At 46.6% G+C, this 1153433-nt stretch overlaps 2 protein-coding genes and 1 non-coding gene across 4 annotated transcripts; 1 reads left to right on the top strand and 2 right to left on the bottom strand.

Moving 5' to 3' along the window:
• The first annotated feature begins 310411 nt into the window (after positions 1–310411).
• MAX (MYC associated factor X) lies at positions 310412–418001 on the top strand. Of its 2 annotated transcripts, none has more exons than XM_069638669.1 (5): positions 310412–310649; positions 310791–310817; positions 382596–382715; positions 401535–401658; positions 416483–418001. In XM_069638669.1, exons 1-5 carry the CDS (start codon positions 310614–310616, stop codon positions 416668–416670), a joined length of 495 nt encoding a protein of 164 aa, XP_069494770.1. In that variant the 5' UTR covers positions 310412–310613; the 3' UTR covers positions 416671–418001. The 2 variants fall into 2 exon arrangements, with proteins under 2 accessions (XP_069494770.1, XP_069494772.1); XM_069638671.1 differs by having other exon boundaries at positions 310435–310649; positions 382596–382703.
• Positions 418002–510928: 92927 nt separating this feature from the next.
• On the bottom strand, positions 510929–1012404 carry FNTB (farnesyltransferase, CAAX box, subunit beta). The gene is made up of 12 exons (XM_069638668.1): positions 1012197–1012404; positions 957669–957733; positions 913879–913948; positions 908312–908403; positions 860975–861121; positions 750292–750375; positions 738289–738375; positions 737788–737917; positions 629460–629592; positions 601070–601181; positions 563920–564034; positions 510929–511358 (listed from the first exon to the last, which is right to left on the bottom strand). The coding sequence occupies exons 1-12, from the start codon at positions 1012293–1012295 to the stop codon at positions 511251–511253; spliced, it is 1242 nt and encodes a 413-aa protein (XP_069494769.1). The 5' UTR covers positions 1012296–1012404; the 3' UTR covers positions 510929–511250.
• A 93387-nt stretch (positions 1012405–1105791) lies between these two features.
• On the bottom strand, positions 1105792–1105954 carry LOC138527706 (U1 spliceosomal RNA). The gene has a single exon (XR_011284009.1). It is a non-coding gene; the product is annotated as a U1 spliceosomal RNA (small nuclear RNA).
• Positions 1105955–1153433: the final 47479 nt, after the last annotated feature.

Below are 1153433 nucleotides of genomic sequence, written 5' to 3'. Positions count from 1 at the left end.
GTTATGTTATGTTATGTTATGTTATGTTATGTTGAAATATTATAGCGCCTTTTACCATGGTTATGATTCCAAAACGCTGTGGGTAGAACGCCCTCGGGGACCACAGTCCAGGTCAGTAAAGAGAGTAGTGTAGTAAAACATGCATGGGCGCACTTGGTATGTGTGCAGCCAGTGTGCAATAGGTGGTGTGTAGCGGCTTACTAGTGCTAGATGTGATGCAGTGGTTGTGCAAGATCAGTAGAATGTGTGTAGCCAGACCAATGGACTATGGTATCTGCATTCTGGCAGCGCTGGTGTTTTGAGAATGACATTATGTGTGCAGCTAGGCCGATTTCTAGGGGTATCGCTGCATTCTAAAGACTGTTGAGGTGAACATGGAGGTGAGTAAGTATGTGTGCAGGAAGGCCGAATGAATTGACGGGTGTGTAGCTACATTCTATTATTTGTTGGTACAGAGGCAAGCGTTAGCATAGTGGTGTGTTTGAGTGTCTATGTATTTTCCAGGGGGACCTTGTTCCTGCTGAGCTTCCAGTGCCTGTCGAGGCCGGGTATCTCTTTGTTTGTTGATATGTCTGAATGTTTTGACGAAGACTGACCAGGCAGATCTGCCCCAAAACTCATGTTGGTTACTGTAAAGGTGCTAGATTCATCCTTGGTAGGCAGTTCAGCTAAATAGGGTCTCTGGTGGGTAGTTCTACTAGGACATTCCCAGAAAGTTGGGATTATCGAAGAATAAGTGTTAGAACATTCCTTGCTATATCCTTTCTCACAGTGATTTCCAGATGTGTAGGATTAGTGAGCAAGGGCATTTCCTGGGCTGATGGCATAGTGCATAATTGCAGGGCAATGATCAAGTTCAGAAGTGCTATTAGAGCTTGGGTTGCTAGCTCTGATAGATAGATTACTGGGGGGTAGTTCTGCAATATACATTCACTGGTAGGTGTGATTAGCAGAATAACTGGGTATTTAGTTCTGCTTTTGGATTTCTAGGTGTGTAGAATTAGCAGGCATGTGCGTTCTTGGACTGATTGCGTAGTGCATAATTGCTTAGCCTTGAGCAAGCTCTTGAGTGTTATTGGTGCTTGGGTTGCGAGTCTAGCACAATCGCCCCTGATTAATGGCGATTGATAGCTCTAGGCATCAGAGCGTATGGAATTCCTGCGGACGAGTTGATGAATAAATTCTGTCAGGTACATAGGTGCCGCTACGATTAGGGTTTCAAGTCTGGGCAAAGGCTCTCGGTAGTGGAGTTAGATATCGTCCAGCCTGACGTCTATGACAGGGTCTATGACAGGCGGTTTGAAGCATTCTTCTTGTGTATAACTTAACAATTACAATTACAATAATCAGCGGGGTACCACGCCAGGTGTCGGTCGTGGTGGTAGGTCAGGCGGTTCACTGCATTCCCTTATGTGTTTTTAGTCAAAGAGCCAAGTTTTGAGTGCATTCCAGAAAGTCATGTAGTCTTCGCTGTGTCTAATGTGGGGAGGTAGTGAGTTGCACAGAGTTGGCACCAGGGTTGAGTAGGTGGACCCTCCTATCCTGCTGAATTGGAGGTGGGGACCACTGGGAGGAGGGCAGTACTTGACCTTAGGCTGCGAGTTGGTTAGTAAGGTGAAATATTTTCTTGTAAGAATTTGGGGCCTACTTTGTGCCACGCTCAGTAGGTAATACATAGGATTTTGAAAGCAGCCCTGTGTCCAATTGGGAGCCAGTGTAGGGTGCGTAAGGCAGGTGAGATGTGGTCCCTTCGTCCCAATGCGAGAAGCAGTCTGGCAGCTGAGTTTTGTGCTCTTTGGATTTTGTTTAGCTGGTAGGCCGGTGCACCCAGGTAGAGGGAGTTCTCATAGTCAAGTCTGCACATGACAATGGACATAATTACAGCCAGTCTGTTCGGGTAGGTAAGGTTAGGGAAGATACGCTTCAGGGTCCTGAAGTGCAAATTTCAGGCTTTGTATGTATTGCTGATGTGCTGAGACAGAGTTAGGTCTGAGTCCATTGTGCAGCCAAGGTTTTTGACAGTGGTGGTGGTTGCGGGGGGAGGCTGAGTGAGGGTGGGCAGGAGGTTGGTTGGGGGAATAGAGCAGATTTTCTGCATACCCTGATCTCCATTTTCCCTGGGTTCAGAAGGAGATGGTTAGTCATCATCCAACAGTCAATGTTGGAGAGACATGATGCTAGGTCAGGTCTGGGGTCGATTTAGGAATTCTCAGGATCATTTGTGTGTCATCCGCGCAGTTATAACAAGTGAGGTTGTGTGAGAGGATGATCCTGGGCACGATGAATACATTGATAACATATTTTTGTTCGTGTTTTGTTTAATTGGTTGAATGAGTTAGTTAAAGTGACATGTGATTCATTTTTTATTTATTTGAATGATTTCTCTACGTGTCTGAGTATTAGGGTCTGTTTACAAATTTGATCGTAATAGTTTTGGAAACAGTACATGTTTTACTGCTCAGCCCAATTCTGAGTTTCAAACCTGTAACTCTTTCGTTATGCCTGCTTTCGTGGGGCTGATGACGGGTTTGTGAGTAACGTGAATTGGGGTTTGCCAGTGATGTGAGTTGGATTGTGGGGTAGAGCTAGGTGTCGAATAATGTGGGTGCACTGAATATAAGATGCTGGCTGCTTTGCATAAAAACAAAGTGCATTTTGGAAATATAAGAATCACCACCAATTTATCAAACATGTCTATGATAGTAATTCAAATGTGCATTCCTTCAGAGCATGCAATGCACACTTGGTAAGGACTCATTTCATCTGTCAAAAATAGTCACCCTGACAGTAAAATGTGTGCAAAGCATTGGACCATTTTAATGTTTGAGTTTGGGCTGTACTGGACGACTTTCAGACGCGGTTTGTAAAGTCGCTGCATATCGTTGTGCACATTGCGACTCCAAATGCACAGCGTTTGGGTTTCCTCAACTTGGGGGTTGCGGGGTTTGGGCTTCGGAACCTACACTGAACGGTGCTCCAGCAAAACAATTATTGCTGGAGCGCAGCCCCTTCTTGTTCTGGCTCATTTCCCTCCCTGTACTGGCTAAAAAGCTTCTATTGGCAGTGGTTTGCCACCAATGGCTATGATATGATGATATCATAGATTATTTATAACGTGCTTAATACCCAGAGGTTTCTAAGCGCGGACCCAGGGATCAAACCTGTGTTGGTGTCCAGTTAAAGGATCGAATGTAAAAGGATCGAATGTAAAAGGATTGACGCAATAGGGCCGAAAACAAAAGGAGTGAATTTTTTTTTTAATTATATATATTTTTTTGGTTTCGTATAGGTTAAAAAAGTGGTTTTTACCATAAAAAGAGGGGTGGGGGGGGACCCCCCAAAAAAAAAAGTTTAAAAAATAAAAAATGTTGATCCTTTTGTTTTTGCTCCTTTTGAATCGATCCTTTGACCATTCGATCCTTTTTATTCGATCCTTTGAACTATAACCACCTGTGTTGATCCATGTCATCTTGCTTCCAAGGCCAGCACGTTGCCGCTGAGCTATCCTCCCGAGCTCTTCAGATCTTCTACACTACTACTCCCATGACCCCGCACCATCGACCATGCAGGCTAGGGCTGATGGGAGTTGCAGTCCAAAACATCTGGAGAGCCAAAGGTTTCAGACCCCTTCCCTATTTGCTGCACAGAAGACTAGCACCTGCTGTGCATGAGTAACAAATACATCCAAAAAATGTTTACCATCGTCTGGCCTTCCACAGCAAGGAGTAGTCTGGATGCCTAATGACACAGTTCAGTGTGCATCAATACTTGTGTTACACATCCATACTTGCCAACCCTACCGATTTAGACGGTAGGATACCGCTTTTTAAGCAGTCCTACCGCCTACCGATTTTTTTTTGTACATATTTTTTTTCCACGCCAGCTCGGGGCAGTCTTTCAAGGGCTCCCCCGAGCTGGCGTACCGGGAGAATGCACGGCATGCAGGCTTTTAATGTCAAAGGCACCCACGGCGGTGGGCTAAAGCGCCCCTCTGCCGCGGGTGCCTTTGGCAAAACTAAAGGCTCCATTAGCCCCCCACCACGCCAGCTCCGGGGAGTCTTTCAAGGACTTCCCCGAGCAGGCGTAGCGGGAGAAGGCGCGGCATGCCGGCTTTTAATGTCAAAGGCACCCACGGCGGTGGGCTAAAAGAGCCCCTCCGCCGCGGGTGCCTTTGGCAAAAGGCGCCATTAGCCTCCCACCACGCCAACTCGGGGGGAGTCTTTCTAGGACTTCCCCGAGCTGGCGTAGTGGGAGAAGGCGCAGCATGTAGGCCTTTGATGTAAAAGGCGCCCACGCCGGTGGGCTAAGGGCGCCCCTCCGCCGCGAGTGCCTTTCACAAAAGGCGCCATTAGCCCCCAATCACGTCAACTCGGGCGAGTCTTTCAAGGGCTCCCCCGAGCTGGCGTACCAGGAGAATGCACGGCATGCTGGCTTTTAATGTCAAAGGCACCCACGGCGGTGGGCTAAAGCGCCCCTCTGCCGCGGGTGCCTTTGGCAAAACTAAAGGCTCCATTAGCCCCCCCACCACGCCAACTCCGGGGAGTCTTTCAAGGACTTCCCCGAGCTGGCGTAGCGGGAGAAGGCGCGGCATGCAGGCTTTTAATGTCAAAGGTACCCACGGCGGTGGGCTAAAAGAGCCCCTCCTCCGCGGGTGCCTTTGGCAAAAGGCGCCATTAGCCCCCCACCACGCCAACTCGGGGGGAGTCTTTCTAGGACTTCCCCGAGCTGGCGTAGTGGGAGGAGGCGCAGCATGCAGGCCTTTGATGTAAAAGGCGCCCACGCCGGTGGGCTAAGGGCGCCCCTCCGCCGCGAGTGCCTTTCACAAAAGGCGCCATTAGCCCCCCATCACGTCAACTCGGGCGAGTCTTTCAAGGGCTCCCCCGAGCTGGCGTGATGGCAGAAGGCGTGGCATGCGCCTCATTGTCATTGAATGCACCCGCGGCGGCGGGCTCATTCAATGACAATGGGCTGCTGACGCGCCCTATTCCTATCATCACCTCCTCGCCTGACTATTTTTGAAACTTTAAGATTCCTACAGATTTTTGGTCACAGAATGTTGGCATGTATGCACATCCAACCACCCATCCCCCAAACGCTGAAGGACTGCTTTCAGGTGGCGTGTGGATTCCTTACAAATCACCCCAAAAGACGTTCTAGTTATTGGTTTTGCTCGTGATGCCGTTACATTTCCTCGTGGTGGGCAACAGTATTCAGGCAGCAAGGAGTCATTTTTATGCAATGCCTTTTGGGGTGCAGATTCTGGTGTCTACGGCTGTGTGGGGGGGTTACGGAAAGCAAGATGTATTTTCGATTGAAATCATGAACTACAGCAATTGTATGTATTGCTGAATTATTTTAGATTTGGAATTGAACCAGCAGTGCTCTCTAGCGGGCAGAATAGGAATTACGTTTCAAAACCCTATGCTCTCAGTAGTATTTAAAAAATCGGATCTCTGAAAACCTGATCAAACTAAATATATGTGATTTTAAACGTTTATTTAAAAAAAAAAGTTCAGCACTGTATCCGGCGTTGCTAACTGTTGTGCAAAGGTGTGTGCTACAGCGGCTGCCTACTCACACGTTGTTCAGACAATTCTTATGATGATAGTATTGACCATTTATGCAGTCCCAATCACATATCGCCTTGCCTAGATTACGTTCAGTAATGTCCTGCTGTTAGGTATCCTATGTATTAAAGATTATGAGTGTTCTGCTTATTATTATGCTTTTGCTTGTTCATAATATTAAACATTACAATATTTCGGTGCATACTCATATGGCTGTGCTTGTCACATTACGAGTGTTCTGTTTACTCGTATAATAATAATCATTTGCATTTATATAGCGCTACGAACCCTCAGGCATCTGAGCGCTGCTTATTATTACCCACGGTGTGTGGTGCTCATTTATCGACCTCAGAAGGATGAAAGGCCGAGTGATGTCAAAGTGAGCGCTCTACTCGCTGTGCTATCCGACCGGCTGCATGCTTCTGCTTTTTAATAATTACAAATTACCAGCGTTCGGAGCATACAAAACTATATGTTAATGTTACTGTTATGGTATTTATATCGCGCACCGTCACCAACGGAGTTGGTCTGTAGCCGCTCAAACAGATCTGTAACAAGAGGGCAGGGGAGTTAGGTTAGTCGGGTGAAGAGGCAATAGGAGAGTGAGAGGAGTGGTGTGTTGTTGGCGGCTTCAGTTCCGTTTCCACCATGCGCTGAGTTTCGGGGTAAGTAACGGATCAGAGCGAGACCTTGTGTGCTGTTGATGCAGTTTATGTGTTGTTTGTTGTTGTTGCGGGCTGGTGATGTGTGTGCGGTTTGCTGGGCGAGATTTGGTTGTGTGGGTTTTCGGGTGAATTAGGGAAGCAGAGATTTGAAGTTGGGTTAGTGGGTTGTACGTCCTGGTTCTATCTGTCCAATCTTGTTCTATTTAAGTATGATATGATATGATATGATATGGCATTTATAATGCGCCCATACACAAGTGTTTCAAGGCGCGACGAGGCAAGGGAGGGGAAACAGTGGGAAGACAGGCAACAATCCTACTAGGCCAGGTGTCCTTCAGATCGCGCAAGTGCATGGGTAGGAAGAAAGGGCAAGTGCCTGGGGGAAGGGAGAGGGGAAAAGGGCAGTGCAAGGGAAAGTAGCATTCCTGTGGGTACGCTTAGTAGCTTGTTACGTTTCTTGCGCATCTAACCGTTAGATTAGATGTCACAATGCGTTCCTGGTTGTTTTGTATGGATTTCAGGTGGGTGGGGCCGGTTATGTCTAGTCTCCCCCTTATGGTGTTGTGGATTGGCTGCCCCCTATTCCCTCGCTGTCTATTTTGACGGTGGTCTGCTGGGCTTGGGCCTGATTTGGGCCAGGGTACTATTGAATACTCGTCTTTGACCTTCCATCTTGGTCGAACTATGTATTCGGTCATTAGCGTCATCCTGTTATGGCTAACTCTCAGTTTGTAGTTTGATACCTCGTAGAATATCTTCCTTAGATTCTGCATGTAGTTGATAGATTGTTGGGGTTCGGGATCGGTGTCTTCACTCATCATCGTTACCAGGTGTGTGTATATAGAGAACATTGCTGTTTCTATTTTTAGTTTGGCTGATGTGATTTTCAAACGCTTTGAAGCATAAACAACTTCAGAATAAAGTGTATATGTGTGCCAAAGATCTCGATAATCGAAGTAGCCGTTTTTGAGAAATTAGGGTTTTAAACATTCCACTTACCCTTGGAGATGTCCATTCTAATCAAGTGAAATATGGCATTTTTTTAAACTCCTCGTAACTTTTTAGTGAGTGCATGGATTCTTACCAAATTTGGCTTGCTGATTCGCATCGGTCTGGTTCAATGGTGGATTTGTTGAGGGTCAATGCAGGGGTTCAAAAGTTACGGGGGACAGTATTTTGCCATTTTAACCTAAAACAATTATTGTAGAGCCTTTACTGTAAGTAAAGTCATGACTATAAGTATATAAGTGGCACATATATTTATATATATATATATATATATATATATATATAATTTGGCATTTATATAGCGCTACGAACCCTCAGGTATCTGAGCGCTGCTTATTATTACCCACGGTGTGTGGGGCTCATTTATCGAGCTCTGAAGGATGAAAGGCGGAGTTTGGCCCCGCCGGGATTGATGTCAAAGCGAGCGCTCTACTCGCTGAGCCACTTGACTGGATATATATACATCCAGAAACAAAAGCGTAAACAGACTCTGTGCTTACTTGATCACTAAATCGGTGCTGGTCCTTCCTGGTACGCCACCCCGTAAAAATATAACCAAACACACACAACACCTGTGAGAGGACCGCACTCTGAAGAACCACCATATATTCAAAAAAATACAAAAAATGCCGGATCGGTAATTATCACGTTTATTAGCATTCGCCACAACAGTGCGGCAGGAAGACAGTACCGTGTTTCGCACCACCAGGTGCTTCATCACACAAGCGCATCAAATTCATCATCAAAATAAATACACAATTCGTCCTTTGTCTATTACTAATGACTAGAATGTGTATACATGTTCACTAACAAGCCTCCAGTTGGCCGCCATCTTGAAACACGCTGATTGACAATGAAGGCAGCTCATAAAAATGCAACCATGTGAATATAAATACTGGTTCAATAATATGAACCCGACAATTCAAATGTTACATCATAATTAATGTGATCAATATTGTTTTAAGTACTGATCAAGCCGTGCAGGCACGTGATAAAAATGAACAGCAAATTAAGCTGTGTGCAGATTCAAAATAGCACAACATGAAAATACCAGTGACACCCAAAACCGCGTGTGCAAAAATAAAGTGAAAAACTGCACTTAAATAAGTTGTAATCAGGGCAAAGTTACCCAATGTGGTGCTGCTGCATTATGTCAAAAAGTGGAAGTACTTAAAACATATTGGCCCTCATTACGACCCTGGCGGATTTTTTCCGCCATCGACGGACTTTCCGGCCATGGCGTAAAGTCCGTTTACGCCATGGCGGATGGTGGACTTACCTCCCCATTCCGAGGTCGGCGGGGCGGTAAGTCCCCATTGACCCATTTACCCTTCCCCATTCCCATTTCGGCCCCATAGGGCTCAATGGGAGTGGGGAAGGCGTTAATTACGCCACCGTACATTACGGTGGCGTAATTAACACCAAGGTCCCATAGCGCCATGGATTTCTCCGCCCGCAAAAAGCGGGCGGAAAAATGACCATGGCGCTTTGGGAACTCGTAGTTGGCGGTAAGGGGTCGGCGCAGCTAACGCTGGCGTAGACCCCTTACCGCCAGGGTCCTAATGAGGCCCATTGAAATAAAGCATTCATAAAGTCATAGGAAACCTGAGAAAATAGCATTCAGAGCAGAGTGCAAGTCGGAATGCCACTGCCGACTGTGCAAGTATGCAAAAAACATGTGAACGTTCATCAAAAAACATGTGCATCTGCACACATAAAGCGCTGAAGTGCAAACACATGTCTCATGGGTTATCAAAGTGCATATTTCCATAAAACATAATGAGACTCCATGATAAAATACAACGTTCATAAAGTGCATACTGCACATGAGAAAATAGCAGTCAGAGCCAAAGAGCAATTGGTAATGCCGATGCACATTGTGCAAACAGCAAAAGATTTGTTAACATTCATCGAAGAATATGTGCACCTTCACAAACAAAGTGCTAGAGTGCAAACACACAACCGGATCAATAGTATATTAATAATGGAATTCAAAGTACTATAAAGTGCATATACACAAATACTCTGTTAAGAAACAATAATAAACCAAAATAGAAATAATAAATGTGAAACAGAAGTAAACACCTCAAGTCACCTAATCAAACACAAACAAAAGTATACAATTCCTCATCGATGTTGTGTCCATTCAGAGTTTTTGTATCCAAAGCCAGAATCATTTTGGTCTCCAATTGATGAAGTTTCAATGTTCTACCACGCCCCCAGGAGGATGTGATGGTACATGGTTCATCCCAAAGAAAGAAAGCTCCTACACATTGCTTGCTTGGCATTCTTGAAAATGTTTCGCCATAGGATAGGGATGATCAACTGTTCTTAAGGCGTGTAAATGCTGAAGGATCCTGACTTTGAATTTGCATGTGGTACTGTCCACATACCATTTATTGCAGGGACAAATCGATACATATACAACAAAAAGTGTGCCACATGTTACGTCATGCTAACTAGTCCCTGGGATGCCTAAAAGCGGATGAACTTGAGTACTGGTAGGTACCGGTGCATGCAGCATAAGTGCTTTACTTTACACTTCAAACATTTATAGAAACCTTTATGGTGTTGTGATAGTCAAGTGCTAGCAGCACAATTCTCATTGGCGGGAGATAAAAAAACGGAGAGACCAATTGATCCTTGAAGGAAAAGGATTTCCTGAAAGTAAGACAAGGAAGGAATAGCAAAATAGGCGATAAGTCCCTTATTCATTTGCAAAACATGCCAATGCCTCTGGATAATGCATCTAAAATATTGAGATGCACCCCAAAGCGTGAGCGCCAGGCTTCCTCATGTGAAACTACCTTGGGGAACCGATTCGCATTAAGCAAATGATCCCGATTCAGATTCCTTGCTCCCACATAGGCATGTTGAGTAATTCCTTTAGAACACCCTGGTGTCAAGAAGTTATTGGCTATCCTTGAACATTCACCATCAAATTTCACAATGTCAGAACAATTACGGCGACATCTCACACCGTTGTGATGAAGGCCTATAAACGGCGTAATGATTACCGATCCGACATGGTCTGTATTTTTCTGAACATATGGTGGTTCCACAGAGTGTGGTCCTCTCACAGGTGTTGTGAGTGTATGGTTATATATATGTAGAGAGAGACAGAGATGTGGATGATTGTGCCTGCACTGATCTTGCAAAGGGACTGGTCTGACATACCAAGTTTCAACTGGACTGGACCTACCATGACTGACACCATCCCATCCCATCCTGCCTTCCTGGGAGCAGCCTAACAGGGTGGGCTGCGTTTGCCTTTCTTTCCCTTCTCTTCAGTTCCACTGACCTCAGCCCCACTTAACACAGCGCACCATTCAGACCTTGAAAACGGGAATGTGAGTGGGAGTTCAACATCTAATGCATGCCTCTCTGAATAAAACTACAGATCGGGTGCAGTGCAGACAGGCAAAGGAAAAGAAAAAAGTATTTCTAGGAGGGGCGATTTAAGCTGTAATGTTGTGATGTTTTTCAAAGGCGTCATTCCAACCCTGGTTGAGGAAGTGGTAAATACCACGAAAGCTCACAAATGAGCAAATAAATGACTTTGTTACCCTCATTCACTTTTCAACTCGTTTTCCTTTGGATGAACACTTCATCAAATCCTTGGCTAGCATGGTACAAGCAAACTGAACCTTTAATTGTAGTTTGCTCTCAAGATGGTACTTGAAAAAAGAATGGCCGCCCGATACTGCTTCACAGTTCGAATTTGCGGACATGTTTTCCCATGCTGCCTTTATGCCATTCTTTCTAATTCACTTTTTTTCAATGAGTTTCTTTGATGCATGTTGTAACCTCAACTAACACTTAAATGTAGAGACATGTTTTTTTCAGCAGGACTTGCCTTATTGCTGTTTTCTGGGTTTGTTCAGTCTACAGTATTCTTTAGGTATGGTTAGAAATGTGTCATCATCGTCTAGTGAATGGATTTTGCTTTCCCAGAAACGATTTGAATGAGTTTTATTTGATTTTCCCCTTTATTTTTGTTTCTTTTTCTTGTCATCGGTGGGACTCCAACTTACACTTACACATCTACTCCCCCCAGCCCTTGCCTGCCAGAGGTGACACCTTTAACATGGAGGTTTTTTATTTTCCACTTTTTCCATTTGCATATGTTTTCCCATCTTTTGCTCTAAAGTAAATCAATTGCGCTCTGTTTTATTTTTGTTTTTTGATTTCTGTTCAGATATAAACATTTCCGGGTCTGATTTTATTGTGGCGTGACATAAAATTGTGTGTGCATTTCACTTTTTTGTATTTACCTTGGCATGTTAAATGCTATCATTGTAAGGTTTTCTATGTGTGTTGGTTTCCCTTTTTCCTTATCCCTTCACTGTTGCTTTTATATTTTCATGTTTTTCTTGTGTCCTTTGTTTTTTATTTGTTTGCCAGTTATTGATTTCATCGGCAGACTTACATTTCGTACTCCATTCATGATTTTCCCGGTGAAGGGGAGCTATGAACCCGGTGTGTGAAGCTGGGGTTGCCAGCAGTCCAATGATTAATTTGTGTTGGCCTCATAATTTAATATTGTAGCATTTCCAACAATGAAGGTCACATTATGGCTCTACGTTGCCTGTGCCAACCCAGATGTCTTCAAAACACGTCTGTGTCTGGGACACTTTCTTTTAATTGTTTCTGAAGAACCCTGTGTCTACCGCTTGTTTGTAGTACACATTTTCCTCTGTGCAAGCCAAAATCGCAAGGGCCGAGCGAACTCCTATGCAGTGTTGTCATTTTGATTACTGCAGTAGGCCTCTTGCAGGTCGCTTAAAAAAAAGGTGGCACCACAGAGTTTATTTAAAATTGAAGGGGTCCTCCCGTGCCTCACTCACAAGTGGCACCTTAAAAAGAGCACATTATTAAAACATGAATGTTGTTAACCCCGGAAAGGGCTTTCTCATTGATTAAAAAAGGAAGCCATTTTGTCCAGTCCACTTGGTGTTTGTTGATTTCACCCTGAAACTCCCTGCAAGGAGTTGGATACATTTAAAGACCTCGAGGGAAGCATTGTTTGAAGTGCTCCAGTGGCAGCTGTTGCAGGCAGGGTCCCTGGCTATTTCTGGGGCGGGGCTTTAAATGGGACTGTGAATGTATCTGATGCCCCACAGCTGGTGCATTGTCTGCATGGACTTCAAGAGAACTGCTTCACTCGTGCATTATCAGGGCACCCTTGAAAGTACCCTAGCGTTAAGTGGCGGCAGCATCGCCCCGCACGGTGTGCCAGAGACTGCCACTACAAGGGGTTAAGACAATGCAAAAACAATCAGAGAAAGCTGCACGTTCTGGTGTTGCCTTCATTTATAATCTGCAGTCATAGATTGGCTGAAAGTGTGGAGTGGATGGATGACACCTGAGCCTTGATAAATGACGTAAAGCGTAAAGGCTCATCCTCACTTCCTTATTCACTTTCCTGGAAAGTGAATCTGGTGTTCCTTCCCTACTGTTCGCCCGATGGCGGCTGTGAATCCGGTCGCGTGCCTTTATGAAGACGCGCCATGCTCCATCTGCCTGGATTTTTATAAAGCTCCTTCCTATGTCAGGGGCGGAGCTAGACTCCAAAGTTTTTGGGGGCTGGATGACAGCTTTGGAAGCAGGTCTTGAGTGGGGTCATTACCCATTGGACTTTCTAACTCTACCCCCATCTTCTGAACGCAGGTGGCTGAATAGCTATTAAGCCTTCCTTTGGCCTAATAGATGCACCTTTCACCCCAGTCCAGAGAATATTTAGTTACACAAAGAGATGCTAATCATTGGAGTCTATCTAAATGTTGAACCATGCTTTTGCCTTCATTATAGGAATAGGGGGTATATTGAAATCACCTGGGCAGGCTTTTGTCCTCTGCTAATTATTGTTTAAGAATAAATATTCTGCTCTCCCAGGTGAGAAATTTGACAGGCTCTTGATGAATCCCCTGTCCCATCGGAGCCCTGGGCTGAGCCTGAGGGCAGTGTGATCCCTGCCCCGTCCGATGCCCCTGGAGTCAAGGGAGCATCACAGAGAGACTGGTGGCACCATGATGGAATGCAGGACACACAATTACCTGCGGCAAACAATTCACTGAGCTATCACCATCCCTTCATACATATTGCATAAAAAACGAATTTCATAAATGAACGAAAGTACAAAGAGATAAGTGTTTTGCACAGTAGACAATGATTTGCCACTGATTAGAAGTGCAATGCAACACTCAAGCAAAGTGAAACACACAAACTGAAATCATATACAAAGGACCACAGGCACATAACAGTAACAATTCTGGAGATGCCAGGTGCCATTATGGAAAATGCTTCGTTTCTTTCTGCCATGGACAAAGCATGCCCTGCTTCAGGAATGGCTTGCAGAGGGGGGCCCCACTGTACAAGCTGAATGGGACTGTACATGCTGAGAGTGCCAAAACCAGAGTGATTTATTTCAGGCCAATCGTTTTTTATTTCACAGAGCAATACATCACTCTGACGGGGACATTAGGCCAGGGGTCAAAGAGACAGAGCCAGGGGTAACAAGGAGATTGCTAGGTGTAGCAGCTGGTGCCCCTGGAAACCTCTAATTGATGTCCATGGAAGGTGGCATCTTTTAAATACAGTTATTGGGGCCTCATTGAGTTCAGTGGTGCAGTACAAAAGTGGCGGTAATTCCGTTATTGCCAATTCTTTTAGCAGTAACAGAATTATGGTCCACTTCTACTCTGTGGCTGGTGGGTGTGCACTCTTACACTTCTCTATGGTTGGCGGGTGCACACTCTTCCACTTCTCCATTGTGGTTGGTCGGTGTGCACTCTTTCTCTTCTCCTCTATGGTTGGTGACTGTGCACTCTGCCACTTTTCTGAGCTTGGTGGGTATGCCCTCTCCCACTTCTCCTCTATGTTTGGTGAGTGTGCAGTTTTGCACTTCGGCTCTGTGGTTGGTTGGTATGCACTCTTCCACTTCTCCTCTATGGTTGGTGGGTGTGCACTCTTCCACTTCTCCTCTGTGGTTGGCGGATGTGCACTCTTCCACTTCTCCTCTATGGTTGGCGTGGGTGCACTCTTCCTTTTCTCCTCTGTGTTTGGTTGGTGCACACTCTTCCACTTCACCTCGATGGTTGGAAGGTGCACACTGTTCCACTCTCCCCTGTGGTTGGTTGGTGTGTACTCTTCCACTTCTCCTCTGTGATTGGGGAGTGTGCACTCTTCAACTTCTCCTCTATGGCTGGTGGGTGTGCACTCTTCCACTTCCCCCCTGTGGTTGGTGGGGGTGCATTCTTCCACTTCTCCTTTATTGTTGGCACGGGTGCACTCTTCCTTTTCTCCTCTGTGGTTGGCAGCTGCACACTCTTCCTCTTCTCCTCTATGGTTGGTGAGTGTGCACTCTTCCACTTCTCTGTGGTTGGTGAGTGTACACTCTTCCACTTCTCCTCTATGGTTGGCTCTTATGCACTTTCCCTTTTCTCCTCTATGGTTGGCGGGTGTGTACACTCTTCCACTTCTCCTCTATGGTTGGCGTGGGTGCACTCTTCCTTTTCTCCTCTATGGTTGGTGGGTGTGCACTCTCCCACTTCTCTGTGGTTGGTTGGTGCACACTCTTCCACTTCACCTCTATGGTTGGAAGGTGCACACTCTTCCAGTTCTCCCATGTGGTTGGTTGGTGTGTACTCTTCCACTTCTCCTCTGTGATTGGTGAGTGTGCAATCTTCAACTTCTCTTGTATGGCTGGTGGGTGTGCACTCTCCCACTTCTCCCCTTTGGTTGGTGGGGGTGCATTCTTCCACTTCTCCTCTATGGTTGGCACAGGTGCACTCTTCCTTTTCTCCTCTGTGGTTGGTGGGTGTGCACTGTTCCACTTCTCCTCTATGGTTGGCACGGGTGCACTCTTCCTTTTCTCCTCTGTGGTTGGCGGGTGTGTACACTCTTCCACTTCTCCTCCATGGTTGGCGGGTGTCCACTCTTCCACTTCTCCTCTATTTTTGGCATGGTGCACTCTTCGTTTTCTCCTCTGTGGTTGGAGGGTGTGCACTTTTCCACTTCGCCTCTGTGGTTGGTTGGTGTGCACTCTTCCACTTCTCCTCTATGGTTGACGGGTGCGCACTCTTACACTTCTCCCCTGTGGTTGGTGGGTGTGCACTCTTCCACTTCTCCTCAATGGTTGGCACTGGTGCACTTTCCCTTTTCTCCTCTATGGTTGGCGGGTGCGCACTCTTCCGCTTCTCCTCTATTTTTGGCACGGGTGCACTCTTCCTTTTCTCCTCTGTGGTATGAGGGTGTGCACTCTTCCACTTCTCCTCTATGGTTGCGCGTGTGCCCTTTCCCTTTTCTCCTCTGTGGTAGGAGGGTGCGCACTCTTCCACTTCTCCTCTATGGTTGCGCGTGTGCCCTTTCCCTTTTCTCCTCTGTGGTTGGTGAATGTACAGTCTTCCACTTCTCCGCTGTGGTTGGTGGGTGTGCACTCTTCCACTTCTCCTCTATAGTTGATGGGAGTGCACTCTTCCACTTCTCCTCTATGGTTGGCTCTTATGCACTCTTCCTTTTCTCCTCTGTGGTTGGCTTGGCGGGTGTGTATGCTCTTCCACTTCTCCTCTATGGGTGCTGCGTACACACTCTTCCACTTCTCCACTGTGGTCGGTCGGTGTGCACTCTTTCTCTTCTCCTCTATGGTTGGTGAGTGTGCACTCTGCCACTTTTCTGTGATTGGTGGGTATGCACTCTTCCACTTCTCCTCTGTGGTTGGTGAGTGTGCACTCTTCAACCTCTCTATGGCTGGTGGGTGTGCAGTTTTGCACTTCGGCTCTGTCGTTGGTTGGTGCGCACTCATCCACTTTTCCTCTGTGGTTGGTCGGTATGCACTCTTCCACTTCTCCTCTATGGTTGGTGGCTGTGCACTCTTCCACTTCTCCTCTATGGTTGGTGGGTGTGCACTCTTCCACTTCTCCTCTATGGTTGGTGCGTGTGCACTTTCCCTTTTATCCTTTATGGTTGGCGGGTGCGCACTCTTCCACTTCTCCTCTATGGTTGGCGCGTGTACACTCTTCGTTTTCTCCTCTATGGTTGGTGGATTCTTTCTCACTCCCTTCACCTTAACTCATACAAGTTAGAGAATCATTTCTTTCTAGCTCCTGCACTTTCCAGTTGTTCTCCTCCGTCTTCTATTTATTTCCCTCCTGACTCTTCGTCTTTCATGCTTGACTCATAACGTCAGAGCCATTTTCGCTCTCTTTCTTTGGCTGCTCTTCTGTTGCAGATTCTTGCCATTTCAATATCCGCAATACAGGCCATTTTCTTACTTTCTCTGCTACTAAGATTCTAATTCTTACTCTTATTTTCTTATTTTCTCTGGACTTGATTATTGTTCGTCTCACCTCCTCTGTCTTCCCGCGTACTCTCCTGTGTAGCTCTTGCTCCTTTTAATTCAATGGTTAACTCAGCTGTCCATTTATTATCCCAGTAATTATTCGTCTACTCCTTCTTCTTTAGCTGCACTCGTCTGTTTCTCCCATTCTCGTTGTCTCCAGATTTCTTTTCTTTGTATTGCTGTTAAGTGTCCGCTTGGCTCTGTTCTTTTCCATTTTTGCCGCGATATTTTGTATTCACGGCCATTTTTGCCACGATTTTAAGACATGGAACCCGCCCCACATTTCTGTATCTTTGTCTTTGCTCTCTCTAGTTCTTCGTTATTATCTGTCCTGTGACCTCCTTGTGCCCGGGCTTGTTTCTTTTCTTTCACTCTGGAATGTTCTACTTCTGTCTCTGTGCACCAGGTCTCCACTTGCTTCTTTTCATCCTCTCCTCAAACCTCATATTATTTCTTCCTCCTAATTCTCCGTTCGTTTACTCCATGATGTTTTGGCTTCCAGTTTTGTTCTTTTATATTTGTACTGACTTTGGTATACTTTGTACAGCACTTAGGCGTAAGCGCTTTATGAATTCAAACAAATATGTAGGGAAAGACAGAATTTCCACGTGGTCTCTCGATTTCTTTCCCTCAGGGGAGTCTAGAGAGGAAATACGGTAGCACTGTCTCCATCCTTGAAAATGTAACACTATCACATTCTGAATAAGACGTTCATTTAACCCCTCGCCCCACGCAACCCACCCAATCAATGTTTCCTGAATTTCCATTCTGTACACCCTCACTGCAGCACCGAGGAAGACGTCTAGGGTCATTGTAATTGGTTATTTATAAAGCGCGGACCCAGGGATCAAACCTGTGTTGCTTAGCGTGGTCTTGCTTCCAAGCCGAGCAAGTTGCCCCTGAGATATCCTCCCGTGTAGAGTTGCTCAAATATTAACGGAGATTGTGGGGGCAGCAATTATTTTTCTCACTTTTTTTTTTTTTTTTTAAGATACCGCCATCACTGTATATTTAATGATGTTTTAGCTGTATTGATGGCCGGACATTGAAACTGAGTGAAACTCCAAGATGAGTACTCATGACTTTCAAGCGTTTATTGATGAATTTGTTTTGGAGAATTATTGATGGAATGTATCGGAGAAACATGTGATGACACCTTATGGATGGGTAAAGAGGTTACAGGTAATCTAGACTAAAAGTGATGGTAAACTTTTACCGCTGTGTTTTTCTGACCCACAGGATTTGAACCCTTTTGTCATTTGATATATGATATGATAAGTAATTTAAAACGCGCCTGTACACATGTGTTACTAGTTGCGCCAAGACACAGGGGTACAGAGGGAGGACAAGACAACAATCTTACTAGGCCTTGTGTCATTCAGATTGTGCAATTTGTCAGGAGGAGTTGCGGAGCAGAGCGGCCCTAACATGTCTGACTCCTTTTCCCACCCTGCCTGACGAACCCTCGTGCCTTGCCACCAGGGTGTGCTTTTCAAGTGTGTGATTGTGCAGTGGCTTCCCATGGAGCCCGCCTTCATTTTGCGCCTGGTAAAAGCAGTGGTCGAAGTGGGCCAGAACGGTCCTCTGTTTTTTTTAATTAAGTTTTACTGTTCCTATACTTTTATTTTTAAAAAGAAACCGTTCCAGAATGACTTTGTTTAAAGCAAAAGTGTAGGAGGAAGTTGAAACTTAATGCTCCCATAAGCAGCAGGCGCCTTTGTTTGGGGGGTTTGGATCGATAATGGGAGGGGGCGTAGTGATGAGGTTTGTGGGGAGCTGGGGCAGGCCAGCAGGAACCATCGTTCCACTAATTCTTTTCGGACACTTCGACCACTGGATAAAAGCCATCAAATCCTTTAGGAATCTGTTGTAAACGCAATCGTTAATTGCGGAGACGGTTTACACCGTTTCAATCTCGCAGTGGAACAGTAAAGGGCAAAAGTGATTTTTTCTTGTGTTTCACACTTTCACTTTAAAATTGCACAGAGGGGACCTTTTACACGGAGGAGCAAATGGAAGTGCCCCTTTCTCGCCCACCTCCTTTGGTGCAATTTAGGGTTCAAATGAAAATTATTATTATTCTGCTGTATGATCTATTTTCCTTAGCTATCGTATTCCCGTAAAAGGCAATCAATAAAAAAGAGATATGAACCTCGCAGGGGGCGCACACAGTGGGCTATGACAGATACACTGAGGAGAAAGAAATTCATAGAGGAATTCAGGGCTTTAAGTGAGCCGGGGCTATCCAGGGCCTAGGCCCGGCAATCTCCAGAAAGGGCTTCTGAGCTAGGGCTCTACCGGGGCCCACCCCGACTAGCGCCAGCCATGCCGACACCTCAGGCAGTGGCAGCCGTGTAGCCGAAACACTGCACAATTACACAGACTGCTTACAGGTGTCAGCATCTGCAGAAAGCCAGTGTAACTGTGGTTTCCGCTACATGGCTGCCAGAAAACAAAAGGAGGGGCAGGGCCCTCCAGCCCTCCTCCTGTTTCGGACTACAGAGTCATCACGCAGCAGGCAGCTCTTTCATTCAAGGAGCCCCGTGGTTTTCTAGCATGCAGCGCTTTGAATGAAAGGGCTGCCAGCTACATGTGAGAGCTTGGGCAAACTGGTGTCACACCTTCGGTGCGCTAAAGGTAATAATGCCAGTGCGCCTCAACTCCCCTGCTTTCAGCAGCCCCCTCGCCCCTCCACCGCCATTGGCGAGTGGGAGGGGCTCTCGTTAGGGGGCGTGACCTAAGTACACACATACGTAAGTGACGCCCTCGATTTAGCATCCCACTTAATCCACTGGAGGAGGTACATATGCACCCAGGGTGGACATACATTAGACATAGAGTACAAAACGAGTCACTGAAGAGGCAAATATATCCTAAGCAGATCTGTGTGCTCGCAGGAAGGACATGGACTGAGGAAAAGCAGCTCTCCCACAACTTCCCATCCCTTTCTGCTCCTCAGCCGCGGCACCTTGAGATGACCTGCCAGCGTTATAAAGCGCTATACACGCAACTAACATACAGTAAATTAGTCATTATTATTCATATAAGGCTTGTATAAAAAAAATATGAAAATACAACCTCACAAACAAAGTTTGGACTTTTGAATAAAACCCGCTGTTAAATCAATATTTATCCCTTAAAAAGATGTGCAGTTTCTAACGAGCTTTTGTCGGATTTGGGTCAAGTTCTGTGTTGGTTTGACTTTTCCTATCCTTTAGCGCCATCTGCAGCATTTTTAAAGAAACACAGACGAAAGAACCGATATGCCACTTTAAAACATTTGAAATGATCATGTAGTTACATTCCGATCTGTCAAGTTGCCTGTACATTATCGAACTGGTAAGGATTAAAAACAGAGCGCGGCCTGCTTGGGTTTGCTATAGTGGCAGAATGGGCAACTTACGCTAGAGCCAGAAGGCACAGGTTTATCTAACCGGTGCCTGTCTAAATGGGTTGCTATATGACCGGCTGAAATAGCTTTTTTGGTTCAAATGTTTGTCATGTTTCATTGAAATTCCGTCTAATCAAATTTTTTAAGCTGACTATTTCAGCTTTAGTACAACGTATGCGTTCAGATGTTTGGAAGTAATAGCTATTTCTTTTTTGGTTACAAAATTGCAACCTTTACAAAATGTCGATATCAGAAAAAGAAATCAAACAAAACCCCATAAACTTTCATTCACAATAGAATTACCAAGAAGAAAGGCATTTAAAAAAACAACAAAAAAAACGAATCACAATAAATTATAAACTTCAGTTAATACTGTACGGCGAAGCGCGCAAAGTTCACTTTCTGGGAGTTCGATATAGCAACAGGGTTATAAAATGAGCAACATAGTGCTCATTTTATAACCCTGTGAAGCATGAAAGACGGTGGCTGGGTTTTTTCAACCTCTGACCTGCAATTTAGTAGGACAGACGCTAGCTAGGGCCTGATTCATGGAATTCTTTGCACGGTTCAAAGTGAATTTGCACTGCTGAAAAGTGACTTCGCACTGCTGACACAAACCCTGATTCATGGAACCGTGAAAAGTGTGTTTTTGCCGTGCAAAGTGTGGGCAAAGTCAGCGCATAGTCATTTTTGCAGTACAAAACAACTTTGCACGGAAAAAAATACACTTTGCACGTTTCCATGAATCAGGGTTTGTGCCGGCAGTGCAAAGCCACTTTTCAGCAGTGCAAATTCAATTTGAACCGGTCAAATATTCCATAAATCCGGCCCTAGTTATAGTGTGCACAATGGGCTTCTGGGAGCTTTCAGTCCTGTAAGAGACGTGGTATGTGGAGTTGTTAGTGGTACAGCGGGTGAAAAGTGAGGATGTGTTTGCTAACATGGCGGTGGGAGGCAGACTGCGGGAAAACAGCACTCTATTAAGGGTAAACGCCTTGCATGGTGTGTGGGTTCCAACTTGATATCCCTGGGTGGTCGTCCAGCCTAACGCCAGAAGGTATCTGGAGACTTCATCCCCTTCTGTGCGTCCCTAACCCTTGGTAGGTTTTTGAGTGTTGGATAGTGTTAGGGCAAAGTGAAGATGATGGTGTGGGGCGTGCTGGAGAAAATACTATATTTCACAGGTTAGGTGGCATAAGACAGTTGGCTGGTGTTGGTGTAGAGACACACGGCTATCAGGGGGCAAGTTTGAGAGCTAGTTGTTAGTCCCAGAATAAAAGCTCAGACATTGCAAAAGTCACAAACAGCGCAAGACAATACGAGCAAGTAATATCCTAAATATTGAATAAAGTTGTAAACATTTCCTGACATACCATGGCAACTATGGCATAGCAAAGCTAGCAAACATAGCAGGACAATATGAACAAGTATTGTCCTAAATATTGAATTAAGTTGCAAACATTGAATGGTATACCATGGCAACTACGGCATGGTAAAAGTCGCAAACATAGCAGGACAATATGAACAAGTAAAGTCCTAAATATTGAATAAAGTGGAAAACACTGCATGGCATACCATGGCAACTACGGCATGGTGAAAGTCACAAACATGGCAGGACAATATGAACAAGTAACGTCCTAAATATTGAATAAGGTTGAAAACATGGAATGGCATACCATGGCAATTACGGCATAGCAACACTCAAAAATATGGCAGGACAATATGAACAAGTAATGTCCTAAATATTGAATAAAGGTACAAACATTGCGTGACATACCATGGCAACTACGGCACAGTAAGTCATACAAGAGTGCAGCATTGGATATGCACATTGCTATTCCTATGTTATAGGCAGAGTATTAAGGCTTTAAGTCCATTGTCTGGGATACTGGCCTATTGCATCACTTGGTCTTCGCCTGAATTTGGCAGGGAATGCCAAGCCCCAGGTGAGCCCAGGAGCCCATGAATCTGAGCACATGGGCATGCCGGACAAATATTGTGCCACCTCAGTGGGGATAGTGGGTGGGAGGGTCGTTGTGGTGGGATTGCAGCCACGTGCTCTGCATGTCAGCTGGTCTGCTCATTTTGTTACATCATACAAAGGGGAAAGGCAGTGTGCTTGTAGGAGCCCCAGAGTAGCTCTGATGACCAAGGTTGGATTGTTTAAGGGTTAACAGTAAGGGGCAGAGCCCTGTGGAGCATGGGGGGCTGGGGGAGTATTGCATTCAGTACAGGTTATGTACAGTGCAAATATAACCAATATGACCCATCTGAGGTACTGATGCCCAGGGATGTCAATTGGGGTGGGGTCGCCAGGGGTCGCAACTGTGACCCATGAGGTCGCCCTTGCTACACATAAAAAAATATATACATATTACACGGCCCGCGGTAGTGGCCGTGTAGTTATGGTTAAGTTGCTAAACCCATAGGAAGACCACTTTTTTGGGCAGCTTATAACTTTGCTCCCCGTGGATGGATTTGGATAAAACTTTTCTGGGAAAATTGCATGAGGTTTTGTGGGGCCCGGGGGGCAGAGTTATAGGGGGGTCCCAAATTATATTTTTTTTCCATAGACAGAATGGGCAAAAACTTTGCGCACGCCTACAGGCCAATCGGCTGGACGTACTTTAACCAAATTTGCAGTAGGTGCTTGGTTCCGAAAGTGTGCTTTTGTGTGTTTGGTGGAAATCCGACCAGAACTTTTGTTGCAAAGAACTGAAATGTACATCTCAAAACATTAGTGATATCTGGCTCCGCTCCGCGGACCCATTTCCCTGTTCGCTCCGCAGACAAAAGTCTCATTGGCTTGCAGTACGCCGTGATGTCGGTGAATATTGGACGCAGCCGGTGGTTGGTTAGAGGGAAGCGTGCTGGGCATAAACATTTTTGGGATACGCTGTCATGGTGTATCGGAGGAAAGTGCTGCGCTGGAAGGGCCAGGAAAACATACTTTACACCATGTGGTGCTGGGAAGAAGGGATGGAAAGGGTGGAGGAGGGAGAAGTGGTTCATCTGATATATCTCATTAGGTGGAAGAAGACGATGGTGTCCCTGCAGTATCCGTGCGCATTGCGCAAATTTGCGGGTACCTCCACAGGCGACTACCTTGTGTACCTTGTGTGGTGAATGCAGGCAGCCTGAGTTACGGCACGACAGTTGGTGCGGTGACCTCTTTCCATGGTGACTGGTGGCAGATCAATGGCAGAAGGGGCGTGCATTGCACATGACATGAACATTTTAACATACATTGTACTATGGTGTGTTGTATGTGGTAAGCCCATAGCCCCTTCATGCATGGGTGGAGACCTTGCACTGACAACTATGTGACCTGGTTGCAAGTAGGTTTGACATTGATGCCTTGTGTGTGTGGGTTTCCAACATTGCATACATTGTTGATTCCATGGGTGTGGGGATTGTTAGCACATATTACAGTGTTTAGTCCATGCCTGGACCTGATAGAGAGACCAGTCCTGCAGTGTGTCCACTGGGTGCAGTGTTGAAGTACTGTGTGCATAGAAGTGGATAGGGTTCAACTGCATATTTTATCAGCTTTGGTACTCCCCAGAGTGCTGACTACTGTACTGCACCATGAAGTATTGGTTTTGTTCAATTGATAGAGTATTGGGTGCAGGGCCACTGTTGTGAAGGTTTTGTGGTTGGGTTGGCAGTAATACAATGCTATGTGAATAGAAGTGGGTAGGGGTGCCAGACACTGTGGTATGTTTGTGGATTCTGCTAACTGTTACATGTTTGCATGCATTGCTATATTATGGTGCGGGGGTTGGGTAGAAGTGTTGTTGCCTATGTTACGTTTGTGTATTGTGGTACCTGACCACATGTTCACCTGCATGGCTCTGTTATGTTGTGCTGGGTGTGGGCAAGGCCTACGCTGTTGGGTGCATGGCGAAAGCCCATAGGCCGTAGGCCATGCATCCAAGAGCCCAGGCCTTCACTACAGCAACCACATCATAATACAGCCATGCAGTTTTAAGTATGCATCTCTCCAAGGGTGGTGACCTTTAAAGAATGGTTGTGGAGGACATTTTAGAAGTGGTAGACCAGCAGAAGTGAGATGATATGCACACATTACCATATGGTGTAGGTCATTTCATGTGTTGCACATTAGGGAGCCACATGTCACCATTTGTGTTTGCTATTGTTTGCCCTTTATAACACTCTTCCTATGTTACGTTTGTGGATTGTGGTATGTGGCCACATGTTTACATTCATGGCTCGATTATGTTGTGCTGGGTGTGGGCAAGGCCTAGACTCTTGGGTGCATGGCCAAAGGCCGCAGGCCATAGGCTATGCACCCAAGAGCCGAGGCCTTGACGACAGCCACCACAACATAATGCAGCCATGCAGGTTTAACTTTGCATCCCTCCGAGGGTGGTGACCTTTGAAGAATGGTTGTGGAGAACATTTTAGACTTGGTAGAACACCCGAAGTGAGGTGATATGCGTTCATTACCATATGGTTTAGGTCATTACATGTGTTGCACATTAGAGAGCCACATGTGACCATTTGCGTTTGCTAAGGTTTGCCCCTTATAAGACCCTTGCTTTAGGAAGTACTTTAACATATTGCACCATGAAAGAAAGTCCTTAGCATGACACATTTAAAATATGGACAATGTACACAGCCACCCACATACCGTTCACCACACCCAACGCAACATCATGCAGCCATGCATGCAAAGCTTTGGCCAGGGTGAAAGTTGGCAGGCTCAATTGCAGATGGGGAGTGCATTGCACATGACATGAGCATTTAAACATGGGGTGTACTATGGTGTGTTGTGTGTGGTGAGGCAGTAGCGTCTTGGATGCATGGCTGTAGCCCTTAATCTGACAACTATGAGGCCTGCTTGCAAGTAGGCTTCACATTGTTGGATTCTGTATGTGGTTTGTGAGCATTGCACACATTTCTGGTTCCATGGGTGTGGTGATAGCTAGCACATCCTACAGTTTTTAGTGCATGGCTGGAGTTTATAGAGTGAACACTTCTGCAGTGTTTCCACTGAGTGCTGTGTTGAAAACTTGTGTGTATAGAAGTGGATAGGATTCAACTGGATATTTTATGTGCTTGGGTAGTGTGCATTGTGCAGATTACTGACTAGTGTACTGCACTTTGAAGTATTGGTTCTTTGCACTTACTACATTGCTGAAAGCGAAAATATATTGCTACCTGTACTTAGTAGTGATGGGTGCCGCTCTGGGTGAATCTAGATGTTGAAAGCGTGGATACTTTTGGAGAACATTTAACTGGAGGTGCTTTCAAATGACACGAGATGTGTACTCTGAGTGTGTAACGGTACATATGGAGTGCTGCACAGAAATGACAGTGTTCGATGCAGAGGTCTTGGATGTGATTGTTGCATACCTGTGTGACTATTTAATAGTACCTAATGAGGGAGTGCTGCAAATACAATAGTGGAAAGGGAAGAATGACTGTCCCTGCTTTACTGGGGCGGGGCCCTCGCTGTAGCTGGTAAAGGGCACGTGCCACATTCTGCCCTTCTCAGCATGGTGGGTGTGGAAATGGAACTCTGGGGATTATCCAAACAGGTGTCAAGGGTGTGCTTGACAGGAAGGGGTGGTACTGTTTTTTCCCAATACTCTGTGTAGTGAGGTTGGCAGAGATGGTCAGACACAGAGTGCTGATCGTGGGTGATACTTTTGTGCAAGATCTGCTCAGGTATGCCGTGCAAATAGGCATTGCTGCTAATTTTGAGTTGGAAGGAGTGGATGCTTTCTGGGGCACTGTCTATGATTGCAGGTTCAGTGCTATGGTGGACCTTTGCAGATGTGTGGCCTCAGTCAGTACTGTTGATGTTGCCTTGGTGCATTATGGAGCTCTACATTTGGGGTACATGTCATGTAGATGTTTGGTCTGTCACCTAAAGAAGTTGATGACAGCAATGATGGAGATTTTTCCCACTGCCAAGGTGGATTTCTCATCCATACCACCAAGAGGAGCAGGGGACCATGCCGATGTAATTTGTCCCCAGCCAGAGGTCGGAAAGTGTTCCATAAAGAGTAGCATGTGTTACTTTTTGTGCACTGATGGGATGTTCTCCACTGACTATGAAATCATTAATGAGCGAAATTTGCACTGGTTCCATGCAAATGGCATTTCTTTGACCGCTATTGGCAATGCTGTTTTGTTTTACACTGTGCAAGAAGCGTTGAAGAGAATCCTGTAAAAATGTAAGGAGGAAAAGAAAACAGCAACTGAGATAAAGAGCAAAAACAAACAAGGTTCTGTGCAAACACGTAAAAAAATGTAAACAATAAAAAAGCCTCTTTTCAGAGCCACCACTAAAGACAAAATCCCCTACCCTGCTTGAAATATATTCCCCCTCTCCTGGCGATGTGGATGAATCTGGATACAGAAGTCTTAGATAGTTTCACAGAACTTTCTACTGGAGGCACTTGTGAATCACCTGAGACTTGCACTCTGAATATTTAACGGTGCATATGGAGTGCTGTATAGAAATTATAGTGTTGGGTGCAGAGGTCTTGGATGTGATTGGTGCATTCGTGTGTGAACATTTCACAGTACCCACTGAGGGAGTGCTGCATACAGAACAGTGGAAAGGTAAGAAGGACTCTCTCTGATTTACTGGGGCGCGGCCCTCGTTGTAGCTGGGAAAGCACACATGCCACATCCAGCACTTCTGAGCATAGTGGCCATGGAAATGGAACTGTGGGGATTATCCAATCAGGTGTTCAGGGTGTGGTTCACAGGAAGGGATGGTACTTTTTTTCCCCAATACGCTGTGTACTGCGTTTGGCAGAGATGGAGAGACACTCAGTGCTGATCGTGGGTGATACTCTTGAGCAAGATCTGCACAGGTATTCTGTGCAAAGAAGCATTGCTGCTAATTTTGGGTTGGAAGGAGTGTAGGCTTTGTGCAGCAGTCTGTATGAGTGCAGTTTCAGCGGTACGGTTCACCTTTGCAGATATGTGGCCTCTGTCGCTACTGTTCAAGTTGCTGTGGTTCATTATGGGGGTCAACATTTAGGTTACATGTCGTGGGGACGTTTGCTCCATCACCTGAACAAGTTGATGAATGTAGTAATGCAGATTTTTCCCACTGCCAAGGTGGTTTTCTCATGCATACGACCACAAGGTGTATGGGACCATGCCGGTGTAATTTTTCCCCAGTCAGAGCTCGGAAGGTGTCTTATAAACAGAAGCATGTGTGCATTTATGTGCACTGATGGGATGTTCTCCATTCACTATGAGATCATGAATTCACAACATATGCACTGATTCCATGCAAATGGCATTTCTTTGACCGCCTTTGGCAATGTTATTTGCTTTTACACTGTACAAGAAGCGTTGACCAGAATTCGGTAAAAATGTAAGGCGGACAAGAAAACCGAAAATCATACAATGAGAAAAAACAAAAAAGGATCTTTGCAAGCATGTACAAAAAACAAAAAAACACCAACTCTTTTCAAAGACACCACTAAAGACGAAATCCCCTACTCTGTTTCAAATGTCTTCCCCCATCCCGTTTGTAGCATGATAACTCTGCAGACTCCATGGTAGTTTCAGGATTGCACATGCCACATCTGGCCCGTTTTAGGATGGCAGGCATGGAAATGGGACTGTGGAGGCTAAGGCATAGCGCAATAAGGTTTCTGGTTGTGGTGTGTACGCAAAAACTGTAGCAGAAGGTGTATTTGTACACAGACATGCAGAAACCTATGGTTGAAGTGTGCAAGGAAAGTGGCAGGCATCCTGTTTGTATGCATGCACTGTATGTACTTGTTTGATGTTGCCAATATACATTCAGTAGTTAGTTGTACGAATTTTGTAGGAAATGGGTAAGTGCGGGAAAAAAATGTGTGAAGTGTGCAAGGTAAGTGGCAGGCATCCTGCTTTATGCATGCAATGTGTGTACTTGGTTTAGGTTGCAACGATACATTTAGTGCTGCTTTTGTGCAATATATTTACGAATTATGTACGCGATGGGTTAGAGCGGAAGAAAATGTGTAGCATTGTTGTAAGGAAAGAAGAGAGTTCCTGTTTGGATATTACAATCGCTGATATGGGTAAATGAAAACATTGAAAGCATATACCATTGCAGTGGCATTTAATGGCAGGATATGGGAGAAAAACCAGTATGTTTCTTATGTTTGTTATGGACGTTCAGTGGCAGATACCATGCTCACAGGCACTTACAACAGAGTTGTACACATACTGCAGAAAAAGTATTCATACCTGTACTTTGTGAAAAGAGTTTTACAACCCTTAAATTACACTTTTCCAAAAAGAATACTAAAGATAGTAGATGTTAAATTGCTGTGTATGTTTAATTTTTCAAACGTAGATTGCAAGTTTCAATTATGGTCATGCAATACTTGAATAAAAACAATGTGTCTGTAAATTAGACTCCCTTTCTTTGGTTACTAAAAGGATGATGTCCCTGTTGGTCAAGAACAGAGATTAGAGTGATTTCTAAGTGGAATTAGGGACCTTATAATAGGTACAATGGCAACCTAGGTATACATGACCGGCATTTAGTATAGTTTAGTGAAAAAGTTTGTACTTACAGTATTGATGGATTCTAAAGAAGAGGATATGAGAACCCACCCAATGTTTCTAGGGCTAATAGGTAATCTGTGGTACGTCCTGAAAAATAACAGTACATGGATTGTTATATTTCCTTTTGTACTGGCGTTTTTAGGAGAGAGAGTGGTAGCCCAGTTAAATATTAGTTATATGGTAAGTGGCCTGGGGTAGAGGCTATTCTTTTTGTCTTACCTGAGCATTTTGTCTGGAGATTCCATTACTAGGGATGGTGAGGTCGCCATTGTTTGTTCTTCACGATACGGCCATATTTATCTAGTGCATTGATGTCATCGCGCGTACGTGCGTGAAGATGTCATCGCGTTGGTGTAAATCTGCCATTTTGGAAGGGGATATCCATTCTATATATCGTGTGTTATTATAATGTGTTATGGATACTGATATTGTATATGTGTCTAAGCTTTTATTGTCTGAGTGGACCTTGATTGTACAAAAATGTGGAACTGTTTATAGGGTCCCTAATATCGTAATAGTTTTGTATAATTGCGGGCCTAGAGGTGAAAATGTCTGATTCAAAGTTCAAATTAGTTGGAAGGCTGAACTAAGAAAATGTTTCACCAGTTTGCATGCTATATAGTGACATGTCAACCATTCCTGTATGTAGAATAGAGGCAGTCATAGTACTATGGTCAACAGTCAGGGATTATCAATGATTTCATAAGTTTTCTATAATTCATGTGATAAGTCCTAGTTGGAGGCACACTGCATTCAAAGTCTCTCTGTTAAAGAAGATGGTGAAATTGTTACTCTGAAAGGGTGTATCACTGATTTACATAAAACCACAAAACGATCATTCCTATTTTCGGAAAAAACATGCAAAGTGCTAGAATCAACAGTCAAAGATTGTCAATATTTCCATAAGGTATCTATAATTGATTGAATCAGTCTTTCTCTTGAAAGTACAGTGGTCAAAGTTTCTCTGTTAGAGAAAATGATAGAGTTCTTGGTCTGAATGTAACCCCGAATAGGACGTGTCCATATTGCATATACATTTTGTTTCCTGTTTATGCAAGATTTTATCCACGTTGCCTCTTCTTGGTGGCATGTTGATTTTTTCTATTCCCAAAAATCGTAGTGCGCTGAGTTGATACTGAGTATGGTTTGATTGAAAATGCACTCATAGTGGTGATCTTGTATCTTTGTTTATTGCAGCTCTTATGTGCTTTCCAATTCTTTTTTTGAGTTGTCTGATCGTGCTTCCAATGTATATGAGCTCACAAACGCATTTGATGCCATAAATTACATGGGTACTGTTATAATTTATCATTTTTTTTATGTCTACTATTTTGCCGTTGGGCATTTGGATGGTTTGTTTGGCATTCTCTGAATATTTACATATCTGACATTGACATTTGTAGTTTCCCTTCAAGGGTTCTTGTAACCACATTTGTTTGGATTTGATTGATGAGGGTTGTTTGTATTGGAAATGTGATGGACTTAGTTTGTCTCTCGAACTTTTACATTTTCGAAAAGGTTATGGTAGGTTTTTCATCCAATACTTTGTACAAATCTTGATCTACTTTAAGTATATCCCAGTTTTTCAATAGAATTTTTTTGATGATATGGTTATCTGTACTGTAGGTGGTAATGAATCTTGTTTTTGGTTGAAGATCAGTAACCAGTAACAGATTGTGATTATTTGTCTTGTAATAGTTGCTCTCTTGTTCTTCCAAATGTTTTGTGATAGCTCTTGGTTATCAAGGACTGACTATCCTCTTGAATTAACATTTTTCATCATTTGACATGCATGTTTTTTCAAAATATTCTTGCATGGTACAATTCCATTTTATCCTTAACATTTCTCTGAAGGGAATATTGTTTATGACATGAGAGGGATGGTTACTAGTTGAGTGCAAGGTGCTATTCACTGCTGTCGGTTTAATGTATAATGTAGTGAAATTCATGTCATGGTGTATATAAAGGTTAATGTCCAGAAAATTAATAGATGTTTGGCTACTTCGCATAGTTAGTTTTAGGTTGTACGGGTTTGTGTTTAAATAGGAGAAATAGTTGTTAAATTGTTGTTGACTGCTATTCCAAATGAGGATAATATCATCGATGTACCTAGCCCAAAAGATGATGTTATTGTTTTCTGTGAATGATGGGCGCCGCCAAGCGTGTTGGAGCTCGTAAAGCCCCATGTACAAGTTAGCATACAATGGGGTGAACTTGGCACCCATGGCGGTATCTTGTATTTGTCTAAACAGCTGTTTGATGAAAACAAATATGTTATTGTTAAGGACAAAATGTAGCATTTCTAAAATCATGTTGTTGTGTTCATGATATGAGATAGATCTAGTCTTTAGAAAGTAGTCTGTTGTCTGTAAACCTTTGGCATGAAGAATACTTGTGTACAATGAAGAAACGACCATAGTGACTAGCCAGTAGTTTGATTCCCAATGTAGATTTTCAAGTTGCTGAATGATGTGTTTGGTGTCACAGACAAAGGAGGATAAAGAAGCTGCTAAAGGTTATAATTGGTGGTCTATGTATTCAGATATGTGTTCAAATAAAGATCCAATGCTATTAATGGTGGGTCGAGTGGGTGGTAAATTTGTGTATGTTTTGTGAATTTTTGGTACAAAGTAAATTTAGGAAATTACAGGAAAGGATATGTTTATATATTGATATTCTTCACCTGTGATTAGATCTGAATCTCTCCAGTCCTGACTCATTCATTTCCAGTTTTCCTGCAGTTTAGGCAGTGGGTTAATGGGTAGTTGTTCATAAGATTCTTTATCTTCGAGATGCTCTTTGTTGAAAAGTTTACTGTAAGTTTCTGAGGAGGAGAAGAAAACACAAAACCCTATAAAAGCCGAAAAAGGCGTTTCTCTAAAAGCACCTAAAAAAAAGGCTTTTTTAAGAGCCACCATTAAAGACGAAAGTCCCTACCCTGGTTGCAATTTTTTCCCCCACGCCTGTACACAGTACCAAAGCCACATCCGGGGCTTTTGAGGATGGCAGGCATTGAAATGGGACTGTGGAGGCTAAGTGCTTGCGACAATGTTTCTGGGTGTGGTATGTACGCAGAGGAATTTTGTACAGAACTGATAGTGTTACATGGAGAGTTCTTTAATGTGATTGGTGGATGCGTGTGTGACTATTGAACAGTACCCAATGAGGGGGTGCTGGAAAGAACATAGTGAAAAGGAAAGAAGCACTACTCATGCTTTACTGGGGTGAAGCCCTCATGGTACGCGGGGAAGCGCACATGCCACATACTACCATTTTCAGCATGCATCATATGAGATTGGGACAGTGGGGATTGTCGGTACTGAGGGTGTGGCTCACAGGAAGGAGCGTTAATGCTTTTCTCCATTACTGCGCGTGGTGAGCCGGGCTGCCTTGGTTGCCATTACTTGGAAAGGTAATGTAGCATAGCAGAAATTGTTCCACATTCAATTACAGCTCAAACCTATGTGCGCTGCTGCTGTCACGACCCTCGCCCAAAACCCCGACTGGCAAGCCCATTGGCCAGGTGGGGTCTGGCATCCTCTTCAAAAGCCCTCCTGGGGCCAGTCTGGCACCTATGGCACCAGGCTCATACACCATGTGTTCTGGAACTACTTTATTGAGACTGTCAGCCAACATGGAGGCATCCAAATAGCTTGATTCCTAGGAACCAAGCTATGTGGTCTAGTGTTTTGGGTGTGGTGGCCTAGGGACTACTTTACCTGGACTATTTTGTTGGGGCTATTTAAACCACACCCGAGCAAGACAACACGCTTCACGTTACTTTGCAGTTTGCAACGTGACGCTCACCGTGTCCAGCTATACCCACGAGCCCCGGAGAAGCTGAACCTGCAGGAATACAAAAGGAATACCATTAGCAGCAGCATCGTACCTGCAATCTTCATCTTTATCTTCTCCAGCTCCTGTGAACAGCTTCCTCGAATCTGCACGCCTCCCGGACCGAACGACCTGAAAGCGGAAGGTAAAGACAACATTAAGGAAGGCATTAAAGACACTGCAAATTACGAACTGCTCAAAAGGCTTACCTGGCTGGTCGCTTCTCGGCTGGCATCACTCTGGAAATTCCACACATGCTGGAAGAATACCGCAACCTACGAGAAAAGCAAGACAACAGGTTAGCAAAGGCAAGACATTGCAGCGCTCCGCATAACGCTTACTTACCGCATTGTAGCGCTTATTACGCGCCATCAGATCCCAGCGAGGCTCAACCAGGCCAGTTCTCCATGCTGAAGCTCAGCATATCTAAGGGAGAAAAAGACATTATTAAATACAGAAAGGCATGCAGGAAACAACAATACAAAAGAACAGCAATAAGACCTACCTGAAAGACATCACAGGCCTGCATCAGTGAAGTAACTAGCCCACATACGCCCACGGAAGACAACGCGCCCCCTGCCAAGAAGGCAGGACGGAGAGCACGCCTAATTCTACCACAAGGTGAGGGGAGGGCCCAGAGGGGCTGAAATTATACGGGGTGGAGGGAAGATATTTACCTCGATCAACCAGTCTTGTAAACAGCCCTCCTGTATTTCCAGGCAGAACCTTCGCCGCAGACCACATCTGGGAATCACTGAGGAGTATACCAGCGAGCAGTCCGGCTGGATGGCGTCCCCGTGGATACCAGGTGAGCGTAAAAGAACGCAAAGCCTACCATAACAAATCCACCTGGGCGCCATGGAGACATCAGAAATGGACCAATTGGCTCAATTACTAGGAGAGCTTTGTGCTGAGGTTCATTCTGCCTGACAAGAGACTAATGCTCTCCGGAGAGACTTGCTAGTGACCAAGGATTGTACGGAGGAGATCAGTAGGCAGATCTTGCAATCACAAGCAGGGCAGACTCCTCTGCCTGGGAGCAGTCCACTGATGCAAAACCCCACCTTACCATCTACTACCCCCACTCCAGTACAGATCACGTTACCTGGAACAGTTCCCCTGGCACCACCAGAAAGGTTCTCAGGCGACCCACGGAAGTATGCGGCATTCATCAATCAGTGTCGCCTTCATTTTATTTGTAGGCCTGTAGCATTTCCAAATGACCAAGCTCGGGTAGCTTTTGTCTTATCATACCTGAGTGGTAGTGCAGCAGATTGGTCGGTGCCATTGGTGACCCATGACGATCCTCTATTACATGACTTTGGGGGGTTCCAGAGGGAAATGGAAAAAGTTTGTGCTCGACATACCCAGGAACAAGCAGTAGACAATGAACTCTTATCCCTCCGACAGGGGAATCAGGACTTGTCAACGTACATTGCTACCTTCAACAGACTGGTTGCTGCAGCTAGGTGGCCAGAAAACAAAAGAACCATGTTATACCATCGAGGCTTACGTGGCGAATTAAAGGATGTCTTAGCCCAGGTGGTTGATCCGCCCAGAGACTGTACCGAATTCATAAATTTGGTCATGCAGCTAGACCACCGGTTACAGGACCGAAAAGCAAACCGGTCTAAGACGGACCCCCGGGCCATGTATGTTCGACCAAGGGAAAACACATCACGTGTACCTGAAAACGCTGTAGAACTCATGTAGATCGGAGGGATACGGCCTCCATTAACAAAACAAGAGCGGGATAAAAGAATACAAAAACAACTTTGTTTGTATTGTGGGAAACCAGGACATTTCCTGAAAGACTGCTCAGTAAAACACCCAAGAAGAATAGTCAGGGCCACAGAAAAGGATGAAGTTAAGGAATCGGAAAACTACCAAGCTCGGCAAACGTAGAGGTCAGTTTGTCGAGTGAGAAGAAAGAGTTGCTGACCTCGCACTTTGCAATACCAGTGATCTTAATTAACCACCAATGGTCGTCAAGAATGCATGCCGTTGAAGCATACATCGACAGCAGAGCAGTTGGAAATTATATTGATCAAGAACTGGCAGCAGAGATGGGGCTTCCTTTGTGTTCTAAGCCGACTATGGACAAGGTAACCACCGTGGATGGGAGGGAAATCGCTTCCGGACCAGTAACCCAGTGCACAGCCGGCGTAACCTTGCTGTGCCAGGATGGACATCGGGAGTCTATTTCGTTTGATCTCATCAGGGCACCTCAGTTCAGGCTAATACTAGGGATGCCATGGTTGGTTGCTCACAACCCTTTAATAGACTGGCAGGCATGAAAATTAACCTTCCCGGTGACTGCTCCCCTCCCTGCTATTATCAAGAGGAGAAACCCAATGTCTGTATCACCATGACTCCCAGAGCGACAGTATCAACCCTCGGGGTAACTAATACCTTGCCAAGTGAATACCACGATTTCCAGGATCCGCCGTACAGGCCCTATGACTGTCAGATCAACCTTGTTCCTGGTGCACAAATCTCTTGCGGCAGGATCTACGCTCTCACAGAACCGGAAAACCTTCATTTGAAATCGTATTTAGACCAGTACCTTGCAAACGTATTTATCCGTCCATCGAAGTCCCCAGCAGCCAGTCCTTTGTTCTTCGTACCGAAGAAGGAAGGGGACTTGAGAACCTGTATTGACTACTGCGCATTGAACCAGATCGCCGTGAAGAACCGCTACCCCTTGCCACTTATCCCTGAGATGCTAGGCCAAGTCAAAGATGCCCAGATTTATACCAAATTGGACCTTTGAGGAGCGTACCACCTGGTCCGAGTCAGAAACAGAGATGAATGGAAAACCGCCTTCTGTACTAAGTACGGCTTGTTTGAATATCAAGTCATGCCCCTCGGGTTATGCAACGCTCCTGCAGCATTCCAATATTTTATGAATGACGTCTTGAGGGAATTAATTGACGTGTGCGCTTTAGTGTACATAGACGACATTTTAGTGTACTCAGCCTCGAAACAAGATCATGTCAGGCACGTTCGTTCAGTCCTCACCAAGCTCCGTCAACATCGCTTGTTTGCAAAGCTTGAAAAATGCTATTTTCACGTAACCGAAGTAGAGTTTCTTGGTTTTATCCTTACCCCAGGAGGCATCAGAATGGACGTGCACAAGGTAGAAGCCATTTTGAAATGGCCTTCAACGACGTCTCTGAAAGGGGTGCAAAGCATGCTGGGCTTTGCAAAATTCTACCGCCGGTTCATCCCAGACTTCTCTCAGGTTGTGCACCCAATCACAGCACTATTACGAAAAAACAATAAAAGGTTCACTTGAACCGAAGAAGCAGAAGAATCTTTTCAGGAACTTAAACAAAGGTTTACCTCCGCTCCAATCCTATGACATCCATGTCCAGACCTCCCTTATGTCATTGAAACTGATGCTTCCAGTCTAGCAATGGGGGCTGTCCTTTCACAGAGAGACCCAGAAACCGGCCAATTACATCCTGTCACCTTTTGCTCAAAAAAGTTCTCACCTCCAGAGATTAATTATGCCATCACTGACAAAGAACTCCTGGCTATCAAATCTGCCTTTAAAGCTTGGCGGCACTACCTTCTGGGGGCCAGACACACCATTACAGTCATCACAGACCACCGAAACCTGCAATATCTCAAAACAGCCAAAGGCCAATCCTCGCGCCAATTGCGGTGGGCCCCTTTCTTTGCCAAATATGACTATGTAATCACGTTTCGACTAGGGGGTCAGAAACGGAAAGGCAGATGCTTTATCTCGTATGGGCATAGATGAAATGGTATATACAACTCCAGACCCAGTACCTATTATACCTGAAGACAAATTCTTGGGTATCACAACAGCCTTATCACAAGCAGAACTACGAAAAGAAATTCAATGGACAATGAATCCTGATGCTTTCCTCGCATGGCAAACTCAAGGAGAACAATATTACATCAAGGACCATCTACCCTTTTTTAGGGATCGTCTATATGTACCCAAGAAGGAATTACAACAGCACATTATTTCAGGTTATCATGATTTACTAATCGAAGGGCACCTGGGATCACCAAAACCCTAGCTAAGCTGAAACAGAACTTTTGGTGGCCTACCTGGCGTAAGGACATCATTCAGTATATTCAGTCCTGCAGTGTCTGTGCACAAAATAAATCACAGAAACAAAAACCATCTGGTCTTCTACAACCATTAGACATTCCTCCCGTTCCATGGCACACTCTTTTCCTCGGCTTCATCACTGATCTACCCCCAGTCAAGGGTTCAACACCATCCTTGTAGTTGTGGACGTATTCTCAAAGATGGCACACTTTATTCCTCTCAAAGGCCTTCCTGACGCATCCACTTTAGAAAAAGTGTTCCTGGAGGGGGTTGTTAAACTACATAGCTTCCCATCGGTTCTGGTCTCTGATCGAGGCAGCCAGTTTGTATCCAATTTCTGGAGGAAATGTTGTGCTATGGCGCAAATTGACGTTCGGTTATCTACTAGTCACCATCGCCAAACGGACGGCCAAACCGAGAGGACCAATTAGACACTCGAGCAATATTTACGGTGCATGCTGCACCAAGAACAAAGGAGTTGGAAAGACTTACTATGGATAGCCGAATATGCATATAACAATTCCTTGCATTCAAGCACAGGACAAACACCCTTCTATACCCTTTATGGCAGACATCCACGTATGATATGATATGATATGATATGGCATTTGTAACGCGACTATACACAAGTGTTTCAAGGCGCGACGAGGCCGGGGGAAACAAGGGGAGACAGACAACGATCCTACTAGGCCAGGTGTCATTCAGATCGCGCAAGTGCAAGGGTAGAGGGGAAGGGAAAAGTGCAGGGGGGAAAGGTAGAGGGAAAAGTGCAGTACAGGGTTATAGCATACAGGATAAATAACAAGGGCCAGCTGGTGGCAAGTGCGAGGTAAGTGCAGACAAGTGCTGGTAAGGGGGCTGTAGGGATACAGACACAGTCCCGCAGTGCAGGGGTTGCCAGGGAGGCAGTGCAGGGGAGAGTGGCTGGGCCAAGGACCGAGAACGGTGAGTGGCCCAATTGCAGATTCAGTGCAGTTTCAGTCATTTTAGCAGGGGAGAGGGGGAGAGAAAGCGGAGGCAAAGAGGAAGGTTTTGAGGTGCTTCCGGAACCGGAGATGGTTCTCCTCAAGTTTCAGGGAGGCAAGAAGGCTGTTCCAGAGGGAGGCCCCTGCAGCGGAGAGAGATCTGCCCCCAACTCGTTGTTTGGAGAAGTGGCTGACCCTGAGGGAGTTGGAGGCGGAGGAGCGAAGAGCACGAGAAGGAAGATATTTAGGAAGAGAGAGTTGAAGGTATTTTGGCCCAAGGCCCCAGACGGCCTTGTGGACAATGCAAAGGGTTTTGAACTTGATCCTCGCAGTCATTGGGAGCCAGTGTAGTGATTTTAGTCCTGGAGAGATACGGTCCCTGGGTTTGAGGCCAAGGACAAGTCTCGCAGTCCTGTTCTGGATGAGTTGCAAAGGGCGGAGAGTAGAGGCAGGCAGATTTAGGTACAGGCTGTTACAGTAGTCCAGCTTCGAGAGAACCAGGGCTCCAGAGACAATGAGCTTCTGGGGGAAGGAGAGGAAAGGAAGGATACCTCTGAGGAGGTGTAGTTGGTAGTGTGACTTCTTAGTGACATCGGATATGTGAGGAGAGAAGGAGAGTGTGGAGTCGAAGATGACACCAAGGTTTTTTGCCTTGCAGGTAGGAGCAGGAAGAGGGCCAAGAGAGGCCGGCCAGAGAGCTGCAAGGAAGGAGGGAGTGGGTGTGACGATGAGTAGAATCTCAGTCTTACTGGCATTAAGGCAGAGGTCGTTGGCGGCACACCATTCCTGGATAGCAGAAAGACAGTCAGAGATGAGGGAAGGAGAAGAGGAGGCCGAGGGTAGCCTGAAAATGAGCTGGGTATCATCCGCATAGCACTGAAAGTTGGTGCAGAGAGCGGCGATGCGGTGGGAGAGAAGTGCCAGATACTGGTTGAACAGCCAGGGAGAGAGGTTAGAACCCTGGGGGACACCACAGGTAGAGAAAAAGATGTCAGAGAGGAAAGACCACAGTTGGAACTGGGATGGTCGATTTGAGAGGAAAGAGGTCAGCCACGTCAGAGCCTGACCAGTGATACCCAGGTTATCACGGAGACCGTTGAGCAGGATGGTATGGTTGACAGTATCAAAGGAAGAAGAGAGATCAAGCAAAATGAGAACACATGGAATGTTAGAGTCAAGGTTCGAGAGCAGGTCCTCACGGATGTTCAGGAGAGGAGTTTCCGTGCTTCTGGCAGCTCTGAAGCCAGACTGATGGTCATGAAGGCTACCAACAGATTCAGCATGGAGATTTAGCTGGGAGATGGCCAGGAAGGGAGTGATAGAGATTGGGCGATAGTTAGCTGGGCAGGAAGGGTCGGAAGAGGGTTTCTTAAGAAGGGGGTGCACAAGGGAGTGCTTGAGGGGGGATGGGAAGACTCCAGAGGCGAAGGAGTGATTGTAGAAGTCAGCAAGGGCAGGAGCCAAGGAGTCGATGTGGTCCTTGATAGTTTTGGAGGAACAGAGGTGGACCTGTTTTGACGAGACTTACATAGATCGGACTTATTTCGAAACCTCGTCAGCCGAAAAAAGGGGAAAGGCAGAGAAGGAGAGAGGAGGGCTGGCTGCAGAAGGGCCAGAGGAAGGGCAGGGAATAGAGGGGGGGAGGTGATAGGAGGAGAGTGAAGTCTGAACTAGACCTTCCAGCCAGCTTAGAAATGCCAGCAGCGAAGACTCTACACACAACCATCACTCAGGCTTTCAAAAAGGAGAAGGAACATCTTATTCATGCCAAAGAAAAACAAAAGAAATTTGCCGACCAACACCGAAAAAGGGCCCCTGACTTTCAAGTAGGAGACAAACTTTGGTTAGCCGCTAAATTTGTACCCATCAAGGGAACCCGGACCTTTCATCCTCGATACCTAGGACCCTATACCATCAAGGCAATTATCAACCCAGTAGCCGTAAAACTAGATTTACCACCTAATCTACAAATCCACCCGGTATTCCATGTATCCCTCTTGAAACCAAAGCAGCCCGGTACACTGATTGGGACACCACCAAAGCCCATACTTATTGACGGAGAACCAGAATTCGAAGTCAAAGATATCCTGGACTCTAAATACTCTAGGTCCAAGTTATATTATCTTGTCGATTGGAAAGGATTTGGACCACAAGATAGATCCTGGGAGCCCAGTGAGAACATCCACGCACCACGTCTAATCAGGAAATTTCACATGAACTTCCCAACTAAACCTGGACCAGATAGAAGGAACACTGTGGCAGGGGCCTTAGGGGGGAGTGCTGTCACGACTCTCGCCCAAAACCCCCTCTGGCAAGCCCATTGGCCATGTGGGGTCAGGACTCGGGTCTCTGGGGAGTGGCATCCTCTCCAAAAGCCCTCCTGGGGCCAGTCCTGGTGCCTATGGCGCCAGGCTCATACACCATGAAAAACATGTGTTCTGGAACTACTTTATTGAGGCTGTCAGCGAACATGGAGGCATCCACATAGCTTGGTTCCTAGGAGCCAAGCTATGCGGTCTAGTGTTTTGGGTGTGGTGGCCTAGGGACTACTTTACCTGGACTATTTAAACCACACCCGAGCAAGACAGCACGCTTTGCGTTACTTTGCAGTTTGCAGCGTGACACTCACTGTGTCCAGCTATACCCACAAGCCCCGGAGAAGCTGAACCTGCAGGGAGACAAAAGGAATACCATTAGCAGCAGCATCTTACCTGCAATCTTCATCTTTATCTTCTCGCAGCTCCTGTGAACAGCTTCCTCGAATCCGCACGCCTCCCGGACCGAACGACCTGAAAGAGGAAGGTAGAGAGAACATTAAGGAAGGCATTAAAGACATTGCAAATTACGAACTGCTCAAAAGGCTTACCTGGCTGGTCACTTCTCGGCTGGCATCACTCCAGAAATTCCACACGCGCTGGAAGAATACAGCGACCTACGAGAAAAGCAAGACAACAAGTTAGCAAAGGCAAGATATCGCAGCGCTGTGCTTAACGTTTACTTACCGCATTATATTGCTTATTACATGCCATCAGATACCAGCGAGGCTCAACCAGGCCAGTTCGCCACGCTGAAGCTCAGAATATCTAAGGGAGAAAAAGACATTATTAAATACAGAAAGGCATGCAGGAATAACAACAATACGAAAGAACAGCAATAAGACCTACCTGAAAGACATCACGGGCCGGCGTCAGTTGAAGTAACTAGATCGCATACGCCCACAGAAGACAACTCGCCCCTGCCAAGAAGGCAGGACGGAGAGCACGCCTAATTCTACCACAAGGTGAGGGGAGGGCCCAGAGGGTCTGAAATTATATGGGGTGGAGGAAAGATATTTACCTCGATCAACCAATCTTGAAAACAGCCCTCCTGTATTTCCAGGCAGAACCTTCCCCGCAGACCACATATGGGAATCACTGAGGAGTATACCAGCGAGCAGTCCGGCTGGGTGGCGTCCCTGTGGATATCAGGTGAGCGTAACAGCTACTGGGTTCTCAAAAGCTACAAACAGAATGCAGAGCACTTCTGGTGTCTGGCCTTTTGTCGGGCTGCTGTGGAGACCTTGCAACCAGCAAAGAGGCCTACATCATTGAACCAAATACATACAGCGCAATGGCACATTTTGGGGTGTTTGTAAGCGTGTACTTTCCCAATAACACTCCGTCTATTGCAGAACATTGTACTTTTCCACTGTCCGAGGGTCCGGGTCAAGTCCTCGATAGAAAGGCCCACTCGCAGAGTTGGTGGGGTTGCATGGTGATTTCACAAATGTTCTCGATTGGGAGAGCTGACTGCAGGACACGTTTTGGGCAAAATACTTTGTGCGCATGTGCACAGGTGTCCTATGCATACTGTTGGGATCTCCGACTGATTAATAGTGTGACACAACTGCCCCAACCATTTTGGGACAAGCTGGGTGTTTGTAGGGTATAGCAGGTGGGATGTTTATGTGTAGAGCTACCTGTAGGACGTGGGTGGGCGCCTCACACTACTTAAAGTTCATCACAAGTTTCTTCTCATATGCTGCACAGGGGCAGTGTTACCAGAAGATAGAGGAAGAGATACGCAGGCGCGTACTTGTGCAACGGACAAACATCTGCTCCCACAACTAGTTATAGGTGTTTCACAAGATGCAGACATGCGGTTCGTACTGGCGTGGTACGGATCCCTCCATTGTGATTGCGGATAGGCCGGGCAGGTGCGGTGTCCATAGGACACCTCCCTTTTGCTTAATTGTAGTCATTCCCACCAGTACTGTGCGCCGCTGAGTCATAACAGGATTTTTAAAGCAAAGGAAAATCCACATATACACTCAGGAACAATTTACATATCAACCTTAATTTTCACACATTCATAGATACTATTAGGAAAGGGAAGGGGTAGCAGAAGTGGATCAATACTGTGGGGAATTGGGGATTTGTACAAGTTGGTTGTGAGGGGAGGAAGGGATTGAGGTATCATTGTAATGTCTCTGATCACACAAATTTTGAGGGGATGGCGGACTATGAAATGGGGAAGGGGTACACATGCAGGTCGGGCAGTGGTATTTTATTTTGTCCATAACATGTCAGTGTGCGTAATCTTTTAAGGCAGCAACATTGTTCACCAATTCTTCCATTTTAGCTTCCAGGCTGTCCAGTTTGCTATTTACAGACTTTCTTTCCTTTCCTATGTCCGTATGCTGTTGTGCAAGGGGTGCTGCTTCTCCTGCCTTGCTTTTCTTTCCAATATATTTTCTTACAGAAAAAAAAATCGGTTAGCTGTACATGAAGCAATAGATATTAAACATTTCACATTTCAGACTGCGGTGCGTACCAATGGGGTTACTATCGTGAGTGATTTTGTCATGAGGGAAATACTCTTCCAGGCACACTAAGGTGCTTGCCATTGCTGCGTACACAAACAAACTGTTGTATCTTGGCTCCTGCAAAATGTGCCTGGATCAGTGATGACATGGAGCAGGAACCAGGCTGACCCGGGTATGTCTAAACAGAATAGATGCTTTATTTGCTGCTTAGTTACATAGTCATGGTTCAAGGTAGGAGAGAAGATCACAAGCATCTGTCCTGGTTCCCTGCCCAGCTCCAAGTCCCAACTGTCACGCTGTGGAACTCTCAAGCCTCCAACCCTCCAGGCTCCACTTCACCATTCCATGAGGCCCTGCACTCACACAGACCGTCACACTGATCATCCAAGCTACAACACATCTCCCCCTTAAAAACAACCAAAAGAAACAGATCACACCCACTATCATGCTAGGACTAACAATCATAACAATCATAACTCCTTCTACCCGGCCTGCCAAGCCGGTGTCTCAGTGCTGCCACCACCAAGCACGTACCTTGCCACACAGGACAATGAAACCAAACTACAGAGTAAAACCTTCCTAAACTAAACTCCTTCTGCCAGGGCTGCCACCCCTGGCCCCGTGTATGGGGTAAACGCACCTACCAAAGTAGCGTAGCCTCGAACTTGCAAACTAACACAATGGCCAAACAAATGTCCTAAGCACGCCAATCAAGGTTCCATAACCACAACCATGTACCCCCAATAAAACATGCCTCATTCCTTCTCCCCAAAGCAAAACATGGAAAATAATGAAAAATATAGCAAAGCGACTAACAAAGAGCACAAAAATCACACAACGCAACCACAAAAGGAAAGGTGTGGTGCGTGAGCTATGCACAGCGAAAAACTATGCAAAACTGTCAAAATAAACACCACAAGGATGAAAACTGTAGTGCACTGCAAAACTCAAAATTTTCAAAACAGTTCAGACACACTCAAAAGATGGAAAGATTTGTAGTGCAATCCTGAACTCTCCAAAAATAACCTATTTAGATTCTTGTAGAAACAAATTAATTATCAATAACACCTGTTAGTGTGTGGTTCAAACTGGTCCTCAATGACCACTCCCAAAAAGAAACACACTCAAAAACACTGGCCTACAATCTGTGTGCCACTCAAAAAAAAAATTAACAGCCAAAATCAACTGCCGTTGTTTACTATTATACTTCACTCTACCATGCTCCGCCTGGCACCACAGAACAACTGCTAGGAGTATGAACCTTACTCCTAAAAGACACCAACCTCAACACTGGAGATCACGTGCGGTCAAATACACTGCACAATACTATAATATGGGCCCCTTGCCCAAAACTCACACGCACAACTGCATACTAACATTCTCCAAACTATAACATGGGCCCCTTGCCCTGGTGTCTACATAATACCCTACTCAATGGATCATAACCACTGGAACACTCCTTTTCTGTGTCCAACCTCCTCAATTTTATGGGGTTTTGTTCAGGAGGAGAGGAATTCACTGACGGGCCCATAGGTCAGCGCTCACCCTCTAGAACTTGTAAGACAAGATAGCTGCACCATGTGAGGACAGGGGGTGCAGGATTCATTTACTCCAACACGACTCAATAATGATGACTCAGTAAGTTGGCAAAGGGAAGTCCGTTTAATGACAAGTACATCAAACAGAGAAACAAATGGAAATCAGCAGCATTACGATCACCTGTCTCGCTCCGACTTCCTCGACCTTCAGTTGAACAGCAATTCTTATAGGCAATATTCGTCATCATTGATGTCTAACTCTACAAAAACTTGACATGCAATCTAATTGGTTAGGAAAGGTAACTTAAGTATAGTTGCTATATCTGTATATGATAATAGGGCATGCGGATTGGATAACTCTCATCGGGTGGGCGTCTACGCCCATCCCACTACACCACACGTGATTGATGTCACTACAAGTACAATGTCTTATTGGTTCTACTATCTATAGGACTCCAGATAACTTGGTCCATTGTGATTGGGCAGGTTATACGGTATTACCCGAATTGTTCGTTTGCAATTTTTTTCGAATGCACAATTGCACGAATTTAAAGGGTCACAATTGACCTTTTCACAATTGACAGCACGCTCGCTTTGGTAATATATATATATATATATATATATATATATATATATATATATATATATATATAAGGGTTTGGGGCGGGTTTGGGTTGAGTGGGAGGTTGCGGGGGGTTTCCCCCCCATATATGTTACAATTGACCTTCACAATTCGGTCAATTGTGAAAAGGTCAATTGTAATTCGAGCAATTTGCAAACAAACAATTTGTATACATCCGGTTATACCCCTAGACATAAATCCCCATTTTAATTAGCGGCATGCAGAATGGACACCCATGTGCCTGGTGTCCCAAGTTTCACACTGCTCCCTTCCATCAATCAGTATCTATGGGCTATGTGTCAATTAGTTGGCTGGGTATGGCCTCGAAACTGTAGCCTCTTATCAGGAAAAATGATGGCATCCTCGGGTCCTGGATGACATCAGGCGGTGGTACTTCTTCGCGCCTGGCTGGTCACGTGTTAGTTCACCATGAATCTGCTTCAGTTTCCAGCTTTTCGTGCATTTAATTCTGTTTCAGCCTCGCCACCTGCATGGGCCCCCCTTATCTTGACCTTCATGAGGCAGGCTAGTATGCTCTGAAGTTTGAGTCTTGTTAGCTGACGCTCTCCTCCCTTTCTCTGGTTGACCTTGATTTCCTAGGCATGAGCCGTTTTTTGTTGAGTTTCGATTCCGCTCCTTCTCTTGTCTTTGGCTGGGTTACGAAACCTTGCCTGTCAAGCCTCTGGCAGCCTGGGCACATTTCTGCTTTTACAAAATGGAGTTGCACTTGTATCATGAGCCTTATTGAGGTAGATATATGGTTGGTGCTTGCCGCTGTAATCTTCTACTAAGCATTGCAAGCAGTATCGTTTCTTTTGCCTCTACTGTTCCAAGCCTATCTACAGACGTTTGACAGGTCGGTTGCTCCCATCTTGTCTTGTAGCAATGTTTCCTCATGTTTTAACATCATCTCTTCTCTGTGTCCATTACATTTATTTTCGTAGTTACTCGCTCTGGTGTGCTATCTTCGATAGCTGCTTTTGTTCATTCACAAGTCTGTTCAGGCCCTTGAGTCATTTCCACTGGCCTCCCATTAGGGGTATTTGGGTCTCTTCATGGACCGTCTGTAGGTACTCTTTGTTCCGTATCAGTGGCTGGTATGGCTGTCTGATAGGGTACTGTGCTGCCCAGGGTTGTCAGGTTATGGGTGCTTCAACAGGTATGGATCTTCTGATGTATACTGGACAGAGTCCCAGTGCAGCTCTTTGTTGGTTCATTTGCTCCTCATACGTCACCTACCTTGGCGAGTGCACTCCTGGTACCTCGAAATGAGGGGAAGGGGTGCAGGCCATGTCTGGGTCCTCCTCTACACTCCCCCCTCTGGTCGGCTCATCAATCACTTCTGCAACCTCTTTTGCATTTATTTCTTTTGATTCTTCGGTGTCATGTTCATCGTCTTCTGGGTTTGTACATGATGGTGTGAATGTGTGAGCCTTTGGTGTCCATATTTTTATCAATCCTTTCAAACTCCATGCTGTTTTCACATGTTCGTCTTTGTTCCATGTCATTAGCTGGCATTGTCCATTTGGGCTGCAGTAGATCCATTTTCCTTCATACCTTCTTCGTTTCTTAGGGTATGTGAACCTTGTTCCTTCTGGTGCAAATTTGCTGACCTTCACAAAGTCTCTTATTTCTTCATCAGTGAGGTCTCTGGGCTTCCACCCTGGCTCGACATCAACCATTATTTTCATCCCTATGGATTTCTTCACAGTTTTCTGGCACTGTGTAATGATTATCTTGATAACACAGAATCCTAGCAATACCATTGCTAGTAGAGGTCCCAGAAACTTGAATATATCTGCCATCCATTATGGGACCCACGAGAACAGGTCTCCAAACCAGCTGTCATCGTCCACTTCATCACTTTCATCAATCATCTGGTTTTTCAGGTTTGTCAATATGCTTATGGCCTCTGTTAGGGTTCCGTTTTCTTCATCGTGTGATGGTGCAAATGTGCAACATGATTCTCCGATTTTTGCACAAACACCTCCATCCATTGCAGTGATCATGTCAAGCACATATCTGTTTTGGAGGGTCATCAGTCTGATTGCTCTCAGCTCTTCTTTGATCGCGTTGAATCCTTTTATAGTGGTATTGATGGTCTGCAATAACTCTCATCTGGTTATCTGCAACCATTTAGCATTCACTCCAACTTGGATATGGGGCAGGAGTAGTGTTGTGAATACTGTTGAGGTGAGGCTGAACAGCCTGTGTTCGTACGGGATTGCATGGAATGCCTCTTCTGATTTGGGAGAAAAGTAATTTTCCCTCTTCATCCTGGATAGCAGTTCCACAGATCTCCTTCTTCTTAGATGAGCATCTGCTTTCGGGAAACTGTCCAACTTCAGGTCATTCTTAGGGATCACTAGTGTGGGAACATGGACGTTCACCAGTGTGCATATGCCTCCCCAGTTTTTCGGTAGCCTTATGTATGCCTTGGATCCACACGCCCAGTAATGGTCCATAATAACTGCAGTTCCTTGTGTCATTCCTGGAGCCTCAAGGATTCGTCTGCAGTTTTGATTCTCTCCCATCTTCCTTGTGCCATTGTTTCTGAAGCATAGTTTTGGGCTCTCCAGTGGCACTATCTGCAAGGGTCCTCCTCTATCTTCGACCCATGTTAGTAACTTTACTAGCTTTGGCCCTAGGGGTTTGCACAGTTTTTGAGAGTTTTCTGTTGCTTCTTTGCAGGCTCCAAGGACCATCTAAGCCCGGCAGATCACTACTCCTTCTTCCCATCCATTTGGGGAAACCACTGTTCCCCGGATCTGCATTTGGCCTCTGTTCTTCCAGATTTGTGCCTCTTTTGCAGTTTTTCAGTGAATGTTCAGTCTCGGGTTTGTCACCCATCGTGTCCCTGATCCTTTAAAGTCAGGATTCTCGTATCGAATCACGTGATTCCTGGTGTGCGCCCTGTTTCTTGTTCTAATGTCCTGGACGCAGCCATCTTCGTCTGGGTAGTCCTTTTCGGTGGCCCATATCAGTGAAGCATCTCTTCGCATAAATTGTCCTCTGGTGTTGCACATTGCTACATGTGACATACAGTGTGCTATAGGGACATCAATTTCTACAGCCACGAAGATCTTGGTTTTCCCATGTTGTATGGTAGGAGAGCACAGACGAAGCATTCTCCTTCCGACTGCCTTTGTCCTACGTCCTTCATGTGCTGGTACCATATGTTGTTTCCGAGATGGGCTGTGCTGTCCAGGTAATCATTAAGTTCATTGTTATCTTCGTGCGGGCTTCTCTTGATTCTCAGCGTTCTTCTGTAGTTTGCTATGACTATGTCTCTAAATGCGTCTGTGCTGCTTTTCCTCTCTGGGTTTCTCAGTGGAGAAGGCTGCCTCAACTGCATTGCTGTGGTAGGAGAAGGTTTTGTGTTTCCTTTCCTTCCCTTTTGTATTTTGTCATAGACTTCCTCTAACCGCCGTTGGCTCCCCAACCTCCCAATGCCTGGTCGTGTTGTAGGCCTGAGGCTTGTTCTTTGCGTTGGAGCAGGTGTGCTTGCTGTTATAGTCTCTATAGTCCTGTCTTTCAGCTCCTCATGCAGTTTCTTTGCTCTGACTATGAAGGGGAACAAATAATCTATCAGCATTTGTGTTTTCTCTCTGAATTCCTTTGTGGCTACTTCTGTTCTTTTGAGGGATTTTGCTATGCCCTCTCTATCTAGTATTTCACTTGGCTCTTCTTGGGTACTTCCACTGTTTTCTGGAACTGATTGTTCGGCAGGCAGTCTCCCCCTCTCTGCTGCCTTCGTTGGAGGCTCTGTAGCCATTGACACTTGCCCTTGTTTGTGTGCATCCTATGTGTGGGTTTGTGCAGTGGTCAGTGCAGCGTTTTCATTAATTCCGTGCTGACCCTGTCTCCAGCTTTTCTCTTCATTTGTTACCTCAAATGTGTCTAAATTACTGCTAATTACATTTAATTTTAGATCGTTACTTTTATCATCAGGTTTTCTTGGGACTGGAATGACTATATAGGGTCTGGGTGCTTTCGTAGGTCCCAGACGTTCATTATTTGGTGGGTGCACTGTGATTGGGACACTTCATGCACCAATAAAGAAAGCAGTTCTAATAGTCAATGACAGAAAAACAATGATAATTACCAAGCATATACACATGATTGATTTGTAGGACATCTGGCAGCATTTTCTCCCAGGGAAGCAGTGGCGCCCCTTTGCTGGTGGTAGAACTAAGTTACTATTTTGAGCCCCCATTTCTAACGAGTTCATAGTCTGTTATTTTAATTCCTTCTCTTATTCCAATCTCGTAGCCCAAAAGTTCATTACTACTAAAGTGACAAGTGCTTTTCGAGTGTCCCCCTCTTGTGAGTGATGCGGGTAGTCTCTAGGTAGGGAGTACAGTTCCTTTGCTAGTCTATGGAAAAAGTTTAGGCGCGCACCCGAGGAAGCCCCGTAGAAGTCCCGCTTTGCCCAGAGACTCTCCTTTGTTGCTGCTGGACTTTCTGTCATCTGCGAACTTTTCGTTCCTCAATACGACTCCATATACCAGGAGGTGAACCTTAAGTGGATACAGTCTATACACTTTGTTACTAAGTGAATATATACGCCTAAAAAACCTATCTTTTATTTCTTTTGCACAGCCTTTACTTCTGCTGGGAGGCGGCCTATAAATACAAGAACGCGTGCCCACCGCGCGCGCGCACCCGAGGAAGCCCCGTAGAAGTCCCGCTTTGCCCGGAGACTCTCCTTTGTTGCTGCTGGACTTTCTGTCATCTGCGAACTTTTCGTTCCTCAATACGACTCCATCTACCAGGAGGTGAACCTTAAGTGGATACAGTCTATTCATTTTGTTACTAAGTGAATATATACGCCTAAAAAACCTATCTTTTATTTCTTTTGCACAGCCTTTACTTCTGCTGGGAGGCGGCCTATAAATACAAGAACGCTCGCGCACCGCTCGTGCGCACCCGAGGAAGCCCCGTAGAAGTCCCGCTTTGCCGCTTCGCTGCGCTTGTCGCGGCGTGTGGCGTAATTTTTCTTTTATTTTTGAGCGCCTTTATATTTTGTTTTCTTCCTATATTTATCACTTTCCTTTTTTCCTTGCACACCAAAATGAAACGAGGTATCTCCACCCTAAAAACAGGTATGCCTCATATTTCAGCTGCTCATTTTGTAAATGGTGAAAAATCACCTGCTAGTTAACAGAAAACATCGCTCGAGTTCCACACCTCGAGTAGAAAATTCAAAATTAAAAATGGACACAAGAACTATAAACCGTCTAGGCATGGACATTCGTCCCTTTTGCAGTGACCAAAGTACGGTATTTTCCGTGGAAAATAGAACTGGATATAACAAATGAACACCATGTGGTCAGGATGACCAAAGTGCCCCTGTTCCACAAAAGGCCTTACAAAATGGACTTGCAGCCAAGAACATCATGGTGGAAGACAAAAATGAAGATATGGTCAAATCTGGCCCTGGTGGCCCAACAACTGTCTCTTTTGCAAATGAAAATGTTTCTTTGTCTGACAGTATTTTGTTAAAAAATGTATTAACTGGCGTTGTTATTCCCTCCATCGTAACGCCAGACCAGCATGCAATTTCCATTAGTAATTCTTCAAATTCAAAAATTTCAATCTTTGGTGACATGCCGGTAATAGATATTGACATAAATGACACGCTCATCTCTACTCATACACTGCCTGAAAATTTATCTAGATCTCCCATTTTATTTACTAACATCAGTGCTGCAGATTCCGTAGTTAATTTGTCATTTGCTGCTCCTACTCCGCGCAAATCAAATGCTCACGGTAATGCAGATATGGGACTGGTGGAATCGCATAGTGTTCAAACTTCAATAGCTCTCACCTCAATGAACACTGCTATTTTGGCTTTAGCCAAACTTTTTGAGGTCCTAGCTACGAAGGCAGATTTACATTCCAATCAATTAAACCAAGTTCTGGCAGAGCATCTTACGCTTTCCAATAATTTAGAAAGTCTGAGACCCCCTCTTAGTCCCCTACAAATTAGGAGATCCATAGCTTCTCAGACTCCCTCTTTGCTCGTAACCTCCACAAAAGAATATCAGTCTATCCCGTGCTTTCCTAATCCCATTACAGATCCTATGAGTGCTGTACAAAACCATCCTTTAGATCAGCAAATAAAATCATCGAAACCAACGTACCCACTATTTGATGGAAAATCAATTTCTGCGGATTGTGCTAAAATAGATCTGAAACAGACTGCTTCTAGTAAAAAATCCAAAAATATTAAATCTGTCGTTAAACGCGGCAGTCAAATCAAAGCTTTTGTTAAAAACATCTCTGTACCTGCCGCCACTACTATTGCTGCGGCCAAAGTAGTTGCAAAAAAATATTCTTTGCAGTCACTCAATCGGAAAGAGAGGGCTCCGACAGTGTCAGTGGACCACAGCCCTCTAAATGACCTAATACGAGTGGCGACTAATATGTCCAAAAGTACACACAGTAATCACATAACTGATGATTCTCTCCATAAAGCAGATTTGTTGAATGGCCCTGCAGATAAAGATACACAACTTAAAGAATTAAGGAAAGCAATTGATGATTATATGTCATCTAAATCTGCCACAAAAAAATTGATCTTTCCTCTATCTAATTCTCTGCCCACAAAAGAATCTTTTGTTTTGTCGTCGCAATATGTACAAAAATCCTCACAACAATTGGCAAACGCTGTGTCCACTCAAGCTATTCCACAGACTGTTTCCATTCTACCTACACAAACAGCGCTTTTAGATGGATTTAAGGCTTTGCCATCTCAAATTAGTTCCCAGGTGGCTGTACAGTCCACGGCGACTGGATCTGTGGCTGAGACTATCTCTACTAGAGACATAGAAAGACTGATTGATTTGTCTGTGAACAAGTTCCTTGAAAATTCTAACCATGTAAAACCCAATGTAGCTAGTGCACCTCTGCTAATGGCTAAAGCTCTCCCTCCGTCATTAAAACATAAACGTACGATTGGAGGCAATAAACGACCAGCGATACATGCTTTAACTCTTACTTGCATGCCTCCTCCAGCCAAACAATATAAACTTAATCGTGCTTCCATTCTTGCAATTTTCAGTGAAATTCCTGAATTAGATGATATCGGATCTATAGATATCGAGCTTGTGGAATTTTTTGACAAACCAAATTGTTCAACTGTACATCTCTGGATAAACTCAAGAATTGTCGTGAACTCGATTTGGGCGGTTAAACATCAACTTTCTAATTTGGGATTCACGCTTCAAACAATGTCAGAGTTTTCGGATTCGTCATCAAAATGTCCACAGGCTTTGCCTCTCACTCAATCTTCTAACAAAACACAAGTGGTAACTACATGCACTTGCTTGTGTGATCTCAAAAGTAGCCAACACTAGCTTGACAAACTTGAAATTTGTTCTTGGTCTTTCGTTAGCTGGAATTCACGAGGTCATGGTCATTTGCTAAATAATAACAATGCACAGCTATTGGGTCGCGATGTTATAATGTTGCAAGAATCGTGGTTCAGGAGCGTTCCATCTTGGAACAACTATGATGTGCTTTTGAATCCAGCTGAGAAAGGTTCCCGGGGGCGTCTTACATCGGGTCTGTTGACTGCAGCGAAACAATCTTCTTTGTTAAAAATTGAACCATGGTTTTCCCCTAGCCCCTTTTTACAAAAGTCAAAAATCATGGGTAAGAATTTTTCTTGTGCGGCGATAAATGTTTATTGGAATCCCTCCAGAATTCATGATAATTGTTTTCTTAAATCTGTTGCTAAGGCTTTGGACATAGTTATGTTCGAGGGCCTTACTAATTTAATTCTATTAGCTGGCGATTTAAACTTGCATTGTTTGAGTTCTCCAGGTAATGCTGAAAAAGTTTGCATGCAGAAGTGGGTGAGTCTTGTTCATTCCCGAAATCTGTTTATGCTAAATGGAGCGTTTCCGCAGGATATACCACCCAGAGCTACAAGGCACCGTGGTCGGAGTCGAGGTATCATTGATTTTATGTATGTAAATGCAAGCTTGTTAAACAACATTTCAGCATTTGAAATAATAGATACAGAAGCCAGTGATCACAATATCCTAAATATGACGTGGTCCTTAAACTTTCACACATCCAATTTGGACCCTATTTATACTATGGGTCCCATCAAAGTTAATCCTGCGAGGAACAGACTGTTATGGTTGGAAACATCACTTACGGCTTTTAGGGACTGCTATCACGCAAAATTGATTAGTCAAAAAGGGGGTTTTCACCTGGTAATGTCATTTATCATGACTTGATGCAATTGTTCCAAGCAAGCTCTTCTCTGCAGAAACAGACACCTCATTTACATCTACCTGACCAGGAAATTAGAGCCAAAAAAGCCAGCATGAGGGCAGATAGGAGAGCCGCCCTCAAATTGCCAGCAGATATGCGCTCACCCCTCTTGACCCAAATTAGAACAAAGTAGAGAAATTGGGTGAGGGGTATGAGGGCTAAACTTTATCAAACTGATGGAAATACTATGTTAAAGGCCTTAGCAGCGAAGAATTCTGCTCAATCTTGGAATATTATTAATCAGGTTACAGCGGGACATCAGGTGGCTGTCCAAGCAAATGATGTGACGGAATCTATGTGGATTGAACATTATTTGACTTTATTTGCAGCTCCCCCATCAAATGTAGATTTATCAGTTTCAGTGGCTTTACCACCACTGCATTTGGCCTTTGATAGAGATGATATTTTGTACTTTATAAAACAGGCGAGCAATTCTAGAGCCCCTGGTCCGGATGGTTTGGCCAATATACATCTCAAACAATTTCCAGACATTTGGGCAGATATTTTGTGCCTCCTGTTTGAATCTATCAATGTTTCACAAACGATTCCAATGTCGTGGAAACAATCAATCGTCATCCCTATTTACAAGAAGGGAGATCGAGCCGACCCTGCCAGCTATCGGCCCATCTCCCTTCTTGATGTACCTGGCAAGATATACTCACGTATAATTCTTAGAGAATTATGAAAGTGGTCGAAGGAATGCTCAAAAATGGATCCTTTACAATCAGGCTTTGTCGCTGGTCTTGGTACCTTACCTAACATGATCTCACTGAACATGCTTAAGTCTCAATATGCAGCACGCAATCAATCCTTATATCTTGCTTTTATTGATTTTCGCACTGCTTTTGATTCTATCAATCGGAATTTGTTATTTCATAAGTTGTATACACTCGGTTGTCCATCCTCTCTGTTATCCTTAATCATTCAATTACATTCAGAAACTTCTATGCGTGTCAGACTTTCCACAGAAGGTTTATTATCTGCATCTTTTGTCACATTTTTAGGACTCAAACAGGGGTGTATTCTGGCTTCATTTTTATTTAATTTGTTCATTCTTGACTTAGGCTTTGCTTTTCATTGTATTTCATCGGATGCGCCTGAATTGGGTGGCCATTCTTTACGCTGATGACCTGGTTTTGGTTTCGCAGACGCCTAAGGGCCTCCAGAATATGTTATCTGCGCTGTCTGATTATGCCCTGAAGAACCAATTAATAATACATTTGGAAAAATCTCAAATCATGATATGCAGACCTAAGGGTAAATGTAAGAATCAAAATGTAGTTTGGAATCTCCAACTTGAACCTTTGCAAATAGTTTCTGAATACAAATATTTGGGCTTGTTTATCCAAAATACTATTGGAGATCCCAAGTATTTGATAATGCTGCAATCCAAACTTCTACCTTTGGTGTCACAAGCCAAAATACTTGTCTATAGATACGGAAAATTCACTCTAAAGCATTTATTTATGTTCTATGAACAAAAAGTGATTGCTAGTCTCCTATATGGCACTGAGTCAAAACTTTACGTAAATGATCAATTATGGAATAAACTCGAAGCTGCTTTCTGGAAAAAGGTGCTACACTTACCCAATTGTGTGCCTTTGCCCATACTATGTTTTGAATTGGGTATCAACTCTCTAGCGAGTAGAGTTAAATGGAGAATGTGTGCCTTTTTCCGAAAATGCTTGATGGGTGTGACAAACAATAACATTTTGAGCACAGTTACTCGATATTTGACCACCTCTGTTCTATACTTCCCTGCAAAATGGCGAACTTTTGTTCTAAAAATTCTTGTGGAGGCAAATATCTCCTTACAGTTCTTAATTGATAGCCCAACCAGTGCTAAGAAACTCTTTTACCAATGGGCTTGGATTAAGAACTATGAGCTCTGCATTAATTACAGAGACTTTGATTCCAGAATTCTTGGTAATAAGCAAATGGGTCAAGCTATCTCATGAAATGCCCCTCAGCAAAAATCAGAAATCAATATTTACGTATAAGGTTGAACTTATGGCCTACGAGAGAGCAGCTAGTGAGGCGCCAAATTGTATCCGCTGACCTAAATTTTTGTCGATTTTGTGAAATACTCTCTGTAAGGGAAACATTACAACATGTGATAGTATCGTGCCCTAAATTGAAAGATATCAGAAACAAATACTTTTCAAACTTGTTAGACCTTCATATGGAAAGGAATGAAATTGAGACTTGGAGCATTTTATTTAATAGTCCGAGGTTTGCGGTAATTAAAGCCCTGGTACAATTTCTTGAAAAGATTTTACCAACTCAAATGATGTGATAGTCAAGTAGAAGGATCTAATTTAGAAAATGTGTGGTTATTAAATGACAACATGAGTTTAGAATTAAGATGTTCTTATCTGTTCATACCAGTTTTGTATTTTTTGGCTGAGCTCCTGTATTTTAATGTATTTTAGTGACCTTATCTTCTTTTATTTTACTTTTTTTTTTCTTTCTTTTGCTCCTTTATGTCTCGTTAAGTTTTTTATGTGAAATTGTAAGTGAACTTGTGTCAAAAATTGTAATTGAAATGGATCTTTTAATTTTATGTTTATATTTATGTAATTTTGAAAAGTTGATTGATTTCAGCTGTATCAAAATAAAAAATTAAAAAAATAAAAAAATTAAAAAAAAGTTTAGGCTAGCAACTTTGGTACATCACATTCATTACGCATATCTATAGTAGTTGAAGTCTCAGTGCACCTCTCGAATTTGCTTTGGTCCTGAGGACATGCTGGAACCTGTTCAATGTGAAGGAATGAAAAGATGGAACCGCTAAAAATCACACAAAAATAGAATGCTGTAAAAATTAAAACAATATAATTTCTTCAATCTGTCCACAGCAGAAAGTCTCACTGAAACCTCCTTAGGTATTCTCGCTGGAAGTTGGATAGCTCCAACTGGAGCAAAATGCCGTGAAGAAGTGTGCCCATGTGCAGGGTGTTGGCTGGATCTCTAAGGAAGGTGATGACGTCAACATCTGCAGGCCTTCCTATCATTTTTGGATAGTCTGTGACAAATCTAAACAGGACGTTCTGTGCCACCTGTGTGTCCTCGGGTGATAGGGACATTTGCCCTGTTTGGCTGTGTCCTGATCACAAGCTTTTCTTTTGATTTGCACAGTCTTTGCACCTTCCCGTTGTGTGGATTACCACCAAATTATTTAATTTAGTCCACAGCTTGCTTAGTTGAGCTAGGTTTCTTGGATCTCTGATATAAGTGCGTGTATCAGTTGTTCTCCCGACGAGCCCTGGGCATTTCTCGATTATTTGGAAGAACAAATTAAACGTGAGTTCATCAATGTCTATTGGCGGTGGAAGAATTTGTGTCCTTATTCCCCGTACTCTGGCACCTCAGCAAAGGCCTCCGTGAGGACAGTCAGTAGTTGCCATATTATCTTCCTGTTAGCAGGATTCTGAATGAAATCTGGGATACTGGCGTCTCTTCCTACAAGTGATGGATATGTCTCTAATACCAGCCGGAAACAGGAAAGCACATCCCTTGTGATATTTCTGCTGGGAGATACCATAAATTCTGTGAACAAAGTCTCGATACTGATTGCTTCAGGATACTGTTTTTCACTCTCACGGAATGTCTTATTTGCAGTCTATCAGAGTCTTGATTCTTTGTATTATTTGGGCATGACATGCTTTCAAAGTTCGTTTTAGCAACGTTGTCGTGGCTTTGGAAGTGCTTCTTTTTACTCTGCAACTGTGGTGCACAGAGTGTTCGTATTACTGTTGTTTTGTCATCTTTCACTTGGTTTGAGGAAATGTTTTGTTTAAAAGCCTCAATTTACTGGATTCTTTTGCCGTTGTTTTGCTGCTCATGAGTCCTTCTTCCTCGCCATGGATCTTGTCTGCACGTGCTGAGGTCCTTCCCCGTTGTCTGTGGTTTCTTTGCTGTTGAATGCAGCTGGAGGGCTCTCTCCTACATAAGGTTTAATGTCATTTATGAAGATCCATGCCCTTCTGCCCTGGAGCTTGACGGCGGAGGGGGTGCAGTCCTCTACGATGAAAGGGCCATTGAATCTTGGCTCGTCCCACCTTTTTCTTGTGTGGTTTCTCACCAACACTGTATCACCAGGGAAGACCAGGGGCGCATATAAATCTTGAACTGCATCTGCTTCAGCACTTCCCGTTGTGTTTTGTGATGTACTGTCCCCTTTTCGCCGTCGCTGCAGCTGGTCTGAAATGACAGAGGCGCTGGATGTCATACAGTTAAGGTACTGCTGCATCTCTGTTCCCAGGACCTCTCTAGTTGGCTGGGCATCACATCTAGCTCTATCTCGGGGGGTAAGAGGGGTCCTCATCCTTCTGCCTGTAACTATCTTGTGCAGCGTAAGATGATGGTCGGAACCGGGTTGGTTCCGAAGTGCATACAATGCCAGTGGTAGACAGTGCAGCCATCCCTTTCTTAATGTGAGCTTCAACTTGGCTATCCTCTCCTTTAACAGGCCGTTGAGCTACTCACATATCCCATTCCCCTCCGGGTGATACGCCGATGAGAACTTATGCTTTATACCAAGCAACAAGCTGATCTGTACGAACACTGCATTAACAAAGTGAGCCCCGTTATCTGATCTCATTACTTCGCACACCCCCCATCTAGGGAACACTTCCCTCACTAGAAATTTGGCAGCACAGGTAGCGTCTGGGTGTGTACAAGGACCTGCTTCTATCCATCTAGAGAATGAACACACCACCATAATTAAATACCTGTACCCATTGCCCACTTGAATCATGTCGATGTAGTCGATATGCAAGTGCTGGAATGGCCCATTCGGCCGGGGGATAAGTCCTCTCACTACTTTTAATGTGTGCCCAGCGGTAAACTGTTGGCAGATAATGCAGTTCACCATGAAAAATGCAACATGCTCTGCTAAATTCGGTGTGAACCAGTCTTCTGCGAGCGTTGCAGCAAGATTTTCTTTTGTCATATGTATAGGGTAGTGTAACTGCTCCAATGCTACCTTCAGTAGGGTGACAGGCATTACCGGTTTACCAGTGCTGTCCAGCCTCCACAAACGGTCAGAGGGGTTTAAGGAACACCCTTGATGCTTACACAAATTTTTCTTTTCCTGAGGTGCCTCCCCTTGGAGTTCCATTAGCTGAGTCTGCCCTATGTTACTATAGGCCTCAGGTGTGGCTCGCGCTACCATCATCCTCTCATGGGTACGTGCCACCTCCACGGCCATGATTGTTTCAGTTTTGGATGCCATGCGCTTGGCTTCCGTGTCCGCTTCATGGTTTCCACGTGACACGAAATCTGTCCCCTTGGTGTGGGCGGCGCATTTCACGACCGCTATGCCCACTGGGAGCTGTAGTGCTTTTATCAACCTGTCCAGTTAGGCTGTGTGTTGCACTGGCGTGCCATCCGCTCGGAGGTAGCCCCTCCTTTTCCAGCGCGCCTGACCTGCATGTACTGTGGACGTCACATAGGCTGAGTCACTGTACACAGTTACTTCCTGGTCTGCATGATTCTCAATGGCGAGTATCAGTGGCAACAGTTCTGCAGCTTGCGCAGTATAGTGAGAGGGTATTTGCGCACTGACGAGTACTTGGAACTCTCCATTCGCTAGGTGTTTTACCACGGCCACGCCTGTATATCTTTGTCCGTCTTCTTGATCGATTCTTGAAGAACCATCAATGAACACGATTTCGCCACCTGCCAGGGCATTTTCCTTTACCCTGGGGATTTCATCATAGATTCCTCATAATTCGCACATTCATGTATAGGTTCTCCTTCTGCGACTGGCTCAGCTATGAATGTAGCAGGGTTCACAGTTTTACATCGAACTATTTTGATTGATGGGTTGGAGATAATCACCTCATAGGCAGATGGTCTCTGTGATGTCAGCGTGCCCTTTGGCTTCTCTAGTATGGCGAATAACGAGTGCTCGACGTACAGTGTCATGGAGCACCCCATCACAATAGATGACGCCTTCTCAATGGCGAACGCGGCAGCAGCTAGATTTTGTTCGCATGGGAAGTGGCCCCTCATGACCGGGTCCAGACTCCTGCTGTAATATGCTAGGGGCTTGTACCCCAGCGAGGTATGTTGCGTGAGCACTGCCGTCATAAAATTACCATCAAAGTGTGAGAACAGGTAGAATTCCTCTGCATAATTAGGAATCCCGAGAACTGGGGCGTTACAAATTGCCCCCTTAAGTTCTGCAAACCCCTTCTCCATTGCCTCAGTTCAATTTCTCCTTTTGTTGCCTGGGCTTTCTTCAAAGCCTGAAGCAGGGGGTTGGTATACGAGCTGTAGTCGAAAACCCATGCTCTGACATAATTGCACAGGCCTAAGAAGCTTTGCATTTGTTTTATCGTGAGTGGTTTAGCCGTGTTCATGATAGCTTCAGCCCTTTCTGGGGTTACCTTTTTCCCTTCGTGTGAGATTAGCTGGCCTATGTACAGCACCTCTCGCTGACAGTATTGTAACTTTTCCTTATCAACTTTGTATCCTTTCTCAGACAGGATTGTCAGTAGCTGGACAGAGTCGCGCCTGCATTGTTCCTCAGTGGTACTGCAGATCAGAATGTCATCCACATACTGCAAAGCAACACTGTCTACTGCAATATTGTTTTGGTCCATCTGCAGGACTCTGTTGAAAATGGATGGAGACTCACAGTACCCCTGTGGCAACCTCATGCTTTTCAGGCGCATTTGTCTAAAAGTAAATGACGTCAGATCTTGAGAGTCATGGTGCAACGGGATTGAGAAAAACGCATTTTTCAGGTCAATAACTGTGAAACATTTTGCCTCATTTGGTATGTTGCACAGAATTGTAGATGGATTAGGGACTAGAGGGAATTCGGCTGCAACTATATCGTTTAATGATTGTAAATCTTGGATTAAATGCCAAGACCCTCCCTTTGATTTCTTAACAGGGTAAATAACCGTGTTGCAAGGTGATTCTGATGTCACTAGGATGCCCTGCTCCATCATGGCGTAAATTGTTTTCGCGATCCCCTCATCTGCCTCTCTGGACATGGAATATTGTCGTGCTCGTGGTAAAATTGCTCCTGGTTTCAGTTTAATTTTTACTTCACCTGCCCCCTTCAGGAGGCCTACGTCATAGGGCCCTGTAGTCCATACGCGGCAGGCACTTGGGCCATGTCGTCATCAAAGTATTCTGGACGTATCAGCGCCAACATCATTCTCTGTGGCACCTCCAGTTTGATCATTTTGACCCAAAATGTCAGACTTACTTCTACCCTTGTCTCTTCCAGGTCAGGGTGTTCTTCGGACAGATCGTCGCCGGTGGCGTCAGTCACTCGATACCCTTCTTCGAAGGCGATAATAGCACACCATTGTCTGCCTTCGTCATCATATCCTTATACCAATGCCACTTTCCCTCGCACTGCGGCAGATTGGATCATTAAGGGAAATACTTGTCCCTCCTCCTCATGCATAGGTATTCTGGGTCTGAATAAAAACTCATCAGGTGTCCTCATAGTTCTATCTGCGAGGCCTGGCAATCCTGCCATGAGCACCCGCACCCCATATGGGAAGACTTCTGGCTCTAATGGTATAGCTCTTATGGCTATACGTCCGGAATATGCTCTGATCATTTTGCACACGTTTGTATAATGCATTCCTGGAGTGGAGCACACTATACCGTTCTCGGTAAACGAGATTGTCATATTCAACTTAGTCATTAAGTATATGAGTATAATAAGGGTACATTCATTTTGCGCTCTCCCAATGAGACTGGGAGTGCGTCTGTAAAGGGAACTCTACTGTGAGCGCCCGTGAAACTCTGAGTATCTATGGAAAACTTGCCTTCTCATATGCACGAGTGCGTCGCACCCTGACAACTAAGAAAGAATATTCTTTACCCCCTATGACGACATTCACCCTAGGTTCCCTATTAGGGTCTGGTGTCACTGATAGGATAGAACACATCAGAGTCCCCCGTGAGCTGTCCTATTTCATATATAAATTCGGCCCACTGTATACTTGTTGATTTCCCCCAGCCCCGGGGTTGATTCCCCACCGGAGCTAGTGTCCTGTGATATTTGCAGTGGTGCCTGCTGGGATTGTCCCTGCGGTACGTTCCCCATGTGCGGTGTATGAACCACTTGCTGTGCAACTTGCTGCAGCCCTGGCGCCTGCTGCTGCACTCACTGTGTGATTTTGTGCAGTGCCCTGGTGGCTGATTCACCATGCCTGCCCCCATCCCTTGGCTATTTTGCCACATGCCTTGGCTTCTGCACACAAGCGCCACATGTCCTGTCATTCCACACACCCAACACACTGGCGGTGGTCGGGCCATCTGTCCATCTGGCATAGCTGGACCGCCCATCTGCGCGTTCTGGAAGCCATTTGGATTATTCTGAAAGCCTCCCTGGTTACCTCGAAACCCTCCCTGATTACTCTGTCATCCTCTTCCTCCAAAACCCCCTCCCCTCGGGTAAAATCCTGCGTTACCCTGATTGTTCTGCGGTGGATTAGTTGCTTGCTGTGCGCTTGGCTCAGCTGGGCTCGTCAGCATGGCTCCCTTGAGAGCATACTTTGAGAGTTTCTTTTGCACTAGCTTTGCCTCCTCACCCTTACGGGTTGCTTCCTTTTTCCGATTCTTTTCTTGTAGCAGTCTACAGTAGTGTGCAATTGTCAAATGTAGTTCGGCCCATGGTTTTGCTTCCACTCCTACCAATTTTTTGAGCTGCTTCTGCACCGGTTCAGGCAACCCCTGGCATAATATGTGGTAGAATACAGGGATAGATTTCATCCAAGACTCATGCGTTTCGAGCACCCACGCGTCTTGAAAATTCTGGATATAGATCAACGGATCCTCTGACTCTTTCATTTTCCGAGTCATTATAGCCCCCATATCAGAAGTGTCTGGATATAGCGTTTACAGCGCTTTCCACACTGCTGCCCTACAGTTATTAAATGGCACTCCGTCATGGGAGGTGTTAGTTAGGGTTACCCTAGGATAGCCTGCCCATTTCCATACATCATCTGCTCTTTCACCAAGTATGGCAATTAGGTGGCCCTTAATGTCCCCTATAGCTAAGATGACACCTCCCGTCATTTTCTCTAACTCATGTATCCACTTTCCAGCTCCCGATGTCAGCATTGGAAGCTTATTTTTAAGGTTCTCTCGGTCCATGTATGGCCATGGAATATATAGTGGTCTTGCTCCCCCCTTTTCTAGCAACGGGAATTGGAATGTGCAGTCCTCCTTTTCCTTCCTCATAGCTCCTCTGTCTACCGCTGGGGTGGCATTCCCACCTTGCTGTCTTCCTGGCAAAGCCCTTAATCTGTCTGCATAGGTAGGTGCTGCCGCCCCCATCTGACCGTGGGGTGTTCCTTCATGTCGGCCGGACTGCACGGCAGACTTCGGTGCCCCACTTGTGGACCCGCTAGCGTCTGAACATCGTACCCCTCCGTCCTGCGGGGACCGTTTTTCGCACCGTCTCCCTTCTTCATGTGCCTCGTCCTCCGTTTTCCCACCGGAGTCAGTTTCTGAATGATCCCAGTCTCTGCAACTCCTTGCATCCTCTCTGTTCTGCCTGATCTCCAGCCTGTCTAGGGATAGTCCTCTGCTCCCACTACTTCGGGTGACATCCTCAGTGTCATATAGCTGAGTGCTCTCTAAGCGCTCATCTTCCCTTCCCCCATCGGATATCTGCTCTAGCCCCATCTCATCGTATATTTTATCAATCGTTTCCCTGATGCTTCTGGTGTCGAAGTCATCTCCAATATTTGTCCCACTTATACCTTGCACCGAGTCGTGTGCAGGAAAGAATTCTTCTATGTCTTCCCATTCTACAACAGGATTGGGTTTTTTAACTTCCCGCTCCAGATATTCAAGATCCCGTGCCCTCTGTCTGCGCTTACATTCCATTTCCTCATTTACTTCTCTAGCCTTATCTACTTCCCGCATTCTTTCATTTGTACATTCCTTTGCCCTTCTAATTTCCTCCTCTTCTCGTCTCTTTGCTCTCTTCTCATATACCGTTTGCTCTTCTTCCATCCTTTGCTTAGTCTGTCTGTACCGGTCATAGGCTACCTCTTGTCTGCGATTGAGCTGTTTCTCTTGCTCTTTGCGATATAGTTGTTCTCACCTTAGCCTATCTTTCTTTCTTGTCCTTTCATCCCTTACTTCCATCTCTTTCTCTCCCTCTCTCTCCTTTGCGTCTCATCAGACCTCTCCCTTGGCCTCAAATCATCACTTCCTTTTCCATCCAACTTCAGTAATATCTGACCTCCCATCCATTCGTCTTTCGCAAATGCCATCTCATCAACTCTACCTTCATTTCCTTTATGTTTATTTCCCTCTTTCTCCTTATCTGGAGGTGCACAACTCTGTGCCCAATCTTTTCCTTCATCTTCGCATCTCTCTTTGTCTCTTGAGACCGCGGAGGCGGTATTGTTTTCCTGTTCCTTTCCCTTATTATCGTCACTACTGTACGTAGGTGACTCATATGCGGGGTTGCTATACCCCGTGGCTGCCTTAAGTTCTCTTAGTGGGTAAAGCCCCTCTGTTTTACTCCCTTCATTGACTGGCTCAGGCGGAGCTGGTGGCGCGGTAGGCTCTCACCCCCTCCGTACATACATTTAGTATCCAGTCTGTGGGTGGTTCTTCCACCTTCGTTTCTTCAAACATCTTCCACAATTCTAGAACAGTAAGACGTTTCTCTAGCTTCTTGCCTGTATATGTGGCGTGTAGGAAGGTCGTCATATGCTGTAAAACAGCCTTAGAAAGGGACCCATTCTGTGGCCAAGGCATGAACATTTTGTGGGCGGTACCCGTAACCCACTCTGTGCTATACTTCTTGAGTTTTGGTGCATGCTTAGGTAGTTGCATGCACAGATGCGCAAGTTGGATGACCGCCTCCATTTTTTATTCCGCCACCAACAATGTTTGTACAGTATTTTATCCTTCCAATAGTATGAGCACGCACCAAATACGCAAGCTCCGATCCATGCTTTTCTCGCCATAATTTTACTATCAATTAACTCAAAACCATCAATTCATTGGCAATTCCCTCTCAGTTACAGAATCGCGTAAAACCAAATTTCATTTCACACAATCAATAATACAATTCTTTTACATTCGACGTACAACAAAACACATGTGACAGACACTTGACAGACTAGACAGACACCAGCTGATCATACATATACCTGCCTTCTAATTAATACCCCGTCATGGAGTGTAAACAAACTCCTTTGATGCTTCTTTAAACGTCACTGTAGTCTATTTGTCCCTTATTATATGGGCTATGAGTTCACGTTTCTTCTGACCGCTGTATTAAAGCACAGGAATAAGGCGAATCCTTATGTTTTTATCTCAGGTGCCCCCCTGGTAATCCTTCATTTTTATCTCAGGTGTCCCCCTGGTAATCCTTTGTTTTTATTTCGGGTGTCCCCCTGGTATCCCTTGTTTTTCTCTAGGGTGTCCCCCCGGTACCCCTTGTTTTTCTCTTGGGTGTCCCCCCGGTATCCACTCTTTATCTCTTATGCTCGAGTCATTACCCCCTATATATATATACAGTCTTCTCTACTTCTGACTATTTAATTATTTCTCCGCTACCCACCGTTACCTTTCCCTTACTGGCTCTAATGCCTACACGACATTTGCCAAATTAACGAGTTTGTTGTTTCACTCACCTATCGCATCTTTTCCTCTCTGGAACTTCGGGATCACCGCCCCTTCCTCTTCCAGCCTTTTAAGGTTTTTTCGTCCGATTGGCTGCCCGTGGGAATGAGAAGGGTTATGCTTGGAAAGGCGGGTTCCATCATACCCACTGCAGATTTTTAATGGACTTACTCTATCATTGTCCAGGGGGAGCTTCTCAGTCTACTCAGCCGGAATGGCGAAAGGACTCGTGATATTGCTGAAGGCCCGGAGTTACTTCGTGCCATTGGTCTAAGGTGTCTTAGTATTATATAATCAATAATTAATGGCCGAAACCATCCTCACTCTACCAAGTGTTCAGGAGGAGAGGAATTCACTGACGGGCCCATAGGTCAGCGCTCACCCTCTAGAACTTGTAAGACAAGATAGCTGCACCATGTGAGGGCAGGGGGTGCAGGATTCATTTACTCCAACACGACTCAATAATGATGACACAGTAAGTTGGCAAAGGGAAGTCCGTTTAATGACAAGTACATCAAACAGAGAAACAAATGTAAATCAGCAGCATTGCGATCACCTGTCTTGCTCCGACTTCCTCGAACTTCAGTTGAACAGCAATTCTTATAGGCAATATTCGTCATCATTGATGTCTAACTCTACAAAAACTAGACATGCAATCTAATTGGTTAGGAAAGGTAACTTAAGTATAGGTGCTATATCTGTATATGATAATAGGGCATGCGGATTGGATAACTCTTATTGGGTGGGCGTCTACACTCATCCCACTACACCACACGTGATTGATGTCACTACAAGCACAACGTCTTATTGGTTCTACTATCTATAGGACTCCAGATAACTTGGTCCATTGTGATTGGGCAGGTTACACCCCTAGACATAAATCCCCATTTGAATTAGCGGCATGCAGAATGGACACCCATGTGCCTGGTGTTGCAAGTTTCACCCTGCCTCCCTTCCATCAATCAGTATCTTAGGGCTTTGTGTCAATTAGTTGGCTGGGTATGGCCTCGAAACTGTAGCCTCTTATCAGGAAAGGTTATGGCATCCTCGGGTCCTGGATGACATCAGGCGGTGGTACTTCTTCGCGCCTGGCTGGTCACGTGTTAGTTCACCATGAATCTGCTTCAGTTTACAGCTTTTAGTGCATTTAATTTTGTTTTAGCCCCACCACCTGCATGGGCCCCCCTTATCTTGACCTTCATGAGGCAGGCTGGTATGCTCTGAAGTTTGAGTCTTGTTAGCTGACACTCTCCTCCCTTTTTTCTGGTTGACCTTGATTTCCTAGGCATGAGCTGCTCTTTGTTAAGTTTCGATTCCGCTCCTTCTCTTGTCTTTGGCTGGGTTACGAAACCTTGCCTGTCAGGCCTCTGGCAGACTGGGTACATTTCTGCTTTTACAAAATGGAGTCACAATTGTATAATGTGCCTTATTGAGCTAGCTATATGGTTGGCGCTTGCCGCTCTAATCTTCTACTAAGCAGTGCAAGCAGTATCGTTTATTTTTCCTCTTGCGTTCCAAGCCTATTTACACACGTTTGACAGGTCGGTTGGTCCCATCTTGTCTCGTAGCAACGTTTCCTCACGTTTTAACATCGTCTTTTCTCTGTGTCCATTACATTTATTTTTGTAGTTACTCACTCTGGCGTGCTATCTTCGATAGCTGCTTTTGTTCATTCACGAGTCTGTTCAGGCCCTTGAGTCATTTCCACTGGCCTTCCATTAGGGCTCTTTGGGTCTCTTCATGGACCGTCTGTAGATACTCTTCGTTTCGTATCAGTGGCTGGTATGGCTGTCTGATAGGGTACCGTGCTGCCCAGGGTTGTCTGGTTATGGGCGCTTCAACAGGTATGGATCTTCTGATGTATACTGGGCAGAGTCCCAGTGCAGCTCTTTGTTGGTTCATTTGCTCCTCATACGTCACATACCTTGGCGAGTACGCTCCTGGTACCTCGAAATAAGGGGAAGGGGTGCATCCCATGTCTGGGACCTCCTCTACACTTTCTACAAAGTTCTTTACTACTACGGCAAACACACCTGGCCAGAGTGTGGAAGCCACCCCACTAAACATGCATGCAAATCCAAACACGTGCTAGCTCTCACACGCACACAACCACAAACGTGTTACATCTCACACGTACACAAATGCTACACAACATGCTATCAAATATGGGCACCCCTGCGTCACACGTACACAAATGCTACACCACATGCTACCAAATGTGCGCACCCCTGCGTCACATACACTCACGACTACATATTGTGCTCACAGACGCAATCTCCAACCCACTGTTCACACAACACAACTTCACAAAACACAAATGCACAATTTAAGATCTACATTTCCCAAAATAAGGATGTGTTGCACCAGCCATGGTGGTGATCAGTCACCATGCTGGGGTGCACGCAAAATTACCCTAAACATCCTAAGTGATTTCTAAATAAACTCATCATTGAGGCACTCTCCACATATAATAACATCCCTGTGCAATTTCATTTTCATCAAAAGAAACCCTGTTGACATCAATTTAAAAAAAAACTCCATAAACTCCATAATTATACTCCTTGAAAAAGAAAATGTCATCATTGCTCAAAATGACATCATGTGCAGTCTATATTTAAAATGCTGTGCAATTGGCAAAAAAATGTATTTCCCATTTATCAAGTAACAACACACGCTGCACACAACTCACGCCTACTAATTCTCATTTATGACCGAAATCATTGCTAAATCGTCTGAATTTGCAAAATCACTGTACGCTTAAACATTAAATGTCCTCATGAAAGTTAAAAACTACACGTGTTGGTTAAAATGCAAAAACCATGCAATGCCATAATGTTCTGTCACTCCTCCATCTACAATAGCCCTTGTTGGAGTTGGCTCGCCTGAGTTGGCTCTGCGTTCCAGCCCAACGGCACGGCTGGAACGCAGGGAGCACGATGGGCGCGCGCCACCCACGGCACCCAGGGACCCTACAGAAATGCCCAAATCCATATTTGTTTTCTCTGTACCTTCAGCAGAATGTTCCTTCCTCCGGACACAAGTCCCAAAACCCCTTTCTCCATATGAGCGCAACGGCGCTCGGCTCATTGGCAGTTACGCGAGCCTGCTCACCGGTGACAACTTCTTTGTGCCACAGAGCCCCCAAACGTTCACCAGGCCTGATACTCCTCCTGCCCCAAAGATGGGCTTCAAACTTCCTCCATAGCCTGTATGATGCTCTGATACCACAATATCTCCTTCATAGGCAGCAACTTTTCTTTCCCAACACCAGCTCACCATGGCAGTGCTTCTCCCAGCTGGTACACCGTATCAGGCTTTCTCTTCTTCAGTTCTCCTTCGCTTTGCTCTCCCACCTTCCTCTGGGTTCAAAAACACCTTGTCGCCAAAATGTTGTATCTTGCCTCCTGCAAGATGTGCCTGGATCAGTGATGACATGGAGCAGGAACCAGGCTGACCCAGGTATGTAAAAACAGAATAGATGCTTTATTTGCTGCTTAGTTACATAGTCATAGTTCATGAAGGTAGGAGGGAAGATCACAAGCATCTGTCCTGGTTCCCTGCCCAGCTCCAAGTCCCAACTGTCACTCTGTGGAACTCCCAAGCCTCCAACCCTCCAGGCTCCACTTCACCATTCCATGAGGCCCTGCACTCACACAGACAGTCACACTGATCATCCAAGCTACAACACAAATGTTCAGATTATCTACCATTGTATACTGCACCACCTGTGCAATTATCACGCAAACTTTACTTTATTGTCTTCACTACTTTGTAGTGACGTTCTGGTCTTACTACGTTCCCGTCCTTACTGTGGCCGTTCCTTCTTTGTTCCTTTGTAAAGCAGCACTGCGGTAAGATTGTTGAAGGCAGATGTCACTTCTCGTATTGATGCATTTCGTTATGGTACACTCCTTATGCCTTTGTTCTGTTTCTTTCATTTCCATAGCTACTCTATTTTCCCTTGTAATTCGCGTACATGGCGCTGTTTGTATATGTTCCTTGTGTTTGGTGAATGGTACCACTATGTAAGAGAGCCCCTGTCTAGCAGGTTGGATGCGACCCGATGTCCGCAACCAGATGCATAGTCCGCGACTGCCTTGCGCATTAACATGGTGCGAAGCAGCTTCAGTATGTTGTACAGTACATTTTTACAAACTAAGGGTATCCTGCTAAAAACCAATGAAATTCACTGACGAAATGGTGAAGAAAACTACTGGCCTAGATATGTCAGTGAACAAAAAAAGAGGGAGACAGACATGTGATGTCATCAATGACATTTGTGATGTCATCCTTCATGTCATGGGTGTTAGTCTTAGCATTGCACAGTGGTGACGCGAATTATGGTTGCTTAGCTTACCGTAACTGGTGAATTTCTGGGGGTTTTCAGTTTTACCGGTAACCATAATGTCCCTGTAACAACGTTTTTCCATTGAATTTCATAGGTTTTTACTAGCGCAACTTAACCATAATGTCCCTTTAACAACGTTTTTGTTCAGTGAGATATATATATATTTATTGAAGCTGCTGGGCTGTGGCCCACGCCATGTGGCTCTTTGCTTTTGGAGTGGCTGGCTTTCTTGTTCAGGCCTCTTTAAAAAAACAGGGGGTTCCACAAGTGTTACTTTGAGCAGTGAACCTAAATAAGAAAGAATAGGAATAACAAATCATTTGTCTTTCTGTAATTCTATACAATAATTGCTAGACTCATTAAAGGTTTATTTCAGGCACACTTCAGGGGGTGAGTCACTGATTTAGACTGTTCACCTCAAACTCACAACGGAGACAAAAACATCCAAAAAGCATTTAGAGTAGAATAAGCATCCATTTCAGACAATTTATTTAGCTTTTCGCAAGTTGCAGTTATAGCATGAATCTTTCTGCCATTGTCTCTGTTACGATCATCACAAGACATTCCATATCAATGTCCTCAGTCACTTGACAACATTTTGTTTTGTGCCTAAAAGCTTGTGTAAAGTGTAGAAATGTTTGACCATAGCACATAAAGTGGCTCTTGATTTCATTTTGCCACAGTTAATACTTTGTTGTAATGTATCTATCCTTCCTATCTCCCTGGTATGCTGTTCAGGATGTTTGTTTGCTTGTATGAGATAACGACTGCCCAGAGTACGGGATGCCGTGTGAGTGCACTGCTTTACCTGTGCTACTCTAAATTCTTAAATACACAGTTATGAACCCTCCTAATGGTATGTATTTTGCCAACCTCTGAAGCCTGAAAAGTAGATCCACGCAGGCTTGCACGTGGCCAACTTTGCACCAGACCTGCAGATGAACTGGCCTGCTGTTAAATCTCAGTTACCAGTTTATTGGTATCCGCTACAGAGTGTAATTTGCTTTCTGACTTTGAGAACATTCAGACTTGTAATTGCTAATTTTACTATAGCCGGAAACATAGTTATAACCGGTAAGATAGCTCAGTGGGTTGAGTGCTCGCTGCTGTGATGTGTGTGTGATCTGCAGGTTCCATTACTCAAATCCAAGTGCCCCGGTCATGGTCCACCTGGTACATTGCGCCAACAGTTGAGAGAGAATAGTGAACTGGGTGAGGTTCAGCTGGGGAGAGAATAGTGTAACAACAACATGAATGTTAATGGTCTCATAATGAAGGTAATGTTGAGTGATGATAAGGAGATTGTGATGGTGAGTGCAATGTGAAATTGGCGGTGCAAATGTAATGTAGTTCATTGTAATGAGAAAGTAGGGGTCGTGATGTTGGGAGTGATGTGAAGTGTTGGGAGTGTGGCACTGTAGGCAGTGACTATTGTGTGACATCTTTGTGGTGTGTGTCATTATTGTTTGCATTTGTGGAGGTTTTCTTGTGTTGTCCTGCAGACGCATGTTATGTTGAGGTTGGCATGTGCTTAAGCTTTGAGTGTGGACTTGTGATGTCATACTGTAGTGTCTGTTTGCACATTGTGTGTGTGTGTTTTTATAATTGTGAGAAATGTGTATGTGGGTCTGCTGTTGCATGGTGCGTGAAGGGGCTCTTAGGTTCCAAGTGTGCTTAGATAAGATGCATGGATAAATGCCTTCAGTGTGGTGCTGTGTGGTGTTTGTATTTTGTGTGTTGAGTTATGTGAATTATGTAGTGCATGCTTGCTGTTATATTGTGATATGTTTGTTGTTTTGTGGTAAATGTGTTGTGTTGTGGTACATGCATTGTGTGGTATGTGTATTGTAATGTGTGCTTTAAAGTTTTGCTATGTGAGATGCATGGCCTGGGCATTGTGTATCATGTGCAGTGAGTTTCATTGTGAAGTGGGTGTGTGCTTTGCTGTGTGTGTATTGTCTGTTAAGCTTATTCTGTGATGTACTGAGGTGTGGGCGTTTTACTGTGTTTTGTGCACTGTGTGGTATGTTCATTGTGTGTTGTGTTATGTGCACTGTATAGTATGTGCACTGTCTGTTGTCTGAGAAAACGATGTGTGTGTGTGTATGTGGTGGGCGCATGCACTGTATGGGTGGGTGCCTTCTGACGTGTGGGTCTCTCTGCAGAGCCTGTGCCTATGAAGTGATGCATGGGTGAGTGTGTGGTGCGTGTTTGTGTGCTGGGTGGTGTGTGGGGGGGACTGAAGCGTGGCTGTGGAGGCAGACGCAGGTGGAGAATGTGTGGCTTTGGCTGTGAAGAAGAAGACTGACTGTAGAGGTTTGTGGTGGGATCATAACAGCTGAAAGGAGTTAGGGGGAACCTCCTTTAATGCAGTAGGTGGTCTCTCTCTCTCTCTCTCTCTCTCTCTCACACACACACACCACATAGATCAGTTAGGAAGGGTCATTCGGTGGCCGTTATGAAGACAAAAGGCTGGAGGAGGTGGTGAGGGACTTGAGCCTATTATGATGCACCATTCTAGATATATTCCACATATCTAGTTGGTTGGATTAGGAGCCATGTTGAATGGGTCATTAAGGCGGCAATTGGAGTACCCATTCGGGACCACTGAGCTGATGGTGAAAAGAGGGAATTTTTTACGGAGTGGCAAGCAGAGATCTAGGCAATCCTTGTCACCTTTGCCCCCAATGCTGAGATGTTCTTAACAAGAGCTCTGATGGCTCTATAGAAAACAGATGCACAGGAATAAGGCAGCTTTGATTGGTTTGCATAGAAGGGAGAATCTAGGTCAGGTGGACCAGGGCTGAAGGTAGAGGTGGGAGGAAGACGAAGAGTATGAGAGTGGACATGTGCAGAGTATCACACAGCAGACATGGCAACAATACAGCAGAGCATGGGAAATGTATAGGATACAGTCCTTAACAACCCAATCTAACATGCCTATCACAGCACAAAACTGTGAACATGTGGTCAAATACCCCATCAATCCAACACCACCCTTGCCCGACCCTCTAAAAACAAAAGAAGCAAGGCGCATGTGCTAACCCCACAGCTCTTCTGCAATGCAGCATCCCCCATCTGCTATCCACACCCAGGAGCCACAAGAGACCAGACCACAGCAAGGCCGCTCACCCTGAAATCCACCAGTATACACCCCAACTGCTGGATGCCAGCGGGTCCAGTCCTACAGTAACAGTCCAGAGGCAGCAGAGGGTGGCTGCAAGAACATCTAGGGAAACCCTGCCCCTATGCTGCCAAGCCCCAAGTGGCCAATACGCCTTCACCAGTCCTTGCCCGCAGCAGCCTTAGACCCACAGGCAGCTCACACCAGCACCACCACCCCACCACACTCAGAAATCACCGGTGAGGGGCTGCACCAGGTTAAGCAAAGTAGATAGGCTCAGAGGAGATGAAAAGGGAGGGAAAGAGAAAACAAGAAAGGCACACGGCATAGCCCAGGCACAGACCGATGCGAGAACAGCTTAAACTTAGTTATGGCAGCACTCAATCCTCTGAAATCTATACAAGGTCACAGTTCTCTTGTTTTCTTAATGGCAAAGAATAATGGTGCCCCAGCCGGGTAAAAAGAAAGCTGACTAAAACATGTCTTCTGGGTTCCTGCACATTATGCTTCAGGAGGTCATGTTCCCTTGCAGGGAATACTTGCACCCCAACAGGGTATAACTATTGTTCATTGATATGCAACATCAGGGAATAGACAGTGGCCTACTTTTGGACATATTTCTCTGGGATCTTACAGAGTTTGGATGTTTCAATGTGATAGTATCCCCCAAATTAATGTTTGGAGAAACGTTGACAATTTTTTCACTGCAGGCAAAATGTCACAACACCACATTTTACAGTGAAGTGGCATCAAAATGGTAAAACATGTCTTTAGTAAAATACACTTTAGTGTGGAAACTCCCATGAAACCCTCTTGTTCTGCAGCATGTCACTTTCTTATTCCTCCATACTAACATAATGTGTCGTGGTCTGGTCATGCCTATGTTCAGAGGGTGTTGTGGCGGCCATGGACTTGGGTCCTGAATGGGGACTTTGCTTCACCATTGGTGGGCGGTATTTGTGACCTTGATCACAGCTGTGACCTTTAAAGCAGTATGTTCATATTGGTGGTCATAAAAAGAGGACTTATCGTCTGTCAACTTCAACATGCTGCCCCCATTCAAAGATGGCCGATCTGGTTTATTCCCTATGCTCTTCCTCTTTGACATGCCTTTTATGCTCTATAAACCCTCTCCCCATCACAGAGCCGGTGTAGAATATGTAAGCGCCCATTACAGTGATGATGGGGTGTTACAGTACCTACATGGCTGCTGCTGCTTGCGTCAGGTTTCCTTGACAGTACCTTCTTGATCCTCTTGCCTCTGATAATCTTGCTGGAATTCAGCTATGTTGCGGGGGCTCACGCTTTGGCCTTTCGACCAGGAGCCACCCCTTTACAGTCAGCGGCCTTGTTCTCTCTGTTAATCAGGCCAATCAAGGTAGCAAGAGACATGGTTAGGCTTTTTTCTGGAAAAGCCTTTATTGTGTCTCCTACCATTCTCCAGCTCCCCATTAGATGCACCCCCAAATCCAAACAACCTTGCCCCTAATCCTCAGTAGTCGAAGAAAGTACATTTGTAATGTCCTAATGTTTGGGCCACCTCTGTACTGTTCACTTCTCCACTATCCTCGTGAACAAATCCAGCCCCCCCCTAAAAGCGATGATACACACCTGCTATAGGCCTATCATCTACCAACCTTATCACCGCTTTCCCAGTACCGCCTATGTACCCCCGCCCTAGCAAATGGTGCTTTCTGGTGGACGAATTGGTTCAGGGAGTATCTGGTTGTGGTCAGTACCCTCACATTCTCAGGAACTGCTAGTGGGCACAATGCCTCGGCTGTTTTGTGTAATTGGTCACTTAGCTTAACTTGACCCCTAATTGGCACATTGTTACTGATGCAAAATGAATTGTTCTACCTACCTCTTGCATTACACTTTGGAGATTTCCAGAATGTTGAAATCATCCCACTGAACCCAGGTTCAAATCCAAATGTTGTTTCAAGTGACTGAGTGCGAGACCCCCCATAAAGGTTTGATCAATGAATATATTCAAAATTCAGGACAAGTGTCAAAAAGATAAAAGAGTTTCCATAATCAAGATAAGAATCCTCTCCTTGTTCTAACAGCAGTAATTAAATATTGTTCTAGTGCACAACAAACTACGGATAATCACACACCATTAAAACGAGAAGAGCTGCTTGATAACCCGTAAAATTAAATCCCCTTAATTAAATCCCCTTAAAATAGGGAGAATTGTTCTCTGACACGTTGCATTATACAATGAGCAGAAAAAAATAAAGTAAACCGCATCGTCTAGCAAACTTGAGTCGCACTTGCCACCAGACGATTCTTTTCCTTTGCTCTAGTAAATGTGGTATTAAAGAGTGGGCGTCTCTTTATGTAACCTGGAACAAATGGGGCTCCTAGCCCCTGTTCAAGCGTGGCTTCACACCCTGGGCTTCGCTAGCTCTTCTTATTTTCCCTGATAGCCCCTGTTCCAGCGTGGCTTCACACCCTGGGCTTCGCTAGCTCTTCTTATTTTCCCTGATAGCCCCGGTTCCAGCGCGGTTTCACACCCTGGGCTTCGCTAGTTTTTGTTCTTCTCCCTGATAGCCCTGGTTCGACCGCGGCTGCACACCCTGGGCTTCGCTAGCTCTTCTTCTTCTCCCCATTAGCCTCAGTTCCAGCGTGGCTTCACACCCTGGGCTTCGCTAGCTCTTCTTCTTTTCCCTGATAGCCCCCGTTCCAGCACGACTTTACATCCTGGGCTGTGCTAGCACTTCTTTTTCTCCCTGATAGCCCCGGTTCCAGCGCGGCTTCACACCCTGGGCTTCGCTAGTTCTTGTCCTTCTCCCTGATACCCCCGGTTCCAGCACGGCTTCACACCCGAGACTTTGCTTGCTCTTCTTCTCCCTGATAGCCCTGGTTCCAGCACGGCTTCACACCCTGGACTTCCCTAGCTCTTCTTCTTTTCCCTGATAGCCCCAGTTCCAGCATGGCTTCACACCCTGGGCTTCGCTAGCTCTTGTTCTTCTCCTTGATAGCTCCGGTTCCAGCACGGCTTCACATCCTGGGATTCACTGGCTCTTCTTCTTCTCCCTGATAGCCCCGGTTCCAGCATGGCTTCACACCCTGGGCTTAGCTAGCTCTTCTTCTTCTCCCTGATAGCCCCGGTTCAAGCAAGGCTTCACACCCTGGGCTTCGCTAGCTCTTCTTCTTCTCCCTGATACCCCCGGTTCCAGCACGGCTTCACACCCGAGACTTTGCTTGCTCTTCTTCTCCCTGATAGCCCTGGTTCCAGCACGGCTTCACACCCTGGACTTCCCTAGCTCTTCTTCTTTTCCCTGATAGCCCCAGTTCCAGCATGGCTTCACACCCTGGGCTTCGCTAGCTCTTGTTCTTCTCCTTGATAGCTCCGGTTCCAGCACGGCTTCACATCCTGGGATTCGCTGGCTCTTCTTCTTCTCCCTGATAGCCCCGGTTCCAGCGTGGCTTCACACCCTGGACTTCCCTAGCTCTTCTTCTTTTCCCTGATAGCCCCAGTTCAGCATGGCTTCACACCCTGGGCTTCGCTAGCTCTTGTTCTTCTCCTTGATAGCTCCGGTTCCAGCACGGCTTCACATCCTGGGATTCGCTGGCTCTTCTTCTTCTCCCTGATAGCCCCGGTTCCAGCATGGCTTCACACCCTGGGCTTAGCTAGCTCTTCTTCTTCTCCCTGATAGCCCCGGTTCAAGCAAGGCTTCACACCCTGGGCTTCGCTAGCTCTTCTTCTTATCCCTGGTAGCCCCGGTTCCAGCACGGCTTCACACCCTGGGCTTCGCTAGCTCTTCTTCTTTTCCCTGATAGCCCCGGTTCCAGCACGACTTTACATCCTGGGCTTTGCTAGCACTTCTTTTTCTCCCTGATAGCCCCGGTTCCAGCGCGGCTTCACACCCTGGTCTTCGCTAGTTCTTGTCCTTCTCCCTGATACCCCCTGTTCCAGCACGGCTTCACACCCGAGACTTTGCTTGCTCTTCTTCTCCCTGTTAGCCTCAGTTCCCGTGTGGCTTCACACCCTGGACTTTCCTAGCTCTTCTTCTTTTCCCTGATAGCCCCGGTTCCAGCGCAGCTTCACACCCTGGGCTTAGCTAGCTCTTCTTCTTCTCCCTGATAGCCCCGGTTCAAGTATGGCTTCACATCCTGGGATTCGCTGGCTCTTCTTCTTCTCCCTGATAGCCCCGGTTCCAGCACGGCTTCACACCCTGGGCTTAGCTAGCTCTTCATCTTCTCCCTGATAGCTCCGGTTCAAGCATGGCTTCACACCCTGGGCTTCGCTAGCTCTTCTTCTTATCCCTGGAGCCCCGGTTCCAGCACAGCTTCACACCCTGGGCTTCGCTAGCTCTTGTTCTTTTCCCTGATAGCCCCGGTTCTAGCGCAGCTTCACACCCTGGGCTTCCTTAGCTCTTGGTCTTCTCACTGATAGCCCCAGTTGCAGTGTGGCTTCACACCCTTGGCTTCACTAACTCTTCTTCTTCTCCCTTATAGTCCTGGTTCCAGCGCAGCTTCACACCCTGGGCTTCACTAGCTCTTGGTCTTCTCCCTGATTGCCCCACTTCCAGCGCAGCTTCACACCCTGGGCTTCGCTAGCTCTTGGTCTTCTCCCTGATTGCCCCACTTCCAGTGTGGCTTCACACCCTGGGCTTCGCTAGCTCTTGGTCTTCTCCCTGTCTATTACAGAATTCGAAAAAGCAGCTCTTGAGTCTATTTTCCAAATGTATGCTCATGGGTTTTTGTAGCATGCACCTATACCTTGACACCAGTGCTCCAGATAAGATGTGGAAGTGGGAGTATTCCAATTCCCAATGAGAGTATTTTATAAGTGAGTACAAATATGTTTTAACTGGGAAACGGAAATGTGTTTGTAATAATTATTCCTTTGCACCTAGTTATTCATACACATTAAAACATGCATGTTTATCTCTTCCCATCAGGCAGTTATAATAGCAGTTTCTTCCTGTGGTACTATGTGCACTACTGGTCCAAACATATCCATGGAGCTATGTGGCTGAAAGCAGGCCTATAAGGTTCTATGTGTCTGTTTCATTTGTTATATTGTGCATATTTGTACTCTCTATGTGCCTTATTTTTGTGATTAAACGTGATCAATACACTCCTTGTCTGCAGGTTTCACAGCACAGACACATCTGTTATTTCTTTTGCATAATGAAGCCATTGGATCTTTTTTGCCACTTCACTTTTGTATGGACGATCCAGAATATATTCTGTTAGACCAGCCTGGGGGTTGGCCTAGATTGAGACCCTTAATTGTTATTTTTTGTATTTTTATTTGGTTAGTTGAAAAAAAATCAACCTTTCAAATATAAGACATACAGAATTATAATCAACAATTAACAATTTACAGTTAGATCATCATGCAAATCCATACATTAGTTAATAACCTAAAAATTACTTTCACAATATTTTGACCACTTGAGTTGTTTTAGTAACTTTGGAAATATTGAGTGCAAGTATTGAACTATCGCAACTTGAACGGTCAATTTCGTACTGGTAAAAATACAATGCCATATTTCATCTGACTCCATTGAGTAGTGCTTAACGATCAAATTCTTAAAAAACATTTCACGTTTATCATTTAACATAGGGCATACTACGATGCAGTGCTGAAGTGTTTCTCTTGCTGATCTATTTTTACAGAATCGGCAGTAATTTTGTTCAAGAGATATTTGCTTTCTTCTAGCCATCACATCTTGAGTAGGCCACAGATTTAGTCTGAACTGTAGATACTGTGTGTGTATGTATGGTGACGGACACTTACGCAAATAGTCGGCCGTTACTCAATATTTTTGTATGGCCAAACAATAAGCTGCCAAAGTCTTTATATAGCATACAACAGCTTTGATTCATATTCCAGTCATGCTGATAGATTTTTATTTTAGCACGAACAGGATTTTGTAAAAGTAAATCTAGATCAACCGATGAGTTCGCTAGTGCATTTATAGTAAGCTTAAGGCAAGTTTTAGGGAAGATTTGGTGGGCTGTTAATAGATATTGTGCTGTTACACCCAAAATGTTCAGAGCACTAAGACCCATCAGGGACTTTCTTAAAAAATCACTCATTTTCCACACTAATTGGGCATATAGTTATATCAACCCCAATTCAAACCATATCATTGGTAGAGGGGTACAGTTGGGAAGGCAGAGGATTTGTTTCCAAAAGCAGGATTCTAATTTATCCCACCACTGCCGACCTTTAGGAATGTTAGCTTCTGCACCATAGATTAAAGTCGGAATCACCTTTTGTTGATAAAATAAAATGATATGTTTGTGTGAGAATTTTGCAAATTTACATGTTAATATTTTATTTTGTGAAATTAAAGTCTGCAATTTGCATTCCAGTTCTTGCTCATATATCTCATGATTCAAAGAGTCAGTTATAGTAATACCCAAATACTTATACTGAGTGACTTTAGCAAGTTCCACATTTTGTGGCTTCCACTTATATAACCTCTGCTTAGCTCTGATATTGGGTCTACAGAGCATTACTTGCGTCTTATCTATATTTACCACAAGGCTATTTTTCCTTACATAGATATCGAGTTCATTCAGCATATTTTGTAAACCAACTGGTGTCTGAGACATGAGAACGAGATCATCTGCATATAGTAGATAACGGATTTTCTGTTCACCCAATCTCGGTGGATTCCTTATCATATTTTCAAAGGACTCTCCGATGTCTAATATAAACATGTTAAATATTGTAGATGCCAAAATGCAGCCCTGTTTAAGGCCACAATGGGTGGAAAATATCGAAGAGAGCAGTCCATCTGCAGTCAGTCTGACTTGCATAGATGTTCTGGTGTGCACGAGCATGATGAGAGCACAAAGTGATTGTGGGCAAATATAAGTGACCAATTTTTTATATAGAAGAAGACAATCAATGGAGTGAAACGCAACTCGAAAATCAACAAACGCTAAATATAGCGGTTGATTCCGAGTCGCAAATCGGATTTAATCATGTTCAGAGTGATTATGTTAGGGGCTGTACCAAGGCCTGTGACAGAGCCAGATTGAAATGGATCTCTTAGTGGTGTTTTTTGAGTCCATTCATTAAATTCTCTCAGCAATAGTCGGGAGAATATTTTTCCAGGAGCATCCAGAAGTTCTATGGGTCTATAGCTTGTTGGAAGTTGCCGATCCCCCTTTTTATAAATAGGGACAACAAAAGAATGTCTCCATGATGGTGGCAATGATTGTGTATTATTTATTTCAGTAAAGATGTTAAACAATATATTTGCCCATATTTCAGGATGTTTTTTCAAGGTTTGATTTGAGAGGCCATCCGGGCCACATGCTCTGGAGCTACTCATCTTCTTCATATAAAATCGAACATCATCCAAATCAAAATTAATAAAAAATTCTTTGGGTGCTTCAAGAGATTCAGGACCCAAACAACCTTCTGGGATAGAATACAACTCTGAAAAATGATAAATCCAATTTTGTTCTGTGACTCCATTGGCTTTTATAACAATTTGAGGACCTTGATTTGCCTAATTTAGGATGGTCTATGTTTTAGCAATGTTTTGGTCTGCAATACTCTTAACATTTTGGCCTCATCTTCCTGATATAAATCAGCCCGTCTAGATCAAAGCCAGTTCTTATATTTGGTCCTAAGGCAGGCTAAAAGAGCAGCTCTAACATCTAAGGGTTGTTTTAAGGCTTCTCGTTTTTTTGTGATCTGTACAAAGTTTTTTTCATTCTCACATCATGATTATAGACATGAAGCTTTGGGAGTTGATTTTTGCAATGTATATACCTAGGGGAATTATTTTGGAAGAGTTGCATCATATCACTTTACACAATATCATGTAAATTGTTTCCTGCATTCTGTTCATTCAGTTCTGAAGCTAGAGGTTTATTAAAATTTCCCGACGACTCTTCCGACCATCATAGCCTATTATCTCCAGCGATCAACATGAGAAGTCCTTGCTGGAGAGAGCTCCTAATAAGTAAGTTGTTATTCGGTATAACCCATTTAGTTGTTAATTTATCATGGTCACTTGCATTTGTTTCGTAAATACAGAAATCTGAGATTAGTGAAAAAAAAGCATAATTGGTATACATGAAATCAATCGTAGAGACACTTGAGCCTCTTCGCCATGTTGGATGTGGGGGAATATCTGATTTAAATGCTCCATTAAGCCTGTACATACTGTGTGATGTTATAAGATGGTTCCATTTAAGTTACCTGCTCTTATTAAATACCAGATTCTCAGTTACACAGTTAAGATTAAGATCTCCTGCAATTAGTATATGGGAGACTGTAGCATCAAGATTAATCATATTTAGCAATTCAGTTACATCTTTAAAAAAACAAGTATCAGATATTCACACTGAGTTCCAGTACAAATTAATCAGAGCACATTTAAACGATTGAGTATGTACTTTTATCAATTGCATATAGATGTTTGGTGTGGCCCATTGTTCTGATTTTATATCTGAATCCTGTTTTATGGCAATAAGGCCTGAGGTTGGTCTTCCTTGATTTGTTTTGCTGGCAGAGTTCAGAAAGATGTCATAATTGTCCCATATCGGGGCCACAGTAAGCCGCATCTCTTGAAACATTAGAATACTATAACTAGCTAAAGAATTTTCATTATTGTTAAGCAAGTGCTTAAATCCCCTTGTGTTCCAGCTGAGCAGTGAGATCTCAAAATCAACAGTTACTATGTCTAGTTAATTGTTGAATTGAGAGCATTTGCAAGTACAATCATTTTAATTTCTCATAGATAACACCTCTTCATCTAACCAAAATCCATCTAACGGTTCTAACTTTGAACCATTAGGGGCAGTTGACCGAGATAACTCTATTGAAATTTCAAATCCTAGCGAATATAGTTGGTTTTTGGCCAACTATATTGGATTTTGAATTACCCGTGAGTTCATCTAAATTCTAACAGAGTTCAAACTAGAATCATGTAGAACTTTGACCAATGCGATATCAGTAGAGACAATGCCCTCAAGTTGAGGAATGTCCGAAAATATGGCCAGGACAGGCCAACGGTTTGAGTCATACTGGATGCAAGGGCTGGGTCTGCAGGCCAGAGTTAGAGAATATGAAGTAGGATATTTTAAATGGTGTGATAGCTTTTTATCATTTTTCCTTAAGGTCGCCCCTTGATTGGTAAGAGACCCACTAATAGGCGGATTCACTTCCTTACTAGTAACTAGCACAGATTGAATGAGTTGAATGATTTCTGGTGCTATATCGGTTAATAGAAAATGTTTCCTCTCTTGTATTGGTTGAGGTCCAGAGCTAGGGTTTACAACCTCACTTCCCGGCTTCGATGGACTCCCACAAACTTGGACAACCTTCATGCACTCGCCACTGACATCAATTGGTGGGACAGCGGTCAAGGGGTTTATTTTCTCTTTGTGATGAAGAACGCTCTTTGAACATTGTATAGGAGGTACTTGTCTCTCAGTTTGTTGTTTTTCAATGCAATCAAGCCCTATGTTCATAGAACCACTTTCATGTGTAGTATACCTCCCTACCATTGGGAGTAGAGGATGACCAGCCATGTAGGCATCTACTGCTCTCCTAATTTCTTGTCAATGATGATCAGTGACATGAAGCTCTATGGGAGGTTTAGGAGCAAGTTTGGTGGAGAATTCCTTTCTAGGCACGGATAATACCCCATTATTGTCTTTAATTAGTTCTCGCACAGAGACAGCTTGGACTAGTTCATCTAATGGAGCATAGGGGATTATCCCCTTATTCACGGTAAGTAATTGATGACTAGCTCTAACTTGAGCTTGTTGCTGATTTTTTTTTTGAAACCGCATTGGAGGCTATTACGGAACTCTTGTTACGAAATTTCTTCGGGTCATTTAGATATTTTGGCCGCTTAACTTGTGGGGAAGCTCCTGATTTCTTTTTAGAGGTATGCGTAAATATTGTGTATGTGTTTTTGCAAGCTACCGGAACCACAGGTTGAGTAGAGTGCATCATGTCACCATCAGATCTAAGTTGCTCAGGTGCTTCATAAATAATTCCATCAAGCAAGGGCACCGAGAACCCCAGTTTGGGTTGGGTTTGCAATAGCGCTGGATCAGACACAATTGTTTGACTATTTGAACAAAATGATGTTTGTCAGGAAACCAAAGCATAATCAACAATCACTTTAGATCGTACTTGAGCATCTCTCGTCTTCTGGCTCAACAAGTTATTTGTTTCATTTTGCCATGTCAACATGTTTTCAGTTTGATTGGACTGGGATGTTATTTTTCCATCAAGAGATTCATATAATTTACTCATCATATTCATGGCATTCAATGTTATTTCCAGTAATTTTGTGGCGGATTCCAATTGCAACGGTATGGAAAGGTCCGATCTTGGGCCATTAGCTCTCTGTGGCGTTGGCGCATAGTAAGAGGCCACTAAATGAGAATTTGATTGCCCGATTTCATCAAACAATATGGGCGAACCCGAGAGATTATTGGAAGGGCAGTGAGCCGAAAAATGAGAGTCACTCGAGTTCAAGTCAATTATCAAACTACCCAAATACACAAAGGAAGCAGTCACCTTTATTTGTTCCCCGTTTGAACGCCGTACTGGTCTAGATTTGTTCCTCCCAATCTCTTGATCTCTCAGAATGGTCATAAGCTAGTGAAACACTTTCGAAGTATAATCGAAGCACAGTTGTACGCAGCGTATTAGTTTTACCCGTTTCAGCAGTAGGAGCATTTTCTAATAGAACACTATCAGATAATGAGGAATTATGTGCAAGTCCAGAGCAATCTGCACTCTCCCTTTGAGCAGTTGCAGGAATTGCAATAACTTCTTCTGCTGGCGCCTGTAGAGAAATATTAACGCATTTATTTAGTGCTCTTGTAGGTGAATGGATTTTACCAATAACCCTTGGGCATAACACTTGTGGCATCATGTTAGGATTTAGTAAACTGTCTTAATTTGGCGTCGAGATGTTAACAGATTGAGCCTCTTTGCAATACTTGAGCATGTCAGGAGATGGAAGTTGTTTGAAGCCGAATCTTGATGTTTTACAAGTTCGTTGTGCAATTGGCGTTGAGCACGTCAGATTCAAAGGTTGTTTCCGTGAACCGACCAACTGAGTCCTTTGTTTAATCACTCTTTCCGATGATGTGGAAAAATGAAATACCTGAGAACGTACCTCCCCGCCGTCCCATCGCAGCTTTGCGACGAATATGCAAAGAGGTACTTCTAGGTACTTTGCCTGGTGCGCGGGCGTGCACAATTTTTACTCTTTCATGTCCTATGGGGGCGGAGCTTCTGATGTTTGGCCGCCATACGGCAAAATCCACTCTAAATAGAAGAAAGGATACACCAGTAAAAGTAACACATTAACAAAGTACAAATTGCAATATCTTAAGTCTCTTAGGAAGACTGTATCAAGAGCTATACCGTAGAGAGTAGAAGCAGATTGGAACCACAGTAGTAATCCACAGAGGAACAGCATGCGAGGCAAAGAGGTACTTCCAGGTACTTTGCATGGTGCGCGTGCGTTGGTGCGCATGTGGGCACAATTTTAACTCTTTCCCACCCTAAGGGGGCGGAGCTTCTGATGTTTGGCTGTATTACGGTAAAATCCACTTGTAGAGAGTAGAAGCAGATTGTAACCACAGTAGTAATCCACAGAGGGACAGCATGCAAGGCAAAGAGGTACTTCCAGGTACTTCGCCTGGTGCGCGCACGTTGGTGCACATGTGGGCACAATTTTAACTCTTTCACACCCTAAGGGGGCTGAGCTTCTGATGTTTGCCCGTGATACGGTAAAATCCACTCGTAGAGAGTAGAAGCAGATTGTAACCACAGTAGTAATCCACAGAGGAACAGCGTGCACAGCAAACAGGTACTTCCAGGTAGTTTGCCTGGTGCGCGCAACCCTTAGTAGAAAGAGGTTGCTTTAACCTCAAATAGCCTGTTAGGTGCAAGGCTCCCTGCTCTAAGTGAACTGGAAAAGTTGGGTCCCCTTGGAGTACTCCCTGTATTTTCCGTGGGAACGCAGTTTCACATAGCTCAACCGGCTGACCTTAGCATACCCCCATATGTAGGCACCATATGTCATGGTTTCCACCATTTACATTCTATAAACCTGTGGCATATGATGCCTAGAGAAGTGTCCAATATCTTTGCAAATCTAAAGACAGCAGCATTCAGGGGCAACGCTTCTCAATGTGGTTGACCCATGATAAAGATCTTGAGAAGGTGATGCCCAGGTAATAATGCTTATCCACACACTCCATCTTTTGATTTTTACACCATCTACCACCAGCTGATCATTTCCTTCTCCCACCATCATCACTTTGGACTTCAAAATATTTATTGGCAGTCCTCTCCTGTCCATAAACTCTGTGAATTTAGCAACAAGAGTTTGGTGCGACTTCAGGGTACATGCAAAGAAGACTGCATAGAGCAATAGTTGAGAAGGATGACCCACTACCTTGGAACTTCGCTAATATCAACAAGTTCTAGTTGGAAATCATTCATATATACATTAACAAGGCGTGGGGTTGAAACGCAGCCCTGCCACACTCCTCTCTCCAAGGGAAGGGGGGCTAATAACTCGCCATTTCTCAACTTTATGGTAATATCTGAAGAGAAACCTTTTAGAACATTTATTAATACTGTGGAAGTTCCCTTATTCACCCTTACTGTCCACAATCGGACCCTGTCCAGACAGTCAACGGCAGATGATAGGTCCATAAATGCCAAATGCACAGGGATTCCTTGGCCACAATCTTCGCATTTCGGCCCAAACCATAGATTTAAAATCCTGGCCGTGCATCAGAGGTGTGTCTAGCCTCTAGGTTTGGGCGGTGACAGGCCTAGGTTTACTTAATAGGAATACTAGAGCACTGTCTGAACCCACAATGTCTCCAAGGGAGGTCTTATACAACTCTAATACCTTATTTTAGCCTAAGAGGGAAACGTCAATGGATTGGTGGCTATTAGGAATTGGGGAAAAAAAGCTGCAGCGCACATATTGATGTGTGAGTACTCTTTCCGACGTCTTCAAGGCTGCTCTCTTAGGTTTTCCATCAGGCATTACCTTTATGTCATTTCCTGCACCAGCTGAAGATCTATCCAAGGTAGGCTATAAAATAACATTAAAATGCCCATCGTCAAATTCTTGTCAAATGATATACTTGCAAGCCTTTGGTTCAGCACATGCCCTTGTTGGTATTAGGTGTGCAACTGTTACACAATAGGTGTATACTATCTTCTGCCAACAATCCCAGCTGGACAGCCCTCCCTTATAATTACTTGGAAAGCCAGCTAGTGTGCAATTGAAATTCCAGTGAGGTAAGGTTAAAACATTACATTTTCATTAGATATTCACATTATTTGCCAAAAAGTTGGGTGTCCAGGAGCATAGCCACATATATGTAATCACAGTAGAGCATGAGAATACCCTTTTTTTTGTTCAACCCAACGGTCTGAAACCTTTTGCTCTGCAGGTGTTTGGGACTACAACTCCAATCAGCCATATGCAGCACAGTCTACTGTGAGAGGTCATGGGAGTTGTTGTGCAAAACGTCTGGAGAGCTGCCGGTTGCAAACCACTGATCCAAAAGGTGTGGTGAGACAGAGCAACGGCATGCGGGGCACCAGATAAATGTGGTTCAGACAAATACCTTTATGTTTAGTATTCTTGCAGGGAAGGGATTGAACCCAACGCCTATAGGAACTAGGGAAATACCCACACTCAATAAGGACATTCCTAAAGTAAACAGTGTCAGGGATGATCCAACATAAAGTGGGTCTTTATTTAGGTGTCCAACAGCTCCAAGGTAAGTGTTCAGTACATTTCTTAGCCTAGTTCTAAGAGTCCTTTCCTCTCCGGGGACAACATAGTATAAAACATAGTGTCCAATTAAGTGGCCAACAGAGGAGTTCACAAATCCTATTCTCAAATGTCCAACCCTAGCCCAACACAACAAAACAGAAAATGTCTCCTGGGGAAGCCCCTCCAAGAGTTACTCACCATCTGGATTCTTCTTCTTTGGTTGCGATGCTGCTCAAGACCTCCTCCAGGCTGCAAGGTTCTTAGGTATCTCTTCCCAGGCTCCATCTCAGCTTTGTATCTTTCTGGCACAGGTCTCTCCCACAGCTTTGGTTTGCACATCCACTTTAGGTCTCTCCCAGACCACGAGCTTCTCACCATTCACTTTGGATCAATCCCGGACCTTGGGTTTCTCAACATTTCCCTTAGGTCTCTCCAATACCCTGGGTTTCTCAGCATTCACTTCAGCTCTCTCCCAGACCCTGGGTTTCTCAGCATTCACTTCAGGTCCTTCAGGCCTCACCCACACCCTGGGTGTCTCAGCATTCACTTCAGGTCCTTCAGGTCTCTCCCAGACCATGGGTTTCTCAGCATTCACATCAGGTCTCTCCCAGACCCTGGGTGTCTCAGCATTCACTTCAGGTCCTTCTGGTCTCTCCCAGACCCTGGGTTTCTCAGCATTCACTTCAGGTCTCTACCAGACCCTGGGTTTCTCAGCATTCACTTCAGGTCCTTCAGGTCTCTCCCAGACCCTGGGTTTCTCAGCATTCACTTCAGGTCCTTCAGGTCTCTCCCAGACCCTGGGTTTCTCAGCATTCACTTCAGGTCTCTCCCAGACCCTGGGTTCCTCAGCATACACTTCAGGTCTCTCCAAGACCCTGGGTGTCTCAGCATTCACTTCAGGTCCTTCCGGTCTCTCCCAGACCCTGGGTTTCTCAGCATTCACTTTAGGTCTCTCCCAGACCCTGGGTGTCTCAGCATTCACTTCAGGTCCTTCTGGTCTCTCCCAGACCCTGGGTTTCTCAGCATTCACTTCAGGTCTCTCCCAGACCCTGGGTTTCTCAGCATTCACTTCAGGTCCTTCAGGTCTCTCCCAGACCCTGGGTTTCTCAGCATTCACTTCAGGTCCTTCAGGTCTCTCCCAGACCCTGGGTTCCTCAGCATCCACTTTAGGTCTGTCCCATACTTTTGGGTCCTTGGGTTTCTCGTACTTCACTTTAGTTGCCTCCCAGATCTCGAGGTTCTCAGCATTTATATTAGGTCTCCCCTAGATCCTAGACCTTTAGTTTGTCAACATTCACTGTAGGTCTCTCCTGGACCTTTGGCTTCCCAACGCTTTCTTTAGGTCACTCCCAGATCTTGAGTTTCTCAGAATTCACTTTAGGCCTCTCCAAGACCTCAGGTTTCTCAGCCTTCAATTTAGGTCTCTCCCAGACATTGAGTTCCTCAGAATTCACGTTAGGCCCCTCCCAGAACCTTGGGTTTCTCTGCATTCACTTAAGGTCTCTCCCAGACCGCGGGTCTTTCAGCATTCACTTCATGTTTCTCTCAGGTTAGGGCCCAGGAAAGCCATGACAGAATCAGGCAGCTGCCATGAAAGGGCAGCCTGTTCCTAAAATGGAGGTTACCCTTTTTATTGCCTAGGTCCAGAGAGCCACTGAGCTGTAATGAGAAATACAAACACAATTTGAGACACATCCTTGGGTTGCGCATATTTCCCTTTAGGTGAGCCGGTGCCTATGAGTCAGACCAGTATTCCCATGGTGAACACGCCCTATGGGCCAAATTCTCACATCTTTTAGCCACAAGTGAGGAGATGTGCTAGCACATGTCCTCTTTTGCGCCAATTAAACATGGCAGCCCAATTCACAAAGGGCATCTGAATGAGTGCATCCTAGGTGCGCTCATTCAGGTCCCCTTTCGTTCCCCTTTACGCACATAAGAGGGTATTTCAGGCATTTAAAAGTATTTATTAATTCATAAACGGGATGCGCTTTTAAATGCCCTGAAACGAAGGCTGTCCACCTGCGCTTTTTAAAGCAGCTGCAGGGGAGAGGCGCAAATCATGGCAGGGTCATTTCTGACACTGTCATGATTTGTTTTTGAAATGTGATTTTAGTGCTTTTATTTTTGTCATTTCACCGAGACGGGCCCCTTAAGGGCCCACCTTGGGGAAACGCGCGCTCAGCAACTGGAAGCCTGTCATGCAACCCCTTTTGAAATGTGCAGGTCGCCTTTGAGAATAAGGTGACCTGCACATGGCTAAAAAAAAAATAAAAAAAAAGCGCAAATGAAACGAGCGCATTCTCTGCATCTTCTCCTTTCATTTGCGCTTTTTTTGTGAATCTGCCCCCATGTGTCCCCAGTAAAAGCCATAATGGCCCAGTTCCCTCATGAACCAGTAAACAGTAGAGGGTGTGGACAGACCAAAGGCGAGGGAGGACGGTGAGAGGTCAACAGAGAGGAGCTGTGTGCAGTGATGCAGGAATTAGTGAGATAAATATATATAGAGAGAGAATGATATTGAAGGAGGGAACGTTCAATAAATAGTGAAAAGGAAGCAACTGCAGAGGAGCGGTTGGAGCTTATTTATTTATTTATTACATTTGTAGCAGCGCACTAAACCCGAGGCCATCAAGGCGCTAGTTGCGTTACAGGTTACACAATTGCATTCAATTAAAGGTTCACAGACTGCTAGGGACTGATTTTATTTATTTATTGAATGCATTTACATAGCGCCGCAGCCCACCGGACCTCTGGGTTCGGTGCGCTATATAAGCAAATTAAACAAACAAAGAAACGGGCATCAGGGCGCATTACATGTAGACAGGGACTAAAAGTGCTAGGACAACATATATAGTAGCTCTAAGCGTAAGTGCATTAGGCTGATGAGGGGCACCTTCGGCGAAGAGCCACATTTTTGGAAATGCTTGAGGGAGAGGGAAACCTATCAAGCAGGAGGACAACAGAAGAGTGCCGAGGAGGTTGCAAATGAAGGAGGAGGAAAAGGAACCTCAGCAAAGTGGAGAGGAGATATCAGAGAAGGGCCCCGTGCTATGACTTAGATATTGGCCAGGCCTAAAGGCAGCCAATCGCAGAACCTATTCTTAATGGGGCAAAGCACCGGGGCTCGAGGGGAGAGTAGGGGTGAGTCTGTTAGCTGGGAGGCGCAACAAGAGTGACAGCAGCCTGAAAATCCACCCCGGACAGATATGGAAGAAATCAACTGTCTTCTGAACACTGAAATACAACAAGCCAGAGTGGCGTACCGTTCACCAAGGCCAGCTCCAAAAGATCCTGGATCCTGAGCATCTCCGGGGCGCGTGAGTGACGTTGCATGCCCCACGTGGGGTGACATAAACCAGGTCATGCACCAGTGTAGCTAAGAGAACTTGGGCTTACCAACCTGGTCCTCTCTTAAACTGGGTCTTGACGTTCCCTCCCATTTGTTGGCGTTCGACTTAAACCTTTACGCTGTTTTGAGAACCCACCCTGTTATGTGAAATTCATTTCTAGAGGCCCTACTGCCATGCAGGTGGGTTGCATAATAAACCAAACCTATACCTCCATCTATAGGTTTGAGACTTGATCCCTTGGTCTGTGACAGGTTCTTGTTTTTCGCTACATGCTGAGATAATCGAATCCCATTAGGCCAACTTTGCGCCTTTGAGCGCAGCAGCAAGTACCAACAAACCTGACAGTTAAATGACGTTGGGGTACTGAAGGCATTGGTTAGGGGTGGCATGGCTCAATGGCCTTGACTGATGTCTCCAAAGCAGCAGGAGTGGAAAATTAAGTCCTGGGGTCTCAGCGTGGCATGGTGGTTTGAAGAGGCTCAATCGGCGGGACGGCTTCAAACAGTAGATCTCAACTAGCCTTCTAGGCAGGATCAACAGTGAGCACCACACACCGCGGGTAATAATAACCAGCGCTCAGATGCCTGAGGGTTTGTAGGGCTATGTAAATGCAAAATTATTATTATTATTATTAAAATGGGGCCCGAGGCTCAAGTGGTGATGAGATGCATGAAGCATTTCACTGCTAAATTGGGGGTTCATATGTCAAAACATGCTCAAAGTCATTAGACAATACGCTGAGTGACAGCAGCGCTAGAGGTGAAGCCTTGGGAGTGGGGCGGGGGACGTCCTATGAAAAGAATATCACAGAGCTGAAACTCTCTTCTGTACTTCCCACACAGGAGGAAGTACTTTGAATAGCCCACAGAAACAGCATCCCTATTCTGGATAGCTAGGGTTCCTGGTCACCAGCAGTGTCCCCTTTAGCCCCACAGGTGTGTTATGGGAATTCATTCATTCTTTCATTCATTTTGTCATTGGTTATACTGCCTTTCACCATAATTATGGTCCCAATGCGCTTTTTGTTGAATGCCCTTGGAGGAACCGGAGTCCAACGATTGGGGAGAAATGGTAGATGCTATTATGTGTGTGTGCATTTCAGCCATGAAAGTTATGCCAGATTTGGCAAGAACCTACTAATCACCCTCTATGGGTGCAGCGGAGGTTGTACTATGAACTAAAGGAGGGATTGTGTTTAAGGCGATAGAGAATTATGTGGGAAGCTAGAGTTGAATATTTTTCATTAAAGGTAGCTTCATTCTTGTGTTATACGTGAGTGCAGGGTGTGTGGAGTGGGACCAGGCCTTCTTCTAAGCTGAGAAGGTGCGGAGTGCGAGAGGAGAAACGGTTTAGCTGCACAAACAACACTCTCTCCTTCCGGGGTTCCATCTATGTACAAGGAGCAGTGCTACCAGTCACAGGCGATTTGAGTGCTTGATGAATGCATAATACTCACCCTCCACTGATCCATCTCCTCCAAGTAGAAGGTACTTTAAGCTGGGCACAACACCCGACAATTAATCAACTGAGGGGGTGGGGGGTACCACTCCCCTTAGAGCTAAATCCTAGCATGGGATTGTTGGCTATCAAGTCTCCTGACAGAGAGAATCCAATCTGGGAGACTTCCTAGAGAAGTGTCAGCGTTCTTTTGTGGCATTTCCCATAGGCCTCAGCGCCCATCATGTGGCAAACAGTTAAAATGGAAATTATCTTGCCTAAGCCAGAGCTTCTGTGCTGTATTTGCTCTGCCCATGGCCTGCCTTCTTGAGAACAAGCAGCTTCTGCCTGCGATTCCTTTCCAGGGGTGGACTGGTCTATAGGAAACTCTGGAGATTTCCCGGTAGGACTCTGCACCCTAGGCTGGGGTGGACTGGCCTATAGGGAACTCTGGAGATTTCCCAGTAGGCCTCTGCACCCTAGGTAGAGGTGGACTGGCCTATAGGCAACTCTGGAGATTGACCGGTAGGCCTCTGCACCCTGGGCCTCTTTTGTGTGGTATTTCCAAATTTTCCCACAGGAAAAGAGTTGGGCTTGCTGAAAATGTGAAATATTGGGCGACTTTGAAAATAATTTCCTGGCCTTCTTTTGGTTCCCAGTCCACCCCTGTTCCCTTCCCTTGTCTAATCAGCCCTCGCTAAGCAGACTCCCCCAAACCATTATGAGCTCAGCCACAGCGTTGGAAGCCAGCCTCCCCACAGGCACAGAGGTGTGAAGGTCTCATTGTGGCCTTAACAAAGGGCTTCCTGTGGGCTACTGAACCCATAGGCTATCTATCCGTTCAGAAAGAGGAACGTTGTCCCTGCGGCTTTCATATTGTGAACCAATGAGTGTAGGGTGATTAAAGTTTGGTAATTTAACATAAGTAAAATCTCAGTTGGCAATAATTATAATCCTCATAACACAATATTCCCCTTTGACAGAGTATTGATGTAAATTCAATGTTACCTACTATGTCATTTTTAGTAGGTTAGGCCACTGCCCCCAGGTGTAGGAAAACATTGGAAGCACAAAGGAGGGTTAAAATGGGACTTTATGAATTGAAATAAAACATCATGCAGGTGAGGGCCTTATCAGACTTAGTTGATTAATAACACCCTTTCCTAACTCTACCTTTTAGTAGTGGAAGGGTCAGAGGTGCCAATAGACAGCTATACAATATGAGTGCACCTCCCTAGTTCCCAAAGGGCTATTTAAGCCAGATAGCATGAAAAGGCGCTACACAGTTACTGCATGTGCACATTTGAAGCAATGTGCAGCTTTCTGAAATGTAGGCCGTTCACATTTCCGCTGCTGGCGTTCCTTTGGACTGTGAACAACAGACGTATACATGTATCCACTAAATGGCACTGATTATGGAATGCACTCACTGACTAAGCACAGGCCCCAATGTATAGCCATAGAGCCTAGATGAAAAGTGTTTCTGTTCAGCAAACCTCATTTTCCTTGAGAGAAGCCAACTTTCCTTTGTGTCATAAAGACAAAAACACAGGAAAGAATGTCCTTGCAGGCGGCATTCTGTCACACAAGGGATGCAAACTAAACGGTGGACACTGCCTGCATGCATCTGTGGAGCAGAGCCAATGTGCATGCAGGAAGATGAGGAGTTGCCCAGGTTCAGGCCAATGGCGTTAAAGACCAGAGAAGGATAGCCTATGGCAACTGCAGAGGTAGATGGAGAGGGTGAAGGGGTATAAGCTGAGGCATAGCCAGGATTGTCTAACAAGTGGGGCCTGTAGCTAATGTAGTTGGGCACCTCCACAGTCACATTAACATTTGTAAATGCCCATACAGTGCTGCTAAGTGGGCATTTACAGATTCTGGGTGTGCCTTGCCCACTTGGGCCCTACCCTATCTACGCCTCTGGGTATAAGAGAGAGGCAGCGTCCTTGGAATAGGAAGACAGATGCAAAGAGCTGGATACTGAGTTAGAGAAGTAGAAATGACAAAGCAAGCACTTGGCAGAGGAGGCGCTGTGAAGCCATGAAGTGCAAGTGAACCGAGCATTGGGCACATGCTGTACTGAACAACTGAAGTGAGCATTTGAAGGAAGAATCTAGGCAGGGTGGGGAAACTGAGCAGAGCAGCAGAGCATGTGCTGCACGCGATTCTGAACAAGCAAAGCAAGTACCTCTGGGAGGGTGTACTGAAAACCAAAGTGGAGAACCTGGCCAAGAAAAGGCTGAATAGATCAACTAAGCACTTATCACATGGAGTGCAGAGAAGCAGAGTGGAGCAGTGCAGCCCAAAGGTGCTGAACATGCAAAGCAAACACTTTCCAGACCATTCAGAACAGACAAAGTGAGCACTTGCCAGTGGGGACTGTGGGAATTAATCAAAGTCCCCAAATAAAGGAAACTGAAGTGCCACTGGAAGCATTACCTGCCAGCTTTCATCAAAGAAAATAAGAAAAACCTTCCCACAGAAAATTGGCCTATTAAGCCAGACCATGGGGGTGCCTGCACGTAACACAAGGATGTGCCATGTGAAAATGCCTACCAGTCATTACGAAAGGAACAGAATTTTTATTCACAGTGGCAGAAGAAATCCAAAGGCCCATTTTACGTGGAAAGCAGGATTTTCAAACATTGACACCAAAATGACTTTGCATGGGCATTTGCAGTTTAACGCAAGACATAAGAACATTTATCCCTGATAAAATAAAGATGTCAGGGAAAAGACATGGGCCCTCATTACGACCTTGGCAGAGAACCATGGTGCTATTTGCACCATGGTCCATGGCGCTAAGCTGCCAACTCCGCCATGGTGGTTGGCGGACTTACCGCCCCATTCCGACCTTGGCGGGGCGGTAAGTCCCCAATCCCCATTTACCCTTCCCCATTCCCATTTTTGCCCCATAGGGTATAATGGGAGTGGGGAAGGCGTTAATTACGCCACCGTAAATTACGGTGGCGTAATTAACAACAAGGTCCCTTAGCGCCATGGATTTTAACGCCTGCTAAAAGCAGGCGTTAAAATCACCATGGCGCTAAGGGAACTCGTACTCAGGCGGAAAGGGGCGCCATGGTTTACGCCGGCATAAACCCCTTTCCGCCAGGGTCGTAATGAGGGCCATGGTGCGTGTTGACAAAAAGTAATGTGTATTATGCTTCACCTGCAAAATACCAGCAAACATTTGAAAAGTAAAGCCCACTTAGTTTCCATGGGTCACATGAAAAGTTCCTTTAGGCCCTAGGCAGACCCTTTTGCTTGTTGTTGGGCAAACCTCACAAAGGATTCCCCCACTGAAAGGCTGTCCGATATTCCTGCTGTATACAACTGCAATAAAGTGTGGCCACTAAGAGGTGTTGAAGACAGATTTCCCCCAGAGTTAGTGTCTCTGAAAGATCATTTCTGTGCGGAGCAAATGGCTCTAGACGGTGCATGACTGGGATGTGGGGAGAGGACGCTTTATGTTTCTAAAGGCCTCCCATGTGTTTATGACCGGCAGCTACCAACTTTAAACAACAAAGAGACTAATACAAAAAAACTCTGGTCACATGTTGCCCCAGAGGCAAATGGTGCTGGGGACAGGAGGGCTCCAATTTGCATAACCGAAAGATCTTCTATTCATTTAAAGGACTATTATCATTTAGGAATTTTTCTCAGCAATCATGGGTTGTACTTCCTCGATTGATGTGTCATTTCTTAAGTAATTTCCAGGCGTTTTTGTCAAAATAAAATTAATCCACCTGTGACTTAGTGAATTGTAATGGCAAGCTAAAATTTGTTCCTGGCTGCTATGAACATGTCCCTGATTTAAGAGTTACCAACTGATTGTGGGTAAAATTAGGTATGTGGGGAATAAATTGCATGTTCCCAATGATGATGCTTTTTGTAAAAACTGCAAATAATTGCCAAATGCCCATTCAACATCGTGCACACTCAGCTGTTGTTTTATTAAATTCCCCATGATTAGCTGAAGCAGAATGTATATATAAATAAGCGATCAACTCTCCAAAATAACACCTAGTGAAGAAGGCAATTAATTAAGAACAAGTATTGATGAAAGTCTTAAGACACACGAAGAGGAAATAAAACTACACAAACAGAGGAAATTCCTTCATGACAAAGAAGACTATGAAAGAGGGAGAGTATATACATTTGCCCTCTGGAAAAACCTCATGAGTCAGAATATTCAAAGCAAACCAGTAAATCCTGCTTCCAGCAAGATAGCATCAACGTCTGTAGCAGATACTACCAGCATTGAAAGTGACAACCAGCCTACAAAAACACATTTTTTAAACGAAATGAGGATGTTGGGTTTAGACGGGTGCAACAACCCAAAAAAGAACATTGGAAAAGGTCGAGCAAAAACACAAGGATATGATGGAAAAAGAAAAAAAGGAGGGGCCAAAGGAACAATTGCCTCAGACTCTGACAGAAACACAAGAATGAGCTCTGGGAAGAACACAACGCAACGAATCATAGCAGTTTAGATAACAGCATTATTAATTTATCAACATATTCTATATCTGAGGAAGAAACCAGAGTGCTCCAACATGGTTTCAACTTCTGCCCAACGGCAATTATGACTATGCTGAAACAAGGATAGACTTCCATAGATACATGCGGAAAATAAGATTAACTTTTTTTTAATTATTAATCCACCTAAAGAAAAGCCCAAAGTTCTACTGCAAGGAAAGACGGCAGTATCCATAGAAGATCTAGATGGACTTTTCGATTTAGCTCAGCTTGAATTGAGGGAATCACCGGATGATGATAAAGAGCCAACACTAGAAATGTTGAATATAGATCCGGATTGGCCCATTAAAAGCAACTTCAAAACTGAAACTAAATTCTACCCCATATTCCATCCTGGTGGACACATAGAAGCCTTTCAAGATCTAGTGATCCGCGACCTTAAAAAAGCAAGGGCTCAGAAACAACAAATTAAGTCCAACCTCTCCTTTAGGGAAAAACAGATTTTGCGTGAACTACAAAATCTAAAAGATATTGTCATCAAAGCCTCAGATAAAGGGACTAATATTGTTATTCGGGAGAGGACAGATTACATAAAAGAAGCCCAAAGGCAGCTTCTGGACACTAGCTGTTATGAAGAAATGTTAATCAATCTGACACAGCAAATAACCAACAAAATAAAGTGCCTTTTGGATGAAGATGACTGCAAATTCCTTCTAAATCCATTCCCCACCATTCCAACCATCTATTTTCTGCCCAAAGTACATAAAAACCTCACTTGTCCCCCTGGCAGACTTATTGTCACACTAAATGGAGAAGCGTTAGAAAACATGTCCAAATACATAGACCAAACTCTTTTGCCCCTGGTATTTACTGCCCTCATATTTGCGTGACACAAAAGAAATTTTAAGCAAAATTGATGGAATAGCATGGGAAAAGAATTTTATGTTTGCTACACTTGATGTAGTTTCGCTTTACACGTCCATCGAGCATGTTGATGGCAAAAAAGCATGCAAACATTTTTTTGGACAGCAGGTCATTACATTTTCTTGCCAATGGCCAGACGATTATAGAAATGGTGGATTTATGTCTAACAAACAATGTCTTTTTGCTCAACAACAAATAATATAATCAGCTACGAGGTACAGCCATGGGCACATGTTTTGCTCCATTGTATGCAAATTTGACAATGGGGTGGTGGGAAAAGTCCATAGTTTGGACTGAAAGTAATAACCAATATACAAACCAACTGGTCCTATGGATTATATTCATAGATGACTTGTTCATCCTTTGGAATGAGGAGGAAAAAGATTGGCTAAATTTTGTAAATATTTTGAACATCAATTATCTAAAATTAAAATTTACAGAAACACACAGCCGGGAGTCAATCATCTTCCTGGATGTCTTGGTGAAATCGGACAAAAATGAAATTATCACAGAGCTACATCGAAAACCAACAAGCTCAAACATGCCACTTCTTGCGAGTAGCAACCATCCAGCATCCTTGAAATTGAGTATACCATATGGTGAATTTGTGAGGATCTGACGTAACTGCTCAAGATTAGAATGTTTCGACAAGGAATGTAAATACACTGCTAATAACTTTGTAAAACAAACAAAAACAAAAAACTATATTAGAGAGAGCCTATTTGAAGGCTCAAAGCCTAAGTTGAACAACTCTACTTTAAACCAATCGGAAAGTAGAAGAAACAGGAGAAGATAATGTGATCCGTCTAATCTACACATATGGTACTCACTGTAAGGCGATTTGCAAGATTCTACATCGACACTAGCAGGTGTTATTATCAGATGAAATTCTGTCATGATATCTTAAGGAAAGAGTAAACATTACTTTTAGAAAATCTGTCTCCAGAAAGGATCTAATAGTAAGTAGTTACATGCCCCCTATGACCAAAATCCCAAACACTGGCATTTGGCTCAATGACAGCACCTGTGGCTTCTTTAAATGCACAAAGTGTAAGGTATGCCATCATGCATGGAATAAAACTAATTATATACATCCAGTGCTAGGCCACAAGGTGGAGTTCAAAACAAAGATTGCGTGCAATACTGAATTCGTTGTGTATGCTCTCATGTGCTTGTGCAGTGTTTGGTACATTGGGAGCACCATTGGTAAACTTAAACTTAGAATTTTACAGCACATGAGAGCCATCAAGAATGTTGATGCATCGTATCCAATGGCAGTACACTTTCGGGATGTCCATGAGGGAAAAATCGAAAGTCTGAGATTATTTGGCCTGCATCATATCAAAGAAAATCCTCAAGGGGGCAATAGAGAACTTGAACTACGTCAAATGGAAACAAGATTCATCTTAGATCTTGAAACTAAGAAGCCAAAGGGACACAATCTCAATGAGGAATTGTATACTTTCTTGGGCACTTAAGACAATGGGCCTCATTATGACCCTGACAGAAGGGGGCTAACGGGGCCTGTAGAGCTGCCGGCCCTGTTAACCCCCTACCGCCTCATTACGAGGTTTGCTTGCGGGACCCGGTAAAACCAGGCGTCCTTAGCAGGTCCCGTGAGCAGACCAGGATGCTAACAACAGGCCCGTCATTCACAGGCCCGTTCTTAGCATCCTCCCCATTCCCATTGAGCCCTGTGGGGGCTCGAATGGGAATGGGGATGTACTGGGTCCGGGTTCCTTGAATAGGGAAATACTGGGCACTCCAAGGTCGGAATGGCCCGGTATTTCCCCATTCATGGAACCCGGACTTGGTAACCGGTATAGGGGTAGCCATGCCGCTGAAAGCGGCATGGCTACCTCCATACCTGTAATGAGGCCCAATGAAAAAATGTTGAATGTGTAGTTTAGAGCTTAAATGAAAAGAATGCATTCGCCTATCCCATGCCCTCACTGTTAACTAGAATTGTCTAATTTTTTGCTCAATATGAATTTGGGTAAGCCAGCTGCTTCTCTTATGTATAGTTGCTTCATGAAAATGAATTCTCTTTTTGATAACATTTTTTATATGCTGAAACTTTTTTAGAAGATTTTGATTAATTGTAATGTGTTAGGTTATTGAATTGTGGTTATTAGTCTTGTCTAAACAGTTGTCCTATGTATATTGATTAAATACTCTCCTGAGGCCTCTAATGAACAAACAAAATGAACTATATATAGAGCAATATCTTAAGGACGAGATCAAATAAGCACTATGCACTTTATCAGGTATTTAGGCTTTTATATTGGTGACCGGTGATAAAATATATATCTCACACTATTTAGAATTATATCTCGACCTGAGCAGTACAATCAAATCATAGGCTTGCAGATATTGCTGAGATGTGCAACATAGAATGTAACCTACTAAGGCAATATATATTGGATATTCATGACAGCGTTAACAATAACTGAAATGTCATTGTGCTAAATGTTTCAGAATCTGAGATTAAATTATGGCAGATATACATTGTATGCACTCAGAACTTTAGAATGGCAAATCTTGTAAAATGTGGTTCATGAATTCATGATTGGCGTGCGAATATTTAGCAAATTGTTTGCAACATTGCAATGATTTTAAACGTTAATAACAATTGAAATGCATTTGTGCTAAATGTCTTTGTATTTGAGTCAAAATTATGGCAGCTATGAATTGTATGCACTAAGAACTTTAGGATGGTAAACTTTGTAGAATGTGACCCATTAATCTATGATTGCCGCGTGCATACTTGGCTAACTGCTTATAATATTGCAATGATTTGAAATACGAGTTAATCATGGCAGCCATGAAGTGTATGCACTAAGCACTTTAGAAACGACATTCTTGTCAGACCTAATTTGGTGTGTGAATGTATTGGTAATCCTCATAAGGTTGCAATAATTGATAATCTTGATGATTCACCAGGACACCATTCATATAATTGTCTCTATACTGACATAATGCACTTTCGATACAGGGTATCTGCAAACGCATGTCGCATGATGCATGGGCAAAGGTAAAACCACTCTATGTCAAGTGTCGTCAAAATGGCCGCCATATTGGGCAATGTTTTGTTCATTTATGTAAACTGCAGAATGCCAAAATGATAAAAGGGACAACTACGAAAAACAACCATAGACACTAATGTGTGTATATGTGTTGCCACTGGGTCTTTTATCATTTGTATGTGAACAAGCGGCGAGGATGCCATGAAATGCGTCGTACCGTGTTTTTCTCTTTTTTAACTTTTTGTCATGTAAATAAACTGGATAATATAAGGACTTGAGAGTTGTCTGGTTGGTTTTCCCATCCTGCAGAGTTACGTGCTGGCGTGTGTTTTTGGAGTGCAAACCCTTCAAGGAGTCTATCTATGGTTTCCTGGTTTCCTGGTTTTATATATATTCAAAAAGAATGTCAGATAAAGATGCAAGAGAGCAAGCATACAAAACAGTTCCTGGTCAGACCAGGTGTAAAGCAGCACTCACCCCAACGGGTGGAAAAACGCCACGCGTTCCGCTCGACTCACGAGCTTCCTTAGGCTTGTTGTTATCCCAAACTTATATTTTCTCGTGTTTATATTACCTCGCGGGCCGAGTGATGGGCCCCTCCCACCTGTGAGATGCGCGTCACATGATCACCAGTCTGTGTTAGCTGGAAAGAACTCTATGGTTCAATATAGCAGTAAATCCCCCATCTTGGAGTGTCTATGTGATCTAATGATATGAGTGTATATGTTCATAATAGAACAACAATATGCCAAATTAATATTAGGTTTATGCACGCACAAAACAGGTTGAGGGGGAATCAACCACTCCGTACCACAATGAGGACATGATGTACCAAATTATTCACGAGATATTGCGCCAGTGCGCATATGTAATATTTGTTGCCTCACTGTGTGAGAACAATTCTCCACAGTGTGGCAAGCAATCCGCAAGAAGGAATAAGTACTGGGAAACAAAAGCAGCAGCTGCTGCCCGATTCCACCAATGCCCATATTTGCGGTGACAGTTACTAGTAAATCACAACACTTTTCACACATAAGTAGATTTTTGCCAACATTTGACATGAAAACAAAAGAGGATTGTAAATGGGAATTGCCATATGTCTGCTCCAGACTCCTAAACCAGTCCATAGAGAGAGGCTGGACTTGGGGGTAGAGAGAAGGGTAACTGCCCAATCCTGGTTGTGGGAATTGTTGCAGGGCTTCAACCAGTATTGAAATCTTGATGGTGTCATCACTGGTATATAAAGTGAATGCCCTATGAGGAAGGGACAGAGCTACTGAAATTTGCCATCTGGCCGCTGCAAGGAAACATCAAAAGGAGATTTGGCTGAGATTTCATCTGGGTGGAGCATCCTTTTTTTGGAAAGGCCTCAAAGCTGACTGGATCCAATGGTGGAGTTTTGGGGAGCATCCTTGAGAGTGGAGTGACCAGACTCCTGCCCTGTCCTTCCAGAGGGCCCTGACATGCAGCTGGCTTTCAGGAACTTTAAATTGAAGTTGTCTATCTAAGTAGAATTGTACCCTTTGCGACTAAAAGGTGGGAGAATCTGCTTGCCTTAAATCCTTTCCCTTTATAGTGGGTGCAAAACGGTGTAGATCCTTAGCCTATTTAACTAAAAATATTAATTTAATTAATTCCTCTTGGTGGAACACCACGGGTGATTTTTGTTAATATAAAAAAAATAACCAATTAACAATTGTTAAAATTTGAGATTAACAAAATTCATTTCTTGTGTGCGCTGAAAACTATAGACTGTAATGGAATTGGGTAATCCTAGTTTGCCTGTTAACTCCAACTTCTTTTACAAAGAGGGATGTCTTTGTCCATAAACTAAGAAAATCTCTAAAGTGCCAGACTCCACAACACAGGCCTTTAAGTGGGGGGGGGGGCCTCTGAAATCCAAAATACCCAAATCATCTACATTTTTACTATCAAGCTTTCCCAACACAGGTCTTTAAGTGGAGGGGGTCTGAAATCTAAAATTCGTAAATCATCCCAATTTTTCGGTCTGACTTCCCCAACACAGACCGAAGTAGGTGGGGGGTCTGAAAAACCCACAGCTAAATCACCTTGTGTGTATTTTAAGCAAAGGTGAGGGGTGAAATGATAATCGCCATATGCATTTGTACAAATCTGTAAACTAAACTGCTAGCCTTTTAAGCATGCAGGAAAATTGCACAGCTTTGCAAATGTAAAGTGATTTTATTCAGGGACCAGTGTTGATGATCATTTATTTTGAAATGTGTATAAAGTAACATATTGTGATTTGAGTTTTCCCAACCTAATTGTGTGAGTTATATATGTAGAAAGAAGTTTATGGTGGTGTGCCACGGATAAAGTGGTGTGTGACATTTTAGTTTGATTTTCTATTACCTATCATCCAAATAAATACAAATATATTTTCTGCCCACCGACCTGGTTCTTGGCTCATTGGTAGCTCAGGGGGAGGGATCCAAGGGGAATGATATGCATCAGAAATAGGGCTGAATAAAGAATTTACATTAAACTGTTTATTGTTGTAACGCTCACCTGATTCCCGCAGAGGCGCCGGTCTAGACTGGGTGAATGCAGTATCTTCAAAGGTGATGTGTAACACACGGTTGGCTCTTTGGGCTGGACCTCTGTGCACTGTATGTCTGACTCGAAGAGTAAGATGTCTGCAGATAGAAAATATGGGATTAATGAACTGGGGTTATTGGGTGCCTCTCTCCTCTTTCTCTTCTCTTCTCCTGTAGAACCCCAAAGGTTAACACCCTCACCTTAGGTAAGTGAACGCCGAGCTCTCCATCTGCCTCGGGGCAGGGTGCCGTAACCAGTTTCTTCACTGGATAAGGGTGCAGGCCTCTTGACCTCAGAGGACTGCTGTCCGTCGTTAACTGCACGAACGGTAAGTTCTGGGCACTTCAAATGTCTTAAAAGTCTTTTGTAATGATATCTCTTGTTTTGCAGGGTTCCGGCGATGGCGGATGGCGGGCTGATGAGAGTTGAGGATCGAACCCGCGTGAGGAATAGAAGCGCCTGGAAGCACGTAAGTAAGCGCTTGTAGCCTGCTTCACGATGCGCACTAACTGTCCCTTTTATCTTGCAGGTACAAGTTCGGAGCTTTAGAGAAGCTGAAGGGTACTGGAATACCCACTGGATTCGGCGTGGGAAGGAGTAATGGCACGTGAGTAATAAAGTTGCCCAATGTCTTTAAACGCACCTTCTTTTGTCTTTCAGATGCGGGATGCAGCGCCGAAGGCCTCCGGAGCGTGCGAAGAGCTGGTAAGCTTTTGTCTTTCAGATGCCGGAATGCAGTGCGAAGACCTCCGGAGCATGCGAAGAGTAGGTGAGCCTTTGTCTTTCAGATGCCGGAATGCAGCGCGAGGCGTTGGTGACAGCCGATGGATCAGGTAAGAGATGCGCTGCCACTGAAGACCGTAGTGCTAACCTGTTCTTTCTTTGTCTTTACAGGTGCTGCTGAAGACTGGATTCCAGGATGGTAAGCCTTTGTTCCCTTAGGCCCAGGATCAGAAGCAGAAGACACGATGAGCGTTCTGCTGCAGAGAATGCAGAATAACGCAAAGCAAGATTCATCCATCGGGTGTGGTTTAAATAGCCTCCTGTAGTGCTTAGGTGTCTCCTTCCACAGCCTCGCCTAGGTGAGAAAAGAGTTCCTGCTTTCCAGAAGAGTTCCAGTGTTCTGAACCTAGGGAGTGGCTCCTGCCCCACCCAACAGGAAAAGTAGTCCCAAACAGAAGAGGATCAGGGGCTCAACTGGCAGGTAAGTAAGCAGCATGGTCTGCTGCAGGTAAGTCCACCCAAGCATTATGAGCCCGGCGCTTCCAGCGCTGGGACTGGGCATCTTTATGAGCCTGGTGCCACTGGCGCCAGGACAGGGTCCAAAAGGTCCCAATTGGGACTGGCTGGCACTCGGAACCGGGGTTATGGGTCTGCTTCCAAGGGAGTCGGGCAAGTCCTGATCTTTTGGAAGCAGAGATCATGACAGCACCCCCCCTCAAGGCCCCTCCCAAACCGGGCTTCTCCGGGGGTTTGGGCTTGTTAGGAAATGTTCGATGAAATCTTTTGATTAGACGAGGGGCATGGACATATTCTGCAGGTTCCCAGGATCTTTCTTGGGGACCGTAGCCTTTCCAGTCAATCAGGTAAAATAGTTTAGATTTGGAGATCTTGGAATCCAGGATGCTTTTGACTTCAAACTCGAGTTCTCCATCAACTAGAATAGGTTTTGGAGATTTAGTTAGTCGGGTTTGAGGTTGCACGGGTTTTAATAGAGAGACGTGGAAGACCGGATGTATCTTCATGTGAGGGGGCAAGTCCAACTTGACCGCTACTGGATTTACTATGGTAGTGATGGAATAGGGACCAAGGTATCTTGGGTTGAATGTGCGTGGTCCTTTTAGAGGTAGATATTTGGTGGATAACCAGACTTGATCTCCTACTTGATATTGGGGGGCTTCCTTCCGATGTTGGTCTGCTCCTTTCTTGTATTGTTCTTTAGCCCTTTGAAGGTGAGAAACAGCTTCCTTAAAGGCTTGGGTGATTGTAGAATGCAGGTGGTCTACTGCTGGTGTTCCAAGATCTTGGAGTGGATCCAACTCCGAGGTTCGAGGGTGACTACCGTATAAAAGAAAAAACGGGGTCTTCCCAGTTCCCGAGTGGACAGAGTTATTGTAGGCATATTCGGGTATCCAAAGGATATCTTTCCAAGTTTTTTCAGTTTGTTGTAGCATGCAGCGCAAATACTGTTCCAGAGTTTGATTGGTCCTCTCGGTTTGTCCGTCGGTTTGAGGGTGGTGGCTGGTCGAAAGTCTCACATCAATTTGAGCCGACCGACAGCAACTTCGCCAAAAATGAGAAATAAATTGACTACCTCGATCCGAAATGAGAACTGAAGGAAAACCGTGCAGTTGGACGATGTTTTCGAGAAATTCTCGGGCCAGAGTTGCTGCTGTTGGTAAGCCTTTGAGTGGAATGAAATGCGCCATCTTGGAGAATAGGTCCACGATTACTAGGATCGTATTGTATCCGGAGCATGGAGGTAGATCGGTGATGAAGTCCATAGAAAGCGTATGCCAAGGGCGAGGTGGGATGTCAATAGGGCGTAAGAGGCCGGCTGGTTTTTCCTTTTGACTCTTGTTTTGGGCGCATACTCCACAGGACATTATAAAGTCTCTGATATCTTTTTTCCAAGACGGCCACCAGAAGTAGCGCTTGATCTTTTCCGAGGTCTTGGTCATACCGGGATGTCCTTCCATTAAAAAATCGTGATAACAAGAGATTACCTTTTTCTGTAAATCTGTGCTGGGCAGGTATAACCGTTCTTGGAAATATAATAGGTTGTCCTTCACCGTAAAGGCCCTTCCCTGCAGATGCCAATTCTGTATGTCTGCTGGAGTTACCAGTAGCCTGGCTTTATCCTTAACTTCCTCTATGGATTGTGTGGCGATTACACCTAGAATTCTTTGTTCGGGAATGATAGGTACAGGTTTAGGATTGATCAAATGTTCTTCCACTCCCATCCGAGAAAGGGCATCAGCTTTACCGTTTTTTGTACCAGGTCGTTAGGTAATTATGAAGTCAAACTCGGCAAAGAATAGTGCCCAACGGAGTTGCCTAGAGGATTGAGCTTTTGCGGTTTTCAAATATTGCAGGTTTCGGTGATCTGTAATCACAGTAACGGTGTGTCTGGCCCCCAGAAGATAATGCCGCCAAGCCTTAAAGGCGGACTTGATAGCTAGAAGTTCCTTATCAGTAATAGTGTAATTGATTTCAGGAAGCGAGAATTTGCGGGACCAAAATGCCACGGGATGCAACTGATTGGTTACTGGGTCCTTTTGTGATAGAACTGCCCCCATGGCAAGGCTCGAAGCATCAGTTTCAACGATGTAGGGGAGTTCTGGGCGAGGATGTTTTAAGATCGGTGCAGAGATAAATCTAGTCTTCAAATTCTGGAAAGCTTGTTCCGCCTCGGTAGACCATTCAAAACGTTTGTTTTTCTTTAACAAGGCGGTGATGGGCTGGACTATTCGAGAGAATTCGGGGATAAACCTGCGGTAAAAGTTAGTGAAGCCTAACATGCTTTGAACACCTTTTACGGAGGATGGCGATGGCCATTTGAGAATTGCATCGACCTTCTTTGAATCCATACGCACTCCGCTAGGTGATAATATGAATCCCAAGAATTCAACTTCAGTCATGTTGAAAACACATTTTTCCAACTTAGCGAAAAGTTTGTGTTGACGCAATTTCTCGAGGACCATTTTCACATGTTTCCGATGTTCAGTTTCCGATGAAGAATAAACGAGGATGTCGTCAATGTAAACAACAACACACACATCTATGAGCTCTCTGAGGACATCGTTCATAAAATATTGAAAGGCGGCCGGGGCATTGCAAAGTCCGAAGGGCATGACCTGATATTCAAATAGCCCATACTTGGTGCGGAAGGCCGTCTTCCATTCATCGCCCTCTTTTACTTGTACCAAGTGGTAGGCTCCTCTAAGATCCAGCTTTGTATATATGCATGCTTTTCTGACTTGGTCCAGGAGTTCAGGGATCAAAGGTAACGGATATCTATTCTTAACGGTGATCTGGTTCAGGGCGCGATAATCTATACAAGTTCTAAGGTCCCCTTCTTTTTTTGGAACGAAGAACAAAGCTGAGGAAGCAGGGGACTTGGAAGGACGAATAAACCCATTCGCTAGGTATTGATCCAGGTATTGTCGGAGGTGAAGATTCTCAGGCTCGGTGAGGGCATAAATTCTACTACAAGGAGGAGTAGATCCAGGTAACAGGTCTATCTGGCAGTCATAAGACCTATGAGGAGGTAGAGAGTTAGCCTGATCCTTCCGGAAAACATCTTGGAATTCTAGGTATTCAGGAGGTAACTGGGGAGCCTCCAAGGAAATTGCTGCCAGTGCAACACCAGGTCGAGGGTGACAAGTAGAGACACATTCTGGAAACTGAACCGTTCTTGCTCGCCAATCGATCTGAGGATTGTGCTTCTCTAACCAAGGAATTCCTAGAATAATCTGGAACTGAGGGGCCTTGATCACATCGAACACGATCTTCTCATGGTGTCCATCTTGACTTACTAGCGTCACTTCTTGGGTGGTATGCGTTACTGGTCCGGAGGCTATCTCCGTACCATCCACCGTAGTAATGACGTCCTTTACAGCCTTTGGACAAAGAGTCAGATTCATCCTCAAAACCATTTCATGATCCACATAATTGCCGATGGCACCGCTGTCGACGTAAGCTTCAATCGCATGTAATCGATCCGGATGTTCAGGGCTAATGAGGACCATAGGTATCACGAAATGCGAGGTCACGGAACTGGTTTTAACGCTCGGCAAGAGGACCTCTATTCTTGTCGGGCGAGGTCGTTTCCCTGCTCAGAGTTTGTGACCCTGGTAACTGCAGCTCCTACTGCCTTCTTGGCTGGTTTCACCGGACAGTCTCAAAGAAAGTGCCCCGAGTTTCCGCAATAGAGGCATAATTGCAGCTGTTTTCTCCTTTCCCGCTCCTTTTGTGTTAGTGGTCCTTTCAGGCCCCCTATTTGCATGGGTTCCCTGGAGTCTACTCCTTTGGTAGGAGTTGGTGGTTTGGAAAATACTCGAGCATCAAACTTGGAACGATCGGCCTTCCTGTTCTGCAGTCTGTGGTCAATTTGAACGACTAAGTCAATATAGTCCGAACAGTCTTGCGGGGGATTCACTACTTGGGCTAACACATCTTTGAGCTCTCCACGTAGACCTCTATAAAACAGCGTAATCCTTTTGTCCTCAGGCCATCGAGTTTCCACTATCAGTCTGTTGAAAGACGCAATATAAGCCAAAAGGTCTTGATTACCCTGTCGCAATGAAAGGAGCTCATTGTCCAAGGCCTGCCCCTGTGAATGTCTTGCAAACAGTTTTTCCATACTGAGCTGAAAAGCTTGAAAATCATGGAGAACCGGATCATCTTGATTAACTAGAGGGATCGATCAGTCTGCCGCATTGCCACTAAGGTACGAAAGCACGAAAGCTACCTTAGCTTGATCAGTTGGAAAGGCTGCTGGCCGGCATAAGAAGTGCAACCGGCACTGATTAATAAATACTGCAAACCTCTTTGGGTCACCAGAAAATCGTTCGGGCGGAGCCAGAGGTACATTCCCAGGTAGGTTGATCTGCACTGGGTTCGTAGAGGATGTTGAAGGAAGATTTGCCCCTGATGCGGGTAACGGAGTTTGTCCGGCTTGTGACTGTAGCAATTGTCTAGCGAGATCGTCTGTTCGCTCCTTGGAAATAATCAGTTCCCTTCTTAGAGCATTCGTTTCCTGACGGGCTGCATGCACTTCTGCTCTTAGTTCCCCAAGTAACTGGGCCAGCTGGTCGGTATCCGAGGTTTCCATAGCGCCTGGGTGGGAGTTTTGCGGTTGGCTTTGCGTTCTGTAACGCTCACCTGATTCCCGCAGAGGCGCCGGTCTTGACTGGGTGAATGCCGTATCTTCAAAGGTGATGTGTAACACACGGTTGGCTCTTTGGGCTGGACCTCTGTGCACTGTATGTCTGACTCGAAGAGTAAGATGTCTGCAGATAGAAAATATGGGATTAATGAACTGGGGTTATTGGGTGCCTCTCTCCTCTTTCCTTCTCTTCTCTTCTCCTGTAGAACCCCAAAGGTTAACGCCCTCACCTTAGGTAAGTGAACGCCGAGCTCTCCATCTGCCTCGGGGCAGGGTGCCGTAACCAGTTTCTTCACTGGATAAGGGTGCAGACCTCTTGTCCTCAGAGGACTGCTGTCCGTCGTTAACTGCACAAACGGTAAATTCTGGGCACTTCAAATGTCTTCAAAGTCTTTTGTAATGATATCTCTTGTTTTGCAGGGTTCCGGCGATGGCGGATGGCGGGCTGATGAGAGTTGAGGATCGAACCCGCGTGAGGAATAGAAGCGCCTGGAAGCACGTAAGTAAGCGCTTGTAGCCTGCTTCACGATGCGCACTAACTGTCCCTTTTATCTTGCAGGTACAAGTTCGGAGCTTTAGAGAAGCTGAAGGGTGCTGGAATACCCACTGGATTCGGCGTGGGAAGGAGTAATGGCACGTGAGTAATAAAGTTGCCCAATGTCTTTAAACGCACCTTCTTTTGTCTTTCAGATGCGGGATGCAGCGCCGAAGGCCTCCGGAGCGTGCGAAGAGCTGGTAAGATTTTGTCTTTCAGATGCCGGAATGCAGTGCGAAGACCTCCGGAGCATGCGAAGAGTAGGTAAGCCTTTGTCTTTCAGATGCTGGAATGCAGCGCGAGGCGTTGGTGACAGCCGATGGATCAGGTAAGAGATGCGCTGCCACTGAAGACCGTAGTGCTAACCTGTTCTTTCTTTGTCTTTACAGGTGCTGCTGAAGACTGGATTCCAGGATGGTAAGCCTTTGTTCCCTTAGGCCCAGGATCAGAAGCAGAAGACACGATGAGCGTTCTGCTGCAGAGAATGCAGAATAACGCAAAGCAAGATTCATCCATCGGGTGTGGTTTAAATAGCCTCCTGTAGTGCTTAGGTGTCTCCTTCCACAGCCTCGCCTAGGTGAGAAAAGAGTTCCTGCTTTCCAGAAGAGTTCCAGTGTTCTGAACCTAGGGAGTGGCTCCTGCCCCACCCAACAGGAAAAGTAGTCCCAAACAGAAGAGGATCAGGGGCTCAACTGGCAGGTAAGTAAGCAGCATGGTCTGCTGCAGGTAAGTCCACCCAAGCATTATGAGCCCGGCGCTTCCAGCGCTGGGACTGGGCATCTTTATGAGCCTGGTGCCACTGGCGCCAGGACAGGGTCCAAAAGGTCCCAATTGGGACTGGCTGGCACTCGGAACCGGGGTTATGGGTCTGCTTCCAAGGGAGTCGGGCAAGTCCTGATCTTTTGGAAGCAGAGATCATGACAATTGTATGACACCTAGATTGGGGAGGGGTGGAACTCCCTGTGTTGAAGGTGGCCTCTCAATAAACCATTACAAGTTGGGGGCTTGTGGCCAGGAGTTGGGTGGCTATGTTTGTCTCATGACAAGTGTACTGTGACAGACTATTCATTTTGATGTAATTGCATTAAGGTGGAGGGAACGTCACATTTGCCTTGTTAAAGTGACGCAAGGACTTCACCCCTGAGTTCCAGGGAGGTGCATAGGTGAAAAATTAAGATTGAGTAAAAATAGATTTTGATTTGACATTGTGAGTGCGAATTAAGCAAAAAACAGGGCAATTTTAAAAAAGCAATACAATTGAATTAGATGATGCCAGGAGACACTTCTTTACTAAGCTGTTCATTCTTGTTGGGTAGACAGAGGTGGAAGAAGGGAGCTGCCAAGCTAAAATGATGCAAGATGTTATATCAGAAGAAATTGATGTTTAGTGTGAATATGGGATATGGCACAAAGCATTAGAGGCATTTTATATGACCCAAAATGCTCAAGAAGAACTGAGTCAAATGGCTGAGCTCACAGCTTATCTATACTTCCAATTGCAGTAAATAGAAGAGTGAGTGCAGAAGAGTGAGGCCTGTGCACGCAGTTAGACTGAGATTCTAAATGGGGCACAGAAAGAACTTAAACAATTAGAAGATCAAGCAAAGCCGAACAATATTTTCGAGTTAAAACAAGAAAGCCTCCCAAACAAGCAAAAATGAGTTAAAAACACAGATGCAAGAGAGTGCAGAGCATCAAACACAGTTTTCTGCACTGCAAGTTGCACATGAAGAGTATGTGGAAAATTTGAACACACTGCAATATAAGGTCAATGATCAGACTATTTATAATAGAGGGCTGTTGGATTACCTTATGGCCTTTCAATTACATATAAAGCAGTTGAAAAATTAAAATAGTCAGTTAATTATAAAAGGGGTTAGTTCCCAAAATGACTTTGATCAGATATATCAGAAGGTACATACTTTAAAACAACAGAAAATTCAACTGGTGAAGGACCAAGACCTCTTGAACCAGGAGACTAGTGTCCTTGCACAGGAGGTGCATCAGTTGAAAATGGATGCATAAAAGAGCCAGTTCGGTTGTCAGGAACTGACTGGAAATAAGCAAGAAAATGTAGAACGCATGGGGCGTGTGAGGCAAGTGGAAGTTTACCTGTTACAGGCAGCGCAATGTAGACACATGCAAGAGAAAGAGATTGGTATTTTAAAAACAAACTGCTTTGACTATGCATGTACAATGCAGGCCGCACAAGATGAAACTGAGTCAAATCAGAATGAAATCAGGGAATTAAAAGATTGATTATGGCCCAGAGTAAAGTGCTCAAGGCCAATCAGGCCCTGGTATCAGATTTAACAAGCCAGCTATTTAAACACCATCAGGAAATGAGGACAGAGAGAAGCAGGCATGAGAGTTTGACAAATGAAATTGAAAATTACAAACAGACATTGAGGCACCCTGACCAATCAGGGTATGGGAAAGGGCCCTCTGATCCAGGGGTGATGCCCTCCCCATGAGGAACCTCATGCCAGTTAACCACAACTTCCTATGGCCCGACTGCGACTGACCTCATGCTTTCCACCTACACAGCCCAATGAAACATGAGGCACCTAGACTTACCCAAGCCTAGCCAAACTGATCCAGAAGGCCAGTCCTTATCTGAGATTGAGGAGTACTCACCTCTATCACACAGAAGGGAAAGTGGCCGGACCAGTGTGTCCTGGGAAGTTAAGAATAATCCAGTGAGTATTTCAGACCATGGAAACTCCCTTGCTGAGAAAATGGGGGAGTTGCAGAGAGACCACCTAGTTCGCTTCACTGAAGAAGAACATTCAAAGCTTCAGCCCAATAGGGGCATATTAAAAACCTCCTTACATTTAGGGGAAAGGGTGAATTTCCCCAGACTGTCTGGAATGGGGGAGACTACACAGTTGAGTCATTCTGAGGAACAGACTGAGTACTATCCTGTGCCAAAGGTGAATACAGGTGAAATGACCTGGAGAATTCACGGCAGTATAGGCAAGACGAGTGTCCCTGGTTCTCAGAGATATTCCCAGTCTCATAGAGATAGGGAACGCCTAGAAGATAGGGAATGGAGTACCAATAGCTGCTCAGAGTCAGAAGGGGAATGGACTAAGGTGCAGAGAAAAAGGAAGACTGGGAAACAAAGTAAGGGTTTTGTCAAAGACCCAATTATACAGATCAAGGCCATCAAGAGCTTCATGACCCCCTACCATATTCGGTGTGGGAACATCTAGAATTGTATGAACAAATGATATCCTTGTTTGGAATAAAAATCACTTAAATTGTATGAAGTTTGTAAAATGGACATTCTCTCCTGAGTACTCCAGTTTCTTTCCGGGACTGGAGGACCACAATCATTATAAATGGTCCACCTATAAGGTGGCCATTTTGAAAAAATGTCCACACATAGGAACCCACAAGAGGCCCGTAAGGCTGCATATAATCTTCAACCACTCTTTTGCCAAAGGCTCTTTCCCTCAACCCCTTAAGCGCTCTCTTGTGCACCCTCTCCTAAAAAAGCTGTCTGCGGACCCTTCTTGCCTGACTAACTATAGACCGATCTCTATCACCCCTTTCTTGAAGTAACTCATGGAGAAGCTGGTCATCCCTCAACTGACTCTCCACACTGAAATGGCTGACTGCTTCCATGACCACCAGTCTGGTTTTAGGGCAGCCAGAGGCACTGAAACTGATCTCCTGAATACCTGGGAAGACCTAGGGCCTCATTCCGAGGTGGGCGCAAAGGGATACTGAGCACCATTAAGGACATCGGTGCCGGTAATCCCTTTGCGCCCTACTACGAGTTCCCTTAGCGGGTCCCTTCCTTAACGCATGGTTGTACCAGGTGTTAAGGACGGGACCTTCTAAGGGAAATCAGAGCTAATAACGGTACCGCAAATTGCGGTACCGTTATTAGCTACTTCCCTCTTCCCATTGAGCCCTATTGGGGCTCAAATGGGAATGGGGAATGGTTTGGTGAATGGGGATTTACTGGTCCCGCCAAAGTCGGACTGGACCGGTAAGTCCCCATCTCACCAAACCGGACACAGTACCGGTATGGGAGATAGTCATGGCGCAAATAGCGCCATGACTACCTCCATACTGGGAATGAGGCCCCTACTCTCTTATCTGGACTCTAACACTCCTTCTGTTCTGATCCTTCTCAATCTTTCCTCTGCTTTTGACACTATCAACCACTCCATCCTCATAAACTATCTCTGTGATACCCTAGGCATCATGAACAGGGCACTGGCTTGGCTTACCTCTTTCCTCTCTAACAGACCCTCCCAAGTGCAAATGGGTCATTTTCTCTCCTCCACCACACCCTCTACCTGTGGCATCCCTCAGGGCTCTATCCGATCACAAGGGCTCTTCAACATCTACCTGGCCGCTCTGGCCCACCTGATCTCCACCTACTCCCCTCATTTCCAGTGTTACACAGATGACACACAGCTCTTTCCGTCTGCCTTCCCCTACCTCCTCCTCTACCTCTTCCTTCGTCATACCTGATTGGCTGACTGCTATTCAGGCATGGTGCTCTGCCAATGATCTCTGCCTCAATGCCAGCAAGACAGAGAACCTTCTTATTGGGATGCCTGCTCCTAGTTCCCCGCTCACTCTCTGTCTAGATTCCTTGGGTTCCCTCCCCCCACCCACTTGTAACGCAAAAACCTTGGGATCATCTTTGACTCCTCTCTCTCCTTCTCTCCACACATCATGGACCTTGCCAATAAGTCAATTTTTCAGCTTCATCTCCTCAGGGGCATTCTACCTTTCCTCACCTTCCCCCAGAAGCTCAATGTCTCCAGGGTATTGCACAAAAATATCATAAAAAATAAAACAAATGTTGAAATGATCGAATTTTGGCTGTACCAAAATTACATACAGCTGAAATGCCGAACATTTCAACCATTCGGTTTTCATTATGCTGAACAAGGGAAGCATTGGTTGCGGGAGTGTCCCCCGCACCCTTGCTCGCTATAATGAAATCAGAGGTATCAGGGGTATCCCTCACATCGAAAACAATGTTTTCGGGGGGGGGGTGGCGGGGAGAGAAAAAAGAAAAGGACCCTGCAGCGCCTGTTCCCATCCACGTAAGTGAAGGGAACTAGCACTGCAGGGACTTGGCAGCACACAGCAAAGTGTGCCGTTAAAAGGTAAGTAATGGGTTGGGAGGAGCAGTGTCTATAAAGGCCATTTGGGGAATTTTTGTCTTCGAAATGTTTGTATTCGAAATAATCACTTACATCCGTCTCCAGAGCCCTGGTTCTCTCTAGGCTTGACTACTGCAATATCCTCTTCCTCAACCTTCCTCTTTCCTCCCTTCGCCCATTCCAACTAATCCAGAATAGGACTGCAAGACTTATCCTTGGCCTCAAACCCATGGACCGCATCTCTCCAGCCGAAAATCTCTCCACTGGCTCCCGGTGACTGCAAGGATGAATTTCAAGACACTCTGCATCACCCACAAGGCTGTCTGGGGCCTGGGACCTCTCTGCGTCCAGCTTTATCTCCCGAAATACCTCCCGGTCAGAGTAATTCAGTCTGCTGGCACCAACTCTCTGCAGGTCAAACGTTTCTCCAAGCAGAGAGTGGGAGGTAGAACCCTCTCCTCGGCTGGCGCCTCCATATTGAACAGCCATCCTCCACCTCAGACTTGAAACGGATCTTCTTAAGTTCCGGGAACTTCTCAAGACCTTCTTTTCTCCATCTTTCTTCCCTCTCCCCCTCCCTTGCTAAAGTCTCCATCTGCCGCTGAACTGGGGCCTGTTCCGAGTCATACAAGGGCCAGACCACCCCCACAAGTCCCCCCCAGCATCCTCTGTCAGCACTTGCCCGTGGCCTCCCTTTCCAGGTCTATACCAACTTAGTTATCCTGTCCACTGCACCCCCCCTCTTTTTTCCACTGACACTTGCACGCCCCCACATATGGGGGCACCCCACTTGTGCACTTCTCCCTCTACCCTCCGTCCCCTTGCACTTACCACCTTGCACATGCACTTGCACAGTAGGATTGTCACAAGACCAATATAACCGTTTCTTTGTTGTCTTGTGGCGCCTGGAAACACTTGTGTATAGGCACCATATAAATGTCCAATAAATTAAATACATAAATGTGGGCAGGATCATGCTCCTAAGTAGTTTGTGCAGGAGTTGAAGCGGGCATTTGCTCAGAATTCCTGGCAGGTGAGCACAAATAGTAGGGTGTTCATAACTACATATTTCCATGCACTCCCCAAATACATAACGACTCAGTTGGTGCATGATTTTCACGAGCATAGGACCTAGGATTGGGTGATTGAACAGGCAACCAAGATCTATGAGATCCAAAAGCCCACTGAGAGTAAAAACACCCCCCAAACCTCCTAACATCTCTGCTGCTGCTGCAAAGGTGGCAGGGGTAAAAACTGCCCCTCCATTGGATCTGTAGACGGGGGGCATAAAAATACTCCTTCTGCCAAAAAGCAGAATGAAAGGCAGAGGAGACCCTCAGACCCAGCACAATCGAAGGGTAGTCAGGCAGGATCGCAGACCAATGAACCCTCTAAGCCTGCCACCTATATAAGCCCTAGGTACAAGGGTACCAACCCAATCCTGGGGTATGCATGCACTCCCCCGGCCCAAGAGTGGCCAATAAGGTAAGTACTGCCCCAGGAAACTTCCCTCCACACTTCCCTCAGGAGAGAATTGTCACTCCACCTCCCAATCTGAATGTATCCCCCGAACCAGAACTTCCAAAATAATCCTTCTCTCTCTTCCCAGTTCCAGGACAATAGATCCCTCATCCCGGGAGAAGGGAGATTCAGGATTGAAAAATATGGGGAAAGTTTCCAGTACCCAAGCTACACCGGGAGAAGGGATAGTTACCCTTTTCGGGAGCAGCATAGGTATGACTCGTGTCCTCCCTACAATCCAGAAAGGGTCTCGCAGATGGAGCGACAGGTCCAGCAACTGACCGATGACCTGGGGTGCATGCTGAGGGCTCGGTCCAACCCTCAACCTAACCCTGCTTCCCAGAATGCCCCAACACCCATGGCTGATGCCCCAATGGGGAAATTACACGAGGAAATGTCTGACAAACCACAGGTTCCTGAGGAGGGGGCCAGAGTGGAGGGGAGATGCCAAGCCCTAGAGGAAGCTTCCTTTCTCACCCATACAGAACCCCTAAAAACCTCTCAGTCTGAAAGTGTCTCTTCTACCCCCGAAATGTTAGAACCCAAAGAGCAAAGGGTAAGTAGGAGAGGCCAAAGAAGAACCCACTTTGTGGAGGAACTCCGGATCATCTCCTTTGAAAAAGAAAAATCCCTGGAGGATTCAGGTAAGCAGACACCTTCTCTTTCAAAAACGGGGGGATCCCTCCCAAAGAAAAATGTGTCCCAAAAGACCCTGATTGGTAAACGGTAAGTATGGAGACTGACCCAGAACCAGAAACTATTCAACCCCAAAAAGGCAAGCCAGACGAAATGGAAACCGAGGGGGTGTCCTTTCCCTAAACAGGTTCTGAGAACTACCTCCAGGTAAAGGGGGACTGCAAAGAATCGGGGAGAAAGAGGATTCCCCAAATCCACCCATTGTTAGGTGTAAGATTGTGTTTACAGATTCCCAATATCCGACAGAAAATTGCCCAAGATCACACAGTGTCAGAGTTGAATATTAAGAATATGACCACTGGGCTATCAAATAACTCAAACTTTCTTTGCTCCTTGGAGGAGAAAGAAAGCTGATTTTATGTGCCGGTCAACGTGCTGGTTCAGTGTGAATTATCAGCTCTGGTGGATACTGGATCCCAAGCCACCCTCCTGTCCAAAAAGGCCTTTGACCAACTAAACTCAGGTTGAGGGTGGGCCACCAAATTCCCCTCAGATCACTTCCCGGACAACTCAAAAATGTCAACAGGAATGATATTGCCGTCGGAGGGACTGTGGATCTGGAAATAAAAATTGGGTGACATCGACTGAAACACTTGGTGATAGTCATGACTCTAGAAGGCACATCTTGTTTACTGGGGAAAGATCTCCTGAGGAGGTTATCACCTCTGATCAACTGTGTAAACAAGGTCCTCTGGACCCAGACTAGCCGGCCTATACAATTTTAAATGAGTACCAATTATGTAAGCATGAATGGTACCTGTCATTTAATTGATCAACTTTCTGAGAAAGTAGAATTCCATTTCAAGAATAACCAAGTCCCAGGCATCACTGTCATCTTTTGAAGAGAACAAACTGGTGATGGGAACCTTTCTCCATTCTTGAAAATCAACCTTCCTCCCAGTTTTAATTGGCAATCTACACTGGAAGAGGACATGCTAAAATGTTACACTAGTCCAAAATCAGTAGAAACATTGAATTCCGTGAAACCAGACAAGGAAGAACCTGCTCAAAGTCTGGCGGACATTCAGAAAAATGGTGAACAGTTGTTTTCCCAATTCAGTTAAAGGAGGGGGAGGAGCTGGTACTCACCAGAGTATGCCTGAATAACGGAAGGAGATTCATCAGCGAAGGATAATTCAGGAAACTCCCACAAGTTTAGGCCATTCCCACATTAAAATTGATTGACAAATGGGAAGTAGATCTGGAAACCCCAAATTCCAAGCATCTCCTGCCTAGCAGGTGTATGCTAAAAATGTCCATTGGTGACAAAAGCATAGAACATAATTGTTGGTTTGGAGAGATGTCCCTTCCGCCTTTTATTTAGGCAGTGACATTCGCAATCAATTCACAATCAATTTGGACCTAATTTATAATAAAGCCTGGTCAAAACTGGGGGGGGGGGTAGCCCCATGGGCTTGGACAACACTGAAAAAGCATTTCGGTCAGAACAATTCACTGTTCCCCTCAAAATGAAGCGAGGACAGAACCTCAAACATCAGGACGCCTAAATACATTTAAATTCCCATCTCCAACAACAAGGTTTGTATTTGAATCCTACACCTCTAGTAGACGTAGAACACAACACCATTTGAATATTGGTGGATAAAAGCGACCCTCGAAGTATCACTTTAGGCGCAGACACTTTTATTGGAATGGCGGTTGATGCCCAACATTATTCTATTAATTTAAGTAATTAAATCATGGGACCAATCCCAAACAACTGTTTTGACATCAGCAAAGGTATTCCTCTAGAAAAGATTTTTACTAGGCATGGGGGGAATTTCATGGTGCACTCTTCCTGCCCATATGGGGTGGAAGAGGTGATCTGTGACATTAGGAGGGAGGAGGTAGTGTTCAGAGTGCAGGGCCACTACGTTGAATCATTGGAACCTACTGTCCAGGTCAACACCATCGATGGAGAACTCCCCAACCAGCTGGAGGATACAGCTAAGAATTGCCAAGCCTGAGATCTTTCCAGGTTTCAAGCAGATGGTCGAGGAAAGGATCAATCTTGCTGATGCCTGTGAGGCAGAGGAGAAAAAGCAAAAATTGAAGCAGTCCTTCCTGGAATTCCAAGATATCTTTTCAGTGGACTGTGACGACTGTGGACGTACATTCATTCATTCAACCACCCTACCCACGGACCCTGTGATGGCTCCAGTGTTTGTGAAGCAATACTGGTTACCTTTCGCATCCATGGTGTCACTCATGGAGATTATTAAGAACTTAGAAACTTGTGGGATAATTTGCCCGATCCACAGTACCTTCAATAACCTGGTACTGGGGATACTCAAACCAGACAGCCAATGGAGACTTTGTGCAGACCTGAGGGAGTTGATCAAACAGGTCCACATGTCAAGATGGCCCCTTCCCTACATCGATCAGGGGCTGGCACAGATCCAAGGGTTAAATGTGTACACTGGCATTGACCTGACCAACAGCTACTGGACAGTAACCATGAGTAGGGAAGACCAGTACAAGCTTGCCTTTACCTTCCGGGGGCAGCAATATATATGGACCAAAACCCCCTTTGAATATATCAACTCCGGCAATGAGTTCAACATCTTTCTACATAAGGCCATGCCCGACTTGGGCAAAAGGGGAAACCTGGCCTATGTAGATAATGTTCTGATCAAGAGCTATAGCAGAAATAAGCTATGTTCTGACCAAGGTGCAGAAAGCCGGAGCAAAACTGTCCTTTCAGAAGGCACAGGGGTAGAAGACCTGAGTGAACTTCTTAGGGCACAAGATCACCCCTAACGGTCTTAATCCCCAGGCGAAGAAGGTGGAAGCCTTATTGAAATTAAAAGACCTTACTACTCTGTGAGAATTAAGAAGCATTCTTTTACTCACTAATTATAGTCAGAGGTTCATTGAAGACTATGCGGAGGTCACTCGACCCTTGGCCCATTTATTAAATGCCAGAGTCAAGTGGGAGTGGGATCCAGAACAAGCCAAGGCAGTTAAACAACTGAAAAGAAGCCTTTCCCAGGCTCCTTGTTTGGCTACCCCATAAAGAACAAGGCGAGACAGGGTTCTCAGATACTTGTCTAACAGCGGTGTTGTATCAAAAGCATGACAAGGTCAACAAAGTGATTTTGTACGTGAGCAAGACTTTGTCTTCTCTGGGGGAAAAATTCAATGACTGCGAGAAGGCACTCCTGGCAACGGTATGGGAATTGAAAAATTACCACCCATTCATCCAGGGGAGCACATAATTGTCGAGAATCCTCACCAACCAGTGCAATTTCTCCAAAGCTACCGTCCTCTTCCTCCTCTCCTTCCTCTCTCATTCCTGTCTGTCTGACTGCTATTCAGGCATGGTGTGCTGCTAATGATCTCTGCCTTAATGCCAGTAAGACTGAGATCCTTCTCATTGGGACTCCTTCTCCCTCCTTCCCTCCTACACTCTGACTGCCCTCCTGGGGCCCCCTCCTCTCACCCTTGAGCGAGACAAAAAATGTGGGTGTCATCTTCGACTCCTCTCTCTCCTTCTCTCCTCATATTGCTGACCTTGCCAAGAAGGCCCACTATCAGCTCCACCTCCTCAGAGGCATTATCCCTTTCCTCACCTTCCCCCAGAAACTTAATGGCTCCAGAGCTCTGGTTCTCTCAGGGCTTGACTACTGCAACAGCCTCTTCCTTAATCTGCCTCTTTCCTCACTCCGCCCTCTTCAACTAATCCAGAATAGGACTGCAAGACTTATCCTTGACCTCAGGCCCAGGGATTGCATTTCTCCAGCCCTAAAATCTCTCCACTGGCTCCCGGTGGTTGTAAGGATCAAATCTAAGATCTTCTGAATCATCCACAAGGATTTCTGGGGCCTGGGACCTCGCTACATTCAACTCTATCTCCCAAAATACCTCCCTGCTAGAGTCCTTTGTTCCTCTAGCTCCAATACTCTGCAGATCAGACATTCCTCCAACCAGAGAGTGGGAGGTAGATCTCCCTCTTCGCAGAAGCCTGCCTCTGGAACAGCCTCCCTGCCCCTCTCTGACTTGAGCCAGATCGTCTTAAGTCCGAAGAGCTTCTCAAGACCTTCCCTCTCCCCTCCCCTGCTAGTCTACACCTGCCACTATGACTGGATGCCAGTGTCCCTTATGAGTCTCTCCGGGGTCAGGCCCTCTTTCATACAGTCCTCCCCTCTCACCTCTTCCTACCAGCACTTGCCCTCGGGCACCCTTCCCTGACTAGTCTTCCAAGACTGGTCCTCCCCGGCCCTTCCCTTTCCTTCCCTTGGCACTTGCCCTCCTGGGCTCCCCTTAGCCCTTGCCCAGCCCCTTGGGCCCCCTCCCTCCAGCAATCCTCCCTCCTCATCCTATCCCATCCCTTATTATGACCTGCTCCCTTCCCTGGTACTTCTTGATACTGCACTTGCACAATCCGAATGTCACAAGGCCTAGTAGGACCGTTGTTGTTTTCTCCTCTGTCCCTTCACCCCTTTTTGTCTTGTGGCGCCTTGGAAACACTTTCTGCAGGGGACGTCAGAAATTCCAGAATTACTTCCTGGATTCTGTCCATGCAAGACTTTCCTGTGGAGGTCAGATATGGCCAAAACAAGAAGAGTCTCCTAGTGCAAGAGTTGGTTGACTTGCATGATTGTGTTCAAGAAAACTGTCTCGAGGACAAAAGTCCAATGACCAACAACAACAACATGGGGGCATATTTAACTTCCTCACACAAGGTCTATGAACAAGACACATGTCAGGGGTACCTACAAGTTATGTGGAGACAGCTGCTGCACTAATGATCAAACACATCTTCTCTCGTTTCGGCCTCCTGCAAAGGATTGAGTCAGACCGAGGAAGCAATTTTACCAGTGAGGTGATGGCAAATATGTGAGAGATTCTAGGGGTAAAAAGAAAACTCCACTTTGCCTAGCGGATGGCCTCCAACAGGGGGATAGAGAGATACAAAAAAACAATTGTGAGTATCTTAAAGAAGTTTGTGGTATACTCTGGACCCAGTAGGGACATCTGATTACTACTTGTCCTGATGGCCATTAGGTCTACACCATCTACTGCAGTGAAGACATCTCCATTTGAGCTAATGACCGGATATAAAATGGTGTTACCTCAGCATCTGCTCTACAGAACACAGGAGCAGACCTGTATAAATGTGTTCACTACTCATGAGTACATTGAACATTTAAGGAAGTACCTCCAGGACGCTTTTGGCTGTGCTTAGCGCAATTTAGAAAAGTTGGCTGAAGGAATGAAGGCCTATTATGATCTAAAGACCATCAAGAAAGAGTATGAAGTAGGTGACAATGTTTGCCTGTAAAATTTTAAAAGGAATCGGGCCAAAGAGCGGACGTTTCTCCCATCTTGGCGTGGTGCCTTTGAAATTGTAGATAAAATATCACCTGTTGCCTAGATCTGCATCCCAAAATGAGAATAGGCAGAAGAAAAATGGGTCCACATAAATCAGTTTAAAAGCTGTCATCTCAGACCAGCTTTATGACTGATTGAGGAGCCAAATGAAAGTCAAGCAGATGAACCATCTGAAGAATGAAAAGGAAGGATGAAAAATCAGATAGAAACTAAGATATGTATATAAATATACAGGGAGTAATTTACTTAGTGCTCATTGTAAAGAGAAAGAAAATAAATAAATAAGGTTTTCTGAAATGGTGAAAATGTATTGTGTTATAATTGTATGCTGTTGTTGTTTTTGTCAATTCTGTGTAAATCTTCTGGGGAAATATGTTGTGTAATAAGTACTAAACCTCTCTTTTTTCTTTTTGCTAGATAATTAACTTCCTTCACTTCCAGCCTGGAGGCAAGAGGGGAAACCGGTGAGAACCCCAGGAACCCCGGAAGGAACGAGGAAAGGGGGTGCTGTGCTACACCCCAACCCAAAGATGGAAGGGGAGGCTAGAGTGCCCACTCTCTAATGAAGGAAGAAAGGGGGTGCCATGCTATCCCCCCAACCCAAGGACGAAAGGGGAGGCTGGAGTGCCCACTCTCTAATAGATGAAACTGAGCACGGCCAGCTACAACATAAGGAAAAACAAAAACAAAAAAGAGGGGACTTTGGATGAAAACCCCACTCTGCCCTGCTCTTACCCATGAAAGAATCATGGAAGAACCAGGGGGGGAGACATGTGAGGATTAACCAAAGCCACCAAATCAAAGCCACCAAATAAAAGAAAATGAAGGGCAACAGGAAACATGACCTGCCAGCTTTCATCAAAGAAAATAAGAAAAACCTTCACACAGAAAATGGGCCTATTAAGGCAGACTGTGGGAGTTTCTGCACGTAGCACAAGGATGTGCCATGTGAAAAGGCCTACCTGTCATTACAAAAGTAACAGCAGCATTTTTATTCAAAGTGGCTGAAGAAATGCAAAAACCTCTTTCACATGGAAGGCAGGATTTTCAAACACTGGCACCAAAATGACTTTGCATGGACATTTGCAGTTTAAAGCAAGACATGTGATAATGTACCCCTGCTAACATAAAGATGTCAGAGTAAAGGCATGGGGCCTCATTACAAGTATGGCAGTGTGGGAAAAATGTGCGGAAACAGAATTACTGCCATGTTTCCCACACCGCCATGCTATGAGCATGGCCCTGGAGTGGGTAATATACCTCCAGTATCAAACTGAAGGTAAATCCTCCAGCTTTCGGACAGAAATGTGCAGAATCGGTGGAATTGCCACAGCGGTAGTTCCGCTGGCAGTGATTCTGCCAAAAATGACCCATAAAGTCCAATGGACTCTATGGAAATTGGGATTAACTCTGCCACCACCACTTGTAATCCAGCAGTAATTCCGCCGGACGAAGTGGCATTAAAGGTAATTTAGTTGGGCAGTATTTTGGCAGATTTACCACCAGAATACTGCTCAACTTTTAATGAGGCCCATGGTGTGTGTTGACAAAAAGTAACGTATATTATGCTTCGCATGCAAAATACCAGCAAACATTTGAAAAGAAAAGCCCAGAGGTCACATGAAAATGTACTGCAGGCCTGAGGCAGACCCTTTTGCTTGTTGTTGGGCAAATTTCACAAAGGACTACCCCACTGAAAGCCTGGCTGGCATCCCAGATATTTACAACTGCAATAAAGTGTGAACGCTAAGAGGTGTTGGAAAGTGATTTTCCCCAGACTTGGTGTCTCTAAAAGCTCATTTCTGTGCACAGCAAATGGCTCTAGCTGGTGCATGACTGGAATGTGGGAAAGGGGATCTCTGTGTTGCCAAGGCCTCCCAGATATTAACGACAGGCAGCTACCAACTTTAAACAACAAAGAGTCTAATAATAGAAAAACTCTGGTCAGAGAGGCAAATGGCGCTGGGGACAGGAGATCTCCAATTTGCATAACCTAAAGATCTCCTATTCATTTTAAAGGACTATTATCATTTAGGCATTTTTCTCAGCAACGATAGGTCGTACTTCCTTGATTGATGTGTCAATTTTTAGGTAATTGGCAGGCGATTTTGTTGAAATAAAATTCATCCAACTGCAACTTAGGGAATTGTAATGGTGAGCTAAAAGGTGTTCCTGGTTGCTATAAACATATCCCGGATTTAAGAGTTGGCAAAGTGGTGGCGGGTAAAATTAGGTATGTGAGGAATACATTTCATGTTCCTAACGATTGTGCTTTTTGTAAAAATGGCAGAAAATTACCAAATGCCAGTAAAACATGGTGTGGATCCGGCTGTTGTTTTATTAAATTCATCATGATTAGCTGAAGCAGAATATATATGTAATATGGCACTTACTAGTAAATCACAACGTTTTTTACACATAACTAGATATTTGCCAAAATTTGACATGAAAACAAAAGGGGATTGCAAATGGGAATTGCCATATGTATATTCCAGACTCATAAACCAATTCATAGAGAGAGGCTGGACTTGGGGGTAGAGAGAAGGGTAACTGTCCAATCCTGGTTGTGAGAGTTCTTGCAGGGCATCTCCCAGTATTTAAATTGTGATGGTGTCATCACTGGTATATAAAGTGAATGCACTATGAGGAAGGGACAGAGCTGCTGAAATTTACCTTCTGACAGCCGCAAGGAAACACCAAATGGAGATTTGGCTGAGATTGCACCTGGGTGGAGCTGTCTTTTGTTGGGAAGGCCTAAAAGCTGACTGGGTCCTATGGTGGAGTGCTGGGGACAATCCTTGAGAGTGGAGTGACCAGACCCCGGCCCTGTCTTTCCAGAGGGCCCTAACATGCAGCTGGATTTCCAGAACTTTAAACAGAGGTGTTCTATGTAAGTAGAATTGAACCCTTTGCAACCAAAAGGTGGGGGAATCTGCTGGCCTTAAATCCTTTCACTTTATAGTGGGTGGTGCAGCAAAACAGTGTAGACCCTTAGCCTATTTAACTAAAAATATTAATTTAATGAATTCCCCTCGGCAGAACACCACAGGGTGAATTTTGTTAAAATTCGAAATGAACAAAGTTCATTTCCATTGTGTGCTGAGAACTATAGACTGTAATATAATTGGGTAATCCTATTTTGCCTTTTCACCCCGACTTCTTTTAGGAAGAGGGGTGTTTTTGTCCCTAAACTAAAGAAAATCTCTAAACTGCCAACTTCCCCAACACAGGTCTTTAAGTGGAAGGGGGTCTGAAATCCAAAATTCTGAAATCATCCCAACTTATTTTACCATCCAGCTTCCCCAACACAGGCCTTTAAGAGGAGGGGGTCTGAAATCCAAAATTCTTAAATTATCCCAATGTTTCTGTCTGACTTCCCCAACACAGACCAAAGTAGGAGGTGGGGGGGTCTGAAAAACCCACTGTTAAACATCACCCTGTGTTTATTTTAAGCAAAAGTGGGTGTAAAATGATCATTGCCATATGCATTTGTACACATCTGTAAACTAAACAGCTAGCCTTTTAAGTGCACAGGAACATTGAAATTGCACAGTATTGCAAATGTAAAGTGATTTTATTCAGGGACCAGTGTTGATGATCATTTATTTTGAAATTTGCATAAAATAACATATTGTGATTTGTGTTTCCCACCCAAATTGTGTGAGTTATTTATATAGAGCGATGTTTATGGTGTTGTGCCACGGATAAAGTGGTGTGACAATTTAGTGCAATTTTCTATTACATATCATCCAAGATTACATCCAGATTACAATTTCCTCCAACGTCCCTTGCCTCTTGTCAGATAATCACATCCTAACTTTCACCTCCCCCTACCAAATGGCAATCGGTGCAGCAAAATAATGTAGACCCGTAGCCTATTTAACTAAAAATATTAATTTAATTAATTCCCCTCGGCGGAACACCACAGGGTGAATTTTGTTAAAATTCGAAATTAACAAAGCTCATTTCCATTGTGTGCTGAGAACTATAAATTTTAATATAATTGGGTAATCCTATTTTGCCTGTTCACCCCGACTTCTTTTAGGAAGAGGAATGTCTTTGTCCCTAAACAAAAAAAAATCCCTAAACTTCCAACTTCCCCAACACAGGTCTTTAAGTGGAAGGGGGTCTGAAATCCAGAATTCTCAAATTTCCCCAATTTATTTTACCATCCAGCGTCCCCAACACAGGCCTTTAAGAAGAGGGGGGGTCTGAAATCCAAAATTCTTAAATCATCCCAATGTTTCTGTCTGACATCCCCAACACAGACCAAGTAGGGGGTGGGGGGGTCTAAAAAACCCACTGTTAAATATAACCCTGTGTTTATTTTAAGCAAAAGTCGGTGTAAAATGATCATTGCCATATGCATGTGTACAAATCTTTAAACTAAACCGATAGCCTTTTAAGTGCACATGAAAATTGAAATTGCACAGTATTGCAAATGTAAAGTGATTTTATTCAGGGACCAGCATTGATGATCATTTATTTTGAAATTTGCATAACATAACATATTGTAATTTGTGTTTCCCACCCAAATTGTGTGAGTTATTTATATAGAGAGATGTATATGGAGTTGTGCCACGGATAAAGTGGTGTGACATTTTAGTGCAATTTTCTATTACCTATCATCCAAGATTACATCCAGATTACAATTTCCTCCTGGTCAGATAATCACATCCTAACTTTCACCTCCCCGTACCAAATGGCAATCTCCGGCTCCTCTGGCCCTGCCACCCACCTGGTGTCGTAACACCAGGAAAATAACCAAAGACACTATCTCACGCCATCTCACCCCACTCCTACCCGAGCATCTAGACTCAACAGACCAAAGGATCCTCACAAACACCTACAACAACACCTTGGCCAAGGCTGTGAACACAGTTGCCACACTAGGTCCCCGCAGGGCCAAACCAGCAGGACATATCAACTCCTAGTTCACCCCTGACCTACAGGCCCTACGTACTAAAAGACGCCTGCCAGAAACTGCCTGGAGAAAAGTCCCAACTAACTCTACCAAACTCTCCTTCAATATGATTGCAAGAGAATATAAGCAGGGCATCATTGCTGCCAAATCTGCTGCCTACAACACCAGAATAACTAATGTTAGCTCGAATGCCCAAGAAATCTTCAGAATACTCAGAGAGTTGGAAACATCATCGACCCCCTCCCCCACCACCACCATTACAAAAGATGAGACGTGGTGCTCAAACGTCCAGAACGCTATGCGGACAAAAATAACCTCCTTACAGCAGAAAATAGCCAGGAAACAAGCAGCAATCAAAACAACTATTCACCACCCCTTAGCCCCCTCACCACGAAATCCCAAACCCTGTCTTTTCACTTTAGAGATGTCTTAGAAGCAGAAACTTCCAACATTCTTACAAGTCTAAAACCCTCAAGGTGTAAAGGGGATACTTGCCCAGGCAATTACATCATAGACTGTTCGGAAGCCCTAGTCCCGTTCATCACAAGATTTATCAGTGCCTCCTTCGCATCGAGCCTAGTCACAGCCAGCCGAAAATAATCCTGGCTCCTCCCATTGCTAAAACAACCCACACTTGACCCCTCAGCACCCAACAATTACTGCCCCATCACAACAGTCCTGTTTCTACTTAGGATTCTGGACAGAGCGGCCTACATTCAAATACAACACTTCCTAGAAACAAACCACATCCTGGGAAAGCGCCAAACAGGCTTCCAGCCAGGACATGGTACGGAATCAGCACTGTTAAACCAGAAAAACCAGCTTGACAACTTCAAAGACGAGAGAAAGCCAGCCCTCCTCCTTCTCCTCGTTCTATCAGACAACTTTGACCTGGTGGCCCATGAAGCATTGTATCACCGCCTCACAGCTGTCGACAATTGCTCGCAGGAAGCTATGACATGGGTGGCATCATTCTTGGATGAAGGTCCATGAGAGCATTCTCTGACACCTCTAGTGCCCCACCTATCCCTATCCCGTATGGTGTACCACAAGGCTTTTGTGTCTCCCCGTCCTTCTATAACATATTTACCAAACCCCTCTTTGACCTCCAGGATACATCGGCATATCCTACACCAACTATGCCGATACACCCAAATCCTCCTTCCACTGTCAGGAATAGATGACGACGACTCCCTCAATATCAATAAAATGGTCGCAACTATCCAGGCTTGGATGGCCATGAACAATCAATGCCACAATCAATGCTCAGAAGCATCTTCACCTTGGTGGAGAGGGCAGGAGCCTCCACCCCACCACTCGAGCAGCCTGCAACTAGCTCCATGACCATCGCAGTCTTCAAATGTATTAGCCCATATTTGACTAGCCCACTGTGTTCAAATGCTTTAGTATATGCCTAGCTAGCCTACTGTGCTGAACCACTCCAGCCCAGATATACCTAACCCTCGGTGTTGTCCCACTCAGTTACTTAGTCTTACTGTGTAATTTATAGTAATTACCACTGCAACATACTGCTAAACTGTGCCCCACTTGACCGCGAGGCATAATGTACACCACCCTGCTAAACACAGTCTCCTCAGGCATACTCCTCACTCTAGTGGTATTAACTAGTCTTTCAAGTCCACTCACCTTTATACCACCTATTCATTATATTTCTACTACTATGGCTACATCCTTGACCACTGTGCCCATTGTACCCACTCCCATTATTTTGACATATGAAGAACTCTCAAGCAAGTTAAACCCTCTCCAGGGACCACCCAACCAAAATAACCACTGTAGCACTGCTTACAGAAAATCCAGACTTTGTGCGCGATTGCTGAAATGATTTGAACCCCCAGCCAGCTCTTTGACTATCTTAGACGGCCAGAGAATAAGCTTACCCTATAGACTAACAACAAATACAAAAAAGACCACTCCTAATCTCTCACCACCCCACACATCACTTAGCTGCTTCCAGACTAAATCACAAATATCCAAGCCCCACTCTGGCATACTTCCAGCACCCTTCCCCCTCTTTCATCAGACAACTCCACGCCTGACCTCAAAGGGGCCTTAATAAATGCAAGATCATTAGTCGCACATGCGACGGAGATAGCTGACCTCATTGTAGCAGAAAACTATGGCTTCCTAGCTCTCACTGAATCTTGGCTACATGATGCAGCAGGTCCTGCCCTTACCTTAGCAGTCCCGGACGATTATACTATCTTGAGAGCTGATAGACGTGAGTCACAAGGAGGAGGCTTAGCTATCATTGCTAAATGTAATCTCTCCATGAGATTAGCCTCTTCTCCAGACATCAATACCTGCGAATCCCTGTCAGTCAAATTACCCATCGCCAACTCCCAAACCCTGAATATCCATCTCATATATAGACTGCCTGGCCCTATTGGCACGTTCAATGAAGATATCTCCACTATTCTGTCAGATAACTTAAAAAGCACCTCACAAACCTTACTGCTGGGGGATCTTAATTTGGGATTTAACGACCCGAAAGACCAACATTCAATTACCGTGGCTAACATCCTGGCAGAACTCGGTTTCACTCAGAGAGTGAACCTACCAACTCACAACAAGGGGACAATACTTGATTGCGTGGCGGATCACAATTGTAATGCATTGATTACTACTGTCACCCCTCAAATCTGGACCGACCACCACCTTCTGTCATTTACGTTGGTAACTAAAAGGCCCACCGCCAAGTCAACCCTATCCTCCACCCCTACACCCTTCAGAAACAAAAAGAATATCACACTAGATAAACTTCTTCCCCGCATCCTACCTAATCTCAACTCACTACCTGACAATATGGATCTTAACTCACTAGTTGACGAATACAACAAAGTTATGACCACTGCTCTTGATGACATTGCCCCATTAAAATTGAGAAATAGCAAGCCTAAAAGTCACCTCAACACCTGGTTCACCCCTCACTTGAAAAGCCTGAGGATAGCTAAAAGAAAATGTGAAACTGTGTGGAGGTTACTTCCCTCTGCTGAAAACAAAAAGAACTTAATAAACATTTCAGCCCAATACAAGAAAGACACCCTCCTGGCGAAACAGGAAACATATAATAACAGAATCCTGCAAGCCAACTCCAGTATGAAAGAACTATTCACAATTTTAAAAGAACTAGAAACTCCAATTCCAGTACAAGACAATTGCGTCAAAGACAAAACGTGGTGCTCTGATATTCAGTATGCTCTAGTCAATAAAGTCTCTAATCTTCAAAATAAGATAGCACAAAAGAAAGACTCACTAACACCCTCGACCTTACTTAACAGAACTCCCTTGCCACCTCCCAAACATCTAACCCGCTTTAGCTTTTCTAAAGTCTCTATTGTTGATGTTGAGAAGGTCATACTCTCGCTCAAACCACAAATTGCCAGGGCGACCAATGCCCAGCACAACTAACCAAGGACGCTGCCAGAGATCTAGCACCCTTCATCTCAAAACTCATCAACGTCTCCTTCTCATCAGGTACCATCCCATGCAACCGTAAAGAGTCTTGGGTACTCCCTCTCCTCAAGAAAGAAACACTAGACCCCACTATACCAACTAATTACAGGCCCATCACAACAGTGCCATTCCTACTAAAAATTTTAGATAAGGTTGCGTACCTCCAAATTCAGAAGTTCTTGGAACTTAACCAACTTCTAGGAGCCCGCCAATCTGGTTTCCGGCCACAACACGGCACCGAAACAGCATTAATTGATCTCAAAGCCCAAATAGACGAACTTAGAGACAATGGTAAACTAGCTCTGCTCCTCCTTCTTGACCTCTCGGCTGCATTTGACTTAGTGGACCACAACGTTTTATGCAGCCACTTGGACTCAGCAGCCCATTTCTTCAAGGAGGCCACAGTCTGGATACAATCCTTCCTTAGCAAGAGGACTATGAGAGTCTTCTCTCCCTCAGCAGCCACAGACCCTATCCCCATCACTTGTGGGGTGCCCCAGGGATCATGTGTCGCTCCGACCTTGTACAACATATCCACCAAGCCCCTTTTTGATGATCTGGAACACCTTGGTATCACCTACACTAACTATGCAGATGATATTCAGATCCTCTTACCACTTTCCGGGGATTATGACAAGGATTTGGCCTTGGTGAATAGAATTTACAGCATCATTCAGGCATGGATGGCCTCTCATGGTCTCTGCCTGAATGATGATAAAACGGAGCTCATCATCCTTGGCATTTCCTCCCTCCTTACAAGATTAAACCTTGAATATTCATCCTTCACCATTGACGGGAACTCCATTAAAGTTGCCAAAGAAGTAAAAACCCTAGGTTTTTACCTTGACTCCACTCTTAACATTCACCAAACAAGTAAACATTTTAGCTTCCTCCACTACATATACTAAATTAATTAGAGCCGGCAAACATTTCCTATTTTCTAACAGTTGCATGATCTTGGCCAGAGCTCTCATCCTGTCCAAATTGGACTACTGTAACGCCCTTTACATTGGCGCTGACAAATACATTATCAAGAGAATACAGACACTTCAGAACAATGCCCTTAGAGCTGCGCTAAGCATAGCAAGGAAAGAACATATTTCTGAGACTAGGAGACAACACAACTAGCTATCCACCCATGAAAAAATCAGACTGAAAACGGCATCTCTCATCCACAAATGCCTAAAAAATAGGGCACCATGCTACTTGACAGAAAGAATTAACAGAAAATCTTCAAGCAGACCCACTAGAACAGTCAACACTAATTGTCTCCTTCTGCCACGGTTCAGATTATCTAAAATTGGGGGCACTAGCTTCCCAGTCAAGGCAGCACAAGTTTGGAACTTGCTGCCACCACCACTGAGAGCTGACCAAACATTTACCAAATTCAGACAGAATCTCATTAACTGGTTCAAAGATAACAAGTAACATTTTTAGTCTCCAGTTATCTCTCCTTGTAAAAAGCCTGAACTGCCTTGTAAATTACATTCCTGCCTGCACTTTGTTACATTTAATTGTATGCTTTTCTCTGTATCTACTTTAGCCTGCATATCCTGTATTTCATGTTGTATACCTTGATTTGCACCTTACGCCACTTTGTAACTAAGCTGAATGCCTTCTTTTATATTCTGTGCCCTGATACCCTCGGGTCTGGCGCGCATTATAAATAAACAAACAAACAATGATGACAATATAGAGATCTTGCTGGTGGGATCACCAGCAACGCTGAAGAAGCTCATCCCCCAATTCACCTCCTTCACAATTGATGGGATACAGATTCCCATCTCAGCTTCAGTGAAAACACGTGGCGTCCATCTGGATGCCTCCCTCTCTCTCGCCAAACAAGTGAATGCAGTCGCCTCTTCAGCCGCCTGCACTGCCAAACTTATTATTGCAGCCGGACAATTCTTCACACTTACCAGCTGCCTTATCATCGTCCGAGTGGGCATGGGCGCAAGACTCGATTACTGCAATGCACTTTTTGCATGGACCTCCTAACAGATATTAGCAAAATGCAGGTAATCCAAAACAATGCCTTACTCTCAGCGGCACGCAACATCTTGAAACAAGACCACATCTCAGCAGCAACAAAGAGATACCCACTGGCTCCCAATTCACGAAAGGATCATTTTCAAAACCCTCTCTATCACTCACAAATGTCTCTCTGACACTGCCCCAGAGAATCTGTCACATAAAAGGGTGTGAACCAATGACATCAGACTGTTAAGGTCAGTACACGCTCACTACTTTACACCAACAACATTTCAAAGAGCCAGAGGAGGAGGCTCTAGCTTCCCCACAGTGGCAGTGAACCTTTGATACTCCCTTCCTCCTGATCTAAAACCAGAGGACTCATACTGGTCCTTTCGAAAGGCCTTAAAAACGTGGCTTTTTGCCTAAATGACACTTGTCACTCTTACTACACCCTGGCCTCCTCAATGCAGGCAACGGTAAGAGAGTGCTCGTACACTAATTTAATTCTGTAATGCATTGCCATGAAGTTTCTTCTCTGTGTCTAAATGGTCGTGCAACAGTGCCTTGACGCCTTCAGGCTTAGGTGCTTTACAAATGCAAAAATAAATACATTTTTTGTACACTGGCTTGGTTCTTGGCTCATTGGTAGCTGAGGGGGAGGGATCCAAGGGGAATGATATGCAGAAATAGGCCTACACAAAGAACTGACATTAAACCTTTTATTTTGTGACACCTAGATTGGGGATGCAAGGAACCCCCTGCGTTGAGGGCGGCCTCTCAATAAACAGCTACAGGGTGCAAAGCAGCCTAGTGGAGCTCTGGGCCAATTGAAGGCTAAGCATTGAAAGTAAGCATTTGTCAGATTTGGGGTCAGAAAAGCGGAGTGGAGGACTGGATCCCAGAGGTGCTGAACAAATGAAGTCAAGTTATGTAGAGAAATTGAGCACAGAACATGACCCACCAGAGTCTGAACATTCAAAGCAAGCACTTGCAAGAGGGTGTGCTGAGAACCCGAGTGGAGCAGCTAGCCCAAGAAAGGATGAATGGGTTAAGTACACACTTGCCACGTGGAGTGCATAGAGGCTGAGCAGAGCAGTGGGCCCCAGAGGTGCTGAACATGCAAAACAAACACTTTACATAGAGGGTGCCAAGGCGGCCAGGGGAGCAGGTGGCCCATGAGAGGCTGACTGAAATGGTGGAACATTCCCTTTCCACAAGTGGTTAAGAGAAGCTGAGCCAAACACTTGCCACAAGAGGTGCTGGGCAGGCGAAATGCACCCTTGCCCCATGAGGTGTTGAATAGGCAAAATAAGCACTCGACACAAGAGGTGCGCAGAAGCTGAGAGAAATACTTGCTAAAGGGGGCGGCAGAGAGCAGAGTGACTGTCGCGCGAGGCGCTGGGCCGGAAGTATCAGCATTTGCCACAGGGGGTGTAGCTGAGTGGAGCAGAAGACTTGCTCTGTGGGGCACTACAGAGCCAAACAGGAAACTGTTGACATCAGGTTTCGAGCAGATGAGAGGAGCGGCTGCTAGCAAAGGTGCCAAGAAGCCAAGAGGGGCCATATGAAGGGTCAACCCGGCAAGACAAACATACACCATTGGGATTAGCATGGCCAAGGGCAGTCAACAGGTGGGCAAATAACCAAAGAACACCCACAAGCTGTGTGTCCCTCCTCACGTGCCATTTCCCTGCTACCTGTACACCAGCGCCACAGTTTCGGCTTACGGGTGGCGCTTAAGCGCCACCTAGTAGCTCAACCTAAAAAGAGCTTCTTCTCCCTGATGAGCACTCTATACCATAGCATGAAACACCTCTAGGCACTATAACACTGAAAGGCATTTGGATTGAATGAAGGCACCCAAGAAGTTTAAAATATGTATCATTGAATTAAAAGGAATTCAAATAAACATCAGGTCATTAACTAGAAGGCACTGGGATCATTGGAATGTATTGAGGGAACGGGTTGCCCACAGGCTACCCAAAAACCTTTCCCGATTGTACCCTTATACAGCAGCCCCCGAGGAGCGACTTGATTTCATTTAATTACTGCACTGCACTTTCCCCCATTTTCTAATCAAGCAGCTTCTTATTTCATTACAGATCAACCCTGGATACACAGTGAAAAAATCTGTAACCCTACAGTTCCCCCCAACCCCCACCTGCACTTTTGGACACCTGCTGCCTGCACTTACCCTTGCACCTGCCACCTGCCACCTGCTGGCCGCACATCTTGTTATTGTTTGATCCCATGTACAGCACTGCCCCCTCCCCTTTCCCCTGGCACGTTTCCCCTCCCCGGCACGTGCGCAATCTCAATGTCACTTGGCCTAGTAAGATCGTCGTCTCTGTCCTCCCTCTGTTCCCCCTTCCTTGCCTCGTTGCGCCTTGAAACACTTGTGTATAGGAGCGTTACAAATGCCATCTCATGTCATATCATGTTGAAAACTACAGGCCTCCTGTATCATGGGTGGCGACAGACCCTGGTTTTGGGGGGCGGGGGCTTAAGCCCTCCCACTTTGAGGCAGAAGGCAATACCCTGCTGTCATGCCCAGCCTGCGATTTAGGGCAAAGGGTTCTAACTGCAAAAGCCTGTTAAATGTCTCACCTGGGAGTGCGGCTTTACACTTAAACAATGATTAAAGTGGCAGCAGCAAACGTACAGAGGCAGAGGGCAAAAGCCCGCCCAGGCCATATCAACATACCTCCTAGCGAGGAGCCAAAGGCTTCACTGCTGGGCTCAGCCTTTAGATGGCCCATGCCTCTAATGATTAGCATCCCCCCTTGTGACACTAGATAGCCTCTGAATTGGGGTGAAAGATGCGTCCGAAGGTCCAAAGGAAAGCGAAATAGCTATTCAGCCTCCTGGGCTCAGAGTAAATGGGAGGAAACAGCTCAATAGGTTAATGGTCTCACTTATGACCAGCTTTCAAAACCTACCAGCTATCCCCTCTTTGTTTTTGCTTTGTCTCTTCGAGTGGGACGGGTATGCCCAGACATGGGTCCCCTGCCTGCTGGGCCTCGAGACCCAAGCTACTACTCGCTGATGAGGCCCAACAAGGCCGAAACATGTCTGGGGATGCTTGTGGTCTCGTGCAGAAGGGATGTGACCTAGCAGTTCGGGCTTGACTGCCCCTTTTGGGGTGGGGCCAAGCCTGATTTGCATATTGTCTTTGTCCTTCTGTAATGACTTGGCAGGCAAAGAACGATGGTCTGGAGGTTTGGCCAGAGCGATGCCAGAGGTTAAGATTGATTCTAAACCTTCCAGCCATCAGCTCCTAGTTTTTGCTTTGCAGCTTTCAAAACCATCATCCTTCCCCCCCAAACATCTGGGCTGAGCCTGTGACCCGCACAGGATTAACTTCAATGCCAGAGACCAATCGGTCAAATCTAACCTCATGCTAGATTTGTGATTCTGAAACGCTCTATAACTCTTTCAGTCTCCTTTGTAGAGATACCCCATTTTCTAAAATGTAGCAGTGCTTCGTTGAGGTTTTCTCTGGTCCTACCATTCAACCGTTCAGCCTTTTGAGCAAACAGCCCTGTTATTCTCAGTGAACTTGGGATCAGATTCCTCTCCACCTTTGATGCAAGTCAGAAAGTAGTAGTGGTGTTGCTCGGGTGAACACGATGTGCTATAATTCGGCAGGTGAGACCGTTGTCTGATAATAGCCAGCGCTAAATTTCCTCAGGTGAGACCATTCTCCAGAGATGGCCCATTGCTACACTGCAGAACCTTGCTTTTAGGTTTGCCTGAAATTCTCCAACATATTGCAGGTGTTCAAACTGTTCTTGAGACTGCGGGGGCAAAGAATTACCAGCAAAGCCATTGAATTGTTTCCCATCGTCCCGGTTGCCGGGATGGTGGTTTACAGACTCCAGTTGCAGGACGGAAGCAAACCAGGACACTTGGATTCAAGTCAAGCTTAAAGATGTGCCCCCTGGGTTGCGAGTGCAGGCAGCTCTATGAAAGGTTTTCACATAGCCATGGGTGGCAGACACTGCTGGCTGTCTTCAATCTTAGTTGCGCATTCTCCTTGTGTTCTAAGGTCAGGATTGGTGCAAGGGTCACAGGCAAAAGGCTCAGGGCAGCGAGTCCCACTTTAGAGCCCAAGAATAGTCCAATCACAACTACCCTATTCACAAAGACAGAGGGGGTCTGGAAAACTCTCTACCAGCACGAACACAGCCCATTGTCTTGTTCTTGGGTGGATGGCCCTTGGGAGAGTCTCAACCAACTCTTTAGCTCACTGTTCTTTTCACAGAGAAGAAATGTCCCCGCATATCAGTCTTTGTCCTGCCCAGGGGCAGTCCAGCACCGAAATGCTAGGCAATTCTCCTCTGAACAAGAGTGCCACAGCAACCCCATACACGTGTTTCAGCCTTGTTGGGCATCATCAGTGAGGTGAAGCTGTACCTTTCTAAGAGCAGTGAGCAAGGGTTCCGCGTCTGGATTCCCCTGATAACTTAGGGTAAGACCCAAAGTTACTTGGTATGCAAAACAGAAGGGGGTCTGGGAAACTCACTACCAGCATGAACACAGCCCATAGACTTGTTCTTGGGTGGATGGCCCCTGGGAGAGTCTCAAGGAAGTCTTTAGCTCACTGTTGTTTTCACAGAGAAGAAATGTCCCCTGCATATCAGTCTTTGTCCCGCCCACATGGGCAGTCCAGCACTGAAATGCAATGGCAATTCTCCTCTGAACAAGAGTGCCACAGCAACCCCATACACGTGTTTCAGCCTTTTTGGGCATCATCGGTGAGGTGAAGCTGTACCTCTCTAATAGCAGTGAGCAAGGGGTCCACTTCTTGATTCCCCATGTAACTTAGGGTGAGACCCAAAGTTACTTGGTATGCAAAACAGAGGGGGGCCTGGGAAACTCTCTACCAGCACGAACACAGCCCATTGACTTGTTCTTGGGTGGATGGCCCCTGGGAGAGTCTCAATCAAGTCTTTAGCTTACTGTTCTTTTCAGAGAGACTCCCACAAATCATTGGTCCCCACAGCTATGCGATAAGACCCACCCCTGTTTTAGGGTCTCTTACAAGCGCATTCAGAGGTGAGTCCCTGAGGACATATAGAGGAGGAGTCAGCAAGAAAAAGTCAGGTAAAGCAGGTCAGCTAAAAACAATAGCGTCTTGTGCCAGAAAGCGAGGATGGAACTTTGAGTCTCACCGGGATATACTCCCTTTAAAAAATAATTTTCTTTTTTTTTGTATGTTGGTTAAAACATGTTCAACCTTAACAATCTGGTACAGAAATAGATAATAGACATTTCATGAACCAACAATTAAAATGCATGTATACATTTGTTAAGCAATTCCATATATAGTCTAAATGAATAGACATGAAAAGAAAAAAAGAAACAAGAACAATAAACACACTAACATTTAGTGTGCAAGAAAATACCTGCACACAGCACCCCATCTAAAGAAATCGGTAACCGCTAAAACAATGGGAGTTGTTTCCAAATTGGTTCAGGATACAAGATAGATAATCCCATACATGTCAAAAAAATAGCTTTGTTAAGTCGCTTCTGAAGTCGCTGTTTAGCTGGGGAAGACTCCTGGACCTGCAAGAAGAATTACTTTATGGACTGAAGAAATATTGCTTGGTGCGGCATTAGTGCCATTAATTGACTATATCAATGGACTTTATCTTTAATAGTACTACGATATTCGAAAAGTCCTTAAAAGTCCTTTAAAACGTATATTTCCTTTGTATTAGGTATAGCCATGCCCTCCTGCTACCCAGAAGTCTACAAAAAGAGAGACCGCGCGCTTCTGCGCGCGCGCTTCGAGAGGTGGCTTCCGAACTCGCTGTTTAGCTGTTTGGATGCTTTGGTGCGCTAGTGCGCGTACTTAGATAATCTTTGTTGCTCTCACAACCCCATATTCCTCCCTACCTTTGTTCCCGTTTCCCGTTTCCGCTGCTGCCATTGCTGCACGTGGATGCCCGGGTGCTGCTACGCCAGGTAAGTGGAAGCCTGCACTGAGCTGCGCTGCGCTGTGAATTCTGCATTTTGCAAGTGGGTAAACAGGAAGAGAGATGAAGTGAGGTGGGGTGAGTGAGGCTATAACACAACCCCGTTTGTATTGTTTTTGTATGTGTAGCATTTGGGATCTCGCTACTTTCAATCGAAAAGTCGATTGCAGATTACATCTTTTGACGTTTTTTTGCCCACATAATCCAGTGTATAGTATGCAAAGTATGTTTCCTTTTAGTATGTAGCCTGGCGAGCACTGAGGAAGTCTGAAAATAAAAAAATACAAGAAGAGTGGTCAAGTAGACAAGGAATTGAAAACATTCATCCACATTTACTCCCTACTACTTATACCACCCAGACCACCTCTTAATTTCCTATGAATAAAAACATGAATAACCAGTGTCTACAGTCACATAAGGAGCTACGGGGCGGCGAATATGCCTACCCAAAGTAATTACCCATCCCAAATCATTACAGACGGCATGTAAACAAATGACAGAGGGCCTCATTACACGGTAGGCGGTAACCATGGCGCTATTGCCGCCCTACCCCAAGGTGAGCGGGGCGGTAATTCCCCATTCACCAAGGCACTTCCCCATTCCCATTTTTGCTCCCATAGGGCATAATGGGAATGGGGAAGGAGCTAATTACAGTACCGCAAATTGCGTTACCGTAATTAGCACCGAGGTCCCTTTGCGGCAGCCTAATTTAACGGCTGGTAAAACCAGCCCTTAAGGTCGAGTCCCGCAAAGGTAACTCGTAGTAAGGCGGTAAGGGTTTACCGGTACCGGTGCCCTTACCGGTAACAGTAAACCCTTACCGCCTACCGTGTAATGAGGCCCAGAATATTTTCCTAAAATACCACTATCCATAAATAGCAAAGAGGCTGCAGCAAAAGAGTAAGTTGATGATCTTGCAATGGATCTTGGTTGTGTCAGTTTTAAATTGTTGGATGATGTGATATGCGGTGATGAGTTACAAACGCTGAGTAGTCAGAATGTAACTACCGCGCTAATATCTAATATTTCCATGAAAAATGATGTCTTTGCTCCTCTGAGCATGGGTTCATCTGACAATATGACTACCATTGCATTTAAGAACTAGAGCGATGGAAACGGTGTTGTTGGAGACGCTGTAGTGACCTTACCACGAATCACAGAAGGGAATAGTCTAAAAACACAAGTTATGGTACATAAAAGTGCTGAAAGTGGTCAGTCTGCAACAGCAAAGTTGGATCTTCCCTGCTGTGAATTGGAGGAGTTTGGAGTCGAGTGTCTTGGTAACGATAGGATGACATCTTTTTGTGAGTCCTCCACTCCTCTAGCAGATATAAACATTTCACCTTTAGCAGTAGCCATGGTGTTCCCCCTAGAGCCAATCAATACACCCAGTGAAGACAATGGCATGAACGATGGGTATATACTCTTGGAGGTTTGCCATTAGGTGCAGCTTCGCAGAATCCCATACACAATAAGGAATCTTTGTCCAAAGCACTACGCGATCCTAGTGAGAGTAGGAATATAAGCATTAGTGATCATAGCATGACATCAAGTGAGATGTTCAATGCATTTGAGAACTTGTTGACAGAGCTCCGAGCTAAATGTGCACTTCTAGAGGTAAAATTAGACATTCAGTCACTTCTAATACATAAAAGTATGAATGTTGGGTGTAAGGTTGTATGCAAGCGTGGCCCTAGTATATCTAGACCTGACATAGTGCAAAAGTTGTTAATGAAAAACATAGGCCCTCATTACAACACCTGCGCTAAACCATGACGCTATTAGCACCATGGTTGGTGCCGGTGTTGTAACGGGTCCGCCATGGTTCAATGGGGAATTACCACTCCATTCCAAGGTTGGCGGAGCGGTAATTTCCCATTGAACCATGACCCTTCCCCATTCCCATTTTCGCCCCATAGGGCTCTATGGGAATGGGGAAGGCGCTAAGTACGGTACCGCAAATTGTGGTACCGTACTTAGCACCAAGGTCCCTTTGCGGGTCCCTACTTTAACGGCTGGGGTAGACCCGCCGTTAAGGTTGGGTCCCGCAAAGGGACCTCGTAATCAGGCGCTAATAGGTTAACGGCGCCGCAGCCTTTTACGGCGCCGTTAACCCATTAGCGCCAGGGTCGTACGTAAATTGAACAAGAGACCTATGTTCTTGTCAAAGGTCTTGTCCCCTGCAGCAAACTATGCGTTTATGTATAGTAAAAAAAAATCAAACTGAGGAAAATCATAAAAGCTGAGGCTAAAATAAAGTCAATACTAAGGAACGGTATTGGGGAATCTTGCTCGAATCCCTGGCTAGATTAGTCTGTGATAGAAGTAGTACCCCGACTAATAATAATACTAATGTGGACGCAAATAATGGGAACTTATCACAAGTAGCAAATCGAACCCGGGCTGTATCAAAAGCGATAGATGTTGTGATGGAGAACTTGGTGAATGCAGGTGCTCATACAGAGAAACAGAGTACTCTAACTGGATTTTGGAATTCTAAATCTAGTATTAGAGAGGCAAATGAGATTGACATTTGCACACCTGAAAGACTGTGCGTGAGGGAACCTCAGGTTAACATTCAATTGGTGAATGCATTACAACTACATCTCATTTTTAAAGAGAAGAAGCAAACGCCTCTGAACAGAGCTGCTGTTTTGAACATTCTACACGCCATAGTTCCTTTAAGGACAATTAAGACTCACGGCATAAAATGTGAGGACCAGGTTGAAGAAGCAGGTCAGTATATTTCAAATGTATGCTTCAATACTGATTCACTGTTAAATTATGTTATGAGATTTGAAGAGGATATATTGTGTATGGGCTATAACTGCAGTGTTGTCACAATACCCACATCTAAATTGCGCCCTACATTGAATGAACATAGTGCTGAATTGTACAAGAATGTCAAAGTTGTGTGTTCGAAATCAAAACCCTTAACCAGTGGGGCTGTGTACTGTGAACTTGTAGCAAGAATGTGATGCCATCTGTACCAGTAAGTCATGATTTGGCAGGGAGTCACAGAAACTGGTTATTGCCAGTGGCTCCCAGTGGCGTTTAAGCAACATTTATTGCAAGGAAAATGTTTATCAGATGTATTGTTTAGTTGGAATACGAGGGGTCATGCCCATCTGTTTTCAGAGAAAGGGCTTGTTTCCATGCTTGAAAGTTTTATGATTCGTGCTTTACAAGAAACTTGGCTTAAGCAAAAAGTTATTTTTGATTGGCGAAGTACAATACATCAAGTGGCTACACAAGGGAAATTAGGGAGTCCTAAAGGTGGTCTATTAATAACAGTAAAACTTCCATGGGTAGTGAAAATGCTAACAGAATCTACTGCAAATGTCTTGGCAACCAAGTTGTCGTATTTAAAAGAGGAAATAATTGTCATTAATGTCTATGACTCCCCCAACATGGCGCAAACAAAAGGAAATATAAAAGTGGTAAATGATATTTTTACTAAGTATAATTATAAATCCCCAATACTGTTGGTTGAAGAGATAAATGTGAATTAAATGGACTGTTTGCCATTGAAAAAAAATCTTCGCCCAACAAGATGGTAAATAATGGACTGGGGAAACTATGGCATGGTATATTGGTCACTCATGGGTTCAAAATGTTAAATGGTAACACGTCAATTGACACATATATGTCAGGTACGAGGGTGGTTGGCGGTTCTGCCTCTACTCTAGACTATGGGGGTCATTACGAGGTTGGAGGTAAGGGATAAACGATGCCGGTAAACATTTACTGGCATCGTTTACCGCTCTGGGCCATTACGACCCACCAACCCGCTATTAGCGGCACCGTAACTAACGGTGCCTCAAATAGCGGCATGGGCGCAGGCACGTGACCCTTCATGCCGGAAATACCGGCATGGCGTAAACATGAGGCCATCACAAGGCAGGCAGACATGCAAATGACAGCCTACTGAAGCCCAAAAAGTACCTTACCGGCATGGAGGAAATACCAGCATCGCGGACCACCCGTAAACAGCCATGTGCAGTGTTCCCAACTGCCACAGGTGCACACAATCAGCACAGGTGGAGGCAATATAGACTGGGCCAGCACAAAAGGAGCACACCCTACCCCTCCCCACACCCAGTCACACACAAAATGATTCCAACACTACTAGCAATGCTGGGGCTGGAGGACATGATTGCAGTGGAACTGCTGCAACAACAACAACATCAACAACAACAGGCAGCACAGAGGAGACGCAGGAGGAGAAGGAGGGTGAGGCAGGCCCAGCATGCCCCACCAGTGCAGCCAGTGCTACCACGAGGCATTCCCCAATCCCTCGCATCTGAGCCAGTCCATTCAACCTAACCCCTGAGCAGATCCACAACCTGTACCGTCTGGACCGGGACACCATCACCACCATTGTGGACATGATACATGGCGACATCGTCAGCCTGATTGAAATACGCACCGTCAACCCACCTCTACTGAAGGTAGTGTCTGTGCTCCACTTCCTGGTCACAGGCACATACCAGCACACAGTGGGGCACATGCATGGCATATCACAACCATTATTCTCACATACGCTGAACCAAGTGCTCGATGCCCTCCTGAAGCACACAGGCGACCACATTTACCTATCACGGACAGCACAGGAGATCTCCAACACCAAAGTTGGTTTCCATTCACTGGCCGGCATCCCTGGTTGCACTGGCACCATCGACTGCACCCATGTCGAATTGATGGTCCCACATACCATGGAGGTAGTGTACCGCAACCGTAAATTATACCACTCCATCAACGTGCAAATGGTATGTGACTCAAACAAGATTATCACACATTGTTGTGCCCGATTTCCCAAATCAACCCATGATTCAATGGTCTTGCAGAACTCCACGATACCACGCTACATGGAGCGACATGCAGGGCAGAGATCCTGGCTTCTCGGTGAGTTGCATGTCAGGCTCATGGTAATGCGATGTGGGTAGGTGATTGGGGGAGAGATGCATACGTCACCTGGCTGAGATGGGGGGGAGATGCATATGTCACCTGGCTGAGATGGGGGGAGAGATGCATACGTCACCTGGCTGAGATGGGGGGGGAGATGCAGACGTCACCTGGCTGAGAGTACCTGAGAGGATGTACCATGCTCATACCCCAAAGCAGGCCAGACTTGACCCGACACCTGACCACAAAATGCAAGACGTAAGCTGCACTACCACAAAAATGATGCAGTGCAACAACCATTACATAGCCATCAACATGTACACTGCACATAATCAGACCGTAGCCCCCACAGCACAATGCAGCAACAAGCAATTAGGATGGCCAATGCCCAGCACCAAATAACATCATCAAAAAGGACAGGTCTCCATTACTTCGTACAAAGGAGCCACATGAGGGCCAAATTCATGAACACACCCCTACACCAACACAGATGTCCACCAAAACAGCATGTCACCATTTGTCGTGCATAGTGAGATCATCATGAGGCTGCCATCAACGTTGACAGGATGGTAGCATACATATCACTGCACATCACCCAGATCATGGGAACAACCATCGTGGACTACCGCAGTGCATGAGCACTTACAAGGAATTGGGCCCCCCTGCGCCCACTAGATGATGGCACGCACACCTGTCTGTAAGAGGAATACACACATAGCAGTCACATCATATGCCCCTATTCATGCATGGATCTGTGGGTGCATACAGGAAATGAATGCATGCTATGGTGTCATTGATACAGGTCCCATATGATGTGAGGACTTACACATAATCATTGTTGCCCACATGCATGTGATGCAGGCTATCCCTTGAAGAGGTGGCTCCTTACCCCAGTCCAGAACCCTCAGAACAGGCACGAGGAGGACTACAATAGTGCGCATACACGTACCCGTGTGGTGATTCAGCAGACATTTGGCCTCTTGAAGGCATGGTTTCGCTGCCTCAGCAGGTCTGGTGGGGCACTCCTGTACGGCCATGAGAAGGTGGGCAAGATCGTCATGGCATGTGTCATGCTACACAATATGTGCATCAGACGGAATGTGCCTTTGCCCCCTGACGCTGAACTGCAACCACCGGACGATGAGGATGAGGAGGGTGGAGATGGGGCTGCACTTCAGGGAGGCAGTGATGCACAGGAGGGACGTGCCATGCGTCGAACTCTGATTGACCAATGTTTCTAGCACACATGGATGGGTAGTGTGACATGGAGGTGGAACTCAGGGCACTGGGTGTGTCAGGGACATGGACACTGTAGACTGTTCACCAATAAAGCACATGTACACAATAAGCAATGTCCGCACATGTGAATTCAGATTTCACAACAGGTGTATTCCGATTATGTAACAAATCAAGTGCACAAGCCCTCCACCCAACACACCCACTCCCCCCTCCCCCTCCCCCCTCAACTTCCCCACACACCCTCTTCCCCCTCCCTCTCCCCCCTCAACTTCCCCACACACCCTCTCCCCCTTCTCCCTCCCCCCTCAACTTCCCCACACACCATCACCCCCCTCTCCCCCTCCCCCTCCCCCCTCAACTTCCCCACACATGTTGTGCACTTGCATGCACCATAAGTCCACATGTGACCAGAATGCCGGGCTGAACCTACAGCCCTTCTCCTCTTCCAGCATCAGGTGGACCCCTCTCCGACCTGCGCAGTTTCCGCCCAGACCTACGCAGGGGGCTGGACTTAGTGGCGCTGGCATTGGAGGATGTCTCAGGTTGTTCTGCCATCTGTGCCGGACGCATGGCCTCCATTGCTGCCACCATTTGGGAGAGGACCTGCCGTACTGCTGCCAATTCACTGCATATGTCTTTTGATGAGGTCTCAATTGCAGATTTGAGGGATGAAGCACATTCCCTTATCTCATCCTTGCCCGGCCACGTTGCTGTGTCAACCGCCCTGTCAACTCCTCCTGGGTAGCCCTGATCCCCTCTTGGCTGTTTGGGATACTGGTGGATGTATGGGGTGCTACTGACATGGTTGGTTCATCATGCATGGTTGGCATGGGGCTGAAACTACCGGGCCATGACTCCCCAGGAGACAGCTCATGGCTGTTGCTGTTGTGTATGCTGGATGGGGAGAGGTGTGGTGAATACGGGGGGCCTGGACATCTGCCTCGTTATCGGACACGGCTGCTGTGGCAGCTGTCTCCCCCACAGTACTGCTGGCAGCCGATACAATGCCTTCAGCCACTGGCTCCAGTGTGTTGGTGGCTGGTGTGGGTGCTGTGGTGGGGGCTGTAGTGCACATTGGTGCTGTGGGTTCTCGGGTTGTCTTGCCCTTCCGCGTTAGTCCAGGTTGCCCTCTTCCCCTTGATGTAGAGGGGCGGTTTCCTCCCTCCATGCCCCTGGCCTTCTTGTGTGGTGTTGCAGCATCCTCCCTGGGGTCCTGGTCATCGCTGTCTGATGGCGTGCCTGTGGGGGACCAAGAGAGGGAGAGGATTTGTGATGGGTCTACATGCATCAGGCATGCATTGGGGTAGCTGCATTGATATCGAATGGCAGTTGATTGGCATTGGGGTAGTGACATACGGGTTGCTTGGCTTTTGGGAGGGTGATGCAGGGATGCATCTGGGATGAGACATAAATGGGGTGCATCATGCATGTGGACAAGATGGTGCTGTGCACTGCCTGTAGGCAATCTTGCAAATATGTGTGTGGTGGACCCTGCTTTCCATCATTGCACTGTCAGTTTAGGGGGACATCATCGTGTTGGTCTTTGCAGTGCTTCATTTGGGACACCTACCTGCATCGGCCAATGACGGGGCTCCTCGCTCCATGTCCCCCACTCCCTCAATAGCCTCCATCCCAATGGTGCTTGCGCAGATCTCCTCCCAGGGTTGCATCTTAATGGGGGAGTCCGCACCTCCACCTGGTGCCATCGCCTGCTTGCGTTTGGCCGAGAGGATGTTCCGCACGGGTAAGCGCAGGTTGTCCCAGCGCTTCCGGACATCTTTAGAGGTGCGGGGGTGGTGCCAACGGCACTCACCTTCTGCGCCACCTCCACCCATATCTCCTTCTTCCGCTGCACTGTAGGTCGAGACATGTTGGTGGAGAATACGACATCTGCATGTTCTTGCAGCGTCTCGGCCAGCTGTGCTCTTTCCCGTAACTGTGCGATGACGCTACTTCCGGTTCCGCTTATTAGCGGTGACTGTTATTGCGGTCACCGCTAATAGCGGTCACCACTAATGTCGATGGCTTGGATGGCGGTGGAGCTATCTGCGCTTCGCACAATGCCGGAAAGGGCGATTTTTTGCCCTTTTATGGCATGGCGGAAAGGTCGTTACCGGCATGGTGCAAAGCTCGTGCCCGCGTACTCCTAATCCCCCTCTAATAGCGGCCTTGTGGCAACACGGACACGGTATTTGCTCCATGCCGGTAAGGGCCGTACATTACCTCCAAACTCACAATATGTGTTTGCTAATAATAAGGGAATTGGTTACATAAAAGATACATGGGCCTAGTATACAGAGATGAAAGTGATCATTTTCCTCTGTGTATACTATTACTTCTGCCCATTAATCAGTCAGATGAATATGATCACAATGGCCAGATTTATGTTAATGAGGGCAATAATAGAATACAGTGGCATGCTAACAATTTGGAATTTGCAAATGTGGTGGCAAAAACCATTCTCCCTAAATGTATAGCGGAAGGGCAATCTGCAGTAATTGACGATGGGAAAATGCTAGTAACACAATTTTCAGAGATGATGGAGGTCATACAAAGAGAAGTGAAAGAAAATCGAGCATGTAAGTCTACATATGAAAGATCAAACAAAAGCAGAGCCAATCACAAATATAATAAGGCAATTAGTATTGCAAAAACAAAGGGTACACTGTGAAATAGCAGATGATGTGTGTGGCGCAAGGATAGGGCTTGATGCTGCCTGGATTACAACCCAAGCAAAATCCATTAAGAATGGATATCATTGTTAGTTAAGGCAGCACCAGCAGAGTTTAGAAATAGAGCGGTGGCAAGAGATCGCTCTATTGGCATATTCTAATAACTCTTCCAAGATTTGGGATGTAATTAGGAATAATAAAAAAAGAGACCTAACAATAAATTGCATCTCTGAGGAGACATGGTGTAGCCATATAAAATCAACATTGGGCTGTATAGAAAAAAAAAGTGCGGTATATCCATTGCTTAAAGAAACTTGGATATGTAAGGCCTCTGTCTTAGATATAGCTTCCATCATTGAACAGCTCAAAAACTCTAGAGCAGCAGGGCCCGATGGGTCATGCAATAAACTCCTTAAATTGGATCCAGATTTGTTGGCCTCTGCGCTCCACATGCTTCTTCGTTGAAATAGGTGTTATAAACAGAATCCCAGAGTCAAGGAATGTGAGCCACATTTTAACCCTGCATAAAAAGGGATCTTGGGCTGATCCGAATAATTTCAGAATGCTGGCTGTGCTTTATATCCCCTCAAAAAAACTAGCAAGAGTACTTTTAATAGAACTCAATGATTGGATCCAAAGCAATAATATCCTGCCATCCAATCAAATCGGTTTCAGAGCAAAACGAAGTACAACTCACAATCTAATTGTGTTAACATCTGGTATCGACTATGCTTGGAAACGTAGAAACCTGAATGTGTATTGTGCCCTAATTGATTTTCAGCCGCTTTTGATTTGGTGTTTAGGAATCGCTTGTGGATTAAGCTTAATGCATGGAATATCCCCAAGGGTCTCATTAAGATGCTGTTGTTGCTTTATTCTGACACCGATGTGAGGCTACGATTGGATGCAAGGGGGAAATTGTCAGCTATAATACCAACTAGTTGTGGAGTTAAGCAGGGTTGCATTCTGGCCGCAACACCCTGTTTCATTTATATTTGGCCGATATGGAATTCGCGTTCATGATCCAGTACACTTGTCCTGTAAAATGTGGCACGTCGTCGGTGGGATGGCTAGCAAAAGCCAATGACATGCTACTGCTTGATCATATGCCGGCAGGCCTTCAAAAGTTACTGGATGCATTTGCTTACTACTCACATAGCAAGGGGTAAAAATGTATGCAGATAAGAGTAAAATAATGGTGTTCCCTGTAAAGAATTCACCACAAAAACACGCGTGGCACATGAATAACGAAAATTTGGAACAGGTATCTAGTTATAAATTGGGGATTCTGATTGAAAGCAAACTAAATTGGGAGAGGCAATGGTTGTCAGTAAAAACACGTTGCCTAGTATCTACTAATGCCATTGGTGCTTTTATAGACAGGAACGTTGGTTACTCGGCATATGCAGTTCTGTTGATGTATACAACAAAAATAAGAGACATGTTAATGTATGCGATTGAGGTATGGGGACACAAGTTCCTATCCCGATTAGTTAAACTTGAGGCAACTATATTGGGAAAACATATGCGCCTTCCTATCACCATTTCAGTGGAATAGCTCTATTTGGAATTTAATATGAAATGTATTCCAGTAGAGTATTTGAGTCGATCAGTGATGTGCTATGCCAATTTGATGAAGTTAGACAATGGAACAATTATTGTTGCACACATGGAAGCATTTTTGAAAATAGAAAAATGTTCAACGATGGGCACCTTGGGTACAATCAAATCCATGTTTGACAAATGGAAAGTTGCCTTTGCTGTTACCTCGCATATTGTTCCCTTGGGTTTGTTTAAGAGCTGGTTCATGAAAAAATTGGCAGTATATAGTAATGAGTGTCACGTTGTGTCCTTGGCATCTAAAGTACATAGTGGCAGTTACTGTCAATATTACATTAATCGAGAGAATGTACCAAAATACATCAAAGCTTTTCCCAGTCCATTAGTCTTTAGATCCTACCTGCTAGTGAAGTCTAATAACTCTGAAGCACTTGAGACCGTAAAAGGTGGCGGCGCCGTTAACCCCTTACCGCCTAATTACGAGGTCTCTCTACGGGTCCCGACCTTTTTTTTACCAGCCGTCAAGGATTGGACCCGCAAAGGACCTTGGAGGTATTTACAGTACCGCAATTTGCGGTACCGTAACTACCGCCTTCCCCATTTCCATTGAGCTATATGGGGGCAAAAATGGGAATGGGGAAGGGCCAATGGTGAATGGGGAATTACGGCCCCGCCAACCTTGGAACGGGGTGGTAATTCCGCCATTCACCATGGCGGAATCGGTAAAATACTGGCAGCAAGCATGACGCAGAACAAAATACACCAATGAATAGGTTCAAGGGTACTCATACACGAAGGGCTCCCACAATTGGTTTGAAAAAATGACTCTTTGAAATTGTTATCATAGAGAAAGATCTCTAGAGGACTTTTTATGTTGTAATTGCATGAGTCAAAAACACAACAACACAATTTACAGAGAGAGAATAGACATCATCAATGGTTTGTTGGACCATAACAGAACATAAACGTAAATACTTTAAAACACCATTTACCACCAATGCTCGGGACAAAGTTGAAAATGGTGTGTGTGCAACAAACCCAACCTCTGTGGAGGTTTGTCAAAACAGACACAGTTCAATTGTGAAACAATTCAAAGCGGAATTCTAAAGACAACGTAAAACAACTAAGAGGCAACAGATAAGATTTTTCATGTGTGAACAGCAATCAATGTGCTGTGAATTCGGGGAGTAGTATGTCTACACCAGGTGTTTCGGCCGTTTAGAATTGGGCTAAATGAGCCTCATCTTTGGGACGGCCATCATCAGGACAAGGTTCTGTACACGGGACGTCTAAGCTGTGGGGAAGGGAGATCACAATCAGGTGGGTGCATGAGCCGCAGAACTAATTTAAATTGACTGAATCAAAAATGTGTAGTCACAAAATAGAAAACACACAGCTTACCTATGACCTATGTAGCAATTGATAGGCACTGTATTAGAGATCCATACGCCACACTGGGCTGGTCTCTAGGTACTCCTGTTGTATTAAACAGAAAAAAGGGGGGGTGTGAGTCTGAACCCCAACCGTTATGTACATAATAAATATAAATGTACACAAAGCATAAAACGTGTCTTACCTTTCACCGAATAACTACAGGTGAAAAGGTCCAATGTGTTGTAAAGCGGTCAGCCATCAAAGGTATGGCTGCAAGTAAACAGAAAGTCACATTTAAGTGTCTGAATGTAACGACTGCTCATGTGGAACTAAAAGTGCCCATGCTGGCGAATTTACCTTTGGTGGTGGGCCAGATAGGCTGTCAAAAGGCTGCGTGCAGAGAGCGGGGCATCTTCGATTGACTGAAGGAGCACACTGCACAGCGTGGGAAAAAGCTGTTGCCAAGGCTGCATGAGTGTTTTATATGGCAGCCATTTTAGGATCAGGCTGAAATCGAGCAGCCAGAGAAAAAATGTATAGCGCTCGAACTGGTGGAGCATAGTGAGAATAAATCAATTTAGAGGGCACACGGGATACACATTTGTCTTAAAAATTAATTTAGGAGCTAAAATTAGCCAACTGGTTGTCATGGTAACCGTCATGTGACTCATACAAAAAAATCATGCATCAACAGAGTGTAAGATGACCCCATGGGGATGTTAACAAATTAGTTGAAAAGTCGGCGCATGATTAGAAAATGGGCCCAATATGTACAGCTCTTGGAATGCATAGGCAAATAGTAAAGCAATAATAAATACATGGCACATAATGCAGGTACATAATTGCATAGTCATAGAAAGCCGCAAAATGCATTAATAGGTACAACTCTTGGAATGCATAGGCAATAGTAAAGCAATAATAAATACAAGGCACGTGGTGCAGGTACATAATTGCATAGTCATAGAGAGCCACAGAGTGTACTGATTAAATACCAGCCGTGGGCAAAAGAACATATAAATTGTACCGCTATCCTAAATAGATGGCAAAAGAGAGCCGCAACAAAATGCTCACTAAATGTTCACACAGACATAAGAATTGGACTGGATGGAAATCGATGTATAGAAAACCGAAAAAACAATGGCATTTTTTGGAAAAGCATTCTAGTAGGCATACTGGGCACATCATTTGGTCTAGATGTAAAAATATCTAAACAAATAAATGTTCAAGAAACCAAAGCACAACATTTTTGAGAACAGTGTTACAATGGACATTCAAGTGTGTCAAAGATGGTTTAAAGAAAAGACTTCTATTCCACTGAAATGTTTAAGCCAGAATTTACGGTGTTAAGTCTGTGCACCCACCGTTGCTCTAACTGAGTCAATGTTTTATTCAAATCCCCACCCCTCCTTGTCGGGTTCACTTTCTGAAGAACAAACCACCTTAAATCTGTGTCTTTGTGATTTTTACTAGTAAAATGTTCTACTAGGGGCTTGTCTGGTACTTTGTTCCTGATGCAGGAACGATGCTCGGAAATGCGCATTTTAATTGCACGTACTGTTTTCCCCACGTATAGAAGATTGCATGGACACTGTATGATGTATATAACACCCTTGGTGTTACAATTGGTGAAATCATTCATAGTCCATTGCCCCTTATCGTGTTCAAATGATTTCTTTTGTAGGGTCAGAGGGCAGGCGACACACTGGCCGCACTGATGGTGTCCAGAGACAGGTGGTAGATCCCAGAGTGTGCGCTGTGGTTGGGAGGGTGGCTCTATGAAAGTATGGACGAGAGCATCTTTTAAACTCCTGTTTTTCTTAAATGCGAATCATGGTACATGCTGCAATGTGCCGGGATGGGTTACCAAGTGCCAATTCTTTTTAATCGTTTTCTGGATCAGTGGACTCAAGGGTCCAAAAGTGGTGACACACACCAGTCTACCCAGGTCTTTTTTTGGTTTTGTGCTCAAACAGATCTCTCTGGGAGTGTATCTTGCTCTTTTTCTCGCTTGGTTGATGGCTTTTTTTGGATAGCCTCTTTCAATGAGTCGTTGGGTTAATCCTTCTGCATGTAGATGAAACTTTTCCAACTCTGAACAATTTCTACGAATACGTAGGAACTGTCCATAGGGTAAGTTATACTTGAGGCCCATTGGATGGTAGCTGGTAAAGTGAAATAAAGTATTGCGGTCTGTTGGCTTGCGAAAGAGCTCAGTTTTTAGTCGGTCTCCCGTTTTATAGATGTGAAGATCAAGGAAGTCTATTTGATGGTGGTCCCACAGCATTGTGAAGTTGATGTGGGTATTTCTCAAATTGATCCATGTATGAAAATCTTGTAGTTCAGCAGGTGTCCCTTGCCAGATGATAATTACATCGTCAATGTACCTTTTCCATAGTACGATGTGATCCTGGAAAGGATTTTCTGGTGTTAAGACATAGTTGGCTTCATACCGGGCCATATAGAGATTGGCAATATTGGGGGCAAAAGTAGCGCCCATACTCACGCCCTTCACCTGTTTGTAGATCTGACTTGACACATAAAGAAGTTTTCTGACTTTGCAAGTCTAATGCACTCGAGAATGAAATTAGTGGGTGTAGATCCTTGGTCCGCTCTTGTGTTAAAAAAATCACGTATCGTTTCAAGGCCTTCTTGTTGGGGTATGGATGTGTAAAGGGCCTCAACGTCCATTGTGACCAAAAGTGTATCAGTGGTGAGGACAATGTCATCAAGTAAATTGATTGTGCTAGTAGTGTCCATGTGGTAGGACGGCATCTTCATTACAAATGGTTTCAGAAAGAAATCTATGATAACAGTTTCAAAGAGTCATTTTTTCAAACCAATTGTGGGAGCCCTTCGTGTATGAGTACCCTTGAACCTATTCATTGGTGTATTTTGTTTCTGATTTAACCCTCCTGGGTAGAATAGGTTCCATACCAGGAGCCCGAATTTTTTTATTCTAATTTGAACAGCCCGTGGCTGTGGGCATTAGACTGACCACCACTTGGGTCAAAGATCTTATTTTTGCTTTTCTTTTTTCCATTTCATCAATGGATAACGTCAATGTAGTCTCCTACACAGATGACTACTTTAAACAACTCCTATGGGCCACTTCGACATTATGAAACGAAGAGAGAGTCCTCACCCGAGGCCTTACAGAAGATCAATCAGAAATTCTAAATCAAAAGAAAAAAAGAATAATTCGAACAGAACTACATGGCAAGTTCATGTTCGAATACCTGAGAGCCGGAATAATTCCCGAAGGCCTACAGGTACGCAACATCCCCAGGGTTTTCACGGACAACCCCAAGTTCCCGAAAAACTTCAGTGGGGTGGGGAATAAATGTAGCCGTGACTGGTTAATAGTGGTCATAGATATGGCTAAAGAGGAATGCGACAAACAGGGTGCAGAAGGACTATCCAGGATGCAAAGGACAAATTAGACAAGCTCGAATTGGAGATTACTAAATTCAAGAACTTAACTCTTGATAGAAAAGTTGACAAGTTTAAAAAAGATCTAGCTAACTATTCAGAAGAAAAAACTTACCCATTCCTCAGACCTATGTACTACACTGATCTTCAAGCAGGTCAATATTCTAACAGGAGAAACAGATCAGTAAACTTCGCAGGCACTTCATCGAGTGGAAGTGGCAGTGCCTCTAGTTTAACTGAATTAACAGGACAGCCACCACAACCTTTTTTTCCCAGGGGCGGACAAGGAGGACGACCGAAGAGACACCCGGCCGAGTCAGGGCAGCGCATGAGAACGCGCCAATGGTATCAGAACCAAGGGCAGAATCAGGGATACTAGTCTTCATCTTATCCTCCCGGACCATGACCGCATCAGAATTGCGGCTCCTAGGTAAGGGTCTATCTTTTGTCCCCGCCCAAAGGGCACAACCTTTTGAAATTGAACTTGAATTACAGAAATCCTTTAGGAATATTCGTTTAAAACATTTCTTTGAAATTTATATACCATCCAATACGGAAGCTACAGTAGACCCATGCCGAAACACAGAGAACATTACGGGTCTGAAAGAACACTCTAAATTCTATCCCCCACCGGGCTCCACCCCAGGTGAGATAATTACTTTTGAAAAAATTGTCATCAAGACCGTAATGGCTGGTTTCAAAAAAGAACATTTTTACCAGGACAATCTAGATAGAGAAGAATGGATTGCCATGAAAAGTCTGGAAACTGACAGATCAATAACTATTAAGCCCGCAGACAAGGGAGGCGGCATAGTCATCTGGGACACATCTGATTACAATACCGAATGCCTACGGTTACTAAGCGACCGTGACGCTTATTTACCTTTGGCCCACAATCCCACGAAGGACCTCCAAGATGAGATCACGAGCCTCACACAACATGCTCTCACGCAAGGCTGGATATGCGAAGACGAAAAGAGGTTCCTCAACAAAACCAGTCCGCGTATCCCGCGTATCCCGGCTTTTTATATTCTTCCCAAGATGCATAAGCATTCCAAACAACCACCTGGAAGACCGATTGTTTCAGCCTGTGAATCCCTCTTGGAACCCAATTTACTTGATGACATTGTCCTCACCACTGATACCCTTTTGGTCACAATGGACGTTGAGGCCCTTTACACATCCATACCCCAACAAGAAGGCCTTGAAACGATACGTGATTTTTTTAACACAAGAGCGGATCAAGAATCTACACCCACTATTTTCATTCTCGAGTGCATTAGACTTGCAATGTCAGAAAACTTCTTTATGTTTCAAGACCAGATCTACAAACAGGTGAAGGGCGTGAGTATGGGCGCTAATTTTGCCCCCGATATTGCCAATCTCTATATGGCCCGGTATGAAGCCAACTATGTCTTAACACCAGAAAATCCTTTCCAGGATCACATCGTACTATGGAAAAGGTACATTGACGATGTAATTATCATCTGGCAAGGGACACCTGCTGAACTACAAGATTTTCATACATGGATCAATTTGAGAAATACCCACATCAACTTCACGATGCAGTGGGACCACCATCACATAGACTTCCTTGATCTTCACATCTATAAAACAGGAGACCGACTAAAAACTGAGCTCTTTCGCAAGCCAACAGACCGCAATACTTTATTGCACTTTACCAGCTACCATCCAATGGGCCTCAAGTTTAACTTACCCTATGGACAGTTCCTACGTATTCGTAGAAATTGTTCAGAGTTGGAAAAGTTTCATCTACATGCAGAAGGATTAACCCAACGACTCATTGAAAGAGGCTATCCAAAAAAAGCCATCAACCAAGCGAGAAAAAGAGCAAGATACACTCCCAGAGAGATCTGTTTGAGCACAAAACCAAAAAAAGACCTGGGTAGACTGGTGTGTGTCACCACTTTTGGACCCTTGAGTCCACTGATCCAGAAAACGATTAAAAAGAATTGGCACTTGGTAACCCATCCCGGCACATTGCAGCATGTACCATGTTTTGCATTTAAGAAAAACAGGAGTTTAAAAGATGCTCTCGTCCATACTTTCATAGAGCCACCCTCCCAACCACGGCGCACACTCTGGGATCTACCACCTGTCTCTGGACACCATAAGTGCAGCAAGTGTGTCGCCTGCCCTCTGACCCTACAAAAGAAATCAATCGAACACGATAAGGTGCAATGGACTATGAATGATTTCACCAATTGTAACACCAAGGGTGTTATATACATCATACAGTGTCCATGCAATCTTCTATGCGTGGGGAAAACAGTATGTGCAATTAAAATGCGCATTTCCGAGCATCGTTCCTGCATCAGGAACAAAATACCAGACAAGCCCCTAGTAGAACATTTTACTAGTAAAAATCACAAAGACACAGATTTAAGGTGGTTTGTTCTTCAGAAAGTGAACCCGACAAGGAGGGGTGGGGATTTGAATAAAACATTGACTCAGTTAGAGCAACGGTGGGTGCAGAGACTTAACACCGTAAATTCTGGCTTAAACATTTCAGTGGAATAGAAGTCTTTTCTTTAAACCATCTTTGACACACTTGAATGTCCATTGTAACACTGTTCTCAAAAATGTTGTGTTTTGGTTTCTTGAACATTCATTTGTTTAGATATTTTTACATCTAGACCAAATTATAATTATGTGCCCGGTATGCCTACTAGAATGCTTTTCCAAAAAATGCCATTGTTTTTTCGGTTTTCTATACATCGATTTCCATCCAGTTCAATTCTTATGTCTGTGTGCACATTTAGTGAGCATTTTGTTGCGGCTCTCTTTTGCCATCTAGTTAGGATAGCGGTACAATTTATATGTTCTTTTGCCCACGGCTGGTATTTAATCAGTACACTCTGTGGCTCTCTATGACTATGCAATTATGTACCTGCACCACGTGCCTTGTATTTATTATTGCTTTACTATTGCCTATTCATTCCAAGAGTTGTACCTATTAATGCATTTTGCGGCTTTCTATGACTATGCAATTATGTACCTGCATTATGTTCCATGTATTTATTATTGCTTTACTATTTGCCTATGCATTCCAAGAGCTGTACATATTGGGCCCATTTTCTAATCATGCGCCGACTTTTCAACTAATTTGTTAACATCCCCATGGGGTCATCTTACACTCTGTTGATGCATGATTTTTTTGTATGAGTCACATGACGGTTACCATGACAACCAGTTGGCTAATTTTAGCTCCTAAATTAATTTTTAAGACAAATGTGTATCCCGTGTGCCCGCTAAATTGATTTATTATCACTATGCTCCACCCGTTTGAGCGCTATACATTTTTTCTCTGGCTGCTCGATTTCAGCCTGATCCTAACATGGCTGCCATATAAAACACTCATGCAGCCTTGGCAACAGCTTTTTCCCACGCTGTGCAGTGTGCTCCTTCAGTCACTCGAAGATGCCCCGCTCTCTGCACGCAGCCTTTTGACAGCCTATCTGGCCCACCACCAAAGGTAAATTCGCCAGCATGGGCACTTTTAGTTCCACATGAGCAGTCGTTACATTCAGACACTTAAATGTGACTTTCTGTTTACTTGCAGGCATACCTTTGATGGCTGACCGCTTTACAACACATTGGACCTTTTCACCTGTAGTTATTTGGTGCACCCTGTTTGTCGCATTCCTCTTTAGCCATATCTATGACCACTATTAACCAGTCACGGCTACATTTATTCCCCACCCCACTGAAGTTTTTCGGGAACTTGGGGTTGTCCGTGAAAACCCTGGGGATGTTGCGTACCTGTAGGCCTTCGGGAATTATTCCGGCTCTCAGGTATTCGAACATGACACGTTTTATGCTTTGTGTACATTTATATTTATTATGTACATAACGGTTGGGGTTCAGACTCACCCCCCCCTTTTTTCTGTTTAATACAACAGGAGTACCTAGAGACCAGCCCAGTGTGGCGTATGGATCTCTAATACAATGCCTATCAATTGCTACATAGGTAAGCTGTGTGTTTTCTATTTTGTGACTACACATTTTTGATTCAGTCAATTTAAATTAGTTCTGCGGCTCATACACCCACCTGATTGTGATCTCCCTTCCCCACAGCTTAGACGTCCCGTGTACAGAACCTTGTCCTGATGATGGCCGTCCCAAAGATGAGGCTCATTTAGCCCAATTCTAAACGGCCGAAACACCTGGTGTAGACATACTACTCCCCGAATTCACAGCACATTGATTGCTGTTCACACATGAAAGATCTTATCTGTTGCCTCTTAGTTGTTTTACGTTGTCTTTAGAATTCCGCTTTGAATTGTTTCACAATTGAACTGTGTCTGTTTTGACAAACCTCCACAGAGGTTGGGTTTGTTGCACACACACCATTTTCAACTTTGTCCCGAGCATTGGTGGTAAATGGTGTTTTAAAGCATTTACGTTTATGTTCTGTTATCGTCCAACAAACCATTGATGATGTCTATTCTCTCTCTGTAAATTGTGTTGTTGTGTTTTTGACTCATGCAATTACAACATAAAAAGTCCTCTAGAGATCTTTCTCTATGATAACAATTTCAAAGAGTCATTTTTTCAAACCAATTGTGGGAGCCCTTCGTGTATGAGTACCCTTGAACCTATTCATTGGTGTATTTTGTTTCTGATTTAACCCTCCTGGGTAGAATAGGTTCCATACCAGGAACCCACATTTTTTGAGCAACCATGACGCTACTAGCGCCATGGTTACCGCGCAGGTCGTAATGAGGCCCGATGTAGCAGACAAGGGGCCTCATTAGGAGGTGGATGCTAAGGGATTTCCAGCACCGATAAGGGCACCAGTGCCGGTAATCCCTTACCGCCCTACTACGAGTTCTCTTTGCGGGTCCTCCCTTAACGCCTGGTTTTTCCAAGCGTTAAGGACGGGACCCGCAAAGGGACTCTGGAGCTAATTAACGGTACTGCAATTTGCGGTACCATTATTAGCGCCTTCCCCATTCCCATTGAGCCATATGGGGGCTCAAATGGGAATGGGGAAGGGTCCTGGTGAATGGGGAATCACTGGTCCCGCCAATCTTGGAATGGACCGGTAATTGCTCCATTCACCAGGGCGGAGTTGGTAGGGTTTTGGAGGCAGCCATGGAGCTAATATCTCCATGGCTACCTCCAACCTCGTAATGAGGCCCAATGTAGATTATGTGGCTGTGCAGCCATAGAGTCTCTACACCACTTGGCGATGTGTTGTGAACGTTTGCAGGAGTTGAGAACCAAGTACTTGAAATCTTATGATAACCAGATTGACATTTGTACTACATCTGAAATATGGCAACATTTTATGAAAGGAGATGATGCTAATCTTATTTATTTAATAGTGAAATTTTATCTGAGAATTGTTGATATTTTAAAATGTGTATTATAATTGTAGTTACAAGTGGAATCTTGGTTGTATTCAAATTTTTTACATTAATTGGATTGTGTATATGTATATGTGTTGTTTTTAATTGTTGTATATACAAAGTTTGACAGCTATACGTATATTAAATAAACTAAACTAAACTAAAGAATAGCATGCAGAGCCCTTGTAGATCAAGACAGTAGATTGATAAGTGCTTCACTGTCTCATTAAAGTTCATATTCTTGCAGAATCTACATGCACTAAACTCCGTAGAGATAAACTTTCTCTGTAACAGTATTTCTTTGGTCAAGTACAGGTTCCACCTAAACCGCATGCATTCTTGCATAACAGTGGAACTCGGCCACAACTAGAGGTAAGGTGCAAAAATGTTTTGTGTTCCTGTACCAGTGGTAGAGGGACTTGCAACTGTGGAATTATTCAGTAATGTAACACCAATCGCTCCTATACAGTCACTTTTTCACTGTGCTTGGATCGCTTCTGAAGTCTTCTACTTCAATAACTGAGGCCAACAGTATTTCCTGGCAGCACTACACAAATCTAACCACGGTTCCCAAGTCCTCGTACAGGGAGTTCCCCACTGGAGTCTGGAATTTACAGTAAAGCTGGATGAGCTTCCATTTAGCATGGGCCCCTATGGAAATCAACCCCAATTCGAACAGAATAGCTGCGGTAGGCACTGCGTTAGTGATATGTTAAACGCGTTGCCATATGAGCCCCTTCAATTGGTTCAGAAAATCAATGGCCCTCATAATAAGGTTGGCGGAATGGGTTTAACCCATTCTGCCCTACCATAAGGTCTCCTCGCGGGACCCGCAATGGGTGCCTGGAAAAACCAGGCGTCCATACCGGGTTCCGCGAGGACACCAGGGAGCTAACAACGGGCCCGTCATCAAAAGGCCCGTTGTTAGCTCGATCCCCATTCCCATTGAGCCCTATGGGGGCTCGAATGGGAATGGGGATGGACCGGGTCCGGGTTCCTCGGACGGGGAATTACCGGGTCCGCCAAGGTTGCGATGGCCTGGTAAGTCCTCATTCGAGGGACCCAGGCCCGGATTGCGGTAAAGAGGCAACCATGCCACTAAAAGCGGCATGATTACCTCCAACCTCCTGATGAGGGCCAATTACTCATGAGTGGGTGGTATAAATGCAAGTTCAGCGTGGTAAAAAGGCGCAAACTTATCAGATGTGGAGTAGTGCTCTGAATGGGGGGGGGCTTTCATTATAGCCGCAAAGTAATTTGAACTAGGCTGGAGAATGCCCTAAATAACAGTGTCTCACGTTAACGAAACATCGATAATAAAGATGGGTCACAGGTAAGTATATAAAATTTAGCAAACAGGCCTCAAAGCATGCTTTTTCACAAACGTGTGCGCATTTAATTAATTTTCTAGACGCTGCAGTAGTTGATAGCACATTGCAAATCCCATGATCCCAGAATCGCACGGTAGGAAGCAAACAATGTTTGTTACCTTTGAGGTCATAAACCAGAGCTCATGAGTCCTGCCGAAAGGCAATGAATGCACAATCATTTTATAAGTGGGTATCATATTTTACGAAGCCTGATCTACTGATTCAGAAAGCCCATGGTGGTTTCAAATTGCCCCTGAAAAAATTTCTGCCTCGGAAGAAGGTCGAAGAGTTCTTAATGTGCTACACAGTGGTCAAAGTGTACGAAAAGAAGTAGTGGAACTATGTTCCCTGCTGATCTGCCCCGCTCCCCGCAAACCCCATCCCTGCACCCCCCCAAACACAATCCACACCCCCAAACAAACACACCTGCTATTTATGGGAATGTGCAGTGCAGTGCACTGAAGTGCAGGCTTCAATTTCTTCCTACACTTTCATTTTAAAGCAAAACCAATCCAGAACGGTTTCTTTTTAAAATAAAAGTATAGGAACAGTGAAGCTTAAAAATAAAAAGTATGGGAGCACCGCTCCCGACCGCCCCCGCCCACTTCGAACTCTGGTGCTACATTGACATGGTAACTTGTTCTTGGTTCAAGACTGTGACAGAGTCATGGTAGAAGGCTTTCTCATGAGAATGAAAATGAGATGACCGGGACAGGTGAATAAAGTTCAGCTGGTCATCTCAAATGTTTTAATGAATTGGCACTATGATGTAAGAATTGGGGGTTGGATTGTGACATCACACGGGAGAACAAGGGGTGGTGTGGTAAGGTCTGCGGGATCCAATCATAGAAAGTAATGTATGCCCTTCCATAGGGGTTTGAAATGCAATCAACCAATCAGCTACTCGTGGGCAGACTGGTGTTAATTAGCTCAGACGATCATAAAAGCTTTTAATTTAGGGGTGTTTCTTTGACACCGCCTTTTCACACAGTTCTGTTCCGTGTTTGGTTTGAATATTGCTGTCCCAGCTGCGTCTGGGGCTCTGAATAAAACTGCGTCACTTCTTGACTGGCGCACACTCCTTTTTGACTACTTTTATATTTTTTTTACTGGTGAGTTCCAAGACGACCCCCTGAGAAACTGCAAGGAATCCATACCATACATCAATGATGGTGTGACTTTACCCTCATAATATTGTAGGAGAAGTATGATGGAAAACGTGCAGTATTTTACTTTGATCTTATGCATCTGAATAGTTAGAACCCGCAGCTTGCAGAGGAGATGATCCTTTATGATCTTCTTATTCGGATATTCAATAACGGGGAACCCCAGGTATATCATATTGTCAACTACCTCAAGTTTATCATGGCCCAGTTTCCAGGCAAAAGAGGTGTGCATCTATGTTCTTCTGAATTTTAAGGATTTTTGTCTTAGAATGGTTAATAATCAATGAATTCTCCTCTGCATACAATTTGAATGCCCAGATTAAACGCTGGAGACATATCAGGGACTGATCAAACACTAGGAGATTGTCAGCATAGGCTAACCAAATGAGCCTTATATGAGACAACTTTAGGGGGAACAAAGGTCTGGGGTTATATACTTTCATTAATGTTTGATAAGTATAGATTAAAGAGACAGGGGGCAAGAACGCACCCCTCCCTCAATCCCCTTTTGGTTGGAATCTCGCTAGAGAGTGTGCCCTCAGTGTCCAGCCTTACCCGTATTCTAGACTGATCTGTTGGGTGTCCTGACCCACGTTTGAGCTATCATGCTGCAACATTTGGTGCTGTGGGCTTAGAAAATCCAAGATGGCCAAAAAGCCCACATGTGCGCCAGAATCCAGGAGAACCACGCAGTTTGTGCGCACACCAAAATGGTTACCAAACTTGCCACACACCAGTGTAAAGAAAGATCTTTGTTAACAAAATCCACTGTTACTGATGTCAAAAAGTTGCTGAAATCGTGGCTCATCGGACCACTTTAAAGATTCAACCCTTTTGTGGGGTTCCACATAACGATTTTACTGTAAGGAGCCCCATCAAAACAATGTTAAGCAAGGATTTACTACCATGTAAGAACCATTCCTGTTTAGAATGCATTAATCCAAGAAAGATCCCAAAATTGCATGCAGTACCCGCTTTTGACTGAGGGCGGTGCTAGCGGTCTAAACTCTGACAGGGAAACTGCATGTCAGGAGTTGCAGGAGAGGCCTTTACATCAAAGGCTGGGAGTTAATTAAAATCTTAACCACATGCTGTTCCCAGAAGACAATCTGATTTAATTAACAGGCCAAAGGCTGGGAAACCTCTCACCTCCAGAGATTCACACCAGGAGTTAGAATCTCACATGACCTCTTGATTGATAGAAGGCAGGCTGGCTGGGAGCCTCCTGGAGACCACATAATAGGCTCTTGCACTTGAATAGGATATGTTGATTTTGACTGTTTCCTGTCAACAAAGGCCTGCCTGCCAGAAGACACATGTGATCACTGACCCACCCAAGTCTTGGAGGCGGACTCCAACACTCTGAGAACTGAATTGAAAGCAAAATATATATTTTACAGAAACACTGATAACTCTTTGTAATCAAATGACAGGAATGTATAACTTTGAGAGCCTTCATTTAAAAAATGTACCTCCGATTCAAGCCCAAACTCCAATTTGTGTGAGGTTCTGGGGCAAAACCTTGCTATTTATGTATACTACAGACTCTGTGTTTAAGCTAGAGACATGGGAGTTTACTGGAGTATGTATGGACAGGCCGTGTACATGTGTATAAATCTGGAGAAAAATCCGATGTTGCAAAACCCACTAAAAAGCACCAAATGTTGCCATTTCTGAATGCAAGCCCCCAGTAAGAGCAGAGTTTGAACAGGGTATACCTCATGTGATATGTGATGGGTGCATGTAATTTCAAACCACTGTGTATCTATGAAATATGTCTTTAGGTCAAATATAGTTTGTGTGTAATTTGACAGGGGAGTGTCCTTTCTGCAAGCCATTAAATGACATCGCTCTGACACTCCACTTCTTTTCCCCAATCAAGAGAGAAAGGAAAGCTTGACCAATGGGCAGTTGAGAGAGGGGCTGGCTAGTGATGCTGCACACACACCCACTTTCAAAAGACATAAAAAGAGCCACTGGAAGCTAGAGAGGACATGCAATTCCATTTGCTGCAACGCGCTCTGCCGGACCATACAACATCCAGAAGATACCAGATGAAACACTTAGACTTTAAAACTCCAAAGAACTTGATTCAGAACTCAAAGCAAGGGCCTGGAACCACAAACTGAGAACTCATAGGCCTCAGCATCCAGCAAACCTAACACCGGTAGCAGCATCCAGGAGCCGTGCAGATCAGCGCTGGGTCCAGAGAAAGCTGTGCAGAAAGATCCAGAAGCAGTGCTGTACCCAGAGAAAGCAGAGCAGTATCCAGAACCAGAGAGCTGACCCAGATCACTGTGAAGTGCCGAGACCAGAACCGGAGTCCAGTCCAAAACCTGACCAGATCCGTGGCGAGGCATATTTCTAAAATATATTGTGAGTACCTAGCAGAACTGTGCAGAACCAATCTCTTAGTTAAAATAATATAATTCAATCTATTTTAATCTAACCAGAACTGCCTCCTAACTGTCACCTGTCATTTTCTAGCTGCAAGCTGTAACCTGTCGCTTTGAAATTTCAAATCCGAAAAACTACCTTTATTTAATCGTCCGTATCTCTGGAACCGTTTGGGCTAGGAACTTGCTTTAACTTTCCTCTGAAAGCTTGGAATACTTTTGCCGTAATCGTGATTCACGCATTCGCGAATTTTGCCACGATTCGCGATTTGGTTAAAAATCCAGCCACGTGTGAAAACAGCAGCTTCCTTGCTTTCCTTTGCCAAAAATTCGTTTAACCTGCTAGTTACTCCTAGATCCTTGCTAAAGTGAGCCTGAACTCATCCCAAGTATATTTCACTCACCCTGAACCTCCTAAAGGGAATCAACCATTTTCAGCATATTTCTCACTGCATTGTCACCATATTCAAAGCACTTGGGTCTGTGTTTCAAAACTCCTATCTGTTGTATAAGCTGCTGGGGGGGAATTGAACTGAATTACATTTGGTTGCATTTCTCAGAACTGTGTGCTCTCCCCTTCATTTACTTACATTGCAGAAGGGGGGAGTGGATTGCCAGAGAAAAGTGATTACATTGTTTTGTTGAAATCATATCAAGTTTTTTTTTCTGTACTGCATTTTCATTCCACCTTGCATCCATTTGAAACCATAAAAGTATTGTTGCTATCTTATCCATCCTATAACCACTCATCATTGATTATAAAGAAGTGTGCTAGTGCCAGACTATCCATTATTGATTACTGCTCAGATTAAGTGTGATATCCAATTATTAATTTATCATAAAGTGTGATATATATATATATATTGTTTAAATTCTCAAATAAACCTTTTAACTTGCAAAACAAAACTACTTCTTGGCTCAGTGGGGTCAGGGGGATTCCAAGAGAGGGGTGTTATATAGGGGTAGTCATCCAGAACACATGAACTGGACATAAAGATATATCAATAAGGGTTTCCATTCAGTATCCCAGACTAGGCATTGACTTAGCTGTAGTGTTGAATTGAATCCTCTTACAAATTGGGGGCTCGAGCCGGACGTTTGGGTTAGATCTATCACTTGTGCAGATTAATACAGCGTGCCAGCTGACCAGATACACATATCCGGTTGGATCACCACGCTGTGTTACACTGTAAAGCACTCCTCAAAGGAACGCTCTAAGGAAAAGGTCTGTTTTACAAAAATAAAATACAAACTTCTGTAAGTCAGGACAGAGACCAATCTCTAGAATGACGACCTTAGTAGACATGAAAATAGCCAGAGAGCACTTCTTACATAAGTTATTTGTGAGAGGTGAGTGGACTCACCAGGACCGCATGGTCTGGTTGCAGGCCATCACGCAACAGGTCACTGAAACAGGGTCAGATATATGGAGAGATCAGGGTCCCTTACATGTGGCCCTGAGTGAACTATACATGGCTCCTAAAGCTAAGGATGAACAAGACAAGATGGTTAGGATAGCGGCATACCTGTACCTATATATGGGAGACATGCAGGATAAATGTACTGAAAGCCAAGATCTGGCGAATAAGCGACAGAAGGCGTTAGAGAAGGTCCAATCTGATCTGGACTCTTCTGAGCAGAGGCTGCACAGAAGCCAGGAGTCCGAAAATGAGAGTAGACAGCACATCATTAAAATAAAGAAGGATATGGATATCCTGCAACAGGAAAAGGCTGACCAGGATACCAGAATTCTGGCCTTGCAGAAGGAACGCCAAGACAGTTTGGACTCCCTACTGCAGAGCCAGAAAAAGCTGGAGCAACAGATCAATTTCAACAGGGCATGCACAGAGCAGGAAACCACCCTGCAAATCCAACTAGACAGAGAGAAAGAGGAGAGAAATAAACTGATCCTGAACGACCTGGATACCCAGGCAGAGTTTGATCAGGAGCGCCAGAAAGCTGGTGCCTTCCAAAGGCAAAGGGACGACCTGGCGTCACAAATTCAAGCTCTTGGTCAGGAAAGGGACACCTTAGGCCAGGAAGTCTGCCACTTAAGAAGAAAAATGGAAGAAAATCACCTGGCCCACCAGGGACTGGGTGACCTCCAAAATGAACACCAGGACTTGCTAGAGTACACCCGGAGGGTGGAGGAGGCTCTGGCAAGACAGGAGCAGGCCAATAGGGACACAGCTCAGGAGGTAACCCTCCTGCAGCAAAGACTGGCCCAGTGCTCCAGGACCAATCAGGAAACGCAGAGAGAGAATGAGGCTCTCTGCCAGCACAATGATAGCCTCCAACAACAGGTAGCGATGCAGGAGCGACTGATAGAGTCTAGTAAGGCCTTAACTGAGGAACTGAAAGCGCAGGCTCTTGCATTGCAACAGGGAGCAGAGGCGGATAGAGACCAGGTTCGCTGGGAAAGGGAAACTCCTGAGCATAACCTCAGGAGCCCTACTACCAGAGGCCTTTATCTCTCTCAGTCCCTGGACTCTGCCACCCCCATGTCCCCTGGCGCACATGAGCACCAGGCCACAGGGATGGCAGATTACTATCCAGCCAGAAGCATGGGGCTCATAGGCCAGTACCACCCAGGTATGGAGGGGCTGGCATCTGGGTATGGGCACCCAAGCACAGTGCAATTTAGTGGGGAACCCCAGGAGAGTAGGCCCATTAAGGGCATCCTGAAAACCTCTGCCCAGTTAGGTCAGTGGGGGGGTACCCATCAAATCCTGGCAGCGAGGAGGGATCTGAAGACTCCTCTGAGCGGTACAGGACACAGGAGACCAGGTCCCCACATTCTGCCAGCCACTCCCAGGCTCGCAGAATCCGGGAAAACCTGGAAGATCAGACAGGAACCTCTGGGAGCAGTGCCTCTGAGTCAGAGGATGAATGGACCAGGGTTATCCGAACCAAAAAGGCCAATAAGGCAAAAAGGGCCTTGCTTAAGGACCCATTGAAACAGATTAAGGCAATCAGGAGTGTCATCACGCCTTATCATAAGAACGCCAAGTACTCTGTTTGGGAACACTTGGAGCTCTACGAGCAAATGATGGAGACTTTCCATTTGAAGTACAGCCAAAGCTGTATTCAATATGTAAAGTGGCCCTTCTCACCAGAATACTCCAGTTTCTTTGCGGGGCTGGAGGACCAAAATCATTTAAGATGGTCCACCTATAAGGCGGCCATCTTGAAACATTTTTCTGTTCACAGAAATCCTCAAGAGGCTCGCAAGGCAGCCTACAATTTGCAATGTGGGGAGGATCAGGCCCCACAAGAATTCGTGCAAGAACTGAAACGTGCCTTTGCGCAGACCACCAGGAGGGTGCGCACAGACAGCAGAGAATTTGTCAATACATTTTTCCATGCCTTTCCCAAATATATAATGACCCAGCTCGTGAGAGATTTTCATGAGAAAAGATCTTTAGACTGGGTCATTGAACAGGCTACCCGGATCTATGAGGTGCAGAAGCCCATAGAAAATAAAAGCAATACCCAGAAAAATCCCAAAACCAACAGCACCCCTGCTGCTGCCAAGGTGGCAGAGGTAAAGGTCACCCCCGTTTTGGATTTGGAGATGGGGGGGCCTAAAAACCTACCTGCACCTAATAATTCACAGCCCAGAAGGCCCTCGGGCCAGTCACAGACAGGGAGTCGAGGAGGTAGTCCCACAAATGGGGTCCCCTGCTCCCCTGACTATGTAAGTCCCCGCTATAAGGGAAACCGACCAATCCTGGGTTATGTGTGGACTCCTCCAGCCCAAGGGGGGGGATCCGGCCAAGCACCTAACCCAGGGAACTTCCCTCCCAACTTCCCACAGGAGGGCAGAAATTCTCCAAATCCTGGGCAGAACTTTTTCCCCAGGTATCCACCCAATTTCCAGCCCCAAAATCATCCATCCTTCTTTCCCCAATTCCCTGAGCCCAGACAACCTAATCCGGGAGAGGGGAGGCCAAGGGTGGAGGGGTACCAAAATCTTCCCAACCAGGGGTACTACCAGAGAAGGGATAGCTACCCTTCCCGGGATCAGCCCAGGGGAGAAAATAGAGCCCCGTATCAGCCTGAGCGGGTTTCCCAGTTAGAGCGCCAGGTCCAAAATATGGCACGGGATCTGGGTCACATACTGAGGGCTCAACAGAACCCTCAGATGAGCGTGCCACCACAGAATGCCCCAAACTCTGGACCTGGTGCTCCAGAACAATGACGGGGGCAGCACCCCGATAACACACCGGCTCCCAGGGAGGAGGCACAAGGGGAAGGGGGGTGTAAAACCTTGAAGGAAGCTTTCTTCCCAACTTGTAAACAGCCCCTGGAAAACCAGGAACCGGAAACAAAATCTCCTACCCCTGAAAGTCTGCCACCCAAGGAGCAGAGAGGAGGTAGGAGAAACAAAGGACCCAAACAGACCCACTTTGTGGAGGAGGTTCAGGTCTTCCAATTTGAGGGAGAGGGATCCTCAGAAGATCCTGGGAAAAGGATCTTCTCCTTCAGAGATGGGGGAACTCCTCCCAAGGAAAAATGGGTCCCAAGGGATGTCAATTCAGACCGGGGAGATATGGAGACTGAGCTACCGCCGCCCATCATCTCATCCCAGAACCCACAATACCGAAATCCCCTGGTTCAAACCCATCCTGGCGATTGCCTCCAAGAAGGGGGGGGCTGCCCAGAACCGGAACCAGGGGAACCCACAATGGCTCTGATCTCCAGTTGCCAAATTTTTCTTTCAGATTCCCAAGACTCCCCACAGAATTCTGCCCAAATCTCTTCTCTAGCAATGTCCAAAACCAGAAAGTTAGCCCACCAGTTGTCCAAAAATGTGCATTATCTGTGCCCCCTTGAGGAGAAGGAGGGAAGATACTATGCCCCGGTACAAGTACAGGGGCAGGGTACAATTTTGGCACTGGTGGACACTGGATCCCAAGCTACTCTTTTGTCCAAAAGGGCCTTTGAGGAACTAAATGCAGGAAGGGGGGAGAATTACCGTATTCCTCTCACCTCTCTTCCTGGACAACTGCAGAACTTTGGCGGGAAGGAAATTCCCGTTGAGGGGACTGCAGACATGGACATTAAAATTGGGCGACACAAGGTGAAACACCCGGTCATAGTAGTGACTCCAGAGGGCACCCCTTGTTTACTAGGGAATGACCTCCTGAGAAGGTTGTCACCCCTAATAGATTGTGTAAACAAGGTCCTCTGGACCCAGACTAGCCGACCAATAAAATTAAAACAGAGTGTCAACCATGTTAGTTTAAACGGCACATGCCACATGGTTGAACAAAAATCTGACCAAGTAGAATTTCACTTCCAGAATAGCCAAATTCCAGACGTGACAGTAATAGCAGTAGGACAACAGACTGGTGATGGAGGGTCCTCTCTATTTCTGAAAATCAACCTCCCTTCCAGTCTAAAGTGGTACACCACGCTGGAAGGAAACACTCTGAGATTCTATACTAATCCACAATCAGAAACTCCCACTCCTATAGTCCAGAAAGATGTGAAATCAGCTCAGAGCCTGGCTGATATTCAGCAAATTGGAGAGCAGTTGTTCATCCCTGTTCAGTTAAATGATGGGAAGGACTCTGTTCTCGCTCGAGTATGCGTGAACAATGGTAAGAGCTTCATCAGCGAAGCCATGTTCTGCCAACTCCCAAAAGATCCAGCCATTCCCACATTCAAAATGATAGACAAATGGGAAATGGACCTGGAAGCACCCAATTCCAAACATCTCCTGCCAAGCAGGTGTATGCTCAAAATCTCCATTGGCAACAAGAGCATAGTCCACAATTGTTGGGTCGTGCGAGACGTCACTTCCGCTTTTTACTTAGGCAGTGACATTCTCAATCGCTTTGCCATTAGTTTGGACCTAATAAACTTCAAAGCGTGGTCCCGATTAGCGGATAATCCCATGGGCTTTGATGATCCAGAAAAAGCATTTAGGTCAGCTCAATTGCTACCTTATGCAGTTGAAATTCAGATCAAAGAGGAAGTCACCATCCCAGAAAGGACCCGACAATTCTCCCTGGAAGTGAAAGCTAAAAGAGGACAACATTTGAAAAACCCCGATGCTTACATACATCTAAACGCTTCTCTCCAACAGCAAGGGTTGGGGGTAAACCCAACTCCATTAGTCAACATAGAACATGACACCATTCTAATAGAGGTGGATAACAGCGACTTAAAGAGTATTACTCTAGCCGCAGGCACCATTATTAGAATGGCGGTTGATGACCGACATTTTTCCATCGATTTAGGAAATGAACTGTTAGGACCAATCCCCAAGGACTGTTTTGACAGTGACAGTGATGACAATACAACACCAGACAGGATTTTTACCCGGCATGGCGGGAACTTCCTGGTGTAAACTTCCTGCCCCTATGGTAAGGAAGATGTGACTTGTGACTTCAGGAGGGATGAGGTGATTTTCCAGGTCCATGAGGGTTGCCTTTCCCACCTGGGGCCTCCAGTCCAAATCAGCACTCTGACCAGGGACTTCTCCACCCAGCTGGAGGAGGCCGCTGAGATAGCCAAACCAGAAGTCTTTCCAGGCTTCAGGCAGATGGTGGAAGAGAGAGTCAACCTAGCTGATGCCTGTGTGACTCTGGAACAAAAGCAAAAGTTGAAACAAGTTTTCTTGGATTTCCAAGATCTCTTTGCGGTAGACTCATATGACTGTGGTCGCACCGACATCCACACAACAACAATCCCCACGGTCCCTGGCATGACTCCAGTGTTTGTGAAGCAATATCGTTTGCCTCTCACATCCATGGAGTCCCTTACTGAAATAATTAAGAACCTTGAGTGCCGGGGAATAATCCGTCCAGTTCACAGCACCTTCAATAATCCGGTGCTGGGAATATTGAAGCCAAACGGCCAGTGGAGACTCTGCGCCGACCTCAGGGAGCTCAACAAACGGGTCCATACTTCCCGATGGCCTCTGCCCTACATTGACCAAGGGCTGGCCCATATCCAGGGGTCACAGGTATTCACTGCAATAGACCTGACCAATGGCTACTGGACTGTGCCTGTTAGTAAGGAGGACCAATACAAGCTGGCTTTTACCTTTGGGGGCCAGCAATACACATGGACCCGGACTCCCTTCGGATACCTCAACTCCGGCAATAAATTCAACATTTTCCTACACAAGGCCATGCCCGACCTGGGTGCAAGGGGTAACCTGGCTTATGTAGATGATGTCCTCATCAAAAGTTCATCTGTGGAGGAACACATAGCGGAGATCCGTTATGTTCTGACCCAGTTGAGGGCCGCCGGAGCAAGACTTTCCTTTCAGAAAGCACAGTGGTGTAGAACCCGTGTTAATTTCTTGGGGCATGAGATTACTCCTCAGGGTCTCTGTCCCCAGGAAAAGAAAGTGGAAGCACTTCAGAAACTGAAAGACCCCACAACTCTGCGGGAACTAAGGAGCCTCCTTGGACTGACTAATTACAGCAGAAAGTTCATTGAGGGCTACGCAGAGATCACCAGACCCCTGATTCATCTCCTGAAGGGGGGGGTCAAGTGGGAATGGGGTCCAGAACAAGCCGAGGCAGTAAGACAACTCAAAAGAAGCCTCTCACAAGCGCCCTGCCTAGCTTACCCTGTCAGAAACAAGGAGTTCTTCCTGGAGACGGGGTTCTCTAATACGTGCTTGACGGCAGTATTATACCAAAAGCATGACAAGGTCAATAAAGTAATCTCCTATGCGAGCAAAACTTTATCCTCTGTGGAGGAAAAATTCAACGATTGTGAGAAGGCACTCCCGGCAACGGTGTGGGCATTGAAGAATTACCACCCGTTTATCCAGGGGGAACAAATCATAGTGGAGACTCCACACCAGCCTCTGCAATATCTCCAAAGTGACAGAATCCGGGCCGGAAATGTGAGTAATTCCCGAATTACTTCCTGGATTCTGTCAATGCAAGGCTTTCCTGTGGAGGTCCGATATGGCCAAAACAAGAAGAGTCCCCTCGCGCAAGGTCTGGCTGACTTGCATGATTGTGCCAGAGAAAACTGTCTCGAGGACGAAAGTCTAAAAATATAGGACAACATGGAGGCATACCTTAATTCCCCACACAAAGTCTTTGAAGAGGACAAGTGTGAAGGAATGCCCACTGTCTATGTGGATGGATGCTCTTACCATGTTGACAACAACGGGGAGAAGGAACTGGTGGCCGGCGTAGGGAATGCATGGGTGAATGAGTCCCCAGAACCCTCCGCTGGATACAAAATTGGTCCCTGAAGTAGTCAGGTGGCAGAATTGATGGCTGTGCATCAGGCCATCCTCACTGCTGTCCAGCATTAACTCCACGAACTGGTCATAATCACAGATTCGGATTATGTACGGAACGGGTTCGTGGAGCACCTGGTTAATTGGAAAACCAGAGGCATGTTATGTGCTAACAACAAACCCTTGAAACGTGGGAAGTTGATCCAAAACATTGATGATCTGGTCACCTTGAAGGGGATGCCCATCTATTGGAAGAAGATCAAGGGTCATTCCAAAATAGAGGGACCAGACAAAACTGGAAATGACTTAGCTGATCAGCTGGCCAAAACCGGGGCCATCCAAGGGGATCTAATTGAGATTGAGTCCCTGTTGGGGGAAATCCAGGTCACTGCTATCACTAGGTCCCAGACAAATGCTCACAATGACCTTTCAATTGCACAATGGAGTAAGGAGACCCCTGATGCTGATTTGATTACCGCTCAGAAGGGGGATCCGATAATTGGTAAATTTTACCAGCACCTTGAGGACCCTGAGAACTTTCCCCTGACGGATACCGATTACATTGGGAAAGAGGACCTAAGAGTGTTGATGAAATGTCCAAAAATGTTCCGAATCCAAGACGGTTTGCTGGTAAGGAAATCCAAAGCTGGCCACGATCAGTGGGTGGTTCCTACCTCATTCCGAAGCCTGATGTTAAGTCACGCCCATGATGCGGCCACCGCCGGTCATAGGGGGTTTCACACAACACTGGAAATCTTAAGAGAGGTTGCATACTGGCCACACATGGGGCAGGACCTTGACCAATACTTGAAGGGGTGTCTTGTGTGTGCACAATTTCAGCCATCATCCCTCACGCACCGTGCACCCCTCCAAAAGAGGGGGATGACACTGCCATGGTCAGATTTGCAAATCGACTTTGTAGGCCCTGTGATTCGCTCGACTAGAGGAAACAAGTACATGTTGACCGTTACATGCTTGTTTACCAAGTGGGTGGAATGTCTCCCAGCCCCAAATTGCAAGGCAGACACTGCAGCTGCCCTGATGATTAACCACATCTTTTCCCGATTCGGTCTACCTCAAAGGATTGAGTCAGACAGGGGTAGCCACTTCACCAGTGAAGTAATGACAAAGATGTGGGAGATACTGGGGGTTAAAAGGAAGCTACACATTGCTTACAGGCCAGCTTCTTCTGGAGCAGTGGAGAGATACAACCGAACCATTGTGAGCATATTAAAGAAGTTTGTGGCAGATTCTGGGCCAAGTTAGGATATCCGATTACCTCTGGTACTAATGGCCATCAGATCTACCCCTTCATCTGCAACCAAAATGTCACCATTTGAGTTGATGACTGGACGCAAGATGGTGCTTCCTCAGCATTTGCTCTACAGAACCCAAGAGCAAACGTTGATAAATGCCTCCACAACTCATGAGTATGTGGAGAATTTAAGTAAACACCTTCAGCATGCTTTTGCCTATGCTCAGCGGAATCTAGAAAGATCAGCCGAGAGTATGAAGACCCACTATGACCTGAAAACTTCCAGGAAGGAATATCAGGTGGGGATGTAAGAGGATTCAATTCAACACTACAGCTAAGTCAATGCCTAGTCTGGGATACTGAATGGAAACCCTTATTGATATATCTTTATGTCCAGTTCATGCGTTCTGGATGACTACCCCTATATAACACCCCTCTCTTGGAATCCCCCTGACCCCACTGAGCCAAGAAGTAGTTCTGTTTTGCAAGTTTAAAAGGTTTATTTGATAATTTAAACAATAGATATATATATCACACTTTATAATAATTAATAATTGAATATCGCACTTAGTCTGAGCAGTAATCAATAATGGATAGTCTGGCACTAGCACACTTCTTTATAATCAATGATGAGTGGTTATAGGATGAATAAGATAGCAACAATACTTTATGGTTTCAAATGGATGCAAGGTGGAATGAAAATGCAGTACAGAAAATACTCAATATGCTTTCAACAAAACAATGTAATCACTTTTCTCTGGCAATCCACTCCCCCCCTTTATGCAATGCAAGGAAATGGAAGGAAAGCACACAGTTCTCAGAAATGCAATCAAATGTAATTCAGTTCACCCCAGCAAGCTTAGACTACAGAAGTTTGAAACACAGGCCCAAAATGCTTTTATATGTGCTGGCAATGAAGTGAAAAATATGCTAAAATGCTTTTAATTCCCTCTAGAGGTTCAGGGTGAGTGGTATCTAGTTAATATTAGTCCAGGCTCACTCTAGCAATGATTCAGGGATGGTTCTTGAGAGGCAAACGAATTTTTAGCAAGGAAAGCAAGGAAGCTGCTGTTTTCACACGTGGAGAAATTTGCAAATCGCGGTAAAATTCGCGAGTGCATTTTTCGCGATTGCGGCAGAAGTATAGGAAGTAGGAATGCGGTTCCAGGTTCGTTGAAAAGCCAAGATTCCCAGATTTCAGAGGAAAGTTACTGCAAGTCTCTAAGACAAACGGTCACGGAGATATGAGCGGTATGGTAAAGGTCGTTTTTCAGCTTTGAAATTTTAAAGTTCAAAGTGACAAGTGACAGCTAGCAACTAGAAATGACAGGTGACAGCTTTGCAAATGACAGGTGACAGTTAGGAGAAAGTTCTGGTTAGATTAAAATAGATTGAATTATATTATTTTAACTAAGAGATTGGTTCTGCACAGTTCTGCTAGGTACTCACAATATATTTAGAAATAGAATGGGCCTCGCCACGGATCTGGTCAGGTTTTCTTCACTCGCCACGGACGGTCTCTGCGCACAGCGTCTGGGTCAGCTCTCTAGTTCTGCGAACAGCGGTCTGGTTTGGGTCTCTGGTTCTGATCAGGTCTGTGGGTCCGGATACAGCGGTCTCCGGTTCAGCTGGTCTCTCTCTGGATACAACACTGCTCTCTGGCAAATGGCAAGTGTTCTTGCAAAGAATTCAAACAGCTCGCCTGGCTGTGATAATGGCAATGATTTGAGGCCTGCTAAAGAGGGATTTAGCTTGTAGTTGACCTCTCTGCTACAAATTCTGAAGTAAAGTATTGGTCTCTGAAGGTGGATAGATTGAAGTCTCTATGTTGGCTCTCTGGAGGTTGATGGAGGTAAAGTATGGATTTTCCCGGCAGAGCGTCCCGCAGCAGATGGAATTGAATGTCCCTATCTGTCCTGACTGTCTGCTTTTATGTGTTTTGAAAGCGGGTGTGTGTGCAGCATCACTAGCCAGCCCCTCTCCACTTGTCCATTGGCCCAATTCTCCCCTCTCCCATGATTGGGGAAGGAACTGTGAGTCACAGTGATGCTGTAGGTTTTATGGGTCAGAGGATCCTCCCCTGGTCAGTTTGCCCACAAAATCTATATTTGATCAAAAAGACATATTTCATAGCTACACAGTGGTTTGAAATTACATGCACCCATCACATATCACATGAGATATACCCTGTCCAAATCTGCTCTTCCTAGGAGCTTGCATTGAGAAATGGCAACATATTTCACTTTTTGGTCAAGTTACCAATATCAGATTCTTACTCAAATTTACCCAAATGTGTGCAAGGCATGCAGGCATTAATTGATGAAGTATCAGACTTTTCACATGCAGACATTTTAAGTAATACCCTCTTAACTGCTAGTTTGCCCCCAGATCATGCCACCGGTTCTAAAAACCTCTTAAAATGTGGGCAGAAAAAGTTATAATAAAGATAACTTTTTCTAAAACCATATTCTGGCTACAGGGGTGTGGTTTCCCACGTCACATGGTGTAGAAACCAGTTTGTCCAGTTTCTGCCAGGCTCAGAGGCCCTGCCCCTCCCAGCTTCTGCCAAGAGGAAGCTGTTTTACGGTCCCCCAATAAACCATCTGCCTGGGCCCTGGAAGGCCCATTGTTCAAGAGGAAGCCATATATGGCCACTTCAATAAACCCTCTGCCTGGGTCCTATGTTTAGTCTCTAGCAGTCCCTTGGTAATTCAATCAGAGAAGTGTCATATCCCTTTTGGTGGGAACAGCAAAAGGCAGCTAGGCCTGGGAACACAGCAGTTGTGCAAGTCTCAACTCCTGTCGGGGGTAGCTGGTGGGCAGAATTCAGTTCCTTAAGCCAGGCCCCAGCTAATGTCACTTTTGGTTACCCAGTTTTCTGCATTCAAATAAAACTAACCATTTTTACATATGCAGCTAGAATGCTGATTCTAAGTTTCAAACTATGACATTTAAACAATTGCAACCTATGTGACACTCAAAAGTAGGTCGCTCATTTCTTTTAAACATTTAGATTTTTAGTGTCCTTCAGTCCAAATTTACTTAAACTGCTGAAATCCACAGCTCAGCCAGTCTTGTTATAAACCTTCAAGTCACTTCAGAATATAACTTTACATTGTATCCACCTCTCCGTAAGTCTTTCTTTGGCCTGCTTTGGGTTCATCTATTCAGTTTTACACAAATGTCTGGTGTTGTTTTAAAACGCCGGCTTTCTGATAGTGGTGAGTACTGGTAATGCACCCATTTTTGGGATTTAAGAAAATGAATTCCCCACAATTCTAGGTTGCTTTTGGCAATCAGCATTGCCATTCCCAATGGTTTCAGACTACTGTGTGGGTAGTCCAATGGTGGTTTTAGGCAGTGCCCTTCTGTGCCCATAACATCGGCAAAAATGAGCGGCAGCCTATTCTTCATGCATTTCCCTGTACATTTTCTGGGAAGCTCTGGCCATCATGATGTTTTCAATGCCAGTACTGCACAGTTTTGAGGTAGGGCTCGGATGCATGGGTAAAAACGTCCCACAAGCCCCCCTCTTGCGATGGCCATTCTGTTTCACTGATGGGACTCGCAAGACCTGGGATGTTTCCTCATCTTCTTCCAATAGATGGCACAGTTCAGCATCTTTTCCTCCATCCGGTCGGATCGATCGGTTCTCCTCGCCGGTCCTGATGGGAGTATTAGGCGGTACACTGGGCCCCTTGCGTCTCTGCTCCTGGTCTCCGGATCGTCCTCCTTGGCCCGTCTCCAGGTTTTCTTTCTCCTAGGACGACAAAGGAAGAGCGGCAATACCTATTCATGGACATTTCTCCCCCACCATTGATATAGTGGGGTGGCATATAAATTTATAGTCAAAACATATGAACATGCACATTTCTTTTTGCATTCAAAAACAAAAACACCCACATTGAGAAACTCAGAATTTGATAGGCGATATGTAGGATATTTTAAGTTAGAACTGAATTAATCTGAGACAGTACCCTCTAGGATTCCAGAGGATTCCTCCAGTTGTTGCAGAGTGTGCCTGGGATGGCAACACTTCAACTGGTTAATGTGGACCCACTTGTCTTCCCCCTCTGCCAAACCGCCTTTGGGGATGCAGATCTTGTAGGCCACAGGGGAGATCTTGTCTATAATCTCAAAGGGTCCCTTCCATGTAGGCAAAAATTTTCGCTGTTTGGCCTGGTTCCTTTGGAAATTGTATAGATAGACCCGGTCCCCCACCTGATATTCCTTCCTGGAAGTCTTCAGGTCATAGTGGGTCTTCATGCTATCAGCTGATCTTTCTAGATTCCGCTGAGCATAAGCAAAAGCATGTTGAAGGTGTTTCCTTAAATTCTCCACATACTCGTGAGTTGTGGAGGCATTTATTAGGGTCTGCTCTTGGGTCCTGTAGAGCAAATGCTGAGGAAGCACCATCTTGCGCCCAGTCATCAACTCAAATGGTGACATTTTGGTTGCAGATGAAGGGGTAGATCTGATGGCCATTAGGACCAGAGGTAATCGGATATCCCAACTTGGCCCAGAATCTGCCACAAACTTTTTTAGTATGCTCACAATGGTTCGGTTATATCTCTCTACTGCCCCAGAAGAAGCTGGCCGGTAAGCAATATGCAACTTCCTTTTGACCCCCAGTATCTCCCACATCTTTGTCATTACTTCACTGGTGAAGTGGCTACCCCTGTCTGACTCAATCCTTTGAGGTAGACCGAAACGGGAAAAGATGTGGTTAATCATCAGGGCAGCTGCAGTTTCTGCCCTGCAATTTGGGGCTGGGAGACATTCCACCCACTTGGTAAACAAGCATGTCACAGTCAACATGTACTTATTCCCCCTAGCAGAGCGAATCACGGGGCCTACAAAGTCGATTTGTAAATCTGACCATGGCAGTGTCATCCCCCTCTTTTGGAGAGGCGCACGGTGCGTGAGGGATGATGGCTGAAATTGTGCACACACAAGACACCCCTTCAAGTATTGGTCGAGGTCCTGCCCCATGTGTGGCCAGTATGCAACCTCTCTTAAGATTTCCAGTGTTGTGTGAAACCCCCTATGACCGGCGGTGGCCGCATCATGGGCGTGACTTAACATCAGGCTTCGGAATGAGGTAGGAACCACCCACTGATCGTGGCCAGCTTTGGATTTCCTTACCAGTAAACCGTCTTGGATTCGGAACATTTTTGGACATTTCATCAACACTCTTAGGTCCTCTTTCCCAGTGTAATCGGTATCCGTCAGGGGAAAGTTCTCAGGGTCCTCAAGGTGCTGGTAAAATTTACCAATTATTGGATCCCCCTTCTGAGCGGTAATCAAATCAGCATCAGGGGTCTCCTTACTCCATTGTGCAATTGAAAGGTCGTTGTGAGCATTTGTCTGGGACCTAGTGATAGCAGTGACCTGGATTTCCCCCAACAGGGACTCAATCTCAATTAGATCCCCTTGGGTGGCCCCGGTTTTGGCCAGCTGATCAGCTAAGTCATTTCCAGTTTTGTCTGGTCCCTCTACTTTGGAATGACCCTTGATCTTTTTCCAATAGATGGTCATCTCATTCGAGGTGACCAGATCATCAATGTTTTGGATCAACTTCCCATGTTTCAAGGGTTTGTTGTTAGCACATAACATGCCTCTGGTTTTCCAATTAATCAGGTGCTCCACGAACCCGTTCCGTACATAATCCGAATCTGTGATTATGACCAGTTCGTGGAGTTGATGCTGGACAGCAGTGAGGATGGCCTGATGCACAGCCATCAATTCTGCCACCTGACTACTTCGGGGACCAATTTTGTATCCAGCGGAGGGTTCTGGGGACTCATTCACCCATGCATTCCCTACGCCGGCCACCAGTTCTTTCTCCCCGTCGTTGTCAACATGGTAAGAGCATCCATCCACATACACAGTGGGCATTCCCTCACACTTGTCTTCTTCAAAGACTTTGTGTGGGGAATTAAGGTATACCTCCGTGTTGTCCTTGATTTTTAGACTTTCGTCCTCGAGACAGTTTTCTCTGGCACAATCATGCAAGTCAGCCAGACCTTGCGCGAGTGGACTCTTCTTGTTTTGGCCATATCTGACCTCCACAGGAAAGCCTTGCATTGACAGAATCCAGGAAGTAATTCGGGAATTACACACATTTCCGGCCCGGATTCTATCACTTTGGAGATATTGCAGAGGCTGGTGTGGAGTCTCCACTATGATGTGTTCCCCCTGGATGAACGGGCGGTAATTCTTCAATGCCCACACCGTTGCCAGGAGTGCCTTCTCACAATCGTTGAATTTTTCCTCCACAGAGGATAAAGTTTTGCTCGCATAGGAGATTACTTTATTGACCTTGTCATGCTTTTGGTATAATACCGCCGTCAAGCACGTATTAGAGAACCCCGTCTCCAGGAAGAACTCCTTGTTTCTGACAGGGTAAGCTAGGCAAGGCGCTTGTGAGAGGCTTCTCTTGAGTTGTTTTACCGCCTCGGCTTGTTCTGGACCCCATTCCCACTTGACCCCCCCTTCAGGAGATGAATCAGGGGTCTGGTGATCTCTGCGTAGCCCTCAATGAACTTTCTTCTGTAATTAGTCAGTCCAAGGAGGCTCCTTAGTTCCCGCAGAGTTGCGGGGTCTTTCATTTTCTGAAGTGCTTCCACTTTATTTTCCTGGGGACAGAGACCCTGAGGAGTAATCTCATGCCCCAAGAAATTAACACAGGTTCTACACCACTGTGCTTTCTGAAAGGAAAGTTTTGCTCCGGCGGCCCTCAACTGGGTCAGAACATAACGGATCTCCGCTATGTGTTCCTCCACAGATGAACTTTTGATGAGGACATCATCTACATAAGCCAGGTTACCCCTTGCACCCAGGTCGGGCATGGCCTTGTGTAGGAAAATGTTGAATTCATTGCCGGAGTTGAGGTATCCGAAGGGAGTCCGGGTCCATGTGTACTGCTGGCCCCCAAAGGTAAAAGCCAGCTTGTATTGGTCCTCCCTACTGACAGGCACAGTCCAGTATCCATTGGTCAGGTCTATTGCAGTGAATACCTGTGACCCCTGGATCTGGGCCAGCCCTTGGTCAATGTAGGGCAGAGGCCATCGGGAAATATGGACCCGTTTGTTGAGCTCCCTGAGGTCGGCGCAGAGTCTCCACTGGCCGTTTGGCTTCAATATTCCCAGCACCGGATTATTGAAGGTGCTGTGAACTGGACGGATTATTCCCCGGCACTCAAGGTTCTTAATTATTTCAGTAAGGGGCTCCATGGATGCGAGAGGCAAACGATATTGCTTCACAAACACTGGAGTCATGCCAGGGTCCGTGGGGATTGTTGTTGTGTGGATGTCAGTGCGACCACAGTCATATGAGTCTACCGCAAAGAGTTCTTGGAAATCCAAGAAAACTTGTTTCAACTTTTGCTTTTGTTCCAGAGTCACACACATCAGCTAGGTTGACTCTCTCTTCCACCATCTGCCTGAAGCCTGGAAAGACTTCTGGTTTGGCTATTTCAGCGGCCTCCTCCAGCTGGGTGGAGAAGTCCCTGGTCAGAGTGCTGATTTGGACTGGAGGCTTCAGGTGGGAAAGGCAGCCCTCATGGACCTGGAAAATCACCTCATCCCTCCTGAAGTCACAAGTCACATCTTCCTTACCATAAGGGCAAGAAGTGTACACCAGGAAGTTCCCCCCATGCCGGGTAAAAATCCTGTCTGGTGTGGTGTCGTCATCACTGTTACTGTCAAAGCAGTCCTTGGGGATTGGCCCTAACAGTTCATTACCTAAATCAATGGAAAAATGTCGGTCATCAACCGCCATTCCAATAATGGTGCCTGCGGCTAGAGTAATACTCTTTAAGTCGCTGTTATCCACCTCTATTAGAATGGTGTCATGTTCTATGTTGACTAATGGTGTTGGGTTTACCCCTAACCCTTGCTGTTGGAGAGAAGCATTTAGATGTATGTAAGCATCAGGGTTTTTCAAATGTTGTCCTCTTTTAGCTTTCACTTCCAGGGAGAATTGTCGGGTCCTTTCTGGGATGGTGACCTCCTCTTTGATCTGAATTTCAACTGCATAAGGTAGCAATTGAGCTGACCTAAATGCTTTTTCTGGATCATCAAAGCCCATGGGATTATCCGCTAATCGGGACCAAGCTTTGAAGTTTATTAGGTCCAAACTAATGGCAAAGCGATTGAGAATGTCACTGCCTAAGTAAAAGGCGGCAGGGACGTCTCGCACGACCCAACAATTGTGGACTATGCTCTTGTTGCCAATGGAGATTTTGAGCATACACCTGCTTGGCAGGAGATGTTTGGAATTAGGTGCTTCCAGGTCCATTTCCCATTTGTCTATCAGTTTGAAGGTGGGAATGGCTGGATCTTTTGGGAGTTGGCAGAACATGGCTTCGCTGATGAAGCTCTTACCATTGTTCACGCATACTCGAGCGAGAACAGAGTCCTTCCCATCATTTAACTGAACAGGGATGAACAACTGCTCTCCAATTTGCTGAATATCAGCCAGGCTCTGAGCTGATTTCACATCTTTCTGGACTATAGGAGTGGGAGTTTCTGATTGTGGATTAGTATAGAATCTCAGAGTGTTTCCTTCCAGCGTGGTGTACCACTTTAGACTGGAAGGGAGGTTGATTTTCAGAAATAGAGAGGACCCTCCATCACCAGTCTGTTGTCCTACTGCTATTACTGTCACGTCTGGAATTTGGCTATTCTGGAAGTGAAATTCTACTTGGTCAGATTTTTGTTCAACCATGTGGCATGTGCCGTTTAAACTAACATGGTTGACACTCTGTTTTAATTTTATTGGTCGGCTAGTCTGGGTCCAGAGGACCTTGTTTACACAATCTGTTAGGGGTGACAACCTTCTCAGGAGGTCGTTCCCTAGTAAACAACGGGTGCCCTCTGGAGTCACTACTATGACCGGGTGTTTCACCTTGTGTCGCCCGATCTTAATGTCCAAGTCTGCAGTCCCCTCAACGGGAATTTCCTTCCCGTCAAAGTTCTGCAGTTGTCCAGGAAGAGAGGTGAGAGGAAGTTGGTAATTCTCTCCCCTTCCTGCATTCAGTTCGTCAAAGGCCCTTCTGGACAGAAGGGTAGCTTGAGATCCAGTGTCCACCAGTGCCAAAATTGTACCCTGCCCCTGTACTTGTACCGGGGCATAGTATCTTCCCTCCTTCTCCTCAAGGGGGCACAGATAATGCACATTTTTGGACAACTGGTGGGCTAACTTTCTGGTTTTCGACATCGCTAGCGAAGAGATTTGGGCAGAATTCTGTGGAGAGCCTTGGGAATCTAAAAGAAAAAGTTGGCAACTGGAGATCAGAGCCATTGTGGGTTCCCCTGGTTCCGGTTCCGGGCCGCCCCCCCCTTTTTGGAGGCAGTCACCAGGATGGGTTTGAACCAGGGGATTTTCTTGCTGTTGGTTCTGGGATGAGATGGTGGGCGGCGGTAGCTCAGTCTCCACATCTCCCCAGTCTGGATTTGCATCCCTAGGGACCCATTTTTCTTTGGGAGGAGTTCCCCCCTCTCTAAAGGAGAAGATCCTTTTCCCAGGATCCTCTGAGGATCCCTCTCCCTCAAATTGGAAGATCTGTACCTCCTCCTCAAACTGTGTCTGTTTGGGTCTTTTGTTTCTCCTACCCCCCCCCCCTCTGTTCCTTAGGAGGCAGACTTTCAGGGGCAAGAGATTTTGTTTCCGGTTCCTGGGTTTCCAGGGGCTGTTTACAAGTGAGGAAGGAAGCTTCCTCCAAGGCTTTACACCCCCCTTCCCCTTGTGCCTCCTCCCTGGGAACCGGTGTGTTATCGGGGTGCTGCCCCCGTCATTGTTCTGGAGCACCAGGTCCAGAGTTGGGTGCGTTCTGCGCCGGCATGCCGATCTGAGGGTTCTGCTGAGCCCTCAGCATGTGACCCAGATCCCGCGCCATGTTTTGAACCTGGCGCTCTAACTGGGAAACCCGCTCAGGCTGATACGGGGCCCTGTTTTCTCCCCTGGGCTGATCCCGGGAAGGGTAGCTATCCCTTCTTTGGTAGTACCCCTGGTTGGGAAGATTTGGATACCCCTCCACCCTTGGCCTCCCCTCTCCCGGATTTGGTTGTCTGGGCTCAGGGAATTGGGGAAAGAAGGGTGGAGGATTTTGGGGCTGGAAGTTGGGTGGATACCTGGGGAAGAAGTTCTGCCCAGGGTTTGGTGAGTTTCTGCCCTCCTGTGAGAAGTTGGGAGGGAAGTTCTCTGGGTTAGGTGCTTGGCTGGATCCCTCCCCTTGGGCTGGAGGAGTCCACACATAACCCAGGATGGGTCTGTTTCCCTTGTAAAGGGGGCTTACATAATCAGGAGAGCGAGGGACCCCATTTGTGGGGCTGCCTCCCTGGCTCCCTGTCTGTCCGAGGACCTTCTGGGCCTAGCATTATTAGGTGCAGGTAGGTTTTTAGGCCCCCCATCTCCAACTCTAAAACGGGGGTGACCTTTACCTCTGCCACCTTGGCAGCAGCAGGGGTGTTGTTGGCTTTGGGGTTTTTGGGCGCATTATTTTTATTTTCTATTGGCTTCTGCACCTCATAGATCCGGGTCGCCTGTTCAATGACCCAGTCTAAAGATCTTTTCTCGTGAAAATCCCTCACGAGCTGGGTCATTATGTATTTGGGCAAGGCATGGAAAAACGCATTAATAAATTCTCTGCTATACGTGCGCACCCTTCTTGTGGTCTGTGCAAAAGCACGCTTTAACTCCTGCACAAATTCTTGTGGGGCCTGATCCTCCCCACACTGTAAATTGTAGGCTGCCTTGCGAGCCTCTTGAGGATTTCTATGAGTAGAAAAATGTTTTAAGATGGCCGCCTTATAGGTGGACCATCTTAAATGATTTTGGTCCTCCAGCCCCGCAAAGAAACTGGAGTATTCCGGGGAGAAGGTCCACTTTACATATCGAATACAGCTTTGTCTGTCCTTCAAATGGAAAGTCTCCATCATTTGCTCAAACAACTCTAAGTGCTCCCAAACAGAATACTTGGCGTTCTTATGATAAGGCGTGATGACGCTCCTGATTGCCTTAATCTGCTTTAAGGGGTCCTTAAGCAAGGCCCTTTTTGTCCTATTGGCCCTTTTGGTCCGGGTAACCCTGGTCCATTCATCTTCTGACTCAGAGGCACTGCTCCCAGAGGTTCCCGTCTGTTCTTCCAGGTTTTCCCGGATTCTGCGAGCCTGGGAATGGCTGGCAGAATGTGGGGACCTGGTTTCCTGTGTCCTGTACCGCTCAGAGGAGTCTTCAGATCCCTCCTTGCTGCCAGGATTTGATGGGTACCCCCCCACTGACCTAACTGGGCAGAGGTTTTCAGGATGCCCTTAATGGGCCTACTCTCCTGGGGTTCCCCATCAAATTGCACTGTGCTTGGGTGCCCATACCCGGATGCCCGCCCCTCCATTCCTGGGTGGTACTGGCCTATGAGCCCCATGCTTCTGGCTGGATAGTAATCTGCCATCCCTGTGGCCCTGTGCTCATGTGCGCCAGGGGACATGGGGGTGGCAGAGTCCAGGGACTGAGAGAGATAAAGGCCTCTGGTACTAGGGCTCCTGGGGTTATGCTCAGGAGTTTCTCTTTCCCAGCGAACCTCATCTCTATCCGCCCCTGCTCCCTGTTGCAATGCAAGAGCCTGCGCCTTCAGTTCCTCAGTTAAGGCCTTACTAGACTCTATCAATCTCTCCTGCATCGTTACCTGTTGTTGGAGTCTATCATTGTGCTGGCAGAGAGCCTCATTCTCTCTCTGTGCCTCCTGATTGGTCCTGGAGCACTGGGCCAGTCTTTGCTGCAGGAGGGTTACCTCCTGAGCTGTGTCCCTATTGGCCTGCTCCTTTCTTGCCAGAGCATCCTCCACCCTCCTGGTGTGTTCTAACAAGTTCTGGTGTTCTTTTTGGAGGTCACCCAGCCCCTGGAGGGCCAAGTGATTTTCTTCTGTTTTTCTTTTTAAATGGCAGACTTCCTGGCCTAAGGCGTCTCTTTCTTGACTAAGAGCCTGCATTTGTGCCGCCAGGTCGTCCCTCTGCCTTTGAAAGGCACCAGCTTTCTGGCGTTCTTCATCAAACTCTGCCTGGGTATCCAGGTCTTTCAAAATCAGCTTGTTGCTCTCTGCCTTCACTCTATCTAGATGACTTTGCAGGGTGGCTACCTGCTCCGTGCATGCCCTGTTAAAGTCTAATTGTTGCTCCAGCTTTTTCTGACTCTGCAGTAAGGAGTCCAAACTGTCTTAGTGCTCCTTCTGCAGGGCCAGAAATCTAGTACCCTGGTCATCCTTTTCCTGTTGCAGTATATCCATGTCCTCTTTTATTTTAATGATATACTGCCTACTATCATTTTCTGACTCCTGGCTCCTCTGCAGCCTCTGCTCAGAAGAGTCCAGATCAGATTGGGCCTTCTGTAATGCCAGCAGTTGCCTACTCGCCAGATCTTGGCCTTCAGCACATTTGTCCTGCATGGCTCCCATATGTAAATATAAATATGCCGCTACCCTGGCAATCTTGTTGTGCTCATCCTTGGCCTTAGAGGACATATATAGTTCACTCAGGGCCACATGTAAGGGACCCTGGTCTCTCCATATATCTGACCCTGTTGCCGTGATCTGGGGTGCGATTGCTTGCAACCAGACCGTCTGGTCCTGATGAGTTCACTCACCTCTCACTAATAGCTTATGTAGGAAGTGCTCTCTGGCTATTTTCATATCTACCAAGGTCATCATTCTGGAATTTGAATTCCTTCCTGACTTACAGACGTTTGTATTTTATTTTTGCAAAACAGACCTTTTCCTTAGAGCGTTCCTTTGAGGAGTGCTTTACAGCGTAACACAGCGTGATGATCCGACCGGATATGTGTATCTGGTCAGCTGGCACACTGTATTAATCTGCACAAGTGATAGATCTAATCCGGAATCCTCGGCTACGAGCCCCCAATTTGTAAGAGGATTCAATTCAACACTACAGCTAAGTCAATGCCTAGTCTGGGATACTGAATGGAAACCCTTATTGATATATCTTTATGTCCAGTTCATGCGTTCTGGATGACTACCCCTATATAACACGCCTCTCTTGGAATCCCCCTGACCCCACTGAGCCAAGAAGTAGTTCTGTTTTGCAAGTTTAAAAGGGTTATTTGATAATTTAAACAATAGATATATATATCACACTTTATAATAATTAATAATTGAATATCGCACTTAGTCTGAGCAGTAATCAATAATGGATAGTCTGGCACTAGCACACTTCTTTATAATCAATGATGAGTGGTTATAGGATGAATAAGATAGCAACAATACTTTATGGTTTCAAATGGATGCAAGGTGGAATGAAAATGCAGTACAGAAAATACTCAATATGCTTTCAACAAAACAATGTAATCACTTTTCTCTGGCAATCCACTCCCCCCCTTTATGCAATGCAAGGAAATGGAAGGAAAGCACACAGTTCTCAGAAAGGCAATCAAATGTAATTCAGTTCACACCAGCAAGCTTAGACTACAGAAGTTTGAAACACAGGCCCAAAATGCTTTTAAATGTGCTGGCAATGAAGTGAAAAATATGCTAAAATGCTTTTAATTCCCTCTAGAGGTTCAGGGTGAGTGGTATCTAGTTAATATTAGTCCAGGCTCACTCTAGCAATGATTCAGGGATGGTTCTTGAGAGGCAAATGAATTTTTAGCAAGGAAAGCAAGGAAGCTGCTGTTTTCACACGTGGAGAAATTTGCAAATCGCGGTAAAATTCGCCAGTGCGTTTTTCGCGATTGCGGCAGAAGTATAGGGAGTAGGAATGTGGTTCTAGGTTCGTTGAAAATCCAAGATTCCCAAGTTTCAGAGGAAAGTTACTGCAAGTCTCTAAGACAAACGGTCACTGAGATATGAGCGATATGGTAAAGGTCGTTTTTCAGATTTGAAATTTTAAAGTTCAAAGTGACAAGTGACAGCTAGCAACTAGAAATGACAGGTGACAGCTTTGCAAATGACAGGTGACAGTTAGGAGACAGTTCTGGTTAGATTAAAATAGATTGAATTATATTATTTTAACTAAGAGATTGGTTCTGCACAGTTCTGCTAGGTACTCACAATATATTTAGAAATAGAATGGGCCTCGCCACGGATCTGGTCAGGTTTTCTTCACTCGCCACGGACGGTCTCTGCGCACAGCGTCTGGGTCAGCTCTCTAGTTCTGCGAACAGCGGTCTGGTCTGGGTCTCTGGTTCTGATCAGGTCTGTGGGTCCGGATACAGCGGTCTCCGGTTCAGCTGGTCTCTCTCTGGATACAACACTGCTCTCTGGCAAATGGCAAGAGTTCTTGCAAAGAATTCAAACAGCTCGCCTGACTGTGATAATGGCAATGATTTGAGGCCTGCTAAAGAGGGATTTAGCTTGTAGTTGACCTCTCTGCTACAAATTCTGAAGTAAAGTCTTGGTCTCTGAAGGTGGATAGATTGAAGTCTCTATGTTGGCTCTCTGGAGGTTGATGGAGGTAAAGTATGGATTTTCCCTGCAGAGCGTCCCGCAGCAGATGGAATTGAATGTCCCTATCTGTCCTGACTGTCTGCTTTTATGTGTTTTGAAAGCGGGTGTGTGTGCAGCATCACTAGCCAGCCCCTCTCCACTTGTCCATTGACCCAATTCTCCCCTCTCCCATGATTGGGGAAGGAACTGTGAGTCAGAGTGATGCTGTAGGTTTTATGGGTCAGAGGATCCTCCCCTGGTCAGTTTGCCCACAAAATCTATATTTGATCAAAAAGACATATTTCATAGCTACACAGTGGTTTGAAATTACATGCACCCATCACATATCACATGAGATATACCCTGTCCAAATCTGCTCTTCCTGGGAGCTTGCATTGAGAAATGGCAACATATTTCACTTTTTGGTCAAGTTACCAATATCAGATTCTTACTCAAATTTACCCAAATGTGTGCAAGGCATGCAGGCATTAATTGATGAAGTATCAGACTTTTCACATGCAGACATTTTAAGTAATACCCTCTTAACTGCTAGTTTGCCCCCAGATCATGCCACCGGTTCTAAAAACCTCTTAAAATGTGGGCAGAAAAATCACAAGAATTATGGTATCATTTAAATAATTATGACAAGTCCGTACTATGAGTTATTCATCTTTTTCTAAAACCATATTCTGGCTACAGGGGTGTGGTTTCCCACGTCACATGGTGCAGAAACCAGTTTGTCCAGTTTCTGCCAGGCTCAGAGGCCCTGCCCCTCCCAGCTTCTGCCAAGAGGAAGCTGTTTTACGGTCCCCCAATAAACCATCTGCCTGGGCCCTGGAAGGCCCATTGTTCAAGAGGAAGCCATTTATGGCCACTTCAATAAACCCTCTGCCTGGGTCCTATGTTTAGTCTCTAGCAGTCCCTTGGTAATTCAATCAGAGAAGTGTCATATCCCTTTTGGTGGGAACAGCAAAAGGCAGCTAGGCCTGGGAACACAGCAGTTGTGCAAGTCTCAACTCCTGTCGGGGGTAGCTGGTGGGCAGAATTCAGTTCCCTAAGCCAGGCCCCAGCTAATGTCACTTTTGGTTACCCAGTTTTCTACATTCAAATAAAACTAACCATTTTTACATATGCAGCTAGAATGCTGATTCTAAGTTTCAAACTATGACATTTAAACAATTGCAACCTATGTGACACTCAAAAGTAGGTCACTCATTTCTTTTAAACATTTAGATTTTTAGTGTCCTTCAGTCCAAATTTACTTAAACTGCTGAAATCCACAGCTCAGCCAGTCTTGTTATAAACCTTCAAGTCACTTCAGAATATAACTTTACATTGTATCCACCTCTCCGTAAGTCTTTCTTTGGCCTGCTTTGGGTTCATCTATTCAGTTTTACACAAATGTCTGGTGTTGTTTTAAAACGCCGGCTTTCTGATAGTGGTGAGTACTGGTAATGCACCCATTTTTGGGATTTAAGAAAATGAATTCCCCACAATTCTAGGTTGCTTTTGGCAATCAGCATTGCCATTCCCAATGGTTTCAGACTACTGTGTGGGTAGTCCAATGGTGGTTTTAGGCAGTGCCCTTCTGTGCCCATAACATCGGCAAAAATGAGCGGCAGCCTATTCTTCATGCATTTCCCTGTACATTTTCTGGGAAGCTCTGGCCATCATGATGTTTTCAATGCCAGTACTGCACAGTTTTGAGGTAGGGCTCGGATGCATGGGTAAAAACGTCCCACAGGGAACCGGGTCTATTTATACAATTTCCAAAGGAACCAGGCCAAACAGCGAAAATGTTTGCCTACATGGAAGGGACCCTTTGAGATTATAGACAAGATCTCCCCTGTGGCCTACAAGATCTGCATCCCCAAAGGCGGTTTGGCAGAGGGGGAAGACAAGTGGGTCCACATTAACCAGTTGAAGTGTTGCCATCCCAGCCACACTCTGCAACAACTGGAGGAATCCTCTGGAATCCTAGAGGGTACTGTCTCAGATTAATTCAGTTCTAACTTAAAATATCCTACATATAGCCTATCAAATTCTGTGTTTCTCAAGTGTGTGTGTTCCTGTCGCTTAATTTAAAAAAATGTGCATGTTCATATCTGTTGAGTTCTTAAAAAATATATGCCACCCCACTATATCAATGGTGGGGGAGAAGGAAACCTGGAGACTGGCCAAGGAGGACGACCGGGAGCTGAGACCCGAGGGGCCCAGGGTACCGCCCCATATTCCCATCAGGACCGGCGAGGAGAACCGATCGATCAGTACCGGATGGAGGAAAAGATGCTGAACTGTGCCATTTGCAGAATTGGCAGAAGATTATGCTGACATACCAGTGCGTGGGTCATCATCTTTTGTGCACCCGACTCCCCATCGACTCAAATTTAAAGTGCAGTCGGGTGGGGGGGCTTTGTTGGGTGTCCTGACCCACGTTTGAGCTATCATGCTGCAACATTTGGTGCTGTGGGCTTAGAAAATCCAAGATGGCCAAAAAGCCCACATGTGCGCCAGAATCCAGGAGAACCACGCAGTTTGTGCGCACACCAAAATGGTTACCTAAATTGCCACCCACCAAGGTAAAGAAAGATCTTTGATAACAAAATCCACTGTTACGGATGTCAAAAAGTTGCTGAAATCGTGGCTCATCGGACCACTTTAAAGATTCAACCCTTTTGTGGGGTTCCACATAACCATTTTACTGTAAGGAGCCCCATCAAAACAATGTTAAGCAAGGATTTACTACCATGTAAGAAACATTCCTGTTTAGAATGCATTAATCCAAGAAAGATCCCAAAATTGCATGCAGTACCCGCTTTTGACTGAGGGCGGCGCTAGCGGTCTAAACTCTGACAGGGAAACTGCATGTCAGGAGTTGCAGGAGAGGCCTTTACATCAAAGGCTGGGAGTTAATTAAAATCTTAACCACATGCTGTTCCCAGAAGACAATCTGATTTAATTAACAGGCCAAAGGCTGGGAAACCTCTCACCTCCAGAGATTCACACTAGGAGTTAGAATCTCACATGACCTCTTGATTGATAGAAGGCAGACTGGCTGGGAGCCTCCTGGAGACCACACAATAGGCTCTTGCACTTGAATAGGATATGTTGATTTTGACTGTTTCCTGCCAACAAAGGCCTGCCTGCCAGAAGACACATGTGATCACTGACCCACCCAAGTCTTGGAGGCGGACTCCAACACTCTGAAAACTGAATTGAAAGCAATATATATATTTTACAGAAACACTGATAACTCTTTGTAATCAAATGACAGGAATGTATAACTTTGAGAGCCTTCATTTAAAAAATGTACCTTCGATTCAAGCCCAAACTCCAATTTGTGTGAGGTTCTGGGGCAAAACCCTGCTATTTATGCATACTACATACTCTGTGTTTAAGCTAGAGACATGGGAGTTTATTGGAGTATGTATGGACAGGCCGTGTACATGTGTATAAATCTGGAGAAAAATCCGATGTTGCAAAACCCACTAAAAAGCACCAAATGTTGCCATTTCTGAATGCAAGCCCCCAGGAAGAGCAGAGTTTGAACAGGGTATACCTCATGTGATATGTGATGGGTGCATGTAATTTCAAACCACTGTGTATCTATGAAATATGTCTTTAGGTCAAATATAGTTTGTGTGTAATTTGACAGGGGAGTGTCCTTTCTGCAAGCCATTAAATGACATCGCTCTGACACTCCACTTCTTTTCCCCAATCAAGAGAGAAAGGAAAGCTTGACCAATGGGCAGTTGAGAGAGGGGCTGGCTAGTGATGCTGCACACACACCCACTTTCAAAAGACATAAAAAGAGCCACTGGAAGCTAGAGAGGACATGCAATTCCATTTGCTGCAACGCGCTCTGCCGAACCATACAACATCCAGAAGATACCAGATGAAACACTTAGACTTTAAAACTCCAAAGAACTTGATTCAGAACTCAAAGCAAGGGCCTGAACCCACAAACTGAGAACTCTTCTCAGTAGGCCTCAGCATCCAGCAAACCTAACACCGGTAGCAGCATCCAGGAGCCGTGCGGATCAGCGTTGGGTCCAGAGAAAGCTGTGCAGAAAGATCCAGAAGCAGTGCTGTACCCAGAGAAAGCAGAGCAGTATCCAGAACCAGAGAACTGACCTAGATCACTGTGAAGTGCCGAGACCAGAACCAGAGTCCAGTCCAAAACCTGACCAGATCCGTGGCGAGGCATATTTCTAAAATATATTGTGAGTACCTAGCAGAACTGTGCAGAACCAATCTCTTAGTTAAAATAATATAATTCAATCTATTTTAATCTAACCAGAACTGCCTCCTAAGTGTCACCTGTCATTTGCAAAGCTGTCACCTGTCATTTTCTAGCTGCAAGCTGTAACCTGTCACTTTGAAATTTCAAATCCAAAAAACTATCTTTATTTAATCGTCCGTATCTCTGGAACCGTTTGTGCTAGGACCTTGCTTTAACTTTCCTCTGAAAGCTTAGAATCTCGGCTTTTCCACAGGCTTAGGACCGACTTGCTACTCCTCATACTTTTGCCGTAATCGTGATTCATGCATTCGCGAATTTTGCTGCGATTCGCGATTTGGTTAAAAATCCAGCCACATGTGAAAACAGCAGCTTCCTTGCTTTCCTTTGCCAAAAATTCGTTTAACCTGCTAGTTACTCCTAGATCCTTGCTAAAGTGAGCCTGAACTCATCCCAAGTATATTTCACTCACCCTGAACCTCCTAAAGGGAATTAACCATTTTCAGCATATTTCTCACTGCATTGTCACCATATTCAAAGCACTTGGGTCTGTGTTTCAAAACTCCTATCTGTTGTATAAGCTGCTGGGGGGGAATTGAACTGAATTGCATTTGGTTGCATTTCTCAGAACTGTGTGCTCTCCCCTTCATTTACTTACATTGCAGAAGGGGGGGAGTGGATTGCAAGAGAAAAGTGATTACATTGTTTTGTTGAAATCATATCAAGTTTTTTTTTCTGTACTGCATTTTCATTCCACCTTGCATCCATTTGAAACCATAAAAGTATTGTTGCTATCTTATCCATCCTATAACCACTCATCATTGATTATAAAGAAGTGTGCTAGTGCCAAACTATCCATTATTGATTACTGCTCAGATTAAGTGTGATATCCAATTATTAATTTATCATAAAGTGTGATATATATATATATATATATATATATATATTTATATATATATATATATATATATATTGTTTAAATTCTCAAATAAACCTTTTAACTTGCAAAACAGAACTACTTCTTGGCTCAGTGGGGTCAGGGGGATTCCAAGAGAGGGGTGTTATATAGGGGTAGTCATCCAGAACGCATGAACTGGACATAAAGATATATCAATAAGGGTTTCCATTCAGTATCCCAGACTAGGCATTGACTTAGCTGTAGTGTTTCCAGGCAAAAGAGGTGTGCATCTATGTTCTTCTGAATTTTAAGGATTTTTGTCTTAGAATGGTTAATAATCAATGCATTCTCCTCTGCATACAATTCGAATGCCCAGATTAAACGCTGGAGACATATCAGGGACTGATCAAACACTAGGAGATTGTCAGCATAGGCTAACCAAATGAGCCTTATATGAGACAACTTTAGGGGGAACAAAGGTCTGGGGTTATATACTTTCATTAATGTTTGATAAATATAGATTAAAGAGACAGGGGGCAAGAACGGACCCCTGCCTCAATCCCCTTTTGGTTGGAATCTCGCTAGAGAGTGTGCCCTCAGTGTCCAGCCTTACCCGTATTCTAGACTGATCCTTCAGGCAACTGATCAGATGAAATAGGCCCTCAGGGAATAGTCACTTCTTCCTAGGGTTTCGGCCAAAAAGATTGCATCCAAATGTCCTACTCATCTATAAGTTCGAAAATAGGTACCACCAAATGTTCTACCTACTTTTGGTAAGTAGAACAAAAAAAGGGCTGCTGGGGCTGTGGGGGTGTCCCCCTAACCCCTGCTCACTATGCTGTGAGCGGGGATTGTGGGGGTTGCTGGGGTGTCCCCTGCACCTGTCCCGCAGTAACGAAGAAAAAAAAAGGAAAGGACCCTGCGGCGCACATTCCCAATCACGAAAGTGAAAGGGAACAGCCGTTGTAGGGATAAAGCGCATCAGAATGAAAGGTAAGTGGGGGGGTACAGGGGTGGGTGTGTTGGGGGCAGGGGTGTGGGTGGGGGTTTAGCCAAGTGTGAAATGTTCAGGGGAGAAAGGACCAAAGGTTATTTTGAACAAAGAACCTTCGGTCATTTATCCCGCAAACATTTTTACCTCAGTCATTTAACCCCAAATCCTTCCTAGCATCTTCGATCTAAAAGCAGCCTTCGATCTTGTTGACAGGGGCCTCCATTTGGAGAGCTTAGACCACAGGAGGTCCCTGTCAACAAGATCAAAGGTTGCTTTTAGATCGAAAGATGCTAGGAAGATGTGACTATTCCCCACTTTCCAAATAGTGTCCTGCAGGCACTGCAAAATGATTCCGTTCAGGCTGGCACCCTGTACCCTTCGAAATCATTATTTCTTTTTTTAACTCTACCTGATTCTCGAGCCCAGACCTACAGATGGGGCAGCAAGACAGATGTTAAAATCTTGCTGTCTGCGTCCAAAATGTAGATCAGGTGATAACTAGTTGGTTCCGTTTTGGGGCCCCTTTTATAAATTAGGATCACATGTGCCAACCTCCAGGACAAAGGATGTCAACTTCTAGTCACTTTGGGCCTTATTACGAGGTGGGCGGTAAGGGGTTAATGGCGCCGGTAAAGACGCCGGAGCCGTTAACCCCTTACCGCCCTATTACGAGGTCTGCTCGCAGGACCCGCTAAGGACGCCTGGTTTTACCATTAACGGACCCGTTGTTAGCATGCTCCCCATTCCCATTGAGCCCTATGGAGGGTCAAATGGGAATGGGGATGTACCGGATCCGGGTTCCCTGAATGGGGATATACCGGGCCCTCCAAGGTCGGAATGGCCTGGTATTTCCCCATTCAGGGAACCCGGACCCAATTTTGGAGGCAGCCATGCCCTTATCAAGGGCATGGCTGCCTCCAAACTCGTATTGAGGCCCTATATGTTTAAATAAAAAGGAAAAGTTAGAGGCCCAGGTCTCAAGGTCACCCTTCAATAGCTGGTTACTCAGCTTGTTGGGACCAGGAGCATGCACGTTACATAAACGAATAATGAATGAGCTCTTGAATGAAGTCCTGGATAAGGTTCAATTCAAAGCCACCTTCCAAAGTGGGTGGATCAGGGGAGGGCTGAACCTGGGGAACTTCTGCAGCAAAATATAATTGTATAAAATGGGAAACCCAGTCCTGTTCGAGAACTGTGTTACTCTGATGTACACTGTTCTCTCTTTTTAGCGAATTTATTAAGAACCAGAAGCTTCCACAGTCAGTGCTAATATAGATTCCACATCCCTTTGTACCAATCGGGTCCTTTCATGTCTACTCCATATTTTAAACTGCTGTCTAATCTATATAATTGCAGATGTCAGGGCCGAGTCTTTTAGGACAAACCGGGCCATTCAAATGTTCGCTTTCATATCGCGTTTCCCTTCTGCAACAGACTGGTCAAAAACATGATTGTAAGATCTATGTTTCACTCTATCTAGCTGAGAGCCCCATCTCCCGATCGGAGGCTCAACTAATCCGTCGATAAGGGACCCAAATTTGTCCACACTAAAAGTGTGCAATTTCCATTCCCATGAGTTTCCCATGTTGAGAGCCGTCAGCCTAACGTTTAATCTATTCACCCCATCAGGGCTCCAAACAATCCTGTTACCAGTGGGGTCCATAGTCAAATGTCTCATCACTCGCTCTCTTTCCCATTGTGCTCCCATATTAAACATGGAAACCAACATGTTGTGATCACTCCAATCAGTAGGAGAAATACCAAAGAATGCACACATATTATAAAGAATGTAATCAACAACCATATAGGGCCTCATTACGAGTATGGAGGTAGCCATGGTGCTATTAGCGTCATGGCTGCCTCCATACCGGGCTCCAGTACCGGGGTCTGTGAATGAGGAATTACCGGGTCATTTCGACCTTGGAGGACCCAGTAATTCCTCATGCACAGAACCATTCCCCATTCCCATTTGAGCCCCCATAGGGCTCGATGGGAATGGGGATGAAGCTAATAACGGTGCCATTAATAACGGCCCATTATTAGCTCCCTGTTCCCCTCGCAGGACCCGCTAAGGATGCCTGATTTTACCAGGCGTCCTTACCGGTCCCGCAAAGGGAACCTCGTAATAGGCACTCCTGTAATGAAGGGTGCCGGTCCCGTACCGGCACCCTTCATTACGGGAGCACCAAGGTTATAATGAGGCCCATAGTAAGGAATTGAGACACTGGCACCTTTTTTCCGGAATTGTACTATCGGACCGAAAACAAAAGGTCCAACCGTACAAAAAGTCCGAAAAATGTCTGCCTTAGGCCACATCCCCTTAAAAGAACCATTCAACATAGGCAGCCTAAGGGTCCGCCAAAGAATGTGCCCACTTCAGACCACGTAGGTCCTTTTTTGGCAGCCCCTTTTTGATGGGCAAACACCCTTGTTCGATGTCTTCCTAATTAATCAGAGGGCATGCAGAATTCAAATCCCCTGCGAATAAGCTACTGCCACATTCCACACTACTCAGCCATTCTGTGATGGTGGTAGGCACGGAATCAAGAAAACTGCTTAACTTAGAGACTCCTGTGAGCCAGTAAATGTTTACCAGCAGTATCTTTCGACATTGAATACAGGTAGTCAAATTAACCTCAACTGCCAGAATTCATCAAGTGCTCTAGCAAAACAAAGATTGGCACTCGATCTAACCAGAGTAAAAAGACCCCGAAGGGTCTACCATGGAGGCCTCGCTTAGCTGGTAGACAGCAGGTTTCATAGCCGTCAAAAGCGGGACTTTACAGCACCAATGGGCCTCATTACGACCCTGGCGGAATGGGTTTAACGGCGCCGGTAGAGCTGCCGGTGCCGTTAAACCCATTCCACCCTATTACGAGGTCCCCTTGCGGGACCTGCTCTGGACGTCTGGTCAGATCAGACGTCCTTTGCGGGTCCCGCGAGGGGACCAGGGAGCTAATAACGGGCCCTTTTTTAACGGGCCCGTTGTTAGCTCCCTCCCCATTCCCATTGAGCCCTATGGGAGCTCAAATGGGAATGGGGATGGTCCGGGTTCCCTGAATGCTGAAATACCAGGCCCTCCAAAGTCGGAATGGCCCGGTGTTTTCCCATTCAGGGACCACGGACTCGGGCCCGAGTTTGGAAGCAGCCAAGCCCTTATTAAGGGCATGGACACCTCCAAACTCGTAATGAGGCCCAAGGGCCTCATTCCGAGGATGGAGGTAATGGAAAAACGATGTCGGTAAAGGATTACCGGCGTCGCATACCGCTCCAGGCTATTCCGACCTAAGAACCCAGTATTAGAGGCACCGCTAATAACGGTGCCTCTAATAGCGGCAAGGGCGCAGGCACACGGGCCTTCATGTCGGCAATACCGGGATGCCGCTAACAGGAGGACATCACAAGGTAGGCGGACATGCAAATACCAGCATCATGAAGGCGCTAATAGGGGATACCGGCATGCTGGCAATACCGGCATTGTGAACCACCCATAAACTGCTATGTACAGTGTTCCCAACTGCCACAGGTGCACATAATCAGCACAGGTGGAGGCAATGGAGTCTGGGCCAGCACAAAAGGAGAACACCCACACACCACACCTCTTCCCACACAATACTGGGACTGGAGGATATGCTTGCATTGCCACAACAGCAACAACAACAACAGCAGGCACCACAGAGGAGACGCAGGAGGAGAAGTAGGGGGAGACAGGCCCAGCAAGTCCCACCAGTGCAGCCAGTGGTACCACGCAGGCAGCCACCAATCCCTCACATCAGAGCCAGTCCATTCAACCTAACCCCTGAGCTGATCCACACCCTGTACCGTCTGGACCGGGACACCATCACCACCATCGTGGACATGACACACAATGACATTGTCAGCCTCATTGAAATACGCACCGCCATCCCCTCCTCTACTGAAGGCAGTGTCGGTGCTCCACTTCCTTACCACAGACACCTACCAGCACACAGTGGGGCACATGCATGGCATATCACAACCCTTATTTTCTTGCATACTGAACCAAGTGCTGGATGCCCTCCTGAAGCACACAAGGGACTACATATCCCTACCACGGACTCCCCAGGAGATTTTTGATACAAAAATTTGCTTCCATGCACTGGCAGGCATGCCAAATTGTATAGGTGACCTCGACTGCACCCACATGGAGTTGGTGGTTCTGCATGCCATGGAGGTGGTGTACCGCAACCGCAAGCAATACCACTCCTTCAATGTGCAGATGGTATGTGACGCCAGCAAGATCATCACACATTGTTGTGCCCGATATCCCAGATCAACTCATGACTCATTGGTCCTGCGGAATTCCATGCTACCACGCTACATGGAGCGACATACAGGACGACGTGCCTGGCTGCTTGATAAGTTGCATGACAGGCACATGGCAGTGAAATGGGGGGATAGATGCACACACCACCATGGTGTCATTGTTGATGTGACAGCATGATGTGCACATCACAAAACACTGTGCCCCATCGCATCCCAAACTGAACATGACCACCAAATCCCATAGGAATAAGGTAAGGTGGACACCTATCACAACATGCCAAACAGAAAACCACCCCACATCCCAGAACACGTGCACCTGAAATATCAATGATTAATTTGTGAAAGCGAAATCAAGGAATAGAAATGAGCACCTTAATGTGGAATGCAAAAAATCCGAGAATGGAAATATCAGATGTATACCTCGGTTTAACCATCAAGTCAAATATATCAGATCCATTTTCTCCAAACACTGGCCCATTCTGTTGACAGATCAGGAATTAAGATATGCCTTGAATCCATCACGCTCCTTCGTTGAGAACCATGTTATCTCCCATTGTACATAAACACAATAATGTTGAAAGTAATTGGCTTTCACGAGCGAGCAAAAACACAGGTTTCTTTAAATACATGAAGTGCAAAATGTGTGATTTTGTTCAGGTTAATTGAAAAGTTAAATGTCCAGATGGTGGATTTTTAAACACAAAATCAATTGTCTGACACTGTTTGTAGTCTATATGATTCAATGTACCTGTGGTTTACGATATATTGGCTATACAATAGATCCTCTTAAATTACGTATGTATACATCCGACGACCTACGAGAGGCTCCCACAGTGGAGAATCCCGGACCAGTGAAGGAGCAGAAAAATGCAGCACCGTTGACGAAGCCCTGCAGGAAAACAGCGGGAACGGGAAGTGAGCGCTAGCTACATCAGATGCCGAACATCTGGAGGAAGCCGGAAGGAAGAAACCTCATCAGCCTACATGAATGCATGCCAGAAGGAGCAACAAACTGAGATACTAGGTATGCAGTTACTCCACGGAGCCAGGAGGATGGTGTAAAGGCCAGACCAGACCCTAAGGCTGGGTGAGAGTAACCAGACCCCAAGGCAGGTGAGAACAACCAAGCCCTAAGGGGCTGGGGGTGACAGGAATCAGGCCCCAAGGCTGGGTGACAGAAATTCGACCCCAAGGCGGGGAGAAAAAAATCCAAGCCCAAGGTGGGGGGACAGAAACCAGACCCGAAGGCGGGGTCAGAGAAATCGGACACCAAGGCAGGGTGAGAGAAACTATACCCCAAGGCGGGGTGACAGCAAAAAGACACCAAGGGGTGGGGGGATAAAAATGAGACAACAAGGCAGGCAGAAACAAATCCGATCCCAAAGCGGGGAGAAAGAAACCAGGCCTCAAGACAGAGGGTGCAGCAAACCAGACCCCTAAACGCAGTGACCGAAACCAGGCCAAAAGGTGGATTGAGAGAAACTAGAACCCAGGACAGGGTGCGAGTAACCAAATCCCAAGGTGGGGGTGAGAGAAATCTGACCTCAAGACAGGGTGCCAGAAATTCGACCCCAAGGCGGGGAGAAAGAAATCCGAGCCCAAGGCGGGTGGACAGAAATCAGACCCGAAGGCGGGGTGAGAGAAACCGGACACCAAGGCAGGGTGAGAGAAACTAAACCCCAAGGCAGGGTGACAGCAACCAGACCGCAAGGCAGGGTGAGAGTAATCAGACCCCAAGGCAGGGTGACAGAAATTCGACCCCAAGGCGGGGAGAAAGAAATCCGAGCCCAAGGCAGGTGGACAAAAACCAGACCCGAAGGCGGGGTGAGAGAAACCGGACACCAAGGCAGGGTGAGAGAAACTAAACCCCAAGGCGGAGTGACAGCAACCAGACCCCAAGGTCGGGAGACAGAAATGTGACCACAAGAAGGGCAGAAACAAATCTGACCCTAACGCGGGGTGAAAGAAACCAGGCCTCAAGACAAAGGGTGCAGCAAACCACACCCCTAAATGTGGTGAATGAAACCAGGCCAAAAGGTGGATTGGGAGAAACCAGACCCCAAGACAGGGTGAGAATAACCAGACCACAAGGTGGGGGTAGACAAATTAGACCTCAAGACAGGGTGCTAGAAAACAGAACCTAGGTTGGGGTGATAGCAACCAGACCTCAAGGCAGGGTGGCAAGAATCCACAGCAAAGAATTCATTAACCTTTTGTAATGCACTTAATACCGAAGAACAGTCTCTAAGAGTGGCAATGGGATTCAAACCTGTGTTGCTCTATGTTGTCTTACTTCCAAGACACATGCGTTGACCCTAAGCTTTCCCCCAAGCAGAGAAGAATGATTTTACCTCTAACACTGAGGCACCAACACCCTCAACACCCAGAGAATTTTGTCATTTTTTTAAAGCAAAACTGAATATAAGCTCAAATAACTTATTTACACACTCTCTCTATTCCAAAGTATTTCACGCTCTTGCCCCCAGACCGTGCAGCCCCAGCGATTCATAAATCAATTCTCCTGGCAACGCGCAACTTAATAATAAGCTACAAAAGATAACTGTTTGAAGCAGCTAGGTTGGAAAATCAAAACATTGTTTTTTAATAAATCTATCTCTAATTGCACTTCACTAATAATAAAAGCATATATCGCATTTCTGCAATTCAAGTGCTGTCTCAGTTATTTTGTCACATTTAGTTATGATACAGTCGACAAAGCCTTTGCGGTTTCATTCTCCAAAGTCCTTTAGACAAAAAATACATAATACATCAAACAGGTCATTAGAACCATTAACGGAAACATTTGGGAATGTATAACACCAAGTGTCGACAACATGCCAAGTCAGCACTGTGGCAGTTCCGTATGGGTATTGATCTGTTGGGCACTTCTCACAGGTTGTAGTACAATTGTTATCGTGTAAATAAGTAGCATTGGGTGTGGTGCAAGCAAAGTTCAATATCCACATGGCATCCTGCAATAACCCGCCTTCTCTGAGAATGCGTCTGCTTGACCTGGCAGAAGCACCCGAAGAATTATCACGCCTACCGCATATCATGGCACGTTACATTCTTGGTTTCAGCCTAGTAGCAAAAACAAACAGGAATGTAAGAATTTTGCAAACGTATCACACTAGTACGTCCCACCCCATTGCTCAACGCTTCCACTGCTTCAGATTTCTTATCAGGTGACCACACACGCTTTCTTTTCATTGTTACCAAAACCACCTTCCCCCTTCTGTGTGGTGTCAGGGGCTTGATTGCTTTTCAATCACTTGTGGTGTAACTGCCTGTTCACCAATCATTTGTGCAATGCGGTCATATTTTGGTCAATGGTGCCTCAGATAGACCGTTGTTGTGCAAGAGCACGCTAATAGTACCCTGTTAATCAGGGTCGATCACACTCCCAATATATCAATGCCTTTCCTCACCAGACTGGATTGTGCAGCAATGCGTCCATGTGTGCCAAATGGTATCTTGCTTCCAATGCCTAGTGATGTTGATTTGGTTTGTCATGCTGACAGTACCTTCATTTGTAACAGTAAAGAGGTTTAGTCCAATACTGCCTGCTGTTGCTTGCATAGACAGTTTTGCCTCTTTTTCCGTCTTCCATACAACTGGGGTCTTTAAAGTCTCTTGCTTTTCACTGGTCAGTTTCACAAAGGGTGTCTGCTTGTTTCTCGAGCCATTATTCAGTTCAAAGAAGGCTTGTGCTAGAAGCTTGGACCACCCTTGAGAGTGTTAGTCTGAATCAGTTTCTTTATTTATTGTATCAATACCATTCATTCTTTCAACAAGCCTTGATGCTTCTGGACCATGGCGGATGTGCAGTGTCCACTCTATGCTTTGCTTCAAAGCCTAGTTTTGCATTGTGTCCTGCAAAATGGCTACCTTGGTCAGATTGGATTTCATCTGGAACTCCATAATGTCTTATGAGATATTCTATGCCTTGTAAGGTAGCCCGTTGATCTGCATGGGAGGCTGGATGGGCCAACAGCAATCCTGAATATGTGAGTACCATTGTCAACACATAATTTATTCCATTTTCAGGTTGCAAAGGTCCAATATAATCAACTTGCCAAATGCTGGCTGCCTTCTCACCTCTCTTCAGAGTGCCTTTGAGGTGTTCTTTCTAGTGGATAGTGCTTCACTTCACAGCATATGGGGCACTGGGAGGCAGCGTGTGCATTGTGATGAGCAGTTGTCTCTTCTTAGCCCATTCATAGGTTCCCAGTTGCCCAAAATGTCCCTATGTTTGATGAGCCCAATCTGCCATTGTTTATAACACTTCCTTTTCTTCATGAGTTGTCATTGGGCGAACCTTTGCCATTTGATCAGCTTCCTTATTAAACAGTGTAGCAAGTGTGGTGCCAGAAGGCATGTGTGCATCTACATGCCCAATGTAGATCTTGCTCTTTTCACTCTTTTGCCACATTTCTTCCCAGATTTCTGGCCCTCCTCATATTGGAGTGTTCTTGATCTTCCACTCATCTTGCCGCCATGCCAGCGCCCAATGTGTCAGGCCTTGATATGTAGCCCACTGTCTGTGTATATGTATACAGTCCCTGTATCTTTCACCTGTTCAATCGCGGTGTCCACCGTTTGCAGATCAGCATACTGGCTTGAACCCCCGACGCCTTCTCTGATTTGCAATGTCTCTTGATGGGGTTGGAAAGCCATTGCTTGCCAGCATCTCTGTTCTTGCTCATACTTAGCAGTGCTATCTGTGAAGCAAGCGTGTTTCTTTGCTTCTTCTGATAATGAATCATAAGTGGGTGCAGCTTTAAAGGGAGATTCTGGCAGGGCTGCAGGAACACTCGGTTCAGGCATTTCTTCCAAATGTACAGCTTCCAGTGCAGCAGCTTCGTGCACCCAGCCCATGATAGGTATTTCTGTGCAAATCATCACTGGCTGTTCTCCTGTAATGTGTTCACTTTCCCCCAAAGCCCAATACAGTGCATCAATTTGCTTCTCAAGCCACAAACTCCACAGAGAAAAATCATTGAAGACAAGAACTTCCAGTTCAAAAGAGGCACTTTTTGTCAACAGAGTCAACTCGATGTAATTCTGCAAAGCGTCTTTAGCATGTTGAAAAGCAGTCTGCTGATCAATGCCCCATTCAAAGGCATATTTCTTCCTGGTAACCTTGTAGTTTGGCTTTAAAATCAGACTCTGATGTAGTATGTGATTTCTCCAAAGACCCCCTCAACCCAATGAATCTCTGTGCTTCCTTATTAGGCACAGGCTGTGTCATCTGCTGTACCATTTCAACACAGACTCAGACATTTTCCTTACTGAGCCAAACCATATTGCACCCAAACATTTCACCTTTTGTGCAGATGCCTGCACATTCTCTGGATTAATTGCCCACCCTCTGTTCTGCATATGGGCTAACAGTTCTTCAGCAGCTTTTTCAACATGAGTTTTCTCTTTCCCAGTTAACATTATAGCAACAATGTAATGTTCATGCATACATTACTCAATTGTAATATTTCCAAGTCTTTAACAACCAATCCATGATATAGAGTGTGACTGTTCAAATGCACCTGGGGCAATTTAGTGAATATAAATTGTCTGTCCCCCCAAATCACTGCAAACTGGTCCTGTGGTTCCAAATCAATGTACAAATCAATAACCATATGCCATTCACCCACTTCTTTAGTGAGTTTCTCAACCAATTTAACCATATCTGGCACAGCCACAGCTAAATGCGATGAAGCCTATTTAGCATGTCCAACCAAAACAGAATTCGCCACTCTGACATGGATTTTGCAGTTGCCAAAACATATTCTCTTTCCTAGCAACCTGACCATTCCCAAGATGTATTTGGGAATGTGGGGGGGCGTGGCTAGGAAGCCATGTGAAAGGACGTGTCTGTACGGGGGCTCCCGCAGATCCGTACATTATCCGACTGAAAACCGTGCAAGGACCGATGTAATTTGGCTGAGACTGATATGGCTGCGTACATGAATCTCGGGTGCACGTGTGGACACATTTTGATACGGGCCTGCACCGTGAAAGCGCAACAAGAAGCTAAGAGAAGACTTGGAGGCGAGAGTGCGATGAACGAGAAAATGGCCGCCGCCGCTTAACGAAGGAACAAAGGAGTGATTGATCTGGGCGCCTGACGATCGCACTGGAGCGTGGTGGTAGTGAAGGAGCATGACTCGGGTGCATCGTGGTCATTAAGGACACCCGGGCCCGCGAGGCCGTCAGCGTGGACCTGGAAAGGGAGCAGGGCCTGGCCGAAGGTACTTTGTAACCGGACGTGCGGATAGCAGGGGAGCGTGCGGTGTGACCTGAAACTGTGCCCCTGACTCTTCATGGCCTAAAGTGTGCTTCAAAGGGTGAGACGCGACCTGGCCTAGCTAGGTAGTAGACAAGATGGCCGGGGGAGCCGGAGGACAAAGGAACTTCGTGTCGGAGATGTGGCGATAGCGAGGGGACACCCGAAGAGCGCACTGTGACACCCTGCCCCAGATCCGAGCGGGGATAGAAGGACGGGAGACATGTCTAATAAGCTCCTGAGAGCGAAGAACAAACAGCCCACGCTCGACGAATACGCTAAGACGCCGCCCGGCCCAGACGGAGCCAGAAGCAAAGATAAAACTCAGGCCAAGGAAATGGCCGCCGGGGGTGCGAACCAGGAGGTCCTCGCTGCGATCGCGGACCTGAAAGCGACCTGGGAGACTAAGCTCCAGCTCGCTGTGGCCGAACTGAAGACCGCAATGGAACTCCAGGTTGGGGCGGTGCAGGAGGACGTGAACCTCCTAAGGCAGGACGTGCGTGCTCTGGCAGAGCGCACGGAGACTTTGGAAAAATAAATGGGCCCTACCGCGGGGGACTGCGCCGTGCAAAAGCGTGAACTCCATGCCCTGGTGCAACGTGTGGGCAATTTAGAGAGTAGGGCGGAGGAGGCGGAAGGACGCGCCCGGAAGAACAACATCCGTATTGTGGGCCTGCCGGAGGGAACTGAGGGCCATAATCCCACGGAATTTATCGAGAACATGTTACTGCAGGAGATCACAGGAGGCACCCTGTCGCAGGGTTTTGCGGTGGAGAGAGCGCACAGGGCCTTAACTAGGAATCCACCGCCGGGAAACCCGCCCAGGCCGGTGATCGCCAAGATCCTTAATTACCGGGACCGGGAAAGGATCCTCGAACACTTCCGCAAGGGAGGCACAATACAACGAGGAGCGGCGAACATAACTGCCTATCCCGATTATACCCTGCAGGTACAGCGCAGTCGTATGAACTTTGGATCGGTAAAGAGGAGATTGCGGGAAGCGGGGTTTAAATACATGTTGCTCTATCCGGCCAAACTGAAGGTTTTCTTTAAGAGCAAGCTGCTGTTCTTTGACACTCCGGAGGATGCCATGGAGTGGCTGGATGCGCAAAACTGCCCTCAGGAGCCAGATGTTCAGACGGCTGGCGAAAAAAAGACGAGATAAGTAACGCTGTGGGCCCGGTCGGGTTACGAACATTGGGACTTGAATATAGTCATTGAACTCGCTGGAGAACATGTGCGCGTCAGTGGTTATGAAACATGGTCCGTGAGCACGGACATGGTTGCGAGGGAGAGGAGCCTCCAGAGGCCGCTCTTTACACCCCTTTTTTGTGTTTAGTTTAGTCACTGTTAGTGGGGTGACACCCTGTCGGGTTCTCTATTTGGGTTTCCCAGAGAGGACCGAACACAGGGATGCCTGAGATCCAGGGATGGAGCTGGGCAGTTGTTTGGGTTAGGGGTTTGGGGTGTTTTAGTTTTTGTATGAGCCTGGGAGTGAAATCGGGATTGGGTGTCTGCAAAGTGGGGAGGGATTGCCTCGGATGGGGGGAGGAAACTACTGATAGGCCATGGGGGACCTTAGGATATTAACGTGGAACGTTAGAGGGCTTAACAGTTATCTGAAGCGAAATAAAGTCATCTTGTATCTTAAGAGGCAAAAGATAGACGTAGCCCTGTTACAGGAGACGCATCTAAAGCGAGAGAAACTGGAGCTGGTAGGGAGGAAGTGGAAGGGAACAGTGGTAGGATCAACGTACTCCGCCTATGCCAGAGGAGTGCTGGTGTGGGTGGCGCCACATGTCCCATTTAAGCTAATTGAGGAGGTTGTGGAGGCGGATGGGAGGTTGGTTATGGTGAGGGGGCTGGTAGAGAACAAAGTCGTGTGCATTGTAAACACAAATGCGCCTAACCAGGACACGGCGACATACTTTAGGACGCTGTGCACCAAGCTCAGTGTCGGGATGGGGGGTACGGTGATTTGGGGCGGCGATTTCAATTGTGTATTGAATCCCAGGGAGGATAGGTTGGATGACAAGATGGCTAAGCCCAGCCCGGCGGCCAAAGTATTGCAGACGCTGCTGGCGGATTTTGGCCTGGTAGATGTGTGGAGAGCGAAACACCCGGGCAGGAGGCAATACTCGCATTATTCGGCCCCGCATCTACTGTAGTCTATATGGTGGACGAGGCTTGATTACTTCTTCGCCACGCCGGACATAGTCGCGGAGTGCGACCATATAGACTACAGGGCGAGAGTCCTCTCTGACCACTCGCCCCTGGTCATGCGATGGCAGCTGTATTCCCCACGAGCGCGTATACCAACATGGCGCCTCAGGGCGGATGCGCTCAAGGACCCTGCCTTCAGAGAGGATATGAGGGAGGAGATAACTGCTTATTTTGAGGTGAACACAGGTAGCGTTAAGTCGGCTGGCACCTTATGGGAGGCCTTTAAGGTCGTAATGCGGGGGATCGCCATTGCGAAGTCCAAGGGATTGATGGGGGGAGTCCTGGCGGATCTGCATAGAGCTGAGACTGAGCTGGAGGACGAGCTGGAAGGTGGTGGGATAGATGCGGAGGCGGTCTCTAAATTACAACAGAAGTGTGCGGAACATTGGGACAGGCTCTGTAATCTGAACTATAGAAAGTATATTGAGAGACTGCATGCGGGGGGAGACAAAACGGGCCGACTTCTAGCTTGGCTGTACAAGAGCGAGACCCCACGATCCCCCATCAGATTGGTAATCAATGAAAAGGGTGAGGAGGTGGACACCCAAGAAGGCGTAAACAGGGCATTCGTGGAATACTATAAGGTCTTATACGAAGATTGTGAGGGGGCAGCCAGGAGGAGATAGACGAAGTGCTGGAAGACGTAGGCCTGCCCAGGGTCAGTGACGAGGAGCGAGAGGAGCTGGATGCTCCGATCACCCTGGAAGAGTTGAAGGAGATTGTGAGGCAGTTACCCACCAGCAAGGCCCCAGGGGCGGATGGGTTCCCCAGTGAATTTTATAAAGTATATGCGGAGGAAGTGCTCCCGCCCATGCTGGAAATGCTCAACGAAGCGTACGAGGTGGGACGGCTGCCGGAGTCACTCAGGGAGGCGATTATAATACCGCTCCCCAAGCCAAATAAACCGGGACACGGTTGTGGCTCCTACAGGCCCTTGTCGATGCTGAACCAGGACAGCAAGATCCTGACAGCTGTCCTGGCTACTAGAATGCGGGGAGTGATCAGCAAGTTGATCCACCCTGACCAGACGGGCTATGTCCCAAACAGGAACATTACTCACAACCACAGAGGCCTCCACAGGGTGGTCGAATGGGGATGCAGTGACGACGGCGAAATGGCGATAGTGGCATTGGACGCGGTTAAAGCGTTCAACTCTGTTCGGTGGCCGTGGCTGCTGGCGGCTCTGAGATGGTATGGGATGGGACCAGGTTACGTTAGGTGGGCCGAGATGCTATACAGTGCACCACTGGCCAGGGTCCGCACGGGTGCAGTGGTGTCAGAGAGATGGCAGTTGGGCAGAGGCACTAGGCAGGGGTGTCCCTGGTCCCCAATGTTGTACATCCTGGCCCTAGAACCCTTAGCAATTTACCTCCGGCAGCAATATGACCCGGTCGGCATCGATGTAGGAGGAGAGTGTCATCTTATATCCCTGTATGCAGATGATATGCTGCTATACCTGAGATATCCAGAAGAAAATTTGCAGTATGTCTTAGAGGTGATGGGGAGGTATGCCTGGTTGTCCGGTATAGCAGTAAACCACCAGAAATCCACTCTATTTCTGGCTATGTGGGGACTCCGGTGGAGAGGTTGCCAGTGTTGCAGATCCCGTGGGCGACAAGCTCTTTCCGATACCTGGGAATAGACGTGTATCACACGACTGAGGAAGAACACAAGCACAACACTGAACTTGCTGTGGGGAAGATCGAGAAATGCATGAGGTTCTGGGAAAGATTGCCATTAGCGATGATGGGCCGGGGAGCTATGCTTAAAATGGTGGTACTGCCCAGGCTTTTGCATTATTTTAACAACATCCCTTATTTGATACCTAAGAAGTTTTTTGTGAGGCTACATAGTGTTTGCAGGGAATTCCTGTGGCACGGCACGCGTAACAGAGTCGCACTGTGGAAGCTGCAGAACTTCTACGAGAAGGGCGGAGTTAAACTGCCGAACTTTGAGGCCTATTATGTGGCAGCGCAGCTGCAATATGTGTCCAGGTGGCTCTCTGACGACGAGACCCCTGAACACAGGCTGTTTGGGAGGGACTGTTCCCCTTTTTATCTGCGGGAGGTGATCTGGGTGACTAATGCATGCATGAGGGAACGTCCTAGAATGCTAGCTTTGGGACGGAACATGTGGCGACGGGCCTGCCGGATGATGGGTAACCCTTTGCCGTGTGTGCCGCAGTTACCACTGGTCGCACTGGCGAAGGGAGACGGGCAGCTCAGAGCAATCATCCGGACATACTGGGAGTCAGTGGGGTTGGTCACCATGGGAGATATTTGGCAGGATGGGACCATCATGGAGTTCGAAGAACTAGAGGCAGTGTCGGGATTGCACAGGGGTCAATATGTAACATATCACAGGATAGTGCAGGAGATCCGGAGTAGGTGGCCTGAAACTACCTTGGCCGATGAACCGGACGCCACGGTGGAGATACTATACGACACATCGGAGGGCGGGCATGAGGTCTCTAGGTTGTACGAGATGTTGATGACAAAGGTTGGGAGTGATTTAGTGCACTTGAGACTGGAATGGGAAACAGAGATGGGGGCCCCGATGGCAGATGGGTTGTGGGAGCGTGCCTTGGGGTATCATAAAAAAGTATCGAGGAATGCCAGGTTTAAGCAAATACAGCTTTATATAACGCACAGGGCATACATGACCCCCTTGAGAATATCCAGATTTCGGGACACTGGATGCCAGGCGTGCCCCACGTGTGACGAGGAGAATGCAGACATGATACACATGTTCTGGGCGTGCCCAGTAATATGCATGCTACTGGGGTGAAGTGGCGCAGAAGCTGGCAGGAAAGGGTATCACTCTCAAAGTGGATTCAGCCTGGCCTGCTTACTGGGGGGATATCCCAGAGCGCGTAAACTCAGACATGTTGAGAAATTGAAAGATTTGGCTTATGTGCTTGCTAAACGTAGGATTGCCATGGGATGGAAGGAGTGTCATAAGCCACGAGTGGAGGTCTGGTGGAGGGATCTCCAAAAATGGGCGGAGGCCGAGACGGCGGTGTGGCGGGATACCAGTATTGCAGGGGAGGAGGAGGAAATGTGCTCCCTCGCGGCATGGAAATTGATGATAGCCGAGCTGTTTGGAACAGGGTCGGCTCCAATTGAATCTGAGAGCGATGACGCCCCTCCGCTCGCAGCGGATACCGATGGCGGACACCATACAGGCTCATAGGGGGGAGGGATGGGGATTGCAGTGCTTTTGTTGTTAAATGTGTTTATTTATGTTCTGTTGTATTGTTGTTTGGTTTATATAAAATAAAAATATATTTTAAAAAAAAATGTATTTGGGAATGTCAATAATTAAAACATTAGCAGTATTAACAGGCGAACCATCGCCAGTCAACATTTCAGCCCCCCCCCCGTACTCATTCACTGGTACACTGGGGCCAGATAACTTGTTTGGATTGCCATTCAGAATTTTCATTTCAAATGCTTCTGCGACTGTTTCTGCCCCTATGGCAAATATGGCTAAAACATGTTTCACTTTGTCATCCAAATATAAACCTTTTAGACGGGAAACCCCATGAATGACTTTCCTAATCTGTGCAATAAATCCTTCTTTACTCATTCCTCAGAGCGCTCGCAAACAGAGCTATCCCCTGTTCTTCGCAGCCTTCTGCTCCCTGGCCTCATTCCCAAGCAATAAGTCAGTCAAACATTTACTGATTACCTTATGGGAAATCTTTACTGCCCAAGCCATCAGCGCGACAAACCGATACCAAAGTTCTGCCATTGTTGCCCCAGAGCTGCAGTAAAGACAACATAGAATGTGACAGACTACCCCACCATCTGCACTGTGCTCTCTTTTATACTTATCATTTCACCAGCATGGCATGGCTTTGCACAAATCTGCAACGACTACGCCAAATGTCTTGGGATGGGTGTAAGCACACTTCTGGGACCAGCCCACTTACCAATAAACACCCCCACACTCCCGCTCCTAGGTTCGAACATTTTGCTATAGCCATGAACTCATGCCAGAGAAACAAGTCAAGCATAAAAACGTAACATTTATTTAACAACAAGTAGACTAAATATACAGATGGCAATTTTAGTAAAATGGGAAGAAGAAAATGCAAGTTATAAATCACAGATATTTAGAACACAGTCTCATCTCACATTCCTTTTAGCCAACGTTTAGGACCCCCTCAGCTTAACGACCGGCCTCTCATCTCAGAACGGCACCCCTCTGGCCAGACACTGCACTCCCTGCACCTTCCTGCTCCGGGCAGCCCTTAAGTGAGAACGTGGCAAGCAAGGAATGCTGCTTAGGTGCAAATCAAAGCCCAGGCACCGGCACATGCTCGGTACAAGCCCACGGGAGAGTCCCTCCCGATTACTGTGGGTATGTATTCTTATTGGGCAGTGCTGTCAATCAGAGTGATGCAATTTGCTAGAAGCTTTGTGTTAAAACCAAAACATGTTTTTGATGGAAAAATCCATTTCTGCTCTGCGCTCTTTCCGTCTCCCGCATCTATAGCTGGGAAGCATTTGTTCCTTAGGAATGTAGTTTTTATCTGCACCTGCCAAGGTCGCGCCTTTCCCCAGCAACCCAATGCCTGTGTACTGTGAAGTTGCTTGCGAAAGTGGAAGCTGAATGCTGAATACCAGGCTTGCAGTTAACCTTCTGTAAGCAACTTCAAGAGGGCTCACTTTTAATATAGCTCACTATGTGTGACGTCTTAGCGCTGCTAAAGCATTACTAAGCTATTTATAAAGCTCTGATTATCAGCATTTAGTACACTCTTTGAAGAAGCTATTAGTCTTAGCTGTTAATACAGCAAGTTATACGCCTAATATGCAATATGGTTAGCTCAGTGGGTCAATGCACCTATGCCAGTACATCTATGCTTTACACTACACCTTCCTCTGTCTACCTAGCTCCTCAGGCAGTGGGACCATCTCATTATAAAAGTCAGATACCCCCATACCTATATTAGATCTTGTGGGTTGGGAGCGGCACTTGTGGGTAAGGGTTTGGCAGCTATAGATCTTCCCACTGTCTCGACAAGATCCCCCCTTTATCCTGCAGAACAACTATCAAGGTGTAAAAAGGGTTCAGACCAGGAATTTGACACCAGCTCTGAACATTTTTCAGACTCTATTTCAGGAGGGAAGTCAGATAAAACCATTACTCTACCCCCAACTATGGCTGCCCTGGAGGAGGTATGAACCCGTTTAGCGGAGCATCAGATTGTGGCAGAAAGGCGGTTTCAGGAAGGATTGGACAGGTTGATAGTGGTACAAGCAAATCCTCATATTCCTCAAGGAATCCTAAAACCTGATAAAGAGGGAGAGGATCTAAGACATTTTTTCCTTAATTTCGATAGATTAGCCACACAATTTCAGTGGAACAACGATGTCAAACTCTGCTACTTAGGGCCCCTTCTGAAAGGTGAACTTCAAATGTATTATCGACTCCTTAATCTCCCTGGAATAGCTTCCTTTCTTGAGATCAAGGAAGCCCTCTTGCAAAGGGTGGGACAAACGAGTAGGAGATAGAAACAAGGACTGCATGGTACTGTGACATCCTCGCTACATCTACCCATGAACCTGTTGTAGTCAACGGACTAGCAGTACAGGCCCTCATTGATTCAGGCAGTAAGCAGACCGCAATAAGATCCAACCTGGTCCCCCTTGATAACATCAAACAAGGGAAATGGGTTTGAATCACCTGTGTGCATGAAGATCAAGAAATCTAACCTAGGATCCCTATCTCCATTCAAGCCCAACATAGTAACACCATAATCCCATCTGCAGTAATACCAGGTCTACCAGATTTAAATTTGTTTCCAATTTAAAGTCCTCCCTTTCGGCCTACATGGGTCCCAGCAACTTTTCAACGGCTTATGAATAGGGTACTCCACCATACTCTGATTTCTGGGGGGCCTGCATTGACGATATCGTCATATATAGCCAAACCTGGCAAGGTCATCTCTCCCATCTTTACACTATTATGAGGCTATTCCGACAAGCCGGATTGACTGCCAACCCAAAGAAATGCAAATTAGCTCAGTCAGCAGTAAAATATCTGGCTTCTTTGTTGGGAATGGAAGTGTACTGCAACAGCAAGAAAAGGTAAAAGCTGTTTTAGACGCTCCCACACCCAAGACCAAGAGAGATCTTCTGGCATTCTTGGGTTTGATTGGATATTATCGTAAGTAATGTACATGAATAAACAGGAGATGGAATCCCAGGGGGATTTAACCCATGAATACCTGGAAGATTTTGAATTGATTCCATCTCCTGTTTATTCATGTACATTTCTGTCTCTTTATTTTTTCACTATACCTCAAACCTCCCACCCCCTCAACCCTCCTCAATGTCTGTGATTGCGAAACAACCAAACTGATGATAATGTACTCTTTGGGGACCACAAATTGTTTTCCTTTTTTATTTTTGTCCACACAGTGATTAATGATTATTGTAAACTGTACAGACCCCATTTGCCCTGATTTGAAAAAGGCACTTTTGTGTTGAAGCACGCATTATCTAGAGGGCACTGTTTTGTTCCTATTTTTCTATGCTTTGAAAAAAAACTAAAAAGGATTTCTACATACCTACCTAGTGTGGCGCAGTGTTTAATGTGCATAGCCCTTGATTATATTAAGAGGTTGGGGTCTTTTGCCTCTTTTTGCTTCACACACCTGCGACACCATTCTGAAAACTTAAGTATAAATCAGGCGCATGGTGACAATTGGGTTGATTACCAAAAACAAAACAAAATTTCCCAACATCTTTAATTACTCTCTCAATATCATCATTCATGATTGTCGTGCAAAATCATCTTTTCAATCCTTGTTTTTTCTGAAAATATTTTTTACGTGTGTTGTTCATTGTATTTTTCTGAGCTACATGCTCCCAACATTCAATCGTCTCATTGACTTCTTCTAGTGAATCTCTCAGCCATTTGCTCTTCTCTGTTTATTAATATGATATTCAGACTGACTCAGAGCATCATTTATTACAGTTAGCTCAGGCATAAGATGTGTATTAGGTACATGATAAGGGACACCTCCTGTCCTACAAGATTTTAGTAACTTTCTCAGAAATGTCCTATATCCTATGTTATTATATTTGTTTTGCCCATTTATAGTCTTCTTTTTTTTTGAGTAGTTACAGTTCATCTGTTTGTTACTTGCCTTAGCTGTTTTGCTTGAAACGGTCTTAATTTCAGATATGAGAGGTATTGCCACCTTCTCTTTGGCGATACTTGTGCCAAAGGTTACTGAACCACTCTTACCTTTATTCAGGGCTGCCTCTAATAAATTCTTCGTAATGTTAGAATTTCCAGTCAATAAGAGTGCCTTAATTTCATTTACAGTATGTGTATTTGATCTTACTTCTAGTACTACAGTATCATACAACCTAATGAACGATTGCAGCACCAGGTTCAGAGCAATCAGAGGGCTATTATCAACCTCTAACACGTTCTTTATACATGACATATCATCATCAACTAAGGGACTAAGGGCCTCATCGCGAGTTGGGCGGTAGACCTTAAATCCAGCGGTAACGGCATTAACACCGCAAATACTGCTCCGCCGGATCACGACTGTAAATCCTGCCGGCGCTATTACAGCCGGCGCTAATACATCCGGCTGCAATAGCGCCTGCAACCAAAAGCGCTATTACAGACCTAGCACAAGTACATCGGTGGCACTCCTAGCGCCGTAAAACCAGCGCTAATACCGCTGAAATTAGCCCCGGACAAATCAGGGAGGAGACAGTAATAAAGATCCAGGTGGAAACAAGGCACACAAGAGGCCTACAAAGACCCGCCCATGCCCCTCACACCCTCCTCAACACCATGTAGCCATTAGGAGCAGGGAGGAGAGAGTAATAAAGGTCTAGGTGGAAACACTTGTGAAGCTTGTGTCAGTCCTACAGTACCTTGGAACTGGCAGCTTCCAACACACAGTTGCCACGATGCATGGTATGGCCCAGTCCACATTCAGTGCCATGCTAAAACAAGTGCTGGATGAACTGCTGCGCCATGTGAATGAACGCATAGCATTGCCTGACACTCAGGAACAGGTCACCTAAGTCAAGGCACAGTTCTATGCCATTGCCCAACTCCCAAACATGATAGCAGCCCTAGTCTACACACATGTCGCACTTGTAGCACCCTGGGACAAGAGGCAGCCTATAGGAATCCGAAGAATTTCCATTCACAACAATGCACACAGGAGGTCTACAACTGATCCACCCATGCCCCACACACCCTCCCCAACACCATGTAGCCATTAGGAGCAGGGAGGAGACAGTAATAAAGGTCCCAGTGGAAACAATGCACACAAGGGGCCTATAAAATACCCACCCATGCTCCACACACACGCCCCCAACACCATGTTGCCATTTGGAGCAGGGAGCCTTGATGTGGACCTCTACATGCTGTGCCAGGAGGTACAGAGGCCTGACAGCCAGCCCAGGGCGCAGGGAGCAGAGGGTGGGGGCAGAGAGGAAGGAGGAGGAGGAGACCAGCACCAGCAAGGAGGCCATCCATCCCCAGGGTCAGGCCAACACCATGGGCCCTGACTGATGGTCAGTTGGTATCTGTGTACAGGCTGTACAGGGCAACCATCACCCATTTGCTTGACACAATCCAACGTGACATAGCTAGCCGGATTGCCATCAGCACCACTGTGCCCCAACTTGTGAAGCTTGTACCCGTCCGACAGTACCTTGGAACTGGCAGCTTCCAACACACAGTTGCCACGATGCATGGTATGGCCCAGTCCACATTCAGGGCCATGCTGAGACAGGTGCTCTATGCACTGCTGCGCCATGTGAATGAATGCATAGCATTGCCTGCCACTCAGGAACAGGTCAACAAAGTCAAGGCACAGTTCTATGCCATTGCCCAACTCCCAAACGTGATAGCAGCCCTAGACTACACATTTGTCGCACTTGTAGCACCCTGGGACCAAGTAGCAGCCTATAGGAATCCGAAGAATGTCCATTCGCTCAATGTGCAGATGTAGCCCAGACCTGACTATCATTCACTGCTGTACTGCTACCCAGGATCCACCCATGACTCCATGGATAGTGGGTGAGTACAAATCCTGCATGAAATGCATGCAATGTACAACAGATTAGGGGGGGGCGCAGACACACGGGAATACTTGCATGCCACAAGAGACACAGCCAGAACCAGCAAAGCACCGGTTCCATGCATGTGTAGCACACAAGGACACATGCACATGTCCCCCACACCAGAACACACTGAAGTTGAAGGGTACACACTTGTGAATTCACAATCACATATGGAAACACAACAACAACAATGCATCTTGACTGTGTTGCAGTGCTGCTTCTCACCCTGACACCCAAGAGCAACCACACCCAGGAGCGCACACAGGAATGCTATGTGAGATGAATGCCAAACCCACCCAAAAAATACCACTGTAAATTGGCAGGAAAATACACAACCATCAACACCCCTGAGGGAGTGACCCCTGAATGGCTTTAACATTGATGCAAAATAACAAAATAATGTTCCATGTATCAAACGCCATGACAACCACAGAGACAGCCACAAATCATTACTATTAAAACATTGTCCGTGAACAGGCAGATATGACAGGAGCATCATCCGTACGTAAGGGATGCACCACTGAGCCGAGAGGGTGGTGCATGTAGAAAGTAGTCCACAAGGGATATGGCGCACATTGCAGATGAAACACAGGGCAAATGAAGACACCATAATCAAAGGACAAGTGCAAACATGACGGTACTTATTCAGCATAAGTGTCACACACAGCCATGCACATATGCCATAAAACACTGCTGCTAGTCCATTAACACCAAGTGCATGCAAATGTAACCTGCCACAGAACACTTTACTCATTGACACAGGCTTCATGTAGGAGTCAGATTATACATGTCCCTAAGGATGATGGATGAATACCAATATGCCAATGACATAGCATGTACCCCTTGCACATATAGATCACCATAGTGCATAGTGATTGGATGCCTATCCCTTGCACACCCAGTGAAGCAACCTATGCCTAACATGCACATTTTTTTACATGCAGGTGATTCCGGATACCCGCTGTTCACATGGCTGATGACCCCTGTGCGCAATCCATAAACTCCTGAAGAGCTGGCATATAACAATGCCCAGAGGCGTACCCGCATATTTGTTGAGAGGACATTTGGTTTGCTGAAAGCACGTTTCTGGTGGCTGGACCATACCGGCGAGGCACAAATATATGTGCCTGAAAAAGCTGGGAAAATCGTACTCACCTGTGCCATGCTGCACAACATCTGCTGCTGTAGGCATGGGCGACTACTCCCTGATGTTGATGCGCAGCAGGCAGGGAACGGGAGTGACAATGACCATGTGCCCATTGCCGGGGCCAATGCACACAGGGATGGGAAGAGGGAGGGGAGGTTGGCCAGACAGGATTAATTGACAATTTCTTTTGATTTGGTGGATGGGTACATGTCACAAAGATCACTTGTCAAATAAACAGCACTTGTACACAGTCATGAATGTCCAAGATTTCTGTCCAGTTTCAACAGGCTTTAATTTTCGTGGAACAAACACACTGACCCCACCAACTCCCCAGCACACACTCCCCCCTCCCCACCACTCCCCAGCACACATTCCCACCTCCCCCACCAACCCCCAGCACACATTCCCCTCTGCCCCACCAACTCCCTAGCACACATTCCCCCCTCCCCTTAGCCCTCCTCCCCAACACAGAGTATATGGGTCCATGTGCCTGGCCCTCAGGTCAACAATGCATTGTCCATCTAGGAAGGACATTGATGCTTCCCACATCCTATACCTTCTGGTGAGCGCCGTTGTGAATGGTACAGGGAACGTCACCTGGGCAAATCCTGTAGAGATCCTTCAGTGGGGTTTGTCGAGGTCGATGGCAGCGATTCCACCAACTAAAGCTGCTGGCGGAGGAGGTTATTGGCCTCCCGCATCTGCTCTGCATGTGCTGATTGTACCTCACAGAGTTCACTGACTCTTTGCTAAAACCCTGTGAGAACGGCAGTACACCCCTCCATGACTTTACAGCTGCGTGTATTGTCCCGCGCCATGGTTTTTACTGCACCCCGAATTGCACTGCTGATCGCCTTTATGTAGCGGTTGTGTTTGACCGCCATGCCCTGAAAATGCATCTGACGTGCCTCTATAACGTCCAGGTGTGCCATGACTGCTGTTCCCAGAACTGTGGGTCTGACACGTGTCGGGTTAATTGCCCTGCCAGGTCTACGCGAGGTAGTGGGGGTGCTGCTGGTAGATGTGGTGGCCTGTCTGGTGGGGCTGCCGCAGGTGACCCATATGAGGGGGTGTCCTCATCTGGCACCGGTGTGTGCACACGACGTTGCCATACAGAGACATGGGGACTGTGGCTTTCACCATGAACATGCTCCGGGGTCCCTTGGGGTGTGGCTATTTGGTGATCCAGACTATGAATGGGTGAAAACACTGGTTCACCATGCTGCTCCTCACAGGATGTGTTGCCGTCCTCTCTGGTGGTTGCACTGGTGGAAATCTTGACATCCTGCAACTTGATCTCCAAACTTGATTCCAACACCCCCTGTGTCCTCATCTTACTTGATCTCTCTTCTGCCTTTGACACGGTCAACCATGCCATCCTGATCAATCTTCTCTGTGATAACCTGGGAATCACTGGTCAGGCCCTGGCATGGCTGACTCCTTTCCTCTCTGATCGATCCTCCCAGGTTCAACTTGGGTCCTTCCTCTCATCTATGTCTATCTCTACCTGTGGTATTCGCCAGGGGTCTAACCTCTCTCCCTGGCTATTCAACCAATACCTGGCACTTCTTGCCCAGCGCATTGCTGTGCTCTGCCCCAACTTCCTGTGCTATGCGGATGACACTCAGCTCATTTTCAGGCTACCTTCAGCCACCTCTTCTCCCTCTCTCATCTCTGACTGTCTGTTCGCCATCCAGGAGTGGTGTGCCACCAATGATCTCTGCCTTAATGCCAGTAAGACCGAGATTCTCCTCATCGGCACACCTGCTCCCACCTTTCCTGTCACTATCTGCCAGCCTCTCTTGGCCCTCTTTCTGCTCCCACCTATGAGGCTAAAAACCTCTGAGTCATCTTCGACTCCACACTCTCCTTCTCTCCTCACATCTCTGACGTATCAAAGACAGCACACTACCAGCTGCACCTCCTCAGAGGTATTCTTCCTTTCCTCTCCTTCCCCCAGAAGCTCACTGTCTCCAGAGCTCTGGTTCTCTGTAGGCTGGACTATTGTAACAGCCTCTTTCTAAATCTGCCTGCTTCTACTCTCCGCCCTCTGCAACTCACCCAGAACAGGACTGCGAGACTTGTCCTTGGCCTCAAGCCCAGGGATCGTATCTCTCCAGGACTGGACACTCTTCACTGGTTTCCAGTGGCTGTGAGGATTAAGTTCAAAACCTCTGCATTGTCCACAAGGCCTTCTAGTGCCTGGGGGATCAATACCTTCAACTCTCTCTGCCTAAATATCTTTCTTCTCGAGCTCTTCGCTCATCCGCCTCTAACTCCCTCAGGGTTAGTCGATTCTCCAAGCAATGAGTTAGTGGTAGATCTCTTTCTTCGGCTGGGGCCTCCCTATGGAACAGTCTTTGTGCCTCCCTGAAACTTGAGGAGAACCATCTCTGGTTCCGGAAGCACCTCAAAACCTTTCTCTTTGCTTCTGCTTTTTCTCCACTGCCGACTTCCTGGCTGAAACTGATTCTGCACTGGTTACCTGGCCACCCTCTGATCTCAGGCCCAGGTACTCTCCCCCTGCCAGTCGCACCTCTGCACTGCCTTCCTGGCAACCCCCGCACTTGGGGCTGTTTTCTGCATCCCTAACAGTCCCACCACCACCTGATGCCTGCACTTTTCCTTGCACTTGCCACCAACGGGCTGTTTTATTTATTCTTTTTCCCATGTACTGCACTTTCCCCTCCCTCTATCCATGCACTTGCGCGATCTGAATGACACCTGACCTAGTAGGATTGTTGTCTCTGTCTCCCCGCTGTTCCCCATCCCTTGCCTCATCGCGCCTTGAAACACTTGTGTATAGGCGCGTTATGAATGCCATATCACATCATATCATACCCCCTTGTGGCATGGGACCACCATAGAGGCAGTGATCCCTGGTGGCTTGGAGCCATAGAGGCGGTGACCACCTGGTGGCTTGGGGCTGTTGAGGCAGTAAGACCCTGCTGTGGTGGGCTGGGGTGTGTCCTCCGCCTTGATGTATCATGCTGGTCCCTTCACGGGATGGTGGTGGTGGTGCTGGTGGAGGCGCGTCTGGGCGTACGTTGGGATTGGCCTAACTCCTCTTCTTCCACGTTGCCCTCCTATGATGGCTGCATGCCTGTAGGGTACATATAGTGTGGTATGAGGACAGGGCAACTTAGATTTGTTTCATGCATTTCATGCTTTACAGGGGATGAGAGGACAGTTTGTATCATGCTTGGCCATAACCTGTTTGTTATTCACAATGATGCTAGGGAGTACTACGTGGAGGGGAACACAGCTCAGACTTGTTGGTGTGACATCTTCAGATGTCTGATGTGAATGCCCAGCTGGCATGCCGCTGTAAGTGAGGGGGGTTGGTGATACACACGCACACATAACGTTGCTGTGGTCAGGCCATGGATCTGTGTGCCATGGTGCTTACATTTATACACTAGATGTACTTCAGACTACTCTGGATACCTGGGCTCGCTAGGGTGCACCGGTACAAGAGTCCACTTGTGGGTGACTGCGGTACATCACATGCCCTGTACCCACAGTGCCAGGATTTCAGACATTCACACCACATAGGAACGGGTGGACCAGTCACAATGCTATTTGCAAGGGGGTGACTCACCTGCAACCTCCTGGGTGCCAGTGTTGTGCCTCCGCTCCTCCCACTCCCTCATCGGACTCATGTCGATTAGACTGATGCACTGCTCCTCCCACGGTGTGAGCTCCGGTGGTGGTGGTGGTAGCCCTCTTCCAGTCCCCATGAACTCACCCCCGTGCTGGGCTTGGAGGCCCCGAATACGGACCTGCAAGGCATTGAACGGCTTGTGGCAGTCCTCCACCATCCCATGCAACACGGCCCACCACTATCACCTTCTGGCTGATGGATTTCCATAACTGCGTGTGTGCCATTATTTTTCTGCTGTGGGCAATAGAGTTCATTCTGATGGCCAATTACCTCCTCCACCTGTATTGTTAATTCTGAGTCAGAACACTTGGGTTTATGCACCATGTCCAGGGCAGACTTGCCCCTGACACGCTCCTGGGATATTTTCTTGTGTTTTCAGGTGGGGATGGCTTCCAGGGGCTGTGATTTTCGGCAGATTGTGATTTCCAAAATGGCCGCTGCTTTGTTTTCTGTTCTGGCAGTGACGCATTTGCCGGCGGACGCTATTTGCGTTAACGTCACGTCCGTGTGCGCCTGCATTCCAACTCGTGATGGGGCATTGTTTGCGCCACACATCGCAGCATTAATGCAAATACCGCACCGCAAATATGCACCTGGATACCGCCCAACTCGTGATGAGGCCCACATTTGACTGCTGCAAAGGTATGATGTTTCCCTGGGCATATATTCCATTACTTAAATGTAGAGAGTTTGCTGGGTCCAGGCCTTCAAAGCTATTGAAAACAGTACTAGCATGATTTATCAGTGAATCAAACAGTTTAGGTGACACACTCAACCGAGTTGATGGTACCTCTAATACATGGATTTCATCCTCAAGGCTGACACAAATGTCCATAATGACTGACTAACAGGTCTTTCTACTTCACTAAGGACTGGACCGGAAATATCGCAACGCCCACACATTCACATGCATTGTCAGCATGGGCGTAATTTTAGGGGGGACAGGGGTGTTTGTCCCCCCCAACTTTCATGGCACACCATTTTGTCCCCATTCATTTGGCTGGGGCACTTTTTCTTCAGATGTCATGCCCCCCCAACTTTTTCAGCAACGTTACTCCACTGATTATCAGCCATCACAGAGTCTGTAATTGATTCACCTCCAGTCAAAGCCTGACTAAAGGTTTTTCGAGAGAGCCGCGGTTAAAATGATGTTATTTATTGTTTTACAACCAGCTTTTCGTTTCATTTTTTTCACTTGTATGTTCTGCACCACCTCATTATCAAGTGGAGTTCTATCAGCAGACCTAAAGTTTTAACGCTTCTTTCCATACATTATTTGAGTACTACCCTGTGCCCTCAACGCTTATGCCATTAAAATGACCAGTTGAAGGCAGCCTACCACTACCTCAATCAGTTGAAATCGATTAAGACACTCAGGCGGCCAAAAGAAATGTTAGAGAATGTCCAGACTTATCAGAATAATGTCCCACAAACAGAGCTCAAAGGCTAATGTCCGCAGTCACTCCGTAAACAGGAACAAGAAAACAAAAATGGAAAAGAAGAAGGTAAAAGAAAATGTCATTGGTTGAGTGCATAGATTCCACACAGAGCTCCAAGAATCAACACCAACAGCCACTCTGCGTGAGATTTCCAAAATACATGATAGCAAGTTCCCCAAAGGGCTCAAAGGCAGGAAATGCTCATAGTCACCGTCTAGGAGATGCGCACAAAAAATTGCCAGAAATCCGGTGACTACTGCTTACAGGGAAACAAATCCCTAATTCGTTGCGCGCAGAGACTAATAGTCACTTGGTAGTTATTTCGAGTTCCAAGCTCGTCGAGGATCAAAAATAAGAATTAAACCAAGCTCAAAGATTACAAGCCTAAACTCATAATGCTTCCAGCCTCTGAAACTGTTAGAGGACTATGAACTTCTCACCACAGCATTTGTTACTGGTACAGCCAAGGGCCTGGTTACATTCGTGCATCGTCACCAGTCTTTACACGTGGGGAAACAGAAGCGTGGAGAAAACAAGAGGAGTGAGGTTCCACACGCTGAGGGTAAGGCTGAGAGCACCATGCCCGGGATCAGCAACGGCACGTGCACACAGTCAGATGTAGAGAGTGGTCCACCTCGCCCTCAGCCAGCAGACTGCAGACTGACACTTGCTCTCCACACTTTGCAGCCTGCTTCGCGGCCAACCTCCTGATTTAATTGAAAAAGTGAGAGGAGTCAGTATGCTCGAAGAGCTTGCACAGTTTAGGAAACACAAAATTCTGTCCAGCAGTCACAGAAGCAGACTGCATGCTGACACTTGATAGCCACACTTCGCGGCACACTTCATGGCTGCCTCATGATTTAATTGAAAAGGTGGGAGGAGTCAGTAAATTATTTAAAGATACGATCACTAGCCCAATCTGCTGCTAGCATAATCTCTCTCAATGATACCCCTGTTGTAAAGGCCTTGCATGCCATCGACCCACGCACTGAGTGTGCTCCGTAACTTCCTTAAATCAATCCCCGCTGCTTCCATAATTTCTTTAACCCATCTAGCAATAGTGGCTGTGGATACAGTGTGAAGAGGCTTTCTACGAGTTATGAGCAATTGCGTGGTACTGACTGCTCTACGCTCTGCCGTCCAGCAGTCACGGCAGCAGACTGCAAACTAACACTTGCTCGCAACACTTCGCAAGATTTAGTCAGCAAAAAAGGCACACACACACACACACACACATATATATTATACAACTTAGCCTGACCCAACTTCAGTTTGTGTCAATTTAGAAAACATATCGGCGGAGTACTTATATTAATGAATAAATAATCGCCATTGCAGAACATTAGCTGAATACAGCACACATAGGCTCATAGATTTAGGAAACCATTCTCGAAGCATGAGATTCTCCCCCATCAGCAAATGGTAGAATGCAACATTCACAGCTTTCACTGAAAGGCACACATTCCAACGTTTACTACATTTTACATGGCCACAGACCACAGCGAAAAGCTTCCCAGAGTTTCATTTGCCAAGTGATCAGACCACGTGCGATTTGCTGAATTCTCACAGCTATGTTTCAGATGAACTATAGCAACTTATTTTCCTAGGCTAAAAGCATGAATGTGGCGCTCTGGCAGAAAGTGAACAGCCAGACAAAAGCATGTTCATAGAGATAAAATGAGTACAGCACAACACTGCCACTCATAGGGTAGATCGCATTTGAGAGCTTTCTTTGTGTCAAACACACATTTATGCAGAAACACGTATTTAATACTCAGCCCTAATTAAGAAATAGAAAACACAGACATTTGCACCCAGCCACTACAATGATGTAAGCAACTCATCTTGCATAAGCACCTTTGCCTATATAAATAGAACTCCATAGGAACTAATGAATGAGTATAGCTGCAAATACTCATGTAACAATGTATGTAATGCATTAGCAAAGTAAAGACACTTTTATGGCGATATGAACGACACGAGCAAATCCATATTCATGGCATTGTCAATGAGCACCTCTGCCCCACAATAGAATTACTTGAGACTCTGCAACCAGTATAATGGAATACAAATAATTCACATCACATGTACGTAGTATTGAATGCAACCACTGCCATGAGAATTTATAATGTTCAAAAATGTCTATATATTCATAGAAGCATCACTGCCAAAGAGCAATGCTTGAAAGCAGCAACGTCTCGAACCATAAGGTCACACACAGGACAAACAAACTCACGCAGGAAGAATAGGCTAGTAACCGATACACTTGCAATTTGAACTGATATCAAGCAGTGCACATGATGAGAAACGTATGTCGGTGCCAATTGCGTAAGTTCCTTGAGGAAGGAAATCGATTGTTTTATTTCATTTTGTTATATCTAACCAAGCTGATTGGTCTAATTGTTCATTCCACTACCACTCATCCTGGAACAACCAATCGAAATGAAGTGTTGACTGATAAATGTGTCTAATGCTTCTGTCCAATGGCAGTGCGTGAGAAGTAAGATGATCTCACTGCTAAATGAGCTAACTATCTGTCCCATCATCTACCACCTGTTCTGTTTAGTATAGGCCAGTGCAATCATGAAATGTACACAATCATGTATAGTGCAATGCTTGCCAACCAATCACTGGTGTAGAATTTGACACTAAAATGTTACATTTGCTTTCTGCAGCCATAATATAAGTATGTGCTCACATTATTAGAATTTGAGTGGCGAAAGAATAATGAAGATTACCCCTGCTAACTGCACAGGGAGTATTAATTCTATTAAAGCCTAGGAGGCGAGCATTATGCTTCAACTTCTTTTATTACTACTCCTCAGCAGTTTCAACAAACCAATAACAAAACACTGTGAAATGTCCAAAGTGACTTTTTCTTCTTTAAACTACAATCTCCATAGTCTCTGTAGTCCATATCCCTCCATGCTCAGCTATGACCATATCCTGTCCCTGAGCTCCACCACTCCAAATTGAAATGCCGATCCTTCTCGACGTCAATCGACTACTGCTGCTAGTCTCTCTTGTCAATTGTTCTTCTGCTCCTCTCCTAAGGGTGATACAAGCAGAAGAATCAGGGTGGCGTCCATGTGTTGGCATTATCATACAACACATTATCATCAACCATACATGAATGGGAGGGAACTTAATGCTCGCCTCCTAGTCTTTAATAGAATTAATACTCTCTGCGCAGTTAACAGGGGTAATCTTCATTCTATGACAAGACTGGAGGCGAGCATTATGCTTGTTCAAAGCTTCCCCAACACAGTGACTGATAAACTCTCGGTTGGCTTAAAGTAAAATTCTTTAAAGATACGATCACTAGCCCAATCTGCTGCTAGCATAATCTCTCTTAATGATACCCCTGTTGTAAAGGCCTTGGATGCCATTGCCCCACGCAATAAGTGTGCTCCGTATCTCCTTAAATCAATCCCCTCTGCTTGCATAATTTCTTTAACCAATCTAGCAATGGTGGCTGTAGATATGGCGTGAAAAGCTTTCTACGAGTTATGAGCAATAGCATGGTACTGACTGCTCTACGCTCTGCCGTCCTGCTCTCATACTCTTTGATGCAGCTCGCTACACACCACTTGGTCCTATGCGGGAAATACGGATAATGGACCGTCGAGGTCCCTGTCTCAGTTCCCCTGACTACAGGGGAAGTGATCCCTTCTGGGCCAAAAGATCTCCTATTTATCTCTAGCACTTTGACATCTGACACGTGCTTACAAGAAACTAGGCATAGGAGCATCGCCAGCTTGCCTGACAGCTGCTTAAGAGATAAATACTTGTCTGAAAGCCAGTCCTCCAATAGGCGGAGAACCGCTGTCACGTCCCAGACTATGTCATACCAGGGTTCTGGGGGCACTTTAAATCTAGCTCCTCGAATGAGTCTCACTACTGAGGGGTGTTCCCCTGCCGGCACTCCTTCGACCGGCAAATGCCCCGGCGAGATTGCCGACCTATATACTCCTATAGTGCGGAAAGCTCTTCTGTCATGTAACAACTGTGCCAGGAAGTTTAGGATAACTACTACAGGGGCTGAAATGGGATGAACACCTCTCACTTTGCACCAACTAGACCACTTGGATCAAGCTGCGTCGTAGCTCTTTCTAGTGGAAGGGGCCCAGGATTCTGCGATAAGCTCTGCAGCCTGCATCGAAATGCCTGGCAGCGCCCAACGTCTCCTGATATCCTGCACGCAATGAGCGGGAGTGTCCCTCTCACTCTCAGAGGATGATACAACCAAGCTGGGTCCGTGAGCAGTTGGTCTCCTTCTGGTAGAACTCTCGGCAGGTCTACTGCCAGCTCCATTAGAGTCGGGACCTGTCAGGGCTGGAGCTATTGGCAGTGTTGTGGGGGGCCTGGGGGGAGGCAGGAAGGCCCTTGGTTGTGCCAACAGCTTGTCCAGGCGTGTTCTCCACCCTTTTTGCAGGAAGAAGGCCCAAGGATGGAGAACCGCCCGGAAACTACATCTCCCAGCAGGCCGTGTACTTCACGGTCCTGCTGGGAGCAACAGGACCACACGCGCACTACTGCGCATGCGCGAGCCACGCCCAAGAAGCACCGCTCACAATCCTGGTCACCGGCAAGAGAGGACGTGTTCTTCCCGAGCTCCAGGAGGCACGCCTATGCGGGGCACCGCCCGCCTGCTACATCCCCGGCCCCGCGTACATGAAAAGCTAAGTACACGTTTTATCTAGAACAGCTGATTCATCCTGTTGGAGGGAGACGCGCTACGCGCTACAAGACTTAAGTGTTTAGGCTAATTTGAAGCACGAGAAAACCTGTTTTGCTTGTTGCATGCAGAGCATGAATACTAACCCTGAGTTGGAGTAGGCTTGGCGGTGAAGTAGCCGCACCACTTAACTATCTTAAACCCCTTAGGGAACGTTCCTAGGGAACAACTTTTTTCGCACGCACGTGCACTGACTTTGTTTTGCTATTCACAGCCTGTTGTTGAATCGGATTCGGTGAGACGTATCACAGCCCATCAACACGAAAAGGCCAAAGGACCTCGAACTCCCGCAGAAGCCAGAGCTGAGTGTTTTAGCACTTTGAGTGCATGTTATTGTTTGCTGCCTGCACATAGGGTAATGTGGGGTACTTGTGATTCGCATATCGGTGGGGAGTTACAGGTGAAGTGCTGAGTCATTCATGATTTATTAGGCAGGCATTGTGAAACCCAAAGCAACACCAGAGCATATGGTGATTATTTGTTAGAGGCTCCAATACAAAAGCCTTTCCAAAAGAATAATCTCTAAGTGTGTGATACTAGGATGTGTGTGAGTGGGCGGAGTCACTTCAACCGATCACCTGCAAGATCGGCACAGGAGTCGAGGAGTATGTTACCCTAATTTCCCCTTACCCATCCACTATTATTCCATGAACCTCTTTCCGGTTATCCTGAACTCTCTCTACCCATCCATTCAACGGACCCTAACCCTCTTTCCCCAGAGGGTTGTGGAGGCCTGCGGTTTCTATTTCCCAGGTGCCAAGACTCAATGGGGAGGGAGGCGTTTGTGCTGCTTCTGCGCCTGTCAAGAGGAGTGAGGATCTGACAGAATTGCGAGCCCACGTATCTTCTGGCGCCCAGGCAGCACAATAATGGCAGACGTTGTAGCCCTTCTCCAAGACTTGAAAGCCGAATTAGCGGCAACCAGGCAGGATTACCAGAATCTAGCAGGCCAAGTTCATACCCTGACTATCCAGACCCAGGCCCAAGCAACGCCCTTGCCTAGACAACCCCCACCAACTCCTGTACAAGTGCAGGTAGCCACGGAGCCACCTTTGCCACTTGCTGCCCCCGAGAGGTACCATGGGGACCCACAGAATTTTGACCAGTTCATCATGCAGTGCCAATTACATTTTTTTAACAAACCAATAGTATTCAGAACTGCTCAATCTCGTACCGCATTTGTGATATCCTATCTGACGGGAGACGCAGCTTCATGGGCTACACCGTTGGTTCGCAAGGATGATGCCTTGTTGTACAGCTGGGATACATTTTTGGAAGAGTTTGGTAAAATATTTAACCGCAGGGCTGCGACATTGCTTAAGGATCGGGAGTTGTTGCAGCTTAGGCAAGGAAGCAAGGACTTGGTGACGTACGTGACAGCCTTTAATCGGTTAGCAATAGAAACCGATTGGCCACAGGAGAAAAGAATGGCCCTGTTCTATCAGGGTCTAAGAGAGGAGCTGAAAGATTTAGTGGCACAAGTCGACCCCCAGCCTGAAGACTGTTCTACCATGATAGATCTGGCACTGCGATTAGACCAGAGACAAAGTGAACGTCGCCAAGACTGTCGTAAATGGGACAATAAACCTATGGTTCGCTAGATCAACAAAAATCCAACAAGGTGTCAGAAAAAGGAACCGAAGAACCGATGCAGATCGGAACTGTACGAGGCCCTTTGACTAAAGAGGAGAAGGAGAGAAGAAGGAGAGACAAATTATGTCTCTATTGTGGTAAATCGGGCCACTTTGTCCGAGAATGTACAAATAAACCACCCACCAAAGGAATCCCATCGGGAAACGTGATAGCTCGTCTATGAAGGGGGTGAGGGCGAGCAAATCTGAAGGTACCCCAAAGAGGCTAGCAAACGTACATCACACTCCGTCTGCTCACATAATGCTGGCTGGTCATCTGAACGTGCAAGGAAAACGTATACCAGTGTCGCTAATGGTCGACTCCGGGGCCACGGGTAACTTCGTGGATGACCAAGTAGCAAGAAGATTAGGACTTCCATTGAGAACTAAGAAACAGCCAGAACCAGTAAAGTCAGTGGACGGATCGCATTGGTTTCAGGCCCAATCACCCAACACACGCAACCCATGGAGCTCGAGTTCAGAAAAAGACATCAAGAGATCATCGAGTTCAATGTGATCACGGCACCTCAATTTGGGTTCATCTTGGGTTTAGCGTGGCTACGACTCCATAACCCAGTCGTGGATTGGGTCACAGGAACGCTACAGTTCTCCTCGAAGTATTGCCAGGCTAATTGTAGTATGGAGGAGTGTTGTCCCCATTTCATAGGAGGCAGTACTGATGCAGTTCTACCTGAGGAGTATGAGGAGTATCGGGATGTCTTCAGTAAGGTGGCCGCCGAGACCCTACCACAACACAGGCCTTTTGACTGTCGCATAGACTTGGAAGTGGGTGCGGTGCTACCTTGTAGTAGGATTTATGCACTCACCGAAGCCGAGAACGAACACCTGAAGGAGTACATCGAAACCAACCTGGCAAATGGTTTCATACGACATTCAACATCCCCTGTATCCTCTCCTTTGTTCTTCATACCAAAAAAAACTGGAGACCTAAGAACTTGCATCGATTATAGGGCAATCAACCGCATTACCATCAAAAACCGTTACCTGCTGCCTCTGATTCCCGTGTTATTAGATCAGGTACGGGGATCCACTATATACACGAAGTTAGATCTGCGAGGCGCGTATCATTTAGTGCGCGTCAGAGAGGGCGACGAATGGAAAACGGCCTTCCGGACCAGGTTCGGCCTGTACGAATATCAGGTCATGCCCTTTGGGCTGTGTAATGCCCCCGCAGCATTTCAACACTTCTTAGATGAGGTGTTACGTGGTTATCTAGATGTTTTTACCATCGTATACATCGACGACATCCTAATGTATTCTCACAATGCCGCAGAACATCAGGGCCATGTGAAGGCTGTTTTACAGAGGTTGAGTGAACATAATTTGTATGCAAAACTTGAGAAATGCAATTTCACCAAACCACAGTTGAGTTTTTAGGGTTTATCTTGTCACCTCAAGGCATCACCATGGATCAAAAGAAAGTGCAGGCCATTGCCAACTGGCCCTCCCCAAGTTCCGTGAAAGATGTGCAAACAGTATTGGGATTTGCCAATTTCTACCGCCGGTTTATCGAAGGTTTTGCTAAGAAGGTACAACCCATCACTCAATTATTGCGAAAAGGAGTTCCTTTCCAGTGGAACGAAAAGGCCGAAGCTAGTTTCCAAACCTTGAAAAGAGCATTTGTGACAGCGCCTGTCCTGCAGCATCCAGATCCTGCTAAGCCTTATATCATAGAAACTGACGCATCTAGTTATGCGGTGGGTGCTATCCTGTCGCAGCGAGACAGTAATGGGCAATTACATCCAGTTGCTTACTATTCACGAACATTACTACCAGCTGAACAAAATTACGTAATTGCTGATAAGGAGTTGTTAGCTATTAAGGTAGCCTTCGACAAGTGGCGTCATTACCTCATGGTAGCTCGCCATCCAATCACCATCTAAACTGATCATCGAATTTTACAATTCTTGAAATCCGCCAGAGCGCTTAGTCCAAGACAACTTAGGTGGGCAATGCAGTTCTCAGAATATGATTTCGTCGTCACATATCGACCTGGAGTGGAAAATCGGAAGGCGGATATACTATCTCGGTATCCAGAGTCAAATTCAGTTTTGTCAAAGACCATAGAAGAGCCAAAACCAATTGTGGACCCAATCTTCGTAGTGCGAAGTGTGGTGGTAGACGTCATATTTGAAAAAATTCGGAAAGCTATGTCTGCACAGGATCTGGTACGATGGGCTAGTGGAGGTCAAGAGCAGATCATCAAGGAAGGATTGCCATTTTACAAGTCTGCATTATACTTGCCTACTATACCACTCCGACAACAAGCTATTAAGTGGTGCCATGATTCCCCATTCGTGGGTCATCCTGGAACACTGAAAACCAAGGAGCTACTCATGCGCCATTTCTGGTGGCCTTGTTTACAAAAAGACGTGCAACGATACATATCAGGATGTGAAACTTGTTTAAGGAACAAGACCGAACACAGGAAACCTGCGGGTCCATTGCAACCCCTTCCTACTCCTTCCGCACCGTGGCATACAGTGTCTTTGGATTTAATTGTTGATCTGCCACCTAGTCAGGGATTTTCAGCTATCCTGGTTGTGGTGGACTATTTAACCAAAATGGCTCATTTTATACCATGCAAGGGCACTCCAACCGCCAGCGCATTAGCGAACTTATTTCTACAAAACGTGGTACGACTCCACGGTCTACCTTATGGGATAGTCTCAGATCGAGGACCCCAGTTCACTTCACGATTCTGGCAAGCGTTTTGCAAATCTGTAGGAATAGAGATTCGGTTGTCTACCAGCTACCACCCAGAAACCGATGGTCAAAACGAGAGACTAAACCAAACTTTAGAACAGTATTTGCGGTGCCTAACACAAGGAAAAGAAAACAAATGGGCAGAAGTAATTTGGCTGGCCAAACTAGCTTACAACAACGCAGTACATGCATCAACCAAGGTTACCCCATCTTATTGTGCCTACGGCTATCACCCACGATTTCAGCCTGTGCCTCAGGAATCAATACCCGAGGTACCCGCAGCCTGTGAGAGGCAGAAACATTTGGAGTACGTCTGGCAAACTGCACAGCACAACCTAAATCTCGCCAAAGCAGCTTATAAACATCATGCTGACAAGAAAAGAAGATCGGGTCCACAATATCAGGTGGGGGATCAGGTGTGGCTTTCGACACGCAATTTACATCTACAAGGTTCTTGCAAGTTCTGCCCCCGTTTCATTGGTCCATTCCCAATAGAGGCTCTAGTTGGTCCTGTGGCAATAAAACTAATCCTACCCTCATCTATGAAGATACAACCAGTGTTTCACATCTCTTTGTTAAAACCAGCCCCAGCCTCCATAAGATCCAAAAGACCCCCACCAGTCTTAATAGATGGCGTTCCAGAATACGAAGTGCACAATATCCTGGATTCACGCCGGAGGCAGGGGTCTCTATGGTATTTGGTGGACTGGAAAGGGTACGGCCCAGAAGATCGCTCTTGGGAGCCCGCAAGTAACATTCATGCTCCTCGACTCCTCCGCCAAATTCATTTGTTAAACCCTGCTAAACCAGGGCCTGCTGGAGGGAGGGGGAGTTTTGTCAGGGCTGGAGCTATTGGCAGTGTTGTGGGGGGCCTGGGGGGCGGCAGGAAGGCCCTTGGTTGTGCCAACAGCTTGTCCAGGCGTGTTCTCCACCCTTTTTGCAGGAAGAAGGCCCAAGGATGGAGAACCGCCCGGAAACTACATCTCCCAGCAGGCCGTGTGCTTCACGGTCCTGCTGGGAGCAACAGGACTACACGCGCGCTACTGCGCATGCGTGAGCCGCGCCCAAGAAGCACCGCTCTCAATCCTGGTCACTGGCAAGAGAGGACGTGTTCATCCCGAGCTCCAGGAGGCACGCCTACGCGAGGCACCGCCCGCCTGCTACATCCCCGGCCCCGCGTACATGAAAAGCTAAGTACAAGTTTTATCTAGAACAGCTGATTTATCCTGTTGGAGGGAGACGCGCTACGCGCTACAAGACTTAAGTGTTTAGGCTAATTTGAAGCACGAGAAAACCTGTTTTGCTTGTTGCATGCAGAGCATGAATACTAACCCTGAGTTGGAGTAGGCTTGGCGGTGAAGTAACCGCACCACTTAACTATCTTAAACCCCTCAGGGAACGTTCCTAGGGAACGACTTTTTTCGCACGCACGTGCACTGACTTTGTTTTGCTATTCACAGCCTGTTGTTGAATCGGATTCGGTGAGACGTATCACAGCCCATCAACACGAAAAGGCCAAAGGACCTCGAACTCCCGCAGAAGCCAGAGCTAAGTGTTTTAGCACTTTGAGTGCATGTTATTGTTTGCTGCCTGCACATGGGGTAATGTGGGGTACTTGTGATTTGCATATCGGTGGGGAGTTACAGGTGAAGTGCTGAGTCATTCATGATTTATTAGGAAGGCATTGTGAAACCCAAAGCAACACCAGAGCATATGGTGATTATTGGTTAGAGGCTCCAATACAAAAGCCTTTCCAAAAGAATAATCTCTAAGTGTGTGATACTAGGATGTGTGTGAGTGGGCGGAGTCACTTCAACCGATCACCTGCAAGATCGGCACAGGAGTCGAGGAGTATGTTACCCTAATTTCCCCTTACCCATCCACTATTATTCCCTGAACCTCTTTCCGGTTATCCTGAACTCCCTCTACCCATCCATTCAACGGACCCTAACCCTCTTTCCCCACAGGGTTGCGGAGGCCTGCGGTTTCTATTTCCCAGGTGCCAAGACTCAATGGGGAGGGAGGCGTTTGTGCTGCTTCTGCGCCTGTCAAGAGGAGTGAGGATCTGACAGGTACCATACTTGTGATTTCCACAGTGGTGCAACTAACAGTAGCTCTGCTCTCTCCTTCCGACACTTCGCTAGAACTCTGTACAGCATCATGAATGGGGGAAAAGCGTAGTGTGGACCGCCTGCAGATCCTTGCAGGAACCCGTCTGTCCCTCCCGCACCCGGATCGAGCCTGCAACTGAAGTACTCAGCTGTCTGTGTGTTGAGGCGGGATGCAAAGAGGTCTATGTACAATGGACCCCATCTCTGATCCAGAGTCCGAAACACTGTCGGATCCAGCCTGCAATCGCTGGAGTCCGTGAGGTAACGTGACAAAGCAAAAGTGCCAAAATCCTTTGCTAGCTCAGCCAGAATCTTGGACTTTGTCCCCCCTAGGTGGTTTATGTAGCGGACTGCCAAGATATTGTCCATCTTCATGAGCATGCACAATTTCATCCTCCCGTTCGTGAAGTCCTTGATTGCGAAGGATCCTGCTAACAGCTCCAGACAGTTTATGTGGAGACAAAACTCCTCTTCGCTCCACTTCCCCCCTGTCTGCAGGTCTCCGCATCAGGCTCCCCAGCCTCGACAACTGGCGTCTGACTCTATGATTAGGTCTGGTTGATCTCCAAAAATGGCCCGCCCATTCCAGGTGTCCATATCCTTCAACCACCATTCCAGTTCTGTGATTGATTTTTGATCCAAAGGCACTAATTGATGATATCTCAAGCCTTGCTACAAATGTCTGATCTTCAACCTCTGCAGCGCTCGATAGTGTAAAGGCCCCGGAAATATGGCTTGAATGGAGGCCGCCAACAGACCCACGATCCTTGCCAGTACTCTGAGAGAAACCTCCTGCTTCTGTAGGCATCCTCAGATTTCTTTTTTGATGTCCCGTATCTTCTGAGCCAGGAGCTCTAGTGTGGCCTTCCTGGTATCTAGAATAAATCCTAGGAAGTCTAGTCTCTGTGCTGGAGTGGTGTCTGATTTCTCCACGTTCACCAAAAATCCCAGAGACAGTAGCAGATCCTGCACCCATTTTGTCTAGTAAACCAGCATCTCTCTGTCTTCGGCCAGAAGCAGTAGGTCGTCTAGGTATATGATCAGTCTTATGCCTTTCTCCCGTATTGCTGCTGCCACTGGTTTCATCAGCTTGGTAAAGGCCCAGGGTGCTGATGCAAGATCGAAGGGCATCGTCTTGAATTGCCAACACTGCCCTTTCCAATGAAAAGCCAGAAACGTCCTGTACTCTTCTGACACTGGGACCGTCAGGTAAGCGTCTTTCAGGTCCAGTCTCATCAGCCAGTCTCCTTCCCTGAGGGAGTCTCAGAGTTGGTGGATGCCCTCCATGTTGAAATGGTGGTAGACTACCCAGCCATTCGGTTCCATCAGGTTTATCACTGGTCGGACCTTCTCTTTCCTATGTACCAGGAAAATGTTGCTGTAACGCTCACCTGGTATCCACGGGGACGTCACTCAGCCTGTTCTGACCTCTTACGACCTCAAACCCTTCCCTGGAGGCTATTCGACTGGAGACTGGGCCTGAAACACAGGATTGGTAGAGTTTAACTCCCTATTGTCTCTGTGTGCTTGAACCCCTTCTTCCCCGGGGTCCAACCCTTCCCTTTGATCCACAGCTCACCTTGTTTTCTTGGATAGTGTGCTCTCCATTCTGCCTTCAGCGCAGGGGCGCATTGATTGATGTGGGCTCATTGCTGCCTAGTTACTTCACTGGCAAGAGTCCGACAGGTAAGTATAATGAGTCTTTTGAACAGTTCTCTAACTTCGTTCCTTTCCTTCCTTAGATGATGGCCGGCGTCCGGGGATGGCGGTGTGCTACTGAGATGAGTAGCGCTGAGGGTGAGTGAGAGCGCGATATGCGATGCACCCCTTTCATATTTGCATTGAACTGAGTTCTTTTTCTGTGTCTTTTAGGTGCCGCAACGTTTTCAGCGTGGATGCCGGTTATGAAGAACAAATGCGGTGGGTAAGCGTGGTATGCGACGCCTCTAGATGTTTCCACGCTAACCTGGAGTGTCTTTTCCCTCATGCAGATGGATGAGAAGTTCCGGAGACAAAGTTCCCCCAGAGCGGCTGGGATTCAGGTAAGCGTTTGAAGCTCTTACAGTATTTAAAAATAAGCGAAGATTTGCAGAATGCTTACTAATGCCTTTTTTCTGTTCTTTTCCCTTTTCCTTAGGAAGCGGCGTGCCGGGATGGGAATGACACCGCCGAAGATGCTCGCAGAACAGAAGGAGCGATGACTGATGGGCAGAAGCGCCGCAAGATAAGGCTGTTCCTAACGGTGGTCTTGTTCTTGCAGGAGCTGAGCGCAGAAGAAAGATGCAGGCCTACTGGAGACCAATCCGAACACAGTGAGTGTCACGCTGCAGGTGCAGAAAACGCAAAGCATGTTTCTCAGCCTGTGGCTTAAATAGTCTCTGGGTATCCCAGGAGCCTCTGGGCTGAACCACACCCAAAAGACTAGACCGCACATGCAGTTCTGGGAACCGAAATATGTGGGGGCATCCATCTTGGCCCCATCAATGCACTACAAGTCCAATCCCCAATGTTATCCTATGGGAATGAGTGAGTCTGGTGCCACAAGCGCCAAGTCTGACTCCAAGTGGGTCTTTGGAGGGATGGAGAGGTCCTTGAGGGTCATGTAGGTGATCGTGGCCTGGCTCCAGCCTGACATCTTGGAGGGCTGGGGACATGAGGGGCAGGAATCATGGAAGTTGCTCACGAAACTGGGTGTCCCCGGGCATCTCTCTATGGCGTTCTTTTGCGCAAACTGCACCAGCTCGTGATCTAACCAATTCTGCTCTGCGCGCTCTAGGTGCTGATGATGTGGTCTGTGCACTTGTGCTGGCGGCTCTATAAATTCTAGATGCAGACCCCTCACGGTTTTCAATATCCAAGCATCGCTTGAAAGCTAGCGCCAGTTTCCCCAAAACATACCAGTCTTCCCTCCCACTGTAGGGTAATGAACCATTCTCACCTTGGGTGAATCCTTGACCTCGGCTGTTTCCTCTTCCTCTGCGTCCTCTAGGGAAACGTCCCCTGGCCGGGAAGAAAGAATCCTATTGTCTGTTTTCCCAGTATTGTGCTCTGGGATTAGGGGGTCTTCTGCCTAACTGGTTCCGACCAGACCCACGACCCCTGGAGTGGCTGGTCCCAGCAAAAACTCTATTCGGGAAGATTTTTCGGATGGAAGCCTGGGCTTTCCCAAATGAAGTATATGTACCAACAAAGTGGCCCATCTCTTTCCCAAAGATCTCGCCAAAAAGGAGGCCTTGTGCCACTTCCCCTGCTTCATATGAAGCGAGGTTGCTGAGCTTGGGATCAATTTTCAACAGCAAGCCTCTCCTTCTCGCCGAGGCAATGGCACAGTTAGCGTTTCCCAGTAAGCAGAAGGCTCTCTGTGCCCAGCCTGCTAGGGCATCAGATCTACTTCTTCCCCCGTATCTTTTGCTCTCTCCACCATGATCTTTGCTAACGGGACAGCCAAGTCTAGCACTTTTCCTTGGCAACTCTTCCATGACCTGTTGATGCCTTTCCGAGGATGTTTACTGGTCTTGGATACAAAAGTTAGCATCTTGGGGTCTAGCTCGGGAGTTTTTGCTACTTTTCCTGGAAGGTCTGGTCTGGGGTATTCCGCTCGAAGGCGCGGCCTACCTTCCTTGTCAAGGGCCTTCCTCAATCTTACGGTCATGTACTGTGCAACTCTGGGGGATGGCTGCCAGTCTGAAGACCTCGTGTTTCGTATGCTCTCCTTATCGAACGTGTCCTCTTGGTCGTCCTCCAGGTGTTTCTCCTTGCAGGTTCTCTTTCCCCCGCTGGGCTTGACCTCATCATCCTCAACTGTCTGCTCCACATCGTGGGAGGACAGATCACCTCCTGCTGGCTCTTCTTCCGAGCCTGGATCATCTCCTCCACCAATGTCTTCCCCTGGAGTGGGGGTTGTGAGGCTTGGCACTGCCTGACGCTGAAAGTATGCTCATCTGAGCTTTGCAAAGGCATCGGCAACCTCCAGGGCCTTTTCTTTCGCCCCATCCGCCGGGCCCTGGGGGTCATGAGAGGCTTTCCTCTTTCGGGCCTGAGTACTCCCCTTAGACCCTGTTTCAGATGGTTCAGAGGGCGTGCGCTCTGTCCCTATGGTGCTATCTTTGGGCTGGTTTAGCATTGCCTCTAGGGTCTCCAGCCTTTTTTATAGGGGTCTTACCCTTGAGCCAGAGCATCGACTAGAGAATTCCCCAACACCTCCTTGAAGCTGGCAGCTAGGTCTAATGACTGCTCCCCTTCACTCCATTCAAATTCCGACATTTTGGGAGGCTGCTGTGTGCCTGGGTACCTGATACAGTTGTCTGAGCACGCCCGCTTCTCAAGTCAGATGCTCCAAATGATGGACTTAAAGATCAACACTCTGTGATCAGTAATCACTTTTAAAAAGTTTTTATTTTTTTATTTTTTTATTAGTGGCTGCACAGGACTTGATCTGTTTTTAATGCTTATGATGGGCAATATACATCAAAACTGCCCTCAGGTTGGGCCTTGTGATTCCTGAGGGGCTGTCTCCTCACTGGCTGTGTGGACACAAGAGCTTCTCTACTCTCCAGCTCACGCTGCTTGATTCCTGCCTTGTTGCAGCGTTTCACAAGCTGTGGGCGTTGTTACGCCTATATTAATGATAATGTCCATCATGATGGCACGTGGAACTCCCGCGATCTGAGCTACTCTCCGTAGCGGGGAGTGATTGACTGCTGGTTCAGGCTTCTCACTTGCTCCGAGTCGCAGGAGAAATGCAACGCCGAAGCTCCGTGCCCTGTGATCCGGCCCCACCTACACGAAGGTGGGTGCAGGAGTGCTCCGACGCTTCCTCTCCCTCACCGAGGGTTCGGAAGGTTCTGTGGGTGCCAGGCAAACCCCTGGCGTGCCGGTCATGCGGCACGGGGCGGGTGCGGCACAGAGCCAGTATCAACAGTAGAATGATACGATAATTAGCAAAAGAAATTAACGCAAAACTGTGTGCTTGAAATATACTACGTGCAATCTCTGCTTACAAAGTTCGTCGTGTTAACCCTTAACTGCGATCCTACGTGCTAAGGTCTATATTCTTGGCAACTTTTATGCTTTCTACATATGCTATTATTAAGTATACATTTGAATCTGCTAAGAAATTTAACTTATGGCAATATATAAGAAGGAGAGAGAAATAGTACTTATCTGCTTGAAGAGCAGTAAAAGAAGAGGAGGAGCTCAGGGACAGGATGTGGTCATAGCTCAGCATGGAGGGATATGGACTACAGAGACTATGGAGATTGTAGTTTAAAGAAGGAAAAGTCACTTTGGACATTTTACAGGGTTTTGTTATTGGTTTGTTAAAACTGCTGAGGAGTAGTAATAAAAGAAGTTGAAGCATAATGCTCGCCTCCAGTCTTGCCATAGAATTCCCTACCTGGCAGTCTATTGCAATACATTTGTTATTCCTGTATCTTGTGCATTGCATTTTTTGGCCCTTTTCGATTGTTTTATTGGCATCAGAAAGGACATGCCTCACAAGGTGACAAGGCATCATGGCTGGGATTACCATTGGTGCTATTTGGAGGAAGTGGAACGTGGATATTTTACCAAGGAGAAGAGATTTGCTATGCGAGAACTTTGGTTAACAAACTGTCACATTGACTTTGAATCAAAAACTGATTTGAGACATTTATTTCTATGGTTCAACACTGGGAAGGGAAATCCCCAGGACTTTGGAAGGTTATTCAGGAACTGTGAAGGTTGTTTGTGTTATATTGTATTGCCTTATATTTTCTGTTTGTATGTGTTACTTAGTGTGAGGGCCAGTTATCCTGTGTTATAGTGATTCCCTTTCGTTTTGGATAGGCAGGAAAAACCTCAGCAGGGTAGGGATGGTGAGGCATTTTTTAAGACATTTTTGTTAAGAATAAAAATGTCATATGATAACAAATCATCAAACAGTTGTCCGCCTTGCATTACTGACCCCTCACATATGGTGTCAGGATTGGGATGGGAGTCTGCTGATACAAACTGCAGATCCACTATGTATTTGGCAGATTCTTCTCAAACAGAAACGTGTTGGTCTGAGCCTATACCTCCTACTCGTCCCTTACAGGGGAGGAAAGGAGCTTTGATTCCTTTTCCATCAAAGGAAACGGACAAATGAGAGAAGTCCCTTGTAAAAGTAGCCTCTTAAGATGAATATACGCACTGTGAGAAACCTAGGGGTATTCTCCCATTAAGACCCTGAGTGTCTTCTATTATTCAGATGGCCAGGGGAGGTCCATCGCTCTTGGATCCCAACCCTGGGGGTGGACGAGCGAGGGGGATCCCCTGGGTAGGGGAATCCTGGGTCACCTTTGTGGGAATGCCCCGGGCGAGACGCTGTATTCTGATGGGGCAACAGAAGAGGAGGAGGAGGAGGAAGTCCTGGATGCCTTCATGGGATATGTTGATTCCCGTAACCCTAATCCAGGTCTCATTTTCCCTCAATCCAATCCCGTCCTTAAAAAAATCAATTATTCAAGGTGGGGAAGTAAGAGAAACCAACTACAACCATTCCTGGAGTCTGATGTCTATATCCATTCCTCCACTACCAATTTAAACCACAGGGAATACCAGAAAGCCCATGCTTGTATAATCCACCATCAGGAATATGGAAGCGAGCAACCATCCCCTTGAGGGAAAACCAGGCTAAGGGTATTCCCTATGTCCTTTGTCGTTTCCTTGATAGAATTGGGGGAAATAGATTTAGCTTCCAAAACCCTTCCATCACCCCCTCCCCATTTCCAACAAATACGGGGACAAGGAAGAGGCAACCAAGAGTAGTGAAGATTTCCCATAGGAACAACATGAGGAGTGTAAGGGAAACTGGCTGTAGAAAGAATTTAATTGTCCCTTTGATAGAGTCAGGCAGAGTCAGGCATTTACAAATTATCACTCAAACCTGACTCCACTTGACTGCTTTTCCAACTATGAAAGGTGTGGTTCTAGACAGGTGAGAGAGTGAGCTGGGGACATGGTTTGGACCAGAGAAGCCAAAGAGCAGAGAGCAGCAGGATCGATGGCCCAGAGGATAACGGTGTGCTGAGACACTGGCCCAGTGTTCGTGAGGGGCTGCAGCGTGTCTATGGAGCTGTGTCTTTAGAGGGCCAGAGCAAAGTATGCTGCAGGCTGCTATTGGAGGTCAGAACATTGCTTGTTCCCTTGGGACCTGTGCTGGCCCCAACAGTGTCTGAGGGGCAGGTGGTGAGACCCTGACCTCAGGCCCACATAACCAGAAGGGACCGCTTGGCAATGTGCTGCTGCCCGGTGAGTCTCGTGAAAGTAAGAGGGAGAGAGAGAGAATCTCGGGAGCATGCGGCTGATTGAAACAGAGCGGGCGAAAGGAGAAAATAAAGCGGCACGGAGCAGAAAAGAGGAAAGTGTTTGCTAGGTATACCAGAGAGCACCGGGGTTCACGCTACACATTCATTGTTCAGAGCACTTAGGGCCCAATGAACCCTGCACGGGTATACAGATGGAGGACTCAGCCAATGGCCCTTGTTCTTTGTCATCCACCCCTGGATTTGTGTTCCCTGATTGGCTGGAGCTGATCTACGCCTCTCTCCCACTATACAGGACTCTCAAATCTAGGAGTGTCTCCCATACCCACATTGTACTATGAAACCTAGGCCTCTCGCGTACTATACAGGGTTCTCAAAACTAGGTGTATCCACCTAATCTGCCTATTATGTTGGGTAACCTATTATGTTGTGAAATCTAGGCCTCTCTCCCACAATTCAGGACTCTCAACTCTAGCTGTTTTCCCCTGTACACAAATGGTATTCTGAAACATAGGCCTCTCTCCTACTACACAGGGTTCTCAAGTCTAAGTGTACCCACCGGGTCTGCTTATTATACTGTGAAACCAATTATATTTAAAACCTAGACATCTCTCCCATTGTGCAGGTCCCTCAATCCTACTGTACAGGGTTCTCAAATCCAGGTGTATCCACTGCACCTGCCTATTATACTGGGTAACCAACTGTATTGTGAAACCTAGGCCATATCTGCCCTCACCCATATCTGGCCATATCACTCGCCCTCACCGCTCTGACTCTATCACCAGAGAGACCACGGATAATGAAACCATGCTGTCTGCACTGGACAAAGATCGCTGTAGACGAACAACATCAAAGCCTATGGTACGGATTCCACTCACCACGTCTGTGGACATAGTCTGCAGGCACAGGCAATCATCCATGCACCGTAGAATGCAGCTATGGCTATGTTCATCCGGTCTAGCAGTGCATATAGCCTTTCACACTGAAACACCTGACATACCCCAACACCTCTGCCACTAGCATAAAGCGTCTAACAACTAAAAGAAATTCTGTTTAAGTGGCCACACATCAACTCTTGTCAACAACAGCCCGTGTTTGACCTATTTGGTCTGCTTAGTGGAGCCTAGCCAGCCATCTAAGTCCTAGACCGGTGAAAAATGCACACATGCATCTCCTAATCTAAAACTCTAAGAACCTCGAGCACATTGACTACGGTCACTGAGGGCGTTCCAACCACAAAGCGCATTGAGGCCATACAAATGGGGAAAGAGCTCTATATAAATAATCCACATACAATACAATACAAATAGTTATGCTATAATTGCTATATGTCTAAATTGTGCTATTCTTCTTATAGGTTAATAGTATTTTGGCTCTTCCAGGTTTCTTGTCTGATCTTGTAGTTCCATTGGTTTAGTTGCAATAAGCAGTTGCAAGCTTGCTCTTCATCTCTTGCTTTTCTTGCTTTTCTACGTTTCTGCATTTGGCTAATGAGAGAGAATAATAAAGGCTTTTTTGACAGTATGTTTATGTATCTGACCTCTATCTACAGAACTGTGTAAGCATGTTCTTTGTGTGTGCACGTGTGTGTCCCTTTAACTTTGCACAGGGATGCAAGTTTGCTTCATGGCTAACATTGCTATGTAGTGTATCTAATGATGTCAGCACAGTTAGATATTTGTCATTAGTCGATCAGGTCCAGTGAGGCACTTCCATCCATGATCAAGGAAGGACCTGTATCCAGGAAGACATCAGCTGGATAAGGTTTGAATGGTTGTATGAGAGAATATCTGTTTGCATATGTGGATGCCACTGGCCCTCCTAGGAGCTGGCCAAACAGTGACTGGCATCTTGCATTTCTGCTCTTTGGACTCTTATGCTTATGGGGGTCAAGAGGGGCATTCTAGGGACCCTCTCTTCAGTCCTACCTCTCGTCGACTAGTTGACCACTCCACCAAATCTATTTACTGTTGCCTTTGGTAGCCATATCTTTGTTATTCCTCCAAGATGTCCATAATAATTTGCATGTCATGTAACTGCAGTCTCCTTCTGTGTTACACCATACCCATTTCAACCATTACCTCTTGTCCATGGGATTGAACATGAGGTTCTTAATCAGTAACCTGTCATGCAAAGGGTGGGATGCAGAGTAACTCTTACAACAAATAATCAGACCGACTCAGGAAATTGGCAAAGTCTCATTCAACTGTTTTAATATCAATTGTCTGAAACAGTAATTAGACTGTAATTAAAATGTCTGTAACATTGCTAGTGTTTGTCTGATACCAAGCGGCTCCCACTAGTATTGAAACAATTTCAGTGAATTAAATCAATTTTCAGTGTTTTTACCATTCATGCAAAGCCAACTTTAAGCCATGTTTGACAAGTTTGCCAATCAATTCTGTTTTTCTCTGTGTTTGCTGGGGGAGAATTGGGATTGATACTATTTTGTTGAATTCTGTATTCCTGAACCTGTTTTCTCCCCTTCCATCTCTTTATATTGCATATTGGGGGATTGAGTAGTGTGCAGGGAGAAAGAGTAGTCACATTGCATTTTGATTGAACCCACACAAAAGTATTATCTCTGTGCTGCATTATTTTTCCTATCATTACTCCTTGAGATTAAAGAGATTGTTAGTGTGACATCACCCCATTGGTGATTATTGTATAACCATTAAAATAGTGTGATATATATATTGTGCAAATCCATAAATAAATATTTTAACTCTGCAAACCTGCCTGTTTCCTGGTTCAGTGTGACCGGGGGGATTCAAAGAGAGGGGCGTGATATAAGTGGTACATCGTTCAGAAATAAAAGAACTTATAGACATAAATAAATAATGAAGGGTTTCAATTGTGCATCCCATGCTAGGCATTGACTTAGGTGAATTACCGGGTTGAAATCACTTACAAGATTGGGGGCTCGTGTCCGGGATTTCTGAATTAGACATACCACTTGTGATAGCTTAATACAGCATGCTAACTAACGGGGTACATAAACCCTGTTGGGCTACAAAAGCACCCCTCAATTGGAACGATCTAAGGAATTGGGTCTGTTTTGCAAAAATAAAATAAACTCCTGTAAATCAGAAAGGAAATTAATATTTCTGGAATGGCGACCTTAGTAGAAATCAATATGGCAAAAGAACATCTACTGCACAAACTATTTGTCGGGGGTGAATGGACAGAGCAGGATCAGAATGTTTGGTTGCAGGGAATTAAAGAACAGGCCACTGCAACAGGATTAAATATATGGCAAGATCAGGGTGCATTACATATGGCACTGAGTGAACTGTATATGGCCCCTAAGGTAAAAGAAGAGCAAAGTAAGATTGGCAAAATAGCGGCATATCCGTACCTCCACATTGGAGCAATACAGAACAAATATGCTGAAAATCTAGATCTGGCAAACAAGCAACTACAATCATTAGAAAAAGCCCAAACTGATCTGGACTCTGCAGAGCAAAGGCTACAAAAGAGCCATGAATCAGAAAATGAAACCAGGCAGTACCTGATAAAAAACAAAGAGGATATGGATATCCTGCAGCAGGAGAAGGTAGAGCAGGATACCAAAGTGCTGGCCCTGCAGAAAGAGTGCCAAGAAGGTTTGGACTCTCTACCACAGAGCCAGACAAAGCTGGGACAGCAAATACATTTTAACAGGGCATGTGCAGAGCAGGCAGTCACCCTGAAAAACCACATAGACCAAGAAAAGAAAGAGAATAATAAATTAATCCTCAAAGACCTGGACACCTAGGCAGAATTTGATGGAGAGCCCAGAAAGCTGGTGCGATCCAAAGACAGAGGGACGACCTGGTTGCACAGAGGGGTACTCTTATTCAGGAAAGGGACACCTTAGGCCAGTAGGTCAGTTATTTAAAAGAGAAGATGGAAGAAAATCACCTGGCCCTTCAGGGACTGCGTGACCTCCAAAAATACCATGAAAAACTGTTAGAGCACACCAGGAGGGTGGAAGATGCTCTAGCAAGGAAGGACCAGGCCAGTAAGGACAGGACTCAGGAGGTAACCCTCCTTCAGCAAAGACTGGCCCAGTACTCTAAAATGACACAGGAAGCACAGAGAGACAATGAGGCTCTCTGTGAGAAAAATGACAGGCTCCACAGACAGGTAGCGATGCAAAAACAATTGATAGAGACTAGCAAGGCCTTGATAGAGGAACGGAAAGCTCAAGTTCTTGCAACAGGGAGCAGGGGCTGAGAGAGATGAGGTTCGCTGGGAAAGGGAACACCTGAGCATAACCCCAGGATCCCTAGTACCAGAGGCCTTCATCTCTTCCAATCCCTGGACTCTGCCACACCCATGTCCACTGGCGCACATGAGCCAAGGGCCACAGGGATGGCAGACTTCAATCAAATGAGGAATATGGGGCTCATAGATCAGCACCTCCCAGGAATGGATGGGCGGGCATCTGGGTATGGGTTCCCATGTACTAGGGCCATATTCTCTGATCAGGGAGACTCCTATGAGGGGAGGGTCAGAGAAATGGATTCTCAAAAATACACGTTACCCAAAGACCAGAGGATAACATTTAGTGGGGAACTCCATGAGAGTAGGCCCACTAAGGGCATCCTGAAAACCTCTACCCAGCTAGGACAGTGAGGGGGGTACTCAGAAAATCCTGGGAGCACGGAGGAATCAGAGGACTCCTCTGAGCACCCCAGGACACAAGAAACTAGGCCCCCACATTCTGCCAGCCATTCCCAGGCTCGCAGAATCCGGGAGAGCCTAGAAGATCAAACAGACACCTCTGGTAGCAGTGCCTCTGAGTCAGAGGAAGAGTGGACCAGGGTGACCCGAACCAAGAAATCCAACAAGGTCAGAAGGTCCTTGCTCAAGGAAACAGATAAAGGCCATTAGGAGCGTCATCACGCCCTATCATAAAAATGCTAAATATTCGGTTTGGGAGCACCTTGAGCTCTTTGAACAAATGATGGAAACTTTCAATTTGAAGGACAGCCAAAGCTGTATTCAATATGGGAAATTGACCTTCTCTCCCGAGTACTCCAGCTTCTTTGTGGGGCTGGAGGATCAGAATCATTCTTGACAGTCCACCTATAGGGCGGCCATCTTGAAACATTTTTCTGTGCACAGTAATCCTCAGGAGGCTTGCAAGGCAGCCTACAACTTGCAATGTGGGGAGGATCAGGCCCCACAAGAATTTGTTTAAGAATTAAAGCGTGCCTTTGCGCAGACCACCAGAAGGGTGTGCACTGACAGAAAAGCGTTTGTGAATACTTTCTTCCATGCTCTCCCCAAGTACATCAAGTGAGAGACTTTCACGAGAAAAGATCACTAGACTCGGTCATTGAACAAGCCACACGCATTTATGAGGTGCAAAAGCCTGTGTAAAACAAAAATAATCCAAAAAGCCCCAAAACAACCAATACCCCTGCTGCTGCTAAAGTGGCGGAGGTGAAGGTTGCCCCCATTTTAGATTTGGAGATGGGGGGCCCAAAAACCTGCCTACATAGAATCAAAGCAACCCCAAGCCCAGGAGGCCCTCCGGCCAATCACAAACAGGGAGCCAGGGAGGCAACCCCACAAATGGGACCCCTAACTCCCCTGACTACACCAGCCCCTGCTACAAGGGGAATAGACCCATCCTGGGTTATGTGTGGATTCCTCCAGCCCAAGGGGGGATCCAACCAGACAGCAGCTAACCCAGGGAACTTTCCTCCTCACTTCTCCCAGGAGGGCAGTAATCCCCCAAATACTGCACAGAATTTCTTCCCAAGGTACCCGCAAAACTTCAACCACCAAAACAATCCATCTTTCTCTCCCCACTTTCCTGAGCCCAGACAACCCAATCCGGGAGAGGGGAGGCCAAGGGTGGAGGGGTACCAAAATGTTCCTAACCCGGGTATTTTGGGAGAAGGGATAGCTACCCTTCCCGGGATCAGCCCAGGGGAGACATGAGAACCCTGTATCAGCCTGAGCAGGTGTCAAAACTAGAGCACCAGGTCCAAAACAAGGCACAGGATCTGGGTCGCATGCTGAGGGCTCAACAGGACCCTCAGATGAGCATGGCGGCGCAGAATCCCTCAAATCCAGAACCTGGTGCTCCAGAGCAATGACGGGGAAGAACCCTGACAATCCACCGGTTCCCAGGGAGGAGGCACAAGGGGAAGGGGGGTGTAAAGCCTTGGAGGAAGCTTCCTTCCCCACTTGTAGAAAGCCCCTGGAAACCCAGGAACCAGAACCAAAATCTCCTGCCCCTGAAAGTCTGCAACCCAAGGAGCAGAGAGGGGGTAGGAGAAATAAAGAGCCCAAAAAGACTCTTTTTGAGGAGGAGGTACAAGTCTTCCAGTTTGAAGGAGAGGGGTCCTCGGAGAATTCTGGGGAAAGGATCTTCTCCTTCAGAGAAGGGGAAACTCCTCCCAAAGAAAAATCGGTCCCAAAGGATCCAAATCCAGACTGGGTAGATGTGGGGACTGAGTTAGCACCGCCCATCATCCAACCCCAGAATCATCAGCATGAAAATCCCCTGGTTCAAACCCATCCTAGTGACTGCCTCCAAAAAGGGGGGAGCGGCCCAGGACCAGAACCAGGGGAACCCAAAACTTCCTCCATATCTAGCTGTCACCTTTTTCTTTCAGATTCCCAAGACTCCAAACCAAATTCTGCCCAAATCACCTCTCTGTCAGTGTCCAAAACCAAGAAACTAACCCACCAGTTGTCCAAAAATGTACATTATCTTTGCCGCTTTGAGGAGAAGGAGAGAAGATTCTATGCCCCGGTCCATAGACAGGGGCAGTGTACAATTTTGGCACTGATGGACACTGGATCCCAAGCTACCCTTCTGTCAAAAAGGGCCTTTGACCAACTGAATTCGGGAAGGGGGGATAACTACCAAATTCCTCTCACCCCTCTTCCTGGACAACTTCAGAACTTCAATGGGAAGGAAATTCCCATCGAGGGGATTGCGGATTTGGACATTAAAATTGGGCGACACAAGGTGAAGCACCCGGTCATAATTGTGACTCCAGAGGGCACCCCTTGTTTACTAGGGAATGACATGCTGCAGAGGTTGTCACCCCTCATAGATTGTGTAAACAAGGACCTCTGGACCCAGACTAACCAACCGATAAAATTGAAACAGAGTGTCAACCATGTTAGTTTAAACGGCACATGCCACATGTTTTTTTTTTTTTTTTTTTTAAATTTGTATTGATTTTTCAACACAACCAACAATACAAACCAAACCGCAGTGCAATTAGCAATATTACATTTAACATTCAACCATCCATTCATGCCACATGGTTGAACAAAAACCTGACCAAGTAGAATTTCACTTCCAGAACCACCAAATCCCAGACGTGACAGTAATAGCAGTAAGACAGCAGACTGGTCTAAGTCTAAGGTGGCATTCCACACTGGAAGGAAACACTCTGAAATTCTTTACAAATTCACAATCAGAAAATCCCACTCATATAGTCCAGAAAGATGAGAAATCAGCCTGGCTGATATTCAGAAAATTGGAGAGCAGTTGTTCATCCCTATTCAGTTAAATGAAGGGAATGACTCTGTTCTCGCCCGAGTGTGTGTGAACAACGGTAAGAGCTCCATCAGCGAAGCCAAGTTCCGCAAACTCCCAAAAGATCCAGCCATTCCCACCTTTAAACTGTTAGATAAATGGGAAATGGACCTGGAAACACCCAATTCCAAACATCTCCTGCCTAGCAGGTGTATGCACAGAATTTCCATATGCAACATCCATAGTCCATAATTGTTGGGTCGTGCGAGATGTCCCTGCTGCATTTTACTAGGGCAGTGACATTCTCAATCGCTTTGCCATTAGGTTGGACCTAATAAACTTCAAAGCTTGGTCCCGATTAGCGGATAATCCCATGGGCTTTGATGACCCAGAGAAAGCATTTAGGTCAGCTCAACTGCTGCCTTATGCAGTTGAAATTCAGATTGGAGAGGAAGTCACCAGCCCAGAAAGGACCTGACTATTCTCCCTGGAAGTGAAAGTTAAAAGAGGACAGAAATTGAAAAATCCTGACACCTATATTCATCTGAATGCTCACTTCCAACAGCAAGTGTTGGGGGTAAACCCGACACCACTAGTCAACATAGAACATGACACTATTCCAATAGAGGTGGATAACAGCGACTTAAAGAGATCACTCTAGCCGCAGGATTTGGAATGGCGGTTGATGACTGACATTTTTCCATAGATTTAGGTAATGAACTGTTAGGACCAATCTCCAAGGACTGTTTTGACAGTGATAGTGGCGATGACACAACACCAGACAGGATCTTCACCCAGCATGGTGGAAATTTCCTGGTGTACACTTCCTGCCCATATGGTAAGGAAGAGTGACTTGTGACTTCAGGAGGGATTGGGTGATTTTCCAGGTCCATGAGGGCTGCCTTCCCCATCTGAAGCCACCAGTCCAAATCAGCACTTTGACCAGGGACTTCTCCACCCAGCTGGAGGAGGCCGCTGAGATAGCAAAACCGGAAGTCTTTCCAGGCTTCAGGCAGATGGTTGAAGAGAGAGTCAACCTAGCCGATGCCTGTGAGACTCTGAAGCAGAAGCAAAAATTGAAACAAGTTTTCTTAGATTTTCAGAATCTCTTTGTGGTGGACTCATATGACTGTGGTCGCACTGACATCCACACAACAACAATTTCCACTGACCCTGGCATGACTCCAGTGTTTGTGAAGCAATATCATTTGCCTCTCATATCAATGGAGTCCGTTACTGAAATAATTAAGGACCTTGAGTCCCGTGGGATAATTCGTCCAATCCACAGCACCTTCGATAGTCCAGTGCTGGGGATTTTGAAGCCAAACGGCCAGTGGAGACTCTGTGCTGACCTAAGGGAGCTCAACAAACGGGTCCATACTTCCCAATGGCCTCTTCCCTACATTGACCAAGGGCTGGCCCAGATCCAGGGGTCACAGGTATTCACTGTCATTGACCTGACCAATGGGTACTGGTATATACCTGTCAGTAGGGAGGACCAACACAAGCTGGCTTTCACCTTCGGGGGGTAGCAGTATACATGGACCCGGACTCCCTTCGAATTGATCAACTCCATCAATGAATTTAACATTTTTCTACACAAGGCCATGCCCGACCTGGGTGAGAGGGGTAACCTGGCCTATGTAGATGATGTTTTAGTCAAAAGCTCAACTGTGTAGGAACACATAGCGGAGATCAGTTATGTTCTGACACAGTTGAGGGCTCCTGGAGCAAAACTTTCCTTTCAAAAGGCACAGTGCTGTAGAACCCGTGTCAATTTCTTGGGGCATGAGATTACTCCTCAGCGTCTCTGTCCCCAGGAAAAGAAAGTGGAAGCACTCCAGAAAATAAAAGACCCCACAACTCTGTGGGAACTAAGGAGCCTCCTTGGACTAACTAATTACAGCAGAAAGTTAATTCAGGATTACACAGAGATCAGAAGACCCCTGATCCATCTTTTGAAGGGGGGGGTCAAGTGGGAGTGGGGTCCAGAACAAGCCAAGGCAGGAAGTCAGCTCAAGAGAAGCCTCTCACAAGCGCCTTACCTAGCTTACCCTGTCAAAAACAAGGAGTTCTTCTTGGAGACAGGGTTCTCAAATACATGCTTGACTGCAGTATTATATCAAAAGCATGACAAAGTCAATAAAGTAATCTCCTATGCGAGTAAAACTTTATCCTCTGTGGAGGAAAAATTCAATGATTGTGAGAAGGCACTCCTGGCAACGGTGTGGGCATTGAAGAATTACCGCCTGTTTATCCAGGGGAACACATCATATTGGAGACTCCACACCAGCCTCTGCAATATCTCCAAAGTGACAGTATCCGGACCGGAAATGTGAGTAATTCCCGAATTACTTCCTGGATTCTGTTAATGCAAGGCTTTCCTGTGGAGGTCAGATATGGCCAAAACAAGTCCCCTCGCGCAAGGTCTGGCTGACTTGCATGATTGTGACAGAGAAAACTGTCTCAAGAACGAAAGTCTTAAAATCAAGGACAACATAGAGGCATACCTTAATTCCCCACACAAAGACTTTGAAGAAGACAAGTGTGAGGGAATGCCCACTATGTGGATGGATGCTCCTACCATGTTGACAACAACGGGGAAAAGGAACTTGTGGCCGGCGTAGGGAATGCATGGGTGAATGATGGCCCAGAACCCTCTGCTGGGTACAAGATTGGTCCCCGAAGTAGTCAAGTGGCAGAGTTGATGGCTGTGCATCAAGCCATCCTCACTGCTGTCCAACACCTACTCCACGAACTGGTCATAATCACTAATTTGGATTATGTACGGAATGGGTTTGTGGAGCACCGGGTTAACTGGAATACCAGAGACATGCTATGTGCTAATAACAAACCATTGAAACATGGAAAATGAATCCAAAATATATATGATCTGGTCACCCCGAATGGGATGACCATCTACTGGAAAAAGATCAAGGTGTCATTCTAAAGTAGAGGGACCAGACAAAACTAGAAATGACCTAGCTGATCAGCTGGCCAAAACCAGACCCATCCAAGGGGATCTACTTGAGATCGAGTCCCTGTTGGGGGAAATCCAGGTCACTGCTATCACTAGGTCCCAGACAAATGCTCACAAGGAACTCTTAACTGCACAATGGAGTAAGGAGACCCCAGATGCTGATTTGATTACGGCTCAAAAAGGGGATCCTTTAATTGGTAAGTTTTATCAACATATTGAGGACCCTGAGAACTTTCCCCTGACGGATACCGATTACATTGGGAAAGAGGACCCCAGAGTGTTGATGAAATGTCCAAAAGGTTTCCCGAATCCAAGACGGTTTGTTGGTAAGGAGATCCCTAGCTGGCCATGATCAGTGGGTGGTTCCTACCTCATACCTCATTCCGTGATGCTAAGTCACGCCCATGATGCGGCCACAGCCGGTCATAGGGGGTTTCATACAACACTTGAAATCTTAAGAGAGGTTGCATACTGGCCACACCTGGGGCAGGACCTCGACCAATACTTGAAGGGGAGTCTTGTGTGTGCACAATTTCAGCCTTGGTCAGATTTAGAAGTCGATTTTATAGGGCCCGTGATTCGCTCCTCTAGAGGGAACAAGTACATGTTGACCGTGACATGCTTGTTCACTAAATGGGTGGACTGTCTCCCGGCCCCAAATTGCAAGGCAGAAACAGCAGCTGCCCTGATGATCAACCACATCTTCTCGCGTTTTGGACTACCTCAAACGGAATGAGTCAGACCGAGGTAGCCACTTCACTAGCAAAGTAATGACAAAGATATGGGAGATACTTGGGGTCAAAAGGAAACTACATGTTGCCTACCGGCTAGCCTCTAGTGGTGCAGTGGAGAGATACAACAAGACAATTGTGAGCATATTAAAATAGTTTGTGGCAGATTCTGAGCCCAGTTGGGATATTCGATTACCTCTTGTCCTGATGGCCATCAGATCTACCCCTTCTTCTGCAACTAAAATCTCACCGTATGAGCTGATGACTGGACGAAGGATGGTGCTTCCCCAGCATCTGCTCTACAGAATCCAAGATCAGACATTGATCTATGCCTCCACAACTCATGAGTATGTTGAAAATCTGAGAAAACACCTTCAACATGCTTTTGCCTATGCTTTTGCCTATGCTCAGCGAAATCTAGAAAGATCTGCAGACAGTATGAAGACCCACTATGACCTTAAGACTACTAGAAAAGAATACCAAGTAAGAGACCGGGTCTACTTATACAATTTCCAAAGGAACCAGGCCAAACAGTGCACATTTTTGCCTAGCTGGAGGGGTCCTTTTGAAATTGTAGACAAAATCTCACCAGTCACCTACAAAATCCGTATCCCCAAAGGCAGTTTGACAGAGGGGGAAGATAATTGAAATGTTGCCATCCTAGGCACACTCTGAAGCAACTAGAGGATTTGCCTGGAACTGCAGAGGGGGACAGTCCAGCTCCCTAGAATTCCAACTACAAAACTATTCCCTCTGTATAATCAATACATTGAAATAGAAAAGATTGTCCTGATATGTCAAAATGTATGTATCTGCCCCACTACATTAATAGTGGTGGGGAAATGTCTACAAATATGTTCTGCTTTGTCATCCTAGAATTTGAAACCATGGATCCTAAAACCAAAGAGGACCACCCAGGGACCGGAAGGAAAAACCGAAGGGGCCCTGGGTATCGCTCCATACTCTCATCCAGAACCGGCGAGGGGAACCTGTTGATCCACCACTGATGGGAGAAGCAGATTAATTTTGCCATTTGGACCAGAAAGAAAAGAAACTGATCATCCCAATCTTGCAACTTCCCCTTGATGGGCGGTCAAAAGTCAAATTGCAAGGGGGGGCTTGTGGGATGTATTGGCCCTCTAGGCTCTGTCCTGCAACATCACTGTGTGCTGGTGGCACCAGAACCAGCAAAATGGCAACAAAAAGCCCTATGCATGCTAAACCTATGAAAGATTGTGCTGTGAAATCAGAAAAGATGGCTGCCGATCTACTTTGCCTGTTGTCAGTAGTGGAACAGGAGACCACACTGCTGAAACCTGTCACTGGGCTGCCCACCGAGTGAACATGGAAACTGCATGAAAAGCAGTGCTTTATTGCAAAGAAACCCCGAAGTGCTCTGAAATCCCTTTTTTCCTTGGTTGCTGAAAATACAAAATAATGGTTCAAAACATCAGAAAACATCCAACAACCTTGCCGGTGTTACCAGTCACTTTATTTAAGGAATCAATATGAGCACACAATGCCAGGAAAAGCAGAATCTATCATCAGAATATCCACATTAAAAAGTGTGCTTGCCTGTGAAGATCTATCAAATATGGGAGCAGTACCACCAGCCGGCCTGTATGACAGCTGTCATTTAATTGCATTAGAAGCTTAAACTTATGCAGTAAAATCAGATCGTTGGAATTGAGTGACTTTCTATCAAAAGTAATATAGGTTGCAACTATTTAATCTCCTTGTTTTAGAGAATGGAATTAGAGTTCTGTTTGCCTGTTTTAAAATTGTAAGTTTAATTTCAACAAAGAAAAATGTAACAATTGACTTTAAAGTAAGCCAGATTCAGCAAAACTACAAACAAGCTTCCCCCACTGGGAAAGACACCTCCCTTCTGCTTCCCACCAAAAGGCCATGAAATCACATTCAGGTGTTGATGAAGAGGGGAGGAGATTTGGGCTGCTGCTCCTGGGAGAGACAAAGGACTTCCTTGGCTGAAAGGGTATGCAGATTAAGGTGTCAACAGTAGCTCCTGCCAGAGGAAGAAGGCAGGGATTGCTCTTGAGCCACCAGAAACTTTGGGGGCAGAACAGACAGTTTTGTTGATTCGCAAAGCACAGAAAAGTATATTTTTGAAAAGGACTGACAAAGGACTGTGCGAATTTGTAAAAATTGTAAAATTACAGTATTGTTAATGTGAATTCTTGGTGTACGTTTTAAAAGGACTCAGAACTCTGTGTGGAGTTCTAAGAAGGTTTAGTGAAAATTTGGGTTTTGTAGCAATTGTATTAATGTCAGAAGCATGAAACTTCATATGATTATACCCAGATATCATGCACAAATATGTATGAAATTGTGGACAAATCAGACAATTGGGTTCCGGACAAAAGTGCGAAAAGTTGCCAAATCCAGACCCAAGCTCTCACAGCGACAGGACTTGGATGAATACTCGCTCCACAAAATATGTGATATAGATATGCTATTGCTATCAAGTTTGTAGAATTGTAAATATGTGTTATATGAAAAGTAGATTTCATGTGCAAAAACAAAGGGGAGGTTTTTCCCTGGATCATAAAACACATTGTTATTGTTATTGTTATTGTTATTTTGCATTTATATAGCGCCTTATATACCATTGGTATGGTCTGAAGGCGCTGGTAGGTTGAACGCCCTTGGGAACCGAAGTTCAGAATCAGTAGAGGGAGTAGAGAGAGTCAAAAATGCGTGTGGGCACCATGTATGTGTGCAGCTTGTGTGGTATTCGTGTAATAGCTGCTTCTTAGCGGTAGGTGTGGTGGTTGAGGGGTCAGGAGTATGTGTTCGTTCTGGCAGGATTTATCCAGACCGGATGTGGCTGCGTTAGGCCTGAGGAGAACGCCTGGCTGGGGGTGTGTAACCAGCAGTGTTTACATAGAGTGATGTGGAGTATGTGACGGATGTTGGTATGAGAACAGTTATACCGAATGGTGTCATAGTATCTCTGTGTTCTAGTTGAGTGGTGGTGTAAGGATAGAGTAAGCATAAGGTGGGTTATATGGTAATTCGAGTGTTTTCTAGAATCTTCTAACGATGCTATTGGGAACATTTCTAAATTCAACTTTCACAAAGAGGCTATTGGGCACATTTCTAAAGTCAGTTTTCACAAAAGGCTATTGAGGACACTTCTAGGTTCAACTTTTCACAGAGGCTATTGGGCACATTTCTAAGTTCAACTTTCACAGGGGCTACTGGGCAACTTGGCAATTGGGCACACTTCTAATTCTACTTTCCACAGAGGCTATTGGGCACACTTCTAAATTCAACTTTTCACAGAGGCTATTGGGCACACTTCTAAATTCAACTTCCCACAGAGGCTATTGGGCACACTTCTAAATTCAACTTTAACAAAGAGGATATTGGGCACACTTCCAAATTCTACTTTCTCAGAGAGACTATTGGGGACATTTCTAATTCTACTTTCACAGAGGCTATTGGGCACACTTCTAAATTCAACTTCCCACAGAGGCTATTGGGGACACTTCTAATTCTACTTTCACAGAGAGGCTATTGGGCACACTTCTAAATTCAACTTTCACAGAGAGGCTATTGGGCACACTTCTAAATTCAACTTTAACAAAGAGGCTATTGGGCACACTTCTAAATTCAACTTTTCATAGAGGCTAGTGGGGACACTTCTAAATTCAACTTTCACAGAGGCTATTGGGCACACTTCTAAATTCAACTTTCACAGAGGCTATTGGGCACACTTCTAAATTCAACTTTTCACAGAGAGGCTAGTGGGCACACTTCTAAATTCAACTTTCACAGAGGCTATTGGGCACACTTCTAAATCCAACTTTTCACAGAGAGGCTATTGGGCACACTTCTAAATTCAACTTTCACAGAGGCTATTGGGCACACTTCTAAATTCAACTTTTCACAGAGAGGCTATAGGGCACACTTCTAAATTCAACTTTTCACAGAGGCTATTGGGCACACTTCTAACATGCTAACGATCCCATTTCTATCTATATGCGACGCAAGCTAGGGTTCAGAATTCTAAGTGTGGTGTATGTTAAGAGTACCAATTTTTATCTAGGTACGGTGCAAGCTAAGGTTCAGTTCCCTACACGTCTGGCATTAGCTAAAATTGGTAAGTAAAATCATGTGCATCGTAAGGCAGTATTTACAAATCAATTTATAGTGGTCGCAAGTTTTCCTAGGTATGTCTTGATTTAAGTCTATGGCAGTCTATGCTATGGAAGGTAAGGTAGAGTGACGGGGGCTTTCTGGAGTAGAGTGATTGCTCTACACCCCACCCATGCCATACTCACAGTTTTGTTGGTGTCTGGCTTCCTTTGCTTCCCCTGCGGACACCTGCAGACACGTCCTGGAGCCGCCAATGTAGGAGCCGCCCTTTGCCTCGGGTCCTTAGCCGCAAGGGCTGCCGGGCAGTGGGCTGCCCTGGAAGGGTCAGTCAAAGGGGCCAGCAAGCCAATCACACCACGGGGGACGGCAAGGGGGCGGGAGGAGGGAGGAGAGGGGAAGCAGGGACACGGGGCGGACAACGCTGCGGGCAGGGCCCGGGGGGCTCAAGCAGTAAAACAAGGCCCAGATCGCAAGGCCCAGGAGGGTCGGGCTCTCACCCACGCTCACCTGAACACGCCCGGATGGAAAGGCGGTCAGGAGCTGGGACGGCGACTAGGTTCGCCGGCTGCCATAGAGCAGCCAGTCACACCACGGGGGACGGCAAGGGGGCGGGAGGAGGGAGCAGAGGGGAAGCAGGGATACGGGGCGGACAACGCTGCGGGCAGGGCCCGGGGGGCTCAAGCAGTAAAACAGGCCCAGATCGCAAGGCCCAGGAGGGTCGGGCTCTCACCCACGCTCACCTGAACACGCCCGGTTTCTTCTCTGGTTTCTTCTCCAATCAAGGGAGAGGAAAGACCCTAACCAATGGACTACCTAGAGGGTGTGCCTAGGATAATTCAGCATACCCACCCCTTTAGGAAACACATAAATAGAGACAGTTTAGGACCTAGAAACACACACACATTTACCCACCAACCGATTGCTGGCGGAGCACTTTGCAAGAGAAATCCATATTCCATACTCCAGACTCCAGAAAATTTGAAAGCATAAAGGCCCATTTCCAAAGCTGAACCATTCTCAGCTTGGCCTTTAAAAATCCAGAAACCAGATTTTACCCCAGACCTCTAAGGGGAACCAAAGAACAGCCTGGCTGTGCTGTAGCTGCTTTCCTGCTAAGAATTATTGCCAGAATCCAAAGAGCCGTGCTGTGACCAGATAGCTGTGAACCAGGACCAGAGCCGGTGAGATCCAGTCCAGTACCACCGTGCGGTGTCCAGAGGGCCTTGCTGATTGCAGACCCGCACGCCTTGAGTCCAGTCCGGTGTGCCTAGCAGAATTCCTGTCCAGAAATCTTGCCTGACCAGATCCCTGACGCATCCATTCAAACATTGGTAGTGACTATCCATAGCATAGGATTGTCACTAGCATATGTATTGTCCATAAGTCATCCCTATCCAAATTCATCCTCTTTTATATCCAGACTGCATTGTTAGAAATTATTTTTGTCTTGCCTGAACTCTTTCTCTTATCCTTATTATTGTCCTTTTGTAATAGGAGTGTTAAAATCATCTTTGCGCTGATATATATTTTCTGAAGAAAGGCGAGCATCTCGGCAGGCGAAACCAACCAGAGACATCCTGGGCTGGTGGCTGTGCTGACGTGAAGTTTGCATCTTTTTAGTCTACCCTTAGTGTAAAGAACCTTGTTTGTAATTTTAATTTTAATTTTAAAACCGCATCCATATTTTGCAATTTTGCCTCTTTCTGAAAAAAACGATCTCCACAAAAACCTCCATAACTTCTTCACCGTTTATGCTAGAAACGAAATTTGTCTACTTGAAGCTAACATCATAAGCTTTCCAATGACCGCAAAAACCACATCTCAACTCCTTATAGTTTTTCCGCGCGCTGAAAATTTTGTCGCAAATTTTTCATTTGGCTCAAATCTATAACGTGTGAAATAGCTGTTCATTGCACTCGACCTCAACTTGCTAGTTACTCAATAATCACTGCTAGTGTTTGTCTTATACCATACAAAGCGGCTCCCACTAGTATTGAAACAATTTCTGAATTAAATCCATTTTCAGTGTTTTTACCCTTCATGCAAAGCCAACTTTAAACCATTTTTGACAAGTTTGCCAATCAATTCTGTTTTTCTCTGTGTTTGCTGGGGGGAAATTGGGATTGATACTATTTTGTTGAATTCTGTATTCCTGAAACCTGTTTTTCTCCTTCCATCTCTTTACATTGCATATTGGGGGGATTGAGTAGTGTGCAGGGGGAAAGAGTAGTCACATTGCATTGAACCCACACAAAAGTATTATCTCTGTGCTGCATTATTTTTCCTATCATTACTCCTTGAGATTAAAGAGATTGTTAGTGTGACATCACCCCATTGGTGATTATTGTATATCCATTAAAATAGTGTGATATATATTGTGCTAATCCATAATTAATATTTGAACTTTGCAAACCAGCCTGCTTCCTGATTCAGTGTGGCCAGGGGGGGATCCAAAGAGAGGGGCATGATATAAGTGGTACATCGTTCAGAAATAAAAGAACTTATAGACATAAATAAATAATTAAGGGTTTCAATTGTGCATCCCACGCTAGGCATTGACTTAGGTGAAGTGCCGGGTTGAAATCACTTACAGTGCTCTTAGCACAAATCACATAAAAACACACTTGAGTACTAAATATTTGTCATAAGTGATGTCATACTACGTGGCAAATAATAAACACCTACGGGGGATTGTGGTTGCCTCAAGGGGAATATCTAAGTATACCTTCTACAGGTAATGGGATTGTGATTGGACATCTACTGTCAGGTGGAAATCTTAAGGCTGCCTCTAGTGCAAGTCATCCTCAACACTTATTGAGTACACCGAATAATATTGGTTCTTAAACTATAAGGCCCTTCATTATGTGGCCCTCTACAATTGGTTGGCATGGTCATGTCATGTCTGGAACATTCGGCTCACTTGTAGCGCGTAGGTTTATATCCAGGTGCCGGGGAGTGAACATAACTTCACCACCCCACACAATTACCCCCTCATCTCTCATCGTCCATGCCTTCTGCCATACAGACTGTCTTTGAACTTGACCTTGCAGTAGATTCTAATCTCTGGAAATATAAGGGAGTATGGGTACATGCATATAACAGTTCTGGTCTGCATGCCCAACTCCTATCTTCATCCTAGGCTCACGTGACAGGAGACCGTATTTCAGCCCATTTTGCAGCATTTAATTGTCTTGAATTAATAAAATTGCACTCGTGGTGTTCCTTCCTCGCACCTTGGCGAGGGATAATTCAGCTTCTCACGTTCACTCTTCTTTGAGGATAGATAACCAGTTCTTGGCTGCCTTCAGTCTTGATACCAGGCCAGACAGCTTCACCCTTCAAATCTGCGATCTCCAGCTAATTCCTTGCTGCGACACACACAGCTCTCGATCCTTCCTTCTCTGTGGGTATGAGTTTACTAAATGTGTGATACTGATGTCCACTTTCAACATAAATAATGGCGGCTTCGCCTGCAGTCTATTCAGTACATATAGCCAGCTTTTATGGTTACTTAGTCTACTTGCGTTGCTGCATCTGTACATTCATCAAACGACTTGCATTTTCTGCAGTGCATCATACACGCATGCAATCTTCTTTTCTTCATAGGAACGTTCACTCAATTCTTTATTTTGCCATCAGTTTCTATAAGCTCAATTTTTCTCAACTCTTGTGAGTCACTGTAACACTCACCTGGTATCCACAGGGACGCCATCCGATCTGGTTGGACTGCCTTTGACCCGGATCCTTCTTCCCTGGGTTCCCACTCTGCCAAGGATCTGATCTGGAATACAGGAGTTTGGATTAGCCCACAGTCTCCTCCTCTCTGGGCCTACCTCTCTTGTGAACCCTCAGATTCCCCGTAGAGCCTTCCTCACCTTGGATTCAGATATGGTGCGCTCTCCGTCCTGCAATTCTGTGCAGGGGTGCGTTGTGGTTGGGGCGCTATGCCGCCGAGTTGCTTCACTGGCACGGGCCCGCAAGTCCAGTCCTGCTGCGACTCAGTTCTTCAGGTAAGTCTTTTGCTTTGTTTATTTGTCCTTAATTGTTATTGCCCCTGTTAATGTCTTTTATCTCCCTAGGTGCGGGAGGAATGGCGGAGGCGACGACCAAGCTGGAGCTGTGCCTGAGAAGGTAGGTGACTGCGCAGAGCGCAACGCTACGTGCGCTTTTATGATGAGCTTACCTGTTCTTCTTCTTCACAGGTCGCCGTGATGTTCTGGATGAAGGGTTGCGAAAGGATGCGGAGAGGTGAGAGGAAGATGTCCGGATTCACCGTCGAGTAAGTCTGCGGCAGATTGATGGAAGGCCGTGATGAGAATAAGCCAACCGCGACTTCCACTCAGGTAAGCATTTTGAATGATGGTTTAGATGCAAACGCGAACGCTTACTAATGTCGTCTTTCATTTCCTTGTCTTCCATCAGGTTGATCCCAGAGGGAGCGTCTTCCGTGATGCCGGAGGTGCAGGACACTGGAGTGAACAACAGAAGCTGGATTCTCGCAGGTAAGGATGAATAATGATGTTCTGCTTCTTCTTTCCACAGATGCAGGCCCGGAATGCAGAGATCAGACCTCGGTGAACATCACGCTGCGAGTGCAGAGCAACGCGAAGCGTGTTCTGCAGCTCGGGCATGGTTTTTATAGTCTGTAAGTATCTCAGGTGTCTTCAGGCCTGACCACACCCAAAGGGCTAGACCACATGGTTCAGTTCTAGAACTGAACCATGTGGAGGCATCCATGTTGTGCTATTGCCATTGGAGATTATGGCCTCCCTATCAATAACATGAGCCTGGTGCCAAAAGCGCCAGGCCTGACTCCAAGAGAGTCTTTGGGAGCATGATTGGGCCCTTGGGGCTCTGCAGGAATACTGCGATGTGGTCCTGAGGGCACGAATGCCAGGACCAGGGTCTGTGGTCGTGACAGTCACCAGCTTCTATTTCTCTTTTTTTTCTATACCTTTGCGGACCTCTTCCAAGAGACTGCCATTTTTTCATGCATACATCTGGTATGGCTTTCTCAGTGGATACCTTTCCTCGAACACTCGTAGCGGTATGGTCATAACTACTGGTGTCAAACATGGTGCAGTTTCAGGCTTCCAACATACAGCAGTAGGGGGGCGCTATTTCCTGCAGAGGCATTCGGCTACTCCTCTACACTTCCCCCTCTGGTCGAGCCATTCATCATTCTACACATCTTGATACTTTTTCTAGAAGAAGTACTTCTTTGGAGTCCATATCTTCATTGGTCCCTTCAGGGAACTGGCTGATCTGACATGTTCGTCCACACTCCAGGTCATGTAAGTGCACTGTCCATTTGGACTGCAATAGACCCATCATCCTACATACTTCTTATGATTCTTTGGATACAGGAACCTCGTCCTTCAGGTGCTACGATGCTGGCATTTTATGTCCTCTGATTTCTTCATCAGTCAATTCCTTGAGTCCAAATCCTGGTTCAACGTCAATCATCATCTTCATTCCATCTGCTTTCTTTGCTGTCTTCTTAAACTGTGTAATTATTATCCTAAGCACACAGAATCCGAACATCACCATAACCATGATTGCTCCAAGAAACTTGAAGATGCTTGCCATCCAAGGTGAAATCCTTGAGAAGATAGATGCGAACCAACTGTCATCTGCAACATCCTCTGTCTTGTCTTCCATTTTGTCATGCAGGTTCGTCAGCAACGTTAGGGCCTCTTTCAAGGTCACATCCTCGTCATCGTGAGATGGTATGAATGTGCAACTTGATGGCCCGATTTTGGGGCATGCTCATCCTTCCATTTCTATAATTATATCTAGGACATATCTGTTCTGGAGGGTCATTAGTCGTATGGACCTGAACTCTTCCTTGATAGCATTGAATCCCTTTATGGTGGTGTTGATAGTCTGCAAAAAGCTCCCAGTCAGTGATTTGTAACTGTTTGCATTCACCATTGTATGGATCCAAGGCATAAAGATGGTTGTGAAGATTGAAGCAGTTTTGCTGAACAGCATATGCTTATACGTAATAGCCTTGAATGTCTCTATTGATTTTGCTGTGAAGTAATTCTCTCTCTTAGTTTGATTGAGAAATTCAAGCAATCTTCTCCTTCTCAAATGGCATCTGCTTTTGGAAATTCTTCAATGTTCGGATTGCTCTGAGAAATCATTAATGCTGGAACATGGATGAGCACTAAGGAACAAGTTCCTCCCCAGTCCTTGGGCAGCTTCATGTAAGCTCTGGACCCACAAGCCCAATATTGATCCATTAGGATGGCTGTCCCTGCTCCCATTCTGGAGACATCAGCTGTAGTTTTGCAGCCTATGTTATTTACCACATGCTTCTTTCCTTCTCTTCGAAAGCATAGTGTTGCATTTGTCAGTGGAATCAAAGCCATTGGACGTGATTCATCTGCTACCCATGTCAGCTGCTTGGCATGTTCGTCCCATGACTTCAAACACCCATCTCTTTGTATTTTGCGCACGTATTCTTGCTTAAATAGATGAGCTGCACAGGACATCAACCCTTCTTCCCATCCTTTCTTGGACTTCACTCGTCCATAGACTAGTAACTGAGTGCTTTCCCAGCATCCAAGCATCCAAGCTATTTCTTCTTTATCAGGACAGTCCACACTCTTCATTTCTTGTATAACCACTTCAGCCTGTCCTGCCCTAGGATACGTGAGCATCTTGCTCTTCCATGCAGACTCCTTTTGCATCTGTGTATTCTTGATATAATCATCCTGCAATGGAAATGACCATTTTGATCTCTATCGCAGAGTGGCCCAATGTCCTTGGAACTGTCCTCGAGTCATGCATGCAGCAAGGTGAACAAGACATCTGGCATCATGTTCTGGGACTTCTCTAGAGATGAAAGTTCGGGCAGCATTCATGGCATAGGGTATGAGTGCACAAACGTAACAACTCTCCTTAGATGTTCTCTCACCTACACTTCTCATGTGTTGATACCACATGTTGTGACCCAAATGTGCTACATTATCCAAATATGTATTTATCCCCTCATTATCTTCCGCTCCGCTTCTTTTGTGTCCATCCCAAAATAATGGTTGCATCCCGGGTCGCACTGGGACAAGAAATGGGACCGGACACCCCAAAAAAGTGGCCCACCCCTCGCCTCAAAAAAGTGGCTCACCCCTCGCCTCACGGCCCTTGACCTCTGAGGACATCAATGGAAGTTATGTCATTTGACCCCACCCCAAAGTGACATCCTGGGAAGCGATGAAACAAGACCTTTCACCCCTTGACAAAACAGGAAGTGGCATCAAATAGCATTGTTCCTAAGTACACTACCAAAAATATGGAAAAATATGGTTTTGCAAAAAAAATAAATATTTATTTTTCAAAAAATGTTTTGAAAATATTTTTTCAAAACTGGCTCCGGCATGGGCAGAAACCGCCCCCACTCTGAGGGGCCAATCCATCCCTGTGTGCAGCCCATGGAAACAACTCTAAAGCAGCTCTACTATGGGAAGACAACACACGGGGTTTTGGTTAATCGGTAATGAACAATAGTTTCTGGCGTGGGGAGGATTAAAGGGACATTGGCCTTATTTGGATCAATGAAATAAAAAAGACGAATCAGGAGAAACAGAAAGACACAAAGCATAATTGCACATATGTATATCACGAACCAACATATTAATCCCCCACCACTTGTGCCATTCTGGTATTCCTTGGGCTTGCTCATTCCCGAAAATTGTACCAGCTTCAACATTCCTCATTTTCACTTCAATTGTTCAGGAAAAAACACTTTTTACTCCGGCAGCTGCAATAAATCTGGAAAATTCAATATTTACTCTACTGTTGCTACAAGCAGCCTTCTGATTACAGGGCCATTCTTAGGATTCTGTAAAAAAGTACAAATGTCAACGTCTCTTCTGACAAGAGCAGGATAGGCTTGAAGGATAAACACAAAAACAACAAGAATAAGTCTGTGAGCATCTCCGTTTGTTAAGACCATAGACTCAGCCAAATAGAAAATCAGTGAGAAACGAATCTGGAAATTGTTCACGTTTCCAGTCGTCAAATTCAAATTCGAAATTAGGCATATTTGTGATACATCGATAACTTTCTAAACTACAATTTTCTGAATATTTCTGTGACTCTCGGCACGGGATGCACGCCTGCTATAATATCAATAAGGAGTGTCAAAGGCGAGTCCCAGTCCAAATTCAAATCTGCATTTATAAGGCTAGAAGCTTTATCGTCCTTCTTCTTCTTCATCGATTGAGTCTGCACACGTTGAAATCCGTATTGTCTTGCTTCTGGATCAGCAACGGTGGGAGGTACGGTCTTGGCTCTGTACAGTTTAATGTCATGAAGCCAAGCTCAACTGCCTTGAACTTTTACTGTTGATGCGGTTATGTTTACAACGATAAAGGGGCCATGAAATTGTGGCTCATACCACTTGCGGGTAACATTTCTGATTAATATTGTGTCACCCATAAACAGTTTAGGTGCCGATAATAATTCAAGTTATGCCACAAGTCTGGGGTTAAGTTTTGTGCCAACTGAAAATGTTTCCATGCGCCTGTTTTTTATTACAATTTTAACAAATGTCACAGTTGGTGTGGGGCAAATAAGGGGCTTTTGACCCCAACCCCTTGGAAAGACAGTTAAAGATAATGATCCACACTTCAGAAACTGCGCCACACTTTTTGTTAAGCGGTTGGTATTTATTGTGTTGCCCTTTAACAATAACACGTGTTTCGACACACCAGTGTCTTTTTCAAATCAGGGCTATTAGTAAAGCTATATTATAATGAGCATATATTGTAAATGAAAAAGCGAATGAATATAAAAACAGATCATAAAATAAACATGGTGTAGTGTAATCACAGAGATACAGGGAAGGGGGAAAGGGGAGGAAGTTGAAGGTAAGTGCAAGAAGAAAACAATGGAGAAAAAAATATATAGAAACAATACGTTATTGAATGCTTCAAAAAAGGTATCATTATTAGATAGATAAGTTGTAAGCAGTTTTGCCCATTGAGACCTTACCTATATTCCAATTCGAGAATTTCCAATTAAATGTAACAAACAGTCATGGGATAAATCCCCCTATCGAAAGCGAGGTCAAAAAATCATGAATTAACCAGCAGCTCCAAAACATGTGGTTAACTTTAGGTATCATTTGTGATGTATAAATGAATAGTATTAATTATTCTGTTAGGGGTCTATTTGTGAATAATAGGATAAACCTTTGATATCTTGTGCACTATTTATTAACCAAAGGAACTTGCCAAAGCGTAGTCGTGTGGCAGTAAATGCTATGAAAGCGCTCGTAACATAAACCTTCAATTTAGAGCAAACACGGCAAGAAAAGTGCTCGAAATAAGGCCGTGCAGTACACCGCGCTACAAATGCGCTTGTGTACAGTATATTTAAATGTGCGTGTTATGATTGCGCTCGTAATATGACAGCGTTAAAGTATCGCTCGTGCACATAATATCCAATAGTATGGTTTAAAAGACCATTGAGTACAAAAATCAATTGCGCCTAAAGCTTACCTCCACGTTGCACACCAAAAAATCTTCTGCCGTTTGATTCAAACTGAGAGCGACTTGTCCTGAGTTTACTGGGGTTGTCATAGCAACCCTAGTCCTCCTACCATTTCTATTAGGTCCTATATAGAAAGTCAGGCAAAAATCGAGCGCCATGTTATGGGCTCATGTATAAAAAACAATTGTACCTGTAGCTTACCTCCACGTTGCACACAAAGTCGTCTACCGTCTAATTCCAAACTGAAAGCGACTTGTCCTGAGTTTAATAGGGTTGTCATAGCAACCCTAGTTCTGCTACTATTTCTATTAGGTCCTATTGAGAAAATCAGGCAAAAAACGAGCGCCATGTTCTGGGCTCGTGCACAAATAGTGTCGCTAATGCGCAATATTGGTGGAATATTAAGCAAGAACACCTAGGGTTTTCAATATCGATATAATATTTTGAGTTAATAGAAATTTGAACCTGATTATTCAAGATGATAAAAATAGAAATATATGTATAATGCAAAGCCCGAAGGCTAATAACAGCTATATAGCTGATAATAGGGGCGGAAGCCCATAGGAGATGTAATATATATATAATGTATAGCCAGAAGGCTAATAACAGCTATAAGGCTGATAGTAAACGCGGGTGCCTAATGGGGAAACTGAACAAATGTCTGGTTACGCTGCATAAATAAAACCTTTCAACATCCATCATGCATCGTTTGTGACTGCAAGTGAGAGTCAATGGTGAAAATGATAGCTTAGATGACACATTATGCTGGTAAGACATCAAGTAATAGTGCATGGTGCAAATCAATATAAACATTAGAATTTTTTAAAGAAAATACGCCATCTCATGATCTTGGTTCAGGCCAAACTCGGTTGCTCTAAATTTGCAAATGGTGCGGGCTTCCATCTGGCGTAGGAGGACTTCTCTATTACCGCCTCTTTCACCCAGGGAGGCCTGTCTAAGTCCAATAAATCTCACATTCATTTTATTATCCAATTGATGATTCATTTGCCAATGTTGAGCAAGTGGTAATGAGGAGTCAGATTTACCCATGGCATAAACATGTTCCCGTATTCTGTACTTAAGTTCCCTTATAGTACTACCAATATATATACGTGCACATGTGCATATAATGGCATAAACTATGTATTTGCTGCGACAATTTATAGTGTCATTGATACGGAAAGTAAATCCTCTTGAATCTGAAAAGGTCTCTGTGTTTTTATGCGCTAATTTGCACATGACACATGATCCACACTTCCTGAATCCTTTTGAAACATTTGGTAACCATAATTCGGGTCTTGGTGTTGGTAGTTTTGGGTGTAGAGATGGGCTAAAAATGTTTTTCAAAGATCTGGCTTTTTTGAAGATTAGTTTCAGTTGTTCATCAATAAGGTCTTTGAGGTGCTCATCTAGTTTGAGTAAATGCCAGTTTTTGTTCAGTATTTTTCTAATTTCAAAGTTGTCATTGGAGAACGTTGTAATGAAACTTATTTTATTTTGTTCTTCTGTTCCTTTACAATTTTTGGTTATTAGGGTTGTATCTCTAGTCATAGCGTCACCTTTTGCATACGCCAAGTCTATGCATTTCTTGTTATAGCCTCTCTGGAGAAATCTGTGTTTCAGGAGGTCACATTCCTGAGTGAAGTCTCTGGCGTTGCTACAGTTTCTCCGGGCTCTTACAAATTCACCCTTTGGTATATTCCTTGTAACTGATTTTTGATGACAACTCGATCCAAATAGGGTTGATTTTGCCTCAGTTGGTTTGTGGAAAGTTTTCGTCACTAATTGGCCATCCAACACATAAATTGTGAGTTCTAAGAAGTCTAAACTCGTGTCACTTGATGGTCCCGAAAGGAAGATCTTTTCCTTATTGCAATTTAGACGGTTTTGAATTAGGTTAAATCTTGGTCATTACCATTCCAGATGAGTAGTATATCATCGATAAATCTGGTCCACATCACAATTTTGTCTTGTGCATTTTGGTCTGTGTAGACATATTTGTCCTCAAATTGGCTCATAAAGAGGTTTGCAAGAGCGGATGCGTATTTGACGCCCATGGCCACTCCCTGTTTTTGCTTGAAGTATCTTTTATCGAACAAAAAAATATTGTTTTCTAGAGTTGTTATCAGCATTTCTTTCAACATGGCCACATAATGGTAATGAGAAGCAGTTTCCCCATGAAACGTATAATCTATGGTTTCAATTGCTGCATCGTGCTTGATCGAAGTATAAAGGGCTCGGACATCCCAGGTAACGAGTTTGTAAGTATCCTTCCAGTCAATGGATTGGAGTTTCTTGATAACATCAGTAGAGTCTTTACAAAAAGCTCTAATTGCAGGTATACGAGGACTAAGTATATTATCAATAAACTCGCTGATTTTTTCTGTGACCCAACCAATACCGCTAACAATAGGTCTTCCTTCTGGTATCTTGTTGAATGTTTTGTGCACCTTTGGTAAAAAATAAATGGTCGGGATCACAGGGTGCGAGACAAGTAAGTAAGCTCTTTCATTTTCTGTAATAAGACCTTTCCTTTCCCAAGTTTGAATCTGATCCTTTATCTGATTTGTGATTTCCATAGTAGGATTTGACCGAAGTTCTTCATAGCAAAGGGGGGTTGTTAAGTGGTTAATTGCCATCTGTATGTAGTCTGCACGGTCCATGATAGTTATTTTTTCCCATTTTACGGCTTCCTTAATAACTATGGTCTGGTCCATTTGTAAGTTTTTTAAGGCTTTGGTCTCTTTGATGGTTAGATTGGTCTGTTTAGTATTGAATCTGTACCTTTGCTTGTTTTTCCGCTAGAATAAAGTGTTAATATCCATTTGAACCACCTTATGAAAGGCATCAATCATATTGTCTTGACCCAATTGTGGGGTGAATTTGGATCTAGTTTTCAATTGTTGTGTGGGTATACTGATGGGTTGGATTCTTAAATCATGAAGTGTTTCATGTAATTCCAAGTCTTCTGACTCAAGAGTTCTTAATAGGTGAATGTTCTCAATATCTTGGATGGATAATGGTGTTGGGACTGGTTTCTCTTGTCTGGGTCGATATTGTTGAACTTGAGTAGCAAAAAACTTTTTTAATTTCAGTTTCCTTGTAAATTTAAAAAGGTCAATCTGTGTTTGGATATGATCATATCTGTACGTAGGGGCAAAGGAAAGGCCTTTATTAAGTCATTTAATTTCATCTGCTGTCAATTCTTTGGATGAGATATTCATCACAAGGTCATTGCTGGGTTGGTTCCCGAGAAATCCGGAAAGATCAATATCCTGAGACCTCGGGGTATGAAACCATTTTCTAAATAGTTCTTGAGGGAAATAATTTCCTCTATATTCTTTCTAATTTAATGAACTTGTAACATAAGTCTTCTCTTCTAGGTACGGAGGACAACACACATGGATTCTAATCCTCCGTACCTAGAAGAGAAGACTTATGTTACAAGTTCATTAAATTAGAAAGAATATCGAGGAAAGAAATTGACAACTTTTGGGAAATTATTTCCCTCAAGAACTATTTAGAAAACGGTTTCATACCCCGAGGTCTCAGGATATTGATCTTTCCGGATTTCTCTAAAGATGAGGACAAAGACCTAGCGGAAGATTGGGAGAAGAACCTTAACACCGGTTCTACCAGAATGCTTGAAATCCTTATTGAACATGCTACAAGAGAACAGAAACGAGCTAAAGAGCAAATAGAACGTATTACAAAAGAAATAAAGGAAACACAAGCATTGGAGGCAACTAAGGAGAAAAACTTTGACAAAATGCATGAAATACTCATAGAGTACCAAGATGCGATCAAGATATGCAAAGTACGCAAATTCTATCGAGATGAACGGGATTACTGTGAAGATAAAGTGTATACTTTCCAAGAAAAATATAATAAACTATCTAAACCATCTTCTAAAGAGAGCACACCTAATACTTCACCTGGTAGCTCTGATGTTGATTCCGAGAATGATAAAGAGGACCCAAGGGAAGGGGAACAAAATATTGAAGGTTCAGGTTTTCTGAACCAAATAAGACGATTTAAGAAGGGAAGTAGACTAACTAATACCAAGCAAGTCCATTTTCAGACCACCCCACTAACAAACCCCAAACCAATTTCAACAGGAGGAGAGGAAGGAGGGGGGGGGTTCAAGACAGCGGAAATCCAGATGCTCTGGAAGATCACAGACGTTTGACAAGAGCCAGGGTTCGGCTAGCCACGGGAACCAACCCAGCAATGACCTTGTGATGAATATCTCATCCAAAGAATTGACAGCAGATGAAATTAAATGACTTAATAAAGGCCTTTCCTTTTGCCCCTACGTACAGATATGATCATATCCAAACACAGATAGACCTTTTTAAATTTACAAGGAAACTGAAATTAAAAACGTTTTTTGCTACTCAAGTTCAACAATATCGACCCAGACAAGAGAAACCAGTTCCAAACCATTATCCATCCAAGATATTGAGAACATTCACCTATTAAGAACTCTTGAGTCAGAAGACTTGGAATTACATGAAACACTTCATGATTTATGAATCCAACCCATCAGTATACCCACACAACAATTGAAAACTAGATCCAAATTTATGACAACCCTATTAAACTCATGACAAGCCGTTTTCAGTTTGGAATTAGACGGTAGAAAACTTTGTGTGCAACGTGGAGGTAAGCTACAGGTACAATTGTTTTTTATGCATGAGCCCATAACATGGCGCTCGATTTTTGCCGGACTTTCTAAATAGGACCTAATAGAAATGGTAGGAGGACTAGGGTTGCTATGACAACTCCAGTAAACTCAGGACAAGTCACTCTCAGTTTGAATCAGACGGCAGAAGATTTTTTGGTGTGCAACGTGGAGGTAAGCTTTAGGCGCAATTGCTTTTCGTACTCAATGGTCTTTTAAACCATACTATTGGATATTATGTGCACGAGCGATACTTTAACGCTGTCCATATTACGAGCGCAATCATAATACGCACATTTAAATATACTGTACACAAGCGCATTTGTAGCGCGGTGTACCACACGGCCTTATTTCGAGCACTTTTCTTGCCGTGTTTGCTCTCAATTTAAGGTTTATGTTACGAGCGCTTTCATAGCATTTACTGCCACACGACTACGCTTTGGCAAGTTCCTTTGGTTAATAAATAGTGCACACGATATCAAAGGTTTATCCTATTATTCACAAATAGACCCCTAACAGAAGAATTAATACTATTCATTTATACATCACAAATTATAGCTAAAGTTAACCACATGTTTTGGAGCTGCTGGTTAACTTGTGATTTTTTGACCTCGCTTTCGATAGGGGGATTTATCCCATGACTGTTTGTTACATTTAATTGGAAATTCTCGAATTGGAATATAGGTAAGGCCTCAATGGGCAAAACTGCTTACAACTTATCTATATAATAATGATACCTTTATTGAAGCATTCAATAACGTATTGTTTCTATATATTTTTTTCTCCACTGTTTTCTTCTTGCACTTACCTTCAACCTCCTCCCCTTCCCCCCTTCCCTGTATCTCTGTGATTACACTACACCATGTTTATTTTATGATCTGTTTTTATATTCATTCGCTTTTTCATTTACAATATATGCTCATTATAATATAGCTTTACTAATAGCCCTGATTTGAAAAAGACACTGGTGTGTCGAAACACGTGTTATTGTTAAAGGGCAACACAATAAATACCAACCGCTTAACAAAAAGTGTGGCGCAGTTTCTGAAGTGTGGAGCATTATCTTTAACCGATAATAATTCAGTTGATCCAGTTGCTGAATGGTTTTCATCGGAGTTCTGAGACCGACGCCCTTGGCGCTTGAGTTGATCTGAAATTAGAGAGATGCTAGACGTCATACATGTCAAATATTCATTTAATTAATTTCCTAAAATGTTTGCTGTTCTCTCGGCATCACTTCTACTCCTCGATGAAGCTGTAAGAGGTGTTCTCATCTGCCCCCCTGTTACAAGTTGGTGGGGGGGGTGAGGTGATGGTTGTATTGCTCTCCCCAAAGTGCACGGAACAAACATAAATCACCAATGCAATTACAGAGAAAATACTTTGAACGTAGACAGACACAATAACTCACAGCGACGCATTCTTAGAAGATAATCAGCTCTTATACAGCTATTTATTCAAAACTTAGAAGTACATAGAAATAACTCACAAAAATAATATGACATAGATCACAGAAGAAGTAAAGAATTCAAAAGGAAATACATCCCCGTGAGCGTAACAGGATTCCTCATCTCGCCCAGAAGTGCCTGGAAGACCCCAGGAACAGCCAGGACGAGAGCACCAAAGCTCACAGGAGGGCCGCATGTAAGCGCCCTTCTCCGGCTGAAGTCTCACCTGACCACTTCCGGGCTTCCGCATATATACACACTCCACAAAGGGGAGTTAATTCTCGAACCTTCGGGAAATTGCACTTGCGCAGTTGAGGAGCAGCCGTCGGTTGCCAGCTGGGTCAATCGAGAGCTCCCCCCAAGAAGCGCAGTGCCTCCCTTCTCTAAAAACATGCTCCACGGAGAACAGTAGCAAACCATAACAAAGTTAGCTTTCCCAGCAGAAATGTCCTTGACCGCATACCAGGTTTGGAAAGCATGTTTTTCTCAACACCATGAATCTAATGCTCAGCAAAATGTGTACAGCTTTTCACTGCGGTATGAAGTAAATATTCATCATGGCTCTGAGCGCTCCCAAAATGCATTGCGCACCAGCGCCATTTTAGATCAAGCATAACAGGGAGGCAGGCGAAGAAGAGGAACAGGAACCTGGACTGAGAGGTCAGATCTTTAAGGGAAGGGTATGTGAAGAATCCTATGGATGCCTCACTGAAATCCTGCCTAAAGTCTCCTCCCAGGTGGCCAGGGAAAGGCAGATGCTTCCTGATCCTGACCTGGAGGGTGGTGTACTGCAGGCGGTTCACCTGGGAGGAGGCAGGGCCCAGGGTGGCGAGGAGATCCAGGTGGTACATCGTCAAGTGATGCTTCTAATGCTGATGATAAGTAGTTCTCCCTTTTCACTCTACTCACTTCTACTGACCTCTTCTTTCTCTTTGCATTGCCCATTTTAGGGAAGTGTTCTGTTTTGATATCCTTTTGTGCTACAACTAGTGCTGGTGTATTGATGTGTACCAATGAACATACTCCTCCCCAGTTGGATGGCAGCTTCTAATATGCCTTGGATCCGCAGGTCCAATAATTTTCCATTAATGCTGCCGTACCAACCTTCATTGCTGTATGCTTTCCTGTGTACTTGCATTCTTTATTTTCTCCAACCTTTATGGCACCATCATTCTGGAAACATAATGCTGGTTTCTTCAGTGGTATTATGGGCATTGGTCCAGCTTGATTATCCACCTAGGATAGTAACTTTGTACTTGCATCCCATTCTTTCTGGCATTTATCATTTTCTGCTTGTACTGTGTTTACTGGAGCTTGTAGGAGTGTTTGTGCTTTGCTGCCTACAACTCCCTCCTTCCATCCTTCAGCTGTGTACACTTGGCCATACACAAGCATCGGTGGTCTTGCCCAACATCCTGGTTCTCCTCCTATTTCCTTGGGTTCCCTCTTAGGACATGGTTATTCTTTCAGTGTTATTGCTTTTGTCTCTCCTTTCTGTGGGCCGTCCATTATGTATTATATAGCCTGGTCTTTTTTCAGTACTGGTCTATCATGTCAAGTATCTTTATATAGGTGTCTTCATAGGGGAATGTTGCCTTGGAAATCCATTTCAGTGTTGCAGTTCTCCCTTGGACTCTTCCTCGGGTTGTGAACGTGGACAGATACATAAGGCATTGTGCAGTTGCTGCTGGAATTTCAGTTGCAACAAATACTCTGGAGGCACTCATGACATAGGTGATTAGTGAGCAGACATAGCAGCTCTCCCCTGTGGTGTTTTTACCTACTTTGGTCATGGGCTTGTATCACATGTTATTAGATACTCGAGCAGTATCAGTGAGATAGAGATCCACCCCATGTCTGCATCAGCACTGTGTCTACCTCGCCTTACTGTTCTTACAGTGCTTACCTTTCCACCTAACATGGTCGTTCCACCTGCTGGAGTTGGGGTTGTGTTAGTAGAGGTCACAGCAGTATTACTAGCAACATATGACATTCGCCAAAAGATGAGGACGAAAGTACTACATGAGAATAAGACACAAGACACAACAATCATACTTTTAATAATGCCCTCCATCACTTACATCTCTTGGATCCTAGTGTAGTTTGAAGGTATCAGTTGCCCGCCTGAAATGCGCTAAAACAAGCGTTATTGCGTTAGTATTTTATTAAATCAAGCACCACGAACTTGGTGTTGGGTCATTGCACAGAAAAATAAGGTTTTCCACACAACTCCTATTTTAGGGTCACAGAGTACTGAAAGTACAGATGGGTTTCCTATCTCTAGGTGTGGATATACTTGGGTCAAATAAGCTATGAAAACACGGAAAAACACATTAGGATTGTGCCTTCTCACACTGTCTGATCTCCTGACAAATTGGAGAAGTTGGCTTTGGAAAGTTTCCGGATGAGGATCAAGGGGAAGCATGAAACAACGCAATACTAACAATGCAATAATAACAGTTGCACTTTCACAATGAATGCTGTCAGTGTGCAGAAAAAATAATAATAACCAGACAGTATGCCCTCACTCTGGATGTGTAGGAAGTCCTTTCCCTACCTCTCGTTCTCTGGAACAAGTAATCATAGGTTGTCCTGTGCTGGGTTGTGATTGCTTGGGGCAATGGTTTTCTTCTTCTGCTTGTGAATCATTGGCCCTTTTGTTGTAGGTGCTAGGAGAGGCCACCGCTTTGTAGGGCTTCATGTCTCCCAGGTGATTCCAAGTATTCTTCCCTTCCAATTTCACTGCTCGATCAGTGACCAGCTCGACTGTGTAAGGTCCAGTAAAACGTGGCTTGTCCCACTTTCTTGTGAAGTTCCTTAACAGAACTTTGTCCCCCAGATACAAAAGTGGCTGATTTAAAAAGTCCTTGTTTGCTTCTGTGTTGTTATTCTTTTCCCTTGTTTCAGGCCTCTCCCGTTGTCCCTGCCATTGAAAAGAAATAAAAGAGGCACTAGCCATCAAGGAAGCAGTATATTCGCACATTTCCTGACCCAATATATCAGAAATGTTTTCTGCATCTTTCAGTGCCCTAGTGGGAGGAGCCAGGGGAAGTTGCATGCGCCGTTCTTTCACCACCTCAAGTGGGGTTAAATGCTGGTCAGACCATGGTTTATTGCACAATGCGAATAATTGAAGACAGTGAAACCAACTCTTGTTGAGGGTCTTTTTTATTTTGACTATGCCTTCTTTGAGCAGGCCATTGAGACGCTCACACTCTCCATTTGCTTGCAGGTGATACACACAAGAGAATTTGTGTTGTATTCCTAACAGGGTTGTGATGTGTTGGAACATCTCACTGGCGAAGTGAGGACCATTGTCATACTGCAGGACCTCACACATGCCCCATCATGGGAATATTTCTCAAACCAGGAATTTTACCGCTCTCAGAGCATCAGGCTGGGAACAAGGACCAGAGTCGATCTTTCGGTAAAATGGGCACACAGCCACTATCATGTAGCGGTACCCTTGGCATACTTCGATCATGTCGACATAGTCAATGTGCATGTGCTGGACTGGACCCATTGGGCGTGGTATGGCTCCTCTCACTACCCTTAGTGTATGACCTGCATTAAATTGTTAACAAACTAGACGATTAGTCATTAATTCAGCCACATGTTCCACCAAATTGGGACAGAATCAGTCCTCTCCAATATGATCAGCAAGCACCTCCTTTCCCATATGGGTAGGATGGTGTGATTGTGTCAGTGCAGTGTGCAATAATGAGAATGGCATTAAAACTTTACCTGTGTTATTTTGCCACCATAAGGAGTCTGTCAGAGACATTGTCCATTCCCTCTTAATCCATAACTCTTTTTCTTCCCTGGGTGCAGCTCCCTGCAGTTCCATAATCTGTGTCACTGGTAATCTGTTACATCCTTCCTTTAGTCTCATTGTTCGTGCATAATTGCGTGCTGAGGAGGAAGCATCCATTTCTAAAATGTCCCCAAAGTATGCAGCGTGTTTTGCTTCCGCATTTACTGCCTCATTACCCCTAAAGATGGGGTCCTCCCCCCTTCTGTGGGCTTGGCACTTTGTCACTGCTATGCTCAGTGGGTACTGGAGTGCCTCTATCAGTCTGCCCAATAGTAGTGCGCGCTGCACCCGTGATCCATCAGCATGTCTGAAGCCAGTCCTGAGCCAACGTGACAGCCCAGAATGCACTGTGGATGTCACATATGCTGAATCCGAATACACTGCTACTTCCTAGCCTCTGCTGTGTTCTAGTGCTAATATTAAAGCTACTAATTTGTTGTGATAAATGTGATGGTGGACATGTGCTTGTCACCACCTCACTCATCCCATCCTCTCTCAATCTCACTACTGCTGTCCCAGTATGTCTTTCCCCAGTCATTTGGTCAATAGTTGATGACCCGTCAATATAAAGCACATTTCTCCCCCCTCAAGCGCGTTCTCCTGTACCTTTCTAGTGTCACTGAATTCTTCTATGTTGGGAAGTGCAGTTGTTCACATAGTCACCCTCCCCACGGGGTCGGTGAGGAAAGTCGCCGGGTTGACAAGTCTGAAAAGCTCTCTGTATTGTCAATGTACTTTTGGGTCTTTCCAGTATTGCGAGGAGGGCGTGCTCCACAAAAAGATTGGTGCTGCATCCCATGGTAATACTCACTGATTTGTCTATTGTGAATGAGGCCGCAGCTAATGCTTGTTCGCATGCATAGTGTCCTCTCATAACTGGGTCTAATTTCCCACTGTAATATGCTAGTGGTTTGTGCCCCAGGCTCGTCTTTTGTGTCAGTACTGCAGTCATAACCACTCCATTGGAGTGCGAGAATGTCATGATCACGGGCAAGGTACCAAGTTCTGTTCCCCCAGATAAATTGGTCATTAGCCTGGCACACTTGGGCTACACACAAAACGGGTCCTGTAGTTGCATGATTAACCCACTTCCTGATCACCTAATATGGCTGCCCTGTTGGTTGCCTGTGGTATAGCAGTTTTTGTCTATGCCTTGAACACATCTTCCTTTATAAGCCCCACCCACCAGGAGGTCCGCGCTTCGTGTTGTGTCTGCTGTAGCAGTGCAACGCTTACCACGGTTCCTGTCACAGTCCAGCTCTAAAGTTTCAGTATTAGTCTTCTCAAATATTCCTCTCAGTTAGTTTTTTCCCCCTTATCTCCTTGTCACCTCCTTCCCTGCCAGCTCCATTTTCTGCCTTGCGGTCCTTTTCCTGTCACCTCTCCGAACCCGGAGGTTTTTTCAGTCAGACGGGTAGCTTCAACAACATTCCCCTCAGGCGTCTACTATGCTCCTAGAGAGCTCAAGTTTTACAGACATTCTACAAACTGCAAAACAAATTCAGTTCAGTTGTATATATTTGTTCGTGCACAATTTTTCATCCATTCTTATGGACTTGCCTCATGCATAATTTCACAGTTACATTTTGAAGTTGTTAGAGTTCTGTGATTCGGAACACAGTTTAGCTGCTCTTCCCGTTCATAATAGTGAACGCTTTTGTCTATCCAAATTCCTCCCATGTGTGTTTGGACATTGTAGCACTAACTGCCTTATGTTGTGTATGGAAGGCGTCTCAAGAATTAAAGAGGATTGCGTCATGCTGCTTCCAAGTGTCTACAGTCAACAAACTCAGTAGTTTCATTGTATCACATGCAGCGTGTGCTTTTAAAGCTCTATCTGCCCCAACAGTTGTTTTCATATTTTTTCACCTCAGCGCAGTGTCTAATTATTCCACCACATCACGTATAGCTTATCATTAGTCAATCAACAGCAAACAATTGTTTTTTCCTTCTCTACAATTAGCCCTGTCGCCCCCCCCAGTATCTCCACAGCTATTGGCTCCAGTTTCAAAAGATTATTCATCACGTTGCTGGCCATAAAAGATTTGTCAGTCCACTCAAAGTTTGTTTTCTCTCTGAGACCCCCTAGCATCACCGAGTTCCCTAATTACTCCTATGTGCCCAAATTGAGTTTATCTCTATCAACTCCAAGACTCATTATTCTTCAGAACTTGCACCCCCGCACCAGAGCAGGATGGAGAGCTCAACAAAACCAAAACACGGTTGAGCAGTAGTACACCTCCCTACAGTGAAATCATCTTTTGGATTAACCTCTACCTTAGACATCTGTGCACAGAATTCAAGCTCATTAAGTGAATATTGTTGTCATATCCATTTTTGCAAAATTTGCCAGTCAATGCTCATCTAAGAAAGAAAAACCTTTGCGGAATTATGCACCAGAACCAGGCATCCCCGCAGAGTTCAGGTAAGCGTTACAGAGAATAAGAGCAGTTCATTTTGGTAATCTGGGATCCCTAACACTGGAGCTGTGCATATTGCTTCTTTCAGCTCGTCAAATGCCTCAGTCATCTCTGTTGTCCATTGTAATGTACCCTCCCCTCTTTGTGCTTCCTTCAGTGCACTTAATAAGGGCCTAGTGTAAGTGCTGTAGTTGAATACCCATGCCTTGCAGTAATTACATAGTCCTAGAAACTGCTGCATTTGTCTTATGGTTGTGGGCTTAGCTGTCTTGCGTATTGCTTATGCTCTTTCTGGTGTCACTTTCCTCCTGTCTTGTGATATCAGTTGTCCCATATATAACACTTCTTTCTGGCAATATTGCAACTTTGCCATGTTTACCTTGTACCCTTTGTCTGCTAGTACTGTCAACTTGTTCACAGAGTCATCTCTACACTGTGTGTCCGTCTTGCTGCAAATCAATATGTCGTCTATGTACTGTATAATCATGCTCTCTAATTTTACATTTCCTAGGTTTATTTGAAGTAGGCTGTTGAATCAAGAAGGTGATTCGCAGTACCCTTGAGGAAGTCTTGCATGTTTCCAATTCTTATTTCTAGATAGAAACAAAGTTCATTCTTGTGAGTCTGGATGTAGTGGTATAGAGAAAAAGGCATTTTTCAAATCTATGACTGTGAAGCAAGTAGTTTCCATAGGGATGCTACACAAAATTGTTGCTGGATTCAGAACTAAAGGAAATTCAGCTTCTACAATATGGTTCAGAGGGTGCAAGTCCTATATAAAATTCCATTAGCCCCTGTTGCCTTTTGACAGGGTACATAGCCCTGTTACACTGTGATTCTGATGGTGCTAGCATGCCCTGCTTCACTAGTGCTGCAGTTGCCTCATAAATACCCTCATTTGCCTCCCTGGACAGGATATGTTGCCTAGCTTGTTGTAAAATGGCTCCTGGCTTCAGTTTTATTTTCATTGCTCCTATCCCTTTCAGAAGCCCCACATCATAGAGACTTAAGGTCCATAAAATGCTAGGCACCTTTGCCAAGTCTTCCTCGAGAAATGTTGGTGGTGCCTTTAGCATCATTGCCATTCTCTGTGGTACCTCCCGGTAATGTATTTTCACCCAGAATGTAATGCTAATTTCAAAGACTACCACGTGATCTGATCGATTGTCTTTGAACAATTCTTCATCTGTAACAGTAGTCAATCTGTACCCTTCTGCCACGGCTGTCCCTAATTGCCATGGTTGCCCTGTGTCATCTGTCTTATGCACTGCTATCCAGTTGTCTCCCACTATTGCTGCCTCTAAGTCTAGTGGCACCATGGTCCCTTTCTTCCCGTCCAATGGTAATTCTGGCCTGAACAAGTACTCATTTGGAATGCGCCTCATTTTTCCCGGAATCCCTGGGAGCCATGCTATTGTTATTTCAGTCCCATATCGAAATAGTTAATCTGCTGGCACCCACCACCCCCTCTGTACCTTGCTTCCACAATAAACTTGAATGATTTCCCTCACGTTTAGATGGTGTATCCCCAGTGTGGAACACACTATCCCCTTGTCAGTAAATGAAATGGTCATGTTGAGTTTGCTCATGATGTTTCACCCCATTATGTTTACTGGTGTCTGTCGTGAATATGCTAAGGGCAGAGCTAGGTCATGCTCTCCTATAGAAAGTGAAATACGGTCTGTAAATGGAACCATTTCCGTCGACCCAGAGAATCATTGTGCATTCATGACATTGCCTGACATTCTATACTTTCCTTCCTGGATGCATGATCTAGTCGTCCCTTTGTCTACAAGAAAGGAGAACGTTTTGTCACCCATTGTCACCTCTATGCGTGGTTCCTCTGCTGGGTTGGGTGTAATCAATAAGATGAAACACATCAGGTCCATCTGCAGGCTGTCCTATTGAGGGTATGATGACATTCCATTTCCTACGAGTGGGTTTCCTCCCACTACAGTAACTCCCCCTAGTTTCCTAATAGGAGTCATTGTCATGGAGTCAGTGCGTGCCAGTGTCCCTTCATTTGGCTGCGCCGTGTATAATGGCTGCGCATTATTCTGCATCTGCAGTATCTGTGGTGTCTGTGAATACTGTTGCGCTGGTGCCAGCATTTTTGCCGTCTGTGTTATACGTACCCTTAAGTCAATAGTCTAGGCTAACTGCCAAAACCTTTTATCTCAAGACCGAATGTCCCCAAACTAATAACAAATGACATCTACCTCTGCTCCTTTCTCTACTATACTTCACAATACTCAACAATACTTCAACTATACTCATCACCAATACTCAACAATACTCATCACCACCTCATGCCCAACATTTCTTTACCACCCCCTTTAATTGCTGTGTGGCTGAGTCAATACTTACACTCTGCGATCCACTGATGCTGCTCAGCCATCGTCTCTCCCCAAAACTGCTACACCACCCTTCTGGTCTGCTGGGACCCTCACGGACCACGGGCAAGATATTGCCAAGATGTCGCCTGATGGCCTCTGCAAGGGGTACACTTCCTGCATGGTCTCGCGCTCCGCTGGGCGCCTCACAGCCCTCCAAGCACAACAACGGAAGAGGCGGCTCTATGCCGAACAGGCGTAGTGGACCATTCCTCTGCTACTACTTGTTTGCTAGGTATACCAGAAAGGACCGGTGTTCACACTACACATTCATCGTTCAGAGCACCCAGGGCCCAATGAACCCTCCCCCTGTAACCAGACAGAGGACTCAGCAAAGGGCAAGTTAGAACTGTCCTTTATTTTCCATAACAGACAGGGATCATAAAGGAAAACAGAATTCTCCAGCAATCACAGCACCTGAGACCGTGTCAGGGGCTTTTGTTGAGGTCTGACATCACAGGTCAGTGCACTTCCCCAAAAACCTAAGAGCATTCACAATTGGGTGGTTCCTTTATTTATTGTTTGCTTGTTTGGCGCTTATACAATAAGAAAATACTGTTTCAAAGTGCCCACAGGGCAGGAAGGGAGCAAGGGAGGGAAAAACATTAAAAACACAATATTTAAGAGCTGAAGGGGGAAAAGGAAGAAGGGGTGAACCAACTATATCTTGCGATTATTGAGAATGTGCAAGTGCAACCAGGAAGAGGGAAGAAGGGGTAAGTGCTGGTGAGTCCAAGCTCATGGGTGAACCACAGATGAAGTGATAGGAATGTTGAGTGCTACACAGTGGTGGAACACAAAATGTGGGGGGCCCCCCTGTGAGCCATGCTGAGGGCCCCCGCCCCAACTCGGCAACAAATCACGGGTCATGCCACACTCTGGGCCGGCCTAGATTATCACGCTTGCACAATACGCATGAATGTGCTGCTGAAGGGGTATGCCATACACTGTACTAGGAGAAAGATATAAATATGTGTTTTAATGCAATATTCAGCACACTTTCTGAGAAAAATTGGCTAAAAAGCCAGAGTGTTTGCAATTGTTTTGTAGGGTAACACCAATCCAATACATGCAAGTCCCCAACAGTGCACAGGAACATTAATGCGTTGCTATTAAAAATGCCATGCCATATTGAAAACATGTCCCACTGGCTGCACAATGTAGACCAGTGTAGACACTTTATAACATTACAGTAAAGCATGCCAGGACACATTTAGACATACCTAGACTGGTTGCACCAACATGCCAGTCGAAGCAATAACACTCATCAAGAAGAGAGCACACATTGAAGTCCGGGTCTCTGCTGCCTCTAACAACATGGCCAAACTCTTTAAAATCTGCACGGAACTGGTCAATCCTGTTGCGGTCTCCACCTCTCCTGTTCCCTCCCAGACCCTTTGTATGGCTCTGGCCTCTCACTTCTCTGCTAAAACTCAGGACATCCTGTCCACTATCTCCTCTTCCTCTCCTTCTTCCTCTCTCAGCCCCCTTTGGCCATCTCTACCTCTCCTCCTCCTTTCTCCTCTTTCTCTCTGACCACACCTGACAAGGTTTCTAGACAAGTCCGATTCATTAAAGTGTCGTCAAAACAGGTGCTCCCCTGCTCCTCCAGAACCATCAAGGACCATATTGGCACCCACACTGCACCTTGTCCAATTTCTGTAATCACTCTTTCACCACTGGAACGTTCCCCTCTCCACTTAAGCGCTCCCTTGTGCACCCACTTCTCAAGACACCGTCTGCCGATCCTACCTGTTCAGCAAACTATTGCCCAATCTCCATCACACCATTCCTGGGTAAACTCTTGGAAAAAAGCTGGCCATCTCCCAGCTTACTCTCCACATTAAATCTGTTGGTTGTCTCCATGACCATCATTCTGGCTTCAGAGCTGCCAGTGGCACCGAAACTTCTCTCCTGAACACCCGCGAAGATCTGCTCTCTAACCATGGTTCCAGCATTCCTTCTGTCCTAATCCTCCTTGATCTTTCCTCTACTTTCGACACAGTCAACCACGGCATCCTGATCAATCGACTACATGAGAACCTGGGCATCACGGATCAGGCCCTGGAGTGGCTGAACTCCTTCCTCTAGGACTTCCCTTCCCAGGTCCAACTTGGTCCCTTTCTCTCAGCCACCTCTCTCTCTTCCTGTGGCATTCCCCAGGGCTCTGCTCTCACCCTGGTTTTTCAACCTCTACTTGGCCACTTTGGCCCACCTGATCTCTACCTTCTCCTCTAACTTTCAGTGTTATGGGGATGGCACTCAGCTTTCCTTCAGGCTCCTCTCATCTTTTGCTCATTCCTGACTGCCTATCCGTGATTCAGGATTGGTGCACCTCCAACAATATCTACCTTATTGCCATTAAGAGGGAGATCCTTCTCATCAGGACCCCTGCCCCTGCTTTCCCTCTCTCACTCACTCTGGCCGCCCACCTTGGGCCCTCTTCCTTCGCCTTCCTGTGAGGCAAAAAACCTTTTGTCATCTTCAACTCCACTCTCTCTTTCTCTACACGCATCTTGGACATTGCCAAGAAATCTTACTACCTACTAGCTGCTCCTCCTCAAAAGGGACTCTTCCCCTTTTCACTTTCCCCCAGAAGCTCACTGTCTCCAGAGCCCTATTTCTCTCTAGGATGGACTACTGCAACAGCCTCTTTCTCAAGCTGCCTTCCTCTACTCTCCGCCCTCTGCAACCAATCCAGAACAGGACAGCAAGACTTATCCTTGGGCACAAGCCCGGGGATCATATCTCTACAGCCCTAAAATCTCTCCACTGGCTCCCGGTGGTTGCAAGAATCAAGTTCAAGACCCTTTGCAATGTCCACAAGGCTTTCTGGGGTTGGGCCCACACTACATCCAACACTCTCTTCCAAAATTCCTTTTTTCTCGAGCCCTTCCCTCGGCTACCTCCAACTCTCTAAGGGCTAGATGCTTCTTCGGCAGAGAGTGGGGGATAGATCTCTCTCCTCTGCAGATGCCTCCCTCTAGAAGGGCCTCCCTTGCCCCTCTCAAACTTTAGCGGACCACCTGATGTTCCGGATGCAGCTCAAAACTTTCCTCTTCTCCTCTGCTTTCACTCTGTCCCTCCCCTGCTGACCGACCTGACCTACCTGTCTGCTGTACTGACTGGTTGCTTGGCTACCCTCAGTCTCACTGAGTCCAGGCTCTTTCTTGATCAGTCACCCTTGCACTGCCTCCGGCCTACCACGCACTTAGGGACTGTAACTGTAACCCTACAGTCCCTTGTTCTCCTTGCACTACCGAGAGCCGCACTGTCCTGGCTGCACTTACTCAGAGCATTACAGTCCTGTTTTCCCCTCCCTTCTTCCTTGCACTTCCCGCCTCCCTTTCCCCTTGCATTTCTCATTCTCGCACTTGCACGATTTGAATGACACAAGGCCCAGTAAGATAATTTGTCTTGTTCACCCTCTATCTTCACTCCATTGCTTGTTGCGCCAAGAAACACTTGTGTACAGGCGTGTTATAATAGACTTATATCATATCATTTTATCACAGATGCTAAAAAAAAATATACAATGCTGCAGTAAGAAATGGCTAGACTGGCAGCACCCAAATGCCAATCTAGCCAGGTAATTACATTTAGCAGGACTGTTTTATCAGTAATGCGCAGTTAAAAAAAAGTCATACCAAACTGAAGAATAACTAGACTGGGTGCACCAAAATGCCTCTCTAGCCACTAATACCACATATCATGCCTGCTTAGCCTGGACATGGACAACCATTATGATTTATCGCACAATCCCACCGCCCACACATCCACTCTCCCTCCCATGCCCTACCCCAACCTCCAAAATCATCTCCTTGGCCCAGAATTACCGTCACATCCCTCTTCCTGGTCCCAGAGCTTATTTTTGAGGCTCCTTGCCTCACAGGTAAGTACTGGAATGAGGAAGAGTGGGACTAAGAGTAATGAAGATTGCAGGTAGCTAAGTCAGGCATTACCTTCATGTACCTCTACCTCATCCTAGTACTTGTGTATGAGGCATAGTGCATAGTGCCTCATACACAAGTACAGGGACAGGGAAGAATAGGGCTAGGACTAATGATGATTACCAATAAGTAATTAAGGCATAAAACACAAGTAGGGGCTTAACAATATTCAGTTGACTGGGCTGCAGCACTCACGCCCAGAAATTTTGGGCTATGTTGACTCAACCTGGCTGACCTTCAGAGCAGTTACCGGACAGAACAGGACACAGCTGTTAAATGTCACCTGGGTTTCGCTCTTAAGAAGGGCCCAGCAGTTACTAACGTAAAGCATTTCACTCTTAGTACCTGCATTCAAATACCACATTTTTTAGGAAATTGAAATTGTGATGTGGGTTTAGTACTATTATGCCAGGGAAGTGATTGGAAGGGTAGAAAGGGAACAGGAGACCGTTCATTCTCACAACAGTTCATAACTGGGTACTTTCACATTTAAAGGAAAGAGTTAACTGCTTGTAACATTCAAGCTGCACTAGAATAGTCTCATTAAAATGCGTAAAGTTATGTGCCCCCACACAAATAGGTTTGCCTCCCCCACCACCCGTGAAGTTAGTGCCTCTCCCAATATTTGAAGGATCAGCCCCCGAAAATGTAGGTTTTGTTGTGCCCTGAACACAAGCACAAACACTATTCACCATATACACGCATGCACGCCCAGCCATCCTTGCATTTAAGTGTGCACTCTTTTACCATACAGGCAGCCACCCATGCATTTTAGTGTGCACCCTTTCACCGTACATGCACACACGCACACCCAGTCACCCATATATACATGTGTACCCTTTCACCATACATTCACACAGGCAGCCACCTCCACATTTAAGTGTAAACCCTTTCACAATACACTCACACACGTCATCAGGTTGAAGGGAGCTCTATTACTTCAAAATGAAATTGGGCTTCAATATAAGTTTGCTGGTCCGGTAACAACGGTACCGGTAAGCTTGCCGGTACCGTTGTTACCAGACCGGCAAACTACGAGTTCTGCTCACGGGTGCCTTCCCGCCCGCCAGGTCTGACCTGGCAGGCGTACCGGCACCCGCGAGCAGAGCATGTCAGATGCACCAGCACCATTCTGGATAGGGCCGGTGCATCCAAGCTCCCCATTCCCATTGAACCCTATGGGAATCAAATGGGAATGGGGAGCATTTTTTTCCGGTGCCCGGGAATGGGCAATTACCGGGTCCGGCGGGGCCTTAATGACCCGGTAATTGCCCATTCACGGGTGCCGGAAAAAAGCGCAAGTTTGGCGTCAGTCTGCCGGTTTTACAGGTAAGGCTACCACCAAATTTGTAATGAGGCTGATTGTTTCTTTTTGAAATCACTCTGACTTCATAAAGAAATTATTTCTGTTAAGGACCGAACCATAACGGAAATCATTTCTTTATTAAGGCAGAGTGACTTCAAAAATAAACTATTTCTTTTTGAAGTCATAGGGCTCCCTCACCCCATGACATGGAGGCCTCCAGCCTGGGGTCTTGCATGTCATGGGGTAGGGGGAGCCCTCAGACTTCAAAAAGAAAGTTTCATTTTGTAGTCACTATGTCTTCATAAAGAGATTATTTCTGTTACAGAAATAATGTCTTTATGAAGGCAAAGTGATTTAAAAAAGAAACGAAAAAAAACAAATGTGAAAAAATTATGTTTTCATTTTTTTTCTCCAAGTGGGGCCCCCTCCCGGGACATGTGCTAGCGGGGCCACCCACACCATGGGGGCCACGGGGCCCCTGTTATGCCAGCGGTGCTACACAAACTGGAGCCACGGGAGGAGTAAGTGCGAACCTCTATGGCAGAGGGTGTCTAGATGCAAGTGATGTGCGTAGACAGGAGCTAGGCAGAATTGGTGTGGGGGGTCAGGGCCCCGTGGATGCTTAAGGGCCCAGGACACCGATTGCAGCAACTGTGGGAATAGCAGAGGAGAGAAGAAGGGAAGGAGGAGGAAAAGAGGAGTCTTAAGGAGCTTCTGGAATTTGAGAAGGTCCTGCTCAATGCTCAGAGGGAGGGGGAGGCTATTGCACTGTAGGTGGTATTACCTTTAGAGAACACATATCGAGGTTATCTGACTGGTTCTTGCATGTCAGGTGGGTTTGCCTGGACCTTCCCCGGAAACTATCTATTAGATTGTTGCAGGGTCGCATGATTACCATTGGCCCTTTCCCTTTGCCATCCACCCCTGGATTTGTGTTCCCTGATTGGCTGGAGCTGATCTCCCCAGGCCTGGGACCCATCTCCGTGCTCAGCGCTCCGTGCACCTTCTCAAAGTGATGAGAAAGACTATGTGTCCCCATTGTTTCCATCAGTATAACCACTTTTGCCTTAGAGAGTGCTTGCAGGGTTGCAACATTGTAAAATACCACATGTATCACGTTGTGTCTGCTTCGCTGGGAACTGCTCCTCTTCCCACCATGAGTAAATGGCCATTGTTTGGCTCGGCTGCAACATGTGGGTGAAGACTGCAAAATTGAACTTTATGGTCTGCAATTAGTGAGGATTTATTCTGCTATTTTGCAGGTGGCTCCTTGTCTCTGAGGCTTAGGAATGTTCTGCTAGTCTCTGACCTTTGCTGCAAGCCCTTGCTTGGTGCTTCATGCAGCCTAATTCTGCTTTTTCTTCACCTCTTGTTCTGAGGCCTTTGGCATTATATAATTCTACTGTAGTTTTGCTATAATTACTATATGTCTATATTGTGCTATTCTCCTTATAGGTAAGTGGTAGTTTGGATTTTCCAGGTTCCTTATATGATCCTGTAGTTCCATAGGGTTAGATGCAATAAGCGGCTGCAAGCTTGCTCTGCATCACTTGCTCTGCATCACTTGCTTTCCTTGCGTTTCTGCATTTGGCTAATGAGAGAGAATAATAAAGGCTTTCGGCAGTATGTATATGTATCTGTCCTCTACAGAACTGGGTGTTAAGCAGAATCCTGTGCAGTGTCCTTAGGGACCACTACACACAATTAAGACTACAGGTGGTGATACAAGTTTTACCTTTGGTACAAGCCTGTACTACTATGTCAGAGTGGTAGCAGTGGCGGAGCATCCAGGCTTAGCTCAAGAGTATATGAGCAGTAGCAGAGATTACACAAAGGGATCACAATTACTGTGACTCAAGCAAACACTGACTCAAGGTTTCAGGTAGAAAAATATAAGTACATTTATTTTTAAACCTTTCGTTATAAACACAACACTTCTATTAAACTTCAATAAAAACCACACGTTAAATATACTACAACTAACCAATTCACTTTGTACAGTAAGTCTCAAGGTAAGTACCCTGTGTTGGAATGAACCGGTGTTAGGCACAAAAACACATTACCGCGAATACGATTGGGATCACTTTTTGACAGTTCGGTCTACTAATCAAATGCGTATCCGTGACATGAAATGCTACCGGGGCAAAAACACACTTAGCACCTGAGATACCCAGAGGGAGTTGGAGGCTAAAATCACAGGCAATATTTTGGTTAGGCAGGCAGAATCAAGAAACACTCAGAGACAGGAGTTCAAAAGTCAAAGGGCCGGAGCCAGGGTCGAAAGACACCGGGGCCAGTTGCCGAAGATCACACGGTCCGACAGTTCACGATTCAACGTAGCCAAAAGTACTTCGATATTTTCAATGTTCGGAAGCAAAAGTTATAAGAAGGAGGAAAGACAAGGGCAAGCCTTGGAAATGAAGAAGAAAGGGATTCGCCCAGTTTCCTCAACAGAACACAGTACCTTGTTTCAATGGTGCAGCTGGTGCCCTGGCAGTTGTTCCTGTTGGTTTCCCGCAGACCCACGATTCCTGGAGCTTCATCAGGAATGAGGACATCTGAAGGGGGTCTGCACCACACAGGGATGAGGCCGGCAGCAGCGACACAGAATAAAAGGTGCGCTCCTTAAAAACAGGAGAGGCTCTTCAGGTGGCTATCCAGACCACTACAGCAGTGTGCAGCGATTTCGACCACGGAAGAGGATCCTCTGGCTGTAGAAGATGAGCTGGTTATCCCCACCAAGCTCAAGGGAAGAAGACTCCGGATGGATCTTCTCTGAGTCGTTGAAGGGCAGATAGCTCAGGACTGCAGCAGGGCTTCACCGGGACGGGGTAGTTGCAGCAGCTGTCGTTCTCTCCACTTCTCTTCGGTTCCTTGTAGTTCCAGTGGCGGCTATCTGACTTCTAGCCCAAGGGACCTGCCTTTTATGAGAAAAACCCCCATTCACGCAGCATGGCTGTCAATCACCCAGCAGGGGGGTTGTCCAGCCCGGACAACTACCCTGGCCAATCATGACAAAGTGCAACTTGGGTTTCCTAGGATACCCTGTGCAGGGGGTGACTACACCCCTCCCTCACATTCGGCCCACCTAGACACCCAGGCGCCTTGAGGAGGGCTTCTGGGGAGAAGCCCACCAAAAGACAGTGAACAAAGAAGGCAAACCTAGTTTGTCGCGCAAAGTAAAACACAAGAAGGACTTTAACAAAAAGAAATGGCGAATAAAGCCAACCAGAGCCAAGAGAAAGACGATTTGGTCAAGCGGGTTTATGTTCGAGGCTAATATAATAGCCAAGAAAAGTACCACGTTTATCTAATATCCTGGGTGCCCAACATACGGCCCGCGGGCCAGTTGCAGCCCGCCTTGCTCTTTTGTCCGGCCCGCGAGGCACAAAGACTTTCCTAATGGAGGGCGGCCCGTGGCCGCCCTCCATTAGGAAAGTCTTTGTTGTCTTCCGGGCCGGACAAAACACTGGCCCTCATTGGCTCAGCACACACACGCACCACGTCGCTCCTACGAGCCACGTAATGCGTGTGTGCTGCACCAATGGAGGGCCAGCACTACGGCTGGCGTGGTCCATAAGGCTTGATGCCGGAAGGCATTTCAGCCTTGGACCACGCCAGCCGTAGTACGATTCCAGCGTTCCAGCTTACCTGCCTTCCAGCCTTCCAGCATGTCTCCGGTAAGTGCTCTGTTTGTGTTTGTGTGTCGGGTTTGTTTTGCTTTATGTTTGTGTGTGTATGTTGAGATGCGGGGGCGGGGGAGGGTGTCGGATGTGTATGAATGTTTGTATTTGAATGTATTTTGTGTGTATGTTGGGATGCGGGGTTGGGGGGGTGTGTCGGATGTGTATGAATGTTTGTATTTGAATGTATTTTGTGTGTATGTTGTGATGCGGGGGTGGGGCGGTGTGTCGGATGTGTATGAATGTTTGTATTTGAATGTATTTTGTGTGTATGTTGAGATGCGGGGGTGGGGGGGTGTGTCGGATGGGTATGAATGTTTGTATTTGAATGTATTTTGTGTGTATGTTGAGATGCGGGGGTGGGGGTGTGTCGGATGTGTATGAATGTTTGTATTTGAATGTATTTTGTGTGTATGTTGAGATGCGGGGGTGGGGGTGTGTGTCGGATGTGTATGAATGTTTGTATTTGAATGTATTTTGTGTGTATGTTGAGATGCGGGGGTGGGGAGGTGTGTCGGATGTGTATGAATGTTTGTATTTGAATGTATTTTGTGTGTATGTTGAGATGCGGGGGTGGGGGTGTGTATGAATGTTTGTATTTGAATGTATTTTGTGTGTATGTTGAGATGCGGGGGTGGGGGTGTGTGTCGCATGTGTATGAATGTTTGTATTTGAATGTATTTTGTGTGTATGTTGAGATGCAGGGGTGGGGGGGTGTCGGCTGTGTATGAATGTTTGTATTTGAATGTATTTTGTGTGTATGTTGAGATGCGGGGGTGGGGGGTGTGTATGAATGTTTGTATTTGAATGTATTTTGTGTGTATGTTGAGATGCGGGAGTGGGGGGGGTTGTCGGATCTGTATGAATGTTTTGATTTGAATGTTTTTTGTGTGCTGAGTTGGGGGGTGGGGGTTCGGGTCTGTATGGGTGCATGTTTGTGTGTGTGCTGAGTTGGGGGTGGGGGTTCGGGTCTGTATGGGAGCTTGTTTGAGAGTGTGCTGATTTGGGGGGGTGGGGGGTGGGGGGTTCGGGTCTTTATGGGTGCATGTTTGTGTGTGTGCTGAGTTGGGGGTTCGGGTCTGTATGGGTGCATGTTTGTGTGTGTGCTGAGTTGGGGGGTGGGGGGTTCGGGTCTGTATGGGTGCATGCTTGAGAGTGTGTGCTGAGTTGGGGGGTGGGGGGTTTGGAGTTGGGGGGGTGGGGGGTTCGGGTCTTTATGGGTGCATGTTTGTGTGTGTGCTGAGTTGGGGGGTGGGGGTTTGGGTCTGTATGGGTGCTTGTTTGAGAGTGTGCTGATTTGAGGGGGTGGGGGGTTCGGGTCTGTATGGGTGCATGTTTGTGTGTGTGCTGAGTTGGGGGGTGGGGGGTTCGGGTCTGTATGGGTGCATGCTTGAGAGTGTGTGTGCTGAGTTGGGGGTGGGAGGTTTGGAGTTGGGGGGTGGGGGGTTCGGGTCTTTATGGGTGCATGTTTGTGTGTGTGCTGAGTTGGGGGGTAGAGGTTTGGGTCTGTATTGGTGCTGGTTTGTGTGTGCTGATTTGGGGGGTGGGGGTTTGGTTGGGGGTGAGGGGGCCATGGGGTGGAGGGTTTGGTTGGGGGTGAGGAGGCCATGGGGCATAGTGTTTGGTTGGGGGTGAGGGGCCATGGGGCATAGTGTTTGGTTGGGGGTGAGGGGGCCATGGGGCATAGTGTTTGGTTGGGGGTGAGGGACATGGGGCATAGTGTTTGGTTAGGGGTGAGGGGGCCATGGGGCATAGTGTTTGGTTGGGGGTGAGGGGGCCATAGGGCATTGTGTTTGGTCTGGGTGTAAGGGGGCCATGGGGCATAGTGTTTGGTTGGGGGTGAGGGACATGGGGCATTGTGTTTGGTTGGTTGTAAGGGGGCCATGGGGCATAGTGTTTGGTTGGGGGTGAGGGACATGGGGCATAGTGTTTGGTTGGGGGTGAGGGACATGGGGCATTGTGTTTGGTTTGGTGTAAGGGGGCCATGGGGCATAGTGTTTGGTTGGGGGTGAGGGACATGGGGCATAGTGTTTGGTTGGGGGTGAGGGGGACATGGGGCATAGTGTTTGGTTGGGGGTGAGGGGGACATGGGGCATAGTGTTTGGTTGGGGGTGAGGGGGACATGGGGTGAGTGACATGGGGCATAGTGTTTGGTTGGAGGTGAGGGGGACATGGGGCATAGTGTTTGGTTGGGGGTGAGTGCCATGGGACATTGTGTTTGGTTGGGTGTATGGGGGCCATGGGGCATAGTGTTTGGTTGGGGGTGAGGGACATGGGGCATAGTGTTTGGTTGGGGGTGAGGGGGACATGGGGCATAGTGTTTGGTTGGGGGTGAGGGACATGGGGCATAGTGTTTGGTTGGAGGTGAGGGGGACATGGGGCATAGTGTTTGGTTGGGGGTGAGTGACATGGGGCATAGTGTTTGGTTGGGGTGAGGGGGCCATGGGGCATAGTGTTTGGTTGGGGGTAAGGGGGTCCTGGGGCATAGTGTTGCACTCCAAGAGTGAACCCAATAATAAAGCTAAAACGGCACAGTTAGGAGATGTTCATCTTTGGCTTTTTGAGGAAACCTGACTCAACGAAGGCCATACTCCTCTTGGGCAACCCAAATAGCAAACTGTAGCAGTCCAAAATAACGGCATGTCCAATCTAGGGTCAATAAAATATATATAAGTTAATTAAACAGGCGAGATACAATAACTAAATAGAAATAAATTATAACAATGGAAAATGTGTAGTACAAAATGTAAGTTTGAAATGCAAATAAAAATTGTTACCCCTCAAAAACATTCTTTTTCCATGTGTTTAGTACAACTTGGGGGTTTAAAAAGCCTCCTGCCACGCCCCGCCTACCGCCCCACCCACATTTACTTTTCGGCCCACTATAGCCCTCATGTAAGGTACTTTCCGCCCTCTGTCAAAATCAGTTGTGCACCCCTGTCTAATATAATCCCGGTAGAAAAGATAGGGTAGATACCACGGCCACCAGCCAAGTCTAAATGTTGAAAGAGCGAAACAATGCTCTAGAAGGTACAGATAAAAAGGGATACGAGTTACCCCTTTCCAGTACTCCATGGAAGATGGGGTGTACTGGATCTGTGGTAGAGTGACTAAGTAAAGTTAATGGTAACTTTACCCTTTTCTGGGGGACAGTAGTCGCCTCAGAAATGGAGTCGAGGGAAGTCTCAAAGACAACCCTGTGCCACGGCACTGAAGGTGCTGTGTGACACACAAAAAGAAGGGGGCTACTGAAGGGGTGTACTTCAGAGTCCACAATCACAAAAACCGGTAGAAACACATAGCAAAACCCAGATAAGAGTGGGGGAAAAGCTCTCACTCTTACCAAGTGGAAAAAATAAACTCCAGAAGTCCAGCAAAGCTGCTGGGGGACTCACTAGGTGAGGGAAATTAGCCATAAATAAGAATTCTCTCTAACACTCACCCCCGCCCCCGCCAGACTAAGGGACAGGAGGATTTAATCCACTCCTGGATGGACCTCATACCTCTAGTCGGTTACAAACATCCTAGAGAGACCATCAGCATTTTGGTGGTAACTTCCTGCTCTGTGCTCAATGGAACAATCAAATCCTTGCAGGTAGATTGACCATCTGAGTAACTTTGGGTTTTCCCCTTTCATTTGCATCAGCCATCTCAAGGGTTGGTGGTCAGTCTGAATAGTGAAGGTAGATCCATACAAGTATGGTCTAAACCTCTTCAGTGCCCACACAATAGCAAAACATTCTCTTTCTATTGTTGCCCACCTTGTCTCAGGATCCTTTAACTTCCTGTTGATGAAACAAATGGGGTGTTCCCTACCTTTGTCATCCAGTTGACTAAGGACTGCACCTATACCTACATTAGAAGCATCAGTTTGTACAATGAAGGGTTGGTGATAGTCAGGAGCTCTTAGGACTGGAGCTTGACGAAGGGCTTTCTTTAGGCCTTCAAAGGCTTGATTGCACTCCTCATTCCACCTGACCTTTTTAGGAAATTTGGGAGAGGAGATGACATTCAACGGAGAAGCTATGGTCCCATAGTTCTCTATGAAGTTCCTATAATACCCAGTGAGACCTAGGAAGGCTCTCACTTGGGTTTGAGTAGTAGAGGTGGCCCAGTTTTGTACAGCTTGTACTTTGCTAGGCAGTGGCCTTATTTTACCTCCTCCTACCTCATGTCCAAGGTAGACCACTGAACTCTGACCAATTTGACATTTGCTTGCCTTTATGGTCAGATGAGCCTGTTCAAGAGCCTGCAATACACAACCTAGGTGTTCAACATATTCTTTCCATGTAGGGCTGAACACTGCAATGTCATCCAAGTATGCCATGCAGAAGTCCTCCATCCCATTCAGAACTTGATTGACCATCCTCTGAAATGTAGCAGGTGCATTCTTTAATCCAAAAGGCATTACCTTGAATCGGTAGAGGCCAGCTGGGGTGGAGACTGCAGTTTTCTCCTTGGCATGGTCTGTCAGGGCTATTTGCCAATAGCCTGACGTTAGGTCAAATGTGCTGAGGTACTTGGCTGCACCAGGTTTGTCCACCAGCTCATCTGTCCTAGGCAAAGGATGGGTATCAGTGGTGTTGACTGCATTTAGAGCTCTATAGTCCACGCAGAATCTCAACTCCTTGGATCCTGCCTTTGGTACAAGCACAACTGGGCTAGACCATGGGCTAGTAGAGGGTTCTATTACCCCGAGTTCAAGCATCTTGTTGACCTCATTCCTTATGTGGGATCTGACAGTGTCTGACATTCTGTACCCACTGCTTTTGACAGGCAAACAGTCATCAGTGTGTATGTCATGCTGGCCCCAAGGAGTCAAGCCTGGGGAAAGTGAGAAAAGGAAGGGAAACTGATTTAACAGTAACTTGCACTCATCCTGCTGGTCAGATGTGAGACTGGAAGAGAGATTAACTCCTTCCACTTGCTCATCTAAAGGTAAGCCTCTGAGAAGGTCAGGTAGAGGTTCGCTCTCCTCCTCCTCCTGAGCTGAAGCTAGAAGCAAAGCTCCTATGTCTCTATTTGTCTATTTGTCTCGGGAGGATAGCTCAGCGGCAACGTGCTCGCCTTGGAAGCAAGATGACGCGCAGCAACACAGGTTCGATCCCCGTGTCCGCGCTTAGAAACCTCTGGGTATTAAGCGCGTTATAAATAACCAATCATATATCATATCATATCGTATGTCAGGTCTAGAGACATAAGCCTTTAAACGGTTGGTGTGAAAGACTCTGGGAGCCTTCTTAGGATTGCCTAAGTCCACCAGATAGTTCACCTCTCCAGGTTTACCCAAAACCTTGAAGGGTCCTATCCATTTGTCCTGCAAGGCCCTCTGCCTTGTGGGGGCCATAACAAGAACAAGCTGGTCTTGAGTAAACTCAACCATGTTAGCCTTCTGGTCATGCCAATGTTTGACCAGAGCTTGACCAGCCTTCAAGTTATCACTTGCCTCTGCCATCATGTGTGACATTCTCCTCCGGATACCTATCACATAGTCAGTCACTCTGACTGGCTTGGGGGAAGGAGCACTCTCCAACCCGTCCTTAATCAGGGCCAGTGGACCTCTGACTGGATGGCCATAGAGAAGTTTGAAGGGACTGAATCCTACTCCCTCCTGAGGGACTTCTCTATATGCAAAGAGAAGGCATGGCAGTAGAAGGTCCCACTTTTTTCTAATGGGTTCTTGTAACGTACCTATCATGCTCTTCATAGTTCTGTTAAACCTCTCTACCAGCCCATTGGTTTGAGGTTGGTAGGCAGTTGAGAACATGTAGGTAACTCCACAGGTTTTCCACATGGTTTGCATGTAGTGGGACATCAAATTTAATCCCCTGTCAGATATCACCTCCTTAGGAAAACCTACTCTGGTAAAAATACCAAGTAGGGCCTTAGCTACAGCCGGAGCCGTAACAATCCTCATAGGTATAGCTTCAGGAAACCTAGTGGCAGGGTCCACTACAACCAGGATTAACCTGTTGCCTGAAGTTGTGGGAGGGTCAAGAGGACCAACAATGTCAATCCTGACCCTCTCAAAAGGAATTCCCACCACTGGGAGAGGCACTAAGGGTGCCACATTCTTGGATCCACTCTTGCCAGAGGTTTGGCAAGTGTGGCAGCTTCTGCAGTATTTGTCTACTTTTGTGCCCATCTTAGGCCAGTAGAAGTGCAGAGATAGCCTTTCTTTGGTCTTCTTAAAACTTAAGTGACCAGCCAAAGGTACCTCATGGGCTAACTGCAGAAACTGGAGTCGGTTCACTAGGGGTACTACAAGTCTTCTGTAGTCTCCAGGGGTTGACTCAGTTGGTTCACTGTAGAAGAGGCCATCTTCCCAGTGCAACCTATACTTCCCAGGCTCAGTCCCACTGAGCTGAGAAGCTGCCTGTTGGCGAAGACCTTCCAAGGTAGGACACTCTCTTTGTCCGTTACTGAAATCTTCTCTGTTGGGTCCACCTTCTGCCAGTAAAGACTGCAGCTCAGGATGGTCAACAGGGTCAAGATCTCCTACCAAGGTAAGATCCTCTTCTAGATCTGATTCCTCAGTATCTAGTTTGACCATACAGGGTTGAACCTCACACTCAGCCTCAGCTGGTGTGGGAGCCACAGGTGTGACTTTGGACAGTCTCGGAGATGTCCTTCTTGGCACAGGAGTGCTTGCTGGTTTCTTGCTGGCAGACTTAGGTTTCCCCTTCGTCTTTTCTTGTCCTGCAATGGCTGTAAGTAAGTACTGTGGACTTGGGGTGATAGCTTCCTCTATCATGTCCCCAGGAGAGCCTCTTAAGGTTCTCTCCCTTGCAGACCTTGTGAGCTCCTGCTTCCTTCTGCTGGGGGGGTCTGGGGGTGCTAGACACAACTCCAAGAGTTTTAAGATCATTACCCAACAGGACCATCCCAGGTACGTTATTTTGCACACTTACAGGTATTTTGACAGTCATGTCATTACACTGGATGAGAGCTGGTAACTGGGGAACCATTTGCACAGGGCCTCCAGCTAACTTGATTAAGTGTTTGGGAGCCTTAGCAACATCCTCCACTTTGAAAAAAACATTCACCAACCACAGTTATGCTGGCTCCAGTGTCTCTGATGGTAGGGGTCTCCTGACCATTCACAAGAACACTATCTTTATAATACTCTTTAGTATTATCTGGGATTGAGTTATAGACATCTAAGTTCTGTTGTTCGTAAAGATCCAAGGACACTAAAGAAACACTAGCTGAGACTCTCATGGGCTCATCAGCTAGTAGGTGTAGGTTTCCACTGGTCATAGGTACTTCATCCACCTGGGAGAAGGCTAAGGAGACAGTGTTGATCCCTGAAGGTTTACCCTTACACTTGGGATCTCCTTTCACATGGCCAGGCAACCCACAAACAGAGTATTTTCCAAACGCTCTCTGGAATGGGGGTTTGCCCTGGCCTCCATCTGGTGTGGAACCAGGTGGTGCACTAGCCTGATTTGGTTTACCTTGTGGCTTACCCTGGTTATGTTTGGGGCCCTCTTTTGGATTGGAATTATTGGAATTCTCTTTGTTGTCTTTATTTGGCTGCTTCCCCTCATCCTTCTTCTGAGTAGCCCCAGAATCCTTGTGAGTAGCCCTGTTGGCAACCCACAAGTCAGCAGCCTTAGCTAGCTTCTTAGGATCTATCTCCTTTGAATCAGCCAAGTGCTGTCTAAACTCAGGAGAGCAGACATCAAAAATAGACTCCAGCATTACAAGATTCCTCAAACCTTCATAAGTGTTCACTTTGTAACCCCTAACCCAACCATCTACGTTTTCCAAACATTCACACACCCAGGTAGCCCAAGGGGTACCATCATGCTTTTTGAGGGTTCTAAACCTCTTAAAATACTGGGAAGGGCTCCTCCCAAACCTAGCTATTAATGCTAGTTTCACACACTCATAATCCTGCTTATCCTCCTCCCCCAACTCCATTACAGCATCACTTGCAACAGGGGGAAGCCTAGAGAAAAGCCAAGGAATCAACTGATTCCCTGAGATACCTTGAATCCCATGATTGTACTCAAACATTGCTAACCAATCCAAAATATCAAGTTTAGTCTCATACATGCCAATCATTTCCTTTGGCATACGTGGTCTCTTAGGGCTTGAAGACCCACAGGACTCTGGGAGAGAAGCATTTTCTAGAGACATTTTCTTCATTTCTAGTTCATGGTTCAGCTCCATTGCTCTGAGCCTTAACTATTGATGTTTCATGGCAGTTTGTGCATCAATATGTTTCACTTCTAATACAAGTCTCATTTTCTCAAGTGCAATAAACTCAGGAGTAAGTGTAGGACCTGTGGGGTCCCTGTGGACAGAGGTTGTGCATTCTGAGCAGGCAAGGGAGTTGCAGGGTTTCCTAGCAAGGATTCACCTACTTCTTCACAATTAACACTCTCAGAATCAGAAACATCAAAATCCACATTTGCTTGAGTGGTAGGTCCTTCTGACCCACTCTCCAGACTTTTTCCCATTAACTTTACAACCAGTTCAGATGTCTTTCCTTTACCAGAGATATTCTTATACCTACACATGGTTCTCAGAACCTCAGCAGTATAGAGTAAAATACTCTCTTCAGTGTAGTTTCCCAAATTTGACATGATGTATAAGTTAAGTAGAATTAGTGGTGTTAGCCTTGTGGTTAGTTGCACCCAAGCAACAGCAGCACTCTAAGTGTAATCACTCTACTTCCAAATCCTCACTGCTGTATACCAGTGTTAGGCAGAATCCTAAGGGACCACTACACACAATTAAGACTACGGGTGGTGATACAAGTTTTACCTTTGGTACAAGCCTGTACTACTATGTCAGAGTGGTAGCAGTGGCGGAGCAGCCAGGTTTATCTCAAGAGTATATGAGCAGTAGCAGAGATTATACAAAGGGACCACAATTACTGTAACTCAAGCAAACACTGACTCAAGGTTTCTGGTAGAAAAATATAAGTACATTTATTTTTAAACCATTCATTATAAACACAACACTTCTATTAAACTTCAATGTTCTGCTAGTCTCTGACCTTTGCTGCAAGCCCTTGCTTGGTGCTTCGTGCAGCCTAATTCTGCTTTTTCTTCGCCTCTCGTTCTGAGGCCTTTGGCATTATATAATTCTACTGTAGTTTTGCTATAATTACTATATGTCTATATTGTGCTATTCTCCTTGTAGGTTAGTGGTAGTTTGGATTTTCCAGGTTCCTTATATGATCCTGTAGTTCCATAGGGTTAGATGCAATAAGCGGCTGCAAGCTTGCTCTGCATCACTTGCTTTCCTTGCGTTTCTGCATTTGGCCAATGAGAGAGAATAATAAAGGCTTTCGGCAGTATGTATATGTATCTGTCCTCTACAGAACTGGGTGTTAGGCAGAATCCTGTGCAGTGCCCTTAGGGACCACTACACACAATTAAGACTATAGGTGGTGATACAAGTTTTACCTTTGGTACAAGCCTGTACTACTATGTCAGAGTGGTAGCAGTGGCGGAGCAGCCAGACTTATCCCAAGAGCTTATGAGCAGTAGCAGAGATTACACAAAGGGACCACAATTACTGTGACTCAAGCAAACACTGACTCAAGGTTTCAGGTAGAAAAATATAAGTACATTTATTTTTAAACCATTCGTTATAAACACAACACTTCTATTAAACTTCAATAAAAACCACACGTTAAATATACTACAACTAACCAATTCACTTTGTACAGTAAGTCTCAAGGTAAGTACCCTGTGTTGGAATGAACCGGTGTTAGGCACAAAAACACGTTACCGCGAATACAATTGCGATCACTTTTTTGACAGTTCGGTCTACTAAACAAACGCGTATCCGTCACATGAAAAGCTACCGGGGCAAAAACAAACTTAGCACCTGAGATACCCAGAGGGAGTTGGAGGCAAAAATCACAGGCAATATTTTGGTAAGGCCGGCAGAATCAAGAAACACTCAGAGACAGGAGTTCAAAAGTCAAAGGGCCGGAGCCAGGGTCGAAAGCCACCGGGGCCAGTTGCCGAAGATCACACGGTCCGACAGTTCACGATTCAACATAGCCAAAAGTACTTCGATATTGTCAATGTTCTGAAGCAAAAGTTATAAGAAGGAGGGAAGACAAGGGCAAGCCTTGGAAATGAAGAAGAAAGGGATTCACCTAGTTTCCTCAACAGACCATAGTACCCTGTTCCAATGGTGCAGCTGGTGCCCTGGCAGTTGTTCCTGTTGGTTTCCCGCAGACCCACGATTCCTGGAGCTTCGTCGGGAAGGAAGATGTCTGAAGGGGGTCTGCACCACACAGGGATGAGGCCGGCAGCAGCGACACGGAATAAAAGGTGCTCTCCTTAAAAACAGGAGAGGCTCTTCAGGTGGCTATCCGGACCGCTACAGCAGTGTGCAGTGATTTCGACCACGGAAGAGGATCCTCTGGCTGTAGAAGATGAGCTGGTTATCCCCACCAAGCTCAATGGAAGAAGACTCCGGACTGGATCTTCTCTGAGTCATTGAAGGGCAGATAGCTCAGGACTGCAGCAGGGCTTCACCGGGACGGGGTAGTTGCAGCAGCCGTCGTTCTCTCCGCTTCTCTTTGGTTCCTTGTAGTTCCAGTGGCGACTCTCTGACTCTCTGACTTCTAGCTCAAGAGACCTGCCTTTTATGCGAAAAGCCCCCATTCACACAGCTGGCTGTCAATCACCCAGCAGGGGGGTTGTCCAGCCCGGACAACTACCCTGGCCAATCATGACAAAGTGCGACTTGGGTTTCCTACGATACCCTGTGCAGGGGTGACTACACCCCTCCCTCACAGTCAGCCCACCTAGACCCCCAGACGTCTTGAGGAGGGCGTCTGGGCAGAAGGCCGCCAAAAGACAGTGAACAAAGAAGGCAAACCTAGTTGCTGTCATGATGCCTACCCCCGGGCATCCGGATCGAGTCCATCAGTCCCGGGAGCAGGCATCCAGATACTCATTAAAACCCCAACAGCCAGGCTCATCATAGAAATCAGTCCTAGCGCCATAGGCGCCAGGCTCATAGACTTTACTTACCTTATGCAGACCATGCTGCAAATGAGTCCAAGCCAACGTGAGGCCTGGATGGGACTATTTTATTACAGGGACTATTTTTCACTCGGGTGTGGTTCTGGGGAACTTCTTACCCGGGACTACTTTGCAGGCTATTTAAACCATGCCCGAACAGCAGCCCATGCTTTGCGTTATTCTGCATCCAGCAGCGTGACGCTCACCGTGTCTGCAAGTCAGCATCCAGTCTTCTGCCACACCCGCCTCGAATCTGGAGCTCCTAGACAAAAGGCAAAGAAAGGAGAAGAGGTTAGATCACAGACATTATTTGATTCCTTACCTGATTCCGGACCCAGCACATCTCCGAGCCTGGAAAGGACATTATTTCAGCATGCGTCGCTTCGCCAGCAGCAGCGCCACGTTATACTCACTAGTCCACCACATCTTTCCACTCGGCGCTGCCCCCATCATTTTCTTCGTCGAAACCCAGCACCTGGGGGGGAAACAAAAGGAATAACAAGGTGAGCCGAGAAAACCAACAAGGACAACCTCTTTGCCACCATAGGCTTACCTGCTTTACCACCAGAGGTATTATTCTTTAATTCGCCGCATCTTCCTATGCCGCACCTATAAAGGGAGAGAAAACAGCAAGTTAAACTCATGCAACTTTTACCGGACAGTGTTTGGTAATACAGACTCTTACCTGAACGCCATCAGCTGCCTCCAGGCAAAATTCTTTTGGACCCAGCTGCAACCTAACGAGGGAATGGAACAAGAGTGAACATCGGACATATTGAACTCTTTGAACTTTATAGACACTGGAGTCAATATTCCTCCGGATCTCCTCCAGTACCTTCAACCCAGTGAAGTAACTGGTATCTATGCGCCCCTGCATGCCATGCAGGATGGAGAGCTCATCATTTAAAAACATAAGGTGAAGTTACCAAAAGGGAATATCGGAGGTGATTAGTGGGGAGAACGAGAACTGTTGGGGGGCCATCACTAAAGTCCACGGGTGGCTAAATCCCTTCCTCCACTTGCAGGAGAATACTTCTACGAGTCCAGCAGACAAGATTAGGCGGGCCAGTCCAGACTGTCATCTCTTCACTACGCATCACGTTGGTGGAGACCGCAGCTGTCCGGGTCCGATTGACGCCCCTGTGGGAACCAGGTGAGCGTAACAGAACGCAAAGCCTATCTACAAATCCCCACCCGGGCATAATGGAGACCTCAGAAACCCACCAACTAGCCCAATTGTTAGGAGAACTTAGGGCAGAAGTGCACTCCGCGTGCCAAGAAACTAATGCCCTCAGGAGAGAACTGATTGTATCAAAGGAGCGCACTGATGATCTTGCCAGACAACTGCTGCAAAACCAAGCTGGGTAAACACCACTACCTGGACTTGGGGGGAATTCAACCCCCGTTTCATCGAGCAGCCCTGTGCAAGTGGTTCTACCAGGGAGCATTCCTTTAGCTCCACCCGAACGCTTTGCTGGGGACTGGAAAAGGTTTGCCGTGTTCATGAACCAATGCCGCTTGCACTTTTTTATGCAGACCAGGAGCTTTTCCAAACGACCAAGCCAAAGTAGCCTTTGTACTGTCATACCTTAGTGGCAGCGCAGCCGATTGGTCAATTCCATTCGTCAACCAGGATGACCCTCTTCTTCGGGATTTTCAGGGTTTTCAATTGAGCATGGAAAGATTATTCGCCAGACATTCACAGGGACAGGCCCTGGATAACGATTTTCTATCCCTACGACAAGGAAACCAGGACCTGCTAACTTATATCGCAACCTTCAATAGGTTGGTGGTGGAAACCGGATGGCCAGAGGTAAAGCGAATTACATTATTTCATCGTGGACTTCGGGGTGAACTCAAAGATGTTTTGGCCCAAGTTGTGTGTGAACCCACCTCAGGATTGCGCAGAATATATAGACTTAGTGGTCCAGCTAGACCACCGACTTCAGAATAGAAAAGCTGATCGAGCTAAGTTCGAGAATCGAGTATTGGTTAAACCCAATGTTACTCCCAAAGGAACAGATGCATCAGAACCAATGCAGATTGGGGGGGTTAAGGGACCCTTAACTCAAAAAGAAAGAGAAAGGAGACGACAGATGCAGTTGTGTCTGTTCTGTGGGGCCTCAGGACATTTTCTACAGGATTGCCCTACAAAACCATCCAAGAAAGTAGTCGGAGTTGCTGATAGAAATCAAACAGAGCCTGATTTGGGAAACGACCACGCCCAACAAGCATAGAGGTCCGCTTGCCGAGCTTAAAGAAGGACACTCAGACCTTGCACCTAATCATACCAATGGTCCTTATTGATCCAAGGCAGCCATCACGTATGCACACAGTTAGGGCATACATTGATAGCGGTGCCGTAGAAAACTATGTGGACCACGAATTGGCTTCTAGGATGGATCTACCTCTCTGCAAAAAGACCACTTCGGATGTTATCACCACAGTCGATTGAACTGAAATTGCTGCTGGGCCTGTAACTCATTCCACCACAGAGATGACACTGTTGGGTCAAGATGGGCATTGAGAGACTATTGTGTTTGACTTAATCAAAGCCCTGCAGTTCCAAATAATACTGGGGATACCTTGGTTGGAAACACATAATCCTTGTATTGATTGGCGAGAGAAGACAGTAACCTTCCCGGAGTGTGCACACACCTGTTACCCGGAAAAAACCTTGAACAAAAGCCTGGCCACAGTCGCTAATCCAGTCATGCAGTTACCTCAGGAATATCAAGAATTCCAGGATGTTTTCCAAAAAGAACAGGCAAACGCCTTACCACCTCATAGATCATACGATTGTCAAATCGACCTCATACCCGGTGCACAACCTCCATGCAGTAGAATCTATGCCCTTACGGAACCCGAAAACCGTCACCTACGACAATACTTGGACCAATACCTTGCTAATGGCTTCATTCGTCCTTCTAAGTCCCCTGCATCTTCATCTTTATTCTTCGTGCCCAAAAAGGAAGGTGACCTCAGAACGTGCATAGACTACTGCGCATTAAACCAGATCACGGTGAAGAACCGATATCCATTGCCTCTGATCCCCGAACTACTAGACCAAGTAAAGGATGCTTGCATCTACACTAAATTAGATCTCCGAGGGGCATATCATCTGGTACGTGTCAAGAAGGGCCACGAATGGAAGACCGCTTTTCGCACCAAGTACGGATTATTCGAAGATCAGGTGATGCCCTTCGGGTTGTGCAATGCACCAGCAGCCTTCCAGTATTTTATGAACGATGTCCTTCGTGAACTCATTGACGTCTGTGTTGTTGTATAAATAGACGATATTCTAGTGTACTCCTCCTCAGAATCAGACCATGTTAAGCATGTTCGTGCAGTCCTTGAGAAACTACGCCAGTACAAGTTATATGCAAAACTGGAAAAATGTGTTTTTCATGCTACAGAAGTTGAATTCCTTGGATTTATCCTGACTCCAAAAGGAGTCCGAATGGACTTTCGAAAGGTGGACGCAATTCTCAAGTGACCATCACCCAGTTCAGTTAAAGGGGTGCAAAGCATGCTTGGATTTGCTAATTTCTACTGCAAATTTATTCCTGACTTCTCATATGTTGTACACCCCATCACAGCACTTTTGCGAAAAAACAAACGCTTCTTGTGGACCGAAGAGGCTGAAAAAGCCTTCCAAGAACTGAAATTGAAATTCACGTCGGCACCTGTCTTAAAGCATCCACGCCCCGAGCTCCCATACATAGTTGAAACCGATGCATCCAGTTTAGCTATGGGGCTGTCCTGTCCCAGAAGGATCCAGAAACCGGTCAACTTCATCCAGTAGCATTTTGGTCCAGAAAATTCTCGGCCCCCGAATTAAACTATGCAGTTACCTATAAAGAGTTGTTAGCCATCAAATCCGCCTTCAAGGCTTGGCGGCGTTATCTTCTCGGTGCCAGGCATACCATTACTGTAATCACTGATCACAGGAACTTGCAGTATTTAAAAACAGCCTAGGCCCAATCATTGCGTCAACTTCGATGGGCCTTATTCCTTGCCGAATTCAATTTCATGATCACTTACCGACCAGGTTGTAAGAATGGTAAGGCAGACGCTTTATCCCGAATCGGGATGGGAGAAGCATATTCGAACTCGGAACTGGTGCCTATAATTCCTGAACAAAGAATTCTTGGGATAACTACTCTACAGACCTTAGAAGATATTCATTTAAAGATCCAACAACTTTTCGATTCAGCAGCCCTGCAGGACTGGGTTAAAAAGGGCCAAGATTATTCAGTTGTCAATGACCTACCTTACTATCAAGGGCGTCTATTTCTACCACACAAGGAACTACAAGAACAAGTCATCTCCAATTACCATGAAGCTCTGATGGAAGGGCACCCAGGTATTCAAAAACTGAAGCTAAAATTAAAAGACAATTCTGGTGGCCCACCTGGCGAAAAGATGTAAAGTCATTTGTACTGTCTTGTGGCATCTGCGCCCAGAACAAAAGCCAAAAGAAGAAACCAGCTGGTCTTTTACAACCTTTAGATATTCCACCCACACCATGGCACACTTTGTCTTTAGACTTTATTACAGATCTACCACCATGTAATGGATTCAACACCATTCTAGTTATTGTGGATCTTTTTTCCAAGATGGCCCACTTTATTCCTTTAAAAGGATTACCTTCTGCTTCAATCTTGGCCAAGGAATTTCTCGAAAATATTGTTCGAATACATGGATTTCCTTCCATATTGATCTCTGACCGAGGTAGTCAGTTCATTTTACAATTTTGGCAGATGTGTTGTCAATTGGCACACATCGACGTAAGGTTATCAACCAGTCACCATCCCCAAACCATTGGTCAGACGGAGAGAACCAACCAGACCCTTGAACAATACCTACGTTGTATGCTCCACCAAACCGAAGGTAATTGGAAGGACATTTTATGGATTTCTGAATATGCATACAATAACTCTGTACATTCACGAACCGGACAAAGCCCTTTTTATACCATATATGGACATCACCCTCGAACCTCAGAACACGATTCGCCCCAGCATTTAGAAATGCCGGCAGTAACTCATCTGCATTCTACTATTACGCAAGCCTTTAAAGTGGCAACAAAACATTTGAAACAAGCAAAGGAGAAATACAAGAAAAATGCTGATCAACATAGAAGTGAGACCCCACCAAATCGAATCAGAGACCAAGTTTGGCTGGCTACAAGACATATTCCTCTGAAGGGAACTCTGACTTTTAATCCTAGATATTTGGGACCTTACACCATTAAGAACATTATCACCCCGGCGGCCGTCAAATTAGAATTACCCTCGAATATGCGGATTCATCCTGTCTTTCATGTTTCACTTCTAAAACCAGCTCAACCCGGGACAAGATTAACCAAACCACCTGACCACATCCTAATAGATGGAGAACCTGAATTTGAGGTAAAAAACATCCTGGACTGTAAAATGGTTAAATCAAGACTTTTTTATTTAATCGACTGGAAGGGTTACGGACCACAAGAAAGGTCATGGGAACCTAGTGACCACGTTCATGCTCCTCGATTGGTGAAAAAATTCCATCAGGACTTCCCAGACAAGCCATGGCCCAGGGGAAGAACAACTTTAGGAAGGGCCTTGGGGGGGAGTGCTGTCATGATGCCTACCCCCAGGCATCCGGATCGAGTCCATCAGCCCCGGGAGCAGGCATCCAGATACTCATTAAAACCCCAACAGCCCCGGCTGGGGGCTGTTTGGATTCAGTCCTGGGGGCTGTTTGGATTCAGTCCTGGCGCCTTAGGCACCAGGCTCATCATAGAAATCAGTCCTGGCGCCATAGGCGCCAGCCTCATAGACTTTACTTACCTTATGCAGACCATGCTACAAATGAGTCCAAGCCAACATGAGGCCTGGATGGGACTATTTTATTACAGGGACTATTTTTCACTCGGGTGTGGTTCTTGGGAACTTTTTACCTGGGACTACTTTGCAGGCTATTTAAACCACACCCGAACAGCAGCCCATGCTTTGCGTTATTCTGCATCCAGCAGCGTGACGCTCACCGTGTCTGCAAGTCAGCATCCAGTCTTCTGCCACGCCCGCCTCGAATCCGGAGCTCCTAGACAAAAGGCAAAGAAAGGAGAAGTGGTTAGATCACAGACATTATTTGATTCCTTACCTGATTCCGGACCCAGCACATCTCCGAGCCTGGAAAGGACATTATTTCAGCACGCGTCGCTTCGCCAGCAGCAGCGCCGCGTTATACTCACCAGTCCACCGCATCTTTCCACTCGGCGCTGCCCCCATCATTTTCTTCGTCGAAACCCAGCACCTGGGGGGAAAACAAAAGGAATAACAAGGTGAGCTGAGAAAACCAACAAGGACAATCTCTTTGCCACCACAGGCTTACCTGCTTTACCACCGGAGGTATTATTCTTTAATTCGCCGCATCTTCCTATGCCACACCTATAAAGGGAGAGAAAACAGCAAGTTAAACTCATGCAACTTTTACCGGACAGTGTTTGGTAATACAGACTCTTACCTGAACGCCATCAGCTGCCTCCAGGCAAAATTCTTTTGGACCCAGCTGCAACCTAACGCAGGAATGGAACAAGAGTAAACATCGGACATATTGAACTCTTTGAACTTTATAGACACTGGAGTCAATATTCCTCCGGAACTCCTCCAGTACCTTCAACCCAGTGAAGTAACTGGTATCTACGCGCCCCTGCATGCCATGCAGGATGGAGAGCTCATCATTTAAAAACATAAGGTGAGGTTACCAAAAGGGAATATCGGAGGTGATTAGTGGGGAGAACGAGAACTGTTGGGGGGCCATCACTAAAGTCCACGTGTTGCTAAATCCCTTTCTCCACTTGCAGGAGAATACTTCTACGAGTCCAGCAGACAAGATTAGGCGGGCCAGTCCAGACTGTCATCTCTTCACTACGCATCACGTTGGTGGAGACCGCAGCTGCCCGGGTCCGATCGACGCCCCTGTGGGAACCAGGTGAGCGTAACAGGCAAACCTAGTTTTCCACGCAAAGTAAAACACAAGAAGGACTTTAACAAAAAGAAATGGCCAATAAACCCAACCGGAGCCAAGAGAAAGACAATTTGGTCAAGCGGGTTTATGTTTGAGGCTAATATAATAGCCAAGAACAGTACCACGTTTATCTAATGTAATCGCGGTAGAAAAGTTAGGGTAGATACCACTGCCACCAGCCAAGTCTAAATGTTAAAAGAGCGAAACAATGCTCTAGGAGGTACAGATAAATAGGGATACGTGTTAACCCTTTCCAGTACTCCATGGAAGACGGGGTGTACTGGATCTGTGGTAGATTGACTAAGTAAAGTTAATGGTAACTTTACCCTTTTCTGGGGGACAGTAGTCGCCTCAGAAATGGAGTTGAGGGAAGTCTCAAAGACAACCCTGTGCCACGGCACTGAAGGTGCTGCGTGACACACAAAAAGAAGGGGACTACTGAAGTGGTGTACAGCATCCAACACAGAGACCCCTGAATGAGACAAGCGGAGGCCTCGCAGTCATCCACAAGACCTCACGGCCCTTCAACAGACTTGACGGTAACAACATTGGCTCCTTCAAAGTCTTCTCCTGCCACTGCCTGCTCTCCCTGATGGACACAGTCACCTTCCATCTCATCTGCAGACCGCCCACACCCAACACCGCCTTCATCAGAGACTTCATCGACCTAGTTACCACCATGTCGTTCACACACACCACCAACATATTCTTAGGCAAATTCAACTTCTTAGGCAACAGGCCACCAAACAGATGAAAGAAGCTCTTCTCGGCCTTCTTGACACCCTTAGCCTCACACAGCACACGAAAGACCCAACGCACAAGAAAGGGAACATCCTCAACCTAATCATACTGCACTGCCTTCCCTCCACTACAGCTCTCCTCTCCTGCTTGACTGGTCTGACCACCTAGCTGTGCCTTTCAACATCCTGCACACCATGTCAGTCAAGCGCTCCCAGTGGAAACCCTTCAGACAAACCTTTAGGTCCTTCAAGAACTTCCCTGTGGAAGCCCTCACTGGAGATCTCGCCAAACTCCACCTCACATGGACCAAACACCCCCAACCAAACTGCAACTCTCTACTGGAAGCACTCAATGCCACCCTCTCAGCCTCCATCGACTGGCACGCACCTCTGAAACATGGCACCTGCAAACCAAAACCGTCAGCACTCTGCTATACACAAGAATTCAACCTCAACAAAAGAGTTATCAGGAAACAAGAGAAAACCTGACACCACTCCAGTCCTGCATCCGACCTGGTGCTCCTCAAGGAACTTTGAGCAACCTGCCGACAACTAATCAACACAATCAAGGCCTCCTACAATCAGAACACCATTGCAGAAGCCGACAACAAAAGCAGAGCCATCTTCAAAGTGGTAAAGCACTGCGTCAAACGGCTACCGGAACGTGCCATACCACACTCCATCGAAAAATCCCCCACCATCAAAACATTCTTCATTGACAAAATCAGCAATAGGCACCAGTAAATAGACATCAGCTCTGCATCCACAGGCCCACCTCACTAAATCTCCACACCCTGGACAACATTCAAGACACACTCTACAAAGGACCTGGTAGAAACCCGGACTACCGTCAAAGCCACATCATATACAGATGACATCCTCCCAGCATCCATTGTCAAAACCCTCCATGCAGTAGCTCTCCTTCTCTACCTGCAGATCATCAACAGCTCCCTAACTCAATGCACCTTCTCATCATCCCTAAAATCAGGACAAATCCTGCCTCTACTAAATAAACCCACTCTGGATCCCGACAACCCGGGTAACTTTCACCCATCTTCCCTTCCTAGGTAAGATCATCGAGAAAGCGGTAGCTGCGCAACTGCAGCAATACATCGACACCACCTATCTCCTCTAAGCCTACCAATCCGGGTTCAGACCCAGAGACAGCACGGAGACGGCTATCACATGGGTGGTCGACGACACCCTCAACATCCTTGACGACGGCCACCTTTGTCTCCTGGTTCTACTCAACTACTTGATAGCTTTCGACACAATGGACCACCAGACGCTCACAGACACCCTACATCAGCGCATGGGGATCAGCTGCCTTCTCCTACGCTGGTCCACGTCCTACCTCGCCAACCACCAGCAGTATGTTCAGATGGAATCCTCTAGATTGCAAGTGCTACCCATCACCTGTGGAGTCCCACAGGGTTCCATCCTCTCTCCTGTGATCTTCTATCTATACATGGAGCCACTCAGAGCCCTCCTAGCCACACACAAAATCGACATCCACCAATATGCCAACGACACACAGCTATACCTCAAGATCAGCTCATCAAGGACATCCACAATCTCAAAACCTGCCTCTCACTGATACAATCTTGGATGTCCAGTGCATACTTGAAGCTCAACCTCTTCAAAACCGAATTCATACTCCTCACCAACAACACGAACACCCAGACATACAGACCTGGCTATCAACCATGAACCTTGAGGGCTTCACACCTGAGCTCACCTCCTGCACCAAGTCCCTCTGGTTCCACATCGACAAACACCTCTCCTTCAAGACACATATAGCTAAGAAAACTTAGACAGCCTTATATCAGCTCTCCCTCCTGTGGAAAGTCAACCACTTCCTCCCTCTGGACAGCTTTAGATCCACTGTTCTAGCACTGGTCCTATCCCACCTGGATGGGGGCAATGCCCTCCTCGAAGGCCTCCTGTCGTCCACCCTTGTGCCCTTGAGAAGTGTCCTTCATGCAGCCGCACGCCTCATCAAGGGTCTACGCAAATAGGACCACATCACCTCGGCTCTCATCGACCTTCACTGGCTCCTACTTCACGCACTAATTACCTTCAAGTCTTGCTGCATCATCTATAAAGCAGTCGCTCTGAAGTCACCCAGATACTTTGCAGAGAATCTCAGCATCTCTAGTAGACAGCGCACCACCAGAAGCCAGGACACCTGCCGACTTGAAATCTGCTGCTGCAAAAAGGAAAGGACCAGAAAACAAGCCTTCTCTGCCTACGCCAAGACTATAGAACCTCCTCCCTGTCAGCATCAGACTCACCCCCACGCTCCTACAATTCAGAAACAAACTCAAGACCCACCTCTTGAAGGAGTCTCTACTCAACACCTAGTCCATCACATCATCCTCTGCGCCACCTGACTCGCTAGATGTTGTGCGTCCCTCTGCTTACTGCCACCCTGTACAGCTCTATCTTCCTCTGGGCCCATCTGTATCCTACACATTGCTGTTGTTGTTACCTCTGAAAAGCTTGCTGTTATGCATCTGTACTGTTGTATGCCCCGCTTTGAAACAATTTTGCTAAATATATAAGCACCTAACAAATGACCAATAAATAAATAAAGCGCTCTGTTGTGTAACTGTATTGTTGTACACATCTGTAAACTGTTCCGTAGCTTCTCGTAGCTAGGTATATGCTCAATTAATAAAATAATAATAAGTAAGGTACAGAACACTGGCACATCCAGTCCCGCCAGCCTTCAGTACCAACTGACACTCCATGCAGAATGCTCCCAACACCATGCATGTCAACCCCTCGATTTTTCATTTAAAAACAGTGCTATGTTTTACCGTCTCCTACCTAAAATAATTATAACCCCAATGCAATTCTATGGGAAAATTGTATTCTCCCGATTTCTGTGGTGAACCATAGCTCTCAACCATTTGTGTTGCAAAGGCGGGTGAAATCACCCGATTTTGTTTTTGGCGGGTGAGACGCCCATTGGAACGAATGGGCGTGCAGGAGGCTTGGCGGGTGAGTCCGCCCTTTACAAGGCGGTTGACACCCGCCAAAGCGTGTGAGTTGAGAGCTATGGGTGAACTCTCCCTCTCAGGGGCTCCAGAATGTTGGCCATGTCTGCAACACCTAAGCTACAACAGCTTGGTTATACTGAGAGTTTTAGATGGAAGCAGATGGTTATGGTGTGGTGGTAGTGCCAGGGTTCTGAATAGCTTGAAAGTAGGATTAAGCGTTTTCTAAACCCTATTTAATCATGAAATTGTGTTTATTCAAAATGCATCCTTTCTCTTTTGGTAAAATGTCTTAAAAATAGCTATAACCCCATATATGCCAATTTAAAGTAGTTTTCCAGAGATGTTTGCCGTCCTTCTTTTAAACAATATTTTTATACACACAAAACAGGCCTGGAGAATTGTTTTCGGTTTCTATAGCCATTTGTCTGTAATCTGAGAGCACGTTCCTCTTTATGGAAATAAAAAACGCACTGTAGCGATAGACTGGGTAGAATGGCACCGAAAGCCCTGAAGAAATTTAGCCATTTTCAAGGAGAGATATTGTGGCTGAATGCTTAGCGAGCAAAGACACAAAGAGGTTTCTAACTGATACCACTTTAAAACATACCTTATTTTATACATATTGCGTACGTCACTGGACGCACATGGCGTGTATCTCTTAACAGTAATTTAAGAAATGTAATATTGTTAAGTAACGAAAATCCTCACACTGGCTCGTTTCTTTCGCTTACATTTAACTTCATCAGCAATAAATTGTACTGCATTTAAAATGCTAACCTAATCACCGTTTTAAAGTGGTTAATTTAAAACGAATGTAAGAATGTTGTCATTTCCAGATGGCCGACCACTAGTTTTTCGAGCTTCATCAGTCCGCCTTCTATGTCAATGTTGTGTTCTTGTCTGTGCATCATACACTCTTCCACGTGTCTTCACCAGCCTAGGCCATAAAAAAAGCTTCACAGACTTCCGGGTGTAGTATTCGTAAACACCCTCTGAAACTACATGTCCCATCAACCTACGGGTGAACTGCGCATGCGTAATAGGCCATATACTTGACTTCCTCTTTCTATTACATGATGGGATTTGTAGTATTTGTACTTGCTGTTGTCGACGTTAATGACTGAGGATGAGAGTACTTTATACTACATTTCCCTGCGGCCCGTCCGCAAACAGACCCCGGTCGTGTCCTGCAGAGCTGGTGCTGCTGCTGTTGTGAGTCACGTGTGCTGCCGTGTCCGTTGCTCGCTGCTGTGCTCGGGTTTTGCTGCTCCTCCTGTGGTCTCCTGTGCCTTCGGAGACTCCCTCTGCCTCCCAGCCCGGACCAGTGCTTGCCACGGGCGGATGAGACCATGAGTGATAATGATGACATCGAGGTGGAGAGTGATGTGAGTGCTTGGTTATAGAGGGGGGAGGTGTTGTAGGGAGCCCTGGTGGGGAAGTGCGCACTTGCATCCCTTTTTTCTTGTGCCCTGAGCTGCTGCCTGTCACTAACAGTAACGTGTCTGTGTTTCCTCTCTCCATTGCAGGAAGAGCCGCAGACCTTCCACTCCGAGGTGCGTCCTTCGCCTTTCTTTATTTTTTGGGCTTATTCCAGAGAAATGCTGGCCGTGAGAAGGGGCTAGGGATGCTCACGGCACGACCACTGTAAGGTGTTGTCGTTTTTCTATTGGCTGTTAAGAATCGTTTAACTTGAAGTGATGGACTCGATGCTCCTGACAATTAAGCCAGTTTGCTAAAGGTTATTATCGACGAATGGGTGCTTTAGATTCCCAATAATCCTGGCAAGACAACTGGGCATATTTCTCAGGATACTGAAGGAAAGAAAGGTTGCGACTTAAATGGGACTTGGTGGACATCACCATCCAGTGTGTTGAAAAGAAAAAGTGCATTGATTAACGATTGTCCGTAATTATCGATAAGGACGGTGGTATTTGTATGTGTGTGCAATATAATAGTGCTGGGGATCTTTGAGCAGTAGGTGACATTAATAGAATTTGAACGGTAACAGGCAAAAGTAGTAGGGTTAAAATTTAGCAGGTTTGGATTCTTTACTGTAGTTACTAAATAGCCTGTTGGGGTCTACTGAAGCCATCTACAATTAATTGACTGGACATTAAACCAATTGAGACTGATGAAATGGTGATGTTAGTAAATTGTGTGATCTGTAAGGGGAGTAATGTTCTTCATCAAGCGTTGAGGGTCATCAGTGCAAACATTTTAGAGTGCACTTTGAATTATTGATGGGATGTGCTTGATCATTTAAACCTGTAGGGTCTGCAATAAAATATTTGGGAACCTACTGCCTTAAAAGGGAAGTCCGTAAAGGCAATCTCTGGAATTCGTGGGATTGCCCTGAACTGGAACTGCACTAAAGGGGGAGCTAGTTAATACCACGAATGTCAATGTGTCGATCATAGGTCCAGATGAACTAAGAAGGGCAGTATCTCAACAGCACTGTGTTGCTCATTGATCTGGCATCAATCTTTATATTTAATACAGGGTTGATCTATTGAGAAATGACTGATATTTGTTGGCATTGACCAGTGTTAAGCAGCACCTACAGTATCAATTACGATCATTTTATTGTATTGGTAATGGTGAGGAGCCTACCAATACAGAGGGTGTTCTTCCTGAATCAGAGATGCTTTGTAGATCTTGAGAGTAGCGTCTTTTGCAGGCCTCAAAATTTGGGGAATGAAAATGACTATTGGCAAGTAAGAAATAGTGAGCCATGAGCTTGTGGTGAACTAAGGGGGGGAAGTGACTTGTTAGGCCTGGCTAGTAGCTTGCTTTGTACCCCTGGTCTATTGATCCAATAATTTATGGGCCATCTGTGATGGTTGCATATGATTGCTTTTGAAGGTATCCTGTATCTTGTTTGAGGAGTGCCAGCTGGTGAAGTAACGGGTTATGGTCGTTCGTATTTCTTTATGGAGGAATGAATGTGTTTCGCCCAGGAACACTTCACCCTACGTTGGAGGGCCGGGTGAAGTGAAAAAAATGACAAAAGTTTGTTGAATCCTAGACATTAATACTGGGGCAAGGCAGAAAGTAGCTTGAGGGCAGTAGATGCATACAGGATGCTATATAGTATATACATAGGAGCTTGGTGTATCTTCGTTAGGGAGGGTGGTAAGTAGAGGTTTCACGCTCTTGTCTCATGTGGTGAAGCTTGATGAGGATATAAGGGTGGAGGGTGTTTTTTTTTTTTTTTTTGAGTGGAGAGGATATGCTGGATGGTCGGGTACTGAGACATTCTGAGTGGTGCAAAAGCTGAGGTTGCAGGGAGGATAATAGTGGGGACGACCAGGTAGGAGGAGCCTATCTTGTGTTTTGAACAAAAGTAATTTTAATATACTAGTTAGGCAGAGAGAGCCAGCCAGATTGGGGGAGATTAAAGTGATGATGTTTGAGATCTGTTGAAAAGGGCCCAAATGTTGCGTGCTTAATGGGAAGGACAGAGTATGTTGAGCAGGCATGAAAATATGAATGAGATGAGTGTAATTTTTGATGATTAGAGATGAGCAGTGTGTCAGTTATTGTGCGGCGATGGCATTGTTTGACAAATAGGTGGGTGTGTGTGGCACCATGAGCTAATGAGTAGTAACATGGTTTTACTAAATTGTGTCAGATGGTTATGTGATTTAGAAACCATCCAAGTTAATATTGTATTTGTATCTGTGATTACGCAGTATTGCGGATCATCGTTCTGGGATCTAAATGCACAGTAAAGTGTTACCGCAGTGTCATCCATAAGTGTGCTGTGGATCGGCACTAAGCAACGAGAGTACGCTGTAGGTGCGATTAATGGAACCCTGCAGGTGATTGCTTGGTCAATTGCAATGACTATCCATCAGGCGCCATGACAAGAGTGATACTGTGTGTTTAGTGATCTCTGAAGGCGTGGGGCATCAACGGACAGCTTTTTGTTGAAAGTCGGAAGACTTGCGTTATTTTAAGCACTGTGGTAGAGCAAATGATGTTCACGGCTGGTTGAGACGCATTTAATTTTTCCTACCTGGTTGAATAGATTATGCCACCGGGAGCTGCAGCAAATCTGCAATTCAAGGAAACCCCACAAGGTTTTGGCAACAACGGTACATTTTGCTCTTGCTGTATCCCAACAGAATTGCCACTACTTCAACTGGCAGTATTCACATATACCCATGTGATAAAGCTAAGAGCTGCACATTATTTTTTTTTTATAACCCGATGAGTTAAGCAATGGGAGCTCGAGTGCAAAATCAATTATTTTGTTTTTTCAGGACGTAATTCTAAGAACTGGTGTGGCGCAGTATTGCTTCCTTAAGCATTACTCCACTGGGAGTTAGTCACCTGAAGGGTATTTAAGAAGCATGTGTCATTAACTTTGTTTTTGTCTTGGCAAAAGTAACATTGTTTGGAGTTCATGGATTTCAAGCTAGTTTTGCAACACTCTAAACACGCTGTAGGCCCTGGTGAGCTGATCCCTTTGTGTTGCCAGACTCCCATTAGTTCTTCATTCCCATTACTGGATATGGTAAATCTCTATTTGGGGGGGGGGGGTACACATCTACATGCACTTTTTGGTTATATTCTGTTCAGTTATTGACTGGTGTTCCTCGCCAAGTTTACCTGACCATCTTTTCAAAACTTGCGCGCACACATGTTTGCTATTGTTTTTCAAGTACTAGATGCGTTTTGAGAGGTTTTCTTACCATGGAACTCTGGATGCAGATGCCGGGAAAGCTTTAGTAAAACATGTGGGCACAGCCCGGTTTAAATGCAGATGGGTCACTCAAAGGTTCTTGTGCGCCGAGGGTTCAGGATGTGTTTGCCCAATGTGTTCTTCTGACTCGCCGCTTTTCGAATTGCAGCACAGCCGCTGTAAGAATCTTCCCCCCACGCAGCGCTTACTGCCCGCTGGCCCGCCCCAGGTCCTTCATACGAGGGCGGATTCGCATGCAGGGTGATAGGGGGAAGGTGTGGCCTTTGCATGGTGTAGGCTGCTTGTTTTATTCCCACTCCAGTACGAGCAGCTCCCCAAGCTCTGTGTTTTAGGCCGCGAATGCAGTTTGCCTTATTTAGACAGCTGGTGTTGCCCTCACAAAGGATTGGGAGGCTCAGACGGCGCACGTCGTGTTGTATGTTTGGCCGGCAATTCGCATGTGACCAGTAGAAGCCCTTGCCGAAAGATCTACAGGCACTGTTAGTGCCTTTTTAACGTTGAAAGTCGAAATGAGAACTTTAATCTCGTTTGTGCGTGTATTGCAATTCAGAAACCATTCTAATTGAGCATAAAGCAGATGGCGAGGTAGCGCTCGCAGCGCTGCCGAATTCGACGTGGTCCTGTTGATTACAATTTCGTTGCGAAATTGCAGGACTGGGCCTCTGCTTTTAATTAGTGACCTCTGTTATTGCTGCAATTGGGATTTGTGCACACTATCAGACGTGTTCTGAAATATCCTTTTAAGATGAACATGCAGGCAAACGGAGAAATTATCGGATTATTTACTGGTAATCCTTCATGGTTCCTTTGTAATATTCTTTTTCGTCAAAGTACTTACCTTAAATTCACGGACCCAATTTTTCCGTGGAGGCATATTACCTCTGACATATCCACAGCTCTTTATTTTTCCCCAAGCCGGATCATGGGAACTTCGACAGCCTGGTTGGACGGAGAAGGTTATCCTTACTGTGTTGAAGTCTAGGACTAGGAGTAATGAAGATTACTGGTAAAGGGAGCATTACCTTCTCGTCCCCTTTTCTCATCCTAGAACTTACTTTTGAGGTTCACCCAAGCTGAACCGTCTGGAAGGGCCCCAATGAACATCAACCCAATATAGTATTGGTGCATCTCAGTTGCACAAACGCTATACCCCTGTCAGTCCTTCCATTCCAGCCATTAGCACCTCATCCCTTGGGTTGTTTATGTTCAGTTAGTGTTTTATGTATGTATATGGATCTGCCTAGATGGCTGCCCTAGAGATTGCCAACAATGAACCCCCTAGCTCCCCCCCCCCTTCCACCTGACGAACATCTACCCCCGAGGCTGCCATGCCCGTAGTTGATTGACTTTGAACTTGGTCTGTTATGCGCGAACTGGATGGTTCGTATGACATTGTGGTAACTGTCCAAATCTGTCGGTTTATTGTTACAACTGAGGCTTTCTTGCATGGCCCTGCTACCCCACATCGGTCTGTTCGATCTTCTGATCTTGGCCCTATGATGGTACTCCATGGAAGCTTTCTTCACATCAATAGAATGCCAGGCCTCTTCATTTACAGACCTGGGTTCCTGAAAGAAAGTGGGAAGAACCACAAATTGTGAGGTATGGAATATGGACATAACTTTCGGAAGGAACTTGGGGGTCACAATTTAACCCATACGTAATTTTAAGAAAGGGATGTCTCCACAATTCCCGCCTAACTGATAAGCTGAGGTAATTGCAATTAGGACGGCTGTCTTATGCATTAGGAAATTGATGTCAATTTGATCAGTATGTTCAAAGGGGGGGGGGATCTTGAGAGAATCTGAGCACCAGGGGCACATCCCATGGTGGTGAGATTCTTGGATTGAAGTGGATATTATGTGCTAAACTCCTTAAGAATGTACCCACAAGGGGTTTGCCCTCCGTTTTGTCCCATGGGGTACCCTTTAGAACTTTAAGGTCAGCCCACAGACTAGATATTACCAACCCCTGTGAACCCCATTCTAGAGTAACTGAAAAATGGCTGAAATACTGCATTGAAGAGGAGAAATACCAGACCTTTCACACCACTTCAAAAAATTAAACCAATATCTGTCCTATGACTTCAAGGAAACTGGGCGATTGCAATGGATAATTCACTGCCACCTGCTGGGGAAAAACTTCACGACAGTAACTTACCCTTAGCTTCCAGACTGACCATTGGATCTCGTGCATACATGAGACCTCTTAGTTTGTAGCAGGCAAAGCTATCTCTGGATCCTCCAAACCCGCAGAGTATGAAGTTTTCAGAGTGGAAAGCCATTCCCTTCGTGGCCAATGGCAAACTACCAGAATCGCATGAGAATTGCTCTCCATGACCTTCCTGACAACTCTGGGGTATCCGGGTCAAGGGGTATGTATAGCAACTTCTGACCCCATTCCAGGTTCAGTGCCTCCACTCCCCCCTCTGTCTGAAACGTCCTCACACAGGTCAATCTTTGCTGATATCTGAGAGGCAAGCAAGTCTTATCATGGCAGTTCTGATAGTTTGCCAGCTCTATGAAAAGGTTGTCTTGACGGGGACAGCTTCTGAGAACTCCTCTGTCTGCTTTGACATTCTCTATCTCGCAAATGTGAACTCACTTCAGGGACCTTGGATGCTTCTCTGCCAATGACCTTACCTCCCAGGCAAGGAAGTTCAGGGATGACTACCTGAACCCCCGGACCCATACCCCTACACCCCCATATCAATGGATGTATGGATTTGTCAGTCCTTACCAACACTGCTACACCCTTTACTATCCAAGAGATCTCCCCAGGATCCCTGCCAATTTCCTCCAACTTGAGGACCTGGAGAAGCCCAGGATGGCACCCCAACCCAGACTTCTTGAATCTGTGGTAAGAATGGTCTTTAAGGTCGAGTCCAAGCCAATCCCCTTCCGTACATTCCCTATGTGCAACACCTTCCCACCTCTGCTGCTGGATCTCGGGATTCAAGGATTTTGTATGTCTGTGTGGCAAGGAGTTCAAGGAAACGGGCACACCAATTGGCCCTGAACTACTAGATCTTGTTCCGATGTCTATTTTGCTCTGTCGCCTGAAGGTTTGTGGCCCTTTCCATAGGAAGAAAGGGCCTTTCCACACCACCCCAACTTCTAGAAAGAACCCCCTCCAGTGCGACACCAAGCCCCTATGATGGTCAAGATATTTGCCAGTTTAAAAGAAACACCCATTTCTGCAAGGCTTTGTGCACTATCTGAAGATAGGCCGTACAGTCACACCTTTGATGAAGTAGTCGTCCAGTTATAGGGAATATTTGATTCCGCTCCAGATGGGAGATTACTTGCCATCTTTGTGAAGATTTTGGGAACAGGGTTCAACCGAAGGGGGAAGAACCTGCATTTGATAATGTCTCGCCCTACACACTGCTAACCTGAGGAACATCTGCTGCAAAGGCCTGATGGGTCTAGTGACACAATCCAATCCCCTTGGTCACTAGAGGAGTGACCTTTGGAACATTTTCTGTTTTGAATCTTTTCCACGTCTCCTGGATTCTGTGCTTTCAGATCCAAAATCAACCTGATTTCCCTGATGTTTTCGGGACCAGGGAAGCTACAATAGGACCCCTCAACCTGCTTATGTTTGGGAACTCTCACAATAGCCCTTGCAGTTCCCGGATGTTTGTTTTTGCTTCTTGGCATATCTGATAACCCCACCGCGCAGTCTGTGACTTGCCCAGGCACAGCTCTAGACAACTTTTCGCAAGCTGTGAAAAATGACTGGAGTCTTCCCTGCCATCTGTGGTTGTCAGGACTTCTGATTCTTAATGGGTGACTTCTGCATCCCAGGTTGTCCTCGATCTAAATCCTTGAGCTTTTTGGATAGTCTTGCCCCTGCCGCCAGGTGGGACTCCTGGATCCTGATGACTTGCGTTTAGACCCCATTGAGGAACTCTTCTTTCTTAGTTTGTCCACCAGGAGCACTTTGTGGACCTTGTCTTCTACGGAGTCCCCACATGTTTTTTTTTTTCCCCCTCAAAATGAATTTTCAGGGCTGTAGCCGTCTGTGATCCTTCCATTTTCCAGTGTCTCAGGTGAGTATGCTGTGTGGCCGAAATACCTGCTCCCATCTCCATAGCCATACCCTGGACACAGTCATAAGCCAGATCAGATAAGGGTCCCACTTTTTCTGGACCTTAGCCAAGATTGGGGTGCAATACGGTCTATCCTCCATGGCCTTGCGTGCCTAGCTTGTTAAAAATCACCCAGGACAGTTTCAGCTCAGCGTCTCGGGAGGATAGCTCAGCTGCAACCTGCTCGCCTTGGAAGCAAGATGACACAGAGCAAAACAGGTTTGTTCCCTGGGTCAGCTCTTAGAAACCTCTGGGTATTACGTTATAAATAACCTATGTTTGCCCTAAGGGTCAGAGTACCACCTACATGGACTTTTGTCGGGACCACATTCAATGTCTGTCATTTGATCCCTTACAGCTGCTTCCTCTGCTGCCATGGAGGACCTGCCAACCAGACTAGCCAGAATGTTGTCTACTTCTACGGTCTTGGGGTGAAAGGACTGTGTGCTCTTTTAGGGATATAGTTTTGCCATGAAACGAAGCATTGAAATATGTTCAGGCTCCTTCCATTTCCTAATGGGGAAACCATTGTTAATCCCATTTCGGGAGTATATTAGTACTTCTTGATTTAAAAAAAAAAAAAAAAAAACTTTTTTTTTTGTTTAGGGCTATGCTTTGAGAACGCAGTACTATCCCAAACCTGGGCTAGTACTTTCTCCACTCTTTCCCTACCCTATCAAGTAAATGCCCTGTGCCGCCTCATCTGAGTTTGGGAGGACTGTTGTGGCAAGGGAGAAAGTGCTCAATTGAACACCCTTGCCCTGCAGGAAGTCGAAGATCTTGGCTTCTCGTTCTTCCGCCCTGCTGGAGGAGAGTCTGGGGCGGACCACTCCATTGCTTCCCCAAAGAACTAGTTCGCAGAGATGACACCATGGTTCCTGTATGGAGGACAGGAACATTTTTAAGAGCGTTATGGGTAAGGGGAGGAGATTGTATACCTTCATGAGAGCGAAAAAATGGTTCCTGTGTGTGACATGGGCCACAAAGTAAGTACTATGAAGAGGGACTTGGAGATAATGTTGTGTGATATAGTAGATTGCAATAGAGCTCATTGCAATAGAATTTGGAGGTTGGGAGTTCATCAACCACCCCCCCCTTTTTTTATTAAATCGTTCCTTTGACACATTTTTTCTTCTCCCAAGCGCGCTTTGGATCCAGGTGTGGGTCGTGGCATTGCAAACCTGTTTCCACATCCCTAGGTCGAAATGCAGTGGTTCAAATTGTACCTGCTGAGCAGTTCTAGTGGCAATCCCTCCTTGACTTTTCCCCAGGGATCCGTAGTTTGGGCCATTAGGTGGCGCTGAAAGCTCTACCTATAAGCCAAAACTTTTGTCATGAAGAGCTTCAGATATGGGCTTTGAGTAAGGGTCTGTAATTCTTTTTCCAATAGATATGACATTTGCAGAAGGATGCCATTTTTTTTGGTTATTTCATCCCTCCCATTCTGTGCCCCCTAGCCATGCTAATCACCATGACTAATCCCACCCATTCCTGCCCATCTCAGAACTCTGAGCTTTTCCATGGGGGCAGCCACCTTGGATGATGTCTCTAAGGAAACTATGGAAACAAGCCAAAACTAGTGGCCATCTTTGAATGGGAAAGATTCCATCCATCTGACATTTTTTTTTTTTTTTACACTGATGAGATGCTTAGTGCATAATAGCCATAAACAAGTGTTTTTCCTATATCATTTTTATTTATAACAACACATGCATATTTCGGTTGTTTTATTGACATTGCTTAAGTACATCTTTTTTTTCTTCAGACACTGAATGCTAATTCAAGTATTTGGCACTGTTGTTTCTCAAACTCTCATGCTTGGGATGTTTATCAAAATTATTAGGGCCGGCCCCCGCTCGTACTTATTGGGAGGGGGGGGGGGAGAATTAAGATTGTAAATGAGACCAGTAAGCAACTCGGCTCTGCTAATTCTTGTGGATTGCCCTCATGTTTATCGCAAGGACTTCGATTCGATGTCCAACGGCTACGTATTTGTATTTCAGTCTCTTTTCTATTTCTCACACAGAACTCTGAGGGGCAACACGCACGCAAACTACACACCCCTTTCCCATGTCTTCTAGACAGACCGGGGCTTTCATCTGCTACATGGCCTGCCTATTCACACCACACAATGCATTCAGGAAGTGGGAAGGGCGGCGAGTGGATTCCTGGGAAGGCGCTGACTCCTCCCATCAGGGGTGTCGCCAGGAATCAAATTTAGGAGGGGCACAGAGGGGGCCAAAGACAAAAGTTGGGGGGCCATCGACAAAGTGGGGGCCGTCTGTGTGATGTCACAAGCACTCCTGCAGAGAGGCTTTTGTGCACAACTACACACCCCACTACACCTCGCATCAGAATGCAGGCACAAAACTATTCTGACACTAATGGCCCATCATTAGCAGTTTCGTGCACTACATTCCGATGTGAGGGGGCTGCAGGCAATATGGAGGTCGCTGTGCAGAAGCCGGGCAGGAACACCCGAGAAGTGGCTCGTGCTCATGTTCATTCCGATGCCAGAGTGCATAGCAAGATCACTGCTAGCTTTGAGACAAAAGGAGAGTATTTGCTGTGTGATATGCAGACATGTGCCTTAGTGAGTGTCACAAATAACACAGCAAACGGAGAACAGTCACTGCTCACCTTGCGACGGGGGGGGGGGGGGGGACGGGCTCCACCAACTGGCCTTCCGTCGGGCCCTGAAGACGCTTCTCTTCTGAGTTTCTCCCCGATTCTGTTATTCTGGGCCATCCGCCTCTGCTCAGCGCCAAGATGCCCTAGGGCGTACCAGCACTTTATAAGAACATTTAACATAACATAAAAAGAAGCATTGGCAAAGCCAACCGGTTTGGCTTGTCTATAAGCACTAGGCATTTGCCAGGCATTGATATTAGATATCCAAGTACTTGCATCATTTTGCACCTTACCACTACGGTAGTGCCTGGCAAGTGCTATTCCTGTGCCTACGTAAACAGCCCAAACTGTTAGCATTGCCAATGCTTACGTTTGTAGGTAGCCTTCTCGTAAGAGCATATGATCCGCACTGGTATAGCAATTCATGCTTTCAGTAGTTCTGCTCCCGCGATCTGGTTTTGTTTAGTATGCAGAATTAGACCCCTTTAGGGGGCCAAGTTCTTGAATGTTTGTCCTTTCTCTATTGCAGGTGAAGTAGTGTTTTGCGCTGCTGCCTCCTTGGGTTAGGGTACCATTCTAGTGGGCATTCCCCACTTGCTTGACAGCTTTGGCCTCCATTGTCCTCCAATGTTTGCACAGTTAGTGTGCAAAGAATGATTTGGAATGCTCTGATTACGGACCAGTGAGCTTCATTACTCTTAGTCCTACGCTTTCTTGTCACGGTACTAATCCGAGCAGGTTCCAGCCTCCCGACCAAAGTATTTATAAAAAAAAAAAAAGATATCCCTTTTTTCTTATATGCTACTCCCCTTTACAATCTTGGTATAAAACCCTGGTGATCGAATCCTCCTATATGTACCCATGGTTGGAGAGGGGGCATCTGACATGGGTGGGTCGTAATTTCTGGGACGGGGATAGTAGGGCTAGGAGTAATTAAGAGTATCAGTATTCTGAGCATTCCTTCCACATCCCTCTTTCCAGAACTTACTAATGATGCTTACCAAAGCCCACAGCCATAGCGCCAGTACACATAGGGTGAAATGCTAACGAGAACCATGAACGTGGAGGTCAACGGACGCAGCATTACTGTCGGATTTTAAGAAAAATGAACATTGATTCTACACAATGTGACCACACGAAGGAGTTCATAAAGGATTCAGCCCACAATTGGAAAGAACTTGCCGAGTGTCAACGACAGAGAAGGAGGTACCCCTGCAGTATTCTTTTACCAAACACCAAACCATCATATCCTCTATGAAATGTTGTGTAGCATTGTATAGTCCTGTTGGAATACTACACGTCCCCTCAAAAACCAAGACGTGACTCAAGAGAAGCCTTCTGAGGAGAAAGCATTGCCAAGAAGTGGCAAGAAAACATGCACAACCTCCTTCCAGGTCCCGCCCAGTGTAGCAAGATGCTTGCAGGGAAGGCACGCTCCAGAAAACCTAGCACCACAGTTTTGCCTAAATCCTGCACCGTTCCAAGTGGTCGAATGCAACAAATACCCAGCTGGTGGCCCAAGGATAAACTGTGAAATGGTAGACCAGACAGTCCCTGAAATATTTAATTTCAGCACACCACTGAAAGGACACTGGAAAGGCAAGCCCTTGAAATGCAGGACAAGGTAAAATGTGCCCTCTACAGCGAGCTGCTGCCCGACCTTAAAAACTGAAAAATACGTACATGGTGTCAGGGGGTCTGAGTAGCTAAGGCTCCTCTGTCCATGGTAGGACCATGTTGCTGGACATGCTGCTACAGCATGGGAGTATAAGGATGAAGGCATAAGGGAGAAGAGCTGGCCGCGAAAGGAGATCGGGTTGGGAAGGGTGAGTTTATTTAGGCTCTGTCTAAATTGATTCCTGAGCAAAAGCAAGTTTGTTTAAAGTGTGCCTCCAGTGTTTGTTGGCCTGCTAGTATTGCTTATGGAAAAGCTGTCTGTAACCCGCTCCCCCATACATTCGGAACCTTTATGGACTGTCTCACTGAAAAATAGAGGCAAGCCATTTTCCCTGCCGGCAGGTGGTGGTAACCCATAAGTGACCTGAACAGCCCTGATTTTATCTGCTTCGGATCAACACTAGGGCAAGAAAATCAAGGAGTAGCAGGTTAGGCTGATATCAGTGGGCAGCGCAACCACACGGTCAGACGGTAGCAATTTCTTCTGCGAAATAAGAGGGATGTACCTAGCAAAGAAACTGGTCGACCGATGGGAGGCCTTATATGGATAACTACTGCCATGAGCTCTCGGTTGCAGTCGTCGCCGCAATCCTGAGGCCATAGTGACAGCCAAAAGACACATCTATTTCCCTGATGGGAACAACATATTTTTATGCCCATCTCACTTGGAATTAAATCAACCAAAGGCGAGGAGATCCAGAGACCCATGCCCCAAGTTCCGAAGACACCCTCTCGCGTTAACTTCGTTTGTATGAGAGTTGTACCGCCGAGGGCTGTGAAGCAAAAGCTGTCCTAGACTTCATTCTGCTGCTACTGGCCTCAGAGCAATGTATAATGGGGAAGCAAGGATCATGATCGCAGTGGGGGATCTGGGCGGAGGAAGCCGATATGGAGCCCAGTATTATCTGAACAAAGGACATTGTTGCCATATGTCAGAGGCAGCCACAGAGCTTTGGGATGGGGGGCAGCATATCCTGGGTGCTTAAGCGAAACAAATGAAGAAAGTGCTACCTAGTCGTTGTTCACGCTCCTGGGCAGGAAGCTCTTCTTATGCAAGATACGCTGCCAACCACATGTGTGTTGCAACTGGGCCATTTGCGTCCCTGGTGATCAGTACCCCTAAATCCCCTCTTTTCAGTTATAGGCTGGCGAAGCCCCCATGTTGCAGCAGTTGAGATGTTGACCGGTACCCAAGAAGGAAGAAATAAACTGTCTTCTACTCTAGCCATTGGGACCTTGTGAGAGTGTACTTTGTATTGTAGTCCAGGGGCTCAAGGAATCCATGAGGATGCTGAGAGACTGGAGGCTAGATCTAGGACCTGGCTAATTTGAACAGACAAGGGTTATCGGGGGGGGGGGGGGGGGATCCAATTCGTGGGCCACGCGCAAGGAAAAGCAGACGCCAGTGCTCATAGAATTTGCTCATTCATTTGTCCTGGTAACCACTGCCTTGTTCAGCTATTATTGGACATGGTTCGCCCTCCCAGTTCTACTGGGTGCTAGGAACTTCACATTTGTCCGAGTGTTGCGCCTAAACAGTGCAGACTAGGGTGGGACTATATCTAACCGTAAACTCTGCTTTTTATTTTTTATTTTTATTTTTTTAGTGTCTTGGACTCCTGATGGTGCGCTCTTTGTCAGTTTTACAATTTTAAGGACCCAGGGTTGCTTTGATTCAAGCCTCTCCCTTTAGTGAATAAGGTAATTCACCATACTTGGTACAACCTTCAAACTACTACTCCGTAGTCACTGCACAGTTCTCGGCAGGGCACCTTGTCTTGCGCTTCCTATACAAGGCTTACTGTGGGTAATGAAAACCGCTACAGAAGCTGTCTCTCTGCTAGAGGAGCCCCTGTAGCCCCGTGAACCTCAGATTAAGACACTGAGCCTTAGTGACTCTGCCTTCCACTTGCTTTAGCCGACTAAAGAAACCAGATGCCATCTTTGCAACCTCCTGAAAAATATTCCCCAGCACACATGTTAATTGACAGACATCAGGAAAGTGCTGAAACCGATCACTAAACTTGCTTCCAACCCCAGCCAAGCCCTCCCCATCTTGCTGTAACATACCTCTACAACTAACTTTCATGCATACCACTGACCTGGCCTATGCACCACAGGCACGCAGGTCTCTTATCTGGAGGCATATGCCTCTATGCAGTTGACAGACGCGCACACAGAGAACTGCATACACCAGCACAGCAGCAAAGCGGTCTTTCATCCCCCACCCCCTCTCAAAAACCAAACCATGCCCTCTTTCAGATCAGGCCGAGCACCTGCAACCCATGCAAAAATGGCAGCAGTGCATGGTGTAAATCCCAGTAACGTAATGTTCTACGTTCCATGCAAATATTCTTCAGGCCCGGTCACTTAATTTCGCTGCACTGCGCCTAGCCTGCCTTCCCATCACCAATCTCCCCCTCAGCTGGGAGGAATTAATCTGGAATGGTTGGGCTATCGGCACAATCAACCTCACTATTCGCCAGTCGACAGCGCTGAATGGCAACCTGTTGGTGTGCTGTAAGCTCCATTTGTATAAAAAAACAAAAAGTAATTGGACCTGGCACATGTGGTTTAAAACTTGGTACACTTTATGGATAGATTTCTTGTTATAATTTGGGAGACAGTATTAGTTGTTGCACTTCTGAAACTGGTGCGAGTATGTCACGCAGATCATTAGTCACAGGTGTAGGGTTATGTCTAAGACTCCTTGCTACCAGCCGTTAGCCGTCTTATTCTCTGATGTGAAGGTTTCATTATTTTGTTGGATTCTGTGATAGGTTGTTTTTATACTGCACACTGCTACCATTTGCATGGTCTCCAGGTGCTCATGTGGCTCTGTAAAGTGCATGTGGTAGGTTAGTGAGGGCAGAGGGATGGTATAGAGGTTGTTCTCTTCTGTTGGTGCTTGGAGAAACTTGCATCTGTGCGTGTTGGCTTTGAGTGTGTTTTGATTGTGCACTGGGGCTATTGTGTCCGTAGGGGCTACGTCCAGTATCCAGGTTGTTTGTGTCAGTTTGTTCTTGTCATGAATGTGTGGCTTGTGTGTTTGTGTATAGTAAAGCTAACCCATATGTGTGTGGGAGGTATGCAGCAGAGGAGCTGGGGTAGTTAATAGCGTGTGGTGTGTTTGGTTCCAGGGTCTGTACTGTCCCATGATTGCCTTGGATTCAGGTATGATTTGTGGGAGGTGCCATTTTTTATGCTTATCTCAGTGAATTGAATAGCCAGGTTTTCAGTTGTTTTCCGATAGTTAGGTGGTATTCTGTCCCTATTTCTTTCGGTATTGAGTTCCATGGTTTGGCTATCAAACGAGAGAATGCAGTTCATCCGACTGTCTTTTTCTCGTAGTGTTTAGATGTGGAGGCCATTGCTCGATTTTAGGTTTCTTCTTAGTTGGTAGCGGTTCATATTATTTGGCTACATGCAGCTATTTTTGAGCGATGCAAGGGGTTTTGAGTTCATGCGTTTTACTGGAAGCCAGTGTATGCTTCTTTGGGCTGGTGTGATGTGGTCTCTTCTGTTTTGCCTCAGGAGTAGTCTTGCTGCAGCATTTTAGATGCGCTGGATTTTTCTTTTTTGTGAGGCTTTCTGGCATTCAAAGCTCAAGGCTGTTTGTGTAGTCTAGTCTTGTTAATACCAAGGAGATGATTGAGGTTTTTTGTGGGAAGATGATGTAGGGGAGTATCCCTCTAATTAGTCACAGGAGGTAGAAGCATTTCTTAGCTATTGTGTGGACCTGTGGTTCTAGTGAGAGTCCGTTGTCCGTGAGTATTATCAGGTTTTTCTATTACGGCGATTGCCTCTGGTTGTGCTCCCATGCATGGTGGCCAGCTTAGGTGGATGTTTTACGTTATCCTGTGGGGGAGATCATTATTTCTGTGTTGATCCGGTGTAGTTTGAGAATGTTGATTGTCAAGCGGGTGTGTGTATATGTCAATGGGGCATTTGATGAGGGTGTTTTTTGGGTCTTGTGTTGAGGTTATCTTGAAGATGCATTATCTTGCTTTTATCCCAGCCTTATCTCGCATTAAGCCTAATTATGTTGCATAGCCTTACCTTGCTTTAAGGTAGCCATAGCTCGCATTTAACCTAATTGTGTACGGTATTATGCGTTCGTTTGGCACTTATATCACCTGTGAAATGAAATGTAGCACTGCTCCATCTACATAGATGGAACCTAGGAAGTACACATTGTTGTTTTTTTTTTATTTTTTATAGCTTACCCATTTCTCCTCTCGTGCACCGCACCTTCGCAACCTTAGCCGAAGGCACAAGCTCACTTCCACATACCCTGTGGTCGCATATAACACAAACACTATTGCATATCATCTTTGCCATAAGAATTAAGCTACTTTTAATGACGCAAATCTAGCTTCCCACATAACTCATTAAACACAATCCCCCCCGACCCCCGCTTAGTCCATAGTATACCTCCTCTGTGCCCATACACAACATTTAGATATAGGTGACTAGCAGGGCCTTGGCTTCCCTCGCATAACTTTAAGGGCTGAAATGCACACGCGCATAATAGCACTGACTCCGGTCCGTCCGAGGGGCGTTCAACAAAATGTGCGTTGGGGACCATCATTTTGGTGAAAGACGCTATAACAAATGACTAAATGAAGTTTGGTATCGTCTGCGTAGTTGTAGGTGGTCAGTCCATGGGTTTGAATGAGTTTCATTAGGGGGGGGGGCATGTAGATGTTGAAGAGACAGGCTAGATCCTTGTGGTAGGCCGCAGGTGATGCTTTTGGTGTTGGTTGTAAAAGTCAATAAGTATGTTCTTTCTGTTAGTATTTTAGTAATTGTAGGGCGGAGTCTTTTATGCCCTGTTCCTGTCTCTAGATTAGTTTTGTGTCAAAGGTGGCTTATGTCTAGTTGCATGAGAGCCAATCGGGTGCTGTTGTCTGCGTTTATTTTTAGGTCTTCCCATATGGATAGAAGTGCTCATTCCGTTCCCCCTCATGTTTCTGAAGCCGACTTGGGAGTGGTTGAGTGTTCGTTGCTTTCTACATGGTGAGTTTTATTGTAGATATCTCTAGTAGTTTTGTTGCGTTAGGGTAGGTTCGATCTAGGTCTGCAGTTGGAGGGGGGCTTGATGTATGCTGATTTGAAAGTTTTAGATACCATTTCTGTGTTTAGGGATCAGTAGCCTGAAATATGTTGCTGGTGTTCTGTGTTTGAGGATTTCTTTGAAAATGCCTGGTGGGCATGGGCCACAGTGGGACCCAGTGAGGATGGTGTATTTTCTTTCTTTTATAGGTTCGATCAGTCGAGTGTTGTGGTTGTTGGTGATGTGCTGGTTTATGGTGGTTCCGTATTAGTGTTCTTTGGTGCGCAGCTTGTCTATGGGCTGTTGACTTGCTTCTGTTTTTGTTCTCGGATGGTTTGTGATGGTGTCTCATATGGGTTGTAGTGATATGGTGCATTTGTTGCACAATGTTGGGTTTTCAATTTCCTTGATTATTTTGAATAGTTTGTTGCCAATTGGATGCTTGTGAGGTAGGCACTTTTTTTTTTTCTTTCGGTGGATTTGAAGAATTTAGCAGGTACTAATTGGTCTCTTAAGTTTTTCTTCTACCAAGTCTGAAGTTATTCTGTTTAGGTGGGAGATGTTTGGTTTTTTTGATTCCATTAGTTCTGTTAGGGTTTCCCGAGCAACACTTTTCCAGTTTCTTTTGTTAGTAGCATGTACTAGTGCACTTTCAGGCAAAATGCAGTTCGTTTTTTATGGCGAATGGGATCAAGTGGCGTTCACTCGATACGATTGGTACTAGTGGGGTGGTGGTCGAGCGTCCAGCTCTGCAGGTGTCCAGCACAGGGCGTGGGTCAGTTTACTATTTGTTTGGAGGGTAGCTGTAGGGCACCGAGGTGTTTGCTGTGGTTTTGTTTTCTCGTTCGAACCAGATGTTGAAATACCCGAGAACAATTGTTATAACTGGCGTCGGTGAGCTTTGTTGCAAGTTGGGCTTGTAGGGTGGCGGTCTGTAGATCAGGAGGAACATTACGTTGGTTTGGAGCTTGATGTTAATTAGGAGTGATTTGCAGTCTTCGATATTAGTTGGACGGAGTGGTGTGGCGCAGATGTGGTCTTTGTCCATCTCCTGGTATGGCTTTGTGGTAAATTGTAGCCATGTTTCTGTGAAGTGCATCAGTGCCGCCCTTGCTTAGGTCATACATTTCTATTTGGCCATTGATCTTAAGTTGAGTAGGCTGCAGTTCAGTGTGTGCTTTTCCTTATTTATTCTTGCATATAATTTCCTGCATTTCGGTCTTGTGCCGTTGTCTGGTTTTCATTTCCTGAGGCTCTCTTGGATGAGGCGGTTATTTGCTGATTGTGTAGTTGGGGCTCTGTCTCTTTCTTGAGTTCAATTAAGTTGAGGGATGGGTTTGTGTTCTGGTTCGCAGTAGTATTGTTTGCCCGTGTGGTATATTTTTCCAGTCTTTGGTTGTGTAAGTGGTGTGGATGGTTAGGGAGTCTAGCTTGGCTCTGATTTTTGTTGAGGTCTTTCCGGTTATGTTTTTAGAGTTGCTGGGTTCTCTGTTGTGCTGTTTGGCAGTCTTCTGGGGTCCAGGATTGTTTGGGTACTTGCTTGTTGGTTGTTTGCTGGATGTTTGTTTTCCATTGATGTATGGGTGTGGTCATGGAGGTAGAGGTAGCTGGAGATGTATTTTTTAATTTTTTATTTTTTTTAAGTGGTGGTTAGTGGGGATTATGAGGTGTTGGGAATTCTGGTAGGTGGCTTCCATTCCACAGCGGTATGATTTCCTTCCTATTTCTCTTTTCTGTTCTTTTCCTTTTTTTTTGTCCTCCTTATATCATGGTATGCTTGTGGTCTAGACGTCTTGGTCTAGGATAGGATTTAGGTTTGTGGTATATTCCAGGGACAGGTGCCACCCCTGCGTAACTTTCTTTTCAGGAGTTAGTGATGCTGCAATATACAGTGGTGTTTGCTTCACTGTGGTTGTAGCCTCCATTTTTGGATTGCAGTAAATTCCAGGGGTGGGTGGCCTCCTGGGTTGGTTACTCTCCTGGTTTTGGGTTCAATCGGTGTGCTCCAATGCACAGTGCTGTCTGCCTTGCTGTGGTTGTTGTGTTTCAGGATTTGTGACTTAGTCCGTCCTTTGAGCCATTGTTTGCACAACAAGGGCTACAATGTCCATTTGGTGCGATTGTCCATGGCATTGTTCCCATTGTCAATGTAAGTCGTTGGTGTGTGTGTGTTTTTTTTTTTTTTTGTTTTTTTTTTCTTTCTTTCTTTCTGTTGGGGAAACCTCTGTAGCGTCCCTTTTTACTGTACAACCCATTCATTGGTTCCCTTGACAAGGCCTCTGTATCCAATAGCCCAAGTGCAGGCTTTTTGGTATGGACCTCACTCTAGATTAACGTACCAGATTGTGGTGGTGAAGTACTGACTGCCACCAGGCTTTCCACCAGTGGGTACCCCCCCCACCCCCCCTGTAAACAAGATCTTTTCGCTGTGAGCTGATGTGTTTAGACAGTGATAGTACCATGGAGCCACGCTAATCTAGCGTGCTGAGCCACAAGTCCACCCAGTTAAACCACTTTGTGACTTGCACAACAGAAATTATTCACACATGGGCCCTTGGTTCTCCCATACATTCACCAATTGGGAATTCTTATAGCTATGTCAAACGTAAACGCCCATTGGTTTGCTGGCAGTGCACTCATCCCATATATGCAGCAATAACTGTGGCAGCCCTTTGTGACGTGTGCCTTAATTTTGTACAGGCTGTGGATGTGATGCGTCTTAAACCACATGCTCTGCGTTAAACCTTAAGTAAACCTTCTGGGTATTGTGTTGCTCCTATTCCTGCTGCATTTCTTCAAGATCTCAAACGGCTGGCTATAAACAGCCCCCAACTATTTGGTGCGGTTAGGGCTAATCATTAATTGAAAGCCAGTACTCGGATGTACTAGGACCTTGTCTTTTCACTGATGAGTCACACCAGGAACCGACAACTTGAGGGCGGACATCGCCCACTCAAGGAAGGGCAGGCAATGCGACAAACCGGTTGATCTGTGGACCTGACCGGATTAGCCCAGTGTGACGAAGTTCTACTTTTGCTTTTGTCTAGTGTTCTTGACTCTACCCCAATCTCATGTAGGCATGGGTACAAGATGGTGCCTCACTTTTATTTCACCTTCGTCACAGGGGGTGATCATTTTAGCCCGTTTCTCAAGGAACGTAGTTCTCCATGGGCTCTCGCCTCCCACCTCTTTGGCATGTGGGTAATTTAGTTCATGTAGAATTTAATGAAAACCCAGGAGCTAAAAGCAGTTTCAATAATGGCAGCTCCAAATTTAAAACGCTTTCTAACAACATGCACCTGGCTAAGTGGTGAGGTGCTCTACAACTATGGAGGGATGATTTCAAGGTTCTTGTGGGTGTGATTTTAAGACTTTGTGCAGGGGGGGTGGGGGGAGAGCCTCCTGGAATCTTCGCGCTGGTGAGATTTCTGAAGAGCTGTGTATTCTTTTCGTAGGTGCAGGTGAAATGAAGTTAGTCTGATGCGAGTTAAGAGCTTGTTCCAGAGTTTGTGCCTGACCAGGCTCGTTTCCTTTACGTTTGTTACTTTGAAGACTGGGGACCGTGTCTTCCAGTATTCTGAGCCTTCATCCCTCTCCTGACCTCATTTTGATTGGACAATACGGCTTTAGGTTCTGAAATATATATTATACGTATCTGTAATGCTGTCCTGCTCGTATACATCAATTTGCATAAAAGGATAACGCCTATCTTTTTGTGTTAAACTGAAATCGAAAAGAAACCCTGACGGTTCACTTGGATAATTTCTAGGAATGATGGCAACAAAGTGAATATGTTGTGCTTGGGGGGTGTTCTTAGTAAGATGCCAAGTATAATTTGCCCTTCTTGTAACTCCGTATTAGCATAAAGTGGTTTGGCATAGGTCGTTACTTGCAAATACATGGAAATGCAAAATTACCATATTTGTTTGATGTCTCGAATGTGCTCAACCAAATTCAAGGTTTAACCAATGCTTTAAGTGGGCTTGGGCAAAGCACCAGCAATCTGAGAATTGCGTTCGGGAAGGGACCCTGCTGGGGCCTCCTAAATGCTCCTTAAGCCCACCATAAGCCAGGGCATGTTTTCTAAAGCTCTCGTGTGAAAGTGAGAGATTCAGGATTTAGGAAAAAAGACGTTATCCTGTAAATGGAGATGCAGGGATCATCACCTCGGCAACACGTGATTGCAGCCAGTTTGGTCAAGGCCCTTTTGCAAGATCGAGCTGGGGCTTTTACGCACCTGTCTCCGAAAAAAAGGAGTGACCTAACTGGTGGCATTTTGGTCAGGGAATGTTGCATCTTAATTGGGTGCTGACCCCCTCCAACTCCCACCCCCACATCTCCCCGCCAGGCCATTAATACCCCCCCCCCCCTTAAGAGTCTCAGCTTGATTTTTTTTGGGATACCACTTGAAGTACTGGGTTTAACTCTGGCTATGTCTTACAATGAAGCTGTTTATGAGGAAGACCCCTGAACAGTCCTACAAACAGTACTTTAAGTGGGCCTGGGCCAGCTGGGGCTGGGCCGTGGCAGTCTCCAAAAAAGTGGGGCTGAGCCAGGGCCCCACGTCCCACCACAATTTTGGCAGGCCGCATTATCCCGCTGCAGCCGCGGCGGGAGATGTGCCTGTAAGGCAAGCTGACTGAAGTGCCAGCCAGAGCATTGCGGTAGCTGGCTGGCACTTCTGTCAGTCACTGTAACTTCCTCTGGTGACCCCTCGCATGGTCACAAGAGTTACTGTCCCTTGTTTCCCTGGGTCGCCGAAACCTCTTTAACCCTCGGCAAAGCTGGGAATTCCATTAAATATTTTGAGGTTTATAAAAGATCACTTGAATTGTGCACTTTATAAAAGATGGCTTGAAAACATAGAAATGTTTTTAAAAAGATGGCTTGAAAAGTGTGCAAACCTTAAGGTATGCACTCGCATATATAAATCTTATATATTTGTGTTCGTATTTTACTATGGTTTGTGTACTTTACCTGTTTATAAAAGATGGCTTGCATTCATAAAAGATGGGTTGCATAGTACACAAACCATAGTAAGGTATGCATACAAATATATATATATTTTTGGCCGCCACACCCCAAATGAGAGCCCTCCTCGATTTCTTAACCCACTTAAAGACCTGCCTACAAATAAGCAGCAAACTGGGCACTCTTATCCCCAAAAATCAGACTGGTCTTCCTGATAGTGTGAAAATAGTCTCCTTGAACACACTGAAGCCCGCTTCCGCCCACAGTGTGTCACTTATACCACCAGAAGGCACTGTACTATTACGCCCGGCCTGAAAAGTAGTATGAATTACAAAAATAAACTACTTTGAGTCCCAGTGTGCATGGGAATTACTTTCTCACTCCTGCAAAAACATTTTACTCCAAACTGGAAAACGAGGTTTCAAATATTTCAAAACCCCGTCTGTAGCCCCGGCCCCATGTTTCCTTGTTCACATTTTTAACTTGGCTCTTCAGTTAATCGATGGTAGCGATTGTGCTGACCCAAATGACCATGCAAGAATACCTATGCTCTGATTCTTGTCCTTAATGCCATAGTGATGTATGGCGGACATACCAATGTATCCTTTTGAAGTCGTCCTCTTACAATAGTCTGGTGCTTCACTTGGCTTGGGTGGTTTCTCATTAGTCTGTCTTGGCTGGTAACGTCCCCACACCCAAGATAATGGCCAGAGTGAAGCGAGACTCTTCCAACGAGAGTGGCTGTGCCGTTCTCTACAGGGTCTGGCTGCAACCAAGGTTAATATTGTCATTTCCACCCTTGGCAACCATCCACACGGGTGCTAGGCTCTTTTGAGGGAGTGGCGGGATAAAACTTGCCTGGGGTCCCTAAAGGCGCAGTGTATTCCCAGTCTGTTAACATGTTGGTGACAATGACCTCATCCCAAGGGACTTCCAAAGATCAGCGTGGCTTCTGAGATTCAAGTTTGGGCACTGTAAAAACAGTGAATGAGGGGCACATAATGCACCAGGGCTGCTAGCTATACATGTTGGACCATTTGAATTAAGCCGACACTAGGAACATGCAGATTCTCGCCCTCTCCACCTCCTCCCTCCACTGCCAGGGCGCTCATCCCAGTTCATGAGTGTTTGAGGTTGGTGCATTCATAGTTGAGGATGGTGCTCTTGCCAGACCCGGAATGTAAGGTCTTTGACCCCCGCTACTTTTTGTGCCTTACAGAAAATTGGCATCTTAAATTCCATGCGTAACTGAATTGCAGGAGTCTCGCATGTGTGCCATTATCGCGATCTCCTCGTTTGCCAGTTGCCTCGGGGTCTTGTTACTGACCCAGTGCTGTATGGAAAAGATGCACGAGCCTCGTTGAACCTTGTTCGCTTTGTGTCCTTTGTGGCAAGCACTAGATTACATGTGCCACAATTACAAGCATGCCCCTGGCACCATCTTAGAAAAAGGGTTGTGTTCTGCCCACGCTCTGCGAACGCCACAGTAAATGCAGTAAAACGAAAGCAACCTTTTCAAAGAAGTGTTTCATAAATGGGCAATTTATCTTTACACGTGCACGTTTAACTAGGCTGAGCCCATTCGTGTTGCGAGCAGGGTTAGAATTTGCACTTTATATATATGAGGGGGTTTACGTATCCTTGTGTAGCTTTTTATACCTTCTGTGTAACTTGCTTACGTTTTTTCTGACAAGGAATGCTCACAAGTGGCAACGTCCAATGACAATTCAGGCTCGGTGCTTTGACATTTAGTTTGTTGGGTTCTCCACTCCACATTTCTTTCTTGTGCAGATGACCCTCTCTGGGTAAAATTGGTCGCCATAAAGTACCGCAATTTATCAAAGGTCATGGCGAGAGCTGGCCCTGTCAGTAGCTTTTGCTTCTCCCTCATGCCTGCCTCCTAAGGACGCACTGCTGAACTAAACAAGAGGTGATTGCTGGAAGGTTTAATCTAATCTAGCATTGCTCTGGGCAATCCTCCAGACCATCGTTCTTCGCCTGCCAAGCCATTACAAAAGGGGAAAGGCCATATGCAAATCGGGCTTGGTCCCACACCAAAAGAGTCCAGACCGGACTGCTGGGTCACATCCCTTGTGCACGAGACCACAAGCACCCCCAGACAAGTTTCAGCCTCGTTGGGCTTCATCAGTGAGGAGTAGCTTGGGGGTCTCGGCCCAGCATGCACGGGACCCATGTCGGGCTATACCCGTACCACTAGTGATGACTGAGCAAAACAAGAGGTGGAGGTAGAAGAGGCAGCATCCTCTGCCGATTGCTAGCAGGGTAGCGAGGGTAGCAGGTGGTGGCACCCACTAATTCACTGAATGAAATGTGTTTAAATCTGGGCCGCAAGTGTATACTGCAGATGCCTGCTTTTGCCATGTACCCTCCTGCCTTGGGCATAACGACAAACAATTGCAGTAGGCCGATGGATTGCAATGCTGGCGCTGAAGCCCCTGTGAATTCTAAACCTTCTGCAAGCCTGTGCAGTTGCAGTTCACTAATGTGCCGTAATTGCAAGGATGGCAGTTAACATATGCATCCGTGCATGATACAGAAGATGCAGAAGACCTGATTCAGTAAAGTGAATTTTGGGTAATGCACATGATTGGGGAGGGGGGTGTTTCTAGTTAAAGAGAGCATTGCTCAGAGGGGTGTTCCAGAAAGCACCGCTTAGTTTTGGCCTCCCTGACGTTGACTGAAGTAATGGAAATGACAACGAAAACGACGATTTCTATGCAAGGCCCATTTAGATTCTGGTAGTGGTACAGTGTTACTTGGAAGTTAATGGAAGGACATTGTGCTGAAAGCTCTCTTTTTGTGTTAGGTTAATGGGTTTTGGGGGGCCTCGAAAGTGTATCCATAGAAGGTTGCATTGGTACAGACGATGTGTATGATGTGACCACATTAGCTGCTCCCCTTTGCATTTTAGGAGTGCTCTTTTAAACTCTGTTTTGAGGTTCTATATAGTACAGGCTCTTTGGACGTTGACCAGCAGTCATGTGCTGACACATGCTTCCAGAATTCTGGGGCAATGCATCCCTTTCTGAAGAAGCTTGTGCCTCGTGTTGAGGCTATATATAGTGCTGGAGCACTCCAGTATGCACGCCTCAGGCCCAGCGAACAGACTCGTCCTGTCAATTAGAGCTGCGTGAGGGCAGGGTGCGCATGATGTCAAGGTTTTCTTTTTTTTTTTTTTTTTTAAACCATTTCGTTCAATGCAATTTGACACCATTGTGTACAGTTGCAGCCATATGACAGTTATTGGCCATCTGAATTCAAAGGACCTGTTCCAATACTGTGGTGCCCCATTTAACAACCCTTCATGTTTAGAAGGAAGTAAAAACATTGCAACGTTTAAACAAAATAATGAAAAAAATCCCCCTAGTAGTAATAAACTACTAGGGGTATTCAGTCTGTCACAGGAGAAGGGCTAATCCCTCGTCTCCTGGGCAGGCATTGTCAATCCCTACTCCCGCAAGAGGTATGTGCCTTCTTCCACCAGCGTTGCTCCTGCTCTAACTGCTGAATGTAGAACTAATCCTGTTTCCCTGGGCCAACACTAACCAGTTTAAAATAGGTCTCCCACTCCCCCAAACCCTGCGTGAAGCAGGGCAACAAACAGTCTGCTTTCTTGAATAAAAAAAATGGTTCTGTGGTGCGCATTTCTGAAATGCACGAATGGCTCGACCCTGGGCAGAGTGGAAATTGTTGTGTGGACAAACCAGCACGTACTGGAATAATGCAAGGATGTTGGCTCGGTGGCTGAATGATTGGAACATTCTTTCAGCAGCTAAGGTGACCTAGCAGGCTTTGGCAAAGGTTGTTGATGCAGGATAGCTACAGTCCGTTGGTGGTTGGTGAGTAGTCCCTCAAAGCATAAACACCATCCTGTATCTGGACTGCAAGGAAAATATAAAAAGGGGCGAGTGTGATTGCTCCCAACATAATTTTCACCAGTCAAAGAATTCCCAGAAAGGTCCCTCTCAGGGAATTCTATACAGTAGTACTTTCCATTTCCCTTTAACCCCAGTTAGCAATCCTCTTAGCTAGCAGTATAACGTCATCTGGCCCTGGGATTCCCTTATAGGGTAATGGGGCTTTCCAACCACTGTCTCTAGCTCGTAGGTGGATGCGCAGGTGTCTTGTACAGGAACTCCCTGGATGGCTCCATTGTGTGAAGGTTGCAGGAGAACGAGCGCACTGGGACACGCTGCCTCCACCCCTCAAATGCTGGACTCATCCAGCCTCTTCATATGCCTTTGTGAAGAGGGCAACTGAAAGGAACTACCCCTGTAAAGGTGCCAACTGGTTGGCTTCCTCCAGGTTTCTTTTCCTGCCAAAGGTGGTCGTGGTCACTCCGGATTGGATGTCAGAGATCCCCTCACATGGCTTAACGATATTAATACCAGCCTGTCATGCCTTTCTGCAAACCCCCCCCTATACACTAATGTACCCACTTTGTTCTACGACTGACTTGGCCAAAACCAGGTCCTAAATTATGTACAGACGCCCATACTGTCGGCTCCCTTGTGTATAAGGGCTTCCTCCCTCCCTCCCTGGGCTGGGGAACTAGAGCTCATTCTTGCAAGCTTATTTGAGGGCTTAACTTTCCAACCGTCCTCCTCCACCCCATCGCCCCCAATTGTTTGTCGGGCAATGTGAACATTGGCGTGGTCCCTTCCCTCTTCAAAATCTGTGCTGGCGGGGGCTTGTTGGTATTTAGAGTGCTGCCTCCTTTTAGCACCCAATCACCCCCCCTGGCCAGCCCATCACCAGAGATGTACCAGGGGGAGGTGGGGCAGCTTTACCCAGGGCAGGAAGTCTTTATACTGATGTCTTAGCTTAATAAGGCCAACACTGTTCCTGGTTAAACTGCCTAGCAGCACTCGTGTCCTGGCACTGCACGCTAGCTCCTAATGGCTTCAAATAAAATGCGGGCACCTGGTTACATTGCATGCCCTACTCATGCAGTTAGTCTGGAGCACCCCTCGCACAGGTTCAAAAATGATCTGTCCGCTTGCATAATCGTCAGAAGTGCTCTGTTTCTGGTGGGTTAAGGAAGGTGGCCGTTTAGGGGTCCCCAACGGAGCTCTACTTCTGGGGAAGCACCCCGATTTCAGAACCCAACTCACTAACCGCTCGCTTAATCATTCAATCTTTTATATTTGCATTGCGTTTTCACGCAAAATGTCACTGAGCTGGCACAGAATAAACAGCCAGTCACGCGTGATCTCAGCCATTTTGCTGAAAACCCTCATGGCTGGAAGTCCCTCCCAGATCACCTGTCCGGCTGTCCCACATTGCAAAGATAATTGTATCCTTTTCTCAGGCCGTTCTGACGGTCCTTTGTGACAGACAGAAGAGTGCCCCACCTGCCCCAACACCTCGTCCCGAACGTTGCCTTCTCTATTGAATTTTAAGTTGGACTGTCTTGGACGTTGACCATCTTTCTTACCCGTGTTCCTTAGAAATAACCTTTAAACGTACACTTTAGTTTTTTATCTTGGCTTTACAGTAACTAGTCAAATATCACTTGCCCAACGAAGATTAATTGCACGCAATATCGCCCTAAAGGGGTTGTCGAGTTTGCCAGACTACTAGTTGCACGTGACCTTTAACTGTTCCTGGCATTGGCGAAATATGGGGGTCATTCGTGTAACCTCTGGATACCTGAAAATTGGCAGAAGAGGGCCACTTGTGCAAATTGTAGTGTTTCGACTGCTGGCTGGGCACTACATCCTAAATAAGGCCCAAGTTGGGAGCTATATCAGAGGTTCCTGGGTGCACTGGATAAGTGTTGTCTTTTCGGTTTTGATTACTGCCTTTTGGGGAAAGCTTATGGAGCGGATGTGCCAACTTCTAAGCTTGGGAACTAGTCCCTTGTCTGTGGAGTGCAGTGCGTCAGTGGTCGGGGAAGACTTAGAGTTTCCGCAGGCTTCCTGTTGAGGGCAAAAGGGAGCCCTACCTCGAATTGGTGATGGCATTTGATCGCTGCCAGCATCCAGACGTCACAAACGTTTGCGGTTTACAACAAGCTGTCCTCTTCAGTCGCAGTAAATGCATCCGCCCGTGCATCTAATTAAGGAGAACGTTTATAGGTTAACACTGCCTACAGGTTGGAACATTAAATAAGGACATACTTTCTTCCTCTACTACAGGGAAAGCTATTTAAGAAAAATGTACTTGGGCAAATGCATACTCTGCCTACCCATTTAACTCTGCCCAAATAAAAACTCCTCCCTGGTGTGCTTTGCCCAACCTCAATTCCCAGGGAACCTGAGCGTAGCACACAATCGATAAGCGATGGATAGAAAGCTTTGAGGTAACCATGAGCACTCACTGGCCATTTTTCCAAAATGGAATGGAAAGCTGCCCAGATGAATTGCCAGTGGCTAAGATTGGCCCTCGCACCAAGCATTGGTCACTGCTGCACCACCACTGATTACAGTTCCTGACCTCTGCCCCTTTGCATAATTTTAATGTGAAAAGGCTGGTGCTGCTACACGAAGACCTTTAAGGGGAAAGATCTCATTCAAGGGGCCCAATATATGTATGATGCTGGGAGAAAACCGTGTAACAGACTGCCCTATTTTAACTTGCTCCTGTGGATTCCAGGCCGTGGAATATATAATAATGTCCCCATGCCTATTGCGAGTAGTCCATCTCTAGCACTTCTACACGTCCTCCTGTGTTGGTACTGCTGTTGCTGCATACGGAAGCCACGTGTGCTCCTTTTCCCGGGCTTTTCTTTGAGAGGTGACTTGTGCTGTATTACTTTGTCCTACAGTGGTTTACACAGACTCTGTGACATTAACTTGTCTATATAGCAAATTAAAACTGCTGCTGTTTTATTGTGTTGCTTGCGGTTGTCAGAAACATGGAAAGTGGACAGTGTACAGGCCTGTCTTTTTCTTTGTTTAAATGGGCTTGTGCTTGCAATGTTCCTTCGATCTAATTGAGAACTTTCCACCCAACGTGAATTTCAGTCTTGTAGGCTCTTCCTGTCTTAAGGAGATGTCAACCGTTTAGCTATTTTGCCTTCATAGTAGAGTCCTATCCCTTTGGCTGCTCTTCTGCAATAACCATCCCACGTATGTGGGATAGTCAATTTTTCTGTTCGAAATTGGAGATGGCAATAGTGGCTAAAAATATCTTGTCCAACCGCCTCCTTGCCTCTTTTACCGCATAACCCTTTGCAAGCGGCCTACAGCAGCCTCCTGACCCTATGGCGTGCACTAGCATGCTCCAAAAAAGTTGGGGCACATAACATAAATTCCCCCAAAGACTGACCATTTCAGATATTTTTGGAAGCTTTTTTAGGAGATCCAATTAGGGGGAGAAAAGTTATGGGTGGTCAAAAGAAAACCTTCGCTATTGGTTTTGAGGTGTCGCAAAAACGCTTAATGGAATATCAAACTTGGACGTGATGTTGGCATGTGTGGTCCCTTTCCCCTGCTCACACGTTGGCCTGGGTACAATGGCTGCTGTGTGTGCCTAGGCAGTACCCGGAGGACCACTGTGCTAGGCCTTGTGCCAGGCACAATGCCATTTGGGCATTTTTAAGGCTTGCCCAGTTGTCATGATGGGTACGATTACTGAATCAAGGAAGGACATTCAAAGGTCATGCCCTTTCCTCAGTCACAATTGGGCATGGCAGTTAGCCATGCTCCATGTTTTGCAGGTTGATAATCTCTTGACAAACCACACAATTGGCTACTTGATTTTCTGGCATACACCTGCACCCTGTGTGGAATTGGTATACCTTTTTGAAAATCGATTCAAGCAGTTCTAGATATTCAAATCTAATATGGATGTGTTTTTTGGGGGTGCACCGTAGAGCCCAAAGACAAAATACCGAAATGGAAAACTCATGCGCGAACCTGCACGTCCACCCACCTATTTCAGGTTCAAAGCGCAGACCAGCCGATAGAAAATAAAATGCAGAGCTCTCCTTATACACACAACATGGGATGCAGAGTCCAAATCCGAATGTATGAAAACGCACAACGCACCATTAAACCTCTCACTAATAGTACATAAACACGGCATGTGGAAAATACAAATACGTGCAAAGATTGCACAGAACTTCTATTTTCTTTTACTTACTCTATCCTTTACTTCCATCTTACACTCTTGCATCTTTTTTCACTTATATATTTTTTCTCCTCCCAATTTTCTTTCCACCCATCAATCCATTACTTTGTGTTTCTCCCACTTTACTTAATTGCATCCACCCATTTATTCCCCAACCACCTTTCACTTGTTTCTTTCGGTTGTCTTATGTTTTTCCCTGTCCTTTTTTCATCATCTCTTTGGGGCTTTCTTTTCTTCTTTCAAAACGCTAGCTACCCCGTGCTAAACTTTCATTTGTTTACTGCTACCCGTGCAATTTCTGGCAGATGATGCATTCGAAAATCTGCTAAATCAGACTGCATTTTTCTGTCCCAAAACATTATGTTCAGAGGGGGAACATGTAGCGGAGAGGACCAGAGCTCTGGATGCATTTAACCTCTAGGGGAAGATGAGAAAAGGAAGAATGCTTCTGAGGAGTTGGAGCTGGAAGTGGGACATCATGTTATGGTCCATGATGTGAGGGTTGAGGGAGAGAGTGGAGTCGAAGATGACCCTGAGATTTTTGGCCTCACAAGATGGAGGGGCTAGAGTTCCCAAGGAGGGAGGGTAGGAGGAATAGATGGCACAGGTGTCCCATTGAGGAGGCTCTCAGTCTGTCTTATGCCATTGAGACAGAGCTCGTTCGCTGCACACTAACTTTTTTGCCAGTCTTAGAAAGGGCTGGGTACACTATTGCCCTTAACATGAAGTTAAGTGACAGGAAGTAAGGTTGGTATTCCTTTATTGAAAATATTGTGAAATATTTTAATGTGATTTGTCAGATCTTCTATCCGCTAGAAAATTTCACACATTACTTAAAGGCAAATGCAACAAGCTTGATACGAGATGAAATTGGGAGAAATAATGGAAAGTACAAAAGATTAGAGGCAAGGTCTAAGGGACATGGGGTGCGGGGGAGGGGAGGAAAGATGAAATGAGAAGGAAACATGGAAAAAAACAAGGAAAGGAGGAATGTATGACAGCAAAATGGAAGCAAAATAATTAAAAATAGAAGTGAAAAACAATCCAAATAGCCTTACATGTACCTTTGTGAAATATCCATTTCAGAACTGTATCCTTTTACTTTGAACTTGAACAATATTTCCTACAGTCAACTTTATAATGGATACGTCAGAGTGCAAAATGTGCACTCGCCTTTAACCATTGGCTAGCGATATTAGACTCTTGGCGATTAAGAAGTGGTGTGCTGAGTATGTATAGAATTAAGGTGTTGAGGGACTTTTTTTTTTTTTACAGATGGCTAGTAGCTTGCAACTTTTACACCAAAATACGTTGTGAAAGTTGGCATTGGCTCTCGTTGTGGAAAGTCAGGCGGTGACCAATTGTCTAACAAATCTTCGTAACGGGAGCCAAGGCACCTTGCAAGGTAGTGGGGAACCGCAGCTAGGTGCCCAAGGAAGGTAATTTGTGGGGCTAGAACTTCTGTTCGTGTTCTCAAGGGTGGCACTGGTAATTACTTCAGTGTTTTGAAATGAAAAGGGCATGACAGGATTTTCTGTATACATTCTTCCCGGTTGAAGAAATTGCTTATTCCTAGTTGAAGTTGCTTACTGATCTGAAGAGCTGATCACTGTAACAGATGTGTTCTGAATAAGATTCATTATTGATCTGTGAAAAGCACCGACTCCTTTTTGTTTTTGCATGGATGCCTGTTCCAATATTTGCACGAAGTATAGGTGGGAATGTTGAGAAACTTACATTTTGACCGGTAGTACAAATCCTGAATAACTCACAATCAACTTATCGATGTCTCAAAACTAGAGCAGGAAACTGTTATTGCTTAAGGTGTATGTACTCGGATGCTGGTAACTATGTTGCTCAAACAAATGTTGATGTGAACAGAAATTGCGACACAGGTAAAGAAAGGGAGCAGTATAAACACTAAAATGTTGCCTTGAACACATGCAGAATCACACCGCTTGACACCCAATAGATCAGGGAAATGGGCCACTGGTGCTGGAAAGAAAACACTTCGCTACCTCGGGAATGCGCACTATAGTCTTGGTTTATGTCTCTGGAAGGCCTACTGAAGGTCTGTACTGCCAAAGCCTGCGCAGGTAGTTGCACAGCACTTGAAGCACAACTATACAGTTTTTTTTCACTTGCCTGCCCGTTACTGCGCCAGCTCTGGACTTGTCACACACTGCTTCCCCAACGGGCCTCCTTGCACCTAGCATGTACCACAGGCACATGCAAGGTGCCACAGGCACAGGCGTTTTTTTATTTCAACGTGAAAACTCATCGAATTTTGTAGTGGGGGTTAAAAAAAATATATAGATGGGTGTGGGTGTTCGAAAATAGTTAAATAATTAAAGGGGATGGGAGGCAACCAAATAAAAAAATAAATACGATGGGTTTTCTCGTTGAAATATCAACGGAGAAAAACCCATCGTTGTTTCATTCCGCGATGACATGGAACCGCCTGCCACCTAACGGGCCTCAAGTGAGGGCATATGCAGGAGTGCCCATTCACCCTTTTGGGCCCGCATTACCTGAAACAGACATGCCCAATTGACAATGCAAGGAAACGATGTCCCGAGTTTTGCGTGGTCCATGCAAAGCAGGGATACTCTAAGCCAGAGGACAGCCTGTTTTTTTTTTCTCCACTACACAACCTGTCAAGGTGCGATTCTCAGCTGATTACTGAAGCTGAAAGACAGTTTGTCGCTGGACTTGCTTTGGCTCCTCCATGATGGGCGAAAAGTTGATTGGATGATGTAACGAAGTTCATAAAAAAAAGGTCCATGTTAAGGTACTGGATCTCTTGGTTCAGGCTTATTTCACAGCTGAGGAGTTGAATTGAAAGGCAAGCACCCTTACCACCAAGTTTCTCTCTTGACAAAATCTCAAGCTTCCACAACCAATGGAGGTTTGGGGGGGTACCGTCATTTCACTCCTTTGCAGGATTCAGAGGGTTTGGACAATTAATCACAGGCATGCTGACAGATCGCAAGCTGCTTTGAAAATAAATCAACAAAGGTAGTGGATGCGTTTTATTTTTATTTTTTCCTCCTCCCTCCATTGGAGTAAGCTTATACCTTCTCGGGTAAGGCCACCACGCAACAGTCATGTCCAGTCTCGCAGCACACCATTGCAGAGACAGCTGTTCCTCCCTATGGGAGCTTGGTGGACCATAGCATCAGACCATCTCGGTCCTATAGAGCCATTATCCCAACTAACATACGGCCACTCTTTCCACACATGCAGTGATTATAACATTCAGACCTGACTCCTTGCAAGTTTTCCAAAGCCCTTCACTGGCATCTGACTGACGCTACACAATCCCCACCATTCTCTCTAAGGGAATGGCCTGTTGCCAGACTCCCCAGCCCTATTGCCCCCTCAATAGCTTCCCAGGGGCCTCTGAGGGCCCATGTCTCATGTCTGACCCCACCCTTTCCCTCATGGTTGTGATGATACACAATCCATGGTATTTGAAACAAACCTACCACACTGGGCTCCACGATGAAGGCCTAAACACATGACTGTGTGGGCCTCCTCCCTACCATCGTTCTAGAGTCACACACCTGTATGTGGGTGACTGCCACCACTGATCCTGCAAAGGGACTAGGCTTCAGCAGGGCTGCAATTACCACAACTAACACTACCCCATCCCTGTCTGCTTTCGTGAGAGCACTCCCAATATGGTGGGTCTCTTTTCTTTGTTTTTCCCATCTCTTTAGTTCCACGCGCAGTCCACTCCCGCCCCCTCCTCCCCCACCCGCCTCCCCATTTCACCCTGGATGACTGCAGTGTGTCGGGGACGATTGGGGGGGGGGGGGGTGGAGAGTACGGTGGGTTACGTCTGTAATGTGTGGCTCACTGAACAAGCTACCAATCTGGTTCACAGATAAGGCAATGCGGAATTCCAGAAGGAGCTAGTTAAGCAATAATGTTTTTCAAATGCTTCATTTAATCTCTGCCCGAGGGGTCAAGACCACAAAAGCTTGCAAATTAATGACTGTTAGCTTAATAAGGTACTAACTTTTTGGATCAATACTTTATTTTACCCTTGGCTAACAAGTGCAAGTAAACTGAGCTATCCTTCAGTGGAAAAAAGTTCTGTGTGAGAGCCGTGAACACAGAGCTAGCGATGTACCAAGTTACGAGGGCCTCCTAGAAACTGTGCCGATATCGGGGCAAGGAGTCTGCGTAAGCTAGTCGGCCCACTGGTTGACCCTGGGACACTTCTGAGAGGGCTTACTTGCAGGGTTTGATGAAGGTGCCATAGTTGGTCCCACTATTCCAATGGGGCGAAGCGTCTTCGTAGACCTTCTAGGACAACCAGATGCAGAGGGGTCCCACAGGACAACAGCAGGCTCAGGGTGCCAAGCCTTTCATCGGGGTCACCAGCGGTTCCTCGACCCGGCTTCTTGGTTTCAGGATACTTGGATCCTATACTTCGTTCAGTGAACTCCAGAGATCGACATGGTAAGGGTGTTTGGGGCCTTCTTTTATCGAATATCCTTCGCGCCTAAACGAATAGGACCCAGTGGGAGATCTGCTCACATACAGGCATACCATACGTGGACCAATCCGACCATAGTGGTCCCAGGCATTCACAGCACTCCAGACTCTCTGGCACCCAGGATGTGTATTGGGAACAGACATCCCAGCCCACATCCTGGAGGCACACACACAGGCATGCAGAAGCCTGCAAAAGCTTGGTGCTTTGCGGGAAAATGCATGCCCAAATAAGGACTTACTCGGGTCGACTCGACCTGGTGAAGGGGCAAGATGGCCAAAGGACAGGACAAAACCTTGTGGCAAGGCCATTTTGGAGCCAGGCCACCTGTTCGTGCCAAACACGGTAATCCGCGGTTTACCTGTCAGGAAAGGGTTAAAAATATGCCAAATGATGGGCTGGCACCGGCCCTGTCCATGGCACATGTGCAATTGTTCTAAAAAAGAAACAAACTTCAAGTATCTAGGGCCTTTGGAAATGACGATTAGACCCAAGTGCACTGTACTGGAAGGTACATTGTACACTTGTTACATGTTTCAACATTGGAAATGACTAAGGGAAACAGTCTCCCAGTACTGACTGTCTTAAGTGCATGTCAGTTTGCCCATAAAAAGTGAGTGAAAAGGCCAGAGGAGTGCAGCAGAAGGCTGGGCTCCTCTGGTAAAGTCAGACTATGATGTGTAACATCAGCAAAAAAGTGGGGGTGGGGGGGTACACAACTGGAGGGAAAATTACACATGAATGGAAATCTTTCCTAACACATGGTGATTGCACACTCCTTGTTCAATGGCAGATAAACAGGATCCTTTTCTTTTTATGATGGACCTAAGCACTGTCTTTGGTAAAGTCAACAAACCAGTTGTGGCGCTTAGGTCCTTTTTAATTGTCCAGAAAACGTCTTAGCTATACTACAATAACGAGGAATGTGCGAGATCTGGTACTGACGGACATTGCACACCTCGGTTTGCCATTTTGCTCAGGGGTGAGACCAGGGTGCATCCTACCCCATTACTGTTCTTTTATATATACTCCAAAAGGAATGACTAGGTTGTTAATGTTAGTTTAGTAGTACTTATTGAGCGCACGGTCACCCACTGGTATCTTGGCGCCGTGGGATGGGGCAGCAACCAGGAAAGCACTGATATACCTAGAATAAGTAGGTTTTAACAGCCTTTCTAAAGGCTAGATATTTGGATGTTTTCTTTATGGGTAGCGGGAGGTTATTCCATGGAGCAGCCGCAGCTATGGAGAACGCCCGACCGCCAACCCGAGCCCGTTTATACCTCAGTACCACTAAACAGTCAGCCGAGGCCGAGCGAAGGTTGCGGCTAGGCTGGCAGCGGGTAAATTTAGCTTGAAGGTGTTCAGCGCCCTCACCATGGAGGGAGCGATGGACTATACACAATGCCTTGAAATCAATCCGTTGGGTCACTGGGAGCCAGTGGAGTTCTCGAAGCACAGGAGTTAAATGTACGCCAAAAGGAGTGGCAGTTGTGACACGAGCCTCCAGATTCTGCAAACGTTGTAGTCGTTGAATCTGGCCCTTAGTTGGGCCAGATACAAGGAGCTGCAGTAATCTAGTCGTGATAACACCATGGCAGCCACCACTGGCGGGCGTAGTGAGGCTGGGATAATGGGGAGAACCTTCTTAAGGTTGTAGTGCTGATGTCCATGACACAGGTGGAATGCAATTGCAGCATTACCAGAGTATTTTGCTTTCTTGGGGATCTGATTCTCAAACTTTCACGGTGGATGCCCACATAAGTGTTGCAAATTAGACGGTCTGTAGGGAGCCTTTTTCTGCACACTGTTCTGGTAAGGCCAACCTAGTTTAGTGATGGGGACAACTCTGGGAGCTGTAGCCAAATCAGTTCAAGGTAGCTAGGTCAGTGGCCAAGGCTGTCTCGGAAGGGGTGGGCCTGGTAAGGGTACACACAGTGAAATGTCAAGGAGAACACTTGGACAAACATTTATACACATATTTATTTATGGCCATATAACACTATGAAAAATGACTACTAGCATGTAATATCACACAATACTAAATACAAGATACATATATACAATCATTGGAGTAGGGCAACATGCATAACAAACCCCTGCAAAGGAAGGTATTGGTATGCAGCACTACAGGTCCACTGAGATGCAACACTAACTTTAAAGTTCATCCCTAAGATTTATGGGGCCTTGTGCCCTAAAGTTTCACACAGTGTATCGAGACAGGAAAAAGTGGGGTCCAATGAAGAGTTCTGAGGGGTTTATCACAAGTTGTTCTAGTGAATAAGTGTTCCCCACTTGCGTAATGCTTGCGTGAGCAAGCGATGGCAAAGCCAAATTGCTATAAGTTACCAAATGTTTAAAGGGGGGGATATGGGGTTCAGGGAAGTACTGTTACAACGCACCCTCCCAGTAATCGGATTCTTCTTTAGGACTTGGCAGGTCAACATAAGCAGCACGTGCCTAATATTGTAAAGTCAATTTATGCACCAAACATACTTGGCAGTGAAATACGGGGCAGCAGTATGGAGGTTTTCAGATAATTTTGCCATTCGGGAAGAAAATTGCTCCTTTAATTTACTGGCCTGCCCTTCTACCCCCAACTATGCAACACATAATGAGATGGGGCTTAGTTTTATTCATGATGAGCTAGCTCTGCAACCCATTTTCTTATGGATCAGGGTATGATCTAACCAATGCATTGTTAGCCCATTATAGCTAGACAAATCTACTTAGCAAGAAGGGGGTGGAGAACATTAAATGGTTTACGCACATAAAGCATATGTTAAATAGAATTGATGCAATTCTCTACTTCAGTGCCCTGACCTTACTTCACGCTCTAGAGTTGTGATCTTAAAGAGAGATTGAAATGTCTGGTGGGGCTTGCAATGGAGACCTCAAATTGTGAAACCAGCATATTGGGGATTTATGATTTTAGCCACTGATGCTATAAAAGATGATTTGGTCTGGAGTAATTTGTAGCCCAAAGGAGCCCCACAATTGTCTGCTTTTATGTGAACTTTTATTTAAAAGAACAGGGCAAGAAGCTAAGGCAAGATGCTGTATGTGACAGACTGAGGTGTAGGATATGGCACATTTCTCATTTTGCTCTGCGTATGCGTCTTTCATAAAAGGCAATTGGTGCCGCATTTAAATAAAATGGAGGACCTGCATATTGCCCACCACTTTACTTCCCACTGAATGTTGAGTCTACTATCACGGCTTGCCCATTGTCCCTCTGCTTAGGCAGAACTTGAAAAATATGAAAAGTATATCAAGGGGTGACGTTCAATCCTGATTTTCATTTTTTTCATTATTTGTTTTAGGTTTAGGCTGATTTTTCTTTTTAAATATCGAGCTAAACACCAGCACTTCGTTGTTGGTTCTTCTTTTAAAACGTGATTACATGCATAGGTTTGGAGAGAATTTCCTACAATTAGTACTGTAGTGTTTTTTTTATGGCCAATTTTATATTGTCATGAATTATGGCACTTTAAGCTTAGGGAGGTTTCCAACCTAGTTGGGTAGTACTAAATTATAGTATTGTATATATTTACATTGATTTCCTGTTATGGAACTAGATGGGGATTGTGTACTACTTTATTTCCATGATTGTATTTATTTCGATTTTACATTTATATGGACATACGTTATCCGAAATGAGTAATAATCATGGCCCACTCTTGCGAATATGAGGAACTAGAACGAGTGACTGCAACATTTGGTGTTTTTAGCGTCCATTTTAAAATGTTTTTGTGTTTTGGTGACCGAGATTTTACCACAAGTTTACTATGAAATTACCATGAGAATCCTGGCATGGCATTCAGTTACCGTGAGAATTCTCGCGCCGAAACGCAACATTTTGGCTCAAGGAAAGACGCAAATGCCATAAAATAAACTCTTCAAGTGCCCCTCAACTTCAAATAATGCGCAAAACCGTTATTTTTCACCCTTCAAATCCACCCTGAAGTCCGTGCCGCCTTTCTCTCTTCTTATAGCAATTTTCCCTTGTTTCTTCACATGACGCATTTCCATTCCTGCAAGAATCTTATAAATCCCTGTGCAATTTCTACAGGAAAACACAATCGGACTGAATAGACCTCCCAACGTGTAAAACGGACCCACCGGGTCTTTCACCCTGCCCACAATCCACCCTGATGTGAAACTTCCCCTTTCCCGCCTGCAAATATAATTTTGAGAGCTTTTTCCTGTTACTGCAAGATTATTGTGGCAACAGCTTGTGTTGGCCCAAAAAAGTGTGCCCAACGTTTTTCTCATTTGGCACCAATCTGCCCAGCGGGTTTCACTTTGCAGCTATTCCAAGGATGCCACCCTAGATCAAATGCTCTTGAGTGATGGCAACTTTTTCTTTTTTCCAACTTAATTTCTTTCTTGGGTTTGCATTATGGTCACCAGAACTGCCTTGAATGTTATTTGGGCTACGTATACCTATTGGTTTGGTGACTTGGGTACTTCCACCCTTGGGATCATGTTTGTCATTCATATAACAAAAGGCCACAAGTAATTTGTCAGTATGTTCGCAGTGATTTATTTTAATGTACTGGATTCTTTATGAAGGATGTTTACTATACATCTTGCTGTTACTAGTAGCCTGGGTTATAAACGAGACAGATGTATTCATTGTATGAATCGGAGAGCACTATGGTGGTCTTGCATCTAGCAGATCGATCCTATTGCCATTTCTTGCTGAACTTCAGGTTGTCATTTGTCTTGCATCACAGAAATGCATATAAATCGCACAAACAACCCAGTTGCAAATTACGCCGCTAAATTTGCTGTGCGCAAATTCATAAAAATGTACATTAAGGTATAATCCTAGATTTATGGTTTCTGCCAAAATGTCACCAAGGACTATTGGCCACTCCCCTACTATTCTCCTCTTGTTGGTCTATTCACCCTCATGGAGAGGCCATCAAGTGTGCCTCTTTGAGGGTTGTTTCTCTCGCCCCTCTCTCCTACTGCACAGCCAATCCAGCCAAATGCCTTGGATTTGCATGAGTGCCTGAAAAAAAAAAATACCTGACATTTCTGGCCACCACACGTCAATGGTTGCCCCAACACAACTTGGGACATCACACACCCATGCTTCAACCAAGTGAAGTACTGCCATCACCTGGCATTGCTCATGAGAATGAGGTGGTTTTTTGCCACTTTCTAGATGCGCTTTATATTCGGATTGACTGCCTACCGTTAACACGTCTACACTTGCACAATCATTTTCTATCTTATTTATCCTCCATGTATTTACTCGGTTTGTTCTTTGTCCCGTTCACACCCAGTGCTCCCCCCCCCCCCAATAAGCCCTATATTTGGGTGCTAACCAGGGAACGAGAAGTCTCGAGACAACCAGCGTCGTTGGAGTATGTCCTGGAATCTTTGTGACTGGTGATAAGGGTATAAAGCCACAAAACATTTTAAGAGTCCTACTAATTTAAGATTGCAATATTCGAACTAGTTTGTCTGCTTTCATGCAGAAAATGGCCGGTGTAAAATGAGCACTATTTTATTTTACCCTTTATTAATGAGGGTTAGCCCATGATGCCCGTTCTTACTCGGAACAGACGCGAAGATGTTGATTTGCACAGGATTATGCCATTTCGTCAAGTCTGGAAATGGGGATTGGTCAAGGCCTCCATTTTGTATGGGGATTGGTCAAGGCAGGGGTGGACTGGGGACCAAAAGAGGCCCTGGAAATAATTACTGGGGACCAAAATAGGCCCTGGAAATAAAGTTCAAAAAGGCCCCATATGACACATTTTCAGGAAGCCCCATGTTTTTCATATGAGAAAATGTGGAAATACCACACAAAAGGGTGCAGAGGCCCACCCGGAAATCTCCAGAGTTCCCTATAGGCCAGTCCACCCCTGGGTCAAGGCCTCCATTTTGTTATTCCGGTAATGCTGGCGTCCCCATCTCGCCAACTTTGTGCAGTTCCTTTACTCGCAGGGAAAACGACGTCCTGGTGACTTCCTTGGTCTAGACTTGTTGTTTTGGCATATTTCTCCCTGGATATGCTGTCTTCATTTTCCCTGTAATCATTTGCAGAATGTTGCTGGCTATGTCTGCTTCTTCATCACATGGCCTGCCCACATAGGCTTGTGTCTCTCTCCATCGCAGGCTCGTGGGAGCTAATTATTTGACTAATTTGAGTGCGCTCGTGCTCCCGCATGATGTATGTAAATCTGTTTGAAGTCCTCACATCTGAATTCATAAGGCCTGTAGTACTGTTATAGCTACGTGCAGGAGTTACTGTGGTCTTGAATGTCTGTTAAGATTTGGGTTGCTTGATATGGGTGCAGGCAACTCGTGAAAGGAAATCGTAACTTGTGGATTTTCTCTGCTTTTGAAATGTTTTACCCACGTCTGCGTCCCCCCCCCCACGCCACTATTTTCTGAATGTATAGTTCCGTTTTTTAAAAATTGTTTTTTTCAAAGCACTCACTGCAAGGTGATGGGGTTACGTAGACTGTGTATAGGAGTATGGTTATCTGCATAGTGAAACGTCGCAATTTATTTGCAGCGTACGTACTTGTTCTTTTGCATGTTACTCTTGGAGAAACGGGGACCAAACCTCACTTCTTGGTGAATTCAATATACAGCTTTTATTTTATGGAAAAGTAAAGCTGCTACTATTCATTGGGCATTCTATAACTTGGTAAATATTGCATCTTATTCACTGCTGGCTGCACCCTTGCATATTAACTATTTAGTACAATGTGATTTTGTTTCCCTAATCGATCCATACGAGGTGTTTTAAAAAAATTAAATTGTGTTCAGTGCCTGTAGAGAAGAGCTTTGGACTTAAGGATTTTACTTCCATTTAGGAGCATGTTCTGTAGGAGTCATTTCCTCTGATGTGTAGCACTTTGGAAACTGTCCTTTCAGCACCCATATGTCTTCTCCTATTTGACCCAGTCAAATCTAGAGGAAAGCTAACTTTCCATGTATCTGGGACAATTGACTGATTTCGTTAACTAGTGGTTAAACAGGACATTTTATCGGATTTAGTCCCATGACTGCAGGGCAAATTCCACGAGTAATCCGCATTTTGAAAAAAACTGTTTAAAGAAAGTAGTGTCGACTCTAAATGGTAGTCTGGAAGATGTTTGGATGTTGCCTTGTTTAGCCATAACTAGGCAGTACAATGCACCCTCTCCCAAGATCACGTTCGGTGTTTGGCCGTGTTTGGCCAGTGGCCGACATTTAAAGTTGTTGTGAGATTGGATGTAAAGTTGCTGATTGATGCCCTCCAATGGTGGTGTATATCATACGCGTTCCAAATAAGTGACCCTAACTTATTAAGAAACACCCAGAACTCAGACATTGATCCATTGATGGTCCCACAGTATAAAGTGGCCAATTTATGGCCTGCACAGTATCCATATAGTTCAGAGGTCTGCAACCTATGGATCTTCAGAGGTTTTGAACTGTTGCAAGATATATCCACCAGCTAACTTTAGTGTGGCTAGTGACTGTTCTGTAGGAGGCAAAGCCATCAGCAGTGTGTCAGCACTAGATGGTGCTGGCACCCTGAGATGGCCATGCACACTGGCAAGTGCATCGTTTGTTGCCCCTCCCTGCCTACTGCAGTGGTTAAGATTGTTTCAAATCCTTCTACCCATCCATTTGTTTTTTTTGGGGGTAATCCTTTATCTGCCTGTGGCCACTAGTCTGCCTTCAAGACGGCATCAACAAGTGAACTATCGGTACTTTGTCTAGCCGACATCTGTTAGCAGAAAGAACGATCTGCTGTGGGTTATTAAACTGTCCTGGCCCATTAGTGCGTTTCCCATATCCAGTTTTCCCATTCAAAGCTTAACATTGAGTCGTCTGTTGTAGCTGCAAATGGTATATGGTTTTCTAAAACGGTTCCTTTCTAGTCTATTCTACTCGTAATGCTCACTAGCATTTTGCTTGCTTTATTTGTTTTCCTTGTATAGCTCTTTGGATAAAAGCACTGTACAAGTCACGAACACACGATGGTACAGAAATCTGATACGATGCAGACATGGACTATGTAGGAGCCATATGGGGATAGTTGCATTTTAAGAGAAGGCCAGAAAGTAATAAGTAATAGTTTAGGTTCAAATAACTGACAAAGACTGTATGAGGCACAAGGACGAAGCAGAGTAATTAAGAGAAAGGACAGAGAGGAGCAACATATGGGGACATGGGTCAAAGTTAATGAGAGCCCAAGCAGAAATACTTTTGAAAATGATGCATAATAAATGGAAATAAAAATGAGCAGGAATAGGCGGCCGATATAGGCGGACAAGTTGAAAGGAAAAACAAAGCAAAATTATTCAATACAAATAGCAGAATAAAGAATGGATTGGAAAGGTCAAAGAAAATTTAGGAAGATAAATATTTCATGGTTGGCGTATCACACTCTGCCCATTGATTATTGCAAATACCAAATTATTGTAACCAATAAATCCAAAGTTTGGAACAAAAATCTGTTTAATTACTTCATAAAGGTCAGCTGACGTGCGTCGACCAAAGTAGTTTTCAAGGCAGTCATCCAGAAGTAAGGGGTCTGTCGATATGGTTTCGGTAATGTACACGGATGGATCCTGCTCACTGTTCACCAATAATGTGTATGTACAATTGCTCAGTATTCACCAGTTCACTGTTTCTATTCATGCGCCCAAATCTGTTGTCTACAGTTATGTCCTTATGTCCAAATCAACAGAGAAATGTATCACGTGTCTTTAAACCTAATCGGTGCGGCAACGTCTGTGGGTTAAATCCTCAATGGGAACATGCCTTGAAAACGACTTCGGTCGAAACACGTGTTGGCTGACATTGCGAAGAAATTGAACATAGTTTTTTTTACAAACATTGGATTTATGTCAGTTACAATAATTTTGTACTGGTAATAATCAATGGGCAGAGCGCGATACACCAATCCTGAAACTCCAAGTCTACAATTTGTAGGTGCTTATGGGTGCACGTACACCTTGATTGGGCTACCCAGCCGGCTGCATTCAATGGGATAAGTGATCATAGCGCACGCCATAGGGACCAACACCCATACTCATACATTATGTGTTTGCGTGTATATATATGTTTTTTTTTTTCTTTCCGCGGCTTGTGGAATCTGCTTAGATCACATGCTACACATAGGCTGAAATCTAGTGGAAGTTCCAAGTTGTTTTCGAAACTCAAAGGGATGTCGACTGGGTGCCAGTAATACTATCCCTAGTGTGATGTCCACTGTACCCATGGTCCTTCACACGTTGAGGTCCCATAGATTGTTTTTTTCCGCTTAATCCCAGAGTTCATTTCGGATGACACCATTTAATATTGAAAAATTAAAAGCTAGATACTTTCTGTCCTTTCTCAAAACCGACTGCATCTTCGGCGGTGGAAAGGACGATTGTCGAACAAAGTCCCAGATTCGACTGACCCATTCAGCCTTGGAAGGCCGCACAGGGCCTCGGCCCTAACAGTAGGGAGAGTGGGGGTTGTACATTGGAGAATGCCTTTACACTCTTTTCTCACCTGGCTGCCCAGTTAGCTTAAATATGGAAAACACTCCATGTAAGTTATGCCCCAGTTGTAATAAAAAAAAAATCCCCTGAGTAGACCAGCACCAGCTGTGCAATCTGTCTAGCATGGGATCATGACGAGGGGCATTGTCGAGCTTGCAAGCTCTTCAAGCCAAAGACACTTTAGGACCGAAAAACAAAGCGCTGGGCCCATCATGCCATGAAGGCAGAGGCCGCCATGGATGTGGAGGTAGCCTCCAGTGATGGCAGCGTCGCAGTCTTTACAGACAACAAAGGCGGCGGGAACTGTTAGATTCCCAAGTGCAAGCCCCTGACCCTAAGAGACAGGCCGGTGGCTTTGTTACGGGGACGACACCCGGCGGCGGAAGCACTCACTACTCCCAGCACATAGCCAAGGGCAAGGAATCGACACCATCGTCAACCAAACGCCCACACACGGCATCAAGGGGGAGGTCCACTGAATCCCTGTCCTCTGAGCACTTGAGGTCCCGATCGCCTTACGACAGGCCCCTTAAGTCGAAAGACAGCCAGACGCTATGCCAAACCCTCTGCTGAATGCCGGAAAACGAGGATTCGGCCCGATCCTCTGCCGAAAGTCGACACACCACGTTGAGTGGCTATAAGCACCAAGAGCTCTGGATTAGCCCACTCGGTGCAAAGAGGTTCACATAAACACTCCTCCTTGTGAGAGTGACTCTTGAGAAGTCTAGCAAGGATCAGTCTACCACAGCTCACAGGGAAACCGCTGTGTTTCCCAGGAAGAAGGGACCTTAACAGAAGCCTACAACTCGGGGCCAGTCTATTACTCCTCAGTAGCCTGGAGTGAGTCCAAGTTCAGCCACATGGTCTTCTGAAGACATTGATGGCCATAAAAGTCATCCTTGTCATAACCCTAACTTCTTTGAGAAAAACCCACAGGCATACCAATATTTCCAGACCACACAACCAACAACTGAGGCTTTGACCTCCCAACACCCAGCTAAAAAGCCACGTCCTAACACCCTTCCTATTTCGTCTCAAACCGACCCAGTCCATAGTGATCTGTATGATGTAAATACATACACTGACGACAAACCATTATTATTATGATGGTGAGGAAGAGGTGCACAACCTAGCCTCACCAATTCACCAAGACTCACCAGTGGCCGATTCACCAGCTGACAATCAGCCACTCTATAATGATATGCTTCGATATGCTTATAAGGGCAGCTCAGCACTTTGGAATCCAAACCCAAGAGACTCGACTGGATAAAGATTTTGTGGAAGATACATTGGGCGATAGGAAAGCAGCCACCCTATTCATTCATATCCTTCAGTCCATCCAAAAAAAGATTCAGCCTTCTCTGGAGACCCCAAACCAAACACGGAAAGTCAACCTGCGTGTTAAACTCTTCTGGCCGGCACCATCTGACCCACTTCACGTCAGGGTCCAGCTAAAACCGGACTCGCTTGTGGTAACCACAACTAGAAAGAGTGCCGGAACACCTTTAACCTTATTGGAGGCACCCCCTGCACCCAATAAGGAGAGTAAAAAACTCTATTGGGAGAAAGGTGGCCACTTCAGCAGCCTTCGAAACAAGGATTGCGAAGAACTCAACACTACTGGCAAGTTACAACTGCCACAAGTGGGATGAGGTGACAACACTAATAGCTTCTGCTCCTGAACCTCCCAAATCGCAACTGGCCCTAGTAACAGCAGATGACAAGGCAGTATCCAGCTGCATCTTAAACAACTTGGATGCCGCAGACAATGCGGGCAGGATCATTGCCGAAAGAACCATCATCAAACGCCACACATGGCTGCGCCAGTCTGGCTTCAAACATGACACGGGCAACACTCCTTAACATGCCGGTGGAACCAGTCTTATTTGGGAAAACCGTGGCAGATGCATTCATATCTGCTAAGGAGGAGTATGATACCTTAATCTCTAAGCCAGCTAACGTACAAGCCACCAGGCCAAAGAGGCAGAACCAATTTTTGTTTTTGTGGTCCGAGCTCACAAAGGGGTTCGGGTTATACAGGGCTCTTCCTGGGGTAACAACCAGGGACAAGCCTCGCTGGGACTCCAGAGAGGCCAGTGACGATTTCGTGGCCGGGGAGGTCCTCCACATCCAGATGTGGAGCTACACCGCCTGAACACTACTGCCTGAACAATGACAAACTGATCCAGGTCTCCTATGCCTCTCCAGGGAGGGAGTCACCACAGACAAGTGGGTGCTATCGACCATGGCGGGAGGTTATTGCGTGGCGCTAATCCAACAACCATCCAGCCATGCCCCCGTGACAAAGGTCAACCACGCAAGGAGAACTCTTCCTTCTCAAGGAGGCTGCAGCGCTGTTACTCAAGGACGCCATAGAGGTCGTACCAGCGAACGAGGTAAACTAGGGTATTGCGTCAACTTTTTCTTGTGCCAAAGAAAGATCCAACGATGCGCCCAGTGTTAGACTTGCGCCCTGCAAACACTTATTCAAAGCCACAAAAATTCTGTATGACCACGCTACAGGAAATAATCCATATGCTAAAGCGGGGGGACTACATGGCAACACTGAATAAGAAAGATGCCTATTTTCATATATCAATGTTCCCAGCGCACAGGAAACTCTTGCATTTCAAGATGGCAAACCAACACTACCAATTCAAGGTGCTGCCCTTCGGAATAGCGTCTGCTCCAAGGGTATTCACTAAGGTATTGGCGATGGTGGGCAGGGCACCTGCGCTGGGGAAGAAATCGCAGTCTACCCCAGCCTGATTACAGGGGAAGCACCCAATCTTTGCAAACAAAACACGCAAAGAACTATAAACCTTCTCTTCCATTTGGGCTTCTCAATAAATGAGAAAAATCAGGCCTTGTGCCAAGCACAACACAACAGTTCCTAGGAGCTGTCTTAAACACAGAAGCAGGGTTAGTCTTTCCATCAATGGAAAGAGTTCAGAACATGCTATGGCAAATAGCTCTGTATCAAGCCAGTCACCAGATAAGTGTATGCAAAGCAATGCGTTTAGTAGGCATGGCATCGTACATTTACCTGGTCCCACATGCACGTTTGCGCATGCGCCTCATGCAGGAGTGGTTGGCAAAACAATGGTCTCAGGCAAGCAGTCAGTGGGACGATCTTTCACCAACACTAGTAGAAAACCTACGCTGGTGGACAAAGGAAAACCCTTCCACGACTCGGCAGTGCAAGTGATAGGTCCAACGGACTCATCACTCTCCGGGTGGGGAGCACATCCCCTTCAGCACATGATCTGTGGACTCGCATTACAGCACAGAATCACATCAACCTACTGGAACTCATAGCAGTATTCAAAGCACTCCAAGCATTTGAAGCACAACTGACAAAATCCATCGGTACAAATCCTAACCGACCGCACCACTGCAATGTTCTTTATCAACAAGCAGGGGGGGCACACTCCAATTCTGTCCAAGCTAGCACAGAAAGTATGGAGATGGGCACTCAACAGGGGATGCTCCTATCCTCCCAACATGTTCCAGGGGTACTCGACACTCTAGCAGACTCTCTGAGCAGAGATCCCCTACCAGAAGAACACGAGTGGCAACTAGACTCAAATGTCACAGACCACATCTATTCGCGGTGTCGTTACCCCACATTAGACTTGTTTGCTACAAGAGAAAACAAGCAGTGCCCAGACTTCTCGTCCAGGTTTTCCCAACCAGACTCCAAGGCGGAATGCCCTATGGATGAGCTGGTCAGGGAAATTTGCTTACGCTTTTCCACCAACTCCTCTAATGAGCAGAGTGGTGAACAAGATTCACAGGAACAAATGATGCTCATCCTAGTTGCTCCCATGTGGGCAAGACAATCATAGTATCCACATCTGCACAAACTGGTGATGTGCAATTCCCATTCCTGTGCCAAAACAATCTGATGACCAAACACGGGGGAACAACAGTTCACCCTCAACTTCACTCAATGAACTTGGTAGTATGGCTCCTGAGATCATATAGTTTGGACATCTAAAACTACCACAAAGTTCTATGGATATCCTCAAGGAGGCACGTAAACCAGACACTGTTATTTCAACAAGTGGAGGAGATTTGTAATCTGGTTCCAGTCTAAATAAACCCCATAGAATGTACTCCATCCCACGTTCTAAATTAAATTCTCCACTTGGTAGACTCGGTTAGTATTCAACTTCATAAAGGTCCACCTGGCGGCTTTATCAGCATACCCCACCCCTTAAAGTAAGTTATTGTGGTGGAAAGTTCCAGTCATTAAAGCACTCGTGGAGGGAGTAAAGAGACTCCACCCTCCAATTTCAAACCCACTGCCAGGCTGGCATCTCAACGTAGCACTCGCAAAGCTCCTGGGGGCCCCCATTCGAGCCTATGCATGTCTTAAACACCTGACATACAAAACTGCCTTCTTAGTGGCTGTTGCTTTCATAAGAAGAGTTAGTGAATTGCAAGCATTGTCCGTGCAAGACCCTTCCTTTATTACACAAGGACAAATTGGTTTTACGTACACTGTAGGTTTTCACAGAAATTCATTTAAAAATTCCACGTAAAGCAATACATTGAGCTACCGGCTTTCTTCAGAACCCCACAAGCTCAGCTGAGAATAAACTCCATACACTAGATGTAAGGAGGGCGGTCCTTTACTATGTAAACAAGACCAGGCCGCTTAGGAAAACAGACCAACTGTTTGTCTCCATAGGACCAGGCAGAGAAGGAGACCGCATTTCCAAAAATGCCATTTCCAGATGGATAGTTAATGCATACACCTATGCTATTCATTATCAAGCAAAACACTGCCTTTCATACCAAGAGCTCACTCCACAAGGGGCACAGGAGCTACTCTGGCATTTATAGCAAATGTCCCTTTAGACCTCATTTGCAAAGCAGCTACATGGAGCTCAGTACACACTTTCACTCAGCACTACTGCATTGACACTCATTCTAATGCAGATACACAGGTGGGACAAGCGGTTCTAAAACATTCATTTACCGCTGGACCTTCTCACAACCCGCCACCTTCTCCTTAACACTGTTGGCTAATCTATGCATAGCATGTTATCTGAGCAGATTCCACAAGCCTCGGAAGGGATACATTAACTCAATGTAATCGTATTTCCGATGCTTGTATCTGCTTAGATTCACATGCGCCCCCCCTTCCTCCATTTGGAGAGAAGGTGCATGGATGTTTATTCATATCTGCTTGGGTACACCTGTACTCGCGCTACATTTCATGCTACCTCATCAGCAACAAAACAATCCGAGGGACCTCGACGCATGAAGGACCATGGGTACAGTGGAAGTTGCACTAGTGATAGCATTACTGGCACGCCCTGTCGATGTCCCTTTTCGAGTTTCGAAAACTGTAATACTCTGCAGCTTCCACTAGATGTCGGCCTATGCATAGCATGTGAACCTAAGCAGGTACCAGCTTCAGAAATATGATTATGGTGAGTAATGTATATTTCGAGGGGATTGGGTCCTCCGACGTATTCCATATCTATGACAGTAATCACCACAGCTGTGCTGCTTTGGAAAATCTGCATCCTACGTCGATACGCCGCCCTCGAGGACCTCGGCCGCTATCACTGGATGTTATAAGTAGGACGCACGACGCCCGTAGCCTCAGTTACGTTTTTTCTGCGAACGTGTTCGCTTCGGAGATCTCGGCGCGCCTAGACTCTTTGGAGTTTCTGTTCTTTCTCGGTTGTTCGAACCTGTTCGTATTGTGAAGTCTTTCTTCGTGAAGATGTCTACCTCGTCTTCCACACCGCGTCCGTCGTCGGAAGTCCAGTGGGTCTCAGTCCCGGCGTCGGCGGGTCGCTTATCTCACCAAGCATGCGACGCCGGAGGAATGGGCTTCCATCGGGAAGAAAATGTTAGCGATTCTCGAATCGCAGGGCACTGGTCCGTCCGCGCCTCCGAGTGGGTTCGGTTGTGATCGGTCGAGAGACACTGCTCGCACGCCTTCGAGCTCGGGTGGTCGGCACGATTTGCGGGAGAGGTCCCGCTCGGACAAGGGGCATCGTTCTCGTCGTGCCCGATCCAGGTCCCAGTCCTCGACTCGCTCGAGACTGTGTGCACCTGTGGTGTCTTCGAGGAGGACACCGGTGGCGCCGAGGTCGTCGACTGACTCTCAAGGCTCAGCCTCCGAAGAAGTCGACGCCTTCGGCGCACAGGATGTCGGAAGGACACGCTCGGGGCTCCGCCCTCGAGGCCTGTGTCGAAGCCGTTGATGTTGTCGCCGTGGCGCTCGACGCCATTTCGCTAGACGCCCTCAACGCCTTTCAAGGCTGTGGTGTCGGAGGTACCCCGTGGCATGGGGGAACCCCCCCCCCTAGAAAGGCTCTGGCCAAGGTCAAGCATGGCTTTGTTCCACATTCTGTGCCTTCTTACCGCCAGCTTGAGTTTATTTCAGAGGTGGATGAGGGCTCTGATGATGGCATGGTTCCAGATACGGTGCCGAACAAGATTCTCTCGGGCCATAGCCAAATTGAGGACTTGCGGCAGTCCCTGCACGATGCCAGTGAGCTGGACACCTCTCCGGAGGTGGAGTTTTGTAGGCCGGAGCCTGGCACTCATGCAGGGTCACCAAGTACTTGGGATGGTCTGCTCCCCCAGGGGATTTTCTTAAGGATGACCTTACGGATATCCTCGACCAAGGTCCACCAACTGACCCGGTACTGCCGTTCCATATGGCTCTACAGAGGAGGGTGGCGGCGGCTTGGACTGCTCCGGAGAGTCTCCCGGCAGTGGGCAAGTCTTTGCCGTGAAAATACCGGCCAGCCAGTAGCGACCCCTGCTACTTGACCAGGCACCCCACTCTGGAGAGTTAGGTGGTGCAGGCGGCTACGGCCCTGGCAAAGTAGGCGTCATATCCTAGCATCCCTCCTGATGGGGACGACTAGCGATTTGACGGCTGGGCGTAGAAAGTGTTTTCTTCAGGGGGTATGGCGCTTCAGGCGGCCAACTCCGTATGTGCCTTGTCACGTTTCATGCACACTCTGTGGAAATGTTTCCTTAGCGGCTGAACATATTCTCGAAGGGGGCGAACGGGATGGTTTCCTTGCCATGGTTCAGGATGGCAAGGATGCCATGTGTGAGGCCGTTCAGTCGGGTTTGGACATGGCAGATTGCGTCAGCCGGTCCATGGCGGCGAGCCCCGTGATGCGCAGATTTGCGTGGTTGCGAAAGTCGGGGTTTGCTCCTGATGTGCAGGCCCGGCTCCTCAATATGCCCTTTGACGGGGAACGTCTTTTTGGCAGCAAGGCTGACAAGAGCCTTGAGAGGTTGCAGACCTCCAAAGCTGCATCGAAGTCGTTGGGCACTGCAGTTCGCCAACCTCCGCCTTTTCGTCCTAGGGGACAGCAATGGAGGGGAGGTTCCTTTCATTATTACTCATCCTTTGGTAAAGCGAGAGGAGCTGCCAGTCAAAGGGGCCACCGTAGGAGTGCCAGAGGTGGAAAACAAGGTACTCGAGGTGCCAACGCCGTTCGGGCTGTTGCCTCTTTGCCCTCAGGCAACGCCGCAGCAGCTTCAGCTCAGTCATGAGGCCATGTCCCATGGTTCGCCGGTTGGGGGAAGGCTGGCGCAGCATCTTGCAGAGTGGCACGCCATTACTTCAGATGTGTGGGTTCTGGAGATCATAACCCACGGCTACTGTCTTCCTTTCCGGCAGAGGCCTCAAGACAATCCACCGGGGAATCTCTTTGAAGAGTCCAGATCTGCTCCTTGCGCAGGAAATTCGATCCCTGCTGGAGAAAGGTGCCATAGAACTGTTGCCTGTAGCGGAGAGGAACAAGGGATGTTCTTCTCCTTATTTTTTGATTTCCAAGAAAGACTGGGGGGGTTGAGACCCATCATGGACTTGCGCGGTTTGGACAAATTCCTCAGGAAGGACAAGTTCAAGATGGTTACTCTCTCTCGTCCTCCAGGCCCTTCAACATCAGGACTAGTTGGTGTCTCTCGACCTTAAGGACGCTTATTTTCATGTGCTGATACATCCAAAGCACAAGAAGTACCTGAGGTTCGTGGTTGGCGATTCGCACTTTGTTTCGGATCCTGCCGTTCGGATTGACCTCCGCCCCGAGGGTCTTCACCAAGCTCATGATAGTGGTGGCAGCGCACCTCAGGAAAGGGGATTCACTACCTACCTGGACAATTGGTTGATCAGGGCGTGCTCTCCCGAGCAAGTCCTGGATCATCTGTCAGTCACCTGCAACTCCCTTCACAAGCTGGGCTTCTCCCTCAACTTAAAGAAGTCCCATTTGACACCAACTCAGAGGCTCCAGTACATCTGAGCTGTGCTCAACACGTCCCTGGGGCAGTGTTTTCCTCCCCAGGTGAGGGCTCATCACATTTAGCAGATGGTGCACAAGTTTCAGCTTGCCCAGAGTCTCCCAGCGTTCGAGTTCTTGAGATTGCTCGGCCTCATGGCATCCTGCATTCTTCTGGTGCCAGAGGCCAGGTTGCGGATGAGATCTTTGCAATGGGCACTCAACCTGCCGGAGGACTGCAACCACTGGAGCTTATCGGACCCTGTTCAGGTGCCGTCCTCGGTCGCCCAGGACCTTCTGTGGTGGGCCGTCAAAGATAATCTGATGAAGGGGGCTCCATTTTGGCTACCCTGGCAGGAGGTGACGGACGCATCCCTCGCGGGATGGGGAGCTCATGCGACAGTCCGCGGTCATTGGTTTCCGGAGTCCAGACTTCATATCAATCTGTTGGAGCTGAGGGCCGTCAGGCTAGCCCTGAAGGCTTTTCTGCCGACTGTGCGAGGGAAGAATGTCCTGATCCTGATCACGGTGGCCATGCACTACCTCAACTAAAAGGGGGGGCAGGGTCACTTCCTCCGTGCAGGGAGGCGATGCAGCTCGAGTTCTGGGCCATCCAGCAGGAAGTTTCGATCTCGGCAGTTCATCTGGCTGGAGACGAAAACGAGACGGCGGACGCTCTGAGCAGGCAGAGCGCGATCTCTCACAAGTGGGAGTTGGCTCAGGAGATTCTCCTGGAGATCTTTGCCATTTGGGGGACCGCTCAAGTGGATCTCTTCGCCTCCAGTGTCAACTGGAAGTGCGAGAGGTTCTGCTTGCGGGAATTTCCTCCAAAAGGAGCCTTAGGAGACGCGTTCGTGGTGGACTGGTCATTCCCACTGCTGTACGCGTTTCCTCCAGTCCCCGTCATCCCGCAAGTACTGCAGAGGTTCTGGAGGTTCGGTTCCTGGATAATCTTCATTGCTCCGGCGTGGGTCTGGAGGACGTGGTACCCGGACCTTCTCGACTTGTCCGTCTGCCCTCCACGTCCTCTTCCCTACCGAGATGATCTGCTCTCTCGGGAGGGGGGGGGGTCAGGTTCTCCATCCAGAGGTCAGATCCCTCAACCTTCATGCTTGGTTTCTGAAAGGTTGAGGTATAAGGATTGGGACCTTCCTGAAGACGTGATGGAGGTGTTGCTCTCGGCCAGACGGCCAGCAACAAAGTCCCTGTACCGTTGGCATGAGTTCTGCGACTGGTGCAGGGTTAAGAATGTGGATCCTTTTGCATGTGACATTCCCATGGTTCTGTCTTTTTTTTTTGCTTTCTTTGGCCCACAAGGGCTTGCAAGTGGGTACCGTTAAAGGTTACCTGGCGGCGCTGTCCATATTTAAGCGCTCGTCTGAAGAGTGTTCCTATTTTAAAATTCCTTTTAATTTCTCAGTTTCTGAAAAGGGCTCACTAATGTGTTCCCTCCGTCACCTTTCCAGGTGCCCGGTTGGGATTTGAACCTTGTTCTCAAGTTTCTGATGGGTGCTCCGTTTGAGCCTTTGCATTCATGCCCTTTGAGACTGTTAACTCTTAAAACTGTTTTTTTGGTTGCGGTCACTTCCGCTCGCAGAGTGAGCGAGTTACAGGCACTTTCAGTTAAGCCACCCTTCACTGTGTTTCATAAGGACAGGGTTGTCCTTAGAGTTCGTCCTTCCTTTCTTCCGAAGTTGGTGTCGGAATTTCATTTAGGCCAGAAGGTTGTTCTTCCGGCGTTTTATCCTCCTCCACATCCTGGTAAGGAAGAGGAGAGGTTCCATAGGCTTGATCCTAGGAGAGCGTTAAGCTTTTATATTTCACTCGTGTCCCAGGTCAGAGTGGACAATCAACTCTTCATTGGTTACTCTGGAAAGCGTTTGGGACAAGCTGTGACGAAACAGACTTTGTCTCGCTGGATTATTTTGGCTATTTCTGAGTGTTACCGCTTGGCGGGTAAGGACCCACCGGTCGGCTTACGGGCCCATTTTACCAGGGGTGTGACTGCCTCTACTGCCCTACAGAGGGGTGTTCCTATTCGTAACATCTGTGATGCAACCACCTGGGCTTCGGTACATACTTTTGTACGTCACTACTCCCTCGATTCCATCCAGGGGGCAGGATCTGGCCTTTGGCAAGGCGGTCCTTTACTCCGCAATTTGATTGGGCATTCTACATTTCTGTTTTCTAAATTCTTTTCCCACCTCCTTGCATTGGTACTGCTTTGGGAGTCTGTCATAGATATGGAATATGTCTGAGGACCCAATCCCCTCGAAGAACAAGTTACTCTCTTACCTGGTAACGTTCTTTCGATGGGATGGTCAGACGACGTATTCCATATCGCTCCCTCCCTGCCTTCCCCACTACAGAATTTCTTATACGATTGCAGCTCACGTTTCCGGAAGGCTTTGTGTGGTCAGACTGGCAGAAGACTGACGCCACACGTTCTGGGGAAAAAAACTACAACTGAGGTCCTCGAGGGTGGCGTATCGATGTCATCGACGCAGACGCCGAAGATTTTCCGAAGCAGCACAGCTGTGGTGATTACTGTCATAGATATGGAATACGTCGTCGGACCATCCCATCGAAAGAACGTTACCAGGTAAGAGAGTAACTTGTTCTTCTCCTGACGGTCCTTTTTCTCCATGATGACTAGAAGCCTACCAGCATGCGGAGCCCCATGCCCACCTCGGTTTTTCTTCCTGTGCCTTGGGTCCAGGCATCTGTTCCCTATGCCAGGTTTTTCTTCTGCAGTTGCTGCGAGTGCCGCAATCCACCAGCTGACAAGATTGCTTGGGACTGGTGATTACTGTAATGCCCTTTCAGTGCCTGCACCATAGTTGGCTGCGGCACACGAAGATCTCGTCTCGCACACTCCTCCCTAATGTTTGTGACTTCAGTGTCCTAAAAAGATAAGCTACCTAATTTCTTTCAGAGCTCCCCCTCTTTCATTCCTTTCAGGGTAGTCCACTCTAGGGCTAGAACAAAATGTCACTAGACAAATCCGCCCTTGCTTCACTCGGGGTGAAATGCCTGGCGAGTCTGCTGTTCATTTTTACTGCGCGTTAAGGCCCATGCACACACTTCAACAAATGAAGTTGCTGTTCTTGTCATTGTACTTTGGTTGGCTGAAAGATTGGCTCTTTAAGCCCCTGATTCTCTGAAACGTTTGTACTCCTGATGCAACTGCAATTTTCAGACTCTGGCTGGATAGGTTTACATCCAACCATTTGAGGGGTTCACCAGTCGACATTGCAAGGAGGCGGGGGGGGTTGAAGGTTCTGATTATCCACCCTTCTGCTCCACAATGCAGGAATTCTCAGATTGGCCTATACCTAGTAATCGGCCACAAGAGGGTCCCCTGGTTCAGGCATGTCCCAAGCTGCTGAGGGCGATCGAGGGGTTCCCAGCTTGGGCCAAAACCTGTATCCTCAGATAATCGCATTGTAGAGGCTCCCGAAGATACCCTGTCCAGGGTCAACACCACGACCACCCCTGAGGATCTCGACTGTGCTAAATTAGCAGGTTAGTGAATTCTAGCTTACCATTATCTGGTGGAACCAGACCAGCCCAGGACCCTAATGGTGTGGTGGTTCCCCCCTTTTTGATCAGCCTGTCTTGATAATTTACAACATTCTTCTTTCCCAGGGTGTGGAGCAAAAAGGAGATTGGCGAACATAACACACGCACATGCTCGCATTTATGCAGATTTTTCTGTGCCTGTAGGTATTAAAGGCAATTTGGTGGTTCTCACGAACACCACCATTAAATCACAAATGGGGAATCCTGTCATATTTCCTCCGGATATACTCCCTGAGGTGGGTCCTTCCCATAGTGTGTATATATACGCGACTCATCACCTCTCCAATGTTCCTCTTTACGTCCTTTATGGGTAATGTCCCGGTGTCTGTACAAATGTACAGAGTAGTGTTGTGGGCCTTTATTGCCTACCCTTACGTTCGCAAAGTTTTTCTTACATTGTTATTATGTTACGTTACTTTGCATTTATATATCGCCTTATGTACCATTGGTATGGTCTCAAGGCGCTGGTAGGTTGAACGCCCTCAGGAACCGAAGTTCAGGTCAGTAGAGAGAATTTAGAGAGTCAAAAGGTGCGTGTGAGCACCGGATATGTGTTTAGCTGGTGTGGCAATCGTGATAGCTGCTTCTTAGCTGTAGGTGTGGAGGCTGAGGGATGAGGAGTATGTGTTCGTTCTGGCAGATTATTATCCAGGCTGGTTTGGCTGCGTTAGGCCTAAGGAGAAACGCCTAGGCTGGAGGGTGTGTAACCAGCAGTGTTTAGTTAGGGTGATGGAGAGTATGAGGCAAATGATGGTATGAGAACAGTTATACCGAATGGTGTCATAGTATCGCTGTGTTCTATTTGAGTGGTGGTGTAAAGGAGAGAGTAAGCGTGGAGATGTAGAAATAGTGGTTTACCTTAGCTGCTTGCGACCGTGCCCACTCCCATCCGTTGCATGTACTCCATCCGTTGCATGTACTCCATCCGTCCATGCATTACAACTGTGTCAAGCACTCAAAGCCTTTCATTTCAATGCGCTTTCAAACCATTCCATGCAAGTCACGTTATTCGATGCACTCCAATCCGTTCCATGCTTTCCAGTCCGTTCCATGCACTTGCGACTGTTCGTGTCCTCACATCCGTTCTTTCCAAGCACACTAGTCGGTTCCAAGCGCTCCTTTCTGTTCCACGAACTTCAACCATTTTATGCACTCTAACCATTTATGCACTGCTGATTTTATTCGTTCTATCTCGTATTATCCTTTCTCCATGCATCATCGATCCACATAAGTCCTCTTCACTCGTTCCGTCCACTTAACTGATTATACCCATTTCACATGTTCTATCCACTTCACCCGTTTCACCCACTTCACCGGTTCCATCCACCTACTTCATCCGATCTAACATTCCACCCGTTCCACTCATTTCACCTATTCTACATCAGTTCACCCGTTCCATCCACATATTTCGCCCGTTCCTTCCATCTGTTCCACCCGTTTCATCCACATGCTTCACCTGTTTCATCCACATGCTTCACCCGTTTCATCCACATGCTTCACCCGTTTCAGCTCCCCGCTCCGCTTACTACACCCGCTCCGCACTCTATACTCTCTCCGCATTCTACACCCGCTCTGTAGCCGCACCGTACCATATGTCTGCTCAACGCTTCACATCGGCTCAACACCACCGTACCTTACATCTGCTCAATACCCTAGGTCCGCTCTACATCTGCTCAGCACCATCGGGCTCTACATCGGCTCCACATCCTAGATCTGCTCAACATCATACCTCCACTCACACCCTACTTCTGCACCAATAATCTATATCCGCCCTCATCCGCTCTGCGCGCCCCTCCGCACACTTCATCCACTTCACCAGCTTCATCAGCTCCACTTCGTTCGTTCACCCTTATTATGCGTTTCATCTGCTCTCCGCGATTCATCCGTTCTGTGCACTCATCCACGCAGCGCGTTCATCCGCTCAACCTACTCATCCGCTCTTATGGGCACAACCTCTTGCTTCATGATTCTACTTGTTACTTGGTGGCCGATCGGTCAATTTGCTTCAAGGAACTAATCTACTCTCGCGGACGTAAGGGAGGGAGGATCCGATCTTTCACTGCCACTCTACAGACATCCCCCCCACCCCCCCTAGTTTCTGATCACTGGTCTCAGCCACTTTTGGTAGATGCATCTCGAGGTCCTTCAGGCAGGCAGGGACGACTCGACCAGACCCAATACAGAAGACTATGGTTTTTTCATTTCTGTCTGTAGAACCACTTGGCCTACAGCGAGTAAAACCACCTACACTGCCAGTATTTTGCAGTAGCACAAACCAAGTATGCATTTTTAGTCTTCACAAGCTGAAATGTGTTTTTTTTTTTTTTTTAACTAATTGGTGTTTCTGGTGGGAGATGAGCAAAACAACCTATTTCTTCACGTCGGACCAGATCATCATTGGACTATTCAAAATTAGATGTGAAGTTGCAAGCTGCTAGTTTAAGGAACTGTATCCACTCTGGTTTATATCTGTCCCCAGGAAGCATTTAAGGCTGCCGCTGACCTGGAGGACACTAAACTAAGGGCATAATGAGTCCTGTCTTTTTCCAATGATGTGAAGATTCATAACTTCTGAACATTCATCCAGACATACGGGAGTAAATCCTTTCAATTTTTAGGTTCACTAATGTGGCTGTGCTGGGAGACTAAAAGAGCGGGCTGCTCTATAGTCAAACCTCAATGTGGGTCTTGGATGTTTGTTCCTACGTGTTACAGCGGGAAATGGCCCAAAATGTCGCCCTCACAATTGCGACGGCCGAAATGCCTGACTTTTAAACACCCCCTTGACACCACACATGTGTGGGGTTATGGGATATCGTAATATGGGGGGGCAGCGGTGGTCTTAACTTTTTAAAGTCGGCATTTTCGGCCGTCGCAATTTTATAGTCGCAGTGATCACACATCCGTTCAGCGTTGAATATATTCAAGTCCTCTTCTATGAAACATTGCTGATTCTTTCAAGTTGTATCTAGCGGGAGGGTGGAGTGTCTTGTCTCATTCGTCCCTAGATAAACTGGACCCTTATCTCGCCCACTAATCTATTCATAAAACTATAACAGAAGCAACTCGGCGGTGTCTGGGTTCATTGTCGCCAGCTTTTTACAATGCACCTGGAAGTAACGTGGTACAGGGCGAGGCTGAGACTTAACTGGGCTTTTTAAACGCCACATGTTAACCTTAACCCTAGGTGCCACCTTATGTGAGGCTGATTGAATCCCACCATTCATTTCCACGAGCGTTGCAGTAAGAAGCTCTGGTAGACTGGTGCCATGTTTGATGGTGGACTCTAGTACTTATCACACAAGGTTGCATGTGTATGTATGGATAAGTCAGCACACCTTGCATATCTAAATAAAAGCATGATTTTATTTTTCAAAGAGTGTATTACAAAAACAATTTGTCTAAGCTATTTGCTACACATTACAATGTAATTGTTCTATTTACAACCTGTATGAATACATTCATTAATAGATGTTTACACCAGTCATCAGTGTGATATAACTGCTATCCTATGTTTCATGTTCTGTCTTTTCACAATTCATCCAGGCTTGTGGATGAAAATAGCATTTCGCCAATGCGCATTGCAAAGCAAAATAAATGTAATTATTGCCTAAATTTTCATTCTTAAATGTAAAGGTGGTCTCAATGCAGTGACACAAGTTAATTAGTAATTAATACCTCCTCAATCCCATATGTTGCAGGGTTCAACTTCCTGACGGAGTGGCTGAACATATGTAAAGCTCTGCCTTGCACCCTTTTATTTCCAACCCAGTTTAAGACCCCAGTTCTGCACAGACTCGAAGGGGATTTTTTAAATTATACTTTTAAATGATTTCACCAAAATGTATTTTTTCGCATCTATAACCGCTAAAATGTTCTAGTTGCAAGCTTCTCGTCAGCCATAGTCACTCGCACCTCAATTATACACATCACACCATTTTTTGCTCACATGGGTTGCTTATAACTTCGCTCCCCCTGGATGAATCCTCACCAAACTTTGCAAAAAAAGGTTATGGCACGCTCTGAATTTCTTTGGCAAGTTTGGTGAGGTTTCGTCAAGGGGGGGGCAAAGTTACAGGGGGGGGTGTCCCAAATCTTTTTTTCCCCCCATAGACTGGAGAAAATCTGTGCTCGCGCCTACAGCCCAAACCGTTGGACGGATTTTCTCCAAATTTGCGGCAGGAGCGGCGGCTTGTCCCGGAAAGCTTGCTTTTGTTAATTTGGTGGAATCTGTCCAGTTTTTCTTTTGCAAAATGTAGGTCCAAACAAATTTGTTATATCTGGCTCTGCGGACGCGTTTCCCTGGTCAGGCTGCAGACAGGACTCCGACTGGCCCAGAGGGCTACGTGATGTCCGCGGACATCGGACAAGCCCCATTATTGGATGGTGAAAAGCGTCTTGTGCGTCAGATTTTTGGAAGCGCCCGCCATGTTGGATTCTCAGACATTCACTGGCGTCTGCGGACATCGCGGTAAAAACAAACACAACATTACACTTGTCAAACTTATCAAACAATCTCTGGGGAGTTGAGGGGTGATGGGGATGGGATGGATATGGCCAGAAGAAGCCAAAAAAAGGGTGCTTTTTACCATAAGTCTGCAACAGTCCGGATGTTCGTGAACAGTCAGCTGAAGTTTGGGGGCAGTTCTTGGATGGCTTATAACTTTGGCAACACTCAATGAAACTGCATGCAATTTTGGAATTCTATTCTAAACCCGGTACTGAGACTTTCTAAAGTTTGGTGGGATTCTTTAAAGTGGGGGTGAAATTAGAGGGGGGGGGGGTCCCAAAATATTGTAAAGGCTTATAAATGTGGTGCCACTTGACGAATCTGCACACAAATTTGCGAAACGATTTAAAATCTAGATATAAAAGTTTTTGTAAAGTTTGGGATTTTCTGAAGAGGGGGCTAAATTAGAGAGGGTCTCAATATTTTTTAGGTGGCTTATAACTTTGTTGACGTTTGACGAATGTGGACAAGTTTTCAGAAAGATTGTAGACCCAACCTTGAATGTTTGTGTAAAGTCTGAATGGATTTTGTCAAGTTGGGGGCTAAGTTGTATGACTATTGTATGTTTTGAAAAAAATAAATTGGCGGATTTCAGGCAAACTCGTGTAAGGAGCATTGGCAAGGACCTGAAAGCATGGTTTTGCAAATGTGCCTGTTTTATTTTTTTAACAAGTGGCATAATGTAGGTACAAAAAATTGTGATATACCTTTTGGTGACTAAAGTGTAGCCTGTGGCCATGGGCAGTGGCCAGATCGTACGGGTCATGGAATAAGCTCATGACACGGGCCATCGGGTTACTGGCCTTGGGGCTGCCGTGCCGTTAACCCCCGTTCCAGTCGCTGGAACGGGGGAGGAGGCGAACGCCACATTATTTGCATTAGCATAGCACAAAATGCTAATGGAAATTTTGGAAAAACATTGTCTATGTATGGTCACGTGGCACTGTCTGGAAGGTCCACAGTGACGTCAGACATTTGCGGGCATTGACGGAAGCAAAAACAGTTGAAAAAATAAGTGTTAAGAATGATGCTAGAAGGTGGGAAATGCAGGGTTTTAAGGTGAAACGTTGTAAATTGGACAAAAACGTTGCTATATTGGGCTAAGTATGATATTGGTAAGTTGTAGGAAAGTAGCATGCACTGGTAAAAAACCATGGCATTCTCTGAAAAAAACTTGAGAGACCAATGAAATTGAATGGGAAACGTTACAGGGATGTTATGGTTACAGGTAAAACTGATAAACTTCAGAAATTCTCCAGTTATGGTAAGCTAAGCAACCATAACTTGCGCCACCACCATGCACTGCTAAGACTAACTCCCAGGACACCAAAGATGACATCACAAATGTCAATTATGACATCTACCCAGGTTTGTTTGTGGAAAGGACGCCCGCTAATCTTTAAATGTATGCAGTTACCTTTGATTTAAGACTGACATGTTTCTAAAGTAGATGGAAAAATGCTGCAGTCGTAGTTCAATTTCAGATGAGCAATGACGCTTCAATTGATCGATCTACATCGTTTATTTCTTCTTTCCTTCATGCGACAAACTTTAGTATGAAGTGTGGTTTTTTTTTTTTTTTTTTTTTTTTTTTTTTTTTTCCTCCCCCCTCCCTCAGAGTATCCTCTTAGTTATTGTAGCCAGGGCACCACATACGAGTTTGAGATCATTGGTTAGGAAATTCTTTTTTTATGGTGTAAAATGTAGTTTTTTAGGTAAGTAAGAATACTTATTCTACAATGACATTTTCCTCGTCATCAAAACATGATTTTTAGCTAGCAAGTTCTGTAACTGCAAAGATGCATTTTTATCACATAGCAGTACCTATTCCTCTTTCAGGTTGTATTGGGACGATTGTGCCCATTAAAATAGGCAGGTATGGTGCTTTCATGGAGACCAGTTGTAGTAAAGCAATAAGGTCTGGAATGTAGATGCATGCATTCTCCTCATTGGGTCATCAGTGACCGGGGACTGAAGCGCCTTCCGAGTGTGCTACATAAAATGTGCATTGGTATTTCTGTGCATTGTGTGCTTGTCAAGCATCCACTGGAAGTAGCCTATCCTGCTGGTGACCCGCTATTCCGAAAATATGACAAGGGATAAACATATCTGCTTTACCTGGATACCCGTGCTGCACAGCAATATAGAAGAGACTAAACTACTTCCATTTGTTTTCTTGCTATGTCCTCTCGATTGGTTTGTTCTTTTATTCAAGAGCATCACATCAAGGGAGCAGGTCCCGCAATAATCTGCAGTATTGTTTCCAGATTTGGTCCCTCCTCCCTGTTAATCTAGTCGAGCTCATAGCATTTCTTATAATGTGCTCATGAATTCACTTCACATCCTTGTTCTAAGTAGGATAAATATATGGTAAAGCTTTTGCTAGTACAGTTTAGTTTATTATTTGTATAGCGCAGCCTAACCTAGAGGTTCTGGACGCTTGAACATGGAACATATGTTACAGATGCAGTTTACAAGATGTAGACATTTACAATCATGTTGCAATGTAAGCAACACAAGGACATCGAATAGAACAGTTACAGAATGGTTGTCATGGCAGTAGGCAGCGAGAGAGTACAAGTACAGTAGTAAAACAAGCACACATCTTAGACCAGCTACAGGTGAAGCAGTTCTGAGAGGTAGAGAACTAAGGTTGCTGGGAAAAGAGTAGGTCCTTCACTTTGGGTCTAAAAGACCAGAAAGGAATCGGCTCTGATGTCTGTGAGGAGCGAGTTCTAGCACTTAGCTGCTAGGACTGGGAAGCTTGATCCTCCAGCTATTTTCAGGTTGAACTTGGGTATGTTAAGGCGGTGTAAATGAGGAGCTCTGGTGAGTCTGTTGGAACTATGCCTTGAGAATTTGTCATTTAGGTATTGGGGTGCTGTTGAGGACGGGCATTTGTGAGTCATGACAAGGGTGCCTAATTTGATTGTCATGTACCTGTAACCAACGTACTTCTTGTCTAATGGTCGAGATGCGATTAGCAGGTGGTAGAGCACATCGAAGGGCATTGTTCTGGAGAACTTGGAAGTCTGTTCAAGTTGTGATTAGTGGAACCAAGAAATGTTAGAATAATCCCAGTTTGGACAAGATTAGGGCCCTAGCTAGAGGGAGGCAAGCTGTTGGTGGACAGAAAGGGTTTGCATGCATTGATTAGTTTGTTAGTGTAGGCTGTAGAGTATATTTGCTTTTTTAAGTGAACGTGTGGAGTCTAGGTAAACACCAAGGGTTTTGACCTCTTTGGCTACCTTGCTGATATTACCATCATGGTGGAAGATTGGTAGCGAGGGGTCAAGTTTGTTGAGACAGGCTTGTGTACCGATGACCAGCAGTTCCGTCTGGTCATCGTTTAGACTGAGACTATGATTAGCCATCCAGGCCTGTATTTCTAACTAGATTAAGTTTTATAGTATCTTTTTCTTAACATCCAGTAAGGGTAATGAGGACCTGGGTGTCCGCGTAATTTGTGTACATGACGCCCAGATCAAGACAATCAAAAAGTAGCTTAGTAAAGATATTATAAAGCGTAGGTGAAACACAAGACCCTTGGGACTCCGCACTGGGTAGGGACTGGGTCTGCTGCAGCCAACCTTGCAAAGCCCCTAGTCCTGTTAGAAAGGAAGGATTGGATCCAGTTAGTGGCATTCAGGGAGAATGCGGCAGCCGAGGAGAGGTGTTCAGGATTTGGTGGTCAACAAGTTGAATGCTGCGGATAAATCCAACAAGAGCAGGATGGCCAAACTGCCCTTGTCTTTAGTTTCATCCATTTCGATTTTTAGGTCCAGGAGGGCTATTTCTGTCCCATGCCTGGGTCTAAAGATGGATAGTTGCAAGCCTAAGAGGTTGTTGTCCTCCAAATGTTGCTGGATTTGGAGATGGGCCTCTATCTAAGATCTTCAGGAGAACAGGGACAGTCGTGCTGGGTCTGTAGTTGGTCGGTGTGTTGGGGTCTAAGTTGGGTTTTTTGAGTAGGGGCATGACCCAAGCTTCTTTGAGATTATTGGGAACTGATGAATTCTTAAAGGAGGAATTAATCAGTGCTGTGATGAAGGGTGCCAGTTCTTTAGCACCTTCCTTGATAACTGATGCTGGGCAGGAGTCTCCTTGGCAGTTGGATGGTTTGAGGCTCGCAATTATGTTTCTCCAGCATGGGGTCTGGCATGGATTCACATGCTCATGAATATTCCCCGTCGTCAGGCTGGGAATCCTCGGTAAAGAAAAAACCAGTATCAGTTTCGTTTCTGATCTGTCTTTCGTAGTAATAACCAATCACTGGTCTCTGCGTCATACTGACCACAGCCAATGACTGCCCTCTACCTAAGCACCGCCTCTGGCAGCCATCTTCAGATTTTTACCGCACGTTCATGTGTTGGGATCCTCGTGCTATTGCTCTCGAGCGTTAGTGCTATTTTTTCGCGCTTTTTACAAAAAACTTCGATTCTTTCGGTCAAAAGAGCCTCAAGCTCCACCGATCCTACATCCGATCAACGGGGACCCGTGTCGGATTCATCTGTGCCCCTCAAGGGTGAAGATTTCGTCGAGCTACACTTCGGAGGACTCCAGAAGCTTCTCAGGCCCTGTCTCGGAGATGGCCCAGGAGAAGGGAAGCTCGACGCCCGGAAAGCTGTTCAGGGTCTGCCCTGGATGCCAGCTGCAGAACGTCTTCAAGGAGGACGAACACTCTTTCTGCCTTTACTGCCTTCATGAGGACAAGACGCACGTGGAGAAGGACTGTGCGTTTTGCGGCAACATGTCGGAACGGACCATGAAGGACCGCCATCAACGTCTCGCCAACTGGCTGGAGGGTAAGAGCCCGTCTGGCGAGAAGAAGAAGAAATCCGAGCGGTCTTCTAAGACCTTTGAGGGCGCCCCGGCGACGGGGGCCCAACATAAGGCCAAGCACCGCGAGTCCGCTGGCACCGGGAGCGCCGAACGGTCGGGCTCGGCGGGCGCCAGGCAGGGCGCACCCTCCCCGGCACCATCAACCACGAGCCAACGCTCTGGGTCGGGTAAGAGGAAGGCCGAGCACCCGGCGAAGCTCCTGGAGAGGCCCCGGTCGAGCTCTAAGGCAGAGGAGGAGCGTGGCAGTGCCCCCTCCCTCAAGGATAAGGCGGTGAGCGCACCTAAGGTGGTGAAGGCCTTGATCCATCCGACCAAGCCCTCTATCGAAACGGTCGCGGCGGCCCTGGCTCAGCCTGTGGTGGCTGCACCAGTGGTGGCGACCTCAGGGCCCAGAATCTCCCTGCCTCCTCGGAGGGAGTCTTCCTTTGTGCCCATCGATAGGACCCCCGTGAAACCCTCCGTGGGGAAGAAGGGGGGGCAGGGCGTCGTCGTAGAGTCGGCCTCAACCTCAGAAGAGGAACTGATCGAGGTCTTAAGCCACGGCCTAGGCGTGGAAGAAGGCCAGCCCGTCGGAATGGACCCCGACGCAGGTGACGACGACGACATCGTCGAGGATACCGACGGGGCCCCTGCTCGCCCGTCGGATTCCCCTCTGCCAGCGCCGCAAGACAACTCGGCGGCCATTTTGTTGGCCATACAGTCCTTATGCTCCGAGATAAGGACGAGGCTACCGTTACCGACGGAGGAACCTCTCCCGTCGGGGGATCCAGAACCGGGACCTTCTGGTGTTCCCCCTACCAAGAAAAGAAGGATCCATCCACCACCTCCTTTTCAACCGTCGCGCCCCTTCCAGCCCTCCTCCCCGTCCACCCGAGGGGATGATACGGGGACTGACACGGCAGCGACGGGTACGGACGACGAGGCATACGACGAGGATTTTCCGTCGTCGCCTCCCACCAGGGCCTCTCCGCCCGACGAGATCGGATCTTTCCACTCCATGATCTCCAGGGCTTCCGAGCTTTTCCAACTCTGCCCTGAGGAGAAGAAAAAGGAAGGCTTCCTTTATCAGCGGCGCGAGGCCAAGAGGAAGACGGTCCTCGCAGTGCCTCTGTTGGACGACATTTGGGATGAGGGCCTTTCCCTCCTCAAGAACCCTTCCACGACGCCAGCTAGAAGAGACCGGTACGAGAAAAAGTACCGGGTCCCGGACACGGCCCCCCTATGCCTCCGGGCGCAGCCTACCCCGGACTCCGTCGTCTCCGTGGCAGCCAGGAAGAAAGCGGGGGGGGGTGCGGCCTCCACATCGACTTCCCCGCCGGACGGCGAGGGAAAGAAATTGGATACTATGGGGCGTAAAGTCATCTCGTCGGCAGCGACGACGATTAAAGCGGCCAACGCCTTGGCTATCGTGGCCCGCTACGACAGGGAGCTCTGGTACAAGATGGCTCCCCTGCTGGATTTTCTGCCGGACGACAAGAGGGCGGAGGCCCTTGAGATCCTGCAGGAAGGTGAGGTGGCCTCGGACCACGCCATCACCGTGGCGACGGACATCGCCGACACTGGATTCCGCCAGCTGGGCAACGGTGTTTGCCTTCGACGTCGTGGATGGCTCAAAGCTACGGACTTCCGGCAGGACGTCCAGACCAGAGTCCTGGACATGCCCTTCGACGGGAACAACCTGTTTGGGAAGACAGTGGACGATTCCCTTCAGGCCATCAAGGCGGATACTGAGACGGCCCGGGCCCTTGGAGTCCTGCAACGACGGACGCCCTTTCGGAGCGGCGGAGGCAAGGGCGCCTCCAAAGGTTCCGGCGGCGGTTTCGCTTCCTACCGTCAAGCGGCCCGCTCGTCGTCGCAAGAGGCCTACAGAGGACGAGGCAAGTCTAGCGGACCCCGCCGTCGTCGCCAACGAGGTCAAGGCGGCAAGGCCGCGTCCAAGCAGGATTGAACCGGCCTTGGGGTCGGGCCCCCACCGAAGCACCCCGGTGGGAGGCCGGCTGGCGGGCTTCGTCAGCGTGTGGGAGTCCATCTCCACCGACCGTTGGGTGCTGGACGCCCTGGCCCGAGGCCACGCGCTCGAGTTTCAAAGAAGGTGCCCGCGCGTCCCCCCCGTGGCCAGGAAAGAACTTCACGTCCCTCAACTTCTCCTGGAGGTAAAGGCGATGCTCAGAAAGGGCGCCATCGAACTCGTCCCAAAGAGGCTTCGGGGCTCCGGAGTCTACTCGAGATACTTCCTCGTGAAGAAGAAGACGGGAGGATGGCGCCCCATCCTGGACCTGCGACGTCTGAACAAGTTCATCAAGGCGCAGAAGTTCCGGATGGTCACCCTCCAGCACGTCCTGGGTCAGCTGGAGGAAGGAGACTTCCTATCGTCATTGGATTTGGAGGATGCCTACTTCCACATTCCCATCCTAAAGGGGCACCGCAAATTCCTCAGATTCGTGGTCCAAGGGCGTCATTACCAGTTCAAAGCCCTTCCCTTCGGACTACGGTCGGCACCCAGGGTATTCACCAAGTGCCTTGCACCGGTGGCGGCGCAGCTGCGCCGCGAGGGGATCCACGTCTACCCCTACCTGGACGACTGGCTCATCCGCGCCAAGACGAGGGAGCTCGCCGTGGTCCACACGGCAAGGACCGTCCAACTCCTCACGGACCTGGGATTCTCCGTGAACTACGCCAAATCCCACCTGGTGCCCGCGCAAGTCGCACTGTTTCTGGGAGCGAGGCTCGACACAGTGTCCCTTCTGGCCTCCCCGTCGGAGGAGAGGACCAGGACCATCTTGGGCAAGGTGCAACGGATGTTGGTGGCCGACGCGGCCAAAGTGAGGTCCATCAAGTCCCTCCTCGGGATGATGTCTTCCTGCATCTACCTCATTCCCATGTGCAGGCTCCGGATGCGCCCGTTGCAAGAATTCCTGGATGCGCGCTGGATCCAGACGACGGGCAGCTTCGAGGAAAGGATCAAGCTTGACGAGAGTTTCCGACGAGCGATACGGTGGTGGGGCACCCGCGCGCATCTGACGGCGGGCATGGACTTCCAGACCCCAGCCCACCAGGAGACTGTGACCACGGATGCCTCCCTGGAAGGGTGGGGAGCGCACACCGAAAATCTGCACGCAAGGGGACTCTGGCTCCCGACGGAGAAGTCCCTACATATCAACGTCCTGGAGCTCCGTGCAGTGTTTTGGGCCCTCAGGTCCTTCCTTCCGTCCCTCAAGGGCAAGGTGGTGAGGATCTTCACCGACAACACCACCACCATGTTTTACATCAGGAAACAGGGCGGAACCAGCTCCCCAGCGCTGTCCAAGGAGGCGCAGGACCTGTGGCATTGGGCCGTCGCCCAAGGGATTTTTCTGGTGCCGTTTCATCTGGCAGGGATAAAAAACACCATCGCCGACTCACTCAGCAGGGAGCTGCGCTCGTGCCACGAGTGGGAACTACGGCAGGATCTGGTGGATCGCCTCTTCCGACGGTGGGGCACACCCCAGATCGACCTGTTCGCGACGGCGACGAACACCAAGTGCCGGAGGTTCGCCAGCAGGTTTCCCCAGACGAGGAGCATGGGCGATGCTTTCTCGTTCCCCTGGGAGGGCCTGTTCCTCTACGCGTTCCCTCCCTTGCCTCTGCTAATCCGGCTCGTCAACCAGCTCAAGAGGTCACGGTGCAGGATGATCCTCGTCGCACCTGCGTGGCCGAGGCAGATATGGTTCCCGGACCTTCTGGACTTGTCAGCGTCCCCGCCGATCAAGCTGCCGGCGGACGCGGATCTACTCTCCAGGGAAGGAGGCGCCATCCTCCACCACGACCCGAAGTCGCTGAACTTGCAGGCCTGGCTCCTGCAGCGCTAGAGTTTGGAGGATACGACATACCGGCCGATTGCAGAGAGGTTCTTGCAAAGGCCAGGGCGTCCTCGACTCTTAAATGCTACGGACACAAATGGAAGAGGTTCTCTGTCTGGTGCCACGCACAGAAGATTAACCCTCTACGGATTACGGCTCCCCAAGTACTGCCGTACCTGCTGACGCTGGCCAAAGCTGGTCTGGCACATGCGTCCATCAAGATTCATCTTGCTGCGATCTCCCGATACACCAGAACCACGGGCCGGACGTCCTTGTGGTCTCATCGTCTGGTGAAAGAGTTCATGAAGGGACTGTTCAGATCGTTCCCGCCGGTGAAGGCTCCGGCCCCGGCGTGGGAGCTCAACGTGGTGCTGACCAAGCTCATGGGACCTCCGTTCGAGCCTCTGCACTCGGCCCCGTTGAAGTTTCTATCGTGGAAAACAGCTTTTCTTGTGGCCATCACCTCCGCACGACGAGTGGGAGAGATCCAGGCCCTTTCCTGCAAGGCCCCGTACTTGACTTTCCACGACACGAGGGTAGTGCTCAGGACGCACCCCTCCTTCATGCCCAAGGTACCGTCGGACTTCCATCTCAACGAACCCTTGGTGTTACCTGTGTTCTTCCCGTCGCCTTCGTCGCCGGCTGAGAGGACTTTGCACTCGCTGGATGTAGCTAGAGCGCTGAAGTTCTACGTGGACCGCACGAAGGGTTTTCGGAAGACGTCACAACTCTTTGTGAACTTTGGACCTGTCAATCAGGGGAAGGCTCTCTCGAAGGCTTCCATCTCCAGATGGCTCTCCGGCTGTATCATGTGCTGTCACCGGTTGGCAAACCGACCGCTGCCTGGCCGTCCGAGAGCCCATTCCACCAGAGCGATCGCAGCTACCACGGCGTTCCTATCTGGTGTGCCCCTGCTGGACATATGCAGGGCTGCTACGTGGAGGTCGACGCACACCTTCACGAAATTCTACTGCGTCGACCGGGATTCCAGGGAGGAGTCCAGGGTCGGCCAAGCAGTGCTGCGCAACCTGTTCGCCTGAGGTGAGCCTGGTGAGGAGGTAAGATGCTTAATGTTGAGTTGATGTGATGCTTAATGTTGAGCCTTTGCCACCTCCCGTGGTTGTGCATGTGTGTACTGCTATGTATTCTTTATTCATGAGCATGTGAATCCATGCCAGACCCCATGCTGGAGAAGGAACAAGTTACTTACCTGTAACTGTTGTTCTCCAGCATGGGTCTGGCATGGATTCACATGCGAACCCTCCCGCCTACCCCTCTGCGGCTCTTCACTTGGTCATACTGCCACTTCACGTGCTTCCAAATCTGAAGATGGCTGCCAGAGGCGGTGCTTAGGTAGAGGGCAGTCATTGGCTGTGGTCAGTATGACGCAGAGACCAGTGATTGGTTATTACTACGAAAGACAGATCAGAAACGAAACTGATACTGGTTTTTTCTTTACCGAGGATTCCCAGCCTGACGACGGGGAATATTCATGAGCATGTGAATCCATGCCAGACCCACGCTGGAGAACAGTTACAGGTAAGTAACTTGTTCCTTACCACTTCCACAGTTACTGGGGAGAAGTGGAATGGAGAGCAAGAGGGCAGGTGTGGGCTGGGCACATTGCGCGTGGGCAATAGGGGCTAGGATAGCCTTTTTGCAGAACACCTTTAGCTGCTCTTTAATGGCACAGGTCTGGCTCAACTGTTGCTTATTTGTACTGGATTTTAATATTATGAGGTAGTTAAAAATCTGGCTAGTATTTGTTTTTCTTCTAGTTTAAACTCGAGCTCAAACTGCCACCTAAAGCCCTCTTCCACAGAATATATTTCTCTTGCCTAGCTAAATTGTTGCAACTGCATCAGTTGAGTTTAGCTTACTATTAAAAATTGGTCTACAAACATTGCAAAGGCCAACAATGAGGTAGTGAAAATAACAATTTCCTCCAATACGAAGATAGCCCAACAGACTGCAATTGAACCCCCTAACTCACTCACACTACAACACAGCATGTAATAAACGAACTAATATTTAAAATGAGTTGTGTGAAAATGGTGTAGTGTGATTTAAAGTTTAATTTTTAGAGTCTGGTGCGTTTTTTGTTGTGGAAATTGAAATTTTATTAATGTTTTACTGCATAGTGAAGGTCTCAATTTCAAATGCTTTGTTTCAGGGGTAAACAAGTGTTGGATGTCTGTGGCCATTTCTGTATGTCCGGATCTGTGTCCTTGTGGAGATATGTATCCCTAATGGGGTGTACATTGTTTGTGACTTCATGTTTTTACATATGTTTGAGTTGTTCACGTGAGGTGTGGATGGTGCGTGTGAGCGTGCTGTGATTGTATGGGGTTTGTGGTAGTTATGTACTTCACATACTTTTCCAAAACAGAAAATGAGGCCCCCAAATTGTCGTACTTGTTTGTTTCCATACGTGTATCATTCTATATACCCCTTGTGTTGAGCTCGTATCAGATTTGACTTCCATAGGTTACCCAAATGTACCTATTTTCTACTTGAATTGCAGATGCTAAAATATGGCAACATTTTCTGATGCAGTTTTATTTGTTGCTTGCGCTGATTTTCCAGTCACTTCTAGTAGGTGTATACCAGAAATCTGAAATGGGAAGAGACCCATTTAGTCACGAGCATTTTAGGGTTGGGGGTGGGGACTGTGAAAGCAAATGTGAGCATTTGTTTACGGTTTTAAAATATTTTTTTTAGAAAATATTATGAAATGCAACCAAATTTGGCATTTGTACTCGTGTGTCTTAACTTATGTTCAGTTGCATTTTGTGTAGTTCCACGGCTTTTGTAAGTTGGGGAACATTTATTTTATTTTTTCAGCTTCCAATCTAATGGCAACCTTGCCTATACAACACGAAAACATGTGTTGTGTGTAATTCTCTCACTGTCTGCCTAACTGCAGTGCGACTTGACGTTTAAGAGTTTGTCGTCATATGGCGTGGTGGAACGCCTACTTTATCTTGTTGCGCATCTCCTTCCAGCCTATAATGCTCTGCTCCCTTTGTTTTCCTGCAGGCAGACAAGCGGGCACACCATAATGCACTGGAACGTAAACGGCGGGACCACATCAAAGACAGCTTTCACAGTTTACGCGACTCCGTCCCTTCCCTTCAAGGAGAGAAGGTTAGTGCATCGGTTAGTGAAAATCTCCTTACTTACTTTTTTTAAAATTATTGTGTGCTGTGTTGTCTGAAGTCGTCCCACTAATGAACAGAGTGCTGGTGCTGCGTGAATGAAATTGTATGTTTAACATGCCTATTTCTTTCAGGTCTGGAGAAGTCCATGACAGTTATGTCCCTGCATGTTGATTTCATAATTCCTCTTCATGGGGCCCCATTTTGATTTCCAGTAAACATTTTTATATTGTGTCCAATCTCTCTGGAAAATGGCCTCAAAACGGAGATGCCATATAGTGTTGGCGCCATCTAACATTTCATTAATAGAAAGTAGGTGAATTGAAAGCCATTATTGGTTACAAGTTATGCTTGATGCCATTAAGCATGTATACCACGCCCCCTGGCATTTATTTGGGCGTTTATCCTAAGCAGTCAGTTGAGGCCAATTGCTGTGACACAATGTGGGTAGCACTGCAGTCGGTAGCATGTAAGGAATTTCCAAGTATTGCGCAACGGAGCTCTGCTGTCTCACTGGAACTCCCAGGGTGGTAGAACTGGATTTGGCGGGTGGGGCTCTTTTTGCTGTGTCCTAGCAACCAATGTCTGCGACTCTCTTGGCACACTACTGAGTGACTCCAGAGGTGTAGAAGGGGTGTGTCTCTCTTCATAACCTCTGTATAGCCTTGGTCCCTAGGCACGTTGAGCCACAGGGCGACTTTTCAAAACTGCCTTCACTGGAAGGCAGTGCAATATAGAAACTTCACAACCATCCAGCCTAAGCCTCTTTTGTGCAAGTGCAATTCGCAATGGGTGAGACATTGGCACAATGCTTCTACATCTGGTCGCCTCCAGGCAGGGAAGGAGAGCTGTACATTTATTCTATCCACAGACATGTGTTGGGGAGGTGGTTGCCCTGCATCAAAATGTGCCCTCTTCTGTTCCCATGCTTAAGAGCAGCAACATTTTTTTTTAGTTGGTGTGAGCAAAAATGCATTATGGATCGTGTTCTTCCCAATAAGGGTTTGCACAAAGCATAGCTGCAAAATACGTAGTTTAGCAATAATTGTTTGCTGTCCCCAAAGCTGCGCACGGATCTGACGTCTGGTGGTGGTCAATACGTGCTTGAAAGTAGCTGGATGTTGGTTGCTTCAAGTTGTAGACCCAGGTCGAATTCATTGCTGCAATCCTTTTACCCACCTAGGTGACAGTAGTCTCAACAAGTCAACTGTTGCAACGTCAAAATACCAATCTGTGTGCTGTACAAAGTGCAGGAGTGAGCTATGGATGAGCAGTGACTGTCAGTCCTTTGGATGAACATGAAAGCAAATGCACTAATTGGAGAAAGTTCTTTACTCGTTCTTGGTGGTCATGTTTCTGTATTTAAAAATTCCACTGTCATTGCGTTAACACGGCATAAAAGCTAGGATACTTTTGCAGAATCAAGACGTATAAAGGGGTCCTTGACATTACTCTGTTTAACTGAAGACCTGTTTCTCCCTAGTGCTACCTCCCTGCAGTGCACCCGCATGAGAAGTGCTGGAAGGAGCCAAGGCAGTCGGGACATGCGCATATGTGTGCGTGCCTGTGTCCCTCGCTTGTATCCAGTGATCCTTGGAAGCAGCTAGTCAACGCAGTATTATTTTTGTTTGGAGGTGTCCGGTTTTTGTTTTTAGCTTTTCAGAGGATCCAGAATTAAATGTGATTGTTCTTAAAATGTATCATTCACCGGTTGGGGGGGGGGAGAGAAGGTGAACTCATGTTTCATTTGGACAGTTGAACTCCTTCGTATGAACTTCCACATTTCACTTTTTCCTTGCAGCAAAAGGTGAGCTGGCTAAAACATGGACCCGTGTCACCTCACCATTCCACATTTCTTATTTCCAAACTCTCCAATAGACATGTAACACAAATTGAATTCTTTGGACCCATTTCTTTTTTTTTTCTAAACTTTTTCAAAACTTGTATCCTGTGTTAACTAAGTGTAGCAACATTTGGAGTCAAAGATCTTAAATTTACAAAAAAGCTGAAGACTGGTCAAACGTGACACACAACCTCCCTCTCCTCCGACTATCATCTAGTAAATAAAATGTTGCAAGTAGCACATGAAGCAGACCAGAAGCCACAGCCAGAGGACAATCCCATGCCAAGGAGGCAGTACTTGTACGCTGGGACAGTAAATCCTCGATCAAACGTTGACCAGGGACTGTTCTCAGTGCCTCACTCGTTAACCACAGATAACCTAAATTGTACTCCAACCAGCTTTACCTTTGTAGAAAAATGAATGGCCTATTTTTCAGTGATAAAGACCAGCTGCATTGTACATTTTGCTTCTTAAACGTCCTTCTTGGAACTCTACTGCTCCAAACAGAAATATCCTTAACGATTGATCACTTGCTTGTGCTTGGCGCTGAGACATCATCTTTGGTTTCCTAGATCCAGTACATGGCTCGGTTTGTGTACACTGTATCCCTCAATTATTCTGGCATAGCCCTGAAATATAAAGGATGTAGGTGAGTGCAAGTCTTCTGAATAGGATAAGTCTTCTAGTTGGAGGCTGTATTGGCCATCCTTTGTCATTGGGTGACTTGCATTTTCCATCTGCTAGTTGCCCATAATCCCTTTATTTGAAACCTGATAGTTCAGTTCCGTAGATGACCCCTTGCCAGAATTCTTAAACTCCTCCACTCCACCTTTTCCAATTTAACATCCGCTTTCAGGTGTCCTCGGATAAACACAGTACATATTTTAGAATTTAAATACATGAAGTCTGCCTTCAAGCAAGTAATCTCTTCACCTGGATGTCTGGCTTTTCTCATCCCATGTGCATGCCGGGACATCTTTATGGAACCCCAAAACTTTTTGCTTTTTTATTTTTGAATCGGACTTGTACTTTTTGCATTGCAGTGAAGCCTTGAGCTTCACTACACTGGCTTTTGCTCATGTTATGGGGGGTACTGATATGTCCTTCAGGCTGTCAGTACTGGAAAACCTTGTTTCCCTTAGTTGTTACTGTGGCACTACTTTTGTATCACTTGTAGTAACTTTTATCATTGAACACTGCAGTTTACACTGCAGTACAATGGCATACATTTTTATTTTGTCGTAGACTAACACTCATTTTGGTTGCTCTAGGTGTGCTAAAAGGATAAGCTGGTGGCAGCACTGACCTTTCCCCACTTTTGGGCTTTTCATTTAGCCTTACCGCATTTACTGTGTTTGGCTACTAACTCTGGCTACAGGTCAAACATGGCCGTGCCACAAGATTATTCGCTTGTCCTTTTGCCATCTTGTTAACCTTCCTGGCCTAAGAGGCCAGGAAAATCCTTATACGGACTTCCAGTGCCTGGGGAAAGCGAAAGCTTTTGGCAGGCTACTGGAGGGCTTTGTCTGTGTTTGCTGGCAGAATGTGGGCTGGGACTGTCTGGTCCCAATCCACAAACTGCTTTCAGTGTGTGAGTGGTATGCATGAATGTGCCTGCCAGTGGTCCTGATTGGACCACTGCTGGGGTTTGTGTGGGCTAATCCTGTCATTGGCTAGTGAGGGCAGCTGCTCTTACCTGGCTTTTAGGATAAGCGGACCCATGCACCCATTCTTAAGAGATCCTGGAGAAACCTGAAGGAGCCAAGAATCCTATCCAGCTGTGAGACGTGCAAAGAAATGGGAGACCCGACTGAGGGAGGCCTGGCAACCAACTTCTGGTGCTGTCCTGGAGGAGCCCTGTCTGCTAAAGGTCTTTAGCAGTCCTGCGAAGGAGATGCGACCCTTGGGGTGGAGGCACCATCCATTCCCGATGTCTGCTTGGTACCCTGTAATGAAGAACCTTCAGAAGTGTCCTGCAATTGTCCTCTGGCTGAACAGGTGGGAGGAAGGGGTTGGTATCCTCAGTTGGCCCTTTGAGACTAACCTCTGCGCAATTTCAGTTGTCCTAGCACCAAGGGGGCCCAAGATGGGAGGGAAAGTCTGACTGGCAGTTGCGTCGCCGTGCTGCGTTGACTCGAGTCCAGTCCTGAGAGGGGCCCTGCATCGAGTTTTGCTGCATTCTTCAATCGAGAGTCCATGCAACAGTGAAAGATACCAACCAGAGATCAGCTAGAACCTGTAACCCCTGCAAATCGAGGACTGAATTTTGGTGGGAAAAGCAACCTCTGACCCGCTTCATTTGTCATGACAAGTCTGGGGAAGAATAAGAGTACGGGGGGGGGGTTAAGTTACAGAGCTTCTTACCTAACACAATAATACCATTATAAGTCAGTGGGCTTATAATCAACCTTTTATTCAATGCCTTTGCCAATGCTTGATTGCGCAAGACTTCTGAAAGTTGGCGCTGCTACTGTTAGCTAGTTTAACTTGTACTCTAACCATAAGAACCCTTCACTGGACCCCAGAGATTCCACCTCCATTTTCCTGCTGCAAAGATTCTGTGGAACTTAAGCCTGAACTATTGGGCAAAAGGCCCCAAACAACTTGGGGCTGGAAAATGGGATCATTCTCTGTGGACCTTGAGTGCATAATACTAATCTTACCTTTCCTTTGCAAGAGTTGTAATATGTATTATGTCCTATAATAAGTGAAGTATATGTCTCTATTTTATTCAGTGTTGTGATATAACCCTACTTGCTAGTAGTCATTTTGTATGGTGTTTTTGGACAATAAATACGTGTTTGTATACATCCTGTTTAAGTGTAATTTGTGATTACCATTGTGTGACCTCATTGTGGACCCTTTAAAAGCTCACCACCTCGGAAGAACTTGGCCTACATTCCATTAAACCAATCACTAAGGCATCTTCTGATGGAATGTGAGGGACCATGGAACGTGTGTTTGGCCCACTTTAGGAGATTTGATACGTGAGGAAGGGATCAGTGCAGAATACTTTTGGAACAGAACAATCTGTGGTCACGACAGCCTTAACATCAACGGAAGTACAAGTTCTAAAAAGCTGCAATATCATTGCTTGATCATTGGTGGGTTGTGTAAGGGGCTCACTATTTTCAATGGGTTTTTGTTTAAAATTGGTGGTACCATTCAGATGGTCTTTTTCGGACACCTACCCTAATAGGAAAACCTAATTGAGCAATTCTTATTTCCTCCTCGTTTTCAAGAGACAAACATTCATACTGTAGGAAAGGAGAAGTGGAAGCGGAAGCAGCATTTGGAAATGTTCAGGTTTTATTGAATGCAAATAATTTGACTGTTTTTTTTTTTTTCCTTTTTCATTGCTTCTGTTTGTTTCCCTTCTTTCTCTTTTTGTTATCCTAATTGTTACCTTTTAACCATCTGCCGAATTTGTAAAGGTTCTATGTGGAACAAAACACAAAAAAAGAACTCTGCCTAGCCCGCATTCACTGCTACCCAAACTGGTTTGGCTACAGCTCCCCAGAGTTGTCCCTTTCACAATATAGGTTGGCCTTCTATACATCTGTCCACCAGGCCAGAATATAGAAAATCAGTCCTAACAAAGAATATTTTTCAGACTCAGTAAAGTGTTTTTACTTCGTAGACACAGGTTCAAAACCAGTACAACACTGCTTCCACAATGACTTGTTAAGCAACGAGTACACTCTTTGTAGTAATTGGTAAACCTATATTATGATTCTTTGTTTAATTGCTCTTTTTCAATGACTAACGTTGTTCACTGTGTATCCCCTTCAAAAGTCCAGCATCAAAATGAAAATAAGGAACCCTCGTAAAGTACAGTAAAATGCAAACTGAGGATACATTATAGTAACCATGCAATGGAATTTAAGCTCATTGCTTTGCCTTTTTTTACTACTGTGCGTTCGATCCCAGGGAAGGGTCATTACCCATTGAGGTGGCTGGAACAGCGGGTGAGAATATACATTTATTTATGGGGGAGGCAATAGGGAGCCTCTCCCTTTTGCCTCCTTCAACAAAATAACGGCCCACCCCAATTGCCAGCGGGACTGGAGCTTTAAAGCTCTTAATGTAGATAGTCCAGAAATTATTTTACCTTCAATGGGTCCAAATGAGAATTTACGCACACTGGTCTCCTGTAAACCTGGTAGGATATACTGCTAGGATATGAAGATTTGCAGACCAGAGTCGAGACCAGTCGTTCCTAAGATTAAAGAGCATACTGCAAATGCAAAAAATGTGTAACCAGACGGTCACTGTTTATTCCCACTTAGGGTTTGATTACGGTTCATTGGGTACTATTGAGTAGCAGTGTCTGCGACTGAAAGTGCACAGAATCCCAACAGTGTGTGGGGCTAAATTTCAAGTTATTGATCCATGAATCGTATTATACCAGAGTGTATATTGCTAACTATTATTAATGATTTCTTATTTCACACGACCTGTTTTGGAACAAGCGCAGTAGTTAATTTAGTTGGTCTAGTATGGCTGTAAATGTGAAGCTTGGCTATACTAAGGATATCGGCCATGTAGTACACATAGGGCATTTTGTACCAGTGTGTAGCTATCATGTCTTTCTATAAGCATATTTTTTCATTGTCATTTGCCAAGTTTCCTTTTAGTTTTAGTGGCTGCGGTTTTTGAGCCACTAACTAGGGGAGAGGGCTAGGGGGACATAGTAAGCAAACTGTGGTAGCATGCCTTTTTATTGCATGTTGGTGAACATCTGTCCAGTCACACTATTACGTGCAGGTGGCTGTGCTAGTGCTTCAACAGTAGCAATAACTAATCCAAGAGGTGTGATTGCAACAGTGGAATAGGACGGTAGATGAATGTGTACCCAAATGAGGAAACATTTGCCACTTCTCGGGCTCTGTAAATTTACTATTATCAGGTGGCAAACTAAGATTTCGCCAGTCATTGTTGCAGGAATTTGCATCGACATGTTATTTCAAATAACTTTGCCCGAACATGTTCTTTCAGAAAGTCCTTCCTCTTATCACATGAATTCATATTTTGAGAAACGGGAAAGGGCTCTGCATTTTCCCAGCTACGTGGCTGTGCCTTGGGCACCTGCATCACAATCTTGGTGCAAGCCACTACTGCAACTAGAGTTGGCATTCCATTTTTGAAATATGTACACACTCCAGTACTATACAGTCTTGCAAATAAACAGGAACGTGTACAGCTACTAAACGATCTTCATAGCATTTGAAAGATGGCAAATGCATAATTGGATAATGAAAAGCAAGTACTTCCAAAGTTTAGAACTATCGTACTCCTTTTTAAAGCTAGAATTATGCACCACTTTTGAGCAGGAATGTGGGCATCGAAACAGTATGGCTTTTTGTTCGATTTCTGAGGGGGTTGTTTTAACGATCGTGCATACATGTTATTACCATTTCTATTTCAATCTGGGATGTCCCAGCATACAATCGTTTTCAGTTGAAACATGTAGCGCCTCATATTACATCCTTATTCGGCTGTTCTGTACTAATAGTATTGTGAGCCATTGCTGATGTGCGCAGAAAGCCTACGTTTCCACAGTTGTCTTGAATTGCTGGCATGCGAGTGTTAAGGATTCGGATAGGCTGATCAATCACTCTTGACATTGACTAGTGGGATATGGTCGGACATTTTTTTTTTTTTTCTTTTTTCCCTTCTCTTTCTCTCTTGGAGTGCTATTGAATCCATTGTAAGGTTACTGTATGTCACATCTTCGGTCTATTGTATAAACTCATTGCAAGAATGTCTGTAACCAGCTCCTAGTGCCTCTGGGCTGTGCACGCTTATACAAATGGAAAACGTTATCAAGCTGTTGCTACATTTGTTTTGAAAACTGTTTTCAATTCTTTTTTTTTTCTTTTTTCTATTCGCACAAAATGAGTTGCAAGAAATAAAGGACCACATAATGCACAGCATATCTTTTTGTTAATCTGACAAGGCGACAATACTGTACATTTTACCTTCTTGATTTCAGATAACCACCATGGCAACCTATTGTGCTTGCATGTATAAAACATGCTGGTCTCAATCCTTATTCTCCAGCATGGAGTCTTGCATGGATTCACATGTGTCAGGCTGGGTATCCTACGTAAAAACTAAAAGCAATTTAGCTTTAAGCTAAAACTGCTTGTCTCCTCTATAGTCCATCAGTGTCCTTTGGGTGATACTGCCCTTTGCCAATGACACTGGTCCTCCTAAGTCCCACCCCGTGTGGCCATCTTCAGATTTTACTGCACATTTGTAGTGTTGGGAGTCATCGTGCTTTGCTCCTTGAAAATCGTTAGTTTATTAAGAAATCTACCATCTCTTAATCGTCAGGTGTCATGCAGAGACTACCGGCAGCGGGCACCTATTGCTGCCAAAGGTCTTCAGCTCATGGCAACACAGGCCAAGGCTTGGGCTTTGCTTGGAAAACCAAGGCAGATGCCATGAAGAAAAGCCTCTTCAGGTCTTGTGAAAGCTGCGGCCTGAACAATATTTTCATCAAGGATCTGCACCTCAAGTGCCTTTACTGTCTTCATCCCGAACATGATGCGGACGGCTGTTCAATCTGAGGTTGGTGGCATCGATCAAGAAGGGGGAAGGCCTCTGATGTGGTCTGCGGGCGTAGTCCTGCTCTTCCAGGGTCGGCAGGTCCAGGGTGTACTCCCACTAAGAATAGGTTGCAGTCCTTATAAGGAAGCTTCCTTGGCAAAGATCCAAAATAAGGCAAAATCTTGCGCTCCATCGCCTTCCTTTTTGACGGTCTTTGCGGATGCAGTTGCGGGACCCAGTTCAGAGATGGGCCATTCTCTGCTGATTCTGTTTCTGGTTATCCTACCGGCAGGTGGACTGCATACTTGAGGCTGAAATGCAGCAGTGACTGCCCACTGCTCCAGCAATAAGTCCTCAAAGGCCTACGCTGGCTCCTATCGTGGAGTCCAAACGGGCTAAGACCCCAGCACTCTCGCAGATGAGACTACTACGTTCCTGTGAATAGGGTACCTCTGGATGCCCTGGCCTCTCACCCAGACAAATTGTCTGTTTTCACTGAAACATCTCAAAGGCTGCCAAACTCTTCAACCTGGTGCCAGAAGAGAAGAAAAAGGAGGGTTTCGGTTTTGCCGGGAGTCTTCCAAAGCACCACCCTTTATTGGCTGACACATATTGGCTTGGCAGTCATGAAGGCTCCACGCTTGCTAAGCGTGACCAGTTGGAGAAGTACCATGTTCCAGAATTGGCCCCTAGGTGTCCCAACCCTTGCTGGACTCAGCGATATCGGCTGCCGCCAAAAAGAAGTTCTCCGACCCCTCTTCGTCCATGTCACTGGACCGGGTGGGTAAACTCAATGCTGCAGGAAAATGCATAATCGCCACAGCAACTTCTTCAATAAAGGCTGGCAATGCCCTTGTTATCCTCCTCGTAACGACCAGGAGCTGTGGTAAAAGCTGGGGCCCATATCGACGATCTCCCTGACCCACAAGAAGGCCAAAGCCTTGGCACTGTTGGAAGGGGAAGTGGCTTCCGACTATGCCATCACCGTCGCTCTCGACCTAGCAGACTTTGGTTTCCATCAGATGGGTGAATGCGGTGGCTCGCCGGCGCCAAAGTTGGCTCAACGCAACCAATTCTAGCACAGATGTACAGACTAAAGACGACCACCTCCAGACCTTTAAAACTAACAGTGTGCTCTCTCGGAACCCTGTAGCAGAGATTGTCCTTTCCTTCCCCTAAGGGTAGAGTCTCCAAATCCTCCAGGAGTTTCACCCAGCGCGCCAAGCCCACCACCCCCCATAGTCGGCCCTCCTGCTCCACCACCCAGGAGGCTTACAGGGGACGCTCTCGGGCCTATGGCAGTGGCTCCCAACATTGTCACCCTCCCATCCCCCCACCCCCTCTCCACTCACTCCCATGATGCAGACTCTAAACCGGCCCAGGACCCATACCCCCAATTCTGCGCCGCAGTGGGAGGCGGACAATAAAAACTTTGCGAAAAATCTCCACAGACAAGTGTGTGCTGGAAATTCTTTATCGGGGGCACGCTTTCATCCTGTCACGTGATAAGAACTACATATGGCACAGCTGCTACGGTAGGTTCAAGCCATCCTATGCTAAGGGGGCACTACAACTTGTCCCTCATCGCCTCCTAGGCTTTGGAGTGTACGCAATTCTAGACTTGCAACGCCTCAGCTTCCTCAAATCGCAAAAGTTCATGATGGTCGTGTTGCAGCATGTTCTCGACCAGCTGGAGGAAGGGTACTTTCTGGCAACTCTTGACTTGTGGACGCAGACTTCCACATCGCAAACACCAGACAGTCTTGCGTTTTTGTTGTCCAAGCGTGTGGCCAGTTCAAGGCCCTTCATTTCGGCCTCAAATCGGCTCTGAGGGTGTTCACCAAGTGCTTTCCCCAGTGGCAGCACATCTGAGCTACAAAGGAATCCACTTCTACCTTTACCTGGACAATTGGCTCATCTGGTCCCGCTCCCAAGCACTGGCAACCCAGAACCCCACGACCATCAAACTTCGGACTTTGCTAGAATTCTCAATCAACTATCTGAAGTCCTGCGTAGTGCCATCTCGGAGCGTGCTTTCCTGGGCACTGACTCCTTCTCTTGTTTGGTGACTCCCTCGGAAGCGAGGTTGACAGCCATCCTGTGGGACGTCCAGCGGCTTTCTACAGTGCCCGTGGTAATAGTCCGGTCCAGGTTTCTGTTGGGTATAATGTTTTCTTCCATCTATCTGGTCCCCTTTTGGCAGGCTACAGATGAGACCCCTTCAAGAATTTCTGGATGCCAGGTGGCAGCAGGTCACTGGCACTTGGATTGACAAAATCAGGCAGTCTGTTAAGCCCTACAATGGTTCGTCCACACCCTTCCCAGGGAGCAATCCCTCAATACCAGGCTACAATTGTCCATACCTTTCCCAGGGAGTGATTCCTCAATAGCGGGCTACAATCATGACCTACGCCTCTCTGGAGGGTTGGATAGCCCACACAGGACATTCTCACGCCAGACCTCTGGCTCCGGTCAGAAAAGGAGCTGCATATCAACATCCGGGAACTGCATCTTCTGGGCTTTGAAGTATTTTCAGCCTCAGCTCCAGGGAAAGGTTCCCCCCCCCCCCACACTCCCCATGCTTTCCTGGAGGCAGTTTCTGTGGCACCAGGCCATTCTTCAACACATGTTTCTTGTCCCATTTCACCTGGCGGGCATCGAGAACACCATCGCAGACTCACTCAGCAGGGAGCTGTGGTCATGGCATGAATGGGAGCTTCAACCAGCACGAGTGTCGTGTCCCTTTGAGTGGAGTGTCCCTCAAATCAACCTCTTGGCAGCGGCTTCCAACTCGTGTTGGAGGTTTTCATTTTTTTTTTTTTAAATAGCTTTATAATCAATGAGTGCATTTAACTTGATAGTACAAATTGACACGCCATCCACCTGGTAGAATATCTAGCATATCAGACAACAAGGCATTGATCCCTCTTAAAGCATCCCATCACTAAGGTGACCCAATAGCCCGTGGTACAGTTTCACTATTAACAATTCCATAGCATAACCCTGACCCATGTCCTCCCCACTCCAAACCAGTCCCTCAACATTGGCATAGAAGGCAGTGGGTCCCATATGTCCATAGGCCTGGAGCCTAAAGGTTGCAACCTGCAAAAGTCTTGCTCCACATCACAGCACCACGCATGGTCTTCTACAATGTTAGTGCCGCAGCGTGGATATATATATTTTAGTTTTGCGAATATCCTAAAGATGGATACCAATTTCCTCCCGCCCTTTGAAATGTGTGGCAGCCATCTGTACAGGCGACGGAGGCTATTCACCGGCACTGTGCACTCAATCATTGTCCCTGTTACTTCTGTGACTTGTCTCCAGAAAGTTAGGTGCAGACGGCTCCACATCAGCCCTCTTGCATCTAGGACATTTCCCATTGCATGACGTATCAAACTTGCTCTGAACAGCTGGGGTCATATACGCCTGATGTAAAAATATTAAGCTGTGCAAGTTTAAATTGGGTGTTAATTTCCACTTTCCTAGTCTAGAAGCACATATATTTCCATCTAGCCTTGACCTGCTCCCAGTAGACAAATACCCCCTCTGGATTAGAAGCTGGACAGTGTATTCACCCCATGCCTCGATCATTCTGCCCTAAGTCTGTCATCACATGTTGGCTTCAGATATTTGACACTCCAGACCTCAAGCTCTGGGGTATAGGGAAAGGGCACGCCAACCTCTGGCACAACCGTCTCCATGCATGGACAGTAAATGCCGCTGGGTCGAGCAGACGCCATTAATCTTCAGTGACATCAAGGAACACTGTAAAGAGTATGGGGATGCCAATCTCCTTTCTAACCGAACGTGTGGGAAGTGCTGGGAGTCCTTCATCCAGTAAGTCACAAACGACACTTTTGCAGCAAAGTAATATAGCTCAAGGTCCGGCAGCCTTATCCCACCCTGATCCCAAGTTCCTGTTAATGTATCCCATTGTATCTGAGGTCTTTTCGGACTCCGTACCAGTGTAACCATCAGATTTGAATTCCCTAAAAAATTGAGAACCCAGCCACACCGGAACACTAAAATGTACAATAGTTTAGGAAGAATTATCGTCTTTATAATCGTTACTCTTCCTAGTGGAGAGATTGGAAGCGATGTCCACTGGGCAATCTTACCCCGAAGTCCCTCCAGGTACACTCTGTAATTATCACATAAAAGCGAGAACGGGACCTACTCATCCAAATCCCCAGGTATTTGGTGGAATCCTGTTCCCGACAAAACCGCCCTGCCACAGAAGTGCACAGCGTCCCATCATTCAGCGGAAATAGGATCGATTTAGACCAGTTTACGAACAGACCCGAAATACTCCCAAACAACTCAATATCCCTAGCAAGGGGTTCCAAGTGGTTACCGGGTTCCTAATATATATATGACATCGTCCGCATAGAACGAGAGCAGTTCACGGGTGCCCCCATCGATATCACACGTTATATATGTAGCTTCCTCAGGGCACAGCAAACGGCTCCATTGCTATAGCAAATCAGAATGGGAATAATGGACACCCATGTCGTGTCCCTCTTCCAAGGTCAAAGGTGTCGGAGTGTCTACCGAATAGCCCGATTCTTGCTGTGATCCGGAATACAACACTGTCACACAGGATATAAAGTAAGGGGAACGCTTATCGTCACAAGAACAGCAAACCAATAGTCCCACGCGACCGGATCAAATGCCTTTTCCATATCGAGTAGTGCCCCAACCGCCTGGACCTAGGATCGACATGCGCAATCACTCCAGAAAGCCTTAGATTGAGGGCCGCACTCCTACCCGGTATAAAACCCACCTGATCCGTATGTATATTGGACTAAATAAAAAGTAGCAGCCTGTCGGCAAGTATTTTTGAAATAGATGTGTCTACATTGATCAAGGATATCAGCCTGTATGCGGCACAATCCAGGGGATCTTTATCAGGTTTCAGTATCAGTTATTATCCCTTGCCGCATTGCAGTGAGCCCACCTCAATACTTTCACACTAAGTCTGCAATAGGTATTCCGCCACCCCTGAGCCAAACTGAGCGGTAACTCCGTCCGAGCCCGGGCTTTAGCTGCCAGCAAATCTCTAATAGCCTTCATAGTGTCGTCCATAACGACCGAAGCGCTCGACACTTCCACTGCCTGGTCACTAAGCCTTTTCAAATTCTCATTACCTGCAAAACTCTGCAAGGTATCCGGGTGCGCTGGAAGCAGATCAGCATACAACGTCCTATAGAAGTCACGGAATGCCGGGAGTATGTCCCCTGGGTCCGTAACTAGGGAGCATTCAGCCCGACGAATCGCGGGTAGATCAGTCTGTCCCCAGATACTACTTGCCATTTTCACCAGGTACCGTCCAGGCCGGCCCTCCCCTCCATAGCTGTGAGCCTTTTGCAGAACCACCAAAAAGTGTACTTCGCCATCTGCCTCTTCCCTGAACTTATTCAAGGTTGTACAGGCCTCCGCCAGGGATTCAGTGGAGCTGTCATCTGTTCTTGGCCTCCAGGGCCGCCAAAGAGCATTCCAACTCAGTCTACTATGAAGCCCCTTACCACTCTGCACTCAGTTGAGATACTGCAGCCTCTCAGATTAACACTCCCAGAGGGTGCAGGTAGATAATTGTTTGAAGATTAGCAGCAGATTTCCTCAGGCAAGTAGCCTGGGGAATGCCTTCTCATTCCCTTGCGCGGTTCTCCTCCTGCATGCTTTCCCTCCAATTACACTGTTATTACGTGTGATCAATGCTCAGGCATTGCTGCTGCAAGAGGATCCTCATTGCACCCTCTTTCCCAGGGCAGATCTGGTACTCTGACCTTCTCCTTCTGCTGGTGGTCCTGGTCATCAAACTTACCTCCCCTTCCTGACCTGGAGGGTCAATCCTGCACCACGACCCAGCCTCGCTGAGCCTCACAGCCTGACTCCTGCAGCCTTTGAATTTGCACACTATTCGCTGCCTTTAGAATGCAAGAAAATCCTGGTCAAGGTCGGGGCTCCCTCCATGTTGACTTGCTACAAGCACAAATGGAGGCGCTTTACAGTGCGGTGCAGACTACAGAAAATTTCACCACTACGTGCAACAGCGCTACATCTTCTCACGCACCTGCTCACGAGGGCCAAGGCTGGCCTTGCCCATGCATCTATCGAGGTCCACCTGGCTGCCATATCCCAGTACACCGGGGCTCCAGCAAGCACTCCCTGTGGTCGCACAGGCTTGTTAAGAAGTTCCTCATGGGTCTCTTCAGAAGATTTCAAAAAAGGTAGCAGGCGTTCCTCTCCAGAAAGAACATGGCATGATGATCTGTTCTGAGATGTGTTTGCAGCACACGCTTTTTGCTCACTGTACCTTTCACAGATGGGAAATATCCATTTGCATATCAGTCTTTGTCCCGCCCACATGGGCAGTCCAGCACTGAAATGCTATGGCAATTCCTCTCTGAACAAGAGTACCAACAGTAACCCCCTACACGTGTTTCAGCCTTGTTGGGTCTCATCAGTGAGGTGAAGCTGTGCCTCTCTGAGCACACTGAGCAGGGAGTCCACGTCTAGTTGCCCCCAGGTAACTCAGGGTGACCAATGTTCTCTTCAGAACATTCCCTCAAGTGAAGGCTCCTGCACCAGCGTGGAAGCTCAACATGGTACTGTCTAAACTGGCGGGGGTTGCCTACATTTTAACCAATGCATAGAGTCCCTTTAAAGTCTGTCGTGTTGGACTGCCTTCCTGGTGGCAATTAATGCGGCAAGGCGGGTTGGGCGAAATACAGGTCCTCCTCTAAACCTCTATTTCATCTTAACAAGTCTTTGGTTCTGCCAGTTTTCTTTGCAGATCCTTTGTCTGCTGAATGGGCATTGCATTCGCTGGATGTTGCGCATGCCCCGAAGTTCTATTTTGCATGCACAAACGACTTTTGAAAGATGTCTAAGCTTTTCGTAAATTTTGGACCTGTGGGACATGGGAAGGCCCTGTCTGGCATTCATCCCCAGGTGGCTCTACGGCTGTATCATGCATTGCCATCGTCTGGCCAACAGACTGCTTCCAGGCTGGCTAAGAGCCCATTCCACCGGAGCCATTGCAGCAACTATGACGTTTCTCTCTGGTGTTCCCCACCTGCAGGCCTGCATGGAGGTCTACGCCCCGCCGACCTTCCCCCTCCCCCGCCCTCCACAAGAATCTACTGTCGATAGGGATTCCAGGGAGGCAGGCCTGAGTCGGCTAAGCTGTGCTGTGCACTCTGTTTGAGGGGAGTCTGTTCTAAGGGTATGTGTATTGCTTCTGTGAGCCTTGCCACCTCCTGTGGTTGCATTTGTACTGCTGTGTAATCGTATTCATGAGCATGTGAATCCATGCAAGACCCCATGCTAGAGAAGGAACGTCGTCATACTGCCACTATTACGTGCACAACCAAATGTGAAGATGGCCACCAAGGGTGGAGCTTAGGAGGAAAAGTGTCATTGGCTGGGGGCAGTATGATCCAAAGGACACTGATAGTCTATGAGCAGTTTTAGCTTCAAGCTAAATTGCTTGAATAACTACAGAGGAGTGAGTCCCAGCATGACAGAATATTCGTGAGCATGTGAATCCATGCAAGACCCATGCTGGAGAGCAAGAGTTACAGATAAGTAACTTGTTCCTTCATGTTAATTTCATAGGTCAAGTTCTGAACTGTTTTGTACCCATGCTAACAATGCATGAATTGTGGTCATCTTGAAAAGTGCATGAAGGCGTCTCTGAAAGAAAGTTATAGGTTTAATACTAAGATTTATTTTCTTTCACTTCTAATTCCCCTCCCCCCACCCCAGATATGGCACTTCCATTGTCTCCAGGTTGAGTAAGGGTTTATATTGCAGATACAAAGGGTGAACAGCCCCTAAAAAAAAATATTAGAGAAGGGTTCTTTCTCTAGGGTGTACAGAGACATTTGTTTGGTGGGTTAGTGACCTTCCTATTACTGAGTAAATTGTCTCCTAATCTTGTGCAGGTGGATGTGTGGCCTCTTTAGTGAACCTCTGCTTCTTTTGACTTTCCCAGCTGGAATATGTTGGTATTTGACAATAACAGAAACTGTTTTATATTGCAATTGCATTGTGTGTATCCCTTGACATTGAGCAACACTTGATGATGAACTTTTCTATGATTTTATTTGGCTTCTCCGGTTTAAACTGTCTTCCCCGAAGTGGCACATAGCTTCTGAGTATCCAGTTAGGGAATGGGATCCTGTTGCAGCCCCAGGGCTAGTCGGGCACCTAACCAGTCTCTACCTTTCTGCAGGTGCCATTCTGGGTCTAAAGCAGATTTCATTGGTATCTGATTGAAAAGGCTAAAGCCTAGGGTAGATTTCTAATCAGTTTTCGCATTCTAATTCTCTCTAGTGCCCTTCTACTTCTCAACCACACGATTTTTTAGTTTTATACAATGTACTTCCTTCAGGCCCTCTTCTGTTAAGTTTCATGAAATTCTTTGTTTGCATTTTCACTCACTTTTTTTTCATCAAGTGTAGTAAACGTACACTAGATTCAGAAAAATGAAACCATTGCCCAAAAGTGAAGAATTCTTCAGATTGGCCTTCATAGCAATGCTCTGACACACATTGGTTATGATTGGAGCTGAAGTGACTAACACTTTTTTATTGTCCATCTAACAACTTCAGCATCTATTCTTGTAAACGGAACACTTATCTTGTTAAATCGGGCATTAAAGGAATAGTTACTTAAACATTTTATTGGCTCAAAAGATGGGCCATGATCAAAAATGTATATAAAAAATATTAAAGTTCCTATGTAAACTTTTGAGCAAATGAGGCTCAAAGTCGCACATTTCAAGCACTATGAGGGATCAATTTTGGTGACATAAATGAATAAGCCGCCTGTGATTGTGTTAATCTCTGCCCTTGCAGCACTAATGAAGCAAAAGTCAGCCAGTGTAACAAACAAAAGCTATCAGCAGGTGGCTTTTGCTTCATTATTGACGGAGAGCAGAGATTAACACGAGCTGCTGCTGGTTAAGTGCTTTAAATGTCATTATTTTTTCGAAGCACTGCAAAATAAATGCTGCGGTTTTCTTTCTAACTTAGAAAGAAAACTGCAACATTTATAACGTTGTATTTATGTTTGCGGCTTTCGCGAAAGCCGCCACAGTCAGAGATACGTTGTTGTATTTATATAAAATGCTGCAGGTTTCTTCCTACGTTTCCTGGGGTCCTCGGAGCCGGCGGAGCCCGGGAAACGTAGAAGGAAAACGGCAGCATTTACAAATGCATATTTCTGACTGCGGCGGCTTTTTCTTTGTCTCCTGGGCTCCCCCGAACCGAGGGAGCCCAGGAGACTCCAAGCGAAAGCCGCCACAGTCAGAAATACGTTGTCTTTGATTTCCGTGGTTTTCTAACCACAGCAATCTCCAATACAACAACGTTGTATTTATAATTGCTGCGCCTTTGCTTTTTGCCTTTCATTTTACGTTTTCTGTGCTTCCTTGGGCTTGGGGAGCACCGAAAACAAAAATGTACAGCTCTGCTCTGTCAGCAGTAAGCAAAGCTCCCAGTGCCGCCAGGGCATAGCTTTAACATGAGCAGAGGAGGCTGCCTGAAATGACAAAATGGATGCTCCCATATAAACGCTTTGATCCTCGTTTGCTCAAAGGTTTACATAGGAACTTTCTTTAAAAAGATGTTTAATGTATGTTTTTGATTATTGACCATCTTTTGGGACAATAAAATTTTTGAGTTAACTATTCCTTTAAGAGAATGACTAACATTTTAGCTAGCCTTAAATTGTGATTGAACTGATGTGATGTATTGATCTGAGCATTTTAATCTTTTATTGTATTTTTGTTTTTTCCTTAAATTACATCTTGAATTTTCTTTAGCTTTTATGTTCTTTGGTCTGAGATTAACTTAAAGTCAAGTGTCAATGTGTCTCTTGGGAACAGAGTGCAAGTGCTGGAAACGGGCTTGGTTTTATTTACTTTAGGCCTGACGTTGCTGTCCCGTTGTGGGCATATCTTGTTGCCCTTCTCTTTCATGGCTCAAACAAATGGGGAATGATCTCTACATGAGAGCAGCACTAGTCCTAATACATCTCACAGAAAGACTCTTTCCACAGAATCCTAATGTTCATTTTATACACAAGAAAACTAATAACAATTGTACATTTTAAAATATTGTTTGAACTTTGTCAGAAGCCAGTCTGCACCAACATTCTTGTACAGTTTTGCGGTTTCTAAACTTTGATCTTTCTTTGCATGGTAATTGTAACAATGCTGTTCCAAACCAATGTGGGACATTTGATCCTGTCCTGTTTTAACCATGATATATTCTTTCATCAGTGATGGGCTCGACAGCAGGTATCTCGCCTCTTCCCTCCATCCTCCCCGATCGTTTCTCCAAGATGTAGCGCTTCTACAGAGAAAGAATTTGATTACTGTTTCAGTCTAGGTTCATTTTGTCTCGACAGGCTTCCCGTGCCCAAATCCTGGACAAAGCAACGGAGTATATTCAGTATATGCGGAGGAAAAACCACACTCACCAGCAAGATATAGATGACCTGAAGCGCCAAAATGCACTATTGGAGCAACAAGGTGAGTTTTTATGGCTTGTGGTGGAGTTCTGCCTTTGCTTAAGACTCTGAATCTCTGGAGCCCCTAAAGTACCATAACTGAATTTGTCGTCTGTAACGATTGTTAATTTACTGTAGCGAAGTGATCTTCCCGGGGGAAGCAAGGTCAAAACAGTGAAGTGCGTTTGTTGATGCTATTAGCACATAGATGCTTATATGTGAAAACAAGTTCACAAAAGCATTTTATATTTTTGTTATAAAATGGTATTATAATTGATCACTTCAAACATGTGATTTAAAACCAAAGGTAAAGTGTTTATGTTCAGTGAATGCAGTCAAAAATGTTTCGGTGAAATTACGCAAGTAAAACAAAATATGCCGTTCTCTTACAACAAGGAGAGGCCATTTCAACTAACAAGTCAAATCATCCAGCAGCCATTCGTGGAAGCTCACCTCCAATTCAGATACGCTGAGTAATCGGAGTAATATGTAGTGGTTCTGCAAATTAGGTGGAAAAGCATTCATTTTTGCGCCAGAAAACTATTTTCAGGCAGTGCTAACTTATACTTTGTTTTATGAACTTCAGCTCTTAAGAATGCAAACCACCATCGCCCTTTCCCATGTTCTCTAACGTGTGGTTGGACAGCTTTCCCTGACCTAGCAATCCTTACCTTCAGTTTGGCACCAACATGGATGGCCGTCACCTACCACCCATTAGACCCCAATGTTGCAGACACTTGATGCTTCATTGTGAGCTCTTGGGGAATTTTACAAAGAAAATCCTGTCAATGGAGATAGTAAAAGATTCACCTGAGCAGCTTCATGGGACAGCAGAGAAATATGTTGTGGGCGACCGTTCCAAGCTTCTGATTGGCCAGCCATACTCCGCGGCCCCCACTTAGTACTAGGTGGTATTAACCAATCTTATGACGACTCCTATTTATGGACCTACAAAACGTGAAGTGCTGAGTCTACCCTGCTGAAATCAAAATCTGTGACTGCAGATTGAACACATATTTCTGTCGCAAGTGCTTAACTCACTGAGCAATCCTGGCATAGAAACTCTTATCACAAGCTCCAGTATGGATAAAAAGTTGCTCGGCACCACTGGTGGCAAGAGTTGGCTTTCCTCACTTCGATTTGGAGACATCGAACTGAGTGGTAACTTCATCCTCTGCTGACACAGGATCTTTTCTCGAGATGGGTCCTCTGGAGGTTTGTGACCAGCCAGAACTGCCCTTGGTTCACCTGTCATCTGGGCCGGAGCCTGGGATCCCTGTGATGGTTCTGGATTTCCTTGAATTGACTGGACATTGAAGTTCCTAGCCATGGGATTGTGCTGGATAATAGTGGCAGAACAGATTCTGGCTCTGAGGTAAGGAGCATGGTGAATCCCTCTGCTCCTCCCCAATCAAGTGGACATTCTGTCTCGGGAGGGGGTTTCCTTCACTCCTCCCTTGAGTTTTATGTTTGTTTGGTACCAGAGTGCTTTGAACTATTTTACGAACCTGAGCACTCTTCAGCTGCTGCCTGACTGCGAGGTTACCTATCTATAAAACTCACAGGCTTTGCTGGGACATGCTGTCCTAGGAGCCAGACCATTTCAAGACCCGAGACAAAACTGGATCGCAAAGAGAACAAGGAAATTGGGCCTTCTCTTGTTATACCCTGACTTACTGGAACACCGGCCCGGTCGCAATCCAGACTGCTCATGCACTTAGGAAGGAACTAAATCCCTGCTCTTCAGGTAATGCCTATTGTTAAAATCCATCGGGCATAGTAATGTAGCTGCTTGTCTCTTTCTCCTTCCCCCACCCCTTATCAATAGCTCTTATTCTATCACTCATGTCTCCTGACCTGTTTGACAGCAGCTTGTTTGTCTCACCCCCGACCCCCATCCCCATCCCTCATTTATTTTCTCCTCGCTCCCCTCCAGAACTATCTGAAATGTCATCAGGCCTAGTATGATAGTCGCTTGTTTTGTTCTTGTCCTTCTCCTTCACTCCTAACCCCCCACATTTTGTTAAATTCCAGCACTACCTTAATTGTCGTCGGGCAGTCATGTAGCCGCTTGTCTGTTCTCATTCTCCTTCCCATCCCCCTCCTCGCCTATCGTTGTCAAAAGGTCTTGCACTATGTGAAATGTCGCCAGGCTGATTACGATAGTGATTTTTCACATTCTGAATGTATCAAGGACTTGTAAGAATGTCGCTGTATTCTCCCTTGTTGTTGAAGGGCTTTGAAACACATTGTGTATAGGTGCTATATAAACAATTCAATTAGATCTGTCACTTAGGACTTTCTATACCTAGATATACACTACCACACTAAGTACTATAACCTTGCCTTCCACCAAAAGACTGCTACATTAGTCCCGCCTTCTGATTTTCTGTAGGTAATAGATTTAATTGAAGCTGCATCGATGCAGAACATATACCATAATTTCGATTTTTAAGGAAGAGTTCCAAAAATAGCTAAGGGGTGAGGTGGAAAAGCTGTCGTGTGGCAACCTCCACCATAACGGAAAGGCAAAAAAGCAAGGGTTAAATTTAAAGAACTGGTGGGGTGGGGTAAATTGGATGAAATAAGATTCCTTTCTGTGAACATTAGTGTCTGGACACAAGCTCTTGATTTGACGCTCTTTTTGACCAAGCAGTACTGCAGAACCTCTTGGGTTAGACCAGCACAGGTCCGCCACTTGCTATCCAGCACCAGATTACACGTTTTACCAGGTGGATTGCACAGGTAATACTCAAGCAGACTCCTTCTGTCCACATGACCCAACAACCTTGTGTTCACCAGCCTTTCCCTCCTGCAAGTCTCTTCAGAGAAATAACTTATTAAATAGAATTGAAGGTGGAAGCACATTTGCTCTTGGATGGGAAGGCTCCTCCCTACTAGTCGAATTTCAGTAAGTTTGGGGGTTATGTGAACAGAATCTTATGGAATGTTATGTGGCCAACAAGCGACGTTAAAATTAACGGATCGTGCCACTAAGTCTCTTCAGGCAGATTATGACTGATGGGTGGAATAACCATGTTTAAGCTGTTTCTGGAAATTTGCGTGTGCCTCAATGTTTCTACTTCCTTTCACCTTTTAATTCATTCTCAAGACCTGGATCGATGCAATCGGGGCCACATGATTTTCCTGCTTAACCAGGTTGGCCAGCATTTTCCCTGCCTTATTCCCCTCCCCGTATCTCCGAGCCCTGGAAGGGGCTGCTATATAGTGTACTTCCCTTACCGTCAAATTCCCTGAGATTTATGTATTTCAGCAAGGGTGTCTCCACCGTGTGTCCGGCCATATGTCTCCTCCAGTATGTTCAGTTCCCTCTCCGTGTCCCGGCGTACCTCCCTTAGAAGGCCCGTTGTTTTAGATATTAGGACCCCTCTTGCCCACACCTTGAATGTTTCCCAGACTGGCGAGATATGGTCAACAGACCTTATGTTGTCTGCAAAGAAATTGGCGATGTCTGTGTGTAGGCCTTCCGCTACGTTTGGGTCTTTTAATATACCAATAGGCATTCTCCACCTTCTAGCCGGCTTAGGGACGTCCCTGAGGGTAATTTCCATGGTCACAGGGGAGTGATCAGATAGTGTACGGGGGAGGATTTCGCAACTCTGTAGGGCGTGTGTAGTATTTGAGGGGACAAACCAATAGTCTATACGTGACTCGCTATCATGTACGGAGGAGTAGAACGTGTAACGCTTGCTTGTTGGGTGGAGCACTCTCCAGGCATCCGGCAGGGACAGCTGCTGTATTATCTGCTTCAGAGCAAGTGCCGTCCTAGACGGTGGCCTAGGTGTCTTGGCGGACCTGTCCAAGGTGTGGTCTAGCACCACATTAAAGTCCCTCCCCCCCACCCCAATAGTATGGTTGTCGCTTCATGTTTAGCAAGGATTTCAAATATCTGTAAGTAAAAGTCTGGGTCTTCAAGCTTAGGACCATAGGTATTTACCAGGGTTGTCTGTTCTCCAGCAATTCCCCCCAAACAAGCACATATCTCCCCATCGAGTCCACCAGGTGGCCTTTCTCGAACCTTAACGATTTGTGAATCAGAATGCTTACCCCCCTAGACTGTGAGGAGTAATTTGTGTAATAGCGCTGATTGCTCCATTTCACCAGTATTTGATCATTAACCGAGCCCTGCGCATGCGTTTCCTGTAGCATTAAAAATTTGGGGCACGTAATTGCCCACCTTTCTGGCTTTCATTGGATTGTTTAGGCCTCGGACATTCCATGTCATTAGTTTAGCCTTTAACCCATCACCCATTTCCTACGTATACGCATTGTATTGTATTGTATTGTGACAACCATAGATGCATGTGCAATCAGGACTGGAATGGTGCCTGCATCTGTGAGACCTTTTTCCAACAAACCTACAACTTTCAACTGCGCAAACTCTCCTCCCAGACAAACTCGTCTGGGCGGTGATCACAACAAGGAAACTTCCCCTTTTGCCCTTTCCTGCCCGCCACCCACATCATCTGCCCCAACTTGACGATGAACCCAAGTAACTGATTGGAACGTTCCTGAGGGTGCTTCGTCGCAGAGCAATGCCCAGCCGTCTGGCCGCCCACGTGGGAGACTCTACGGCCCGGTTACATCGGATTTTGGTCCAGTTTAGCTGTGTTGACTGCACAGCGAAGAGAACATGTTTCAGCTGGCAGGGGGGATGCCTCATCCGTCCACCGGATCGCCTCTTCCTTCACCCGGGCAGGGTCTTGCATTTGGGTCTCTTGCGCGATCTCTGGGGGGCAGCGGAATAGAGGCGGAACACATGCCATCGCCTCTGCAGGGTTTTCAAAAAAAGTGGGCTCTGCCCCCATGTTGGATTCTCATTTTCACAGGGAAAATCAGGGCATAGGGTGTATTGCGGAGTCTTAATTGGTTTTTTACCATCTCGTAGGATCTGCGCTGTGCTTGTATACTTGCAGAAAAGTCCGGATATATATGTATCCTGTTGTCTTCATGGTGTAGTGTCCCCTTTTCTCTTGCTGTCGAAGGATTGTGTCTCTGTCCGTATAATTCAGGAGACGTGCAATGATGGTTCGGGGTGGAGCGCCCAGCTTGGGGGTTGGTGCCAGGGTGCGATGAGCCCTTTCAACGAGGAAGTGGTCGGACAGGGAGTCTTCCCCTAATACGGATTTCAATAGTTCTTCCACCCTCCTTTCCATGGAGCCCTTGCCAAACGACTCCGCCACTCCAACAATGTGGATATTATTCCTGCGGGACCTGGATTCAAGATCCTCGCACTTATTCTGCGTCTTGCGGAGCTCCGTCTGGAGTAGGGCTATATCACGGCCGTGTTGTGTAAGCACATGCAGTTACACCTATCCTGTTTTCTGCCTCCGAGATGCGTGCACTTTCCTTTTCCACTCGCGCTTTCAAGGAACCAATCGTCGCCACTATGTCCTCTAGTTTCACGTTGACGGCCAAGAACCCATTTTGCACAATTGTTGCCAAGCGGTCTAAGAAGTCTGTGTTTTGGACTTCAGAAGTTTGTGTTGCCCCTCCTGGTGTCTCCTGTTGTTGGGAGCTTGTGTAGGAATCCATTGGGCCAGTCTTTCTTACCCCTGCAGCTTTCTTCTCAGTGCGGCCCATTAGGCGACGTCGCAACTTCCAGGGTGGACTGTGCTTTCCAACGTATGTGTGTTGCTGGCCGTCAATGACTGCCCGCAGCAGTTATGCTCTACGTTGTTAGCGCACCACAATGCAGGTATGGGGGGGTAAGCACTGCCTCTCTGCGGGTGTACAATCTCGCCCCAGGGATGTTGTGTTAGACCGCTGCGGTCTTCGTATGGAAAAGGGGCTTGGTCTGGGGTATGTCGGCAACGCGAGCACCGCGTAGCTGCCCTCGACCTCAAGAGGTCGCAGTGCTCAGCCTGTTGCCTCGTCTTTCCCCTCTATCCAGGGGGTTCAGGAGCACTTCTATCCCGCAGCTCCCAGTGTGTCCGCTGCGTTGCTCAGCCGGGGTTTGATGCAGTGCCACCATCACCCACTGTTGTCTTCCGTGCAGGGGTAAGCGGGTATTAGGGAAGGAGTTTGGCGGCCCTCCGAGCTCCACTGTCCGAAGTGTCACAACGTGTATAGGAGCCCAGGGTCTGTCTCGTCGCTTGGGCGATCTACCACAGTGTCTTTGGCATTCAGTCGGGCTTTAACTACCGTCTCGCGGCACACCCAGTTTCTCCCCGAGGCCACAGTGGCAGGCAGTGTTTGTTCCCGGGGGGTCCTGAGAGTAGGATGTTCACTTCGGGAGTGATTCCCGGCGTCAGGTTGCGCTCTCTTGCAGCGCCCCCACGTCCCTCACTGATGCAGCAGCGGCAGCCTCCGTCTATAGTAGGGCCTCGCCCCCAAATCTGTACCGCTCGCCCCCACTCCCGTAGCACGGATGTATCTTGTACGGGGTGCTGGCCCCCGGTATCTCACCCCCCGATCGGCCCACTTCACCAGCTTCATCCTAGCTGGGCTTAGCCGCGGGAGGGACCAGGATCCGAGGGGGCAAGCGTTGTCGTCGCGGCGTATCTCCGTCGGGCTTCTCCTGCAGCCTGAAGCCCGGTGTGGGGAGGTCTGCGTTCCTGCTTCCGCAGAGACGAAAAGGAGAAGAAGCGGAGCGTCGCCGCCCCCGGGCAGCACTTGTGTTTCGGCGGGCTGCCCCTCTCCCACCAGGCCGATCCGCCGCTACGAGCCCCAGGCTCGAGTGAGTCACCTGGAGCCCACTGGCGGCCGAGCCGCGGCTCAACAGGCGCTGCAGATGCAGACGATATCTCCACCGTCCCGGGGTCCTCGCACACCGCCTTCACAGGGTGTCTTCCGAGGACCTTCCCCCGCAATATTCTGTAGCAGCGCGACGGCCAGCGCAAACCTGGAAGGATTTATAAATTGAAGGATTTTGATCGAGCCGGAGCTCTTCACCTAGGTGGCCATCTTAGCTGTGTGCAACAGCGCCCCCCACCCCCAGTAGACCAGTTTATTAAACTAATGTTGCATTATAAAATTGTGCATTCACTGCCTTTCCACAGCACCCATGAGCTTTGCTTCCTGACCTCGAGTTTTAAAGGCTGTTCAGTTCTTACTGTATAATCTTGGGGAATGTGTAATTTGCAATGTGCTACCAGCCTCTGCGGCTAATAAGCAAGTTAATAAAATGTGAATGTTTCTAGGGAAAAGCAGGCTCTCGGGCCTGTTTACAGTGCCTCAGTCTAATGTTAAACTCTGTATCCCAACTTGATTGCCTGCTATTTGCTTGAAACACAATTATTTAGGGCATTCTGCAGCCTACTGCATAGAACTGTGTGGCTATCAATGAAGCCCACTCCCCTTTTAGTGGGCGAATCCCACAGCTGATAGTTGTGCCTTTTTACTGTGCTGAACTTGCATTTTTTACCACATAAGAATAAAGGAAATCACCACTTTGACTCTATGAAGGAAAATTCGGAACAAGAGGATTCTTTGAGCAGAAGATGGAAGAAGCCAGTCTGTACCACTTCGGATGGCCAGTGGTTAGAAAAAGCCCCCAATTGATCTGGACTCTTCAGTCCTTTCTGATGGCCGAATGTTTGGGCAAAAGACACTTGAGGTCTGGGGAAACTGTAGATCTGGCGCCCACATGGACTGCAAGGAAACAATTTGCAAACTTTTTTGGGGTGCATGATGTTGGCTCTTTATGCACTATTTTTGAAGATTCGTCAAATTTAGATAGTTCAAATCCAGACAAGAGCACCATTGCATCAACGTCGGCAGCTATTCATTGCTGTGATCAGAACCGACTGATTGGCAGAATTTTTTGGTATTTCGCAGGGCATGTTAGTTTTGCGATAATCCAGATTAATTAAATTCTAGACTTTCAATGGGCACATCCAAAAACAGTTTTAGATGTTGCAAAGAACTCAAGAACACAATGAGGCTGACCATAAGTCAATGATGTATAACAATTTTTGGGGAAAGCTGGTGGAATCGTTAATCCATAATCAGATTTTCCTTAATAGTATTGCAGAGAAAAGGGAGGCCTGATGCTGTCCGAGTCGATTTTGGCCTGCAAACCTTGGATTTCTACTACACCTCTTAAGGGGGGAGAGCCCCTTGTTTCTGTGTTGGTGTTAGGTAATTCATCTACAGTTTTTAAACTCTGCTGCCTCCCTCCTGCTGAATCTGTCAATGGTTGCATCTTCAAGAGAACATTGGAAAATCTGTATGCACCATGGCAGCTTTCAAATTGCTCCCTGCGCAGAATCTTACCCGGGTTCTGTTGCAGCTAAAACTTTGATATGGCAGATCTGCGCTCTGCAGAAATAATTAGATGCAGTAACACTACTGTAGACTACCAGGATATTGCAAATCACTGAAGTGTTTAGTGACCAAATAGAGGAATGAGGTAGAAGGCAACGTTCCTTTATGAAGTCATGGAACTCTTGAGGGGATTTACAATATCGTTTGCATTGTATTCCTTATAATACATGGCCACACAATGTCGCCCCCTTTACCTGGCATTTTGCTTAATCTGATATGAGCTCTTCCAGTTGTTGTACATAATCAATGTGGAATCTTTTGGGATTGAAAACAAAACACAGATAGGCAGCTTGTCATGTGTTGCAGAAACAAAGTTTAAAAAAAAATGCATCTAAGAACAATTTGTTTATAATTAATGATAAACATGTAGACAGATTTGTTCGCGAACTCCAGCAGTTCACAAAATGAACCCACTACCATCAACTGTTCATTATCAAGAAATGGCAGGATGCCATCTGGTATTTCTAAGGAATCTGAAAAGCTAGTCATGGCTTTAAAAATAAGTGCTGCAGTGACATTTGGAATTCACCTCTGTGCTGGCTGAAACTGCAAGCATTGCAGTCGCAAATCAATTGCAATACTGATTACAGTTAGAGTATTAATGTAATGTTCTTAATACTGTTCAATGTCGTCACCCACTAGACTGTCATAGTGATGAACCGTGGTAATGGGAGGGGGTAGTAAACTGAGCTAGTAATAATGGTCCACCAACCGGAGCGACCTCACGTGGCCCCGTCAGCCCCCCACCCCCCAATGATGGGTTTATCACTATTGGTAGAGCTAATGCTTTAACATTTCTTTTTGTTTTTTTGCATCGATGATTTGCTTTATTTTCTAACACATGCCTGTTGTTCCATGGGGGAAAAACAAAACCAACTTTGCCGCCACCATGGAAAATTGCAAAAGGGATACTCACTTTTCGATCGAAATGGCAGAGGCCGAGCCAATGAGGCACATGCAGCCTGAGGGGAGCTGGTACGTGCAATTGGAGAGTAAATTGAATGCGGGGGGTGGGTGGGCCTGGTGGGATGAAGAGGGCATAGGAGGGTTAGTCAGAATAGATGGCGGATATCTGGGGGTGGGAGGGGCAGTTTAGGTGGTCAAGAAAACACTGGTGGTTATGCTGGGATTCCAGCCACCTAATTTGGTTGGTGCTTCAACCCTGGCTGCTAACGGTTTTAAGCTTTTTATATGGGAATTCCTAGTACACCCCCCCCAACCCCGTCTCACTTTACATGTACCCTTGTGACGTAACCAGGAAACCGTTTCTCGGCCCGAATGCAGCTGTAAGAATTGAGACCTGTACTCTACTCTTCAGTTACTGGGGTCCGGGTTAAACCCATCACAGTTACAATTTAATCTCAATTATTCCGCCCTTTTTAAATATTTTGCCATTTCGGATCCAGGCACAAGGTCCTGGAACAGCAATCTCTGGGTACAAAAGGTAAAGTGCTGGAAAACACTGAATAGTACATTTTAGGCTTACATGTTGCTCTTATCGTGGAGCAACAGAAGTACAAGGTGCCCTTGTTTGACCCTAAACCAGTGGAGTTTGTTTTCACCAGTTTAGCTACTAGTATGCAGCAGCCGAGAAGGTGAAACGGAAAGCTCAGTTGGTTTAAGTCTATGCAGGTCCAAAACACACATTCCTTCATAATGAAAGTGAAACAGTGATGCATTTACTGTAAGTCACTTAGTCATGCATCTTTGTTTCATATAAATAAAAGCGTTGCCAAGATACTAAATGCATAAAACCACATTTTGTTAATGCCACATTTAGAATTGTCTGGATTGCAACTGTTTTCCAGATTAACAATGTTAACACCAGCTTTGTTTTAACTTCCATTGAAGTTAATACCTGCTGGTTTGTGGCCTCCTCCGGTTTAATGCTGAAAGCTTTGTAGCATGAATCTGTTTATGCTCCAGTGGTATAAGATGGTGGATAATGCACAGAATGTGATTCCAAGTGTGCTAAATGTATGTTTGACTAACTAGCCGAGGGGTCAAGACTTAGACTTCTGGCTCTTTGGTCCACACCCTTGCTTTTTTGTTTCCTTGTTAGGCACTTGTACAGCAAGTAAAATACAGTTTCAAAGTGCCCACAGGGTGAGTGGGGAAACAAGGGCGTGAAATACATTACATAAAATAATTATAAAAGCGGTGGGGAGAAAAGGAGGAAGCACAAACATACTATTCCTTTTGAGTATTTAGAACGTGCAAGTGCAGCAAGAAAAAGGGCAGAGGGAGTAGGTGGTAGAGAGTCTGGCCTGATAGGTGAGCCAGAGATAAAGTGCTTGGGTTGTTGAGTGCTACATGGCCAGGGGCCACTTTAGCAGGAAGTGAGATCCTCCAGTGTGGAGGTTGCGCCAAGGCAAGAGCTGAGGGAAGACGAGAGCTGGGCCAATTGGGTGTGAGAGGTCGGGGCTTTGAGGATGCATAAGGGCCCCGAACATCAATCACAGCAACTGTGGGATTAGCAGACAAGAGAAGGGAAGAAGGTGAAGAGGAAGGTCTTTAGGAGCTTCCGGAATTTACGAAAGTCCTGCTCAAGGGGCAGAGGCATGGGAGGCTGTACCATTGGAGGGAGCCAGCTGAGGGAAGTGATGTACCACCTACCCTCTGTTTGGCACTACACCTTTGTGTGTAAAGCGTTTTTCTAGAGGGAGAGTATTTAGTAAAATAAAGTTGAAGATCGTGGGGGCCCCGGGTCTAGACAGCCTTGTGGATGATGCAGGGGGATTGGAATTTAATCGGTGCGCTTAAGGCCAAGGATTAGTCTTGCGGCCCTATTGTGTATTAGCTGGAGCGGTCACAGAGTGGAAGACGGTAGATTCAGGTGGAGGCTATTGCAATAGTCATGCCTAGAACCAGGGCTCGGCTAACATTGAGCCTCTGGGGGAAAGTGAGAAAATTAAGAATTATTTTGAGAAGGAAGAGTTGAAAGTGGGACTTCTTGGCAATGTCCTGAGTGTGAGGAAGGAAGGAGAGGGAGGAGTAGAAGATGACTCCACAGTGTCTGGCTTCAGGAGTAGGAGCAGGGGGAGAGCCCAAGGAGAAAGGCCAGAGTGAAGGGAAGGAGGGATCGGGGGGCCACGATGGGAAGGATCTCAGTTTTACAGGTGTTGAGGCAGAGATCGTTGGAGCTGCACCAGGACCGGATGGCAAATAGGCAGACTTGGATGATGGTGGGAGCATGAGGGTCTGCAGGAATTTCGAAAAAGCGGTGTGTCTGCAGAACACAAAGTTGGAGATGAGGTGTGCAAGTTGAGTAAGGTAGATGTTGGAGCCAAGGGGAGAGAGTGGACCCCTGGGGGGGAAGGCGAGAAGGTGCCCAATATGACCTGGGAATAGCAATCAGTAAGGAAGGCTGTCAGCCAGTCCAGTGCCTGTTCTACCAAGGGTGGTAGTGGAATGGTTGACTGCGTCAAAGTAGAGATCAAGAAGGATGAGGGGATTTGGAGTCAAGCGATGCAAGCAGTACTTCACAGGTATTCCAAAGAGCAGTTTCCGTGCCTCTGGATGCTCTGAATCCAGATTGATGGTCCTGGAGACCATGAACAAGCGACGTGTGCGAGTTGGGGCAATGCCAACTTCTCCATCAGCTTAGGAGAGCGAGAGGAGAGACCTCCCCAGTTGGAATCACTCGGGAGGTTCGAGGTGGATGAGATGAAAAAGTAAGGCAGAGCAGACAGCCCATTCAGAGAGGAGTGGTGGAGGCTGGTAAATTGTAGCAATGGTCAGGGTGAACATGGGAGAGAGGACCAGCTTGCAAACCAGGCTTTCCAATGAAGGGTAGTGCTGGGTGGATAAAATGGAAGCAGGAACCCCAAGGCAATACCCGACCAGTGCAGTGAGATCGAGGCTTGGAGATGATTTTGAAGCTGTCTGGAAGGAGGAAATCAAAAGCAGTGACTTTGCTGGCATTGAACCATGTCTCGGTAAGGGTGAGAATGTCGCAGCGTGTTTGTTGGCTGAACAGGCATTAATAGTTGCCAGATGGACGAGGTCTCTGCCTTTGAAAGTTTTCTGAGGTGGTGTTAATGAGAGAAGGCAGAATCTTGTCAAAGAGGTTAGGTTGTGGACCCTGAACCAGGATAGTGCCTGTGTGATTGACATTAACGAAGCAACATGAGGATGAGAAGCCGGCAAGAGAATGTGCCACCATTAATGTTGCAGGATGTGGAAGGAAAGAGTGGCGCTGAGATGAGGGTGGTCCATAGATCTGGAGAGGGGATAGAGAAGAGGATATTGGTGAAAACCTCTCTGGAGGAGCACTGATGTCGGCGTCTGCTATGGGAAGTTTTTTGTTTTGTTTTTTGTTCTTCTACTGGACTTCATGAACGAGGGAGGAAAGGTGATGGTGTAGCAGTTAGAGAAAATAGAGATGGAGAGCCGTAGGGACTGCAGAGGATATTTGAAGAATGCAAGAAGAGTGGCTGCACCGCACAGTTGTAGCTAAACTCACCAGGTGGCCTAGTGGAACTAGTCACAAAGGCCTAAATGCTATCCAGAAAAAGGTGTACGGCTGTAGAAAGTACACACAGCCTACAATTAAATTGTTTTTAAAGGGGCACAGATGTAATGCAAGAGAGGAGAGGGGCATTGTTCCCTTGTTCACTCCATGTTTGTTTTCTTGATTGTCATTGCAACCCGCTTTCCAGCTATACAGTAGTGGCAAGGACAGATATCCAGGGACTAATTCGATCAGTTGAGGATATTTATTTTACAGTAGCCAGAGTTGGAAATGGTTTAATCTGGGTGAGTTGAATCTTTCAAACCAAACTTTACATTGAATACCCCCTACATGTCAAGCTGCTGCCTAGAACTTCAATTAACGCTGTTCAATTTTAATGGATGTTCCCCTGCCCTGCTAAAGGTGTAGCATATGTGCTGAAGAGTGAATTCTTTGTTTTTTTAATTGATCATTTGCCAAGTGTAAGCACACTGGTTCCATTCTGCTACAAGATTTGCAGGCTCATTTTTTGAGCTGGTAGTTCATGAAGTCATTAACTCAGTAACCTAGTGGGAAACTGGCCCTCATGTCATGAGTCCTTGTCAGCTTATGCTAGTTCTCCCCTAGCTGATTTTTCCATGCACGGGGGTGGCCACTAAATAGCAGGGCTTGCTGACAGTAACCCTTGTGTAATGGAGAATGCACACTAGGTGAGAGCAAGTCGCTACCGCAGATCTCCACAGGAGAGGTTTTCCTGTAAACCAAGTAGAACTTCTGTTCTTTATAAACATTGATTGGTGTCAGTCTTCCTATCTTTGAAGTGTTTATATACTTCATGTGACATGGGGAACTATTAGTACAGCTTTTCCTTTTAAGCTGCAACATGGTGCCCGCGGATACTGTTCTGGCACAATTTCTACTTGGAGACCCCGCCCCACTTCCCTAAATATTTCATGGTAAAGCCCTAAATAGTTGACCGCTCTGTGCCAAGCACATGTAGGTTTTTAAATCTCTTTCAGACCAGTCCGGCTAGAAGTAGCTTGTGCCTTTGTTTGCTTGAAATTCGAACTCCTCAGTGGCACATCCAGAAAAAACCTGAGCAAGCTTCAAATGGTACACAACAATGCCCTGAGAGCAGCTCTAGACATCGGCAAGAGAACACATCAGAGGCTAGAAAAGCCGCCCAGTCAGACAGGGTCAATATCAAGATCCTTTGCATCGCTCACTGATGCCTCTCAAACAGTGCCCCGCCCTACCTTGTAAACCAAGTCAAAAAACGCTCCTCGACAAGACCTCCAAGCATGGCCTACAAACATTGCCTTGTCACCCCGAGATTCAACTAGAAAAGGGCAGGCGGCTTCAGCTTCCCATTCTAGGCTGCTTAAACTTAAAAAACACCTTTTCAACAGACATTTAACTTTGCATCGCCTATCCCCCCACTCTGCCTAACTAGTTTTCCCCACTACTGTAACCAGCGCCTAGTTGCCTACGGGCTTGGTGCTCTCTATAAAAATGCACATAAAGGCCAACATTAATGGGTGCTCTGAGACTCTCACTTAAAGAAGCAAAGTATAGTGATTGAGATAACCGAAAACTTGCTATTTGTAGCTCTGTTATAAGCCTATTACAGGATGCTAAAATTACAGCATTCTCATTGCTATAGCAAATATTGTGTTACTGTATCATGAAGAGAGAATAAATCTGTCGGATTTTGGGGGTAACATTTAAATATTCTTGCTTCTCCTGTGAGTTCTCCACACATCCAAGCCAACACCAGTATTTTTTATCCCCTCCTCTTCCTGATCTACATTGGAGTCCTCACCGGGCTACTTCTACCTGCTGCTCGTTTTCCTCTTACCCACAGTCTTCTCCCTTTGCTTAGTTTTCCTTTGCATCTGGCTACCCCAGACTTGTGCCCCGTTTGCTGTTCAATGTCTCACTTCTGGTAGATTGACTGTGGTAGCTGGTGGGAATATAAAGGAATGTTGCACAGGTTTTTCTTTTGGTAGGATTAAATACTTCACTTGTGAAATTCATTGTCTGAAGCGATCTGTCTTCTGCAGGTCAATGTGTTTGAATTGTTTCTTTGTTTTTTGGTTTGTAGTACGTGCACTGGAGAAAGCAAGGTCGGGTGCCCAGCTGCAGGCCAACTATTCATCCACTGAAAATAGCCTGTACACCAATGCGAAGGGCAGCACCATCTCAGCCTTCGATGGGGGCTCCGACTCCAGCTCAGAGTCTGACTCTGAAGAACCCCAAAGCAGAAAGAAGCTCCGAATCGATGCTAGCTGAACACATTACAGCAATAAAGCGACTGTATGGGCACGGCGGTCTTACCTTCTTTTCTGTTCATCCGTGTAATCCTCACCCCTTTCCCAGCTGTAAAGGACTTGTTTTTTCCCCCATTTAGTAGACTCTTGGACTGCATCTATTCCACTCTTCATTCCTTTTCAACTTTCTTCATTCTGATTTTAAAAGCAAAATGTCCCAACTTGGCAGATTTTGTACCAAGAACTAAACCTGCAGCCTCTGAATGGGTGCAGACAGTAGCACATTGCCTTATCGGCCACACAAAGCCCATATCAATCGCTAGTATCATAGGTGCTACATCTATTTCACTAGGAGGAACGTCACAGCCAAGGTCTTTGTGAATCTGTGAGCAGGTAGGCTTTTAGAAGATTAATTTTAATCGTAAACCTGCATATATTTTTTTTATTTATGAGAAATACAGATTGAGGGAGGGACGTGGTTGGCTGGCTGAACGGTGAGACTGATTTGAAGTAAATGTATTTTTTTACCCTTCTGTTCACAAATGGCACTGTTTTGAAAAAATGCAGCAAAACAAAAATCATCAGTCTTTCAAACGAAATGGAATGGAGGCGAGCAACCCAAGTTTGCTTCATGCCGTTTCTCAAACTGGGTGATGTTTTTATTTATTCTTTTTCAGAGACGTCTGCTGTCGCCCACGGGCCACCCGGGGGGGGGGGGGGGGGGGAGATTCAGGCTCGTGTGCGGAGGGGTGTATTTTTGTATCTTGCGATGAGTGATAATGTTTTGATATTTATGTCCTGCTACTGAAGTCTGAACTTCCCAACTCTCACTCGGCCGATGATGTAGGCATGTGAAACTGTACAGATTCATAAGGTTATGATCAAATATCCTTTTTGTGCATTTCTAAGAAGTATAGCCAACCCAACTTTTGTACGTCCGTACACCAAGAGCAGTGTATTTGGTACTGATTGCTGAGTAGTGGGCAGCCTCGTGTAGCATGCATGGATTCACTTAGTTTGAGCAGCTAGTTCATGACGCTACCGAGATATTTCATAAACAAAATCAAAAAGCTACTTGGTACTGGAACCAGACATTGTGTTTTGTGTGGTGGGGTAGGGGTGGGTGGGATCTGGGGCTTGTATGTGTGAGTACTTCTGTGTTTTATTTTTTCCTCCCATTTATTGGCATTTAATGAAATAGTGTACACAGTGTAGATTTGTCTTTGTTAATGTTAAATTCCATTCCATGGAAATCAAAGGTATGTTGTGCATACTGCTCAAGAAATGTCTTGCAAGTTGAGGCTTGCCTTTACTATAAGACTAAATAAATAAAAAAATATTTTATCCTTGTAACGTTGTCGTTTACTATTTTTAAAAGTTTCTTTTTACTATTGAAAGAGTTTTGCAACAAACGGGTTGAAGAGAATTATTTTAAACATTTTGACGATTCCTGAATATTCAGCCAATCAACATTTTAGGGGTAGGGTAGTGTTACGTACAGATTTCATCATTTACAATTTTCCCTGTGGCTTGTATTAACATTTTAAAAATGTTCACAAATTAGAAAGGTGAAGACTTGTCTAATGAAAATCTATAAGAACGCTGGTTTTCTGTTCGTGGTAACATGGGTTATCTTTGTGCATGCTGTTCGTAAGAAGCAGTGTGTCTGTTTTGCTGTCTGCTCACCACTTTTGCACTCGTTTTGCACCATGCTTTAGAGTATATAATATGGCTTTTGATGTCCATTGGAAATGCTTGAATTAGCAAGATGGATTGCCCTACAAAAAAGCCTTTTTTTAATCGGGTCTGTGTTGCAATTGAACCTGCTGAAATGATGGTTCTCCTAGGTGTCGTTTAACTTGCTATTAAAAGTAATTTAACAAAGAGCAGTCTTGTAAGGGCTTTTGTTGGTCTTGTTCTGTTCTGACAGCTGCTCTTGAGAGCTGTCTACTTTGTGATCAAGGCCCTAAAATAGTTGAACACCTTTGGGCCATTGATTGGTCACGTTTTTTTCTCCAGCCTAGCATCTGGCATGGTGTCACATGCTCATGAATATTCCCCGTCGTCCGGCCGCGAAACCTCAGTAAAAGAAAACTTGTTTCACTTTCACTTACAAACCGTCTTTCTCCTATAAACAAATCCCTGAGCTCTGGGTCATACTGCCCCCAGCCAATGACTGCCCTCTCCCTAAGCCACTCCTCTGGCAGCCATCTTCAGATTTTTGCCGCACGTTCAAGTGTTGGAAGCCCTCGTGTTCTGCTCTGAGAGCGTTTCTATGTTTTTACGCTTTTTCGTTAAAACGTTCCTATTTTTGTCAAACAGAGCCTGTGTGCTCTTTCGTTTCTTTGACTGGCAAACAGAGATCTGTTTGTCGACGTCTTTCGACGCCCCTCAAGTGCAAGAATCGTCTAGTTTCATCACGGATTCCAGAAGGCCATCGGGCCTACACCACACACCGGACCATGTTGGAGGACGACGGAGGTTCCCTCTTCAAGCTCTGCTGCTCCAACTGCATATTTAGGAATGTTTTTGGAGGACAAACCCTCCCAGTGCCTCTGTCTCCATCCGGATCACAAGGAAGCAGATTGTGAGACCGGTTTTGGTTTCTCCAAGCGCACTGCCAAGGATCGTCCCAGTAGATTGGCAGCGTGACTCAGCACCAAGGCCTCTACCCCATGTGGCAAACGGAGGCATGCCCTACCCAGGACCAGCTGGTTCGAGGAGCAGGCTTCAAAAGTCCTTTCAGAGTGCTCCATCTGTGGGGGGCCCAACACAAGGCCAAGCACCGCAAGTCCGTTTCAGTTGGGGCGCCGCGCAATCTTCACTGTCTGCTTCCATCTGAAGTCATTGCTCTAGCTCCTCCTCGAATAGTTAATCGGCTAACCTGGGAAAGCTGCAGGAAAAGCCGGAGAAGACCAAGGCGCAGGGTAAGGTGTCCGACCTGCCCTTGAAGGCCCGGGTGGTCCAGGCAAAGTCATCCTCGATGATCGAGCTGGTGGCTGCCACCCTCTCGAAGGCGAAAGGGGCTGACCCGGTCCAGGAGACCCCAACGGCGCCCAGAGTGGCCCTGTGGTCAATGGGGGGCCCCCGTCCACTGTCGAAGAGAAAGCTGCACCCTACGCCGTCTCAATGACAGCAGCGTTTCCCTACCTCTGAGGGCTTCTCCCCCGGATGAAATGGGATTGTTCCATGCTTTGGTCGCCGGCGCATCTGAGCTCTTCCAGCTAATGCCAGAAGAGACCAGGAAGGAAGCTTTCCTTTATCAACACTGTGAGGCCAAGAGGAAGACTATTCTGGCGGTGCCTCTCCTGGACGACGTTTGGGATGAGTGCCTGGCGCTGATGAGGAACCTGCCCTCAGCCCAGGCAAAAAGACTCGGTGGTCTCAGCGGCTGCGAGGAAGAAATCTTCAAATCTTCAAATCCCTCATCCTCGGCCTCTGTTGCCCCGCACAGCGAGGGGAAGAAGTTGGACGCCGTGGATAGAAGGGTGATCTTCTTGGCGGCAATGACGGTAAAGGCAGCAAATGCGCTTGCGATCCTGGCCAGATACGACAGGGAGCTGTAGTATAAGTTGACCCTGCTTCTGGAATTCCTCCCCGACGACAACCTGGTTGAGACGCTGGAGGGCGAGGTGGTATCGGATCATGCAATCACCGTGGCCCTGGCTGACACAGGGTTCCCACAGATGGGCAACAGTGTCTGCCTCTGTCGTTGTGGCTGGTTGAAAGCCACCAACTTTCAGCCGGAGGTGCAAACGAAGGCCCTGGACATGCCGTTCGTGGGCATTCCCTTTTGGAAGGCTGTCGCTGAATTGTTGAAAGCAATCAAGACTGACACAGATGGCCTCTGCTCTCAGCACGCTTCATCAACATCCTTCTGAGGAAAATCCCTCAAGTTGTCAAAGGGTCGGTGGGGGGGGTCATCCTTGTACCGCCAACCCTCCCGTTCCACGAACCAGCTGGCCTACAGGGGTCGTTCCAAGGCTTTTGGAGATGGCCACCATTGTCTCTCCCAAGGTGGCACGCAGGCCCCAAAGCAGGATTGAACTGGTCAGGAAGTCGGGCCCCCACCCATGCACCCGGGGCGGAGGCCGGCTGGCAAGAAAAGATCTCCACTGACCGATGGCTGCTGGATGCTCTCACCCATGGCCACACTCTAGAATTCCACAGAAGTGTCATTGGATACCACCAGTGGCACGGCAGGTGCAGCACATCCCACAGCTCCTGCAGGAAGTACGTGCCAGGTTAAGAAAAGGGGCGATAAAGCTGGTTCCTATGTGACTCTGGGACTCGAGTCTACTGCAGATATTTCAAAATAAGACTGGGGACTGGAGGCCCATTCTCGACCTGCGGCGTCTAAACGAGTAAGTCCCAGAAATTTAGGATGGTCGCATTGCAGCATGTGCTCGGCCAACTGGAGGAAGGAGACTTCCTGTTGTCGCTGGATCTGGAGGATGCGTACTTCCACATCCCCATTAATGAGAAGCATCGGATGTTCCTGCGCTTTGTCGTTCAGGGAAAGCACTGCCAATTCAAGGTCCTTCCCTTCGGACTGAAGTCGCGCCCAGGGTGTTTACAAAGGGGGTGGGATATGTGTTACTGTACCTCGACTGGCTCATCCTTGTCAAGTCGCAGTCGAACACAAGGAAAGGACTGTCTGACTGCTGACGGGTCTTGGATTCTCTGTGAACTATCCGAAGTACTGCTGGATTCCATAGCAGAAGGCACTGTTCCTGGGGTCCAGGCTCAACATGGTCTCCTGCCTGGCAGCCCCCTTAGAAGAGAGAATAGCGGCCATCCTGGGCAAAGTGCAACGGCTGTTGGCACTGAAGACCGCCATGGTACGGACCATCCAAGTCGCTGCTCGGCATGATGTGGATTCAGCCTCTGCAGGTTGAGGATGTGACTCCTCCAGGAAATCCTGGATCCTCGTTGGATCCAGGTATCCGGAAGCTTCGCAGATAAGATTGTTCTTGAGGGAGTTCCATTGAGCGATAAGGTGGTGGGGCAGGCGCTCCAACTTTTCTGGGTGCATTGATTTCCAGAGCCCACCATACCAGGTGACGTTCATCACGGACGCTTCCATGGAGGGCTGGGGAGCATACACTGGACGCCTCCGCGTCATAGGGCTGTGGCTACCAGAGGAGAGGTAGCTCCACATCATGGAGCTGCGAGCAGTGTTAAGGGCCCTAAGTTATTCCTTCCGTCCTGCGGTCTTCACGGACAATACCACCACAATGTTCTAAATCTGGAAGTAGGGGGGGGCACCAGATCCCTGGCACTCTTCAGAGAGGCGCAGGACTTGTGGCACTGGGCTGTCACCCAGGGGATGTTCCTCATTCCTTTCCATCTGGCGGGAGTAGAGAACACCATTGCCGACTTCCTCAGCAGGGAGCTGCGCTCTTGCCACAAGTGGTAACTTCGGCAGGATCAAGTGGACAGCCTCTTCCTCAAGTGGGGCAGATGCCAGATTGATCTGTTTGCAACAGTGGTGAACTCCAAATGCCAGAGATCTGCCAGCAGGTTCCACCAGCCGAAGAGCATGGGGTACGCATCAACTAACCCCCCCCAAACCCGTCCTTCCCAGTTGCCTCTCCTGCTGCAAGTTATCAATCAACTCAAACTGTGCCGATGCAGGATGATCCTCGTTGCCCCGGTGTGGCCAAGGCAGACTTGGTACCCGGACCTTATCAGCCTGTCGATGTCACCTCCAGTCAAGCTGCCATTGGTTTACGGATCTGCTCACCAGAGAAGGTGGCGCAATACTACATCACGACCCAGGATCGCTGAACCTGAAGGTCTGGCTCCTGCAGCCTTAGAGTTTGTTGGTTACGAGCTACCAGTGGATTGCAGGGAGGTATTTTCCAAGGCCAGAGTGTCGTCAACTCTTAAGTGCTACGGGCACAAGTGGAAGTGTTTCACAACGTGGTGCAGGACGCAGACCATCAGCGAGGGTCACTGCCCAACAGATCCTTCTGTACTTGTCCTTGGGCGAGGCGGGCACACGCCTCCAATTGCATCTGGTGGCTATCTCCCACTCCTCCAGGTCTCCGGGATGGTCTTCTCTTTGGTCACACCATCTAGTAAAGGAGTTCCTCAAGGACTGTTTCGATCATTACCACCGGTGAAGGCGCCTGCCCTGGTGTGCAAACTCAATGTGGTACTGATGAGGCTCATGAGGGTGGGGGGGGGGCTTTGAGCCTATGTATCAAGCCCCCCTCGAGTTCCTTTCATGGAAAACTGCTTTTCCCGTGGACATCACCTCTGCAAGGAGAATAGGTGAGATCCAGACCCTGTACTGCAAGCGGCCTAATGACTTTTTTTTTCACGGCACGAGGGTGGTGCTGCGGACACACCCCTCCTTCATGCCAAAGGTTCTGTCGGAATTCCACCTTAAAGTACCTCTGGTGTTGCCTGTGTTCTGGCCCCTTCGTCGCCGGCTGAAAGGACTTTGCACTTGCTGCATTTGGTGCATGCTCTGAAGTTAGTGGCACACATGAAAAGTTTCCGGAAGGTGTCAACGTTTTGTGAACTTTGGTCCTGTGAACCGTGGGAAAGCTTTGTCCAAGTCTTCCTCTCCAGGTGGCTCTCTGGCTGTATCACGCACGGTCACTGGTTGTCAAACCGACTGCTGCCTTGCAGTCCAAGAGCCCATTACACCAGAGCGATCGCTGTGACGACTGCTTTCCTGTCTGGTGTGCCCCTTCTGGACATCTGCAGGGCTGCTACGTGGAGATCTGCACACACTTTCACAAGATTCTACTGCAGCAACAGAGGAGCCAAGGGTCGGCAAAGCAGTGCTACACAACCTTTTTGCTTGAAGGTGAGCCTGTTCCGGAGGTAAGAGTAATTGCTTCTGTTGAGCCTTGCCACCTCCACTGGTTGTGTAATGTTGTACTGCTATGTATTCTTTATTCATGAGCGTGTGAATCCATGCAAGATCCCATGCTGGAGAAGGAACAAATTACTTGTAACTGTTAGAAGTAAAACCTTTTTCTCTTTTACTGAGGATTCCCGGCCTGACCACAGGGAATATTCTTAAGCGTATGAATCCATACTAGTACCCTGCTGGAGAACAAAAGTTACAGGTAAGTAACTTGTCCATATGTTAGTTTAAGGTTTGCCACAAGTATTTATGCTTTTGTACTGTGGCATTATTGACATGGACTTCTCCCTAAGAGCAGTGCATTGCCAAACATATCGAACACATTCCAGAATCTCCCCTTTTCAGTTATTTTAAGTAAATCTGTTTCAGGTTGTTTTTTTCGCGGTGTTGACAAGTCATGTGCCTTACCACTTTACAATCCAAAAGCCCCATACGGACAATGCCTGATGGGTACTTCTCTTTCCATCTTTGTTCCCTAACAATTTAGATAACCGGATTTATGCAAATTCTTCATGATCAGTCAAAATTATTTTGGAATGCTAAATGTCCAGACACTGCTATGGCGGTGTCATCAGACTTCACTGCCAGTGTTTTATGAGCCCAGGTCTACTGTCTGGCAATCTGTAGACAATCGCCAGTAGCCACATGTACCTTCTTGGAATATGCAGGTGACGATCTGTTCAGTAAGCCATGAAAGTTGATACTCCATTGAGGCAAATGCTGTGACATGGCACTCGTGCAGGGGAGAGCATACTCCTGAATGCTACCACTTCTGATATTTTGGGAGTTATTGGAAGATCCACCATAAGCAGAAGATTCTTCTAATGGATTACTTCCTTCGTATTTTCAGAATGTCCTTGTTGTGCCTCCATGTAAAAAAAAAAAAAAACTGAGATCCAATGATGGTGTATGACTGAATAGACCAGTCGGACCTCGAAGAGCAGTAGAACCCTAAGAGTTGTTAGTCTGCAACATAGTCACTTGGCTGCCTGGAGTGGAATAATCGACCAATTCCTTTTTTGGAGGAGTGACGTCTTGGGGGCATTACTGGTAAGTGAGCCAGCTCATACCAAATGGCAACGTAGAACAGAGTAGGCTTTCTAGTAAGTTCCCACTCACTGTAAATTAGTGGCTTGTCTTGAACACAGACATATGCTTAATAATATTTGACTGTTTTTATATGTTCCTTTTGTTACCATAATTGCTAGGTCAGAGTTCCAAGGCATACATTAGTTTTCAAACATTTATTAGCATAATTTGTTAATTAAAATGTACTTGCTTAGCAAACCAATTTATTTGATAAGTAATTCTCTATGAATATATTAAATGTCACCAGATGTTATTTGTACCAAAGACATAACATTAGCAACAATACAGCATTGTTGTGTACCGCTGAATTAAGACACTAGTGGGAGGAGTGTCTGTAAAATGTTAGCTGCTTGAATAGATAAAAAATATAAGGCTCTGAAATTGTTTTCATTGCAGGGCCCTGTGCAGCTAGGTGCAGTCAGTGTTGTACAGGGAAGTGTTCCATATAATGTATGCTTGACCCCTCATTTGCTGCGTAAGAAAAATATGTTGTATGAACCAAAAAGTTCAAAATGTAAAAGAAAACTCGTAGCCTGAGATTACGTACGCACTATGATTTTGCGACGGGCAGGGTAATTGTCAACTTCAGGTGGACAAGATGGTTCTTCACTGTCAGTGATCTATATGGGTTTCAATATAGTGTTTAATTTCCACTTTTGGGGGAGGCCAGGGCTGCTAACGGTCCTAAAGCCAGAGTAGGGCAAGCACAAGTGCAGCATTCTAGCCCTGTGCATCCATGAAAGCGGTATTCATCACTATTGGCATTCAGCCATCTGGGGTGATATTTTTGTTGTTGTTGTTTTTAAGGGAACCAAGCTTTGTGCAATTCATGCTTCCTTTAAAAACAAATTACCCATATATCCGTGATTAGAAATATTTTCAGGAACAGCATGTGAGCAAGGAGGTGTGCAGACGAGCGGGCAGGGGGGGGTCGAGGTCTGGCGCTATTGTGGAAACTTCCAAGGACAGGGTGAAGACTGGGTAGCAGCGCTGAGGCCCGGCATGAAAAGCAGGTAGCTACTTGAAAATTCTGCTTGTGTTTGCAGCCTCCAGATTGGCCCACTCTCTCACAGGTGCTAATGTACAATGCAATCATAATCGTAGAGCAAAGCAAGCTCTAGAGGCCAAATACAGTTTCTATTTCAGCAGGTCTGTAGATGCGCAGACTGGAAGGAACTATTGATCGCTACTTTGCGTAAACCTCTAGTTCGTGTTGCATATTCGTTATGAAAGAGGAAAGAATGTTAGAGACTAGAGACTAAGTGGATGGTGTCTCAGGCAGATAACTGGACAAACTAGGTGGAATATTGTGGTTTTGCAACCGCCTCATTTTCAGGGTAGCTGGTATAAACCAACCAGGTGATAGGAGAATATCAAGTTTGGGATCGGCTCCTGGGTTGAGCACTAGTTGCACAGATGAATGTAACCAGCCAGTCACAGTACTTGGTTTGCCATCAAAAGCATTTGGCCGTGTAATCATGTACATCTTTTGTTCACTCAATATAATGCACTTTCCCTAACAAAATGAAATGTAGTTTCTCCAGCATGGGGTCTGGCATGGATTCACATGCTCATGAATATACTAGGGAATTTAGATACAACAACTTAACTTTACTAAAAACATTGAGACCATGCAGTGTTTTACAGTAGCAATACTATAATTTTGCATTATGTAACTACTTACATTTTTAGGATAAGAATTGCAGGACTATCTTTAAAAAAAAAAAAAAAGTGAACAGATACTGGTCTTTGCCAGCCAGGATCTAGTTAGCTTATTAAATATCCGATTACTTTTGGTTTGCAATTATTTGAAGCGAGAACCTTCTTGATTAGCACTCCCACGCAGGCCTTTGGCAATTCTGAGTGGACGAGATGATTACTGCTGCACCCTCTCTCCATTAGCCTGTGTGAAGTTGCAGTGAACAGATAAGAGGGTGGAGGGAGCCCTGAGGTCAAGAGGCATGCTGAATGAGCTGTGCTTTCATTGAGCAAGCTAATTTAAATAGCTAGCTTTGCTGCACAAGTGTGAACTTAATTAGCAAACCTCCCTAATTGCATAGCAAATTTCTATGCGACACTGCTTATTTTATGCTTTGGAGTTTGTTTGAACTTTACATTAGAAATGAATTCAACACTAGCACATTTCTCCACTGCTAATATCCTGTTATAGAATGTAATCAATCTACAAAATGATCAGTGTGCTGCTGTGGAAGAAAGCCTGAGTGGGAAAAGTCCAGTATTGTTTGTATTGGGTGAAAAACCATAGTGAATCCATGAAGGTAAGTTGGCTGATGTACTGAACAGCATGGTCTATTCCAGAGAGGCATGAGAGTTGCTTTGTTAGTCCTTATTTGGTAGGGTACCCTAAGGGTTAACCAGCTTTTGTGAAGGTGCCAGGTTTTCTGCCCGACCTGGTTTTATGTACTGATATTGGAGGAAGTGTTGGAGGCATTGCTTTTCCTTGGGCCTGTCACCTGTTTTGGAAGTAAGCGGTTCGCAGCGCATGAATGCTTTTAATAGGCTACCCAATGTATGCAAGAATTAAAGTGGCAGTAAATGTGTGCTTAGTTTGCTGAGAAATGGTCCATCAAAAAGTCACTCAATACGTGTGAAGTGTATCTATACAGGGGCATATACCGACTAAGTGTTTTTTTTGTGTTTTTTTTGTTTTGGTGGACCCTTTCCTCTTTTGCACTTTCTATGTGCAGTTTTATAAATTGGTGACACGGAAAACTGTCCGAAGTCTGTGCAAATGCAAGTGACCATGAAAAATAAAGGTTCTACAATGTTTAGTGCTGCATATGACTGGATTAACAGACAGGTACTTGCGCATATGTAGAACAATGCAGTCAACCTTCTGGTGTTTGATTAAGGAAAGCAGTTTCGGACCTTGTGCAACATGGTGGCAGGGCATTTGCTGAATAGCGTGTTTGATACTTTTTCACCTACTTCAAATGCCTCATTCTTTTGCAGCATGTGAAATAAACAGATCTACGTTTGGCTATGTTAATGGTACCGTGCACTGTCGCCAATGGAGTGGTCCCCAGGTGATCTATGCTTGCACCAGTATGCAGACGTTCAAGAAGATGATAAAATGAGAAGCTGATTATTGTGATGGCTCATTAGTACCTGGCAAGAGGGGGCGTAGTGGCCTCCCAGCCAATCTGGAGGCTCAGAACGGGCGCTTTAACACACCGTTATGGCCCCCCACCTCAGGATGTGTCCCAATAATGTAATACTGTTGCTCTATTACATTTATGGATGTATGTCTGTTGCTTAGAAAAATTCTTATTTTATTAGATTTCTTGGGGTGGTGCATGCTAGTGACCCCAGCCAAGATGGCTATAAGCCTGTGAGCTCCTGAGTGCCCCAGTCACTCTGGAAGACACCCGGGAAAAACTGGCTCGCTGCTTTAATCATCTTTAGTGCATGGTCTGTGAACACGCTCTTCAGAGGAAGTTTGGTGTTATTCACTGGCTGTGTTCGAAGCAGTGATCTATTGGTGTGACTTCCTAGTGTGGGAGAGGAGCGGGCCACGGGAGCGGGCATGCTGGGTGGGACCTTTCACCACCAGCTGTCTATGGTGTATGGAGCCGCTGATCAATGATCCAGGTGGGGGAAATGAGTCGCTGGCTTTGGGAGGCATGCAGTGTTTGTGGCTAGACGGGCTAAATATCTGAGGAGCTGGTGCCTGGGAGCTGCTCTGATTGTGCCTTGGCACGGATCGCCTTGTGGGCATGTTGGGGAAATTTCAGTTTTATGCTTAATCCCTCTCCCATAGTGAGACCCCCAGCACTTTTTGCTGGACTTCTGGACCTGTTTTCTTGTTCTCCGATTCTCTGAATAAGGGGTGCCTTTTTACAGCTGCAGTTATGCACAAAAGCATCACTTATGTTCCAACATGGTGGCTCCTTTTTTTGCCATTACTTGTGGGGTTGTTCTTTGTTAGCCCTGCCTCGATCCTGGGAGGAGGAGGTCTTCATGTGAGATTAGTCTTTGCTGGGGACCCTTAGCTTGCCTGCCAAGGCTCCAGTGTGTCTGTGGATATGAAGCAGGGGAGGAGTCTAACATCACCTGTCCTTTGTCTGCTGATGTATCTGAATGCAACAAGTTCCCACTGGAGTGCTGGCTGTCCTAATTGGACAGCCACCCACCCCTTCTGTAAATTGCAGTGAGTTTGCAGAGAAATGAATGGGAAATCTTGATGAAGGGGGACGTTCCTGAGGCAGAAGGCAAGTCGACCACTGGAACAGAAGATTACCAGACACATCCGCAGACCCTTCCAGTAACCACGAAGAGACGACTGCTGTACTGATTCTGTTTTCTAATTGACGGAGGAGCTCTGAAGAGAACTACTCTGGCCCTTTGGCTGGTGGGGACTAACTAGCCATAAGATGAGCTGCAGAACGAGCTATCCCCAATGTGCTATGACCTTCCAGGGCTGCAAACCGCCAAAACTATGGGACCTCTAACCCAGGTGAGGTGCATAATCTTCCAAGGAATGAATACTCCCAGAGCTTTGGTTTAGCTCCAGTTGGACCTGCAAGAGGCAGAATTCCCCCTCCTCAAAGTCTCCTTACCAGAGTGCAGGACTGCAGAATCGAGGCATATTGACCGGGCGGTAACTGTTCACTTTAGAAGCTTGTAAAAAAAGGCACCAAAAGCACAGACCAGTGATTCTGAGGAATTCCTTGCTGAGGGTCCTTTCTTGCGACTGCTACTGTGACGTCCCTCCTTTATTTACCACAACCAAGGAACAGGAGACTGGTTCCACTGATGCTGCACAGGAAATAATCCAGCTGCATCTTCAGTACTCCTTAGATACTTTGGGGCTCAAGGTAGTACTTGCCTCAAGCCAATTTGTCACTGCTGTGTCATTGGAGTGCTATATCCAGAGGTTGGGTGTCACTGATGCCTATTGCCCAAGCCTAACCACTTGTGCACCTATAGGGAGTCTTAACTTTTTAAATTCTACTAAAGCCTTCTACTTGAAAGTTAAAGTATAGCCTTTTCTTCTGCTGCACATGATTTTGCAACCCTCCTCCACTGACTGGAGAGCTCCTAACTAATTAGGGAGTAGACTGCTAATGTAGACTCATTGAAAAGTATTACAAAATAGTAGATTGCTGTTGCTAGTGCTGGATAACCCTTTGTCCTTACAACAGAACAGTGTCTAAGTGGTATCCAGTCATTGCGTCGAATACAAAGCATTGAATGCATTTTTTTCAAAGGTAAATGTTTTATTTTAATTATAATCGATTTTAAGGGGTAAAAAACGGGTTGGGGGACCCCCATTAAAAAAAGAAAAAAATACATTCAATGCTTTATTTTTGTTGCTTTTTTAGATGCCTGCCTTTAGAACCCTGCCTTTTTGTCGACGATGTAGATTACAAACAGGCATTCGCAGGTGTGGCAATTAAATATAGTCGAGATTTAATGCTCCTTACCATTAATACAGCACTCAAGAAGAGTGTGTCAATTGGGGAGGAGATTGATAGAACCGAATCGGCATTTGCCTTAGATGCCTCTGTTGCGAATATAAAAGAAAAATTGGAACTTATTGAAAAACAAACCAAGGAGTTTATCAAGATAACCACAAATAAAAAAATGGATAAACTAAAAAAAGATATATTGGCCTTCACTAAGGAAGGTACATTCCCTTATCTTAATGCTGATTACAAAGGACCAGGATACTGGTCCAATTCTGATCCTCAAATGGGCCCTATATCCCACTATAAAAGGGTTACTTTCTCGGACACGTCATCTGACGGTAGCCAGTCTCACCCCAATCGGGGTAGACTTAACAGAAGTAACAGAAGGAATAGAGGACAACGTAGAGGTAGAGGTGGCAGACAGTATTGGCAATTTCCCCAATATGGTCCTCCGCCTCCTTTTGCCCAATATGGCCAGAATATCCCCTTTCCCACCCCTAACCTTCCTTTTCCTCCTCCCGATCTAGGACCACCACCGTTAGACAATCAATTCCACACCAGGAGATGGACCTACAGGAGATAATACCCAAGTCATCGGTCTACAATATCTCCCATAGGCCTTTGAGTCCTCTTGAAATTTCAATACTAGAAAGAGGGTTCTCTTTTGTGCCTATGCAAAATCCATCCAAAATGAATACAGAGATTGAACTGCGTAGCCTGTTCCGTAAAATTAGATTGAGAGACTTTTTTGGTAAGCATGATAAAGAACACATTGATGAAGACTCCACTACCCCATTCAGGAATAAGTCTAACTTTACGCCCAGTCGTAGTATGGTAACAGATGAAACGGTTATCTTTGAAAAAGCTGTCCTCAGGGATTTCAATTTATTATACAAACGAAGTACTGAGCATCCACACACGCCCAGTTATAACTTCTCTCACAAGGAATGGGAATGCCTGAGAAAACTAAAAGAAGATTCGTCCATTGTGATTAAGCAAGCAGATAAGGGGGGTGGCATCGTTGTCCTCGATGCCACCCAGTACGATTCAGAAGTGATGCGCCAATTTAATAATCCCATTGTGTATCATAAACTGAGTGGGGATCCCACTGAAGGAATTAGCAAAGAAATCAATGTCATTTGTACCACAGCACGCAAGGCTAACATTATTAGCGAAAAGGAATTTTTATTTCTTACAGACAAGGGAACTAGAGTCCCTCTATTCTACATACTACCTAAAATACATAAAGACCCTTTTAATCCCCTGGGGCGCCCTATAGTTTCACTTTGTAGCTCCATACTAGAACCACTGGGACAATTTCTCGACTATTTTTTGAAACCCCTGGCATCCCATACTGCGACCTATGTAGCAGATACTACAGATGCCATCAAACATCTTGAAAATGTACCTTTCAATCCAGAACATGAAATGTTAATTACTCTAGATGTAGAGTCACTGTACTCTAATATACCACAAGATGAATCTCTAACTGTTATCAAACAATTTTTGGACACCCGCACTGACTCTCAATATATACCAAGTGAATTTTTGATCCAGCTGTTGGAATTGGCACTTACCAAAAATTATTTTAGATTCAAGAATTCCTATTATGTACAGGTGAAGGGTACAGCAATGGGGGCATCTTTTGCCCCCAACTATGCTATCCTCTACATGTGGAAATTCGAGAAATCGCTCCTTTTACATGAGTCCAACCCATTTTTTACAGCTATACGTCTATATAAAAGATATATAGACGATATTATCATGATTTGGGATACCACTAAAGGGGATCATACCACCTTTCTCCCCTGGATTAATTCCCTTAATCCACATCTTAAATTTACTATGACCTCTAGCAACACCTCGCTTCCCTTTCTGGACTTAACAGTCAATACTGATGGTGAGCACATTTTTGTGGACTTATTCCGTAAAGCTACAGACCGCAATTCTATCTTGCGGTTTGATAGCTTTCATCCGAAAGCACTCAGAGAAAGTATCCCCTATGGGCAATTTCTGAGAGCAAGACGAAACTGCACCAAAGTAAGTGATTATTCTACTCAGGCTGATATCATCACTACCAGATTAAAAGCTAGAGGATATCCGGATCATTTACTCAGACAGGCTCGCAAGAGAGCTAGATATCAACATCGAGATATATTACTTACCAAACAGAATAAGCCAGATATTACTAATCAACGCATTGTCTGCGTAACTACTTTTAATTCGTATCATAAGGAGATCAAAAAAATGATTTATAAACATTGGCACCTTCTACAACTTAATAATCCAGAATTGGAACGACCTTTGTTTGCCTTCAAAAAAGGAAAAAACCTTAAACTGGCTGTCACAGGCAGATCGAGCTAAACCTATCTCTCGACAACCCACATTAACTACACAATGGGGTTTTCAACCCATTGTGGGACATTTCCCGTGTGGGTTTTGCAATGCTTGTAAGTCTACTACAGCATGTTCTAAAATATGCCTTAATGATAAAGTCTGGTCCCTTAAACAACATACGACATGCAACTCTTCTAATGTGATCTATGTTATAGTCTGCCCTTGTAATAAATCTTACATAGGTAAGACAGCAAGACCTGTTAAAACGAGAATTTCGGAGCATAAATCAAGAATTCGGACGAACACCCACAATGCTCCACTAGTGGCTCACTTCTTAGAATTGAATCACAACTTGATGATTTCAAGTGGTGGGCATTGGAACGAGTTGTGGGTACTGATCGTCTCAATACTGCTACAAGATTGGCACAGAGGGAACAGTGGTGGATGTATCAGACCGACAGCTACCACAGTGGACTTAACCATCAGGAAGAATGGCTCCAGTGTGTGACTTGAGTACTATGGTTCATTTGCTCACCATCAATTATAAACAACCTCTTCCCCTTTTTTTGTACTGTCTTCATCTGTACTTAGAGGATGGTTTTCCACCGTTCAATATTGGGGTAGCTATGGATGGACATATATCATTACACGCATCAGACAGTGATGCTGTAACAATCTAGAGAGTTTTATCAATTGTTTCTCATCTTTTTGTGTTTAGCACTATGGCTGGTCACTTGATGGCTTTTTTCTAATAATGGCACGCTATTGAAGGTTCATGCTTCATATCATTACTTTTGTGTGTGTTGCCCCTGTGGAGGGGATTAACTAATGAAGCACTGTTGCATGACTTTTTGTGGTGGTCAATATGCCAAACTAGAGAGATCACTTTAGCCTTACTATCGCTTCCTTTCCCTTTTTCTGTTTACTACTTATTTTCTTTTGTTCCTTTTACTTCCCGGCATCGTTTCCGGTGATCTGGGGGCCTCGCTGCAATATTGGTATGACAATTGAGGTCTCTGCTATTAGGTGGCGTAAATATGCGCTTTGCCCCTTTAAATCCACTAGACTAAGGAAACTAAGTCACATGACAATTCGCGTCAGTCACGTGACACGATGAGGCGTTATTTCATTTAGCCAAGAGTCCTCCTTGAATTCGGAAGCAGCTGCTTTGAGCTGCGTTTCGTTACGGCGGCCATCCTGCACACGGAACCAGCGGTAGCAGCTATTTTGAGCTGCGCTTCGTTACGGCGGCCATCCTGCACACGGAATCAGCGTGAGCAGCTGTTTTGAGCTGCGTTTCGGTACAGCGGCCATCCTGCACACGGAACCGGCGTTAGCTTGAGGAACTTGGCTCCATAACGGCGACAGCTCTGCGACCGCCCGTATTACGTCTTATATGCTGACACGGTAAGATCGCTTTTGTTTTGTATCTCTTTTCCTGTCGCTGCTTATTTGCCGACTTTATCGGATTCCGTGGTCTGTTCCCTAGTGTTAACCAATGTAGGAAGAGGTAAGGGAGGGGGCCAGACTCCATTGTGGGTGCCCTTTCTTTTTCCTTTCCATTTCTCTTTCTCTTTCCTTGTCTCCTGGCTTTCCCGCTATATAATGGCCTCTGGAGCTATAGGAGACATATTGTTTGAGTGGAGTATCCAGCGTCCAGGAATATCTCCTAGAGTAGATTTGTACTACCTGAGGAGAATGAGATTTAGAGGCTCTTCCAGCATTGTACCTATTGTACTTATTATGTCTATTACTAATGCCGTTGAGACTGAGGGCCCATTTTTAGGAAGGAATGATACGTTTGAGCGCATGTGATTTTCTCATGGCTCCCTTCTATAACCCCTTCCTATTTTATTCCTTGTTAATCTCTTTTTCTCATTTCTATGCAGGATCGGATCTGCACAGGATTACCGGTTGATGGGATGTTTTCTCCCCACTTAGCCTGAACTACTGTGCACCTGGACAAGATCCCAGGGGAGTGTCATCAAGAGAAATAATATTTCTTCTCTCTACCCTGATGGCTATTTTTCGAATACACCCAATGGAAATTTTTCCCTTTAAAGGTATGGAAATGGAATTTATCTATGTATGGGACTGCCGGGAAGTCTCTCACTCTGCATTTTAGCTTTATTGCCACCGGGATGCCAGTGGATTCTCATATTGACTCTGGTTTCCCTCTCCCTGCTATGCCATGTTGGATTACATAATTTCTTTAGTATATTCACGGCTTTGACATAGGGACTATAAGCCCCCCTGTCACTTTTTACTAATTCAATTGGGTTCCCCTTGTCTGATTTACGTACAGTTTATGGGGCTTATCCTGGATTATTACTAAGGAACCTAGGATTTTTCAACTGCATGGAGGATGCTACATGTGGGGTTGTTAGATCGGTTCAAGGAATGTTTTAATCAAAATAAGTTTTTGTATACATATTTTTGATTTATGTGTTGCCTTACATTTGCTTTTTCCTTTTTTCTTTTCTCTCCTCTGGTCTTTTATATATCCATCTTCAATGCAACCCTTACTTCCGAACATCAACAAGAGGGAATATATTGAACATCTGGGTGAATTAAGGAAGAACTATTTGAAGAAGATTGGATATATGGAATAAATTCAAAAGACACTGTTTGTACTATGTGGCCCTAGAAAGATATTGTTTGTACTAGGTGGCCCCAGATGGTTCTTGACTAATTAAATGTAGAGAATTTGGATGTTTAGATTTTAGAATTTATCACCTAATCTGCCCTGTCCTGAGGAAGACGATTGTCAAGCCTTCTCTCTCCTGCTACGGCGAGAGACAGACAGCTTAGACATTGTTATTTTATCGTCGAAACTACCTATGTTCAGATACCAGTACAGCCCACGATACGTTTGGGAGCTGTACTAGGTACCGGTTGTTGACTATTTTGGTCAGATTGGAGACAAGCACAGGTCTGCTGTTTGTTCTCTATAAAGAAATTGTGGGCTGGACTAAGGTACAACCCTTTTCATCTCGCAGAAAATATTGATTATTGTTGATCTGCGTGACTTTGGTGCCCTACATAACTCCTTAAGCCTCACTAACTAACTCTTACATATACATATATATAGAGATTGGTTATAATATATCCCCCTGGTTAAATACAGTTTGGGGTTCAATTGAGGATCTTTGCTGTCTACGGAAGTTATGTACTTTTGAATTAAGTTAGGCACAATGCACTTTTGCTTACATCCTAGGATGTTCAGTAAAATAATATGCACTTTAACTGGATATGTTTAGTATCAATTATGTGTTTTTATGCTGTTTTTAATTGCACGGTAATTGTATATGTGTTTATTAAAGATTGATTGAATATATCTCTGATTCCTTGACCTGATCTGTCCCCATATTTAGCTCCCTCACAGTGGGCAGTATATTCCATTGATTGATTCTATGGCTTTATTCCCATGAACTTCCTTTTTCCCCCCTTGGTGGGTCTGTCTTACTTTGGTTCTCCCCTGGGTTCATGGTGTTGGGGACGCCTATTTTTGATTACAAGGCATTCGATGCAATCACTATAAACCGTCTAAGTGACTTTACAAAGTGTATTGATTTACCATTGAACTGTGTTCATATCTTTTGCAAGTCACTACTATTGAAGCATTTGCCTGAAGTGTTGCTTATGCTTTCTATTTGTGTTGGTTAGTCTAAATAGTATTGACTTACCTTTGTCTTGTGTGTGTGTGTATATAAAATGTATATTTTACTAGAACTACAGTGTGTGTTTCTTTGGGTCTATGTATTTAATGAGTTTGTTGTCACAATCTCCTCATAGGATTAGCTTGGCTGCTCTGCCATATCTTTAGGTAGTACAGGCTCATACGAAGAGTTGGGACCTGTATACCAAGGGATAGTTGTATAGTCTCACTGGCTGGCAGACTTTAGGGGGGAAAACAAACCTAACAGGCCCCTTGCCAGGTAGTATGTTGACGATTGCTGGCACCGCACAGAAGGCTGGAGACTAGAGTGGACCCTTGTGGAGGAATGCCTCGATGCTCCCAGAGTTAATGTGCTCAGGATACATGCAGATTGGGTTGCCGTTGAAGCAGCCTGGACATGTGCACAGCTGGTGACCGCTACAGTGATGTTTGGTGGCCTGCACGGGTGTGAGTCCTACCTTGAGAGATGGTGCAGCTCCTGCTTGGCAGGACAGTGCAGTGGTTGTATAAAGTGCCACATCTGACCCAGTGCCACATTTTATGGAATCCTGGGGATTCTGAGCAGTGGTCGGTGGTGGTATCGCCTCCCACATGGACAATACTGCTGTGACTGAAGTTGTTTTGTATCTGCTTAGAATCACATGCTGTGCATATGGTCCGATATCCAGTGGTAACCGCAGAGTATTGCAGCTTGTCTTTTGAGGATTGAAAGGGGATGTTGACACAGGTGTGTCTGTAACACTATCCCTAACGTGACGTGTAGTGTACCCAAAATCCCTCACACGCTGAGGTCCCTCAGATTTACAAGTATGCCTTTCCTCTTTCACCCTCTGCTCCCTGGGTTTTGTCATTGATTTAATTGTCTTTCGCTATTGAAAAGACACAATTTAGGTTTTGCCTCTTGTGCAGGGTCAAATATCCTTGGGAGGACGAGCACGCTCAGTGCAACAATTGTCTGTCCCTCGACCACAAAGATGAGCGTTGCACGGCGTGTAGATTCCTGCACCCTAAGACGCTTAAGGAGCGCTGCTTAAAGTGGTGGGCGGCCTATGGCAAGTCGCAGGCTGAATGTTCTCTTCCCTCCCCCATACTTCCCCCTCACCCCCCCCACCCCCCTCTCTGTTGCAACCACTGAAAGTGACCGGGGAAACTAGGGATGACCAGGTCTGTGTTGGAAGCCATTGACCTAACGGCGGACTGCTCTCGGTCCATGACGCCTGTCCCTGACCCCACCAGGCCTGATGCAAGTCACGCTGCGGGGAAAGCACCCAGCAACAGGGGCGCAGAGGATTATAACACCTAACACACAACCCAAGGTTCTGCTTTGGCAGCTATGTCGAAGCGTACCAAAGCGCCAACGGAACTGTTAATCTTCGACTTGATCCTCTGATCGATGCCTTCCCCGCAACCGCAGTCGCGGCCTGTGACTGGGCAATCCAAAGTAAAGGGCGCTAACACTAAAAGACACACAGACATTGAGGCGCTCCAGGAGGACGCGCAGATGCTGCTTAAGGCGTGGGTGGCGGCGAAATCCACTTCTCAGCCTATGGTTCATCCGGTGGCATCTAAATACACTGCTCAGCCAGTAGACTGCTCGGATTCTCCTACCATTGCTGAGAGCATCGCAAGGATTACTTCGACAGACTGAAGGAGCGGTCGAAGGAGGTGGTGAAGCACAAAGAATGGCTTTGAGACATGTCGAAGGACACGCCACAGTGCCCCGAACCCGCCAGGACTACGTTGAGTCCTGTGCCTTTGTCAGGCACATTAAGGGAAAAATGTCGATGCCACAGGGAAGATGATGAACCCTTTCCTCCCCTGGATCCCTCTGGTTCATCCTCATGGACCAGGGAGAAATGTGAGGGATGTATGCACAGATTCGATGCTGAGGCCCCTGCTCCCAAGAGACCTCAAAGACTTTCCTTCTACTCCTGTATCTCAAAGGACCTTGGATGATCCACATGAGGAGTTTACTTGTGTCCTCACAGATGAGGATGTTATGGACACTTATGATCAGGATGAAGATGGCGCCTGTCTGGAAAACTACAATGTGGATGATCAGACAGGTCTGATGGACAATTGGGAGGACAGCTGTCAGGTTGATGCTCAACCCTGGATGTCCCCTACTCCCACCCAGGACCCCGATGTCCTTCCCCCCCCCCCTCCATTCCAGTTCAGCAAGCCTCCCAAGTGGATGACCAGATGGCGTTCAATGCCATCTTGAAGAAGGCGGCTGACAACTTTCAGATCGCCACTCAAGAGGCCTTACCAGATTCTGATTTCATGGAGGATATACTCAAAGAAAAACCTCTGACCAGCCAGGCCACCCCCTTGTTAAACTCAATTAAGAGGAGGTTGGCACCTTCTTTGACGCCGGCACAGAGCAGGACGGTGAACCCTAGGGTGGAGAAGCTGTTTCGGCCTTCTCTGACCGACGCTGCCTATATCCAGTGTCATGCCATTCCGGATTCATTAGTGGTTACCACCACTAGAAAATGAGCTGGTGTTCCCCCTGCCTACAGGAGAGGCACCACCCGATTTAAGGAATCCAAGAGGCTTTATGCACTGGGGAAAAGAATAACGCCTGCTGCATTTACCACCCGTATAGCCAATAACACCCTGCCATTGGCCAGCTATGCGGACATCCAGTAGAACCTTCTACAAGAAGGCCTTCAGGAAGTGCCAGAGCCTACAAGGACCAAGTTGCTCGCCATAGTTTCCGAAGGCAAGCAGGTAAACCAGAATGTGCTCAAAAACACTCTGGAAGCTCAGACAGCGTGGCGAACCCTGGCTGGCACAAGGTAACTTACTCAAGAGACATGCATGGCTGAGGAACTCTGGTTTCAAGCCAGAGACCAAGCAGCACTGATCAACAAACCTGTTGAGGAGACCAACCTGGTTGGCAAGGCAGTGGACGACACTCTTGAAAAAGCCAAGAAAGAGAATGAGACGCTCGAGGCTCTTCAACAGATTACCCAGAAAACCTCTCCTCAGAGGAAGCGGCTCCCGCCGGTCCTTTCGTGGGCAATCTTGTTTTTCCCAGACCAGTATAATGCAGGAAACAACTGGAATTCGGGACAAGGGTCCAATACCTTTGCCACTTATCCACCCAGCGGACAGCAACGTGGGAAGGGTAGATGATGCGGTTCCAATCCCAGAGTCGCCCCGGCCTCTGGTCAGAAATGATCTGCGGATCCAGGTCCCCTCCCATAAAACCCCGGTCGGAGGCATATAACATCTTTCCTTACTGCATGGGAGGGGATAACAAGAGACCAGTGGATACTAAAGACGGTTGCCCATGGGTACTGTATAGAATTTGCCCATCCACCCTAACTCAGACCGCTAAAATCAAGACGCCTGACGCTGGACCACCTGCAAATCCTACTGTAAGAGGTGCAGACCCTTATAGGAAAGGGTGCCATAGAAGCCATCCCTATTTTACAGGTGAAAGAGGGTATTTATTCAGTGTACTTCCTTGTACCCAAAAAGGATTGCACCATGCGCCCTGTGCTAGACTTGCGCCCAGCGAACAAGTTTGTCAAACCTCAAAAGTTTCATATGGTCACTTTGCAGGAAGTAATCCCGCTGCTGAAACAGGGGGATTACATGGCAACACTGGACATGAAAGATGCATACTTTCATATATTTTGATGTTGCCAGCGCACAGAAAATACAGACGATTCATGATAGAGGACAAGCACTATCAGTTCAAGGTACTCCCCTTTGGCATTGCCTTGGCACCGAGGGTGTTTACAAAGGTACTGGCAGTAATGGCAGCACACCTGCAGAAAATCTGTCCCAGTTTACCCTTACTTTGACGACTGGCTCATAACAGGGGAGTCCTATGAAACATGCCTAATGAACTCTGAAGACGATAGACCTCTTATTCAGTCTGGGATTCTCCATCAACGAGAAGAAATCCAGCCTAGACCCCAGTCAAGTCAAATAGTTTCTAGGGGCTCAAATTCGGACGAAAGACTGCTTTGTCTTCCCCTCCAACTAGAGGGTTCAAAACATGCTGTTTCAGGTCCCTCCATATGTAGCCAGTCGGGAAGCGACTGTACGCAAGGCCATGCGACTGTTGGGGATGATGGCATCCTGCATTTACTTAGTTCCTCACGTGTCTGCGCATGCGTCCCATGCAGTGGGGGGCAGGGGGATGGCGCACGGTGAATGGTCCCCACAAGTAGCGTCCAACCACATAAATCTGTTTGAGCTATTGGCGGTATTCAAAGCACTGAAAGCCTTTAGACAGTTACAAGGGAAAACCGTTGTTATCTTGAGACAGCACCACAGCCATGTACTACCTGAACAAACAAGGGGGTGCACACACTCCCCTCCTATGAAACTGCCCTGCCCATACTACGTTATCGCAGGACAGGGGAGAAACAATGCACCCATGCCTGCAAACTCTGAATTTAGCGGCATGGCTCCTGAGGTCATAGAGCTCGGACACCTTCAACTCCCTCAGCGATGTATGGACATACTCAGGGAAGCAAGAAAACCAAACGCCCGGTATTGCTATTCCAGTAAATGCAAATGCTTTATCTGGTGTAATGCCAAAGGCGTCAATCCCATTGACTGCTCTTCTACTCACATTGTATTGTACCTGGCCCACTTACTGGATTCAGGTCTGGTTTCTAATTCCCTAAAAGTTCACTTAGCTGCTCTCTCAGCCTACACTACGTCACAGCAAAAGGTGTCATGGTGGAAAATACAAATTATTAAGGCTTTCATGGAAGGGGTTAAAAGAATTTGTTACCCTCCCCCACGCCCCATTTCTAACTTAGCTCCCGGATGGGACTTAAATGTGGTTCTTACTAGACTCATGGGGTCCCCCTTTGAGCCTATGCACAAGGCAAGTTTAAAAGACCTTAGCTATAAGAAAGCCTTCCTGGTGGCTATCACTTCTATTAGATTAGGAGTGTTAGTGAACTACAGGCCCTTTCAGTGCTAGACCCTTTTGTTACTGTCAACAGAGATAAAGAAGTTCTGCACACTCTCACTCGATTTGCGCCTACATTTAGTTCCAAGTTCCATGTGAACCAGTCAATAGAACTGCCCACTTTATTCCAGAACCCCACAAACATGGCAGAAAGAAGCCTACACACACACACTAGATGTGCGCAGGGCAGTCATGTTTTACCTGGAAAGAACAAAACCATTTTAAAAAACGAACCAATTTTTTTGTTTCAGTGACAGCTGGCAGAGAAGGGGATCCTGTCTCTAAGTTAGCGATCTCAAGGTGGATGGTCAAATGCATCACACTTTGTTCCACTCTTGCTAAGAGAGAACTGCCCTCCAAGCCTAGAGCACATTCTACTTGAGGCACTGGGGCTTCCATAGCATTCATTGCAAAGAGTCCATTTGCAAAGTGGCAACCTGGAGTTCTGTACACACCTTTACAAAACACTATTGCCTAGACACTCATTCTAGGTCTGATTTTCAGGTGGGACAAGCAGTACTAAGACATCTTTTCACTACTGTTCCTTCTCACAACCCTCCTCCAACTCTGGGTACCTCTTGCTAGTCTGTGCACAGCATGTGATTCTAAGCAATTAACAAGCACCAGAAGACCTGCATTACTCACCGGAATAGCATTTCTGATGATTGTATCTGCTTTTACGTTCTCTTTTATGTACTCACTCACGTTAGCCTTGGGCTCCCTCATGGCAGAGAAAATACAATTGGAGGGACCTAGGCGTGTGAGGATTTCTTGTCGGTGTTCATTGTAGAGAGGGCTCACTTAGTCCCTTGTGGTAGGAAACTGATCCCTTGGGATGGATGGGCAGTAGGCCACCCTGTGTTTTAAAAGCGAGGGGCTAACTGATAAGGGGTTTTGAGTAGGGTTAACACATGCCATTGATTCCTTTTTATTAAGGAGGATGTGGGTGCTGTTGATTCATATGCAGTGTTGTGTGAGCGCTTTAAATGTGTGATTTTGCGGGGAATGCATCTCGTGGGAATCTGGGCTACTGAAGCAAATTTGGAATGATCTGGTGAATAGTGAGGCACAACTGTGACATATGTGAGCAGATATGGCATTGTTGCATTCCCCTGCTAGACAAACCAGAGATCAGGGAGGAGTGGGATAAGTTGGGGCGTTGGGGGCGAGGTGAAATTCCTGTTGGGTAAGGTGGCTGTCCGGCAATATGGAGAGGGACGGCACCCTGGTAGAGCTGCAAGGACTTGTGCTCCAAGGGCACATGTGTTGTTTTTAATGTGAAAAAGGTGAACGAACAGAGGTATGCGTTTGGGGGATATTGTTCAGCAATTCTGTACATTTCACAGTCCACTATTCCTCATGCACGCAGAACTCACAACTTTAGACGCACAGTTATCTTGACCAGGTGGCACACTATTGATGCACAGACGAAGAGAGAATGGTTGGGTCGCCCCATGACAACACAAATTATATTGGCGATTAAGGCGCTGCCATTGGGGAAGGCCCCTGGGCCGAACCGCTCCACAACAGTCTTGTAAGCATTTTGTGTTCAAGCTGGCTTCACATCTTTTACAGGTGTTCCAACAGGCTTTGAGGGATGGCCGATTACTGGAGTCAATGAGGGAGGTGGTGGTCGATGTATTGTTGAAACCCGGGAAGGTGGCGGAAGGAGGATCTTCCTACCGTCCCATCTCTTAGCAATTTGGATAATGCCATTCTAGCCAAATAGTTGGCAATGAGATTAGCACGTTTAATACATAGGTGTGTGAAGTCGGATCAATCAGGGTTTATCCTGGGGTGCTCCACTTCTTATGGGCTGTGGTGGATGTTGGGTCTAATATCGGTGGTCCAGTAGGAAGAATCAATTGTGGCAGTACTATTGGATGCTGAAAAAGAGGACGATTCACTTGAGTGGCCCTTTCTCTTCATGATACTGGATTAATCTCCATGGTCTTGTTGCTCTATACCTTGCCCACTATGAAAATTTGAGTGAATGGCCAGCTCACCCTGAACATACTGCTGGGGAGATGCACACAGCAGTGGTGTCTTCGTTTGCCTCTGTGTGCCTTGGCAGTTGAACCCTTTTAGCTGAATTACTTGAAGATGAGCATGCATGCAGTGGGATACAGCTCTATAGACATAAGGTGGTGTCGTCTCTTTATGCAGATTATAAGGTGGGATGAATCCTGGACGATGTGTTAATCTTTGTAGACATCTCTGGTTGGAAACTGAATGTCATGAGATCAGTGGTCTTTCTGCTCACTGACTGCACTAGAAGGTTCAATGTTGATGGGTTTCAAGGGCTTGAGGTTTACACCTAGTATTTAGGGATATATATTATGTGATTCCCCAGAAGAGCTGTATATGCTTTACTATGCAAAGGTGTTGGAACATACTCGGAAAATGCTGGGTAGATGGATGGGGCTACCTCTACGGGAGGATATCGCTGGTTAAAATGGTTTTGCTGCTGTTTCCTATGTGTTTCTTAATGTGCCACTGCTAAGGTTGTATTTTTGTGAAATGCGTTTGAATGTTCTGTGCTTTATTTGGGCGGGCAAGCAGGCCTGTGTGTCCAGGGAGAGGTTGGTGGCACCATTGGATAGGGGAGGATTGGCATCTCCTAAATTGGCAGCCCAATCAGGATTCTTAACATGTTAGTTTGGGGAAAATACAGACCGAAGACCTGTGGAAGTGGAAAAGGGCTCTTGCAGTGCTGTTTCTCTAATGGGAGGTTGTATTAATGGCCTCCGGTAGATCACCCAAAGTAGAGCACATGGTGGAGCTGACCTGCAGGTCCTGGGTTTGCATTGAGAGGAAGTCGAAGGGAGAGGTAATCTATTCTACAACTCCCGATCATAAATGCCTCAGGTTTTCAGGTTTACCATTGACCTGGGATTTGTACACTGCATGAAATTATTGGGCATCTCCTGTTTTTTTACCCTTTTTTTTGGAGGGACAATTTCTAAAAGTGGAGCATCATATCTCTAGATCCGTTTCTTTATTTCAGATTGAGAGGATTTCCCACCTTTCCCAAAGAACTGGGGTGTAACACAAAATGTGGGTGTCCCTTCTGTGTGCCAGGCTGGGGGGGTTCCCAACTCTACAACAAATCATTGGTTGAGACTCTGGGCCGGCCTAGATAAATACGCACACAAGAACGTGCTGCTTCAGGGTACGCCGCACACTGCACTAGGAGAAGGATATAAATGTGTTTTAATGCGTGATACTGAACACTTTCTGTAAAAAATTGGTTAAAATGCAAGATTGTTTGCAATTGCAGGGTAACGCCAATAAAAAAATCCAATACATGCAAGTCACCAACAGTGCACAGGAACATTAATGCTTTAATATGCTTTTCTATTAAAAAGGCCATGCCACAATGAAAACATGTCCAACTGGCTGTACAATGTAGACCAGTCTAGACATGGAAAAACATATTACAGTAAAGCATGCCAGGCCACATATAGACATACCTAGACTGGTTGCACTAAAATGGCAGTTGAAGCAATAAAACATATGATTATTTTATCATAGATGCCCAGAAAAATATGCAATGCTACAGTAAAAAATGGCCAGACTGGCAGCACCCAAATACCTGTGTAACCAGGTAATTGCACTTAGCAGGACTGCTTTGTCAGAGATGCCCAGTTAAAAAAAAGTCAAACCTAGAAATGACTAGACTGCACCAAAATGCCTCTTTAGCCACTAATAGCATGCCTGCTTAGCCTGGACATGGATGGCATGGAGAGCTACTAGAGTTTATATTGCTGTATTTATTCCCGTGGCCTATGGTTGTTTAGTCAATTTCGACCACCATATCGACGTCTGTATCGTGGGGTTCCTGCTGCCTACAATCTGCAACTGCTCAGCGACTTCACTGTGTGGCCTTAGCCCGGAGGCCTGGCCTTTACAGTAAGGAGAGTGGGGCCCTGTTTTCTTTCTTCTCTCTGAGAATGAATTTCCTTCACCCCTTTTTCTTCTCGGTCTGGCTGCCGCTAACCTCTGCTATAGGGAGGGCACCTTTTTTAAATTCTGCCTGTCTTGTAACAGCAAATTTCCCTGGAAATCCATCGCTGATGCAATAAGTGTCTTCCTCGTGACCATGATGAGCTCTTGTGTAAGGCCTGTAAACTCTTTCGGCCTAAGATGCTGAAAGACAGGTGGTCTAAGCGGTGGGCAGCCTATGCTATGCAGGCCGAAAACCTTTCCCCAACCGTTTCTTTGGATGAGGAATCTGTTGGCTGCCATGGCTCGGTTTCGGGAGCCATTGCCCTTTCTGTATAGCCTATGCGCGCCAATGTGCCAGTCCCTGGCCCTGATAGGCAGGCTGTTGAGAATGCTATAGGGAAGTCCCACCTCAGTGAGAAGGGCACCCACGCACCACGTGTACTTCAGCACACAACCCCTAAGACCTCTGATAAGGTCATAAAAGAAGACCTCAATGCCTGTAGGGCTACTGAAAATGCTGATGGTACCTTGCGGTTTGGCTGCCTCCCTGCAACTGCAGCATTTGAATGGGCATAAAACTCCTCCTGGAATGGGTAGTTCTCTTAAAATGTCCACTACCGTTGACCTGATGTCCAAAGGTGCTGGAACGAGACTCTGGTGTCGCTGACTGCGGCAGCGCCCAAACACACTATGCCGTCAATAGGGTTTCTGAAGCATCGCGAGAAGCTTTTGGTTACTGTTTTGGCAGCCAGGGACTCTAGAGAAAGTCCCATGTGGGCCCTCCAACCTTGGTGTTCTCTTCTCATGGCAATGTCGGTCTCCCCTCCCAGGAAGCTGCCATGCCCGTACAACATGCAGTCCCAAGATCCGGGAGGGACATTACATCCATGCCCCTAAACACTCAACTTAGCAACCTGGCTCCTGAAATCAGAGTTCAGGTACCTCCAACTCCCTCAGAGATGCATGGACATACTCAGAGAGGCACGTAAACCTACCACCAGACATTGCTACTCCAGTAAGTGGAAGCGCTTTGTTACCTGGTGTAATACCAAGGGCATCAATCCTATTGATTGCTCTCCTAAAGATATTGTCCTGTCCCTAACTCACTTGTTAGATTCAGGACTGGTTTTCAATTCTCCAAAGGTCGGCTTAGCTGCTCTTTCGGCGTACACCACGTCCCAGAGCAAGAGTTTTGTGGTGGAAGATTCCTGTGATGAAAGCCTTTTTGGAGGGGGGTTAAAAGACTTCATCCCCCTATTTCCAACCCAGCCCCAGAATGGGACCTGAATGCTGTTATTACCAGACTAATGGGACCTCCCTTTGAACCATTGTACAAGGCTAGCCTTAAGGCACTCGCCTACAAGGCTGCTTTCCTGGTGGCGATCACCTCTATAAGGAGGGTTAGTGAACTGCAGGCCCTTTCCGTTCAGGATCCTTTGTCATGATTCACAAGGACAAGGTGCTTTTGCGCACACACCCACACCTTGCTCCCAAATTTATCTCAAAGTTCCATGTAAACCGGTCCATATAACTACCTGTCTTTTTCCAGAACCCCACCAACGTGGCGGAAAAGAGCTGCCACACACTAGATGTGAGGAGAGCGTAATTTACTATCTGGAAAAGACAAAGCCATTAAGGAAAACAAACCAGTTCTTCGCATCAGTGGCAGCTGGTAGAGAAGGGGCCCTTGTCTCTAAGTCAGCTATTTCCCAGTGGATCATAAACTGCAGCATACTGTGTTACACCCTTGCCAAGAGAGATCTACCTTTCATGCCTAGAGCTCACTTGACTGGGCACATGGGCTACCATAGCATTCATTGCAAAAGTTCCTCTAAGTTCCATCTGCAAAGCAGCAACCTGGGGTTTTGAGCATACCTTTACACAACACTACTGCCTAAATACACACTATTGGTCTGATTCTCAGGTTGGACAAGCGGTGCTAAGACATTGCTTTGCTACTGTTCCTTCACACATCCCAACGCCATTTCTGGGTTCTGCTAGCTAGTCTATACACCTTGGACTGGACTTACTCCATTTTGTGACCATGAACTTGTCACATTTGCATCTGGAGCACAACCACAAACTGGTTTATTGCCAATGATTGTAATCCATTACAGTTAGACACACATGCATTTTGTTCTAACTACATTGTGTTTAGCTCTGAGTTGCTCACATGATGAGTGTCATGTATGTACTAACTGACTGTATTGAGGTTTTCATACCACGTTTATTTGCAATAGGATTTTTTTTTTATTCATTGTTTCACAATGGGTTTGATTCTCTGTAATAATTATGTTTTAATATATATGAAAAAGATTTAATTCTTCAGAAATTGATTGAAAAAAGTAAAAATAAAAAGCAGCTACAGACTGAAGCGCTCATTGAGGAAGAACGCATGTGTAATGTTATATATGTGCATGTTAGTGGAGTTTAACCAATATGTTTGTTACTCCCCTGCTGCTGTCCTGGTTCGTCCGGGGCCCTGGCCGGGTTCATTAATTTTTGGGGTGAATCCATTGTAAGCCATTGTTTTATGAAAATAACACCTACTGAGACCAAGAGTATGATATAACTACCAGTGGAAAGACCACTCCCTACTATTTTCTAACCCTAGTCTATGCACAACATGTGATTCTAAGCAGATCCACAAGCATCAGAAGACCTACATTACCCACCGTAATTGTATTTCTGATGATTGTATCTGCTTAGATTCACATGCGCTCACCCTTCCTCCTGTCTTGGAGTAGAAGCAACATAAACTTCTTGCGCACCTTCTCTCTTCTGTACTCGCTCATGCAGACTATAAGGCTCCTTCACATCAGGAAAAAAACAAACAGTGGGACCTCGACGTGTGAGGTATTTGGGGTACGCTAGATGTCATGTTAGGGATAGTGTTTGTCAATGTCGCTTTTGATTTTCAGGAAAGAAATGCAATACTCTGTGATTACCTCCTAGATGTTGGCTTATATGCACAGCATGTAAATCTAAGCAGATACAATCATCGGCAATACAATTACAGTGAGTAATATGTCTTTTAAGGCAATTGAAATCTTGGCGTGGGTTTAGTACTTTCATGCCAGGGAAATGATTGTAAGGGTGAAGAGTGGGCAGGGAACTGCTTATTCTCGCATGCAACAGTCCATAAGTCGGTGCTTTCAGACTTTAAGGAGAGAGTTAACTGCTTGGAACATTTAAGCTGCACTAGAATAGTCTCATTAGAATGCATAAATAATTAGATGCCCCCACACAAATGCCCCCCACCGCCTGTGAAGTTAGCACTTCTCCCAACATTCGAAGGGTTAGGCCCCCCCCCTCCCTGAAATTTAGGTTTTGTTGTGCCCCTGAGCACAAGCACACACACCATACACACCCAGGCAGCTGCCTATACATTTCATTTTTGTTTGCCTGCTTCTCATAAAATGGCAAAACAAAGTTTGGCAGATTTAGCTCCATTTGCATCTAGAACGACTGTAGAAGCCCTGCACAATCATCTATTGCTCATTTTCTCTGCTCCATTGGGAACAACTATCTGTTCTTTGGGTGGCGTTTGTGGCTCTTTGTCTCAAAGAACTTGCCTGTGCTTCTTGACCTTCAAAATCGTGCACTGCATCCTCTTGCCATCCTGGTATGGCTATTACCTCTGCTTAACCCTTTACTGGATGATTTATCTGTGTGACTGAACTTTGACACCATCCTCCAGTGGCGTACCCTGCTGCGCTTTGTCACCATTACTGGTTCTCTGATACACAGTTGCTGTGTCACGGTTCAACTGCATATGTTTCTTTTTGTCGAGATGAGAAGGGGTGTCCCTCTACAGGGAATACAGGTCTGTTGCTCCAGGGTTGGGGGTCTTTTACTTCAGACCGTGCTTCCCTGGCTGTCGACTGCAAGCATCAAGAATGCTGCTCCCAAGTACTCAACTGCAGGCACTCTACTGGAATATCTTCAAAAGCATCTTCTGTTTGGAAACTTTCACTCATCTGAAGGCTTGCTCCTTGCTGCGCTAGCCCATCTAAAACCAGACAATGGTGCTCCTGGTGATGTCCTCGCTTGCTGCTGCAAGCATTTCGGTCTGGGGAGCTGGACTGCCTCTAGTGACTCATCTGATTCCTCTAGAGTGTGTCCAGACTTTCAGTGCACTGTGTGCAGATATGGCATTTATAATGATCCTGTTGTACAAGTGTTTTGAGACCAGGGAAGGAAGAGAGAGTGAGGAGAAGACAAATTATCTTATATCATTCAGATTGTGCCAGTGTGACAATGCCAGTGCAGAGGTAAGGGGCGGGGGGGGATGCAAATGGGGCTGCATTGCTCTGAATTAGTGCAGCCATGCTCTGGGTAAGTGCCAGGAAGCAGGGGGATGTAGAGGTTCGTGATGGCCTCTAAGTGTGCGTTAGGCCCAGAGGAAGTTTAGGGGAGACTGATTATGGAGGAGGAGCCATGACCCAGTGAGACTCTGAAGGTAGCCAAGCAACCAGTCAGTGAAGCAGACCGGTAGGTGAGGGGGAGAGAGAAATCAGATGAGAAAAGAAAGATGTTGACCTGCTTCTGGAACTGGAGACATTCCAGGGGGAGGCACATGCAGGGGAGAGACAGATCTCCTCCCTGCCCCCATCCCCTACTCTCTGCTTGGAGACCGGTCTGACCCTCTGAGTTGGAGGCAGCTGAGTGAAGGGCTTTAGAAGGAAAGTATTTTGGAAGGGAGAGTTGGATTTTAGTGTGGGACCCTGAAAGCCTTGTGGATGATGCAGAGGGTCTTGAACTTGATCCTTGCAGCCACTGGGAGCTGGTGGAGAGATTTCAGGGCTGAAGAGATATGGTCCCTGGGCTTGAGGCCAAGAATAAGTCTTGCAGTCCTGTTCTGGATTAGTTCCAGTGGATGGTGTGAGAAACCAGAAGGTGTTTCACCCACTAGTCTCTGGGGATCTGTCATCAAGGTGGGCAGGACACAGCCATTGCTTTTGGATCCATTTCCTGGAGGTGGACCGTGCGGGAGGTTCACCTAGATGAGGGGTCTTTGGGGAGTGGGACACTGGATGGTGAGACACGGTATCCTCTTCCCTGTAACACCTTTACCCCCATCCTGCCAGGTAGGATATTAAGGAACTTGTGCGCCCCCACGGACCAACACCCGAGCCGTATACCTGATGTGTCCCAATACAATGGTCATGCAATTAGTGACCATCACATACACACACCTGACTTCCATTGCACTTCACCCACACTGATAAAAGGCAGAGCACACTTAGAGTGAGGCAAAGCACACAGGGAAACAGCAGTTCCAATATGGCAGTTTAACAAGAGGAGAAAGACCGCGAAACAGAAGGGGATCTCAAAGAGCGAAGTTCCCTTGACCTTTTTTGACAAGGAACCATTACTTTCACTAAGCCTCAAGAGTAGAAAACGTAAGATCAGGAAACCAGGCTTAGGAATCCTGCATTGTGTGTTGGAGGTACCTGGGGCCCCCCTGCATTGATTATCAAAGCAGGGAGAATCTCCAGCTCCCGTGGTGTGGCTCCAACAACAAAGCAGCGCCGGTGAAATCAACACAGTCGGTGAGTTGGGGAGACCTATACAAGACCTGTCTGTGGAAGCCAAGGTTGTAAGCTGCAACATTGTATGTCGAGAGCTGGAATGAACATTGTATGAAATGTGTGTGATAACCAATGTGAGTAATGTTGAACTGCAGATGAGTGATTGAACTTTTGAAAGCCAAGATACAATACCTTTGACAGTGGTCCGGCACTGCGTGTGTGCTCATTCTAAGGTCTCTGTAAGGTATTCAGCTGAGAAGTGGCAAAAGTGAAAGGTCAAGAGTTGTGAATTGAAGTGTTCCTGTGATGGGTCAAGCAAAATCCCATGCACAATCGAAAGTCTTTGATGTTGATACAGTAAAGAAAGTTTATGGCAAAGTAGATCAAGTTGGTCTGAGCCCGGCAGAGGGAGATGAAGTGAAAGCTGTGTGTTAAAACAAGTTTATGTCAATGTGCATCTGAGCCAGCAGAGGGGGGATCTGGGGTGAATAGCGAAACACCTAAGAAATGGTATACGTGAAAATCCTGAGAACATTGTGTTAAAGTGGATCTGAGCCCGGCAGGCTCAGATTCAGAAAATCCTAAGAAACCTGTGTACATGGGGAAATACTAAAAGGAAAGGAATTTGATTGTTGCATCGGGTACTCTGAAAGAACACTTTGAATGGCAAAGAGACTTTGTCACAGAAGGCCATGATGCTGACGTTTTGAACTGCACCCTCGTGCTAGAGAAGCCAGAGACTGTGCTAAACTCGTGTGTACCACCTTGTCCCGTGCTGAAAACATGGGGAAGGGAAGTCAATGGCTTGAACAGCCTGACATATTTCTCGAATAGTTTCTTTTGCATAACATTGTTTCTGATGTTTGTTAATCTGCTTAGAATCACATGCTGTGCATAGGTCCGACATCCAGTGGTCACTGCGGAGTATTGCATTTTGTTTTTCGTAGTCGAAAAGGGGACGTCGACAAGGCGTGTCTGTAACACTATCCCTATAGTGACGTGTGTTGTACCCACAATCCCCCACGCGTCGAGGTCCCTCAGATTGTTTTTTTCCACCCACTTACTGGTCGCCTTTACGCGGAGCTCCTCGAGAGACATTGCAGATTTCATCTCCTCGACCTTTGGTCGTTTTCCTATATTAATATAGAACATATCGATCCCCCCCCTCGACGCTGTTGTGAAGCTGTCTCCGCCGAGCAAGATCTTGCTCGACGGAGGGGACGAGCGGAGGAGATCCTTCGGCGTTGCCGAACACGTGGCCTGGCCTCGCAGGCCAAATACAGTAGGGAGAGTGGGGGTCGTGGGACATCTCTAATTCTTTTCTGAGAATGCCTTTCCTTTTACCCTTCGTTTCCCTTGGGGTGGTTATCACGTTTTATTGCCTCGGCTATGGAGAGGACACCCTTTAGGTTTTGCCCGCTTTGCAAGGGCAAGTTTACTTGGAAGGACAAGCATTCACGGTGTAACCGCTGCTTGCCCCTCGATCACAAGGAGGAAGGTTGCACGGCTTGTCGGCTTCTTAAGCCGAAGACTCTAAAAGACCGTAGGGTCAAAAGGTGGGCGGCCTACGCTATGTCAAAGGCCGACGCTCCACCCACCGTCGCTACCTCCGACAGTGACGAGGAACGTGATACCATGACCTCCGCTACGGAAGTCGTAAACCCACCTAGAGAGCGCACACGCGCTTCGTCGTCTGTCCCCGGCCCCGACGGGCTCGGCTCACGCCCTGCTTATGGGGATGAACACCCCGGCGACACTGACGCACACAAGACCACACATAAGCACACAACCCATGGCTCTTCTTTGCCGAGAGCATCAGCGCCCAAGGAGAGGCAGGTTTCACCGGCGGCCTCCTCGGACCGTTCGGGTTCGAAGCCCCTCTCGCAGCCACGACCAGCGACTGGGCTTTCGGCAAATAAGGGCGTCGCCCCCAAATCATCGGCCGGAGCGCATCAGCAGAAAGCGCATGCCGCCGTAGAGCGTTCGACACCCATAACGTCGAAACCACAGCTCTCCGCTGACAAACAAGTCGCTGAGAGCTTGGCGAGGATCGTGGTAGCCGACGCCCACAAGCGTGCGCCGAAAGACACGTCGAGCGCTACTCAAAGGTCGAAAGACACGCCGAAAACACAGGGACGATCTCCTTCAGTCGAAGGGATTCCCAGCACACCTGAAGGTTTTTCGGAGGGCGACGGGACACTTTCCTCGACGTTATGGGAGAGGTCGAGTCGTTTTCAGCTACAAGACACCAATTTTCCCCCGCTAGACCGCTCAGGGGTACCCCATGAAACCATGGAAAGGCTCCATCTCTGCATGGAAAGAATGGAGAGGTTTATGAATGCCCAAGACCCTCCCACTCCAAAGAGAATAAGAGAAGGGCCTCAGGAGGACCCCAGGGCCAACATTCCAAGATTAGTCAATCCTCACCAGGACACAGCCTCAGACTTCCACAGTGTGTATGACCTCACTGGGGAGGAACATTATTTTGAGGAAGAGGATGATTTTATGGACGAGGAAGACGGACGGAACCAGGAGGAAGGTCTGGAAGACAGCCCAGACTTGGTAGGAGAAGGCTTCGGAGAAAATCCAGAAGGACCTTCTCACCCCTGGCAATCACCATCAATATATTCCGACACTGATGTCCTGAACCTAAATCCTCCTGACATTTCACCTGTTAGAAATACGTCTCCCATTGACGATCAACCCACATTTAATGCCCTGTTGCGCAGAGCAGCAGCACACTTCGAACTGGACAGCTCTCCCCTGAATTAGACTTTGTAGAAAGGGTAATTAAGGAGAAACCCCCGGTCAGTCAGACAATTCCCCTCCTCGCTTCGGTGAAGAGAAGAATCGCCCCTTCGCTGTCCACACCCGCACTAATCAGAGGGGTCAATCCTAGAATTGAAAAACTTTTCACTCCTTCACCCTCAGACCCGCTGTACATCAGGGGACATTCCATTCCGGATTCCCTGGTAGTAACCAACACAAGAAAGAGGGCAGGGGTACCACTTTCCACCAGTGAGGCGCCACCTGACAAGGAGGGCAAGCGGTTATATGCCCTTGCTTGCAAAAAGAATTACATCCTCAGCCGCCTTTTCGGCAAGACTTGCCAACAAAAATTCTTTGCTCGCTAGCTATGCGGACGCGCAGTGGGCCAAACTACGCAAAGACGCCGAAGAAGTGCCGGAACCATTACGTACTATTGGCGAAGGAACCCAGGTCAACCAGAGTATTGTAAAGAGCTCTCTGGATGCGGCAGAAACTGCGGGACGTTCCCTAGTTCAGGGAATAGTCCTAAAACGACACGTATGGCTGCGCAACTCAGGGTTCAAACCGGAGACACAGGCGTCTTTAATAAATAAACCTGTTGAAGACTCAAACCTCTTCGGGAAAGCGGTGGATGAGGCTCTGGAGATGGCTAAAAAAGAGTTCGATACGATCAAAACTCTTGACCAAATCTCTAAGCCCGCTACCAGGCGCGGCTATGGCAATAAATGCTTTTTTCGTGGCCAACGCCAACAACAAAACCAGCAGCAACAGTACCCTGCCACCAATTTCCAGACCAATAGTGGCCAGTACAGCCAAAGAGGACAGCGCCGGGGCAAAGGAAGAGGGCGAGGGTCCACCCCCAGAGGTTCCCAAGCCCCTAACAACACCAAGTGACGCGAAGATTCGCGTCCCCTCCCATGCAACACCGGTCGAAGGCCGGTTAACATCCTTTCTTCCAGCATGGGAGGGTATAACGTCAGACCGCTGGGTACTTTCCACCGTAGCCCACGGATACTGCATCAAATTCAACAGTTCCCCAACATACAAACCCCCGAGGGGACGACGCATGTCACCGGAACATCTTGCCATCCTTCTACAAGAAGTACATCAACTGCTGGAAAAAGGAGCCATAGAGGTCGTGCCTCTATCTCAGGTAACGGAAGGTATTTATTCAGTGTACTTCCTTGTACCCAAAAAGGATCTAACCATGCGCCCTGTATTAGATCTGCGCCCAGCGAACAAGTTCATCAAACCCCAAAAGTTTCGTATGGTGACCCTACAGGAAGTAATCCCACTGCTATCACAGGGAGATTACATGACAACATTGGACATGAAAGATGCATACTTTCATATTTTAATGTTGCCAGCGCACAGAAAATACATCCGGTTCATGATAGAGGGCAAACACTACCAGTTCAGAGTGCTACCCTTCGGGATAGCATCAGCACCAAGGGTATTCACGAAGGTACTGGCAGTGGCAGCGGCCCACCTGCGCAGGTTGTCCATCCCAGTTTACCCTTACCTCGACGACTGGCTCATAACAGGGGATTCTTACGAAACATGCTTCTCCAATACCCAGAAGACTGTAGACCTTTTGTTCCAGTTGGGCTTCTCCATCAACGAAAAGAAGTCCAGCCTAGACCCCAGCCAAATCAAACAATTCCTAGGGGCTCTAATTCAAACAAAGGACGGCCTCGTCTTCCCCTCCAAAGAGAGGGTCCAAAACATGTTGTTTCAGATCCCTCAATATGTGACCGGTCGAGAGGTGACGGTACGCAAAGCAATGCGCTTGCTAGGCCTTAGTTCTCTCGCTACGGTGGTGGACAAAGGAAAACCTGGGAAAAGGGAAACCCTTTGCCACACCCGCGGCGGAAGCCACTCTAACCACAGACGCATCCCTCACAGGATGGGGGGCTCACCTATCCCATCAAACTGCTCATGGGGAGTGGACTCCGAACGTAGCATCCAAACACATCAATCTTCTGGAGCTACTAGCGGTGTTCAAGGCGCTAAAAGCCTTCAAGGAACACCTACAAGGCAGGACAGTGATGGTCCTTACAGACAGCACCACAGCCATGTATTACATCAACAAACAGGGGGGAACCCACTCTCCAGGACTGTCCAAACTGGCCCAAAACATATGGAAGTGGGCTCTCAAACAGAATATGTTCCTTCTGTCACAACATGTACCAGGGGAACTCAATCTGCTGGCAGACAAACTCAGCAGAGATTTCCCCCTGCCCGAAGAATACGAATGGCGTCTGCACGAAGACATCGTCTTCGACGTCTTCACGCAATGGGGGTTCCCAGAAATAGACCTGTTCGCAACCCTGGAGAACTCACAATGCCAAAGTTACGCCTCCAGGTACCCCCAGAACCAATCCAAGGGGAACGGTCTGTCGATTCAATGGTCAGGGAGATTTGTTTACGCTTTTCCCCCCCGACTCCCCTTCTCAACAAGGTAGTGCACAAGATGCACCAGGAACAAGTAACCATGATACTGGTGGCTCCAATGTGGGCCCGACAGCCATGGTTCGCTCACTTGATGGAGATGTCTCTATCTCCCCCAGTGAAACTCCCCTGCCCGTACAACATGCTGTCACAAGACAGGGGCAGGACTCTGCATCCATGCCCCCGGAACATGAACTTAGCAGCCTGGCTCCTGAGATCATAGAATTTGGACATCTACAGCTCCCGCAGAGATGCATGGACATCCTCAGGGAAGCCAGAACACCTAACACTCGCCACTGCTATTCTAGCAAATGGAAGAGATTTGTCATTTGGTGCAGAGGAAAGACCATCAACCCAATTGACTGCTCTCCCACACATATTATTCTATACCTGACCCACTTATTGGATTCAGGTCTAGTGTTCAATTCCATTAAAGTCCACCTAGCGGCACTTTCTGCATACACCAATTCCCAACTCAGTGTCGTGGTGGAAGATCCCTGTTATAAAGGCCTTCATGGAGGGAGTAAAGAGAATACACCCCCCGATAGCTGACCCAGCTCCCGGATGGGACCTTAACGTGGTACTTACCAAACTCATGGGCTCACCATTTGAACCCATGCACAAAGCATCTCTTAAAGACCTCACTCTTAAGACTGCTTTTCTAATAGCTATCACCTCCATCAGGAGAGTAAGTGAACTACAGGCTCTTTCTGTTCTAGACCCCTTTGTTACAGTTCACAAAGATAAAGTGGTTCTACGCACTCACCCAAGGTTTGCTCCAAAATTCATCTCAAAATTCCACGTAAACCAGTCTATAGAACTACCAGCGTTCTTTCAAAATCCTTCCAACTTGGGAGAGAGGACTCTGCACACACTAGATGTCCGCAGGGCGGTCATGTTCTACATGGAAAGAACCAGACCACTGAGGAAGACTAATCAGTTCTTCGTCTCGGTGGCAGCAGGAAGAGAAGGGGATGCAGTTTCAAAGTCCACTATTTCTAGATGGATTGTTCAATGCATCACTCTCTGCTATACTCTTGCTAAGAGAGAACTGCCCTTTAGGCTAAGAGCACATTCTACTCGAGGCACGGGGGCGTCCATAGCATTCATTGCAAATGTTCCCCTTGAGTCCATCTGCAAAGCGGCTACCTGGAGTTCTGTGCACACCTTTACAAAACACTACTGTCTAGATGCACACTCTAGATCTGACTCCCAGGTGGAACAGGCAGTATTAAGACATTTTTCCCTACTGTTCCTTCTCATAACCCACCGCCAACTCCGGGTACTACTCGCTAGTCTATGCACAGCATGTGATTCTAAGCAGATTAACAAACATCAGAAGACAATGCATTACTTACCGTAAAAGCATTTCTGATGGTTGTATCTGCTTAGATTCACATGCGCCCACCCTTCCTCCCCGCTTGGATGGAAGGAACATAGACATCTTTCTATATTTCTCTCTTTTCTGTACTCACTCACGTCTAGAAGGCTCCCTCAGGGCAGAAAAATACAAACAGAGGGACCTCGACGCGTGAGGGATTGTGGGTACAACACACGTCACTATAGGGATAGTGTTACAGACACGCCTTGTCGACGTCCCCTTTTCGACTACGAAAAACAAAATGCAATACTCCGCAGTGACCACTGGATGTCGGACCTATGCACAGCATGTGAATCTAAGCAGATACAACCATCAGAAATGCTTTTACGGTAAGTAATGCATTGTCTTCCCACACTATTTGTATTTAGAAGTAAGGATTGGCAATAGGTTTATTAGTATAGGCCCTTTTATTTTGACAAAACACCACTAGGACTGTTATTATTTGATGGGTGTATCTTGCTCCCATCTTTAGATTTAGGATTGGCATTTTTCAAACCCAATTGAAGTTCAATAGACACCCTTGACCTGTGGTCACTTGTGTCTGTCTTACTGTTGATACCATGCCTTCCTTACAGCGGAGAGTAGAGGAAGTCAAGTTGAGAAAGGGACTGTTATAGTAGTCCAGCCTAGAGAGAACCAGGGCTCTGGAGATGGGGATCTTCTGGGGGAAAGTGAGAAAAGGAAGCATACCTTTTGAGGAGGTGCAGCTGGTAGTGGGAATTCTTGGCAAGGTCCATGATGTGAGGAGAGCGGGTGGAGTTGAAGATGACACCATTCTTTTTTGCCTCACAGGAGGGCGAATGAAGAGGGCCCAAGGAGGGCAGCCAGAGTGATGGAGGGTAAGCAGGAGCAGGATCCCAATGAGAAGGATCTCCATTGTACTGGCATTGAGGCAGAGATCATTGGTGGTGCACCAATCCAGGATCGCGGATAGACTGTCAAGAATGAGCAGGAGAGGAGCCTGAAAGGGAGCGGAGTGTCATCCAACACGGAAATTTAGACGAGAATGTAGCGATCAGGTGGGCCAAAGCGGCCAAGTAGACATTGAAAAACCAGGGTGTGAGGATAGAGCCCTGGGGAACGCCACAAGTGGAGAGCGTGGTGGTGGAGTGAAAGGACTCATGTTGGAACTGGGAGGGTCGGTCCAGGAGGTCAACCACTCTAGGGTGTGATCTGTGATGCCTTGTTCTCACTGAGTCGATTTATCAGTATGGTGTGATTGTGTCAAAAGCAGAGGAAAGATCAAGGAGGATGGGAACAGAGGGAAGGCTGGAGTCAAGATTGTAGAGCATATCTTCACAGGTGTTCAGGAGAGCAGTTTCTGTGCTTTTGGCTGCTCTCATGGAGAGAACCAACATATTCGGTGTGCAGTAAGCTGGGAAATAGCCAGCTTTTCCAGGAGTTTGCCTAGTAAAGGAGTGTTGGAGATTGGGTGATAATTTTCCAGACGGGTAGGATTGGCAGAAGGCTTTTTAAGGAGGGGGGGCACAAGGAGAGAGGAGAGAACACCAGTTGCATAAGAGTGATTGCAGAAATCGGCCAAAGCTGGAACAAGGGTGTCATTGTTTAGAAACCTTGTTGGGTGTTGTTGGAGGGAGAGGTAACCAGAGGGGGGGGGGGGGAATCGAGAGAGGAAGATGAGAGCGAGGACAGAATGTCCTGAGTTTCGGTGAAGTGAGAAGCCAGTACTTTACAGGGGGCCTGGGAAGGAACAGGAGAGGTGGAGACTGCAAAAGGTTTGGCCATTTTAAGGAGTTTGACTGTGTTGTTAGAAGCTGCAGAGGCGCAGGCTTGGATGTGGACTCTCTTCTTGGCTCTTGGCTTCTTGGCTCTGACAGTCTGTATTGCCTTTGGAGCAGGTGGCAGGCCAGTTTGTCAGAGGATGTTCCCAAAGCCCTCCACTTCCTCTCTGCTACCTTGCACTTGTGTTTCAGGGTGGCGAGGTCGGAGTCATACCAAGAGTTGTACTTTAAGGTAGGTTTCAGGTTTCTCATGACCGGGGCAAGGATGTCAAGAGTGTTGGAGATCGATAGATGCAGGTTAGTGAGGGCTGTGTCAAAGTGAGCTAGCCGCAGGGGTAGGAGGAGCAGAAAGGGTAGAGGTAAAGGCATGCACTGTCACCCGGTTCGTGGGCCGAATGACTTGGAAGGTAGGTAGCAGTGCTGGGATGGGCTTTGTATGGGGAACAGAGACCACCTGGTGAGAGTAGAGCAGAAAGCCAAGAGAGAGGAGTGGTGAGAGTGTTTGAGAGGGATTTCTGATGAGATAAAAACATCCAAGGTGTGTCTAGCAGAGTGTGTCAGACCAGAGAGTAGTCTGGAGAGAGCGAGTGTTGCAGAGTTTGTGGAAGATCCCGGAGGAGGGATTAGATGCATCCAGGTGGATGTTGAGGTCTCTGAGGAGAAGTTGAGGGGTAGAGGCAAGGAGACAGGATGATAGGTCAGCCCACTCTGAGAGGAAACACTTGTGCATAGGTGAGTTATAAATGCCATATCATATCACCTGACCACGTGCTCTGTAGAAGGTGGCCACAGTCAGAGGGGGGTCCAGGAGAGAACTGAGAGCCTGTGTAGGAATGACAGAAGCAGGGACCCACTCTGGAAAGGTCAGAGCTACTCCACCTCTGGGTTGGTTGATTCTGGTCTCGGAGAGGATCTTGTAGCCATCAGGGAGGAGAGTGTCAAAGCTTGTGACAGAGTTGGCCGTGAACCATGTCTCGGTGAGAGTGAGAACATCAAGTCCAGTTCTTCCAGGATGTGCCAGATGCCAGAGGAGTGTTTGAAACTTGAGGGTAGCTACATGGAGCAAGTTGCCACATTTGGAAGACTTCTGGGGGTGGGTACAGGTATGAGGTGCACCCAGCAGAAGTGGCAGAGGGGCCTGAGAGTGGGCAGAGGTGGTGGCGTAGTAGTCAGAGTGGAGGAGAAAGGTGCCAGTGAGGCGGCAGAATAAGGAGATGGTGGAGGAGCCAGGGAGGTGCTAGTAGGAGAAGTTGATAAGACAACAGAGACGCCTATTGAATAGGAGGAGATTGGGCTGAGTGCCCTGGACCAATACGGTGCCATTCAGATAGATGTTAATGATGGTCTTGGAGGAGTGGAAGGAAGCCAGGACCTCCCACTGAGTGCCACCATTAATGGGAGAGGAGGAGATGGGCAAGGGAGCTAAGACCATAAGGAGGGGGAGGGTCCATAGGTCTTGAGAGGGAACAACAAAGGATGTCGGTTAGGGTCTGTCTGGAGGGAGTGCTGATGTGGTTATCAGTGATAGGGAGGCCTGGGTTGGATACCAGGAAATCCCTCCTGAACCTTTTCCTACCTTCCTTGGTGAGAGGGATAGGATAGAGTAGCAGTTTGAGAAGATGGGAGAGATTGAGAGCACCATAGAGGGTACTAGGAGGTAAGAAGCACAACCCAAAGATGAGCACCACAGGAGGCAACAGAGGGGAGGGTTGTGATGCTGGAAATGCATTGGAGGGACAGGGCCTCCCTGTCCTTGTCCTGTAGTCCTTTTTCATTTGTTTTCTGTATTGTCTGCCCAGGAGTCCATGTGGGACTCATGGCAGTGCAACGCTTCCTGTTTTTGGTTTGGTGTACAGACCCATGGGATACCCTTATGACAACCATGGGTTGGGGTACAACCCTGTGCCCCTAGTGTATGTTTTTGGGCACCTGTGTGTGGCCCACGGAGCAGGGTATTGGCTGGTGGCAGCTCCATGCTGAATTTGACAGGTGCTCTGAGTATCCTCCATTTTGGGATACCCAGGCCCTGCCATTGGAATCAGTTGATTCCTGATAGAGGAAACAAGATGGGCCCCTGTGGCTTCTTGCTTGATGTTGCCTGTTGCCCTGTTTTCCCAAAGTCCTGGGAAGCCCTGACTCTGTCCCTCCCCCCTGACTGGCTGTTGGGTGGAAATTCCATATATGGTGGTGTTGTGAAGTCCAGGCCAGACTAGCTGGAGCCTTCCCAGTGACTGTATGTTGGGAGTACACCCTGTGGGTGGGACCTGGGTGAATGGAGTGTGTGACCAATATGCACTTCTTGTTGTGGATGTCTGGTTTCTGGTGTTTGACACAATGACTGAGACAGCCCTGCCTGAAATGGGTATGGATGCAGTGTGTAGTGTTGAATGGCTGGGTACTTGTCCCAATACACATTCCGTGTTGTGAGTGTCTGAGAGGGAGGAGAATGGCCTGAATGCACTGTATGCCTGATTGGCTGACTGACTGCTGAATGCCCTTCTGAGTAATTGGTTGTCTGACTGTGACCCAGCAGAATGAATTGGAGATTAACTAGTATATCTGGGGCCTCTCACTGCTAGAATGTGTTTAGAAGCTCGAGTTGAAACTGACATTGAAACTGACGCTGAATCTCAAAGCCGAGCCCGAAGAAGGTTGACTGCTGTTACCTTCACTGCAATCTGAAAGCTGCCGTGACGTCGAGACTGATCCAAGAGAGGACCTGGTTTGGCGCCCTCTCTCCATGCTCCGAGGGACAATCGCGCACCGCTAACCTTTGCTGAAGCTCCCTGGAAGTCAGACCCTCGACGGGCTGCTGACCGGAGACGGGGACTGCTGAGGAGAACTAAGATAAGCACCGGACAGTCCATCCACTGTCATCGACCAGGGTTCGCAGGTTTGCTATAACTGCTGGAGGCCCGTCAAAGCCGTGTTGCCCAGAAGCGGGACCGCTTGACGCTGTGCCATAGATGACCGGAGCCGCACGCTCCATTGATGAAGACATTTTGATTCCCGGCCGCGCTCGTTCCCGCTGGAGAAGGCTAGGCCGTCGACATGCCGAGGAGCATCCACCAGTGGGTTTCCCGCCACCCAAAGACCGTAGAGACGCCGGACGACTCAACGCCCTTGCTGGGCCACAGTTCTTCACAAACTCTTTGCGGTCCTGAACTATCGACATCAAGGTGCCCTGCATGCCTCTCCTTGTAGGATGTCTTCGCTCCGTCGTCGACGAGCACCGCTGGGATTGAAGTGCCGCCTCCACACAGAGTTCACTTTCTTCGAGGGATCTCGCCGATCTGTGGCTCCTGCTTTAAAGGGAGCCACTCAAGAAGGATCAGTCGACGACTCCTCGTCGAACTCTGCTATTCCATGTACTTTGGGGTGGTAAAAACATTGTAGAAGGAAATAACTCATTTGAACAATATATGGATTGGGCTTGTGATATATCTTTATTTTACAGGTTGCCCAGGTGGGGGGATCGAAACAATTCTGTGTGGAGAGGTAACGGGGCCAGTATTCTGCCAATTGTTCTAACCAACTGCTTTCCTCCTATATCTATTGTTGGTTACCTTTATTAAGTGATTTGTGTGACATTTAACCAGAGTACAGTTGATGCACTTTAATGAAATCTGATAATTGTGGTACCACTTAGAACTGTATATATTTGCCATTGTAGATTAACTGAGCACAAAGTGAGTTATTGTGATTGTGGATATAACCTTGAACCGTAATTATATAAAGACTGTGTTTTAACTCATAGTGTTTGGACATTCCTTTGTGGGGGCTTGGGGACTACACTGTACTTAAGAACCAGCCTGCATCACCTGAGAAGCTAGGCCCTGATTGCTCGTCCATTGCTACCAACAATTGGTGATCTTGGCTGGGGTCCTCTGTGCTTCTCCTCTACCATTTAGAGAGCAGGAGTACAGGCACCACACCCCTCCAGTCTTTACAAGGGTTCACACAGGAGGCAACAAGCAGGCGATGAGAGGGGAACGAAGGAGCAGTGTGGATGGACGACCGGAGGGGAAGCGGGAAAACTCACTGTAAAATGAAGCAGAGTGGGCAGAGGTGGTGGCGTAATGACATTAAGGAAACTGGAATTGAAGAAACGAATACCTGATCCACCTTCCCCCCCCCCCGCACCTCATCTCTCTGCTTAAAGGGGATTGGCTGTCAGAAGTTCTGGTGCACAGCTCTGGCAGGTGAGCGCACGTTCGCTCTAGGCGAACTGAGATATCCCCTCAGTTTGGAGGTTCTCAGGACACGCCATTGGTAGCTTTTACCACATGTGCAGAGCCAGCTCAACCCTAAACGAACTCGGCACTCAAGGACAATGATAGCCTTTAGTACAGCGGGCAGTTGGTTCCATTAACTCCTTGGTAGGTAGAGCTGAACTGATTAATCCTACCTCACAGGTAACTCCCTGTCGGGTAGACAGGCCCCCAAATTCAACAATGGTTCTCCTTCAGCCCTTTGCAAGTAGCGGGAAATTGTTAACTTCCATTCTTTTAGCATCCTCACCTCGGCCGGAGGGGCCTGTTAACATCAACCACCTTGCCTCTCTTTTAGAGCCTTTAGGGGCCTCTGTAATTAATACAACCTCCAAGCCCTGGAGGCTCTGGAAAGACGCTCATTAAAGAACTGCATAGCTGTCATACCTCTCAGGACTTTGATGCTTGGTTAGTGTCCCTGGATGTACCATGCCCTTATTTTTGAAAAAAAACCTGCAAGTAGCCCATATTACATCCGTAAACCATCAGCTTTCGTACAAAGTGAACAGTTCATCACAAACTGATCCGCCCGTAATAGGTGTTGTTTACTTGGCACAACCTTAAGGTACCACAAACTGTCAGCTGTTCTGCAAAGTGAACCGTGCATCACAAACAGACTTGCCCTTTATGGGTGCCGTTCATCAGGTACCTACCCTGAGGGCCTTCCTAGATGGTCGCGTATCTGGGGCCACACCCCTGATGAAGGAAGTATCAACATCACCCCCCCCCCCCCCCCGCTCCCCAGGAGGTATACAATCGCTGAACCACAACCTCACTTTTTCAGGGCACGCTACTGTGCCTGTGGAAGGATGTGCAGAGGGTTTTCATAAGCCTATGAAGTCTAGACCGGCTCACCTAAGGAATAGGTGTTTAAGAAAATCTAATATGCCGATGCCTAAAAATGTTGCATCAGAGCCCTGGTTATGGACAATAGAAACTTCATTATCACTAATGTCACAAAACCCCTGCAGAAAGAAGCTAGAAAGGCCCTTTGCAATGAAATCCTTGCCTGGCTACTTGCAAAAATGGGGCCCAGGGTTGTCAGATGTGCTGATCTGAAGTTCCTGCGCACGATTGAATTGGACAATTGGTGTGCCCAGGGGAACGGGGACTGTAGTTTGGTAGGGTGTGGAGCCAGTACCCTGCCCCTCTTTTTGAAATTATATAAATATATGCAGATTGGCTCTTCAGACCTTGGACTAGTAGTTAAATCCTTGTCAGGCCACTTGGAAATGTGATTTGAGGGGCTGCAATTGGTTTGTCTTTTTTTGTTACTTTTTCCTCTATACTGTGTTCTTCTCTTTAATGGTGGTTTTTCTCTCCTGCTGTATTATCCTTGCATGTATTGTTTGTGTTTTTGTAAGCACTTTGAGGCCTATGGGCATAAGGCGCTCTATAAGAATTCTTAATGAATAAATAAAACATTGAGGATCGACTTTCCTAGAAAAGAGGGAAAAGGCCTAGTCGCAACACAAATAGCAATGTAAGAAAGGAAAGGGAGCTTTCCTAGAGAGATTGGCCAAGCAATATAGTTCACTGGGATGCTTAAGGGTGGTGCAATATGAGCAATGGTGATGAGTGGTGGGACAGTGTAGTGGGGTGAAGTGATTGCGGCACCCCCGACCCACCATACGTACTCGCTCTAGTAGTCGCAGAAGGTGGGCGGCTGCAGGCTTCATGCTTCCTTGGCTGACACCAACTTGAGCTGCTTCTGAAGGACCTCCACTTTGTCTTGGCACCCTTAGCTGCAGGGGGCTGCAACTGGCAGGGGCTGCCCTAAGTGCTAGAAAAATAAAGGGACTAGTAGCCAATGGGGATGGGGGGGAGAGGGGATAGGACACAGGAGGCAAACAACACAGAAGAAACACTCGCAGCAAAAGGACAAGCACAACACACAATGGAATCACAAAAAAGCTGGCAATGTTCAAACTGGCCCAACGAAGGTGTTAAATTGGCTTCCACTCAGCGCCCAAGGTGGAAATGGCACAGTGAGGGCCACGCACGCAGGACTAGGCCTCGCTCACAAGCACATTACAAGTTAGCCAAGGGGTTTTGGTATAGACACGGAAGAAACAAAAACACGGCAACAGGACAGGAACAACACACGATGGAATCACAGAACAGTTCAAAGAGGCCCAACAAAGATGTTAAGTTGGCCTCACCTCAGTTCCGAAGGTGGAAAGGTCCTTTACTCCCAAAGGCACCCTTTGATCCATTGTTTCCTCTGGGCCCATAGACTCAATATTGGGTCTTGGTAATTGTGTTCCTAAGGACTGTGTGCCTGCAGAAAAAAGTCCAGTTAAACCTCTGTCAATTGTTTACAGTCTATAGTCCTGTGAGTCAAACGTGTGCTTACCTGAATATTTTGCAAGTAATTCCTTTGCATGGGTTTATTATATAAAGGAACTTCTGATGCTTGTGAATCTGCTTAGAATCACATGCTGTGCATATAATTTGACATCTAATGGTAACTGCAGAGTATTGCAACTTTCTTTCGAAGATCGTAAAGGGATGTCGACATGGGCGTGGCTAACTCTATCCGTAAAATGAATTGTAGTGTACCCAAAATCCTTCACACGTCGAGGTCCCACCAGATAGTTTTTTTACGCCAATCTAGTTGGTTGCACATGGAGAGAGTTTATATTGCTTGTCTACTTTTAAGCAGTTTGCGCTTACTTTCCTCGATGGCTACCCGACGATTGATCCTGCCTTGCTGACGGTCCTTCCACTGACAACTGATTTCCTTGCAGTCTTGGCACACCGGCCCGGCCTCAGTAGGGAGAGAGGGGCACTGCTATAACTGACTTTCTCTTGAGAATGCCTCCTCTTGCCCCTCCTCCTCTTTTTACTTTAGTCTAGCTGCTGTTTAATTCTGTTATGGAGCGAATGCCCTTTAAATTTTGCCTGTCTTGCCGAAAGTAAATTTCCCTGAAAAGATAACCATTGCCAGTGCAATCGGTGCCTCCCTTGTGACGACGGGCAGTTTTGCAAGGCCAGTTCGCTTTTTTGGCCTAAGACCTTAAAAGACAGGCGAACTAAGCCGTGGACGGCCTAAGCTATGCAGGTCGAGAATCCCGCATGTCTGTCCTTGGCTCCCAACAGGCAGGCTCTCACCCTGGCACACATGCTACACCTATTTCTAAACACACAACCCCAACGCTTTCCTTGGTGGTCCCCCTGAAAAAGCCTTTGCCCGCAGGCCCGTCTAAAGTTTTGACGGGGCCTTCTGAACCTCTGGGTTCAGCACCCTCTGCACACCCACCATTGCGGCCTGAACACAGCTTGAAGTAGGCTACTTTGGCGGGCGCTTCCATTAAATATTTGGCCTCTGATGCAGTAGCGTCAAAAGACTTGCTGAAACTGGCCCATTCATCCAAAATGCTCCTGAATCTTCGGGAGAAGTTCTTTTTAAAGCCTGTTCTGACCCTAATGAGGCCTTCCCTTTACTGGATGGGTATTCTCTGGCCGCTCTTTTTAAAACCCTGCAGCAGGATCCTGTTCCAGTAGCCCAGCCCTTCCCTCCCATTGAGTCCACTGCCTCTGGGTGGGCTAGATAAAAACTTGAAGCATGTATGGATAAGATGGCAGAGTTTATCAATTTTACAGGCCAGTTTGATGATATCCTTAAAAGACATAGGGCCTCATTATGATACTGGCAGTAGCCGTGCCTGTATCATTTTTCCGGCGGCCATGATTGGGCAATTACCTGGTCATTACGGCCTTGCTTGACCTGGTAATTGGCCATTCGCGGGCGCCGGAAAATATTCTTCCCCATTCCCATTAGAGCCCCCTAGGGCTCAATGGGAATGGGGAAGCTGGATGTACCGTCACCATTCGTGAAAGGTGCCAGTGCATCTGACATGCTCTGCTCGCCAGTGCCAGTACACCCACCAGGTCAGTCCTGGCGGGCAAAAAGGCACCTGTGAGCAGAATTCAGTTTTCTGGTCCAGAAGTAACGGCGCTGGTAGCATACCGGCGCCGTTACTACTAGACCGGCCAATTTATAATGGGGCCCATAGGCATGTTGATTCTTGTTCTATTCCTCTCAAGTCCCTGAAGCTCCTTTTGCCTGGGGTTCAATTTGCATTCCCAGATGAACATTGTCCACAGGAACCTCCCGTTAATGTGTTCCAGGATGACCCTGACACATGCTATGTTCCTGACCCATGTCCGGCATCTGAAGACCCCATCTCTCTGGGACCCTGCTGATAAGGGCACTTGGCACACTACCCCGACCGATGACATCTTTTTGGACACTCCTCCTGTTGTCCAATCCAGGTACTCGTCACTCATTGCCGAACAGATGCTTTTTAATAACCTTCTCAAAAAGGCCGCTGACCATTTTAAAATCACCACCCAAGAAGCAGTCTTTGATTCAGACTTTGTAGAGGAAATTCTTAAGAAGTTCCTGGTCAGCCAGGCTATCTGATTCTTAAATTCAGTGAAGAAGCGCCTGGTCCCTCCTTGCAGATACAATCACTCACTCTTCTAATCTTTTACCCACACATGAGCGGGGATCACTTCAGATCAGTGGGTACTGAAGACTGTCGCCCACAGGTACTGCATAGAATTTCTACCACCACCCTGCTAGCATCCATCCTTCCAGGAGAAGACGACTGTTGGCAGATCCTGCTGGAAGAAGTCCAGACCCTTCTAGACAAGGGAGCGATTGAGGTCATCCCTCATCTTCAGGTAAACTAGGGTATTTATTCAATATACTTTCTTGTACCCAAAAGTGAACAAGCAACAAATATGTGAAACCGCAAAGGTTCAAGATGACAACTCTTCAGCTGGTAATCCCCCCTGTTGCAACAGGAGGATTACATGGCCACATTGGATATGAAAGATGCATACTTTCATATTTCAATGTTGCCAGTGCACAGAAAGTACCTCAGGTTCAAGATGGAGAACACTCATTATCATTTCAAGGTGCTCCTCTTTGGCATTACCTCAACCCCAAGGGTGTTCAGTGGTAGCAGCTGCTCACCTGCGCAGGCAGAACATCCCAGTGAATCTTTTTCTTGCTGACTGGCTCATAAACGGAGACTTGTATGGCACGTGTCTGGAGAACACACAAGGCACAGATCTCCTTTTCAATCTGGGATTCTCAATCATCGAGAGAAAGTCAAGTCTGGTCCCAGTCAAGTCAAACAGTTTCAGGGGGCACTCATTTGGACAGAAGATGGCCTTGTCTTCCCCACCAGCAAGAGGGTTCAAAACCTGCTGTTCCAGATCCCTCACTATGTAGCCAGTCGGCAGATAATGCGCAAAGCCATGTGGCTATTGGGGATGATGGCATCCTGCATCATCCTAGTTCCACACGCCCGTGTGCGCATGTGCCCGATGCAGGAGTGGCTCTTGAGCCAATGGTGTCAGGCAAGCAGTCAGTGGGGTGATCTAGTGGTTGTCTCGACAGCCCTCGTTCAGTCTCTGCAGTGGTGGTCAAAGGAAAACCTTCTGAAGATGAAATCATGTACCACAACCCACAGTATAAGCCACTCCCACCACAGATGCATCTGTCAGGGTGGGGAGCACACCTCCTAGACAGAGAGCGCACTGCATGTGGTCTCCATCCAAACATATCAATCTGTTGGAACTGCTGACAGTGTTCAAAGCATTGAAAGCATTCCAAACACAGTTGCAGGGGAAGATGATTCTTGGCCATGTACTATCTGAACAAGCGGCCAACTGGGCAGGGGCACTCACCCTCCAGCATTATCAAAACTGTCACTGAACATTTGTAAATGGGCACTCAAACACATGTTCCTACAATCACATCATCTTCTGGCAGATGTGCTCAGCAGAGATTTGCACCTACCTGTTGGCACTTGCAAGAACATATTCTACTCAACGTCTTTGCCGAATGGGGTCATTGAGACATCAGAGACATCAACCTGTTCGCAACTCTAGAGAAGGCCCAATGCCCAGATTACACCTCCAGGTACCCTCAGAAACGATCCAAATGGATAACATTGCCTGGGAGATTTTCCTATGCACTCTTAGCATCTTGGCTCCTAAAGTCATTGAGTTTGGGCACCTTAAATTACCTCAAAGATGCATGGACACACTTAAAGAGGCACAGAAACCTAACACCAGTCATTGTTGGTCATTTGGTGCAACTCTAAAAACATCAATTCTATTGACTGTTCCTTTATACAACACACCTATTAGACTCCGGACTTGTTTTAAAATCTCTTAAAGTCCACCCCGCTGTCCTCTCTGCGTATACCACATCTCAGAGCAGGTTTTTGTGGTGGAGGATTCCTGGGTAAAAAGACTTCACCCTCCTATTTCTAACCCAACTCCTGGATGGGACTTGAATGTTGTTCTCACAAGATTAATGGGGCCTCCTGAGCCAATGCATAAGGCTAGTCTTCAAGCCCTCACCTTTAAGACTGCCTTTTTAGTGGCCGTTACTTCCACAAGAAGGGTTAGTGAACTGTTTAAGACCCATTTGTGACTATTCACAAAGACAAGGTGGTACTGTGCACAGCCCCATGTTTTGCGCCTAAATTCATTTTTACATTCCATGTGAACCAATCAACCAAACTTTCTTTCAGAATCCAGCTAATTCTGCTGAAAGAAGCCTCCATACACTAGATGTTAGGGGAGCAGTAGTGTACTACCTTGAAAAGACTAAACCACTAGAGACGAGACAATTATTTGTCTCTGTGGCAGCTGGTAGAGAAGGGGATGCGGTCTCTAAATCAGCTATATCCAAATGGATTGTTAAATGTTGCACACTGTTACTCGCTTTCCATATGAGACTTACCCTTTTCACCTAGAGCTCACTCTACTAGGGGCACAGAATCTACTATAGCATTTATAGCAAACATTCCTCTTGATTCTATTTGCAAAGCAGCTAACTGGAGATCTGTTCACACCTTAAGTCAAACATCACTGTTTAGAGACACACTCAGTCTGATTCTCTGGTGGGACAAGCGGTGCCAAGACATCTCTTTGTTACTGTTCCTTCACACCTCCGACTAACATCTCCTGTTAGTGCTCGCTAGTCTATGCACAGCATGCAAGTCTAAGCAGATTCACAAGCATCAGAAGACATACATTACTCAATGTAATCCTATTTCCGATGATTGGCTCTGCTTGGATTCAAATGCGCCCACACTTCCTCCCATCTTGGAGAAGGGACATATACATCTTCCACCTTCTTTCTTCTGTACTCACTCATGTATTCTGTACGGCTCCGTCACGGCAGAAAAAGAAATGTTGGGACCTCAACATGTGAAGGATTTTGGGAACGATACATGTTGGGGATGGTGTTACAGTCATGCCCATGTCAACGTCCCTTTTTGATCTTCGAAGATAGATATTTGACTTTACGTACAGCATGTGAATCTGAGCAGATAAACTCATCAGAAATATAATTACGGACCTTTTTAAACCAGTTCAACTCCTTCTGGAGGGGGTGCCTTTAGTTCTCTGGCCATTCTACCACAGGGAGTCAGGAATCCAAAAGAAAACCACATGGATTCAAATATTGTCCCAAGGGGATTGCAGAAAAGGAGGAGGATAGAGGTAATTAGAGAATGACGGGCGCTGGAACAGGAGGCAGTACCAGTCAAAACCACCCTCAAGACCAACTGGTAAAAGGCAATCTGTTCCCATTGTTCCAGGGATTATTGAATCCTGCCCATTAAGGTGGCAGATGAACTCCTGCACAATAGAGGGTGAAATGACCAGAGGGCATAGAGGTGCCTACTGAGGCATGGCCATTGGTGAAACATCTGGCCCAGTGCATGAACGCACTGTTGTTGCTGCATTGCACTAACAAGAAATTGCCTTGGAAAGGAAAAAGGATGGTTGTGATTTCTGAGTTCCAACAACATAGCTGTAGCTCTTGATGCCAACCTTCTCAGGGGATGGCCTGTTTTGGTCTCAAAGCCATGTCACCTATTGAATGGCATGTCCATCTGTTTACTTGATACATCTGCTAAACATCCAAGTAAGTATTTAGGTGCAAGTGGGTTTGGGTAAGAACCAGACTCAGCAAGGCGCTGGGTCAGTGATATTAGCTGTATAGTTTAATTGAAATCTCAAACAATAAATGAGAAGTCTCGTCACTTGGTATTAGGCTGATTTAATTACACACTTAAGCCGGCGTGTGTTTAAGGTTAAAGGAGGACCCAGACAACTACTTTGTATTGGAAAACAGTACTGTGAGTATTGGGGGGAAAAAGCAGATAATTGGCCTCATGTTTAGAATAACAAAATGATCACGTTGTTGTCTGTATTCTATCCACTGATATACAAGCAGCCCAACAGCATACTCGACGGCTAGTACTTGGAATGAGAAAGGTGAGTTAGAAAACACTCTCTGTCCCCCTTTTTCCTACAACTAATTTACTGCTCTAGTTGTTATAACAACAGAACCGACTAACTTCATATTGAACAACCTGACTTGGTACGTAGGTAATCTGTCTCTTCCAGGAATAGTATTTATTACAGTTACTTTTGCTGGGTGCGTCAGCCTTAGTCAGATAAGCACTAGGTTTATCTGTCCGTCCTTCATGTTACAAAGTACAGCTCGGGCATAACTTATATAGGTTTATTATCAGCAGTTGACCAACCCCCCTCAATTCCCCTTTGGGTTTGTGAGGCCTTGTGGGGAGGGGCTTCACAGAGGGATCCTGCCAAAGACAAAAAGGGCCTCCACCGCCCTGCATGGCAAAAGGACAAGCCATCTTTAATAAGCAAATAAAATAAAAAGAACTCACCATGTTGGGTCAATGGTGACCCTTCTGTGAATTGCTGTGGCTGTGAGTACAGCCTGGGAGTACAAGCTGCACAAAAGTAGGTAGGATAAGACCACTGCCACCAGCCATTCAGATTAGTTTGTCACTGTAACCAAAAAAGTTACAACAGTGAGAAAGGGGATACAATGTAGCCCCTCAGCACTCCACATAAAATGGGGTGTGCTGATCTCATAATAGGAAGGATAAAATATCCCCCATGCCCTTGGGAACATGTGTTCCCACAAGGGAAATAACAGAAAATAAATAGGGAAGCCCAAGGGACTCCCAGCCATACTGCACAGAGAGTGCCGTGTGCCGCAAAGGTCAATGACAGAGGCCACTAAACTTGGCAGGAAAGTATGACTCAAAGGAAAACGGTATAAAAAGAAATACAAAATTATCCCAGATAGGGTAAAAGAGTGAATGGGTGTCTAAAAAGGTTCCCAATCAAGAGAAATGACAAAAGAAAATCAATTAGTCCAGCAAATAGTACTGGGGGACTCGGAGGTGAAGGGGATTTCACATGATAATGGAAAATCTACCTCACACCAACCAAGGGACACCACCGACCCCCCCCTCGCTACAATTATAGGGACCCACGCTCGCACCAGATCTAGTCCGCTGACCATGTTCATCAACAGCTCCCTAAACCAAGGCAGCTACTAAACCTTTTGAATAATCTTTCCACCCTTAATCCCAACATGGATCTCCAGCAACTGTGCAATTACCGCCTCCCCTCCCACCCACCCAGCACCAATTTCTTTTGGTAAGTAATTGTTTATCGAAAGACATTCAACTTGGGAGAAAGTGCAACTAAATAACAGATTGAGTATTTGAAAAATCCTAGAAAATGACTACACATCTTTCACTACTCATTGAAAGGCATGCAATTTTCTTCTATGGTAACCTGGCTTTCTTCCCCTCTGGTACAGATTCTGCCCTTCTCAACATATGGGATGGGCTTACTTAAATCTGCTGATGAATCCCTCGCTCTCTGCTTATTCTAGTCTGTCCCCTTTGGCAATATTGATTGATTGATATTTTATTTCAATCGCGCTCGTACACAAGTGTTTCAGAGCGCGGCAAGGGAGGGGAACAGGGGAGAACAAAAACAGCGATCTTACTAGGCCCAGTGACATTGAGAACGCGCAAGTGCATGGGAGAGGGGGGAGGGGAAAAGTACATGGAAGGGGGGAGAGGTGGAAAGTGCGAAGCAGAGGAGAAACAGATAAATAACAATAAATAAATAATAAAGGCAACAAACGGTGGTAATGCAGCCAGTAATTTGCAAGTGCTAGGTTTAAGGCAGCAGACAGGGTAGGTCTGATAAGTGCAGGAAAAAAAAGGGGGGGCTGTATGGGTACAGATACAGACCCCAGTGCAGGAGGGTGGCAGGATGAGCAGGTACCTGGGCCCAAAAGACAGAGTGTGGCCAGGTGCACGGTGCCAAGAGAGAACAGATCAGCAGGGGAGAGGGGGAGCGAAGGCAGAAGAAAAGAGGAAGGTCTTGAGGTGCTTCCGGAACTGGAGATGGTGCACAGCACGCTTGCTTTAATCAATGCAATGAGTCGCTGGTGTCTCGGATCGTGCCCTAAAGTGGTTTCTTATTTTCTCTTAAAACGGGACCAAAGTGTCAGAATAGATGTTCTCTTCCCCTCCGAGCAGTCACATGTGGGATTTCACAGTGGCACCTTTCTTCTGATGCTGAAAAGTTATCGAATGGGCTTAGGACCCACACTCTGGAATTTCACTCTTCGGCACCCGACACACACGTTTAATTATGCATCTCGGGCACAGAAGACCAACTCAGAGTTGCGTGCCAATGTTCCGATGTGCAACAAGTGCCTGGCACTCAATGGCTGACCGATGAAGATACTAGTGCCCAACACCATCTAACACATATTGACACTGTTAGCCCTGGATCAGCTTTCTTTTTTTCAACCAAACTGTACCAAACCAACAAAGTAAATCACCTATGATTAATCTGGGAACACAACATGATCCTTAATGCCCAAGTCTGCTCTGTGATAAAAAGAAAAATAATAGTTTCTATGTACACTCCCGACCTCCCCACCTCTTATCCGTGTGGTTGACCAGTTTACGGCAGTTGGTGCATTAATCAAACGCTGTATGAACTATGGCAATGTCCTTTCTGCAGGACTCCAGACTACCAAATTCAGAGACTCCAAAGAGTTGGGGTTGTGGCCTTAAAAATACAGAAGCTTAAACTGGCTCTGTATGGACGCCAGGACTCACTTCAAAACTTCTCTTTAAATAGTTTTCTTGAATAGCACCAAATGCCATCAGTGCAAATTGACCCACCACTGCCCAATATGTCCTTTCACATTACAAGACTCTCCATTGTTCCTTCAGCAAACGCCAGGGTGACAACTTCCCAGCGCAAGGCTCTATAATCCCCTCCCAATGAAACACACATTCACCCATCAACACCACCCTGAAAACTCATGTGTTCTTTGCTCTTGTCGGGTGACCAATGATAATCCTTTTACTTCCTATCTCTTTATCCTTCTCTCCTCTTTGATACCAGTTTCCCCTTGGTGGATTCACTCCCTATCATCTCTATTTTGGTCCACCAACTGCACGCCACTCCTGTTTCCTTTTTTTGTGGTTTATAGCACAGAGAGAAATATGAATTTTTGGTGTGCGCTATATAAGGGAGTAGTTTCTTACCTGTAACTCATTTTCTCCAGCATTGGTATATTTCATGGATTCACATGCTGTGAATATTTCCCATCCTCAGGCTGGGAATCCCTGGTTATTTTAATTTAGTAATTTTCCTATTGACAAACTTGACACAGTGTCTCCCATCAACATCGCTGTGGGTGCTTTTGGTCCCACCCAATAGAACGTCAAGTGTATAGCTCCACCCCAGCAGCTTCCCCTCAGATTTTAACCACTCCAGCTGGAGGATATCACGCCGTAGAGGGTGGTTGCCTGTAGGGGGCTGGCTGGCAGGCACATGTGAATCCATGAAATATACCAACGCTGGAGAAATGGAGTTACAGGTAAGAAACTACTCCCTTCTCCAGCATTGGATCTTTCATGGATTCACATGCTGTGAATATATTTTATAGCAGTATACATGTTAGGAGAAGATAAAACAGGCAAACAGAAATTAGATACTTGCACATTTACTGCGCTAATGTGAGGTAGATCTACATAAGTATAAGAAATAATACCCCCGAAGCTGCAGGGCTTACCTGACTGGAACAGTCGTTGAAGGACTGCTCATCCAATGTAAGCAGTAGTGCCTGGTAAAAGTGTGAGGCACTCCCCATATTGCCGCCTGGCCAATGTCTTTTATAGGTACTGTGGACCAGAGAGCCACAGAGGCAGCTATAGCCCTTGTAGAATGCGCTCTAGCCGCAGATTGCAGAGGCCTGTTGGCCTTCGAGGGGCAGAGGGAGATTGTAGATGAAATCCATCTTGTGATGCCATGTTTTGAAATGCATTTTCCCTTGTTGGATGGGCTAACAGTGATAAAAAGCTGTTTAGTCGATCTAAATGACTTTGTCTTGTCTAAATAATATTTGAGTGCCCTTTTCCCGCCCAGGGAATGTAGGGCTTTCTCTGCTGGTGAAGTGGTGTTTTGAAAGAATGTAGGCAGAGATATGGTTATATTCTTGTGAAACAACAATGGCACTTTTGGGATGAAGTGAGGATTTGTGGAAAGTATCACCTTGTCTTTTGCAAATCGGAGATAAGGAGGATCTACTACTAGAGCGGGTAGCTCCGAAACCTGTTGAGAGGACATAATGGCTATTAAGAATGCCACCTTCCAGGCCAAAAACCTGATGTGTGCTGTTGATAGAGGTTCGAAAGGAGGTTTCATAACACTGGCCAGGACGATTCATGCTCCATACTGGTGGAATCTTTTTCTTTGGGGGAAAAGTAGGAAAAAGGCCTTTTAAGAATTGTTTGAGTAGCCTGTCGCTGTAGAGAGGAGGGGATCCTCCTTTCCTTGTGAATCTAGAAATTGCTGCCAAGTGCACCTTTATGGAGGAAATCGCTAGACCTTCTTGCGCCAATTTGAGAAGGTAGGGAAGAACCTGTTGCGGTTTTATGGCCAGTGGTTGCAGGTTGAACTGCTGTGCACACCATATACAGAACCTTTTCCATTTGTGGTTGTAGGAAATGTTCGTGGACGGAGCCCTAGCTGTCGCTAGAATGTGTTGGCAGTCTTGAGGAATGTTTAAGTGGCTGAATTCAGAATGGTCAGGAGCCACACTGTTCATTTGAGGGAGCCCAGATTGTGGTGCAGAATCACCCCCCATTGTTCTGTGACAGAAGATTGGCATGAGATCCTAGATGGTCCGAGAACCAGGTCTGTCTGGTCAAGTACGGGGCTACCATGATTATCCTGCAGTGATATTTGCGTATCATATGTATTGTTCTTCTGATGATAGGGAATGCATATGCGAACATTCCCGTCCATCAGGGCAGAGGGACCCTGCTCGCAAATTTCTTGCACTGCTTGTTGCTCTGAATGGCGACTAGGTCTAGAGGAGGATGGCCCCATGTTCAGAAGATTTTGGATATTTGGTTGCTGTGTAGTTGCCATTCGTGGAACTGTGACAAATCCCTGCTGAGTGTATCTGCTTGTTTATTTTGAACCCCCGGGAAGTGGAATACATGGAGCATTATATTGTTACGGACAGCCCAGTGCCAAATTGTCTGCGCTTCTTGGGACAGGGTGTTTGACCACGTTCCGCCTGGTTTACTCAGATAAAACATTGTGGTTGTGTTGTCCGTGAGGACTCCTACCACCAAATTATTGTTTAGAGGGAGGACGGATTTCAGAGCCCAATGTACATAGTCCCAACACATTTATGTGGAGGACAGGATCTTCGGGAGTCCACAGGCCTTTGACTTGGTGCTTGTCCAGGAGAGCTCCCCATCCCGCCAGGGAGGCGTCGGTAATAATCGTGAGATGGTAGTTGGGTTCCACAAGGGGCTTCCCCTTCGCAATGTTGTAGTGGTATGTCAACCATTTTAGTGCAGTTGAGAGAGTCTGAGTGATGGCAATCTTGTATGACCTGGACCCCTGGGTTTGGGACCATCTGGTGGTAGAAACCTTTGCACTGGCTACATATGTAGCCTGTGACGGAGGATTAGAGGGATGCAGGAAGACATGGTCCCTAGCAGAGCCATGTATGTGCGCACCGTGACTCGCTTGTTTGGAGTGAAGGCTTTTGCTAGGGTTATCAATTTTCGTGGCTGATTTGGATCTATGCTTGCCCGTTATCGGAGAGGACATTCTCGAACGGATGTGGGTTTTTTCAACCAGTGTGTTCCTTTATCCCTCGTTTCTTCCGACGGCATCTTCCCCGACGTGCCCTTGGACGAGTCTATAGACCCAGTATAGGACCCCTCAATGCTACCTGGTGTTTTTTTTAACCGAAGGAGTGTGTGGACGATTTTGCCTCACCTGTCTTTTGTTTCTTTGCCAGTGGTTCTTCAGACTTGGATCTCGGACGTGATGGTGTCCCCTTGTCAGAGGGGGGAGTGGTAGCTCTCCCGCTCCTTAACAAGCCCACTTCCGAAGCTGGGTATGCGCCTTCATTGAGCCAACAAATTAGGTGACGGTTTATGTCCTTAAGGGTTTTTTGGGAGAAACCCTGACAGATTTCACATTCCTCTGTGGAATGGTTAGGGTAGAGGCAATAAAGCCACTCTGTACATCTGTTGCCTTCATACACATTATTTAGACCACAGTTGTCACAAGGCCTGAATAAGGACTTCTTGGGTGCAGATGAATAAGGACTTCTTTGGTCCAGAGGTCTCCATGGTCGCACACGGGACCGCTTCGCAAACGGTTGTAAGTGGATGGGGTTGCTTTGAAGAAATATTAATATTTTCAAGGAACGTGAATTTCTCTCAGGAGAAAAGAACGTGAGGAATCCCACCAGTTCGAAAGACAGTTGAAATCTTAGGGGAAGCTGCTGGGGCAGAGCTATACATTCAACGTCCTATTGCTGGGGGAACAAAAGCACCCACAACGATGTTGATGGTACACTCAGTGTCACGTTTTTCCATAGGAAAATTACTATATTAAAGTAACCGGAGATTCCCAGCCTGATGACTGGGTATATTCACAGCATGTGAATCCATGAAAGATCCAATGCTGGAGAAATTAATAAATATTAATACTATGGCCATCCTCCATACACGTCAACACTATTCTCGGATTGCTTTGCACTGTCATATAGCGGAGTGGGCAGCACAAAGAACATAAAGGGTTCCTGCACACTTCTTTTAGTCACACAGATCACCCCTCTCTGCATTAGGCTTAAGGGTTTGCTAGACCCTTCTTTGCATCTCCCTTGGTCTGCTCCTGAAGGTGTCACTGGACTTCTCCTAAAATCTGCTATGATAACGAACCAACGAGATGTTGCACTTCCACCACATTTGGGTGCTTCAGCAGGGCCTTGCCAACTCCTTCAACTCTGGGGCCGAACTCTCTGTGAGGGTCTGCACATGTGATGCCAAGTTGGTGAGGGATTGGGATTGGCTATGGCCAAAAGACAAATGACTGGGGAGGCCGACCAAGTCTTTAATAGGCTTACCTGCCATCTTGGATTTCATGTAGGTCCTTTCTCTAGTGAGGCTGGGATTTGAAAATGCTTGTGTACGGTACGTTATTTAATCTTTCATGCTTCCTTTGTGGTTGCTCCACTAACAGAGCATGAGTGGCTGGGAGTAGCTAGGTCATTTTTGGTCTTGTGAGAATATGCGTGGCAGACCATGCAGAAGATTTCAAGTGAACTGCCTGCACGAGCCTGCAAGTAAGGTCACGCAAGTGTTCTGGAAAGGCCCTTGATGTCTGAACAGACACCGGCATGGGGCAGTCCCAATTTGTTGATGGGTCAGTGTTGCTAGCATGGTGCTTTGTGAACGGGTAGGGGACATTCGTTGGCATCAGGGTTAAATGGCTGTTTTTGGACCGGTCTTGTGCAGGGGTGGCCCTGTGAGGTGGCTTAAAAGGCCAGTGTCAGGGTAGCCTTCACTGACTGCCCCCTGCCAGGTGATCCTCCCCTTTCAACCTAGTATCTGCCATCTTGGGGGAGGTCAACACACATTTGCAGAATCTGACATAGGAATAAGTTATGTGCTGGGGTTCCTGCTATTAGTTTGAATGAGACAACATGAACCCCTGTCTCTCTGGCTGTGTAAAAATATTCATTTGAGATCTACAAGAGCTGCCTATTCCAACTGGGTCATTGTTCCTAAAACCTTGAGGGAACGTGCAGGAGGTTCCAGCTTTCCGTTTATCGCTGCGTCACAATGGAACTCCCTACCAAGCCACCTAAGAAAAATTGATTCACCCACTGCTTTCAGGAAAGCCATTAAAACATGGCTGTTTGTATAACCTGGACCCCCGGCCAACCGTGTTCCTCTCCCCTTTTGTATACCAGCACCTATGTAACTTGAAACCTGCTTCTGTTGTTTGGTAAAACTAGGAGTAAATCATGCTTCCTGTAACCCACAAGCATGCCCATTTACTCCTGTAACTAAGACATTTTCTTGCAAAAGCGCCTCGATGCCCGTGGGCTGTACAAAAAAAAAAATTATAATAATGTGGACCCATTGCCACCATGCCATCTGCTCTGTTTCATGGAGCATTTGTGATTCAATGGGACAGGCCTTAAAGAAACCAGGACTGATTTAGATTTTCTGACCACAATCATTCAGTTTTCACTTTTTTGGAGCAGTTGGTCATATTGAGCTGTCCAGCAGTCGTAGGATTTTCCATATTATCCAGAGAGTTTTTGATCAGGTCACAGGCTGCCTTGTTTTGTTGGGAGATTTTCTGTCAATTGATGGAGGCCTAGGTAATGTTGGATCCCATACAGACCTTCAACAACTAATCATTGGGTTTTACCCCCAGTATTTGCAGGCAAGTGGCAGGGAACCTTGTGGGTAAACCTTGTAACAGTGAGGTTCTCGCTTTCCCCGATGTGTTGAGGGGGAGGGGGGGGAGTTGCTATGCCTTGAAAGGTGCGGTCTGATGAATAGTTGATGAGGCTGTGGTGCATGATCTCAAGTGCCATCAACAGACTGCGACTATCGGATCAAGGCTTTGTCGTCAGTCACAAGGTTGCGTTTTCTTTTGGGACGAAACTGACATTTTGAAAGGTACTTGATGTTGAACGGTTAGCTTGAATGCCACTGGATCATTGGTTGGACTGTTGATTAATCAATTGTGAACAGACTTCAGGTACATTTGACTAGACCCCGACTATGTGGTCTGCATTCCATCATGCTTTAGTTTGGATGCTGCATTCTCCAATTTTTCAATGGATCTGACAACACCCTCCCCTCTATCCCCTCAATCCCTTGGAAAGGCTTATGACCTTACTCCATGCTATTAACCTGCATGAATGCCCTGTATGACAACCTTCCACTTAAAAGTAGTGTAGAAGGTCCAGTTTGCAGATACAGACATACAGACAGCAGAATGCCTGCCATTGCCACAAACTCAATTTCCTGCAGGTCCTACTCCTACATGAAGTTCAAGTTAGCTGCATATTGTACAAAGCCCTACACAATATTGAGTATCTATTAATACAAATCCGGTTGGCTCCTCGTGAAAATAAATGTCCACTATTTGTAATTGTTTGTTTCTTGGTCCCTTCCAGTGGTTGATCTTCTATATTTAATTTGCACTCCAATGCTTTGGGCCTAGTCCATGATGTACCAAATGAATGTCCCTTCTGTTCTCAGAGCCAAAGGAATTCTTTTTACAGTGTTTATTGATCAACAACTGTGATGAAAGAATCCTTGTGTACAGTGCCAAAAGTTTGAACCTGCATTCTTCCAGGTAACTTGCAAGCTGGCTCCCCTCTGCTCTGAAACCTAAACAATACAAATATATTTTCTAGCAGGTCTGGTCTTGAATGTACTATTTGTCCAATACACCAAGTTATTGCATTTATTAAAGTATTATTGTTCAGTGTTTGATACTCCCTGGAATGTAGCTGCGTATAGGGTGTCGGATGAAGTCAAAGGGGTCTTTTTTCCAAGGTTCTGATAAAATGGAACTGATTGTGGCACAGGCACCTCCACGAGCTCACTAACAGTGCAGCTGGCAAGATTTATAAGGGTTTTCTCAGCAACCAAATCACCACTGCAACAAAATAAAACTGCCATAAAGAATTCCAAAGCAACAGTTTTGCTTTGAAGTGGATTGGCCTTCCAACCACTTTCTCCCAAAGAATTTGGTATACAGAGCGCAAACAACCCAAAAAGTGAGGAAGGTGGAAATCTCAGCCTTCAAGGCCAAACTATAAGGCAATCCCGTCTAGAGGTGAAAACGCCCATTAACCAGAAAGACCTGAGCCACAGTAATGAAACACAAGGCCTTCAGTCGTAAATGTGGACCTTATCAATTTTAATGACCCTTAATGCCTGACACCACTGCAGTTTCCATGACAAATACTTCAAATGAGGCGAAACTATTGCAAAGATCCGCCTATCCACAAGTAACACAAGCAGAAAAGGAAACTGGTTCGCCGGTTTGGACCAAATCCAACCAAATGTGTGCGTGTGGCAGTGTAATTTTTCTGGCTTGCCCTGAATTACATCATTGGAGGCATTGCCTCTAGCAAATTACAAAGCTTCACTCAAGACCCTTTATGCAAATAGGTGGCATACTTGTATGAGAACGAGAGCACAGTCATTCACAAGCAAATGTGATCCCAATAACCTTATTATAGAAGGCTAGGAGAACCCACCTATTTTTCGTGCAATCAAAATTAGCCCAAGCACCTATGACAGCGGTTGAAACGCATTTCAGACTGTATACGAGCAAAGGAAGCCAACCAGATCTCGTGCTTCCTACAATAATGGTTGTAACAACTTGACAGGACTGCACTCATTTCCAAGACTGATGCACAACCCTGTCGAACAGGAAACTCCTTGTTTGCCGATGTTACTGTGGGCCCCAACAATAGGTTGCTAATCCAATTTTGAATTCTTTTTTTTTTTTACTCAGTGTACTTATTTCTATTTCCCACACAAATATGGTTGCAAGGGGATGTTAATGAGGAGAACAACAATACAGTAGGCATGTGCCCCATCTTGATTCTGTGGTGCCCTCTACCTCCATGTCTTATGAGCTATGAGGGCACACACACTCACGACATAGCATGAACTGCCAGTAAATGGTCTATAGCCCCATGATCCTAATTGCACAGCCTGTTTTAACTATGTAGCAATCTATAAGATCAAACCCACAGCATCAACTACCATCAGAAAAACTAAGTTTGGGGAGAAACCCTGATTGCCGACGTCCATTATTGAAAGTGACAGCACAGTTAACAGCCTTCTCCATACACAAGTTCTGCCCCATGATAAAATACCTTCTGCTGTGCCTTTTCACATGACCAAACAAAAAGGATTCCTGAGGCCACAAGTTCAAAATATCCTCAACTAACATGTCCTTCGCTTTATAGTTATTAACCTTAACAATAATGGTAAATTGTATGGTCAAGCAAAATAGGCCAACCTCTTGGCCCCTAAACAAATTCTGATCACTGAAACCTGCCACATGTCTACCATTCCTCATCTCAGGCTTCCAATGGCCTACGCTGGGCTAGGAATACCTCCTGTGCTGATCACAGAGATGTTGATCATGGAATACGATCCATCCCAATAGAACTTCCTCCCCGACTGCTTTACCAAGGTATAAGGCAACAAATTGCTACCTTTAATTTACATTTCACACACCCTCTTGAGATGAGGGGCTGGATACTAAACAGATTCCACTCTACCAGTATGGATATCAAACAAGCCAGAGAATGGCATTCTAATTGTAAGTAGGTTTATATCCGCACACATGATGCCCCCCCCCACCCTCGATATGATCACCAATTCACCACACCTATACTAGCATGCACTCCCTCGAATTAAGCATTCTTCCCCAACCAACACACTGCTTAATGCCAAGGCTGATACCAAGGATTTCTCCAATATCTAGGAGAACATGACCAATTCAGCTACAACTGAAACGTGGATCACTAATGCCAACACCTAGGATCTCAGACTTTCTACCAGACAGTTGGGCCAACAACCTCAAAATGTGTTAACAATGCAAGGACTATTCTTTGTCAGTATCACCCCTAAAGAGACAATTGGTCCACGTCTTACAATACTTGCTAATAAGTGTTTAGGTATAAGCATCATCTGATTGGTCTTGCGTATTTGTACCATCATTTATCATCTTACAAACATGCATGTGTGACCTGGCACAACACCAGTTCACCATCTAACAGATGTCTCTCCTAACTGAAATGACAATTGGGCTGAAACCCCAAAACCCATATGCACAAAACGATGAGTGGCCAACAAAGTGGAAAGTCTTTGCTTTACCCAACTGGACAATTCTCAGTCTGACTCTCAAATCCCTCTTTCCCCCCATAAAGAAGATCACGGCAGCAACTATTCAATACTACCCAGTAAGCACTAACACACATCTGATTGATGGCAAGAACCTAAACAAAATTTCTTGTTCCTTCTTCCAATAAATCCCAGTGAGTCACATTCCCTTGTTCATTAACGGTATAACTATCAACACTCAATTAGTTTACCCCCTAGGACCACCTTAAAAATACAAGGTACTTTAAAACCTCAGATCAAGAAATGGACAATGGAGCAGCTTGGGTTACTAGAATGGTGTTAAAGTGACTGGGAAAATAGAATCTTCATGCAGGGGAAAAGGGTGCCCCAGCCATTACTACAGATCAAAGCTAGTCATTAATGAAAAATAATAATACCTTCTGGAAATATTTAGACGGCAGACTTGTTTGGCGACGGAAACAGACTCAACAAATGACAGGCCTGTGTCACATAGGTTGCTAATGTTAAACTGCGTAGTAGGCAAGGTTCATGGAGAGCGGGCAGACTCATGTAAGAGAAGTGGGATCACTAAGTCTCAACTACCTGTATGTTAATCTTTGAGGCAGTTATGTAGCATTCATTTCTGGGCAAAAGTGAGGCAACCAATGACTTCCTGGCAAACTCCCAGTCCACCCCTGTATTTAAATGTTAATCTGGCTATTGCTCCCATGCGCATATCTAAATACATATGTACGCAGAAAGAAATACATGATATAACTCTTCCACCCCATGCAGGTCAATACGAGGTGACTGAGAGGGCTGGTGGTTTGTGGTAGTGAAGGATCCCCCACGTAAAACAATCCAGACACTACCCTGGTCTCTTAAGTATAAAATAAAAACTGCTCATAGTGTTTCTGGTTTATATTCGAAGGGTGATCAAACTCCAAATAACCAGAAACAATGCTGCCTGCCATCACAAAAGGGTCAGAAAAACACCCTTCACAACAGTTGGTACTTAAGTAACCGAACACACCGACCCATGGCAAACCACCCTAAAATTAACAGGAACCTAAATTGAGAAATTAGCAAGCCATCACGTTCTCTTAACTATATATTCAGAAATTGATAGAAGAGAGAGGTCTCATAATTACAAAATGAGCACGGTAAAACATTATTCAAAACTGATACATATAAGAAAGTTGCTATAGGCTCTGATAACAAACCTCGCCCTCACTGATTGGCTTATCTGCCAACTTTTCACTGTGTACACCGCCTCCCACCCCAACATACCAGTATTCCCTCTACCTGCAGAGACCCAGTCTGTAACTCCTAGCAACGTCCACCCACTGCTGACTAACCCACCATATCCACCCACACAACTCCCATGCTCACATGGTGTTTCAAAGCAACTGAGCAGGATAACAACACAGCAGCCCTCTGGCAGCACATCCCCCACATACCATAACAGCTTGTTCAGGAAAACAAAGTCCACACAGCAAATTTGGAAGTGCAGCAAGAGACACGGTGGGTTTATTACATTGCAATACAATTTAATAACCAGACTAAGTGGTGAACATTTCCAAGAAGGGTCATGTGCTCTGCATTCTTGTAGAGTAGTGCCAGAGGCCCAATTGCACATGAGGTTGCTGCAATGAAGTTTCAGGTCTAGAAGCACACACGGACAGCTTCACGAGACTATCCCAGGACCTAGCATGGTGGTCCCTACGAGACAACCTGATAAAAGGAGTGTTTCTCCAGCAGCCCCGGCCACAACTAAACAGTTACAGATGCATTGTTGAAAGGCTGGTGTGTTCACCTGCAAGACCATAAGGTGAGCAGCCGATGGTCACCTTTGGAGTCTCAGGAGCACAGCACATCAACCTGCTGGAATTGAGAGCAATAAGGCTGGCTCAGTTTACTTTTCTGCCTCCAGTGCAAGACACCACTGTTGCCATGCACAACATCAACAAGTGAGATGGTGTAGGGTCCTTGCCTCTTTGCAGAGAAGCAACACAACTGTGGTTCTGGGCTCCAGAGACCGTGTCACTTAGAGTGGTCCATTCAGCCAGGACAGAGAACATCATTGAGGATACCTTGAGAAGACAGAATTCAACCAGCTATGAGTGAGTGCGGTGTCTGTTCTGGAGATTTTTCTCCCAGTGAGGGGCTCATCAGTTGGATCACTGCATAGAGTGTGAACAGGAAGTTGTTCTGCTCCAGGGAATTTACTTGACCAGGAGCTCTAGGTGGACACACTGGTGGTCGAGTGGAGTTTTCTCCGATCCCTGCAATTACCCAATTTCTTAAGAGGTTATACCTGTTCTGGGCCCATGTTAATTGCTACAGACTGGGCCCAGAGAACATGGTACCTGGAGTTACTGGACATAACCATCTTCCCTCCCTGGTGCTTTACAGGGAGAGTGGATCTGCTCTCCCAGTTGGAGGGGTGGGTGCTCCATTTGAACCTTCATGCGTTGCAGCTGATATGTAAGGAGTGGGGTTTGTCGGATGACATCTGGGAAGTGTTCCTCATAGCCTGGAGACCTACCCCAAAACCAATTATGCCTGTTGATGGTGTACAATTTAGGCTTGGTCCAGGGAGAGAGATCTGGGTCTGCTTACGTATACCACATCCTCTGTGCTAGATTCTTTCCCTGGCCTGGACGGATCTGCAAATTGGCACTGTGAAAGAGTACCATATAAGTGGCTCTGGTGTGTAAGAACCGGTAAGGGTTTGACCAGTGCTGCATGACCCAGTATCCACTTGCAACAGTATCCTGCCATGCCCAGAAACAATCACATCTGTGCAATGTTGCTAGGTTAGGGTACCAATATTGCTTCAGTGCACATTTAACAGGTGGTCTACTACAATGTTGTGCCCTAGACAATTAACTTTCTCTACACACTTGTAATTTATCTTTATATGCTTTGCGTGCCAATACAGTTAAAACGAACGTAGCTTGGTGCATGCAGGATAAGAGAATGAAACAAATAAAAGATAATCAACACACTGTATGCCCATTGATTTTCCTTTGCATTTTGTGTAATTTAAATCAGTTTCCAGTAGGTGATAGAACAAAGTGGGGGTCTCACCGTACTCATGTGGTTGCCTTGTCCATGTACATTGAACCCACAGTATGAAAAAGCACATTATTATTGGCTATCTGGGTGTAATGGAATAGAAAAGAAAGCAGAACAGGGAGCCTGCACAGTGGAAAACAAACAGCAGAGGGTGGGATACATGACATTATAGCAGAAGGACAGACTTCTTGGAAACCTGGTCAAAATCCTGAATTAATTGCACAAAGGTATGGCAGATGTAGGGGAATTTTTGGGAAATACAGGCAGGGTGAGTGCAAAATTGGGGGAACTCAGGCTCTCATGGTTGGCATATGCCGACGACTTTCTTCTTTTTGATCATACCAAAGTTGGTTTGCAGAGGCTCATCTGCAAATTTGAAGAATATGCCATTCTTAATGGGTTGAAGATCAACCCGAGTAAAACCCGAACAATGGTCTTCTCCAGGGGGAGAAAAGGGAATAACAAGGTGTGGAAAATAGGTGGTGAAAATATCATCAGAGCACACAATTGTCTATTTGGAATTTCTTATTCAGGCCCATCCATCAGCGATTGAATTAAGACGATTTCTCAGACACAAACTGCTCCCGCTCATTTCCCAATCCATAAGGTTAGACAATAAATATTGCACGTTCTCCTTTAAACCTGTAGTAAATTTTTTCAAGGGAAAGGTTACCCCAAAGCTATTATATGGAATGGAACTCCATTATTTGGCACTCTTGACATTCTGGGATTCTCTTGAGGGTATCTATTGGAGAAAAATCTTGAAACTGTTCCAATAGTGGCCATAAGATACGAACTCGGGTTAGTTTCACTGCGAGCTAGGATTCTCTGGAGAGTTCTTACACTTGTCTCTGCCTTGCTCTCTCCCAAAACTGATACCCTCTATGTTGATGTGGGAAAAATGATCTTCTCACAGGGATCTATGGATCGAAAACTATATCTTACTAGATTCAGTGACCTCTGTGAGAAGACCCTATCAGATCCCTCTACTGATAGGCATACTCTGTTAACGAATCCCAATAAGGTTAAGGAGTGTCTATTTAGTCATGATTGGAGCAATACGCTGGAAAAACTGCATACTTATCCTTCTCTCAGTGACTTACAATTCGATCATAAGAAGAGAGGCTCACACTCTTTTATTCTGACTCCATTCCCTAATCGTTATTACCGTTCACTTCTCCTCAAACTTAGATGGAATCTCCTTCCCACCAGGGAAGTTCTACATAGAAGGAAGGAGCTTACTGATTTGGACCTTACATGCCGCTTTTGCAACACTCCTGGGGTGATTGAGTCTACTCGTCATCTCTTTTTAGAATGTGTTGCTTTGAAAGGTCCAAGGGACAAATACTTAGCTAGATTTAATACATTAGGTCAATTGGGGGCAGATAACCTTATTTGGTCACAGTGTCTTGCTATATCTAAAACTTAGGATGGGCTTGCTGTGGCAGGTTTTATCAAAGCTCTAGATCTGTATGCCCCTTTTCTTTGATCAATCTGAATGATGAATTTTATCTCACGTCATTATTTTTGATATCTTTGCTAAAAGCCGTTTATAAGTAATTTGAAGATGTTCTCTTAATTCTAAATTACTTTGTTGAATTCTAATTGCACTGAATCTTTTAAAAATGTCTTTTGTGCTATGAGTCTTAATCTTGGAAATGGGATCTTTGTTTTCTAATGCATTATTCTAAATGTATGTATAAATGAAATTTAGCTGTAATGTATGTTTTTTGTAAAGGTTTCTTTTTGTAAACCATATACAAAAAAAAATAATAAAAAGAAAATTGCACAGAGGTCCTTTACAAAATGTGTTCTTTATGGCCCTTTTCCAGCAAGTATAGGGGTATTAGTAGGCCTACTATTCCCTTCTGTAATAATGACTGAATTAATAGGACATTCTTCGGCTTCTAGACTTCCCGGATACTGGAGAATTACTAGTAATTGCTTGGCAGTCTCCACTCTTATTCAGATAGGTTCTGTGTTTACATTATACATTAATAGTCCTGTCAGGACCATAGATAGTAACCTGGGATAATGGTTCAGGGAGTTCTCTGGATAGGTGAACATCTTTGGGGTGTGGGGTTGGGGTGGACCCACTTGCAGAACCACCAATAACTTTTTAAACACTCCATAAGGCGTGCAATATATGATACGATTCAGTTTATATAAGAGATCTTGCCCTAACAAATTACCTCCAAATCAAGGAGTGTGGATATATTATTACGTAGGGGTTCCAAATTTGAATATGGAAAAAGTAGTAATGGATGGGAGGGCAATTCTGATGGATGTTCAATTTGAAGGAAGGTTAATAACAATAGGATCGGTTTATGGCCCATGTATCGGGGGAAGCGGGTTCTTCTCGAAGATGTTGCCACTTTTAAGTGAGATGAATGGCGAATATACGGTCCTGGGGGGCGATTTTAACTGTGTTCTTGATGGCAGGATGGACCGCTCTGCTCATTGTAGATATACGGCGGAAGGAGTGAGCAAGGTGTTTAATGAGTTCATACACACCGCCTCATCACGAGTTCACGAGTTGGGCGGTAACGCCGGTGCCTTTACCGCCGGTGCCAATAGCCCTACCGCTGAACCCCCCGGCGCTAATAGCGCCGGATCACGGGTTTGGCGGAACGGGTATTGCCCATTCCCCATTGAGCCCATTCGGGAATTCCCCATTGGGCTCAACAGGGAAATTTCACGCTCTTCCCGCCGGCGGTAAGAGCGCAACATTTCGGCAGATTTCCCCCCAGCTAAGAGCTGGGGGGAAATCAGCCAAAGCCGTGATTTGGCGGACCCTTAAATGCGGCGGTAATAGCACTACCGCCGCATTTAAGGGTTACTGCCAAACTCGTGATGAGGCCCATACAGTCTTGATTTAGTTGATGCTTGGAGATTCATGCATCCAGTGGAGAGGGAATTTTCGTTCTATTCGCCAGTCCACGATTTGTATTCAAGGATTGATTATTTTTTAATTTCTGATAAACTTGTTGAAAAGGTCTCAAGTGTAGACATTAAGGAGAGAGCTATTTCGGATTATTCCATGATAAAAATGTGGCTAAATATAGGTTTGGAACGGACCGGAACTCCCAAGTGGCATCTGAAAACATTTAAACTGCAGGAAAAGGGAGTGGTTGAGTCTCTTTAGGATTTCACGAAGAACTTCTTTGAGGTAAATGAGGGCTCTGCATCAGAAATAACGGTTTGGGACAGCTTCAAAGCTACAGTCAGGGGAGAATTGATGAACATCACGTCCAGTGTGAGGAAAAAGGGAGTGTCTGAGCTGAGGAGGTTGGAGAGTGCATTGGGCACATGCCAGAGGAAGTGGTGGCAAAGTTGATATGGAGAAAATGCGGGAGAGTCATAAAAGGGAGATAGATTTGCAGTTTGAGAAAGGCATGCTTTTTATGAAACAGAAATTCTGGGAGCATGGGGACAAGAATGGTAGGTTGCTGGCAAGTCAGTTACGTGGCTTGATTGAGAGCCCCTTTGTTCAGAGGGTAGAGGGTGAAGATGGGGAATATAAAGTAAAGAAATATGAGATTTATGAAAGTTTTAGGACATTTTATGAATCATTGTATAGGGAGGATCAGTTCCCAACGCCTGAAGATTTCAATGGGTTCTTTAACAACATTATTTTGCCAAGGTTGTCTGAGGACCACGTAGTAGCTGTTAATAGACCCATTGATGGGGAGGAAATATTGGTTGCCATTGACCAGCTCAATGTAGGTAAGTCACCTTGTTTAGATGGTTTCCCAGTGGAGTTCTATAGAGCATTGGGTCCGACACAGACTCCAGTATTGTGTAACCTATAGAATGAATTCATGTCAAATGGGGTGGCGTGTCCCACGATGAAAGAGGCTTGCATTGTGGTGATCCCAAAGCCGGGTAAAGACCACAAGAAATGCGAAAACTATAGGCCAATTTCATTGTTAAATGTTGATCTTAAAATGTTCACTAGAATTATGACAAACCGGTTGGACAGATGCATTGCTGATTTGATTAGCCGTTCTCAGGTTGGTTTTATGCGTGGCAGATATGGGTATGATCATGTCAGAACACTAATAGATATAATGGGGCTCCCGAAGGAAAGGTTCAGAATGCACTCCTAATTTTTATGGATGCGGAGAAGGCCTTCAACCGTGTTAATTGGGCCTTCTTGGATCACACACTTCGAAAAATGGGTTTTGGGGATACCTTTTTAAGAGATATTAAAATGCTTAATCAATCAGTGCCCCAGTTTGGGTCAATTGTGTCTTGTCTGCCCCGTTTTTTTTGTCAAGAAGTACTAGGCAGGTCTGCCCGTTGTCACCGTATCTGTTCAACCTTGCAATAAAACCTTTGATTGCACACATACAGCAGGAGTGTAGTCTCCACGGACTGAAATTTGGGCATAGCGAAGTAAAGATCCTGTGTTATGTGGATGATATGACAATTTTCTTGGCTAATCCATCGAAATGGAGTGAAAAGCTAATACGTATGTTCAATTAAGTGGGGTTGTTGTCTGGACATGAGGTCAACTGGGAAAAGATGGTGGTCTTTCCTCTAGATGTTTCGCAACCAAGGGGGGATATGGGCTCATGGAATTGTCAGTGAGAGACAGGTGCTATTAAGTACTTGGGAATATACCTGGTTCACGACCTGGGAAAAATGGCAGAATTTAATGTCTCAAAAATTTGGGAAAATATACAGAGGGATATATTAAAATGGGGTCATCTACCGTTGGGGCTTTGGGCGAAAATCAATGCTATCAAGATGGTTCTCCTGCCAAAGGTACTCTACATTATCCAATCTATTCCTCTGAAGTTTTCTAAGAAGATCAGCAGTATTGATAAAGTCTTTCAGGAGTTACTTTGGGGGGGTTGGCAAGAGACCTAAGATTCCTAGATACATTTTGATGCGCCCTGTGAAGAAAAGGGGCTTTGGTTATCCAAATCTAATTAATTATTATGCTGGGTTTATTCTAAAGAAGTCAGCGTTCTATTTTTCTGAGGAGAGCAGTGATGTGCCCTATTGGCAGATTGTAGAGGGCAAGCAATTTTCGTCTTATGCATTACGTGACATGTACTCGATGACTAAGTTGCCTAATTCCACAGTGAAATTGCCTACTTTGGGTGCTGCTAGTGGGGCCCTACAAACCTTTTTGACGGCAAGAGGGGAAAACATCTGGATGCATTATAATGCATCCCTGTGGCATAATGAGGAGCTAAAAATAACGAACAAGACTGTGCTGGCAAAGCTGGATTAATAAGGGCATTTTCAGGATATGTGATGTATGGGAGGGTGACTGTACGATATCCTTTGAACGCCTCCGAGAATCCTTTGGGATTGGGGGTAGGGAACGTGCACGCTATAGAGACCTGAATTTCCTTTTAACTGAACGGTTACGAATGTTAGGGGAACCAATGAGAGACTTAAGGTCTGTGAAGTCATTCGCTCTCTTCCATGTAGTGTCAACATACGTGAAACTTATGCCGATGGATGACTTTTGTGTGGAGTAATGGGACAAACTGCATCGAGATCGGGCGGAGGAGCTTGCTATGGATATTCCTACAGCGGAATGGGAAAGTTTGCTTTGTATAGGGGTGAAGTCTAAAATGGATCTAGGGCTGAGGTACATTAGACAGAACATCCTTTGTAGATTTATTGGACCCCTGTTCGAATGGCCAAGTTAGGATTGTTGGACAATGATATCTGTTGGGGTTGTGGCCTTAGTGGGGGCACCCTGCTTCATATGCTATGGACATGCTCAAGGGTAGCTACCTTTTGGAGTAATGTATTACAAAGCTTGGATATTGTGCTCCGGGAATCACTCCCACAAACATCTTACTCGAAGATTTTATTGTCAAGCAGGGAGAGAGGGGATATGATTAGTGTGAGAACAGGATCGATAAACAGGGTATTAGTAGTGGCAGCCAAACAAATATTAAAAGTTTGGAAGTCACAGAAAACGCCAATTGTGGATGAATGGCTGGTAGATATCCATACTTTGTCTGACTATGAGAAAATAATGCTAACGAAAGAAAAGCATGAGGAGCATTATCTTAAAATGTGGGGTTCTTTCAATGAATTATACAGTTGATCTTTATTTATCGGCTGCATGCTTTATTTGCTGAATGGAAGAGATGGGGGTTATAATCATACTTGATGTTGTGTGTTGCATTTGTTGGTGGTGTTCTGTCTGTTTTGAGAGGTTTGATTTTCCATTGAAGAATAGAGATTTGTAGTAGTGCATTAAGGATTTAAAGCTGTAAATTCAAGTTTGGTTATTTCGTTTTTATATGTACTATACAATATGAATGCATTTCTCTAGTGTAACTGATATGTACCTGTTTTTGTATGTTTTACTTTTAAAATAACAAATGAAATGATTTAAAAAAAAAAACAAATTAACAGGCGGTGGACTCTTCAGAAATTCTTGTTCATGGGACCAAAAGAGACCGACACAGGCTTACTGACAGGATGCAATACTGGTGCATGAGAAATACAAATAGCATAAGTCGAGGAGGAGGAAAGAGGGGCACTGGTAAATGTTCCGATTATATGCCTGACATTCCAGCAACAGTATCTGAGGCCAGGATAAATTGCACTTCTATGATACTTTGCACACAGGGACCTTCCTGATGAGTGGACCTATGACAAGATTATCCTCGCTCAGGCTGTCCTAATGATGTTCTTCCTTTGGGGGCACCAGGCATTGCGTTGTCTGGTACAAAATCTGGTATACTGGGGTTTGGATCCAGGAGTGGGGGCTGGACAAGCTTTGGGGACATGGGTGTCTTTTCTAGTGACTGTCATGTTCGCAATAATTAAAAGTCGTGAAGGCTTGCGCAACCTTCTCCCTGATTATTTTGCACCATCCCGTTAACTCTGATCGTGCCCTCTCGCACCTATCTGCTGATAATCTCTCCATCTTTTTTAGGAAGTCTGCCCAATCATAAAGCCACAAGATTATTTTCTGCATTTTCCGTTCTTCTGCTCCAGACATGCCACAGAATGGTTCACAACTCAAACCTGCACCGACAAAGGTGCTGTTTAACACCCACACAATTGCCCGCTGCTGCCATCAAACCCTGAATAAAAGTAGTTGCTGCAGCCTTTTGGCCAGATTATGCTGGCTACTTACCCCTTAAAGTTGTGTAAATCACTTTATGCCTGTCCAGATAATCAGCAAGATGCTCCCTTTATTTTCTGCTTGCAATCATTTAGCCCCCCCCCCCCAAACCGCTTAGTGTACCTTTGGGGGGTGGACCTCAGAAATCATGGCTAGAAGGCATTGCATGCTGGAGTAAATTCCATCTCCCCCACAGTCTGTCACTGGCTAGCTGCTTTGTGATTCCCTTTGCCCCTTAGCTGGTAATATCACTCACAAAGGTTGGCTTACGTATGCCCATGAGGGATCACAGCATTGTATCACATTCACATTTTTCGATGAAACTTTGTGGTTCTTCTCTAATAGTTGAGAACCACTCTTTTGCTATAATTCTGAGATGTACCCTTGTTCTTGGTACAAGTTGTCCTCTTAGCTTGAATTACCTTGAAGTTGTCTCAGAGGGACTTGGATTAACGATTGCTCCCTCCTACAGTTTTTGCCTCAGTTGAAAAGGAGAGCTGGCTGGGATCTGGGTGAACATGAGCTGCATGCTAGAAGGCTTGATGACAGCTGACCCAAGGAGTATGTGTTATGACTATTATGGTTGTTTAAGAATCGACAACAAATTTGTTCCAAAATACTCTGGAAAAGAAGCAAAGACCACCTACCTGGGATCTTGCAGGATGAACAGGTACCCGAAGAACCCCTGGTGTTTCTACGAATAGGTGTGATCCTTTGAAGAATAAGAGAAATTCTCCTGAGGATTTCTCAAAGGACCTGCAAGAGCTTGTCCTCAGTGAAACCCTGAGGGAAACCCTCGTGGGGAATAAAACCCTTGAAGAGCTGCTGGGGTACGTTGTTTCCCTGTGAAGACCAGGCGAGGAAAGTTGATCTGGGTATTCTTCTGGCTGATTTCCTGCTGATTTAGGCGAGTTGTTTTAGTTACTGGGCTACATGTAGTAAGTAAAAGAAACACAGTTAATCCTGATAGTCTGGTGAAAAAAGGAATACCTATAGAAAGGTTTTAGAAGCTTACCATGCGTCTAACAGGAAGAGTGCGGAGAGGTAAAGGATCTCCGTTGGAAAGTAAAAGGTAAGTGATTCTATAATGGTAGAAAGAGAGAACCCATAAGATTAGGATAAATGAATATAGTCCTGAAATAGCGGGATGGATAAGGAGGTAACCCTACCCTTTCTCTTTCAAGTCTTTTTTGAGCCAGCCTGAGTAGAAAAGAAGCGTCCAAAGAATTCCAACAGGATATCGCTAGAAAGGAAGGATGAAGAATGAAGATCCGAAGTCTGATCACCGAAAACAAGATGGACCACAGATTGTACCTAGGAACTCACTAGAAGGAGGTATGAAGAGGATTCCGGTTCTAAGCGTGCTTAGATGAAAATCCGATCCCGGAAATGAAAAAGAAGGGTTCCGTAATACCTTCTGAAATCAAAGGGAGGAGAGGAAAAACAAGAACGTGAGTATGGAGTAGAGGAATTGTTTGGAAGAGAGAGCTTTTCGTAATTCTAGCAAGCGGACTTACGAAGCGTGTGCCGGCTCCTGTGAGAGTAGCAACGCCTCTTCCTTCTGAAGTTGCTGGGTTATAAGGAGGTAAACAGGAAGTTAAGGTGGAAGATTGAGAGGCTTCCTGGGAGAGAACAACTAGCCTGTGCTGTGCGTTTGCGATGGTTACCGCTGCGGCGGCCATCTTGGAATTGGTTTCCTCAGGATCACGGAGTGGGCGATTTCTGGCTACAGAATCGGCGGCCATGTTGGATGTCGGGTGGAGGATGAGAAACACATTTGGAATCATCACAGTATGCCCCTTTTTAGACCTGCTTCCTCCCGGTTTAGACGGGTGTTTGAGGTGAAATTTCTTAACGAGGCGAGGAGCATGAATTGCAGCTTCAGGTTCCCATGTGCGGTCGGCAGGAGAATATCCCTTCCAGTCCACAAGGTACTGTAGCCGACCCCGATGATATCTGGAGTCACAAATTTCTTTAACTTCATATTCTGGTCCGGTTTTACACATTTCTGGGGGAGGGCGAACCGAGACCACAGGATGAAAAGTACTTCGATTGTCAGGTTTTAATTGTGAGACGTGAAAGACCGGATGAATCCGGAACCAGGAGACCGGAAGTCGGAGTTTAAAGGCAGCTGTACCAATAGTTGAAATGACCCGAAATGGACCAAAGAATCGTGGAGAGAGTTTGGATGGTACTAGATGGCGAGGAAGGAACCTAGAGGATAGCCATACCCAATCTCCTTTTTTAATCACTGGAGCTGGGGTTCTGTGTCGATCTGCAAAATACTTTCTTTTGTTTTGAGAATTTTGTAGTGCTGTCAAGGCTGAACTATGCCCGTGACGTATCTGAAGCATTAGAGAGTCCACATCTGGAAATTTGGTTTCAGATTTCTTCATAGTGGGGAAAGATGTGGGGTTGAATCCATAAGTACAATTAAAAGGAGTTGTTTTAATGGCAGAATGGTATGAGTTATTATATGTGAACTCGGCCATGGGTAGAAGTTCTTTCCAGTTGTCTTGAGCTGCTGATACATAACTTCGGAGATATCCTTCCAGTGTTTGATTAAGTCTCTCGGTCTGGCCATTGGATTGGGGGTGATAGCCGGAACTGAGAGCCCGAGAAATACCAAGATGGGAACAGATAAGCTTCCAATATCGTGAGGTATACTGTGACCCTCTGTCAGAGATGATAGTTTCGGGTAAACCATGTAACGTGAAGATGTTACTGATAAAGATGCGAGCCATCCGTGCTGCCGATGGTAATCCTACAAGTGGAGTGAAGTGAGCCATCTTAGTCAGGGTATCGATGGTTACCATTATAGTGGAGCAACCCCCGGAAGGTGGGAGGTCAACGATAAAATCCGTTGATATTATCTGCCAAGGGCGAGAGGGTAATGGCATCTTTACCAATTCTCCAAGAGGTGCTTTTCGAGGAACCTTGGTTTGTAAGCAGACAGGGCAGGATCCAACATATTCTTTGACATCCTTCCGGAATGTCGGCCACCAGAAATAACGTGACATCAATTCCAGAGTTGATAGGAACCCACGGTGTCCCGCTGTCAATGAAGAGTGACACATGTCCAAGACTTCTTTTTGGAGGGGTCGAGTGGGGATGAAAGCTTTATTTCCATGAAAATAGCAATCATCAACCTTGGTCAAGGTCATTCTATTGGCACGTGATAATTGGTCCTTGGTAATGTGTCTAGATTGAATCTTGAGTCGTGACAAAAAATCTGATGTGGTTTGTAGCCCTGAAGCCGTAAGGGGAAAGATGGGTTCTGCTTTAAATGGTTCGTTGGGAAGGTGTTCCTTGCGTGAAAGAGCATCAGCTTTTGAATTGTCCCTTCCAGGGATAAATGAAAAAGTAATTCTGTATGGAGAAAAGAAATGAGCCCAACGAGCCTGGCGGCTATTGCAGGTTTGTGCATATTGAAGGATCCGAAGGTTATGATGATCCGTCCTGACTTCAACTGGATGTTTGGCCCCTAAGAGTAAATGGCGCCATTCTTCAAAGGCTCGCTTGATGGCAAGGAGTTCTTTTTCCAGAACTGTATAGTTCAGTTCAGCAGGGGCAAGTGTCTTGGATAAATACGCTACAGGGCGTTCTTGATTAGAATTATCAAGTTGAAGCAGAACAGCACCTAGGGCGTACTGAGAGGCATCAGTTTCAACAATGAACCTGCGGGATTGATCCGGTGTCAACAGGATAGGGGCTGAAGTAAACAACTCCTTAAGTTTGTTGAATGCTTGATCTGTAGTAGGGGACCATGAAAACTTTATTCCCTTTTTGAGCAGATTTGTCAAAGGTTGGGTGAGCCTTGAAAATTCGGGAATAAACCTTCGATAAAAATTTGCGAATCCAACAAAGCGTTGGATGTCTTTGCCGGAAGAGGGAGTGGGCCAGTTTTGAACTGCAGAAACCTTTTCAGGGTCCATTTCCATTCCTCTGGCCGAAAGAACATATCCTAGGTAGGTAACCTGAGTTTGATGGAAGGAGCATTTCTCTATCTTGCAATACAAATGATTTTGTTGGAGCCGCCGTAACACCTCTTCAACATGTTTCTGATGTTCTTGGACATTGAAAGAGAATATCAAGATATCATCTAGATAGACGACCATATTGTGGAGTAACAGGTCTGCAAAGATATGATCCATAAACCTCTGGAAAATAGCCGGGGCGTTGGACAAACCAAAAGGCATTACTCTGTATTGAAAATGTCCAAACGGAGTTCGAAATGCCGTCTTCCATTCGTCACCCGGTTTTATCCGGATGAGATGATATGCACCCTTGAGATCTAATTTGGTATAGATGTTGGCCCCTTTGACTGCTTCAAGGATGTCGGGTATTAATGGCATAGGGTATTTATCTGGAACTGTGATTTTGTTCAGTCCACGGAAATCTATGCACGGACGGAGTTCCTTGGAGTTTCTTTTAGAAACGAAAAACAGAGAGGCAGCAGCAGGTGAAGTGGATTCGGTAATCAGTCCATTTTTTAGATGGGTTCTGAGATATTCACGAAGAACCTCCTTTTCGTTCTCAGACAAGATGTACATTCGTCCAAAAGGTAATGGCTGGTCAGGAACCAGCTCAATTGAACAGTCATCCCTACGGTGAGGGGGTAGTTGAGTGTATTCTGAGACAGAGAAAACTTCCTGGAATTTATGATAACATTCTGGAAGACCAGAAACCTGGTTAAGAGAGGTTACCCATTGGTTGTTCAAGGGTACTGGAGCCGAATCAACCCTCACCGTTTGCTGATTCTTGACACAATGGGTGATACAGTATTCAGATCCCAGAAAGAAAGATCCAGCTGTCCAGTTAATAAACGGGTTATGTTTCTTTAACCACGGTAATCCTAGAATTACCGGATGATGGGCTGTTCGAATAATGTCCAATGTAAGAATCTCTTGATGAGTTGAGATGATCATCATGAAGGGGTTGGTATGATCCTTGATGGGCCCGGAAATCAAGGGACTACCATCCACACTTTCCACTGGAATGGGCTCTACCTTTGAGGACCTAGGAATACCGTGTGAAATGGCCCATTGATCATCAATAAAATTTCCGGCTGCTCCACTGTCCACTAGAGCTGGTATGTTTTGAAGCAGACGATTACCAAAAGAGAAGGATACCATGAGTACCACCATCTGAGAATTACTCTGACTGGTACAGAAGGATGAGAAGGATGTTGGAGAGGAACCTTGTTTACATGCTGGTTCCCGTACCGTGGTTCCTCTTACGGCCGGGAGCTGGCGTTTCCCGAACGCCTAGGTGGTGTAATTGGGCAATCCTGTACCATGTGGTTATTCGAACCGCAGTACATACATAAACCCAAGGTCCTCCTACGGTTTCTTTCTTCGGGAGTCAAAGGACCTCGAGCTGTTGTACCCAATTGCATAGGTTCATCGTTAGACTGTGAACGGGAAGAAGGAGCGAACGTAATTCGTGTATTCCTTCCCTTCTTTCTCTCTAGTACTCTTTCCTTCATGCGGTAATCAATTTGCATTACCAATGCAATGAATTCAGATAGTGTAGTGGGGCGTGGGACCCGAGACACCTCGTCTTTGAGGTCTTCAGATAATCCCCTTCTGAAGAGTGTGACTTGAGCGTCATCTGACCATGTGGTTTCACTTGCCATCTGCTTGAATTTGGTTATATAAGCCAAAATGTCTAAACTTCCTTGTTTTAGATCTAGGAGGTGTTCCTGTGAAGCCACACGAATCTCTTGACGGCCAAACATGGTACGGATGCTATTGCAAAATGCAGTATGAGAATCTAAAATGGGATTATTGTTAGTGATTAATGGTGTGGCCCAAGCCAGTGCTGGTCCAGTCATTTGTGCGACCATATATCCCACACGATCTCTATCGGTATGAAAATACGCTGCTTTAAAGGCAAATTGCACAGTACAGGAGTCTAAGAACTCCTTAACCTTATGCGGGTTACCATCAAACTGTCCTCCAGGTAAGGGTCCTGGAGGAACTTCTGAGCAGTGTGGGGTACGAGGGGCTGCAGCCTGTTGGGCCGTTTGCTGTTGGAGTTGTCTTAAGGAATTATTCTCATGTTTTAACTGCTGTACTTCAGTAGTTAAGGATTGAACGGCAGCAATCAGCTGTTGGATTTGCTGTTGCTGTTGCTGCTGTTGTGAATCCATGATTTGTGATTCTTATGCCTCTTGCCCAGCGTAAAAGGAACAAATGTACACTCAGGCGTTGCTAACTGTTATGACTATTATGGTTGTTTAAGAATCGACAACAAATTTGTTCCAAAATACTCTGGAAAAGAAGCAAAGACCACCTACCTGGGATCTTGCAGGATGAACAGGTACCCGAAGAACCCCTGGTGTTTCTACGAATAGGTGTGATCCTTTGAAGAATAAGAGAAATTCTCCTGAGGATTTCTCAAAGGACCTGCAAGAGCTTGTCCTCAGTGAAACCCTGAGGGAAACCCTCGTGGGGAATAAAACCCTTGAAGAGCTGCTGGGGTACGTTGTTTCCCTGTGAAGACCAGGCGAGGAAAGTTGATCTGGGTATTCTTCTGGCTGATTTCCTGCTGATTTAGGCGAGTTGTTTTAGTTACTGGGCTACATGTAGTAAGTAAAAGAAACACAGTTAATCCTGATAGTCTGGTGAAAAAAGGAATACCTATAGAAAGGTTTTAGAAGCTTACCATGCGTCTAACAGGAAGAGTGCGGAGAGGTAAAGGATCTCCGTTGGAAAGTAAAAGGTAAGTGATTCTATAATGGTAGAAAGAGAGAACCCATAAGATTAGGATAAATGAATATAGTCCTGAAATAGCGGGATGGATAAGGAGGTAACCCTACCCTTTCTCTTTCAAGTCTTTTTTGAGCCAGCCTGAGTAGAAAAGAAGCGTCCAAAGAATTCCAACAGGATATCGCTAGAAAGGAAGGATGAAGAATGAAGATCCGAAGTCTGATCACCGAAAACAAGATGGACCACAGATTGTACCTAGGAACTCACTAGAAGGAGGTATGAAGAGGATTCCGGTTCTAAGCGTGCTTAGATGAAAATCCGATCCCGGAAATGAAAAAGAAGGGTTCCGTAATACCTTCTGAAATCAAAGGGAGGAGAGGAAAAACAAGAACGTGAGTATGGAGTAGAGGAATTGTTTGGAAGAGAGAGCTTTTCGTAATTCTAGCAAGCGGACTTACGAAGCGTGTGCCGGCTCCTGTGAGAGTAGCAACGCCTCTTCCTTCTGAAGTTGCTGGGTTATAAGGAGGTAAACAGGAAGTTAAGGTGGAAGATTGAGAGGCTTCCTGGGAGAGAACAACTAGCCTGTGCTGTGCGTTTGCGATGGTTACCGCTGCGGCGGCCATCTTGGAATTGGTTTCCTCAGGATCACGGAGTGGGCGATTTCTGGCTACAGAATCGGCGGCCATGTTGGATGTCGGGTGGAGGATGAGAAACACATTTGGAATCATCACAGTATGGTACTGGGCTGGTGTCGCGCGGTGGACTATTTGCTGACTGGTAATTGTAGGGTGGATTTGGTCTGGGCTTTGGCAAGTTGTTGGGAGACGAGATGTGGTGGGGTGGATGTGCAGATCAGACATCAAAATCAATCAAATCCTACATAATTTATTACTTGCGAATAAAGCAGAGGGTGCGGCACCAGCCCCAAATCTAAGTCTTCAATTAAATTACCTCAAATTTTTGTATTTTGTTTTTCAGCTCGTCATTTTAAACTTTTAATCCCCTTAATTTAGAAGCATTAGCGTATTGGAAATCTCTTCTTACCAATCAAAATATACACCAAACAGATTTGGACAAATGTTATCCTTTTTAGATTCAATCAGTAACTGTACCTTCAAGCAGGATAGGTTTATGCCAATTTTCCAGCGTTCATTTATTTCATTCCGGTGAAGATTTACACATTTTTTCAGTGTCGCTCACGTACATATAGTTTGGCAGGGTGGTATAGATCATCATTTAAGTGGCCTGATCCCTTTTTTGACTGGCTTCACTGTCTGTGATTAACCTCTTAATTTTCTCCTGGAGCCAATTACACAACTGCTCTGTAAACATTCACACAAACAAATAAACTCTACTTTCCCTGCGTAGGGAAACTTGAGGTAATAAAGAAAAAGTAAATCTCCACTGTGGCCTTGCAATAGGGGCGGAAAATATGAATTCATTCATGAAAGCTTCACAGAAGCTGAAAGGACAGAAATGAAGAGCTGCCTGGCCACAATGTTCCCCTGGCCTGCTCTCGGTTTTGAAACCTCCTGCCAGAGACGTTCCCGGGTGTAACGGCAAGCTTTGGTCATGCCAGATCGAAACAACAGTCATACAATTCAGATGCCCAATGTTATCCCCAGCTCATCCTGCCTCCTTTCAATCGCACAAGCACGGACTACCTCCCTGCCGACTGATATAGACTGTTTGACTCATTTAGTAGAATTTTTATTGACATACTCCATGCATCTGTCGGAGAACGTAAGTATTGCGTTTCCCTGTATTATAGGTTTTTAGTATCATGCACATTTGTACTCCAGACCTGACGGCTTTTACCAATTACAAAATTGACCCCTTCTTCCCACCCAGCCTGGTCTGCTCTTCTTAAACTATACAAAGTAGAGCCCCCTGCACCAATCCAAAGGAGACAGTCCGCCTCCCTCCGATGACCCAGATAAAGATTTGGAACAATCTCAGTACCCGTCAGATATGGCACCACACGATTCAGAGGAAGCTGGTCTGGAAGGCTGTCAGTGTCCTGTCTATTGGAAAGGCCAGGTCACAACGGATTTCGAGGGAAAACAAAGTCCAGAAAGCAAATTTGGAAAGGCAGCTAGAGACTGTTTATTATATTTCCCCTCCCAATAAGCAAAGCTGGGTCGTTCATTCACTTTATGGTGCAGACGATTGTTATCAGAACTAACACATTCGGCTTAAGAACTTTGCATTCTTTTGCTTCAGTGAGCAGCTTCTGCTTGTCCATGGTTTACGTCCATTGCAGCGGTCGCTTCCTCTGATCATATAATGGTTAATTGTCTTGGGACGTCACATATGAGAGATAGCCTTGAGGGGCTACCTATGCCTAGTAAAACTTCGGGTAGTGCCACCTAAAGGAAACTGCTGGTCCAGCCTTTCTCCACATATAGCAAAAGACTCAGCAGCACTGCATATCTGTGCCAAGACCCACCTAGCAAAGTCACAGTACGAGCAACCTTGTTGGCTATGGCCTCATATTAACACTTTGTGCGATTCAGTCTTACTGTTACTCAACAAAGAACAAGCTAATGTAGAGAACAGTATTTATAGCTCCACAAACCTAGGAAACGGGTGCATCTGAACTGCAATCTAAACCCACATTCTATTTTGCAGAACTGATGACAAGAGGCTGCACAAATGACAGAAGTAGCGCTATACAAGACCCAGTTACATTACATGAAACAATCATGCTACATCACTCGATATGTTGATGTTGCTGTACTGGCTCTTGATCTAGTAGCAGCTGAAATTGCAAAACCCTCATCCTTGTACAGACAGCCTGTCGTATGTGCACAAGCAGCTACTTCACAAACCACTGTGGCCTAACAAGCAGAGCAGATGCTCAAAGGTAGTTTCTTTAAAATAACTACTTTTCCACTCAAAAAGGTATCGCTGTTATGGGAGAAAAGCCCTCAAATCACCTAAATTCATCTCTATGGAACCACCTTCACTTGCCCTGAAGGTGACTTCATGAAGTATGAGTGAGGGCTAAAATGCACCTATTTAGGCCAGTGTGCCCTGTACAGTTGGAGTGCTCACAAACGGTCACCCCGCTCTTGGTGCTTTCTGAAATCTCACTGTTAAGATGGATTTCTAGAATCTGGCCTGGTGGCCCGAATTAAGGCGGCCACCCTATTTATAGTGAACAGAGAACTCAAAGAGGTTAGCCAAAACCCAATCAAAGTAGCCATGGAGCGTATTCAAGGCTTATTCTCAGGAGAGTGAGTTGGGTCAGGGGCCCTCAAGGAGTTCACACAATATAATACAGAATAATTCAATTTAGACTGGCAAGTACGAAATACGCTTATTTATTTTAGGCCTTCTACACACATTGAAAAAGGAAACTAGCAGACAATATCGCACAGTACTCAATGATAAACATATATACATTCAACATAGGTTCCTAAATAAATTCAAATGACTTCTTGAACACAGAGGGGTAAGTAAATGAATGCAGGATATGATTGAACTTGTTCACAAGTGATTTGTCCAACTTTAGCAGTCCAATCGCTAAGAAGAAGGGGGCCTTGTGCCCAAAAGCCACAATGCTTTCTCACCCACCAGGAGGAGTCTTTGCAGGCAAGTTATAATTTACTTGTGTTGGTGAGGGAATAAAATGCTCAATTTTAATAACGCAAGTAGTCTTTTGTATTTCAGGAGTTACTACCCAGGTGCCACGACCAAACAGCAGTGGAATGGGAAGTTAGGAAACAAAGGAACATATTCCCAATGTCATCCAAAGGATGACAGGGACAGTGAACAGATGACATGCATTACTTACCGTAATAGCATTTCTGATGATTGTATTTGCTTAGATTCACAAGCTGTGCATATAGTGAGACATCTAGTGGTAATCGCAGAGTATTGCATCTTGTCTTTCGAGAATCGAAAGGGGGACGTCGACATGGGCGTGCTTGTAACACTACCCCTAACGTGATGCGTAGTGTACCCAAAATCCCTCACGTGTCGAGGTCCCCCTGGTTGTGTTTTTTCTGCCGTGAGGGAGCCTTATGACTATTGTGAGTGAGTACAGAGAGAAAGGAGTAAGATGTCTATGTTCCTTTTACTCCAAGTGGGGAAGAAAGGTGGGCGCATTTGAATCTAAGCAGTTACTGTAATAGCATTTCTGATGATTGGAAGTAATGCATGTCTTGTGATGCTTGTGAATCTGCTTAGAATCCCATGCTGTGCATGGACTAGCAAGCAGTACCCAGAGGTGGTGGTGGTGGTGGGATGTCTGAAGGAACAGTAGTAAAGAGATGTCTTAGCACGGCTTGCCTCACCTGAGAATCAAACCTAGAGTGTGAATCCAGACAGTAGTGTTTTGTAAAGATATGTACAGAACTCCAGGTTGCTGCTTTACACATGGACTTGAGAGGAACATTTGCAATGAATGCTATGGAAGCCCCAGTGCCCCGAGTAGAGTGTGCTCTAGCCTTGATGGGCAGATCTCTCTTGGCAAGAGTGTAACATAGTGTTATGCAGTTTACGATCCATCTTGAAATCGCTGATTTAGAGACAGGATCCCTGTAGTGATTAGGTTTCTTTGTTGCTTGTGCAGAAGGAGCAGAATGCTAAGTGAGTGACACAGAATCTGGGTTGTGAGAATGTTGATGTATGATTCAAGGGTTCTATGTTGGTCAGTTGCGAGATGTAAGCCTACCTGGGAGGATGCAGGTGTATGTTGCCCTGAACCCATATATATGTTTAATGGATAATATATGTGTTTGCTGTACTAACTAATTTTATTTTCAGGTTGGCCATTTTTTTTTAGAATAGGAAACGTAGTAATGCATTTGACTAATACTTGTTTCCACAGATGGACTTTAAAGTGAAGTGGTTTGGTCAGAATTTCAAAATAGGTTGTGGAAGAGTTTGTCTACACTAATATTTTTCCACAGGTGGGACTGTTCAAAGGACTTTTATGCATAATGTTTGGGGAAGGATTTTTTTTGTGCCTATTTTTATAGAGCATATGTACCATTGTAGGAGCACCAAATAACTTAGAATTTTTAAAAATGTTAAGAATTTTAAAGTGTAGAAATAATTTGGCAGTGTTGTTAATATTTGGTAACACTGTTTTGAGAGGGCAGTGTGGGGATATGCATGTGTGAGTAATTGTGGTGTGCTAGGTATTTAACATTTTGGCGATTTTATAGTTGTGTGCTTGTATGAATTAGAGTGTGTGGTGTAAATGATTACTCGCAGCAGTGGTGGTTGTTTTGAGGAACACAGGTAACGAATAAGGGGTAGCAATATCACACTGGTTGTGTTCAAAGGGTGTTGTTTTACCTGGACGTTCGGAATGTCCAGCCTGGTTTTTTTAGTGTGAGGTGCACATCTTAGTGTTGGTTTTAGGGCTGCGGGGATTTGAGTAGATGTGGTTGTTTAGGTGACTGTGATGTTTCTAGTTGAATGGGATGTGTTTTCATGCTTACTCATTCAGTGGTTGAGGTTTGTCAGGTGGATCATTCGAATACAGGCGACGAATTGGGGGTGGTGGCATAGGTAATTGTTGTGCACGTGTTGCTTTGTTGTTTACTTGGGTGTTTGGAATACCCAGCCTTGTTCATGGTGCGTGATTCAGTGAATTACTTTGGAGCTAGGTTAGTGATGTGGTGTGAGTTAGCATGGGTTGTGTGTTGTGTGGTAGAGGAGGAGAGATAATTGATTTTCCTGAGGTATAGATGGTAAGTGGTGCAATTTTCTATGGTAGTGTCTTTCGCTTACTTGGTAGAAAAGGGGAGGGGCACTGTAGTTGGTGTCATGGTACCATTTTTATTGGGGATGCTTTCAGGTTCTGGATGTAGTCTTAGTTCTAGCGGTAGGGATGTACGTGCATGGAATTGAAGTGTGTGGATGCATTGTGTTTCGTGTATGTGATGTTTGGCTGTTGTGTATTAGGAAGGGAGATATGTAGTGATTAGGTTTCTTTGTTGCTTGTGCAGAAGGAGTAGAATGCCAAGTGAGTGACACAGAATCTGGGTTGTGAGAATGTTGATGTATGATTCAAGGGTTCTATGTTGGTCAGTTGAGAGATGTAAGCCTACCTGGGAGGATGCAGGTGTATGTTCCCCTGAACCCAGATGTATTTGACCTTATATGATTATCACAATGTACTGGAACTTAATTAAAGAAGTTGCTGGAACTTCACCTGAGGTCAGAGTCATCTGTGGGGAACCAAGAATGTTACAATCCCCTTCTCAACCAAGAACTGGTTTGTCTTTCTAAGTGGTTTTGTCTTTTCCAGATAGTAGATGACAGAAAAAGAGGGGGGGGGAGGGGAGGAAATGCATTCTACAAAGAGTCAAATCCCGGGGCCGCACTCTCACTACAGTATAGGCCTGGCTGGAGGGCCAAGGCCATGCGGTCAACAGCCTCGACTGAAGCACCACTTGCCAAAATCTGTAGTCGTCTTCGGCATAGGTCCAGAAGTAGTCGATGATGATGAAAGGACGAAGACTAAACGACCAACGGTCGTGGATAAAGAAGTTATAACTTTGCAATGTACGATCTCCTCATAAGGCAACCATCTAGCTGAGCGGAAAAAAATAATCTGAGGGACCTCGACGCACGAGGGATTTTGGGTACACTACACGTCACGTTCGGGATAGTGTTACAAGCACACCCATGTTGATGTCCCCCTTTCGATCTGTGAAAGACAAGATGCAATACTGTGCAATTACCACTAGATTTCAGACTATATGCATTCTAAGCAGATTCACAAGCATCAGAAGCACTGTCCAAACTCCCCTCCCCCTGCCAATTTGATGGGTCTGCTGGGTAGGGGTCAGGAGCTGTGGGTGCAAGGATTCTTCTGGTCAGGTACAGTTGCAAGATGCAACCCCTGGTGATGAAGATATGCAAGATTCAAGCCTCTTCCCAGGACGGGGGGAAGGCAAGCTCCAGAGACTTTCTGTGCACACAGGTGACAAAAGGCTTCCTTTCCAGTTGCGGTCACAGAAGCTCCTCTAGGACAGGATCCATTGATGGTGGGAGGCTGAAATGCAGAGGGAAAGTGACTTGTACCAAAAGCTGGTGACTACCAAAGTTCCAGGTGAAACTGTGGAACGTTGACTGCTCTAGCGGGGTAGTCCATGAGAGAGCTGGTCAGTCCACTGGGTGGTCCATGGACACTTCCAAAGGATCAGTATGGCTGGATCCTCGAGAAGGCATTGAGACAAGTTGGTCTCACTGGTCCAAGGGCTAAAGCACCGCTCAGGGTCTTTGGAGATCAGGTAGTCCAACAGGAAGGGTGGCCAGGCCTCTTCAAGGTTCGTCTTGGGATCTTCAGTTGGCCGTTAGTCTTTGAGGGATTCTTGGCTGCAATGCTGATCTGAAGAAATGGCTTCAGGAGGACTGTTCTTATCCAAACTCCAGGCTGGAAGAAAGTCTAAACCCACCAATGGTAAGTCTCTGCACCATTCAAACAGCCAGTAGTTGTCCAATCAGAGACAACTACTGGTTTCACTAATGCCTCACACCTAGACTCTCTGGCAACATGTATGTGGAAGGGACCAGACAGTCGCACCCCCTTCCAGGGCAACACAGACACAAAGGCATTGCTATCTAGTGAAATGAAAGCAGCAGCTTTCCCAGGCAAGTGAATTACCTTCTAAGGGATTCCCTGACCGCAGAAGGCAGGAAAAAGGCCAAACTACAATATGGCCAAAGAACAAGCAGCAATCTCGTATCACAGCCATTCTGAAGGCACTAGTCACGTTTACCACGTATGGCTACTAAATGTGAATGTGCACACTAAAAATAATGCAAACATCTGCTGCCACCAGCTTGTCTTCAGGCACATATAAAAGTAACCAAAAGTCCCAAAGTCTAAAATGCTAGGCAGATACAGAAGTATCCCCATTGCACTGTATCGCAAGATGCGGTGTGCAATGTTAAAAAGCCCCAAAATATAAAAAGGAAAACAGTTTCCAGTATGGATAGTCTGAAGGACAGATCTGTTTCCCCATAACGAATGACCAACAAGGCAAGGTAAGTGAAGCTGAATGCTTTCTTTCCCCTCAAAAAGTCTGAACCATTTAAAAGCCAGAGTAAAAATAAAGGGGTTCCATAGAAACTATGGAAGGAAAGTTGCCAAACGAGTATGATTTCCTAATGCTCACTCGCACGTGGTGGATGCTCTAGAGGCCAAGAGATGGCATCAGAAAAATAATACATAAAATAGCTAGCAAGCACTGTACCACTGCTCTTAGAAGCACCTCAATGCGCAAAATCATACTGGGCCAATCTGAACACCCATGATTTTAATAACAGTTACTCAATGAAGTGGCTTTTGCATTTATCGCTCCGCCCCCTCCCTCACACACTATAGGATTGTCCTAAATTGGCATGTTGGAGGATGATTGCACACATTTGCCGGTACAATCAGTTTATTTTAAAGCCATGGCCACTTCTCACCTCATCCAGATAGGAACTGTAGCTCTCCTACCCACCTGCAGAGGACCTGCTGCAAAGGAGTTTCCTATGACACGAGTTTAAGATCATTGGTAGCCACAGAAAAACACATGAACCAAGCACTGACAATTTAAATCACAAAGGAATACAGGCTTTTTAACCCTTGAACTGTGGCAGAAATTTTTGCTCCAGTACTCTGCGATAACGCATCAAGGACTTACCTTTAGGTCACATCCATAGCACAGCAGACATGGTGCCGAGGACATGACAGACACGTCTTTTGCACTGAAGCAGTCAAACATGCATGGACAGTCAGGTGAAAAGGCCCCCAAAAGCCATCGGACGACAGAATATAACAACAAAAAACCCACTTTGTGATATAAATATATATTTTTCTAATGCACCAACAGAGGACAGGTAGAGCCTAAAAGTATCCACTTGGTTAATGGCGCTTGCCAGACACGATACAAATATCAGACCGGCATCTAGTGAGCAGGACAACGGCAGCGTTTCCTTAGATGGGGCCCGATGGAAGAATTTAAGCGGTTTGCTTATATATTGTCCTCTGGGAGAATGTTTCCTCATCAGCTGCAGAACATCAAGGTGTTCTTTAGGAATCCTAACGTGTTTAAACCACCAGCTCAGAAGTCAAGCCATTGAGATCAATAATGCAAGCAAAGGGGTTCATCTAGTACCCGTTTCCCAACCAACTAAGGCAGCTGCTCATCTCTGACACAAATGAGAATGGGGCCTCATATGGGCCAGAATGCCTGAAAAAGCAAACTTGTTGTTCCAGAATGCCATTTGAATGATGGTGTTCTCGATGATTGTGAGAATAAATGAAGTTGGAGAGAAAGGTCATTTCTGGAGAGAACCCAATGATTTCAGAAACTGATAAAGCAGCTTCTCATAAAGCTCCCATTTGCATACCACATGATTGCTGAACCCGTTCCCCTGAAAGAGGAGCACCCCGGACCAAGGAATGGCTGAGCGATACAGCCAGCCGAGCCCTATTTCTACTGCCTGTAGACAGAGGTAAGAGGGCACTTGCCCGTGTGGTTTGGGAAAAATCATGGGGTGGGGCATATTTTCATGAGGAAACTCTTGCGCTGAACCATAGGAAGCAAGACTTTGCTGGCATGAATAAGGGCCTTTTGTTCAGAATGTTGATTTGGGATAATAGGTCACCTAGCAACTAACGATTGCACAGACTCTGTGAGCCCCATCCATTCTTCAAATGACTAATTCTGAGGGAAAAGTGACCCCTTGCCTCAAATTCCTCTATGCCATCCACCACTTCAAATCTTTGAGAGAAAGTAGGATATCAAGTTCAACTAAACCTACAAATCTCACTACTTGACCCAATACTGCATGAGATGGAGTTGCGGATAGTGCTTTTTGCTTATAGAGACCTATTTAGATGCAATAGGCCACGAGTCCCACACCCTCAAACCACTGCACAGAAGTGGAAGGGAAGTTGCTGAAATGCCAAAAGTTTTCCTGAAAGGCTAAGAGTCTCTGTTAGGGTAGGAGTGGTGGTGCCCAATGCCCACCCAAGATGTGTGCCCATCGTGTCCAGGAAGAGACTCGCACAAGAAACAAGCACACACAGTGTTGAAGAGTGAAATCCTCCAAGCACAAGTTATTCACGACAGCAGAGATTAACCGGATTAAAATATGAGAAAGGATTAAAATATGAGAAAGGGAAGCTAAGTTTTCTTGCATGGAGGTTGTCAGACAGATATGAAACTGGATGGCACTAGAGCCTGACAGGGTACAGGCAAGGTAGATTGTAAGCCTGACTCAACATTTACATTGCTGCTTTGTACTGCCCAGTTCCACCCCTACCCCCTCCCATACAGACAGCATAACTTCAACAGCACAAACAGCAGTGAGTCTGGAGTGAAACATGTTTTTATAGTGCAAAAGTAGTCCATAAGGATAAGCCCTTACAATCCAGTTTCATCACGTGCCCTGATCAAGGAGTATATTGAGCTGAGGGCAGCTTGTCCAATGGCATGCTTCATGTGGAATTTCCAGTCTACAGGCAATAAGGGTAGAAAGTAGTGAGATTACAACAGTAGACCCTTACATGAATATTACAAAACTATGAAGGTAAAGAGGTGCAATGAAAACATATTCCTAGTGTAATTCTGCTCATTTTGAAAATTAAGAGATGTTAAGTATATTATACAGTGGCTTTTTATAGAATACCTTTTCAAAAAGACTCATCTATTTCTTCGTCATGAGAAAAACAATTTGGAACAAAATATGCATTATATGTTTTTAGTGCCAGAACATGGAGGTGGAAGTCGTATGGGCAGAACAGTTTACCTGGCTGAATAAACTCAGGCTACTAGAGTGTAAATATAACAATGCAGGAGTATCCTATTTTATTTATGTCAAAATATCCAGCGTTCACTAATTTCAGTCAGTTCTCTTTCGCGCTCGCACACTATAAAGCAGGCTTGACATTTATTAGTCAGTAATATTTTAATATCTAAGTTACGGCTTTTGGTCTGAGTAGCATCCTAAGCCCTCCTCTAGAACAGCAGAGGACACACACTGCTCTTACAAATCAGCAGAAAGCGCTCCAACAGCAGAACACCAGTATGGCTAAGGTTCTCGCAGTACAGTACGGATATAACACTTCGGACACCGCGGACGTCTCGTCGAAACCAGGCCTCTAATCTGCAGCTGGATTTTTCATTCCAGGAACGGGCTTTTGTAGAAAATGCATCACTGCTTGGAGCACTTTATCAGGGCTAATGTTGTATACTGGGTGAGTAGGTTGCTGTTAAGAGAAAGAAATAACATTATTTGGACTGTGATTTGCTGTATATATTACACAGTGAAAATCATGCTTTGATGAAAGAAACAACTCATTGGGTGCAAGAAATCAGAGGAGCAGTACAAGGTAGGTGAGGTCTCAACAACCAATAGGTGAATGATCTTATGGCGTAGGAGAGATTTAGGCATCAAAGTGGGGTACAACCAGGAGGGAAGCCAGAGGGACCAGCAACAGGAACAACTGGATGCACGTCAAGGTTATTTTCATCAGGTTTGAAGCCAGACTTCCAAAAGGATAAAACAGGATTAGAAACGAGCAATGAGAACAGTGAATGCTGTAAAGGAGGTAGTAAGGACCAATAATCCAAGCAGGAAACACGATGGGGGAAAAGTGTTGCAGATGGTTCAAAGTATGAGAGGCACATGATTAGGCAATTGGAATTCTTATTGAAATGAGGTCATAAGAAATTGGCTAAGCAAGGTGGACAACAGAGGAAAGCATATTTTAGCAAGATGTGTGCTTAAAGTATGAAATAATCTTCCTTCAAGTACCAAAGAATGAAATATTACGTTTAAAAAGTGGTGACCGGCAGAGAGATCAATTGTGCTCGAAGCAAGTTTGTGACCTTGTTGTGTCAATGTGGCAAAGGCTGGAGGAAATGTTGACGCTTCCGATTGTCTCAATTTTCCATCATGTTCAATTAAGTGCATTACTTGAACAGCAACTAGCTATGCATGATCTGGACATTAAGAAAGCAACATCTTGCCTGTAAAAGTATATTTGCAGAGTAACATTAGTTATAGATGCCTTATGGAGTGCTTACCTGGGCATACTCCAAAGGCCTATGCAGAATTACCTGAACTGAACAAACTGGTGTCCTCACCAGGGTGTGGCAAGCAGGGAAAGAACCCCCCAGGCAGAGAGAGCCAATGATCAAACGTCCAGCGCACAAACCAGGCACAGCTGAATACCAAGAGACAGGCCAGACAAAAAGGAGTTGGGAAGAGAGGGAGACAGGACTCGCACAGGAGAGGAGGGCTCTATGGGCCAGATGAGAGGCCCAAGAAACTGGGGCAGAGAAGGAGATTGGAAAGCTGCAACAGAATAAAGATTTGCTGGTGACGAGAGCTGAGGAGGTGGTGGTGGTGGTGAGGGGTGACAAGGAGGCAGTGGATGAGAAGAGCCAAGCAGAAATGGCAATACATAAAATGCCCTCTTTAAAGTATCCTCTATCTGTACTTCTTATTATTGAATAAGGATTTGAAGCTGCAGAAGGTAGATGCTGCTCATAGGTTTTGTTAGAATGCGAGTAAACCGATTTGGCAAGTTGCAACAAAAGAATTGCCAAATAATTTTGTAGCGGTAACACTTTAAAAAAAAAATGTTCTTTTTTGTTTTTAGTACACAAGGTACAATTAGACACTTTAGTATATCCAAATAGCTAAACATATGAAAAGAAAAACAATTTTAAATACAACATACTAAAAGAAAAGAAAAACAACTCCAGACTTTAAAACAACTCCTTACAATCTACACATCTTTAATTGAGTCACTAAAGCTCTCTGACCAATGCGCCTGTCCACCCAATTATAACTTACATTTTGCCATACATTAAGGTCACCTTGGACCATCACCTTATTGACTTCAGGAAAAATAATCGGATACATTCTTAAATCCTTTAAAGGGAGGTACAGGAATTATTTTACTTTAAAAAGTGTCATCCTACTCAAGTCCCGAGTATCCGCCAATCTATCCCATTGTTTTACCTTTTTTTTTTTTTCCATTGCGGCATCGCATTCAAGACCAGTGAGATCTAGCACAACACTAAATAATTCGCATCTCTGCCTATATTTTCAGTTGGGGATTGGAGTTCTTTGATAGAAGAGCGTTTAAATAAAAAGCAAGAGACGGTTTTTCAGCTTGCAGAAGTCTACTAAGTAAGGAAAGACTCCTTTCAATGTACTGTGACCACCATGAAACCAAGCTAAATTCTAATCTAACGACACTAACAGGAACAGGCATCGTGAGGCCCAGAACTTGCTTCAGGATTTTACCTTCTAGTGTGTACAAACATTTCCTATTTTCAATGTCCATCAGCTCAAATCCGTACAGCACTATAGCGGAAACCTTCAGTTTAGAAAACACAATTAGGGGACTCAGTGAGAATGCACATCATTTACTTTTAACAGACTTCAGAAGGGAGAGACAAGAACGAGCCTTCTCTTCAATCTTTATTTTCGGTCTTCCTAGATGTTTCTTACTAGACACTACAAAACCTAAATATCAAAGTGACTCTGCTTTCATTATCGCTCCCTTATTCAATTTCCAGGTATTGCTTTTAAGTTTCCTGCTTGTGCTACATATCATAACATAGGATTTGGCAGAATGAATCTGCAACTGATTGTTAATAAGGTAAGCCTCAACTACTGACAAAAGACCAGTATAATCCATCAGGTTAAGATCATCAGCATATGCAATACATCCTAATGTCAGGTCAGACCACTTGGGCGAGTAACTTCCCCCCCACCCCCAAGCCTTGCTTTCCTCCCACATGTCAACCAAATACAGATTAAATAATGTAGGGGCAAGGAGACACACCCTTCCTTAAATGAATATTCCTAGGTAGCTCACCCAAAGTAGTTAGTCTCACCTTCGTGTAGTTATCCGTATACCCTATATAGCATCTAAATCATCCAGAAAAAGCCTGGGTCTATCCCCCAAGTCGTCAATTTCTGCCACAACCGGGAAGGGGGAGGAGAGATCTATTGCTGCCACATCTAGTGTGCGACCAAAGTTGGCTCCTATATCAGCCACACACGCTGAGTGTGCCAAACCCCTCAGCGCGGTGCCCACCACCTTCCGAAACTCTGTTTGCAGCGGGTTAAAGCGCTGAGTTTTCTCTGCCCATGATGTCAGTTCCCCAAGTACTATTGTGCCAAAGATTTTTGAGGCAAAGTCAATCAGTGAAATAGGGTGGTAGTTAGCTTGGTTCCCTCTGTCGCCCTTTTTGTAGATTGGTAACAGGATATATTTAGACCAGGAGCTCGGACAAATTCCTTCCTTTGCTATATGTTTGAATAGAGTCAACAGAATTTCGGACCATAACAGATTATTTTTATAAATAGTCAGTCACGCCATCCAAGCGCCTAGATTGAGAGTTGTTTAGTTTGTTGATAATAACTTCTATATCAGATCTATCAAACAAACTGGTCCAGACCACAATCTCGCTACTGGTGGTACATAGAGAACTGGCATTATTGCCATTTCCGTTGAATTTATTATTGAAGAAGTCTACCCAGACCTCTTCTGATACACAGCAAGATTGCACATGGGATTGAATTTCGCTTTCATTATTTAGGGTCCACCAGATGGAATGGGTGCCTTTCCTGATTATCTTAATTAATAATGCCTGATTCCTACCAATATATTTTTGGATTCTATGAGGCTTCCACCAGTTTCCATACTGTTGTTTGAGAATCTTTTTCACTTTTTCTTTCTCTGCCAATGTCACATCATGGCATTTAATTAACTTCCAAATATCCCTTCTTAGCTGGTGTCTCTTTATATTTATCTCCTTGTCAAAATGGTTGCAATTGAAGTTTATAAAAGCTCTTTTTAAGGGGATCGCATTCATGTCGGGAAGTAACCCAACCTAGACAATACAGCAGGAAACTCCTCTGATACGAGAATTTCTGATTTTCTCTTGGGTTGTCAAATTATTCCACCACTTGGATAATTTAGCATTTATCCTGTTGGTGTTTTGGCTAAATTGTGTAAGCCTATTTCATGTACAACCAATGTATTCTTTCCCATAAACTCTCCATCAGTCTTCACTCCTCTCAGATAAAATGATGCTCGTAACATTGCATGATAACTGAAACCGTTCTTACAATCTAAAAATCACCCACCTCTGTCAATGAACTTAATGAAAATATAAATCGATAATAGATGCCGAGATTGCATTAAACAGGTGTGGCAACAAGAGTTCCAGTTTATAATTTTACAGTTTTCCCTTGAAGCCAGGTTGGGATACTGATGTTGTAGGGAGCGTTGCAGCCAACCATCCACAACTCAGGATTCTGATTCATATGCAACTTCCCGCCGTTGATTGGGTTCGAAATAGCATCTTACTGTTATATTGGCTTGCTCTGTCTCTTTGGAATTGGCATATGACTGGTTGGCATAATAACTCTTGAAACCCTTTAATAGAATTTCTTCTGGACAGTCATTCACCAACCTCTCAAATAACTTAGAATGGAAATGTGCTGTACATTTTCCCAAACACCTATGGTCAAAGAGATGGACACATTTTATATCCGATGTACAGATGTCCCAAAGTTCTGGAATTGTAGTTAAAAGAGCCAATAGTCTACATCCATTTAATGTAACATCCAGGTCTTCCGCAAACAGATTCGAAAATAATCAGTTGCAGTGTTCTTTAGGTTAGGTTTATCATAGCCTGTTCCCCTGACACCCTTTCTGTCACCTGAGCACCATTTTGCTTATGTACTATCACCTGCTGATTTATTAAACTTTGTATTTCCCAGCATCTCATCAGGCACACCTCGCCTACCATCGTTATCCAACAGGATGCTATGATCAATCTACGTCCCAACGGTTTTCTTAATGCTTAACTGCCGTCCTGATGTTCCATCCTCCAGATATATTTGTGAGGTCAATGGCTGTCGTGATGTTTCTTGAGGGGGTATTTAATCCTTTGTTTAGTGCACTATTCTGTTTTTTCCGAGTTGGTTGGGATGAAGAGAAAAGAGAAAAACCGCAACAGGCCTGTCCTTACTGTAATATTTTCTTCAAAGTTGTTATCAGAGACCTCGTCCTGAAAGTTAACTTCTCCTCTGACGTTGTATTCAGTTATCTTGACAATTTTTTGTATCGGCCCGTCACTAGTTTCCCCCAGTTCGCTTCTTTTAGTGGCAGCCAGCATATTCCTTAGGAATTTCTGCGACCCTGTGTTAGAGAACTTGAACCCGTCTTTGATATTCTGAGGTTTCTTACACTTAATTAAATTCATCGTTGTCTTAGTGTTACGCATTATCACAAGCATTCGATGAAGTGGGCTTCCCGATCTTCTAAACATCCCCTTTTGCCCCCTCTGGCAGCTTTGCTAGACACCTAATGTTTTCTCCACAAGAGATAAGACCTGCAATGTCTGACCCTTGTTGTGGGTGGAACTGAACGTCATCTCACAAAAGGTTTTAAAGTTAATTCCAAGTGTTTGTCCATACTTCAAGAGCAACCGTTTCATAAAACATGCATTATCTACCGTAATAGCATTTCTGATGATTGTATCTGCTTAGTTTCACATGCTGTGCATATGGTCCGAAATCCAGTTTTAACCGCAGAGTATTGCATCTTGTCTTTCGGGAACCAAAAAGGGATGTCGGTATAGGCGTGTCTGTAACACTATCCCTATCATGACGTGTAGTGTACCCAAAATCCCTCACGCGCCGAGGTCCCTCCGATTGTATTTTTTCTGCCATGAGGGAGCCCAAGCCTATTGTGAGTGAATACAGGAAGAGAGAAAGTAGTAAGACATCTATGTTCCTTCCACACCGATGGGGAGGTAAGGAGGGCGCATGTGAATCTAAGCAGATCCAATCATCAGAAATGCCATTACGTTAAGTAATGCATGTCTTCTGATGCTTGTTGATCTGCTTAGAATCACATGCTGTGCATAGACTAGTGAGCAGTACCCGGAGTTGGAGGTGGCTTGTGAGAAGGAACAGTAGAGAAAAGATGTCTTAGTACTGCTTGTCCCACCTGAGAATCAGACCTAGAAGGAGTGTCTAGGCAATAGCGTTTGGTAAAGGTGTGTACAGAACTCCAGGTTGCCGCTTTGCAAATGGACTCTAGGGGAACATTTGCAATTAATGCTATGGACGCCCCAGTGCCCCGAGTAGAATGTGCTCTAGGCTTAAAGGGCATGTCTCTTAGCAAGAGTGTAACAGTGGGATTCATTTGACAATCCACCTTGAGATAGCTGATTTAGAGACAGGATCCCCTTCTCTACCAGCTGCCACTGAAACTAAAAATTGGTTCGTTTTTCTCGGTGGTTTCGTTCTTTCCAGGTGGAATATGACTGACCTGCACACATCTAGTGTGTGTAGGCTTCTTTCGGCCATGCTAGTGGGATTCTAGAAAAAGGTAGGTAGTTCAATCGATTGGTTCACATGGAACTTCGAGATGATTTTAGGCCTCTGGGATGAGTGCGCAGAACTACCTTATCCCTGTGGACTGTAACAAAGGGGTCTAGAACAGAAAGGACCTGTAGTTCGCTCTGATAGAAGTGATAGCCACTAGGAAGGCTGTCTTAGAAGTAAGGTCTTTTAGACTTGCTTTATGCATTGGCCCAAAGGGAGATCCCATGAGCCTGGTTTAAACCACATTTAGATCCCATCCAGGAGCTGGGTGAGAAATGGGAGGATAAATCCTCTGAAGCCCTTCCATAAAGGCCTCAATCACCGGTATCTTCCACTACGACACCTTTTGTTGTGATGTGGTGTAGGCTGAAAGAGCAGCCAGATGAACCTTTAGGGAATTGAAGACCAACCCTGTGTCCAACAAATGGGTTAGGTACAGCACATGTATGTGGGTGAGCAATCGATGGGATTGACACCCTTGGTATTACACCAGATGACAACTGTTTCCATTTGCTGGCATAGCAATAACGGGTGTTAGGTTTTCTAGCTTCTCTGAGTAGGTCTATGCACCTCTGAGGGAGCTGTAGGTGTCCAGACTCTATGACATCAGGAGCCAGGCTGCTAAGGTCAGAGTTTGTGGGCATGGGTGTAGGGTCTCCCCCCTGTCCTGGGATAACATGTTGTACAGGCAGGGTAGTTTTACTGGTGGGGAGAGGGATATTTCCATTAGATGAGCAAACCAGGGTTGGTGGGTCCACATGGTTAACTGGTTCCTGGTGCATCTTGTTCAGAAGGGGAGTTGGAGGGGGGGGACGTAGACACATTTCCCGGACCATGTTATCCAGAGACCGTTCCCCTTGGAGCTGTTCTGGGGGTACCTGGAGGCTTAGTCTTGGCATTGGGCATTCCCCTGAGTCGCAAACAGGTCAATCTCTGGGAAGCCCCATTCTGCAAAGACGTTGGACACAACGTCTTCGTGCAGACACCATTCGTATTCTATGGGCAGAGGAAGATTGAGTTCCCCTGGAATATGTTGGGACAACAGAAACATCTTGTGTTTGAGAGCCCACATCCAAATGTTTTGGGACAGCTTGGATAGCCCTGGAGAGTGAGTGCCCCCCTGTTTGTTCAGGTAATACATGGCTGTAGTGCTGTCTGTTAGAATCAGCACTGTATTCCCTTGTAATTTCATCTGAAAGGCCTTTAATGCCTTGAACATCGCTAATAGCTCCAGTAAATTTATATGGTTGGGCGCTACTTGTGGGGACCAACTCCATGCACTGTCTGCTGAAGCAGGTGAGGGGCCCCCTGACCTCGTGGGAGATGCGTCGGTCGTGAGAGTGGCTTCCACTGCAGGGGTGGTGAAGGTTTTCCCCTTCAAGAGGTTCTCTCTTGACCACCACTGCAGAGAGAGAACGAGGGCTGGCGAGACAACTACCAGATCTTCCCATTGTCCGCTGGCCTGACACCACTGGCTGTTGAGCCACTCTTGCATGGGACGCATGCGCAGCCGCGCCTGGGGAACCAAGTATATGCAGGACGCCATCATTCCTAGCAGTCGCATGGCCTTGCGTAGCATCACTTCCCGACTGGCTACATACTGGGGCATATGAAACTGCATGCTTTGAACCCTCTCGTTGGAGGGGAAGACGAGGCAGTCTTTCGTCCGGATTAGAGCTCTCAGAAATACTTTTATTTGACTGGGGACTAGATTGGATTTTTCTCATTGATCGAGAAACCCAGACTGAACTGAATGTCTACAGTCTTTTGGGTGTTAAAAAAACATGTGTCGTACGAGTCGTTATGAGCCAGTCGTTGAGGTAAGGGTAAACCGGGACAGATAGTCTGTGCAGGTGTGCTGCTGCTGCTACTGCCAAGACCTTTGTAAACATCCTTGGCGCCGAGGCGATGCCGAAGGGGAGCACCTTGAATTGGTAATGCCTGTCCTCCATCATGAACCTTAGATATTTCCTGTGCGCTGGCAACATCGAAATATGAAAGTATGCATCTTTCATGTCCAATGTTGCCATGTAGTCCCCCTGTTTCAACAGTGGGATTACCTCCTGTAGCGTTACCATACAAACCTTTTGAGGTTTTATGAACTTGTTCGATGGGCGCAGGTCTAGAACAGGGCGCATGGTGAGGTCCTTTTTGGATACAAGGAAGTACACCGAGTACATACCCTCATTTACCTGAAGAATAGGGACGGCTTCTAAGGCGTCCTTTCCCAGCAGCGCTTCCACCTCTTGATTCAGGATCTCCAGATGGTCCGGTGAGAGGCGCCGTGAGCGCGGTGGTCTGAAATGTGGAGGTTGGGCGAATTCCAAGCAGTACCCGTGGGCGACCATCTTTATGACCCACTGGCCTGAAGTTATCCTCTCCCATGCCGTGAGGAAAGATGTTAAGCGCCCCCTGACCGGGTTGACATGGGAGGGGATCTGGATCTGAAGGTCATTTCTGACCAGAGGCTGCGACTCCTCTAGGATTGGGGCCTCTACCTCTGGCTTTGCCGTGTTGCTGACCCCTTGGTGGGTAGTATGCGGGGCTTCCTGATGTTTGTCCAGCATTAAAGTTTCCCATGCTATAGTTGTTCTGACTTGCACGGGACTGCCCTCGAAAGGACCCGTGGGAATTAACTCCCCTTTGGAGGGAAGGTTTTTGAGTAATCTGTTCCAGGGATTTAAGAGTCTCATGCTCTTTTTTGGCCGTTTCCAGGGCCTCATCGACCGCCTTTCCGAAGAGGTTAGTTTCTTCAATGGGTTTGTTGATGAGAGCGGCCTGAGTCTCAGGCTTGAAACCTGAGTTACGAAGCCAAGCGTGCCGCTTGAGTAAAGTGCCCTGGGCCAGACACCTGCCTGCTGTCTCAGCAGTGTCCAGAGTCTGGTTTACTTGTCTGCCTTCGGCCACAATGGTGAGAAGCCTGGACCTGACGGGTTCTGGGACTTCCTGAAGACCTTCCTGTACTAGGTTCCATTGAGCGTCTGCATAACTCGCCAGCAGTGTTATTCGCTATGCGTGTGGTATGTGCAGCAGCCGAGGTAACCCAATTACCTAAGGCATACAACCTCGGATTCTTTATCCGGAGGCGCCTCCCCCGTAGCAAGGGCTACTCCTGCCCGTTTCCTCGTGGTAGTCACTACCAGGGAATCGGGGGTGGCGTGCCCTTTAATGTATTGAGGGTCCGAAGGCGCTGTCCGAAATAGCTTTTCAACTCTTGGGTTCACTACCTGGGTCTGAGCTGGCGACACCAGGGAGGGGGCCAATCTTCTTTTAACAGAATTAAGGAGGGGAATGGCCTGGCTTGAGGGAGGTTTCTCTTTGAGAATGTCCTCCACAAAGTCCTGCTTGGGTACCGCTTCTTGAGTAGTGATTTGGAAGTGATCTGCTGCCTTCCTTAAAATGGCATTGAAGGCCATTTGGTCGTCTACGGGTGGATGGGGGAGAATCCAGACACAGAACATCAGTGTCCTGATCTAGTTGGGGCGAGCATCCATGGGTCCATCCCCACTTGCTAGGTTTCTTCCCAATTGTCCGTGGCATCCGCCTGGTCTTCAATGTAGCCCTGCAGGAAGGAAGGTTCTTCATCTTCACTGTAAATGTCCTCTGGACGATGTCTTCATGATGGACGGGGCCAGAGGGCTGATCTTCTTGGAAATGTGAAGCCGATTTAAGATTAGGTTCTCCACAAGATCTTTTCGGGGAAGGATGTTCAAAAAAATTGATAATTTTTTTTAAGGACGATCCATGCACCCTTCAAATTTCTCCCTTGTCCACTTAGAGGAACCAGAAGGGCCTACAGGTGGAAAAACGTAGTCTTCCGCCCTTTGGTGCCGAAATTTGTCACTCAGGGTGTTGGAAAGAGTCTCCTGACTCTCCTCCTTGCGACAATCGGGGGGCCATCGGGTATCTATAGATGTGCCCGCGGCCTGCCCCATGTTTTTCGACGGAGTAGGTATCAGCCCAACCGCTGAAGTAATTCTTGCGATACTGTGTTCAATCACTGCCGAATCGGCGCGAGTTAGTGGGTCCGAAGGTCTATCGGTATATTTACTGCCTACCGTGGCGTTAGAGAGCCTAGCGGTAGGTTTCTCGCCTTGAGGCCTAGTCGTAGATTTTGGGCCTACCGGGCCTTTAGGGACTGTTGAAAGTCCACGCTTCGACATGTTAACCTGATTTAGGGGTAGCGCCCTGGTTTGTTTTGGAATGCCCAGTCGCAAAACGCTGCTGCGGATGTGGGGGAGGCTGCTGATCTGAACGATCAGAGGAATGCGCAGAAATTTTTGACGGCCCTGCTGGCGCTTTCACCTTTTTCGACGTAACCGTTGAATAGGTGGAGGGTTTGTGTGTTTAGTGTGATGCGTTCTTTGTACGCCCCTGTCACCGCGTGTTGTCCCTGAATCGAGACTAGCGTCAGGCCTTGAAGGGTCAGGGACGAGCGTGGCGGACCTAGAAGTGTCCGCATCGAGGTCTATAACATCTGCAATGGATGTTTGGTCATCGGAGGTGCCCCCGTCACTTTCAGCGGGTGTGGCGGTGGGGGAAGAGAGTTCCGCCCGCGTTATACCATACGCGGCCCACCGCTTTACACAGTGCTCTTAGGCCGAAGGAGTTTACAAGCCGCATACCGCTTCTCGTCGTGATCGAAGGGGAGACGAGAATGACACTTAGTGCTCGTCCTTCCACGGGTATCTGACCCTACGTTTAGGGCCGAACCTAAATGGAGTCCTTTCCATAGCGAAAGGTGTAAACAAAGATGTCCAGACCTAGAGGGCAAAGAGGGGGAAAGAGGAAAGAGATAACGAAGATATGGCCACCCCGACCCCACACTCCCTACTGTGAAGGCCGGCCAGAGGGCCCGGCCACATGGAGGCTTCAGCCGCCGGATCTTAGGCACCGAAATCCTTCTGCCGTAGACAAATCCCCCGCAGTCTTCGTCGAAGTTGTTCTTGCCGTTGAAGTGACTTAAAGGGGGAATAACCGACAAGTCGGTTTAAGATAAACAATGTCTCTTATGTAAGAGCTCCGCTATAGGGCGACCAAATATCTGGGTGGAAAAAAACAATCTGAGGGACCTCCGCGCGTGAGGGATTTTGGGTACACTACACTAACGATAGGGATAGTGTTACAGACACGCCTATGCCGACGTCCCCTTTCGATCCCCGAACGACTAGATGCAATACTCCGCGGTTACCACTGGATGTCGGACCATATGCACAGCATGTGATTCTAAGCAGATTAACAAGCATCAGAAAGGCAAATTACGGATTGTAACACAATGTTAAGTGCAACCGGGGTACTCGAGCTCACATCCGAGACATCATGGCAACTAGAGTCTTCCCCTTGAAATAGTAGAGAAGAACGATCATTGAAAAGGGGGGACATTTGCAGAACAGCTTTCAGGAAAAATCTTATCCAGAATTGCTTCTATATTATCATCTTGTGTAATAAATGAGCCAGGAGATCACAAAGATGCCCTTGAATACATTCTGCCACCTGTATTTCATTCTCCAAGCTGATACAAACTTCAATTAAAGAAGTGCTGGCTTGCATTAAAACAGACCCAAATATTTCACATTCAGCATTACATTACAGGCTTCTTTGACTCCCACCATTGTCGAGTCGGTAATGGTGCATCAAGATTGTGCCACCTGACTATGTTATCGCCGGCTTATGAGGGAAGAATTAGGTCATTTTCCCTTTTTCCAGGCGTACTACCACATTTGCTTGTTGATTCAGAGCTCTTTCCATCTCATTCAGTGGAGTGGATTCAGTGCTTCTAAGATGGTATCTTATGTTTCCCCCCCATAGCCGCAACGGTTTACAGGTGTTGGTGTTTATTGAGAAGAGTGGATCAAAGGCAATTCTCCCTGCAGTCTCCACTTACGTTAGGGTTGTAAAATCAGGGTGATGACTCAAGTTTGTTAATCAAAAGGGGCTTAAAGAATGTTTTAGTTGACTTAATTGCAAGAAGCCTCCAACAACACGCGATGTCTCACCTCAGATGCTCACAGGGAGTCGCCTTGCCGCTGCAACGCAAATGAAAATCAGAAACGTCAGAAAAGGGTACTAGAAGGGGGGGGGGCGCTGCTGAACAGCTAGAAAGATGGCAGCCTGAGTCAGAGCTCCGGTCCCATAAAAATCCTGATTCACCAAAGATCCTGATTCACACCACCTAATCGATTCCCGCTTGTCCCAGTGTGCGGCTGCCAGATCAGAGAATCTACAATCTGATAATCGCATTGATCTGCTTTACTAGGGCTGAGCCGTAAGCCATGGAAGAGTGTGGCGAAGTGGGGATGAGTTGCGGAAAACTGACACTTCCAGGCATGCCGGTGCTCTGAGCCGCGTAACCCGATTGCGGAGAAGATCCAACCGGCAACACTCAGTGGTATTGACGGTAAGGCGGGCACAGGGCTGGAACCCACACTACCAATAGCGCACTGTCACCCATGCACAGTGTGGTGCACTTGCAGAGACCTCACATGCCCGTGGACGTCCACTCTGAAGATACGTATTGCTGACAACACACGGTCGGATTTGTACGCTAAAAAACACTTGAGGAGCCCTTTAATGTAATCCAATACCATGACTGCCTGATTTGAGTGCCTCCATTGCGGACACTACGAGCGCACTTACTACACCAGCTGGAATTTGGCGGGCCCGCACAAAATACTGCTCAGCGCTGAATCGCACTGAGGCGCATTCTCAAGTACAGTGCTGAACTCTACTGCCATCAGTGGGTGCAGGGTGGACCTACTTTGCTGCCCTTGCATCACGATACCTGCTTACCCCTGGAAGCCATTACCCTGAGCTCCTCTAGTGTATATGTGGTAACCACTGCCTATCCGGTGCTGCACTAACACCCCGTGGCTTTATCAGCTGCTCTGAGTCAAGGTCCAGATTATATCCCGATATCTGTAAAGCACACTACGTACCTATCCTGTACATTAATACCTCAGCGTCACATGGATACGGACCAGCCGGCCTGCACATAGCATTGGACTGTATTGATACTGATGCCACGACCAACGTAAAAACACAGCTCTGAATGCTTCCTGAAAGCAAATGCATGACTTAAACATCCTCCAGAAGCCAGCACTCTCCCATATTAAAACAACATCCCGAAGCTGGGCGCGGCGTGCCCGTATACAGTCTGTGCTGCAATGATTGGCTGTCTGGATGTGAGCATAGACGCTACACTCTGTCGTGTTTCACCCCTTTGACCACAGCTGGAATTGGACCGAACCCCCAGCTTTCTTATCTGTGGCCGCAACCTAGAGTGGGAATGCATTATTGATGAATCAAGTGACTTCCCCAGTTAAAGACGCCTTGAAATTACACTCATCTGCCTCAGGCATCCCTGAAGCTCAGATACTTGAATTGCTTGGCGTGTAAGCCTCCAGGGCACCATCAATGCCTGCAATAAAAGTGAAAACATGACGAAAGGGATCAGGGGGAAAAAGAAGGGGCCCATGGACTCTCACCAACACTCCGGCTAAGGCCTCGGGATCTGCGAATCCTGTTGCCAATGATGACCATGGCTCAAACTCCAAAGATGCACATGAAGATCATCTTTTGGAAGCAATGCAAAGTGGCTTCATGGCAGTGAACATGAAGCTAGATGATTTTGTTTCCACCATTAGCTCATTAAAATCCAACTTGGAGAAAGAAAGCGGCCGCATTAATGAGGCAGAGACCAGAATCGGGAAAGCAGAGGATAGGGGCAACCGACATGAGCGTGACATAACAAATTTGAAGATGGAGGTGAACAAAATTCGCAATAAGCGTGATGATATTGAGTGGCGCTCGAAGCAAAATCAAGTTTGCATAATCGGAGTACACGAGGTAGCATGCAAGGGTCCTATGGAGACTTTTGTCGAGGATTTGTTGAAAACGCTGTTTGACTCTGCAAAGTTTTCTTCACAATTCTGGGTAGAGCGGGCACCTGTCCCTAGACCTGGAGCTTCTCCAAGTACCATCATTGCAAGATTACTTAATTACCGGGACAGGGATCTCATAAAGCGGATGGACAGGGAACAGGGCATGCTCCGCTACAAGGCTCATGATATTCACATCTACCCGGACTTTGTAGCTAACGTGCAGGCTCTGCGGAAATCATATGTTCCAGTTAAGAAGCTAAATTCGAATCAGGCATGTTCCATATGCCCTTATGTTTCCGGCCAAGCTGAGGATCCAACACGGAGGTCGTCCATCTGGGGCCACTGCGTATGTGGAAGCATCAATTCCTCTGCCGCAGCGGTATCGGGGGTCGGAACCATAGTCCTCGACCACATAACGATGAGTTGGATGTCGAAGTTGGCGACTGAACTACACAGGCAAGAGTCCGCTTACAACATGTACACATATTGGTGTGCAACGCTGTTATATATTGTGACCGGTAACTCTCCTGGCAACCTGTTGTATGATCACAACGACTGTTTGCAATGATCCCCAGGAGGTTTCCACAGTTATTTCTGGGTCACATTGTCAAGTTGGGGGTGATTAGGGCGGGGGTGGCTTCTATCCGTCAAGTTCGGGATAATGATGGGTATGGTTATCAAAAGTTGGGGGAGTTTAAGGGGAATGAAGCTGTGCTGCTATATTTTGAAATGTGCAGACATGTTGCCTGACAAACATGGGAATAGAATCCCGTGCAATATACATGTGTGAGACCTGTTTATTATGTGAGACAGATTGGATGTTATGGGTGACAAGGTTTCTTTTTTAACATGGAATGTCCGTGGGCTGAATAACCCTATTAAGGCGAGGAAAGGGCTTGCATACTTAAACCGCCATAGTCCCGAGATAGTGATGCTACTGGAAACCCACACCCAGGGGGCGCTCAGTAAAGGATTTGCACCCGGTTGGGGGGGGATAAGGGGATCATTAAGTTTATAGTGACTACTCATCACAGGCCGGGGAGGTGACGACCCTGATGCATCGTTCATTATGCTTCCAAGAGGATAAACAATGTATAGACTCTCAAGGGAGATATGTGATGCTATGAGGGAAGATCTCCGGTATAGATGTACTGGTGGTCAATAGATATGGCCCCAACCTCGATGACCCAGAGTTCTATTGGGCAGATATCGGAGATCATGCTGGGTGGGGAGGGGGTCTCCTGCCGCGATTATTTGGGGAGGCGACTTTAATACAATCCTGGACTGTGTTTTGGACCAACTGAGAGGTACCCAATGTGATCTGACTAATACGGGTCGCATGGTGATGCAAATTATGTTGCAGATGCAGCTGGTAGATGTGTGGAGAGACCGTAACCCTGGTGTGCATAAGTACACCTACTATTCATCAGTCCACGATAGATTATTTCCCGGTTTCTGCGGTGTGGATGCCGCGGGTACGAGAATGCGTGATACACCCAAGAACCATCTCGGATCATTCACTAGTGTTGCTGCTGATACAATGGGAAAGTCCTGGCATTCCCTGACCATCATGGAGCATGCCATCTTAATGCCTACATGATGCAAATGTGCTAGAGTTGCTACGAGATAAGATTGAGGACTTTTTCCAGAGAAACAAGGGGTCTGTACCCCATTACTCCACTATCTGGGAGACCTTCAAGGTGTTGTTGAGGGGAGAAATTATCTCAATGACTGCCGGTAGCGTGAAAGAGATTAGAAGACAGTTGAGGAGGTTAGAAACAGATTTGAGGCAACTTGAAAATGAATATGGCACATGACAGAGCATTGCTGGGACTCATTAAAGGGAATAAATACAAATTCAGAGACTTGGCTGATAGAGAGGTCCACCTGATGAGCCAGCCTACCCAGGCACAGAGATATGGGGAAGCAGATAGACTGGCTGTTTCTTGGTGGGTGTAATCTGGGGCGGTGGGGGGGTGAAGGGACACAATACATTACCGGGATTAAGGGGCAAACCGGTACCACGTCAACTACACACGAGGAGATTAACAGTGAATTACGATATTATGAGGCCTTATATGCTAATACTGAGCAGTGTACTGATGCTGAATTATCCCATTATTTGGATGGAGTCTTTCTTCCATGCCTCTCCACTGAGGCACAAACAATGCTCAACCATTACATTAGAAGAAAACCACAGGTGCAATTATGGCCCTCTCATCCGGGATGTCTCCAGGCCCAGATTGGAACAGGAATTGAACTATATAAGGAACTTCGACAAATGTTGGCAGCCAAACTGTTGAAAGACTGGGAAGAGTCCTTACAGGTCGGACAATTACCACCTATGCTTTCTAATGCCGTGATTACAGTGCTACTAAAGCCATATAGACCAGCATCTGAAATGGCCTCGTACAGACCATTATCGTTGATTAATACAGACACAAAAATGTTTGCAAACATTTTGTCTACCTGCATCATGCCGTATATGTCGACTGGTGCATCCGGATCAATCCGGATTTATTCCTCAACGATCCATAGCACTTCACCTACGCAGACCTTTCTGTATTATTTCTCAAATAAACCACAAGGCTAGGGCAGTGGCAGCCTCCCTAGACGCAGAAAAGGCTTGAGACTCAGTTTCCTCTTTGCAGTCCTGCGTCTGATGCTTGGGGGATAATTTCATACGGCTACTATGTTAAACCGTCTGCTAAAGTCTGCACCAAAGGCATGCTGTCACCCACCTTTTATATGGGACGTGGGACGAGGCAGGGTTGTCCTCTGTCCCCACTGCTCTTTGCATTAACAATAGAACCTCTTGCAAGAATGATGAGCCTTCAGACATACCAATGGTACATAAGGCGCTATATAAATGCAAAGTAACATAACATAACAAACACGGGCACATAGTAGGGTCGCCACAGGTTATATCCCTAAACGCTGATGATACACATATATCCACAACCCGGAACAAAACATAGCTCCAATGAAGGCAGGTATGTAGATTTACGATCCATCCTGGGTATCAAATTAATGAGGCAAAATTGGAACTATTCCCATTGACCGATGCCACATACAGGCCGGTGGAATTGTTGGGATTCAGATGGGTCCCACATAGATTCAAGAAATTGGGCATATCGATCTCCTGCTCACATCGCTCCCTGCTTGCCGAGAATCATTAAATTTATCTTGATGCACTGGGCAATTAAACTACAACTAGGGCAAAAAATCCAATGACATATGGCAGACTTTCATTGCTGGAAATGGTGGTGGTTCCTAAATTATTATATTATTTCTGCAATATCCCAGTATGGCCTGGACAAGCATTTTTTGATTGACAAGCTCGTTGGACACTGAATATATATGGGGAGCAGGTTTGCCACGATTGAAATGGGAGGCATTGTCTGAACCATTTGAACATGTTGGCCTAGCAGCACCAGATTTTGACCTGTATTATATTGTTTCACAAGGCAAGTATGCTGGCCATTGGTATTCCATTAACAATAACCCAATACACCAGGCCCTGGAGTCACATAGCGCTGCGCCAACACATTTGAAGTAAATTATTTTGGTTGACCGACATGAGGATTCGTGATCGTTCGACCCGGTGCGCACAACTGTAAATGCTTGGTCAAGATCATTTAAGAGGCTAGGTGTGACGGCCCCATACTGTGGATCTGGCCCTCTGTGGAATTGCCCGGGACTCCCTCCGACGTATGACGAAGACATCAAGAATATGTGGGGGAAGTGATGACCTACATAACCTGTTCCCTGATGGGACGTTTGTTACACTCAAGGAATCCGTGGCCAAGCTGGGTGACAATCCGATTAGGTAATTTCAATACTTCAGAATGAGGCCGGTGGCTTGTTGCTGATGGCCCTCATTTCCTCAGGAACCGAATATTTGTGAATGTGTAGAAATTATAGCGCAAAGTGGGGACCCCAGGAGGATTTCGTCTACTACTGTATAAAGCATGCCAGGCCAGTCAGGTGTCTGTCAACAGGACCAAAGGGGAAATGGGATAAAGGTTTAGGCATTGCAATGTATTCTGAAATATTGGAAATCCAGAACAGCAACTAGTGCAGCAGAATGGCTCAAGGAACTAACTTCTGTTAACGAGAGGGAGAAAGGTTACATTGCATTGACTGTGCCCAGCTGTAGACCAGCTGTAGACCAAATGACATTTGGGGTCCATTTCGAGACTACCTATTGTGAAAAAATGAGGAAGAGGGAATGGTTGGACCGGCCCTCTAGCGTTTATGAGTACGGGACAATGTACAGCCACTAATACTATGTCATGTAACAATGTGTTTCTGAGGGAACCACAGAGCAAAGCTCCTACAGCACCCTGGGAAGGCCCCATGACAAGTTGCATGTCGGAGGCCAGGAAACAAGTTGAGATGCCTGTGGAGGCCATGTACAATGTGATGCGGACCCCAGAAGTGGTACAGAGAGGATCCAACAGGGCCACTTCCCCACTCACTGTCTCTACATGATTACTCAGTTGGTGACCCTCTGTGGGAAAGTCAGCAGTTGTGTAAATTCGAGGTGCTCGTACCCACAGCCCTTGAACGTAAATGAGAAGCAAGAGAAACTGACAATAGCAAGGTTGCATTTTGTGGGCCTGACTGAACAACTCCAGTCTACTTACATGGACTCGGCAGCAGCTTCGACAGAGATCACAGTGACAAGAAGGAGGAAGAGATAGTAGACACCCCATGGATGGAGGAGACCATGACGGGGCTCCCAATTCCAAAATGGCTCCACTTTTTTACTTCGGCCCTCAGAGCTGCAGGCTGTGTAGTTATATTAATCACGAACGGCACAGGGGTTAGGGATGGGGCCAAATATGGCAGGTAAACGTGTCTCTGAACCAGACAAAATCAGCTCACACAAGCCCACCTGCTCAACCTATCCTCACTGCCAACAGGATAGTACAGTGCAGAATTAGAGGAGAAGGAGGGATGTTGGAGTTAGTAGAGAAGATGACAAGGGTGAAAAGTGGAGAAAGGAAGGCATGCCAGGAGGGAAAAATCAGAAGTAATAAGGAGAAAAAGATGAGGGGAAGGAAGGAGTGGTAGAAGGGAAATAAGAGGAGGGAGAGGGACAGAATGAACATCTTCGAAGCCAGAAAGTGGAAGAAGTTGAGGAGGTGGCAAACAGTGAGGTCCAAGGAAAATGTCCAGCTTTGGCTAGGCAAAGACAGCAGCAAGAGCAGGGGGCATGCCAAGAGGCGACAGGGATAGCCGTTGAGGCTCATGTGGTGGCAAGACCAGATACTGAGATGACTAAGACCTTGGTGGAACCTGAGCTGAAGACTGGTAGGGCTCAAACCTACAGACACCAAGCAGTAGACAGTAGTTGAGTGACAATATACCTGGCAGCAAAAAGCATGGGCAAGTCTTTGCCTGCCAAACATTCAGTTATGCACGTGACAATCCATCTGGAGATTGTCTGTTTTGTGACCGCCAAGCCTAACCTTTGACCAGCGTAACCAATAAAGAGCTGGCCATCTTGACAAACACTTGCCGTTCGTTTAATGTAGTAGCTTAATATCCTCTTGGGGTCTAAACGATGCAGTCTCGCCTCCTCCGCCTTTGATGGATGAGGAGGTGGGTAAGAAGTTGGTAACACAATGCATTGTGCAAGTTGAAACTCGGACACAATTTTCAGAAGAAAAGAGGACCATACTCTTAAAAAACACTGTGTGCTTCGAAAAGGTAGTGAATGGTGGTTTGTAAAACAGTGCTTGTAGCTCACTTACCCTGTGGGCAAAAGTGATGGCTGCTAAAAAGGCAGTTTTCATGGTTAGCATCCTTAAAAGACATGAATGCAAGGGCTCAAATGGAGCTCCCATAAAACATTTAAGAACTAGATTTAAATCCCATGATAGCACGATGAAGGGTACAGTTTGGAATACATGTGGTATGTCCTTAAGAAATTGTACCAAAAACGGCACCTTAAAGTACGTTCCCTCATCCGGAGATCTCTTGAAGATGGATAGTGCCGCTAGATAGCCTTTCACTGTGTACACTTGCAACCCAGAATTGGTTGGATGGAGCAGAAGATAAAACATGGGGATCTTTACACGTGAAAGGATCAAGTTTCTTTTCTATGTACCAGCTGCAAAACATATTCCAATGGCAGCAATACAGGGATTTAGTTGCCGATCTTCTTGCTTAAAGCAACACCTCCATTACGTCTTCCGGAAAGTCTCAATCTTTGCATCTCACCCTTTCAGTCAGCAGGCGTGAAGATTGAGAGTCCTGATTTCTGGGTGAAGAATGCGTCCTCCCTCTTGCGAGAGTAAGTCCTCTCTTTGGGGAAGACTAATTTGGGGGCAGATGGCCATTTTGAGAAGGTCTGGGTACCATGTTCTCCTGGCCCAATCCGGAGCAATGAGGATCATGGTTTTTCCCGAACTTCCTCAATCTCCTGATGACATGAGGAATGACGGGACTGACCGAAACGAGTACAGTAGGGGAAACTCCCAGTCCACCACATACGCGTCCCATAGTGCTCCTCTTTGGGGAAATTCCCTGGAGCAGAACAGCTCGCACCTCCGGTTGACACTGGTCGCAACCAGATCCACTTGAGGGGTTACCCAAAGGGCAAAGATCTCCAGAAGGACTTCCTGAGCCAACTCCCACGCGAGAGATCGTGCTCTGCCCGCTCAGAGCGTCCGCCGCTGTGTTCTTTTCTTCAGCCAGATCAACTGCAAAGAGTTTGTCCTTCTCACGGTGCCCAGAATCAGAACTGCATTCCTCTCTGCACAGGGGCTGTGACCCTACGCCCCCTCTCTTATTAAGGTAGTGCATAGCCACTGTGTTGTCCGTCATTATCAGGACACTTATATTCCCTGTATTGAGGGCAGGAAGGCCATCAGCACTAGTTCGATTTCCCTTAGCTCTAACAGGTTGATATGGAGTCTGGACTCCGACTGAGACCAGTGTCTGCTTATTGAAAGGTCTCTCATGTGTACTCCCCATTCTGTGAGGGAGGCGTCTGTCACAACTCATCTCCAGCCATGGTTGCCAAAAGGGTTCTCCACTCATCACATTCTCTTGGCTGGCACACCACAGAGGATCCTGGGCGACCTTGTCGGGAACTGAAGAGGGTCCGCCATTCTGCTGCAGAATTGAGATCATTGGGATCCGAGTACCCACTGAAGGGATCTCATTCTCAGACGGGCCTCTGGCACCAGAAAAATGCAGGATGCCAAGAGGCTGAGCAGCCGTAGGAAGTCCTAGGCCGGGAGATGATGGGCACTCTGACATTTTTGGACCATCTGCAAGAGATGTTGAGCCCTTAACTCGGGTGGCAAAGCTCCCCCCACCCCCCGAGGCTGAATCCAGGACTGCTCCAATCAATTGAAGCTCCTATGAAGATGTTAAGTGGGACTTAGTTCAGGGAGAAGCCCAGCTTGTGGAGGAAGTGGCTGGTGTGACCGATGATTCTGCGACTGTTGCGGAGAACAAGCCCTGATTGACCAGTTGTCTAGGTAGGGGTAGATGGGAATCCCCTCTCTCCTTAGACTTGCTGCCACCACTGCCATAGGTTTGGTGAACACCCTTGGGGCTGAGGTGATATGATATGGCATTTATAACACACCTGTACACTGATATATGTGATTTGACCGTGTCAGAATTCTTTGCGGCAGAATTGACCGAGTACAATTTGCCGTGGTCAAATCCAGCAAAACTGACCCTCGAACCCCCTCAATACACCCCTGCCCCACTTGAATTTTGCTTCTCCGCTTCCTTCTGACCCTGCAGCATTAATTCAGTCCCTCTCACGCGGGGTCGGATACGATGCTGCAGGGTCTGCTCTTCTCTTTTTTTCTGGTCCCCTACCTCCAGTCCTCCGGAAGCGGGGGACAGCTCCTCTACAGCCCCCCACCCCTCCCCAAGGCAATCACTACCAAACAAGGGGAGCGGGGGACACGCCTCCTCCCCATGTTCATTAAGAGCTTTCAATAACTAAATGGTACCATACCAACTATTTGTACCAGATATAACCTGCACCTAGACCCAGAATCTGTCATGAGGAGCTGACACGAGGAGCTGACCAGGCCTAGATTTTCCTTCTTGAGTTAAATTCTCTCCACCTGGGAGTTACCCCGGCACTTTTTGGTCGACTCTTGGATTTTTGTCTGATTCTCCTGAGTGGGACCCTTTTTCCACACTCGCTCATTCTTTTAATCTGATCTTGGGAACCCTTTTTTCTATTTTGTGGTATATTGTTTCGGAGTCCTGCTTTCCTCCATCTTTTCTGGCATCTACATTTTACTGAAGTGGCACACAGGGATCTATGTGATTATTTTCGAAAATAAGATTTTGAAGCTCAAAATACCGATTTTGTTTTAAAACCCATTTTATTGCATATATATGCAGGGGGAAATTGGGGGGTGGGTTGCGCAGCGGCCACCGAAACACCCCCCCCCCATACCCCATTACCTTTTTTTTTTATTAAATATTAACCTCCCCCCACATATATGTATGGTAAAATGGGGCTCTCGAAATACAGTATTTTAGGCTTTGAAATGTGTACATCATTGATCTTGGTATGATCCCACAAAGCACTTTCTATGCAGTGTTATTGGAGGCTCCTAGAGCTTCCACTGTAATGTTTCTTTATTTCCCCGTGATTAACAACCTGTTACCAAGGCAGGGGGATACTTTTGATCCTACCTGTACTTTCTTTTGTGAGATCAACACACCCCACCTTATGTTGCGTACTGAGGGGAATCCTTGTATCCCTTTTCCCACTTCTCCAGTAACTTTTTGGTTACTGTGACACGTCCCTCTTTTCAGCATGGTGGCAGTGTACCTTTTACACTACTTTTTGTGAACCTTTATCACAGGCTGTCATTGTGGCTGCGGTAGGAGACACAAGGGTCACCACTGACCCAAAATGGTGGCTGTACCTTTTTAGTCCTGAACAAGATGGCTTGTCCTTTCTTAGGTGTTCTACCTACCTGGGTGGGGGAGGTTCCTCCAATTCCTTTGTCTTCACCGGGCTTCCCTGGAAAGCCTGCAAAGGTTTTTTGAGTGACTGGCAGGACAGAAAGTGGGGAGGGTCAACCGAAACCCCAAGTTCTTTGTCCTGCAGAGGGCCTGAGAGAAACCAGTTCTGACTGGATGTCCCCATTGGACAGCCACCCCCAAGTTTCAAATGTTGCATTGGATAGGATTGGTGGGCTCAGTCAGTGTTCCTGTATGAATGAGGTCCTGGAGCAGACACTCAGAGTAGACCACTGGAACAGAAGACTCAGAAGAAGACGCTCCAAGGAAGAATGCGCCAGCCACTTCAATCAACCTCCAGAGCCCGCTAAGTAACCACTGCTGTTCCGACCTCTATTTCTGAGGGACAGGGAACATCTGAACAAAACTACTTTCTCCATTGGACTGGTGGGCCTAACCAGTCCAAAGACAAACTGCATTGTGCGCCCTCCCTGGAAGAGCTGCGACCTCCACGGCCTGCAATTTACCAATAACCAGGGTGCCGTGCGGGGGCGTGGCTTGGCAGCCATGGAGTAGGCTGCACTCAACCTGGGCTCCTGTAGCAGTCACCGATCCGTGTAAGACGCATGCCTTTAAACCTCGAGAAACTGCATGAAAAGTGGCCTGTTGGTGCATGAAACCAAGCAGACCCCACCAGGAGAAACTGCAGATTGATTGCGTAAACATAGCCTGAGATACGGATCACCGAAGTCCTGACCAAAAAACGGGACCGATTTTAAAATGGCCGCTGTCTACAACAAAGAATTCCTTGAGTGCTAAATCGACGCTGCGGAGATGAAGAGACACGGCCAGCACACCGACGCCTTTGTCTCCCGAAAGGCTGTAAGCCTGGAAGTGTACCGCTGTGGGCGAATTAAGGACACCAGCATGATGGCCCTATGAAGCGCATATGGCAAGTTGCACACACCCGTGCGAGCCGAGGCGTTGCGGAAGGTGGGCTGCAGTGGAGGAACATCGGGGGCGGGCAGTGCCACGCGAAATTCCTCCTGCGTAAGACGGCGCGCTCCCCCCACCCCCGTGACGCGCTGATACACTGAAGGGAAGTGGCCCCCCGAATGCATGATAAACAGCCCATACGCGGCGGTGTACAAAATAGATACACTGTAGTGCAGTTTGCTCTGTCAACAATGCACTCGCACAGAATGAACGTCGCGCGTGGACAAAGAAAAGTTGACTCCTAGAAACGAATGTAGGGGAGAACGGCTCTCGGACACGAGCCTGCAAGCAGAGAGAGCAAGCACCGCTAGCAGCCTAATAAAAAACGCTATCTGCTCTGTTAATAATGCGTTCTCCCATAACGAATGGCGCGCATGGATAAAGACAGGCCAATCTCTTTGAATTGAATGCAAGGGAGAATGCTCTGATACCACGAGCCTGCAAGCAGAGGGAGCCAGCACTGTAAGCATCTGCACAAGGGACCCAAGAAAGGGGAACCCAGCTAAAAGAGGCCCAGTGCACAATAAGGTAGGAGTACCACGCTGATGCAAAAGGAGAAGATGCCAGCTGAAAATCTCCATCTGAGTGCATGGAGAATGAATGATATTGCTTGCAAGAGGAACAGACAGGTGCACAACCCAAAGGATTGCACAGAGGGTCAGAATACCGGAGGGGTGACCCACATGGAGGATGGAGACCACGCAACAAGTAAGGCCCTGCCCGCTGTGCACTTAGTGGCCTCACAAGCAACGTTGACAGTGGTCCCATTCCACTTGGCCGAACGGCACCCAAGCCATGGCAGGACATATGCACACGTCTCAATAAATGGCGAAGCTACTGCGCAGGAAGAAGGGGGACAGAGCAGGAATTCAATAAAGGGCCGGCGGACACTGATAAGGCCCCAGCACATCATCAAGTGGAGTGAACACTCCTGAAGAACTGCAGAAAGCTGATGGGCTGGCAGAGCCGAAACGTCGCAACGGCAGCCACTGTAAGAGCGACTCCATAGTGCGGTAGTAAGGCGCAGAACCAATAGCAAAAACATAAGTCCACGTACCAGCAAGCCCAAAAACAAAGTCAAACAACGACAAACTGTGCAAAACTGCATACAGTAGAAAGACAGGACGAGGAGCTGGGGTAATGGCTCACAAAGGAAGCAAAAGTTAACATAGCAACCAGCAATGCTAACGACAAGCAAGTCCACATACTGAAGCAGCAAGCAGCTAACATGGAGAATCGGACTGATGAGGCAGAAGGGAGAGCGCGACGCAACAACGTTCAATTGGTAGGATTGGCAGAAGGTGAAGGATCTGACCCCATGGACTATGTAGAAAATATGCTCATTCAGGAGATCGGAGCCGGCAAGCTTTCACAAGGATTCACAGTGGAACAGGCACACAGGGCCTTGATGAGAAGACCACAACCGGGAATCCCACCTAGAGCAATCATAGCCAAAATATTGAATTACAGAGACAGGGAAAAGATCCTGGAGTTTTTCCGTAAAGGGGGTACAGTAAAACGCGCATCGGCAAAGGTCACTGAATACCCGGACTATACAATGATGGTACAAAGACAACGGTATAGCTATGTGGCGGTGAAAAGAAGAATGGGCACATCCGGCCTCAAATACATGCTGCTGTACCTCGCGAAACTGAAGGTCTTGCACAAAGACAAAGCATACTTCTTTGAGACTCCAGAGGAGGCGAACTGGCTAGAAGCTCAGGGGATCCCGGATGCTGGAGACGCGCAAGGAAGCGGTGAACAAGATTAGTGACCTGAGCTAGAACCCAAACTGTGAGAAATGCGGGGGGGGGGGACAAATGGAATGGTCGCATACAGACGATGAGTGCATTGGCACGTAGAGATCCAGATGCCTAACACGCTGCAGAATTGGACATATTGGACTAGAATATAGTATGGGGTAGTAGAGAAATAAACACAGATGTGCTAAAAGAGAAATCAATATAAGAGACCAGGGGACGCAGGGACTCTAACCCCAATAAGCAGACTAGTTGAAGAGCAAACGGGAAGTAGCTATAAGCCAAATATGTGCTATGACCAATAGATAACACAGGAGGAGGACAACAAGGCACTAAACCCGAAAATAGATAGATCAGATGATAACATAGATAGGCCCACCCCAGCCGCCAGGGCGTTGCAGTCATTATTAACGGATTTTAGATTCGAGGATGCATGGAGAGTGCGCCATATGCAGGACAGACAATATTCGCATTACTCGGCCCCACAAAATGTACACACTAGGTTGGACTACATGTTTGCCACACAGGAGCTGATGGCAGAAATAGTACAAACAGAATATAAAGCAAGGGTCCTGTCAGACCACTCTCCACTGATACTGGTATGGCAATACCGACCTCCGAGAGCAAGGATACCAACGTGGCGCCTCAGGGCAGAGGCATTGAAAGACACAATCTTTAGGGAGGATTTGAGAGAGGAAATCATAAGCTACTTTGAGATTAATAATGGCAGCGTAGAGACAGTGGGTACGCTTTGGGAAGCCTTTGAAGTGGTAATGAGGGGGATAGCCATAGCTAAGTCCAAGGGACCACAAGGAGGGATATTAGCCGAATTACAAGATGCAGAACGAGAACTGGAAACTGCGCAAAGATGGGGAGGTAATACCAAGGAAGATAACGAAGTAATACTCAGGCTGCAATAGAAATGTGCTGGGCACTGGGAGAGGTTGTGTAACCTCAACTATAAAAAATACATAGAGAGACAGCATGCAGTAGGGGATAATGTCATGAGCACTGTTTCCAAGGAGTCAGGACAAGCCCAACATCCCCGGAAGCAGGCTCACAACCCCCGCCCCTGGTCCCAACCGACCCCTATCGGGGCCCTCTGGACCATGTCCTGGCGCCGTTGGCGCCAGGCTCATAAGAATCACCAGTCCCGGCGCCAGAGGTGCCGGGCTCATACTTTGGATAAAGGTGCTTGGGTGGACTTACCTGTAGCAGACCATGCTGCATACTCACCTTCACAAGTCCTGGCAAAATGAAGCCCCAGCCTTTTGCTGGGTGGGACTATTTTTTCCGAATCTGGAACTACTTTCTTACCTGGGTGGGGCTGGCATCACTCCTTGACTCTGGAACACAGGAACTCTTTTTCTCTTGGGCGAGGCTGAGGAGGAAGACACCTAATCACCTCAACACTATTTAAACCACACCCGATTGGAAGAACGTGCTTTGCGTTATTCTGCATCTGCAGCAGGACGCTCACCGAGTCAGCTCCAGTCTTCTGGTGATATCTTCTGCTCCAGCCTGTGAAAACAAGTCAGATCTTCACTTACCATCCAGGGATCCAGTCTCCGGCTGCACCTGTCAGCAAAGGAACATCAGGTTAGCAAAAGGCAACGCTTTAGCAGCCGCGCTTACTTACCAGAAACCACGGCATTTTCCGAATCCCGCGGCCTTTACCTGCAAGACAAAGAACTCCGGTCAACGTTTTAGCAGCCGCGCTTACTTACCTGAACCCACAGCAGCTTCCGAATCCCGCGGCCTCTACCTGCAAGACAAAGAACTCCGGTTAGTGCAGGAAAAAGGGGGGAATTGGACGCAATTATATTTTCACTTACCGGAGCTGTGCGCTCCTCGCCATCTCCTCTTCTGTTGCATCTCCGCATCTGCAAATCAAGAAAAAGACATTAAGAAGTGCGAATAAACTTGTCAGCAAGCACATTACTTACGTGCTCCTCCACGTGCACGTACCTTCATACTTACGTGCTTCCGTATGCTCAGCATATAGCATTTCGGCACCTAAGAAATAAAGGCAAAGACTTCATTAAAAGGTGCTCTCGAACTTTCAAACCGACCAGCATCCGCTCGTGCAGAAACGACGGCATCGCTTCTTCAGCAGCTTTAAACCTCTGAGGCTACAAGAGACTTAAAGCAGTCCCAGTGAAGTAACTGGAACCCAGCACCCCTGCATCAGTCGCAGGATGGAGAGCTCAGCATTTACATATCTAAGGTGAGAGCTCATTCAGACTTTGGGCCTCAGGGAAAAGAACGAATAAGGAGGAGAAGCTCAACCAACAACCAGCCATTAATCCCTTTTTCTTCCGCCTGCAGACACCTTACTCTACAAGTCAGACATTCCATAAGAGGAGGTCCGGTCCAGAGAACCATCCGATTCCTGCGCTTCTCAATTGAAGACACGGTAACTGTCCAGCCAGGATCTGCGCCTCCATGGGAACCAGGTGAGCGTTACAGAACGCGAAGCCCTCCAATAACTTCCTACCCAGGCGCAATGGAAACCTCAGACACTGACCAACTAGCCCAGCTATTAGGGGAATTAAGAGCAGAGGTACATGCAGCCCGCCAGGAAACGAATGCCCTGAGGAGAGAATTGATTGTATCAAAAGAACGAACTGATGATCTTGCCAGACAGTTGTTACAATCACAAGCGGGGCAAACCCCTTTGCCTACGGGAGGGAGCTACATTCCTGCAGCCTCGGCCAGTCCGGTACAAATCAACCTACCCGGAAACGTGCCTTTGGCCCCGCCCGAACGCTTCTCTGGTGATCCTAAAAGGTTTGCGGTTTTCATCAACCAGTGCCGATTGCACTCTGTGTAGACCAGCTGCTTTTCCGACGGACCAGACTAAGGTAGCCTTCGTGCTTTCATATCTTAGCGGCAGTGCTGCTGATTGGTCGGTTCCTCTAGTTGCACAGGATGATCCGATTCTTCACGATTTCCAAGCATTCCAGACCAGCATGGAAAGACTGTTTGCAAGACATTCCCAGGGCCAGGCCTTGGATAACGAACTCCTTTCCCTACGGCAAGGCAATCAGGAACTCCTGGCTTATATTGCGTCATTTAATAGGCTAGTAGTTGAAACCAGATGGCCCGAGGACAAGAGGATCACGCTGTTCCACAGAGGTCTGCGCGGAGAACTCAAAGATGTTCTAGCTCAGGTAGTGAATCCTCCTCAGGATTGTTCTGAATGCATCGATTTAGTGGTCCAATTGGATCACAGATTGCAAAACAGGAAGGCAGACCGCTCCAGGTTCGAAACTCGAGTGTTCTCCAAACCACAGAATTCCACCAAGGGAGCTGAAGCCGTAGAACCTATGCAGATAGGGGTCATGAAGGGCCCTTTAACCCAGAAAGAACGCGACAGGAGAAGACAGTTGCAGTTATGCCTCTATTGTGGAAATTCAGGACATTTCCTTCGAGAATGCCCAGTGAAACCTTCTAAGAAGACAGTGGGAGCTTCTGATAAAAATACCGAAAGGCCGGAGCCGGGAAACAACCTCGCCCGACAAGTGTAGAGGTCGCTTGCCGAGCGTTAAGACCAGTTCTTTGACCTCGCATTTCATAGTTTCAATGGTCCTCATGAATCCAGAGCAACCGGATCGTTTGCATGCTATTAAAGCATACATTGATAGCGGAGCAATTGGTAATTATGTAGACCACGAAATGGCTTCCAGGATGAACCTAACCCTCTGTCCTAAGGCAATTAAAGACGTTATTACCACAGTGGATGGTACGGAAATAGCTTCTGGACCAGTGACCCATACCACCACGGAAGTGACGTTATTAAGTCAAGATGGACATTGTGAGGTGATCATGTTCGATGTGATCAAGGCTCCTCAATTCCAAGTAATATTGGGGATACCCTGGTTGGAGAAACACAATCCTCAAATTGATTGGCGAGCAAAGACAATACGGTTTCCAGAGTGTGCCCCCACTTGTTATCCCCGACCCAGTATTGGACTAGCAGCGACAACATCCGAAAGTCCGCAACTGCCTATAGAGTATCAGGAATTCCAAGACGTTTTTCAGAAGGAGCAGGCGAATACTCTACCTCCCCACAGGTCGTATGACTGTCAGATAGACCTGATACCCGGATTCACTCCCCCCTGTAGTAGAATTTATGCCCTTACCGAGCCCGAAAATCTTCATTTGCGACAGTATCTGGACCAGTACCTAGCCAACGGATTCATCCGTCCTTCAAAGTCTCCAGTATCCTCAGCTCTGTTCTTCGTGCCGAAAAAAGAAGGTGACCTTAGGACCTGTATAGATTATCGTGCCCTGAACCAAATCACGGTAAAGAATAGGTATCCCTTACCTCTAATTCCGGAACTCCTTGACCAAGTTAAAAACGCCTGTATATACCAAGCTAGATCTTCGGGGAGCGTACCACTTGGTACGGATCAAAGAAGGCGACGAATGGAAGACGGCCTTTCGCACCAAGTATGGACTATTTGAATACCAAGTGATGCCCTTTGGTCTTTGCAATGCTCCGGCCGCCTTCCAGTACTTCATGAATGACGTTCTTAGAGAACTTATAGACGTTTGTGTAGTCGTCTACATTGATGACATCCTTGTGTACTCATCTTCTGAAGCAGATCATCAGAAACACGTCAGAGCTGTTCTTGAAAGGCTTCGCCAACATAAACTTTTTGCCAAGCTTGAAAAGTGTGTTTTTCATGTCACTGAGGTCGAATTTTTAGGTTTCATTTTGACACCCAACGGGGTCCACATGGACTCGAGGAAAGTTGACGCTATCATCAAGTGGCCATCACCAACTTCCGTGAAGGGAGTACAAAGCATGTTAGGTTTCGCCAACTTTTACCGCAGGTTTATCCCGGAATTTTCACGAATAGTTCAGCCCATTACGGCTCTTTTAAAAAAGAATAAACGCTTCGAGTGGACAGCAGAGGCAGAACAGGCCTTTCAGGAGTTAAAAGCCAAGTTTATCTCAGCACCTATATTAAAACACCCACGCCCGGACCTTCCTTATATCGTTGAGACCGACGCCTCCAGCTTGGCAATGGGGGCGGTTTTATCACAGAGGGATCCAGAAACTAACCAGTTACACCATGTGGCATTCTGGTCCCGCAAGTTCTCGGCGCCCGAAATCAACTACACCATCACTGATAAAGAACTTCTAGCTATTAAGTCCGCCTTCAAGGCCTGGCGGCACTACCTCCTTGGGGCCAAACACACAGTCACAGTAATCACCGATCATCGCAACTTACAGTATTTGAAGACTGCTAAAGCTCAATCCTCCAGACAACTTCGCTGGGCTCTGTTTTTTGCCGAATTCGACTTTGTAATCACTTATCGTCCAGGCAACAAGAATGGCAAAGCAGATGCCCTTTCCCGGATTGGAATGGAGGAACACATGGTCAATCCTGAACCCGTACCTATAATTCCCGAACAAAGAATCCTGGGCCTGGTCTCCTCGCAATCCATCGAAGATATCGAAGCAAAAGCCAAACAACTTGTGACTCCTTCAGATCTACAGAACTGGCAACAGAAAGGAAAGGACTTCACCGTGTCTAAGGATTTGCTTTATTTTCAAGGACGACTATACTTACCTGGTACTGATTTACCAAGACAGGTAATCTCTTGCTACCATGATTCTTTAATGGAAGGACATCCTGGCATTGCCAAAACCTCAGAAAAGATCAAGAGACACTTCTGGTGGCCATCATGGAGAAAGGATATCAAGGACTTTGTAAAGTCTTGTGGGGTGTGCGCCCAAAACAAAAGTCAGAAAGAAAAACCAGCAGGCCTATTACACCCACTAGACATCCCGCCACACTCCTGGCATACCCTTTCCATGGACTTCATTACTGATTTACCCTCATGCTCCGGATACAACACCTTTTTAGTAATCGTGGATTTGTTTTCTAAAATGGCCCACTTCATCCCACTGAAGGGCTTACCCTCAGCTTCAGTCCTGGCCCGAGAATGCCTCGAAAACGTTGTTCGGTTACATGGTTTCCCTTCAATTTTGATCTCAGATAGGGGAAGCCAGTTTATATCGCACTTTTGGCGAAATTGCTGTCGTCTAGCTCAAATCGATGTGAGACTTTCAACCAGCCATCACCCCCAGACCGATGGGCAAACCGAGAGGACAAATCAAACTCTGGAAGGAACAAGTTACTTACCTGTAACTGTTGTTCTCCAGCATGGGTCTGGCATGGATTCACATGCTCATGAATATTCCCCGTCGTCAGGCTGGGAATCCTCGGTAAAGAAAAAACCAGTATCAGTTTCGTTTCTGATCTGTCTTTCGTAGTAATAACCAATCACTGGTCTCTGCGTCATACTGACCACAGCCAATGACTGCCCTCTACCTAAGCACCGCCTCTGGCAGCCATCTTCAGATTTGGAAGCACGTGAAGTGGCAGTATGACCAAGTGAAGAGCCGCAGAGGGGTAGGTGGGAGGGTTCGCATGTGAATCCATGCCAGACCCATGCTGGAGAACAACAGTTACAGGTAAGTAACTTGTTCCTTCTCCAGCATGGGGTCTGGCATGGATTCACATGCTCATGAATAAAGAATACATAGCAGTACACACATGCACAACCACGGGAGGTGGCAAAGGCTCAACATTAAGCATTACATCAAACTCAACATTAAGCATCTTACCTCCTCACCAGGCTCACCTCAGGCGAACAGGTTGCGCAGCACTGCTTGGCCGACCCTGGACTCCTCCCTGGAATCCCGATCGACGCAGTAGAATTTCGTGAAGGTGTGCGTCGACCTCCACGTAGCAGCCCTGCATATGTCCAGCAGGGGCACACCAGAAAGGAACGCCGTGGTAGCTGCGATCGCTCTGGTGGAATGGGCTCTCGGACGGCCAGGCAGCGGTCGGTTTGCCAACCGATGACAGTACATGATACAGCCGGAGAGCCATCTGGAAATGGAAGCCTTCGAGAGAGCCTTCCCCTGATTGACAGATCCAAAGTTCACAAAGAGTTGTGACGTCTTCCGAAAACACTTCGTGCGGTCCACGTAGAACTTCAGCGCTCTAGCCACATCCAGCGAGTGCAAAGTCCTCTCAGCCGGCGACGAAGGCGACGGGAAGAACACAGGCAACACCAAGGGTTCGTTGAGATGGAAGTCCGACGGTACCTTGGGCATGAAGGAGGGGTGCGTCCTGAGCACTACCCTCGTGTCGTGAAAAGTCAAGTACGGGGCCTTGCAGGAAAGGGCCTGGATCTCTCCCACCCGTCGTGCGGAGGTGATGGCCACAAGAAACGCTGTTTTCCATGACAGAAACTTCAACGGGGCCGAGTGCAGAGGCTCGAACGGAGGTCCCATGAGCTTGGTCAGCACCACGTTGAGCTCCCACGCCGGGGCCGGAGCCTTCACCGGCGGGAACGATCTGAACAGCCCCTTCATGAACTTTCACCAGACGATGAGACCACAAGGACGTCCGGCCCGTGGTTCTGGTGTATCGGGAGATCGCAGCAAGATGAATCTTGATGGACGCGTGTGCCAGTCCAGCTTTGGCCAGCGTCAGCAGGTACGGCAGTACCTGGGGAGCCGTAATCCGTAGAGGGTTAATCTTCTGTGCGTGGCACCAGACAGAGAACCTCTTCCATTTGTGTCCATAGCATTTAAGAGTCAAGGACGCCCTGGCCTTTGCAAGAACCTCTCTGCAGTCGGCCGGTATGTCGTATCCTCCAAACTCTAGCGCTGCAGGAGCCAGGCCTGCAAGTTCAGCGATTTCGGGTCGTGGTGGAGGATGGCGCCTCCTTCCCTGGAGAGTAGATCCGCGTCCACCGGCAGCTTGATTGGCGGGGACGCTGACAAGTCCAGAAGGTCCGGGAACCATATATGCCTCGGCCACGCAGGTGCGACGAGGATCATCCTGCACCGTGACCTCTTGAGCTGGTTGACGAGCCGGATTAGCAGTGGCAAGGGAGGGAACGCGTAGAGGAACAGCCCCTCCCAGGGGAACGAGAAAGCATCGCCCATGCTCCTCGCCTGGGGAAACCTGCTGGCGAACCTCTGGCACTTGGAGTTCGTCGCCGTCGCAAACAGGTCGATCTGGGGTGTGCCCCACCGTCGGAAGAGGCGATCCACTAGATCCTGCCGTAGTTCCCACTCGTGGCACGAGCGCAGCTCCCTGCTGAGTGAGTCGGCGATGGTGTTTTTTATCCCTGCCAGATGAAACGGCACCAGAAACATCCTTTGGGCGACGGCCCAATGCCACAGGTCCTGCGCCTCCTTGGACAGTGCTGGGGACCTGGTTCCGCCCTGTTTCCTGATGTAAAACATGGTGGTGGTGTTGTCGGTGAAGATCCTCACCACCTTGCCCTTGAGGGACGGAAGGAAGGACCTGAGGGCCCAGAACACTGCACGGAGCTCCAGGACGTTGATATGGAGGGCCTTGTCCGTCGGGAGCCAAAGGCCTCTCGCGTGCAGATTTTCGGTGTGCGCTCCCCACCCTTCCAGGGAGGCATCCGTGGTCACTGTCTCCTGGTGGTCTGGGGTCTGGAAGTCCATGCCCGCCGTCAGATGCGCGCGGATGCCCCACCACCGGACCGCTCGGCGGAAACTCTCGTCGAGTGGGACCCTCTCCTCGAAGCCGCCCGTCGTTTGGATCCAGCGCGCGTCCAGGAACTCCTGCAACGGGCGCATCCGGAGCCTGCACATGGGAATGAGGTAGATGCAAGAAGACATCATTCCGAGGAGGGACTTGATGGACCTCACCTTGGCCGCGTCGGAAACCAACATCCGCTGTACCTTGCCCAGGATGGACCTGGTCCTTTCCTCCGACGGGGAGGCCAGAAGGGACACTGTCGAGCTTCGCTCCCAGAAACAGTGCGTTTTGCGCGGGTACCAGGTGGGACTTGGCGTAGTTCACGGAGAATCCCAGGTCCGTGAGAAGTTGGACGGTCCTTGCCGTGTGATCCACGGCGAGCTCCCTCGTCTTGGCTCGGATGAGCCAGTCGTCCAGGTAGGGGTAGACGTGGATCCCCTCGCGGCGCAGCTGCGCCGCCACCGGTGCAAGGCACTTGGTGAATACCCTGGGTGCCGACCGTAGTCCGAAGGGGAGGGCTTTGAACTGGTAGTGACGCCCTTGGACCACAAACCTGAGGAATTTTCGGTGCCCCTTTAGGATGGGAATATGGAAGTAGGCATCCTCCAAATCCAACGACGACAGGAAGTCTCCTTCCTCCAGCTGACCCAGGACGTGCTGGAGGGTGACCATCCGGAACTTTTGCGCCTTGATGAACTTGTTCAGACGTCGCAGGTCCAGGATGGGGCGCCATCCCCCCCGTCTTCTTCTTCACGAGGAAGTATCTCGAGTAAACTCCGGAGCCCCGAAGCCTCTTTGGGACGAGTTCGATGGCGCCCTTCCTGAGCATCGCCTTTACCTCCAGGAGAAGTTGAGGGACGTGAAGTTCTTTCCTGGCCACGGGGGGGACGCGCGTACACCTTCTTTGAAACTCGAGCGCGTGGCCCCGGGCCAAGGCGTCCAGCACCCAACGGTCGGTGGAGATGGACTCCCACACGCTGACTAAGCTCGCCAGCCGGCCTCCCACCGGGGTGCTTCGGTGGGGGACCGCCGCCGGAACTTTTGGAGGCGCCCTTGCCTCCGCTGCTCCGAAAGGGCGTCCGTCGTTGTTGCAGAACTCCAAGGGCCCGGGCCGTCTCGGTGTCTGCTTTAATGGCTTGAAGGGAATCGTCCACTGTTTTCCCAAACAGGTTGTTCCCATCGAAGGGCATGTCCAGGACTCTGGTCTGAACGTCTTGACGGAAGTCCGTAGCCTTGAGCCATCCACGCCGCCTAAGGCAAACGCCGTTGCCCAACTGGCGGAACCCAGTGTCGGCGATGTCCGTCGCAACGGTAATGGCGTGGTCCGAAGCCACCTCACCTTCCTGCAGGATCTCCAGGGCCTCTGCCCTCTTGTCGTCCGGCAAGAAGTCCAGCAGGGGAGCCAGTTTGTACCAGAGCTCCCTGTCGTAGCGGGCCACGATAGCCAAGGCGTTGGCCGCTTTAATCGTCGTCGCCGCAGACGAGATGACTCTGCGTCCCATAGCGTCCAATTTCTTTCCCTCGCCGTCCGGTGGGGAAGTCGATGTGGAGGCCGCACCCCCCCCCCGCTTTTTTCCTGGCCGCCGCGGAGACGACGGAGTCCGGGGTAGGCTGCGCCCAGAGGCACAGGGGGGCCGTGTCCGGGACCCGGTACTTCTTTTCGTACCGGTCTCTTCTAGCTGGCGTCGTGGAAGGGTTCTTGAGGAGGGTGAGGCCCTCATCCCAAATGTCGTCCAATAGAGGCACTGAGAGGACCGTCTTCCTCTTGGCCTCGCGCCGCTGATAAAGGAAACCTTCCTTCTTCTCCTCAGGGCAGAGTTGGAAAAGCTCGGATGCCCTGGTGATCATGGAGTGGAACGATCCAATCTCGTCGGGCGGAGAAGCCCTGGTGGGAGGCGACGACGGTACATCCTCGTCGTATACCTCGTCATCCGTACCCGTCGCTGCCGTGTCAGTCCCCGTATCATCCCCTCGGGTGGACAGGGAGGAGGGCTGGAAGGGGCGCGACGGCTGAAAAGGAGGCGGAGGGTGGATCCTTCTTTTCTTGGTATGGGGAACACCAGAAGGTCCCGGTTCTGGGTCCCCCGACGGGAGAGGTTCCGTCGGCAACGGTAGTCTCGTCCTTATCTCTGAGCACAAGGACTGTATAGCCAACAAAATGGCCGCCGAGTTGTCTCGCGGCGCTGGCAGAGGGGAGTCCGACAGGCGATCAGGGGCCCCGTCGGTACCCTCGACGATGTCGTCGTCACCTGCGTCGGGATCCATCCCGACGGGCCGGTCTTCTTCCACGCCGAGGCCGTGGCTTAAGACTTCGACCAGCTCCTCCTCCGAGGTTGAGGCCGAATCTACGACGACGCCCTGCCCCCCCTTTTCCTTCCCCACGGGGGATTTCACGGGGGTCCTATCGATGGGCACAAAAGAGGACTCCCTCCGAGGTGGCAGGGAGACTCTGAGCCCCGAGGTCGCCACCACTGGTGTAGCCTCCACAGGCTGAGCCAGGGCCGCCGCGACAGTTTCGATAGAGGGCTTGGCCGGATGGATTAAGGCCTTCACCACCTTAGGTGCGCTCACCGCCTTATCCTTGAGGGGGGGGACACTGCCTCGCTCCCCCTCTGCCTTTGAGCTCGACCGGGGCCTCTCCAGGAGCTTCGCCGGGTGCTCGGCCTTCCTCTTACCCGACCCAGAGCGTTGGCTTGTGGTTGATGGTGCCGGGGAGGGTGCGCCCTGCCTGGCGCCCGTAGAGCCCGACCGTTCGGCGCTCCCGGTGCCAGCGGACTCGCGGTGCTTGGCCTTATGTTGGACCCCCGTCGCTGGGGCGTCCTCAAAGGTCTTAGAAGACCGCTCGGCTTTCTTCCTCTTCTTCTCGCCGGACGGGCTCTTCCCTTCCAGCTAGTTGGCGAGACGTTGATGGCGGTCCTTCATGGTCCGCTCCGACATGTTGCCGCAAAACGCACAGTCCTTCTCCACGTGCGTCTTGTCCTCATGTAGGCAGTAAAGACAAAAAGAGTGTTCGTCCTCCTTGAAGACGTTCTGCAGCTGGCATCCAGGGCAGACCCTGAACAGCTTTCCGGGCGTCGAGCTCCCCTTCTCCTGGGCCATGACCGGGCCTGAGAAACTTCTGGAGTCCTCCAAAAGCGTAGCTCGACTAAATCTTCACCCTTGAGGGGCGCAGACGAATCCGACACGGGTCCCCGTTGATCGGATGGAGAATCAGTGGAGCTTGAGGCTCTTTTGACCGAAAAAACGTGAAAAAAAATAGCACTAACGCTCGAGAGCAATAGCACGAGGATCCCAACACATGAACGTGCGGTAAAAATCTGAAGATGGCTGCCAGAGGCGGTGCTTAGGTAGAGGGCAGTCATTGGCTGTGGTCAGTATGACGCAGAGACCAGTGATTGGTTATTACTACGAAAGACAGATCAGAAACGAAACTGATACTGGTTTTTTTCTTTACCGAGGATTCCCAGCCTGACGACGGGGAATATTCATGAGCATGTGAATCCATGCCAGACCCCATGCTGGAGAACATTGCCAAATTATGAGATTTACTATATAGCAAGCCAGCTACAATATGTAGAAAAATGGCTCACCGAAGAATCAACCTCAGAGACCAGGCTGTTCCAACTGGATGTGCCCCATTCCTCTTAAAAGAAATGATGTGGCTGCCCAGATCTGATATGGAAGGGCGCCCAAAGACGATGACATGACATTAGGGTGGAAGATGTGGCGTAGGGCCTGTCAGCTAATGCAGAACCCATCCCTGTGTTCCCCGAAAAATGCCACTAGTAGCATTGACTGAAAAAGAAGAGCAACTAAGGATGTTAATCAGGAAGCACTGGGAGCCGGTAGGGATAGCAACATGGGAGACATATGGCAAGAGGGGAGGATAAAAGACGGAGATGTTGGAGGAGGAAACGGGGTTACATATGGGACAACATATTACATACCATAGGGTGGTGCGGCGGATCAAAGTAACATGGTCCGAGGTAGTGTTAGAGGATCAACCGGACGCCGCCATAGATACAATATATGACATAGCAGAAGGAGGACATGAGATATCCAGAATATATGAGCTGATGTCTAAAGTGGGGAAGGAAGTGGTCCAACTTAGACACGATTGGGAAGAAGTGGGTGCCCCAATGAGTGATGGGATGTGGGAGCGGGCCCAAAGTGTCAAGGAATGCGAGGTTACAACAGATACAACTATATATAACCCACAGGGCCTATATGACACCCCAGCGGATAGCCAAATTTAAAAATACAGGACAAGCATGCCCCAAATGGGACGAGGAAAACGCTGGAATGGTGCACATGTTTTGGACATGTCCTGAAATTGAGAGATTCTGGGGTGAAGTAGCACATAGGCTGGAAGAAAAAGGGATTAAGATGGTGGTGGAAATAGCGTGGGCATGCCTGATAGGGGGTTCCCCAGACAACGTAAACACAAGCATGTAAGTAAACTAAGAGACCTGGCATGCATTCTGGCAAAGCGTAGAATCACTATGGGATGGAAGGCATGCCAGAGACCAAGAAATGAAGTATGGTGGAAAGAAATGGGCAGAGGCTCAAACAACAGTATGGCAGGAAGCTAGTAACTCTGGAGGGGAGGAAGAGGCGGAAACCTTGATAGCTTGGAAGCACCTGATAGCCACGTTATTTGGGTCCACTCAAGACCGGTCAAGTAATCGGGACTCGGAAGAGACCACAACAGAGGAATCACTACTGCAAGAAGAAGAATTTTAGAATATGTAGTAGAGTAGGCTCGAACAGGGGGGAGGGAATGGGAGAAGCAGTGGGCATGGATGGCATGATGTAAATTCAAAATGTTTTATATGCACTGCAAGTTTGGTTTGTGTTTGTTGAAATAAATTAAGAAAATTTGTTTAAAAAAAAATAAAAAACAGGGTCCTGTGCCACTGTGTTGTCCATCGTCGCACAAAACGTGGTGGGCATCATTCTTGACCAGCAGCGACTTGATCCACCTCCCACATGAGAAGAGGAGCGAGAAAAGGAGAAGAGACTACTGTCGTGACATCCGTACTTCAACCAAGCCTGTATATGGCGCCAACAAGCCAGAACCGAGAAGATCCATTGCTGGGCAACCGTCTGCACAACAGCTGTCACCAGATCCACCAAAGCCCCCTTCTGCTGCAAAGACCGAGAAACCTATTACCATGTCTGCTGTCGCCTCTCCACTGAAACCGTCCTGCAGCAACGATTTCTTCATTTTAAAGGTGCTGTCCTGCTCCCTGTAAAACGTAACTATAGCTTTGCTTGCTGATACTATATTCCTGGGGGCTGTTGATAGCTGTATCTCACACCCCTGCAGGGCTTCCATAGAGATACATTGGGTTGGACAACCCATTGTACTCTCTTCTGCCTTAGGACACTGGTCCTTAAGGCAACTTCACAAGGAAACCTCTCGACTTGCAAAACCTAACTTTACCTACCTGCAAACACCAGAAGAGATCCTGTTCAACTTCGCCACTTTCGTACCTTGAACAGTGTATCCTGCCTATTCTGCTCAACTCTTAACCTCTGGTGGCCTAGGGCCCCTCTGGACATTGTGAGACGCTCATAAACTAGGATTGGAACCTTTAAGACGGGTTGGGACAAAGTTATACAAAAGTTATCTTAAGTCGGAAAGGTTTGCATATATGTTTCAGATGGTTTCACTAATAGATGTGTTACTGCACAGGTTATTCTGGAAGTTACTATACCTATGTTCCATTACTTAAACTTGCAATTGTGTTCTACATGTGTTGCTGTGTTTTAGTACCTACCTTGCAAATATTTAAGTGTGCCTTATTGTACATATTAAATGACAATTTTCATATAACTAAGTGTATTACTGTTTTCTTAAATATGTCTATGCTCAGAGGTATCTATACCTTACTACAGCCCCTCCTAGACTGAGACTGGCTGCTCAGCCATTCTACCAAACCTGTGTGTGATTGAGGCCAAACCTAAGAGTTGGAAACCTGTACATCCAAGGTGCGCTTTTCTAAGTTCTGTTACAGGCAGTAACTTATGCCATTTCACAACTGTTGGGGAAATGTACACATCAAAGTCGTTCTCTTTAAACCGTACATAACCATCAGTAAAGCTTAATTATACGGTGCGCTGCCTTCTGCCCCAATAAAAGTATAGCACTGCCTCTGAAGCACCTTAATCTTGAAATCTCAGATGCTTCGACACCAATGTACTGGGTAAGGACTGTTAGGTAAGATTTTCATTTTAGTGATAAATCTTCCTGCTCTGTGTCAACCCCGGGACTTTTTGCTTGCACTTGGTAATGATTTTCCCTTAGATTTCTGTTGTATGCTTAATCCCCTCTCCTAGTGAGACCCTCAGCACTTTTTAATGGACTTCTGGACCCTGTTCTCTCTATCCTGAATGAGAGAAGCTCCCCCCACCCCCTTCATTCTTATTTGTTGAGAACTCTGTTCTTCTTCTTTCACCCATTTCTATGGAGTCTGCCTTTCTACATAGATCTTAGAGGCATCTGTGTTACACTTTTGCAGCACACAGCATCCTCTGTGCAGTGTTTCTGGGAACTCTTTGGGTTCTCCTTTTTATATTCTTTCATCTTCCCTAAGAGCTACTATTCTTAAGGAAAGAGGGATACTTTGTATTCTTCCTAAAACTTTACTTATGAGAGATTAGCACGCATCACCTTATGTGGAATACCCAGTATCCCTTGTCTCTCTGCTCCCGTGGCTTTCTGGTCACAGTGATAAACCTAAAGTTATGGCTGGTGCTATTTTCTACCGCAGACTGCATTGGCAGTCTCGGTTATGCACAAAAGTTTCACCCTTTGTTCCAACATGGTGGCTCCTTTTTTCCTGCCATTTTTGCGTGGTTGTCCTTCGTTAGCCCTTCTACCATTCTGGGAGGGAGAGGTCTGTCCCCGCCTAGGCGCCAGTTGTCGGAAGGCAGGAAGTGGGGGAGTGGTTTTACACTCTGTTTCCTTTGTCTCCCAGAGTGCCTGAATGGAACCAGTTCCCACTGGGGAGCTGAATGTCCTGATTGGACAGCCACCCGCCCCTTTCTTCAAACTTCTGGTAGAGTTTGCAGAGGAATGAATGGAAAATCTGAATAAAAGGTGAGGTTTCTGAGGCAGAAGACTAGTCGACCACTGTAACAGAAGATCTGAAGCTGAAGATGACCAGAGATGCCTGCAGACCCTTCCAGTAACCGTGAAGCGACCACTGCTGGCCTGACCCCGTTTTCTTATCAACAGTAGAGCTTCAAAGAGGACGACTCCTTCCCTTTGGCTGGTGGGACCAATCAGCCTCAAAGCGAACTGCAGATTGATCCATCCACCGAGGTGCTGTGATCTTCCAGGGCTGCAAACCGCAAATACGATGGGACCTCTGACCCATTTGCAGTGCAACGCCTTTGCAAGGCCCAATCCGCCCAGAACTTTGATGAGCTCCAGTTGGACCTCCAGAGGCACGATGTGTGTTATCTTGCTAAGCATTTTCATCCTAGTTACTAAAGTATTTGCTTTCCAGCCGCTACAAAAGAGGTTTGTTCCACTCCTACACTGACTTTCGGATAGTTGGGGATTGGACTGCCAAAGCATTAGATAGTCTTGAAAAGTGTTACTGGAACGTGAATTGTTGCTGACGTGTGAATAACTCCTTTTTTTTCCCTACAGACTTTATCGGATGTGACTTTTACCTGAATGCAATTATCATTTATCTGTAATCTATGCGAGTGCGTGGCAGTACTAGTAATATGGTGGAACTGTCATTAGTGTCATTCTCTGTACCAATTGTAACCGCGAGCAACTACAACTGAAGCAGTCACCTTTAAAAAGTATTGTGACTAATTCCTATGCATTGGTTAGTCTAAAAGAGTATTTGCGTACCTGCCTTGTGTATATAAAATAAATATATTTTGATATAATTTTCAGTGTGTAAGAGCTTCTTTGCACTATTCTATTGACTGGACTCAGTACTTACCTACAGCCCACATCCTCCTCCTAAAATGAGCCTGGCTGCTCTGCCATTCTACCAAATCCTTTTGGTAGTACAGAACCATACTAAGAGTTGGGGACCTGTATACCAAGGGATCGAGTTTACCTCAAGTGGGCTTTAAGAAAACTCCCCCAACAGTCCCTAGGTGAGTGGGAATCTTTTTCTTCTCCCACCTAGTCTTTTACTCCTTTTATGGGTGACCTTTTTAAGTCTATCTGTAGTGTGCGATTGGAGTTAGTTTCCTATAACTTTGGACTGTCTAAAGTACTATGACAGCACACAGCATTTTAAATCCAGTGGCTTCCTTTTAATTCTCGTATTATTTCTTGGGTGAATTACTTTTCCCAAGAGGTAATGTGGGATTTCCATGGGCCCTGACCTCCCACATTTTTTATCCGAGCTGCTGTCTATCCCCTGCACTTGCCTCGGCTCATGCTCCACCACTGGAGGCTGCACTTACCTTTCTTCATAGCACTTCTCCTGCTGCTCTCAATAAGCAGCACAGCACCTATTCCATACCTCTCCCCCCTGCACTTGCACGTTCTGAACACTCACAAGGCATAGTAGGTTCATCTTCCCCTCCCCAATGTCTCTTCTTTGTTGTATTTACTTATTTAACATTGTTGTAATTACTTGTCTATCATCCCCTGTCCCCTCCCTGTTGCCCTGTTGGTGCTTTGAAAGAGTATTTGCTTCCTGTATAAGCACCTAACAAGTGAACAATAAATAAAAGAAATGTATTGAGCCAGTACACCCCACCTTATGTGGGGTGCTTGGGGGATACAATGTATCCCCTTTCTTACTTACCTGGTAATTTCTTTACAATTTAAAGTTTACTTGAATGGCTGGTGGTAGTGCTACTTATATGACTTTTAGTCATCATTACTCGCAGGCTGACAAATCAGCCCCAGTAATGCACAGGAGGGCCACCATTCTGCCATTGCGTGTGTGCTTGTTGTTTCTTGGGTCGTCTTCCGTCTGCGATTCTAGGCGGGAAAGATCCTGGTTGATATCTTGTCTTCAGCTGGAATCCTTTGTATTCCCTGCAGAGGCTCCAGAGTGTCCAAGAAGGCAGGAGCAAGGGAGGAGTCCAAAACTCTGCAGACCTTTGTCTTTCGCCTTGACTGAAAGGAATGAGTACCCACTGGAGGGGCTGGCTGTGCTGATTGGACAGCCAAATTGCCCCTTTTTATAAACTGCAGGGAGAGTTTGCAGAAGCTATGCTGTAGTTCCTGATAAATACCCCAAACCTGGAAGTTGCTGACAAGTCGAACACTGGAGCTGAAACCCAAGAGAAAAATAAAGAAAGACATCTGTAGTGATTTCCAATGACCAGAGAGCTGCGAGCCTGCTGTGTAACAGGAGCCTGATGCAACCCTTCCTTTCATCGACCTGAGCCCGAATGCAATGACTCCTATCCAGAGGCTGGTGAGATCCACTGGTCTCAAGACGACATTCAAAACGAGCCATCCCTTGACGTTCAGTAACGTTCCTGGGCTGCAAAACACCAACACAAGGGGACCTCGAGGCTGAGTGCAGTGCATGGTCGTCCAAAGTCCGAATCCTACTGAAACTTTGGTGGACTCCTACTGGACCTCCAGAAACAATTTAAATCGCTGAGCTCCCCTCACCAGATTGCAGGACCAAGAGAGTGAAGAGAATACAACTGGCGATATTCATTCTTCATCTGTCTCCTGTAAAAAGCCGCCAAATTCACAGAGCTGCAGGAAACAGTGAAGAATCGTTGCTGGAAGCCTCTTCTAGCGACTGCTGCTGCAAGTTCCCATCCAGTGTCGGTTTAATCTCCAGTCCAAGAATCCAGGGATTGAGTCCTGTGCTGTTGCATCCTGAAGGCATCCACCCAGAAGCTCTTCTTTTCTCCTAAGGTACTGTGTTGGATTGGGTAATACTTTAAGCTTTGTGTGAATCCTGTGAGGCTGAGTGGGAGATGTGTGGTTGGGAGTTTGCCCATACCATTCGCCCAGGCCTAATGCTGCAATGCAAATAGGGAGCCTTCTGTGAAGTCCCTGAACCCTTTTTTCCACATTCTAACAAACTCTGAAGCCAATACTTACTTGTTAAAGATATCCTCTGGAGCTCCGACTTTCCTGTACCTGAACCCTATCCCGACCTGCCTACAACTGGCTCCTACACCACCAGGGTCCTTTTTTCTGCCTCCGAGATCACTCATTCTTAGAAAAGGGAACAACTACAAAAGATGAAGTGTAAAAGTACTTATTGTAAATGAGTTAGTGTGGTAAATATCTCTGAAGAGAATAAGTTACAAAGTGTTACAAAAGTTGTTACTTACTTTTTAGTTGCTTGTTGCTCCTTTAAAAAGTATACAAGTTGCTTTACTTTGAATAGTGTTCCACGCTTCATAAAAGTAATAGCGTTGGTACTTTTTTATTATTAACTGAATGAGTATAAACGCTTACCAATAAGGTTTACCTACATTGAATAACTGAGTTCATCTTTAAGTATACCATGGGGTTTTGTTTTCCATGATCTGCCTTGAGCATTTCTAAAACGGTCTAGTAGTAAATACTTACCTATGAATTGCTGAATTCCCTTCTTAAATGTATACTAAGAGTTCTTACTTATCTTAGAATTGCATAACACACTTCTGAAAATTATCATTGGTTAAATGGTCTATTCCTATGCCTAGAAATAGTGTAAACGTTTCAACACCAAGAGGTTATTCTGACCCTTATAATTGAACTATTATTTGACTGTGTTCATTGCCTGTGCAAGACACTACTATTTAAGCAGTGGAGCTTACTGTCATTGTACTATGTTCAGGGCGGGCGCGAGCCACTACTATTTGAGCAGTTGAACTGTCATTGAACTGTGCTTGTTGCTGGCACAAGCCACTACCAGTTAAATTACTCCCTCTGAACTGTGCCTCTAAAAAGTAACATTGGTGTGTAACTATATTCATTCTTGAAAGAAAAAAGTTATAGTTTGCCAGATTGACTTGTAACAAGTGTTGGTCTAATTAGGTGATTCTGTAACGGGATAACACTGTATATTCTGACCAATAGTGCCGGCTACCCTTCAATTACATTGGATATTGTAATAGTAACTAATTGCGATTTTAATCCCCAAGATAGCTGAATGCCATTCTAAATGTGTTCCATGTTTGACTCACCTGGAACTGCTGATTGCTATTCTTAATAAGGTTATACTTTGGTTTGAATACCAGAAGTATTGAGTTGTTATTTATAATTGTGTTTATACGATATGGTATAGTACTTACTTCCCCAAGATTTATCTTGGCCTACTTGTATTTGTACAATACATAGCGTTTCAGTGTTTCCTTGGACCAGATGTATGCTACTATTTCTTTGTGCCAAGCTACAGCCCTCTCTCACTCCTAAAATAAGCCTTGCTGTTCCGTCTACGCTACCAAATGTTCTCCGATGTTCCAGCCTTATACTAAGAGTGGAATTTGTAGTGCCTCAGATATGGTTTTATGGAGCCCATAGTTGGGCTTTAGAAAAACGGTCCTAACAAGGACATCCGGAAACAACCAAATCCACAACCTTACCCTGCTACTCAGATTATGTAGGTCTGCCACTGAAATTCCCATTTGGATAATCAAAGCTGCATTAATCACGGGTCCCCTAATATTTCCTGACCCTTCTCAGCACTAGCTACAATAACATCACTAAGGGAAATGCATATTTCTTGTCAAATTTCCAGGACACTCCTCCAGTGAATCTTCCTGCAACAATAGTTCCTGCCATTTATGTGCGAGTTGCATACACCCGTAGATTGATCAGCATCGTAAAAACATGGTCCACTACGCATTCATGGATTGATCGAATGGTGCTGAGAGCGTTTATCCTTAAATTATTCTCTCCTGCCACAGGAATCATATGTATGGATGAACTATAGAAATTACCCACAACCACAATCTTCCTGCACAATTTGATCAAACGGACAGCCCGGCAATTGTTCATACATTGCAGTGCACTCGTGTTGCTTGTCGGGATCTTCACATTTCCCTTGCAAGTGCATCTGAAGGCCTGCAGAGTGATCAATCACCCTGGTATCTAACAGATCCATCTAGGACATTAGCCATTTGCAAGAAGCCATCTGCCTTAGCATTCAAAGTAACACTCTTGCTGCACAGGTTTGTGCGGGGGAAAGGGAATTACTACTCTTCACTGAAAGGTCTTGTAGTTGAAACATCCTATATCTTCACTGCATTTATTGCTGTCCTAAATCCACAGAAATGTTATGAAGGGGAAGGAGATTGGACTTCTTTGACTTGACAATTTTACCAGCTGAAAGTTGAGAAAATAACTACTGCCGACAACCTCAGATCTAGCATGGTCACTGCCACGACCCTTGACCAATGTACTATGCATGTACACTTAACAACCACCCCTGAATTACTGTCACCACACAAAGCATCCAGGATTTGTAGGGCTAGGAATTGAGCATGTAAACACCCTTCCTGCAAATCCAGGGCCAATATTGAATCTCCCTGCATCTAAAAGTTGTGGCAGTCATCATTTTGAATTTGTTTTCTTCAACGGTCCCTGGTTATTTTTGGTCTAAAAAAATATTGAGTAAATCCCAAAACGTAAATATTTTCCAGTAACATCTTCTGTTCCTCTTCCAACCATTTAATCTACTTCCAGCAACAAGTGCAAATCTAACTATTGTTCCACTATAAGCAAGATCCAGAAGTCCTTGGCAATAGCATTTCATCTCTTAAGGAAATACTCCAGCCTGCTCCTTAAAGGCACCAAGATGCTTTAATGCTGAATTCAAAGAAAGTTTCATGTGGATGTAAATCCCAGTGCTGTTCCGGGATGCAAGGCCATATCCTTCTGATCCCTCTTTCTCGGGCACCTTCTGGAAAGCTGCCTCCCATTTTGAAACAGCTCTTGAAAATCTATGCTTTTAGTGGGCAGGTTGCACTGCTCTGTATTACAGAGTCCTATCAAAAGACTCTGGCATCACTGACAAGCGCAACAAACTAACCAGCCGTAGCATTTTAAATCTTCTCTCCAAAAACGAGCCTGGTTGGAAAGGATGTTAACACATGCTAGAGCTCTCAGGCACCATCAAAGTACAAAGAACGAGGCGCAAAATAGCCAAAGTCCCATCAGGTGCCATGGATTTTCCAAGTTTGGTTTCCACCGCCATTTCACTGCAACCTTTCTCAAGTGGTCAGCTGGGCAGATGTTGCATCACAGTCAAGGAACATTGTTCTTGGGGTAGAAAAGACAACAGGGGCGGTATTTGGCCTAGAGTAGGACAAACTTCAAATTTCACTTCAAGCCTAAAAGGAATGAGTTACCAAGGACATTCCTGCAGTGTGGAACCTCTATTGCAGAAACCTATCTGAGCACCCTACAATTCCAGCTTCACCTAATTTTTATGCCCTCTATTATCACAAGTGTATTTTGCTTTCAGTCCCCAACTCTATGTGATCAGCTACAACTTTGGGGTTATGGCATTCTGCCACTCAATGTTCCGACTGCTTTTTTCTGTACAAGTACCAGTTTAATGCCATGCAAACTCTTGGATCAATGGCACTGGCTCCAAGTTATGTTAGCACCAAGGATTGCCAACACAACCTTAATTTGGATGCCCTTCCGGTTTAAGGACTACAATCCAGGGACGCTTTTATTATGATCTCTGTTCTGACAAGTTGCTTCATATTTTGACACTTTCATAACTTGATATACAATAAAATGTAGTAACTCTTTGGGTTGGTTCAATTACACTTCTGCATGCCCCTTCATCAGTTTTGAATCTGCATCAATATTAAATGGCCCCTTGTCCAGTGGTATCTGAATGTGAACAGCCACAGCAACCAGACTCCCTGAACAAGGTTGGTTAAGATTCTTTACGCCTTCCTTGAAGTGGTCATGCTTTTGATGAAACTGAAATCAAGCGCCTTCCCTTCATTACTTTAAAATAAAAACAGTACTGCAAGCTAGCCAGATGTTGGCCATTTCAACCCTGGAAGACTTGCTCAAGGCAGCAACAACTTACTCTGCAGCTTGTAAATCAAGTTTGATGTTAAATAGCGTGCCCTGGAATGGGTCTTCACGTGTCCCCAAACATACTCCAGTCCAGTCGTGCATGATGTGGGCAGGGCTCAGCAGGCCAAGAGCACAATTACTAGTTGGCTGCAGATTCTTTCACTTTGAAATAACCGATCCACCAGCCTGGGACAATTAAACATGCATTCATGCTCTCAGAGTATGAAGGGGCACAACATCATTAAATTATCAGAGACCAGTCTCTAAGTGCAGGACCGGGATTCAAACCTTTGCTGTTCTGCATTGTCTTCCTTCCAAGACAAACAGGTTGCACCCTGCACCCGAGCTATCCACCCGGCACCCGTGTGATGTACAGCACACAGTGCTGCACTGGCTGGACAGGACATGCTAGGCTAGGCTACCACAGGTACCATCTACACAGAGCCAAACCATTCCACAGTTGTGGATGCTTCGGATTTGACTGCCATGCAGTTGAGGGGTTTGTTCCATTTTCCCGTTTAAGTAATAGCACAATTCGGGCAAAGTTGTTCCCCCGCAGCATGGAATCCTCTTGTTTTGGATATCTATTGTATGATGATATGTGATTTTACTTGACGCGGTCCTGTCGAGAGAGAGCATTGGGTTTCAACTCTGACAGGCCTCTGGGATCAGTATATGCGCATATGACAACAATGTCCCCTTGTTCAGTAGCATACGTTTAGACACCAGCAATTTATTTGCTCTGGTAAATTTAGCTTCTAGCAGCTAGTTGTTCTGCTGCCCACATGCTGTTTGTGTGTTTTACACATTTGCAATATACATCTATAGCATCTTTGCCTTTAGTGGCTGTGAAAGAGCTGTACGTGCGTTGTTTTGCAGTAACTGAATTGATGGTAATTCAAATCAGAATTCATTTCTTGAAGCCACAGTTTTCAAGGCAACATATCTAAATATGTAGAGACCTGATCCCAGGTACTCATTTTGTTTAAATCTTCGCATTTATGTACGAGTACTACTCGTTTTGGGCCAAATGGTTCATTTGGTTCTCCTAGCACTGAGATTATCGGAATTCCACTTACGAATCTATGGCACAGTATAACTCTGCATGCTGCCCATACACATCTTTCTTCGACCTGATGGCGGCTGGGCCAATTTCTGTGATGGAACGAGGACCTCTAACAGCCGTACCTCAAGATCTTGAGTCGACGGAACTTTCGAGGTTTAGCTGCCCAGCAGTATTGAGCAGTCATTAATAACTTTACTCGTTCTGTTTTGCGATACAGTAGACTGATTTCATTTGTGTACTGAACACACTTCCCATTTTAGTGAGTGATTTTAATTCTGTTCATGTGTTGTCACTATTATTTAGGTTTTTCATTTTTGTGAATTTTTTATTTTGTTTAAATGCATGACTCTTTGATCTCATGCATTTGCGTCACTTTTGGGGTAGCATTCACGTGTCTAGATGTGTACGTGACTTTGTTTGCAGTGCATTGAGCATTCATTTGTTGAGATTGCATATATATGTTTGGTAGTATGTGCATTTTCTTTAAATTAAATGTTTTTGTATTATCAAAATGTTCTTTACATATTTATACACATTAAAAAAACGAATCATGAGATTACTCAACTGTTATTAGATTCATTGTATATTTTGTCCCAAATGTTATCACATTGATGCTGTATTGTTTCTTTCTTTGTTTAGTTGTATTTCATTTGTACTAACTAGTAGGCATTAGGCTCGTTCCTTCGCTTGGGTGCTTCAGTGCCCTATGCTCAGTTGTTGAATTTGCAACAGTGATACAAGTTGGATTTCTCCTTATTTTACTTTCCTTTTCTTTCCAAAATAAACAACATGATGGAGGTTGAAGCCCTCAAGTGCGTGCAAATCATATCAAAGACTGGCAACCATGACCGCGCGCATATGGTGCTTGGGTGTCAGTACTGCAATAATTGTGAGGCTTGACACAGCTAATCCTGCAAGGCAGGGCATTTAAGGGAAAGGAATATCTATATGGCTTGTCAGGGAGCTGAGTGGGACAGAGGCACACAACAAGATTTCCAATCTCAAACTTTTTTTTCGCTAAATGAAGTATACATTTCTTACAAAATGTGGCTAAAAATGTCTAGAAACAATTCTTAGTTCCATCCATTTGTGGGGTTTCTGGGGTCCTCTAGCCTAGGGCTATCTAGACACAGATGTCCAGTTCAGGCCTTCCTGCTCTCCTCACTTTCTTCAGACGCTGGTCTCCTTTAGCAGGGCACAGAACATTTCAGCTTATTACTCATCTCGCACATTCTCCACCACTCATTAATTCTTGGATGTTCTAGACCTGATCAGCCCCCTTTTCTGGGGTCCTAAACGCTGTGTCCCCCACAAACTCTCAGAACCTAGAATGAGCTCCCTTGCTCTTGGTGCGACAGCACCGACTTGAACCTCTTCCCATCTCCAAGTGCTGCCAGGACTGACCTGTTCTGCCACAACTTTCTTGGGCCGACTAGCTTATCTCACCCTTTCAACCTCCTACCTCCCTCCTCCGCCTCTTGATCCACTTTCTCCAATCACCATTCCGCCTTCCCCCCCAAGATGGCCACCCTCCAACCATCCTATCCCACCTCTGCATCTGCTGATTTCCACTTTCTAACCTCCAATACCTCAGTAACATGTTTTCCTGTGGTATCCTGTACATGCTCGAGGGAGTCACAGATCTGCAACATGGTATCTGCAGGCTCCTACATTCGTTGCATGTGTTTTTCTTTACCAAAAAGGACTCCACTTAAGAGACGCGTTGAGTTTGTTACTGTATGACAGCCATCACTGTCTTTGCTGAGTGTCGAGAAATGACTTCCTTTAAAGGGAAATTGTTCCTTCCCTACTTTGTTGGTTTTCGGTCTGCCTATTGCAGGGATCTGCAACCTGTGGCTCTCCAGATGTTTTGGACTTCAACTTCCATGATCACTCACCACTGGCTTTGCAGGGCAGTGTGTTGTCAGTGTGTTGTCAGTGTGTAAGTCCCTTGCCTTCAGCAGGGACTCAGAAGGTGGTTGTGGGGTTCCCCCCCATACCTCCTCAAGGTCCAGCATGTTCAGGCTTTAGGCCCTTTCAGTCCTCTTATAGTCTCCAAAGTAAAGCAGGGGACTTTGACATAGTCTTGTTGTAAGGAGTCAAGCATGCCCCAGCAAGTGCATAAGGAACCAGGGAGGCAGTATGAGAACGACACCGGACAGAAATCTTAAATAGGGCTGGAGTTGAGTAAACACAAAAAGAAACTTCTTGCGTTAGGATTCCAGATCTTCCTACATAGCCAACCTACTTACTCAGGGCAAATATATAGGTCGTCTCACCCACAATCTCTGTGTACTTCTGAAGGCATTTGGCATTCCACCTTGCTTTCCAACAACAGTTTGTTCTGCTTGATTGTGATCACTTTGCTTCTATTAACACATCTAATGTAACCTTTCAGTAAAACTTGGAAAAATGTCAAACTATTTGGAATTCCACAAACTCATGCTAAAGCCCTGATGGGTTCTTGGGCGCTCGAAAATAAGATTGGTTAAGCTGTGGCTGAAAGCAGCTCTTGGGTATCCAACATCAACCAGTGACCAGGATCTACCACGGGGGAATGAGGAGCTAGTACATAGCGTTTTGTAAATCTAACTTCCACGTAAGATGGAGACATATTTTGTCCACGATTGATTTCCATCTTAGACTTTCAAGGTCATATAGATGTGTCCTAATGTTTATTTATAGATTGTCCAACATGCTCAGTTAAATTCGCATAAGTGTGTTTGTTTGGCATCAGTTGGCTTGGGGAGCCAAACGTAGATCCCAGTAGCTGTTGGTATCATGGTAACCAGGCTCGTCTAGGCTACCAGTTGGAGCTAATAGCTCCCACCTCCCCTCATTTCGAACCCTGTTTCTAGTAGGATAAGGTGTACTGTGTAAGTGGACGTTCATTTTAGAATGTTGGGCATCCTGGGAAGGAACTTATTAGCCATCTTTTTTTCCCCCGCAAGGCAAGAACACAAATCCACATGTCTGCTAAGGTACACAGAAAAAAAGTAACATTACATAAGCATCACCCACTCTAGAATACATGAAAGTCACGATTGTTCTGCTTTGGTAGCAATGTTCAGAATACTAATCAAAAGAGTATGAAATAAAAAACTAAGCTAAAAGGCTGTGATCAGATTATTTTCTTCTAATACACTTCCATGCGGTTTAGCGTTGCATGTGTACAAATAGAATTTTTGTAGTTCTTACCAAGCGGTTTTCCGGCGCTCCAACGATGACTTCGTGTAAGATTTCCCCTCCACCATAGTGCTGAGCTACAGACAGCCCACTTAAGCAATAGCAGGTATGGTAAAAATCTCTGGCTCTAGGACAAAAAGAAGGAATACCGTTATTTTAATATTAACGCTTGGTATAGTCTAGGATATAAAACATTTCTGTACAATCGCTACATCTCACTAAAGAGCGAGCAGTTCACAATTATTTAAAAACGTGTGTTCATATTGGTTTCTGCATTTTATTAAATAATGTGCCTTTTAAACAATTGTGTTTTTTTCCTTGTGGACAAAACTGTGATATTGGCAAGAGTTTGCACTGCAAATAAAACACAAAAAAGAAAGATAGATACATTTATGTTTAGCACAGTCTGAGTTGGTAGTGTGTCTTCCCCCCTAATTCACCTAGCACACAGTTCACTCTGGGCGGGGGCACTTCTAATAGCTGGCTGGACAAACCCAGATCTGTGCCTCTGGCGTCTGTCAGGTTACAGTGACATCTGACAGACAAGACTGCATGCTTGTAGGGTACGGTGGAGCACATTCAAGCACATCACGCGACCAGCCATTGGTTTTAGTCCTTTCTGATAATAAACTAGTAACTGCCTACACAGGTCTTTGCTTGTTCGCAGGAACAGTAGGCATTGCCCTTTTCTGATCAGCACTATACTTTGATCGTTGACCCAGTTACTTCAGGGGCATGTCTACTATCAAAAACCCCATCCCTAACCACCACTCCCTCTTTTAATCTGTATACATATTTCTTGTATTTTCAAAAACGTTCTCTCCCTTTGCCTTCCTCATCCTCTGCTGCCCTTTCCTGTTCTCTCAGGCAAAGGTATTGCTACCCCTAACAGGGCACAATACACCAATCTCCAGACTAACCTCACTATTGTTAGAGCACAACGGTGGTGAAGGGCACCAAAACAAACCTCTTAACATAACATTTGCATCAATTGCTACCATCAAGTTCTTCTGCCATACAGGGGAGCCTAACAAAGCATAACAGACCGTTTCAAAATCACTACAGTTTCAAAGAACTCTTCTGGCTGAATGCTGCTGCTGCACTGCCATTCAATAGACAGGAAAGCAGCCACACTATTTAATTGCGCTTCTAGAGCATTTCTACCCAAAACACTGTACATAGTTAAGGAATGGCACATCTAAAAGAAAACTAACGAGTTCATAGCAGAACAAGCATGTTTGAAAAGTTAAGTTACCACAGAAAGCACTATGCTCCTACGCAATTAGTCCCCTTTCCATCATACTTATGAGATGTAATCACCTTCGTGTGGACTACATGCCATAGGAATAGAGATAAGGTATTGGGACGTACATAGCTTGGAAGACATCCAAGGTTTGGATACTGTGACAAAGTCACACATGAGAGGCAGGGGACAAGGATGAGAAATGCTGGGTAAAACAGCAAGGTATGGAGGATGCCTGGGCACCTCTATATCTCGGCCAGCCACATCCAATACATGTTGAAACTAATATGTACTATACTGTTATAGGCCAAAGATTTGAGACTGCTGTAACCAACATTCCTAAAAAATGTTTGACCTGGGTTATCATTTCATTGGCGTTATTTGTCAAGCGCAGATCTCTGGTAAAGGAAGAGCCGGGCAGACTAAAATGCTTCTCGGGACGGGTCGTACAAATAATTCTAATTATCTGTTGGGAGTACTCCAATTCACAAACCTAAATCTCCATTTGTTTAAAAACAGATCGAATTTTAGGCCCTCCCGAACAAATCTTTTTAAGCTCATACAAGAATTTACCAGGCTTTTTCCTAATTTAAGTCACAGCCTTCCAGTTGGTTGTTGCCTAATTTAAGGTTAAAATTAGGGAGTGTACCGAATAGTGAAATTACTATTTAGCTGAACACTGAATAGTTGGTATTCATCCAAAGCCAGATACTTCACTATGGGGCCAAGTAGTGGTTCCTGCCATCGCTGCTACGAAAGTAAGTTTAACGCACAGCTTGAGGCACGTTATGTAAACACCACCTTCACTGGTCTGCCGATTCCTCAATGTATTTTGCTCACTGAGTGTCCCCAAACAAAATCCTTGGAGACCCTCAGTAAGCAAAATACATTCTGAACACCAATATAGGTGGCGTTTTGAAAACGTGAATCTGCTTGAGGCATGTTATGTAAACACCACCTTCACTGCTGTGCTGAGCCGATGAATGCATTTTGCACACAGAGCATCTCCAAAGGAAATCCTTAGAGACCCTCTGTGAGAAATATACATTCTGCACACCACTGAACGTGGCGTCCCCTTCACTGATGTGCAGAAAGAATTTCTCTCCGAGTCTCCAAGGATTTCTTATTGGCTGCAAACTTCTCCCTCAAAGGTCTGCCTTTCAGCAGGCAATACGCAAATGGCTTATTGGCTGCTACAGCCTTCCCCGGCAGTCCCACTCTCCGATTGGCTATCATCGCTGAAATAGAGAGAAGATAGGTAATTTGATGGGGTGGCCGCCACAAAGATCCAGGCAGACTCTGATGACAGTCCAAGGGTGTTCATGTTTTATTTACCGACTGGTTTGATGTTCAAGAAAATCATTTTATATGGTTATCAGGGCTTGGGGTTTTTGGTTGTAGGGCTGTCCCGCTCTCACTTAACTTTCCCTGGGCTTTGCTCCTCCCTAGCCCAGGGTTCCGTATCAGAAACTTAGTGCTTGCCAATGTTAATACCTAGCGGTCTGTTCTCTTTCCAAGACTGGTGGTGATCGCCCCAATACGATGACTGACTCCCTAAGGATCGTCTAACTGTCCCTCACCTATACCTGCTTAGTAATGTCGGGGAGTAATATGGTGCCTTCTTACATCACGCTCACTCCTTTCAGACCCTCTCGAACCTGACCCTGGGCTATACCGGTCTCTTAAGTTTTTCTCCTGCCACCACATCACTGTCCCTCCAACCTCTTACTCCACCTTTCCACCTCCACCCTTCGATCTTACTTCCTTTCCTACCTCCAACTACCCCTCTGTCTCTGTTGTCGTCTCTTCCCTCCTTCCATACCAATTGCTATTCCCATTTCCTCACTCACTGTCACTCTACCCACTCTCTGTCTACTACTCCTATTCTGCTACTACCGATCTCACTTTACAGCCCTTACTCCTTTAGCACACCCAGGGATATGGTGCCCTGCTCATTCCTCTACTACCAATTACCACCCTACCTCTTATCTCCTTCACTCGCTACTCCCACTCCTTGCTTTACTTCTTCCCAACTACCACTGCTCCACCCCACCACTTCTCATATTCTAGCTCTACTACTCACATTCTCCCTTCTCTCCTATGGGACTCCACGGGAATGGGGGCAGTGGAAACACCGGCACCATGTGGTAATGGTGGGAGGTGTTTCCACGTCCGTGTGCGGCCGGTGGCGTTACGCCCGCCAGGTCAGACCTGGCAGGTGTAACACCACACAGCCACATAACGGAGTTAGCCGGTCCGGAAAACTGTGCTGGTACGGTTTTACCAGCACCGTTAAATCCGGACTGGCTAACAGGGCACACTGGCGGCAGAACCGTTTCTCTGAATAACGAAGCAGCCATCTCATCTTTTGGCATTGAGGCCATTTATTCAAAAGGGAACTTCAGTGTGAACCTCAAGTGGATTTGGGCAACACGACTGTTGGGAAATTCGATCGATCTCGCTAGTAATTGGAAAGCCTTGGATTAATGGGCAAGTACAACTATTCTAGAGAGGATTGAACACGTACATGTCTGATGTAGACCAGTTCATGCATTTGGACTTTGGGACATTGTAAGACCTGTGTATTTGAAACTGAATGAATTTGAGTTTTTGTGTTAAATAGGCCCAGCCTTGAAAAGGACCCAAGAGGGTCGAAACACATGTTGGCTTTTGAATGGGCTGTTATTGGCATTTGAATGGGCTGTTCTCGTTGGCCAATAATTAAGACCCACATTTATGTTCAAGGTTGCCTTGACATGGGGGAACTAATGAGATCCACATGTTTATAATTAAACCAACTACCCAACAAGGGCATCTATCGATTGTTGACTGCTTCAATTACATTTTTTGAATCAGTGGCAGCGCACACTCCCTACACAGCCCCTTTTTTGTTCAGATTGCTAGTGCAGGTTGGGATTATCCTGCCATTGTAAGGAGGTGCGGCAGTCACATGTCCTCTATGTAACGATACCCATAAATATCTATTCCAAAGTGCACATTACCTGGTAAATCCCACTTGTTTCTCGGAGAGCTGCATATTACACTGGAGATAAAACTATTGAAAGGGTATCTGGTCAAATTAAGGAACACATGTGAACGAACGCTGAAAGGGAACCCACTCTTCACTCCAAAGATCTAGTTACTTACCTGTAACTTCTTCTCCAGCATGGATTCACATGCTCATGGATATTCCCCGACGTCAGGCTGGGAATCCTCAGTAAATTTAAAGCAGTTTAGCTTTAAGATAAAAACTGCTTCTTTCCTCTACAACTTCTCAGTGTCACTTTTGTGTCATACTACCCCAGCCATTGACACTCTTCCTCCTAAGCTCCACCCTTGGAAGCGTACGTAAAGTGGCAGTATGAACCAAGAAGAGCCAAAGCGGGGAAGGAGGGAGGGTTTGCATGTGAATCCATGCAAGACCCATGCCGGGGAACAAGAGTTACAGGTAAGTAACTTCTTCCCTCTCCAGCCTGGGGTCTTGAATAGATTCACATGCTCATGAATATGATTACACAGCAGTACATATACACAGCCACGGGAGGTAGCAAGGCTCACAGAAGCAATACACTTAACCCCAAAACAGAGCCACCATAAACAAACAGATTGCGCAGCACTGCCTGCCCGACCTGGGACTCCTCACTGGAATCTGTCGACGCAGTAGAATCTTGTGAAGGTGTGGGTAGCCCTCTATGTAGCAGCCCTGCAGATGTCGAGCAGGGGAACACCAGAGAGAAACGCTGTTGTCGCAGCAATGGCTCTGATGGAATGGGCTCTCGGCCGACTCAGAAGCAGTCTGCAGGCCAGAAAATGCCAATGCATGATACAGCAGGAGAGCCACCTGGAGATGGAGTAAGTTTCTTACCTGTAACTCCTGCTCTCTAGCATTGACATCTTTCATAGATTCACATGCTGTGAATATTCCCCGTCAGGCTGGGAATCCTAGGTTAATTTTTGATTCCCCTTTCCCTAGGCAAGAAGAAACTAAATGTTATAGCCTAAAACACTTGTTATGGGTGCTTTTGGTCCCAACACATGGGACCTCTAGTAACTGTAGACTATACCCTCCTCTTCCCTTCACATTCTAATCCTGTGGAACCGAAAGTCACTGGGGATGCAAGGGATTTTTCCCTTGATGGGGTGGAAGGAGGGTGCATGTGAATCTATGAAATATACCAATGCTGGAGAACAGGAGTTACAGGTAAGAAACGTACTCCTTAGTTACGGTGCTAGATTGCCCCAGGGCAGGACAAAGACTGATATGTTATGGATATTTGTCCTCTGTGAAAGCGATAGTGAGCTAAAGAATCCGGGTAAGACTCTCGAAACCGGGACCTATTAGTCGGCAGAAGGACTCCCAGGACCCCCCCCTTGTTTTTGCACAATTAAAATAACTTTGGGTCGCACTCTAAATTACTAGGGTAATCCAGATGTGTACCCCTTGCTCACTGCTCTTAGAGAGTCAAGGCTCCCCCTACTGATGAGGCCCAACGAGGCCAACACATGTGTCTGGGGTTGCTGTCAGTACTCTTGTTCAGAGGAGAATTGCCTGGCATTTCGGTATTGGACTCCCCCAAGGCAGGACAAAGACTGATATGTTATGGATATTTTGCCTATATGAAAGAGATAGTGAGCTAAAGAATCTGGGTAAGACTCTCGAAACTGGGACTTATTGGCCGGCAAGAGACTCCCAGGAACCTCCTTGTTTTTGTGTGAATAGATTACAGAGCATTACATAGGTATAGAAGGTGCCTGATGGGAAACGCCCCCTTTAGCATCTAACCTTACCAATTATTTTGAGGATCATACCTTACTGGAACAGGCGTTGTCAGACTGCTCTTCCTGTTCGCACTTCCTCAGCATGTTGTTTCTCCAGGCAGAAGTGCCTTGTGAATGTATGCAGCACTGCCCAGGTGGGCGATTGGCAGATATCAGCGAATGGCACCCCTGGCCACCATGCCGCTGAGGCCGCTGTTGCTCTTGTTGAGTGGGCATGAGGGGAGCCCAGAGGCTCTTCCCTGCAGATTTGTGGCAGAAAACAATGGCCAACAATATCCATTTTGCTATGCTTTGTTTGGAGAAAGCACTGCCTTTTCTTGCCTGCCCATATGCCACGAACAGTTGAGTCGAATGTCTGAATGACTGCGTTCTGTCTACATAGTATTTTAACGCTCGCTTAAGGTCAGGCGAGTGCAGTGCCACCTCTGCCGGTGATGAAGGCTTGCTGAAGTATGCCAGCAGGGATATGACTGAATTTGTATGAAATTCGAGGGTACTTTGGGGAGGAACCGAGGGTTGGTCATGAGAAGCACCCCGTCTCTTTGGAACCTTAGGTATGGGTGGTTGACAGCAAGGGCCTGTAGTTCGGACACTCTGCTCGCGGACTTAATAGCCACTACGAATGCAACTTTCCAGGATAGGAAACATAGTGGTGCCGAGGCCATTGGCTCAAAGGGTTTTTGCATTAACCCTGAGAGCACAGTGTTGAGGCTCCACTGAAGCGGTGAGTGCAGTCTGGGAGGGATTTGAACCCTGTCTCCCCATGACCCCGTGGTTTGCAACCAGTTGGTTGCCAGGAACTCCTGCAGCGGCCTCATGCGAAGCCTGCAGTGTGGGATTAGTGGTTTGCACAATGCCATTGTTTCCAGCAGTTGCATGCATTGTCACACCGTTTTGACCTTGTTTGGTGTAAAGGATTGCAGCCGAGTGTCAAGGGCGTTTATCCTGTCGCTGGATGGGTACACTCTTGGCTCGTGTGTGGAGAATTCCAGCCCCAGGAAACTGAGCTTCTTTGACGGCCGTAAGGAAGATTTTTTGTAATTGACGGCGAAACCCAGTGTTTGCAGCCGGTCCACCGTTGACGCTATTGACCGTAGCGTCCCCTCCTTTGATGGCGCTCGTACGAGCTAGTCGTTTAAGTAAGGGTATACATGGTGCCCTTGTTTTCACAGGCTGGCCACCACTGGTTCAAGGTACTTTGTGAAGGTGCGTGGTGCTGACTTTAGTCCTAATGGTAGGACTCTGAACTGATAATGCTGGTTTCCGACGGTGAAACGGAGGAACTTTCAGTGACCCGGGTGGATGGGTATGTGGAAATAGGCGTCCTGGAGGTCCAAGGACGTGAGGAAGTTGTGGTGCTGCATAGCTTCTATGACCTGTTGTAAAGTGATCATGGTAAACTTTTGCTGTTTTATTAACTTGTTCAACCTTTTGAGGTCTAGAATGGGCTTACACTTTCTGTCCGGTTTGCGGACTACGAAGTATCGGAAGTAGACTCCCTTTCCTCTTATGTTTGGGGACCTTTTCTACGGCTCTTTTCTGTAGCATGAGCTGGACTTCTTGCAGGAAGGCGGCCTTGTGCACCTGCGGTTGGCGGGTTCGTGACATGGTAGGAGGCGCTCGAATTAATTCTAACAGGTACCCGTAGCAGACCACATCGAGCAACCACACATTGGTATTGCGTCCCAGACCCCGGCAAATCTGGAGATTTTCCACCCCCAGTGTGCTGTGTGCGTGATTGTCATTGTTGAGGTTTACCCTGCCGTCCCCATTGGGATCCGGATGGTTGCTTGCAGCGATGTATCTTGCAAAGTCCTTCGACTTTTGATACCCCTGGTATGCCCTTTTGTACCCCTTTGAGTAATATGTTGACCCTATTGAAAACTGCTGCCCCTTGTAGGAGGAGGCTGTTGATGTTCTACCGGATGCTCCCCTGAATTGACGAAAAGTGCGTCTGTTTTGCGGGGATGTTGGAGACCTGTCGGTGTTCGTTTTTATTGCCTTGAAGGCCTCGTCGATCTTAGGACCGAATAGCTCCTCCCCATTCGAAATGGCATATCTCCAACCTTATGCTGGAAGTCTGGCCGGAAGTCCATACAGCATTGTCAAGCCTGCCTTTTAAGGACTATTCCGTTTGCCACCTGCTTAAAACCTGTCTCTGCCAGGTCCACTGCCATGGTGATCCCTAAGTTGGAGGCATCTCCACCTTCTTTCAGTATTGCCTTTGCCTCCTTGCGCTTTTCCTCTGGGGGATGGTCTAGAATTGGTGCAAATTTATGCCACATTTCTTTGTTGTATCTAGCTATGATGGCTAGGGAGTTAGCTGCTTTCACTGTTTTGGCGTCAACAGCGAATACTTTCTATCCAAAGGCGTCCCGTTTGTGAGCCTCATTGTCTGCAGGGACAGCACATTTTTGCTTGTCGGACTTTACCTTCCGGCCTGCGGCTGACAGAAACCACCGACTTGGGCGACTGTTGAGAGGAGAGGCATTTCGGGGCATTGTCCGGAGGGTTATACTTTTCATCTAGGCAGCCTTTCACGGCTGGGATTGTGAATGGTCGCTTCATTGCCTTTACCCCCTTCTGACATTCATGGTCAAGGATTGGGATCGAAACCACGGTCTTTCTCCTTTTGCCAATGTGGTCGAATAGGAGTGCAGATAGGAGTGGGATTCCTTGCACCTATAAGGGACCGCGGCTGAACTCGCCTCACCGGCTGGCGGCTTTGCGTGTGCCGGAGGACGCACACATGGTCATCATAAGGTAGGCGTTGTTTCAGTTTGCTTGTGTCTTATTTTTTCACGTGGATTCTTTGTGCCTATTATCCCTCTCCGCACACGCTTTTTGTCCTTTTGTGACCGTCCTTGTAATCTCAGGCCGGCACTCCGCTTTGTGACCTCTCCAGCTGGACAGTATCTGTAGTGTAATCTTTCACTATTGCAGCTTTCACATGACAAACATGCAGGACGCCTGGGTAGCAGCCCGGCTACTTCAGGCTAAAGATCTATTTAGCGAACAACAGGAGCTTGCAGTCACGTTGCCAACGACTGAGGCAAACAAAAAGGCTAACATTAATATTAGCAAGGAAGTGACTTTACTTAAGGAACTTGAGAAACTTCGGAGGAAGGAAATATCTAAGTGGTGGGAGGAGCACTCTCTCCAAAATTATTTGGACATTGGTAGGATACCACGAGGCTTGCACATCATGACTACTCCCTCTTTTGAGGATCAAGATCCATTGATTCTTCAGGAATGGGGTGAAGCCAGCAAGGATTGTTCTGCTAAATTTTTGATAATCCTGGTTAAATATGCAAAATAAGACCGTGAGTTGGCACTTAAGGAACTAGCCAGAATTGAGATTGAATTGACCAAAGTCCCTAGCACAGAGGAAGGCAAGCAATTACGCATTAAAATTGAGGAAGGCTTAATTGCATACGAGGATGAGATAAAACAACGTAAACATAGGAAATTTCTCAGAGACAAAATTGACTATGAGACGGGCCGTGTTTTCACCTTTGCTAAACGTTTTGACTCTCTCCGTAAAACCAATGCTACACACTCTGCACTCGCGCCGTCTGGGGACCCAGGTCCTGCCACATCTGAGTCGGATATTTCTTCATCAGAGACTGATGAACCTATACCTAAAATGATTTTTTTAGACGAAATGCGACTTCTGTGTCAGGATGGGAAAAATCAAAAAAGAGGCAGAGCTCGCGGCCAAACAAGAGGAAAAGGAAGAGGACAGAAATCACAGGCAGGAAAGTCATTCGCCGAGGCCGACGTGGGAACCGGTCTAAAGGGGCAGCAACAGGGCAGATCAACGCGCTCTGGGGCAAAAAATCAATAACCAACAATATGAAGTGCTGCCAAATTATCAATCTTTCGTCCCATGTACTTACCAAACCACAAACCTAGCTCTTGTCTCTGGGGCTCAACTTCTGTCCCACGATGAGCTCCGACTATGTACAAGCACGTATCGACTTTGAGAAATTTCTGCGAAAAATTAAACTAAAAAAGTTTTTTGCCATCAACTCGATCACTACTAAATATTCGACACCTCGTACTGGAGGTACTGATCTTCTCATTTCGGATATTCCTTCACTCATGGATCTGGCATGCCTCGATGATGACGAATTTGACTCCACCAATGTGGATTTCTCTGATTTTGATATCAATCCTAATTGGGACATACAAACAAAATTGAAGAATAAATCGAGATTCAACCCACAATTTCCGGTGGGGGGATTCAATGAGGCATTTAATGACCTTTGCGTCAGCGATTTCAGAAAACTTCGACAAAAAAACAGTATTTCTAAGCAGAACCTCACTGCTGTACAGCGTTTGGCTATCAGTGAACTTCAACAACTACCGAATATTGTCATTAAACCGGCCGACAAAGGCTCAAATATCGTCATCCAGGATAGAACCAAATATGTGGCAGAGGCACATCGGCAATTGCATGATCATCTGTGCTGCATCAAGCTTTCTAAAGACCCCTTTAAAGAAATAAGAACAGAACTTATTGTCCTGTGTACCAAGTGGGCGAGTGAAGATTTATTGGAGGATGACCTGATCAAATTTCTTACCCCCGCATGTTACACCATACCTACCATCTATTTTCTTGCCAAGACACATAAATCCCTTAATCATCCCCCGGGTAGGCCTATTGTTACCTTATGTGGCACACTATTGGAACATCTGGCCCAATTTATTGACAAAACTTTGTTTCCATTTGTATCAGTGTTGCCATCCTACCTGAGGGATAATAAAGGATTTTCTTCAACATATTACTAATACACCTTGGGAAGAGGGGTTGATTCTGGCCACACTTGATGTGGTTTCTTTATACACCTCGATCAACCACACTGTTGGTGTTAATGCATGCAAATATTATTTGGACACTCGCTCTCTTAATTACCTTGGACACAGTTCTATGATTTTGGATATGCTTTTGTTTTGTTTACACAACAATGTTTTTCTCTTTGAGGGGTCCTTTTTCCGGCAGGTCAGAGGGACTGCCATGGGAAGTACCTTTGCACCATCTTATGCCAACCTCACGATGGGGTGGTGGGAAGCTACTTTTCTGTCTGATTTGCTCTCATCTTGCTTTCCAACACAGATTGTTTCTTGGTGGCGGTATATCGATGATGTGTTTATTATTTGGAAGGGTTCGGAAAATGAGTGGTTATCTTTTGTCAAAAGCATCAATGACAATAAGGTCAACCTTTCCTTTGCTGAATGTCACAGCTATTCTGAGATTGTCTATTTGGACGTTATTGTCATACTGGACAGTACAGGTTTCCATACGGCACTTCACAAAAAACCTACAAATACCGGCCTGCCACTTCATGCCAACAGCTGTCATCCTCCGGCAAGTAAGAAATCTATTCCATATGGCGAATTTATCCGGTATCGCCGTAACTGTACCAATATTACCTGCTTTGATGATCATTGTGCACTGACAGCTGCAGATTTTGTGAGACAAGGGTATAACAAAAAAAACATCGAAATGGCTTATATATGAGCACGTGGAATGTCCAGAGACAAATTGCCACTCCCAAAGCAATCATTAATGATGAACCAAGATTGATCATTACGTTTGACACTGCTTCTAACAATATTCGGAAAATCATTGAAAAACATTGATATGTTCTCACTCTAGACAATGATCTTAGGCCTATTTTGGCCAATCGTCCTACCCTGACATACAAACGTGTGCCCTCCCTGCGAGATAAACTAGTGTCCAGTTTTTTATCCCCAGGTGGCAAAAAGGTGTCATCTACGACCTGGCTCCCTGCCTCCCCTATCGGGTTTACAAAATGCATGAAGTGCAAAGTTTGTGCACATGCCACTACACAGAAATCATTCATACATCCAGTTACGAAAATTCAGCAGAAGATAAAATTCTCGATCAACTGTGATCCCACCTTTGTTGTATATGTGCTCTCATGCCCATGCATGAGATGGTACATTGGGAGTACCACATGCAAATTGAAGCTGAGAATTTTACAACATCTCAGAGCCATTAAGAACTCTGATCCGGCGTACCCAATGGCCAAACATTTCAAACTGGAACATGATAATGATTTTAGATTGTTAACTTTCTTTGCAGTGGCTCATGTGCCTGCTCACCCCAGGGGTGGGGACCGGGTTTTGAAATTGAGACAACTCGAAACCAGATTTATTCTGGATTTCGACACCAAGCATCCAAAGGGTCACAATGTAGACGAGGAGCTATATACTTTTCTGGGCACTATCCTTGGCATCCTTTGACCATCTTGGATTTGTCTCCTTTCTCGGTTGTTCTTTGTTTTTTGATTTGCATGTCCATTTGGACCTTTATTTCCTGTTCCTTTATAGTTTCTTTAGTTCTGGGATGATTTATTTTCTTCATCCTTTTAAATTTTTGCTGTTTCTATTTTGATTTGGCTATGTACTCTGCAATTTATGGGGATGGATTTGCACTTATTTTTGTTCCCATTTTAGGTCTTATTTGCGGTCTTTTTATACCTCTTTTCTCTTGAGGTTGATGCCTATTGTGTTGTCCTTCTGCCTTTCGCAGTTGGCTTTGCTTATCTCAGCCTTTTATCCATCTAATGTTATTATTGGCCTATTTTGTTATTGTGTGTATTTTATATTACCAAATAGGATTGTCCTTGCTGCTTTTGCACTTGCACTTTAGTATGGCTTCGCCACCATGAGGCTCTACAGACACATTGTTGTCTTGCTGCTATGTATGCACTTTATTTGGGAATATTACCTGCACTTGCACTTTGTACAACACATAACACTTGCCTTTGCTTTGTAACACAATAGCGTCCACCACTGCCTGTGTCAGAAGCTGTGGCTGGGTGGTCAAATTAGATCTTTGGGCGTTGAATCTTTGGTTTTTATATATGATTAGGCACTCGAATCTTACTATTAATATCTGCGTTTTTTTAAATCTTTTGCTACAACTGTTCTTAAATATGTGTGTTGATTTCAGCTATGTTATATTTAGGATTTGCTGTTTGCTGCATGTTGGGTGTATTCTTGCATTACCCTCTATAATGATAATTTTACCGTCATCTTTGCACTTGCGCTCCATGTCCTCTCCATATTACAGAGTCGTACTATTGTTGTTGGCAGCCATAATGTATTTCATGTACATCTTTATGATTTTGGGTATGCCTTATCCGAGGTGTGATGTCTCCATTATTATCTATTGTTAACCAAGGTGTATCAATCACCTACTTGGGGTATTGGATTTTATTATGTGCATGTTTAGTGTAATGTATGAAATTTTGTCACATCGGGCCTCAGACCAGCTATGTTCAATACCTTGTATATTAGGATTTATGCGGGGGTCGTTGATCCAAAACTCCAGGTAGAATCTGACTAGCATTATGCACTGTGCGTTTAGTCTGTGATTTTATTATTTGTTGTTTTGGCATTCAACACTGGTCTGCCTTAGCTCGCTTATGTATTTATTAACATCTTTCCATGCACTTTCACCCCTTTCCATCATGGCCGCCTGTATTCCCATCCACAGCCATGACGTGTTATATCAACTGACAGAGTAATAGGACTGCATTCTACTATGTGCATTTTAACCAGTCTTTCCTTTCTCCCCATACGTGATCAAGTGCTCGGTGTAGCGCGAAAAGCGTTGTCTGCAGGTCGCACACCACGGCGTCCCGCCTCTGTTTGTTTGTGTTTTTGCTGCACTTTGTACCATATGTTTGTGTGTACAAGAATATTTTTCTTTTTTAACATTAAAAGGTATCCGTAATTACAATACAGTGTGCTTTTCGTGTTGAAACCCGGATTTTTGGAGTTTGCAATTTATGCCTGGCCCATGGGAGTGCGGTTCATTATTCCTCCTTGTTCAATATGGGATACATTACTCACCGTAATCGTATTTCTGATGCTTGTATCTGCTTAGATTCACATGCTGTGCATAGGCCGACATCTAGTGGAAGCTAAGGAGTATTACAGTTTGTTTTTCGAAACTCGAAAATGGCCGTCGACACAGGCGTGCCAGTAATACTATCCCTAGTGTGACGTCCACTGTACCCAAGATCCCTCACGCGTCTGGGATCCTCAGATTGTATTTTTTCTGACATGAGGAAGCATGAGGAGTAGCGTGAGTACAGATAATCCAAGCAGATAGACAGAAAGGTAAGACTACAAGCAATCATGCGCCTTCTCTCGGAGGGGAGGAAGGGTGGGTCGCATGTGAATCTAAGCAGATACAAGCATCAGAAATACGATTACGGTGAGTAATGTATCCCTTCTGAGGCTTGTGGAATCTGCTTAGATCACATGCTGTGCATAGATTAGCGAGCAGTACCCGAAGAAGGAGGTGGGATGTGAGAAGGGTCATGAGCAAACAGGTGTCTTAGAACCGCTTGTCCCACTTGTGTATCTTTCTTGGAATGAGTGTCAATGCAGTAATGCTGAGTAAAAGTGTGAATAGAGCTCCAAGTAGCTGCTTTGCAAATGGTGTCGAGGGGAACATTTGCAATGAAAGCCAGAGTGGCACCAATGCCTCTAGTAGAATGGGCCCTTGGCGTAAAAGGCAGAGTTTTTCCAGAAAGAGAGTAACACAGCTGTATACAGTTGATAATCCACTTCGAGATCGCGCCTTTAGAGACGCGATCCCCCTCTCTGCCTGTAGCTACGGAGACAAACAGTTGATCTGTTTTTCTTAGCGGTCTGGTCTTATTTACATAGTAGAGGACCGCCCTACGCACATCAAGGGTGTGTAGTTTCACCTCAGCCGAGCTTTGTGGGTTCTGGAAGAAAGCCGGAAGCTCGATGGACTGGTTTACATGGAATTTAGATATAAATTTAGGTGAGAACCTAGGGTGTGTGCGTAAAACCAGTTTGTCTTTGTGGATAATAAAGAAAGGATCCTGCACTGACAGAGCCTGAATTTCACGGACCCTTCTTATGGAGGTAATGGCTACTAAGAAGGCCGTTTTATAAGTCAGGTGTTTGAGACTACTTTTATGCATGGGTTCGAAAGGGGGGCCCATGAGCTTAGCTAGCACCACATTGAGGTCCCATCCTGGCGGTGGGTTCGAAATAGGAGGGTGAAGTCTCTTTACTCCTTCCATGAAGGCTTTAACTACTGGTACTTTCCACCACGATACTTTGTTATGGGATGTGGTGTAAGCCGAGAGGGCTGCCAGGTGTACTTTCAGAGAGTTAAAAACCAAACCTGCGTCCAGCAGGTGGAGCATGTATGTTACCACGTTGGAAGGAGTGCAATCAACTGGGTTGATTTGTTTATTCTGGCACCAAATAACGAATCTCTTCCACTTGTCAAAGTAACAGTGCCTTGTGTTTGGTTTCCTGGATTCTTTTAGGATGTCCATACACCTCTGTGGTAAATTGAGATGCCCAAACTCTATGACCTCAGGAGCCATGCTGCCAGGTTCATTGAGTTGGGTTCCTGGTGCACTGTTAGACCTTGTTGCTGGGACAGTAGGTTGTACCAGGCTGGGAGTTTGATGGGCTCGCACAGCGCCATCCTGCGTAGGTGTGGAAACCATGGTTGTCTCGCCCACATGGGAGCAACTAGGATGAGCGTCATCGATTCCTTGTTCATCTTGTACACCACCTTCCTGATGAGAGGAGTTGGTGGAAAAGCGTACGCAAACATCCCTGACCAGTTCATCCACAGGGCGTTCCCTTGGGAGTCTGGCTGGGGGAACCTGGATGCAAATCCTGGGCATTGTTTGTTTTCGCTTGTGGCGAATAGGTCTATAGTGGGGAAACCCCACTGAGAGAAGAGATCTTCTACGATCTCTCTGTGAAGGACCCATTCGTGTTCTTCTGGGAGGGAGTCTCTGCTTAGGGCATCCGCTAGGGAATTGAGCTCCCCCGGAACATGTTGTGCTGATAGGAAGATGTTCCGTCTGAGTGCCCATATCCAGATTTTCTGGGCAAGCTTGGACAGATTTGGCGAACGAGTCCCTCCTTGTTTGTTCAGATAGAACATGGCTGTCGTGCTGTCCGTCCGGATCTGCACCGACAAGTTTAGTAGATGGGGCTCGAACGCCCGAAGCGCTCGGAATACTGCCAGAAGCTCTAGCAGGTTGATGTGGTTCTTGGCTACTGAGTGAGGCCAGAGACCCTGAGCTGTGTGGTGGAGATGGTGAGCTCCCCACCCAGTCAGGCAAGCATCTGTAGTTACCACTGCTTGTACTTCGGGATCGTAAAAGGGTTTTCCCCTTGCGAGATTCTCTTTTGTCCACCAGTGTAAGCTCTGTACGAGTGTTGGCGAAACGACCACTAGATCGTCCCACTGACCACTTGCCTGAGACCACTGTTTCGCCAACCATTCCTGCATGGGACGCATGCGCAGACGCGCGTGGGGGACCAGGTAAATGCATGACGCCATCATGCCCAGTAACCGCATTGCTTTGCGTACCGTTATTTGTTGACCTGACTGATAATGTGGAATTTGCAGTAGTATATTCCGAATTCTCTCTTCCGAGGGGAAGGTCAACCCTTTCTGAGTATCTAGGATTGCTCCTAGGAACTGTTTTGAGGTGCTTGGCACCAGACTTGACTTCTTCTCGTTGATAGAGAAGCCTAACTCGTGGAGGAGGTCGATAGTCCTCTGAATGTTTGACCTGCAAATTCTTGGGGTTTCCCCCGTTATGAGCCAGTCGTCCAGATAAGGGTACACTGGGATTGCCTCCCTGCGTAGGTGTGCAGCTGCCACCGCCAGTACCTTGGTGAATACCCTTGGTGCTGAAGCTATCCCGAAGGGCAGTACCTTGAATTGGTAGTGGCGACTGTCCACTTTGAAGCGCAAGTATTTTTTGTGCGCCGGGAGCATGGAAATATGAAAATAAGCATCTTTCATATCCAAGGTTGCCATGTAGTCCCCCTTTTTTAGGAGGGGGATTACCTCTTGTAGCGTGGTCATACGGAATTTTTGGGGCTTGACATACTTGTTGGCAGGCCGTAGGTCCAATACTGGGCGCATTGTCAAATCTTTCTTTGGCACAAGGAAGTAAGTTGAATAGATACCCTTGTTTACCTGGTGTCCTGGGACGAGTTCTATCGCGTCCTTTTCTAGCAGAATGCCGATCTCCTCGAGAAGGATCTTCTGATGTTCTAAGGAGTGTATTCTTTGTCGTGGAGGGTGGTTCCGGGGACGCTGCAGTAATTCTATACAATATCCTGTGGACACTGTTGACAGCACCCATCTGTCTGAGGTGATCCCTTCCCAAGCCTGGGTGAAGTTGGAAATGCGTCCCCCTACTGGGGTTGTGTGAGAAGGGACCCTGAACTGAGCGTCACTGCTTTGGCGGAGGCGTGCCACCTCCCTTGTTGGGGCTGCCTCTGCCTCTTCCACGACCTCTCTTGTTACCCTTGCTGTAACTTTGGGTAGACTGCTGGTTGTTGTTCCATTGTGTACCCTGTCCTTGGGCATAGTTGCCTCTTTGTGAATTTTGGCCGCGTGGGCGACGAAAATTACTGTTCCCCCTCTGGTTCGGGGGTTTGTTGGTAAGCTGGCCAAGGGATTTGAGAGTCTCGTACTCGTCCTTGGCATTCTTAAGTGCGTCTTCGACCACTTTCCCAAACAATAGATCTGGTTCCACCGGCTTGTCTATTAATGAAGCCTGTGTTTCTGTTTTGAACCCCGACTGCCGTAACCACGCATGTCTCTTGATAACAGTACCTTCTGCTATCAATCTTCCTGCGTTGTCTGCAGCGTCGAAAGTTGCTTTTAATATGCAACCAGACACGGCTCTCCCTTCTGCCGAGATCCGAGCCAACTGGCCCTTTAACGGTTCAGGAGCAGAGGCTATGAGCGCCGCGACCTCTTCCCATTGATGGCAGTTGTAACTTGCCAACAGGGTGGTGGAGTTTGCAATCCTTGCTTGGTAGGCGGACGTTGAGGCTACCTTCCTGCCAAACCGTACAGTCTTTTGCTCTCCTTGTCGGGAGGAGCTTCTGACGACGATAAGGGTGTCCCAGCCCTCTTCCGAGTGTTGGTAACCACTAGGGAGTCTGGTTTAAGATGACCTCTTATATAAAGAGGGTCAGACTGGGCTGCCCGAAAAAGTTTTTCGACTCTGGGGTTGACGGCTCTGGTGAGGTTAGGATTCACCAGGGATGGATCTATTCTACGTTGGATGGATTTAAGTATAGGGATGGTCTGAGCGACCGGCCTCCTCTCTCCCACCAACTCTTCTGCGAAGTCCCTTTCCTCCTGTACACCGTGGGTGTCGATGTGAAAATGTTCTGCTGCGCGAGCAAGAACTTCATTAAGGAGGGGTTGGTTATCAACTGGCGAGTCGGTAACTGGGGCTTCGCTCTCTACCGGGGAATCTACTCTGTAAATTTCCTGCTCATCTTCTACCTCCTCCAGGTCCTCATCCTCCGCATAGTATTCAGACCCGGTTCGTTCCTCCATAATTGAAAACTCCTGGTCCCCTTCAGGGAAAGGTTGTCCTTGGTATCTGGGGTGTGGAGTAGAGTATGGAGTAGAGTAAGGCTGCACCTCGAAGGGGTCAGGTCTTTCGACCCGGGCCTTTTTACTTAGGGGGATAGGATCAGAGGAGCCTGAGGGTGTGGCCCCTTGAGGGTCATACGAAAGGAAATGTTCTGGGTTTTTGTCATAAAAATCAGCTAAGGAAGACATCCTTGACATGACCCTGTCTATGTCCTCACTGGACCATTCTTTGGAACAGGGTATGACTTTAGTAGGCAACTTAGAGGACTTATCAAGGGTACCCTTGCTGGATGTTGATGTCCCAGTAGATTTATGTTTATCTGTCTGCTTGGGGTGGAAGGATGGTCTTACAGGAGTGGAAGGCTGAGCTTTCCGCTGTTTCCCTCCCTCCCCGTGCGTGGAAAAATGTTTTCCCTGCCCCTTGGAGGCCCCAGAGACTTTCGACGCCTGGCGCCGAGGGTCGGGAGAGGTATCTTGTTTCGAGCGTGGGGCCTCGCTGGTGTTAACTGCGCTCTCGGTCTCTTGGAGCGCGGCCTGGGGGTGGAAGTCGTCTTCGTCTTCCGACGATCGAACTTCCGTTAATCTAGGGAGCGAGGCACTCTTGGCAAGAGTGGATGATTGCTTTGCGTCATGAGGCGATCTCGATCGAGAGCGCCCAGAGGACACCGAGTCGGACCGTTCTATCCGTGCCATTTCCGAGAAGTCGACGTCGTCGAGGTTCGGTTGGACTTAGTGTGCTTAGTGTGTGTAGGTGTAGCGCTTGCGTCGCCGGGGGTCTTCCCCATAGCCGCCCTGCCGGACAACCTTCCGAGGTCGGGGACCTGCGCTCGGCAGTCTTTCGACGCCGTAATGCCCTCGCCATCCGAAAGTACGGCGTAGCTGCCATCGCTGAAGGCGCCCTCCGCTGCCATCGCTGAAGGCGCCCTCCGCTGCCATGGCTGCATGCCTGGCGTGGTGGGCCCAACGCTTTGTCGAACGGTCCTTAAGTGTTTTAGGTTTAAACCTACTACACGCTCTGCAGTTCGCTTCGGGGTGGTCCCTCGGCAAGCAGAGATTGCACGTGGCGTGCCTGTCGACCCAAGGGTATTTACGGTTGCACTTGGGGCAGAATTGGAAAGGGGTACCCTCCATACGCACCTTGAGGCAGCGGGCTGGTAAGTGTAGGAAATATATAAGGTGTACCTATATACCAAGAGTGAAGAGTATGTACCACCCCCCACTCTCCCTACTTGCAGGGCCGAGGCCAGCGGCCTACTAGGCCCGGGCCGAGGCCAGCGGCCTTCCGAGGCCCAGATCCGTCATGCAGCAGCCGACGGTCGATGTCTTCTCCAGCCGTCGTCGAGTGTCGATGGTCGACGTTGGGGTGGGGAAGGATGTCAATAAATAATTTTAAATTGCAATAATTAGCAAAAGTATGGCTAAGGCCAGGGGACTCCGCAAGATGCTTCCGACCAGTATGGTGGAAAAAAACAATCTGAGGATCCAAGACGCGTGAGGGATCTTGGGTACAGTGGACGTCACACTAGGGATAGTATTACTGGCACGCCTGTGTCGACGCCCATTTTCGAGTTTCGAAAAACAAACTAATACTCCGCAGCTTCCACTAGATGTCGGCCTATGCACAGCATGTGATCTAAGCAGAGTCCACAAGCCTCAGAAATCTATATATATATATATATATATATATATATATATATATATATATATATGGGATACATTACTCACCGTAATCGTATTTCTGATGCTTGTATCTGCTTAGATTCACATGCTGTGCATAGGCCGACATCTAGTGGAAGCTGCGGAGTATTACAGTTTGTTTTTCGAAACTCGAAAATGGGCGTCGACACAGGCGTGCCAGTGATACTATCCCTAGTGTGACGTCCACTGTACCCAAGATCCCTCACGCGTCTAGGATCCTCAGATTGTATTTTTTCTGACATGAGGAAGCATGAGGAGTAGCGTGAGTACAGATAATCCAAGCAGATAGACAGAAAGGTAAGACTACAAGCAATCATGCGCCTTCTCTCGGAGGGGAGGAAGGGTGGGTCGCATGTGAATCTAAGCAGATACAAGCATCAGAAATACGATTACGGTGAGTAATGTATCCCTTCTGAGGCTTGTGGAATCTGCTTAGATCACATGCTGTGCATAGATTAGCGAGCAGTACCAGAAGAAGGAGGTGGGATGTGAGAAGGGTCATGAGCAAACAGGTGTCTTAGAACCGCTTGTCCCACTTGTGTATCTGTCTTGGAATGAGTGTCAATGCAGTAATGCTGAGTAAAAGTGTGAATAGAGCTCCAAGTAGCTGCTTTGCAAATGGTGTCGAGGGGAACATTTGCAATGAAAGCCAGAGTGGCCCCAATGCCTCTAGTAGAATGGGCCCTTGGCGTAAAAGGCAGAGTTTTTTCAGAAAGAGAGTAACACAGCTGTATACAGTTGATAATCCACTTCGAGATCGCGCCTTTAGAGACGCGATCCCCCTCTCTGCCTGTAGCTACGGAGACAAACAGTTGATCTGTTTTTCTTAGCGGTCTGGTTTTATTTACATAGTAGAGGACCGCCCTACGCACATCAAGGGTGTGTAGTTTCACCTCAGCTGAGCTTTGCGGGTTCTGGAAGAAAGCCGGAAGCTCGATGGACTGGTTTACATGGAACTTAGATATAAATTTAGGTGAGAACCTAGGGTGTGTGCGTAAAACCAGTTTGTCTTTGTGGATAGTAAAGAAAGGATCCTGCACTGACAGAGCCTGAATTTTCACTGACCCTTCTTATAGAGGTAATGGCTACTAAGAAGGCCGTTTTATAAGTCAGGTGTTTGAGACTACTTTTATGCATGGGTTCGAAAGGGGGGCCCATGAGCTTAGCTAGCACCACATTGAGGTCCCATCCTGGCGGTGGGTTCGAAATAGGAGGGTGAAGTCTCTTTACTCCTTCCATGAAGGCTTTAACTACTGGTACTTTCCACCACGATACTTTGTTATGGGATGTGGTGTAAGCCAAGAGGGCTGCCAGGTGTACTTTCAGAGAGTTAAAAACCAAACCTGCGTCCAGCAGGTGGAGCATGTATGTTACAACGTTGGAAGGAGTGCAATCAACTGGGTTGATTTGTTTATTCTGGCACCAAATAACGAATCTCTTCCACTTGTCAAAGTAACAGTGTCTTGTGTTTGGTTTCCTGGATTCTTTTAGGATGTCCATACACCTCTGTGGTAAATTGAGATGCCCAAACTCTATGACCTCAGGAGCCATGCTGCCAGGTTCATTGAGTTGGGTTCCTGGTGCACTGTTTGACCTTGTTGCTGGGACAGTAGGTTGTACCAGGCTGGGAGTTTGATGGGCTCGCACACCGCCATCCTGCGTAGGTGTGGAAACCATGGTTGTCTCGCCCACATGGGAGCAACTAGGATGAGCGTCATCGATTCCTTGTTCATCTTGTACACCACCTTCCTGATGAGAGGAGTTGGTGGAAAAGCGTACGCAAACATCCCTGACCAGTTCATCCACAGGGCGTTCTCTTGGGAGTCTGGCTGGGGGAACCTGGATGCAAATCCTGGGCATTGTTTGTTTTCGCTTGTGGCGAATAGGTCTATAGTGGGGAAACCCCACTGAGAGAAGAGATCTTCTACGATATCTCTGTGAAGGACCCATTCGTGTTCTTTTGGGAGGGAGTCTCTGCTTAGGGCATCCGCTAGGGAATTGAGCTCCCCTGGAACATGTTGTGATGACAGGAAGATGTTCCGTCTGAGTGCCCATATCCAGATTTTCTGGGCAAGCTTGGACAGATTTGGCGAACGAGTCCCTCCTTGTTTGTTTAGATAGAAGATGGCTGTCGTGCTGTCCGTCCGGATCTGCACCGACAAGTTTAGCAGATGGGGCTCGAACGCCCGAAGCGCTCGGAATACTGCCAGAAGCTCTAGCAGGTTGATGTGGTTCTTGGCTACTGAGTGAGACCAGAGACCCTGAGCTGTGTGGTGGAGATGGTGAGCTCCCCACCCAGTCAGGCATGCATCTGTAGTCACCACTGCTTGTACTTCGGGATCGTAAAAGGGTTTTCCCCTTGCGAGATTCTCTCTTGTCCACCAGTGTAAGCTCTGTACGAGTGTTGGCGAAACGACCACTAGATCGTCCCACTGACCACTTGCCCGAGACCACTGTTTCGCCAACCATTCCTGCATGGGACGCATGCGCAGACGCGCGTGGGGGACCAGGTAAATGCATGACGCCATCATGCCCAGTAACCGCATTGCTTTGCGTACCGTTATTTGTTGACCTGACTGATAATGTGGAATTTGCAGTAGTATATTCCGAATTCTCTCTTCCGAAGGGAAGGTCAACCCTTTCTGAGTATCTAGGATTGCTCCTAGGAACTGTTTTGAGGTGCTTGGCACCAGACTTGACTTCTTCTCGTTGATAGAGAAGCCTAATTCGTGGAGGAGGTCGATAGTCCTCTGAATGTTTGACCTGCAAATTCCTGGGGTTTCCCCCGTTATGAGCCAGTCGTCCAGATAAGGGTACACTGGGATTGCCTCCCTGCGTAGGTGTGCAGCTGCCACCGCCAGTACCTTGGTGAATACCCTTGGTGCTGAAGCTATCCCGAAGGGCAGTACCTTGAATTGGTAGTGGCGACTGTCCACCTTGAAGCGCAAGTATTTTCTGTGCGCTGGGAGCATGGAAATATGAAAATAAGCATCTTTCATATCCAAGGTTGCCATGTAATCCCCCTTTTTTAGGAGGGGGATTACCTCTTGTAGCGTGGTCATACGGAATTTTTGGGGCTTGACATACTTGTTGGCAGGCCGTAAGTCCAATACTGGGCGCATTGTCAAATCTTTCTTTGGCACAAGGAAGTAAGTTGAATAGATACCCTTGTTTACCTGGTGTCCTGGGACGAGTTCTATCGCGTCCTTTTCTAGCAGAATGGCGATCTCCTCGAGAAGGATCTTCTGATGTTCTAAGGAGTGTATTCTTTGTCGTGGAGGGTGGTTCCGGGGACGCTGCAGTAATTCTATACAATATCCTGTGGACACTGTTGACAGCACCCATCTGTCCGAGGTGATCCCTTCCCAAGCCTGGGTGAAGTTGGAAATGCGTCCCCCTACTGGGGTTGCGTGAGAAGGGACCCTGAACTGAGCGTCACTGCTTTGGTGGAGGCGTGCCACCTCCCTTGTTGGGGCTGCCTCTGCCTCTTCCACGACCTCTTGTTACCCCTGCCGTAACTTTGGGTAGACTGCTGGTTGTTGTTCCATTGTGTACCCTGTCCTTGGGCATAGTTGCCGCTTTGTGAATTTTGGCCGCGTAGGCGACGAAAATTACTGTTCCTCCTCTGGTTAGGGGGTTTGTTGGTAAGCTGGCCAAGGGATTTGAGAGTCTCGTATTCGTCCTTGGCATTCTTAAGTGCGTCTTCGACCGCTTTCCCAAACAATAGATCGGGTTCCACCGGCTTGTCTATTAATGAAGCCTGGGTTTCTGTTTTGAACCCCGACTGCCGTAACCACGCATGTCTCTTGATAACAGTACCTTCTGCTATCAACCTTCCTGCGTTGTCCGCGGCGTCGAAAGTTGCTTTTAATATGCAACCAGACACGGCTCTCCCTTCTGCCGAGATCCGAGCCAACTGGCCCTTTAACGGTTCAGGAGCAGAGGCTATGAGCGGCGCGACCTCTTCCCATTGATGGCAGTTGTAACTTGCCAACAGGGTGGTGGAGTTTGCAATCCTTGCTTGGTAGGCGGACGTTGAGGCTACCTTCCTGCCAAACCCGTACAGTTTTTTGCTCTCCTTGTCGGGAGGAGCTTCTGACGACGATAAGGGTGTCCCAGCCCTCTTCCGAGTGTTGGTAACCACTAGGGAGTCTGGTTTAAGATGTCCTCTTATATAAAGAGGGTCAGACTGGGCTGCCCGAAAAAGTTTTTCGGCTCTGGTGAGGTTAGGATTCACCAGGGATGCATCTATTCTACGTTGGATGGATTTAAGGATAGGGATGGTCTGAGCGACCGGCCTCCTCTCTCCCACCAACTCTTCTACGAAGTCCCTTTCCTCCTGTACACCGTGGGTGTCGATGTGAAAATGTTCTGCTGCGCGAGCGAGAACTTCATTAAGGAGGGGCTGGTTATCAACTGGCGAGTCGGTAACTGGGGCTTCGCTCTCTACCGGGGAATCTACTCTGTAAATTTCCTGCTCATCTTCTACCTCCTCCAGGTCCTCATCATCCGCATAGTATTCAGTCCCGGTTTGTTCCTCCATAATTTTAACTCCTGGTCCCCTTCAGGGAAAGGCTGTCCTTGGTATCTGGGGTGTGGAGTAGAGTATGGAGTAGAGTAAGGCTGCACCTCGAAGGGTTCAGGTCTTTCGAACCGGGCCTTTTTACTTAGGGGGATAGGATCAGAGGAGCCTGAGGGTGTGGCCTCTTGAGGGTCATACGAAAGGAAATGTTCTGGGTTTTTGTCATAAAAATCAGCTAAGGAAGACATCCTTGACATGACCCTGTCTATGTCTTCACTGGACCATTCTTTGGAACAGGGTATGACTTTAGTAGGCAACTTAGAGGACTTATCAAGGGTACCCTTGCTGGATGTTGATGTCCCAGTAGATTTGTGTTTGTCTGTCTGCTTAGGGTGGAAGGATGGTCTTACAGGAGTGGAAGGCTGTGCTTTCCGCTGTTCCCCCCCCCCTCCCCGTGCGTGGAAAAATGTTTTCCCTGCCCCTTGGAGGCCCCAGAGACTTTCGACGCCTGGCGTCGAGGGTCGGGAGAGGTATCTGTGTGTTTCTAGCTTGGGGCCTCGCTGGTGTTAACTGCGGCCTCGGTCTCCTGGAGCGCGGCCTGGGGGTGGAAGTCGTCTTCCGACGATCGAACTTCCGTTAATCTAGGGAGCGAGGCACTCTTGGCAAGAGTGGATGATTGCCTTGCGTCATGAGGCGATCTCGATCGAGAGCGCCCAGAGGACACCGAGTCGGACCGTTCTATCTGTGCCTCTTTCCGAGAAGTCGACGTCGTCGAGGTTCGGTTGGACTTAGTGTGCTTAGTGTGTGTAGGGTGTGTAGCGCTTGCGTCGCCGGGGGTCTTCCCCATAGCCGCCCTGCCGGACAACCTTCCGAGGTCGGGGACCTGCGCTCGGCAGTCTTTCGACGCCGTAATGCCCTCGCCGCCCGAAAGTACGGCGTCGCTGCCATCGCTGAAGGCGCCTTCCGCTGCCATGGCCGCCTGCCTGCCGTGGTGGGCCCAACGCTTTGTCGAACGGTCCTTAAGTGTCTTAGGCTTAAACCTACTACACGCTCTGCAGTTCGCTTCGGGGTGGTCCCTCGGCAAGCAGAGATTGCACGTGGCGTGCCTGTCGACCCAAGGGTATTTGCGGTTGCACTTGGGGCAGAATTGGAAAGGGGTACCCTCCATACGCACCTTGAGGCAGCGGGCTGGTAAGTGTAGGAAGTATATAGGGTGTACCTATATACCAAGAGTGAAGAGTATGTACCACCCCCCACTCTCCCTACTTGCAGGGCCGAGGCCAGCGGCCTACTAGGCCCGGGCCGAGGCCAGCGGCCTTCCGAGGCCCAGATCCGTCGTGCAGCAGCCGACGGTCGATGTCTTCTCCAGCCGTCGTCGAGTGTCGACGTTGGGGTGGGGAAGGATGTCAATAAATAATTTTAAACTTCAATAATTAGCAAAAGTATGGCTAAGGCCAGGGGACTCCGCAAGATGCTTCCGACCAGTATGGCGGAAAAAAACAATCTGAGGATCCTAGACGCGTGAGGGATCTTGGATACAGTGGACGTCACACTAGGGATAGTATTACTGGCACTCCGCAGCTTCCACTAGATGTCGGCCTATGCACAGCATGTGATCTAAGCAGATTCCACAAGCCTCAGAAATATATATATATATATATATATATATATATATATATATATATATATATATATTTTCTTTTTTAAATTTATTGTGCATTTGTTCAAAATGTGAAGTTTTACACATCAATAATACGTCTTACAGAATTCATACATCACTAATCAATATTTTAATACTAAAACAAGAACTTAAAATTACAATTCAACTTAGAACATAATAAAATTAATATAAAAACAGAACATAATTCAAGAATCAATAAAATTTCATAGCATTTAGAAATGCAATTTCATAATTTCATTGTAAGCCCAAATTCATCCAACATTCTAAAGACCTCTGCAGTCAAAAAAACTTCATTACCAGCACTCTGTCCCATACTAATTGTGCTATAGCTTCACTAGCTACTGAAAATAATCTGCTCCAAAAATGGATTCTCATTTCTTTAAGGGCCCCACATTCTACCATAAGATGTCGTAGATTCTCCACAGAGTCTCTGCAGTATCGACATGTATCTTTATTTTCTCCAGTACTTGCTCCTCGTCTGGCCAGAATTTTCCCCTGTGGGCAAAAGACTGAGCCTGAAACGCAGGAATTGGCCCCTTATTCTCGGACAAGGAAATTGGTTTAGGTAAATTAGCAAAAGAAAGTGGTTTATCAAACCTGGCAAAGGTTGTGTGGGATTTATAACTCCTAACCATAGCAATTGTCCTAATCCAATCAATGTCTTTCACTCCTTTTTTGACTGCTCATAGCTCTTCTAATCCTTGCCACTTTCATACAAAGTCACATCTGCACATTTTACTACTTCAATAAGAAGAGGCGAGTTGCTTGCAGCCGTCTCTTTCGCTAGGTCTTCATAAAGTGTATTGTTAGGTGGACAGAGTATTTCAATCATTAAACCTAATACTTTTCATTGGAACCAATAATCTAGCGACAGCAGACCAAGTGCATAACGTATTGATGGCATAGGGGTCGCCATTAGCAAAATGTAATACTTTTTTCTAAATGGATCCCGCTAATTTGACCCATGGAATAGTTAAACTCGTAGGGTTGATTCCGTCCCATATAACATCATAGGTACTACTTTGCCCACATAATACGTTAAGGATTGCATTGTGTACCTACAGTATTTCCCAGATATTTTGTCAGAAAGCTAAATGATCTCCCTTTGGGGGACGATCTTGATGTTATCCATCTGCCAGCTGAATTTGGCTTTGGGATGGGAAAACTGATTTACCTGGCACTTCTTCTGGTTAATGACCAGCCCATTTATTTTGGCATATTCACTTGTTTTTAATAGCATATGTTGCAGCCCTACCGGGGTAGGATCTATCTGTGCTAAATTGTCTGCATAGGCCAGCCAGTTTAGTTTTTCTCCACTCAATTTTGGCGTGATTAATCCAACTTCGCTCATCGCCTTGGTAAAGTCAGCCATAAAAAGATTGAACAAACAGGGTGCAAAAATGCATCCCAGCCTTAGAATTTTAATTGGAGATGATAACACACCCTCTGTGTTTAGCCTTTCATGTGGTCGAATAAAAAGCATTCTTCGTCCTCCTGAGGGGAGGAGACCAAAATCCTTGCATTCCTTCACGACCGTGGAGTGGAACCCTGTGATGTCATCCGAGGGAGTGGGTTTTGCAGATTCCTCCTCCTGGGGAAATTCCTGGGGGGAATCCGTGTTCCAGTTGTCCCGCCTCTGCGTGGTTGAGGAGGACGTGCTGTACTGGGGCTGGTCTGCATCTGTACCAGTTTGTTCTCCTTCCTCTAACACCGACTGGGTCAGTGTATGGTCCTCTTGCGGGATGAAAATAGTGGTGCCGGAGAATCACTTCTGTTTCTACCGATTGGTCATAGCCTTGGAGACGGTGGAGGCAATGGAGAGGTAGGCCGTGGCTTTGATCGCCCTTTGGAGGAGTGGATAGATAGCATCAGCCTTGCATCCCCTTGTTGGAAATGTATGTGTTGGTGGGGGTGCCCACCAGATGGACCCGGGACCTCCTCTTGCTGTGGTTGGTGCAGTGCCTGGTGGATGTGCCTCCCCGGCGTAGATGGTTCGGCCGAAATTTCATCCTGCCATATGACTGACTGTTCTGAGTCTGATTGTTGGTGCTGTACCTCAAAATCGGTATCCACCTGATGTTGCAAGATGTCCTCTGGCATGATCTCAGTATATTGAATTGGAGACACCTGGGTGACCTGTGGTTCTGAGCTTTCCTCCAAGACAGTCGATTGCCCCGCCGCTGCATGTTGCTGCTGTTGCTACTCAGTCGACGGAGTTACCGCAGGCAATGCCATTGTCGTCAAGGGCGTCGTTGACAGAGTCTCATTGCTCCTTTTCTGGGCTGGGGATGTGTGTCTCATGAGCGCCCTTCTGGGACTTATGGATTTTAGTTGTGGACGAGCCCGACTTTTGAGATGACGTCGACAAGGTGGTCTTGGCGTTTTTTGGAAGGATTACGATGCATCGCTGTTGACGGCCTAGATTTTTGCTAATTTTTTAGAAGCCGTCAACGAGGCAGCTTCATGATTTGAGGACGGGTCCATGGGGCTCTTATTCATGTAAGGCGACGCTCCATGTGTCTTTTGCGATGCTGTGGGCGAGGCAGTTTTTGTAGTGGGCCTAGTGCACGGGTGCAGAGCCTTGTGTTTCGCTGACCTCTGCTCCCCTTCCGTGGCCGGTGGTCGTTAACGCTCCCTTTGCTCCTCGCTAGCCTCTTCAGAGCCGTGTCTATCTGGCTTCAAAGCAGCTGTAGACGTGACCTTAGGCCCAGCGGAATGGATTTCGCCCTCCCTCACTGACCTTGAGCTATGGCCTCGATGCTCCGTTCCCATCGATGACTTGTTCGCCAGCGACGGTTGATCTTTCACGGGCAATGGTCTCTCCCCCGCTGACGGCTCATAGCCGTGGGATCTTATATGCTCCTTACCCAGCCCCTCTTCCGACCGGGCCCTCTCCTTCGACAGCTGGCGCTTCTCGGCGGGAATGGCCATGCTTTTGGTCAACTCGACATCAGAGGGATATTCGGGCTAATTCCGCTCGTTTAACCAGCATAGCAGCCGTCTAGGTCTATCTTCGAGGGTCTTGGAGCCAAGATCTCCGCAGATATTGCAGCCCTCCACGGTGTGATGTGGGTAGAGACAATAAATACAGCCGGAGTCTTTGTCCCCTTCATAAACATTCTTAAGGCCTCAAGTGGCACAGGGTCTGAAGAGCCGTCTCCTTTTGCCCTCCATCCCCTTAGAACATAACTCCTCACCTTTGAAGTGTTTCCTCTCCTGGGGAAATTAATTTTCCTTCAAAGAAAGTCTTTTTTAGTTGATATGTAGAAGAAATAGCTTGTTTTTACCAACAGTGTTGAAACAGAGGACTCCCTCAGTTGAACACATGGTTAGAATGTGAAGGGACGAGGAAGCGGAGGGTCTGGTCAACAGTTACTCGAGGTCACATTGGTTTGGACCAAACACACCCATAACAAGGTTGTTAGGCTATAAAATTTTGTTTCTTCTTGGTAAGGGTAATAAAAAATTAAATGAGGATTCCCAGCCTGACGACTGGGAATATTCACAGCATGTGAATCTATGAAAGATGCAATGCTGGAGAAAGAAGCCTTATTTAGGGTCTTTCCATTTCCCACAGGTCAAAAATGGACAAAAAGTCGAGACATCTTTCGAAAGTCGTTTATGCATTCAACATAAAACTTCAGTGCACATGCAACATCCAGCAAATGCAACGCCCTTTCAGCAGGTGAGGAATTCGCAAAGAAAACTTGTAGAACCAAAAGCTTGTTTAGATGATATTCCAATGCTACCTATGGCATAAAGGAAGGATGAGTTTGCAAAAATAGCTGGGTGGAACGACAAATATGGAGGTTACAGGAGAGAGCCTAAATTCCCAGATGAGCCCGCCCGAGGTGATTGCCATCTGGAAGGCGGTCTTCCGTGACAGAAACTGTCTTCTGTGACAGAAACTTCAAAGCTTAATGCATAGGTTCTAACGGAGACCCCATCAGTTTGGACAGTACCACATCAAGCTCCCTCGCAGGGGCAGGAGCTTTCAAAGGAGAAAAGCTTCTGACAAGGCCCTTGATGAACTCCTTAAAAGGCCTGTGTGATCACAGGGAGAGCTTGCCTGGGGTCGGGGTGTACCATGATATGGCGGCTAGGTGTACCTTGATAGATGTGTGGGCAAGGCCAGACTTGGCCAGCAAGAGCAGGTTTAGGAGAAGCTGTGGTGCAGTTACGCGCAGCAGAGAAATCTTACGCGGTCGGCACCACACCATAAAACGCTTCCACTTGTGTTTGTGGCATGCAAGTGCAGAGAGGGGCCCTGGACTTGGCCAGAATCTTCTTGCACTCTAAAGGCAGCAAGCAGTGTCCACATTCTAGGGCTGCAGGAGCCAGACCATGAGGCTCAGACGCTGGGTTGTGATGCCGCATTTACCATCCTTCTCTGGAGAGGAGGTCCGGAAGTGGAGGCAGTTTGATGGTCAGAGCCACCAACAGAGAAGGTCCGAGTACCAGATATGCCTGGGCCACGCCGGTGCAATGAGGATAATTTTGCAGTGGCAACGTCCGAGTGTGGTGATCACATGTAGCAACAGCAGAATTGGTGCAAAGGCATAAAGGAAGAGGCCCTCCCAAGGGAACAAGATAGACGTCCCCCAGACTCCTTGGCAGAGAGTACCTGCTGGCACACCTTTGACACTTGGCATTGGTAACTGTCACAAAAAGGTGATCTCACTCATTGGAGACGAGACACTTGCACTTGCTTAAGCTCCCACTGCAGCTATCTGCTGAGAGAGTTTGCAATGGTGTTCTTGATACCTGCCAGGTGAAATGGGCCAAGATACATACGTTTGGCAATGGCCCAGCACCACAGATTCTGCTCTTCCAGGGAGACAGCAGGAAAGCCCATTTCCTGATGTAAAACATGGTGGTCGTGTCCATGAACGTTCGCACGACCTTCCCTGGAGCCGAGGTTGAAACGACTTGAGGGCTGTGAGAAACCAGACTGTGTCCCACCCGCTAGTCCCCGGGGGATCTCTCTCTCTCTCTCTCTCTCTCTCTCTCTCTGGTGGCCATGTTACGCTCAACTGGTATCCACAGGGACGCCACCCAGCCGGGTTACTCGCTGGTATGCTTCTCAGCTTTGCCCTGATGTGGTCTGCGGGGAAGGTTCTGCCTGAAAATACAGGAGGACTGTGTTCAAGACTGACCGACTAGGGGTGGGGGGAAGTATCCTCCCTCTACCCCCGTATGATTTCAGTCCCTCTGGCGCCCTCTCCTAACCTTGTGTTAGAATAAGGCATGCTCTCCGTCCTGCCTTCTTTGCAGGGGCACGTTGTCTTTCATGGGCGAGTGCGGTCCAGTTACTTCACTGACGCCGGCCCGTTTGATATTGTTGAGTCAGGTCTTATTGCTGTTCTTTAGTTTTGTTGCTATCCTGCATGCCTTTCTTTGTTTAAAATGTCTTTTTTCTCCCTTAGGGATGCAGAGCTTCAGCGCAGCAAACTGGCTTGGTTGAGCCCCGCTGGTAAATGTGGCGCATTAAGAGCGCTATGATGCGGTAAGTAAGCGCTATGCGCAGCGCTGCAAAGTCTTGCCTTTGCTAACCTGTGTTTTCCTTCCTTGTAGGTCGCGGTGTTCTTCAGCGTGAGTGGAATGTCCGGAGTGGTGCCAGCCGAGAGGCGACCAGCCAGGTAAGCCTTTTGAGCAGTTCGTAATTTGTAAATGTCTCTAATGCTTTCTTTAATGTTGCCTCAATCTTCCTCTTTCAGGTCGTTCTGTCTGGGAGGCGTGCAGATTCGAGGAGGCTGTTCTCAGTAGCTGCAAGTGTTTAAAGATGAAGACTGCAGGTAAGATGCTGCTGCTAATGATGTTCCTTTTGTCTCCTTGCAGGTTCTGCTTCTCCGAGGTTCGAGGGAATAGCTGGATACGGTGAGCGTCATGCTGCAAGCTGCAAAGTAATGCAAAGCGTGTTGTCTTGCTCGGGTGTGGTTTAAATAGCCCCAACAAAATAGTCCAGGTAAAGTAGTCCCTAGGCTACCACACCCAAAACACTAGACCGCATAGCTTGGTTCTTAGGAACCAAGCTATGTGGATGCCTCCATGTTGGCTGACAATACAATAAAGTAGTTCCCAAGCACATTGTTTTTCATGGTGTATGAGCCTGGCGCCATAGGCGCCAGGACTGGCCCCATGAGGGCTGTTGAAGAAAATGCCAGGCTCTAGAGGCCCGAGACCTGACTCCACCTGGCCAGAGGGGGTTTTGGGCGAGGGTCGTGAAAGGCCAGGGCACAGCCATCACCTTTGGATCCGGACCATGGGGGTGGACCAGTGCGGGAGGATCACCTCGGTGAGGGGTCTTTGGCTAATGGGGATGAGTCAGCCAATGGTGAGACGTGGTATTTCCCCCCTTTTTTTGTTCATCTACCCCGTCCTATTTTGTAGGATACTCGAGGTCCCAACCTTCCCCCCTCTCCCCTTTTTATACAATAACTGGGCTGAGGAAGAGGGTGACTGAGTAGCAAGACTAACTCTCATGCATCGTACTGGACATGTCCCATTAATCGGGTCAGGCGAAATCAGGTTCTTCACTTCAAGTGCATACACCTTATACCAATTCGCTCTCCTCCAACGGATAAAATGCAACACCTAAAGACACACTCTGAGCAAGGCGGAACACTCGAAAGTTGGCAGAATTAACTCCTAAAGAAGGGGAAAATGGAAGTTGAAATTTGAACTTTTAGCCGAAGTGGTTCTGCAGAGGTCTGTAAAGAAAGCCATGCACATTCGAAAGTCTTCGACACCCGAAAGTGGTCTGAGCCTGGCTGAGGGAGACCCGAAGTGAAATAAGTTTGGGGAAGTTTGCAAGTTTTGATGAACTTTGTGCTTGAAGAGGTCTGAGCCTGACAGAGGGGGACCTACGTGAACTTTGTGCTGAAACAATATTTGAAGGTCTGAAGAGAGACTTTAACGTGGAAGGCCAGGCCGGCCTCGATCCATGTTTTGGAACGGTTTATTGTACCAAGAACCCGAGCCATAGTGTGTCAGCCTGCCTACAAGGACCGCCTTACTCTATGCGGTCTAACATGGGTAGGAGAGCTGATTCAGCTACCTTTATTAATTTGAACACAGATTTTACCTTTTCATACATTTCCCTTTTGTATGCTTTTTGTACAAGAGATAGGCCAGTTATTAGGTTTTGTTAGCATAGGCCATTTTGATTTGACAGACTCTACTAGGACTCTTGTTTATCGTTTGATAGTCAAGACTACTCCGATCTTAGTTATAGGGCAGAATAGGAGTTTTCCAACCCCAGAAACTTCAATAAAGGTTTTTACAAATTGTACCTATTGTGTCCGTGTCATACTTGTGATACCATGCCTCCCCTACAGGGCCCAGAAGATTGCCCATAGTTCCAGGACGTTGATGTGTAACTCCTTCTCTTCTGGCAGCCAGAGCCCTCTGGCATGAGAATATCCTCTGTGGGGGGCCCCAGCCCTTGAGGGAGGCGTTGGTCGTGACTGTCCCCTGATATGCAGGGATCTGAAAGGGAGTGGCCTGCGATAGATGCCGGAGAAATGACCAACACTGCAGGGCCTGGCGAAATGCCTGATTGAGGGTGATTTTGTCAGTACATGTGCCGGTGACTTGCTGCCATCTAGCATACAGAAACTCCCAAAGGGGTCCCATCTGCAGTCTGCAAAAGGGAACCAAATGAATGCAGGAGGAAATCATCCCCAGCAGGGACTTGATGGACTGGACCATAGCAACGGAGGCCGTCGACAGACGCAAGACCTTTCCCGGGATGGCCTTCACAATCTCTTCCGAGGGAGTCACTAGACGCGAGATTGTGCTGAGGCGAGCACCAAGGAATAGTGTGTTCCGAGATGGCACTACGCTCGACTTCCGATAGTTTATGGAGAACCCCAGAGAAGTCAGTGTCTGTATGATCTCTGTGGTGTGCCGGATTTCCAACATATGAGAGGGGGAACGGATGTGCCAATCATCCACGTAAGGGTAGACGTGGATTCCCTTGCGGTGCAGATGCACTGATACAGGGGCCAAGCACTTGGTGACCACCCTTGCGGCCGATTTGAGGCCGAAAAGCAAGGACTTGAAATGGTAATGGCACCCTTGAACGATGAAACACAGGAAGCTCCGATGTTTCAGATGACTGGGGACGTGGAAGTATGCATCCTCTAGGTCCAGTGGAGCCAGGAAATCTCCATCCTCTTGTTGGCCGAGCACATGCTGCACTTCTGGTGAAAGCCGCAGTCCGCGAGGTTGCGGGCCTCTGCGATTGCATGGTCGGAGGCCACCTCTCCTTCCTGGAACAGGCCTACACATCAGCCTTCTTATCATCAGGGCGGGAGTCAAGGATGGGCCTCAACGTGTACCACAACCCCTTGTCGTGCCTTGACAGGATGGCGAGGACGTTGGCGGCCTTGATTGTTGAAGCTGCTGTTGTGATTATGCATTTTCCTGCCATGTCCAGCCTTTTACCCTCTTGGTCTGGAGGAACCATGGACGAAGAGGAGGGATTGGAAGACACCTTCCTAGTGGCAGCAGAAACCACAGAATCTGGCGAGGGCTGAGACCTGAGGAACCTAGGGACCGAGTCCAGAACCCAGTACTTGGCATGTGTGTTATTAGGGGCTTTCATGACCACCAAGCCATCTCCTCCCATATTCATTGAAAAGGGGAATTGAGACAATGGTCTTCTTGGACGACTTGTGCTGTTTAAAAAAGAAACCTTCCTTTTTCTTTACCTCTGGTACCAGGTTGAATAGCTTGGCAGCCTTAGACATCAAGTGGAATGAACCAATTTCGTCTGCAGGAGAAGCCCTGATGGGCACATCGACATCCGGAGGTTCCCCATCCGTGGGAACATAATCATCAAACTCATCCATTTGTTTACCTGCTGTGACAGTGTCTGTGTCAGTGTCTGTCTGAACTGTTTTCTCCACCACAGGGGGCAGTGCCAGCGGCACTGGCAGAGGGGTAAAGGGGCCTCGGAGGGCTACATGCTGGAGCAGGGACGGAAGCTGATTGCAGCCACCACTGTGTGTAAGGTGGTCAAGATGTCCAAGGACATGTCCCTCAGTGCATGAGCCGGGCCTGAACCCCGTGGAGGGCTAAGCCCCCGGGAAGGTCGGTGGACCGGTGACCCCTGATGGTGTGTAGGCAGAATGAGGTCAGGTTCCCCTTGGCACACTTCACGATCCAAGTAACATTTCTCTAGCAGGTCTTTTTCAAAACTGGTATAGATTGCTGGAAACCTCCTGGGGAATCCCAGAGGTGCTACATTGAAGGGCGGTGCTGCCTAGGTCGGCCTAGGCAGGAATTTCTGAACTGGAGTCATTTCTCTCACCAAACCAAAGCCCTTGGTGAAAAAGGCGACTATTGAAGCCTGCGGAGCAGGAAGTTGGTGCCACTGACTGAGGTCTAGCAGCAAGGAAACCCTTGGAGTGGTAATCAGCACCTTGGTAAAGGTGGCGGTCGTTGACAAACCCTTTGGTGTTGCAGCCGTCTAAGGAAGAGCAGTCTTTGTAGACAGGGTCATCAACGAGGTAACAGTCTTGGTGGATGTAGTGGTCTACAAGGCTCGTGTCTATGATGGTGGAGCTGTTGATGGGTCCTTCGACGTCTTGCTCTGTGATGAAGACCTGTGTTTGCCCGCTTGTGCCAGCGACTGTCTCGCAGACAGAGGCAGCCCGCCTGCTGGTAGGCTAACCGTCAACGGTGCCAGTGATGGAGACAAGCCTCTCTCTGAACTGATTCCCGCAGCCGCGGCGACTTGACGAGGAAGGCAATGCAGCGTTCTATTTTTTTTTAAGCTGAGGCAGCATGCTCTTTGGATCTGCTGGCCTGTTAAGAGGCATGACTAGGCTTGGAGGCCACGTTGGAGGCCTTCCCTTCTTCGATCCACACCACCAACCTCTGCCGCCAGTCCTTCTGAGTCTTCGAGGAGAAGGATTGGCAAATTGGACATGCGTCCACATCATGGTTGGGATAAAGACAGTAAATGCACCTGAGGTGCCGATCCTCAATGAAGATATTGTTCAGGTTGCAGTTTTCACAGGATCTGAAAAGACTTTTCTTTGTGGCCACTGCTATGGTGTTGGAGTAAAGGCCCAAGTTTAGGCCTGTGCCGCCACGAGTTGGAGATCTGGTGATGGGCTGTAGATCTCATCTGACAACAGGTCCCCGCTGCCGGTAGTGACAATGTGGCGGTAGAGTAAGAGATGAAGAATGTTCACAAAAATAGGCAAAAAATAGCTAGAAGCTAATAAATTTCGTGGAGCGATGCACAAGGACTCCCAACACAAGAAATGTGCGGTAGAAGTCTACAGATGGCCACCAGATGTGGAGATTAGGAGGAAGCTAGTCATTGGCTGGAGCAGTATGACCCAAAAGTGACACTTAATTGTCTATAGAGGAGACAAGCAGTTTTTAGCTTAAAGCTAAACTGCTTTAAATTTGCTGTGGATTCCCACCCTGACAATGGGGAATATTCATGAGCATGTGAATCCATGAGCGTGTGAAGCGATGCAAGACCCCATGCTGGAGAAAAGAGGCACACTTTGTGCGTATATGTAGCCATCACAGTATTAGCACTCCCATATGATTCAACATTCTATAACAATGGGACAACAAAATGTTGACTTTTGAGCACCATTTAAAAAGCATTCTTGCTTAAACACGTTGTTCAAGTGCCCAGACTGCGGCCCTCCTTTATGCATATTAATACTAGCTAGAATTAAAACTGTGTATTTACAACTGTAGTTTGCAACAGATCTCCAGGAGGAGTCTCTATTGCAGATAGATACTCACTTGCCAGGTTTGTCTAGTAATCCACCAGAAGGGTACTGACAGCACAGGAGTATGTATTCTTGTAAAGCCTGCTGATCAAACATCCAGTGTGTCGAACTGAGAGCAGTGTCCCCTGCAAAAACAGATAAGACAAGTATTCATTAACCTTCAAGCAGGTTGCCAAAGTCACCACACTTCATTCCACTGTTGACATGGTCCTGATATTGAAGATAATAAATGCACTGCATCACATGGGTTTCAGATTGGTTCAATCTATCTCCTTTTAAGCCTCTTAATCCTTTTTTTCTGGATTCACATCGATTTAACGTTTTGATGCTGTGACTAAAGAATAGCAATGTGAACAGGTTAATCTTTTGCCATAAACATATTGCTCTTTTAACATTTATTTTATATAGCCTGTGAACGGGCACAAATACGTAGCTCATCAGAAGAGCAGTGATGAGCACAAATAAAAGTTTACCAAACTGGGGTGTACCACAAACAAAAATAATATAAGGCAACAAAAAACAAAAGAAAGAAATAATATTTGCCTAATGTAAACAGTCTACGAAAATCAAATCTATGAATTTACTTTATCTGCAGACGCATGAATGGTGGAGAATGGCGTTCAGTTGGATATAAATCAATGTTTAAGTTAGAGCATGTAGTAGGTGTTTAGGAAATGGGAAACGTAAGGGAAAGCGAAACAAACTATTACAGCTGAAATTGATAGAATGCCTGAGCTTGAGATTCTTAACATTAACTCTATCCTTCTAACGTGCTCAATGTATTAGATTTAAAAGCTGTAAAAGGCCACCCACACAGGGACCCCTACCAACGATTGCCCACAGGATAATCTGAAAGCAAATGGACATCCAACAGACAATGCCCTTTTGTTAGGACTGGTTTTCTACACTTTGGCCTGGTGGACAGATGTATAGTCCAACCTAGTTTAGTAACAAGGACAATTCAGGGAGCTGTAGCCAAAAAAGTTCAAAGTAGCCGGACGTGTGGTCAAGGCTACGTCTCAGGAGGGGTGAACCTGGTAAGGGGTCCTCAATGGATACACACAGTGAAAAGTCAAGGAACACACTTGGACAGTTATAAAAATACTTATTTATGGCCATATACACTTTGAAAAATGACTACTAGAATGCATTATCACACACGACTAAATAAATTATACATATATACAATCACTGGAGTAGGGCAAAATACATAAACCCATTCGAAGGAAGGTAAGAATGAGTGTGCAGCACTACATGTCCACAGAGATGCCTACACCACCAACTTTAGAAGTCCATCCCTAAAATGTATGGGGCCTTGTGCCCAAAAGTTCACCAAAGTTCCACACAAATTTGTGAGACAGGAAAAAGTTAGTGTGGGGATTCTGGGGTCCAAAGAAGAGTTCCAAAGGATAAAGGTTGAGTTATTTGAGCTAATAAAAGTGTCCCTCACTTTCAGAATGCTTGCGCGAACAAGCAATGGCAAAGCCAAACTGTTGTAAAGGTTTCTAAAAGTTACCAAACTTTGCAAAGGGAGTTAGGGGCACAGGCAAGTCCTGCTACAACTCACCCCTGTACTCTGATTCTACTTAGGACTTGGCAGGTCTTCTGAAGAGCATCCAAGGTCGCTTTTCCCGCCTTCAGCTACGGTCTTTGATGCCTAGGGGTTGCAGGTTCAAGCACAGCGACAAATGCTGCTGCAAGGTCTTCAGGATGGAGAATGCAGACAAACTCGATGCAAGGCCCCGCTCGGCACAGTGCTGGGTTCAGGAAAGCTGTTTTGGAAGAAGGCCACTGATGAATGGTGGCGCAGGGGGACACACTTGTCGTGGTCGGACTTGAAGCCTGAACAACAACATTTTGCAGAGATGAGTCCTGTAACACAAGCTGTCGATCCCCAAAGTTCCAGGCATCAACGCAGAACTGCAATTTCTGCAGCACTGTAGCCCAAACTTTGAGCTGGGCAGCCACTCGGTGATCCAGAGGCACTTCCGAGGGCTCTTCTTCGCAGGAATCTGAGCCGGCATCGAGAATGGATGTTCCCTCCATTCCATAGGTCGAAGCTCCTTCGCAGGACTTCTGAAGATCATCCAGGAGACAGGGCTCTTCCAGGACAGCAGCTGAAGTTGGTCGCCAGGCCTTCTACTAACTGGTCCACGGTCTCCTTACATGTCTTGCAGCTGGACAGGATACTTGGCTCCTTCAGGTTTCTTCCAGGATCTCTCTGGTTAGGGTGCAGGGGTCCTCTTCCTATCCACAAGGCAGGTAAGAGTCGAAACTCCCACTAGCCAATCTAAGTTCTGGCTCACACACACAAAACCCAGCAGTGATCCAATCAGGACCACCTGTGGCACAGCTCATGTATACCATTCAGACACACTGAAAGCAGTTTGTGGATTGGGAGCACACAGTCCCAACCCACTTCCTTGCAGCAAAAACACATTAAGGGTATGGCAGTGTGGGGAAAATAGTGGTGGTAACAGAATTACTGCAACTTTTCCCACTCCGCCATAGTACGAGTTTGGCCCTGGAGTGGGTGATTTAACTCCAGCATCCTGCTGGAGGTAAATACTCCCACTTTCTACTGAAAAGAAATCAGCAGAATTACTGCTGCATTAATTCCATCGAAATTCCCAATGGAGGCCTGTAAGAGGATTCAATTCAACACTACAGCTAAATCAATGCCTAGTCTGGGATACTGAATGGAAACCCTTATTGATATATCTTTACGTCCAGTTCATGAGTTCTGGATGACTACCCCTATATAACACCCCTCTCTTGGAATCCCCCTGACCCCACTGAGCCAAGAAGTAGTTCTGTTTTGCAAGTTTAAAAGGTTTATTTGATAATTTAAACAATATGACAATGCATTACTTACCGTAAAAGCATTTCTGATGGTTGTATCTGCTTAGATTCACATGCTGTGCATAGGTCTGACATCCAGTGGTCACTGCGGAGTATTGCATTTTGTTTTTCGTAGTCGAAAAGGGACGTCGACAAGGCGTGTCTGAAACACTATCCCTATAGTGACGTGCGTTGTACCCACAATCCCTCACGCGTCGAGGTCCCTCCGTTTGTATTTTTCTTCCCTGAGGGAGCTTTCTAGACGTGAGTGAGTACAGAAAAGAGAGATATAAAAGGAAGTCTATGTTCCTTCCATCCGAGCGGGGAGGAAGGGTGGGCGCATGTGAATCTAAGCAGATACAACCATCAGAAACGCTTTTACGGTAAGTAATGCATTGTCTTCTGATGTTTGTTAATCTGCTTAGAATCACATGCTCTGCATAGACTAGCGAGCAGTACCCGGAGTTGGCGGTGGGTTATGAGAAGGAACAGTAGAGAAAAGATGTCTTAATACTGCCTGTCCCACCTGGGAGTCAGATCTAGTGTGTGCATCTAGACAGTAGTGTTTTGTAAAGGTGTGCACAGAACTCCAGGTAGCCGCTTTGCAGATGGACTCAAGGGGAACATTTGCAATGAATGCTATGGACGCCCCGTGCCTCGAGTAGAATGTGCTCTTGGCCTAAAGGGCAGTTCTCTCTTAGCAAGAGTATAGCAGAGAGTGATGCATTGATCAATCCATCTAGAAATAGTGGACTTTGAAACTGCATCCCCTTCTCTTCCTCCTGCCACCGAGACGAAGAACTGATTAGTCTTCCTCAGTGGTCTGGTTCTTTCCATGTAGAACATGACCGCTCTGCGGACATCTAGTGTGTGCAGAGTCCTTTCTCCCAAGTTGGAAGGATTTTGAAAGAACGCTGGTAGTTCTATAGACTGGTTTACGTGGAATTTTGAGATGAATTTCGGAGCAAACCTTGGGTGAGTGCGTAGAACCACCTTATCTCTGTGAACTGTAACAAAGGGGTCTAGAACAGAAAGAGCCTGAAGTTCACTTACCCTCCTGATGGAGGTGATAGCTATTAAAAAAGCAGTCTTAATAGTGAGGTGTTTAAGAGATGCTTTGTGCATGGGTTCGAATGGTGAGCCCATGAGTCTGGTAAGTACCACATTAAGGTCCCATCCGGGAGCTGGGTCAGCTATCGGGGGGTGTATTCGCTTTACTCCCTCCATGAAGGCCTTTATAACAGGGATCTTCCACCACGACACCTTGAGTTGGGAAGTGGTGTATGCAGAAAGTGCCGCTAGGTGGACTTTAATGGAATTGAACACTAGACCTGAATCCAATAGGTGGGTCAGGTATAGAACAATATGTGTGGGAGAGCAGTCAATCGGGTTGATGCTCTTACCCCTGCACCAGATGACAAACCTCTTCCATTTGCTAGAATAGCAGTGGCGAGTGTTAGGTTTTCTGGCTTCCCTGAGGATGTCCATGCATCTCTGCGGGAGCTGTAGATGTCCGAATTCTATGATCTCAGGAGCCAAGCTGCTAAGTTCATGTTCTGGGGGCATGGATGTAGGGTCCTGCCCTCGTCTTGTGACAGCATGTTGTACGGGCAGGGGAGTTTCACTGGGGGAGATAGAGACATCTCCATCAAGTGAGCGAACCATGGCTGTCGGGCCCACATTGGGGCCACCAGTATCATGGTTACTTGTTCCTGGTGCATCTTGTGCACCACCTTGTTGAGAAGGGGAGTCGGGGGAAAAGCGTAAACAAATTTCCCTGACCATTGTATCGACAGACCGTTCCCCTTGGATTGGTTCTGGGGGTACCTGGAGGCGTAACTTAGGCATTGTGAGTTCTCCAGGGTTGCGAACAGGTCTATTTCTGGGAATCCCCATTGTGTGAAGACATCGAAGACGATGTTTTCGTGCAGTCGCCATTCGTACTCTTCGGGCAGGGGGAAATCTCTGCTGAGTTTGTCTGCCAGCAGATTGAGTTCCCCTGGTACCTGTTGTGACAGTAGGAACATGTTTTGTTTGAGAGCCCACTTCCATATATTTTGGGCCAGTTTGGACAGTCCTGGAGAGTGGGTTCCCCCCTGCTTGTTGATGTAATACATGGCTGTGGTGCTGTCTGTAAGGACCATCACTGTCCTGCCTTGTAGGTGTTCCTGGAAGGCTTTTAGCGCCTTGAACACCGCTAGTAGCTCCAGAAGATTGATGTGTTTGGATGCTACGTTCGGAGTCCACACTCCGTGAGCAGTCTGATGGGATAGGTGAGCCCCCCATCCTGTGAGGGATGCGTCTGTGGTTAGAGTGGCTTCCGCCGCGGGTGTGGCAAAGGGTTTCCCTTTTCCCAGGTTTTCCTTTGTCCACCACCGTAGCGAGAGAACTAAGGCCTAGCAAGCGCATTGCTTTGCGTACCGTCACCTCTCGACCGGTCACATATTGAGGGATCTGAAACAGCATGTTTTGGACCCTCTCTTTGGAGGGGAAGACAAGACCGTCCTTTGTTTGAATTAGAGCCCCTAGGAATTGTTTGATTTGGCTGGGGTCTAGGCTGGACTTCTTTTCGTTGATGGAGAAGCCCAACTGGAACAAAAGGTCTACAGTCTTTTGGGTATTGGAGAAGCATGTTTCGTAAGAATCCCCTGTTATGAGCCAGTCGTCGAGGTAAGGGTAAACTGGGATGGACAACCTGCGCAGGTGGGCCGCTGCCACTGCCAGCACCTTCGTGAATACCCTTGGTGCTGATGCTATGCCGAAGGGTAGCACTCTGAACTGGTAGTGTTTGCCCTCTATCATGAACCGGAGGTATTTTCTGTGCGCTGGCAACATTAAAATATGAAAGTATGCATCTTTCATGTCTAATGTTGTCATGTAATCTCCCTGTGAAAGCAGTGGGATCACTTCCTGTAAGGTCACCATACAAAACTTTTGGGGTTTGATAAACTTGTTCGCTGGGCGCAGATCTAATACAGGGCGCATGGTTAGATCCTTCTTGGGTACAAGGAAGTACTCTGAATAAATACCTTCCGTTACCTGAGATAGAGGCACGACCTCTATGGCTCCTTTTTCCAGCAGTTGTTGTACTTCTTGGAGAAGGATGGCAAGATGTTCCGGTGTCATGCGTCGTCCCCTCGGGGGTTTGTATGTTGGGGAACTGTTGAATTCGATGCAGTATCCGTGGGCTACGGTGGAAAGTACCCAGCGGTCTGACGTTATACCCTCCCATGCTGGAAGAAAGGATGTTATCCGGCCCCTGACCGGTGTTGCATGGGAGGGGACGCGAATCTTCGCGTCACTTGGTGTTGTTGGGGGCTTGGGAGCCTCTGGGGGTGGACCCCCGGCCTCTTCCTTTGCCCCGGCGCTGGCCTCTTTGGCTGTACTGCCCACTATTGGTCTGGAAATTGGTGGCAGGGTACTGTTGCTGCTGGTTTTGTTGTTGGCGTTGGCCACGAAAAAAGCGTTTGTTGCCATAGCCGCGCCTGGTAGAGGGCTTAGAGATTTGGTCAAGAGTTTTGATAGTATCGAACTCTTTTTTAGCCATCTCCAGAGCCTCATCCACTGCTTTCCCGAAGAGGTTTGAGTCTTCAACAGGTTTATTTATTAAAGACGCCTGTGTCTCCGGTTTGAACCCTGAGTTGCGCAGCCATACGTGGCGTTTTAGCAGTATTCCCTGAACCAGGGAACGTCCCGCTGTTTCTGCAGCATCTAGAGAGTTCTTTACAATACTCTGGTTGACCTGGGTTCCTTCGCCAATAGTTGTAAGCAGGCGTGTACGTAGTGGTTCCGGCGCTTCTTCGGCGTCTTTGCACAGTTTGGCCCACTGCGCGTCCGCATAGCTAGCGAGCAAAGAATTGTTGTTTGCAATTCTTGCCGAAAAGGCAGCCGAGGATGTAACTCTTTTTGCAAGGGCATATAACTGCTTGCCCTCCTTGTCAGGTGGTGCCTCACTGGTGGAAAGTGGTACCCCTGCCCTCTTTCTTGTATTGGTTACTACCAGGGAATCCGGAATGGAATGTCCCCTGATGTACAGCGGGTCCGAGGGTGAAGGAGTGAAAGTTTTTCAATTCTAGGATTGACCCCTCTGATTAGTGCGGGTGTGGACAGCGAAGGGATGATTCTTCTCTTCACCGAAGCGAGGAGGGGAATGGTCTTACTGACCGGGGGTTTCTCCTTAATTACTCTTTCCACAAAGTCTAATTCAGGAGAGAGCTCCCCAGTGTCCAGTTCGAAATGTGCTGCTGCTCTGCGCAACAGGGCATTAAATGTGGGCTGATCGTCAATGGGAGACGTGTTTCTAATAGGTGAATTGTCAGGAGGATTTAGGTTCAGGACATCAGTGTCGGAATATATTGATGGAGATTGCCAGGGGTGAGAAGGTCCTTCTTCTGGATTTTCTCCGAAGCCTTCTCCTACCAAGTCTGGGCTGTCTTCCAGACCTTCCTCCTGGTTCCGTCCCTCTTCCTCGTCCATAAAATCATCCTCTTCCTCAAAGTAATGTTCTTCCCCAGTGAGGTCATACACACTATGGAAGTCTGAGGCTGTGTCCTGGTGGGGATTGACTAGTCTCGGAATTTTGGCCCTGGGGTCCTTCTGAGGCCCTTCTCTTATTCTCTTGGGAGTGGGAGGGTTCTGGGTATTCATAAACCTCTCCATTCTTTCCATGCAGAGATGGAGCCTTTCCATGGTTTCATGGGGTACCCCTGAGCGGTCTAGCGGGGGAAAAATAGTGTCTTGTAGCTGAAAACGGCTCGACCTCTCCCACAACGTCGAGGAAAGTGTCCCGTCGCCCTCCGAAAAGCCTTCAGGTGTGTTGGGGGTCCCCTCGACTGAAGGAGATAGTCCCTGTCTTTCTTCGGGCTTTTTCGGCGTGTCTTTCGACCTCTGCGTAGCGCTCGACGTGTCTTTCGGCGTACGCTTGTGGGCGTCGGCTACCACGATCCTCGCCAAGCTCTCAGCGACTCGTTTGTCAGCGGAGGGCTGTGGTTTCGACGTTATGGGTGTCGATCGCTCTACGGCGGCATGCGCTTTCTGCTGATGCGCGCCGGCCGATGATTTGGGGGCGGCGCCCTTATTTGCCGAAAGCCCAGTCGCTGGTGGCGGCTGCGGTTGCGAGAGGGGCTTCGAACCCGAACGGTCCGAGGAGGCCGCCGGTGGAACCTGCGTCTCCTTGGGCGCTGATGCTCTCTTCGCCTTCGACGAAGAAGAGCCATGGGTTGTGTGCTTATGTGTGGTCTTGTGTGCGTCAATGTCGCCGGGGTGTTCATCCCCATAAGCAGGGCGTGAGCCGAGCCCGTCGGGGCCGGGGACAGACGACGAAGCGCGTGTGCGCTCTTTAGGGGGGTTTTCGACTTCCGTAGCGGAGGTCGTGGTATCACGTTCCTCGTCACTGTCGGTGGTAGCAACGGTGGGTGAAGCGTCGGCCTTCGACATAGCGTAGGCCGCCCACCTCTTGACCCTACAGTCTTTTAGAGTCTTAGGCTTAAGAAGCCGACAAGCCATGCAACCTTCCTCTTTGTGATCGAGGGGCAAGCAGCGGTTACACCGTGAATGCTTGTCCTTCCAAGTAAACTTGCCCTTGCAAAGCGGGCAAAACCTAAAGGGTGTCCTCTCCATAGCCGAGGCAATAAATCGTGATAACCACCCCAAGGGAAAGGAAGGGGAAAAGGAAAGGCATTCTCAGAAAAGAAACAGATGTCCCACGACCCCCACTCTCCCTACTGTATATGGCCTGCGAGGCCAGGCCACGTGTTCGGCAACGCCGAAGGATCTCCTCCGCTCGTCCCCTCCGTCGAAGATCTTGCTCGGCGGAGACAGCTTCACAACAGCGTCGAGGGGGGGATCGATATGTTCTATATTAATATAGGAAAACGACCAAAGGTCGAGGAGATGAAATCTGCAATGTCTCTCGAGGAGCTCCGCGTAAAGGCGACCAGTAGCTGGGCGGAAAAAAAAAATCTGAGGGACCTCGACGCGTGAGGGATTGTGGGTACAACGCACGTCACTATAGGGATAGTGTTTCAGACACGCCTTGTCGATGTCCCTTTTCGACTACGAAAAACAAAATGCAATACTCCGCAGTGACCACTGGATGTCGGACCTATGCACAGCATGTGATTCTAAGCAGATTAACAAACATCAGAAATATATATATATATATCACGCTTTATAATAAATTAATAATTGAATATCACACTTAATCTGAGCAGTAATCAATAATGGATAGTCCGGCACTAGCACACTTCTTTATAATCAATGATGAGTGGTTATAGGATGGATACGATAGCAACAATACTTTTATGGTTTCAAATGGATGCAATGTGGAATGAAATGCAGTACAGAAAATAACTTGATAGGATTTCAGCAAAAGACAATGTAATCACTTTCTTGGACAATTCACCCCCCCTTTATCCAATGAAAGGAAATGAATAGAATGGGACTCAGTTCTTAGGAATGCAATCAAATAGAATTCAGTTCAATTCCCCCCCAGAAGCTTATACAACAGATAGGAGTTTTGAAACACAGACCCAAGTGCTTTGAATATGGTGACAATGCAGTGAGAAATATGCTGAAAATGCTTTTAATTCCCTCCAGGAGGTTCAGGGTGAGTGGTATCTAGTTAATATTAGTCCAGGCTCACTCTAGCAATGATCCAGGGATGGTTCTTAAGAGGCAAACGAAATTTAGTAGTTCAGGCAAAAGCAGCTATCTTTTTGCAAGTAAAGAAATCGGACCAAATCGCAAATTGCGGCAAAATTCGCGGGTGCGAGAATCATGATTACGAAGAAAGTATAAGGAGTAGCAAGTCGGTTCTAGGCTTGTTGAAAAACTGAGATTCTAAGCTTTCAGAGGAAAGTTAAACCAAGTTCCTAGCACAAAGGGTTACGGAGTTATGAACGATTTTGTGAAGGTTGTTTTTCGGATTTGAAATTTTAAAAGTTCAAAGCGACAGGTTACAGCTTGCAGCTAGAAAATGACAGGTGGCAGCTTTGCAAATTGACAAGTGACAACTTCTAGGAGGCAGTTCTGGTTAGATTAAAATAGTTTGGATTAGATTATTTTAACTAAGAGATTGGTTCTGCCCAGTTCTGCTAGGTACTCACAATATATTTTAAAATAGGCCTCGCCACGGATCTGGTCAGGTTTTGGACTGGACTCCGGTTCTGGTCTCGGCACTTCACAGTGATCTGGGTCAGCTCTCTGGTTCTGCTAACAGCGGTCTGGGTCACTCTGGATCTCTGGCCTCTGGTTCTGGATACTGCTCTGCTTTCTAGGTACTGCTACAGGTTCTGGAGATTGATGGATTTGAAGTCTGGATCTCTGGATGTGAAATCGTCGATCAGCATGCTCCGCAGCAAATGGAATTGAATGTCCTCTCTAGCTTCCAGTGGCTCTTTTTATGTCTTTTGAAAGTGGGTGTGTGTGCAGCATCACTAGCCAGTCCCTCTTTCAACTTGTCATTGGTCCAATTCTCCCCTCTCCCATGATTGGGGAAGGAACTGTGAGTCAGAGTGATGCTGTAGGTTTTATGGGTCAGAGGATCCTCCCCTGGTCAGTTTGCCCACAAATCTATATTTGATCAAAATACACATTTCTCAAATACATAGTGGTTTGTCATTGCATGAACATATTACCTATCACATGAGGTAGTCTCTGTCCCAAATCTGCTCTTCCTGAGAGCTTGCATTCAGAAACAGCAACATTTTCGATTTTAGTGGGTTATGCAACCTTGGTTCTTCATTAAAAATTATACACATATACACGGCCTGTCCATACATACTCCAGTAAATTCCCATGTCTCTAGCTTAAACACAGAGTCTGTAGTATCCATAAATAGCGGGGTTTTGCCCCAGAACATCACACAAATTCCCAACGCGTCTTAAAATGTGCAAAGAAAAATCACAAGAATTATGGTATCATTTAAATAATTTTGACAAGTCCGCACCATGAGTTATACATCTTTCTTAGAATCATATTCTGGCCAACAGGGGTGTGTCTTTTCAGGTCACATGGTGTAGAAACCAGTTTATCCAGTTTCTGCCAAGCTCAGAGACCCTGCCCCTCCCAGCTTCTGCCAAGAGGAAGCTATTTTACGGCCACCCTAATAAACCATCTGCCTGGGCCCAGGACAGGCCTTTGTTCAACTCCCTGTAGCTGCTCCATCCCTAATCTAATCAGAGAGGTGACAACTCCTTTTGGCAAGGGGAAGAGTGGCTAAGCAGGTTTTAACTCCTGTGGGGGTAGATGTCAGGCAGAATTCAGTTTCATTAAGCCAGGTTTCAGATAAAATGTCAGTTTTTGTTCCCCAGTTTAAGTCAAGACAATTTTTACATATGCAGCTAGAATGCTGATTCTAAATTCAAAACTATGACATTTCAACAGTGACAAACTATGTGACACTCAAAAGTAGGTCACTCAGTTCATTTAAACATTTTCGATTTTTGGTAGTTTTAAATCCAGTTTCAGTTAGGCTGCTGCAGACCTGCAGAGCTCAGCCAGTCTTGTTATGAACATTGTTTTGGGGCTCTTCAACTTCCCAGATTTAGTATGCACACATACTTCATTCTGACAGATGTCCGCTGGTGTTCAGTGAGATTTTTGGATGTGTTGCAATGTTTGAAAATAGGCATTTTGAGCTGGCATTCAGAGAAACAAAAGGTGATTTTAAAGTGCGGTTTTTCCTTTGGCACACATTTCACTCATGGCACCCCGGCCCATCCTGCTCGCACTGGTGGGTGGCAAGTTAGGCAACCATTTTAGTGTGCACAAACTGCGTGGTTCTCCTAGATTCCGGCGCACATGTGGGCTTTTTGGCCATCTTGGATTTTCTAAGCCCACAGCACCAAATGTTGCAGCATGATAGCTCAAACGTGGGTCAGGAAACCCAACAGGCCTATGGACTTCAAATTCATGGAGACTAATACCAACACTTGTAATCCGCCGGTGAAACCACCGGACCAAGTGGTGGTAACAGTGATTCCGTTGGGCGGTATTCCAGCGGATTTACCACCAGAATACCACCCAACTCGTATTGAGGCCCATATTGTTGTGATCAGCAACCACCAACTGTAACCAAATTAGGCCTGCTCTCTAGTACAAATGGGTCCACTCCTAAAAGCGAATCCTGGAGTGATTGAATACTGTCTCACTCCCTTCATTCTGGTGACAGGCAGTGAGACCCCTACAATGGTTTTCTCGTGGGACCCCCATCTTGGACCAGCAAGAATGTAAGTTAGACCACTCTGGTGGTATCCTGACATTAGGATGAACCACCATGGGAATGTCACACACCAACTGTAGGAGGAAAGGCCACACATCATGAGGAACCCCCAACCTCTCATGGGCTCCTCCGATGGGCTATGTGGGCTTACTTTCCAGTAACCCACCTTCCTGTTGTAGCCATTGGTTCACTGGAGGGGAACCCTCCCATTGGAAGCAGGCCTTTCAATGATGGTTTCTTTCTTTGTTGGCCCATGCTAATCTCTCCCCTAGGGATCTCCTCTACCAGCAAGCTGGGTAGTTCAGGAGTCCCATATTTACTGGTGGTCCTTCATCCAAAGTTGGATTAGGGACACTACCAACTACCTCTACAGATGTTGTACGTTGGACCGGGGGAATATTTCCTTTCCCAGACATCTTTTTCTGATGTCCTAGGCTTTCCCCTTAGGCTTGGCTAAGGCAGCCTGATGAGACCTAGTGCTTGAAGGATCTGGTGAATGTCTATCAGGAACTAAGTCTTGAAGACTGAGCTCACCCAGAACCTCTTGGAACAGTTCTCCTAATATTGACAGATGCCCCGACCATTTCACTAGTCACAGCCCTCATGACAGGTGGTACTGGAACATTGAGAGACAGCCTACCAGCCAACTGAGCATACCCCACTGGGTCTGAGGCAAGACCCTGTGGGTTTACCACGGAGGAAGCTACATCAGTAGGACTGGGCCCAGTGTTCCTAATAGTAGAGGCACTTACGCCTGCAAACTGAATGCTATCTTCAGAAGAAACATGACTAAGACAGGACTGGGATGGGAGCAGAGGCTCCAGCATTACTAGGCTCTAAGGAATCTAGACTAACTTATTCTTCAACTGTGGGGAAAGAATCCAAGGGGAAGGACACCACTGCAAACTCCTCTTCCTGAGGAAAGGCCAGACTTGCAGAGTGGGCCCCCAAGGTATACCCTTACACTTGGGATCCCCCTTCCTGTGGTCACTGCCTCGATAAGCGTAACAAGTCACACAGGGTCTTGACACATAAGGAGGCTTTGGGAAACCACTCGTGCTTGGGAGGATTAGTCCCACTACCCTGCCCAGACTCTTGTGACTTCCCCCTTTTTAAACTTGTTGTGGGCCTTTTGGTGTGAAGATTTATCTGTACCCCCACCCTCTTTCTCCTTCTGCTTCTTCCCTTCGCCCTGCTTACTAGAAGCAGGCTAGTCCTTATGGGACACTATGTGAGACCCATAAGTCAGCAGCAATGGCTAACCTCTTAGTATTTGACTCCTTAGAGTCAGCCAAATGTTGCTTAAGCTCTGGGGAACAATAGGCAAAAATGTGCTCAAGCATGACCAAGTGAATCATGCCCTCAATGGTGGTTACTTGATAACACCCCAGCCACACAGGTTTTTCAAGGAATCTCTAACAAACGCAACGTAAGTCATACTTTCTTTTTTCTTGTACTCCCTAAATCTCCTCAAGTCGTTTTGCAAAATCTTGCCTCTCAGCTTTTGACATTTTCATTATGGCACTGCAGCCACAATGGGGAAGTATGCGAAGCAACCATGCAGTTCTATCAGCGTCACTCACCCCTTGTACATGCATACTCAAAGGTCACAAGCAATCAATGATATCATTCTTATCATCATACACATAGAGCAGATCTTTTGAGAACCTTGGATGTTAAAAGGGCCAAGAACCATCTCCAGATCCTCTGGAAGAACCTTGTGAAGCCTGTAACTTGGCAAGCTCCATTTGGTGGTCTCTGTCCTTCTGCCTCTCAATTCTCTCAAAGTCCAATCTTGCCAAGATGAACTCAAGCTCTTTTTCGTTAAGCCCAAGTTTCTCTTTTTTCAGATCAAAAATGGCCTCAGCCTCTGAGGTAGTTACAGAGAAAAGTTCAGAAGAGTCACCCTCCGCCTCCTCATCCTGACCAACAGTTGCTGCAGTGACAGAAACTCCATTACTGCTGCAAGGCACAGCCGCAACATCACTACCAGTACCATTAGTTAGGGGAGGTACAATCCTTATTCTTTTCAAAATCCAGAATCTTGACAATTCAGCTTTAGTGCCAGAGACGTAAGCCTCTTGCTACACAATGTTTTTTAGGTGATCCACTTTAGTACTTAAGGAAGTCAATGTGATTCTGTCCATGCTATCAATTATAGTAGGTGACTGCCAACTACAATACAATCAAACATCACAGTGTACTGTGTAAGTGTTATCCAGACACCTCACCAGTGGAAAACACTGAGGTGCCCAATACTTGAGCCTCACCACTGCACGCCAATTTGTTAAGTGGAAAGGAAATGCCATCGGTGCCACCAATTTGTTAGCACTGATTTACTATACTCTGGCCTGGTGGACAGATGTATAGAAGGCCAACCTAGTTTAGTGACAGGGGCAACTCTGGGGGCTGTAGCCAAACCAGTTCAAGGTAGCTGGACCTGTGGTCAAGGCTAAGTCTCAGGAGGGGTGAGCTTGGTAAGAGGTCCGCAATGAGTACACAGTGAAACATCAAGGAACACACTTAGACATTTACAAAAATATTTATGTCCATATACACTTTGAAAAATGACTACTAGCATGCAAGATCACACAAGAATAAATAAATCATACATATATACAATCACTGGAGTAGGGCAAAATACATAAACCCCTTCGAAGAAAGGTAAGAATTAGTGTGTAGCACTACATGTCCACAGAGATACATACAACACCAACTTTATAAGTCCATCCCTAAGATGTATGGGGCCTTGTGCCCAAAAGTTCACCAAAGTGCCACACAGTTTTGTGATGGGTAAAAGTTAGTGGAGGGCTTATGAGGTCCAATGAAGAGTTCCAAAGGGTAGAGGATGAGTTATCCAAGCTAATAAAAATGTCTCCCACTTTCGGAATGCTTGTGCGAACAAGCACTGGCAAAACCAAACTGTTATAGAAGTTTCTAAAAATGACCAAACTTTTAAAAGGGAGTTCGGGGTTCAGGTAAATCTTGTTACAACTTACCTCCCATGCTCCGATTCTGCTTAGTATTTGGCAGGTCTTCTGAAGACGATCCAAGGTCGCTTTTCCCGACCTTCAGCTACAGTCCTTGATTCTCACGGGTTGCAGGGTCGAGCACTTCGCCAGCCAGCGAAAAATGCTGGTGCAAGGTCTTCAGGATGGAGAATGCAGAAGGACGCGATGCAAGACCCCCGTCAGCACAGGACTGGATGCAGGAAAGCTGTTTTGGACAACGGCCACCAATGCACTGAGGCACAGGGTGACACTTGTTGCAGCCGGACTTCACCTAGTATCTCGGGTGTCCACAATGCTGGAACCACAACATTTGGCAGAGATGAGTCCTGTAGCACAAGCTGCCGATCCCCAAAGTTCCAGGCCTCAATGCAAAACTGACGCCTGCAGCACGGTAGCCCAAACTCTGAGCTGGCCAGCCACTGGGTGATCCAGGGGCACTTCCGATGGCTTTTCTTAGCAGTACTCGAGCGGATGTCAAGAATGGATGTTCCCTCCACTCCAAAGGTCGAAGCGCACACACAACCCCAGCAGTGGTCCAATCAGGACCACTGGTGGCACAGCTCATGCATACCATTCAGACACACTAAAACCAGTTTGTGGATTGGGATCAGACAGTCCAAACCCACTTTCTAGCAGCAAAATGCACATGGCCCTGCAGGAACCCACGAAAAGTCTCCGCTTTCCCGGGCACAGCCATATAAGGATTTTCCTGTTCTGACAGGTCAGAAAGAAGGGTTAGACAAAAGATGGCCAAAGGACAAACTAAAAACCTTGTGGCACAGCCATGTTTGGACACTAGCAACAGTAGGTATCCAAACACAGTTAACGTGGTAAGGCTAAAGTAAAACACACTAAAAAAATAGAAAACAGTAGCTGCTGCCACCAGCTTGTCCTTTAGGCACACCTAAAGTAACCAAAAATCATCTGAGTGTTAGTCTAGGGTAAAACAAAAAGTGTACTCCATTGTAAAATGATAAAGGGCAACAATGTAACAGGACTAAGGGAAACAATGTTTCCCAGTACTGACAGCCTGAAGGATATGTCAGTTTCCCCATGAGAAATGAGCGAAAGCCAGTGTAGTGAAGATGAAGGCTTCACTGCATTGTAAAAAGTTCAGGTCAGATTAAAAAATAAAAGCAAAAAGTTTGGGGGTCCATAATAATGGAGGGAACTGTGCCGCAAAGAGAAATCTTTCCTAACACCTTTCCAGAGCAATAGAGGGCCACAGAGTCCAACCCAACCATAACGGAGGTGATAGATGCTAAATGACATTATTGAAGGTCATGAGCCAGACACCACATTCTAGGGGCAAGTTGGACAGTACAAACAAGAGTAACAGATCGGGATGAAGCAACCAGCAAATCAGGAAACCTGTGACCAAACAAATGGCAGGCAACCTCTTACCAATGCCGAAGCTTTATTTCCAGACTTTCCTGCCAAAGCCATGTGGGCTGGTGGGCTTGCCAACATAATTTCCAGCCAATTACAGAAATGAAGGTGTTAAGGGGTGACTAGTGCAAAAACATGCATCCTTAGGTCTGGTCTCCTGGTTGGACTAGTTCCCCATTAGGACATTCCTGAGCTGCAAATTGCAACCTGGAAACCGTTTTCTGGGAGTACCCAGCTGTCAGTGCTACAAGTAAACTGTTCATACTGTCAGAAGGCCTATGTCAGCGCACAGGGCAGAGTAGGAAAATCTGCACACTCCCTGCCCAACCAAAGAAGCCGAATGGATAATGGCCCTCCCAACTTGTTTAGCACGGGATCTGGATTTGTACAAGAACAGATAACCACAAGGTAGCCAATGGAGGAAAGGAGGAGGGTTAGTGAGGGGTGCTGGATAGGATGGGAGTGATTAAGGAAACTGGAAAGAGGTTTAGCGGGCACAAAATGGTCAAGTATGGGGAAGAACAGGGAAAAGGACATACATACAATATACAGGAATAAACGTTTAGACTTAAGTCTATATCCACTCTTAATTGTGGGCCAGACCTAACTTTTACTTTTTATCTTTTGTTTTATTGGGAGAGTTAAGGCAGTTACACTTTCTGAGCATTACCAGCAACATTACAGACGTACATAGCAGGCATATACATTGGCGGTTATAAACATCATCCACTTAGAGTAAAGGACCTACAATCACACCAATAGTTTGCACCTTGTCCATGAGGGTGGAGGCGAAACAGAGTCCACATCAGTCTCTTTGTTAAGGTAGCTGCAGAAAGCAGTCCAGACATTTCTGGCAAGACACTGCGCAGGTAGAGAGGCAATGTATTCCTCCTCGCATGTTTGTGTCCATGTGAGGGCTGAGAGCCGCATCTTAAAAGTAGGGGGGATGGTCTCTTCCAACATTGCAATATGCATTTTTTTAGCCACCCTGCAAGCCACATTCAAGAATCTAGCCATTTTCTTAACCCCATCGCCCTTCCAGACCCCAAATAACAATGCCATCAGGTCCGGATCTATTACTGTACCCACAATCTCAGATAGTGCATCCAGCACATCTCCCCAGAATGCGTGCAGCGCAGAGAACGACCAGAACATGTGCGCTTGATCAGCGTCCTCGGCCTGACATCTCGGGCAAACATTTAAACAGACACCTGAGAGCTTGGTCAGTCTATGTGGGGTGTAGTATAACCTATTCAATATCTTGTACTGCATGCAGCGATATCTGGAGTTCAGGGAGAACTTACTCGTGTGGGAACACATTCTCTTCCACAGACCATCCGTGACATCTAGATCGAGTTCTGCAGCCCAGGCATCTCTAGCCTTGGGAGTCTCGTCAGGGACCTTCACCAGTAAGAATTTGTAAAAAGAGGACACTATATTACGACTGTTGTCGGAATTGGCAATGTACTGAAGTTCAGGGGTATCTGGGGGTTCCTCTGGAAATGATGACCACATACCCCGGCATGCGGCACGTAGTCTATAGTAATGCTGCATATCCAGAGCCGAGCGTGTGTGGCCAGTGCGCCACGTCTGTGGGGTGATGAACTTCCCTTCTGGGAATAGGTCTGTCAGTGCATGGTACCCCAGGCCCGACCAATGTTGGGAAAGAGATTTATCATGAGTAGGTGTCAGCCCCGGGAAACACCATATGGGAAGCCACTTGTAATAAGGGTGGGGAGTGGATGTAAAGTGAAGGAGGCGTTGCCATGCCACTAGAGTGGACGAAATGGGGTCCGTTAGGGCTTCAGTTATGTATTTGTGTTGAAGAACTAGAGTCATAGTGTTGACTTTGGGCGTGGCCAGTTTTTCCAACCAGACATGAGGGGGGGCAGTGGGGTGTTTATACCAATACATGGCAAATTGTGCTTGGGCCGCTATCCAGTATAGGGCCAGGTCCGGAGCCGCGAATCCCCCTTTCTCGTAGAGCAGGGCCATGTGTTGCCATTTCTTACAGACTGCGCCTGCATGCCACAGAAATTGAGAGCCCATTGCATGTAGTTCCTCAAAATATTTCTTCCCCGGCCAAATTGGTACATTCTCGAATATGTATAGTAGTTTGGGAACCAGGGCCATCTTAGTCAAGGAGAGTCTGCCAACCAGCGGTAGGGCCTGCCATTTTGTCACCCTAGATTCAATGTATTTCGCACCGGCGGTATAGTTCCAGCGATTAAAGCAGATTTAGACAATGCTACCTGGACCCCTAGGTATCGGATACCATCAGGTGACCAACGGAGGGGATATTCACAATTCGGCCGCTGAGCTGCGCTGGTGAGGGGGAATATCTCAGACTTCGTATAGTTAATCGTGAAGCCCGAGAAGGTGCCTACCTTGTTTATGTCTCTCAGTATGGGATCTAGATGCGTAGAGGGGTCCCTAACATACAGAAGGACATCATCCGCATACAACTATATTATATCGGTCCGCTAGTCGTATGCCCTTGCGGGAATGTCTTTCCCTGACATAATCCGCATCAGTTCGATGACCAGAGCAAAGAGGATGGGGGAGAAGGGGCAGCCCTGACCCGCACCCCTTTGCAGTTCAAAGGAGTGCGAGGTCAATGAGTTGAGCAAGACTCTGGCGGAGGGGCAAGTGTACACTATCTTGATAAATTGGATCATTTTAGGGCCCATCCCCATTTTCTCCAGGACTGCCCACATATACTGCCACGAGACCATGTCAAAGGCCTTCTGTGCCTCCAGTGTGTCCACAACAGCTTCTACATCCTGGTCTTTTCTTGATAGAACATTGAAGAGTCTCCGAGCGTCCAGGGACGAAACCAATTTGGTCGTCGTGAACGAGATAATTCAAGGGGAATCTGTTGGCCAGGGTCTTGGCGAGTATCTTTGTATCTAGGTTCATAAGTGAGAGGGGCCTGTAGGACCCGCATTCATCGCTAGGCTTACCAGGTTTGAGGAGAACTGTTATTGCCTCGCGCATTGAAGGGGGAAGAATGCATACGCGTAGTGCCTCGTTCCAGACTCTAGCAATCTAGGTGCAAGGATGGCGACCTGTTCCTGGTAGAACTCCGCAATGAGGCCATTGGGGCCAGGGGCTTCGCCTCGCGGGAGGTCAGTGATGGCCTGGACTATCTCATCTAGTGTTATAGGAACGTCCAGCTGCTCACGAGTGGACTTATTGATATTGATATTTTATTTCTATCGCGCTCGTACACAAGTGTTACAGAGCGCGGCAAGGGAGGGGAACAGGGGAGAACAAAACAGTGATCTTACTAGGCCCAGTGACATTGAGAACGCGCAAGTGCATGGGAGAGGGGGAGGGGAAAGTGCATGGAAGGGGGGAGAAGTGGAAAGTGCGAAGCAGAGGAGAAACAGATACATAACAATAAATAAATAATAAAGGCAACAAACAGTGGTAGTGCAGCCAGTAATTTCCAAGTGCTAGGTTTAAGGCAGCCAACAGGGTAGGTCTGACATGTGCAGGAAAAAAAAGGGACACAAGAGTCATAGGAATTTGATCCAGCAGATCCAGGATATCCTGTGTGTTGTGTACTTGTCGTGGAGAGTATAAATCAGTGTAAAACTGTGCAAACCTCGAGAGAAGTTGTTGATCCGACCATTGTTGAACACCCTGTGCATCCTTGATGCTTTCAATATAGGTCCCTTCTGCCCGAACTAGTCTAGCCTGTGTTCTCCTAGGTCTTTCGCCCTCCCCGTATTGCCTCGCTGCGATCGGTCGTGCCAGGTACTTAATTTCTTGCAGCGCATGGGACTCAAAAGTTTCCATTTCAACTCTGATTTGTGCCAGTTTGGACGGCGTAGTGTCCGCCACACACTCGCGCTCCAGATCCCAGAGTCTAGTCTCAGAGCGTTGAAGGTAATTTCTAATGGTTTTCAGAATACCCGCCTCTCGTGAGATGGCCATGCCCCTAATGTAAACCTTAAAGGCCTCCACCGAACCCCGAGGGTAGTGTCCTGCTGGGGATTAGTTTCAAAAAAGGTCTGTATGTCCGAGAGGATCTCGGCCCTGAACACCACATCAAGTAATGCTTCGGATTTGATGTGCCAGGCGATGGGAGGGGGGATCCAAATTCCAAGCTCAACGTCACGAGTGCATGGTCTGACAAAGTGCGGGCCAGGATATTAGCGTCATTAACCTTACCAATGAGATCGCCCGCGGTCATAAACGGGTCTATTCTAGAGGAGCTGTCATGGACAGAGGAGTAGAAGGTGTATTCCCGAGATTGAGGATGTAGTGTCCTCCAGACATCCCACAATCCTAGAGATGCCATGTGTGTAAGTAGTCTCCCAGCTGCTTGGGAGTGAACTCTGGATGCTGTGCCTGTCCTGTCTAGATCATTATCGAGTATAAGATTCATATTCCCCCCCAGACAACGGGGACCCCAATGCACCCCATCAAAGTGGAGGACACCTTATCAAATTCAGGGGCATCAACATTAGGGCCATATGTGTTCACCAGCAGGCACTCACGACCTGCCAATGTGCAGTGAAGTATAACATATATCCCTTCAGGGTCGACGAGGCTCTTCTTCAGTACAAATTTTACAGATTTATGGAGCAGTGTCAACACACCTCTAGACTGTGTGGAGTACGTAGTGTAAAACCTATTCAGGCCCCAGGAGGGAGCCAAGCTCGATGCAAGGTGTCCAAGGGCATCCATCTCTTGCAAGAGGAGGACCTTAACCCTGTGTCTCTGTGCGTATGCAATAATCTTGCGGGCCTTAGTGTAGTTGTTTAACCCCCAGACAATTCCACGACATCTTAACCAACATCCCAGTATGTGTGCCTGCGTATACGCCAATGAATACCGATGATTAAGCAGCTTTGTCTACCCATCGTGTGTAGTGCCATGTTTGCACTGCCTTTTTCCAAGATTCCCACATCCCACCCTTCCACCCTCACTGCCCATCCCCAACCGGCAGTGTGCCTGTCCCTCCCCTCAACTCTCCCGAGGGTGAGCTGTCCCCAACCTGGCACAACCCTTGCAGCAGCCCAAAAGGGGCTCTCGTGCAGTCGGAACACAACAAACATTGCAGTTGCAGCGGTGTGGGCCGCTGCCGTGCAGCCAACTTGTATGGGAACCTATGGGTTCCATAACATTGCAAACAGTATTTGTGGTGATCGGCCATTCTCTCGCTCCTCTTGGGTTAGGAGCTGTGGGCCCCATTTCTGAGTTTGCAGACCCAAAGAAGATTAAACATAAGTAGAGAGTAGCAGTGATAGAGCATTGGAGGTGGGGTCGGGGGTCGCCCGTTTATTACAGGGTATAAGTAGGTAAATAGACAAATGTGAAACAACCTGTAACAGTATGGGGCGGCTGGGTATAGTAGCCCATTTATGTTCAATAGTACAGATGAGCCAGAAGTGATATGGGTACTAGTTACACATTAGCCTTAACAACTTAGATCTGAAGACAGAGCCAGCAGCACATGGGATCTCTCATTGAGTTCAGTTATTCTCCATCAGATCGTCCGCGGGAACATGAAGGGGAATATGTGCTTTGATAAATTTCACTGAAAAAGTACAGTTTATTATTAAAGGTGAACTTCAGGTGAGCTGGGAACAATATGGCGTAGGCGATGTTTCTTTCTCCAAGCAGTTTTTTGACTTTGATGAATTGTAGACGTTCCTGCTGTACACCAGTGGAGAAGTCTGAGAATATTCTGATGGTCTGCGCATCCAGTCTAAGTTCACCCTTTTCTCGAGCGAGTTGGAGTATCTGATCTCTGTCTCTATAGATTAAGATGTTTGCTATGATTGGCCTCGGGAAATCACCAGGTTTAGGGCGTGGGGCCAGCACTCTGTGGGCCCATTCAACTGCAAAGAAGGGAGACAGATCCGGGTTGTCCAGCAGCTCGTTGAGTAGGTTTTCCGTTGCCAGTTCAAGCGGGCCCTTGAGCGCATTTTCCGTGACACCAATGATGCGTATATTATTTCTCCGTGACCTGGACTCCAGATCATCACATTTAGCTTTGACTGATTACATATCGCAAACTAGGGTGGACACAGTGTCCTGGAGAGTAATGATGCTGTCCTCGTTGGCGCCGATCCTGGTTTCCGCCTCCGTGATCCTGAAGCCCTGCTGATCTAGCTTGGGTCTGAGTGACGCAACATTAGCGTTTATGTTTTCCAGCTTTTCATGAAAGGAGGCAAAGTTCTTGGCCATGGATTCCATCATGAATGCAAGGACAGGGTCAGTGGCTTCCACCTGTACATCTCCGTCGTCTTGACCAGTAGAGGGCTGTCCTTGGTCAGTTCTAATGGTGGCCTTTGCAAACTTGTCCATGACACCAATCTTACCAGCTCATCCTGAGTGTGGGTCGACCTCGCAGTTGCTGACGGATGTCGTGTACCACCTACAGTCAGTGCGGAGATGGGGTCACACAATATCTTAGCCTTGTGTGCTATGCTCCGAGCAGTTGCAATGTAAAACCCAGGTGGGGGGGCGGCCTGAGATTCGAGCTGGGAGTGGGGGCAAGTGTATAGTGCGGTGGGCCCCCCTCCTGCGCGAAGCTCAAGGTGCGATATGCGGGGCGGCGAGGGCTGGAGCCTTAGGTTAATTTCTTGAGGTATCTCCCCCACTTTAGTCACAGGGTGTAGTGGTGTATGGTGTTAGGAGTGTCCAATACGCAGCACAGGACCCCCACGGTGGAGCGAGCTGGCGGGCGAGTGGTGTGTAAGAAGTGCTCTATGTTGTATTCTAGGTGCAGCACTCTCCAGTTCAGGACATGTCCGCCAAAAGGAGTCACGCTGGAGTATAGACAGGGTATTAGCAGACAAGCCCCTGGGTCTCTCTGAAACCAAGGATGTAGAGTGCCGATTGATGGTCCTTGCCTTGTGTCCTTGAGGGCCCCAGACAGCCCAGCAGATGGATCACAAAAGAACAGTGGTTCTAGTGATGCAGTGTGTCTGGGGCCATCCAGCATGTAATGGTGATGAAGTAGGATGCTGGCTTGCTTGCAGCCCTCAATTAATATGGGGATATAGGATCAACACCCCCGGGCCAAGCCTGCGCCCAAGCAGCTGCTCACTTCGTAGCGTTAACCAAGAGCTGCTCAGGGGGCAAGGTTAGGGACGCGCAGCTTGCTGCAATCAGGCAGTTCCTACCGTGTTACGGTGTGTGCTGGGCTCCGTATGCGTGGGCTGTGATATTAGGCCCGCTCTAGAAGGCTTGCTGCACAGCTCCTCACAGCAGAGCCATCAGTCACCGCAGGGGGGCTAGCCTACCGTCCCGTCACCCCGGTCGGCCCCGGGGTGCTAAGTTTGAAAGCGGCCACAGCGTTGCGGGCCGCACCAGCAGTTGCCGTGGTGGACGCCGCACCGGAGCAGCAGGTGCAGGGCACACGGACAGACTGCACAGCCCGGCCGCAGATCAAGTCCGGAGCCGGGGCCGCAGGCCACGCAGGAGGAGGGACGGGCTTGATGCCTCCGACTCTCGGGGTGAGAAGAGGTGGGGGGAGGGCCAGGGAGGCGAGGCGCACACTGGCGTGGGCCCCCTGGGAAGGAGTCATCGCGGCTGGTTCCAAACAGCAGTTCCGGCAGGTGACTGGATCCCCAGGTGCTGCCGGAGCCCTCAGTCGGCGGCGAGTATTGCAGTGCCCACCACCGTCGATGCAGTCACTTAGGTTGATAAGGCGGGCGAGGCAGTCCGTGCGCCCAGCACTACGCAGCATCCAGGCCGTCCCCAGTCGCTCCAGGAAGCCCATGTTGCAGGTGGGGCAAAATTCCAGATTTTCGGCACACAGTCGCTCGGCAACTTCATACTCGTGTGGGCCGAATCACGGGGCTGGATGTAGCAATGGACCGCCACCACAGAAGGATTCCAGTTGACTATGCACAGAGCTGAAAAGCTAAGCAGCCATCTTGGGCTGCTCCACAGCGCCACCACGGCCCAGACTCAACTTAATCCGGATTCCTGTCCTCGTCCTTTTCAACACCCACATAATGCAGTGTATATAACTGCATTGCCCAGCACAAACGTGATTTATAGCACATTTCCTTACTAGTTGCAGACATGGAATATCAAAGTTCCTCAAACATGTACATCAAGCAGCAACAAACATCTAGCAAGCAGCTAAGCATCAATACACATACACCCAGAATCAACAAACAAATGTGTTAGCAAACATGTAGGCATAGGTAGAGATGTCCATGCAGTCTGTAAAGCCAGTTTCCACACAAGCTTAATATGAAGCTGGGCTGTTTCTTTCCTAAAGGAAAAATTGGCGTAACCTGTAACCAAGTCTAGTCTGATTTTATCAAATCATTCATGCCCCCTTTGACCTCAAATCCCCACTTATCGTTGGGCCCTGGAACCCACAATTTCCCTGGGCTTGTAGTTTTCTGCAAGGAACTGTGTCCTGAAAGTCGCAGGCAGCTGTTGTCCCCCTAGGGCCTTGTTGGCGACCTGCAGTGGACGCAAGACAGCGTGCAAGGAATCCTACTGTTGCCGCCGAAGCAGTGTGCATATTAGCCTGTTGATGCTGCCGAAACAGTGTGCGTGTGAGCGTACCAATGGCTGCGGAAGCGGCATGCAAATTAGGCAGATGTTGCTGCCCGAGCAGCATGGGAGTAAGTGTCTCCGCTTTGACCGCCGCTTAGTCGCTGTGTGGGGGCCTGCAAGAGCTGCTGAAGCAGCATGCAGGTAAGTTTGCTCACCGGAGCTAGCGAATGTCCTGCAGAGCCCAGCCTTGCCAGTGACGTGTACAGGAATTATCAGCAACCAGCATGGTCGAAGGGGTGACTTAAATTGAGTTCCTAGCTGGCTTCCTACCAGCCACCAGGAACTATGGGTAATGTATTCCTGGGCCCAAAAGACCCAGAACACCAGGGCTTGGTAGCCTTGTGAAAGTGGGACAGGCCACAGCATACAGCCCCCAGCTCCATCCTCCTCAAAATACTGACATCTTATGTTACATTGTCCCCATATTTGCAGACACTGCAATTATTGACATTTAGCAGGATATGCACCAAGTGAAAAAACCTTTACCTATATCCCAACGCTGCTGTGGACTGGTGGCACTGATTATGTACATTGGAATAGGTGGTCAAATTTCCTTCTATACAACTACATATTTAATTTTTTAGCAACCAAACGCAACCATTTTAGTTTTGAGAGCCTACAGCAAATCCTTACAGCTATCATGGCAAGAACACTAGGTCAATGACAAACAGAAGTTTTCCATTTAACAATTCGAAATACGTTCAACCTTTCACTGTACACACCACCTTATTAGAAAAAAAACACAACAGTTTCTGCATTAGCTGAATGAGATGGGCATGAGAAATGTTCTTATTAAAAAATTAGCATGAAAGCAGATGTCCTGTACAACTGCCGCTAGCAACACAGAGCTTTTGAATCTAGGTTTTTATTCAAATTGAAGCCACAGGGACAGACATGGCTTTACAACCGAAAAGCATGTGCTAATAATGTCATCATCCCTAGTGTCCCCGAGAAGTGTCCTACATGCGCCTGCACGCCTCATCAAGGGTCGAAACGCAGATACAACCACATCACCCCGACCTTCACTGGCTCCAACTGCACGCACTCACCTTCAAGTCTTGCTGCAGCATCTATAAGGTAGTTGCCCTCAAGTTACCAAACTAGCTCATGGGGAAACTCAGAATCTCTGGCAGACAGAGCACCAGCAGACTTGAAATCTGCTGCTGCAAAAAGGAAAGGACGCAAAAACAAGCCTTCTCTGCCTACGCCCCATGACCATGGCACCTCCTTCCAGTCAGCATCAGCCTTGCTCCTACAATTCAGAAAAGAACTCAAGACCCACCTCTTCAAGAAGTTTCTCCTTCTCAACACCTAGGCCAACACGTCGCCCCCTGTAGCACCTGCCCCGCTAGACGATGTCCGCCCCTCTCCTCCCCGCTACAACTGTACCCCTTCTTAGTGCTCCTCTGTATCCTACGCACTTTGTATATCTGGTCTGCTGTTAAGCGCTCCGTTATGCATCTGTATTATTGTATACCTCTGTAAAGCGCTCCATTGCTTCTCAAAGCTAGGTCTGCGCTCAATAATAATAATAAAAGAGAATTATCTAAGATACAAAAGGTGCTTGTTCCCAAAGTCATCAACAATAAATCCACAGGAATTCCTGGTGTTAAAATGGGATCCTAAAATACATTCCTTGACATTGATGCATACTGCACACAAACTGAAAAAAGCATTTCATAACTTCATTTCTTACATGTTAATGCCAACGGTGAACCGTGGAGCAACTCTGAACGATGCAACCGAAAAGGCGTTCATTACTGTAAACGCCTATGTAAAAGGACTGAGTAGGAGATGACACAACTCAAGTGACCTGTTTTTACCCACAAAGGTTTCATCACTGTCTATGCACAATCTTCTTCCTTTACATAGGCGGATTGCTCTCCTGACCTTATTAAAGTCCCTGTGCATACCTGTGTATTCCACAGTATCCATTGTTGATTCTCTCCGAGTGCTGACCTTTGATATGGGTAGCTCTCCGGACAGGTCCATGGTTTCTGTGTCTGGGGCTTTGTCTCCTGTTAAATATGAAGAGAGCTGTTGTGCCTCCTCGATGCTCCCTACCACTGGAAATCATCTCCAGGACAAAGTCAGTCCTATTTTTAATCTGGATTTTATTTCATCGGTTTACTCGCTTCCTGAACAAAATCCCTCTCGAGTCATGGAATCTTCCTAGGGAAAAAATTATATTTGAACTTAACTGTACTCATTTTAATGACTTTACGACTTGGTTGGAGCATTTACAGAAATCTGTCAAGAGCCATCATTTTCTTTAAAGCTGAAAATGTTTCCCTTTCTGACCCTCATGCTTCTGCAGTAGCACATGTCGTCACTGAAAAAGTGGACAGCTTCTGTCAAACTGACTTGTTTCCAGGGAATCTGGAGAATCACGGACAAGTCGCACCAGATCCGTCCACTTGTTTGCAGTGTGCTGTAACATCGCCTGTGCTTGTTTCTGCTTCAACTGCTACTTCTGAAATTTTCCACTTACAGTCTGCTAACACTGTTCCTCTTGCTTTAGGGAGGAAAGCAAAGTCATGTTTGGCTGGCATGTCTAGGTTTGTGGATAGTGTTCCCAAATCAGCTAATCTGCAGAGTATACGTGCAAGAAAATTCTATGCGTCTACCCCAGCCCCCCCCCCCCCCCCCAAGGATGGCCCAACAAGAAATCTGGCCACTGATCACAGGAACTTTATCATCACTAATGTGGATGTACCCAGTGAGATGGAACTAAGGGAAGCCTTGCGCAATAAAGTACTGGCATGGCTTTGCCTAAGAACAGGCCTGGGTATAGTCAGAAGTTCTGATCTAAAGTTTCTATGCAGAACAACAATTTATGACTGGTGCACCCTGAAGAACAGGGATTGCATTGTGGTGGGTGTGGAACTAGTAATCTTCCGGGGTTCTTAAGTATGTGTACATATTTGTCAATGGGATCTTCAAACTTAAGACTCAGTGTGAGCCCCAGTTTCCTGCTTCTTATAGAGCCACCGCTGGTGTGTTCTTGCTACTTGTATATGTTTTGTTTGTTTATTGTGCTATGTTGTCTAAAGTCTTGTTTTTGTGTAGCACTCTGAGGCCTGCGGGCGAGAAGCGCTTTACAAGAATTAAATAGATAGAAATAGCAGTCCAAATGCGGGCAAGCAAAGATAGCTCAGATACAAATCTAGAAAACACAACTAGCTTTGTTTGGAGGGTAGCTAACATGTTAAAAGCAAAACATGCAGAACTCGGGAAGTCTATATGCAAGGTCCTATTGATTCTTGGAGTAATAAAAACAAACTAATGCTAATGTCATTACAACCTAAATCCATGTACACAGAACATCATCCTGGAAAAACCCTGACTCAATGTCCCTGAATCAAAAAGCAATCATTCCTAGCGAGTGGAGGACTCACCTTCAGCGTGTAGTGTTCTATGTATAAGTGGCAGTAATCCAGCCTGCCAGAATGAATAACAGCCGTCCACCAGTTTGTTGCAACGACCCTGAAATCCACCTTCAAATCTCATTTGTCTGCTGGTAACCCATCGCTGAAGAAAAATGAACAAAACGGTATGAGCTCCAGTATCCCAATGTGTAATCACGTAGCCATGGATACGATTTAAACAATAAAAAGCAAATAATTAGCGGATGTGGACGACAAGAGAGGCAATCTTAGAAACTACATGTTATTTTCCTAACACGTTAGTGTTAGCAGAGTTTTCCTAAAGTCCTACTGGCAGTAAGACTTTAGTAAGCTATCCCAGTGGTTTGTAGTTCCCCCAACTCTTACTATCAGCCTGTACTAGCTCATGACTTTGGTAGTGTGGCAGAGCATTCTGGCTTATTTTAAGAGGAAGATGTGAGCTGTAGGCAAGTACACTGAATCTTAGCTAGACAGGCACAACCAAGAAACACTTCCACATATATTCATTATATTTACACCAGAATCACTTTAAATACTTCGGACGTTTATGATAGAACACTTAGGAATACTAGAAAATACACTACAAAGGGCACCTTCACTTTTGTGTTTGTTTGCAGTTACATTTGTAGCAACATTGGGAAGGGAAAAGGCAAGGTTATCGTATTAATCGGTTATTGCGCACTCATGCGGTTTTCAAGAGGTCGTACAGTAATGCATTTACTCTGCAAACAGATAAAGAAAAGTCACTTAAAGGGAGGAAAATAAGTGGTTAGTGCAACATGAGCTTAGTTCAAGGTTCTAGAGACTGTTTCTTTGCCTGGCAAGTATTTTAAGGCCAAAAAACACAACCCTAGCTAGAGACAGTTCGGAGAGGGCTTGAAGTCTTTACAAACAGCGAATTATGAAGAGTTCCTGCAGATTTCTTCCAGTGTCTAAAGTTATTAAATCAGCAAGTTAGCAACTAACAAAGGAGACTTTAAAAAGGACTTGAGAAGGGGACAAAAGCAGTGGCTTGTGTCAGAGGCAAGGGGGGTTGCCCTGGACACCTGTATGTGCACTCCAACGCTCTGGAGCGACTTCTTGGAATCAGGTAAGCAATACTCTTTTCCCCACAGTACCTTTGGTTTGAAGAAAGTGTTCGTGTTCCCTCCTCCATGATGTGGCAGCTCTGGACCCTACCTCCGGATTCCTTGGTCTGGTGACGAAAGGCAGGACAATGGACTTTCAGCAGCACCAACAAAGGACACAGATCACCCGGTCAATCTTCTTCGTTGCCTGCATTCCCACACTCTGGTGAGGGGGTCCGGGCAAGTTGGATCGGATCTCTGGAGTGTCCTTGCGAGTTCAGTAAAGATGTGGATGATTCGGCCTTTCCACGGCGATGCACTCGAAATAGGCAGCAGGTCTCCTGGTATTTGGCTTCCGCAACTCTGCAAGCTCCAAAGACCTCGAACAGATGTCCTGTTTCAAAGTTAGTCTTGGGACTGGTTGTTCCCACCAGCAAAAAGGGAAGGAGTCCTCTTCGGGGCTCCTCTTTCGCATAGGAGAACAAGTTACTTACCAACTGGTAAAGTTCTTTCGACTGAATCTTCCTCTAAAGTATTCCATACCTTTGACATGTAATGTCCACAGCACTTCGGAAACTTTTTCAGCAGAGGGCGTCCTGTGTCAACCAAGTCGGGTCGATGTCCCTCGAAGGCCTTTGTCGAGGGTGACGTCACCGGATGTTATAAATAGGACTCACGGTGCCCGTAACCTCAGTTTAAGTTTTTTCCCTCAGAACGTGTGGCACCAGTCTCATGCCTGATTGACTGCACATAGCGTTGCGGAAACGTAAGCTGCAATTGCATAGGAAATTCTCCAGAGGGGCAGGCTGGGAGGGCGATGTGGAATACGTTGGAGGAACATCCAGTCGAAAGAACCTTACCAGTTGGTAAGTAACTTGTTCTTTGAATGGATTGTGTCCTCCAACGTATTCCACATCTTTGACAGACTCCCAAAGCTGTACCAGTAAATGGAGGAGGGAAAAGAATTTAGAGTACCCAATCAGATTGCGGAATAAAGAACCACCTTTCCAAAGGCCATATCCTGACCATGGATAGTATCTAGGGAGTAATGTTTACCAAAGGTGTGGATTGAAGCCCATGTGGCAGCATCACAGATATTCCTAATAGGAACCCCCCCCACCTCGCTGGAGGGCGGTGGAAGTAGCCACGCCCCTAGTGGAATGAGCTTGCAACCCTTCAGGAGGGTCCTTACCCGCCAATCGATAACACTCCGTAATGGTGAGGATAATCCACCTGGACAAGGTCTGTTTGGTAAAAGCCTGGCCCAATCAGTGCCCAGCATATCCTACAAAGAGTTGATCGTCCACTCTGACCCTGGACATCCTAGAGATGTAAAAACTCAGATCTCTCCTAGGAACCAACCGATGGAGTCGCTCCTCTTCCTTACCAGGATGAGGAGGAGGGTAGAAAGATGGAAGAACCACCTTCTGACTCAAATGAAATTCAGATAATACCTTGGGTAGAATGGAGGGACGTACCCGCAGTACAACCCGGTCCTTGTGAAACACAGTAAAGGATGGCTTAAAGGATAGTGCCTGCAATTCACTCACTCTGCAAGCGTAAGTAACCGCAACCAAGAACACAGTCTTGAAGGACAATCTCAAAGCACAAGCGTGCAAAGGTTCAAATAGAGCACCCATGAGAAATTTCAAAACCAAATTTAAATCCCAGACCGGCACCTGGAAAGGGGACGGTGGGAACACATTAGTCAGTCCTTTAAGAAATTGAGAAATCAAAGGAATCTTAAAGTAAGAACATTCTTCAGACGAGTGCTTAAAGATAGACAGCGCCGCCAGGTAACCCTTAATGGTACCCACTTGAAGGCCCCTGTGGGCCAATGAAAGTAAAGACAAAACCATAGGAATGGAGCACTGAAAAGGATCAACATTGTGACCCCTACACCAGTCGCAGAACTTACGGCAACAGTACAGGGATTTTTTTGACAGGCCGCCTGGCCGAAAGCAACACCTCCATCACGTCATCCTGGAGGTCCCAATCCTTATACCTCAACCTTTCAGATACCAAGCGTGAAGGTTGAGAGTCTTGACCTCTGGATGGGGAGCCTGAGCTCCCTCGCATGAGAGCAGATCCTCCCGGTAGGTAGGACGGCATGGAGGGCAGATGGAATTTTCTAGAATGTCAGGGTACCATGCTCTCCTGGCCCCATCCGGAGCAATGAGGATCATGTGGGAACCGAACCTTCGTACCCTGCGCAACACTTGAGGAATGATGGAAACTGGAGGAAATGCGTACAGCAGTGGGAATGACCAATCCACTACAAACACGTCTCCTAAGGGTCCTCTTGGAGGAAATTCCCTTGAGCAGAATCTCTCGCACTTCCGGTTGACACTGGTGGTGAAGAGCTCCACTTGCAGGGTTCCCCAAAGGGTGAAGATCTCCTGAAGGACTTCCTGGGCCAACTCCCACTCGTGAGAGATCATGCTCTGCATGCTCAGAGTGTCCGCCACCGCATTTTCGTCTCTGGCCAGATGAACTGCCAAGATCAAAATTCCCTGCTGGGTGGCCCAGAACCAGAGCCGCATTGCCTCTCTGAACAACGGGAGTGACCCCCCCCCCCCTTTTTGTTGAGGTAATGCATGGACACTGTATTGTCTGTCATGATCAGGACACTCTTCCCCCGTACAGATGGCAGAAAAGCCTTCAGGGTTAGCCTGATGGCTCTCAGCTCTAACAGATTGATGTGGAGTTTGGACTCAGACGGAGACCAACGACCGCTGACTGTCAGGTCGTTGGCATGAGCGCCCCATCATGAGAGGGAAGCATCCGTCACTAAAGTCACCTCCGGCCACGGTTGCCAAAACGGTTCCCCCCCTAATCAGGTTTCCTTCCTTGGCCCACCACAGAAGATCCTGAGCGACCGAGAGTGGAATCTGAACGGGATCCGACATCTTGCCTGAGAAATGCGACCACTGCATCTTGAGGACCCATTGCAGGGATCTCATCCGCAGCCTTGCCTCTAGCACTACAAAAATGCAGGATGCCATGAGGCCGATCAACCTTAAGAATTCGAAAGCCGGTAGACTCTGGGCATGTTGAAACTTGTTCACCATTTGCACAATGTGATGAGCCCTCACCTTGGGAGGCGAGCACTTCCCCAAGGACGACATAGCCCCGATGTACTGGAGCTGTTGGGAAGGCGTCAGATGCGACTTCTTGAAATTCAGGGAGAAGCCCAGTCTGTGGAGGGTGCGGCAGGTGAGACCGAGGTGATCCAACGCTTGCTCGGGAGAGCGCGCCCGGATCAACCCGTTGTCCAGGTAGGGGTAGACGTGAACCCCCCCCCCCCCCGCCGCCTGAGGTATGCTGCCACCACCATCATCATCAGCTTGGTGAAGACCCTTGGGGCAGAGGTCAATCCGAAAGGCAGGACCCGAAACTGAAAGTGCGAGTCACCAGCCGTAAATCTCAGGTACTTTTTGTGCTTGGGATGAATCGGCACATGAAAGTAAGCATCCTGTAGGTCCAGAGACACCAACCAATCCTGAAGGGCCTGGAGGACTTGAGAAAGAGTAACCATCTTGAACTTGTCCTTCCTGAGATGTTTGTTCAACCAACGCAAGTCCATGATGGGTCTCAATCCCCAGTCTTTCTTTGGGATCAAAAAATAAGGGGAATACCATCCTTTGTTCCTCTCCGCGACAGGCACCAGTTCTATAGTGCCTTTCTCTAGCAGGGTTAAGATTTCCTGTGCAAGGAGCGTATCCGGAAGCTTCAAAGAGTTTTCCCGGGGGATTGTCGTGAGGCCGCTGAAGGAAGGGGAGGCAGTCGCCGTGAGCTATGGTATCCAGAACCCACGCATCTGAAGTAAAGGCCCGCCATTCTTCGAGATGCTGAGACAGTCTGCCCCCAACTGGCGAACCATGGAACATGGCCTCATGACTGTTTGGAAGCGGCTGCAGCAGTGCCTGAAGGCAAAGAGGCAGCTGCTTGAGCGGCTTTGGCACCACGATTTCCCAGACCACCATGGGTACTTTTTCGCTGGCTGGCGGCCCCTCTCGTTCTACCAAAGGAGGAGTAGTAACAAAAAGAACCTCCCCTCCATTGCTGTCCCCTACGACGAAAAGGTGGATGTTGACGCACAGCTGCGCTTAAAGATTTAGCCTTGTCAGCCTTGCTGTCAAACAAATGTGTGCCATCAAAGGACATGTTCAGAAGACGGGCCTGCACATCCGGAGCAAAACTCGACTTCCACAACCACACAAATCTGCGTATAACGGTGCTCGCAACCATGGATCAGCTAACACAGTCTGCCGTATCCAAACCCGACTGAAGGGATTCTTACATGGCATCCTTGCCGTCTTGCACGAGAGGAAGGAAACCATCCCTTTCTTCCCCCTCTGGAATATGCTCAGCCGCTAAAGAAACAGTTCCACAGAGTGTGTGAGAACCTTGCCAAGGCACAAGTGGAGTTGGCCGATTTCAAGGCCATGTACCCAGCAGAAAATACCTTCCAAGCCCAACCGTCGAAGCGCTTGTCGTCCCAATCCAGAGGGATGGTAGAGTACACCGCCTGCCTCGAGGTGGCTGTAGCCGCCTGAACCACCAAACTCTCAGAAGTAGGGTGAATGGATAAATAGCTGGCGTCGCTAATGGAAGGGCGGGTGGTACTTCTTTGCCAAAGATTTATTAACAGCCGGAAGAGATTCTGGGGACTGCCAAGCAGCTGCCACCCTTTTCTGTAAGGTGAGATGGACCACCGGGTCAGAAGATGCACCTTGATCTAAGATGTCCGTTAGATCGTCCTGTACAGATATTCTGAGACCCTAGCCATGAGCCTCCTGTATGAAGACTCAACATGAGCCCCAGGCTCAAGCCTACCAAATTCCACTTCCGGAGAAGTGTCCAACCCACTGGCGTCATGAAAGGTTTGCCTCAACTCCTCCAATTGACTGTCTCCAGAAAAAACTGGTGCCACATCAAGTTCACACCAGGGTCTTCAAAATCAGACCTTTCTTCCTCTTCATAAATGTCATCCAGAGGGAGTTGAAAGCCTGGCCTGGGGACAGAAGAGGGCCTGGAGTCCAAAACTGGCCTCACAGACTTCCCAGTAGCCTTTCTAGGAGGATCCACGAGATCCGGGTACGCCACAGGCAAAAATACCCAAAGACGTCTAGGGCGATGGCGTGATCGCCAAAGGCTTCGGCGTCGACACTGGTGCCGATGGCGCCATCGGCTGATAAGACGGCAAAGCGTTGACCTCCAAGTCGGACGGACACGGCGCCGACCTAGTCAACGCCGGCTTCGAGCCCTTAAGAGGTTGCAGCGGTCTCACTGGAGACTAGGACCAAGACCTGGAAGCATGTATCTGGCGACTTTCCCGAGCCTTGTCTGAACGGGACCTCGAAGGTTCCCGGTACGAGTCGTGTTGCGGACCCGAGCCCGAAGGTGTGCGAGCCGCGGTACGAGACCGTTCCTTGCCGGCTTCGTTAGAAGGCGCAACTGGAACCGTGCCCTGCGATTGGTATATCGCTAACATCTTCTCCTTAAAGGCAGCTCATTCCTCCGGAGTCGAGGACACTTCGTCGGGCATGCCACTTTCCTCGAGACACCATCCTCTGAGGAGGACGGGGAAGGCGACCGGTGATGGCGCTTCTTAGAGTGCCGAGACTAATTAGCAGAATGGCAGGAACCACTCCGGGACCGAGATCCCCGGGCCACCTCCCGACGAGGAGAGTCGTCGGTGGAAACCCCCTTGGATGATTTAGATTTTCGGGACTTACTAGGCTTAGAGCCCCTACCTACCTGGAGCTTCCCCTTACGCTCCCGCAAGGCCTTGGCAGTCAGCGACTCGCATTTCGTACAGTTGTTGGTGTCGTGCAACTTGCCCAAGCACCACAAATGTGATGTGGGTCGGTGATCGACATTTTCGAACTGCAGTCCCGGCATGTCTTGAAGCCAGACCGCGGAGTGAAAAAGACCAACGATAAACACACGAGGCGCGCCGAGTTTCACGAAGCAACACGTTCGCGGAAAAAACAGAAGTGAGGCTACGGGCGCTGTGCGTCCTATTTACAACATCCGTTGACGCCGCCCTTGACGGAGGCCTTCGAGGGACATCGACCCGACGTCATCGACGCAGGACGCCCTCTGCTGAAAAAGTTTCCGAAGTGCACAGCTGTGGACATTACATGTCAAAGATGTGGAATACGTTGCAGGACACAATCCATTTAAAAACGGGGTCAGGACAGCAGTGATAACTTCACGGTCTTGCAAAGGGTCTGCAGGCATCTCTGATCGTCGTCTTCTTCGTTTACTTCTGTTTCCTGTGGCCGACTAGCTTTACACTCCAGAAGCCTCACCTTTTATACATTTCCAGCACATACTCCTCTGCAATCTCTCTCAGCATTTTACAGAAAGGGGAATTTGGCTGTCCAATCAGGACAGCCTGACCCCCCCCCCCCCCCCCCCCCTGTGGGAGCTAGACCTATTCAGGCATTCTGGTAGACTGACTATATAGTTTTGGGAGAGATACTAAGTATATCTCTATTCCTGTTACTTGAGGATATAGAAAAATAATCTTAAAGGAGGACCCCAAGGGTCCCTCAGCAACACTGCCAACAAGGAGCCCACAAAAATGAATGAGTGGAAACAGGCTCCACTCATTCAGGATTGAAAGAAAAAGGTCTAGAAGTCAAGCAAAAAGTGCTGGGGGTCTCACTAGGAGAGGGGATGAAGCATGGAAATGATAAATCTCCCTAACAGTTAGTAACAATACGATCCAAGCAAAAATGTACACCGGATAAAAGATTGCAAATCTAAAAAAGAAATAGAAGGGAGTCTGGGGTAAAAAAGGGGCTACATGTTGTAGAGTAGCAGATATTCTCTATTTATGTTTTGGTCTTTTGTATTATATATCATGGGTTTTAGAATTACTGAAAATCTCAATGTTATGTTCAGTGAACATTTTAAAAATTAAGTATGGTGCATGAGTAAAGAAACATTGCATTCGATTGTCACGCAAAGCCGCACGCCTACCCTACTCTACATTGATTTCAGGCAGATTGGTCTCAAACACGCAAACCAAATGAAGGTCTCTAGGTTAGGAAGGATTCTACCTATGAAGAATCTCTTGATGCAAACATGTCGGTCACAATATGCGAAAAAGCCATCAAAGTCAACACATGGCAGCAGTGGTGCTGTGCCACTGCTCTGTTGGATCCCCTTGGGGGTTAGAGCTTGCCACACATGCTTCACCAGGGAAGGAAGGCTTGCTTCACAGTTTTGTATGGGGTTGTGGCAACCTAAATACCCTGAGCATGGCAAGGTGGCTTGCCAGGCTATCAGTCAGATGCCTTCCCTATCCTTTAGATGCATACATGGCCCTTCTCTGACAAATTGGACATTCCTTTATGGTGTGTAAATTAGAAGGGGAACTGTGCAAACAGCACTGTCGTCTCCCCTGGATGTGCTTCCACCAAAGAAGGCTAATTTATGAAGTGAAAGCATTGCGCTGCAGGAAGGGCTAGGAAGATTATAAAAGAAATAAAACAAAGAGAAGAACAAGTTAATTACCAACTGTAACGTTCTTTCGACTGGATGTTCCTCCCACGTATTCCTCATCTTGTGATAATTAGTTTCGCCAGCTTCGCTGCATCGGAAAAAAAATGTTCGGCAGAGGGCGCTGTGCTCGAGGTCGTGGCGTCGAATGTCCCTCGACGGGCTCCGTACCGTGTCAACATCACCGCTGGTATAAATGGCTTGAGCCGCGCCCGTTGGCTTCAGGTCTGTTTTTTCGAGGAAATACTCGTAGAACATATAGGCGTATGCTGTGACTGATAGGCCCATCATGAGAGGAAATTGCAAGAAAGTATAAACTATACTGCGGGGTAGGTTGGGAGGGTCGATTAGGGATACGTGGGAGGAACATTCAGTCGAAAGAACGTTACAGTTGGTAAGTAACTTGTTCTTCGAATGGATTGTGTCCTCCCACGTATTCCTCATCTTGTGATAGACTCCCATAGCAGTGATCAATCTGGAGGCGGGAGTACTAGTTTTTGTTTTCATGTACAGAGTGAAGTACTGCTCTGGTAAATAAACCCTCATTTGAGGATGCGGTATCCAAACAGTAATGTTTGGTAAAAGTATGTATTGATGCCCATGTTGCAGCTAAGCAAATATCTTTTGCCGGGACTCCCCTCATCAAAGCCGCAGAAGTGGCCATTCCCCTTGTGGAGTGAGCACGTAGCCCATCCGGTAGGTCTTTCCCCGCTAGTCTGTAGCATTCCAATATAGCAAGAATAATCCAGCGGGATATGGCTTGTTTGGTCACCGCTAAACCCAATTTACGACCTGTGTATCCCACAAAAAGCTGGTCGTCTTGGCGTAATTTTGTCAATCTTGAAATGTAAAAGCTAAGGGCCCTTCTGGGGTCCAGCCTATGTAAACTCTCCTCTTCTTTTCCCAAATGAGGAGGAGGATAAAATGTTGGTAAAACAATTTTCTGCGACAAAAGGAAGTCGGAAACTACTTTCGGTAAGAGCGATGGTTTAACTTTCAGAATTACTTTGTCCTTATAAAAAGTGGTATATGGAGGTTTACATGAGAGAGCCTGTAGTTCACTAACCCTGCGGGCTGATGTTAATGCCACCAGAAGGACAGTTTGTAATGTCAGAAGCCTCAATGGGCATGAGTGCAGAAGCTCAAATGGTATACATGTCAAGAATTTAAGAACTAGATTCAAATCCCAAGTTGGAACATGGAATGGTATTGGTGGATATACATTTGTAAGTCCTTTCAGGAATTGTATTATTAATGGTATTTTAAAATAAGAAACCTCTTCCGAGGTACGCTTAAAAATGGAAAGCGCAGCCAGGTATCCTTTGATTGTTCCTATCTGGAGCCCCAGATTGGCTAGATGCAACAGGAAAGAAAGCACCACTGGTGTGCCACATTGAAAAGGGTCCACATCTCTATCTTTGCACCAGTTACTGAACTTATTCCAACGACACCGGTACAAGGATTTTGTTGCTGGCCTTCTGGCCAAAAGCAAAATCTCCATAACGTCATCCGGAAGATCCCAATCCTTATATCTCAACCTCTCAGAAAGGTTGAGCGTGTTGATCTCTGGATGGAGAACCCGACCTTCCTCTTGCAAGAGAAGATCCTCTCTTTGTGGAAGACGTACTGGAGGGCAGATGGACATGTCCAGAAGGTCCGGGTACCACGTTCTCCTGGCCCAATCCGGGGCAATTAGGATCATGGGTTTCCTGAACTTTCTCAACCTCCCGATTACTTGAGGAATCACAGGGACTGGAGGAAACGCGTACAGCAGGGGAAAATCCCAATCCACTACGAACGCGTCTCCCAGAGCTCCTCTCGGAGGAAATTCCCTTGAGCAGTACTGATCGCACTTTCGGTTCACTGAGGTTGCAAACAGATCCACCCGAGGGGTTCCCCAAAGGGCGAAGATCTCCAGAAGGACTTCCTGAGCTAACTCAGGAAATCTGAACTCTGCCTGCTCAGAGCGTCCGCCGCCGCGTTTTGCTCTCCGGCTAGATGAACTGCCGATAGAGTGATTCCTTCTCGTATTGCCCAGAACCAGAGCTGCATTGCCTCTCTGCACAGAGGTAGTGATCCTATGCCTCCTCTTTTGTTGAGGTAGTACATGGCCACTGTATTGTCCGTCATTATCAGGACATTCTTTCCCTGTACGGAGGGCAGGAAGGCCTTCAGAGCCAGCCTGATTGCCCTCAGTTCCAAAAGGTTGATGTGTAGTTTGGACTCCGATGGAGACCAACGTCCGCCGATTGTCAGATCGTTGGTGTGTGCTCCCCACCCCGTGAGTGAGGCGTCCATCACTACTGTCATCTCCGGCCATGGTTGCCAAAAGGATTCTCCCTTGAGAATGTTGTCTTTGCAAGCACACCATGATAGATCCTGAACTGCGCTCGGGACTTGCAGAAGATCTGACATATTCCCCGAGAACTGGGACCACTCAGTTCTGAGGGCCCATTGGAGAGATCTCATTCTCAATCTGGCTTCTGGCACCAGAAAAATGCAGGATGCCATGAGGCCAAGCAACCTCAGGAAATCGAAGGCCGGCAGGTGCTGGGCTTTCTGGAATTTTGTTACCATCTGCTGGATGTGGAGAGCTCTCACCTCGGGCGGCGAGGCTTTGCCTGAGGAAATGTCCAACTATGCTCGGATAAACTGGAGTTTTTGGGATGGTATCATGTGGGACTTCTTGAAATTGAGGGAGAAGTCCAGGTTGTGGAGGAAGTGGCAGGTGATCGACAGGTGTTCCTGAGCTTGTTCTGGGGAACGTGCCCTTATTAGCCAGTCGTCCAGATAGGGGTAGACGTGAATCCCCCCCTCTCCTGAGACTCGCTGCCACCACTGCCATCAACTTGGTGAAAACCCTCGGAGCGGAGGTCAGCCCGAATGGCAGAACTCGAAACTGAAAGTGAGAACCACCAACTGCGAACCTCAGGTATTTTCTGTGCTTGGGATGGATCGGCACATGAAAATAAGCATCCTGAAGGTCCAATGATACCAACCAGTCTTGAAGCTGGAGAGCCTGAACGATTTGAGAAAGGGTTACCATCTTGAACTTGTCCTTCCTGAGGAACTTGTTCAAGTTTCTTAAGTCCAAGATGGGTCTCAATCCTCCATCCTTCTTTGAGATGACAAAATAAGGGGAGTACCAACCCTTGTTCCTCTCCGCTACAGGTACATGTTCTATTGCACCTTTCTCTAGCAGGGTTATAACTTCCTGCCAAAGGAGCGGGTCTGGAATCTTGGTCGAACTGGCTCCCGGTGGATGATCGTGAGGTCTTTTTAGGAAAGGACGGCAGTAACCCTGAGCTACTGTTTCCAGTGCCCAAGCATCTGAAGTAATGTCCCGCCATTTTTTCAGATGCTGAGATCCTGCCTCCCACTGGTGTTTTGTAAGATAATACCTCAGAGAGATTTGGAGGCGGCTGCAGGAGCGGCTGAGGGCATAGATGCCGTTCCTGAAGATGGCTTTGTCGTCTTTCCTCGTCCACCACGAGTGACATTTCTTCTGCCCCTTTGAAAGGCCTTTCCTCTTCCTCTACTAACAGAGGAGTAGCATCGAAAAGGACGACCCCTCCAGGAAGATGTGCCCGAATAGGGTCTCTGGGGCTGTCGCATAGAGGCACTAAGGGACTTTGCTGCCGCTTTCGAGGTCTGTAGTTTTTCTAGGCTCTCATCAGCCTTACTACCAAACAGCCTCGAGCCATCAAAGAGCATGTTGAGGAGCCTGTTCAGGACATCCGATGCGAACCCAGACTTCCTCAACCATGCAAACCTGCGTAGTACCGTGCTTGAAGCCATGGATCTACTGATACTATCAGCAGTATCCAGTCCAGACTGGAGACATTCCCCCATTGCCTCCTTACCGTCATTGACTACATTCAGGAAGCCTTCCCTTTCCTCGCCTTCCGGAATATGTTCAGCCGCCGCCGAAATACATTCCCACAGGGTATGTGTGAACCTGGCCAGGGTACAGGTTACATTGGTAGATTTTAAGGCCATGCTACCCGAAGTAAAAACCTTACGAGCCCAGGCATCAACCTTTTTATCCTCCCTGTCTGGAGGTATGGTTGGGTATGCTGTCTGCCTGGATGTATTAGCTGCCTGAACTACCAAGCTTTCTGGAGTAGGGTGTCTACTCGGGTATTCTGGATCAGAAGACGAAGTTCTGTACTTTTTTGGGAGATTGTTATCTATTGAAGCAATGCTATCTGGTGTCTCCCAGTTTCTCTCTACTGTTCTCTGTAATGCCCTATGAAAAGGAAGAATTGGATCTTTCCGAGGGCCTCTGACTATAATATCCGTCATGTCATCCTGTTCAAATGTAGGGGAAGCTCTTCCCCAACCCATATACTCAATCACCCTACTCATCAGATTCCTGTACCCTGAGTCTGCATGGTCTGCAGGATCAGGTGCAGCAAACTCCAATTCAGGTGATGTGTCCACACCACTGGCAGAATGTAGAGTTTCAGACAGGTCTCTCATTTTAGACTGAGGATCTACCAGTTCTTCTGGAACTTGTCTAGTTCCATATTTTACTCCATGGGGAGTGATGTCCTCTTCCACTGAACAAGATTCCTCAAAAATGGAGGACATGGATTTAAAAAAGTCAGATCTTGGTAAAGGTGTTACCCTACTCTCTTCCTCCTCATAAGTTGTCGATGGGATCAGAGTTTTCTTCGAGGTGGTCATCGAAGGAGTCGAAGGAATCTTCGACACACTCGAGGAAGTCTTCGACAAAGGCGTTGAAGATTAAGTAGGCTTCGACGTCGAAGTCGGCGGCGCCGATGGCATCGATAAAGTTGTAACCGACTTCGATAATTTTAATTTTTTATGAGGGATCGGCGAGATACTCGATCCTCGAGGGTCTCTCGCCGATTTGTCGACTCGAGACTTATGGGTACTACTCGGTTTGGCCATTGTAGTTCCCGACTTCCCTGCGTCGTCTAAAAGAGCAACCAGGGTCTGACTTTTCTGTGGTTTCTTCGAGGGGGTCGAGGCCACGTTCTCGAAGACATGCAACATTTTCTTCCTAAAGCTCTCCCATTTAGCTGGGGAATCTGATCTAGTCGGGCATCGAACCAATTCAGATGACGAATCGGACGATGGAGATCTAGGTCTCCTCTTGTGCTTTTTTGAGGAAGACGAAGAAGATCGTGTCGACCTGCTACGAGATCAGGATCTCTTCGAGTGCCTTTTACGGCGTTCCGATTCTTTAGTCTCGGATGATTTTTTATATTTTTTTGACAAGGCTTTCGAAGAGCCCTTCGACGCCTCCCGCCCCACCGCCAACTTACTTTTCCTCTCACGCAGGGCCTTTTCAGTCATCGATTGACAAGAACCACAGTCGCCCGTTCGGTGGTCTGAGCTCAGACACCATAAACAAATACGATGGGGATCGGTGATGGACATCTTCGATCCACAATCACTACACTTCTTAAAACCCGTCATGGGATTCGAAGCGGACGAAGAAGAAGACATTTTTTCGATAGAAAATACTGAAACGCGCCGTTCAAAAGTTGCGAAGCAATCGGAAAAACGGAACTGAAGCCAACGGGCACGGCTCGAGCCATTTATACCAGCGGTGATGTCGACACGGTACGGAGCCCGTCGAGGGACATTCGACGCCATGACCTCAAGCACAGCGCCCTCTGCCGGAATTTTTTTTTCTGATGCAGCAAAGCTGGCGAAACGAATTATCACAAGATGAGGAATACGTGGGAGGACACAATCCATTCGAATATAAACTTACCTACATCAAAGAATGGCTTTCTGCAGCTCAACCAAAATAAAGCTCAAGTAAAATCAACATTTTTAGATGAATACTAGATTTCTAGTAGGAAAAAAGCATACAAAGAGCCAGGTGTGCTCAGACTTTCGTGCCATAGAGCGGAAAAGGATCCGAGACTAATCTGTTGCTACACAGCATAATGGGACAGCAGTCCCACATGGCTTCCTTAAAGTGACTTGTCTTTTTTGCCCATTTCCTCTTTCTTTGGACCAACACAATTCTGTCTCTGTACAAATTTGACATAAATGTGCACTAATGAAATACCCACTATAAAAAAATAAAAAGAACGCCACATAGGCAATTGTATATTTTTCAAATGATACAAAATGTTTTAAAAACAAAACATATATCTTTACAAAGACGTGTTACGACATCCTCATCACGGGCAGTTCTATTCAGGTTTTTATAATATTAGGATAATTTAAGAATTTTGTTCAGAAGAATTGAAGGAACCTGAGGATCTGCAAAGTAGTGCATGTACGCAAAAAAGGAGAGTCAGGACTTCTTAGGCATGCATTGTTATGCACCATTCTTGCATTGGGAGAGGGCTATCAGCTAGACAGAAGATAACCTTTTCGCCAAAAGTGGCATCAAAGGACATTCCTCTGGAATGTGTTTTGGTTAAGTCACAAGACAACGAAGATCACTTTTATTTCTGATTTTCGTTACATGGCTACTATTTTGGTATAGACTCCTTAATTCCATCCTTGCACTACAAGGGTGGGGCCTGTGCGCTAAGAATGTCACCTCTTCAAGGGTTTCATGAGATAAACAGTGATCTTTGGACAAGATTGTAAGCCAAACCTCTGCTATATCTGCAATTACAACCCTCATTGCACACTTACCTTTCTGCATGAGTCTGCACAAGGCCATTTAGCGATCAGACAAGATGATCCATCTCTGGTTGAACTTCCTTGAGATCAAGTGATGGTATCCAGCAACTGAAAGCAAGGTCCTCAAGACTCCTAAAGGGTTATGTAGCCACTGGCCCAATTACGGTCCAGCTAGGCGAGTTAAGTTTGTGTTTCATTCACAGGGGACTTAACTGGTCACCATGGACTATACCAGTGAACACCACTCTGGCGCTGGGTGGAATTTTGATGAATGGTGAACAATGGCTAGGTCTACCCTACCTCAGTAACGGTGTTGGCGGGGAGATAACTGGGGATTCCAAGAAAACACGACTGCGGAAAAGACGATCAGGTGGCAGAGGAGAATGCCCCCTGGGGGACTGTGGCTCAAACCTCCCCAAGGACCTCAAATATCCCCCCAGGACACCATAAACTTAAAACAACCGAGCTGCGTATGTCAGGGGTGGCATGTCATCATTATCTGTTAGCCCAGTGCAGCCTTGGCACCCACAGGGCTTGGGAATACGTTGGCTCGCCCAGGGCCAGGTCGGCCCAAAGACTGAAAACCATGGACCCGTGTGGGGTGTGGCCCGGGTGAAACCAGGTCACGTGAGCAGGGCAGCCTAGGACCAAGCAGAGTGTGCATGCAAAATGTCTGCTTGACCCGTGCGGGCCCAGAAAAGTGGCGTTGTGCCTGCCTGACCCGGGCGGGCCTATAAGAGTGGAGCTGTGCCTGCCTGGAGTCCGGTGGACTAGAGAAGAGGAAAAGTCTTGAGCCATATCCTTGCGGCAGCCCGGGTGAATGCCTGGGCTGTGCTGGTTTGCCCAGAATCAGAGGGGAAGGCCGGTGAGTTGAGAAGTCACAGGCCGCGGCATTATGGGAGTCTACGTAAAGATCCTTGGCACGCTACCATCTGCTCCATGACGCAGAAAGAACTAGGGTGGCCAATCTGTATGTAGGCGCCACCTAGGCCCGATTACTGAGTGAGCAGGTTCCACCCAACAAACTCCCTGAAGGGACTGCATGAAGGCAACCGGCGGAGGCAGTCACATGGTAACAGTGCACTTCCCGAAGATAAAAATGCAGTGATTGCGGTAAGGGACGCTGAACAAAGAAGACATTTTCCGACAGGCTGGCAGCAGTGATGGTTGTGTCCCAGGAGGCAGTAGGGCACAGCATTATGAATAGCAGTACCCTATGTGGGCACAGGGCACTGCCACAATAGTGACAGTACCTCGCGGTGGGCTAGCCCCTCGAGCAGCATGGAAGGGCAGTTCTGCCCCAAAGAACAAGTCACTAAAGGTAGTATCTTGCCATGAAAGGCCATTGGGTGTTGACTGCAGCTGTCACACCCTTATATATGGCAAATATTATTTACCAATAATCGTCTTTCTGTGGCTTGTATGTGCGCGGAATCACATGCTTTGCATAGGCTGCCATCTTGTGGTTGGTCCAGAGTATTACATGCTTTATTCGAAGTTGGAATAGTGGGGATCGACAGTGGCGTGCCTGTAACACTGTCCCTATCCTATGTGTATGGATACTGTGAGGTTGGCATCATGGAAGGAGACACAGACAACCGATTCAATATAACAGAAATACCTTTATTAACTTAAATGTCAGATGGTCTAAGGCCCAACTGGCCCTATGCTAAGGTGGGATTTCACTACCCAAAGAACCTAAGGATAGTCAGTGTCAGTAAGGTCAACTTAAAAGTCTGGTCCAAAACCTATGACTGCCCTCACAACTAACACAAAACAATGTGTGGGAGACTCACAGGGATGCCACTGTTGTATAGAAAGAAGATGTGCACTGGCCCAAACAGTGGGCATAAGGAAGTTTGTTATGATCTTCTTGGTTTCAAAGTATTCAATTTTGTCTTTATTTCCTAAAATTAGCATTTTGTGTTTTAGGTCATGATACCATTATTTGAATTTGCTTTCACAAATATATGTATACCTAGGACAGTGACAGGTTGCCTTTTCAGAATAGGGTGTTTTTTAAAAAAATTTTTTGTTTCTGAAGACATTTAAAAAATATAGTCTAGATTCTGGCTAAAGTTCCTTGACCCAGTTTCAGGAGTCATGATGACTTTTTTATATGACTATATATACTATATGTCTATATATAGGTATGCAGGGCTCACAACTTGCAGTCGCCACTAGCTGATGACACTTGACTGTAGTCGAATCAGAAATGGTGTGATGTGTGTATCTGTAGAAATAAGGTGGCAAGCCCTTTCATGGCTGCCTAGTAGCTTGCAACTTGACATTTTTACCCCAGAAGCGTGTGTTCGATAATTTCAGCATTCTTGAAATCTGAAAGGAGAATTGCATTACTTATGCATAAAGAAACAATACAATGTAGTCACTCGTGAAAAGGATTTCATAATATGAGACCTTGTAAAAGCACATCCATAGATTTTATTTTTATTTGCATATTTGCAATAAAACAACAACAAACACAAAGGACAGGTACAGAGCACAGATCAAAAGAAGTCACACCAGTTCCAAAAACCTCCTCCAGATTCCCTCATACAAATTAATGTTCTTCTGCCTACATAAAACAACCCTTTGCAGCAGCAACATTTTCCACAAGTCCTCAACCCATGCCGACCTAGAGGGGAAAAACATGCATCCATCCATCCATAGGTGTTAATAGTCCTCGCAGCAAAACACGGGTTGGTCTCGATTTATGCAACTCATAACTACTATGCTAAGACATTTCTAAAACAATGGTTGGGTCTCAGTTTCAATTTTGTGACCTACTGAAGCTGGGTGATTTGTAAAAACATTCACTTACTAAAACACAACTGTACACGTTTAATTAGAAGACAAAGTTGTAAACTAAATAATTTGTCTGAGCGATTGTCAGTGATTCATGAAATATTTTGTATTTCTTTCTAAAATTAAAAATGTACCACGATTGACAGCGAGGCACATCACTTCCCATTTTTGTTATAGCTAGAATGCCTTCTTGCCAACTGTCTCCAAACCTAGGGCGTAGGGCACGCCTACTGCAGGTGGGTGGGGAAAGTTATCAAATCTCTGCAAAGTGGATACGTGTGGCAGTATCGGATCTCCAGAGATGCAACTTTTGCAGCAATACACTATTAAAAAGGGATCTATATGAATGTGCCAATCTACTGTTACAGCGATCTAAAGAAATATTTTCCCTCCACATATTCATTCCCCATTTGCACCTCTTTTCCTCCATTATCCTCCCCATTCACTACCTTTCTTTTGCTAATTTTCTTTACGACTACTTTCCTACAGGGAAGCATACCCATATGCCTAGCAAGAATGTAAACAAAACTACGATAATCCATTTTCCTTATCTTTGTGTCACTATTGAAGGTATAAACAGGATTCTCCTGGAGGTGCGCGTGTTTCTTCTTCCTTATCTAATTATAACAACCTGCCATCATGGAAATCTGTAATCAGTGCAGCTGAGGACTCATTAATGAGTCGTAAAATAGAAAAACACACACATTACCTGTCTGTACACTTTACAATTAGGCTCGTGTTCCAGGGCCTGGCGACATTTAATCACTAAGCTCACCTTTTCTATAACCTGCATGCATACTGTTGCGTTTCAGGTCAGCAAGCCCTCTGACGCACATCACTTGCAGTTATCTTGCTTTTTAGATCACAGAACACAAGGAGAGACTTGTCAATCCACTCTATGGGCTCACAAAAAAAGGAACATGCACATTCCGCTTGTTGAACCAGCATCTCGCTGAATTTCATGAGAAAATACTATTTCCAAATAAAGGTCTGAAAGATGATGCAAGGCAAGAACACCCTCCCGACAACATTTCCTGTTTCGAGTAATCTGTAACCTCTGGTACGTCAGACGGCTTGGCCTACAACTTAAATAAGCCCTAGACAGCAGAGTCAATGATGAAGGATCAGCTTAGTGGTGGTCTACACATCTGAAGTGCTGCAGTTTGTAGACCTCTGTACGAGATGGTCAACAGCTTTTCAGGCACAGAGAAGACATTATTATTACGAAACACCCAAATTGCTTGTAAATAAAATGCTTGTATGGACAATTTGACCGATTTTGGCCAATACAAAAAATGTGAAGCGCCAAAATATGGAACATTCGGAGCAGCGATCCCCCACTCCACATGTTTGGTATTTTATTGGGCTTTGGGATGTGCGGGGGTGTTCCCTTGCTTCCTTGACAATGGAAGTGAGGGACAAAAAAGAAAAGAAAAAAAAGGGACCCTGCAGCGTCAGATCTGACCTGCATTAGAGGGACGGATCTGATGCCGCAGGGGTGCAGGAGAAGCAGCGGGGAGCAAAAATAAGTAGGGTAAGGGGGTGGGAGGGTGGGGGGGTGGGGGGGGGTTGGTGTACGGCAACATAAGATTTGTTTTGCCGAAGTAAAAACCGATTGCTGCGAAATTGACTACAACTATAAGGAAGGCATGGTATCAAAGTAAGACAAACACAAGTGATCACAGTTCAAGATGAGTTGAAATGTCTGTGTTAAAATTTAATTGTGTTCCCAGTCTATATCCCAATTCTTTGCAGTTTGAGCTTCTTGAGTGTCAAACGCTTCTTCGATCTTAGCGAAGAGCTGGGTAAAGTAAGTCACCCATGTTGCTTCTGGTACGTCTGAGTTTAGGAGGTCTGAATGCTGCGCATTTCCATTTAAGAGTCTCCACAGATCTCGAGTATTGCGTTGGGCCAGAGCACCTAACATGCATTCAGTATAATTTTGGGAATGTATCGCTCGTGTGTTGCAGAGCCAATACCTGCAGGTTTGCTTGTACATTTACGTAAGCTTCAAAATTCCTTTCCAAATATTCAAGTCGGGCAATTCACTCTTCGCCCTGGATCCCCCTCAGCCAGACTCTGATCCTTCTTTCTCAATTAGCCTCCCTCAGTCGGGTTCAGACCAACTTGAATTCGCAGGTATCCCTCAGTCGGGTTCACATTTGCAACAACAATTTCTTCTTGGCTGAGTTTTACTGTTCACCCTGGATCCCCCTCTTCTGGGCTCAGATCCCCTTTTAAACAATGAGTCCCTTCAGCCGAGCTCAGACCAATTTCAGTTTGCAGGCAATCGAAGACTTCCGAATGTGCACAGGATTCAACTTACCCCGCTGCAGGACCACTTCGATAATCTTCACCGTTCAATAATCTTTTACACGCTCTGGGGGTGCCAAACAGAGACATTTGAGTGAGCACCCACGTGGCGCCGGACCACTCTATCAGGTACCTATTTTAGTTTCATGAAGTTCTATCGCACACAAGTTCTTGGTTCATACAATTTTGCAGCTTGCAACCTTGAGTATAACACTGTCCGGTCTGCTATCAGTTTCTCCCGACTCACCGGCTGTGGTGAACTTGTTGGCGTTGATTTGCTGTCGGAGTCGAGGACAGTACCATGGTGGCAATCGCTTCTCCCGGCCTTGGCTATCAATGCGGGAGGGCCCTGCGTACCTTTGACACACGCTACACCATTCGTCAGCTGTAATTCCTGGTAAGTCGCAATCCTTTCTTGGACAGGGCAAGGGTAACTCCTTTCTTGTCGTCTTCTATGGATCTCGCTGCCTTTCTCCTTGGTTTAAACTGCCATCCCGGAAGAGCCGCTTCCTTGTGCGTTTGGCTTTCTCAGAGTGTGCTTTCGTGCTCCGCCTTTTATCCATGTGATGAAGGTCAGGTGTGTGTATAGTTATCAGTAATTGTCTAACCCTTGTGTTTGGATAGGTCAGGTATACCACGCTGGTGTTAGTCCAATGTCGCTCACAACGTACTGCCTGTGAGAAAGTGTTTGTGTCGGCAAGAGAGGGCGGGGGTGCTTCCGAGTTTCTAGATATGCTATCTGGTAGAATGGGGAAAAGGTGTCATAAGGAAGGGGACACTGCGTCTCACCCTTCAGTGTCCCACTTCTACTGCTGGAAGACCCCCCCCCCTCCCATCCAGGTGATCCTCCTGCACTGGTCCACCCCCAGAAACTGGATCCAATAGCGATGGCCGTGTCCTGGCCACCTGAATGGCAGATCCCCGGGGACTAACGGGTGAGACATCTTCAGGTTTCTCACACAACCCAAATCCTATTATTATGCTATTTATGGAGTGCGGACCTAGCTTCGAGAAGCAATTCAGCGCTTTACAGAGGTATACAAGAATACAGATGCATAATGGAGCGCTTTTCAGAGGTACCAACAGAACAGATACACAGCGGGGGATTGCTCGTAGTAATTGTCAAGCGTAGATAGAGGACAGGAATGGCCTTGTCAAGTGTAGACTGTGTGAAAGGAGTGTAGTTGGAGATCAAAAGTAGGAAGAGCTGCTTTGGATCGGTTGGCAAATTCCTCTTGCAAGCCTGGCATTCCCAAGTGTGAGACGTCTAGTAATTGCTAACCTTCAGACAACAAAGCATTAAATTCCAACCTTTTAGGGCATCTATCAGAGGCATACCTCTGAAAAAACCCACCAACTAGCGCAAGCCGATTCAACAGATCCACAGCTAGTGTGTCTAAGAATTCAGATAATACCTTTCAGTCGCTAGTGGTTATGGACACTTTCAGACTCTGCGTCCAAGCTATACATCACATGCTCATGTGAATGTGGAAAGAAACAGGTTTGTCTGAACCAAAAATAACTTTATTGAATGAGGAGCAGAGGGAAGATATACTGGTTACCGTAGGAAACTTGCTCAGTCTCCTACATCCTGTTCTATAGTGTGATCGCCCCCGGTTGTCGTGGGTCATCTCCCGGAGTCTAGTCAGATTATACCTTAATTCCAAAACATAGTCGGTCAAAGGTAGTTCTTCTTCCTGGTTTTCCCACTCTTCACAAACTATGTCCAGTACTGTTCAGGGTTTATGACAGAATAATAACTCAAACAGAGAAAACCCTGTGGATGACTGGGGCGTGTCACTTAATATCCAGGGTAATACACGGTCCCAATTTGCACCAGTTGGGGCCGTAACTTTCATTTGTTTTATTGCTTTGTTGCATCATTCTAACAACCCGTCGGTCTGGGGGTGGTAGACCGATGTTCTGATTTGTTTAATCTTCAATTGCTGACAGTTTTCATAATAGTCGAGATGAAGTTCCGTCCTTGGTCGGTGACCCTTTTGCTGGGGATTCCAACTGGCAAAATAAGGGATCAGGTGATGGCACACCTGAGTCGCACAGGTTCCTCGAATTGGGAAGGCTTCTGGATAGCGGATTGCACAATCAGCTACTACCAGGAGGTATTCATAACCATGGCTGGTGGGTTCCAGGGGTCCCACGATGTCCATGCCATTCTGGAGAAAAGGTTATTTGATTAGAGGCATTAGCTGCATGTGTGCTCGAGGAGGAGAGAATGGGCTGATCTTTTGGCAAGTAGGGCATTCCTCACAATACTTGGTTACGTCTCAGTATATTCCAGGCCAGTAGAACCTCTTCAGGAGTTTCTCTTGTGTTTTCTCAGCAGCCAAATGTCTCCCTGTAGCTTCGTCATGGGCCAACCTAAGGACGTCATGGAACTCCTTTGGAACCAATAGTTGTTCTGTACCGTTGTTTGCTTTGTCTAGTTCTATGCGATAAAGAAGCCCCTTTCTTATCTTGAACCAAGGGGAAGTGGACCCTTGCGGTCGATCATGGAAAGTTTGTTCCCGGGCTCTCTGTAAAGTAGGATCCTTGAGGGTCTTACTTCTGAAGGTCGCTTCCTTACCATCACTCAACCAGTCTGTGAGGCAACCGATGGCTCTAGATTCAGCCCATTTCCTTTTTGCGAGTCTCACCTCCCGCCGGCTTTTTTTTTTTAAGGCATCTTGGGTTGGGGTTGGTTAGATCGATATCGGAAAAAGGAGCATCGTCAAGCCACTCGAGTCCTTGACACAGACCCTAAATGAGGAAGGTTAGTCCCCAAGAGCACGGGTGATGGTAGCAAAGGCATTATGGCAACTCTCACGTCGAAACTGGCGTTATTCACTCTTGCATTCACCACCTTAGAGGGATAACGCTTAATGTGATATCAATGGCCTCTGCCAACATTGCTCAGTGGTGTTGCCTAACCCAGCATTGCATGGGTCCCGGCACAGCGTCAACTAACTGCTCTAGTCGTATCTTTTCCATAAGTTTGGCCATGGTACTGCCACTGGGTTTCAGCCATTTATCAGTTAAGTCCTGTATCCGATAATACAGTTGCCGTGGGGTTTCTCCGGCCCGGAGCCACGTGACCCTCAGCCGCAACCTATAGGCCTCGTCGTCCATGCCTAGACGCTCTAAAATGGTCCTTTTAATTTCTGGGTAAGTGGTGTCTCCAGAGGGATTGGCGGCCTGATAAGCCCCCTGCATGGCTCCCGTCAACAGTGGGGCTATGTAATGTCCCCAACGTTCAATAGGCCACTGTGCATTTCGAGCGACCCTCTCGAAGTTGGTGAAGAAGAATCCGGGGTCCTCCCGTGTTGGTATTTCTACAGGACCGAAGTTGGGACAAAGGGTTGTCCTCTGGATGCTACCATGACATCAATAATTTGCTTTAGCGTTTCCTGATTTTTCTCCTGCATCGCAGCTTGGATCTGTACGGCCTGCTAGAAGGCCTGGTGGTCTGCCTGTGCTTGGTGGCTTTGCACTTAGAGAAGCTGCTGGAGTAGTTGCAGACCCTCTGCAAGGGTTTTAACGACTCCTTCCAATTGCGCATTCCAAATCCCACCACTGCCACCACTTTGTGGAAGGATGAAGGAAACAGGTTTGCCGGAACCAAAAATAACTTTATTGAACGAGGTGCAGAGTCGAGATATACTGGTTTGCGTAGGAAACATGCTTCAGTCTCCTAGATTCTGTTACTCTCCTCTGTCTCTGCAATATGGATGGGCTCTCCTGTCAGTCTTCTTAATCCTCGTACGCCCAGCGGTACCCGTTTTCTGCAGGTTTCTCGAAGTTACGTCTGTCCTATAAGCAGTAGAACGTTTCTCATTTAGTCCAAGGTCATTACTGGTTTTATAGGGGGTTGCACCAGCCACAGCCAATCACAGGGGTTCTTGTTCACGTCTCTACAAACACCCCACCAGGCCACGCAACCAAACACATCCCTGCCATTGACACAGGCTTTCGGGACACCAGGGTCCGGGGAACAGAGGACAAGGGAAGGCCGACAAACAGGTAAGGAGTCGCGGCCGGAGAATGACAGACCGCTGAGGTTGCTAGCTGAAAGCAGTAGTGGAACACCTGTTCTCTGGACGCTGTCAGGAGGTATACCCCTACAATGTCACTCCAGGCTCTCAGAACTCGGCCAGACTTCTCCCAAGCGGGGTTGGCTTCCGCCGTCCATATGTCTTGTATCTCCGCTATGCGGGCTCTCTGGTGACACAGGCACTGTCACAGTGGAAATAACCTGAGTAACCTGAGTCTTACTACAGCATGTGAAGTGCAGGAGTCATAGGACAACAATAGACATAGCAGCGGAAAGAAAAATCTATTCCATGATCGCAATTCCAACATACAGAACTCCTGCAGTCGAACACAAAGACCACACAGCAAGTAAGGATTGAAGACAAAACAAAAGACAATATACAACTCTCGCTCACAGTACTACACTGCATTTAAACAGTATAGCAAATAAACAGGAGTAAAGACATGTTATGCTAAATAATACATATCACATGAACAATCAGTAAACACATCGATGCAAAAATGGGCATTCGCCACTTGCCACTGGCTAGTGAAAATGGACTCTTGGCGAGTAGGAAATTGTGCTGTAGGGAGGTGTAGAACTGAGGGGGCAAGTAACTTTTTAGGGCTGGCTTGCAACTTCAAATGTTTACCCCTGCAGTAAATGTTAAATAATACATCTGCAAGGTGTATTAGGTACATAAAATGATGAGCAGTTGAGGTTCTAGGATTAGCTCGTACAAAAGAAAGGACAGAAATATCCTGCTCTGGGCCTGCTAACGTTATGGCACAGAGAAGTCCAGGCCTAGTGATGTTGATATAACCGCCAGAGAGATTCCATCGGTTTAAAACAATGCCTACAAAAAGCAGGGAGGCGCAAGCTCCAGACCGTACCCCCTTACAGCACAGGCACGATTCCGAACTCATATCTCCACAAAATATTAAAATATACATCCAGCCTTCAATGGAAGTACAAAGGCTGCGTACAAAACTATCACCTTGCATACTCTCATTCCCTGGACATTCAAAAATCCAGAGAGACAGGCAGATTACCAAACTCATGTAGAAGCAAAAAAAAAGGGCTTCCATGCAACCCCTTAGTATGGCCAATACAATATAATAAATAGCTGACCGCCTGCAGGCTCGTCCCAGAGTCCACCCATCTGCCTAGCAATCAAGTGTAGAAATCAATAAAATCCTCCTCTCAAAACATCTATTTAAAAGGTATAGTCTTATGCAAATTGCAAAGGACATTAAACACTAATTAATTAGCTCTTCACAGCAGTCAAATGCATATGAAATTAATAGCCCACAATCCTGCAGCCCTGATCAAAACTGTAAATGTGCCTTGAACAGTTTATGTTAAAGAATCGCTGTATATTGTGTGTCGAATCTAGTGTATTCATCCCTTCTCCCAAAGGGAGAGCCTCCCCCTTTGAGGCTAGGGAGGTGGGCTCGCTCCACAAGAACCTCCCTAGGGGTCTGGGCAAGTGGGACCTCACTGGGAAAGACTCCCCCCTTAGGGGACAGGGACTCCCGTTCCCCCGAGGAGCGCTCTAGAGCGTCCACCATAATGACATATATGGGACTATCAGATCCGAAGAATATTGTAAACCCCAGGACTTGGCTAAGACAAATCTAAAATATCCCATTGTGCACTAGAAAGAGGACCTGTCTCTAAGGAGAGACGTACATTTAAGTGAGACGAGTGGGCTGGAAGAGTAGAGCGAACACCCAGAGATGAGCGACAGCAGGCAGAGAAAAGGCAAAGCATGACCATAGAGAGTGGAACAGCAGGGCAAGCCCCCTGACGAGGGGACGCCTGGAGGAGGTGGAGCCAAACGGAGCCATATAGTCGCGACCTTCATAGGAATCCTGAGGAGCAGAGGGAAACGCTGGGAGCTCCGCGTTTCCAAGAAGAGAACCGAAGAAGTAAAGCATTAACCCGATGGTGGCGCGACCACAACGACTTAGTTGTGAGCAGCGCGCCTGTTGGACCGCGCTGAAACCACCCGACAAGGGAGTCCACCAGACACCCTGCGAACTGCAGTCAGACTTGGTAGAACCGAGGAAGAAGACAGTGTGCGAGACGCCGGAAAGAAGGAGAAGCACGAGATACACAGTAGAAGAGGATACGAACGTGTGCCAAACCCAAAAGCATTCCCCTGCAGATACATTGGTAAATGGGAGAACGGGAATACCGGCAGGCAGCCGGGTCATCGATGTAAAGCAAGGGAAACGCGTCCCAGTACAATTGATGAGATACTAAAAATAAAGCCTTTAAAGCAGAACTGTGTTAATGTAATCACAAGAGAAACAAATAAACCCGAATCAGAAGGCATTAACAAATATGCACAAAGAGAAACTTGTCCCAGTGAAATTGGCAAGACATTATAAAAGTGGAACTGTGTTAACGTGATCTCGAGAATAACAAATGAGCCTGAGAGAGAAGCTTCCAAATATGAATGGGAAGTCAAATCAAGTGAAACAGATAAAGGAAGAAATAGTCTAACTGAGGAAACCTATGAAAGGGGGAGGACAAGTTACTAAAAAGGATAAACAACTTAAGGAAGTTGGCATTACAAGAGTCAGATGAACAAGTTACTTACCCCTGGTAACGTTCCTTAGATTGGATGTTCCTCCCACGTATTCCTCATCTTATGATAGTTATCCTACCAGCTTCAGCAAAATTCTCTCGGCAGAGGGCACTGTGTGTCGATGTGGTAGACCCGATGGTCCTCGAGGGCTTCCATCCCAGGGTTGATGTCATTATAGCACGTGCAGCGCCCGTTGGCTTCAGTTCTGTTTTTACACCTTCCTCATGCAGAATTTCAGCCTCAGCGAGTCCTAGGCAGTACTAGACTCTGAAAGAGTGTAAAGTGTAATGTCTGGAAATTCTACAGAGTAGGCTGGGAGAGGCGATGAGGAATATATGGGAGGAACATCCAATGAAAAGAAAGTTACGTGAAAGTAAATTGATCTTCAAATGGATTGTGTCCTCCCACGTATTCCTCATCTTATGAATAACTCCCAAAGTGGTGTTAGTTTTTGGAGCAGGGAGCAAGAATTTTCAGTTTCAAGATTTGTCATGGATTGAGTACAAGACTGCTTTCCCAAATCCTCCTTCCGGGCTAGAGGATGAATCCAGATAGTAATGTTTTGTAAAAGTGTGAATGTTAGACCAAGTGGCTGCCGCACAAATGTCTTTTATCGGCACCCCTTTTTAAGAGCGGAAGATGTTGCCATGCCCCTTGTGGAATGGGCTCTTAGGCCTTCTGTGGGATCGTTCCCAGCCAATCTGTAGCATTTGAAACAGCATGCATTATCCATTTGGACAGAGTTTGTTTAGTAATCGGAAGTCCCAGGTTGTTTCCAGTGTACCCAATAAAAACCTGGTCATGTTGACGTACCTTCGCCATCCGAGAGATGTAAAAGTTCAAAGCCCTTCTTGATTCAAGCTTATGTAGCCTTTCCTCTTCCTTGCCAGAATGAGGGGGCGGATAGAACGCTGGAAGCTCAATTTTCTGGGCTAAATGGAAATCCTACAATTCTTTAGGCAAAACAACCCCAAGGAAAACCGTATCCTTATAATTGTAAAAAAAAAAATGGTAAATAGACGCTTACTAGATAGGGCCTGACACTCACTCACCCTGCGGGATGGTGTTAAAGCAACTAACCAAATGGTTTTAAATGTTAGCAGTCTTAATGGACATGAGTGGAGAGTCTCAAAAGGAGCGCACATCAGAAATTTCCAATACCAGATTAAGATCCCAAACTGGGACTTGAAAAGGTGTAGGAGGGAACACTTTGATAAGCCCTTTACAAAATTGTATAATCAATGGTATTTTGAAATATGATAAATTTTTTCCGAGGCGCGCTTGAAAATTGAAAGTGCACACGTATCCTTTAATGGTCCCAATCTGAAGCCCTAGATGAGCCAAATGTAACAAAAAAGACAATACCATAGGTGTATTGCATTGAAAAGGGTCCACATTCTTTTCCCTACACCAGTTGCATAATTTGTTCCAACAGCAGCTGTATAAAGACTTTGTTACTAGCCTTCTGGCCGAAAGCAAAATCTCCATTACATCGTCCAGGAGGTCCCAATATTTATATCTCAACCTCTCAGAAATTTTGCATGAAGGTCGAGTGTCTTGACCTCTGGATGGAGAATCCAAATCTCTAGCGAGAGAAGGTCCTCTCTTTGCAGAAGGCACATTAGAGGGCAGATGGACATGTCCAGAAGGTCTGGGTACCACATCCTTCTGGCCCAATCCGAAGCAATTAGGATCATGGATTCCCCGAACTTTCTCAACCTCCTCATCACATGAGGAATGATGAGGATTGGAGGAAACGCTACAGGAGTGGAAACTCCCAGTCCACTACGAACGCGTCCCTTAGAGCTCCTCTTGGGGAAATTCCCTGGAGCAGAACAGTTTGCACTTCCGGTTGACACTTGTCGTGAACAGATCCATTTCAGGGGTTACCCAAAGGGTGAAGATCTCTTGAAGGACTTCCTGAGCTAGCTCCCACTTGTGGGAGACTGCTCTGCCTGCTCTGAGAGTCCGCCGCTGTGTCCTCCTCTTCGGCTAGGTGAATTGCCAATATGGAGACTCCTTCTTGAATTGCCCAGAACCAGAGCCGAGTTGCCTCTCTGCAATGGTTGTGACCCTACACCTCCTCTACTGTTGAGGTAGTACATGGCCACTGTGTTGTCTGTCATTATCAGGACATTATTTCCCTGTACAGAGGGGAGAAAAGCCTTAAGCACTAGTCTGATCGCCCTCAGCTCTAAAAGGTTGAACTACACAGTTTGGACTCAGATGGGCTAGGTTCTTGACTCGTCGAAGCCCTCAACGATTTATCGTTGGATCGAGATGTTTCTCGATGTGGAACCAGCTTAAGGCTTGGTTTCAAAGATTTTGGGCCCAATTACAAGAGTGGCGGAATGGGTTAATGGGTGCCACAAAAGTATGTAGACCCGTTAACGCCATTCCGCCACATTATGAGGTCCCCTCGCGGGACCCGCTCTGCAAGTCTGGTTTTACCAGTTTTACCAGACGTGCAGAGCGGGTCCCGCGAGGGGAAGAGGGAGCCAACAACGGGCCGGTCGTAATCGGCCCGTTATTAGCTCCCTCCCCCATTCCCATTCAGCCCTATGGGGGATGAAATGGGAATGGGGAAGGTCTGGGCCCGGGTTCCTGGAGGGAGGAATTACTGGGCCCTCCGAACTCAGAATGGCCCGGTAATTCCCCATTCTGGGAACCTGGACACGGACCCGATTTTGGCGGCAGCCTTGCCGGCAATAGCGGCATGGCTACTTCCAAAATCGTAATGAAGCCCTTTGTCTTCGACTTCCCTGTGCCTTTCTGCAGATAGACAGGGGCATGGGCTTTCTGCTTGTTCATTCGAGGGGGTTGAGGCAGCATTCTCGAAGATTTGAAGCATCTCACTATGACATGCTTCCATTTAGTAGGAGATTCCGATTTAGTTGGACACCTGATTACCTCAGCCAAGGAATCCCTAGAGGTCGAAGGCTACCTATGACACCGTCTATGGGCCGTCTTCGAAGATGACAAAGAATGGCGTGATTGACTTCTCGATCGAGACCGCTTAGATTTTTTATGTCGAGAAGGATCACTCAACTCAGTCTTTTTTTAACTCTTCGAAGGAGACTTTGAAGGCAACGTCCTCACTGCCAATTTACCTTTACGCTTCTGGAGAGCCTTTTCGGTCATCGCCCGACAGGAGCCACAGTCTGAGGTACGGTACCCAGAACCAAGACACCACAGACATACGCGGTGGGGGTCAGTGATCGACATCTTCGATCCACAGTGTTGGCACTTTTTAATGCCCGACTGAGGCGTTGATGGTGCCGACGAAGAGGACATTTTCGAACGAAAATAAGGAACAGGTTACTTACCTGTAACTGTTATTCTCCAGCATGGGTCAGGCATGGATTCACATGCTCATGAATATTCTCTGTCATCAGGCGGGGAATCCTCGGTAAAAGAAAAAACAGTTTTACTTTCATTTACAAACTGTCTTTCTCCTATAAACCAATCACTGAGCTCAGGGTCATACTGCCCCCAGCCAATGACTGCCCTCTCCCTAAGCCCCACCTCTGGCAGCCATCTTCAGATTTGGTGGCAGATAAATTGGCAGTACGACCAAGAAAAGCCACAGAGGGGCCGGAGGGAGCGTTCGCATGTGAATCCATGCCAGACCCATTCTGGATAACAACAATTACAGGTAAGTAGCGTGTTCCTTCTCCAGCATGGGGTCTGGCATGGATTCGCATGCTCATGAATAAAGAATACATAGCAGTATATACATACATAAACAACCACGGGAGGTGGCAAGGCTCAACATCAGCAATTACCCTTACCTCCTCACCAGGTTTACCTTCAGGCGTGAACAGGTTGCGTAGCACTGCTTGGCCGACTCTGGACTCCTCCCTGGTATCCCTGTCGACGCAGTAGAATTTTGTGAAGGTGTGCTTAGACCTCCACATAGCAGCCCTGCAGATGTCCAGCAGGAGCACCCCAGACAGGAACGCCAACGTAGCAGCGATCACTCTGGTGGAATGGGCTCTCGGGCAGCCAGGCAGCGGCCAGTTTGCCAACCGATGACAATGAGTGATGCAGCCGGAGAGCCACCGGGAGATGAAAGCCTTGGACAAGGCCTTCCCATGGTTCACAGGACCAAAGTTCATAAAAAGCGGAGAAGGCTTCCGGAAACTCTTTGTGCGGGCCACATGAAACTTCAGCGCTCGAGCCACATCCAGCGAGTGCAAAGTCCTTTCATCCGGCGACGAAGGCGTCAGAAAAAACACAGGCAACACCAAGGGCTCGCTGAGATGAAATTCTGGCGGAACTTTTGAATGAAGGAGGGGTGCGTCCGCAGCACCACCCTCGTCTATAGGGTCATTTACAGGACAGGGCCTGGATCTCACAGAGGTAATGGCCATGAGGAAAGCTGTCTTCCAAGAAAGGAACTTGAGAGGAGCTGGATGCATAGGCTTGAAGGGAGCCCCCATGAATCTAGTCAGCACCACGTTGAGCTCCCACACTGGAGCAGGCGCCTTCACCGGCGGGAACGAGCAGAACAGTCCTTTAATGAACTCCTTAACTAGCCAATGTGACCACAGAGAAGACCGTCCTGGAGACCTGGTGTAGTGGGAAATGACCGCCAGATGCACCTTGATGGAGGCGTGAGCCAGCCCCGACTTTGCCAAAGACAACAAGTACGGAAGGACTTGGGGGGCTGTGACCCTCAAAGGGTCAATCTTCTGCAACTGGCACCAAGTCACTAAACGTTTCCATTTGTGCCTGTAGCACTTACGAGTCGACGATGTCCTGGCTCTTGCAAGGACCTCCCTGCAGTCCGCCGGCAGCTCGTAACCACTGAACTGTAATGCTACAGAAGCCAGGTCTTCAGGTTCAGCGATCCTGGTTTTTGGTTAGGATTGCGCCTCCTTCCCTGGTGAGTAGATCCGCGAACACTGGAAGCTTGACTGGAGGTGACGCTGACATGCTGAGAAGGTCCGGGTACCAGATCTGCCTCAGCAACGCCGGTGCGACGAGGATCATCCTGCACCGTCACCGTCTGAGTTGACTGATGACTCGCATTAGGAGAGGTAACTGAGGGAACGTATGAAGAACAGTCCTTCCCATGGAAAGAAGAATGCGTTCCCCATGCTCCCCTGATGGGGGGACCTGCTGGCGAACCTCTGGCACTTGGTGTTCGTCGCCGTCGCAAACAGATCGATCTGGGGTTTGACCCACCTGCGGAAGAGGCTGTCCACTTGTTCCTGCCGAAGCTCCCACTTGTGGCAAGAGCGCAGCTCCCTGCTGAGAGAGTCAGCAACAGTGTTCTTTACTCCCGCCAGGTGAAACTGGACTAGAAACATCCTCTGGGCGACGGCCCAGTGCCACAGTTCCTCTGCCTCTTTGGAGAGCACATGGGACCTGGTGCCTATTGTCTGAAGACCCTCACCACCTTGCCCTTGAGGGATGGAAGGAATGACTTGGGGGCCCAAAACACAGCTCGTAGTTCCAGGACCTTGATGTGTAGCTCTTTCTCCTCCGGCAGCCACATGCCTCTGGCATGGAGACGTTGGTATAGGCTCCCCATCCCTCCAGGTAGGCGTCCCTCGTGACCGTCTCCTGGTACGGGTGGCTCTGGAAGTATGCGCCTCTGGCTATGTTGATGCGCAAACCCCACCACTTTATCGCCCGACGGAACTCCTCATCTAGCACAATCCTGTCCTTGAAGTTTCCAGACACTTCCATCCAACGGAGGTCCAGAAATTCCTAGAGGGGTCTAATCCGCAACCTGCAGAGCCTGATCAGGCAGATACACGACGACATCATGCCGAGCAGCGACTTGATGGTCCTCACTGTGGTGGTCTTGAGTGCGAACAGCCGTTGCACCTTGCCCAGCATGGCCACTACCCTCTACTATGAGGGGGGCCCCCAGGCAGGACACTTGAGCCTGGTCCCCAGAAACAGAGCATCCTACGATGGAGTCAGCAGGACTTTGGAAAGTTCACAGAGAATCCTAGATCAGTCAGCAGTAGACTGTCCTCTCTGTGTGATTGTCAGCGATCTCCTGTGGCCTGGCTCGGATGAGCCAGTCATCGAGGAATGGGTACACATGTATTCCCTGTAGGCGCAGATGGGCCGTAACCGGGGGCTTGACACTTCGTAAATACTCTGGGAGACGACTTCAGCCCAAAGGGGAGAGCCTTGAACTAGTAATGTTTCCCTTGTACGACGAAGCGCAGGAACTCGCAATGTTTTTCGTGAATAGGGACATGGAAGTATGCATCCTCTAGATCCAGCGACAACAGGAAGTCTCCCTCCTCCAATTGGCCAAGCACGTTCTGCAACGTGACCATCCTGAATTTTTGGAACTTGATGTACTTGTTGAGTCGCCGTAGATCGAGGATGAGCCTCCAGCCCCCCTGTCTTTTTTTTTTACCAACAAGGATCTGGAGTAAACTCCGGAGCACCGGAGCCGCTTTGGAACTACCTCTATCACCCCCTTGTTTAACATGGCTCGAACCTCCAGCGGCAGCTGAGGGATGTGTTGTTCCTGTCGAGCCACGGGTAGCATCCGTGGGCACTTCTGCTGAAACTCCAGAGTGTGTCCATGGGCGAGAGCATCCAGCACCCATCGATCGGTGGTGATGTTTTCCCCTATGCTGACGAAGCTCGCCAGCCAGCCTCCCACTGGGGTCCAGGGGTGGGAGGGCCCAACGTCCTGGCCGGTTCAATCTTGCTTTCAGGCCTGCACGCCGCCTTGGGGTCCTTAGCGACGACAGAGTCCACCTTCAAAGGCCTTGGAGGGGCTCCTGTAGGCCTCCTGGGTTGAGGAACGGGAGGGTTGTCTCTGTGTCAGTCTTGATAGCCTGGAGTGATTCATCAACAACCTTTCCAAAGAGATTGTCCCTGTCGAATGGCATGTCCAGGACCTTCGTCTGTACTTCCTGCCTGAAGTTGGTGGCCTTCAGTCAGCCACGACGACGAAGGCAAACCCTGTTGCCCATCTGGTGGAACCCTGTGTCCACGATGTCCAGGGCCACAGTGATGGCGTGGTCCGACGCCACCTTGCTCTCCTGCAGTATCTCCAGTGTCTCGACGCGTTAGTCGTCGGGGAGCAATTCGAGCAGCAGGGCCATCTTATACCACAACTCCCAGTCGTACCTCGCCAGGATCGCCAAAGCGTTGGCCATCTTGACGGTCGTAGCCACCGAGAAGATAACCTTTCTACCCGCGGCGTCCAACTTCTTCCCCTCACTGTCCATGGGAACGGAGGCTGAGGATGACTGGTTGAATGACTTCTTACTCGCCACAGCCAAGATCCCCGAATCTGGTGATGGCTGTGACCGTAGGCACTTGGGTGCAGACTCCGGCACCCGATACTTTTTCTCCAACCAGTCTCTTTTCGCTGGGGCCGAGGCAGGGTTCTTCAGCAGCAGTCGCCACAAGCTCGATTGACAAAGACAATTTCTCCTGGGCCACCTGGGCCTTCAAGGGCCCGTCGCCTTGCTAGGCGCCTTGGCCTTCTCCGGCCTCTCCCGCATCTTGCCGGGGTAGCAGACTTCCTTTGCGAGGAGGAGCTGGAGCATTGACTTGCGATGGAAGCAGATGGTGATGCCGGTCGTGCTCTGCTCATTGCAGGACCCGCTTGCGCAGCGACCCAGACGGAAACGGATTTGCAGTGCGTGGCCTTGTCTTGGACCCCCACGGATGGGACGACCTCAAAGGATTTATGAGCCTGCTCCTAGGACCAGCCGGTCCTGGGTGACGCATGCCCCTGCTTGCTGCCTGAGGTAGAGGCCTTGTCGCCGAGCCAGGCCACCAACCTGCTGTGCCAATCTTTCATGGTGCGCTTGGTGAATCCAACACAAATCTCGCAATCTGCCTCCCTGTGGTCCTGGTGGAGACAGAAGAGGCACTGGGAGGGTTTGGCCTGCACAAGCACGTTCCTGAGTCCACAGCTGGAACAGAGCTTGAAGAGAGAACCTCTGTCGTCCTTCTCCTCCAAAATGGTCTGGCATGCGGTGTAGGCCCTATGGCCTTCCAGAATCTTTGATCAAACTCAACGATCCTTGCCCTTGCGGGGTGAGGAAAACGCAGACAAACAGATCCCTGCTTGCCTTGAAGAAAGCTACGAAGCAAAACACAAGGCCTCCCAACACTTGAATGTGCTGTAAAAAGGCTTAGCGAGAGGGCGGTCATTGGCTGGGGGGCAGCATTACCCTGAGCTCAGTGATTGGTTTATAGGAGAAAGACAGTTTGTAAATGAAAGTGAAACTGTTTTTTCTTTTACCGAGGATTCCCAACCTGACGACGGGGAATATTCATGAGCATGTGAATTCATGCCAGACCCCATGCTGGAGAACTATTTACATACATGAACCGAAGCGCAACGTAATTCTGTCGAAGCGTTAGCTTGGAAAAACAGAACTGAAGCCAACGGGTGCTGCGTGCGCTACTTATACTGATGATGACGTTGACAGTCGAACAGAGGACCTCGAGGGACATCGATTTGACGAGAACAGCACATTCCAAAGCAGCTGAACCTGGAGAGATAATATCATAAGATGAGGAATACGTAGGAGGACACACTCCATTTGAAGTAGCCGTCGTTTGGGCGGACTTTGCACCTCTCCCTCGTCCACCACGAGGGAATCTTCTCTGACCCCTTTGACTAGCCAGTCCTATCGCCGTTCCAACCGAGGAGTAGAAGCGAAAGGACTTACCCCTCCAAGATGATCCACTGGGATGAGAGGGTTGTGGCTTTCTGATGGCGGCTCCAAGGGATTTGGCCGCTGCCTTTGAGGTCTGCAGCTTCTCTAATCTTTTGTGAGCTTTGCTGCCAAACAGCTGGGAGCTATCAAAGGGCATGTTGAGGAGCCTGGACTGCGCATCCAGTGCAAAACCTGACTATCTCAACCATGCAAATCTGCGTATTGCTGTGCTTGCCGCCATGGCCCTTCTGATGCCATCAACTGAATCCAATCCGGATTGTAGAGACTCGCACATAGCCTCCCTGCCGTCTCTTACAATATTCAGGAAAGCTTCTCTCTCTCTTCACCTTAAGGAATATGGTCAGCCGCAATAGCTACACAGTTCCATGGGGTGAATTTTGCTAAAGCGCAAGTGGCATTTGCAGGCTTGAGTGCCATGCTTCCTGCAGAAAATACCTTTCTTCCCAAGCATCGAAACTAGGTGGCCTGTATTTCTTGGTGAGGTTTTTGTTCACCGCTGGACTCAACTCAGGAACCTCCCAATTTGCCATAACTCTTTTCTGAAGAGCAACATGACAAGTATGTATGGGATCCTTTTGTGGACCTTTATCCAGAATATCTGTTAGGTCGTCTTGCTCAAATGGTGGAGCAGGTCCGCCCCATCCCAGAAAGTCAATGACTCTAGTCATCAGGTGCCTATAAAGAGGCATCAGCATGGTCTGCCGGGTCTGGCTTGCCAAATTCCATTTCATGTGAAGTGTTGACCCCACTAACCGACTGCAAATTTTCATATAAATCCTTTAACCTGGATTCTTCTGAAACAAGGCTTTCTGGGACGTTAGGTGTGCTAAATTCCAACCCAAATGGTTGAGTATAGTGTTCTGAAGGTTCGGAATCCCTGTAAATAGACGATAAAGACTTAAATCTTTCTTTGGTAAAGGTTTGTAAGATTTCAGAATTTCTTTAGGTTTAGAAGGTAAAGGTGTCAATTGTTTTGCCAAAGGTGTCAATTTCGACACACAATGGTGTCAATCAGGACTTTGGATTGTTGATGGAGAATCCCAGATCCGCCAGCAGCTTGACGGCCATCGCCGTGTGCCGGACGGCTGACTCTCGCGAGCGGGCCTGGATGAGCCAGTCGCCAAGGTACGGGTAAACATGAATCCCCCATAGATGCAGATGGGCCGCCACCGGCGCCAGGAACTTTGTGAACACTCTGGGGGCCGACTTCAAGCAGGAGGGTAGGGCCTTGAATTGGTAGTGCTGTCCCTGCACTACGAAGCGTAGAAACCTCTGGCGTTTCCTGTAAATGGGGATGTGGAAGTAGGCGTCCTCCAGGTCCAGCGACGTCAAGAAATCCCCTCTTTCCAGTAGGCCGAGTATTAGGCAGAATTGCATGCAGTACCTTCTGGGACCACCACATATAATTAGGACTACAGGTGTAAGCAAAACCAACCTTTGGTATAAGTCTATACTACACAGTTTGTGGTAGCGAGCTGAGCAGCCAGGCTTATCTCAAGAGGGAATGTGAGCAGTAAAAGAGGTTACACAGAGGTCTTACAATCATAGTGGTTCAAGTAGACACTTATACTCGAGGTTTCTTGGTAAAACACTTATGAATTTATTGCACAATCATTTAGGAGGCAACTTGATATTATACACAAATAAACTTCAACACCAAACCAATACGTTTCTGAGCAAAATTAGGCACCCCTGAAATAGGAGCAAAATAGCATTTCAGTCACTTTAAAAGGGACAGTAAAGGCACAGGTTAATAGAATAGACCACACATGCTTTCTTAGGCAGTGCAAATAGTTTCAGTTCACTAGAGCACTCGATTCAGTTCAATAGGTCTAGGCCAAAGTCAATGGACTGGTGTCTTGTAGAGGAATGATCAGTTCTTGTGGTAAACAGCAAAGTCTTTGCCAAAGTTCTCAGAAGTAGTTTGTCTGAAAAAATGTTGGGTCACAAGCTGATTAGGCCTGCAAGTTGGGAAAGTTCCACGAACTTTCACTACGAGAGAGGCGTTCTCTCAATCAGGTTGGCACAGTGCCTTAATATGAAGCAAAAGATGCAGCTGAAGATGTTGTTTCCTGGCATTTCATGCAGATCTCACTGTTCCTGAGTCTCAGTCGTGGAGACAAGAGGGGGACTCCTGCACTGCACGGGATTGTTGGAAAAAGCTGACTAAATGGAGTCACTTCAGTTCGAGTAGCTGTCGTCAAGCACACAAGCTGGTGTCCTTCTCCCTGGTCAATCCTAACCAGCTCCGAAAATGGTATCCAGGTGGCTTACGAGTTGATTGGTCCCACCAACTCAAAGGAAGAAGTCGTCCTTGAAGGGGCTTCTCTGTCGAGGTGTACATGGCAATTCGGACCTGCAGCAGGGCTTCATCGGGCAAACCAACGGTCCAGGCTTTGCAGCAGCCGTCATCTTCCAGCTCATCTTCGGTTCTTTTGTTCCAGTGATCGACTCAGCTTTCCAGTCCAAGACACTTGCCTTTTAAACAGTTTTCTCCCTTTCATTCCAGCCCAGCTGCCTCTCACCCAGCAGGGTGGCTGTCCTTGCCGGACAGTCAGCCAGCCAATCACACCAGAATGCATTTGGGTCTCACAGGGAGAGTAAGCACAGGGAGTTTCGGGCACCTCCCTCATTTCCTGCCCAGCCCAGACACTCAGACGCCAGAGGCGGTCTTCAGTCCTGAAGCCCGCCAAAGGCATAGAAACAAAGGGACCAAACCGCAGACGACTTTTTGTTGTTTGATGGTACAAAGGTTGGTTTGCAGAGAATGATGGCCTCATCTGAAGATTGCATTAAAGAAAGAAAATTGTTAATAAACCCAAACAAAACAGATATTTCATACCGGTTTGAAACTATTAAAACAAGGTTCTCTAGTAATGTTTTGTGGTGGTATAAAGTTAAAAAAAATCAATCAGAGTTGAGATATCTGGGCTACACTTATACTAGTGCATATGCACTTGGCTATATGAAAAATAATCTTAAAATGAAGGCCTCAGTCATTGCTAATCAAATGAAAATTAAAGAAAGATATGGGAAATTCACACTAAGCCCATGTATCTTATTCTAACGTACTACAGTCATTCCACGCTTGACATATGGTCTTGAGTTCTGTTCAGATGAATTGTTACCTTTTTTAAAATCAATTGAAGCACGCGTGTGGTGTATACCCATGGAAATGATACGTTACGAGCTGGGTTTGTCATCTTTAAAAAGTGTTGCATCTTGGAAGAAGCTATCATTATTGCGGAAGAGTCTCGTCTCTGAAAACAATACGTTGTACCATTGTTTGGGGAAAGATCAGGAGGGTGTATTTATGAATTACCTAAAAAGTGTATGTGCTAAAAATCTATTCGATCTGGGCCTCTCAATTGAGATTTTCATAAAAAACCCCTGTAAGGTCAAAGAACTGACAAAAGCTTTTGATTGGCTTGAAAATAATGTGGCGATTCTAAACTCCCCTCTGTATTCACAATTAATTTCTTTTTGGAAGTGGAACTTGGTTCCAGAGAAATATCTGGTAAAATATCCATCTAGATCTTTTCGTAATCTGATAATGAGATTTCGGTTTAATGTACTGAACACTTTTGAGATCCAGAGTATTTTAAAGCCAAGAACGTAGTAGGCTTTAAAACCTGTAGGCACTGTAAGGTAAACGGGGCTAATGAGTCATTACTGCACCTGCTATTGATTTGTCCGAGTTTGTTGAAAAAGAGAATTGATTATTTCTCAATGTTTGTAAATGACATCACCAGAGTGAACAGAGATAATATCTGGTATGAGATGCTTCATGGAAACTCAACGGTTTTGAAAATACGTGTTAAAGAATTCCTGAGGGTTATTTGTGATCTAGTATGAATTAACTAAAGTTACTGTACATTGTAAAGTTTTAATCTGAAATCTTTTTAAGCGGTGATATATGTTAAGATATTTTGTCTTTATATAAGACTTTACGTACTTATTGATAAAGTGAATGATTTGTAAGTGTTATTTAAGTACTTTATGAGTAAGTAGTGTATGTACGATTGTCATTGTTCTTATTTTGTGCTCTTCAATGTTTTGTAAAAATATTTGAGAATTTTTTTTGTAAAGGTTTAAAAAAAACAAAAAACTATAAGGAACAAGTTACTTACCTGTAACTGTTGTTCTCCAGCATGGGTCGGGCATGGATTCACATGCTCATGAATATTCCCCGTCGTCAGGCTGGGAATCCTCGGTAAAGAAAAAACCAGTATCAGTTTCGTTTCTGATCTGTCTTTCGTAGTAATAACCAATCACTGGTCTCTGCGTCATACTGACCACAGCCAATGACTGCCCTCTACCTAAGCACCGCCTCTGGCAGCCATCTTCAGATTTGGAAGCACGTGAAGTGGCAGTATGACCAAGTGAAGAGCCGCAGAGGGGTAGGCGGGAGGGTTCGCATGTGAATCCATGCCAGACCCATGCTGGAGAACAACAGTTACAGGTAAGTAACTTGTTCCTTCTCCAGCATGGGGTCTGGCATGGATTCACATGCTCATGAATAAAGAATACATAGCAGTACACACATGCACAACCACGGGAGGTGGCAAAGGCTCAACATTAAGCATCACATAAACTCAACATTAAGCATCTTACCTCCTCACCAGGCTCACCTCAGGCGAACAGGTTGCGCAGCACTGCTTGGCCGACCCTGGACTCCTCCCTGGAATCCCGGTCGACGCAGTAGAATTTCATGAAGGTGTGCGTCGACCTCCACGTAGCAGCCCTGCATATGTCCAGCAGGGGCACACCAGATAGGAACGCCGTGGTAGCTGCGATCGCTCTGGTGGAATGGGCTCTCGGACGGCCAGGCAGCGGTCGGTTTGCCAACCGGTGACAGCACATGATACAGCCGGAGAGCCATCTGGAGATGGAAGCCTTCGAGAGAGCCTTCCCCTGATTGACAGGTCCAAAGTTCACAAAGAGTTGTGACGTCTTCCGAAAACCCTTCGTGCGGTCCACGTAGAAGAACTTCAGCGCTCTAGCTACATCCAGCGAGTGCAAAGTCCTCTCAGCCGGCAACGAAGGCGACGGGAAAAACACAGGTAACACCAAGGGTTCGTTGAGATGGAAGTCCGACGGTACCTTGGGCATGAAGGAGGGGTGCGTCCTGAGCACTACCCTCGTGTCGTGGAAAGTCAAGTACGGGGCCTTGCAGGAAAGGGCCTGGATCTCTCCCACTCGTCGTGCGGAGGTGATGGCCACAAGAAAAGCTGTTTTCCACGATAGAAACTTCAACGGGGCCGAGTGCAGAGGCTCGAACGGAGGTCCCATGAGCTTGGTCAGCACCACGTTGAGCTCCCACGCCGGGGCCGGAGCCTTCACCGGCGGGAACGATCTGAACAGTCCCTTCATGAACTCTTTCACCAGACGATGAGACCACAAGGACGTCCGGCCCGTGGTTCTGGTGTATCGGGAGATCGCAGCAAGATGAATCTTGATGGACGCGTGTGCCAGACCAGCTTTGGCCAGCGTCAGCAGGTACGGCAGTACTTGGGGAGCCGTAATCCGTAGAGGGTTAATCTCCTGTGCGTGGCACCAGACAGAGAACCTCTTCCATTTGTGTCCGTAGCATTTAAGAGTCGAGGACGCCCTGGCCTTTGCAAGAACCTCTCTGCAATCGGCCGGTATGTCGTATCCTCCAAACTCTAGCGCTGCAGGAGCCAGGCCTGCAAGTTCAGCGACTTCGGGTCGTGGTGGAGGATGGCGCCTCCTTCCCTGGAGAGTAGATCCGCGTCCGCCGGCAGCTTGATCGGCGGGGACGCTGACAAGTCCAGAAGGTCCGGGAACCATATCTGCCTCGGCCACGCAGGTGCGACGAGGATCATCCTGCACCGTGACCTCTTGAGCTGGTTGATGAGCCGGATTAGCAGAGGCAAGGGAGGGAACGCGTAGAGGAACAGGCCCTCCCAGGGGAACGAGAAAGCATCGCCCATGCTCCTCGTCTGGGGAAACCTGCTGGCGAACCTCCGGCACTTGGTGTTCGTCGCCGTCGCGAACAGGTCGATCTGGGGTGTGCCCCACCGTCGGAAGAGGCGATCCACCAGATCCTGCCGTAGCTCCCACTCGTGGCACGAGCGCAGCTCCCTGCTGAGTGAGTCGGCGATGGTGTTTTTTATCCCTGCCAGATGAAACGGCACCAGAAAAATCCCTTGGGCGACGGCCCAATGCCACAGGTCCTGCGCCTCCTTGGACAGCGCTGGGGACCTGGTTCCGCCCTGTTTCCTGATGTAAAACATGGTGGTGGTGTTGTCGGTGAAGATCCTCACCACCTTGCCCTTGAGGGACGGAAGGAAGGACCTGAGGGCCCAAAACACTGCACGGAGCTCCAGGACGTTGATATGTAGGGACTTCTCCGTCGGGAGCCAGAGTCCCCTTGCGTGCAGATTTTCGGTGTGCGCTCCCCACCCTTCCAGGGAGGCATCCGTGGTCACAGTCTCCTGGTGGGCTGGGGTCTGGAAGTCCATGCCCGCCGTCAGATGCGCGCGGGTGCCCCACCACCGTATCGCTCGTCGGAAACTCTCGTCGAGCTTGATCCTTTCCTCGAAGCTGCCCGTCGTCTGGATCCAGCGCGCATCCAGGAATTCTTGCAACGGGCGCATCCGGAGCCTGCACATGGGAATGAGGTAGATCCCGAGGAGGGACTTGATGGACCTCACTTTGGCCGCGTCGGCCACCAACATCCGTTGCACCTTGCCCAAGATGGTCCTGGTCCTCTCCTCCGACGGGGAGGCCAGAAGGGACACTGTGTCGAGCCTCGCTCCCAGAAACAGTGCGACTTGCGCGGGCACCAGGTGGGATTTGGCGTAGTTCACGGAGAATCCCAGGTCCGTGAGGAGTTGGACGGTCCTTGCCGTGTGGACCACGGCGAGCTCCCTCGTCTTGGCGCGGATGAGCCAGTCGTCCAGGTAGGGGTAGACGTGAATCCCCTCGCGGCGCAGCTGCGCCGCCACCGGTGCAAGGCACTTGGTGAATACCCTGGGTGCCGACCGTAGTCCGAAGGAAAGGGCTTTGAACTGGTAATGACGCCCTTGGACCACGAATCTGAGGAATTTGCGGTGCCCCTTTAGGATGGGAATGTGGAAGTAGGCATCCTCCAAATCCAACGACGATAGGAAGTCTCCTTCCTCCAGCTGACCCAGGACGTGCTGGAGGGTGACCATCCGGAACTTCTGCGCCTTGATGAACTTGTTCAGACGTCGCAGGTCTAGGATGGGGCGCCATCCTCCCGTCTTCTTCTTCACGAGGAAGTATCTCGAGTAGACTCCGGAGCCCCGAAGCCTCTTTGGGACGAGTTCGATGGCGCCCTTTCTGAGCATCGCCTTTACCTCCAGGAGAAGTTGAGGGACGTGAAGTTCTTTCCTGGCCACGGGGGGGACGCGCGGGCACCTTCTTTGAAACTCGAGCGCGTGGCCCCGGGCCAGGGCGTCCAGCACCCAACGGTCGGTGGAGATGGACTCCCACACGCTGACGAAGCCCGCCAGCCGGCCTCCCACCGGGGTGCTTCGGTGGGGGCCCGACCCCACGGCCGGTTCAATCCTGCTTGGACGCGGCCTTGCCGCCTTGACCTCCTTGGCGACGACGGCGGGGTCCGCTAGACTTGCCTCGTCCTCTGTAGGCCTCTTGCGACGACGAGCGGGCCGCTTGACGGTAGGAAGCGAAACCGCCGCCGGAACCTTTGGAGGCGCCCTTGCCTCCGCCGCTCCGAAAGGGTGTCCGTCGTTGCAGGACTCCAAGGGCCCGGGCCGTCTCCGTATCCGCCTTGATGGCCTGAAGGGAATCGTCCACTGTCTTCCCAAACAGGTTGTTCCCGTCGAAGGGCATGTCCAGGACTCTGGTCTGGACGTCCTGCCGGAAGTCCGTAGCTTTGAGCCATCCACGACGTCGAAGGCAAACGCCGTTGCCCAGCTGGCGGAACCCAGTGTCGGCGATGTCCGTCGCCACGGTGATGGCGTGGTCCGAGGCCACCTCACCTTCCTGCAGGATCTCAAGGGCCTCCGCCCTCTTGTCGTCCGGCAGAAAATCCAGCAGGGGAGCCATCTTGTACCAGAGCTCCCTGTCGTAGCGGGCCACGATAGCCAAGGCGTTGGCCGCTTTAATCGTCGTCGCTGCCGACGAGATGACTCTACGCCCCATAGTATCCAATTTCTTTCCCTCGCCGTCCGGCGGGGAAGTCGATGTGGAGGCCGCACCCCCCCCGCTTTCTTCCTGGCTGCCGCGGAGACGACGGAGTCCGGGGTAGGCTGCGCCCGGAGGCATAGGGGGGCCGTGTCCGGGACCCGGTACTTTTTCTCGTACCGGTCTCTTCTAGCTGGCGTCGTGGAAGGGTTCTTGAGGAGGGAAAGGCCCTCATCCCAAATGTCGTCCAACAGAGGCACTGCGAGGACCGTCTTCCTCTTGGCCTCGCGCCGCTGATAAAGGAAGCCTTCCTTTTTCTTCTCCTCAGGGCAGAGTTGGAAAAGCTCGGAAGCCCTGGAGATCATGGAGTGGAAAGATCCGATCTCGTCGGGCGGAGAGGCCCTGGTGGGAGGCGACGACGGAAAATCCTCGTCGTATGCCTCGTCGTCCGTACCCGTCGCTGCCGTGTCAGTCCCCGTATCATCCCCTCGGGTGGACGGGGAGGAGGGCTGGAAGGGGCGCGACGGTTGAAAAGGAGGTGGTGGATGGATCCTTCTTTTCTTAGTAGGGGGAACACCAGAAGGTCCCGGTTCTGGATCCCCCGATGGGAGAGGTTCCTCCGTCGGTAACGGTAGCCTCGTCCTTATCTCGGAGCATAAGGACTGTATGGCCAACAAAATGGCCGCCGAGTTGTCTTGCGGCGCTGGCAGAGGGGAATCCGACGGGCGAGCAGGGGCCCCGTCGGTATCCTCGACGATGTCGTCGTCGTCACCTGCGTCGGGGTCCATTCCGACGGGCTGGCCTTCTTCCACGCCTAGGCCGTGGCTTAAGACCTCGATCAGCTCCTCTTCTGAGGTTGAGGCCGACTCTACGACGACGCCCTGCCCCCCCTTCTTCTTCCCCACGGGGGGTTTCACGGGGGTCCTATCGATGGGCACAAAGGAAGACTCCCTCCGAGGAGGCAGGGAGATTCTGGGCCCTGAGGTCGCCACCACTGGTGCAGCCACCACAGGCTGAGCCAGGGCCGCCGCGACCGTTTCGATAGAGGGCTTGGTCGGATGGATCAAGGCCTTCACCACCTTAGGTGCGCTCACCGCCTTATCCTTGAGGGAGGGGGCACTGCCACGCTCCTCCTCTGCCTTAGAGCTCGACCGGGGCCTCTCCAGGAGCTTCGCCGGGTGCTCGGCCTTCCTCTTACCCGACCCAGAGCGTTGGCTCGTGGTTGATGGTGCCGGGGAGGGTGCGCCCTGCCTGGCGCCCGTAGAGCCCGACCGTTCGGCGCTCCCGGTGCCAGCGGACTCGCGGTGCTTGGCCTTATGTTGGGCCCCCGTCGCCGGGGCGCCCTCAAAGGTCTTAGAAGACCGCTCGGATTTCTTCTTCTTCTCGCCAGACGGGCTCTTACCCTCCAGCCAGTTGGCGAGACGTTGATGGCGGTCCTTCATGGTCCGTTCCGACATGTTGCCGCAAAACGCACAGTCCTTCTCCACGTGCGTCTTGTCCTCATGAAGGCAGTAAAGGCAGAAAGAGTGTTCGTCCTCCTTGAAGACGTTCTGCAGCTGGCATCCAGGGCAGACCCTGAACAGCTTTCCGGGCGTCGAGCTTCCCTTCTCCTGGGCCATCTCCGAGACCGGGCCTGAGAAGCTTCTGGAGTCCTCCGAAGTGTAGCTCGACGAAATCTTCACCCTTGAGGGGCACAGATGAATCCGACACGGGTCCCCGTTGATCGGATGTAGAATCGGTGGAGCTTGAGGCTCTTTTGACCGAAAGAATCGAAGTTTTTTGTAAAAAGCGCGAAAAAAAAAAAAAAAAGCACTAACGCTCGAGAGCAATAGCACGAGGATCCCAACACATGAACGTGCGGTAAAAATCTGAAGATGGCTGCCAGAGGCGGTGCTTAGGTAGAGGGCAGTCATTGGCTGTGGTCAGTATGACGCAGAGACCAGTGATTGGTTATTACTACGAAAGACAGATCAGAAACGAAACTGATACTGGTTTTTTCTTTACCGAGGATTCCCAGCCTGACGACGGGGAATATTCATGAGCATGTGAATCCATGCCAGACCCCATGCTGGAGAAAGTTATTAATAATAACAAAAGGACCAAACCTAGTTTGGCGCGCAGAGACGAACACTAGAAGGACCTTTCCAAAAAGAAATGGTGAAAAAAAGAAGACTGGGACCCGTTTAAACAAAGGGGTTTAAGGCGCCATCTTGAAAAACATGGTTCCCGCAATTTTTAGTTACCGGTGTTCGTAGTCAGGAAAAATCATGGTAGTTCATTGTAAAACCACTGCCACCAGCCATTTTGATCGAAAAAAAGGGTAGCATTTGACTGCTACAGGAGTTTCTAGACACAGGGGATACTAGGTAACCCCTCCAGCAATCTATAGGAAGATAGTGTGTGCTGGGTCTAGGATTTTAAAAAGACTAGTAAAGCCAATTTAACCTTACATTCTCTCGGAAACAGTAGTTTATCCCAGAAAGGTATTTAAACCTGTGAGAAGTCTAAAAAGACATCCCTGTGTCACTGCACTGAGGGTGCTGTGTAACACGTGTAAAAAGATGCCTATGGAGTTTTCTTAAAACTCCATAATCAAAGAACACAAGAGTAAAACACACATCAAAATACATGAGAGTGGGAAAAAAGGCTCACACTCCTACCAGGTAAACAAAATCAAGTCCTCAAAATCCAGCAAAGTTGCTGGGGGTCTCTAAGGTGAAGGGAATTAACAGATTTTTTAGAATTCTCCCTAACACTTGTCGCCCCCCCAGATGAATGGACAGGAGGATGTAATCCACCCCTGGATGAATCTCCTTACTCCAGTCGGTCAAACATTCTGGAGAGACCATCAGTATTTTGGTGGTTACATCCTGACCTGTGTTCAATGGTAAAATCAAACCCCTGTAAGCTGATTGACCATCTTAATGTAGGATTTTCCCCCTTCATCTGCATTAACCATCTCAAGGATTGGTGATCAGTCTGAATCACAAAAGTAGATCCATACAAGAATGGTCTAAACTTCTTCAGTGACCACACAATAGCAAAACATTCTCTTTCATTGGTTGCCCATCTTGTTTCTGGCTAATTCAGCTTCCTGATGATGAAGCAGATTGGGTGCCCTCTACCTTTCTCATCCAGCTGACGCAGAACTGCACCTACACCTGTATTGGAAGCATCTGTTTGCACAATGAAGGTTTGACTGTGTAGTCAGGAGCTCTTCATACTGGAGCTTGACAAAGGGCTTTCTTAAGTCCTTCAAATGCCTTGTTGCACTCCTCATTCCACCTGACCATTTTAGGAAATTCGGGTGAGGAGACTACATTCAAGGGAGAAGCTATGGACCCATAGTTCTCTATGAAGTTCCTATAATAACCAGTGAGACCTAAGAAGGCTCACACTTGGGTTTGAGTAGTAGGGGTGGCCCAGTATTGTACAGCTTGTACTTTGCTAGGCAATAGCCTTATTTCACCTCCTCCTACCTCATGTCCAAGACTTTGCTCTGACCAATTTGACATTTACTTGCCTTTATGGTCAGATGGGCGGCTCAAGAGCCTGCAAAACATACCCTAAGTGGTCACATGTTCTTTTCAAGTAGGGTTTAACGCTGCAATGTCATCCAAGTATATCCATCCCATTCAGAACTTGATTAACCATCCTTTGGAATGTTGCAGGTGCATTCTTTAATCCAAAAGGCATTACCTTAAACTGGTAGAGGCCTGCTGCGGTTGAAAATTCAGTTTTCTCCTTGGCATGGTCTGTCAAGGCTATTTGCCAATAGCCTGACGTTAGGTCAAATGTACTGAGGTACTTGGCTGAACCAAGTTTGTCCACCAGCTCATCTGTCCGGTAAAGGATGGGCATCAGTCTTAGTGACTGCATTTAGAGCTCTATAGTCCACACATAATCTCAACTCCTTGGATTCTGCCTTTGACACTAGTACAACTGGACTAGACCATGGACTGGTATAGGGTTCTATTACCCCGAGATCAAGCATCTTGCATCTTGTTGACCTCTTCCTTTATGTGGGTTCTTACATGATCTGACATCCCGTAACCTCTGCTTTTAACAGGTAAACAGTTACTAGTGAGAATACAATGCTGGCCCCAAAGGGTCAAGCCTGTTGATAGTGAAACAGGGAGGCAAACAGATTTAACAGAAACTTGCACTCCTCCTGTTTTTCCAGTGTCAGATTAGAAGAGAGATTAACTCCTATTTTCTCATCTAAAGGTTGCCCTCTGAGGAGATCAGGTAGAGGTTCACTCTCTTCCTCCACTTGAGCTGAAGATAGAAGCAAAGCTCCCACTTCTGGTCTCGAGAAATAGGCTTTTAGACGGTTGGTGTGAAAGGTCCTGGGGGCCTCATAAGGATTGCCCAAGTCCACCAGATAGTTGACCTCTCCAAGTATTCCCACAACCTTGAAGGGTCCTATCCATTTGTCCTGTAAGGCCCTCTGCCTTGTAGATACCATAACAAACTTGCTGGTCTTGAGTATACTGAACCATGTTGGCCTTCTGGTCATGCCAATGCTTCACCAGAGCCAGACCTGCTTTTAAGTTATCAGATGCTTCTGTCATCACTTGTGTCATTCTCCTCCAGAGACCAAACACATTGTCAGTGACTCTCATTGGCTTTGTAGAAGGAGCACTCTTCAACCCCTCCTTAATTAGGGCCAATGGACCTCTAAGTGGATGACCATAGAGAAGCTCAAAGGGACTAAATCCAACTCCCTCCTGGGGGACTTCTCTTTAAGCAAATAGAAGGCATGGCAGTAGAAGGTCCCACTTTCTTCTAAGGGGTTACTCTAAAGCACCTAACATGCTCTTCATAGTACGGTTAAACCGCTCTACCAGCCCATTCGTCTGGGGAAGGTAGGCAGTTGAGAACTTGTAAGTTACTCCACAGTTTTTCCACATGGCCTGCATGTAGTGGGACATAAAATGTGATCCCCTGTCAGAGAAGACTTCCTTAGGAAATCCTACCCTGGTAAAAATACCAAGTAGGGCCTTAGCAACAGCCTGAGCTGTAACAGTCTTCATAGGTATAGCTTCAAGATACTTAGTGGCATGGTCTACTACAACCAATATAAATTGATTGCCTGAAGAGGTTGGAGGGTGTAAGGGACCAACAATGTCGATTCCTACCCTCTCAAAAAGGGACTCCCACCACTGGGAGAGGCACTAAAGGTGCCACATTCCTGGCTTCACTCTTGCCAGAGATTTGACAAGTGCGACAGCTCCTACAGAATTTATCTACATCAGACCCCAACTTAGGCCAGTAGAAATACAGAGACAGCCTTTCCTTGGTCTTCTTGAAACTCAATTGACCAGCCAAAGGAATCGCGTGGGCTAACTGTAGGAACTGGTGTCTTGTCTCTAGAGGCACTACAAGTCTTCTGTAGTCCCCTGGGATAGATTCAGTTGATTCATTGTAGAAGAGGCCATTTTCCCAGTACAACCTATGCTTCTCTGGCTCTTGCCCGTCCAGCTGGGAAGCTGCCTGTTAGCGAAGACCTTCAGCAGTAGGGCACTCTCTTTGACCTCTGCTGAAGTCTGCCCTACAGGGGCCACCTTCTGCCAGTAAAGACTGCAGCTCAGGATAGTCTTTAGGATCCAGATCTCCAACGAGGGTAAGGTCTTCTTCCAGCTCTGAATCTTCTGCAGCCGATTCAACCTTTCCTGGTGGTTCCTCACACTCCGCCTCAGCTGGTGGAGCAGTCAGAGGTGTGACTTTGGACAGTCCTCTCAGGGATGTCCTTGTTGGTAGCACAGGAGTGCATTCTGACTTTTTCCTTGAGATCTTGGGTTTCCCCCTTGTCTCATTCTTCTTTGAAATAGCAGTTAGTAATTCCTGTGGACTGGGTCTTATAGATTCCTCTGTAACATCCACTAGAGAGTCAGTTAAGGTACTCTCTCTGGCCTTCCTTGTCTGCTCCAGTTTCCTTTTACTGGGAGGCCTGGGGTGGCTTGATACAATTCCAAGAGTGTTTAAGACATTCCTCAACAGGACTCTCCCAGTGACCTCGCATTGTACACTAACAGGTATCTTGACAGTCATGTTGTTGCACTGGATGAGTGCTGGTAGTATTGGAAGCGTTTGGAAAGGGCCTCCAGCAAGCTCAGTGAGGCCTTTGGGTGCCTTAGCAACACCCTCAGGTTTGAAAAAAAGATTCATCCACCACTGTAATGCTGGCCCCAGTGTCTCTAATGGCAGGGGCTTCCTGACCGTTTACAAGTACACTGTCTTTGTAATATTCTTTTGTGTTATCTGGAATTGAATTTATAGACATCTAAATTCTGCTGTTCCCACAGACCCAAAGACACTAAAGAAACACGGACAAATACTCCAATGGGGTCTTCAGCCAGTAATTGAAAGTTTCCACTTTTGTACTTCTCCCTTTGGGGAAAAGGCTAGGGAGACAGTGTACCCCTGAAGGTTTACCCTTACATCTGAGTTCCCCTTTCACATGGTCAGTAGACCCACAAGCATAACATTTTCCAAATGTTTTGACAAATGGGAGTCTCTGCTGACCTCCCTTTGGTTTGGCACCAGAGGTTTTGCTAGCCTGATTCGGTTTCCCCTGTGGCTTACCTTTGTTCTGTTTGGGGCCCTCTTTTTGATTGGAGGCATTACAATTCTCTTTGCCATCTTTCTTTTGATGCTTCCCATCATCCTTCTTCTGAGTTGCCCCAGAATCCTTGCGAGTAGCCCTGTTGGCAACCCACAAGTCAGCAGCCTTTGCTACCTTCTTTGGATCAATTTCCTTAGAGCCAGCCAAGTGCTGTCTTGGCTCAGGAGAGCAGGCATCAAAAATAGATTCTAACAAAAATACATTTCTCATTCCTTCAAAAGTGTTTACTCTGTAACCCTTTAACCAACCATCTAAGTTCTTCAAACGTTCACACACCCAGTTAGCCCAAGGGGTACCATCCTGCTTTTTGAGGGTCCTAAACCTCTTAAGGTACTGGGATGGAGCTTTCCCCAATCTAGCTAGTAAAGCTAGCTTCACATTTTCATACTCCAATCTTTCAAGTTCCCCCACCTCCATTACAGTGTCAGTTGCAACCTGGGGGAGACTAGACTAATGCCAAGGAATCAACCGATTCCCCGTGAAACCCTGAATCCCATAGTTATACTCAAAAGCAGCCAACCAATCCAAAATATCAAGTCTCACCTCATACATACTCACAGCTTCTTTAGGCATGCAAGGCCCCTTAGGACTGGAAGACCTAGAAGACTCTGGGATAGAACCATTTTCAAGAGACAACTTCTTCATTTCAAGAGTGTCCCGGGAGGATAGCACAGCGGCAACGTGCGCGCCTTGGAAGCAAGACGACACGAAGCAACACAGGTTGGATCCCCGGGTCCGCGCTTAGAAACATCTGGGTGTTTAAGCGCGTTATAAATACGCAACTAAGAGAAAAACAATTACGCAACTACAAAACAAACAATTCCTGTAACAGCGCCTCGATGCCTGTGGGCTGTGTGAGCGCTTTAAAAATGTAAAAATAAAATAAATAAAATAAAGAGCATGATGCATTTCTATTTCTCAGATTTCTTGGTGTTTACTTTCAGTTTGCATTTGGTGCCTTTTGAACTCTTAACTGATGTCTCCTTTTTTCAAGAGACACAAATTCTGGACTCAGTACTGGACCTGGTAGGGTCCCTGTGGTTATAGATTGAGGACCTAAAGCAAGTAGGGGTGCAGTGGGGCTCACATCCTGAGACTCCTCTGACTCTTCTAGCTCCTCAATAACATTAGAGTTGAACTCTGAATCATTATCATCCTCATCAACACTATCCACGTTTGCTGAGGGGGTAGGGGTTAGGGGTTAGATCTCTACCTCCCAGTCTTTGATGATTCAACAATTTCTCAATCAATTCATTTTTCTTGCCTTTAACAGAGGGAGACCTGACTTTTTTCTCAATCGGGTTGGCACAGTACCTTAATATGAAGCAAAAGATGCAGCTGAAGATGTTGGTTCCTGGCAGTTTCTGTAGATCTCACTGTTCCTGAGCCTCAGACGTGGGGACAAGAGGGAGGACATCGGGGGACATCGGGGGACTGCTGTACTGCACAGGATTGTCAGAAAACGCAGACAAAATGGAGTCAATTCAGTTCAAGTAGCTGTCGTCAAGCACACAAGCTGGTGTCCTTCCGCCTGGTTATTCCCAACAAGCTCTGAAATGGTATCCAGGTGTCTTACGAGTTGATTGGTCCCACCAACTCAAAGGAAGAAGTCATCCTTGAAGGGGCTTCTCTGTCAAGGTGAACTTGGCAATTTGGACCTACAGCAGGGCTTCACCGGGCAAACCAACGGTCCAGGAGTTGCAGAAGCCGTCCTCTTCCAGCTCGTCTTCGGTTCTTTCGTTCCAATGGTCGACTCTGCTTTCCAGTGCAAGAGACTCGCCTTTCAGACAGTTTTCTCCCTTTCATTCCAGCCCAGCTGCCACTCTCCCAGCAGGGTGGCTGTCCTTGCCGGACAGTCAGCCAGCGAATCATGCCAGAGTGACTTTGGGTCCACTAGGAGACTAAACACACTTCCTTCCCACCCCAGACACTCAGACGCCAGAGGTGGTCTTCAGTCCTGAAGCCCGCCAAAGGCATAGAAACAAAGGGACCAAACCTAGTTTGGCGCGCAGAGACAAACACTAGAAGGACCGTTCCAAAAAGAAATGGCCAAAAAAGAAGACCGGGACTAGTTTAAACAAAGGGGCTTAAGGCGCCATCTTGAAAAACATGGCTCCCATGATTTTTAGCTAGCGGTGTTCGCGGTTGGGGAAAAATCATTGTAGTTCGTTGTAAAACCACTGCCACCAGCCATTTCGATAGAAAAGGGTAGCATTTAACTGCTACATGATTTTCTAGACACAGGGTATACTAGGTAATCCCTCCAGCACTCTATAGGAAGATAGTGTGTGCTGGGTCTAGGAATTTTTTAAAAAGAGTAGTAAAGTCAATGTAACCTTACATTCTCTGGGAAACAGTAGTTTATCCCAGAGAAGGGAAAAAAAGACATCCGTGTGTCACTGCACTGAGGGTGCTGTGTAACACACATGAAAAGATGCCTATGGAGTTATCTTAAAACTCCATAATCAAAGGACAAAAGATTAAAACACACATCAAAATACACAAGAGTGGGAAAAAAGGCTCACTCTTTCCAGGTAAAAAAAAAATAAAGTCCTCAAATTCCAGCACAGTTGCTGCGGGTCTCTAAGGTGAAGGGGATTAGCAAATTTTTGAGAATTCTCCCCAACACCGAGCACGTGCTGCAACGTTACCATCCTGAATTTCTGAGACTTTAGGATCTTGTTCAGACGTCACAGGTCTAGAATGAGTGTCCAGCCCAGCCCCCCCCACCCTGTCTCCTTTCTTACTGCTAAGTATCTGGAGTAGACTCCGGAGCCCAGAGTCACTGGGGAACCAGCTCTATTGCACCTTTTTGTAGCATGGCCTGTACTTCCTCCAAGAGCTGAGGGATATGCTGCTCCCGACGGAGCACTGGCGGTATCCACGGATACCTGTGCTGAAATTCCAGGGTATGTCCTTGGGCGAGAGCGTCCAACACCCATCTGTTGGTGGTGACCTTTTCCCACTCGCTACAAAACTAGTCAACCAGCCTCCCACTGGGGTGCAAGAGTGGGGGGTCCAACGTCTTGGCAGGTTCAGGCTTGCTTTGGTGCCTTGCCCTGCTGGCGACGACAACGCTGTCCTCCTCCCCACTCGGCCTGGGAACTACCTCTGTGGGCTTCCTGGGTCATGGATCTGGAAGGCTGACAGTACGAGGAGGAGAAACCTTTTCGAAGACCTTCCCGACTTTCCTCTGGAGGAACGAAAGGAAGAGCGGTGCTGTTGGAGGGTGCCTAGGGCACTGTATCCGCCTTGATGGCCTGCAGGGACTCGTCGACTACCTTCCCGAAAAGGTTCTCTGTTGAAAGGCATGTCCTCCAGAACCTTCATTTGGACCTCCTGGCGGAAATCCGTGGCCTTCATCCAGCCTTGGCGACGAAGGCAGACACCATTCCCCATCTGGCGGAACCCTGTGTCGACAACGTCCAGTGCCGCTGTGATAGCATGATCTGACACAACCTCTCCCTCCTGGAAGAGGGAGATCGTCTCCATCCTCTTGTCATCCGGGAGGAACTCCAAAAATGGGACCCAGCTTGTACAACAGCTCCCTGTCATACCTGGCTAAAATCGCCAGTGCGTTGGCCACTTTTATGGTGGACGCTGCAGTGTATATCACCTTCCTCCCCATGGCGTCCAACTTCTTACCCTCGCTGTCCGGAGGGACTGAAAACGATGAGGACGGGTTAGATGACTGCTTCCTCATGGTTGCCAAAACCACTGAATCCGCTGATGATTGCAGCCTCAGGCACTTGGGTGCGGACTCCGGTACTTCTTCTCCAGCCTATCCCACTTGGCTGGAGCCATGCAAGGGTTCTTCAAGAGGGCTAGGCACTCCTCCCGCACATCGTCCAGGAGGCGCACCGTCGAGATAGTCTTCCTCTTGGCCTCGCGCCTCTGGTACGGGAAACCCTCGTTCCTGGTTGCTTCGGGCACGAGCTGGAACAGAGTGGAACAATCCCACCTTGTCCGGTGGCAACGCCCTAGGCTGCGGGGACCCGCTGCCCGCTGCGATGATATCGTCGTGCTGTATCCGTCCCTGTACATGTGTCTGGGCATGCTACGGGAGATGGAATCCAATGAGGATGTGCAGGCTGAAATGGGGGCGTCGGATGGTGCTTTCTTTTTTCTTCGTCTGCGGTTGGTCAGCGTTGGAACAGGCCCTTGTGGAATCCACTTCTAGATCTCCGACACCATGGTGTGGAGGGTTGATAGGATGTCCAGAGACATCCCTCAGTAGAACTGGCATGATCAGAACACTAGGCCCTGCGCCATAGTCGTCATCCTCTTCCACATCCTCGTGGACCTTGTGTAGGGACTCAAGTCCTAGTCGCCCGTGGAAGAAATTTCCATGGCTTGGGCCACGGCCTGGGACTGATCCAGGGCCTCCTTGACCCCCCCCTTTTTTCAGCCTGGTGGGCTGGAGCCGGGTTCTGAGATGGTATCCCCTTCTCCGGCGTGCCGGCAGGCCTTGTCAAACTCACCACGGCAGCCTTGCGCCTCGGTGGGAGGGATACATTCAGTGCTGTGGGGGCTACCTTCTCAGGGTCAGCCCCTTTAGCTTTCGAGAGAGCAGCCGCCACCAGTTCTACCGTCAACAAAGACTTTCCTGTGCCGCCTGGGCCTTCTTAGTCAGCTCTGCCTTCTCCTCCGCTTGTGGCCTTGCCGCAGTTTAGCCAGGTTGTACGACTTCCTCTTCGAGGAGGAGCTCGATTGCCGGCTGGCAATGGAGGGTGATGTCGATCGCGCCCGGTCTGCCGTGCGACCCACTTCCGCAGCGTCCCCGGTGGACCCAGACTTGCAATGCTTGGCCTTATCCTGGGCCCACATGGATGAGGCGCCCTCACAGGACTTCGAAGCCTGCTCCTCGGAGCGACCGGCCTTGGGTGAGGCATGCCCCTGCTCGGGGCACAGGGCAGAGGCCTTGGCGTTCAGCCAAGCCGCCAGTCTACTGGGCCTGTCCGCCGATTTCTTGGAGAATCTGAGGCATCTCTCGCAATCTCCTTCCTTGTGCTTCAGATGCAGGCAGTAGAGGCATTGCAGATGCTTGTCCTCTACAAACCCATTTTAGAGCCTGCACTTGGTGCAGGACTTGAAGAGGGATCTTCCTACTTTATTCTCCTCTGTCATTGTTGGAGGGGGTGGAGTAGGCCTGATGGCCTTCTGGAAACTTAGACGATCTTCGCCCTTGAGGGGCGCTGAACTTCACAGATGATGGTTCCCCGCTGTCAGCAGATGGAGAGAAGAGCACACAGGCTCTTTTGGAACAAAACTAGAACCTTCTTCTGCAAAATAAATAAATAAATAAATCGTAGAAGTAGCTCGCAGAGCAAACGCGAGGGCTCCCAACATTGAAGCGTGCGGTAAAAATCTGAAGAGGCTGCCAGAAGAGGGGCTTAGGGAGAGGACCATCATTGGCTGGGGGCAGTAGGTTTAGAGGTGGTTGGATTTTATCAACAGAGCTTCTTCCGGTGGAAGTGAGGTAGATGTGGAACACCCAAAGAAAATCTCAGGGACTTCGTCCTCTCCTTCTTCCGCTACGTAGTACCGCGTCTTACCTGGGGCATTTCCCTGAGCATAACCCTGGGTACCCCTACCCAGGTGATCGATCCTCGCTCATTCACCCCCAGGGTTGGGATCTAAGAGCACCAAACCTTCCAAGGCCACCTGAATAAGGGACCCCCGAGGTTTACCCGTGAGAATACCCTCAGGTTTCTCACACCGCACCTTTATCAAAAGTTATTTTTGTAAATAGAAGGCTAGTTGATCTGATCTGTCCGGACCCCTCAATGCCCCCTCTCCGAGTGAAAACCAATCCTTTTGTGGGTCAGCAACCATGTTAAAGTCTCCACGAACGCAGTTACTGTGTACACCAGGACGAATCGCGAAGAGGTAAGAGTTCTCCAAGTTGTGGCAGGAGTTCAAGCGCATTTATATCAAAGCGCTGTTGGTTAGGCGAGGCCATTGTAAAGGGGCACACAACAGCGGCTAAAGCGTGCTGAGATATGTTGATAAAGTGTAACGTATAGTGTGTGAAAGAGAAATAATTCAGTGGTAACATTGTTTGTTACAGTGCTCCTAATCATTTGAATATTCCTTGACGCACTACACGTGAGTGACGCCGCAGAGATCCAATTATTGATAATGGATTTGGACGACAGTGCGTTCCCCACAGACTAATGAAATGTACATAGAAGACTCGTCGGTTGATTCTGACAGATATATGTTTTGTACAGGATGCACCTTCGGGAACATTTTAGACGTTGATCCAGTTAGAATATAGTGACTTTGCACCTATGTGGCTAATTGGCATAATTCTACCTTAAGGCAAAAGGGTCATGCAGTAGTCTTAAATTGCCCAAGACTAGACAGATTGAATACTAGTGTTCAGAATAAGTCATTGTCTGCCCCATATGTGTAGGGACATTGGTATCTAGGTATTGAAGTTGTTTTTTTAATGAGATAACCTTTTTTCTTCTTTTTCAATAGATTTATTAATTTTTGTGGTTCCGTTTGTACGAATCACTGAAGGTTTTAAAAGCACATGTATGCTGCCCCCAAGGCAAAAACGAAGTGGTTTCGGCTTGTCTTCATTTTAACTCCTACCTCCTGCTTACACAAAATGATTGATAAATCGAGCGGTAAGCATCACCATAATTATTAATTAGTTATGGTAGAGTAGCTATTGATTAAACAGTAACAGCATTAATGACAGCTGTATGCACTATTTCCCTAGGTCATTTCTGAATTGCAAAGCAAATTAATCGCCTGAGGAGTGCTCAAGATTGCATACCTGGTGGTGTAATGGTAAACACTGGAAACTGATGTTGTATGGCACAAGAGATTTCCCTGATGAATTTCTCTCTACTAATTTCTGATATGAACTGGAATGAAACATGTTGGGATCATGAAAACAGTTCGAATAGAATGGTCTATTCCAGTACCCCTAAGAAGGAATTTGTCAATGTTTATAAGAGTTGTAATGCTAGACACATGAACTTTTGACTTTGTCAAGTGCTAGCAGATATAAGTGTCGTTGGTTTATGACCATTGTTCTTCCCATTGGTGTTCTGAATTTTAATACATCAGAGAATTACATGCTTTTGGTTATTTAGCACCAGCTACTTTAGCTCTGTTGAATTTTAACAACATGACTGATTTCTCTCATATTTGTGGTTTTTAATGAATTTATTTAATAAAGAGTTAATCTGTGTATGCAAAGATGTGTGAGGTTATGATTTAAACACCTGCATCAGTATTATTGCGAGTTGATTACGACAAATTGTCTTGTTTCACATTTAGTTTCCTCTTTTGAGACAACTCTGTTAGGGTGAGTCCCATGTGGACATAGACCTTTGGAGGGAATAGGCTAGAGGTGTCAAGACTACTTTATAGAATTGTATAGTTGTTACGAGGGCATGGTCTTGACCTCTTTGAAACACCCTCAGTCCTTTTGAGTTGATTGAAAGGCTCCAAAGCCAGCAGTTGGTTGATTGCCTTCTCACAAAAGCTTGCCCAATATTAATTTGTACAATATTGGGAGCATAATGTCCCCACCACGGCTCCCACTTTGTCTTCCATTGCCAGAAAGCATGCATTTTGGTATCATATACTTCCAACCCTAGAGAATTGCAGACCATGATTCCAACACCTCCCCTTTTGTTTCTACCACAAGCTTAAGGCAGAAGACCCATGTGGCTTCCTTTTAATTGAAATTCCTCCCTGACTCAGAACTCTTCCTGCAAAAACAGCTATCTAGATTTGTTGGTTTAAATTCTCGAGCCACCAATGTTGATTTACAAGTTGTGTTGAGGCCTTTGCATTGAGCGTCCAATTCTCACAACCTTATCACCATCATCCTGAAAAGATTCACTTAATTGCAACTCAGACATTTGCTCTAATCTTATCTCAGTGTTCAACATTTCCCCCACCTCATACCTTTCTTCATTCAAAGTCGCTCAGTTCACTCTTCCCACATAAAATACAGCATATCCTATATAATGTTCCCCTCGTCCTCCTTCAATAGGAGCGCACTGTACATTTCTAGAGATGCTCCAAGATAGCGCGACCACCCTGGGGAGCCCACCAAACTGCAACCTACCTGCTTGCAATTATCAGTTTGAGCTGTTTGACAGGTTTTCCCATAGCTCACTAAACATATATAAATAATTCATATCACACTGTAGAATCCCCATATCGATTGATTCTTCCGTCATGCACACTGCACTGAGTACTCGCCTATCTCTACAAATCTGAGCCGCCCTCCACTTCAGCTATATCTATGGTTTTTACATTACTTCTCCTTTTCACCCTGCTTTCGACCTCAAGCATGCTGCCTCAACGCTATGCACTACGCAGGTCCCAGAGACTGATAACCTTTTGTCCACCATTTCATCTGTTTAGGACTCATCCGGTATAGGATGTAGCTTTGTGTTGATAGTGTAATCAGCTTTTTGAATTTTCAGGTTCCGTTCCCTTTGTGTGGGTGTATTTCATGGGGGGGAATTTTTCCTGTTCCTTCAAGTGCCTCCGTGCTCTATCAGGTTCTTCTTGTATCAGAACCCTGCAGGTGTCGAAAAGGCATTTGTAAAATAGTGAAAAAGGGACTTTGCATCTATACTTTAGGTTGCTTTTCCTCAGTCACTATGTGAAAGGTTTGCATTCCATTAAGGTCAGAGAAGATAAATACCCAAATATGCAGACTTTGGATCCCTCAAAGTCCATAGCACTTTTTACTCTTGCTTTCGTCAGAATATCTGCTTTTTGTCTGAAATAGTGGCATTTTGCAAGAATTGTTCTTGGGCCACCAGGGTCCCCCATCGTAGGTGGATCAGATCCTGTCAAAGATCTCTCTTTCCCTCCATCTTCGAGGAATAAGGTACGCAGGTTTTTTACCGTCTTTACTGCTGCATTCTCCCTTTTCTTCCCCTTGATGCCCAGTATGCAGTTGTTAAACCATTGTTTGCAGTTCTCTAAATCATTCACTTTTAGGTCAGTTCCCCTTCTCGGTCCTCTAAATCCTTCATACAGGCATCACATTTCATTTCAATGTTGGCTGAGAGCTGGTTATTTTCTAAGGCCTCATTTTTATCTTCCACTTTGTTCATTCAAGCTTTCAACTCAGTCGATGGCCGCTGCAGTGCTCCCCGCCATCCAAGCATTCACCAAGTCCCTTGTGCTGGCTGTGGCGCAGGCCATAACGCCTCCCAATTTTCCTCCTGCTGAGCCTGAATGCAGCAAGTTTCTACAGTTCCAAGGATCGGCAGTGAGGAACGACAAAACCACCCAGGCTGCCACAGTTGCACCCCCCGTTACCTTTTGGCGCTCGAGTCTCTGGGCAGGTCGCAGACTGTGTGATCTCTGCCGTTGCCACAGTTCTACTGAGGTCCCTGGGGTCTGCCCGATCTCCACACAACTGGCTATGGCCCTAGGGAGGCTGGGGGCTGTTCACCGCTCCATATTTCAGCAAATCACTGCAGGGAGTAGTGGGAGCACTGTTGGTCGCAGGTTAAGAGAGGGTTTGGGAATTGACATGTTAGGATGCCATGTCACCTGGGCACCCTGGTGGACTCTTGTTCATAAAGCGTTTAACAAAAAATGACCCGATTTGACCGCAGTCACCTCTCCCACTTTAATCCAGGCAGGCACCTCAGATCAGCGTCAGGCAAACCCAAAGTTTAAATATCAACACTAGGGTGGTCGCTCCTTTGACATGTTGGCACCAACATGTTGGAATATACTCTTGCCAGGTCTTCTTTCTCTTGATGATAACCTCGGGTTCAGGGGTCATCTGAAGTACTTTTTTCTCCCTAGCACAGAGTGAGAGAGAGCCCACACAGAGAATGCCCGTAATGGAGTCAGAGCACCCGCAAAAAGACAGCAAAAGAGAGTGAAAGATCAAAAGGAAGGGAGAGATTAAGTGTGCGAGAATGTTGGTTGTGAGTATGGCCCATGGACCTGCCCACATACCCGTTAAAGCTATTTGCAAACAATTGGAGAATGTCTGGTGTAATTCATTGATCGCTACAACAGCTGAGAATGTGGTTAAAAATTGTATGATATATTTACAGCACAATGTAGCCCAAGGGACTACGGTAGTAGTAATTTGTGCCTTCAGCAAATGGGTAGAGGTCTTTCCCTTGAAAGACAATACAAGGTACCTCTGAATGGCCCCAATCCATGACCGCCAGCATAAACAGGGCATCTATTGTCAAACCACACAACAACGATGTAAATGTTCGCTACCGTAACAGTCTTATACCCATTGCCAGCCCATGCCCCAGCCTTGCACCACCCCACCCCCGCTGCACCTTGTCTCGCACCTGCTGCCAGCTCATGCCCTATCCTGGCTCACTCTCACACATATACCTCAGCACCTCCCTTTCCTCCTACCCCTAACCTTCAAGGGAACAACATCCACAAAAGCACTCTCAACTTGCCACTGATCAATGCACACGCACTCACTGCTCACACTCTAGATATCCACAACCTCCTTACAGTCATTAACCTAGATGGAATAGCCATCACAAAAACTTGGTACCATGCAGCCTCAGGCCCTGCTCTAGCACTGGCCATTCCCCATGAATGCACTATTTTTAGAAGTGACCGACTACTCGCCAGAGGTGGAGGGACTGCCTTTACAGCTAAAGAAACACCTGCGCATCAGGCAGTTGAACACCTCAATCTACGAGGCCTGCAACATCTTATCACTAAAACCAACAACTACCCCGACCAACACTATTACGATCCATATCATCTATCGACCTCCAGGCACCACGACACCTTTGAAGACCACCTTCTCCAGACCCTAAATCACAACCTCAAGCTCTCCTCAAAAGTAACACTCCTAGGGGACTTCAATCTTGGGTTCAACAACCCCACCGACCCATCAGCATCCTCACTCGCTAATTAATTGCTCTCCCTAGGCTTCTGTCAACGAATCAACAACCCCACGCACATTAAAGGACGAACGCTTGATTGGATAGTCTACCTCAACTGCAATATCACCATACAAAAAAACACCCCATTCCCATGGACTGACCACCACACAATCACTTTCGCCATCTTGGTAACGAAACCTACAAAACCTCTCGCCAACAGGTTACCACCCTCCATGGCACGTAACTCAAGAAAACTCACAAAAGAAAACAGCTTACCTTTCCTGTAACCACTCAAATCGCAACCCACTTGCACCTCTGACCCTAAAGTCTTAGCTGAGCTCTATACCAGCACACTAACTGATGCTGTTAATGTCATCGTCCCATTAACCCACAAGAGAGCAAAGCCTGCACGCACATCAACGCATGGCACTCCCAAGAACTAGCTGACCTCCGGTCCAAAAAAAGAACAGCAGAAACATGTTGGAAAAACTCCCCTACAGACATCCTCAAGCAGGAATTGAACACCTTGGCCAAACAGTACCAACAGGCCATTGCCACTGCCAAAGCCTTCATGTATAACTGCAGAATAACAAATGCCAACTCTAACATATGTGAGATATTCTCCATCAGAAAATTCAAATCACCCATCCAACAAAGTTCATCCGAGAACAAAGACCAAGCCTGGTGCACCAGTATACAAAATGCCAGGCTGCAATAAATTGACATGCTGCAGAAAATAATTGCTGTCAAACAAGCCATTACAAAACCTACAACTAACAATCCAAGCATCAATATTGGAACATCTGGACACCACCAAATTCACATTTAACAATATAACCACTGTAGACACACTACATATCCTGAAAAGCCTTAAGCCCTTGAGATGCAAAGGAGATGCTTGTCCAGCCCCACTCATCAAAGACTGCGCAGAAGAACTGGCCCCTTTCATCACAACATTTATCAATAGTCCCATCCCAGCTGAAAGAAGCCTGGGTCCTACAGTTATTTTAAAAAAAAAAAAGAAAAACTCTAGACCCAGCCATCCCAAATAACTATAGACCCATCACCACAGTCCTGCTCCTTCTTAAAATCTTGGACAGAGCTGCCTACATCCAGATTCAACGTCATCTAGAATTTAACCAAATCTTAAGTGTCCGACAATCAGGATTCTGCCCTGGTCATGGTACAGAGTCGGCACTTCTTGATCTGAAAAACCAAATGGACGACAGACAAGGGAAAACCGGCCCTGCTGCTCCCCTTAGACCTATCTGCAGCCTTCGACCTGGTAGATCACAGCATCCTAGGTCACCATCTCACCTCCGCAGCCGCCTTCTCTCACGAAGCAGCAGCCTGGATCACCACCTTCCTAGAAGATTTAGTGATGAAGGTTCTCTCTGACCAAGCTAGCGCAGCACCCGCTCCCATCACCTGTGGAGTACCCCAAGACTCTTGTGTCTCTCCCACGCTGTATAATATCTTTATTAAGCCTCTCTTCGACCCCCTAGACGCTCAGGGTATCATTTACACAAATTACGCGGATGATACACAAATCCTCCTCCCGCTATCAGGCAACTACACCCAAGACTCTGCCCTGCTAAACGCCACATACACCACCATTCAGGCTTCGATGGCAACACAGAGCCTTTGCCTCAACGATGAAAAGAGAACTACTCCTAGTCGGCCCACACTCAATCCTAAACAAATTGGACTGAGATTATACTGCCATCAACATAGACGGGACGATGATCTCAGTATCAACGGCTGTTAAGACACTTGGGGTTTACTTACATGCAACCCTCTCCCATCAAGTAAATGCCGTATCCTCATCGGCAGCTTATGCCACTAAACTCATCTCTGCCAGACCATATCTATCTGAAGATAACCGCTTAACTATTGCATGAGCAGTGATAGGTGCATAATTGGACTACTGCAACGTCCTTTTTGCCGGCACATCCTCACACAACATTCAAAAGCTCCAGAAAATTCAAAATAACGCCTTACGTGCAGCATTAAACTTACCTAGGAATCACCACACATCTGAGGCCAGGAAAGCAGTACACTGGCTTCCAAAACGGCAAATAATCCTCTTCAAGCCACTCATCATTACCCACAGGTGCATATCAAAAGTGGCCCCAGCATTACTAGCTCAAATAATTGTTCTACATCAAACAGATAGGCCTACTAGAACTCACTACACCCACAAGCTGATCCAACCTAAATTCAAGCAAATCAGAGCAGGAGGATCAAGTTTCCCAGTCCTTGCTGCAAAACACTGGAACACCCTCCTGCAGCCCCTAAGAGCAGAACACCCGTACTGGGCCTTTCGAAAAGCCCTAAAGACCTGGCTATTCACCTAAACTAGTCACTTATCCCCCGACCATCATCACTCAAATCAGTAGTCTAGGCGCTGAAACTGCACTTGTCTCGGCTTGTCATGTTTATACCTGTACATTTACCTACTCCTATGTACCCTTCATATCCATATGTACCAATGCCCAATCTTGATCTAAGGACTTTCCCTGCTTATGGGCATCATGTAACTGGATTGTAGCGCCCTGATGCCCGAGGGCTTGTGTGCGCTATATAAATGCAAAAATAAATAGTCAGCCATCTTCACTGCGAAAGTTATGTTGAAGGAATATTTCCCCAGATTTGGATTACCCAGGGTAATCTGGTCTGATAACGGCCCGCACTTTATTGCAGAAGTAATATAAAACGTGTAATGGACTGCAGATCAAAAATACATTTTACACGGCTAATCACCCAGAGTGCAGGGCTAATTGAGCGCCACAAAATAGCTAAAGTTTGTGCACATACAGGACTTAAGTGAGCAGATGATCTACCGTTAGCATTACTCTCTAAGAGGACTACAGTTGCATCCAAATAAGGATTACCCCCTATGAAATAGTTATGGGTAGACCAGCTAATGTTTGGGCTGCTCCTAGACCACGAGCATTGAAGGACATGGAGCACCCATGGCTTGTTGATTATTGGAAACAATTCATTGAACAATTGCGTTCTATTAAGCAGCAGGTGAAGGATAGCTTGCTGGACAAAGATTTGCGAGAGGGCCATTGGGTGAAGCCTGGTGATCTGGTAATGACTAAACATTTTCAAAGAAGCACCGCACTGGAACCACGCTGGTTAGAACCATACCAGGTGCTGTTAGCCACCCAGACTGCTGTTCGAGTGAAGAAACCTGCATTATGGAGTTGCATCCACTCGGTGATCAAATTCGAATGAAAGACAATACAGTGACTACCTTCTCGCTCAGAAAAACTATGGACAAAAGAGCACCAAATCGTAATACTGACATTATGTACGATCCTGGTGATGGGACTTTGTGATCTTTTGGTATCTTGAGCATGATCCGGTGCATCTTTTAAAGACCCTTCGTCCCGATGCAATGAACCCACTACCAAGCTCCATTTTGCCCCCATGTTTTAACCCATACACATCACCCCTTGAATGCATTTCAGAGATATAGTTACCAAAATAATTTGTATGTATGCATCTTGGATAAAGTTTAAAAAGCTATTAATAGAACAGACTGTTGGCTTTGTTCACATGTCCCGCAGCGTGGGGATGGAATAGTAATACATTATGCAGTCCCAGTTAACTGATCAATATTATGTGCTGTTCTTTTTCTGTCTCGTAGTAATTTGATAAATGATTGGGATAGAGCATGTGCCCCGCCTGGAAGGTTAGTAGTTAACACTACCATTAGAAACCCTGAAATATGTAATATCACCCTTAATAGCAATCTTCCAAGTTTGAGTAGGGTGTCTAAACTCCCATTGGCGGTCCTACACCTCTTATATGAATGTTAGCCATCCTTAATTCCAAGTAACCCATAGTATAGGAGAGCCCCCGTTTGCTATCGGAAGAACATATAATATGCAATTCTTTTATACAATCGTTTACTACACCAATTATACCAATGACATTCTTCCTTATAGGATTTTGTTTGTGAGGACGAACAAGCAGATCAGTGGTTGAAGAAGGTTTGGACGGGCATATATTACCTTGCTAATGTATTCCCTGGAGTTTATGTGGCCTCCACAGATAATATACACCAGCGTGTAAAATCACAGAGAGGGAAAAGAGAAGTGGACCAGACTGATACTGATGCCCAGGTGGCAGCAGATTTTGGAAAGGGGATAATACCATTGTTAGGGGTTGCCATTAACTCCAGGAATATTCGTAGGCTCAGTAGAGTGGTAGAAAGTATGTTGAATGAGACTGCGAATATATTTGTGAATCTAACAACCGAGCAGAACTCTATTAGATTGGTGGCCCTTCAAAATAGGATGGTGTTGGACATTATCATGGCCGCAAAAGGAGAGGTCTGTAAAATAGTGGGCTCCTCTTGCTGTACCTATATATCCGATAGCTCCAGGGATATCTTTGATGCTATTGATCGATTACATGTATTGGAGAAGCAGTACATTATGAGGTCGGACAGGAGAACAGCTAGTCCCAATGATTCTGAGACTTGTTAAAGGATTGGTGATGGAAGCTGCTGTCCATATTGTTAGTGATATTAGGCTTAATGTTCGTTTGCTGCTGTTGCCTCCAGTGCATTCCCGTATGTTCCCTTGTATCCCAGAGCTGTGTTAGGGTAGTGAAAAGAATGAAGCCCCTTCCCATAGATAGCCATGAAACGAATGTCATTTCGATTTAGATTACTTATCCGAAAAATGAATTAGCTTAGGCTAAAGGGAGAGTTTGTTTGAATATAATTATAATATGTGCATTTGCTTACCCCCTAAGCCAATACATTTTTGCATTCAAAACCCTGTTTTCTTACAATGTTCAAAAAGGGTTCCATTTGTCAATTTCACCAACGAATCAAAATAGAAATATATTCATGGTCCTTTTCTTTATCATTACAAAAACATGTTATTTTGAGAAAAATTGGACTTGTGCAGAGGGTATGTTTTAGTTTACTGGCCTTCGCTGAGACAACTTAGGTTAAATAAGATTAAAAGCAGGTCCTCTAATTTAGCAGAGGAGGAAAACCTGTTTCAATATAGCCCCATTCTGTTGGTTAATACTATGTAAAGGCTGACAGCACTGAGCAAGGTTTTTGCAGTGCTCAGCCTTTTCATTTTCATAAAAGGTCACTTTGAAAGCTTCCTTGAATAGGATTACCATTGTCGGAATTACGGGCAGACAACGTTATATTTAATGATATCAAACACAAGTTACACAAGTTACCGACCTTGAACTGGTGGACAAAGTATACGATTGAGCCATAAGCAAAGTAAAGACTCTTGACATAGCAAGAACATCTGCCGAATACACAGTTTGTCCAACCCACTGGAGATTAGAAAAGGATTGGTTGAATTACTGTGCATGTAGTTTAGACATATTTGCGTTATTTTCTTTTGCAAATGAATAACAAATGACCTATGCTGATGCAGGCTCAGTTTTGTATAAAACGTGACACCATGAACCATTCAGGCACTTCACTTCTCCACTCTCCATGAAATACTGTTCGTGGTTGAACCTGAAGTCTGCTCGAGTGTATTGTATGTGTATATTAAAATTTGCCTTGCAATCCTGAAACTCTGTCTCAGATGCTCTATTTTGTTTGCATTATAGCGCTTAGAAGTCTCATGTCAAAAATGCTAGGTGACTTGCAGTAGCCTTGGGGGAGCCTAGTGTGTTTGCATCTGGTTCCATGATACGTAAACACGGTCAGGTATTTTGAGTCAGGTTACAATGGAATGGAGAAGGCATTCTTCATGTCAATGACTGAAGCACTTTGCCTTTGTTGGGATGTTGCACAATATTATAGGGGGGTGGGGGGTTCGGTACCAAGGGGAATTCTGCCTCAACCACACCTTTTAGAGGGCATAAATCCTGTATACATCGCCACGACCCATCCCTTGATTTCTTTATCGGGTATATAGCCGTGTTGCACAGCGATGAGGATGTCGGTATGATGCCCTGCTGCCATAGTGCGTGTAGGATCAAGTATATTCCCTCATCCACTTCTCTGGACAATGGGTATTATGATATTTTTTTTTTTATAATGCGCTTAATACCGAAGAGCATTCTAATTGTGGATCCAGGATTCGAAACTGTTGCTCTGAGTCGTCTTGCTTCCAAGACAAGCGCGTTGCCACTGAGCTATACTACCCATGTCGTATTGTTTTGCACAGGGTAACAGTGCTGCTTCCTTCAGTTATATCTTCACTACCCCCACTCATTTCAGTACCCCTACATCATGGGGCCCCTTTGGTCCATAATTTCTCTGGGACCATTTTGAGATCTTCATCTGTGTGGGTTGATGCATAGCATTGTGTGGCATTCCATGTTGTCATTGTCTGTCCTGCATCGGATCAACATATCTTTGCGTATCACTACCTCCTCTAAGTGTAGTAATTCGGATGCCAGTCTGAAACCCTTCCCTCGTATTCCCAAGACCCATCCCAGTAGTATCTCAACCCCGTACAAAAGCATGCTTGGGTACATAGTTTGGCCTCAGTGTGCTCTGAGCGTGTGCCACTAGGAGGAGTGTGGCCACTCGTGTTGTAAATGCCTGGCGTTGTGCACACCATCCCTTTCTCCATGAATGATATTGTGGCGTCTAGCTTGCTGAGTAAGTCTCTCCCCAGTATACTGATAGGAGTGCCTTTGGAATACAGTTGCTAGTGGCAAATCTTTGGTTACTGGTACCGTCACCACCGCCCCAGAGAAGCCCTGCGTATCTATCACCTTGTTTGACAGCGGGAATCCCCCTTCCCAGATACAGGATTTGGTTGCTCCTATATCTATGAGAATTCTCTTGGTCCTATTTTCACTGCTACCTCTGGTTCCTCTTCGGAGGTTGTCAGTTACTACTAGGACTGGATACCCTCAAGCTTTCTGCGGGCCCCCCTATTGTTGCAGGCTGCACTGTGGGAAAGGAAAAGGGTTTCCCCCGGCTAAACTGACCCCGGTGTAGTGGGGCACGTTCTGTCCTAACACTGTACTTCACGCAGCTACTGCTAGTGTTTGTGTCACAGTTGGGGACTCTATTCCACAATCCGTTAGCCTTCCGTGCACTTACAGTGGTCCCTGCTGCAGCGACGTACCTGCTGCAGCGGGGCTGGGAGAAGCTGCATCTGCTGCCACTGCGGCTCTGCTGTGCAAACCCTTGTTGTGGTGCCATTTTTACTACCTGTGCCCGAGCTTGTTGCACAAAAGGACACGTACGCGTATGAAGGATGGCCCAAAAACCCTATATGCTGCCCCTCTATATGCTCCTCTTCTTCCTTGTTGCTGGTACCCTCTCCCAATTGGAAAGAATTCCCGATGCATACAACTCCTCTGCTGTGGGGCTCCCCACTGTGGCATATACCGCGGCTGCACGTAACCCCCTTGCTGTGGCTTGTTCCCCACGGGAAACCCTCCCTGTTGGATGGGTGCCATTGCAGCAGCGTCGGGCACACCGGTTTTCATTTACAGTAGTGTACTATTGTTGCCTGCATCTCTGGCCACCCCTTTGCTTCTACTCCCACAATTATGTCTAATGATGACTGGACATCTGTCGGCAGCCCATTGACCAATATATGCTAAAACAAGGGTAGGCACTCATCCAAGGACATTTGTGTCTCCTGTGTCCAGAGATCCTGCACTTGTTATAGTTCACAGGGTCATTGTCATTCTTAATTTCATGAGCCATTACTATCCCCAGGTCGTAGCTATCGGAATACATGCTTCTCAGAACTTACCATACGTGCGGTCAACAGTTATTGAATGGCGCTCAATCGTGGGTTTTGATGCTTCATTTCACCCCATTGTACTCCGCCTGCTCTTATATTGTGTCCCAATGTTCTTCTATTAAGGTCCCAAATAAACGTTTCATGTCCCCTATGGCCAATGTCACCCCTGCCGTCTTTCTTGAGCGCCTGTATCCATTTGCTGGCCCTGTAACAAGGGAGGGCAGGCTAAATATTAGATTGTCCCAGTCCATGGTCTGCCATGGTATGTAATGTGTGTCCCCTCTCCCTTTCTGCAACAGTGACATTTGCTGTGTCCTGGGCCCTATTCCGCCTCCACCTTTGGTGGCCTGGGTCAGACCGATTTTTATCTTTCCCTTTCTACTGCGCAGGGAAGTTGAACAGTCTCTTCCACTCTCGTCGCTTTCATGTCTTTTTTGTTTCCTCCCAGTCTGTCTTTATCAGGTGTCCACTCGTCACCTTTTTCTGTCGCTCCATTCTCAAGCAACTGCTCTCTGATCTGAGGCCGCACTACCCTCGGCCCCTACTTCTACCTCCTCCTCTTTGCCTTCTTCCTTGTCTAGTCTGAATGTTATCCTCCCCGATAGCCATTCCCCCTTGACCCTTTATTTTTTCTCTGCACCCCTTCTTCTATCATCCTCTCTGCTTCGTTGAATAATGCACCCACCTGCTGTCGTGTATTCTTTTCAATGTCTGCCAAGTATATCCTCTCCCCTTTTGTGTAGCTCCTCCCTCTGTGAGTCTCTGTCCCTCTTTTCTTCTGTTTTTGTTCCCTCCTGTGTTTTCCTGCTGGGGGTTTGTATACTCCGCTGTGGGCCGCAATGTGGAATAGACACTGCAGGGCAGGGACGGAGAGCTTGGTCCGACCCCTTCCATTGTACCCTCTCTCTCTTTCTTCATGTGTTCACCTTTCGTTTCTTCGTACAATTTCGAGAGCCCGAATATATTCTGCCTACTTTTCAACTTGGAGCCATTGTATTTTGTTAATAAATATGAGAACATGTCTGGAGGGCGTGGCGAAGTAGCCATGTGATAGGACGGGTCTTCTGGAGTCTCTCGCCGAAACTGCAAGATCCTCGAGTGCACTGATGTTAATATAAGTTTTTTCGTGCCACAGACAAAGATACTGTTGTGGGAACATGCAGGGAACAAGAGGATTGTATTTCTAGGAAGACCAGAGGCGAAGAAATGCTGTTGCTGGAATAATTGTGCAGAGCGATCCTAAAGGCGGAATAAAAGAAAATGGCGCCTGCCTTGTAACAAAGGATTAGGCTGCAGGCAGAGCGGACAACAGAACGAGACTAAAACGCAAAACCGAAGATCGGGGGCACTTGAAAGCGCTGCATGAGCCTGGGAAGCAGCGGATGCAGGAGCCCTCACAGACCCGGCACAGCTGGTAACCGCCGGAGAAGCGGGAGTGACGGAGCGTATGGTGCCCAGAGAACGGAGTGCACGCAGCACCGAAGTGGAGGCACCCCAGCCTCTCACAACGTAATGTTCAGGGACCTGCAGGAACCCGCTACGGGTACCCCCTTGGAAGTAGTGCGCGCAGCGGAAACCGCCAAATTACGGACCGGTACAAGAAAAACGATAAGGTCCTGGTTGGATGGTCAGTTACTGGGGCATTACTGAAGGAAATACTGAACACTTGCTAGTCTATTCTAACGCGGGGAGAAACATCTACATAGCCAGTTCAGGCGCTACGTACAACGGAACACTCAGCGAGCCATGGCTGGCAACTCTGGACAAGTTAAACAGCAGCATTATTTTATGGACGGTTGCCCTGCCCACGCCCGAACAAAACGATGCGGACGAGGCAGAGGGCTCCTCTGGCCTGCGACCGATATGCAGAACGAGCCGCTGTTCAACACCATAGATGGACACAACAGATAGGACTAGAGGAAGGCTAGGTACTTATAAACCTGGCAGAGGGGAAACACGACAGTACTAGAGCCACGAAATAACCTAACCCACTGCAGTAACAATATTGAATGAGTGGTTGCTGTACAGAATATAAGGAGCAGCACACAATTGAAGGAGCACCGCATGATAGATTCTATTGGGCACAGTGGAGGTGATTCAACAGAAGCACTGCAAAGTCCCATGTGATAAGAACCCACGCAAGGTGGATGGCCCTGTGAAAACCCCTGTTGTGACAACTGGCTCGAAGCCCAAGACAAGGGTCGAGTGCGCCAAGCACAGGCAGAGGGTGCAACAGCATCCTAGTGGCAACGGAGAGGAAAAGGAATTACAGCTGCTTGGCAAGAGTCTACAGAACAGGCCTCTCCCTGCTACGACAAATAAGGATGGCATGAGAGTTTGGGGTCCATGATACAACCCTCTAGTGAGCACAAGCAGATATCACGAACAGTACGGATCGTGGAACAGTGGTGCACTAAGGGCGAATAAACACGTACCAAAAGGGGATTCACAGGTAGAGGCACAACAAGGTTGAGATTACACCCTGGAACTGATGCCCAGAGAAGGCAGAGGAAGCAATTCAGCGTCCCATGCACTAGGTGCAGAGGCCAAGAGACAGGACACAGTGGTGGGGGCACAGGAGCAGCAGATGACAAGAAGGAGCTCATACGGCTGCTAACAGGCACCGGGCACACCAAGCGGACGAGGAACAGAGACGGTGCCTTGACATCAGAGCAAATGGTGAACAATATAGCAGTGCAGGCCGTCACAGTGCTACAGTTAAGCGGGAGTGATCCCCTGGAAGCGAAATGGCATCTAAGGTGGGCAAAATCAAAGGGAAACATCCCACAATGGAGGATTTTGCCAAATTGACTCAAGCTACGGAAGTTGTAAGACCCAAGAAGCAAGACATGCAAGGAGAAGAGTCCCCGACACAGAACAATCAACAAATCCTGGATGCCATAGCAGAGTTGAAAACATCATGGGAACGTAAGCTAGGCACAGCAATCGCAGAATTGAGGACCTCGCTGGAACAAAAAATGTACGCTGTCAGTGTGGATGTCAACCTTCTACGGCAAGATGTTAGAACGCTGGCGGAGCGTACAGGGGCGCTAGAAAAGGATGTAAAGGCTAGCACAGGTACCTGCACCATGAACGCCAAGGAGGTCACCATACTACAACAACAAGTGCGCAACCTGGAAAACAGGGCGGATGAGCAGGAAGGGCAGCCGCGCAGGAATATACATATTGTGGGACTCCCGGAAGAAGGCACGGACCTGACAGATTATGTCTAGACTATGCTGCTACAGGAGAGACGGCGGGCACACACCCAGGGATTCAATGTAGAGAGGGTGCACAGGACCCAGGCCAGGAGACGCCTCCGGGAGCCCCTCCCCGGCCACTCATCGCCAATATATTGAACCATAAAGACAGGGAGAAGATACTGGAGCACTTCCGCAAAGGAGGGACCATAACTAGAGGATCAGCGCCATCACAGCGTACCCAGACTACACCTTTTTACAGAGACAACGGCTGAACTATGTGTCGGTTAACCCCTTAAGTGCCAAGGACGAGATATCTCGTCCTTGGAAGTGCATGCACAGTGCCAAGGACGAGATAGCTTGTCCTTTTCGGCACCTTGTTGTGAGCGATCCCTGCAAAGCAGGGATCGCTCAAAACTGTAATCCAACCCCTGGGCTATGTTAGGGGTAGCTGCATTTTTAGCTGCTGCTGTGAAGAAAGAAGGTGAGTGCCCTTCTTTCTCTGCGTCGATCTCCGGCTGTATTTCAAGCCGGAGATCGAGGAGGGTATCTTTGGAAAGGGGTGATTCGCCCCTTTCCAACGATACTCATTGTGTGGCATTGCTGCCCGCAGATCGGGCGCAGGGCGTGTGATCCGTGTGCAGCAATGTCACCGGATCAATACAGATCCATTTGTGACGCGGGGGGCAGGGGGGCTGCTTACTAGGTAAGCAGCCCTCTTCCCCCCCGTGGCCCCAAAGCATGGGGCCGCAGCGTCGGAGACCCCTGGGGGCAGATGATCACTGCCCCCAGGGGTGAAAATGAAAATATCAAAAATTCGAGGGAAGGGGGAGGTGGGATGGGGTTCGGGGTCCTGGGGCCCACTAGGCCACCAGGGATCGAGGAAAAAGTGGTGTCCTTGGAAAGGGGAGGTTCTCCCCTTTCCAAGGACACCACATTTATGAGGCATTGCTGTCACGGATCAGCGCAGAGCGCTGGATCCGTGACCAGCAATCCACTGGACCACCATGGATCCGTTTGTGACTTGGGGGTGAGGGGGGCTGCTTCAAGTAAGCATGGGGGCACATATATGCACAACCCTGGGGGCAGATAGCTGATCATTTGCCCCCAGGGAAGGGGACAAAAAAAAAATAAATAAACATGACGGGAAGGGGGGAGGGGGTTTGGGGGCCCTAGCCACCAGGAATATTTTCGGAAATGGTGTCCTTGGAAAGGGGAGATTCTCCCCTTCCCAAGGACACCCTGAGTGACAGCATTGCTGCCTGCGGATCGGGCGCAGGGCGCTCGATGCGCGGACAGCAATGCACACTAGACACCAGGGATGTCTTTGAATGCGGGGGGGAGGTGGGGGCTGCTTACAGCAAGCAGCCCTCTCCCCCAACCCCCCAAAGCATTGGGGCACATACGTGTACAACCCTGGGGGCAGATGGCTGATCATCTGCCCCCAGGGAAGGGGGCAAAATAAAAAAGGAAAAGCACAAAAAAACAAAAAGGGAATTTTGGGAGGGAGTGGGGGGCCACTAGCCACCAGGGATATTTTTTTACAGAAAAGGGAGGGTGGCCCTCTCCCCCTTACCTCAAGGGGAAATGGGGGCACCCCTTGTAGCCCTCCCTGGGGGCAGATATCTGACCCCAGGGAGGGCTGCATGAGATGGCCCCCTCTTATCTGGCCCGAGGGAGGGCTGAATTAGATGCCCCGCCTGCATTTGGTGTGGGGGGGGGGCAGAGGGTCACCCCCCCCCCATTACATTAGAAAATTACCTGGCGGTTTAGGGTGCCCCTCAGCCCGCCCTAAAGTGTAGTGTACCATTTTTCTTTTTTTTCTTTCTTTACGAAACTTGCCTTGGCTCAGAGGGGCACATTGGTGTGCCAATCTGGCGCCGGGGTGCCCAAACCTTACTGCCCCACCCACTGGGGGGGCACCATTTTTGGGGGCCCTCCCCCCCCCACCCCAAATGGAGAGGGGGTGTACCTCACGCAGCCGTTTGTAGGAGCCCCAGGGAGGCCTGCAGGACGTGCCCCCGCCACCCATTTGGGGTGAGGGCCCCCAAAAATGGTGGGACAGGCCCCCCAGTGGGTGGGGCAGTAAGGTTTGGGCACCCCGGGGCCAGATTGGCACAATGTGCCCCTCTGCGCCAAGGCAAGTTTTGTAAGCAAAGAAAAAAATGGAAAATCGTGGAACGCTTTTTAGGGGGGCTGTTGGGCACCCCAAAGAGACAGGAAATTTTCTAACGGGATGGGGCGTTGCCTCCCTCCCCCCAACGCAATGGAGTGGGTGCCATGTCATGCAGCCCTCCCTGGGACCAGATATCTGCTCCTAGCAACTGATGCCTGAGCCTAGGGAGGAGTGCAGGACAGCCCCCCTCCCCCCTTATCTGCCCCTGGGGAGACTACATGAGATGGGCCGCCCCTCCAATTTGGGCATGTGTGGATTCCCACGGGTGTCCTCTTTTGGGAAAAGCATGGGGTTCCCCGTTTCCCTTGCTGGCTTCGACACCCTAGGCGGAAATCTGTAGGTTGCCCACATGAACAAAATGGGCAGTGGCAAAAGGCTTGGGGTTCCCAGTGGGTTATCCTTTTCCTTTTGCGTCCCCGGTAGGTGCACCCACACATGTGAGGTACCGTTTTCATAGGGACACGTGTGGGGACGCAGGAAGGTAGGCCATGTGTTGTTGGCAGTGTGTTTCGGTGGGTGGCCAGAGCGAAATGTCTGAGAACGGTCTTCATTTCCAGCCAATTTCAGAGACATTTCCCTGTGTCCACTCACCGAAACATGTCGCCAACAACAGATGTCATACCTTCTCGCGTTTCCACAGGTGACCCGATGAAAGTTACCTCACATGTGTGGGTGCACCTACTGGGGGCGCAAAAGGAAAAGGGTAACCCGCTGGTAAGCCCAAGCCTTTCGCCACAGCACAATTTGTTCATGTGGGCAACCTACAGATTTGGGCCTAGGGTGTCGAAGCCAGCAAGGAAAACGGGGAACCTTATGCATTTCCCAAAAGAGGACACCCGTGGGAATGCACAGAGGTCTGACTTGCCCGAAGCGGCCCAGAGTTTATTACCCAGAACCCCAGACAAAGTGAACATAGTGTTTTTTCCCCACCAAATATCACACTTTGTCGGGGATTGTGGCTAATAAAAACTGGGGCAATTTGCGCAAGGCAGACCTCTGTGGATTCCCACGGGTGTCCTCTTTTGGGAAATGCATGGGGTTCCCCGTTTTCCTTGGTGGCTTGGACACCCGAGGCCCATATCTGTATGTTGCGCTTGTCTGGAGAAAGTGTCAAATTCAGGTGTAAAAACAGACTTGGGGTTACCTGTGTTTTAGGCTTTCCCCTTGGCACCCAGGTAGGTGCACCCACACATGTGAGCTACCGTTTTCATCGGGACACCTGTGGTAACGCGGGACGGTAGGCCATGTGTTGTTGGCGGCATGTTTCGACGGGTGCGCCGAGTGAAATGTGTGGAAAATGCGTTTTTCCCCCCACATTTCGGACTTTGCAGGGGTGTCTGGGTAATACATTCTGGGCCAATTTGCGCAAATCATACATCTGCTGATTCCCACAGGTGTCCTCTTTTCGAAACGCATGGGGTTCCCTGTTTTCCTTGGTGGCTTAGACACCAGAGGCCCATATCTGTATGTTGTGCTTGTCTGGAGAAAGTGTCAAATTCAGGTGTGAAAACAGACTTGGGGTTACCTGTGTTTTAGGCTTTCCCCTTGGAACCCAGGTAGGTGCACCCACACATGTGAGGTACCGTTTTCATCAAGACACCTGTGGGAACACAGGAAGGTATAACATTTGTTGTGTTGGTGTGGTTTTCATAACGTTTTGACCCATTTGCTGGTGCCCTTTGTCACACAACCCTTTCATTTCCCAAATGTGACCTACATTTAGTCGCTGCTTTAGGCACCATACACTTTTGTAACCCGCACAAGTCACAAACCCTTGAAAAGGTCTGCCTGTGCTCTTTCAAAGAAATGGATGCTTGCCGTTCCCTCACCACATTGGTTTTCCTGATTTACACATGCTAAGTGAGTCTGTTCAGGCCGTGAGCATAAAACTCCTGTGTACCATGGCTCAGTGTTTGGCTTGTGGTATTGCTTGTTTTGTAAAACACTACAAAAAATGTGTGCTTTCCTAACTGCAAGAGTCGAGGGAATGTAGCGGAGCATTGCTTTTCTCAAAATTCATAGAAGCCATTGCCATACCAAGCCAACCATGTCCAAGACATACCTTTTTTTTCGGTCATTTTTCCCACTTTTCCCCTAATATATGGCAGTTTCCCCTACCTAGTTGTTGCCTGACCTACGCAAATCACCCCTTCCTAAACTTGGAATTTTGTCTACTTTTCAGAAATATATACCTTTCTGTTCTCCAATTCGGCTTTCCTACCCTTTTTTTCCATTCCGTCCATGCATGTCCAATTGGCAAAAATGGCCAAAATCGCCTACCTCTCACAAAACGGTTGATAACCACCACATCAAAATATTTTTTTTTCGTTTCCACTCAACCGGTTCTTGAAAGCCAGGAAATTGGGGAACTCAGCACAGCAAACCATTTTTTCCTAACTCTTACAAGGAAAAAAACCACAGGCTTCTTTGTACATCATTTTATTGGCATTTTTTGAAAAAAAACATAATTTTCGCCCTTTTTGCTTATTTACTCTCACCCCCCTACAGCAACCTAGGATTCCTGGGTGGCGTTACGACCGCCTACATGTGGGGAAAAAAAGGAGCCAAATTTGGCCGAGATATCTCATGTAACAAAAAAGTTACAAAGCCATTGAATGGCCACATACCGAAATCACCAAAAAAGGCCCTGGCACTGGGGGAAATACCCATGGCAGTTAAAGGATTAAAAGGGGGCTATGCAAGGCTGGGTATAAATACACGTTGCTGTACCCAGCAAAATCGAAGGTGATGCAGAACAACAGGGCACATTTCTTTGAATCTCCGGAAGAAGCGACGGCATGGCTGGACGCACGGAACTGCCCGGCAGGAGCAGACGACCAGACGGAAAGCAGACCGGATAAGTGAACCTGGGTTCCTTTGAGACGTACTTTGCACTGAGCGGGGGTGGGGATGTTTATATACAGCTATGAACTTTTGGACTAGAATATAAAAAAGTATTACAGGAAGTTTAAAGTGATATCTGCACAGAAGAGTTTTTAAGTGTGCAGTAAACTGAGACAAATGCGGGAGACACGGAGGGAACACTTTATCACCCCCCAGTAGTTAGTTTAGTTGGGATACTAGTAGAGCGGTATCACCCTGCAGAGCTCAGAGTATCGGCTGAATCTGAGAAAGGGACTAGATGTGGGGTAGCCGGAGATCCAAGGAAGGAGCTGGGCAACAGTTTGGGATGGGTAGGGAGGGGGGAGAAGGGGAAGTTGGGGTGTTTAAAAGGAGGGAGGGGAAGGGAGTTTGGGGGGATATACAGGGGCGAGCCTACAATCACAAGCCACAAAGTAAAATGGGGAGGGTGAGGGCAGAGACGGGGGGAGTACGAAACGGTTAGGATGGGGGACCTGAAAATAGCGACTTGGAATGTGAGAGGGCTAAATAACTACATTAAACGGAACAAGGATGTTCTGAAGAGACAGAAAATAGACATTGCATTGCTACAGGCAACTCATCTGACCAGGGAAAAACAGGAGGTGGTAACAAGAAAATGGAAAGGGACAACCCTGGGGGCAACATACTCTGCGTATGCCAGAGGAGTCATGACATGGATAGCACCACACATCCTGTTTAAGACATTACAGTCCACTGTAGATAAAGATGGGAGAATGGTGATGATAATGGGGATGGTGGAAAATAAAGAAGTGAGCATCATTAACGTTTACACCCCCAACCAAGACACTACAGTCTATTTTAGGAGCCTATATACTAAGATGGGCCCAGACATGGACAGGACACTCATATGGGGAGGCGACTTTAACTGCACCTTGGACCCGAGGCTAGACGGATCAGACGAAAAGGCCGGAAGACCTGCCCCAGCAGCGAAGACCCTGGGTGCCCTGTTATGGGATTTTCGGTTGGTGGATGTGTGGTGAATGCACCACCGCAGGATAAGGAATACTCGCACTATTCAGCCCCACAAAACCTGTACACCAGACTAGATTACATATTTATCGGACCGGATCTGACAAAAGAAGTGACGCAAGCAGAATGTAAAGCTATGGTCCTCTCGAACCATGCACCGCTTACAGTAACATGGCATTACTTACCTCCCAGGTCGAGGGTCCCGACATGGAGACTCAGAACCGAGGCATTAAAAGATACAGTGTTCAGAGAAGACCTGAGAAAGGAAATAAAGGAGTATTTTTAACATACCAGCAGTGTAGAATCGTCCGGAACGCTGTGGGAGGCATCTAAGGTAGTAGCGAGGGGAGCAGCAATATCAAAAACAAAAGGGCTGCAAGGTGGCATAATACGGGAATTACACAACGCTGAGAGTAGGTTAGAAACAATAATGCGGGAGGGCACGAGATACCCTGAGGAGGCCGAGACCATATACCAATTACAGGAAGAATGCAGGAACCTCTGGTAAAGGCTATGTAACTTAAACTATAAAAAGTATGTGGAGAGATTACATGCAGAAGGAGACAAGTCAGGACGATTACTAGCCTGGTTATATAAAAGTGAGGCCCCAAGACAAACCATCAGGGCAATACGGGGGGTGGATGGGCAGAAACGGGATACCCAAGAAGGAGTAAACAAATGTTTTTTGGACTACTATAAGACACTGTATGCTGACAATACCGAGGATGAAGAAATAGATGTGCAAGGAGCATTAACAGAGATTACTCTCCCTAAACTTGAGGCAGCAGAAAGAGAAAACCTAGGAGGTCCCAATAACGCTAGAAGAGCTAGAACAAGTGATCGGAGTTACTGCCTACTAATAAAGCCCTGGGGGCAGACGGACTCACTAGTGAATTTTACAAAGCATATAGGACGGAATTACTCCACCCGCTGCTGGCAATGTTAAATGAAGCGTTTTGCATGAGCTCATTGCCCGAGTCCCTATGGGAAGCGATCATTATTCCGCTCCTTAAGCCCAACAAACTAGACACGGAATGTGGGTCCTATAGGCTGCTCTCGATGCTCAATCAAGATAGCAAAATACTCACGGCAGTGATGGCAAATAGGTTGAGACCAGTTATAAACAAACTCATACACTCGGAACAAACGGGGTATGTCCCACACAGGAGCATATCTGACAACCTAAGAAGACTTCATTGTGTTATAGAGCAGGCATGGGGTAACTCCTTGGAAGCGGCAATAATCTCACTAGATGCCGTGAAAGCCTTTGACTCAGTCAAGTGGCCTTGGCTACTGGCAGTTTTGAAGGAATATGGTATTGGGCCTGTATATATAAAGTGGGTCCAATTGTTATACAACAAACCATTGGCTAGAGTCAGAACGGGAGCAACCATATCAGAAAAGTGGCAACTGAGCAGAGGTACCAGACAGGGATGTCCGTGGTCCCTGATGCTTTTCATTTTAGCGTTAGAACCCCCATCGGCGTACTTAAGGCAGCAATATAGGGAGGTAGGAATCAGCACTAAGGGAGGGCCACATTTTATATCTATGTACACGGATGACATGTTGCTGTACCTGAGGTACCCTGAGGAGAACTTGCAGTATATTTTGGAGGTTATGGATCGATAGGCGAGGCTGTCTGGCATAACAGTTAATCCAAAAAAGTCCAGCATATTCCCCCTAGGTAGATACATAGGAATGCCACAACATAAACTGCCGGTTCTACAGATAAAGTGGGAAACCGAGACGTTTGGATATTTGGGAATAGATGTAGATCATAACACTGAAGTGCACAAGCAGAATACCGAAAAGGCAGTGTCTAAAATCGAAAATAGCATGGCATTCTGGCCAAGCTACCTTTGACCATGATGGGGAGAGTGGCACTGTTAAAGATGGTGGTGCTGCCCAGATTATTTCACTACTTTGGGTACCATATATGGTATGTTTGCAAACGATTCTTTGCTAAAGTACTGAGCATATGCAGGGGGTTTATATGGCACAACTCCAGGAATAGAATAGCGTTGAGGAAGCTACAAAGCCCATACGAAATTGGGGGGCATTAGATTGCCCAACTTTTAAGTATATTACCTGGCTAGTCAACTCCAATATGTGGCAAGGTGGCTATCAGAGGACCCCACACTTGAGTCTAAACTGTTGGGGGCTGAATGCACCCCTTATTTCTTGAACAAATGGATGTGGTTGCCAAAATTGCAGCGGGAGAGGGGAAGTAGATTGCTAGACCTGGGGGGTGGGGGGAGATGTGGCGGAGAGCCTGTTAGTTAATGGGGGACTTGTGCCTGTGTTCCCCACAGATCTGGTGGCAGTGGAGGGAGTGGATGTGCAAATGAGGAGGAGCATTAGAAGACAGTGGGAACCGACAGGCATAGTGACCATGGGGGATGTGTGGCAGGACGGGAAGGTGAAAGAGTTTGATACATTGGTGGAAGTCAAAGGATTACACCAAGAACAATATATCACATATACTAGGCTGGTGAAGATGATAGAAAGTACTTGGCCGGATGCTGTGTTGGCCCGTCAGCCCGAGGCCATCACAGAACCATTTTATGATGTATCAGATGGGGACCACAAGGTCTCCCGGATATACAAGCTGCTGATGTCTAAGGTGGGGAAAGAAGTAATCCAGACGAGACTAGATCGGGAGGAGGAGGTGGGGCAATCATGGAAGATGGGCTGTGGGTCAGGGTGCAGGGATACCACAAAAAAGTATCAAGGAACGTGAGGTTTCAACAGATCCAGTTATATGTCACCCACAGAGCATATATGACCCCCAAGAAGATAGCCAAGTTTAAAAACGCTGGACAACAGGCATGCCCAAAATGTGGGGAGGTGAACGCAGGGATGGTACATATGTTCTGGGCATGCCCCGAAATAAGTAAATACTGGGGTGAGGTAGCCCACCTCATGGCAGGAAAGGAGATAAACTTAGATGTGAACTCCCTGTGGGCATGCATGCTGGGGGGGGGTTCCCCAGGCTGAGTAAACTTAAACACGTGAGTAAACTCAAAGACCTGGCATACACACTGGCTAATCATAGGATAGCAATGAGCTGGAAAGCGAGCAGAAGATCTAGAGCAGAAGCTTGGTGGCACGATCTTCACAAATGGGCGAATGCCGAAACAGTGTGGGATGAGGCAGCAAAACAGAGGGGGGGGGGGGAAGAGGAAGCAGACACATCGATTGCCTGGAAACAAATAGTAGCAACACTATCCGGGCCTGACCAGGCCCACCTGGAGGAAGACAGGCCTTCAAGAGAGGAAGAAGGAGGAACGCCCGCAGGAACAGGTTGAGGAAGGTTGAAGTGTTTGAAAGCTTGGGGGGAGGGATGTGGTAGGGGTGTGGGTAGATAATACAACATGAGACTTGACATGCATAATTAATGCTAAACTGTATGGTGAACATGTTGGAAATTAATAACTGTTTTAAATAAAAAAATTAAAAAAAAGAAGTATGAGAACATGCTTTCTATTATTCTGCTATCGAACATTCCTTCTCCGGGCCACGCTTTGAAACACTGTCCTGCAGTCTCCTTGAACATTGACAATTATACTTAATATTTTATCGCAATACTGGGGCAATTTTCTGCACATGTGGTCGAGGGGGCTATCCAGATAGGCCATCGTCTCCAGCCCTCTGGCTGCCCTTCCTTTGTGTCCCAATTACCCTAGGCACCCTTCCAACTTCTCTTTGTATACCCCTTTTCCCTGAAACACCCACACTTTCTCCACAGGCCCACCCACGCACTCTCACTTGTCACAATGGCCTTCTGCACAGGCCCGTCCACCCACTCAGTGTTAGCAACCAACGTCCCTCTCCACGGGCTCACCTTCTACCCATGTTAATAAAGATAATCGACAAGCCACCTCCACTAAAATGCCAAGCTCACTATTATATACAAGGTACCTCTCGAAGTTGACCCTTCCACCTCGAGACAACATCTAAAAAAAAAATGAACAATACTACTAACTACCCTGCGCGGGTTCTTCTCTGTACCTCCAAAACAATTATAGATCAAAAAATGACTTGCCACCAAATGACAACTTTACAATCGCTGGTGCTATGCGCAACTCCTGTTTAACGGGGTCCTCCTCTTACTACGCAGCCATCCTGCTGCAACGCAGGCGTGTCCACAACCACTTTCACACCCTATAGGCTGACATGTTAAAATCTAATACTACTACGGCCGATCGTCCTCCCTCCTTGAGGATGCATCCTAAACGCCATAGAGTACTGTGCCTCACCCGCAGTGGGCATGTGTTAGTGAGAATTCTCAAAAAAGTGCCAATTCCCTTCACCTTAGAGACCCCCAGCAACTTTGCTGGATTTTGAGGACTTGATTTTTTTTACCTGGAGAGAGTGTGGCCCTTTTTCCCCACTCTCTCATGTGTTTTGAAATGTGTTTTACTCGTGTTTTCTTTGGTTATGGGGTTTTAGACAACTCCATAGGCATCATCTTTTCATGTGTGTCATACAGCACCCTCCGTGCAGTGGCACGGGGAAACCTTTTCAGGCTTTCCCAAGGTTTAAACACCTTCTCTGGGATAAACTACTGTTTCCCAGAGTAAGTAAAGTGAAATTGACTTTACTAGTCTTTAAATTCCTAGGTCCAGCACACCCTATCTTACAATTCAGTGTTGGAGGGGTTACTTTGTATCCCCTGTGTCTAGATACTCATGTAGCAGTCAAATGCTACCCTTTTCTCTCGAAATGGCTCGTGGCAGTGGTTTTACAACGAACTACCATGATTTTTCCCGATCGCGAACACCGGTAGCGTTAAATCGCGGGAGCCTTGTTTTTCAAGATGGCGTCTGAGCCCTCTCTGTAAAAACGGGTCGCGGTCATCTTTTTTTGCAATTTCTTTGTAGAAAGGTCCTTCTACAGTTTTGCTCTGCGCGCCAAACCAGGTTTGGTTCCTTTGTTCATTCGCCTTTGGCAGGCTTTAGGACTGAAGACCGCCTCTGGCACCCGAGTGTCTGGGGTGGCCAGGAAGTGAGGGAGGTGCCCGAAACTCCCTGTGCTCACCTAGGAGACCCAAATGCACTCTGGCGTGATTGGCTGGCTGACTGTCTGGCAAGGACAGACACCCTGCTGGGTGAGTGGCAGCTAGGCTGGAATGAATGGGAGGAAACTGGATAAAAGGCGAGTCTCTTGGAGTCGACCACTGGAATGAAAGAACCAAAGACGAGCTTGAAGAGGACGGCTGCTGCAACTCCTGGACCGTTGATTTGCCCGGTGAAGCCATGCTGCAGGTCCGAATCGCTAAGTTCATCGACAGAGAAGCCCTGCAAGGACGACTTCTCCCTTTCAGTTGGTGGGATCAATCAACTCGACACTAAGCCACCTGGATACCATTCTCGGAGCTGGTTGTATTGTCCTCAGAGTGCTGCAGGATACCAAGTAACCAGTGAGAAGGACACCAGTTTGTGTGCTTGACTACAGCTACCGGAATTGAAGATTTGCCAGCTGTTTGATCAGTCCCAGTGCAGGAGTCCACTGACGTCCTACCTTTTGTCCCCACGACTGAGGCCCAGGAACAGCGAGATCTGCAGGAACTGCCAGGAACAGAAGTCACCAACTGCATCTTTTTCTTCATTTGTAAAGGTACTGTAAAATCAGACAGAGTACTTACCTCTTGCAGTGAAAGTGCTTGAAACTTTACCAACTCACAGGCCTAAACCAGCTTGTGACCCAACATATGATTTTTCTTACTACAAACTATAAGAACTGTTGCAGAGACTTTTCAGTTTATCTACCATAACTGCTTTATCCTATCCAAGACTTTAGCCCATTGACTTTGGCCTAGCCTATTGAATTGAATTGACTCTTCTGGTGACCTTTAAATATCTGCACTGCCTAAGAAATAACTATTCATTCTATATTCTGATAACCTATGTCCTTTTGCTCCTCCTTCAAAGTATTCTGAATGCCTCAGAAACTGAGTGTACAGTACTGAAGTATATTTGTGTGCAATTATATTGCCTCCTTCTTATGAATGTTTCATAACTGACAGTTAAATAAATAAGTATTTAACAAAGAAACCTTGAGTGTAAGACTTTATTTGAACACCTGCGATTGTAGACCTCTGTGTAACATCATTACAGCTCACATTACCTCTTGAGATAAGCCTGGCTGCTCAGCTCAGCTACCAAAAACTGTGTAGTTGTCATGCGCCGCCTCCGCACCTGGCGTCTTTGGCCCCGCTGCCGCTTAGGGACTTCCTGATTCCCGTCACGCATACGCTACGTTCTCTCTATTCGGTCTAGTCTTCGCCGCCGTAGCGCTATTTAACCACTCCTCTCCCTGAGCACAGCGCGTTGCAACCTTCCACGGTCAGCTGCTTTTCCTCGCTGCCGCGGTCTTGCTACACGCAGTTTACCTTTGGCTCCTCGAGCATTTTTCTCTTACACTTTCCGTCCTAAATACCGGTCCAACTCCGGTCCCAGTCTTTCGTTTCCTCTCTACCTCCATTTTCCTTAGTTCCAGCTCTCTGCCATTACTTTGTCTTCTTTACCTTTTGGCGTTTTACGCTGCATTACGATTCCACCTGGTTCCGGTTGCTGCTTTCTCCCATCATTCATCTGCATCACGTCCAGCGGCCATCAGGATACTTACCGGTCCTAGGGGTTTTTTGCCTACTCTGGCTTTTTTCCCCCTTCCTGTCTCTCCCGGGAGGGGGACACGGTCAGGGCGCATTTACACGCTCTCACTGTGGCTTCCTCTTGTGGAAGACACTCTCAACCTAGAAAAAAGGAAAAGGATTATACGGCGCATCGAGCACTCAGTCCAGCTGAAGAGGATTTCGACTCCACAGGTGAGGAGGTTGAAGAGAGAAAGAAGGGTATTACACCAGTGGTGGAATCGGAAGCTGACAGTTTGCAACGCCAACAAACACCAATCATGGCTACTCCTGAGCAAGTGCAGGAACTAATCGCTGCGGTACAAAACCTTTCTCTAGAGATGCAGAATATGAAAACGAAAACAATCTGTTAAAACAAATGGTGGCAGTAAGGGAGCCCCCCAACACAGACCTGCCCCCTATGCCTTTATCTTCAGGGAAATATGATGGTTCCCCCAAGACCCTAAAAGAATTTCTTGACGCTTGCCGGGTGTATTTTTCCTTCAGAACCCGCACCTACGCCTCAGATCATGCCAAGGTTGGATTCCTGGTGTCTAATATGACAGGGAACGCTCTAGCTTGGGCCACCCCTCTAGTCACCGGAAATGACCCTGTCCTTCAGAATTTCGATGCATTCATTGCTTTCGTTAAACAAACCTTTGAGAGACCTGAAGTCTCAATGGCAGCTGGTGAAGAATTGATGGACATTCGTCAAGGACAGTTTGATGTGCTGTCTTATATCTCCTCATTTAAGAGATTGGCCATGGAGACGGGTTGGTCTGAACAGTCTCAATTTATTTTGTTCCGCAGAGGACTTCGAGAAGAATTAAAAGATGAAATGGCTCACTTTCCTCGGCCTACTTCCCTGCAGGATCTTATGACGGCCGCCCTTCAGATGGAGTTCAGGATGCAAGAAAGGCGGCAAGAAAGAAGAAAAGCACGTACCTCCTTTTCAAGGACCTCCTCACCTCCTTCGGCAGTGCCCAAACCTCAAGATGAGCCCATGCAAATCGGCACTACTCGCCGTTCTTTAACACCTGAGGAAAGAAGGAGGAGAAGGGAACAGGGCCTATGTGCCTACTGTGCCTCTGATCGCCACACGGTGCATACTTGTACTGAACTAACCAAGAAACCGGCGGAAAACGCAAACCCTCGAACCTAGTGGGGACGGGTTATCGAGGGCAATCTTCCAGTCCCTACGTTACTATGTCTATTGATTCCTCGAACCCTTCTGAAGATTCCCGCCTGATGGTTATAACGGTCCAGGTCACTATCAATGGCAGCCCCGTAGAGACGCTGGCTCTCTTGGATTGCGGTGCCGCAGGAAACTTTGCTGACACCCTTTGGGTAGACAAAGTGGGTGCTTCACGGATAGACCGCAGCCACGGTCAGAAAGTAGAAGGAGTAGACGGCACACCTTTGAGTTCAGGACTCATTATTCAGACAACCGAACCCCTTCCTCTGTCTATATTTCAACATTCAGAAGTCATTACTTTTGACATCATTCGAGCAGCCCATTTTCCTCTTATCTTGGGGTTTACCTGGTTGCGACAACATAATCCCCATGTCGACTGGAAGTCTAACACTTTGCAGTTTAATTCCAGCTATTGCCAGACACACTGCTTTAAAGAAGCACATTACCAGGAGGTAAAGATATCACCCACTGTTCTCCCCACGAGTATAGGGGTGCTTTCCATTGACTCGGTATTGGAAGAATACCCTATGGTGTTTGCTGAATCCGCTCCAATGGCATTACCACCTCATAGACCGGAGGACTGCTCTATCGAGCTAATACCTAATGCCCTGGTCCCATTTGGACGAATGTTTACTTTATCCAAGACTGAAAAGGACGCTTTACGAAAATATCTGGATGACAACTTATGCAACGGTCTCATCAGACCCTCTAAATCCCTGGCGGGTGCTCCCTTGTTTTTTATTCCAAAGAGGGATTCTAAGGACCTCAGACCATGCATCGATTACAGGGGACTCAAAGTCACTCGTAAGGATAGATATCCCATGCCCCTCATTCCTGACATTTTGGAATCTGTACAGGGAGCAACAGTCTTCTCTAAATTGGATCTGCGCAATGCATATCATTTACTCAGAGTGAGTCCAGGAGATGAATGGAAGACGGCCTTCAGGACACCATTCGGCCTATACGAATACTACGTTATGCCTTTCGGACTGGTCAATGCTCCCGCTATATTCCAAAGGTTCATAGACCGAATATTCTCTGATTTATTGTTTATTTCAGTTGTGGTTTACCTGGACGACATACTTGTTTTTTCACAGTCTATGTCAGAACATCTACTACATCTCACTGAGGTCCTGGAGCGCCTTAAAAAACATCATTTATTGGCCAAACGTGAAAAGTGTGTTTTTGGGGTATCCTCGATCCCGTACTTAGGGTTTATCCTCTCACCACAAGGAGTACAAATGGATCAAAAGAAGGTTGAGGCCATTCTCCATTGGCAGGCTCCTTCCTCAGTCAAAGAAGTTCAGAGATTCCTGGGCCTGGCTAATTTTTATAGGCGTTTCGTGCCAGGTTTTTCCAACACTGTCCTACCAATTACCAATTTGTTAAAGAAGACATCTGTGCCTTTCATTTGGAGCCCACAGGCTGAAGAAAGCTTTCAACTCTTGAAGAAGAGCTTCTGCAGCGCTCCCATCCTGTGCCAGCCAGACCAAAGCAAACCTTTTATTGTTGAGACAGATGCCTCTGCCGCAGCAATAGGAGCAGTTCTACTACAAGAGCATGACAACGCGGAACACCCAATAGCATATCTATCGAAAACTCTCACTCCGAGTCAACGGAATTATTCAGTAATAGAACGTGAACTACTAGCCATGAAAAAAGCCTGTGAAGTATGGAGACACCTCTTACAAGGGTGCAACCACCCTTTTGTAATCCGGACCGACCATAAAAATTTACAAGTACTACAGTCAATGGATTGCATCAATTCCAGACAAGCCCGGTGGGCGCATTTTTTCTCACAATATGACTTTACCATCACGTATATTCCTGGAAGCCAAAACACTTTGGCAGATGCTCTGTCCAGAAAGGCTTTCTCCTCCCATGTTGCCTCATCCTGCCCGGAAAAGTTGTTTCCCAGGAACCGCATTGTTGCCACTATCTCTTCCCTGTTTCAACGGATAAAAGAAGCTGTCTCCTTACATCCAGAACCTCGCGGCATGATCCAAAAGGATGGTTTGTTCCTGAAGAAACAGGATCTGGATACCATCTAAACCTCTTCAAAAAGACATATTGTCCTGGTGCCATGATCACAAGACAGCAGGCCATAGGGGACAAACCAGCACCTTGGACTTGATTAGTAGAGCTTTTTATTGGCCTAATATGTCTAAAGATGTTAAACATTATGTCAAGTCCTGCAGAGTCTGCTGTCAGAGTAAAAACAACACAAAGAAACCCATAGGTCTACTACAACAAGATGCAATCCCGGAACGTCCGTGGAGTCATATATCTACAGATTTTATTGTGGACTTACCTTTGTCCCACGGATGTACATGCATAATGGTGTCCATCGACTCTCTCACCAAGATGGCTCATTTTTCTCCACTTCCTGGTATACCAACTGCCGATGGTATGGCATTAGTATTCATTAAAGATGTGTTTCGACTCCATGGTCTCCCCGACAAGATTGTATCAGATCGAGGAAGCCAATTCGTCTCCAGATTCTGGAAGACCTTATGCGCCGCTCTTAATATTCAGCGCGCTTTGTCATCCGGATATCATCCCCATACCAATGGGCAGACAGAGCGGTTAAACGCCACACTAGAACAATATTTGCGCAGCTACACCAATATGGAACAAGACAACTGGGTGGATATGCTGCCGACAGCGGAGTTCGCATATAATAATGCCAGTCATTCCGCAAGCAAAATGTCTCCATTCTATTGTTCATATGGCTTTCATCCCCGAGCCATCATTCCACAGTTTTTTTGCAAACCTGCACTTCCGGCGGTAGAAGAGACACTTATCCAAATAAAGGACATCCAAGACAAAGCCAAGTTGAATCTCAGAGATAGCCTCCAGGCTTACAAAAGGCAAGCTGACCGGCACCGGCAGGTTGTACCTGATTGGGAGGTTGGTTCCAAGGTATGGTTATCTACTTAATACCTTCCTAGATGGTCTCGCCCATCTAAACTGTCCCCCAGGTTTATCGGTCCCTATCCCATTTCTGCCAAGATCAATCCAGTGGCCTTCCGCCTTAAGCTGCCACATTCTCTTAGGCGGATTCACCCAGTGTTTCACGCATCTCTTTTGAAGAGTGCCGAACAGTCATTAAGGGCTCGTCCTTTTCCCACTCTTTCTCACTCACCTGATGCTCCTGAGTATGAAGTGTCCGGGTTGATGGACTCCAGATACCGCAAAGGGCGCCTTGAATACCTGGTGCATTGGAAAGGTTATTCACATGCTGAAGACTCTTGGGAACCAATTGCGCACATCCACGCTCCTGTCCTTCTCCGGAAGTTTCACCGTTTGCATCCCGGCAAACCGGGTGGCCTGGGCCTTGGCGGGGGGCATACTGTCATGCGCCGCCTCCGCACCTGGCGTCTTTGGCCCCGCTGCCGCTTAGGGACTTCCTGATTCCCGTCACGCATACGCTACGTTCTCTCTATGCGGTCTAGTCTTCGCCGCCGTAGCGCTATTTAACCACTCCTCTCCCTGAGCACAGCGCGTTGCAACCTTCCACGGTCAGCTGCTTTTCCTCGCTGCCGCGGTCTTGCTACACGCAGTTTACCTTTGGCTCCTCGAGCATTTTTCTCTTACACTTTCCGTCCTAAATACCGGTCCAACTCCGGTCCCAGTCTTTCGTTTCCTCTCTACCTCCATTTTCCTTAGTTCCAGCTCTCTGCCATTACTTTGTCTTCTTTACCTTTTGGCGTTTTACGCTGCATTACGATTCCACCTGGTTCCGGTTGCTGCTTTCTCCCATCATTCATCTGCATCACGTCCAGCGGCCATCAGGATACTTACCGGTCCTAGGGGTTTTTTGCCTACTCTGGCTTTTTTCCCCCTTCCTGTCTCTCCCGGGAGGGGGACACGATCAGGGCGCATTTACACGCTCTCACTGTGGCTTCCTCTTGTGGAAGACACTCTCAACCTAGAAAAAAGGAAAAGGATTATACGGCGCATCGAGCACTCAGTCCAGCTGAAGAGGATTTCGACTCCACAGGTGAGGAGGCTGAAGAGAGAAAGAAGGGTATTACACCAGTGGTGGAATCGGAAGCTGACAGTAGTACAGACTTATACCAAAGGTTGGTTTTGCTTACACCTGTAGTCCTAGTTGTGTGTAGTGGTCCCAAAGGGTACTGCATACAAGCTTTGCCTAACAGCATGCAACTACGATGCAGCACTTTCTTGCATGGTTACACTCACGTCCTAGAGATCCTAGAGTCCCCTCATCAACGAGCCTCCGATATGGGCTCACTCCCTCCCCTAAGCACGGGCAGCGCTTGGGACCAGGCAGACCTTCGTGAACCCGGCGTCTGCAGAGCCTCCTCTGAGATGCCCATGGATCATGTCTGCGGTCGCCGTGCCCCGCTGCCCCAGTGAGTGCGGGTGTGCAGTTAAAATGTCAAATCTATAATTTCAAATGCATTAATTTCGAAAAAAATAATGTCGAATTTTTTTTATTTTATATGTTTTTTTGGGGTTTGGCTAGTAAAAAAAGGGTTATTAAAAATAAAAAAAAACAACAGGGGGTTTGGACGGGAACCCCCCCCCATAAAAAAAATTGATTAGAAATTAATGCATTCGAAATTATTGAATTAAAAAATATCACCATAAACCGTGAGGGCGGCCAGAACACCCTCAGTTGACCGAGAGAACCGAGTATCTCGCTGGGGCCTCCAAAAATGTATGAGGGGTCCTCCAAAAGCTTTTAATAAATAGTTGACCACAAGTAGACCAAAAAGGAGCGCACAACAGGCAAGAAATAACACTGTAACTTACAGCTGGGCGAGCACAAATCAAACAGAACAGTGGAACAGAACTGGTTAATGAGAACTGACAAATTGGCACACAGCGAACATGATTTTTATACTGCTAATATAATGTTCTTGGAGTTAGAAACAGCTGCACTTCAAACTTTGTGGTTCCCATGAAGTTTACTGGTTAAAATACATCATACCCCTCTAGCTAGACATGTTAATCAAACATGACTGGAGCAAACAGGTCTGCCCTCTCCCAGCTGATCTCTTCCCCATGTGGCGTGTGAGGAAGGCATGGTATCAACAGTAGACACAGACACAATAGATGCAAGTTTCGAAAACCTTTATTTTGTAGTTTACCGGGGTTGGTGAAATTCTTAACTGGCCCCAACTCTAAAATGGGAGTAATATCGACCATAAAATAAAAACAACGAACGAGTCCAAGTTAGTTTAGTAAAACTAAAGGCCTATACTAAGAAAACCTAATCTTGCCCTCCTTCTCAAATAACAAATGTTTAAAGGGAATACAAAAAGGAAAAATAGTGTCTAAAAAATAAATAAATGTGAGAATGTCAGAAGCACAGGGTCTCATGAGTTTCTTAAAAGGAATAGGTGGATGGCACAGTTCTATCAGTCTTGCATGCTGTGGCTTGCTGGTACAATTCAACAGGCTTGGGCTTCAAGCTTTTGACATTAGTCAATTCTTTAGGAGTTGTCCGCCTTATCACAAATATAGTTCTTCTCTTGGCTTTCACTCTACCACAATTCAGCACAGGCTTCCCTCTGCCGGGCTCGAGTCCGTCTTTCTCTTGTACTGTCGAAGACTTTCAAAACTGCAAGGATTTTACATAGACCTCTGCATGACCACTTCGACCTCCTTTTAAGCAATTTGACAATCAACAATCTTCACAATACCAATGCTCTTTGGTATTTGTAGTTTTCCTATTCCCTTTCCTAGTGCCTTCTTGGCATCTTTCAAAGTTCACATGCATTACCAATACTTCTTGGTACTTGTAGTTTTACTTTTGCCCTCCTGGCATCTTTCAAAGTGCATATCCTTTTCACTTTTGCCCTCTTGCCTTGTTTCCCGCTTTCCATTACTCCAATAAATTCACAGAGACTTTTGAATGTGCGATTGCGCTTCGCAGGACCACTCTGTTACTTTGTATACTTTTCTCAGCATTCAATCATTGTTCTTTTCATTATGCGTCTCAGCACACGCGCAACCTTCAACTCGTTACATGCCTCTTTTGCTTTCAACACAAACCAGTCTTTTATTGGCCTTTTATAACTCACTGGTCGTGTTAATTAGGCTTCTGTCTTCAATGCTTTTCACGTAATAGTCAAGGTAATGCCTCCTCTGCTCCTCCCAAACTCTGTTGTTCACCCAGGAGGGTAGCGTGCCGCCTGGAAGCACTTTGAAGGTTTCTCTTCTTTGCTCACTCGTTTTTGGTTGTGGAATGCCTACGGCTTCCTGAAAGGATGCAATTCTCGCCTGGCTCTCTTATTCTCTGCAGCAGCCAATCAGTCCCTTGGCCTTCCAACTTCCAAAACCTGGTTCGCATCAGCCCAAAAGAGCTGTTTCTTCTTGCATCCAGCCTCGCTCAGAGTGTGCCTGTGCACGCCACCTTTTATGTTCACAAGGGGTGTTAACAAGTGACAGGTGTATTTAATAAAACACAAAAGCGAGCGAGTTTGGTTAGTCGGGAGAAGAGGAAGTAGGAGAGTGAGAGTGTGCTGTTGGCAGCTTCAGTTCGGTATACACTGTGCGCTGAGCTTTGGTGTAAGTATTGGACCGGGGCGAGACCTAGTGTGCTGTTGGTGCTGTCTATGTGTTGTTGGTTTGTTGTTGATGTGGTGTGGTGAAGTGCATGCGGTTTTCTGGGCAGCAGATGGTTGTGTGAATTTTCGGGTGAGTCAGGTATGCAGAGATTGAAGGTATGGTTAGGGGGGTGTGAATCCTGGTTATGGCACATCTTTTTCGATTTAGTTTGTATTCCTATGGGTGGGATTAGTTGCTGCTTCCCTTTCTTGACCGTCCGACTGTTGTGGGTGATAGTTCGGCGCACTCTCTGCTGCATTCTAATGTGATTGGGTGCGTCTGTTCTCCCCCTTAGGTACCAGAGCTGAGGGCTGGGTGGCCCCTATTCCCTTGCTATCTGTGTGACATAGGTCTGTTGGAGCTTGGGTGTGGTAACAGGGCGAAGGTGCTATTGATGAATCGTCCAAGTGCATCCGTCTTGGTCTGCCTATGTATTCAGTCTTTAGTGTTCTATCATGGCTGTCTCTTATTATGTGGTTTGGTATGTCATGGAAGTGTATTCCTTAGATTCGGTTTGTAGTCAATTGCTTAATTCATCACTGTTTTAGCTGTATGTGTATCCCTGTGGGCAGTCTTCTAGTTACGCAGTTAAGAGCAAGGATTTGAGCAGTTTCCTGAATAGTAGGTGGTTTCTTGTGTTCGGTATGTTCTTTGGTAAGTCGTTCCAAGTTGTCGGTGCCTGGTGAGAGAAAGGAGATCCTCTGAGTTTTCTTATGTTGTAGGGTTTCGGTTCCAGGCGGATGTCATTGCTTGATCGGAGCGTTCTTGTTGGCCGATGTAGGCGTAATTTGTCTATCAGAAATTCTGCACCTTTGTTGTGTATTGCTCTGTGGTGATGAACATTGATTTGAATTTTATTCGTTGTTTTATTGGCAGCCAATGTAGTGTTTTTAGCGCAGGTGTGATGTGTTCTATTCAGGGTAGTTTGAGAAGCAATCTGGCTGCCGCATTTTTTTTAGAAGTCGTTCAGGCATACCCAGGTATAGGCTATTGGCATAATCTACTCTGGACATGACAAGAGTGATGATGGTAAGGGTTTTGTTGGCAGGAACGGTAGGATCATTTTTGCCGCTCGCAGGAGAAAGAAGCCTTTCTTGAGTAGAGCGTTTACTTGTGGCTCTAGAGTGCGATTATTGTCCATCAGGACCCCCAGGTGTTTTTTTTTTTTTTTACTTACAATCGACGATGGCGCTGGGGTTGTACCGAGTTCCCTTGGCCAAGGGATGTAGTTGATTTTGAGGTAGTTCGAGTTCATCCAGTTGAAAACATCACAAAGGCAGTTCTCTAGTGTTGTGTTTTCTTCTTGGGTGTCTTGTATTTTGAAGATTATTTGTGTGTCGTCAGGGTAGTTGTAGCAGGTGAGGCTGTGTCTTTTGATGATTTTGATTAGTAGATATAGGTAGATGTTGAATAATAGCAGCGAGAAAGATGATCCTTTTGGTACTCCGCATGTGGAGTCTCTTGGGTTGGACTTGAAAGGTTTCATCCATATGGTTTCCGTTCTGTTTGTTAGTAAGGATTTGATCCACAGTAGGGTGGTGTCTGTTATTTCCAGTCCTTCTAATCTCGTTATGAGGATGTCATGGTTGACTGTGTCAAATGCTGCAGATAGGTCTAGAAGTATGAAGGCAGTACTGTTGTCAGCGTTTGCTTTTAGGTCGTCCCATATTGAGAGGCCAGCTGATTCCGTTCCTCTCATTGGTCTGAAGCCAACTTGTGCATGGTCTAGTAGGCAGTGCTCTTCTAGGAATTCTTGGGTTGTTTTGTATATGTAGGTTTCGAGCAGTTTGGCTATTTACGGGATGTTGGAGATGGGTCTGTAGTTGGAGAGGTCCTCTATGTTTCCTGCTCTATCTTTGAATAGCGGCCTGTTGTATGCTGATTTGAAGGAATGTGGCGTTTTACCTGTTGAGATTGAAAGGGTGAGGACATTCCTGTGGTATTCCATGGGAGTTCCTTGCTTGAGAATTGATTTGCATATGTCCGGGGGGCAGGAGTCCTCGGGAGTGCCCAGATTTGTTGCTTTGATTTACCAGTTTGACGAAAGTCTCCACTGATATATCGGGGAAGCTTTGTAGTTTGTTCGGATGTTCCTCGTGAGGGTAGGTGGGATCTGTAGTAGGATTGCGTGGTCTGCTTTGTTGGATGGTAATGATTTTGTTTTTGAAGTGGTCTGCTAGGTCATTGCATAGTTTCATCAATGGTATTGGCGTGTTGTTGCAGCCCGGTGGAGTGTTTATTTCATTTATGATTTTGAAGAGTTCTTTTTGGGCATTTGGTGCTTTGAAGATTTGGTTGTCAGTGTTTCCTCTTCGCTTTTTGTATTTCCTTTTTGTATGAGCGGATATGTTTGAGACATTTCTGTTTATATGCAGTTTTTTGATCCTCCATTCTAGTTTTCATTTTTTTCTTTTCATGGCGCTGAGTAGAAGGAGTGAAAGGTTTTTCTTTGGCGAGGTTGTCTATCGTTGTTACGATCCAGGTCTGGAGTAGGGCTACTTTTGTTTTCCAGGTCGGCTTCTTCCATAATTGTTGCTTGCGGTTTGCTGAGTTTCAAAAGTTTAGTTAGGTTGGAGGTTTTTTGTTGTTGTTGAAAATAAGGTTTTATTAACATTTTTAGGTTATTACAACATATCCACCGTTCCAACCGTGTACATTTTCCGAAAAACATTTTGACAATAACCCTTATCCCACTCCCCCCACACCCCCTCCCTAGCCAATGATCAGATGTTGATTTCCAGTTTGTACAATGGGACCACAGAGATCCTTAGCAGACTCAGACTGTTCAATGTTCTTGTGCACACATGTCATGGGGTCGGTTTGTTGGTGCCCCTTCAGAAGGATCACTTGTAAGGTGATTCGTGTCTATGGGAGGGTCATTCTCATTATACCCTGGTGGCTAAGCATGTCTCCGGGTTTAAATTCCTCCCTTCAACCTGTGCATTCACATTTTACAATAAAAGGGGAGCCAGAGTTCTTCAATATTGGTCTTAGATTCGTCAAGGACATGTGTTAGGAACTCCATTTTATATATGGCCCGAACCTTAGAGACCCACTCCTCCTCCTCAGGCATGCGTGGGTTCTTCCATCTTTGGGCCAGGCAGCACCTGGCCGCCACCAGCATGACCTGTAGCATGTGGCCCTGGGTGTCCTCATGGTCATGCCCCACCTCAATCCCAAAGAGAAGCAACCATGGGCAGCAGGGTCTGCTGATTCCGTCGACACCCCTGATCCAGGACAGGACCTCTCCCCAAAATGACTGTACCCTGGGGCACGACCACCACATGTGGAAGTAGTCACCTTTCGTTTTACGGCATTTCCAACAGTGGGGGTCATAGCCCGGACACATTCTGAATATCCTCTGTGGGGGATAGTGCCACCTATGTAGCACTTTTAAAGCTTGGTGTCGATACTGAGGAGAGGTTGTTGAGCGGGGAGCACGGATGCACATCTTTGTCCATCTTTTGTCGTCCATCACCTCCCCCAGGTCTTTTTCCCCATTGCGTCCGTGCTAGTGGGGGGTCCCTCGGGACCGAGAACAGAAGGAGTCTATACAGACTGGATATGACCCCCCTGGAGCCCCGGGTGGAGATGATCATTTTCGCGAAGTCCGTAAGGTCCCTCCTGAGGGTATCGCCCCATGAGGGTTCATGAAGTACTCCCTTAAGCAACGGTGACAACTTCCCCAACCCCAAAGCCTCCTCAAGGTCCAGTAGAGATATGAACGACCCCCCTCACCCATAGGTGGCCCGCTCTGGTAAGACCCACCTCATACCATTGCTGATAGGCCGCTGGTTCGGCCACTTTGTCTATGAACGGGGGGCGCAAATGCAAGTCAACGGAGAGGGTCAGGTTGGGAGCCATCTGTAGTAACCACCCTCCGTCCAAATCGCCCACAGAACTCCCAGTACTGGGTGGTCTATAACCCGTCTGGGGACCAGTGATCTTGGGAACCATAGCCACTCATCAAGCGTAACCGGGGCGAGTAACTTATTATCCAGGGCCACCCATTGCTTCTCTGTCCCGTGGTTGAAATGGTCTACGAGGATTCTCAGCTGGGCCGCCCTGTAAGATGTGTCAAAATCTGGGAACCCCACCCCACCATCCTCCTTGGGCCTTGTTAGTACTTCATGAGATCCCATGTTTCTTGCCCGCCCAAAGAAACCTGAGCAGCGTGCGTTTTATTGAATTTAGGAAGGTCATGGGTACCTGGACAGGGAGCATCTGGACGAGAAACAAGAACTTGGGGAGCACTACCATTTTAATCAGGTTGAGGCGTGCCGTCCATGAGAACCCTGCGCCCGCCCACCTAGGTCTCTCTTGACATTCGTCCATAGTGGGGAGAAGTTTTTAGAAAAGAGGTCAGTCGAATTGGCCGTGATCTGGATCCCCAGGTGACGGAAGCCATCTCTCGGAAGCCGGAAGGGAAGATCCTCCACGTATTCCATCTCGGTATCCGACAGATGACCCCCAATAAATGCCACAGACTTACCCAGGTTAACCTTAAACCCCGACAGATCCCCATATTGCGTCAGACCCCGCAGCACGTGCGGGACTGTTTGTGAGGGTTTGGTGAGGTAGAGGAGAGCGTCATCAGTGAATAGGCTGATTTTGCAGTGAGTCTCACCTATCCGCACTCCGTTAATCGCTTCATTGTTTCTCACCGACACCGCCCAGGGTTCCATGACCAGGGCGTATATCAGGGGCGATAGTGGGCAACCCTGTCTTGTGCCTCTCCCCAGTGGCAAGGCTTCCGATTCCATTCTGTTGGCGACTACCTTCGCCGTGGGGGCAGAGTACAGTGCTGACATCCATCCCAACCATCTACGGCCCATCCCCACCGCTGAGAGGACCTCCCCCATGAAAGCCCAGCTAACCCTGCCGAAGGCCTTTTCCGCGTCCAAGGCCAGCAGTAGGGCACCCTCGTTCCGGGTCGTCCCTGAGTTTAACACGTGGAGCGTTTTACGCATACTGTCGGAAGCTTGCCTATTTATTATGAAGCCTGCCTGGTCCGGATGGACCAGACGGGGTAGGCATTTCTCCAAGCGGGTTGCCAGAATCCTGGCGAAGATCTTGGCATCGAAGTTTAGGAGTGAAATGGGTCTGTAGGAGCCACATTCTGCCAGGTCTCTACCCGGCTTAGGGATTACTGTGATAAGGGTCTGCAGGAAAGTGGGTGGAATCGTATCCTGATCTCTAATTTGGTTAAACAGTTTGGCTAGGGGCTCCATTAGAATGGGCTGGAACTGTTTATAGAAATCAGCTGTGTACCCATCGCTCCCCGGGGCCTTTCCCACTTTTAGTCTATTAATGGCTGCTTCGACCTCCTCTGCCACTATATCCCCCTCCAGCTCCTGTAGTTCAGTCTCAGACAATCGGGGTAATGGGTGTTCCCTCAGGTTTGCCCGCATCTCCTCCACCGATTCCCCCACCTGCTTAGTGTAAAGTTCCCTATAGAAGTCAGCAAAGGAGTCAACTAATAATTTTTTTTTAATGTGCCCGTTACCCCCCCATCCCTAAAGGGTCCAACCCTCCTCTCCACTCTGCATCCCCTTGCTCTGCACGCCAGTAGCATTCCCACCGTGTCTCCCCTTTCATAATACCTCTGCCGCGTGTATCTCATTTTCTTAACCACCTCCCCTATAAGGACTGTGTGCAGTGCCTGTCTTTTCTCTCTCATTTCCGCCAGAAGGGAGTCCCTATTTTCCCCGTCCCAGTTGAGCCTTGCCCGTTGGGCCTTCAACTCTGCTCGTAGTTTGTGTTCAATGAGTCCCCCTCTCCCGTTTGCGTCTAGCGCCCTCAGTCATGAGGAGACCACGAAAGGTGGCCTTTGCTGCCTCCCACACCATCACCATGTCTGTTTCTCCATCATCATTTGTTTCGAAGTATGCCTCCATTTCATTCCTTAGGAAGTCCTTGAACACCGGATCCCTCAGGAGTGTATTATTGCACCGCCAGCCGGACGATCTGGTGGACAAGGGGAGAGACCAACTCGCCACCAGTAACTCGTGGTCGGACCATGTGATTGCTTCAACCCTTGGGGCCGTGGCCGCCCCAGCCCCCCTCTTCCGAGGTCAAAAGTAGATCAATTCTTGTGTAGGTGTAGTGGGGAGGGGAGAAGAAGGTATATCCCCCTGGGCCAGGGTGTGTCGAACGCCAGACGTCTACCCAGTAGTGTTCTTTTAGGAGGGCCTGTAGTGCCAGATTGTCTTTAGTAATCCCCTTCTGATCCACCCCTCTCGCTGTCCACCAATCTAGTTTGGGGTCCTTAATGAGATTAAAGTCGCCCCCCAGTATCATGGCCCCCTCTGCCCACTCGTCCATTACCCCCAGGACCTGGGTCAAGAATCGTATCTGGCCCGAGTTGGGAGCATATAGGGTGGCCAAAGTGACACGCTCGCCTTCGCAGGTGCCCTTGATCCCCAGGAACCTCCCCCCGAAGCCTCTTCTGGTTTCTATATTGGAGAGATGGAATGTTTTGTTCGGGAGGATCCCCACCCCTTCCTTCTTTGAACTTCTATGGGAGGCCCAGAAGTTGGACCCAATTTCCTTACCTCTGATGGGCGATTCTTTCCTCTGTTTGTAATGGGTTTCCTGTAAGAAGAGTACCATAAGCTGTTTGCGAAACATGTTACTGGTCAGTGATCTTTTATTTTGGGAGTTCAGACCCTTGACATTTAGTGTGCCTATCTTGCCTTCAACCATGGTCGTCTTTAGAGTCTTCCACTATTTGCTCCTTGGTGTAGTTCATGTGTGTGGCCCATCGGAAAGCATGGGGCTCCGGACCAATCCGGCTAGTCGTCCCCTCCCCTTCGTCCCCTTTTAGTGTTCCCGTCGTACCCTTTTCATTGGTACTTCCCCGCCGCCCCCCCCCTGGCCCAAACCACCCCCCCCACCCTTCCCCACACATCCCCCTGCATTTCAAGGCGTTCGTCCACGTCCCCCAACGGATTGTCGGGATTGGTCAACGAACCACCAAGGACTCTAACCCCAGCCCCGAGTATTTCAAATATTTGGGAGTCCCATTTCCTTCATTTTATGTGGGATAACCCCACATTAACCTTAGCTCCAGTGTCCGAGGTGGGATCTCGGAACCTTAATCCCCCACCTCGGCCTGCAGCCCATACTCCGGCCCTGCATATGAAACTGTTTAACAGAATTGTTAACATTTAGAAAACCTCAACCAGCCCTGTAACCCTGCGGGCCAAACACTGCGCCAACGTGGCCCATAACCATAATGCCTCCAGGATACGGCCCTCGGTTCCATCAATGGAGCCGCCCGGTGTCAATGAACCTCGAAGATTTTCCTCCATATCCATGGTAGCATTGTCATTGTCACTTCGGGTAGCCCTCAGAGGTCGTTGATGGGTGTCTGGTTTTTTGAAACTTGCGGGGCCCCTTAACCTTAGCTTTGCCGCTGAGCTTCTCCAGTCTGTCTGGGCCCCGGAGGGGTGGGGGGGAGGGGGTCCAGAGCCTCTCCTCCTCAGCCGCCAGAGTAGCCGGCACGGTCATCCACTAGGTCATCCGTGACCCGTTGGATGTCTTCCTCCGTCACCAGGTGGTGCCTCTTCTCCAGCCATTCGAATGTCACATAGAAGGGGTGGCCCCAGCGATATCGGACCCCCTTTCCCTGGAGCCATCTAGTCAGATTGCCACATTTCTTTCTCATTAGCAGGGTAAGGGCCGAAAGGTCCTGAAAAATGGCCACCTTGGATTCTCCATATTAAATGTTGCCGAGGTTCCTCGCCTTCTCTAAGATCTTGGCTTTGTCTTTGTAATAGTGTAGTCGAGCCAGCACAGAGCGCGGGCCCCTGCCCCCTCCGCGGTGGACACTGTCAAATTTGATCTCGCCATCGGCCTCCGCCCCCATAACAATCCTTATGATGTCATGTACCTTGCCCTCCAGGCCTTGAGTGCTTTCACCCTCGGCTTCTGCTAGTCCAAAAATTTGCAGGTTGTTTCTCCTCTCAATGTTTTCCATGTTGTCCACCTTGAGCCGAAGTTGTTCTTCGCGCCGTTGCATCTCTTGGAATCTGGCTTCCATTTGGGTCTCCAGGAGTGTTGTGGAGAGCTGGTTGTTTTCGACTCCCTCCATTCGATCCTCTAGGGTGGTGACTTTGGTTGTGAGGTCGGCCAGCTTGGCACCCATATCGGTCCTCATCCCGCGGATCTCTTCCAAGATCATCTGAATGTTGTTCTGGATGGCCCCCAATATCGGGAGGCGGGGTGGATAGGCCCCCAGCCGCCATGTTGTCCTCGTTGGCCACAAATTGGTATTTAGTAAGTGTCTCTTTCCAGCTCATGGGGCGCTAGGTCTAGTGGGCTTTCCTAGGCGCCAGCTGCTCAGCCCGTGGCTGTGTTGGGGCCCGCGAGGGCGCGAGGAGGCCAGAGGCGTGTCATTTGTAGTTATTGGTACCAGGGATGAGTCGGATCTGGCCGGAGCGGACAGGTGCTCCTGTGACGATGACCTCTAGCTTCTTCAACAGTGGGGCTTTGGATTCATAGAGTTGGCGGTACGGCTCCGCACCCCTGGGTGGACCAAGGGTCAGGCGTGGATAATGGCCCCACGATACACCATGTGGTCAAGTCTATTTGAGAGGTACTCCTCCAGGGGGCAAAGTCCTGAGGGGTGGCTATAGAGATATTGACTCAGGGGGCCCCTCACCTGTTGCACGTGGCCTCCTGTGTCTCCCAGTCAGTTATATCGAGGGCGCGCTCCAGCGACGGCCCGGACTGGGGGAGGGCCTCCTTAGCCCACTTCACCTTGCTGTCACCACCTCCTTAAGGATCCGGGGATAGTTATGTGGAGGAGTGCCTCCAGCCCTCCAGCAATGGTGGGGTATCCACGTGCGATGCTCCAGCTGCCCCCCCGCAGAGGTCACAGCAGAGAGGGAGTGGGGGGCGCGCGCCACTCCTATGTGCCTGGAGACAAGAGCAAGGTGCACTCCACTCAGCGCTGGCCCCCACGTGGGCCTCTCATGGGCCAGGGATGGACACTTGTCTAATGAGGCTGCACTGCCTCGGTCCCAAGGGGCACACCCACGGTGGCGGGAGTCCCCGCTCGGCACCCCAGGTGTCGCCTTGTAAGATTTGTTGCAGGGGGTGAGGGTGCGGGGGGGGGGCGCGCCCCCGCGAAGGCCCCCCGGCGCTCCTCTCAGCCCGGAGGGAAAGACAGGGCCGGCGCCACACAGTGGTGGGCTACACACCGCAACCAGTAGGCCAGCGAGGCGGGTGGGAGCGTAGAGTCTCCGACTCATGGTGCCGCACAGCCGCAATCGCGGTCCCGCGGGGCCCGCTCGGGAATCCTGGGCTCGGGGTTCCCGTGTCCACCAAGCCGTCCGCCCCTCTCCTCGAGCCTCTCTGTCACAGCCCCCTCCTCGCCCGGCTCAGCCCCTGTTGCCGCAGCAAGTCCCCTGGGGCCCGCTCGAGGCCCGGCTTCAATAGCTTCCTTGCGTCGTTCGAGGCCGTGGGGGAGGGGCTGTGTGAATCCTCGGGCTGCCGAACTCAGCACCGGAGCGTCGTTGAAACTCTGGGGTTGGACCCAGTGGAGGGCCGCGGGGTCCCACGACATTAACTGGGGGTTGTGTGCCAAATGGGGTCCTTTTTCTATCTGGTCGCCGCAATTTACCCGGGGCTGGGTACGGAGCACGTAGCTCAGGCAGCCATCTTGCCTGCGCCCCCTGGTGGCCTCCAGGTTGGAGTTTTTGATGTTTCTCCAGTTTCTTTTCATGGTGATCGGTGGTTTGTCGTGTTGCTTGTTTATTGGAGTGGTCATTGTGATTATGAAGGGAATGATGAGGTGGTTGCTGCAGAGTATTTGAATTGGGGGTGCTGTGGTAATGAGTTCTTTATTGGCGAAGACTGCGTCAAGTGTATGCCCTGCCGAGTGGGTTGCTCCTTTGACTAGTTGTTGTAGATTCATTGCTGCTAGTTGGGCGGTTAAAGATTTTTGTGTGGTTGTGGTTTCTTCATCGAACCAGATGATCAGATGATTATGCTTGATGGCTAAGATGGTGATTGCTTCCGTGAAGGCGTCTACGAAGGTTGCATCGTAGGTTGGTGGTCTGTATATCAGTATGAATTTCACATTCGTTTTGGGGTTTACTGGTAGGTGTAGTATTAAGGATTTGCGTTTATCAATGTTTAATAGGTCTTCCAGTTTGATAGCCAGGTGTTCCTCGTGGAGGATTGCCAGCCCCCCCCCTCTTTGGTTTTTCTGTTTGCTCGGACGCATTTGAAGTTTTCAGGCAGTTCTTGAGGGTGAATCTTTGGACATTGACCTTGCGTTGATTAAATTACAGTGGATTTTGTTTGGTGTGGCTTTGTTTAGTGGTTGTTCCTTGTTTTGGTTTGTAGTTGTTCAGTCGGGGTGCTTCTGTATTGATGTTGATTGGATGAAGATCAGCGACGGCTGCATCTTCATTGAAGCGGTCAACTAGATTGACAGCATGGCTGTTCAAACGTGGGGCTTCTCCAGTAATGCTGATTGGTTGAAGATCAGCGATGGCTTCTTCGTTGAATCGGTCTGTTAGGTTATTGGTTGGGTTGTTGGTTACTAGGGCTTCGTCGTCTTCTCTTGTTGGTTGTGGGTATCGATGGTGCCCTTCTGTTCTTGTGATGCATGGGGTAAGGGGTTGGAGTCATCCCACTCTCTTATTGGGTGCTCCCGTCTTTTTTCCGGGTGTTTGGGGGATTCTTTGCTTGTCATCTCAAGATGTCGGTGTCGCAGAGATATCGAGGCTCCGTGGTTGTTGCGAGGTACAGTGTAAGATAAGGATTTTTCTCTTACGTAGTTTGTTCTGGTGATAACAGTGTTAGGTGGGGTTTTTCCTGCATTTGAGGCCGCTTCTACTGGGGGCAGATGGATTTGTGTATCCGTGTCCATTGTTGCATGATCTTGCTCTCTTTCTCGGCGTCCATTTCTGCGTGGGGCATTTTGGTTCTTGGTGCAGGGATAACAGGGCAATTGGTCCTCCGTGTTGTCTTGTGCTAGGACAGTATTGATGTTTCCTCTAATCTTGATATGCTTGGATGCTCTCAGGTTCCGTCTGTTCTTCCCGTCGGTGGGTCAGGTGCGTTTCCTACAGGTGCACTGTCCGGGGGTTTTGAGGAGTGCTGGGCGTTCGGCTGTCAGGTGGTCTAGGACTCAGTTAAGGTTGCGATGGGTTCTCAGGGGTATTGGTGGCAGGAAAGTGGGACTTAGGTTTCACTGATGTTGATGATAGAGAATGGCACGCAGTGCTTAACGCCTCAATTGGGACGAGGACGGTGAGAGAGGCCCGTCACAGGTAGTAGTTCGAATAGCTAATTTCAAGCCCCCTGGAAACTAGAGGAAGGTTTAGGTTTTAGAGGGCAGTAATACAACACCCAGATCTGAGGCGTCTGAACAGCGGGAGAGGCTTAGGCTTCAGATAGTGGGAGGTAGAGTATGGGACGTCTAGGTTTAAGGTAGGTATGATAACATTCCTAGAGATTGAGGCACCTTAGATGTGAATCAAGTTAATCTCAAACTCCGTTACCCGGGTAACTAGTGTGTGACGCAGGCTAGCAACTACAATGCTATAGGAGTATGTAGCAGGCTAGTAGTTACAGCACTATCAATGTGGAGCAGGCTAGCAATCACAGCACTATCACAGTGTGGAGCAGGCTAGCAATCACAATACTATCGCAGTGTGGACCCTTCTAATGCTAGCACAGTGTGAAGCAGGCTAGCAATCGCAGTACCATCACAGTGTGGACCCCTCTAGATGTGAATCAAGTTAATCTCAACAGATTTCCCAGTGTGCGATGCAGGCTTGTTATTACAGACTATGGTAATGTTGAGCAGGCTAGCTGTCAGGTCCCTGGGTAACAGAAGGCTATAGTTTAGGTATTTCTAGATGGCATTAGTAGTTGTTGCTGCTAGGGAGAGTGTTACTGGTTGCGATTACAATTGTCTTTTCCTTAATCAAACCATCATATCAGCCAGCTACTATTGTCCGAGTCCAAAATTGAGAATTTCCTGCTCAGCAGTGATTGGCCAGAGGACTATTGTGATGTAGTTTGGAACCAAACTGCCTTTCATTCAAGATCTGCATTGGAGTGGTCACAGTGCTCCAAAGCTCCAGAGAAAACTATAGTAACCAGAGAAAAGAAGACACACATCCTTGAACAAGTTCACCTGAAAGAGCCAGAGATTTAATTCAGATACGTGACTAAACTGAAGTGAAATCAAAGTGTGCTCAAGAATTTCTTTTTTTTAATCTAAGGAACTGATTTGAAGCTGCATGTACAGTGTTGTTTAATACTTAAGCTAAAGGAAATCAGAAGTCTTAGTCTGCAATCTATAAAAGACGTTATTCCAGTTTTAGTTGTTTTGAAATGTAAATAATTGAACCTTCAGCTGTAAATTGCAAGTGTACACGTGCCAGCACCTGAAGCAAATGTTTATTTGTAATGCTGCTTGCGTGTGTAAAACAACATTGCAATATTAAGGCAACTGTTTCGTGTGTGTCGTGAATTCCCTCACGTTCCAGGAAAGGACAAAGCGGCATACATTAGCGTGCATGAGGAAGTTGAAGGAGCTGTGTCGTATGAATTCAGTTCAGCTAAGTGGCGCAGTGACGAGGATCAAAGGAGTGAGTCAAGTGCGTGGAATACAGTAAACTGTCTTATGTACTTTCTGAAACGGCGTGTCAAAAGCAGATAAGCACGCAGGCGCGTTTGAATCCATTTGACGTTTTAAAGTGATACAGACAGAACTTTCTGTAGCACGTGAGTGGTGTGCAAAGTAAACAGTATTGCGTGGCAAAGTAACATTATCTAAGCACATTAAAGGAAGTCAAAAGAAGTTTGGCCAGCTATGTGTTTTCATCTACTGGAAAGTAAATACCAGTCAGAAGGAGTTAAAGTGTGCAAAGCATAGCACCACATGTCCTAGTCACTTTTAAAGCCTTAACAATGGTTTGAACTCTAAAGACAGCATTGAGAACTCTAATCTGAGAGCTGTGCAAGCCAAGAAGAGAAGAGTAATTAGAATAAATATATACTAATATAGGTTTCCAGTGAGTAACCTACAGTAGGAAAATATTAAGCAGCAACAGAGAGCAAAGCAGTTTAGGACATATTGCATGGTAGCAGCTAAACAAGAACTTTCACAATTCTTTTCGAAGTCTCTAGGCAGGAAGCAGAGACAATCTGGTAACTAGTAAGTTTTATGCAGAACACCATATAACTTCTCAAGAGCAGGTGTATTTATTGAATGCTAAATTAATAATGTGTTATTTGCAGGTTTTCCTGAGTTCTAAGATTTGAAGGAGACTGGAGAAATCCTGACCGTTTGTCATTTTATCCACTTACCCTTTTCCCGCGGTCTGGTCAACTCCGTAGTTATTCAACTGACTGTTGCGTGAACCAGTTTGGAGGATCTGGTGGGCTATTCGACTGCTCCTGCAGGATTTCGGCGCTGGGACCTAAGACTAGCAATTGTAGTACTCTCACGGTGTGGAGCAGGCTAGCACTCACAGTACTATCACAGTGTGGACCCTTCTAGATGTGAAATGAGTTAGACTCAACTAATTCACTAGTGTGCGGCGCAGGCAAGTAGCTACAATACCATAACAGTGTGGACCCTTCTAGGTATGAATCTAGTTGACCTCAACCAGTTCACTAGTGTGTGACGCAGACTAGCAATTACAATACTATGTCAGTGTAGAGCAGGCTAGCAATCACAGTACTATCACAGTGTGAAGCAGGCTAGCAATCAAAATACTATCGCAGTGTGGACCCCTCTAGATGTGAATCAAGTTAATCTCAACATATTCCCCAGTGTGCGACGCAGGCTTGTTATTACAGACTATGGTAATGTTGAGCAGGCTACCAATTGTAATACTATCACAGTCTGAAGCACGCAAGTAATTACAATACTATCACCGTGTGGACTCATCTAGATGTGAAACAAGTTAATCTCAACTAATTCATTGGTGTGTGACGCAGGCTAGCAATTACAAGCTATGTCAATGTGGAGCAGGGTAGCAATTACAGTATTATCACAGAGTAGGTTATTTTGTTAGGTTGAAAGGGTTCGAGGGTAGAGTAATTGCTCTATCCTTCACCCTGGCCACTCCTGCCTAACACAGCTAGTTTTGAGTGTCATGTATAGTGGGAGAGAGGCCTATGCCTAACAGTGCAATTGAGTACAAGACTGAACAAAGTTAGATTTGAGTACAAGACTAAACAGAGTTGGATTTGAGAGTGCTGTATAGTGGGAGACAGGCCTACGCCTAACAGTGCAATTGAGTACAAGACTAAACACAGCTAGATTTGAGTACAAGACTAAACACAGCTAGATTTGAGTACCAGACTAAACACAGCCAGATGTTGTCAATGTGAAATGGGAAGAATTATGGGAGCTGTAGTTTCCCATGAAATAAGAAGGTATAGGGCTTAGATTGGTTAAGGAAAAAGGGGGATACCATGTCTCACCATCAAGTGCGTCACCTCCACTCCCCCAGGATCCCCCACCCAGGTGATCATCCCTCGCTTGGCCACCCCCAGGGTAGGTATCCAAAAGCGATGGCCTTTCCCTGGCCACACGAGTACAGGATCCCCGGGCACTAGGCTGTGAAACACCCTCTGGTTTTTCACGGGCGCCACATTGCCTTCTACTCCTCCAGCGAACAGTTGGCATTTAGTAACAAATATTTGTGCTGACCTCCGGTCCTTTATTCATCTGCCATTACAGAAGGAACCCGAAATACCCTGAACTAGTGGGAAGGGAGACATTCAGATGGCACCTGAAAGATAGCAACCTGCACAAACACTGTAGTGGACACTATGAGGGCTAGTTACTTCCCAGGGATACCAGAACTTATCGTCTGATTGGTTCTTCAAGGAACGCGACTCCACTCCACCTCCCCATTCTCATACCCGCTGGCCAAACGGCAATTAAGACTGTGTGAGTGTTCCACTGGATTACATCGACTTCCCCAGCTCCCACAAGCAGCCGTGGGACTGGCTCTCCGACCTTGATTACATCACCTAGTGCTGTCTCAGCAACTATGGTCTGCTGGAGATGTGCAGCTTGAGTTGAGCTTCCCCCCTTCCCTAAACTGTGGGGCACGGGTCATGTTTTTGAAGCGGGCCTTCGGGTGAAGCCCAATCTGAGGCCACCCCACTGAGTGAGTTTACCTGGGGTTTCCCCTTTCTCGTACTTGTGCATAAACGTTCCTTGTGCCGATATCATAAAAGGTATCCCCCAACCCCTTATTCCATTGCAGGCCTGATTTGAAGGCTGACTACAGCTCCCAGAGCCCCGTTGATCCCCCCTAGAAGGTGTCTCAGCGCATCCCGCATATTCTCTCAATTGGTAGGTGGTCCCCCCCCCATTCCCCCCCTGTCTGGTGCTGAATTAGCACCTTCATTACATTCCCAATAACCTGAGAGTGCCAGTAATGTATACAGTCAACTCGTTTCCCCATCGTTGATGGTATAGCTATCCTTCAATAGTTTCATATACTATTCCACTGACACAACCCCACTCTTGAAACTTAGTTTTCAACTGTACATGGTATTATTTGTTATAGAAGCACATTTTGAAGCCTTCCTGTGAAGAGACCTTTCATTTCTGAAACAAAAGTGATGAAGCATGGATCAATACAAAACAAAAAGGCGGTGTTGTACCAAGGCACCTACCAGCAAACATTTTAGATCTAACAATCGCTCTTTTTTCAGGATGACCAGTGCTGCAAATCCACAGAAAGTGTAACCACCATGGCCTTCCATCCCTGGGACACCTCCAATTCCACCCTCCCAGTTCTGGCACCTTTTATGAGAGAGACCAGAAATATATCAGCATTACCATTTGCGTGCTACATTACAAGCAGACTGGATGAACACAATGTAAACATCATACCATTGCAAAGTTACCACATTCTAGGTGGAGGCCTCAAAAGAAAGGCAATAGCTTGCAAGTCACATTACTACAACTAATACAAGAAGTAACATTCAAAACAGAAGCATATGGCTTTTATAAATGCCCCAAACTGAAGGGTGACTTAAAACAAGAAGTATAGAAAGGGTTAGTCCAGAATGCTTAGTCCAGAAGGCTTTTAGAGTCAATACAATGATGAACACGTGATTGTTTTAGACCCAAACATACTCTTGATCCCAGATAAAAATATGCACCTTTCTCACCTCACAATCCACTCGGCTGTGCCTTCAAATAATGTTGGCGCTATTATGTTTGTTAACGAAGCTACTGATGCAGCACAATAAGCGCTCCTAGGTATAAAACAAAATCAGCAATTTACCAACAATGCAAAGAAATGGTCACAAATACCTGCATCTTTTTATAAGCTGACTAGTCAGTAGACTAAGATGTTTAATCTATTCCAACTGTTTCAGTTTACAGGTTGGAGTTATGACATTGGAACACAATAGGCACATGCAGCTACACATTTTTTCCGGTACTATTCTGGAATATATGCAGTGCCAATTAAAGAAATGAACAAATCCTTGCAGTCACTTTCAAGGTATTTCCATATTACAACCTTGCGAGGGGGAGTGGAAGACAGAAGCTAAAGGTGAACGCAAAGTACTCTGCAAATCGGGCATGAGTGTAGTAGTACTAGTGTTTGTATATACAACAAACATTACCTTCCAGTAATCTTTTTTCACATGCTTTGCACAGGCCGACATCTAGTGATTATTGCAGAGCATTACATTAGCACCCCGATTGGGGTCGCTAGCCAGTCAGTATGCTCGGAACATGGGCTGTTCTGTATGGTACAAGCCCGCAGTACGAGCAGCCTTGGAAGCCGGTACCCCGTTCTCTTTCCTGCTCGCCCTTCACTTTAGCACCTGTATAGTTTTCTACATGGGTGCCCAATCGTGTCGTTTTTTTGTGTAAAAAAAAAAAAAACGTATACTTTGGTGGCGCAGTGTGCTGCTTTCCCTGAAGTCTGTTTTCATACTGATGACGTCCCAATCATCAACAGTGAAAACGGACTTCCGGGACACCAGCATTGCACAGAGCCGGGCAGGCAAGTTACGTTTTATTTTCCAAATAAAAAAAAAGGAGGCACCATTGGGTGCTAATGGCGATATGCCCCAAGGTGGTGGGGGTGACTGTCGGTAATGGTGCCACTGCCCTCGTTAAGGGACCCTCGCTTTGCTCTGGCTCTTAATTTGGGTGGCAGCCAGTTACCGTCAGGGTCGGCTTGGGCATATCTCCTTATTTCTTTTCTTAGACGAAAATAGGACATCGACCGGGGTGTTCCCGGTAATACTATCCCTACTGTGGCGTGTACAGCACCCAAGATCCTTCACACGTCATGATCTTCAGATTGGCATTTTATTTTCAACCTGAGGATGCATGACATATATAGTAGAACTGAGTGTGCTGAAAAAAGGTGGATAGTGTTCTGAAACATGCTGGTGATACCTTCAACTCCCAGAGTGGGGAGGATGGGTGGACGCATGGGCTAAGCAGATACAACCACCCGAAAGAAGATTGCTGGAAGGCAATGTTGGTCTTCTGAGACTTTTGGATCTGCTCTGAATCACATGCTTTGCATAGACTAGCGAGCAGCACCGGATGACGGTGGGGGTAGACTGAAGGAACAGAAACAAATGATTTAACACTGCTTGTCCCACTTGTGATTCACTTCTGGCCTGTGTGCGTCAACAGTGTGAACTGAACTCCATGTACAGATAGCTTTTAATGTTACATTTCCAATGAAAGCTAGGGTAGTGCTAATGCTATGTGTAGAGTGTGCCCTAGGTGTAAAGGGAAGTGTTTTGTTTGATAGGCTGTAACACTGTTGGATGCACCCAACAGTCCACTTGGTGATGGTAGCCTTAGAGACATGGTCCCCTTCTCTTCCAGCCTCCAGAGAAACGAAGAGCTGATCTGCTTTCCTTAATGGTTTTGTTTTATTAAGGTAATACATGACTGCCCTACATACATCGAATGTACGAAGAGCCCTTTCTCTGGAATTCGGAGGCTTCTGAAAGAACGCTGGTAATTCAATGGATTGTGTAAGGGTGCAGAAGTAAGACTCTGACACCAAGGGGTCATCGTGTTTGCTATAAACCTTTATTCAAGGACAAAAAGGAAAAGAAACCCCTATCTCACCCTTACTCGAAGTGGGGTTCCCTGCCTCAAATGAAATAACTAGTGTCAAAATGCCCAAAGTAAAAGCCCCAATGTCCAGTGTAAAAATCCTGAACCTGTCCGTTACACACCAAGATAACTAAATTCAAGGAAATGTTTTTTTGGTCCAGGGGGGCGAATCCCATTCCCCTGGACAAAAGGCAGTTCTCCTCTTAGTGTGTTTTTCCAAATTTGGTTTCAGCCAATCCTTGGATGTTGGGAAAGTGTCTCGCTCTCCCCAGCCTCTATCGGGCTCACAAAGTAGTTCCTTGGAGCTTTGGCTTCCTTTCGCCATATACTGCGCTGAAGAACAACAGCCTGGATGCTTCCCAAGATGTAGTGGTTACCTGATCCTTGTGGGCAGACCTGGTTCCCTCTCACCAGGTACTGCGATGAAGAAGAATAGCCTGAATTCCCTTTCCAAGCTGTAGTGGGTCATACAGGCCTGGTACTAACCTGCTAAGCACTGTACGAACCTTTCATCAAGTTACAGTTCTCTTTAATTGGTGCGAGTCCCAGGATCGCTCTTCTGCCATGAGTGGTTTCCAAGGTAGACTTGGTTTACTCGTCTGCCAGGTACTACCCAATGCCTCAATATAGGTTTCCACTTTTCTGTATCGGGTTGTGTCCCAGACCCTTATTCCACAGGCACTTAGTGGCATGCTGTCTCTCTCCACTTTCTTTCGTGCCTTACTTCTTCACGGTACCTCCACCCTTCTATGTTGGGGCCCCAGGCCCTCTTTGGTCCGAACCAGCCAGCCCCTGTAAACCTGTTCCTCTCAGGAGCTTCCCTTTGGACTACCAATCTCGTCATTTCGCAGCTTTATGCGTCGTCTACTCCAGCTATAGCATCTTGGTAGCTGTGACCTGTGGGCGTGCCTCTCCGGAGGGGACCCCGCAGGACCAGTTCTTCGTTGATGCTCGGCCGTTTGTTTCTTGCCAGCCAAACGGTCCTTCTTCCTTGCTGCACAATGCACTGAGGCTTCTCCGGCTCGCCTCGCATACTAGTTCTCTTCTCCGGATTCCGCACTGCAGCCGTGCTTCTAGTGCCTCGAGGGAAGGCTGAATGCCACACTGAGTCCTTCTTCCCTTTTTATTCTGCCAATACCTCCACCTAGCCCGCTCACCCTGGTTGAGCGGAGTAATACATTTTGCTGCATGCCTCTTTCTCGTCTGAGTATTGGGTCTTTCACTCCTTTCTAGGTTATGGCTGTTCTTCGTCTCAGTCTCAGATAACAACCTAGATAATCGTTCCTCTTCCTCTTCTCCATACCATCGAAGGTTCCGATGTCATCTACCTTACATAGGTATATGGACGTGAGGGATAAGTGGAATTGAAGGAGGGTACATGGATGACTTGGGGGATAGGTATAAGGGGAACATGCAGCATTCTCTCTCAGGAGTCTTCCCTAATCCCATAGGAGTCATCCCTCCCCATGTGATCCCCCCCCCCGCTATGCACCACCCCTGGGGAGACTATTGGAGTGTGGCTGCATCACCCTGGCAACAAGGGAAGGGGCTCTCCCACAGGGAGAAGTGACGACATCCGAAGATTTGTAACAATTGGTTTACATGAAATTGAGAAATGTATTTTGAAGAAAAACCTGAGAGCGTTCTTAAGACAACCTTGTTTTTATGTACTGTTACAACGGGCTTGGTTACAGATAAAGCTTGAAGCTAGCTGATTCTACAAAGTCATGGCTATAAGAAAGGCCACCTTATCGGTGAGGTCTTTAAGGGATGCTTTGTGCATTGGCTCAAAAGGAGGACCCATGAGCTTGCTTAGTACCACATTTAAATCCTAACCTGGCGGGAGGTTAGCACCTAGAGGATGTAAATGTTGTACTCCTTACATGAAGACTTTCTGGAATTTCTCACCAGGAAGCCCTGTTCTGAGATGTTGTGTATGAATTAAAGACCAGCCCTGAATACACTAAATGCACCAGATAATGCAAAATATGTGATGGTGATCAATAAATTGGATTTATGATAGAATTTCTACACGATACGACAAAACATTTCCACTTTTTGAAGTAGCAGTGTCTAGCATTAGGCTTGTGTGTTTCCCTCAAAATCTCCATGTATATGTCAGGTACATCGAGGTATTTGAATTCTAGGACCTCAGGCGCTAAGCTTCTAAGTTGTTTGTATGAGGTTGTGGGTGTAGAATTTGACACCGGTTGAGAGTGGGAATTAACTTCTTTGGGGTACACAGCGACATGTGAAGGTGAGAGTACCACACTGGACGTAATCACATTGGTGCTGTTAAAATCCTCATTAGATCTTCCTGGTGCATTTTGTTGATCACTTTGTGGGGTCGGTGGAAAAGTGTGAACAAATATCCCTGACCAATTCATCCATAGTGCGTTCCCCAGGGACCCTTTCGTAATCTGGATTCTGTAAGGGAGTGGAAGGAGGAGGCTGGCACACAGGTGGCATGATTGTTGCTAAATACCTTTATTCGTAAGAAAATAAAAAGGAATACCCTTACCATGCCCTATTACCAAGAGGGGTTTCCCTGCCCCAACTCTATACTAAGGATATGTCAGAACACCCGTAACTAAAAGTCCAACCATCTGTGTCAAAACCCATTTACTTCCCTTACACTTCTAACTAAACTAAAAGGTTGGGAAGTCTTCTTAATGCTGAAGAATGGAGATGATCTTCCATAGAGCGGACTATCATGCCAGTGGTGTGGAGGGACTATTTCCTCAGGGAATGACTCCCTTCCCCAGGTTGCAGTTCCTTTCAAAAGTATTGCACAGAGTTCTGTATTCAAAAGTCTCCGTTCACAAATAAAGTAATGTTCCAACTTCCAAACCTTTATGTCAAGAGAACGACTCCCTTCCCTTGACCTTTATCAGGCTTTGCACAATGTTCACAATACCAGCGGGAATCACTCTCTTCCCTTGGCCTTCCTTAGGCTTCTCGCGATGCCAAGAGAATGACTCCCTTCCCTTGGCCTTTATCACAATGTTCCACACATACCAGGGGGAATGACACCCATCCCCTGGCCTTAATTAGTTTTAGTTTCACAGCCCATCTGATTCACTACCTTGCCAGGTACAGTGACTTTGAAGATGACTTGGGTTACACTTCATAAAAGGGTAAAGGTCCCAGACCCATGAGATTCCCTTCTCTTTTCTTGATGCTGCAAACCTGGCTCACTATCCTGCCAGGTACTGTGACTATGAAGATGACTTTGAAGGCAGTTTGTTCTTAGGTGTGGGTCCCAGACCCGTTCTTTGTGACTTTTCTGCCCTTCCGGGTTCCCACCAACTGTCTTGCCCACCCGGACGTCTTCAGGCTTCTTACCAACAACCTACGGTTTATCATGGACTTCTCCCTGCTCTGGATTCTCACAGTCTCTTCAGGGGCCGCAACGGCCTAGCAGCATTCCCCTGCTCTTGGGCTGCACGTTACCAGCTCTGCGTGCACGCCGGCTCTCCCAGTCGTTTGGCTGCCCTGGTCCAAGCCTCCTCCTTTGGTCCAACCACAGCAGATCTGTCAGGGGACGCCTCTGCCGGCGGCCAAGTGTCTCGGTCTCTGCACTCCCGGCATCCCTGTTCCTCCAGCTCGTTTTGAGCCGCCGAGTTCCTCCACGAATGGTCTGACAATTCGTAAAGTCCTCCTTCACTTTTTATAATTGGGTTGAACTTACTTGTTTCAAGTTGTCTAGGCATGTCGTTCTGAGGGACACTCCGCATTGCTCTGTGCCATTCCTTGTCTCAGTATGGTTATTCTCTTCCTCCACTGCGTTACCTGCGCTCTTCTTCGTCCCATTTTCTGCATATAAATCACATATGTAGTCCCTACTCTTCCTCGTCCCAGAACTTTTTAGGGAGGTCAGAGTACATGGAAGTGTTGGGGATTATGGAACCCTGTGTAGGGTAGGAGGAGGAGGAGAGAATCTGGGATATGCTTTGGGCATACCGCGTTCTTCCTGAACAGTCGTCCCTAGTCCCATAGGGGATCCCTCCCCATGAGATCCATCTGCTGAGAACCACCCCAAGGCAGACTATCGGGTAGCAGCCTCACCTTGTGTGGTGTCCGAACCGACTTTCACTTTTGGGGAACTGTCGTGAGGCGAAAGCGTTCGCGATGGCCCAGAGGACAGTGAAGAACCCGAGGCTTCATCCCTGGACACCGCATGTCAGAGAGTCGGTAGTGGTGTCTTCTCCATCACAGTATCGCCGGCCAGCTTCTTGGAGTTGGGGCCTGCACCTGGGGTTCCGACTGACGCCGATACTGCCTTTGCTGGAGTCTTCTGTCACGTTGATGGATGTCTCGGTCTGCATGGCTTGAGTGGCCCAGTGTTTGGTCCGCCTACCCTTTAGGGTCTTCGGCCGAAAAAGTTTACAGGATTTACAATCGTTTCTGGAGTGATCCCTCGGAAGACAGTGATTGCACACTCAGTGCGTGTCCTTCCACTGGAATTGTCAGTGGCAGGAGGGGCAAAATGTAAATGGGGTTTTGTCCATTATATTTTAAAAGGGCAGATTGGTGAGAAAAGAAGAAAGGGGATGATGGAATAAGCATTCTCTTCAGAGGTCAGTATGAAGAACCTCCCCCGTCTCTCCCTACTGTAATGGTCGAAGCTCGAAGAGGCCCATGAAGGCCGCGTCTGGTCAGTCAGTCAGTCGACGATGAGGGTGTTCGTCACGAGCAGTCGAACAGTCAAGTGTTCGTGCGGCAAGACGAACAACAAAGGAAAGAAAGAAACTCTATAAGTACAACTTTAGCTAATCAAAGGCATCAGCCTGGAGAGAACTCTGCATTTGCGACCGACTTCAATGGCGGAAATGAAATCTGAGGGACCTCGACGCGTGAAGGATTATGGGTACAGTACATGCAACACTAGGGATAGTATTACTAAACACGCCCTGTCGAAGCCCAGTTTCGAAAACAAATCTTGTAATACGCTGCGACTTCCACTAGATGTCAGACTATGCAGAGGATGTGATCTAAACAGATCCACAACCTCCAGAAATATATATATATATATATATATATATATATATATATATATATATATAGATCTTCAGAGAATACATATTTCTCTTTACAGTACATTTCATGCATAATGTTATATCTGGTTAAAATCAGATTTTATCACAAATTAAATTTAACAACTCCTGCAGTAATATTTTCCTGCAATGATATTTTACTGTCCTTTGATGCAATGAAAACCCAGAATAGAAAAGAAACAATAATAAAATGTAAAACAACAACAACCTCTAAATGTTCCATATTGTTATATAAAAGCAGCAGTGGAACAATATGACTGCCAGAACCCATCTTCCCAGGCCAGATCCGATAGGGAGGCCTGAGCAGCACCAAGAGCATGCCCAGTGAAGGGTGAGTTTTTCAATTACACTTCTGAAATGTGCAAGCCGTGCAGCAATGTTTAACTTCTGAGCATTTGGAGACAGGGGTGAAAGCTGGGCCCAGATTCATATGCTGCAGAGACCAGGCTCTCAGTGGTAGAGTCTCCCAGCCTGCCTTCACTTTTTTGTATACCCAGGGGTCTCAAGACCAATTTCAGGGGAGGAGCTGCCACCTTTAAATTATGTCTCTGCTGGCTGCAGCTTCCTTTTGTTACCATGTGCTTACGAGACCAAGACTGGTGGGGTGTAACAAGGGCAGACTGGATGGATACAAGCACCTGTCAGAGGGTGGGTAGGAAGAGGGATCAGTGGTTGCAACCGCTTTATGTCATATCCCATGAATTAATTAGGTAATCTTGGTGGGAGAAAAAGGACTAAGAAAACTGGAATGCACTATGAAAGTAACTTTCCTTGACTTTAGAATTCAGATCCCCCAGTTTAACAACAGACTACAAAGCTCACAAACACTTGGAGGGAGTGACATAATTTGCCAAAAAGGTGCGAGCAAATAGGTTGTGCACATGGCTGCCCTGTAGCTTTCAGAGATCGGGAGAATGCTATGAATAGCCAGCAATGCTTCCTTTGCTATGGTGTAATGTAAATGTTACTCATCTTACTGACCGCTGGGTGCCTAGTCTATAATTTGCTTTCCTTCCTAATAGTGGGATGCCCAGTCCAAGAGAAGGTAGTCTATTTTTGCACAGCAATAACCTTTTCTGATACAGAGCCATGCACATGTACACATCACTGTTTATACTTGGCCCTCTGTAGCCACGCTGTTTATACTTGGCCCTCTGTAGCCACCCATTAGTCATTTTCTATCCACCTAAAATGGGATTAACAGCTATGATCAGTGAGGGAAAACGGGGGGGTGGGGGGGGGGAGGTGGGTCATATATTGAGGAAAGTGGCCATTGAGGTAAAAGTACAGTTGTCACTATAAGTAAACTTTACACATGCGGATATCCTTTTCCCGTTCCCCCATAATGGTGGAGATTTCCAAAGCAGTAAGAGAGGTTGGATATCTTCCATTTACTTTAAGAAAAAAACCTGACCAAACTGGGCATACTTTCAAGTTTGACATGCGCGGTGTACAGTTTAGTGAAGGATGTTAATGATAGCAGTTTCCTCCCTAAAGATGAAGTTGCTTGTAACACGCCTAGTAAACTCTATGGAAGAAGCTTTAGCGCACAATGACATTGAGACTTTTAGACTTTTAGAAGGTGTTTTATTTTTTTACTTTGAAAGCTTCCATAATGAAAGACCACAGAGAGGAATAGGAACATTGCAACCATTGCTTGTTGGGGAGATTATTTCGATAGGTAACATTTTTGGACGTCACGAAAGCTACAATCCATTCTAGAAAGAATTGGAAGGGCATCCAAACATCAAGCCAGTGTAGATCCTCTCAGTATCCGATGAAAAAGTGGCAACGAATACAGGGATACAAATACATAGAGGTGCCCACTTATGCTTCGATCCGTTTCCTGAGAGGCCACCTTTCCAGAGTGGCTTCAAATGGGTCCAGGAATTGGCAGGATCCGTACGTCTTATATCTTATGCAGAAAGGACGCATGGAGCCTCAAGAGCATTTAATCCGTATGGACGAATGATTAAGGTCAGTCAGCCAAAAGGACTTAAATTTCGCTTATGGTCGTGCCAAGGTGAGAGCCACCAAGAAAAGGGATTCCCAAGAGACTAGATGGAGATCTGCCAAAGTCATACGCTCAAAAATCTTAAGAGCCAAGGCAGTTAACACCTCATTGAATCCCCTAGTCAGGTTGGGGACATATCTCCCACTTGTGATTCCAGTGAATGACACTGATGAGGAGGTCAGACTCTGAATTCTGAATGCCTACTAGATGAGTCACCTGGTGGGTCAATCCGAGATTCAGTGACAGTTGCAGATCTTTATTGCCAGCCGCCAAAGTGTGTGGGGACATTTAGCAACTCTCGTCCCTTTATGTAGAACAATGCAGAAGTGAGATCCAGCAGAATCAACGATGCTCAGGAGTTTGTGAAAGCCACCAAGATAGATGTGAGAGGCAGAGCAATTGCCATCAGTTTTAGAAGGTAGTTATACAGAGCATGGTCAACTTAGACCGCAGATCATGAACATGAATATTCAGAGATGTGGCTCCACAGACTAACATCGATGAATCGGTTCAGATATTCTGAGTAATAGCGGGTATGGAGAAAAAGTGACAGTGTGATTTGCTAGACAAGGCCTTCAAGACAATATCCTTATCACATGAGGGATCAAAATAGATCTTTTTGTGGTACCTTGGACATGCTGGAAAAGATCCACCTGAGGAGCTTCTGTAGAACACTCAGTTGAACCCTTCGCACAAATGCCAGTATTTGAACCTTCAAAAAGATCCTCTGGCAAAGTTCTAGTAGTTCCAGAGCCTAGAATGTAAGCACTGCAAGGGTCCCCTTGCTCAGCCAGCATAACATAGGAATGGGTCAACGGTGGCAGGGTACGGAGAAGAAAAGGTGGTCTACCTACTAATGTGTCTTCTTGTGGCAGAAGAAGTCCTGTGTGTATGACTTGAGCAACAGCACATTACAGAGCAACCAAAGCTCTCTCACGCTCTCAGTCCCCAAACGTTCTAGATAGGGCCACTGCTGTCAGAAGACATTAACTGGCAATTGCAGAATCTGAACAATACCTGCTTTATAAAAAATAATTACAAAGTGAGGCAAAGTGGGAAAAATATTCGCCCTGTGAGCTGGGAAGTGTCCAGTTCAGTCATGTGCTGGGAAAAAGACTGGCAGGTGGTTAAGAGGGGCGGAGAATGGATCCAAGTCATTTGTCCATGGGTAAATTACCTGCGACGGAAATGTTTGCATCGGAAATGTACGCAATACAAAATGTTCGTACATTTCCCATGCAAACATTTCCATTACAAATCACACAGATTCAAACACACACCCTCACACCCCCACCAGAACCCCACACCCCTACTTACCTTTCCTTCAGACGCGCTGTGTCCCTGCAGCGCCGGTTCCCTTTCACTTCTGTGATCGGGAACCGGCACCGCAGGGTCCTTTACTTTTCTTTTTTCTTTTTAACTTTTGCTCAGGTGAGCTGCGGATGGGGGCGGGGGGGTCTTCCACCTGCTATACTGTATAGTATAGTGAGCGGGGTGTTGCAGGGGACCCCTCCACCCCTGCAGCCCCTGACTTTTTCTTTTCTGGCAGGGGGTGTGTCCCCCACAACCCCTGCTCACTATAGTGAGCGGGGTGTTGCGGGGACACCCCCCTCCCCATACCAACCCCACCGAAACACCTAACACAAAAAAGTGTAAAACGTTTGGTAGTTAGAACTTTTCGTGGTGTGTGTTTTAGGTCTTTTGGTGGGGTCGGTAATTTTTATTTGGACATTTCGTCCTATTCCCAGAGCATACTGCCTTATAGTGCATCTCCATGATTTAAATAAAAAATAGAAAAAAATAAAAAGGATTTTGTGGTCGTCACAGATGGCCTCAAGAACACATGAATTTGCAAAGACAGTTCAAAGTTTTCTATTGAAGTATTTCAAAAGGGACTCAGTAAGGGCCATCCCTCTCTGGTATCCCCTGTGCTGTTCCCTCCCCAGCTCTGGCATCCCTCAATCCCAGGATGGCCACTAGACATCAGTAACCCCTGCTGTCTAACAACTGACTGGCTGGTCATGATTCCCCCCACCCCCGAAGAGCAAACAACCTTTCTCCCACTATCACTCTGGGAGCAATCTAGGTGAGGTGCCTTCCAAACACCCATGTTACACTTGGTCCTTTCCTTGCACGCTCCTGTACTCTGCACCCTGATGCTCGATCCTTCCTCTCCCTTCCTTCCTTCCTTCCTTCCTTCTACTCTCCTCCCTGCTCTTCTTTCCACTCTCCATCCCTCCCTTTTTATCCTTCATCCTCCCCACTCCATTGGTTCTCTCCATCAGCTGGTTGCCTGGGCCCACCACTGGCTTCTTTCTCAATATGGGTTGGGTTTACAGGTATGCAAGCACATAACCTGCTTTAAGCCCAACCTCTTCTCTGTCCATGGTTCAGCCAGCATTTGGCAATGGTAGCCCACTGAAAAGTCAACTTTAGAGTTTGTAGGTCCGCAGGCATTGGGTTATGGTGGCTTGTTAAAAAGTATAGTCCGTTATATGGCTTTTGTTAGGATTATCTGAAGCATTGGGATTGCCGGTTTTATACACCAGCCGCTCAACAGTCCCATGCAAGATACACTGAAGTTTACAGTTCACCTCACATAGATCGTTTGATCTGCCGGTCTGATGTACGGACCCGTCTGTGGTCTTAGTTCTTCGCAGCCTGACTCTTGGTTGGCCTAATCGCTTCCTCCTCGACCGCCATGTTCTTTAGGTGATGTGGGGAAAATGAAAATAAAAAGACTGGCCACCAATATTTCACGGTGTAGCCTGGGAAATTGCCAGCTGATCTGAAACAGTTCTGATAATAAAAAACGTTTTACAAAAATGTGGACAATTTTAAATGTGGCACCCTGAAACCAGTGTCAGAAAGGCGATTACCATCGAAGCATAAACCTTCAGAAGAAAAATGGGCTTTTGGGACCGTGAAATACATTTCAGATATAAGGATGAGATTAATCTACCACTCTGAAATTTTAAATGTGTGCATGGAAAGAAAATTACCGGACATCCACTTCGCCGCCCAGGTGCATGAGAAAGGAACCATCTGGTTGTTTCAATGCAAACAAGAACTCCAAAAGCTTTTCTCTGGAAAAACAGAAGGAAATATTTATATTTAGTTTCAAGTGAATACATTACTTTTAGCACATACATAAGACAGATTCAAATATTTTATTTCCTTTTAAACGGTTATCCATAGAGAAAATACAAGCGCAAATGGAGAAAAAAAATAACTAAGTAAAAAAGCCTCCCTGAAAAATTGCTAAATCAGTTTCAGATAGAAAGCATGAGCTACTAGCAGGCTTCTGCAGAGAATAAAAAGGCTACCACCATTAAACCTTCGATTTAGAAGCTACGCTTGCATCGTCACCACGCTACCTACGGCTTATGTGGGCATTTCAATGCAAAAGACACTTGCCAACAAGACATTTAAGTGCGAGACAAACCGCATGGCAATGTATGTCTCCATATTCTACTTGTGACTGTGATGAAAACATTGCCACTACAGTGAAGGGAACAGTGATGCAACTGAAGAGCACACAAAACCTCCTGCATGATCCCAAGGGGGGTGGGGCTGCTTTCTTAGACGAGTACCTAACTTAATATACCTATAGTTTATGTACCGCACACATTTTCCTTTGAACGACAGTCGATTCAGGCCTTCAACCCATCCTCTTCCTACCTTTTGTTTTCAGCCAATGCCCAAGCAGACAGCCATGTGCTTCAGAATTGCTGGCAGCAACAGTTTAAAAATGACATCCTTTGCCTCAGTTTCCTCAAAAAGTACACAAAAGCCAATTCTACTATCCTCATCTCATACCCAGAGGGACTTGTTGACAGATTTTGTTGGTCCAGTGTTATGATGGATTTCGAGATTATGGCCTGGTGGATAGGTACTCAGAGGTTAGCCAAATCCCAATCAAGGTAGCAATACAGAGCAGTTAAGTGAGTGAGTGGGGATGGACCCTCAATGGGTCCACCAAGTATGGCATGCAATAATTCAATTTAGACAAGAAGTATAAAACAGTTATTATAGGCCTTTGGACACATTGAAAATGCAATCCAACAGGTAGTATTAACGCACAATACTCTAAGATACAAATATGTATATTCACCACAGTTCAAGGTATCCGTATGAAAGATCGAAAATGAAAAACCGGATGGTAGAATTGTTCGAATTTCGGCTGTACCAAAATTACATACAGCCAAAGATTTTCAACAATTCTACCATACAGTTACCATTATAGTGAACAAGGGAAGCCCCGATAGGGCGAAAAAAAGGACCCTGCATGTCTGTTCCCATGCACAGCACATAGGTGAACAGAACCAGCGTTGCAGAGGGATGGAGGAGTCGCGGGCACACAACAGCTAAGTACGAGGGTGGGAGGGAGCGGGTTGACAAACATGTCAGCGGGAGAAAATAACATTCATTTTTTTTCTTCCACTGACATTTCCAATTCGATTATTTCATGGACAAACACGGTTCAAATATGCATTAAAATAACTTATTCAGAAGAACAGGCAAGTAGATGGCCCGCAATAAATGATGGAACCAGGTCACAAGTTAATTTCCCAACTTAAAGAGTCCAAACCCTAAGAAGAATGGGGCATTGTGCCCAAAACTCAAAAGAGACAATGCTTCTCCCCTGAAAGGAGTCTCTAAAAGGAGTAGCAATTCACTTGTGCTGGTGATGGAAGCTGCCCCAAAGACAAGACCCATCAAGACCTCCTCCACCCAGGAAGGTAGAAGAAGGCTCAAATAAGAACAGGTCGTCATGAACAGGGAGGGCATAAAAGAGCACAGCCACCATTTTAGGCAAATGGTGAGCCCTGTGTACCTATTGCAGCTGCGAAGACAGCATGCGGTAGAAGTTCACGAAAAGTCGTGCACAGAGGTACACTGACACCAGCCTGTCAGATGAACTTGTAACAGTAACTAAAAGTTCTTGGAACAGTGAGAAAAGGGAGATAATGTTTCCCCTCAGCACTTCACATAAGGAGGGGTTGTGCTGATCTCACCAAATAAAATACAGGAGGGACAAAAGGGTGTCCCTCTGCCCTGGTAACAATAGTTGGCCCAGGTAAAATAAAAAGGAAAGCTCAAGGAGCTTTCAGCAACACTGCACAGAAAGTTCTGTTGTACTCTAGCACCTCATGCGCTAGATGAAATTTCCAATAACGATCTTGGACTCGAATAACCAGACAGACTCAAAGAATATGGAAAAGTACTACTTTATTACCAGCACAAAATAAAGTAGGGCAATCGGGCGAACAACAGGCTTTAGTCCACACACTCACACCCAAAATTGATTATACAAAGGTTTTATACCTCAATGTATGTCAGTTATGACATCATCCTACGTGGCAAACTTTAAAACCTGAGGGATTGGTTAAGGTAACATACATCTATAGTATGTATAAATGTTAGTGTCGCCGTTGGCTGCCCCATATCTGTTCGACACGCCTCGAAACACCTCCAAATAAGTAGAATACGGATTATAGCGGTAAACTGGCAGCGGGTTGGTCTTTGCAACATTGTATAGCATGTTGCTACATAGACCCTGATTGGTTGGCATGCTTCCCCCAACCTTGGACTGTCGGCTTGTTAGCAGCTGAGAGTAACGTCAGACTACTCCACACTTTTCCAATTAGTCCATCATTTCTCATCAGTCCGACCCTAAGCTAAGGCTTCTCCTTTGTAGTTGGCCTTGCAGTCGGTTCTTTATTCTGGGACTGAAGATACCCCATTATCTTCGTCTAGAGCTTAATAAATAGCCCTTCTTTTTGACTTCTGAATCATGTGTGAGGAGACCATGAATTTGTCCATTTCGACCATCTCTTTACTGCCATTCAATTCACTTTATGCAGGGGTCATTACTCCTCTCGGCCTCTAGAGATTTGCTCACTCCACCTTGCATAGGCTTTCCACACTTTTAATTGTCCAATACGTGGCTCCTGCAGATGTCTTTCTCTTTGCTTAATCTAAAAGAAATGTGCCTTACGTATTTGGCTTATCCTTTTGACTCCCCCTGTGCCTTGCAATTATTCCTTGAAGTAGCATCCTTGATCTCAGACCAATAAGACTTCTCTTTATTCCTCACACAAAGCTGTTTTTCCAGCGTCTCCCGACTCTGCAGGCCTGGTTTGTCTCGGAGCTAGCTTGATTGGTTTGAATAAGAGTCCGACGTCCATCTTTCCATCATGGCCGCCCTAGCCACGTTATTTTTTCCTGTGCAGCAAGCCTCTACCTTGCGTTTCTGTGTGCATACATTTATTAGTCAACAGGTTACTTTGTCTTCTTTGCATATATGATTTCTTCGCAATTGATTACATGTTTCTCTTGTTACATCTTTATTCTTAAGAATGTGCACATTGTTTCAGTGCGTTTTGGCGTCTGCCCTTCATGACGTCACTCTGCGCTTGTCAGATTTCACTTATAGCTCTATGATGTCCAATGGTGCATTCCGACATCTTTCCACCCTTTCAGTGCAAGGTTACATTTGATACCGTTGTCCGAGTGCGTATTGCCTCTCATACACTCTGTGTGGTATTGAGATGATACCTGATGTCCCACATAGGGCTCTTCTCCAACTGTTCCAGTCTGATGGAGGTGAGGGTGAAAGAGCTAGGGAGGATGTGTCCACCTGCTCCTCTACACTGAGCAATGCAATAGTAAAAAGGTAGATTCCAGAAAACATGGAGGAAAGCACAACTCCATTAAACAGTATCCACAATAGATTAAAAAAGGGTTCCGAAGTACTGAGTAAAAGAATGAGCGAGTGTGGAAAAAGGTTCCCACTCACTCAGGAGAGTCAGTTAAAAAAACAAGGATTCATCACAATGTGCTGGGGGACTCACAGGTGGAGAGAATTTCAGTCAAAAAAGAAATCTACTCCAACATTAACATTCAGCCACATCAAAAATCTAATAAGGTTTTCGCCAGCATACCCTTCTCCCTGCCCATGCCCTGGTCTACCATCTGCGCAAGAAAACCCATGTCAACTTTCTTATTGGCATCTTTTACCCATCTCAGTTCATCCAAGCCAACTCCAAATGAGCCTTCATGTAAGGTGATTTAAGCATATGGGCTGCCAGGCTCTCCAACACTTGGTGTCAGGGAAAACATATTAAGCACAGTCATCAACACCTCCAAGTCCAATCACAGGAACCCTTTCTATGTGAAAAGTAAGCTGAGCATCATCTAACCTGATCCAAGCTCTGCACACCGTTCTATCATTTTGTGAATATGAACATGATTTAACCAGACTCTAATCCACGCACTCCATGAAATGGAAAAACTCACCTCAAAATCCCCTAGAGACTTCCTCAATCACCTTAAATTGATAGTCAACAATGCCCTGGACAGGTGCAACTCTCATGTCTCCCATAACTACCCATAGTTTTAGAAAGTATGATTTACAGATTAGTTGAGGGGCATCTGTTACAGTGACCTAGTCCGTTGGATTTTGAATGAAGGGAGGGTATGCCTTATGGGAATGTGTTAATAATGAAGCATATAATCATGCACTAGCAAGTGTTTAGTCTGAATTTGTGGCAGAGGGCCTGTGCAATGCCATTGATCCAAAATGGCCACAATTATGGCTACTAATTTCGTTTTTGAGCTGAAAGTGCTTTTAGGGTAGTTCTACGAAAAATGTGTCGAGTAGGCTTTTTGTTAAACATATTCAAAGCAATAGAAAAGTTAACATGAGGAATTTTTGGATACCTTTTATCGTTTGAGATATAGCCTCAAATGATTGCGACTTCATTGCAAACCATCGACTGTATGCTCACTAAAGTAGAAAGTTTGAAATAATTAGCAACTTTATTGTTGAAATATACAATTAAAAATAATTACACTAGCTATTTACATTTGATGAGGGAAATTAAGGTTTTATATATCCCAGAGTTAATTTTCATCATCTACAAAATCAGAGTTCTTTGTCGCCACCACACTTAAACAGTTCTGTGCACCTTAGTGACTGAGCTCGGTATATGCAATGCACAGCACAGCGTCCTTTGACGCATGCACAACGTACTAGTTGTATGATTGATTGTGGTGCACATGGAAGCGTACACATAGCAGGAACATGTTATCTGCCTTTGCCCACCCGAATTGTGATGTCTCTGGGAGATTCGGGTGTTGTTGGTCAGCGTGTTGCCACCCCACCACCTGGTAATGAGTCCTTGAGATTTATGGTATTGGAGAGGATCTGGTTGGCGGCAGATTTTCACTGTGCATCCCTTTTTTGTGAACATCCACCAACGCTGTTGACCAATGTCCAAAATCTTTGTTCCTGACAAGAAGAGTTAACAAATGAATCGCTCTATCAATCGTTCATTTTCCTTCTTAAATTCTTCTAGACATCCAAGTCTTCCCAAACCTTAAAGGGTTTCCTTCTCTGAAGTCTTGCAAACTTTCCAGAAAGATAGTTTTCCTTTCTTTGTAAAGTAGCTGGTAACATCAGACCCTGAAAGAGCATGAAGATGGTAATGCCTGCACTTTTGTGGGCCCTAAGCAGGAGCATGCAGGTTGGGGATCTATAAATCTTCTTTTAATTCCAACTCCTGTGACAAACATACTATCAGATCGGAAAAACAGTGACCAGCACAGTGAAAGGACAAAAACATCGCTACCAGGTGAATAATGTGAAGGGTAGTAGCAGGACGACGTGATACATAAAGGGAGTGATCATTTTTTTTGTGTCTGCCGTCTCATGTGTGCTTTCATTGTCTCCAAACATTTCCATCTGATGAATTAGCTTCATTGCTCCAACATGAAACCAGGCTTCTTTTTAACCTCTGTGCATGCAGAATTGCTTTATTTGAGAGGTAGACCGTTAACTCATCCTTAGTTTTAGAATGCAATAGGAGGGTTCTCATGGACATTTTTTCAATATTTGTGATTTTGTACTCAACTGGTGTCACATTTCCTGCTCTATTCATTTGCATGGAGTTCTTGAGTGAATTTTTTAGGAAGGTAAATACTAAACGAGTCATCATACATGTGCAGATAAGGTTCTATTTTCTTGCTAAATTCAATAGCAAGGTCAGGTCAGGTCTTCACATATGATGGTTTCTGCAGTGCTTGAAAATGCATAAAGGACAGCTGCTGAATAATCATCTGTCCTCAGTAACGAAGAGACCTCCGTCGTGTTAGAAACCTCAGTATGTTGTTCCTCTTCCAGTATCTTCGTCAGCTTGCTTTTGTTTGCAGCTAAATCAGTGTACCATCTAAGTTGAACATTGAAGGATCTACTTCAGAGAAATGTGTACAACTCTGCACAAAGTATTTTGTACTGCTTTTGAGTGCTTTCTGGCTAAAATCTAATTTGGTGCGATACCAATGTGGTGTAAATCTGGGCATTCCCAGCGTGCTCACCAATTTCTGTCTGCTTGGCCGCCTGGTGTGACTCTACTGTGCATAGTGATACTGACCCTCCCCCCTGCTATCTTCTGGCTCCCCCCTCTTGTCTCTGCCCCCATGATGCTCTCTGTTTCCCCTATCCTTCCTAACTGCTTCTCCATAACCTATGCTCCCTCTCTCACAAAGTCTGGAAGGAAGAAACTAAAAAAGTCACTCCAACCCTGGTCTGTCCATCACAGACACCTACATCAATGCTTCCTCCAGACAGACTATCACTGCTATTCTCATTGCTGTTCCTTCTTCTACTTTATGGACCCCCCACATACTCTCTGTCCTCTCTCCTGTTTCTCCCCCTCACCCATTACTGGCGGCACTAGATGGGACATGCTCTTGGCTCACTTTGCATCTTGCAAATGCACTATTAATGTCTATCATAATGGCACTATCATGTCCCTGGGCTCTCAGCCCAACCTCTGCCTTCTTGACAGGCGTCTTGCTTCCATCTTCAACCCCCCCTCCTCTCACCCCTCCTTCCCCAATCCCATTCTCCCCTGACCCTGTACCATCCCTTGCAAATCTGTTAAAGGGGTAATCAGCTGCACATAGCTACCCTCAATTCTCGCTTTGCTAGCAAACACTCCACTGACATCTTTCACCTCCTTGAAGGCCTAGATGTCCTTGCTCTCACTGAGTCCTGGTTCTAGGCCAGCTCCATCACTGCTTTTAACACTTTCTCCCTGAGGGCTACAAAATCCAGTCCAATCCCAGGACCTCCCAGCCTGGTGGTGGAGTGGCCCCGTTCTTTGACTGTCTTCCTGCCTCCATCATCCCTACTCATTCTTTGAAAGCCCTGTCTGCAGACTGTCTCACCCACTTTCTCTCTTACTCTCGTTACCATCTAGAGACTCCCTGTACAGTCTTCCCTCTTCTTCTCAGAATGGGCCGGCCTGGCCTCCTCTCTCCTCGTCTCCTCCCCCAAACTCATCTTCCTTGGGGACATCAACTTCCATCTGGACTCTTGTTGTGGCCACTGTTCTCTTTCGCGACCCCTGCAACACCATTTCCCTCGCTATCCTTCCCTCTGGCCCAGCCCACTCTGCCGGACACACATTGGATGCTCTCATCTCAGACATCTCTCTCCCTAACCCTCTCTCCTGGTTGGACCACTCTCTCCTCTCGTCCTACCCTATCCCCTGACACCTGCACCTCCTGTGTGAAGTCTGGGAAAATAAGGATCATAGAATTGCCAATCTTGTATGCCATTCTCTGCCGTTTAGGTCCTTGATGATCAAAGAACTTCCATGAACCTCCAGCCAGACTAGTCCCCAAACCTAGTAATAGAAGAGACTTCCAACTCAATGCCACCAAACTAAACACCTCCCCCACCAAAAGAGATTCCCACTTTAACAGCCCCATTAACAATCACTGCAAATCAAGCAATATGCCAACCAAAAAGAAAAGTCGTGCCAACCCTGCGACATCTAAACCAAACACCCCTCTGAAGGGTGCCCTTATTAATGCTAGGCATTAATAGCACATGCCACCGAAATTGCCAATCTCATCCAAATAGGTGATTATGACCTCCTAGCCATAACGGAAACCTGGCTTCACCAAGCATCAGGACTCGCGCTGATGCTTGCCTTGCCCCCTAATTACAACATTCTCAGAGAAGATCGAACCAACTCTCGAGGAGGCGGCTTAGCCATCATCGCTAAAAATAATCTCACCATAAAAATAGAAACGCCTTCAAACACCAAATCCTGCAAATCCTTAACCGCTAAACTCTTAACATCATCCTCTCAATCTATCAATATGCACCTCATCTATAGGCCACCAGGTCCCATTGGAACTTTTGCGGAGAACATCTCTATGATCCTCTCAAATAACCTAAAAAAAACTCATCGCAAGCCATCCTTCTGGGAGACCTGAACTTAGGTTTCAACAACCATAAAGATTTGCAAGCGACCAATATCGCCAATGTCATCTCAGAACTAGGATTCACCCAAAGAATCTCACAACCTACCCACGAAAAAGGCCGAACACTCGACTGGGTAGCCAACCACAACTGTAATATAACTATTACTGATGTCAGCCCACAAATCTGGACAGATCATGCGCTAATCACTACCCAACCTAAGGAAAATATATTGGCTCCCCCTTAACCAACCAGAAATTAAAAAAACATAACCACGGACAAACTGCTACCACTTATCCTCCCAACTCTAAACTCCCTACCTGAATCACTAAACCCTTCAGCTCTAGTGAATGAATTCAACTCAACCATGGTCATAGCCTTGGATACTATCGCCCCTTTGAAAATGAGAAAAAGTAAGCCCAGAGCACACTTAAACACCTGGTTTACCCCTTACCTCAAATCCCTAAGGATTGAAAAACGCAAATATGAATCCGGCTGGCGACTAACTCCATCTGAGACCAATAAAGCAGCTCTCATCAACTCCTCTAAGATTTACAAGAATGAAATAAGGAGAGCTAAAAAAGAACTTTAACAGCAGAATACTGCAGGCTAAATCTGGAACCAAAGAGCTATTCATCATACTAAAAGGAACTGGAAAACCCCATCCCTGCTCCGGACAACTGCGACAAAAATAAAACATGGTGCTCCAAAATCCAAAAAGCGCTCATCGACAAAATAGCTACACTCCAAACTAAAATTGAGAAAAAAAACAAAATATTCCTCCTTCAACCAAAGAGGTAAACCACCTAATTCTAACAAACCAGAACAAAAATTCAACTTCACCAAAGTAACTATTTTAGATATTGAAAAGATAATACTCTCGCTCAAACCTTCCAACTGTCGAGGTGACATATGCCCAGCTCAACTGAAAAGATGCGGCCAGAGACCTATCCCCATTTATTTCTAAACTCATTAATGCGTCCTTTGCATCAGGCACGATACCAGACAACCTCAAACAATCATGGGTCCTCCCCCTCCTTAAAAAGCAAACTTTGGTCCCGTCCATCCCGACTAACTACAGGCCAATTACAACGGTACAATTTCTGTTAAAAATACTAGACAGAGTTGCTTACTCCCAATTAAAAAAATACTTGGAGCTGCATCAACTAATAGGTACCAGACAATCAGGTCTCAGCACGGTACCAAAACCGCGCTAATCGATCTCAAACCCCGGGTCGATGAGCTGAGAGCTTGGAAAAACAGCCTTACTCCTCCTACTGGATCTCTCAGCGGCATTTGACTTGGTAGATCATGATGTGCTCTGTACCCACCCGGAATCTGCGGCCCACTTCCCCACACATGCCATTGCGTGGATCAAGTCGTTCTTAAGAGGCAGAACTATGAGGGTTTTCTCTACCTCGGCAGCGGCTGACCCAGTACCTATCACATGTGGCGTTCCCCAGGGCTCCTGCGTCTCTCCTACCATGTATAACATTTTCACTAAGCCCACGTTTGATGATTTGGACCTTCTGGGTGTCACCTACACTAACTATGCAGATGAGACTCAGATTCTCATCCCACTTTCGGGGCATTATGTACAGGATTTGGCCTTGGTGAATAAGATATACCTCATCATCCAGGCACGGATGGCCCGTCATGGTCTATGCATGAATGATGACAAAACGGAACTCATCATACTGGGGAATCCACAAAACATCAAAAGACTGAACGATGACTATTCATCATTTGTTATAGATGGCAACACCATTAAAGTAGCAAAAGAGGTAAAAATATTAGGTTTTTACCTCGACTCTTGCCTCTCTCTAACAAAGCAGGTGAGTGCGATGGCCTCTAGTACCGCATACACCTGTAAGTTGATTAGAGCAGCAAAACCATACCTGTCCGCTACCAGCAGCCTCACCTTATCAAGAGCTCTGGTATTATCCAAATTGGACTACTGTAACGCATTTTCTCAGGCTTGTGGAATCTGCTTAGATCACATGCTATGCATGGGCCGACATCTAGTGGAAGCTGCGAATATTAGTTTGTTTTTCGAAATTCGAAAATGGGCGTTGAGCTAGGGCGTGCCAGTAATACTATCCCTTCTGTGACGTCCACTGTACCCATGATCCCTCACGCATGTAGGACCCTCAGATTGTTTTTTCCACCATACTTGTCGGAAGCATAGTTGTGGAGTTCCCTGACTTTCAGCCATTTTGTCATTGTTGATATAAAATGCCCCGTTCTTTACTCCCAGGTCGAAATCTGAAGATAGACGCCGGTCCGAAGAACGAACAGCCGTCGAGACTGCACAACGGATTTGGGCCTCGGAAGGCCTCTGGCCTTGGCTTTCAAGTAGGGACAGTGGGGGGTGGACACACACTACACTCGTTTATTTCCTATACATACTCGCCCGCTGCCATAAAATAACATATGGAGAGTACTCCATTTAAATTCTGCCCCAAGTGCAACCGTAAGTTTCCTTGGGTAGATAAGCACAACACTTGTAACCTCTGTCTGCCTAGGGATCACCCCGAAGCTACTTGCAGAGCGTGTAAGCTCTTTAAAGCTAAAACATTAAAGGACCGCTCCACTAAACGTTGGGCCCATTACGCCAGGCAGCTCGAGGCCATGGAGGCGGTGGGTTCCTTCAGTGACGGCAGCAACGCCGAGGTTTGGATGGCGAGGGCACAGGGGCGCCGAAAGACACCCAAGCGCAAGTCCCTGACCTCGGAGGACTGTCCGGCGGAGCAGTTAAGGGGACTACACCCAGCGACACTAGCGCTACCCACACTACTGCACCTAAGCACACTAAACCCAGCCGGGACTCCACACACGTGTCGAGTCACCGAAAAAAGGTGGCACAAAGAGCGGACCACAGAATCTGTGTCCTCTGGGTGTTAGAGGTCTAGATCGCCGCACGACACAAGGCAACCGTCCACGATTTCCAAGAGTGCCTCACTCCCCAAAGTTACGGAGGTACGCTCATCGGGAGACAAATCCGACCTCTACCCTCAAGAAGCTCGCTTAAAGTCGACTCCGGGAGCCCTTTCCACGGCTGCCTTCGAGTCTCAACGCACACACTCTAAGGCTACAGAACATAGCCAGACCACCCCCGAATCTCGACGCCAGGTGTCGAAAGATTCAGAGAAGGCCCATAAATCAGGAAAACATGCCTCTACTCAGTGGGAAGGGGGAAAACAGCAGAAGAAGTCATCAGAAAAAACTTCTGCACCCCAGGCCCAAAAGCATAAATCCTCAGATGCAGACCAATCTAACACGTTACTGCTTAACAATCCAGACATTCAGGGTAACCCACAGTTTGTCTTGGAATTGCTTAACTTGATTCTATTTAATAGCTATTTCAGATATCAGGACAAATATTATCTACAGACTTCAGGTACATCGATGGGTTCATCGATGGCACCTGTCTATGCAAACACATTCATGTTTCGGTTTGAAAGCCAACATGTATTGGAACACCACACATGGTCACCCTATATCCTAACTTGGAAAAGGTTTATAGATGACATCTTCTGTATCTGATGTGGCACACGTGAAGAACTAGATTTTTTGTATACATTAATTCAGTGCATCCTAGAATTAAGTTCACTATGGAAATCGGAAACCCTCATCTCAATTTTTTGGATGTTAATTTGAGAATCATCAACAACACAATTGTAACATCTATATTCCATAAACCTACCGATGCAAATAATCTGTTGCATTACACAAGCTTCCACCCAAGGGCAATGCTTCAAACCCTCCCTTACAGTCAGATCTTAAGACTTAAAAGGATCATCTCAGATCCAGAAGATTTAGTCAAGGAATGTTGTATCCTTGAAGGAGAATTCCAGAATAGAGGTTACCCCAGGGAGGTCCTAGAAGTTGCCAAAAGCAGAGCATCAGAAATTATACGTTCAGACCTGTTAAAAACAAAATCGAGTACAAAGGATACTCCACTACTGTTCATAACGAAGTTCTCAAGACAGAGTTTCCAGATTGCTAGGAGTATAAAGAAATATTGGAATATCCTTCACAATGATCAGACCTTACAAAAATTATTTCCAAGCCCACTGATGATGTGCTACAAAAGGGGCAGAAACATCCAAGACAAACTAGTCAAGGCTGAAAAAATACCAAAGGAGAGGAAACTCTTCTTAACCACTAAGAAGTTAGGTACGTTCCCCTGCTTGGGATGCACACATTGCAACAACGTTATCAAAGGAGATGTGGTAACTCACCCAAGAACTGGCCAGAAAATTAAGCTTAGAGATTACTCTACCTGTTTGTCATCAGGAGTGATATATTTGCTGAAATGTCCATGTGGGAAAGTCTACATTGGCCAGATGAAAAGACCTATAAAATCAAGACTAACTGAACATAAATCAAACATACGATGTAATAATCAATACTCGCCAGTAGCACGCCACTTCAACGCTGAAAAACACTCAATTGCACAAATTAAATTCAAGATTCTTGAAGTTGTAAAACGACCAACAAGGGGTGGAGATTACCAATTCCTCCTACTTCAAAGAGAGGCGTATTGGATCGACAGAATGGACTCTTTACAACCATGGGGTCTCAATGAAGATTTTACTTTAAATTGCTTCCTATAAATAGGAAACACTAGACTACCAGTGTTAAACCTATGGTTTTTGGAGATGATTAAACTATGTTTATATTATCCGATTGTGGATTCTGTGTCAAGAAGCAGCTTTGTACTGTAATTTTTGTTCCATCAGATATCATTTTATGATATGTCTCACTTATGGTCAAATTGTGTAAAAACACTTGAACATTTTGTCTTAAATTGGATGTACTGTACATTAGTCCACCTCAAACATTCTCTGCATTTTGTAAAAGATATCCATTTGAGTTTTCTGGAAGAAATTTATATTAGCCCCATATAGATTGGGTAGTTCCTCGGCCCGATGATTTGACAGCATGGACATATTTTGGGCTTACCCCATTTTTAGATAGGGTCACATGCTCCATCTTTTGGAGTACCTCATATATCCATTTATCTTTAATATGGTACCTAACACTCTGTACCTTCTCTACTTGTTCTTCCTTATTATATTTGCTTTTGCTTTTAATGGACTTAATATTTTTTCGGACCCTCTGAGAATAGCTACCTCTCCCATTTTCTGTCTAACTCAGATCGCCACTTACACTCCAATATGGCCGCCTTCTAATGTTATTACATCAGCCTAAAATGGCTGCACTCCGATGTTATTCATTAAGTCTGTCTTTTACAGTTGCACCTATTTTTGGATACCCGTGAACACGCGCCGTTTCCATAGCTGCATAGGAAAGGCGCATTACCTCACAGCAGTTGCTGTTTAGAACAGTCCCCCTGGATGCAGGTAAGAACGAGTGGTATTTTATTATCCCCACCCCGGGATAACAAATGGATTATAGATTCAACCCGTCAGTCGGGTTAACCTATTGTTTTCCTCCTTGCAGGGATCCAGATATATATACAGACAGATCGCAAGTTTGTTCACTTGGTTATTTAACACCCGAAAGTGCATATAATCTGATCGGCGTGTTTACAGCCGCCGGACAACCTGCCTGAGCACCCTTACTCTCAGCGCGCGGAGCGCGACTCCCCGCTCGTCTAACCTACTACGTTCTTCTTTAGGACATAATTACAAGGTTATATCGTCTGCTACAAGTTATTTATTAATGCCTTTGTTATCCTTATGTACTTGCAGACCAATTTACGCATATCCAATCTTCCACTGGAAGCACAGCTGCCTTACGTTTGCCTGTACCGATGACTGTTCGTCTCTAATTACTCCCGTTACTAAGGATCTATCCTCAGCCATCATTTACTTTCCAGGTATAATCGGTGAACACATTTTAGTTGCTTTTTATTGCTCTTTAGTTGACTATTTTTACACCATTATTGTTTGTTTGTTTTCTGTTACCACAGTAATATACTGCTCTCCAAGTTGAAGCATTTTTACCACGGAAGCCCATCTTTTCCCAGGAATCGCCATCTCCATTTTTTGGTACTTTCAATTTCGGAAGACACCGTTTCGATTGGTAAACAGAATCTGTTATTTTTTGCCTATTTTCGTCCCTACTATGGGCTATACGGATCTCTAGAACCAACATTTATACCTTTACTCTTCTCCAGTCACGGGGTGTCCATGTCATTTGACTGTCAAATCGCGGTCCAGAGTGAATCCCTTGCATAGATATAAATAACGTAACGGTATAAAAATAAACTGGAACCATTTCCTTGTGAATAATGATTGAATATGCCCATTCGACATAGGGCACATTAAATGGATTTTCTTTCCTCCTTGTCTTTAAATTATGAGATACATTAAAAAATGACAGATTGTTCAACTAATGACACAGAAATATATATCTTAAGGACATTTTAATATTAAGACATCATTTGCAATTATATACAAATGTTTATTCTTTTCCTTTTGCTTCAAGAATTCGATTTTGGCCTTTTGAAGGGGAAAATGTCCTCGAAACGCGTCGCCACTTGAATTGGATTCTACCACTGTTTCAAAATTGATTGTGACCTGTTGATGCAACAAAAGAATGTTTGCCTCTTTACCCGATATTGTTTTCTTGTGTTTTTTGTGAATGACCATTGACTATATACTTTATAAATCTTTATTCTGTTGTACAGAATTGAATTATCTGGTCTACATTATTTTCTGATATTATTCTTTAAATTGAGCAGTGGACTTAGTCCACACATTTGAAAGTGTGCAGGGGACGGGAGGGTTCCTAGACTGAATCCTCTGCTTCTTTGTTTTCTAATGTTGGGTTTTTGTGCCATGGCCCCAGTTCCTCCCCCGCACCTAAAACTAATCTAAACAGTTTGTAAAGAATATTCTTATATTTATTGAATTTGAGGTGTGCACCCGTATTCAACCTTTCTACAATCTAACACGGTCACCAGGCCCAAGATTGTCCCTCCCACTCCAGAGGATATGGGAACAGAGGAGGAGCCTCAGCAGGAGGTCCTCATTCCCAGTTCCAAAGAGTGGAGTTCTGACGACATCGACAGGGTGATGCGTAGAATGTCATTTATGGCTAATTTCTATGAAAAAAAACAGACTATTTTCTGAGTTATGAGAATACCCCTGTCACCTCTACTCCTTCAGGATCCAAAGACCCAAAGCCTCCTAGTAAGAGACCTTGGAAGGAAACTCCAGCTCAAGGTCTGATTTCAGACCCACTCTCTGTGCAACCCTACCATCAGTATGCTGAAGATCCAGACATACAAGTACTAGACGACCAAACAGGGGTCGATTATTATGGAGACGACAAGGACCAGGATGAGGAGGAAGAAGATGAGGCAGAAGCCTATAGTCTAGACTCACCTATCCCCAAAGATCCACCTGTCAATGAATCTCCTGTGGATAATCAGCCACTTATGAATGAGGTCTTAGCTAGGGCAGCAGAGCACTTTCACATAGACACTCAAGGGGCTCAGGAAGAAAGGGACTTTGCAGAAGAGATCATGGGGGACAAGAAGTCCGTTGCACAAGCCATACCAATTCTGAAGTCAATCCAATGCAGAATTGACCCCTGCCTACTCACCCCTAATCTCACCCGAGCAGTCAACCCCAGAATTGAAAAACTATTCCGGGCCGCCCTTTCCGACCCACTTTACATAAGGGGTCAGTTTAAGCCCGACTCTTTGGTAGTTACTACCACCAGGAAAAGAGCGGGGACACCTCTAGCATCATCTGAAGCTCCCCCAGACAAGGAAAGCAAGAAAATATATTGTCTAGGGAGGAAAGTGGCTTCCACTTCAGTTTACCAGGCAAGAATTGTGAATTCCACCCTCTGCTGGCAAGTTATAAATTGTCACCAATGGGAGCAAGTAGCTGCCCTCATTGCCTCCGCACCAGAAGCATTAAAGGGCCAGTTAGCCCAGATTGCGTCAGAGGGTAGATCGGTGTCCGGGTGCATTCTGAAAGCGACTTTTGACACAGCAAACAATGCAGGCCAGCTCATTGCAGAGAGCACTGTCATCAAGAGACACGCTTGGCTAAGACAGTCAGGGTTCAAACCAGAGACCCAGGCTACTCTTATCGATATGCCGGTGGAACCGAACGTCTTGTTTGGGAAGGTGGAAGAGGCGGCACTCAAAACTGCCAAAGAGGAATACGATACCCTAAGGTCCCTGGGACAATTAACTAACAAACCCACAAACCAAAGAGGCAATAATAATTTTCGGCGCCCACGCAGCCAAAATTCCCAGATGGGTTCTAATTACTCACAGGGCCAAGGTACATCGTGGGGTGGCAACCAACAAACTACCCAGGGTTACGCCAGAGGTAACAAGAGAGGCCGTGGTAGAGGGAGAGGCAGCCCAGGTAGAGGCGTTATGCCTCCCAGCAAACAGTGACGCTCCGCTCAGGGTCCCTTCCCATGCATCCCCAGTCGGGGGGCGCATTTCCACCTTCACCTCGGACAGATGGGTGCTGTCCACAGTGTCCGCAGGATACTGCATCGAACTGTTGGAGCGTCCCCGCAACCACCCTCCAAGACAAAAAATACACTCCCTGGACCACCAAAAGATCCTCCTCAAGGAAATAGTCAATCTTCTTGCAAAGGACGCGATAGAACTCGTCTCGGGCAACCAGGCAAACAAGGAACAAGTTACTTACCTGTAACTGTTGTTCTCCAGCATGGGTCTGGCATGGATTCACATGCTCATGAATATTCCCCGTCGTCAGGCTGGGAATCCTCGGTAAAGAAAAAACCAGTATCAGTTTCGTTTCTGATCTGTCTTTCGTAGTAATAACCAATCACTGGTCTCTGCGTCATACTGACCACAGCCAATGACTGCCCTCTACCTAAGCACCGCCTCTGGCAGCCATCTTCAGATTTGGAAGCACGTGAAGTGGCAGTATGACCAAGTGAAGAGCCGCAGAGGGGTAGGCGGGAGGGTTCGCATGTGAATCCATGCCAGACCCATGCTGGAGAACAACAGTTACAGGTAAGTAACTTGTTCCTTCTCCAGCATGGGGTCTGGCATGGATTCACATGCTCATGAATAAAGAATACATAGCAGTACACACATGCACAACCACGGGAGGTGGCAAAGGCTCAACATTAAGCATCACATCAACTCAACATTAAGCATCTTACCTCCTCACCAGGCTCACCTCAGGCGAACAGGTTGCGCAGCACTGCTTGGCCGACCCTGGACTCCTCCCTGGAATCCCGGTCGACGCAGTAGAATTTCGTGAAGGTGTGCGTCGACCTCCACGTAGCAGCCCTGCATATGTCCAGCAGGGGCACACCAGATAGGAACGCCGTGGTAGCTGCGATCGCTCTGGTGGAATGGGCTCTCGGACGGCCAGGCAGCGGTCGGTTTGCCAACCGGTGACAGCACATGATACAGCCGGAGAGCCATCTGGAGATGGAAGCCTTCGAGAGAGCCTTCCCCTGATTGACAGGTCCAAAGTTCACAAAGAGTTGTGACGTCTTCCGAAAACCCTTTGTGCGGTCCACGTAGAACTTCAGCGCTCTAGCTACATCCAGCGAGTGCAAAGTCCTCTCAGCCGGCGACGAAGGCGACGGGAAAAACACAGGTAACACCAAGGGTTCGTTGAGATGGAAGTCCGACGGTACCTTGGGCATGAAGGAGGGGTGCGTCCTGAGCACTACCCTCGTGTCGTGGAAAGTCAAGTACGGGGCCTTGCAGGAAAGGGCCTGGATCTCTCCCACTCGTCGTGCGGAGGTGATGGCCACAAGAAAAGCTGTTTTCCACGATAGAAACTTCAACGGGGCCGAGTGCAGAGGCTCGAACGGAGGTCCCATGAGCTTGGTCAGCACCACGTTGAGCTCCCACGCCGGGGCCGGAGCCTTCACCGGCGGGAACGATCTGAACAGTCCCTTCATGAACTCTTTCACCAGACGATGAGACCACAAGGACGTCCGGCCCGTGGTTCTGGTGTATCGGGAGATCGCAGCAAGATGAATCTTGATGGACGCGTGTGCCAGACCAGCTTTGGCCAGCGTCAGCAGGTACGGCAGTACTTGGGGAGCCGTAATCCGTAGAGGGTTAATCTTCTGTGCGTGGCACCAGACAGAGAACCTCTTCCATTTGTGTCCGTAGCATTTAAGAGTCGAGGACGCCCTGGCCTTTGCAAGAACCTCTCTGCAATCGGCCGGTATGTCGTATCCTCCAAACTCTAGCGCTGCAGGAGCCAGGCCTGCAAGTTCAGCGACTTCGGGTCGTGGTGGAGGATGGCGCCTCCTTCCCTGGAGAGTAGATCCGCGTCCGCCGGCAGCTTGATCGGCGGGGACGCTGACAAGTCCAGAAGGTCCGGGAACCATATCTGCCTCGGCCACGCAGGTGCGACGAGGATCATCCTGCACCGTGACCTCTTGAGCTGGTTGACGAGCCGGATTAGCAGAGGCAAGGGAGGGAACGCGTAGAGGAACAGGCCCTCCCAGGGGAACGAGAAAGCATCGCCCATGCTCCTCGTCTGGGGAAACCTGCTGGCGAACCTCCGGCACTTGGTGTTCGTCGCCGTCGCGAACAGGTCGATCTGGGGTGTGCCCCACCGTCGGAAGAGGCGATCCACCAGATCCTGCCGTAGTTCCCACTCGTGGCACGAGCGCAGCTCCCTGCTGAGTGAGTCGGCGATGGTGTTTTTTATCCCTGCCAGATGAAACGGCACCAGAAAAATCCCTTGGGCGACGGCCCAATGCCACAGGTCCTGCGCCTCCTTGGACAGCGCTGGGGACCTGGTTCCGCCCTGTTTCCTGATGTAAAACATGGTGGTGGTGTTGTCGGTGAAGATCCTCACCACCTTGCCCTTGAGGGACGGAAGGAAGGACCTGAGGGCCCAAAACACTGCACGGAGCTCCAGGACGTTGATATGTAGGGACTTCTCCGTCGGGAGCCAGAGTCCCCTTGCGTGCAGATTTTCGGTGTGCGCTCCCCACCCTTCCAGGGAGGCATCCGTGGTCACAGTCTCCTGGTGGGCTGGGGTCTGGAAGTCCATGCCCGCCGTCAGATGCGCGCGGGTGCCCCACCACCGTATCGCTCGTCGGAAACTCTCGTCGAGCTTGATCCTTTCCTCGAAGCTGCCCGTCGTCTGGATCCAGCGCGCATCCAGGAATTCTTGCAACGGGCGCATCCGGAGCCTGCACATGGGAATGAGGTAGATGCAGGAAGACATCATCCCGAGGAGGGACTTGATGGACCTCACTTTGGCCGCGTCGGCCACCAACATCCGTTGCACCTTGCCCAAGATGGTCCTGGTCCTCTCCTCCGACGGGGAGGCCAGAAGGGATACTGTGTCGAGCCTCGCTCCCAGAAACAGTGCGACTTGCGCGGGCACCAGGTGGGATTTGGCGTAGTTCACGGAGAATCCCAGGTCCGTGAGGAGTTGGACGGTCCTTGCCGTGTGGACCACGGCGAGCTCCCTCGTCTTGGCGCGGATGAGCCAGTCGTCCAGGTAGGGGTAGACGTGAATCCCCTCGCGGCGCAGCTGCGCCGCCACCGGTGCAAGGCACTTGGTGAATACCCTGGGTGCCGACCGTAGTCCGAAGGGAAGGGCTTTGAACTGGTAATGACGCCCTTGGACCACGAATCTGAGGAATTTGCGGTGCCCCTTTAGGATGGGAATGTGGAAGTAGGCATCCTCCAATCCAACGACGATAGGAAGTCTCCTTCCTCCAGCTGACCCAGGACGTGCTGGAGGGTGACCATCCGGAACTTCTGCGCCTTGATGAACTTGTTCAGACGTCGCAGGTCTAGGATGGGGCGCCATCCTCCCGTCTTCTTCTTCACGAGGAAGTATCTCGAGTAGACTCCGGAGCCCCGAAGCCTCTTTGGGACGAGTTCGATGGCGCCCTTTCTGAGCATCGCCTTTACCTCCAGGAGAAGTTGAGGGACGTGAAGTTCTTTCCTGGCCACGGGGGGGACGCGCGGGCACCTTCTTTGAAACTCGAGCGCGTGGCCCCGGGCCAGGGCGTCCAGCACCCAACGGTCGGTGGAGATGGACTCCCACACGCTGACGAAGCCCGCCAGCCGGCCTCCCACCGGGGTGCTTCGGTGGGGGCCCGACCCCACGGCCGGTTCAATCCTGCTTGGACGCGGCCTTGCCGCCTTGACCTCCTTGGCGACGACGGCGGGGTCCGCTAGACTTGCCTCGTCCTCTGTAGGCCTCTTGCGACGACGAGCGGGCCGCTTGACGGTAGGAAGCGAAACCGCCGCCGGAACCTTTGGAGGTGCCCTTGCCTCCGCCGCTCCGAAAGGGCGTCCGTCGTTGCAGGACTCCAAGGGCCCGGGCCGTCTCCGTATCCGCCTTGATGGCCTGAAGGGAATCGTCCACTGTCTTCCCAAACAGGTTGTTCCCGTCGAAGGGCATGTCCAGGACTCTGGTCTGGACGTCCTGCCGGAAGTCCGTAGCTTTGAGCCATCCACGACGTCGAAGGCAAACGCTGTTGCCCAGCTGGCGGAACCCAGTGTCGGCGATGTCCGTCGCCACGGTGATGGCGTGGTCCGAGGCCACCTCACCTTCCTGCAGGATCTCAAGGGCCTCCGCCCTCTTGTCGTCCGGCAGAAAATCCAGCAGGGGAGCCATCTTGTACCAGAGCTCCCTGTCGTAGCGGGCCACGATAGCCAAGGCGTTGGCCGCTTTAATCGTCGTCGCTGCCGACGAGATGACTCTACGCCCCATAGTATCCAATTTCTTTCCCTCGCCGTCCGGCGGGGAAGTCGATGTGGAGGCCGCACCCCCCCCCCCGCTTTCTTCCTGGCTGCCGCGGAGACGACGGAGTCCGGGGTAGGCTGCGCCCGGAGGCATAGGGGGGCCGTGTCCGGGACCCGGTACTTCTTCTCGTACCGGTCTCTTCTAGCTGGCGTCGTGGAAGGGTTCTTGAGGAGGGAAAGGCCCTCATCCCAAATGTCGTCCAACAGAGGCACTGCGAGGACCGTCTTCCTCTTGGCCTCGCGCCGCTGATAAAGGAAGCCTTCCTTTTTCTTCTCCTCAGGGCAGAGTTGGAAAAGCTCGGAAGCCCTGGAGATCATGGAGTGGAAAGATCCGATCTCGTCGGGCGGAGAGGCCCTGGTGGGAGGCGACGACGGAAAATCCTCGTCGTATGCCTCGTCGTCCGTACCCGTCGCTGCCGTGTCAGTCCCCGTATCATCCCCTCGGGTGGACGGGGAGGAGGGCTGGAAGGGGCGCGACGGTTGAAAAGGAGGTGGTGGATGGATCCTCCTTTTCTTGGTAGGGGGAACACCAGAAGGTCCCGGTTCTGGATCCCCCGACGGGAGAGGTTCCTCCGTCGGTAACGGTAGCCTCGTCCTTATCTCGGAGCATAAGGACTGTATGGCCAACAAAATGGCCGCCGAGTTGTCTTGCGGCGCTGGCAGAGGGGAATCCGACGGGCGAGCAGGGGCCCCGTCGGTATCCTCGACGATGTCGTCGTCGTCACCTGCGTCGGGGTCCATTCCGACGGGCTGGCCTTCTTCCACGCCTAGGCCGTGGCTTAAGACCTCGATCAGCTCCTCTTCTGAGGTTGAGGCCGACTCTACGACGACGCCCTGCCCCCCCTTCTTCTTCCCCACGGAGGGTTTCACGGGGGTCCTATCGATGGGCACAAAGGAAGACTCCCTCCGAGGAGGCAGGGAGATTCTGGGCCCTGAGGTCGCCACCACTGGTGCAGCCACCACAGGCTGAGCCAGGGCCGCCGCGACCGTTTCGATAGAGGGCTTGGTCGGATGGATCAAGGCCTTCACCACCTTAGGTGCGCTCACCGCCTTATCCTTGAGGGAGGGGGCACTGCCACGCTCCTCCTCTGCCTTAGAGCTCGACCGGGGCCTCTCCAGGAGCTTCGCCGGGTGCTCGGCCTTCCTCTTACCCGACCCAGAGCGTTGGCTCGTGGTTGATGGTGCCGGGGAGGGTGCGCCCTGCCTGGCGCCCGTAGAGCCCGACCGTTCGGCGCTCCCGGTGCCAGCGGACTCGCGGTGCTTGGCCTTATGTTGGGCCCCCGTCGCCGGGGCGCCCTCAAAGGTCTTAGAAGACCGCTCGGATTTCTTCTTCTTCTCGCCAGATGGGCTCTTACCCTCCAGCCAGTTGGCGAGACGTTGATGGCGGTCCTTCATAGTCCGTTCCGACATGTTGCCGCAAAACGCACAGTCCTTCTCCACGTGCGTCTTGTCCTCATGAAGGCAGTAAAGGCAGAAAGAGTGTTCGTCCTCCTTGAAGACGTTCTGCAGCTGGCATCCAGGGCAGACCCTGAACAGCTTTCCGGGCGTCGAGCTTCCCTTCTCCTGGGCCATCTCCGAGACCGGGCCTGAGAAGCTTCTGGAGTCCTCCGAAGTGTAGCTCGACGAAATCTTCACCCTTGAGGGGCACAGATGAATCCGACACGGGTCCCCGTTGATCGGATGTAGGATCGGTGGAGCTTGAGGCTCTTTTGACCGAAAGAATCGAAGTTTTTTGTAAAAAGCGCGAAAAAATAGCACTAACGCTCGAGAGCAATAGCACGAGGATCCCAACACATGAACGTGCGGTAAAAATCTGAAGATGGCTGCCAGAGGCGGTGCTTAGGTAGAGGGCAGTCATTGGCTGTGGTCAGTATGACGCAGAGACCAGTGATTGGTTATTACTACGAAAGACAGATCAGAAACGAAACTGATACTGGTTTTTTCTTTACCGAGGATTCCCAGCCTGACGACGGGGAATATTCATGAGCATGTGAATCCATGCCAGACCCCATGCTGGAGAAAGATATTTATTCAACTTACTTCCTTGTGCCAAAAAAAGATCTGACAATGCGCCCAGTATAAGACTTACGCCCTGCAAGTATGTCAAGCCACAAACATTTTGCACGACTACACTGCAAGAGGTAATCCCTCTCCTAAAAGGAGATTACTTGGCAACATTGCACATGAAAGATGCCTATTTTCAGATTTCCATGTTCCCAGCGCACAGAAGATTCTTGCACTTCAGGGTGGACAGTCAGCACTACCAGTTGAAGGTGCTACCCTGCGGAATAGCCTCGGCTCCAAGGGTATTCACCAAGGTACTGGCGGCGCACCTACGCAGGGAGGCAATCCCAATATACCCTTACCTGGACGACTGGCTCATCACGGGGGAGACCCCAGTAATTTGCAGGTCCAACATCCTAAGAATAATTGACCTCCTCTTTAAATTGGGTTTTTCAATCAACGAGAAAATAAATAAATAAATAAATAAATCAAGCCTGGTGCCAAGCACCTCCAAACAGTTCCTAGGAGCTGTCCCAAATACTCAAGAGCGGTTAGCCTTTCCATCAGAGGAAAGGATTCGGAATCTACTACTGCAAATTCCTCAATATCAGTCCGGTCGCTAGTTAAGGGTGCGCAAAGCGATGTGTTTGCTAGGCATGATGGCGTCATGTATTTACATGGTTCCCCACGCGTGCCTGCGCATTTGACCCATGCAGGAATGGTTGGCGAAACAGTGGTCTCAGGCAAGTGGTCAGTGGGACGATCTAGTGGTCGTTTCGCCAACTCTGGTACAAAGTCTTCGCTGGTGGACAAGAGAAAATCTCTTAAGGGGGAAACCCTTTTACGACCCAGAGATACAGGCTGTAGTCACTACAGACGCGTCCCTCTCAGGATGGGGAGCACACCTCCTTCACCACACAGCGCACGGCCTCTGGTCTCACACAGCGGCCAAGAATCACATCAGCCTACTAGAGCTCCTGGCAGTCTTCAGAGCGCTTCGAGCGTTCGAACCCCACCTATCAAACCTGTCAGTGCAGACCCTAACGAACAGCACGACAGCAATGTTTTACATAAATAAACAGGGGGGGCACTCGTTCGCATAATCTGTCCAAGCTTGCCCAAAAATTTGGATATGGGTACTCAGACGGAACATTTACCTGTCATCCCAACATGTTCCAGGGGATCTCAATTCCCTAGCAGATGCTTTAAGCAGAGACCAACTCCTGGAAGAACATGAATAGTGTCTACACGAAGAAGTCGTAGGAGACCTCTTCTCACGGTGGGGTTTCCCCACTATAGACCTGTTCCCCACAAGCAACAACAGACAATGCCCAGACTTCGCGACAAGGTTCCCCCAGCCAGGCCCCAAGGGGAACGCTCTATGGATGAACTGGTCAGAGATGTTTGCCTACGCTATTCCACCAACCCCCCTGATGAGGAAGGTGGTCAACAAGATGCACAGAGAATCGATGACGCTCATCCTAGCTGCTCCCATGTGGGCGAGACAACCGTGGTTCCCGCACCTGCACAAACTGGCAGTGTGCGAACCCATCAAACTCCTGTGCTGGCACAACCTACTGTCCCAGCACCAAGGTCAAACAGTGCATCCCCAACCCAACTCAATGAACTTGGCAGCTTGGCTCCTGAAGTCATAGAGTTTGGGCATCTCAATCTACCACAGAGATGCATGGATATCCTTAAAGAATCAAGGAAACCCAACACAAGACACTGTTACTTTGATAAATGGAAAAGATTTGTTATTTGGTGCTAGAATAAACAAATCAACCCGGTTGATTGCACTCCTTCCAATATGGTCATCTACATGCTCCACCTACTGGACGCAGGGTTGGTATTTAATTCACTCAAGGTACACCTGGCGGCGCTGTCAGCCTACACCACCTCCCATAACAAGGTGTCGTGGTGGAAAGTACCAGTGGTTAAGGCTTTTATAGAAGGGGTAAAGAGACTCCACCCTCCAATTTCAAACCCTCCACCAGGATGGGACCTCAATGTGGTGTTTACTAAATTCATGGGGCCCCCCTTTGAACCCATGCAGAAAGCTAGTCTCACACCTGACTTATAAGACTGCCTTCTTAGTAGCCATTACATCCAGTAGAAGGGTCAGTGAAATTCAGGCTCCGTCGGTGCAGAATCCTTTCTTTACTGTTCATAAGGATAAACTGGTTTTACGAACTCACCCTAGGTTCTCACCTAAATTCATCTCTAAATTCCAGGTTAACCAGTCCATTGAGCTACCGGCCTTCTTCCAAGAACCCAAAAGCTCTGGTGAGGTGAAACTACACACTTTAGATGTGCGAAGAGCAGTCCTCTACTACGTAGACAAGACCAGGCCGCTAAGAAAGACAGATCAACTGTTCGTCTCTGTAGCTACAGGCAGAGAAGGAGATCACGTCTCTAAAAAAGTGCCATCTCAAAATGGATATTCAATGTATCCAGCTATATTACTCCCTTTCAGATAAAACTCTGCATTTTACGCCAAGGGCCCACTCTACAAGAGGCACTGGGGCCACTCTGGCTTTCATTGCAAATGTACCCCTTGACACCGTTTGCAAAGCAGCTACATGGAGCTCTATTCACACCTTTACTCAGCACTACTGAATTGACACTCATTACAAGACAGATACTCAAGTGGGACAAGCGGTTCTAAGACATTTGTTCGCTCATGACCCTTCTCACATCCCACATCCTTCTTCTAACACTGCTCGCTAATCTATGTGCAGCATGTGATCTAAGCAGATTCCACAAGCCTCAGAAGGGATACATTACTCACTGTAATCGTATTTCTGATGCTTGTATCTGCTTAGATTCACATGCGCCCACCCTTCCTCCCCTCTGAGAGAAGGCGCATGGATGCTTAGTCTTATCCATCTATCTGCTTGGATACTCTGTACTCACGCTACTCCTCATGCTACCTATGTCAGAAAAAATACAATCTGAGGGTCCTACACGCGTGAGGGATCATGGGTACAGTGGACGTCACACTAGGGGTAGTATTACTGGCACGCCCTAGCTCGACACCCATTTTCGAGTTTCAAAAAACAAACTAATACTCTGCAGCTTCCACTAGATGTCGGTCTATGCACAGCATGTGAATCTAAGCAGATACAAGCATCAGAAATAAGATTACGGTGAGTAATGCATCCCATACATAGGGTCTAATAAACACAGCTGCAAAAAATCCAAACCTTTCAGAACAATGCCCTCAGAGCCGCCTTAGGAATCCCAAGAAGAGAGCATATCTTAGATGTCAGAAGACAATCTAATTGTCTAATCTAATACAACTCAGCTTGACCTCTTGAACAAGGTGCGCAAGCCTAAAGAACCCCCACAACACATTTCTCTTGTCACTCCATTTACTGCCGATTCTTCACTGCTGTAGAAAATGGTTGAAAAACATTGGCACATCCTGAGACTAGACAAGGATCTTGAACCTTTGTTGACATCCAAACCCAAATTTACTTTTTTGAGATCACCCACGATCAAATCACAGGTCAATCCCTCTTACTTTGACAGTAAAAAGGAAAATCCATCTTGGTTATGCCAACCAGCTGGCTTGCACAAATGTGGGAATTATAATCAGTGCCCTTGGGCTCATCCCAAATGTCATGTTTTCACTAATAAATTCGGTTCCAAAGTGGTCATATGGGACTTCATCAATTGCAAAACCACACATGTGGTGTATGCCATTATTTGTGTCTGTGGCAAGCTTTACGTGGGCAGTACTATAAGCCAACTCAGAATTCGTATCAGAGAACACTTGACTAGGTCTTAGGATGTATGAACCTTAATCTCCTTTAGCAGTTCACTGGCAACATTGGACTAATGAAAGCGCATAGGGGGAAAAGGGGCGGGGATCTACAACTTAAATTACGACAAATGGAAGCCAGACTTATTTGTCTCCTACGATGTACCACGCGAGGTCTTAACTCTGCCCATGAGATGCATGTCTTTTTGTAAACATGGTGCCATTGCACAATATGATTTTTCTGCTGTTTGTAATATCTCTTTGTATTCACCGATAAGATCCAGTCATTTTCATTTATCCAGTTGCCTTTCACCCTGTTTTTCCCCCCGTGTCTCTTTGCTCACTAGCACGCAATAGGATTTTTTGATTTTGATTTCTCCCCTACTTCCTTTCTTCCATTTCCTTTCCTAATTTACTGTTTATTTTTCCTTACTTGGTCTTAGCATTATTTATTTCTTTTCATGTTCTATTTACTCTTGATGTTTCCGTTGTATCTCTCACATGTCGCTACTGATATCAATTAATCGTGCTGTCACCTACGTCACTCTTGTGACGTACGTGGCAGCCGCAACATTACCAACGCGATTACGGACGTTGTTTACCTAATACGTCACCCCTGCGACGTATTTCCCTCATGATGCCGCCTACGTCAACTTCGTTATGTATGCGGCCACCATTATTATTTAAACGCGGCTACATACGTGCCTCGCTGGAGCATTCCAGTAATACAGAGATTCTACTCGATAGAACGAGTATGTAGGACCTCCGCTTTTCTTCTCTTTTACTGATAATGACCTTATATTTGCTATATATTGCTATGCCAGTCCCTCAATCACTTTGTTACTTCATAGGCGATATAATGGGTTTGAGCCATTACGGCGTTTTCCATTTCAAACGTGAATGCGACTTTTCTGGCACCATCCAGGGGATTTTTACATGGTATGTGACAACACCTTTCTCATCATTTATTCAGCGACATTGAATATTGAGTGTTATCTGACTTCATTTCCCAATCCCACAGGATTCTCATGTCCTTTTGCCATCTGTATCCCCACGTGGTAAGCATTTTTCGGGTTCTACTAACCACCCTTAACTGGTCTATAATTTTCCCTATGCTTTGGGTCGCTTACCACCAGTGCCACCCTGATATGGTAACCACCCACTAGTCACTTTGCTTGGACCCACTTGCCCATTTAATCACTTTGCTATTATCCTCAAGTTCTAACTTAAATGCTTGTACACTTACTTGCTTTTATTGGCTTCACAGTGGATTTAATTATCTCACTATGTTAGCTTCACTTTCTTCTCTGCCTTTTGCATTTTCACCTTGGTCTTCTACCTTGTTCTATCCAATTCCTCCTCATGTGGCTGGTGCACAAACTGCATGGGGTATTTCAGTTCGTGTGAGGCACTGTGATTATTCGTTATACATTTTTTAATGTACTATCACACATTACCATGTTCATGATTATTCATTTCATTTTTATTTTTTCTGCGGTGTTCCTTCACTGTTCCGCAAACGCTGCTCTTACCTTCCTACCTGACCATGGTATGCAAGACGACCCGAGTGTCGAAACACGTGTCGGCTGTATTCTACTTCATTAAATACTTTACTTTGATTGTAGTTGTTGATCTTCAATGGTGTTAACGTGCAATTCCACCCCTCATTTCATTCCAATGATGTCTTACTATAGGTCCGGGTCTTGGGTCGAAACTTGGGCTCACTTCTCGGGTCGGTGCAGAAGTTTGGAGACTTGTTCGGATTTGTGATTAATTGTGCAAAATCCACAATTTACGAGATACTGGAAGCAGTGGGTCATCACCTAGCTAGCTTTGGGATGAAAGTTGTCATGGACGGCTTCAAGTACCGGGAGATCCGAGTGTGAACTGGGAACGGGTCCATCAACAGAATATAGAGCATGGGATAGGGCCTTCAATAAAATCTCAGTCTTTTGGGTCAGATTTCCCTTGTTGGTAATGGGATGAGTGGCCCTGGCTCAGAAGATTGCTCTGCCGAGGCTGTTGCATATCCTACAGGTGATGCTGATGCTGGTGCCCAGCGATTGCTTTTGTAAACTGAATATGGTACTGGGTAAGCTGTTGTGGAAGGGTGGAACACTGAAAATTGCATGTTTGTTTGTTTATTTATTTAATGGCGCACCATACCCAGGGGCAGCAGGGCGCAGGCAGAAAGGATATGCAAAGCTTACAATGTTACAGAAATATACAATTGAGATAAAATTATAGACCTATGCAATTAAGGGTTTGTCAATCTTGCAGTTCCCGGTGGGAAGAGGTGGCATCGGGGCGCCAGACTTCAAAGGTCATCCCTGGGCTGTGTGGTAAGTCAGAAGGAGGAGACAGACCAATAGTGCCATTTTCAAAAGGTTTATTGTAAAATAAAGAAAATGCCTAGATTTCCATATCCTAAGGGATTCCCTACACACAACTAACTAGGGTGCTCGTCGTCAATGGTGAAGTCCAAAGTAAAAGTCTGTCCTCTGTCCAAACCCAAGCTGTTCCGACCCAACCAAAGTTCTCCTCAGTACTGAATCTTCAGATAGACCCCTTGCCATCTCTCCCAAGTCCTTCAGTTCTTTCAAGGGGCTTTTCCAGGCCCTCTTACATTGGTTCCCTTGACTCTTCAGATTCCTCTCTGGAGTTTGTCCTTCTTGACTGAGTCTCTTAATAGGTGTTGTGCCTCACAATACTTCCTCCTTCTTTCCGATTTATCTTCTCACTCAGACAAGTAGGTTGAGCCTATATTGGACTCTTGGTTTTCTGATGTTCTTGCCACTCACTGGGACGAGTCCCTGAACAAGTTTCACTCTTCTTGTATTGTTGCCATTCACTGGGACGAGAATGATTACTCCTCACTCTGCTTATACTCTTGACATTCACTTGGACGAATATGTTAAAGGATAGTTCCGGGACTTTTTTTTTTTATTGTCCCTACGGTTCGGCCATGTGTTTTTAAGCACAAATCGGTAGATCGTAGAAAACTTTCCTATGGACCTTACCCGACTTTTCGTCCATTAACGCACTCGAAATCAGCCGCCATTTTGTGATAATCCTATCATTTCCCCCCATCGACCTGGCTCTCCTGCGTTTGCGGCACTAAATCAAATCCCCCGCCCCTGAGCCTGACATCAGCAGACGCGTACCGCCCATTTCCCAACGCCAAAGCACGTTTCGTGTCAACAATCGCTGCGCCTCAGCTAATGAAGTGTCGCCATGGAAATGGCAGGACGCCTCTTTCCTCAATAAGTATAAACACACCGTTTCACAACACACAGCAGCAGATTTTCGATTCCATTACTCTCTCTGTGTTACTTTGAGTATTCTGTGACTCGTTTCTGTGCTCTGGACAGCTACCTTCGTCGCTTCTAGGCCTTGTGAACACCTGTACCATCTCTGTAAATTATTTTACTTTCTTTACCACACAATGGCTACAATAATGCCGTATATGTACGAGCCCGAGTACACCGAGGAGGAACTACTGGAAAGGCAAGCACGTGAAAACGATGGGGATTCGGACGGCAGTTGGGAGGACCAGTCAACGGATGAAGAGCCTGGACCATGTCGCATGGACGGCGTCTCCACCTGGTGCACGTGCAATCGGTGCGAGCTAATGCCAACTGAGGAGGAGAACTGCTGCTGCCGTGAAAATTCCGGGTGCTTGGCCTACATTTCGGAAGGCGAGCAAAGTCCGCAATGCATCACCGAGCTGCCAGAGTTCAGGGAAGCCTGCCTCTCACGGACCGTGTTGAGGATGATGATGGTGCTTATGCACGAACTTCGCGGCACTGTTCGTCCGCGTAATCCGAGTAACGAGTAAGTATACTCTGGTTGTGATGTCAGTGATGCCACTACTATTTCATGGTCGTCTCCCACATATAAAATTACATCTACATATCATTCGAACGCATGTAAATTGGTTCCATATTGTGCATTTTCTAGATAGAATTTTTTTCAAAGCAGAATGACATTTTTTACCTGAATCGACATTGATAAGAAAGTTTTGTCATTTTAATACAGTTTGCATCTTTCATTTTCACAGGTGGTACAGGCTGGTGGCCTATCGTTGCTTCACTTGGTGGCTTCACGGGAGGCTCGGACACCGCGTTCGGAGAGTAATACCTGCCTGTGCGGTACTTGCCATTAGACAACATTTCCCCAGCGACAGTGGACAATACCGCGGATTTTCCCTGGATGTGCTGCAACCGGAACTTTACAATGTGTAATGTTTATTATTTATGTTCAATTGAAATTAAGATCTAAAATAAAACCCAACATATATTTTAACAATGGTTGTTTTGATTTTTTAAATGAATCTAGTGTGTCTCCATTGAATAGTCTTCCTGTGCCTTGTCTTGTCACACCACATGTCTCCGGCCAGCATCCTCCCTCACGCTGGCCGCCCACCTTCAATCCACATAACCGTTGAACCCATATGCAGCAGACATACATGTTATTTTGCGGGTTGGCATCAAGCCTCCCGGCCTTGCCTCCTCCCCCAAAAATACTTACCACACCACTTTGTTCAAGCGTTGGCAATAAAAGGCCGTTGGATTTTATTGATACAAAACATGGTTATAGGTAAATAATCAATATGGTTGATCATAATAAATCATCCTTTTGGGCACCGGGTACAGAGATGACCCCCTCTGGCCCGTGCCGCCTTGCCACCACAGGCCAGCCTGCTGCTGACTAACTGCCTAGGCATCCAGGGTCTCCAGGGTGAACTGCACCCATATATTCTCCTGGGAGGGTGAGGTATTTATAAACTCACCCCCCTGCCTTCCATGTACTAGATCCTGCAGCCTGCCTCTTACATGCAGTTAGATGGCCTCTCCTTGGTGAGGCCCTGCGGCAAACGAGTCTTGTCTGCACGACCACCGCCCCAATCCACCCCCGCCCTATCAAAGGCAGTTCGCACCGGGGTACTTGCGCTGGCAAGTCGAGCTGTCAGGGAGCGATAAAGGCCAAGAGGTGCCAAAGACCATGTACACTTCAAAGTGGTCTATAGAGCATGGGTTGTTGTTCCCATGTCTACCTCCAGACCCCGTGTCACCTGCCAAGCATCCCCCCTCACGCTGGACGCCCCCCTGCAATCCACATAAGTGTGTCTCCATTCACGAGTCTTCCTGTGTCTTGTCTGCACGACCACCGCCCCAATCCACCCCCCGCCCTATCAAAGGCAGTTCGCACCGGGGTACTTGTGCTGGCAAGTGGAGCTGTCAGGGAGGTGCCAAAGACCATGTACACTTCAAAGTGGTCTAGAGCATGGGTTGTTGTTCCCATGTCTACCTCCAGACCCCGTGTCTCCTGCCAAGCATCCCCCCTCACGCTGGACGCCCCCCTGCAAACCGCATAATGCCACGACATATATACGTCATTCATTCACAAACACACCCCTGTTTCGAATTCTTTATAACCCACTTCATATTTCTAATGAGAACTTCTTTGCGCTTTGCTAGTCAACCCGTGAAGGTGCTGGTTATCTGCTCTTCATCTCTGTGAACTTCCGTGACCACTTCGAGCAAACTCGTCAGTTTGCAACCTGTGAACTGCTCCCTGTTCTACGACAAGGAACTACTCTGATCCCTGCATCTAACTGTTTGTTCGTCAAGGTAAGGCCATGTACCATAATCATTTTGCGTCCAATTTTTTAATTTATATCTATTTGCTAGTAGTCATCAAATTGCATCCATGTTTTCTTTTCGTTCAAGACAGTACATGCAAGGAACTAGTCACATGTTCTGAGTTTAGTCAAATTATTTTTCTATTTTTTTAAAGTTATTCAAATACTTATCCGCATGTGAATAACGTGTATAGTTCCAAGAACCAAAACGAACCTTGCATTGAACCTTTTATGTGTCATTTAATTTTTTAACACATTGGTATTCATAGAGAATTGTTGATCTTTACTTTTCAGAACTTTCCACAATGCCTGCCTGTTCCATTGGCGGTTGCCCTTCGAAGACCCATAAAAAATCTGAAGGTACTATAATGCATGTTTTCCCTAAGACAATAGATCAGATAAGAGAATGGGTCCTATATTGCGGATATCCACCGTCTGAGCTTGAAAGTAGAGTCCTAGAAGTCTTTGTGGACAAGAGGGGTGATCGATACCGCATCTGCAGCAGGCACTTTAGCTCAGACATGTACTCCACATCATTGCTAATAAAGAAGAACACACTGCGAGCGAAGCGAAAATTGCTCTCAACCGCTATTCCCACACTATTCGTCCACATCCCTTCACTGGTGAGTCAAGTTTACGGATTTAGCTCTCGGCCTTGCGGTAGTGTGTACCATTAGCTAACAATAATTTCCCCATTTATGTATCCACTCAATATGAAGGCGGAAGATTCTCCATCCGTGTCGTTATTGCAGTCATCAGCCACTTCAAGCGCCTATCGGGTAATCCTACTTAGCTATTCTGCCACTGACTTGTTTTAGGCATGTAAATCAATCGTTTTAATTTATCGTGTAATTATTTTACCTAATGGTACACCCTAGTACTCGTCCTCTAGTCTTTGTTTTCAATTATAATTATTGTTATCCAAAATAATGCAAGTACTGTCTTTCAGGGAGATGCTGAGGAGTCCAACGCATTGACGACAACCGTTGATGTCACTCAGATGCTCGAGGTACGTTTCCGGACAGTTCCATCGATGGAGATCATCAGATCTTGCATTCTTGTAGCGTGATTGTTACACACAATGTTTCTTTCGTTTTTAGCCATTGATATGTCCTTCTGTCGTCGCCCTCCTATGTGTCTTCTTTTTTCAATATTGTGTTCATTACTAATGAAAGTCCTATGTTTCAGGGAGTCGATGGAGCATTAGTCCAAGAAGAAGGGGGAGCATGCAGTTACGGGTCGGCGCAACAGCTTGCAGAAGTGTGCACCGCAGTTACAGCGTCCCTTGATGTTCTTATGCATTTCGAGGTATGGATACTGACAGTTCGATCAAGCGAGATCATATGACGTGATTACATCCGCTATACTTCCTTCTTTATTAACGCAAGTACTATGTTTCAGGGAGATGACGGAGCTTATTCTACAAGAACATCACCCCTAGTAGTTGATGCAGATCTCTGGGTGGTGACACTTCCAACGATCGAGCAAATCGAATCATATTTAGATATCCATTATTTATTTTAGACAACTGATCATTTGTGCAGGTCTATTTAGATGAGCCGTTGACGCCTGCACAAAGTTTATGTTCTTTTTAACAAAATAGAAAACCATACTAATGCAATTACTGTGTTTCAGGGAGTTGCTGAAGCGTCATCTTCAATAATATCATCAATGGAAGTCTATGCGGAGCCCGAGGTATGGATCTTGACAGTTCCATCTAACTAGATCAACAATGCGTGAATAATTGTCGTTTGAATGTTCTACACAATGCGTTCATTCGTGTTTTGCTATTGAGATGTACGTGGGTATTGGTCCCCAAGTACATTTTGTGTTTTCAATATTATTATACATACTAATGAAAGTTCTATGTTTCAGGGAGTCGATGGAGCGTCAGTGCGTGATGGATGTGCTTATCATGAAAATATAGTCGTTGCAGCGCAAGAGGAAGTGGAGACATGCACACACGAGTCGGAGCAACAGCGTCCTGATGTTGAAGTTCGAGGCAAGAAAGTTTCAAAGAAAAGAAAGCAAAAGAAGGTTAGTGTCCTGGTCACTATATTATGTTGTTTTTCACTGTTAATAGTTCAATACTGTAAATTGTGTTTAAACTGAACATCCCTTTTCCAATCTGTCCTCTAGTTGCGAGTGGGTGTACGAACTAGATCTACACAGACAGTGAAGCGAACGAGAGATGTTGCTTGTCAAACCTTTTGGCAGGGACTTGAGACTGGAGATGCATCGTGCCAATGGGAAGAATATGAAGTGATTGACAACGGAGCTATACCACCACCAGCCATTGATAGTGAATGTCCTCCTGGTAGTTCGGATGCAGTCGGAGATCAATTCACAGAATCCACACCCGCAAAAACTAAGACCGCGAGAAAGTTGAAGAAATTGTTTTATTCACCCATCGCCGGAGAAGGAACAGATGTTGCAATGGAAGAGAATGAAGTGGACGACAATGAAACACCATCAATATCACTGAACATAGCGGAAGACGATATCAGAGATTCTACCTTTCATGTGAGTGACATGTCCTCAATGTTACAGGCCGAACCAGCTGGGATGCAGAGTGACAGTATAAGGAAAGAGGCCAAATTCATTGTATTTGATAGTTGTTTGATTGATATTATTATTAGGATGAAATGTGGGCATTCGGTTGGTGGGGAAGTATGTGGGGAGCCATTGATTAATGTGACTCGTGCAATTCGAGGCACTAACCTTAAAATACATGCCACCTGTACAAAATATCATCCTTTCTCATGGTCTGCACAACCCATGCTGGGGCAACTGCCAGCAGGCAATCTACTTTGTGCAGCGGCCGCACTTTTTAGTGGTTCAAGTTTTAAAAAGTTAGAGTATTTCTTTCAGTTTGTGGGAATCCATTTCATTGCGAAAACTCAGTTCTACAAATACCAAACCGATTATCTATTTCCAGCCATTAGCGAAGCTTGGAGAATGGAAAAAATGTCGATTGATAGTACATTCGCGGGCAAACGGTTCAGGCTAGCCGGTGATGGACAGTGCGACAGCCCAGGATTTTCAGCCAAGTACTGCACCTACCACTTTCAGGACATGGAAAGTAAGAAAATTGTGAGTTCGGTGGTCGTGCAGGTGTCACAAAGTACATCCTCAGTGGCCATGGAGAAAGTTGGCTTTGTAGCATCATTGTAAGAACTACAATCGCGGGGAATGGTGATCGACCTGATAGCCACGGACAGACACGTTTCAATTGCCAAGACAATGAGAGAAGAGTACAAAAATATAAATCACCAATTTGACGTATGGCATCTTGCAAAAACAATCAATAAAAAAATGTCGGCTGCAGGTAAAAAAAAAGATATGCAAGGTATTTCACAGTGGTCCAAGTCAATCAGCAACCATCTTTGGTGGAGCTCAAAAACATGTGGAGGGTCGTTGGAAATTCTACTGGAAAAATGGCGGTCAGTAATGCTACACTGTAGCAACGTTCACCGCTGGACCACAAACCAACATTTCCACAATTGTGAACATGGCCATTTGTCCACAGAGGAGGCACGGAAGAAGAAGTGGTTGATTCCTTCATCACCCACTCACAAAGCCATTGAAAAGATTGTATTTGATAAAACTATAACAAGAGATTTGAGGGGACTCACGGAATTCTGCCACACAGGAGATTTGGAGGTGTTCCACAATATGTGCCTAAAGTACAGGCCAAAACGATTGCATTTTGGCATGGAGGGCATGATAAATCTGACTCTTCTAGCGGTCTTGGCACATAACCATAATGTTGGCCGTCAACAAAGTAGGACGACCGGAACTTTAGGGACGCTTCGCTACAATAAGGCCTTCACTAAAAGAAGTAAACAATGGGTGACCAAACCAGTGTTTGAGGATATGCAATATGAGTTTATTGAGAGACTTATTGTTGATGTCCTAGATAGGCACATACATGGAGTTGTGAACGAACCTGTGCAGGGGACAACTGCATTGCCACCCAACATTGCCTCTGTTCCATGTCCACCTAAAGCAGAGCTCATTGAGAAATACACATCACGGTTTAAATGATTGTAATTTGATTGTCTGTTCTCTCGAGTCTCCTCATGTTGCAGGCCCATTGAATATGTGTATCTATGTAATGTGTAAATAAAAGTGATTGCTCAGTGTACATGCAATGTGTCTCTCCACCCTTGCCCCTCCCTTCACCGTGCAGTAGTGCGAACCACCCGGGTGTCACCTGTGACTTTGCTCTGGAGTCTCCTCATGTCGCAGGCCCATTGAATATGTGTAGCTATGTATTGTGTAAATAAAAGTGATTGCTCAGTGTACATGCAATGTGTCTATCCAACCTTGTTCATTTGCGCATTAAATTAAACCAAACAGTAATATAAATCATTTTTCAAAAAATATAGAATGTCTCCGTATTTATGGTTCTCTGGGGCTGCAAATGCACGCAGACAAAATGCAAAGATGGAGTGTAAATTTCAAGTCCTGTGAGATGGCCTTACACTGAATGTAGCTAACTAGGAATGTGTGCTCGTTCAAAGTGAAGGTCAGCTGCTTTGATTTTTTGCTCGGGTGCCGGAATGGCCCACGACTCAGTATAAGGTTCTATTGTTATTTGACCTTGACAGGCCGGGACCATCCCGAAAGACTTCTTTTTGGGGGTGTGGTGCAATAACGTAAGAAACGATAATGAATATAATTTCAGAAACGAAAGCCATTTAATGTTCGTTCATTAGAAGAAATAACGTCGGCATAGAAGGAGTGGTATTTCGGGGCTGCCCTACGCACAGACACAATGGAAAATGCAAATATAATGTAAGTAACTCTTTAGATGAGTTTATACCGCAATTTAATTACTATACAGTAGCTTTAAAGACGGGTTAAGTTGTACTTGTTCGTTCTATGTGGCATATTGTTTTGTACCGCGCACTATCTTGAGGAGAACCATCTCCTTTTACGGAAGCACCTCAAAACCTTCCTCTTTGCTTCTGCTTTCTCTCTCCCATGCTACAACTGGTCCACTGTCTGCGACCTCGGTCCTGGGCCCTTCCACTCTCCACCTGCACTGCCTCCCTGTCAACCCCTGCACTGGGGGACTGTCTCAGTATCCTACAGCCCCCCCTTCCCAGCACTTGTTCTGCACTTACCTTGCACTCGCCACCAGCTGGCCCTATGTATTTATTATTTTATGCTACTTACCTTGTACTCCACTTCCCCCCTCCCCTTCCCCTTGCACTTTTACCTTCCCCCTACCCTGCACTTGCGCGATCTGAATGACACCTGGCCTAGTAGGATCGTTGTCTGTCTTCTCCTTGTCCCCCCCACCCCCTGCCTCGCCATGCCTTGAAACACTTGTGTATAGGCGCGTTGCAAATGCCATATTATATCATATCAGTGACGAAGTGGTCCACTGGCGCTCAGGCAGCTCTGAAAAAGGCGGAGGAGAGGGGGTGGGTTACTGGAAATGACGTATAATACCCAGTTGCACTGTCCTAGCTATGAAATAATTTCCCGACCGAATATATAAAATGAATAATTTTAATAAAGATCTGATGGTGAGACTAATTTCATTTTTTATGTTTTTAAAACAGGTACATCCTTCATTATTGTATGTGTCACGAGTACCAGACACCGGCGGATGGCTTTTACAACCGCCAGTTGCTTCTCCGCGTGAACAACGTTACCACCCTGACCATTTTATGGGACAATCGCCAAGTACAAGTATGCCCTTACGCGGTACTAATGGCTAGATGCAACATACATACCGTTGTGGTGGCCTAGTGCCTCGTTGTTGGAACAGCCATGCGATTATCAGTGCGACCGAAGAGCTTATTTTATCGTAAACCAACACCCTGTGTACTGCACACGAACATCGCTTGCCTCAAGACGAACTATTTTGGATCGAGAGCAAAGAAAAATGCAAATCGCTGAATATTCTCTAAACATTTGATGTCAAATAAATGTACTTTACCAAATTTACAATCTTGCGGTTTGATTTAAAAGTACAGTTTCATATTCCGAATTGTGGCGCGCTGTGTTGTGAGCTGATCTGTGTTGGTTTCCGGGTTCTGTGTGGAGTCGCGTAGAAGACGCCTGGGCGCGTTTGCCTACGCAGTACAGTCACGTCACGGATAGAGGCGGGGAATATGAATGTTTTGATAAAGTCTGTTTCAGGGGCGGGGGATATGATTTAGTGCCGCAAACGCAGGTGAGCCAGGTCGATGGGGGGAAATGATAGGATTATCACAAAATGGCGGCTGATTTCGAGTGCGTTAATGGACGAAAAGTCGGGTAAGGTCCATAGGAAAGTTTTCTACGATCTACCGATTTATGCTTAAAAACACATGGCCGAACCGTAGGGACAATAAAAAAAAAAGTCCCGGAACTATCCTTTAAGTCCCTGAATGATCCTGTTTGTACTCTGGCCAGTCACTGGGACGAGTAGGATTACTCCAATTTTTATATTCGGTTTTCCAAGGTGTATAAATGTGAGTGTCCCAATTATTTATCGAGCCCTCTTCTCCGGGTCCACCGCTCTCCCTTTACCTTTGGTGTAATGGGGCTGCAGTACCGCGTCAGTGTGGTTCTTTGTTTCATTGCCAGTCAATACAACTTCTCCGCCTTCTTCTGTTCGCTCCTTTGACACACTTCATTGTCGATGTGTCGTATTGGCAAAGAAAGGGATATTCCCTCTTTCACCTTTCTGGCCACCACATATCATGCCCTGCTCCCTTCTGGGATTTCCTTTGGTCGAATAGACCTATCCCGGTCCATCCCCAGCATGCAGCACTTTAGGCACATCAGGGTTGGGGCTCCTCTGCAACTCTATACAAATGTCCCTTCAAGGTCTACCAGCCTCTAGACATTTTCTCCAGCCTGTTCTCTAGGTAATGCACTTCGTCTCCCCAGCGGTTTGGCAACGCAAAAACCAGCATTGTCCCCGAGTTAACAGCTTTCGGTTTGAACATCTTGTATCTCTCTTCCTGGTTCTCTTGGCACTCCCACTTTTATTAAGCTATGATGGGGGCTTCCCTAGTTTCAGCACTGACACTGATTGACGGGGTGGACCTTAGATCCCTCAATGGCAGCAGGCAAGCAGGTTGCCGAGGCAGAACATACCCGTCCTACCAGAGTTGACGCTGTCCAGTGGTAGATTGAGCTACTTTCGGAAAGGGGGCAGGGGAATGCAGATGCCCCGGGGGGAAGGAGAAGCAGAACGGTTGAGGACTTGTACTTTGGGCAGAAGGAAAGAAAAAAAGAAGAAGAAAAAAAAAAAAAAAAAAGAATCGCCCAATATCATATTAGGAGTTCCCAAGAGAGAAAGCACACATTTACTTTCATTTCCTGGACTTCGCCAGGCTGATGGCAGACATCAGGGGTCTTCGGCAGGGGTTGCCAGCATGTCCTGCGACGCACATCAACACGATGCTGCGCCAGCTATCGGAGGGGAAGTAAGCACATAACAGAATTGTAAGCAGCGGGATTGGCTACTAGAGTAAGGGAAAACGTTAAAGCATGATATAAACGGACAGATGGCCTGGGGAAACCACTGATGGACGGTAAACGGACGAAGGCATTACAATACACAAAAGGCGTGTCCCGAAATGCTCGCCTCAGATGGATACAATATAAGTATCATGCAGGCATAGGTCACCCTCGTACTCGATCCCAAAATGGAGGGGGATGTGATTGCGAGCTGCTGGTGGTGTAGGAGAGCTGTGAGCTCCTATAAGCACATGTGGTGGGAGTGTACGACAGTTCCAACTTTGTGATAGAGTGACAAACTAAATCGCACTCACCAAGCTTCACATTCCAGCGACAAGGAAGTCTTGCTTGTTGGGCCTGTTGGGAGGTGGTAAGGGGAGGCAGAGAGTCAGGTGCTAGGCCGTGTTTTCTCTTTGGGATTGATACTGGTTAAACGCAGGATTGCAATGGCATAGAAGGCACATACATATTTTCGTTATAATGTGCACGTTTAAATGCCAGGCTTTGAAAGTACCGGCGATGAAAGGACGTTGTACCGTGCGGGTAACCCTGGGGCAGAACGCTGTAGCACTTGGCATGAGGTGTGGGATTTATTACAGGCTCCATTGGCTCTGATGCTCCCTTGAAGTCCGGAGAGAGAAGTTGATTGGAACAATACACTGCAAAATGTACTTGATCCTTCCTGCTATTTCTGAACACAGTGCAGATTGTCATTTTCTTCAGATAGGGACTGAGAGTTGAGTCGCTTTTTGTAATAGGGCAACAGGGGTTTAGGTGGAATTAAAAGAAGCCGAGCTCTGCTCCATGGAGCAGAACGGTCACTGAGGTAAATGGTCTAATGCAGAATGGTGAACAAGTTGTGGCTAATTCAAATATGTGAACGATGTCAACCCTGATGGGTGAATGAATTTTATATATATTCCAATCTGTTCGCAACATGGAAATCAATTTAAAAAAAGTGTATAATAAGAATAATAATTTTGAAAACAAGGAGTTATCAGCTCCTCTATCGAAGGCCCATTTTCCAGGACCATTGTTCAATGCATTTCTTCAGAGGCCTCATGTGAAGTCATGCATTTGGGACAATAGAAATGCAGGACGTCATAGAACACAATTGATGAAACTTGTCTAGGCAATGGGGTAGGAATGCCTTCTGGTGGATCGATGCATGTCCATCCTCTGAAGGAAACTATCACTGTTTGTGGCTAAAACAGCATCAAAGAATTAATCCTTTGTACAGAACTGTACTGGTGATTTTTCCAGATTAACATCAAGTCCTAGATTGAAGGTCCTGTTTTCAGGAACAGGTTTGCCTTTAGCAACCAGTTATCCAGGTATTTGCCGAAAATTCATGGAGCAAATGTGAGGCTGAGTGAAAGTACCTCATAATGAAAGTGTGGGTATTTCTGATGCTTTAAGGCTATTTTTTTGCATTAAAATTGAAACAACAATTTTTTAGCAACAACATAAAACTGAGTTTAATACAATTCACGTTGCCAACTTGCTTTTTACCACATAAAACAAGAAAGAGAAATGAAAAGAGAAGGGAAAAAAAGGCAAAAGAAAACAAATGTAATAATGGTCATTGAAGGTCTCGAGCTATCATAAGACACCACTCTCTGGCAACACTTCAGCCAAGAAGTTAACCATGGCGGCTATTACATGTTTCACTTTTCCTGCGTCAATGAGAGACCTCCACCAAGCGTCAGAATTGGAGCTTAGAAAGTCAGACAGCAGTGGTCTGAAATGCTTTGTTCGGGTGTTTTTGTGCTGGGCATACGGTTATTAAATGAATCAGGGGTTCCACCTTGGATTTGTCATTGCAGTGATGAGTGATTTTCTTGTGATAAACACTGAATTGATTTCAACTCATTCATAGGGTAAAGGTTCATACGCACTAGCAGAAATTGGATCTGATTTATTTATTTTTATCGAGAAACTGCTTCAGATAGTCACAAACTGTGTCTAGTTTCTGTTAGGCAGAAACCTGTGCAGTTCCCTCTGGAACACTGCAAAAGATTTAAGACTACAGGTGTTTGGCACTAAACCCACTTGGTAGCAGTCTGTACCACACAGATTCACTTGGTAGCTGTGGCTGAGCAGTCAGACTTCCCTCAAGAAGTGTTAGGCCGTATACAGAGTATTCACAATAGGTCAAGAGAACACAATAGAACAAGTAAACACTGACCAGGGCTTGGTGTAAAAGAGATAATTATTTATTTAAAAAACACATCTAGAAAAACACACAGGCACTAATAGTAAGCAATTCAAAAACACGGTCACTAAAAGATATACACTCCCTTAAAAGAATATTAGACAAGTCTTAAGTAAAGCCCCACTTATTTTCAGACAGCGGTGAGCGCTTAATGTAGATGGCACTCTAATAATTCGTTTTAAAAAGGGAGAGAAAAGCAAAGAAATAATTGAAACAGATCCCAACACATTTTCACGAACACAACAAGAGAGGAAGGCAAAGTAACACCGTGAATTTAGAGTCAGTAGGCCGGATCCGCTTTAAGAGGATCAAAACAAAATGTGTCCAAGGTCACACGGTTGCAGTGCACAAAAGTCTTGTAACGGTTCAAAAAGGAGTTGGACCAAAGAAAGGGACCAGTTAGAGGGTCAAGGCGGCCAGCCCAGTCCAGAAGGTTAAGGGGTTATTATTACCTTGTAGCAATCTTTAGAAAGGGAGGCCTGGCGGACACGGTACCTTAAAGTGGTGAGAATACTCCAGCGGGGGCAGCAGTTCCTGGCAGCGGATACAAGTTGGTGCTTCGTCCGGGGGAAGAGAGGATCTCGTCGGGGAGGAAGACAGGAGTCCGTTGCACTGCCAGCGAAGAAACCAGCCGCAGAGTTTCTCAGGTACAAGGAGCAGTCCGTTGATTCGCGGTCCAGTGGTAAGTGGCTATCCGGCTGCCGGGGTGCTTGGCACGGGCAATTCGACCACAAACCGGTCTGGGGTGCGAAGAGAAGAAGGTAAACTGGTTGTGCCCACCAGTCGGGGGAAGAAGCCTCTCCAGCCGGGAGATCTTCTCTGTCGTCGGGAAGTGGCGAGTCGGTTCCGCAGGGCTCCACCGGTGGTGTCGTCATGGTAGGTCGGCTCAGCTTCTCCCTCGTCGGATTCTCAGGTCCTGTGGCGACTTCTGAAGTTCCAGTCCCCAAAGCCCTGCTTTTATGCAGCATACCCCCATTCACTCAGCCTAGCTGTCAATCAAACATGCTAAGTGGTGAGCCGGCTCACCACTTGGGCCAATCACACAAGAGTGCGACTTGAGTTACCAAGGTAACTCAGTCCAGGGTGCCTAAACCACCTCCCACACCCCCTGTGGTACCCAGACAGAGTGGCACCACTTTTGGAGGCTTCTGTGGAGAAGCCCGCCAAAAAGTGGAACAAAGGGCTCGACTTGGGTTGGAGTCACAGAAGAGAACACAAACGCCATTTTAGAATCGAGTCTTGGCAAAAAATACCAACCGGCAAATTAATATTAATTAAATAAACCGGCGGTATGTTCGAGGCTATGATAATTTAATAATTAAAGTTGGTAGCCTCGAACAATGGGAAAATCCCATAGGGAAATATTTGCGGTCGAATATAAAAAGTAGTCTCCACTGCCACCAGCCAAAACTCGATCAGGGGGGACGGAGACGTGCCCCCTCGACTAACATATCCCGGGGCAATCGAATTGCCCTGACCAGTACGTCCACAATATGATGGTTTGTACTGGTTTCTGTTAATAATTTGGGACTACTAAAGTCAATGGTGACTTTACATGCCCTGGGAGACAGTAGTCAGTCCCAGGGTATGGAGTCTATGGTGGGGTGTCACTATGACACCCCTGTGTTACTGCATGGAGGGTGCTGTGTAACACACATAGTAAAAACACATGAGACCCTATGGAGTAAAGGACCCCATAGCCCAAAAAACACATTAACAGTCAAAGGAACACCATAAATCATTTCCAAGAGTGGGAGAAAAAGAGTCTCACTCTTGGCAGGAGAAAAAAAACAAACTCCAGAAATACAGCAAAGCTGCTGGGGACTCACTAGGTTAGGAAATTCAGCCTAAAGAGAGAATTCTCCCTAACAGTTTCCTACCTTCGACTCGTAGGTGTGCAACCGATGGTAGTTGCCCGCCGTTTCCATGGTTAAGATCCAAATCGTGTTCTTTGGCTTTTTGTTTTATGCCCTCAGGATTAGACACAAGTTGTTCCAGGGTACCGCCGATTTCTGCTAGGTAGTTTATGGTTTTTGTTCGTCACTTACGCAAAGTGGGTTTCGATTGGAGATCATTTCATCATGTACCATTTCCAGGATCTCTGGATGAGGAGAGGCGCAACATTTTCTAAACAGAGCAAGTCTGCCCCAATCAACTGAATAGTTCAGTGAATTGAGACCGATTTCTCGTTGGATGATGGCGATAGGGGTTGACAAGGGGACACCAAAGACCTTCTTCAAAATTGACCTTCGAGGCGTGAGCAGAGAGACTCTGAGATGTTAAACATGGCGTCAGCTCTATAGGGGACCACTGGTACAACGTTGGATCTACAGTACCGGAGGGCTGGCATAATAGAGAAGCAGCCAAATTTACGGTTTGGGGCACACGCTTGGCTAGTGAGAGCCTTCATCCTTGCTTGAAGATGTGTTAGCATGGGGGCTTTTGATCTTAAATCACTCAGCCAAACGCCCAAGTATTTAAAGGATCAGACTTGTTTGATTTTCTTGCCATGCAGAAACCAAGAGGAGCGATTTTTTCCTGAGTTAGAATTACCAAAGCTTAATATTTTCATGTTTTCCTTTTTGATTTCAAGGCCATTAGATGTAATGTACTGTTGTAGGGAGTCCAATTGTCTTTGAAGACCCACTGGGGTCTGGTCGATTAGTACTACGTCGCCTGCGTACAGTAGTCGAGACAATTGGACTCCTACGACCTTAGGCAGGAAAGATCTTGTTAACGAAAAGTCTTCTTTCATGTCCTCCAGAAAGAAGTTGAAAAGGGCAGCAGCCATTGGACAACCCTGTTAGACGCCCCTTCCGGGTTGTAGTTTCTTTTGAAAGAAGGCCTGCTTTGTTCAATCTCACTCTTAGTGATGTGTTAAGTGAAAGGCCACAATCTGGTTTATGATGGGCTTTGGGCAGTTTTTCCTCTCAAGCTTTGTCCAAAGTTTGTCTCTATCAATTTGGTCAAAGGCCTGGACAAGTCCACAAAGGCGATACAAGTCTTGGCTCTGGGACATCCGGGGACCCTCTTCAATACTTGAAGTGTCAAGATATTTACTAAGATTCCCAGCCACTTGACAAATCCTACTTGGAATGGATCAATGTAGTTGATTTGTTGACACCAACTGTGGAAGTGGTCCAGGATGATGATACTATAAATCTTACCAATGACGTCCAAGAGGGCGATGGGGGCATAATTCTGGGGATTACCCCAATCACCTTTTTTATTAATTGGGACCACTATCGCCCTCTTCCTTGAACGTGGAATGTGTTGGGAGCAAGCTATTTGGTTAATCAATGAGAAGGTGCAAACGGCCCACTCGTCCGGGTATTTGTCGAGCATACAGTTTGACAACCCGTCGGGTCCCGGAGCCCGTAAGGTCTCTAGCCTTTTGATTCTCTTTACTATGTCATCAGCCTTGCTTGCGGTTTCCCATGGAATCTGGCTTCTCAGGTCGCTGTCTCTAGGACTAGGATCTAGAACTGCAGTATAGAGACATGTGAAATGGTTAGACCAGGATTCTTTGTTTATCGGATTTGATTGATTTTCGTTTGATGTTATTTCTTCTGGTCCAATCAGTGACCAGAATTTCCTTGCATCTTTACCGGCCAAGGCTCCAAGCATGGCCTCCAAGACGCTCTGGTATCTTTGTTGTTTGGTGGAACACAACCAATTTTTGTAACTTGGTTTTTCAGATGCAGCCAATTTAAAGTCCTTTAATAGGCCTGATTTCTTTGCTGCCTTTCCAATTTTCGCACCTTATTTCACCTTACTACCAATCCACTATTGAAAGTGTGGTTATTAGAGCTGACCAGAGATAGTCTTTTAGCACAGAAGTTTTTAAATCGTTCTAATAAAAGGAGAATATTCGACTGACTGTGCGATTGTTTTGGAGGTCCATCATTAAATCTTTACAGATGAAAATTTCAAGCGAAGTCCCCCATTGCAGGTTTCACCTATTACTGGCATGAATTCTCCAATAGTGTGCCCAAATGCTCTCCATGTCAACAAAAGAAGATGGTGATCGCTCTGCGCTGTTTTGGTCACCTCGAAACTATCTTCCAGGGGCAAAAAGATGTTGGAGACGTAAATGTAATCCAAAACAGAGGAGTGTCCTGAGCTTTCCCCATGTTGGGTGGGGTGGCATGTCAAGTTTCCAATGAGCATATGCATATCTCTGGAGTGTATTAGTTCTTGCCAAAGAGAGCGCCTGGCGTTCCGTGGATCTTCAAGGTTCCAGAAGCAACCGTGCTTACAGTCAACTAGGTCTGGGATGTTCTGGTCGCCACAAATGATTACATATTTGGATTGTTGGTTGATAAACGTGTCGTCCAGTTGAATAGTGACCTGATCTATAAACACTTTGTTCGCGATAAGCACCGGGTTCCAGTAAACGTTGATAATTTTAAGATTGTTTGAGTGTTCTACAATGTTTAGTAGGTCTCCAGTCTCCCAAGCAATGACAAGTTCTTGAGAGAGGAGGTTTGTTGATACTGACTTGTGGAGACTTAGGGCACTGCCATTTTTCACTGCGGTCAACAGACCGGCTGACAGGCGCCCGATTTTCCCTTGACTGCTGGACTTCTAGAAAAAAGGATCTTTCCTTAGCCAAGTCTCCTGCAGACAAATCAAAGTTGCCAAGGTTTAGTTCACTGGATTTGGTCAAATGGGAGAACCCCTGTGTGTTCCAGGAGGCCAGTTTTAAAATAGCGGGGGACGTTGTGCATCAAACTGGCATCAAGTTCTTGCAATACGTCTGGAGATTTGTTGGGATGTGGCTAAAGGTTATTTGGTGCCGCCAAAGCATGAGACAACCAAGACCAGTCTGTTTTTCCAAGGCTGGATGCTTTTGGGATTACAGCTGGTTTGGCACAATCAACGTTTCGCAAAGAAGTTGCAGTTTGGAAAGTGACATTTAACTTCAGTGCGGGGCCGCTGGGAGCCTTCCTGTTTCGAGAAGGTCTTGGAAGTTCCTCTCTAATTTCGGCAATGATGTTGCTCCAGTCTTTTGGGGATAACTTGAGAGGTTGTTGAGAGGGATTTTTTTTACCAAAAACCTGTGTGGCTCGGGACTATATCGTCTAAGAAATTTAAGGCTATTGGTATGTAGAAATATGCATCATGAATATCTATGGCACATATCCAATTGCCGCTCGGCCCAAGTATGAAAATCTAATGCAATGCCAAAATTGCAAACCTTTCTTTCTTCTCTACCAACTTGTCAATGGCCTTCCGGTCTAGGATTGGTCTGAACCAATTGTCCTTTTTACATACTAAAAATTACCAAGAGATATCAGTTTCCTGCTGCTGAGGTGGTGGTAGAATAGCCAGCACCGATTAAGGGAATTTTGTGGCTCACAAGGTGGCATGTTCTGTGGAGCACTTGTAAACCTGATTCTGTCAGCATCTTGAATAATAGCCAACATGCATCTGTCTCAAGGAATATTTTCCCAGAGATTTTCATTTGAGATGCTTCACTGATCTGTGGGGTGGGCAAGCAAAGGGAATAACTATTGCTTCAGAGGTTTTCCTGCAGCTGGTTCCCCTCTAGTATCATTTGAAGATGTATGTGGGCCTCTATTTGCAGTTTAGATGCTGAGGTTGCTGGGTGTGTGGGGGGTTGTGAACCAACTGGTGAGAACCCACCGCTCACATCAGTGCTACAACCTTTAAGGGTGCATATGCTTCTGTTCTACTGAAAGTTCCTTCCTCAAAAGCTTGTGTGTCGAAACAGTTATACATCTACTTTTAGTCCAGTAGGTCTGTCTTGAACGAGGTTCGACGTAAAGAGAGGCCCCGCGAAAAGGAGAGCATGGAGACATCATTCGCCACCCCAATTTAGTCTGAAACCATACATGCATTTTTCGTAAACTCAACAAAATCTTGGTTTATATCTCCGGGCAGGAACTCTGAACCATATCTAATTGAGACCTATAGATCGCCATCCTATCGGCTCTAAGGGGGTAGGGAAAAGGAAGCCCTGAAAATGGTTAACAGAACATAGAACCTACTTTAGTGATTGTGGTGAGGAGGCGAAGGATGTTGATAAAGCAAAATAGATGGAAATATTGGTTTTACTGCAGGCAACAGGGAGCCTAAAGGCAGAGGATTTATGAAGGAAAAGAGTTTTGTACTTTTGTATTTGCATTTTATTTTGCATTTATTACGCGGTTTACATGTATCACGTTAAGGTATAATTAAAATCAGTACATGAACAATTTCATGAGATCAAGAGTGAAGAATATGGTTTTTAAGAGCAGAACGAAACATTGATTAAAAGGACAAAAAACAAAGAGAAAGGACAGGTGCTCCAATGCAAAGAGCAAGTATAGAAAAAGAGCGGAACTGAAACGGAACACACAGAGGCCGAGGATCAGTTAAGAGAAAAAGAGAAAAAGCGATTCAGAACGCAGAGATCAAGAAGGAAGATTAAAAAAAAAAAATAGGATTCCACAGATGAAAGATATGAAGGAGCAAGACCATGAAGATATTTAACGACCATATAGAGAACATTACATTTAAGCAGAGAGTGAAATGACAGCCATCCAAGTGAAAGCAGTGAAGGAGAAATAGAATCACGAGGTGAGAGGGAACATAGCAAGCAGAGAGAAGAATTGAAAATACATTGAAGGAGCCAGATGTGAGCCAGTGTGTCCAAAAGGAGTACAAGAATAAAAATAAAAGATGAAATGGAGATTAGCTGCCCCGAAAGTATGAAAAGGTCTTGCCTTATGAATATTGAAAAGATGAAACCGGCATGAGAGTAAAGAAATATGAGAGAAGAACAAGTTTCTTTCTTACCTGGTAACCTTCTTTCGATGGGATGGTCCAACGACGTATTCCATATCTATGACAGGTAATCACCACAGCTGTGCTGCTTCAGAAGATTTTCGGCGTCTGCGTCCTGCGTTGATACGCAGTCCTCGAGGGCCTCCGTCGAGCCGACATCACCAGATGTTATAAGTAGGACGCACGACGCCCGTAGCCTCAGTTGCAGTTTTTCCCCAGAACGTGTGGCACCAATCTTCTGCCAGTATGACCACAGAAAGCCTTGCAGAAACGTAAGCTGCAATCGCATAAGAAATTCTGTAGCGGGGCAGGTAGGGAGACAGCGATATGGAATATGTTGTCGGACCATCCCATCGAAAGAACGTTACCAGGTAAAAAAGGACCCAATCCCCTCTTCAAGGGGATTGGGTCCTTTGACATATTCCATATCTATGACAGAATCCCAAAGCAGCACCAACGTATGGAGGAGGGAAAAGAATTTAGAATATAGAAATTTAGAATGCCCAATTAAATTGCAGATTAAAGGACCGCCTTGCCAAAGGCCAGACTCTGCCCATGGATCGAATCTAGGGAGTAGTGTCTTACAAAAGTATGGACCGAAGCCCATGTGGCTGCTTCACAGACGTTACGAATAGGAACACCCCTCTGCAGGGCAGTAGAGGCAGCCATACACCTAGAAGAATGGGCCCGTAAGCATACTGGAGGGTCCTTACCCACGAAGCAGCTAACATTCAGAAATTGCCAAGATAATCCATCTAGACAAAGTCTTAGTAACAGCTTGTCCCAAACGCCTTCCAGCGTATCCTATAAAGAGCTGATCATCCACTCTGACCCGGGACATGCGTGAAATGTAGAAACTTAAAGCTCTCCTAGGATCCAACCTATGGATGCGGAGGAGGATAAAATGCCGGAAGAATGACCTTCTGGCTTAAATGAAATTCCGACACCAGTTTTGGAAGAAAGGAAGGACGAACCCTAAGGACAACCTGTCCTTATGAAACACCGTGAAGGGTGGCTTAACAAAAAGTGCCTGCAACTCACTCACTCTGTAAGTGGAAGTAACCGCAACTAAAAATACTGTTTTAAGGGTTAACAGTCTCAAAGGACAAGAATGTAAAGGCTCAAATGAAGCACCCATTAGGAATTTTAGAACAAGGTTCAAATCCCAACCGGGCACCTGGAAAGGTGACGGTGGAAACACATTAGTGAGCCCTTTCAGAAACTGAGAAATTAAAGGAATTTTGAAATACGAACACTCCTCGGACGAGCGCTTAAATATAGACAGCGCCGGCAGGTAACCTTTAACGGTACCCACTTGCAGGCCCTTGTGGGCTAAAGAAAGCAAAAAAGACAGAACCACAGGAATGTCACATGAAAAAGGATCCACATTCTTAACCCTGCACCAGTCGCAGAACTTTCTCCAACGGCAACGGTACAGGGACTTTGTTGTAGGCCGTCTGGCCGAAAGCAACACCTCCATCACGTCTTCAGGGAGGTCCCAATACTTATAACTCAGCCTTTCAGAAGCCAAGGGTGAAGGTTGAGGGATCTGACCTCTGGATGGAGAACCAGACCCCCCCCCTCCCGTGAGAGCAGATCGTCTCGGTAGGGAAAACAGCGTGGAGGGCAGATGGACAAGTCGACAAGGTCCGGGTACCACGTTCTCCGGGCCCATGCCGAAGCAATGAGGATCATCCGGGAACCGAGCCTCCTTAACCTCCGCAGCACTTGCGGGATGATGGGGACTGGAGGACACGCGTACAGCAGTGGGAAGGACCACTCGACCACAAACGCGTCCCCTAAGGCTCCTCTTGGGAGGAAATTCCCGCGAGCAGAACCTTCCCCACTTCCAGTTGACACTGGAGGCGAAGAGATCCACTTGTGGGGTCCCCCAAAGGGCGAGGATCTCCAGGAGAATCTCCTGAGCCAGCTCCCACGTGAGAGATCGCGCTCTGCCTGCTCAGAGCGTCCGCTGTCTAGTTTTCGTCTCCAGCCAGATGAACTGCCGAGATCGAAATTTCCTGCTGGATGGCACAGAACCAGAGCTGCATCGCCTCCCTGCACAGAGGAAGTAATCCGGCCCACCCCCCTTTTTGTTGAGGTAGCGCATGGCCACTGTGTTGTCCGTCAGAATCAGGACATTCTTCCCTCTCACAGTCGGCAGAAAAGCCTTCAGGGCAAGCCTGACGGCCCTCAGCTCCAACAGATTGATATGGAGTCTGGACTCTGACAGAGACCAACGACCGCTGACTGTCAACTCGTTGGCATGAGCTCCCCATCCCGTGAGGGATGCGTCCGTCACCTGCGGCCTTCGACGGCCCACCACAGAAGGTCCTGGGCGACCGAGGGCGGCACCTGAACGGGGTCTGACATTTTGCCGGAGGACTGACCACTGCATCTTGAGAGCCCATTGCAGAGATCTCATCCGCAACCTGGCCTCTGGCACCAGAAGAATGCAGGATCCCATGGGGCCAAGCAACCTCAAGAACTCGAACGCCGGGAGACTCTGGGCACGTTGAAAGTTGTGCACCATCTGCAGAATGTGATGAGCCCTCACCTGGGGAGGGAAACACTGCTCCGATGTACTGGAGCCGCTGAGTTGGCGTCAAGTGGGACTTCTTTAAATTGAGGGAGAAGCCCAGCTTGTGAAGGGAGTGGCAGGTGACTGACAGATGATCCAGGACTTGCTCGGGAGAGCACGCCCTGATCAACCAATCGTCCAGGTAGGGATGGACGTGAATCCCCCCTTTCCTGAGATACGCTGCCACCACCACCATGAGCTTGGTGAAAACCTTCAGGGCGGAGGTCAATCCTAACGGCAGGACCTGAAACAAAGTGCGAGTCGCCAACCGCGAACCTCAGGTACTTCTTGTGCTTGGGATGGATCGGCACATGAAAGTAAGCGTCCTTGAGGTCGAGAGACACCAACCAGTCCTGAAGTTGGAGGGCCTGGAGGACTTGAGAGAGAGTAACCATCTTAAACTTGTCCTTACGGAGGAGCTTTTTCAAACAACGCAAGTCCATGATGGGTCTCAATCCCCCGTCTTTCTTTGAAATCAAAAAATAAGGGGAATACCATCCCTTGTTCCATTCCGCTACAGGCATCAGTTCTATGGAGCCTTTCTCCAGCAGGGATTGGATTTCCTGCGCAAGGATCTTCAAAGAGATCCCCTGGTGGATTGTCGCGAGGCCTCTGCCGGAAAGGAAGACAGTAGCATTGGGCTATGATCTCCAGAACCCACACATCTGAAGTAATGGCATGCCATTCTACCAGATGCTGCGCCAGCCTTCCCCCAACCAGCGAACCATCGGACATGGCCTCATGACTGAGCTGAAGCGGCTGCGGCAGTGCCTGAGGGTAAAGAGGCAACTGCCCGAGCGGCTCTGGCACCTCGAGTATCTTGTTTTCCACCTCTGGCACTCCTACATTGGCCCCTTTGACTTGCAGCCCCTCTCGATCTACCAAAGGAAGAGTAGTATTGAAAGGAACCTCCCCCCCATTGCTGTCCCCTAGGACGAAAAGGCAGAGGTTGGCGAACTGCAGCGCTCAACGACTTCACTGCAGCTTTGGAGGTCTGCAACCTTTCAAGGCTCTCGTCAGCCTTGCTGCCAAAAAGATGTTCACCATCAAAGCGCATGTTGAGAAGCCGGCTTGCACATCAGGAGCAAACCCCGACTTAGGCAACCACGCAAATCTGGGCATTACGGTGCTCGCCGCCATGGGCAGGCTGACAATCTGCCACGTCCAGACCGGATTCACACATTCCTTGCCATCTTGAACAAGAGCAAGAAAGCCATCCCATTCCTCTCCTTCGGGCATATGTTCAGCTGCCAAAGAGACAATTCCACAGAGTATGAGTGAAACGTACTAAGGCACACACGGAGTTGGCTGCCTGTAAAGCCATACCCCCTGAAGAAAACACTTTCTTCGCCCAGCCATCAAAACGTTTGTCGTCCCTATCAGGAGGGATGGTAGGGTATGACGCCTGTTTTGCTGGGGCCGTACCCACCTGCACCACCAAACTCTCCGGAGTGGGGTGCATAGTCAAGTAGCTGGGGTCGCTTCTGGCAGGAAGGTATTTTTTTGGCAAAGACTTGCCCACTGCCGGGAGACTCTCCGGAGCAGTCCAAGCCGCAGCCATCCTTCTTTGCAAGGCCATATGGAATGGCAGTACCGGGTCAGTTGGTGGACCTTGGTCCAAGATATCTGAAGTCATCCTGCAGAAAATCTCCTGGTGGCGCAGACCACCCCAAGTATTCCGTGACCCTCGACATGAGGCGCCGATACGATGATTCAGCATGCGTACTCGGCTCAGGCCTGCCAAACTCAACCTCCGGGGAGGTGTCCAGATCACTGGCGTCATGCAGAGACTGGCGCAGGTCTTCTAACTGGCTATGACCAGATAATAAGTCATCAGGAACCTCCTCAGGAACCATACCATCATCAGACCCTTCATCAGAAATATAGTTAAGAGGCTGGAATAAATCCCTGGATGAGGGCACGTGTTTGGACTTGGCCAGAGCCTTCCTCTGGGTTTCCACCGGTCTCCGGGGTACCTCTGAGAAATCCTCCTCGCAAGGCGTCGACGGAATCGGCGTTGACGTGGAGCGTGGCGCCGATGGCTTCGACATAGGCCTCAAGGGCAGAGCCCCGAGCGTGTCCTTACACAGCCTCGGCGCCGACGGCTTCCTCGGAGGCGGAGCCTCGAGAGGGTCCTTCGACGGTCCCAGCACCAAAGTCTTCTTCGAAGAACTCACAGGCTCAGACGGTCTCGATGGCGTCGAGGAGCAGGACCTGGAGCGGGCATGGCTAGAGCGATCCACCTTGTCCGACCGGGACTTCGAAGGTTGCCGGTGATCGCGACGACCGCTCGAGCCCGAAGGCGTGCGAACAGTGTCTCTAGCATGTTCCCTGCCGGCATCTTTCGACGGCGCGGACGGAACAGAGCACTGCCACTTAAAAAATCGCCATCATCTCCTTATGGAATTAATCCCATTCCGCAGGAGTGGAATGCTTGGTGGGACAAGCAACCCGCCGACGGGCGGAGTCCTCGGACGAGGAAGGCGACTGATGACGGAGCTTCCGTGAGTGCCTCGAAGAGGCAGAGGAATGGCAGGACCCACTCCGGGACCGAGACTTCCTAGACTTACACCGACGTTGCGGAGAGTCGCCCCTCAAATCGTCAGTCGAAAGCCCAGTGGATTTCGACTTCCGGGGCTTGGACACCTTACCGACAGAAAGCTTCTTCTTACGCTCCTGCAAGGCCTTCGAAGTTAACGACTGGCAATCGTCACAATCATCCGTGGCGTGGTCCTCACCGAGGCACCAGAGACAGGCGATTTGCGGGTCCGTCAGCGACATCTTGGAACTGCAGTCCCGACACTTCTTGGAACCCGGCCGCGGGGTAGAAGAAGAAGAAATCAAGGAAATCTTCACAAACAAACGGGTTCGAAGAACTGATAGAACAACTCAAAAGCAGCAGATAAGTAGAGTACAATTAAAAGAAGAATGTTTCGAATAACGGTAGACTAAGAATCAGATGGAAAAAAGAGCTGTTTCAGTAGAGTGCATAGGGCGAAAACCCAGACTGAAATGAGGGAGAATAGAGTGGTCAGAAACAAATGAAGAGACTTGGGAGAAAACAAGATATTTTAAAAGATTAGAAAAATAAGTGAGAAGAGAGCTAGGTCTAAAGTTAAAAGTTAGTGTAGACTTTAAGATAGTAAGAATAGAAGCATGCTTGAATGAAGAAGGGAAAGTGGAAGAAAGAAGAGAGACATTAAAGAGGGAAGATAAGATACCAAAGAAGGTGTCACGACCCTCGCCCAAAACCCCCTCTGGCAAACCCATTGACCAGGTGGAGTCAGGACTCGGGCCTCTAGAGCCTGGCATCCTCTTCAAAAGTCCTAATGGGGCCAGTCCTGGCGCCTATGGCGCCAGGCTCATACACCATGAAAAACAATGTGCTTGGGAACTACTTTATTGTATTGTCAGCCAAAATGGAGGCATCCACATAGCTTGGTTCCTAAGAACCAAGCTATGCGGTTTAGTGTTTTGGGTGTGGCAGCCTAGGACTACTTTACCTGGACTATTTTGTTGGGGCTATTTAAACCACACCCGAGCAAGACAACACGCTTTGCGTTACTTTGCAGCTTGCAACGTGACGCTCACTGTGTCCAGCTATTCCCTTGAACCTCTGAGAAGCAGAACCTGCAAGGAGACAAAAGGAACATCATTAGCAGTAGCATCTTACCTGCAATCTTCATCTTCCAGCTACTGAGAACAGCTTCCTCGAATCTGCACGCCTCCCGGACAGAACGACCTGAAAGAGGAAGATAGAGGCAACATTAAAGCAAGCAGTAGAGACATTTACAAATTACGAACTGCTCAAAAGGCTTACCTGGCTGGTCGCCTCTCGGCTGGCACCACTCTGGACATTCCACTCGCGCTGAAGAACACCACGACCTACAAGGAAGGAAAACACAGGTTAGCAAAGGCAAGACTTTGCAGCGCTACGTATAGCGCTTACGTACCGCATCATAGCGCTCTTAATGCGCCATCATTTACCAGCGGGGCTCAACCAAGCCAGTTCTCCGCGCTGAAGCTCCGCATACCTAAGGGAGAAAAAAGAGACTGTTTAAACAAAGAAGGGCATGCAGGATAGCAACAAAACTTAAGAACAGCAATAAGACCTACCTCAACAATATCAAACGGGCCGGCATCAATGAAGTAACTGGACCGCACTCGCCCATGAAAGACAACGCACCCCTGCAAAGAAGGCAGGACGGAGAGCATGCCTAATTCTACCACAAGGCAGAACCTTCCCCGCAGACCACATCAGGGCAAAGCTGAGAAGCATACCAGCAAGTAACCCGGCTGGGTGACGTCCCTATGGATACCAGGTGAGCGTAACAGAAGGATAAACATTAGGCATGGGAGAAGAAGGGATCAGAAGGAGCAATAGGGTGTGCACGGTTTAGCAACAATGTAGTATCAGATGTAGAAATCAGAAGACAGTATGTCAAAACAGAGGGAAGAAATAGAAGAGAAAGAAAAAAGAAGCATGAAGAGTGGCTACTTTTTTTTTTTAGAAAAAAAGAAGAAAATCGTAAACAGAAAGAAGAATAAAGGGTAAAATCAGGGGGAGCTAAAGTCTGAAAAAGACGCCAAGGATGAGAAGATTCAGAGTGAAGAAGATCTGAGTAGAAAGAGCACTTAGCTGAAAGAAGGGATTCATCATAAAGTGAGTGCAACAAAGAAAGAGAAGAAAAGTCAGCATCGCAATGGGATTTACGCGAACGACACTCCAAGAAATTGAGAGACTGTTGCATTGTGCAAAGTTGTGGCGTAAGCCATGATTGTGAAGGCTTTCAAGAAGGAGGAAAGGAAGAAGCAGGTTACAAGGAATCAAGTGTAGAAGAGAGAAGAAGAGAGAAGAAGAAACTAAAGAGGCAGCATCCTCTGCTGAAAGATATGCAAATGATGGATGAGAAGGAAAACAAGAAATACATGTAGAAATGAACAGAGTAATATTAAATGCGCAAAGATTGTGCCGAAGGAAAGTCGGATGAGAAGAAGAATCAGAAGCGACAAGCAGGGAGGAAAGAGAAGGGAGAATAGAGAACAATAAAAAGGAAGTGATCAGATGAATAGACCGGGAGAGCAGATACAGATTAAGTAGATAGTGGAGAGGAAAGAATAAAATCAAGACAAGAACCAGAAATATGAGGAGGGGTAGACATAGGAGAAAGATGGTAAGAATCATTAATAGAAAGAGGCAGAATTGAAGTATGAACAGACGAGAGAAGAAGATTAAAGTCGCCCAAGTGTCAGGTTCCGATTGAGTATTTCCCTTATGAGGAGGGTCTGGGTACACAAAGCAAATATGATGCGCAGTAGAAAAGCAGGGATTAAAGCCCCGAGTGTGGGGATTTTGGTTATACTTTCTTTTCCTTAACACTGACTTTGTAGGATGCTGGAGTAGAGCCTTTTCAAGATGGAGGGGATCCCAGTCAGCATTGATGGCCAAAGAGTTACTGTGAGGTTGTTTTGAATCTTGAATACATTTCTAAGATGCCTTTCATTCCAGCTATGAACTAAGAAGGTCACAGCAATCAGAAATCCAGAGAAAAGCAGTGACAAGACTGAGAAAAATAAATCATATGAGTCAGAAGGCAAGGAGAAGATGCAGCAACATTTCAGAGGCAACAAGCTGAATTCAGATAAGTGCTGGATTCCTTTTGGAGAACTCATTTATGCAATTTCTTCAAGCAAACCATTCATTTGTGAGTTTAAAGACTGTTTCTTTATCAGAAAACACTTGTGATACTTAGCGTTGTAAAGAGAAGAGTTGTTTGGAACGGGCAAGCTGCTGAAGCAGTCGCGTGCATTCGAGGGAAGAACTTGCGGACGCGAGTTATGTCGGGCGTAGAACATGAAGCCGAGTTCTTGTGAGCTGTTCGCAGTGGCCTTCAGCGCGGCTTCATCAAGGAGACAAGCACGTCTGGGCACCTTGCGCACCATGATAGTTTCACTTAAAGGTGAAAGTCCTATTTGCGTGCAACAGGAGTTCTTAAGAGAAATTCAGTGGTTGTGCGCGCTAAAGTGTTTTGAAGTTCTGAAGCAAGGTTAAAGAGAACCAAAGAACTCTCCAAGGGCAGTTGGAATTCAAAATAAGTTAATCTGATGCTAGTGTCAGTCATTAGAAAAAAAATATTTTATCAGTATAGGTTTTGAGTGGAGGCATAATACCGGAAAAGACAGTTTGGAAGTAAAGGTAGCCTCTTTCAAAAGTCAACAAGGTGAAGAAATCTGAAACCAGATACTAAGAAATATTCAAAAGGCACAGTTGATATCAGTAATCTGAACTTGAGCAATCGATGGACATTTTCAAAACTAAATACTGAATATAGAACATCCAAGCTTTAGGAGGGGGTTAACAGGTAAAGTGCTATTGGAATATGTAGAGGTAGTGGTTGGTTCAGAGAGTAATGTAACCTTAAGATGTGTTCAAATTGAAGATTTCCTGAAGGCGCAAGGTTCAGAAGACAGGGCTACCGACAAGGGCCTGTTTTGTTATTTTATCCACTTCCCCTTTCCCCTGGGTTGGTCATCTCAGCAATTGTTACTTAAAAGATTGTTGTGAGGGCCAGGCTTAGGGGTCTGGAGGACTCACTGTCTGCTCCTACAGGAATTGAGAGCTAGGACCCTACAGAATGAAAGGCCCATGCTGTTAGGCCTGCCCGGGGAGAGATGGAGTCTGTCAGATTTAACTCTTTGAGCTCTCTAGGAAAGATGTTAATGGAGATTAGGGAAGAAATGAAGGAAGCTAGGGGGGACACCTTGAAATTAAAACGATAAAATGGAAGAATTAAGTCTTCAGGTTAAGAGGAGGAACTGAGGCAGCATGACCATCCTGGAGTTCTGGAGGGGATCCCAGGAATTTCATTAGTGGCTATGTCTTTGGCACCACCAGAGAGTTTTTGTGTTTTTCTGGAGATTTAGTGAAAGTTTAAGTCATTTTTAATGCAGTGTGAAATGCATGGTGTGTCGGCCAGTGTCTTTTCAAAATGAGGCTTCTAAGGTGGCTTTATTAATTTCCTATTTGTCCGGGGAGGCAGCAGCCTGGTCATTTCCTTTGGTGGGTGGAGGATCATTAGCGTTACAGAATTGGACCTTATTTAAAGCTGAGTTTAGCAAGATGTTTGATCGGCGTACCTTGGCTCAAAGCGTCGACAGCGAGTTACTGGAACTGAAGCAGGGAAGTAGGGAGTTGACTACATATATTACGCAGTTTATGCCCAAAGAGAAAATGTATTTTTTATAGATGGGTATGAGAGGAGTTAAAGGATGCTCTTACTACGATAGTAGAGAGACCAACTTCTTATGTAGAATTAATAACCTTGGTTTTGCAGTTGGATGCTAGATTGTCTGAAAGACGTTCAGAGCAAAGATGTTTTTTCTCCAGGAAATAGAACTTGGGTGAGGAGTGAGCATCCTAAAGGGGAGTTAGGGCCCAAGGAGTTGAGGAGTCCCGGTCAGGAAAATCAGCTAACAGCATCCCTTCCTAAAGAAGAAAAGGAGAAAAGGCAGAAAGAAAATCTTTGTTTGTATTGTAGGGACAGTAACCATTTTGCAGGAAGATGTCCTCGTGCCCCTCAAAGGTTTCCAGCACCAACAGGAACGGGTCAGTTTGTGGCAAATACGATCCAGACCTCAGTGCCACACATTACGCTGAATGTATCCTTGCATTGGGAAGGTAAATTGAGGTGTGGGGTTCCTTGAGTGTTGGATTCAGGTGCTACTTGGAACTTCATGGACAGGGATTTAGCTGCTTGCCTTGGTGTTCCAGTAGTAGCCAAGGACATTCCCGAACAGGTTAGAGCTGTGGATGGCACACAGCTATCTTCTGGTCCAATCACGCATACTATTCGACAGCTGGAGATGAGGATCGCTGAGGGGCATTAGGAGGAGATAGTGTTTGAGCCAATTTATGCGCCTCAGTGGAAAATCATTTTGGGTATGCCTTGGTTGACTACATAATCCTCAGCTTGTTTGGGCCAAGAGAACAGTAGACTTTGGATCAGAATTTTGTTAGGAACAATGTAGTGTGGAAGGTATCGAAGGAGGTAAAGATGAGACGGAAGAATGTCACAGGGTGTGCTTAGCAGGAGGAGCGGTGGAGAAGCATGTGGTGGGAGCGATTGTGGGAGTATTACCCAAGTGTTAATGTGGCTTTAAAGAAGTTTTCAGTGAGCAGGAGGCTAGAGAGTTGCCACTGTACCACCCAAATTACTACAAGATTGAAGTGTAAGAAGGGGCGCCAATTCCATGTGCAGAATGTATGCCTTAACAGAGAAGGATAACCAGCATCTGAAGGAGTACTTGCAAGACAATTTGGCCAAAGGTTTTATTCGTCATTCGCAGTCACCAGCTGCATCGCCTTTATTTTTTGTGCCCAAGAAAGACAAGACCTTGAGAACATGCATCGACTACAGAGCTTTAAACAAGATCACTGAAGAATCGGTACCCTCTTCCGCCAATTTCAGGGATACTGGACAGAATACAAGGTGCAAAGGTTTTCACGGAATTGGATCTCAGAGGGTCGTATCATCCGGTGAGGATTCGAGAGGATGATGAATGGAAGACTGAGTTTAGAACTCGTTTTAGTATTTTTGAATATCAGGTGATGCCAAGAAGTAACCCTGACAGCAGAACTAAACCACACACCCAGCCCAACCACCAAACTGGTGATTCAGGTGAGGTATCAGAATGTGTGCTGCTGGAAAAGCATGAAAAACCTGAAGCAGGAAGCCCTAACTTATGAAGCTTTATTACCAAAAAGCATTGCAAGTCCAGGTAATGAAGATGGCTTAGTGTGCATCACAAGACAAGCAGCCTCCATAGATTGTATCAGCAATAACTGGCTAGTACTACCACGGAGGAGCAGAGAACTAAATCTTGTGAAGAAAGCTGCCCATCAGATAGCAGATGAAGCAGCGCACCAAACCCCTCAACCTTTGCAGCAGCTCCACTTCAGAATAACCCCTACAACGAAGAGGCCAAGACTTACCACAAATTCTGCGGAAGAGGTCCAGGACCCAGTCATTGAGGAAGCATCGGCCATGCTTAACAAACCTACGTCCACACCATTAAACTTGGCCCAAACACAGGAAAACACCTGTCCAAATTTGAAGAATGGTCTTACAATGGGCATAGACGCCAACGCGATAGCGGCCCTAAACCACTATTGCCCCTTTCATGAAACTTTATGAGAACCTGAGCGACCAACTCAAAGTCAAAACTACAGTCCTCGCCATGCTACACTCTAAAGCATTATTCGTGGAAGGTTTTATAACAGCCATAAAAGACAAACTGGACAAGAACACAGCACAGACCACGAGCATCCTGCACAGTATTCTGGACCCAATTATCTTGGAGAAGGAGAAGCGGAGATTCGAAAGATCTTTATCATCCACAGCAACACAAATTGAATAGAACGTGAACACAAACGTGGACTATTCGGCCTCTGTAAGTAAGAACTTGTGTAAAAGAAAATCTTGCTTATCTGGCCCAGAGACCGCTAGGAAGCCTCCGGCAAAAGAGATTACCCCACATGGCAATCAGAGATTGCCTGGCCCACTCCCTCTACATTGACTACAACTCAGAGTGCATGGAAGACAGTGAGGTTGAAACAGACCCTGTCAGAGATGGCAGTGTAACCGAGGTTGCTCTATTTGACCCCGGGCAGCCGGCAGCCTTCTTGGAAAAAGCGACTGCCACCATAATAAAACCTCTACAAGTCGACTCAGACGTCACATCGAAAGAGCCTACATCATACACAAAAGAATATAACCTATCTACCAGGAAGCCAGAGGCATTGAAGTTAAGCTCAGGTGATCGAGCCCCAGTCTCCACCAAGGCAAACACCAATACCACCACCATTGGGGCTTTAAAACTACAAGTAAAAGAATTAACATAAAAAAAAAAATTATGCTAAACCTCCATCTAAAGCAAGATAGAACCTTAGCAAATCGTTTGTCAGATACCCGAAATTACCGACAAATAACGGAATTTCAACCTCAGACAAGGGGTCTTCCTTAAGGCTTTGGAAACGGGGCCCATGCTCCATAGAAAATAAATCTACTCCTCCAGAAGTGGTCCACTTGCCCGCTCCTCTGTTAAGCCCAGATGTAGAGGAGGACGTAATGAACTTATCTACTTACCCAATATCGGACAATGAAGAATTTGAAGACCATATTAGCAACCTAACTTCAGGTGACAAGGAACAAACAGCGCGACTTGCGCGCCCACACCCAATCCAAGAAAATATCTCAGGGAGAGCAGGATATAGGTTCACCCTCAATGGCACCTTCAGGTACAGGAGACTACATCAGTAAACCCAAGGTCATCGCCTTAGCTGTTCAGGCTCAATCCAAGCCTGAACAGCTAAGGAAGGGAAGATCACAACACAAGTAACACAGAAAGAGATGGTCCTGATGATAGGTCCTGTAAACCAAGACTACACTACTCTACCCTGGAAGACAAAAGAAAGTGGCTTCTACAGATTGATCAGAGATCGCTAAACAATCGAAGCAGCCAAGATTCACTGAGTGCAGGACCGGTCATGAAAGCGGTCAATCTGGAAGCTGTCACAGTGCAAGAGAAAGCATATTACAAATCACTTTTACGGATAAACACTTTGTCCCGAATGTGTACAGTTCTGGCCTGAAAAGCATTCCTACAGAATTGTCATCAGTCGACAATCAGGAACGAAAGAGGATGAGCGGGAGAGGCCGACTGAAAATACAAACCGCAATACACTTACTTTTAAAACCTTGGAGCAAAAACGAATAGTACTTGCCAAGGACTGCGAACAACCTAGAGTGGAAATTCTAGATAAAAGCAAGCACCTGGGAACTCGTAATACAGTTAAACATGAAAAACTAAGGGTGATACTCTGGCCATGGAGTATCGTGGAAAAACAGAACTGAAGGCAAGATCTTGAACTACATCTTTGTTTTACGCAATATGCTAAACACAGCTTGTGGTTTTGGAACCCAGGCGGAGTGACCACAACGTACTCAAGCTAACATGTGCAGCACTAAACGTCAAACTGCTTGAAACCTACCCAACAGCATTGGGTGTGACCGCTGGGAGAAATCGACTTGTCTACACAGAGAGAATCAAACTGTTGATGACAAGTATCAAAGCCCAGATGAACATAGAAAAGGTACTCCTCATAGAACAAGTCTTGGAGTGTCCAAAATGGAGGATAGATTTTGTAGAATCCAGGAAACAGGTGCCACAGCGATCATTTGCACCGATGCACACATACGACAAAAAAATGGCAAACAGGAAAAAAATCCTCAACTCTACACTTAGGCATCTTAACAAAATCGATACAAATAAAGCAAGAACGACTAGTAAGAAACTGAAACAAATCTATTGCAATTGGGTTAGATCAAGAAAACATGGCCTACTAGATCAAGATGCCGAAAACATGCTAAGAAGTATCGAGTCCAAAAATATGAGTGACATTTGGCAGAGAATCAACGGCTTAAGTGCCCCTCAGGAGGCCCTAGTGACGAACTCAGTTTCGGCAAGTACCTGGGAAGAGAATTTTGCCTCACTATTCCAGACGGATGAGCCTGTGAAATCTGTCACTCGTACCTCAGAGGGTGGAGGCTGGACCTTTGAGACGACTAGAGACGACATGCTCATGCTCATCAACAAAGCAAGGGACCAGATAGGATGCCCAACATAATGCTCAAGAGGAATCCGGACCAGTGGGCCTCCTTGTGGGTGCTATTCAAATAAATCAAGAAGCTAAGGAGAGTACCACCCTTGTGGAAAACATCAATTGTTGTCCCAATCTTTAAAAAGAAGGGGGACAGGGCTACTCCAGCCAATTACAGGCCCATAAGCCTTGTTGGACGTGGCAGGGAAGATCTTTGCGGCACTTGTACTGCAGAGCCTTACCTCTGGGAACTACGACATCATGCAATCTTGTTTTGCAAAAGGAGCAGGCACATCGCTAAATGTCTTTCTGATCAACATCCTAAAGAGTCAAAAGCAGAAGAAAGACACTAAATTCTATTTGGCCTTCATAGACCATGCCCAGGCCTTTGACACAAACTACCGTACAAAACTCTGGTCGAAGCTGGAAGAGTGGAACTGCCTGGAAGAGGTATCAATAAAAGATCTCTATTCAGAGACCTCCTTAAGAGTTAGACTGGATGGGAGGGGCCTGCTTTCTAAACCCATCAAGACAATGAAGGGATTGAAGCAAGGCTGTTCTCTAGCTCCAGCGTTATCCAACCTCATTTCTGACATCTACAACACCTTGAAGAGTGCAAGAAACTTCCCACCGAAACTAGCTGGTGACCATCTGGACCGACTTTTATATGCAGACGATCGCGTTCTTATCGACCAGCCCCCGACTGGCCTGCAAAGGCAGTTCGATGCTCTCCAAGTATATGTCTGGGAAAATGGGCTCAAGATCAACGCCAAGAAATCATGCATACTGATCATAGAACCTGGTGGCAGCAGGAGGAGGAGGAGGAGGAGGAGGAGGAAAATAACACTCCTAGTACATGAATGGCAAAGAGCTTACTAAAGTAAGCTCTTTGATTTACCTGGGGGATGTGCTTAAACACGAGTTCAAATGATGCCCCAAGAGAGATCATCTTGCGAAGTAAGGTCAAGAACCTAGCTGCTCAGGCTCAGATTATTCTGAAAGAAATACTGCAAATTGATAATGTACCCTTTATCATCATTCTACCGCATGATGGTAGTCCCGATTCTCACCTCAGGTGCTGAAGCTTTATTGGCCCTCCTGGCAACACTGTGGCTTGTCTTGGAGGGCCTATTTTGGAAAAAGGTTTTCAATCTCCCAAGAGGTAGCCCTATCGAGGATATAAGAATGGAGCTTGGCCTAACCTCCATGTACGCGATGGTGGTTTGGAATTCCCTAGCCTTGCCCCGTAAATGTATACTACCATCGCTGCCACTGGACTTCAAACCCTTGCAGAATACTCTTTTGGAAAGGTCAGAAGTCACTTCACGAGAATGGAAGAACATTTGCACTGCAATTCTAGAGGGCATCGACTCTGCTTTGGAAATGTTAACTAATCCCACAGGGTTGAAACACAAATTATGGTCTCATGATTGGATCAAAACACAGCAGGAAAGAGTTTCGAGTGCTATGGAAAAGCCCTCTCGCTCAACTTAGTTCAAAAATACCTACTAAAATTTCCATGCAGTTGCCATTGTGCACATTTTATGCAGTTTCGACTAAACCTCTTTACTACCAGAGAGATCTTGGGTGCCCAAGTGGCAGGGAATTAAGTTGACTTCACTTGTAGACTGTGCACCTGCCAAGATGCCAAGGAAACTCTCCAGCACTTAGGGCCATCTTCACCGGCAATGACAGAATTGAGGACTAAATGGTTGGGCAAATACATTGACAGACCATCGTTCTCAGCCGACCAGTGTGGATCCAATTGATTGAGGGGGGGGGGGGGAGGAAGACTGTCGCTAACTCTGGCTTCGATAAACTTTTTAAAAGAAATGTTCAATTTAATAGAACGCACACAAACTGTAAACACTGCATAATGGACGCATAACTTCTTTTCCTCTCTGTTAGTAAATCGTAAGAAACGGAAAAACAAAATGTTTTGATGATTACTTTTGAAACTGGTAAAAGGTTTTTCTTTAAAACCAAATACTAATAAAAAAATAAAGTAAAAGGTAATTAAGACAGGGGTAATCTTACTATTCCTGCGAACAGTAGTGCACAGATGTAGATGCCTACAGAGTTTATCAGACTCCATAAAACAGTAATTAACACAGAAAACCATAGTCCGGAAAACACATGAGCAAGAAAAAGGTCCTACTCACTCAGGAGTACAAATTAAAAAGCCCTCAGTCCAGCAAAAGAGCTGGGGGTCTCTAAGATTAAAGGGAATAGGCACAGAAATGTAAATTCTCCCTAACGAAGCCTTCTTAGAGAACATAGTGAGCCTTCATGGTTTACCTACTCAGGGGATTTCAGACAGGGGAACTGTGTCTACATTTTGGCAAACCTTCTACAAGGAGTTGAAGATTGCGGTCAGTAAGACCACAATTTACCATCCAGAGGCTAACGGTCAAACTGAGAGGGAGAATCAAGAGCTAGAGAAGCATTTGCGCCGTTACCTGTAAGTCGGACAATGGTTGGGTGGAGTGGTTATGGCTGGCAGATTTCTGTTATAACAACACGAATAAGGATTCCACTTAAGTGTTGTAGAAGATGGTAAAACAGCGGATAGCAAAGCATCACGTTCATCACAAAAATGTAATGGGAACCGAGGGGCGATAGACAAGCAAAATAGTCAAAGAATAAAGTTTCACAAAAGTGGTGTAAGGATACTCAAATGAAGAAACACGGAAGAGACGAAGCAAGAACAGGGATAAAAGAAAAACGATAAAGAATACCAGTCCCACCCCCATTGCCAGAAGGACAGGCAGTATGCAAAAAAGATGTAGTAGAAAGAGACGCAGGAATAGTCATGCTAAAGGATAAAGCCCCGGTCTCAGTAATACATACAAAATTAAGATCAAGACGCAAAAAGATATCCAGAACAGAATGGGATTTATTGCAGAGAGAACACACATTCCAAAGAGCAAGATTAATAGGAGTGGAGGAGAAAAAGAAGGGGGATGCAAAAGGTTAGAATAGTTACGGGTAGCAAGTGAGGAGTGGGTATGAGAGAAGAATATGGAATAGGAAAAGTCATATTGACTGAAAAGGCAGTAAAAACTATAAAATTGAAGGAGTAATAATGCAGCAGACACAAGAAGAAAAAGGACCCGGTAAGTAATATAACTTGGCCTGCTGTAAACTGGGAAAAGCCTGGAAGCTTGAGGTCTGCTGAGCTTGAATAGGGGAAAAAAAAAAAAAATAGATGAAAGAGATACTAGAGGGAGAAAAAAAACCATGGTGGGTTCTCATGTGCCCCTCACTAACTAATGGTATGGGTTAAGGAACAAGTTACTTAACTGTAACTGTTGTTCTCCAGCATGGGTCTGGCATGGATTCACATGCTCATGAATATTCCCCGTCAGGCTGGGAATCCTCAGTAAAGAAAAAAATCAGTATCAGTTTCATTTCTGATCTGTCTTTCTTAGTAGTAACCAATCAATGATCTCTGGGTCATACTGCCCCCAGCCAATGACTGCCCTCTCCCTAAGCCCCGCCTCCGGCAGCCATCCTCAGATTTGGTAGCACGTAAAGTGGCAGTATGACCAAGTGAAGAGCCACAGAGGGGTAGGTGGGAGGGTTCGCATGTGAATCCATGCCAGACCCATGCTGGAGAACAACAGTTATAGGTAAGTAACTTGTTCCTTCTCCAGCATGGGGTCTGGCATGGATTCACATGCTCATGAATAAAAGAATACATAGCAGTATACACATGCACAACCACGGGAGGTGGCAACAGGCTCAACATTAAGCAATACAACAATTCAACATTAAGCATCTCTTACCTCCTCACTAGGCTCAACTTAAGCGAACAGGTTGCGCAGCACTGCTTGGCCGACCCTGGACTCCTCCCTGGAGTCCCGATCGACGCAATAGAATCTTGTGAAGGTGTGCGTCGACCTCCACGTAGCAGCCCTGCAGATGTCCAGCAGGGGCACACCAGACAGGAACGGCGTGGTAGCAGCGATCGCTCTGGTCGAATGGGCTCTCGGAAGGCCGGGCAGCGGTCGGTTTGCCAACAGGTGACAATGCATGATGCAGCCGGAGAGCCATCTGGAAATGGAAGTCTTCGAGAGAGCCTTCCCTTGATTCACAGACCCAAAGTTCACGAATAGCTGTGACGTCTTCCGAATACTCTTTGTGCGGTCCACGTAGAACTTCAGCGCTCTAGCTACATGCAGCGAGTGCAAAGTCCTCTCGGCCGGCGTCGAAGGCGACGGGAAGAAAACTGGTAGCACCAAGGGCTCGTTGAGGTGGAAGTCCGACGGCACCTTGGGCAGGAAGGAGGGGTGCGTCCTAAGCACTACCCTTGTGTCATGAAAAGTCAAGTATGGAGCCTTGCAAGATAGGGCCTGAATCTCTCCCACTCGTCGTGCAGAAGTGATGGCCACGAGGAACGCTGTCTTCCATGACAGGAACTTCAAAGGCGCCAAATGCATAGGCTCGAATGGGGCTCCCATGAGTCTGGTCAGCACCACGTTAAGTTCCCACGCCGGGGCAGGGGCCTTCACCGGCGGGAATGATCGGAATAGTCCCTTCATAAATTCCTTTACCAGGCGATGAGACCACAAGGACGCCCGTCCCATAGTCCTGGTATATCGGGAGATGGTAGCCAGATGTATTTTTATGGAGGCGTGAGCCAGTCCAGCTTTGGCCAGCGACAGTAAGTACGGCAGCACTTGGGGTGCCGTAATCCGCAGAGGGTTAATCTTCTGTGCACGGCACCAGACAGAGAACCTGTTCCATTTATGACCGTAACACTGAGAGTTGAGGACGCCCTGTCCTTTGCTAGAACCTCCCTGCAATCAGCCGGGATATCGTACCCTCCAAACTCTAGTGCTGCAGGAGCCAGGCCTGCAAGTTCAGCGACCGTGGGTCGTAGTGTAGAATGGCGCCTCCTTCTCTGGAGAGAAGATCCGCGTCCGCCGGCAGCCTGACTGGCGGGGACGTCGACAGGTCCAGAAGGTCCGGGAACCAGACCTGCCTCGGCTACGCCGGTGCGACGAGGATCATCCTGCACCTGGACTTCTTGAGCTGGTTGATGCGGAGAAGCAACGGCAATGAAGGGAACTGGTATAGAAACAGGCCGTCCCAAGGGAACGAGAAAGCTCGCTGCTGAGTGAGTCGGCGATGGTGTTGTTTATTCCTGCCAGGTGGAAGGGAACCAGAAACATCCCATGGGCGACGGCCCAATGCCACAGATCCTGGGCCTCCTTGGATAGGGCTGGGGATCTGGTGCCCCCTTGCTTCCGTATGTAGAACATCGTGGTGGTGTTGTCGGTCAAGACCCTCACCACTTTGTCCTTGAGGGACGGGAGGAACGACTTGAGCGCCCAGAACACTGCACAGAGCTCCAAGATGTTGATGTGAAGAGACCTCTCCTCCGGGAGCCAAATGCCTCTTGCGTGGAGATCTCCGGTGTGGGCCCCCCCAACCCTCCAGAGAGGCGTCCGTAGTCACAGTCTCCTGAAACGCCGGGGTTTGAAAATCCGTGCCTGTCGTGAGGTGAGCCCGGGTGCCCCACCATAGGATCGCCCGACGGAACTCCTCGTCGAGGGGGATCCTGTCCTCGAAGCAGCCCCCCGCCTGACACCAGCGGGGGTCGAGGAACTCCTGTAGCGGACGCATCCGAAGTCTGCAAAGGGGTACAAGGTAGATGCATGAGGACATCATCCCGAGAAGGGACTTGATGGACCTCACCCTGGCCCTTCCGTGGCTAACAATTGCCGTACCTTGCCCAGGATGGCTTTGGTCCTCTCCTCTGAAGGGGAGGCCAATTGCTCCACTGTAATCAAGCTTCGCCCCCAAAAACAGTGCTACTTGCGACGGAACCAGGTGGGATTTGGGGTAGTTGATGGAGAACCCCAGCTCCGTGAGCAACCGGACGGTCCTCGCCATATGATCGACGGCGAGTTCCCTTGACCTTGCACGGATTAGCCAGTCGTCCAGGTAGGGTGTCAGGATTCCATGGCACATTTCCACATTATCAAAGAAACATTACACTAGAAGACTTTCATTTAGAAGATTTCATCATCACATATATAATGTTAAGTGATGTTGGAGTGATGTTTGGGTGTTGGTTCTGAATTTAATATCTTATTATTTACATAAGTTTCCTTAATGTTAAACTATTCAAGAAGTAACTAATTTCCCAAGCAAAGATGGAGGGTCCAATTCACAACTGTGATTGGAGGAAAAGTGCTGTGAGGTAGTTTGGAACTTTCACCAAGATTCTAAACTGCCTTTCATTCCAGTTCCCTTAGAGGAAGGTTGCAGTTGATTGAACTCAGAAGAAATCTGGCTTTATAATTATAGTAACTTTTGTGAAGAAAAGACTATAGAGAATATAAAATATCTTTCAAGAAGAAGTCATCTGATGTAAAAGAAAAGTCAAGTACAGAAGAAGCAAGCTAAGTAGTTGTGAAGAAAAACTCAATTGTATTTTGATCTAAGAATATTAATTATCTACAGTTTTCAAGTCAAAAGTATTTTTGAAAAGTTTTACAGATAGTTCATTTCTACAAGTAAAACGAACTTTCATGTGCTTACCTCGTTTGTATATTTTTAGTGAGAAAAGTGAAAAACGTTCGTTTCATTTGTTTAGCGGCTGCTAACTGTGAATTTAATTCGAGTTTTTACATATTTAGTATTTTCTAATATATATATATATATATATATATATATATATATATATATAAAAATTGCGTGAGTTTATTTAGTCCTTGTTTATCTTTAATTTCGTTCGCGTTTAATATTACTAACTTCCGTTTATTTTTTTGACTAAAACTTGCATGCATGTGCCGTGCCGTGCAAGTACATGTTATTATTTATATAAACATTAGAGATTAGGACCTATGGTTGCGTCCTATAGTTAGTTATTTACTTCCTGGTTAGGCGTGTACGTGTCGTTGCCTGGACGTTCATGTATTGTGTATCTGCGTATCGTAGTGCCGGCGGTTTTCGGTCGCTTCAGGGTTTTCGTTTCATCTTAGAGCGCGGTTCCGTGTGTGGCGCGCGATCTTCAAATCAGCGCGGAACTTCATTGAATGGACTTCCTCATCTACAGAAAACACATGTATGTTTGCTTTTTGCTATGCGCGGTTCCATGTGCGTTGCGTATTCTTCATTGTAACGCAGATCTTCGTTGCGTGATCCTAACGTTTTTTGCCATTCAGCATTGTATCAACTATTCTACAGTTAAATAGACTAACAGTTGAATCATCTTCTCAAGAGGAAGTAAGAAGACACTTTTCTAATGAATATTGGCAGCTATTCAATTTGAACAAAGTACAATATAGACTCAATTTTTATTTATCTCTTTTGAAATTGAACTAAAATTCAGTCAAGTTAAAATATATACATATTTTTGAGCAAAGAGTCAAGAGTTCAAGAAGTTATTATTCTAAGAAGTAATAATTGCTAAAGAAGATGTCAAGCTAATAATTTACGCCTATCAGCAATCAAGCATAGGCTTCAGGTATTTATTAAACTCTAAAATAAATGTAAAACATTAAAGTAGAACTTAGCATTCAGAGCAGCGTAATATTAATGGTGTAAACTTGTGTTTAGATCTTCACAGACATTGACGATCATCTATCCTGTAATCCAGTTCCAGAGGGTTAATCAGTATTCGAGTAGTCGTGTCTTCAACATTGAAAACCAGTGAAGATCTGCTTTGTTTTGTTCTCCATTCCCCTTTCCCCATGGGTATGCCAGTTTGATAATTTTATTCTTTATTGAGATTGCTGAGCAGGCATTTTTGGGGGGGTCTGGTGGGCCAGCATCACTCCTGCAAGAAGATTCAAGACTGGACTCTGACATAGGGGTAGACGTGGATCCCCTGCAGGCGCAGCCGCGCCGCCACTGGTGCCAGACACTTGGTGAAAACCCTGGGCGCCGACTTTAATCCGAACATTAGGGCTCTGAATTGGTAGTGGCGTCCTTGAACCACGAACCTGAGGAACTTCCTGTGCCTTCTTAGAATGGGGATGTGGAAGTAAGCATCTTCCAGGTCCAGTGACGATAGGAAGTCGCCTTCCTCCAGCTTTCCCAGCACGTGCTGGAGGGTGACCATCCTGAATTTCTGCGCCTTGATGTACTTGTTTAAGCGGCGCAGGTCCAGGATGGGGCGCCAACCGCCTGTCTTCTTCCTGACGAGGAAGTACCTTGAGTACACTCCGGAGCCCCGGAGCCTTCTGGGGATGAGCTTGATGGCACCTTTCTTGAGCATCACCCTTACCTCCAACAGTAGTTGAGGGACGTGATTTTCCTTCCTGGCCACGGGAGGAATGCGAGGGCACTTCTTTTGGAATTCCAGCGAGTGCCCGTTGGCCAGGGTGTCCAACACCCAACAGTCGGTGGAGATGGACTCCCACACGCTGACTAACTTCGTCAGCCGGCCTCCCACCGGGGTGCTTCGGTGGGGGCCCGACAACACGGTCGGGTCAGTCTTGCTTGGAGGCGGCCTTGCCGCCTTGGCCTCCTTGGCAATGACGGCGGGAACCCCCTTGTTTGCCGCGACCACTGTAGGCCTCCTGGGAAGAGGAGCGAGGCCGCCTGGCAGTAGGTGGAGGAGCCACCGCTGGATCCTTTGGAGGCACCCTGACAGCCTCCAGAGCTCCGAAAGGGCCGTCGTTGCTGAAGCACCCCAAGGGCCCGGGCCATCTCTGAGTCGGTCTTGATGGCCTGTAGAGACTCATCCACCGTCTTCCCAAAGAGGTTGTTGCCGTCAAACGGCATGTCCAACACTCTGGTCTGGATGTCCTGGCGAAAGTCTGTCGCCTTGAGCCATCCTCGTCGTCGGAGGCAAACTCTGTTGCCCAGTTGACGAAATCCGGTATCGGCAATGTCCGTTGTCACCAAAATGGCGTGATCCGACGCCGCCTCGCCCTCCTGCAGAATTTCTAGGGCCTCCGCCCTTTTGTCATCAGGCAGGTAATCTAGCAGGGGAGCTATCTTGAACCAGAGCTCCCTGTCGTAGCGAGCCACGATCGCTAAGGCATTGGCCGCCTTAATCGTCGTCGTCGCCGCCGACGAGATGACTCGTCGTCCCATGGAGTCCAACTTCTTACCCTCGCTGTCCGGCGGGGAGGTGGAAGTTGAAGCCGCTGCGCCCACTGCCTTCTTAGCCGTTGCCGAGACGACCGAGTCCGGTGTGGGCTGGGCCCTGAGGCACAAGGGGGCGGCATCGGGGACTCAGTACTTCTTCTCGTACCTGTCCCTCTTGGCGGGTGTCGTGGCAGGGTTCTTGAGGACAGCAAGCCCCTCGTCTCAGATGTCGTCGAGTAAAGGCACCGCGAGGACCGTCTTCCTCTTAGCCTCTCGTCGCTGGTACGGAAACCCCTCCTTTTCTGTTCTTCAGGGCAGAGCTGGAAGAGCTCGGATGCCCTGGTTATCATGGCGTGGAAAGAGCCAACCTCGTCGGCTGGGGACGCCTGCGGGGGGTGACGACGGGATGTCCGCTGTGTCATCGCCGCCGTCATCGTCGTCCGTTGCCGTATCCGTCGCCGTATCCTCTCCCGGCGAGGGGGATGAGGGGTCCACCGGTCTCACAGGCACGAAGGGCGGAGCGGGGTGGACTCTCCTCCTATTGTTCGGAGGGCTTCCCGACGGGCCTGGTTCTGGCTCCTCCGTCGGGGTGCGTGGTAATCTCGTCCTTATCTCGGTACATAAGTATTGGATTGGCAACAAAATGGCCGCCGAGCTATCCTGGGGCTCGGGAAATGGCTGCGACGGACGGGATGGCCGCTCCAGTGGGCCCTGTTCGTCGTCCTCGTCGCTATCATCGATCATGTCAGCAGGGACCGCCCCCTGGGATCGAACCTTCTCGAACCTCTCGTTGAGGTTTATGAACCTCTCGTTGAGGCCTATGGACCTTTCGTTGAGGCCCCTCTCGGTCTCCACCAGTTCCTCCTCAGAGGCTGATTCCGAGTCTGTAACGGCCACCGGCCCCCCCTCTTTTTCAGCCGGGGGCTTCACGGGGGTCTTAGCGATGGGCTGGAAAGAGGATTCCCTCCGCGGCGGCAGGGATACTCTGGACCCAGAGGCCGTTTCATTGGCGTAGTCTCAGCCGGCTCTGCCAGGGTCGCAGAGACCACTTCGGTAGAGGCCTTAGCCGGGTGGATCAAGGCCCTCACCATCTTAGGTGCGTCCTGAGCCTTCGCCTTGGGGGGAGGGTCAGCGCCTCGCTCCCCCTTCGAGATCGACCGGGTCCGCTCCGGCGGCCTACCTGGGTTCTCAGACTTCCTCTTCCCCGACCCAGAGCGCTAGCTCGTGGTCGAACGTGCCGGGGAAGTAGCGCCCTGCTTGGCAACCGAAGAGCCCGACCTTTCGGCACTCCCGGACTCACAGTGCTTGGCCTTCTGTTGGGCCCCCGTCGCAGTGCTTGGCCTTCTGTTGGGCCCCCGTCGCCGGGGGCCCTTCTTCGCCTTCTCACTTGATGTGCCCTTCTCCAGCCAGGTGGCGAGGCGGGAACGACCATCTTGTTTGGTCCGTTCCGAAAGGTTCTTGCAGAACGCACAGTCCTTCTCCACATGTGTCTTGTCCCCATGGAGGCAGTAGAGACATCGTGAATGCTCGTCCTCCTTGAAAACGTTATATAATCCGCATCCAGGGCAGTTCCTGAACAGCTTGGATCCGGGCGTCGAGCTCCCTTTGTCCTGGGCCATGTCTTGAGGTAGGCCGCAGATCTTCCGGAATCCTCCAATAAGTGTAAACTCGACGAAAACCTCACCCTTGAGGGGCGTAGAAGAATTCCGAAACGGGTCCCCGTTATCGGAAGTAGAAACGGTGGAGCTTGAGGCTCGATTAAACCGAAAAAATGAGAAATTCTCCTGAAAAAAGGTGAAAACGCAGTAAAAAACTCGAGAGCTAAACACGAGGACTCCCAACACTTGAGCGTGCGGTAAAAATCTGAGGATGGCTGCCGGAGGCGGGGCTTAGGGAGAGGGCAGTCATTGGCTGGGGGCAGTACGACACAGATCAGTGATTGGTTACTACTAAGAAAGACAGATCAGAAACAAAACTGATTTTGTCTTTACCGAGGATTCCCAGCCCGACGACAGGGAATTTTCATGAGCATGTGAATCCATGCCAGACCCCATGCTGGAGAAGGAACAAGTAACTTACCTGTAACTGTTGTTCTCCAGCATGGGTCTGGCATGGATTCACATGCTCATGAATATTCCCCCTGTCGTCGGGCTGGGAATCCTCGGTATAGAAAAAAAATCAGTATCCGTTTCGTTTCTGATCTGTCTTTCTTAGTAGTAACCAATCACTGGTCTCTGGGTCATACTGCCCCCAGCCAATGACTGCCCTCTCCCTAAGCCCCGCCTCCGACAGCCATCCTCAGATTTGGTAGCACGTAAAGTGGCAGTATGACCAAGTGAAGAGCCGCAGAGGGGTAGGCGTGAGGGTTCGCATGTGAATCCATGCCAGACACATGCTGGAGAACAGCAGTTACAGGTAAGTAACTTGTTCCTTCTCCAGCGTTGGGTCTGGCATGGATTCACATGCTCATGAATAAGAGAATACATAGCAGTACACACATGCACAACCACGGGAGGTGGCAACAGGCTCAACATTAAGCAATACAACAACTCAACATAAAGCAACTCTTACCTCCTCACCAGGCTCACCTTAGGCGAATAGGTTGCACAGCACTGCTTGGCCGACCCTGGACTCCTTCCTGGAGTCCCGATCGACGCAGTAGAATCTTGTGAAGGTATGCGTCGACCTCCACGTCGCAGCCCTGCAGATGTCCAGCAGGGGCACACCAGACAGGAACGCTGTGGTAGCAGCGATCGCTCTGGTCGAAAGGGCTCTCGGACGGCCGGGCAGCTGTCGGTTTGCCAACCGGTGACAGTGCATGATGCAGCCGGAGAGCCATCTGGAAACGGAAGTCTTCGAGAGAGCCTTCCCTTGATTCACAGTCCCAAAGTTCACAAACAGCTGTGACGTCTTCCGAGTCTTCCGAAAACTCTTTATGCGGTCCACGTAGAACTTCAGCGCTCTAGCTACATCCAGCGAGTGCAAAGTCCTCTCGGCCGGCGATGAAGGCGACGGGAAGAAATCTGGCAACACCAAGGGCTCGTTGAGGTGGAAGTCCGACGGCACCTTGGGCATAAAGGATGGGTGTGTCCTCAGCACCACCCTCGTGTCATGAAAAGTCAAGTATGGAGGCTTGCAAGATAGGGCCTGGATCTCTCCCACTCGTCGTGCGGAGGTGATGGCCACGAGGAAAGCTGTCTTCCATGACAGTAACTTCAAAGGCGCCAAATGCATAGGCTCGAATGGGGCTCCCATGAGCTTGGTCAGCACCACATTAAGCTCCCACGCCGGGGCAGGAGCCTTCACCGGCGGGAATGATCGGAATAGTCCCTTCATGAATTCTTTCACCAGGCGATGAGACCACAAGGACGCCCGTCCCGTCGTCCTGGTATATCGGGAGATTGCAGCCAGATGTATTTTGATGGAGGCGTGAGCCAGTCCAGCTTTGGCCAGCGACAGTAGGTACGGCAGTACTTGAGGGGCCGTAATCCGCAGAGAGTTAATCTTCTGTGCACGGCACCAGACAGAGAACCTCTTCCATTTATGTCCATAGCACTTGAGAGTTGAGGACGCCCTGGCATTTGCAAGAACCTCTCTGCAGTCGGCCGGGATGTCGTACCCTCCAAACTCTAGTGCTGCAGGAGCCAGGCCTGCAAGTTCAGCGACTCCGGGTTGTGGTGAAGAATGGCGCCTCCTTCGCTGGAGAGAAGGTTTGCGTCCGTCGCCAGCTTGACTGGTGAGGACGTTGACAAGTCCAGAAGGTCCGAGAACCAGATCTGTCTTGGCCACGCCGATGCGACGAGGATCATCCTGCACCGGGACCTCTTGAGCTGGTTGATGAGCCGGAGCAGCAATGGCAGCGGAGGGAACGCATAAAGAAATGGGCCGTCCCAGGGGAACAAGAAAGCATCGCGCATGCTCCTCGGCTGGGGGAACCTGCTGGCGAACCTCCGGCACTTGGAATTCGTCGCCGTCGCGAAGAGATCGATTTGGGGTTCGCCCCATCATCGGAAGAGTCGATCCACTTGATCCTGGCGTAGTTCCCACTCGTGGCACGAGCGCAGCTCCCTGCTGAGTGAGTCGGGGATCGTGTTTTTTATTCCTGCCAGATGAAGAGGCACCAGAAACATCCCTTGGGCGACAGCCCAATGCCACAGATCTTGGGCTTCCTTGGATAGGGCCGGGGACCTGGTTCCGCCCTGCTTCCGGGTGTAGAACATCGTGGTGGTGTTGTCGGTGAAGATCCTCACCACCTTGCCCTTGAGGGACGGAAGAAAAGACCTGAGGACCCAGAACACCGCGCGGAGCTCCAAGATGTTGATGTGGAGAGACTTCTCCGGGAGCCAAAGGACTCTCGCGTGAAGATCTCCGGAGTGTGCTCCCCAACCTTCCAGGGAGGCGTCCGTCGTCACCGTAACCTGGTGAGCTGGGGTCTGAAAGTCTGTGCCCGCCGACAGATGGGAGCGGGTACCCCACCACCGGATCGCCTGACGGAACTTCTCCTTGAGAGGGATCCTGTCCTCGGAGCTGCCCGTCGACTGGATCCAGCGGGCGTCGAGGAACTCCTGTAAGGGGCGCATCCGAAGCCTGCAAAGGCGCACCAGATAAATGTAGGACATCATCCCGAGGAGGGACTTGATAGATCTTACCCATGCCATGTCCGTGGCCAGCAGACGCTGCACCTTGCCCAGAATGGTCCTTTCCTCCGACGGCGAGGCCAGCCGCGCCACTGTGTCGAGCTTGGCTCCCAGAAACAGGGCGACTTGCGACGGAACCAGGTGGGATTTTGGAAAGTTGATGGAGAATCCCAGGTCCGTGAGCAGCTGGATGGTCTTCGCAGTGTGCTCCACGGCGAGCTCCCTTGTCCTTGCCCGGATGAGCCAGTCGTCCAGGTAGGGGTAGACGTGGATCCCCTGTAGGCGCAGCCGCGCCGCCACCGGTGCGAGGCACTTGGTGAACACTCTGGGTGCCGACTTCAATCCGAACGGGAGGGCCTTGAACTGGTAGTGCCGCCCTTGGACCACGAACCTGAGGAACTTTCGGTGTCTTTTTAGAATGGGGATGTGGAAGTAGGCATCCTCCAAGTCCAACGACGACAGGAAATTGCCCTCCTCCAGCTGTCCCAGCACATGCTGGAGGGTGACCATACGGAACTTCTGTGCCTTGATGTACTTGTTCAGTCGTCATAGGTCCAGGATGGGGCGCCATCCTCCTGCCTTTTTTACGAGGAAGTACCTTGAGTAAACTCCGGAGCCCCGAAGCCTCTTTGGGACGAGCTCGATGGCACCCTTCTTGAGCATCGCCCTTACTTCCAACAGTAGTTGAGGGACGTGATTTTCCTTCCTGGCCACGGGTGGAACGCGAGGGCACTTCTTCTGAAACTCGAGGGCGTGCCCTTGGGCCAGGGCGTCCAGCACCCAACGGTCGGTGGAGATGGACTCCCACACGCTGACGAATCTCGCCAGCCGGCCTCCCACCGGGGTGCTTCGGCGGGGGCCCGACCCCACGGTCGGTTCAATCTTGTTTGGAGGCCGCCTTGCCTCCTTGTCGACGACGACGGGCACCACCTGACTTGCCGCGTCCCCTGTAGGCTTCCTGGGACGAAGATCTTGCCGCTTGGCGGTAAGTGGAGGAGCCACCTTGTCTGCCTCCGGAGCTCCGAAAGGACGGCCGTCGTTGTTGGAGCACTCCCAGTGCCCGGGCAGTCTCTGTGTCTGTCTTGATGGCCTGAAGGGACTCATCAACCGCCTTCCCAAACAGGTTGTTCCCGTCGAAGGCCATGTCCAAAACCTTGGTTTGTACGTTCTGGCAGAAATCCGTGGCCTTGAGCCATCCTCGTCGTCTCAAGCAAACGCTGTTGCCCAACTGACGGAAACCGGTGTCGGCGATGTCCGTTGCCACCGTGATGGCGTGGTCCGAAGCAATCTCCCCCTCCTGTAGGATTTCAAGGGCCTCAGCCCTTTTGGCGTCCGGAGGGACGTCTAACAGAGGGGCGATTTTGAACCACAACTCCCTGTCGTAGCGGGCTACGATAGCCAGGGCGTTGGCCGCCTTAATAGTCGTCGCTGCGGATGAGATGGTCCGTTGTCCCATCGTGTCCAACTTCCTGCCCTCGCTGTCCGGCGGGGAAGTTGATGTCGAGGCTGATGCCCCCCCAACTTTCTTCTTTGCCGCCGCCAAGACGACCGAATCCGGGGTAGGTTGTGCCCGAAGGCACAAGGGGGCAGCATCGGGGCCCCGGTACTTCTTCTCGTACCGGTCCCTCTTTGCCGGCGCCGTGGCAGGGTTCTTGAGGAGGGCGAGCCCCTCATCCCAGATGTCATCAAGAAGCGGTACGGCGAGGACCGGCTTCCTTTTAGCCTTGCGCCGTTGGTAAAGGAACCCTTCTTTCTTCTTTTCTTCTGGGCAGAGCTGAAAAAGCTCAGATGCCCTGGAAATCATGGCATGAAACGATCCAATCTCGTCGGGCGGGGACGCCCGAGCAGGGGGAGGCGGGGGACACATCCCGCCGTCGCCTCCGTCGTCATCTGTACCTGTTGTAGCCGTGTCCGTGCCTGCATCATCCCCGTGGGTAGTAGACCGGGGGGGGGGGGGAGGCAGAGCAGGCCGCAGAGGTGGGAGAGGTGGCGTAGGATGCGTCCTCCTCCTCTTATGCGGTGGACTCTCCGAAGGTCCTGGCTCCGGTTCCCCCATCGGGTCTGGCTCAGGTACCTCCGTCAGGGGAAGGGGCAACCTTGTCCTTATCTCCGAGCATAAGGACTGAATCGCTGACAAAATGGCCGCCGAGGTGTCCTGCGGCGCCGGAAACGACGGACACGAGGGCTCTGGAGGAGCCTTGTCGGCGACACTGTCGCTCTCGTCGTCGCCCTCGGCGGAATCCCTCCCGATGGGCTGGGCCTCTTCCACGACTTCGATGAGCTCTTCTTCAGAGGTTGTGTCCGTATCCATGATGGCCACCAGCCCCTCCCCCACCTTTTCCAACGAGGACTTCGTGGGGGTCTTCTCAATGGGCCTGAAAGACTCCCCCCTCCGAGGTGCAGGGAGACTCTGGGTCCTGAGAGCACCTCCACTGGTGTAGCCTCCACAGGCTGAGCCAGGGCCGCCGCGACATCCTCAATCGAGGTCTTAGCAGGGTGAATTAAGGTGTCATGATCACGGCAAAGGTTCCTAAAATTGCTTCCAAAAAGAATTGGTCTTCAATCTACCATTCGTGGATGTTGGGAAAAGGCAACTCAGGGAAGTGTTAGGCATGGGTAGTACATCTTGACACTCAACAGGGCTGCCTGGGTTATGCTGGTAGCGTGCGCAGTGTAGGTCTAGTTGTTTTCTCTCTCCTCCTATTTAAGCCCCTCCCCTCGAGCATTCCCTGCTTCGCGTTCGGAAAGAATCCAGTCAACGCTTACCGCTGTCCAGCTTTAGGTCCGGTCACGTTTCAGCGCCACCAGCCACCCTTCCTTTTCTGTCATTTTGTTCCCTCTGCTCCCGTTATTTGTTTCCCCAGAGTTCCCTGTAATTCCTACAATTCCAGTCACAGAATTTTCCACAGTAGGGTCTTGGAACTCTAGTCACGGAATTCTTCCCTGTCACTCAGTTAGCCCCGTCACTTTCCAGACACAGAGCGGCTTCCATGGTTCAAGGGTTTCAGTCCGGATATTTCGCAAGTATCTTTTATTTCCCTGAAGTGTCATGGTTTTCAATGCTATTGGGAAGTTCTGTGCTACGTTGTAATATTTATCTAAACGCATGTTGCGCGCAATGTAATGGAGCCGATTTTACGCTTCATTAGTTATTGAGCTTTTCTTAGCTTTTGGTTTTAGTTGGTATGTGTTCTTCACACATTGTTTGCAACAAGCTTTTGATGACGCATTTTGCTATTTTCAAAGGCTTGCACGCTCAGTGGTTGTGAGCGTTTTCTGAGGCAAATTCGTTTCCCTGTGGTGGTTCCACGAAAGCGTGTGTGTAGAAATTTTCCTCACATCTATGGTACTTCCAATTCAGCAATCTTTCCCAGCCCCATTCACCAGTGGGGGTCCCTTGGATTGACCACTAGTTTCAGCTACTTTAGTTTAGGCACAGTCGTCTAGAGTTCACACTCTTCCCAGTTCATTTGAATTTTGGTAATAACGTCCTTCCTTGTCACCATAGTTAGCGCCATTTCCCTTCTTCAGAACTAGCGCCCCTGCACCAATGCAGGATGGAGAGCTAACAACATAAATTCCCAAGGTAATGAGAAAAGCTGAAGAATGACATTAGTGTTTTGGATTAGTTTAACTTCATTGAAGCACTAGTCAAAATTCTTAGAATTCTCTTGTGTTTGTTCTAGGAACCTTTTATGGTATGTTGAAGGGAGTTTTGGAAGCACACTAATTGAGAAAAGCTGTGTTGCGTAGTTCCATCGTGAGTGTCCCCGCAGAGTCCAGGTAAGCGTTACATAAGGCCATCGTCACCTTCTGGACGCCTGGGGCCTTCACCTTGGGGGAAGGGTCCGAACCTCACCGCCCCTCTGCCGGAATCTTCGAAATCGACCGGGGCCTCTCCAGAAGCTTCGCCGGGTTCTCTGACTTCCTCTTACCCAAGCCAGAGCGTTGGCTCGTGGTTGATGGCACTGGGGAGGATGCGCCCTGCCAGGCAGCCAAGGAGTCTGACCGTTCGGCGCTCCCGGTGCCCGCGGACTCGCGGTGCTTAGCCTTTTGTTGGGCCCCCGTCCCCGGGGCGCCCTCACAGGACTTAGACCGCTCGGACCTCTTTTTCTTCTCGCCTGACGGGCTCTTCCCTTCCAGCCAGTTGGCGAGACGGAGGTGGCGATCCTTCATGGACCGCTCCGACATGTTCCCACAAAACGCACAGTCCTTCTCCTTGTGCGTCTTGTCCTCATGGAGACAGTAGAGGCATAACGAATGCTCGTCCTCCTTGAAAACATTCTGAAGCTGGCATCCAAGGCAGGTCCTGAACAGCTTCCCGGGCGTCGAGCTTCCCTTCTCCTGGGCCATGTCCGGGGTAGGCCTCAGGACTTCTGGAATCCTCCAAAAGCGTAACTCGACGAAATCTTCACCCTTGAGGGGCGTAGAAAACTCCGAAACGGATCCCTGTTAATCGGATGTAGAACGGTGGAGCTTGAGGCTCTATTTAACCGAAAAATGAGAAAATTCTCCTGAAAAAGCGTGAAAACGCAGCAAAAGCTCGAGAGCTACAGCACGAGGACTCCCAACACTTGAACGTGCGGTAAAAATCTGAGGATGGCTGCCGGAGGCGGGGCTTAGGGAGAGGGCAGTCATTGGCTGGGGGCAGTATGACCCAGAGACCAGTGATTGATTACTAAGAAAAACAGATCAGAAACGAAACTGATACTGATTTTTTTTCTATACCGAGGATTCCCGGCCTGACGACGGGGAATATTCATGAGCATGTGAATCCATGCCAGACCCCATGCTGGAGAATGTCGAGTTCCCATAGACTACACGGTTTCAAAAATAACTAAAGTATGAGCATAAGGAATGGAAGTGGTTATTCTGCTCAACATCCATTCTCCTAGAAATCTCAATAAATGTTACATTGGTATCCATCAGAGAGACTCCTGCTGGTGAGGTACTCAGGGAGCATAGTGTCAACAGTTGTGCAAAACAGACTGCAGAACAAAAACAAGAACACACACATACACTCTTCCCACCCCTGCCCCCCACCCCCAGTTCTTAACAAGATTTTAGATTTAGGACAGGGAGAAAAGCAAAGTTATAACACAGAGGCATTCCCTGCAATGCTGGGTCAGGAGTTGAAACATTGAAACAGAGATAAAGCAAAGGGTTACTCATTATAAAAGAAGCCTTCTTAGTGATGGACTCGCAGTTGGATAACGCCCAACGGATCCCGATGGCCCACAACAAACACCCAATCTCTGAGACTAAGTGGTACCTCCTAGTATAAAGGGGCCCACAACTTGAGCCAAGCCCAGGATAAACTGGAGGATGGCCTAAAGGATATGGGTGACATAATGGAAGAGATGTACAAGTAAAACAGTGACTGGTAACCGTCTGTGACAGTGTACCATCCCTCAGCTAAAAAATAAACATCTCCAGGCATTCATTAAGGACAGGGTTCATCCATATTTCCAGTCGAATATGTCTTGTCCATATGACTGAAGAGTTGGTCAGGCTGCGTTGTCGCCAATGCTGCATCATCGCGTTTGCTGTGTCCGCGCATTGGCATCACTTGCCAAAGAGATCTTTGCCCTTCTGCGAAAGTGGACATAGCCTCTTGATGATGGGGTATTAGGGCGATCACAGCACAGTAAACTAATAAGTATTCCTGCACCCGACCCCACAACCATTTCTGGGTGGCATGGGTATAATTGTTTCACCCTCTACCTAGGTCTACCAAGTCTATATTTATTATTTATACCTGGGGGCAACCAGACGTGGACTCCCTGCTCACTGTGCTCAGAGAGGCACAGCTTCACCTCACTGATGAGGCCCAACAAGGCTGAAACACGTGGATGGGGTTGCTGTTGGTACTCTTGTTCAGAGAGGAATTGCCATAGCATTTCGGTGATGGACTGCCCATGGGGGCAGGACAAAGACTGATATGCAAATGGATATTTCCCATCTGTGAAAGGTACAGTGAGCAAAAAGTGTGCTGCAAACTCATCTCAGAACAGGTTATCATGCCATGTTCTTTCTGGAGAGGAGCGCCTGCTACCATTTTTTAAATACATTTATTGTGGGCTGGCGACTTTGCTCCCTCTTCCAGGTTCTGGAAAATAGCTCCCAGCTAGCTAAACTAATTTCTCTGCAACGCTGTGAGCTCAGGTCCTAGCCTCCCTTTAACTAAGGCTCCAATGGTGTAGCCAGCCATCCTTGTTGCACAGCCTTTCTAAGGGGCCCTCTTGGGCTCTCAGTGCCACTGCAGCGCCTTGCCCTGCCTGCAGCATTTTTGGCCCTCTCTCCACCAACTTCCTACACTTGCTTCTCAGCTCGCCTAAGAACACTGCCAGTCTCCTAACTCTCCTACCCTCACAAGGAGTTCTACCTCTCCCCTTTTATACACCTATGGTTGTGCTTGATCAGTCTTCGTACTCAGTGTTTCAAGGCGCCTTGAAACACTTGTGTATAGGCGTGTTACAAATGCCATATCATATCAAATCAGTAATGGTCCGGTTTCTGTAGTTGCTTCATCTAAAACTGCAGTTCCATCCAAGCTAGATCAAGCTCCCCCCCAATTCCCTGTATTCCTAGCTCTCAAATCCCCAGGGGGGCTTTTTCTCCCTCCCCAGTGGGTTGGAATCTTCCAGAGAGATTACCAAAGAAGGGTAGTGGAATCAAAGGCTGCACATGGGTAGAGTCCCCGATTGACAGAGGCTTTGTAACGGGCAGGAACCATTACAAAGTCTGATGCCATCTTTGAGTCGGGCACTGCTCCAATCTTTTGCAATGTTCGCCCCCCATACTCTTCCTTGAGGTTTACCAGCAAACATGGGTGTCTATACAATCCTGTAGGGCTCTAGTGGTGGCCTGCAAACATTCTCCATCCTCGTTTATTGGTAGCAGCAGGTGATATTCATTTTACTTATTTGCAGCTGTAGAGAATTGGATAGAGTATCTGAGTCCCGAAAAAAAGGGTCACCCGCCTGCAAATTCATTGCCATTTTATAGGAAATTTTATGAAAATCATGACACATTCTGTTAGTTAAATTTGAACGTTAGACTTCCAAGCGTAACATCCTTTAATCTTGGGCACAACTCTATGGAGTCAATTCTCCTGCTTGCCCATTTCTGCCTACCCTAATCACAGGACATATTCCCTTTGCTCCAGGATGGTTGAAAGTATAAGTAAGCATCAGTTTCTGATTTAAAACTTAGCCACATGGCATCTCTGCCATGCTTAGAGCGAGGCTGAGCCTCACTATGGTTCCTGATGCCCCGTATCCCAGGTGAAGGCATATCCTCTTCACCCTGAATAGGGTCTCACCTTGCAGCCATAAAGCCTTATGGTCTGTGCCATTGCCATGTCAACCAACCAAAGGCCTTAGAGGCTATGTCGCTTTATACATCGATAATCCTGGCTGCAGTTCTTTACTCTTCAGGAAGCACACCCTCTTTATCGCATGAAACAGAAACAAAGTAATCCAGTTTCACCAAAATGTTCCAGACCTTCTCTACTGATGGCAAGTACCCTTTTATACAGGCCCATGTGCTTTAGTGAGATGCATTTTGGCCCCTCGCTCCAGTGTGAGAAACCCGAGGGTATTCTCCCAGTAAGTCCTCAAAACTCCCTTATTCAGGTGGCCAGGACATGGCCATTGCTGTTGGATCCAGTTCATGGGGGTGGACCAGTGGGGGAGGATCACCCGGGTAAGGGAACCCGGGGTTATGCTTGGGAGATTGCCTCATGTGAGATGCAGTATCACACCGGAGAAAGACATGAGGAAGACGAGATTCCCAAAGCCGGTGTGGGCTGTTTCACCTAAACCTCCCTTCCATTCAATAAGCTTCCTTTTAAAGAATCCATCATCCCCTCTGGCTCTGATAAATCTGTTACTCACCCGCTGCCTTCAGAAACCATACTTCTTTGAATCCTCGTTTTTCTGTTCCCCAGCAGAATATTCTCAATCATTCTTCTTTTTGTCCCTCTGATTATTTCCCGTATTCCCAACCTGCTCAGTTAAAATACTACGATTCCCACAATCCTCTTTGTTCATGTCACGATACAAACTGTTTACCCTGCAAAACCTACCAATTTCATCCCCATGCATTATACTATTTGTATTTTATTGAAATTATATAGCCCTTTAATTCAAAGTGCTTTACATAAGAACAAGAGGAAATACAACAAGCATAAGATGGCAATTGAATCACAACTTGAAAACAGTATAAGGAACAATTTACAATATTGCAGAGGTGAGGAGGGAGTGGAGAGGGACATAGAAATAAGGGGGAGCGGAGAAACAAACATAAGATGGTAATTGGAACACAGCTCAAAAACAGTATAAGGAACAATTTACATTATTGGTGAGAAGGGAGTGAAGAGGGACAAAGGAATGGGAAGGAGTGGGAGATCCAACAAATAACGGATGGCAATTGAATCAAAGGCACAAAGAGTATAAGGAATAGTTTACATTATTGCTGAGGTGAGGAGGGAGCGTAGAGGGACAAAGGAATAAGAGGGAATGGGAGGGATGAGCGGAGATGTTAGTGGAAATCAGAAGGGAGGCAAGAGGGATTGGTGAGAAGGGAGTGAAGAGGGACAAAGGAATGGGAAGGAGTGGGAGATCCAACAAATAACGCATGGCAATCGAATCAAAGGCACAAAGAGTATAAGGAATAGTTTACATTATTGCTGAGGTGAGGAGGGAGCGTAGAGGGACAAAGGAATAAGAGGGAATGGGAGGGATGAGCGGAGATGTTAGTGGAAATCAGAAGGGAGGCAAGAGGGTGTGAGGAAGATGAGAGTGAAGAATAAGATTAAGTAAGAGCAAGAGGAAGGATAAAGGGGATTAGAGGGTTGGAGAGGGTGTAGAGGTGTAGGTGTAGGAGGTGAGGAATAGAGTCAAAGGCTTCCCTGGCCAAAGCCGTGACAGGGGGTCAACAAGGCCTTGCAAGAGAGCTAGACAACTTTTATCTCTGAACAAGAAAACACTGTGGGGTATAAATTACAGTAGAGATTTATTTTTAACAGAAAGACAGGTTTTCAGAGTTTGCATGTGCCGTAGCACAGCACATATGCATAACAAAGTACATTTGTAGTCTGCATAATAGTGAGTTAGTACATCATAGTGACAGTCTATTTCATGTATTGTTTGAGATCACAATACATTAACATTGTCGACACTTCGGTTGGTGTTTAAGGTTTGGTGAATGGATGGCAAAGAGCAGTGGCTGATAGAAATGGAGCAGCGCTGCAGTGTAGGTACCGAACTGTCTTCAGGACATAAAGGTCGTAGTCAGACTGAGTTACTTGGGAAGGGCGTCATCCTATAGTGAGAGGAGACTGCATTAAAAACGGTGATCTGGGTGATTTACGCTATTGGTGAAAAAAGGCAAGGCTAAGGACCTACCATGTTGGAATTAGTTGACGCCATGGCTGAGGTCTTGCTATTTCCAGCTGCTAGAATTGTGGCTGGGAGGGCAGTCTGCAGGAGTCAGAGGCCCAAATCTAAGTAAAAAGAGTCAACGAATGACTAGTAAGGTTGAGACACTTGATTTGAAAGGGAAGGAGAGTTGGGAGGGGGGAAAGAGAATGAAAGGGGGAGGGGAGGGAGGAGAAAGAGTGTTAGCTGGGAAGAAAAGGAGTTCAGTTTTTTCAGCGTTAAGAGTAAGGAAGTGAGATGACATCCAGGATTTAATAGCAGAAATGCAAGAAGAAAGTTTATCATGAATGTCAGGGTAGAAGGAGGAGAAGGAAAGGAATAGCTGGGTATCATCAGCGTAGAAATGATGCGAGATACCAAATGAGGAGATGATGGGAGCAAGAAAAGAAGTGTAGAGTGAGAAAAGAAAGGGGCCAAGGAAAGAACCTTGGGGAACTCCATGGTTGAGAGGATATGTGGGAGAGGTGGAGCCACCCCAGGAGACAGAAAAGGTGCGGTTAGAAAGATAAGAGGAGAGCCAGTTGAGGACAGAGACTTTTAGGCCAAAAGAAGAGAGGGAGTTGAGGAGAAGGGGATGGTCGACAGTATCAAATGCAGCAGAGAGATCAAGGAGAATAAGAATGGACAAGTGTTAAGAGTAGCGTGCAGAAAGGAGAGAGTTTAGAACCGAGATGAGGGCCGTTTCAGTGGAGTGTAGAGGGCGGAAGCCAGATTGGGTAGGGGGGAGGAGGGAGTGGCTAGAGATAAAGTAAGAGTTGAGAATATACAATGTGTTTGAGAAGTTTGGAGAGAAAGGGAAGGAGAGAGATGGGGCGATAGTTGGATGCAAGATGGGGATTAGCAGAAGGTTTTTTGAGAATGGGGATAATAGTCGCATGTTTAAAAGGAGTAGGAAAAGAGGAAGTTAAGAGGCAGATGTTAAAAAAAAGGAGGTGAGATATGGTATATGGAGAGGGTAGATTTTAGGGATGAGGGGGGTAGGAATGGGGTCCGCGGGAGAAGCTGTAGGATGAGTTTTGGCTAGAAGGAGGGAAACTTCAGACTGAGTGACAGGAGTGAAGGAGGACATGGAAGAGGATGAGGGAGGGGGAGAGTAGGAGGAAAAGGAAAGGATAGTTGACGGAGATTGAAGACTTTGTTAGAGAAAAAGGAGGCAAGATCAATGGCAGAGAGAGGAGAGGCAATGGAAGGGCCAGGGGTAGCTGGAGAGAGAAGTCGGGATAAAGTTTGAAAGATGCGGCAAGGGTGGGAGGATTGAGACTGGAGGTGGTCAGAGAAATAGGTGCGTTTGGCAGAGTGGAGGCAAGAATCGTAGAGGGTGCGATAGAGAAGTATGCAGATTGGTTAGAGGGGGTGGGGTGTTTAAGCCAGAGACGTTCGAGGCGCCTAGGGAGGTGGCACATGGAGGAGAGATGAGATGAGAGCCAAGGCTGAGCAGGTCGGCGGGAAGCGTGAAATGAGGAGAGAGGGTAAAGATCATCGAGAGTGGAGGGGAGAGAGAGGAAGTTAAGACGGAGGAGGCATCAGATGCAGAGAGAGAGAGGAGAAGTGGGAGAGGGGGGAGGGAGGAGGAGCAGGATGTGTGGAATAGAGAAGGGTCAAAGCTGCGTAGGTCACGCTGGGAGAAGAGGGTGGATGATGGTGGGAGGAGGACAAGGGGAGGGGGGGTGAGGGAGAAAGAGTAAAGAGTGATCAGAGAGGTAGTTAGGTAAGGAGGAAATGGGAGAGGCAGTGAAAGAGGAGGTGAAGATGAGATCAATAGTAGAGCCAGACGGATGAGTAGGAGGGGATGGCAGGGGAGAGAGAAGGTAGGAGTCAAGGAAGGATAGGAGAGGAGGAAGGGTTAGAGGAAAGATGGAGATTAGTACCAGTAGTGGAGTGGGGGTCGGAGAAATGAGGCTAAGAAGATGGTCCATGTCCTCGTAGAAGGAGCGGACAGGGCCAGGGGGGGCGGTAGATGATATGGAATGAGATAGCATGAGAAGCATTAAAGATTTTGAACATGAATTCGAAGGAAGGGAGGGTAGGTAGAGAAGTAGGAGATGGAGAGGATGTGAAGTGTGGTCGAAAGAGAAGGTCTAGACCACCACCGCGGCCAGACGATCAAGGGACATGATCAAAAGAAGAAGAGGAGGTGAGGGAAGCAGGAACGGAGGTGTTGTGGGGCGGGATCCAGGTTTCTGTAATGCAAAGAAATTGGAGATTGAGGCATAGGAAGAGGTCGAGGACAGCAGTGGTTTTGTTGCAAATTGACCTGGTGTTCCAGAGGGCAACGTCAAAGGCATTGTTAGGGTTAGTAAGATGAGGGTATATGAGGTTGTGGCGTTGGAATGAGGCATTGGGGAATGGGGTAGTGTGGGTTTGGGAGGTGAGGGGAAGATTGAGAGAGAAGATGGCCATGAGGAGAAGGAAGAGTATTTTGAGGAGGGGGAGGGTAGGGGAAAGAAAGGAGGGTGGGGCGAGCCAGAGAGGGAAAAGAGCATAATAGGGAGTAAGACAAGGAGTTGCTCATTAGGAAGCGAAGCTTCTGATGTGGGTATGCTTGGGAAGGAGAGAGTGAGAGGAGGAAGATGCTCCTGTACAGTGACACGAAGTGTGATGTCCCTGTAGAGACTCAAAGTTGGTGTATCAAGCCACTGAGATAGGAAGCTGGGGGTGAGCGGAGGGAGTAGAATTAGGATGCTGAAGAAAGGGGAGTAGGGCGGGGATAGCTCAGGGCGACCAGGGCAGGAGCTCCCAGGATGGGGGTGGCGGAGGAGGAGGGAGTCCCCCCGCCCCCACAGAGACTTGATGTGTGAACTCCGACAGCGATTCAAGGTTGGCAGTCTGCGTCTCTGAGAAAGGAAGCAGGGAATGAGTGGAAGTTCAGATATTTCAAGGCAGGAACACGCAAGATGAGGGCGGCGGGAGCACAATGGTAGTAGGGAACAGTCCAGATAGTCCAGGAATCCTAAGTAGAGGTGGAGGGACACACTGGCGTTGAATAGTAGTGGAGTAGAGTAGAGGTGAAGGGCCGTACTGATGGACCGCTTAGAGTACAGGAAACAGCTTAAAGAACAGGATGAGGGTGGGTGGAGCACAACAGCATCGAGGGTGGCTGGAGCAGACAGTGGAAACCTGGAGGGTAGAGGCAGTGGCAGGTAGAGCTTGCACATGAAGACCAGCGTGGAGAGTAGGAGAGGCTGCAGAGAAACGTGGTTTAGGCAGTCAGGAGCATAGGCTGGATCTTAGAAGGAAGGCAGGAGCAGTCGGAGATGAAGGCTGTCCATGTAGGCCGTTGCAGGCGGAGGGAGCACTAGACAGCAAACGAGGAGGAGGGAAGCCGGAGGACTTGAGGAGAGGCGGCGGCAGCAGAGTAGATAGAGGTGGTGGGGGGTCCTCACAGATCAATTCAGGAGGAGGGAGCAGAGGCTGATGGAGGCAGGGGGAGCAGGCCGGCGAACTGGTGGAGTAGTGGGGTAGTACTCCAGAGGAGATGCTCCGCAGATGGCTCAAGTTCCGGGGCGGACCGCTATTATAAGGCTCTGCTATGTGCTGAGGGAGCAGGCCGGCGTTCTGTCGGTGAGCGGTAGGATGGCGCGCCTCCGGAGACAGTCTGCAGCTAAGTCACCACCAGTGAAGGGCCGCCCATGTCAGGCTATGCTGTGTGCGGGCAGACGCCACCAAACGTGACTGCCAAACGGGAAAAAGTCCAAACGGGTCTGCCCACACTCACCTGTGCAGCGAGCGGTTAGACCCCACCATCAGAAGCGGGTCCCAGCAACACCCACCAGGCTCCAGGAGGCACGCAGCAGGGATGGACCCCCAGACAGCAGGAGTGCCCAGGAACAAGTGGAGCGAGGAGAACACAAGTCCCAGAGCCCGGATCCAGACTCCACTGTCCGAGGTGGGCCCCAACAGCGTCCAGCCAGGCTCCAGGAGACCCGCAGCAGAGACGGGCTCTCACACAGCATATGTCGGTAAATGTTATATACATTTTCTGAATTCTCACAAACCCTCCTGCTTATTTCACGAACCTTCCCTGTCCCGTGAGATATTCTGACACCTCAACCCTTTACTTTGCAACACGAAAACTGTCTTTCCTCACGCATGACAGCAGACCGATAAAACCGTTTATTTTACATGTACCAATAGAAGAGTCAGGCAAAGACAGGTAATTAACCTGAATCACCCACACCTGACAGCCCTTTTGTTTCTCCACAGGGATAAAAGATGGAGCCAGAGAGCACAGGAAGGGCAAGGAATGAAAGACGGTGGAAAGTACGACAATACGGCTAACACGCTGCAGTTCGGAAGAAGGAGGAAGGCGGTGGGAAGGAGGAAGGGTGGCGAAGAGAGAAACAACCTTGCCCTTTTCATCCACGGCCCGCAGAGCCTTCGAAGAAGAGAGACTAAGACCGCGAACAATACTGCAAGTGTGCTGCACCAGATGTCAGCGGTACACAAGGCAAGCCTATATTGATAGGCAGGAGTAAGGGAAGCACCCACGCCTGTGGTACCAGCCTTGACTCCAGAATTCAAAAGCCCAGAGGTTAAGCACAATCGGTAAATTGAGGGAGGAATCGATAAAAGCTGGGTTGTTTTGTTTGAGAATCCCCAAGTGGCAACTTTTGAAGCAGAAGTAACAAACTTTGAATGAACTGTCAAAAGTGTGAAGGGGCATCCAGTTGCACCACCACATGGGTGCTAATCAGAAGGACTCTGGTCGAGCCCCATTTCGAGAAACTACAGAAGCCAGAAGGCCATAGGAAGGCTGCCAAAAGAAGAAAAGTGGTCATACACGAGGGTCAAGATCCGTACAATCAAAAGACTGATCTGCAAGTTGGCTAAACTAGGGGAAGTGAATCCTGTGAACATTTGAACCGAAAGCACTAAAAAGGCAATAGTGAGCCCAGAGGAAGGATGCCGAAGAAAGGGCCGAAGCTGAAAGGTCCAGAGAAACAGAGTGGTAAAGTGAACCCAAGGAAGGGAAATCCACTGAACTGTTTTGAAAAAGACATTGAGAAATTAAGAAGGGTCCGAGCCCTGACGAGGGAGATCCGGGGTGAAGCTATCACAAAGGGCTGGCAATCGAGAGAGGTCCGAGTACGAATGAGGAGATCCAAGGAATTAAGCGATCATCCAAAGATTCTATTAAGCAAGGGTAAGCCCCAGAAGAGGGGGACACAGGGGTGAAGTCATCCACCCTATCTGAACTGTAGGAGAGAGACACGATAAAGAAAGGGTCAGCCCAGAAGAGGGGGACCCAGTTGTGAAATAAAATACAAAAAGGATCAGCCCAGAAGAGGGGAACCCAGGGAATGACCCATCACCCAGATTGAGCTTTTTCAAACAAGCTAATTTGGTAGAGGAACTTTTGGTTATATTGTTTTAACACTTTAGACCTGAAGGCAAGAGACTTTCTAAGGAAATGAGACTTGACCATCGACATCCTTAGAACTGCATTGAAACTGCAATCTCATGCTGGAGAATTCAGAGACAGTACTGTGCTCCAAGCTCCCACCTATCCTGTGCCAAAACGTGGGAAAGGGAGACCTAAACCACTGCATCCTGACTTATTTGAGAACACTTCCTTCTTTCTTGAAACTTAACTCCCACACCCTTTGTATTTAGCTTAAGGAATTGGCAATAGGTTTTCTTAGTATAAGCCTTTTTATTTGATTTGACATCACTAGGACGGCCTTATTTTTCATTTGATAGTTGACACTTGTCCCAATCTTAGATTTGGATTAGGCATTTTTCCAACCTGTATACCACTTTCATTGTTCAATAAACACCCTTGAACTGTGTTCACTTGTGTCGGTCTTACTTGTTGTCACCATGAGTTTCTCACACCAGCCCATCAAAGGTTTGTAAAGAGGCATCCAAGTCTCACTCTTGCAGAGGCAGAATCCGGAGAGGCTAGCTTAGTCTTTGGCCTTTTTGCTGCTACAGATTAAGCTATAAAAGCTGAGATTGAAGGGGACTAGATACCTCTAACCCGATAAGACTAACTATGTCAGGAGAGCAGAGTGTTGCGGTCACCTGGTCTCTGCGGGGGCGTTGGGGCACGGTTGGAGCCCTCCACGGAATTGGCTTCCTCAGGTCGCTTCTCTCCCCCAACTGCTGTCTTTCCCTGGATCCAGAAGGCTGGACCTGTTCCTGTGATAAGATGAGAGGCAGCGAGGAAAGCGTGGTGGAGTCGTAATTCCCCTCTGCCCTTTCGCGCCAAAATGTACTGCGTAGAAGTTTTCCCAAGCAAGCGCACCGGTTTGTATGTAAGGATGAGCTCTCCGTCCTGCTTTCCTTCAGCAGGGGTGCTACGGATGGACCTAGTTGCATCACTGGTCCAAATTGCGGAGGTCCAGACCGGCTGCGACCATTCCGTCTTGGCGGTAAGTCTTTTATGATTAGGATTGTTGTTCGTATTCTTGTAACAATACTGTCCCAAGGAATATTGTTCGTAACGGTATATTGTTCTCTCTCCCCTGTAGTGATGAAGATGACCCAGGAGTGCGTGATGGAGAAAAGAGCCTGCTCCGGATGCCCCCACCACTGGTAAGTAGGCAGTTGCAGATGCTGCACCAAGTTCGTGAGTAGTGCCGCTTTAGCGAGTTAAAGTCTATGTGACCGCTCACCTTGTGTCTCTTATTCTCTTTGCAGGCGCGGCAGGTTGGCGATGGCCCAAGAGCGGTGTCTGACTCCTACTGGCTGCCGGAGATGAAGATCCGCGTGGAGGCTGCATCCGATGAAGGCCCCGTGTTGGTGGAATTCTAACATGTAAGGCTGCTGGGCGTTACCTGCAGAGGATTACGGAAGACAGGTAAGATGAACGCAGCTGCGGCGGAGTCAGGAGCAGATGACAGCGCTTTCAGCAATAGTGTGGTCTCAGGTAAGGCGTGCGCAGCAACTGCGAAGTGTGGAGCAGATGGCGGGGTTTCCTGCGATGGTGTGGCTAATTCCAGGTAAGGTGGTCGAGGTATCTGGAGACTGGAGATGCACGTGTTGAGCCAAGTAGGTGCTGGAGGGTTCAGGAGACTGGAGGCGCACGTGCGCAATCAGGTAAGAGTCTTCTGAACGGCGGTAAGCGTTACGCTGCACTCAGCAGACTAACGCGAAGCGCCAATATACGGGTGGGGCCGGATTATATAGCCTGGCCCCAGCCACTCCCCTTAGGCCCCGCCCTGTGGCCCCACTTTGCTCCTCCTTTGGTCTTCTGCACGTGACTTACCTGTGATAATAGGGGCTGCACGTGCCTTCGGTGTTGTGTGCGCCATGCACACTTTGAAATGAGCTTGGTGCCATAGGCACCAAGACTGGGTCCATTGGGACCCTGCATGAAGTGAAGCACTGGGCTCCTGCCCAGTAGCCATGACAGCACTCCCCCCCCCCCCCCCCTGAAGGCCCGTCTCACGGTTGGTCTTCCCTCTGGTCCTGGTTTGGTGGGGGTTTTCCGGTGGAATTGTCTGATGAGTCGTGGGGCATGGATAAATTCAGCGGGTTCCCATGTACGATCCTGAGGGCCGTAGCCCTCCCAATCGATTAAATGACAATGCATTACTTACCGTAAAAGCATTTCTGATGGTTGCATCTGCTTAGATTCACATGCTGTGCATAGTCCGACATCCAGTGGTCACTGCGGAGTATTGCATTTTGTTTTTCGTAGTCAAAAGGGGACGTCGACAAGGCGTGTCTGTAACACTATCCTAATAGTGACGTGCGGTGTACCCACAATCCTTCACGCGTCGAGGTCCCTCTGTATTTTTTCTGCCCTGAGGGAGCCTATTAGACGTGAGTGAGTACAGAAAAGAGAGATAAAGGATGTCTATGTTCCTTCCATCCGCGCGGGGAGGAAGGGTGGGTGCATGTGAATCTAAGCAGATACAACCATCAGAAATGCTTTTACAGTAAGTAATGCATGGTCTTCTGATGTTTGTAATCTGCTTAGAATCACATGCTGTGCATAGACTAGCGAGCAGTACCCGGAACAGTAGAAAAAAAGAGGTCTTAATATTTGCTTGTCCCACCTGGGAATCAGATCTAGAGTGGGCATCTAGACAGTAGTGTTTTGTAAAGGTGTGTACAAAACTCCAGGTTGCCGCTTTGCAAATGGACTCAAGAGGGACATTTGCAATGAATGCTATAGAAGCCCCAGTGCCTCAAGTAGAATGTGCTCTCGGCTTGAAGCGTAGTTCTCTCTTAGCAAGAGTGTAACAGAGTGATGCATTGGACAATCCATCTAGATATAGTTGATTTTGAAACTGCATCTCCTCCTCTTCCTGCTGCCACTGAGACAAAGAACTGATTAGTCTTTGTCAGAGGTCTAGTTCTTTCCATATAAAACATGGCGGCTCTGCGCACATCCAGTGTATGCAGGCTCCTTTCTCCCAAGTTCGAAGGGTTTTGAAAGAACGTTGGTAGTTCTATTGACTGGTTGACATGGAATTTTGAAATCAAATTTGGTGCAAGCCTAGAATGTGTGCGTAGAACCACCTTATCCTTGTGAACTGTTCCAAAGGGGTCTAATATAGAGAGCACTTGTAGTTCACTCACTCTCCTAATGGAGGTGATAGCTATTAAGAAAGCAGTTATAAGAGTGAGGTTCTTAAGGGATGCTTTGTGCATGGGTTCAAAGGGTGAGCCCATAAGCCTGGTAAGTACCACATTTAGATCCCATCCGGGAGCTGGGTTAGCTATAGGAGGGTGTATCCTTTTTACTCCCTCCATGAACGTTTTAATAACTGGGACTTTCCACCATGACACTGTGTTGAGAAGTGGTGTATGCGGAAAGTGCAGCAAGATGAACTTTAATAGAATTAAGGACCAATCCCAAGTCTAATAAGTGAGTCAGGTAAAGAACAATTTGTGTGGGAGAGCAGTCAACGGGGTTGATGCTCTTACCTCTACACCAGAGGACGAATCTCTTCCACTTGCTAGAATAGCAGTAACGAGTGTTAGGTTTTCTAGCCTCCCTAAGAATATCCATGCATCTTTGAGGGAGCTGTAAATGTCCAAATTCTATGACCTCAGGAGCCAGGCTGCTAAGTTCATGGTCTGTGGGCATGGGTGTATCGTCTTGCCCCTGTCCCGTGACAGCATGTTGTACGGGCAGGGTAGTTTCACCGGTGGAGAGACATCTCCATCAGGTGATCAAACCATGGCTGCCGGGCCCACTAGTATCATGGTGACTGATTCCTGGTGCATCTTGTGCAAGATTTTGTTGAGAAGGGGAGTTGGGGGGCTGGGGGAGGCCGGGGGGGGGGGGGGAGCGTAAACAAATCTCCCTGACCATGTTATCCAGAGACCGTTCCCCTTGGATCGGTTCTGGGGGTACCTGGAGGCGTAATCTTGGCATTGGGAGTTCTCCAGAGTTGCAAACAGATCTATTTCTGGGAATCCCATTTGTGTGAAAACGTCGAAGACGAGGTCTTCTCGTAACCGCCATTCGTACTCTGCGGGCAGAGGGAAGTCTCTGCTGAGTTAGTCTGCTAGCAGATTGAGTTCCCCTGGTACATGTTGTGACAACAGGAACATGTTGTGTCTGAGAGCCCACTTCCGGATGGTCTGGGACAGCTTGGACAGTCCTGGAGAGTGCGTGCCCCCTTGCTTGTTCAGGTAGTACATGGCTGTGGTGCTGTCTGGGAGGACCATCACTGTCTTCCCTTGCAGGTGCGCCTGGAAAGCCTTCAGTGCTTTGAAGACCGCTAGCAGTTCCAGCAAGTTTATGCGTTTGGACGCTACACTTGGAGTCCAAACTCCATGTGCAGTCTGATTGGATAGGTGAGCCCCCCATCCTGTGAGGGATGCGTCTGTGGTTAGAGTGGCTGTCATGATGCCTACCCCCGGGCATCAGTACCAAGGCCCTCAGCTCTGGGAGCAGGCATCCAGACATTTGTTTAAACCTCAGCAGCCCCGGCTTCAGTCCAGCCTTAGGCGCCAGGCTCATCATTGAAATCAGTCCTGGCGCCATAAGCGCCCGGCTCAGACTTTACTTACCTGATGCAGACCATGCTGCAAAAGAGTCCAAGCCTACACGAGGCCTGGATGGGACTATTTTGTTACAGGGACTATTTTTTACTCGGGCGTGGCTCTAAGGAACTTCTTACCTGGAACTACTTTGGAGGCTATTCAAAACACACCCGAACAGCAGCACATGCTTCGCGTTATTCTTCATCCAGCAGCGTGACGCTCACCGTGCCTGCAGCCAGCAGCCAGTTTTCTGCCACGCCCGCCTCGAATCCGGAGCTCCTAGAATAAAGAAGAAGAAAAGGACAAGGTTAGAAAACAAACTTATTTCAAATTCCTCACCTAATTCCGGAACCATTTCATCTTCGGACCTGGAAAGTACATCAGTCCTGCATGCGTCGCTTCGCCAGCTCCAGCACGGCGCCATACTCACCAGTTCTCACAGAATCTTTCGATCCGGCACTGTCTCCATCATTTCTTCGCCGTAATACGGCACCTAGGGGACACAAGAAAAAACAAGGTGAGCCAAGGGAATCAACAAATACAACCTCTTACCACCATACACTTACCACCGGTGGTATTATTCCATAACTCTCCACATTTTCATATGCCGCATCTGTAAAGAGGGAGAAAAACAACACGTTAACGCATGCAATAGTTACCGGACAGCGTTGGATAACACAGACTCTTACCTGAACGCCAGCAGCAGCTACGAGACCTTCTTCTCACAAACTCAGTTGCAACTTAAGGAAGGAAGGGGACAAGAGTGAACATCGGACACATTGAACTCTTTGAACTTGATACTTACCAATCCCGCCAGGGACTTCAGAGTCAATACTTACCGTAACTCTCCCAACGCCTTCAAACCAGTGAAGTAACTGGTATCTACGCGCCCCTGCAAGACACGCAGGATGGAGAGCTCATCTTTTACGAACATAAGGTGAGGTTGCTAAGGGGATATCGGAGGTGATTAGTGGGGGAGAGCGAGAACAGTTGGGAGGCCATCACTAAAACCCACAGGTGGTTAATCCCGGTCTCCACTTGCAGGAAAATACTTCTTCGGGTCCAGCAGACAAGACTAGGCGGGCCAGTCCAGACAGTCATCTCTGCACTACGCATCACGTTGAAAGAGACCGCAGCTGTCCGGGTCCGATCGACACCCCTGTGGGGTCCAGGTGAGCGTAACAGTGGCTTCCCCTGCGGGGGTGGCGAATGGTTTCCCTATTACCAGGTTTTCCTTCGACCACCACCGTAGCGAGAGAACCAAGGCCTGCAGGACCACCACTAGATCGTCCCATTGTCCGCTGGCCTGACACTACTGGCTGTTGAGCCACTCTTGCATTGGGCGCATTCGCAGGCGCGTGTGAGGTACCAAATATATACATGACGCCATCATTCCTAGCAAATGCATTGCTTTACGTACCGTCGCCTCTCGACCGGCCACATATTGAGGGATCTGAAACAGCATATTTTGGACCCTCTCATTGGGGGGGGGAAGACGAGGCTGTCCTTTGTTCGAATTAGAGCCCCTAGGAATTGTTTGATCTGGCTGGGGTCTAGGGTGGACTTCTTCTCGTTGATGGAGAAGCCCAGTTGGAACAAAAGGTCTACAGTCTTTTGGGTTTTGAGAAGCTTGTCTCGTAAGAATCCCCTGTATGAGCCAATCGTCGAGGTAAGGGTATATTGTGATGGACAACCTGCACAGGTGGGGCGCTGCCACTGCCAGTACTTTCGTGAATACCCTCGGCGCTGACGCTATGCCGAAGGGTAGCACTCTGAACTGGTAGTGTTTGCCCTCTATCATGAACCTGAGGTATTTTCTGTGCGCTGGCAACATTAAAATATGAAAGTATGCATCTTTCATGTCCAGTGTTGTCATGTAATCTCCCTGTGAAAGCAGGGGGATTACTTCCTGTAAGATTACCATGCGAAATTTTTGAGGTTTGACAAATTTGTTCGCTGGGCGCAGATCTAATACAGGGCGCATGGTTAAGTCCTTTTTGGGTACAAGGAAGTACACTGAATAAATACCTTCCGTTACCTGTGATAGAGGAACGACCTCTATTGCTCCTTTTAGTAGCAGCAGTTCCACTTCTTGAAGTAGGATGGCGAGGTGCTCCGGTGATAGGCGTCGTCCCTTTGGGGGTCTGTACGTGGGGGACCGACTGAATTCTATGCAGTAACCGTGGCCTATAGTTGACTGTACCCAGCGGTCCGATGTTATTCCCTCCCATGCTGGTAGGAACGATGTTAACCGGCCCCCGGCCGGCGATGCATGGGAGGTGACCCGAACCTTGGGGTCATTTGGTGTTGGTAGCCGGGGAACCTCTGGGAGTGGGGCCCCGACCTCTACCCTTGCCACGGCGTTGTCCTCTTTTATATTGGTCACTGGTTCCCTGAGTAGAGGACCAGTTGCCTGCAGTGTACTGCGGTTGTTGTTGCCGTTGGCCTCGAAAAAGCGTTTGTTTGTGAATCCTCGCTTATTGGGAGGCCTTGAGATCTGGTCTAAAGTCTTAGGGTGTCGAAATCCTTCTTCGCGGTCTCCAGTGCGTCGTCCACTGCTTTCCCATAGAGGTTAGAATCCTTGATTTGTTTGTTTATGAGTGACGCCTGGGTCTCTGGCTTAAAACCTGAGTTGCGGAGCCAGACATGACGCTTCAGAAGTATCCCTTGGACTAAAGAACGGCCAGCTGTTTCTGCAGCATCAAGCGTGTTTATAATGATGCTCTGGTTAACCAGAGTTCCTTCCGTTACAGTGGTTAACAAGCGAGTTCTTAAGGGCTTAGGGACTTCCTCAAGGTCTTGGCGTAACTTCCCCCATTGGGCATCAGCATAACTTGCCAGTGAGGTATTATTATTGGCAATTCTGGTGGAAAAAGCTGCCGAGGATGTAATTCTCTTACCAGGGCGTAGGGTTTCTTTCATTCCTTGTCTGGGGTTGCTTCGCTAGTTGATAGCGGAACCCCCGCCCTTTTCCTTGTGGTAGTTGCCACCAAGGAATCTGGTATTGAGTGACCCTTCACGTATAATGGGCCCGAAGGAGAGGGAGTAAACCGTTTTTCAATTCTTGGGTTGACCCCTCTGACCAACGCAGGTGTAGACAGCAATGGGATGATTTGTCTCTTAACTGAGGCGAGGAGGGGAATGGTCTGGCTAGTAGGTTTTTCCTTAATGTCCTTAATGATTTTTTCTACAAAATCAATATCAGGAGCAATTTCCCCAGTCTCAATTTCAAAGTGCGCTGCTGCTTTCCGTAGTAGCGTGTTGAAAGTGGGTTGGTCAACTATCGGTGACTGGTTCCTGACCGGTGTGGTTAGAGGAGATGAAAAGTTCAGGATCTCAGGGTCTGTAGACGCTGTTGGGGACTGCTAAGGCTGTGAGCCACCTTCATCTGGGTCTTCTTCGAAGCCCCCCCTCCCCACCTATGTCAGGGTTTTCCTCAAAACCTTCTTCGAGGTTCTGTTGGTCTTCACTATTTATGAACTCCTCATCCTCTTGGAAGTCAGAGTCTTCTTCAGTGAGGTCATAAGTATTAGTCTCCTCTTGAAGGGGGTCAAATAGTCTAGGATATTTAGCCCTGGGGTCCTCATGAAGTACCTCTCTTGGCCTCTTGGGTGTTTTATGTTCAGGAGTGGACATAAATCTATCCAGTTTGTCCATACATGATTGGAATCTCTCAAATGTCCAATGTGGTAACCCAGAATGGTCTGGAGACGAAAAAGGAGGCTCCTCTGTCTGTAGCCGTCTAGATCTGTCCCATAACGCCGAGGATCAAGTCCCTTCGCCTTCTGAGAAACCTCCTCGTAGGCTAGGGCCTTCCTTCGACGACAGGAGCGGTCCCTGCCTACCTTCCGGCATTCTCGGCGTCTCCCTGGCCTTGTGAGCGGGCTTCGACGTATCACTCGCCGTCTGTCTGTGGCCGTCAGTGGAAACTATACGAGCCAAGCTCTCGACGATTAATTTCTCCGTCGAGGGTTCGTCAGGCATCATGCTGGGTGGTGCAGAGTCTATTTCGGCGACAGTCGCGCTCTTACGAGGCATGTCGCCTGGCATTTTGGTGGTAGCGCCCATGTCTGCAGGTAGCCCAGTCGCTAGTCGCGGATGCGGTGGCAGGGAGGGCTTGCGACCCTTACGGTCGGTGGAGGACACCGGTGGGCCCGGCGTCTCCGTTGGCTCTAGGGCTTTCTTCGTCTTCGACGAAGAAGTGCCATGGGTTGTTTGCTTAGGTTTATGCTTTCTGCGTTCGTCAGTGTCGCCGGGGTGTTCATCCCCATAAGTAGGGCGTGAGCCGAACTTGTCGGGGCCGAGGACAGATGCCGAGAAGCGGGTACACTCCCTAGAGAGGTCTACAACCTCCAAAACAGAGGTCGGGTTATCACTGTCCTCGTCACACTCGGAGGAGGCGGGTGAGGAATCAGCTCTAGACATAGCGTAGGCTGCCCACCTCTTGTCCCTGCGGTCCTTTAAAGTCTTTGGGCAAAGAAGTTTACAGGCCGCACAGCCGTCCTCGTTGTGGTCGAGGAGTAAACAACAGTTACACCGCTTGTGCTTATCTTTCCATGTGAATTTGCCCTCGCAGCGTGGACAAAATCTAAACAGAGTCCTCTCCATAGCTGAGGATACAATTAAAAAGTGATAACGACCCCGAAGGAAAGGGGGGTGAAAGAGAAAGGCATTCTTAGAAGTAGAAAGAAATGTCCCACGACCCCCACTCTCCCTACTGTCTCAGGCCGATGAGGCCGGGCCATGTGTTCGGCAGCGCCAAAGGATCTCCTCCGTCGAAGTCACCGCCGTCGAAGTTCTTACTCGGCGGTGAAAAAGCTTTGCCGTCGAAGGAGGGATTTAATGTAATGTATAATAAATAACGACCAAAGGGTAGAGTAAATGTTTTGCAATTTCTCTCAAACGAGCTCTGCGTTAAAGTGACCAATATCTGGGCAGAAAAAAACAATCTGAGGTACCTCGACGCGTGAGGGATTGTGGGTACACCGCACGTCACTATAGGGATAGTGTTACAGACACGCCTTGTCGACGTCCCCTTTTCGACTACGAAAAGCAAAATGCAATACTCTGCAGTGACCACTGGATGTCGGACTATGCACAGCATGTGATTCCAAGCAGATTAACAAACATCAAAAAGTAGAGTTTTAAACGTATTTTCTTAGAGTCCAGGATGTTCTTTACTTCATATTCACCGGCCATGATCTCCGGTTCCGGTGGTGTTGGAATTTGAGTGTCCTGTTCCACTGGCTTTAGAAGGGAGACGTGAAAAATTGGGTGGATTCGCATGTTGGGTGGTAAATCCAATTTCATGGCCGCAGGATTTATGACAGCCTTAATAGAATATGGTCCCAAATATCGTGGCCGAAAGGCACGAGGTCCTTTTAAAGCAATGTTTTTGGACGTCAACCATACCTTATCCCCGATATGATATTGTGGAGGCTCCCTCCTATGTCGGTCTGCACATTTCTTTTGCTGCTCCTTGGCTCGCCTTAGGTTTTCACTGGCTTCTTTAAGAGATTGAGTAATTCTTTTAGGCAATGATGTAACTGCCGGCATCTCTAACTCGTCCAGGGGGTCAAAGGAAGACGTCCTTGGGTGCTGACCGTTCATTGTGTAAAAAGAGGTCTGCTCAGTGCTGGTGTGAATGGAGTTGTTGTAGGCGAACTCACTTAACCAGAGAAGGTTTTTCCAGGAGTCCCCAGTTTGTTGTAACATGCATCTCAGATATTGTTCGAGCGTCTGATTCATCCTCTCCGTTTGACCGTTGGTTTGGGGATGGTGACTCGTAGAAAGCCGAAGGTCAATTTGGGCTAGTTTAATCCACCTTCTCCAAAAGGCTGAAACGAACTGGGATCCCCTGTCAGAGATCAATACGGATGGGAAACCATGCAGTCGGACGATCTGTTCTAAAAATACTGTGGCCAAAGTAGCTGTGGTGGGAAGTCCCTTCAGTGGAATAAAATGTGCCATTTTGGAGAACAGGTCTACCACGACCAGGATTGTATTAAACCCCTCGCAGGGGGGTAGATCGGTGATGAAGTCCATAGATAATGTATGCCACGGTGTTGGTGGCACTTCCAGAGGTCTCAACAGCCCTGAAGGATTTTGTTTTTGGGATTTATTCTGTGCACAGACACTGCACATGGTAATGAACTGGGCGACATCCTTCCTCCAAGAGGGCCACCAATAATTCTTATGGATCTTGGCTCTAGTCTTGGTGATTCCTGGGTGTCCTTCCACCAACGACTCGTTGTAATTCGCTATAATCTTACTGCGTAATTCCTTGTCCTGGACATATAATCTTCCCTGGAAGTACGGCAGATTATTTCTGATGGAGTATTGTTCTCCCTTACTTAACCACTCCTTTTGGGCGATTGGGTCCATCTGAGCTTGGAGGTCAGTTTTTAATTCTTCCCAGTAGGTAGTAACGGCTATCTGGTGTTGAATCCGCTCCTTGGGGATAATGGCTATGGGGTCGGAGGGGTTGAAGGCGTCCTGGTCCTCTCCCATTCTTGATAGAGTGTCAGCTTTTCCATTGCGCACCCCAGGCCGGTAGGTTATTACAAAATTGTATTCAGCAAAGAATAACGCCCAACGGAGTTGGCGTGAGGTTTGTGCCTTGGCCGTTTTCAAATATTGTAGATTACAGTGTTCGGTAATAACAGTAACCGTGTGTTTAGGTCCCAAAAGGTAATGTCTCCAAGTCTTGAAGGATCCTTTGATTGCCACAAGCTCCTGGTCTGTTATTGTGGAATTTCATTCAGGTGCAGAAAACTTGTGGGACCAGAATGCTACAGGATGAAGCTGCCCCGTTTCAGGGTCCCTTTGTGATAACACTGCCCCCATGGCATTACTGAAGGCGTCAGTTTCGACCACATAACGTAGATCAGGCCGAGGGTGTCGAAGTATAGGCGCTGAGGTGAAGGCTTGTTTTAATTCCAGGAAGGCATGTTTGGCCTCCACTGACCAAAAGAATTTCTTGTCCTTTTTTTATTTTTAGAAGAGACGTGATCGGATGGACGATTTGCGAGAATTGTGGTATGAATCATCTATACAAATAAGCAAAGCCCAGTACACTTTGCACCCCTTTGATAGATGTTGGGGAAGGCAATCGAAGAATAGCTTCAACCTTGCATATGTCCATATGAACTCCTCGCGGAGTAAGCATGAAGGCCAAAAACTCGACCTCTGTGACGTGGAAGGAACATTTTTCTAGTTTAGCAAACAATCGGTGCTGACACAGCTTTTCCAACACCGCTCTTACGTTGCCAACATGTTCTTCCTTGGTCTGTGAATAGATTAAGATATCGTCAATGTAAACAAGAACACAGACATCCATTAGTTCATGGAGCACATCGTTCAAAAAGAAATGGAATGCCGCTGGTGCATTGCATAGCCCAAAAGGGCATCACGTGCTATTCGAAGAGTCCGTATTTGGTCCAGAATGCCGTTTTCCACTCGTCACCACTTTTAACTCGTACAAGGTGGTAGGCGCCCCGTAGGTCCAGTTTTGTGTAGATTTGAGCGCTCTTTACCTGGTCAAGTAATTCTGGGATGAGTGGCAGAGGGTATCTGTTCTTAACCGTTATTTGGTTCAATGCTCTGTAGTCGATGCACGTTCTGAGGTCCCCTTCCTTCATGGGTACGAAGAAGAGCGCTGAGGAAGCAGGGGACTTAGATGGGCGAATAAACCCGTTGGCTAGGTACTGGTCTAGATAGGTTCGCAAATGTTGATTGTCTTGTTCCGTTAGGGCATATATTCGGCTGCACGGGATTTGAGCTCTGGATATCAGGTCGTCTGGCAGTCATAGGGCCTATGTGGAGGCAGGGTATTACCTGTTCTTTCTGAAATACATCTTGATAGTCCAAATATTCCGGGGGCAGGGCACTCACAAGGGCCAGAAGAGGTTTTGCCTTGCCTTTGGATTGTTGCAGATGACAAGTTTTGGCGCAATATGCGGAAAGGTCAGCACTCGTGTTTTCCAGTCAATTCTGGGGTTGTGGGCCTCTAGCCAGAGCATTCCTAAAATCATTTGGAACTGTGGTGTCCCAATAAGATCAAAAGAGATGTCTTCCCGATGGCCGTCCTGACATATCAGCATAACCTTTTCGGTGTGATGCGTTACTGGTCCAGATGATAGTTGTGAGCCATCCACTGCAGTTACGTTCTCCACCTGTGGTTTATGCCGAAGACGAAGGCCTATTCGTGCGGCTAGAGCCTGATCAATATAGTTACCAACTGCTCCATTGTCTATATACGCCTCCAAGGTGTGTACCTTTGACGGTTGCTGGTGGTGAACTAGGAGTACTGGAATTACTAGATGTGAGGTCAGAACTACTTTCTGGTTTTTTCTCGACAAGGGGACCCCTACCCTTGTCGGGCACTGGATTTTTCCAGAGCCGTATCCTGTTCCTTATTGGTATTTTCTGTCGCACCCACAGTTTTCTTGGGAAGTTTAGTGGGGCAATCTCAAAGAAAATGCTCAGCCTTGCCACAATATAAGCATAATTGCTCCTGTCTCCGTTTTCCTCTCTCTGCCTTAGATATAGGGGCCCGTAAACCCACGATTTGCATAGGTTCAGTGGTTTCGTGGGTCTTGCCTTGGTTGTCCCTGGATCTCATATAGACTGATATTCCTTCTGCCCTAGTGCGATCCATCTTTCTGTCTTGTAACCTGTGATTTAGTTGCAACGTTAGGTTGATTTATTCTGCACAGGCTTCAGGAGGGTTGACCACCAGGACTAACACGTCCTTTAGTTCCCCGCGTAAGCCTCAATAAAATAGTGGTCCTTTTCTCCTCAGGCCAGTTGGTTTGTGCAATCAGGCGATTGAAAGTGGCTATATATGTCAGTAAATCCCGATTCCCCTGTCTTCGAGACAACAGTTCGTTATCGAGGGCCTGTCCTTGGGTGTGCCTTGCAAACAGCTTCTCCAATTCCTGTTGGAATTCCCCAAAATTATGCAGCACAGGGTCATCCTGGTTGACCAAGAGTATTGACCAGTCTGCTGCACTGCCTCCTAGATACGAAAGTACAAAAGCCACCCAGAACTATCGTTCAGGAATGCACCTGGGCGGCACAGGAAGTGCAGGCAACACCGATTCATAAATATAGCAAATTTGTTGGGGTCGCCAGCAAACCTTTCCGATGGAGCCAATGGTACAGCCCCTGGAAGTACCACTTGAACTGGTGGTGATGGTGGCACAAGGGTTGGCGCGATTCCAGGTAACCCGGACCTGCCCTGCATGAGATTGAAGCCCCTGTCTTGCCAGGTCGTCGGTTCGTTCCCGAACAATGATTAAGTCCCTTATTAAAGAGTGTCTCTTGTTTGGAGGCATGCACTTCAGCCCGTAAATCCCCCAGCAATTGGGCCAACTGGTCGATCTCAGAGGTATTCATAACGCCCAGGCAGAGATTCAGAGAGGCTTTGCATTCTGTTATGCTCACCTGGACTCTGTGGGGGTGTTGGGGCACGGTTGGAGCCCCCCCCCCCTTGAATTGGCTCCCTCAGTTGCTTCTCTCCCCCAACTGCTGTCTTTCCGTGGGTTCGGAAGGCTGGACCTGTTCCCGTGATAAGAGAGGCAGTGAGGAAAGCGTGGTGGAGTCGTAATTCCCCTCTGCCCTTTCGTGCCAAAATGTAGTGCGTAGAAGTTTACCCGAGCAAGCTCACCTGTTTGTATGTAAGGATGAGCTCTCCGTCCTGCTTTCCTTCAGCAGGGGCGCTACGGAGGGACCTAGTTGGGTCACTGGTCCAAATTGCAGAGGTCCAGACCGGCTGCGACCATTCCGTCCATTCCGTCTTGGCGGTAAGGCTTTTATGATTATGATTATGATTTATGATTATGATTGTTGTTCGTATTCTTGTAACAATACTGTCCCAAGGAATATTGTTCGTAACGGTATATTGTTCTCTCTCCCCTGTAGCGATGAAGATGACCCAGGAGCGTGCGATGGAGAAAACAGCCTGCTCCGGAAGCCCCCACCACTGGTAAGTAGGCAGTTGCAGAAGCTGCAACAAGTTTCATGAGTAGTGCTGCTTTAGCGAGTTAAAGCCTATGTGACCGCTCACCTTGTGTCTCTTATTCTCTTTGCAGGTGCAGCAGGTCGGCGATGGCCGGAGAGCAGTGTCCGACTCCTACTGGCTGCCGGAGATGAAGATCCGCGTGGAGGCTGCATCCGATGAAGGCCCTGTGTTGGTGGAATTCAAACAGGTAAGGATGCTGGGCGGTACCTGCAGAGGATTCGGGAAGACAGGTAAAATGAAGGCAGCTGCGGCAGAGTCGGGAGCAGATGACAGCGCTTCCAGCGACAGTGTGGCCTCAGGTAAGGCGTGCGCAGCGACTGCAGAGCTAAAGCTGATGGCGGTGCTTCCGGCGATGGTGTGGCTTCAGGTAAGGCGTGCGCAGCGACTGCGAAGTGTGGAGCAGATAGCGGTGTTTCCGGCGATGGTGTGGCTAATTCCAGGTAAGATGGTCGAGGTATCCGGAGACTGGAGATGCACGTGTTGAGCCAGGTAGGTGCTGGAGGGTTCCGGAGACTGAAGGCGCACGTGCTGAATCAGGTAAGAGTTTTCCGAACGGCGGTAAACATTACGCTGCACTCAGCAGACTAACGCGAAGCGCCAGTATGCGGGTGGGGCCGGTTTATATAGCCTGGCCCCAGTCACTCCCTTTAGGCCCCACCATGCTCCTCTTTTCAGTCTTCTGCACGTGTCTTCCCTGTGTTAATAGGGCCCCGCCCAGCCTTGCTGCATGTGCCTTCGGTGTTCTGTGTGCCATGCACACTTTGAAATGAGCTTGGTGCCATAGGCGCAAAGACTGGGTCCATTAGGACCCTGCATGAAGTGAAGCACTGGGCTCCTGCCCAGTGGCCATGACACAGAGATGTTGATGTGCCCCACGTTCAACAAATATGGTGATGCCGGTGATCCGGCTTGCTTTCTCTTTGACTCCATATGGAGATGCACTGGAGTACAAGAGCTGGCCAAGGATGGTACCTAGAGGAAAATGGAGCTGTAGCCATTGTATGAATCCTTCATCGTTTTTCCCCGGGGTGGGGTGCCCTTTACATGAGGCTAGGGAGGTGTGGCCAGTAATCAATAGTCACCCATGGGGGTGGTAATATTCAGGAGGACCTCATGGAGAGGAACTCCACACCTGGGGACACAGCCCATTTTACTCCCAACCCCAAAAAGGTAGTGACAACGCCCAAGCCTCTTTTTCCCAGACTTAGATCAGAAACCATGTATTATTGTGCTGGGTCAGACCATTTTAATGTGATCAGTACACGGGCAAGGAAGAACGCTATAGACAAGCAGGAAAAACGCTTGTCAATGGAACTGAGGTTGAGACGTCAGAAACATGAGAGAGAGAAAGAGAGAGAAAGCAAGAGAAAGCAAGAGAAAGAAAAAGAGAAAAAAAAGAGAAAGAAAAAAGAGAAAGAAAAAGAGAAAGAGCGCTGAGCTGGAAAGCGAGGTCGAGGCAGAAGCAGAATGAAGACGAGAGAGAGAGACGTGGAGGGTGTGGTTCAAGAGGACGCACTAGAACGTCTTGCTGGCCAACTAGATGTTGGCAGTAGTGGAAGCAGAAAGTGGAGAAGGTGTCCCCCTCATGGAGGCAGAATGCCAAACGTTATACAGGTGAAACCTGGTGGCCGGGGGATGAGATTAAGGCCGAGAAAGAAGAGAATCGGCACAATGCCATGACAAAATAAACATATGTTAATTGTGAGACGCCCAGAAAGTGTTGTACCAGTCAGCTAGGAACTGGCCCAAAGGATGGACAGAGATTGAGTTGTGGTAGTGTGGACTGTGCAGTCCGACAACTGCACAGAGACTGCTAACCCTGGCCTTTCACAAAGTCGCATAAATTGGCTTGAGAAGCATCCAGTGTGGTGGCGGCTGAACAACCTGTATGGAAGGGACAGTTGAGTCCATTACCAATATCGGAACAACCGGCAGTACAGGGCCCAGGAAATAAGCGCCCAACGAGAGGAAAACGGCATATCGTCAGAAGATCCCAAGCAGAACCAGCTAGGAGAGTTGAGTCATTCTCCTAACCCCCCTTCCCCAGAGGACCTTGTAGAATGGTTTTCACAAACTCTATGTAACTTGGGGTCTTTGCGACAGTTTACATCAAGGAGAAGGAGTCATTCTCCCAGGTCACAAGCCGACCCAGAACTTTGTTTGTTGAAGTGACAGGGATAGCGTAGGAGCCTTTTTGACTGGGACAGTGCCTTTTTATTTGGACTTACACAGACATCCTGACGAGCACCTGAGTGTCTTTAGTTTAGGTAGGGAAATCCCATTGGAGTGAAGGACAGATAGGTTTATTTTTCTTTTGAATAAAGGTTTATAGCAATCATCATGGCACCACTTGGTCAGTGTCATCATTCCTTGTTGCCACAACATCCAGGAGGTTTATGAGTGGGACACTAGTCGTGTTTATAAGGCTCTCTGACTCATAGCCCGATGCCCTTATGATGCTTGGAAAATCATGCACAACTCTATGCAGTGAAAATTAAGAAGACAAACCGTGCATTTAGCATGAACACTTGTATCAATTCTTAAAACACCCAGGCATGTTTAAGGGAAAGGGCTGAAAAACCAGGCTAAGGTCCAAAAATCAATGAGGAGAACCAACTTAACGGTGTTAAAGTTGAAAGTAAGCCAAGTTTCAGTTTAAGATTTTCTTTTTTTCTTCACACAATGATTATACTTTGAATGTTCCAGCAAGTGGTAAAAGAATCCTACTCCTGAGAGGAGAAACATTAAATGAGACTCAACTGTCACTACACTGCACAAGAGGATTCACTATTCTAAGAGTTCAGGGAGGACGTGCACCATCCTTCAGATGGGCAAACTGGCTTCTTGAAATTTCCTTGGGTTACAGAGTGGCAGCAGTATCGATGAGACACTACAGGTTAATGGTATCACTTTGAATAAAGGGGAATGACGATAAAAGACTTGATATCCAGCAAAAATTGGTATATTTATTGCTGTAGATTACAGGCAAGTAATATGGTCCTGAAAGTATTTAGAATGAATTCTTATGGCTTGAGATGACTTTCTAGGGACTACCATGAAGTCAAGCACCATCCGGTGCACTTCGGTAAAATGTTTCAGTTTGCACTGCAAGTGTATCCTAGGATGTATAGGCTCAAACAAGTTTCTCACCCTCTCGTAGAACTCAGTGACGGACGTGAGAAATACTGGTGCTGAGGCAGAGTGGTAACCAATGTTAAGTGTCTGACCCACTGTTAAAGCTATGGCCCCAATGTTACAAGTAGGGTTTTGCATCAGGATTGGTCAGGTCCTCATGATGGTGCAACCTGGCTGCCTTAAAGTGTCCTGTCTCTTTTCATTTTCTATTTCTCCTATAGGCACTTACAAGACTTGCCTGTAAAAAAAAGGCAAAATAAAAAAAATTCAAGAGCATGACACTGATGAATATAATTTGTACAATTTATTTTGACATTTAAAGTAAAACGTTTTCAGGAAGAAAAAAAAAGGAGCGAAATTTACAAATAGGCAGAACTATTCAGTGCTTAGGAATATTAATGAAGAGCCCATGATGAGCATTCCTACATATATTTATGAGCCAAGCAATACTCATTTATTCACATATTTTAGGAAATCTAAGATTATACACGCATACATACAGAGAACTATAGAATACTGTGTATGCTTTATCCCGGCACCCGAGTACGACACAGGCAAGGGTTTTATTTTTTAATTTTTGTATTGCACACATACAGTATCAAAGTTGCGGATTTACAAGAATGCACATTTTGTCTCAAACTGAATGCATGAAGCAGAAAGCCACGCTGCAGGAAATTGTCTTATAAGCTGTGCATTTGGGACAAGCATACAATTTGTGATGTATTTTGTATATGGTTAACACAACGATTCACCCTGGAGAAAGGTTAACTCCTACAGTTCAATACTGAAAGTACTCCAGTATGTAAGGCCTTGAATGGAGTCATTTGTTTAGTTAGGTTATCGTTTGTCAGTGTGCTTTTACAGGTTTATGCTTATCTTCTAACAGAACCATGAAATAAAAAGTGCCAAAATCAGTATGCATTCAATCCAATTGCTCCCATCGGGATATTTTTGGATCAAGACAAGTTGGTTAAGTATACTTTCATTAAATACATACAAAGGGGTGTCATACTAAATTGTAATAGTTGGTATACAATTTAAGAAAACACAATGTTAATTAAAAACTCAATTCTGTCTAAAACGGTATAGAAAAAACAGTGATACAGATATAAATAAAATGTAAAAACAAATCTATGCAAAAACACATACATATAGTACCAAAAATAAATGTACACATGTAAAAAATGTTCTTAAAAACAGCGAAAGATTTTACAGAAATTAGAGAATAGGTTTTTGTTGTTGATAGCAGAAAACAGTCCCCAACATATGTTGAGTCGGCAAGTAAGGGTCATTGAAGTAAACATTGCCTACCTATTTATGACATCATATGCTTCTTGAGTGCCAATGATGCAAAGAGCATTGACGGCTGCATACGTTGGAGCAAGATGCGGGTGCTGCCCGGGTCCGCCTCCAAAGCCTCCATTGGGGCACTGACATCTGGCAAGAAATTGGCAAACACTGTTTGGGGAAAAAGGAAATTGTACAGTTACTGCGATTTTAGTGCCCTTAGTTCTTCGCCTCCACTCATAAATGGTTAAGGTTAGGATGGATCCCTTGAGCCCCGTGTAAGGAAAAATGTCTGTCTGATAAAAAAGAAATGGCATTCTAGGGCCTCTGTATTCACAAAGAAAAGTGTTTGGGGTTGATAGGCACTAACCAACAGGCAAATGACAGGGTATCACTTAAGCTTTCCCTCGCACAACAGGTAACGGTGGCTGAAAATCAGTTCACTCTTAAGAGGTGAATAGAGAGGTTCAAGGTAAGAGAAAGGACCTTTCAAAAAGAGATCTTAATAAATGCAAAATGATGTGCAGCTTATGGACAAGTAGGTTTGTTTGGAAATACTCCTTCCAGAGGTGTGTGACCTTCCCCACCGGGGTTGCAGGCATAGCCTTCAGAGAGCAAGTTTGGTTGCAAGAGCCTAGATGCAATTGGAAATTTGGATCCCCTCAACTTGGAGCTTGTCTCTCAAGTTAAAACAATGAGAGAAGGGCAGCTTCCGATTTGAAAAGTGGGGTACTGGTCACAATTGTACAGTACCCATAGTATTAGATACAAAGTATTACTAGGTCTGCGTTTTGGTATTGTCTGGAAACCTCTCAGGAGAGAGCTGAATGCAGGGCAGCATAGGTTTTGGCAATTATCCATCGATGTTTCAGGTCCTCCCAAGGTTAAGACGTTAATAGTGATGTAACCAGTTTACTAGCTGAGGCTAAAGTGCCACCTAAGAATCAATTTGATTTTTGGAATTTAAACACCACATGAGAGACCAAAACGAATGGTCTTGCTAAAGCATCACCTGAGCGAAAACTAAGCATCCAAAAGGACTTTTCCTGCCACCACAATGCCATCATGACGCTGCACATATACACATACACCTATATTTGTGCATCATTAGTTGTTACTAAAGTACCGCATTTGAGTCAAAACTTAAGTTAAATATGTTGGTATCCAGCCCTACAGATAAGGGGTCTATCAACCACTTTTACTCCCTAAGAATTGGCAAATACCCCCAAAAAAGAAAAATAGGCAGTCAAAATACTCCCAATAAATAACCGACATGTATAAGCTTGCCCCGCTGCTTTCACACACAAGATCCACAGATCTGTTTGGGCCAGTAGTGCCACAGGAAGAAGCCAACTACTATTGTTACTGCATGAGCCGAAGAGGTAAGCAGTAATGTATACGAATAGCTAGGTGCAAAAACATTCATAACCTTTCTGTTTTATAGTTAAAACAGGTTTACTCACTTATATAAAAAATATTCCCATTGGGAATGAGCTTACATTTTTTTACTCCCTAAAATACAATTTTACTCCCAACTTTAAGAAATAAGGATTAAAATACTCTCACTTCAAAATCTTATTTGGAGCACTGTTGGTACTGTAAGGAACTCATGGTGGCAACAGTAAAGACAGACACGTGATCACGATTCAAGGGTGTTTATTTAAACAGTATGCAGGTTGGAAAAACACCAAATCTAAACCTAAATCTAAGGTGGGAGCAAGCTTTGACCATCAAATGAAAAATAAGGCAGACCTTGTGGCGTCTTATCAAAGTAAAGGTTGCATACCTAAAACAAACAAAAAAAACTATTGCCAAATCCTTACAACTGAGTGTGGGATAAGGTTTTCAATAAAGAATAAGTCAGGATGCAGGCTGCCAGGGGTCTCCCTTCTCCACGTTTTGGGCACGGGACAAGGCGGGTCTCCTGAGCACAGCACACACTCTAGTATTCCCAGCACAAGCCAACAATTCCGTTTCAGCTTATCAGGAGCCTCGACGGCCAAGTCTCTTTTCAGCAAAAAGCCTCCTGCCTTCGACGGTTTTGAAAGTTCTTTTCCTTTTATATTTCCACCAGAGCGGGGTGGGGGCAATCCTCTTCCCATGGACTTTCTTATCCTCCTGTCAGCTGAGTGCCAAGGGGGACAATCCACTTCCCTTGGTCTCACTGGCCTCCCTCCATCGGGTTTACTATGGCTCTCGTTTATTTGGGGTCTCCTCTTTATCTTGCCTTTGAAGACCTAATGTGTTCCAATTAACAAATACAAGTTTGTTTCCTCTTGGACTTTGGGTGGCTACTTTCACCCCCTGGATCTCTCTTCCTGGCTCAGATCTCCCTATAGTTTCTAGTGTTATCAGGACCTTCGGTGGTTCACTATTTTGCTACCGAAGGACGGATACATTCAAAATAATAAACAAAAAAAGTTCTCTTGACTTGTAATTGGGGTGATGATTCTTCACCCCTGTGTCCCCCTCTTCCGATCGCAGACCCCTCTCGAATCTCAGCCTCCCTCCGCTGGGTTTACTATGGCTTTCCTAGCATTCACAAATTTTAAATGTCTTTTTAAACAGTTCTCCGTGGACATCATCTGCCGGGTTCACTTTTGTCAACACACTGTTTCTTGAGAGTTTAGACTTCACCCCTCTTTATTGGCATCCCTCCATCGGGTTCACTCTTCCCACCTCACATTTCCTTTTGCTTTCTCTTCACGTAGGATTCCCTTCCCTTGCGTTCTCACAGGTTTGTTGGTCAAAGACTTTCGACTCTACAGGGATTTTGCTGGACCCCAGTACGACCTTTCTTGGTGGCTCTCCCACAGCCTTCTCGGATCAGTAGTTTCAATCACCACAGAATCAACCAGTTTCTCTTGAGTCAGCACCCACGTTGTGCTGGTCCCCTCTGCATCTGGTCTTCCCTCAACAATTCACAGTTCTTTGAGCCTTTCTCAATATGCCACTTTGCGACGTTCATTCAACACAGTTCGGTTTCTTATAGGTTCTCCCCTTGACTCACTGGCTGTGATGAACCGCTTGGCTTCCCTTGTGTCTCTCGTGGTCCTGCTTATTATCGTAGGCACGCTCCGTGTACTGTTGACATCTGTTGCGACACACTTGAGCTATTGTTCACGGTCTTAAGATTCCTTCTACCGAGGTCTCACGGGCCTGGCTCAGAAAGGGCAAGGTTGCTTCTCTCCTTGTCACCCTCGCAGTTCACTCAGTTTTTCTCCTCCTCTTGAACTGCTGTGCCTCGATAGCTGTCTCGTTGTGCGGTCTGCCCTGCTTGCTCTTTGCTTTTGTGCTCCACCTTTAATCCCTATAGTGAAAGGAAAGGGCTGTCAGGTGGGTGTGATTCTGGTCAATTTGACTGCCTGGCCCTAGGTTTGGGACATGTCAGTTACACAGTTTTATTAGTCTGTCGAAAGTGTTTGTGTCAGAAGTGGAGGTGGTTGGGGGGTTTAGAGCGTCAGAGTATTTTACAGGATATGGAGAGGAAGAGGTGTTGTATGGGATTATAACCCTTGTAACTAGAGGGGTTTGTGTTGATCTCGGAAGGGTGGTTTTTGTAGGGTTTGTGGGAACTGTAGTTGTTGGTCACATTCGACTGGAAGTTAGGAAAATGATAATCAGAGGGACGGGATTGATGGGGTTTGTGAAGCAAACGGGAATAGCCTGGGTTGTCAAATGAACACAGGGGATTGTGGGAACGGTAGTGCTTTGTCAATGTAGATTTATTGTTCCGAATGAATTATCAAAGGGACGTGAAGAAGAATGATTGGCCAATGGCTTTGAACCAGAGATATTTTCTGCGAGCTGGCAGCATTGAAATATGAAGGTATTACTCTTTCATATCCAATGTCGCCATATAATCCCTGTGAACTCCCTGCCCAGGCTCAGAATGTCTGTAGAGGCAGGAAGCGAGGGAGGAGTCCAAAACTCTGCAGCCCTTTGTCTTTCAGCTTGACTGTGAGAATCCAGTTCAAACTGGAAGGCTGGCTGTCCTGAAAGGACTGGCAACTCCCATGTTTGAATGTTGCAGGGCTGTTTGATTGGCTGGGTTCCTGTATAAAAGTCTAATCCTGGAAGCTGAAGAGGTAGTCGACCACTGGAACCAGAACCAAAACCAAAGCGGAAGATGTAGAAACCAGAGCTGGGACGATTTCCAGCGACCAGAGAGCCTGCTGTGTAACCAGAGTCTGCTGTAGCCCTTCCCTCCAATCGACCTGGGGACTACGAAAACAATGACCCCGAACCCAGAGCCTGGCGAGAACCACTACACTCAAGAGGACCTGCATTTTGAGCCAACCCAGGCCATGCTGCGACCTTGCGGGCTGCAATACCCCAATACCCTGGGATCTCGAGCCATATGGCGGTGCACAGTCTTCTGAATTCCAAATCTCGCTGAAACTTCGTTGTCATCCTGCTGGATCGCCAGAGGCACGATTCAGGCCTGAAAAGTCTACTCAGAGTGCTGGAACTTGCAAACGATGAGAATCCGACCAGCGATATTCAGTCTTCTTCTGTGCTCCTGAAAAGGCACCAAATCCACACAGCTGCATCCGGCCGCGAGGAAACTCTTGCCTGGAGCCTTCTCCTGCGATCCCTGCTGCAAAAGTTCTTCCAAAGTCCTGTCTTCCTTCTTCTTGACAAAGAAATCCATAAACAAGGTTTTTGGCTACATATCCTGAAGTCTTCATGCTGCAACTCCTCTTCTGTGCTGAGTTACTGTGATGGCTGGGGTATTTTACCTACCTTAAGCCTTTGTGATTTCTGTATAGCTTTGGGATGTTTTCTGTGATTGGGAGGTCACTCATCCAGTTCACCCAGGTCCACTACAGAATCCTCCTAGGGTGTCTTCTCTGAAGTGCCTGGACACTTAACTAACTTTAAAATGAAATTTGTACGTGTTTGAACACTCTTCCTCTGGAACTCTGACTTTGCCTGTAACTGAACCCCATCTCACCCGGCCTAGAGCTGGCACCTAGACCACTAGGATCCCTCTACTGTCCCTGAGCGACCTCATGCTATAGAATAAGGGGAGGACTGGATAAGAAAAGGGTTCTGCCTTGAAAAGAATAACAAGTGTTCAAATGTCACTTACTTGTAAAATAGGTTGGTTGGTTAACTAACTCAGAGTGAACAGTTACAAAAGTTCACAGCTGTGTGCCATCCTAAAACAAGTTAAAGAGCTATTGCTTATCTCAATCTGTGTTCCACTGTTCTCAAAAAAAGCAACTGTAATAGAATACTACAACATTAGGTTTTACCTGCCTAAAACAGCTGCGTGCCATTCCTGAAAAGCATTCTTTTAGGTGTAGCTGACCTTGGGTTGCCTGAAGCATCCAAAATTAGTGTAAAGCGTTCTTGCTCATCTTAGAATGTGTTCCACTGAGCTGAAAAGCAACTGTAATTGTATTTTACACCAAAAAGGCCTTACCTAGTATAACTGAGTGTTATCACAAACGTAGTAGAGGTATATACTTTTCCTTGAATCGTTGTTTCACTATTCAGAAAAGTATATTTGCAAGTTGGTCGACTGTGATTTCCTTGTTGAGTGTCACTGCATAACTGACAGGGTCTACTACCCTTGTATTACTGGAAAGTAATCTGAAAGTAACTTATGGTTTTACTCCAAGAATAGGTGTGCCCTATGCTCAATGTGTATACAAAGGTCTGATTTACCTACAAATACTGTTAGGTGTTCGGTATACACGCATTTCACTGCAGTATTTTTCATCGCATGTTTTTTCATCGCCGTTTTTATTTTTTTGGGGGGGGGGTTAAAAAATTAAATATATGGTTGTTGGTGTAAGGGAATAAAAAAAAAATTAAGCGGGTGCCGGGGGGGGGGGGGGATGCTGGTTTGGTAACCCCCCCCTCCCAAAAGTAAAAAAAAAAAGATAGTTTTTCGAAAAAAAAAAAAAAAACAGCGATGAAAAATACAGCGGCGAAATAATGTAGAACCAGGTGTTCTAATAAGGTCCGTGGTTTGATCTGTGTATTTAAAGCATAGTGTTGTGTTTTTATAATGTGTTTATATGCTTTATGATAGTACTCATTTATCAAAGAATCTCTTGTTCTGCTTATATATAAAAGAAACCCTTTATTTTTACAATCCATATTGTGTCAGCGTTTCTTTGGACAATATGTATAATACACTTTCATTCTTACTGATTCTACAGCCCTCTCTCCCTTCTAAGATAAGCCTGGCTGCTCTATCTACGCTACCATGAACTCCGGTGGCAAAGCCTTATAGGGCCTAATCACGAGTTGGGTGGTATCCCAGTGGTAATTCCGCTAGGGATACCGCCGGGGCCATTAGCGTTACCGCCAAACCCCCCGGCGCTATTCGCGCCGGATCACTGGTTTGACGAACAGTAATTCCCCATTGGGCCCATTCGGGAATTCCCCATTGGGCCCAATGGGGAATTTTCAGCGCTATTAACGCCGGCGGTAATAGCGCTGAAAATCGGCTAATTCGCGGCAGATTTTCCCCAGCTAAGAGCTGGGGGTAAATCCTGCCAAACCCATGATTTGGCAGACCCTTAAATGCAGCATTAATAGCGTTACTGCCGCATTTAAGGGTTACCGCCAAACTCGTGATGAGGCAGTAAGGGTAGAGTCTTGTACTGTCTCAGTTGAATAATTTTACTAAGCCCTTAGTTGGACTTCAGAAAAACGGTACTAACAGGGATTCAAAAGAAAGGTTTTGGCGGTTAGCCAATCAGGTTGGCCTCAAAAAGCACCAAACACTCACGCCCCACCTCCCACAGGAATTGTAATGGTCGGTCCAAGGACTGGTTTCCAAACCACCTTGGAAGCTGCCATCATGGGCTCACAAAGAGCCCATGCGGTATAAACGGTCATTTTAAGGCCTGGCTCGTGGTTTCCCTGAACAAAGGAAGCCCCCTAAACAAAATGGCAGAGGGTAGGACTTAAAAAGACCCATTAGTACCCCAATGGCTACCATAAAGGCACATTGGGCTACTAATGCAGTAAAATCGACTTGCACCCTTCGTGAAGCCAAAACTAAATATTAGCTGTCACCAGCCTACCCTCTAAAACCAATGTAAGGTGATAAAATCACTCTAGGGCAGAAATGTGGTGCCTGGGAGGCACCCCTAGGACTGGGCACATTATGGACGACCCAATACCATATACTTTAAGTATAGAAAAAAAGGGATGTATTGGCAGAGGGACTTTAGCAGAAGTCCATCTGACCACCAAAGTAAATTACAAACCCCAACAATAATGGAAAATGCAAAAAGAGGGTGTTGGGGATTCCACAAAATGAGACTGCAGAACCCCAAAAATGTAATTCTGCCCTAACAATATGCTAGTCAGGTTTTTCCTATGTGGTTGTGCTGTGCTCAGTTATGCTCTTTGTGCTATACTCTGCCCAGCTTGGAAATGCTACAACCTTTTGGGTTTGGTATGCTAATTCATGTTAAGTCATGTAATTTTAAGCTGCTGGGAGATGGAATACAATGCTGATCAGACAGGTGTGAAATCTAGTGAGATCATCACTAGAACCCAAGTATGGACCTCCTTGTGTGGCCAGGGGAAGGCAGCCGCTACTTCATACTTGGGATGGTATGTTGGAGGATCACATGGGAGGGGACTCATGGAAGGGTAATTGGTGACCTCCTTTTCTCATGACTCTCCTATACTTCCTAAAATGTTGATGGCTTATTGGAAGGCTGAACAAACTAATATCACATTATCTCATATGGACTTCATTCATCATAATGCTTATGGTACTGGGACGAGGAAAAGGGACCATAGGCAATGAGGATTCAAAGTGCTGTTCGTCAAGAGGTGATGTCTAGTTGTTATAGACAAGGCACCTGAATGGGACATTTAAATCCCAAAATATGAGTGAGAGTGTGAGAGAGAGTGTGAGAGAGAGTGTGAGAGAGAGTGTGTGAGAGAGAGTGTGTGAGAGAGAGTGTGTGAGAGAGAGAGTGTGAGAGAGAGAGTGTGAGAGAGAGAGAGTGTGAGAGAGAGAGAGTGTGAGAGAGAGAGAGTGTGAGAGAGAGAGAGTGTGAGAGAGAGAGAGTGTGAGAGAGAGTGTGAGAGAGAGAGTGAGAGAGAGAGTGAGAGAGAGAGTGTGAGAGAGTGTGAGAGAGAGAGTGTGAGAGAGTGAGTAGATTAAGGCGATGTTGAAGGCCGTGCAGGAGGTGTAGCTGCTGAAGCAGAAGTTATATGTGGTGCAGGAGCAGCCACGGAAAGAACAACGCCAGTGGAAGACATCAGGAAGGTTGGAGGCGAGCCGTCAAAAAGGGTAAAGGCGAGCAGAAGTGCAGAGTACGTGCAGCGGGAAGCGGCATGTCAAGTAGAGGCCCAGCTGAAGAGGAAACATGCTCCCAGCTCAGCATACAGCGTTTCAGTGAGAGAGAAGCAGCGGAAGACAAACAGATGCCAGAGACGAATGCACAGAAGGTACGCTGATGCAGGAAAGAGTGCAGACGGAAGATCAAAGACCTGCTGCAACGCCTGACCGCTGCAGAAGAAAAAAACGGTTAGTTGGCGAGATGTCAATGCTGACAGCGGGCCGCTATGCATAAGAAAATCATTGACGTTTAATGTTTAGTTGTAGGAGTTCCTGGCAGGCAAGTATACCAGGAAACCAGAAGATGGTTTGATGAAATATATCAGTGTTAAAAAGGTATGATGGAAAGATCTTTGTTGAAAACAAATGACCATTAACTTTATTGCTTGTTTTACAAACTGTGCTATCCAAACAAAAGTCGTTTATTTGACTGTGTGCCAAGAGAAGCTGTTGTGCTATCCTGACAAAAGTGGTTCATTTGAAGGAGGTGTAATCAGCTAACACTCGTTGAACATTTTGAAAAGAACAACTGCTCTGGATTTGATCTTGTGTTATGGAAGAAAGATGTTTACCTTTCAGAGAAGGATATTGTGGAAAACATCAGTTGGTTTGAATTCTGAACAAACATTTGTGCGAAAGACCATGGTTAGAAGAGACTTTTTGTGTTACCTTAAACAGAACTTTGTTAAAACCTAACTGTGCTCAAAGTATTCCTGAATTGATCCAGGGGAAGGGAGTCCAACCCTGGTCACAAGGAGTCCTTTCACAAACTTTTAATTTTGCATTGATTAATGGTTTTGATTAACTAAAAGTTACCCATAATTTCCTAGTATAATTGTGTTGTGTATATTTGTTTGAGGGTCAGAGACTTTTTGGACACTAGGTCATTTTTCTTTAGTCTTAGTTTGCTAGGCAGGGCCATTCTGGTTAGGTTAGGGAAAGATAGGCGTTTATCTCACACCTTTTTCTTTAACAAAAATGGCAGATTTTGAGAACACTATACCTTTGTGTCCTTCTTGCCTTTCTGACACCTCACACAGGATCTATGTGCTTTGTTCCCAAATGCATAATTGCCAAACGTTTTAACAGGAGGTTGTGTTTTTTAATGCAAATCTTCCTTTTTGGTTTAAGTTAGGTTATACAGCTTTTATACTGCGCAAATCGCCATAGTAGTGGTTTTATTGCACAGGTACCGGGTCTGACAAATTGGCATTCGTACCCGGGGATGGCGCAGCCAATTAGGTGGCCCTTCCCCCCGGTGGCACAGTTTTTATTTCTTTATTTTAATGTCTCCACCCCCAAACAATGAACCATACCCCTTCCCCGCCCACTCCCTCCCTCCTCACTTACCTGCTGGACAAGAGCTTTGTGCTCCAGTCTCCTGGCCACCAACATAGAAATGGTAAAGGGGCTTAGTGCATTTTACCTACAGCGGTGGCCATCTTTTTTCTTCTCCCCGGCCCTCCTCCATGGTTGTCCACATTTGTGGTCTGTGCTTCCCATTCCTATTACAGCTTCTCCCTACCCCTCGCGTTTGCACTGTTCCCTTTCTGTTTCCAACATGGACTCTGGTCTGTTTATCCTGGGTAAGGTTGCACAGAATATGGCTTTCACCCCTGCTGTGGGAGGTTAAGAAATGGCCTTTAACGGCCCACAGTTCTCGCTTTGCTTGGGCCTACCTGGACCCTGGCTGGCGGGCCGTTAAAGGCCAGGAAAAAAATCTGCGACTGCCACAAGTAATAGATCTAAGGATTGGCTTTGCAAAGAGGGTAAATGAGGGGAAACCACGGTGGGGGGCTGGGGGTAAATGGAGGCAGAGTACTTGAAAACATCCCAGCAAGAGCCACACCTGCATGGCTCTCCATGAGGGTAAATTCACGAATGAGAGTTTTGTCAATGTGGGAGCAGTGTGATGTCAGGACGTCACAATTGTGCTGCTGCTTCCGTATGTTGTTCTTGTGATTATACTCTCCTAGCAATGCAGAGAAATTCACTGGGAGAAAGATTCGCAGTTAGGGTTGAAAAATAATGCATGGCAGGCTAGAAAAGTCAAAAGGAAATAGTCACTGATGGACAGCCATCTGAAATGGCAACGGTCCTATAGGAGGTCTGCCTGCAGTAACAAGCTGGCACTCAATTGTGTTAAATGACCCAGTGAGGCCAGTACCCCCACCCCCTTCGGTTCAGGGGTGGGTCAAGCGTTGAGGCATTCCTGTACTGCTGGAATGTGACCAACCAGTGCACACTGCAACAGGAGAGCCACTGCGTGTTCCCTTAGATGTGGGTGGGTTGAATCCTTTTGGGGAGAGCAGGGGCTCTTCTGGGAATTAATCTGCATAATCCAGCATTTATTAGATTTCTCAACCTGGGCTGCCATGATCCATGAAGAGGGCAGTAGAAGAATCTTTGTTTAAGCAAGTGTGCGTATAGCTGCTTAAAAGTATACAATTCTAGGTTTACTTTGGGCTTTGCGGCCTTCTAGAACTGTGTGCCGCGAACATAGGCTATTTATTTAGGAGTTTGTGCAGTGCAACATGCCTCATTTTGACTGCTTCACATCGCTTATCAGTCTTGTAAAAGCTTCATGACATTCCAATGAAACATAACAGGACTTGACATGATATCCCATGGCGTATCATAACATGATAGTAGAGCAAAACCAACAATGTGTGCCCTAAAGAATAAGGATGGGGTCAATAAATAAAAAAAAGCAAAATGCTTAAAACTGACAAAAATGCCCTTAGATTACAAAGTCCAAATTGGGAAGGTGATAAAAATGTAAGAGGATAAAAGGGCCAGTCTGGAAGGAAGTGGAAGTCCATGCGGAGCGAGTGTGGTCGAGAAAGGAGGAGGGAGAAACACCCTCCATAAAACCAAATGGAAATCGTACATTCGAAAAGTAGAATTGTATGCTAACATTTTCTGGCAAAAAATAATTTGGGAACAAGCAACAGATCTTAAGAGAACAATATTGCATAACATGTCAGAACACGCAGAGGATCAGACTCGCCCCTTCCCGGTGTGAGGTTTTCTCTTTTGCAGTTTGACTGGAGATTGGTGCCTTTTTCACTTGAGCTCCAAACATTGGCACCCCTGCTGCATTCTTCCCTGAGGCAAATTGGTTTGGTCTTCCCATCTAGGAAGGTGTTATGTCCTGCCTTCAGGAGAACAGGGGGATCTTTTCTGCAGCGCTGTAAAAAGAAGGCTTGAAACTGGGCATATCTGATCATCTGACCAGAACAGTGGCTTCCAGAACATGGAATCGTTTTTTTGGTTTAATTGTTTTATAAACACGCCAACATGCTGCCTTAGAATTTGCATCTTCGCGCTTTGAGATCCACTGCTGCCTGCTGCAAAGCCTCGAGAAAACACATGGTTCAGAGAACTGCATCAGACAGAAATGGCTTGCTTGCCGGGCCCAGGTGCCTGAAAGGACGCCTGTCGCAAAATATTTCATGCCACAATATCCTGGAGGGTCTGTAGCCTAATGCCCTAACACGTCATTTCGGTGGACTGTGTGGTCCTGAAGGCATTTCAAGTGAGTTTAATAGAAAGGAGAGTTATAGGTTACTCGGCTTTCATACTGTGCCAGTCACAGCTGTAGTGGTTTTACAAGCGCCACAGCTTTTCTATCTTGTGACATGTTGTGCCCCCGTCGGTATAAAATAGACCGGAACCAGGAGGAGAAGGTAACTGGGAGAAAGGTGAGTGCAAAGGAGAAGAGGGAGTAGGATAGACAGGATCAACCAAACAATTGGAAGGGGTTGTGCACTCCCTGGAAAGGCGGAGTTCAGCGAAATAGGAGAAAAACGGATCCATTTAAAAACACTGAAGAAAGCAATCAACCTGCCCCTGCTATCATATGTTATGCTGCAAAGCTTCCATACTGCATCAATCACCACTGTAGGGCTCTTATAGTGCCGGTACCTAGTCTGTGAAATTGGCATATTGTGTCCTGCACAGGTTACCAGACCATAGTGTACGGAGGAAGGAAAACTAAGTGCCAAAGTGAGGGGTAGGGAGAAACAGGAATAGGTTAGGCGTCATGACCCTTGCCCCCTGGCCTCACTGGCAAGTCAGACTTCCTGTTAGGGCCAGGTCAAAGGCCTTAAAACCTCATCCAAGACTCTCTTGGAGTCAGTCCTGGCGCCTTTGGCGTCAGGCTCATAACCATCATGAAGACCAACATTAGACTGGGACTATTTAAACCGCACCCAAACAGCAGAACATGCTTTGCGTTATTCTGCTGTGGGCAGCGTAACGCTCACCGTGCCCAGTTCTTTGATGCCAGCTTACCTAAAACCAAGGACCTGCAGAGAGAGAAAGAACACTACGAAACTTACCTGGAACAGTATCCTGTCTTCAATCCATCGACGACTTCATTTCCACTCACCTGAAGGTACGAACTCCATCATCCAGCACCGCATGCATCCTGGAATACCATTACCTGGAAAGAGGAGAAAGAAAGACAGCATTAGTAAGTGTTTACTCACGTTTCCTCCCGAATGAAGAAAGCCACACAATTCTTACCTGGGTAGTCATCTCCTGGTCAATATCATTGCTGGAACATTACGGCGCTTGGCGACAAGCATCGCAACCTGCAAGGAGAGAAAAGACACAGGTTAGCAATATAAAAGGCGAAACAGCGCCGCGCATCGCGCATTACTTACCGGACAGCATCACACACACCGCACTTTCGCCTACCAGCCCATGCTCCTCTTCAAACTGCATGACACCAAAATACCTTGCCATACCTAAAAGGAAATAAGCAAGACATTATTATTGGAACTAAGAGGAACATAAGAACTGCATATAAAGACTGTAAAGCAGCAAACCTATGGAGTCACAGCAGGTCTGGATTCCCACAGGGGGGCTTGCAACAGTGAAGTAACTTGGTGGCTGCTCGCCCCCCACATCTACGCGCCTCTGCCAAGAGGAGCAGGACGGAGAATCCTCCTTTTACAATATTAAGGTGAGGAGGGGGCCCAATGGGGAGGGAGGCGTTGAGGCCAAGGGAGATGGGAAAACAAAGGCAATCTGGTATTGAATCCAGCTCTCCTATATTGCAGACCCATCTTTAACCAGAGGCCTTACCAAGAAACCGGGAGAGGGTTCGAGAGTGCAAATCATCCAACCAGGGCTGGGTGGCGTCCCCGTGGATACCAGGTGAGCGTAACAGAATGCAAAGCCCCAATAATATTATCCACCTGGACGTCATGGAGACTTCAGAGACTGACCAGTTAGTTCAGTTGTTGGGACTATTACGCGCTGAAGTACATTCAGCCAGGCAAGAAACCAACGCTCTTGGGAGGGATTTGATTGTTACTAAGGATCGTACCGACGGAATAAGTAGACAATTGCTCCAATCACAGGCAGGACAGACCCCATTGCCTGGTAACATTCCGCCAGCACCTGTACCAACGTCTTCCACCAACCCAGTACAAATAACCCTTCCTGGGGCAGTTCCTTTAGCTCCACTTGAACGATTTACAGGGGACCCCAAGAAGTAGGCAACGTTCATGAATCAGTGTCGTCTTTATTTCCTTTGCAGACCTGGGGCTTTTCCTAACGACCAAGAGCGGGTTGCTTTTGTCTTGTCATATCTGAGTGGCAGTGCTGTGGATTGGTCGGTACCATTGGTAAGTCAGGATAACCCTTTGTTACATGACTTTGGGGGTTTCCAGATGGAAATGGAAAAACTCTTTGCTCGTCATACCCAAGGCCAAGCATTAGACAACAAACTTGTCACTCCGTCAAGGAAGTCAAGACTTGCAAACATATATAGCAACATTTAACAGACTAGTCGTTGAAGCTGGGTGGTCCGAGGAAAAAAGGACACTATTTCATCGGGGTCTACGAGGGGAACTAAAGGATGTCCTTGCTCAAGTGGTTAACCCACCTAAAGACTGGAAAATTCATCAACCTTGTGGTGCAATTAGATCACAGATTACAAGACCGAAAAGCCGACCGGATAAGGTTAGACACTCGAGCTGTTTATGTCGGTCAAAGGATAGTGTTCCACGTACATTGGAAAACACAGTAGAACCCATGCAAATCGGAGGTGTACGGCCCCCTTTAACTAAAACTGAAAGAGACAAGAGAAGGAGTCGGAAAACTACCAAGCCCGGCAAGCGTAGAGGTCCGCTTGTCTAGCGAGAAGGATGAGCCACAGACCTCACACTCTGCATTACCAGTAATTTTGATCAATCACCAACAACCGTCTCGGATGCATGCTGTCGAAGCATACACAGACAGCGGAGCAGTTGGGAATTATGTAGACCAAGATCTGGCAGCAGAGATGGGGCTTCCCTTATGCTCTAAGTCGACTACTGAAAAAGTTACTACAGTTGATGGGACAGAAATAGCTCCTGGACCAGTAACCCAATGCACAGCAGCACTAACCCTACTGTGCCAGGATGGACACCGAGAATCAATTGCATTCTACCTCATCAAAGCTCCTCAGTTTCAACAAATCTTAGGGATGCCATGGTTGGTAGCTCACAACCCTCTAATAGATTGGCGTGCCAAGAAGTTGGCCTTTTCCGATGATTGTGCTCACACCTGTTATTACAAAGAAAAGGGGAAAAACAGACTTATGTACATCTGCTACTCCCAGTACGGCGGCGATTGTACTAGGTGCCACTCTACCAAATGAATACCAAGATTTTCAAGACATGTTCCAGAAAGAACAAGCCAATACTCTACCAACGCACAGGCCATACGATTGTCAGCTCGACCTCATACCTGGTACGCACATTCCTTGTGGTTGAATCTATGCACTTACTGAACCAGAAAACCTCCATTTGAAATCTTATCTTGATCAGTACATGCCAAATGGATTAATCCGCCCATCTAAATCACTGGCAGCCAGTCCCTTATTCTTCGTACCAAAGAAGGAAGGTGATTTGAGGACGCATTAAACCAGATCACAGTAAAAAAACGTTATCCACTGCCCCTTATTCCTGAATTATTGGATCAAGTCAAAGACGCCCAAATCTATACCAAACTGGACATTAGGGGGGCGTACAATCTTGTTCGAGTGAAGAAAGGAGATAAATGAAAAACCGCCTTTCGTACCAAATACGGCTTGTATGAATACCAGGTAATGCCTTTTGGACTTTGCAAAGCTTCGGCTGCATTCCAGTACTTTATGAATGATGGTTTGCGGAAGTTAATCAACGTTTGCGCCCTGGTTTACATTGATGACATCTTAGTGTATTCAGCTACAAAAGAAGACCATGTCAGGCATGTCCGCTGCGTCCTTACTAAACTCTGCCAACAAACTGTATGCTAAACTTGAAAAATGCTCTTTTCATGTCACCGAAGTGGAGTTCCTCGGTTTTATCCTCACACCAAAAGGTATCAGAATGGATAGGCACAAGGTAGATGCCATTCTTAACTGGCCGTCACCAACTTCGTTTAAAGGAATCCAGAGTATGTTGGCTTTGCAAGCTTTTACCGCAGATTCATCCCAGATTTTTCCCAAATAGTGCATCCAATTACATCACTATTGAGAAACAACAATAAAAAGTTCCATTAGACCGAAGAAGCAGAGAAGGCCTTTCAAGAACTTAAGAAAAAATTCACTTCTGCTCCAGTTCTATGGCATCCTCGCCCAGACCTCCCTTATATAGTTGAAACAGATGCCTCTAGCATGGCTATGGGAGCTGTTGTCTCACAAAGGGACCCATGAACTGGCCAGTTACACCCTGTGGCCTTCTGGTCATGAAAATTCTCACCTCCCGAACTCAACTATGCTATCACAGACAAAGAATTCTTGGCTACAAAATCAGCTTTCAAGGCATGGCGACACTATCTCCTTGGTGCTAGACATACTGTCACAGTCATAACTGATCATCAAAACCTGCAATACCTAAAAACAGCAAAGGCTCAATCATCCCATCAACTGCGGTGGGCTCTTTTCTTCTCTGAATATGACTATGTGATCACCTACCGGTCAGGAGTCCGAAACGGAAAGGCCGACGCCTTGTCCCACATGGGTGTTGATGAAAAGGTATACATAGCTCCAGATCCAGTAGCCATTATTCCAGAAGACAAACTCCTGGGTCTTACGAAAACATTGACACAGGGTGAATTCCAAAACAAGATCCAACTCTTAATTGATCCCACTTTCTCACAAGAGTGGTGTACTCAAGGAGAACATTACACCATTAAAGACCAGTTACCATATTTTAGGAACCGTCTATACTTGCCAAGTAAAGATTTACAAGGGCAGGTTATTTCGGGTTATCACGACTCCCCGATTGAAGGTCATCCTGGAATTGCCTAAACTCTAGCTAAAGTAAAACAAAACTATTGGTGGCCCACATGGTGTAAAGACATCATACAATGTATTCAATCTTGCGGTGTGTGTGCACAACAGTCCCAAAAGCAGAAACCAGCTGGTCTTCAACCATTGGAAATTCCTCCCGCACCATGGCACACACTTTCCCTTGATTTCATTACAGATCTACCTCCCAGTCAAGGATTCAACACCATCTTAGTAGTTGTAGACTTGTTCTCTAAAATGGCACACTTTATTCCTTTTAAGGGTCTTCCAAATGCATCCAATTTAGCAAAAGTATTCCTAGAGGAAATAGTACGGCTACATGGCTTTCCATCGGTCTTGATCTCAGATCGAGGTAGTCAGTTCATATCCAACTTCTGGAGGAAATGCTATTCAATGGCCCAAATTGACATTCGACTATCCACAAGTCACCATCCTCAAACAGATGGCCAAACAGAAAGAACAAACCAAACCAAACCCTCGAGCAATACTTCCGTTGCATGCTACATCAACTGCAAAGAAATTGGAAGGACTTGTTATGGATAGCTGAATATGCCTATAATAATTCATTGCACACCAGCACTGAACAAACCCCTTTCTACACTATATATGGTAGACATCCACATACTTCAGAATTGGATCTCCCAACCCCTTTAAAAATGCCAGCGGTTAAGACCATACATACGACTATTTCCCAGGCCTTCAAAGAAGCAGCAGAACATTTACTCCAAGCCAAGAACAGACAAAAGAAATTCGCTGACCAACATCGTAGTAAAGCCCCTGACTATCAAATTGGAGACAAGGTCTGGTTAGCATCAAAATATGTGCCCATAAAAGGGACTCAGACCTTTCGTCCCCGATATCTGGGACCTTATTCTATTGAATCCATAATAAATCCAGTGGCAGTTAAATTAGCCCTACCACCCACTATGCAGATTCATCCTGTGTTTCACGCATCACTCCTGAAACCGGTACAACCCAGTACTCTGGTTACAACACGACCAAAACCAGTATTAGTTGATGGAGAACCAGAGTTTGAAGTAAAGGATAGCCTAGACTCAAAATACACCAGATCCAAACTATACTACTTAGTTGATTGGAAGGGATACGGCCCTCAAGACAGATCATGGGAACCTAGTGAATACATCCATGCACCTCGCTTAATTAAAAAGTTCCATCAGAATTACCCAGCCAAACCAAGACCAGGCAGAAGTGCCACTGTGAGAGGGGCCTTGGGGGTGGGAGTGCTGTCATGACCCCTGCCGCTGGCCCTCACTGGCAAGTCAGCCTTCCAGTTAGAGCCAGGTCAAAGGCCTTAAAACCTCATCCAAGACTCTCTTGGAGTCAGTCCTGGCACCTTTGGCGCCAGGCTCATAACCATCATGAAGACCACCATTAGAATGGGACTATTTACTTGGGACCATTTAGCTTTTGGGGGGGGGGGTTCAGCCAACATGGAGGCACACACATAGCTCAGTTACAAGGAATTGAGCTATGCGGTCTAGTCTTTTGGGTGTGGCAGGCCTGGGACTACTTTACCTGAGACTATTTAAACCGCACCCAAACAGCAGAACATGCTTTGCGTTATTCTGCTGTGGGCAGCGTAACGCTCACCGTGCCCAGTTCTTTGATGCCAGCTTACCTGAAACTAAGGACCTGCAGAGAGATAAAGAACACTACAAAACTTACCTGGAATAGTATCCTGTCTTCAATCCATCGCCGACTTCATTTCCACTCACCTGAAGGTACGAACTCCATCATCCAGTACTGCATGCATCCTGGAATACCATAACCTGGAAAGAGGAGAAAGAAAGACAGCATTAGTAAGCGTTTACTCACGTTTCCTTCCGAATGAAGAAAGCCACACAATTCTTACCTGGGTAGTCATCTCCTGGTCAGTATCATTGCTGGAACATTACGGCACTCAGCGAGGAGCATCGCAACCTGCAAGGAGAGAAAAGATACAGGCTAGCAATATAAAAGGCGAAACAGCGGCACGCATCGCGCATTACTCACCGGACAGCATCGCGCACACCGTGCTTTCGCCTACCGGCCCATGCTCATCTTCAAACTGCATGACAACACCAAAATACCTTTCCATACCTAAAAGGAAAGAAGCAAGACATTATTATTGGAACCAAGAGGAACATAAGAACTGCATATAAAGACTGTAAAGCAGCAAACCTACGGAGTCGCAGCAGGACTGGATTCCCACAGGGGGGCTTGCACCAGTGAAGTAACTTGGTCACTGCTCGCCCCCCACATCTACGCGCCCCTGTCACGAGGAGCAGGACGAAGAATCCTCCTTTTACAATATTAAGGTGAGGAGAGGGCCCAAGGGGGAGGAAGGAGTGGAGGCCAAGGGAGGTGGGAAAACGGACAATCTGGCATTGAATCCAGCTCTCCTATATTGCAGACCCATCTTTAACCAGAGGCCTTACCAAAGGACCAGGAGAAGGTTCGGGAGTGCAAATCATCCAACCAGGGCTGGGTGGCGTCGCCATGGATACTAGGTGATCGTAACAGTGTGTCCCTCTGATAGATGATATGGCATTTATAGCGTGCCAAAACACAAGTGTTTCAAGGTGCGAAACATCCACCTGATTTCCACTTCTTCCAACACTTAGTCGACAAACAAGTCTTTTGCACGCTGGCGTTTTTCCTTTTAAGATCTCCTTCCACCAGTTTCGACAGTAACTGAATTGCATTTTTCTGTTTCAAAAGGAGTTTTGCTCCATTTTAATTTTTTTGTGGTTTGCATTTTCAGTTCTCCAAGATGAATCCTGTGAAGTCATCACCAAACCTCAGCCTAAAGTCTCCTCCCATGTGGCAAGGGGAAGGCAGTGCTACCTGATGCTAACCCAGGGGTTATCAGGGAGAATGATTACACAGGAAGAGACGGCTATCAGGGAGAAGTGGCGACTCCACTAGGACGCAGCATTCATCAACTTCTTCTGAGGATGAAATCATCCCCAGATATTTAATGGCATGCTATCAATGTAACAATCCCAGCGTGGATCCTGGCGACTGGTGGCAATCGATTTTGAGGAACAGCAGAAACAAAAAGGCAAAAAAATATTTTGGAAGGAATTGTTTTGAAAATAAGAATATATACTGCTGATGACAATACAGATATGAAAATTTAGAGAGAATGTTGGTTGAGATATAAAGAATAAGAAAATTAGTATCTCTCCTGAAGAACCACGGATAATCACCGTGGGGAAACACATGTTGAGAGCAAAAAAATGTGAATGGAAAAAAGGAAAAAAGTATGTGTATATGGACATTTACAAATACATGAAGGAAATTTAAACTTGCATGAAAATTAATGCAAGTTTAAAAAATAAAATCTAATTTTTTGGAACAGCAATCAAAGAATTACCTATATTATTTCTACCAGAAGCACAACCCACTATGGTGCTTTTACAATAAGAAAATTGTTTTAGGATATTGCTGCAGTCGCAATATAAGCACTTAGGGTGCAGAATCTGGGTCAACAAATAAATTCTTTTTAGGCACATTATTGATATCGCCAAAGTAGGAAAATAAAGCCGAAAAGGACTGCAAAATAGTTAAACAAAAACAATCCCTCTAATATCAATGTCCAAATAACCGGTTATAAAAAGTCAGTTAAAACAGAACAAAGTTGGAACCGCAAGGTGCAGGAATTAAAGATGAAAACCTTGAATTGTCATAATTCTGCCTTAAAATACTCACTCTAATGTGGAATTACAAACCTTTTCCACAATCTCCCCTTACGCCAATAACTCTCAAGTCATAGAACAGTCTGACTTAGTTAAAAACATAAAACAACTTCATGTTATGCATTCTTCAATGGACTTCAGTTCCCATAATGCTAAAAGTACTGGGACGAGGAAGGGGAGCTCAGAAGCAATAAGGACTCAGAATGGTGTATTTTCAAAGGTGCGGTCTAGTTGCTGTCACTCAAAGAACCTGAGTGGGATATTTAAAACCCAAGATGAGGCCCAGCTGGGGAACTAAGGGAATGATGGTGAAGCAGAGGAAGAAGGCCAACAAGCAGTAAATGGCCATGCTAGAGGCCTAGTTGGAGAAGCTGAAGACATCTGAGGTGCAGGAGCAGCCACAGAAAAAAGCCTGCAAGCAGGAGTCACACCGAAGGGTGAAAGCAAGCAGAACTGCAGAGTACGTGCAGCGAAAAGCAGCGTACCAAGAGGAAGCCAAGCCGAGGGGGAGATGTGCTCCCAGAGCAGCGTGTGGCAGCCGCCAGCGCTCCTGAAGACTGACATGCAACTTACCTGAGGCTTGCTGAAGAGAAAGCAGAATTAATGCTCAAGGAACGCTGCTAGGCCTAACAGCAAGAGTCGATGCAGAGAACCAGTGAGTTGGCAGAGAGTGAATGCTGACCCCTAGGCGCGCTCCGTACACGAAGGTTGTTACAAATCAATACATTTGAATACAGAACAATTGAAAAATCAAAGCAAAACATATTTACTGTTTTTTGGAAGAGTGGAGTTTGTGGCGGGACTCCCTCTCTCCTGCGCACCCTTTATTTGGTTGTTAGTTGAATTAGACCTGCAGCCAGAGTCATAGTTTGTCAAGGAACCAACTCCGAGGTTCCTACTGTCTAGAAAGATTGTGGGGGGAGTGACAAACTTTTGGACTGGAAAGGCGCTGGTTGGGTTTGATAGTCCAGTATTTGTTTGTAGGTAGTTTGCACAAGAAAATAGATGGTCCAGGTTGTTGGTGTGTTAAATAGCCGATCCACGACTCCACACAACAGCATTGCCGAACCCGGCCAAGTACGGCTATTCAGCCCTCTGGCACCCACACTTGGGAGGACCAGCCCATTCCACCTGAAAACTCAACCACCAAACCCAATTGGCCTTGAAAAAGACTTAGGTTGAAACGCGCGTCGGCTGTGTAACATATCATCATGTTATGAATATTACATTTACATCCAATGATGTCTTTCATTGGTGCTGATTATAACAAGGAATAAACCTATAAATCTCATGTTTAACACACCAACAACCTAAAACATATTTACTGAATGCAGAATAGTTAAAGAAAACAAAGCTAAGTGGCAAACAAGAAAGTTCCCTTAAAAGGAACTACAGGAGGGGAAGGTTTATAGCCAGTACTACCCCCAACCAAGGTCTGTCAAAAGACTTGGGAGAACTACCAGGTGCGGGGGGGAGCCTTTAATCAATACTACCCACAGCCAAGAGGCTACGTGCATACCATATCAAAACAACCACTGGAAAAGCTCATAAGGAACAAGTTACTTACCTGTAACTGTTGTTCTCCAGCATGGGTCTGGCATGGATTCACATGCTCATGAATATTCCCCGTCGTCAGGCTGGGAATCCTCGGTAAAGAAAAAACCAGTATCAGTTTCGTTTCTGATCTGTCTTTCGTAGTAATAACCAATCACTGGTCTCTGCGTCATACTGACCACAGCCAATGACTGCCCTCTACCTAAGCACCGCCTCTGGCAGCCATCTTCAGATTTGGAAGCACGTGAAGTGGCAGTATGACCAAGTAAAGAGCCGCAGAGGGGTAGGCGGGAGGGTTCGCATGTGAATCCATGCCAGACCCATGCTGGAGAACAACAGTTACAGGTAAGTAACTTGTTCCTTCTCCAGCATGGGGTCTGGCATGGATTCACATGCTCATGAATAAAGAATACATAGCAGTACACACATGCACAACCACGGGAGGTGGCAAAGGCTCAACATTAAGCATCACATAAACTCAACATTAAGCATCTTACCTCCTCACCAGGCTCACCTCAGGCGAACAGGTTGCGCAGCACTGCTTGGCCGACCCTGGACTCCTCCCTGGAATCCCGGTCGACGCAGTAGAATTTCGTGAAGGTGTGCGTCGACCTCCACGTAGCAGCCCTGCATATGTCCAGCAGGGGCACACCAGATAGGAACGCCGTGGTAGCTGCGATCGCTCTGGTGGAATGGGCTCTCGGACGGCCAGGCAGCGGTCGGTTTGCCAACCGATGACAGTACATGATACAGCCGGAGAGCCATCTGGAAATGGAAGCCTTCGAGAGAGCCTTCCCCTGATTGACAGGTCCAAAGTTCACAAAGAGTTGTGACGTCTTCCGAAAACACTTCGTGCGGTCTACGTAGAACTTCAGCGCTCTAGCCACATCCAGCGAGTGCAAAGTCCTCTCAGCCGGCGACGAAGGCGACGGGAAGAACACAGGCAACACCAAGGGTTCGTTGAGATGGAAGTCCGACGGCACCTTGGGCATGAAAGAGGGGTGCGTCCTGAGCACTACCCTCGTGTCGTGGAAAGTCAAGTACGGGGCCTTGCAGGAAAGGGCCTGGATCTCTCCCACTCGTCGTGCGGAGGTGATGGCCACAAGAAAAGCTGTTTTCCACGATAGAAACTTCAACGGGGCCGAGTGCAGAGGCTCGAACGGAGGTCCCATGAGCTTGGTCAGCACCACGTTGAGCTCCCACGCCGGGGCCGGAGCCTTCACCGGCGGGAACGATCTGAACAGTCCCTTCATGAACTCTTTCACCAGACGATGAGACCACAAGGACGTCCGCCCCGTGGTTCTGGTGTATCGGGAGATCGCAGCAAGATGAATCTTGATGGACGCGTGTGCCAGACCAGCTTTGGCCAGCGTCAGCAGGTACGGCAGTACTTGGGGAGCCGTAATCCGTAGAGGGTTAATCTTCTGTGCGTGGCACCAGACAGAGAACCTCTTCCATTTGTGTCCGTAGCATTTAAGAGTCGAGGACGCCCTGGCCTTTGCAAGAACCTCTCTGCAATCGGCCGGTATGTCGTATCCTCCAAACTCTAGCGCTGCAGGAGCCAGGCCTGCAAGTTCAGCGACTTCGGGTCGTGGTGGAGGATGGCGCCTCCTTCCCTGGAGAGTAGATCCGCGACCGCCGGCAGCTTGATCGGCGGGGACGCTGACAAGTCCAGAAGGTCCGGGAACCATATCTGCCTCGGCCACGCAGGTGCGACGAGGATCATCCTGCACCGTGACCTCTTGAGCTGGTTGACGAGCCGGATTAGCAGAGGCAAGGGAGGGAACGCGTAGAGGAACAGGCCCTCCCAGGGGAACGAGAAAGCATCGCCCATGCTCCTCGTCTGGGGAAACCTGCTGGCGAACCTCCGGCACTTGGTGTTCGTCGCCGTCGCGAACAGGTCGATCTGGGGTGTGCCCCACCGTCGGAAGAGGAGATCCACCAGATCCTGCCGTAGTTCCCACTCGTGGCACGAGCGCAGCTCCCTGCTGAGTGAGTCGGCAATGGTGTTTTTTATCCCTGCCAGATGAAACGGCACCAGAAAAATCCCTTGGGCGACGGCCCAATGCCACAGGTCCTGCGCCTCCTTGGACAGCGCTGGGGACCTGGTTCCGCCCTGTTTCCTGATGTAAAACATGGTGGTGGTGTTGTCGGTGAAGATCCTCACCACCTTGCCCTTGAGGGACGGAAGGAAGGACCTGAGGGCCCAAAACACTGCACGGAGCTCCAGGACGTTGATATGCAGGGACTTCTCCGTCGGGAGCCAGAGTCCCCTTGCGTGCAGATTTTCGGTGTGCGCTCCCCACCCTTCCAGGGAGGCATCCGTGGTCACAGTCTCCTGGTGGGCTGGGGTCTGGAAGTCCATGCCCGCCGTCAGATGCGCGCGGGTGCCCCACCACCGTATCGCTCGTCGGAAACTCTCGTCGAGCTTGATCCTTTCCTCGAAGCTGCCCGTCGTCTGGATCCAGCGCGCATCCAGGAATTCTTGCAACGGGCGCATCCGGAGCCTGCACATGGGAATGAGGTAGATGCAGGAAGACATCATCCCGAGGAGGGACTTGATGGACCTCACTTTGGCCGCGTCGGCCACCAACATCCGTTGCACCTTGCCCAAGATGGTCCTGGTCCTCTCCTCCGACGGGGAGGCCAGAAGGGACACTGTGTCGAGCCTCGCTCCCAGAAACAGTGCGACTTGCGCGGGCACCAGGTGGGATTTGGCGTAGTTCACGGAGAATCCCAGGTCCGTGAGGAGTTAGACGGTCCTTGCCGTGTGGACCACGGCGAGCTCCCTCGTCTTGGCGCGGATGAGCCAGTCGTCCAGGTAGGGGTAGACGTGAATCCCCTCGCGGCGCAGCTGCGCCGCCACCGGTGCAAGGCACTTGGTGAATACCCTGGGTGCCGACCGTAGTCCGAAGGGAAGGGCTTTGAACTGGTAATGACGCCCTTGGACCACGAATCTGAGGAATTTTGTTCAGACGTCGCAGGTCTAGGATGGGGCGCCATCCTCCCGTCTTCTTCTTCACGAGGAAGTATCGCGAGTAGACTCCGGAGCCCCGAAGCCTCTTTGGGACGAGTTCGATGGCGCCCTTTCTGAGCATCGCCTTCACCTCCAGGAGAAGTTGAGGGACGTGTAGTTCTTTCCTGGCCACGGGGGGGACGCGCGGGCACCTTCTTTGAAACTCGAGCGCGTGGCCCCGGGCCAGGGCGTCCAGCACCCAACGGTCGGTGGAGATGGACTCCCACACGCTGACGAAGCCCGCCAGCCGGCCTCCCACCGGGGTGCTTCGGTGGGGGCCCGACCCCACGGCCGGTTCAATCCTGCTTGGACGCGGCCTTGCCGCCTTGACCTCCTTGGCGACGACGGCGGGGTCCGCTAGACTTGCCTCGTCCTCTGTAGGCCTCTTGCGACGACGAGCGGGCCGCTTGACGGTAGGAAGCGAAACCGCCGCCGGAACCTTTGGAGGCGCCCTTGCCTCCGCCGCTCCGAAAGGGCGTTCGTCGTTGCTGCAGGACTCCAAGGGCCCGGGCCGTCTCAGTATCCGCCTTGATGGCCTGAAGGGAATCGTCCACTGTCTTCCCAAACAGGTTGTTCCCGTCGAAGGGCATGTCCAGGACTCTGGTCTGGACGTCCTGCCGAAAGTCCGTAGCTTTGAGCCATCCACGACGTCGAAGGCAAACGCCGTTGCCCAGCTGGCGGAACCCAGTGTCGGCGATGTCCGTCGCCACGGTGATGGCGTGGTCCGACGCCACCTCACCTTCCTGCAGGATCTCCAGGGCCTCCGCCCTCTTGTCGTCCGGCAGAAAATCCAGCAGGGGAGCTATCTTGTACCAGAGCTCCCTGTCGTAGCGGGCCACGATAGCCAAGGCGTTGGCCGCTTTAATCGTCGTCGCTGCCGACGAGATGACTCTACGTCCCATAGCATCCAATTTCTTTCCCTCGCCGTCCGGCGGGGAAGTCGATGTGGAGGCCGCACCCCCCCCCGCTTTCTTCCTGGCTGCCGCAGAGACGACGGAGTCCGGGGTAGGCTGCGCCCGGAGGCATAGGGGGGCCGTGTCCGGGACCCGGTACTTTTTCTCGTACCGGTCTCTTCTAGCTGGCGTCGTGGAAGGGTTCTTGAGGAGGGAAAGGCCCTCATCCCAAATGTCGTCCAACAGAGGCACTGCGAGGACCGTCTTCCTCTTGGCCTCGCGCCGCTGATAAAGGAAGCCTTCCTTTTTCTTCTCCTCAGGGCAGAGTTGGAAAAGCTCGGAAGCCCTGGAGATCATGGAGTGGAAAGATCCGATCTCGTCAGGCGGAGAAGCCCTGGTGGGAGGCGACGACGGAAAATCCTCGTCGTATGCCTCGTCGTCCGTACCCGTCGCTGCCGTGTCAGTCCCCGTATCATCCCCTCGGGTGGACGGGGAGGAGGGCTGGACGGGGCGCGACGGTTGAAAAGGAGGTGGTGGATGGATCCTTCTTTTCTTGGTAGGGGGAACACCAGAAGGTCCCGGTTCTGGATCCCCCGACGGGAGAGGTTCCTCCGTCGGTAACGGTAGCCTCGTCCTTATCTCGGAGCATAAGGACTGTATGGCCAACAAAATGGCCGCCGAGTTGTCTTGCGGCGCTGGCAGAGGGGAATCCGACGGGCGAGCAGGGGCCCCGTCGGTATCCTCGACGATGTCGTCGTCGTCACCTGCGTCGGGGTCCATTCCGACGGGCTGGCCTTCTTCCACGCCTAGGCCGTGGCTTAAGACCTCGATCAGCTCCTCTTCTGAGGTTGAGGCCGAATCTACGACGACGCCCTGCCCCCCCTTCTTCTTCCCCACGGAGGGTTTCACGGGGGTCCTATCGATGGGCACAAAGGAAGACTCCCTCCGAGGAGGCAGGGAGATTCTGGGCCCTGAGGTCGCCACCACTGGTGCAGCCACCACAGGCTGAGCCAGGGCCGCCGCGACCGTTTCGATAGAGGGCTTGGTCGGATGGATCAAGGCCTTCACCACCTTAGGTGCGCTCACCGCCTTATCCTTGAGGGAGGGGGCACTGCCACGCTCCTCCTCTGCCTTAGAGCTCGACCGGGGCCTCTCCAGGAGCTTCGCCGGGTGCTCGGCCTTCCTCTTACCCGACCCAGAGCGTTGGCTCGTGGTTGATGGTGCCGGGGAGGGTGCGCCCTGCCTGGCGCCCGTAGAGCCCGACCGTTCGGCGCTCCCGGTGCCAGCGGACTCGCGGTGCTTGGCCTTATGTTGGGCCCCCGTCGCCGGGGCGCCCTCAAAGGTCTTAGAAGACCGCTCGGATTTCTTCTTCTTCTCGCCAGACGGGCTCTTACCCTCCAGCCAGTTGGCGAGACGTTGATGGCGGTCCTTCATGGTCCGTTCCGACATGTTGCCGCAAAACGCACATTCCTTCTCCACGTGCGTCTTGTCCTCATGAAGGCAGTAAAGGCAGAAAGAGTGTTCGTCTTCCTTGAAGACGTTCTGCAGCTGGCATCCAGGGCAGACCCTGAACAGCTTTCCGGGCGTCGAGCTTCCCTTCTCCTGGGCCATCTCCGAGACCGGGCCTGAGAAGCTTCTGGAGTTCTCCGAAGTGTAGCTCGACGAAATCTTCACCCTTGAGGGGCGCAGACGAATCCGACACGGGTCCCCGTTGATCGGATGTAGGATCGGTGGAGCTTGAGGCTCTTTTGACCGAAAGAATCGAAGTTTTTGTGAAAAAAGCGCGAAAAATAGCACTAACGCTCGAGAGCAATAGCACGAGGATCCCAACACATGAACGTGCGGTAAAAATCTGAAGATGGCTGCCAGAGGCGGTGCTTAGGTAGAGGGCAGTCATTGGCTGTGGTCAGTATGACGCAGAGACCAGTGATTGGTTATTACTACGAAAGACAGATCAGAAACGAAACTGATACTGGTTTATTCTTTACCGAGGATTCCCAGCCTGACGACGGGGAATATTCATGAGCATGTGAATCCATGCCAGACCCCATGCTGGAGAACCAGCATTACCAAACACTTTGTGAGAAAACCTAATACAGTAACCAAAACATAAATCCCCTTTTCAGAGATATTTTTGGGAAAGCTTGTGTTAGGTAAGAATTGGTGCAGTCACACTGTGTGAGACTACACAAGACTTATCTGCTTGGTATTGGGTAACCCACCTTTTGGTATAGGTCTGTACTACACAAGTTGGTAGTGTGACTGAGCAGCCAGGCCTATCTCAAGAGGGGTAAACGCAAGCTGTAGAACTGTACAGATGAAATCAGTCAATACAAGTAACCAAGTAACGCTTACACTCTCAAGGTTTCAATTATAAATATGACAATGTATTACTTACCGTAAAAGCATTTCTGATGGTTGAATCTGCTTAGATTCACATGCTGTGCATAGGTCCGACATCCAGTGGTCACTGCGGAGTATTGCATTTTGTTTTTCGTAGTCGAAAAGGGGACGTCGACAAGGCGTGTCTGTAACACTATCCCTATAGTGACGTGCGTTGTACTCACAATCCCTCACGCGTCGAGGTCCCTCTGTTTGTATTTTTTCTGCCCTGAGGGAGCCTTCTATATGTGAGTGAGCACAGAAAAGAGAGAGTTGTAGAAAGATGTCTATGTTCCTTCCATCCGAGCGGGGAGGAAGGGTGGGCGCATGTGAATCTAAGCAGATACAACCATCAGAAATGCTTTCACGGTAAGTAATGCATTGTCTTCTGATGTTTGTTAATCTGCTTAGAATCACATGCTGTGCATAGACTAGCGAGCAGTACCCGGAGTTGGCGGTGGGTTATGAGAAGGAACAGTAGGGAAAAGATGTCTTAATACTGCCTGTCCCACCTGGGAGTCAGATCTAGAGTGTGCGTCTAAACAGTAGTGTTTTGTAAAGGTGTGCACCGAACTCCAGGTTGCCGCCTTGCAGATAGACTCAAGGGGAACATTTGCAATGAAAGCTATGGATGCCCCTGTGCCTCGAGTAGAATGTGCTCTTGGCTTGAAGGGTAGTTCTCTCTTAGCAAGAGTGTAACAGAGTGATGCATTGAACAATCCATCTAGATATAGTGGACTTTGAAACTGTATCTCCTTCTCTTCCTGCTGCCACCGAGACAAACAACTGATTAGTCTTTCTCAGTGACCTGGTTCTTTCCATGTAAAACATGACAGCTCTGCGCACATCGAGTGTATGCAGACTTTTTTCTCCCAGATTGGAAGGGTTTTGAAAGAACGTTGGTATTTCTATTGACTGGTTCACATGGAATTTCGAGATGAATTTCAGTGCAAACCTTGGGTGTGTGCGTAGAACCACCTTGTCTTTGTGAATTGTTACGAAGGGGTCTAGAACTGAAAGAGCCTGTAGTTCACTTACTCTCCTAATGGAGGTGATGGCTATTAGGAAAGCAGTCTTAAGAGTGAGGTACTTAAGAGTTGCCTTGTGCATGGGTTCAAAGGGCGAGCCCATGAGTCTGGTAAGTACCACATTTAGGTCCCATCCGGGAGCTGGGTTAGCTATCGGAGGGTGTATTCTCTTTACCCCCTCCATGAAGGCTTTGATGACTGGGATTTTCCACCACGACACTAAGTTGGGAAGTGGTGTATGCAGAAAGTGCCGCTAGGTGGACTTTAATAGAATCGAACACCAGACCCGAGTCCAATAGGTGGGTCAGGTACAGAACAATTTGTGTGGGTGAGCAGTCAACCGGGTTGATGCTTTTCCCTCTACACCAGATGACAAATCTTTTCCACTTACTAGAATAGCAGTGACCAGTGTTAGGCTTTCTAGCTTCCCTGAGGATGTCCATGCATCTCTGCGGGAGTTCTAGATGTCCAAACTCTATGATCTCAGGAGCCAGGCTGCTAAATTCATGGTCTGAGGGCATGGATGGAGTGTCCTGTACTTGTCCTCTGACAGCATGTTGTACAGGCAGGGAAGTTTCACTGGAGGAGATAGGGACATCTCCATCAAGTGAGCGAACCATGGCTGCCGGGCCCACATAGGGGCCACTAGTATCATGGTGACTTGTTCCTGGTGCATCTTGTGCACAATCTTGTTGAGAAGGGGAGTCGGGGGGAAAAGCGTAAACAAATCTCCCTGACCATGGAATCGACAGACCGTTCCCCTTGGACTGGTTCTGGGGGTATCTGGAGGCGTAACTTTGGCATTGTGAGTTCTCCAGAGTTGCGAACAGGTCTATTTCTGGGAATCCCCATTGTGTGAAGACGTCGAAAACGATGTCTTCTTGCAACCGCCATTCGTACTCTGAGGGCAGAGGGAAGTCTCTGCTGAGTTCGTCTGCTAGCAGATTGAGTTCCCCTGGTACATGTCGTGACAGTGGGAACATGTTGTGTCTGAGAGCCCACTTCCATATATTCAGGGACAGCTTGGACAGTCCTGGAGAGTGGGTGCCCCCCTGCTTGTTGATGTATTACATGGCTGTGGTGCTGTCCGTAAGGACCATCACCGTCTTCCCTTGTAGGTGTTCTTGGAAGGCTTTTAGTGCTTTGAACACCGCCAGTAGCTCCAGTAGATTTATGTGCTTGGATGCTACGCTCGGAGTCCACACTCCGTGAGCAGTCTGATGGGATAGGTGAGCCCCCCATCCTGTGAGGGATGCGTCTGTGGTTAGAGTGGTTTCCAATGCGGGTGTGGCAAAAGGTTTCCCTATTACCAGGTTTTCCTTTGTCCACCACCGTAGCGAGAGAACCAAGGCCTGCGAGACCACCACTAGATCGTCCCATTGTCCGCTGGCCTGACACCACTGGCTGTTGAGCCACTCTTGCATTGGGCGCATGCGCAGGCGTGCGTGAGGTACCAAATAAATACACAACGCCATCATTCCTAGCAAGCGCATCGCTTTGCGCACCGTCACCTCTCGACCTGCCACATATTGGGGGATCTGAAACAGCATGTTTTGGACCCTCTTGTTGGAGGGGAAGACGAGGCCGTCCTTTGTTCGACTTAGAGCCCCTAGGAATTGTTTGACTTGGCTGGGGTCTAAGCTGGACTTCTTCTCGTTAATGGAGAAGCCCAGTTGGAACAAAAGGTCTACAGTCCTTTGGGTGTTTGAGAAGCATGCCTCGTAAGAATCCCCTGTTATGAGCCAGTCGTCGAGGTAAGGGTATACTGGGATGGATAACCTGCGCAGGTGGGCCGCTGCCACTGCCAGTACTCTCGTGAATACCCTTGGTGCAGATGCTATGCCAAAGGGTAGCACTCTGAACTGGTAGTGTTTGCCCTCTATCATGAAACTGAGGTATTTTCTGTGCGCTGGCAACATTAAAATATGAAAGTATGCATCTTTCATGTCCAGTGTTGTCATGTAATCTCCCTGTGATAGCAGTGGGATCGTTTCCTGTAAGGTCACCATACGAAACTTTTGGGGTTTGACAAACTTGTTCGCTGGGCGCAGATCTAATACAGAGCGCATGGTTAGATCCTTTTTGGGTACAAGGAAGTACACTGAATAAATACCTTCCGTTACCTGAGATAGAGGCACGACCTCTATAGCTCCGTTTTCCAGTAGCTGGTCCACTTCTTGGAGAAGGATGGCGAGGTGTTCTGGTGTCATGAGTCGTCCCCTCGGGGGTCTGTATGTTGGGGAACTGTTGAACTCTATACAGTAGCCGCGGGCTACGGTGGATAGTACCCAGGGGTCTGATGTTATTCCCTCCCATGCTGGAAGAAAGGATGTTAACTGTCCCTCGACCGGCGATGCGTGGGAGGGGACCCGAATCTTCGCGTCACTTGGTGTTGTTGGTGGCTTGGGAGCCTCTAGGGGTGGAACCCCGGCCTCTACCCTTGCCACGTCGTTGACCTCTCTGATTGTACTGGCCACTATTACCTTGGTAGTTGTTGGCAGAATACTGTTGTTGCTGATTTTGTTGCTGGCGTTGGCCACGAAAAAAACGCTTGTTACCAAATCCCCGCCCGTTAGGGGGCTTTGAGATTTGGTCCAAGGTCTTTATGGTGTCAAATTCTTTTTTCGTATTCTCCAGAGCGTCGTCAACTGCCTTTCCAAAGAGGTTAGACTCTTCAATGGGCTTATTAATGAGGGACGCTTGCGTTTCTGCCTTAAACCCGGAATTGCGAAGCCAGACATGACGCTTCAGCAAAATTCCCTGTACCAAAGTACGGCCATCCGTCTCTGCTGCATCGAGGGTATTCTTAACGATGCTTTGGTTGACTAGAGAGCCTTCATTAATTGTAGCCAATAATCGAGTTTTTAGGGGTTCAGGGGCCTCTTCGATGTCCTGCTTAAGCTTTCCGGATTGAGCATCAGCGTAGCTTGCCAATAATGTATTATTGGCAATTCTAGTTGAGAATGCTGCAGAGGTGGTGATTCTCTTGGCCAGGGCATAAAGCTTCTTCCCCTCTTTATCTGGGGGTGCCTCGCTGGTAGACAGTGGGACCCCAGCCCTCTTCCTAGTGTTGGTCACCACTAAGGAGTCCGGGATTGAATGACCCCTAATATATAGTGGGTCTGACTGAGAGGGTGAGAACAATTTCTCAATTCTCTGATTGACCCCTCTCACCAGTGCCGGAGTGGACAGTGAGGGGGTAATACGTCTTTTAACTGAGGCGAGGATGGGAATTGTTTGGCTAGTGGGAGGTTTTTCCTTGATAATCCTTTCCACGAAGTCAGTATCTGGGGTGACCTCCCCAGTTTCGAGTTCGAAATGTGCTGCTGCCTTCTTCAGTAGTGCATTGAAGGTGGGCTGATCATCAACAGGCGAAGGGTTCCTGACTGGTGTAGTTTCAGTAGACCTGACGACTATACTGTCTGTGTCTGTAGACCTAGCTGGTGACTGCCAGGGATTTGGGTCACCCTCGCCTGTGTCCTCCTCGTACCCATCCTCACCTATGTTAGTGTCCTCATGAAACCCTTCTTCTTCTTGTTGGACTTCATCATTAATGAACTCATCTTCCTGCTGGAAGTGAGTGTCCTCCTCAGTGAGGTCGTAAGAGTCCATGTCTTCCTGTATGGGGTTATAGAACCTCGGGTATTTAACCCTTGGACTCTCCTGGGGTGCCTCCCTTGGTCTCTTGGGTGCCCTGTTTTCTGGGATGGCCATGAACCTGCCTATTTTATCCATACAGGACTGGAATTTATCTAAGGTCAACTGAGGTAGGCCAGAGCGGTCTGGGAATGAAAAAGGATTTTCTTCTCCCTGTAGTTGCCTGGTTCTGTCCCATAACGTCAAAGAAAGCAACCCTTCGCCTTCTGAGAAGCCTTCTCGCAGGCTTGGGCTTTCCGTCGACGGCGGGAGCTGTCCTGACCCGTTTTCCTGCGCCTTCGGCGTTTCTTTGGCCTTGTGCGCGGTTTTCGGCGTATCGCCCGCCATCTGTATCTGGCCGTCTTTAGTGGATATACGCGCGAGGCTTTCGCCGATCATTCTCTCTGCCGAGGGATCGGTCACCGTCGCGCTAGGTAACGTCGAGTCTTTACTGGCAACGTGAGCACTCTTACGAGGCGGTCGCCGGAGGATTTGGTGTTAGCGCCCTTATCTTTAGAATGCCCGGACGCCTGTCGCGGAAGCGGCGGCCGGGAGGGCTGACGACCCTTACGGTCGGTGGAAGACGCCGGTGGACCCGACGCCCCCGTTGGCGCTATGGCTGCCTTCGTCTTTGACGAATGCGTGCCGGGGGGTATGTGTTTTTGTGCTTTTTTGTATGTCCTTGTCACCAGGGTGTTCATCCCCATAAGCTGGGCGTGAGCCGGGCTTGTCGGGGCCGGGGACGGACGAGGAGGAGCGTGAACGCTCCTTTGAGAGGTCTACAACCTCTGTTATGGGGGCCGTGTAATCACTGTCCTCATCACATTCGGCGGCTTCAGTTTTGGGCTTCAGTAACTTACAGGCCGCACAGCCGTCCTCCTTGTGATCGAGGGGCAAGCAACGGTTGCACCGTTTGTGCTCGTCTTTGCAGGTATATTTACCCTTGCAAAGCGGGCAAAACCTAAAGGGCGTCCTCTCCATAGCTGAGGGCCAGAAGTGTGATTACGACCTCGGAAGAGAGGGAGGGGAAAGAGAAAGGCATTCTCAAAGAGAAAAAAAAGACCACACAACCCCACTCTCCCTATTGTGTAAGGCTGGCGAGGCCAGGCCATGTGTTCGGCAGCGCCGAAGGATCTCCTCCGCTTGTCCTTCCGTCGAAGATCTTGCTCGGCGGAGAAAGAGCTCTGCGTCGAGGGAGGGATCTAGGTTATTAATATTAATGATAAACGACCAAAGGTCGAAGGAATGATTTGGCAATGTCTCTCGAGGAGCTCCGCATAAAGGCGACCAGTAAGTGGGCGGCAAAAAACAATCTGAGGGACCCCGACGGGTGAGGGATTGTGGATACAACGCACGTCACTATAGGGATAGTGTTACAGACACGCCTTGTCGACGTCCCATTTCGACTACGAAAAACAAAATGCAATACTCCGCAGTGACCACTGGATGTGGGACCTATGCACAGCATGTGATTCTAAGCAGATTAACAAACATCAGAAATTTATTTATACATCAGTTTTAGTTAAGCATTCTTTAAAAAGGCAATTGTTTGTAAAAGTTAAGCAAACTTTGGAATCACTTTGCAAAGGTCAATAAAGTTGGTGAATACTCTTTGGATATGCAAATACATTTCTCCTACACCCTGAAGTGACTTCAATAACAAGGACAGTTTTGCATTTATCATAAACATCAATATACTTTTTAGACTCTTCGTTTCAGGAGGGTTAAGCAAATAGAAATGTTAGAACAAAATGTTCTTATAACAGGAAGGCAGTTTGCATCCTCTAATGAAATCTAGTTAAGACTTTCACAGCAGTAAAAGTGTCCAACAAATTATAACCTATGAAGGGACAAGCAAAGCCAAAGCCAATAGATTAGAAGGTTGCCTTAAGGGAGCCAGGACAGCCAAAGTCAATTGGACTAAGTCTTTAGTTCTGATGCAGTTCTTGGATAAAGTCTTTTGCAAAGTCAGATAGTTCAAAAAGATCACTTAAAGGAACACAAGCTGTTAAGCATGTGCAACGGGAGTTGAAATCAACTCAGAGAAGGTAAGCCAGTGCACTTCTCAAGTGATAAAACACGATTTACGGCAAGAACACCAAGCCCCCAAAGTACCTCTGGTTTGAGGAAAGTGGTCCAGCAGGATTCCATCTTGCTACAGCCAAGCAGATCCTTGTTCCTGAGCCTCAGTCGTGGGGACAAGAGGGAGGACGTCTGGCGGGCTCCTGCAGCAGTACTCGGGAAAGGACTTCGGCAGTTACAGATCTTCAATTCAGCATCTCTTCGTGGTTTCAGCGCCTCGCAAACAGGACTGATGCAGAACGAATATCCCTGGTTGGACTTTCCTTGTTCCCTTGGTCTGTGACTCTGAATCGGGATTTCCTGCTTCCGGAGTGTCCTTAAGAGACTCCTGGAGGAGCTTTTGGCCGGATTTGTTCCACGGAAGACGTTGCACTCAGTAAAGTACACTCAATCCCTGGCATTGGGCTCCTTCAGCATTGGAGAGGCGCAGCAAGCTAGGGATTGCACCAAAGTTAAATTAGTCTCGGGGCTAGTTGGTCCCACCAGCTCAAGGGGAGAAGTCAATCAACCCAGAGCTTCTCTGTCGATGCGAAAAAGGAGGCAAGCACAGCAGCAGGGCATCACGCCAAGGTCCAGGAGGTTGCAGTGGGCTTCTCTTCACGATTTCTTCTTCGGATGTTTCTTCCAGTGATCGACTCTGCCTGTAGTCCCAAGAACCTCGCCTTCTAAGCTCGTTCTCATTCATTCACAGCCCTAGGCTGTCAATCACCCAGCAGGGTGGCTGTCCTTCCCGGAGAGCCAGCCAGCCAGGACTGGTTTCGTTCAGGCACACCGAGACAAAGGACAGGGGAGTTTCGGTACCCTCCCTCACTTCCTGTCCTTCCAGACACACCAGAGCCAGGGGGCGGCTTCAAGGTTGAAGCCCGCCAAAGGCAAAACACACAAACGACTCAAACCTGTCCCAACTTACAGAGTAAAAGCCAAGAAAGACCACACAAACAGAAAATGCCAAAAAAAGAAGACGGGGCTTTTTTGACAAAATGGACATCCATGGGTGCTGTACTGCAGCGGAGGGTTCAGCCTGCGGTAAAAATGCACACTGGTAGCAAAAAGTAAACCACTGCCATCAGCCATTTAAAGCAGCGTGGGTAACAAAAAATATTACATGAGAAAGTAGGATAAGGAACTAAAAAGGTAATCCCCCTCACCCCCCCGAACACTCTACATAGATGGTATGTGCTGGACCTACAAAGTAAAAAAGGAATTAAGATCAATTTCACCTTACTATTCTTGGGAACGGTAGTTCACCCAAGAAAAAGGTATTTAAACCTTAAGAGAAATCCAAGGGACTTCTCAGTGACACTGCACTGAGGGTGCTGTGTGTCACTATGCAAAAAGCGGATGCCTATAGAGTTTGTCAGACTCCAAAAACAGTGAAAACATACAATCATAGTCAGAGAAACACACATGAGAGAGTGAAAAAGATCCCACTCAATCAGGAGTTAAAATTAAAATGTCCTTAGTCCAGCAAAAGAGCTGGGGATCTCTAGGATGGGAGAAAATTAGCACAGAAATGAAAATTCTCCCCAACAGCTTGTATCTCACATTGCCAACAGCCCAGTAACTGTGAAACCCAGGGACAGCGCTAGGTGTGTGCAGCATGTGCGGCTGCATTTGGCCCTGTGCCTGCTAGGGCCCCGCGCAGAGGGAGCCACCGACTCCCTCTTGCAGACTGCAGTATGGGCCGTGTGCTCAGAGTCCCTAAACTTGCTGCAGTCCACTCTGAGCACCCGGGCGGCACACGCTGCAGCCTGCATGATGACGGGGAAGCTTTCTGGAATATCTTTTTCAAAAATGGCTGTCCCTGGAGGGTTGGCTCACTTTTGTTTCTTCCAGTGAAGTAACTTACCACCCTTCAACCTTCTGCTGCGACTCTGGAGAGACAAAGGCCCCTGACCCACTCCCAGCGGCCCAATAGGTGATATGGGCCTCAATCGCTGCTTATCACTTTCTTAAAGCAGAGCATTTAAAGTGGGTGCAAGTTACTATTGATGGCCTATTTAAGAGACCGTTGTTGTGTTAAGAACTGCAAAAGGGCATTTTTATTTTGAAAGCACATGCAAAGCAGCAGTTAAAACCTAAATTCTGTGCCCAGCATAATTAAACATATTGCTCAAAACCGTTTTAGTTGTTTGCATTATTTCCCAAGCCATAAAGCGTTTAAGTAGAAGAACAAGTTACTTCTTACCTTGTAATGTTCTTTCGATGGGATGTTCCTCCAACGTATTCCTTATCTTTGATAATTCGTCTCCAGCTTGCTGGCCTCGGAAATTCTCTCTCTATAGACGGCGCTGCGCGTCGACGTCCGCTGGGTCGATGTCCCTCGACAGCCACCATATCGGCGCCGACGTCACCATGCCCATAAATAGCCCCACACGGCGTCCGTTGCTCAGTTCCGTTTTGTAGCATAAGATAAGTCATGCCTGAATTGGTTATTGACCTTGAAGGAGCGTAGGCTGCAACCACAATGGAAGTATTACTGCGGGGATGGATGGGAGGGGCGATAAGGAATACGTCGGAGGAACATCCCATCGAAAGAACATTACAAGGTAAGAAGTAACTTGTTCTTCGAAGGGATTGTGTCCTCCGACGTATTCCTTATCTTTGATAGACTCCCATAGCAGTGGCATGTAATTGGAGGTGGGAATAATAATGTCATGTATGCCTTTTAGGAATGAACCGAATGTAATACAGCTTTGCCAAATCTGGTCTCTTGACTAGTGGAGGAATCCAGGTTGTAAAATCTTGTGAATGTATGTGCGGACGACCATGTGGCAGCCGCACATATGTCTCGGACCGGTACCCCTCTTTGGAGGGCCGAAGAGGCTGCGATACCCCTGGTTGAATGAGCCCTAAGATTTTGGGTTTCACTGCCAGTTTGTTAACATTCCAGAATGGCCAAAATAATCCACCTGGAAATGGTCTTTTTTGTTATGGGTAGTCCCAACTTGTGACCTGAGTATCCTACAAACAGTTGGTCTGCTTGCCTAATCCTAGCCAGTCTGCTGATGTAAAAGCTTAGAGCTCGCCTTGGGTCCAGCCTATGTAGCCTTTCTTCCTCTTTCCCCGGATGGGGAGGAGGGTAGAACGAAGGTAAGGTCATTTTCTGAGTGATGTGAAATTCAGAAACCACCTTTGGGAGGAAATTAGGCTTCACCGGTAGGACAACTTTGTCCTTATGGAAAATTGTATGGGGGGGTTACAAGAAAGAGCTTTTAATTCGCTCACCCTCCTAGCAGATGTTAGTGCTACCAATAGGACAGTTTTAAGAGTGAGAAATCTCAGCGAACAAGAGTGGAGTGGTTCGAAGGGAGTACCCATTAGGAAAATTTAAGACTAAATTTAAGTCCCATAAGGGAACTTGGAATGGTCTTGGAGGATAAACATTAGTTAATCCCTTGAGAAATTGTATTACTTGGGGTAGTTTGAAATACAATGGTTCCTCCGCAGTGCGCTTGAAGATTGATAGCGCTGCGAGATAGCCTTTTACAGTGCCAACTTGAAGGCCTGAGTTTGCTAAGTAGAGTAGAAACAATAACACTGTTGATGTACCACATGAAAAAGGGTCGATATTCTCTTCTCTACACCAGCTGCAAAATTTGTTCCAACGGCAGCGGTATAAACACTTTGTTGCTGGCCTTCTGGCCGAAAGCAACACCTCCATGACATCATCAGAGAGGTCCCAATCCTTGTACCTCACCCTTCCAGAAGCCAAGAGTGAAGGTTGAGGATTCTGATGTCTGGATGGAGAACCTGACCTCCCTTCTGGGATGCTATTTTATATTGTTTTTTAAAAAATAATTTTTATAATTGTATGTTTGTTTGTTTTTAGAAGTATCTGTTAAATGTTCATCCAATCCTGATGAAGAAGATATACATTTTTTCTGGAATGAACTATGATTAACAATTTAGGTCTATGATATATATTTTTTCTGGAATGAATTATGATCAACAATTTAGGTCTATAATGAAATGCACCAATGAAATGAATAATCCTTTTTATGGCACTTTATTACATTTATATAACTTTTAGATGTGCAAACAATTTGAATGAATATTTTTTGAATGCATGAGTAGTAAAATGAATTAAATGTTTTCTAAGTATCATGTATTACACAAAATAAAATGAAAATGATAATGTGAACCGGCATCCTTTCGCCCTCCTTTTTAGAGTTTCCTCATCTCCTGTTGCCATCTTTTGTATATTAGTATATGTTCCTACCTCAAGGCACCAGTGATTGTTGAGGCTCCCACCTTTTTTTGGGTTTTGTTTCTTCTGGCCGAAAGCAACACCTCCATGACATCATCAGAGAGGTCCCAATCCTTGTACCTCACCCTTCCAGAAGCCAAGAGTGAAGGTTGAGGATTCTGATGTCTGGATGGAGAACCTGACCTCCCTTCTGTGAGAGAAGATTCTCTTTGAGTGGAAGACGGATTGGAGGACAGATGGACATATCTAGAAGGTCCGGGTACCACGTTCTCCTGGCCCAGTCCGGGGCAATTAGGATCATGGTTTTCCAGAATCTTCTCAACCTCCTGATCATTTGAGGAATAACAGGGACTGGTGGAAACGCGTAAAGGAGTGGGACTCCCAGTCCACTACGAACGCGTCCCCTAGAGCTCCTCTCAGGGGAAATTCCCTTGAACAGAACAGATCGCACTTCCTGTTGGTGCTGGTGGCGAACAGATCCACCTGAGGGGTTCCCCAAAGGGCGAATATCTCTTGAAGGACTTCCTGAGCTAGCTCCCACTTGTGGAAGACTGTGCTCTGCCTGCTCAGAGCATCCGCTGTCAAGTTCTTCTCTCCGACTAGGTGGACTGCCGATAGAGAGACTCCTTCCTGAATTGCCCAAAACCAGAGCTGCATTGCTTCTCTGCACAGTGGCAGTGATCCTACGCCTCCTCTTTTGTTGAGGTAGTGCATGGCCACCGTGTTGTCCGTCATTCTCAGGACATTTCTCCCCTGTACTGATGGCAGGAAAGCTTTCAGCGCTAGTCTGATCGCTCTCAGCTCTAATAGGTTGATGTGTAGTCTGGACTCCGATGGAGACCAACGACCGCTGATGGTCAAGTCTTTGGCATGGGCTCCCCACCCCGTGAGTGAGGCGTCTGTGACTACTGTTATCTCCGGCCATGGTTGCCAAAACAGTTCTCCTTTCAAGATGTTCTCTGGATAGGCCCACCATTGAAGGTCGTGGGCTACCTTGTCCGGAATCCGGAGGAGATCTGTCATTCTCCCTGAGAATTGCAACCACTGAGTTCTCAGTGCCCACTGAAGAGATCTCATTCTCATGCGAGCCTCTGGCACAAGGAAGATGCAGGATGCCATGAGGCCTAGCAACCTCAAAAAGTCGAAGGCTGGGGGACGTTCGGCATTTTGAAACTTGGTGACCATCTGCAGAATATCTTGAGCCCTCACCTCTGGTGGTGAGGCTTTTCCCAGGGAAGTGTCCAGGACCGCTCCAATGAACTGGAGTCTCTGTGATGGTATCATCTGTGATTTCTTTAAATTGAGGGAGAAGCCCAGTTTGTGAAGGAAGTGGCAGACATAATCTAGCTGGATCTGAGCTTGTTCCGAAGATACAGCTCTGATCAGCCAATCGTCCAGGTAGGGGTAGATGTGGATCCCTTCCCTCCTTAGACTCGCAGCCACTACCAACATTAGCTTGGTGAAGACCCTCGGGCGGAGGTCAGCCCAAATGGCAGAACTCGAAGTTGATAATGAGAGCCGCCAATTGCGAACCTCAGGTATCTCCTGTGTTTGAGATGGATTGGCACATGGAAATAAGCATCCTGAAGGTCCAGAGATACCAGCCAGTCCTGGAGCTGAAGGGCCTGAAGGATCTGAGAGAGAGTTACCATCTTGAACTTGTCCTTCCTGAGGAACGTGTTCAATTCTCGTAAGTCCAAGATGGGTCTCAGTCCTCCGTCCTTCTTTGGTATGGGAAAGTAGTGGGGAGTACCAGCCCTTGTTCCTCTCCGCTATAGGTACCGGTTCTATGGCACCTTTCTCTAGCAGCTCTACAATTTCCTGCAAGAGGAGCGGATCTGGAACTTTTAGAGCTGTGCCCCGGTGGATGACTGAGGGATGTGTAGAAAGGATAGCCAGTAACCCTGGGCAACTGTCTCCAATGCCCAAGCATCTGACGTAATAGCCTGCCATTCCGTCAGATGGTGAGTTAACCTGCCCCCTACAGGTGTTTTGTGTGGAAAGACCTCAGAGTGGTTTGGGGGCGGCTGATACAGATGCCGAGGGTAAAGAGGCACCTGCTGCTGCTGCGGCTTTAGTACTTTTGACCCGTCCACCTCGGGTGGATCTCCTTTGGCCTCTTTGAGCCGGCTGTCCTCTGCCTTTCCCGAATGCGGAATAATAGCGAAAGGACTTTCCTCTCCCAGAGGTTCCTGAGGGGCGATAAGGAGTTTGGCGGATTGCAGCTCCTAAAGATTTTGCTGCTGCTTTAGATGTTTGCAACTTTTCCAGACTGTCATTAGCCTTTTTACCGAATAAAGAAGAGCCGTCAAAGGGCATATTCGAAAGTCTGGCCAGTACATCTGGAGCAAAGCCAGACTTTCGCAACCACACACACCTGCGGATTGTCGTACTTGCTGCCATGGCCCTGCTGATACTGTCAGCGGAATCGATGCCAGCTTGAAGAGATTCGCACATGGCATCTTTGCCATCTTTAATGATGTTAAGGAAGGCTTCCCTTTCCTCTCCTTCCAGTATGCAGTCAGCCGCTGATGAAGCAGGCTCCCACAGTGTGTGACTGAACCTGGCGAGCGTACAGGTGGCGTTGATGGACTTCAACACCATACCACAAGCAGAAAACACTTTTTTTGCCATAGAATCGTACCTTTTGTCATCTCTGTCATGTGGGACAGTAGGGTAAGCGGATCTGCTGCTTGATGAAGTTGCCGCTTGAACCACCAGGCTCTCTGGAGTCGGGTATTTTGATAAATATTCAGGGTCAGCTGCAGCTACCCTATACTTGGCTGACAATCTTTTATTGACTGCAGGCATAACCTCAGGAGTTTCCCAATTTGATGAAATCTTCCTTTGCAAGACTGCATGGAAGGGGACCACAGGATCCTCCTGTGGCACTTTGTCTAGTATGTCTGTAAGGTCATCCTGTTGAAAAACAGGTGAAGGCGCAGACAGACCCATGAATTCAATAATCCTTGCCATCAGGGTTCTATAGGGTGTTTCGGCATGTTCCCCTGGGTCTGGTTTGACAAATTCCACTTCTGGGGAAGTGTCCAGCCCACTTGCCTCATGTAATGATTCCTGTAGGTCTTTCAACCTTCTTTACTCAGAGGTAAAATCCTCTGAAACAGGTGGTGTGGTCCTCTGCAACCCGAAGGGTCTTTCCTTGTCAGAACCCTCCCCTTCTTCATAGATTGAAGATAATCCGGGGTAATCTGACCTCGGAAATGGTGTAAAACCCATTTCTAAGGCAGAAGGAGCCAAACTCGTCATTATTGGGCGAGAAAACGTCAATGTCGTCGACGCCGATGTGACAGGCTTCGAAGGCGCCGAGAAAACTGGAAGAGGCCTCGAAGAAGTCGAGTGGATCGGGATCCTACTCGAGGATGTCGACGATGTTCTCGGCGTCGTGCCGGAGGCTCTTGGTATAACCGTTGGCTGTGAAGTAGCCGTGGTTTTCTCTTGTATCGGCGTCGATGTCGGTGTCGATTCGATCGACCGGTGCGAAGAACCCTTTGTCAACGGCGCCGAAGGGATCTTCGACGTCGCAGATGGTGCCTTCTTACCCGATGGCCTGTGGCGCTCTCGGGTGGACTCTTTTGCCGGGTGCAACGACTCGCGGTGTTTAGATTTTTTGGGTTTTTCACCCGGGGTATCACCCTCAGCTGTCTTCGAGGGGGTCGAGACTGCTTTCTCGAAGACGCTTAGCATTTTCTTCCTGAATTCCTCCCACTCAGCCTAAGAGCTGTGTTTTGTGGGGCAGGAGACCCTTTCTGTGGAAACAGAAGATGACGAGGAAGGGGATCTTCGATGTCTCTTCTTTGAGTGTCTAAATCTCGACGAGTGGTGGGGGCTACTTCGAGACCTAGAATGGGAATGCTTTCGACGGCGAGGAGACGAATGCCTCAACTCGGCCGAAGAAACTTTCGAGGAGGTTTTGACTGACTTACCTCTCTCGAGCTTCCCCTTGCGCTCCTTCAAGGCTTTCGCCGTCATGGACATGCAGTCCTCACACTCCGAACAATGGTGCTCGACTCCCAAGCACCACAAGCAGATCCTGTGAGGATCCGTTATCGACATTTTCTTTCCGCAGTCTCGACATTTTTTGAAGCCGTACCCCGGAGTCGTTGGTTCAGATGAAGAAGCCATCGAGAACGAGTTGGTTTTATCGAGTAAATATAAGAGGTTTTATCTGACTGAACTGAGCAACGATATTCCGAGGCCCCACAAAGCGCGGAAAGACAGAACTGAGCAACGGATGCTGCGCGTTTGTTATTTATGGGCATGGTGACGTCGGCGCCGATACGGTGGCTGTCGAGGGACATCGACTCGGTGGACGTCGATGCGCAGCGCCCTCTACAGAGAAAAATAAATTCCGAGGCCAGCAAGCTGGAGACGAATTATCAAAGATAAGGAATACGTCGGAGGACACAATCCCTTTGAATGTAAAATGTTCCTCACATTATATATGAGGCATACAAGTGAGCCATGAATATTTACCAAGAATGTGACAAGAGATTGTCATCCTGGGATATTTTCTCTGGTTCTGGCCCTGTAATGATTTTCAGGTGCAAGTCGATACATTTGGGTGGACAGCGTCCGCCCACTTTTTTCAACGGATAGACGCATACCCCGGTTCTGTGTTTTTGAGACCAGCATTAAAAAAGGTGTGCTTCCTCAAGTGTTCAGCTACTGGGATTTCACACCAAGCTGTCATGTTTCCAATGCAGACGCTTACCCACAAGAACACATAAAAGTGCCATTAAAGCGCACGTCTCATGTTTGGATTTTGTTTTCTTTGGAATAATTCATTATAAATTGTTGGGCTTAAAGGGTTGGCATTTTTTATACTTTGCTAGCGTAATTATTGGACATTTTCCTCTTAGATTACAAGGTTTTCGCTGCTACCTACATACCTAGTGGTCATTATCTTGTGAGGTCACTTCCTGTTATGTGATCAAACGCAAATTAAGGGGCCCACACTTAATTTGCCACACTTGGCCACGCAAATCCTAGGGCCGGCCCTGGTAAAACCATACTAAGGCAACAATGGTGCAACTCTTCCTTTTTGGTATTTCAACTGGAACAAACTAGTAACCCAAAATGCTATCAGTCAAAATGCTGTCACAGAGACCTTTTGAAAATAATTCCTGTACATTTCGTTCTCAGTTTAGGGAAAACTGGGACACAAGATGTCAAGAGACTATAAGAAAAGGCAGTTATTGGCCAAACCTCCTTCCAAGGAAGATTGGTGAAGAATCTTGGAATCAATATTGTCATCAAGTTTGAAGTTAGTTGTAGGAGTTTTCTTCCTCGAAGGAGAGTATACCAGGAAAGGGCTTATAGTGGTTAGTCCTGGCAGGTGAGTGGACCAGGAAAAGATGGTGGTTTGATATCTTTGTGGCAGAAAGATATGTGGAAAGAACCTTTGTTGAATTAAGAGGATTCATGTACTGTGTCATTTGTTTGACAAGTAATAGTATCAGTGAGACAAGTTGCTTTTTGCTATCCTGACAAAAGTTTTTTATTTCAAGAAGAATTATCGAGAAAGATTGAAGTGCTATCTTGGCAAGAAGTCGTTTCTTTGAAGAAAGTGTTAAATAACAGAACAATTGCATTTGGTTTTGAACCTGCGTTTGATTTTCTCCCCAATCATCCTTTCAAGAGGGATATTGTGGAAGACTGACTTGTTTTGAATTATCAACCAACTGTGGTGAAAAGGACATTGGTGGTATCTCTGAGAAACGCACAGTGGTTGAAAACGACTTTTCCATTTCCTTGAACACAGCATAGTTGAATCAGAACTGTAATCTAAGTATTCCTGAATTGATCCAGGGGAAGGGAATACAACCCTGGTAACAAGGAGTGCTTTCAAAAACATTTGAGTTTTAATTACAAAACTGTTTTGTTGAACCAAATGTCAGCCATAATTTCCTTGTATACAAGGCCAGAGATATTTTGGACACAACATCATTTTTCTTTAGTTTTAGTTTGCTAGGCAGGGACCTCTCGATTAGGTTAGGGAAAGTGAGGCATTTATCAAAACCCCTTTTTATTCTGAATAAATGGCAAGCCTTGAGAAAACGTTACCTGTGTGTCCGTCTCGTATTTCTGACCCCCCACACCTCTCTCCTTACACATTATTGTTTATTTTTACAGAATTAGGTTGTGTTGTGTCATGTTATGTTGCTTGGTAGAAGAACAAGCACTTTAAAATGACATGTAGCAATCCACAAAACGCACACAAAAAAACAAATAAATAAGGACTTATCGAGATGAGTGGTACTCATGAGCAGGGCCACAACTCCAGGAACCGGCAGCATAATATAAGCTTGTAAAGAGACTCTCTACACCCGTTTCGGCCTAAAATCTCTCTGAAACCTCTTAACAGGACATGGTAATGCAGCCCATGGTTGAGAACAATAGGCAAGGATTCTGAATATGAATTCTCATAAAGCATATCCTCAGCCTAAGGAGATTCATACCACCCACACCACTATCCATTCCGATAAAACTCCTAGCCGTCCTAATGAGCTTCCACGTAGCCTGGTCCAAGGGACTGCTCTCAGTGGAGCCACAGTTCAATGCCCACCTTCAGTTAGGAGTGCCATACTTTCTTCCAGCTCTACAGTCTATTAGAACATGGTCATTCAGGATGGAGGGTCGCAGTAGAAGGCATTTGCTCTTGTGTTCCCTTGTGCAGCGTCTCATTAAACCCACGCTAACATATCCAGGCAGCTTTGGACAGCTTCAAAGCCTGACCACCCCTGAGCCAAAAACAAACTTCAAACACGAGTGCCAGATGTTATCTTGAGCATCTCTTCCAAGTTAACCTGTGCATATCAGTCCACATTTGATTCCAACAGTCTATTCTTGACTTGACCACTAGCTTTGGCAGGCTTAGAATTACAATTCTGGAGTTTGTTTTGGGGAGAAATTAAACCTACTCCCGGGTAATATAAGCAAACCGCTTTTGAGTTGATCACATAGCTACACTCTACTTTTAGTACCATCTATTAATCTCTCTGGAACCAGTGTCACGTAAATATTCCCTTCTCATTTAGGCACCTCAGAATCTATCCTCTTAATTTCCAAAGTCTTGCTCTATAATCCTTTTACAATAACCCTTGAAGGATCAGATTTTCCCTTATACCGTCTTAACTTTTGTGTCCTCCAGCAGTAACCTATGCACAGCCAACTCTTGGCCCTGGAACCGCTGCCAGATGTCTTGGCAATTTCCAGATTACCCTTTGTGCAGAAGGGTAGACTATTATAAACTATCTGGTGAAGAAGTCTGCATACTTCCATGGCACGCTTGACCACATTGCACGTCCTTCACAAAACCACAACCTTATCTCCATTACCATTCTACAATTTACTAGAATTTGCCATCACAGAAAATGCTTGGCTTTACGAGTGGGTTTTATGGCCTCTGTTCAGATCAGCACTCAGTCTGATTCAATAGCAAGGACTACATACCAACTCCCAATAACACAACCTCATTCCCTCTGCCCTTTGTTTCTTTGCATTAGTCTATCCACTGGTATCCTATTTCATCAGTCTCCTTTCCTCTGACCTCTGCTTTTCCCCATCAGCAAACCATAGTCTGGGTCAACACAGGTGTGGGCACAGCACACCGCCTTTTCAGGCATGCTTTGGTACTGCAAGACCGCTACAGTGGAAATAGACTCACTATAAGAATTCAATAGGACAGAACGGTCTGCCTTAATTGTTTAACCCTCAGACTACCATAAAATATTTAGTACTTGCCTGTTAGAATTCCGTGGTTATACACTTTCTAGAGGTAGGAGGGAACAATGTTCAACCCATCACTGTGCTATGTACAGATTGTAGTGGTTTTGGTATTCTACTTGTAGTACTTATATTTGACAGATGCTTTACCAATACTTAATAGTATAGATAGGTTTACAGTTTATGATGTCTGGTGTATTTCGTGGTGCATGTGTATGACCCTAAATGTAACAGACTACCAGATACCACCCATCCAAAGAGCAAAGCTAGACTGCTCTGCTAGGTAAAGAGTTTTGCATGAGCACGCTGTTACTGTACGAAGGATAGGTCTACTTACACCCCCCACCAGAGAGCTGAAGAGAAAACTTCCGAAAAGACCTCTAAGTATTCATTTATGTTCAGATTATGTGCAGGATTCCAGGCACAGGCCATGCTAAAACAAGCTGAATTTGGGCCCTTCTGAGAAAAACACTACAACAAATTTTCTAACAACTTACTCAGAAGCTGCAGACTCTGAAATGGGCTCATCAAGTAGGGCCAAGCTGTGCAAGATCCAATAGCACAACCAGGGACGACTGGCATCTAGACACTAAGAGAAGAGAAAAACAAAGCCTTTGTATTATTTGAGAGTCTCAATGCTGTGTTTGTTGCGCTCCGGGAGCCACACAGGCAAGGCATTATTTACTGAAAATATTCTAGAATGAAGTGCCATTATGTTGCGCGACTCAAGAATACATTAGTGCAGCACTGATGAAGGGCGAGAAATCACAAGGCAGTCTGTCACAAGGGAGCATTATTCAAATGAAAAAGGAAAATGCAAATGTCTTGGTGTAGGCAGAAAGATAACAAAAAGTATGCATGTTTCATTTTGAATTAAAAGCTTTCCCAAAATGGGCAGAAGCTGCAGACTCTGAAATGGGCTCATCAAGTAGGGCCAAGCTGTGCAAGATCCAATAGCACAACCAGGGACGACTGGCATCTAGACACTAAGAGAAGAGAAAAACAAAGCCTTTGTATTATTTGAGAGTCTCAATGCTGTGTTTGTTGCGCTCCGGGAGCCACACAGGCAAGGCATTATTTACTGAAAATATTCTAGAATGAAGTGCCATTATGTTGCGCGACTCAAGAATACATTAGTGCAGCACTGATGAAGGGCGAGAAATCACAAGGCAGTCTGTCACAAGGGAGCATTATTCAAATGAAAAAGGAAAATGCAAATGTCTTGGTGTAGGCAGAAAGATAACAAAAAGTATGCATGTTTCATTTTGAATTAAAAGCTTTCCCAAAATGGGCAGTATTCTTCAGATGCCTGCATATCACATCATTTAGAAATGTCGGAGAACGTTATCAAGATGTTAATTCTGCAAAATGCTGAAGCGAGAGCCTTGGTGCGGCCCATCAAGCATGAAAGTGCTTAATGGGCTCAGATGATGAATACTGAAGATGCCATTAGAAGGATTCTGTCAGTCTGGTCTGTAAATACAGCAGGAGCGATGCATTGAAGATTAAAGTGCAACCGAGTAGAAAAGGAAGGGTGTTGAATAATAAGCGCAGGGAATACAATCTCTAACATGTCCCCTTCACAGTTAGCACACAAACCAAAGACTCAGACTGTCACCCCAGGATATTGCACCATTGATTTCCAAATTTTGCAGCACCAATATGTCCACTTTGCAGCATTTATGCTTAATGAAGATGGACAACAAACTTGCAAAATTCCATTTCTAATGTTCGTATTGTGCCTCCGGACAATCTCTCAAAGAGGGAGCTCCTTCATGTAAATGATATGTGGAGCTCGGGGGCCATTGGAACTATAGGCATTGCAGATCAGAAATTGATTTGGGTCGTTATAATAAATGGCAGATGGGAAAACATACAAAGTTACATTTTGCTGCACTTTAAAACGTTTGTGATGCATGGTTGTGACTGGTTCTTTCAATGGAATGTGCCCTACCACGTATTCCTCATCTTTGATACACTCGCATAGCAGTTTGTCTTAGGAGATGGATGCTAAGAATTTCTATTTGTTGATGTTATGGACCTTGCCAAATTCAGCCTCCTCTCCTGATAGAGTCTAGGCAATAAAGTCTGCTGAATGTATAAAGGGACGACCAAGTTGACGCTCTGCAGATGTCCTGCACCAGCACCCCTCTCTTTCCAAAGCCGAAGAAGCAGCTACTCCTCTAGTGGAATGCACCCTCAATCGAGTCTTTTCCTGCTAGTGAGTAGCATTCAGTAATGCCCAGAACTATCCACCGTGAAATGGTTTGCTTCGTTACCGCCAACCCTAATCTTTGTCCTGCATATCCTATAAAAAGTTGGTCACCCTGACTAACATTAGCTGTCTGTAAAATGTAACACCCTTCTAGGGTCTAGCCGATGAATCGTCTCTTTTGATGGATGATGGGGTGGGTAAAAAGTCTGTAAGACTATCCGTTGCGTTCGGTGAAATTCCGACACCACTTTTGGAAGAAAAGATGAACGTTCTCCCAACACTGCCTAGTCTTTAAAAAAGGATGTAAAAAGGTGGTTTTGAAGGATGTAAAAGGTGTTTCCCTTACCCTGTGGGCAGATTTGATAGCTAACAAGAAGGCAGTCTAAAGTGTTAGCATCCTCAAAGGACACAAGTGTAGTGTCTCAAAACGAGCCCCCATGAGGTACTTTAACACTAAGTTCAAGTCCCATGTTGGTATGATGAAAGGTATTGGTAGAAACAAAATGTGTCAGGTCTTTCAGAAACTCTATGTCAATTGGCACTTTAAAGTATGATCTCTTAAAAATCGAATGTGCCGCTAAGTAGCCTTTGACTGTAGCCACTTGTAACCCCGATTGGATTAAATGGAATAAGTAAGAAAGAACAGTAGGAAGTTTGCACGTGAAAGAAACTTGCTTTTGCATGCACAAGCAGAGAAACATGTTCCAATGGCCGCGGTATAGGGATTTAGTTGCTGGTCTTCTAACTGAAAGCAACATCTTCATCACATCCTACGGAAAAGTCCCAATCCTTGGATCTCACCCTCTCAGAAACTAGGCGTGAAGATTGAGAGTCCTGATCCCTGGATGAAGAATGCGATCTCCCTCTTTCGAGAGGACCTCTCTTTGGGGTAGACGAATTGGAGGGCAGATGGCCATTTCCAGAAGGTCCAGGTACCAGGTTCTCTTGGCCCAATCCGGAGCAACAAGGATCATGGTTCTCCCAAACTGCCTCAAACTCCTGATAACATGTGGAATGAAGAGGACTGGAGGAAACACGTACAGGAGTGGAAACTCCCAGTCTACTACAAACGCATATCCAAGAGCTCATCTCGGAGGAAATTCCCTGAAACATAACTGCTTGCACTTCTGAGTAACCCTGGTCACGAGCAGATCCACTTGAGGGGTTCCCCAAAGGGCAAAGATCTCCAGAAGGACTTCTCGAGCTAACTCCCACTTGTGGGAGATGGTGCTCTGACTGCTCAGAGCATCTGCTGCTGTGTTTTCTTCTCCGGCTAGATGAATTGCCAGTAGAGCGATTCCTTCTCTTAGTGTCCAGACCCAGAGCTGCATTGCCTCACACCCCCTCTCTTGTTGAGCTAGTGCATGACCACTGTGTTGTCCGTCATTATCAGAATTCTTTTCCCCCCGTTTTCAGGGCCGAAAAGCCATTAGCACCAGTCTGACTGCCCTCAGCTCCAAAAGGTTGATATGGAGTCTGGACTCCGACTGAGACCAGTGTCCACTGACAAAGATTTTTCATGCGCGCTCCCCATCCTGTGAGGGAGGTGTCTGTCACAATTGTCATCTCCGGCCATGGTTGCCAATAGGGTTATCCTCTGATTGCATTCTCTCGGCAGGCCCACCACCACTAAAGTTCCTGGATGACCTTTGTCGGGACCTGGAGAAGAAGATAAGTCATTCCGCCAGAGAGTTGAGACCACTGCGATCTGAGAGCCCACTGAAGGGATCTCATTCTCAGATGGGCTTCTGGCACCAGAGAAATGCAGGATGCCATGAGGCCGAAAACCTTAGGCAATCGAAGGCCGGGAGATACTGGGCACAGTGACATTTTTTAGACCATCTAAGAGAGCTGTTGAGCCCTCAGCTCGGCTGGTTTAGCTTTTCCCAAGACTGATTCCAGGACTGCTCTAACAAATTGAAGTTTCTGTGAAGGAGTCACGTTGGATTTCTTGAAGTTCAGGGAGAAGCCCAGCTCACAGAGGAAGTGACAAGTGTGACTGAGATGACCTGAGAACAAGCCCTGATCAACCAGTCATCCAGGTAAGGTTAGATATGAATCCCCTCCCTCCTTAGACTTGCTGCCACAACAGCCATAAGCCTGGTGGCCCTCAAGGCAGAGGTGAGCCAGAATGGCAGAACCCGAAACTGATAATGTGAATTGCCAACCGCGAACCTCAGGTACTTTGTGCTTCTGATGTATGGGCACATGAAAGTAAGCATCATGAAGGTCCAATGACCCCAACCAATCCTGGAGTCGAAGGGCCTGAATGATCCGCGGAAGAGTTACCATCTTGAACTTGTCCTTCCCGAGTAACTTGTTCAAGCATCTCAAGTCCAAGATGGATCGCACTCCTACGTCCTTCTTGGGGATTAGGAAATAGGGAGAGTACCAACCCTGGTTTCCCTCAGCTGCAGGTACCAGCTCTATTGATGGTCTATAAGATGGGTCTGAATAGCCAACCATCTCTGCATTTCCAAAATCAGTTTAAGGTGAAGTCTCCCAACTGCTAGTCTCTTTTGGGGTTTCATCTTGGATTCTAGTGAAATAAGCTCCTATGGTACATTGGGAGTCCCAAATTTGTATCCAAAAGGGAGCTTGGTCCGCCTATTCCTCAAAGATAGACCCCATGGATTTAAAGAAATCCGTTCTAGGCAATGGTTTATATGACTTGGAGTCAGTCGAGGTCTTTGTATTCTCTGAGGGCACTGAATACACCGATGGCGCTGAGGGCTTCAACGTCTTCGAAGAAGCAGACAGCGAATGCCTCGATGGCTTAGGAGAAAGCCTTGAAACTGGTGCTGAAAAACCTGAATCTTTGGTCTTCGAGGAGGAAGATGGTGATTTCACCTTGTGCGTCGAGGAAGGCTTCTTCGATTTGAGTTGAGAAACCTCTCCTCCCAGGCTCTTAGGCATGCCAGAAGGAGATGCATTAGACTCCCTGCTGGTCTTTCTAGATGCTGAGGGGTGGCCAATTTTCTTAAGACTTCTTGAGAGGGGCTGCATGCTGTCAAGCATTCTCAGGCAGAAACCTTCCCATTCCGTGGGAGTCAATTACTTTTTCGGAAAGGACACTATCGGGAGAAGAGAAAGAAGTTGACGAAGACCTATGTCGTCGCTTGTTGCTTTTGACAAGCGTTGTGACCTTGATCCTGAGCGCTTCTGATGCCTAGAGTGCTTTTTCTCAGGGGACATGTCCCTAGAGTGGGATGAAGATTTTCTTTTAGATGTGGTAATGGAAGGAGATTTGGGAGAAGGCCTACCTGCTTCAAGTTTCCTGTTCCTTTCCCGCAAAGCCTTGACAATCATGGACTGGCACGAGCCACAGTCATCAACCTTGTGGCCTACCCCCAGACACCATAAACCGACTCAGTGCGGGTATGTAATGGACTTTTTGTCCCTGAATCAGCACACCGCTTAAAACCTGTCTTCAGTGCCGAGGACATGCCGAGTAGATGAAGAACCGACTGTTTAAGGAACACGTTATTCAAAATTGCGATGATGCCCCGAAGCACGCTAGCATGTGAAAAAAACAGAACTGAGGTAACAGTCACCGCGCATGCTTCATATACCAGCGTCGATGTCACAGCCACAGACTTAGATATATCAAAGATGAGGAATACATGGAAGGACACAATCCATTCGAAATAAGAGGCAGCTGAGGATAAATTATAGGCAAGTGTCATACGAATCGCATCAGTTGTACACACAGTGGAAAATTAAGATCTTCACCTACTACCCTTTTTAATATCTTGGCAGACTACCCATCTAACGACTTAAAATTAAACCGCTAAGAAAGGTAGGGCAAAGAGTACATGCAAACGTAATTCCTTCTATATTTAAACGTACCTCGTAGTCTGGCAAGTGCCGAAGTCCTCTTTTTAAATAGTGGAAATGCTTCTCTCGGGCAAGAAGAAGTCTAAAATTAAAAGAAGAGATTGTTGAGGACTTCAAGAAAATTCAGAATATCGCATGATGTTCTTTGGAAAAGCATTTGTGCCATCTACTCCGGAAACTTGTAAGACAAAGCACAAGCCTTGTCCGGGTATGGCTACTGTTAATAATTTAAAACACTTAAAAGAAAACTATTTGAATGTGTTAATTAAACCAAGCACATCAAATCATAAATGGTAATGCATACTAGCAGGTTCAAACAGTTAATCCTTATTATCAGAAGTGATTGAAACAAGGGTTTAACTGTGTGTGGTGCGCTCAACTTTCTTAAATGTCTTCCGAATGCAGCACAAACTATACTTGAGGTTCCCCTTTATGCCGCAAAAGGTCAAGTATAAAGCAGTAGTGTTGTATAGTTCAGTTGCGCAAAACAGACTAGTCAATCATAGTATCCAATACTCTCTAAGTAGGATTCCAATCTTATAACAAATTCCAAATTCATAGATGAGCAGTGTCCAATATGTGAAAAGTGATCTTTAATTCAAGTACAGCCGACACGTGTTTCGACCATCAGGTCGTTCTCAAGGCCAAAATGTTGTTGGGGGTAATCCCTGGAGAATTAGTCAAGAAGGCTTCATGGATGAAAATACTTGGTTTGCAGTTCATATGCCTGTTGTCAAATGCAGTATAACCTGGGATAAATTCGGGTCAAATCGGGCCAGCCAGCATTGACAATCTTCACTAGGGATTTGACCCTTTATTGATTAAGAGGTATTGGAACCTTTTCTAACTGAAAGAGCCTTCCTCTAATGAACAGGCCAACGTGCAGTACATCAGTCTTTTCGCTTACAAGGCAATTGAGACATATTCGAATTGGGCATTATCCCAGGTTATACTGCATTTGACAACATTCATATGAACTGCAAACCAAGTATTTTCATCCATGAAGCCTTCTTGACTAATTCTCCAGTGATTACCCCCCCAACAACATTTTGGCCTTGAGAACGACCTGATGGTCGAACACGTGTCGGCTGTACTTGAATTAAAGATCACTTTTCACATATTGGACACTGCGCATCTATGAATTTGGAATTTGTTATAAGATTGGAATCCTACTTAGAGAGTATTGGATACTATGACTGACTAGTCTGTTTTGCGCAACTGAACTATACAACATTACCACTTTATCCTTATTGATCAGATTTGCTGTATACAGAGCTTTTGTGCCAGCTATTTTCATTAGTTCTGTAAATTCAAGAATTGCAGCCAAAAAGACACATAGCATTTACAGGGATCGAAATTGCAGAGAGATGAAAGTTACTTAGCTCCTGGATGAAGGCTAGAAGAGCCTGGTCAGCTCGACACAAACTGCTGCCAGGAGTTCAGTTTGCATCATACCGAAGTCACTTTTGTGGCACGCTAGGCATTAGCTCCTGATTCTCCATTGATAGCTGCTGTACACTGTTGGATGCCCAACCAGGAGCTCATAAACCCTTGTCGAGATTTATCCACTTAACCCCATTTTAAAATAAGAACTTCAAGAGCTATGCAAAACATTGTGTCAACACGTCCTAAACACGGGCAATTTGGTAGTGTTTCATTCCATCAGATTGTTTAGCATGTCTGTGCCACAACAGAAGGTGGTCAATCATATGCAAGCCAGTCAGGACTGCTAACAAATCAGTTCAATGTGAACTGCAACTCATACTATCACGGTTCCACCGCCACTGAAAGTTCACCTGGTTTTGTGCAGTTTCACAGGGAGCGATGCAGCGAGACAAGAAACTTCACAGGTTTTTATTTCAATCCGTGCCATTTTCGTGCAGCGACACAAGAAATGTGTTTTGTTTCCTCAATCTGTGCTAGGCACAAGATACTTCAGGCGGCTCTTTTCAATATGCAGGGGAGTTGGAATGGCGTATTGGGGCAAAGCAGATCGAATTCGAACTGATTTAGCTTCCGCGGCTGGCAGAACGGAATCTAACAATTTTGCCCAGCCCTAATCACCAGTAATGTTCAAAGTACAACTAAAAACACTGGGCCTCATTACAACCTGTCAGGTTTGGACCACGGTGATTCCGTGACGGCGGTAACAAAGTTTTCGTGTCTGCAAGGTTGCGGAAAGACCGTCCGATTACATGCGGTCGGTCGCGCGCACCACATGGACGCGGAAACGTTACCGCCATCACGGAAAAAGCCACGGAAATGGACATAGCGCTGCCACAAGTAGCGCAAAACCCGTGTCCGCCTCCATCGCCACGGACACGGAACCGGAAATAACATGATCGCCAAAACAGGAAACAGAGAGGCGGCCATCAAATAAAGCACAATCCATTGCCATCCAGAGCCAGCACAAGCAGAATCCACACTGTGAGAAGGCAAAAGGGACCACCAGCATGTCTGCCAGGATTCCAGCTCAGAGGCAGCGCAAACCTCGCTTTAGTGAGGTGGAGCTAACTGTTCTGGTGGAGCATATAGTGGAGCATGCAGAGATGCTGTTCAGTGCTGATCAACGACGTGCCACACAGCAGCGAAGGAAGGAAGTGTGGGCGGAAGCAGCACGCAAGTGCACCGCTGTGGGCGTGACTGAGGAGCGTCAAGGACTGCAACAAGCAGTGGGACGACCTCAGGCTGAGGGTTCGGAACCTGATCTCCACACACCGCCAACGCAGCAGTGGGACAGATGGAGAACCCCCTTCCCCACTGAGGCTGCAAGCATGGGAGGAGCGTTGCAGCAGTGTCCTCCACCTTGAGGGCATCCATGGGATCGGGGAGGCTGAGGCAGGAGTGAGCCCACCTGCAGATGCTGGTAAGTGGTGAAACATGAATGCCACATGAGAATATGTTGATGGCATGACTGGGCCAAAAGGACCCATTAACAACCACCCCCCTCCCCAAGTAGTGCATGACTGGGCCAAAGGACCCATTAACAACCCCCCCCCAAGCAGTGCATGACTGGGCCAAAGGACCCATTAACACCCCCCCCCCCCCCCCCCCACCCCTAAGCAGTGCAGGACTGGGCCAAAGGACCCATCATGATCCGTATGGCAACCGATATCACAACAATGCATACCCCCAACAATCAGATGCATGTAACTAACACTATTGAATGATCAGACTGTATGATGCATGTGATGCACCCATCAGCCACCACCACAACACTAATTGCATGTCTTCTGTGTCCCCACAGCCTTATCAAGTGACAGTGATACTGCACAACAGGCCAGGCAATCTGCACCGGCACGTGTCCAAGCCACCGCCCCTGCACAAGAGGATGCTGCCAGCAGTTCGGCATCTCTGCCCCCAGTACCAACTGCAACAAATGTGCCGGCCACCACCACCAACATCCCCAGCGTCTCTACGCTGCCTGAGGCAACACAGGTGCCACGGGAACCCATCACGCTCACCCAAACCAACACAGAAGGCAGCTGCACTGCAGAGGAGGCGGCCTGTAGTGACAACAGTGCCCCAGCAGAGCACTCTGATACTGGGCCACAGGGGGATATGCCCACATTTGATGACCTGGGATCCTTCCATCAGCTGGAGTTTAGCCCCACATCACTCCGAAGTCCCATGAGGTCACCCACCCCATCTATGGCAGAGCTTAATTCCCGCATGCAGCGGATGGAGGAGCAGCAGGCTACCCTCACCCAGCTGGTGGAGAGGCAACTCGAGGAATCTAGGCTGCAGAGGGAGTGCTACAGCACGTCAGTGCGGCGCCCATCAAGGTCCATTGGATGCTTTGCCAGCACTGTTGTCACCCTGGCACGCCATGTGCGGGAGGGTAGTGACAACACCTCCAGGCTCATAGAGTCCATGTTGATTAGGCAACAGGCAAATATTGCACATATGCCATCTATACCTGATTCTGTGCCATCCAATACCACCACCCCATCCAGCTCCACTACTGCCAGTCCAAGGAGGCGCTCGAGTCGGCTAACGGGGCTCTCGGGCAAGGATGCACAGACGCGCACACGGAAGTGATGGCATTTGTGTGGGGCACTGCAAGACACACGTGGACTTGAAGGGTGTGAGGGGTGGGTACGTTTGGGTGGTGGCGGAGGTTGTTTTGGGTGTTTGAACATTGGGGCCTGGGTGGGGGTGGGTACGTTTGGGTGGTGGGTGGGCACGGGTGTACAGCTTCCCTAACCATTGCACCTCCTTCCCTGTTAATCATCAATATATCATAATTTGAAATCAAAACATACATGTGTGGACATCGATCATTTAATTTGCAGTACAACAAATCATTTGTTGTCATCACCATGTCCATGCATTGCTGTGAATGTGCTGTGTCTCAAAAGTAAATGCGAATCAGTTCATCCCGTGCCCTTTGGCCATCAAGTGGACCCCCAGGGGGAGGTGGTGCCATGCCATGCCATCATGGGCTGTACAGCAGTGATCCGCCAGATCTGCTCAAACAGCGGAACCGGGCCTTCAGCAGTCCGAATGTCCGCTCAATTATTCCACGTGTGCGGACATGTGCCCTATTGTACGCCTCTTCATGCTTGTTCCTTGGTCTCCGTACAGGTGTCATCATCCATGGCGCGAGTGCATATCCAGAATCACCTACATGGGATGTAGATGGGGTGATAGTCAGTGTTTGTGGTATCATGTCTTCATCTGATGCTGTGCTATCTTGCATCATTGTTCATTCATGCATGTGTGCCATGCAGTGGTTGGAAGTGTTTATTGGCCATCACAGTGGATGTAGCCAAATGGATATTGACCTACACATTTACGTGCATGTGTACTCTGCCCTGCTGGTGACATTTGATTGGGAGTATGGCATAGTGCAGTGATGTGCACACATGGCAGAGTCACTCCACTGTAATGAAGTAGTTAATGCAGGACGTCTCATTTACAGGCATCATGTGCATTGGGAGGGCAGTGTTCCATTTGTGGGTGGGTGTTTGCAGTGGCACAAGGTGTATGGGACAGTGACAGTATCGGCTGTGTGTGTCATGTGGCAGGGTGTGTACGGGCACACTGTGTTGACCTGTCATGTCTGCCTTTGTGATGTTTGGGATCCGCTGTCTATTTGGTTGATGGCAGGGGGGCTGATGCATGTGCGGTCACAGCGGCACACTCACATTGCTCATTGGCCTGGAGACACACACACCCCACTTCAACAGGGTCGGAGCATTGTCAGCTGTACTCACCTAATAGCCATGTGGTTTGTCCAGCATAGCGTTCCATGTACCGTGGCAACGTGGAATTCCGCAGTACCATCGAGTCATGGGTTGAGCCTGGGAAACATGCGCAGCAGTGTGTAATCAGTATCGTGGCATCACATACCATCTGTACATTCAACGAGTGATACTGTTTCCTATTGCGGAACACCATCTCAATTGCACGTGGTACTGTCAGCTCAATGTGGGTGCAGTCAACTGCACCTATGCAATTTGGCATGCCTGCTATGGCATGGAAGGCCAACTTGGTGGCAATGACCTCGGGGAGGGTACGGGGTAGGGCTATGTGTTCCGACACATGGCGCAACAGGGCATCCAGTACCTGTACCAGGATTTTTGAAAAACAGGGTTGCGATATGCCGTGCAGCTCACCGACCGTGTTGATAGGTGCCAGTGCCAAGGAAATGCAGCACAGACACAACCTTCAGGAGGGGGGGGGGAATGGCGGTGGGGGTGTCTATGTGGCTGCTGATGTCCTCAATCATGGCAGTGATGCAGTGATGTACAGGATTGTTGGACGGTCCAGCCTGTATAGTGTGTGGATCTGTCCTGGGGTAAGGTTCCAGGGTGAGGCCCTGATGCATGGTATTGCAGGCTGCCTGCGGGGTTGTGCCGCCTGGACAAATGGGGTTTGCCATAGGTGCAGGGGTGGCTGGCTGGTTGGTTGGCGCCTGCGCCGCCGCCTCCTCCTCCTCCTCCGCACCATTACTGCCATCATGTGCAGTGCTGCCTGTTGGTTGAGTAGGCCCAGTCCAAGTGCTACTAGAGCTGCTGCCTGCATGGTTCTGTGTTGTGTTGGGCTGGGTGTGGCTCTTTTGTAGGCTCCCAGTGTGCTGCTGGGTCCAGCTGGGCTGATTTGGTGCACCTGTGCCCTGATTCAGTTCAGCAGGCACTGTTTAACGTCATGTTCGTGGTGGTGGCGGTACCGCCACCGTGATCACGGTTTTAACGCCATTTTTCTGGTGGTGTTTCCATGTCCGCGCTAGTTGTGATGCTTGCAGTGTTTCGTATTGCTGGTAACGGAGGGGTTTCCGTGCAGGTGGACTTACCGGGACCCTTAACTCCGCGGTGGTGGTTGGGGGAGGTGCTATTTCCGGGGCCGCGGGTCATTATTGGAGCGGTCGTGGAAACGGTGCCGGTATGGTTTTACCGGCGGCGTTAACTTTAGACCGGTCTACTTGTAATGAGGCCCACTGTCTTTATGTTCCTACATTACTTTTGAACCTCAGAACTTTCCAACCCCTTACCAGTGCAGAATCCTCTTGTTCTCGATCTCTTTGATCCTCTTATATCAGAGTCTGTGCTTCCACTTGTTGTGCCAGTCCTATTCCATGGACTGCCAATGGGAATGTGAGGGACTGTTGGGAGAAGATTGCTTCCCATGTAAAGTGTCAGCTCAGTCCGCCACACTTACATCGCTGCGCTGACCAGGAGAGAGGACAGGCAGCAAACCTCAGCCAGACAATCTGCCCTTCTCACCTGAGCCTGATGCCGCATCACACTATGGTTCACAAAACATAATCTGCACTGGTCTGGTAGCTTGGCTACACCGCAGAGCCACAAAAACGATCAAGCACATCCACCTGACATGCAACAGTGGACCGGAGTTTCAAACCATCAGTCAATGCAGGAAGGGAGAATAGGATAACCAGTCATACAAGGGGAAAAGAACTATGGAGAGCCAAGAAACCGAAGGCAAACATCGGAAACGTCCAAGGAAACAGAGCAGGGCCAAACACAAGGCACACAAGAAATTAAAAAGGAGGTGGAAGTACTTGAGTAAGTACCGCTTTTCCGCGTTGGTCTCTGCTACTGCTACTGAACCTGAAGACCCGTGGACATGTATGGACGTGTGTTCCTGCATTGAACTTTGTCATGAAGCCCATTGAAGCTGGATTGGCCCGCGCTTTGTCCCGCCTACCCATTCACCCGCCCACCAAAACAAGCGGATCGACTACTTCCTATAAATCGAGAGTGCACGCGCACAGTGTGCGCGCACTCGCGGATGTACTCGAGTAAGAACCGCTTTTCCGTGTTGGTCTCTGCTACCTGCTACTGCTACTGAACCTGAAGACCCATGGACGTGTATGGACGTGTGTTCCTGCATTGAACTTTGTCACGAAGCCCATTGAAGGTGATTAAGGAGCTTGGTGGGCGTTGACCTGGATAGTGACTAACTTTTTTGAAGGATGTTGTGACGGTGATCACAACGTCTGTTTCTTTCCCCATTCAGCTGGATTGGCCCACGCTTTGTCCCGCCTACCCATTCACCCGCCCACCAAAACAAGCAGATCGACTACTTCCTATAAATCGAGAGCGCACGCGCACAGCGCGCGCGCACTGGCAGAATTGCTCGAGTAAGTACCGCTTTTCCGCGTTTACGCGGAAAGCGGACATTATAGTAAGATACTGGTTTACGTGTTTGATTTTTCAAGCCAAAACAGCTACTTTGATTATATTGAGTAGGGTAATATTGATACTTTGTGAAAAAGTTTGCTGGTTTAGTGGCTGCTACGTTTGCCTTTCACTCCTTGAAAACTGGTATGCCTGCACAAATGGAGCACTTTTTTTCTTTAAAAAGTAAAACTAATCATTTGCATTCCTCTCACACGTCGATCATGTTGACCCCAATTCATGCTCAGAATTCTAATCATAAGAGACAAATTGAAAATACGGTTGGAACGCAAATTCCAAACCAGCTAAGCGTTTCCCATACTATCAATAAAGACACTCAAGAGTACCTGTGGCCTGAGTGAGAGTTCAAAAGTTTTACTAATCTCCAACGGTGCACAGGTTGTCTCTGACCGGACGCTTTTGGAATCCACAAAAATTAATGTTATAAATAATAAAGAAAACACTTCACTTGCACTATCACCTATCCCTTATGCACATTATGACTCTAATTCGTCTGGCATATCCATTTATGCCAGTCAATGCGAATCCCCAATAACCATTGTTGAGGAAGGTAAGAACGCATCAGGTGTGATTGACGAATCTAATATCTCTTCGTCTAGTGTTCACTCTAATATTCCATCCTTTGCTTTACCTACCCCTCGCCCAGCTGCCCGTACTTATAGTAATGATTCCCTGCAAAACATGATTGAATTTACCTCTCGCCCAGCTGCCCGTACTCATGGTAATGATCCCTCGCAAAACATGATTGAATTTACCCTGTCTGCAATGAATACAACAATATTGAGCATGTATAAACTATTTGAAAGTCTGGATCTCAAAATTGAAAAACAATCCTTTCAACTAGAAGCTCTTTCTTACTGGTTGAATAGTAATGGCAAGACCATAATGGGAGGAAATAGATATACAAAACGGAGTGAAACTCTAGACACTTTACCAAGAATAGTAAATGAGGATTCTCATTTACAAAATGAATGTCATTCTTCACCAATGAAAATACAAACGGGTGAAGGCAAGCGTCCCCAACCAGCACGATCCTCCCCGCAATGAGAGACAAAGGAGGACTCTCCCAAGTTGGGGATAAAGCCAAGACAGAGTGCGGGTGAGCTTAAATGGGAGTTTATCAATCAGAATAGGGCATGCAAAGAACTCTGCAAACTCCGAGAGCGCTCTGTCTGACAATAGCAAAGACAGGCGTATATATTTACAAAACACGTCATCAGAACCTACATTCTATAAGGGGCACAAGTTCAATGGGATTGGGTGGTGATGACTAGCTATAGGCGCTGCTGCGATGTGGTTGGCCTTGGCTGGAGGACGTCACTGGTCAGCCTCGTGGGTTGGGCTGGGCCTGGCGGGTCGGCTGAGTTCATCCGGGCGGTGTTGTTGTGCCATTGTGGGCAGTGTCAGAGATGAATGTCTTTTCCTGACTTATTTGCCCTAGGCCATGCACACCGCAGTCATTCAGTTATTGCAATATTATCTTCTTTAGTAAATCTTTCAATAGGTTATTCTACAGGTTAATGCAACACAGGAGGAATGCACCTTGTGAGGGGTCTGATGGTCATTCATCAGTGCATGGTTACCAGTGTCCTGTTGACCGGTACCATAGGTCGAGGGGCTAAGTCTCAGGGCATGGGACGGGCGGTACATGCCTCTCTGTCTTGTTTAAAAGTCGTTATGAATGGGCTGCTGTATGTTGCCACAGTATTGGGTATCCTAATTGCACAGGGCCATAAGTCTAAGGTGATCCGGTGGGTTGTGGGGTTAAAGAGGGGGCGCCTTTGGATTTGTGTATTCAGGCAGAGGTTTACTGCTATGCTGTAAATAATGCAGGTGGCGGGCCGTGGCCTTGGGTGCTGCGGAGGGGACTACAAATCTTTGAAGCGGCTCCAGCCTAGTTGGGGGAGGTGGAGCAGTGCGGCGCGGGCCTCTGCTCTCTTGTTTGGCAGTCTTCGCAGGGTGGGAGGGGGAATGGCCTTGCACATATTCACAAAGGTATCTTCCTCGTGTGTTGCTGACTTTAGGTACAAACATTTGAACACTCTATAATACTCATTTGGATCACTCGAAAGCATACATTTCAACTTTGCTAAATGTCTCTCAAATATAGCCAGTCTGAGCACCTTATTTGTACACTATGTTTTAACAACTACAGCATTTAGTTATATGCATATACATTTGCAGTAAGTGAGGTAGTAGTGTGGTTGGTGGAGCACAAAGAAAGAGACCCGCCACCGTGCGTGGCGGTAGTGGCACATAAGGGTTTAGACATACACACATGACGGGTGCATTCTCGCGTGTCCTTCACATGAGCCCTCTGTATGATTACACTTGTCTTCCCTTGTACTCTAGCAGCATTAATTCGGTTATGGCGCGGGACCGTGGAGTGTAAGCTTTTCAATGATACATATAACGAATAGTCCCCCCGGAACGCTTTTTATTATTTGCACACAACTGCAGGGGTGTGGGTCCTTCATTGCTGGTGTCACGTGAACATACGTTCTACCATAATTACACATTTTTACAGGTTTCTTTAATAAAAGAAGTTTTGTGAAGAGAATGCGCGTATTACAAGTAGTTTTGGCATTAGTATTTGGGGACTTTTCTGCTTTCATCCGATGACCATTTTACAGTTCTCTCCATCACCCAGGCCTCGCTGGCCGGGTCATGCTGGGAGCAGTGATACACTGCGGAAGGTGAAATGTTAGAGTGTTAGTATCTTACGCTAGCTCATGTCCATCTTGTTCGTGGGAACGGGCTCACAGGGGATCTGCCAGGGTGCTGCGGCAACAGGGATAATTGAAACTCTCCGAGGGTGGGGGCCGCGCTACAGTGCGCTGAGCTCACACCATCTTCATTAGACAAAATGCTTTCTGAGGCCTAGCTGAATTCAATACGTGTGGGCAATGTCTTCAGCAGGTGAGCCCTCCACCACCTGGGCCCTGGTGGTATGAGGGGACGCCCAATGAGCCATGGCCCTCACCTGGGGAAGGGATGTAGGCAAGGGGGGTCTCTTGGACCAACCCTCCCCTACACAGGTCCCGTAAAAACACAAATGTTACCGGAATTTGTTGAGGTGATTAGGCCGATTGAAACACCTACCATTGTTGATGTAAATGATGTCGGCTCACCCAGTAAGGCGGAGGTATGCCTGAACAACATCCAAGATGAGAAGCTATCTCCACCCGATATTGTAATCATATCTCCAGAGAAGGCAAAACTGGTCCGCCAAAAGGACCCCGTCGTACACTTAAAAAAAAAAAAAAACAATTGAAAAACATGCTGGGCGGAGGACCCATAAAATATTTGCTTAATGCATTTTTCAAAGCTATTGGGGGAACTGTTCCAAATTTGGATGATAGATTACCACAAAAAGTGCAAAAACCTCTGCCTGTAGTGCAACCTCAAACACAGACAGAGACGGTATCAGAACCACTGAAAGCTGTATCAGTAAGACCAAATGAAATACCCAGCACTCCTATAATACAGTCAGCTTCCGAAGACACTCACACTTCTGTAGATTGTCCGTTAGTACAATCACCGCTGAGTCAGCTTGTTCATACCATTGAAAGTTCAAACAAGTTACCTCAAGCAATTGGTAAGGAGGATATACCACATCTTCCTTCTGCACTAACTAAAACCCAAAGTGAAGAGAGTATGGAAAAATTAAGACAGGCGGTTGATGATTATATTTTAAAACGGCTGCTACCACTATCTCAAGATAAACCGACAATCTCAGAAATGAGTAATACATCACGAACAATTTCACACAGACCAGAAATATCTGAGAAAGTGTATAGACAAGAGGATGACTTGGATGAGAATGTTGGTCGCAATCATGTTAATGTTGCAGCAAAAAGAAAACCTTCTGTCACAACCTCCAACAAAACAGTCTCAGCAGACGAAAAGTAGGGTTAAATCCCTTATCCTGAAAAGTAGAGGTGGTGATTTTGAAATATATGAGTGTCCTAAATATATTTAGTGATATAGCAGCATTACAAGATGTAACCTCTAGTGATCTATCACAAATTGAGTTTGTCTCTGAGGTATCAAAAACAGTAGTGAGACTATGGATTCCTTCAAATGTTGTGTTTAATGTGATCTGGCAATCAAGAATGACATTGTTTGACATGGGATTTTTGTTGGCACATGATCCTGACCAGAACGTTGAAATAGAACAGAGCCCACCGACCCAACTGAATATATATCAAAGTTTGAATAAAAAAAACGGCGGGCCTCCAGTTGGTTTTGGTGATACTAGAAATTAACCACTAGTAAATTTGCAAGTTTTAAATATAGCAAGCTGGAACACTAGAGGGCATTCACATCTACATGATTCCATTAAAAAGCTCAAGATCTTATATCATATTATTGTCTTGCAAGAAACCTGGATGACTAATATCCGATATGGGATGGCTATGATCTCTCACTCTCTCCAGCTTTAACCACTGCTGGTAGACCTTCATCAGGATTGCTTGTTGCTGTGCACTCTGAATCCGGCCTCTCCATTTCATCATGGAAAGTAGAGGCGGCATTCTTACAACTTGTTAGGATTGCACAGCAAGGGAAAGAAATTGCCTTAATAAATCTTTATCGTAACCCAGCAGGAATTACTGATGTCTTTTATGCAAGTCTCTCTAAATTGTTAGACATAATTTGCATGGATGCACATATCACACATACACTAATCATGGGAGACCTAAATTTAGATTGTATATTGAGGACTTCTGATGAAATAGACACTTGGAACCTGTTTATGCCAGAGAGAAAATTTTCAGATGATTAATGGGTCAGCCAATGGTGACATTCCGCCCCAACCAACATGGTATAGGAATACCAGTTTTAGCACTATTGATTATATTTATATCAATAGGGAAGCGTTCCATATAGTCAAAGATTTGAATATACTCTCACAAACTTGCAGTGATCATAGCCTTCTTTCTCTAGCGTTAAATTGGGATACAACTATGGTTGATAAGAACTATTTCACCCAATCTGTGGTTATTAATGGGGCAAGAACACGATTGAGGTGGAATCAGACAAATCTTCAAGCATTTGGTATCACGATACAGAATAACAGACATTCGATCAGACTATTGCAATATCCAGATCTACTGACACCATATGCTAATACAATGACAGAGAGCACAAAAAAAGGTCTACCACACAAACATGCTTTTGACTACACCTTGCAAAACAGACGTACTGAATATAGGAAAGAAAAAAAAGAGACATTCTAACTACAACTATAAACATAAATTGGTTAGCTCTGACAAATGCTTAAACCAAATATAAAAACTGGTTGAAAAGCCACAAAGCTATAACATTCCAAAAAGATAGTGAAAGGATGCAGCAAGCAATAATCAATAAAAACTTGTCTGAAATGTGGCAGTTATTAAATAGCCACAATACAAACTTACAAGCCGATACCCAGCTTAATGGGGTGCTTCAAAAAGACTTGGTTAATTATTACCAGAAGCTTTATGCTGATGAGAAGCTCGATCGAAGCCAATGCCTTCATAAGGTCTCCTGTCCATGGCTCATGGAAGTTTGCTCTGTAGACATTGAGGATACCATCAGACAAGCAAGTTGTCATGATGCCTACCCCCGGAGCACCAGGCCAGGCCCAGCACCCCCAGGACCAGGCATCATGCCCCCGGGTAAAAGCCCAGCGGCCCCTTATAGGGGCTCTTTGGACTCTGTCCTGGCGCCTTTGGCGCCAGGCTCATGTTGGCCATCAGTCCTGGCGCCACAGGCGCCAGGCTCATAAAGGAAAGTATTTGGTGCACTTACCTGATGCAGACCATGCTGCATACTCACCTGATGCAGACCATGCTGCATGAAGACCCAAGCCAAATGAGGCTTAGGAGGGACTATTTTACTGAAGGGACTATTTTGTTACTTGGGTGGGGCTGTGGAAGAATACTTACCTAGGACTTCTTCCAAGGCTATTTAAGCCACGCCCGGACAGCCACACGTGCTTCGCGTTGTTCTGCATCCCAGCAGCTGAACGCTCACCGTGTCTGCTCCTGCACCTGGACCCCAGCCACGCCCGCCTCGAACCTGGAACACCTGTAAGGAAAGAAGAGAAGAGAAAGGTGAAAACCAAGAACTTATTCAAACTTCTTACCTGCATCCGGAATCTTCACGCCAGCATTCTTGAAGAAAGACTTCCATTTAAAAGAATTGCGTTGCTCGCTGCAGCGCCGCGCTTCACTCACCTGTTCTTGAGACATCTCCCGGCTCCATCGTGGCTGTCAGCACCGGTCGCCACATCTCTGCACCTAGGGGAGAGAAGAAGAGACAAAAGGTGAGCAGAGGGAACACAGGAGGAAAGCCGAATTTTCAGCCATAATACTTACCGGCTTTTCTTGGTGAACCATTCCACATTTCGGGTCGGCGCCGCTTCGTTGGCAGGTACCGCACCCCAGCCCCTATGGGGAAAGGACAAAAGACATTACTGGGGAATTATAAAGACATTTAGAGAGGTCGCCCTCATCACTAACTCACCTGGTTTTACCATCGGCAATTTAACCCCTCAACGCATCGCCTTCGTTCTGCACTTGAAAATAAAGGACAGATCACAGGTTAGGAAGACAACATAAAAAGAGGCTCACACTTGAACTTTTGAATCTTCATACTTACGGCGTATCGCTCAGAAAAGTCAAGTGGATTTTGCCAGCGCCATTCTGAAAACCAGTGAAGTAACTGGACGAACGCGCGCCCCTGCTCCAGAAGCAGGATGGAGAGTTCATCCTTCCAAACCATAAGGTGAGCTTAAACCGGGGGTTTTGGAGGAAGTCAGAGAAGAACGAAGTGGGAAAGGGGGGAGCAAGCACACTATTCTGCAGACAGTTAATCCCCTTTCTCATCTGCAGAAGGATATTCCTACGGGCCAGACAAGCAAGATTTGGGGGTCCTGTTCAATCGGTGGTCTGAGTTCTGCGCATCACGCTTGAAGAGGCCCACAGCAACTCATACTAGACCAGCGCCTCCGTGGGAGCCAGGTGAGCGTTACACAAGTACATCTAGAGCCTGTGGACCAGATGGCTTAAGTAATGCAATGTTAAAAGCTAACCCGAAAGAATGGGCTCTGATCCTATTTAACATCTTTCAAGCAGTAATACGCCTACAGATGATCCCTCAATCGTGGAAGACATTGATCGTAATTCCAATTTATAAGAAGGGTGATCGAACATTACCACAGAATTATAGACCAATAAACGCTGCTGGACTCTCCAGGGAAAATTTTTGCCAAACTGCTTTTACAACAATTTAACGCTTGGACCCTAATCAAACAGGGTTTGTCTCAGGAATGGGTACACATATTAACTTATTATGTTTGAATGCCATAAAATCACAGAGTCAAATATCGAAACAATCAATTTATTTCGCTTTTGTTGACCTATTTTCTGCTTTTGATTCGATTTCACGTGCAATCTTCTTTCAAAAACTGCAGAGGGATAAGTGCCCCTTGACTTTATATGATCTTATTTTTGCACTACATTCTAATACTTCAGCTCGTATTTGTTTATCACTGACTGGTTTATTATCCGACCCTATACCAACATCACATGGGGTGAAACAATTCTGTTTACTGGCATCTTCCATTTTTAATTATTTTATATATGATTTGAAACATATCTTTGAGACAAACAAGTTACTTCTTACCTTGTAACGTTCTTTCGATGGGATGTTCCTCCGACGTATTCCTTATCTTAGGTATCTCTTTCCATCTTTGCTGGCCTTGGAAAAATGTTCTCTAGAGGGCGCTGCGCGTCGACGTCCGCCGAGTCGATGTCCCTCGACAGCTGCCGTATCGACGTCATCCTGCCTATAAAGGCCGCGCGCAGCGTCCGTTGCTCAGTTCCGTTTTGTAGCCCACAATAATTCTTTCTGGACTAGACTAATCACCCTGAAGGAGCGTAAGCTGCAACAACAAGGGAAGTAGTACTGCGGGGATGGATGGGAGGGTCCATAAGGAATACGTCGGAGGAACATCCCATCGAAAGAACGTTACAAGGTAAGAAGTAACTTGTTCTTCGAAGGGATTGTGTCCTCCGACAGATTCCTTATCTTAGATAGGCTCCCATAGCAGTATTCTGTTATTGGAGGTGGGAGTACTGACTTCATGCTTCCTCTTATTGATGAATAGAGTGCAATACTGCCTTTCCAAACCTAGTCTCTTGACTGGAGGAGGAATCCAAGTTGTAAATCCGTGTAAAGGTATGGACGGACGACCATGTGGCAGCCGCACATATGTCTCTAACCGGCACTCCTCTTTTGAGGACCGATGAAGCTGCGATACCTCTGGTCGAATGAGCCCTAAGATTTCGAGGGGGCTCTTTTCCTGCCAGTTTATAACATTCCAAAATGGCTAAAATGATCCATCTGGAAATGGTCTGCTTAGTTATTGGTAACCCCAGCTTGTGACCTGCGTAGCCTACAAACAGCTGGTCTGCTTGTCTTATCCTAGCCAGTCTACTGATGTAAAAACTTAAAGCCCTTCTTGGGTTCAGCCTGTGTAACCTCTCTTCCTCTTTACCCGGATGAAGAGGAGGATAGAAAGATGGAAGGGTAATCTTGTGAGTGATATGAAATTCAGAAACCACCTTTGGGAGGAAATTAGGCTTCACTTGCAGAACAACTTTGTCTTTGTGAAAGATTGTATGAGGGGGTTTACAAGAAAGAGCTTGTAACTCGCTCACCCTTCTAGCAGATGTAAGTGCTATTAATAAAACAGTCTTAAGGGTAAGAAATCTTAACAAACAAGAGTGGAGTGGTTCGAAAGGTGTGCCCATCAGGAAAGTTAGGACTAAGTTTAAATCCCATAGGGGAACCTGGAATGGTCTTGGGGGATAAACGTTAGTTAACCCCTTTAGAAACTAGGATGGTTCTTCCGCAGTGCGCTTAAAGATGGATAGCACTGAGAGATAGCCCTTGATGGTGCCAACTTGAAGGCCTGAAATCGCTAAATGGAGTAGGAAGGACAAAACCATTGGTGTACCACATGAAAAGGGGTCGATATTCTTTTCTCTACACCAGTTGCAAAATCTGTTCCAACGGCAGCGGTATAAAGATTTTGTTGCTGGCCTTCTTGCCGAAAGCAACACCTCCATAACATCATCAGGGAGGTCCCAATCCTTGTACCTCAGCCTTTCAGAAGCCAAGCGTGAAGGTTGAGGGTTTTGATGTCTGGATGGAGAACCTGACCTCCCTTCTGTGAGAGCAGATTCTCTCCGAGTGGAAGTCGAATTGGAGGGCAGATGGACAAGTCTAGAAGGTCCGGGTACCACGTTCTCCTGGCCCAATCCGGGGCAATTAGGATCATGGTTTTCCGGAATCTTCTCAACCTCCTGATCATTTAAGGAATGACAGGGACCGGTGGAAACGCGTACAGAAGCGGAAACTCCCAGTCCACTATGAACGCGTCTCCCAGAGCTCCTCTCGGGGGAAATTCCCTTGACCAGAACAGATCGCACTTCCTGTTGACACTGGTGGCGAACAGATCCACCTGAGGGGTTCCCCAAAGGGCGAAGATCTCTTGAAGGACTTCCTGAGCTAGTTCCCACTCGTGGGAGACTGTGCTCTGCCTGCTCAGAGCGTCCGCTGTCAAGTTCTTCTCTCCGGCTAGGTGAACTGCCGATAGAGATTCCTTCTTGGATTGCCCAAAACCAGAGCTGCAGCGCCTCTCTGCACAGAAGTAGTGATCCTACGCCTCCTCTTTTGTTGAGGTAATGCATGGCCACTGTGTTGTCCGTCATTATCAGGACATTCTTTCCTTGTACAGATGGCAGGAAAGCCTTCAGCGCAAGTCTGATGGCCCTCTGCTCTAACAGGTTGATATTGAGTCTGGACTCCGATGGAGACCAACGACCGCTGATGGTCAAGTCGTTGGCGTGGGCTCCCCACCCCGTGAGTGAGGCATCCGTGACTACTGTTATCTCCGGCCAGGGTTGCCAAAACTGTTCTCCTTTCAGAATGTTCTCCTGACAGGCCCACCACTGAAGGTCTCGAGGCACCCTGTCGGGAACCTGAAGAAGATCTGTCATTCTCCCTGAGAATTGTGACCACTGAGATCTCAGTGCCCACTGGAGGGATCTCATTCTCAGGCGAGCCTCTGGCACTAGGAAAATACAGGATGCCATGAGGTCTAGCAACCTCAAAAAGTCGAAGGCTGGGAGACGTTGGGCATTTTGGAACTTGGTAACCATCTGTAGAATATCTTGAGCCCTCACCTCTGGTGGCGAGGCTTTTCCCAGGGAAGTGTCCAGGATCGCTCCAATGAACTGGAGTCTCTGCAATGGTATCATTTGTGACTTCTTTAAATTGAGGGAGAAGCCCAGTCTGTGCAGGGAGTGGCAAACGTGATTTAGCTGGATCGGAGCTTGTTCCGAACATACAGCCCTGATCAACCAATCGTCCAGGTAGGGGTAGACGTGAATCCCTTCCCTCCTTAGACTTGCAGCCACTACCGACATTAACTTGGTGAAGACCCTCGGGGCGTAGGTCAGCCCAAATGGCAGCACTCGAAATTGATAATGAGAGTTGCCAATTGCGAACCTCAGGTATTTCCTGTGTTTGAGATGGATTGGCACATGGAAATAAGCGTCCTGAAGGTCCAGAGATACCAACCAGTCCTGGAACTGAAGGGCCTGGAGGATCTGAGAAAGAGTTACTATCTTGAATTTGTCTTTCCTGAGGAATTTGTTCAATTCTCGCAAGTCCAGGATGGGTCTCAGTCCTCCGTCTTTCTTTGGAATGAGAAAGTAAGGGGAGTACCAGCCCCTGTTCCTCTCCGCTACAGGTACCGGTTCTATGGCACCTTTCTCTAGCAGGTCTAAAATTTCCTGCAAGAGGAGCGGATCTGGAGCTTTTTGAGAGCTGATCCCCGGTGGATGACTCTGAGGTATGCGTAGGAGAGGCAGGCAGTAACCTTGTGCAACTGTCTCCAATGCCCAAGCATCTGACGTGATAGCCTGCCATTCCGCCAGATGTGGAGTTAACCTGCCTCCTACAGGTGTCTTGTGAGGGAAGTCCTCAGAGTAGTTTTGGGGCGGCTGATGCAGATGCCGATGGTAAAGAGGCACCTGCTGTTGCTGCGGCTTTTGAATATCTACCCCGTCCACTTCGGGTAGTTCTTCTTTGTCCCCTTTGAGCCGGTCGTCCTCTATCTCTTCCGAATGCGGAGTAGAAGCGAAAGGACTTGCCTCTCGCAGAGGATCCTGTGGGACGAAAAGGAGTCTGAGGGATTGCAGCGCCTAGGGATTTTGCTGCTGCCTTTGATGTTTGCAGTTTTTCTAAACTGTCATCTGCCTTTTTCCCCAAACAAAGAAGAGCCATCGAATGGCATGTTCAAGAGCCTGGCTTGCACATCTGGGGCAAAACCAGACTTTCTCAACCAAGCGAATCTACTGGTTGTTGTACTTGCCGCCATTGCTCTGCTGATACTGTCAGCCGAATCAATGCCCGTCTGGAGGGATTCGCACATAGCGTCTTTACCGTCCTGTATGGTATTTAGGAACGCCTCCCTTTCTTCTCCCTCCGGGATGCAGTCAGCCGCTGTAGAAGCACACTCCCAAAGTGTATGGCTGAATCGAGCAAGGGTGCAAGTAGCATTAATAGATTTTAACGCCATGCTACATGCTGAAAAAACTTTCTTAGCCATAGCATCATATTTTTTGTCGTCCCTGTCCTGTGGGACGGTAGGGTAAGCAGTCTTGATGTCAGTAGAAGATGCTGCCTGTACCACCAGACTTTCTGGGGATGGGTGTTTGGACAAAAACTCCGGGTCTGCAGAAGATACCCTGTATTTAGTAGACAGTTTTTTATTTACTGCCGGGACGACATCTGGGGTTTCCCAGTTCGTCATGATTTTCCTTTGAAGAGCCTTATGAAAAGGTACTACAGGATCCTCCTGTGGACCTTTATCAAGAATATCCATGAGGTCATCTTGTTGGAAAGCCTGTGAATGTGTTGACCACCCCATAAATTCTGTGATCCTGGCCATTAAGGCTCTATAGGGGGTTTCAGCATGCTCCCCTGGGTCTGGCCTAGCGAACTCCACCTCAGGGGAAGTGTCTAAACCACTTGCCTCATGTAAGGCATCATGGAGTTCCTTTAATCTGCATTCCTCTGAGGATAACTCCTCTTGAACTGGGGTTGCAGATCCCTGCAACTCAAATGTCTCTTCTTGGTCAGATAGTTCTCCCTCTTCCATAATTGAGGACATTGTTCTCAATTGGTCTGAACTCACAAAGGGTGTGAAACCCATCTCCAAGGCAGAGGGTGCCAAACTTCTTGTAATCGGCCTTGAAAACGTCGATGTCGTCGACGCCAAAGGCTTCGAACGTGGCGTCGAAAACAAAGGCGGAGGCCTCGAGGTCCTCGATAGAATTGGGATTCTACTTGAGGGTGTCGACAATCTCGACGACATCGTCATCGAAGACCTGGGGATAGCCACTGGGTGCGCCGCAACTGTGACTTTCCTTGGCGTCGACGCCGGTGTCGAAGATGGCGTCGAGCCGACAGACCCGTGTGTCGAAGGTCCCTTCGACAACGGCGTCGCAGACACCGACCTCGGCGTCGACGGAACCTTCGAAGAAGGATTCGAGGTCTTAGCTTTACTCGAGGGTTTGTGACGCGCTCGAGAAGCTTCCTTCGCCGGGTACTGCGACTCGTGGCGTTTTGGACCTTCGGGTCTTTCGACCAGAGCATCGCTCTCGGCAGTCTTCGAGGGGGTCGAGGCCGCTTTCTCGAAGACGCTCATCATATTTTTGCGGAATTCCTCCCATTTAGCCCGGGAACTATGTTTCGTGGGGCAAGGGATTCTCTTTGGTGAAACAGAGGAAGAGGACGAAGAAGGGGATCTTCGACGTCTCCTCTTTGAGTGCTTCGATCTCGAGGAGTGATGGGACCCGCTTCGAGACCTGGAGCGCGAATGGTGTCGAGGAGACGAATGTCTCGACTTCGTCGAGGAAGAAGAAGCTTTAGAAGTCTTACCTTTTTCCAGCTTCCCCCTACGCTCCTTCAGGGCCTTAGCTGTCATGGACATACAGTCCTCGCACTCCGAACAATGGTGTTCAGCTCCCAAACACCACAGACAAACTCTGTGAGGGTCAGTCAGCGACATCTTTTTCCCACAATCTCAGCATTGTTTAAAGCCGGACCGAGGGGTCGTCGGTTCCGACGCGGAAGCCATCGAGTACGGATCAAATATCTCGAGGAAGTTGGATTAATTCTCTACGAAACTGAGCAACGATATTCCGCGGCACTGAGTAAGCGCGGAAAAACGGAACTGAGCAACGGATGCTGTGCGTGGCCTTTATAGGCAGGATGACGTCGATACGGCGGCTGTCGAGGGACATCGACTCGGCGGATGTCGACGCGCAGCGCCCTCTAGAGAAACATTTTTCTGAGGCCAGCAAAGCTGGAAAGAGATATCTAAGATAAGGAATACGTCGGAGGACACAATCCCTTCGAAAGTATCTTCTGATTCTCCTAAACTTAATAATAAGTTTGTTAAAAGCCTCATTTACGCAGATGATTTAGTATTAATTTCAAAAACTCCACTGGGATTGCAGAAACTTCTTATTGCATTTAACACCTATATTCATCAAAATGAACTAAGAGTCAATCCAAATAAAACCCAAGTTCTGGTTTATCAGCCAATCAAAACCATACGGCCATCATATGCATGGACAATCAATGACATACGTTTGAACATTGTGAAACAATATACCTATTTAGGTATGCTCTTTGAAAATAATATAACCAACTCGGCACAGTTAAAACGCATTGGCTTCAAACTGGAGACCGCAATTTCCCAATCCAAAATCATTATGCATAGATTCGGTAAATTTTCTATCAAACTGGCCCTATACTATTGGCTCAAAAAGCAGTACCGAGCCTGATTTATGGCTTGGAATCTCTGCCAAGTATACACGCTTTGATTTTGAGAAATGGGAAGGGAAATACTAGAAGCAGATCTTGCATCTGCATCACTGTGTCCCTATTGTGTGGATACTCTATGAACTGGGATTGACCTCATTGGAAGCACATTACTCCTGGCGCCTATGCTCATTGTTTAGGAAGTGTCTGGTGTCAACTTCTTTGGATGTAATTTTAAGAACCCTGACTAAATATATATTCTTGTCTAAACGTAAGTTTGTAACCACATGGATGCAGAGCGCATATCGAAAATTGGCCGAAGCAGATATTTCCATTGATTTACTCATTAATAATCCAATGAAGGCAAAAGAAAAGCTATACAATTGTGATTGGATAAAAACCTATGAAAGATGTCTACAATATAGAGATGGCGATCTATATTGCTTTCCTACCAAAAAGACGAAAAGTCTGCCATTATACATGATTAAAGCCCCATCAATGGTTTATCGCTCCGAAATTCTACCTATGCGCTTTAATCTGTGGATAACCAAAGATGTAAATGTCAGACGAAAATTGTTAGATCCAGAACTGAACATCTGTCACTTTTGTAATTTGCAATTGGAAAAGGAAACACTTGAACATCTCATTACACAATGTTTGCAGCTAACCTCTCAAAGAGAGATTCACTTTTCAAGACATTGTACGTACCTGAGGAGTCTAGATCAGAAACAATCTTGGACGATTATTTTGAATTGTACGCACTTACCTACTCAAATATCCGCGATAAACTTCCTAAATGGTTTAGAATTGAATCAATGAGGGAAGAGTATCTAATATGACAGAAATGATTGGATCTGAACACATAATGTGATGACAAACTCACTAATACAAGCTTTATATGGATTTATTTTGCAGTAACTTCAACATTGCTTGAATGGCAATAGTGAATTTCTAAATTGTTCCGCGATTAAGATGGCACTGCATGTCACAAATGACGTTTAAGGTTCTAGTTTCATGTTTTATCTTAGTTTAATATTTTTTTCTTTTCTCCTGTCCTTTCATTTTTATTTTTATTACGTTTTTATTAATTCTTTTATATGTATGCAAAATTAGGAAGTTATATCTTATGAAACGATATGTTGTAATACGGTTTTAAATTTGTTTTGAAAGGTTGATTAATTTCAACTAAGACAATAAATAAAAATAAAAAAATGAAAAAAAGGAGGTGCGAGAAGGAGAGACAGAGTTCTGAGCTTAATGGAAGCTATATCTCAGACCCTGGCATGCACCAGACTAAGAGAAAGTAGAAAGGCTGTAAGCCTGTTGATGTCTCCATATCAGATATACTGGCCATGACCAGGACCAAAAGAGTGTTGCAAGCCTGTTGAGGGCTACATGTATCAGAATCTGTCAAGAGCCAGGCGCACAGAAGGAGCACCAAGAACCTAGTAAGGGAAAGACGCTTCAGCCCAGAAGGGTGACTAGTGGCTCTAGGGTGAGAATGTCACAGCCTGACAAAAACCCCAAGAGAGAGGGAATAAGTATTTGCTGATATAGTTGTCTGAAAAGGTTAAAGCTTAAGCATGGGAGAAGATATACCTAGCGGTGGAACACTGCCACATGTAGCACCACAAGCAAGGCCAGGTTTGGAGGGGGGGGGGGGGTGGAAATCGGGGAAGAGAAGAGGAACTATTTACTGGAATGTATGCCAATAGAAGCGTGCTGGGCACTATATCATTGGGACAGTGTTAGAATAGGGAATTCCGCAAGGGTATGGGCCTTTTAGTTCGGCCCTAGCAGCTTTTGAGTACACCCCATCCTGACACTCTAGTACAGCTTTCCTTTTGACTGTTAAGGTCTAGGGGGTTCCATTTAACAGTTCTCATCCCAATAAATGGCCTGATGTGCAGAAGTAGTAGGAACTGGACCAGAGGCTATACTCCAGAGACTGCCCAATGGACTAGAGAACTCAAGGGATACTAGTATTCCTACTAAGCCACATAGCCGTCCATTTCTACTTATACTATTGTTAGGGGAGAATATCCTGTTCCGTGTAAAAAGACACTTGTCCTTACGGGAGTTTCACCTAGTGTTAGGAATGTTTTTCTTTTAGGCAACTTTTCCTCCAAATTCTATGGACCCCCAAACATTTTGCTTTTGTTTTACACCTTGCCCTGTAGTTTTACACACTGGCCTTTTGCTCATTTGTTATGGAGAAACTGACTAGTCCTTCAGATTGTCAGTACTGGGAAACTGTTTCCCTTTTGACTTTAGGTAACTTTTTCATATTGCAAAAAGCATCGTTCAATGCAGTGCAATGGGGATATGGTTGTATCATCGATTTACAGCAAAGGGATTTTTGATTACCTTTAAATGTGCCTAAAGACAAACTGGTGGCAGCAGTTACATTGGTATAATTTTTACTATATTTTTAGTTCGCTCATTCAGGTTTACCGCGTTTGGCTACCAAATGTGGCTAGTGTCACAAGATAGCATGCCACAAGGTTCTCGCTTTTTCTTAGACCATTTTGTTATTTTGCCTTCTAAGGGCAGAAATTACCTTTTTGTGGTCCTGCAGTTTCCAGGGTTAACCTGCTGTTTTCGTTGGCCTGTGAATGCCATGTGTGTATGGGCTCAGGAAGTCGGCTGGGACTGTCTGGCGCCAGTGGGTCTGGTGTGCATGCATGAGTCAGCCCCACAGTGGTCCCTGAAGTGTGGGGCAGATCTTTCTATTGGGGGCTGAGTTTGATCACTCACCTGAATCTGGGTTAAGAAGAGTCCTGCAGCCCTTCCAGCAGATCGGAAACGGATATCCTGTGTAGCTATGCAGAAAACTAAAGACCAGGGGACGGATCCTGAAGAGGCCTGGCAACCATTCTTGCTGCTGTCCGGTCAAGACCTGCTGGACTACCTGATCTCAGAAGACACTTGCTGGTGCTTTGAACTTTTGGACTGGTGGGACCAACCAGACTCAACGCCTTCTCACAATCCTGCAGCCTTCGGAAGTGTCCCTGGACCACCCAGTGGACTGACAAGCTCAGTTTTGGGCTACCATGCTAGAAGCGTCACAATCCGCATTTTGGCCTGGAACTTCGGTTGTCTCCATCTAGTCCTACAAGTCGCCTTCCTGCAAAGTTTCAGCGTCCCAGCATAAACGTGTCCTGTTCTGGAGGGCTTCCTTTGTTTGCAACAACTGAGACGCCTGCTGTCGCACGGGTGCAGAGACAATCGGTGGAACCAGCCATCCCTAGTCTGGTAGAGTATCCAAAAGAGGCCTGCATAAGTGTGTGGTGCATTTCTCCACTGGAAAGTGTGGCACTCCGCTACTGGACCCAACCAGAAACTTGCTTGTACCTGCAGCTCCTGGGCATCTTCTACTGGATCCAACAGAAGGAAACCCTACCTCCAGCAACCGCTATTCAACCTGCCAAGTCCTTTGGGAAATTCAAAGTAAGGGCAGTGAGTAGTCGCAATACTTACCAGCCCCACCCCCCCCCCATCTCCTCCATTATTAAGTTTGTGAAGAACTTTGATTTATATTCCAATCCATTGTTTTTTAAAACTTCTATTGAAAAAAACTACTCTAGAAGCCAGGAAAAGTACTTTACTCACCTGTAAATCCCTATGAAAGTCTTCTGGATCTTCACACCCACATGAACATTTCCTAACTTTGTCCCAACTTCTAAAAAGGTACTTTGTGAACTTTTTGGGCACTAGGCAACATTTAACTTAGGGTTGGACTTATAAAGTTACGATTTCTATTCCTATGGATTGTTGATACAATTGCCTAACTACTTACCTTTCCTTTCAGGTACATGGTGAACTGTATGCATTGTATTAACTAACTGACTGCATGTAGGTTTTATATTTATAATGTTGTGTGATAACATTACTGGCTCGATTCATTTTTATAGTGTGATTTTTAGTCAATAATAGAATATTTTTGTACTTACCTGTTTAAGTAGACTAATTGTGTATTTCACTGTGTAGACTCATTATGGACCCCTAACCCCACTCATCTCTACTGAGACTTAGCCTTGACCACTCTCCATGCTCACCTTCATTGCTTTGGCTAAACTCCCAGAGTTCCCCTGTTCACTTTGTGGCCTCCTAAAATCTGTCCATCAGGCCAGATTTTAGAAATCCGTCAACTAGGCCAGATTTGAGAAATCTGAAATAATGGAAGCCAGACCATCATCGGTAAGTACATTAATGCTTTATTATCCTTGGTCCAGTACTCGTTCAGGGTTCATGAGACAGCAGGAAAGGTATAGAGACGGAGACACATGTATCAACTTAGGACACTGGATTCCCCACACCCATCCAGTCAGCCTCTCTCACTCAAGTCCCAACCGTCCCGCTGGAACTTAGAAACCCCTACATTCCAGACACCATAAGCTCTGACATCACCCCATCAACACGCACGTCATTACAACACTTCTCCCCCCCCCCTCCGTTACAGATTTCACAAACCACAACACATGCAATGTAGCAATGACTCGCACAGCTAACATTACCTTAGGCGCGCACAACACACACTCCAACCTTTCCTACAAGTGGCCAACTGTATGGGCAAAAGCCAGAGTACAATGAAAACACAAAAGGTGCAAACCTTTCACCAAACCAAAACCCGGACCCTACAAAAATGCCAGGATTTTGCACACTGCTCAGCTATCACTCTGCTATCACTCTACTCCGTCCTTACACATATGCAAAATCTGGAAACAAACACCCACCGGTGTGGAAAAAGGGTTCCCACCAAAACAAACCAAGAACTGACAAGAAAACCACAGAGAACAAAAATAAAAATAAATGCACAGCCACCTCTCCTGAGCTGCCCCTCAGGACCTCAGGCCTGCCACACCAGCACATAACTTTACTCTTAACGAGCAACACACCAACATCTCTAACAATCCACCAACGCCTTCCACCCTGGGCTGCCCTTCAGGGCCTTAGGCCTGCCACGCCCAAGCACAGACGGCCAACCGCCTAAAACCCCTTCTGCAGGCACCAAAAGCATAATACTAGATCTGATAACACTATGGCACCTTGCACACCTCAACTACTCTCCTTCTCAAACACAGAAACCAGATTACATTACCTCGAAGTAAAGTACCCAGTAACCACACCGCACAAAACAAAACTTGACCAAAACCAAACATGGGCACGACACAGGACCCACCATACCACTCAAATGCCGTTAAGGCTGCACCGCTCTGCAAAACGTAAGCCTGACAACAATAACGCTGGTTGCAGCAGGTGACTAAAATGTCTAACACACCCAACAAATGCTCACACCACCCTCTACTCTCGGAATTGATCCCTAAGATAGCATTAAACGCAAAATGCACCCGGCTGACAGAATATTTGCACTGGTAAACACCCCACTGTCAGTCTAACACCTCCTCAATCGGAGATTTCACCATCGGGAAAATCAAAAAGGCACAACATTCTAGCTCTGCCTCACACCTCATCATCATTCAGTAAATACATGCTCACGCACACACACAGGATAACTTACCATTCGGTAACTAATATGAGAACATATAGAAACAACCTCGCTCCACCTGGTGCATCATAAAACGATAATCTACCATTCGGTAAATACACACCAAACTCCTACTAACGTCGCTGAAACAATTAATACTCTTTAAAGAACATGCACATGACCGTGTGAGAGGCTTCTATAACATTTTTCGAAAAAAACATGTTCACATCGCATAAATCAACACATGTTAGATAGTGGATTTCGTTCACTTGCCCCATTAACGCCACTTCAAAACCCCCACCCTCATGTCCAACTGCAGTGAAGAGTAAAATCGACACTTCTGAAGATGTTCGTGTCACCTCAAATAAATCATACAAGTTAGAAAAGTAATCCACTTGCACAGTGAACTCTACTTTAAAACGCCTACCTTCATGTCCAACTGCAGTAATGGGAAATAGCATGAAAAGAACTGTAAATAAAGTCTGCAACCAGTTTTGCTAAACCTCTCTAAGTCAAACCTCTGCTGAATTCGAAAAATCTCTAGTGAATGCGAAAAACCTTAACCTAACAGAATGCTGCACAGCAAAATAAACTCACCACAATAAAAGGTTGTTACAATGCGATACAGGCAGAGAGCCAGGGGAACCTAAAGGCAGGAGGCCACAACACAAACACAAAAACACAAACCGGAACCAAACAACGGCCTCAACACAACATACCAATCCCACCCGGGTATCTACCTCTACACACAGAACCTAAACACAGTGAAGTCCTCCAAGATCAAGTGTGACCCCATACACAGGACTTGTCACCCCCGCTGGGCTCCTCTGAAAATGAAGGGTAAACCTCCTGACTATGCATGCATGCATTGTTTATCTGGTACAACTGCTGGTGACCATGGCACCAGCCAGGCTGCGGAACTCTTCAGACCCCTATACAGAGTAGGGGTGTCACGGTATTCGTTTTATGACGGTACGATAAGCTTCTTTCCAAATGACGGTATATCATGGTTATCGCGGTATAGCAGGTGGAGTTAACTGATCTTAACAAATATTTTCTAAAAAGGTCATAAATTGACAGATTTATCATCACAAACAAAACCAGGCACTCAGGGCCAGAATTGGGCTTTTCAACATACTTTCCACTGAAATGCCTTGCTTCCACCAAACACAAACACACGTGTGGAGAGGAGGGGGTGGGGTGGAGGCCTGCTGCAACTGGCAAAGCAAACTGAAAAGCTTTTCTTAAGTGGTCATTTAGGCTTTTTGCTTCCCCACTGGCTATTGGTGAAGATGAACATGTTGCCATCTTGATAACCTGCATGCCACAGATCAATGGAGGCTGATGGTAGTATACGCTTGTGCACATATACACACACACACACACACACACACACACACACACACACACGCGCGCACTTTCTTTTTACGTTACAGCCTTTAGTTTACTTGTGGGCCAAAAGGTGTTCAGTAATCACTGACATGTTACCCTTTGTTATGGCAGCAGGGAATACCCACAGAGATGAGTGAATGTAAATTCAATGATAGAACCAGGGAAATTCCCCATTGCCATATGTTTAGAGAACATTATCCATTATAAATATATAAACCCCAAAGCCGCCACCCCAAAGTAAACCCTTTTCCTTCTTGGCACTGTATCTATTCTTCCTATTGCTAACATATTGATTTTGTGTCAGGCACGTGTGGTTTATGGAATGGCATTAAAAACTGCTCCAACTGAAACTACTTGGCAGACGGCACATCCAACAGTGCAAAACCAAGACTGCGCAGCAATTGCTTACTGCAGCCTTTCCAAATCAGATTGAAAAGCACACTTAACGGTATGAACGGTATAACGGTATAAACAATGTGACGGTTATTATTGTTCAATTAAGTGGTTCACGGTATCTTTAACGGTATACCGTTATACCGTTACATCCCTAATACAGAGAGGGATGACCTCCAACACGCTGTGCACCGGGGCAATGGGTGCAAACTCACCAACGACCAATCACGTGACCAGGAAATGTCTGTGTCTGCTCTGGTGACATCCCCACTTCTCTGTGAAACTCAGTGGCAGCATGTAGTCAGGCCCTCTTGACAGATTACGACCATAATGCAGAGGAACTAGCAGCCAGGCTATGTGCCTGAGGTTACCCTAAAAAAAAAAAAACGAGTGACCAGCTCACTCAAGAGAGCGAGATACACCCAGCGAGAGACCCCTTTTCAACCCAGATCTAATACCAAACAGGACAAATTGGTCTGTGTGCTCACTTACAGTCCCAACACTTTCTCTGTCAAAAAAATGATCCGAAGGTTTTGGCCTCTAATACAACTCAATCTGCCCAATGAACCATTACCCATATACATCGCTTTTAAGCGCCATACAAATTTGAGGGATCAGTTAATCCACTCACCCCCCAAAGCCAATAGGTCAATCATCCACGAGCTGGGACCCAAGACCACTTACAGGACATTTTCCATGTGGCAACTGCTCAATCTGCAAAAAGATTAAGTCATTTGACATTGCAGGCAGAAAATGGGAACTCCGCCAACATGCTAACTGCAGGACACCATGGGCCACATACTGCATCCAATGCCCCTGTGGCCCAAGATATGTGGACAAAACATCACAACCTGTCCACACAAGAATCATTGAACATCGGTCACGAACCAGGTGTAGAAATGGCACAGCCCCTAACGTCTGCCAGTACATGGAGCATGGCCACTTGGCCGATGACATTTCGTGGTGGGTCCTGGACACTTAAAAGAATTTCGAACCCAAATTTCCAATTGTCAAATAAAGACGCCAGATGGATATTCAGGCTTAACACCATTGAAGTTGGCCTCAATGACGCAATGCCTTTCTGGTATATTTACTAGATTGCCATTAACTTCATTATTTAGCTCTGGCTCTCTTCTCATCTTTTAGCTGAACAATCACCACTAAGAATTCTCTGGCATATGGAGCACCGTCTCAGGCCCCTCTGCCAATATGGGGTCACCAATTGGCACCTAGCGCTGGAGCAATCCCGAGTCTGCTTTTACTGTCTTGCCTTTACCCTTTTCTCGGTTGACTGTTACAGTCCTCTTTATTTCATTACTCCTAGCCGTCCGTTTACTTCACACCCGGGACTGATGTCCTGTACGCAGCCGGACGCTCCGTGTACAGGCATTTCAAAGGCGATCCTTGGTACGCCCCTGTGGCTACTTTCTTTTCCCCCCCAAAGTTAGTTTCCTGACATTTTTAGCACCGTCGTGCTAGTGCGTTTTACTGGGGCACCTCCCCGCCCCCTTGGCTCGTAAGCCAATATCAGTTTCAAGCGGACTCTTTCCGGCATGATATTTCTGCTGCTAGCATTTTTTTATTTTTTTACACATGGTATCTACTAAGCAATGTTCTATGCATATCTAAACACGTTTATTTTCACACTACCCCTCCAAGTTGGAAATTCCGTCAGACACATGCTGGCCTCTCGCTTAGTTCTAATCTGATGTACGCCACGTAAATGACTACACTCCCCTTCTCTCTCACTATGAACCCTAGCCCCAAGACTATTGATGGAGATTCATTTGTTTATTTGTTTTTCCTCGAGTTGTTCCAACGTATCCAACCTCTCTGTGGTTTGTTTCGCTTTACAACAACTTTACATGTAACTGCATTGTAAGACTTGACAATGTTACCACTCTGTGGCTTCAATCTCTGATATCAGTGTGCTTTATAATTAAGCTGTACCCACTAACGTATACCTTAATCTCTGTATCCACTTACTCAGATACGAGGCATCTATGATTTAGCCTCCGGCACTATAACATTATTGCATATAACAAAAATTGCCCCTTTTTTTATGCATCCTTAAGGAAATTCTCTTTGCAAATGTACCTCTCTGTGATTTGTTCCTGGTCTCCTGAACAAAACATTGTGCCATCACTACAAAGACCAGAATTCCTTGAGACTGTAATTAAAAAAGCAATTGGCAACAGCTGAAAAGAAACAGCCTCCCCGAAGAGAGTTGGAGACTCGAAAGTACTTGGAGGAGCAGAACTACTGGGCATTTGAACTGGCAGTTGGGCTTTAACCCTGGTATATTTTTTGAACATTTTGTACATTTGGGATTTAACCCTGTTATTTTTTAACATTGCTGGGATCAAACCCTGTTATTAATAGTTTAAAGATTAAAAAGACTGGGAACTAGAGTGCACGCCTGACCTTTTCTTTTTAACTTAGTATTTAAATCATCTACTGTTTGTTCATACAGCTCAGTCTGAAAGCCAAGTATCTGAACACTAAAAGTATGCGATTCAATTCCATGTAGCACTACATGATGTAAATTACTTTGGGATTCAGTCATTTAAATAATTCCTGATGGGAACATCTCTTTCGTGTTTGGTTTAGACTCTCCAGTTACCATCAGCGTTTGGAGTTTTCCCCTTCAATTAGATATTTTGACAGCTAACCTGTCTGTATGGACCATTCAAAGTCATGTTTCCCCATTTATTTTGGAATTACATTAGCATTCTATGCGAGTCTGAAGAGTTCCACATACGGTGCACACCTTACCACGCCCATTCACATGCACATAGAAACAGTGTACCAAATCTAGACCAAGTTCATACTTCTCACCATTAATGCACCCCATAAAGGTGTATGATGGCAGATAACTTTACCTTGCCCTACAATGATGAAGAGATAAGAGCAATAATCAGTGGGCCCTCCCTGTTTGACCCAGCAGGCACCAATCAAGGAGCCTCGAGTTCTTAGTCTAGTGCCAAGTTACTAAAACTCGAGAAAAAAAACCTTTTAGGACAGAACTCCATGGCCACTTTTTGCGAGAATATGTTAAAGCAAATATTATTCCTGCTGGCTTAATAGTACATCAATATGGCGTGTCTTTCTTGAGGATCAAGAGTATAAGACCAACTTCAGCTATATAGCTACAAAATGTAGCTGCAACCTGATGGTACTTACTATATCCACAGCTCCACGTCTTGGAGCAATAGTCCAAGCAGAAGTGGATGTTGTGGAGCAAACCTTTTTAAAATGATACATCCATCAGTAATGCCCAAAACAAACTTAGAGAAGTAACAAAGCAATTAGAAGAATTCAACCTAACCACTCTTACCAAAAAAAGGACAAAGTTGTCCCGCGATATTCAAGACTTCAAAAGCAGAGGATTTTTACCCATATTTTGCTGCCAACTATACTGATAATATTAACCTACCCGGACCATAACCGATCAGACGGCACAACAAGGCGCAGAGTTACATTCTCAGATAGTAGCAGCGACTCCTCTACCAATCTGGGGTCCGATACCACTTACTTATATCCACCTTTCTTCCCCCATACCGTGGGAACCCGCCTTTTTTAGGCAGAGGCCAACCATGAGGCCAACGGCCAGGCTTGGACCCTCAATTTCAACACAAACCATCGGGAGGATATCAACGCCGACCAAGAACACGGAGGCACCCGGGCTACAGACAAATATGGAACCAGCAGGACTTCCGATTTTTAACCTTTCCAATCACACTGACTCCAGCAAGGCCTCACTTTCATTCCTTCTACGCCAACAAATTGGTTTCTGGTAGAAACAGATGTCGGAAAATTCTTGAGAAAAATCAGGGTCAAATCTTTTTTTTAAACGAACATGAAATGCCTGAATTAGAGAGCGATGCAGATCTACATCTAGTTTCACACCTCAAGACAACACAACACCTAGGAAAGTTCTTGCTTTTGAAAAATGCGTCCTTAAAGAACTCAGGAAATTGAAAAACATGACTCAACCTATGAGATACAATCGGTCTAATGCCGAGCGTACAGCACTTCGTGCACTAGCTAATAACAAACAGGTTATTATTAAACCTGCTGACAACGGAGGAGGCATAGTAGTCATGAACCCAGAAACCTATCATCTAATGGTAATGGACCTTTTGAATTAACCTAGTAGCTATCAAAAACTCAGAAAAGACCCTACCGCTGATCTAAAAAGTAATATCCAAGAAATGACTGGCTTCGCACTACAAAGAAACTGGCTTACAGAAAAGTAATTCATGTTCTCAACAGCAGTCAAGGCTCGACACCACCATTCTACGCCATCCCCAAAATTCACAAAGATGCCCTTAATCTACCAGGCAGACCGATCGTCGCAGGATGTGGCACAGTGCTAGAGCCCATTTGTCAATACATCAACAAATTCCTACAACCGATTAACCAGCAGACAACCACCTACCTGAGGGATAGCACATCAGCAATTAAACTATTCAAAGGTAAGGCCTTTGACCCCACCACCAACATATTGATCACCATGGACATTAGGGAGGAGGGTATTCAAACTAGGGGTGTACCGAACTTCGGCTTCGAGTAAGTATTCGGCCGAATTCCGGCTGAGAGCTATTCGGCTCCAGCCGAATAGTTTCTTGCTATTCGGCTCTTGCCGAATACTTTGTCATTCTTATTTCAATACAACGCAACAAGAACTCGGAAAAACAAATATAGACTTCAGTTTGCAAAACTGAATAGAATTAGACAGACACTTAGCCACAAGACCAGAGAAATTGCTATCACACAGCTGCTGTAAAATATCTTATATTGTAATCTGCTCATTAGGGTATGTTTTGTTACATATTCTTAGACATGAAAGGTGCTCACCTTTTATACTTAGTCAGTAACAATACAGGAAAATCTTTTCTTTTGGTGAATGTTTATATGCAATGTGCACTTTCTTCCGTTGGAATAGACAAACTGAAAGAAATGTGCATATTTCACTTTAGGATACATTCAGTTCCTGTCATGTCACTTCCCATTGCGTATGTCAGACCTCCTTTTCTTTTTTTAATGACTCGAGTCCTGAGTTTAACATGATCTGATATTTTATCAGGAATGAAAATGTGCATATGTTTGTGTATTGGTGAGAAGGAGTGATGAGGACGAGTGAAAAGTGATCAGCATTTGTTCCTATGGGTCATGCCCATAGAGAAACATTGAGAATTAACAATAGGTAGTGGAGACTAGCAGGGCTCGGTTAGGAGGGGGCACATTACTCTGCCTGACATTACAGGCCTCTCAGAGGAATTCATGTTGGGTAATCTCTCCAGTTCCAAAGTCGGCCAGTGTGTGACAACGGGTAAAGATAGGTGCTCTGTTGGTGGTATATGTAGGATGTAGAGTTGGGAGAGCCAGAGAATTACTGGGATGGGCCAAGTCGGGGCTGAGACATGGAGTCCGGCTTGGCTCCAAGTGGCAAACATGGGCTGAACCGGCAAAATGAGAATGCAAGTATTGGAACCAAAGACACCATTGCTGACACTCTACGGCATACAGTGCAAGCCCCCATTACTTGTATCCTGCGTCCCCAACGCCTCCACAAACTTCCTACTTGGGGCCTGAAAACTTACACAGATACCATACACTGCATTCCACCTCCCACCTCAACAACAAAAATCCCCTACCTGGCATTCTGCTCGCCCATCCCTAATAAACATAAATCCCTTCATAGCCTCCCACTTCCCCAGACCATGCTTTTCTGGCTTTTATACTTTAAATAAAGATGCTGCATTGATTACAATTAAGAGAAATACAAGTATAGAATGCATTTAAAATGGTGCTTTTGTAAAAATGTGTGTTTTTTTCAAGTTTGGAACAACATTTATTAATTAAAGCAACTATTCGGCTTCATATTCGGCTTCGGCCGAATAGTTCACAAACTATTCGGTCAAATACTAAATATGCTATTCGGCACAGCCGTAATTCAAACCATATGCAATTCCCTTACACAAGCTGCCCAACCATCTAAAGCACCTGTTGAATTTATTATTGAACTTCTCTCTCTGGCCCTACACAGAAATGTCTTCAAGTATCAGGACCAATTTTTCCAACAAACTCCGGGGACAGCCATTGGAGCAGCATTTGCACCCAGTCTGGCTATCCTTTCATGGCGGCTTTCGAGGAAAGCTCAACTCTGGTTGATACCAATCCATTCAGGCAACGCACTGACACCTGGCACTGCTAGATTGATTACATTTTCCTTATTTGGAATGGGTCATCTGAGTGTCTAGAGAGTTTTTACAGTGGCTTAACCAACGATATGCCAATATTGACTTTACCATGACAGCCCATAATCAAATACATTTTCTTGATCTTACAATTAAACACCATCAGAACAAACGTATCTTGTTCTCTCTATAGAAAACCGATGCACAGAAATACCCTGCTGCACTTTACGAGCTTCCATCCTCGCTGTCGGAAGGCAAATTTACTGTGGCCAATTTCTTAGGCTTTGCCACAACTGTACCCTCTCAACAAATTACGACCAGAATGCTGAGCAACTAGCAGCCAGGCTACGTGCGCAAGGTTACCCAAAAAAACAAGTCACCTGCTCACTCAAGAGAGCAAAGATGCACCCCGCGAGAGACCCTTTTTCAACCCAGTTCGAATACCAAACAGGACAAATTGGTCTGTGTACCACCTACAGTCCCAACACTTTCTCTGTCAAAAAACTGATCCGCAAATTTAAGCCTCCAGTGCAACTCAATCTGCCCAATGAACCATTAGCCATATTCGCTTTTAAGCGCCAAAGAAATTTGAGATATCAGTTAGTCCACTCATCCTCCAAAGACACTCATCCACGAGCTGGGACCTAAGACCACTTACAGGACTTTTTCTGTGTGGCACATGTTCAATCTGTAAATTCTGCAAAAAGATTAAGTCATTTGACATTGCAGGCAGAAAATGGGAACTCCGCCAACATACTAACTGCAGGACGCCATGGGCCAATGCCCCTGCGGCCTATGATATGTGGGCAAAACATCACGACCTGTCCACAGAAGAATCATTGAACACCAGTCACGAATCCGGTGTAGAATGGCACAGCCCCTATGGTCTGCCACTACATGGAGCACGGCCACTCGGCCAATGACATTTCGTGGTCGGTCCTCGATACTTTAAAAAAATGCTTCAAACCCACATATCGAATTGTCAAATAAAAGAGGCCAGATGGGTATTCAGGCTTAATACCATTGAAGTTGGCCTGAATGACGCAATGCCTTTCTGGTATATTTACTAGATTGCCATTAACTTCATTATTTAGCTCTGGCTCTCTTCCCATCTTTTAGCTGGACAATCACCACTAAGCTTTCTCTGGCATATGGAGCACTTTCTCAAGCCCCTCTCCCAAAACGGTATCCTCAATTGGCACCTAGCACCGGAGCAATCCCGAGTCTGCTTTTACGGTCTTGCGTTTTCCCTTTCTCGGCTGACTGTTAGTCTCTTTTCATTTCATTTATCCGGGCCGTCCGTTTACTTCACACCCGAGAAGGAAGTCCTGTACGCAACCCGGTGTTCCGTGTCCAGGCATTTCAACAGTGATGCTTGGTACACCCATGTGGCTACGTTTTCTTCCCCAGTTAGTTGCCTGACATTTTTAGCACTGTCCTGCTAGTGCGCTTTACTTGGGGAGCCCCCTCCCCCTGCCATACATCCAGCTAATCTAACATTGGGCTCTTTCATCCCAGTTTCTATAGATCTGGACCACTTTCTCGGCGGTACGGAGGGGCATTTACCCTTTCCAGCGTACCGGCCGCACGCCCGATTCTACCGCATTGGTTCCGAATCAATCAGTGGCAGCCCTCTAAAGTAGGCTTGTGAGCCACAATCAGTTTCAAGCTGACTCTTTTCGGCATGATATTTCTGCCTCTAGCATTTTATTTTTAAAACACATGTTATCTAGTTACCAATTTTCGATGCATATTTACAAACGTTTATTTTCACTCTACCCGTCCAGGTTGGAAATTCAGTCAGACTCATGCTGACGTGCTGGCCTCTCGCTTTGTTTTAATCTGATGTACACCACGGCCGTACACCTTTCTCCTATGCAAGCAACAAATGGGTCCCCATTCCAGTAGTAAGCCGGCTCATTCTCCTCACGAGTCTGCTTTTACTGTCTTGCCTTTTCCCTTTCTCGGTTGACTGTTGCAGTTCTCTTTATTTCATTTATCCGGGCCGTCCATTTACTCCCCACCCGGTACTGATGTCCTGTACGCAGCCTGGCGTTCCGTGTCCAGGCATTTCAAAGGCGATCCTTGGCACCCCCATGTGGCTACTTTATTTTCCCCAAAGTTAGTTTCCTGACATTTTTAGCACTCTCGTGCTAGTGCGCTTTACTGGGGCACCTCCCCGCCCCCTTACCCCTTTGGCTCGTGAGCCAATATCAGTTTCAAGCGGACTCTTTCCGGCATGAAATTTCTGCTGCTAGCATTTTATTTTTTTTATTTTTTTTTTATTTTTTACACATGGCATCTAGTAAGCAATTTTCTATGCATATCTAAACATGTTTATTTTCACACTACCCCTCCAGGATGGAAATTCCATCAGACACATGCTGGCCTCTCGCTTAGTTCTAATCTGATGTACGCCACGGCTGTACACCTTTATTTTCTCTTATGCAAACAACAAATGGGTCCTCATTCCAATGGTAAGCCGGCCCATTCTCCTCACTCTTGGCAGTTTTCCCATTGATCTCCAATCACTAGTTTTCCCCTATGCCTGCGGTCCTTTAGCTGCTGCACTCTTGTTTTACCTCTGGCAACCTCTTACTAGGTGCTTTCTTTGAGGCTCAAGCGGTGCCCCCATTTATCTGCACTACTCAATGGTTCATCGGGCATGCCCGCGTCTGGAGTGATTGGCACAATGTGTTACTCCCCTCTCTCTATGGGGATTAGTTTTCTCTGACTGCTGTGTCTTTATACACTTGGGTCAATATTGTAGCAATTATTCTGCATTTTGCTAAACTGAGAGTATGTTCCATTTACGTTTTATAGGGTCCAGAACGGATTCTTGGTCCTGAAGAAGGCGGCTTGTACCTTTCCACACTGCCATAACGCCACAGGTATTCATATATCCCTGGCGTCAACCCTAGACATCTGTCTACTATTCATGCTTGTTTATGTAGGACTTTAGATCTGTATATGTTCGTTTATGTATTGCCCTCACGGGCATCTGACTCACACCTATGCTGATTTATTACATGTGTAGTCATATTGTCCTCACCGATTACTGCAGGTTACCAATTGACATTTGTTCTTTTTTCTTTCCTGTTTCTTGAGTGCCTATTTGAATTAATGAAATAAATCATTGATTTGACTCTTTTTCTAACTACCTTGCAGTGGATTTAAATCATTTACTGTTTGTTCATACAGCTCAGTCTGAAAGCCAAGTATCTGAACACTAAAATTATGTGATTTATATCCATGTAGCACCACATGATGTAAATTACTTTGCGATTCAGTCATTTAAATAACTCCTGATGGTAACATCTATTTCGTTTGGAGGAACCCTTCTGGGGCTCACTGTCTGGTGCAGCCTCTGCACTGTAGCTATGCAGCACTCTGTTGACTCCCGCCAGGACAAAACCACGTGAAATTGGGAGACAAGGACGCCATGGGGTGCAGATGGACTGATGTTGTTCAACCTTTCTGGTCATGGTCTTCTGCCGCTGGACCGGAGTGCCGCTCTCCAAATTGGCAATAACAACTGGGCTGCTTCTCGTTCGTTGCTCTTGCCCGCTGCAATGGTGGGAATATGAAACCAAATCCTGACACAGACTTTCGGCTGGATGCAATGCTGGGGACTGGCACAGTAAGCCCTGTATTTCGGCAGCCATACGACAAATTAGCAAATTACCAGCGCGCACCTTTTTTCTTGTTATTTTTTTACCGTCTGGGTGTGGGGAAAACTTGCGGGGGCAGTGTCCCAGAGGAGCTGCACCCCTCTCAGCAGCGCGAGCATCTCACCAGAGTCCTCTACCATCCACTGTAAACCTTGTCACAAATGAAATAATGAAAGCCGGACCGTTGTCGGTAAGTACATGAATGCTTTATTGTCCTAGGTCCAGTACTCGTCCAGGGATTATGAGACGGGAGGAAAGGTAGAGAGACGGAGACACAAGTATAAACATAGGACACTGGATTCCCCACACCCACCCAGCCAGCCTCTCTCACTCAAGTCCCAACCGTCCCTTTGGAATTTAGAAACCTCTAAATTCCAGACACCAGAAGCTCTGACATCACCCCATCAACACGCAGGTGTCATTGCAACAAAATCCATTTTAACAGCTACCAAATCTGTTATCGAAAATCATTTCTGACTCATGTGTCCTATTGATCTTCCACCAAACTGTCCATAAATGGTGAACAGGAACCCCTACACATGTGTCAATATACAATACCTCCTATGTTCCCCCCCTCCCCCCATCAAAAAGTCAGATAATCTTTCATAAAACTAAATCCACTTCAAATTAATCCAGTTTGTAGGTTTATTTTCCTCGAGTCTGGTGTAACGCCTTTATTTCTCAAAAGAGGTACAATTCTTTGTTCACCATTATACTTAAACAATAGGACAGCTGTTGCCTAGTTACTAACAAATGCACACAACCAGTCTATATATCAACCCAATTTCCGACCTCAGGCGGACATTAATTCTGCTGTTTAGCTAACAGATATGACACTTCTCAACAATTTCATGGGCTCTGATGAGAGAGATCGAGTCAAAGGTGAGACAGACAGACAAGACCTGACAGCCGGTCTGTTTGGTCTGACGGACCAGACAAGCAGACCAGAGAGAGCGAAACAGACAGACGAGAGTGGGGAGAGAGAGAGAGAGAGTGTGGAGAGAGAGAAAGAGAGAGAGAGAGAGAGAGAGAGGAGAGTAGAGAGAGTAGAGAGTAGAGAGTAGAGAGAGAAGAGGAGAAGAGGGGAAGAGAGAAAAAAAAGAGTGAAACAGAAGAAAAAGTGAAAGAAAACAGAGAAAGTATACAGCACACATCTAAATATGGGGTGACTTATGCAAGCCATAGCCTACCAGGCTAGGTAATAATATCAAAACGTGCATATTTTTCTTTTTATTCTTTGAGTTACAGGGACGAGGATATAATGACACTGATAAACCTATTCTGGAAGACATTTTTTTCTTCTTTTATAACGCCACCAACATTTCAGAAATATTAGAAGTGTATATTAATAATTGCTGGTGTCAAATACATTGAGGAAAATAAAATCCCTTCCCCCTTAACACATACTCAATGAATACCCTTGTCTGAAGGTGGTTTATAGAAGGTTTTTATAATATGGAAAGGGTCAGAAGTAGCCTGCAATAGACAGAGGAAAAAAAAATAAAAATAAGGAAGAGGGGGAAAAAATAAAGAGCCAAAGAGGAGGAAAAAAAAGAAAGACCGAATAAGAGGGGGAAAAAAGGAGGGGGGAGGGAAATGTATGGCATTTATGTTATGCCCAAACCCAGGGGTATCACAGCATTTGTTACAGACAGTAAGTTAATCAGTGACCGTAAAAACAGTAAGACAGTAATTGCAGAAACAGAACTTAGCCGTATTCATCAAAAAGCCAAAATTTGGCTCGTTTTTTAAATTTATTGTAGAATTGTTCATATCTGATGAAAGATGGTAGAGGTTTCCAAAGGGTGGGGGTGGAAACCACAAGGGTGGAGCCTCCTGCCCTTTTGCTTTTGTAGCAGGGAGTGACAAGAGAGGCTGGCACTGGATCTTAGGGTGCAACTAGGTATATTCCGAGTGACGCAGTCAATGAGATAAGGTGGAGCTTCCAGGGGAAGTGTTTTAAAGAGAATCAGTGCTTTAATGGGCAGCCAGTGGGCATCTCGTATGCAGGCAGAGAGTTGGTCACTATGTTTTAACCCAAAGGCGGTTCATAGAGCTTTGTTTTGTAGAAGCTGCAGTTTGGATAGGTTAGAGGCTGATGTGCCCAGGAGGCGCGCATTGCAATAGTCCAGTTTGGCGAGGATTAGCGTGTGTGCGTGTCAAGCAGTTATTAGGTGATTGTCTACACAGGGATTTAAGTCTGTTGGTTTACGTCGTAGAGGAAGATAGCGTGTTGATTTGTCTGGACATTGTTAGTTCAGCGTCCAGATAAACTCCCAGTGTTCTCACTTGTTTAAGGACTGGGATGGCCACGTCACCAATGCAGATGGTAGATTAGCTGTTGTCAAGTGATTTTAGTGGAGAGGGTGAGCCCACAATGAGGAGCTCTGTTTTGACATAATTTAAACAGAGGCTATGTGTGCCGATCTAGTTTTGAATGGTGCTGAATATTGTCCATTGTGGTGGTGTCCTGTGAATACTGGCCAGTGGTGGGGATGAGAACTTGGGTGTCATCAGCAAAGTTTGTGTAGGTGATACCCAGTGAGTCCAAGAGATCAAAGAGGAGTTCAGTATAGGTATTGTACAGTATGGGAGAGAGGCAGGAGCATTGGCGGATTCAGAGTGGCAACGGGATGGGGTCAGCTGCTGCTTCTCCAATGAAGAATCCGGTTGTGCGATCAGAGAGGAAGGACTGAATCCAGGAGGTGGCTTCTGGTGAGAAGTGAAAATTGCGACTGAGATTTAGGCACAGTTTTTCATGGTCAACTAGGTCAATTGCTGCAGAAAAGTCTAGAAGCAGTAACATGCTAAGCTTTCCGGAGTCACGTATGCGGTCCATCTGGATGTTTAAGTCCAGAAGGGTGGTTTCCATGCTGTGTTTAGGGCAGAAACCAGATTGTCTAGAGCCAAGAAGGTGGTTGAACTCAAGGAAGGATTGGATTCGCGAGTACGCTACACAATCTATTATCTTCAATTGGAAGGGGACTGTGGTAATAGGACGATAGTTGTTTGGAACAAGAAGGTAGAGTGTGGATATCTTTAGGAGGAAGGTGTTCCATGCCGCTTTTATGTTTGCTGGGACAAGGTTGGTAGAGAAGGAGGCGTTAATGAAGTCTGTGATAACGGGAGCAAAAGTGGGGGCACATAGTTTAACTTTACCATTAGGGTTTTAGGGCGAGGATGGTGGACAGCACCTGTTCTTGAGATACTTTGTTGAACTCGAATGGGGGAGTGCCAGGAGGGAAGACAGATTTGTTGCGAACATGGTCGCTAGCTGGGGGAGGTTTGGTTGCGAGGGAGTCACTTTTGGCTTTAATTTCGGTTAGGAGGGAGTCAAACTGTTTGAGCTAGTGCATTTTGAATGACCGTGCATCATGCTTTGTCAGCCTGGCCGGTTGGAGTATTCAAGATGGGCGACTCCAGTTCTCCAAGTATAGAAAAACGTTCTTTGGTGTTCGAGCTAGCATTGGAAATACGTACATTGTAGGAATCCTTTCTATACTCCATGACTGCTGCTCTGTAGGTTTTGGAGGCTGTGTCTAGAGCTTTGCCATTGGGAGTGGAGGGATTATTTTCATACAAATGCTCAAAGGCTCTTTTTGTGTGGTGTAGGCTAATGAGTTCTTTATCAATCCACATGTTTTCTTGTTTTCTTGTTTTCAGTTAGGATACCGTGGGAGTCTAATGTGAGTTGCAGGCAAGAGTGGTAGAAGCTGGAAATGTTGTGTGGACCGGCATTGGTGTAGTTGTGCTTTACCAGTAGATAAATGTACTGTTCATAAAGTCTTAAGACATTACCACAAGGTCACAATTTCCTGCAAGACCAAAAAAGGTCACCACAAGAGCTTCTGGGCTTGGAGGAGACTGGTTTGGGTATTCTTACAAGCTCAACTATTGGTGTGTTTTCCAACTGCCGACAACAGACTTTGGCAGTTAACAAGGGGCACTGCAAATGCTCATGTCTATCAGCAGGGCCAGTGCAGGGAAGAGATAAACAATGCTTCCGGGCGAGAGAGGACAAGGTTCAAAACCGTGTGCGGGTGGCCAAAGAGGAAGGTATATAGGTCTAGTGCACAGGGTCCAGGGGAATGAGGAAGCATGGCATCCACCCACCGGGTGTTTCAGGCCATTAAAGGTTGCAATCAAATGTTGTCTATCAGTTTAGTGCCGTTCGGTTTGTCCCCAGAAGGAGCACTCAAACCATCAGGTGGCTGGAAACTGCCAGTGTCCGGCTGCATTCTTACAGCTATCCCATGGCCCTTCCACAGGTATCACAAGAGGCGTTGCTAAGGCGAGGGGTTGGAGGCGCTATAGCCACGGTCCTTTTGGTTATAGCCCCGGATAGAAGCTCAGAGGCTACAACCAAAAGGCTAGCTAGCCTTGGGTCCTGACATTAGCATAGCCCTGGATCTTTTCCAGACCTAGCAACACCCCTGGGTATCGCCATTTGTTTTTGGTGCACATGGGGTGAGAATAGCCATCACTCCTGCATTGGGGGGGGGGGGGGCAGAGTCGGGAGTACAGGGCCAGTAACTGCTTCGGGCAAATGGACTCTCCTGAGCTCAGGCTGGCAGGCCAACATCGGCCCTGTAAGCCCCCAAAAACAGGGACGACAGCTTATCAGAACATAGGCTGTCAGGGTCCCAGAGCCGATACTTCCCTAATAAAAGACATAAAAGTATAACATGTGTGTGTGTGTCAAATGTTATATTGAGATGTTGCTCTGCAGCAAATAGTTTGAGAAAGAGGTCTTTGCTTAAAAAATGCACCTCTTTTATACTTTACCTGCAACGTTAAAGGAATATTTCCTTTCGGGTTATTTTTTTGTGCGTTGATTTTCTGAAAAGCAATTGTTCATTTGTCCTGTGTGCTTTCTTGGTTTAGGAAAGGACAGCGGATTGATTTGCATTGTTCACTATGAGGACAGTGCCCCCCCAAAAAACAAAAAGAAAACGTATGCCCTGGACAGGTCTCTGGAATGTAAGATGAAAGCCATAGGCCCAACTACACAAAACCTTCTGCTCTCGTTAAGCTATGTAGGGCTGAAGAACAGGAACCAGTATCATCTACAGCTCAAGGCAATGGGAAAAGGTGTACTCACGGTAACCAGCTCTCTGTGACTTTGAAATCGCTGAAGACTTCTTGAACTTTGTCCTCTACTTTCTCCTAATACGGGAAGCAATTGGGATGAGGGGGAAAAAAAACACGAAGAACATGTGAGATTGTGCTCCAATGTCGGCTGTAATCAAACATCTGAGGTGTGAAGGGATGCAAAAAGTTAAAATAAAGGTTTTGAAAACAATAATGACATCAAGGGAGTGAGGATAACTTTTGCATCACGCAGCAAGCAGACCAGTGACATTCTGGTGTAACCTGATGCACCGAAGCTGATGCATGGTGTGAAGGTAGTAGTAGGTCTGACCTCCTCCCCCCCTATCCACCACCCCATCTTTTAAGTTTGAGATTGGACACACCCTACTGTTTGAAAAGAAAAAGAGAAAAAAGAAAAAGGGAGGCAGGTTTGCACTGAAATCAGTATCATATTGTGAGCTTCTGGAGGTTGATGTAGACTCCCAAAAATACAGGTGATCAGAGACTTGTCATGAATCAGCAAATGGTTAGTAATGTATAACTCTGAAGATCGAATTGTACGTAAGGCATGAATAGGGTGGTAACAAGCCAGGGCAGACAATCCATTGAGATGTTTCATTATCATTCTAGTAACGATTCCCCGGACAAAGAAGGAAACATGTTCCATGCGTGTAACCACTTTGTGAGGGGAAACGAACAGCATCTCCGTCTATAGCCAATTTGTATGTGGGTCGAGGGGCTTTATTTCCCATGGATGTTCACTAGCTATTTAAATGCTATAAAAAGAAGCAGGATCCATGGGCATTCATTAAAAAGTTGGCCACCGTGCCTGCAAAGTGGCAGTCTGCATTGATGCCTATTCGCTGGGCAAGGTGGTAAAAGACCAGGGCACTAAATGGATTCCTGTGCCACTCTCCTGTCCAGAATGGCACAAAATCAAAATCCACCAATGTGGAGAAGGTGGGGGTCTGCGTTTGGAAATCAAGCGACTTATGGTCAGTGCAGCATGTGCTGTGAGGATCCCAAATCCACAGGGTTGAAATAAGGAGAGATATAGTCGCACATGGGACAGTCCGGCAATTAGTTAGCTGAGGATAGGGGGCAGATAAGTGGTTTCAAGATCAATTATTTCTTCTCAGGTGACTTAGTGCATATTTATGAAAATGTCGGTTATTCCAGATGTAACAAGTTGGGACAGGGCCCAATCAATATTGATATCAAGTTCCAAAGCTCTACACAGGTTTTGTGCACAAGAAGAATGCACCTCTTCGGGACTATAAATGGTTCAGGGTGCTGGTGTCCCTAGGTCCATATGTGCGTGCCTTCTGGTGTGTCCAGATTAGTAGGACACTGTGTGGCTCAGACACTACCAGGGATGGACTATGGATGTGGTCACCTCTGTGGAAATTAATATACACTCAAAATGACCTAGGGCCTCAATATACTACAGCTACATATGGGGGGATTTAGGCAATCTATGAACAACTGGGCTATGTGACAATATCAAAAGCATGCATATTTCTCCTTCTATGCTTTCGGTAAAAATGTAACGGAATGGTCAGAGGATGCAAAGACATTTATAAACACATTTCATGAAGACATCATTTTTCTTTCTTCACAGAGCCACTAAAATTTCAAAATCAAAAGGGTATATTCATTGATTGTTAAATACATGGAAGAAAATAACATTTCTCCCCTTGGTAGCCCATACCCAAGGAATACCCTTGCTCCAAAGTGGTTAGTAGAAGGTGTCTTCATAATATGGAAAGTGTCCGAAGTAGCCTGCAAATACACAGCTAGTGGCAGATTTATCAGAAGTTCACTTCCTTTTTAGATCTGACCATTTATAATAACAGACTGATGAAAACTAATCCCAAGCTAACAATTTTCCAAACATGCACATTTGCTGTGCAATAAAGCATACTATTTATTTTGAAATGTTTTTATTGGCATTTAATATTTACAGTTATATTACGGACCATTACACTCCTGGTTTGAAACAATCTTGAGTTGCATATCACTTATGCCATATTAGTTATGAGCAATATTGAACTGTGAACGGAACAAACAAGAGGGATAAAAGGGGGAAAGGAAACAAAGAAATAAAAGTGATAACAGTGACTGTCTCTTGGTCTCCGAGTTATTGTGGGCTTTGCTTGTGGAGGCGAACCCCTGTCTCTATTCCGTTGGGCTCTGAATGGTCTTTGAGGTGCGCGGAGGGGGGGTGGCTCGTGCAGGCTGGATGCGACAGTGTACAAACTTGGCCATTGCAACATTTGTGGGTGGTTGATTCAGGGAGGTTTATAGGTCGACGAGAAGATCATGTCTCTCAGAAGGATCTTCCAGGCCTCAAGTGTGGAGCTCGAGTCTTCGCCTCCCCGATTGCTTCCCTCCTCCCATGCTCCAGTTTCTGCTATCGTCCATCTTTCCATCTCCCTAATCCAAGGTTCATACCTGGGGCCTGCTGGGGATTTCCAGGCCATTGCGATCATTCTTTTTATCAGTACACATGCTATGTCCATTAGTTTCATCAAGTGTTTGATCTTGCTTAGCCTCGGGTAGGTGCCTAAGAGGCATTCTTTCGGTGTCCATTCATATGTCTCCAGGCCAGCTTTCCTGCACGTCTGTTCAGCAGCGAACCATAGTCTCTGAGATTTAGGGCAGGTCCAAAACATGTGGATCATGTCAGCGTGGTCGGAGGGGCACCATGGGCACATCGGGCTGACTTTGTCATTGAAGGCGGATATTCTATGTGGGGTCATGTAGGTCCTATATAAGACATTGAGCTGTATTAGCCTGAACCTGGCGTTCCTGGATATCTCCTTCGGGTATGCTAGGGCTCTAGACCATTCTCCCTCCGTGATTTCGGTCCCTAGGTCAGATTCCCAATTCTCTTTCAAGCGTGTACTCCTTGGGTTCGATCGGTCGTTTATTTGGGTATATAGTCTTGATGTTGGTTTCCAACCGTCGCTGACTCCGTGCATCTCTTGGATCAGGGCGTGTGTTTCGGGTTCCTCAGGCCACGCATTCCATTTCTTCTTGGCAATAGATTTAACCTTTTGGTACCATAGGTAGTGGCACGGGGCGAGCCCCTCGTTTCCCTGTAGTGATTCAAAGTCTCTGAATTGCCCTTCGTCAAACATGTCCCCCCACGTGTAGACACCACAGTTCTCCCATCTTCTCATTATTGGTAGGTCATCGGGGGCTCCACATACGTCAGCAAGAATGGGAATCTCGGGTGAGTATGGGTGCTTCAAGCCCAGCATAGATCTAGTCCTTTTCCACACCTGTCGACCCACCTGCACAATTATGGGCGGGTCAGGGGGCCCTATTTTGTTGTTCCATATTAGCTCTTTAGGATGCAAGGGTGAGGTCAGCTGGCAGAGAAGGTTCGTCTCAGCCGTGGGCTCATCGCTCAGCCATTTGGCGACATGTGTTAGTTGTGCCGCCAGATAATATCCCTGGAAATCGGGTAGTTGGATTCCTCCAGCGGAGTAGGGAAGTGTGAGGATGTTCAGAGTAATCCTGTGCCTGGTTCGTCCCCAAAGAAAGTCTCGGATCAGGGATTCTAGCTTCCTGAAGAAGGATGGAGGAATGTAGTATATTATGTTGGTGAAGTAATAAAGGAATCTAGGTAGAATTATCATTTTAGATATTGCAGCTCTGCCCATCATTGATAGTGGTAGTTTTGTCCAGAATTTGATGGAGTTCCGTACCCCCGATAATGCGGCTTCAGTGTTGCATTCGTGAGTGGAGATTGGTGTATGCTTTATGGTGATGCCTAGGTAGCGGAAGGACTCAGTTTGCCACTGAATCCCAATCTCAGGTAGCTCCTCTGTACTCTTCCTCCTAAGGCCAGCCAAAGGGAAGGCGGACGATTTCTGTCGACTGAACTTTATGCCTGAGTATCTCGAAAAATTATCTAAGATGTCTAGGGCTATCGGGGCATTTGTCTGGGGGTCTCGAAGGTATAGAAGAACATCATCTGCGTACAAGGAAATGATGTTGTCCGTACCACCAATACTTATGCCCGCATCGAACAGCTGTTTCCTGAAATAAATTGCTACTGGTTCAAGGCCTAGTATATATAGCATTGGCGAGAGCGGGCATCCCTGTCTGGTTCCCCTCTGAATAGCCCAGGCTTCCGACACCAAGCCCCCTGTCTTGACTCTTGCCACTGGGTTACTGTAAAGGACCTTGACCCATCGGATGAAGTATTCACCCAGTCCAAACTCCCTCAGGGTTTCGGTTAGCCACTCCCAGTAGATCGAGTCGAAGGCCTTGATGGCATCGAGCGAGAGGACTGCCAGGTCTTCTTTGTATTCCTCTGTCTGTGCCATTATGTGCTGAAGCCTTCTCAAATTGGCTGTAGTGTTGCGTCCGGGGACAAAACCACACTGGTCCTCATGTACCAGGGAGTCTATAACCTTTGAGAGCCTTTTAGCGAGTATGGTCGTGAGAATTTTGCTATCATAATTTAGGAGCGCAAGTGGGCGATATGAGTCACATTTTTCAGGTGGTTTTCCTGGCTTGAGCATCGGTACTATGAGGGTCTCTCTCATGGTGGCTGGCAGCGTGCCTGTCTCGAATGCCTCCGCGTAGACTTCGTGTAGTATGGGAGAGAGAATCTTTTCATATGTCTTGTAGAACTCGGGGGTAAGGCCATCAGTCCCAGGGGTCTTGCTTGTGGAGAGGGACCCAATCGCGTCGGTGATGTCTTCGATCGTAATTACCTCTCCTAGCATATTTCTTTGCTCGGGGGCCAGTTTAGGTAGGTCTACTTCTTCGAGGGTGTCTCTTATGTCTGACTCGGGTATAAGGTCGCTGTGAGCATATAGTTCCGCATAGAAGTCAGTGAAGGCCTTGTTTATTGCTTGTTGTGTTCTGTGGCTTGTGCCGTTGCTGTCTCTGATCTCTGTAAGGGCCTGCTTCGGATGTTCCTTCCGGCACAACCAGGCTAGTATCCTGCCTGGTTTATCCGCCTCTTTATGGGCTTTCATGGTGCGGGTGGAGAAGTCAAACTTCGAGAGCCTTTCCCATGCTGTTCTGCATTCCTCCCTAATTTCTCTCAACCTGCTCTCTGTCTCAATTGTGGGGGGGGGGGGAGTTGCTTTCGAGGTGCTTGACCTTTTCCTCCTTGGCCTCCAGTTCCCTCCTCAATTGTTTCCTGATTCCACCCGCCTCAGCAATCACCTCTCCCCTCGTCACCACCTTCATTGCCTCCCAGAGAGTACTCCATTTCACTACTGATCCCTTATTGATCTCTATATACTCCTCTAGTTTCTCAGCCAGGTGGTCCTTAAATGCCGGGTCAGATAGTGTCTCCACTGGCATACGCCACGTTGGGATAGGAGGTAGGGGGGGTCACAGGCTGAATTGCACTAATAGTGGGGAGTGATCTGAGATTGATCTGCCCAGGTACTCTGCGGACTCGACCTGGGGGGTCAGTTCGTCGTTTATGAAGAGGTAGTCTATCCTGGTGTGCAGATTATGGGGGGCAGAGTAGAATGAATATGATCTGTCTGTGGGGTGAAGGTCTCGCCAGGTATCCGTCATGTGCAGGTCTTCAATTGTTCTGTGGAGGGCCAGCGCAGGGAGATTATTGTTTGGGCGTGGTGTGGTGGATCTATCCAATTCCACATTAATGACGCAGTTGAAGTCGCCTCCCCACAGGAGGCTATGGTCTCTGTGGAGCGCAAGTTTAGCGCACATCTCCTTGAGGAAAGAGGGTATACCATGCTGGGGGAAGTACGAGTTTACTATGCATATGCGGGTGCCCTCCAGCATGCCCCATAGCAGCAAGTACCTGCCTTCGGTATCCTGCTCCATCCCAAGCTGTTGGAATGGTGTGTCTGGGCTCACCCACGTATACACACCTCTTGCATACTTCGAGTATGATGATCCGTAGCCTTGGCCCCCCCAGTAGTTTGGTAGCTTATTTGCAGAGTCGGCCGAGAGGTGTGTTTCTTGTAGGAGTGCGATTGATACTTTCTTCCTCTTTAGATAGGAGTGTATTCGATTTCTCCTAAGGTAGGACCCCAGCCCTCTGACGTTCCATGTGATTACTCTAAGTTTTGGTGCCATTGCTTGGTTGTGTTTGTTATTGAGGAGGGGTTCACGACCACTTCGGGATTTCTCAGCTTGTTATTGTGAGCCATGATCTGTCCAGAATGAGTGGAGTGATTAGTTCCTGTGGTGAGGTTTGGATTCGGTTCCATTTGGGCGGATGTTCTCGGAGTAAGGACAGTCAGAACGATGACAACATGTGTGAAACAATTAAAACTTGTGCACCCAGCGACTGACACAACGGTGGAGTGCTCAGGTGCTCCCGCGCTGCCTGTCCCAATCCGGGTGTCTGGCGCGGGTAGGTGTGTGCTGGCAACTGGCCTGCACTGGTTTTTCGTGGGGTCGAGGTCTTCGTCCATGCGTGGGAGAACGGGCGAGCCCCGCAGTCTTTTAGCAGCTCACATAGTAGTTTTGCTTCTTGAGATTAGAGTTCCCTGCCCTCTCAGGCTGCTGTAGAAGGGTATAAGCGTCTGTGTCGGGGCGTGCAGCCCTCATCTTTAGGTACCTTCGTTGAGTTTCCCGTGTGGGGATTCCATAGGGATATCAGCCAGGTTATTGTGCTCCATCCACATGTTAGCCGCAGCTGGAGTCTCGAGAAATATTGATTTTCCTTTGTAGATTACCTTCAACCTGGAGGGATATAGGAGCATATATTTTAGGTCTAGTTTCCTCAGCCTGGCCTTAACCGGGACAAAGGAGTTCCTCGCTCTCTGGACCGCCTGGGTATAATCTGGGTATATCGTGATTCTCGAGTTGCCTCGAATTATCTCTCCTCCCTCCCTTGAAAACTTCAGGATCACCTCCAGGTCTCGGAAATTGAGGACCTTCGCTATGATGGGGCGAGGGTAGGAGCCTGGGGGTGGTTTCTTCTGGAGCAATCTGTGTGCTCTCTCTATGGAGAAACCCTGCGAGAGGTTCTCCGCTCCGATCTCTTGTTGGATTAAGGATTCCACGAAGGTCGTCGGGTCAGCAGTCTCTGTCCCCTCCGGTATGCCCAGTATCCTAATGTTGCTGCGTCTAGCGCGACCCTCCGCTTCCTCGGACCTCGCCTCCAGCAGGGTCACTTTACGTTTAAGCTCTGCCAGTTCTGATTTCATGGCTGCCGATTCAGTCGCCATATCCTCTTGATGGGACTCCACAGCGGTGACACGTTCAGCTAGGTTGCGAGCGTCTTGCCTTATCAGCTGGATGTCAGCTTTTACTTCCCCAATCTTTGTGTCTATGAATGATTTTAGGGCCTCAATCGCCCCTAGCAGCTGGTCATGCTTGGTGTCCGGGTTGTCTCGTGTTGCTGAGTTATCTGTTGAGGTCTGGGCGATGGGGTGAGATTTCGCCGTGACAAAAGGATCTAGGGTGGCATTTTTGGTTTTGTTTCTTGCTGCCGCCATGATGGGCTGTTACAGTTCTGGTTGGGGGCGCAAGGGGATTCCCGTCGGGGCAGGCGGCCTCTCTGCTTGGTTTAATTTCGGTGGGACATGGAGGTTCGGGGATAACGGACCCCGTGTGGTTCGAGATTCGGGCGCGCCACGGGTGTGGGCGCCCTGCCTTCAGTGGGACAGGAGAGGACAAAAGAGGTCCGGGTCCTACCGGGAGACAGCGATGTCCAATGAGGTTAGCTAGGGAGAGTGCAGGAGTCGGGGGTTCGGTGGGAGCCGCCTGGGGTGGGCAGGCAAGGTCCCGCAACCCCGTGAGAGAGTCGCCGGGCCCGGACCGCCGGGAAGGCCTCACCTGTGAACGTAGTTTGGGTGGGTCTGGAACCAGTTCGAGGAGTGTAGGTCTGCGTTGGTGGGGGGGTCCGTTCCCCGGAGAATAGGCGGTCCGAGTCAGGAATGCAGTAGGTGGTGAAGGTCCAGTAGCTCCGACTCGGCGGCCCCCCCTACAGTCGCGCTCCGGCTTCGTTGGCGGTGTGTCGGTGGATCGGCAGGGTCTTGTAGTGGTCCTCGCCCCGGGACGGTAGGGGCAGTGATAGAGGCGCTTGGAGGGCTGGAATCTGGTCCCCGCAGGGTGTGCGCTCCCTGTCCCGCTCCGGGGTCGCTCCGAGAACGTCAAGTCGTCATGGCCGCCATCTTGGAAGTCTCTTATGGGAGAGAGGGGGAGCCCGACCGGAGCGTCTCAGCGGGTCCCGGCTCTCCGTTTTTTGTCAGGGCAAGAAGTCGGGTGGAGCCAATCGCCCGATTTACGGCTGCACCAAAGGCTAGGCGCCGCAGAGGAGCCGAGACGCTCAAAACGGGAAGCGATCCCGCGCCTCGGCCAGACCCCGTGCACCTCACACAGGGGGCCGGGGGAGGTCGGGGCGAAGCGTCGGAGAAGCTCCCTGACCTCCGATTTCTGTCGGAGCAAGTCGTAGGGTGCAGCTAATCGCCTGATGTACAGCTGCACCGAAGGATGGTCTGATTTGTTGGGTTTTCGGTACCCAGAACAGGATCGGACTGCGCGGCTCGGCCGGAGCTCACGGGAACCGCGTCCTCACACCATGGACATCAGGCCACGCCCCGTGCAATAAAGCATACTATAATTAAACAATACTTACAATCATCTCTGTAAAGTTCATAATGCATTTATTTATTGGAAAATGCTTTATAAGTTTAGCTCACTTCAGGAAGATCAAAACAATCAGTTTTGTTCTGAATCACAACAAAATATTCATGAACCAACATTACTTTAATATTCATGTTAACAGAACTATTAGGAGCATAGATTTTGGGGGTTCACTCTTTCTCTAAGCATATGAAGTCGTCTAGCGACTTCACGAGATGGGTTGTCTTGCTAAAAAAAATGTAAATGAAATTGCTAGTTCATAAATACAGTAATAGTAGTATGATCTACAATAATTGTGTTCGAATTTCTACATTTCCAGAGGAATTGGTTTAATAGTAACATTATGCAATCAGGGGTAGAGACTTCAAGTTGCAAGCTACTAGGCAGCGAAAAAGTCAACCACCTCAATTCGAACCTTTCACATATGACACCACTTCTTAAATCACCAAAAGAGCTAATAATCACTAGCCAATGGATAATGCAAATTTTGAGCACTGATTCAATTATAAATTAAATGTACGAGAAAGTGTATTTATCAAGCAAACAGATGAATAGCCAGTAAGAATAATAAAGCAGCCCAAGGGCAATATTGTGTGAACTCTAAAACAGACAGATTCATGTGTGCACAAGTGCATTTGAAAACATGTCATTGTTTATTTTTTTTAAAATCATCTTAAATATGTACCTGCTCTCAATCATTGACGTGCAAAGTTTGATCAAACTTTGGGATGAAGAGGAGCAAGGAAACTAGAGTTCTCCCAGTACACATTGATGTTTTTCATACCCAGGCACCACCTCACAAATTGCTTGTATATATTCCTTCAAACTGAGGGGGCAGACCCTCAGGTTTGGGGGAGTGAGTGGTGGTTCTAATAGGGGCCCGCAATGCACGGTTTAGCAAAATTGAAACAATTGCAAATAAATGTGCACGGTATGCTGGCTGTGAGAGTTACTCTTCGAGGGGGAATTGACAGGGAATATGATCATAATCAATCTGTACTGGAATCCCCCGTGTTCTGTCCTTGCCTTGGTTCCGGAAAATCTTCCTCCATATTGACAGATATTAAATCTAGATTTCAGCATGATTAAATTTTACTGGCAGGGACTTAAATGTTTACTATTGCCCTAATCTTCATATGCGCAGAGAGAACTCATTAGGAAGAAGTAATGGCAACATCTGCAAATCATTTGAGGATTGGAATGTAATGGTAGCCAATGGAAACATCAGCCGCAATAAGATTCCTCAGAATACTTGGAAAGGTACAAAGTCGTCTTCCGTTATCGACTAGGTAGTTCTGTCATTTGACCGATTTAACCTGTGCAAAAAATTTGAAGAAAAAAAAAGACCTAGGTTTGAGTGATCATAATCTGTTAATAGCCTCCCTTCGAATTAAAACATCTGAACCAGAAAGAAGAATCTTGCCTTAATGTTGAGGTTAATCAAAAAAATAACAGAATAATCTCCTATAATAAAAAGGGGTAGAGACTTAAATAGGAAGCTTCGGGTGAACACAGATGTAAGTACTGATGATGAATTGAGAAAACTATGCTCTCCTATATCCTTTATGGACTTCCTGTGGGACCTTGATTGGGCCCTTGATGCGCCTGCTATTAGAAAGAACATGGGAACTCATTGCCATAATCATATCTAGGACGAGGAAACTTCCCTTCGAAAAAGAAAAACTTATGAAGATCCATTAGTGCATTGGAGAGGCAGAACTTGCCTATTATAGATTTTAGAAGGGGTAAAAGAGCCTTTCTAAGTGATTTTAGAACCGTGTCTAGGCCCTGCAGTTCTAAATCGTAATCATCAGGATGGACAAATCATGGTAGCACTACTAAATCTAGGGAATTCCAGGAACTTCTGGGAATTAATCAATCGTCATCAAATTACCCAAACAGATATTCAGGGAAGTGCAGTGCCGCTACTACGGTAGTATATTTACGTAAGAAAAATTCAGTGTGGACAGATGTACCTTATGGAACCCCCTGGAATCTCAACCTTGACTTAGAGACCATTCAATATCTTATTCTCCACTCTTCTAACTCTAGGGCACTCTGTCCTAACAGACTTAATAATAAGATCTTAAAAATTGATGGCTTGACCTGGGCAGATCTTTTATTGGTCTTGTTTAATAACATCTTAAGAACTCAGACTGTCCCAGAATCTTGGAAAACAGCCATCATCATACCAATATATAAAAAAGTAGACCGGACTGCTGCCATCAACCATCGCTCCATCACCTGGCTAAATGCAGATAATATAAGCCCACAGAAGATTTTATTAAGAGATCTGGAGAACTGGGCAGAGACAAAAGGTATCCTGACTAAATATCAGATTGGCTTTTGAAAAGGGCCATCTACCTCGCTGAATGGGACAATTATGAACATTGTCAAGGAAGTAGGAAGGTTCGGCAACCAGTCTATGGAGTCTGGATAGATCTGTCCAAAGCCTTTGATCCCATTAATAGAAACGGGTTATGGGCTAAACTAAAAAAGTGGGGGATTCCGCTTAATTTGTTGGCTATCGTGATTCACCTCCATGAAAGAACGACCATCCAAATAAGGCTTGCGTGGCTTGGACACCTGTCAAAAACAATATCAAAAGGAAAAAGGAGTAAGACAATGATGCATTCTTGCTCCCTGTCTTTTCAATCTATAGCTAGTGGATTTGGCAGAGTCCTTGATGTTGCAGGCCCTTGCGAGTCCTAGAGTTGGTAAATGCTCCATTAATCGTTTGGCCTATGCCGACGACATAGTGCTGCTGGACTGCACGCCCAGGGGTTTACAGCGCTTGTTGACTGCCTTTGAACACTATTCCCATTGTAACAATCTGGAAATAAATCCTAATAAAAAACAAAGATCCTGTTTTTTTGTAATCCTATGTAAAAGATCTGTAGCTATGGATGGAAACTAGAGGGTTATACGCTAATCATGACTAGGGATCTAATATACTTGGGGTTTTCGAATAAGATCCAATGACTCAAAATCATGGGAGATTGCTATGGGAGATTGCTATGGAAGGGAAAGTGAATCAGTTTGTTTGCCAGATGAAAAAAAAAAATGCTGCACTCCTTTTGTAAGTTCTCCCTTTATCATTGACAATTGTTCGTCTCAGATATGAGCTTGGACTCCAGTTTTTAAGAGCTCATGTAGACTGGAGGCCGATATCACTTTACAGATGATCATCATACCTAGGGAAAACTAACTTTACAGCGATATAGGAGATAACTTAATACTAGGTCAGAGCGAAATATTAAGGGATTTGAAGATCCAGGCCTATAGGATTTTGGAAACCTACATTATGACAGAGGAAACTTTGATGGGGAATCCCATGAAACTGAAATAAATAGTAATGAGAATGGATTGGATTAACTCTAAAGAAAGCTTTTGTGACCAGAAGCCGTTTAGGTCTTTCCCTGTTGTAGTTAAGCCAAGTGGCTATATTCTCCATCTGCAACATTTTCCTGACCTCAAGGTGAGAAATGACTATTTGAGATTCAGGTTAAAAGCTAATCCTAACTAACGAGATCCCAACTTTTCGTAGCAAAGACCATACTGTTGATACAAATTGTAATCTATGCAAAGAGGATGTACTATAAACTCTGAGAAATCCATTAACAGTATGCCAAGCTACAAAATCATAGAGATAATACTTTTACCGTTTTGTGGGAAATACGATTTGGCTGGATACAAAAGACTTTTGGATGAGAATATCTGCTGGCCATGAGATATTTCTGACAGTAGAACTGGTGCAATTTTAGAAGGAATTGGGAATCATATAAATGTGAATAGTGTGAATGTAAGATTGAAGGAAAAATTATTACTTTTTTTGTTTAAAGTATGTTAGTTATGTTTTAAGTTAAACTGTATCGTTTTAATGTATCTATGTGAAAAGTAAATTTTGACTAAACAAAAACATTTTTTTTTAAAACAATTTAGGTAACTATGTAAATAACTATGATATTTTAAAGTAGTGAACTCTGGAATCTTTGCTTAAATACCAAAAATTCTTCTCTACACATTACACTTTATAGAATACTAGTGTACAGGCTCGTGTACATGGGCCAAAGTGTAGGTTTTCATTAACACAGTAGGACCGTTGTATATCCTAAACCTACAGCTCCCTCTAGCGGTGACAACAGGTGAAGCTACTGCATCAGGCAAACATACACCTGGCCTTTTATTATATTGTTAATTTAGATGGTTAAAAGTGTTAAGAACATTGCAAGTAAATGTAAATAAGATGCATTTTAATGTGGTTTTAATTGGACATTTTCGGATTTAAATGTTTTTATGATGCACATTTGTCAAAAGTCTTATTGTACTAATCACAAAAAACAAAATAAAGAAACATTAGGACACATCTATATGACAATGGGGTCATAAATAAGAGATACAAATTGTAGGTTTGCATTTTATGTAGCAGTTAGATTTGTGCAACACTATATACTAGCTCCTCGTTCCCCAGTGGTTGCTCCTGGTAACCGGTTACTGCTGGATACTGTGAGAAACCTGAGGGCGTCCTCACATCTATTCCCATGGGACACTCTGCGTATGTCGCTCTTGGATCCTGACCCTGTGGGCGGAGAAGCGAGGGAGGGCCACATCAGTGGAGGGTTCTTGGGGAATGGGAACATAGTATCCTTCGGTGAGACGTGGCATATCCCCTCCCCATTTTGTGATGAACCCTTAGTAACAAAAGCCTTTGTGGGATATTGTTAGCACATTCCCTTTGGTCAGAATAACAGCAGGAGAAATGACAAACCTTGAAGACCCAGAAGGAGGATGTGAGAGAAAAAGGGACCCCACAGGCGAGACATGGTATCCCCCTTTTCCGATTGACAAACCCAATCCTGACCCAACCTTTATGGGCCATTATAAGTCAGTTCCCTTCATTTCTCCACCACTGACAATTGACAGTACTGGGACGAAGAAAGAGAAATGAGGATTATGCTCTTTTACCACTCTAGTACTGGGACGAGGAAGAGGCCGACGGTAGGGGAAGTCAAGCATGTCCCTTTAATTGTGGTCAGGCAAAGTGGAACAATCATCCACACCTGCAGCCCGTTACAGGACTGCAGGTGTATAAATGGAGCCCAACCCAGTGGGGAATTGGAATGACAGAAGGGCAAGGAGGTTGGTGCAGTAAGCAGAGGACCCTCCAACCTGACATGGAAGTGGGGACTCCCTGGAGCAGAGTGGAAAAGGTGAAGGAAGCCATGCTGAAAGGTTGGCACATGCTCATTTCCCTGTGGCAGAGGACCACCACAGGAGTGTCTGAGAAGTACATCTGGAACCTCAACACTGAAGAGATTAAGTAGGACGTGATCCACGCAGCAGAATCAACTTTCGAAACGACCAGCGAGTTCCTAGAAATAGAGAAACCCGGTGCACGTGTGTGACCTTGAACGTTTCTTGAAATACTTTGTGTCAGAGTGTTCGCGTGTAGAGAGATGCACGTTTTCAAAGGTCTCGGAACATTGAATGGCTCATTAAAGGCAAAAACAAATATACTTGACAATTACTTAACAAAAAGGAAAGAGTGCTGACATGTGGCAAAGCACATGTTTCGAAAGTCGCTGAACAATCTAAAGTTAAACGAACACTTATATTTGTGAACTATTAAATAAAGGGAAAGTGGCAAGAAACACGTTTTCTATCAAAACATTGAAATATTTAAAGTGAAACAAACAATTATTGAAACACAAAATGAAGGGAACAAGAATCCTAAGCTCAAGACTTCATTATTGAATACCAAATTGATTTAAAACGTTATTACTAATCAAATGAAAGTAGGTGAGATGGAGTTTTTAAATCCATACAAACCATCCTACCATAAAGCCCTAAAATTAACATAATTCTAGGCAAACCACAGTGAAACATAATGCGATTTGTAAAGCACAGTGACTTTATTTCCAACATGTATGAAAGCTACAAAATAATCCAAGCTGTGTATTTGACAACATTTAACTAAACTGTGGAAGACAAGACATTTGGGGTTTTCTTTTGAAGCACGGCACTTCGAGCTTTGGGAAGAGAACCCCGAGTTTCAACAAGGAACACTTCACTTCAAGGCTCTCTGAATTATATGGCCTGGAACTTGGGGAAGGAGACCTCCTAGATCTGAAAAGACGAACTGCTTTGTAACTCCAAGAAAAGGAGCTTTGAGACACAGCTAACAATTTTGTGGGAGTGTAAGCCAGGAAAAGTTGTTTCTTTTTGAAAGATTTGCAAAACCAGCAGTAATGAGAAACATAGCTTTATCAAGTTAAATATATTTGGTTTTGCAAGCACAAGCAGCCCTACAGATAGGGGCTTATCAGCCACTTTTACTCCCTAAAAATGGGCGAATATGCGCAAAAAATAAAAATAGGGAGTAAAGAAATACCCCACAACAAAAATAGCAAGATCCCCCTGCCTTCACCCACACAGCTCTAGGGATATGTTTGGAACAGTGCAACACCTACTGCCACAGGAAGTTTCTCTGTTTATTATTACTGCTCGATCTGAAGAGAGAAAAATGAATCTTTTAATGTGAATGAATGTGAATGAATAGCTTAGTGAAAAGAAATATCTATAATAAAACATTTAAACCTTGCAGTAAAACATTTGACTCACTTATTAAATACTACCATTGGGAACGGGAATAACTTTTTGAATACTCCTTAAAAAAATAATTGTACTCCTAACCTTAAAAAAGGGGGTAAAATACTCATACTTCAAAATTTATCTGTAGCAGTGAGGGCCAAGTACGTGATTTATTAAAGACCGTCCTGCAATTCCCTTTGTAAAAATGTAAGTTGTTACATAATGTTATGTGATATTTATACTGCACACTATCCTGTGGCGCTCTGGAAGATTTGAAAAGCAAGAGGGGAGGGTACGTTAGTAGGACTGAGGGGGGAAAGAAAGCACAAGAGAGCTGTGATGTGCAATTGGCAGCTTCAGTTCGGTTTACACCGTTTGCTGAGCGTAGGTGTGGTTTTTCGGTCAGTAGTTATAATGTGCTGTTGTGCAAGGCTATGTGTGGTTTGTTTCGTTGTTACAGTGTAGCGAGTATGTGTGGTTTGTTGTGCTATATAGGTATGATTGTGTGTGTATGATTCCCAACTGCCGTCCGAATCCCCATCGTTTTCGCGTGCTTGCCTTTCCAGTAGTTCCTCCTCGGTGTACTCGGGCTCGTACATATACGGCATTATTGTAGCCATTGTGTGGTAAAGAAAGTAAAATAATTTACAGAGATGGTACAGGTGTTCACAAGGCCTAGAAGCGGCGAAGGTAGCTGACCAGAGCACAGAAACGAGTCACAGAATACTCAAAGTAACACAGAGAGAGGAATGGAATCGAAAATCTGCTGCTGTGTGTTGTGAAAAGGTGTGTTTATACTTATTGAGGAAAGAGGCGTCCTGCCATTTCCATGGCGACACTTCATTAGCTGAGGCGCAGCGATTGTTGACACGAAACGTGCTTTGGCGTTGGGAAATGGGCGGTACGCGTCTGCTGATGTCAGGCTCAGGGGCGGGGGATTTGATTTAGTGCCGCAAACGCAGGTGAGCCAGGTCGATGGGGGGAAATGATAGGATTATCACAAAATGGCGGCTGATTTCGAGTGCGTTAATGGACGAAAAGTCGGGTAAGGTCCATAGGAAAGTTTTCTACGATCTACCGATTTATGCTTAAAAACACATGGCCGAACCGTAGGGACAATAAAAAAAAAAAGTCCCGGAACTATCCTTTAAGAGATGTAAGCAGAGGGAGGATTTTCTTTTTGTTGTGGGTTGGTTAATGGTGGTGCTCCATCGTACCCCCTCCAGTTTGTCCACCTGTGGAACATGTCCCTGCCATCATCATGTATTGTGGTGCTGGGTTCTCCCTCCTATATTCTGTACAGAGTTGTGGGTTGGCAGCAGGGCTATTCAGTGGTGATACCTCCTCCACCCCTCTCCCCCCGTGTACAGACTAATGGATGTCTACACCGATTTGTCAACTGGCATATCGTGGTGTGCACCTACCATCGCCTCTCAGCCACTTGAGCGTGGGAGGACCTCTTGCCTGTGTCGTTGCGCTCCCTAGGCCCTGTGGTTTACCTGTTCGGGTGCCACTCTTTCCCTTCAACACTAATGCCCTTGGTATGTGGTTCAACCTAGAAAGCTCCCATATTTCGTTAGCCTCCGGTAGGGCCCTCCATGTGAACAGGTGCACCCGGGTCTCCCTCCCACTCAAGACATCTCTCCACTTCCCTGCACTTCGGTCTTATCCTCCTTCTTACCATTTGTGTGTTCATTCTGAGGTTTGTTTGTGGTGCTCATTCGTTTTCATCAAGATCGGAGTTGAAGAGCCAGGTTTTTAGGAGTTTTCTGAATTTTAGATGGTCCTTCATGTTTCGTATTTCTCTCAGGAGGGAGTTCCAAATTTTTGCAGCTAAGCAAGAGAATGCTGATCCACCGAGTTTCCTGGTGTATGGTTTAGGTTTCAGGTGAATGTCGTTGTTGGATTGGAGATTTCTGGCCAGCTGGTAAAGTGTTGATTTTCTTTTGTAAAACTTCTGGTCCTTGGATGTGGATTGCTATTTGAATGCGATTCATTATTTGACTGGCAGCCAGTCTAGCATCTTTAGCGCTGGAGTGATGTGGTCCCTTCTTGAGGGTTTGAGAAGTCTGGCTGCTACGTTCTGTATAAGTTGTAGTTTCTTCAGTAGGTAATCCGGCATTCCGAGGTGGAGCAGGTGCAAGTGGATCTAGGTCACCTGGCCTAAGCCCCGCCCACCTGGTGCCTTCCTGCTTCCCGCTCTTTCTCACCACTTAGCAAGCCCCGCCCACCTGGTGCCTTCCTGCTTTTTCACCACTTAGCAAGCCACGCCCCCTGGTGCCTTCCTGCTTGCCGCTCTTTTTCACCACTTAGCAAGCCATGCCCACCTGGTGCCTTCCTGCTTGCCGCTCCGTTTCCCTACTTAACGAGCCCTCCGGATTCTTTTCCTTTGCAGATGGGGAGCAGGTGCAAGTGGATCTAGGTCACCTGGCCTAAGCCCCGCCCACCTAGTACCTTCCTGCCTGTTGCTCTTTTTCACCACTTAGCAAGCCCTGCTCACCTGGTGCCTTCCTTCACCATCACCGTCTTGTGGCCAATGCTGGATTTGATTTTTATGGATTTCATTCATTCACTCACTCACGGTGTCTCACTCTTTCTCAACTCTCATGCTGGACTTCCTTTGCATCTTGTACTCATGGTGGCCCTTAATCATGCTGTTCCCATCTTCATCTTGTATCCTGGCTTGCAACATTATGTGTTACTACTGACTTCTGCAATTGTATTTGCGCTCCACTCTTGCTTCTCCACTCTTTTTGACTGCTTACTCGCTTTTCTCTCCTCCTTTCCCTTCTCCCTTTTCCCATCTCCTCCCCTTACTTTCTTCTATGCACTTACTCTATCAGAATTGTCCCTGGACCTAATATGATAGCAACCTCGTCTGTTTCATCCACCCTCCCATTACTGTTTTTTTCCTCCCCACCATCCCTCCAGCACTATCTGAAATGTCGTCAGGCCTAGTATGATAGTCGCTTGTTTTGTTCCTCACCTCCCTTTCTGCACCCCTCTCCCTCACCTTTTGTTTTTCTCCGGCTCTACCAGAAATGTCGTCAGGCCTAGTACGGTAGTCGCCTATCTGTTTCCATTTCCTTCCCACTCTCCCCCTCCCTTCCTTATCTATGTCTTAGCTCTTGCACTATCTGAAATGTCGTCAGGCTGAGTACGATAGTTAATTTCACATCCTTACTGCTCATGGCCTGTAAGAATGTGGTTGTATTTTCCCCTTGTTCCCTCCCCTGCCTTGAAGCGCTTTGAAACACATTGTGTATAGGCGCTATATAAATAAACGATCATATCATAAAGTGTTTCTACTACTGCACACTGCATTGTCTCAATGTTCTTTTAGGTTAGTGCATCTAAATGTCATAGTGTGAACTATAATTGTGTAGAGTAAACTTCATATTAACAAGCACGAGAGGACGCAATTGAAAGTGCAGTTTACAACTAAGGCTCCCTTTTTTTTTTTTTAAATGGTATTTGTTTACTAAATTTCCATCTGTGTTCATCCAGATTTATTTTCTTGCAATTTTATTTGTATGTATCAGCATTTATGTTTTGCTCTTCAGAAGAAATGTGTTGCAATTTGAATTTGTCCTCATTAATTCAAGCAAAACATTAGCACAGTCTCCCATCCTTCTTCAGTCTTGAAATACAGTTCAACAATTGTTGGGGAAATCTGTTCCCTAATGGGCCCTTCACAGGCTTCTGCCCGATCTCTGGGTCCCCAACCCCGATTCGCAGACCTGGTTCCTTTCCACCAAGCATAGTCACAAAGAAGGGGAGTTTGGATTAATCTCCAAACTGTGATGGGTCCCTGCCCCTGGTGGCAGACCTGGTTTTCGCTTACCAGGTACTGCAACGAAGAAAAGTAGCTTGGACGCACTTCAAACTGTTGTGTCAGATACAGACTTGGTTTACTCCCCTGCCAAGTAATGCCTTCCTGTATATCACTCCCACAGTTCTCTTTGTGGTTCCCCGATTTCACACACAGGCTTGATTTTATATGGGTGCAGGTCCCAGACTCTCACTACAGGTTTATGCCAGTGCCCTGCTAAACTTGTTTCACTGTTCTGCTAAATCTCATCTTGTTTTAGTTTTCTAAATGTTCTTTGACTTTTATCAGGGTCCTAGACCCAATCGTGTGGCTTTATTTGCTTACTTGCCCCCTCAGGTTTTCTCTGCCACTCCACAGGTTCCCCCAGCGCCTCCCCGTCCATCAGCATACCTTATTTCGTGGTCTGATGTTCTCGGGTCGTCCAGTTCACCTGTGGTCTGAGGTGGGGATTCCCATGCTTTCTTTTCTCCTCTACGGGCGCCGCCGGCTCCGCTGTGCCAACTTCTTCCTGGTCAGCGTGCGACTGTTCCTCCATGGGTGCAAACATTCAGAGATGCCAGGAGCGTCTTCCTTGTTGCTTGCTGTGTTGACCCTGCACTTGACAGCAACCCCCTTTCTCAGCTCCCCGGTCTGCCTCTTTCCGTCCCTGAACATACTCTAGCTTCCTCTAGAGGTGCTTGATACTTTGTCAAGTCCCTCTTGGCTTTCATCTTGGTTCTTTCAAATCAGCTGTCGAGCACCACTAGAATGGGCAAAGTGGTTTTGGGAGGTACTGTGTACCACTCCACGTCTCCTCGTCACAGTACTCATTGGGTTATGATGTTGTGACTCACTAGAGATCTTTCTCGTCTTTGTACACTCTACAATAGTGGTAGTGGTGAAGAGAGAAGAGGTGAAGGAGAAGTGGGGTTGTTATAGGGATAGCGCGTTCTCCCAATATGGTTGTCACGGGTCCCATAGAGGGTTTCCCCTCCCATGAGATCCACCCGAGGAGTATTGTGAGAGGTCAGAAATGTGAAGTGGACAATTTGGTAAAGGTTTTTCACAAGTAGCCATTTTTGTATTATCTCATCAGGGTGTGACAAACGCCTCACTATCCCTAACGTAAAGAGGATGCCTGTACCAATCAAACTAAAGCTAAAGAAAAATACTCTAATAAAAGGAATCTGTCCCTCACGCTTACATCAAACTAATAAACGTAGAATATGGGAATTCAGGTTTAACAGAAACAACATTATGCTCAATATAAACCTAGTAACTATATCCTTGTAACCTGGATTGGAGTATCTTCCCCAGATTCAAAGCAAGATTTTCAATCAAAGTTCTAAACAAGAAAGTTCTTTTTTGTAGTCAACTTCTGGTCATAAAGTTTTTCTTACTCCAAAAGTCTTTCACTTTGCTTTTAACAAAGTTCAACCAAACAAAACAGTCTGCATCTCTCCACTTCTAGTCATAGTTCAACAACAACTTCTTGAGAAAACAAATACTTTCACAATTCTTCTATAGCAACACCAATGTTTTGTCATGATGATTTCACCACACATTAGTGGCCTTGCCACTTCCTCTTCTCCACATCCCCCCAACCACAATGTATTACTTCAATGATTTCTTCCTGGTCCACTAACCTGCCAGGACTACCATAAGAATCCCTTTCCTGGTATACTCTCCTGCCAGGACAAAACTAGCAATGCTACAAGTACTCTGTTTCAAACCTTTAGAAATGCCTTTGATTTTCAACATCATCAAAATTCACAACTTCTGTGAAGACATGATGCACATTGGTGCCGTTTGTTCCACTGTTTTATTTGCCACATGCAATGCAGGTTATGCTCCTTTCTTCCTTGATACTTCCTACCATGAGGGCTGCTCTACTGCTACTCTTACCTTCCCACTTACACATTAATTAACCGCTGACAAGGTCTCTTTATTAAACTTACCTACCTTTGCCTTAGGCAATGCTTATTGACGTCTTGCACAACTATTGCCCAACTCTGGGAATAATGGTTACAATCTTTCTACAATAGTGTTCTCTTGTTATTTTGCCAAAGGTTATATTCTTTCTGTAGTATTGCTCCCTCTTTACTTTGGCAATGGCAGTTCTTAGCTTGTTTCAATATTGCTCCCTCTTTATCTTGGCAAATTTCTTGGCTTTGGTAATAATTATTATAACCTTTCTTTTCTTATCCTCTTGTAAAGTTCTTACTACACCAATATGGTTTTCTTACATCAATTCATTATACAAAATAATTATCAGCAGCCAGCGGTCAACTATGAAACGTTCCGAGATTACCCAACAAAGGTAAACTCACTGGTTTCTCTATACGCACTGGTTCGATCTGCTGCCACTGCCAGTTTGGCTTCTTCTGCTACTTTGTGCACTGCTGACTGCTTTGATCTTTTTCCCACGGCCATCAGGAAATGAGCTTTTCTCACTCCTTGTGCACTCCGGTGCTCGCCAGCTGCCGGGACAAGGGACGCTATAAGGAGAGCCTCCCTCTCCAAGGGGAAAGCCTGCTAAAACACTGCTTCCCGCTGCGCTACCTCTGCACTTCAAATTATCAATCTCGAAGACCCTCATCCCCCTTCAAAGACAGCGGCAGTTCCGTTTCTCTGCTTCTGCAGCGGCAGTCTGCAACTCCCGCTACTGCTCTTCCTCCTTGTTCTAATGGCCTGCACCTGAGGGGGCCTTCAAAGGTCCTGCTCAGGTGTGGGTCATTAGAACCACTACACTGAATACTGCAGTTTTGTGCCTCTGACCCGCTCTTCTTCGTCCCAGTACTTAGGGCATTGTGGGACTTGAAGTCCAATGTTTAGGGCATTGTGGGACTTGAAGTCCAATGTTTTGGTTACTTTTTCCTTCACAAATACAGCCTTTAACTTTATTTGATTTCCTCCGTTTATTGAATGTATCCCTAGGGGAGGGTTTTAGAGGGTTTAATGGTTGCTTTAGACTTAAGCGAGAATTATATTCATCAGAAGCCAGAGTATTAAGGTTCCGATTGCCATATATATTGTTCTCATGTTGATCACAAGACTTTTCACTACCACAAAGGTGGGTAGTTTTAGAAAGGGGAGCCTTATTCCAACAACAAGCCATTAAATATTCCTGGCACATGGAAATCTCCCTCTCTGAAGAAGATAAATACTGTGTCTCTACTAACAGAGCTGTCCTATTCCCTTGGGGTTCCTCTCCTCCCAGGTGATCCACTCGGCTAATACCAGCCCCAGGGTTAGTATCAGCTAGCGGCTGCCTTCCCCAAGCCAGCTGGGAGGAGCCTCTAGGTAAGGATTCTGTGAGGACTCCGCAGGATTCATCACAGTACCACCCCGAGGGGGACTATCGGGTAGCAGCCTCACCTCTCCGGCCTCATGGGAAGGAGCTTCCCCCTTATGGAAGCAGTGATAACATCCTGGGATTCGCCACAGTATCCATTTGTTTAGATCATGGATGATATGATATGATATGGCATTTGTAACGCGCCTATACACAAGTGTTTCAAGGCGCGACGAGGCAGGGAGGGGGGAACAAGGGGAAGACAGACAACGATCCTACTAGGCCAGGTGTCATTCAGACCGCGCAAGTGCAGGGGTAGGGGGAAGGGAAAAGTGCAAGGGGAAGGGAGAGGGGGGGGGGGGAGTGCAGTACAAATAAGTAGAATAGAAATAAAATAATAAATAAATAGGGCCAGCTGGTGGCAAGTGCAAGGTAAGTGCAGACAAGTGCTGGGGGGGGGGGGCTGTAGTGATACAGAGACAGTCCCGCAGTGCAGGGGTTGCCAGGGAGGCAGTGCAAGTGAAGAGTGACTGGGCCCAGGACCGAGGTCGGTGAGAGTGGCCCAGTTGCAGAATCAGTGCAGTTTTGGTGAAGAATTTAGCAGGGGAGAGGGAGAGAGAAAGCAGAAGTGAAGAGGAAGGTTTTGAGGTGCTTCCGGAACCGGAGATGGTTCTCCTCAAGTTTCAGGGAGGCAGGAAGGCTGTTCCAGAGGGAGGCCCCTGCCGCGGAGAGAGATCTACCCCCAGCTCGTTGCTTCGAGAAGCGGCTGACCCTGAGGGAGTTGGAGACGGATGAGCGTAGGGCTCGGGAAGGAAGATATTTAGGAAGAGAGAGTTGAAGGTATTTAGGCCCCAGGCCCCAGAAGGCCTTGTGGACAATGCAGAGGGTTTTGAACTTAATCCTCGCAGCCACTGGGAGCCAGTGTAGAGATTTCAGTCCTGGAGAGATACGGTCCCTGGGCTTGAGGCCAAGGACAAGTCTCGCAGTTCTTTTCTGGATGAGTTGCAGAGGGCGGAGAGTGGAGGCAGGCAGATTAAGATAGAGGCTGTTACAGTAGTCCAGCTTCGAGAGAACCAGGGCTCGGGAGACAGTGAGCTTCTGGGGAAGGAGAGGAAGGGAAGAATACCTCTGAGGAGGTGCAGCTGGTAATGTGACTTCTTAGAGACGTCAGATATATGAGGAGAGAAGGAGAGTGTGGAGTCGAAGATGACCCCGAGGTTTTTTGCCTTGCAGGTAGGAGCAGGAAGAGGGCCAAGAGAGGCCGGCCAGAGATCTGCAGGGAAGGAGGGAGTGGGTGTGCCGATGAGTAGGATCTCAGTCTTACTAGCATTAAGACAGAGGTCATTGGCAGCACACCATTCCTCGATAGCAGACAGACAGTCAGAGATGAGGGAGAGGAGGAGGCCGAGGGTAGCCTGAAAATGAGCTGGGTATCGTCCGCATAGCACTGAAAGTTGGGGCAGAGGGCGGCGATGCGGATCACACATAGAACATGACACCTCTACATCAAATTAAGCTCCATTCACACCTTTACTATAAAATGGCAACATTTTCATACAGACGCCATTTATTTTTTTTCTTGCAAAATGGGGCCATCAAGGAGCTGGACTCGCACAGATCAAAAATCTCAATTTTGTTCTCCTACAGTAGACTCGAAAAACAAAACACACATACACACACCAATCTCCATTTTACCAATTACAAAATAATTAACAAATGCTCTTTAAAACCGATCCATCCTGCACCCCATGCCCCCCACCCCTGAGAAATTTCTGCAGCAGGTAAAAATGGCTTTAAAGGAAAATCACTTCATTTATGTGCAATGTGCTTGCTCTCATTTGGCACAGCCATTGGCTTGCAATGCCTGACTGACACCAAACAAGAAACCTACTTTTCCTTTTTTCTGAATAAATACTGACTGGAACCAGAGTAATTTCCATCTTTATTTATGTGCAAAAATCAGTAGAAACAATAAACACAAAGCCTTAATACCAAACTCTTGATACTCTTTCATCAATCTGACACTTTATACCAGTTACCCTAAAAGTAACAGATGTCTGCAAACTGCAATTTTCCAACTAATTTGCCCAGTGCTCAGCCTGCTACAATAGCATCCACCCTATTTGGTCTCTGGCTTTCTATTTCCCCTTACATTTTGACTAAACAAAGCTAACTAGATGTTGTGCATAGTAGCGATCAATGGTTCCATCTAGGCTGTACATCTACAGGCATTCTGCAAAACCAAACAGACAAGGCTTACTCTTCGATCTCTTTGTTCTTCTAGCACAATTGTTTTTAAGGAATAAACCACCCATTCCAAAGACTGAAACGGGTGGCAATAGTCTGGGTTAAAGGCCCGAGAGTAGCACCCCAGGTTTCCAATCCGGAAACTAAGAGCATTGTATTTTGATCCAATGAACTTGACGCTGTGATGGCTGCCATGGATCAGGAAGGAGAGGCTTCTTACAGACCCCCTCTTCCATTTCCATTACAGCTATGGAGCAGCAGCGGGGCAGCAGTGCCACCGCTGCAGAGGAAAAGAGGTGTGGGGCTGGGAGAGATGGGAAAATTGAAAGGGGCGGGGAGTGACGGGGCGAGGGAACGCATCCATCAGGTTCCATGGAATGCAGGCTTGGATCGGTAGATTCAGCCTGCGATCCAAGGAACCCGATTGGTTGCTCCCCCACCCTGGGTGGCAATATATATTAACACTCAGGGGAGAGGAGCTAGCCAATAAGGTGGACAATTACACAGGCAGACTGATTGTAACCACTTACGTTCTATTCTGGCCCACTGTGACTCTCCCCAGCCATCATCTTGGTGCCAATCCCCAGGTCAGAGTTTCCATTGGAGTTCCTTACTGCAAACCCAATCCCCTCAACCCTAACCCTTTTGGCAGACCTCCACCAAAACCCCACTCAGGTGCAGCCCCTCCCTGCCCACACATGAAATAAGTATTTATCACTTCATTGAAATTAGTGGACATCCACAACTGGCAAGGGCCATCTTGTCCATCGGTCCTCCTGAAGTTGCCACTTACCATGCCTGCCGCAACATCACACTCGGTACTTAGTCTCCAGCTCAGACTTCCGTTTAACAGTATGAACTTTTTGATTCAACATTTCTAAATTTCTCCAAATAACGGGGCAAGCATAACATGTACTAAAACACTGCGCTGTACGGCACCAACTGCAACCAGCTGCACAGGGCCTTGCACTGTTTTCATTGCCTTTTCTTTTTTTTTTAAATGGGTCTTTCATGCAATGTCACCAATGTGTTACTTTAGAAATACATTAATATAATGTATTGTTGCTCATTTTATGTCTTGGGTACGAATAACTTTCAGTTACTTTAAAAAATAGTAGCAACAAATGGATAACCAAACAAATGAATTTCCTGATCAAGAACATCAGCAAACGCTGCTAATCAATTTTAGCAATCAAATTTATTTATATCCAGATAGCCCACCCCTGTAAAAGACACAGAATATGCAGACTTAGTAATGAAAGGGTGTATCTGAGGACAGGACAGGGGTGCACAGACAATATGTTCAACAGCAAAGTCAAGTTCAATGAAGGTCTTTAAGAAAAAGGGAAGCACTGGGGCCATAAATGACAGTAAAGCCCTTTAAGGCAGGCCAGAGGTACCAAATCACTTCCAATTTAAAGTGTTACTGGTGCTCAACATCATTGAGACAAGCTTCTAAGTGCTTTCCCGCAGAGACAGCATCAAGACAGACCAAGCTGGAGTCAACACAGTTACTTCCAGCTGGCCAAATAAGCGTTCAAGGCGGCGAGTCAAAGGCTTTCACTGGGTTGAATAGACAGTTGAGAAGAGTTCAATCTATTGCTGCAGATGCGGTCATCTCCACATCGCAGGCTCCTGGGTAGCAGCGGTCTCAGTTTGCAGCAGGCCTTGTCCAGGCATGGGTTGACCATAAAGGGACAGTCTAGGAGGGTCGAGGGAAGGGTATTTCTCTCTTCATGGAGTGTTTATCCTCCCCTCTGTCTAACAGGACACGCGAGCACACTGTACCCCAAATAAAGTTCCAGGTGAAGTCCTTCTTCTGTAGATAAAGATGATTCAACAGAGGATGTGGTCTGACCACTCTTAAATAGGCAATCTGCCATACCGGAATGGTTCTCTTCTAGCCTTCTGTAAGGGGTCCAATCATGGTGTTTGTGTTCAGAGGCCTTTGCGTAGTGATGCCAGTCCCAGACTGCTTTGTCGGCAGGAAGACAAGAACACACAAAAGATCTCTGCCCACTCTGTCTGCCCTGCATCAAAGAGTTTCTAGTAATTACCTCCCTGGTGTGAGCTCTCCCTTGTCCTCCCGTCTCGCATTTGATGTAGTGGTTCCCAGCTAAACCCCACAGACGGCTTCCTACCATTCGGGGAAAGGTTGAAAGCCTCCGTAGAGAGATAAAAAGGAGATGTTTCCTGGGCTGAAACTCAGTCCCAGATGCAGAGACTCTCAAGGTTGGAAATTAAGCTTTAATGAACAGGAGCTAAAACCAGCTCCTGGGTGTCAGGCATCACCAAGTAGGGAGGAGCTACCGCTGGGGAAACAGGAGCGAGCACCAACACACCGCAAATCTAACTTGCACATGAGATGCATACTTTACTTTTGGTCCAGTTTGTAGGATTCATTATGTTTAGATGTGCCCCAATTCTTTTTATAAGCATTCTCAAATACTCAAAGTTCATGTGACATATGCATGTTTGTAAGGCACCAATTGGCAAGGGGAGCCAAAAGTAGCTGTTGGTTTTAAGCTAATAAGCCTCTCATAAGCTAGAAGCAAGAGCTAAATGACTCCCAGCTACCTTCAATTTCTAACCCTGGACACAAGGTCTTGTCTGTGAAATCAGCCACAAGCAATCAAGCAGATAATAAAATGCCACTAAAAAGGGTTGCCCATGATAATTGTAGATTTCCAGAGGGCACCACGTCAAACTAGACAAGGCTTATATGTATTGTTATTTACATCTGGGAGCACAGAATTATATAATTTGGATCCGGGTTACCGATGGTTAAAAAGAGAGACCCTGGCTATTGGATGGTTTACAATAGATGCTCTACGGCTGGTCTACGTGATAAGAGTAACTTCTAGTCACCATATCTATTCATTGATCTTTTACATTAATTAAAAGGTTTTGAACACTCTGATAAATGCGGATTCTTCTTCACCGATTGATAACAAACAGCAAGAAGCATCTTTGGATAGTTTACTTACTCACGTGTTGTTTTTGCTCTCAGCAGTGGAGTAAACAACAGTTGTTGCAATGTATCACGAAGCAGATTTGAATCCACAAACTAGATGGCTTGAATTACAGAAGTAAAAACAAGGGTTATTTATTATTAGGTTATTTATTGAGCCCGGACCTAGCTTCGAGAAGCAGTGGAGCACTTTACTGAGGTATACAACAGAACAGATATACCGTGGGGGTAGGATACAGAGGGGCACAGCTTTACAGGGTGGCCGGGAGGAGAGAGCCGAACGGCGTCTAGCGTTTCAGGTGGCACCGGCGCGACAGGGTGGTCTAGGTGTTAAGGAGAAAGGAGGTGGGTCTGGAGTTCTTTTCTGAATCGTAGGAGCGCGGGGGCGAGGCTGATGCCAATGGGTAGGTTTCATAGTCTTGGAGGCGGAGGCAGAGAAGGCTTGTTTTCTGACCTTTCATTTTTGCAGTGGTGAATTTCAAGTCTGCATGTGTCCTGGCTTCTGGTGGTGCGTTGTACACTGGAGATGCTGAGGTTCTCTGCAAGGTTGCTGGGTCAGTTGAGGGTGACTGCCTTTTAGATGCAGAAAGATGAGGGTGATGTGGTCGTATCTGCGTAGATGAGGCGTGCAGCCGTGAGTAGGACACTTCTCAGGGGCACAAGGGAGGACAACAGGAGGCCTTCGAGAAGGGCATTGCCCCATCCAGGTGGGATAGGACCAGTGCTTGAGCAGTGGATCTAAAGCTGTCCGGAGGGAGGAAGGGCATATCCTTCCAAAGGAAGGAGCGCAGATACCAAATGGTTTGAGTTTTCTTAGTTGTGCGTCTTAAAGGAGAGGTGTTTGTCCATGTGGAACTCGAAGAACTTGGCACAGGGGGCGGGCTAAGGTGTGAAGCCCTCAGGGTTCATGGTTGATAGCAGGGTATGTCTGGGTGTTCAGTGTTGTTGGTGAGGAGTAGGAATTCAGTCTTGGAGGGGTTAAGCTTCAATTATGCACTAGACATCCAACACTGGAGAAGCGAAAAGCAGGTTTTTAGCCTGTGGATGTCTCTGATGGAGTCGATCTTGAGGTATAGCTGTGCGTCTTCAGCGTATTTGTAGAAGTTGTGCGTGGCTAGGAGGGCTCCCAGCGGCTACATGTATAGGTTGAAGACCACTGTGGAGAGGATGGAACCCTGCGGGACTGAACAGTTAATGGGTAGCACTGGCGATCTAGAGGGTGGCGGAACAGTCAAGATAAGGCAAAAGCAAACCCCAGCAACACCTGTAGGACTGGTCATCAATTTTACTTACATATTCATTTGTTGACTATGATCATGTTGATCCCTTGTGTACCACAGTTAGTTTGTTGCCAGATATCACACTGTCATTTTGGCCCCACTGTGTTCTTGCCCCCTAATGTGCTGGACTGTGATCTTGCTCCCGACACAGTGGAGAGGCGCTCCAAATGGCCCAAAACACGCCCAACACTGAAGCTCAAAATCCACGTTCAAACACACTGTATGCAAATCTCCTGTCATTCCACACACTGCCCACTTACTACAGAAGCAAACAAAACTACACCTCTACAAAAACTCACATCCCTCCTACCTCAGGAAATGCATCTCAGCAACATTGGCTATTTCTAAGTTACTCACATAAGAAACCGATTGATACAAATCATCTCGTATAGATTACATTTCCAACCACCAAAGACGCTGGTGTCCTCTTTATGCATAATCACTCAGAATCAAACAAACAGAGAAATTTGAGAGTAAACATCAGTCCTCCACGATGTTTATAGCACAGGGGTCTGCAACATTTGGCTCTCCAAATATTTTGGGCTACAACTTCCATCGGTTTAAGCCATCATAGTTAGTTAATGAGCAGGGATGAGAGCCAAAAAGTTACAGACCCATGTTATAGTACATCACAGTCAAAGGGATACAGTGCAAAGCTGCTTCATGGTTCCATTCCACAAAATTAGGGCTAGGATAAACATCAAGAAGTGTGTTCTAAACATGAGCACCTGGAAAATGCTCGGCACGCGGGCTATATTCAGAAAGGTAAGCAGCGTTTCCAGCCCTTTCATTAGTGTCAGGCGCTTCCCTTCCCTGCTCTACCTTCCCATTAGCACCCGTGTAGATAACTGCACAGGTGCTAATGGTTTTCCTTTCTTTTGAAATAATGAAAGAAAAAGACAACTTTTCCACGCCGCGCTGCCTTCAGCCAGGCAATCCCCCCTACAATGTCATCAACATTGAAGACAGACTTTCTGGTTTAAAGGCAATGCAGCTTCGGCCATGAGGAAAAGGTACGTTTTTCGTTCATCATTTCAAAATAAAATAAAACTATTAGCACACATGCAGTGATCTACACGGGTGCTAGTGGTGATATGCCCCTCAGTGGCTGGGCCCACCCTTTGAGTAACGGCCCACCTCCTTCATTAAGGGACCTCACTTCGCTCAGGCCCTTAACTTGGGTGGCCACACCACCTTGGGCATCGCCTCAAAACGTGTCAGGGTGAGATAAACAATACAGTGGTTGGGAATTCCCCCATCTTGGGGTTCCTCATTTCCCCCTGGATCTCCAGAGCCCAAAACAGTCTCTTGGATGTTGCACCCAGATGCTTCCCGTTCACAGGGTTATATTGTCCCGGGAGGATAGCTCAGCGGCAACGTGTTCGCCTTGGAAGCAAGACGACACGAAGCAACACAAGTTCGATCCCCGGGTCCGCGCTTAGAAATCTCTGGGTATTTAAGCGCGTTATAAATACAAATAACGCAACTAAAAAAAAATCAAACAATTCCTGTAACAGCGCCTCGATGCCCGCGTGCTGTGTGAGCGCTGTAAAAATGCAAATAAATAAAATAAATTGTCCTGCTCAAAATTTCTTTCTGATCCAGGGTATCTGCTCCCGTTTGCTCTGGAGGTCAGTGAGCACTTTCTCTGTTCACTAAAGGAAACACTTGCTTTTGTTCCCATTTCTTACTTAGGTTCTCTCTTGCTCTACATTTGTAGAAGGAATATAGTGCCATGAAAACTTCAAAAGATACTTTACTGTTTTTCCTCGAAGGGCTATAGTACTCTTCTCCCTCAGTGGGATGAGACACCCTTCACAACAGCAAGCCGTTTCCTGAGCCTCCTTTTTAAAGGGCCCTTCTTGCACAGGATGGGCGATGTTCCTTTGGCAACGCAGGTAGGCCTAGTGTTCCTGACAACAAGGTGTCCCAGGACTTGAGGCTGCTTTCTAGGTTCTTCCAGCACTGTGAGCTCAGCTACCCCAAGGTCTTCAGCAGCCCTACAGATATTCAGCGTATCATACACCCAATCTCAGAAAGTAGGCAAATACTCCCAACAAACAAAATAGAGGTTAAAAATTCGTGTAACAAATAAAAGGAAGTCAATACATGGAGCCTGCTCCCACTCACAGAAATCCATGTATATGTATTAGATTAGTGGTACGCCAGAGCTTTGCCATTATGAGCTCTTTATATTACTGCATCCTCATCTCAAAAGGATTTAAAATAAAAAAATCTAAATATTGATAAGATCACAAAAACATCAGCTTTAGGTTTTAAATATATTTTGAATCCCCCACCCCCAAACAACAGCCCCGTAGATAAGAATTGTTTTGATTCCCTACTAAATAATTGTACTCTCAACTTTGAGGGAAAAATAATAGCGAGTCAAATACTCGCACTCAGTATGCCCGTTTCCAGGAGCAGGCCTCAGCTGCCTGCTCCTGGAAACCTCTGCCACCCCGCCCCCACTCTGCTTCCATGCCTGGTCTCCCTTTCCCAGGCCTTCCAAATGTCCTCATTTATTCTCTTGCATTGCGATTGGTTCCATGGAATCTTTCTGTAGCATGCCCCAGGTTCAGGGTGTGAGGGGGAAATTGTTGAAGCAGGGCATTGGTTACAATGCAATACCTGTATGCTGCCCATTATGGGCTTGACCCCCCTGTCTCCATCAGTACTTCTTTCGTCTCCAATATGCATGCAAGTATTAGTGAACTATGAGGATAATAACAGGATGACTGGTTCCTCTAGGATAGAGAAGATTGCACTTATGTCCAGGTACAGACCGGACAAAAGGGGGTGGGGGAAGCTGCTTCATTCCCATACGCCACCTCTAAGAAGCTCATGCCTCTTGTTCAGAAGCCCTCAAAGGTCAGCTACCCTGGGCGGTAGATCATCCTCAGAGCCCGATGACCAAGGTTGTGATCAGACTTTGTCACAAGAGTAGTGTATATAAAAATTATTATACTGGATCGATGGCTTAGGTTTAATGATGACGGCAAACTTACCATATTATTTTATTCACCTGGCATACTAACGAGGCTGGAATTTAAAAGGGTTTTTCTGAATTTATTTTGTATTAAAAGTGAATGCAGCAAGGGCGATACAAACATTTCCCAAAACTCAATCCACGGGTATATGCCCATGTTAAGATTGCAGATCGCCACTTAACATATGGTGAGGGTATTTTATTCCTTATAATTCATCATAACAGCATATCTCCTTTAATACTTGATCTTTTGCGCACTGTGATCCAAGAGCTCTTCCAGCTGTTGTAATATGGTATAAGAGTAGAACCTGTTCAGTTAAAATATGCTGCCAATAAATATTTTAAGTAGTTTAAAAAAAAGCATTCAAAAGCCATTCTTGGTGGTCTAGAATAAGTGAATAAGTGGTAACATGCAGCCAGGTTACTACCCTCTGTGCCTAGTCCCAGCAGTACACTAAATTAACACATTTAAAAAAGGGGGAGGGATTTATGGTAATCAACTAATGACTGACGTGGTAAAGAATCGTTTTTGCAGAAGTTGGAGTTCTAATGGGAGAGCTGCCTTTCACACAGTGTGCTGCCTCGGGCAGCAGGCATTTTGACATCAGAACTGTAATAGTAGTGATAGAATGGTCCTGTAGTAAGACTGTTCACATGCTTTTATACAGAAATTACAGGCTTCCATTTATCCTAGGGTTGTATTTTCAGTTATATGTATTCATTTGTGTAGATTTTGAGCAAAAGTTTAAAACAAAATAAAAAATAACTTGCGAGGTACTAGGTAGGCATATATCATTTGCTCACTGCCCTCTCCACAGGCACACAATTACCACCCAAGAGTCAATTATCACTGACGACTTTTCGAGGGAGCTTATTTCTTACTGAATTCATTACAACCATTAGGTACAATGTGATGGATTTAACACCATTACTGTCGCCCCTAACTTCCGGCCCTGGTCCCTCACCCTAGATCAGGGGCAGTCCCCGCAGGAACCCCTACCCCACATTCTAGCTGAACAGGGAGGGGCTCTGCACCTCGGGGTTCGAAATTGTCAGGAGCTGGGAACTATTTAGCTCAAGGTTATAGTCTAGGAGAGCCTGGTAGGCTTGACACAAACAGCTAACAGGCGCTACTTTTCACACCTCGTTCATCTGATGCAATACAGACATACCTCAGTAATAAACTGAGTATAATGGCTAACAACATAATGGGTCCTATGTAATCGGCATAAAGTTATGTTTTGCATCTCATGTAAAAGTTAGGTTTGCAACACGCTGGGCACTAGCTCCTCGTTCCCCAGAGGTAGCGCCTGCTCACTCTGTAATGGTGTATACCCAAGAGCTGCTTTTAGTTCCTGCTCATCAAATCCTTATTTCGATCCATGCAAATAAAAACAAATCACTAACAGTAAATGGTAAACAGTTTCACTTTGCATGGCTGGCATCATTGCACCAAATATGAAGCTTATGGTAACATGCACCATTTTACGGAAAGCACTCAAACATTTTGTCACCCGTCAACATGGGGAAGAGTGCATCTCGCTCTGAAGGTCTAATAGGATTTTTTTTAAATGTGCATGTCCTTCCCCTACTTAATTATCAACTTGCACAATACATTCATAGAACTACCAAGATGCACCCATCTACACAACACTAACCTATAAAACATAGAATACATATCATCTTACACAGGGATGACTGCTGCAGTCAGCCACTTCTTTCGAGGTACTATCTTGTAGGTTGGTGTCGAACCCAGAGGAAATCAGGGCTGCTCCCTTAGTCTGTTCTTCTAGGGAAGCCCTGTTCACCACATGGGCCCCCACTGAGTCACTGTGCATGGCCAGTGCGCGCACACACACACAAATCCGTTCATAGGTGGGCCCCTCCATGCCTGGGTGGGTCCTGCCGTTATTAACGCAGCATCCATAGACCTTCACTTATCGGATTTGGGTTGTTTTACCGTTGTGGAAAACCACACAGCCAAAAAGACCATATCGGTTTTGACCGCAAATAAGTTTTTTCCATCAAGGTAAAACAACCCAAAATAAATACATGACCCCACCCCCCCGCCCACTTACTTAACCTGCGGCGGCACATTTTGCTATGTCCCTGCGACGTCTGTTCCCTTTCACTTCTGTGATCAGGAACCGGCGACGCAGAGTCCTTTCCTTTTGTGTGCGGGGGACACACCCACAACCGCCGAATCAGAAAATGCAGAACATGGGGAGCAGGGGACACCCCCGCTCCTCATGTTCGATATTTTCCCATTTGTACGAATGGTACAGGCCTTTTTCAGGTCTTTCGTACCATTCGTTCAAATGCATACAGTCTTTTTGACCATTTCCCACTTATCTGGGTGGCCCCATGCCTTAGGAGGCCACCCACGATCACCGCTGTAGCCCTGCGGCAGGCACACCATGTGCTCATCAGAGCCCCCTTGACCGGGGGTGGTGGGAGAAGAGGGGAGGATGGTTGTCCGATGTCCCCACGGCAGCCTTTTGAAACTTCTCGGGCAGCCCATCCCCTGGGGCGCCCACGATCACAGCTGCAGCCCCTTCTACATGTTTTCTTCACAGGGCATCCCAGTTGCTGGGAGGACGTGGAACTTTCACCACCGGGCCCTGGTGCTGGATCCAGCCTTGCAGCCACGCCCCATCTGAATTGTATCGGAGTAACACAGGGGCGGGCAGTGTACTCACGGGGCTCCGGTCGAAATCCCGGAGCCCTCCTCTTCACATGGGCCACTAGTACGAAGTGGCACAGGGATTCTCCGGCCATCCATGGCTTCCTTCACTGCACTGCACACTGAGGGCGGGGCAGACTTCCCCTTTCCTTTTTCACCCCCTGGCAGACATGACCCAGGAGGGCTTTTCTTTATAGAGCCCATCACGACTGGCCGCAGGGCAGGCTCACAGAGGGCATGGCCACGTTGCTCCATTTGGGACACCCGGCCCATGCAACCCATATGGGGCCAATCTTCTACAATGCCCAGATCAACACAAGATTGGGACTGACAGCCTACCCACAGCCACCTCAGTGCATGGGCTGCTAGCACAGTAAGGACACCTGAACTCAGCCCAGCTGGACATTTTCTTTGGGCTCTGGGAGGTACTGACCCCCTGAGCACTCTTTTTCCTGCTGCTTCTCGCGTTATCTGTCCCAACGGTTCCCTAACATTATTTATAGAATTCTCACCCCATGCTTAGCCCATTCTTGGACAGGGGAGATCTGTTATATTTTTTTCTTCTTTTACAAGCAAACACAAATACACGCTATAGAAACACTAAGCTATTTTATTTATACACCCCGGTGTCTGCATCTTTACTTCTATATTCCCTTGGGGGACAAGTAACACTGTCTAGCCAGGCACTATTTGGGCCATAGGCTGTATTAGTTACTGTGTTGCTTTAATTTGTTTTATTTACTTGTTAAATAGTTAGCAAGAAGATTCTTTATTGTATGAATAACTTGGTACTCGAGGTCAGGCATGATAAGACCAGGAAGGAGCAACCAAAAGGAACGCAATATGTCCTGTAGAACAGGTTTCAATTTCGATGTCCATTACAGGCTGCGGCACAGTAGAGTGGCATAGGGGTTTGAGCCATTGGAACTTCGAGTAGTGAGCTTATCCAATAACTTTAATAGTGTCCCCTTTTTGGGCAAAAGGCTGAAATAAGAGATAATACATTTAAATTAAATATTGTTTCCTCATGATTGATAAATTGGATTACAATACCTGAACATAATTTGACAAATAAACAAGTGGATGCGAATGTTGCAGTTGAAAACTTTATTGGCACATTATTAGTGACATACAAATCAAACTGAGAATATCCGTGGCAACCGAGGTGGATAGGGGGGGCTATATAAGCCCAGAAATCACACTTGATTAACCGTTCACTGGATGCATTGGTGATTAGATTAGAGCACCATGAATGTTTCTGAAATTATATTTATTTACACTTTGCTGTGCTGAACTCATAAATCAAACAGAAAGGCAAATAAGCTCAAATAAATTCAAGAGACTATAGCCGGAAATCTCTCCATTTAGGTTACACCCCGTGGCTTGGTGGAATACCCCTCCCACCTGCGTCTCCTTCTGTACTCAATGGTCCAACCCTTTCACCTGGAATGTGAAAGTAGCAAACTCCATTTGAGCCACGTCACACACACTCCACAGTGCCCCTGGTAGCCATCGCTGGAAGTTCACCTCCAGTTCTGAGCCACAACAGCAAGGCATTGTGGTTATGCAAATTAGCCCAAATGCAAACCTTTTCTCCAGGAAATTGTCTTTGTCTGCCAGTCTTGCAAAATGTCTGTCTTGGGTTGATTAAGCTATGTATAATATAGCACTGCCCTGTTAGACAATTTCCTGGAGAAAATGTTTGCATTTTGGCTAATTTGCATACCCATAGTGCCTTGTGGCTCAGAACTGGAGGTGAACTTCACACAATGGCTTCTAGGGGCCCTGTGGAGTGTGAGACTTGGCTCAAATGGATTTTCATATATACATACACACAGACGCTCTTTTGATCACAAAAGAAAGTACAATAGATAAGAAATCAGATTTGACGTGAAGCAGTGAGCTTCTTACAATGGGGTGAGTTTGAAGAACATTCTGATCAGATTGTGGAGGGGAGTTAATTGAACAGTCACTGGGGACAATGCATAAGCGGGCATACATATATTAAGGATTAAGGACAACCAACTGGATATTTTTTTTATTTTTATGAGGTAGGCGGTGTGGCCAGATTTACTCGGGATGGGACCATGATGGGTGAGGGGCTAGAGTGGAGGCAGAGGAAATGATGGACAGAGGCAGGTTTCAGATGAGGGAAAAATGGCAGCTAGCAGGGAGATGAGCTAGGTTAAGGGGGTAACTGGGAGGCGAGTAGGTAGGCTTTTTGTTTGGTTTCGAACAAATCCATGTGGACTGTTTCTCGGGTTGACCGGGGGAAGAAAATTCCATGTAAGTGGAGCAAGACAGAAAGAGCAGAAGCAAGAGGAAGCACAGTGTGGGCGAGGAGCCACAAGGATAGTCGAGGGGGCAGAGCAGAGATTACAAGATGGCTTGCAGAGTTGGATAGAGGATAGATACAGTAGTGCCTTACAGTGGATAGATATGTGAACCAAGAGAAGAAATTTAAATCTAGCCCCATCGTCAGACATCGTGAGGGAGTTTAAAGAGTCATGTATCGAAGTCTTTTTGAGAGGACAGAATGCATAGTTGGGGAGACCAAAGAGGATACTGGCACAGTAGTTCAGTTTAGAGAAGACAAGAGTGGTTAAGAGATGCTTGGTAGTTTTGAAAGGAAGGAGGTGCCCGATGGTCTAATATTTAGGAGGTTGAAGCGAGCAGCTCTTTCAGCTTTGGAGATGGAAAGTAGAGAAGGATCATAGATGACGCAGAGGTTTCTAGCTGAAGAAGAGTAAGGGAGAGTGTTAGATGGCAACTGGTTAGGCAGCGTAAGAGATTTTTTAATTTATTGAACATTTGTAGCGCACGCCAAACCCGTAGATATCTGGGCGCTGGAGAGCAGGTAATACACATTACAGGGTTACCACAGGCAACAAATAGAAAACAGTGGTTTGGCATAAATCATTAAGCATATTTACAGACATAAGATATTTACATATACATTTTTTCCGTCAGTACATAATCAGTAATATTTACATGTGCAACCTCATTAACCTAGGTAATTTGCAAATGAAGTAGAGCAGATGTATTCACGGAAGCATATTGTATAAGGATGAAACTGTAAGCATTAAGGCACAGAGGCTACACATTGGAGGTGAAGAGCCAAGCTTTAAGTTTTCTGCGGAATGAGGTGTGGGAAGGGTCAGATCGAATGTCTAGAGGTAGGGTGTTCCAGTCTTTGGCTGCCACAACTGGGAAGCTACGTCCCCCAGCCTTTGTTATTTTGAATTTCAGAACAGTGAGAAAGAAGGCTGAAGCAGAGCATGTAGTCTTCGTGGTTTGGGTTGGAGTTAGCAGGTTGGTAGGATATTTAGGAGCTAAATTAGTGAGGCATTTGTGGGTGGTTGCCATTGTTTTGATTTGGATCCTGTCCTGAACCGGTAGCCAGCGTACTTTGCGTCTGATTCCAGAGATATGTTCTCTTCTTGGTATGTTTAGTGCTGCCCGTAAGGCGTTGTTTTGAGTGACCTGTAGTTTTTTTAATGCTGGTAGTCGCAGTGCCAGCCAGGAGGATATTACAGTAGTCGAGATTAGACAGAATGAGGGCTCTTGCTAAGGTTAAGCAGCTGTCTGCTGATAAGTAGGGTCTGCAGGCGTTAATGGAGTTTGGCAGTATATGCTGCTGAGATTATGGAGTTAATTTGTCTAGAGAAGGTTAAGGAGGAATCCAAGCACACGTCCAACGTTTTAACTTAGAGACGGTAATGGTATTTCCATTTATTATGAAGTGTTTCTATTTGGGGTCTATTTGAGGTGTGTTCGGGTGCCGACCAGGAGTAGCTCAGTTTCGTCATCATTTAGACAAAGTTCCTGTGGGGCCATCCACGATTGGATCATCTGGTAAATGTTGCTGAGGATGGTGGAGTTAGCGTTGTAGTGTCCAGTTAGGTGGATTAGAATTTGCATATCGTCCGCGTAATTTGTATAGGATACTCCACGTTCATCAAGGCGGTCGAATAGCAGCTTGGTGAATATGTTGTAAAGCGTTGGTGGCTCGCAAGATCCTTGAAGAACCCCGCAGGGAACGGGGGCAGAGGTGGAGTTAGCTAGGTTGGAAAAATCTCTCATGGTACGCTCAGAGAGGAATGATTTTATCCAAGCGATGGCATTGGGTGAGAAGTGTGCATCACTGTCCAGGTGGTGGCATAGTATTTTATGATTTACTAAGTAAAATGCAGCAGAGAGGTCTAGGAGAAGTAGTATGGCTACATTTCCGTTGTCGATTATGGTGTCCATTTGTTTTTTTAGGTCAAGGAGTGCCGTTTGTCCGGTGTCTAGGACGGAAACCCAATTGGTGTAGGCCCAGCAGATTATTTTCCAGGTGTTCCTGAATCTGGAGGTAGGCGGCACAGTCAAGGATCTTCAGGAGGAAGGGGACCATCGTGATGGGACGGTAATTAGTAGAGATGCTGGGGTCAAGGGATGTTTTTTTTTTTTTTAAAGAAGCGGGAGGACCCATGCTTCTTTCAGATTCTTAGGGACTGTACCTTGAGAAGGAATTCTTGATGAGAGAAGTGATGAATGGGGCCAGTTCTGTAACACAGTCTTTGATGATAGGGGCAGGGCCTATGTCGCCTTGACGGTTTTAAACTGAAGAGGAATTTGATGACCTCAGTGGTGGAGACTGGCCTAAATTCGAAGGGAGGGGGTGGGGAGGTAACAGCACGTTCGTGATTAGTGGGTTTTCGTTTGCGATTTTCTTTTTTGGAGCATAGCTATTTTGTCGAATATTGCATGCTGTAGGTCAGCACACTAGGTTTCATCTTTCTGACAGGTGTCGGGTGGGCTGGTGCGAGACTCAAGTTCCCTCATGATGGTGAATAATTCCTTACTGCTAGATTTGACAGAGCTTTTGGCAGGGAAGAAGAGCACCTCTGTTCACCTCTGTTTTGGTAGAGAGAGTATGAAGCCATCCAATATTTAAAAGGCAGAGAGTTTGGAATTTTGATAGAGAGATCAGAGGAGTGTTCAAGAAAAGAGAATAAGATTTGGGTGTCATCCACAAAGAGTTGTTACAAGAACCCAAGGTAGGAGAATAGTGCCCCAAGAGCAGGGTGTAGAGTGTAAAGAGCAGACCCACGACAGAGCCTTATGAAACACCAACAGTTATAAAAGCGAGCTGAGATGTGTGGTTGCTCGAGGAGACAGAATTGGCGAGGTGCAAGGTAGGATTCAATCCAGGCAAGGGCTTGATCATGACTCCCAAGAACAGTATTAAGGAGATCAGAGTGATAGACAGTGTGAAAGGCAGCAGACAGGTCAAGGAGAATTATGAAAGAGGATAGGTTGGAGTGCTTAGCAGAGGCGATGAAGTTGGACACATTCATGAGAGCAGTTTCCGTGGAGCGTCGGGAGCAGAACCTGCTTGTAGGTCATCTCGAAGGTTGTGGATGGCTATGAAATTGTTAAGACAGTTTTACACAGTCCTTTCAATCACGTTAGAGTAATGCGAAAGGAGAGACACTATGTGAAAGTTAACCAGTAGGTTTGGGGCAGCCCCTTGCTTTTTTAGGAGAGGGATGACTGGCTTTTTTGAAAACAGGAGGAAAAGCAAGCAGAGTTGAAGGACAGAGTGAAGAGTTCAGCAAGGTAAGAGGCCACTAAAGGGGCACTAGGCTTGATTAGCTGAGAAACAAGAGGGTCTGATGGGGCACAAGAGGCGTTAGCGTTACAGCCTTCATCAGTAGAGATAGGACTGTCAGTATAAGTGTGACCAGGCCTCCAGATAAGCACCGTACCAGGCCTTTTTACGCATTAAATGCAGCAGCTTTTATCTTTCCATGTGTACCATTTACACACCAGTTGAGAGCAGAGGGCAGGTTAATTGACATAAACCAGAACATTTGAGCAAACAATGCAGTTATGCATTTTTATTTTCCCAGCATTTTAGGACCCCAACATAAAAAAATGGAAATCATAGTTACAATTTGGAAGTATCCTTTGTAAACAAAATATGCTTTTTTCAGTGAAAGCATGTTTGCATTGCACAAAAGGATTACAGAGTTACTGTGCTTGGTGCATTTATCATCAAGATACATTTATGTGGTGTATTCAGACACATTTTGTAGGAGAAGGTTTTCCGCAAATTGTCTGATGGCAGACATCTTTGCTACAAACCTCTGTTCTGATGTGTGCTGTTAATTTTCAATTTTAGTCATGTTTTGGTAGCCTGTGCATATTTTACACTCTTGCAGAGGCAAATCCGTTTTACTCGTGCAATATAATTTGCACAGTAAATATAAAAGCAGGGTGTAAAATACTCCCACTTCAAAACCGTATGTTGGGGTACAGATAAGTATACAATCTTTAGTTTAAACACCCTTTCAAACTGAACTTGCAGTGATTGTGGTAAATGGCACAAAGGAACAGTGACAGCGGGTCCCTTGCTCGGAAGGATGAGCGATTGTCATTACACCAAATGACAGGGGTCTCAGCCTCTTTCAAATCTTCAAGGCTACAATTAAAACGCGACTCTCCAGCCGGTGCAAGCGCTGTTCCAAAACAATCAAAGATGAAAGGGTTACATTTTTACTTGAAATAGAAACTAAATAAAATGTGTCGCTGTAGTGGTAACCCAGATAGGTATTTGACTTTGTATTTAGCACTTCATGTGGGGTCCTCCAAACTCTGAGCACTGTTATTATTATTATCATCATCATCATCTCGGTTGATAAGTCAGTTTACAGACCACTGAATGATGTAAAGCTAACTCTACCCAGCCAACCTTTGACCACAGGATTGATTAGATATAGAATTTAGCATTCAGCCCGAACACCTCTGCGCTATTGTATCTTAACATGGGCATACCATTTAGTACTAGTTCTGGACTTCAATAATCATCAAAAGACAATTCTGCTATCGATCAAAACACACACAAACCAAGCAACGTTTGCTTTTCTGTGTAATTGCCAGGTTGGTTTGTGTCTTAATAAGTAGCATATATACAGACAAGATCAAAAGTCCAGACCTTTCTAAAGGAATAATAAAAGGCATATTGTGAGACATATATACAAACATCCCCTTCTGTAACATTCATTAGGAAGTGCACCTGCCGTCAAATGCCTGGGAAATGGTACACAAATGCGTTGTTACAAGGTTAAATTCCTTCTAATTATGGGTACTGAATTCCGGCTAGGTAGAGCTTTTCTGATTCGGGTTAGTTAGCCTACATATTTGCACTAGTAGCTCTCCATATTATATTAGTTATATCTGTGAGGAGCTTTCACTGCTGAGGTTATGAACCGTTCATGTGCTATGTGGGTGGTGCTCCCACTGCTGTATTTATGCTGTACCTATTCCATGTGAGGGGAGCTTGGATCGCTGAGGCCCATGCTGGCCATGTTTCTTGTGACAGGAATTTGGGCTGCTGAGGCCTATGATGCTCCGGTTCTGTTTAAGTGTAGCATGCAATGCTAAGCCCTTAATGTACCTCTTCAGTGGGATGGTGCTTGCACTGCCCCACCCAATGAAGCTCCTTCTCTATGACAGTGGAACTGCTCCAACCCATTATTTATCTGTTCTATATGTGGTAATCCTGCATTGTTGAGACCCACAACATTCCTGTTCTATCTGAGGAAAGCATGATCTACAGCGATCCATGTTAGATTAGGAGTGGGGTGTGCACTACTGAAGGATGTGTTGCACCCGTTTTATAGGAGAGGAACTTCGACTGTGCGGGAACCTTTTAGCGTTGCTTACCAACTTACACTGATCCACTCCACCTGTTCTACATGATGAAAGTTTGCGGTGGCAGGGATTGAAAGTAAGACTGGATAAGCAGGAGCTAAAGCAGCTCCTCGGTATCCAGCATTAACCAGGGACCAGGAGCTACCTCTGGGGAACAAGAAGCTAGTTAGTACATTGTGTCCTGCAAATATAACTTTCACATAAGATCCAAACCTATAATTTTGTCCATTATTTATGGGCCCTTATGCCTGCAGTGTCACATAGATGCGTCCTGATACTTATTTATAGATTGTCCCAAATACACAGTTATTGTCACATAGGTGTGTTTGTTCAGCATCAGTTAACCTGGAGAGCCAAAAAGGTAGCTCCTGGTAGCTGGGGTGTCAAGTTAGCCAGGCTATTCTAAGTTAGAAGCAGAAGCTTAAATAGCTCCTAGCTTCCCTCAATTCTGAACCCTGCATTGGGGTTGCCCTGATTCTCTTTTTCTCTTTCTGTTGGTAAAGCATGCACGTCTCCTACTCAAGCTGGCTTGTTCTGTGTGATCTAAGCGTTAAAAAGCATATGCTGCTGTCGTACCTTTCTCTTTACATGCAAAGGAACCTCAGAGTGTTGGTGTTCATCTGTTCCATTTGTGAGTCGGTGTCTGTGCTACTGCACCCTATCCTTTATCCGTTAGTGTGAGACAACCGTTTTTCTGTCATGATGATGTGGCCCACTGCCACGTGATAACTTTTTGAACACGTCGACAGGATGTTATATATGTTGTACTCTTGCGAAGAAGAAATCTGGAAATTGCATTTACTCTCAAACTTAAAAAAAAGGGCGTAAAATATTCTCACTGCAAAATCTTATCTGGAGCACCGAGTGTGTGACTAAAGTGGAAGATATATGCACAGGATGATGGTACAGTAGGCAGAATGTCAATGTAGGAGGACGTGTGAGGAAGGTCCAGAGAGAGTCTAAGTTTTTACATTTTTGTAGTGTAGTATTCAGCTCGGTCATTAGCTGTGACAGCGGAGTTGATAGTCAGACTTAGGAGTGAGGAGTGAGTTTAGGGTACCCTGTAGCCGGCGAGGATGGTTGGAGGGAGAGTCAATGAGGATTAGGTAGAAATCCCTTTTCGCTCTATCAAGAGTGGACTTGAGAGAGTTCAGGGCCGTGAGGTAGAGTTGCAGGTCCTCATGCGAGTGGGTACACCTCCATTTGCGCAGCAGCCGACACTTGTCTGTGCGGAGAGAGCGTAAGAATGGGGTGTCCCATGGTTGAGGATGCTGAATGTAAGCAGTGGCAAGTGACAGGAGAATGAGTCATAGTAGGGATTGGAAGCTTGTGAAGAAGTGTTGATGGAAGAGGGACCAGGTGTGAAGGAGGAGAGTGAGAAATGTAGGTCAGAGAAACGTTGTGGGGAATGGCAGAAGGTTTACATTTCCTTTGAGTAATAAGTGAAACAAGTGGTGAGGAAAGGTCAGAGGGTGGAAGGGAGATGGTGGAAACAATTGAGTGATCGGATATGGATGGTGTGACCGTAGTACTAGTGGATGAGAGAGAGGGGGAGATGAATAAGAGATCCAAAGAGTTACCGCCTGTGTATGTAGGTAGGTAGGTAGGTTATGGACAGAGTGAAGAGTGTGGTCACTAAGAAAACAAATGAAGTTCAGATTTCTGAGAAGTGGTTGGAGAGGTAAGGTTAAAGTCTCCCGAGAGAATGGAGGTGGTGTTTAGTGGAAAGAGAATCAATGAGTTGCCCAAGATCATCAAAGAATAGTCCACTGGGGTGATAGATGGAGATGATGTGCCGAGTGAGGCAGAGCAGAGATTAGTGAGGCATTGAGGCGGGAAGAGAGTAGTTGTCTCCACCTCTGCCATTCAGTCAAGGAGAGTGAATGAAGGATAGTTGGAGTCATGTAGGGCCAACAGAGTAACAGTGTAAGATGGAGAAATCCCGGTTTCAGGAATAGCAAGAAGGTCAAGAGGAGTGATTGGGGGGTGGGGGGCGCGAGCAGGAGTGAAAGTAGTCAGGGATAAATAACGTGCTCTTGCATACAGACTGAGCATTCCAGAGTGTAATGTTCAGTTGATGAGGTAAGGAAGAGTAGAGAGGTTGAGTCTCAGAGGAAGAGAGGGGAGGTGCATATGTTTCAGAGGATGTATGGTTAGCTTGTCACCCTTGGTGGAAGAGAGGTGTAGTGGGAGTTTTAAGGATTGCGTTTTAGAATAGGAAAGGAGGAAATTGTAGTGCAATTGGAGAAAGCGTAGGGAGAGGCGAGTAGGAGGAGCAGCAGGAGCGAATGCATTATAGGCCAGTAACATTATAGGTTAATAGCACAGTATGGATAGGCAGTACAGTAATTAGGAAGCTTTGGATACTCAAAGGTGAAACAAGGAGAAAGGCAAAAGCAACTGGGATGCCCCTGGCTGTACGCCCCTACGGAGTTCACAATCCAGAATTGACCTTAAAATGATGTGCGTTATTTACAAGTGTTTGGAGAATACAGCACCCTCATATTTAGCCTGTAATGTGACCAGGTATACTCCCTTCTGGAAATTATGATAGGAGATACATTGCTTTTGATGATTCCATCATCCTCTGTCTTTAGCAGAGGGCAAGCCCTTATACAAATGTTTTAACGTGGGCTGGGGCTCATTAACATTCCAATTGAATGTGGCATCACCAGAAAAAAGCATATCAAGGCGCCCTCTGAAGAAAGTGTGGGGGGGGGGCTGTCCACCCTCGACTTGAGCCCTTGTCTTTAGAGGAGACAGAGAATGTGCTGAATAGGGCCAAAGTTATGGAAACTCTTTTTCATTGTATGAAGGCTCTCAAGACCTAACTTTTCAATTAAATAGGCTAAGACTCATTTGCAGATTCTTGTCTGAAATCGTGATTAGGTCCATTTATAACAACATCTGCTCAGTGCGCCAAATACCAGAAGGGATGACACATGCTCTTGTCACCCGAGCGCCTAGTGCATCAGTGGTTGGTTTCTCCGATATTGTCCCCGGTGTTACTGGGATGAGGCGATTTCTTCCTGATTGGTGTTCCCAGAGGAGTCCCTTATGGCCTTCAGATGAAGATCAAAGATGGCAGCAGGAAGTGATGTCAATAACACTTAAAATGGATAGCGGAAACAATTCACGGCATCTCCCATGAAAAACCTTGCACCCGGTCATGAAAGAGCAATGGCAAAATGGTTTACCCCAATGCTCAACACCATGAAAAAGAACAAGAAACTCCAACTAGAATAAAGAATACGACCAAACAAAGAGCACATTTCCAATGACAGATCCAATCTTACAAAAAAGAAATTCAAAAAGCCAAAAAGAAACACTACGACAGCAGAATCACCAAAGTTACCAACACCCAAAAAGAACTGTTCTACATCATAAATTAAATGAGGAACCCGCCATGGTCCAATAACACCCCGGTACCCTCTCAGAAACTATGCAACGACCATGCGGACCATTTCAAGAAAGAAAAGAAAAAATAAATAAATAAAAATCAGGGACTTGCACCAAATTATACAAAGCAGACCGGCCAACCCAAACGCACAACCAATCCCACCAAATAAGGAACCAGAGTACAAACTCAAAAGCTACCCAGAAATACCAGTAGAGATAAGTGAAGCTGGTAAAACATAGCAATAAAGCAGGATCCCCAGCGACCCCTGCCCCCCAGACATTTACAAATCCATCCTCACACAGGGCGTACCACTGGAACACTACAGAAACCTTTTTAACCCATCACTTGCCACGGGGAAAGTACCACGATCATTCAAATCAGTGATATGATATGGCATTTATAACGCGCCTATACACCAGTGTTTCAAGGCGCGACGAGGCAGTGGGTGGGGGGATACAAGGGGAGACCGACAAACGATCCTACTAGGCCAGGTGTCATTCAGATCGCGCAAGTGCAGGGTGGGGGGGGGAGGGAAAAGTGCAAGGCGGAAAGGGAGAGGAGAGGTGCAGTACAGGTTTAATAGAACAAGATAAATAAGAAGGGCCAGCTGGTGGAAAGTGCAAGACAAGTGCAGACAAGTGCAGACAAGTGCAGACAAGTGCAGACAAGTGCAGACAAGTGCAGACAAGTGCAGACAAGTGCTTAGAGGAGGGGCTGTAGGGATACAGAGACAGTCCCACAGTGCAGGGGTTGTCAGGTAGGCAGTGCAGGGGAGAGTGGCAGGGCCACGGACCGGGGTAGGTGAGTGGGCCCGTTGCAGATTCAGTGCAGTTTCAGTAATATTAACAGGGGAGAGAAAGTGGAGGCAAAGAGGAAGGTTTTGAGGTGCTTCCGGAACCGGCGATGGTTCTCTTCAAGTTTCAGGGAGGCAGGAAGGCTGTTCCAGAGGGAGGCCCCTGCAGCGGAGAGAGATCTACCCCCAACCCGTTGCTTGGAGAAGCGGCTTACCCTGAGGTAGTTGGAGGTGGATGAGCGAAGAGCTCGAGAAGGAAGATATTTAGAAGAGAGAGTTGAAGGTATTTTGGCCCGAGGCCCCAGAAGGCCTTGTGGACAATGCAGAGGGTTTTGAACTTAATCCTCGCAGCCACTGGGAGCCAGTGTAGCGAGTTCAGTCCTGGAGAGATACGGTCCCTGGGCTTGAGGCCAAGGACAAGTCTCGCAGTCCTGTTCCAGATGAGTTGCAAAGGGCGGAGAGTAGAGGCAGGCAGATTCAGATAGAGGCTGTTACAGTAGTCCAGCTTTGAGAGAACCAGGGCTCTAGAGATAGTGAGCTTCTGGGGGAAGGAGAGGAAAGGAAGGATACCTCGGAGGAGGTGAAGCTGGTAGTGTGACTTCTTAGAGACGTCAGATATATGAGGAGAGAAAGAGAGTGTGGAGTCAAAGATGACCCCAAGGTTTTTAGCCTTGCAGGTAGGAGCAGGAAGAGGGCCAAGAGAGGCCGGCCAGAGAGCTGCAGGGAAGGAGGGAGTGGGTGTGCCGATGAGTAGAATCTCAGTCTTACTGGCATTAAGGCAGAGGTCATTGGCGGCACACCATTCCTGGATAGCAGAAAGACAGTCAGAGATGAGGGAAGGAGAAGAGGAGGCCGAGGGTAGCCTGAAAATGAGCTGGGTATCATCCGCATTGCACTGAAAATTGGGGCAGAGAGCGGCGATGCAGTGGGCAAGAAGTGCCAAGTACTGGTTGAACAGCCAGGGAGAGAGGTTAGATCCCTGGGGGACACCACAGGTGGAGAAAAAGATGTCAGAGAGGAAGGACCCCAGTTGGACCTGGAAGGGTCGATTGGAGAGGAAAGAGGACAGCCATGCCAGAGCCTGAATAGTGATACCCAGGTTATCACGGAGACGGTTGAGCAGGATGGTATGGTTGACAGTATCAAAGGCAGAGGAGAGATCAAGCAAAGAGAGAACACAAGGAGTGTTTTAATCAAGGTTCGAGAGCAGATCCTCATGGATGTTCAGGAGAGCAGTCTCCGTGCTTCTGGCAGCTCTGAAGCCAGACTGATGGTTGTGTAAACTACCAACAGATTCAGCATGGAGATTAAGCTGGGAGATGGACAGTTTCTCCAGGAGCTTGCCCAGGAAGGGAGTGATAGAGATTGGGCAATAGTTAGCCGGGCAGGGGTGGTCGGAGGAGGGTTTCTTAAGAACGGGGTGCACAAGGGAGTGCTTGAGGGGGGATGGGAAGACTCCAGAGGCGAAGGAGTGATTGCAGAAGTCAGCCAGGGCAGGAGCCAAGGAGTCGATGTGGTCCTTGATGGTTTTGGAGGAGCATGGGTGGACCTGTTTTGACGAGACTTACATAGATCGGACTTGTCTCGAAACCTCGTCAGCAGAAAAACGTGCACATCAAACCACTCCTCAAGGACACAAGATGTGGAAGACCTCTCGAACTACAGACCGATTTCAAACATTCCCTACCCAGCAAAATTACTAGAAACCTACGTCTACAAACTAACACAAGAACACATAGAAAAACACCAGTTACTGGACCAGGCGTACGTTGGCTTTAGACCAACGAGGGGAACAGAAACAGCAGTCCCATCTATCTGGGATGACTTAAAGACAAACGCAGACTCGGCAACAAACTCTGCCCTAATCCTACTTTACCTCTCCGCAGCTTTCGACACAGTCAACATCAAAAGATTAGAAGAAATAGGAACAACAGACTTAGCCTTGCTATGGATAAAATCACTCCTAGCAAACAGAACAGAAACTATCTGGCTAAAACCCTTCAAATCCGCTCCACGAGACACCGACTGGAGTACCACACGGATCATCCCTATTCCCACTGTTCTTCAACATCTACCAGGCACCGCTAATCAAGATCAAAAAACACAACCATATGTGCTACAACTACGCTGACAACACACAAATCATCTTTAAAATCGAAGAAACACAAGAAGAGAACACAAAGCTGGGAAAATGTCTCACTGACTGGATGAACAGAAACAGCCTAAAACTCAACCCAGGCAAGACAGAAATCATGATTGTATCCAAAAACCTGGAAAATAACATCCATGTCCCATGGTCCACAGAACCAGGAACAGCACCCACACCATCGAAAATAATCAAAAACCTGGGAATCCTAATGGACAACGTGCTAAAATTAGAACCACAAGTAAATGCAATAATCAGGAAATGTTTTTTCCTCCTACATTCGGAAAAAAGAATCCTACCATTCCTGTCCTTCACCCATAATGACCATCATTGCCCTCATACATCAACAACATCTACTGAAGAAACTGCAAAATATCCAAAACGCAGCGGCCAGACTCCTACTCTCACGAAGAGACCACATTACCCCAGCACAACCATGTTTACACTGGCTTTCAGTCAAACAACGAATCATACAAAAGAAAATAACGATTTACCAACCGACCAGAACACTCAGATCATGCAAGGACATCCGCCTTGAACCGAAACCTTACACAAGGAAAAAGCTAGGAGGATCCTCCTCCTCTCACCTGGCAGCAAAATCTTGGAACCCCCTCCAGAAAGACATCCGAAATACAAAAGGACCACCAGAAATTCAGGAAACTATCCAAAACCTGCCTCTTCGCCACAGAACCGGAATTAATCCAGCACCTCCAAGCCAAGCCCCATCGCTAGGCTAATCCTAAGGGATAGGGACCATTGCTAGAGACGAAGGAGCTGTAAACACCAATACCCGACATGAGAGGAAGCGCTCCGAACTCATAAGGGAAGGACCATCCCTTGGAACAAAGGAAGACAATGCCAAACAGAACACTATTACGCATTAGCCTGCACAATATCTAGAGAGAACAGTAATACTAGCTTGCATCATATCTAGACAAAACTGTGAAGATTAACTTGTGTCATATCTTGACATAGCTATAGCACTAGCTTGCGTCATATCCAGACAGAATTGTGATGCTTAGCCAGTGTCACATATAGCCAGAGATGTAACACTAGCTTGAGTCATATCTAGACAAACTGAGAATGTCTGCTTAAGTCACACCGAGACAGAATTGGGAATGTCAGCTTGCACCATATCTAGACAGAACTGTGATGGTTAACACCATGTCACATCTAGACAGAACGGCAATACTAGTCTGCGTCATACCCAGACTGAATCGTGAAGATGAACCTACACCCGATCTAGACAGAGTTGTTATACTAGCATGCGCCACATCCAAACAGAATTGTGAAGACCAGTATTACTTCGCATCCAGACAGAATTGTAAAGATAGGCATTGCGTCCAATCTAGAAAATTATGAAGATTAACATTGCGTCGCATCGAAAACAATAAGTACTGCATCATGTCTAGACAAAACTGAAGATTCAGATAGTATTGTGAAACCTGCCATTGCTTCACATCTAGACAGAATTGTAATACTAGCCAGCGTCACATCTATGCAGAAGTGTGTAGGTTAGAATTGCACTACCAGCGTGCGCCACATCCAGATAGAACTGTAAGGATAAGCATTGCGCCACATCTGGACAGGATTATGAAGATTAGTATGCAAAGCGTCTAAAAAGTGATGCCACTAACCAACCGCACTAATCAATCTCAATCCTCTGCATACACCTCTCACACATCAAGCACACGTCAAAAGCACTGCAAACCGCACGCACTTCACTACATCGCAACAACAAGACACATAGCCTCGCACAACAACACATGACGGCTACTGAACGAAAAGCACACCCAAGCTCAGCGAACGGTGCTAACCGAACTGAGGCTGCCAATGGCACATCACAGCTCTCTTGCTCTTTTCCCGCTCAACCTCACTAATAGTTCCCACCCTCTTTTTCTTTTCAGAGCCGCCAGAGCGCCAGGGGACCACTACAGTGGTGATAGTGCACAGTGTAAATATACTTTAACATAACATCCACGATGGCCATACCAGACTCACTGCTGCAATAATGTACAGCATCCCCAGCTTGAAACACCACGTTTACACACAATGCATAAATTATCTTCATCACTGACCCAGCTCACAAACAGGAGCTCCCTGATTACGAACGGCAACCCTGGCATTTACCTCAAAATGTGTAGACTGTCCCAGTTCCCCTCCAGCATGCTCAGACAACAGACTTAATATCTAGCAGATGATTGGTCACAAAGAAATGCTATCAACCACATTTTTCACCTTGATCCAGCTACATGCCTAGCACCCAGACCAGGTCCAAATACCCCAAAAGCATTTTAGGCACAGCCCAAACATGACTCAGCCTCAAGCACAGGCACATCTCCATTGACTCCTGCTAACCCAAAGGTTGATCACCAGCTCTACCTACACTACCGGCTCCCCTACATCTGGACTTCTCACTTCCTGCCAAGTCTAGTGTCATTGTGTTGAGCACGCACCCCGAGCGTGGGTACTTTGTAACAGCCACTTACAATACTCTATGCTCATCCACGGTTTATAGTCATAATGTCGAAAAAAAAATGACAAACAAAAATGTCGAAAAAAAAATGTAGAAAACAATAATGTCAACATCCTATACATATAATGTAAAAAGTATTTTTTAGAAAAAAAATGTCGACAAAAAAATGTCAATTAGAACTATCAACACCTCACCCAACACCCCCTGCTACCCCCCACCACCCTCTCACCCCTCATACCCCCCACCACCCTCTCACCCCTCATTCTCAACACATAGTAATTATATATTTATTTAATAATTAAATAAACAAAAAGAGTATCATTTACTATGGGGGTGTCCCCCAAACCCCCCTCACCCAACACCCCCTGCCACCCCCCCACACCCTCCACCACCCTCTCACCACTCATACTCAACACATTTTAGATATATATATATACACACACACACAATAAATAGAACATTTCGAAAAAATATTGAAAAAATGTCGACATTGTTTGTCGACATTATTTTTTTCGACATTTATTTTTCGAAATTTTGACTGTCGACATTTTTACTGTCGAAATTATGACTGACCACCCTCATCCACCTTCACAGGGTAAGGGTCATTCATATCCACCAATCTGTCCTCGATCTACAGTGCTCACAAGCATGGTCCACCTCGACCAGCACTAGTCCAATGCCATGCAACGCCCCCGGGACTAGAACAATATCTCTTACACCACTGTCTGAATCCACTGATTTGCCTACAACTTTACAGACACTGCCCTCTCTACCCTTTGGTTTCATGCACCCCGTCTGGCTCCATTATGACCCCTTATTGCAGGGCATGACCTGTACTAATATGGAGGGAAAGTTCTGAATTAATGCACATCGACTGGCAAAGCTGTGGGCAACCCTCCACACCAACGTTTTTCAGCCTGCCATGGCATTACATAAGGGGAAAGACCAAAAGGGTCAGAGTAGTCCGAACTGCTAGGTGTCATCCCTTCAGCACAAAAAAGAGGAACGCCTGCTATATTTCAAGGACAATTAATATAGAAAGCTAGAAATAAATGTATGCAATGCAAGCACGTCCTAAAAAGGTAAATGTATTGAAATATAGCTGAAACAAAAGTACAATTCAACAAAATGTCACAAATGTTGAAAAAAAGAAATAAAAAATAACAGTCAAGCACTTCAATATTGTTACCCCAAACAAGGCAAGGGTATGAAGCGCATTGCCGTGAGATGCATACTCCAACCACCCTTCATGCATCAACACTCATGCTAAACACATACTCACATTGATAAAACGTACTGAGTAAAACACAAAAAGAAAGACAGTTACTAAAATCAGGAGCTGACAATCCCAAGGAGCCACCTAAACTGGTCTACAAATCCAGCATGCACAGTCTTAATCAACAGTCTGCGCCATTAATCTACAGAACGTGGCGTATGAGTATATTAACACCTGCAAATTTGCATGATGCTTGTAATTGGACTCATGTAATTATACAACCCCGACTTTGGTTTCTCAATTGACTCATGCCAACTCGAGTTTCGGTCCTCAAGTGTGATAAAATAACAGTCACACATGGCCTTCATCATGGCAAGAAAAGAGCGGAGTCAAAAGCATCTGTCAAATTTTTAAAAAAGTGCTATACACTGCAATTGATACTGTACGGCGTTCAGCGATGAAACAAGCACTTGGTTAGAAAAACGTCAACCAACTAGTGTACGAAATGTATTACTCTCTAAGCCACCTTCCACCACCGAGAGTACTACACCAAGGTGCAAAGGACATGTGTGCACGGGCCACCAAACGTTGTGCGTAGTGCCTGCAAGTGAAAAATACCCAACAGAGACAGCTACCTATGTGTGTACCAAACACCTATTCAGTTCAATTAGTGTAGCTTTCAGTGACCCAGTCAAAGAACAAAAAACACAACCGAAAGACACCCAAGAAATACCATTACTGTGCAACCAAGGACCTGGCACATGCATGTGGACCGCTCGACTGTGTCACATCCATCCAGCATAAGACCACAAGCAATCGAAGACACATAGTTTGGGCTGGGCAGCTCTCACTGGTGGCACTAGCAGACCGATATGCATATGGGTGATCTTATTCGGCAACGGCACAGACAGGCTAATAAATTGTGGTGTGGAAGGTTGCACAAAGCCAGAGGTGTCGCTAGATGGGTACTGGGCGGGGCTATAGCCCCTGGTCTTTTGGTTGTAGCAACAGATAGAAGCTCGGGGGCTACAAGCAAAAGGCTAGCTAGCCCCAACAGTCCCTACATTAGCATAGCCCCGGATCTTTTCCAGACCTACCAACAACCCTGCCCCAAACACTGCCATCCATCACAAATCTCAAAGTGTTTCATCCCTACCCTTCAGCCACAGATACATAATTCCCAGTGCACCACAGTTCTGCAGCTGCAGGGTTAGAAATTGAGAGGAGTGGGGAATATTTAGCCCAGAAGAGCCTGGTTAGCTTGACACCAAGCTACCAGGAGCCACTTTTAGCTCCCCAGGCCAACTGATGCTAAGAAAACATACCTAGGGTAAACTTGACTCTGTGGATTTGGGACAGTCTATAGCTGGGTATGAGGCCACATCTAGTTGACATTTAAAGTATAAGGGTTTATAAATAATGGACAAAATGTTAAGTTTCCATCTTATGTGCAAATTAGATATGCTGAACATTATTTACTAGCTCCTCGTTACCCAGTGGTAGCTCCTGTCTACTGGTTAATGAAAGATACCCACTTCTAGCTCCTGTCTATCCGATCTTAATTTCGGTCCCTGAACTCCCCCTACAATACTGGTTCCAAACTCCAACTTTTGCCCCCAGCTCTAAAACCACAAAGAAGTCATACCCGGTTGCAGCACCAAAATAACTGAACCACCCTTGAGGTTGCAAAATTCCAGCCACTCTTACAGTGCTGCTGCATCTCCACCTCCTCGCGCACTGCCCGTATCCCTAAATGCGCGGAACCACCGCATCGCACAACTTCACCATTTGCCCCGCCTCAAGTACCTCGAGACATAGGACAGCTCCCACGACACGGACACGCCCCAGGCCAGTCCTGAGCGGCCCCTCCCTCCGCGGCATCCCATAACGTTTCCAAGCCTAGCTGACCCCTTCTAAGACCCATAAAGTGGCATGTGTGCGCAATGATAATATCGTCTAGATTAGACCCTTGAGGGCCACCGTCTCCAGCAACGCACCAACCGCCTATAGCGTCTCCTAGGCCTGCACTCCCACCACTGCACCCTGGAGCCCCGCGCGCCCCTCCTATACTGCTCCTGGCCCCGCAACGCCCCCGAAGGTTAATACCTCGAGCTGCTTCAACAGCCCACACAATTCAAATGACCTGCCAGTTTAGAACACTAACACGCTCTGTGCGCGTCGGTGGAAAAGCGCCAAGGATTGTGGGTGTGGTAGTCCCTCTAGCCATTTCACCCACTCCTATGGCGTTGAACAGAACTACACGTCCCAGAGACTCATAGGGGTGCCGGGACACCAGATCCGGACTCGCTCCCTGTTCCATACCCCGAAGTCTCACCTGGTCGATGGCAGTCACCGTCACCAGCCCGTCGTCCCGCAGCCTCTCGTACACGTGCTCCTGGCGCAGGTTCCGCAGCTCCGCGGGATACTCGGCCATGGCCTGGACAGCGACGAAGGGACTGGGCTGAGAATCCTGCCTATCCAAGAGGTTGGGGGTGGCCAGGTCTTGTCTTGGAATCAAGCACCACAGCTTGTAAAAAAAAAAAAAGCCCAACCTAGGAAAAAAATAAGCCGAATACAAGGCTCATATACACAACAACAAAATATGGCTACTAAATCATAGGCCAACACATGCTAACCCCTCTTAACCCTACTGCCCCTCTGCCCCCACACATATTTGTTTTTGGCGTATAGGTCTTCCTTTAGCTGAGGCCAATGGAGCAACAACTATTGGTAGAGATAGTAGTAGATAGTCAATATGTATGATTGCACAGCCCTCTAAGTGATGTGCCATTTATAAATCTTTTTGTATTTTCCTGGCATCATTTGACGAAAGATGAGCGCTAGGTGTGCTTTAGTTGCAATACATTGCCCCAGATTTCAATTTAGTGCAAAGAATTGAGCTCTACTTTTTTGTTTCAAATGTGTGCCTAATTTGCGCACTCAAATTATTTTTATAACTTGTAGTAGTTTGAACTTTATAGGTGTACTTAAGCCATTGTATGTTGTGTAGTGGGACATTTTAGGGTGCACTTACCACTATTTTTATGAATTTTAGCTGATACCTCTTTGAGGCAAAGATAATGGTATGGAGTATTGCTGGGTTGCGCTGTTAGATGGCATTTGAGGATGGATTTGCAAGTACTGTTTTCAAGTAGGCCTGTTCCCACAACCCTTTGTTACATCAAATTGATTTCCAGTAAAGCTATTGGATTGCAGTTTTTATGACAAGCTAATACATATTCGTCCAATCACTGGATGCTGGTTCAACTTATCATCAATCATCCTCATTTCGATCGTCTTTAACTTGTACATGGCAGCCTCTGGGCACCCTCCTCAAACATCATGATATAGCCATCTGTCACAGACAATACGTAGTTATTACATGAGAGTAATAAGCGCACAGGACATTAGTCGTTTCCGAGATTACCAAGTCATCATCTAGTCATGGATGCCGACCGCATACCTCAAATGTATCCTCATCGGTCCCCACACTAAACAGCAACTCATCCAACAATGGCTCAATGATATGCACCTAGAAGGATTTGATCTGCAGTTCTCAGATTCAGCTAAATCCTTAGGCTTCACCATTGACAGCAGCCTTTCCTTCCAGAAACTGTGACAAATCCAGGGTATTTGTCCCTTCTCCACAAGGAGGTAGCCACCCCCTTTGAGGCTATGGAGGTGAGCCTACTCAGCAAGACCCCCCTTTGGGGTCTGGGCAAGTGGGACCTCATTGGGATGGACTCCCTTGTTGGGGACATTCTAATAAGGAACTTCTTGCCCAGAACCTGCTATCTGCCTACATTGGTACTAAAAGGATTGTTGTTCGTACTGTTTTGAATACTTCTGTTTTAAATTCACTGAATAATGACATTTCTCCTATTTCTTTGGTTTCGGGTAATGCTGAATCTCACCTCTACTCCACATTGAAAGAAGAAGGACACAACCTTGTTGAAAAAAGGAGAGACTACTACTGAGGGAGGATAATTGCTACACAGAGTCGAGCCTCTGCAGAATGGACGCCGAGGACGGGCAGAGCCACACATGGCCGCAGAACCTGTGGCAGCAAGAGGAGTAAAAAAAGCCTTCACCGAATGGCTAGTGGTTGGCATTCTATCCAACTGGTGTGCTGAGGTCGAAGGAGAGGCAGAGACGAAGCACAATCGTCTCAACTGGTGGTTCAACCACAAAGAAGCAGTGGTTAGCTGGCAGACTTGTATCTGACGCAGAGACCACACTGCCTTAGGGAGCCCGGGTCTTCGAGCTCCTCACACATCAGACCTTAGCTGCCAAGTCAAGTCGCAACATGGAGAGCCAACAAGGTTACGGGAGCCTGAGAAACCCGACAGTGAGATTTAGTAAAGGCTACGAGTGCCAACAAGGTTACGGGAGCCTGAGAAACCCGACAGAGACAGTGAGTGAAGGTTTCGAGAGCCGGCGAGGATACGGGAGCCTGAGAAACCCAACAGAGAATATACCATTACAGGGTACGAACATTGTGTCTAGCAGCTGGAAAAAACTACCAAGTTTATGGGAACCAGAGAAACTAGAGTGTGCAAATACCCTATGAAAGGGGGATTTAGAATGACATGAACATTGTGACCAGCGGCTGGAGAAAGCTATCCAGGTTATGGGAGGCTGAGAAACTCGAGTGTGCAAATACCTTCTGAAAGGGGGGAGAGAAAATGATATGAACACTTTGAATCAGAGCTACGAAAGCCACAGAAGTTATTTTGAACTTCGACAAGCCAGGGTGGACAACAACCCTATGTAAAATAAGAATGGAAAAGAAAAGTAACCTGTCTGAGGATTTCTAAGCTTTGGGGAGTCCCAACACCTCGAAGGTGGAACAAAACAAAATTAAACCAGGACCTTCCTCTTCTGTACAGAGCGCCTGAAACCTCAATTTGCAGAGAAATTTCCTTGATCCACAATTTTTAGTGACTAGCCGATTTTAAATGTTTTTACTTTTTTGGTTTATTTTGTATTTGGGCTCTCTGTTTAACGGGGATCTCCTCTAGGGAAGGCATTGTGGTGTCTGAGCCCACTGCTGCATCGTCTAGCATAGTATCAGAGTCCATATGAATGACTATCTGGGGACTCTCAATGATTAGATTCTTGTTCATTTTTTTTTTCCTTCTCCTTGGGAGCGGATCTCTGTAATACTGCCACCTCCCCGGATGAATAAGACAGAGCCAAAACACTCAACTTTTCATCTACCATCACCCCCAGTAGAGATTTATCGGGATCGCCTGTTTGCACATCCGGGTCACTAGACAGGGTTCTTTGTGAGGCTACAGTAGAGTGAATACCAACATCCACAATCCTGTGTCCACAGCAAATTCTGAGAAAAACACAAGCATTTGTCCGCCTTGCATTACTGACCCCTCACATATGGTGTCTGGAGTGGGATTCAACAAGCTTGATGCAAACTAGTGGCCCACTTACTAGTGTGGCAATACGTTTCCTGCATGAAAATAATAATGCATACTACAGAGGGAGAGGAATTTGTGGTACATGTAAAATCTAGAGATACCTTTTTTCAATGGAAACAACAAATAGTCGATAAAAAGGTCTTTCCCCTAGACCACCCAAAAATATGTTTTTGCCAAAAACCCTTTTTAATTATAAGAAGGTATCAGATTATCATTTAAAATCTTACAGTTTACTTTGATCTTAGTAACTCAAATTAAAGATTTGTCCTCCCTTTCCACAACTCCACCTGATATTGAAATTAGTGGGGACTAAGATCCCCAGATATCAGGAGAAGTGGAGTCTGAAGAGCGTATTGAGTTAGACAGGATATCAGGGTCAGAGGTCAGTACCTTTCTGCCCCATCTGAACATCCTGATGAAAGTAATAAACTAAACTAATGTAACAGAATTATTATCTGAAGCTGTCACCATGGCCACAATAAATGAACTTCTGGTAAAATTGACTGGACATCAGATCGAGGCTGAAACTAGGTTCCAGGAAGGACTAGAGTGAATCATAGCATCTGCACAGAGACCTGTGATTCCACAGGGATGGTTGCAACCATATAAGGAAGGAGAAGACCTGGAATTCTTTTCTCTCAACTTTGAAAGGTAAGCCCTCCAGTTAAATTGGGGCAGAGAATTAAAGACGTGTTACTTGGCTACCATTCTCAAAGGTGAAATTCAAAATTCTTATCACCTTCTCAATCTAGATGGTACTGCCCCTTTTGCTGAGATCAAAGAGGGATTGTTAAAGAAGGTGAGGCAAACAGAACATTTCTATAAGCAGAAGTTACGTAGCATCACATTAAATCCTGATAAAACGCCCATAGAATTAGCTGCTAGGATTAAAAACATGTTATCCTTATGGTTAGGGAAGAAAACATTAGCAGAAGTATTGGAAACTCTGACTATAGAACAATTTATTAATTCTGTGTGACCTTATTTACGAAAAGCCATTCTACAAATTAACTAACCTAATTTATCTTTGGTTGTAGAAACGGCACAAAACCTTTTAGAAGCCAGCAAACATGTACGAAATCTGCATAAAAGTGATGAGGTGAAAAAGGAACCTAAACTTATACCATCTCCTTCCTACAGAGTGGTGAAGGCTAAACCTCAAGGACATTTTTTAAAGCCCTCTCCTAGACACAGTGGGGGTGAGCCAAAACAGAATATCTGGGGTAAAAGGAACAGAGAATCCTAGAGGAGAAGAAATTAGAAGCCCAAAACCCTCATCAATATTATGTTTTTCCTGTGGACAATTTGGCCATGTAGCTCACCAAGGTCCCTCTAATAGAAAAGAAGAACCTATGGAGATTTGGTATATGATAGAAAATGAGGAAGGAGGGGACTTGGACGAAGAGCAGGAGGAATATCATCCCATAGAAACTATAAATAATCTAGGAGGAGGAGGAGAGAAATTCAAAACACATGACAACGCTTTGGTGAACGGTATTCCAGTTCAAGCTTTATTTGAATCTGCAAGCTGACAAACAGCTATAAGACCTGTGAAAAACCAGAGGGTGTTCCACAAACGAGTCCCCGGGGACTCCGTACTCAGGTGGCCAGGGAAAGTCTGTCGCTTTTGGATCCTGACCCTGGGGGTGGACAAGCGACGGAGGATCACCTGGGTGGGGCGTCCTCGGGGAGTGGAGGTGAAGCACTTCATGGTGAGACATGGTATCCCCCTTTTTCCACAACCCATCTAACCCCCATCTGGCTTATTTTATGGGAACTACAACTCCCATAATTACTCCCCATTCTATCTTAACAAATGCACTTTACCAAGGAAGATGAGGAATGAGGCTCAGGAGATTGCCTCCCCTGACTTGCAATGGCCCTGTCCCTGTAATGAAGTCAGGCACGTAGCTCTAACAATATATACCTGCAACTTATTAGCACTTCCTATGTAGATTTAAAAGTGGCGCACATAGGCACACTTTGAGCGAGGCTGGGTACGTGAAGGAACAGCTCTTCCAATGCTGATGCGGACCGGATGGTGGAAGCTGGAAGGCCAACGGGCTGATCAACAGTTGAGAGGATCAAGAGAAAGCCAGGCAAGATTTGCATGCTTTAGGGAAGCAGTGAGTGTTTGAAAAGCAAAGCTGAGCGAGCAGAGGAAAGAACCCTTCAGGGTGCAGAAAGCGGCCTGCGACCCACCCTGTTGAATGGCGAAGTTGGGAAGGAGCAGAGGAGGCATTGGTAATGGCCTTGAGCTGCAAGAAAAGATGAAAGACATCCAATTAACACGACCAGTGAGTTATCCAGGGGAGCAAAAGTCTGGTTGATGTTAAAGGGAAAGTGACTGTAATTTTGCATGTTGAAGGTTACGTGTGTGCCGATAAAAAGCGATTGAAGAGAACCATTATTTAAAGAAAAGGAGAATGGTCCTGCGTGGTGACATCGCACATTCGAAAGTCTCTGTGATATGTTATGAATAATTGTGAAAAATATTACAGCAGAGATCAAAGGAAAGAAAGTTGAACAAGTGCAAGATGAAAGATGTGAGTATGCAAAGAGGGCAAAGATTGAACTATGTGAACTGTGAAAATGCCAAGAGGGCAAAAGCAATATGTGAACTGTGAATATGCCAAGAGGACAAAAGCAAAACTTAAGAACTTTGGGAAAAGGCCAGAAAGGCAAGTGAAAGAGAATAAGGACTACAAGTACCAAGAGGCATTGGTGCTGTGAGAACTAAGGACTACAAGTACCAAGAGGCTCGAGGGAACCACCTTGTCCCGTGCTGAAAACGTGGGGAAGGGAGGCCAATGGCCTGAATATCCGGACATATCATTTTTTTGAACACTTCTTTCTTTTTTATAAACACTACCCCAAACTATTTGTATTTAGAGGTAAGAATTGGCAATATTTTTTTTTTCGTATAGGCCACTTTATTTTGACGAAACTCCACTAGGACTGTGTTATTTATTATTTGGATGGTCGAGCATACTCTCATCCTGGATGTAGGGCAAGATATGCATTTTTCCAACCTGATTTTTCGAGAATAATAAAGGTTTTCCAAACTTATCCTTTGTATTCGTCTTGCTTTTGAAACCATGCTTCCCCTACATGTGGTGTCAGCAGTGGGATTAGACTCAATTGAAACAAATTGGAGATCCCGCCAGATTAGAGACCAGAATCCATTGAGATCCAATGCCTTACACCCAGGATCAGGACAAAAATCAAACAACTGCAGTCTTCTCCAGGGTCATTCTAACTCTCTTTACCTGGAGTAAAAACCATCTGCTCAGGCCCCTTTTTCCATCAATGGGATAAAATCTATGGAAGAGCAAAGAAAAAGACCAAGGCTTATGAGCCATCGGTGTGGACCGCACATCCTCATGCCCAAAGAGGGTTACTACATTTTGTATGGGTTCTTTCTGTTATTTGCAGTATCTCAAATGAATCAAATAAAAAAGTTATTTCCAATACATTTGTGTCCAAAAACTACTATTTTTAATCAAATACATTGCACCAAGAAACTTGGTGCTTCTTTCTAAAGCAAAGAGCAGGAAAAAGGCCTATGCGTTTCGGACCAACCATCCTTCATCAGGGCCACATGAAACCATCAGTAATTGTCATTAACATATTTTTAGCCAGTTATCTCATTCATCATATTATTATTCAATACAGCAGCACGTAGTGCATGTTAATTTCAGGTGTCAAGATGCATTGCCAACAATGAAAATATTTACAGGGTGCCCAAAACGTGGAACAAAACACATATTCACGTATCACATATAAACAACAGAAAACAAACCAATGCAATGAGTTTTGTTTATATCTGCCGTTAAGTATCATATGTTACATCATGAGATATCATGCTTATATGAGCTGTTCCAGTGCTACTGTGATACTATCACCAAATTGTGATAGTTGAGTCATTCAGAGTCGTTATGTGGCAAAGAATATGAATCAACAACATATTGATTAGTATTCCTCCTTTCACCCAATCATTAAGGTGGTGCACTTAAGCATTATTCGGCTGTGCGACATAGGAGAATTCCCATATATTCAGGACTAGGAGTGCGTGTCTGTGAAAGTCTCAGTTATCTGTGCCGGTGGCCCCAGAATGAACATCCAGATGGGTTATGAGAAACCTGAAGGTGTCTCCCTAGCTAGTCCACGGGTATCTGTCATTCAGGTGGCCAGGACACGGCCATCACTATTGGATCCAGTTCCTGTGGGTGGACCATTGAGGGAGGATCACCTGGATGGGGGGTCCTCGGGGAGTGGTAGTGGGATACCGAAGGGTGAGATGTGGTAGCTCCCTTCTTTGAACACCTTTTCCCCATCCTACCACGTAGGATATTCCAAAACACTGCCCCCCTTTTTTGACACGAACACTTTTGCACAACATGAAAGACAACAGACTAACACCAGAGCAATTTACGTGACTTGTCTCAATACAAGGGTCTGACAAAGTCAGTCAATTGACCAGAATTACACAGACCTGACAGCCCTTTTCCTTTCCCACAGGGATAAAGGTGGGGCACGAAAGCACGGGACGAGTAAGGCAGACCGCATGATGTGAGAGCTAACTCAGCGCGGCAGTTCAAAAGGAGGAGAAAGATGGCGCAAGTCAAGAGGATACCAAGGGTTGAAGTGACCTTGTCCTTATCGACAGCGACCCATGAAACCTCAAGAGAAGGAATCATAAGGCCTCGAACAATAACCAGCGTGTGTTGCAGCAGATGTCAACGGTACCTGGGCACCTCCTCTGCTGACATCCAAGCCGAAGAGAGACGTATGGCCCAATGGTACCGGCCTTGACTCTACAGACAAGAAAGCAAAGCAGTTCATCACAGCCGGTGAGTCGAGGGGAGAGCCGATAAAGAAACCAAGCTGTGTTGAAGGAAAGTAGCAAGTGGCTAATTGAACTTTGACTAAACAAAGAACTGATTGCTTATTGAAAAGGGGAAAGCCAGCATAACGGAATCAAACACCACATGGGTGTTCACTTGAGAAATGCTAGGCGATTACCCTGCTATTGAACTACAGTAACCAGAAGTAGGAAAAGGCAGAAGGCGGTCAAAGTGGTCATACGAGGGTCTTGTCAAATCCTCCGTACATTCGAAAGTCTTTGACCGGCAAATGATTGGGAAACTAAGGGAAATGAATCCCGCATGGTATGAAAAGTACATGAACAGTACGTTGTAAAGGTTGGCAAGAGTGAACCCGCGGAGTGATGCTAACAAGAAGAAATGAAATCTGAAGTCCCATGAACACTGTGTTGACAGGAATGAACCCGGCGAAGGGATATCCACAGTGATATGTGTTAAAAAGACAGTGTGATTTGTACGTACAAGGAAAGCCATTGTGAACCCGAAGGAGGGAGGCTGATGATTGAAAAGGGGTCTGAGCCCAAAGAAGGGAGATCTGGGGTGGAAAGTCACCACTCAAAGTTCATTGAGAAAGGAACTTTGTGTTTGGGGTTTGTGCCCGGAAGAGGGGGACCCAGGGGTGAAGTCATCACCCGAAGCCATACGTGAAACAGAACTTTGTGTTTGTTTGTTGAAAATATCAGGCCCTCGAAAGCAAGAGACTTTTTATTACAAAGAGACTTAATCATCGAAGAACCTGATAGCTGGAACTGAACTGTCGTCTCGTGCTGGTAAAGCTTGAGTGTGTGCTGTGCTCAGGAGATCCACCTTGTCCTGTGCTTAAAATGTTGGCAAGCGAGACTCCTGGCAATCACATCCTCACTTACTATTTGTGAACACTCCTTTCTTTATTGAAAACCGTATCCCACACTTTCTGTAAATTAGTTGTAAGGATTTGGCAATCGTTTTTTTAGTATAGGCCCTTTTTACTTTGACAAGACGCTACAAGGATTGCCGTATTTTTCAGTCTGCGCTTGCTCACATCTAATATTTAGGTTTAGATTAGGCGTTTTTCCAACCTGCATATTGTTTAAATAAACACTGTTGAATCGTGATCACTTGTGTCTGTCTTTAATGTTGCCACCATGAGTTCCTTACAGTACACTTCTTGGCAGCCTGGTGAGCCGCGCTCGCCTTCGTCAAACCTTGCTGCATGTTGCTGGTAGCTCTGCTCTTCACTCGCGGATGCTACCGGTGGCCTGCAGTACTTGAGAGTCTTCCGTGCACACAACTTCGGCTGTGGGCACAAGGCAAAGGAGACTCCAGCGGTCTCGACTCTCTCGCAGCCTACTCAGGCCCCGATGTCTCAGACTCTCCTTTGCAGTAGCCAGCATCCTCTCCACCAGGCAGGACCCTCCTCAGCAGCTCCCTGCTTGGCAGGATCCGGTTTCTCTCCTGCCGGCTCCTCTCCTTCTGATCTCTCCCCAGACGGTTTTCCTCCTGTCGGGTTCTCTCCTGCTGGGTTCTATACTGCCGGGTTCTTCCCGTTTGCTGGCGACTCCACCTTTTATGCACCTCTGACCTGTTAACAGGTTGCAGGTGCAAGTCCTTGATTCCAATTGCCTGACCACAATTACTTGTATTCTCTGGACATGCCTGACCCTCTGGACATGTCTTCAAGTCTCTTCCTTGTCTCAGTACCAGAGTGGTGAAAATGAATGTGAGTGTGTACAACTCCTAGTCACCTCTTTCTCGTCCCAGTACTACAGTGGTGTGACTGAGTGGAAGCAAGAGGAAATGACTGGTAATAACCTATGAAGGTAGGGGGAGGGTATGGTTTATTCTTGCAATGCAAAGGGGGATACCATGTCTCACCCAAAAGTCATCCTCTCGCCAATGGCCCTCCACCCAGCAGATCTTCTCTTGCATCTCCACCCCCAGGGTAGGGATCCAAAAGTGATTGCCTTTCCCTGGCCACCTAAGAAGATGATCCAAAGGGAGTAGATATGAGGATGCCCCCTGCCCCCAGGGTAGGGATCCAAGAGTGATAGCCTTTTCCTGGCCACCTAAGAAGAGGATCCAAGGGGAGTAGATATGAGGATGCCCTCATGTGCCTCATATACCCTTCCTCTCTGCAGGTTGGACCTTCTGCGGATTGGACCTGAATGTTTCGCATGGAAACAGGAGGGAAATTCTGCGTTACCTTGCTCTGGACCCTTTCGGTGTTCCACTGTGAAACAATAGGGTTGAAGGTCCAGGAACCACCGCATGGATTGGAATTCTTCCTCTGACTAATCCACACTAAAGGCGAGTGGTCCGTTATTAGTCAAAATTTGCGACCCAAGAGGTAGTGTTTGTGATGTAATGCAGCTCACTTAATTGCCAGTGCCTGAAGCTCAATAACTGATACTTTTTACTCCCTGGAAACAGCTTCTGACTGATGTACAATATCAGGTGTTGTAGTCCGTCATGATTTTGAGATAACCGTGCTCCTAGTCCCATTAAGGAAGCATCCATTTGTAGGATGAACTCCCTAGAGAAATCTGCTACTTTCAGAATGGGGCTCTGGCATAGGGTTTGATTTAAAGTGGTGTAACACATCTCATCTTCCTCAACCCATCTGATCTTTTGGGGCTCAGCATTTTTCAGTTTGTCGGTACTGAGGTTTTGCTAGAAATGTTTGCAAGGACCCAGCGTTAGTAGCTGATCAACCCCAAAAAGGCTTTCAGATCTTTCTTGGTTTTTGGTGTGGGGGTATCGAGAACAGCTCTAACCTTTTCCTGCTGGGGTTGGACAGTACCATTGCCCACAAAAACCTTAGATAGTTAACTGCAGATTAAGCCAGTTTGCATTTTCTAGGCTTAGCGGTTAGGCCTACTTTTCTCAATACTCTCATGACTGTGTGAAAGGTGGTAGAGATGATCTTCCCAGGTTTTACTGTCTATCACAATATCGTCTATATAGGCTCTATAAAAGTCAGAGTAAGGTTGTAAAATTGTATCCATTAATCTCTGAAATGTTGCAGGAGCTTTATTTAGACCAAATGGTGATACTGTAAACTGAAATAGACCAAAGGGAATAGCAAAGGCAGTTTTCTCTTAGTCAGACCCATACAGTGGCCCCTGCCAATAGCCTTTCATAAGGTTTGTAGTCAATTGGTAGATAGCATTACCCAGCCAGTTAATAAGATTGTCAATACGTGGCATTGGGTAAGCGTCAAATGCAGAGATGGCATTTACATTTCTAAAGTCAATACAAAACCTCCAACTTGATTTGATATATTTTATTTATTTTGTGCCTATACACAAGTGTTTCAAGGTGCAACGAGGAAGGGGAGGGGAACACTGGGGGAAAAGACAACGACCTTACAAGGCCCATTGACATTGAGACCGTGCAAGTGCAGGGGAGAGGAGAGGGGAAAAGTGCCAGGGGAGGGGGAGGAGGAGCAAATGCAAGACATGGGATTAACATCAAAAAAGAAGTGCGGCCAGCAAGTGGCAGTGCAGGGGTTAAGTGCAGCAGCAAGTGTTAGAAAGTGCAGGTGGGGAGACTGTAGGATTGCAGATACAGCCCGAAGTGCAGGGATTGCCGGGAGGCAGTGCAGGTGTTCAACTGGGAAGGGTATCCAGTGCAGTATCAGACAGGAGATCAGCAGGGGAGAGGAAGAGAGAAGGCTGAACCAAAGAGGAAAGGTTCCAGAGGGAGGCACCAGCCGAAGAGAGAGATCTGCCCCCGGCTCATTGCTTGGAAAAGCGACTGACCCTCAAGGAGTTGGAGGAGGAGGAGGAGGAGCGAAAGGCTTGAGTAGGAAGATACTTCAGAAGCGAAAGCTGGAGATATTTTGGTCCCTGACCCCAGAAAGCCTTGTGGACAATGCAAAGGGTCTTGAACTTGATCCTTGCGGCCACTGGGAGCCAATGGAGAGATTTCAGTGCTGGAGAGATAAAATCCCTGGGCTTAAGGCCAAGGACAAGTCTCGCAATCCTGTTCTGAATGAGTTGCACAGGGTGGAAAGTACAGGTGGGTAGATTTAGAAAGAGGCTTTTACAGTAGTCAAGCCTAGAGAGAACCAGAGCTCTGGAGACAGTGAGCTTCTGGGGGAAAGAGAGGAAAAGGAGACTAGCTCTGAGGAGGTGCAGTTGGCATTTTGACTTCTTAGAGACATCAGAGTTGTGAGGAGAGAAGGAGAGTGTGGAGTTGAAGATAACCCAGAGGTTCTTAGACTCACAGGTGGGAGCAGGAAAAGGATCAAGGGAGCTCGGCCAGAGAGTGGAGGGAAAGAGGGGTGCAGGTGCACTGATGAGGGGGATCTCCGTCTTGCTGGCATTCAGGTAGAGCTCATTTAGCGGCACACCATTCCTGGATTGCAGACAGACAATTAGGGATGAGAAAAGGAGAATATGAGGTAGAGGGGAGCCTGAAGACGAGCTTGGTGTCATCTGCATAGCACTGGAAGTGGAGCAGAGAGCAGCAATGCGGTGGGTGAGAGGTGCCAAGTATTGGTTGAACAACCAGGGAGAGAGGTTAGACCATTAGGGAACACCGCAGGTGGTGAGAGATATAGAGGAGAGTAAGGACCCAAGTTGGACCTGGGTGTGGTGTGACTGAGTTTAGGCAAGAGGAAATGACTGGCAATAATCTATGAAGGTAGGGGGAGGGTAGGGATTATTCTTACAGGGGAAAGGGGGATACCATGTCTCACCCAAAGACATCCTCTCCCCACTCCCCAGGGGCCCCCACCCAGGTGATCCTCCCTTGCATCTCCACCCCCAGGGTCAAGATTCAAGAGCGATGGCCTTTCCCTCACCACCTGAAAAGACGATCCAAGCAGAGTAGATGTGAGGACGCCCTCAGGTTATTCACAGAAGGGCATCTTACTGTGTTACAAGAATTTTGAAGAACATTCTTGCTGAACTATCCATAAAATCCGACTAGAAGGCTCACCCAGAGGCTATGTCCTGGTCTCTATTCTTTTGTTTGGTTTTTCTAAAGTGGTAGGGCCAGTTACCTGGTTAGGATTCAGATGAATGACTTTCATTCCTTGCTCTTCCTTCTTAAGTCTTTCACTTCAGGTGCTTTTTGCACACCTTCTTGTTCTCCTTTGTGTGTGTTGCTTTCTTTCTTGTGCACACTTGCACCTTTCTTACTTTCTTGTATACACTTGTACCCTTCTTGCTTTCTTGTGCACACTTGCACTGCCTCTCACTTGCTGTCACCTTTTCTGTGCCACTGTCACTTTCCTTTTCCTTTCCGTACCTCTTGCATGCTTCTCTTGTCCTTTCGGTGTTCACTTGCTCCCTCCTTTTTGTTGCGGGTTACTTGCACCCTTTTTCAACACCTTTCTGTCCTCCCGGTGCTCATTTGCACCTTTCCTTTTGTTTCCACTCCCTGAGCGCTTCTTTAGGTTCTATGTGAAAAGACTCATTTTAAAGGTCTCAAGAGAAAAAGACCAATTTACCATGCCCGATTTTCTTTTGATCGTAAAAACAGCATTGGAAAGGACATATTCTCTTGAGACCTTTAAAATGCCCCAGCCCCCTCCCCCACCCCACAACCACGCCCCCGGCCCTGCCCAAACCAAAAAACATACATACTCACCAACACACATGCACCCACACACTTACCGGCTCTCCTCGCCCTTCGCTTCTGGGTCCTGCAGAGCCTGTCAGCCCCTGCGCGCACACGTGTGCAGCAGGGGCGTGACAGTTTGATTTAGAAAAGATCTTTATAAAAAGATCTTTTCACTTAGAATGCTTCTTTATACACTTTCTGCTTTTCACTTTCACTTTTGTGTCTTTCGCATTTTTTTCCATCATTTTCAGCTTCAAAACCTTTTTACCTTCTGCCACTTGCTTCTCGCTCTGTGCTGCTTTATATTCTGTGCCTTTCTCCCGCTCTGCTACAGTCACACGAACGCTCCTGAGTTTCTTTCTCACTGCTTTCACAAAACTCACCGGGCAGCGACGCGTTGACCGGGATTCCCTTCAGGATACACAGGGTTGAGGTCAGGGTCTCACCACATACCCCTCAGACACCTTTGGGGCCGGCACAGGTCCCAAGGGAACAAGCTCTTTCCAGACACCGCCAACAGGATGCATGCAGCCTCTCTCCGTCTCCTTAGAGACATGGCTCCCTCGGCACACTGCAGCCCCTCAGAGACACCGGGCCAGCATATCGGCATGCCGTTCTCCTCCAGCCATCAGCTCCAGTCAGTCTCTGCTCCTTCACTCCTCTGGTTCAGCCAGCATATACAGCTCGCTCACTCTCTTGAAAAAGAACACACCTTTAATAGTTGTGAAAACTGTCAAGTGGAGTCAGGTGTGAGTGTGATAAATAGTAAATGCCAAACTCTGCCTGTGTATCAGTGGGGCAGTTTAAGTTCGTTCTATAGTCGGTTTTCCTTACTTCCCCCATGTTATTCATATGGGTAATCATTAGTGCTCCCAGTTGCCTCCTCCTCATCTTAGTATTTGATGGAAATGGGGAGGGCATGATGGAAGGGTTTAAGAGGATATATTTATTTTTTACTGTTCTATCACGGAATTGACAATGGACATAGGGAAATCCTGTAGCCTGGTTTTCCCTCAAGGGGATGGTTGCCCCCTTCCATATTCCTGATGGTTGAAAACATGAGTTTTGATGGTATTCCCTGTGAATTAAATTGGTAGAGGATGAATGGATATTAACATCAGACTCCTGGCTCTGTTTTAGTTGGTTTCTCTTCCGTCCCCACATTGGGCAATTGACTCCTTCCTTCCTCCCCGTTGGGTCATTGATGACGGGATTGGAATTAGGGAAAATGAAACCTGGATTAGGGGTATGGGAATTAGCGTATCCCATGAAGGCGTCGGGGACTTCCTCCTCCTCTTTTGTCGCCCTGTCAGAATACCATGTCTCGCCTGGGGTATTCCCACAAAGGTAATCCTGCATTCGCCTACCCAGGTGATGCTATATCGCTCGTCCACCCCCAGGTTTAGGATCCAAGAGCGATGGCACTCCCCAAGCCACCTGAACAGAGGGCTCTCAGGGTCTTATTGGGAGAATACTCATAGATTTTTCACAATTGCATGTATCATCTATGAAGCAGTAACGAGTAGCACACCAGCGTATCTGGCGGCTAAGCTTGACATACCTTGTGGTGGCACGTGCATTTCGAACAGCAAATAATCAACCATTCAGCTTGAATCATAACTCACCCACAAAGAGGGGACCTGCAAACAATCCTTCTATTGTCACGCACCCACCCTCTGAAACACGATCCCTGTATTGACATGGAATGCCCCCACAATTCTCCAATTACATAAAGTACTCTAAAAGTGTCTTTTTCAACAGTACCTGACCAAAGACTTAATCCCGTTCAACATACAAACTGACACACAGACCGCTACTCACAGTACTGCCCACACTATTGTTCATAAACACCAGCCCTAGATACTGCTACCCACACTCTATACAGAACTCTACTGCTCTCAAGCTAGGTCTGTGTTATAAACAATAAAATAAAGAGTTCTATGTATATAAAGTGTTGTCTCCAGGGTGTCGCTACAAAAGGTTGGCACCCTTTTTCTCCTCCACACACTAGCCCACTCCGGTCTTACTGCTCTGGCGGGGTCCCACCACAGCCTTCTCTGATTGCACTCTGCTCCACCTCTCACTGCACACCCATGTTGTGATCCACGTGCTGACCCTCCATTGCCCCACCTTTCCACCCACTCTCACTGCCCCACTCATCTGCCCAGTGCCATAATTGCCACACCAATCCCACCAATGTAATGTTTACCTAACGGTGATGCCATTCAGACAGTGTTTTGTGTGCCGCCTTTCTGCAAACACATCAAAGAGGCAGAAGCAGGCACACAATAAGAATGTACATTTGAAATCCTACATGCTACAGGGCAGTGGCGTGTCCAGGGAATGAGGGTCAACTCAACAGAACAAGGACTGCACCGACACAAAACACCACTTAGACACCAAAGGGAAGAGAGGTCAAAAGGAACTGAAAGAAGATATCACAAGGAGAGACGCCACACCAGAGGGAAACACTTGCAGTTACCAGAACAACACTGAAAAGGTCGTATAAAGATACACAGACTGTACACATCCACGCCGTCCGCCAGTGAGTCGGAATCAAACTCCAGCATGGACAGACAAAAGAAAGGATACCTGTATGCTTTGTAAAATCTGACCGCATCAGAGCACAGCCCCACACTAACACTGCTCATGCAAAATCAAGAATTTGAGTTCATAGTGGACTCCAGAGCCACAATCACCACCATGCAGGAGTCAGAATACCTGAAACTCAAGTGCAGCCCAAGATTACACAAGGCCAGGGTCGGATTGGCCCCTCGGCCTTTCGGCCCGTGGCCGGGCCGAAATCGTCCCTGGGAAGTGGGGGCCAGTTTCTGGCCATGCCTGGGTGGGTTTGGAAGGAAAAAAAATGGAAATGTATATATTTTTTTTTCAATTTTGTTTTCCTTTTTTTTTTTTTTTTCAAAAAGCCTTTCATCCTTCTTAGGTCAATAAAGGAGTACCAACACAGGTTGGGTGATGTTGTATGCATATTTGTTCAATAAAAAAGAGCTAAGTGTAACTGCTATACAATAACATATTGTCATTTGGCCTTGGACGTCTGCTTGGATTCACAGTAATTTAGGGGTGAAAGGTCGTGTTTCATCGCTTCCCGGGATGTCACTTTGGGGTGGGGTCATCAGAGGTCAAGGGTCATGAGGCGAGGGGTGGGCCACTTTTTTTGAGGCGAAGGGGTGGGCCACTTTTCTTTGGCTGACCGGGCCTATTTCTTGTCCCAGTCCGACCCTGCACAAGGCACAAGTAGGAATCTACTCATAAGGGGCCAAGAAACCCCTTCCATGCCTGGGCGTATTCAAAACGTTGTGCCACCACAAAGACAAGCAAGATCACATAACAGTACACGTTCTGGCAACAGAGGCTGCAAGCGGCTGTGTTTTAAGCTTCAAGTCGGCCGTCCAGATGGGCTTGATCCACATTATATATCAAATAATGGCAGGAAAATATATGTCCCCAGCGGCCAAAGTGGCGACAAACTTTCCATGACTATTGAAGGGAATAGGGAAACTCAAAGAACGGAAGACAAAACTGCATATTGACCCAGCGGTGAAGCCCATCGCACAACATTTTACAGGGATCACGTTCAACATTCAACATCAAGTCGAAAAGGAACTGATGGCACTAATGGAAGGAGATATCAAAGAGCCCACAACAGTGCCCATGCCATGGGTTTCGCCCGTTGTCCCAGGACCAAGAAAAAGCGCGGACGGCCAAATTAGGCTGTGCGTCGACATGCGAACACCAAATAAAGCAATTCTTCGAGAACACAATCAATCACCCGCATGACTCACATGATGCACCTTCTCAACTGAGCCACAGTGTTTTCCCGGCCTAGATTTGAACTAGGGCTACCGCCAGATCGAACTCAGTGAAGAGTTGTGCTGCATAACAACTTTCACCACGCATCTAGGGCTCTTTGCTACAAACGCCTTTGGGATCTCATCAGCGGCAGACATTTTTCAAGAGGAAATACAAAAAATAATTTGTCACATACCCCATTGCATCAACTATAGTGATGACATTTTCATTTTTGGACACTCCCAGGAAACACACTTTAACAAAATCACCCTTAAATTGTTCAGCCACATCTTCTCCCAAAAGGGAATTCAACCCAACCCTGACAAAATACAGGCACTGACGGAAGCTCCCCCACTATAAACTTGGCACATTTAAGATCATTCTTGGGTCTGGCGGTTATTGCACCAGATACTTCCCGGATTTCACCACCACCAGTGCGTCCCTGCAAGCACTCACAAAAAAGGACAGGAACTTTGAATGGGGGCTGGATGAATGAGGGGCCGGAGCAGCAGGAGGGTTTTGATACAATAAGAAGAGTTATGGCCACAGCCGTATGCTTGTCCTATTTGGACCCCAACTTACAAACTGAACTCACAGTGGACCCCAGCCCTGTAGGACTGGGAGCAATCCTAGCACTACACTTAGAGAGTGAGCACGGCCAGAGAAAAATCATCTTGTATGCCAGCAGGAGCCTCACAGAAGCAGAGCAGAGATACTCACAGGCTGAAAGAGAGGCCCTGGTAGTTGTGTGGGCCTGTGAGCATGTCCACTTGTTCTTATATGGTAAACCATTCATAAAAATCACGGGAACACAACGGCACAAATGCCACCAAAAATAGCGAGATGGAGGCTACGCCTCCAAGAATACAAATACACCATACTCCACAAACCAGGGGAGGATGAGAACCTAGCAGACTTCTTCTCTCGACATCCACCCACCGGATCCACAACGTCAGGAGGAAGGGCGGATGGATAAATAAACTACATCATCCAACAGATTCCACATGCCGTCCCCATGGCAGAGCTAGCAAGATGCACGTTGAAAGACACGACACTCGCACTCATGGCGTCCTGCATTGGAAATGGAAGATGGAAGTCAGCAGGAGAGGCAGTTCAAGTGAATCAGGCAATGGACGGACACTTGTTCAAGATTCTTGCAAAGTCAAAGGAGGAACTATCTGTATCACCATCATCCCTGCTACTGAAAGGAAACAGGATAATCATACCAGCATTACTTCATCAACGGATCATAGACATAGCACATGAGGGTCATTGTGGAATACTGTCCATGAAATTCATGCTGCAAAGCAAAGTATGGCTCCTGGGATGGATAAACGAATCGAAAAAACGCTAAAGTCCTGCCACATCTGCCTTAGTTTACAAAGCACTGCATTCCTGGAACCACTGCACATGTCTGAGCTCCCGAAAGGAGTAAAGGGAGGAAGTGGCAATAGACTTTTTCGGTCTTCTGAGGTCAGGGGAATATGTGCTGGTAGTTTTGGATGAACACTCACGTTACCCAGAGTAGTGTCCACCACAGCAGCTACAGCATTGATACCGGCACTAGAATCTTTTCAGCATTCGGAGCACCGAAAGTGGTCAAATCGGACAATGTGCCACCGTTCAGCAGTAGGGACTTCCGAGATTTTGCAAACTACCTGGGCTTCCAACAGCAGAAGGTTACACCCCTTGGGCCACAGGCTAATGGAGAAGTGTAATGCTTCATGGCCAACATCAAGAGCGTCATACGCATCGCAACCACCACACGCATGCCTATTGAACAAGCCCTGTGCCAGCTACTAACGGATTACCACAACACACTGCACGACTCCACAGGACAATGCCCGACTGAACTCATGTTTAGCCATCCTGTCTGGTCGAGAGTGGCCCGGGAAGATGAAGAAGTTGAAGAGAGTGAATTGATGGCAGAAGCAAGAAAACGAGACGACCGAGCAAAAAAGAAAATGAAAGGCTATGCAGACAGAAGAGGAAGGGCCCGAACTGCAGAGCTAGCAGTAGGAGAACAAGTACTGGTATGACAAGTACAGATTCACAAGGACGTGCCACTGTTTGACCCACGACCCTTGACAGTCTACCACATCAAGGGATCCATGGTCACGGCAGAAAGAGAAGGATGGATCATAATGAGGAATAGTTAATTCTTCAGAAAGGCCAGGGACGGTACGGTTTGAGTAAATCAGCAATGGAGTGAAGAAGAAGAAAAGATCAGAGAGGGGTCTGGATACTCGGCTGACGAAGTTGAACCAGAAAGAGAAGAGTACAACAGCACTGGGGAAAGACCGGAAAAAAACAACACTAGGTCACCCTGACAATGAAGACCCTGCCCATTGCTCGAAGACCTCGACAGTGGATTGAGCAGATGGGGTAGGACAATGTTTATTTTGGGGGAAATGTATCATCGCAGTCCGTCACAATGTTGGGACGTGGCGATGCGTGGAGCTGGTCAGGTGACCAGTGGTAATGTGAGCACACGCGGCACGCAAATAAAGGATAATGTATTCACCCTCCATGGCATCTGATCGCATCTGTGCTGGCGGTCTGCGCAGAATCCCCAGTGCGCCCCTGCCCCTCTATTAATACATTACAGGCTTGAGACTGGGTTTTATTCACTTTTTTACCACAGGAGTTTTGGCTGATTTTACGCACATTTAGGTGATCAACAGGTGGAACAGTTAGATTATTGTGGCAACAAGCGATTATGTATGTTGTAATTGATCTTCCTTAGGGGAAGGTAAATACTGTGTCTCACCCCACTGGTTCCTCTCACCTCCCTAAGTCTTTTCTCCTCCCAGGTGATCCTCCCGCAGAGCATCACCCCCAAGGTCAGGATCAGGAAGCGTCTGCCTTTCCCTGGCCACCTGGGAGGCGACCTTAGGCAGGGATTCAGTGAGGGATCCATAGGATTAATCACACCGTTCACTGGATATACTGCAATGGTGGTACTATTGATGGGTTGTGGAATTAGCCTGACACCCATCGCACTGTTAAACACACTTTGGGCCTAATTACCAGTCAGGCTGTAAAAATGGCGGTAATTCTGGGAGAAGGAATTACTGTTACTGCCATTGACGGCAGAGGATTTACCCCATATTACAACTGCATGATTGTATGGATAAAGCACTGTCGGCAGCGGTAATTCAGTCACACAGAATTTCCTCCAAAATGCCATACTTCTCAGTAAATCTGCCAGTTTTGGTCTAAATTACTAATACTGCAAGCAGAATTATGGTGTCAGTAATTCCTCCAAAAATGGTCAGAATTACTGCCCAGTTGAAATATCGTCAACGAAACTGGAAGCAATATGGTGCCTATTTTGAATTTTGAAAATCTCAAGCCATTTTAAATCAACCGGGCCTCACATACACAGTTAAGATGCCTGGTGGTAAGGGCAAGGCAATGGTGTCAGAAATGCAGGTTCAAGAATCCAAATTCTGCGAAGGAGGGATGGCAAAGGGGTTGCTGGCTCATGCCAAGCAGCTGATTAGTTGTCATGGCTTGGAGTTTGGTGGCTAGCACCGTAAAAAGACCCATGCAACTAAAGGCCACCATCTGAAATGCTATGCAGCGAACGGCATTGGGCTCTGTGGAGCCTGACGTTAAAGACTCTAAGAAGTGCTGTAGTGATCCGGAGGCACTGTGCACAAACTTCTTTACTCGGACTGCTGCAAGACCGCTGGCATAGTAGGAGGAACTGTGCACCTATCGCACCCTAGGAAGGGAAAGTCTTCAGTATACTACCTATGAATGGCATTGAGAGAGTTAGAGCAGCAGAGGCAGGAGCAGGCAGTCAAGTTGGCCATGGTGAGAACTAATGAGATATCTGGTGGTTTGGTGAAGTGAATACATAACAAAAGTGCCATGCTTTCAGCACCCGGCCGACAGTAGGCATACATTGTTGGTGATAGGTTTCAGGCAGCATTATTGCCAACGCTAACCTGGGAGCAGTTGTAGGTACTTGGTGCCGGTGGCAAACAGAACACATCAAGTTGACCATGATCCTAATGGGCCTCATTACAAGGCTGCCGGTCTGGAATTAAGGGTGCAGGTAGCGACGTACCGGCACCCATTACAGACAGGCAGACTACAACTGTTCCTGCCGGGGCCTCTGTGCCCGGCAGGGTCTGACCTATGGGACTCTATGGGAATGGGAACTTACAATTTCCGCCACCTGAGATCCCGGGCCGCCAGGACTTGTAATGTCCCGGTGGCACTGGGATCTCAGGTGGCAGAAACAGTGTTACGGGGTTACTGCCAACCTCGTAAGTAGGCCCATTGTCACAATGTATATGTGTCCTCGTGCAATTTTGGGAGCTTGTGCATCTCCTAGCCAATGCCCTTCCAGCCTAATATATTCCACTTCATGCAATATGACACATGCATGACAAACTCAGCAGGGCATATGGCCCAAAAGCATGCTCCAACACTTGCACCATGGGAATGTCATGCACATGCGGCTGCTCTAGTAACAGTCCCCAAATGGCAGTGAGAGTATCACCATACATGATGACAATCTCATGTAGGACCTATAGTGCAGTATGGAATACAGAATCTAGAATATTTTTGTGATGCAAAGGTTGTTCTGTTGTTTTTCTTGGTTTGCAGTAGGAGCTGATCCTGTTGGTTTTTTGTTTTTAGGTTAATTCTATCATGTGTTTTTGCCTGATTATTCTTTTGTTAATTTTGGTTTCTGTTGTTTGTACCTTTGTTTCCACTCTGAGGCCTTTCTCATACAAATAATTTGTTTAATGCTCCATCCTAATTGAAACCAGTGCTTGTTAATGTTGTGAACCCATAGATGGTATGTTGATGCTGCAGTCTTGATGTCTCTTTTTACTGCACCTTATTATGTCTTCTGCCTTTTACTTGTATCTGCTTTTAAGGTCCAATAGTTAGGTTGTGTTGTTGTTTGTTTTTGTATTATTCTATGTGTGTTTTTTGTTTGACGTATTTATTGCTTGTATTGTTTTTGTTATGTTTGTTAGCTCCCTGATGCCTATGGGCTAGCTATGGTGCTATACTCTAAATCTAAACAATGTGCATCCCAGACAATCAACAAAACGTAACCAACATGCTAAAGCGCGTGTTCCTGTTGCTTACTCCTGAATGACCTTGGCATTAATTGAAGGGCATGTCCGCCCTTTTCCATTGAGTGCAACATAACAGCAATGGGAATGACAACACACACACCTCGAACTAAATTCCTTGTAACCCTTACAAAGACGTGTCTGGTACAATGCAAATTTATTTGTATAATGAAAATTACAGGGAAAACAATGAATTTCTGGAACAAAAATGCGTACAAATCCTTTTAACATTGATTCACAGAGCAGAGGACCAGTGTCCTTACAATGGGTGAGAGGATGTGAATATAAGACCTGATGATGCAAGGGAGGTAGAAACATGAACCAGGGACAAGGGCAGAAGAGCACGGTATAGGAAAGGGAAAGAGGAGGATGTGCCGCCCACCCATGATTGGCTGCTTTCATCTTGCTACAACGAGATAAAAGTAAGACCAAGCCACCCCTGAAAGACATGTTAGCTGTGGTGCTGCATGTAAATGTGTGAGGTACAGTGAGCGAAAAGCGTGTGCTGCAAACTCTCATCTCAGAACAGGTTATCATGCCATGTTCTTTCTGGAGAGGAGCGCCTGCTACCTTTTTTTGAAATGTTTTCAAGGAACTTGGGGTTGGTCAACCTAAGTTACCTGGGGGCAACCAGACGTGGACTCCCTGCTCACTGTGCTTAGAGAGGCACAGCTTCACCTCACTGATGATGCCCAACAAGGCTGAAACACGTATATGGGGTTGCTGGTGGTACTCTTGTTCAGAGAGGAATTGCCATAGCATTTCGGTGCTGGACTGCCCATGTGGGTGGCAGGGACGTCATTTCACCAAAACGCCAGGGGTAGCGGAAGTGACATCACAGTGCCACGCCCATAAGAGTGACATCACAGGAAGTGATGTCATTTGACCACACCCCACTCGACATCACAGGAAGTGATGTCATTTGACCACGCCCTCCACATGACATCACAGGAAGTGGCCTCATAAAGCATTATCCCCTCAGTACACTAAGAAATATATGGTTACGATATCAGTGTTTTGTGACATTTCATACAAGAATGGATCATCATATGTAGCAGTGTCAAGGTCCATGTTGCCACGCGAAGTGTATGAACCCAAATCCCCTCTTAATCTGGATCTGCCCTGTTAGTTCAACAGGACTACAGAGCGAAATCACATTCTGGGGGGACAGGGACGGATAGGCGGGTATGGGGATAGGGGAAAGCCAGGATAAAAGGCGAGAGGGAGAATATTTCACCAGAAAACATGTATGGCATCCACAGTTTTTAATAATTCTTCTTCTTGTGTTATTTTGGCTGCCAAAAGATTAGTTCAAAATGTGTTCAAGGTGTACAGTGCATTACTGAGCGATGCCACCTTCAGTACCAAAAGCCTCATAAGTCATGTCCCCATATTTTACGGGGAAAAAATCCTGGCTGCATTTTGCATTACTCCCACACTCACCAACACTCTTTATATGCCTAGGTTTCTGTTCCTACATGTTCATTGTCCTCCACACCCCTCACCTCTCCATAATGGTACACATTCCAACAATTAGTACTATTGTATAGATTTTGGGATAATGCCCAACCCTTCACTCTGATCATAAGACTTAAAATGTAGTTTCTTACCAGATTGAGCAGAACAGTGGCTTGACAGATGTGTCCGAGGCTGCTGTTTCAGTGGCATGTAAGGTGAAGATTCTGACACAGAAAGGAAGGAACTCCACATGAAGATGCAGGTCTGAAAATAAAAAACAAATTATCAGAATGGAAGAATCATTTGTACAACAGCACACCAGAATATCATTTGTCATAGAGACAAGATACTGACTGAACGCACTGAGGGGTGTGCTTTCCAGACTACCATTAACTGCAGTGCCCTGCTTCTGACCTTGCAATCCGGTCACCCAGCAGCCTATTCCACCCTCCGTTTCCCGGCATCCCTGGAGCCTGTGGTACCTCTCATCCCGGCACATCTAGCCTCCCCTCACTCACATGAGCACTTGGGGTGACGTGATATTATCGAATTATACTCCTGAAACTGAATACCCTACACCCAGTGACCCTAATGTGGCTGGGAAGAGGTGGATGGTGACGTCCCATCACCATGTGAGGTCATACACTGGGAAACTGGGGCGTGCAGCGTAACCCCTCACTATTTACCCAGAGGCAGAACTGATTATTGTGGCAGATATTCATTGGCCCATTATTTTTATGATGATGATATTTTGAATGCACAGAGCTGGATTCCAGCGAGCACTGAGCAACTCAATATGATCTCTGCTGCATAGGAGGCATTTCAATGAAGATGCAGGAAGGACAGTTGTCTCAGGTAAGGAGCGATTGTGCTGCGAAGTGACTCTGTTGAAAAGTCTACATGTCCCCTTTGTGTGAGGGACCGGCAGGGTTCCACGACTCCCACCACACTTGCCCAGTCAAGGAGGCGTGAGAGAAGGGAGGCCACAGAGAGACAGTACACCCTGCACTCCAGACACACCTCCACAGCACGGACCCAGGGGCCAGAGAAGCACCCCAGGCACAGGGGTCCCTTCCAGATACCAGGGAGCGCACAGACCACACAGCTAGGGGGCCGAGAGCGCAGCCCGCAACACTCCAGATAAAGCCCCCTGATTTGGGCCAACCAAGCCCTGCAGCACTCCAGATACAGGCCCCCCACATCCCACAAACGCACACACAGACTAGAGCAAGCAGACATTTGCATGCATGCACACCCCCACCCCGAAAGCAGAGCTCCCTGCCCTTGGCCACAGGCACCCTGCCAGTGGAGTGTGTTGGGACCCTGATTACATTCTGCTTGAGGAATCAGATTTTAGGCTTTTAGCTCCAATTGTGTATAAGTATTTGAGGTATTACAGATGTGTGCAGCGCACTTAGTTGCTGTATTGAATGCATGCTCCTTCGCCAATGAGGTAAATTCACAAAACCCCCAATTCTATGGAAAGAGGCAGAGAGAAGCTTCATCATTCTCCAATGGTACTGTGTTTTACTTTGTGTATAGGCGCGTTATAAATGCCATAGTATATCATATGTTGACATTCCTTGCCAAAGACATTTTAGAATATTGCAAGGCCGGGACACACATGATACTTTATAAATCGGGGCCACTGTCTATATTCTAGGGACTCTAAGGGGGAGAAACTGGGGTGGCTAAACCTTAGCAACTCGACAGTCCGTGGGGCAGATTCCTAGCTCAGGGGCAACTGGAAGCAAGACGACGTGGGAGCAAAACAGGTTCGATCCCCAGGTCCATGCTTAGAAACCTCTGGGTATTAAGCAACACGTGTAGCTGTTGTCGCCTGAGGTGCCAAGCTATCCGCCTGCGGCCGCAGGCGGGTAGTGGGCTAGCACAGCACACACGCAACCTAGGCTCCACCTGGTCCTGGCGGCCGCAGGGGAATGCCACAAGAGCACACATCTGACCTCAGCCTGGGGCAGGGCTTTAAGTGGGCCGGGGCCTGCCGGGGCTGGGCCCCGGCAGGTTCCGAAATTTCGTTTTGAGGCGGGGCCCTGCCGGGGCCCACTAATCTCCCCGGGCAGCCCCGGCCACTACACGAAAAGGCATTTTTTTCTACAGCCTGAAGCTCTCGCTCGTGTGCGAGAGCTTCAGGCTTCAGAAAAAAATGCCTTTCAGCTATAATGGTGGCGCCGCACCTGCGAGGCATCCCTTTAATCAAGGGATGCACGTGGGCCGGCGCCACCATTATGGAGAAACGTGAGGCCGCTGGAAGCAGAGGCCTTGCTTCCTAAATACTGAAGCTCCCGCGGATTCGCGGGAGTTTCAGTCTTTAGGAAAAAGGCCTCTGCTTCCAGTGGCCTCACCCTTTCAGCCTTAATGGTGACGCTGCCCCTCCCCAGCTGGCGAGGGGCAGCACCACCATTAAGGCTGAATAGGCGAGGCGCTGTCCCCTGCCAGGCAAGCCTATAGAATATAAATGCAGAGATCAGCACCCTCTCCCCATAGGGGAGAGGGTGCTAATCTCTACAAAAGGCTGCCTGGCAGGGGTGCCAGTAGCCCATTGAGCCGGGGCTCGTCAAGGGGGCGTGGCCTAACGGCCCATCAAGACCACGTTGTTGGGCCACGCCCCCTCGATGGGCCCAGGCTCGATTTGTAGTGCCACTTAAGGCACTGGCCTGGGGCCTACGGCGGCACACGCCAGCAACATTAATCCACCCAGCAGCTCACACACACCCGCTCGCCCCCGACCTCAGTCACACACACAACACAGACTGACTCACTGCTGTGTGTTAGCTTGGAAGAAGTTAGTTGGCCTGGACTTTCTGGCACCAAGAGAAACCACGAAGCTGCTGCTGCACGCTGGCTTCGCTGCAGTGCTCACAAAATGGAGGACCACCAGCACGCTGCACCGCTTGAGTGGTGGCCACGCCCCCTCCTCCTCTGATTGGAGGAAATGCCAGAGGTCGCAAGAGAGTGACAGAGGTCGCTGGCCAATCGGCAGCGGTCGCTCTTGCGACCTCTGGCGACCCCCAAATGACATCCCTGGTGGGTGGGACAAAGACTGATATGCAAATGGATATTTCCCAAGGTACAGTGAGCAAAAAGCGTGTGCTGCAAACTCTCATCTCAGAACAGGTTATCATGCCTTGTTCTTTCTGGAGAGGAGCGCCTGCTAACTTTTTTTTAAATGTGTGAGCCCAATATCCTACCCCAACCGCTTGCCATCGAAATTAGTTTGATTTAAAGGGCATTTTTGCATAGTTCGCTGTGTGCGTTGCCTCTGCCCTGCTTCCTGTGCATCGTCCCGGCTCAACCCTCCCCCACTGTGATTGGCTGGGAGTCCCATTAAGAATAACCTCCCCAGGGCAGCTGTCATGCACCCACCTGCTGTGTGGCGGTCCTCCTTTGGGCTGCCTGGGGTTTTGCGCCAGTCGCGGCCATGCCCTCCTTCCCTCCCCGTTTCTCCATGGCAGCGCTGTTGGAGGTAGCCATGGCACCTCAGGACGCAGGGCAACGCATGCATCAACAACGGTACGGAAATGAAGCAGTCATGTGTCAGCGCCGTGTCATGTGATTAATCAGGAAGTCTCTCTGGCTCTATTAAAATGTGTGGTTTCTGGACTTCCTTGCTTCTTAGCTGTTTTTGCAGGTGGCACCTTGTATTTTTGTCCCTTTGGCTTTTTGGGATTTGTGGCTGTGGTGCTTTTCCTGGATTGCTGCTGTTTTTCCCTGCTGGATATGGTGAACTGTTTATCTTCTGGATCTTGGATTATGTGGATTGGCACCCTGGATTTGTTGCTCTGCAACTCTTGTTGATTACCCTTGGATTTATTACTTTGTGTATTGGGCCTTGTGGAATATCTTTCTACCTGGAACTCTGGTGAGACTTCTATATTGGATTTTGTCATCCTCCTACCTTGCTGTGCCATTCGGGTTAGGCTTGCCTTAATTGCTAAGAACATCCAGCAGAATCTCATCTCTTCAAAGCTTGCCTATTCCTGAACCAGGTATGTTATATATAGAGGAGGTTTACATGATTCTGTAGCCAACCTTCTGTGTAACTAACTCACTGTTTTCTTCTAGCTGCTGTGACAAACCTGAAGGTGTCTCGCCTGCTAGTCCTCAGGGATCTGTCACCCAGGTGGCCAGGACACGACCCTCGATATTGGATCCAGTTTCTGGGCGTGGACCACTGCGGGAGGATCACCTGGATAAGGGGTCTTCAGGGAGTGGAGGTGGGACACCAAAGGGTGAGACGCGGTATCACCTTCCCTATAACACCTTTTCCCCATCCTACCAGGTAGGATACCTAGAAGCTCAACCCCACCCCCCCTTTCCCGACACAAACACTTTCTCACATAAATTGTTCATCATGAGCAGAAAAAGTTAATCGTGAGTAACAACGGACTAACACCAGATCTGTATACCTGACATGTCCCAACACCATGGTCAGGCAAGGTCAGGCAATTACTGATCATTACACACACCTGGCTTCTATCACCCTTCCCCACACAGATAAAAGGCATAGCACGAAAGCACACTCTGAGCGAGGAAAAGCACACATAGAAGCAGCAGTTCAAAGATGTCGATTTAACACGAGGAGAAAGGTGGCGAGACCAGAGAGAGTTGCAAGGAGGGAAGTGCCCTTGACCTCTAGAAACAGTTAATTTCATGAGCCTTGGAGCGTGAAAAGCTGAAGACCGGGAACTGACGCTGATCTGTCCTACACTGCATCAAAGGTATCCGGGGAGCTACTGTGTTGATAACCCAGGCCGGAAGGAGCAATTGCCGCTGTGTTACTGTCCTTGGCTCCTGCGAGAAATCTGTGCCAGTAAAAGCAGCACAGCCGGTGAGTTGGAGAAACTGGTACAAAATCAACATGTGTTTCAACCAAGTTTGCAAGCGGCAACATTGTACGAAGAATTCCACAAAGAATGGTGTTGGAAGTGCATGTAATGAGAAGCGCAAACAAGTGGAAACTAAAGGAGTGAATGTACTTTGAAGATACCATGTACAAAGTGGTCCGGCACCACATGGGTGCTCATTCGAAGGTCTCTGTTTGGTATCCAACTGAATGTCGACTATATTGTAAAAGGAACTTATATCGAAGTGGTCCTGCGATGGGTCAAGCTAAACCCTGTGCACATTCGAAAGTCTTCGATAGGTGTAAAGTGAACTGAAATTGGTCCGAGCCCAGCTGAGGGAGACTAAATATAAAGAAGGGATAAGAGCCCAGAAGAGGGGGATCCGGGGTGAACCGTGAGTCAACTTAGAATGAATAGTTTCTGAACATTAAAGTAAAGGGATATGAACCCAGAAGAGGGGGATCCGCAGTAACAGAAAAATTGGAAGAAGAAACTAACTTTCTGTTTTTGTTTTGTACATCAGGCCCTCTGAATCAATAGACTTTGATGAGGAAAGAGACTTGGGCTTAGAAGGCAATGATGCTGGAATTGAAACTGTATCCTCGTGTCGAGGAATCCAGAGAGTGTGCTTGGCTCGAGTGAACCGCCTTGCCCTGTACTGAAAACATGGGTAAGGATGGCTAACGGACCGAATATCCTGACTTATCATTTTGTGAGCACTTCTTTCTTTTTCATGAACATTACCCCCGACTATTTGTAACTTAGCGGTAAGGGCTGGCAATAGGTATTTTAGTATAGGCTCTTTTATTTTGACGAGACTCCACTAGGACTGCATTATTATTATTTTGATGGTCGTAGTTTGCTCCCATTTTAGATGTAGTTTTAGATAGGTGTTTTTCACCCCCATGTGAAAGTTCAATAAACACCCTTGAACTGTGGTCACTTGTGTCTGGCTTAATTGGGTACCATGCCTTCCTTACATATGATGTCAGTAGTGGGATGTGAGTCAATCGAAACAAATTGGGGAACCCTACAATTTGAGAAGTTTTGTCATAGAGCCTCCAACCCCTCTGTTGCCATGAAAGAGTCATAGGCTTTGATATCTGTAGCAGTAGAGAGGCTACTATCCCTCCTGGGAAAAGAGGAATGATTGCCACAGACTTTGTTTTAATACCCCTCCTGTGTGTTACATAAGATTGGCCCCAAAATCGGGCCTGGCTTGGAAGTTCGGTATTTACGTTCTAGTAAGCATCATCGATCCCGACTTCCGGGGAGACAAAAAGGTTCTGTTACAGAATCATGGTGAAATCCCATTTGAAGTACATCGTGGGGACCAAATTGCCCAAGGAATTCTGGAAAAGGCTCTATTTCCTCATTTTAATGAAAGTGAACCCGACAAAACCGAAAGAGGTACCTTAGGCTTTGGGGAAGCTGATAAACCTTCTAACATAGAAGAGAGAAAGGGGGAAGAGCCTACCATCTATCCCAACCAAGCCTTCACCCAGCAAAATGATCCAGCCCTCGCCAAAGCTTTTTTACAAGCTATTCCAGAAGAAGAAGGTATAGCAAAGGGGAGCCCTTTTTTCTTCTTAAAGCATGGGTTGCTATATAGAAAAGAAATATCTATAGAAGGCTTAGGTAAAACACAATTAGTAATCCCCAATACTCACTGAATGATCATGCTGGAGATTGCGCATTCCCATCTGACCGGGGGCTACTTAGGACAATCCAACACACAGGCACATATCAGTGGGACGTTCTACTAGCTAGCTATCCACGCTGATATAAAAACCTTTATTCAGACGTGTGAAATATGTCAGAAAACCAGCACTCACACCCCATTGCCTGCCCCCCTGGATCCTTTACCAATCATAGAAGTCCCTTTTTCAAGAATCGAGATGGACATCATTGGACCTCTAGAAACATCTACATTGGGCAACAAATATGTCCTTGTGATTGTTGACTATGCAACCAGATACCCTGAGGCATTCTCTATGCGGAACAATCCCACCCAGAAAATTCGAAAGCACCTCCTACAATATTTTTCCAGGGTTGGCTTTCCTAAGGAAATCCTGACTGATCAAGGTTCAAATTTTATGAGCAAGCTCATGGCTGAGGTCACCACCTTACAAACTTCTGTGTACCATCCCCAAACAGATGGTTTGTTAGAGAGTTTCAATAAAATGCTTAAAATGATCCTAAGAAAGTTGGTAGATAAAGACGGGAAGGACTGGGACCGAAATCCTGGTTTTACCACTTAAGCAAAGTGTGTCATCCTGGCGGCATCAGATAATCTCCTGAGAAATACATTTTCACAATCAACAAGCCAGGTTTAGGGGGTCATTTTCCAAACTCCCTGAACAGTAAATGAAGAATAAACTTCATGCGTGAAAGATGTATGAATGTTTTTTTACTTCATTTGCCACTCACAAACAGACACAAATAGAAAATGAGACAAGTAGAGAACTACATGACTGGATGGGGAAACAGGGTGAATTTCATAGAACTGGGTTGGGAAACCTTTATTCAGACGTGTGAAATATGTCAGAAAACCAGCACTCACACCCCATTGCCTGCCCCCCTGGATCCTTTACCAATCATAGAAGTCCCTTTTTCAAGAATTGAGATGGACATCATTGGACCTCTAGAAACATCTATACTGGGCAACAAATATGTCCTTGTGATTGTTGAGTATGCAACCAGATACCCTGAGGCATTCTCTATGCGGAACAATCCCACCCAGCAAATTCTAAAGCACCTCCTACAATATTTTTCCAGGGTTGGCTTTCCTAAGGAAATCCTGACTGATCAAGGTTCAAATTTTATGAGCAAGCTCATGGCTGAGGTCACCACCTTACGAACTTCTGTGTACCATCCCCAAACAGATGGTTTGTTAGAGAGTTTCAATAAAATGCTTAAAATGATCCTAAGAAGGTTGGTAGATAAAGACGGGAAGGACTGGGACCGAAATCCTGGTTTTCCCACTTAAGCAAAGTGTGTCATCCTGGCGGCATCAGATAATCTCCTGAGGAATACATTTTCACAATCAACGAGCCAGGTTCAGGGGGTCATTTTCCAAACTCCCTGAACAGTAAATGGAGAATAAACTTCATGCGTGAAAGATTTATGAATGTTTTTTTACTTCATTTGCCACTCACAAACAGACACAAATAGAAAATGAGACAAGTAGAGAACTACATGACTGGATGGGGAAACAGGGTGAATTTCATAGAACTGGGTTGGGAAACCCGGAAGAGCCCCGGCGCAAGAGATTTTGGACCATACCAAGTCTTAACTAGAGCTGGGGGGAGCCAAGGATTTCATGGGTAGGGCTGAGCCTGTGGGTCAGGCCTGGCTCTAGGAGCCCACCATGGGCCGAGCCCATGAAATCACTGGAAACAGAAAAAGGAAACAAATTAAACACGACCCTGGCGAGCCACCATCAGGGCCGTGCTTATTTTTTTTTTCATATATGGGCATTTCTTTCAATTTTCAAGGTAAAATGGAAAGAAATTGTCAAATATTTTAAAAAATAAATGGCCATTTCTTTCCATTTTGCCTGCGCTGGCAAAATGCAAAGAACTGGTCAACTGTGAAAAAAATAAAAGCGGCTCTGGTGCCCTCTCGGCACCCCGAGCCACCATCAGGATTTTGTTTATTTTTTTCATATATGGCCATTTCTTTCCATTTTGCCTGTGCCGCGTGGGCAAAATGGAAAGAAATGCCAATTTATTTTTAAACATTTGACCAAAAAATGCCCTTTTATTTGTTTGCGCTGGGCAGCCATGATAGGCCTGTGGCAGGCCCGTGGCATCCAGGGGTACCGAACCAAAAGGAGGGTCGGCCTAGACCCCCTTTGGAGCCCCGGTCGGCCTGGGCCTCACCAGGCTCACCCACCTCTTGTCTGAACACCGGGCCACTTAAATCCTACTTTGTTGAGTACCTGCACTTCATTTTTCCGTTAAAAGCAGTGGATGTAACTCGATTTTACACCATCACTGCCTCTCTACTGTATTTCAGAGAAAACAATGCCATAAATTCAATTGTATGTGTTTATCAGAAAGGGACCTAGCTGTGTACCCACACATTATAAAACGTGCTCTAGGATCGGATTCGTGCAGCCGTAATGAGACACCCCAGGACGCTCCATGAGGCTGCCCGAGTTCAGCGAGACGCGGGCTGCCTGGCAATACTCGTGAAATTCGGGTCTTCCTGCAAGTGAACAACGGTAAGTGCTTAAAAAAAAGTTCATTGACCGTGGCGTTACCCTTTTCTGGACACTAGAGGGCAGACTTTACATAACATTGCCGCGGAATGCTGAATGCAAAGGGAGAAGGACGTTTTGGCGCGTCCAATTTGGCGCCTAATGTCCTGGCGCGGCTGTTTTGACAAGGTCCCCTTTCGGCGCGCTCTGTTGGCCAGCAGGGCGCGGGGACTTCTTGGCGCCGGGATGTTTAGCCGCAACTGAACGTACAATTGTGCGCTTACTGACACCTTGTTGATACATTTGGAAGTTCCACAAAGAGCAGCGGAGAACATATGTTGCGCAGTAAACTATATAAATAAGATATTTTTTAAAATAAATATTCCCTCTCAACAATAGAACAAAAAAAATCTAAACTGTGGGACAGTGGTATGGATTTTTTTTGGAGCAAGCAGTGCAATGTTTGGGAAATATTTTTCGGCCTACAACCACGGGAAAATTTAAGCACATGTTATACCGCTGGTCTCTGCATAGCATTCAGGTAAAAATAATTTCGCATTTTTTTTTATAAATAAATTTTAATAAAAACGATAAGTGGTTTTGCAGGATAATGTACTATCTCGAAAGAAGTAATTGCTTAGCCTGCGGCTGCTAACAAATGTTAGACATCAAGGTGATTTACTAGCACTGGGACTTTTCGACCACATTGCCAAAAAAGATGGCAGGTCAATACTATATACAGTGACACTGGACGGTCTTCCGAGTTAAGTTCCAGCCAGTGATACAATGACATCCCATCAGTCCTTGTTAAAGTTCTACATATACAAATCATGGGCTAGGCCTTAGCTAGAACACTCGTTGACGTGTCCACCAGCGCCCCCAGAAAGGGACCTAGCTGTGTACCCACACATTATAAAACGTGCTCTAGGATCGGATTCGTGCAGCCGTAATGAGACACCCCAGGACGCTCCATGAGGCTGCCCGAGTTCAGCGAGACGCGGGCTGCCTGGCAATACTCGTGAAATTCGGGTCTTCCTGCAAGTGAACAACGGTAAGTGCTTAAAAAAAAGTTCATTGACCGTGGCGTTACCCTTTTCTGGACACTAGAGGGCAGACTTTACATAACATTGCCGCGGAATGCTGAATGCAAAGGGAGAAGGACGTTTTGGCGCGTCCAATTTGGCGCCTAATGTCCTGGCGCGGCTGTTTTGACAAGGTCCCCTTTCGGCGCGCTCTGTTGGCCAGCAGGGCGCGGGGACTTCTTGGCGCCGGGATGTTTAGCCGCAACTGAACGTACAATTGTGCGCTTACTGACACCTTGTTGATACATTTGGAAGTTCCACAAAGAGCAGCGGAGAACATATGTTGCGCAGTAAACTATATAAATAAGATATTTTTTAAAATAAATATTCCCTCTCAACAATAGAACAAAAAAAATCTAAACTGTGGGACAGTGGTATGGATTTTTTTTGGAGCAAGCAGTGCAATGTTTGGGAAATATTTTTCGGCCTACAACCACGGGAAAATTTAAGCACATGTTATACCGCTGGTCTCTGCATAGCATTCAGGTAAAAATAATTTCGCATTTTTTTTTATAAATAAATTTTAATAAAAACGATAAGTGGTTTTGCAGGATCATGTACTATCTCGAAAGAAGTAATTGCTTAGCCTGCGGCTGCTAACAAATGTTAGACATCAAGGTGATTTACTAGCACTGGGACTCTTCGACCACATTGCCAAAAAAGATGGCGGGTCAATACTATATACAGTGACACTGGACAGTCTTCTGAGTTAAGTTCCAGCCAGTGATACAATGACATCCCATCATTAAAGTTAAAGTTCTACATATACAAATCATGGGCTGGGCCTTAGCTAGACACTCGTTGACGTGTCCACCAGCGCCCCCTAGTGATTCCGCAGATTTCGCTAGAATCACAGCTCTCACCATTGACCACAGAAACGCATTGCCAGCGCCTGCTCAAGGTGCGCTCAGAGGGTGCAGCCGCACAAGGGCGGCCCATGGTGCAGGGCACCTTGCCGCAATGTCATGTAAAGAGCACCTTTGAAAGAATCACGGCGTGACACTTTAATAGGGGCTGTTTGCATGACACTGAGCTGGAGGCAAGGCGCCCTTAAACACACTTTACAAGAACAGCAGTTGGCTCTGTCCTGTTGTTCAGCAGCCGAACAACAGAACTGAGCCCCCTGCTCCTTGTAGCACCGCCAGCCGTCACCTGATGAGTGACACATCAATGTGCGCAGGGCGGTCAACTGACCCGCGTTAACGTGAATGCGCCTGGCATGCTATTAAAGCAGTCCTGTTATACCCTCACACGTGTGTAGATGTGTCTCATCCAGCTGCCTGCGCACCGCCTGCGCCCCCAAAGCTGCGACATTACAATGGGGACGAGAGGGTGAATCCGTGGCGCCAACACACCACAACCCGCTGGTTCACAAACCAAGTGGCCCCACTCCTCACAGGGTCCGGAGAGCGAGGAGGGGCCAATTCAAACCCTGGCTGGCCCAGCAGCACCCTGCAGCACGCAGAAAACGGGAAGGCCCTTACTAGGTCCAGTGAGGACTGCTCAGCTGTCACAGCAAACAGCCAGTGTGGGCCACGAGGAGATCAGGCACCAGGGTGACAAGCCACACGACCTGGTGCACGAGGGGCACGTGAGGCACGCAGAGCCCCTAAGGCACAGGGAAATGCATGAAGCAGCACTGGGAATCAAGTAAGCCCCATAAACCCTGCTAGTGAGCAGCCACCATAGCACACTGTGAGGACTGGATCGTGTCAGACCAGGGACAAGGCCAAGACTAGGCAGCGGCAGCTCCCGGGCCTGTTCAAAAAGGGAGAGACTTATTTCCGGTACCGTCAATCTTGCCTTTTGACACCATAGATACCACTAATCTGTGTCCGGGGTGGACAAGGTGGATGAAAGAATTCAATGCTTACTTGGACGCGGTGGGATTGCAAGAGGATACGCGCATCATTGGTCTGCTCACTGTTATGGTTGGCCCTAAGGTATGTGATATACTTTTTGAGTTGCCAGAGGATTTGCAGTACAAGTACTATGACCTTAAAAAGATATTAAAGCAACATTTTGCGACACACAGGAATGTCGACTATGAAAGGCACGTGTTCCACACCACAACACAACTGCCGGACGAATGCATGGATACGTTTGTGATATGCCTCGGGTCCAGAGTTAAGCACTGTGAATTCAACCTTTAAAACAATGATGAGGCCATCAAATCCTAGGTTATCGCTGGATGCAAGTCCATGGTACTAGAGATGAAACTGCTGCAGGTACCACACGAACGTCATCAGTACTAGACCTCCAAATATCAAAGCTGACCAAAACTCACATTTCCACGCCTACCATCAAGGAAGAAGGTATTAACAAACTCATGAGTCAGAAACAAGCCACGCAGGACGCCCAATAGGAGAAACTGCAGTGTTTTCGGTGCAGTTATGATCTCCCTCATGACAGATCGTGCCCAGCCATCAACCAAATATGCTCCGCCTGCAGTGGAAAAGGCCACTTTCGCGCCATGTGTCGAAACTCAAAGGCGGCGAGAGTCAGCTCGTCAGAACAAGGACCGATGAAATGAAATGAAATTATATTTTATTTATATCGCGCTCGTACACAGGTGTTTCAGAGCGCGACCAGGCAGAAAGGGAGGGGAACAAAGAAAAAACAGAAAACAGCGATCTTACTAGGCCCATTGACATTTAAGAAAGCGCAAGGGACAGGAAAATGGGGGAGAAGTGCAGGAGGTCGGGGGTGGAGTGGAAAGTGCGAAGCAGAGGAGAGGAAACATAAATAAATATTAAATAGAATAAATAATAAAGAATTACTTTAAACCATGGTAGTGCAGCCAGCAAGTGGCAGGTGAAAGTTAGTCAGAAAGGTATATCTGATAAGTGCAGAAGAAACATGGGAGGGTGGCTGTATGGGTACAGATACAGAACTCTAGTGCAGATGGTGGCCTGGAGGCAGTGCAGGAGGGTGGCAGGGTGAGCAGATACCTGGGCCCGAAAGAACAGAGGGTGGCCAGGTGCACAATGCCATGAGAAGAAACAGATCAACAGGGGAGAAAGGGGGCAAAGGCAGAGGCAAAGAGGAAGGTCTTGAGAAGTTTCCGGAACCGAAGATGTTTTTCCTCAAGTTTCAAGGTGGCCGGGAGGCTGTTCCAAAGGGAGGCACCAGCCAAAGACAGAGATCTACCCCCAGCTCGTTTTTTTTGCAAAACAACTAACCCTGAGGGAGTTTGAAGTAGAGGAGCGAAGGGCTCGAGAGGGGAGGTATTTACGGAGGGATAGTTGACGGTATTTTGGACCCAGGCCCCAGAAAGCCTTGTGGACAATGCAGAGGGTTTTAAATGTAATCCTTGCATCCACTGGTAGCCAATGAAGGGATTTCAAGGCTGGAGAGATACGATCCTAGGGCTTGAGGCCAAGGACAAGTCTCGCAGTCCTGTTCTCAGTGGAGTAACTTTGCTGAAAATGTTGGGGGGGACATGACATCTGATGAAAAGGTGCCCCAGCCAAATGAATGGGGACAAAATGGTGTTCCATGAAAGTTGGGAGCGACAAACACCCCCGTACCGCTCTAAAATTACGCCCATGCCTGTTCTGGATTAGTTGTAGAGGGTGGAGAGTGGAGGCAGGTAGATTTAGGAAGAGGCTGTTACAGTAATCCAGATGGAAAAAACTAGAGCTTGGGAGACAGTGATCTTTTGAGGGAAGGAGAGGAAAGGTAGAGTACCTCTAAGGAGGTGGAGTAAAAAGTTAGATTTTTTGGAGACATCAGAGATGTGTGCAGAGAAGGAAAGTGTAGAGTCAAAGATAACCGATCCGACACAAATCTCCATCCCGACATCATCGTGAAGAGAGAACAAGAATCCCTGAAAGATAACAGTATAAGGAGTGATGAAACACAATAGAGAAATGTTCACCATCACGTGACGGCCGTCGGAAAGGCAGGAGTGGATTCACCGGCTCCACACGAACAGGCCATCCACAAGTGAATCTGAGTCGCACTCCAGCACAGACAGGAAGAGATGAGGGTACTTATGTGCATTAGGAAATTCCACTGGATCAGAACACAATCCCACTCTGCCACTCGCCATTCAAGGTCACGAGTTTGAATTCTTTGTAGATTCTGGAGTGACCATAAAATCTATTCCAGAGGCAGAATATCAGAAACTCAAATGCAAACCAAGGCTGAAGGAAGGATGTGTATCCATTTATGCATATGGGGCCAAGGAGGCGCTCCTGTGTTTTGGCGCCTTCAAAACTCTTTGTTGACACAAGGACAAACAAGATTGCATACTAGTACACGTTCTGGCGACAGAAGCGACAGAAGCTGCAAGCGGATGTGTGCTAAGTTTTAAGTCCGCAGTGCAAATGGGACTGATTCATTTTTTTTAAAAAAACGTTTTTATTTTCATTTAACATTTGGATAACTTACATCCTTTCTCAGGGTACACATCAACTCCAACAGGTGCTTGCTTCTGTTCTGTTTCCACGCCCCCCCTAACTCCTGCCACCCCCACACAATACACTCCCCATGTTCATTGTGATGCCCCTTTCTGGCGTTTGTGTCTGGTTATCGTGTTCAGCTGCTGTTGATTGAGCTCTGTCCACCTTTTCCAGACCGTTCTGTTTGGAGGGGAACAGGTCTTGTAATAATAATCTCCAGGCTACCATGTCAGTGTTGCCTTTGCTGTTCCCCTGTCGCATCGCCTCCTGCCACACTGCAGTCTCAGCGTGCGTCCATTTCTGGAGGCCTCTCCACCATAACTGTGTGTCCGGGCATTTATGCGCTATGCAGCTCATTGCTATCCTACGTTTTGCTAGCACATATGCGAAGAATTTCCGTTTATTCAGGTGCTTCACCTGTTTCGAGCGTGAGAAGATGCCAAGCAGGCAGGCCGTAGGAGTTTGTATGTCCACTGCTACGCCTGCCCTAAACAGCCAGCCTGTTATGTCCCCCCAGTAGTGTTGGGTCTCCCTTCATGCCCATAGCATATGTATCATGTCCGCGTCTCCTAGCCCGCACCTTGGACAACACTGTTCTGATGCCTTGTTGAATCTCGCTATTTTCCGGGCGGTCAGGTACACCCTGTGAGTTAAATACAGTTGCATCTGTTGTAATTAGTCATTTCTGGATACCTTTTTGTGGTATCCTAGGTCTTTCCACCATGCCTCATCTGTAATTGGTGCCCCCAGATCTTTCTCCCAGCTGCGTCTAGTTTGCTTCAGTCCGTCATTGCACTGAGCAATTATTATCTCGTAAAGTCTTGATACCACATGCCCTCCTTCAGAGATGTCATACAGTGTTTCTATAGCTGCATTATGTTCTAGCCTGCCCACTGTGACTGGCCACTTCTGTGTTAGTGCTTTGAGGACTGAGGCATAAATTATGTATTGACCTCTGTGTAATCCTGTTTCTGAAGCGAGTGTGTTAAAGTCCACCACTTCCACTTCTTTGACTAGGTCCCCAATCGTCACCACCCCCAGGGCTCCCAGTATTTCCAGACATTGAGCCTAAACTGCGGATCATTACCTTTCAGTGCCACCAGTGGGATTTGGGGTGATGACGGAGCATGGTTCCCTAATAGGCTGGATGCTCTGTGCCATATAGCCTTGCCCAACGCTAACAAGAGTGGGCGTTTAGGTGCGCTCAACTCCTGTATCCACACCTTTTCCCTCAGAAAGTATGGAGTGCATGCCGGCTGTAATAGAGGAGTAGCTTGTGTGGGCTCATCTGACAGCCACCTTTTGACAAACTGCAACTGGCTCGCTACAAAGTACACCTCAAAATTGGGGGCTCTTATTTCTCTCTGGTCGTATGGTTTCTGCAACTTCTGGAGTGCCGCCTGTTTCTATTGTTATGCCACAAGAACCTACAACATATCATGTCTAGCTTCCTGAAAAAACTCTTGGGAATGTTATAGGGAACATTGCGAAGTAATGGTTGAGCCTAGGAAGGACCACCATCTTTAACAATGCGGTTCTCTCCATCAGTGTAAGGGGTTGCTTTGTCCATAATTCCATGGATTTCTCCACCGTGTTGACCGCTTGTAGTGTATTATGTATATATTCATTTTTGAGTTTGTGATAAATGTCCACCCCAAAGTTTTGGAAGGTTCTTATATCCCACCGCATCGGGAGTGTCGCTAATGCCTGCGCCGGTTCCTCTCTGTATCCCGCCAGTGGGAACAGGCTAGATCTTTGTCTACTGATCGTTATGCCGTAGAGTTCTGAGCAGCGCTCAAGTATTTCTAATATATACTGAAGGTTGGTTTCTGGCTGCTGTGCGTATAAAAACATGTCATCAGCATATAGGGAAATCAGGTGCCAATTGCCATGCGCCTTTATGCCCGCCTCCCTGTATTCTTCTCAGAGATGTACTGCTAGAGGCTCAAGAGCCAATATAAAAAACATGAGGGACCATGGACATCCTTGTCTTGGGCCTTTTTGTAGTTCCCACTGCTCAGAGATCTGACTACCTGTCCTGACACTGGCTAGCGGGCGGCTATATAATAATGGTACCCATCTTATATATGAGGGCTCAATTCCAAATTTTTTAAGTGTCGCTAGCAGCCATGGCCATCTGACAGAATCAAATGCCTTGACCGTATCTAGTGACGCCACTGCATAATGCCCGCGCTTTCCTTAGTGTAGTCTATAATGCGATGCAGCCTGCAGCGATTCCACGTAATGTTCCTCCCTGGCACATAACCAGTTTGGTCCGGATGCACGAGTTCCGCTATCACAGTCTTAAGCATATAAGCGAGCAATGCAGTGAGTATTTTACCATCCTGATTGAGCAGTGACAGTGGTCTATACGATCCACAATCCGTCTCTGGCTTGTTTGGTTTGAGTAGCGGTATGATAATGGACTCTGGGAGGACCCCCTTTTCCCATGCCTCGTTAATTATTGCCAGCAGTGGTTGCACAATGTCGGCCTGGTATTCCTTGTAAAACACACTGGGCAGGCCATCTGTGCCCGGCGTTTTGCCTGTTGGTAACCCCCTGATAGTGGCCTCTAGTTCCTCTGCTGTTATGTGGGTTTCCAGCCGTGCTGTGGCCTCTTCATCTAGGCTTGAGAGGTTATTTTGTGCCAAAGCCTCTTCTATTTCTGAGAGTTGCATTTCGGATCTATCCTTATACAGCTCTTCATAATATTCAAGAAAACACTTATTTATTCTTTCTGGTGTTCTGCACACTGTTCCATCTTCTATTTCAATGGATCATATCTCACTTTGTTTCACTTTTACACAACCAGGCTAGCAAGCCTCCTGGCTTGTCTCCTTCTGCATGTTGTTTTTCTATATATTTTGCATAACTCATGGTGCTCAATCTGTCCCAGTGTTTCAGGCATTTTTGCCACAGCTGTGTAATTTCATGGTTGTTCTCTACCATCATGCCTGTAGCTTGCTCTATTTCTCTATCAAAGCTTCCGCTCTAGATAACCCACCTTCTATTGTGGCTTGTAGGCCGCCTGCCTTAGCTATGGTGACCCCTCTGATGACTACTTTGAAGGCCTCCCACAAGGTCCCAGCAGATGCTACACTGCCTGTGTTATATTCGAAATAATCTTTAATGACAGCCCTCAAGTGTTCACGGAACATTGCATCCTTCAGGGCTTTTCCTCTGATCTTCCGCGTCGGGATGCATGCTCTGGCAGGAAAGGCTCGCCACGTGACTGGTAGCGGTGCATGGTCAGACAGTACCTGCGCTTTATAATCTACAGCTGTAAATTCACCTAGTGTTTCAACTCCTTTAAAGACATAATCCAGCATAGTGTATAGGTCTAGCGGGGCTGTGTAGTGCGGGTACTCTTGGGCCTGTGGGTGTAGGGTTCTCCAGATATCTGTGAGGTTAAAAGCTTGTAGCAGGGCATTCAGAGCTTTGCCTGGAGGGGCTGAATGCATGCATTTGCTATCTGACCTGTCAAGGCTGGGGTCAAATGCACAGTTGAAGTCCCCAGCCCATAATAGTGTGCAGTGTCTATAGGGTCCAATTTGGGTATACAGCAATCAGAAGTAAGCCGCTGTGTTCTGGTTAGGGGCATACGTGTTGACTATGCATATTTCCTTTTTCTCTAGCTGCCTGTGCACTATAATCATCCTGCCTTCCTTGTCTGCCACCGTTTTCAGCATGCAGGAGGGCACCAATGGTGCAACCCATACCAGTACTCCTCTGGCATATGCCAAGTACGACGAGCCCCATGTGTTCCCACTCCACCTCTTTATAAATGCAGCTTGTTTCTCGAGGGTAAGATGTGTTTCCCGTAGGAGTGCTATATCTACTTTTGCTGGCGCAAATACCTCATCATTCTGTTCCTTTTGATGTAATTACTAAGCCCTCTGACATTCTAGGTGGCTAATATAAGGTCCCGGGCCATGTTTTCTTCTTCTCCTGCCCTCCTGTGGTCATTCTCTATGCCTCGTAGGTGTGTTGTGTGGGTGTTTAGACTTTTTCCCAACTGTCCCTCCCAACTGTCCCTCCTTCCCCAAAAGTTGCCCAGCTCGGTACCTCGTGCTCAGGCATTCCCCCTTCTCACGCCCATCCCAGCTACCTCCATCTACTGATTCCGGTGTGCGGTGGACAGATACATAACCGCTAGTATCCTAGGAAATGGTCCATGGTGGGCGAGGAATGTCCCCCCAATGTGTGTTCCTCTTCCAGAGCCCATGTTGTTTTCTTCCTGCTGTTCACTCGGATCTGTAGCCAAGTATAGCCTTAATAGAAACCAGCCACTGGACCAGGAAAAAGGCCCAGTTATTTCCAGTATCTCCTTTGCGCATCTTTGTCTCGCCCCAACAGCTTCCTGGGATGCGTGCTTTATATTTCCACTGAGTCCTTCCCTTGTCTCCCTGCTGTTGTCAGCAGATTCTCCAAGTCCATCCATTTGTGAGCCTCCTCTGGCGTGTCAAAAAACACTGATCGGCCATTTCGTATAACTTTAAGTCTCGCTGGATATAACAGCATATATCTGAGTCCAGATTCGCAACGTCTTCTTTTCACTGAGGTGAATTGCATTCTCTCCTTCTGCACCTGTAGGGTGTAGTCCGGGTATGCTGTAATGTGCGCCGATGCCCTTTGTATCGTGCCGCCCTTTTTAAAGTATTCCAGGATTTTCTCCCTGCATTTTAGATTAGTATGCAGGCTATCATGGGCCACACTGGGGCTCCCGGCTGTGTTTTCCGTGCCAGAGACCTGTTTGCCCGTTCTCCAGTTAATCCTTGGGTGAGGGTACTGGACCGATCGCCTGCAGCAGCATATTTTTGACAAAGTTGGTGGGGTTCATCCCTTCTTCCCCCTCCGGGAGCACAACAATCCTGATGTTATTCCTCCTGGCATGGCCTTCAGTGTCTTCAACTCGCCCATCAAGGTTTCTTACTTGCTGCTCTAGTGTCGTGATGTCTTCATTGTGTTTTTTGAGACCGCCTGTGTTCTTCTCCACCCGTTTCTCTAGGGCCATTATTCTTTTATCCAGTGCCCTAACGTCCTGTCTCAATAAATTCACATCCAGACTGATTGCGTCCATCTTGGTTTCAAAAGCTGTTTTCAATGCCGCTATCGCTGTCAGGACTTGTTGTTCTCCCCCATTCTGTTCCATTGCCCCTTGTTGCACTGCGTCAGACGGTTTTGTGGCTTCACTTGTGTGCACTGTTTTTGCAAATGCGTCTAGTGTGGGCAGCTTGGTTTTGTGCTTAGATGCCTTAGAAGGGATGTGTAGACCTTCCGTCACTTGCCTGCCGTCAGCCCTGAGCGATCTTGTGTCTTTGCTGTTCTTAGCTGTGTCTCTGTGTTTCCCAGGTCACCAGCTATGCTTTACCCCACGGGCCAGGCTTTGGTGATTCTGACAGCCAGGGAGTGCTTCAACGGCTATGACTGCCCTCTTGATTAAGGTGGGGATACATCATTATTGGTTTGTGTTGCAGGGCTGCTTGGGCTCCTGTGCTGTCATCCGGGCGTGCAGGGCACCCCCGCCTGTTACTTGCTTTGCGCTCCTAGTTGTCGGCTGTCCTTCCTGTGGCAGTGCGCTTGCCTTTCTCTTTATGCCTGGGGTGACGCCCGAGCTCCAAGCTGTCCTGCCAGACTGTGCACACGCAAGCTCGGGCCAGCCCGTTTACTGCCCTAAGCTCCTTATCTGTGCTCCCCTGGTTTGTGTTGCCATTGCACGCTCTCTGCACTCCCGTCACTATCTTCGCTATCTCGCTTTTGTGGCTCGGTCAGGGCAATGCGCAACAAGCAAGCTTTGCCTACTCCGTCTGCCATAGCCAAAGAGCAGGTCCTGCCCAGCTGCTTCTCATGGAGCCTTGTCTTCTGCCGGGCTTCGTGTCTGTCACCTGTCACTATTGCACCAGCCCCATGCATGGAGTGCCCAGGCCTTAGTTAGTCTTTCCTCTCTGCTGGGGCTCCCTATATGCACTTCACTGCAGCTTCTGAGGCTGTACAGGACTCAGATCTCTTATCTTGCACGCACCCATACAGGTTTTGTTTACTTATCGCAAAGGCGGCGCCTGCAACTGCAGACTTGGTCACCTCTGCGTTGTTTCCCCAGCCATTGCACGTGTGATTGCGTGGATTAGGCGGTGTTGTGGCTACACGCCTACCCCCATGTACTTGCAGACAGTGTCCTTATACTCAGGAGGGCCGGGTTGTTACAGCTACCTCGGCGTGCGGCTCTGTTGTCCAGTTTACTGCTGGCCTATGCTTGTTACATCTCGCCTCCCCGGCCCATGTTTATTTTCCTCCGCCCTGTGTATCTTGCCTCTCCGTGCCTCCACTGAGACCGAGCAGGTCGTCTAGTTCGGGGCTCCGTTCAGCTGCATATAGCCTGCTCTCTCTGAACCAGGTGAAGCCTCTGCTCTCATACCCCTTAGGAATTTCACCTGCTGCTGTTGGCACTGCTGCACCCCCTGCCCGCTTGCTGTCTCCCACTGCAGTGCTTTTAGTGTGGCACCTGCTGCTGTCCCTCCGTTGTTTGCACACCGCGGCAGGGCCTCCCTGCAATGGTCCTTATCTTTGTGTACGCACAACCACCTCAACGGCACCGAGTCTCCACCATCCGGGCAGGCCGAGCTGCGATCTTCCAGCCCACCGCCATGATGGGTAAACGCACTCTCAACCCGCATGTCTGCAGTGACCTCTTGCTATCGATTCCTCATCCAATTTTCGCCAGGATTTGGTCCACACACGCCTCTGTTCTTCATGGATTCTGCAGCCCACATTCTTTTCGAGTGGGTGTCAGCATCTGCTATATTGGATAGGATCTTTCCGGATCTCTGGGGATCTCCACAGGAGCAAGTAGGAAGATGTCCCTACTGCATGGTTGCTTGGCCACACCCCCCAAATGGGACCAATTCATATAGTCTATCTAATCACGGCAAGCAAATACTTCTTGACTGCAGCCAGAGTAACGGGGATCGGAAAACTCAAGGGACGAAAAATTGCATATTGAGCCAACAGTGAAACCTATCGCACAGCACATCAGATGTATCCCCTTCAATATTCTATAATATACAAAAAGAAGGTATACTGACAGGTGTCTAAACCCAAAAATATACACTGACAGCGGGTATAACTAATATTCTAAATTCACCTATGAACTTAAATTTTTTTTTATTAAAAATGTAAATACTGAAACTCATAAAATGATCACGTTACATAAAACTCCATAAAAAACATATAAAACATATATTACACAAAACACAAGGAGTACACACAATGTGGGTTAATTCTTCCAATAACTATATGAAAAACCATGTGAAACTTCACATTGGAGTTGTTCTCCTTTCTTTTGAAAATACTGTTATTATCTAAACCCAACTTGCACAAGTTTCTGTCCCTAAAACACAGATAAATGTTGGACATTCATCAGGGGTATGCTGTTGCTTGTGTTTTTAATGATGATAGAGTCTTCTTTCCTATCATTCCTTCTCTGCCAGGTGTGTTCAAAAATGTGAACTGTGTGGGTTAGAGACACTCTGTTAGAATTTCTATTACAATTTACCTATTGTCACTAGATCTTATTATTAGACCTTGATAAGAGTACTCCCGATCCACCTAGGGAGTAAGGTATGTTTCTCTCTTATACATACCTTATAGACTGCGGACAGAATTTCCACCGATTGTTGTGCACCAACAGATGGTTTTGGTGTGGAAGATTTCCTTTTCATGGGGAATATCACTCCACCTATTCTTCTATCCTATAATGAATGGAAACAAGAGGAACTATCTTGAGGTTGTGGTAGACTTAATAAGAATGGAGGTAAGCATTCACCATTCTTTTATAGTGGACAGTCCTCTTACCTGTGGGGATTGTGTTTGTCCACCCTTCAGTATAGTTGTTATACGGTAGGCATAGGCAAATAACCACGATGCGCTATGCCAATGAGCAACTACAAAACAAAAGGAAAGTAGGCAAAAAACTTTACTCAGTAAAAGGGTAATAGGCCCTTGGATGCCAGCTATCATATGAATATGAAGTACGAAATGGCGTAGCCACTGCACTTACTTCAGGTAAGCTACTTTCTGCATGTGGGAATTGGTCTCTGAGTTTGTTCAAGTGTTGATCTTCAAAGATTAAGAAACACACTTCCACAATCAAGAGGGAGGTTAGTAGGACAATCCTTGCATCTAGGGATAGAGAACATAGTTCTAATGAGTAAAGGTGGACTGTATCTCATTTTTTTCTATAGCTTTGTTACATGAGGATTAACAAACAGATCAATAGAGTTTCTAGGTACAAACTCGCCGCACTAGACCTGCTCCCTGGTGTAATTTCTTTGCTCAATTGTATTCACGTTCGAATCCCCAATCAAAATGGCTGCTTTTTAACGTACGCGTGCGTACACAGTGGCGTGATAACATCACGCTGGCATGGCGTGATGACGTCATCGCGTCCCCGCGTGCCATAGCGCGATTCCCTACTTTACATTGGAAACGTAGTTTTCTAATGAAGTGGCCCCATTTTCCAATTTAAATGGAAAAGAAAGGGCAGAAATAGTTGAGGAAAAGGGCATAAAAGGGCAAAACAAAGGCCCTTATAAATTCTATGAAGGACAAAGTAAATACTTTCTGTTGTGCAACACCAGTGTTGATAGTATTACTAGGATAACAAAATAACCCATGGATGTCTAGCCATCTTCTACAAATGGCGTAACCCCAAATGCATGTGAACTGCAGGATTGTGGTCACATTAATTAAAAAAAAGGAAATAAATAAGAGGTTGTACATTCCAAATATATATCTCGTATCTGTTTTCCCAATCATGGGGGAAGATGGCAAGAGGGTGTAAGTCACTTATTTCATACACCATGATTTAGATGTTTAAGCTTAGGGGCAGACATTTTTGAACGGACACACAGGCAAGACAAGGTCTAATACCAATACAGACAATTAAGTCATAACACACATAGTATCACCAAAGATCAACCATTACCATGGATCTTGCATGTCTCCATATACAGTGATACTAACATCATATAGTGAATGCATTGCCTATTTCATTTGTTACTGTCAACGGGTTGATTGAGTCCACAAGTTCTTCCCTTTTAAGCATTATGCCATTTGATATTTTCATTGAGACCATGGATATGACTCTGGGTCAAAAAAATGTGTTTCTGTTCCAGGCTCAATAATTTTTTATTAATGTGTTCATTAATGTGTTCCTGTGTTCTTCCTCTCACATGTTTTAAGATGTTTCAATTAAAGTCACTACATTTGTGATTCTTTTTCCAAAAATGTTTAACAAGTGGTGCTTGGTCTATCTTGTTTTTGATACAAATTTTGTGCTCAATCATTCTCGTTTTACATTTTCTGATAGTTTTACCAATGTAAATATGTTGACATGGACATCTAATAACATAGACTATATTCTCAGTATTACAATTTGTGTGTTCCGTGATGTTCCATTCCCTTTTCAATCCTAAATCTACTGTTGTTGTTTTCCTGGTTTGTGCACACATGGTGCAATTCCCACAAGGGTGATGTCCTGATATTGGTGGTAACCCCCATTATCTTGTCTGGTGGGATTCTTTCTCTTTAGTACTAATATCATTTTTCATCGTATTGTGGTACTTTTTTTGAATGCTACTAAAGGTTTTTTACATTTCTTGGTCATCACTTTGTTCCAATTCCTGTTTATGATGCCCTTGATTTTATAGGACAGATTACTAAAAGTATTCACAAATACCAGTGGAGTTTCTCTTGTGTCTTTATTTCTACTCAGTTGTTGTTCTAAAAGGGCCTCTCTGTTATTATTGAATGCCCTCTTTGGTGCATCCTTCACTAAGCGTTTTGGATAGCCTTGATTGGTTAATTTGTTAATTAGCGTATTAGCCCCTTTCTCATAGGAATCATTTGTGCTGCTATTTTTCTTAATACACAGAAATTGACCAAAAGGTAAGTTGTTCTTTACATGTTGTGCATGATGACTATTGAAATGGAGGAGAGAATTTCTATCAGTATCTTCGGTACAGGGTTTAACCAACAATGTGCCTTGATCGTGATATATAGATATATCCAGGAAGTTCACTAAGTTGCTACTCATATTCATGGTAAACATAAGATATCTATTTTGTTCATTCAACCACCCGTTGAATTGGTTTGCCTCATCTTCACTCCCCTTCCAGATCACAAAAATATCATCAATATATCTCAACCCCTTCAATATTCAACACCAGGTAGAGAAGGAACTGATTGCGCTCGTAGAGACGGAGATAATCGAACCAGCTTCACGACCAATGCCATGGGTTTCTCCATTGTTCCCAGTGCCAAAAAAGAGTCCGGAAGGTCAGATAAGGTTGTGCGTGGACATACCTGCACCCAACCAAGCCATCCTCAGGGGACATCACCAGTCACTGCGCATCACTGACATAATGCATCTACTCAATGGGACCACCATTTTCTCTCGCATAGACCTCAACAGGGGATACCATAAAATTGAGCTCAGTGAAGAGTCGCGATACATAACGACCTTCACCACGCATCTAGGTTTATTTTGCTATAAGCGTCTGAGTTTCGGGATTTCTTCAGCAGCAGAAATCTTTCAGGAAGAAATACGCAGGATCATCTGTCACCTTCCACACTGCATAAATTACAGTGATGATATCCTGATATTTGGCCACTCCCATGCTGAGGAAGGTCTGCGCAGCACTTGACAATGCCAATCTAACCCTTAAAAAGAAAATTGTGACTTCCATAAAAGCACTCAGAAGATTTTCAGACATATATCTTTTGGAAAGCGGAATTCATTCAGACTCAGACAAGATTTGGGCATTGACATAGGCCCCTTGCCCACTGAATTTTGCACAAGTGAGGTTATTCTTGGGTTTGGCGAGCTACTGCACCCGCTACTTGCCAGACTTTGCGACCACAAGCACACCCCTTCAGTCATTCATGAAACAGGACAAGACTTTTGAATGGGGTCCGACACAGCAAGAATCTTTCGACCGGATACAGAGGGACATCATCGACCATCAGGCTCTTGTTACCATCTATGGAAAGCAGAAGGCACGAATGTCTCCCAGGATAGGGAAATGGGGGTTGTGTTTACAGGAATACAAATACGTCATCATACACAAGCCAGGGAAGGATGAGAATCCAGCAAAGTTTCTCTCTCGTCACCCCCTGGCGGGCTCCTAGTCATCGGACAGCAGAGATGGTTACGTAAACTACATCATCCACCATGCAGTGCCACCAGCCATCTCAATGGCAGAACTGACCAAATGCACAGGGAAGATGCCACACTCTCACTGGCCATGTCTTGCATCAAAAATGGACGGTGGAACTCTGCAGTAGCTTCCGTCCAGGCACACCAGGCCCTGCACGGCACCTTATCAAAACACTTGCTAAGTCCATAGACAAACTGTCCGTGTCTCCCTCGTCTCTAATTCTAAAAGGAGGTTGGATTGTGCTGCCAGCGGCACTCCACCAGCGCACGGTGTGCAGTCAAAAAATCGAAAACATTTAGTCGAAAGTCATAATATCGAAAACAAAAAGGTTGAAAAAAAAAGTCGAATGCCCTTTTTTTTAATTATATATTTATTTTGGGTTCCGGGAATAAAAAAAAATAGGTTTAAAAAAAAAGGAGGTTTGGGGGGAACCCCCATTTCGAATAAAAAGCTATTTAAAAAAAAGATTCGAAATTTTTGTTTTAGACTTTTTTTTTGTCGATATTATGACTTTCGAAAAAATTACATTTGATTATATCACTATAAACCCCAGTGCACGGTTGACATTGCACAGGAGAGCCACAGAAGGATAGTATGTACAAAACGGATGATCCGGAGGAAAGTATAGTTCCCGGGAATGGATAAAATGATTGAGACAACATTAAAATCATGCCACACTTGTCTCAGTCTACAGCTTCCTGCATTCCCAGAACCTCTGAACATGACACCATTCCCGGACGTGGTGTGGGAGGAAGTGGCAATAGACTTATTCGGCCCCCTGAGGTTGGGAGAATATATGCTGGTTGTGCTAGCTGAACACTCAAGATATTCAGAAGCAGATATTGGGCCTCATTACACGGAAGGCGGTAATGGTTAACGGCCACCGTTAATGGTAACGGTGACCGTTAACCATTACCGCCTTACTACGAGGTCCCTTAGCGGGTTGGTGCTTTAACGCCTGCTTTTTGCAGGCGTTAAAAACCAACCCGCTAAGGGACCTCGGAGATAATTACGGCACCGCAAAATTGCGGTGCCGTAATTAGCGTCTTCCCCATTCCCATAGAGCCCTATGGGGCAGAAATGGGAATGGGGAAGGGCAATGGCGGAAGGGGGATTTACCGCCCCACCAACCTTGGAATGGGGCGGTAAATCCCCTTTCCGCCAAGGCGGTGCCGGTATTTTACCGGCATGAGCCATGGCGCTAATAGCGCCATGGCTCACCGCCTTCCGTGTAATGAGGCCCATTGTGTCATCTACAGCTGCCACGACCACAATACCGATACTGGACATGATCTTCTCGGTGTTTGTAGTGCCCAAAGGGGTCAAGTCGGACAACGGCCCTCCGTTCAATAGAAAAGACTTTCAGGACTTTGCTGCTTACATGGGCTACAAGCACCGCAAGGTTACCCCATTCTGGCCCCAGGCAAAATGGGGCTGTGGAGCGTTTCATGGCAAATGTCAAGAGGGCAATACGCATTGCAAATATCACCCATATGCCCATTGAACAGTCACTATATCAATTACTGTGGGATTACCGCAACACACTGCATGACTCCACAGGTACATGCCCGGCTGAATTGATGTTTGGTCGCCCTGTGCGCTCAAGATTGCCTCATGAAGGACAAGTTACAGAGGAGAACGAAGAGGGAAGTGAAGTAAGGAGAAGGGATGACCATGCAAAAGGGAAAATGAAAGACTACGCTGACAAAAGGAACAGAGCGCGATTGGCAGATTTGGGTATCAGAGATCAGGTCTTGGTGCGTCATACTCAATCCCATAAGGACCCTCGCCCATTGACCGTCACTCATGTGAAAGGGTCCATTGTGACGGCTGAAAGGGTGGGATGGACGATAACAAGATACCGCTCACCTGCGTTAATGTGAGCCCGCATGCAGCGCTAATAAAACAGTCCTTTTATAACCTCACAGGTGTGTCGATGTGTTTTATCCAGCTGCCTGTCCCCCGCCCCGCCTGCACCCCGAAAGCTGTGACATTCCACTGCTGTTCTGCATTTGTGGTGGGTGGGTGCACACATCTCCCGCAGGGCGCTGGCAGACCTAGGGCCGCCTCTGCACATTGCACTGACCCTCTGAAATAAGAAGGACTGGCCATAACAGAGCGGGAGGGACACAATGGATGCCACCCGTCCTGGAATTGGCAAAGAGTATGGGACTGGGTTGGACACCAGCCTGGCTGGCTATGTGGTGCAGCCATCGGAGTGACACCTGGGGGCAGGTGGGTTACGCTGGATGGGTGATGTGTGACTACTTGTTCAGAAGAAGCAGGCTGGCGTTTTGGATCAAATAGGGTTTGCGGCATGTGCCATGCTCACAACTGATTTTAAGGCGTGCCACAAACAACGAGAGAAACTGCCCATTTCTATTATGCACCCATGGATGTGCACTAATACACAAGCACCCTTTTTACTTCATGCAGCCTCTACCAGCAAGTCTGGGAATAAATGACAGGTGAAAGGGCCGTTTACCCATAGGGTGCAAAGTCAGCCGCGTCTAAACGACCCTCGTGCCAAAGGACCAGCACCGAATTGGCATTCTCACCACTCTGGCTGCACCGAAAGGGGCTCTGCTGCCAAAGTGGTGCACCAAAATAGCCGGCGCCAAAAGGCTCATGCCAAATCATGGCATACCAGAGTGCAAGGATTCATTTGCCAGTGAAAATAACCTCATATAATAAATCGAAACTATTGCATTAGAGTACAGATAGGGAGAAATGGCATATGGGGAGGAACACACAGCTTGTAGGTGTTTGGCTATTTGCCCACCCATTGACTGCCCATGGCCGTGCTAATCCCGATGGCCATTGCCACCCAGTTCCTGACCCTCCCCACCCAAAACACCTATTTATGGGAACTGTTTGAGCTGGCTTTATTGAAGCCTTACCATCAAACTTTCTACTTGAAAAGCCTGCAAGTGTTTTTTCAAAGCAGTCTTCTGAGAGTTAATGACTTAATTGGAGTCGTAAACCTGCTACTATTGTAATACAAATGTCTTAAATGTCTGCCTTCAGCCACTCAATGCACAAGCACTCTGGTGTCCTTCACTGAAGTCCTGTTAAAAACAACCATTGGCAAAGCCAACAGTTTTGGCTTCTGTATGAGTATTAGGCATTTGTCAGGCACTGCTATTAGATGCCATGGTACTCAGACAATTTTGCATGTGCTACCATCAATGGCGAGTTCCCAGGCCTACACAAAAGCCCAAACTGTTGGCATTGCCAATGCTTGTTTTTTTCCTTTGTGAGATGTGAACTCTAGAAATGGGCCTGATTCTGCCTGTGTAAGTCCTCACAGATATATAAACACCATTCTCTCTGTATGCCCACCAGAATCTCCGTCTCTGAATGGCGACCCAACGACTACAACATGTGTAATTGTAATTGTTTATTTGTACAGCGCATTACACAAGTGAAGTGCTTCAAAGCGCTTCAAGGCAGGAGGGGAGCAAAGGAATACAGTAGTAATTCTTAGGACTTGAGGTTTACGAATGATCTAACAAAAAAAGTAACTAGCGTACTAGGCCTGACGGCATTTCTCCTAGTGCAAGTGCATGAAGTGTTTCAAGTGCAACCAAATTAGGGAGGGGAGACAAAGGGGGGACAAGACAGAACTTACTAGGCCTAGTAAATTCAGGTCATGCATGTGTACAGACAGATGTGCAAGGGAGGAGGGAGGGGGAACAAGTGTGTCCAGTCAAGCAGGGCCCTGGGTTAAGTGCAGAGAGTTTACCCCTCTCATGAAACAGATGCTGAAAGTGCAGTAGTGCTGAACATAGTGCAGAGGCCTGGAGGCAAGTGCAAAAACTGGCGGGGGAACCTGGGACCTGTGAGGCTCTGGAGGTGAGCCAGGTGACCAGTCAGCAAAAGCTGAACAGAGTTAGGGGAGAGATGGAGAAGTGAGGCTGAGAGAAAGAGAGAGGAGCTTAGCAGGGTAGAGGGAGAGAGAATGAGGAAGAGAAGAGGGACGTCTTGAGGAGTTTCCAGAACTTAAGGAGCTCTGGCTCAAGGCAGAGAGAGGCAGGGATTCTGTTCCAGACGGAAGCACCTGCAGAGGATAAAGATTTACCCCAAATCTCTACTTGGAAAAACGGCTTACCCGTAGAGAGTTGGAAGAGGACGAGCGGAGGGCTCTAGTAGGAGAGTATTTAGGAAGAGAGCATTGTAGATAGTAAGGCCCTGGCCCCAGTAAGCCTTGTGGATTATGCAGAGGGTCTTGAACTTGGTCCTAGCAGCCATGGGGAGCCAGTGGAGGGATTTCAGCCACTGAGAGATACGGTCCCTGGGCTTGAGGCCAAGGATAAGTCTTGCGGTTCTGGTCTGGATGAGTTGTAGCAGACAGAGAGTAGAAGTAGGAAGATTGAGAAAGATACTGTTGCAGTAGTCCAGCCTAGAGAGAACCAGGGCTCTGGAGACAGTGAGCCTTCATGGGAAAGGTGAGAAAAGGTAGAATACCTCAGAGGAGATACAGCTGATAGTGGGTATTTTTTGGAGATGTCCGAGATGTGAGAAGAGAAGGAGAGAGTGGAGTCGAAAATAACCCCCAGACTTTTTGCCTCATTAGCAGGTGTGGGCGTAGGGCCAAGGGAGGCTGAGCAGTGAGAACTTGGGAAAGTGGGGGCAGAGATTCCAATGAGGACGATCTCTGTCTTACTGGCATTAAGGCAGAGATCGTTAGCAGCACACCAGGACTAAATTGCGGACAGACAGTCAGGAATGAGCGAGGAGGAGGAAGAGGCCGAGGGTAGCCTGAAGGAGAGCTGCGTGTCATCCGCATAATACTGAAAGTTAGAGGTGAAGGTAGAGATCCTGTGGGCCAAAGGGGTCATGTAGACATTGAAGAACCAAAGGGATAGGTTAGATCCCTGGGGACGTCACAGGTAGAGAGAGTGATAGAGGAGAGAAAGGACCCAAGTTCCACCTGGGAAGGACGGTCAGAGAGGAAGGAGGCAAGCCACACCAGAGCCACATCTGTGATATCTATGGTATTACAGAGACAGGAGATTAGGATGTTGTGGTTTACCGTTTTGAAGGCAGAAGAGGATGTGTGCTTTCCAACAAATAGTTATAGTGCTACTTCAATGACATGTTGTTTCCATTTAAGTTTTGCAAACTGTTGTTTCACTGGAGAGTGCCTTTGAGGACTGCTTGTCACTTGTACAGGCACTTCCCTGGGGTTTGGAGAGAGCGCAGTGTTTTGGACGGTTTTTGAGGCCACCATCGGAACACACACTTTTTGAGGAAACGTCTATCTTTTCAGCCAATACAGTATTAGAAGGACGTGGCTCTTATTAGAAGGGCAGGGAGATGTTACCAGCATTAGAGGCACTGGACAATCATTGCTTCCATACACCCTCTCTAGGCTCGGACTGGCCAATAGGGCAGTGGGGTAATGCAGGATGTGCCAGCCCATGATTCTAGGGGCATCTCCTCGGGGGCATCCTACCTTTACTCACCTTTCCCCAGAAGCTCAATGTCTGCAGAGCCCTGGTTCTCTCTAAACTTGACTACTGCAACAGCCTCTTCCTCAACCTTCCTCTTTTCTCCCTTTGCCCCCTCCAACTAATCCAGTATAGGGCTGCAAGACTTATCCTTGGCCTCAAGCTCAGGGACTGCATCTCTCCTGCCCTAAAGACTCTACGCTGGCTCTTGGTGACTGCAAGGATCAAATTCAAAACCGTCCGCATCAACTGCATCATCAGCAAGGCAGTCTGAGGCCTGGGACCTCTCTAAATGAAGCTTCCCATCCCTAAATCCTTCCCTGCTAGACTCCTTGGGTCCTCTAGCTCCCACTCTCTGCAGGTCAGACGTTTCTCCAAGCAGAGAGTGGGAGGTAGATCCCTCTCCTCGGCTGGTGCCTCCTTCTGGAACAGCCTCCCTCTCCCCATCAGACTTGAGCTGGATCTCCTTAAGTTCTGGGAACTTCTCAAAACCTTCTCTTTCTCATCCGCCTTCCATCTCCCCTCCCTTGCTAAGATCTCCACCTGCTGCTGTGACTGGGACCTGGTCCCTTCTGAGACTTACAGGGACCAGACCCCCCCCCCTTCCAGTCCCTACCAGCACTTGCCCTTGGGCTCCGCTTCCCAGACCAAACCCTACCCTGCCCACCTGCCCACTGCACTTTGCCTCCCCTGCCACTTTCCGCCCTCGCCTGTACAGCACGTGCCCCTCCCCACCCTGTGGGGTCACCCCACTATAGCACTTCTCCCTCTACCTCTCCCCCTGACCCTTATCCTCTTGCACTGCACGGTAGGATTGTCACAAGACCAATGCAACCATATCCCTCCCTTGATGCTTTTCATTTGATATCTCGTGTTTACTCCCTCCCCTTTCTTGTCTTGTGGTGCCTGGAAACACTTGTGTATAGGTGCCATACAAATGCCCAATAAAATAAAAATTAAAAAATAAATAGTATGGGCCAGTTTTTTGGGCCAAATGGTCCAGTTTTCTGGGCCAAAATGGGCCAGTTTCATAAGTTTCTACACAAAGTTTTAACCAATGGTACTAAGCCAATATGCTTTCGAATGCACTATTTGCACCATATTTTTACCAGAAACACACCCTTGGGTAGTAACCAAACAGTCCGTTCTGAAATGTAATGCAATGGGGAAATGTGGGCCACTTTATTATTGGGGCCTGGACCGATTTTATGTCCCAGTCTGACACTCTCCTTTCGTTCAGGGCTGGCAGAAGATGTGGGGTTTGGGGCATTACAAACTGATGTTTGGGGGCCCCCTTGCCTGCATCCGGAAAAACCTGCCGGCATATGTTAACAACAAAAACGCACGGTCCTGGTGTAGTTTGAGGTTTTCCCATTCAAAAGGGCAGCTAAAAAAATGGGAAATATGCTTTTTGGGACAGAGACAGTTTCAGTGGGTGCTTTTTTGTATCCCAAGAACACACACCTTATCACACAATGTACAATATTTGAAATGGAAATAATGAATTCAGTGCAACATAGGCGAGGGTATTCGATAGAGGGGGGGCACCTGTGGGGTGCACATATTGTAAAGGATTATAGGTTTCCCAATTCATATTCCAATGGGGGATTTCCCTGTTTGTATCCTTATGGTTGTATAACAGGGGCCCCGCCTTGAACTTCATTAACTCCAACCATATTTGCTGCCTCCCAACAAAAAGCTGAAAGCAGGGCGAAACATGTCTGTGATTATTGAACAACTTTTGGAGAGGCTTGCCTCTGGCCAGCAAATTCAAGCTCAAAGTGACACAGCCTTTAGTTTGTGAACCCTGACTCCTCCTTAGAGAACATATGCATATAATAGCCCCCCCTCCCCCCTAAGGGCCCCAGTCTGCTGTAAAATCCAGGATAAAGCGATGGAGGGAGGGGGGTGCAGATTATCAGGGGGAAAGCATATTGTACTCGGCAGAATAAAGAAAGGCAACAAGCTGGAGAAGCTGGAGCCCCAAATGACCACTTAAAAGCTATCAAGCTTTCTTTGTCTGAGTCAGAGGTGTGGGGGCCCATTTCAGTGGCCAAGTCTGCAGTTGTTAGTGATTCAACACTGGCACACATCCAATAATCTACCCCTCCTGCACACAGAAGACCCCCAGTATATAACCTCCACCCACAGGTCAAAGTGAGCGGGAACTAACAGCAACCGAGTTCCGCTACTTTTACTGTTGAAGAACAGCTCCTCCTTCCATCGTCTGTACACCCGCACTGCACAGCAATATACTGTAATCCTGTTTTCTATGCTGCATCACTTATGTGTGCATGTCCTGCACACGGCGACCCAGCCTTGTTTGGCAAGGCAAGCTTGCAGTAATGGGCAATCGAGTCCCCTGCCATTGATGCGCGCGGCCACTGGACGGCTACGCTACGTCACCCTCGTGATGCAATCACTTGTAGCCATGGAAATGAGGAAGATGCTCTCGCCTCTAATGCATATCAACACAGCCTTTCTCAGTTCTCACTTTATTATCTTTTCAAGGCTACAGTTTTGCTTTACCAACTCTCTTCCCACATTGTTGTATAGGTATAACACGCTCAGGTTTCCCCTTCATTCACAGTAAGAGTTCACCAGTAAAATGTTTATGTTTTAATGAAGTGTGATGTATTGGTGGAGGTGTGCATCGAGAAATGAATAGATTTTTAATTCAAATGTTTTGGGGCACTAAAAAATCTACAGGTACATGCATTTTACAAAGCATATTCAGGCAATGCGATTTTTAAAAAAATTATATTTGCAATTATGTACATGAGCACGTATAGTATTATGGAAATTGTTTGAGAAGCATGTTTTATTTTTACATTCTGAGTTTCGTCGTTGAATAGTTTATCATACTTTTCGCAAAAAAAAGGTTTAGCAAAACTAGTTATTTCTTCACTCCCACTGCCAAATTATTATTTTTTATTTATTTTTATTTTCTTAGTATTAGGTTACAATATAACCTTTTACCAAATACATCTTAATCAACACAATATCTTGTCCAACAATCCAATATCAAAAATTCCATTTCCATTTCATATCATCCAAAACAATCTCATTTTGGTGAACTCAAAGGACAAGTACAACATTCATCCAGACAATTAATTATTTTTGGTCTACCAATATCGTTAATGTTTTGTATAGATGGTGAGCACAGATTTATTTGAACCACATTATGCCGATGAAGAAATAGCAGCAAGACAAACCGAGGAACTTCCCATAAGAGGCAGTGGCAGCGAACACAACACTCCTGTTCTTCACACCCATTCATATCGATGAATATCGATCCATATCGATCCACCCTCCCCGGACCCATTTCACATCCACTCCAACCCACCTCCCGCCTCCCAGCCCGCCCCCTCCCCTGATTGGCTACTGCCTCTCTGCTTGGCTGGGCCTTGTCACTGGCCTCCTCGCCGCCTCGCCACTCAATTCAGCTTTGCCAGGTGAGTGGAAAGGCCCCCAGGACTGCTTTGGGCCCGTTTAATACTTTGAAGAAGCTTCTCCAGCCCTGACTGCACCCTTGTTCCCACCATCCTCTGCAGACCTGTTTCACATCCCCTCGACACACCTCCCGCCTCCCAGTCCGCACCCCTCCCCTGATTGAGTAGTTTGTGCATCTAACAGTCCATCCCAGGGCAGCCCCCTGCCCAGCAGCCCCTGCGGCTAAGGCCCCAAGGCAAAGGGCGACTCCAACAGAGGCAGCTCCAGGTTGTGTCTGCAGGTGTCAGCAGGGCGAGCCAGTGGCCAGCCGTCAAACAGCAGCTACTACTGCGGTAGGAGTGACCTGTGTAAGGAGTAGAGCAATCACTCTACCCTGAAAACCCTGCCACATAGCAAACTCACCTACACTAGAATAGTGCTGTGATTATTAGTCTGTGCCACGCTGGAATAGTACTGTGATTATTGCCTGTATGTAAACCGTATTGTGAAACCTAGGCCTCTCTCCCACTATACAGGACTCTCAAACCTAGGTGTGTGTTTCTCCCGTAGGTAAACTGCATTGTGAGACTTAGGCCTCTCTCCCACTATACAGGACTCTCAAACCTATGTGTGTGTTTCTCCCGTAGGTAAACTGCATTGTGAGACCTAGGTCTCTCTCCCACTATGCAGGACTCTCAAACCTAGGTGTGTTTTCTCCCATGTGTAATCTGCATTGTGAAACCTCGCCCTCTCTCCCACTATACAGGACTCTCAAATCTAGGTGTGCTTTCACCAGTATGTAAACTGCACTGTTAAACATAGGCCTCTCTCTCACTTTAAAGGTCTTCCAAATCTAGGTGTGCTTTCCCCCATAACTTTCACCAATTTTTCGCCTGTACCTAAACTGCACTGTGATTTCTAAGTCTCTCTCCCACTATACAGGGCTCTCATAGTCGAGAAGCATTCCATCATAGAAGTCTGATACCCACACCCATATTGTAACGTTCAGTGAAAACTAGCCTCATCCATGCAACTCATCCAATTAAGTGCCATTAGCCAGATAGCTACCATGCCACACACTGGCCAAAGCAGAGCAGCACGCAGGTACACCAGTAGGCCCAATGAGACCCACCGCAGCCATTCCCTACCCCCGTCATCACACAGCCCACCCCCTTTCACTTTGCACCTTCAGCGTGCAACCCTCACTCCCCTCCTTTCCCCTGCCCTCACCACACCTACCCTTCTCAACCTGTCCTACTCTCCCCCACCCGCAAATCCCGCTCTGCGCAACTAAGAGCGGCAAGATGGAGAGAGGGATTAGAGAACCTCGCCCCCCAAAACACTCTGGAGGACGCAGCAGGGCTACTAATATGCCCATCACACTCCAACCCCACCTGTAACCACCCACCAACTCCTCCCACTCACAATGTCACCAATCAACTACACAACACCCCCAACTCCCACTTTCTCAGCCTTCGCGCATCAAGAGCAGCTCTAGCCAAAACCCCAAACACCAGAGAACGCCCACTCTCACCCACACACCCATGACTGCTCATAATGCAAGGAAAGGACGAGACCACAGGCACCTAATGCCCCTGCTAGCATCCCCCATCCTCTGACACAGTTCGCAACTACTGCCAAAGCAGTATAGGAGCGAAACCTCACTGACCAGACCTAACCCAGTCCTAGCTCTATCCCCCTCCGCCTCCTCTCCACCCACTCCAGTTGTTCCTTCATCTCCACACTCCACCTCTCACCATGTGACTCCCTCCACACCGCAAGCCCACAAATCAGATCCTGCTGTGCCCCCCCCAACCCTACACACCCATTACCCACAAGGGCATCCCACCAAATATCCTGCACCCTCATCAATGCCAGGTCAGTTTCCAAAAATAAACTCCACATCTATGACCTCCTCACAGATGAAAACCCAGACATCCTATTCATTACTGAGACCTGGTTCTCTGATAACTACAAACCCCTAGCACACAAGACCTTCCCACCTGGCTACATTCTCACCATCCAGAACAGATCACGAAGGGCAGGGGGCCTCACAATATTACACAAAGACCAATTCACGCTAATAACCAAGGACATCTCCACCAGGACCACAGACTACGAATCTCTCCTGGTAAAACTTCAACTCACACCCTCCACCTCACACAGCTTCTCACTCATCTACAGACCCCCCAGCTATAACAAAATCTTCACAGACACATTTGGTGAAGCACTGGCCGCCAACTTCATCCAGATTAACAAGGGGGGTCCTGGGAGTCCCTCTGCCAGACATTAGTCCTGGTTACGAGAGACTTACCCAGAGTCTTTAGCTCACTATCTTTCACAAAGAAGAAATATCCCAAACATATCAGTCTTTGTCCTGCCCTGGGGCAGTCCAGCACCGAAATGCTAGGCAATTCTCCTCTGAACAAGAGTACTAACAGAAACCCCAGACACGTGTTTCGGTCTGGTTGGACCTCATCAGTAGGGTGGATCTGTGCCTCTCTAAGAATAGAGAGGGGGTCTCGCATTTCGGTGCTGGACTGCCCCAGGGCAGGACAAAGACTGATATGTTTGGGATATTTCTTCTCTGTGAAAGATAGTGAGCTAAAGACTCTGGGTAAGTCTCTCGTAACCAGGACTAATGTCTGGCAGAGGGACTCCCAGGACCCCCCTTGTTAAATCTGCATATTTAAGTAACTTTGAGTCTCATCCTAAGTTACTAGGGGAATCCAGACGTGGACCCCTTGCTCACTATTCTTAGAGAGGCACAGATCCACCCTACTGATGAGGTCCAACCAGACCGAAACACGTGTCTGGGGTTTCTGTTGGTACTCTTGTTCAGAGGAGAATTGCCTCGCATTTCGGTGCTGGACTGCCCCAGGGCAGGACAAAGACTGATATGTTTGGGATATTTCTTCTCTGTGAAAGATAGTGAGCTAAAGACGCTGGGTAAGTCTCTCGTAACCAGGACTAATGTCTGGCAGAGGGACTCCCAGGACCCCCCTTGTTAAATCTGCATATTTAAGTAACTTTGGGTCTCACCCTAAGTTACTAGGGGAATCCAGACGTGGACCCCTTGCTCACTATTCTTAGAGAGGCACAGATCCACCCTACTGATGAGGTCCACCAGACCGAAACACGTGTCTGGGGTTTCTGTTGGTACTCTTGTTCAGAGGAGAATTGCCTCGCATTTCGGTGCTGGACTGCCCCAGGGCAGGACAAAGACTGATATGTTTGGGAAATTCTCTTCTGTGAAAGATAGTGAGCTAAAGACTCTGGGTAAGTCTCTCGTAACCAGGACTAATGTCTGGCAGAGGGACTCCCAGGACCCCCCTTGTTAAATCCGCCAACTTCATCCTACACCCAACTCTCACCATCCTAGGGGATTTCAATATATGGTTCGACTCCCCGTTAAATACTATGAGCAGGTCGCTCACAGACAATCTAGAACCACTCAACCTGAAACACCACACCTCCACTCCCACCCATACGAGAGGTCACACCCTCGACACAATATTCAGCACCACAAACATATCTACCCAGCCCCCACACCCCCTGTCATGGACTGATCACTCAGCATTGTATTTCTTCATACCTCTGAGCACTGAGGTCCGCGGCCAAGGCCCTACACTACCATCGCCAACCCCCTTCTACATTCCCACTGTGGAACAAAGTGGTAATCACCCCAGATCTAGAGCTCCCACTCTGCAACTCCCTGAACTCACTTTTCCTCCAGGAAGGACCTTCAGCAATAGAATCCTTCAACCTCTCGATTACAAATGCCCTCACACCACCAAACGTACCTCACAGAGATCTGGACCAACGCCTAGGTGGTGCACCCCAATCCACTGAAAACTCTCAAGCACCGTCTGGAACGGGGTTGGAGAGCAGACCCATCAGCCCACAACTAAACCGTCCTAACAAAGACAACCAAAATATACAGATCGGAAATCAAAAAAAGCAATAAATAATTCTATGGGAACCGAATCCAAAATGCCTGCAACCCGAGAAAGGAACTACATAGAAACATAGCAGAATTCCAATCCCGTGCATGCTCGCGCTTGCCCATTCCAAGATCCCAAGCCTTATGCAACACCCTCTCGCTCCACTTCCACAATGCCGCCAACGAAAGACACTACGCCATCATCGCTGTCGCACCCCTGGAGTATCACACAACTCTTCCTAGCCACGGAAACCAAATGTAGTTGACCCCTCCAACCTTGGTTGGCACGGGCTCCTGATTTTAGCATATACAGGTAACCTCGAGGCAGCCAATGGGGGGAAGAGGGTTAGGGAAAGAATGTGGATAGGTAGGAGGTGTTAGGAGCACCGGAAAGTGGTTAGGGTTCTTGAATTGGATATGTAGGGGAACAGAGGGAAAGAAACATGCCCCCACAAGCTTCTTTACTGGAATGATACTTCATTCCACCTGGCAATGCCCTCCCAGATTCTCCTGCCTGGACAGGGAATCTGCCTTTCCATTGCTCCTACCCGGCCAATATGTCAAATTCCTCAAAAATGTTTGCCGAGAACTCAAGGTCCTTGCTGATCTTAGATACTGCTAATTCTTGTGATCTGTTATAACCAACACTGGATGCCGGGCTCCCATTAAGTAGTGAGGCCATTCAAGAAAGGCTTCCCTAATTGCCAGGAGCTCTTTATCCATGATGGCATAGTTATGTTCACAACTTGTTAATTTACGGGAGAAATAGGCCACTGGATGTAAAATGCCCTCCCCATCTGCCTGTGACAAGATGGCCCCTATGGCCAGAGTTGAGGCATCCGTCTCCACCTGAAACTGTTTCTCGAGGTCAGGGTGACATAGAGTCGGGGCCTCAGTGAATGCTGCCTATAACTTTCCAAATGCTTCCTCAGCCTCCTGATCCCAATGGAACTTGGTAGCCTTCTTTAACAATTGGGAATGGGTGTAATAATAACAGAGAAATTGTATATACATTTTCAGTAGAAATTGGCAAATCCCAGAAATTACTGGATGTCCTTCACACACTGGGGAGATGGCCATTTGGTGACTGCCTGTACCTTCTTGTCATCCATAACTACCCCTGATGGTGTCACAATGAAACCCAGAAATTCGACTTTGGTAGCATGAAATTTACATTTCTCCAACTTTGCAAACAAATGATACTCCTGTAATCTGGCTAGAACTGCCTTAGCATGTTGTACATGTTGTACAATAGACTCAGAAAAAACTAAAATATCATCAATATACACAATCACAAATAAATCCAAATATTCTCGCAACCCCTCTTCATGAAATGCTGGATGGCTGTATGAGCATTGCACAAACCAAAAGGCATCACCAAGTACTAAAATAAACCAAACATTGTACAAAAGGCCGTCTTCCACTCGTCACCCTCCTTCACCCCGATGAGATAATAGGCCCCATGTAAATCCAACTTGGTGTAGATCTTAGCCATCTTTACCTGATCTAACAATACCGGAATTAATGGCAATGGGAACCGGTTCTTGATGGTCACTTTATTAAGGGACCTATAGTCAATGCAAGTCCTTAAGGTGCCCTCTTTCTTTGGCACGAAAAATAATGGATGAAAAAGGGGATTTTGAGTGTCGAATAAACCCCCATGCCAACATACCATCTAAAAAGTGTTGTGTCTCTTTTTCAGATAAGGCATGCCCTCGACTGCAAGGCAACCTAGCATTGGGTTCTAACTCGATAATATAACACATTCAAATGGCCTATGGGGCGGTCACTGGGAGGCACCTCCTTTTTCAAAAACACCCGCAAACTCTTGGTATTCCATGGCAGGGTGGTAACCACTGCTCCGATCTTGGTCTGATGACTCACTCCTTTCACCAAAAAGGTGGTAGGCTCCCCAATGCCAGTTAAATGAGATCTGCGCTGCTCATTTCCAAAAGTCAATGTCCTTCCTCTCCAGTATATGCTTGGATTATGTGCCACCAACAATGGAATTCCCAAAATCACTCCAAATTGGGGAGCTGCAATCAAATAGAACATAATACCCTCCTCATGACTTCACCACACCACATCCTTACTTCTTGGGTCTGAGTGGTAATAGGACCCGATGTCAAACATGACCCATCTATGGCCTGCACCAGTTCACTCTCCTCCTTGATTCTCGTGGGGATTCCTAACTTGGTTGCCAATGCAATATCCATGAAATTTCCAATAGCCCCAGAATACACCATTGCCAATACCATTTCCTTACTATTTCGAAAATCACAGTCACCAATAAATATATATGGGGAGCCTTAATCTGCATGGTATTAGCCACTGCAGCCAGGAACTCTGCTTCCCGCAGGCTCGGTATAGTCGTTCCCCCACTTACCGAGTCCCTTCTTTCCCTGCCTCCACCTTCCTCCTTTGCCCAGCTCATGCGGGTGTATTGGGACAGTTCCTAATGTAATGCCCCCAACTTCCCACAATACAGACACAAATGATTAGTTTTCCTCTTGTCCTTCTCTTCCATTGACAAAGGTTCCCGTACACTTCCAATCTGCATGGGCTCCCCCAGCCCCCCCTGCATGTCCCCCTACCTCCCTACTTCTGTCGTGGCATACAAATTGCACCCCATCACCCCTCCTTCTCTCTGCTCTGCGCTCACCCAATCTATGATCCAACCGCAGAGCCAAATCAATCAAGGCACTACATGACTCCGGTTGAGGGTCCACATGAGCTATAGCATCCTTTAAATCCTCTTTCAATCCTTGGTAAAATAACACTTGGTGCTAATAATTCCTTATCCTGAGCCAAAGATACTTGACGACGATCAAACAATTGTGCAAATTCCACTGAAAATCCTGCCCAATCATAGATAGGATAATCCTTTTGTACTAAAGGAATGGCCCGGGCTGCCGCGTCCCCTGTCAAATAAGAAATAACAAATGCTGTCTGTGCCTGAGCGGACTCAAATGCCCTAGGTTTACATAGAAAGTGTAATTTGCATTGTGTCAAAAAGGTGGAAAACTTCCTAAGATCTTCAGTAAATCTCTCGGGGCTGCCAACAGAACCCCAAAGTTTTGTTGCAACACTACTGTATTTGCTCGACTAGATGGACCTCCAGTTGACGCTGCTGCCACCTCCCCCTGAAGCGGGGTTCCCTGAGCTATCAACCCACTAACCTGCATCTTCAATGTAGTAGTCTCCTGCCGTGACTAAATCAACTCTGCCTGAAATCCTGTAGTGCCTTCAGCACCTCGGTTAAGGGTGAAGGCACTACAGGAGGGGGCTCCATCTGGCTCGGGTGGCTTAAATATACCAAATTGGGGGTTGGTTATTATGTCACACCCATGGAGTACCACACAAGTCCTTCCTAGCCACGGAAGCCAAATGTAGTTGACCCCTCCCACCTTGGTTGGCACGGGCTCCTGATGTTAGCATATACAGGTAACCTTGAGGCAGCCAATGGGAGGAAGAGGGTTAGAGAAAGGTTGTGGATGGGTAGGGGGTGTTAGGATCACCGGAAAGAGCGGTAGGGTTCTTGAATTGGATAGGTAGGGGGAACAGAGGGAAAGAAACATACCCTAATCACACATGAACTTGAACCGTACAGAACCTCCTGACCTTATTCATGACGCTAGTGCAACAACCTTCTTCATTAGGATATTGCTCTCAACACTCCTGTCTCTCACCGATTCAGCAACGAACAAAAGCACATATGGGTTATTAGGAGTCTCCTGTTAACTGCAGTAGCATACAACATGAATTGACAAAATCACAGCAAAGCAGCAGACATGTAACGTGCAACAGCATGGTACCTAGTTGGTCAAACAAAACCTCCTGCCGTATTCACTGGCGAAGGCTACTTTCTTGGAAATGCATTTAAAGCAATCGACTTGCAGCAGCACATGGATTGAGACAAGAGCAAGCAGCCACAAAACACATAAGCGTTCTGTTACTCATGAACAACAGTAAGAAACGTTCCAGTGTTCAACAACGTGACAATTCCACTTCCTGGGGTTTGCCCAGCATGAGTTCCTGCGCAATATTACTGTGGACCACACGTGTGACACTCAATAGCACGTGTAGCTACTCTGCACAGCGTGCCAGTAAATAATACATGTGGAAATAAACGCTCGGTGCTAGCCTCACCAAATAAGGTTGAATGACCCCCTCCAAACACCTCCACATTCCCTGCTTGCACTTATCTGAGGCCTGGGAGGGTCGCCGGCACCTCTCCATACAGTGTACTCTTCCACGTTGGACGGTCTCACAGCTGTGATCAGTTACGCTCCCTCATGAGGGATAGAGCACCCCCGGAGCGCACCACCTCACTGGATGGGCCCGGGTCCAATGGGTTTGAGAAAAGCTTCTCTTCACCGCCTGCCCATGTTCATTCAGCCGCCACACACCTGCTCTCCTCTGGCCCGTGCCTGCCAAACCAACAGTCACCAACAGGCAACACGGGGCGAGGAGGTGCTTAAGTAGTGTGCGTGAGCCTGCGTATCCCCCCGGCGCACTGTAACCCATGGTAAAATGGAAAAATGTAGTCCTTGGGCCACTTTAGCCCGTAAATCCTTTCTTTGGACCGGTTTATAGCCCTTATTCCCTACAATCACTAAATTAAAACATCTACCGCCCCATCCCATTTGCCCACAGACCTCCGCCCAAAACCCCCCCACAGACACATTTTCTTGACTCGTTCTCTCCCATACAAACCAAAAATTCCTCTTGCTTGTACCAGTCAGCCGTCTGTCAGGCTCCCCTGAAGATCCCTGCCCACCCTCAATGCTCAAAAAAATACTAACCTCCACCTGTGCAGGTAACGTTGGACGCACAATCCTTAATCACTCACTCACATCAGGATCTTTCCCGAAAGCCCTAAAAACATTCTATATAAAAAAAACCGACTCTCGACCCACTCCTCCCCCAAAACTACTGACCTATCTCCAATATGCATTTCTTCGCCAAACTGATGGACCGCGCGGCATACAAACAACTAGGCCAATTTACTGAAGCCAACAACCTCCTAGACCCAGCGCAATCCTAGTCTGCGGGAAAACGGTGCTCTTCCCCCAACCAATCCCATGGCCCAAACCACTAGGACAAACACTGGCACCCTCTAACGTGGTAAAAAACCTTGGATGTACGTTGGACTCAGACTTATCGCTCACCCAACAAACCACCAGCGTATCCAAACCTGCTTCTACCACCTACGGATTCTCAGGTGGATTTTCCCCTACCTCACCTATCCCCACCGTTTCTCGGCCATCAATTCCATCATCCTGTTCTGCCTAGACTACGCAAACTGCCTCTACCTAGGAGCCCCGGCATCCCAACTAAGGAAACTCCAAAGAACCCAAAATGCGGCAGCACGTCTGCTCATTAACCTGCCCGCCAGAGAACACATCAGCCCTACACTGAGAGTCCTCCACTGGCTCCCAACTGCTCGATGCACCACCTTTAAAGCCATGTGTATCACCCACTGTGCAGACCACAACACCGGTCCAAAATTCCTCAGAGACAAAATTGTCCCCTAAGAGCCCTCCAGGAACCTCAGATCTCACACAGCATTTCCCCTAGTGATCCTACCCCACAGATCCATAAGGTTTGGCGGTTCCTCCTTCGCCGTCCAAGCACCAATCATCTGGAATTCCCTACCGCTGCACATTCGCAACACTGAAAACCATCTGAAATTCAGGAAGGATCTTAAAACCTGGCTTTTCCCAATACTTACCTGATCCATGGCACTCAGAGACTACACCACTGAAAAAACTCCCCTGCATCAATCACAACACAGGGGCTGGCAGCTCTCGCAGTGGTTTCACCCGACACACCACCACATGCACAACAACACTCCCACCTGACAAGTACTCCAGGTAAGCCAGCAGCCTTCGTTGTGGCACACCTGAAACACTATCACCTCACCCACAACAACACTCCCACCGACAAGGACACCAGGTAGGTCATCAGCCTTCGCTGTGGCACACCCGCAACATTCTCACAGCACCCCCTGCCCACCAGATCCGTCCACAGGAGAGAACACAAACAATGAGATAAGTAGCCCAGGGAAGCCCACACCCATCACTAAAGGCACAACGCAATTTACCCACCGTTCCCTTGAGAGACTATGAATGATGAGACCACGCCGTCCGCTCGGAAAGGAGATCGCACCAGCTATACAACTTCAAAGAACACGTTACGTATAACCCCTGAAGACCTCTGGTACGTATACCCACACCACATCTGAGGACACAGGCCACAGGCACGACCAAGCACCCAGACACCATAGAATGCAGCTACGGCTATGCTTTCTGGTCTAGCAGTGCACATAACCGTACACACTGAAACACCAGACGTACCTCAACACCTCTGCCACTAGCATACAGCGACCACCAACAATAGCCGGCCACACGTCAAATCTCTCAACAATAGCTCTCTATCGCAACCTCCAACAGTGCCCTCCCTAGTGCCTGGACCATTGGGCTGCTTAGTCGAGCCTAGCCAGCCACCCAAGTCCTAGACTGGCAAAAATGCACACACACATCTCCTAAAATTAAACTTCTAGAACTTTCCTTGACACATTGACTACGGTCACTGAGGGCGTTCCAACCAGGAAAAAGCGCATTGAGGCCATACAATTGGGGAAAGAGAACGCTATATAAATAACCAAATACAATACAATACAATACAATTTAGCAACTTGTGCCATTGTCAGATGTGTCAACTGATTCCCAAATTCCCAAAAAACATATGTTGTTTGGAGAATTTGTTGTGTCGTACTTATCTAGCAGATGATGATCCCCCACAACAATGTATCATTCGACAAATGGACTTTAGGGCAGCATGTGTTGCCCGTTCCGTTCTTCATATGCTGATTATATTGATGCAGCAGATACAGGGCACTGCTTATTCACAGGCCCTGTGACGAATCCGCTGAATTTGTCCCAGCTTCTCAACGGGAGCCACCTCCTTTGGGAGTAGGGAGGTGAGCCTGGTAATTTTAACACCCGCTAGGGGACACAGCAAGCGGGATACAACTGGGGGCAGAGGACAGGAAAACCCCAGAAAGGGATAGAAGATATCCTTCCTTTTCTCAAGCTCCCAATATCTTTGTTGACCATTGTGGTATGGTGGAGTAAGGAGTTAGACAAAGGGGCGGCATGTATTTTAAAAAGGTCCTCCCTCCCCCTCTCTTTAAAGGGGTTATCCGTGTCTAAACAAATATAACTCGGGTGCTCGTCGTCAGGATGTTTGTCCAAATGAAAGTGTCTGTCCCCTGTCCAACAACCTACTCTAACCCTACCACCAGTCTACAAAAGGGGTCAGCATCCAAATGCAAATAATACCACCTAGGGTTTCTGAAAGCTTGCTTTAAAGTTCCAGCAGTTCTTCACTTTCTTACGACGTTATAAACGTTATCTCCAGATAGCCCTTTTTTCCAGGATCCTCTTTAATCCTAGTTGGATTATCGCTGTGACGAGGGAGATTCCTCCCGATGAACTCTTGTTTCTCAGACCTTTGAATATCACTACTGTGACGAGGGAGATCACTCTAGTGATTTTCTTGACTCTTAGTTCTTTGGGTTTCACTACTGCAAAGAGGGAGATTACTTCCAAGGCTTTCTTGACTCTTGGCTCTCTGTGTATCACTAGTCTGACGAGGGAGACTACTTCCAAGGCTTTCTTGACTCTTGGTTCTCTGGATATCACTGCTGTGACTAGGGAGATTTCTCCTGCGGAATTCTTGAATCTCAGTTCTCTGGGTATCCTTACTATGACGAGAGAGATTACTCCCAAGGCTTTCTTGACTCTTGGAATCACTATTGTGATGAGGGAGATCATTCCTGAGGTTACTTCCGCTGTCTGTAGATTACTCCCAATGCCATTTCCACTTTCTGTATCTTCTTGGTAATTACTGTGACAAAAGGAGTTACTTCTGAAAGCAACTTTCAGTCCCTGTTCGCCCGTCGACTCCACCTGGGTTTCCTGCAGTTCCTATTACCTTGTTTATGCTTGGAATGCGTGTCTGGTTCTTCCTGGGGTCGTGGGTTGTTTGCTGTTCGCTCGTTGTTTCTTGCTGGTTCGCCTGCACTCTTCTGCGGAGGCCTGGGCCTAGAGGTCTCGTTGTCATTGTTGGACCGAACAGTCCACCTCCCAGAGGTTACAGTTGGATTTCCCCAACACTGGAGTGAGTTGGCTCATGGCCAGCTCATGGGATTCGTCTGCTGCTTCCACACCTCTGTTTCCACTCTTCCGAGGACCAGCTTCTCAGCACAGCTGACACCAGGTTCGGACTTCCTGGGCTTGGCTGGCTCCTTTCTGGCTTCTCTCTCTTTCCTTCAGTCCTTTCTCAGTTGTTATCTCTCCTAGCAGTCCCCACCCCAGCACATAGGGCCTCATTATGAGTTTGGAGGTAGCCATGGTGCTATTAGTGCCATGGCTGCCTCCAAACTCGGGTCCGGGTTCCTTGAATGAGGAATTACCAGGTCATTCCAACCTTTGGAGGACCCGGTAATTCCTCATTCAAAAAACCCATCCCCATTCCCATTTGAGCCCCCATGGGGCTCAATGGGAATGGGGAGGGAGCTAATAACGGGCCCGTTATTAACAGGCCCGTAATTATCTCCCTGGTCCCCTTGCGGGACCCGCAAAGGACGTCTGGTCTGACCAGACGTTCAGAGCGGGTCTCGCAAGGGAACCTTGTAATAGAGTGGAATAGGTTTACCGGCAACGGCACCATTACCAGTGCCGTTAAACCCATTCTGCCCACCTTGTAATGAGGCCCATAGTCTTTTGGTACTATTCACAGTGTAGTCTTCATGCCATCCCATGGCCACTTCTTCTTCCCAGTAATCTTAGAAAAATGTGTGCAATGATTTCTGTTCTTCCTCGTCTCAGTGGTGTTATGCCTCAAGGAAGGAGGGGTGGGGTGCTACAGTAACACACACTAGTGCTTTCAGTTGCACTCTCTACAGACTTTAAGGTTTTTACAGGTGCAAGGTCAAGAGGGTTTGGGAGTTCCTTCACAGAACGGGAGTCTTTATCCCCATGAGAGGAGTCTCTCCCTTTGAGGGCCTACTTTCTGCCACTGCAAGGGGGACCGTTGGGTAGCACCCTCACCTCCCTAGCCTCATAGAGAAGGGCTTCCTCTGGAGAGAAGTGATGAGATCCCATGAAGTGTCACACTATGTGAGAGTTAAACTGTGTGACAACTTGAAACTTCCTATGCGAATGAGTGGTATGGTTTCTGACCCTCTGCATTCACCGTCCTTGCCAGGAACAAGAGAACAGTGCATAGTCACCCCTCCCTCGGACTGGGAGAGATAAAGAGCCAATCAGATCTAAAGAAGAGGAGAAGAGAAGCCAGCGGAACTGCAGGAGACTGGAAACCTACTCCTGGAGGTGTGACAGGAAAGAGGGAGCATACGGCAAATGTGGTGGAGCTAGCTACAAGCCAAGCCCGTGGAATGCTCAATGGCCCCGCGGGGACACAAAACAAAAATGCTCCACCCGGGAGAGTCTGGAGAAATGGAAGTCACCTAAGAATCAGACAACTGGCACAACGTAGGCTTATGGACAGCTTCAGCCATGGGTTTTATATTAAAGAACCATTCAGCCAAAATGCCACCCGTCTGTCTCCTGAGTCTAAGTGTCTCAGCCTTGGTCCTAATGAACTGGGCTTGGTTTCGGCACCATTTAAATTCTGAACACACTGAACTACTTGTAACCATTGAAGGCTGCAAACAGACTATTCCTGATTAGGGATCCTGGGAGACATGTTTTGCCGGTTCCCAGAATTTGCAACATCCGGTCCTAAACCCAGCATTTTTTGCAACCGCAATGACTATGGCATTGCCACCACTTATGTGGGGGAAACCAGAGACTGAACGAGAGATCAAACAGAGTCAGCCGGATGAAAAGCCTTAATTATGCATAGAAACGATAATTGATATTGAGCCACTGAAACTGTAGGGATATCCTAGTGCCCAACCAAGATCCTAGTGATATGAGTAATGTAAATGTGCAATCGTACAGAATGCCATCCAGTAACGCCCCCAAGCCCATGTGTCAACAGCCTTTCAACATCATATGTTGGTTTCTGTGAGTCACTTTCAACTGGATCTCATTCACCATACTGTCTCATATACAGCATCACATGCCTAGGCTGCTGTCTGCACTATATATGCCCTTTATGAAGTGTGCTGCTGCTTTATGCCAAATAGCTGTAGGGAAAGATAATGCATTGGTTTCATAGGAACAGTGAACTGGAATTTCAATGGAGGCAGTGGAATGAATGCAAAGATAGCAAGTATTGCACGTGTAACATGTTTCATGTTATAGTGAATTCGTCAGCTGTCATTTTGCGCTGAATAAACAAACCCCTAATATAATGAGCTAACAATTTCCCATTAAATAATCTTTTCCTAGTAATTTATTAATGTACCCTTTACCATTGCAGTGCAAAATGGCTCTGACGGCAAATTCTGTTTTTCCTTCGGTAGAAGTGAATGTGCGTGCAAAATGCATGGGATGTCTTTTCCATTCAGAAGGGCATTGTGTGCTGCAGGAAGCAACGTTGATACAAGTAGGCTCAGGAGCTGGGTGGAGAGAGAGAAATGCCATGATTCTAGAAGGGAGATGGGGTGACAGGAGACATCAGGAAAAAGAGGCAGGATAAGTAATGATTGACAGCCCTATGGTATAAATCTAGCTAGAAGATGGGGTGGAGAGTCAGTCATCATTTTGCGGAGAGAAGAGATGAAGTGCAGCCGACAACTGTGCTGTGCATGGAGGGAATAGCTAAGCTGTACAGAGAGAAAGTAAGACACCAGCAGCAGTCTGAAGGGTCGAAGCAAGGTCGCTGGCTTTTCACTGTACTGCCAAAAAGCTGCGACATTTGCAACATTCCGCTTGCAGATAAAACGATCCAGAGAGGGGCTCCTTCAGTACAGAAATTCTACACATTAGGAGTAAGTATGGTGAAACTTTGAGGAGCGTGCAGATGAGAGTATTTACCTTTCCCGTCAGTTAGGCAGTCAGGTTAAATGGTTATTTTTAACAAAGTTGTTGTTGACTTTCTTTTGCATGTTTAATGGGGAATCTCTGAAGTGTGATGAAAGGAAAAGTTTACATGTTTTGTGCTGTGTGCATTATATCTATTCTCTTAGACAAGTACACTCTGTAACTGCATTTATGTTCAAGGTTTTGGTAAGAAAAAACAAATGTTGTCATTGTGAACAGAGATTACATGTATCTATTGTAACTGGTTTTAACATGTGCATTGCAAAATCTATTTTTACATTATAACACATATATAAAAATTGCAAAAACGGATTTAGTGGGATTGCATTCTTGTGTCTACGTGAATTATTTCAAAAAAAGGGGAAATAACAAGAAAGTGTCATAGTGCACCCCAAAAGCAGTAAAATATTTACCTCATGTGGTAAAGTAGGAGGTAAAGGTTAGAGAACCAGCTAGCAAGCTAGAAAACCTGTAATGCATGTGTGACTCAGCTTTGCATGCTAGTAGCTGAGCAGACCCGTCCAAGACGGTAGGCCGGTTTTGTAAATAAGTCACCGGAAATACAGCTGGTGCTGTTCTGTCCCTCTAAGTGCAAAGTCCAGTAGTCTGCACTTACAGTCAACTCTAAACAGAATACAAATAAAAGGCAAAGGGAGGTTTGTTTCATTGTATAGGGCATTACCATAAATAAGATCAACACTATTTTTACCACGATCCTAAAATACCCCTATTTTACCACAATACAAAAATGCCACCCAAATTATGTAATAGTCCTTAGGCAAAACCCATAACATAGCTCAAGTACATTCAACCCATTGGAAACGAGCACCCCGATTAAAGTCAGGGCGCATTGTGTGAGAGGGATTGCAGCGCCAACTCTACATTACAGTTCATTTGAAGAGCTGGTTAATGGTTACGGTAACAGAATAGCAAGGAGGAGACAATAGATATTCATCTGTTTTATATCCGCTGAACACTCTTGAATTGAGTGATGATATCAAATGCCACATGAATCTTATCTTATCTTTGTAACACTTATAGAGCGCAACGCTCACCCGAGGGCTTCTTGGGTGCAGTGGTTGTGGTTCCGAGCAGCTGATGACAGAATGGTCTTCAAACTGGGGATGTGCCCTCTTGGGGGGGGGGGGGAGCACCCAGGGACCAGGAATCCCACAATTTGAAATACAATTTGCAGTTGCTCATCCTGAATTGCGGCCTATTTGAGCTTTCCTGCCCCCAACAGGGCCGAGGTCTCAGGGTCAGGGGATGCTCACTGTTTTCTAAATAAATAGCCCAAACGTTATTTCTCTTATGGCAGCATGACTGCATTGGTGTACATTTGGAGGACGGGAGAGGTGGATGGGATATGTGCAAAAGTTGAAGGTTAAGGATAGTCTTTTCCCACTAAAAAAGTCTAAGGGAAAAAAGCATGTCAGATGGGTAACCCCGTGCAGGGCCCTAAAGTGACCAGCATCAATGTCTGGCAAATCCTGGGTGCCAGAGAGTCTGGTGTGCTGGGAATGACTGGGACCACTGTGGTCCATGATTGGTCCACGTCTGGCATGGCTGTATGTGAGCAGGTCTCTCATTGGGTCCTCTTCATTTTAGCGCAAATGAGATTCTGGATAAGAGAAGGGCCCAAACACCCATACCAGGTCGATTTCTTGAGTTCTCACTGAACCTAGGATAGGATCCAAGCATACTGAAACTAAGAAGCTGAGTCGAGGAACCGCTGGTGACCCGCTGGAAGGTTTGGCACCCTGAGCCCGCTGTTGTCCTGCAGGATCCCTTTGCCTTTGATCGAATTTAGAAGGTCTGCAAAAGACGCTTTGACCCATTTGAAAAGTGGGACCAATTATTCACGGCACCTCCACCTTAACCTACAAGTGAGCCTTCTCGGAAGTGTTCCTGGGCCAACCAGTGAACTGACCAGCTTGTGCAGGACCTTTGCTCTGGAACCGCTGCCGTCTCGAGTTAACCCTTGAGACTTTGGAGATCGTAAGCACTGGGTACGAGGCATTCTCTAGCCAAGTTTCGTACACCTTGGCGCCCTAGGTCTGGAATTAGGAGAGTATGTCTGAAGCTGAGTGCACCCAGTCACCGTGTCACCCAGCTGTGGTGACAAACTTTGAGGGTGCGCTGTTGCTGTGCGCCCCCCCCCCCCTTTGCCCTGAGACATGCTGCAGTGAAATCGAGTCAAACCCTTCACCAGGAGAGGAGAAATCGTTACTGTCCTGCCACGGAATCATCCCTGGAACTCAACCACTGAAAACCGCAGAGCCGCACAATTGCAGCATTTGAACCCGCAACCGAAGAGGACTCGATTGCCGAAGATTGGTCCAGAGTGCACCGTGGGTTGGTGAGTACTTGCAACCCTTACTGATGGCCCCTGGTGCATCCATCCATTTTTATGCATGAGTGTCCCCTGAGGGCCACTCACCTTTATCGAGGTAGCCTGTGCTACCGTCCTATTCCCAACTCTTGGATCCTGTTCTGCTCTCTTGGGAAGACCCTCCTCGAATAGTGGGAACTTATTCTTCAATGCCTCACCCACCTTCCTGAGTCGTTTCATACCTTGGCAGAGACCCTGTTTTTTGCTCTAACGCACAATCGCGTGTGTCTACACTGAAAGTACTTTTGAGTGCTAGGCTCCACTCTTCTTAGGGACTAGACTGTCTCTTAGGATTTGATAAGTGAAGGACTGCCTAAAAGCATGTTCGCACTGCATGCCCCTTTCCCTTACAGATTGTGGACCCTTACTGTGTGCCATTCCTCAAGGTCAATTGTAAATGTATATGTGTTTTATCGTAGTGTTGTGTGAGTTTAAGTATTACTGCCGATCTTTACTTGTTTTTGATTTAAAAGGCCATTAATACATGTACATGTATTTTTGATATACACCTGACTGAGAGTAATTTGTAGTGTCCTTACTGTGTGTGCTCATTGTGGGCTTTCGATCACCTTCACCCATCCTGAGACCTCTTCTTGACCGCCGCCAATGCTATCTTAATTGGTCTGGCTTGTCCAGAAGGTTACCCTGTTCCAAGAAACTAGGCTGGCCTTCTGAACCTCTGCCCACCAGGTCAGGGTTCAGAAATCCATCTTAACAGGGGGTGTGGGCATAAGTTGACCCCTGAGTTCCTTGTAACTCCCAGTATTCTGGATGGGTGAAGTTGGGAGCTGCTCTCACCGAGGTGGGCTTTAGCGGAACTATCAGCGCCAGGCTCTGAAATGTGTGGATCTGTCTCTCATCCAGTAGACTATGATCAAGGCAGCTGTTGCCATAGGCATGGCTCCAACCTTCCTTAACCAGACAAAGATGATTATGTAGAGCGCTGGGGTCTGCAGCCTTTGGCTCTCCAGGTGTTATGGACTACAACTACCATGAGCCCTAGCCAGCTTAGACGATGGTTAGGGATCATGGGACACCTAGGCCAAAACATCTGGAGAGCTGAAGGCTGCAGACCCCTGCGTACATTTCTCTATGGAAGAACAGCTGGGCACAGGTTTGATTCTCCTCTGGGGCCACTCATGTCCCCATCCTTCAGAGGTCAGGCATGCAGTGCCACTTTTATGGGTGATAATGATAGTGATAAATAACACCCTCTACCAAGCGCTCTGAAACTGGATTCCCGGTCATAGGGGCGCTATATAAAACACTGGAATAAATATTATTTAAATACTGCCCCATTTCAAGGTGAAATACAGATTTTAGAATTCTCCAATGTTGTCTCTTCTCCGTTGTTGGACGTAAAACACGTAGGATGTCGCCTGATGTTTTAAATAGTTTTTTTTCCTGTGCATCAGAGAAGCGTAAGGCAAAAAATGCCATCCAAGGAGACAGGGGAAGGCAGGGGTGGACTGGCTATAGTGACCTCTGGAGTTTTCCCTCTAGGCCTCTGAGCCTTGGGCCTCTTTTGTGTAGTATTTCCACATTTTCGGTGGTAATCCTGGAATGGAATGGTGCCCCTCAGATTACCATTGGCAGTAATCATATTAACCACCGGTGGTAATCCTCCCAAAAATGTACACCTAGGCTGTAAGCAGGGTGTGGTCAACCTGCGACTTGCCTGATGTTTTGGAACCCAACTCTCATGCGCCCTCATGATTGGCTGGGGCTGATGGGAGTTGTAGTCCAAAAAATCTGGAGAGCAAAAGGATGAGGATCCTGCAAGTCTTCAAGTACACAACAGCAACCAAAAAAAAGCTCACCATAACAGACTGCAAAAAACGCACTGTTTCTATTGGTAAACATTGCCAGTGTTTCTAATCCATCAAGCACCCCAGAACTTCCAATGATCATTCTGGCCATTCATAAGGAAAAAAAAGCATCCTATGTTTAAACACACATTTGTGTGCCTTTAATTATTGCATCAACCTTCAGCTTCCGATCCCAAGGTCCCACTTTGCGCATTCTCCTCTGCTTTCAATCCATTCAAGGTATATTATGAATAGTTTGGTAATTACACACTTTTGTATCACAGGCAATTTTCAGACACTGAACAGGGATTTAATTACAGTCTAGCCATTAGTGAATAATTACAGCAGGTCTGCTTGTTTAAAAAGCCATTCCTTTGTGTTCTAGAAGCAATGCTGAAAGTCGGCCAGTTAATCTTCCTTCAAAAGGGGGGGGGCAAGTGTTGTTAGGGCAGATGCGTGTTCCGCAGCTGCGATCCCACCGCAGAGAAGGCTCGGCTTACAGGTGGACTAGTCCCTAATCGCCCTCAAGTTCTGGGAAATGGCATCCCCTGAAAGGGCATTTGGTTTTGGTGCCACTGAATATGGCATGCCTTCCCTGTTAGGTAATCTGCATTCTGACCAGGTGTGCGCAATGTACACAAAAACATGTCCTGCACCGGCAAACATCTCGGGTTGGCATGAAATTACAGCTGCCCTATTCACTTTCAGGTCAGGTTGCCCTCCTCTTGACTTGGTATACTTTTCAACACCCCCCCACGGGAAGGGTGTCACGCACATTGACATACATGCCAACATGCCCCAAGTCATTTGGGGGAGGTTCATCCAGTTCCTGTTTTTCCCTTTGTATTTTGGAACTTGTAGTCTTGAATTCATAAAGGGAAAACCAAAACTACAAATCTCAGAATATAGCAAAAAAACCTGGACTCTACAAGCATCTCCAGATTAACCTGGTGAATGTTTGTGCGACTGTGTTTCACATTAACATTGATACTACGTGCAGCTTCCAACAGGTGAAGGAGTATGGGTCAGGGGAACCTAAGTATCTTTGCATTCACTGCTCACCTCTTGGTTTACATCCCAAAAGTGGCAGCTGGTGAATAATGGGCATTGGGGTAAGTTCGAGGTGGGGCTCATGTTATGATAAAACCCGGGAAATCACCCAATGGAGTTTTCATTAGGAACCATCTTGATTATAATCTAGGCCGGCCCCACACTGCAGAAATGGTGGTTCTACGTGGATGAAGAATCTTGCGACATCAACTGGATTCCTATCTGACATCATTGGAGAATTCTGCAAAATATCAGGGTGCAGGGCATGCAAAATCTACTCTCCCACTTGCATAGTGAAGGAGATTTTATGTAGGTTTAGTACCATTTGCATGGTACTCGACCTTGCGAGTGCATACAGGGATGTTTGAAATTTTTATTTAACATTTACTGCAAATAAACTTTGTTTGTAGTAAATTACAAACGAACATTTCACAGTCAGTTACTGGCCTTTGGGTGGCAACATTGGGATAAATGTAAAGTGGGCTTACGGTGACATGCACCATTTTACAGAAAGCACTGGTCAAAGTTTTGGCACCGGTCATCATGGGTCGAGTGCATTTCTACAAGGTCGAGTAGTTAAACTAAGTAACTCGAGCTACATCACTAGTGGGACTTTTAAGAATGTGCGAGGCCTGTAGTATAAAGTTAGCTGGACCAAGGCAGAGGTTCTCCATGTCTCCCAGAGGTGCTACACACCAGACTTGCAAGGATATGAAATTAAGTGGTGCCCAAAGGAGTTGAAGTACCTAGGCATCGGGATCATGGCAGACATAGGCAGCATCTGGAGAAGCAGCTTGTACCGGATAATGGACGGGACCGGGAAAATCCTGGACCGCTGGAAGGCAAACAGTCATTGTAGGGCAAGATTAACTTGATCAAAAAATGGTACTTGCACCAAAAGCGAATGACACCCTGTTGATGATTCCGTTGCCATTCATTGGTGGGGCATTCACGAAGCTGAACAAGTGCATGAGAGAATTTATTTAGGACAAAAAACCTGCAAGCATTGTTTTGTGGAATCTGCAAGGTCCACATAAACTGTGTAGAATGAGCCTGCCCGACTTTGAGAAGTACCACGTGGCTTTCAGCTCCTGACACTTGGGAAATGGATAGTGGAGAACCTGGGAGAAGATGAAGATTGGCTTCAATCAGAGGCAGCAAAACTGCGTTCTCTGTCTCCATCAGTCTTCCAACAAGGGAAAGAGAAAATCAAATCTGTAAAAAGGGAAAGAGAAAAATCCACTGATGGAAATTATATGGTGGTGTTGGAGTAAAACATTTTGTTTTATGGTTTGTGAGATGCATGTATTTAGGGAAGCGTCTATTTGGATGGACCCTCCGATCTAGATCAACTGAAGTCCCTTGCTCTGGATGCACTGGTACAATGCATAGACGATCTATGTCCTGGGGACAGAGGGCTGGCTTTGAGCAGCTCAAGTAAAGGATTTGAGGGCTGTTCATACAGCTAATACAGGAAACTGAAAAGAGCAATACAGAAGTTGGAAGTGGAAGAAGGTCTGCGTCGAAGGGCTGGGCGATAGTTAGGGAAACATTTCTGGTACTTGTAAATGTATTGTGGTTCAGCGAGAACAGGACTCAGGTGATGATTACAAGGATTTTTTAATGAAACCTAATATTACGTACTGTGATGAATCTGAGATGTCATCCTTCTCCCCTAGGGGAAGACCTTTCCCATGGGGCCAGGGCGGTGCATCCACAGTACAATAATACCCCTGGGGGTCATGCACCAAGGGAGGAGCATATGGGGAAGGAAGCCCCTTATGGGACTGTGGACGACCATTCTCAGAGAGCACGCTATATCTCCACATTATTATTTTTTTTTTTTTTTGTGTTTAATCAAAAAGATTTTTACAAAATGACGTTTTGTCATGAAATTCACATAAAACGGAGGGTCTCACTAAAATGTGCCCTTGTCGCGGGCTATGTCCGTGGCAGATTTACTGATTCCAATATTTTGTACGTAGCTATCTGCCATTTTGTCTTGTCTCCTCCCATTAAGCGAGCCCAACAAGTATCTTCATCAGCTATAATAAAGTCCGAAAAAATATGTCTTAAGTAACGACTTCTTACTTGTTGGTTTGCGGCACATTTTAGAAGTAAATGTCGTATCGATTCTATTTCTTGTGCATTGCAAAAACGACAAAAGTTAGATGCGACTTTGCCTCTTATTGCCAAGATCTCGTTTGTAGGCAGAAGATTGAGGCGAGCACGTAACAGCATGTCTCTCCCCTTCCTGCAAGGGAATTTTTTGATGTATTCTTGTAATTCGTTTAGTCTTTTAATATTTGGCGGCAGGTGTGCAGTTAATTTATTTTTTCCTGCGATTTCCAAAGTTAATATCCAATCATATTCTCGTAATTTTTTGAGGACTTTTTTCGGATTGGTGATTAGTGTATCTTCATTCTCCTGTATTTGTTTCAACACTCGGATGTTGTCTTTTTTCCATTTCATTAGGCTTCTGCTAGTGGCTCGATCAATTTCCTGCTTTATCAAATTATAGATTGATGGAGGCTCCGCCATCAGACATTTCCTGTAAAGCATCAATTTCGCCTGTTCTACGGAGCTTTTAAGGGATGGCAAACTAAGCTCTTTACGAATTGAAGCACCAGATGTTGAATTAGGCAACATGAGGACCTTCCTCCAAAACTTTGCCTCCATTTTGGTCCAGATCTCCAATGGCAAGTTTATCATGGCGTCACCTCCATATGAAAGTGTTGGCATCACCTTTTTCTTGTAAAATTCTCGCACTGGTATCAGCGAGTATCTGCCAAACTTTCTATCTATGGCCCTGGCTTGGGCTGCCATTTTATTTACTTTCGCTATTAAAGATGTTTGCATAGCTTTATCTTGTTTTGTACTGTCTAATGTGACTCCTAGATATTTGAAGTCCAAGACTGTTTCAATCGGCTTGCCCTCAAGATTTAAGCAAGGTCCTTTTCTTTTTCTGGTCGACGTCTCGAATCTCAGCATTTTTGTTTTTTTAACGTTAATTTCCAGCCTATTTTCTTGCATATAACTCTGCAAACTTGCCATTTGTTTCTGTAATCCCACGGGAGTATAGTCCAAAAGGACTAGATCGTCCGCATATAGGAGCCTCGTTATAGGCGTTTTGCCAAGTTTAGGTGGGAAAGATCGTGTTGTTGTGTCTGAGCCATTTATGTCGCTAACGAATGCCAAGTCAAGGCCGGGGCCAATGGGCACCCCTGTTTCACACCTCTAGCTGTTGATATCGGGTTTGATAGTAGTCCGTTTTGGTCCAGACGGATCCGCATGTTGGTGTCTGTATACAGAGCCTTAATTGGATTTAGCAGGGTAGCTGGGCAATCCCACGCCTCCAGTTTGGACCAGAGCCTAGACCTGTCTATGCGGTCAAAGGCCGGGGTCAGGTCGATGAATGCCACAAAAATGTTAGGACCACCTTCCAGGACTTTGTTTTTCAGCACGGAAAGGAGTAGAATATTGGCCGTCGTACCCATATTTTTCTTAAATCCCGTTTGAAACGGGTCTTCGCATGGAGCCTTTGCTGCCCATAGCTTAAAGTGATCTAACAACATTGATCCAAACACTTTCCCTATGACATCAAGCAACGCGATCGGTCTATAGTTCGCTGGGACCTTTTTATCACCTTTTTTGAAAATTGGTACCACTGTTGCTGATTTCCAGGACGGCGGTATGGTTCTCAAATCCGAACATTTTCTGAAGATTTTGCTCAGTAAACTTGCCCACTCTTCAGGGTTTGTTTTTAAATCCACATTAGTGACCCCGTCGGGCCCTGGGGCTCTTGAGTTCTTTAAACTTGAGATCTTTAGTCGGATCTCCTCAGGGTCATCCACTTTTAGCCATGGGCCAGGCTCACATTCAAAATATTTGGTAGAGGGTTTCGTTGGAGCCGAATACATGTATTCGAAGTGTTTTACCCATGTTGCTTCACCCACCTCACTTATTAAGGATTTTTCCTGTACATCCATCGTGGCTCTCAAAGTGCTCCGAAATTCCCTTGTGTTTCTCCCACCTATAATTTTTAAGATGTTTTCCGAGTCTTGCTGATAGAGTTTTAACCTGTGTCTTCTTACCCAGGATTTGTAGTGTTTTGCTGCAGCCACTGCTTCTTCGTGTGCCGCCGGTGTATCTTTAGTTTTTGCTCTACGTTGGATTTTGCGAAGGATACAGCGTTTCTCCACCAGAGATTTATCAAACACATGTTTTGGTGGATTTCCGCCAAACTTTTTTACAAATGCAGTTTTTTTGTACTTCGTTAGAAGCGGAATATAGTTGGTTTTATTCGCATCCGCTATCTCCGCATTGGAATCAAATCTGTTCTCTATTTCCACGATGTGCTCCTTTGATAATTTTAGACGATTTCCTTGTCCATTGATTACAATATTGGCTTCCATGTGGTCATTCGGGGGGCTTGATGCCTCCCAAGAAGTTGAGAGCAGATTATGGTCACTAGACCTTGTTCTAATTATTCCAAAATCTTTCGTTATAGCCAAAATCGGTTCTGTGATAAACATGTGGTCTATTGTTGCCTTTGAATTGTTTCTTTCCCATGATGGCAGACGCTTTGGGTCTGGGAAGGCTTCATGTAAATTGTGTAAATTTCTCGATTCCATCAGACGGGTCCATAGTTCTCCACGCTGTTCTCCCGGTGGTCTGGTTACTTGTCTATTTCCATTCTCTGGGTATGCAGAGCAAATTGCATTTAAGTCCCCACAGATCAGGAAGTGTTTTACTAAATGGCCTGCCAAGGCTTCATCCATTGCTTCTTCGACTTTTTCCAGGAAGGTAGTTGTTTCTATGGCCGCTGGATTCCAATAGACGTTTGCTATTATTAATGGTGTTTTTCTATAACCCCCATTATTTGTCTTGCGGGTCCATGAGGCTTTCACCATCAATATGTTAAGGTTACTGATCAATGTCTTTTCTAGTCTAATCCCGCATCCGTTTTTACAGGCGATCAGAAGCCCTGAAGATGGTCTTCCCAAACGGCCTTGCTTAGCGGGTTCCAGGATTAAATCAAATCCCCTCATAGAGGGTGGTTCACACAACCAGGTCTCCTGAAGGCATATTAGATCATATTCTCCCAAAATCATGAAGATGTCCTCTCGTGTTCCACGAGCACATTTTTATTGACTGCATCTGTTGTCCTGACTTACATTTTCCTCGTTGAATGTGCTTGTCTCCAATAAACTGCTATTTTTGCTTCTTTTCTGTTAACACTTTTGGCAACCAGGACCATATTCCTTTCATTGGGGCACATTTTAGTGGAGGTTCGCTCTCGATTTTGTTTTGTTGTTGTTCCTGATTCTGTTCCTTTTGGGCTGTTATTTTCCTAACTCTATGGATCTTTCTTGTGTCTTCTTGTTTTTGTTCCTGGTTTTGATCCTTTTGAGAGGATGTTTCCCTGACACTATAGGTTCGTCTCTTGTCTTCTCTCTCACTTCTTCCATAGTGGATGGTTTCCTTCGAGTTCAGTGGCTTTTGCCCTTCTTTCTTTTGCATTACTTGTGTCTTTTCCTTAACTCCGGGACTTGTATAACTTTTCTTTGTTTGAAAATTGGGATTCCACTCTTTATTCAAGTTTATGTCCGGAGATTCTTTCCTCTTCCTTTCTTTACTTTCATGTTTCTGCCCTGTCTGCGTCACCGAATACACTCTTAAGTCGTATCCCATATTTTCTAATTCTCTTTTATTTTCAAGGAAGGTGTTTTTTAGCTTCGTTGACGCTATATGCAAGTAAGTTCTGGCCTTGGTGTTTCTATGACTTGGTTCTACCACAAGTAACTCTTCTCATTTGATATATTTTAAGTTTCGGATGTGTTTGAACAGTTTTAACACCGAATTTCTGTTTAGTGTTACCTTGTCCTTATTTTCTTCCACTTGAGTTAATTTAATCTGCCATTTCGCTTGGTCCCATTTCCTTGGTTTTTGATTAGACCATTTGGTCCTAACTCTGTACTGCGAACTCATTTCCCCTGAGCGCCTTGATGAATTTCCGGAGGTCTTTTCATTTCCTCCACATTTGCCATGTTTGTATTTCGTATCAACGCGCATTGGTGTGTGCCCTCTTGAGCTTTTACTTTTGCTCTTTTGTTCATCTTGGCGATACTGAAAGTCATCGCGCTGTGTCCGGTTGGAACGTTCACCCTCACGGGCCTCTGGTCTTACGCGGGAATGATGATCTACTGTCAGAATCTACCAAAGTATTAACTGAAAAGGATACAATACTCAAAAGGATACAGGAGGTAGGGTCTTCCGGATCCCTGTTCACACGATTTGATAGTTGTGAAGTCAATAGAAGACCTTCCAAATGATACAACCCTCTGGCTGATAAAACAGGCAGAGCGATGGATCACTGGAAAGGGCGTGGGTAAGGTATAGAAAGCCAGCCTAGAACAAATTAAAGTATCATGAATAACTGCTCCAACCTGAGTATGATGAAATAGATAATGACAGGAATGTTCACACTGACCTTTAGTTTAGAGTAGAAGAATCCAGAAGTCTCTTGAGGAAATTGAATGTAGAAACAAACGACAAGGAAGGGAAAAATTAGTAAGGGAGACTTATCCCGAACGGAACGAGGCTCACGCTAGATACGGGTTGAATTCACCACAGGATAGCGTCCAAAGTTCAGTTCAATGTCACCTTCCAATAAATCCTTGAAAAGCTTCTTTCCCACGTAAAGTAATGTCTATATCAATCCTTCTGTTAATCTCACAGATGCAGGAGTTGGAAATAGCGCTCTTTTTTAAGGAAAAACAACGTACACGCGGTTATAAACAGCCGCGAAGAAAATAACGTGTGCGTGTGGATTTACACGCGGGCAGGATTCATGCAGTCTGGGCCAGCCGCGTTTGAAGACAACGTGCGCGTGTGGAGTTTACACGCGGGCAGGATTTACGCAGTCTTGGCCAGCCGCGCTTGAAGACAGAGTGCGCGTGTGGATTTTACACGCGGGCAGGATTCACGCAGTCTGGGCCAGCCGAGTTTGAAGACAACGTGCGTGTGTGGATTTTACACGCGGGCAGGATTTACGCAGTCTTGGCCAGCCGCACTTGAAGACAGAGTGCGCGTGTGGATTTTACACGCGGGCAGGATTCACGCAGTCTGGGCCAGCCGCGTTTGAAGACAACGTGCGCGTGTGGATTTTACACGCGGGCAGGATTTACGCAGTCTTGGCCAGCCGCACTTGAAGACAGAGTGCGCGTGTGGATTATACACGCGGGCAGGATTTACGCAGTCTGGGCCAGGCGCGCTTGAAGACAGAGTGCGCGTGTGGAATTACACGCGGGCGGTGTTCCCGCAGTCCGGAACAGCCACGTTTAAAGACAACGTGCGCGTGTGGGATTACACGCGGGCAGGATTCACGCAGTCTGGGCCAGCCACGCTTGAAAACAGAGAACGCGTGTGAATTATCACGCGAAGGAATAGCTCCAGGAATCAGCGTGTGGCGGAACACACGCTATAGAAGGCCCAAAAGTAGCTGTAGAAATTTGCCAGGATGCAGATCAGAGGTTCAGCTACACAACGCCAATAGATTCGATCAGAAGCAGCGAGTGAAGTTTCTACGCTGCTTAAATACGTAATACCGTAGTTCACGTGACGAAGCAAAGTCACGTGAAGTTAGCGACGTGAAAAGTGCAAACGTCGTTTTCCCGGTAACGTATCGAATAACCTCCATTTGGAATAGAACGGTCTAGCTGTTCTACGAGCGTAGCGTCCAGCATGCATGACATCTACCTTCTCTAAGATTCTGCTACTCCGATGTTCCGGTGTTCTCGATCTAGCCCTTTCTCTCTCCTTTTTTGTTTCCATCATTTGTTTTAGAATTTTTTGTCTCGACGTTTCAGTTGCCTGGGTTTCTTTTTTGTTTTGGCTGCTGGTCTTTACCATTTTTTGTTTTTGACGTTGTTCATTCCGTTGTGAATTTACCTCTATGTTATTTTCTTCTTTGTTTGTTTTACTGGCGGATTGTGGATGCGAAATATTAGAAGTTTTCTTTGGGCTCATGTCTGAAGTAGAGTCTTCCGACACATATTGACTTAGGTTCATCAGTTCCTCATTTGCCAGAAAGTCATCAGTCGTCGTTAGTGATGGTATCTTGTTCATTTCTGAGCTTTCCTGTCTTTTCCTGGGTTCTATATTTGTGTCCGGGCTCTCCCCAAGGCATACTTTGTCTTTGTGATTTACTGGCCGCTTAAAAACTTGAAAAATCGCCTCTGCTGATTGAGTACCAGGCTTGGCCAGCCTAGGTGACAGTATCTTTGTTCCCCCTTTTTTTTGGACGGGTTTTCGCCCTTGAATTTTTTCTCCTGATACTTCAATTGTAATTAATTTCTGATTTATTTGAGTTCAATGTAATATCTGGTTGGCCTGGTAGGGTGTTCGACTCTACTACTTTAGTGGCTTCTTCGACTGATGATTTGCTCGCTGTTAAATCTATCATGGTAATTGTTTGAGTCTCTATAGTGTTTCTCGCCACTATCTGAGCCTCACCTTTCCGGCATGCTTGTTTAGGCGTGACTGATGAATCTTGGTTCGCTTCTCGATTGTTTGTTTTTCTAGTTTCTAGGGCCATGATGTAGGCTTCTAGAAAGATGACTTTGCTATACATCATTGCTTGAATACTAGTGTGGTCCTTTAGTGAGTCAGCAATGGCTTCATAGAGCTTCATAAATGGAGAGAGTGCTATGTTTACCGATGACATAATAGATAGTAGGTCAGTCTTTTTGTTTAAATGTTCCGCTGGACTCGATGAGTGTTGCTGCATTGAGGATCTCCTTGTTGGGGCGTCAGTTATAATTGTTGTCGTGTTTCCCCCCTGATTTTGTAACGGTCCAGCAATACCCAGTGAGTGTCTTCGATTCTCCGTCATGTCCGGTCGGGGGCTAAGTGGTTCATGGCCCCACTGGTTTTGATGGTGGTTCTGCAAATGTTTCTTCGTTTGAGCTTGAACTGGTATTGTCAAATTGGACAGAGATGGTAGGTCTACTGAATATATATTTTTCTCTCTCTCCATCTTGCTCAGATGTCGTTCCCGTCTAGTCCCGTCGATTAATTTCGGATCGGGCTCCTGAAATGGTTTAGTAGATGTTACGTAGTCTGGTTCAAACGTACCTCCTTTATCAAACTGTGAAGATAATGTGGTATCTACTTCCCGTGATGTTTTGTTTGACTTGTCCGTCCCTGTTGGTATACCACCAGAGACTTCTTCTTCATCCCTGGTGTCTGATTTTTCAAATAGGCTTTCTATTTCCAGTAGGTTTGTTGATTTCTCCTGCTCCCTGGCAATCGAATTATCCAGTTTCTCCCCCTCTTCTCTCTTTTCTATGTCAGCTTGTGGATGCAAATCGCCATTAGGCGTCTCCGTTTCTTGTAAAGTCATTGGGAGGAGTGGAGACTTGAATATCTCCGACTCTTCCCTTACTCCTTTTTCTAGCTGGTTCAATGACCTATCTTTCTCCTCCAATGTTGAAATGTCCCTGGCACTTTGCTTTTCACTATTTTTACAGTCTAGTCTTCGTAGTTTTGAAGGTGGTAAGCATTCATTTAGAGCATCGAGAATCTCCATGTCCGATAGCTCCATGTGATGTCTGTTAACCGCTTTTGTGTTTACTCGAGACGTAAAGTAATTTGTCACTGAATTTTTTTCATTTGTTGTTGGCCTATTTTTGTTGAAGTATTTACCACCATTTTTTCTTTTAGTGGTGATTTTAACCATTTGTCTTTGCCTTTTTTTATAATTGGGCGTTTTACTGACTTTACCGGCCACTAAAACTGCTTCCGTGTCTGTTTGATCGGCCTTGTCGTCTATGCTGCCCTCCGCCTCCACATGGATCATCGCCTCCACTTGGATACGGGCCGGCGTCAACTCCGGAGGCGGCAACCCGGGCGTGGCTCGCTCCCACACGGCTCCCGCCGTCCGAGTCTCATCCCCAGGGGCACGCTCCTCCACGTCCTCCGCAGATGCCGTCTCACCCCTTGAGCAACTCCTGCCCTCCCCCCAGCTCCCGACACGGATGGGGGCCCCCCTCCGAGAGACTCCACCATGCGGCGCGGATCACCCTGTTGTGCCGCGCTGGGAGGGATTTGGCTCGGCTCGCCTGGGTGGTGCACTTCGCAAGGACTCCACAGCCTCCCCACCTTCCCCGCCTCCCTGGCCACTCCCCTCCCCACTCATGGACGGGGGACCAACTCCATGAGCCCCCGGCATCCAAACCAAGGGGTCCCTGCGCAGGTCAACCAGGACCGGGACCGGCTCCAAGACGGGATCAGGATCGGGGTCAGGCTCAGGTAATAATTGCAATGGTAGCGATGACTGCGGTTGTGGTTTTTTCATTTCGTTCAGTGTATGCGCCCATGATGAAGTCGTTGACGATTTTGTGGGTTCTGTTTGCACAATTTGTTCTGACTGCGGGGCCAAAATCTGGTGTAAAGTCTGTTGGCCTTCCTTCTCTGGCAGACCCCGTTCACTGAGTGTGCCATTTCCGTTTATCTTGGGACTACATGTCAGTGTTCCCTCCTGACTCTTAAGAGTAATTCCCTGTTTTTGTGTCATTTTCATACTTCTTAAGCACCGACCTTCGTCTTCTTCTAGGGGGGATTCATTTAGCTCAATTTTTCTGTTTGCTCTTGCAGCCCTGACAGTCATGACTGCAGGACTGCCACTCGTCGTCCACTCCGTGGACTGTTGTTACTGCAGCTCCTCGTGTGATCTGACAGGAGTACTTCTTTACACCAGGGCACAAGTGGTGGGTATATTTTTGTGAGGGATCACAGAGGGTAAACCTCCACAATCTCCCAGCTGAGTGTAGCACCACCAGCGCCAAACAGCCACAAAACAGCCGGCACCCTTTGCACCTGTCGGGCTTAGCGCCGCAAGGGTAGTGGCCTCAGCGTTTTGTTCACCCAAGGAAGTCACGTGCAGGGTCACGTGACCAGCCCAGCTCAGCCTCCTCCAGGAAGCGTGTAACGCCCGACAAGAGCCCTCCAATGGCTTTCAATGTCGGCGTTGGGTAAGTGCTGCTGTCGCTTTCTCTACCAAAAAGTTATGCGCCGCTCTGCTGGTGGCCTCAGCGTTTTGTTCACCCAAGGAAGTCATGTGCAGGGTCACGTGACCAGCCCAGCTGAGCCTCCTCCAGGAAGCGTGTAACGCCCGACAAGAGCCCTCCAATGGCTTTCAATGTCGGCGTTGGGTAAGTGCTGCTGTCGCTTTCTCTGCCAAAAAGTTATGCCCAACCCCTTCTCCAATGTCAAATCCTCCTTCCCCCTCTATAGACAGAGCCAATGTGTTCTATTGTCAAGACAGTCAATCCAATATACTTGACAGGAATAAAACGCCAGACAATACAAAGTATGTTACATGTGGTTCTAATACAAGTACTGAGAAGAAGATGATGAGCGGGAGTCCAAAGATCGTGCTAGAGAACCAGAGTGAGCAGTCTAGCCTCTCACAGTATTTGATTGGCCCAACGCAATACAACAAGCCAGCACAGTATTTTAAAATCAGCTCAGCTGAAAGGCTGAGATGGAGCTGTCCTCTGAGGAGGAAGCGCGGTAGCCGTGCACCAGGCGAATAGACAAGAGTCAAAAGTGAAGTCGTGAACGAAGGAGAACCCGAACGTGGTCCAGGATGTAATGACTACTCGGGCTGCTGCCGAGATGAACCTTTGGGCATTCCAGGCCCCGGGCAAGTGCCTGAGAGAGAGGACGCGCAGCCGGGAAGAGACAGTAGTCTGCAGAGCCACTGCAGACCCTGCCAGCTACCCAAATTCTACCAGAACCTCGAGAAGGGATGCAGCTGCTTGGGAAATGCTGGTACCTGCACGCAAGAGACAAACAGGTAAGCGGGTTACCCAAGAGGTGCTAGAGGTTTGTGAAACCAAGGGGTGCAAACAGAAGCTGGAATGAGAGGGGCAGATTCCCTGAGAAGAGATTGCAAATCTGGGACCTGTACCCATATGTAAATCAAAGTATAAGAGGGTCTGGGACCGCAAAAATAACCAAGATAAAGAAAGAGGAATCATTTGTTTGGCAGGAGAGTGAACCAAGCAGCTACGATAATGAATTGTGAGTCTGGGTCCGCACCCATATGAGAATCTGAGAATAAGAGAGTCTGGGACCCTAACTGTGAAAGGAACAAACAAGAAAGAATGATATGCTTGGCAGGGGAGTAAACCTAGCTTGTATAACCCTACATTGGAGCCTAGGACCCGCACCATATCGGAGCTAAAATTCTAAAAAAGTAATTATATATTAAAAAACAAAAAACAAGACTAAGAGGGTATGGGACCATGAGAGAAAGAGAGACAGTGCATAAGAGGACAGTTACTTGGCAGGAGAATAAACCAAGCCATTCAGAATATTGCGAGTTATACTGGGACTCACACAGACTAAATAATGAGAGTTTGAGAGTAAGTGGGTCAAGAACCCTGGAAATGAAAAATACTAATTAAACAGGAATCCCATGCTTGGTGGGGAAGTGTGCTAAGTTGGTGGGATAAAGAACTGTGAATCTGGGATGCATATCCTTGTGAATTATTCAGTGACATTTACCTAAGAAGGTACAGGGCTCGGGACCCCCCAAAAAAGGAAATTAGAACAGAAGGAGTCTAGGGGAAAGGAGCCCGACCCTAGCTTTGGAGTCTTACATTTATGAACACTTTTGTCTTTCATCAGTTTTGATTACCCGAGAGACTGGTAACCTTTGTCTTGGTCGAGCCTGCAATGAACACATTACTTTGGGAAGAGATCATCCTTGCACAGTTGATTTAAGTTATTCATGTTAGGGACAGAGTAGGCTTTTTGGGACATGATGGTGACAGACGTTTTAGTTTTGGACATCCTGACAATTTCACTAGTTTTCTTTGAGGTTGGCAAACTCCTCTTAGCTTTAGGGATAGAGAGGTATTTTTCCAACCCTCTTTTTAATCAATAAAGGTTACTGGCCAAATAAATATGCCATCTTTGTGTCTGAGCCTTAATTCTGCACCCTTCAATACATACAGGGTTTTCACCCTTTTCTTCTCTCTTGTTCTCAGTGATAGTCCTTTCCAGAAGCATAAGGACCAGTATTTATCCGCCGATTACGAGGTCCCCTAACGGGAACTGCTAGGGACGTGTGGTCGGACCACATGTCCCTTACGGGTCCCGTTAGGGGACCAGGCCGCTAATTCCAGGCCTGCCATTAACAGGCCCGTAAATAGCACCTTCCCCATTGAGCCCTATGGGGGCTCAAATGGGAATGGTTGGTGCAATGGGGACTTACCGGTCCCGCCAGGGTCGGACTAGACTGGTAAGTCCCCATTGCATCACACCGGACTTGGTCCTGTTATTGGTGGCAGTCATGGCGCAAATAGCGCCATGACTACCACCAATCTCGGAATGAGGCCCTTAATCTGTCCATGTCTGTGAGGAGTCTTCTCCGACACGGTCTAGTTTCCTTCATGTATGAAAGGGAATGAGAACAACCAGTTACTCCTCTGGGCTAAATTTATATTAGACTTCCACCAATCATCGTGTCCCTCCCCTTATTCAATGCTTTCCCTTGTTAACACACTCCCAGGACATGTGGTGCAGACTGCCATTCACTCCATGCCCTCGAGCGTCGGCCATCTTTTGTTCCCCTGCCTTTTTCTCCCTCTCAGGGCCGGTAATGGCAGCAAAGGGGGACAAGAGCCTTGATGTCAGCCTGCTTCAGAGGGTTGCTGATTGGTTGCACTGGCCCCGAGGGTCCCATCCCACGAAGACTGTCCTTTCCTGTCCAGGCAGCGTCCCACATGCCACTGCATCCGTGCCTGGCCCTGGAGCTGACCTCGCTTCCAATCCGTGAGAACCCGCTTCGCCTCTGCCCTGCAACCTGGGGACCTGCCAGGAAATCCATCAGAATCCGCACCACAGATAAGGAGGCCGGCGACGGTGCCCTCCTGCTCACACATCCCCCATGAAAGCCCTGGTGTTTGGGCCGGCTTCTGGACAGATACAGGTAATCAGGGATGAGCTGAAAAGAGGTTGGTTGATGGCAGGTAAATAAGGAGAAGGGCTGGAGAGATCAAAACCATTGAAGAACCCTGTGCTTAGAGTCCTTGTAAACAGCATGCCATTGTAATGGAGCATGGTCGGTAAACAGCATGAAGTATCGACCCCATAAGCATTACCTCGGTGATTCTACGGCCCATTTAGATATCCTTGGATCCAGAGGGTAGTTCCCTTCCCTTGGATTATTTCAGTAAGCATAGTGAACGTGTCTTTTCCCAAACAATGTTTTCTTAAGGAAGACAAGAATGTCTCTTCCATACAATGTTTCAAAACTGGCAAAAGTGTCTCTTTTAAACAACTGTAGTTTCAAGGATGGCAAAAGTGTCTCTTTTACACAACTGCTTCAAGGATGGCAAAAGTGTCTCTTTTATACAATTTCTCAACAACTTCCTGGTATACTCCCCTGCCAGGAATTCATCAGTAAATTCTTTATATTTCTAATATACTCTCCTGCCAGGTATCTTTTCACATTATCCTTTCCTTTCATACACTTTAAGTGGATTCCCGGGTGCACTCCCCTGCCAGGAATCCCCTTTTGGGTTTTATAGATCCCCTGTGTACTCGTCTGCCAGTCATCTTTCCCCTAAAGTGGCTCACTGCTTGATATATTTAATTTATCAGGGTTTCTTTCAATGTTCTCTCTGTTTTCCATCCATACTTCATTGACTGTACATACTACTTGTCCCAAGCTTCCCCATATGAATATCTCACATATGAAGACTTGGTCAAGTTCTGTCTTTTTTTTTTATTTTTCAGGGGTAAGCGCGAACACAGTCCCCCACTACCAGAAATTATGCAGTCGAGTATCCCGCATTTGGGGACATCGCAGGGGTCCTCTATACGGTGTGCAATGTATGAGCCTCACCCTGGGAGAACCACCTTAGTGATCATGGTGTCTCCCCTGCCAGGTAAGTATTAAAGTTCTGTCTTTTAACGTCTTCACCAATATTCATTTGCTTATGGCAATGCTTGCTCCAATTATCCCCATTTGGACATTTCATATTGGAGACTTGTGCACATTTTGTCTTTCAGCTTCTTCATCAACGTTCATCTGCTTGTGATAGCATTTGCTCCAACTTCCCCATATTGACATCTAAGGCATGAGCAATTGTGCAAATTCTGTCTTTCTAATATACTTGGTCGGTATTCAAAATGCACTTTTAACCACTTTTAACTTTTCATGTGTCTGTCGGCACTCCCCGGGGTTCCCACCATCACTGGACCAACTCACAGGTATCTCATAGTGTTTCTGACCCGTGGCACGTTACTGCAGTGAAGTCTTAATTCAGGAATTGCGTCTCCCGCTTGACAGACCTTCTTTCAGGTCTCCTGCCAGCCTTGCATTCACCTGCCAGTTAAGTTGCTGATGTTTGTCATGGCCACGTCTTTGACAGCTTCACTGCTGCTTCCGGTTCCTTTATGTCTCTTCCCCGGAGCCTGCCACGCTCCCCCGCATCGCCCACCACTACAGTAAGAAATAATGACAAGCGACAGCTTGAAAGCACCTTCCTCTTTCAGCACGGTCCGTTCCATGCATCTGGCTTCACCTGCGGTTCTGTTTTCACTTCGCCCGAGCTGCTTCTCTTCTCTCGCCTCTTGTTTGAAAGTGTAAACCATCTGTAAATGGTGTGCGCAGCTGATCTACATTGCAACAACTAGTCATCGTGTTTAGCTTAGGGTTTCTTTCAATCCATACTAACTCCTTCCTCTTTTCAGAACGTGAGGCATCATGGGAGTTGGGGTCCAGTAGGGTTAATGGGACTTCTAAAATGGTTTTGATTGGTGCAAAACCTTGAAAGACAGGAGATATTATGTGTGTTTTATCTTCATGTGAGGTGTGAATAGTATTCAGCCTAGAATGTTTGTTAGGAAAGGTTTTTAGAGTTTTGTAACTGCAGGGATTTGTAAATTGAAAACATGACATCAGGAATTTAGGAATTATAGGGTCTTCCTCATTTATAAGGGAATCCTGCGTCCCTCCCGATGAGGTCACCACATCTCCTTGACAGCCATCTCCTCCCATGTGATCCTCCCTCATAATAGCACCTCTAGGGTCAGAATCAGGTAGCGGCTGCCGTCCCCTGGCCACATGGGAGGAGATCTCAGGCTGGGGATCAGTGGTGATGCCACAGGATTCATCGCAGCTGTTGTTCCTCCCACCCCTACTTCTGAGGTCCTCGTGGCATCGGCTATCTTTTGTTCACCTGCCTGTTTCTCCCTCTCGGGCCGTTGATGGCGGCAAAGAGGGACCCGAGCCTTGAAGTTGGGCCATTCCTGAGGGTCGCCGATTGGTTGCACGGGTCCCAAGGATCATATCGCACAAAGATTGTCCTTTCTTGTCCTGATGGCGTCCCACACGCTGCTGCATCTGCTCCCGGGCACTGAAGCTGACCCTGCTATCGATCTGTGAGCACCCGCTCCACCTCGCCACTGGGAACCCACCAGGAAATCCAATGGGGCCCGCACCACAGGTAAGGAGGTTGGGGTCTGTGTCCTCCTGCTCACAGTACGCCATAGTGCCTCTTTGATATATGGTACTCTGTCGTAGGAGGAAGAAACAGATCAGAGACTATTAGGGGCATGTCCAGTGAATCTGAGATGGGAACTGTGGGGGGCAGAGTGACTCTGCTGCTGCGAGTATGTCAAACTGATATCAATTGAGTATGAAGTGTCAAACATTTTACACTAAGCAGAGTGGACTCCCAAGAAGATGTCCATAATGGGTCTCTCTGAAACATTAACATACTGGGGGTGCAGACTGGCAGATGAGTCCCCAATTCATATGCTGTGGGTTTGTGAGAAGGTTGTGCCATTCTGGAGAGGTGTGTGGTCACATTTTGAGGAGACATGTGGTCAATGCTGGTCCCACTCGGACAAGTGGCACCTGTCATCGCTCCACATAGCAAGACTAGGCTGTGTTACCAGCCCATTCCACACACGTTACGCCATGACGGCATGAGTCCAATGCAAGATGGGTGCGTGCAGATGACGAGACTCACTGCGGTCAGGAAGCCGGCTATATAATGGGCAAGGACCCTCAGTTCAATGCGTCTCAAAGCATTATTGCAGATACTCCTGCTTGTTACCCCTCTTGACTTCCTGTTCTTTCCTTGCCATTACCCCCTATTGTATTCTCCTTCAGTACTGGGTGTTTCTCTCCTCGTGTGCTTCAAGCTATCTGTTCTCTCGGTTCTGGGATAAGCCTCCTGGTTTGATTTCCTTCCTGTTCCTGGGGTTCCTACCTTCCTATCCTGGTGCAGTGTTCCATCCTGAATTGTTGCCACTTGACAGCTTGTTCTGGCCCAGAGAAACATCTGATTAAAGCCCTGCTTCTGCTCTGCTGCAACACCTATGATCCTGTTCCAGATCAGTCAGAGTTTTTAGTTCCCCGTGAGGGTTTTCCTTTGTCTGTCACTCTGGGATTCACGTTCTCTCCAGTCTCAAACATCTAGGAACACTGTCGCTTACAGCGGAAACAGGTCCTTTCTCACTCAGGACCGCTGTAACGTCCAATCGCTGACAGACTGAGATGCCAAAAAGTAGAAAACCGAGATGGACCAAATGCAGCAGCTTATGGCTGCCATCCAGGTACTTACTTTGGAAGTGCAGAATCTAAAGTCCTAAGATTCCACCCAGTGGCAGATTGTGGCCATAATAGATCCTGCTAACCTTGATCCTCCTCCGGCCAGTTTATCGTCTGGTAAATATGGCAGGTCCCCCCAAAAGTTCCAAGAATTCCTGCATTGCATGTATTATGCAATTCACGTTTCGCACACAATCTTTTTCCACCGACAAGGCGAATGTGTGGTATATAGTATCTAACTTGGCCGGCAGCACCCTGACCTGGGCTACCCCGTTAGTGACATCCAGAAGCCCCCTGATTTCCGATTATGTCGAGTTTATTGCTCATCTCAAAAGCATGTTTGGAAGACTAGAACTAGCTTATACTGCTCAAGAAAACCTATCTGACTACTGTCAGGGGGATGAGGACATCCTGAATTATGTTACCAAGTTTAAGCAGTTTGCCACAGAGACCAAATGTCCTGAAGAAGCCCAGCTCACATTGCTCTGTCGAGGTCTGAACAATGAACTCAAGGATGAACAATTAACTCAAGGATAAATAAGCCTGAGTCCCTCGCCCTACCACCTTAAATGATCTGATTACTATGGTATTACAGTTGGATTTCCATCTTGCAGAGCAGAGACAAGAGAACTGTAGATACAGAAGATGTCTGCCACATGAAACCATGGAAAAGATGCCCACCCCCATTGAGAAACCGGTGGATCCCGAGCCTATGTTATGTAATGTTATTTGGCATTTGTATAGCACCTTATGTATCATTGGTACGATCTCAAAGCGCTGGTAGGTTGAATGCCATCGGGAACCTCAGTTCAAGTAAGTCAAGAGAGAGAGAGAGTCATAAAGTGCGTGGGCGCACCGGGTATGTGTGCAGCTGGTGTAGTTGTTGCATGATAGCTGCTTCTTAGCGATAGGTGTCATGCTAAGGAGATCAGTTGAATGTGTTCAGTCAGGAGGGTGGACACTCAAACTGAGTTATGGCTCCGTTAGGCATGACGAGATGCCTAAACTAGCCGGTATGTGCTCAGCTAGCTGTGTTTTATTAGGATGATGAGTAGTTTGATGGGTCATGTTAATATAAGAACAGCTATGCCGAATGTGTCATAGTACAGCTGTGTTCTAGTTGTGTGGTGGTGTATAGGAGAGAGTAAGCGCAGTGATGTGACATTGTGGTAATCAGTAAAGAGCATGCAGCCAGGCACACTCAATGATGTTGGGAATACCTTCTAAGTTCAACTTTAACACAGTGACGCTACTAGGGCGCACCCTCTAAATTCAACATTATCACAGTGACGCTATTAGGGCACACTCAATGATGCTGGGAATACGTTCTAGATTCAACATTAACACAGTGACGCTCTTAGGGCACACTTTCCAAATTCAGTTTTAACACAATGACGCTATTACGGCACACTTCATTTTAACACAGTGACATTATTAGGGCACACTCAATGATGTTGGGAATACCATCCTAGTTCAACAATAACACAGTGACGCTATTACGGCATGCTCAATGATGTAGGGAGTAGCTTCTTAATTCGTCTGACACCGTGACGCTATTAGGCATACTTTCTAAGTTCAACTTTAACAGTGACGTTATTAGGGCACACTCAATGATGTTGGGAGCACTTTCTAGATTCAACATTAACACCACAGTGACGCTATTAGGGCATACTTTCTAAATTCAACATTAATAAAGTGACGCTATTGGGGCACACTCAATGACATTGGGAATACCATCTTAATTCAACATTAACACAGTGACGCTATTAGGGCACACTTTCTAAATCCAACATTAACACAGTGACACTATTGGGGAACACTCAATGATGTTGGGAATACCATCTTAATTCAACATTAACAGAGTGACACAATTAGGGCACACTCAATGATGTTGGGAATACCATCTTAATTTAACATTAGCACAGTGACGCTATTAGGGCACACTCAATGATGTTGGGAATACCATCTTAATTCAACTCTAACACAGTGACGCTATTAGGGCACACTTCTAAATCCAACATGAACACAGTGACACTATTAGGGCACACTTTCTAAATTCAACATTAATACAGTGACGCTATTGGGGAACACTCAATGATGTTGGGAATACCATCTTAATTCAACATTAACAAAATTATGCTATTAGGGCACACTTAATTTTAACACAGTGACGCTATTAGGGCCTGCTCAATGATGTAGGGAATACCTTCTTAATTCGTCTGACACCGTGACGCTATTAAGCATACTTTCTAAGTCCAACTTTAACAGTGACGTTATTAGGGCACACTCAATGATGTTGGGAGTACTTTCTAGATTCAACATTAACACAGTGACACTATTAGGGCAAACTTTCTAAATTCAACATTAATACAGTGATGCTATTGGGGAACACTCAATGACGTTGGGAATACCATCTTAATTCAACATTAACACAGTGACGCTATTAGGGCACACTTCTAAATCCAACATTAACAAAGTGACGCTATTAGGGCACACTCAATGATGTTGGGAATACCATCTTAATTCAACATTAACATTCAGTGACGCTATTGGGGCACACTCAATGATGTTGGGAATCCCATCTTAATTTAATAGTATTAAAGGACGCTATTAGGGGACACTCAATGATGTTGGGAATCCCATCTTAATTTAGCGTTAGCACAGTGACGCTATTAGGGCACACTCAATGATGTTGGGAATACCATCTTAATTTAACATTTGCACAGTGACGCTATTAGGGCACACTCAGTGATGATGGGAATACCATCTTAATTTAACATCAGCACAGTGACGCTATTGGGGCACACTCAATGATGTTGGAATACCATCTTAATTCAACTCTAACACAGTGACGCTATTAGGGCACACTTCTAAATCCAGCATTAACACAGTGACGCTATTGGGGAACACTCAATGATGTTGTTAATACCATCTTAATTCAACATTAACACAGTGATGCTATTAGGGCACACTCAATGATGTTGGGAATCCCATCTTAATTTAACGTTAGCACAGTGGCGCTATTAGGGCACACTCACTGATGTTGGGAATACCGTCTTAATTTAACATTAGCACAGTGACACTATTAGGGCACACTTAATGATGTTGGCAATACCATCTTAATTCAACATTAACACAATGACGCTATTAGGGCACACTTAATTTTAACACAGTGACGTTATTAGGGCACACTCAATGATGTTGGGAGCACTTTCTAGATTCAACATTAACACAGTGACGCTATTAGGGCACACTTTCTAAATTCAACATTAATACAGTGACGCTATTAGGGCACACTCAATGATGTTGGGAGCACTTTCTAGATTCAACATTAACACAGTGACGCTATTAGGGCACACTTTCTAAATTCAACATTAATACAGTGACGCTATTAGGGCACACTCAATGATGTTGGGAATACCATCTTAATTCAACATTAACACAGTGACGCTATTAGGGCACACTTTCTAAATCCAACATTAACACAGTGACGCTATTGGGGCACACTCAATGATGTTGGGAATACCATCTTAATTTAATAGTAGCAGAGTGACCCTATTAGGGCACACTCAATGATGTTGGGGATACCGTCTTAATTCAAGATTAACACAGTGACGCTATTGGGGAACACTCAATGATGTTGGGAATACCATCTTAATTTAACGTTAGCACAGTGACGCTATTAGGGCACACTCAGTGCTGTTGGGAATACTGTCTTAATTTAAAATTAACACAATGACACTATTAGGGCACACTCAATGATGATTGGACTACCTTCTTAATTCGTCTGACACCGTGACGCTATTAGGCATACTTTCTAAGTTCAACTGTAACAGTGACGTTATTAGGGCACACTCAATGATGTTGGGAAAACCATCTTAATTCAACATTAACACAGTGACGCAATTAGGGCACACTCAATGATGTTGGGAATCCCATCTTAATTTAACGTTAGCACAGTGACGCTATTAGAGAACACTCAATGATGTTGGGAATACAATCTTAATTCAACTCTAACACAGTGATACTATTAGGGCACACTTCAAAATCCAACATTAACACAGTGACGCTATTGGGGAACACTCAATGATGTTGGGAATACCATCTTAATTCAACATTAACACAATGACGCTATTAGGGCACACTCAATGATGTTGGGAATACCATCTTAATTCGTCTGACACCGTGACCCTATTAGGCATACTTTCTAAGTCCAACTTTAACAGTGACGTTATTAGGGCACACTCAATGATGTTGGGAGTACTTTCAGATTCAACATTAACACAGTGACGCTATTAGGGCACACTTTCTAAATTCAACATTAATACAGTGACGCTATTGGGGCACACTCAATGATGTTGGGAATACCATCTTAATTCGACATTAACACTTTGACGCTATTAGGGCACACTTCTAAATCCAACATTAACAAAGTGACGCTATTGGGGCACACTCAATGATGTTGGGAATACCATCTTAATTTAATAGTAGCACAGTGACGCTATTAGGGCACACTCAATGATGTTGGGAATACCATCTTAATTTAACATTAGCACAGTGACGCTATTACGGCACACTCACTGATGTTGGGAATACCATCTTAATTTAACATTAGCACAGTGACGCTATTAGGGCACACTCACTGATGTTGGGAATACCATCTTAATTCAACTCTAACACAGTGACGCTACTAGGGCACACTTCTAAATCCAACATTAACACAGTGACGCTATTAGGGCACACTTTCTAAATCCAACATTAACACAGTGACGTTCTTGGGGAACACTCGATGATGTTGGGAATACCATCTTAATTCAACATTAACACAGTGACGCTATTAGGGCACAGAGCAGATGCCCTAGATACTTGGAAACAGAGATTTGTATATGGCGGGGTGCTTTAGAGCAGCTAATCCAAATAATAGCGATGAGGTTCTGATACCCATGGCTGCGCCCGCCACGGCCTTCAATTGTTTGATAGGGGCACTTGTTTTGTGTTCATCCGCTGTGCACCAGCCCCAGGCTGAATAGCTTGGGAGGGGGGATGCGGGAAGCGGACAAGTCTGAGCAAAGTCAACAAAGCTAGGCAGTTATTTTCAGTAGGGGTTGTTGGGAAGTTTTGGAGGGTAACGGGTTGTTGTATGTTGAACGAGTTGAACAGCACAGTATTTTATGAGGGAGTACTAAGAGGCCGTAGGAGGATGCATGTCAGACTATCAGGGTGGGCGGGCCGATCGAAGGGGAACAGGAACAAATGGTGGGAACCCTAAATGTGCTCACCTGGAATGTGAGAGGGCTGAATGCAAATGTGAAGAAAAATAGGGTATTTACAGACCTCAGAAGAAGGAAGGTGGATATCGCCTTCCTGCAGGAAACATCTCACTGCTGAAAAACGGGGCCTATTAATGAGTAAATAGAGGGGGCAAACATTTGGGTCCACGTAGTCTGCTTACGCACGAGGAGTATTGATTTGGATAGCACGCTCTGTATCCTTTAAAGTTACACACATCAAGACAGATAATGAGGGCAGGATGGTCTTAGTAGGCCTCTTTGAAACAGGTAGACACATGTCTAGTAAATACATACGTGTTACGTTCACCTGGTATCCACGGGGACGCCACCCAGCCAGTTGGTCGTTGGTGCCCTTCCCAATGATTCCCTGGTGTGGTCTCAGTGTCGATGGGATTCCGCCTGGAAATGAAGACTATATTAGGACTGGGCGACCAAGGTAAGTTTTCCCCCATCTCCCTTGTGTTTCCAGCCTCTCCAGGTTCTCTTCTCACCTGGTTGTTGGAATCTGTGGGCTCTCCGTCCTGCTCTCTGGACAGAGGCGCATTGTCTTTTGTGGACGCGGGCGGTCCAGTTACTTCACTAACTGCTGCCCTTGTAGTGTCTTTCAGGTAGGTCTTATTGCGATTGATGGCGTCATAATTCTTGCATGCCTTTTCTCTGTTCTAAATGTCTCTTTTTTTATCTCCCTAGGAGCGCGGAGTGTCCGTTCGTAAAACTGGATATGCTGGTTCTCACCGGGAGATGATGGCGTGCTATAGCGTTATGATGCGGTAAGGAGGCGCTTTGCGTAGCGATGTCTTGTCCTCACTGACCTGTGCTTTTCTCTTTTCATAGGTCGCAGTGAGTTCCCAGCGCAGATGGAGTTCCGGAGCTATGCCGGCCGAAAAGCAACCAACCAGGTAAGTCTTTAAGCGCTTTGTGGTTGTAATGTCTCCACTACCACCTTTAATGATGTCTTTCTCCTTTTCTCAGGTCCTTCGATCCGGGCGGTGAACTCCACCAACAGAGCTGCCCAGGAGCTGCGAGCAGTGAAGGATGATGAATGCAGGTAAGATTCTGCTGCTAACGATGTTCTTGGTTTTTCTGCAGGTCCGGAATTCACCAGGCTTGTGAGAAAGCTGGACACGTTGAGTGTCACGTTGCTAGAAGCAAAGTAACGTGAAGCGTGTTGTCTTGCTCGGGTGTGGTTTGAATAGCCACTGTAAAGTAGTCCAGGTAAAGGAGTCCCTAGGAATCAAGCTATGTGGGTGCCTCCATGCTGGCTGAAAGCCTAAATAAAGTAGTTTCTCAAGCAGATGTCTTTCCTTACTGATGAGCCTGGCGCCAAAGGCGCCAGGACTGGCCCCAAGAGGGCCTGAGAAGTGGATGCCAGGCCTTTCTAGTGATCCGAGCCCTGATTCCACCTAGCCAATGGGCTTGCCAGTGGGGATCAGGGCTGAGGGTCGTGACAGCACTCCCGCCCAAGGCCCATCCCAAGGTGTGTCTCCTGCCTGGTCCAGGTTTAGTTGGGAAGTTCTGATGAAACTTTCTGATCAGACGTGGTGCAGGGATGTTCTCACTGGGTTCCCAGGATCTATCTTGAGGCCCAAACCCCTTCCAGCCGACGAGATAGTACAACTTGGCTCTAGAGTACTTAGAGTCCAGGATGCCCTTGACTTCGAATTCTGGTTCTCCATCTATTAGTATAGGTTGAGGTGGTGTCTTGATTTGTGTACCGGGTTGCATTGGTTTTAAGAGGGACACATGGAATACCGGATGGATTTGTAGATTAGGTGGTAAATCCAATTTGACGCCTGCTGGGTTGATAATTGCCTTGATGGTATAGGGTCCCAAATATCGAGGATGGAAGGTCCGGGTCCCTTTTATGGGTACGTATTTGGCGGCTAACCAAACCTGGTCTCCTACTTGATAGTCTGGGGCCTTTTTCAGATGCTGGTCGGCAAAGTGCTTTTGTTTTTCTTTAGCATGAATAAGATGTTCCTTCGCTTTTCTGAACGCCTGAGTGATGGTTGTATGAATAGTCTTTACTGCAGGCATTTCCAAGCTGGCAGGAAGGTCAAGTTCTGATGTACGTGGATATCGGCCATACAAGGTGTAAAAAGGTGTTTGGCCCGTGCTAGAATGTATGGAGTTGTTATATGCGTACTCGGCTATCCACAAGTCCTTCCAAACTCTCAATTCATGGTGCAGCATGCACCGTAAATACTGCTCGAGGGTCTGGTTGGTGCTCTCGGTTTGGCCGTCTGTCTGGGGGTGGTGACTAGTGGATAGCCGGACGTCAATCTGTGCCATTGCGCAACATTTTCTCCAAAAACTGGATACAAATTGGCTGCCTCAATCGGAGACCAGAACGCTGCCACGTTTTTCCAGACCTTATACCCACGATTAGCCCCCTACAGGGACAGCAACATAATACGGGGAGGAGATTTCAATTGCATGCTGAATCTGATCTTGGATAGATCAGATGCCAAATATACCAGATCGGCTCCTCTCGCTTGGACCCTGCTGACGCTTCTAGAGTCCTTCACCTTATAAGATGCCTGGAGAGTTCTCCACCCAGAAGACAAACACTACTAACATTTTTCTGCGCCACATGTAGTACACACACGGATAGATTTTACTTCTTTGTTGGGAAAGAACAGGTTCATCAAATCACACATGTCTAGTATGAAGGTAGGGTATTGTCCGACCATGCCCCACTTAGATTACAATGGCAATACGCACCCTCTAGGGCCCCAATACCCCTGAGGAAGCTTCAAAGCGAAGCACTAGGTGACCCCCATTTCGTGATAGTATTAGGAATTGTATCAGGGATTACGTATAGGATAACCTAGGCAGCGTACTGCGAGCTGGCACCTTCCAGGAAGCACTAAAAGTGGTAGTTAGGAGGATGCAATGGCGGGGTCCAGAGGGATCAAGGCTTACATAATCAAGGAACTGGCTTCTGCTGAGGAAGTATTGAGGGAAGCGGAGCAGTCATGGGTGCATCGCCCGGACTGCAACGAGAAAACTAGGGAACTAAAGTAAATTGTATGGAATGTTGGGAGAGACTGGGTAAGCATAGTTATGCCAAGTACACAGAGAAGCAACATAGTGAGGGGGATACACCGGGCCGGTTGCTAACAGGGCTATATAAGAATGAAGAGAGGAGCCGCATACATTCGATAGACTTAGGGCAGGGTAGATTATGCCATACTCAAAAGGGGGTTAATGAGGCGTTCAGAGAATTCTACCTCCAACTATACCAGCAGGGGCCCTTGGTCCCAGGCACCGACTTAATGGAAGATTGAGCTCCCCGGATTGACTCGAGAAGACAGAGATTACCTGGAAGAGCCATTACTAGGGAGGATATTGAATGCACGATTAGGGGTTTGCTGACAGGAAAGACCCCAGGGTCAGATGGGCTACCCGGGGAATTCTATGAAGAATATGTACAAGAATTACCCCCCCCCCCCCCCCCCCCGATCTACTTAATACATTCAACAATTCTTACGAGGCCGGACTGCTCCCACTGAGTCAGAGGGAACATATTATAATACCTCTATTGAGGTACGAGTGGTCACTGAAAGAATGCTAGCTAGGTGCCTACGCCAGAATCGGCAAATACAAACATGTAACCAGGTTCATGGACCTGGCATGCATTTCTAGCCAAGAGAACCATCATCATGTCCTGGAGAACGGCTGCGGGGCCACAATAGGTAAAATGGTGCAAAGAACTTGAAAGGTGGGCAGAAGCAGAGACCAATCTGTGGGTGGAGGGAGCGAATAGATCGGACCCTGATGGTACTGATAAATGTGCAGCAATGAAAGCCCTGCTCTGGGACATGTTCCACCTGTCTGACGACAAACCCCCATGAGCGCACCAGCAAACCAAGGACCGCCCGCAGTGGGCCTAACCTAATCACCTCCAGGCACCCAAATGACATTGCCCAGCTGGCGACACGAGGAGCGACTGGCTAAACCCCCAACATGGAAGCGCCTGCCCCATCCGAGGCCAAATATGTCACTTAGCACATGTAGGAAGTTGTTGTTAATGGTTACTTATTGTTGTTAATCTAAATGTAGGCATGTGTAATGGTTACTGAAATGCACAACTGTACTATATACAAATGCCAATAAAAACATGTAAAAATAAATGATACCGGTATTGAAAGCCTGTAAAAACCTGACAGATTGTGGCTCCTATAGACCTCTCTCGTGGTAAATTAAGATAATAAAAATATTGGCATCCATATTGGCATCTAGGATGAAGACTGATACATAAACTAGTGCAGCCGGATCAGACGGGCTATGTCCCTGGCGGAAACATGACTTTGGACCTGAGGAGATTGCACCACGTATTAGACAGGACAGCGTCCTAGGACACCCTATGTCCCATAGCCACGTTTGACACAGTAAAAGCGGCTGATTCGGTGAGCTGGGAGTGGCTTTACGCAGTTTTGCGTAGGCTGGAATTCGGGCCGACGTACATCAAGTGGGTCCAACTAGTGTACACTAAACCGATGGCCAGGGTTAAAACGAGGGGAGTATTTTGGGGGCATGGGAGCTTAGGAAGGGCACTAGGCAGGGCTGCCTCCTATCACCACTACTGTATGTCCTTGCAATGGAGCCGATTTCTCAGTACCACAGAACAGAATACAGGGACGCCGACATTGAAATAGATGGGGCTAGGCACCTGATATCCATGTACGCAGATGATACTTTATTGTATATTCAGAACCCGGAGGACAATTTGGAACTGTTGCTTGAGGCTATGGCCCTTTTTGAGAAACTGTCAGGGATCACTATAAGTATGGACAAATCAACATTATTTCCGATAGCAGGATTGTGCAAGCTAAACCGAGCGGCCCTGCCAGTATTGGCCCTGCAGTGGAATGAGCGCACGTTTAAGTACTTGGGAGTGAATGTGTATCATGATCCGGCGGAGTAGCATACACAGAATATACTACAGGCACTGGAGAGCATCAAGAACTCCATGAAGTTTTGGTCTAAATTGCCACTGTTAATGATGGGGAGAGCAGCCAAGTTGAAGATGGATGTATTGCCTACACTATAGCAAACGATGGAGTTGGGGTTTTATCTAAAAGAGTTATTGTGGATGGAGAAACCTAGGGGGCCTCGCATGTCACAGTTAGTATGTTTGGGTGTAAGCGTATGGGCTAGAGCCATGGGACTGACAGACCCAATATTGGTACAAACTCCCTTGATTTTGGTGATGCCATCTAGGCCACAGACACGAAAGGGAATACAGCGATGGAGATCAGGGCGGCCCAAGGGCCGTTAATTGATGAGGAACAAAGGCGCTGTCGTGTTCAAGGCTTATGCATGTACTGGGAATCCAAGAATCATCTAGCTCGTGAATGCCCACCGGCAGAAGACTATGATTTTTCCTGCCTTGCCTTTCGATGCTACAGAGTCCCGTAGCGGACTAGTTGTATTTCGTTTTACCCTTAACACTGACTTGTCTTGCATTCTACATGTATTCTACATGCATCGGCTCTGGCGGATTGCAGTGCAGCTGGTCTTTTCATGGATGGCCAATGGGCTAAGGACCGCAGTTTTCCACAAGTCCCTAAGGAATGTGCATTCCCAGTGGAAGGAGTCGATGGGCAACCATTGGTCTCAGGTCCTGTTATTGAACAGACCAAGAATTAGAGTTTAACATTTCTAGCCACCAGGAGAAACCTACCTTCGATTTAATCAAAGCAGTGCATTACCTAATCACACTAGGTCTACCAAGACTACGCATTCATAATACTTAAATCAATTGGACTGCTGAAACTGTGTTTTTGAGTTCAGAGTATTGCATTTCATGCTACATACCCTGAAGACCGGTACCACATCCCAAGGTCTCTGAAGAATTGAGGGAAGGTCGAGAATATATTTCTGTATGTTCGCTGGGTATTGTACCAGAAACAATATAAGAATTATGAGGACGTGTCCAGGGGTAACCTGGAAGAGAAACTCCCCCCACATAGAGATGTGGACTGGGCCATCAACTTGCATCCGGGTTCTCAAGTTCCATTTGGGAGAATGTACTTCATGTCTCTACCCAAAAAAGAGACCCTTCAACAATATCTCCATTCTAATTTGAAGACCAACTGAAATATGGAATCCAGATCTCCGACTTGTGCATCTTTGTTTTTTGTTCCTAAAAAGGAAACCTCATAATTAAGACCTTGTCTGGATTATAGTGCTCTCAAGTCACCATTGATGATAGGTACCTGCTACCTCTTATATCTAACATCCTGGAGGCCGTTCAAAGAGCTACAATTCCCACTAAGTTTTACTTATGGGGTGCCTACCATCTGATCCGTATAAAACAAGGAGATGAGTGGAAGAACCCCTTTTCAGCATGTTCAATACAGGTAAAAGCCCTTCCGCCTTGCTAATGCCCGTCTGCCCTCGAGAGATTCCTGGATCTTCTCTGACCCCCTTCTGCACTCAGCAGTTGTATATTTAGATGACATATTAGTGTTCTCGAAGAACGTAGCAGGCCATTGCATAGAAGAGATGCAAGTTCGTCAATAACTACGTAAAAACCATCTTCTCGCCAAACCCGAGAATGCGTTTTTGAGCAATCAACAGTTACCTTTCTTGGTTACATCCTCTCACCATCAGGAATTGCTATGGATCCTTGGATGGTAGATAGAATTCTTACTTGGCCTGCACCACGCAATATTAAAGAGATTCAATGATTCCTTGGGCTGTCAAACATCTATAGGAAGTTTATTCCCGGATTCTTCCGTATTGTGTTGCCCATCACACATCTACTCAAGAAAGGTGTTTGTTTTTGTTGGGACATACCTGTGGATAACAACTTCTGTATCTTAAAAATGCTGTTTACCACAGCACCGAAATTAGTCCAGCCCGACACTACCAGTTCCTTTATTGTGGAATCGGATAACTCTGAAGCGGCATGGCTGTGCTTCTTAAACAGATGCTAGCCGACAACCGAGAACATCCTGTTGTGTATCTATTGTGATGTAGCAAGGGTTTTCAGCCCTATTGCCACCCCTTTTGAGGCTAGGGAGAGGACCCAGCATAGCTAAAATCTACCTAGGGGTTTGGGTAAGTGCGCTCTTATTGGGAGTGACTCCCCTCTCTGGGATAAGGACTCCCATTCTGATAAGGTACTCCCAATCCGGAAAACATTGTCCACCCACATGAGAATTGGAAAGACTGTTGTTACCTCTGCTATGACTCCACCAAACAGTGACATTTCTTCCATCTCTTTGACTCCACTTAATGATGATCCCCACTGAACTCCACAGTCAAAGAACAGCAACACAGCCCTTTTATTTGTGATGACGTACATAAGACCAAGAGGAACTTTGAATCAGGGAAAAACTCCTTTGCAGGGAGAAGAGTGATTCATACGCAGAGGTGAGCCTCTGGTGAGAAGACGTCCTAGAGGAGCGGAGCCACGCTAGACCACAGAGCTAGCGATTGCGTGAGAGTGAACAAAATGCTTGCAAGATGCTGGAAGGCTGGGGTCCTGACTGGCAATGAGCCCTGGATCAAGAAGGAGTCAGGGATGCTAAAGCAACAGTCTTGTCTGTTGGCATGACCCCATTGAAGCCGTGGTGGGCCTTTGGCCAGTTAACCGATGCCAAGACCAGACTGAAGCAGAGAGTGAAAATCCCCAAGCTTTGCACGAGAAGTACATTAACTGCCGAGCTGAGCAGCAGAAGGGAAGAAAATGCTCCCAAAAAGGTAACACCATGGAGGGGGGCGAACAGTGAGAGTCTGGGAGAACCACAAGGGTTGCGAGAACCGGATAAACCTGAATAGAGATAAAGTAAGCCTATCAGAGGGCCAGAGGTCTTTAGAGAGCCCTGGGAAATCTAAAGACATTGATGCTCAAGGCTGGAGAAGCCACAAGGGTTACGGGGGCATGGAAACCTGAATGGGAAGATGCCGTATCAATGGTCTGCTAAACCAAGCCCGATAGAAGGCCCAAGGACTTTGGGGAGTCCAAGAAACCCAAAATATAAATATTGGAATTGGGAAGAATGAGATCCTGGAGGGTTCAATTGTTGACAACAAGACAAGGATACGTTCAAACACCAAGTGGGAAATGGTGGAGGTGTGTAAAGAAAACCTTGTTGTTATCGAGAGAAAAGAAACCGTATGAAATATGTAAAGACTGAGAACCGTGACAGAGAGATTGAGGATTGTGTTGCTAGGAATTGATGAAGTGTGACAAACATTTCTTTAAAACATTTGTTTGGAAAGAGAACTAGGAGTTGGCAAACCTTTCTTTAAAACATTTGCTGCAGAAGAAATCCATAATTTGACACACTTTTAAAAATCTACTTCTTGGAGAAGAAATCCAAGTGTTGGGCTGGGCAGAAGCCAAACACATAGGCTATTGCTCAGGGCTCATTCTTTTTGTTAAGTTTTCTTAAGTGGTAGGGCCAGTTAGCTGAATAAGATTTGGACTCCAGACTATTTAATTTCAGATTTTGACTAACACCCTTAAATTTAGTTTCATTTGGCAGGGAACGCCCCTCATAGTGGTAGGGTTAGATAACTGTTTTATTTTTATTTTTGAATAAAATCTCTTAACATTGCCTTAATAGTCTGTGTCCTTCTTCTTCCGGTAAGCCATACAATCCAGAACCTTGACGCCTAACGAGCATAACTATTCGGTTCTAGAAAGAGAACTGTTATCATAAAGCAGGCGTTTATTGAATGTGACATCTACAGTTCCCTGTGGAAATTCCCACCGACCACCGTAATCTCCAGGTGTTAAAGAGCTTTGAGTGCAAGAACAGTCGACAGGCGAGATGGTCGTATTTCTTCACCCAATATATGATTATTCTTACTTACATTCTGGGTCCTAAGAATATGGTGGCTGATATTCTGTTGCGTTGTTTTCTCTCTGTCTACCTTTATCTTGGTCTCGGATCCACCTTGTTTTTCACTCTTCCCAAAACATTTGATACTTATGTCCATCTGTCTCATCTCCATGATGATCACACTCGGCTCTACGATCCTTACAGGATACTTGAGCAACTGTGAAGGAATAGCTGATGAGAAGATGAAGGAGTTCCCCTTTCATGTGGGGGATCATGTTTGTCAGTCTTCTCATTACCTCCCTCCTTGGCTCACTCCCTTTAAACTGACCCCAACGTTCTATGGTCCTTTCCCAATCATCAGACATATCAATCCGACCCCCTTTTCTCCATGTCTACCTTTATCTTAGTCTCGGCTCCATCTTGTTTTTCATTTCCTGAAGCTGAAGTTTTTTTTGAGAAGCAGACCTGCACTCCTGCCTGTCCTCTTGGATGGATATCCTGATTACCAGGTTGCTCAGATATGTGACTCCCAGTATCACAGTATCACCGAGCTAAACTACAGTATCTTGTGGACTGGAAGGACTATGGGCCCTGTGATCGCTCTTGGGAACCTGCCTCCCACTTGCATGTCCCAAAGTTGGTCCGTTGTTTTCATCTGCATTACCCATGGAAGCCCGCCACCAGCACCTTTGGAGGGGGGCATACTGTCTGCGCCCCAGGCAATTCCCTTGCTGCCGCTAGTCCCACTGAGACATGTGGTGCCTGTCATTGGCAGCCTAGCAAGACTAGGCTTTGTTACTAGCCCATTCCAAGAGATGGAGGCCGCAGAACGCCACGCACATTACGCTGTGACGTCATGCGCTCAACACAAGATGGCGGCACCTAATGCTGAGTCTCATTGCAGTCAGAACGCTGGCTATATAACGGGTAAGGACCCTCGGCTGATTGACTCTAAATGCCTTATTGCAGACGTTCCTCCTTGCTACCTCTCCTGCCTTCCTGTTCTTTCCTTGCCCTTACCCCTATTCTACTCTCCTTCAGTACTTGTAATTCCTCTCCTTGTGTGCTCCTAGTTATCTGTTCTCTTGGTTCCAAGTGAAGCTTCCTGGTTTGACTTCCTTCCTATTCTGGTGCAGTGTTCCATCCTACATTGTTACTAGCTGACAACTTGTTCTGGACCAGAGAACCATCCGGTTTTAGCACTGCTTCCGCCCTGCTGCAAGACCTATCATCTTGTTCCAGGTCAGAGGGTTTACTTTCCCATGAGGGTTTCCTTTGGCTGTCACTCTGGGATTCACGTCCTCTCCAGTCTTAAACCTCTGGGAAGACTGTGGCTTCCAGCAGAGACAGACCCATTCTCACTAAGGACCGCCATAACGTGGAACAGGAATGTCCATTTCCTTGACAGATATACACATATCCTGCTGCAGAGTGGGAATGGGTAGACGTTGAGTGGAAGGTATTCTCTATGGGAAATGTTGGATTTAGACATAAATGGTAGATGGAGAAATTGGATTCAATACAGTAACATACTTGCCAACATGACGCATTCCAATCTGTAGGTGCTTATCCAGTCCTGGATTTTTCCTTGCTTTCTGGGACTTGTAGTCTGAGTTTTATAATGGGAAAAGTGAAACTACAAGTCCCAGAATGCAAAGAAATAACACAGGACTGGAGAAGCATCTAAAGATTGGAATGGGTCATGTTGGCAAGCATGCAGTGATTGTGTGGGACGGAAAGGACTTAAAGGGGGCCCTGTGAAATGAATACACGCACCATGAAAGATGCTGAATTTATTTGGGGGCTGCTTCAACACTAGGGGGGTCATTACGGCCTGGGCGGTAAGGGATACCGGGCACCGGTAAGGAGACCGGTGCCGGTAACATCTTACCGCCCTATTCCAAGGTCCCTTGGCGGGGACCGTAAGGAACGTGTGTTCTGACCACACGTCCCTTACGGGTCCCGCTAAGGGACCAGGGCGCTAATAACGGGCTTGCAAGTCGCGAGCCCGTTATTTGCGCCCTCCCCATTCCCATTGAGCCCTATGGGGGCTCAAATGGGAATGGGGAATGGTTTCTTCAATGGGGACTTACCAGTCCCGCCAGGTTCGGACTACACCGGTAAAGTCCCCATTGAACTAATCCGGACACGGGCACGGTATGGGAGGTAGCCATGGAGCTTATAGCTCCATGGCTACCGCCCAGGTCGTAATGACCCCCTAGGTTTTCACTTGAAAATGGATATGTATTTGATGGTTGCCTAAAAATATTTTTTTAATGAAAAATAAAAAGCTTGGCACCACACTGTTGCTGCAGAGGGCTTTTCCAAACCTAGGCAACGGGCCCCAAACATAATTTTAAAATGGGCCCCACACATCTACAGCTGGTCCTAAATGCTCCGGTAAAATTAACACTATCAGGACTTCATTAGGTAGAATACTGAAATCCGTTACCGAGTGAAACAGCAAATACGTTCCTCGACAAATTTGGCCCTCGAAGGCATCCATAGAAAAGTGGCATCCTTGAACGTGGTGACGCACCAGAAATACCCTCGTGTCTAGCCTCACTAAAGACTGCTTTTAACCTGACTCTTGGTAAGAGAGCGGGGGGAGGTGGGGAGGGCAAGGGGGCAGAGTCTTTCCATTCAGGTGAAAGGCAGGATTGATTTTCAATCTGCAGTCATTTTAAAGGAGAATTTAAATGAGGAAAAACAGAGCGGCCCTTCCCAGCGGGCACACTTGAGATGTATTCCGGTGCCCCTCTTCTAGACAGTTCACCTGCCTTTGGCTTTGCAGGAAGATAACTGGCATTGATTGCAAACACACATGCAGTGTAAGGGGGATGGACCCAGGAGCACATTTAATGGGCTGCAAAGGAAAGCCCTCCTAATTGGAGGCCCGGCTGACATAAGCTAATAGGAAGTGACTTATGTTTCTCTTGTAATTGCAGGGCTGCTGTCACTGGCCATATGGCCATATCGCCATAGAAAGAAAAACCTGCGAGTCTGGCTCAGCTGTATCGTCGAGTGAATGCACATTACGCCCTATCCTTCATTTGGCAAATGGTGTTATTCTACCACCAGTGGTATTTATTATGTTTGTATTGCATTTGGGGTGTTGATATAGTGTGGATCCAGCCTGTAGAGCAGGGAATGCTTTCCATTGCACAATGAGAGCGGAGTTACACCAGGTTACAGATGCATGCCCTGGCCTTTAGACTGAAGCGGTTACAATGGTTGGCGTGCAAAGGGGTCACTGGATAGGGGTATAGAAGCATAGGGTAGGTTGGAACAGCAGAGTGGGGGTTATGGTTAGGTGGGGAGTGGGGTTAATAGAGGCTGAACTAAAGGGCTCTGAGATTGTTCCCGAATGTTAGTAGGGACAGTGCGACTCTCAGGTATGATGGCAGAGTTCCAGAGTGCGGGAGCATACGCTGAGAAGGCCTGGCTGTTCTTTTCAAGTCTTCTGGTAATCTGGGAACATCGCATTGGACATGCTGGCTGAGGCTCAGCTTCTCCCACAGGTAGTCAGGTTTTACTTTATGTAAGGCTTCCAAGATGATGCACAGAGACTTGAACTGTAAGGGGGCATGTGAAGGTCTATGGGCGTGGGGTAACAGAATGTCGAAAATACCACCGGAGGTAAAATAGCTCCAGATATTGAAAGGAACGCAAAACCCCACTAGACATCCTACACTGCTGATTTCCCTCGGGTGGTAAATTTACAGCTGGTTGTAAATTATTTACTGCTGTGCTAAAGGCATCACCATCAGCAAAATCCATCAATTAAAATAAGACATCTTAAATTGGACGTTATTACTGCCGAAAATAGTGCCCTCCCTAAACCTCCTTTAAATATTGTCTCACCCGCAAACAGCTGCTGAAGTGTAAAGTTGTTGTAATGCTATGTCTGAAAATACTCAAGTAATTGTGCAAATATTTTTTTTTCTACAGCGTCACAAAAATTGCACTTTTAATGAGCAGTGGAGGTACATTTGCACAGGCAGTGGTAGTCATTGCACTGCAGAAAATACTAAAAAAAAATGTTTGTACTGGAAGTATTTTTACCCCTGGTGGTATTTACCTCCAGTGCTATTTACCACTGGTGCTATTTAGCTTCAGTGGTAATGCCAAACCGCTGGTGATAATTTGGAATACAAATGTTAGGAACGTTCATCACATGGTGGAGCAATAATCAGGGAACAGCAGTCATTTATGACGTGTGCAGGGTTCAAAGTTGAGATTTGATGAGCAGCAGCGAAAACCAGGAGCTAAAATCAGGCATCACCAAGGAGGCAGCTGGGAACTAGGAGCGAGTACCCAGCTCACCATGTATCTAACTCCCACATGAGATGCACACCTTAACATTTTGCACTCATTACGAGTGTGCCGGTCCGGTAACAACGGTGCCAGTAAGCTACTGGCACTGTTGTTACCGGACCCGCATACTCCGAGGTCTGCGAGCGGGTGCTTCTAGCCCACCAGATCTGACCTGGCGGGTGGAACGGCACCCGCTCGCAGACCTTAACGGATGCACCGGCACCATTCATGAATGGTGCCGGTGCATCCGACCACCCCATTCACCTTGAGTCCAATGGGACTCGAATGGGAATGGGGAGTAATGTTTTCTGGCGCCCGGCAATAGGGAACAACCGGGACCGCTGGGGCAGTAATGCCCCTGTAAGTCCCCATTGCCGAGCGCTGGAAAAAAATGACTCGGCTTCAGCCGTGCCGTTTTTAATGGCATGGCTACTGCCAGACTCATAATGGGGCCCAATGTTTGATTCTTTGTATTTAGATGTGTACTAGATGTGCCCTAATTCTTCTATAGTAGCACATATGCCTGTTTGTGAGGCACACATTGCAGTATTTCACATGGGAATAAGCCATGCTCGTAATGAGGCCCATTCTTTGGCTATGTATTATCATACTTGACATTTGGTGGCCTGGTAATACAAGCCCTAGGTTAGAACCTTTCTTTCTTCTGCTAAAAGAAAAAGCTACTGCAATTGCTTCCATGCCCCGTATGCCCGTCTGTACGACACCCAGTGCATTTAGTGGCATAAAAGATCGAGAAGGGACCTTAACGAGGCTCAAAAAAAGTATTTGTGGTGTGGCCTGAGGACAGAGTAAGAATCGCAAATACCCAATGAACCTTTGGACGGTGCACAACCTATTTTACTAAAGGAATGGCCTATTGGGCAAATAACCTAACTCCAAGTCTATGAAACGAATGATATGATTCTAAAGTAGTCTGATACTGACATCTACTGGGCAAGAGGAGTCCGTCACCCGTCATCTTTTCATTGACTTTATTGTGCAGGCCAACCTGGTCTGGGAAGCGAGATCAGGGAGTCCCTGCAGAGCCCTGGCTCCAAAGCAATTTTTAACCCTGCCAGAGCTGACACGCTAAAACCCTCGACAATACCATATATAGGGCCTCATCACGAGTTGGGTGGTAGCCCTTAAATGCAGAGGTAACACTATTACCGCTGCATTTAAGGGGCTGCCCAATCACAAGTCTGGCAGCATTTACCCCCAGCTCTGCTGTGAAATTTCCCCATTGGGTCCAATGGGGAATGGGGAATTACATTTACCGCTCAACCGTGATCCAGCGGTAATACCGCCGGATGGGTGGACGGTAACGCAAATTCAGTTGGGCGGTATCCCAGTCACGATACCGCCCAATAGGTGATGTGGTCCATAGTGTACAAATGTGCAGCCATCTTCACCGTGAAAATTGTGACTTAAATTAAAGAAATGCAAATGCAGAAATGTAAAACTGTGGCGAAACTTACACTAAAACAATCTAACAAAATCATAATCAAATTTTCATCCTTAAAAAAGTGGTTGCAAAAATGGAAAACAATCCACGCTTGATGAAAAAGGCCTGAAACCATTAACCAGTGACCCCTAACTGGGGCTGCACCGTAATAGTGCAGTGAACATGAAGACACATACTGATTGATATTGGCGTGGTTTTATGTGGGGACAATGCTAGGAGGCCTTTGCGTGTTAGGCACATTGGGTACCCATTTCCCACAAAATTCCACACGCAGGGTTTGAAATTGAGAGGAGCTGGGAGCTATTGAATGCACTGGGTGTCGTACAGACGGGCATACGGGGCATGGCAGCAATTGCAGTAGCTTTTTCTTTTAGCAGAAGAATGAAGGGTTCTACCCTAGGGCTCGTGCTACCATGCCACCACATATCAAGTATGATAATACATAGCCAAAACACAAGTAACTATGGGCCTCATTACGAGCATGGCTTATTCCTAAATGAAATACTGCCAAACTCATTTACCTTAACTGTTGCACTTCAGTTGCAGGGTGCCGGTTTTCACCGCTGTTTTGAAGTCCCATAAGGCTCCATTGGGTTTGGAGCATTAACAACAGGCGGTAGTTTGGTAAATCGTCTAATTTCCTTGTGGAAATAGCTCCTTCGAAGTGCAGGAGTTATTTCCTCACACTTTCCTACAATGTCGCAATTTAGTTGTGAGGTAAAAGGGGCGGTAGTTCCGTTTAAACACTTTTCCCCCCTGCGCTGCTATACTCGTAATGAGGACCAGTGCAAGGAATGTACGGAATAACGGCACAGGAGTGAGCCCACAGAAGGCTTATCGGTTTCATGTGGAGGCCATCTTGGATTTGCCAGGTCGAATTCAGTTTGAATTGGAACACTGCACAAACATCCGGACGGCAGTTTCACCCTAGTAAAGTTCTTTGTGATTCATTTTTGTGGAACTGGTTATTTTCAGAGGATGGTTGCAATGGCTCTAGTATTCTGTCAGCTCTGCTTTGACAGAATACTCTCTCAGATGGTGGCAGCAGCATTGTTGGTAAACATGAATGATAGCCTCATTTTTCCACTGATGATGTGTCGCGCCTATGTCCTATAGGGACTACGGGGAGATGCCTATTCCATTGGATCGGGGAATCGGATGTTTGCTTCATCAACCAATCCTGGCGTATTAGTGATAGGAAATGTGTACTCTTTTCCCCTATAAGGTTAGAATCTTGCACTGCCTTGTTAGAAAGTGAAAGTGGGGGAGGGGCCTCAGGATAGGTGCTTGTCCAGAAAGATGCCCTTGTAATTATCACACTTTGGGGCTCATTTCGGGTCCGGCAGTAACCGTGCCAGTGCTACCGGTGGGTTGCCACCGGATCCGTAAAGATTTACCGGTGTCTGACTTCCTGGTGCCACCCCGAGATTACAACCCCGTCGGCCTGGAAAGTTAGGTGCCGGTAAATTGAAAATCCCCATTTTCATAGAATCCTTTTGGATTCCATGGGATTCGGGACACTGATGCACCGGCACATATGTTGCTAACAGTGCCGGTGCTTCCGTGACCGATCCGCCTATTGTGGCTGCTGTGCCCGGCAGGGTCAGACCTGTCGGGCATGGCAGCTCTGGCAGGCAGACCTGTAATATGCCAGTCTGGAAACAACAGTGCCGGTAAGCTCTTGTTTCCAGACCGGCAGGTTCAGAATGAGGCCCATTGCCTTGTAGTACCATCAATAAGAGTACTGATTACGCCATCCTGTGCTTGAGTCGCAGCCATAGGGTCACATTTCTCCAATATTGCCTAATAATGTGCCTCATCATTTGCCAGAATTATGAATTGAAATGAGGAGGTTTAACAAATATGACTTTTAAATCCTCCTTGTCCAGGGCTAGAACCCGCAGTCTGCATGGATCTGGGGAGACACAGCAGTCTCCACTTTTTCTCTCTACAAACGTCCTGTGGATGTCTGTTTCCTGTGCACAATGTTGCCAGAAATGGAAACCTACATATAACCTAACTGGGCCTAAAAACCTGCCCAAGTGTAGATTAACAGCGTCCCCCACCAATCGGCTTTAATATTGCAATGGGCCAGCCAATGACGTTATGACAGAGTATCTTCTGTTGTTTGTCTAAGCATGGAAAGTACATTTGCAAAACCAAAGAGGGCATACGCTATGATGACATTGCACTGTGGTACTTCTTTTTCATACAAGATGAGCAAAATAAGGCAACAGCACATTTATTTTATTTAATATATTTCTTTAAGGTTTTTGATTTGTGTTAAGTCACTTTAATATGCTTTGTGTACCTTGCCCACCATTCATATAAAACAACTGAAAGACAAACATTAACACACATTTCTACCAAGCAGCTTGTAATTATGTACAATGTAAAGAAAGTGTTACATTTCCAAAGGAAAATTCCAAACCGTTTCGATGCACTCATGTCAAACAGATATCATGGAAATAAGTTAGGCTTTTGTTAAAGGTGGGAAATGGATCACTTTGTCTATTCATTTAAGTGTCTTACGAGAATATTTCAGTAGTCAACTGGTGGAGACTTTCAATTGCAAAAGCCCCCATTAATTCTTATCACCGAACATTAAGGCTATTTTATGGAGATTTGCAGCCATTGACATTGGACAAAAAGCTGCCCTTTCAAATGCCCAGAGACATTATGGCATATATATGGCCTTCATGCTAGATTTGGGGGAGTGGTGTTTTTGACACAGTACCCTCTGTATGATGCTTATGGAAGTGCATAGGAGCTCAAAATCCGCCAGGAGAGAAAAGCCCTGACGCAGGTGGCCATGCCTTCCATGTCAACTGTTACTTTTTCACATGAATCAGTCTGCCATGAAAAGGAGCCTAAATCCACCCAAACCTTGGCTCCCCGCGCACACCCTTTTTTCCTGCCCAGCAGGAGTTTGAGTAGCCCATTGCGTGAGAAATAGCCCAATCTCCCAACCCTTGGATGCAGTACTCACACCCCTTACACCAGTTGGCCTTGAGAAGCAGTTTATTGTGTTCAATAAGTATTGTATTAAGCCTAAAAATGAATGGAACAAAAACAAAGTGCCTAGTTTTTCAGGTAAAAAGAAAAAGACGCTTTAACTGTGTATAACGTTGGGTGGATCTACGATTGAACAAGTGTAAAATATCAATAATAATACTAATAATACTATTTTCTTGAGTCTAGCAAATAGTGTAACACCCAAACAGAGTATTAGTTTCTTTCTGCTCAGCGAGCAAGAGTTTATTAACAGCTGCAGCTATCTACTCAGTTCAGTGTAAAGACACCCTCTGAGCTTAACTCTCGTCTCCATTCTAATTATAAAGGATGTATATATACAGGTTGGAACACAGATTACATTTCAACAGCCATTGGCATTACTATAATTGAACTGCAGCCTGGGTCTCACATTTCCCTCTACAGCTACCCCTAGCTATTTTAACATTATCCTTTACGTGCTCTAAACCCTAAGCCCAACAGCTGCGATCTGGCAAGGACATTCTGTGTGTTTGCAGGCTGAAGCTATTTAAAACATGTTCGCAGTTAACTGATTCACAAGAGAGTATGTTAAACACTTACAAAAACTACAAATATAATGCTTATTGCTAACTATCTATCCTTTTATGTAACATAATTCTCCAACTGCACCAATTTTAATCACTTAATCTAATCTTCCATATCTATAGCTAACATCTCCCGAAACACATCATTTGAGGTGGGTCTTTCAGTTACTTGTGATCTGAGACATGAGGCTAATGCATGGCACAAGGCAGGCACACAATTAATACATAGACATATAAAAGGAAACATAGCTAATAGAACAGAAATTACAGAAATTAGTTTCCACCCAAATGTAGTTATTAAGGACCATAACGATCCACCGATATCTAGTGTACCAGTGGGGAAATGTGCCTGACCGGCAGTGCTCTGGAGATTATTTATGGCATGCCACACTGAGGGGAAGAGTCGGGTGTAAATGAACAGCATTTTTCTTCAAAAATCTAACAAACGCCTCCTTTCTCTGCCAAAATCATATGGAGTGCTGCCCTGTTCTGTAATACCACAAGGCATACAGCTTTTAACTCAATAGTGATATTAATAAGGGCATCTGATTTTTCATTTATAGTGGATTCTAGCAGTTGTGACAATCTGCATACATCTCTAGAATGAACAGACGTGCCATACCATGGAACAATTGCTTTAAGGATATCTGCCATTACCTGTGGTCCAGTATAATCCTGTACTACATAACACTTATGCTGTGGGGGAGAAGACCAATGGCTATCTCTCACTGTCACAGCAGGCAACACAACCCCATATGACATTGCCCTACCCAGTTAGGAGGTAACCAAGAATACGCATTAGTAGCTCAAATAAAATACACTGATTCCCCTACATAGAGAGGGTCTTGGAACACTTAAGCAGGAAGGTACAATGTATAGTTACAATTGAAGGTAAACCCCATATCCCCTGTACCATCGCTGGAGATGCACACACTACCTAAGACAGTATTGTTTCTTATATGGAGAGTAGGTGCATAGGAAGGCAGTTGAGAGGCTTGATGCTATATGATGACAGATTAATAAGAAAAGACCATTGCTGCCATTCCCTTCGAAATAGGTACATTAATGGGAAAACATCATTAGGCTTAGTGACACCCTCACAACCCTCTTTTTTAAGAAGTTTCTCATTAAGATACTGATACAGGATTTCTTGTATTTAATGCTTGCTGCCACCCATTTTTGCATACATGCTAGTAAAAGGGGGTCCTCTCCTGGCCACAGCTATATGCAGCGCATAACATGAGGTGGAGAATGGTAGTGGGAGCTGCTGCAATGGTAGGCCTTCAACAGCATAGGCTGGGTAATTTAGACAGATATAACAATTACTTCTGTTGATGATTTCATGTGTGTTTTGTAGCAGTGAAACAAAAGTATTTTTCTCCATACATTCCTCCCTGGGATATTTTTGCACAGGGGATAAAGTAGACAGGACAATAGTGGTATTGGAGACAGCTGGATACTGTGAGAAACCTGAAGGTGTCTCCCTCGCTAGTCCCTGGGGATCTGCCATCCAGGTGGCCAGGACACGGCCATCGCTATTGGATCCAGTGAGGGAGAATCACCTTTCGTTTTTTTTGTTATTTGTGTGCCTCAGGCCCCGAAGGCAAGAGACTTTCCAAGGAAACGAGACTTGGCCATCGACGATCCTGAGAACTGTCATTGGAACTGTTGTCTCGTGTTGTAACAGCCCGAGACTGTACTGCGCTCCAAGCTCCCATTTTAACCCATGTCCAAAATGTGGGGAAGGGAGATCCAAGCTACCGCATCCTAACATATAATTTGAGAACACTTCTTTCTTTTCTTGAGAACTACCCACACCCCTTTTTGTATTAGTTGTGAGGGTTTGGCAATAGGTTTCTTAGTATAGGCCCTTTTTATTTAGTGACACAGCACCAGTAGGATTGCCTTATTTGTCATTTGATGGTCAACGCTTGCTCCCATCTTAAGATTTAGGTTTAGATTAGGCATTTTCCCAACCTGCCCATATCATTCATTGTTCATTAAATACCCTTGAACTGTGATCACTTGTGTCTGTCTTACTTGTTGTCACCATGTGTTACACAATATATTCTACCAATAACCATCCCCCAATAACACATAGGGCCCCATTACAAGTATGGCGGTATAGTAACAACGGTGCCAGTAGCGCTACCGGCAACATTGCTACCATACCGCCATACTACGAGCTGTTCTCATCGGTGCCTGTCTGCCCGCCAGGTCTGACCTGGCGGGCAGAGCGGCACCCGCGAGCACAGCAGGCCGCATGCACCGGCACCATTGTAAACAGTGCCGGTGCATCCGATGTCCCCATTCCCATTGAGCCCTACGGTGCTAAAATGGGAATGGGGAATGACAGGCACCGGCACCCAGTAATGGAGGAATTACCGGGTCCAGCAAAGTCGGAATACCACGGTAATTCCTCATTGCCAGGTGCCAGATTTTTTTCACGAGTTTGGAGGTAGCCTTGCTGGTTTTACCGGCAAGACTACCTCCAACCTTGTAATGAGGCCCATCGTGTTATAAAAATAAACATCACATAAATAAACGTTTTGCTTGTATACCACTTCTTTGTTTCCTCATTGGATGAACTGTTATGGAGTGATATAATGGCATTCTTTTGACATGGCATATTGTCAACCACATGAAAGGTAAGGCAAAGGAAGAGCAAGCAATAATACTGAAATTTTATGGAGTGTCTCTTTTTCTTTTCTATCTCACCCCTTAGATAGTCCAAAAGATGGTGGGCTCACCACCTGGCTGCTATTCTTCAGGAACAAAATTGGGTTTTTCCACAGTTTGTAGTTCCGGTTACAGCTTCCTCTCATGTTGTATTTTTTTTTTTCTGTTGGTCTACTAATGACCTCAGGCATACTGTTTTTATAATAATGGTCACTCGTCTCACCATCGAGAGGGGGCTTTTGGGTTTCCATACTGGGCAATGTAATATCCACAAGGGCAGGTATCAATGTAAAGGGTTCACGCTTCACGTGGCTGGTGTGGATCCAGCTTTTATGGCCACTGCACTTCACAGCAGTCTGAGTGGTCAGTAGCACCTGCAACGGGCCCTTCCATCTGGGTTGCAACCCAGATGTTCGCTGGACGTTCTTCACGAAAAACCCAGTCTCCTGGTTGAATACTGTGTCCTGGCCCCTCCAGTGGTTTTGGCAATTTGTCAGTGACCTGTTTGCGAAGAACAGAACTCCTTACAGCAATCTATCAACAAAGGGTAAGGTACAGTACTTAAACGCTTTGGATTTGGCAAACCCCACACATTAACTGGCCGGCCCATGACTACTTCGTAAGGAGTTAATCCAACAACTGAATGCACAATATTTCTCTTTGAGAACAACACCAGCGGAAGTGCATCTACCCATCCTAAGGTGCTACTGGTGCAGATTTGTGCCAGTTTATTTTTCAAAGTAGAAGTTATTCTTTTTACCAATCCAGCTGCTTGTGGATGGTATATGGTATAAAATGTCTGCCTGATTCCGTATGCCTTACATACCAAATCCATAGTGGTATTAACAAAATGAACACCGTTATCACTCCAAACTGTGTGGCAACCCAAATATGGGTAAATATTTCTTAACTAACACCTTTGCAGTGCTCAAAGCAGTATTATCTTTTAATGGGAATGCTTCTACCTATTTGCTGAACATCCATACTACTACTAATGCATATTCATTTCCTTGACACAGACGCAATTCAATAAAGTCCATTTGCAGAGCTTCAAATTGGAACTCTAGAGGTCTAAAATATCCCTTTGCTGCGCCTTCCCCCTTACTAATATTGTGAATAGCACACACATGACAGTTTCTACAATACGCGATTGCTGCTTGCCTTCAACATATAAAAGCAGTGTAGTATTAGTAGTTGGTGTGAACTTGTCTAGCTGTGTTTTCAGTGCTTGGCTGTAAATACTTGGCCTTTCAGTGACCTTGGGGGGCCCTATGGAAGGTGTAGGACCGCCCCTCCGCATTGAAAGCAAATAAATACTGACTGTCTTCATGAACTGGAATGCTAAAGAAAGCATTTTAAGGTCTAGAACCGTGAAATACTGAGCTGAAGGTGGTGTCATGTTAAACAAGGAAGTCATATCTGGTACCACTGGATGCTGTGGTTCTACAATTTTATTTATTGCTCGGAGATCAATTATAAGTCACCACTGTGCTGGAACACAGGGCTTCCAATCAATTCGTTTTTGTACAGGAAGTATCGGGCTGTTACATGGACTACCCACAATTTCTTTTAAAATCCCTTTAACTAGAAAATCCTGTATTTCAGACTTAATTCCTTCCAGCCCCTCCTTGGGCATTTTATACTGCAGAATTTGTGGTAATATGGCACTAGGCTTAACTCTTATTTTCACTGGATCAACTACCGTACATCCTACGTCATTAGATCCTGTAGCCCATATCACAGGGTCAATTCCCTTAAGTTCAGGTGGCAGTTCATTAGTAACTGTGACAAAGCATTTTGAAAAGGACACAGCATTACATGTTAGGTATACCCCATCAGGCAAACAATAAATGTTAGCATGCAACTGTTTTAATAAATCCATTTCCAACAGATTTAAAGCACATTGATCAATGATAACAAGCGGTGCCATGCAAGATAGAGGACGTATGCTAAGTTGCACACAGTCAGATATTGGACATTGGACAGGATTATTAGAGAATCCCACTGATGTGTGTACTTTCCCGCAGAGGGGAATATGGGGCACTAATGTGTGGGAAATTGATGTATTAGACACACCTGTATCAAGGTGGAATGTTGCCTGTTTGCCTTGCACTGTAGCTTTTACAAATGTCCCTTTTCAATCTACAGGAATACTTATGCGCCCCCTTCCCTCTCCAGGGCAGCTCTATACTGTGTAGTTCATGGTACTGTATTCATCCTCATAATAATCCCTGTCTGAATATTGCTGACCTTGCCTAGGGTCAAAATAATTATGATGCTGCTCATTATTCTTTTCTAACGTCCCAGTCCTTGCTACTACGCTGTTCCCAGCCTCAGTTCTTAAAAAGGTTCCCCTTGTCATTCCTCACCCATAAGAATGTTTGCACCCTCTCCGGCGCAAAGGACACTCCCTTATTGAGTGATCTTCTGCCTTACAAAAATGACACCCAGTGTCTATCATACCGGCTCCCATATCTATCAGGGCAATACCACTTCTTCCTCTATACATTATTTTTCCCCTTGGTTTGCGCATATTACCCCTGCCTCTTTCTGGAAAAGCCTGTTGCATTAGCGCCATTGCTTTTAATTCCTTCATTTTCTTGTCTTTCCCTCCTTCATCTTTAGCAAGGCGATTTGCATAATATTTAGCCATAGTCAAAATCTGGCCAGCAGTTTGAGTTGCCCATGTAGACTCATAGGTTTGTATATCATGTTTTAAATAAGGCAAGAATGCTTCTGTAAAATGGGAACAAAAGGTTTTCTGTCCCTCTGGCATAGCCATGTCCATGTCCATTCCGCTGAATGAAGTAAAAGCTTCCTCTTTTCGTGCAAAATATTTTTCAACTATCTCCCCTTTTTCCTGCCTGTAAGCAGTCAGTCTATCCCAATTCATTTGCTAGCGGTCAACCACTTGCTGGATACCTGTTATCAATAGTGCTTTAAGAGCTATTATTTCTTTTGCCAGTTCCCCAGTCTTCCCCTTTTTCCCTACTGCCTCTATCACCTCTTCCCACTTCATGACAGGATCTAAACTGTACTGCCTTCTGCATTGGCCCCATATATCTGCTGGTAGAATGCATGAAAACAACTGATCTATATCTCCCAATGTGTGCGGACCTGTGTTAAGCACCCGGTCTGTCTGGGTGTACCACTGTTCTGGATTTTGTATAATATCTGGCTAATCTTTAGTAAAGAACAGTCATTCCATACGGTTTCAAGGGACATGGACCTGGTGTGTTGGATTATCAGTGTCAAGTCCAGGCACTTTTCTCATTGGGAACACTTGAGCTACCATAGACCTTGATGGGGCATTTATGATCCAAAATAAAATGTTTGACACTATTGCAGGACAGAACTTTGCATTAAGTTTATGCTCCTTGACTGCTAGGTCTATTTCCTCATAATCATCTGGCAGGGGATATATTTCATCCCTAGCATTTATATATTTATGGAATTCCCACATTTGTTTGCACAGCCTCTGTACTTTTGCAAATTCAAGCGTATCTTGTTCCTGGAGCACATATACTTTAGCTTGCTCCACTCCTTCTACCCCATTTTTAATCCATGCTCCTACTAACTTTTCCGCAGTTTCCATGTCGTGGGTTGCAATCCTGCGAGCACGAGGTTGTGAAGAGGCCACCTTGTCACTAGGTACTTGATGGGGGTCTGGGGGAGGTCTTTTAACCATTAAAACATTCTAACAATGGATCTGCCATCTTATAAAGTCATTTTTGATTTGGATGCCAGGGCTGAGAGGTAAGCCTTGGCTACATACACACCCTTTATCCTTATTGTATCTTCACGATCTCCCTCATCCCAATCTTTTTCCATCTCTTTCTGACCAGATGTGCGCATTTTCTCTTTTTCAGTTTGTGGCTTGCGTTTCTTAATCTGTGCTTCTCTCGTGGTTTTCTGTCTTGGAAAATCTTCCCATTACTTGTACATTTACCATTGCCTGGGTCTGATGTCCTGATCACCCTTATAGGCTAGTACTTCCCTTAAATATCCTATCTTTTCCAGATCAAAAGAAGCATGTACTGGGAATTACAGGTCAGGGTTGTCGGCAGTGTATTCATGCCATTTTTCCAGAAACATCACTACACCCAAGTCTTTTTTAATCATTAATTCCCAGCCTGGCGTTCCTTCAAGTGGGGTAGACACATGTTTTTCTAACTCCTCTTGCCTCTTACAACATTTTAATCCCATTCTTTTTCTACTTACTTTGTCTAGTTAGTTTGTCTACTTACTTTGTGATCACAAAGTTGCATTGATTATGTCTCACTTAAATGCAATGTGTCCACAATCAATGCAATCTACAAGCTCATTTCATGATTCATCCATGCCATGGTTCTAATTTTATATACACCAAGTTTATACTCATTACCAATATGCTTCCTATAGAAACATTACATTACAAATTCCACTGTGTTTCCCTATGGCTCATTAACAATATGCTTTCACAGGGAACACAGCACTATATGTCCAAGTGTGCTTCCCTATGGTTGTTCATTAACAGCATGCATTCACAGGGAGCACACCACTACATATACAAGTGTGCTTTCCTACGGTTCATTAACAGTATGCTTTCACAGGGAACACATCACTACATGTCCAAGTGTATTTCTCTATAGATCATTTAACAGTATGCTTCCTATCGGAAATACATTTCATTCTTAAAATATCAGATCATACAATATTACTGTGGAATGGTCTCCTGTCAGGTGTGTGTGGAATGCTGGACCAGATTGGGACATGCAGCTTGCAAACATGAAACAAGCTGGCGACTGAAGGTGATGCGAGAAAAGCTGAGGGAAGGAAACCTGAGACGCTTTACCGAGTCGTTAGGGTGGTGGGACCAAGAGTCAGTGGACTGTTAAGTCCAACAATGGCGCTGAGAGCACAGACCTGTTTGCGAGATGGAGCGGGTACAGAGAAGAGAGAGAGAAGTTGAGAAGCAAGAAGTCAACCTGACGAACAGAAGAAAGCATCACTTCCTGACCGCAGGCCCGGCGACACTAATCACAAGTGAGAGAGATAATGGGGAAGACGGGAGACCTAGGAGGGATAACAAATATAAGAATCATAATAATCATACTTGTCCAGGTAATACCAAAGAGGCGAGAGAAGTAAGAATCATTAATGGTACCCTCATACCCGTCCCAGTAAAACTAAAGAAGTGGAAACAGAAGAGAACCATTACTGGATCATTCATACTCATCCCAGTAAAACCAAAGAAGTAAATACCAGATCGAGTCGTTATTGGAATGAGCATACTAGTCTCAGTGACTATCAAGTGACAGAGTACAGCAAGAGTTTATTTGAGAAACCTCATAACTGGCCCAGCCAGGAGAAACAGTGAACATTGTCTATAATAGAAGCACCAATCGTATTAAATAAAGAGCAAGCAAAGAATAACCTCAGAAGGAGAAAGCAAGGTGTCAAGGACACAAGAGAGAAACTGAAGAGCCCTATTTCTGAACTGTGTGAACTGGTCAAAATAGTTGACAAGAATTATCTATGGTTAAGTTACTAAAGTGACTGTGCTAAAAAGCAGATTACAGGACAATGGAGTCATTCTCCTGTGCCTAGGTTATTTTGATAGTGTGAGGGACAAAATAGTTTAGCTTTGGACAGAGGACAGATCTTTCTTTTGGACTCACCGACGACTGACAAGCTCTCCAGTTAGATTGCATTAGGTAGGGAAGGTCTATAGCTTAGGGATAGTGAGGAGTTTTCTTCTTTAATTTTGTTGAATAAAGTCCATAAATGGAAGAAATCCATTTCTATCTTTCTTCTGACGCGCCACACCAAGCTGAAACCTCTCATGTACTGGGCCAGTGTCTGGGGTTCCCCGCAACTGAGAAAATACAAGGACGCTGTAAAAGACCTGCTTTCACAGGAGAGGGGAACTAGAATCCTGTGATGTGTATACATCAGGGAATCTCGAGCATGATCAGGCTGAGTGGGGCATAGGACAACCCTGATGCAATCAATCCACTGACTAGGATTGCTATTAAAAAAGAATATCCGCTGTATATAGAAAATGTACTGCTTTGCGAGATCTATGGCTCTACTACCCTCTGTACATACATATTGGAACAGAACATCACTGCTGGGCTATGAGTGTTACATGTACATACTGAAACCCACATTTCTAAGATCTTTAGATTTGGAAGACTTCCACTATGTGAATTCTTGAACCGGTGGGATCCCAGGGGCTCGGAGGGATGTGGATATCGCAAGATAACCGTGAAAAACGCTGTTCGTTTTATGTTGATATGTCCTCTGTATCCAAGATTTAGAAAGCACTACTGAAGACAGATATTCCTTGAACAAGGGACTAGGAATCCAGTGCAAGATATGGATCTTTGCTACAGAACTGCAAATGGAGCTATGGTTTGCGCTGTGGCAAAGTATCTACACGGAGCATGGCTGAAGAGAATGAAATATCTCAAACTAGATACTTGAGTTTTATTGTGCCATGTTGGGGTGGCAGCTTATGGTATCGAGATGCGTTCAGGGGATTCTGTGCTATATTAAGTATCTATAGATGTTTCTCCTAGTCATTATATGTACTCAATTAAAACTAATTTTGCTTGTATATATAATGTGTAACAATCTGAATTGTGTATTTGTATATGTTTGTTTCATGGATTTTATTCCAAAATAAACGGCAAACGATTGCTTTCTTTCCATTCCCTCACAACCTCCACCCCCGGCTCTGCTTTGCACGTGAGTCGCCACTCCAACATTACAGCATGTCCACGGACATGTAAAATACCTCTCAGCAGAAGCTATCAGAGCCGGAATTTGAAAGTCTGTTGTTCCAGATATTCTGACTGATGAGTGAAGTGAAGGTTTTGATCTGAATACAAAATCGGGGGTGGGGCTAGACGTATGAAATACATTAATATAAGTGGAAATAATAATTCAAGCACATCTCCTGCTTAAAGTGAAAAAAGCGTATTAAGGTTTCTGCCTTTTGACCTTTTTATTAGTTAATTCTCATCCACAGCCTTTAAATAGGTCTTAGCTTCATCAACCAACCTTCTGCTATGGTCTGGTCTGTAAGTGGCCTGCTGTGGAATCAGGATGTTTTGGCTCTAATCCCAGCTTCACCATTTTCACCAAATGATGTGATCAGTGGAAAATCGCAATATTACTTGCTTTACAGTGGAAGGTGTGACGAATCCAACCGATTCCTCACTAATTCCCTGCCTAAAGTCTCCTCCCAGGTGGCCAGGGAAAAGATGCTCCCTGATCCTGACCTTGGGGTTGGTGTTCTGCAGAGGAATCACCTGGGAGGTGAAAAATCCCAGGAGAGTGAGACGAATTTGTGGGAGGAGACACAGTATTCGTCTTCCTCTAGGAAGGATGACTCTGCAGCGCCAAAGAATGTAATAGCTTGTTGTAATAACCATCTTGCTGTTCCACAGGATACACACACAAATAGGGGTGAACTCAATCATACACCACTAGTCCCGGGGAGAAGTCAAAACATTCTACAATTCGGGAGACCTGTGAAGCTGAAAACCTCCCTAACACCCAAAGGAGCAGTGAAAGACAATGCGTTAATAACACCAGCGTAAAACAATTGCCTTTCCCTGTACAATCAAGGTAATGACTAATTCCTATGATGTTCCTTTAAAGAATGTTAAAAGGAACAAAGTGGGGTATAAAAATAAAATAACAGATATGAAAAAAACCTAATTTTACCATTAGGTACTTCAAGTCCCATAATTCCTTAGGTACTGGGACGAAGAAGAGGGCTGAAGAGGTGCAATGTTATAGGAGTGGCCAGTTTATTAATGCAGCTGATCCACGCCTGAGGGAGACAGAGAGGATTAAAAGGTCCCCTCAAGTGCAGACCATAGCGTTGGTGTTGTTGGTGAACAGTAGAGGAAGTCAGAAGCAGAAGCAGTGTGGCTCTTGTTGGGAGGCAAGGCAGAAGCTGGAGGAGAGAGAAGACGCTAGGACCACTGCTTGGCAGTTATCAGCTGCTGGTCCTGTGATGGTCTGTTTTGCCAGAAATATGATGTGCAGAGGTCGCGCAGCGGGAAGCATGCAGGAGGAAAGCTTCCCCCCTTGCGACCTGTTCTGCAGAGGCTGCGCAGTGGGAAGCGTGCAGGAGGCTGTCTTGGGTGGCTGGTGTGAACACAATGGCCTCAAGTATGATTCTAGTGGCTGGCTTGCACCGGAGGGCCTCAGGAGCAAGAGGAGCTCCGATTGGAAATGGTGTGGGCGAAGGCAAACTTACCGAAGCAGTCTGCCTGGGTTGCGAGGAGCCACAGCAGCAGAAGTCCTCCTAGTGGTGAGGCGCACGTCTGATCCGGTGAGTTCACAGGTTGTCAGTGACCCCGGGTGCTCTGTCCCTGCTCGCGGGTTGAAAGCAGGCATTCGGCGAGTGAGAGGCACTCGTGTAGAAGCATAACGAGTGCAAAGCAGCACTTGCGTGTGAATGAAAATGATTCATGAGTTAATTATGAATACCAAACTAGGGAAAAGCAGCAAAAAACTAGTATAGCAAAGTCAAATTACTGTGATCTTGAAAGTGTGAGTTTGTGAAAAACCCAACCAACCATGGGGGGGACTATATTAAGAGTTAATGTCAATAGGCATTGCCCAAGCCAATAGAAACTGAAACCATAGCAAACAGAATCTAGTCAATATTGCCAACAGCAGAAGGGGGCTAATGAAAGGCCTATAAACTCTGAAACTGGTTGCCCATATTGTGTACAATATCTGGTATAAACTGGGATACCCACACATTGCCAAAACCAAAGGAGAGGCAGGAGGAAACCCTATCCCTATCAGTCTTTGGTTGCTTGTGCAGTGGGGAAACAAGAGTGGCAGAAAGGCTGCCATTCTGGGAAAAGATATCCAGAAGGAGAGTATTAAAGAGCATCAACGTGAATCTTGTTTTCCCTGAAAAGATGCTGAACGTTTTGAAGTTGTAATTTGCTGAATGCTGTAACGCTGTTGTTGACTTTGACCAGAAAAGCATTTGTCGTTGTGAAACGCTGTTCATGTTACACCTTTCCAACGATGGCAGTCTAGACGGCATTGGTCGTTATACAGATCTGCACTTTGAAGGAATTCCAAGATGGCGGGGAATCACCGACACGGGAGGATTAACAGTCTAGTTGTTGCACGTCTTTCACTCACGGGATCGAACAATCACGTGACTGCTTTAAAAGACCAGAAACCTTCCCTTCAGTGCGTCACTTCTGCTCAGTACGACACTTCTCAGCATTCCAGCGCCTCCCGTCCTTCCCGCAAGAACCCCTTTCCCGAACTTCCGGTCTCAGCATTCTCTTCCCGTTCAGGTTTCGCCTTCCCACGCAGAATCCCTCTTGGGTCAGCCTTCTTTCTCAACACAGTCTTTTCGGAGACCACTCTCCCGATGCCATCTCCCACCTAAAGAATAGATCAGTGAAAAGGTTACTCCAAGAACTCTGCTTCTGCTGCTACAAACCTTGCACCAAAGAAGAGATCGATACCCAGAACCACTCGTCAAGACCACCCAGGGTTTTCTTCCCCAGAGGGTTTCCCTGGGGCTCCTGTCTCTCCCTCTCTGGTATTCAAATTCCCTGAGATTTGGGGAAGGCAGGGGTCTCCGGCAGATTCTCCCTTGCTGCCCCAGGAGATTGCCATCAGAACAGGTTAGTGACCATATTTGATTGACTTTAATTGTGACAGTAAGCAACGCCCAAAAAGAGAGGTAGGGCTTACCTGACTGGTGGCTATATCATGGAGCAACAAATGCAGCAACTAATGTCAGCAATGCAATCCATGTCTTTGGAAATGCAAAACCTTAAGCAAGATAATGCCCAATTGAGACAACAGGCCAATCAAGCCTTTTCTGAACCCCCCCCCCCAAGTACCCTTAGCATGGGTAAGTTTGATGGGGACCCACATAAGTTAAAGGAATTCCTAGACTGTTGCACTATCCAATTCACTTTTAAATCTTGTTTCTTTCCCATGGATAAAGATAAGGTCGGTTTTCTGATTTCCCATTTGTCAGGCCCTGCTCTCGCTTGGGCCACTCCCTTAGTGACATCGGGCAATGTTATACTTGACTCCTATCCTGCCTTTGTCAATAGTCTAAGATCAATGTTTAGTCATCAAGAAATATCCGTTACCACACAAGAGAGACTTCTAGATCTTAAGCAGGGCAGTAAGGACCTAATGTCTTATATCACCTTGTTCAAGCAACTATCCTCAGAAACTGGGTGGCCGGATTAGTGACCCTATTTCGCAGAGGCCTCTCGGAGGAACTGAAGGATGAGCTTGCTAAGGTTCCCAGACCTGCTAATCTAGCAGAAATGATTACCCTCGCAATGCAGATTGACTATCGGGTTCAAGAAAGAAACCATGAAAGGAAGAGATCTAAGGGCTGTCGCCCTCCAACAGATTCAGTTCCTTCCATGAATAAGCAAACGACAACTGAGGAACCTATGCAGATCGGCTCGGTGAAAGGACCATTATCAAGTATTGAAAGAGATCGAAGGAAGTCCCTAGGATTGTGCATGTATTGTGGTTCCTCAGCACATATTTTGCGTGATTATCCCATTGTCCCTCCTCGCAGGCCTCGACCAAGTTCGTCGGGAAACGCCAAGTCCCTGCCGTAGAGGGAACCGCGGCAAGGGACCCCTCCAAGAGTTCCCCCCAGAGATTAGGGTTGACTCTAGACCCAGCAGATCACAACCATTCTATGGTAATCCTTTCTTTGACGCTTCGACTACCTGATCGGGTAATTCCAGGTATTCCTGCCTTGCTTGATTGTGGCGCCGCTAGACATTTTTTGGATGATCAATGGGCGGCTACACATGGGATAGCGAGGATTGCCAAGTCCTGCGCCACTCCGATCCAAGGCGTGGATGGAAATCCTTTAATTTCTGAGCCTATACGAGAACAGACCCAACCAGTGACATGCTTGATTGCATCCCACCAGGAACAACTGGTGTTCGACCTGATAAGAACGGCCCATTTCCCGATGATCTTAGGACTCCCTTGGCTCCGTACTCATAATCCGTTCATTAATTGGACGGCAGGAACACTCTTCTTGGGCTCTGAGTACTGCATTAGTCATTGCCTATCTCAAAACGTGGTCGGATTGCAGATCCCTTTGGAGAATCCTAAGATTCCAGATGTCTCCTCTGTCAACCAGTTGCAACTGATCCCACCATGTCATCAACAATTTTGCAAGGTGTTCTCAAGTCCTCTCTTTCCAACATTACCTCAGCACCGCAGGGATGACTGTCATATCTCTTTACTTCCAGACCAGCCTCTTCCATTCGGGCGGATGTATGTTTTGTCCCAAAAAGAAAAGATAGCTCTTAAAGACTATCTCCACTCCAACTTACAAAACGGATTGATCACTGAGTCCAAATCGCCTGTCGGCTCCTCTCTATTTTTTATTCCAAAGAAAGACACTGAGGAACTCCGTCCTTGTATATACTACCGGGGACTTAATAAAATCACTATCCCTGACAAATACCCCATGCCCTTAATCAAGGACATTTTGGAAGCAGTTCGAGGAGCCGCGTGGTACACCAAGTTAGACCTTAGAGGGGCCTATCATTTGATCTGGATTGCAGCAGGAGATGAGTGGAAGAGAGCTTTTCGTAATCCTTTCGGCCATTTCCAATACCAAGTCATGCCCTTTGGATTAGTTAACGGCCCCGCGGTGTTCCAACGATTCATGGACCATTTGTTTTCCGATATTCTTTTGCATTTTGTTATTATCTATCTAGATGATATTCTGATATTCTCTGCAAACAAGAGTGATCACATATGTCATGTCAATATTGTCCTGGATCGGTTACAAACTAACCAGCTATATTGTAAACCCGAAAAGTGTGTATTCCATCGAACTCAAGTCCCCTATCTGGGATTCATTTTATCAGCTCACGGCATATCCATGGATCCCAGAAAGGTGTCAGCAGTTGTATACTGGCCACCCCCAACGACCGTTAAAGAGATTCAACGCTTTTTAGGGTTTGCAAATTTTTATTGCAAATTCATCCCTGATTATTCGGAAACCATTCTGCCACTCACCAAGCTTCTAAAGAAGGGAGCCACGTTCCATTGGGATTTGCCTGCCCAACAAGCTTTTGATACCTTCAAAGGGTTGTTCACTTCTGCTTCGATTTTGATGAATCCCGATCAGACACAACCCTTCATTGTGGAAACAGATGCCTCCCATCAGGCATTAGGGGCGGTTCTTCTACAAAGAACGGAACAAGGAGAAGAAAGACCAGTCGCATATCTCTCCAAGACTTTTACCACGTCAGAAGAACATTATTCTGTACTCGAAAAGGAACTTTTGGCAATCAAGAGAGCCTTTGAAGAGTGGAGACATCTTCTGTTGGGATCTTCCTTTCCCATAGAGGTACGCACGGACCATCAAAACCTCAAAGTCCTACAACAAGCCCAGACTACTAACAGCAGACAAGCACGGTGGGCCCATTTCTTTTTACCCTATAATATCGAGTTCACTTTTGTGCCTGGGAAACTAAACCTAAGAGCAGAAGCTTTGTCTCGCAAGAACCCTCAGATATCTAGATTCTGTTCAGAGAAGATGTTCCCTCATGCCCGATTCATTTCCATTATCTCGGATTTCCTTCAGATTCTCAGATATGCTTCCTCTCGCCGACTACAACAATGCAAAGACCTAGCGGTTACTTATCATCTGACAAAAGACCAGGATTTTTACTTCCATGCTGAACAGGTATTGGTTCCCACATCTGCCCTACAGTTGGAAGTGCTCAAAATGTGCCATGACTCCCCATCAGCCGGTCATCGAGGTATGCAAACAACTCTCGACCTTATCAAACTACACTTCTGGTGGCCCACTCTCCAGTCAGATGTCATCGACTATGTCAAGGCTTGTGGCATATGCCTTCAGTCCAAAACTATACGCGCTCCTCCTTTAGGACTACTTGCCCGTATGCCCATCCCTGAGAGACCATGGCAAATAATATCTACGGACTTCATAGTGGAGCTTCCACCCTCATCACACAATACTACCATCATGGTTACCATAGACTACTTCACTAAATATGCCCACTTTACTCCACTGATCAAGATACCTGGAACAGACCAAATGTGCAAGGTCTTCATTTCTGAAGGATTCTCTCGACATGGACTTCCTGACGTCATTGTCTCTGACAGGGGCCCTCAGTACACCTCGCAATTCTGAAAGAAAGTATGCCACATTCTCGGAACCAAGAGGGCTTTTAGCTCTGGGTTTCATCCCCAAACCAACGGGCAGACAGAGCGCCTGAACCAGACCTTGGAGTGCTATTTATGATGTTTTGTTTCGGCAGCCCAGGACAATTGGTCTGAACTCTTACCTTTAGAGGAATTTGCCTATAACAATGCCAAACACTCTGCTTTGAATACAAGCCCCTTTCATTGCTCCTATGGGTATCATCCTTCCTTTATCCTTACCATTTCCTCCATCACTTCAAGATTTCCCAGAGTGGACCACCTACTAGCCGATATCCAGGAGGGTCATAAGACGCCCTTCTAGCTCTTCAAGCAGCACAAGACCGAGCCAAGAAGTATGCTGATAAACAACGCCGATCCTCCCCACCAGTCGGCAGAGGTGACAAAGTGTGGTTGGCATCTCGGTTTCTTCCGAAACATCTAGTTCCTTCTAAATTATCCCCCAGATTCTTTGGACTATTCACAGTGATAAAGCAGGTGGGCGAGTTGGCAGTCCGGTTGTCCTTACCCCCTTCATGGAGCCGAATTCATCCAGTTTTTCATCTATCACAAATTAAGTTGGCAGTCCCAGATCGCTTTCAATGATCTTCCAAACCTGTTCCCCCTCCTGTTCTGACTAATTCTGGGACCGAATATGAAGTGGCCGGCATTTGTGACTCCCGGTACCACCGGGGCCGTCTCCAGTTCCTGATTGACTGGAAAGGCTACTCCCCAGCGGACAGGACTTGGGAACCTGCCTCGGGGTACACGCACCTCGTCTGGTGCGGCGGTTTTTTCGCCTTCACCCGGGTAAACCGGGATCGCCTCCTCTGAGGAGGGGGCATACTGTTACACCTTTCCAACGATGGCAGTCTAGACGCCATTGGTCGTTATACAGATCCGCACTTCGCGGGAATTCCAAGATGGCGGGGAATCGCCGACACGGGAGGATTAACAGTCTAGTTGCTGCACGTCTTTCACTCACGCGATCGAACAATCACGTGACTGCTTTAAAAGACCAGAAACCTTCCCTTCAGTGTGTCGCTTCTGCTCAGTACGACGCTTCTCAGCATTCCAGTGCCTCCCGTCCTTCCAGCAAGAACCCCTTTCCCGAACTTCCGGTCTCAGCATTCTCTTCCCGTTCAGGTTTCGCCTTCCCGTGCAGAATCCCTCTTGGGTCAGCCTTCTTTCTCAACACAGTCTTTTCGGAGCCCACTCTCCCGACGCCATCTCCCACCTAAAGAATAGATCAGTGAAAAGGTTACGCCAAGAACTCCGCTTCTGCTGCTACAAACCTTGCGCCAAAGAAGAGATCGCTACCCAGAACCACTCGTCAAGACCACCCAGTGTTTTCTTCCCCAGAGGGTTTCCTTGGGGCTCCTGTCTCTCCCTCTCTGGTATTCAAATTCCCCAAGATTTGGGGAAGGCAGGGGTCTCCCGGAGATTCTCCCTTGCTGCTCCACGAGATTGCCATCATAACAGGTTATTGACCATATTTGATTGACTTAAATTGTGACAGTTTAGGTAGAAAAGTATACCCGAATAGCAAGCAGTTGGAGACTATAGGCCTGGCATGGAAGCAGGCCATGTGGAAGTTGAATGAGTGCTAAAAGGTGGTCCTGACTGAGACACCTTATGTCATTAGTAGTGCTGGAGGAAGAGGTGTGCAAGGCTGTTACAGAGAAGTTGCATTTCTTTGAGTTGTCAGAGTGGCCAATCATCCTGACCAAGACAATCATTGTTGTTATTGAGGAATTAAGAACCTGTTTAAGGAGGCAGAAGAACCATATATCTTCTGTGTTGGAATTTTCTGTTGTCCAGCTGAAATTGCATCAAACTCTATTGGAACTTGGTTATGAATCAGGATTTCCTTGTGTTCTTTTCTTGAACTGTGAAGCAGAATCACGTTTAACCTGGGGAAGATGAGTTCTCCCAGGATATGAAGAGAGGCTGTGGTTACATTGTGAATTCAATCATTATTGATTTGAACTGGCATGGATTTCCTTGTTATATGCATAAGTGTGAGGGACAGATATCCTTTGTTCTAGTGTTTTCTTTAGTTTATTTTAGGAAGGGAAATCCTCATCAGGTTAGGGATAGTGAGGCGTTCATTCAACCATATAGTATAATAAATTTGCATTTGTTGCGAAAACTTCACAACGTGGTCCGCCTCACATTTCTGACCCCTCACAAAGTGTAGATTTATTTAAGTAAAGTTGTATAGGCAATGAAAACAAAGTGGTTAAGAGGTGCAAGGCCTCTTTCTTCAGATCATCAACATTCTGTATCTACATTTGTAAAAATCAACCATAGAGAATTCCAAGCATAGGTCATAGCAGAGCCTATAATAGAAGTGTTGCTCTTATCATTTGATTGTACACTTTTGGTTTTACCATTGGTTGATTTGCAACAGACAGTAAATTGCTTCATTGTTCCACAAGTAGGCAATGATTAGCATCATTGCGGTGGGTGGCACTGGACCCTGCTTAGCACTGACTGTTCTCAGAGCATTCTTCACTGTAAACAGTCGAGTGATAGATGAGTCAGAACATCTGTTTCTTGGTTTAAATTCTTGCTCAAGTCAAAACCATGAATCATGAGTGACTCAGCAATTTGCTTGACCTTCATTGCTGGCAGATGACAAGCAGACTATTACGGGAGACAACAATGTAATTTTAGAATAACTAGCATACATTTTTTGAAATAAATGACATTGATACCAATTATACATGAAAAGAGCACATCGGTAACAAGCTCTAAAGGGCACATTCACTAGTTCTGCCTAGTGACAGGATACAACCAATACGCTTTTCTACTGACCAATGTTCACAGAGATAAATGGGTCCATGTCTGACACATATATTAACAGTTTGGACTTAATTCTTTCCACACACATTGATTAACAGTCTGGACTGAAGGCTTTCCCCTCAATGCACCTCTTGTCCCAACTCCACTTGGTCATACAGTTGTTTATCCATGCCTCCTTCGTGTACAGTTTTATGCCAAAGGTATTCTTTTGTATCATTTTCCCATCAAGTCTTTCACAGCAAGGCCTCATCTCCTCCTGGAAGCTGAATGACTTTACCCCTTCATCTTACTTGTCTCCCAATGGAGCCCTTCCACTGGCCCCATTCCAGATATCCCTGTTCTATTGTTGCCCCCACGTTGTTTAGAATGCTCTGCTGCCTCCCGAGGCTAAGATCACGCGTCACAAAATCCCTAATATCTTTGAAAGAAATAAAGATATGCCAGACGCCTTCACCTGGCAATCTGAACCAACAGACACGACCTTCCATATCATGTGTGGCAAGCTATACATGGACCGTAGATGCTTGATGACCAGATTAGGCTGTCACATTCATTGGCATGGGCAGGAAAGTTGTCAAGCAAGACCCTCAAGGAGGTGCTTCATTCTTACCCTTTAGAGAAGATCTACTGCCTCAAAGCCCTCAATGTGCAATACGCTTGATTTTGCATTCTAGCAGCAATGTTGGCATTCTAAAGTCATGTGTCGTCCAAGTTAATGGAGGAAATGTATCCCAAATTGACAATTTAACATCTGGAACTCCACAATAGCCAAAAGATCCCTATACCAAGATAGTGCCTGCATTGTTGTGTCCACATTTGGCACAAACTGGATTTTATTGTACCCGTTTTTCACTTTATGACAACAGATCTTCATGGTTGGGTCTATTTGCACCCCAGGGCAAAACCCTGAGGTTCTAAGAGCAATTACAAAATTAGAAAAAGCATGGCCTGCAGATACTGCACAGCCAGTTCAGTCAGTTTAAGGGGGAAAATGGCAGTCATGGAGATAGAAGACTGGGCTCCAAGTGGAGCCCCTCTTCCATGTCCATGCCAGCGGAGGTGGGCGGGCAGGAAGAATGGAGGAAAGAGTTGTAGCCGGGATGATGTTCTGAGTGAGAGGCCGTCAACTCCCAAAATGTAAGGCTCAAGAAGGAGGAGGTGCGGAAGAAGGGACAGTGGGAGTGGCGACGGGATGGGGAGCCAGGGCAATGCCAAAGCAAAGAAAACTAGGGGACTTGGTGACCCAGTAGGTAGGACACAGGCTTTCCTCAGGCGATATAGCATGCATTCTGCAAAAACTGATTGGCCGACTGCATTCCCCCTGGGTGCTAGTGAAAAGAGAGCAAGGCATGAGTTGTCCATAATGTACTTAGACCTCTGAGGAGGAATAAGTACAGAAGTTGAAAGTTACCTATTCATGGGTAGCTTTCGATGACACAACTCTGCATCCCTTTTCCACCTCTTGTTCCATCTTCATTGACCAGAAGTGTAGCAGATAAAGAGGGGCGGAATAGGGTAACAACCAGGTTCCCTCACACCACAGCAACAACAAAAAGAAAAAGAAAATACCCGGCAGGCAAATATGCCATATCCCCCTAACATCATGTCATGGCAGTTAATTATGAATTTCATAATTCTGTGCCATGACATCAGTCATGAGTCAGCCCTACTGATGGCGGGTGCGTCTCAAAGTGGGCCACTAAGAATCCCCACTGGTGAGCGGCCACACAACCCCTTTTAAACCAGAACCTATAGTTTCAAGAGAGCTGGAAACTCTCTCCACTCAGACTTTGTTTCTATTTAAAGGAGCAATTGGAAAACATTGCAGCAACCCAGGAAGTGGGTTTATTAGTCTTTGTTTTCTCTAGCAGCTCTGATGAGGAAAATTAATATAAAAGCCTGTACGACTTGTGAGAATATACTGGGCATCTTTACGAGGTGGGCGCAATGGGATACCGGGCACCGTTGAGGACATTGGTGCCGGTAATCCCTTTGCGCCCAATTCCGAGGTCCCTTAGCGGGTCCCTTCCTTAACGCCTGATTTTACCAGGCGTTATGGACGGGGCCCGTTAAGGGACTTCAGAGCTAATAACGGTACCGCAATGTGCAGTACCGTTATTAGCGCCTTCCCCCCTTCCCATTGAGCTCTATGGGGGCTGAAATGGGAATGGGGAATGGCTTTTTCAATGGGGACTTACCGGTCCATTCCGACCTTTGCAGGACCGGTAAGTCCCCATTGAACGAGGGCAGACTCGGTACCGGTATTGGAGGTAGTCATGGCGCTAACAGCGCCATGACTACCTCCAACCTCGTAATGAGGCCCACTGTATTAGTTTCTTCTTCTGCCGGGAGAAAGAAGACAAACACACACACAAAATTAAAATGTACTGGGAATTGTTTCCCACCCCCTACAAGTGTCACAGGAGAAGAAATGTTGTAGTTTCAAAGTCATAAACACTCAACAGGCTGTAAGAATCGTAACAGTCACATTCCAAAGCATACCAGTGGATTTATTATAAGGAACACTTACCCTGGACAGAGAGAGGGACAGAGAGAGGGGGAGAGAAGCAGGCATCCTCGGGAAAGAGATCCCAGGCTATGGGGATGAAAGCACAAACAAGCCCAGGCCAAAGTAAAATCCAAAATGGTAGAGGACCC

Source organism: Ambystoma mexicanum, chromosome 14, assembly GCF_040938575.1.
Source record: "Ambystoma mexicanum isolate Mex_15411 chromosome 14, UKY_AmexF1_1, whole genome shotgun sequence".
Taxonomy (NCBI): Eukaryota; Metazoa; Chordata; class Amphibia; order Caudata; family Ambystomatidae; genus Ambystoma; species Ambystoma mexicanum.
This window is presented reverse-complemented; position numbering and strand designations above follow the sequence as displayed.

Excerpts from the sequence above, each read along its gene's own strand:
- MAX (XM_069638669.1), top strand. The coding sequence starts at position 310,614 with ATGAGTGATAATGATGACATCGAGGTGGAGAGTGAT. Across the intron at positions 310,818-382,595 it reads CGCAGACCTTCCACTCCGAG|GCAGACAAGCGGGCACACCA; the intron begins GTGCGTCCTTCG and ends GTTTTCCTGCAG. Across the intron at positions 401,659-416,482 it reads TGCACTATTGGAGCAACAAG|TACGTGCACTGGAGAAAGCA; the intron begins GTGAGTTTTTAT and ends TTTGGTTTGTAG.
- FNTB (XM_069638668.1), bottom strand. The coding sequence starts at position 1,012,295 with ATGGCCGAGTATCCCGCGGAGCTGCGGAACCTGCGCCAGGAGCACGTG. Across the intron at positions 738,376-750,291 it reads GGCGGCGAAGTGGATGTCCG|GAGCGCTTATTGTGCTGCAT; the intron begins GTAATTTTCTTT and ends TTTTATACCTAG. Across the intron at positions 601,182-629,459 it reads TAGAACACTACACGCTGAAG|GGGACACTGCTCTCAGTTCG; the intron begins GTGAGTCCTCCA and ends CTGTTTTTGCAG.